Source organism: Lissotriton helveticus, chromosome 8 (genome assembly GCF_964261635.1).
Source record: "Lissotriton helveticus chromosome 8, aLisHel1.1, whole genome shotgun sequence".
NCBI lineage: Eukaryota > Metazoa > Chordata > Amphibia > Caudata > Salamandridae > Lissotriton > Lissotriton helveticus.
The window spans coordinates 165,895,297-167,048,729 of record NC_136069.1 but is presented as its reverse complement, the minus strand read 5'-3'; the positions used below and the strand labels follow the sequence as shown (position 1 = coordinate 167,048,729).

The 1,153,433-nt window shown below is 45.1% G+C and overlaps 2 protein-coding genes and 1 pseudogene across 3 annotated transcripts; 1 reads left to right on the top strand and 2 right to left on the bottom strand.

Annotated features, from left to right (window-relative positions):
- Positions 1-191,378: 191,378 nt before the first annotated feature.
- IGSF5 (immunoglobulin superfamily member 5) lies at positions 191,379-1,122,698 on the top strand. Of its 2 annotated transcripts, XM_078656819.1 has the most exons (9): positions 191,379-192,487; positions 734,172-734,260; positions 830,823-831,140; positions 849,189-849,500; positions 889,296-889,424; positions 906,864-906,888; positions 979,981-980,093; positions 1,010,643-1,010,716; positions 1,120,670-1,122,698. In XM_078656819.1, the coding sequence occupies exons 2-9, from the start codon at positions 734,203-734,205 to the stop codon at positions 1,120,751-1,120,753; spliced, it is 1,113 nt and encodes a 370-aa protein (XP_078512945.1). In that variant the 5' UTR covers positions 191,379-192,487; positions 734,172-734,202; the 3' UTR covers positions 1,120,754-1,122,698. The 2 variants fall into 2 exon arrangements, with proteins under 2 accessions (XP_078512945.1, XP_078512946.1); XM_078656820.1 differs by lacking the exon at positions 849,189-849,500 and having other exon boundaries at positions 192,262-192,487.
- LOC144771526 (small EDRK-rich factor 1 pseudogene) lies at positions 283,980-284,168 on the bottom strand (annotated as a pseudogene).
- Positions 292,119-296,480, bottom strand: LOC144773715 (beta-1,3-galactosyltransferase 5-like). Its single transcript, XM_078658859.1, has 2 exons — positions 296,187-296,480; positions 292,119-293,075 (listed from the first exon to the last, which is right to left on the bottom strand). The coding sequence occupies exons 1-2, from the start codon at positions 296,478-296,480 to the stop codon at positions 292,119-292,121; spliced, it is 1,251 nt and encodes a 416-aa protein (XP_078514985.1).
- Positions 1,122,699-1,153,433: the final 30,735 nt, after the last annotated feature.

The window sequence follows — 1,153,433 nt, the reverse complement described above, 5'->3', positions numbered from 1 at the left end:
CTGTATGCAAATTAGTCTGTCCCTGGCCCAGTGCATCATGGGAACAGGGCAGACCAGACTACAAAAGCCAATTCTTACACTGGGAAGGAAACAAGCTAACGGGGACCGGTTTCTGGCATTTCAGCCGTCTTCGGCCCGGCTTGCTTGAATCCTGATGGTGCAATGAGCAAGGGACTCACATCTGAGTATACTCAGACATGAGTCCCTTGCTCATTGCACCATCAGGATTCAAGCAAGCCGGGCCGAAGACGGCTGTAATGCCAGAAACCGGTCCCCGGAAGCTTGTTTCCTTCCCAGTGTAAGAATTGGCTTTTGTAGTTTGGTTTGCCCTGTTCCCATCATGCACTGGGACAGGAACAGACTTATTTGCATACAGCCAGGTTCTGAAACTGGGATGGTGCAATGAGCTAAAAAACGGTGTTGGATCTAGCCCTGATCTCTTGACTGGGTGAGAGTATTCTGCTTAATTCAGAGACTCTGTCCCTCACCACCCCTTGTTGTAAATAATTTTGTCCACCCTAAGCGTGGAAGGGTATACTCAGACATGAGTCCCTTGCTCATTGCACCATCAGGATTCAAGCAAGCCGGGCCGAAGACGGCTGTAATGCCAGAAACCGGTCCCCGGAAGCTTGTTTCCTTCCAAGTGTAAGAATTGGCTTTTGTAGTTTGGTTTGCCCTGTTCCCATCATGCACTGGGACAGGAACAGACTTATTTGCATACAGCAAGGTTCTGAAACTGGGATGGTGCAATGAGCTAAAAAACGGTGTTGGATCTAGCCCTGATCTCTTGACTGGGTGAGAGTATTCTGCTTAATTCAGAGACTCTGTCCCTCACCACCCCTTGTTGTAAATAATTTTGTCCACCCTAAGCGTGGAAGGGTATACTCAGACATGAGTCCCTTGCTCATTGCACCATCAGGATTCAAGCAAGCCGGGCCGAAGACGGCTGTAATGCCAGAAACCGGTCCCCGGAAGCTTGTTTCCTTCCCAGTGTAAGAATTGGCCTTTGTAGTTTGGTTTGCCCTGTTCCCATCATGCACTGGGACAGGAACAGACTTATTTGCATACAGCCAGGTTCTGAAACTGGGATGGTGCAATGAGCTAAAAAAAACGGTGTTGGATCTAGCCCTGATCTCTTGACTGGGTGAGAGTATTCTGCTTAATTCAGAGACTCTGTCCCTCACCACCCCTTGTTGTAAATAATTTTGTCCACCCTAAGCGTGGAAGGGTATCCTCAGACATGAGTCCCTTGCTCATTGCACCATCAGGATTTAAGCAAGCCGGGCCGAAGACGGCTGTAATGCCAGAAACCGGTCCCCGGAAGCTTGTTTCCTTCCCAGTGTAAGAATTGGCTTTTGTAGTTTGGTTTGCCCTGTTCCCATCATGCACTGGGACAGGAACAGACTTATTTGCATACAGCCAGGTTCTGAAACTGGGATGGTGCAATGAGCTAAAAAACGGTGTTGGATCTAGCCCTGATCTCTTGACTGGGTGAGAGTATTCTGCTTAATTCAGAGACTCTGTCCCTCACCACCCCTTGTTGTAAATAATTTTGTCCACCCTAAGCGTGGAAGGGTATACTCAGACATGAGTCCCTTGCTCATTGCACCATCAGGATTCAAGCAAGCCGGGCCGAAGACGGCTGTAATGCCAGAAACCGGTCCCCGGAAGCTTGTTTCCTTCCCAGTGTAAGAATTGGCTTTTGTAGTTTGGTTTGCCCTGTTCCCATCATGCACTGGGACAGGAACAGACTTATTTGCATACAGCCAGGTTCTGAAACTGGGATGGTGCAATGAGCTAAAAAACGGTGTTGGATCTAGCCCTGATCTCTTGACTGGGTGAGAGTATTCTGCTTAATTCAGAGACTCTGTCCCTCACCACCCCTTGTTGTAAATAATCCCCTTCTCTCAGCGCCCCAGCTCACTGTCTGCTTTCTCAGAAGGTGTTCACAGTGAGAGGTACCTTTTCCACCATATAAACCTGTTGGCTTGAAAACTTATCATTGGCCCATTCTATCGGTCCAGTTGCCTACATTTGGTACTCTGCGCTTTTAGGCATTATATTTTAACATTAAACATTATATCTCTGTTTTTCCTTATTGAATGTTTGTGGTTTTGATGTCACTTTGTTCATTAAATATTCTCTATTTTTATAAATTGTAGTGGGATTTTTTTTGTGTTGTGTTTTCTACCTGTTTTGGTACTTCTAAATGCTTTATCCATTTTCTGAAGTTAATCTTGCCTGTTCTGTGCCATAGATAGCAGGGGCTGAGCTCATGTTTAAATTACTGAACCTTTTACTGGATTTAACAAGAATAGTGACATTATTAATTGTAGTGGACTACTATCCACCCCAACTCATAATCCACTTTCTCACTACTATCATTTAAGCCTTTGTCACTTAATTTTTTTTACATCTTGGCCCTTCCATATTGCTTCAGCGAAGCTGCTTTCAAGTGGCAGGGTGGAAAATTCCTATCCCACAATCACATGCTACAGACATCAGTGTCAGACAAATCCTATAGGCTCATAGAGAAATGATACCGTTCAATTACATATAGCTCACTTGATCAGAGAGCAGCTAAATTAAGCGTATTTTACATGCACTGGCACCAGAAAGAAGTAGTGATATCAAGTCGTTCCAATGCTGATGATGGAAGACCAGTGCTTAATTTATTTTAAAAAATGAGCTCTAGTTCCCACAGCTCTGTTGACAAACCCGTATCTGGTGCTAATAAATGTCGGTGCACCAAATACCAAAGCGGCGTGGCCTTGAATCCACCTCCTTTTTCTTTAATCCACTACCAGATACTTAACACACCTTTATAGCCCTTTTGAGTTTTCCTGATTATTCACTTTGTGATCGTTTTTCCTTCTTTCCCTTCCTCTTTCCACAAATGTGTTTTTAACTCTTGGGAAATGTCTGATGCATTAAAAGTTAGAGCCGAATGCATCACGCATAGAAAGAAGAAAAAACAAGGAGAAATAAAAGTATTTTCCCTTGGTGTGCCATTCCTATGTCTCCTCTGGGGAGGAGTAGAATTTTGAGGCATTCCCAGTTTTACAAACTGTAGTAAATCTAGGAATGCGTCAAGTTCCATGGATGTTGCTTGGGAACACCCAAAGCAACACCTATGGAACGCTCTTTCATGCAGAGTAATGCGTGAAAGGGGCCCATATTTACAAGGCCATGAAATGTCAAGCAGGGTGACTTTACGTGGCCTTGTAAATATGAGCAAGCACATTGCGCCTCTGGGGCGTCAAAAACAAACAAATTGCGCCACGGTGTGACAATGGGTTTGTAAATAAGCCCCTAAGATCTTCCTTGCTGTGAATGTCATGTGATGTGTTTTCATTTCCCGTACATGCTGTATGATGAGCAATGTTTAAGTAAAAAGAGCTTAAAAAAACACACTGCCTCTCACAGGAGCAAATAAAAAGCCCTGAAAATGAAGTTTTGGTGGTGGTCATCGACAAACACTGGCACAATTTAAGTACTGACTACCTGCACCAATGTGTATGTCACTGTCTTCCAGACTTATTATTAGTAATTTCCTGTCAAATGGTTGTGTCACTGTATATGTGTCAAATACAACCTGTCCCCGTGTCTTTGATACTGGCTCCGTGGCCAAAGTCTGTGTTGCGGTCTTCATGTCCTCCTGCATCATGCTGCTCTCTACTCTAAGGCCTCTAATGTAACCTCCATTTTCCAGGACTGCCGTGGGAGTTATGTTGTCGCGAGAGCTCCTGCACACCGAGTAAGAGCATGTGTTCTGGATATGACTAACTCTGCCTCTTTGGGTCTGCTTTGAATTGCACAGAAGCAGACGATAACATTAATACAATGCCATAAACTACAATTAATAAACACTATTTCAGTTGCAACACATCGACCTGTATGTGAAAAGACAGCAGGCAGGATCAATAAGAATGGAAATCATTGAGCTCTTGGAATATAACTTCTGGGATAAAATCAGACGATACATCACTGTTGAATGGAAACAACTGCGGTTACATTTACATTTTAGCATCGGTGTGTTCAAACACAATGGGGCATATTATCAAGGCAGGCGAAATGAAATTATCGCCGCTTCTGCAAAGCGGCGATAATTTCATCGCCCTATTAGCAAGCTGTCGCTAACATCAGTTAGCGACAACTTTTAGGTGATAGCGAGTGGGTTGGGGCCCGCTTTGCATGTCACCGATATTTATCGCTAATGACATACAAAGTGGGCGTACCCAACCTGTTAGCAACTGAAAGCAGTCGCTAACGTTGCTATCGCCTATTAGCAAGACAGGCGTAGCGATAAAAAAAAGCGAATATTGCTAAAAACTAACGCCTGCTCAGACCAGTTCTTAGCCTGTATATCCAATGGGAGGTGGATATTCTGGCTAAGACCCTATTGGCGATAATGCGTGAATATCGCTGGTTTTCCTGCGATATTCACGCATTTTGCCGATATCACCGCTTATTTTATCGCATTGGAGATAAACGTTGCTAATAGCACGTTATCTTTGCGATCAAATCCGGCGATGCTTGGCGATATAAAAAATGTCGCTAAGCTTCTTTAGCGATAAATATAGCTAGTTGTTGATAATATGCCCCAATGTTCCTTTACGACATGAAGCTGGAGTGTTCAAGCTTCCGCTGACACTCATTTTGAACGACATATTTGGAAATGTTTTACAAAGAGACTTTTCAAGAACCATACAGATAAATAACACGAATTCCACCGAACATGACTACATTGAATCCTGCAATGCATTTTTGAAGACCGGTGGTTCATTTTCTTATTACAGTCTTGTTGTGACTTTGCTATCTACCTGTAATAAGAAAGGGACACATTTGCATATCAGTATGTTTATTTTACACTACGGATTTAACATTGATTTTATCTATCTGCAAAGAAACTAGGTGGCATATTATCAAGTAAGGGCGTTACATTATCGCCGCTTTTATCGGCAGGAAACTGCCGATAAAGCGGCGATAATGGGCTTGATAATATGCTCTATGAATTCCAATCGAAGCCCATGTTAGATGTAACATGGGCTTCGATTGGAATTCATAGAGCATATTATCAAGCCCATTATCGCCGCTTTATCGGCAGTTTCCTGCCGTTAAAAGCGGCGATAATGTAACGCCCTTACTTGATAATATGCCCCTATATCTTTTGTATGCAGGATCAAGAGACCTGCCAGGAATAAAATACAGTGAGTCATGAGTTAAATGGATATTGCAGGTCACTTTGGAGTTTTATCACCTTTAAAAAACTCAACCTTGGCCCTGGTATCTAGCATTAAGAGGAGTGAAGAAAGGATATGTAAAACCTTTGTGCAGAGGATCATAGTCAAACAAAGCGGTCCAAAACTATGGTAGACAAAATAATAGCATGATTTGTAATCGATTGCTCGAATTTATTGAGGTCCTATTGCGCAAGTAAACTGGTTTATTAAAACTGGATATTCCAGAAATAACTTACAGAAGTAAAGATTACGAGTAAAGCTTTTTTTTTAAAGACTTTATTAAAATTGTGTATCATACATAGCACAAAGTATACAATGTCCAATAGCAAGGAGGTATCAACGAAAAATACAAGAGGCGGTGAACAATAAACAAGCACAAAAACAGTGGCAGCTGTGTCAGTGAAGCTCAGAGTCCTATGGCGGGGAGGGGAGTTTAGGAGCAGTCTTATCCACTAGGATGGCCCGATCGCCCCCTTACATTTATCACATTCTGGGCGGGTCAAGGGACACCCTACGCAATACTAGGCCACCATGTGGTTTCTGCACATGCCTCCCTTGTCAATTCCCCTCCTGACCCACTCCTCTCTCTCTCTCTCGTGCATTCATTCCATCCACACTGCCCTGGCCGTTCAATCAGGCAATGTCAGGTATCTGCCCGAACCATCTTGGGTCTCCATTGGAGGCCCAGTCTTGGGCGCAGCTTCAGCCAATCGGGCAACCATCTCCACCCACCACTCTTATCAGTTTTGACCATCTGTAGTCTCTTCTTCTCATCCATGACCCACTCTTGTAGGTCTCCCCTCCATCTAGCAGGCGTAGGTGGCGTACAGTGTATTGCTATGCGCCGCCTCGCTAAGAGTAATCCCCGGGATGTGAAGTGGGTGCAGATCTTTGCATCAGTTCGAGGGGGCAGGAGTAGATTAAACAGGCAGTATCTGGGTGTGACCTCCAAGTGAGTGGCAGTGATCTCTCCAAGCTCTGCCAGACGTCCCTCCAGTGATCCCCCCCTAGGGGGCAAGTCCAGGTCATGTACAAGAATGTCGCCAGACTAGTGTTCTATCTTTGTCCTCCCCGTGTCATGGTGGGAAATTTCTATAAGTGAGGCAAGTGAGATACGTGCGGTGCAAATAATGAAATTGTGCTGATTTCACTCTTGCCTCACTTGCAACCTCCTTAACCTGTGTGCAAGCCCTATCCCATTGTGGTCTGTCAAGGGGTCACTGAGGTCAGCGTACCTCAGCTGGTTTGCGCATAGTCTGGGCCCGCTTTGGCGCTGGTTGCGCTTGGTGCGACAATGTTTGTCGGCGCCCCTAATGACTACCTCCACCACGGATTTCCTCACCACCACCCTTTAACGGTGGCCCTCAAGACTTCATAACCACACTCTCGCAGTTGCATTTAATTAGTTATATAGCGCCACTCATACCAGTGTAGAGTGTCAATGCACTTTGCATCACACACACATTACACAGACAATCAATCATACGTGTGTAAATCAGTGTATAGGAAATGTTACATAAGCCAGAAGACTACAAGGTGTAGAAATGACATGCCATCCATACTGGTAGGCAGTATTGTTTAAGAGTGCCTGGTCTGGAGAGGCACAGACTCAGAATTCAAGACCAGAACACCATAGTTGGGGGTTTTCTTTTATAATAAGAATCAATTTGACCCAAATGAACCGTTTTCTCAACATTCCTCTACGCTTTAATCTATACCTTCCAGTGTGCATACAGTTCTTTGCTGACAATTAATAACTCACTGTTCCATATTAGTAGTAGTGATCCACTGACCTGTTTACATTTTATGCAATTTAAACCTCAACTAGACAATACTCCGATCTCTTCCCAGGAAGAACATTAATCACCGGAGTTATCTTGAAACTTTTATTGTTGCCTGGAAATTGCTGGAGTCAAGGAACACGGCACCAGTCGCGCACCCTATAGCCAGCCCTGCGTAGAGTGTCAGTACGCAGGTCTAGCTTAAGCACTGTATAAAGATGCAAAATCATGCTCCTGCCGCATCCCATGTCTAGGACGAGCTGCAGCGTCTGAGACTCTTGCGGCTCTGCTGGGAAACCGGGCCACAGCGCTTTGCATACTGCAGAAACTGACCACGGAAAGATTGAAGTAGTCCTTGGCGAAGGAGACGAAGACACCAGTGTGTTTTAATGAAGTTATAGAAATCTTGAGTTGAATTAAGTAAATGTATTTGTAATGTTTAATCCAAGCAGAACTCATAAACAAAATAATTTATTGGAAGAAGCACAGGAGCAAGGTAGGACGCAGCCTACACAGGATTTCTTCCCCAGCAACTGTCTTAACAGAAGACAGGGAAAGAATCTTACAGCCATAAAGAACGTTACAGAAAAACAATTCTACAATACTATTTAAAGGTACAACATGACACATCTTCTTCCTTATAAAATTTGTTTTGAAAAACAAAAGAAATTAACAAACAAAATCCTTTAACCACTTAGGTTTAGAACAAATACGTTCCGAATGATTTAAATCTATACAATCTTGACTTTGTGAAACACTTTTGTCAAGGAGTGGTGGTAGATGAAACAACTACAACATCACTGGTGTTCTTAGAAGATTCATTACACTTGTCCGAATTGGGAATGACATTTTCTGGAATAGTAATACTTTCATTTTCTGGAATGGTAATACTTTCTGATACAACCAAACCACCATGATCCTCATTCTGAACAAAATGGGAATCAGAAGTGACATTAGAAGAATGAGAGGGGTAACTGGAATTAATCTTTAACTCATTTCTTCCTTTGTAAATAGCAATCCTTTTTAAATTCCACACCTTTCCATCACTCAAAAGAACGACATTCCTTAAAACTTTCTTGATCAATAAAGGTTCTGAAAATTGAGATTCACCTTTGCGAACCTTCCAGGGTTTATTAACCTTGACCCACATACCAGTTTCTACATCCACTGTACCTGCACCAAATTTATTGTCAAAACTCCTTTTATATTCCAGGTGTTTATCAAGAATATCATTTCTGACTTTATTCATACATATGTCTAAGTAAGAGTTTTTATGTAACCAATTAGGATTACATTTGGTTCTAGCAATACGACCTCTCATAATTTCAAAAGGTGACATTTTCAAAGCGTCATGAATATTGGTTCTATATGACCAAACAGCTTTGTAAATGTGAGTTTCCCAGTCTTCTTTTTTTAAATTAGCAATTTGAATAGCATTTTTAAAACTTTATTAAATCTCTCACATAATCCATTCCCACTGGGATTATATAAAGAAGTGGTCCTGTGGGTAATTCCAGTTCTCTCAAAATAAGCTTTAGCTAATTTTGACATGAACTGTACCCCATTATCACTAATGACTTGAGTAGGGAGACCTTCTTCAATAAACACTTTGTCAATGAAATCTAAAACTGTGGCTGAATCAACTTTATCTACAATGGTGATGCAAGGCCATCTAGAAAAATGGAATTTACAAATTTGTGATTATCACCTATGGGCCCCATAATGTCCATGGCAACAGTGTGCCAAGGACCTTCAGGAATAATAGGTTCACACATGTTAGGTTTTAGAGTATTAAGTACCTTATCCGAATTTGAGCAAATGACTCATTCACGGACAGTTCTTTCAGCATAAATATCAATTCCCGGCCACCAATACCATATTTTAACATTTTGTTTTGTTTTGACTATACCACAATGGTCTTTGTGACACAACTGTAGAATGGAATCCCTTAAAGATGAAGGAGGAACAGCCTTATTACCTCTAAAAATGGTATCATCTAAAATAGTAAGTTCATTTCTTACTTCCCAAAATGGTTTTAGATTAGATGATAATTTATTTTGTTCTATCCAACCTCTGCGAATGAATGAAATAGCAGACACTAAAGTACTGTCTTTTAAGTATTCTTCATTCCATACCTTCTTATCAACACAGAAAGGATTTTCATCATGAATGAGAGCAACCTGTAAAGAATCCCATTCATTCACTTCACACTCTTGTAAATCAGAAGGCATGCAGGAAAGGAAATCAGCAATTACATTGCTGTTACCTGGAAAATATTCAATTTTAATTATAAAATCCTGTAGACGCATAGACATTCTAGCTATCCTAGCTGTTGCATTGTAGAGACCCTCAGTTGAAAGTAGCTTATTAAGGGGTTTATGGTCGGATCTAACTACGCATTTCTTACCCCACACAAAACTACAGAAATGTTCTAAAGCCCAAACTACCGCTAGTGTTTCGATCACAGAGAATTTACTCTCTGGAATAGAAAGAGCCCTGGAAGCAAACGAAACAATGCGTTCCTTACCCAATCCATCAATTTGAGAAAGTGTAGCACCTAAACCTTTGTTGCTAGCATCTACAGTAATCACAGAATTAAGGTCCAAATCAAAAGGAGATATTACTGGAGCATTAATAATGTCCATTTTGATACCATTAAATTCATCCTCGCATAAGGCAGACCACTCATATTTGATTTTACTCTTCATAAGTTGTCTGATATTAAAAACTTTGCTAGAAAAGCCCTTAATGAATTTAGAATAAAACTCCACCTTACCTAGAAATGATCGAACATCATCCTTATTAGAAGGGGGGGGGGAGCTTCTTTTATGGCGTCAACTAATTTAGGCTTGGTAGATACCCCATCAGAACATAGCACATGTCCAAGATAAGTCACACAATTAACCCCAAAATGACACTTAGAAAATTCAATGGTTAACCCTTTTTCTTCAAGTGTGCCTAATACTTCTTCAAGAATAGAATTATGTTCCTTTTTGTCTTTCCCATATACCAGAATATCATCTTGAAAGAATTTAACTTTAGGGTGTTTACCAAAGAGCTGGTGCATAATGCGTTGGAAAATGGCAGCTGCGGAAGCTAATCCAAACGGCATCCTTTTAAACTGAAAACAACCCATAGGTGTAATGAATGCCATAAGATGCTTACTATCACTATCAAGTGAGATCTGATGGTACGCAGCAGAAAGATCCAGTGTAGAAAAAATAGAGGCACCATTAACTGAAGATAACATCTCAGAAATTTTTGGTAATGGAAACTTGTCTATTACTATATTGTCATTCAAATGGCAAAGATCTACACATAGACGAATCTTGCCATTGGAACGTCTAGCGATTACAACTGGTGAAATCCATTCTGAGGACTCTGGGTTCAATTATGTCCTCCTTAACTAATTTTCCCAACTCTTTTTCAACATCACCACGTATCAAAATAGGAATGTTTCTAGCTTTAAAAGTTTTTGGGTTGGCATTACTCTTCAAAACAATGTGATGAGAAAATCCTTGAAAACTACAGATTTTACCACTAAAAACTTTTTGGAAATTTTTTAAGCATGGAATCGCCAATTTCTATACCATCATTGATGACCAAAACAGGTTCAGGACTATTGGGATTCAATATAATATCCAAATCCCTTTGATCCCTCCATCCAAGAATGGAGGGTCCGTGTTTGGCAACATAAAGCTTTCCAAAAGATTCTCTTCCCTTGAATCTAAACTTCAAGGGTTTGAAACCTATCATATCAATCTTTCCCCCTGAATATCCTTCAGGAGAAATGTCTGATGCATAGAGATTGTTTCCAAAGTAACGTACAAAATCAGAATTCCAGACATTCTCAATAACTATGGTGTCTGGAGAACCAGAATCAGCGTAGATTAGCATGTTGCAGATAGGTTTTTTGAGAATGTCTTTCCGATAAGAATCATTAATATTAAATATGTAAACTTTCTCAAGAGGTTTTTGAACACATTCGTCTTCAACTGAACAATGCGTTACTTTTTTAACACAATCATCCTCAACAGAACAGTGCATGACTTTATTAACAATGCTCTCGTCATCACTGGAAGATGAATCACAAATAATTTTCACTTTTTTACATTTAACTCTGTTGCAAGCTCTGGAATAATGTCCAATTAACCCACAATTAGAACAGTTTTCCTTAATGGCTGGACACAATTTATAATTAGCTAAATGTGAATTACTTCCACACCGAAAACACTTAAGATTATCACTATTTCTAGTTTCACTAGGTTTAGACTTGAATTGATATTTTTGTGTATAATTAGAATTGTTTTGAACTTTGGAGATGGTTTGTTCTGAGACTGTTTTTTGCTCAGAAACAATTTTTTCTTCAATTTTAATAGCTTTGGCACTGCGACCTGAAAGTTCAGCCTTTCTGACAATGGCTAAAACCTCTTTAAGATCTGAATCACCATTGATCCAAAGTCTGTCTTGGATTGATGGATCAGAGGCATGCATAACCACTTGATCTCTTATAAACTCTTCTTGAAGATGGTCAAACTTACAGTCTTCTGCCATTTTTTTAAGTTCAGCAACATACACATCCGTGGTTTCGCAAGGCTGTTGTTTCCTGTGAAAAAACGTGTATCTGGTAATACCTATACACACTTTAGGAGAAAAGTGATTATCAAAATCTTTTAAAATATCTGTAAAAACATTTGAATCTCCACCTCCAACACTTTTTGTCATTTCTTCATAAACTTTTAAACCACCAGCACCTAGAGAATGCAAAAATAGTTTTTTCTTCCTCTCTGGTTTCATCTTTCCTTCTTCGTCAATTGTGTCAATAAAGTTTAAGAAATATGCTTTCCATTGAAGCCACTTCATGCATGGTTCAATTCCAGAAGGCCAGAAAGCTTGTGGTGATTGAATTGTAAAGTTTTGTGTAGCCATATTGAAGAATGAATTGCAAAGTTAAATCCAAACATTAAAGGAATTTAGACTTGAAGATGTAGATGTCTCAAGAAAAAATAAAAATTACAGATAAAATATTTTTTTTAAAAGTAAGCTTGCTTGTACAAAAAAAATACCTGAGATCATCAAATGAAGAGAATACCTCCAAACGCCGTGAAAAACACCCTTCTGTGTGAGTTACACGATGAAAATCGTGCAAATTACTTCAAAAACGTCGCTCGATATCTTCACTCGATATCGTTGCCATGGAGATCCCAAGATGACCGCCAGCGTCTTACATCATCCCGTTGCGCCGTGTGCAGCGTGCGTAATATGTCAGCATCATCCAACAAGCAGAATCAGTGCGTGCATAAAGAATGCAGACGTAAGATGCACTCACGCTTCAGGTAACTGCTTCAACCTTTTTCAAAAGATGCGTTGGCAATTCAATGCGCAGGGATGTGATCGCATTAATAAAATAGTATTATTGTAATCCTTAAATACACGGCAGAATACATGCGCAATGACTTCGGAAGTTAATGAAAATTAAATGCGCAAAATTTGAAACGAAGGTATTCCTGAGAAAGAAAAGAATACATCGCAAGCTTTACTCACAGAACTAGCTGGTCGGTTTCTCTTAAGGCTTGAAACGGAAAGTTATTTTTCTTGTGAGTCAATAAAGTAAAAAAGTTCAATTCTTCTCTTCTTCGAATAATTTTAAATCGCTGAAAATTAAAAATTAATAAATAAAGGTTTGAGGGTTTCCTGGTGCTTCTATAAGATCGTCGCCAAAATTATAATGTTTAATCCACGCAGAACTCATAAATAAAATAAGTTTATTGGAAGAAGCACAGGAGCAAGGTAGGACGCAGCCTACACAGGACTTCTTCCCCAGCAACTGTCTTAACAGAAGACAGGGAAAGAATCTTACAGCCATAAAGAACGTTACAGAAAAACAATTCTACAATACTATTTAAAGGTACAACATGACAGTATTCCAGTAAAGTAAAATACAACCCTCACGAGTGCAATCCAGCTTCAAACTGCCGGAGTGGTAATTCCATATAATGCCCAACCCAACAGAAGTAGAACACTAACCACATTATACATTACATGATGAATATTCCATGCAGCATCACCTATTACATAGAGAATGTTCTCAAGAAGTGTTCCAGGATAAGGAAAACACAACACAGTGGCATAAAAAACCTTGAGGGGGCTGCCCTGCAAAGTACTTGGAGCCCCTCCCCCACACTCTGGACCCAGTCAGGAGCTCTCAGGCCAGGGGCGCGATGCCTGTGCACAGTGCCGGAGGGGGCCCCCTGGATCTTGGGCTCCCGCACTGCAGTGGTGGCGGGGGCTAATGTTACGCCACTGGAAGAAGTCTCCCTGGTCTAGATCCCCCAGGGACCTACATCTCCCCTCCGTCCATTGGCCAATATCTATTACAGTGTTTAGGCTCTGAAGCGGGCCCAGCCACCAAGTTGGTAACTGGCTGGCATAAGGTTGTCGCCTTAAGACATGACATGTCGCCACTTCCCATGCCTCCACCACTTGTCATACTATGTGCGGGCAGGTGCCAAAGTTTCGCACCCCCCCACCAAAACGTTTTATGGGGGAGTAAAGCTTTAGTCTTAATTAGGTAACCTATTTTAATTGTAACTTGGCTTTATGATTCATGTAACCATGCAACACTTTTTAGAAAAGGTAACTTAGCAACTTATTGGAAGAAAGTAAAGCCACATATTTGTTAATTTATTATGGTGCACTTTTTACTTGAAAATACAGTATTTGATTAAAGTACAATGGGCCATAAGATGGTGCAGGCTCATCGGTTTACATCCACGGATTTGTCCACTTTATCAGTTGGTAGGCTACGGTCTGGGGCATTTTTCTGACTTTTTCTACACTGTATCGTTTTTGAACCGTCCAGAAGAAACAAATATTCCTCAGTAAATACGTTTATTACAAAAAATTATAATAACACAGAATCTAGACAAAGCACAGATTGTTAAAAGAAAATACATAGAATCTGTGAATTTTCTGAGGAAAATCTGCAAATGTTTTGCACAAATTGTAGATATTTAATCTTGTGCAGAAACGATCAACATTCTGTGCACAATGTTAGCTAAATAGGACGCTTAGCCATTTTTAAGAACTAGTTAAAAGGTGATTCTAAATACTTCTAAAACTTGTAGAGTTCACAATTTGGGAATTTTCCTGCACTGTTTCCTGTTAGTGCATCCCCCCTCACTGAGTCTGGGTTTGAGTTAATAATAATAATAATAATAATACTATTGTCACAAAGTGTCTTTCTGTGCATTGCATCTAAACAATCATGTTTTGCAATATTCCTCATCAGCCTACATTCTTAACAACAGATGGTTGTCCTTTTCTCCAGCTGCCAAAACGTTTGCACGCCTTTGTTTCAAGAAGTGCACAAAATGTGTCACCTGAGATCACTCATTTACATTCACAGATGCAACTTTTTTGGGGGAGTTTTATATAGTGCAAACTCGACCCAAAGGTATCAGAGCTCTTTACATGAGCACCAGTTGCGTTACAGATGGACACATTCATTTTATTAGGCACAAAAAAATTAAGGGGCTGGTTATGATGTCGGACGGACCACAACTGACCGGCGGTTGGTTGAGGCCCTTCTGATAAATGCTCCTGCAGTCTGTCTGCCGCATTACGATGTGTCGGGTGGAGGCATCGGGCAAAGGGACTGTCTGCTGATGTTCTGACGGGCTCCTGGAGCCGTCAGAGCATTGGAAAGACACCATAATCCCCCAATGATGACGGAACCAGCCTTGGTTCCGCCGTTGGGATTATGTTGTCATTTTCCGACAGACTTCTCATGTCTGCCTTTCTGACATGGCAAGGCTGTCAGAAAATGTCTTTGGGGGCCACTAGCAGGTCCTGCCCCCCCGGCCCACTGCTATGTGACCTGGGTGGCACCATGGTGCCCCAAAAATCCCTGCACTGTGTGGCGGGCACACGGTGCAGGGATGCTTCTAAACATCTATTTTACTATGGCTGTTTGTGCTGTAGGCCTATTTCGCTGCCATAGTGAAATAGATTTGTCCGACCGCCCTACGGGCGGTCACATCCTAATACTGAGGTCAGAACCGCTGACCTAAGGTCGGGCAGTTCCAGACCGATATGGTCTGCCAACATTGAAATGAGGCCCTAAGTGATTTGCCAAGAATTACAGGATGTTCAGTGTCCCTGCCGTGACTTGCAGCCAGTTCCCCAGCTTTGAGGTTTACCGCACTAGCCATTAGGCCACACCCTTAAGGCCTGGTGTAAGAAATTTCCATCTGCAAAAAGTGGTCGCAAAGTGTGCACTAAGTTTTGCAAATGGAAAGGAATTTTTCGAGCCTGACCTATGTACTAATAGTTCACAAAAATCCAAATCTTAGTGGAGTGCAATCCAACCTACCTACCATGAGGTAGGTCATAAATTACAACTCACTTTGATTTGCAAGGATGGTAGCTTGCTGTGGTCAGCCGAACGCCATGTCTGTGATTGAATTTTAAATAAAGCCAACTTTTTGTAAAAAAAAAATGCAGCACATTTTCTTTAAAGGAAACGGGCATCCATTTAAAAGAAATGGTTCTTTTTGCTAGTTTGGTTGAGAATTGATAGTGGTCAAATTGTTTTATAACATTAACAAACCTTCCCATTTACAAATGGGTAATCACCTCCTTTGAGATATTGATTACATTTCAATGTTTTGCAATTGATATTGGTCCTAAAATATTTATTTTATTTATTTATTGAAGTTTTGTATAGCGCTGGCTGGACCCGAGGGTATCAGAGCGCTTCACAGCAAATACAGACATGCAACAAAGGGGAATGTGGACAAAAAACAAGAACAAGGAACACAAGCGGGAAGTAATCTATAAATACCTTAATAAATCACTACGTGGAAGAGACACCCTAAACATGCCCGTCCAAATAATGATTTGTTATATGTTTGAAAAACAATAGTTTAATTGGAAAACATGTTACCAAATAGGAACATTTGGTTTATTACATAACAACAAGCCATTCTGCAGTCACAAACCCTGAGATTTTGTGAATCGCAGGCTTGGTGACCCCCAACATTGTAATGATGCAGAGCCTTAATATTGCTATTAGACATTTATTACATGGACACAGAGCAGTCCACTTGCTTCCAGCATCCCAGTCTCCAGCAACTGACTAAAATAATATCCCTGTAGTTTATACGTGGTAATGGCTACATGACCATAGTTCTTATCCATGACTTCACTACTTCTTCCCCCTACTGAATAACAAAAGAAATTACAGACAACAGATGACAAATAATAAAAATTGAAAAAGAGAAATAATTGTTAACATTGTTCAATTCGTCTTTGAGGTTTCTTTTGTATCCTTTCTGTTCTTCTAAGAGGAGCACAATCACTGATACCATCCCCTTCTCTATAGGTTTCCTTCAAGGGGCTTACAAACTTTTTAAAATGTGCCTTACTTTTTACTATCACTTTATTTTCATTCTGGGCAGCGACAGCTGAACCTTTTATCTTAGTCACCTCCAAAGGAGATGGATGAAATTTACTCATAGACTTTCTTGTTTGATTTTGCCTTACCAACACCAGATCCCCGATTTCATAATTTCCTCTGCGAACATACTTTCTTTGTTCTGCATTCTTCATTTTTTCTTTCATTTCCTCATCTCTCGTTGTAATTTGTGTATGTTCTTTAGGAGGTCTCAAAGGCATTAGTGGCAAGCGTGTTTGTCTAGACTGACCAAACATTAGCTCTGCAGGAGTCTTTTCAGTCGAACCATGAGGTGTATTCCTATAATCACGCAATACTTGACACACAGCTTGATTTATACTAATGTCTGTTAACTTTGCCCTCTGCACACATTTTTTTAATATGGCCATCAGTCTTTCTGCTATAGCATTTGCTTGTGGCCAGAGTGGGGTAATCATCCTATTTCTCACACCCATATATTCAATACATTTTGTAAATTCTTTCCCATTAAAAGGTGGACCATTATCTGTCTTCAAAACATTAGGTATACCCCAAGCTGAAAAAATGTCATCACGAATAGGTAAAATCACAGATGCAGAGGTAGACGTCACTGTTTTTACGATTGGGAATCTAGAATATTCATCAATCAGAGCAAAAAGATAACGTCCAGAATCTAGGGGTCCATACAAATCACATGCCAGATCAGACCAGACAGCATCTGGCAATTTAGACATTTGTAATTCTTCAACAGGTCTTTCTCTTCTCAAAAATGACAAGACTGCACAATCTCTTCTACTTGACTGTCAAGTCTCGGAAACCACACTTTTTCTCTTAAAAGGCTTTTTGCTGCTGATATTCCTCTATGACCTTCATGTGCAAGGTTAATGACACGTCACTGCAGACTGCTTGGAACAACTATCCTGTTTCCTCTTATAAGAATACCAGAAGTGGCTATTGTCAATTCTGCTTGGATATTTCTGAAGGCAAACATGTCTCTTCTACATACTCCTGGTTGAAACTTCGATGAAACATTGATATGCTTCCATCTATTTAGGTTTATAATTCTTTTCACTTCCACTAAAATATTGTCTTTGTTAGATACATGAATTAGTTCTTGTTCAGATATCACTTCAGGAACTGTTGATTTAATTATGAAATTTATGTGGTTTTCTGTATCATGCATTTCAATTTTACTCTCATCTGTTGGATGCCTAGACAAATAATCAGCAGGATTATACTCTTTACCTGGCTATGAATTATTTTAAAATCATAGTTCATTAACCTCAAGCCCCATCTTTCAATCCTGAGGGGTCTCTTCACTTTCGGGTATACAAAATAGTTGTGAGGGCTTGATGATCTGTTACTATCACAATTGTTTTTCCATACACAAAATCATGATAGTGCTCACAAGCCCACACTACCGCCAAACTTTCTTTCTCCGGTTGAGAGTATTTTTCTTCTATATCCGTGAGGCTTCTTCTAGCATGTGAGACCAAAAATCTTGGGGCATCTTTTCCTTGTTTATATTGAAACAAAATAGCACCAAGCCCCACTGGACTTGCATCTTCCACAATTTCTGTGCATAAGTTCGGATCAAAGTATTTCAAATTTACTGGTGCTGCTATGTCACTCTTTATTTTCTTAAAAGCATCGTTGCATTCCTTACTCCAAAGGAATGTTTTATTCTTTTTTGTTAATTTTCTGAGAGAAGAACTGGTAGTAGCATAATCTTTAATATAACGAGAACAGTAACTAGCCATTCCTAGAAAAGAACGTAATTCTGTAATGCCTTTTCGACAAGACATTGCCACTAGAGATGACACTTTCTTTGAGTCTGGTCTCATTCCTTTACTTGAGAATAAATGACCAAGGAACGTCAACTCTGATTTGCTAATTTCACACTTTTCAGAGTTCAGTTTTAACCCAGCTTTCATAAGCTCTTGACAAACTTCTCTTAGTGCTTGTTCATGTTCACTTTTTGTTTTTCAAACACAAGAATATCATCACTGTAGTTCATTGAATTTTTTACTGGTCTGATACATTTTTTTATAATTTCTTGAAAAATCTCTGCAGCTTAGCAAATTCCAAAATTGAGCCTTTTGTAACAGAATAAACCCACATGTGTTGAGAAAGTCGTAATATATCTTGATTTCTCATCAATTTCCAATTGATGATATCCCTTACAGAGAACCAATTTTGAGAACGTTGTTGCCCCATTCAGAATACTAATCATGTCATTCAAATGGGGCCCAGGATGTCTCTCTCTCTCTCTCTATTGCAGTATTGGGTACTCTCATATCAACACAAATCCTAATTTGGTCTGTATCTTTTTCTGGTACTACGACAATCGGAGACACCCAAGGTGTTGGACCTGTAGCAGGCTCAATTATGTCTTGTTTGAGTAGAGAATTGATTTCTTCTTCAACTTTACTCTGCATGTGAATTGGAACTCTCCTGTGCATTTGTGCTATTGGTTTCACTTTTTCATTTATGTGCAATGAAATAGTCTTCCCTTTCAACTTTCCAAGACCTTTAGTCAAAACAGGAAACTGTTTTAAAATATGGTGTTCCGTTGCCATACGATACGTCATAGCCAATAGTCCCATTAACTGAGCTGTGACATTGCTTAACAAACATGGCCTAGAAGTTTCTCCTTTCAATACATGTACTTCTTCTTCCAGAGATATCTTTCCATATGATAGATTTTCTTCAAATTTCCCTAAACATGTTACAGGTTCTTTTGCACCCCATTGGAAAACTTTTACATTTGATGAAACAAGAGGAGGTTTCTTTTTCATTCTGTCATACTCAGTCGTACACATGATATTACACATTGCTCCTCTGTCTAGCACAAAAGGAACCTTTTGGGATCCTACTAATATGTCAACAGAAGCTGTTTTTTCAATGTCTTCTTTTTTTAACAAATGGATTTTCTAACCTTCATTTCCTTCTGACATTACATATAAACTCTCTTGTTCAAATTAATCAGCGGAAGAATCTTCAACACTTTCCATTTGTCTGACATATCTTGTAGTTCCTTTACGTTCCCACATTTTTCCACCATCCTTTCTTTTGAATCTACATAGAGCAGCAAAGCGATTCATCCTTCCACAATCTTTGCACTGTTGACCAAAGGCTGGACATGTATTCATATTATGGAAATGGTTGTCCACATCTGTAACATATTCTTTTTTCCTTTCTAAAAATTGTTGGCTTTTCCATTTCTTTTTTTAAATTTGTTGACTTTTCCACTCTGTTACTAGTTTTTTCTTCTTTCTTTTTATCCTTTTCTTCATTTTTGTTCACTTTTTTGTCATTTGGTGAAGTTTTCTAATGTCTTAACTCGTTCTTGTTCCATGTTATCCGCATATTTTTTTGCTTGAGCATCAGTACGTGCCATATGTAAAATTGTTTTCAAATCATACGTTTTTTAAAGTTTATTTTGGAATTCTAGTGAATTACATCCTTGAATGACTCTTAAACTGACAGCTTCTTCGTTATTGAACTTATCAAATTCACAGAACATAACTAGTTTTTTTATTTGGTTACAAACTCATCAATTGTTTTGTTGTCTTGTTGACATGTCCTGTTAAAAGTGTACCTTACAAAATCTACATTTCTTTGTGGGTCAAACCATTCATTCAAACTTTTCATGATCCCTTTGTACGTGTTTTTTATGCATCTGACAATATCTTCCACTTCCTCACCCACTAAATTGAGTAGTAGATCTTTTGCTTGCTCATCGGTATACTTTTTACATGTTGCCTTAAGAAAATGTTCAAATCGTCGTGTCCACTTTTCCCATCTTTGAGCAATTGTTTGCTCATCTGTAACATCAAATGGTAGTGATCTTCTATAAATTGCATTAGACACACTTTCCTCTTCTTGATCATCTATGTGTCTGTGTGTTGACACACTGTTTGAATTTTCACCTTCTTCGACTAATATAGTATCCATATTATGTTATTTAGTTGTTTAATCTTGTGTTACAATTATTTTGCCTGACCTTAATAGGGAGTCATATGGTATTTCAGTGCAATGTCCCAAAACTTGCCTGACTCCAAGATGGCCACCGAGTTTTTGAACTTGCGTTATTTCCTTTTTGCCTAAACCTAAGATGGCCGCCAATTGTGACATATCAGGCGAAATGACGCGAGATTTGCTTCGCGCATGTTCACATTCATGGCAATCGACTCTGCTCCTCGCGCTGCACCAGTAAGCAGTTCTCCTTATTTAAACTTATTTTAAAAGGTGATAGCATGATTTCTACTCAGCGCGCGTTACACGGGCAGACTTATAGAGGCAATTTCTTTTGTATTTCCTATTTCCAATTATCACGCCGATTTTTTATTTAATAATGATAGTTTGTAGCAAGCGCTCTTACAGCAATTATAAGAGGCAGGCATGGGATCGCATTGTCGCCAATCTGTAATGATGCGGAGCCTTAATATTGCTTTTAGACATTTATTACATGGACACAGAGCAGTCCACTTGCTTCCAGCATCCCAGTCTCCAGCAACTGACTAAAATAGAATCCCTATAGATTCTACGTGGTCATGGCTACATGACCATAGTTCTTATCTATGACATCACTACATCCATGGTATTCTACATCACGCCCCTATTGCTGTGGGAAATGTGTCTATTTATCCTCACTGTGAACAATGCTCATTAGCAGTGGCGGGTGGCATTAACAAATGGTGGTAGGGGTTGCGGAGAGCAGGGGAGGGTGCGAGCGCGTGGGTGGGGGGTTAATAATAATAATTTTTCAAACTTACCTAACGCCACCGGCCACCTCCCGCATTGCTCCTGCTGGCCTCTTCCTTAGTCCCAGCAGCCCCTGGGACAGACTCTTATCCAATCCCCGTGCTGAAGATGCTCCTCTCAGGCCATTGAGTCAGTGGAGTTTCTCCAGCCCAGCTGTTGAATGCAGCCTGAGATGGCCGGCCAAACATCTACATGTGCTTAGGGAGTGCAGAAGCACTCCTCCTCCACCCTCCCATGCCCCGCCCCTCCATGCACAAGCTAGCTCAGAGCCGGCAAACAAACAATAAAATGATGCTAGAGCATCGTTTTATTTATCGGTAGCTGGCTCTGCGCCACGCAGTGGGTCGACGCTGCTCTGCAATTGCGGAGGAGCCACCACTGCTCATTAGTAAGTTTTGGGGCATTGGAGTACCCCTGTCAATCTAAATATTAGTGTATGTGCATCTGTGTTGTGTTGCTCTTTACCTTTAAGGCTCGTGGGTGATAGTAGTAGAATGTTATGATGCCATCTGGAATGTGTGTGTTGCATCTTATGACTGTGGGGGCAGTTGCAGGGCTATGGTGTAAGGCAGCGGCTGCTCCCTGGCGCTCACCTGTATTGATTACCCTGCTGCATTAAAGCTTGCTACTACAATGTATGGCCTAAGACCTTCATTACAATTGGCGACGATGGACTACTGAAGAACCTTGGAGAATTAAATATTCCGTTTCGTGCAAATCCGGAGAAGAATCACTGTGGACTTTTACCTAAACAGTGATTTAAGTGGACTCCGTGAAAAGGACAATTTGGATTATTTGCGGTAAGCGGACATTCTTAAAGCGGCATACCTCGTATTATGGAGAGTTTTGTGATATATACGTATTGCTGGCTGAGTCTTTAAAGCGCTGCATCATTCAAACAGCTGCAAGGTTCTATGCTGACGCGCGAGGAGGAAGCGTGCGAGACGGCAACCGGTTGGGAAGCGTGAGTGTTAAACGCGTGAGGCAGCAACCGGTGGAAGCTATTCTGTGTCGAGGAGGAAATGACACAATGGCGCAGGGTCACGCAACGTAACCTTGCGCGGCGGCCATATTGGTGAAACACAAATTGGTGTGAACACACGCAGCGAAGTACTTGTTGTGAAAACACCGGGTAATCGGAATTCTAAGTGGAAAGGAAAATACAGGTGAGGCGGTCGGGGAGTGGCTATTTTATACACAAAGGAGACGTTGTATTTTAATACAAGGAAGAGACTTTTATAGTAATTAAAAGTAGAGGTTTATGGAGAGAGGAGACTCTGTGGAAAACATTGTTAGTGATAGTAGTGAAAATACAGAGCACAGGATGGCACAGCAGAATTTTACCATAAGTGCTCCACAACCATTTTGGGCTACTGGTACTCAACCGGAAATCAAATGGATTGAGTGGAAGGAATATTTCATAAACTACATAGAGGCAATTGATGAGGAAAAGAAAATGAAACCGGAACAGAAAAAAAGGATCTTACTACATTCCTTAGGAGCAATTGGTTTAAAAACGTATTCCCGCATGAATAAGATTGAAGATGTGAATTTGAATGTTTTTGAAAACTGTATAAAAAACATGGATAAATATTTCGCACCAAAGGTGTGTATGGGAGTAACTAGGCACAAATTCTTTCAGAGGAAGCAAAGCAAAACAGAGGCGGTTGATGAGTGGGTGGATGAATTAAAGAAATTAGCGATTGATTGAAATTTGGAACTATAAATGATCAATTGATACAGGACCAACTAGTGATGCATAATAATAACACTACATTGCAAGATAGACTATGGGTAAATGGCGATGCGCCATTAGAAGATGTGTTAGCCATTATGAGGAAAGCGGAAATGTCGGGAAGGTGTTCTTCTGTGGTAAAAGAGACTGAACATGAAAAAACGTCAAGTGCAGTTTGCAAGATTCTACCACATAACAAGACCCCAACAAGATTTCAACAAGGTCCACAGGGAAGATGGAATGCTCAACCAATTAGATTTTAAAAAAAAGACACTAGAGGAGAAGAAAGAAGATATTATCGATGTGATAGCAAAGAACACTTAGCCTTTAGTAGGGCCTGCCCTGCTATAAATAAGAAGTGTGGTATTTGTGGAATGTTAGGACATTTTTCAAAAATGTGCCGCAAACGCAGCAATGTTAAGTATGTTTGGGATGAAGAAGAGGTAGTCGTTGAAGAAGAGGAAGGGAGTTTAGAATGGGTAAAGAATATGAGAAGTAATTATGTCATCAATATATCTGATTAGGCCTTAGAAGGAAAACCTTTATGTAACGTATCTTTGTGGGGTGTGGTAGTGGAAGTTTATGCAGATTCGGGATCCCCTTACACGATTGTAAATGAGGAAGTTTGGAAGAAATATTTTGTGGGAAAAATTGGTGATCAACTGAGGAATTCGGATATTTGTCCAGTAGGCTATACGGGGAAAAGAATTGAGATGCTGGGTTACAGATGGCTCACATTTTGGTTTAAAGGAAGGAGCACAAGGGGGAAATTGTACGTGTCTAAGGTGGGACCATCGGTATTGGGATGGTGGGATCAGAAAAGTTTAAGTATAATTTTGGATCCAAATAGTGAAGAAAAAGTGTTGGTGGTGGATGAGGAGAGCAAGTTGAGTGATATTTTGAGCAAGGAGTTTCCGGGAGTGTTTGGTGCAGTTTTGGGAAAATTAAGGGGGTTTGAACATAAAATACTACTTAAGGCGAATGCTGAACCAAAAGTGCACAAGGTTAGACCCATCCCAATGTTGATCAGATATTTTAAACAATGTCAGTGGTGAGGCAAATGTTATTGAGAAAGGGTTGGGTAAAAGAACTCGCACATTACCCTCCTGGCTCAAAGACTATGTTACAGAATATTAGTGCTATCATTTTGTTTCTTTTCCCATATTTGTTCTTTTAATTTCTTTTGTTTGTTACTTTGGTTTTGTTCTTCTATGCATGTCTTCTTTCTCTTCTCTTATTGAAGAGAGGGGGATGTGTTGCTCTTTACCTTTAAGGCTCGTGGGTGATAGTAGTAGAATGTTATGATACCATCTGGAATGTGTGTGTTGCATCTTATGACTGTGGGGGCAGTTGCAGGGCTATGGTGTAAGGCAGTGGCTGCTCCCTGGCGCTCACCTGTATTGATTACCTTGCTGCATTAAAGCTTGCTACTACAATGTGTGGCCTAAGACCTTCATTACAATCTGTATAGGTATTTATATAGAACGATCTACCTACATAGGAGAGGGGTGCATGGATGCCTACAGAGAAAAGGATGCAGACTTCACAGTGAGGATTTCTAGCTCGAGCTACAATCTGGAGGGAACTTGCTGATTGAGGTTGTGGATTAAATTCGAGATCCTAGGAGCATGTAAAAGAAGGATCAGTGTCTTGTCTTTTCCGACCTGGATTTTTTCTCTTGAACGTGATGTGGTCGCAGTTGTGAGTGTTTTGCAGCCCACCAATATTTTGCTCATGTTTGGCAGTTGTGGTGGAGTGCTTTGTAGGTGAAGCAGCAAACCTTTAAGGTGATGAAGGGTGCAGAGGGTAGCAGTGGAATTTTGTAAGAGAGGGTGAGATTCTTACAAAATTCTCAAGAGCATTGCTCAGTAGAACAGCATTGTGGTCATCACTCTTCATTGCATTGAAATGCAATCCTGTGGTGCCTCCGTGGACGTTAGAAAGGGTCAGTGCTTGTAAACTGCTTTAGGGATACCTGCTTTCACCTTGTGGAGAATGACGAGCTGGATCTAATGAGAAAGGGAGGGAGTGTTTAAATGGTATCACCAAGCTCAGTGTTAGTCACTAAACATCAAAGCGGGTTTCGGCCCCTTGGTTTACTACTGCACTGTGGGCTACGCGGCAGCAGTGCAAGGTAGCCGAAAGGGCCTGGCGGGCACACTATGACAGCATGGACCGGGCTGCCTATAAGGCTGTGGTTAAGGCTTACCACCGGGACATCCGCCTCGAAAAGAAAGCCTATCTTGCGGGGAGAATTGAAGCGGCCTCGAACTCCAGTAAGGAGATTTTTACCATTGTTCGAGAATTCATTTCCCCTCGGACTATCGCATCGGAAGAGGTACCCTCAGAATCCTGGGCGGCGGATCTTGCGTGCTTCTTTACAAGCAAGATTAAACTCATCCAGGACTCTTTTCCATCTGGAGTACCTGTCAGGCCGCCGATATCCGAGGTTGGTATGTCTCCTCCTGTCGCGCAGGGCGCTATATTGGCCGAGTTTCCATCTCTGCCAGCCTCCGCCTCTTTAGCGCTTATGGGCAATCTAAAATCTGGGTCTCCGCTTGACCCCTGCCCAGCTAAGCTCTTGGGTAAATTGGCGGAGGTGGTCAACCCACTGGCGCACCCTCTTCTCAACCTTTCGTTGAGTCAGGGAGTGGTTCCGCCAGTGTGGAAGCAGGCAATGGTCATCCCGCTGCTTAAAAAGCAGGGGCTGGACCCGAAGGTTCCAGCTAATTACAGGCCAATTTCGCTGCTGCCGGCTCTTGTAAAAATCTTGGAGAAGCACGTTCAGTCGGTGCTCTCCAATTTTCTGGAGTCCCATGAGATCTTACATGACTCCCAGTCGGGCTTCCGTTCAAATCGTAGCACCGAGACCGCACTCCTTGAGGTTTCTGAAACCATCAAAGGGGTGCTGGATACCGGGGGCAAAGTCATGCTGGTGTTGTTGGATTTGTCGGCGGCTTTTGACACCGTCCCCCATGATGGCCTGCTCGCAAGACTCTTTGAGATTGGTCTTCGGGGGACGGTGCTCAGATGGTTTTCGTCTTTTCTAGCCGGCCGCCGGGAAACGGTCTGGACATCACCTGACACCGCTGTGATGCCGCCTTTGGGAGTCGGGGTCCCTCAGGGCTCTATATTGAGCTCGACCCTTTTTAACATCTTTATGACCCCTTTGGCGGCGGTGGCGGAGTCATTTGGTGCCCGGATCGTGTCGTATGCCGACGACACCCAGCTCCTCTTCTCTTGTGAGAGAGGGGCTGACTTTGACGGGGAGAGTATCCGGAATTGCCTTGGGGCGGTGTTCACATGGTTCCAACTGAACAGCCTCAAGTGCAATTCCGACAAATCTGAGGTACTCTTCTTCGGGTGCGATACGGAGCCTAGCTGGCAGGCCTGGTGGCCCATCGACATGTTCCCTCCGTCCGGTTCTTCCCCCATGGCTAAAAACCTGGGGGTTAAGATGGACAAGGGGCTGACGATGAAAGCCCAGATCCTGGGGGTGACCGGCACCTGCTTCGGCCTTTTAAAAATGTTGCGGAGGTTTTTGCCTCTCTTGTCAGAGGAGCACAGGAGGCTGACTGTGCAGGCTCTGATAGGCTCCAGGTTGGATTATGCCAACATTCTTTACCTGGGCCTACCAGAGTACCTGTTGCAGCGGCTTCAAGTTGCGCAGAATGCGGCGGCCAGGGCCATCTTTGGTCTAAATAGACGCGCCAGCGTCACCGGGCTATTGGTGACGCTGCACTGGCTACCCATCCGCAAACGGATCGCCTTTAAGGCTATGACTTTGGCCTATAAGGCGCTCCATGCCGTGGGAGCAAAACATCTCCAAAAGAGGCTGGCCTTTTACCACCCGGCTCGCTCGCTGAGGTCTGAATCTCTACTTTTGGCGGCTGTCCCTCGTGTTAAGAGAGCTCGCCTGGGCGGCCGATCTTTCAGTCTGTTGGCTCCACAGATGTGGAATTCGCTTCCGCTCCCACTTCGGGGGGCCACTACTCTCCTTGATTTTAGAAGAGGTCTTAAAACTTGGCTGTTTACTCAGTAGGTTCTCTAGCAGTCCCTCTTTTTTTTGTCTGTTTGCTTTCTACTTTTTTAACTGTGTTATGTTACTCTGAATTAATTCTCCTTACCTAAAGCGCCGGGACACTCTTTTTGAGTAACCGTTGCGCTATACAAAAGAATAAATAACATAACATAACATAACAATTTTGTTCATGAAAAAACTAAAGACCACAAACTATATAACACACTAAGAGATACAAAGATGTGAAGGTTTGTTATTTTATTATTCTCTTTAACAGTTTTTTTGGTAAAAAAAGTTTTTTTTCTTCATAAATATTAGTAAAAAACTGACATCATATCACATATATTTACATGACCAATTTTCGCCTAATAATGTATACATTTGTACTTGATGTTGGACATGTATTTATTCAAAAACCACTACTCTATTATTTTCCAAGACTGTCCTGATTTTTTGCACAAATAGAAATGTTTCATGCACCTCCTCACACTTCCTCCATCACTTATATAAACTTAAGCATGAAGAGAAATGTGTAAAATGTTTTGCAGATACCCATGGATACTGGGAGAGTTACACCTTACTAACAACGACCATCTTAAGATTCCCCAAAGAGCATCCATTTGATGTAGCATATGCAAATTTGCATACATGGTCGACCTTCTGCACTCAGAAGTGCAGAATAATCTGATTTTGCATACATATTGTCTCTTCAATTCCTATTCACAAGTCTGTCTTGCACACAGAATCAGGTGCACAACATGTATTATGTGCTTCAATTCATCATCATGGGTAGTAAGCACTGTAGAAATACCCGTACCATACAATACTATATCAGAACTTCTTTTAAATCAGCATGCTCATATTCTGGGGTAGCTGGAATAATTTATATAGCTAATTGCTTAGTGCAAACACATTTACCATCCATATTGCTATTACGAGCTACAGTTATCTGTACTAACTAATTTAGAGGTATTTTGTAGATAATCAGCTCAATGTAAGTATGTTGCAAAGTCATCCTGTGCCCTGGGTGTGAGAAGTTGGCCTGGTATATGGTATATGATGTTCACTATTCTAGTGAACACCTTGCACCAGTCCAAACAACCCTTATGGTGATGGTTGTAAATCAACCTTATAGACCAGCTATCCTAGTGGTAGCGTGGACAGAACAGTCTTAAGCTAAAAGACTCTTGAGGGCATGTAAAGCCAGCTGTTTTACCATATGTAACCCCTTGAATCCCAAATGAAAGGACACCACACAGGATATATATAAAATATATACGTATTTATTTACTAATACACTCCTCTGAACTCTTTATGAGATCAGAGGCCAAAGCACATAACAAGTTACTCTTAGAAACACTTTAAATAGCACAATTTACAGTTAGGCCCTAGGGGCGCGTAAAACCATATACTAAGTAAGTGGTATAAGAACCACGACTCGGGAAAAGGAAAGGCCTAGGGCCTAGAGGATCGCTGGGGCTACACCATCTGACCCTTAGGTTAGGAGTAGGAGGCCCACAGGCGGCGCGTGCAGTGTCAGTACACTCACGCTAGAGTCAATAGAAAGTCAGTGGGAACTTAAAAGGTAAGTCATTGAAGATTTAGGACACTTCCGGTCTAACTAGGAATGTACACCTAACAAAACTGGACACTAGGATAGTACTCGCGTTACCTCACCCACGGGCTGCGGGTGCATAGGTGTCAAAGTGTGTCGGGTTTTCTCGTTGATTCCTATGGAGCCTCGGAAGAAGATGCTGCAGGCGACCAGGAGGAAGATGTCCGGGCGGATCCAAGGGTGGATCGAAGATGAAGGAGACCTGAAAGCAGAGGGGACACAGTCTGGGTCACTAGCCAGTTACCGGGTGGAACCAGGAAGGAACCAGACGTCGTCGAGGAGCAATCAGGTGCTGTCGTGAAGCTTGTCGTTGCAGCCATGCGGACCAGGAGGCATCGGGGACGACCAGATGCTGGAGAGGAGCTGTCCCACGAAGGTTCTCGTAGATGGAGGGGTCGACTTCAAGATCGGAGCCAACAAGCCTGAGCAAAGGCAACCCACGCAGGATACACAAAGAGCTTCTGGTGCAGACCAGGAGGGTCTGAGGTACTTCACCTTTTCAGGGAAGCAAGTGCCAGTCTGGAGCAACCAGACCAGCAATAGATTTTCAAAAGGATCGTCGTCACAGGGCTACTAGCAAACTGGCCAGCAACCGGGACAATGCGTCGAGCAGAACACAAGCAGAAGGGCCCCACGCAGATCTCATGGAGTGTGGAGGGCTGGTCTTCGGTGCAGGTGGAGCTCGGTGTCGCGGTGTCTCAGTCCCCAGTGCACAGCTTCGAGGATGCCTCAGGAGCTGCGCTGTTAGCAAGTTGAAGACTTTCCAAGTTGCCTGGTACAACGGGTTCCGACGCCTTCCACGGGGCTTTGCTGTGCTGGAGTCGTGCAGTGGGGTCAGAGAGGTCCAGGAGCCGAGGTCTTGTCAGGCTCTGTGTTCGGGTTCCGGCGGGAACGGGGACAAAGCAAGCCGTCGAGTTGCTGGATGGTGCCTGGTTGCCCAGGGTGGTCACTCCTTGGCCACAAGGGAGATTCTTCAGTCTTCAGCTCAGGTGAATGTCGAAGGGTCCAGAGTTTCTTTTCAAGTCGATTCCAGGATTAATCTAAAGTCTCCCGGGTCAGCTCCTACCTTTATACAACTAAAGGGGGCTGGTTTACTCACTAGGTCCCTCCTATGGGTTCGACCAGGAAGGGGGGTGGTTACACCACCTTTCCTTTGTCCAGTTTCGCGCCAAAGCTGGGGCTGGAGTGCCCCAGCACCGGTTTGAACTGGACTATGCATGGTGCACCTAGTGTGCCCCAGGCAGTGTCTCATTCTATTCAGCCCTCCCTGTCCCAATACACAAAGTCCTGTCTGGGGTGGTGCTCGCACCTCTCCAGGCAGGAAACCTATTGTCCAAACCTCCGTGACTGGAAGGACTCCCAGCAGTAGGAGGTCAGACTTGTGTCTGTGGCAGCAGCGTCCATTTTGTGACGCTGGGGCTCTGGTTAACTTTAACTGGGATAGTCAGCAACAACATGTCTTCTCCCTCTAGAAGGGTGGAATGCTACCCCCGTCGCCAGAATTGGCGAGGGGGTAGTATTCCAAAGTGTATGACACCTTACACGACATATTTAGATAAAGCCAAACCAAAGTTAGCATTCAACCGCGAGGATTATAATGCACTTAAGAGTATATGGTATGGCGATATCATAGAACAGCTATAAGGACATGGTTCCGAAAACTGCAGACAGGCTCAGCTCATGCTAGAGCACCATCTCACACATAACCAAGCACTCTGCCTCCAAGATTGTTAAGGCCTGCCATAGGAGTGACTTATAGGTTACTGTGTGTCTATATATAAGGGTAGATATAGGAATACTATACCTAAGCAAGGGGTGATTACACAACCTTGCCCCAGCTGAGTGATCAGCCAGTTGTGTCAGTTTGAGTGGCCAGCCAGGGGTGGCATAATACATGCTGCAGCCCCCGGTAGGCCTTGGTTACACCTATGCCCTGAGTACCTAGGGTACACTTCTACAGGGGCTGACAAGGTGAACCAATTCCCAATTGTGGATGTACCTAGAGTACATGGTGTGAATTTAGAGAGAGTGCATCTGGGCTGTGGCTCTGATTAGCAGGCCCACAGCCACATCTAAGTCGAAAACCAGTGAAGCAAAAGCAAAAAGTGGGGGTGACCATAGGAAGCAGACCCTACTCTCCTACACAGCCCACCCCCAAACTTAGGGACATTAAACTAACCTTGACCAGTTGAGTCTTCATGTTCTAAGTGGAAATATCGGGAGAGTCCATCTGCATTGGCATGGTCAGTCCCAGGTCTATGTTCCACTGTAAAGTCCATCCTCTGTAGGGAAATGGACCACCTTAGAAGTTTGTGATTTTCACCCTTCATCTGATTTAACCATAGGAGGGGCTTGTGGTCCGTTTGAATCTTGAAGTGAGTGCCAAACAAGTATGGCCTCAGCTTCTTCAGGGCCCAAACCACAGCAAAGGCCTCCCTCTTTATAGCTGACCAACGTTTCTCTCTAGGGGTCAGCCTTCTGCTTATGAAAGCAATGGGCTAGTCTTGACCATCTATATTCAGTTGTGAAAGTACAGCTCCCACACCCAACTCAGAAGCATCTGTTTGGACTATGAACTCTTTGGAGTAATCTGGACTTTTCAGAATAGGTGCAGTACACATGGCCTGCTTCAGGTCATCAAATGCCTTTTGACAGCTAACTGTCCACTGAACTTTCTTTGGCATCTTTTTGGAAATGAGGTCATTCAGTGGTGTCACAATGGACCCATAGTTGTTCACAAACTTCCTGTAGTACCCAGACAGGCCCAAGAAAGCTCCGACATGTGTCTGGGAAACAAACAATTAATTCAGCAGAGCGTCAGAATTATCTTCAGTGAATGTAGGACATAATCCTGCTTTCTTTTTGCATCGACGCGTTTCGGCGGACCTTCTAATGAAGCCACCTTCATCAGGAATACATATAATGTCTTCCCAGTTAATTCTGTAATTCAAGAAAAAACTATTTTAAACAAATGTACATACACAATGAAAGTCCTATAAAGCACATCTCATAATAGTTAAGCCTCATCGTTATTTACAGGTATCACAAGACATTGATAAACATAACAAATACAGATACAAGGATAGGAGCATTTTTTCATCACAGAAACTTTTGCCCTACATTTACTGAAGATAATTCTGACGCTCTGCTGAATTAATTGTTTGTTTCTGGCCTCCTTTTTACGAATAGGAACCTTATCTGTTTCCTTATTTTAACTGTCTGTCCCTGTTTTAAACCATTTTAGATTATTTTATGATGTATTGTAAGGATGAATAAACTGTTTAGTATTTTCTCATAATTTTGTTTGTGTGTACATCTCGCCTCGCTAGCTTAGTATCACATTGATGTTGTTGTCCTTATTCATGTGTGTGTGAGAACGTACGTTCTAATAGCAAGTTGTCCCAAAGGGAATTTTATGCTTGACGAGAATCATTCCACAAGCCCATTGCACTGGGGGTCATAGGGGGTGGTGAACTTATTGTTGACACCACACTCCTTCCACATTGCAGTCAAATATCCTGACATGAAGTTTGCACCTCTGTCAGAGACAACCTCCTTTGGAAACCCCACTCTGGAGAAAACTCCAAGTAGGGCCCTAGCCACAACAGGAGCTGTTGTGGTCCTCAGGGGAATAGCTTCTGGATACCTGGTGGCATGATCCATTACCACCAGTATAAATCTGTGCCCAGATGCTGTTTGGGGGTCCATTGGTCCTACAATGTCTATCCCCACTCTTTCAAAGGGTACCCCCACCACAGGTAGTGGTATGAGGGGGGCCTTTGTTGTGCCACCTGATTTGCCACTGGCTTGGCAGGTAACACAGGAGCGACAAAACTCCTTGGTATCTTCTGACATATGGGGCCAGTGAAAGTGAGGGACAAGCCTGTCCCAAGTCTTGTTCTGGCCCAGGTGTCCTGCTAAGGGAATATCATGGGCCAAGGTGAGAAGGAAGCCCCTAAATTCCAGAGGTATAACCAACCTCCTGGAAGCACCAGGCGTGGGGTCTCTAGCCTCTGAATAAAGGAGCCCATCATCCCAATACACTTTATGGGTACCTTGAGCATTCCCAGCAGCCTCAGCAGCAGCCTGCTGTCTGAGGGGTTCAAGAGAGGAACAATCTAATTGAGCCTCCCTCAGATCTGCCCTTGAGGGTCCTCCTGTCCCAAGAAACTCAACCTGATCAGGCTCAAGCTCTTCTAGGACAGTTCCCTCTTGGATCTCAGAATCATCCTCCTGGGAGGGCTGATCCTCAACCTGAGGCAGGGAGGAAGGCACTGCCTTAACCCTCTTTCTCTTTCTCTTGGTTGGTGTCTGGTCTATTGTTTCAAGATCCAGCACCTGTTCAGGTAAGCACTTTTTGGCCTGTGACCTGGTCACAGCAAGGACATGTGCTGAAATTCCCAGCATTTCTGCATGGGTCCTATACTCCACCTCAGACCAAACTGAGGTTTCAAGATCATTACCTAACAGACACTCTACTGGAAGGTCTGAACTCACAACAACTCTTTTGAGGCCAGTTACCCCTCCCCAGGAGAAGTTAACAACTGCCATACTATGGGAGGTAGTGGCATTGCTAGCGTTGGTCACTAGATAGGTTTCACCTAGTATGATCTGTTCAGGGTCCACAAAGTTAGGTGTCACCATGGTGACACTGGCACCAGTGTCCCTGTAGGCCTGAGCCATCTTATTATTAATAAAAGGTGTCTGTCTGTACTTGCTCAGATTACTGAGACTTACAGTAGAGGACATTGATATGTCCCCATCACAGACAAGAACAGCCTGAGTTGGTACTCTGACTAGGCCAGAGTCCACCTCAGTTCCCAGGGTTTACCCTACTACACCCTTTTGCTGGGAACCACCGCTAACAGCTGGACTAGGGGGAACAGTTGCCTTAGGGGCAATGGTGGTTGGTGCTGTGCCCTTCTTGGTGCACTCACTAAACCAGTGAGAGACTGATTTACAGTATCCACACCAGGGCTTCTTTTGACCTTCTTGTTTCTGTTTGTTCTTTTTGGAGCCATCCTCCCCCTGTGCCTTTTGGGGGCCTGGTGAAGACTTCTGGTCTTTTTGTTTCTGCTCATTACCCTTCTGGTCTGCCTTTTTCTGATCACCCCCTTAGTTCTGGTTTTTCTGCTGGATCCTGGTTCTGACCCATTTGTCTGCCTTCTTTCCCAATTCTTGGGGAGAGTTCAGATCAGAGTCAATCAGGTACCGATGCAATAGCTGGTTTTGACAGTTGCTAAGGATCTGCTCTCTCATGATCAAATGATACAATCCTGTATAGTCCCTAACTTGACTTCCCAATAACCAGCCTTCCAGAGCCTTAGTGGCACAATCAACAAAATCAGTCCAGTCCTGAGTCTGTGTCTTCTGGGTATCTCTGAACATCAACCTATACTGTTCAGTGGTTAGGCTAAACCCATCAATCAGAGCACTCTTCAGGACAGAGTAGTTGTTAGCATCCCCATCACTAACTGTGAGGAGCTTATCTCTACCTTTTTCAGAAAAGGAGAGCCATAAGATTGCTGCCCACTGACTTTGGGGTACCTGCTGCACTTTGCAGGCCCTCTCCAAAGCAGTAATCCATTTGTGGATGTCATCCCCTTCTATATAGGGGACACAATCTTGCTTAGGTGTCTATTTTCATAGGACCTATCTTTATCCTTCGGGATATTGCTGCCACCAGTGGGTTCTAACCCACTCTCTCTATGCTCTCTAGCACGAGCAAGCTTCTCTTTGGCCAGGGCAACCTCAAGTTCCTGTCTCTCAATCCTAAGAGCAGCTTCTCTCATCTTTGCCTCATGTTCCCTTCTCTGAGGGGAAGTCATCCCTCTCCGAGCAAGGCCATGAGAGCCATTTGAAGCCTGAGAGTGGAGAGAGTCCCTGGAGTGGGATCTCCCTCTTCTCTGCCTCAGGTTAAGCCCACTTGGAGGTCTGTATGAGGGCTGCCCATACTGACTCCCATGTATGCTTAAGTTAGCCTGGCTAAGTCTTCTGACTGAGACCTGGCTGTTTACCTCAAGATCAGAATCATCTTCTTCTACCCCCTCTTCTTCCTCATCTGGTACAATAGTATCAGTGGTATCTTCTGTGGAGGGAAGGACTTCTTCTGCACTACCTGAAGCACCTGAGTCAGGTGTCTTTTGAGCATCATACTCTTCTAAGAGCTCAACTAGGAATTTGAGGGTAGGGTTTGAACCCTGTTTTAGCCTTCTAGAAGTACACAATTGTCTCAATTCTTGGAAAGCTAAGGCTTCATATCTTGAAGCAGTCCCCAAGGGATCCACGTCTAAAGGCAGAGAACCACTGGGGTTCCCTGTCTGAGACATGGTTTCTAGTGAGGTGGGGTGTTGCACCTACCTACACTATGTGTTTTCCTACAGAACCTGTCTAGGAGTTGTAGTCAGGGTGTGCTAGGCCCAGGCTCTACAACAGCTAAGTTCAGTAGAACTTAAGTATACTAAGACTTGTTTTTATATGTACCTACAGGTACCTATGTGATCTTTCAAATGATATCTCAAGATTACAAGTGGTAAAACAACAGCAACCTCTAATCCCAACCGCTGCACACCAATGTGAGAAGTTGGCCTGGTATATGATGTTCACTATTCTAGTGAACACCTTGCACCAGTCCAAACAACCCTTATGGTGATGGTTGTAAGTCAACCTTATAGACCAGCTATCCTAGTGGTAGCGTGGACAGAACAGTTTTAGGCTAAAAGACTCTTGAGGGCGTGTAAAGCCAGCTGTTTTACCATATGTAACCCCTTGAATACCAAATGAAAGGACACCACACAGGATATATATAAAATATATTATTTACTAACACACTCCTCTGAACTCTTTATGAGATCAGAGACCAAAGCACATAGCAAGTTACTCTTAGAAACACTTTAAATAGCACAATTTACAGTTAGGCCCTAGGGGCGCGTAAAACCATATACTAAGTAAGTGGTATAAGAACCACGACTCGGGAAAAGGAAAGGCCTAGGGCCTAGAGGATCGCTGGGGCTACACTATCTGACCCTTAGGTTAGGAGTAGGAGGCCCACAGGCAGCGCGTGCAGTGTCAGTACACTCACGCGAGAGTCAATAGAAAGTCAATGGGAACTTAAAAGGTAAGTATTTGAAGATTTAGGACACTTCCGGTCTAACTAGGAATGTACAACTAATAAAACTGGACACTAGGATAGTCAATCCCTACAGGAGCACCGAAGTACTCACGTTACCTCACCCACGGGCTGCGGGTGCATAGGTGTCAAAGTGTGTCGGGTTTTCACGTTGATTCCTATAGAGCCTCGGAAGAAGATGCTGCAGGCGACCAGGAGGAAGATGTCAGGGAGGATCCAAGGGTGGATCGAAGCGGAAGGAGACCTGAAAGCAGAGGGGACAGAGTCTGGGTCACTAGCCAGTGACCGGGTGGAACCAGGAAGGGACCAGACGTCGTCGAGGAGCAATCAGATGCTGTCGTGAAGCTTGTCGTTGCAGCCACGCGGACCAGGAGGCGTCGAGGACGACCAGGTGCTGGAGAGGAGCAGTCCCACGAAGGTCTCGCAGATGGAGGGGTCGACTTCAAGATCGGAGCCAACAAGCCTAAGCAAAGGCAACCCACGCAGGATAAACAAAGAGCTTCTGGTGCAGACCAGGAGGGTCTGAGGTACTTCACCTTTTCAGGGAAGCAAGTGCCAGTCTAGAGCAACCAGACCAGCGTTGGATTTTCCAAAGGATTGTCGTCACAGGGCTACTAGCCAACTGGCCAGCAACCGGGACAACGTGTCGAGCAGAACACAAGCAGAAGGGCCCCACGCAGATCTCGTGGAGTGTGGAGGGCTAGTCTTCGGTGCAGGTGGAGCTCGGTGTCGGGGTGTCTCAGTCCCCAGTGCACAGCTTCGAGGATGCCTCAGGAGCTGCGCTGTTAGCAAGTTGAAGACTTTCCAAGTTGCCTGGTTCCACGGGTTCCGACGCCTTCCACGGGGCTCAGCTGTGCTGGAGTCGTGCAGTGGGGTCAGAGAGGTCCGGGAGTCGAGCTCTTATCAGGCTCTGTGCTCGGGTTCCGGCGGGAACGGGGACAAAGCAAGCCGTCGAGTTGCTGGATGGTGCCTGGTTGCCCAGGGTAGTCACTCCTTGGCCACAAGGGAGATTCTTCAGTCTTCAGCTCAGGTGAATGTGGAAGGGTACAGAGTTTCATTTCAAGTCGATTCCAGGATTAATCTAAAGTCTCCCGGGTCAGCTCCTACCTTTATACAACTAAAGGGGCTGGTTTACTCACTAGGTCCCTCCTATGGGTGGGACCAGGAAGGGGGGTGGTTACACCCCCTTTCCTTTGTCCAGTTTCACGCCAGAGCTGGGGCTGGAGTGCCCCAGCACCGGTTTGAACTGGACTATGCATGGAGCACCTAGTTTGCCCCAGGCAGTGTCTCATTCTATTCAGCCCTACCTGTCCCAATACACAAAGTCCTGTCTGGGGTGGTGCTCGCACCTCTCCAGGCAGGAAACCTATTGTCCAAACCTCCGTGACTTGAAGGACTCCCAGCAGCAGGAGGTCAGACTTGTGTCTGTGGCAGCAGCGTCCATTTTGTGACGCTGGGGCTCTAGTTAACTTTAACCAGGATAGTCAGCAACAACATGTCTTCTCCCTCTAGAAGGGTGGAATCCTACCCCCGTCGCCAGAATTGGCGAGGGCGTAGTATTCCAAAGCGTATGACACCTTACACGACATGTTTAGATAAAGCCAAACCAAAGTTAGCATTCAACCGCGAGGATTATAATGCACTTAAGAGTATATGGTATGGCGATATCATAGAACAGCTATAAGGACATGGTTCCGAAAAAGCTGCAGGCAGGCTCAGCTCATGCTAGAGCACCATCTCACACATAACCAAGCACTCTGCCTCCAGGATTGTTAAGGCCTGCCATAGGAGTGACTTATAGGTTACTATGTGTCTATATATAAGGGTAGATATAGGAATACTATACCTAAGCAAGGGGTGATTACACGACCTTGCCCCAGCTGAGTGATCAGCCAGTTGTGTCAGTTTGAGTTGCCATCCAGGGGTGGCATAATACATGCTGCAGCCCATGGTAGGCCTTGGTTACACCTATGCCCGGAGTACCTAGGGTACACTTCTACAGGGGCTGACAAGGTGAACTAATTCCCAATTGTGGATGTACCTAGAGTACATGGTGTGAATTTAGAGAGAGTGCATCTGGGCTGTGGGTCTGATTAGCAGGCCCACAGCCACATCTAAGTCGAAAACCAGTGAAGCAAAAGCAAAAAGTGGGGGTGACCATAGGAAGCAGACCCTACTCTCCTACACTGGGCACCCCCAACCTTTTGCTGACTGGAACTGGTGGTAACTGACTCTGACTGACCCTGGGCTCTGTTTAACCAGGCCGAGGGCAAGTGCCAAGCTAAAAGGAACACATTAGAAAACAGTTAAGACACCCAACATACACTAGGGTATACTATGGTATGGTGGGGTACTCCTGTAATTGGCATGACCTACCCCATAAGCCCCTAGTATGTAATAGGGCAGGGGATTGAAACTACCTAGAAGTCTCCAGTATCCTGGGGCATGGCAGTTTAGAGGTCAGCAGATTCTCTGCACCAGCATGTGTGCAGTGCTGAAGCCTGAGGTCAGTTTAAAAGCAGCACTGGTGGCCAGGACAGCTTTTAAACCTTAATTGTGCCCAAACTCGACTTTGAGGGTAGGGGCCCTTAAAAATGAAAAACCTACCATGTTGTTGCATATTAGGGACCCCCAGGGTCACCCCTAGGTATCCCAGGGGTGGGGGGTCAGTTATCCATAAGGTACGTCCTTATAAAATGAGTTTTTATATGCCTGTGTAAAGTGAAATTTTACATTTCACTCCCCACATTGTGTTGAAGAGCTGGTCCAATTCGACTTTGATGCTAGAAGAATTGGGTAAGGATAATCTGCATGATTCCTGTAGAGTCAGAACCCCTGAAGTCTCCCCTAGTTGCACAGGGGGTGGGGGTCCTGTAGAAATTAGGGAAATACTTATAAAATATGGTTTTATAAGCCCTGGTGCTAGAAAAGTGGCCCCAGTCATTTTCCCCAATGCAAACCCCATGACCCATAGGTTAAGATGGTAGGAAGTTATTGATTAATAAATATTGATAGGAGAGGACTAGCCGGACCATTCAAAGACTTCACAGAATGGTAGTAGTAAATCCAACAATATTATATTGTTGAATTTCTCCTACAGTGTACATACAAGAAATTATGAGACTTTCTTGTTTGTAAGTCCAAATTCAGCCTTTCAGTGGTCTGCCCTGATTGGTCAGAGTTAAGTGGATTTGCCAGGCTGCTGGGAGGGCAGTGTGCTGGTCTATAGGAATGCCAGGCCAGGAGGTGGCATCGTAAACTATGCTCTTCAAAGGCAGAGGGGAGGCCTGGGCTTCAGCTCCACTTTGACAATCTTGGCCCAGATTCAAGGCTAGGCTTAAGGAAGGTATGTGCAGACAGTAGGGGGAGAGTCAATGGAAAAAAGCCATCCCAGGGGGTGTGTTTAGCCAGCTCTTACCTCCTTTCTGGAAAATCAGCCATTATGGATTTGGAAGAATGATGCACTCTGGGACAAACTAATGCCACACTCTACAGGATGTGGTCATAACTATGAGGAGTTGCCCTGCTCTCATTGGTCAGCAGTGACCTGGTGCTTGACCCAGAGAATTTTTAATAAGTATCTGATAGGGGCAGAGCCCTCCAGACCTGCTGCTTGAAACTTACTGAAGCAAGAAGTGCCCTGCTGAAAAGATTTTGCTGTGCAAGGAACTCTAAGGCCTGACCTCTGAAGACTGCAACAAGTAAAACTGCAGCCCTGTTTCTAAAGGTGTGTCCCTGACAGAAAAAACGAAATGAATAAAAGGGGCACTGTTGGTTTCTAAGCCCTAGAAGGTGACTAATCTTTAAAAATTCATATCTCTGGTTCCCTACAGTGGATTATTTTCGTTTTCATGTCATTTAAAAGATAAAAACATTACCTATTTTTATAAATTGGTGTGGGATTTTTATGTTGTGTTGTGTCTTAATTATTTACTGAAATGGTGTTTTAAATGCTTTACATACCTGTCTTTGAAGTTAAGCCTGTCTGCTCGCAGCCACGTTACCAAGGGTTGAGCATGGGAATACTTTTCTAAGATCTATGCTGAGTGTTAGTGGCCTTATTGCCAGTGGCAGACCTACATTGATAAAGGCAATATGTGTGGCTTTTGCAAAGTGGTACACACAAAGGCATTCAACATACAGGTAAATGTGCATACTAAGACAATGCACACTAACCGGTAATATAGTGATCTATTTTCACAAAGTTTAACAAACAACAAGGCACCCATGCAGACAGACCAATAAACATGTAGGCATCAGTGCACACAGATGAGCAGACATACACAGCCCTGTAAAGAAGAAGGCATAGACTGCCACACAAACAAGCAGGGCGCAGGATGAGGTGAAGCAGGACCAGAAGGAGGTGTGTCTCGGTGACAGTGGCGATGCAATGAAAATTAAACACATGGTTGATCACTGTAGCACAGAGTAATGTGGCAGAAGGGGTAGGCGGTGCAGCAGGCGAGTACAGGATGCTGTGCATCAGAGAGCACAAGATGATTAGCACTAAGGAATCACTAGTGAACACGTTACTGCCCAGGGTGATGCTCTTCAGGGGAGCCCTTGGTGCTGTGCCTTACTGGAGCTCTATGTGATGTGCTGCACTTGGTCCTGTGCAGCAGAGGGGCACCTGATGATGTGCTGCCATGGAACACTGGGTGTTGTGAAGTCGGGGACATTTTGGTGCTGTGCATACGTCGATCACTGGTTGCTGAGCATTAGGGGAGCACTGGATGATGTGGGTGATGCATCAGCAGTACACAGGGAGAACAAGGTGGTGTGCAGTATGGGCACAAGATGAAGTGCAGCAGCAGGGTGTGCTCAATTTCAGTATAATGTGATCTGCACCAGTACAGCACTAGGGAGGCACCCCGGAGGGGGGGGCACTGGGTCGCATGCCTCATTGAATATATACATGCATATACAGGTGGAACACTGGGTGATGGGCAGATCAGAGCTACAGAGCTCGGCAGCAGCAGAAAGTGCATCAGAGAGCAGCTCCTGAGAGAGCACAGCGATACATGCTCATAAGAGGTGCTTGGTGAATCAGCGGAAATGAGGTTATAGAGGAAACGCTTTTCAGATGTATTTAAAGGTACCAGGACGGTGAGTAATGTGCTGGGGAAGCAGTGGTCGTGCTACTTTCAAGACCTTAGGTGGCTTTGCTGCATCTCTCTGACGTTTTCTGATTATGAGGTATATCTTTGGTTAGACCAGTTATCACTGGTCATCTGGAGTTATACAAGGGGGGGCCAATAGGCCCCCACGCAAGCATGGCGGGGCCCGGCCCCTCCCACACCCCGTCCCTTTCGGGGCCGCTTGCCCCGCGCCCTCCCCCCGGAAGTACTGGTGTGCTTCCGGGGCGAGGGGGCGGGGTCGCGGCGGCGAAAGGGTTAAAAGCCTGGGGAGCGCGGGAAGCGGCCTCTTTGTGCCCGCGCTCCCAGGCTCGCTCCTCGCCCCACCGTGGGGCCGTGTAATTTTCTTTCCCATTTTTCTTTCAGGTGGCGTGCTGATTGATCGGAGAGCGGTGGAACTCGGTGCGATGGTGAAAGGACTGAAGCCGTGGGCGAGTCTCGAACTGCAAGCCTCCGGTACAAGGGGAAGGAGCAGCGGAGTCGGTGGGCAGCCGTACGCAAAGATGAAGGAACATTATGGTAATCTTACAGTTAAGTTGCTTGCGTGATATGGGCTGTCGGCAAAATGTTATTCCGTGGCCCCGTTTGCTGTTCTTGGGCGTACGACGTGATTGTTAGAATGCCGGTGCCCGTGTCGTGCAGAGATGCTTGGGGCCAATAGCACTTTGCTGTTCGTGTGTTTAATTACAAGACCAAAGCTATCGCTTTGACGGAGTTTAAAGGGTATCGGCTCCTGGTAGAACCGAGACCTCCTCTTAGAGCAGCGTCATGATAAACGAACGTTACCACATGTAAGGCAGAGAATAGATCCCTTGAATCTAAGTAAGAGAAGACAAATTAAATGATGACGGATGTTTTGTTTAAATCTGCAAATGTTTTCTTCCATATATGATACGGAAAAGTGGCGGAAGATGAATTTTACAATAGTTTAATAATGCTGCAGGCGGAGTGTCTAGCTCTCTTCTCGTCAGTTGTTTGAGTAATTATGGCATACACGAGAAATATGATGTTAATATCTGTTCATACTGAGGGGAAAGGCAGCCCATGTGCTGCCGGATGCTGTTGCCGGCGCTCGCGGGGGGCTGTGTACCGAATTTATCCTACAGTATCGGGTTATGGTTACATGGGGGTCAATAAGTACTTGGAATCAAGGCAAACGCTCCGTGTGCAGTCAGCCGCCCGCCCCTCCAGGGGGTGGACCATTTGTGAAAGGCTCTTCGTCAAGACATTGAAGTGTTATACAACATTGCAGTACGTGTATTCAGGACAATACTTATGAAACTGTGACGAATACATATTTATAGATATTTGAAAACATGTCCCACCGGTCTTTTGTACATTAAAACATTGCCCCAGCACTAATTGGTTCTGGTCCCACCGGTCTTTTGTACATTAAAACATTGCCCCGGCACTAAATGGTTCTGGTCCCAGGATCTGTTTTGATGCTCCTTTGCAAAAGGTAAAGTCAAGGTCTTACGGGGTTGTTGTGCTGAGCAGTTTTGATTGCATCAGGAAGTTGCCAGAGTGTGCTGTTTGTCTGAAAACACTGACAGGGAAAGATATGTAAATTTCGTCGCTCTTCCGCAATAGAGAGCCAAGAAACCTTTATGACGTGGGCGCTGCTCTTTTTTCCCAAAGGCCTTAGCGTTACATTCTGCAGTTTAATTTTTCAGAAATACTATCCTAGAAAGTGATGTCATCACGGGTGTCGTTTGGGGCGGAGAACCTTTACTTCTAGGCCTCCGAGCCAGATCTTACATATGGGGTAATCGTATAATAAAATAGGAAGCCTTTTTGAGCACCATGTGTGAAAAGGGTTATGCCAAAGTCTGCATGAGGACACATGATGCCATAACAGAAAGCTTCCATAACTTGGGTGTTGTAGTTATGTAGGTTTTGTAGGTCTCTGTGGGCGAGGGCAGATACATGGTTATTTGCTTTGCTATTGGAGGAGGGCAGTTGCCGCACACACCCCAGGAATATGTGAAATACCGGACTGGTGAAAAGTATTTAACTTTTCTCTACGTGCCTGACGACTGTATATTTTAGCAAAAAAGTACTGCTCTACAAATTGTTTATATTGCGAAATGTTTATAAAACCACCAACAAATACCAATTTTTGTCAGGCGGCTCCACCACTGTATTCAATACATCGGTGCATTCTGGGAGTTGTAGTAATGTTCTCACACTGCAACCAGTCTGATTGTCGGTACTATGATTCAATAGCTCGCAAAAGTAAAGTACTGGTCTCGAAACATGGTTTTCCATTAGTACGAGTCATGTTGGTAACTGGCCACCCGAGGCCAGTAGAGGTTGTCCTTCCTCCTTGTGGCTCGTACATGGTTTCGGTTTCCAGAAAGATTTAGCTGCCCGCTAAAGAGAACTTTTCTCGTTATATTTAGGTTTGACTACTGGCTTTTTTCAGGACTTCGAGTTGGATGGAAAAACTGGGGGTGGGGTCTTGCAAGGGGGCGTGGCCGATGCAATTAAAGACTAACATCTGTGTTTAGCATTATGGATCATTCCTATGTTGGGTGCGTCACATTTCAGGGAACCTGTAGTGAGGATCTTTAAGCCCAACTAACAAACATTTGGTGTAACTAAGTCGTACTTTACTGCGCTACGCAAACAATTTGGGATTGAGCTAAAGTATTAATTTAATGGTGGAAAGCAGTGCCGGCTTTAGTGTTGGTGGCGCCCAGTGCGACAATCTTTGTTGGCGCCCCCCCCCCCCCCCCCCCATGACATTTACATCATAAACACCTGATACAGAGACAATAAATCATACAAGTGTGTAAATAAAGGTATAGGAAATGTTATTTAATACACTGAGGAATACAAGACATATGAGTCACATATAATCGCCGTGATTATAATAGATTGAGCCAAGGGCACCATTTAAATGTTAAGTTCCCCGCCTTTTCTCATGCGGGTGTAAGGAGGTTGGGCAGATATATGCTAGTAGGTGGACCTATGGTTTAGGGACTGGCATTTAGGCATCCCCCCCCCCTCCTTTCTCATCGGTATGGAATAGCATTCTGCCATGGAATGTTAGTTGGTTGAATTACGAGCTACAACAGCAGCAAGTCTAGGGCCTTGTTTTCTTGCCCCGTTTACACGAAGGGACTAGCCCGAAGCTCAGGATTCATAGTCATGTAGTTATCACATGAGCAGCAAACTCTTCTCTTCTGAACCTTATGCGTTACTGAATGCAACGAATCTCAGGTGATTATGACGTCCAGGGCTTGGCCACTGGGAAAAGGGAGTCCTCAAGTGGATTCTTTGGTGAATCTTGAGTGAGAATCAGGGGTGTTGCCACTCCGGTTGTCCGCATTGCTGACATTTTGTTTGTAGTGTTCCTCCTTTTCCTGAGAGGTTTTGTAGATGGTTCAGAAGGCCTTAAACATTGATCTGGCCAGATCAGGGAGCCAGATTATGTGAGCATAGTGCGAGAGAGTTGATTGACATTATAAGGGGCGCTCTGCACCAGTCTAGGCGACCCTTATTGACGGTAGATTAAGGACAACCTTATTAGAAAGCTACCCTAGGGGTAGCTGTGGTTAGCAGCCGTCAGGCTCAGGCGGCTAGGGAGGAAAAGCAGCTGGTTTTATCAGGCAAAAATTCTCACGAGTGAGGAAATTAAAGTACTACCACACCAGGGGGATATAGATATGGATATGGGTATTTATTCTGAACACTTCCCTCGGGTCCCTTTAGAAGCTACGAGGCAAAGAACCCGGTTTTGTCTACATCACTTACAGTTGATTTATAGTGGTACTCCTGTTCATTGAGAGGCGCTGTAGAGGGCGCTAAATGCGTTAAACATTGATCTAGCCAGATCTATCAAAGGTGTAGAACAGGTTAGCCGGCACAGTGCGATGTAAGCCTGGTTACAGTGGAAGAAAACCTTTGACGCCCCCGGACCGAGGTAAGGCTACTTACCAACGGTACCATGGTAAAGTGGCTACGTAAGGGATACATATATCAGGAATATTGACAATACTAGTTCTGGGTCACCTGGGTGCACTTGCGTGTTTACTTAACAGCATTTGGCACTTAATTCTTCCCCCCCTGTTTTATTTCCTAAATAAGTCAGCCGTACCAAATGTTAGCCAGGAAATTGCCATTCCATAGTAGGCCTGTTAGTTTCAAGAAATTTTCTCAGAGGCCTTAGGGCACGCAAAGGACTCACTATAGTAGAGTTGATCTAAAGTGGAAGGTAGGGACTATGCCTAAATCCCGTCTCTGATACTGCTGGAGCTCCTGTATGGGCAGGAGGGGCAGACAGATGTGCATATGAACAGGGCGGAACTGGGGGAAGCAGAATGGGTTGATGAACGGTAATACATTAAACCCTGATCGGTTGAAACTAATGTTGCATCATGATTTACAATAGGTGGCGGTATACTATGAATTGTGGAAAATAATGTGTGGCAGTTGGAGGGCCACCGGTTACTGCAACTTGTTAAGGGAATGACGCTCAGTCTGGTACCTTAAGAATAATATATATAGTTTATGGTTGCCCCTGTGTTATATTACGCGTTACGGTCCAAGCCAACAGTCAGGCACGAGGGGTTCGATACTTAGAAAACGTATATCTCATCAAGTTGTGATTGGGTGGGTGCTAATACAAACGGACTTTTCCTTTAAACTGAGATACGAATAATCCTTAAGGAGTCATGAGGGCGTTATGGTATGTACTGGGGACTCCATGCTTTGTGTCACTGCACTACACACTGGGTAGTATTCGTTAAGGAAGGCCATGTCACAGGGCACTCTTGGTGACACTAGTACAGTCACGCTACAGGGGACACAAACTGAGGCTATGCTCAACACTTAGTCGGAAGTGTTTAGGAGTATGCATCTGATGCTAATAGTATCTCAAACGTGGCAAGGGATGGCAATTTAAGATTATCACGTGTACAGCAGTTATCGCCAGAAACACTAATGGTTTGTGTTTATCTTTTTCATTTATGTCTGGCCGAGTCCATGGTGGATATCTGGAGGGCTACGCATCACAACAGCTGCTACAGGTGGACTGCCCAAGGGATGCTGACGTCAGGTAGAGGATGGCAAACAACAACGCAAGTGTGATGGGCGAGCGATCAAAAGACGCAGGAGGTGCCAACACGGAGTTGATTGTTTCGGTGTGTAAGCCCTTACATTGGGCTGGCGGCAGTAATGTAGCAGGATGTGGTTTCACAAAAATGGAAGTATTTACCGTAACAGGAAAAGGTATACCTACAGTAACGGCGCCTGTGCACGCAGGGCCACCAGTGTCAGCATGGTATATGAGCATGGTATATGCATAGTCAACAATTGGTAGTGACAACGGTAGAGATGGGACAGTACACAAGGGTGTGCATTCCCGGCCTCGGCAACCCCAGGAATGATAGGCCTATGCAACACCTCAATTCCCCTGTTCAGGAAGTAGGGATTTCCATCGTAAAAGTAGTACCATACACTTAACACTTTCCAGAGCGTAGTGGCTAGGTGTGGATGGTTAGCAGACTGCACAGTATGCCAGTGGGAAGGGTAGAATGGTAGTACCAGGATACCCCCGGTCATAGCATCTGCAGGGAGCCTCGAGAGGCGTGCCCCCCACACCCTCATTCATGTTAGGACATGGGGTAACGGTGATAGGACACAGACTGCACCATAGGGGGGGCTCAGTTTTCCCCAGGCTGCACGTAAAGGGGGGGGGGGGACTAGGCGAGTGCAAGGAGTCACTCGGTGAAAAATCACTCGATAAAGAGGATCAACACTTGGTTTGAGAAACTATTTCATACACATTAATCGCAGAATATCCCACAGGGGGTCATCTCAGGACCAAGTAGACTAACAGTCGGTTGATAATGAGGGGTTGACGTTTATTAGAGGCTCTACTCACAGGGTGGGGGGTCCAGTGGACAGAGTCGGGGATGCCCTAGGGATAGGGAACTAAATAGCAGGGGTAGAGGGTTTTTGGATTAGGAAGTTATGACCTTTCAGTGTAGGCGGTTTGGGGGGGGGGGCCAGATAGTCGGTAAACCACCTGGCCTGTGGCGGTAAGGTCATTAATCGGTGAGCAGCATTTTAAGGTCCTTACGGGGGGGCGGACCCATTCACGAAAGGGGCCGCCCGCGGGAGGGGCCATTGGTCTCTCTCAGAACTTCAGGGGCAGGATATGATATCCCGTTTTAAAGGGTGCGGGGGAGGGAGTCTACGCTTTCCTCAGGCTGGTAGCCACCCCTCACAACACTATGACGTCACTAAGGTGCGCGAGTGTCTGGGCCCTCCTGTTATGGTTAAATGGAGTTCAGGGAGCGCACGTGGGTGTAACGTGCCCTGGGTTGCGCATGCGCATCTTCAACGTGAGAGCGCAGCTGTAAAAGGATCTGACACCGGTTGGCGACCTTCTTAGGACTGTATTAAAAATATTAGAATGCAGTTTAATTTTCAGGATGATTAGATTACGTTAGGAAACACGCTGTACTAGCTATTTGTTAAGGTTAGCCCATCATACCATGTCGAAACGGATGTCAATCTAATCTTATGAAAAGTGTGCATTTTAATAATTGTCAGAAATGTTTATTTGATTAAAATTTTTGATTTGTTTTTATATTTTAATAAATACGGCCAGGGGGGGGCCCTGTACCCCCCCTTGACTTCCAAAGACCCCCATGTGTTGACTGGTTGAGTTGGGTAATTCAGTCAGTGTTTTAAGGGGGGAGGTGGCCGGCAGTCCAAGACCATGATACAAGGGGGGGCCAATAGGCCCCCACGCAAGCATGGCGGGGCCCGGCCCCTCCCACACCCCGTCCCTTTCGGGGCCGCTTGCCCCGCGCCCTCGCCCCGGAAGTACTGGTGTGCTTCCGGGGCGAGGGGGCGGCGTCGCGGCGGCGAAAGGGTTAAAAGCCTGGGGAGCGCGGGAAGCGGCCTCTTTGTGCCCGCGCTCCCAGGCTCGCTCCTCGCCCCACCGTGGGGCCGTGTAATTTTCCCCACCCTCCATCCCTTGTTGGCAGACCTTGGGGCCTGGCAAATGGTAAGAATCAGGTTTGTCAATGTGCCGGACTATAGGGTTAGGGGGTTTGATCCAGTAGGCCTTGAATTTCCCGTTTACTGGAAGGTAGAACTGATGTAAATATTTTGTGCAGTGCCGTGAGATTTAACTAATTCTCTCCTTAGGCCTTTTTCCCGCTTACAGGAGTATCGGTATATGTATATGTTTTGTGCTTTGCTGTGTATTAACAATTTTCTCCTTAGGCCTTTTTCCTTTTAGAATAGCAATGTCGTATTTATTATGTGTGTCTGGCGGTAAGGTCATTAATCGGTGAGCAGCATTTTAAGGTCCTTACGGGGGGGCGGACCCATTCACGAAAGGGGCCGCCCGCGGGAGGGGCCATTGGTCTCTCTCAGAACTTCAGGGGCAGGATATGATATCCCGTTTTAAAGGGTGCGGGGGAGGGAGTCTACGCTATCCTCAGGCTGGTAGCCACCCCTCACAACACTATGACGTCACTAAGGTGCGCGAGTGTCTGGGCCCTCCTGTTATGGTTAAATGGAGTTCAGGGAGCGCACGTGGGTGTAACGTGCCCTGGGTTGCGCATGCGCATCTTCAACGTGAGAGCGCAGCTGTAAAAGGATCTGACACCGGTTGGCGACCTTGCCGTAGGACTTTATTAAAAATATTAGAATGCAGTTTAATTTTCAGGATGATTAGATTACGTTAGGAAACACGCTGTACTAGCTATTTGTTAAGGTTAGCCCATCATACCATGTCGAAACGGATGTCAATCTAATCTTCTGAAAAGTGTGCATTTTAATAATTGTCAGAAATGTTTATTTGATTAAAATTTTTGATTTGTTTTTATATTTTAATAAATACGGCCAGGGGGGGGGGGCCTGTACACCCCCTTGACTTCCAAAGACCCCCATGTGTTGACTGGTTGAGTTGGGTAATTCAGTCAGTGTTTTAGTCTGGAGTTCTTTGTGGTACTATTTGGCGTTAAGTGTAGCAGCTTGTGCTTGCGACCAAACATTTTGTTTGTAAATCGTGTTGTGTGCATGCTTGGCAGCTGGGGGTTGAGACTCTTGTGTCCAGATTTAGCAGTTTTTCACGCAATGCAATGCAATGCAGCAACACAACTTAATGCGCTACGTGAAAGGAAGAGGGCAGGAGTTCACCATACCTATCAAGCTTTGGCGTATTCCTGTCCTCTGCGACTGCTGGTGCAGAATCTAAAACCTAGTGCCAGCAGAGCCACCATTGCACCACGGAGCAAGGGGGCCTGTGTTACAGGCAGGAATGTTTCTGTGCAGGAAAGGATACAGAAGCATTTTCCTCTTTCTAAGTGACCTGCAAAATGCAGTACCCTTAAAAATAGCAAACAACAAGGCGAAATAAAGATATTTCTCCTCATTGCGTCGCTGGTGGGAAGTCATACAATTCTGACACATTCCCATGTCTACCAATTTTGGCAAATCTGGGAATGCATCGGAATGCGTGGGTGAATGAGTAGGAGCACCCACGCTCCACCCATGTAAAGCCCCACCCTGCTCTTCCTTGCGTTACACCAGATTTACCAAGCCATGCAGGGTCACACACGGTGGCCTTGCGTGGCATGGTAAATTTGATTCTAGATTTTGGGTCAATCTATGTCGCCTTGTGTGGCGCATGGGCGATGCAAAAAAATGATAAATCTGCTCCTCTGTGAGGAAGTGAATTCATACTTGGAGGATAAGGTCTCCACCAATACAATTACTTTTGGAACATTTAGGAAAATTCAATGATTGGCATTTTGTATCAGCTCCCTTCAGCCATTGTTTTGAGACCAGTCACGCACATCTTGGATCAGCACAGACTAAACTTCTTAGAAAATGCTTCCATTTTAAGGCATGAGGTGCACTGTTTTTTAGCATGTAGCAGGGACTGTGTGGTGACACCGAAGCCATCTTAAAAGAAAGCTTTCTCCTCCACATGCAACACATTCTGCATTATAACTAAATGCTCACTTGAAGTATAATGTATATAAGTATTTAAATGATCTCAAGTATTTGTCACGTAAAAATTTTTAAATTGCTGGGAGTTGTGTGGAGCCATTATCCGCCATGGGGTGCACTTGCGGACGACGGCTCTAGGCCGTTCTAGCACCGACCCATGTTGGCAGCGCTGGCACTCACCTTATGACCCCCTTTGCAACATGCCTCCATTGGGGGTGGCAGCGGTAGCGCTTCCACTGCCACCCTGACCCCTCTTGGTGATCTGATGACATCAGCGCGCACTCCACGCACCGATGTTATTGAAAGACGCTGAGAAGTGCTGGAAGCCATTTGCTTCCATTACGTTTGGACGAGGAAGTTACGTTTTTCCTCCGGGGAAGGGGAGGGGGGGTCTGGGTCGGGAAGGGCAGAAAGGCACAGGGGAAAGAAAAAAATATTTCCTTTGGCCCGGTGTCTCTCTGCAGTGCATTTCTGGTGCGGGATCGCGGGTGGCGCCGCAAATGCATTGCAGGAATGCCCATACTAGCACCAGGGATGTTATTATCTTGCGGTGAATGGCCCCTTGGGCAAGGATCACTCCCCTTTATTGGGGGAAATTATTTTGGCCATATTTTTATGCCGATCTGGGGCAGAAAACCACTAGACACCAGGGATTATGTTATGTGGCTTTTTAGGGAGCAGACCCTTGGGCAAGGGTCACTCCCCATTATTGGGGCAATATTTTGGCTGTTTTCTGTTCCCCCTGGGGCAGATCGGCTATATTTTTAGGCCCTTCTGCCCCCAAAGGGTGTCAGATAATCACTAAACACCAGGGATTGAATGATTTAGGATGTCGTGAAGCGGTCCTTTGTGCAAGGGTCACTCCCCATTATTGGGGCATTATTTTGGACGTTTTCTGCCCCTCCCCGGGGGCAGATTGACCATATTTTTAGGCCTGTAGAAAACCACTAGACACCAGGTATTATACTATTTAGATGTCGGAGAGCTGTCCCTTGCTCAATGGCAGCTCCCCATTATTGGGTAAATTTTTGGCCATTCACTGCACTCCCTTATTTATTTATTTAATTTATTTATTTTTGAAGCTTATAAAGCGCACAGCTACCCCCAACAGGGTTGTCCCGGCGCTAGTGGCAGGCGGCAGATGAGGTACCAGACAGGGTCTAACGCCTGGACTGGGAGTGCTTGAGTCGAGCTCTAAGATAGACTGGGCCGTGACCCTGAAGTGATCTAAATGCCAGGACGAGAGACTTGAATTGGATGCGTTTGGTCACAGGAAGCCAATGGAGTTTCCTTACGTGGAGAGAAATTGAGTGGCGGTAGGGATTTTGCAAATCAGCCTGGCAGCTGCGTTTTGAACGATCTACAGACGTTTGATCAGATAAGGTGGAGTTCCCACATAGAGATTGTTTGCATAGTTGAGATGGGAAGTGATCAGGGCATGGATGATGGTGTGACCGGACTCCATGGAAAGAAAGTGAAGGAATTTGCAGAGCATGTGCAGCTTTCCAAAGCAGGCCGAGGAAACCTGACTGATTTGGGATTTACACGATAATTCATTATCAAACCGGAACCCAAGGTTCCTAGCCGAGTTTACCAACTTGGGAGGGGGATTCAGCTCAGATGGCCACCACAATGATGTGGGAGGGGGGCTTGTTTGATTGAAAAACAGAACCTCAGTTTTGTCCAAGTTAAGTTTAAGTGTGTTCTGAGACATCCAAGTGGAGATATTACATAAACAGTGCCTGAAATTGACAAACGCTGCCTCGGAGCAGTCATCGAACGAGAACACCAGTTGTGTGTCATCGGCATAGGAGATCACTCTTACCCCATAGGATTCAACCAGTGCCGCCAGGGGGGAGAGAAAGACATTGAAAATGAGGGGGCTCATGGCAGAGCCCTGGTGGACCCCGCAATGCAAGGGTTTCTCCTCGGAGACAAAATGTTGGAGAGAGACTTGTTGAGTGCGGCCACTCAGGAAGGATCGAATCCAAGACAGAGGGGTACCCCGGATCTTGATAACTGTCAAGTTTTCTCAAATGATCCCTATTCCTGAGGTTATACCTCCTTTCAGAGGGCTTCTTTTGAGGAGACCTTATTTTCCCACTTCTTTTTAGAAGAGGTAGGAGTGTTTTTAGTAAAGACCTTTTCCGGACTTTCAGACAGTTGTGGTTTTACTGTATAATTCTGTCAATTTGTGTATGTTATTAAGTAATTCATCGTCCAACATTGCTTCAATGTCAGGATCTGGTGTATAGCCGGCTAGAATGGGCCATGTTTCTCCTGGTCTACCTAGTGGACCGAGCCTGGTAATGTGATTTAAATGTTTTAGGGCGCCTTTAAACTAGAGCTCATGCTCCTGGTATATGAGTGGAATTTCAATATCCTTGACGGGAATATATTCCTCTGGTGGATCATCTTCTTTGTAGAAGTGAAACCACTGTGTTACTGGATTTGATTCTGGGAATACTATCCATGAATAGAATACCTCTGTCTGATGATATTCATGTGCCTCTATCACAAAAACTGCTCTACTACCTCTTGATGTTAGGCCATGTTTTATAAGTTTTAGAGTGATGGCTCTCAGTAAATTTGGAGGAATGATTATAGCATTTGCATCGGTTTCATTAAAACTTGTTAAATTAAAAGCTGGTATGGCGTCTTTGCCTGTAGCTTCACCGGTTTCGTTGTTGTTGCCATTGTCGGACATTGTTCAATGAAAGTTGCAGAGCAAGTTTCAAGGGAACAAAGATAAGGTGCACAATACACTGTATCCTTCAACGTTGAACAAACCAAAAAGCTAATACATAGGATTTTTCATCCTACTCAGCTATGACGGATATTATTCCTTACCCACTCCAGACTTCTTATAAAGTATTATTAAGTTAAGGGTCTCCGAGAAAAACACGACTGAGTTACTTCAGTAACTAGCGTTAAATTAGTGCCTTACCAAACCGTTGGGCGCCATGTAGTGTAGTTCCTATATCCCTGATAGGCTCTGTGCATTGGAATAATATACACTATAGTTTTGACAAAGGACTGAGGTCAGTATGTCTCTATCAAGTATATTAAACTTAATTGTGTGTGTGCCAGCTAACTCAGAGGTCACTAGAAACTTTCTCGAATGAACAAGAAGGGATTAGTTTCTGACAACCGCATAAACATGACAACTTTGTTTCCCTTAGAATCGGAATAATCTTAGAGTCATGGAAACAATAGACAACCGTTTCACTCAGTCAATCGTGCATGCTTCATTTCTACAGAGTGTTGCACAGAAATAGCGAGACTGGTGTTTCAATAAAAAGGGTTTATTGAACAGTCTTATTTCTCATGCAAGAGATATGAACTGCTACAGTCGTAAGAAAGATTTCAAAGTATAAAATGTACAGCGTTAGCAGTAAGATGAAATAAAACTGTAATAGCATGTCTTTTAGCTATGACATATATTCATTAAAATACATACATAAATAACATAGGCTAAAATACGCATCTGGTGCTTTTAAATAATCCTACCCCAGTGTAGGAAAGAAGAAGTAGGTGCTGTTTTAGTCTGGTTTAGCTATGCCAAGAGTTGCCAAAAGTTTCTCTAGGTTCTAATCAGCTCCATACCTCCGAATGAGAGAGGTTGGTATCTCTTTCCCGGGACTCGATCTCTAACAACCCGCAAGGGGAGTCAGAAACACTGGAGCTGGATTCTCGGTGAGGAGGATGACAGTGTCTGGTCTGTGCGTCAGTTGGGGACTTGACTTCCTTCGGGACTTGCTGTGGCGAGCCGCGTTGTGCAAGTAGGTAGCTGAACCGCACCGTACCTTGCCATAGCAAGGGAAGGTATATTTATACCTTGAAGGTGTTTGGGAATGCCAGTATTGACGTAAAAGTCGGGCATAAGAAATTCATGAATGAACCCCTAAGGAATAGATGTTCATGCATAATAAATGAGTTCTTGGAGAAATCAATATCCAAGCAAGGGGAAGTCTTAATGGCTTAAGAGTCTGGTTTTCCAAGAACTCGTTGTGACGTAGATGAACGGATTTAAGTAGCCATGCCTGTATTTGGTTAGCATGGACAATGCCTAAATAAGGGCTGGAGTTCTATGCCTAAATAAGGGTAATGTGAATTGTACCTATATAAGGGCATGATTCGGGAAATTCATACGGAATCTAAATCGATACACAATAGTGCGATGGGTTGTAAGCCTGGTAAAGGGTGATCCTGGTACATTAAGATTTTTAATTCAGAAAGCAATATTAGAAAGTTTAAAAGAACAGTCATTAATTCTTAAAAATGTAAGGACTGCGGTTGATTTGCTGCAAGTGAATGAGTCTCTGATCTTCACCCTATCGTCACGTCAATTAAGGGCCACTTTGGAAAAGGCCACTTTGGAATTAAGTTTCACAAGGGATAGGGAAGCTCGTATCTTAAAGAGGGGTATCCACCCAGGCACAGACTCCTGTGTGATAAATAAAGTACATCCCTATATTTCCTGGAATCTGCCCCATGAAGTGCGCCTTTTTTGGCTATTATTGAGGCAGGGTATGCTCCACTTAAATACCGTACTGTCTAAATGGTATGGTTCTTCCCCGATCTGTAATTTGTGTAATTATACCATTCAGGATGTTAATCATGTTCTGTTTATTTGCCTCGATTCATTATTGTGTCGGCGTAAATGGATGAGACCAATTTGTTTACAATTGTCTATTCTCTCGGACTCTGCACTAATTGATTCTATTTATGAGCCACCAAATTAAAAGTTTTGTCATAGGATTTTTAACTTTTTTAGGTCTTTTTTAAAATTTGTATTAACGCTCATTAGATGAAGGGAGCAATTATTAACTTTGGTTTTTAACCTGTCATTATACAGCACTAAGGGCATAAAGGATATTTTAATTATTTTTTAAAGTATAAAATATTATAATGTTTTGTATTAGGACATTTTTACTGTCGGCTTTCGCTTAGGATTGTAGAAACTATGTTGCATAAAAATTCTTATATGTTGTTGGTCTTTCATTTTATGTGGATCTCTTTGGAGTTCCAAGATCATAAGTAAACTTGAAAAAACGTGAAACACTCCCTTTAGTGGAGCAATTTCTTGCTTTTCTTTTTGTTCACTCAGGGGCAGATCGGACGTTTGTAATGCTGACCTGCCTCCAAGGCCGGACTTTATAGTGTTTTATAATATTAACTGTTTTATTTTTGTCATAATTTTCATTTGTGATCTTAATGTTTTATTCTGCTTTTTATTCTAGTGCAAACCTTTTGATTTCGTTGGTGGCAACTCCTGCTTGCAGTTTCAGCACTGGTAGATCTGCAGTTTGAGTTATTGTTTTACTGTATATCAAATTCTCTTTGGATTTGTGCAAGATGTGTATTGCGTTGTCTGTTCTTTTGTTTTTCCTTTCTAGTGGGATATCATTGGTTCTTGCTGTGTCTGTGCAGAGTAGGTGCAGCTGATCCTCAGTCTAGCTGGCTCTGGCAGGTGAGTGGGGTTGTTTTTGAGTATATAGGTCTTTGTGTGCTTTATATTGATTTACTTTTCCTTCCAGATTGCTATATACCAGTAGTTTTACTTTCTGTTTGATAAAGCCACAGTTTGTCTATAACTTATTTTACATAGTGTTGGTTATTGTTGACTTATTTGTTGTGTTACTTTTATTAGTAAGGATTATGACTAACTGCAGGATTACCGCTCAGCAGGTTGTTGGTTTGCTTTTCGAATCTGCTCTGACCATAGTTCTGAGACTGACTCTGCATCTGAGGCACAGGAGGAAGTCCAAAATTCTGGCAGTGAATTTTCTATCCCAGGATGTGCTGCTTTTGGAGGAGGACACTGATATGTCAATAGTGCAGCAAGAGGAATCTGGATTGCAGCCTGGGAATGAAAGGCTTCCCATTGGAAGTGCTGAACTGTGGGTTTCCCCAGACATGGTCCAGCCTGTGTTGCCTGACTTCAGTGGTGTTGCAGGGTGTAGACTCAATGCTGAAAACTTTTTGCATATACATTTCTTTCAGTTGTTTATGGATTATGTATTTTTGGCTGAGTTTTTTTAAGAGACTAATTTGTATGCTGAACAGTATTTAAGAGACAACAGTGCCAGACTTAAGCCTCACTCTAAAGCTAGTCGGTGGACTCCTACAAATCTAGTTGAGGTGAAAAAGTTCCAGGGTTTTGTTTTTTTGATGGGATTGATAAGGAAGCCATCGCTTTCTTCATATTGGTCTACTAGTCCATCGATGGCAACTGCTATATTTCCTGCAACCATGAGTCCTAATCAGTATTTACTACTGTTTCAGATGCTGCATTTTGTTGATAATGCTACAGCATTGCCACGGGCTCACCCTGATTGTGACCGTCTCTTCAAGTTTCGGCCGGTCCTTGATCATTTGTAGAACACTTTTCAGAAATCTATGTTCCTGGGAAAGAAATAGCTGTTGATGAGTCTTTGGTCCTCTTCATGAGCTGTTTGGGGTTTAGGCCGTACATTCCTAGCAAGAGGGCAAGTTATGGAATGAAGCTGTCTGAGAGTAGCACTGGATATGTTTCTAATTTTAGGGTGTACACTGGTAGGGATTCTTCTATTGACCCCCCTGATTGTCCGTCCACTTTTGTAGTGAGTGAGAAAATTGTGTGGGAACTTGGTAGAGGACTTTTTGACAAAGGTCACCATTTATACGTAGATAACTTCTACACTGGTGTAAAATTGTTCAAGGATTTGTTCTTAGTGGACACTGTTACTTGTGGCACAATCCACTCTAACCGTAACGATTGTTCTCCAGATTCAAAGATGATTTTTGTTCAGTTTCAGAAGTTTGTGATAGGCAGCCTTGTTGTATTGGAGCAAGCAAGTGTTCCTAGAGTTGGAATGGTGGTGGATTTGGCTATATTGAAAGATCGTCACTTTCCTGAATACATTCTTGCCACACCCCAAAAAACCTTTTCCTGTAGGAGACGTAGAGCATGTGTCCAAAGAGGCGTACAGGAGGAAAGTCTTATGTACAGCCCGAGTGTAAATCCTGGGCTATGTGTGCCTGCATGTTTTAAATCATACCACACGCAACTGAAGTATTGGGAGCAACAGGGAGCGTAAAAGTGAACTGACTGATCTGTATTGTTTTTTTAATTCAGTTTCACGGTTGGCAATATTTTGATGTATTTAGTTAGACCTGTTATGTTTGTAACCACAGTTGTTTTTTCTTCTTCTTTAAAATGGTTTGTGTTTTCTTTTCAATTAAAAAAAATATGATGGCCTGGAGCATGGTTGGCAGTGTTTGTGGACTGGTGTTTGGCTGGCGGTGTGTGTGGGATGGCACTTGGCTGGTGGTGTGTGTTGACTGGCACTTGGCTAGCAGTCTGCACAGACTAACACTTGGCTGGCGGTGTGCATGGGGTGGCGCTTCGCTGGCGGTGTACGTGGACTGTTGCTGGCAGAGTATTGCTGCTGGTTACTAGAGACACATTGCCAGCACTCCGTCAGCTGCCAGGCGGTGCATTGCTGTCAGTCCTGTGAGTGTATGAAAGTGATGGGCTCTTGAATTGCGCTGTTTGTTGATGTGAGTGTTGTAAATTGCTGGGCCTGCAGCTGGCAGTGTGAATGGTTTTGTGTGTGTCACGCACAAAATGTGTGTAACTGGCTGAAAAGAGGTTGGTACCTTGTTGTGGCTTTACAGCTCACGAACTGTGAGTCTCTGGTTCATTTCTTTAAACTTTCAATTATTAACAGTGTATTTCATTTTTGTAAAATCTCTTGTTAACAAAATGTACCCTTTGAACATTTCACTCACCCTCGTGCCAAATCCAACCACTAAGTGTGTGTACTTGAGGAGTAGATGGTTGAAAGTAATATTTGTCTTTTCTGTCTTTCTCTGCCAGGGGGTACATTGTCTCTAGGGAAAATCTACCAACTCTAGATATTTTTGTAAACTAGACCCAAGAGGGACTCCAGGGTGGGTTGTGTGGATCCCTCAAAGTACTGAAATCTGCTGGGAGCCTCAAACTTCCTGACAACCGGAGTTCCACATATCTCCTGGTAAAAATGGTACCTCACCGGTGTGAGTGGTCATAGTGCCCGCAAAAGTGCAAGGCCCAAGACTCAATGTGGCAACATCAACAAAAGGGGTAGCTGTACTTTTTGCAACTGGTTTTGGCGACAACCAAGGAAAACCTACCAAACCCAGGCATTTCTGAGAACTAGATACCCAGGGGAGTACAGACTGGTGTCCCTTTCCTACCCCCAATGCCCTGCAAACCTCAAACTTTGACTAAAATCTCACCTTTTCCTTGCATTTCTGTGCCGTTTTGTTCCAGAATCAGGAAGAATCTAAAAAATTCCTACCACCCAACATTTCTCCAATTTATGCCAATTAAAATGCTGCCTCACTTGTGTGGCGTGGCCTCGTGCCCAGTGGCGTCACTAGGGGTGTGCGGGGGTGCGGACCGCACCAGGTGACACCATTATATGGGGTGACACCATCGGGGGATTGGGGGCGTGCTTTCGAAATGGAGCCACTGACTTCCTTTAGGCCATCCACCTGATGCATGTACAAAACCACTTTAAGTGGGGATACCAAATGACTCCATGTGCCAGAACTCAACTTTCCCAAACGCAAGCTTTTCCTCTTGCAGACAACTATTCTCAGGAGTGCTGCTACTGTGCACTCAACATCACGGAACCAATACCACCGTCCACGTCCACTGCTCCTAAAGGCAAAGAGGCAAACTGGCAAAGAGTTGTATACTATGCATCACAGGAGTGTGGAGCTATCAGGTAGATCCACCCTTAAGGTGGGGCCTCCTTTGTGGCAGGGGGCCCCGCTGTACACACACTCGCCCCTTTCATGCCCGGCACGCATTTTAGAAAAGCGCAACTCCAGCCTGTCAAAGCCTAGGCACTTTGAGGTAGCGGGGGAGGGCTGGGAGGAGTGCTCAGTCAAGACAAGAGATATCGTAAAAAAACAAAAGCAGAACTAATTTGTGCCTGCCCTATATTACCATCCCAAGATTACCTACAACCAAGCACACGTTAAAAAACAGAATCCGTCTTGCCTCTGAAAGGGAACCACTAGGCCATGCCACGTGTAAACTCGAGACCAGAGGCCGGGCTGCACTAAACGGCAGAACAGGAGGGAGCATTAAAAGTACACATAATGCACCGTCACAACTCCTCAGCCAAGAGGAACTCCGAACACCAGCCGAGTTAATTAATCACAATGGAACAGAAAAGTACAAGTTTGTATCCTGCGAAGAAAACCCCCAAAGTGCCCCCTACGCAAAGCAGTCACAGGGAGAAAGAAGGCCTCAAAACAAGGGCGATGTCTCTGCAGTCACATCTCCGAGAGACCTATAATTTGGAGAACCTCCGCTTATTTTCTGGGGGAGGTGAAGGGGAGGGGCAGTGATTCACCAATCCAAACTCTAGCAGAGTGGTGGGGAGTTTCAAAGGATGAAGACATGCCCCACCCATGTGAGAAGAAGCCCCCGCAACAATCCCCTGCGCGGCTGCGCCGGCCTCGCCGTTCCTAGAGCACAACCATGCGCGCGCTTAGAACACCTTCCTGTAACCTGAAACCGCACACAGCGCCAGACTGCCTACTCAAGGTTAAAGGCCATAATTACTTACTCGCTCATGTCTCACTGGTAAGTCAAGATTACTGCCAGCGAGAGTCATCAGCTTCCCCACCCACAGCAAGTAAACACCGCAGCCAATGGTCGAACCATTCGAGATAGGCTTCCGCCTGTGCTCCTCCCTTCCCCGGACGGGACAGTGCCTGTAAGTCAAAGCTTCGCCCTACCTCGGAGAAGAGGCATAGGAATACCTCAAATATGCGAGGATAGGAGGATTTACTATTAGTGGGTAATTTGCACAAAAGAAAGTGCCGGGGCTCGCGTCAGGATGCAGCTTGCTCCGGTGCATTTCTCCTGGTAGCGCCGCCATTAAAGGGGGGGGGATGTGACGTAATGGTCAGAGCTGCCAACTTCGCAGCTGGAGAGCCGGGTTGATTCTCCGCATGCAGTGGCGTCACTAGAGGGGCCCGGGGGGTGCGGACCGCACGGGTGACACCATAAGTTACCACACTGGGTGACCCCAACCCTAGTGACACCGCTGCTCGTGCCCGCGACAGGAATGGATCAAACTAACATCATTGGGAGTCCTCACAAAGGAACAATCTTTGACATTGGTTTGATCTGTTCTATCATGGTCACTGGGCCCAGCCGCACAACTGGGGCAGCATTTTAATTGGCATACATGGGAGAATTCTGGCTGGAAGGAATTTAATATGTTCACGCTAATTCCAGAAGTTTATGTCACAGAAATGTAAGGAAAATGCTCATAATTAGTCAACATTTGAGGTTTGCAAGGGATTCTGGGTAATAGAGCCTGGAGAGAGCCATGCATGTCACCCCATCCTGGATTCCCCTGGGTGTCTAGTTTTAAAAAATGCACAGGTTTACTAGGTTTCCCTAGATGCCGGCTGAGCTAGGGCCCAAACTCCACAACTAGGCACATTACAAACAAGCATTTGCAATGCAATAGGTCTCGCATTAGTAAAGTTTGAGCTACTGGTCTTGTAAATGACACCTTTTTTATTTATGTGTTGGTTTTGAAAATAGCGAAATTAATAGCTTTGTCATGTACAATGCCAATACTTTTAACTTTTGCAAATGTGACACCTATAGCATTTGTATTGCAACATGTTTTGTATTTACGTGACTTAGATGTATCGATATTACAAACAACAATGGCTTTTAATTTTTTTAAATAATTAATACTTAAATAAAAGTTATTGTAATTTATAATGGCAATAGCTTAAACTTTTGTAAATAACTTTTGGGATGATTATGTTCAGTGTATTTTATTGTGACGAAAATCCAAGAATAGAAGTGAAATATTAACATCTTTTTGTGACATTTGTAATAAAGCTTGAAACATTGAGAGGACATATTTGAACCAGTTGTTGTTGAATGGTTGCACAGATAGATGCTGTAGTGGCGCTGAATGATGTTGTGGTGGCGACGAGTGATGCAGTGGCGACGAGTGATGCAGTGGCGTTCAGTGATGCTGTGGTAGCGCATATTGATGTTGTGGTGCCCCTGAGTGATGCTGTGGTGGTGCTGAGTGATGCTGTGGTGATGCGATAGATAGAGTGAGTGCGATAGATATATAGAGTTAGGGCGATAGATAGAGTGAGGCCGATAGATAGATAGAGTGAGGGCGATAAGTAGATAGAGTGAGGGCGATAGATAGATAGAGTGAGGGCAATAGATAGATAGAGTGAGGGCGATAGATAGATAGAGAGATAGATAGAGTGAGGTTGATAGATAGATAGAGTGAGGGCGATAGATAGAGTGAGGGCAATAGATAGATAGAGTGAGGGCGATAGATAGATAGAGAGATAGATAGAGTGAGGTTTGTTACATAGATAGAGTGAACGGAGATAGATAGATAGATAGATAGATAGATAGATAGATAGATAGATAGATAGATAGATAGATAGATAGATAGATAGATAGGTAGATAGATCCCTTTTCACCCCCAGTTGGGTCCCACCATGCGAGTCTCGCATGCGAGGGGCCCCGTCGTGGTCGCGTTTCGGGTCCGGCCGTCACAAGGCTGATTAGGCAGTTAGAGTGGACTTGTCCCTTAGAAGCATGAGGGGGTTACTGGGCATGAGGGGGGGTCTTTTAGGCCTGCCCGGTGCAGTGGAGGGTCCTTGTTTTATTAACAAATGGTATTCGGGGGAATGTGGGCCAGTTGGGCCCGACTTTTGCCTCGCCCCCGTCCCCATCCCTTGTGCAGGCTCGGTGCCCCACGACGCAAGGGGCAGGCTGCATAGACCCGCTGCTAGGGCCCGTATCCGCAGGTTTCTCCCTACTTGGGTGCACCGAGGGTGCTAGAACCGCTGTGGGGGGGTGCTGGTTGCCCCTGGTCACGGGGGCACTGCCGAGGTGGGGAAGGAGCCCAGGGCCGCGCTGCCAGTGACCAGCCCTGGCTGAGAGGAAGAGCGTTCGAGTCCGGGTTGGTGGCATGCGGGAATGTGGACTGGGGTCCCACGGGGGGGCAACATAGGGATGGCGGTCAGGCGTGACTGTCGGTGACCACTCGCAAAGGTTTGGAATCCCGCCACTGGAGCCCACACGACACGCCGTCAGTGGGGTAGGGAGGAAGCGCTCAGCTTCGCTGGCAGGAAATTCTCTCTGGGACCTAGCCTTTCGGGGTGCGCGAGGCATGGCAGGGGGGCACCCTCATCTGTATGGCGTTGTGCTCTACCGAAGCCTCCCACCCTCACAACTCCGCCCGTACTAACAAACCAAACACTGGTAAGTAGATCGCCCTGAGTCGGGTAGGGACGCACCCACAGTTCGACACCCCCGCTCCTAATTAAATTAAAGGGGTGTGCCTGCGGGCACAGGCAGCTTGCCATGCATCTGGACTCTGCCTTGATTGGCGTGAGGGTGAGGGGAAACATCCTTTACAATGCAACATTTACCACGCAGTGCCTTTACGACGCAACTATTACAACGCATGTCATTACAACGCATAGCGCTGGGGGGCGCTCTAGGATAGGAAATAGATTTAATTTACTATCCAACACCTTCCCTACTATCCACGGGGACTGGAGTTAGAATAGTAAATTAAACTATTCACTATCCAGCAACCCTAAGCGCTATGCGTTGTAACAGCATGCGTTGTAAAAACTGCGTTGTAAAGGCATGTGCGGTAAAAGCATGCGTTGTAATGTCATACATCCGAGGGTGAGAGGTTGTGGCTTAACAGCCAGTGCTGCCAACCGACTTTGGAGCTGGGGCTCCAGGGTCGAGCCCCGGCTCTCGGCTTCCTGTGATTTTGGCCAGAAATGCAGGGTTTTAGTCGTCCAATGTGCTGCTATAGGAGTTGGGGCCGTGGGGGACACGGGGTCCGACTGCCCAGATGTGCTTTGAAAGAATGCTCAGGCGGCTATACCCGGTCTCCATGGATGCGGCTAGGTGGGGAGGCTCCGTGGCTCGCCAGGGTGTGCTCGGCCTCTGCAAGGGCGGAAGGGTTTCCTGGCATCGCCGGGTTTGGGGACATAGGCTCAAAGAAAAAAGCAGCCTCCTCACGGTGCAAGCTTCCTCTGCAGGAACCGTTCCCCATTCCGATAAACACACACTCCCTGGGGGCAGGTAGCTGTGAGGTGGGTAGGCGCGAGAGAGCATGCCCTGCCAATAAAGATACCAGCATAAACAATGTTGGGAATATGACTGGTAATATATGTTCGACTGCCCATTTTAGGTTACTCGTAGGGGTTAAGGCTCGGGCTGCTGAGCCGGTCTCCATGGCAACGCTGCTCACAAATGCAAATAGAGCCAGACAAAACTGTTGTGTGATCCGGTTCTCCACCACCGGAACGCGAACGCCTGCCAGTGAGCGTGCACATCCCGAAACCGGAAGTTCGGTTGCGTCACGCCTGTTGTGGGGCGGGACTTCCGTCTTCTGCGGGAAGCCCGCGACCGCGGAGTGGCTGGCCCAGAGGAGCAGTGGTGACGCGGGGCTCCCATGCCTGAGGGAGAGCCCCGGGGAGGCTGCAGAAGTCCGGAGTGGCGCCGATGCGGTGAGTGGGGCTTAGTAGGGGGGGTATGCGCGCGCACGTGTAAGCCTGTGTGTGTGTGTGTGTGTGCGTGTGTGCACGTGCATGTGCGTGCGTGTGCGTGCGTGTGCGTGCGTGTATGTGTGTGTGTGTGCGCGTGTGTGTGTCTGTGTGTATGTGTTATCCACTTGCTGGGAAAGTTGGACAGGAGATGTGCACGGGGCGTGGGTGAAAGTGCGCGCACACACGCTAAAATCGCCGACGGCTCTGCGCGTGCCCATCCCCTGTCCAACTTTCCCAGCAAGTGGATAACAAAAGATCTTTCGCTGGATGCAGCGCTTCGCGCTGCTAACGCCAGCTCGACCTAAAAAGGGTCCGTTTTCAGTGGAAAAATGTGATGTGTCCATGTTACGTTTTGGGCTGTTTCCGGTCACGGGCACTAGGCCTACCCACACAAGTGAGGTACCACTTTTATTAGAATACTTAGGGGAATGCTGGATGGTAGGACGTTTGTGGCTCCCGACAGATTCTAGAACTTTCCATCACAGAATAGTAGAAATTGTTTTTTAGTCAAAGTTTGAGGTTTGCAACAACAACCTGATGAGAAAAATGCAAGTCACCCCACCCTGGATTTCCCTAGGTGTCTAGTTTTCAAAATTTACAGGTTAGCTAGGTTTCCCTAGATGCCGGCTGAGCTAGGGCCCAAAATCCACAGCTAGCACATTGCAAAAAAAGGGTCAGTTTTCAGTGGAAAACTGTGATGAGTCCATGTAGCATTTTGGGTCCTTTCTTATCACGGGCACTAAGCCTACCCACAGAAGTGTGGTACCATTTGTATTGGAAGACTTAGGGAAAAACAGAATAGGAGAACAAGTGTTATTACAAATTGTATTTCTCTGCATTTGTGCCTTCCAAATATAAGAAAATGTGTATGAAAGAAGAAACTTCTAGGAATGCTCTCTAATTCATATGCTAGTATGGGTACCCACAAAATCAGAAATGTGCAAATAACCACTGCTTATAAACTCTATATGTTGTGCCCATTCTGGAAATATATAGGTTTCCCTGATACCTATTTTTCACTCTTTATATTTTACCTCATGAATTGCTCTATACGCTGTACACAATGTAAAACAATTGCAGAGTGCATCTTAGTTATTGGCTGTGGGTATCTCGAGTTCTTGAAAAACCCACAAACCCTATATATTCTCACAACCAGAAGTTGGCAAATGTAATGGTGTATTGGCCATTGTGACGAGAAGTTACAAATGAAAATGTCACAACTGTATGTTTTTTCATACTAATTTTCAATGTATTTTATTTCAACACCTAGGACCCGATTATGATGGCGGTTTTCCCGCATCCTCCGGGCCGGCGGAAGCCACCGCCGGCCCGGAGGATGCGGTAAAACCGCAGCGGACTGAAAAATACCCCCCGCCAGATTAGGATGGCTGGGGGATCGTTTTTCAGTCCGCAGCTTTTCCGCCGCGGTCGCCTTCCGTCTGCGGCGGAAAAGCACTAACATGGCTGGCGGTGTCTATCAGACACCGCCAGCCATATTAGGATGTCTGGAGGAACATGCCTTTACACGGCGGCATTTCCGCCGTGCAAAGGCATACGGATTTTTGTTTGGGGGCCCGTTGCGGGCCCCCTGGGTGAAGGGGGGGTGGGGGGTGCACATGGGGGGTACCTATGGTACCCCCCTGCATTTGCCTGCACAAAGCGGCAGGCACCGCGCGGTGCCTGCCGCTTTGTGCATGCAAATGCACAACTTACATTTTTATCATTGCGGCGGATGCTGATTCAAGCAGCACCCGCCGCAATGATAAAAATACAGGATGTGACCGCCAGGGTGGCGGTTACATCCTAATTTGCACGGAGGGACCGCCGCTGCCCCTGCGGACGGTCCCTCCTACTCTATGGTGGCGGACGGACTCAGGTCCGTCCGCCATCATAATCGGCCCCTTAGTTTCTTTGAAAAAATCTTGAAGGATCGACACAAATGACCCCTTGCTAAATTCAGAATGTTATCGAATTTTCAGAAATGTACAGCTATCTGGGATCCACTATGATTTTCACACCAGTTTCCATCATAAACTGGAAAGGGTTGAAAGCACAAAAAATAGGAAAATTGATCTATCTCCCAGTAAAATGCCAAAACTGTGTTAAGAAATGTGTTTTTCTGAATCAAGTCTGCCTCTTCCTGAAAGCAGGGAAGATGGTGATTTTAGTTCCACAAACATTTCAATGATGCCATTGTCAGGAAAAGGAAACAAACACTTTCTTCTGCAGGACGTTTCCCCCATTTCTCCCCAAAATCGAAAATGTAGCTATATTTTGGCAAATTTCTCAGTCCCCTCCAGAGGAATCCACACACCCTGGGAACCTTTAGAATCCCAAGGATGTTAAAAAAAATGCGCATTTGGTGTGGATTGCTTATGTTAACAAAATGTTATGAAGGCCTAAGTGCGAACCAACCAAATAGCCAAAAAAAGCTTCGCACTGGGGAAATGGAGAGGAAAGGCCTAGCAGCAAAAAGGTTACAGAAAATCTTTTATTGGGAGCACAAACATTGCATAAAAAAAGTTACTTTGTTTTTAACTTAACACTTGATAATTATTATACAGCATGTTTATACTTTTACATACATGCAAACCTACATACTTAGCCAAGTTTCAAGTAAGACATATTTAATTTTTGGGAACACTTTATTTTAATTTTGCTCAGATTAATACTATACATGTTCAACAGACATATGTTGTTTTCATACTATGTTACACATCTTATTGTATATTTAGCGCTTCACAAATAGGTTCTGGGTGCAGGTCCGATGCTGTTTATGACTCGAGTAGGTTTGTGTGAAGCGGTTGCCATATGTTATGTGGCCTACTTGATCATAGTTCAAGTAAGACTGTTTTTTTTTAAAGTGGAGTTCCTGGATTGCCTACAAAATTTGTACAGACCTCAAAAAGGCAGCATTTATTGCCTGAGAACATAGATAAGGGCATTTCCAGGCTATCTTCTTTCAATAAATCCTGTGATGTTAGCATTTTCCTCCTGGGATAAGGGCTACACATAGGATGACCAGGTATCCCGGATTTGCCGGGGCAGTCCAAGTTTTCACCAGCTGTCCTGGCAGATTTTGGGAAATTTAGCTCAAGTACCGGTTTTTAGGTCGAACATTCGAGACCTCTTGTATATACTTAAGTATATACTTTAGTATATATACTTTAGTATATATTTATATATGTATGTACTTTGTAAGCTCTGAAGATCAGCCCTAGGACTTGTCTGCTTCTGCTTAGGGACTTTTTTTTCCTGTTCAACTGCCTCTATTTAACTTTAAAGAAAACGACCAGCAGAGGTCAGTAAAATACCAGAATTGCTTTCTGCTGAGGGAGTTTCTTTTTTTAATTTTTTGGCAACTGCCTCTATTTAACTTTTTTGATCAAAAATAACCAGCAGAGGTCTGTAAAATACCAGAATCACTTTAGCATTCTCTAGATTCCAGTCCATAGAAATGGTCTTCCACGAGCAACTGTAGATAATAATATATTTTTCAAATCTTGTATTTTCAGTGATATAACCACCGAAGGCCTTGCTTTTATATTAAAAACAAAGCGTTGGACTATACCATTTACCACTGAAAGGCAATATTTCTCTCCATGTGTTCCCATACCTGGCGTGTAACGCAGTTAGGTGCTTACCTCCATGTAAAGAACAATAGCTGTTTCAGCACCCAGGCTAATGTGCTGCAAAGCTAAATACATATAAGGTCCCAAATGCGAGACCGATTTCATTGCAATTGCTTTTTAGAGAGGGTCGACTGAAAATGGTGGGAGGTACCTTTTTATGTTTTCTAAAGCAATTCTGTAATTCTCTGCAGAGGAACGCTATCATTCTGTGCGCTGGGTTGAAGTAAAATTGTAGTCCTTTTTCTCTGTTTGTTAAATGTCCCGTTTTTTGGCTTTCAAATTCTGGTCACCCTAGCTACACAAGAATGTTTGCCTTTGGTACATACCACTTGCAGAGGCAGAAGCAAAGTTCTGAAGAAGAGACTACGGGGCATATTACCAAGCAATAGCGATAATTATCGCTATTGCTTGGTTAGAGACAAAATGTTACCGCTGAGCTGCGGCGATTTTTATCGCAGATAAACCTTGGTATTACCAAGGTTTATCGCAAATGCGATAAAAAACGGCCGCAATGCATGAATATCGCTGAAAAGTCAGCGATATTCATGCATTACCGAGCTAATGCTCTTAGCCATGTTATCCACCTCCCATTGGATAACATGGCTAAGAACTGCTCAGGGCAGGTGTTAGCTTTTGGAGATATTCGCGCTTAGCGCGAATATCTCCAAAAGTTGGTAATAGGAGATAGCGATGTTAGCAACTGTTTCCAGTCGCGAACATCTTGGCACGCCCACTTTGCATGTCATTAGTGATAAATATCACTGACATGCAAAGTGGGGCCCAAGATGGTCGCTATCTCCTACTAGCTGTCGCTAACTGGTGTTAGCGACAGCTAGGTAATAAGGAGATCATTTTATCTCCGCTTTCTTGGCTTTTAAAGCCAAAAAAGCGGAGATAAACCCCCTTGATAATATGCCCCTACATTTCTGAACACATCACCTATGGATAATACTTTAAACTTATTGTAAAAGAAAAATAATTACATTTAATCTTGATCCACAGTGTATCTCGGCACACGGCTGCAGAATAAATGTATTGAAGGGGAAATAAAAAAAAAGCACTGTAAAAAGCCCAACAATTTTCAGTCTCCGTTATATGGTATTTAGTGCATTTCGGCGAGCTTTCTGCTATTGTCGTTGCTAGACATATGCAGGCAAAGATACATGGGCAGGGAAAGACATAAATAGATGTCCTTTTGTGAATTTTTACATACATTTGTTCAAGAGAGTCTGAGCCACTGTCCTGTGCCTTGTTTTTCTTTTTCTTGTCATACTAATAATAATAATCTTAATAATAATAATAATTCCTAGTTTCATGTAACACTAGAGGGCGCAGTTCGGCCGTTTGTACCTGCTCTCAAGTACAATAGATGCAGACATTGTAGTTTGTACACATCAGAATAGTGAGTGTGCAGAAACATGCTTCTGGTTAAAGGTAAACATTCAAATTGCTTCTTTTGAACAATTACCATCTTAGAGTTGAAGCGCTGTTGCCTGGGCTGTTCTATTAATGTCCCGCCCTTTTCACTGTAGTAATAATAATAAACACTTGGAGCACGCCTTTGTTATGTAATGTTATGTTTCCATGTGTATGGTATGTGTATTTGCAAAGCTCACTATCGCATGCAAGGGTATCCGGGTGCTGTCCACACTTGTACCATTTGTAAGCACTGTAAATAATGATTGTTGGTAAGAAGATGGCACGCTTTATTAATACACATGAGTTCCCAATAATGCATTGTCTAGTAGTAGCGATGACCTCGCTGAGCTATCCTGATGGTGAAGGTCAATATGTTGCCGCACTGAAGATGCAGCATATATTACTGGAGGTGAACTTCGTGGCATATGCAGGCCTTTTTAGTGTAGATTTTGGCCGGTTACTGCTACAGTGTTGTAGGTTTGTGGTGGCTTAACATTTTCAAACAAATACAGATAAACTTTGGTAAAAGCAATAGGTCAGGTTTTAATGAGAGCCAACATATTGAAACAACTTGTGTGCATGTAGTATCACATTAAAGCCAAGCCTATTAACTTTACCAGTGCTTGTAATGTTTGGGTTGATGATGGGTTTAAATATTTTGGAAAGTGTGTGTTTGCAGTTAGGAGATTGTTTGTAATAAGGTTAGGCTGTTGCATGCTTAGGAGGGAAGCATATGGTTTATTCTCTGTGTATTAGTAGAGGGAAATTGGCGATTTAAGCTCCTTGCATATGAGGTGAGTGTTCCCTTTTTGGAAAAATCGAGTATATGCAGGGCTGGACTGGGAAACAAAACCGGCCCTGGCAAAGTGCTTGGCCGCCCCCCTCCCCCCGGGCAGGTTGTGGGTGCTGCCGAGCTCTTTGCCGGGGACGGTTTTTGGCCGATTTTGTTACAGGGCCGATTTTGCATCTATGCTGCAAAAACGGCCCTGTATCAAAAATGGCCCCCACGGGCCCCGAACCGGGCCCCCACCCGTGCGGCACACCGGGGGATTGCCCGGTGCCCGATACGGCCAGTCCGGCCCTGAGTATATGTTTGGTATAGACACTGTACTGCGCTTCATTTGACACACAGTGTGTTGACAGCTCCTTCCCTATGGCAGAGGAGCGTTGAACCCCCCCCCCCCCCATCCACCCCCCATAGCCAGCAGCCAAGCAAATGAAGAATAAAACAACGATCTGTGGGGGGATATGCAAAAGAAACAATTGATGGACAGAATGCTGGACAATGCAAACATTCACCCCCAGGCACGAGGATCTGGGTGAAATCCATAATTCTTTTGCTCACCACACCACCCCAGTTTGGACCCAGCCATATGCAAATCAGTCTTGACCTTGTTCCTTGTGGGAACAGTCCATCCTGAACTGTAAGCCAGGTCCCTGGACTGGAAACAAGCATCCTGGGGCAGGTTTCAGGGCATCACCCTTCATCAGCCAGGCTAGCTTGAATCCAGTGGTGTAGTGAGCACGGGACCCACATCTGGGCATACCCTTCCCACTTAGGGCGACATATGCTAAAGAAGCAATTGATGGACGGAATGCTGGACAATGCAAACATGCCTTCTCCCTCTGAACTCAAGCACTCAGGCAAGCTCTTTGCACTGCCTTCAGCCCAGATCTTGGTGTGAATGTTGTACAGCTGTATCCTTTGTACTAGCCTGGGGACTGATTCAATGGTTTGATATGACTAGCTGGATCTCAGTGTTACAGCTGGAGAGAATAGAAGTGCTAGTGTAGGAAACTGGGTTACTGGTTGAGGGGTGAAACCCTACTCAAGCAGCAACCACAATCTCTGTCAGGGTGAAACACAAGCAAATCCCAATTTGAGAATGTACTAACGCTTTGGTTGCTTGGCAGAAGAGCAGTCAGGCTTAACTTAGAGCAAATGTGTTATGTATTTATGCAGCCCTTCAAACAGTAATAAAGTGAAAATGCTACAGCGCGGCTCCAGAAATCATTTCTAATCATTACTCACCATTTCCCTGAAACCTTAAAACACACAAATCATGCATCAGTGGGGCCCATAACACTGCGCATTTACTCTGTTCACTTACACTTGGCTTCAAGGCTTTTGGTGAATCGCTATGGAGAAATGCTGTAACATTTGGCGGAGCGTCTAAACCTATTTAACTATTTATTATTTACACCTGCAATTTAAAACATTTTACCATGGTTTCATTAAAACACCATTTAATCAGACACACCACCATAGTGGCAATGGATCTGCTAGAAAGAAAATTAGGCGTAGGAAAATCACAAGACCAGCTTTTAAAATTCCATTATCCCAATTTTATTAACAGCAAAACTTTATTATGTCTGACATTTATGCATTAGTTAATTCTTTATTCAGAAAAATCTTAAACTTTATTTCAAAATGATCATTTTATTTAGAGCTCAGGATAGAATCGCTTATTTTAGAATTCAGTTAAAGTTTAGCAAAGAACCGATAGTTCCAAATTCATTCTCTCCTAACATCCCTAACTAACACCCTCATCTTATACTCAATCCTGCAAAACAAACAAGTAAAAATTCATTAGAGCCTTACATCCAGGAATCGGTCATCAGTCGGGCAGCACTTCCAGTAGAAATCGAAAATGCGACCCCTTCTTAACAAAACAAGGGGTTTTTATACCTTAATTCCCTAACTTAATCTATCTAAAAAGTAACTATCACTTCTTATTCAAACTCTCATTGGACAGTTTCGGGGTGGGTGAGCATCATCTCACCATTACAACATCATTTTCTCGTTGGTTCAGCAGACAAATAAAGGGTCTTTGTTTGAGGACATTCCATAGCTTAGTTATTTCCTCGAGTTGAAACATCGATAGCTTTTCCCATGATCACAACATTCAAGCGTCCATGTTTGGCACCCATCCTAGGTTCCGGGCTAAGGCAGCCTTGAACCTCCTCGAGCACAGGCAGTTCCCTCTGACTTGCAGGTTTTGGCGCGCCTGCGCTGTCCAGCTCTTGCTCACTGTTTACCCGAGCGTCCATTTTTATTTAGGCCTCAGAAGCCACTTTTGGAATTATCATAGAAACAAACACAAATTCATGTTAATTATTGAATTTAAACCCATTCTGTTTACCCCCCACCATACTATTGTTTCCCATTAGTTGTTACCTAGCAAATAAGCCACACAAATGCATTTTATACTTACATACTCGACCATTTCTTTGCACAAAACGTATACAATAAGCACATTTAGTCTGCGTTTGTTAATATTTAAGCTGCGCATTAATTCACAACACAATAACAACACATATTAAATAATTATATGGCAACATGCAAGCAAAATTTGTACTCCCGTGTATAATAAAAAATATATGTGTGCATCTTATTCTATGGTTGGTTAATTTCACAAAACATACTATTAATAAATGTTAACGTTATGGGACATTAATTTCGAGAGGGGTACACAAAAGTTTGCGTTTGCCACCTCGCTCCATCAATTCCCTCATCTGGTGATTTTATCACCAAATAACTCAAAATTTTGGAAAATTTGGCAGAACATGTTTCAATTTCTTTTTGTTAATGTCATCTATACTTTTGTCTCTTTCTCTTTTGAATCTTTGAAAAACTTTTCTTTGATTTCTTCAATTTCTATTTCGTTCTTTTCTCTCCTTCTTGCCTGTTGTTCTTCATTCCTTTTCCTTATTGACTTTCTAAAATCTCTTCTACCTTTGTATATACAGCATAACCTTATCATAAAAATTACTATCACTTTTGTTATCGGTATTAGTACTTTACCTATAATTGAACTACCTATTTCTTGAAACCAATGCTTAATTGCTGAGAAACTTTTACCCAGCCTTTCAAGGACACCTTCATCCTCCAGTGGTTCAATTTCTCTATGCAAATCTGTAATATTTATAATATACTTTTCAATATTCTGACTTTTATCTGGAATATAAGTACAACAATGTTGAACTTTCAAAATTCCACTGACTCCTCCCTCTTTTGCTAAAATTATATCAAGGGCAAGTCGATTTTGCATAACCATAGCTCTCATAGCAACCATTTCAGTATTTACCATTAGGAATCCTCCTGCTGTATCTGTTGATAATCGATGAACTATTGTAGACAATTTTCTGATTCTTTTTGCATTGAACGAAATTCCCACTGCTGGTATCAGTGCTCCAAATACATCACCTATTATTTCTAACACACTTTCTCTTCTTTTTTGACTTAGAACTTTACCTATCTCATGCTTTCCATTAGTACCTCTATCTACATGAAAATTTTTAGGAAAGACCAAACCCACATAACATGTCCCATACCAATGGTCTGGTAATCTATAATAGGCTCGATTCCCACAAATGAAATAAATTCCAGGAAAAACAGGATCATTTCCTCCTTTAAATCCCCAACCCCCTATAATTCTATAGGTATCTTCACATTGACTTGCACCCACAAAATAATTGTCATATATTGAGTTGTCTCTTCTAATACAAAATGTTCCCAACATTGGTGCATCTATATTGATTGCTACATTCACATTCTTGTCCTCAATATTCTCATCATCAAATGTGTAATATTTAGACTTTGCATGTTTCATTTTCTCATTTCGTTTGTAAGCAATTCTTCTTTCCTCAACCATGTTTAAGAATGCTTTCTCCTCAACTCTCATTTTACATGTCAAGTTATGATTAAAAGCGTACTTATGTGTTAACTCGTCTACTTCTAGAAAATATTCTCCCATTTCCTTAGCAGGTTTTCTTTTATTTAATGTACCATCAATTTTTAATTTTGCAAATATTTCATCTACATTGGAATAATGATATTCCAATTTCCCAGTCTTGTAAAACAAACTTGCAATTACACTACAAGTTACTCCATATGTAAGAGGAAGGTGGTGATATGTCACCCCTTCTGACACTGATGCTGGCAGTTTTACACAAACATAACAGTCATCAACATTCATAGTTTTAATGTACTCAAGCAATAACTTTGAAAAAGTATTTTTGGTGTAGTCACTTATGGACCTTTCTTGATGCAACTCTGGCTTGTACACATGAGTTTCATGTACCTTTTCTTTCTCAATTGGCTTACTTGAACACACATTCGCTTTTAATTTTGTCAAATTAGTTTGGAAAGGAATCACAATAGCTAATATTATCCATAATACAACCAACAACCCCATGCATATTGTAAAGTATCTACACCATTTTCTAAAAATAGAACATTTCGTTTTGTGATTATTCATTGCCATCTTCCCTAACACCGTTTCTTCGACCTTATGTCACTTACAAGTTACACACCACTCACCACACTAACAAGTTTTCTTCGACCTTGTGTCAATTACTATTCTAAATTATACTATAATTAGATTTTTCTAACAAGTTTTCTTTGACCTTTTGTCAACCCCGACCTCTCCTATATTTACAATATCCGTCTCACAGGGCTTTAGACTTTTTATTTTAATATCATCTAATTTGAGCACCTAACTTTCCATTTCTTAGTTGACTTCTTTACTCACTTTTCCCAATTGGTTTTGGGTTGTACAGGTTTTCTTGACTGCTATTAACTTCAACAATCGGTGGCAGGACAATATATGTCCATTCAGGTGATTTGTACCTCTGATTCGGAAGTCTTACTCTCTTTGGCCTTTGAATAGTCTCTATTTTCTTTCCCAGTGTTTCTTTTTGACTGGTAATCTCGTTCACTTGATCTTCTTGCTCTTTTGTTTTATTTACTGTTTTGAATCTCAATCCTCCAGCTCCATCAGGCCAATTGTCTCCTTTGCAGACTTTCTTAGTCTTCGGCTCTATTGTATTATGCTCCACTCTCCAAGCTCTTTTTCTTGTGCTTTTTCTTAATGAAGTTTTGTCTGCACTGTCATCAGTTTCACTTTCAGTGTCTTCTACTGTATCATTAATTATGATCTTCACAATGTCTTTGTCTTCATCAGATTTAGTTTTCTCTACTGTTACTCTGTTAGAAACACCTTCATAACTGGTACTTGGAATCTCATCCTTGTCATGAGTTACTTCCTCTTCCCCAGTTTCAGGATTTCCATTCCTGCTTTCAGAGTCTTCAGATTGCTTTTCAGTTTTCTCCCTTGCAACAACTTTTTCTTCACTTTCTTTAATGTCTTTACTGGTGCTTGTCTTTACCGATTCTCGATCTTCAGGTTGATCTTCTGAATCTGGTATTTCAACTATCTCCCTTTCACCTTCACCTTCAGACGCAGAACCGGGTTCTGATACTTCCAGATGTCGACGTTCCTGTCGATCTTCAATATCTGGATCCTTCTCTGGTTCACCTTCAGAATCAGAGTCAGTTGTACTTTCACTGTCGTATGGGTATTCAGGTTCAGCATGAACCCACCTTTTCAGTCCAGCACACTTAACTGCAGTAGTACTAACCAAGATAACTTGATGTGGTCTTTGCCACCTTGGTACAAGTGTCCACTAAGAAAGTTATTTCCACATCATTCACCTTTCCGCTCACAAATGGACCTGACTGATCTACCTCATGAGTGGCTCCAAGCATACACTCTTCTTCCTCCCTGAGGCACCGTCAGAAACTTTCATCCGGCTCACTGCCATTCTCTTCTTGCAACCAATATTGAGGACACGCATTTACTCTTTGCGGTCTTTTTACCTGCTAACCTCCGCTGAATCCTGTCTCTGCACTGTATCTCTGCTGATTACCACTGTATGGCAGTGGCGGTTGCGGCACCTGACTTTGCTGATTTGCTATTTGTTGTTGCTGTGGTTGCTGCTGATTTACCTCAAACTGCACCTGCGGATTCAATGATGTATGTTCCCCATTAACTTTAGGCGGACATTTACAGTCTCGTTTCCAATGCCCTAACTTGCCGCAATTAAAACATGGCATTTTCTTTTTCATTTCATCAATATTCCCTACCAGTTTAGATTTGCCTTTAAACCCACCTTGTTCCCCTGCATTCTTATTCTCCATCTGTGCTACTTGTTGTTCCGCTACTTTTACTTGTGCCCACATGGCTTTCTCTTTCAACTTCTTGTGTTTTGCATCAATCTCCTCACAACAATATTTTGCTTGTCTCAGTACCTTATCTACTGAGCTCGACTGCCAATCCATCATGCTATGTCTAATCATGTCTGAAATTTCTGGTCTTAATCCATATTCAAACCTATACACAAAATGGCTCATATCTTTTTCATTTAATTCCTCATAACCACTATATTGTTTGAAAACCAACAACAACCTTTCATAAAATGAATGCACAGTTTCTTTCGGCTCTTGAGTGGTCCTGTCTATCTTTACCCAATCAGTTTCTTTTGGAGGTATTTTGTTTTTCAACCACACTATCACTTGTTCGTATTTTCTCATCACATCTGGTGATGGAGCTCCTGTTTTCTCATCTCTGGGATACTCCTCCCTTGGCCAATCCACAGATATTTTACATTCTGTCCATAAATCTGTTGGCACTACTATGTCAAACAATCCATCCACATCAATCCACAATACCTTTGACACCTTTACATATCTGTCAACTTTCCGATACCACTCTACTGTTTTTTCTCTCAGTCTAGGGAAATCATTCGTAAATGACAATATATCTTGTCTGCTCCAGGGCACATGTACACATCCTCCTCCAGGAATTTCTCTCATAGGGAATTCAGTTGCCACTGTTCCCTTTTCTCTAATGGGGAAAGCTAATGTAGATTTATCACTATTCTCTTCTTTCTTCTTTGCCCATTTGACTCTCTATTTACCTACATTACCCCATTTACGCAATAACACAATTAAGGGCCATATGTAGGTGGCCAAATACCGGTCGGTAAAACCGGAAACGGGTTGATTTCGGCATTACCGACCGGTATTTAGCCATGTGACATGTACGTAATACCGAATTGAATCGATAATAACGAATCTGTAAATAATTACCGATTCCTTATTTACCGATCGGAGAATACCGAAACAATGAATACCGAATCGGAAATAACGAATCGGTAAAAACCCCAAAAATGCGATGTAGCAAACCTCGTTATTAACAACCTATCCGCTTTCCGTAAAGCAATAAAAACTCACCTCTTTCCACTTCTGTAAGCCTCTACTCTCCCTACCCTCCCCCCAGTAGGTTGTGCTATGGTTCTCAGCGCTGGGACGCCCCGTTGCTGGGGCAGCTGACGCGCTCAACAAACCTATAACATAACATAACATAACATTACCGAATATGACCAAATTCGGTAATAACGAATCGGTATTTACCACTTTTCCTGAGCAGGTGGTAATCAGGTGCAGTGCATAAAAACAGGCCCAAATGCATCTGTGTGAACACAATGGCGGGCCTCTACCTCATAGCAAGGCGGCTATGCTTGAGAGCAGTAGGAGTGAGGATCTGGAGACGGGAAGAGCGGGTGTACAGACTACGCATCACATTGTTCCAATTGACTGAACCTGAAATCCATGAAAGGTACAGACTGCACCCACACACCATCCTTGACCTAATACGGGACCTAAAACCCTATCTGGAGCATCAGACACCAAGGGCGCACGCTATCCCCACCCATGTCCAGGTACTCTGTTGCCTGCACCTCCTTGCTTCAGGAAGTTTCCAGGGTGTGATAGCCGCAGTGGGTGGTGTGTCACAGAGCTGTCTATCCCGTTTCTTCAACCCCTTCCTGGATGCCATGATGGACAGAATGGAACATTACATTTCCTTCCCCAGTACACAGGTGGAGCTGCAGAGGACCAAACTGGAGTACTACCAACTTGCGCAGTTCCCACACGTAATTGGCTGCGTCGATGGGACCCATATACCCATCTGGCCACCTGAAGCAAGTGAATACATCTACAGAATCTGCAAATCCACCCACTCCATCAATGTGCAGGTGATATGTAATGCCAAGTACATTATAACTGACATCGTGGCCAAATTCCCAGGGAGTAGCCACAACTCGTACATCTTCCGGAACAGTGGCATCCATACACGTCTGCTTGCTGGTGAATTTGGAGACGGATACCTACTAGGTAAGTCAATGTGACACACCCTGATGTACACCCTGGCTCAAGCTGTTGGTCACACAAATTAATGGCACTTTCTTCTGTACATAGGTGACAGCGCATATGCCCTCTGGCCTTATCTACTCACACCATATCTCAACCCAACCACCCCAAGGGAGAGGAGATACAATGTGGCACATAGGAGCACACGCAACATGGTGGAACGCACATTTGGATTGCTTAAAAGCAGATTCCGTTGCCTCCACAAAACTGGAGGTGCACGTCTGTACAGCCCCATCAAATGTTGCAAAATAATTGCTACATGTGCAATGCTACACAATCTGGCCACAAAAAAAGGAACAGCAGTGGAAATAACTGACTCAGAGGACGAGGACGAGGACAACCCTCAGCCAGAGCCCTGTGCAGCTGGTGTTGCAAATGAACATGATGGGAGACAGAGACGGGCAGAGATTACGTCAAACTATTTCTGAGTGAGTAACGAGACAGAGCCAGTAACAGTTACATGTTAAGGTGTTTATTAAGCACACCTCCAGTATTGTGATCAGTGTCCAATCGGACATGGGTTACATCACCCATCTTATGTATGGCAATAGGCATAGGTCTCTACTTCCTGCGTCCACGCGCTGCAAGTGCACGTTCCCTAGAAACACTGTCTGTTGTGTCGGACTGTTCCTGTGCAGCCCCGTGGCGTTCACTGCGCCTCCTGCACTCGGTGGGTGAGGGCGTAATGCTACCACGGCTGGTAGCCTCCTCACTGTCCCCCCCCTTCCATTGTGGCCGCCTTTGCATTCTGCAGGAGCTCTAAAGCTGAGGTCATAGACACCATCCCCCTGGCCACATCCCTGCTGCAATGCGCCATGACCTCCTGCATGGCGATGGACCTGCGACACATCAGTGATGTTGCAGTGGCCAGCCGGTTCATGGACTTTGTATAGGCCTGGAGCCTCTGCCTCTCCCTGCGCCTGCCAAGACGGTCCTGCTCCAGCCGGCTGCAGAGGTTGTCAACAGAGGTTGCTACTCTCTCCATTCCCGCGCACAAGTTGTCTCCCATTGCACTGATGCCCTTTTCCATCCTGTGCATGTGCTTGTTGATGTGTGCCACCTCCCTGTGCATTGATTTCATCTCCCTCCATTGCAGGCGCTGGACCTTCAGCATGTTGCCTTCAAGTCCAGCAAACACACTTTCACCCTGCTCGGATGCTTCAGGACTGTCCGGCCTTGCCCTGCGGCGTCAGGATGAACTGTGGGTGCCCTCGGATGGAGTACCAGCCCTCTCCCTGTTGGCTCCCTCATGGATTGGACTTTGTTCGCCCACTGTGCCCTCCTCTGACGACTCCTCCATCTGCTGGAGGGTGGTCACGGCATGCCTCCTGCCTGACTGTGGTGGTGGTGGGGTTGGTGATCGCCGCAGTGGGGACTGGGTGAGAGGGGATGGCGGCCTTCCCTGGCGCTGTGGTGATGGCTGTGGTGGAGGATTTGATGGCTGTGATGGCGCCGAGCTTGTGGTCCCTGCAGGCATGCTGTCATCCTCATGTTGCCTCCCCTCTGGCCTGGCTGACTTTGCTCTGCTGCCCTCTGCAGCACTGCGAGATGAATCACCTGTAATTACACAAATGTAGATATACTCACTGCTCTGTCTGCAATAGAATTATATTAAACATCATGCCTACAGAGCACAGTGATTGTCCTGACGTAGCCAATTACTTTACCATGCTATTGTGTTTGCTAGCCTGACTGTCCTATACATCAGTTCCCTCTGACTGCATCTCCCATAATGCATTGCAGGTAATCAGTAAGACATGAGTGGAGTGGGAGCCCCTATGCCACTATGGGGATTGGGGTTGGGGAGGGGGTAGCACAGCATGCTGGGCATGCTTCTTACCTTGTTTCTTTGCTGCTCTGGCGGAGCTGTCTGCGTCTCCCACGCCACTCACACTCTCCGGCTGGATGGTGGACTCCACCATCTGTTCCAGTGGTGTTGGTGCTGGGGCTCGGTTCTTTCCTCCACCTGTTTTGGCAGCCTGCCTCTGTCTCTCTGCTCATTACTTTTGCTGTCTTCCTGAGGTCGTACCACCTCTTCCTGATGTCCTCTATGGTGCGCTGGGTCACACCTATGGCATTGATTTTGTCCCGAATGCCACTCCAGATTTGCCTCTTCTGTGACTCGGGCACTTGGTGGGACTGCGCTCCAAAAAGCCTGTGATGGTCTTGGCTGACATCCTGGATCAGTACCTCTAGCTCCTTGTCAATGAACTTCAGTTTTCTTTTCCTATCACTTCCCTCCTTCTCCCTGTCCTGGCTTGCCATTTCAATGCTTGTTATCTTGTTTTTTTCTTGTTTGTAGCTGTGAGGCTCTGTTGCTGCTGGCTCTTCAGCTCACCTGCCTGCCTGCCTCACAGTGAGCTCCAGGTCCTGTGCAGCTGCCTGGGTGTGGCCACTTCCTGTTTGGGAGGTAATTGGGTGACACAGGATTGGCTGATTTAACGAATTACGAATTTTTGAATTACCGATTCGGTATTTACCGAATCGGTAATGTATTCTGTAACTCCGATACGGTATTTGTATTTCGGTATTTTAATTTTTTAACGATTCGTTCACATTCGGTATTTATTACCGAATTTTAACGAATCGGTAATGTTTACCGATTTTTTTATCTACATCGCGTTTACCGAATTCTTAATACCGATTCGGTAAAATTCGGTATTAAGGATTCGGTATTCTTGATTTACCTACATATGGCCCTAAATCTTTTATCTGAACTAGTCTTCCTGCAGTGTTCATGTTTTCCATTTCTCTTTCTGCAAAATCTACTCGATACGTTTTCTGTAATGATTTTATTTTAGAAAATTCTATTCCACATTCACTTGCCACCTCTTCCAATTGATCATACATTGTCTTAGCTCTCCATGTTATACTTTTACATAAAAACATGAGCTCATCATCCTGGTAAGTTTTTAATCTATCTGTCCCAATTGTTTCAATTATTAATTCTTCCATATCTACTTTTAATTTAGCCACATCCAACACTTTTGATTCCTGCTCTTTTAATTTTAACGTTTTAATCCATTCACTCAACTCTCTTTCTGATGGTCCCATAGGTGTTTGCGTTAAATCTATTTTATCTGCACTTCTCTCTGGAGTGGCTGAGTCGAATTCTGCGATACAAAAGGGGATGATGGACGGAGAGTTTGAACAAATCAAACACTAACCCCCAGTCAACTGATCTGGGTTTAATCCATCACCATTCTTTAGTTCACTCAGCCACCCCAGTTCAGACATGGCTATATGCAAATCAGTCTGACCCTGTGCCTTATGGGAACAGTCCAGCCCGAACTGCCAAGCCATGTCTTCCCTGGACCGGAAACAAGCATCCTGGGACCGGTTTCGGATTCATAATCCTCATCAGCCAGGCTATCTTGAATCCAGTGGCCAAGTGAACAAGGGACTCACGTCTGAGCATACCCTGCCACACTTAGGGCGAACAAAGCGATACAAAAGGGGATGATGGACGGAGAGTTGGAACAAATCAAACACTCACCCCCAGTCAACTGATCTGGGTTTAATCCATCACCATTCTTTAGTTCACTCAGCCACCCCAGTTCAGACATGGCTATATGCAAATCAGTCTGACCCTGTGCCTTATGGGAACAGTCCAGCCCGAACTGCCAAGCCATGTCTTCCCTGGACCGGAAACAAGCATCCTGGGACCAGTTTCGGATTCATAATCCTCATCAGCCAGGCTATCTTGAATCCAGTGGCCAAGTGAACAAGGGACTCACGTCTGAGCATACCCTGCCACACTTAGGGCGAACAAAGCGATACAAAAGGGGATGATGGACGGAGAGTTTGAACAAATCAAACACTCACCCCAGTCAACTGATCTGGGTTTAATCCATCACCATTCTTTAGTTCACTCAGCCACCCCAGTTCAGACATGGCTATATGCAAATCAGTCTGACCCTGTGCCTTATGGGAACAGTCCAGCCCGAACTGCCAAGCCATGTCTTCCCTGGACCGGAAACAAGCATCCTGGGATCGGTTTCGGATTCATAATGCTCATCAGCCAGGCTATCTTGAATCCAGTGGCCAAGTGAACAAGGGACTCACGTCTGAGCATACCCTGCCACACTTAGGGCGAACAAAGCGATACAAAAGGGGATGATGGACGGAGAGTTTGAACAAATCAAACACTCACCCCCAGTCAACTGATCTGGGTTTAATCCATCACCATTCTTTAGTTCACTCAGCCACCCCAGTTCAGACATGGCTATATGCAAATCAGTCTGACCCTGTGCCTTATGGGAACAGTCCAGCCGGAACTGCCAAGCCATGTCTTCCCTGGACCGGAAACAAGCATCCTGGGACCGGTTTCGGATTCATAATTCTCATCAGCCAGGCTATCTTGAATCCAGTGGCCAAGTGAACAAGGGACTCACGTCTGAGCATACCCTGCCACACTTAGGGCGAACAAAGCGATACAAAAGGGGATGATGGACGGAGAGTTTGAACAAATCAAACACTCACCCCCAGTCAACTGATCTGGGTTTAATCCATCACCATTCTTTAGTTCACTCAGCCACCCCAGTTCAGACATGGCTACATGCAAATCAGTCTGACCCTGTGCCTTATGGGAACAGTCCAGCCCGAACTGCCAAGCCATGTCTTCCCTGGACCGGAAGCAAGCATCCTGGGACCGGTTTCGGATTCATAATCCTCATCAGACAGGCTATCTTGAATCCAGTGGGCAAGTGAACAAGGGACTCACGTCTGAGCATACCCTGCCACACTTAGGGCGAACAAAGCGATACAAAAGGGGATGATGGACGGAGAGTTTGAACAAATCAAACACTCACCCCCAGTCAACTGATCTGGGTTTAATCCATCACCATTCTTTTTTTTTTTTTGTTTTTGAAAACCTTTATTATATCGTTCAACACAAAATACAGAAGTAGCCCTGCATCGACAGGGGCCAGTCACCACATGTATGCAGAACGTATCAGGAAATCCAATAACACAGCTCTTCAGCCGACAACCCATGGGTCCGGCAGCGGTAGAGGATAGACGATGTATTGAAAACATTTCGAGATCAAGGATATGCCTAAGGTTTCATTTTATAATTAACCCCCCCCCCAAGAACAAGATAAAGAAGAAGATACAGGATATCCGGAGCTACACACTGGAGGTATAAAAATGCGGGTAGGCGTTAAAAGGCAGTCATGGATCAAGATAGACCAACAGTAAAAATGCAAGCGCCAGTATGTTCACTAAGGGAGAAGAACAAAGCTACCAATCTATCATCATAACCACCCACCCCAAACCCCGCCCACTCATATGCTGCAGGATGAGATCAAAGTATCGCTACCGGACCCTGCGAGAAAAAAGAAAAGGGGCCATAGAACACAATAAAGGCAAAATAACAAACCCCCCCCGCACCCCCCACCCTGCACCCCTGCAATGGCTTCGGCCTACCCCACTAGCAGCGTGCCTGTCGCCCAGAGGAATACCCTAAAGAGAGAGAAAGAGAAGAAAGAAGGGGCCATAGAACAAAACAAAGGCAAAATAACAAACCCCCCCACCACCCTGCACCCCTGCAATGGCTACGGCCTAACCCACTAGCAGCGTGCCTGTCGCCCAGAAACGTCCCTAAAAGAGAGAAAGAAGCGGAGGAGAAACAAAAAAAAAACCACACTCCCGGACTCCCTTACCCTCCACCAGACGCGACCACCCGGAAACAAGTGCAAAATAAATGTAGCGAGATGCACAATCAATCCGGGTAAGTACAAAACATACCACCCGACTCCCGCATTTCACAGGTCACAATCCCAGCAGCAGATTAAATTATTTTCCCGTATCCTAAAAAGTCCCACAAGTTAACCCTGGCCAGTACGAATGTCCACTGGAGCACTTATAACCCAGGCCACTGCAACAATGAGAGAGGTAAAGGTTTCATGAAAGTTCAAGTCAGTATGAGCAAGCCAAATAAAGGATAAAAGTTCACGATCTCCACAGAACAAGCGAGGAAAAGCGTGAAAGGATGATAAAACTTTCCAATAGTCACAGGTTATCTTGTTACGGCAGTCAAGGTTGTCCATAGTGATATTCGTCGAGATAGGGTTCAAGCAAGGGACGCTGACAATGTCCACGGGCGCGCAATCTGTCTCATAGGAATCAGCAGCGTGAAAGGGATCCGGCGTCTGCACAGGGACCTCGAAGTTGGATACACGATGTTTCGTTGGTGGCACCGCTGGCTGCGATGATGGCAAAAAGCCGCTGTCCGGTCTCCGGCAAAGATCATCCATTGTTACCGACAGTGCCTGGTAGTTGACGATGATCTGTGAGTGGAGCGCTCTAATGGCCGCCATTACGGCGCGCAGCGGTGGTGTGTCTTTCGTCCCCTCCATCTCCTCTCGTAAGCAACAGATCAGGATGCAGACCCCGGAGGCCGGCTACTCCGGGGAAGCAGGCAAATCTGGAGCGGACACCAACCACGGGCGCTCTCACCTCACAATTTTGCACCTTCGCCGCTGGTCGGGGCTCCCGTCCGCACCCCCCCTGACAAGCTTACTATGTCCCCGGGCGTCGGATACAGGGCCGCAGCAAACGATGTGTCACGCCGTGGCGTGTGCGTTGCAGGCAGGATACGAAATCGCCGTTTAAAACAGGTAGAATATGTCCCCGTTTGGGAGACGGGACAAAGCCCAAGGTTCACAGCCGATGTTGTTCAATTCCAGCCCGGATGGGTTAGAAATCGAGGCCCCGGCTTCCACTCCCAGGTAGGCCGAAAATGAAACACGGCGTATCTCCGTCATCCGGTGTGATAAAAAGTTCGGGATTGCGCCTTCAGAGTCAGTCACTCCTCATATATACGGGAGTCCGGTTGGAAAACAGGATAACTTGCAGGATATACGAGCTGCTGGCGGAGGTCGGCGGAGCAGGGAGCTTATGCGGCCATCTTGCTTGCTAGCGTAGCTCCTCCTCCCCATCACCATTCTTTAGTTCACTCAGCCACCCCAGTTCAGACATGGCTATATGCAAATCAGTCTGACCCTGTGCCTTATGGGAACAGTCCAGCCCGAACTGCCAAGCCATGTCTTCCCTGGACCGGAAACAAGCATCCTGGGACCGGTTTCGGATTCATAATCCTCATCAGCCAGGCTATTTCGAATCCAGTGGCCAAGTGAACAAGGGACTCACGTCTGAGCAAACCCTGCCACACTTAGGGCGAACAAAGCGATACAAAAGGGGATGATGGATGGAGAGTTTGAACAAATCAAACACTCACCCCCAGTCAACTGATCTGGGTTTAATCCATCACCATTCTTTAGTTCACTCAGCCACCCCAGTTCAGACATGGCTATATGCAAATCAGTCTGACCCTGTGCCTTATGGGAACAGTCCAGCCCGAACTGCCAAGCCATGTCTTCCCTGGACCGGAAACAAGCATCCTGGGACCGGTTTCGGATTCATAATCCTCATCAGCCAGGCTATTTCGAATCCAGTGACCAAGTGAACAAGGGACTCACGTCTGAGCAAACCCTGCCACACTTAGGGCGAACAAAGCGATACAAAAGGGGATGATGGACGGAGAGTTTGAACAAATCAAACACTCACCCCCAGTCAACTGATCTGGGTTTAATCCATCACCATTCTTTAGTTCACTCAGCCACCCCAGTTCAGACATGGCTATATGCAAATCAGTCTGACCCTGTGCCTTATGGGAACAGTCCAGCCCGAACTGCCAAGCCATGTCTTCCCTGGACCGGAAACAAGCATCCTGGGACCGGTTTCGGATTCATAATCCTCATCAGCCAGGCTATCTTGAATCCAGTGGCCAAGTGAACAAGGGACTCACGTCTGAGCATACCCTGCCACACTTAGGGCGAACAAAGCGATACAAAAGGGGATGATGGACGGAGAGTTTGAACAAATCAAACACTCACCCCCCAGTTAACTGATCTGGGTTTAATCCATCACCATTCTTTAGTTCACTCAGCCACCCCAGTTCAGACATGGCTATATGCAAATCAGTCTGACCCTGTGCCTTATGAGAACAGTCCAGCCGGAACTGCCAAGCCATGTCTTCCCTGGACCGGAAACAAGCATCCTGGGACCGTTTTCGGATTCATAATCCTCATCAGCCAGGCTATCTTGAATCCAGTGGCCAAGTGAACAAGGGACTCACGTCTGAGCATACCCTGCCACACTTAGGGCGAACAAAGAGATACAAAAGGGGATGATGGACGGAGAGTTTGAACAAATCAAACACTCACCCCCAGTCAACTGATCTGGGTTTAATCCATCACCATTCTTTAGTTCACTCAGCCACCCCAGTTCAGACATGGCTATATGCAAATCAGTCTGACCCTGTGCCTTATGGGAACAGTCTACCCCGAACTGCCAAGCCATGTCTTCCCTGGACCGGAAACAAGCATCCTGGGACCGGTTTCGGATTCATAATCCTCATCAGCCAGGCTATCTTGAATCCAGTGGCCAAGTGAACAAGGGACTCACGTCTGAGCATACCCTGCCACACTTAGGGCGAACAAAGCGATACAAAAGGGGATGATGGACGGAGAGTTTGAACAAATCAAACACTCACCCCCAGTCAACTGATCTGGGTTTAATCCATCACCATTCTTTAGTTCACTCAGCCACCCCAGTTCAGACATGGCTATATGCAAATCAGTCTGACCCTGTGCCTTATGGGAACAGTCCAGCCCGAACTGCCAAGCCATGTCTTCCCTGGACCGGAAACAAGCATCCTGGGACCAGTTTCGGATTCATAATCCTCATCAGCCAGGCTATCTTGAATCCAGTGGCCAAGTGAACAAGGGACTCACGTCTGAGCATACCCTGCCACACTTAGGGCAAACAAAGCGATACAAAAGGGGATGATGGACGGAGAGTTTGAACAAATCAAACACTCACCCCCAGTCAACTGATCTGGGTTTAATCCATCCCAATTCTTTAGTTCACTCAGCCACCCCAGTTCAGACATGGCTATATGCAAATCAGTCTGACCCTGTGCCTCATGGGAACAGTCCAGCCCGAACTGCCAAGCCATGTCTTCCCTGGACCGGAAACAAGCATCCTGGGATCGGTTTCGGATTCATAATGCTCATCAGCCAGGCTATCTTGAATCCAGTGGCCAAGTGAACAAGGGACTCACGTCTGAGCATACCCTGCCACACTTAGGGCGAACAAAGCGATACAAAAGGGGATGATGGACGGAGAGTTTGAACAAATCAAACACTCACCCCCAGTCAACTGATCTGGGTTTAATCCATCACCATTCTTTAGTTCACTCAGCCACCCCAGTTCAGACATGGCTATATGCAAATCAGTCTGACCCTGTGCCTTATGGGAACAGTCCAGCCGGAACTGCCAAGCCATATCTTCCCTGGACCGGAAACAAGCATCCTGGGACCGGTTTCGGATTCATAATCCTCATCAGCCAGGCTATCTTGAATCCAGTGGCCAAGTGAACAAGGGACTCACGTCTGAGCATACCCTGCCACACTTAGGGCGAACAAAGCGATACAAAAGGGGATGATGGACGGAGAGTTTGAACAAATCAAACACTCACCCCCAGTCAACTGATCTGGGTTTAATCCATCACCATTCTTTAGTTCACTCAGCCACCCCAGTTCAGATATGGCTACATGCAAATCAGTCTGACCCTGTGCCTTATGGGAACAGTCCAGCCCGAACTGCCAAGCCATGTCTTCCCTGGACCGGAAGCAAGCATACTGGGACCGGTTTCGGATTCATAATCCTCATCAGCCAGGCTATCTTGAATCCAGTGGGCAAGTGAACAAGGGACTCACGTCTGAGCATACCCTGCCACACTTAGGGCGAACAAAGCGATACAAAAGGGGATGATGGACGGAGAGTTTGAACAAATCAAACACTCACCCCCAGTCAACTGATCTGGGTTTAATCCATCACCATTCTTTAGTTCACTCAGCCACCCCAGTTCAGACATGGCTATATGCAAATCAGTCTGACCCTGTGCCTTATGGGAACAGTCCAGCCGGAACTGCCAAGCCATGTCTTCCCTGGACCGGAAACAAGCATCCTGGGACCGGTTTCGGATTCATAATCCTCATCAGCCAGGCTATCTTGAATCCAGTGGCCAAGTGAACAAGGGACTCACGTCTGAGCATACCCTGCCACACTTAGGGCGAACAAAGCGATACAAAAGGGGATGATGGACGGAGAGTTTGAACAAATCAAACACTCACCCCCAGTCAACTGATCTGGGTTTAATCCATCACCATTCTTTAGTTCACTCAGCCACCCCAGTTCAGACATGGCTACATGCAAATCAGTCTGACCCTGTGCCTTATGGGAACAGTCCAGCCCGAACTGCCAAGCCATGTCTTCCCTGGACCGGAAGCAAGCATCCTGGGACCGGTTTCGGATTCATAATCCTCATCAGCCAGGCTATCTTGAATCCAGTGGCCAAGTGAACAAGGGACTCACGTCTGAGCATACCCTGCCACACTTAGGGCGAACAAAGCGATACAAAAGGGGATGATGGACGGAGAGTTTGAACAAATCAAACACTCACCCCCAGTCAACTGATCTGGGTTTAATCCATCACCATTCTTTAGTTCACTCAGCCACCCCAGTTCAGACATGGCTATATGCAAATCAGTCTGACCCTGTGCCTTATGGGAACAGTCCAGCCCGAACTGCCAAGCCATGTCTTCCCTGGACCGGAAACAAGCATCCTGGGACCAGTTTCGGATTCATAATCCTCATCAGCCAGGCTATCTTGAATCCAGTGGCCAAGTGAACAAGGGACTCACGTCTGAGCATACCCTGCCACACTTAGGGCAAACAAAGCGATACAAAAGGGGATGATGGACGGAGAGTTTGAACAAATCAAACACTCACCCCCAGTCAACTGATCTGGGTTTAATCCATCCCAATTCTTTAGTTCACTCAGCCACCCCAGTTCAGACATGGCTATATGCAAAGCAGTCTGACCCTGTGCCTCATGGGAACAGTCCAGCCCGAACTGCCAAGCCATGTCTTCCCTGGACCGGAAACAAGCATCCTGGGATCGGTTTCGGATTCATAATGCTCATGAGCCAGGCTATCTTGAATCCAGTGGCCAAGTGAACAAGGGACTCACGTCTGAGCATACCCTGCCACACTTAGGGCGAACAAAGCGATACAAAAGGGGATGATGGACGGAGAGTTTGAACAAATCAAACACTCACCCCCAGTCAACTGATCTGGGTTTAATCCATCACCATTCTTTAGTTCACTCAGCCACCCCAGTTCAGACATGGCTATATGCAAATCAGTCTGACCCTGTGCCTTATGGGAACAGTCCAGCCGGAACTGCCAAGCCATATCTTCCCTGGACCGGAAACAAGCATCCTGGGACCGGTTTCGGATTCATAATCCTCATCAGCCAGGCTATCTTGAATCCAGTGGCCAAGTGAACAAGGGACTCACGTCTGAGCATACCCTGCCACACTTAGGGCGAACAAAGCGATACAAAAGGGGATGATGGACGGAGAGTTTGAACAAATCAAACACTCACCCCCAGTCAACTGATCTGGGTTTAATCCATCACCATTCTTTAGTTCACTCAGCCACCCCAGTTCAGATATGGCTACATGCAAATCAGTCTGACCCTGTGCCTTATGGGAACAGTCCAGCCCGAACTGCCAAGCCATGTCTTCCCTGGACCGGAAGCAAGCATACTGGGACCGGTTTCGGATTCATAATCCTCATCAGCCAGGCTATCTTGAATCCAGTGGGCAAGTGAACAAGGGACTCACGTCTGAGCATACCCTGCCACACTTAGGGCGAACAAAGCGATACAAAAGGGGATGATGGATGGAGAGTTTGAACAAATCAAACACTCACCCCCAGTCAACTGATCTGGGTTTAATCCATCACCATTCTTTAGTTCACTCAGCCACCCCAGTTCAGACATGGCTATATGCAAATCAGTCTGACCCTGTGCCTTATGGGAACAGTCCAGCCGGAACTGCCAAGCCATGTCTTCCCTGGACCGGAAACAAGCATCCTGGGACCGGTTTCGGATTCATAATCCTCATCAGCCAGGCTATCTTGAATCCAGTGGCCAAGTGAACAAGGGACTCACGTCTGAGCATACCCTGTCACACTTAGGGCGAACAAAGCGATACAAAAGGGGATGATGGACGGAGAGTTTGAACAAATCAAACACTCACCCCCAGTCAACTGATCTGGGTTTAATCCATCACCATTCTTTAGTTCACTCAGCCACCCCAGTTCAGACATGGCTACATGCAAATCAGTCTGACCCTGTGCCTTATGGGAACAGTCCAGCCCGAACTGCCAAGCCATGTCTTCCCTGGACCGGAAGCAAGCATCCTGGGACCGGTTTCGGATTCATAATCCTCATCAGCCAGGCTATCTTGAATCCAGTGGCCAAGTGAACAAGGGACTCACGTCTGAGCATACCCTGCCACACTTAGGGCGAACAAAGCGATACAAAAGGGGATGATGGACGGAGAGTTTGAACAAATCAAACACTCACCCCCAGTCAACTGATCTGGGTTTAATCCATCACCATTCTTTAGTTCACTCAGCCACCCCAGTTCAGACATGGCTATATGCAAATCAGTCTGACCCTGTGCCTTATGGGAACAGTCCAGCCCGAACTGCCAAGCCATGTCTTCCCTGGACCGGAAACAAGCATCCTGGGACCAGTTTCGGATTCATAATCCTCATCAGCCAGGCTATCTTGAATCCAGTGGCCAAGTGAACAAGGGACTCACGTCTGAGCATACCCTGCCACACTTAGGGCAAACAAAGCGATACAAAAGGGGATGATGGACGGAGAGTTTGAACAAATCAAACACTCACCCCCAGTCAACTGATCTGGGTTTAATCCATCCCAATTCTTTAGTTCACTCAGCCACCCCAGTTCAGACATGGCTATATGCAAAGCAGTCTGACCCTGTGCCTCATGGGAACAGTCCAGCCCGAACTGCCAAGCCATGTCTTCCCTGGACCGGAAACAAGCATCCTGGGATCGGTTTCGGATTCATAATGCTCATCAGCCAGGCTATCTTGAATCCAGTGGCCAAGTGAACAAGGGACTCACGTTTGAGCATACCCTGCCACACTTAGGGCGAACAAAGCGATACAAAAGGAGATGATGGACGGAGAGTTTGAACAAATCAAACACTCACCCCCAGTCAACTGATCTGGGTTTAATCCATCACCATTCTTTAGTTCACTCAGCCACCCCAGTTCAGACATGGCTATATGCAAATCAGTCTGACCCTGTGCCTTATGGGAACAGTCCAGCCGGAACTGCCAAGCCATATCTTCCCTGGACCGGAAACAAGCATCCTGGGACCGGTTTCGGATTCATAATCCTCATCAGCCAGGCTATCTTGAATCCAGTGGCCAAGTGAACAAGGGACTCACGTCTGAGCATACCCTGCCACACTTAGGGCGAACAAAGCGATACAAAAGGGGATGATGGACGGAGAGTTTGAACAAATCAAACACTCACCCCCAGTCAACTGATCTGGGTTTAATCCATCACCATTCTTTAGTTCACTCAGCCACCCCAGTTCAGATATGGCTACATGCAAATCAGTCTGACCCTGTGCCTTATGGGAACAGTCCAGCCCGAACTGCCAAGCCATGTCTTCCCTGGACCGGAAGCAAGCATACTGGGACCGGTTTCGGATTCATAATCCTCATCAGCCAGGCTATCTTGAATCCAGTGGGCAAGTGAACAAGGGACTCACGTCTGAGCATACCCTGCCACACTTAGGGCGAACAAAGCGATACAAAAGGGGATGATGGACGGAGAGTTTGAACAAATCAAACACTCACCCCCAGTCAACTGATCTGGGTTTAATCCATCACCATTCTTTAGTTCACTCAGCCACCCCAGTTCAGACATGGCTATATGCAAATCAGTCTGACCCTGTGCCTTATGGGAACAGTCCAGCCGGAACTGCCAAGCCATGTCTTCCCTGGACCGGAAACAAGCATCCTGGGACCGGTTTCGGATTCATAATCCTCATCAGCCAGGCTATCTTGAATCCAGTGGCCAAGTGAACAAGGGACTCACGTCTGAGCATACCCTGCCACACTTAGGGCGAACAAAGCGATACAAAAGGGGATGATGGACGGAGAGTTTGAACAAATCAAACACTCACCCCCAGTCAACTGATCTGGGTTTAATCCATCACCATTCTTTAGTTCACTCAGCCACCCCAGTTCAGACATGGCTACATGCAAATCAGTCTGACCCTGTGCCTTATGGGAACAGTCCAGCCCGAACTGCCAAGCCATGTCTTCCCTGGACCGGAAGCAAGCATCCTGGGACCGGTTTCGGATTCATAATCCTCATCAGCCAGGCTATCTTGAATCCAGTGGCCAAGTGAACAAGGGACTCACGTCTGAGCATACCCTGCCACACTTAGGGCGAACAAAGCGATACAAAAGGGGATGATGGACGGAGAGTTTGAACAAATCAAACACTCACCCCCAGTCAACTGATCTGGGTTTAATCCATCACCATTCTTTAGTTCACTCAGCCACCCCAGTTCAGACATGGCTATATGCAAATCAGTCTGACCCTGTGCCTTATGGGTACAGTCCAGCCCGAACTGCCAAGCCATGTCTTCCCTGGACCGGAAACAAGCATCCTGGGACCGGTTTTGGATTCATAATCCTCATCAGCCAGGCTATCTTGAATCCAGTGGCCAAGTGAACAAGGGACTCACGTCTGAGCATACCCTGCCACACTTAGGGCGAACAAAGCAATACAAAAGGGGATGATGGACGGAGAGTTTGAACAAATCAAACACTCACCCCCAGTCAACTGATCTGGGTTTAATCCATCACCATTCTTTAGTTCACTCAGCCACCCCAGTTCAGACTTGGCTATATGCAAATGAGTCTGACCCTGTGCCTTATGGGAACAGTCCAGCCCGAACTGCCAAGCCATGTCTTCCCTGGACCGGAAACAAGCATCCTGGGACCGGTTTCGGATTCATAATCCTCATCAGCCAGGCTATCTTGAATCCAGTGCCCAAGTGAACAAGGGACTCACGTCTGAGCATACCCTGCCACACTTAGGGCGAACAAAGCGATACTAAAGGGGATGATGGACGGAGAGTTTGAACAAATAAAACACTCATCCCCAGTCAACTGATCTGGGTTTAATCCATCACCATTCTTTAGTTCACTCAGCCACCCCAGTTCAGACATGGCTATATGCAAATCAGTCTGACCCTGTGCCTTATGGGAACAGTCCAGCCCAAACTGCCAAGCCATGTCTTCCCTGGACCGGAAACAAGCATCCTGGGACCGGTTTCGGATTCATAATACTCATCAGCCAGGCTATCTTGAATCCAGTGGCCAAGTGAACAAGGGACTCACGTCTGAGCATACCCTGCCACACTTAGGGCGAACAAAGCGATACAAAAGGGGATGATGGACGGAGAGTTTGAACAAAGCAAACACTCACCCCCAGTCAACTGATCTGGGTTTAATCCATCACCATGCTTTAGTTCACTCAGCCACCCCAGTTCAGACATGGCTATATGCAAATCAGTCTGACCCTGTGCCTTATGGGAACAGTCCGGCCCGAACTGCCAATTCATGTCTTCCCTGGACCGGAAACAAGCATCCTGGGACCGGTTTCGGATTCATAATCCTCATCAGCCAGGCTATCTTGAATCCAGTGGCCAAGTGAACAAGGGACTCACGTCTGAGCATACCCTGCCACACTTAGGGCGAACAAAGCGATACAAAAGGGGATGATGGACGGAGAGTTTGAACAAATCAAACACTCACCCCCAGTCAACTGATCTGGGTTTAATCCATCACCATTCTTTAGTTCACTCAGCCACCCCAGTTCAGACATGGCTATATGCAAATCAGTCTGACCCTGTGCCTTATGGGAACAGTCCAGCCGGAACTGCCAGGCCATGTCTTCCCTGGACCGGAAACAAGCATCCTGGGACCGGTTTCGGATTCATAATCCTCATCAGCCTGGCTATCTTGAATCCAGTGGCCAAGTGAACAAGGGACTCACGTCTGAGCATACCCTGCCACACTTAGGGCGAACAAAGCGATACGAAAGGGGATGATGGAGGGAGAGTTTGAACAAATCAAACACTCACCCCCAGTCAACTGATCTGGGTTTAATCCATCACCATTCTTTAGTTCACTCAGCCACCCCAGTTCAGACATGGCTATATGCAAATCAGTATGACCCTGTGCCTTATGGGAACAGTCCAGCCCGAACTGCCAAGCCATGTCTTCCCTGGAACGGAAACAAGCATCCTGGGACCGGTTTCGGATTCATAATCCTCATCAGCCAGGCTATCTTGAATCCAGTGGCCAAGTGAACAAGGGACTCACGTCTGAGCATACCCTGCCACACTTAGGGCGAACAAAGCGATACAAAAGCGGATGATGGACGGAGAGTTTGAACAAATCAAACACTCACCCCCAGTCAACTGATCTGGGTTTAATCCATCACCATTCTTTAGTTCACTCAGCCACCCCAGTTCAGACATGGCTATATGCAAATCAGTCTGCCCCTGTGCCTTATGGGAACAGTCCAGCCGGAACTGCCAAGCCATGTCTTCCCTGGACCGGAAACAAGCATCCTGGGACCGGTTTCGGATTCATAATCCTCATCAGCCAGGCTATCTTGAATCCAGTGGCCAAGTGAACAAGGGACTCACGTCTGAGCATACCCTGCCACACTTAGGGCGAACAAAGCGATACAAAAGGGGATGATGGACGGAGAGTTTGAACAAATCAAACACTCACCCCCAGTAAACTGATCTGGGTTTAATCCATCACCATTCTTTAGTTCACTCAGCCACCCCAGTTCAGACATGGCTACATGCAAATCAGTCTGACCCTGTGCCTTATGGGAACAGTCCAGCCCGAACTGCCAAGCCATGTCTTCCCTGGACCGGAAGCAAGCATACTGGGACCGGTTTCGGATTCATAATCCTCATCAGCCAGGCTATCTTGAATCCAGTGGGCAAGTGAACAAGGGACTCACGTCTGAGCATACCCTGCCACACTTAGGGCGAACAAAGCGATACAAAAGGGGATGATGGACGGAGAGTTTGAACAAATCAAACACTCACCCCCAGTCAACTGATCTGGGTTTAATCCATCACCATTCTTTAGTTCACTCAGCCACCCCAGTTCAGACATGGCTATATGCAAATCAGTCTGACCCTGTGCCTTATGGGAACAGTCCAGCCGGAACTGCCAAGCCATGTCTTCCCTGGACCGGAAACAAGCATCCTGGGACCGGTTTCGGATTCATAATCCTCATCAGCCAGGCTATCTTGAATCCAGTGGCCAAGTGAACAAGGGACTCACGTCTGAGCATACCCTGCCACACTTAGGGTGAACAAAGCGATACAAAAGGGGATGATGGACGGAGAGTTTGAACAAATCAAACACTCACCCCCAGTCAACTGATCTGGGTTTAATCCATCACCATTCTTTAGTTCACTCAGCCACCCCAGTTCAGACATGGCTACATGCAAATCAGTCTGACCCTGTGCCTTATGGGAACAGTCCAGCCCGAACTGCCAAGCCATGTCTTCCCTGGACCGGAAGCAAGCATCCTGGGACCGGTTTCGGATTCATAATCCTCATCAGCCAGGCTATCTTGAATCCAGTGGCCAAGTGAACAAGGGACTCACGTCTGAGCATACCCTGCCACACTTAGGGCGAACAAAGCGATACAAAAGGGGATGATGGACGGAGAGTTTGAACAAATCAAACACTCACCCCCAGTCAACTGATCTGGGTTTAATCCATCACCATTCTTTAGTTCACTCAGCCACCCCAGTTCAGACATGGCTATATGCAAATCAGTCTGACCCTGTGCCTTATGGGAACAGTCCAGCCCGAACTGCCAAGCCATGTCTTCCCTGGACCGGAAACAAGCATCCTGGGACCAGTTTCGGATTCATAATCCTCATCAGCCAGGCTATCTTGAATCCAGTGGCCAAGTGAACAAGGGACTCACGTCTGAGCATACCCTGCCACACTTAGGGCAAACAAAGCGATACAAAAGGGGATGATGGACGGAGAGTTTGAACAAATCAAACACTCACCCCCAGTCAACTGATCTGGGTTTAATCCATCCCAATTCTTTAGTTCACTCAGCCACCCCAGTTCAGACATGGCTATATGCAAAGCAGTCTGACCCTGTGCCTCATGGGAACAGTCCAGCCCGAACTGCCAAGCCATGTCTTCCCTGGACCGGAAACAAGCATCCTGGGATCGGTTTCGGATTCATAATGCTCATCAGCCAGGCTATCTTGAATCCAGTGGCCAAGTGAACAAGGGACTCACGTTTGAGCATACCCTGCCACACTTAGGGCGAACAAAGCGATACAAAAGGGGATGATGGACGGAGAGTTTGAACAAATCAAACACTCACCCCCAGTCAACTGATCTGGGTTTAATCCATCACCATTCTTTAGTTCACTCAGCCACCCCAGTTCAGACATGGCTATATGCAAATCAGTCTGACCCTGTGCCTTATGGGAACAGTCCAGCCGGAACTGCCAAGCCATATCTTCCCTGGACCGGAAACAAGCATCCTGGGACCGGTTTCGGATTCATAATCCTCATCAGCCAGGCTATCTTGAATCCAGTGGCCAAGTGAACAAGGGACTCACGTCTGAGCATACCCTGCCACACTTAGGGCGAACAAAGCGATACAAAAGGGGATGATGGACGGAGAGTTTGAACAAATCAAACACTCACCCCCAGTCAACTGATCTGGGTTTAATCCATCACCATTCTTTAGTTCACTCAGCCACCCCAGTTCAGATATGGCTACATGCAAATCAGTCTGACCCTGTGCCTTATGGGAACAGTCCAGCCCGAACTGCCAAGCCATGTCTTCCCTGGACCGGAAGCAAGCATACTGGGACCGGTTTCGGATTCATAATCCTCATCAGCCAGGCTATCTTGAATCTAGTGGGCAATTGAACAAGGGACTCACGTCTGAGCATACCCTGCCACACTTAGGGCGAACAAAGCGATACAAAAGGGGATGATGGACGGAGAGTTTGAACAAATCAAACACTCACCCCCAGTCAACTGATCTGGGTTTAATCCATCACCATTCTTTAGTTCACTCAGCCACCCCAGTTCAGACATGGCTATATGCAAATCAGTCTGACCCTGTGCCTTATGGGAACAGTCCAGCCGGAACTGCCAAGCCATGTCTTCCCTGGACCGGAAACAAGCATCCTGGGACCGGTTTCGGATTCATAATCCTCATCAGCCAGGCTATCTTGAATCCAGTGGCCAAGTGAACAAGGGACTCACGTCTGAGCATACCCTGCCACACTTAGGGCGAACAAAGCGATACAAAAGGGGATGATGGACGGAGAGTTTGAACAAATCAAACACTCACCCCCAGTCAACTGATCTGGGTTTAATCCATCACCATTCTTTAGTTCACTCAGCCACCCCAGTTCAGACATGGCTACATGCAAATCAGTCTGACCCTGTGCCTTATGGGAACAGTCCAGCCCGAACTGCCAAGCCATGTCTTCCCTGGACCGGAAGCAAGCATCCTGGGACCCGTTTCGGATTCATAATCCTCATCAGCCAGGCTATCTTGAATCCAGTGGCCAAGTGAACAAGGGACTCACGTCTGAGCATACCCTGCCACACTTAGGGCGAACAAAGCGATACAAAAGGGGATGATGGACGGAGAGTTTGAACAAATCAAACACTCACCCCCAGTCAACTGATCTGGGTTTAATCCATCACCATTCTTTAGTTCACTCAGCCACCCCAGTTCAGACATGGCTATATGCAAATCAGTCTGACCCTGTGCCTTATGGGTACAGTCCAGCCCGAACTGCCAAGCCATGTCTTCCCTGGACCGGAAACAAGCATCCTGGGACCGGTTTCGGATTCATAATCCTCATCAGCCAGGCTATCTTGAATCCAGTGGCCAAGTGAACAAGGGACTCACGTCTGAGCATACCCTGCCACACTTAGGGCGAACAAAGCAATACAAAAGGGGATGATGGACGGAGAGTTTGAACAAATCAAACACTCACCCCCAGTCAACTGATCTGGGTTTAATCCATCACCATTCTTTAGTTCACTCAGCCACCCCAGTTCAGACTTGGCTATATGCAAATGAGTCTGACCCTGTGCCTTATGGGAACAGTCCAGCCCGAACTGCCAAGCCATGTCTTCCCTGGACCGGAAGCAAGCATCCTGGGACCGGTTTCGGATTCATAATCCTCATCAGCCAGGCTATCTTGAATCCAGTGGCCAAGTGAACAAGGGACTCACGTCTGAGCATACCCTGCCACACTTAGGGCGAACAAAGCGATACAAAAGGGGATGATGGACGGAGAGTTTGAACAAATCAAACACTCACCCCCAGTCAACTGATCTGGGTTTAATCCATCACCATTCTTTAGTTCACTCAGCCACCCCAGTTCAGACATGGCTATATGCAAATCAGTCTGACCCTGTGCCTTATGGGAACAGTCCAGCCCGAACTGCCAAGCCATGTCTTCCCTGGACCGGAAACAAGCATCCTGGGACCAGTTTCGGATTCATAATCCTCATCAGCCAGGCTATCTTGAATCCAGTGGCCAAGTGAACAAGGGACTCACGTCTGAGCATACCCTGCCACACTTAGGGCAAACAAAGCGATACAAAAGGGGATGATGGACGGAGAGTTTGAACAAATCAAACACTCACCCCCAGTCAACTGATCTGGGTTTAATCCATCCCAATTCTTTAGTTCACTCAGCCACCCCAGTTCAGACATGGCTATATGCAAAGCAGTCTGACCCTGTGCCTCATGGGAACAGTCCAGCCCGAACTGCCAAGCCATGTCTTCCCTGGACCGGAAAAAAGCATCCTGGGATCGGTTTCGGATTCATAATGCTCATCAGCCAGGCTATCTTGAATCCAGTGGCCAAGTGAACAAGGGACTCACGTTTGAGCATACCCTGCCACACTTAGGGCGAACAAAGCGATACAAAAGGGGATGATGGACGGAGAGTTTGAACAAATCAAACACTCACCCCCAGTCAACTGATCTGGGTTTAATCCATCACCATTCTTTAGTTCACTCAGCCACCCCAGTTCAGACATGGCTATATGCAAATCAGTCTGACCCTGTGCCTTATGGGAACAGTCCAGCCGGAACTGCCAAGCCATATCTTCCCTGGACCGGAAACAAGCATCCTGGGACCGGTTTCGGATTCATAATCCTCATCAGCCAGGCTATCTTGAATCCAGTGGCCAAGTGAACAAGGGACTCACGTCTGAGCATACCCTGCCACACTTAGGGCGAACAAAGCGATACAAAAGGGGATGATGGACGGAGAGTTTGAACAAATCAAACACTCACCCCCAGTCAACTGATCTGGGTTTAATCCATCACCATTCTTTAGTTCACTCAGCCACCCCAGTTCAGATATGGCTACATGCAAATCAGTCTGACCCTGTGCCTTATGGGAACAGTCCAGCCCGAACTGCCAAGCCATGTCTTCCCTGGACCGGAAGCAAGCATACTGGGACCGGTTTCGGATTCATAATCCTCATCAGCCAGGCTATCTTGAATCTAGTGGGCAATTGAACAAGGGACTCACGTCTGAGCATACCCTGCCACACTTAGGGCGAACAAAGCGATACAAAAGGGGATGATGGACGGAGAGTTTGAACAAATCAAACACTCACCCCCAGTCAACTGATCTGGGTTTAATCCATCACCATTCTTTAGTTCACTCAGCCACCCCAGTTCAGACATGGCTATATGCAAATCAGTCTGACCCTGTGCCTTATGGGAACAGTCCAGCCGGAACTGCCAAGCCATGTCTTCCCTGGACCGGAAACAAGCATCCTGGGACCGGTTTCGGATTCATAATCCTCATCAGCCAGGCTATCTTGAATCCAGTGGCCAAGTGAACAAGGGACTCACGTCTGAGCATACCCTGCCACACTTAGGGCGAACAAAGCGATACAAAAGGGGATGATGGACGGAGAGTTTGAACAAATCAAACACTCACCCCCAGTCAACTGATCTGGGTTTAATCCATCACCATTCTTTAGTTCACTCAGCCACCCCAGTTCAGACATGGCTACATGCAAATCAGTCTGACCCTGTGCCTTATGGGAACAGTCCAGCCCGAACTGCCAAGCCATGTCTTCCCTGGACCGGAAGCAAGCATCCTGGGACCCGTTTCGGATTCATAATCCTCATCAGCCAGGCTATCTTGAATCCAGTGGCCAAGTGAACAAGGGACTCACGTCTGAGCATACCCTGCCACACTTAGGGCGAACAAAGCGATACAAAAGGGGATGATGGACGGAGAGTTTGAACAAATCAAACACTCACCCCCAGTCAACTGATCTGGGTTTAATCCATCACCATTCTTTAGTTCACTCAGCCACCCCAGTTCAGACATGGCTATATGCAAATCAGTCTGACCCTGTGCCTTATGGGTACAGTCCAGCCCGAACTGCCAAGCCATGTCTTCCCTGGACCGGAAACAAGCATCCTGGGACCGGTTTCGGATTCATAATCCTCATCAGCCAGGCTATCTTGAATCCAGTGGCCAAGTGAACAAGGGACTCACGTCTGAGCATACCCTGCCACACTTAGGGCGAACAAAGCAATACAAAAGGGGATGATGGACGGAGAGTTTGAACAAATCAAACACTCACCCCCAGTCAACTGATCTGGGTTTAATCCATCACCATTCTTTAGTTCACTCAGCCACCCCAGTTCAGACTTGGCTATATGCAAATGAGTCTGACCCTGTGCCTTATGGGAACAGTCCAGCCCGAACTGCCAAGCCATGTCTTCCCTGGACCGGAAACAAGCATCCTGGGACCGGTTTCGGATTCATAATCCTCATCAACCAGGCTATCTTGAATCCAGTGCCCAAGTGAACAAGGGACTCACGTCTGAGCATACCCTGCCACACTTAGGGCGAACAAAGCGATACTAAAGGGGATGATGGACGGAGAGTTTGAACAAATCAAACACTCATCCCCAGTCAACTGATCTGGGTTTAATCCATCACCATTCTTTAGTTCACTCAGCCACCCCAGTTCAGACATGGCTATATGCAAATCAGTCTGACCCTGTGCCTTATGGGAACAGTCCAGCCCAAACTGCCAAGCCATGTCTTCCCTGGACCGGAAACAAGCATCCTGGGACCGGTTTCGGATTCATAATACTCATCAGCCAGGCTATCTTGAATCCAGTGGCCAAGTGAACAAGGGACTCACGTCTGAGCATACCCTGCCACACTTAGGGCGAACAAAGCGATACAAAAGGGGATGATGGACGGAGAGTTTGAACAAATCAAACACTCACCCCCAGTCAACTGATCTGGGTTTAATCCATCACCATGCTTTAGTTCACTCAGCCACCCCAGTTCAGACATGGCTATATGCAAATCAGTCTGACCCTGTGCCTTATGGGAACAGTCCGGCCCGAACTGCCAATTCATGTCTTCCCTGGACCGGAAACAAGCATCCTGGGACCGGTTTCGGATTCATAATCCTCATCAGCCAGGCTATCTTGAATCCAGTGGCCAAGTGAACAAGGGACTCACGTCTGAGCATACCCTGCCACACTTAGGGCGAACAAAGCGATACAAAAGGGGATGATGGACGGAGAGTTTGAACAAATCAAACACTCACCCCCAGTCAACTGATCTGGGTTTAATCCATCACCATTCTTTAGTTCACTCAGCCACCCCAGTTCAGACATGGCTATATGCAAATCAGTCTGACCCTGTGCCTTATGGGAACAGTCCAGCCGGAACTGCCAGGCCATGTCTTCCCTGGACCGGAAACAAGCATCCTGGGACCGGTTTCGGATTCATAATCCTCATCAGCCTGGCTATCTTGAATCCAGTGGCCAAGTGAACAAGGGACTCACGTCTGAGCATACCCTGCCACACTTAGGGCGAACAAAGCGATACGAAAGGGGATGATGGAGGGAGAGTTTGAACAAATCAAACACTCACCCCCAGTCAACTGATCTGGGTTTAATCCATCACCATTCTTTAGTTCACTCAGCCACCCCAGTTCAGACATGGCTATATGCAAATCAGTATGACCCTGTGCCTTATGGGAACAGTCCAGCCCGAACTGCCAAGCCATGTCTTCCCTGGAACGGAAACAAGCATCCTGGGACCGGTTTCGGATTCATAATCCTCATCAGCCAGGCTATCTTGAATCCAGTGGCCAAGTGAACAAGGGACTCACGTCTGAGCATACCCTGCCACACTTAGGGCGAACAAAGCGATACAAAAGGGGATGATGGACGGAGAGTTTGAACAAATCAAACACTCACCCCCAGTCAACTGATCTGGGTTTAATCCATCACCATTCTTTAGTTCACTCAGCCACCCCAGTTCAGACATGGCTATATGCAAATCAGTCTGCCCCTGTGCCTTATGGGAACAGTCCAGCCGGAACTGCCAAGCCATGTCTTCCCTGGACCGGAAACAAGCATCCTGGGACCGGTTTCGGATTCATAATCCTCATCAGCCAGGCTATCTTGAATCCAGTGGCCAAGTGAACAAGGGACTCACGTCTGAGCATACCCTGCCACACTTAGGGCGAACAAAGCGATACAAAAGGGGATGATGGACGGAGAGTTTGAACAAATCAAACACTCACCCCCAGTCAACTGATCTGGGTTTAATCCATCACCATTCTTTAGTTCACTCAGCCACCCCAGTTCAGACATGGCTACATGCAAATCAGTCTGACCCTGTGCCTTATGGGAACAGTCCAGCCCGAACTGCCAAGCCATGTCTTCCCTGGACCGGAAGCAAGCATACTGGGACCGGTTTCGGATTCATAATCCTCATCAGCCAGGCTATCTTGAATCCAGTGGGCAAGTGAACAAGGGACTCACGTCTGAGCATACCCTGCCACACTTAGGGCGAACAAAGCGATACAAAAGGGGATGATGGACGGAGAGTTTGAACAAATCAAACACTCACCCCCAGTCAACTGATCTGGGTTTAATCCATCACCATTCTTTAGTTCACTCAGCCACCCCAGTTCAGACATGGCTATATGCAAATCAGTCTGACCCTGTGCCTTATGGGAACAGTCCAGCCGGAACTGCCAAGCCATGTCTTCCCTGGACCGGAAACAAGCATCCTGGGACCGGTTTCGGATTCATAATCCTCATCAGCCAGGCTATCTTGAATCCAGTGGCCAAGTGAACAAGGGACTCACGTCTGAGCATACCCTGCCACACTTAGGGCGAACAAAGAGATACAAAAGGGGATGATGGACGGAGAGTTTGAACAAATCAAACACTCACCCCCAGTCAACTGATCTGGGTTTAATCCATCACCATTCTTTACTTCACTCAGCCACCCCAGTTCAGACATGGCTATATGCAAATCAGTCTGACCCTGTGCCTTATGGGAACAGTCCAGCCGGAACTGCCAAGCCATGTCTTTCCTGGACCGGAAACAAGCATCCTGGGACCGGTTTTGGATTCATAATCCTCATCAGCCAGGCTATCTTGAATCCAGTGGCCAAGTGAACAAGGGACTCACGTCTGAGCATACCCTGCCACACTTAGGGCGAACAAAGCGATACAAAAGGGGATGATGGACGGAGAGTTTGAACAAATCAAACACTCACCCCCAGTCAACTGATCTGGGTTTAATCCATCACCATTCTTTAGTTCACTCAGCCACCCCAGTTCAGACATGGCTACATGCAAATCAGTCTGACCCTGTGCCTTATGGGAACAGTCCAGCCCGAACTGCCAAGCCATGTCTTCCCTGGACCGGAAGCAAGCATCCTGGGACCGGTTTCGGATTCATAATCCTCATCAGCCAGGCTATCTTGAATCCAGTGGCCAAGTGAACAAGGGACTCACGTCTGAGCATACCCTGCCACACTTAGGGCGAACAAAGCGATACAAAAGGGGATGATGGACGGAGAGTTTGAACAAATCAAACACTCACCCCCAGTCAACTGATCTGGGTTTAATCCATCACCATTCTTTAGTTCACTCAGCCACCCCAGTTCAGACATGGCTATATGCAAATCAGTCTGACCCTGTGCCTTATGGGAACAGTCCAGCCCGAACTGCCAAGCCATGTCTTCCCTGGACCGGAAACAAGCATCCTGGGACCGGTTTCGGATTCATAATCCTCATCAGCCAGGCTATCTTGAATCCAGTGGCCAAGTGAACAAGGGACTCACGTCTGAGCAAACCCTGCCACACTTAGGGCGAACAAAGCGATACAAAAGGGGATGATGGACGGAGAGTTTGAACAAATCAAACACTCACCCCCAGTCAACTGATCTGGGTTTAATCCATCACCATTCTTTAGTTCACTCAGCCACCCCAGTTCAGACATGGCTATATGCAAATCAGTCTGACCCTGTGCCTTATGGGAACAGTCCAGCCCGAACTGCCAAGCCATGTCTTCCCTGGACCGGAAACAAGCATCCTGGGACCGGTTTTGGATTCATAATCCTCATCAGCCAGGCTATCTTGAATCCAGTGGCCAAGTGAACAAGGGACTCACGTCTGAGCATACCCTGCCACACTTAGGGCGAACAAAGCGATACAAAAGGGGATGATGGACGGAGAGTTTGAACAAATCAAACACTCACCCCCAGTCAACTGATCTGGGTTTAATCCATCACCATTCTTTAGTTCACTCAGCCACCCCAGTTCAGACTTAGCTATATGCAAATGAGTCTGACCCTTTGCCTTATGGGAACAGTCCAGTCCGAACATCCAAGCCATGTCTTCCCTGGACCGGAAACAAGCATCCTGGGACCGGTTTCGGATTCATAATCCTCATCAGCCAGGCTATCTTGAATCCAGTGCCCAAGTGAACAAGGGACTCACGTCTGAGCATACCCTGCCACACTTAGGGCGAACAAAGCGATACTAAAGGGGATGATGGACGGAGAGTTTGAACAAATCAAACACTCATCCCCAGTCAACTGATCTGGGTTTAATCCATCACCATTCTTTAGTTCACTCAGCCACCCCAGTTCAGATATGGCTATATGCAAATCAGTCTGACCCTGTGCCTTATGGGAACAGTCCAGCCCAAACTGCCAAGCCATGTCTTCCCTGGACCGGAAACAAGCATCCAGGGACCGGTTTCGGATTCATAATCCTCATCAGCCAGGCTATCTTGAATCCAGTGGCCAAGTGAACAAGGGACTCACGTCTGAGCATACCCTGCCACACTTAGGGCGAACAAAGCGATACAAAAGGGGATGATGGACGGAGAGTTTGAACAAATCAAACACTCACCCCCAGTCAACTGATCTGGGTTTAATCCATCACCATGCTTTAGTTCACTCAGCCACCCCAGTTCAGACATGGCTATATGCAAATCAGTCTGACCCTGTGCCTTATGGGAACAGTCCAGCCTGAACTGCCAAGCCATGTCTTCCCCGGACCGGAAACAAGCATCCTGGGACCGGTTTCGGATTCATAATCCTCATCAGCCAGGCTATCTTGAATCCAGTGGCCAAGTGAACAAGGGACTCACGTCTGAGCATACCCTGCCACACTTAGGGCGAACAAAGCGATACAAAAGGGGATGATGGACGGAGAGTTTGAACAAATCAAACACTCACCCCCAGTCAACTGATCTGGGTTTAATCCATCACCATTCTTTAGTTCACTCAGCCACCCCAGTTCAGACATGGCTATATGCAAATCAGTCTGACCCTGTGCCTTATGGGAACAGTCCAGCCGGAACTGCCAAGCCATGTCTTCCCTGGACCGGAAACAAGCATCCTGGGACCGGTTTCGGATTCATAATCCTCATCAGCCAGGCTATCTTGAATCCAGTGGCCAAGTGAACAAGGGACTCACGTCTGAGCATACCCTGCCACACTTAGGGCGAACAAAGCGATACGAAAGGGGACGATGGAGGGAGAGTTTGAACAAATCAAACACTCACCCCCAGTCAACTGATCTGGGTTTAATCCATCACCATTCTTTAGTTCACTCAGCCACCCCAGTTCAGACATGGCTATATGCAAATCAGTATGACCCTGTGCCTTATGGGAACAGTCCAGCCCGAACTGCCAAGCCATGTCTTCCCTGGAACGGAAACAAGCATCCTGGGACCGGTTTCGGATTCATAATCCTCATCAGCCAGGCTATCTTGAATCCAGTGGCCAAGTGAACAAGGGACTCACGTCTGAGCATACCCTGCCACACTTAGGGCGAACAAAGCGATACAAAAGGGGATGATGGACGGAGAGTTTGAACAAATCAAACACTCACCCCCAGTCAACTGATCTGGGTTTAATCCATCACCATTCTTTAGTTCACTCAGCCACCCCAGTTCAGACATGGCTATATGCAAATCAGTCTGACCCTGTGCCTTATGGGAACAGTCCAGCCCGAACTGCCAAGCCATGTCTTCCCTGGACCGGAAACAAGCATACTGGGACCGGTTTCGGATTCATAATCCTCATCAGCCAGGCTATCTTGAATCCAGTGGCCAAGTGAACAAGGGACTCACGTCTGAGCATACCCTGCCACACTTAGGGCGAACAAAGCGAATTCTGCTCCTGTCGGGTATCCGCATGACTAATTTTGATTAAAAGTTAACTCTGGTGGATTTACACTTATATTCTGCCTTATTTCTGTTAATCAGGATAAGTACTCTCTTTTGCTCTCTGTAGACTTTGTTTTAATGGAATGCTTAATCTCGGCTCTTTTATTTTCTGATCTTCAAATACTGGTATCACAGGTCCTATTGTTACTGGTACAGTTACAGCTTCCATATTTTTAGTAAGGTTTTGAATCAATTCATGGGCAGAACGCTCATAATCAGACATATTTGGCTGTTCATTACTTCGTCTTTCTGCACTTAGCACAATTCTGTGTGAATCATTACTTTGCACAGGGGTTCCTGTAATTCTAGCTTCTCCTATCGGTGTACTCGGGACATATCTTGTTTCTACTCTTTCAGGGAAATCTCTGAAATTTGATTGTTGTCTTAGCGTTTCATTAACTCTTTCTTCTGCCATCGGAGCATTTGGTGTAGTCCATAAGGAACTTGGTTGATATGGGGGTGGTCTCCTATTTAATATTTCTTCTAAAACAGCATCCTCTGATTTACTTTCACCATAGCTTTGGTTTCCTAATTCAGTATTCTTTTTCTTCTCTGTACTTTTTCGTCCCTCATATTCTTCTACCAATCTGACGGGATACATGCCATTGCACATACTTCCATTCCTCCATCTGCGCATTCTAGTCTCATGTGTTTCTCCCCACAAATCTCTACCTCTAACTCTTGGTCTAAGATGTCTACTTAACCTCTCACTTTCCATTTGATGCATCTCATCTTCCCACTCAACCAATGCTTCAAATTGAGTTGGTCTGGGTCTCGGTTCAAGTTTCATCATTTTGTCTCTCAATTCCTCAAAATAGCCAAGTAAAATGATCCTCCTTCCGGAAAAGCTAACACACCATCATCCTTAGTATAGTGTATCCAATTTTCCAACCAAACACACGTAGGTGTTTTCGGTGAAGGAAGTATTTTTCCTTCTCTCGTAACTACCTCTTTGTCTTTTACAAACATGTTTTTCAGCCTTTTAAACCATGAAGGTTTCTTCTTGTCATCATCATAATAGTAGTATGACATTTTCAGTAAACTTTCCCTGCTTTCAAAAGATTGCGTACTATTCTGTTGCTGATTCCGTAACACCCTCCTATCGCAGCGCGGTTCGCACTAATGCACCAGTTAGAACACGATACGTCACTATAGTGCTTAACCAATAGCCTTTGCTGCTTTCTGTGACGAACCAATCAACTCCTACTCTGTCTCGGTCACGTGGACCAATCCCAGCGCGAAACTTTTGACGTCCCCAGCGCTCCGGCTTCTGCAGCACAGACTGACCCCTCCTTTACAGGATTTCTCAAGAAGCCGTATTTACAAGATATTTTACAAAATCAGTTAGTAACTTACACAAAACAATTCCACTAATCTGTTTCGCTAATAAAGTGATAGAATTTTCAATCGCACAAGTATTCTGTAACCGGAGTAGACAACGCTTATCTCCTCAGAATTTTTAGACTTGCTGATAAAGCAACACTACTGGCCTTACCCTTCTATCAGGAAATAACAAACTTGTTTCTCCAGGAAAGCACATACAGAGATCTTTTTCACCTCCTTAGAGACAATCCCAGAGTTTCACTTGAACGCGTATTGCAATTTCATTTACACACGTTCATACGGAAAACCCTATTCATATATACATGAACTCTGTTTATCAGTAGGCAGTGCTTCCATCTAACCCACCACAGAATTCCTCTATCGTTAGTAAAGTAGACGCCGCTCCTTTACCCTTCTTTCAAGCTCGGGTTGAGTCCTACTACTCTCCCAGCAGTAAGTTTTAATCAGGATACGCAATGATCCCTGTGCTTGAAGGCTGAAATTTCATTGACTGTCCTCACTATACATTTATCCTTTCACACCTAATGTCCCTAAACAGTGATATACGACGATACCACTGCAGTATTCGGCGATACTCCTTTTTTGAAACAGACTAATTCACTGTGCGACTTTACCTTGCCACACTTCCTCCGTCTGCAGACAGAGGCACTGGTTTCACGCAACACTTGGAAGCCTTTTCTTGACTACATATAACGTAATACAAACTCAACAGATGTTAGTCATAATTCTGTACATCAAATTGTATATAGCACTTTATACATAACCCTAGCTAATTTCCTTAGCAACCACTACTCTGCCACCAAGATATAACTGCTACAGCGCGGCTCCAGAAATCCTTTCTAATCATTACTCACCATTTCCCTGAAACCTTAAAACACACAAATCATGCATCAGTGGGGCCCATAAAACTGCGCATTTACTGTGTTCACTTACACTTGGCTTCAAGGCTTTTGGTGAATCGCAATGGAGAAATGCTGTAACATTTGGTGGAGCGTCTAAACCTATTTAACTGTTTATTATTTACACCTGCAATTTAAAACATTTTACCATGGTTTCATTAAAACACCATTTAATCAGACACACCACCATAGTGGCAATGGATCTGCTAGAAAGAAAATTAGGCGTAGGAAAATCACAAGACCAGCTTTTAAAATTCCATTATCCCATATTTATTAACAGCAAAACTTTATTATGTCTGACATGTATGCATTAGTTAATTCTTTATTCAGAAAAATCTTGATCTTTATTTCAAAGTGATAATTTTATTTAGAGCTCAGGATAGAATCGCTTATTTTAGAATTCAGTTAAAGTTTAGCAAAGAACAGATAGTTCCAAATTCATTCTCTCCTAACATCCCTAACTAACACCCTCATCTTATACTCAATCCTGCAAAACAAACAAGTAAAAATTCATTAGAGCCTTACATCCAGGAATCGGTCATCAGTCGGGCACTTCCAGTAGAAATCGAAAAAGCGACCCCTTCTTAACAAAACCAGGGGTTTTTATACCTTAATTCCCTAACTTAATCTATCTAAAAAGTAACTATCACTTCTTATTTAAACTCTCATTGGACAGTTTCGGGGTGGGTGAGCATCATCTCACCATTACAACATAATTTTCTCGTTGGTTCAGTAGAAAAATAAAGGGTCTTTGTTTTAGGACAGTCCATAGCTTAGTTGAAACATCGATAGCTTTTCCCATGATCACAACATTCAAGCGTCCATGTTTGGCACCCATCCTAGGTTCCGGGCTAAGGCAGCCTTGAACCTCCTCGTGCACAGGCAGTTCACTCTGACTTGCAGGTTTTGGCGCGCCTGCGCTGTCCAGCTCTTGCTCACTGTTTACCCGAGCGTCCATTTTTATTTAGGCCTCAGAAGCCACTTTTGGAACTATCATAGAAACAAACACAAATTCATGTCACCTAGCAAATAAGCCACACAAATGTGTTTTATACTTACATAATATACCATTTCTTAGCGCAAAACGTATACAATAAGCACATTTAGTCTGCGTTTGTTTATATTTAAGCTGCGCATTAATTCACAACACAATAACAACACATATTAATTAATTATATGGCAACATGCAAGCAAAATTAGTACTCCCTTGTATAATAAAAAATATATGTGTGCATCTTATTCTATGGTTGGTTAATTTCACAAAACATACTATTAATAAATGTTAACGTTATGGGACATTAATTTCGAGAGGGGTACACAACATTTTGCGTTTGCCACCTCGCTCCATCAAAAACACAACAGAAAACCTTCTCTCTTTGCACAATCTACCTTTTGGATGGAAGACAATTCAAGGAGTTTGCTGGCACAAGGCATCATTACACGTGTAAAGGCAAGAAGGGAGTGGGTCGATAAAGCAATGTTGGCTCTGAGAGTATCTATTTTGTCATGGAAATAGGTCAATAGATCATTGCGTAATTGCTAGGATGGAATCACCGGGCAAGATGTTGGTGGAGAGGTTGCCATTTTTTAAACCATGGAATAATTTTATTAGGGTGAAAAATTAGTTTGCCTAACATGAGTTTGCATGTAAACCATGCTCATTTGCTCAAGGAAGTGTGCATTTGTAACTTCGCTGACCAATAACAAGAAGGGACCAGAGGATGAAGGTTGGCTACTTTTGCAGCCAAAGCCTCATGTAGCTTTACCGGCCAGAAGAACTAGTCGATAAAATTGAGTCTTGTGTTGCTACATCAGGGAAAACGGGATTCAGGAACACCAGCCAGTTGTGATGATGCACAGTGTTATTACACCCAAGGATACCCTGCTGCCTCACTCACAGCCTGGAGCTTAGTAGCATGGCTCAGATCAAGACTTGCAATCGATAATTTTAGGGTGACATCAGGATACTGTAAGAATTTGCGTTGTTGGTTGAGGAGGGCGTGATTCCTTTTCAACCAGCCGCCACAATCCTTGTCAGGGTGAACCATAAAAAGTCACTAAATTAACCTGTGCTTAACCATCTAGTAACTTGGCACAAAAGCAGTCACACTTAACTTAGAGGAAATGTATAATGTGTTTATGCAGCACTTAAACCGTAATAAAGTGAAAACACAATAAAAGAAAAAGCCCACACCAATTTTTGAAAAATCCAATCAGTAGAAACAGAGGGGCATATTTACAAGCCCCTTTCGGCACCAGAGCACCAGTTTTTTTTCTTCCGGCGGCGTAGTGCTATTTTACATATTCACATGGTGGCGCTAAGTCACTTATCGTGGCTTGACGCCACTTTGTAAATATGCCCCTTTCCACCGCAATCCTCTCCGCCAAAGGGGCATGCAATGGGTATTGCAATGGGTGTTCTACGGCAACACCCATTGCTTTTTGATGCTGCCTCAGATTCACAAGGCTCAGCAGCACCATAAACTAATGCCAGGTAATACTTGGTCTTAGTATGGCGATACGAAGAGAAATTATTAATTTCTCTTTGTATTTTGCTCTTTCCATGTGTGCTGCATTCTGTAACACACATGGAAAGAGCAAATCGCCATGAATGATTATGTGCAGGAACGTGTCTCTTCCTACACATAAACAATTAATCCTGCAGCGCAGGCAACCTTGCAATATGGTGGCAGGGTGCCTGTGCTGGCGCTAGGCAGCTTTTTAGCCCCAGTGCTAAGAAAACACAGGGGTGCGCCGTATCCTTGTGAACACGGCAATATGGCTCAATCCTGCATTTTAAAAATGTCAGAGTGTGGCGTTGTCAAATTTGGCGCAACATTGCACGCTGAATTTTTTTTGTATATATGCCCCAAAGTTATGAATTTTTAAAGATTAAAGTGAACATTTTTGCATAAAAGATCAACCAGCCGATCGCCTTACCCTCAGACTCAGAAGAAAATTCATGGAAAATGTCTCAGAAGGTAAAATTCAGCTGGGCAAGGCAGAGACAACGCATTTCATCCCTTTTAGGGTCTTCACGAGGCCCTAAAATAATTGCATATGTACTTAACAAAGATGAAAATCATCTTCCCATTTTTTTGTTATTCTTGTTTGTTAAAACATTTTCCATTTTCTATATTAGATATTGTTTGAATTTGTAATGTATTTTTTCACAAACATGTATGATTGGATGGGAAATAGTATAAGGATGGATATGTAACATGCAGTGTGTAGCTGTAATCACTTTATATGCAAAGGGCACCTTTGGGTGAGATTTGCATGAATAGGATTTATTCACATTTTAGTGTAAAGTCTTGACAAAAATTTGGGCAATTTCGAATCAAGTTTACAGTAGTGCGACTTAGACACATTCCCGAGGTAAAAATTGTTTTTTATTTAAAAATACAAAAAATATCTAATATAAAACATGGAAAAAGTTTTCACAAGCAAAAAAAAAAAACTGGAAATTCAGCTGGGCAAGCCAGCTGGTGGTGTCTGAGGAGGACGTGTCGTCAGAGAGCCGCTGGACGAAGTCACCGTGAAGATTTCTACGTTCTACGTTCAGACTTAGCCTCTTTTTTGGAAGTCGGAAATCTTCAGAAAGATGAACCTGCAGGCTGTAGCCGACAAGGGAACCACGAGGCCTGATACCTTTCTGGCACAGGAGCCAACAACATAGAGAGCTACGACAACATCAAGCCTGCCTGCAATGCACTTTGGGCAGATCGACATGCAGATAGGTCCCAGTCTCCTCTCGGTTCTCAGAGCAATCTTTGGTTGAATAGTCCCACATTTTGGATTTGGGCTATCTGGGCACCTTTAGCACCACTTTTTAGGGTCTAGGACTGGAGGGTGACCACTTGGAGGGTCAAGGTTCACTTAGGCTGATCCAGGTGCGGGTTCAAGATGGCTGAAGTCTGTTCTGCCCCATAGGCTCTGATCAGGAGACCAGCCAAATAGCCCTTTGAATCACTCTGGAAGTCCTGGGTTCAAGTAGAAAAGCAGATCTCAAGCAGGAGGGCAGACCTCTGAGGGCACAAGGCAGACTTGAGGCTACAGAACAGTCATCTGAAGTACATTGCAGGTCACAGGCATCAGGGCAGTTTTTTTGCTTGTAAGGTAGGCCACAAGCCAGTGCCTGAGCTTGTTACCTTATACAAGGCAAAATGCATATCGGTTGCATTGTATGGGGCTGGGTGTGGGGTTACCAATGAAGCCGCCCGTTGCAAGTGGTGGAGGACAAGTTTATAAAACGCCTATTGATGATTCCTAGCAGTGCTGCCACCTTTTTACCACTGGAGGTACCCGGCCCTAGCTGCCCTTTTACGCATAAACAGCAATATTACCTTTCCTTCACCACGAACAGTCAGATGCGTTTTCTTTTAACAAGATTCCGTCTTAGTACGTTGCACTTTTTGGTAGGGATTCCTAAACAATCCGGGTGGACAGACAATCTTATACCTTGCCCATGCGACAATTGTACTACCCAGAGCACTTTGCACTTTATTCTTTTTTGTACACTTTATAAAGATCTAAGGAGCAGATTTCTGGTGCCCTTGTTTAAGAACATTCGCCCATGTACATATTTAGAGGGCTTCAGATATTCGCAATCATTGACTAATCCTGCTATTTGCACTGCAGTATTACATTTTATCAAATCAGCAATGGGCATTCGGAAACGATATGAAGTACAGTAACTAAGGGGGAATGAGGAAATGAATTGGATTTCTTTTATGTTAAATAAACTTGATGGTTATTACTTCATCGATGTGCAATCATGTTGTTAGCTTGTATAGGAAATGTTATCTTTTTATAATATTTTTAAAGGACTCAGGGATGCACTTTAAGCTTGAATTGTGTATTTTAAATTTGAATTGTTTGTTTGTTGAAACTTTTATTGCTGTGTGCCGAATAAAGCTAATTTGATTGATGATGGAACTGAAGAGTGAATCTGAGGGTCCTAGTTGTATACCTTGTGTCAGCTTTGAAGTGGAAGAAACTTCTGGAGTTTTGCCCCCACAGAGCTCTCTGGAATTTTCTGCCTCCCTGCTCTGGTTCCAGGGTGCCTAGAGTCACAAATGACTAGTGTGACATTCTTTGTGTGTGAGCTGAGGCAGTGTCTTTAAAGTGCAAGTGGGGCTGTGAATAGCTCCCTTCCATCTTGCCAGGATGACCAATACTCGGTTCCCCTATTGTGTGGCCAATTGCCAACTACACTTAGGCATGTGATCCTGGAGCAGGCCAGTCGCTGCAGGTAAGAGCAGTGGGGCGGTGGGGCTGGCTGAGGGGGGATTTCGAGAGATGAAAATAAATAATTGTTGTCTTGTCGTCGTCCCCCCCCCCCACCCCACCCAGCTGGCTCCATCACTCTTACGGGCAGTGGCCGCGGCTGGAGCAGGCTGCATACACCAAATAGTTTTGTGACTGTTTTGTCAGAATTGTGACTAAAAGTCTGACTTTACCATTAAGGAGGATTTTAAATTACAATTCCTTAGACATCAACCATGATATTTCAATCTGCACCCAAACAACGGTCATCACTTATTAAATGTATTAAGGTAACCCAGTCTTATCCTATGGCAGTGGTAGGCCTCACAGTAGTGAAAATCAAATGTGTGAGTTTCTCAGTACCAGGACATGTAAAACTTGAAAGTACATGCCCAACGTTTTTATTACAATGGCCCCATGACAGTGGCTATGCTAATGAAGAACACAGTTATTGCTGCTAAGAAAATGCTAAAACCAACAGAGTTGCATGCTGTGGCATTATAACAACTCTTGACTAAGACTGTGCGACATTCCAAATCCACTCCCAACAGGCCGATAGAAATGCAATATTTTTTTATTTATTGACATTTATTTAAGGATGAATATGGAAATACTTTTATTCCACTGGTGCTTCGACGTGCACAACCCTATGGGCTGTGGGGGCCTCCACCAGGGGTGACATATCTCTTAAGAAGGGAGTTTTAGGCTTGTCAAATGGTTTTTGCCAAGTCAAATTGGCAGTGTAAAACTGCATACATGCTGCAATGGCAGGCCTGAGACATGTTTTAAGGATCTACTTAAGTGGGTGCCACAATAAGTGCTGAACCCCACTAGTAGCATTTTATTTACTGGCTCTTACTATATGGTGTACCACTTTACCCGGGGCCTATAAGTAAATTAAATATGGCAATCTGGTGTAAGCCAATTTACCATGTTTTAGGGATAGAGCACAAGCACTTTAGCACTGGTTAGCTGTGGTAAAGTGTACAGAGTCCTAAGGCCAACATAAACAAATTCCACAAAACTAGAGTGGAGAAAGCAAACAACAGGGGGTGGGGGATACCACTCTAAGATTGACAGGTCTGACAGATACTATACATTTAACAGAAAAATAGAGAATGAACCGGGTGATGCCCTAATAGAGATTAGAAATATAATTTAATATATTGGCTACGAACCATAAAAGATTTACAGAAAAACAGAGAGTGGAAAGAAATGGGATGAACTGTTAAAAATGAAGACAATTGGAGCAATTGTTAACATTGACTTATATGGAACTCTGTGTAACTCTATAGGAAAAAGTAAAAGATGTGTACACATCAGTTCACTTATTAATGTATTTTCATTAAGAGGTCTTATAAAACGGTGCTTGTTCCCTTTCAGTTACTGCAGAGCACTACCCGTGGGAATTTTCATCAAGACCTTGTCAAATGGGATTGTGATTTGCTAGCACACGTGGTCAAATGGAAATGTAGGGCTAGGTCCCAAGTATAAGTTAATTTGGGAGGAGCAAGGATTCTTCGGTTCGGGGCTCCATGAGGTTGGATACATTTTACAGGTTGTTTCAATTAATTAAAAATACAAAGTCAGAAAATCGCAAAGTGGCAAAAATGATGCCTTGACTGACAATGCTTTATCCAAGGTTGTCAGAATCACAAAGTGGCTTTCCTGTAAGTTCTCTCCTATAGATTTTACATAACTTCTCTCTTTCTATTGACTGTGGCCAGGAGGCTCAGGCCACAAAAAGTTCAATGGCCTGACACAGCTTGCAGAATTTATTGGGAAAGAGGTTTGTGAAAGCTACAAATCTCCATCCTCATAATGGTGTTACAGCAGGCTTAAGAGTTTACTTTGTTGGCATGCCCTGTAATAGGTTGGACACATTAAATATTTTCAGTTTAATCTAGAGAGATTAATCTTGGAGTAAAGAATATCAGGACCAATATTGTTATATTTTCTTAAACATCAGATTATTATTTTTTGTTTATTCAGATAGCAATTTAATTTTATATCTCCTATTGTTGTAATGTTATGTTATGTTACGTAGATTTATACAGCGCGGGCGGCATTTACCCGGGGCTATCTTAGCTCTTATAGAAGGCAAAGTAGCAGAAACATGCTGGGATATTACAGATTAAAAAGCCAGCCTTGAGGAGCTTGCTAAAAGCCAGCAAAGAGGGTGCAGATCTGATGTGGAGAGGAAGGGCGTTCCAGAGCTTAGACGCTCTTACTTGGAAGCTACTACCTCCCCATCTAGCTTTCTTAAACCTGGATGGGGTGACGGAGTATGAACCCAAAGATCTGAGGTTTCTTTTAGGAATACACCATGAGATTGAGTTTCTCAAACATTCTGGACCAATGCCTTGCAGGGCCTTATAAGTGAGACAGAGTGTTTTAAATTTAATGCGGTTTTTGACAGTCAACCAGTGTAATTCTTTTATGGCGGAAGTAGCGGACTGATATCTTGGCAATTTTAGCAGGACTGAATTCTGCAGCACCTGTAATTTGTTTTAAAGTTGTTTCTACAAGTTGGAATATGGGCCATTACAATAATCAATTCTAGATAAAATGAGTGATGAGATGACGGTTTTCCTTGCACTAACTGGAATATAGGGCAGAATCTTTCTGATAATTTTTAGCATATTATAGGAGGAGGATATGACAGTATTGACTTGTTTATTAAGATTAAGTTTAACGTCAAGAATCATACCTAAGCTTTTGAGCTTAGAGAAGGGAGTGAGAGTGGGCCCTTTTCTGATGGCCAGCAGTCAGAAGTCCAAAAACAGGGGTCATTTCCAAAGACCATCACTTCTGTCTTTCTTGAGTTCAACTTAAGGCAATGTCTGCCTCTCCAGAAGCAGATTTCTTTCATATAGCTATAAAGCTGGGTACTCGTGTTTCTGGTCTTATTTGCCGCTGAGACCACAATTTGTGTATCATCTTCATAAGAGGTGAGTAAAAGACCAAAAGATTGAATCAGTGGAGCAAGTTCTGCCACATAAAGATTGAATAATGAGGGGCTCAGAGGAGGAACCCTGTGGAACTCCACATGGAAGAGAGAAGGGTTTGGATTTAAACTTGTCTAGCCTCATGATATTGATGGAAGTGTTACGTCATTTGTCTCTCTTTTTATGAGGGGGTTCCCTTTTTAACATGACCCTTCCTTTTTTATTCTTCCCTCAATTGCACCCTAACCTCTATCCCTTTAAACTCCAGGCCAACAGCTTCTCACAGACTCTGAAGGTCTCTCTTGATCCAGATAGCTGACGATCAAGGCTGGTTCTATGAAGAAAGTAAATAATCCAAGGTTGTGCATAGATGGAGGTTGTTTGCCAGACAGTGTCACCACTAAGCTCTCATGCACTTATAGCTGTAGTTTTCTTGGACACTCTTCCTACAGTCTCTAACTGAAAGGTAAAATGTGATTCAAGGTGTAGTGTTCTCATCTCATACTCCCTGGCCTGTTTGCAAGCTTCCACAAAATCAAGGTACGCAGCAGAATCTGGACATATCAGCAGGACTTCAGACTTTAGCTTGCTCCGAGCAAGATTTAAAGAGGCAGCACTGAGATCCACATTCTGGAAGCATTATTATCAGGATGGTATACAAAAGTCCAAGTCCAAGAGAGGTGTACAATAAGCTGGAAGAAAATGCCATCTTATATGTCCAAGATCGCGTACTATTCTGTTGCTGATTCCGTAACACCCTCCTATCGCAGCGCGGTTCGCACTAATGCACCAGTTAGAACACGATACGTCACTATAGTGCTTAACCAATAGCCTTTGCTGCTTTCTGTGATGAACCAATCAACTCCTACTCTGTCTCGGTCACGTGGACCAATCCCAGCGCGACACTTTTGACGTCCCCAGCGCTCCGGCTTCTGCAGCACAGACTGACCCCTCCTTTACAGGATTTCTCAAGAAGCCGTATTTACAAGATATTTTACAAAATCAGTTAGTAACTTACACAAAACAATTCCACTAATCTGTTTCGCTAATAAAGTGATAGAATTTTCAATCGCACAAGTATTCTGTAACCGGAGTAGACAACGCTTATCTCCTCAGAATTTTTAGACTCGCTGATAAAGCAACACTACTGGCCTTACCCTTCTATCAGGAAATAACGAACTTGTTTCTCCAGGAAAGCACATACAGAGATATTTTTCACCTCCTTAGAGACAATCCCAGAGTTTCACTTGAACGCGTATTGCAATTTCATTTACACACGTTCATACGGAAAACCCTATTCATATATACATGAACTCTGTTTATCAGTAGGCAGCGCTTCCATCTAACCCACCACAGAATTCCTCTATCGTTAGTAAAGTAGACGCCGCTCCTTTACCCTTCTTTCAAGCTCGGGTTGAGTCCTACTACTCTCCCAGCAGTAAGTTTTAATCAGGATACGCAATGATCCCTGTGCTTGAAGGCTGAAATTTCATTGACTGTCCTCACTATACATTTATCCTTTCACACCTAATGTCCCTAAACAGTGATATACGACGATACCACTGCAGTATTCGGCGATACTCCTTTTTTGAAACAGACTAATTCACTGTGCGACTTTACCTTGCCACACTTCCTCCGTCTGCAGACAGAGGCACTGGTTTCACGCAACACTTGGAAGCCTTTTCTTGACTACATATAACGTAATACAAACTCAACAGATGTTAGTCATAATTCTGTACATCAAATTGTATATAGCACTTTATACATAACCCTAGCTAATTTCCTTAGCAACCACTACTCTGCCACCAAGATATAACTGCTACAGCGCGGCTCCAGAAATCCTTTCTAATCATTACTCACCATTTCCCTGAAACCTTAAAACACACAAATCATGCATCAGTGGGGCCCATAACACTGCGCATTTACTGTGTTCACTTACACTTGGCTTCAAGGCTTTTGGTGAATCGCAATGGAGAAATGCTGTAACATTTGGTGGAGCGTCTAAACCTATTTAACTGTTTATTATTTACACCTGCAATTTAAAACATTTTACCATGGTTTCATTAAAACACCATTTAATCAGACACACCACCATAGTGGCAATGGATCTGCTAGAAAGAAAATTAGGCGTAGGAAAATCACAAGACCAGCTTTTAAAATTCCATTATCCCATATTTATTAACAGCAAAACTTTATTATGTCTGACATGTATGCATTAGTTAATTCTTTATTCAGAAAAATCTTGATCTTTATTTCAAAGTGATCATTTTATTTAGAGCTCAGGATAGAATCGCTTATTTTAGAATTCAGTTAAAGTTTAGCAAAGAACAGATAGTTCCAAATTCATTCTCTCCTAACATCCCTAACTAACACCCTCATCTTATACTCAATCCTGCAAAACAAACAAGTAAAAATTAATTAGAGCCTTACATCCAGGAATCGGTCATCAGTCGGGCACTTCCAGTAGAAATCGAAAAAGCGACCCCTTCTTAACAAAACCAGGGGTTTTTATACCTTAATTCCCTAACTTAATCTATCTAAAAAGTAACTATCACTTCTTATTTAAACTCTCATTGGACAGTTTCGGGGTGGGTGAGCATCATCTCACCATTACAACATAATTTTCTCGTTGGTTCAGTAGAAAAATAAAGGGTCTTTGTTTTAGGACAGTCCATAGCTTAGTTGAAACATCGATAGCTTTTCCCATGATCACAACATTCAAGCGTCCATGTTTGGCACCCATCCTTGGTTCCGGGCTAAGGCAGCCTTGAACCTCCTCGTGCACAGGCAGTTCACTCTGACTTGCAGGTTTTGGCGCGCCTGCGCTGTCCAGCTCTTGCTCACTGTTTACCCGAGCGTCCATTTTTATTTAGGCCTCAGAAGCCACTTTTGGAACTATCATAGAAACAAACACAAATTCATGTCACCTAGCAAATAAGCCACACAAATGTGTTTTATACTTACATAATATACCATTTCTTAGCGCAAAACGTATACAATAAGCACATTTAGTCTGCGTTTGTTTATATTTAAGCTGCGCATTAATTCACAACACAATAACAACACATATTAATTAATTATATGGCAACATGCAAGCAAAATTAGTACTCCCTTGTATAATAAAAAATATATGTGTGCATCTTATTCTATGGTTGGTTAATTTCACAAAACATACTATTAATAAATGTTAACGTTATGGGACATTAATTTCGAGAGGGGTACACAACATTTTGCGTTTGCCACCTCGCTCCATCAAAAACACAACAGAAAACCTTCTCTCTTTGCACAATCTACCTTTTGGATGGAAGACAATTCAAGGAGTTTGCTGGCACAAGGCATCATTACACGTGTAAAGGCAAGAAGGGAGTGGGTCGATAAAGCAATGTTGGCTCTGAGAGTATCTATTTTGTCATGGAAATAGGTCAATAGATCATTGCGTAATTGCTAGGATGGAATCACCGGGCAAGATGTTGGTGGAGAGGTTGCCATTTTTTAAACCATGGAATAATTTTATTAGGGTGAAAAATTAGTTTGCCTAACATGAGTTTGCATGTAAACCATGCTCATTTGCTCAAGGAAGTGTGCATTTGTAACTTCGCTGACCAATAACAAGAAGGGACCAGAGGATGAAGGTTGGCTACTTTTGCAGCCAAAGCCTCATGTAGCTTTACCGGCCAGAAGAACTAGTCGATAAAATTGAGTCTTGTGTTGCTACATCAGGGAAAACGGGATTCAGGAACACCAGCCAGTTGTGATGATGCACAGTGTTATTACACCCAAGGATACCCTGCTGCCTCACTCACAGCCTGGAGCTTAGTAGCATGGCTCAGATCAAGACTTGCAATCGATAATTTTAGGGTGACATCAGGATACTGTAAGAATTTGCGTTGTTGGTTGAGGAGGGCGTGATTCCTTTTCAACCAGCCGCCACAATCCTTGTCAGGGTGAACCATAAAAAGTCACTAAATTAACCTGTGCTTAACCATCTAGTAACTTGGCACAAAAGCAGTCACACTTAACTTAGAGGAAATGTATAATGTGTTTATGCAGCACTTAAACCGTAATAAAGTGAAAACACAATAAAAGAAAAAGCCCACACCAATTTTTGAAAAATCCAATCAGTAGAAACAGAGGGGCATATTTACAAGCCCCTTTCGGCACCAGAGCACCAGTTTTTTTTCTTCCGGCGGCGTAGTGCCATTTTACATATTCACAAGGTGGCGCTAAGTCACTTATCGTGGCTTGACGCCACTTTGTAAATATGCCCCTTTCCACCGCAATCCTCTCCGCGAAAGGGGCATGCAATGGGTATTGCAATGGGTGTTCTACCGCAACACCCATTGCTTTTTGATGCTGCCTCAGATTCACAAGGCTCAGCAGCACCATAAACTAATGCCAGGTAATACTTGGTCTTAGTATGGCGATACGAAGAGAAATTATTAATTTCTCTTTGTATTTTGCTCTTTCCATGTGTGCTGCATTCTGTAACACACATGGAAAGAGCAAATCGCCATGAATGATTATGTGCAGGAACGTGTCTCTTCCTACACATAAACAATTAATCCTGCAGCGCAGGCAACCTTGCAATATGGTGGCAGGGTGCCTGTGCTGGCGCTAGGCAGCTTTTTAGCCCCAGTGCTAAGAAAACACAGGGGTGCGCCGTATCCTTGTGAACCCGGCAATATGGCTCAATCCTGCATTTTAAAAATGTCAGAGTGTGGCGTTGCCAAATTTGGCGCAACATTGCACGCTGAATTTTTTTTGTATATATGCCCCAAAGTTATAAATTTTTAAAGATTAAAGTGAACATTTTTGCATAAAAGATCAACCAGCCGATCGCCTTACCCTCAGACTCAGAAGAAAATTCATGGAAAATGTCTCAGAAGGTAAAATTCAGCTGGGCAAGGCAGAGACAACGCATTTCATCCCTTTTAGGGTCTTCACGAGGCCCTAAAATAATTGCATATGTACTTAACAAAGATGAAAATCATCTTCCCATTTTTTTGTTATTCTTGTTTGTTAAAACATTTTCCATTTTCTATATTAGATATTGTTTGTATTTGTAATGTATTTTTTCACAAACATGTATGATTGGATGGGAAATAGTATAAGGATGGATATGTAACATGCAGTGTGTAGCTGTAATCACTTTATATGCAAAGGACACCTTTGGGTGAGATTTGCATGAATAGGATTTATTCACATTTTAGTGTAAAGTCTTGACAAAAATTTGGGCAATTTCGAATCAAGTTTACAGTAGTGCGACTTAGACACATTCCCGAGGTAAAAATTGTTTTTTATTTAAAAATACAAAAAATATCTAATATAAAACATGGAAAAAGTTTTCACAAGCAAAAAAAAAAAAACTGGAAATTCAGCTGGGCAAGCCAGCTGGTGGTGTCTGAGGAGGACGTGTCGTCAGAGAGCCGCTGAACGAAGTCACCGTGAAGATTTCTATGTTCTACGTTCAGACTTAGCCTCTTTTTTGGAAGTCGGAAATCTTCAGAAAGACGAACCTGCAGGCTGTAGCCGACAAGGGAACCACGAGGCCTGATACCTTTCTGGCACAGGAGCCAACAACATAGAGAGCTACGACAACATCAAGCCTGCCTGCAATGCACTTTGGGCAGATCGACATGCAGATAGGTCCCAGTCTCCTCTCGGTTCTCAGAGCAATCTTTGGCTGAATAGTCCCACATTTTGGATTTGGGCTATCTGGGCACCTTTAGCACCACTTTTTAGGGTCTAGGACTGGAGGGTGACCACTTGGAGGGTCAAGGTTCACTTAGGCTGATCCAGGTGCGGGTTCAAGATGGCTGAAGTCTGTTCTGCCCCATAGGCTCTGATCAGGAGACCAGCCAAATAGCCCTTTGAATCACTCTGGAAGTCCTGGGTTCAAGTAGAAAAGCAGATCTCAAGCAGGAGGGCAGACCTCTGAGGGCACAAGGCAGACTTGAGGCTACAGAACAGTCATCTGAAGTACATTGCAGGTCACAGGCATCAGGGCAGTTTTTTTGCTTGTAAGGAAGGCCACAAGCCAGTGCCTGAGCTTGTTACCTTATACAAGGCAAAATGCATGTCGGTTGCATTGTATGGGGCTGGGTGTGGGGTTACCAAAGAAGCCGCCCGTTGCAAGTGGTGGAGGACAAGTTTATAAAACGCCTATTGATGATTCCTAGCAGTGCTGCCACCTTTTTACCACTGGAGGTACCCGGCCCTAGCTGCCCTTTTACGCATAAACAGCAATATTACCTTTCCTTCACCACGAACAGTCAGATGCGTTTTCTTTTAACAAGATTCCGTCTTAGTACGTTGCACTTTTTGGTAGGGATTCCTAAACAATCCGGGTGGACAGACAATCTTATACCTTGCCCATGCGACAATTGTACTACCCAGAGCACTTTGCACTTTATTCTTTTTTGCACACTTTATAAAGATCTAAGGAGCAGATTTCTGGTGCCCTTGTTTAAGAACATTCGCCCATGTACATATTTAGAGGGCTTCAGATATTTGCAATCATTGACTAATCCTGCTATTTGCACTGCAGTATTACATTTTATCAAATCAGCAATGGGCATTCAGAAACGATATGAAGTACAGTAACTAAGGGGGAATGAGGAAATGAATTGGATTTCTTTTATGTTAAATAAACTTGATGGTTATTACTTCATCTATGTGCAATCATGTCGTTAGCTTGTATAGGAAATGTTATCTTTTTATAATATTTTTAAAGGACTCAGGGATGCACTTTAAGCTTGAATTGTGTATTTTAAATTTGAATTGTTTGTTTGTTGAAACTTTTATTGCTGTGTGCCGAATAAAGCTAATTTGATTGATGATGGAACTGAAGAGTGAATCTGAGGGTCCTAGTTGTATACCTTGTGTCAGCTTTGAAGTGGAAGAAACTTCTGGAGTTTTGCCCCCACAGAGCTCTCTGGAATTTTCTGCCTCCCTGCTCTGGTTCCAGGGTGCCTAGAGTCACAAATGACTAGTGTGACATTCTTTGAGTGTGAGCTGAGGCAGTGTCTTTAAAGTGCAAGTGGGGCTGTGAATAGCTCCCTTCCATCTTGCCAGGATGACCAATACTCGGTTCCCCTATTGTGTGGCCAATTGCCAACTACACTTAGGCATGTGATCCTGGAGCAGGCCAGTCGCTGCAGGTAAGAGCAGTGGGGCGGTGGGGCTGGCTGAGGGGGGATTTCGAGAGATGAAAATAAATAATTGTTGTCTTGTCGTCGTCGTCCCCCCCCCCCCCCCCAGCTGGCTCCATCACTCTTACGGGCAGTGGCCGCGGCTGGAGCAGGCTGCATACACCAAATAGTTTTGTGACTGTTTTGTCAGAATTGTGACTAAAAGTCTGACTTTACCATTAAGGAGGATTTTAAATTACAATTCCTTAGACATCAACCATGATATTTCAATCTGCACCCAAACAACGGTCATCACTTATTAAATGTATTAAGGTAACCCAGTCTTATCCTATGGCAGTGGTAGGCCTCACAGTAGTGAAAATCAAATGTGTGAGTTTCTCAGTACCAGGACATGTAAAACTTGAAAGTACATGCCCAACGTTTTTATTACAATGGCCCCATGACAGTGGCTATGCTAATGAAGAACACAGTTATTGCTGCTAAGAAAATGTTAAAACCAACAGAGTTGCATGCTGTGGCATTATAACAACTCTTGACTAAGACTGTGCGACATTCCAAATCCACTCCCAACAGGCCGATAGAAATGCAATATTTTTTTATTTATTGACATTTATTTAAGGATGAATATGGAAATACTTTTATTCCACTGGTGCTTCGACGTGCACAACCCTATGGGCTGTGGGGGCCTCCACCAGGGGTGACATATCTCTTAAGAAGGGAGTTTTAGGCTTGTCAAAGGGTTTTTGCCAAGTCAAATTGGCAGTGTAAAACTGCATACATGCTGCAATGGCAGGCCTGAGACATGTTTTAAGGATCTACTTAAGTGGGTGCCACAATAAGTGCTGAACCCCACTAGTAGCGTTTTATTTACTGGCTCTTACTATATGGTGTACCACTTTACCCGGGTCCTATAAGTAAATTAAATATGGCAATCTGGTGTAAGCCAATTTACCATGTTTTAGGGATAGAGCACAAGCACTTTAGCACTGGTTAGCTGTGGTAAAGTGTACAGAGTCCTAAGGCCAACATAAACAAATTCCACAAAACTAGAGTGGAGAAAGCAAACAACAGGGGGTGGGGGATACCACTCTAAGATTGACAGGTCTGACAGATACTATACATTTAACAGAAAAATAGAGAATGAACCGGGTGATGCCCAAATAGAGATTAGAAATATAATTTAATATATTGGCTACGAACCATAAAAGATTTACAGAAAAACAGAGAGTGGAAAGAAATGGGATGAACTGTTAAAAATGAAGACAATTGGAGCAATTGTTAACATTGACTTATATGGAACTCTGTGTAACTCTATAGGAAAAAGTAAAAGATGTGTACACATCAGTTCACTTATTAATGTATTTTCATTAAGAGGTCTTATAAAACGGTGCTTGTTCCCTTTCAGTTACTGCAGAGCACTACCCGTGGGAATTTTCATTAAGACCTTGTCAAATGGGATTGTGATTTGCTAGCACACGTGGTCAAATGGAAATGTAGGGCTAGGTCCCAAGTATAAGTTAATTTGGGAGGAGCAAGGATTCTTCGGTTCGGGGCTCCATGAGGTTGGATACATTTTACAGGTTGTTTCAATTAATTAAAAATACAAAGTCAGAAAATCGCATAGTGGCAAAAATGATGCCTTGACTGACAATGCTTTATCCAAGGTTGTCAGAATCACAAAGTGGCTTTCCTGTAAGTTCTCTCCTATAGATTTTACATAACTTCTCTCTTTCTATTGACTGTGGCCAGGAGGCTCAGGCCACAAAAAGTTCAATGGCCTGACACAGCTTGCAGAATTTATTGGGAAAGAGGTTTGTGAAAGCTACAAATCTCCATCCTCATAATGGTGTTACAGCAGGCTTAAGAGTTTACTTTGTTGGCATGCCCTGTAATAGGTTGGACACATTAAATATTTTCAGTTTAATCTAGAGAGATTAATCTTGGAGTAAAGAATATCAGGACCAATATTGTTATATTTTCTTAAACATCAGATTATTATTTTTTGTTTATTCAGATAGCAATTTAATTTTATATCTCCTATTGTATTGTTATGTTATGTTACGTAGATTTATACAGCGCGGGCGGCATTTACCCGGGGCTATCTTAGCTCTTATAGAAGGCAAAGTAGCAGAAACATGCTGGGAAATTACAGATTAAAAAGCCAGGTCTTGAGGAGCTTGCTAAAAGCCAGCAAAGAGGGTGCAGATCTGATGTGGAGAGGAAGGGCGTTCCAGAGCTTAGACGCTCTTACTTGGAAGCTACTACCTCCCCATCTAGCTTTCTTAAACCTGGATGGGGTGACGGAGTATGAACCCAAAGATCTGAGGTTTCTCTTAGGAATACACCATGAGATTGAGTTTCTCAAACATTCTGGACCAATGCCTTGCAGGGCCTTATAAGTGAGACAGAGTGTTTTAAATTTAATGCGGTTTTTGACAGTCAACCAGTGTAATTCTTTTATGGCGGAAGTAGCGGACTGATATCTTGGCAATTTTAGCAGGACTGAATTCTGCAGCACCTGTAATTTGTTTTAAAGTTGTTTCTACAAGTTGGAATATGGGCCATTACAATAATCAATTCTAGATAAAATGAGTGATGAGATGACGGTTTTCCTTGCACTAACTGGAATATAGGGCAGAATCTTTCTGATAATTTTTAGCATATTATAGGAGGAGGATATGACAGTATTGACTTGTTTATTAAGATTAAGTTTAACGTCAAGAATCATACCTAAGCTTTTGAGCTTAGAGAAGGGAGTGAGAGTGGGCCCTTTTCTGATGGCCAGCAGTCAGAAGTCCAAAAACAGGGGTCATTTCCAAAGACCATCACTTCTGTCTTTCTTGAGTTCAACTTAAGGCAATGTCTGCCTCTCCAGAAGCAGATTTCTTTCATATAGCTATAAAGCTGGGTACTCGTGTTTCTGGTCTTATTTGCCGCTGAGACCACAATTTGTGTATCATCTGCATAAGAGGTGAGTAAAAGAGACCAAAAGATTGAATCAGTGGAGCAAGTTCTGCCACATAAAGATTGAATAATGAGGGGCTCAGAGAGGAACCCTGTGGAACTCCACATGGAAGAGAGAAGGGTTTGGATTTAAACTTGTCTAGCCTCATGATATTGATGGAAGTGTTACGTCATTTGTCTCTCTTTTTATGAGGGGGTTCCCTTTTTAACATGACCCTTCCTTTTTTATTCTTCCCTCAATTGCACCCTAACCTCTATCCCTTTAAACTCCAGGCCAACAGCTTCTCACAGACTCTGAAGGTCTCTCTTGATCCAGATAGCTGACGATCAAGGCTGGTTCAATGAAGAAAGTAAATAATCCAAGGTTGTGCATAGATGGAGGTTGTTTGCCAGACAGTGTCACCACTAAGCTCTCATGCACTTATAGCTGTAGTTTTCTTGGACACTCTTCCTACAGTCTCTAAATGAAAGGTAAAATGTGATTCAAGGTGTAGTGTTCTCATCTCATACTCCCTGGCCTGTTTGCAAGCTTCCACAAAATCAAGGTACGCAGCAGAATCTGGACATATCAGCAGGACTTCAGACTTTAGCTTGCTCCGAGCAAGATTTAAAGAGGCAGCACTGAGATCCACATTCTGGAAGCATTATTATCAGGATGGTATACAAAAGTCCAAGTCCAAGAGAGGTGTACAATAAGCTGGAAGAAAATGCCATCTTATATGTCCAAGATTTTTTTACAAATCCGGAAGCTCATAATATGTTGTCTTGACAGCAGCCAAGCAAAACAAAAAACTTCATTACGGAAAAAGAACCACAAACAGTGAAATCACAATAGAACCACCAATGGCACGCCGAATAACCCAATAATTATCTTGACTGAGAGCAACAATTCCTCTTTTCCTGCTGCTTGCAGTCTAGGTAAATTTTATATTCATATTTATCCTTTACTATTTACAGTTTGCACTATTGTATGTTATTTTTACCACATTTTTATTCTTGGTTGCATGATATCTATTGTCTTTGACTCACGCCCTCGTCGCCATAAGTTGGCAGGGTATGCTCAGACGTTGAGTACCTTGCTCACTTTCCCACTGGATTCAAGCAAGCCTGGCTGAAGACGGCTAAAATGCCAGAAACCGGTTCTAGGAAGCTTGATGCTAAAGAACGGTGATGGTTTAAACCCAGATCTTTTGACTGGGTGTGAGTGTTTGATTGGTTTGGATGCTCCGTCCAACACCACCCCCTTTTGTACCGCTTTGTTTGCCATAAGTTGGCAGGGTATGCTCAGACGTTGAGTCCCTTGCTCACTTTGCCACTGAATTCAAGCAAGCCTGGCGGAAGATGGCTGAAATGCCAGCAATCGGTCCTAGGAAGCTTGATTCCGGTCCAGGGAAGGCATGGCTTGGCAGTTTGGGCTGGACTGTTCCCATGAGGTACAGGGTCAGACTGATTTGCATATGGCCATGTCTGAACTGGGGTGGCAGAGTGGGCTAAAGAACAGTGATGGATTAAACCCAGATCTTTTGACTGGGTGTGAGTATTTGATTGGTTCGGATACTCCGTCCATCACCACCGCCTTTTGTACTGCTTTTCACGTCCTCGTTGCGGCATTCTGCTCTGCCTCAAGCGTTTCCTTCCGTTGGAGACATTCCTATGTTTGATCCCTCCCTTATTCATCACCCAAATTAAAATCAGAACGTCCCCATCCTTCCCTTCCGAGTCCCATCATTGACTCTAACATGCTGATGTTTTTTACCTAATTTGGAAAGGACCCGAAATAAGGAGTGGACCCCGCCTGGTCCAACTGTCAAGACAAGATTGTAGACTTGGCTGGTACCCTACCAGGATTTCGGATCTGACTGAGGAAGCTAGGATTGAGGTCACTCTAATTGATCTGGACACCCTCTCTAATGGGGCCCAACAGGCTATTTGCATTCTAGGCAATGCCAACACACACATCTCCCAAGAGAGACAGAAACGTGTGTTATTAAAAATTGCCCTCAAACTTAGTAGTCTCCCCACCAACGAAGAAAGTCCTTTGGCTAAAGGTCTTTTGTTTGGAGATTTCTTTTTTAAGGACCTAGGAAAATATCTCTCCACGTTTGCCATTATGGACAAAGCCCAGCTGTCTCTGAAGAAAACAACTTTCTTCTCCGGTTTTTACCAGGGCCGTCGAAGGCAGGAGTTGCTTTGCCGGCTGCCTCCCAACATGAGGGCAATACCTCAACAAAGGCTCCTTCGACCAAAGCTCCCAAGTTGACGTCTACACTGGCTACAATCCCCAGTTGTATCCCTGTCGTTCCAGAGGCTTCTGCTCCAAGGCATATAGAATGAAAGGAGAATAATATTCAAGTAAGAGTTTACAATTCTGGCCTTCCTCCTGTAGGAGGCAGATTAGCTCTTTGTCTGAATGCTTGGTTGTCTCTCACATAGCTGCCAAGGTTTCACATTGCCATGTGTGACGTTTTCATAATTTCAGTGTTATTATGAGTGACATTTCAATCAATATCAGTGACACTTTCTCACGAGCAAAATTAAGTAATGAAGACAAGGGAAACACATAAATATCACAAACTACATCCATTCACGAATGAGAAACCCTACTACAACTTAAGGCAGATACGGGGTAGAAAGGCACAGGGAACTGACAACAAAATGTAGGGACACATGAATGGGGCATAAAGGTATGGGTGAATTGGCACTGACCATTAATAACACGGGTAGAAAGACAGAAACTGAAAAAATGAGTGACCTTGTGTAATGTAACATGTGCTTAGTGACACTTACCCCAACAATGCATAGTCGATGTCACTGCCCCCCTCGTTCCACGTTACAGAGTTTCACTCATGACTGGTGACAGACAGCACATTGCCCGCTCAGTGGTCTACTTCTCGTGGGTGTGATGCCCCCCAGCTCTCCTCTGCAAACGCCAACGACGCTGGTACTTGCCAGGGCTGTGTTGTGTCACTGCTCGCTGATTGTTAGCGAACATCAATAGATGTTCAAGGAGCATGGAGGACGGGCACATCTGCCAATAGCAATGGGTAGCGCGGTTCAAGAGGAGAGGACTCGAGGAACTTTCACATTAGCATTCTCACTTAGCTGCTGCGCTGGACTGCAGTGGCAGGGCAGCCAGGCTGCTGGTACCTGGATCCAATCCGCAGCGGCCGCGGGCCCCATTGACTTCAAATAGTGCGCAGCAGCACAGTTTAATGACTTCGAATCACGACCTCAATGAAAGCTTCCTGCCGAGTGTCTGGAAATACATACAGGCTGTCAAAAGATTTCAGCTGACCCGACTGGGCCATGCTGCAATGCTCAGCTTCACAACAGCCCTCTGTGGCCGAAGAGTAAAGACCTGGGCAGATTTATGAAGGCCTTGCGCCGCCGGTGCGTCATTTTTAACATGGGAAAAAGTGACGCACCGGCGGCGCAAGGCCTTCATAAATCTGCCCCCCCCCCTGCGTGCAGAAGCCATGTTCTTCCGCCTCCCTCGGAATGGCAGGTAGGACGACCTTCCGACGGGTGGCAGCTGGTTGTGTCACAGAGAGAGGGTTATCTGTTCAGTGAAGTGACCCCACTTTGTAGCTATCAGTAGCAGGTGAACGACGGTCTGGAGCATCTCCAAATCCTTACACCACGGGGCCCATGCCTAGTCACCAGGCAGAACGCGGTGCAAACTGCAGCAGTGTGTTCCCTCCTGCGCTACCTCAAGGTCAGCTCATTCCACACTTAAATGTACTACACCCATTTGTGTCACTCTGTCGGCTGTTGTAATTGGTAGACCTGCCAAGTACCACGCATCGTCATTAACTCATCAGTTAATGACAATGCAGCCAGGTCAACAAGGTGCAGCCTACAGAGTTTAGTGGGGGGGGGTCGATCTTTTCATGACCCCAGCTCGCTCTTGCGGCCCCGCAGCGGTGGGCGGCCATGATGGCACGATAGAAACTCGAGTCTCGCCTGCACTCTCTGATTCCCCTGCCGCTTCTGCCTACTTCTAAATTCCTCCACACATCCGCCGGCACATCCGGATTATCCCGACCCCCTGGGGTGATTGACAGCTGCAGTATTGACTGCTGAGAGGGCAGCCTGCCCCCCCCCCCTGTGTGTGATGAGTGTCTCTGAAGCCGTGCGCCGCCTAGCTGGCGCCACACCATTTTCCGCATTCATTGTTTCCAGGGCAACAGCAGGCAGAGTGTAGAGATACATTGTAGTGCTCTCAGCCACTCACCAGAGCTGAGTGCGTTCTGGTTAAGTATTTGCGAACTCGGCTCAGCAACTAGCACATTTCTCGGAGCAGCAGAGAGGCTGGCACAGACCCCGCTGGTGGCGCGCCTGGCACTTGGCAAAAATGTGTGACAATGCATTTCAGTGCGGTGATGCGGATCACCGCACTGAAATGCGTGAGCGTCACACCTGTTGCATGACGCTTGGCAGGACTGCTCTCACCACAGATCCCTGGATAATTCAAACGGTTCAAAGGTATCTCATAGAACTTTAGGAGCCCTCAGTCCAATTACAACTTTCCTGTGCTCTTCATTTTTCTCAGGATCAGTTCCTTCTGGTTCAGAATGAAATTCAAGCTCTCCTTTCAAAGCCGCAAGCTATCTAACCAGTAGACTTCGAACCCACAGGCTTTCTCAGTACCATCTTCTTGGTACAGAAAAAGAACAAAAAATTTCACCTTGTAATAAACTTAAAAGTTTTCAACAACTTTGTAGTATATCTTCACTTTAAGATGGAGACTATCCTCCACCTCGAAGACATATTACTCCAGAACAATTGACTGGTCAGACTCACTCACTTTGCTTTGGCTGTTTCCTGTTGCCAGTCGCTGCTGGTGCTGCAGGAGGACGGATTAACTCACACTCCGTGTTCCCAGGTGCCGCCTCCCCGAGGACTCGCTGGTGCGAGCGAGAGCTGCAGTCGGCAGGCTCACTCCAGCGCTCCCAGCTGGAGTCCTCAGGGTTAGAGGCCAGGTGAATCCACACACACAACCCGGGGGACTGCGAGGACCAGCAACCCCAGCACCGACCTGCTGGTTCCTCTTCCCCCCAGGCGCCACGCCCACCGACACGCCCACCGGCGATTTGGAATAACTATTCGTGACACCCGCTTCGCGGGCGCCACTCACTTTGCTTTGGCTGTTTCCTGTTGCCAGTCGCTGCTGGTGCTGCAGGAGGACGGATTAACTCACACTCCGTGTTCCCAGGTGCCGCCTCCCCGAGGACTCGCTGGTGCGAGCGAGAGCTGCAGTCGGCAGGCTCACTCCAGCGCTCCCAGCTGGAGTCCTCAGGGTTAGAGGCCAGGTGAATCCACACGCACAACCCGGGGGACTGCGAGGACCAGCAACCCCAGCACCGACCTGCTGGTTCCTCTTCTACCAGGCGCCACGCCCACCGGCGATTTGGAATAACTATTCGTGACACCCGCTTCGCGGGCGCCACTCACTTTGCTTTGGCTGTTTCCTGTTGCCAGTCGCTGCTGGTGCTGCAGGAGGACGGATTAACTCACACTCCGTGTTCCCAGGTGCCGCCTCCCCGAGGACTCGCTGGTGCGAGCGAGAGCTGCAGTCGGCAGGCTCACTCCAGCGCTCCCAGCTGGAGTCCTCAGGGTTAGAGGCCAGGTGAATCCACACGCACAACCCGGGGGACTGCGAGGACCAGCAACCCCAGCACCGACCTGCTGGTTCCTCTTCCCCCAGGCGCCACGCCCACCGACACGCCCACCGGCGATACGTTTATAAACAACATCAACCCCTCCGCGGCGCGGGACGCGCGCGGGACGGAGCACGGGGCGAAGCCCGGGCCAAGGGCGGGCCCGTTGTTGCCCGTTAGTGACCGGTAGAGACCGGACCGGGCCACCCCCCTTATTCTCAGCAACCTCAGAAACCTTAGCCAGTAGTTCAAAACCATGCCGCCGAAAACCAGGAGCACTACAAAGACTAAATCTAAGAACGCCCAGGAGGTAGCACGAATAACCGGGCCCATTGATCTATTTATCTCACGAACTAACGAGGTAATCAACCAGAGTATCTCGCTTCTTGAAAAAAGAGTGTCACTGGACCTCATGAATGCAAAACGATCATCCCTAGGTTCCATAGCAACCGCTACTTCTCCCATTCACCTTAACTCCCATAATCGTTCCCTCCCTGTGTCTGTGTCTGTTCCCGACAGTAATACAGTCCCTTCCATAGTAGACCTCTCAGTAACTCAGTTTGAGTCCGGCCTATCATTAATATCAGACGACCTAGAGGCAACCCCTGATTTGGCGGCGTGCCAAATCCAGGAAGAATCCCAGACCAACTCAGATTTGTACCACCAAGGAGAAAGGGAAGGAGCCATTCCGAAACAAGGCAGCACAAAACCCATGGACGATACAGCAGCCACTGCTTCTCACTTAGGTCATGTCACAGACTATCTAAACCTCACAACACAATCCCTCCAACAAAACACACTACTCCCTCCCGCAGCCAATCCTCCTCATTTCACAAACCCAAACGAGGCTACCAACAACCTCTGCAGAACATGCAATGTCACCTCACAAGTTCTGACCACAGTAAAAGATCTCATGTTTCAGTATCTGAAACCTATCCAACTTAGCATCAGAAACCTGGAAGCTCAGCTGAACATACTTTCCGCAACAATTCTTGATACCAATACACGCATAGAAATAAAGGGCCAGCGAAATGTTCCGCAGTCCTCAAAAACCTATCCCCAACCACAACCACCTAAAGCATTAAAACGATCGAATCCGACTCCCTTACCCCCAAAAAATCAAAAACAGAATACTATGAACCAAAATCCACAAATCACAACGCCCCGATTCCAGCAGAGCAAAGCCAATGTGGTCGTGAATCAACAAACACCTAATATAGGCCCGACTACCCTAGACACTCCAGGTCTTGTGACAAATAATCCCAGTAATCTGCAGTCGACAAAAAAGCCAGCACCCCCTCCACCAAAACCAGCGGTCCCCCAGCCTTCTCCCAAAATTTTCCCCAAAAAAACACCAGCAATCAGACGCCCAGTTCACTTGCCTCCTGAAGCCACCCCGTATACAATAATACTTACCGGTGTACCAGAACTAACCCACGATACACCTGAAACTGCATGGTCACTTAAGAACAAGGTCATGCAATGGCTAAGCATTAACAGGCCCTTAGAACCCCATCACTCGGGAGGGATCTCCTCAACCCGCAGGGTAGTATGGGTAGGTAAAACAACAAAAACGACCCGCGGGGACTGCATTATAGTAACCTGCAGAGACCCCTCCGTAGTGGACCACATCTGCGCGTGGCCCTCGCTGGAAAAAAAGGGGGGAATTGATGCTCGGCATCTTTCTTTCTTTTATCCTCCAGCGAGACAACATCGCTACACTCCATCTTGGAACTGGCACCAGACTCTTAAAGAACCATGGAACCAGTCGGAGTATACCTACGAACACGGCACCAGAAACGCCCCGAGAGATTGGCCAAGGCAATATTGGCAAGATAGGCCCCTTCAATCCAACGAAGGCTGGCAGGGCTTTCCAACACAGAACTGCTTCGACTGCCTCGAGATGGTCGATTGACCACCCAGGGTTGAACCCAGGATCATAAATTCCATTATCACCCCACATCTAACTAACCCAATTCAGCTCCGAGTAGACTCGGACTCCGTTCCATGCAATTACAAAAACCTACTCCCGGTAACTGCAACTGTCCCCTTCAACATCTTTAACAACGCTACCTGCACAACCTCAATAGAACGAGACAGAACCACTACTGCCTCGTACCACCAGCAAATCATAACCCCTAAAACTGTTTCCAACCCCGCACAGGTCCAAATACCTCAACCGTCAGAAAATCAGACTGCGAATACCTTGTTAGTTACACCACACGTCTCTGTTGACTCCACAAACCTGAGTTTTTCCATCGCATACTGGAACATTGCAGGCTTATCCTCAAAAATAACACTGGGGCTATGGTTAGACACGGCCAGGGAACATCAGATACTGTGCCTACAAGAAACCTGGGGCACAACCCCATTACACCTTGCCGGATATAAAACCATGTTTACCTCAGCGGTCCAGGGAAATATGGGTAGACCGAAGGGGGGGCTAACGACCTATGTTGATAACACCCTCCCATTCAGAGTGAAACTACTAAAGGAGTCTCCAATATTTCAAATCATGCTAATTACGCAGATAACAGCACCCAAAGACAACATTAATTACATATTCATAAACTATTACAATAACTCTTGTACTGCGGATTGCTGGTCAAACCTAGAAGAGATCTCTACATCTCTATCTTCGTTCCAAAACGACAATAATACATCTATAACGCATATCATCTGGGGTGGCGATTTTAATTCCCCTTTGTGCCCAAACCACAAAAAGGGAATCTGTGGTCTCCAAAATGAACTTGGTAACCCCATACCCCACTTCGCCCACTCGACAAGTGGAAACAAACTTAACGATATCCTATTCTCCTTAGATATGGATCACGTGAATGAACTGGTCGACCCGCAGCAGGATTTCTTACCTACCTTTCATGGGCGAGGTCATTCCACTACCATAGACTACATAATAGCTTCCAATTCACTCAAAGGGCAATTAGCGAACTTTCAAATTGGGTCAAACCCAATAAGCGACCATTACCCGCTCAGCATAAAAATCACCATCTACCGGGCAAGAGCTCACCCTGTAAAGCTGAGCTCCCTTAACCAGCAAACACTTTCAATGAACAAATTGTATGGGTACACAGTGAAATGGGCCAAGATCGACCCGGAAGAGGTGACACAGAGGGTCCTTGGAAAAACTGATCAATGGCTATCCAAATGTATGTCTCTGGAGGCACCACCGCAAATAATCGTTAGTAGTTTCCAGAAAATTCAGGAAACAATAAGGGATGAGCTATTCGTCAATCTGAAAAATAAGATTAGGGGCCAGATGTAGGTAAATCTATTTTACCGACACTTAAATACCGAATTTTACCGATTCGGTATTTAAGAGTCGGTAAAATAGATGTACCGAGATGTAGGTAAATCCAGATGTGGATTTACCGATTCTTTAAAAGTCGGTATTTACCGATTCGGTAAATACCGACCTGTAATGCTCCATTCATTCCTATGGGCTTTGAAGCCCATAGGAATGAATGGGGCATTACAGGTCGGTATTTACCGATCGGTAAATACAGATTTTTGGCAAGGGTGCAGGGGGTGTCACTTTGACACCCTCTAGCACCCCCAAAAAAGGTTCGGGGGCCATATGGCAGGCAGACCTGCCCTAAGGGCAGGTCTGCCTGCCATATGGCACAGGTGTGCATGCACACATTTGCATGCTCACCTGAATCGGTATTTCACCATCAAATTGAATTTGATGGTAAAATACCGATTTCTTAGGCCTTGTGGGACTCATCAGAGTCCCACCTACATATCGATTTTACAGAATCTGTAAATTTACCGTTCTGTAAATTTACCGACCGGTATATTTACAGATTCTGTAAAATTACAGATCGGTAAATTTACAGAACGGTAAAATTACCGATTCTGCCCCCTACATCTCAAATTCCTTTTACCGGTCGGTAACGGCCGAATTCGGCCGTTACCGACCGGTAAAACCCTACCTACATCTGGCCCTAAGTTCCCTACCACGAGATGGTTCGACACTGCTTGTCGGAAGGCACTCTCATCTCTTAAGGAAGCTCTGCGTAAACCCAGGAGAGATCCCCACGAAATCTCCTGCTTGAGAAAAACATACAACTCTGCAAGGCAAGATCGCAAAAAACAAATCAAAAAGGACCTTTGGCTACGTTTACACGACAGTGCCCGAAGAAAAGACAGTACCGCATTTTGGCAAACCATAAGATCTCCTTTCCTGGCCAACAGCACAGATACCGAACATCTTGATGTGGCAATAACCGAGGAAGACTGGGTTTCTCACTTCGCAAAAATATTTGGACTATCCTCAGATTCGGCAGCAGATAATACAACATACGAGGGCCAGCAAACGAGAAATGCCGTCTATCCGATTAAAATATACTTTCATCTTAACGAAATCACAAAAGCAATCAGGGCTTCCAAAACAGGCAAGGCCCCCGGCCCTGACGGCGTTCCAATGGACTTGTTCCTTCACGATGTAGACTTTTGGTCCCAGATAATCACCCGGGTCATGTCAGCAGTAGCGTCGATTGGTCTTTTCCACTCATGGTCAACCTCAATTCTTCTACCTATTTTTAAAAAAGGCGACCACAACGATCCCGCTTGCTACAGACCAATCTCCCTTCTGGACTCCATGGGCAAGATTGCAGGCCGAGTACTCCTGGACCGACTACAATCTTGGGCCCGGGAGAATAACATCATAACCGACCTGCAATATGGTTTCCAGAGGGGGCTAGGGACCGTGGAGCAGGCCCTCAATCTTGTTCTTCTGGCTGGCAAATATGTTCACGCCAAAGGAGGAAACATCTTCCTCGTCTATGTCGACCTAAGTGCGGCATTTGACTGCGTCCAGCATGCGAAACTCTGGCAAATACTAAGCGACCTCGGCGTGGATCCCCCGATAATAACCTTTCTACGAGAACTTTACTCAAATGCTGAAGGCCGAGTAAGATTTGGTACCAGAGACGAACTGTCCCGTTCATTCCAAATACAGAAGGGAGTAAGACAGGGATGTGTACTGGCTCCCTTCCTGTTCAACCTTTACACAAATGGGCTTGAACAGGCTATGTTGGAAGGGAGCCAGGATCTACCCCAGATAAACCATCGCCCGATACCCACATTGCTGTACGCTGACGATTCAGTCATTTTATCACAGACTCTAAACCAACTCCAGATACAAACCAATAAATACGCAGCATTCATGGACTCACTTGGCCTCAGAATAAACATCAAGAAAACTTTCACAATGCATATCGGTCCCAGGATTAAAAACCCTAAACCAATAATGGTTGATAACAACAAACTGGAAAAAACCCCAGCTTATCCATACCTGGGAATCCTAGTGGACGACGCAATGAATTGGCGAAAGGCAATTGAAGCCAGGAATCTTCATTTCCGTCGTGCAACATCGGCACTAACCTCTTTCTCGAGGAAACTGGGGAAACCAGCTCCACCCGAACTCCTGACCATATACTATGCAAAATGCCATAGTGTGGCCACTTATGGAGCTGGTATTTGGGGCCATGGACGTATCGACCAGTTACAGGTCACTGAAAACGCTTTTATAAAATACATCTTAGCCCTCCCTCAAAGTTCCCCGATATTAGCTTCACATCGAGAGCTTGGCATGGAATACATCATCGACACCGTCCGATGCCAGCCTATCTTACTGTGGCATTGAATATGGAGCAACCCCGAATGCCACCTAACTCGCTCCCTCATCACTGACTGTTTAGCGCTTACAAACTGGCGGAAAATCCCGTGGCTAACTTATATAAGTAACTTTTTTAAAGACTTGGACCACGAGTCCTACTTCAAAGAACCTCCCTCAGTGGAAGACATCTCTAGGAAACAGTTAAAGACAATGTGTATGGCCCATCTGAGGGATCTACGTAACCAGGCAGAGATCACTAAACCACTAAACGAAAAAATCTGTGCCCAACAGTCTGAAAAATGCATACAGCCCTATCTGACATTTTTTTTATCTAATTACGAAAAGTTTTTATTAACAAGACTACGCTTTAACATTTTCTTTCGCTTAGTTTCATTTCCGGAAATGCACAACTGGTCGCGCAACTTGATGAAATGTCCCTGCGACGGAATCTCCCCACAATCTACAATCCACGTTGTCCTTTTTTGTAAGTATTATGAACTACCAAGGAAAACGTGGATTATCCCGATTCTCCGAACCAGTGGATATAGACAATCTTTTCCAGCATTTCTCCACTTGCAAAACCTAAAAACATCACATGAAGCTAAACTTATAGCGACTTTTCTTAAAGCAGTCTTAACAATACGTCGAAAGGTCTCTAGTCAAACCAGTATTATATAGATCTGTAAAACCTATTTTTCTACTTAAATGTCTCTCCTATCTTTACTGATTTTAATTCATTCATGTGTTCAAATTTTTAATATGTACTTTTCATGATTATTCAAACTGATAATCGAATAAAAGTTGATGAAACTGAAACTGACTGGTCAGACTGGATCTTCAAGATGCTTATCTTATGATTCTGATTGATTCTTCTCACAGGAAATATCTCCACTTTCAATGGGGTCCTTCCTTCTTCCAATTCAAATGTCATCCTTTTGGACTATCATCAGCTCCTTGGTGTCTCACCAAGATACTCAAACTGGTGGTAGCCTTCCTCAGGGAACAGTGAATCGATTAATTGTGTACCTTAATGATTTTCTGATTATGACCCAGAACAAACGTGTTCTTTTTTCGCACTTACATATTTGTCAAGACCTTCTTCCTTGTCTGTGTTTCCTTATCAATGTCCAGAAATCCGCTCTAATTCCTTCTCAACAATTGGAATTTCTTGGTTTTCTGATAGATACCTCTCGATCTATCCTCCAGCTTCCTCTACACAAGGTGACTCTCATAAAAAAGGAGATTTGACATTCCTTAACTCTTACTCATTTTTCTCTCAGATCTCTAGTGGGTCTTCTTGACTCATCAATTTTAGGCAATATTTCTTGGTCCGCTTCACTATTATGCTCTTCAAAGATAAAAAATCCGACATCTCCAAAGAGGCCTGGCCTTTTCAGGCCCTGTTTCACTAGATCCAGAGAGGCGCTCCTTTGTGGTTGACTCACTTAGACACCTGGAACGGGAGAACTATTTTCTATGCCACCATAAATCTTGTCTTAGTGTCTGATGCAAGTTGGACAGGTTAAGGTGCAAGATGTGGTCCGTTCTCGACTGGAAGTACATGGTCTCATCAGAAGTCATTCTTGCATATCAACAGTTTAAAGATGCTTGCAGGTTCCTCTGCCATCTAGACCTTTACAAAAGACAGGGCTAAATGCACCAGTGTTTTACGAATGGACAATCTGTCAGCGTCAGATACAATCATCTTGAGGGGTACAAGTTCCAAACCACTGGCGAGCCTCGCCAAACATCTTTAGGAGTACTGTCTTCAACTGAATCTATCGGTCAGAGCAATTTACCTCCCAGGAAATCAGAATGTCGTAGCGTATTGATAGTCCGGACATTTTCAAGATTCAAGCGATTGGCAGCTGCAACCTTCGGTGTTCAATGGTATTTCTTCCATCTTCAGCAACATTTCAATCAACGTTAGACCTGGCATCCTTGACATAGTTTTCCCCTGTCTTTTTGCCTCTGCCTCCTGTATGTTTTTTGTTGTGTGCTGGAGTTCGTTTTGCTGGTTTAGATGCTTTGGGCACTTTGCCACTGCTGATCAGTGCCAATGTGCAAGTGCTCCCTATGTGAATTGTGTTTATGGACTGGTGTTTCCATGATTGCCTTGTTTGGCTTACTACTAAGTCCCTAGTACAGTGCACTGTGTGTGCCCAGGGCCTGTAAGTCAAATGCTGCTAGTGGGCCTGCAGCACTGATTGTGCCACCCACACAAGCTGCCTTCCAAAGGGGTCTCAGACCTGCCATTGCAGTGTCTGCGCGCAGTCTCTACTGTCATGTCGACCTGGCAAATGCACACACTTGCCAGGCCCTAATCGTCCCTTTTCTTACATGTGAGCCACCCCTAAGGTAGGCCCAAGGTACCCTTGTGGGCAGGGTGCAGTTTATGTGAAAGGTAGGACATGTACTGGTGTGTGTGACATGTACTGATAGTGCAAAACAGTGTGTTTCATTTTTCACTATGGAAAGGCTATCTGTCCCATAGATAGCATGGGAGTTTATTTATAACATCTTATAGGTATAACTTCCGGTTGGGACAAGGTAGAAAGATAGAGTTTAGTATGCCTGAACTCAGAATATAAAAATTCATTGTTTAGTAAAGATGATTTTTATATTGTGTGTTTGAAAATACCACTTTTAGAAAGTGGGTATTTTCTTGCTTAGCCATCCTGTGTGCCTCTGCTGATTTGTGGATTAACTGTCTGGCTTTGGAGTGACAGGGGCTGGGGATGTGCATTCTCTTCAGACAGCCACTGGAGGGGGGGTTGAGGTGTGTCTTGCCTTTCCTGGATCAGTCAGGGCTGGGCTAAATAGACCTGGGCTACATTTAGAGTAGGGGAGGAGATTTCCTTGAACCTGAATAGGCTGGGTCTGCTTTGGATAATGCTGTCCCCACCCCTGCCAGGAATCTGGGCCAGAGAGGACATAACTGGTTTCAACTGAGCACAGACACGCTCTGCCACAAGAGAACAAAGGGAAATGTGGTATAAATATTGGGGCCAAGACCCCAGGACTTAGAACTCACTTGGATCAAGGAACCTGTCGAGAAGAAGAGCTGGGGAAGCTGTGAGGTGAGACTACCCCTTTGCTGTGTGCTTTGCTGTGTTGGTCTGCAGTAGCTGCTTCTGTCTTGTACAGGGAAAGGACTGGACTGAACTTCCTGTAACTTCTTTTACTGAGTATCTCCAAGGAAGTAGAGTTTGCCTCCTGTTCAAGAAGTCTCAGGAACTGCAAAGACTTCACCGTCCTTTGGGTACCACCTCTGGGACCGTGCGTTCCAGTCGCCACAGAGGGAATTCTGCAGCCAGACGCCATCACTGACACTGCTGCTGGCTCCACAATTGGAAGATACTTCAGAGGGCACTGCCACACTTCGCAACCCAGGTCTCACCGACGATGACCACTGTCGACACCGAACTGCTGCGTGCACTGCCTTGGTTCATTCCGTCACCCTGGTCTCACTGACAACGCTGAAAGCTGACATTGTCGCCACTGCCTGCACCATGGTTTGGGGGCATCTCTTGTAAGTCACATGATGCACCGCTCCATCCCACACCGCAATTGGGTCCCACCGATGCCAGCTCCCATCGACTGGCACCGCCACCTATAACGTGACCCATCAGACTACAACGAGCACCGTCCAACTTCACACCGCACACTTCGCACTGCCACCTCGGTCTCCCCGTCTCTACTGAATGACCGCCACCGAGCCTCTGCCTGCACCACGACCTGAGAGCAATGCACTCCGCACTGCTCCACTTCACACTGCAACCATTATGGTTGCCGTCACCGGCCTGCACCAACGGGGTCGGCTGGAACCAAAAATACTATTTACAAGGCTTCTGACACCAATGCTGATCCTTTTAGCTGTGGTTGACCAAAACTGTTTGATTTGGTTGTTTTCAGAACCACTGTAGCATTGGCCGGATCTACCGACTTTAACTAACTGCATTTTTAAGGTTATGTTGGCAAACTGCATATTTTGATGATTGTATGTTGGAATTTTGTCATTTTGGTCTTGTTTGGTTTAGATAAGGATTGCTTATTTTTCTAAACTGGCGTGGTGTCCATTTGTAGTGTTTTCACTGTATTACTGTATGTGTGCATAAATGCTTTACACACTGCCTCTGAGAGAAGCCTGCCTGCTTGTGCCAGGCTACCAAGGGGGTAAGCAGGTGTTGTCTGAGGGTGTAGCTCCCTTACCCTGACTAGAAGCAAGGGTCCCTACTTGGACAAAGGTACAAACCATTGCCAAATAGAGGACTCTATTTCTAACAATTGACCTCTTCGCCTCTCATCTGAATACCCAACTTCCTTCTTTTTTCAGTTGGAGACCAGATCCTCAGATCACCCCCTTTTAGCAAACTGAACCTTTGTATCCTACTCAGTTAGAACTGGCCTCAGACTTCCCAGTTTGGGTACCTCATGTTCCCAATCTGCTTCTCAACCCTCAGGGAGTTCAGCACAACATGATTCTAGAGGGCTCTCTTTTCCTCATCACTTGGAGGATTTCGGGTCTTTCTGGAGAACCTCAGGAATTTCAGAGGGGGAAAACTACCTCATTCAACAATTCTGGGCCCTTGGCACTGTAACATTCTACAAGTCAAGTTCAAGTTCAAGTAGTCTTTATTCGATTAGTGCATCATAAAAGACATAAAATACAATATATACATAATCAAACAGATAGGTCAGGAGAGCACAATCCTATAAAGTAATTGCGTACAGACTGATATGATATACAGTCAGAGTAACATGTAGCTGTAAACCAGGTCAAAATCTACTCAGGCGTAATAGGACGAAAGGAAGAAAAAAGTTCAAGTTTCAAGTCTTCTTTTTCTTTATTTATTGTCAACGTGATTCTTAAGTTCATAAAACAACAGCCGACACGTGTTTCGTCCGTACTTGAGATAGGTACAGGGACTTTTTCAAGGCAAAATAGAGTAGAATGATACGACGCAAATAATGTCAATCAATCTGAGGAGTACGAGGTGTAAGAGGTTCCAGCAAAAACCGAATAGCCCCAGTCCAAAAAGTTCATATAAATGGACCGTGTAATAGAACAGCAAGATGGATAACGGAATGGGGTAAATCTCCAAAGGTTACTAATGCATAGAAACGTGGATGTATCCATGAAATGCACCCATGAACAATATCACGATAAACGATAAGAGGAACCAATACAATAACCTCTGAAACAAGATGTAACAAATAACCTTGACCAATCAAAAGAAATCACAAGTTGGTCAAAAGAAAATGATTTAATGTTAGGAGCAGGAAAAGTGCTACCACACACGTCCTGATTGAGTCATTTCAACAGACCACATCTGGAAATAATGGCCCTGGACCGGGGTTATCGAATCCCACCAAATTTATGTAAGTGATACCTTACATAAGCGAATTGCCATTACTGTGTGGTGCCCGTTTCTTCAATAACTTTGATGCAGTTTACAAATTGACCGTATAGCAAGCCGGTATCACTTACATAAATTTGGTGGGATTCGATAACCCCGGTCCAGGGCCATTATTACCAGATGTGGTCTGTTGAAATGACTCAATCAGGACGTGTGTGGTAGCACTTTTCCTGCTCCTAACATTAAATAATTTTCTTTTGACCATCTTGTGATTTCTTTTGATTGGTCAAGGTTATTTGTTACATCTTGTTTCAGAGGTTATTGTATTGGTTCCTCTTATCGTTTATCGTGATATTGTTCATGGGTGCATTTCATGGATACATCCACGTTTCTATGCATTAGTAACCTTTGGAGATTTACCCCATTCCGTTATCCATCTTGCTGTTCTATTACACGGTCCATTTATATGAACTTTTTGGACTGGGGCTATTCGGTTTTTGCTGGAACCTCTTACACCTCGTACTCCTCAGATTGATTGACATTATTTGTGTCGTATCGTTCTACTCTATTTTGCCTTGAAAAAGTCCCTGTACCTATCTCAAGTACGGACGAAACACGTGTCGGCTGTTGTTTTATGAACTTAAGAATCACGTTGACAATAAATAAAGAAAAAGAAGACTTGAAACTTGAACTTTTTTCTTCCTTTCGTCCTATTACGCCTGAGTAGATTTTGACCTGGTTTACAGCTACATGTTACTCTGACTGTATATCATATCAGTCTGTACGCAATTACTTTATAGGATTGTGCTCTCCTGACCTATCTGTTTGTTTATGTACACGCTTGTAAATCCTATGGATTAAGAGTTTTTTATCCTTCCTGGTAGTGGGGGATATAGGTCCTTGCAGCACTCCGTCTCTAATATTTTGAGAGATTCTTTTACTGTTTAATCCAGTATTATTTCAATATACCTCTAACAGTGTATGTGCGGTTTATTCCAATCTCTTTGGAAACACCACTACCTAATCCTTTGTACATACAATATATACATATAAAATACTCTAAAACCATATTAAATCACATATATAGACTTCATGAGTATAAAACAAAGAGCATTGCACAGGGCCTAACTAACTAACAGGCACATATAATATGCTAATCGAAACACGGAAACAAGAACTTTATTAAAAAAATCCACTGGCTAGATATTTTTTATATACCTGCTTCTAACTAGCCAGGCCCAACCTAAATATTTTGCTAGCCCCACAACAATTAGAGGGGTTAGGTTGGTTTTTAAAATACGACTTGCTTCAAGAGCTGAGCGGGTACCTAAGCTTCTACAGACCGGTCTTAACCATTTGGCTCTAGGTGCAGAATACAAAGGACACACAAACAAAAAATGGTCTAGACTTGCACCCTGGCCTGAACATTTTGGACAGTGCCCAGACCCACCAAATCCCCATTTTTTTGTAAAACCCCTTAAAGGTAGAGAACCGCATCTAAACTGGTGGAATAGTTTGCGATCCAGGGGCTTGGTGAACATGTCCCAGTATTTTTCGAGCCTGGACGTGTCTTTATGGTCAATGAATAGACCTGTGAGGTTGCTCGACCCCAGACTCATGTGTCTCTTGTGGACCACCCAGTCCCAATATCGAATTTTAAGATTTTTTTTGTGGGGAAGATGGCAGAATCTGGGTTTGTCCACAGGTCACCATACCCTAAAGCCAAAAGGGAAGAGCTTAAATCCTTAAACCAGCCTATACTCGAGGAACCATACAAAATTTTAACCTCCAAGCAAGCCTTTGCATAAAGAAGGAGTTCCGGCGTTGTCCATAGACGTCGCCAGAATGCCAGGGGTCGGAACCTTGCTTGGTCCTCCACTGGTTGGCACCCAAGGTCGTACAGAAGCGGGATCCGGGGAGTTGACTGTGGGAGGCCCGTTACCACTCTAAGAAATTTATTTTGGGCTAATCTCAGAGGGTCCAAATTACTAAAACCCCATAGTTCCGCCCCGTATAGGACAGAGGGTAAAACCTTAGACCCGTAAATCTTAAGTAGCGGTGACATTGGCCTGGTGAAGGAACCTTTTTGCTCTTTTATCAAGGCAACACCTATCTGTAGATGCTTTAAGGCCATAAGCTCAACCTGATGGGACCAGCTTAGGGTCTCGCTAAATGTGACCCCCAGGTAGGTGAAGTACTTAGTTTGTTCCAGTAGAGACCCCCCCATTGTTACACTTGAGGTGATTTGAGTGTGTCCCCTTAAGACCATAAATTTGGTCTTTGACACATTCACCTCGAGCTCATGTTCGCTGCAGAAACTCTCAAACCTCGTCAGGGCTTGTTGAAGACCCTGTCTGGTTTTTTAAATCAAAAGAGTATCGTCAGCGAACATGAGCAACGGTATTTTCATTCCAGCTAAGGTTGGAGCATCCGTGGGATGGGTATCAAAGTACTTAGTGTAGTGACCCTATTAATATATAAGGAGAAAAGGGTGGGGGCCAACACACACCCTTGCCTGACACCCTTGGCCACAGAGAACCTGCCCGTCACCTCACATTCTACAAGTCAACTTGGGTGGCTTGGTATGGCTGGTGTATGGACAGGAATTTAGTTTCCATTTCAGCAGATATAACCTTGGTTGTTAATTTTTTTGACTTTCTGGCTTCTCAAGGGAAAGCCTATCGCAGAATTAATACTTACAGATCAGCCATTTCAGATGAACATCTCAGAGTGGATGGAAGACCAGTTGGTGAACACCCCTTGGTCTGCAGTCTTTTGAAGGGAGTAAGATTCGTTATTACCCCTGTTCCTGAATATAATACAATGTGGGATGTCAATGTGGTGTTGAAAATGTTACGTCATGGCAAGATAATGTGTATCTTTCTCTCAAACAGTTATCAGCAAAATTGCCAATGCTTTTGTGTGTAATTTCTTTAAAGTGTGTTTCAGATGTTCAAATTCTGAATGTGTCTTCTTTTCACTTTTCCCCTAGGTGTTTCACTTCAGGTTCATAGGTGTACCAAAACCAATGTAACAACAATTCATTATCCTTTTTCCCCTACTCAACCTAAGTTATGTGTGGGAAATTGTTAAAAAGCATTTGTTTCAAGAACTGCAGATCTCAGATCTTCCTCTTCTCAATTACTCATTTCTTTTCAGAAACCCTGTAAACCTATCTCTTCTCCCACTCTAGCCTGCTGGATACAATGGGTCATGTCGTTGGCTGGTATTAATACTGATTCCTTTGATGCAAATCAGCCAGAGGGGGTATGGCCTCTAGGGCTTTATGAGCAGTGCTAATTTGCACAATATTCTCAAATCTGCAGATTGGTCAAACGTTAATAATTTCAGAATTTTTTATCGTAAACCAATTGCCCATGTATCTGATTTGGTTATTGCAATACTTTGAACAAGCATAATATAAGCCTCCGGTCTTGTTTTAAAATTGAGATTTTCCTAGCCTTAGTGTCAGAAAGGCAAGATTTCTATTAAAGACACAGAGGCGATTATTATCCCCCCACTGTTTCATTAATCCTCCCTGGGCTGTTTTTTCTGCAGCTCCAGCAACATCCTCCATTGCTTCCACCATTATCTAATCCTGTTGGATTCTCTTCTGCAGTGGAAACCGCTGGACTACTTCATGGCTGTTCTCTTTCCCTCTGGATAATGATTCCGCATCTGCTGTTGGAATGCCTTTACTGATTTCATTTGGTTCAGTGTTGTTGTTTCTTCCCATGCCTCATATTGATTAACTCGCTACAAGAAAAGAGGAATTGTTGCTCTCAGTCAAGATTATTTTCCATCATTCATCTCCACAGGAAGTGACATCACTGGATTTCCCATCATCCTTCTTCACATGAAGTGGCATCCCTCTTCTCCTGTATCAGGACCTACTTAATGGCTGCCACAACGTGGAGGAACAGCAAAAGAACGCTAAGGGTGTGCCACTGGTGCACCAAAGGCAAGCCCCTCTCTGCCCGTCCATGCCTGGACACCGCTCAGATAAAGGAACCCTAGTCCTCCTGACGCTACCATGCTGAGATCCTTCGTGCCCTCAACCCTGGTAGCTGCCCCACACACTGTTGCCTCGGTGCACCACACAACACTGTAAGAGCATTCTCATGTGCTTCCTGTCGGTTCTCATGCACTTACCCACACCCAACACTCACTGCACTGACAGTACCCACAGTCCTGCAACCACCAACACAATGATCCATACTTGCATGCTTGTTCTCCAACACCTACTCACTCACCAAATACGCCACAGAGATCTGGAACCTGCTGCATGACAAGGCCCTAACCTACTCATTGAAACCTGGCTGAATCCTGCATCATCACCTGACTGACACAGCCATCCCCCTTGGCTACAAGATTGCCAGGCAAGACAGGCTTCATAAGCACCGAAGCGGAATCGCTATCATCTACAAGAACACCAGCAGTTGCACCACCTCCATGGGCATGTCATCCTCCAACATACAACACCTGTCATTCAAGGACTCCAAAAAATTAAAAGGAGCATAACATTGTGTGATCAATTTTGCTCAATTAGCTGCATTACAACAAATTCCATATGATGTTCTGTCCCCAAACATTAGTGATTAAATTTCCTCAGGAATCTGGTGCATCAGTTTCAATGCACTTTATTTAAGTTTTATTCATAATAACAATTGCACATCAGCCCAGCCAACGCGTTTCGCCCTTGAGGACTTCATCAGGGATGGGTTATTGCTCAAATCCTAATACTGCATGGAATGCAGAAATATAAAAAAAACAATGTCCAGCGCAAGTTCCAGGTAGTAGGTTGAGTGGTATAGTACCCCCTGTTCAATCTTAATTATTCCAGTCAAAGTTTCATGTCTGTTCCATGCCTGTGACAGGCCGTCTAGCTTCCGACATGGAACTTTGACTGGAATCATGAAGATTGAACAGGGGGCCCAAGCCGATTCACTTGGAATGTATGTTGGCGCTGCTTCTTTTTTTTGCATATATATAAATATACACAAACCTGCAATTCCTCAAGTTGTTACTAGCGTTCCCTCTTGAGCCAAATGCTATTTCTTCAAAATTCTTTCCCAAATCTGCGGTTCTTCAAAGTGTTACTAGAGCTCACTCTTGAGTAAGATGCAAAATATTTGAAACCATTTAATTAAGCTGCAGTTCACTAGTTCTTACTCTCAAGTCAAATGCAAAAAAAGTTGATATTCTTTCACAAAGGTGCAGTTCCACAAGTCGTTACTAGGTGTCCCTCAGAAGTCAATTGCAAAAACATTGAAATTCTTACTTGAAGTTGAAGTTCATTACTATTTGTCTCTCACAAGTCAAATGCACAAGCATTTATTTGTGAAGGTGCAGTTCCACTAGTCATTACTAGGTGTCCCTCTTGAGTCAAATGCAAAACTATTGAAATTATTACTTGAGCTGCACTTCTACAAGTTGTTACTAGGTGTCCCTTACAAGTCAATTACAAAAGCATTGACATTAATTAAGCTGTAGTTCAACTAGTTGTTTCTTGTTGGCCCTCACAAGTCAAATACAAAAGCATTGGAATTCTTACATCAAGCTGCAATTCCACAAGTTGTCTCTAGGTGTTGCTCAAAAATGTAATGCAAAAGCACTGACATTCATTCATGAAGCTGCAGTTTAACTAGTCATTACTAGGTGTCCCTTTCTACTCAAATGCAAAAGTCAAGAAATTCTTAAAGTAAGCTGCAGTTCCACTAGTACTTACTAGATGTCCCCATTTAGTTAGTTGCAAAAGCATTGAAATTCTTATATGAAGCTGCAGTTCCACTTGTTACTAGAGAGGCAACTTGAGTCGGAAGCAGTTGCTTTAAGTGACCTGCACCAAGCTGAGGGATGTGTCTTTAATATACTAATTTGCATACACTCTTTTGCTGTTTTAAACATGTGTGCTTGTTTTACACAGAATTCATTATTTGCCAAAGCTGGTTCATAATAATAATTACAGTTTTCAATACATTTTTTGATTTTAAAAACATTTTTTATATTCACTGGTAGGTACAAGGAGAAGTATTTATATGTTGGTATAAGCTTTGTCTTGTAGTTGGGAGTTTCTGCATACTGACAGTGCTCCTACAATAGTAAGATGCAGGTCTACAAGTAGTTACTAAAGGGTTCTCTCAACTCAGATACAAGAGGTTCTCATATCAATCACAAACCTGTGGAGTGTTGTAGTGATAGAGCCACATTTGTAGTCTGGCACCCAATGATGACCTCCAAATATCACCATTTTAATTGATTTTAGTGTGCTCCTTAATGTAGGATGGTCCTGCATTTGCCTGCTTATCTTCTCTTCTGTTCTGTAATCATGCTGTCTTTCAGTGGGAGCTGTCACTGAGTGGAACAGTCTTGCCAAGAGCAGACCGTGCAGGATGTGCATTTGAAGGTCTGCAGTTGTGTAGAAATGTGTCAGTGGTGAGAATTATGAGTTCTTACTATTGGCTTTGACCATTCTGTTTTCTCACTTTATCTTGCTTAATGGCATGGCTTGCCTATTGGCTTTGGCATAATCTTATGCCATCTTGCATTAGTGGCCTATGCTTAAGCGACTCCATCTTCTGAGCCTTTCTAGGTGAGAAGTGCTTTCATTTGTTTTCTGCACTTTGTGTGCTAGTAGAAACTGGTTCTTGTCAGAGGAATGTGCTCACTCTATGCCGGAGTCATAACAAAGGCCTGATCAACCGGAGGTGTGACCTTGGTACGAAGTGGTACAGGAATCTGATGGGAAAAGGAGGCGGGACTTGCTAGAAGCTTTGACCAACGTTTTCACTTGCATTAAAGGGGGGAGCCTCCACTGGTCTGGTGGAAGTTGGAAGTTGGAAGTGGAAGTTTTGGGAGTTTTGGATTCCGAGTGAGGTCAGACGTGTCTATCTCGGATTGAACCCTGATTGCTGAGCTCTGATCCCCGGCTGTGTGAAGGCCTCCCCCGGCCAGAAGTGGGCAGTGTATGCTTCAGGTGATGTATTGAGTTTTGTGATTATTGCCATTGTGATGTGAGCCAGTGGCTGTGTTCGTTTGAGGTGTTTCTTTGTGGTGTGGGAGGTGCACATCCAGAGTGATCCTCTACTCTGTATATATATATATCTTTCTGATCTCTTGCAGGACGTCCAGTGTATCTTACCTTATATCAGTTATTGCTTGTTTAATAATCAGTATAATTATTGATTCATGCCATTTAGATTATAAGTTTGCTCAGTTATTGATTCATGCCTGTAGATTAGAGGTTAGCTACATATATTTGTATCTAATGTATTTGGTATCTGAAACAGCCTTGTTTAGAGAGTATTATGTAATAAACCCCAAGCCTTATTCTAAAAGTGATAGTCTTTGCATTTTGTTAAATAAAACTCCTTTTCAAAAGGTGCTGTTTGTTTTGCGTTGCAGTCTTGCAGTGCCAGGGGTGGTAAGACATGCTTAAAAGTGCACATTATTCAAATGTGTAATTATATATTTGCCTCCCAGGTGGGAGTGCAGTGATTGGGTGTGGCTTATTGGTGAGAAGCCACATTCAAAACAAGTTTGGCTTCAACCTATAAATCAACATAGACATATACAGTATAGCTGATCTAATGACTTGTGGTCCTTTTTAGTAGGATAAATACATATTTCAAAGCTGGTTTATATTGAGGAGAAACGTTGTTATTCACAAGCCTCTTTAAGTGTATGTATTATTTTTATGATATTGTTTGAAAAACATGAGGCTAGCAAGAGTTCTAAAGCGGTCTATAGGCCAGACCTAAAAAGAAGGGGAATTTTCTGTTACAAAGGTTAACTTGTGGATATGGCACAGCAGCACAGGTTGCTGAGGTCTTTTATCTTTAAGCACGCCTATTAAGTCAGTCCTGTTACCAATGTGACATGCAAATGAGGGAAGATAGGCCATTTAAACAAAGTGCCTCATTTATGTGGCGCCTTGCTGCACTTTTGCGCTGTTGGAACTTCACATTTTTGACGTTCCACGTAAAGCCACTTTCTGTGGCTTTTTATGGCCTAGTAAATATGTGCCCCTTTCACGCAAAACACACTCCTGCAAGGGGCCTTCCATGGGTGCTGCGGAGGGTGTTCCTATGCAACACCCATGGAATCTGAAGCATTCCCAGATGTACGAGAAATCGTAAACCTGGGAATGTGTCAGAATCTACCACTACCCCAGGGGTGAAAATTGTTTTCATTTCTCCTTGTTTTTCCTTTTTCTATGTGTGCTGCAGTGTCAGGATTCTCCTTGCCCGCGCCTGCCTAAATGAAAGACTACAACTCCCATGACCCTTTGCATCAGGAAGTATATTGCTGGCAGGGGCCGGTGGGAAGGTGCGCGTAATTCTGGTTCCTGTTTCTTGTGTGGAAGGCGCTCCTCGTCGGATTGCTTCACTTGGGAGAGTGCTGTGTCTGTTGTGCGCAGCAAGTCCAGAGCTGTTCCCGTCGGAGTCAGGTACTTTTGCCACGACGCGCTGGGAGCTTTCCCTCGCGACTGTCCATCGTATTTGGATTTCGGATTGTGAACCAGTGGTATTGCATTTTCTCTTGCGTGCCGGTTCTGCCTTCTCCTTCTTAGAAGGTCCTGTATCTGAGCAACGGAACGTAGTAGTATTCCACTACACGTTGCCGGGTGCTATTCCGGAGTGTTTATTGAACCTGAAGTTTGGTTTTGGCAGCGGAGCGTTGTGGGGGTGTTCTACACGCTTCCGTGTGCAGCTAGCGCTATTTGTTAACCAGAGCGGCAGTGGTGGTCGAAACTACCCGCTTCCGGTATTTACTGTTTGTATTCTTCAGTTGGAGAAGCGGAGCATGGTGGTGGTCACAACCACATGCTACCATTTTGAAGTTGCTTAGATATTATGATTTACGGAGTCTAGTGGTGGTCACAACTACAGGCTACCGTTTATCATCGTTTCTTTTGGGTCGTTTGTTTTCCTTTTCAATAACACTTCCTTCGGATGGTGTACTTTCTTTAACGTTCGTGGCAGAGTGCTTTTAAGGCTTGTCCTCTTAACTTTGCCATTGATTATTCTTTCCTGGGACGGGATCGTGCAAGATCACAAAAAGTAGGGATTTACTGTGTCATCTCCAACTGTGAATGGTGTGTGTGTGCAAGGCCTTTCAGCGTTTAGGTTTTTACAAGGTGCCTTATTCATTGTTGTAATCGTTGTGTATGTTTACAGGAGAGCATGACTGAGGCATACCTAGGGGAACGCTGGAAGACTTATTACAGCTATTCTAAGGTATTTGAAGTTTAGTGAGAATTCATGAGAGTAGACTTTCTAGTTTCCAATTGTTGATGCATATTCTTTGTTCTGCCATTTCAGGTCCTTTGTCCCTGCTGACCCTTCACCTTTCCCGGTCCTTTTCTTTATATTCCCTCGCCTGATGGTTCGAACACCCTGTGTATTATAATCAGTGTGTTGGGAATGTCTGGAGGTGGACCCATATATTCATCATCCGGATCCTGCAAAGCGGGCCCTGACATGCAGGAAATCACCTGAATTGATTGATTTTGTGCAGGAAGTTGTCCCTTCCTGCACAAACTCAATAAGCCCCGCAACACAGGCACCCTTGCACCATGTTGCAAGGGTGCCTGCTTTGGCGCATGGCAGCCCATTGCACGCCAGTGCAGGGGAAAGGGCTGGAATGCACTGTATCTTATAGATACGGCCGGTGGCATAGCTAGACCTGCGGCGGCCATGGTGGCAACTGAGTTTGCCTCCCCGTGGCAATCATCGAAGAGTGGGGGGGGGGGGGTGCTGGCAATTTCTGCAGTTGCCGCCACTGCCCCCGCAACGGCCGCAGATAACAGCGAGGAGGCAGAGGCCGGCGCCCTCAAAACATGTGCCACCCCGGGCGGACCGCCCCCGCCCACCCCATGCTACGTCACTGGATACAGCACACTCCTGCCCTTTTCCTTTTGACGCAGGGCAGCACAGCAAGATTCCTTGCGGGGCTGCCCTGCGCCAACTGTCATAAATGAAGCCCAAAGTCTCATGAATAGTAAGGGAGGTAAATGGACATCAGAGGAGTCAAAGATGTGGGCAGAAAGGGGACATGATTGAGGCTTCCAACACATAAGATGGAATTCAAAAAGGGAAGTAGGAGAATTGGAAGTGATTCATATGTTGATTTGTGTCAGGGGTTGTCATTGTTTTTTTTAAGGTAGAATTCTGAAACCGTGGTCTAACCTGAGTCCACAGTGGTACTGACCAAGTCAATAGGTTGGTCATAAAGGTAAAGGCTTCATCAAAGTAGGAGGAGGTTTTTTCAATTTAGGATTATTCAGGACAAAAGCTCCTGCTTGGAATTGTCCTCTAAGTGTTGCCAGGAAGGGGCAGCAGAGGAAGCCAAAACAGGCAGCATAGAGTGTTGAGCAGTAAAGAAACACGATTTCAAAAAAATATGACTCACAAATAGCAGTAAGGGTAGATGACCAGCTAGGATAGAAGCAGCAACGCACTACAGCAGATAAAATAGGCAGATGTGCATGGTGTCATTTTCCAGCCCTTACCTTCTCTGTATTTTTGCATAAGTGCAGCTAATGTTCATATGCGTCATACGTCTTCATTAATATAGAACAAATGCAAACAAAAATAACATTTCTCTATTGGAAATGTTTTTTTCATTTTTAACAAAAGAAACTAAACGTGAACTCAAAGAAAGAACTATGAAATACAAAATACAGAAGTGCAGGACCAGAGACATCCAGGAGGCTGCAGGATGCAAGTTTATTGGAGCTAAGAAGAGTAAGGCCACATGTTCTTGTAAGCGAGCAGCAATCGCCCAACCAAAGAACCTTTCATGTGTCAAATTCCTACAGTATTCTTATTTCCACATAACAATGAACTCTCCCATTTTCCAAACATGAAGAAATATGTTCCTAAAAAAACCGAGCAAGGAAAAAGAAAAAAAATCAACAATGAATACAAAACAGCAGATGATGAAATACACAACAAAGAGAATGAAGTAAAAGGCTAGGTGATAAATTGTGTATTGTGGTGACAGTAGGCAAACATGCCACAGACAACCAAGATCTGTAAGTGAAACATTGACAGCACTGAGGTTTCAAGTTAGAAAAGGAAAGAAGGATAAAAGCCGAAAGGCACGACTGGCTCTGTTAAAATATAACTTGCTGTCGAGTACCTGTTGATGTTAAATAGTGGGGGCCATAAAGTGGTTCTCTCTCAGAACTGTATTACTCCACCCCCTTTCTGTTTGCTGAAAGCCCCTAAGCCACTAATGAAGAAGGCAGCTGAAGCTGTGAGACATTTTCCATGATGACAGTACTAGAACTTTTAGAACCGACAGCGATGAAATGGTTGTCCTTTGATTTCCAAATTCCTCAGCATTCGTGATGAAGGAATCTGAGACCCCAGTTCAAATCATTAAACCTACGGGGTCTCGGGGAGGGGATTTTCCACAGCTCACCTGTACCCTAAGAAAGTGTTTTTGTTCATTCTTATTCATCTGTGGTGGAACGAATCTCACTACAAATGGGCCCTCTTTTGACCGTGCTGAAAAGGCTCTGTTAAGATCTGTCCAAGGGCTATAATAGTGCAGTCACATCCTTCTGTGAAGAATAGCATTACCACTTCATCCCTCCTTGTCCCGCCAGGTCCTTACCAGTGAGGGAGACCGGCACTCCATATAATAACAAGCATTGAAAATGAAATATGTCTCGCATTTGATTGAGTTAGACTCTAACTCAATCAAATGCGAGACCTATTTCATTTTCAATGCACACTCCATAATGCATAGGTAAAACACATTGGGCCAGATGTAGGTAATTCATATTTGCCGACTCTTAAATACCGAATTTTACCGATTCGGTATTTAAGAGTCGGTAAATATGAAGGGGGGAGATGTAGGTATTACAGATTCTGTAAATACCGAATCGTTAAGATTCGGTATTTACCGATTCTGTAATTACAGAATCGGTATTGCCCATTGATTCCTATGGGCCTTGAAGCCCATAGGAATCAATGGGCAATACCGATTCTGTAATTACAGAATCGGTAAATACCGAATTTGGCAAGGGTGCAGGGGGTGTCACTTTGACACCCTCTGGCACCCCAAAAAAAGGCATATGCGCCATGTGGCACACAGACATGCCCTAAGGGCATGTCTGTCTGTCACATGGCTAGGTGTGCATGCACACATGTGCATGCACACCTGAATTCGGTATTTTACCACCCAATTGGATTGTGTGTTAAAATACCGAATTTGTAGGGCCTTTGGGACTCAGAAGAGTCCCACCTACATCTGGAAGGTACCGAATCGGTAAAAATACCGATTCGGTATTTTACAGATTCTGTAAATTTACCAAATCGGTAAATATACAGAATCTGTAAAATCTGGCCCCTACATACCAATTCTTACATACCGCTCGGTAACGGCCGAAAATACCGATTTTCGGCCGTTACCGACCGACCTAAATCTGGCCCATTGTCATTTACAACGCCAATAGCTCTAACTGTTAGAGCTATTGGCGTTGTAAATGACAATGTGTTTTACCTATGCATTATGGAGTGTATGTATGTGGTTTGTAGTGGAATTATGGGGGTGGGATGGAAATTGTTAGTTGTTGGTACGCAGTTGAAGTATGTGACTAGTAATTATGTGGTATTGATTGTATTGGAATTGCATGGAGTGGGATTGTGTGTTATGGAGTGTAATTATGTGGAATAGGATTGTTTGTTATGTAGTGGCATGCAGTGGAGTTTAATTATGTGGTGTGCTGTTGAATTTTGGGGCATGATGTGGAATTCACTGGTGTGTATTGGATGTATGTTTTAGGTGTGTTTTGCGGGGGAGGAGAGTTGCTGGGCGATTTTAGAGCACTGTTGCACTTCGTGGATCTATCGGCTGATAGTCCACACTTTGTAATTTGGTCTGCAGTAAAACGCGGAACCGCCGCCATCTTGGGGGAATTTCCAGTCAGCGGTCTAGCGTTTCGAGACCCTGCCGGTATTTAATCAGATGCAGTCGCGGACGCGCAGCAGACTCGCGCAGCGGGCGCGCCAAAGGCAAGCCCGTCTGTGCCTGTTTGCGCTACTTCCGCGCTCTGCGCCAGCCCCCCTGCCCAATTATCATCAGGCAGGACCCACACCCTGACTTACTCGAGCGCGGAGCTCATTGCCCTAAAGGGACCCAAGACGGCCCCAAACTGCCATCATTTTCTCCCTGATGGCAAACCCCATCAAACTTGCATGCTTTGCCCTGGTTGCAATGCTTCTCTGACTAATATATTTAATCAACCGGTGGCGGCATTTAGGGTAAAACGGAATAGGAGCGGCAAAAATTCCCCTAACTCTGCGTGGAACTGCAGCCTCATTAATGCAAGATCTCTGGTTAAGGACAGCATAGAATACGCCTCCTTTCTTGAAGACGAGGGGATTATGATAGCCTTAATTACAGAGACCTGGACTGATGATGCTTCAGGCCCAGACGTAGTGAAAGCGACACCTTCCGACTACCACTGCTTTTCGCTGAACAGACCTCTCAAATGAGGGGGAGGGCTTGCAGTGATATACCATAATTCTTTCACTGCATCTTTTCAGCCAATCACAAAGGAAGAATGCGAATCATTAGACCTTTGTTTTTACCTCTCTCACCACGATTCTTTTAGAGGTTTGCTGGTCTACAGACCACCTGGCCAGAGGACTCGCTTCGTTGAACAAGCCAGCACCTTACTAGAGATAGGACTTAACTCCTCAGCCTATACCATTCTAGGTGATTTCAATTTTCACTTAGAATCAACCTCAGACATAGATATGGCCAGTTTGCTAGACCTTATGTCCTCTGGGAATCTTAAACAGCTAGTCACTGGACCCACGCACCAAGCAGGGCCTACCCTGGATGGCATCTTCTCTAACCATCCCCATATAGCTTTTACTGGCCTTCACCCCCTCTCTTGGTCCGACCACTCAGCTGTTCTTTTCGAACTCACTTCCTCAAGCCCCTTAACCCACAAACCCCCCAAAAGATACCTCTAAACTAGGGCATGGAAAAACATTGAGGCCGAAGATCTAAACAGATTTCTTGCTGATAACGACTTCCCGCTTCCTTCAAACCTTGACCAGGCAACCAACTGCTATATTAATTGGCTAACTAGAGCATGAAACAAATTAGCCCCCGTGAAAAAGGTACGCATCCTCAGACAGCGCCCCTCAGCCCCCTGGTACTCCCGTGAACTTAAGGACCAAAAGTTGGCTTGCAAGCATCAGGAAAGGTCCTGGAGGAAGGACTATAGTGAAGAAAAGAAAAAAGTTTATAAACAGGGGCTTGCCCAGTACAAACAGCTACTTCACAGTACTTAGCAAAAATATTTCACTACTAAAATTCAGGAAGCGACAAATCAGCCTAAAACCCTGTTTAAAATTGTTAAATCTTTAGCTCATCCGGTCACGGCACCCCCCCCCCCCTAGTCAAGACCTGTGCAACAATATAGCTAAATTATTTTTTGATAAAGTCAATGCTATTTTCTCAGCCTTCTCCAATTTGTCAATCAGCAATTCCTCTTCCACAGCTTCTAATCATACAAAAGACCCTAATAATGACATTGTCTTTAATTCCTTTAACCCCCTTACAATTAAAGACACCTTCAAAATCCTCATCCAGTCTAAGTCAGGTTCTCCTTTTGATCACTGCCCTATTGAAACCATAAAACTCGCGGCTAGGTCAGTGGCGAGTAAACTTACCTTGATTTTTAATACCATGTACAAGGAGGGATACTTCCCAAAGGATTGGAAACTGGCGTCCATCCTCCCCCTTAGATGCCAAGGATCCAAACAATTTCAGACCCATATCTAGACTGCCCCTGCCAGCAAAGATTATTGAAAAAAACATGAACGCCCAGCTTAACCAATTCTTTAACCGTTCCAAGACACTAGACCCCACCCAATATGGGTTTAGAGGAGGACACAGTACGGAAACGGCACTTATCAAATCCACGGAAGAGATTAGGACCATTCTAGATCAGGGTGGAAGCACCGCCTTTATCATGTTGGACCTCTCGGCGGCATTTGGTGGACCGCTTGGAAGAAATAGGTGTCAAATATACGGCACAAGCACTCCTCAAATCCTTTCTGTCTAACAGAACTCAAAGGGTTAAACTAGATAAATTTGAGGCGGATGCTTTCACCCTACCCTGCGGAGTTCCCCAGGACTGCTCTCTAAGCCCCACACTTTTTAATATTTATGCTTCCTCACTTGCCCCGCTTATTGAGACTTTTGGGTTTAATCTGACATCATACGCTGATGATACCCAAATTGTGGTCAATATTCATCCCAATAATCAATGTGACACTGCTTCGAGGCGTCAGAACTGTATGCATACAGTAAGTGAGTGGATGACACAGAACTGCTTAAAGCTTAACTCCACCAAAACGGAGGTGGTTCTTTTTGGCAACAACCCCTCCTTTTGGTCCCCAAACTGCTGGCCATCGGCACTTGGCCCTCTACCACTCCCTACTAAAAAGGTGAAGAATTTTGGAATCTGGATTGATGACACCTTAAGCTTTAAAGACCAGATCCCCCTACTTCCAAAAGCTGCACAGCAAATAGTAGTTTCAGCCCTGGTCTTGTCCAGGCTGGTCTATTGTAACGGCCTATACCTTAAGTTGCAAGAAGACTCCATGCATAAACTACAAATGATACAGAATGCGGCGGCGAGACTCCTCACAGGTATCCCAAAGTATACATCTATTTCCCCATCTATAAAAAAACTCCATTGGCTTCCAGTTAAAAAGCGTACCCAATTTAAGGCACTCTGCCTGGTGTTCAAGGCATTGCAAGGATCGGGTTCTGATTTTTTAAAGCAACAATTCCGCTGGTATATACCAAAAAGAACACTCCGGTCATCCGTGGCCAAGCTGGTAACTACACCACGGATAAAAAAAGCAAAATGGGGGGTGGGGGGGGGTAGAAGTTACATCACCAATGCAGTAATGGCCTGGAACAAGCTTCCCCTACATCTTAGAAGTATGACCAATCTGTTGGCCTTCAGGAAGTCCTTAAGAACATGGCTCTTTAACAACTAACCTGCGACTCCCACTTCTGACTTTCCACAGGTAGGACCTCACCTTAGCGCCAGAACACCTTAGGGTAGAAGTTGCGCTTTACAAATCCAGTTAACATTAACATTAACATATGTGGTGTGTTGTATAATTATGTTGTTGAGTTGAATTATGTGGTTTGGTGTTGAATTATGTGGTGTGGATTGGAAATGTGTGGAGTTGAATAGTGTGGGGTGGAACTGTGTGAATAATGAACACCAACTTGTCAAAAGTAGCCATCACAGAAGCAACCACGTTCAACCATCACAAAATATGACCTACGCAAAAGAGCAAGTATTGAAGAACACACGCATAAAAGGCATATAACTGCACTACTATAACCTTGCACACTAATCCTCACTTAATTGGTGTATGTATAGCAGAAATAGGCAGAAACCCTCAGTACAGGGCGCACAGCAGAGTCGTGCTGCAAAACAAATTGCAGACAGCTCAGAGCCATGCAGCACAGAGTTAAAAAACAAAACACACAGAAAGCCCAGTAACATAACATAATAAAAGGCATTTCTTTCTGAAAACGAAATGTCTTGTTGTTCCCAGTACTTGAATTGGAAATATAGAAGTGCAGATACTCCATCCCCTTTTCCCTTCACACAGGCACCGACAGCTGTGGGGTTTGTATTTAATGGCAGAGCAAGAGGGAGGCAAAGTGGCGCAAGAGGGAGACATAGCAGCAGAAGAGGGAGGCACAGTGGCAGAAGAGGGTGCCACAGCGGTGCAAGAGGGAGGCACAGAGGTGCAAGAGGGAGTCATAGTGGCAGAAGATGGAGGCACATACCTAAGATATCTCTTGACTCACTCCTCTATTGTATTCTGTCCTAAAATCTTTATTGCAAAAACAACAGTTGATGGACAGAATGCAGAACAATGTCATACATTCACCCCAGTACAGAGATCTGGGCCTAAATCCATCATTTTTTTGCTCACCATGCCATTCCAGTTTGAACCCAGCCATATGCAAATCAGCCTTAACCCTCTGACTCATGGGAACAGTCCAGCCCGAACTGCCAAGCCAGGTCCTCCCTGGACTGGAAACAAGCGTCCTAGGACCGGTTTCGGGGTTTCACCCATCCCCATGGAGAGCATGGGACTCCCGTCTGAGCTAAAGAATGATGATGGATTAAACCCAGATCAGTTGACTGGGGGTGAGTGTTTGATATGTCAAGCGCTCCGTCCATCATCCCCTTTGGCATTGCTTTAAAACCTTTATTGTTATGCATATCTCCTTGTGTATCCTTATACCATGTTTTTCAACTCCATTCATGTTGTAAAGCTGATATCCCAATGTAAAATGTCCAGGATGCTAGAGCAGTAATACGATGTAGTCAAAGTTCAATGCCATTAAAAAAACGGCATTTAAAGCGCTACATTTTTCAATTTCTTAAAACAGTTTATATAGTTCTCCAAAAAATTCTTCTCCAACTAAATATACTCCAGCGAAGCTGAGTGGTCAAGGGGAGTAGTTTAAGGGGGAGGTAAAAAGGGAGAACAAAAGGGTATGATTTTTAAAGTCCACAGGGAATTTTGTAGGAAGCAAGAGAGCAAAAATTTTAGCCAGCACAACTCGTCATGAAATGAGAAGGTTGGTGCATGTCTTTTGTTTGGTTTGGTGTACATTTTCCCAGCAGTTTTGGAAGAATTTAAAATACAAGGAAAACATGATATAGAATCTGTTGTCCATTGACTAATTTTTCAGGTCTCGCCTCATGCGCTGCATGCGCTTCATGCGCTTCATGCGCTGCATGCGCTTCATGCGCTGTCTCAGCGAGACCTGAAGTAATCTCTATGAGTTGGCAAGCGGCCGGATGTTTCTCCTGCCGCTTGCCATTTGCTGAATGTTGCTATAGCTTTTGTTAGCTTAGTTTTGACTGGCTGTTAATGTCAAACTGACTTCCATGTAGTCTGGAAGCAGTGGCCACCAACTACAGTTTTAGTCCGCACAGTTCGCATTCCTTCTTTGTCTCACGCATATCAGCTTGACGTAAATATGGCACCGGCGCATGCACAAGGAGCTAGTGTGCCTGAGGGACGATTTCAAGAAACAGCCAGCTGCATTCCTTGTCTAATCCACATCACCGCCCGATCTTCACTACAGGCACCAGCTGCTTCAGTCGCGGGTCTTCCTCCTTCTCCCATTAGGCGGCTGCACCCTCCAGGCAGCAACAACAGCCTGCCTCCGGTGCTGATGTGTTCCCGGTTACTCCACATTGGGTGAGTGCATGTATTAATGCTCATGCTGCTTTCACCTTCCGCCCGTCACAGTTTGTCATTTGGCCAGGTGCAGTTTGTTTAAACTTGCCCGTCCCGCCTGCTGCTTTTCATTACCTTTTTTTTTAAAACGTGTTCTATTTCTGGCGCTCTGTTTCACGCTCAATTAGCCAACAGCATTCGTCCCTCCCACCTCCTCACATGTCGCTGGATGTCCCCCCATGTGTGGTGTTGGATGTCCTCTACCTCTAAGAAATAACAAACGGGCGCCTCCCGCCTCTACCTCAGCCAGGATGCCTCGAATTACTTTTAATGTGCCTTTGGTCGCCGTCCCGCCTCCCAGCCACGGGAGCTAGATGCACTGTGTGCTCTGCCTGCTGGGCCAAGGGCGGGGCTCACCCATGTCTCCCAGGCAGGAACTTCAGGTATCATGAGTGTAAACAAAGCGCCAAGTATCCTCAGTGCTTCACAATGGGGGTTCTGATTGTGTCATTTGTTTAAAATCAGAGCACTCCTTACTCAGCTGCTGTTGCGATTTTTTTCCCATGACCTCGGGAGAGAAGACCACAGTTACGGTAGATCTTGTGAAAAGTCACCTTTTGTGTCTACATTTCTGCATTCTGCGTTTGTCACTGACGGCTTTAGTGATTCTTTGTTCATCCATATAATATGCAGTACATTTAATTGCTAGTTCTTATTGCCATCTAGCGCATCTAGCCCCTGCTGAGATGCTTATCCAGAGCGCATGCATCTCTGCCCGTTGTTCTGGGTGTGTTAATCTAAAACATGCTCTAATTGTTATCTATGGGCTCCCAGCTAGTAGATCGTCAGAAGTGGGACTGGACTTGTCACTGTGTGAGAGTAAATGTGTAAACAATTATTTGTGGCGACATCAGGCAGATATGCTGTGCGGTGCACGGATGACACATATCTTTCTGGTTCTTGCAGTAATAGCTCTGGCGATCACTGCCATCCCCTCTGCCCCCTATATCCCATTCACAGTTTTTTTTATACAGTGCAAAAGCAGCTCCACGCCATTGGAGCAATTTGCCTAAGTACCGGATTTTACACTAGGTCACTTACATTTATCTATATATTTCATAGCACTACGATGGCCATTTTGGTAAAGAAAGTCCTTCTCTCTTATCTGTATATAAATTGGATTTGAGTGCCCTAAAAAAAAAAATACATTTAGGTTGCAGGACAAGGGAAGTAGGAAAACAAATGCAGTTTTGTTCTTAGCTGAAATGTGACAGACACAAATAATAATTAAACTGACCATTTCGTTTAATTTTTCCAATTTCATTTGCCAACCCATCCTTTTGTTAAAAGAAAGGGCAGCTATAACACATTTTTAGGAAACTTTGGGCAATTACATTACCAAATTAAACAAGCATTTGCAATGCAATAGGTCTCGCATTTGCAAGAGTTTGAGCTATTGGCATTATAAATGACAATGCCTTTTATTTATGTGTTTTGAAAACCTGCAAGTGGATCGTAAACACGCACTTTGTACTTTTAGTCCATTCTTACAAGAAGCAAGACTGGCAATAAAAAAGGCGCAGTTACTGCCAGCTTTGATTCTTGTAAGCAAGGACTATAAGTACAAAGTGCATGTTTATGCACCGCAAGCAGGTAAACACATAAATAAAAGGTATTGACATTAATTTATTTTATTTATTTATTTATTGCATTTGTACAGCGCAACAGCTACCCAAAGGTTTCCCGGCGCTAGGAGACGCAGAAGGATGAACAGGAAAGCTAGGCAGTAGAAAGAGAGGGAACTATTGATTAAAAAGCCACTTTTTTTACGTCTTTACGAAATTTGGCATAGTGTTGTTCAGTGCGTAAATGATAGAGAAGAGAGTTCCAGAGTGAGGGAGCCAGATAGGAAAAAGAATGTCCACCCATTCTGACTCGTCTGATCCTAGGGATTTGGAATTTGTGCAGGTTAGAGGATCAAAGCAGACGGGGGGGGGCAATATTGGTGTACCAAGGCCTTTAAGTACTGAGGTGCTTCACCAGAGTTAATCTTATGCATGTAACATAATGCTTTAAATTTGGCACGATTGTTAATCCGAAGCCAGTGGAGGTCACGTAATGAGGCTGAGATGGTAGTTCTATTGGGGAGTTTGCAGAGCAATCGAGCCGCGGAGTTTTGTACAACCTGTAGCCTGTGTAATACTTCCTTACTTGCACCCAGATATAACAAATTTCCATAATCCAGTCGTGATGTTATAAGGGTATGGATTACAGTTTTTTGGGTAGGCAGCGGAAGCATCCATAGGATTTTTCTCAGCCATTTTAAAATGATGAAGCAGGTGGAGGCTACTTTGACCGCTTGTTGCCTCATTGTCAGTTGGTCATCGACAATGATGCCAAGGTTACGGGCGGATTGAACAGGAAGCGGGCGAGATACCATCTGGGAAGGCCAATGTTGGGGGCCCCAGAGGGTTTTGTTGTTACCGAAGAGGAGGAGTTCGGTTTTCCCGCCGTTAAGTTTTAATTTGTTGGCGTGCATCCAGTCGTCAATGTTTGTTAACCCAGAACGGAGCGTAGAGGTGTTGTACTTAGTTTTGGCCGAAAGTGAGAAAATAATCTGGGTATCGTCGGCGTAAGAATATACCGTGAGCCCGGCTTGCTCAGCTGTTCTAGCCAGAGGGCTGACATATATATTAAAGAGCAATGGACTCAATATGGAGCCCTGGGGGACTCCATACTGAGAAACATGGACTTTGGAGCTGGAAGTAGGGGAAAAAACTTGGAAGGTCCTATTTAAAAGAAAGCTGGATAGCCACTTGAGTGCAAGGCCAGTGGTACCACAAGATTGGAGGGTGTTTAGGAGGATGGGATGGGAGACAGTATCGAACGGAGCACTTAAATCAAGAAGAATAAGTGCCACGGTTTCTCCTTTATCGACCTGTAGGCGGATATTTTCAGTGACACCCAGCAATGTTGATTCCGTGGAAAAGCCTGCCCTAAAACCGGACTGGGAGTTGTGAAGGATATTATGCATCTCCGCAAAGTTGGTAAGCTGGACGTTAATATGCTTCTCCAGGATTTTCAAAAAAGTAGCGAGAAGGGAGTTAGGGCGGAAGTTAGATGGTACCTCTGGGTCCGAGTTTGCTTTTTTCAACAGGGGCACAATCATGGCATGTTTCCAGGCTGCCGGGACTTTAGCTTCGGATAAAGAAGTATTCAATAACTCCATAATTAAACTAAGTGTGGAATGATTCAAAGTTTGAAAAACTGAAGGGGGGAAAGGATCATTAGGGGACCCTGATTTGATGCTACTCAGGATGTTGCGAAATGTAGTAGCATCAAGTAGAGTCCATTTATTTAAGCCAATGCTATTATCAGTTAATGTGGTTTCCTGAGGGGGATGTTTGTTTGGGAGACCATCGGCTGGAGGAGTTGTTAAGGTAGAAGCCTGTTTATCAAAATCAGCATAAATAGTAGCGAAGAAATCCGCAAGATCATCACATTGTTTAGAGTCGAGGCAAGGGAGTTTAGGCTGACAGGCGGCACCAGAGAGTTCTTTGACAACTTTTAAAAGTACTTTGGGGCAGTTTTGGGCTTCTAAGCTAGTTAGATTGGCATGCACGGCCCGAGCGTTGTTACAGAGCAGATGGTAATTGCTGAGGGCTGATTTGTACAAAGATTTAATTTTAGGGTCATAGTAATTGCGCCAATGTCTCTCTAGGTTTTTACATTTGTTTTTTTCTTGTTTGAGTGCTTCAAAGAACCACGGAGCAGGAGGGTAATGGTTGTTGTATTTCTTTTTAGACGGAGGTAGGCAGGAGTCAATAGATGAGCTAAGCCAGTGATGGATGACCGCTTCTTCATCCAAAGTAGTAATGGAGACTACTGGTCTGGTGTTCTCAAGGCAGAGGTTAAATTTGTCTACATCCAAGTTTTTCCAATTTCTGCCGTTTCTGGACCTGGGTGGGAATAAAGAATTTTTCAGTGGGGAGAGCACAGGAGCACAGGAGGCTACACCTACCTCTATTGACGCCGCCACCGGAGCCAAGAGTCACTCACCTTACAGCTCCCTTGCTGGGAGGACGCCGCCACCGGAGCCAAGAGTCACTCACCTTACAGCTCCCTTGCTGGGAGGACGCCGCCACCGGAGCTAAGAGTCACTCACCTTACAGCTCCCTTGCTGGGAGGACGCCGCCACCGGGGCCAAGAGTCACTTGCAGTCAGAATCGCGCCGCCGCTCCGGGACTACAGTTCCCGGCAGGCACCGCGCAACTGTGACGTCGCGCCAGGAGGCGCTTATCAACAGCGCTTGAGCCGGCGGAGAGGGGGAGAGCACAGGAGCACAGGAGGCTACACCTACCTCTATTGCCGCCGCCACCGGAGCCAAGAGTCACTCACCTTACAGCTCCCTTGCTGGGAGGACGCCGCCACCGGAGCCAAGAGTCACTCACCTTACAGCTCCCGTGCTGGGAGGACGCCGCCACCGGAGCCAAGAGTCACTCACCTTACAGCTCCCTTGCTGGGAGGACGCCGCCACCGGGGCCAAGAGTCACTTGCAGTCAGGATCGCGCCGCCGCCCCGGGACTACAGTTCCCGGCAGGCACCGCGGCGGCGCGCAACGGTGACGTCGCGCCAGGAGGCGCTTATCAACAGCGCTTGAGCCGGCGGAGAGGGGGATAGCACAGGAGCACAGGAGGCTACACCTACCTCTATTGACGCCGCCACCGGAGCCAAGAGTCACTCACCTTACAGCTCCCTTGCTGGGAGGACGCCGCCACCGGAGCCAAGAGTCACTCACCTTACAGCTCCCTTGCTGGGAGTACCCCGCCACCGGAGCCAAGAGTCACTCACCTTACAGCTCCCTTGCTGGGAGGACGCCGCCACCGGGGCCAAGAGTCCCTTGCAGTCAGAATCTCGCCGCCGCTCCGGGACTACAGTTCCCGGTAGGCACCGCGGCGGCGCGCAACTGTGACGTCGCGCCAGGAGGCGCTTATCAACAGCGCTTGAGCCAGCTACGCGGGACGCGTGCGGGACGCCCGGGGCTAAGCCCGGGCAAAGGGCGGGCCCTCTACGGCCCTCATCGGCACGAAGAGGCAGGGGCAGGGCCCAGAACTCTGTGCAAAAATACCCAAGTAAGTCACATTCTCCCATATCCTATTGTATGTGCCTGTGATACCACATGGCAGAAGTTATCAACCCCATTGTCAACCCTCTCCTGAACTGCTCCCTTAGTGAGGGTGTAGTCCCCCAGCTCTGGAAGCAGGCAATGATTTTACCTCTGCTTAAAAAGCCTGGTTTGGACACGGAGGTTCTGGCCAACTATAGGCCAATTTCGCTCTTGCCGGCCTTTACTAAGATCCTAGAAAAGCACGTGCATAGGGTGCTCTCTGAGTACCTGGAAGCGCATGACATACTCCACCCTACTCAGTCTGGCTTCCGTGCGAATCTAAGCACTGAGACAGCGCTCTTGGAGGTCTCGGAGGCTATTAAGGAGGTGCTGGACTCAGGCGGCAAGGCGATGCTAGTGATGCTCGACCTGTCGGCGGCCTTCGACACCGTCCCTCATGAGGGTCTTTTAGCCAGACTTTATAAGATCGGTCTGAGGGGGACGGTGCTCAGCTGGTTTCGATCTTTCCTGGCTGACCGCCGACAAACGGTCTGGGCCTCCTCCGGCTCCGCTGAGATGCCGCCATTGGGTGTCGGAGTTCCTCAGGGCTCAGTATTGAGCCCGATGCTCTTTAACATCTTCATGACTCCTCTGGCGGCAGTGGCGGAGTCTTTCGGGGCTCAGATCGTGTCCTACGCCGACGATACCCAGCTCCTCTTCACATGCCCTAGGGGTGTGGAGTTTGATGGAGAGAGTATCCAGGGTTGCCTTGAGGCCGTGTTCAACTGGTTCCATCTGAACGGCCTCAAGTGCAACTCGGATAAATCTGAGGTACTCTTTTTTGGATGTAGTGTGGATCCAGAGTGGCAGGAATGGTGGCCAAAGAATATGTTTCCACCTTCAGGTTCATCTCAGGTGGCCAAGAACCTGGGTATTAAGATCGACAAGGACTTGTCTTTGCGTTCTCAGGTAATTGGGCTCACTGGCACCTGCTTCGGTCTGCTTCGGATGCTCCGCAAGTTTCTGCCCATCCTTTCAGAAGATCATAGGAAGGTAACGGTACAGGCGATAATCGGTTCTAGACTAGATTACGCCAACATCTTGTACCTTGGCTTACCGGAGTATCTGCTACAACGATTACAGGTGGTCCAGAATTCGGCAGCCCGGGCCATTTTTTGTCTGTCAGGCCGGGCACGAACCTCTGGTCTCCTGCAGGCTCTGCACTGGCTCCCTATTCGGAAGCGAATAACTTTCAAGGCCCTGACCTTGGCTCATAAAGCTCTATATGGGTCAGGAGCCAAATACCTCCGGAAAAGGGTAGCTTTCTATCACCCTCCAAGATCTTTAAGGTCTGGATCTTTGTTTCTTGCGGCGGTCCCTCGGATTAAGAGGGCCCGCATAGGTGGCCGCTCTTTCAGACTGCTGGCACCCCAGCTCTGGAATTCTTTACCACTGGCGCTGCGCAGTACATCCAATTTGTTGATGTTCAGGAAGGCCCTCAAAACCTGGCTTTTTTCTATCTAGCGTCGGTTTCTTAGGCGAGTCTGTATCTTTCTGCTGTTCTCTTCTCTTTGCCCTGTTTTTTTTTAACTGTGTTATGTTTTCAGTATGTAGTGAAAAGCGCCGGGACACTCTTTGAGTAGCCGTGCGCTATATAAAACAATTATAACATAACATAACATAACATAACATAACATGGATGTAACACCCCACGGTCCTGCATAGTTGTATCTGGGTTAAGCTCTTTGGAAAATGTCTAAATCAAAATCTTCAACAGCTTCCATCAACACCATAGACAATTACATGGTCCAGAAAGTTGCCAAAATTAATCATGACAGGAGATCGTCCCTGGGATTGAGTGATTCGCCAGACTTGCTTATTGATAACACGCTGTTACCTACTTCTGCCCTTGATATCAGTAATGAGGTGTTCCAGTTCTCGGATAGTAATCCACTGACCCAGCTTCTAGTAGTTATTGCTGAACCAGCACCCGAGAGCGTGCAAGACATTGATATTATTACTCTAGAAGAGGAGCCCTCTATACCGGTCCCAGCCCCAAGAGTAACAAAAGGGGGGGAAAAGAATATACCCAAACGGGGTGGCCTTCGATCAAGTAAAAAGCGCCCCGATGCTTCCCCTCAGGGAAATAGTGGAGAAGATATAAGGGGCAATGCAGGAGGAAAGATCTACCTGGATGAAGACCAATACAAGAAGCTGTTGAATGCCGTGGATAATAAGATCAAATCTATAACCAAACCACTCCTAAGCAAAATAGACCAGCTCACAGAAGAGGTTAACAGACTGGGGGTACTTTTGCAAAAATCATTAGAGGAAACATCGAAAACCCCCCTGATACAACCACCAAGAGTTGATCCAAAAACCATCCAAATTGTTCCTGGGTCAGACCTACTTGTAAATATTCCCCGAGATATCACTAGGAGACCAGTGCAAGGAGAGGGGGATTTGAGAGATCCAGACTCAGATATTAATAATGGAGCCCTTGCAGGGCCGAGCTCTAGAGGTAATAAAGAATATGACAACCCAGAGAAGGGGCACGTTGAATTAATCGTGGAAGCCTCCCCACTAATATTGGTCCTAGCAAATGTCCCTCAACTGGAACCAGGGTAAGTAGAGAACACTCCTTCTTTGATAAACAAATCACTTCATTGGTTATCAAAGAATATGGCTTTTAAACCGGGGGGCAGGGACCAGTTGGCACAGGAAGTAGTTAAAGCTAGAAGAGTTGAATGGATTGGGGGTGGTAGCAAAAAATTCAAGGGGGATTGTGTGGTGCTACATTTCTCAGATCCAGAAGTTTTGCCAAATATTCTAGCTAATATATACCCCCCTCAGCGTAGATCCACTGATATAGTGCCACTAAAGCTGGATTTCTTTTATATAAAAAAGGTAACATCTTAAATCCAACAGTGCTGAAAACAAAGTGGAACCCTGTACTTAGAAAAGCCAAAATCCCAGACAATAGAAATAATTGGGGTATTTTGATCGATAATAGGTTCTCGGCCCTTTCGGGCCTAAGCCAATGTGATTGACTGGAAGAATCGAGGAGTATAGGAAAATTTAAGGTTGTAGAGGTCAACCACGGAATTAATAACACTTTAATGAAGCCAGAAAAAGATTGTTGTGAGGCTAAGATTCCCGACTTTAGAGATTATACTCCTAGTTTGGTAGTGTATAGTCCACCAGCTATTCACACTATTACCAATAAGGGGGAAACTAATTCTCTATCCCCCTTGCTCCCTTTTAATCAGAGCACATCTTTACAAGAGGGGAATATTGAATTGAAAGGTAGTATTAAGTTCATTTCATGGAACATAGCGGGTATCCACCACAAATTAGAGACTCCCGAATGGTGCGAGTTCATTGACCATCATGATGTTATCATGCTACAGGAAACCTGGTCAGTGGCACCAGTTTTTCGCCAGGGCTTCTTAAATTTTTATGTACCTGCGAAAAAGAATACTAAGGGGCGGCCTTCTGGGGGTCTCATTATATGGATACGCCAATCCCTACAATGCACCATCAAGCAGAGTCATATTATTAACAGTGACTTACTTTCTATAGTGCTCACCTGGGTTGATGGTTATAACCTGGCAATATATAACATCTATGCCAGGGGAACCCAAGGGGCACCGTTTCTGATGTAATAGGAGCATTAGATAATGACTTAGAGACTCTACCAACGCAGTATATTATCTTGGTGGGGGGAGACCTGAACACAACATTTGAACCTCTAGGATGCGAGGATAATGACCTGGCACTAGAGGAAGATACTAAATGGGGAATTCCTCAACTAGACCTTCCGCTGGTAAAAAAGTGGACAGAAGTGGCAATACAGGCCAAAAGTTTATGCCTATCCAGAGGATTGAGGGCAGTAAATGGCCGCACCTCCTCTGACTTACAGGGTAAGCACACCTTTGACAATTTAAGATCAAGTAGTAGGATAGATTATAACCTCCCGAAGACACTATGCGAGTGTCCCAAATGACAGGCTCTCCTCATGAGAAATAAAACTCTTTCCTTGTCTTCCTGCTTCCAGTGCCCGTCTCTTTATTTGGTAATCATTTACGATGGAAACTAAGAGGCGCCTTGCGCCAGCAGCCTGGGCATCCGGTTTGTTATGGGCTGACTTTTCCACAATTGGCGTCCCAACGCGGGGTCCATCAGCGACGTAAGGTCCGGTAAGAGAGGTCCAGACGATGGGATGAACATCTAAATGATTGGAGTATACCTGCCTTGAGAGGGCCCTCGTCCGGCTGCCGATTGAATGAACTTCACCGATTCCGAACGGACCTCTCTCAAGTGACCTATTGTCCTGACTGGAATCCCACAGGAATGCTGCGGTAAAAACATGGAGAAAGAGAACGATCGGGCGCTGGAAAAAGGAAGGCGAAAAACTGTCCACATGGTCCGGTCCGGGTAAGGTCATGACACACGACAAATTGCGAAATTGATTGATTGATTGTTTGAAAATACTAGTATTACTCACTTTATTGTCTCTGAGAGATTCTCTATTTGCAAACAAGTACAGAGTCGCCATACTCTGTTTAGTCTTTGCAGATAGTGAAGGATAGGTAATGCAGACTTTTGTCCCCATTGTAATCCGTCATACCTATTTTTCTCCCCATTGATTGATTGATTGAATCGAGCATTGAATTGTTCGAAGTCGGTTCTCTTAAGGATCTTCTCTGCCTACAAACGGGGAAGAATAGGAATATTCTCTCTCCCTTTGCAGATAGTGAAGGGTAGGTAACGCAGGCTTTTGCCCCCAATTGTAACCCGTCGTGCCTATTTCGTTCCTCATTGATTGATTGATTGTCCGAACATTGACTGTTTGGAATTTGTTCTTTTTGGAGGTATTCTCTATTTGCAAACAAGCACAGAGTCGCCATACTCTGTCTAGCCTTTGCAAGTAGTGAAGGGTAGGTGATGCGGACCTTTGTCCCCCGTTGTAATCTGTCATGCCTATCTACTCCCCACTGATTGATGCACCAGTCTCACCCGGACCATTTACTAGAGGAAGGTCATCTGGCCCGACCAGAGAGCACCCCTAGTGAAAAGGACATATACAATAATAACGAAGTGATCACTGTATCCTGTTAACAGAAACTTTAGCATGAAACAACCTAGAAAGAAAGGAATAGGAAAACGAAATCAGTAGGCCACTGATGAACTTTTTATTAAATAACGAACTAGGAAACGATAACAATACTTAATGATAAAATATATGATTGTCCTAGAAACAAGAAACGTTGGAAATAAGCCCGTAATAAGAAACCTGAAAACGATAAGAGAAGCCAAGCTTGACATTGCGACGGCCATGAGGCAACGAGGCTTCACCGCCCCTCACTGCTCCAAACATGTCTGTCCCACCGCCTGCCACGCCCAATAACGGCAACCTGAGAAAGATACAAAGCAACAGACATCCGCCCCCATTCTGGAAACTTCCGAAGTGCAACAGGTTTACGGCTACGCCCAGCAACACATGTAGGGCGGGTCCTGCTGCCAACCGTCGGCCGGAGATCATAAGAGGCCGAGACCGACGGGATTCGACCGCGGTGGCTGCTACAACACTGGAGAGTTGCAGGGGGGGGAATGTCCATGTCCTCGACCCCCCCTCTCTCTCCCAGTCTGGACCAGCATCCATGGAGGGCCTGGGAGTGGAGAAGCCACTACACGAAAGGCCCAGGAGAGGCGCCACGCGCCAAGGTCTGTCCCCAGGATGGACTAAGGGACCCGTTCCTGGGGCCGTGGCAAGGAGCGTCCGGCCACCATCAACCAGAGGCCCGCCCCAAAAGACGCACTGGACATTTCTTTTTTCTTCCATAATGGCAGCGACAACACTGAGGGGGGATGTCTTGCACATGCCTCCGACCCCCCCCCTCGTCCTCATCGCCTGGTCCGGCCATAACAAATGTCAAGCGAGACGCCATGGGGTGCACCGGGAGGGAGAGGCGGTGCGAACAAGCCTCTCCCACCTCCCCAGGTGGAGGCTTCCCAGCTGCACCCTAGGCGCTCCACGCACCCGGCAACAGGGTTCATCCACTGTGGCGATGCTGCAACACCTCGCCCGGCAGGTTGGAGCCCGTCCGCTCATTTGACCCCGCGATCGCCGGTAGCTGCCGAACTCTCAAAATGGCGGTCTACTTTACAAGAGCGGGCCCAGCATGAAGGAATGGCCCGGTCACTTGTTGACTCCACCATCATAGTCCTCCACGACCTTGAAGATTCTAGAGGAGCCGCGGGAGTCCCCGACCCCCGCAGATACCCCCGATGGGGAATGACTGCCATGATTGCCCACGGAACGATGGAAATGTAGCCGCGGGACGTTGGCGCTCCCATGCTGGCGCCAGCCTCAGTTTGAATGACTAGAATCCTGCAGACTACAGTTCGGATCAGTTCCGGTGAAAACCCAGTATGACCCGGTAGGAAAATTGTTGCCTCCCTCCCCTTTTTGACTGATGGTTCAGACCACCGATCCTTTCTTTTGCCCTTTAACGGAACTTTTGGACTGCCAAAGGAAGCTCTGGGCCAACCACGAGTTAGTAGAGATTTAGACTATGCCTGGTTCTGCCTGACTGCACCCAAAATGGCGCCGGTGCAAATGAGACTTTCAACTCCTTGTTGTACCCCGATTGCTCAGCCTTGATGTCATGGGATATGTATGCAGTTTTTTTAAACACGTGGATTGATATAGGATGTGTACTGATTATATGTTCGGACAATGAAGTGATATAGGATGTGTACTGTCAGTTCGGGAAATGAATTGATATGGGACGGGTACTGGTTATATGTTCGGACAATGAATTGATATTGGATGGGTACTGATTATGTGTTCAGACAGTAAATTGACATCAGATGGGTACTGAGTCAACATTCGAACAATGAGTTGTTGTTAAAGTTTTTGGCGCATCATGATTGTTGAAAGTCCGGATTTCGACATTTATGATACTCGCTCACACTGAAGTCTCAACATAATTTTACTGCACTAGTCGCACCTTTTATTATGTAATAGACGGCCCCCCGACTCCATTAGGTTTATCCCACTAATAAAGTATCCCCGCATCTACAGTTCCAGCCTGCTCCGTGGCCGGCCCACGGGGTTGTAGGCCCGTATTTATGCACCGACATTCTTATTAAAGATTTTTGAAAAAAAGCAAACATAGTTGTCACGCGTAAATTGATAAGTTTCGAATAAATGATCACTATTTCCGATATAACTTAAGTACAGGTGAAATGACTCAGCTCGATTAAAAAAGGGTTAAAAGGTATACTACGTAGAAATATTGCAAATATGAAGGGTCCAAGTTTTAGTCGTGTATTTTTCCTTTTGGTACAGCCAAAAGCAACCGCTAAAGATCCTGGTATTTAGCCTATACTTTATATGCTACCTGTATAAGAAAAGTCACACTAACGGTCCACCTGGGCTTGAACGCCCAGTTGGCAGTGATTGCATCCCGTGGAGATAGGCCGAGTACGCAGTAAGTAAAAGCCTTTCTGGGTTTATGCGCGCTAGTGTGTCCATCAATGTAGCCCCTGTCCCCTTCTTTTACCCTCTCTCTGCAGGTCACATCGGAATGTCGACTAATGTAAGAAAATGGTGATCCAGCGGACGAAGAGACGGGAAAGAGGGTCTGATTATGGTACCTAACCGCGACAAACCCCGAATAAAACAACCAAAAATAATGTGCACACATGATTAAGCATTCTTACGTTTAACTAAATAGGGAAAGTTTAAGGAATATTCCGAGGTAAGGTTTACACAAGTACCCTCCGCCGGAAGGACTAGGAATATTGCCAATATTTAAAAACCTACTACCTCCTTTTCGCATCCTCATAGACCTGTAACTAAAAGCTGCCCCATTGTTCTCCAATTGACACCAACTGTTGTCTCAGCCTGGAAACACATTTGCTAAAAAGACTCGAAAAATACCACCGTGAGCATTAGCCCGACCAGGTCAGTTCATGACCAATTGCCAACGGCGTAAGTGTGTACAATCAAAGCCACCAGTAAAAGGCAGCCAACGAATAAAAGAGAAGAAAAAGGTAAAAAGAGCTTAGGATGATAAGGATGCGCAGCATACAGAAAAGGATAATTTTGGCCAATAACTGTTTTATGTTTTGTCTTGGATCTTTGTATGTAATACATGTACTGTCTCCCCCGTCTGAGTTTGTGTGTACGTGATGTATGGATCTACGTCGTCCCTCCGCTTGTGTTTACGCATTACTTAACCCCTGCTGTTCTATGTTGTGTGCGCACTGAATGGACCATTATTGTACACGTTTCTCTCTCTCTCTCTCTCTCTCTCTCTCTCTCTCTCTACGACATACGTGTACCGAACGGTTCGTTTAGAGTGCGAGCGACTCTCTCTCTCTCTCTCTCTCTCTCTCTCTCTCTCTCTCTCTCGCTCTCTCTCTCTCTCTCTCTCTCTCTCTCTCTCTCTCTCTCTCTCTCTCTCTCTCTCTCACTCTCTCTCTCTCTCTCTCTCTCTCTGAGGGCCCCCCTGTTCCCTGTTCCCTCCTCCCTTGTGCAAGAACGTTGTGCCCCACCGACACGAACCTAATTGGGACTCTTCGAACACAAAGGTGTTCGGCAAAAATTGACAGAAACTAAAACGATAGTAACTTGCCATATTACTACCTCTCCTTTCTGCAAAACAATAGAACCCGAGTTGGTCATGAAAGAAAGGACAGGTCAGACGACTGACGTCCCCTAATCTGGCCTTTTTATAGGGGGACTATAACGTCAATGGTCTTCTGTTTGTCAGTTTGTTAGAAATGCGATCCCCAATGCCCAGATTGTCCCACCCCTCTGCACTTAAGTGCGGATGTCCAAAGTGTCCCCGCTTGTCCCGATTGACCCCAGCGCCCTGTCCAAAACGTCCCCGTTTCCCCCGCAGGTTTTACACCCCCCCCCTTCTTCATGACGATAACGCCCCTGCTTGCAAGAATTAGCTGACTCCGAAGGAAAATGTGAGATTGTCAGTACTTGGGTTAAAAGGGAAAAAGGGCGAGTCTCTACATAAGGACTCGATTTTGAGTTTGATATAATACACCATGTATAAAAGTCCAATTTCTCTCATCATATGTCGCGAATGAACGCCAAACAGGTTTATGAAGTCAATAAGCAATGCACTCCTACAGACTCCATAAGTGACGACTTCTGACTGTGACCGATGAACTTATCCCCCACCTACATAGGATTGGGGACAGAATTGAGATGTATAAATGTCTTCTCCTGCCAGTCTTTCTAAAACTTGTTTTCTACCCATTCAAAGATACAATCACCGGAGGAGAGGAGCTGGATGTGACGCACAGCCTGGCCACAGATCATGAAGCACATGTAACCGCAACCAAAGGTGGAGCCGCAGAGCAACGGGACGCGGGACGAGGCACAACTCTCAAAATCGGCAGATGAAGGAATGAAGGGCTGCCTTGAAGCCCTCGACTTGCTGACCCACTCGTGCCTGAAGTCCCCGCCCCTTTTGAGTTCGACTGATGGGCTTGCCTGCTCGTTGTCCTTTGCTCCCTTGGTCCCTTGGTGTGTTCGAAGATCTGGCCCCACTCCGCCCTCTCTTCCCTCGATTATTCAACAAACCCTTTCATATAAGCTTTGACTATAGAATTAGGTTTTGCCACGGAAGAAGAGAGACACGCAGGTGCCCAGCATAAGGCACCCCTAAGAAGATCAGTTAGGAAACAGGACTGTGATCTAACAGCAGAGGACTGATTGCACCATGCAACGCGTAAGGATGATTCCGAGCTGGACTTATAGCTCCACCGCCGGTGCTCAAAAGCGCCAACGAAAAGAAGACGGACTACCAGAGTCTACCAGTGGTGGCTCGTCGTTGAAAAGACATTTTCACTAAGACCCCCCTTCCTGAACTTTCTACCTACCCCTTGACTAGTTGTTTACATCAAACTGAATTCCTCCCTCAATTCTTATTGCTTTCAAAAAATGTTTTTCGGTCACTCAAGTCCAAAGGTCTCATACAGCACTTTTTTACTATATGTTGATGTCATATTCCTTGGTTGACCCCGACTAAGTGTTATGCCAATCTATGAATAACGCAACGAATGTAAATTCATATGTACCGCATTCCGCCAATTGTATCGACTACATATGGTTACACGCAATTTGCTAGCATTTGACGAACGTTATTTCATTGGCCACACATGACTATATGTACACTCCATCAGTTGGGGTAAACACAAATGTACTAGCTATGTTTAAAAGCGGCGACTGTTGAAATAGGCAATGTATATACACATAAGCGGCGTTCATTTGTGTTCACTGTACCTCTTGTTGTAAGCAGAACGGATATCGCTAAAACACTGACTGTGTTATCCCGCTAGCATAGACCCATGCACACACGTACACGACAGCCATTTTAGGTATCATGGTCTCCTTGTTCACGATCGATCGTCGTCACACTTCCCTGACCCTGCAAGCTTCCCCCATGCTCCCTGACCGCCCCCGCTCTCACATGCACAAGTCATGAGCCCTCCCCTCCCGCATGACTCTGTCTCTAGGAATCACACCCCGCGTCTGACCAACACCTCCTTTCCGTCCATTGAATACCCCTCTTCTGATAAACCCTTTTCTCTACGCTCGATTTTCCACACTGACCCTTTCTTTCATGAAAATCTCTCCTTTGATGACCTCTTCCTCTGAACCTAATTGTCCACATGGATCTCTGGTCATCCCTTAGCCTGAGGATACAGTTTATTGCCCACTACTGTATGCACTCGTCTCTCTTGAAAGAAGCCACTATTGATCATGACCGCCCCACCCCCTGAGATTCGATCAGGCACACACATTCCAATGGAATCAGCAGAACACTCAGCTGCGTGACAGCCCCCTCCTATTGCATGGAGGATAAGGGCCCCTACTGTAGCCACGTGTTGGAATATCTTCATACTTCACAATGTCTTGATTGTAATAAAGGATGCCTGTGTGCCACAAACCTGTGTATAAAAGGCGAAGCCTCAGAGAAACTTGTTAGAGCACCTCCCGAAGACACTATGCGAGTGTCCCAAATGACAGGCTCTCCTCATGAGAAATAAAACTCTTTCCTTGTCTTCCTGCTTCCAGTGCCCGTCTCTTTATTTGGTAATCATTTACGATGGAAACTAAGAGGCGCCTTGCGCCAGCAGCCTGGGCATCCGGTTCGTTATGGGCTGACTTTTCCACACGTCCCCTCCTTTATTGGAGGCGTATAAAAACTACTCCTGAACTGAGTCACTACGCAGCTGCCCTCATGGATGTTGTTAACTCTGACAGGTTTCATAAAGTACCGTGGCTTAAAGAAGTAAGGAAATTACTTCAAAATTGCACCTTGAGCATTTGTGGACTGCAGTAGACCCACATGTTTTTCCATCCAAGATTTTATTGAAAAAAATTTATTGGGACATGATAAATAACACTGTATTTATTTCCAATCAACCATCCGTGCTGACATCCCAGTTTCTGGAATTTAAAACTACTCCAAAATTTGAACAGTACTGGGACTTGATTGCTAAGCCACTAGACAGGAAATTGTATTTTCAGTTTAGAATTGGCTTCCTGCCCCTTATTGCTTTTACGGCCAAATGGTCTTCCGGTAATGTAAATACTTGCTTTCATTGTAAAGCACTTGTAGAGGACATCCCACATTTTCTGTTTGTTTGCCCATTATATGCTGCCCCAAGAAGTAGATGGTTAAAGCCGGTCTGCAGAAATTTGGGGACAAGGAAACATATAGAGGCGCTAAGGATTTTAAAATCAAACTGTGCCCCCAATCTTGCAATCGCTGTGGCCAAATATATGGGGTGGGTTTGGATAATACGTACACGCACTTTAAAGCTGTAATTAATTATCTGCAAGGACAAAATGTATTCCCCTAAGATCATGTGCTGTGACTTGATTTTACAAATGTATAATTTTATTGAGTTATTCGTCAACAAAGTATAAAATTTAATATGCATTTTAATTTGCTCCTAAAAATTTAGCGTAGTATTTATTATGTTTAGCTTAGGGATATATGCTTTTATGACAAAGTTTTCGAATAAAGTATTTAAACTTGAGAATTTTTCAGAGGTTCCTCATATTTAATTTGGAATTCGATCAAGAAATGATCGGAACAGAGAATAGGGATGGCATGTTTGCATAAAACGGTTGTGAGGTTAGAAAAGATTGGTTCAAGCAAATTGCCTGCTTTATGTGTGGGACCAGAGTTATGGAGGGTGATATTCAGAGCAGCTAAGTCCGCAATAAGATTGCCACTAGTAGATTGGGAGTTATCGTTAAGGTGTATGTTGAAATGCCAATAGTTCAAACTCTCTCAAATGCGAGACCAATTGTATTGTCAATGCTTGTTACTGTGGCCTTCAACACGGTGTAATCAATCCTTGTTTAGACATCTGTTCTAAAAATCTATTTCCTCAATACATTCCCCCAGATGCATCAAGCGAAAAACAAGGAATCGCTAATAAGGAATAGCAAAATGCTATGCAAGAAGAAATTGCTTAAAAAATAGCGATTTCTTAAAATTCCTTAATTGCGACTCGCAAATTGCGAGTTGCAATTAAGTAATACCACCCCATTCATTCCTATGGGCCAAGAGGCCCATAGGAATGAATGAGAAGACATTCTCAATTTGCGAATCGCAATAAGCGAATCGCAAATTGAGAATACGATTTCAAGGGTGCAGGGGTGTCCAAAGGACACCCTGTTGCACCCCTGAAATTGATCTGTGCACATATGTTGCACACACACATGCCCTTAGGGCATGTGTGTGCGCAACATGAAACTTTGAAAAAGGCACTTTAGTGCATTTTTCAAAGTTTTTGCAAATTACCATGAAGTTCAACTTCATGGTAATTTGCGAGCCCTATTAGCGAAATTGCTATTTTTTAAACTTTAATGCATTGCATTTAAGGAATCTCAATTTGAGATTCCTTAAATGCAAGTAATCGCAAGTTTGAGATTTCTTATTTTGCGATTTTTGCATTTGGGATGATGCATCTCAAATGCAAAAATACCGGTCGCAATGGGGCAGATTCTGAGAATCTGCCCCTTTGCGAGCGGATTTTACCTTCATGAATCTATGCCTATATCACAACCGCCACAAAAACTCAATCTCCATCTACCAAATCTGAGGCAATTCTATTGGTGAGAGGTCTGCCCTCATGAGGATTTATGGGCTGTAAAGTGATGGCATAAACCCAAGTCAGCCCTCCTGGACCAGGACTACCACAAATGGGTTGTTACAACAACCTGTATAGATGAAGCAAGTCGTAGCCACTTTCAGAGCATTAATGAACTAGAGAGCGCCACATTTTACCAACTCAAATACAGCTTTGTTTGTTGCATTACAAAGCAGAGATTCCCCAATCTCAGAACAGGTCCACAAAGATCTATTTGTTTGGAGTTTATAATCATTGAAAATGCTTAAGCCAGGGTCCCCAGCTTCCTGCAATGACTCGGCGTGTTCTCCTGGATTTCACTAATAAATAATCAGGGCTCCATGGAAGTCAGGTTACGAACCTCTGCTGTAATCTACTGCAGCGGACCAAATGCCAAGCCTTGTGTAAAATAATCATGTCTTGGCAAGTGTTTTCCTTGTAACTAAAAAGAATTATTTAAATCCTGCCAGTTTGCAGATTGAAACTATCTGGAAACTTAAGCCATCTAATTTATAAAGCTAGAAAATAAAGAATTTCATATACTATTTTGAAATACATTTAGATATACTCTTCCTCCAGTATCTTGAAAGGTTTGTACTTTTAAAAAAAACACACGGGCAAATGCAATAGCTTGGCACTTTTCATAAAGGCAAGGCCTATTGATTTTGGCTGTACTAGTTTTTTTTAAATCAAAGTCTGACCCAATTTGAATGCAAAAAAGGTATGCAGGAAAAGAGAGTTTGGCAAATGAAATCAGAGAAACATTACAATAGGGTGACTTCAATAATTAGGTGTGGCTGTCGCATTTCAGCTGAGTTAGATCGAAGCTGTTTTTTTAAAGTTAAAACTTATGGATGAACTGGGTTACCTTTCTCAGAGGAGCAGACAATATAACCGGGAAGTTCTCAAAGGAACACAACCCAAAGGAGGAGATGTGGGAACTACTCGACGCACACCTGACGCAACCCCCGGACACGCGGCAAAGGGGCGAGGCATTGACCCCCCTCTTTCTTCTTTCCTCTCTCCTTTTCTCTTCTCTGAAGACAAGGCGCCGCGGTTCATTATGTACTGTATATATAACGTTTGATTTGTACACTTTATATTTTAATAAAAACACTTGAACTAAAAAAAAACAACTTATAAATCAATGAAACTGATGTGGTGTATTGTAAGTTGGTACTAATGCCCTTGGAGCGATTTAACATCGCTATATTAAGAACATTTGCGAGCTAAGTAAGTTAGCGGACAGGATAAAAGGAAACAGTCTGCAAAACTATACATTCTTATGGAGTGCAACACTAGAAAATAAGGAACAAGTAATTGCAAATAGAAGCTGCGGCCCACGTTTTATTTTATTTTTTATTTTAAAAGTTTTATATAGCGCTAGCTTAACCCGTAGGTATCAGAGCGCTTTACATACACTCGGGCCATGCGAGATTGGGAGAAATGTACAACCAAGTTGAGCCACACATTCAAGGTAAGAATGGCGTAGTTGGGGTATTACTAGGTTGAATAATTCAACAGGGGTGACAGAGTGCACACCAGTTTCTTCCTGTAATCAAACTTTGGCCATTTTGAGTTTTGTTCGCGTGTAGAGCCCAAAAAACGTGGTCTGCCCTAAAGACGCCTACTTGTAAGAACAAATTCCAATGCAAGGGGCGATCGTTCACCCCAAAATCGGGCGCACAGCGATAGTATAAGCATAACAATGATGCAGAAAGTTAATCCAGATTTCACCAAAAGTTTATTCATATTCCAATCCAGGCATATTTCCGTAGCTCGGAGTGTGGAGGAGGATGTATGTACACCCCGAACTACGGAAATAGTCCTGGATTGGCATTTCTACAGCTTTTAAGGTTAAAGTGTTATATGCATGCCGCCTCTCGTGTGACACATGGATCAAACATGGGAATATGAATATACCTGGATGTAATATGAATAAACTTTTGGTGAAATCTGGATTAACTTTCTGCATCATTGTTATGCTTATACTATCGCTGTGCGCCCGATTTTGGGGTGAACGATCGCCCCTCGCATTGGAATTTGTATTACTAGGTTGGCCACAGTCCTGATGCTCTCCATGGATTGTGGGAGACATGATGCAGAGGATGTCTAGACAGACAACGAGGAATAACAGAGAAAAAGGCTGCCAATCCTCTGTTCCCACTGGAACGAAATCACGCCACAATACCAAGAGCCAAACCCTGCCTCTTGCGGAAGACTGAAAACCAAAATCAAAGTCAGCCGTACAATACACTCGCGTGAGTGCTTGGAAAGTGGCAACTGAAAGTAGACATAAACAAAGGACACCAGTTCCTATCACTTTATTCTAATTTGGAACAGGCTTTAGCAACAAAATGTCACATAACAAGTAGCGTGTGCAGAATCATTGTGTAATTTGCGCCATTTGTAAGTGGTATAATCCCAGAAACAGCACAAAATATTGGTTTTAAATATGTAAGAGCGTTTTTTCTTATTCGTTATATTATAAAGTTTTAAAGGAGTGAACTACTTACTTAATTAAGACTAGCTTTCGAGTATGCCAGCAAACATATCCCTGCATGGCTATTGACCGCAAGGGACCTCAGTAAGTAGCAGAGCACAAATGAAGGTTCATATACTCTATGGGTGAAAGTGCAGGAATTTAGTTAAGTATATTAATAAGATATACTGCTATTTAGTGCTTAGAGGGCAGTGGTCTGGCTCTGTATTATGCCTTGTAAGCCTCACAATGAAACTGAGTTTCAGAATCATAGGGTGAAAAGACCAAGGTGGCTTGGTGTTCTGCTGGAAAGCTGTATGTGTAGAAAGGGGATGGGTGTGTTTTGTTAACTCATACATGTATGGGTGTTGCTGCTGCTGAATGCAGATGCTGCACTGGGCACAGCATTCACATGCTGAGGGTGTGTCATCTTCAAATCTCATCAGTGGGGTGGTAACTGGTTGCAGCACTGAGCAGTGAGGGCAACTGTAATATGTGCTTATAAATCAAGCATCACCATTTTTCACTGTAAGTGTGATAGGACACAGTTTGCTGAGCTCGGTAATCTGGAATGCTGCCTCAACTTTACTGGGATGAAAGCTCAAGACCATTAAATGAAAATGGCGAGCCTTGAGTCACAGAATCACAGGGCCGGTTCTTTCACCAATAAGGTTAATGGTCAAATGGAACTCTCCTCTCTCTCTATGTGTACTGCACTGTCTCCATATTGGGTTACTCAAGACAATGAATGGCTCTTGTACTTGTCTGAAGGGGAGAGACAAAGCCGAGTTTTTACACTACTGGGTGGGGTGCTGTTGACTTCGCCCTCGGGGATCACCACAGGGAGATTAAGTACCCCTGCAGGCATTCAGGGGAGGAGGGCGCAGTAAACATGCCAGCACTTACTGAAGAATCATTCCAGATCACCCCAACCCTGATTTAAAGGCGCAGGCATAGACAAGTGCTAATTAAGAACATGGGAATAACAAGGTCGAGGAGAGGATGAGATCGACATTGAGGGAAGAAGGGGATATTAAGAAAGATGGTGCAGTTCTAAAAAATGTAGTGCGGTGCCCGTGCATAACCCGCAGCAGCATGTGTGCTGAGAACTCAAGGACTCCGGAGGGGGCAGCCAGGGAAAGGCTATGGACGCCATAAACTTAACAAGCATTTACAATGCAACGGTTTCGCCTTTGACAAAGTTAGAGCTATTGGCATTGCAAATGACAAATTGTTTATGTACGTGTTGGTTTTGAAAACAGATAAATAAATGGCATTGTCATTTACAATGTCAATAGCTTAATCTTTCGCAAATGCGAGACCTAACAAAAAAAAAAATTACATTTGGATTTGAGGTGTATGTGGGGGGGGCAAAAATAGAAACTTTAGCGTTTGATAGTGTGCGTATCACAAAGCACAGTTAAAATGTGGAAAATAGTTGAATTACTCTAATGTCAAGAGTTCTAAAACGCTCTTCGACCCGTAAAGAAAGGCAAAAACGCCAAGACATTGAAATAATAATGATAGAACAAAAGCAGTGATGTAATTCTTAAGCAGTCAGAAGGCAGGTGTGAGCAGTTAGCCAATTTGTTTTCTATGTTATAAATCTCGGTCTCGTCAGGATTTTCTCCGCTTTGTTACCGGTATTTTTTTTTTTTAACTACAGGTACCAGAATGCAAATGGCATCAACTCAGACTGGCGCGCGGGGTAGGCACTACATACTTACTCGAAAAAGCGAGGTACATAAACAGCCTCTGCGAATGTAAACACGGTGTATCACAAAGGGAGAGGGGATTAAACACCGCGGTTCTGACATACATTCAGCTATCCATAGGTTCATCATAATTCTCAGAGCACCCAAATGCAGAAGCACTCACTCAGAGCACATCACACAGACACTACATTCATCCCTGCTATAGATAAACCAAACATGCAGAGCCACCTCCTCTAGGTGCATTACTACACTCAGAGGCCCCTATGGTTGCACAACTACATTAGCATATCAGAATTAGCTGTTAACTATTAAATTACTTTCGCAGGAAGTTAAGGTAGGGCCATTCCAGTACACCATGAAATAGCCTCTTTGCACCAAGCATCAGGTAGCCTGCCCCTCCTAAAAGTACTATACATTTCTGTCACGGTATGCTAAGATTAAAACATAAATTCATGACCTTGATCAATAAAAATGTTGTCTGATCTGCTCCGTTGTGTCAGACTCCATGTTTATTGCTTGTTCTCCTTAACACTGCTCCTCTGTTAAATAACATAAGTTGGATCCGATGTTTTACTATTATCCCGGACTACGTGGATGTTTATTAAATATGTTCTTAGGGACGACTGGTTTCCCTCACAATTAAAGTAACATACAGTCAGTGCTTAATTTGAACTGGTGGTTGCAGGTGGGGCCCACCGGCAATCTTTTTTGCGGTATTGGACTAATTTTTCTTCATCAGACTCTGACCCAGAATTAGAGATAGAAGGGCAGAAAAGTAAGAAAGAAGCTGGAAGGGAGAAACAGTGCCAAAGGTAGAAAGGAGGGATGAAAAAGAACCTGAAAGAATGAGATCAAGGCTGGGAGAGTTTAGTGTTCGATGAAAGAGGCATTTGGTGGAATCACAACTACACAACATTGGTATTTGGCAATCCAAACATTTGGCAGCAGCGCAGACGCGCTTCTGAGAAAATCTTTAGGGCCGGCACGTATTCTTTTGCAAGTTAAGCAGTGCATAAATCGTATTTGTGGAACACAGTGCTCAGTAAGAAGTGTCTTGGTGCAGGGGGAGGGAGTTTCAGGTCTTAGCTGCCAGGTGGGAGAGGGAGCAATCGCCACTGTTTGCCCGGTGCATGCGTTGACCTCAGAAGGATGAAAGGCTGATGAACCCACAGAGATCTGAACCTGTGACGATAGGGTTAAGCCCATTACAGATCCTTTAAGTGGATGAATTAGTCCACTGACCAGATCGGTCTTCCCTACACTAATAGATCACCTGATAGGCCTAAAACTACACACCAACAGAGTTCAATGGGCCTATTGCTACACTCCGAACACTCTTTGGTGCACCAGTAGGCAGTAATGGCATATCCCAGATGCTTATGGATGCACCAGTAGACGACCAGATCACCTCAGTGGTCAACCAGTGGATATTGGCAGCATTCTATTGGTACATTAGTGCATTTGAAGCACACTCTATGGACACCTATCTGTCAGTGCCACAGGCAGGCAAGCATGTGCCTATAGACAGAGATAGGAAACGTGCTAAACAAATGCACATGCAATCAGAGGTCAAACACGTAACCTTCCTATAAAATCGTGATAAGGTCACCCTAAAAGGAGTAACTGAACAGTTATCGGCTGCCTCCTTTCACGGTACTCCTGAAGGTCGCACAAGGTGTGATGCAGAAGTTGCATTAACTCCTGCAATACTATAGCTATTGTTCATGTTTCCTAGGGAATGGTCCGACAATCATCACCTTGTCAGCAGAGCTGCAGCACACTGGCAGATATCCATGCCCACTCTGAGCTTTTTCATCAAGACAGACACAAAACTGAAACTGCTCTATTTCTTGAAAAACGGTCTGAGTAGCTGGATTACCTTGTATGCAACAAAGCATATCCCCAAGACTTAAGTCAAGTCATAGAATTTATATAGCGCACTACATACCCAGAGGGTTTCAAGGCGCTTAGGGAGGGGAGGAGGATTATTTGTCAAATATCCACGTTTTAAGTTGCTTTCTGAATGCCAGGTGGTTCTGGGTAAGGCGAAGGTAAGCGGGGAGTGAGTTCCATGTTTTAGCAGCCAGGTATGAAAAGGATCTGCCTCCCATGGTGGTCTTGTTGATGCGAGGTACAGTGGCGAGGGCTTGGCTGGAGGATCGTAGTTGGCGGGAGGGGGTGTAGAAGGACAGTCGTGAGTTGAGGCAATCTGGTCCGATGTCGTAGAGTGATTTGTGTGCGTGGGTAAGCAGTCGGAAAGTGATCCTCTTATTGACGGGTAGCCAGTGGAGGTCTTTAAGGTGACCAGAGATGTGTTCGTTGCGAGGGATGTCTAATATGAGCCTGGCTGAGGCGTTTTGGATTCGTTGGAGTTTCTTCTGGAGTTTTGCGGTAGTACCTGCGTAGAGGGTGTTTCCGTAGTCCAGTCGGCTCGTGACCAGAGCGTGGGTGACTGTTTTCCTTGTATCGGAGGGGATCCAGCGAAATGTCTTTTTGAGCATGCGAAGAATGTTGAAGCAGGAAGAGGATACGGCATTGACTTGTCTGTTCATTGAGAGTGAAGAATCCAGGATGACGCCTAGGTTCCGTGCGTGGTCTGTCGGGGTGGGTGCTTTTCCGAGGGCTTCCGGCCACCATGAGTCGTCCCATGCAGAGGGGGATGTACCTAAGATGAGGACTTCTGTTTTGTCTGAGTTCAGTTTCAAACGGCTTTGTTTCATCCATTCGGCAACTTCTTTCATTCCTTCGTGTAGGTTAGTTTTGGCGGTGCTGGGGTCATTGGTGAGAGAAAGGATCAGTTGAGTGTCATCAGCGTAGGAGATGATGTTGAGGTTGTGTTGGCGTGCGATGGCTGCGAGGGGGCTCATGTATACGTTGAAGAGGGTGGGACTGAGTGAGGATCCTTGTGGTACGCCGCAGATGACTCCAGAGGCCTCGGACTTGAATGGTGGAAGGCGGACTCTCTGGGTTCTTCCGGTGAGGAACGAGGTGATCCATTCAAGTGCTTTTCCTTGGATTCCGATGTTATTGAGGCGTTGTAAAAGGGTGCTGTGGCAGACTGTGTCGAAAGCTGCAGAGAGGTCAAGGAGGATGAGGGCGACTGTGTCTCCTTTGTCCAGTAGAGTTCGAATGTCGTCTGTTGCTGCGATGAGGGCGGTCTCAGTGCTGTGTTTTGCTCGGAAGCCAGATTGTGAGGGGTCGAGGGATTTGTTGGCTTCGAGGAAGGCGGCGAGCTGGTTGTTGACAGCTTTCTCGATGACTTTGGCCGGGAATGGAAGAAGTGAGATGGGGCGGTAATTTTTGAGTTCGGTTGGGTCCGCTGTTGGTTTTTTCAGAAGGGCGGTGAGTTCAGCGTGTTTCCAGTCTTCCGGGAAGGTGGCGGAGTTGAGGGAGCAATTGATGACGTCTCGGAGGTGCGGTGCTATGACGGAGTCTGCTTTGTTGAAGATGTGGTGAGGACATGGGTCTGTGGGGGATCCTGAGTGGATGGAATTCATCAGGCGGATGGTGTCCTCAGTGGAGATTGGGTTCCAGTCGTTAAGGGTGTTCACGGGAGGAAGATGCTCAGCAAATGGTAGGATGGGTTGGTTTCCGGGTTGGTTGTCGAAGCTGTTGTGGATGTCTGCAATTTTGTTGTGGAAAAATGAGGCTAGGGAGTCGCAGAGGGTTTGAGAGGGGGTGATGTCGTTGGAGTTGGCCGAGGGATTGGAAAATTCCTTGATGATGTTGAAAAGTTCCTTGCTATTGTGGGCGTTGTTGTCAAGTCGATCCTTGAATGCTGTTTTCTTGGCTTTTCGGATCAGTTGGTGGTGAGTGCGGGTGGCGCTTTTGAAGGCGTCCTTGGTGCTGGTGGTTGGGTCTTTTTTCCAGGCCTTTTCAAGGGACTTATACTTCAAAGCATACCACGTATATGGTCCCTCCAGGGATACATAAACACTGGGGTTGCCTCATCAAATATACCCCCCTACAGTCAATGAATAATCAGGTTCGCCTCAGTTAAACTAAAAATGTGCATATTACGGTACTCTGCGTCTTTAAGCGACACAGAGAGGAGCAACAGACCGAGCGATTCAGATTGTGCTGCACACAGAATGAGATGCAAGCTTACAAGAAACCCAGGAGTGGAGGTAGGCTGCAAGATTGCCTGGGACAGCCCAGGAAAGATAAAATGGTGGAATAGCCCCCAGCACCATGAAATGTAGAACTGCTGCTTCCTGGCGCACCCAAGTCACAGTTCCGTAAATAAGGCTATAGAAGAGATAGTGGCATGCCTGCCAAATGCTTAGTGTGTCAAGATGAAGTGCCCTCTTTCTCATGAGTTTGAAACAATACTCTTAACTAGTGCAGCACTCTTTCAGGTTAAGCCATCAGTACCCCAAGGTACACACTGACCTTTTGCACATCTTAAAAGCCTCGGGGTGTTTGGTCTCATACGCTACTTCAGCAATAGAACGGACCCCATTTCGCAGCGGCGGTCATAGCGCACACAGTCGCTCCACTCTTGCACAATCCAACCGCTGCTCATGGGGCTTGTAATGCTGGCACTCCCACACAATATGGTAAAATGTACCAACTTGCCCACACCCATGTCAACTCTCCGTTATCGCCCACCCATTCTGACCAGCGCCGTCTGAGCGTAATAGGATTGATGCAACAGTGTTACTTGAACTGAACAGAAACCCGCCCGAGTGGCCACTTCCCTTGGGGACAACGGAGCCCCCCCATTCATCATCCACGAGCTCTGCTAGGTCTCGAGCTCACTGCTCCGTCAGATGCTGCAGGGCATCGGTGTGCTACTGATCAACGTTTTATATGTCAGGGACTTGTCTTTCCACGGCATACATTCGTCCAACAGCCGATCTTCATTGGGCGAAGGCTCAGGGAACCACTCCTTCTGACAATCCCGCCCAAAGTGTGTGATGGAGGTGGAGAGAGCACGGGCACACGGACAGCGGGGAGGGGGCGGGGGGGGCCGGGAACGGACAGCGGGAGGGGGGCGGGAAGGCAAGGAAAAACAGCACGGGCACACGGACAGCGGGGAGGGGGGGGCCGGGAACGGACAGCGGGAGGGGGGGCGGGAAGGCAAGGAAGAACAGCACGGGCACACAGACAGCGGAGAGGCGGGGGCCAGGAACGGACAACGGGAGGGGGGCGGGAAGGCAAGGAAAAACAAGCACTCACCTGGACTTCCTCCGGCGGCGGTCGGCCACGGAATGACAAAACAAACCTCGACGAGCAAACAAAATAAACCCCGCCCACCGCCGCACTGACGTGACAAAAGGGGCCGGATGAGAAAAATTCTCAGAAACGCCCACGAGTCGCCTCGCAGGATGACGGACGCCTCTGTTTGCCAACGGCTAGTGTTCATTTATGGAGCTAGCCAATGGGAAACAGAGGCGGGACGAACATCCATACTGTAACTTAAAAGATTTCGCCCTGGGCGGAGCACTGCGTGCTCTCGCCAGGTTGAAACCTAAAAATGGGTGCCATGGTGAAAAAAAGCACGGTGCCCGTTTACATGAAATGAATGCATGTGGCAGCCTGTGAGGCGAGCTGCATGGTAATAAAAATAAAAACATAAAAGCGGGCGCTGTGCTAAATATAAAACGTGGCACACCAAATACATACAATGTTATGTGTGCGGTGGCTTGTAAAGCGGGCACCGTGTTGAAAAAATAAACAGGGAAATGTACTAGGAACTGGCACACAGTATTAATACCAGTAAATCAAGTAAACAAGTAGTCTCCAAAAGAACACCTAGAAGTGTAAGGAAACTGTAGTTAGCCGGTGCTACTCACCTAAAACCGGAAGTGATGTATCTGGAACACCAACCAATAAGGAGCCAGGAAATAAAATTGACTGAAGAGTGAACCAATTGCAAGCAGCAGGAGGGATTACACTGCATACACTCCATATTGCGATTACAGCAGGTCTTGCATACAGCGCATGCGTGCTGCCGCGCAACCTAAAAAGGATTCCCTGACAGATGTGATCATTGTTTCTGCTTAGCTAAATACAATGGGGCAGATTTACAATAACTGGCGCTTCCCTGCATATCAGCAGGGATGCGCCAGTTATTGTGCGTCACGGCTCCGCCACTATGGATGCGCCGCATTTATAATGCGGCGAACCAAGGGGCAAAAATGGACAGATGCGTGACGCATCTGCTGCCGTAAAGGCGGCGCATTGCTGTAGTTGCGTCGCAAGTGCGATGCAGCTCCAGCAAGGCTTGGGGGTACCCTATCCTGTAAATGCTGCGTCAATCCTTACGCCTGCTTCGAGCAGGCGCAGGGTTTTGACGCAGCATGGGCTTAAAAGTGACCGAGAGAAATCTTGTAGATTTCACTCAGCCACTTTTAGGAGGCGTTCCTGCGCCGGAATGCCCCCCCCCGCGCAGGAACACCTACATGTGGCGCAGGGTTTTACAACCTAACGCATCTCCCAGATGCGTCACGTTGTAAGTACCCCGCACCATGGTGCTGGATTTGCGCCGCCGCTGCGTCACAAAAGTGACGCAACAGCTGTGTAAAAGGGGCGCAAGGGGCTTGTAAATCTGCCCCAATGTACTTCAGGATAGGGGTGGGGGGATCTTGCACCTTTCCTCAAGTGGAGGTGCTGGAATATATATGTATTTAATCAGGGCGTGTATGTACCTATCTTTGGAGTGGGTCACCATTCTTCTTGAGTTTTGGGAAAAGCAACAGTAACACTCCGTATAATGAAGATTGCTGGTATTTAATCGTAGCAATATGTCACATTGTGTTCAGGATGGTTTTAGGCTATTGAAAATACTGAGTCAGTCTGCATTTACTTTAATGACAGGGCCCTGCTATCTTGCATCACAGACTACACCAATAGCACTTAAGGAGACCTTTGAGATTGGCTGACCCCAGCCTCTTGGTGATTTCAAAGTTGAAAAGTTATGTGTCTGTCTTTCCTTAAAATGCCAGCGGAAGCAAAAGAGACAGCGCTTGCTCTTTGACCAGATAGCTCAAACCACAGGATTGAACCCCTATCCCACACTTCACCGCTCAATAGCTCCCCTCATTGTTGTTGGGCCGGGCCACGACAAAGGCAAGGTGTGCAAACTATATAAGGTAAAATTGGCATCTTCAACATACTTATTTTCTGTAGCATGGTCAGTTTGTGGGGTTCCAAAGGGAAATCCTGGGGTACCAGTCACTAACCATAGACACGTCCATGATTCTTTTCCAGTTCCTAGCGCCAGTGGCGTAACGCAATATGATTCCCCCTCCGTAGAATAATGAGGGACCCCTGAGACTATATGGGGAGCTCCCTGAAGGGTTGGGGACCCCTGCGGCACTGCAGGGCCCTTGCTCTACACCCCAGTTCAACGCACAAGCACAGACCATTCTCATAATGGATTTACAGCAAACTTCAGACCACCTTGTCCTCAGAATACCTCGATAACCTGCTCCTTTTTGTTGTTTCTCTGTTGTGTGTCCTGGCTCTCTGCTGTTTTGCGCTGCTTGCCATAGCACCAACGCAGCACACACTTTTCGAAACTCAAATTTTATAATAACATGAATAAAATGATATCTATCGTAACATTAAGGAACCTCCATGTGTTTTGAACATGTGGGTTCGGGCTGCCCTTATGACGCAGGAACAAAAACATCACCTGGGTGATGGATTAGGCAGGCACCTATGCGCCCCGCCCCTCGCTGCTGCTGTACTTCCTGGTTTTGAATCACATCTTCAGTGATCTCACGCCGGGGTGGGGCCTGGAGTTCGTAACCACATCTGGTGAAAAGGGACAGTGGTGTCTGTTCATCACAGCGCTTTCTCCGTTATACGGAATAACGAGAAAAATGGCGCCTTCTGTACAAAGGAGGTTGAGGGGATTAGGAACAGGCGACTGAATAAAAACCCTTCAACCCTCGCCAGCTTCAGGTGGTGTTTGTTTTCATACCTGCGGCTTCAATAGTTTTGTTGGCAGTTTCTTTCTTACTCGGTAGTTAATGATTTGTGTGGTGCTGTAGCTGGTTACCCAGTGCAGTAGGCGTGCCCACCAGGCTAATCTTATCGAAAGCGCCAGAGTTGGCTGAGACTGGAGTTTCGATCGTTATTTCACTTCCTGTGGTTACGGAACTGAAGTACATTTAGGTTTTCCGAGGGATCGCGTCCTAATGGGTTTTGTGAAGTTTGACAGGTCACGCTACAGTTCTTTGGGAAACTGAGCCCCGTCTGTGTAAGGCAAAGCCCGGACCTAAACACCCCCTGTGCAGCCGCTCACGGCCCTCGACCCCCGGGATGGTGCTGAGGTAACAAGGTAAGCGGTGAGCAGGTCATGGAATGAGGGGATGCCGTCGGGGCATACAGACTAACTGACACTTGTTTAACATGTACGTAATTATAGAGGCAGGCCTTGGAGGTAAGTGACAGGCTGCTGCACACGACAGAAAGGGGAGAAACATTAAATTAGAGTGTGTGGAGAGAGGGATTCTATATATTGTGCATTATAAAAGGTAGAGGGGCTATGCCAGGTGACATCACATGCCCTTTGACCTCTGTGATATCACAGGATGTGACATTTTATGGCCTTTGATGTCTTCTTGGCATTGATGCCATGTGACCTTTGACTCTGGTGATCTCACAGGAAGTATATCACTAAAGGTATGCATTCTACAATTAGAACTACATTAATAAAATACATGTAACATTCATAACTTTATCAATTAGATCATCCCATGCCTCGTCCATTACCCATTTCTAACTCTCACAGAACTGCCTCAGGATCCTTCACCTCCATAGCTGCTATCTTAGTTGGGGCTAACGGGTCATAAGTAAGGCATTGAAATGTCACACATATACACAATCAAGCCAACAGATCACTTGGCATGCTGTAGGAGGAACATAATCACACATCGGTTTACAAATATTAAACGAATTAAACAGAAAGTAAAATTAAACTACTTACTCGGACTGCAATGCTGTGATTTCTGGAAGGTTGCAAAAATGCTTCGTTCTGCAAAAGTGCAGGCACATAAGCTGAGGTCCGGCAACACTGTGAAGCAGGACATGTCAGTCCAGAAGCACGTATTCCAAGGAATTGCCTGGGTGTTTAATAGACAAATTTATTTATAGACACCTGTAACACATTGTTATAAATTTGACATGGAGTAACGAACTTATGATGTTTTTATGATTACACAGTGTCTTTCGTGGTTCTCTCATTTTGAATGTTTTTTTAACTGATATTTAGATGTGTTTTTGTCCAATGAATATGTTATGAACTCACTCACATGAGCTTTTTAACTTTGTTTTATATCATATGCAACTTTATTAAAAATGTGTTTACTTTTGCACATTAGTTTCTCATCTGTGTTTCTTTATATAATTGACTGTGGGGAAGGATCCCTACGGACCGTGACTAGTGACATTATAACTGGCGTGGATGTTTTGGTTGGATTGAAAGGTGTATTAGATAGGGTTCAGACTAATAGATATCACTGATTTCAGTTTGGTGTAACTTTCTCCAGGAGAAATTTGTTTTCTTAAATACCTGTGGTACCCCTTCTCTTGGGTGTGGGGCCGCTCCCATTCTCTTTTTGAAGTCCAGAAGCACACCAAGTATAACTGCCTGCAGGCCAAGCAGACTCGTGCCTGGTGGCTGATGGAAGCCAGGACCATAGCCAGGAGTATTTGTTTTGCGGGGCATGGCCCCCGTGATGATAATATAAAGGAAAGATTCTACAGCAAGGGTTTCTCTGCCATATATATGTTAAACAGTGTGCAATATCAGTGGGATTTATCCATTTGATTATGACATTGTTATTTTAATTGTATTATTCTCTGAAGATTTTATGGAGATTGTGTGACAAACTTAGTATTATAAATATAAAGTATGGAGAGCCAAAACTGGATATAATTTAAAGACAAATTACAGGGGGGCAGACATAAAACAAGATTGCTGTAGACTCCAGTGATTACAAGGAAAATGCTTTCCACCACTGACTGATTGATCAGTAAAAGGCAGCAATAATTTGGCTGCAAGCAACTTCTTGACCCCTGTGCCAATGCATTTGTTACACCAATGGTAGTTCTGAGCTTGGCGGGGAGACAAAGGTCAATTCATGTGATCCTCTAGAAGTATTGCACAAAAGTGAAATGATGCACCCAAACAGCCAATAGCATGTCAGTGAGGCTAAAATACTTCTCTGGGATGATATAGATGTGATTGAACAATATGCCTAGCCAGTGGCTAAACACAGCTGACCCAAGCAACCTAGTAGTTGCCGGGGGTTGCCTAATGCCAACAGTCAATGTAATAAACACAACAGGTTGGTTTCACCATATTTAACTATGTTTTAAATAAGTTCACAATGTGGCCTACTAGCCTCGCTTGCACCTTCACCTACATTTTCAAATCCACTGATTAAAAAAATCCCTTTCTTTCATCCTGTTGATGTGAATAATCAGTTTGCATTATTATTGGGCTATGAAAATGCCAAACAGTATGGGTGTAACCACTACAGAAAATACACACTATTACCCAGTCGCTACTCACAATACTCGCAGATGGGGGAGCGGGGTTGGGTAGCGTGGGAGTTTGCGCAGGGTGGGGGGGGTTGTAAAAATAAAAAAAAGCTTACCTGACTGGGTCCTGCACGACTTCTGCTCCTGGGCAGGGTCCTGCATTTGGGGTTTTCCTGCTCCTGCACAGGAACAGGCATGCCCCCTCCCTTCCCCTCCCATAAGCCAATCACAAAGCTGCAATGGCAGCGTTGTGATTTGTGTGGGCAGCGCCCAGCCGGGCGCCTGCAGGGATGCCATTTTCTCCATGTTGGCTGCATGTAGCCTACATAGGCAAAATGTAAAGTGCGCATGACTGGTTTGGTTGGCCCCATTCCTCCCCGACCTGCTCGCCCCCAGCCAGGCATACCCTCCTGCCCGCCCCCAACCAGGCATACCTTGCCTTCTGCTTTCTTGCAAGGCGAGATGCAGAAACATAAAATGGTATTTAAAATACCATTTTATGTTTTTGCTTCTTGCACTGCGAGAAAGCAGTGGGGCCACGCTCCTCCGCCCGAGTGGAGGAGCTGCCCCTGCTATTACCTATTTAGTTACAGAAAATTATGAAGGTCCAAGTGAGGTTTATGGGCTTTATTAGGCCACATAGTGAAGCAACATAGCACAAAGCTATACGTAAACACAGGTGTGAAGTTATGTAATTTAAACATAACCTCATTCTTTAACCCTTTAACCGCGGCGGAAATTCCGCCGCGGTGCGGGTGATTTATAGCGTGGGCGTGGTTCGGACGGCCCCCGGCCGTCCTCTGCACACGCCCATCGTGACGTCGGACGGCCAGCGGCCGTCCGACGCGCACAAGGGGTTAATGATCACAGACATCTTCGTTCACAGACCAGGATCATGAACTCATTGTTCCTCCCTTATTCTAGCATGAATAATCTGGTAGGATTTACCTTATGGGTTGAGTTCTGTTGCCATGTACTAGTTAGGTTTGCTCATCAACCACAGCCAGTCCCTGTTTGCATAGCTAACTGGCTCTGGCATCCACTCTTTAACAAATTGTGTGATCCTTGATAAATGACTTGCTCTCCCTTTGTATTAGTTCCTTTGGCTACCAAAATTGTTGATATACAATTCTCATGCTCACTGATTTACCTCACTAGGATGTTAGTCTAGGTCATACATACAGAATACCCTCTATCACTTCTCAGAATAGCAGTGAGTACACTATTAATGTTACAGCCTCCTCCCACTTCCTCCTGTTATGATAGCAAACCTTAACGATGAGTGTCTGATAAGTTTCCTGAAAAATCTTGCAGAGATTTTAAGACCTACCCTGAACACAGCCTGGACAGCATGAAAGAGTGAGTAAATGCCCTGATCAACCCTGATGCCCTCATGGTACTGTGCCTGTGCACGTAAAGAGCAGTCATTCTACCGCCCTCCGTCCTCCCCTGGTGCTGTGGCTGCGTCCCCGCACCCTGACCCTACTTAATGGAACTCTGCTCTCCAGGTTTTTTGGGGCATGACTTGGTGCATCTTGCCTTTTTGTGAGGGTTTCCTTTGATGCCCACGACCCGGATCCGCCATTTTGTTGATTCTTTTCCTGTCCTTCAGTCCGTTGGACTCCATCCTGCAGAACTTCAGACATTTCTCTATAGCTGGACTGCATTATCTCTTTCTCCCCCTCAGGTCCCCCTCTCTCCTCTCACCAATCTCAGACTCCGACTCTTCCCCCCCACCTTTCTCTACCACTTTTGATGTTTTATTTCTCCATTCACTCTGTAAATATGTGATATTTAATTGTACAAGCCTAATCGCTGGTAAAACATAATCATGAGTAGATTTACTATTTGTATATATATTTATATATAACTCTAACCACTAGTATATGTAGTAGACCTTTGTACTTACTACCATTCCTATGAGTTTAGAGTTTATCCGTTTGTATCTCTTCCTTGAGTGACTTTACAACTTGTACATTCACAATTTATTTTCTGTGTGTATCTCTTCGTTGTGTGACTTTACAGCTTGTACATTTGCAATTTTTGCCTGTTTGTATCTCTTATGTAACTCATGTAATCCAAAGTCCTTATGTATCGCAACTGGTTCTTTTGTAAAGCGCTCTGACACCTTCGGGTAATGTTCACGCTATATATATACTGTCGAAGTAAGTGCATTGGCATTCTTCTCCCTACTCTTTAACGAAGATTAGAGTTTATCATCTTCAAGTTTCAAACAGATTTCTATGGAAGGGACATTGTCTCCAGCCCTAAAAGCCTTTTACAAGCACCTAGATGTCACAGTGAGGTCAGTTGTCTCCTTGAACAGGGATATCATTGCCGTCGCAGGACCCATGCAAAAACATTCAAATTTCAACAGTGGTGCTTTATCATTGGTAGGAGAAAATAAATAAAAATGTGTCTTTTAAGAAAAAGACTAGATCGAAGAAAGTAGCTGAGTTCATCACATATTCTTAAACTGCCAAGGGAGGGCATCTTTTGGAGATAAAGCAGCTGTTTCCACCGTTGTCTCCCTCGTTTTTGCAGCATACTCTCTGTAGTGCATTTGCAACAGTGGAGTGACATTCAATATTGGACTTTTCTTACTGATATGTTGAGGGATTCTGGTAAAAGCTCTCAAATAGCATGTATCGCCCACCTGTTAACATCAGAAACCCGCCTCAAAACCATCAGATATTATTCAGAGGAGATATTTTAGAAAGCAGTGTTAAGCATTTTAAGATACACTAGGTCACTGTACTATAATATTTTAAAACAACTTTCTAATGATGAGAAGTAGGTTACCACATTGCTTTGTAAATCTTTCCACTAACTGCATGCCATGTAAACAGCATTGCCAGTTCCCATATGATCTCTTACACTCTCACAAGCTGTACCGCCAGTGGTGGCTGGCAACTTTGCCGAGTGAAGGGGTGGGTAAATGGGTGGTGGGTGCTTTCACAAAATCAAAACAATTAAGTCAATGAAAGGAAAACGTACTAGGTACCATGGTTCCTGCTGCATCGTCCTCGCTCAAGTCATCTTCCCTCACAATTCCAGGGCCCCAACTAACTCTCTTAACTAATCCTGACGCTGCTCTCACAGCATCAGAGCAGCACCAGGATTGGTGGGAGCAGCCTCTATCAGTGCTCACAAGAGCACTGGAGGCTTTTGCTTTCTCTAACCCAGCTGTCTTAAGGAAGTAGATTGATTCGCTTCTTTCATGCTGTTGAAACTACTTTTTCCCTTGCTGCCTATTTTGGCAGACAAACAGTTGCCCTGATCCTGGAAATCTATAAAAGGAAATACCTTCCAACTGTGACATATGGTATGGTAATTTGGGGCTGCAGAGATGTTAGGGTGATTCAAGTGGAGAAGAATAGATTTTGTGGACGCCTGATGGGGGTTCTCGCCCCCTCGACCCCACATTTCTCTATTCACAAGGATTTCGTTTTGGAGTGTGTTCAAGATCATAATATTGCAGCTCCCCTGGCCCTTTGTTGCTCAAAATGGGCGAAGAAGGAAGCTGAGCTCAGTCATGCTGTTGTTAGAGACTGCCTCTCTTGCAACCATGGAATGAATATTCCATGGTTAAAGTATATTAGAGACACTACTTTGGTCTTCAATTGTATATCTCTGTTTGAGAATCCAGATACTATCACAAAAAAAGAAAAAATCTGGCTCCAGGACAGCTTCACTAAACACAGATAGGCCACTAGGGAGACTGTGGAAGTTGTGAAACTAGCCGTGAGAGATAATTGTGTAATCCAGATGGCAGCCGTGATTACACCCTATCTACTTTTTGTGCAGAATGTGTTTGAGTGAACAATATTGTCTTGATTTAGATCAGGTACGATCCGTTGTTTGTATGTTTCCCACAAGGGCAATACTCTTCCGCAGATATATGTATTTGCCCATGTGATGAGCAATCAACTCAGTGTTTATTGCACTTTGTGTTTCTTTCTGTAATTACTATCTACCCTATACTAGGAGCATTTTCTTGCCTTTGCTGTGTAGGTACAAGTTTACAGAATTAAAAGTTACTTTGCTCTATCTCCATTAACTCAATGACTGTTATACTTGCCACTCAGTTGGTTGTTTTCAAATGTATCTTAGCCAGGGGATGAGAATGTTATTTTAACTGATGGTATTCTGTTCACGACTGCACTTTATGTCTTGGTTTTTATTGTACCTCACATTAATTGATTTATATAATATTGCATTTTCTGTTGGTGCAGCAGTTTAGGAAAAACATCATATTGTGGTACGTTATTTTTTTATAAGCAATTTTATTGATTTTCAATGAACACATATGTGGCAATGAAAACGCAGACAGTTTATCGCACAGTGAGCAATACATAACAGTGACAGACAAAACGGGGGGAATGTGGTACGTTATTAACATGTTTTAATATGTTTTTAATTCATTTGTATATTGTTTTTTTCTTTTTAATACTGCATATTTTTAATGTGTTTATCTTTTATGATTTACTTGTAAGATCGAATAAAGATTATTGAATTGAGTCAACATGTGTGTGATGATATTTGTATGTTAGTATTGCTTTCATAAAGGCACACAATAAAGGTGGTGTCCCCCACGTGACACTCTTTATTCTTGTACACCAAACTTCCCACACAATTCCAAATAACGGAACCAATCTATATGCAATAATGTAACATTTTATTCCTATAGTAGTATTACATATATGAAAAACAAGTGTATTCTAAAATCTCAATCTGGCAAAATCACAAAGATTATTTCTTGATATATCCAGAAGCACAATTTCACATCAATGTACATACATTAAAACACATTATCTTGTCAATATCACAATTAAAATAATCACAGATTTCTCAAAACATATGAATGGCCATGTATACAAATAGAAATACTGTAACCAAAACCATAGGTTTGTCGATGAAGCATTTTGGGGGATGAAATTCGATAAGGCCACCTTCTTCAGGACTTCATTTATATGACAACAGTGATCTATTAATAGAGATATGAAAATATATAAAGAAAATTAGCACTATAAACTAGACACAGTGCCTAGAGCACGTAGAATCGCTAGGACCCCCAAGGAACTAACAAAGGTAGTGACACAGGGGATACAAGGGTAGTGGGGTCACTGGAGGACCGCTGATGTGTGAGGGAAGGAGGGGGAATACTCCTTATCGGAACTAGGGCTCTCACACACCCAGCAAGGTAGGTGTCATGCTTCATCATTTGAGCCTGCCCCTGGTCAGGTCGGCGTTGCAATACCTGACGGGCACCCGGAACCGGGTCTCTTTATCGGGGATCTTTTGTTGCTGCCGGTGGGTACAGTGGGGGTGAGGGGCCTAGTGTGTGCAGATGTAAGGAATCACTCCTTACATCTACTCACACTAGGCCCCTCACCCCCACCGCACCCACCGGCAGGAACAAAAGATCCCCGACAAAGAGCCCCAGTTCCGGGTGCCCATCAGGTATTGCAGCGCCGACCTGATGAGGGGCAGGCTCAAATGATGAAGCATGACACCTAGCTTGCTGGGTGTGTGAGAACCCTAGTTCCGATAAGGAGTATTCCCCCTCCTTCCCTCACACATCAGCGGTCCTCCAGTGACCCTACTACCCTTGTATGCTCTAACCTTTCTTTAGACTTTTAGGACTTCATTTATATGACAACAGTGATCTATTAATAAAGATATGAAAATATATAAAGAAAATTAGCACTATATACTAGACACAGTGCCTAGAGCACGTAGAATCGCTAGGACCCCAAGGAACCAACAAAGGTAGTGACACAGGGGATACAAGGGTAGTGGGGTCACTGGAGGACCGCTGATGTGTGAGGGAAGGAGGGGGAATACTCCTTATTGGAACTAGGGCTCTCACACACCCAGCAAGCTAGGTGTCATGCTTCATCATTTGAGCCTGCCCCTCGTCAGGTCGGCGCTGCAATACCTGACGGGCACCCGGAACCGGGTCTCTTTATCGGGGATCTTTTGTTGCTGCCGGTGGGTGCAGTGGGGGTGAGGGGCCTAGTTTGTGCAGATGTAAGGAATCACTCCTTGATGGGTGTGTGAGAGCCCTAGTTCCGATAAGGAGTATTCCCCCTCCTTCCCTCACACATCAGATAACAATCAATACCACAATAATGTGAAATTGTGGAAACGTTTCATCAATGATATTCTGATTTTCTGGCACGGTACAAGAACTGACTGTGAAGAATTTGTAAGGTGGATCAATGGACTTAGTGAATTCCTCAGGTTCACCCACACTATTTCAGAGGCATCCATCCCATTTCTAGATGTTAATATTACACTGACACCATCAGGTTTAAAAACCTCATTGTATAAAAAAAAAAACGACCGGAATAGTTTACTCCTTACACCAGTTACCACCCCAAAGCACTGAGGGACAACCTCCCTGTCGGTCAGTTCTTACGAATTAGACGCAATTGCACTTCAATTGCCGACTACAAGATTGAGGCCAACACCTTGGCATCTATTCTCAAGGATAGGGGTTACCCTAAGTGCCAAATCAGGAACTCATTGAAAAGGGCCAGGAATAATCCAAGGGAGGCCCTACTTGAACCTCATCCAAAACCACCAACTGATAACCTAACATGTGTCACGTCCTTTACCCCAGATTCTGCAAGTATCAAAAAGATAATTCTCAAACACTGGCAGATCTTAAACACAGGGGATTTACTTCTTCCCAAACCCAGATTTGCTACAAAAGAACACGCAACCTGAAAGACTCACTGGTACATACAAGACCTAGGAAACTGAACACTGACACCCAGAGGACCTTATGGAGGCTACCAGCAGTGACTGGTCATTACCCCTGTGGTTCATGCGTTGCTTTCCCTTTGACCACCGCAACTAAAGAGTTATCACTTCTACCTAACTTCAAATGGACGCAAAAGAGACACACTGATTGCAACACTGAATAATTCATTTACATGCTTAAGTGTCCTTGCGACATGAAGTACGTAGGCATGACAATGCGACCCATTAAGACTAGGATCGCTGAACACCGGGGCAACATCCGTTGCCAGAGGGTGACGACAAAACATAACACTCACTACAAAAAAACATCTCACACCCCTGATAACCTTTGTTGGACTATACTAGAAGCCTTCCCAAACATCAATAAAACAGCACTGTTTAGAGCTGAACAGAAATGGGTACAAAAACTGTCGGCACACATCACTGGCCTTAATGATGACATTCCTTGGGGTTCATTGAACTGAACCCATTACCTGCCCCGGCTTAGCCCATCTCTGACCATCAACTACCTGAATGAGAAATCTTTAGGAAAGATCTGAATTGCACCACGATGAACTACAAATCTGACACATGACATTTTATAACTTATATTTGAATTAACATCTTCACTACTGGCCCCTTGTCCAAAATAGGCACCACCGTTCAACTCAGTACCCTGAGTGAATTTGTATATTACATGCAGCAATTCAATGTTACCACCCATCTATGAAAATAAAGAATTTAATATGCTCGCTGGGTGGAGAATTTACCCGCTAATGAGTGGCACCGAGAATGGTCTTTGTCATTATGACCGACACTGTAACGCTGTTCCATGTTACATATTAAACACTCACTAGTCAATCCACTACATGGAAACCCTAGCTGTGGAACATCTTATAAGATGGCCGCCACCGCGTCACCTGTTTCCGAGTGATTTCGTACGTCCTCTGTTTCTGGGATTAGGCCACACACGTGACCAACCACATGACCTATTCTCACTAATAAATTTTGACCAGCCGCCGATGCGCCTTGACCATCCCGGTGTCAGTGGTAGGGTAGGTCTTACGGACGAGAGCGTTATGAACGCCGGTGAGTTCCTTTTAACCTTCTAACTATTGTCACTCCCACGAGAAGGTTGAGGCGATGGGCTTCATCTGGCAGCCTACAGAGAGTACCGTACTTGGTGTGCCGGACATGTTACTGCCCCAGCTCCAGGTTGCATACGGGACTTGCCCTTGCTCCGCTGGAGGCACTACCACTGCATATCCGGTCCGGGGGCGGCTCAGCGCTCCACGTGGCCTGTGACATTTCGGGTGGTTTTCCAGCGAGGCATGGCCACACCTTGGAAGACCCTCTCTTTGTACTTCCTCACTGCTATGACTGTACCATGGTCCTTGTGGACTAATCAGGAGCTCGTACGCGACTCCCTCTCCTTTCTTCTCTCCCCATTAGGACCCAAATGGTGTCCTATTACTGCCGACTACTGTAGCAAACAACATTTGCGGGCGGTACAGGTGAATCCTACTTTGTCCTGACTTCCATTTCCTTAGTTCCTATTGTTTTACTGTACATTGTGTACCATTTGAGGTAATACGATCAGTGGTTATATTCGACTATTGAGTTTACGCCACCCATACTTCTCACAACGATTTTGTGTGCACCAGAGCTCCTAAGTAGACATCTTTCAACAGCCTTTATCTATTGAATATAATGGCTCACCACTGCATGATATGACTACTGAGGATGCTCTACCTGCATGACACACCATGATTTTAGGTGTGATAGATCATTTGGGGTAGTAATTTTTGCATTGGTTAATATTGATCAACCTAGATACTTACCGATGTATGATTTTCATATGTTCCCCTACCTAATGTTTATGCCACTTCCAGGTCTACTATGAATGTACGGGGTATGTAGTTGTAGTGTAGATAGTTTGACTCTTGAGCCTGGAGAAGTGTTCGGATCAGTTCGACAAATGAGACAAGAAACATGTTGATCACCTGAGAGTAGGGCACACACCACTAGACACATAACAATTAGTTTTCTTCCCCTCTCCACCCTTTTAATTAGGCAGTTTACCTTTAGAATAAATAGTTTGAATAGGACTAACTGACCTATTTTAACTCACTTGATTCCTTACATCTACACCCCACCGCACCCACCGGCAGGAACAAAAGATCCCAGATAAAGAGCCCCGGTTCCGGGTGCCCGTCAGGTATTGCAGTGCCGACCTGACGAGGGGCAGGCACAAATGATGTTATGTTATGTTATGTTATATATTTATTTCTATAGCGCACGGCCACTCCGAGGAGTATCCCGGCGCTTTATCGAGGCAGCTCAGAGTAAAAAACATAACAACATTCAGCAAACAGCAGACAAGGGAAAGAAAAAGACAGGGATCCTAAAGGTTAAAAAGCCAAGTCTTCAGGCTCTTCCTAAACAGGAGCAGATTCGGGGAGGACCGTAACGCCAGAGGCAAGGTGTTCCACAGCTGAGGGGCCCTCAAACTGAAGGAGCGTCCCCCAGTACGTGCCTTCCTCACTCGAGGCACCACAGCCAGAAACAAAGACTCTGACCGCAGAGATCTAGTTGGACGGTAGAAGGCCAGCCTGCGTTGTAGGTACTTAGCCCCCGCGCCAAATAGCGCTTTATGCGCCAAGGTCAAAACCTTGAACATGACCCGCTTCCTAATGGGCAGCCAATGAAGCGACTGCACCAAACCAGAGGCTCTCACTCGCCTGTGAAGGCCGAAAATGGCGCGGGCCGCTGAATTCTGCACAACCTGCAGCCGCTGGACAAGATAATCCGGAAGACCTATATACAGGACGTTCGCATAGTCCAGTCTGGAGCCCACTAAGGCTTGCACAGTAATCTTTCTATGCTCTTCTGTGAGCAAAGGTAGGAACTTCCGGAGCATCTTGAGTATCCCAAAGCAGGTGCCCGTCAGGCCCTGAATATGTGAAATCAGCGACAGGCTATTGTCCATCTTTACTCCCAGGTTTTTGGCCACCACCGATGCCTGGGCAGGGGGACACATATCCATGGGCCACCACGCCCGCCAGTCGGGGTCGAGGGAGCAGCCGAAGAACAACACCTCCGATTTTTTGGAATTGGCCTTGAGGCTGTTCGATTGAAACCAGCTAAAGACCAGCTCCAAACACCCCCGGATATTCTCCCCATCGAAGGCCTGATCCTTCCCACACGCAAAAAGCAATTGCGTGTCATCCGCGTAGGACACGATCCGTGCCCCAAAAGACTCCACCAGTGCCGCCAAAGGTGTCATAAAGATGTTAAAGAGAGTCGGGCTCAACACAGAACCCTGCGGAACCCCGACTCCCAATGGCGGCATCTCGGCGGAGCTCGGAGAGGCCCAGACCGTTTGTCGGCGGCCCTCAAGGAAAGATGTAAACCAATTGAACACCGTCCCCCTCAGACCGATGTCATAAAGTCTGGCGAGGAGGACCTAATGGGGGACGGTGTCAAAGGCCGCCGACAGATCAAGCATGACCAGCATGGCCCTGCCTCCAGCATCCAGTGTCTCCCTAATGATCTCAGACACCTCCAACAGTGCCGTCTCCGTACTTAAATTAGGGCGGAAACCGGACTGCGAAGGGTGAAGCAGATCACTGGATTCTAAAAAGCTGGAGAGGACGCCATGCACATGCTTCTCCGTGATCTTAGCCAACGCCGGGAGAAGGGAGATCGGCCTATAATTGGCCAAAACCTCAGGGTCCGACCCGGGCTTCTTGAGGAGGGGGATCACCATAGCCCTTTTCCAGGACGACGGGACCTTCCCCTCACTGAGAGACAAATTCACAAGTGGGTTGACCAGTGGGTTAACCACGATAGCCATCTTAGCCAAAAATTTGGCCGGACAGGGGTCTAGGGGCGAACCCGATTTAAGAGTGGCCAAGAGTGCTAGGGAGGCATCGATAGAAATAGAAGGGAACTCTGCGAGAACCGCAGCCTGCGCGGGCAACCGCGCCGGTCCCGTCACCAAACTAGCACCCGCCCCAGCAGGCCCAACTGTGAAAGAGTCCTGGATAGACTTAATCTTATCCGTGAAGAATTTGGCCAAATCACAGACCCACAACTCAGATGGAACCCCTTGGGGCAAGTTTAATCTGGGGGCCATAAACTCCCTGACCACAGTGAAGATCTCTTTACACGAGTTGGAGGCAGCATCAATCCTCCTGGCCAGATAATCTCTTTTCTCCCGGAGAATATCCCGATGGTATGCTTTAACCATGGACTTATAGGCCAGTCTAGCCTCAAGTCAAGTCAAGTCAAGTCAGAATTTATATAGCGCACTACATACCCATAGGGTCTCAAGGCGCTTGAGGAAGGGGGGAGAGGTTTACTTATCGAATATCCATGTTTTAAGTTGTTTTCTGAAGGCTAGGTGGTTTTGAGTAAGGCGGAGGTGGATAGGAAGGGAATTCCAGGTCTTGGCCGCTAAGTAGGAGAAGGATCTTCCTCCCATGGTGGCTTTGTGGATGCGCGGAACAGCGGCGAGGGCTTGGTTGGACGAACGCAGCTGGCGGGTGGGGGTGTAAAAGGAAAGGCGCGTGTTGAGACAATCAGGTCCAAGTTCGTAAAGGGCTTTGTGTGCGTGGGTGAGGAGACGGAACGTTATTCTCTTGTTGACGGGGAGCCAGTGAAGGTCTTTCAGGTGAGCGGAAATGTGGTCTGTGCGGGGGATGTCTAGTATGAGTCTGGCTGAAGCATTTTGGATGCGTTGGAGTTTTTTCTGTAGTTTCGCGGTGGAACCGGCGTAAAGGGTGTTTCCGTAGTCCAGACGGCTTGTAACCAGTGCATGGGTGACCGTTTTTCTTGTTTCGGTGGGGATCCAGTGAAATGTTTTTTTGAGCATGCGTAGGATGTTGAAGCATGAAGATGAGACGGTGTTGACTTGTCTGGTCATCGAGAGTGAGGAGTCCAGGATGATGCCCAGGTTCCGTGCGTGGTCCGTCGGTATAGGGCTTTTCCTAGGGCCGTTGGCCACCAAGAGTCGTCCCAGGCGGAAGGGGATGAGCCTAAGATGAGGACTTCCGATCATGCCTCGAGATCATAGTGGAGGCGCCATGCCCTCTCCGCCACCTTACACTGGCGGCGAGTAGCCCGCAGTGCCTCAGTGAACCACGGGGCCGAAACCCTCTTAGCCGTGTCCCGCTGGGCCATTGGAGGGGCCAGATCATTCAGCCTCTCCGTCAACCATCCCTGCAGGGACTCAACGTCCTGCTCTAAATCGCCTATAAGAGGGCACGGATGGTCCACAGCGGCCTGGGCTAACAATTCAGGCGTGACTCTGTGCAAGGCCCTCCTAGCAGGGCCATGCTGTCTGGGCGCACTGCAGGGGAGATTCTCGCTGGCCAAGATAGAAAATCTGGCCAGCCTATGGTCAGTCCATAGGACCGGAAGGAGCTCAATGTCGACCAGAGGGATCGAGGAAAAAACCTGATCTAGAGTGTGTCCTTTATCATGTGTGGGGCCTGTGAGGAAAGGGACAAGACCCAAAGGAGCCGTATTGTCCAACAGTTTGTTGGCGTCCAAATCGTCGTCAACATCCATATGAAAATTGAAGTCTCCCGCCAACAGGCAGTGCTGCGCACTCAAGGCCAAACCAGCAATGGCAACCTGGAGGTCGTCAAAAAAAGAACCCACTGGACCAGGGGGTCTATACACCACCAGCCCTTTCACGGCTTGTTGCGGGGTCAGTCTAATAGTGAATGCCAAGGATTCAGAACCTGCAATGGTGTTAAGAGAAAGAATCGAGCAGGATGCTGACTTATTCACTACCACCGCCACCCCGCCTCCTCTGCCTTTGGCTCTATCTTGCCGGAAGATGTTATAATCCGGTGGGATTGCCACCGTAATGTCCGGATTGGACATCTCCCCCAGCCATGTTTCAGTCAGCAGAAGAAATAATGGTTTTTCTCTGACAAGGAGATCGAAGATCTCCAAGGCATGCTTACCTACCGATCTGGTATTGAGCAGTAGGCCGAGATGTCTCACACGATCATCGCCTCTCCCTCGTGAAATAACGGGGGCATAATTAGGCACCCAGCCGCATCCAGGGCACAACCGTTTACCCCTATAGCGGGCCGGGAACACTGAACGACAGGCACAGGAATGTTTTTGCAAAGCGCAGAGTTCCCTCGCAAAATAGCAAATCATCTTACCCGAGGATAGAATATACCGCCAAGGCCCTTCCTCCGCTCCGCCGCCTCCGGGACGCTGACGGGCGCAGACGGGCAGGACTATGGCAAGACTCAGGCAAACGCGAGGGCAACCCCGCTGAGCGATCCCGCTGCGCTAAGAGGACCGGTTTAAATAGGTCCTCCTGAATGGGTCTCACCTGCCCCACAAGGACGCTAAAGATGGCGCTACCCAGCGCCACTGACCATTCCAATATGGCGGCCAAAGTCAAGACGCTGCTGAGCCCAACCGCCCCAGAACCAGGACCCGCTAAAAGAGCGGTGATTTACAATTATATGGAGTCAGGGGGCAGTCCTAATTAAGAGCAAGGGAAAGGAAACAAAAAAATAAAGCAAATATAAAAACGGGAGGTTAAAATGAAGCGCGCTGCCAAGCAGCGCTATAATTAATACTGAGCCGCCCCTCCGGGCAAGTGTATCCAAAAGAGGGCGAACACACCCAAGGACCGCCTTAAATAGGTCCTCCTGAATGGGTCTCACCTGCCCCACAAGGACGCTAAAGATGGCGCTACCCGAGCGCCACTGACCATTCCAATATGGCGGCCAAAGTCAAGACGCTGCTGAGCCCAACCGCCCCAGAAACCGGACCCGCTAAAAGAGCGGTGATTTACAATTATATGGAGTCAGGGGGCAGTCCTAATTAGGAGCAAGGGAAAGGAAACAAAAAAATAAAGCAAATATAAAAACGGGAGGTTAAAATGAAGCACGCTGCCAAGCAGCGCTACAAGCAATACTGAGCCGCCCCTCCGGGCAAGTGTATCCAAAAGAGGGCGAACACACTCAAAGACCGCCTTAAATAGGTCCTCCTGAATGGGTCTCACCTGCCCCACAAGGACGCTAAAGGTGGCGCTACCCGAGCGCCACTGACCATTCCAATATGGCGGCCAAAGTCAAGACGCTGCTGAGCCCAACCGCCCCAGAACCCGGACCCGCTAAAAGAGCGGTGATTTACAATTATATGGAGTCAGGGGGCAGTCCTAATTAAGAGCAAGGGAAAGGAAACAAAAAAATAAAGCAAATATAAAAACGGGAGGTTAAAATGAAGCACGCTGCCAAGCAGCGCTACAAGCAATACTGAGCCGCCCCTCCGGTCAAGTGTATCCAAATGATGAAGCATGACACCTAGCTTGTTGGGTGTGTGAGAGCCCTAGTTCCGATAAGGAGTATTCCACCTCCTTTCCTCCCGGTAGGCAGACAAAATATCGAATTGTTAATATCGAAGTACAATAATATCGAAGTAGTAATATCGAAGGTGAGTAATATCGAATGTAAGTAATATCGAAGGTAATTAACATCGATGTTACTAATATTTATGTTAGTAATATCGATGTTACTAATATCTATGTTAGTAATATCGATGTTACTAATATCTGTTAGTAATATCGATGTTACTAATATCGATTTTTGTATGATTTTTATGTATATTATGTATATATTTTTTTTAATGTAATGTAAGTAAATTTTGTATTTTAGTACCGTAGCGGGTTGTGGGTTTATAGGGGAATAGGGTGGGAAGTAATTTAATTATACCAAATGAATTACTAATTTATTAGGAATTATAAATATTTTTTTAATTAATAGGTAATTAATTTTGATTAATTAGTAATTTATTTTAATTAATTGATTAATTGATAATTATGTTCTGTAGCCGGTTATGGGTTTACAGGGGAATAGGGTGGGAAGTAATTTAATTATAGTAAATTAATTATTATTTTTTAGGAATTATAAATTAATTATTAATTAATAGGTAATTAATTTTTATTAATTAGTAATTTATTTTAATTAATTGATTAATTGATAATTATGTTCTGTAGCGGGTTATGGGTTTATAGGGAAATAGGGTGGGAAGTAATTTAAATGTAATTAAGTAATAATGTTTTTATTAATTGTTTTTGGTAAATATATTATTGTTAATTAATAATTAATTGGTAATTAATATTCATTAATTGGTAATTAATTTTTATTAATTGATTAATTGATAAATATGTTAAGTGTATTATTTTATTATTGGTGTTTGTTGTGCCCTCATAGGGGAATAGTGTGTAAAGTAATTGATATGTAATTAAGTAGTTAGTACATTTATATTTGTGTATTGGTAATTAATTTATTGGATATTAATTATTAATTGGTAATTATTTTTTTATCGTTATTTATTGGTATTTGTAAATAGTTTAGATTTATTTAATAAATAATATTTAAAAAAATACATTTATTTATAAGTATGTTATTTTTAATGACTACGCTATCCAACACTTTCCCTACTGTTGCACTCTCTGGAGTTGGAATAGTAATTTTTACCCCTACGCTATCCAACACTTTCCCTACTGTTGCACTCTCTGGAGTTGGAATAGTAATGTTTACCCCTACGCTATCCAACGCTTTCTCTACTGTTGCACTCTTTGGAGTTGGAATATTAATTTTTACCCCTACGCTATCCAACGCATTCCCTACTGTTGCACTCTCTGGAGTTGGAATAGTAATTTTTACCCTCCCGCTATCCAACGCTTTCCCTACTGTTGCACTCTCTGGAGTGGGAATATTAATTGTTACCCCTACGCTATCCAACACTTTCCCTACTGTTGCACTCTCTGGAGTTGGAATAGTAATTTTTACTTCTACTCTATCCAATGTTTTCCCTACTGTTGCACTTTCTGCAGTTGGAATAGTAATTTGTACCCCTACGCTATCCAACACTTTCCCTACTGTTGCACTAACTGGAGTTGGAATAGTAATTTTTACCCCTACGCTATCCAACACTTTCCCTACTGTTGCACTAACTGGAGTAGGAAAAGTAATTTTTACTCCTGTGCTATCCAACAAATCTATGACAAAATATAGAATACTAAAATATCTACCCACCAAAATATTGCAACAAAAATATCGATGACAATAATATCGAGATCCTATCTCTAACAAGGTAAGTACAAAAATATCGAAAAAAATATATCGATGTCAAAAATATTGTTTTTTAATAAATATCGTTTTTTTAATAAAACACAATGTAATATTAACAAAGTAATACTTATAAATGTAATAAACATAATTAAAACGATATTATAATATTTAAAATTAATAAATAATGTATTAAAAACTAATATTAATAAAGATATAATACATAGTATAGACTTCATTAATAATAACTCTAAAATAATTATTTTAATAACTTATAAATACATGAAAATATAATAAATTACAAATAAATGTATATACATAAAATAATGTAAATAACAATTAATAACAATGTAAAAATAATAAAAAAATTAAATACATTTTGGATAGAGTACGGGTAACAATTACTATTCCCACTCCAGAGAGTGCAACAGTAGGGAAAGTTTTGGATAGCGTAGGGGTAAAAATTACTATTCCCACTCCAGAGAGTGCAACAGTAGGGAAAGTGTTGGATAGCGTAGGGGTAAAAATTACTATTCCCACTCCAGAGAGTGCAACAGTAGGGAAAGTGTTGGATAGCATAGGGGTAAAAATTACTATTCCCACTCCAGAAAGTGCAACAGTAGGGAAAGAGTTGGATAGCGTAAGGGTAACAATTACTATTCCAACTCCAGAGAGTGCAACAGTAGGGAAAGTGTTGGATAGCGTAGGGGTAAAAATTACTATTCCCACTCCAGAGAGTGCAACAGTAGGGAAAGTGTTGGATAGCGTAGGGGTAACAATTACTATTCCAACTCCAGAGAGTGCAACAATAGGGAAAGTGTTGGATAGCGTACGGGTAAAAATTACTATTCCCACTCCAGAGAGTGCAACAGTAGGGAAAGTGTTGGATAGCATAGAGGTAAAAATTACTATTCCCACTCTGGAGAGTGCAACAGTAGGGAAAGTGTTGGATAGCGTAGGGGTAACAATTACTATTCCAACTCCAGAGAGTGCAACAGTAGGGAAAGTGTTGGATAGCGTAGGGGTAACAATTACTATTCCAACTCCAGAGAGTGCAACAGTAGGGAAAGTGTTGGATAGCGTAGGGGTAACAATTACTATTCCAACTCCAGAGAGTGCAACAGTAGGGAAAGTGTTGGATAGCGTAGGGGTAAAAATAACTAAGTTATATATAAATGTATTTTCTTAAATAATAAAAATATTAACTATTAAATAAATATAAAGCATTTACAAATACCAATACATAATTATTAAAAACATGATTAGCAATATATTTTTAACCCAAAAAATTTATAAAAAATACCATATAATAATATTTAATTACCAATTATTAATTATTTAACAATTACATAATTAACAAAACAATTCATTAAAGAACATTATTACTTAATTACATTTAAATTACTTCCCACCCTATTTCCCTATAAACCCACAACCCGCTACAGAACATAATTATCAATTAATCAATTAATTAAAAGTAATTACCAATTAATTAAAAATAATTACCAATTAATTAAATTTAATTTCTAATTCTTACTAATTAATAATTAATTTAACATAAATAAATTACTTCCCACCCTATTCCCCTATAAACCCACAACCCGCTACAGAACATATTTATCAATTAATCAATTAATTAAAATTAATCCCCAATTATTTAAAATTAATATTTAATTAATTAAAATTAATGTACAATTTTTACTAATTAATAATTAATTTAACATAATTAAATTACTTCCCACCCTATTCCCCTATAAACCCACAACCCGCTACAGTACTAAAATACATTTAATTAAATTACCTAAAAATAAATTAAAAACATATTAAAAACATAATAATAGACACAAAAATAATTAAAAATCGATATTAGTAGCATCGAAATTATTAACATCGATATTACTGACATCGATATTTAAAACTTCGATATTACTAATATCGATATTAAATCTATCGATATTACTTACCTTCTATATTTTGTCCCTTCGATATTTAAACTTCGATATAATTGTATATCGATATTTAAATATCGATATTTTGTCTGCATACCCTATCCAACACTTTCCTTACTGTTGATTTTTTGGGAGTTGGAATAGTATTTTATTTCCTATGTTACTTAATATGTTTTGTATTGTTTTAGTTATTATTTCTTTTTTTTATTTGTTTTGCATAATTATGTAATTTTTATTTATGTTATTATTTTATGTGTATAGATGAATTTGTAATATATAATATATTTAATTATTTATAAGTTATTACAATAAATATTACAACTGATTATTAAGTATATATATTATATATTATATTTATATGTTTAATACTTTTATACTTTTTTTATTACATTATGTATATTACTTATTAATTTTAAATAATATCATATATTTTGTACTATGTTTATTATAGTTTTAAGTATTTTTTAATTAATTTAAATATTTTTTTAATTAAAAAAACGATATTTAAAAAACAAAAACGATATTTTTGACAACGATATTTTTATCCGAAATTTTTGTACTTACCTTTTTGTTGATAGGATGTCTATATTATTGACATCGATATTATTGCTCCGATATTTTTGTAGGTCGATATTTTGTCTTTCTATATTTTGTCATACATCCTTCCCTCACACATCAGCGGTCCTCCAGTGACCCCACTACCCTTGTATGCTCTAACCTTTCTTTAGACTTTCACAGAGGAACTCCGAACCCCTTTTGTAATAAAGCCTTCTGGGGCTTGAACGTTGGACCTCGGTAAACTAGCCCCAAGTCCCTCCCTTCGTCTAACACAGTGACACAGGGGACCCACGGGGGACATGTGTAGTGTGAGAAAACAGCCGCGAGCTCCGTTAGCTTCTACGGGGAAAGTCGCGGTTGGAAATTTAAAGTTAAAGGACACTTGGGAGAGGACTTTGAGCAAACCCCTTTAGACTTAGGGGGTTCTAGAGCCAACACCCACGGGAGCACCGGAGTACTCGAGTTACCTCACCCAGGGAAGCCGGGTGCATAGGTGTCAAATGGTGTAGGGAATCATCGTCGTTTTTAATGGCGACCTGCTGCATAGTGCTGCTGCCGTGAAGAAGAAAAGTGTCCGGTGTGACAATGACCAGGAGCTGGATTCGAGCTTTCCACAAAGGATGTTGAGTGCGGTGGCGTCGGTGCTCGGATTGAACACAACAAGCCTTGACAACAGCAACCCACACAGGAAGAGAAAAGATGCATTGGTGTGGACCAGCAAGGTTCGAGGGACTCCCCAAGTGAGGGAGAGTCAGGGCATGTCTGGAGCAAGCAGAGAAGCCCAAGGAAAGTTAAAGTTGCCTTCTCAGGGACCCACAGGTCGACAGACCAGGGATCGCGAAGGTACCTCGTGAGAAAACACAGAAAAAGCTCACGGAACACTCGTGGAGTGTAGGCCGGAAATCTTCAGTGGAATTGCTGCTCGGGGTCTGGGCTACAAGTAACCCAATGCACAGCCTCAAGGATTGTCAAGAAGCATATGCACTTGTAAATGTGCACGGTGTCCAGGGATTCCAGTTCCACGGTCCCCACGAGGGCTACGGGTCTCAGCTTTCCTGGGAGCTTGGGTCGACCTCTTGGAAGTCTGGGAACCCACCTCCTGTGTTGCAACTTCTTCGGAGTCTGGCGGGAGTATCGGAGATGCAAACCGGTCAGATGCCTCTTTGGTGCCTGCCACGCATGGGGTTAACTCCTTTACTCCAATGGAGATCCTTCAGTCGTCATCTAGCGCCTTGTAGATCATCGAAGTTCCAGGATTCAGTATCAGAGTTTCGTCCAGGTTAATCTAAAGTCCTTTAGTCAGGGGTTCCTACTTTATACCCAAGGAAGGGGTGGGACAAACTCTGGGGAACCACCTGGGGGAGGGTTTGGAAAGAGGGGTGGCTACGTCCATTTCCTTCGTCCAGTTTTGCGCCAGAGCAGGGGCTGGTAGCCCCTGCAACCGGTTTGAACTGGGCTTTGCACAGGGACACCAAATGTGCCCCCAGTCCAGACTTCAAAGCACTCTTAGAGTGCACCCATCCCGCCGCAATACACTAAAGCCTGTCTTGGAGGTGGTTACACCTCCCTGTGACAGGAAACCTATTGTCCAGGCCTCCCCTGCTGGAGTTTCATCCAACAGCAGGAGGCCAGACTCGTGTCTGTGGCTGGTAGCATCCATTTTGTGATGCCAGAGCTCTGTTATCTGGTACCGGGAATACCAGTGCAGTCATGTCTCTCCCTCTAGAAGGGTGGGATCATACTCCCACACCAGTTACTGGTGTGGGGATATAATTCCAAAGTGTTTGACACCAAACACGACATGTTTCCGCGCAGCCATCCCAAAGTTAGCATTTACCGCAAGGTTATAAAGCACTTAAGAGTATATAGTTTGGCTGCACCACAAACTACCACGGAATAAAGGTTCCGGAAGCTGCAGAGGGGCTCTGCTTATGCATGGGCACCCTCCCACATGAAACCCAGCACCCTGCCTTCAGGATTGTTAAGGCCTGCCATAGGGGTGACTGATGGGTTTACATGTGCAGTGATATATAGAGATATAGTGAACCTATACCCCAGTAAGGGGTGCATGCACCACCTTACCCAGGCTGCAGTAGCAGACCTGTGGTGTCTATTTAGAAGGCTTCCCAAGGGTGGCACAATACATGCTTCAGCCCCTGGTAGGCCTCTGGGGTACCTATGCCCTAGGTACATAGTATACCATATACTAGGGGCTTATAAGGGAACCCCAGAATCCAATCTGGAGTGTACCTAAAGTACTGGTAATCAATTTAGAGAGGAAGCAGCTAGGCTGGGGTCCTGGTTAGCAAGGCCCCAGCCAGACTAAAGTCGAAAAACAGTGAACATCAGTAAAAAGTGGGGATAACTATAAGAAGCAGATCCTACTCTCCTACAACCACCCTGAAGCTGACAAGTCTTAACGTGCCCACACCCCTCCCCAGCTGAAAATGGGGAGAACAACCCACCTTCTGGAAGTTCTCAACACCAAGGCAGAAGAGCCAGGACAGACCATCAGCATTAGAGTGGTCTGACCCAGGACGGTGTTCCACGGTACTGTCCATTCTCTGTAGGGTGATGGACAACCTCAGCAGTTTGGGATTCCCACTCCTCATTTGCATGAGCAGTATGAGGGACCTGTGGTTTGTCTGAACTCAGAAGTAAGTCAGTAAGAACTTGTAGAGTGCACAAATGCCAAAGCATCTTGGTGCTGAAAATAGCAATGAAACATGTAAAGAATCGGGTGAAAAAGCCTAATTCCTGTACTGGAAATAGCTAGGTTGTAAGCATTTTTCTAAACAGAGGTCTAGTAGGTTGTAACCTAAAGATGACTGGCAGTTCGTTCCAGAGCTTGGATGCTCGGTAGGAGAGGCTCCTGCCTCCCCATCTGGCCTTTTAGATTTTGGGGAGCTGGACTAGTCCTTTATTGGCAGATCTAAGATTCCACTGTGGCTAGTGCCATTGGAAAAGTTTCTGTAGGTCCGACGCCCCACCACCATACAATGCTTTATGCACCAGGCATAGCGCCTTGAATTTAATGCGCTACTTGACCGAAACCCAATCAAGCTCCCTGATGTTGCTAGAAATATGGTGGTATTTGGGAATATTGAGCAGCACTCGCATTGCAGCATTTTGAAGGGATTGAAATTTTTGCCGTTTGCGTTTGCCTATGACCAGGAAAAGTGCATTGCAGTAGTCAATTCGGGGGAGAATTAGTGTGGTCACAACAGATTTTCTGAGATCCAGGGGAATAAAAGGTAACATTTTGCACAAGGTCTTTAGTGGAAAAAAGCAAGATGTCAAAAGGTTGATCTGTCCTGCAAAGTTTAGTTGGTCATCAAACAGGACTCCTAAGGTCCTAGCTTTTACCAAGGGGTTTGGACAGTGACCTGCTTCTGCCGACCACTGAAATTGGTTCCAGAGTGGAGGCTCTTTCACAAACTCTCTGACCTCCGTTTTGTCTGTATTTAATTTGAGGTAGTTCTGATGCATTCACCCCATTATGTGCATCAGACAGTTGTGAAATGTTTATTTAGAATCCATCTAATGCAGGCTTTCTTCCAGGAATCGGGGAAGGTCCCTGACCTGGTGACATTATTCAGAAGTGGGGCTAGTTGAGTACTAATCTTATCCTAGGCTAGATGTATTATAACGGGGATAGAGGTCTGTCGGGGACCCTGATTTCGTGGATAATAGCAGATTGTTTACTTTGTCCACTGTTAAGAGTGAAAAACTGGTCTAGTGGCAGGAAATGAAAACCAGGATAGAGTCCTCTGTAGATGATATAAGGGCCGTGATAGGGGCAGGGACCCTCCCTGCAATTTCGTCATAGTCCGCTTGAACTTTGGTCTGAAAGAAGTTGACCACTCTATCAGAGAGAACTTAATTTAGTGCACATTGATTCTCCTGTTGCAATTTGGACAAAGAGGTGACTGCCTAAAAAGCTCTCTCGAAGAGTTTTTAGCTGCCTCGATTTTGCTTATAAAATAATTAATTTTAGAGCTTTTAATGGCTTCCTTGTATTCAGCTAGTGCTAGTTTGTAAGTGAGTTTACCCTTCTCACTATAGTTGGCCCTCCATGCATGCTCTAAGCACCTACACTTAGATTTTATATGTTTTAGATCTGAGTTATACCACGGAGCTGGAGCTTTATTTTTACGCTGTTTATTTATTTTTTCTTGGGCCAACTGATCCATAGCTATTCAAATGCAGCCATCAAAGTTGTTGGCCGCCTTGTTATTATCTGGAACTAGTGAGGGTGGACATTTATCAAATGTCTCTACTAAATCCTCTTTATTGATTTAATGCCATGGTCTAAATTTGGCAGGGGCAGCTTCTTTGACTGAGACATGTTACTCTCCAAGTAGCAAAGTTTGAAGAAAATGGCTTTGTGGTCCGTCCATGTTAGGGGTTGTACTTTGTCCACCGTAATGTTGGAATTGTTAGTGAAAATATAGTCAAGTGATAACAGGCCTTATGCGTGGGCTCTAAGATTATTTTGGTTAGTCCGAAACCCACCAAATTATCTAATAGAGTGGAGGTGTCTATATTATTATCACTTTCAAGGTGAAAATTGAAATCCCCCTGTATCGTAAAGGTAGGGAAGTCCAGATAGGATTCCATAAGTGTCTGCAGACTTTGTATGAATTGGGTCCCAATCACGCATATTCTCAACTTCTTCAATGCCCAGGCCACAGTAAAATCCTCTCTCTCAATAGAGAGCCCAGCCCAACCTGGGGAAGCAGTACCCTACTGATAAAGGCTGCAGTTTAGTCTAGGGCTTCCTCATTTAACTGTCACATTACAGCCCCAGTGCCATGCTCTGACGCATCGGTCTGTACTATGAATTCTTTGGAGAAGTCAGGTGCCATGAGTGCAGGTTATGTACACATGATCTCCTTGAGGGTGTCAAAGGCTTTATGGCAGTCCTCTATCCAAATCTTCTTCTTTGGCTGCTTCTTAGTAGTCAGCTCAGGTAAGGGAGCCACAAGGATGCCATTGCCTTAACAAACCTACTTGAGTATCCAGTGAGTCCCAGAAGGCGCTCACTTCAGTATGGGTTTTAGGTGGTTCCCATGCCAGGATAGTTTCTATTTTGGCATGGAGGGGCTGCACCATGCCTATGCCCACGAGGTGTCTCAGGTTGAAGAAATCAAACTTCATTCTCAGGGGTCCCACTAATAGAAAGAAGAAGTTGACACAGAAGCTGGAATATAAAATAACATCTTTATTAAACTCAAATGAGTGAGACTACGTCACACAGAGGATTTAGCAACTGAATGAGGCAGTCTACAGAGTACAGAACACTGGGGTCTTATATATGTGAGGGTTACAAACTCAGCATAAAAGTAAGGGGCAGTCCTAGCTCATGCAAGCATGCAAAATGCCTAATATGGACATGCAAGATCTGCCAAATATTAGCCAATAGGAAAACATTCAAAACAAGGCATCATGTAACCAGAACGTCCCCCTTGAGGCGTGTTTTTGCCCAATCCCATAAGTCAATCAATGACAGCACCTATAGGTCAATCAGTAATGGCAGAACATGTTTGTGTGCTTCAAAGGAAAGGTTGTGGAATAGGAAAACACAGGGAGAGAATAGCGAAGGCCAAAAGATAAGATACGGCACGAGAAGAATACTAAAGGCTAACAGATAGTTGATATAGAGATTAGGTAGTCCAGACAAGGATTAGTTTAGGCCGGTTGGAGTCTGAGATGGGTTTCAAAACAAGGACGGAGGGGGTTTTTGACACGTTGCAGTCCAAGGGGCACAGACACTTCGTGAATCAAGCAGCCTGTGTAAAGGCAAGACAAAATGGCGGTGAATGTAAAATGGAGTCGAAATTAAAGAACCTCAGACCCTCCTTTTGCCATTACGCAGGCAAATCCTAATTCATTGCCAGGTGAAATGGGAATATCCTTTATCATAGTACAGACAGAACATTACTTCAGGACCATTTTGGATGAACATATCCAACACCCACTTCATACAGTGGCACTGGAAACACTTGTACAACCACAACTATACCCAAAGTCCATTCTAAGCCTCTCTGGTAAGCTTCTATCGGCCATCAAATCTGCTTCTGTTGTTTTCTTCTGCATTGGGCCTCTTGATTCAGGCCTTCCATGAAAATAGTGCCTCTCAATATCAATTGGAGTGCCCTCCTAGCAAACACTCACAGCTCACTCGAAAGTCTCAATGTCTCAATGCAGTGCACCAGTGTCTCTCCTCTGCGGCAGACACTACAGATATTGTGCTCTTCATTGGTCATGTGCACAGATCATCTTTATGCAGACCCAAGTACTATTAATCGGGAAAGAGCAACAGACTTTCACACTCAGCAACACTTTCAGGCTCCAACACTCGCTATTCAGTGTCAGAGGATGCTCGGGCTGCTCTTTTATTTAATTTTTCTTTTAATCATGGGTACCACAATGTAGTGCCTTTTGCCAATCCTGGATCCTCCGGTGCACTGCCCTTCCGTTGGAGCAAAGAAAAGGGGGGGTGTGGCCAAAACTCAGGCCAAGGGGCTCAAGGGACTGCACACTGTCAGAGGTTACCAGCACATGACAGGTAGAAAACTGAAGCCTCACACCAGCCCTGCCATCAACAACAGAGATCCTTCTCTTTCACTCTTTTGCACTGAAATTCTGGTTCTGTGATGTCCAATGCCGTCTGATGGAGCAAGTACGATGCTTGGAGATACCATTGATGGCGCGCTGGCGATCGCTGTCCAGCCTTGCTACTTTCTGGGTGCTGGGACTGTAGGGCCAAGACGTCCGACCTTCATCTGTAGCTGTCACTGATGGAAATTAGGCTTAAATCAATGTTCTGCAGGTTATTGTGACTTGATACCGCAGAACCTAGTGACGTAGGAAATGTGACACAGTTGTTAGTTTCATTCAATTAAGCACAAAAACAGTTAATTGTATTTAACAATGGGACTGCAAGCAGGTGGCCTGCAATCTGCGATGGAGTGGCCATATGCCATGGGACAATTCTGGTCTAGAATACACTGTCATTCTCAAAGGCAATACTTCTAATCTCTTCAATTGGGTACCCTTCATTATCCTCTGCCATCTAAGGGTAGATCGTTACATGGGAATTCTATCTGAATGGATGTCCTCACATATGGTGGCATTGCCTAATGGGGTAAACATTTTTAATTCTTTTTCAATGATTACGTCTAGGTGTTCCTAAATTCCTTAACTAGAACACCTCAAAAGAGAAATCACATGATACAGATTATCAGGGACATGTGGATACCTCCCTTTAATAATTGTGCATCAGGTGCACTATGCAACACAAAGGCTAATGATCAAAATGTGGAAACAAAAGACAAAAACTAGAGAGTCCTGGTATTTCCATGATTTGGAACACATCTGACCCCACCGAAAAATTAAAGCAGCAGGAACAAAAGGGTAAAAAAAAACCAAATTAAAATAGTCATTGAACATGTGTCATGTTCAAAAAAATAAATGTAAGGTATCTCCTATTGAGGTGGAAAACTTGTCTTACTATAGTATTGAGTCAGTTAACCAGTTCATCACTACCCTGACAGTCAGACTGGAAAACATCGAAGTAGGCCTAAAGAAAATTCTTAAAAAACAGTCTGGTCATACAAAAGGGAATTATACATAATATGGGGGTCCCTGGTACATTACTGCAGTCTGGAAGTGTGAACCTGAACAATACACCAACAATAATAAAAGGGCTGACTGGTGAAAGGAATACGGAAAAGAGAAATGGGACTAGGATACAGCTAAAATCCCCAAGAGTATGGGTGATACACAAAAGTCAAAATAGTACACAAATTTTCACTCTACTGGTGGCCGCTACACCATATACGGTAATCTCAGCTAATGTTCCAGTTCCTCCTTCAAGGAAAAATGAAACCTGGTTTCCTTTAAGGAACAAAGCCATACACTACTTAGGAAGCAGAACAAAACTGACTAATGTAATATAGAAATTAGGTCACCATGTACAAGAGTCACAGATCTATAATTTATCCTTACGTCCAATCAGGATACATAAATCTAGGGCTGCCTGTTCCTTAAGGGAAGGGAGCAGTAACGTGACTAACTGCAGGTGACACACTTTGATCCTGTATATCTCTTTTATTTTTCTTCAATACTATTATAGCCAAATTGACATACACTGGTGAAGTGTTGTCTGTCTTGTTCACAGCATGAAAATATCATATCTGTGAAATTTAGTATCAGAGCAAATCCACCCAACTGTTGTGCAGCGATATGCATCGTCATGAAGATCCCTTCACAACACAGGGGAACTTGTAATAGTATCAAAAGCAACAACATAAAACAAAAACATGCATAAAATAAAATAAAACGCACATGTCAAGCCATCAGATATACTTGCTGTATATCAAGCACTAAAAGCATACACAAAACAATAGCATATGTAAATGAGCGGTGACGCACAACACCATGTCATGTACTTTATGCACTGTGAACCTGCAGCCCAAAACCCAATATTCGGGCCTGCTTAATTTGTCAGGCTTAAAATCAAAATTACTCTTTCTTTTACTTTCCTCCCCCTCCTTTTGACAGCTGGTCACCAGTTAGTGGTGATCGGCTGTCAAATACAACTTACTGTGTCGCTTCTGACACACAGGACCAGCAGGAACAATTCATAGAAGGACAAAATGCAAAAACATGAAAAACACACAAACATTTTTTTTTTCAGCAGAACTTTCTGGGCTGCTATCCAGCCTCTACCAGCATTCCTGATCCCCGCCACTTTTCAAGGTTCCTACAATGTGCAAGCATTAATGTCTCCTTGTCAGAGAAGCTGTTCCAAGCAGTGATTTCTCCATCTGTTTACACTCACTCCTAACTCCCACCTTACTGACCTCAAGGTCAAAATCTGCCTCGCGCATGCGCTCCTCAGCCCTCTCTCCTCACCCTGAAGCTGTCAAAGACAAAAAGCCTTCCTAACTCTTTCTAGCCTGCAATAATTAACCCTATTTAAAAACACGTTATATATATTACTTCTGTTAGGGGCTACAATTTATTTCTATACTTAGATTATTGAAACAGTTACTGTAAATAATTCGCGGAATCATAATAACATAACAGCTGTAGAACAAATGTTTGTTATTACCCTATGCAACGGTACTCAGTTCATCAACCTTAAATGAATGAACGTCTCAGTAGGTCCAGCTAGAGTTAGAACCTTCAACCCTGATATTAAACTCAGACCTCTGCACCGGGCACATTGGCTCACTGAGCCAATAAAAGCAACCCCAAATGGGAACAACCTGCAAATTTGTATTATACCTAAATGTATGCATTTACTGAAGCCTAATGCACTTTAAAGCTATTGTAAATGACAAGAATGCTGTTTGAATAGTCTATTTTACCCAAATTCGACTTTGATATTTGGGGAACTTCAAAATAAATATCCTATAATTGTGTTACATATTAATCATCCTCAGAATGTTCTTTACAGATTGCAGAGATTGGACATTAGACATATATCATGTAAATCCTTAGAAAAATGATTTTTTTACGCCTGCGCCAGGTGGAATTCCATAATCAAATGTCCTCATTTTGCGGTACAACACAACTTAAATTAAATTATAATGCTAGGAGGTCACAGTATGAGCATTAAGCTTTATAAATAGTAAAAAACGTATTTAGAAGCACTTATTTTCAATAATTATTTTTCATAATTAATAATTATTTTTAATAAGCCCAATCATGTTTGATAATACCACATATAAAAGCAAGCTGCATCCCTTGCCTATCATTTTTAGACGCATTCATTTATAAGCCTAAGCACAGAAGCCTAACTTGAAACATGACAAAATTTTGCGCCACATTTTTTTTTAAAAAGGACAACTATTATTTAGCAACAGAACCAAGAATATGCTTACAAAAATGCTTAAAGAGAGAAAACCCTTAATTTAAATGTCTTCCAGTAATACAAAATAATGAACCTTAGTTTTGGAACCTTTTTAAAACAACATTCTGAAATGCAAAGATTCACCCGTGTTTAACTGAGGGCGAAGTCCTGGCTGAGTAAATATTCCTGTTTATTTAGCTTGTCTCTCAGTGTTGTAACATGAGCACAGTAGCAGTCTTTTTCAAACTAAGACATATCAATGCGTGTTTTATAATATGCGTTTGAGTTCAGCAAAACTTTACTTCAGCTGAAGTGTTTGCCTGTTAATATCTAATACAATGTATGTAAGTAAAAAATGCTATAAGTTTGTTTTTCTACCAAACACACAATTCGTTTTTGAGGCCTTTTTATTCCTAGTGAATGTGAATTTTAATTTAATTTTTTAAGCATTTAGACATTTTGCTTAATAGACTGAAAACATCAAGAAAAACCACAAACACACATTTGAGCTCATTTCAGACATAAACAGAAAGGGGTCAAACACTCAGGACACACAATACGGCGCGCTTTAGCCACTTATTTCTTAAATAGCGCCATCGCTATCTACTTACAGAAGTTGCACTAATGGGAAAACCACATAGACATTTAAACACACATTTAACCCACAGATCAACACTTAGGACTGAAACAAAGGACAGCCCACAGTCTGTACTTAAATCAAACCATTTGCAAATACTAGTTGTAAGTCATATTTACAAGAACCACTTCTCAATAGTGTTCCAAAAGTCTACAAAAACAGACTGCTGTATATCCAAGAAACCAAAATACACTCAATTCACTAGCTTTGGCTGGCAGAACACCAAAAATTGCTCTGCATATCTTCATTCATAAAATTGCGTAGAACAAAGGATCCTTGTTTGTATTTTGTCCATATTTTAATTCCCTGGGGACACAAAATCACCAAGGAAGAAATATGTTTTTAAACCTAAATCTATTACGTATTCCCCCTAGGGGAGCCGGCTAATTTACTTCACATCACACTATGGTATCTCCCAAAAAAAAAAGCAACACATTCTTCGATGTGAGCTTGAAAAAAGTCATGCCAAAAATATTGCAGAATATGCAAATATTATGATCAAAGTAGTGCTTAAGGTACTCTTCGTACGTGCACCGTTCAACAAAATCAGATAGAGAAAAATCTCCTCATTACCTGCCTACACAAATTGCAATTTGCATATCAAATCCATACATATCCAAAGTTGGCCAACACAAATTCCAAAATTCCAAAGCTACAGTAAGCGTTACTAAACTACCTCACTCTTACCAATCAAAAGGTTGTCCAAATTCTAACTGTCAAGTTCTAAATGACCTAACGGTCTTTTTTAGAATACTCACGCCAAAAAGGTTCTCAGTCAGGAGTGACATCATGTGGAGGATCAAAATCAGGAAGATCAGAAATATACTGGGCTGCAGAGACAAAGAATCCCCAGAATCTCCGTGCACAGAGTACCTCCTTAGTAGAGTCCTGTCCTGTCCTCCTCAGTAGATTTCAGTCTCCTGACAAGATCACTCCCTCAGATAGCCACTTCTCTGATGAAGCCCTACGTTGGGCGCCAATTGAAGAAATCAAACTTCATTCTCAGGGGTCTCACTAATAGAAAGAAGAAGTTGACACAGAAGCTGGAATATAAAATAACATCTTTATTAAACTCAAATGAGTGAGACTACGTCACACAGAAGCTTTAGCAATTGAATGAGGCAGTCTACAGAGTACAGAACACTGGGGTCTTATATATATGAGGGTTACAAACTCAGCATAAAAGTAAGGGGCAGTCCTAGCTCATGCAAGCATGCAAAATGCCTAATATGGACATGCAAGATCTGCCAAATATTAGCCAATAGGAAAACATTCAAAACAAGGCATCATGTAACCAGAATGTCCCCCTTGAGTCGTGTTTTTGCCCAATTCCATAAGTCAATCAATGACAGCACCTATAGGTCAATCAGTAATGGCAGAACATGTTTGTGTGCTTCAAAGGAAAGGTTGTAAAATAGGAAAACACAGGGAGAGAATAGCGAAGGCCAAAAGATAAGATACGGCACGAGAAGAATACTAAAGGCTAACAGATAGTTGATATAGAGATTAGGTAGTCCAGACAAGGATTAGTTTAGGCCGGCTGGTGTTTGAGATGGGTTTCAAAACAAGGACGGAGGGGGTTTTTGACACGTTGTAGTCCAAGGGGCAGAGACACTTCGTGAATCAAGCAGCCTGTGTAAAGGCAACACAAAATGGCGGTGAATGTAAAATGGAGTCGAAATTAAAGAACCTCAAGTTACACCACAGAACCTTGGCCTATCTGGCATTTGCTGGCCTTCGTAGTTAGGTCTTCCTGTTGCAGAATCTGAAATACCTCCTTGAGGTGAAAAGTTAGTCCTCCCAGCTGCAACTGTAGACAGCTATGTCATCCAAGTAAGCACCACTGGAGGCCTCCAGCCCAGCCAGGACTTTGTTCACCATTCTCTGGAAAGTGGCAGGGACATTCTTTAAAGGACATCACCTGGAATTGGGAGTGGCCCTCTGGGGTCGAGAATGCGGACCTCTCTTTGGCCCCTTCAGTGAGGGCAATCTGCGAGTATTCTGAAGTAAGGTTAATAGTGCCAAGTAATGTGGTAACCCCTAGACCAGTGGTTCCCAAACTGTGCGCCGCGGCACCCTGGTGTGCTGCCAAAACCAGCCAAGGGCGCCGCAGTCACAGATGCTGATCATAATAATCTATTCTGAATTACACCAGCCTCTGAAATGCCGGCCGGGTGCGCAGTGCCTGTCGACCACTAGGTGGTGCACTTTCTGCAGCATAGTGTAATAATTTACAAGTGAAATAATTTATTAAGTGAAGAAACACAGGGTGGCAGACGTTGCCCTCATTGAAAGTATTTACACTTTGTTCAAACATCTGCTGAACAATCCCCATGCAAGGAAAGCAGGACAGCAAACAGTTCGGTTTTTGTGTATTTTTTATGTGCACAAGCCACTGGAATTGGCCTCTCGTCTCACAATTTATGTAAACTTTTATCTATGTGCAAATGAATAAGTATGAATTTGTCTGAGAGTATTGTGGAAAAGTAAATTTTGCCATGTTCTGTGTCCCTACGCCTCATCCATCATATGTTATGTGTGCATGACCAATATGCATATGTTATTCCCCATGTCCGATTAATGACGCAATTCCAGTTGTGTCCACCTTTAGTATGTTAGTTTCCAGTCCTCGTGAATACTACGAATATCAGGCCTATGTAAAGTTACGTTGCCACGTTTCTCAGTGTGCACGTTATTCCATTTTAAAGTCCCCGTTTCTAGGCCTCAAAAGGGCCCGGACATCAGATTCAGCTCCTGTCTCCTGAAAGCCTCGCTGAGGAGCGATACAGCCCCCACCTGTATCCTCGACCCTTCACTTACTTCCTGCCTCGCAGTGCCCGGTGCAGCTTGGCTCTGCCTCTGAGTCTGCCAAAAGTATGTTATGATTCCAGCTATCAGTTCAGTCCTCCTTCTCTGCATTCCTAAGCTACTGAACTGCATCAATAGTTTCCGTCATTGTCTAGCCTATTCGGCTCCACGTTAGAGAAATACTGCATTTACTGGTCATTTAATATTCTTCATCATGCACTACATGTAGAATAATGCATGGTCCAGTCTTAGAGTCAAGTTAGCTTTTCCCCTCATGACTTCTAGTTTATATCAACATGTTCCCTAAACATCAGATACTAGATAGGGTTTAGGTACAAGTCGCTCCGACCCTCCAGACTTTAGTCTCTGCTCCTAGCACAGAGTTCGTAGCCCCCAGCTTCTCCTAGTAATACGTCATTGCCAGTTTTCGCGCACCATTAGGTTAGAGGTCCCGGCTCCTTAGGTAGCCCCCTCCTATGTTTCCGCCCATTTCATGACATATTCTGTTACGTTTGCATCACATGTCTATGTATACTCCCAGTTACACCTCTTTTTACTGTTATCTTTCGCGACTGCTACGCGTCACGCCTTCTGCTCCACCCACTGCTACGCCTACTGCAATGTAATGCTATGTGTTTGCGCTATGTATAAATGCTCGTGTTTTGTTATGAAAAGTTAGCGCGCTCATCCCAGACCAAGCCCCCGCAGCTGCTGGGCCCCAGTTGTCCTGCTGGGCCCTGTTACCTCTGTTCCTATGCAGGTTGTCCTGATCCTGTCCTTATGCTGTAATAAACCTGCAGAAACTCCTACTACCTCGAATCTTGACTCTTATTTATTGAGCTATCTGTTATGCTATATGCCTAGTCAAAAATAGGGTATTATTTATTTATTTACCACATAATGGCGCCCGAACAGGGACTTGCCCTTTCCCCACGCGTCGGTGAAGCCACGCCGACCCCCTGACCCTCTGCAGTCGTGACGGAACCATACCGTGCACTGGCAGATATTTCTGCTCCAAATATCCCTCAGGCCCACGGAGGAGACGGAGGAGGCGGTCCAGCATCCAAACGAGACGGTGGAGGAACGCGGCGAGTCCCGACCAGAGCCCAAGCCGAGAGTCCAAGGTCCGAGGTATCCGGAGGCCCACCCGTAACTGAAGTCCGAAGTTCATAGTTCGTGGTCGTAGAAGTCCAGTCCAGTCCGAGGCCTTCCGTTCCGTGCTGCCCGGTGAGTACCATTGCTGGGGTAGTATCTAGACAGGACCAATCTAAATTGACTCCTGGTCCGTGGGTTGGTGGTGCCCAGACTCACAAACGAAGTGTTCACCTAGGTGGATACGGGTCTTGATACGTCCCTCTATGGGACCGGTATGTTCCGTACTGTTACAGCAGTGCATCCAGTAATTCTAGTCTGTTCCGTTCTCGAGAAATTCTGTTCTGTTTCCGTTCTCAGTATTTCAGGTAATATTCTGCTCGAACTGTTATTTATAATGTTCTTTATGTATTTTAATGTTGTGGTATGAGTGTGATGTGATTTCGTGTTTTTATTGTGTATTGTATTGTGTCCAGATTACAGTTCAGTCATGCCTATATTTTCCAAGTTACGTCAGTTAAAAACTAGAAAGGGTCTGCTGGAAGCAGCAGTTCCTGTCCCACCTAGGGACAGTCCAGGTCATTTTATGTATCAGAAACATGGCATAAGCGCCATATTATATCTAGATTTATGGGTAGAGTATACCAAACAGTTAGAAGAAAAGTATAGATGGCCCGTATCGGGTACATGGGATGCCGAATGTATCATGCGAGTAGAAGAAGCATTATGGAAAAAGAAAGCCAGACAGTCACAGAAAGATGCCATCGAGTTATGGCGTAAAGAAGCTCATAGAAGAACTGAAAAGGAAGTCAGAAAGTCAGAGTTAAGTAGAGAATCCCAAGAACGAGCCCAAGAAAGAGAATTAATCGAGATAGGTGAACAAGTCAAAGCCGAACAGTCAGACAGACAGAGGCATGCCCTTATTAAGGGTATGTATCCTCTCCTTGCCGAAGGCTTGCCAAAAGCGACCCCAGAGGCATCTAGTAATTTCCCGCCACCATTAGTTCCGACCAAGCTACGTCACAAACCGACCGCAGCTGATATTTTTATTTCGTCCTATCTGGACGACACAGTCCCAGAATATGCAAATCCTGTTCGCGCTCCGCCAGTCCCTGCAAATCAGGCACTTCCCGCTCCTCCAGACACCGGAGTACCTGTTACGGTACCCCCGGTCCAGCCTACAGTTCCATTTCCCACTCTGCCAGGACGTAGAGCCTCAGTAGACGACTCCAGTCTAGGGGCCGCAGGAGGAGCTACTCCTCAAACCCCACCGCCACACAAACGTTTATCAGCACTCGAATTACATGCTCAAGCATCACAGCGTACTCCTAAAAGTAATAAGTCCGTCACAGAAATCAGACAAGCCCTTGGCGAATGTGTTTATGACGCAGTCCCAGGCGAGTATAATATGGTTTTATATTCCGTACGTGTAAGGAGGGTGACCGAGTATCTAGTCACCTTGCCGAATATGAAAGAAGATCTAGACAGAATATATCGTTTCATCCGTACAGGGGATGATCCAGAAAGTATTGGCGAGATTATGTCTCAAAGGAAAGCCGAGATCCAGCTCATGATATTAAAGTTCCTGATCAATTGTCTAATAAGAGAACAAGATTACCCGTCTAAAGATTCCGCCGAAATGAGAATCCTGACAAGGTGGAGTGATAATATAGCCGAGGGTAAGCACAAGACCGTCGGTGCCATGGAGAGTATGTACAAGAAAATTCGTAAAGAAATAATAAGGTTACACGAACAGCGTAAAGCAGCACAAGTAAGCGAGAAAGAAAGTATCTCTGATCCTGAAGAGGAAGACGAGAATCCCGTCAGAATAGCGTATGTAGGAAAATCTAGATTCCCAGATCGCCATTTACGTCTAGAACCCAAGTCTATTTTTCATCATTCAGCACCAGAACAAGGTTCTCTAGAACAAGTATTTCAAGCTACTGATCACATTCTGAAATCACGAGTCGGTTACAGTGAGTTAAGTACCATGCATGAACAAGAACTAGCCCGATCAGCAGTCCGATGGATTACTGATTCTACCACTTTTCCAGACGAAATAGTGGCACAAATGTTTCTGAAACTGCCCCCAGCCGAGCAACGACTGGTGGGTATGTATATGATCCAGCACCTCATTACTTTGTATGAGGGTCAACATTCTGATCCAGGTCCGTTACACGATATCCTGAACGAGTTACTCCAGTATAGATGGAGAGGTCTAGGTACCGATTTAATTAGTGTCATTCTAGAACAGCGCCACAAATATAGAACGTTTTTGAACCCGCATTTTGTTCATGTCTCACCCCCAGAAAGTAAATCATTTTACATAGACAGACAGAATCCGTTACGAGAAGTCCACCCAGTCAGAGGGACGGGTGGCGAAATGCAACGAGTGTTTGTATACACTCCAATATCAAAGATGGAACTTCTTGAAATGAAGAAATTAATTCCCTGTCATGACAAAGATCCAGCAGGGTTCCATAGAGAATTAAAAGACATGCTCCGTATGGGAGAATACACTTACCCAGATATCATTAAAATGTTAAAGGTCCTGTTACCCGCAGGGGTGTATGAAAAGTTAAAGGAAAAAGAATGGGAGGTGGGAGAGAAAAAGATCGATTGGGCAGCTCTAGAAGCTGAAGACAAGGCACGAGTACCAGGTACCGGTCTTGGAGATAAATGTAAAGAATTACCAGAATTATTGATTCAAGTCTTACCCAGATTATTGACAACGAGAAAGGAAGACTGGGATGCAATCTCAGCCTGTAAACAGAAACAAGATGAAGATATTAGTGATTTTTATTCTAGATTTGAGAAATGTTTCAGTATTAATAGTGGTCTCAAGACAAGTAGTGAGTCATACCCTCACCTTTTCGTTACTAAATTAGTCGAGAATTCAAGTCCACAAATTAAAAACCGAGTTTTGAAAGTTGAAAGCACCTGGCAAGCAAATACTCCGTCCCAGATGCTCCAGATGCTCCAGTATCACCAGAATAGAATCAGAGAAGAGCAAGAACACGAAAGAAAACGTATGAAAGACACGAAAATGAAAGTGCTAGTTGCACAATCTGTTCCTCAAGACAGTCAGAAGAGGGGTCCGAATCAAGCCAGTCATCCTGCAGCTCCCGTTAAAGGGAACTGCAATTATTGTAAACAGCCAGGTCATTTTATAAATGAGTGTGCAGTTCTGAAACACAACATAGCTACTGGTAAGACTAAAGAAAGACCACGTCCGCCTAGACAAGAACAAGTTTCACAGATTCCTCAGTCACAGAATGCACAACAGACAGTTACCGCACCGCAGCCTATTGCTGCAACACAGCATGTCACATCACAGATGTACCAGTATGCACAGTCTGAGTATCCAGAGTACCAGCCATATTCATGAAACAGCCTAGAGAGGGAGGTAGGCTTGCCTCTCATCGAGATACCTGTAGATCAAGAAGGTCCCTATGTTCACAGTCAAGTATTAGGGAAAGACAGAAAGTTTTTGATTGATACAGGGGCAAGTAGGACCACAATTAGTCATGCCGAAGTTCCAGGGGCTCCGCTCTCAGGCTCAAGAAATGTTTCCCTTGGATTTTCAGGAAAGCCAATAGTTAACGAGATATCAAAGCCAGTTACTCTAGAAGTAGGTCCATTGTCCCGTACTACTGATCTGTTACTTACTAAGTCATGTCCAGAAAATCTATTAGGCATTAAGACACTGAAAGAATTAGGTGCAGTTATTTGCTGCTCCCCAGAAGGAATACGATTGTTCCTACGTGACTTTAAGGGTCACTATGTATTACGAGATTTTGATTCAAGATTGTCTAATGTTCCGCAGCATTTATGGGCGCAAGGTCCAACTGATGTAGGTTACATGCAAATCACACCCTATCGTGTGACTCTCAAGCCAGGTGTAGTGTTACCCCGAATCAGACAGTACAGATTGCCACCTGAGGCTGTAGCAGCCTTATCCACGATTATTGACGAGCTCATGGCTCAAGGAGTAGTTGTAGAAACTGACTCCAATGTATGCAATTCTCCGGTCATTCCAGTCATGAAACGTACTGATCCAAATGCACCCCCAGTATATCGATTAGTGATTGATTTACGAGAGCTTAACAAATGTATTATTCCTCAGTACCCAGTTGTTCCAGATATCTCTTCCCTGTTAACTGCTATTGATTCCGAAGCCATGTTCTTCACTGTCATAGACCTCAAGAATGCATTTTTCAGTGTTCCGATTCATCCAGACAGCCAGTTTCTTTTCGGATTTTGTTTAAATGGAAGGAGCTATATGTTTACACGCGCTCCTCAAGGTTTCACAGAAAGTCCTAGTATTTACAGTCAAGCACTCAAGAGACAACTAGACAACATTCATATGCCAACTGACACTGCCCTGCTCCAGTATGTCGATGATCTACTGATCACAGCCCGTTCTGAACGTGCTTGCGAGCGAGCGTCACTTACAGTACTGTATTTCCTAGCCGAGATGGGGCACAAGGTGTCACCTTCGAAGCTTCAATTCTGTGTCCAGCAAGTGGTATACTTAGGACACTTGCTGTCCAAGAGGGGTAGGCAGTTGACACCCGACCGTATCCAGTTAATAGCGAGTCTTCCCCAGCCCAGAACCCAGAAGGAGGTACGTGCCTTTATCGGCCTTACTTCTTATTGTAGGCAATGGATTCCCCAGTATGCATTTCTAGCCAAGCCACTGATACAGTTAACGACACAGGAGGCAGCCGTATCGACTGTCCTCCCTTGGACATCTGAACATACACTTAGTTTCAACGAGTTAAAGAAAGCCCTATGTCAAGCTCCAGTTCTAGCTACACCGAACTACAGTAAGCCTTTTACACTTTTCGTTACTGAACGCGAAGGTACAGCATTATCTGTTCTCACACAAGATCAAGCAGGACAATACAAGCCCTGTGCTTATTTTTCTAGCACATTAGATCCAGTCGCCCAGGCGTTGCCTGTGTGCCTCAAGTCAGTTGCAGCCACAGCACTAGCTATCAGACAAAGTGATTCCATAGTTTTAGGGCACTCCCTGACAGTACAAGTTCCACATTCCGTGGAAGTTCTTTTAAACCGAACACAAACTCAGCACTTGACAATTGCACGTTTAACAGGTTATGAATTGACTCTGTTCCAGCCACACATAGAAATTAGACGCTGCAACGTCCTGAATCCTGCTACCCTGTTACCATCAGTTAATTCAAACCCTGACCCACATGACTGTGTGGAAATAGTTAATATTACGACAAAGCCAAGACAAGACCTGACAGATATTCCGTTACCAGATCCTGACCTGACACTTTATGTGGATGGTTCATGTATGAGAACTAGTACAGGAGAACTAGTCGCCGCGTATGCAGTAACTACTGACACTGAAGTTATTGAAACACACCGTATCGACACTCTGTCCGCTCAAGCAGCAGAGCTAGTTGCTCTGACACAAGCCTGTATACACGCCAAGAACCTGAAAGTTAATGTTTACACAGATTCACGTTACGCATTCGGAGTTGTACACGACTTCGGAGTGCTCTGGCAGGAGAGAGGTTTCATGACTTCTCATGGAACCAAGATTCAGCATGGTCTCCTTATTCAAGCCCTGTTAGATGCCATACATTTACCGACATCTATTGCTATCATGAAGTGCAAAGCACATACGAAAGTTACTGACATTATTTCCCAAGGTAACGATCTAGCAGACCGCACAGCCAAGCTTACAGCACAGACTCCAGACATTCCAGTTAATCAGACACATACTCCAGATCCGACTACATGCATGACAGTTAAGGACCCTACTCAAGACGTCATAGATATCCAGTTACATGCTACTCCCGATGAAATCAAGAAATGGTCTGAACAAGGAGGGGTCCAGACAGATCAAGGATGGTTAACGAAGGGTAGAGCCACATGGTTTCTCCCCGATTCTATGGTTCAAGTCATTATTAATACCGCACATAGTCCAGCACATTTAGGAGAAAAAGCTATGTTAGACAGTATCCAGAACATTTGGTTCAACAAGCATTTACGAGCTGCAGCCAAGCAGAAAGTCCGTACCTGTATGATATGTTGTCAGTTCAATCCAGGTAAAAGTGTTCCGGTGGAACAAGGTGGTTTCCAGCCTCCTGACCACCCTTTTGAGGTCCTCCAGATGGATTATATTCAGATGGAGCGATGTCGAGGTTTCAAGTATGTCCTTGTAGTTGTATGCGCTTTGTCCAGGTGGACAGAAGCATATCCAGTCCCAGATTACACAGCCGCGACCACTGCCAAGCAGTTGGTTCGTGAATTTTTCCCTAGATACGGACTCCCTAGAGTCGTATATTCTGATAACGGTCAGCCATTCTCATCTGAACTCATGAAGCACGTTTCCCTGTTGTTAGGGTACCAGTGGAAGTTTCATTGTGTACGCCATCCTGAAGCAGCCGGTCTCGTTGAGAGACATAATCAGACTCTGAAAATCCGAATTGCTAAAATATGTAAAGACAAGGGTGTGGACTGGCTAGTAGCTCTGCCAGTCGCTTTATTTTATATGCGCATGGTCGCACATTCTAGATCAGGTCTGTCCCCGTATGAGGTCGTATTCGGCCGCCCCCCTAATATGTGGGGTACTCCTAGACCCCGAAGTATTACCGATGTTTCATGTAATATGCTGACAGATTACCTAGCTTCCTTGATGTCTGCCCTCAACTCATGTCGTTCACAGGTTGCCGCCGCATTTCCAGACAATACCGAGGTGGCACCGCACGAGATCGTTCCAGGCTCCTTGGTGATGATCAGAAATTTTGACAGATCAAGTCCGCTGGAACCACGTTGGAAGGAGCCACGTCAGGTCCTCTTGACCACCCGTACTGCCGTCAAGCTGGAAGGCAGGAAGGGGTGGGTCCATCTTTCTCATGTAAAGCTTTTCAATGGATTGAAACCCGTCTCCAAGAACATTTCCCAGGATTTCCAGGATTTTAAAAACTGTCAAGACATTGTTTTAAAGGACTGTCCCGCACAAGACATTATTACTACAACCCATCCCTTGTTAGAGAAAACTCCGCAGCAGGAGTATAAGTTAAAGCTCAGGTCTAGTAAAATAAGTCAGTCAGTTTGATTGTATAAGTCCTCCCCTAGGTGAAACGGTTAGACTGTTTCTGACATGTATAAAATAGACCCCCATAGTGAGAGAGTCAGTCAAAGTTCAATCAGATGTATCGTTTTTCTAAGTTTCATATTATTCATCAGCATTTTGATTTCCTGCACCAGCTATGCGTTCTATCTGTATTTTCCAGTTCCTCATGCTAATACGTCTGCTAATGCTACAGTAGAGCACACGTTTAGTGATCTGCCTCCTCACGAATATTCTTACCGCCTTGCTATGCGCAACAACTCATTTATCCGTATGCTACATTACTCACACCAGACCAGCAATGCCACTAGTTGTTGGGTGTGTGGTCGACTCCCCCCTTTCCAGACACCGAAGGGAGTTCTGCCACTCTTTCCTTATCCATTCTCACATAATGGTTCGTGTGGAGCATGGTCCACGTTAACGTCATCCTCAACAGATATGTCTTTTCTTAACAGTACATGTTTTCCAGACAAGCAAGGTTTCCCCCACAGAACAGGTTTAGATCTAGAAAATGAAGTATATAATTTAGGTAATTATTCGTCGAATTTTATGGTCCTGAATGTTCAGTCTGATACTACTCCAGACTTACCTGCTATTTCAGTACTACCAGTCAAAGGTGAATTATGTGTCCGTAATTATGGTTCCGTACACGTAGGACATAGTGATTGTACTACTATTGTCAAGTATAGTGACAGTGGGAAATCTATTTTCAAAGCTTCACGTCATTCTTATTTTGTTTGTGGTCAGACCGCATATGTCCGTCTGCCCCTCGATTGGGAGGGAACCTGTTACATTGCCTTCCTACTGCCACCTGTTTTCCTAGCCCCACCTGACTACCATAGGAATTCCTTCCTAGTACATACTAGACACAAGAGAAATCTCCCGATTGTCGATTATACTGAAACTGCCGCAGAGCAATTCATTGATATAGATAAAGGTGTCTTCCCTTATTTAGGTACAGTTGTAAATAGTAAGCTAATCCGTAGGTTAACAAGAACCCTTGAAGCAGTAGTAGATGAGACTGCCTCCGCTCTAGGTAACTTAACTGAAGAGCAATCCTTTATGAGAATTGTCGTTTTACAGAATCGTCTCGTCCTTGACGTCATACTGGCCGATAGGGGCGGGGCCTGTAGAGTCATCGGATCTAGTTGCTGCATTTTCATTCCAAATAACGCGCCGTCTGTTTATTCAGCTATAACCAGACTCCATAAAATTGCACATCTGTTACACCAAGACCCAGGCACCTGGACATGGTCCGGTTGGTTCTGGAATATAATTTCCGCATGGGGATGGAAAGTCCTGTCCTTTTTAGGCATTGCAGTAGCGATCATATTTAGCTGCTGCCTCGGTATACAATGTGGCCCTGCGATTTGCAGCATGTGTGCTACCTCTTGTATTCCTAGTCCCAAGCCCCGTTCTAAATCCCGTTCCAAGACAATTCGAGACGAGCAAATGGTACTGTATGAAATGATAGATGGTATCATGAAAATTGATGTTTCCTGATGGAAACGTAGTGACAAGGAGGGAATGTGGAAAAGTAAATTTTGCCATGTTCTGTGTCCCTACGCCTCATCCATCATATGTTATGTGTGCATGACCAATATGCATATGTTATTCCCCATGTCCGATTAATGACGCAATTCCAGTTGTGTCCACCTTTAGTATGTTAGTTTCCAGTCCTCGTGAATACTACGAATATCAGGCCTATGTAAAGTTACGTTGCCACGTTTCTCAGTGTGCACGTTATTCCATTTTAAAGTCCCCGTTTCTAGGCCTCAAAAGGGCCCGGACATCAGATTCAGCTCCTGTCTCCTGAAAGCCTCGCTGAGGAGCGATACAGCCCCCACCTGTATCCTCGACCCTTCACTTACTTCCTGCCTCGCAGTGCCCGGTGCAGCTTGGCTCTGCCTCTGAGTCTGCCAAAAGTATGTTATGATTCCAGCTATCAGTTCAGTCCTCCTTCTCTGCATTCCTAAGCTACTGAACTGCATCAATAGTTTCCGTCATTGTCTAGCCTATTCGGCTCCACGTTAGAGAAATACTGCATTTACTGGTCATTTAATATTCTTCATCATGCACTACATGTAGAATAATGCATGGTCCAGTCTTAGAGTCAAGTTAGCTTTTCCCCTCATGACTTCTAGTTTATATCAACATGTTCCCTAAACATCAGATACTAGATAGGGTTTAGGTACAAGTCGCTCCGACCCTCCAGACTTTAGTCTCTGCTCCTAGCACAGAGTTCGTAGCCCCCAGCTTCTCCTAGTAATACGTCATTGCCAGTTTTCGCGCACCATTAGGTTAGAGGTCCCGGCTCCTTAGGTAGCCCCCTCCTATGTTTCCGCCCATTTCATGACATATTCTGTTACGTTTGCATCACATGTCTATGTATACTCCCAGTTACACCTCTTTTTACTGTTATCTTTCGCGACTGCTACGCGTCACGCCTTCTGCTCCACCCACTGCTACGCCTACTGCAATGTAATGCTATGTGTTTGCGCTATGTATAAATGCTCGTGTTTTGTTATGAAAAGTTAGCGCGCTCATCCCAGACCAAGCCCCCGCAGCTGCTGGGCCCCAGTTGTCCTGCTGGGCCCTGTTACCTCTGTTCCTATGCAGGTTGTCCTGATCCTGTCCTTATGCTGTAATAAACCTGCAGAAACTCCTACTACCTCGAATCTTGACTCTTATTTATTGAGCTATCTGTTATGCTATATGCCTAGTCAAAAATAGGGTATTATTTATTTATTTACCACAGTATGAGTGGGTTTTAGCATGAGTGCTGCGCCTGGGATTTTCTTGATTGTATTGCATATTATTAAATATTTATCATATGTGTATGCATTATGTTTTTTGCTACCTTGAGAATTGCTACAATAAATTTGATATAATTGTTTAAAAAAATATGTCTTAAGTTTGTTAGTGTCCTGCAATAGGCCTGTCCCCCTAGGCCTTTAGCACACTGTATTGCCTATCCTGGGGGAATGTGACATTGCTGTTTTTGTATTGTACAGGCAGTGGGGTTTTTTCTTGTTGATTAAGTGTTTTTCTGATGCTGGAGCCACATTCAGGGCTTTGTCCACTCTATCCGTCCTGGCTTTTTGCTCTGCCTTTCCATTGAGGCATTTTGAGTACTTTAATGGGTATTCGAATACCTTCACTGCAGCCTACTTCCATTGCAAATGTGCTGGTTTTTAGTACATTACTTGATTTATGTGTCAGTACAGTGAAAGACTTGCAGAAGTGAAGCATACAAACCTGCAGCAACGAAATCCTGTGGTTCAGAAGCATTGTGAAAGGTTTTTTTTCCATCTCCATACTGTGCTATTGCTGTTGTTTTATTGCTAATTACGGTGGTTTGTATATAGACAGACAGTATTTAACAGCACTAACTTTCTTAATTGGAGGGATAGCACCAGCAGTACTCTGAATGCCTTGGTATTTTTTTATTGGTTTTATTACATGTATCCATGGCTACAAAAATAGGCATTGTCTTTCTTGACATAAATATCTTTACTGGAATTGAAGTGGACACATGGAAGCCGTCTGAGTGAAACTCAGTGGTCGGCTACTGACCTGTCATAATGTGAAAGGAAAATCACAAATTGAAAAAGCCATTGCAATTCCTCTTTGTATTCTATGTGGATCACTAAACAGATGTAAGTAACTACTAGCCCTGTGGTTCCCAAACTGTGTGCTGCAGCACCCCAGCACACCTGTATTTGGCTGGATGTCTCCAGCTTCAGTTTGAGCGCACATGAACAGCAAACAGATGGATTAATTGAACGGCCTGAGGGTGCACAAATATTGTCCAGAGAGAGAGAGCAGCCCTATCTTTGCACTATTCTCCCTACCTTCATCCCAATTATTTTGCAGGGATTAAGATGGATGCACTACCGAGGCCAGGATTACTTACATTTACACACCCACACAAAAAAAGTATTGTAATGGGAAGCCGCGGCCAATGGCCAATTGGTCAAGGGAGCCGTAGGTCAATAAAGTTTGGGAACCACTGCCCTAGACAATCAATGAGCTCATCAACTCGGAGATGGGATGTGCATCAGTCTTGGTGATTGAGTTGAACCCCCTGTATTCCACACAGGACTGTGTTCTGGGGCAGTTCTCGGTGGGGTGGCTTTGTGTACTAGCATCACTGCACTGGACCGGGGACTACTGGATTGAATGCATCAGTCACTCCCAACTCAAGCATTTTGGAGACTTCCTCCTTTATGCTAGCCCGCACCTCATCTGACAAACAGTTAAATGTATTCTTTACTGGCCTACTGGCTCCAATATCAATGTCATGGGTACACCAGTGTGTAAGCCCAAGGGTGAGGGAGAAAAGGGAGGCACACTGACCCAACAACTGGCAACAGTCCCTTCGATTCTCTGGGGTCAGGGTAGGGGAGAGGTTTACACCTGCCACTTGTTCTTTGGAAGATAGGATGTCAGGGAGAGGTTCACATTTCTCTTCCACACCATTATGTGTCACCAGAAACATGGCTCCTCTGACAACTCATAGTGTGGTTTGATGGGAATTACATGGATACCCTTAATAATAATAATAATAATAATAATAAAACACTTATAAAGCGCCTGGCTACACAAACTGTGTGTCCCCGCGCTAACTGCTTATAAATCAAACCAACAAGGTAGAGAACATGGAGGTCCTTAAGAGGTCCTTTGAGGTCTTGAGGTCTATCAAGTAGAGGACCTCCCCCTTTTTTCTCCTTCACCTCATAAGGTCTCTTGGAGGGCCCTTGGCTCCACTGGCTCCATCACCCTTACTTATGGTCCAGGCTTAAACTCTACCATGGTGGCCTTCTGGTCGTACCAGAGTTTCATTGCTACCTGGGACGTATCTAAGTTCTCGGAAGCCTTTTTCCAGAACTTTTGCATCTGGTTTCTAAAGGCCGGCATGTAACTAACTAGATCCTGGGGGGCCTTCTGGGAGCTTGCTCTAAACTCAGCTCTCTTCTGTGGTACCTTCCTGTAGGCAAAAAGCAGGCATGGTAAAGAGGAAGTCACACTTCTTCCTCATGGTCTCAGTTAGACCCATAATCATGCCTTTCGGGGTCTTGTTGAATCTTTGAACATGCCCATTTGTCTGCAGGGGATAGCATGTACAGAACTCATCCTACTTGTACTTCATATATGCCAACATGAAGTTGGTGCTTCTGTCAGACACTACTCCATTGGAAACCCCACTGAGGTAAAAATCCCCATTAGGGCCCTAGTCACTACAGCTGCAGTTCCAGATCCCAGAGGTCCACTAAAACCTAGGATACATCGGATGCCAAAGGCAGTTTTGGGGTCCAACAATGTCGATATCCACCATTTCAAACGGGGTGTCAATGCTGGCTAAGGGATCTAGGCGACTCTTGAGCTTTTTCCATGTTCCCCACTGGCCTGGCAGGTGGGACATGACCTGCAGATTGTATCAGAAGCTGTCTTCATCCGGGGCCAATAGAGGTGGGTCACAAGCCTAGAAAAGGTCTTGTCTTGCCCCAGATGTCCTGCCAGGGGTATGTAATGAGCAAGTCCCAGTAGGAAGTCCCCATGTTCGCGAACCTTATTCATTTTATTATATTTTACAGAGTTTTATCTAGTGCGAACTTGACCCGAATCGGGTATCAGAGCGCTTTACTTAGCAACAGTTGCGTTACATTAGGACACACATTCATTTTTGTTAGGAACAGGGATATTAAGTGATTTGCCCACAATCGCGGGATGTTCAGCGTTATGGCCGAGACTCAAACCCAGACCCACCAGTTTCGAGGTCGACCGCCCTAGCCGTTAGGAGGCCATTCTCCAAACAGATCAGGTGATCTCCAGAGGTGTCTTTAATACCCTACACAGGAAGGGAATGAATGTCACCTGCCTACGATGCACAAAGAGCGCGAAGCGTCTCTGAATGAAGGTAAAAATACATTTCCAAAGAGGTGAAAATGAGATTTGCCACAAAAACAAAAGTAATGCAAAATTAACAAAATATCAAGAGTAGTTTATAGATTATTATTTTATTATAGGTTAAAAAATATATATTTTCAATTGTTTTAAACATATCGCGGAACAAATCAATTTGAGATGACTTGCATAATATTTTTAGAATGAAAACTAATAGACATAAATATAACACAAAAAAAAACATCTATCACAAATACTCCCTATCACAAGAAAATCAGAACAAGGACATTAAAAAACATCAACAACATATCATAATCCACACAACAATTCCACATTAGATCAGTCATATTTCAGTCATACCCAAACATCTAACATACTGCCAGGAAAAACAATGAAAAATAGTGGTTCTAGAAAGGAACCACTGAACAAGCTGCTAGTGGTGTAAAGAAGCAGAAAAATATTATTTAGAGGTAAAGTATTGAACTGTTATACAGTGACTGCTTTTAACACTAAATTCTAAAAGTGGCCTTTTCAGAATTGTTACTAAAAGTCTGACTTTACCATTAAGGAGAATTTTTAATTACAATTCATTAGACACCAAACACGATATCTCGATCTGCTCCCAAACAAAAGACATTACTTATTAAATGTAATAAAGGTAACCCAGTGTTATCCTATGGAAGAGGTAGGCCCCACTGTAGCAAAAAAAGGAATTTGCGAGTGTCTCACTGTCAAAACATGTAGAACCTAAAAGTACATGCCCAACTTTTTAAATAAAATCCCCCCCCGGTCCCTATGAGCTGTTTGGGGCCTACACTAGGGGTGGCATGTATTAAAAGGGGAGTTTTAGACGTGACAAAATGTTTATTTTCCCAAGTCAAACTGGTAGTTTAAAAGTGGATACAGGCTACAATGGCAGGCCAGAGACATCATTTAAGGATCTACTTAAGTGAGTGCCACAATAAGTGCTGAAGCCCACTAGTAGCATTTAATTTACCAGCCCTGTGTATATGGTGTACCACTTTTCCATGGACTTATAAGTAAATTTAGGGAGTGAGCACAAGCACTTCAGCACTGGTTAGCAGTGGTAAAGTGCACGTAGTCCTAAGCCCAACCAAAACAAATGCAAAAAGCTGGAGTGGAGAAGGCAAAATGCTGGTGGAAGACCACCCTTAATCTAACAAGTCTAACAGCTACAATACATTTAACTGAAAAAATAGAGAATACATCAGTTAATTCCCAAAATTGAGCTTATAATGTAATATATTGGTTTTGAACCATAAAAGATTCATAGAAAAACAGTAAGTGGAGAGAAATTGCTTAACTGTTCACAAGAAAGTCAATTTGAGCAATTATTAACATTGTCGCATATGTAATTTTCTATAGGAAAAAGTAAGAAATGTGGAAACATCTGTTCCCTTTTTAATGCATTTTTCATTAAGAGGTCTTACAAAATGATGCTTGTTCCCTTTCAGTTACTGCAGAGCATTAACTGTGAGAATTTTCATCAGGACCTTTGAGAATGGGATTGTGATTTGCCACTGCACATGGTCAGATAGACATGGTGGCCTAGGTCCCAAGTATAACTTACTTTTGGAGGAGCAAGGATTCTGCTGTTGTGGGCTCAATGAGGTTGTATAAACTTGTCACAGTAAATTGAGAATACAAAGTCAGAAGATTGCAAGGTGGCAAAAGTTATGCCTTGACTGCCAAAGCTTTGACCAAGGTTGTCAGAATCACCATCCTTACTTAAACCAGGGAAACCCTCACATAGCTGCGATTCATATCGTCCGCTCTCCCTTTTAAATTGCGACACTAAGATACTAGCTAAGGTCCTAGCAACTCAGCTTAACTTATTGATGCAGCGCCTAGCGCTGCCCGACCAGGCTGTTTTTATTCCCAACAGAGCCACGTGCCATAATCTCCGGACTCTGGCCGCGGTCCTACAGGTCATTGATCCGAAATGCTCGGCGGTCGCTGTATTCCTAGATGCTACCAAAGCGTTTGATTCCCTGGAATGGGATTATCTGTTGGGCGTCCTGGGGCGCATGGGGATGCCTGCTACCTTCCTTCAGTGGATATACTTATTGTACACGAACCCAGTGGCAATAGTTCTCATGAACGGTACCAAATCCCCCTATTTCCCTGTATCCAGGGGCACGCGATAGGACTGCCCCCTGTCTCCTATCTTATTTCCCCTGGCCATTGAGCCCTTAGCCGCCAACCTACGGCAACACCATAACCATAGAGCGCTAATCTACCCATCTAGGCAACTTCTCATCTCCCTATACGCAGACGATATGACACTGTACATACACAAACCCCAAGAAATTCCTATTCTTCGGGAGATAACTAGACATGGAGCCCTTTCCGGGGTACAAATTAACTGGTCTAAGTCTGCAATTTTCCCTCTCACCGATAATACCCCCCAGCACCAGCTAGATTATCCTCTGGTTTGGGAAACAGACGAGGTAAAATACCTGGGAATACGGTTCTTTAGGGACCGGGATGCACTTATGCGATTAAATTATGGCACAGTCATTGACAATTTCACAGACACCATTACGAAATGGGTGCGCCTCCCTCTTTCTGTGGCAGGGAGGATCTCTTTAATTAAAATGGTCATCTTACCCAAACTATTGTATCTCTTCATAAATATACCTTATCACCCTGGCGCTTTTTTTTTAAAACCCTAAACTCACAACTCTCGAGACTCATATGGGGAGGAAGCAGGCGAGGTTAAACCTAGCCACCCTGACTTTGCCATACCATCAAGGGGGGTACGATGTCCTGAATTTTGAGCTATACTACTATTGTGCACAGGCACACTTTGCTACGTATTGGTTTCACCCGCCACCGTTTATGCCACACCTGGCGGTGGAGGATGGATATATGGCCCCTATGCCCACAGCGTGCTATCTGTTTACGGCAGTAAAAAAGCGTGAGAGAGACCCATCCACCTTTGATTGCACTATACTGGCATTGCAACGCATGGCCCGAAGGCTGGAGATGCCCATGCTATACTCCCCCAGGATGCCCTTACTTCGCAATCCGCTGCTGCACGTCACTTATGAGGGGATCTGCCGTAAATTGCTGGAAAAACTGAATTATGGCACTTGGGGGGATCTTTATGTGGGAGGGCATTTCTGCACTAGGGAACAATTCTTTGGAGCCAAGGACCCGACGACGATGGACGCATTCATGTACACTCGCCTTCTACAGAGCGTTAAGGCCGCTACTCCTGACTTCCCGAATGAGCCAGATACCCTAGCCCCACTGCATGCTTTACTACAGACAGATAGCCCTAAGCACGTTATATCTCTCCTTTATCAACACACAAGTGCTTCACCACTTTCTGGACAAGCGCGTGCAAGGCAGGAGTGGAACAGTGACTTGAGTATTACTATGACTGACGACCAGTGGGATCTCAGTTGTGCGCAGACGGAAGCGGTAACTGGTAATAACAGGCTACGCCTCATACATTTAAAATTTTTACACCGACTATACCATACCCCAGACTCTATAGATTCCGACTTCGTGATAGTGATGCATGTGCACGGTGTGGACGGGAGGGTGCGGTGTTCCTCCATCTAGCATGGGACTACCCAGGTGATGGCCTACTGGGTCCAAACGTTTCAGGGGGTATCGGCCATGTTAAACATTAAGATAGATCCTTGTCCTCTTGCGGCCCTCCTGGGACTGATCCAAGATATACAAACAGTGCACAAGAGGTTCCTAGCAATAGGGTTCTTGATAGCCAAACGCCAGGTGGCTTGTAGATGGGGGAGAGGCTGTGCTCCTAAATTTAAGGATTGGGTTCAAACTATGTCCACATGGCAAGGTAACTTGCTTTCATACGCAGACTTGCTGCCCATTACATCACACCCAAAGGATATATGGAGCCCATTAACCACCTATCTGCTTGCACAAGAGGCAACACGTGTGGGGGAAGATGAGGTACCTGAGGCAGGAATTTGCTTCCAGACCCAGCAAAAACCTTCCCAAGAGGCGTGTTCAAATACAGAAGGGACATTGAGGTCCGCTGACCGGTAACTAAGGAAAATATACTTCTAGTCCTCATGAGCTAGTGGGGAAAGAGGGGAGTGAAGTGATGTTTGAACTGGGTTTGCAATGGGTTTGCAATGGCACTGATGTAGTTTTGTATTTGACGTCCCATATTGTTATGCTACTGTCTGCATATTTCAACAATGTTGCCAAGGACTGGACAGCTATGTTTACACTGGTGTTGTTTTACAACTGACAAATTTTATGTAATTTTAGGTTTGAGAACGAATTTTGATCCTATGCGTAAACACATGTAACGCTGTATTGCATATATTCATGACAATGATGCTGAAAATATGATTTATCCTTCCATTACATTGTAATACTGTGCATAAAGATAATAAAGGTTTTGAAAAAAAAAAAAAAAAAAAAAAAAAAAAAAAAGGTTGTCAGAATCACTAAGTGGCTTTCCTTTCAGTTCTCTCCTATAGATTTTCCATAACTTCTCTCTTTCCATTGTCTATGGCCAGTAGGCTCAGACCACACACAGTTCCATGGCCTGACACAGCGTGCAGGATTTAACGAAAAATAAGTTTCTTAGAGCTACAAATATCCATCTTGGTAATGGTGCTGGAGCAGGCTTCAGAGTTTACTTTTTGGCATGCTCTGTAATATGTTGAATACATTAGATCTTTTCAGTTTAATCTAGAGAGATTTTGGAGTAATTAATACCAGGGCCATATTGTTATATTTTCATAAATATCAGATTATTATTTTTTGTTTAGTCAGATATCAATTTAATTTGTTATGTCCTAGTGTATAATTTGACTCCCTTTTTTATGAGTGTGTTCCCTTTGTGCACCCCTTTTTAACACGACTCTTCCTTTTTTATTCTTCCCTCCAATGCACCATAACCTCTATCCCTTTCGTGTTCAGGTCAGCAGTTACTCACAGACCATGACGGTCTCTCTTGATCTAGCTAGTTGGTGAACAATGCTGGGTCAATGAAGAAATAAAAGAATCCAAGGTCGTGGATAGATGGAGGTTGCCTGCCAGACAAAGTCACCACTAAGCTCACCTGCACTTCTAGCCGTAGTTTTCTTGGACATCCCTCCTATAGTCTCTGACAAAGGGTACAATGTGATTCAAGGTGCAGTGTTCTTATTATTCTCCTTGGTCTGGTTGCAAGCTTCCACAAAATTAAAGTACTCAGCAGCAGCTGGACATATCAACAAAACTTCAGTCTCCAGCTTGTTCCTCGCAAGAATTAAAGCAGAAACACTGATATCCCTATTCTGGAAGCATTTTTATCAGAAGGGTCCATTGAAGTCCAAGTCCAAGAGAGGTGTTCCATAAGCTGGAGGGAAAAGGCATCTTATATGTCCAAAATGTTTCACTGTTCAACTGCACAGGAAGTGAAATCACTGGATTACCCATCCTCCATCTGCACATAAAGTGGCATCACTCCTCTCTCCTTCCAGGTTCTACTTCATAGTTACCACAGCATGGAGCAACAGCAGACATGGTCAGCGGGTGCACAGCTGGCACGCCAAAGGCAAGCCTCTCTGACACCGTCCATGCCTGGACCCGCCCAGCGATAGGAACCCTGTTCCTTCCGCTGCTACCATGCTGACATCCCCCATGCCCTCAACCACGGCCGCTGCTCCACACACTGCTCCCTCAGTGCACCATACCACACTGAAGGAGCATTTTGGCAAGTTGGCATGCACTTACCCACACCCAACACTCATCACACTGACAGTGCCCAACACCCCACTCTCTAACCTAACACTCACACAGTCCTGCAACCACCAACACAACAATCCACACTTGCATGAATGCTTCTTAACACCCACCCACTCACCAAACACACCACAGAGATATGGGACCTGCTGCATGACAAGGCCCTGACCTACTTTTTCTCACGGAAACCTAGCTTAATCCTGCATTGTCTCATGACATCGCCGCAGTCATCCTCCCCGCTACAAAATTGCCAGGCAAGACAGACTTCATTAGCACAGAAACAGAATTGCTATCATCCACAAGAACACCATCAGTTGCACCACCTTCATGGACACAAAATTCTCCAACATGGAGCACACTGTCATTCGAGCTCCAAATCACATCCAACTTCACCCTAAGCAGCACTCTCATCTACACACCAGTGGGACCACACACCGACTTCACTGAAACCATCACCGTTTTTGGCACACCAGTCTCCCTCAATACTAGCATTACATTCTACTCTGAGACCTGAACTTCCACCTGGAAAACCACGCAAGCCCCAACTCAAGAGCACTCATTGAAGACCTTGAAAGCCCGGGCCTTACCCAACAATTAACAGCACCTACCTGGGTCACGGGACACCTGTTGGACCCTATTTTTGCAAACTTCTGTAACATCCGAGGTGACAAATCCACACTAGTTCCCCGGACAGACTACGCCCTGGTTAAGTTCAGCATACCTATCCCGGTCCAACCCACATGTACCATCGCGAGACCAGCCAGCTGAAAATAGAACAGCATCGCTGACAAGGGGGACCTCACTGTCAACACCCACCAACCCAAACACAGAAACCGCCTCCCCAAAGCAATCAAGAATTTCAACGATTGGATCACCTCCTACACCAACTCTCTGGCCCCCTCAAACTCAACAATCCAACAAGGCACAGCCCACAAGCCAATTGGTACACTGTGGAACTCAGACTGATGAAACTCCACTGCAAACAATTGGAGCACAAATGATGAGGCACAACACTATATACAGGAGCATGTTCAAATCTGCCCTAAGGCGCTACCACCAAATGATCCAGACAGCCAGAAGCGCAGCACTGGTATACCCCACTGATCCCAGTTATAATAGATGCAAAGATATTTTCGCCATTGTGAAAGATTTTACTGCACCACCGGCCGACTCCTACTCGATCATTCCCACTCAGGACCTCTGTAATAATCTCTCTAAATTCTTCAGCAATAAAATCATCACCCTGTACAGCAGCTTCAGCTCCCAAACAGACCCGCAATACCTCACCAAATGTCTCCCGATCTTATTCAAAGAACCAATGCTAACCACACGACTCACCATCACCACAGAAGAAACTGCTGCCACCATGAAGTCAAACCACTCAGGGCCACTCTCTGGTACCTGCCCCCCATGCCTACACTGAAGGCATGCAACCCATTAGCGCCATGCTCACACCCATTCTGAAAGCCTCAACTTCTTCCATGACTTTCCCAAGTGCTTTGAAAAACGCATCTGTACTCTCATTGCTGAAGAAACCTTGTGTGGAGTCTTCAGCGCTTGCCAACTACAGACCATCCTCCCTGCTACCAATCCCTGCAAACGTTTTGAAGAAAATCATCAACCAACACCTCACTGAATACATCAGCGACTACCATCTCCTTGACACCACTCAGTCTGGTTCAGACCCAACAATAGCATAGAAACTGCCCTCATCACTGCCACGTATGACATCTGTATAACTCCAGACAGAGGAGAAGACAGGCCCTCATCCTCCTGGACTTTTCTGCAACATTTGACACAGTCTCCCACCCCATCTTCAGCCAAAGCCTACACAACATCAGAATCCAATTACACGCACTCCAATGGATCTGCTCATTCCTCACTGCAAAGACCAGTCGCAGGGATTCTGCTCCTACATAGAACTGTGCACAGAGACCCAGGACCTCAGTGAATTGTGGTGTACCAAAAAACTCACCTCATTGACTAGAAACCCTAACCAGCTAGCATCAGTGTCACATTAGCTCTTCGTCCTATAGCGAAGGAACCAATGATTAGACAACCCAGAACATGCTACTTAAGTTATACTCAGGAATGGTGGGAAGCAAGAACACTCTTTCGTTATACTCTCATACCAGTCCACAACAGGAGTAAAAAGAGACACGGAAAAGTTAAAATATTTATTTTAACGACATGCTCTAAGATGCAGTATTTTTGCTAACATAAGCAGACATATGATTAGAAATAATGTGATCAGCATTGTTACAATTCCATAAAACACAAAAGCAGAAATCATATTACAATGATGGTGAAAATAGGCACTATGGCGCCTAGTAAATCACCCTCCCTAGCTAGGAACTATGTTTTATAAAATATAGAAGGTCTCTTAGGCTTGTTTGGGGGATACCATACCTCCAAGATCAGCAGGTGTGAATCACATCAGGATCTGCAAAAGCTCTGTGTCAATCTGGAAACACGGGCTTCTTCCAAGTGCGTGAAATCATGCTTACAGTGCATTATTAAAGGCGCCAGAATCATGTTGGCTTGCAGCTGCATATGTTATGGCTAAGACGTGAGCCGATCAGCCCGAACAACAGCTACCTTGTTATGATAACCTTGGAGGCTTTAGCACTCAGTGTGCAGACTAGAGTCACAATGTAAGTCTAGGGTAGCTGAAAACAAGCCATTCTAATGTGAAGCATTTCGCGCAGCCTAACTTACAACAGTTATATCCAGTGTCGTGTGCAAAAGCAGCAAAAAGGGAAAATGGCATTTAAACTTCTAATAAGCCCATGCTAACATAGCAGTGTGAATAACAAGACCCAGTCAGTCAGCTTGGCACCATACACCTCGGATGACCGTGATCTCATCTTCTGAGTTCTGCAAGGATCCTCCCTGAGCCTTATCCTCTTACTAGTATTCATAACACCTCTAGCCAGCATTATCCGCTCTCACAACACCCTCTCTTACTTCAACAACACAAAACTCATTCTCTCCCTCATAGACAAGAAGACCAGTACCCTATCAAGTTCAATGCCTGCATGACTGAAATCGCCTACTGGATGAAGACCAAGAGCCACTTGTACAAAGATTCCTGTTTGTGTTTTGACTAATAGGGAATTTTTGGGATTTGCTATTAGGAAATCATGAACACTTATGTACTAATGTGTACACATTTAGCGATTCCTAATGGGGTCTCAATTGACCTACCTCATTAATATTGATAAGGTACATCACAATTTGTGACCAATTGGGAATCTCTAAAAACACATGAATGGTGGCATGCTGGCAGCAGCAGACCTCCATGCCTGTGTTTGCTTTTAAATAAAGCAGCGTGCTTTTTTAAAAATGCAGCCCAATTTCCTTGAAGAAAAACCGGATGTGTTTCAAAAAGAAAAATGAAACGTTTCAGTTTCATTATTTACAAGTAGGCAGTGGTCTGTGGTATTACTGCCTGCCCTTAAAAAACGTTTTTGCATGCATTCACAAAGGGGATGGGAACTCCTAGGGACCCCTTTCTGTTTGCGAATGGGATCGGCAACTTGATGTTGCTGATCGCGAACGAGGAAAAAGTCTCGCCAGGATGTTATTTTGCTCGCTCGTGGTCGCCAACTTGACGTTGAGGATTGCGAGGAAGCAAAAAATGACGGCTTCGCTGCGCTACGCGTGTTTACACTGTGCTAAGTGCAATTGACGTAGTGCGAAGTAGCACAAACTTCGCAAACTACACAAGCGTAGTGTAGTACTTTGCCCAGGGTTAATTATAGGCCCCTAAGTGGGCCAGGGGCATTATGGAAAAAAGGAAGGGGCACACAGCCCCACCTCCCTAGGGCTTCTTGCAATATTAATGTGTGCCTTCTCTGCTGCCCCGGGTGACTGCCACCTCCCTGGGGCTTTATTATAAATTGATGCAGGGAAGCCGCATTGACCCCCTCCTGCAGCCCTTGTGGCCACCACCTCCCAGGGATTTTAATATTAAAAAATACAGGGGTCATCGCACCCCTTCCCGGGGATCGCCACCTCCCTGGGGCAAATTAGAAGGTTGGAGGAGGGCAGCGTGCCCCCCCTCTTGGAACCCTATATGGTCCTGGGCTGGCTCCTGCCATGTCCTTGGGTGCCCACCCCCGGGACATTGCTGTTTGCTATGGCTTGGTGGGAGCACCTATGGCAAACACTGCTCTGCACCCACCCTACAAGCTGGGCCCAGGGGATGGGGTAACTGGGGCCAAAATCAGCCTGGGGAGGTGAGCCATGCAGCCCCTCCCTTTAAAAAAGAAAAAAGCCTTAGGGAGCCACAGGAGACCAAGCTCCCTTCCTCGCCACTCTACATACATGCCTCTTGGCGCACTACTGGTTGGGAGATGATGCAGAAACCGCCTGTTGCAATCTGGAAAGACGCATAAGAGAAGCTCTTGATAGCACTGCCCCATTACGTCTGAACAATTCACGGAGCAGGTCCCAAAAGACGGCTCCATGGTATAATGACGACTTGCGCCTGGCAAAGACAGAGTGCAAAAGACTAGAGAGGCAGTGGAGGATAGCCTTTCTTAATCAGGCCAAGCTGGAATATAAGGATAAACGTAGGGCCTACCATGGGCTTATCAGACGGGCTAAGGCCACTCACTATGCAGAAAGAATTGGGGAAGCCGAAAATTCCACTAAGGAACTATTTAAGATCTGCAGGGAAATTTCCTCACTTAAATTGTCTGCTATGCCCACGGAAAGTTCAGAGGAATCTTGCAATCGTATCGCTGGCTTCTTCTCAGAGAAAGTGGCCACGATATATTCCTCCTTTTCAGGAGCAAAACAAATGGGGTCAGAGTTTGAGGAGTCCGAGTGGGATGATGTGGGACACCACAGGCTGGATAATTTTACCACCCCGTCCCCGGAGACGCTCCGAAAGATCTGTAGATCCATAAAGTCAGGGTCTCCTAGGGATCCCGCTTCGCCCAAATTGTTCTGGGAAAGCCTTGATATCCTTGAGCCTTATATCAGGCATCTTCTAGATGTGTCTTTTAGAACGCACACGGTGCCTGATGGCTGGAAGCAGGCGGTGGTACTCCCACTGCAGAAGAAGCCCAATGTTAGTTTGGAGAAATTGGACAATCTCCGTCCCATCTCGCTGTTGCCCTACTTGGCCAAAGTGGCGGAGAAGGCTGTTAATCTTCAACTCATGGCTTACGTGGAAGAAGCCAATCTGCTTCAACCTACGCAGTTTGGGTTTAGATCACTCCATTCAACTGAGTCAGCTCTGCTTGTGGCCATTGAGACCATTAGACAAGGAGTGGATGAGGGACAGACTATGGCTCTCATCCTCCTGGACCTGAGCGCAGCCTTTGACACTGTAGCACATTTCACCTTGCTGCAATGTCTGAATAAGGGCGGTGTCTCAGGTACGGCGTTAAAGTGGATTCAATCCTTCCTGACGAATCGTGGGTTTCAGGTCAGACAGGGCACTCATTATTCGAGAGCGATCAAACTGGATCAGGGTGTGCCCCAGGGCTCGGCCCTGAGTCCCACCTTGTTTAACCTGTATGTCTCCCCAGTAGCAAGTATAGTTGAGGGATATGGAATGCGAATTGTGTCATACGCCGATGACACACAGCTTGTCATCTCGCTGTCACGGACACCTCATCTTGCAGCATCCAGCTTCAGAGCTTGAATGCAGGAGCTTTCCTCCTGGATGGCTGACAACTGCCTGAAGCTGAATGGTAGCAAGACAGAGGTGCTCGTGGTGGGGGGGGGGGCCGTCAGTGTGGTCTTCGGCATGGTGGCCATCCTGCTTTGGACCGGTCCCCATGCCTTGTCAACAGGCTAAGAACTTGGGCGTATGGATAGATTCGGACCTCACATTTGCACCGCAGATCAGTCGTGTGGTTGGGGCGTGTTTTGGTGTCCTGAAAGGTCTACGTAAAATTATGGACCTTCTCCCTAATGCTAGACGGACGCTGGTGCATGCCCTTGTTACCTCGCGCTTAGACTATGGTAACCTGCTGTATTTAGGTGCCACGGTTGGGAGTTTAGACCGACTGCAGGTGCTGCAAAATGCAGCAGACCTGACTGGTCTTGAGGCTTCCTAGAAGAGCGGCCTCGAAGACTGCCTTGGAGGCTCTTCACTGGCTCCCTGTGAGGAGGAGAATCGTGTTTAAGGCCTTGCGTACATGCCATCGTATTATTAGGGCAATGGACCGGGGCCCTTGCAGATCTACGGGAACTGGCCTCTTGGTGATCCCTAAAACCAAAAAGGCCCGTATGGGGGGCAGTTCCTTCCGGCTTTTGGCAGCGAGGAGCTGGAACAAACTCCCGCCTGAGCTTCGTCTGGAACCGTCGGAGGTCAGGTTTAGAAGAAAGCTCAAAACACATCTGTTCTCTCAATAAAATGTGGGCGCTGGGAGTACAGCTGGGGGCGTGGAGCTTTTCACTCACTACAGTGCGGGGACATGCCGGTGTGCATAACCAGGCGCTTTATAAGCTTCCCTATTAATATTATTATTAAGTCCCCTTGCCTCCTGAGGGCCTCAGGACTAAACTGGATTTCTTCCCCCAACCAATATTTCACCAGGAGGTGGGTTTTCAGAGTGGTGGAGAAAGGAGGCGTGGCCTCCAACCACCTCCTAACCATCCAGCTGTGTGGGACTTACAGGTGGTACCAGGAGGGGTAGTTGCCCCTCAGGAGTAAAGTGGACTTCATCGCCCAACCAATATTGCGCCAGGAGGTGTGTTTGCAAAGTGGTGTAAAAAGGGTGTGTGGCCTCCGAAGGCCTCTAAGCAATCACGCTGTGTGGGACTCAGTGGAGGTAACAGGAGGGGTCATTAGCCCCCAAGGACCCTCTGGAGCCAAGGGGACTTCATCTCTCAGCCAGGAGGCGGGTTTTCAGAGTGGTGGAGAAAGGGAGTATGGCCTCCTAAGACCTCTCAGCAATCCCGCTGTGTGGGCCTTACTGGAGGTAACAGGAGGGGTTGTTAGCCCCCAAGAACCCAAAGGAGCCAAGGCGACTTCATCCCCCAGCCAGGAGGCGGGTTTGCAGAGTGGTGAAGAAAAGAAGTATGGCCTCGGAAGCCCTCTCAGCAATCCCGCTGTGTCGGCCTTATTGGCGGTAACAGGAGGGCTTGTTGGCCCACAAGGATACTCTGGAGCCAAGCCACCAACCATCAGTTCACAAGGAGGTGCAGTTGCAGAGAGGTGGAGAAAGGGGGTGTGGCATCCAAATACCTCTAAGCAATCATGCTGTGTGCAGTGAATCAACCACTCTCACAACAATGCACACAGTCACACACCCCCCACCCACCCACACACACACTCAATCAGCCATACAAATACTCAGGCAACCAAGCAATATCTCATATAGACACTGATGCAGCTACTCACTATGCAGCAGCTTATTCAACAAGAGTCAGAGTGATACACACTTTCACACACTTTAGTCACTAACCCATGCATTCAGTAAGACACACTTAATCACTCACTTATACAGTAAGTCACATACCTAATAAATCCTTCATCCAAACAATTATACACCCACTCATTCTTCAATACACCTTCACATATATATCAAATATATTTAAACTTTACAGTAACACAGTCACTGGATGATGTCATCAGTAATGTCATTTGAGATGTTGTTCTTCAGCGCCTTTACCAAAAAGTGCACAAAGTGTAAATTAACTTAAAATGAATCTACTCCTTATTCAACCCAAGGCATTCTACTTGTGGCTGTTTAGAGTAACAGGGTGGTCGCCTCTAATGATTTCACAGGTTTACATACATCTCTTCATCTGAATTTAAGCTATTCATCATCTTACTTTTCAACATAATTATATAGCGAGACTCCAGTCTTCTCAATCTTTGTTCCCTGTTTCTGCCTCTTATATTCTTAGGGACAGAGTCTCTCACATAATAGACTAGGCCTGCTTCCTTTCCCCACTGCTTCTCATAATTATGGAGGCAACAGGGTAGCTTTTATCTTCCTTAGCTCTAGACCTTAAGTGTTGAAAAATTCTGATATGTACCATATGAATAGTACTACCTACATACATCTTGGGCATGAGCATTGCAAGATATATACAACAAAACCACTTCTACAATTGTATGTATTACGTATTTGCAGTGGGGTATTGAATAAAGGTGATGTGAACTCCCTTATATTCAAACCAAATTTACAGGCCTTGCACCTATGACATTTTTGAAAGCCCAGGTTAGGTGTCAACCATATCTCTGATTTTGTCATCTCAGGGTGGCTGACAAATAGTTTACTCCTCATTGATTTAGCTCGTCTGAAAGTGAGAAGTGGGTTTTCTGTCGTTGTGGTCCCAATAATTGGGTAACTTTTATTGAGGTTCCAATTTGTGGTAAGGATTCTCCTCACTCTTTGATGGTATGCATTGTACCCTGTGATCATCCTTACCTGCCCCTGGCCCTTTGGCTTGCCCCTGTCTTTATTGAAAAGCAGTGTTTCTGTTGAGTTAGCTTTTGTTTTTTCTCTTGCTGTGTTAAGTATTTGTTGTTCATAGCCTCTGGTGAGGAATCATTCCTCTAAGTGTACCTGAACTTCTTTTAATTATATTTCTTCACTGCAATTTTGTTTCATGCGGAGATTGTCTGCATAAGTGATGCTGTTCTTAAGTTTTGGGGGATGAACGCTGCTAACATGGAGGATAGAATTCCCCGCTGTTTGTTTCCTAAATGTTTTTGTGTGCATTTTGTTGTCTTTCACAAAGACTTTCAGGTCAAGAAAGTAGACCTCAGCCTGACTGATATTGCTGGTTAAAAAGAGGTAAAAGTCATTATAGTTTAGTTTGGCAGCAAAATCCTTCGCAGAGTCTGGTCTACCCCTCCATATTATAAACAGGTCATCAATAAACGGGCACACAGGACCATGTTTTCTGACCATTGTGTGGCATGTTGTACCACAAGCACCTGCTCCTCCCACCAGCCCATATGCAGATTTGCATAACTGGGGCGAAGCAGGTGCCCATAGTAGTTCCTCTCACTTGTTTATATAATTGCCTCTCAAAAAAGAAGAAATTGTTCTCCAGACACCATCTCATCATTTTAAAAGTCATTTTGTATGTTGATAGAGAGGCATCGGATCTTGTCTAGAAAATGTTTGCCTGCCTTCAAGCCATACTGATGTCTGATAATCGTGTATAGTTAAGTGACATCCAAGGTCATAAATACATATGACTCGTCCTATGTTATATCATATATTCTTCGTAGGAACTCACGGGTATCGAGCAAGAATGAGGGTAGATTTCGAGCATGCTCTTGCAAAAAGTGGTCAATGTACTTTGATATAGGTTCAAATAATTCCCCTATTGGCTGATATTATTTTCCTACTCAGTGGAATTTGGGCATTTGTATGTATCTTGGGAATTAAATACACGATTGGAACAATGGGATGATCTATTTTTAAAAATGTATTTTCGTCTTCTGATAAACGTCCCAGTCCTCTCCATTTTGAATGGAATTCCTCCTTAATATCATTGATGTTACTCTGCACAATTTTATTATAGCATGCTTCCTCATTCAATTGCTTATAAGCCTCTTTCTTATACATTTCAAGGGGCCACAAAACAATGTCCCCCACCTATCAGACTGTCATATCACCACATCTTTTCTAGACTTGCTCTTATTCATTACATTTTGATAAACTTGTAAAGGACCAGTTTTGTCTGCTCAGTATCCTTTCCTTGATTCAACGGACAATCTCTTTAAATCCGTAATGACCAAATCAGAAAAAATATCCAATGCGTCCCTAGGCATTACTGGTAAAAATACAGATTTCAGCTTGTAAGATGTTGCTATGCTACCATAAATGTCCACCCCAAATGATCTACTATTTTGGTGGTGGAGTCAATGTTTGTTTAATCTTCTGTTTCCCTTTCTAGTTGATTTAACTGCTGCCACAACCAAATTGCCAGATGATACAGTTTTATGGTTGCTACTACTTGGTATCAGTGTATTGGAGGAGAAGTATTTTTGAAGTTTTAATCTTCTCACAAATTTGGAAGAAGTAAATTCTTGTTTGGGCATAATTGAAATTCATAGGTGTACAATAGGTTAGTCCCAATGAGAGTGTTGTTGTCTCTTCTTTTGTAAGTTCCATATCTGTAAGATTAATTACTGTTTTTGAATTGTCATCAGCTATTTTTTCTGGTGCACCTGTTTGTTTTTGTTTTCTGAGTTATTCCCCCTGTGTCTGTTTTTTCTTTTTTCTTCCATTTTTCTCTTTTCTTTGTGGGCGTGGTCTTGAGTTTAGAGTCCTCCTGTGGCACCTTCCTCTGGATCCGTTTCCACTTCCGAGCTAAATTCCGAGCTCGTTTCTACTACTCTATTTGGGATGTATTTTGCACTTTCTCAGAGAGCTGTTTCCTTCTTAGGTTGTCAAATCTGCGAGAGAACATATATATTTGGCCCATTGGTAGTCAATTTTATTTCTTATAAATGTTGTAGTTTCTTGTTCTTTTACAGCGTGCTCATTCTTCTTTAGCCTAGTTACAATCTATTTTTCATATTTGGATATTTCCTCTTTAACAGAATGCTGGCGCAGCTCTTGCTGTAATGCCTCAATTCTTGCCAGAATATTTTCACGTTCACTCTTTGCATATTGAATCAAAATTGCCAGCAATTATTTTTTATGATTCTGAGCTATTTTCTGCTCTTTCATTTAGCATATTCTGCTCTGGTTCCTCGTACATGTGAGCTATTAATATACGCAGTCTTCTTGGAATGCATCCAACTTCTATATATTTCTCCAGTGATTTATACTCCCACCCTTTTGAAATTTCTTGCGTCCTTACCTTCTCCAATTCTTGCGTTTTAGTATTAAAGTTAGCTTCCTGGCGATTGGATTCTTAGTTCTCTTTTTCATTGCATCTGTATTTACAATCATCATATCATGGAACGTTTTCTAAGCTGCTTCCTCCCACTCTTTCAGCCACTCATCGTCATTCTGCTCCACGATTGTCTCATACCGGCTTCTGCTTCTGCTGTGGTATGCACACTCAGCTACCTCTCCCAATGCCTGCCAATCACCATACTCAGACTCCAATGATCGCTTACCTGCACTCCTGGGTGCCCTCTGACTCTATGGCTGCCGGTTCTACCATTACCACCAAAGGTATGTTTACCATAGACTTAAAGGGGGGCTGCGAGCTTGTATTTTTCTTATACTCCACTGTGACTGCTGGTAGGCGTTGCGCAACTTAACAAGGGTGTGTCAGAGTTATGAGCTAGCATGCTTGTTTCTAAATCTGTTTCCACTCCTGCTTCTCTCCCCACACAGGACTCCGTAAACAGACACGGACACAGCTATTTATTGTTTAAGAACATGTTGTTGTACAGTATGTAACTATTGGAGCTATATTAATACGCTTGGAAGCCCATTTACTTGACCATGAACAAGGCGTAAAGCAGAAATGCATCGTAGGTGCCATTAAATCATATTTTGTGGCATACTTGGGTCATCCAAATGTCCTTCATTAAAAAAGTAAAAGATTGTTTTGTGACATTTAGGATACCCGGAACCTGTCTTGGACTGCCACATGTAAGCCTCACAGAAACTGGGACTTTAGGTTTTATATTGTGCATTCTACGAGGCTGACCCCAGTGTCCGTATACCTTGCTTGTAAATTGATGTGATGACTTGTTGCAGATTTTGTGGTGATTGATCCCTGCATATGTAACTAGCACATGATCCAGGAGCTGGTAATACGGTGAAAGCAGCAGGATGGGAAGCACGAGTTTCAGGAGTAGCCACTGCATGAGAGGGAAGGCGTCTTGCCGGTGTATAAGGTAACCGCATCAGAGGACTCGGTGGGGTTGTCTGGAGCACTTAGTGAGTGTTGCCTTTCCCATTACTGTTCTGTGCGTTCCTTTGTATCTTGTGTGGGATACTGGTGGAAGTGGAGCAGTCAGGGTTTGGGGCTGATTGATCCTGAGCTCTCAGCACTTGTATGGCCACTAATTGATTTACATTAATATTGTGTATCATCGAAATGGCTTCAGGTCTGGAAGCCAGAAAGAAAGAAACTCCAAATAAACTATTTTTCACCTAGGTTGCACCAGGCAGCAATATCTTTACTGCCACCAAGGACATTGGTGATGAGATTAAGATACAATAAATGTTTCAAAAGTTTTAAAAACTTGCATAAGAAGGAATTATCAAAATGGTGGGAAGCAGAATCCCTCCAGCATTAAATAGAGGTTGGACAAGTACCGCGGGAGTTGAGCATTTTTGCGATTCCCACAGACCCTGAACTGGATATGCTAGAAGAATGGGCCAATAACTCCAGAGATTGTTCCGTGACAATGATGAACATTTTGATTAAATATGATCTTAAGGATCAAATCAAGCTCCTGGGTTAGATTGATGAACTTATGTCCGAGCTGAGTAAGCTAGTATCTAAGGAAATCCTTGATGAGTTTGTCAAAAACTCGATGATACGTCAAGCCAAGATTGAGGATGAAATCACTGGAATAAAGCAAAAAAAGTTTATCTGGGACTTCAAAGACTATCAAGCTGTATGTACTCTGACTTTTCATAGGAAATATGATCATATGTTTAATGAAAATGAAGATAACGGGACATTTACTCCCAGGAATTTGGAGCCGCAAATTGTCTTGGAGCCGAAGGAAAGTGATGCTTCTGATGGCAACTTATCAGATGTTTCGGTGATGACATTCAAACAAGGACTCCAGGCGGAACAACATACAAATAATTTTTTCAAGCAATTCCAACTGCTAAATCAGGGCAGGACAGAGCAAGTTCAGGAGCGAAAAGCTCAAAGTGGCAGAGGGCAAGGAAACAGAGGAAGAATGCAAGGAACGAGCAAAAAAAGATGCAAGAAGAGAAGAGAAAGAGCTAGTGGAGATAACAACAAGGGGAAAACAAGCCAAATCATGAATGTGGTAAATTTGTCATCTTGCATATTAACGGAGAATGAGATTAAGATTGTCTTTAGGGCTCTCTTTTTATACATCTGCTAATTTGAATTTTACTCAATTTTGATTTTGAGTTTGGGCTAAATCAACTGAGTGCCTTTAAGCCTAAATCTGTTTGTGTACCTAATATCCAATGTGATGCTATTGAGATATTAGAAAGAGGTGTGGTTAAAAAGCTTACAAATTGAGGTATAAACCACTGTGCTTCAAGAGAAGGAATGTGACTCATGATCAAATTACAGCAATGGCTATTTTGAGGTTGAATGATTCTATTGTTATACGACAATCTGACAAAGGAGTTGTTGTGTTATCTAAGGTTCATTATTTGGCAAAAGGCATGAGGCCGTTGACTGATGCAACATGCTACTATGTTTCAAACTAAAATGAGGTCCTCAGGTCAAACACACTTTATTAGGGTTAAGTTGATTGATAGAAGGGGAAATGGATTATTGGAGTGGGAGGAGTACACCTTTTTGAAATGCCCCCATCCAAAACCCCGGTGCTTTATCTCCTACCTAAATTGCATAAGGATCCATGTAAATCACCTAGTCAACCAATTGTGTCTTCTATAAGATCACTATTAGAAAATACCGCTAGGTATATAGATCATAATTTGAGGACTTATGTGATCGCTTTACCAGCTTATATTAGAGACACAACTCACTTTCTCACCATGATTTATGGCATTCATTGGGAGGCTGAATATACACTTGTAACATTAGATGTAAGCAACCTATATACGTGTATAGTCCATGATCTGGGTTTGAATGCGGTCAGAAATTTTCTTAATGCCTGATCTATTTCTCTCATTTCATTCAGAGATGATTTTGGACATGATCTATATTTACTTGACAAACAACTTTTTCCTCTTTGACAACTGTATTTACAGGCAGAATCAGGGAACAGTGATGCTTCACCCCAAGTTACATGAACTTGTTCATGGGCCGGTGGGAGGAGAAGGTGTCCACTGATTTGGCGGAATTTGCGGATCATGTGATCCTGTGGTCTCGCTTCATAGATGACATTTTCTGTATTTGGAAGAGTGATGAGGAGTCAGTCGAGCAGTTTGTGGATAAATTCAACCGAAATTCGTGCAATTTTACATTCAAAGAACATATCAGTTACTCCTGGATGGAGTTCCTATTGTAGTGTGCGTCAAAGAAAATAAATTGGAAGTTGAATGGTTTTGCAAGGAAACTGTGGGGAACAGTCAACTTAGTGCCAGCAGTGTGCATCCCTTTAGTTTAATCTGTAGCATCCCTTATGGAGCGCAATTGCCTGCCATACGTATTTGTAGCACTGAAGAGGCATTTCTTAAAGAAAAAAACATCATGTGCATGATATTAAGTGAAAGAGGATATAGTAATGAATTCATTGCGCAAGCGAACACTAGAGTTGACACAGTTTCAAGAAATCAGTTATTACATCCGGTGGAGAAAATCTATATGGAGGATTCAGAGAATGTGAGGTTTATTAGTACATTCTCAAATCAAGCACACCATCTTCACTAAGCATGGGCGGATCTAGCGGATCTCGCGTACGCGAATTTGCGAATTTACGGATTCGCAATCCGCAAAAATAAGCGAACTCTCGCGGATTTGCGGATTTTTACGGTTTTTGTGTTGGCGAGCGTTCGCGAGGATTTGTGGACCATTTCGCAATTGCGAACTTACTTTTCGGCTCGCAACGGCCGCGACTATGTTGTTTCTACGTCTGGTTTATCATCACAGGTTCACAGCACCCTCTGTTTCACCACTGCCACCCTCTGGTACACCCATGCCACCCTCTGGTACATCCTCACTGCCACCCATTAGGTTTGTTTATCACTGTAGATTATGGGGGTGAAAAAAAGCAAGCACACCTGCCCTGCTTCAACTGCCATGAATTAATTTGGGGTTGATTAATGTGTCAGTGATTTTGAAACTTCCAGTCTGGCTGGCACCTGCTTCCTTCCTTATCTGTAATTTGCTTTCTGTTGCAGTGAAAGCAAGCACACCTGCCCTTCTTCAACTGCCATGAATTAATTTGGGTGTGATTAATGTGTCAGTAATTTTGAAACTTCCAGTCTGGCTGGCACCTGCTTCCTTCCTTATCTGTAATTTGCTTTCTGTTGCAGTGCAATTTTTTTTCACAGGACCTTTATGGTCTACTTGTAGCTATTCTATGAGCCTGCTGTTTGGGTCATAGCAGGGTCATAGAATAGTTGCAAATAGGCAACTGAACTCTGGAGGGGCCCCTCAGGAAGCACTAGAGTGAATGGTTACTAATGTTAGGTTTGAACTTTTGCATCTGGTGTTTGCTTTCAGTTTAGCAAAAATCGTTTTTCTGCAATTTCGCGCGATTTGCGGGGCGCGAATCCGTGCGAGATCGATTTCGGAAGCCGCGAATACACTATTTTTTTTTTGCGGCGTGTATGTTCGTGTGATTTTTTGCGTGTTCGCAAGGCGCTTGTAGTGATACGTTTGCGAACTTACCCACGCGGTCGTACACGGGCGCGGCCATCTTGTTTGCGTGACGTAATTCCGTTTCCGGCCGCTATGTGTAATCTCGCAAAGTGTGCTGCTCGCTAGTACAATTTAGCGCGTGATCGCGAGGAAAATCTCGCGCGAACTTACCCACGCGGTCGTGAATGGGCGCGGCTATCTTGTTTCTCATTCATTGCTATGGTTCTGGGCATGCTTTCTGTATCCTCTCTGAATCTCTGCCATCCTTTGCTTGTTTGAAGTTTATTTGATCTATTTTACTTATTATCTATCCCTCTATTTTTCTAGCTCTATATTTTTGTGTTTTCTGCTACTTTTTGTTAATTTTAAACTACTTTTGTAAACTCTTTTTTTTTTTCTTCCCTATTCTATTTCTTCTTTATTATTTAACTTCATTTCTGCCCAGACCATGGTAAAGGGAGCCAGGAAGCACCCTGAGAAGGGGGTAGGGTCCCGCACCCCGTGCCCGGCTCCCGTGCGGGCGTTTGAGGGTGGAGCTAGTGATGCCACGGGAGATCTTTAGCGCGGAGGAGGTGGCCGAACTAATCTTCCACGTCCAGCGCCGCCTCCCCAAGACCATCCTGGGAGGCGGCAAGATCGCAACCGGCTATGGCATCCGGGAGCGCCGGAAGCGGTGGGAGAAGGTGTGCCGGGCCATGTTTAAGCTCTCTGGGTTCCGGCGCACCTATAACCAGGCCACCCATCGCTGGACGGATGTCATGGACCGGGAACGGGACATGCTGGACGCGCTCGGCGTAGAGGTCCCCGGGCTTGGTGAGTAGTAGTAGCTATTTCTAGCTATTTCATCACTACTCTGTTTTATCCGGCTCTGTTATTTGCAAATCTTTGTTCTTTACCAAGAGCAATAATGCTGCCGATTACATTGTAGGTAAATTATATTTCAAAATCTTCTATGCATTTCAGGTGCACTGCTCTCCTTCTCAGTAGACTTGCTAGCTACTATGCTTATTTGTTTTGTATTTTGTGTTCATTTCATTGGCCTGAGAAATTATGTATGAGCGTAGTGTAAAGAGCTGCGTAATGCTAGACACTAAGGGTCATATTTTCAATTACCGGCGCATCCCTGCAAAGTAGCAGGGATGCGGCAGTAATTGTGCGCCATGCCACCAACACCACCCATGGGCCCAAAACGTCACAGAAGCCTTACGCATCTGTGCCGTAAAGGCGGCGCATTGCTGGAGTTGCGTGCCAACGATGGCGCAGCTCCAGCAATGCTCTGGGGTGCCCTATCTCCCCAATGCTGCATCAAGCCGTACGTCGGCTTCAAGCAGGCGCAGGGTTTCAATCACGCATCATTGTCCTAAAAGTGACTGATTGACATCTTGTAGATTTCCCTCAGCCACTTTTAAGATTCGTTCCTGCGCAGGAACGCCCTCCCTTGCGCCAGAACGCCCCCTGATGGCGCAGGGCTTTGGATGCATCTCCCATATGCGTCATTTTTTTTTTTATATACGCCGCACCATGGCGCCTCTTTTGTTCTGCCGCTGCGTCACAAAAGTCACGCAACAATGGAGGAAAATGAGCCGCAAGGGACTTCTAAATCAGCCCCAACAGACTGAAGTCCAGTACTTCCTTTAGACACATGGCTATAAGAAGAAATAGTGGTGGTGGTCGGTGGATTGATAGTTTGAGTATTCACTGATCTGCAGGCACGATGGACTTTGTCTGTCACTTCGCGTGCTGCGGACTGCTGCCTGCCAGGCCTAGGCAAACCTTTTTAGTAGTCTGTTTAGTGAGTTACATAGGAACTTTCAAAGTCAACGGTCCGCAAATCAGGCAATACGAATAACGTAGTATACCACATGAGATTGGTCAATATATCCCGTGGAATAGTTGTCTATCTATTTGCTATTTCTCCAAAATATTTTCTTATTGTTCTTTTGAAATGTTTGATTTGGTTGACAAATCTCATCCATGTTTTCTGGTCTTTCTTTCTTTCATGTTGTACATCAGCTCCCCCCCAAGGGCAAAAGGACACAGGAGGAGGAGGGTGCTGTTCAGGAGGATGCAGGCCAGGATCGGGCAGGCGAGGGCTCCTTTGCTGGCCCCAGTAAGTTTTAATTTTAATATAGAGTACCTATTTTTTCCTAGCGTTCCTCATTCGATTTTTTCTAAATCGTCTTTGATCTTCTTGTAGACTGGATCTAAATTCTTATCCTGCCTCGACTATGACTCCCTGTGGTATTACTAGATTATTCTTATTAGTCTGTCTGTGTAGCTAACTAAGATTGCACATTTGGCAATTCCATTGGACTCCCCTTCTAGTCAGCAATAGCTCTATGCACTGAGTGCAGTCCTCTGGGATTGTCCATAATGTCTTTTCAAGTCTTCTAAATGTTTATGCTTTGACAATTGCCAACAATAAAGAGGTGAATGACCACCAAGAAAGAATAAGATACTACTTTACTTTTGGTTTGGATAGTAGGACAATCCATTCTACTACTGTTGCAGGGACAAATCTGCACAAACAGAACAATGGACACTAAATAATGCATTGCTTAGCTTATCAATTATAATAGGTGCTGTTAGACTTTCCACACACCTCAGTGATAACAGACTTTGTAGTTGAACCCCCAATCTCCTTACTGACTAGATAGTGTGGCAGAGTCATTTAGCTCCCAAAGTCACCGATGATTGATCCCCAATGATGATTAGATTATCCAACGCAGGAAAGAGTACGGAGTCAGAGTCAAGAAGTGTCAGAGGCACGGACTCATGCTTGCAAAAATTCCAAAACCTTTAGCTCATCCTCTAGTCTGGAGGACCAAAAACCACAGAGTCTATTTAAGTTTAAAAGCTTTATTAAAAGTAAACACATTTATTAAAATCAACTTTGTCATAAAACTAAACGTTTAACTGAAAATGGAAAAGTGCTTAGTGCTGACGATTAATTGGACACATTTCTTGTGGTCGAGCCGAGCTCTCACCTGGTTTGAACTTGATCCTGCTTGTGTTCTTAGAAGTCAAGCTTCTGTCTGTTAGGAGAAAAAGTGGTGCGTGTTAAAAATAAAAAACAAGCATTCATCAGTTGTGCCAAAAAGTGCTGCAAGACAACAGCCTTCCCTGGAAAAAGGGACATTTTTACTTTAGAGTATACAGTTACAAATTATTACATTGTGTTTCGTTTTTTTAACATTTCTTTATTCCTCCTAGACCAAATATTATATAGCAGTGAGTGGTGTATTTCTAACATTCTTAAATGTACTTTGTAGGTGTAACATCTGGTGGCGGGGCCAGCGCGGAGGTGGTGGTGTTGGACGAGGACTCTGGGGAGGATGCGGTGCAAGTGCCGGACGTTCCTGTGAGGGTTCACACGGTGGTGGCGGGAAGAGGTAAGCTATATATTCCTTACTTATTGAGATTGAAGACTGCATAGTGTGCTTTCTGCACGGGTGTATTATAAATCAACCAGGTAGTATTCTCCTCTAAATGTACTTCGACTTAGCTGTGAAGTTTTTGGTGAGAAGAATCCCAATAAGATCTTAGATGAACTTGATGAATGGGATGATCAAAAAGCGAAAGAAGGGTGTAAGTAAGTGTGGAAGGACGAGAAATTTTATGATGGCTGGCAAAGAAGAAAGATATGTGTTTGCTTGGTCCCCGAGGTGGCTGGGAAGGAAAGAATATGGTATGGTGCATGGCTGGGTCAATGATGAAGCAAGGATGGGTGGAAGGAGAACAGCCTGGGTTGGTGAAACAGAAACTGTATGTGTGCATATACTTTGAATGGATGGATGCCTGGAGCATGGTATTATCTGACTCTTAGATAGCATATGTGTATCTAGAGAGAGTAGATGGTCACTGGATGAACTAAGTGTTACCTTGAAGAGCATGTAACACCACACCCGCACGTCCGTTCCAGTGTAGGGAAGGCAAGGAAAAGAAGTTGTAAATTTGTCCAATACTACAATGAATAGTAGCAGTAGTTTGTATTGCAACTGCAAGCACAGCATATATCCGGTTATTACGGTGGACACTCCGTACCTCTCTTAATAACTTTAGTAGTAGTACGTCATTCATGTGTGGGTGTATCACTGTTCACTCAATAATAAGCAAAGCACCTAAAGTCATCCCATATGTCATCAAATACATCCCATGTGAAGTGATAGATAATTAAATTATTTAGCTTCTTCATTTTCCTTTACTAGTACTTATTTGCACTGTAGGGTGAAAGGTAAATTAATTAAGCAGTAGCCCTTGTAACAGAGTATTCTCAGTGCCACCCGTAATAGAAAAGTAATAGCTTCACCACCTGCATGTACTGGACCGGTACAGTAACGCAAGTCTGTTTTTCTCGGGTGCAAGTTCACTGCGCTGGCATTCTGCCGGCTTGCATAAGATAACGTACCAATTTTCCTAAACAAGAGAGAAGAAGAAGAATAAGACTGGTGTACTGTCATAGTCGACTGTAATGGAAGTCCATAGTGGTCGTAGAATTTGTTCATTAAACTCCCACTAATGTTAGAGCAAGGATGCAGAAGTGGGAGGTTAGATAGATACTGTCCTCAAAGTTATGTACTGTGCTTTCAATTTGCTACTTGTACTGTGACAACTTCCGGCTCAATCACTTTGTGTTATTAATGTTAAGGAGCATTGGTTACAGACTATGTCTTTCTTTCTTCATATAGTTGCTCCTTCCAAATCGACATCACGGAGGGAGCAGGCTCGAATGGCCCGGCAACGGAGGCTGGATGCCACTGTCGCCGAATATCGGCGGCTGGTGGCCCTGGAGGAGGAGGACACGCAGTCAACCGGTGGAACCACAACATCCTCCACTGGGACAGCTGCATCCTCCTCCGTGCCCCCACGGGCTGCCAGACAACGCAGTGCTCCAGCGGTACGGAGCCGGGCTACCAAAGCCAACCGTCACCGCCAAGCAGCAAAGACATCAGCTGCCCCCCACAGGAGTTGCAAGGCACGCCAGCGACGCTTATCCCTAAGAATGTCCTACCTGGAGCAGGAGGTCCTTAGCTACAAGAACTTGGTGGAGGGCCTCCGCTTCGACCATGCCACCCTCCGCAAGGAGTATGATGCCCTGGCCGCTAAATTCAATTTTAATCTTCAAATCACTCTTGCAGTATTATTGTCTTACGAAACGGTATATGCTTACTGAAATGTAAAATTTAGAATTTTGTATGCTATATCTTTTTGACTTTTTACTTCTTCCACTCCTCTCTTCCACTGTCTTCTATCCTTCTAATCCCCTTCAATCCTACTCTCTGTCTTCCTCTTCCCTACACCCTTTTTCAATCTCTTTATCCCCAGCCTTTCACTCCGCCATCCCCCCAAACGTAATCCCTGTCTACTGCCCTCCCACCTCTCCCATCTTCCCTCCTCTCTTACAGCCTCTCAATCCTACCAAGATTTTTGCTTCACCCTCACCCTCACGTTTTCTAGTCCCTATCTGTTCTGTGATCTTTTAAAATTACGTTCTTTCACCTGCACTGTTTTAAAAATCGATCTTACCTGAACTCAGTAGCGCCTGCCTAACGCGCCGAGCAGCCCTCCTGACTTCCCCTGATACAGCGGAACCTAGCGCTGACACAGGGAAAACACCCAAACCGCCACCGCGGCTCGAAGGCGTAGCCACGCCCATTACGAGGCCACACCCACCCCCCACGCCACAAAATGTGTCGGCCATACCAGCGCAGCGGACGAGCGCAGCGGACGAGCGCAGCGGGAGCGCCGTTTGCGTGCCAAAGGAGCGCCTAAGGCAAGCCCGTCTGCGCCCGTCCGCGCACGGCCGGGCCCAGGGCCAGAACCCCTACCGGACCAAGCTTCCCCTAAGGTAAGCTATTCGCGCCGGGACCTCCTCAGTCTCAGACCCACTATTGACACCACATGCAACTATGTTCATGATCTTGAAGGACCATTTACCAGCTGCACACGCTGCCGCCCAGCTCAGCTCAAACTTCCCAGCCGACCCACCATGCCCTCAGCTCTTAAATTGGCCACCTTGAACTGTCGTTCACTCCCTAGGCATGCACTGCTAATTAATCATCTAATAGAAGACCACGAGCTCGACATTCTGTTCCTCTCGGAAACGTGGCTTACTGATCATTCGGATTCAGACGTTGTTCTAGCTATCCCCCCGGGCTTCCTTATTCAGTCCCAACCTCGTCCATCTGGTAGAGGAGGAGGCTTGGCCATCATCCACCGGGACTATCTCTCCTGTAGAACCAACGACGCGCATATCCTGGATTCCGAAAGCCTTCATTTCACCATCCAGTTAGCACCGACTAACTCACTGTCAGGCCTCCTAGTTTATCGCCCCCCTGGCCATTCGGGCCCTTTCTCCAGCGCTCTCCTGGACGTTATAGCTGCTCAGGCCCACTCCACTACCAACTTCTTGATACTAGGGGACCTTAACATTCATTTCGACGACCCCCTAGACACAGGGGCAGCCGACTTGATTGCTGAACTGGCGGCCTACGGTCTCCACCTCTCAAATTCCGGAGCCACACACACTAAAGGTCATTTGCTTGACCCGGTGTTCACCAACATCCCTACCCTTCAAGCCAAAGAGTCTCTCCCCCTCCCATGGACGGACCACTTCATGGTCCCTCTCCGCCTACCAGGAGCCTTCAAGAAACTCTACAAACCCACCACCTATACCAGGGACAGGGCATGGTCCAGACTCTCCACAGAGGATTGGACCAGAACCCTGAACTCTGCTACCCCTACCTCCTCGGAAGACCCGGTCACCGCAGACAGTAAATTCAGGGAGTGGATCGCCACGTCATTGGACTCCATCCTCCCAAAAAAAACCCGTGAGGATAAAAACGGGAAACTAGGATCTGCCCCATGGTACACCCCGGAACTCCGGACTCTCCGCAAAAACTGCAAAAAAGCAGAGCGGCTATGGAGGAAAGACTGGCAGCACACCAGCAAGGAAGCCTATCAGAGGTCGGTGAGAATCTATAAATCAACCCTGAAGCTCACTAAAGCCTCTCACTATGATACGAGAATAAAAAACTCCACCAACTCGGCAAGGGAATCCTTTCTCATTGCCAAAGAGCTTTTGAAAATACCAGCTCCACCCTCCTCCAACTCACCCCCGGCAGACAGAAGTAACGAACTGGCTACCTACTTTAATGCTAAAATCGCTCGCATTCTAGTTTCCCTTCCCCCTCCCTGTCTGCCGAACCACATGGACAATGAGGCATCCACCAACCGCACAGGAAGCAGCTTGCTTCCTCAGCTGACTGCTTTTAGGGCAGTAACACGGAACGAGGTTGACACAACCATGGCCAAAATGAAAAGCGGTTCCCCTTTGGATCCCGTCCCCATCAGATTCCTTAAAACAGTAGCCCCTGTCATCGTGCCTACGATTACGGAGCTTATAAACATCTCGCTCTCTCAAGGCTTGGTCCCCCCAGCTGGAAGAGTGCAGTAGTTAAGGCACTCCTAAAAAAACCCCAGCTGGACCCGGCCGACATGGCAAACTACCGGCCAATTTCACTCCTCCCTTGCATCAGCAAAATGGCCGAGAAACTGGTCAATGGGCAACTGTCACAGTTTCTAGAAGCAAATAACCTCTTACGGCAGTCCCAAACTGGGTTTTGCCCGGGCCATGGCACAGACACCGCCCTTCTCGCCGTCATCGAGGAGGCAAGGTGCATTCTGGATTCAGGAGGGTCAGTGGCAGTGATCCACCTGGATCTCAGCGCAGCCTTCGACACAGTTAACCATCGTGTCTTACTCCATCGGCTGGCTGTGGCAGGGATCGCAGGTTCGGCGCTCACGTGGATAGAATCCTTCCTCTCAGGGCGCTCGTTCCAGGTATGAGACGGCAACTTCCACTCTGCCACCCTCCCCGTCACAAGCGGGGTCCCCCAGGGGTCCTCACTAAGCCCCACTCTATTTAATGCTTACATGGCCCCTCTCGAAGACGTGGTCACCCCCTTCGGGATCAAAATAGTGAGCTACGCGGACGACACGCAACTGGTCGTCTCACTCTCCCAACTGGACAACTATCCAGACAATTTGCCGAACTGCCTCAAGGAAATTCACAACTGGATGTGCGAGTCATCGCTCAAACTAAACGGGTCAAAGACTGAAGTCATGCTTCTGGGCAAGCAATGGACCACCATCCCCCCATCGGTCTGGCCAGACGTTTTCGGGGAAATTCCCACCCCGAAACAAGAAATTAAGACCTTAGGAGTCTGGCTAGAACCCGAGCTGTCGATGAAAACCCAAGCATCCAAAACAGCAGGTACCTGCTTTGGTCTCATGCGCTCTATCCGCAGGATCCTCCCAATACTTCCGCCCCTATCCAGGAACCTCCTGGTCCAAGGTCTGATCCTTGCGCGGCTGGACTACAGCAACATGGTATATCTGGACGCAGCCGCCCGGTTACTTATGAACCTCCCTTCCAGAGTATCAGCCAAACCAGAAATTAAGGCCCTCCACTGGCTTCCAATACGTCAAAGGGTCGAATTCAAGGCCCTGTGCACTGTACACAAACTGTTTAATGGTCTTGGCCCTGCTATTCTGAGAGACCTGGTTACCCCTTACAAGGCCCCCAGGTCCCTTCGCTCGGATAATGAGCGTCTGGCCAACGTCCCCAGATACAGGAAGACACGTACCGGTGGCCGACGCTTTTCCGTTAAAGCATCTTCCGGGTGGAATTCACTTCCCCGCCCCCTGCGGCTGGAACCCAGTCATCTGATTTTCAGGAAAAAACTGAAAATGCGGCTATTCCCAAAATAAAGTCCCCTCTTTTTCTCCTCTGGTGTCCACAAATGTTATAGCGCGGGGATGCCTCCGGGTCACCAGGCGCTCTACAAATCGCTAAAATAAAATAAATAAAAAATAAATTCAACAGCACCCTCCAGTAGTGTAGTGTCCCTTGCCCTTTTTTTAGAGACTTTGGGGGGGGGGGGTGGGATTTGGGAGTTGGGTTCTTTTTGGGACTTTTGAAAGACAATCGTTGGGGTTAGGGAGGGTCTTGAGGGAGATTATTTTGTTAGGGCTACATAAATATAATTTTTTACACTTTATCTGACCATACCTGTTTTTTACTGCTTTTGAGTCTGGTGGGTGGGGGTTTAACAGTAAGTTTGTTTTCCTGAAGAGTCCTAGGACTTTAGTAGTACTACGTCAATCTCTCGTCTAGTCCTAATAGTCCATTATACTACCTCCCACCAAACGCTTATCTTACCTGTAATTTGTGTTTGAAAGTAGGGCTAGGCCCAGGGCTGGCTCCACGGGAAATGGGGATTAAGGTTGGCAATCCTGGGCGGATGAAATGTCCTCATTGCGGTGGTACTAGTGGTGTGACAGTGGCAGTTGCATGCCTATGGAAAAAAAGAAAACGAAACCTGGTTTGTCCTCACTGTAGCATTACAACGGTTACGGTACGATAGAGAATATAGCAGGTGACAGTACACTAGAACAGTGCCACAATGTAGCCTAACAAATGGTAAAGTATTGCAAGTATAACTAGTACTTGCGTTGAATTTATTTGACATTGGCTCCTACTACTACAAGAAATAGTACTGAAGCTGAGTAAGTCTAGAATATATCCTCGGATTCCTTCACCAGCCTGTTGCTATGACCTTATCCTCCCCAGCAAGTGTGTGGAATTATTGATGTCATTTAGTCACACATCAAGCAAAACCACACAGCCCGGGGGAAGAGGGTTAGGGTTTGGAAAATGGATGGGAATGGGGGTTTCTTTTTGGGTAGGTTTTGTTGAGAGAAGAAAAAAAAAACACAGCATGGTCAAACAATAATTGAAGATAAAGAAATCTGGGATCAATTTAGAAGCAGAGAGAGATCCAAGAAATGCAGTCACACTCATAGAAGAAAACAATGGATACTGTATCTGTATGTTGTTGGAGTTGTCCTGTTGAATTTGGTAAGTAAGTTGCATGCAGCAAACAATTCCTCTTATTAGCGGCACTCCTCCATTCCAGCTGACGCTTCGTCCATCAATGTTGGTGACCACTGACAGAAGACACCCTGTCCACTGCCTGCCTGGCGGATGTTGAATTGCGGCTCGTTAATGTGAAGCCTGACTCCATCTTTTTCCCCCATTGCACAGACTGAAACCCGGCCTGTAATTATTGAACGGAAAACAGGAAGTGCTATTACAATACCACTGATAAATAAATATAAGGTATGTACGCTGTGTGGTGCAAAAAGTCACACTTTGATTTTCCTAATAGACAGTACAATATTTTTGAAATTGCGTACTCTGTCTGAGTCACCTTTTGAAGGATAAATAAGTATGGCCAAATTAATTTAGCGGATCTTTCCCCTCAAGCTCGGTGTACTGTGAACTGTGTTTTAGAACAAAATTAGACCTTTCCAGCAGTGCTCCCACCCAGACCCTTACTAAAGCCAGTCGCAAAAATGTAGAAGACCCCCAATCAGATCTCAAAAAACGAGGCCTAGCAGAAAAATGGTGACAAAACGTACTTTGAAAGTAAAAGTAGGCCCATATACCCCCTTACCCACCGTGGATTGTATTCAAACCACTTGCAAGCAAGCAAAAGTATCCATAGCCAGCATCGCTCCAAGAGTGCTCTAAGACTCCAGAACTCAGTTGCAAAAATCTAGAACACCCCGAAACACATGCAATCCTGCTGCTAAGGCTAACCCTAACGAACCCTAAGTTACAAAAAGTGCCAAAAGGCTTTTCCTTATGGATTTTGTCCAAACCACTTCTATCCGGTATTAGACCTTCACAGGAATGCCCCAAGAGACCCGCCAACCCACCCGCAAAAAAGCACGCGACAACACCCCCAAACAGCCAAAAAACAAAATCTCATATTTACAATATCTCTTGGCCTTCGGTCCAAACGCGCTGTGCAGCTAGGTCATCATCATAACTCCTGTTTTCCACCACGGATTTCCTGAAAAGCAAATGCAATCAAGATTAGACTGTCGCAGCAGTGCTCCGACAGAGACACCAAAACCCACCCACAAACACCAGGAAGCCCCCCAAACAGGCCCCCGAAAACGCTACATTGAGCAAGATGTCAGAAGAAATAGCAAAAAAAAATTCTGCATGGATTTTGTCCAAACCACTTCTATCCGGTATTAGACCTTCACAGAAATGCCGCAAGAGACCCGCCAACCCACCCGCAAAAAAGCACGCGACAACACCCCCAAACAGCCAAAAAACAAAATCTCATACTTACAATATCTCTCGGCCTTCGGTCCAAACGCGCTGTGCAGCTAGGTCATCATCATAACTCCTGTTTTCCACCACGGATTTCCTGAAAAGCAAATGCAATCAAGATTAGACTGTCGCAGCAGTGCTCCCAGACCCCAAAACTCACCCACAAACACCCGGAACCCCGCCAAAGAGCACCTCAAAGGCAAGCAAGTCAGCAAAAACGGCAAGAAATTTCCGCCTCATATTTGGTCCAAAACACTTTTATCCGTTATTAGACCTTCACACCAATGGGCCCAGAGCCGTCAACTCACCCGCAAAGAAGTAGAACACCTCCACAAGTGCTGAGTCTTTCTTCATTGGGCGTAATCCAGCCCTCTGCTTTGAGGGAAATAGGAGTCTGGAGGAGGAGGATAGAGGAGCATGTTCTTCTGAACTTGTGAACCTGAGGAATGTAGACTGCGGCACCTTCAAATCAATAAGCAAACAAGTGAAGACAGTTCTGCTGATGGGCTTGTTTTTGTGATTAGGTGATTAAAGTTTGAATTAAATTAACTGTGCAAAACAAAGAAAGACAGACACACAGGAATAAAAGTGAATAAGGACGAAAAAGAAAGTTATTGATTCATTGTCTCATTTTCAGGGCTCGGTGTCAGGGAATAAGAATAAGAGTTCGTCATCATACTCTGCGAATTCAGGCAGGATGAGGTCAGCGTCACCGAACAGAGAACAAATTCCCTCATCTACGTTGCTGTCCTCCTCGTCTTCATGCTGCGTGCTTTCTCGTACTTTGTAATCTGGTGGTATGAGGTGCTGATTCATCTTGATCATTGTTAGCCTCTCCACATTTTTGGGCGAGAGGCGGCTCCGTTTGGGAGTTACAATGCCACCAGCAGCACTGAAAACACGTTCAGAAGACACACTTGCGAGTGGGCAAGACAAGTAGTTTATAGCCAGGTTGGAGAGCTGTGGCCACAATTGTTTTTTCCCCATGCCAATACTGCAATGGCTCATCATTAAGAAAGACCTCAGTTGAGTCATTCAGATAGTCCTGCACCATCGACTCAAGGTCCTCAACGGTTCCTCCACTTTGGTTACTTTTTGCTGTGCTTGTGACCTCTTTTCGAGAACCATACCCAAGCCAACTTAGCCAATCCTCTTCAGCAGCCAATGTTACTCTTGTGAGTGGTGCAGATGATCCGGTTGCCGGTGTCATTAACGGCTGAGAGGTCACTTGTGCCAGAGCCACAGGTGCAGAAGTGGATTCTTTTGACTGGGGATGGCCTGCTGATGCTGATGTACTGCCTTCTCCTTCAATATCCTGCCGTTCTTTTTCAAACCTCTTGGCTGACCAGGCTAGCCAACGTTTGTACTTTTTAACATCTTCATCAGCAAAAGGAAAGAATGCTTGACCTGCCAGCGCCTTTTTGTAGCGTGGATCCAGAATAGTAGCACAAATGTAATGCTGTTCTGAGTTGATCATTTTAAGACGTTCATCACCACGTAGGCGCTCTAATAATTTCTCCGACAAAACAAAAGGGTCTTTGTTTTTATCATCTTTTTCTAACTCAGAAGACACCGCCTTCAGTTGGTGCTCCAGCATGCACAACAATGGGATAGCTTTTCCCAAATTACAGTCCTCCTTGCTGACTGCACGCGTGAAGATCTCAAAAGGACGAAGCATGTCTGTCAGGCTTTTAACTATGTCCCATTGCGCCGCACCCATCCTCAGGTCCTTCTGAGCTGTACCCTGTTTTAAGAAATAGTGATCGAGTACCGTATACTGCTCATACAGACGCTCAAGCATGTAGAAGGTTGAGTTCCAACATGTTGCCACCTCCTGGATGAGTGCTTTCACTGGCATTCGACGTTCATGTAGCAGGCTCCTCAGATGCTTCCGGGCCTTAAAAGAATGGCTGAAATGGTTGCACATTTTTCGGCAGGTGGCCATTATCTCGCACGCTGGACTGTCTTTATCACTCAAGAATTTTTGAACTACCAGGTTGATACAGTGCGCCAAACACGGCACTCTGAAATAGTCACCCAGCGACATGGCCTTAACTACATTGGCGCCATTATCCGTGGAAACATAACCAATCTGGCGTTTTTTTGGGGACAGCCAGTGAACGACCTTTTTGTTAAACTCGTCCAAAATGTTTCGTGCTGTGTGACTTTTCTCCAAGCCAAACATGGCTAGTGTTGCATGTTTCCGAGCAGCTTTAAAAACTTGGTCCGGGTCAACACCTGCGTTTAGCTTTGCTTTAACCCCTGAAAAAGAGACCCAGTGTGCAGTGATGCACATGTAATCAGCGCCTGCGCCACTGGTCCACATGTCTGTTGTCAGATGTATAGTGTGAACAGCACTCTTCTGCAAAGCTGCCCCAATCACCTCCAGCACATCTTCATGTAGTGCTGGAACCGCAACTCTGGCAAAATAGAACCGGCTAGGAACCTTCCATTTAGGGCAGAGCGCTGCCACTAATTCTAGAAAACCTACCGCTTCTACAAAAGAAAAAGGGAGAAGGTCCACAGCTAGCATTTTAGCCAGCTTAGTGTTATACAGACGCGTCAGTGGGTGGTTGCGTTCATATGGCGCGTCTGAACAAAACATGGTTCTAATGTTGCCCTGGACCAAGCATTTACGGGATGATAATGACTTTGTTGACCCAATTATGCTCGCTGGTGAACTTTTTCGCGTTGGTGTCTCACTCGCTCCAACACTCTTAGTGTGCCTCACATGGGGTGTGCTGCTGACAGGGGTACTGGGTGTAAGTGAAGTGTTTGACACGTCTTCTTCCTCCTCGTCATCATCAGATGAAACATCAACGTTTTCTTGACTTCCAATTCGGGCTTCCTTGATCGCCTTTAGGTGTGCAAACCATTTGACAGTGTGCTGTCTCTCAAGGTGACCTCTCTGGCCTCCGGTACCATAGTTGCTACCTAACTTACCACAACTAACTGCAAGCTTACAAAGGGTACAAATGGCGAACTTTTCCCTTTTTGGGCAAACAGTAAAGAAGTCCCAAACTGGGGACTTGAAGTGTCTGTGGGGCCTGGAGGAGGCGGCGATACTGGTGGTGGTGGTCATGCTGCTAATGCCAGATGAAGTGGAGGATCTGGATTGCCCAACTTTTGTACGTTGTGCACTTTCACCGCCACTAATTAAGGTCGAGGTGGATGGAGGTCCCTTCTTGTGTGAAAGAAATATGGAAGCGGTACGAGTTGGTGTACTACTTAACTCCAATGATTGTGGTTTTTCCACTGCCTCCTCGTCGACAACATCATCATCATCACGCTCAGCAGCTTTTCGGGCTAGGGTCAAAATGTCTGTTTGCTGCATGCCCGCTGGGGCTGCAGTGACCTTTATGATGACTGGGTCGTCGTTGTCAGAGTCTTCATCAGCAGCAGTATCCGCCACTTCTTGTTGAGCCTCATCATCACACTCCATAACTCTGAGACTTTGGACGAGCATCCTTTTACGCTTAACTACCTTTGTCAGATCATGGTGTGCCTCACTCTCAGACGGCAGTGGTGCTGGTTCCCAATTTTGATCCGTATCATCAGAAGGAGGTGTGCTTGAAGAAGATGTAGACACCACCCTTGATCTCTTCCTTGCTAGGGGTGTGGAAGACAATGAATGATCATCAGGAGGAGTGTCTTCCTCAAATGATACCTCGCCTTGATTGTCGATTTCCTGATGTGCCCCTACTTCGGGAGGAACAACTATTGTGGGCACTTGTGACCCTCCATGCACCTCTGCTTACGCATCTCCTTGCGCTGCCTCTCCTTCCACATGTACTTGGGCTTGTACTTGCACATGTGGTTTTTGTTGCGGCTGTGGTTGTTCAACACTCTTCAGATGAGTTACAACAACCTGTGTTGATTGAGGGACATTGCTGCTACTTTCTTGCGATGAGCCAACATCACTGGTCGATGGTGATTGAACAACTAGACTAACTGCCTCTGCAGCAGTCAAGGGCTTGGACTTAAGTTGGCGTGGTGGTGGTGGTGGCACTGAGCCCAATGGAGCGGGGGTGCTGCTCCCAGCTTGGTCCTCAGCAGATTCCGCTGCTGCTGCAGGCGTACTTTTTTTTATCCTCCCAAAAAAAGAGGCGTCCGGCACACCAGTCTCCTTGGTAACTTGCTTCTTCTGCTCCTTACTGGCAACTTTCCTGCTAGAGGAGCTACGGGTAACTTTTTTTGGGGCCATCTTCTTCAGAGCAGGTCAGAACAGCAGGCAGCAGTTGCACGAGTTGCAGAGTTGTCTGTGTCCAGACGTGACGTCGCGTGACGTTATGCTGCACACACACACCGCTGCAGGACTTCTTCCTGGCACTGGTGGTTCTCTTGAGTCTTGTACACCTAAAAGCAATGGAAGACAGAGGAACATCAGTTCAGTTATACACCCCAAAAAAATCGAAAACACAGAAAAATCAGCACAATCCCATGCCATCCATGATGTTTACATTCAAGACACCACACAGAAAGACTAGGCCCATGCAACACTCAGTACCCCTGGGCATAATGGATGAAAAGTAGGCAAAATAAGTCCAGGCCTCAGACACTGCCTCTCTTCAAAATGGCCCCTTGCACCCCAAGCACATGTTGCCTGTACCAGCCAGCACTCAAGATGGCCACCACCACCACCCACATGGCCAGTTCACATCAACAGTACACCCAAAAAACCCAGAAAAACACCCAAAAAATCACCACAATCCAATGCCATCCAGGATGTTTACATTAAAGAGATTGAGACCCCACAGGCACACTCAGTCCATGCACCACTACCCCTGGGCAAAAGGCCACACCAACAGCCCCCAAAAACGACAAAAAACACAAAAAACAACACAATCCCAGCCCATCCATGGCCTCAATGGTGTTTAAATTTAAGAGGACACCCCACAGAAAGACTAGGCCCATGCAACATTCACCACCCCTGGGCAAAGGGCCCCACCAGCAGCCCCAAAAAACGACAAAAACCACAAAATTCAGCACAATCCCAGCCCATCCATGGCCTCAATGATGTTTAAATTCAAGAAGACACCCCACAGAAAGACTAGGCCCATGCAACACTCACTACCCCTGGGGATAATGGATGAAAAGTAGGCAAAATAAGTGCAGGCCTCAGACACTGCCTCTCTTCAAAATGGCCCCTTGCACCCCAAGCACATGTTGCCTGTACCAGCCAGCACTCAAGATGGCCACCACCACCACCCACATGGCCAGTCCACATCAACAGTACACCCCAAAAAAACAGAAAAACACCCAAAAATCACCACAATCCAATGCCATCCAGGATGTTTACATTAAAGAGAGTGAGACCCCACAGGCACACTCATGCACCACTACCCCTGGGCAAAAGGCCACACCAGCAGCCCCAAAAAACAACAAAAAACACAAAAATCAGCACAATCCCAGCCCATCCATGGCCTCAATGATGTTTAAATTCAAGAGGACACCCCACAGAAAGACTAGGCCCATGCAACACTCACCACCCCTGGGCCTCAATGGTGTTTAAATTCAACAAAACAGTTGTATCATGCACCCATAACCAACCCTAGTCCTACTGGATACTGTGGCTACCCACAATATATTTTATTTAATGTTCTGAAAAAGTTCCAAAATTGTAGTTGCAACAACTGTAATGCCCCAAACAAACTTACTTGTGAAAGTTGATTTCTAATCCAAAAGTGATCCAAAGAAAGTCAAAAAGGCCTCAAATCCAAATATCCAGCAGCACCCACTACCCCTGGGCAAAAGGCCACACCAACAGCCCCCAAAAACGACAAAAAACAACACAATCCCAGCCCATCCATGGCCTCAATGGTGTTTAAATTTAAGAGGACACCCCACAGAAAGACTAGGCCCATGCAACATTCACCACCCCTGGGCAAAGGGCCCCACCAGCAGCCCCAAAAAACGACAAAAACCACAAAATTCAGCACAATCCCAGCCCATCCATGGCCTCAATGATGTTTAAATTCAAGAAGACACCCCACAGAAAGACTAGGCCCATGCAACACTCACTACCCCTGGGGATAATGGATGAAAAGTAGGCAAAATAAGTGCAGGCCTCAGACACTGCCTCTCTTCAAAATGGCCCCTTGCACCCCATGCACATGTTGCCTGTACCAGCCAGCACTCAAGATGGCCACCACCACCACCCACATGGCCAGTCCACATCAACAGTACACCCCAAAAAAAAGAAAAACACCCAAAAACCACCACAATCCAATGCCATCCAGGGTGTTTACATTAAAGAGAGTGAGACCACACCACAGGCACACTCAGTCCATGCACCGCTACCCCTGGGCAAAAGGCCACACCAGCAGCCCCAAAAAACAACAAAAAACACAAAAATCAGCACAATCCCAGCCCATCCATGGCCTCAATGATGTTTAAATTCAAGAGGACACCCCACAGAAAGACTAGGCCCATGCAACACTCACCACCCCTGGGCCTCAATGGTGTTTAAATTCAACAAAACAGTTGTATCATGCACCCATAACCAACCCTAGTCCTACTGGATACTGTGGCTACCCACAATATATTTTATTTAATGTTCTGAAAAAGTTCCAAAATTGTAGTTGCAACAACTGTAATGCCCCAAACAAACTTACTTGTGAAAGTTGATTTCTAATCCAAAAGTGATCCAAAGAAAGTCAAAAAGGCCTCAAATCCAAATATCCAGCAGCACCCACAAAAAGTAATCCTTCCAGGTCAAGGTCCAAATGAAAGTGACCAGCACATGAAGAAAGCACTGGGAGGAGCCTGCTGGACAGGAACAGGAAGTTGGAGACTGTGGGGCACTTCCTTCCCCCCCCCCCCCCCCCAAAAAATGGACTCCTTGCAAAAAAAAAAAAAAGGCCATGCAAATGTCAACCTGAGGAGTGATTCTGATAAAAATCATCATTTTCTGAAGGTTTATCCTGTTTGCTGGTGAATTTCTTGTGCGGAATTGCAAAATTTCTATTTCGCGAGTGCGAGATTGTTCCTGTCCGCCGCAACTACGTGTTCGCAATTGCGAACTCTCACGAGGCGAGCAAGGTGGCAAGCCGCGATTACCTATTCGCGGGCGCCAAACTCCCGCGGGATCCCGCAGCAAGATCCAAAATGGCGCAGCACTCGCAAAATATGATCGAGAAAAACAACTCGGCAAACGCTAAATGACAGAAAGTGAACGCCGTGCACCACGCCGCGCGCCGCAATATTGTATCACCAAGCAAAAAATCCGCCGCAAGCGAATTCATGGATTTTCGACAAATTCGCGAGAATTCGCGGATTGCGAATTTGTCGAAAATCCGAAAAATCCGCGATCGGAGCGGATTTTACGCCCATGCTTAATCTTCACCCAGTCCTCAAATCACTTTCAGGACATGTTGCTCACTCAGGGACAATCTCAGTCAGAATATGATAACTACTCAGTATAGGAATTTGAGAAAGCAGGCCAGTAGCGGGTCCTGTTGTTGTAGAAATTGTAAATCATGTAATGGCAGCACTGATTGTTCAAAATTTCAAGTTCCAAATACCATCAGGGAATTTTTGATCAAGAAAAGATTAACATGCAGCACACCATATTTTGTGTATGGTCTGTTGTGTACTTGTGATATTATGTACATTGGCAGCGCCATTCACAGGGCAAAGAAATGGGTTTTAGACATTTGTAGGCGACAAGACACAATGATAAACATTATCCAGAGGCCTGTCATTTCTTTGAAACTCATTTTCAGAATGAGAAGTTGCTGAAATTCATTGTTATTGATTCTGTGGATACGTGAGGTGGCAACTTGGGCATTGATTTTTTTCTTTTGGACCGCTAAAACATAATGCATGTGTAGTTGCATGTTTACTAGATACATTTATCATTACAATTATATCTCTTGCTGTGCATGGCCCACTTGGGATTTGTGGTCAAAATATTTAAAAGATTTTATTTATTTAAAATATTTTTTTTTATGTTGATGCACAAGTTAAGATCTGAGGGCCCGATTCACAGAACTAACTTAAGACAAAATCCTAAACTTACTACCATTTGGTATTCACAGAAGGCACTTACTCCTTTTGGTATTCACAGAGGGCACTTACTCATTTCGGTAATCACAGAAGTTAGGAGTCCTAACTTTAGGACTCCTAAATGCCTTCTGTGAACACCGAACGTCTTAAAGTTATGATGTTTCTCAATTTGGTAGTAGTAAAGTTAGGACTCCTAATTTTAGGACTCCCAAATGCCTTCTGTGAATAACGAAAGTCTTAAAATTAGGATTTTTCTCAATTTAGTAGTAGTAAAGTTAGGACTCCTGACTTTCGGACTCCTAAATGCCTTCCGTGAATACCGAGAATCTTAAATTTAGGATTTTTCTCAGTTTAGTAGTAGTAAAGTTAAGACTCCTAACTTTAGGACTGCTAAATGCCTTCTGTGAATACCGAAAGTCTTAAAATTAGGATTTTTCTCAATTTAGTAGTAGTAAAGTTAGGACTCCTAACCCGCTTCATATACAATGTTCGACCATACCTTATATTTCCATGCTGATGGACACTCTCTTGTTAACTGTTATGTTTGGTTATGTTGTTTTTTTATTCCATTTAATCTGGGGGAACCTACAGATGAGGATTCCTAGCCACTATACTTTTGGGTACAAGTTTGGTATGTTGACCCTGGTATTACACTTTGTCACATTTCAGGGTTTTCATAATAAGGAGGCATCACTGATTCCATCTCCATATTAAGACATAACCCAGACCTTGCAAATTCTCACACTTAATATAAAGGGGATGAATAATCCAGTTAAACGTAGGGCTGTATTGTTTTACCAGGAAAATTAGGGTGCTCATTTAGGCTTGCTCCAGGAGACACATTTAGTGATGGGAGATTTCTCCCATTTACGATCTCGAGCCTTTCCACTTAAACTTTTCTCTGCTGGTCCTTCAAAAACAGAGGGGTTGCAACTTTGATTTTTTATTTTTTTCAAGGTGAAATAGGACCTAGGCCAGCAAAGATAAGGGGCAGATTACTTGGCCATTCCATCACTTTGGGATACTACACATTTACATGGGATCTATCTACGCCCCTAATGATGGTCAGGAACAGTTTATATGCCATACAATCGCAGAGGTTCTGGCTTCCCAAGATCATAGGATTCTTTTAGGGGGGACCTTAACTTGGTTTTTAATAACATAGACAGATCTGCTCATCGTTATGGCCAAACTGGGGCACTTTGAGAAGCTGGGGCTCTTTGGCTGCGAGAGATAGGATTGGCAGACATTTGGCATCATCAACATCCCAATACACGGTATTACACTTTTTATTCTCATACCCACAAAACCTATGCCCCCCCTATACTTTTTTTAGGGACCTCTGACATACAAACTAAAGTCCTCACTGCTGAGACAGAGCCTCGCTTGTGGTCTGATCATGTAGCGATCTCTCTCATGTTAGCTCTCCCTCAGACCCCTCCCCATCTTGACATTAGAGGCTCTGGGACACACTTTTACACAGCACTGAGATCATCAAATAGATTGAGTAGGCAATAACCAACTTTCTTGCTCTGAATGACACCCCTGCGTCTCTATTGTAATGTCATGGGAAACTCTGAAAGCCGTCATTAGAGGTGAATTCATTGCTATCTCTGCCGCTGATAATAAGATATGGTGAGAAAATGGGGGCTTCTGACATGCCAGGTCCAGGAACTTGAATGCATTTATAAACGTACCGGTGCCCCTAGAGTTTGGCATCAACTGGAAGCTACACTGACACAGTTGCCTGGCATTGGCCTAGATAGAGCAGAATATGCTGCTATTCTCCTCCGACATTCGTACTATGTGGGAGGAGATATATGTGGTTGCTTGCCAGCCAGTAGATTGCGGACACAAAGACAACCCACCGTGGTACAAGCTATCTTAAGCCCAGATGGCACTGAACATACCACCCATGCACAGATGGCATCCACATTCTGAGACTTCTACAGCGACCTCTATCACTCTCAAGAATTGCCTCCTGAAAACGCAGGTCTCTTCCTATATGAGCCTCAATCCTCAAAGATAACCTCAGCCCGGGTCGAGCTAAATAGCCCCATTCTTATTGAGGAGGTCCTATTGGTCATTGTTAGGCAGACATTACAAAAATCACCATGTCCAGGCGGCTTATCAAGGGCCTTTTACAAAGCTTTTTTCCCCTCTCTCTCCCCTATTAAACACTAGACTGTTTAACTCTATTCAAGATCCTGATTCAATCCCACCTTCTATGCTTCTAGCATCCATAGTGGTAATTTCTAAACCAAATACCTGGCTCTTGGGGCCACATTACAGAACATTTGAACACACTGGGGACCCAACCGGATTCTAGTTGCACTGCCTCTGGAATATATTAGGTATGGAAAGAATGACCTTTACACTCACTGCACAGAACACATCATATGCTGAGCTTTGGCACCCTTTATTGAATTTACTCTCCACCAAATATTTTGAAAACGTACTTGCCCCAAATATCTTCGTCTTCTTTATTTGACAGATACCCTGCCTACCTCATCCCACAAGCGTAAAAATATGAGATACAATGGACTTATTTGACGATTACACTGTCCACAACTTTAGACATCATCCCTCCGGTACAGGGGGGAGGGGGAGTTTGGGGATTTGTTCTTATTTTTCTTTTGCGTCATATAACAAAATGGAGTTGTTTGCTCATGATCAATATTGATTATAGAAAATAACTTCAGTAAAACATTTCAAACATATATATTATTTACATTTATTTACGTTACATTATAATATTATTATTATTATTTTATTTTATTTCCAGGTAAACTTTCATTTTAAAACAAATTCATGACATTTACAATGAACATTTGTTACAATGGAAGGAGTTTTAAAAACAAAGAAATACCTTGTTAAGATGTACAAATATTGAAAGATGCAAACATCAATTCACTACATTTCTCCAAGCAGTCATTAACAATCACTGTAAGGCTTTCTTAGAGCAATACTGCTTTCTAATTGTATGTTAGATGTGCATTCTTAAAAAAGATCTAGAAAAATGTACAACCAAAAAGGTTATACCAAGAATAATTAGCAGCAGGGAGATGAAAACCAATACAGATACTTACTAACTTGTGCCTTTATTTAAACTCCACCACATATAGCTTCTGGAGTCTTTTTAAACTGTCTTCACACAAATAGGCATTATTTTGCAGCGGCCTGCATCAATTTCTTTTCATTGGCAGCCTTCTGCTTTTGTTGCATTATTTCCGAATCCCTCTGCTTTCGTTGAACCGCAGACAAACAATCGTCTTTCCTTTTACCTTTGTTGGTCTCCTGGGTTTTCTTCAAGTTTCTTTGTCTGGCGGGTTCACGCTGGTTTCCACGGGCCATGGTTGTTCTCGGTCGGACGCCCTGTAGCAGAAGCACTCGCGCAATAACCACTCCACACTATAGCTTTAGCATAAAAGGCCATTTATTAGGACAGGGTATGACAACCAGATTCAACATAAACCCCCATAACAGTTACCAATCTCCCCAACATCATGACTTCCAACCATCAACCACTCACGTACTCCAATCACTCACTCCCTATTCACACCACGAGCTCTTCACGTATACCATTCACTTCCCCCTTCTCTTTCAAACTCCTCCAGCATCTCCAGCCATCGCACTCCAGTCTACCACACCCCCCATCCTGCACCTGTAACCCCCTCCCCGGAAGGGTGATTCTGCCCGTCATGGACTCCCCACCCCTCCCAAGTCCTGCCACCCAGGGAACCCCCGGAGGGCGGTTACCTGCCCCACCAACAGTGCACCTTTCGACCTCAGTCCCTGCGACACCATATAGACTCATGCCACAACAAACTGATAGTATCCTGCATTTCTATCAAATAGTAAGCATTCCCCATGTACGAAAGGTGCACTCTGTCATCACGAAAGAGAAGGGGCTCCTCAAGCCAGAGCCCAACATGAGCAATCACTTTGATCCCCCGATCAGCACAAAAAAGTCTCATAGCCCTGTTCAACTTTCGCCTCGCCCTTTCAATGGCTGCAGGCTTCATCGCTCCCCTCCAGATCCGACGTGGTACAAATTCAGTCCAAACAATGCAGGCGCCAGACAGATTGCTCCGTATTGCCTCCAAATCCCGCTGCATCAGATGCAATAGTGACACTCCCGACTGCTTGACCAAGTCATTTTCAGCCAGGTGGATAACAATCATGTCCGGGCAGCCCAGCTGGGACACCTTCTTCATCAGCCAAGGCAACAAAGCGCCCCAGCGCATCCCACTCTTACCCCACCAATAGACCTCATGATGACTGCTCCACAGGCCAAGGCTACGACCATACATCTGCCTGTCCGCATACTTTGAGGCCCAGTGTACAAAAGAGTATCCAACAATCCAGGTAACCGTCTTGGCTCCTGGCCCCCGAACGCAACCTACGAAGAGAAAGAGATTAACACCACAGCAGCAGCCAGCTATGTAAAAACAAATGCAGCAGCCCCCCCTACCCCACACTACCCCCACATCATTTGCGCACATAACGTTTGCAGCAGCGAGACCTCCAACGCCCAATCCTGCGAATCTCCTCCCATGACCATACTAAACCTGCCGCAGCCGTGGCCGCCCCTATGCGAAATGAGTGCGTCCCATAGCGCGCTGGATCCCTGCCGACCCGCCGCAGCGCCATTCTTAACACGGCCAACAACTGAAAGGTCGTCAGACGCTTCATAGAAGCATGCAAAAATATCTCCCCAACAGACCTCTGCACTCTGCCACAAAACCCCGTCCATTCCCGCACCGGGCACACGTCAACGCACCCACTCACACTCAGCCACACTCACTTGCCCCGGCCAACCTGATCCGTCTTTGAACGCCCCAACCAAATGCCAAGCCGGGACCCATCCACGCGCACATCCTCAAACATCTGACCCGGGGCCCCTCTCGACCCCACCAACTCTGACACCCTAAAAGCTCAGAAAAACATCCACACCATGCACAACCGGAACAAAGCCTCCTCACAAACATCATAACAACAATGTGGCAATTCCGCCAACAGACTCCTCAACAATTCGAACGTAATCGCCTCCAGAGGCAACTCACCGCCCCTCCGCCCTCACCCGTCCCTAACCTTTCAACATTCTGCTCAGCAGATCCGTCCTAGCCAGATCAAAACCCAAGTGCACCATGCTGTAAAAAGAAATGCCCACCAGTTTGCCAGCAATCGTAGTCTGCGACAAGCCCTTGTCCATGCAAGCCAACACAAAACGCACCACCCCTTGCTCGCAGGCACTCCTGGGCATCCGCCACACATCCCTGCTCCAACCCAAAAAGGCACCAAACTCACACCATGCCAACCTGTACGAGCGCCGCGTGGATTCAGCTATAGATTTCTCCACCAAACCCACTACTCTCGCTCCCCCCAGGCCCAGATACCCTTCGGCACCTTGGTCTTGCAAGCCTCCGCTCCCGGCGCCAGCCTCCTGAAACGCTGCCACTGCAAACGAGATAACGCATTCGCAATGTCATTACTCGCCCCAGGCGCATGTTGCGCGTGAAACAGTACATTAAAACGCAGGCAAAGCAGCATGAAACTTCACAGCAAGCGCAACACTCGCAAGTCCTTTGCCTTTTGGTTGTTCACCAGGTCCACCACCGTCATGTTATCAACGTGGAACAAAACTGACCGGTTCTGAAACTCAGGGCCCCACACCTGTAAGGCCACCAACAAGGGGAAGAACTCCAGGAAAGCAATGCTCCTGCCCTGACGCAACCAATGAGCCGGCCACTGTTCAGCACACCATCGCCCGTCCCGGAAGATCCCAAAGCCTGCTGCCCCCGCCGCATCTGAATAGAGCTGCACCTGCCAGACCATCTTATCATGTGCAAAATCAAGTGACACGCCATTGAAATTGTCCAAGAACACAAGCCACACACGCAAGTCCGACCGGACTCCCATCATGACTCTGACTCTGTGGTGAGGGAGTACCGTCCCCGACATGACCATGCCGAGGCACCTGCAAAACGTCCTCTCCGCCCGCACCACCTGGCAGGCAAAGTTCAGCAACCCCAAAAGACGCTGCACAGACCTCAAATCAATCTTGCGAACCCAGACGACCTCGGACAGAAAAGCCTGCATCTCCGCCACCTTTTGCGCCGGCAAACGTTCCAGCCATGCCACCGAATCAAGCTCAATGCCCAAGAATGTCAAACAGGTACTAGGTCCCACCATCTTCTCCGGCGCCAAAGGAACCCCAAAATCCTGCGCCAACAACTGAAACTGACCCAGAGCCACACCACACTCTCCCGTCTGAGCCTTCCCCACAAACAAAAAATCATCCAGATAGTGCGACAACAGCTGGTGCCCACTCCTGTCCACGAAGGCCCACTGCAAAAAGGAACTGAAGGTCTCAAAAAGCGCGCAGGAAATCGCACAGCCCATTGGCAGAACCCTGTCCACAAAAATGGCCCCCCAAACTGCATGCCCAACAAGGAGAAATCCGCCGGGTGAATGGGAAGCAAGCGAAAGGCGACTTGATGTCACATTTGGCCAACTCCGCCCCCTTACCACAAACTCTCACCAGCCCAATGGCATCGTCCATCCGACGCGTACAACACCCTGGAGTCCTCCTCCGCAATGAAATCATTCACCGAACTCCCCTCCGGCCACGACAGATGGTGGATCAACCTGAACTCCACTTGTTCCTTCTTCGGAACCACCCTCAATGGAGAAACAATGAGGTCCGATACCGGCCACGTGTCAAACGGGCCCACAATCCTGCCTTCCAACACCTCTTTCTGCAATTTCTACGACACAACTGTCGTGTACACACTGGTTACCATGCGATACACCAATCAGGAGACAGGTTAGGTTGCAATGCTTCCTTTATTATTCTGTCGTGCAGCTGGTCACAGACATGTCCGTCCTGCTCCCTGTCCTGGTCATCTGTCCTTCCTTCCTGTCCCTAACCGGATGTGGTGTTCAGTGACCTGGTCACTGCCCTCATGACCCACAGGGTCCTAGTGCCGTCCTGTCAGGTCGCCTTATCTGTCGAGTCACTACAACCACCTCCGGCAATTCCTTCGCAGAACGCAAGTTCTCAGCTCATCGCCTCTCCCAAGGACCCTGATAACCCACACGAAACCCCTCTATGAACCCCCAATGCAACTTCAGCGCTGCCTCTCTGTCAGGGTACAGAGAGAGCCATGGACCCATGGCCTCCACATTAACCAGAGTAGGGGCCCTTTGGCCCAGCTTGTCCCCGTCCTTTAGTAATCTTCCACTGCTCAGAGGGTATGGCCAGTGAAAGGCACTGTGTGACCAGGTGGCATCCCCCGCACTTGGAGCACTCGTGCTTGAACCTGCAGGGGTGCCGCGCGCATAAACCCTTATTAAAGTTCCAGCAAGCCCCAGTGGTTGCTCCCCCAGGCTTATATTGCTGACCAGATGTGCCTGTCCAGACCCCTTGACTTCCCGACCCCGCCGAAGATCCCTGGCCACCCGCCCCAGATGGGGCGGGACGCGCCTGAAACGGGCGATAGGCGACCGGGAGGCCACTGGCAGTATGCATAGATGGCGCTGCCTGCGTAGAGGACATCCACTGCACCCAAAGCTCCTGATCAATGTCCCCCCACGCTTTATCAGGGCTGACACTAATCCTGGCCCTAAACTCCTCATCATAACTCAGCCAGGCAAACCCCCCAAAGTGCATCTGCGCCTTCCTGATCACATCCATATCCTTAAACAAAGCAATCGCCCTGTCCACATGCTTCTCACAATAGATTCTGGAGTAGATCAAAAACGCCGATGTCAAATTCTCCATCGTGACAGGCACCCTCGGCCGCCTCGTCAACTCCCATTCCTCCTCCTTCGAACCCTCCTTTGCCTGGATCTCCCTATGCAACAATTTAAAAACATCTACGTACTCATGCTTCCAAATCCTGGCCTTCGTCTTCTCCGACAAGTGAGAACCGAGCGGCATCGCCAGACCCATATAAGGCAACTTCTTCCGAAGCTTGTTACTCCGTCCTCCTTACCACCCTGTTCGTCCGTCTTGTTAGTCTGCGAGCTGGCCGCCACAACCTGCGCCTTACCATCCTTCGCAAGGGCCCCAGCCTCACCGCAGGGACCCACATCCCTCACAGACCCATCCCCCACACCCACCGACCGGCAGGCCTTGTTGCGCCCCCCCTTGGGGCCCTCATCCCACCGGCGCCCTCACCTGAAAGAGTCGCAGGCACCTCCCGGTCCTTCCTCCTGGCGTCCGCCGACTTCTGGCCATCCTTGGCGACCCGCCCGGTGCTGTCTTGTGCCCCCTGAAAAACACCAAACTTGCCTGTTGTCGCTCCACACCGCTACCAACCTCCCTCATCACACACTTCACCCTCTTCCAACTCCTCCTCATCCTCCTCATAGTCCAGCCTCTCTTCATCCACCTCTTCCACCACAGCCTTCTGTACCTCGCTCACCACTCTCTTCGCACCTTTCCCTTTCACTCTCGGCACAAACTCGCACTCCAGAACAGCTGCTGCCCGCTCCCTCGATGGAGGGCAGGCCACCGCGGACCCCCCTACTGCTTCGCCCTGGCGTCTGGAGGACGTTTTGCGCCCCGCCGGCCCACCCATGCCTCTGCCAGCGACCACTGCTGGCCTACTCCCGCCCCCCCGGGCCGTCTGCGCCAGGGGAGGCCCCAGTGCCACCAGGTCTCTGCGCCGCCAAAGCAGTCCCTGCCCCCTCTACCCAGACCCACTCTCCACGGGACCCCGGGGTCCCTTTGGCACGTCCTTTACCTGGCCCACTCCCTCGCCCGGGTGCTGGACCCCCTTTGCCCCCAAGCACCCCACCTGCCCCTGCGTCCCTGGCAGTGCACAGCAGCTGCCACGCAAGATCTGTCTCCTCAATAATGCGATGCTGGTCGCGAGCCCTTTCCTCCAAGGTCATGCGCTCCCACCTGGCATACCAAGACCCTTGACTGTCTACGTCCGCAAACTGACCCTCCCCATGCCGAGGGGCCGGGGGCGCACATGCCCGCTGGTGCTGCCGAGCCTTCAGGGGGCCCTTCCCTTTGGAACCCTGCGCCTTGACAATGCCCTCCTGCCGCAAGACAAATCCACAGGCTGCTCCCCCAGGGCCCCCCCCTCCTCTTCCCCAGACTCCCACTCCTCTTCCCCAGACTCCCCATCAGAGAGGAGCAACGTGAAGTCCTCCCCAGCTGGCTCTTCAGTAGCGCTCTCACCCTCCCCCCACTGGCTTCACTGCCCTCCTCAAAAGCGTCCTCAAGGCCTTCCAAGCCCAGCTCACCGGCCAATGAGCCTGCGTGAGCCGAGCTGCTCGCCGAGTGCACCGGAGCTGTAGCTGCTGTTGGCACCGGCCCGCCCACTGCGCCCAGATCCACAGTCCCCCCCGCCCCTCCCGGAACACTCAGGGGGCGCGCGGGGAGACTCCGACGCCGTCCGCCGCGCTTGGGGACCTCAAGCCGCTTCTTCCCCCGCCCCCCCCTTGACATACCTGAACACGGTGGCGGTGGTTCCTCCAGGCACGCCGCCACCGCCGCGGCAAACGTGGACCTTGGCATGCAGGTCATGCCCACCCATGCCTGATCCAACACGCCGGGCTGCAGAAGGTCGTCCCTCCCGGCCCGGCCAAGCACCAACAGCGCGGCGCGGACTGCAGCCTCATCAGGCGTCTCCATGGCCCTGCCCTCACTGGAGAACACCGGGGAAAACGCTGCACTACGCACCGCCGCAAAAGGTAAACACACATCGGGGCACCAGTGGCGTCCTTTACACCCCCGGCCGACCGCCAGGTAAGCGCTGATCACTCAATAAAAACTACACCCTAGGCCTCAAATTCCTAACCTCCTCAAATTTCTAACCTAATCCCTGCGGCACTGAGGACAGGAAGAGGAAAAACTTCCTCTCCTGCCCCCTTTAGTAAACTTCCCTAAAACCCCACCCTCTAACCCACACCCTATCCTACCTCATAGCCTGTCCTTGGTCTCGCGCGAATACCCCAGGGGAAGACTGGTCTGTCGACCCTACTTCCCCTAGGGGCCTCACTCCGCACGACCGCTGCCGCCGCAATGAAAACATCTGAAGCAGGACGTGCCGAATAGAAAGTTCTAGAGCCTAATCTGCAAAGGCTCCACCCATGGTGCCCAGGCTCAGCGAGGTCACACTCACGAAACACCAGGAGAAGCTGAACCGGCCCCCAACAACAGCAGTTTCTTTGTAAAGATTGATCTGCATTTTAGACATGTTTAGTGTAGTGGCTGAGTTCGGATTCTTATATATTCAAATATTTAAGATTTGCTATTTTAAACTGTTCAACTCCCAGCACCATCAATTATTCAGAATTGCTAAAAGCTTGTGAATGACATGCAACATTCCTCAAGTTTATGTCTCCCTTGACATTTTTGTTTACACTTAAAATGCACATTTGCTATTTATTATCATAAGAATAATTCTAACCTGAATTAGAACATTGGAATGTTGAGCGCTCCATTGAAGACAATGGAGTGCTCCATGCTTCTAATGGCTGGTAGAAGCCCATAGCATTAGCATTCCAATGTAGGTTGCTGTTAACAAATGTCTTACGGTGCCTGAGGGGATTCAACCCGCTCGGGCTCCGTGCAGCCTTTGTTTTTACTAATTAAAACATTTTACCCTCTAGGGGGCAGAGTGTTCTAATATCCTTAGAGCCCTCAGTAGCGGGCTATGCTGGCCAATAAAGGGTCACTCCCTTATTAAAGGCCCTCACCTTTGGTTCAAGCCTTTAACGCTGGAGCTGGCCTTTAGTGCCTAGTATCGCCCCCTATGGCGGTCTATAAGGCGATATTAGAACATTATACTGTTAGAAGCTCCATTCAACACAATGAAGTAGATCTGGACTTGAATAATAGATTATATAAGCCTTCTGCTCCAACATTCCAACATCTCTCTATTTCTCCCTTTTTCATTTTGAACATTCCACCCTCTGTGAATGAAATCTTCTAATAGCCTATAGGCCTTTTGCCTCAAGCTATATTTATGGTTAAAGGCCCTCTCCCTTGTTATAGACCCTTGCCTGCTGCTTGGGGCTATAATTCGCGTTCCAGGCCTTTAACAAAAGTTATAGCCTTCAACATCAGGCACTAAGGCTAAAATAAGGTATGATAGCTTTACCAAAGACTCAACATTTGTCTTGAGCAAAAGAGTAACTTGATGGATTATTTAATGCGCTGTAACAGGATTTAAACATAAGGATTAGACATACAGCTCTGTAAAGAAACTTGATCGGCCACATGTCTGACATTAATAATATGATCTTGTTTTTTCGGTTAACGATGGTCGAACTTGAATTTCAGCACTTTTCATCCGCGGTCCTTTCCAAAGCGTTCCAGTATAACAGCAGCTCAATAGCTCGGACATAGTGGCAAGTTACAATTTTTCTAAATTTGCAAATCGAGAATTCAATCTTAAAAGGGAAAAATGTCTCTTCATTGTGAAGAGGCTCAGGCATTATGTTGAGCTTTTGAAGGCACATCCCTACAAAGACATCTTCCAGTTTTAAAAAAGGAACGCTTTCCGAAATAGTAAAAACATTGTGGGCAACATCAGAGGAAAGAATGTACCCTGAGCCAGAGCAAAATGGTGGATATAGTTTGTCTGGATATTCCTCCTCACTGATATACCACTTGCTTAAATTATTGCGTACTGGAGAATCATGAAGTCTCTGGTTACCAGTGAAAAATGTTGTAGTTCTGTTCTTTTTCACTAGCAATTCAGTTAGGTAAAAGACATTGACAAACATGTCTGTATCAGTCTTCATCACATACTTGGTTTGAGGGCAAAAGTGGTCGACCCACTCAAGGCCCATCAAAGTCTTAAGTGTAAGATTGAAGTAGGTGTCAGTAAAATTCTTCTGGATTATATCTCTGTAGACCAGGCTTTCAGCAGCAATATCTGCCTCTGCTTTTCTTTCCCCTTCCGCCATTGTTCCAACAAGGAAAAATACTGCAATCCTTTTGTTTCCAATAGTTTGGTCTTTTCCCCAAGTGCGACGGATTGCTGTTCGAGCTTTTACATCTTTGGGTCTTGCTGCCACAAGGATCACCAAGAATGGAGGCTTCTGTTGACACCTTGCATCTGGTAACAGCAAAAAGGTTCCATTATCAGCTTCAAAATCAGAATTGAGCATTGCTCTCCTACTGAAACAGGAGACGCAAACTTTTATGAAGTTCAATTGAAGTGCAAATATTAGGATACCCAAACACGAAAACAGCAATATCATGGTGAAGACCACCAGCCTTTTAGCCATCTGGAAAACAACAAAAGAATATAGATAATGGAGAACACATTGTTTGCAATAACATTTTAGTGTACATCTTTGAGCAAACAGTGATATCAACATTAGCGTACACTCAATGTATGCAATGTAGAAAAATAAGGCAAAAAGCACTGGCAATGCCAAATAGTCTGGTTTATTAATGTAGGTGCCCCTGTGTCATTGATGGATGTAGGCACTCAATAAATCATCTTGCATGCACTCCATCGCGCATCTTAGGACTCCTATATCCATTCGTTCATCCATCTGCTGACTCATTCTTGCATTCACCCTCTGACACAACTACAGTAAAACACATAAAAACCCAACAACATATGCAAGATTAGTAAAAGAATGCAAGTGAAAAAGGAAAATATGCTACCATCTAAACATCGCAGGCAATTGCATGTAATAATGAACCTAAAAATAACAGCAAGTGTCCATCTTGCATTGTCACTAGTCTATTGTTGTGTTCAAGATGCAGCTTGGCATCTTTGAATGTTAACCAATGATACACTATGGACAACAGCATTCCAATGCTTTTTAAAAAAAAAACCTTTATTTAAAGTTATACAGGCAAATGAATGACAAAAAAGTTGAAAATAGCGGAGAAACATAGGAAATAAAACATAATAAACCAATAAAATCATAATCAAATGATAGCAGTGCAAAGGTATATCGGGTATTGACAATAACAATAATGGAGCAATACATGGCCAGTAAATTTAAACAGAAGTGACATATATCAGAATAAATTCTGCAGAGGGAGTACCATGCTAACTCAGTATTGAAAAGACATCCAGGACAATACACTGATCGGAAATCTATCCAACGTTAAAATGACTTATAGTAATCTAGTATCGACAAAAATGTAATATCAGCTGGATATGGATGCAGATTTCAGCATCGCGCTGCCCCTACACAGAGACTGGGGAGGGTCAACCTACCCCAGTTGGGGTGATGCCGGATTGTGTCGGGGTCTCCTGGGCCGTTAGTTGCTGGGAAATGTAGGCACTATAGGGTTCCCATATATCAACTGGTCTGGAGGTGGGGGGGAGCAGGGTGCTGTGCTCTTCGCAGTTAATGTTACAGAATGCCAAACTATGTAACCACGCTCGGAGGGAGGGGACCTTCCCACTGCTCCAGTGCAGAGCTATCTCCCTCTTGGCCAACATGAAGCAAATTGCTGCCAACTTACGAATGCCCTTGGGAAACTTCAAAACATATCCCAGCAGAGCAATCTCAGGTGTGGGCAGAAGAGGTATAGAGAGTGTATCCCCTAATACCGAGTGCACGTCTAGCCAATATTGCTGTATCCTGGGGCAAGTCCATGATAAGTGTGCAAAGTCTGCGAAAGGGGAATGACACTTCTGGCAGTGGTGGGGCCGGGAGTTGTCTATCCTGTGGGCACGTGCTGGGGTAAAATACAGTCTCCGGAGAAACTTAAACTGTAGCAACTTGTGTCGACTATTCAAGGAGACCTCTGTTGTGGCTCTACAACAATATGTCCATTGCTCATCCGTTATAGGACCGCCCAGATCCGCTTCCCAGTCGGCTCTAAGTTTAGAATCATCGTTAGGTTTAAGTGCAGCGCATTGTTTGTATAACTTGGATATCAGGTGTGTGTTGGATGTTGTCTGTATCACTAGTGTAAGTGGGGGAACCTCTTCAGGGGCTAAAGGGAAGGAAGGGAAACATGCCCGCAATGCTGATCGAAGCCGTGTGAGAACAAATGTGCCCATGAAGGAGCGGTCAGAGAATCGGCTTCCTCCGTCACAGAGAAAACGTGACCATCGGGGAAAAGATCGCTGAGTGTGTCTATATCAAATTTCCGCAACTGCGTTTCACCAACTTCTCCTCTGTGATGGGGAGAAGGGAGGCATTGGGAAGGGGAAGCGCTGGCGAGTGGAGTACAGCCAGCCCCAGAAGTTTACGTAGTTTTACCCAGGCCCAGCTTGTGGTGGATACAGTTTGTATGTCGCGTAGATCACAGGGGAATCCCGTGGGGAGAAGTGTAAGAAGCTGTCTAGGGAGAACCAGATCTGCCTCCGGGCGCAGATATGGAATTCACGCGTCTGGGTGGAACCATGAATAGGTGTAGGAACATTGAGCAAGCAAATAATACAAATAGAAGTCTGGAACACCCAGCCCACCCCTGTCGGCGGCCATGGTCAAGACTCTCCAACCGACACGGGGAGCACGGTCACCCCACACCAAGCGAAGAAGAAGGGAGCAAAGTTGTTTGAAGAAGGTATTACTTAGGGGAACCGTTATGTTGTAGAAATAATATAGAAATTGTGGGAGTACCACCATCTTGATGATTGAGACCCTCCCTGCCACGGAGAGGGGTAAATTAATCCAGCGGTTGATCTGCGTCTCTAGCCTGGAAACTGCAGCACCATAGTTTAGCAATATCAGTAACGCAGTGTCTAGATGGACATGTATTCCCAAATATTTAACAGAATCTTGGCACCATTCCAGCGGAAACTCGAAAGGCCAGGGAGTAGTGCTGGTGGTAAGTGGAAAAATGACCGATTTGTGCCAGTTGATATTTAGTCCAGAGAATGCTCCGAATCTTATAATTTCCCGTATTAACGGGGATAAATTGCTGTGGGGGTGTCTGACGTATAGAATCATGTAGTCGGCATACATAGACATCAATAACGGGCCAGTTTGAAACTGTAACCCGCGCTGGAGGTGGTTTTCCTGGAACTGTCTGGCTAATGGATCGAGCGCTAAAATAAACAAAAGAGGGGAGAGGGGGCAACCTTGCCTTGTACCCCGCGACAGAAGAAAGGGATCTGATAATATGCCATTATGTCGCAGCCGAGCGGTGGGCCTTGTGTACAAAAGGGCTATGGTCGCGATGTAGCACTCCGGCATGCGCATACGGCGCATGACCGAGAGGAAGAAAGGCCATTCCAGCAAATTAAATGCTTTCTCCGCATCTAGTAAAATCGCAGCGGCTGGAGTGGCAGGGTCGATACGGTGTAAGGTCGTAAATAAGGTGCAGAGATCAAGAGAAGTGGATCTATGTGGAACAAACCCCGATTGTACGGGCGAGATGATGAATTCCATCAGAAGCGACAGTCTGATAGCCATCACCTTGGCTAGGATTTTGTAGTCTGTGTTCAATAGAGACAGCTGCCTATATGAACCACAAAGATGAGGGTCCTTCCCCGGTTTAGGCAATAAAATTATCACTGCTTCACGAAAGGTCGGAGGGAGGGTGCCAATATCCAGGGTCTCCGCGTAGACTTCAACCAGGCGAGGCACTAGGAGGTCCTTGTATGTTTTAGTAAAGTCGGCAGAGAAGCCGTCTAGTCCGGGGGCAGAAGAGCCGTCAATGGCCTCTATAATGCTGTCTGTGGTAATAGGGACCAAAAGGAACTCCTGCATGTAACGCTCCAGATACACAAGGGCCACCTCTGTAGATACTCTTCCTGATCGGCTGGATTCCCCGAGAGGCGTGAAGTGTAAAGGGTCTTATAGTACGTGAGGAAGAGCTCACAGACCGCCGGCGTGGATTGTACTGGGGAGCCATCCGGCCCAGAGATGGAAATGATACAGGTTGGGCCTCTAGGTGGCCGCAGAGTGTTGGCTAACAGGCGACCAGGGCGTTCGCCCTCTCCATAACGCCGTGCTACGCAGTGTTTGTTTAGAAAATAATGTTCCTATCCGCCGTGTCACGGAACTTAAGATAAAGTGCTAAACGAGTGTCTGACAATGTGTCTGAGGGGGCATTGAGGATTTCGCGGTCTACGGCGGCAATGTCTTCTTCGATCTTATCTAAGGTGGAACGCAGGTCCCGGAGGATCCCAGCATGCTTTGAGATGCACACCCCTCTGATATATGCCTTAAAGCCCTCCCAAAGAACCGCCCATGTGTCGACGGAGCCAGTGTTTAATTCAAAGTAGTCCTCAATAGCTTGACGCACCTCTTCTGTGAAAACGGGATCTAATAATGCCCGTCCGGGGAAGCCCCAACTTCTCTCGTAACCTCCCTCCCTTTGAATCAACAGTTGAAGAATAACCGGGTAGTGATCCGAGAGAGTGCGAGGGAGAGTGTGGATTGGACCCAACCAACTAGCAATCGTGGGAGATATTAGCCAGTAATCCAGTCTGGTCCATGTGTTATGGAACCTGGAGTAGTGGGTGAAGGCGGGCGAGATAGGGTGTGACTGTGCCTCAATGTCTACAAGGGAATAATGTGTGCAGATGTCTTGAAGGGCCTGGCGGGAATGGGGTTTGGAGTCAGGGGTGGAGGCGGTACTGTCCCTATCGTGATCCAGGAGCAGATTAAAATCCCCACCAACAATCAGGAGGCCAGTATCTGTCGCTAGGAGGTGGGAGGAAAGGGATTGAAAAAAAGAGGGAGTGTCAGTGTTCGGGCCGTAAACACAGACCAATGACATCCTATGACCTAGTAGTTGACCAGTGACGATCAAAAAACGACCTTCCGGGTCGCAGTGTGTGGCGAAGTGCGCAAATTGGATACGCTTATGTACTAGGATAGCTACTCCCCTTGAATACGAGCTATAACCGGTGAAATACCTATGTGGGCCCCATCCCGAAGCCAGGCCGCAGGCCGTGGCGGCTGTCAAATGAGTTTCCTGCAGAAAGAGGATGTCTATTTTATGACGTGCAACATAACTCAGGACTTGTCTCCGCTTCCGGTTATCGTTCAGGCCCCGTACATTCCAAGTTAACAAGATTAATCCGGAGGGACCGGGCACATTTCCAAGCACAACCATATCAACAATAATACACAATTGGAAGAAATGCATCGGTGACCCATAGTACTCAAAAACATCCTCATACTTTGCAAACTGCAATGGTTAACCAGAAAAAAAGAGAAAAATAATAACAACCTCGAAGAACCCCTCCAACCTGCCACCCACCTTCTCCCTAACTAGAAAGAAGAGTACCCAAGCATCGTTCCCACAAAAATAAACCATGGAGGTATTCACCATGGGGCATGGCAACGCCACGCCAGTCGGGCAACCAGTATTTAGAGAATTTAAACAGTAGAATGGTAACTATGCATTAGAACGGGCAACAACCATCATTCATTTGGTGAACCAGGGAATAATAGGAAGCAATTATTCAGCACTCCCGGATTGGGCAAAAAGGTCCACGCTGGATTGTGAAGATTGCTGTGGCGGGGAGTGTGGACGAGAATTACCCGGCTGGCCACTTTTTTTATGTTTGAAATTGTGGAAGAATTCCTGTGCAGCTTGCGGAGAGTCAAAAATTCTAGATCTGCCATCCAAGTCCACCCGGAGCCGGGCCGGATAGAGCCATAACGGAGCCCCAGATTTCTCAACATGGCCTTGACGCTCTGATATTTCCTTCTAGCTTCCTGTACCATGAGCGTAAAGTCTGGGAAGAAGGATAAACTGTTACCCTGCCATTGGATGTCTCCTTTCTCACGAGCCGCTCGGAGGGCAGCGTCCCGATCACGAAAGTTCATTAGACGTGCAATAATCGGTCTGGCCCGGACGGGGGCGAGGGCCCAGTGACCGATGCGCTCGCTCAACCACGAAGCCCTGGTAGAAGGTCTCCCTACCAAATAGTTCGGACAAGAGCTTCTCCACGAATATGTCCAGTCGACCAGTGGGCGTCGTCTCCGGTACGCCAAGAAGGCGGATGTTGTTGCGGCGACCCCTTGCCTCCAAATCTTTGTTCTTCACCGCTACGTCCTTGAGGATCTTCTCGACTCTCTCCAGTCGTTTCAGGGAAGAAGAGGCGCTATCTTCGAGGTCAGAGACCCTGGATTCCACTACATTGAGCCTGCGGTCGTGACCCTAGATTTTGGCGTTCATGTCTGCCAATTTTTTGTCGAGGTCATCGAAGCGGGCGTCCAGGGCCTTGAAGCCAGATCTCATTTCGGCTATCATGGCGGCGGGCAGAGAGTTCGAGCCAGACTCCTCCGTAGGAGGGGACGCCGCGGCGGAAGGGTCCGCCGCTGGGTCCGTAGATGCATCTGGGGGCGTATCAAATTGGAGTTTGGTCTGTCTCGGTCTTTTTTAACCATTGTGGAGAACGAGTTGGCGTCCAGGTAAGGGGGCGTTGTCTGCAGCGTGCAGGAGTATAGAGGAGCTGGGCAGCTGGGATGGCGTCGGACCCACGGGTCGCAGGAAGGGTGTAAGAGGGCAGACCCAGGGACGGAGGTGCAGGTCCGTAGCGGTCACAGGGTGCGCAGTGCTCTATGCCCCGCAGGGCGCCACCAGGATAATATGGTTGTTAAGGTCTGCAAGGCACCAATCGGGGTTACTGTGCCAGTGTGGAGTTCAAATGGCGATGGGGTTGCAGGTTGACTCCAGCCGGCAGCAGGCAGGTGGACGCCAGGAACAGCCGCGTCTTGACATAGAGGCCCACAGGACGGTCAGGCCGACGATCATCCAATACACTGCCAGGGGAGCCGAACGCCCAGACCCAACCAAGGGAGGGTCCGGGACCGGAGGAGGGGGGAGAGCGGAGCCAGTGCTCCTCCTCGGTCCACAAGCACCCCCCTGGTGTCAGATAGGGGGAAAGGCACAATCGCCAACACCCCGCCAGCCCACAGTCACCCCCCGGCCACCCGTCCCGCTAGGGCGCCAAACCGGTCCCGAGTACACCCCGGGCCGGCCCCCAGACCTACTGTGGGCCCCGGCGCCGAAGGAACGAAGTAGGCCCGAAAATCGGCCCCTACCCAACGGCCGCGTGTGCCCAGCAGGAGGGACCAGCCGGGAGACCGGGCGCAGGGACAGACCCCAGTGCAGCGGGGAGCAGCGTGAGGAGCGCAGGCGGGCAAAGCAAATGGCAAAGGCTTACCCCGACTCAGACGGCTCTGGCGCGGTGCCGGCGATGCCGCAGCGTAGGCCGGAATTCCTCAGGCGAAATCGCCGTCTCACGCAGAGTCGCCGTCACCCCGGATCGACATCCTCCGGTAGCCCAGCTCTGTGCGCGGTGGGGGGGAACAGATTCAGCTTGGTTCCGCTCGCTCAACGCCGTTAGGGGGCTGCTGGTAATGCCCGACCGGTGGTGATCTACGCGGATGCGGCCATCTTGACCGCTCCCGTAGCCACGCCCCCACAGCATTCCAATGCTTTCATGGAAGTATGCAGCGCACTGCGGATGAAATTAGAGTTTAGCAAATGACCCATTAGTATTGCCTGGAGAGCTGTAATATACTCTTAAAAAATATTAAAATAAAAAGTGGAGAGGAAAATAATTGAGGGGCAATTATAAAAGAAGAAAAGTGAAATTTAAAGGACTGGCTAACCGGCCCTGACAATGGGACACACTTATTTTCAGATGGAAGTACATGTGGTCAGAAAAGTCCCTTATTCACAGGGCATGGCAGGCAATAACTAATGTGTAAATGACACTCTGACAGACTAATGTTACAAAAGACATGACTCAAAGGCCCTACATGTATCCATGTGAATATATAGTTATATATGTGGGTGTTATTTGCTGATTTTGTAACAACAAGATCTTAGTAAACAGCTAAGAGATACAAACATACACCAAAATAATTTCCTATAAAGGTTATCTGTGACTTTTCATGCAACAAAATATCTATATGTAGAGTTTAAGTACAGTAAAGATACATACAGCAAAGGGTAGTATAGGTGGCCCCATATACAGAACTGGCACAGCATGGGCTACATCATGGAAAGCTAAACTCTATGTCAGAACCAGTGGATTATCTTTTGGTTGAGTCAGTATCATGGCAGCTGTTTGCTCCTTTCGTGCCCTTTCCCATTGAATGGAATTTTCAATTGCCATATATGTAACCATAGCTCATTGTGCTCTCCAGAGAGGCCAAGGATTGGCTGAGCATGTAATTGGAACAATTTGGTCACCGAGTAACAGGCACTGCGAGAATTAAGCACTTCCTTTGGTGTTTCCTTCACGGTAGGCAAGGGAAGAAGTCCAAACAGCAGTCTGTGACCTGGAAGCGACTGGAGAAAAGGCTGAAGGAGCAGAGCTGGAGGACGAAGATGTTGGGTCCTGTCACAATGCTGCAGTACTGGAGCATGTAGCACGCTTGAAGGAGGAGCCTCGCAGTCTAACTCTCTCCTGTCACCAATCAGGCCAGTCTATCACCGCTCTCAACCCTTACTTCCCTCTCTTGCTTGCCACTCCCCACTGACCAGTGGCAGAAAAAGGGAAAATGTGATTTTTGTGCATGCCTCGCCCTGCCCACGGAGTCCGCAGTTTGTACCCGGTGAACGCCGGCAACTTCGACATAGCCTGCACTGGCCTCGGTTGGAGGCGGCCAAGAGCCTAAGGGTAATGAGCGGCCCAAGAGGCAGGCCAGTTGCCAGAAGTATATTTTTAGGGGGCATGGCCCTCAGCTATGACCAAACATTAAAGGTGTGCTATATAGGTGCATTCTTTCCCAAATACTGGTTGCACCACTAAATATCCCCCCCGAATACTGTGCTATAAGAATATCAAGGACAGAATATTGAAAGATAAGTATATACAGGGAAGTATAGATTTACTATTCCTAACTCAACATTTACATACCCTGAAGGGATGTATGACATTACAGCGCATGCTTTTACCACGCATGCCTTTACATCGCAGTTTTTACAACGCATGCTGTTACAACGCATAGCGCTAAGGGTTGCTGGATAGTGAATAGTTTAATTTACTATTCCAACTTCAGTCCCCTTGGATAGTAGGAAAGGTGTTGGATAGTAAATTAAATCTATTCCCTATCCTAGCGCGCCCCCCAGCGCAATGCTTTGTAATGACATGCGTTGTAATAGTTGCGTCGTAAAGGCACTGCATGGTAAAAGTTGCGTTGTAAAGGCTGTTTCCTACCCTGAAGACATATGTATCAAGTAGATACATATGTGTGGAGTAATGGATAGAAAAATCCATTGTTACCTTTTTGTATTTTAGATGTGTTGGTCTGCCCTCGATATTCTGTGCCTTTGATATTCAGGTGCACCCCATGTGATTCTGTGTGAAGGAATGAGTGGCTCTTTGTAAGGTACACATTAAAGTGCACTCAATCAACTTTTCACAATCCAAATTAAAGTTTTATCAATTAGATGGGATTTAAAGTAGAAGGGTGTAAGTTGTAAAGTAGGCTGACTCACAACTCTGTGTCTTTTCTAAACTGTTCAAGGTTTTGCAATGCAAAACTTATAAAGTTCTTTTTTTAAGTAAGCTGGCCTCAGCTTAGAGTCCTGCTTCCTATACCTCTTGTGGTAGATGTCCAGCCTCCACACTCAAAATTGTTTTGCTGGAGGATGTCCTACCAGGGAAATTCGACATCAGGAAATCATCACACCTGGAAGGCCCAAAAGGATAAATTTACCTCACTTAAATCTAGGAAATTTAATCTGATTCAGAAAGTGTGGAATTTCTTAATTGCGACCAATTTCTGAGGTGACGTTATAATTTAACTTGCCACTAATTGAAACTAACTTTACAGATAGCATGGTGGATATCTATCAAGACATGTTGTGCGTTTTAAAATTTTTGGGATTACAATGGTGAAAACTAAATAAATGTAAATGTCATTTTACATGGGATGTTGAGAATGTCCGACAATGAATTTCACTATAAGGTTGTGACAAAAGATAGATAGTTCAATTATATTTGATCAAAAGCACGAGTCAAACTGCATGGACTTGAAGCAGTCTCTGACATTGGCATACACCCCTCATACTACATTAACAAAAAGGAAGGTCCAAGGGAATATTTACCGACCACACTTGTTATCATCCCTAACATAACAAAACCAACCAATGGATAACAATGGGTCTAAACAAATTGTAAACAGACTGTGTGTATAAAGGGAACAACCAACGAGTCCACCAAAAGTATGTCACCGTTGGATGAGTGTTCCCATCAGTTCACCGACCTGTACCGCCCTGCATCATTTGGGATCCTTCATCCGAAGGAAAGTGGTTTTACCCACTGTGGACTAGATTGGTACAGCCCACTTATGATGGAAATATGACAAAAGTGCATATAATGTGTTTATGGTATCAGGAGGTATGCTGAAAAGCAGTGCATGTGTAAATAATACGTGCTAAAGTGCAAAAATGTGCTTAAAATTGAGTAGTGGAAATGGAAGAACAATTTTAATATGATCCTATCCACTCTCAATGGTTAAAAATCAGAGCATAGTAGCGTCAACAAATAGCTACTAGTGTTGTAATATGGTCGACATGTTTCTGCAGTTCTTATGAAGCCTCGAGGTCTTCTACTGCTTCCTCAGGACCTTACTAAATGCTACTGCGTATCGTGAATAAACGTGTTAAAGAAAAATGCTTGAATATCACCTGGGATTCGCCTGATGAGGTAATCCATAGATCGCCCGGTATCAGCAGGTAGATATAAAGAAAAAGGAAAAAGTACACAAAATACACACAGTAAGTTACAACATCTAGCACTATCATGATAGTATCAATACATCGCCAATGCAATTTATCGGTTAAGGATTCTATTCTAGTAATCCAACAATTGCCATCATACTATTTAGGCGAAATCATTACATCACTCACCTATGTTATAGGGAATGCATTCTCCACCTCACCTGGCTACAGCTCAGGTAAAACGGAGCACCGCTCTATAAAAATATATAAGGGAGGTAAGTCAGGGAAGGATTTTACAAGCTGCATATATCATTAAAGGCAGACATTGTTTGTGTGGTGTCTGCTACTGTTAAACAACTCAATCATATGTAAATTACAATGGTTGGGTAAAGAAAAATAATGGTGCTGTCTCCTTCTTGCCCGCTCGTGATGCTCAAGATGACCATTACCCAAGCACCAACACGGCGTGTTGGTGCTTGGGTAATGGTCATCTTTGCCGTTTTACCTGAGCTGTAGCCAGGTGAGGTGGAGAATGCATTCCCTATAACATAGGTGAGTGATGTAATGATTTCGCCTAAATAATATGATGGCAATTGTTGGATTACTAGAATAGAATCCTCGACCGATAAATTGCATTGGCGATGTATTGATACTATCATGATAGTGCTAGATGTTGTAACTTACTGTGTGTATTTTGTGTACTTTTTCCTTTTTCTTTATATCTACCTGCTGATACCGGGCGATCTATGGATTACCTCATCAGGCGAATCCCAGGTGATATTCAAGCATTTTTCTTTAACACGTTTATTCACGATAGGCAGTAGCATTTAGTAAGGTCCTGAGGAAGCAGTAGAAGACCTCGAGGCTTCATAAGAACTGCAGAAACATGTCGACCATATTACAACACTAGTAGCTATTTGTTGACGCTACTATGCTCTGATTTTTAACCATTGAGAGTGGATAGGATCATATTAAAATTGTTCTTCCATTTCCACTACTCAATTTTAAGCACATTTTTGCACTTTAGCACGTATTATTTACACATGCACTGCTTTTCAGCATACCTCCTGATACCATAAACACATTATATGCACTTTTGTCATATTTCCATCATAAGTGGGCTGTACCAATCTAGTCCACAGTGGGTAAAACCACTTTCCTTCGGATGAAGGATCCCAAATGATGCAGGGCGGTACAGGTCGGTGAACTGATGGGAACACTCATCCAACGGTGACATACTTTTGGTGGACTCGTTGGTTGTTCCCTTTATACACACAGTCTGTTTACAATTTGTTTAGACCCATTGTTATCCATTGGTTGGTTTTTTTTATACACCCCTCATAGCCACAGGCAGGTTGTGCTAAAGGTGTTGTACAAAAGAAGACCATTGTTAGACGTCCACCAGCAAGACATGTAGGCGTGGTAAAGGATAGCTGATTGTATGGGTCCATTGAGGCCTGTGGCCTGGCTGAGTACACTAGTCCCATCTCCAGTGAGGGGAGCTATAGATTATCAGGCAGCAGCACTGCCCGTAAAGATCTGAGTGATGCTTTCATGGTTTGCATCGATGACCCCGTTCTGCAATAACATATATGTTTGATGCTCCTTGCGTGGTGACTCCCAACTGGATGCTACAGAGTTGTACACTTCCATAATTAGGGGCATTCTCTACTCTTTCACATGCAGTAGACATCTTGTGTAGAATCCTCAAGTATGTGGCTAACATTGCTTGGATGACCATGCACGTGTTTGAGTGATGAATGTGGAAAGCATGGAAGCCTACCATTTCTACTAGAAATGGAAAATAATTCCTTGCAAAAGTATTGTTCAGCATTACTACAGAGGCAGATATAAGCCAAGCTTAATGTTATGAACCAGTGAGACGGCTATATTAAAATGTACACTAGAAAGCCAAATCACCTCCTGAAGAGAACCTGGACTTCTCAGCAAGAAGGTTGTCCTTCCCAGCATCGATAGCAGCAAATTTAGACATGGCTGATATGCATTAAAATAGAAAGTGTCAGTACTTCTCATTAAGAGCATATAGTACTGCCGCATCTATCTCCCCATTCCAGAAACATTTTCTTTACTAAAATCAAAGTCGGCATGCGAGGGAAATGCTTCCCATAAGTCCCGAGTTTGACTTTTTGTTGTTATGTATTGCGCAGCATGCTGTGTGCACTGACATTACACAGCAAAACAAAAGTGAAAGCTGAACGCACTAATGGAGTCTGCGGGGAACGACAAATGTCCTACCACACAGCATTCATACACTTCTCCCAATAACAATAGTACCCCACCTTTTTGACTGAAGTTTCACCCATGAAAGTAGAGGCTTTGAAAGGCTTCTAAGACACAAAGAAACATGAAGATTTTGGCTTGCATATTTTGGTATTGTGGGCAGCTGTGGTATTTAGGCCAGGGCTCATTCGGCATCCAGAAAAACCTGCCAAGGCCACACATTTCTGAAAACAAGGTACCTAGGGTAGTCTGGGGAGGTTTAGCTTGCGTAGATCCCAATACATTTTCTTAGACCTAATGCCTTGCAAATACCAAACTTTGGCTAAATCATAGATTTTCCTTGTATGCTGTGCAGGAAAATCTGAACTCTGTCAGGATCCACAAAAGTCTTATCACCCAGCATTCCCACACTTCTCCCATTAAAAATGGTACCGCAAATGATCACCAAATATTGTGCATTTAGTACATTACTTTTATAGTACCTCATAACAGCAATAGGTTAGATAAGGTAAAGCAGAATTTCAAAGGAGTCAATACATTTAAAAAAGTAAAACTCACAAAATGTTAGTCGATGTTCTACAGAGATGTGTAGAGAGGTCAATGAATGCACTGATTATGGTTTCCACAATATTTGGTTCAAAGAGATTAATCCTTAGGGTGTTGAGCCTCGTAGAGTTATCTAGATATTAAACATTTTTTTAAGATAGTCTGTTACAGCAGCCCTTTGTGACATAGCAGGCTGTATTGGGTAATTTCAGATTCACACTACTGCTAGTTAGGGTATTTGCAGCCCTTTGCAACAGGTACATTAAGCTAAAAAACTAATTGGCTCCTGCAAACAAAAAAATGTTCTCTAGAGCAGATACGTTATCTTGCCAGGCTATATTTAACAACAGTCCAGTGTATGCTAAAGCAATGTCAGTCAAATGTAAGTTGTAACTCTGCCCCAGCATAATAGGTTAATGAAAGCACCATGCCATATCGGAATCTGGAGTTTCCTGATTGGACATTGCTTCTGAATGACTGTGAGGTTTAGGTAGTGAAACCACGTATGTATCAGGAATAGGACATTTTCTGAAAGTTATTGGCTTAAGAACATAATAGCTCAATGTCCTGTACAGCTGTGCAATCTCTTCATGCAGCAAATTCTTGTTTGACATACCATATACGAAAGGTGAGAAGGGAGTTCAGCTAATTCTCATTGAATTGTTGGGCTCTCAACTGTGACTATGAACTAGTGTTGGAACTACCTTTAATATCAGCTCCTCACACACATCACTGTGGCATCCCAAAGGGGTCCATCATAGCCCCTCTATTATTCAACATCTATCTGACCCATTACCAAACATGATTAAATCATGCTGACCTCTGCTGTTACAACCATGACTATGACACTCAAATAATTTTTAAAAATGGATGGTCTGGCAGATGTCTACAACTTAATGACTGCCATTGGGCCATAAACATGTTGATGATGAAGAACCATCTAAAGCATTATATCACATAGACAGAGCTTACGACCTGTGGACAAAAATACCACCCTACTGCTGTATGGCCTAAGGAACATGAGGCTCTCCAACAATATCAAGAGAAGTAAGAAACCTAGTGTTAACCATGGATTCAGTCTTATATTTGATACCACATGTTAAATCATAAAGCCGAGTGCCTTCTACACAAGGAAAACACTATGTCATATCCTTCCATACCTTGGATGCCAACAAAAAATGCAAACCATTCTCAAACTCATAGTCTCCAAGTTTGAACATTTCAACAGCCTTGGCACTCCTTCATTCATAATATGCAAAACACAACTCATCCAAAATGCTGCTGCAAGACTTCTTTTCTGCCTTCATCCAAGAGAACACATGACTTTAGTCTTGCAATCACTCCACTGGGTATCTATAGCAAGAAGAACGATGTTCAAGCCACTTAAGTTTGCCCACAGAGCTTACAACGAAAAGGACAGCTAAGCCTAGAAGCGAAATGAAAGCAACTAAAGCAAATCAGGACATTGCGCTTTAAGCTTGCACCACTTATCATCATATCACCTTACCATAAAAAATCTGTAGGAGCCACTGCTTTCTTAGTACAAGCTGCCAAGCTCTGGAGATCACCACCAGCCAGCATTCGAAGCAACCAGGTGCCTATACACTTCAGACAACAGGTGAAAACATGGATATTTCCAAGACAAGTACACCATCCACCTCTCAGCCATAGAATCTGACAAGACAGCTACACTCTCAAGCTCAGTCTTTAGCTTACAATACACAGGCTGGAAAACAGAAAACAACTTTCAATAAGCAGATAAGTTAAGAAGGACTGACCTATGCTTTGCTGGGGTTTTACGTAGATATGTAAGTTCATACATAACATTTCTGTCCCACACTAGTACTACTGCCCTAAGATCCAATGGTCAAGACAACTGTAACTTACACCTCTTACGTACAGTTAAGGTATGTGCTAGGAGGGTTGTCCATCACCAGTACTGTGCAGCCAACTACCCATCACTAAATGAATAGACATAGAAAAACTAAAGATATCTGGCACATACTGCGGGTCAATTAGAGGCATTTAATTAAGTCCATGACTGCAGGTTCTAAATATCTATATACTATGGCCCCTTCTTTCATCTCACAATGACTTTCAGATATGAGATGATAATAACAATGCACATCCCAGCAGATCTCTCCACTTCTCTCTCCCTCCAACAAAGCCAGTTCTTGCCCAGAAGAGATGGAGCAGATTTACTAAGATTTAGCATCTGGGTTGCATCAGGTTTTGTGGTGCAGCCCTGACACAACATAATTTTTGGTATTTATTACGCTATACAAAGCCGCTTTGCGGGGTTTGGTATATGCAAAGTAATGCGAGGCAGTATATAGTGCTGCCTTCAGTTACCTTGGGTGGCGCCTGGGCGTCCCCATGCATCTACTTAGAAATTTTGGTGCATTCCCAGATTTACTGAAGCTAATAAACCTGCGCATGCTTCAAAATGCTATGCCTTTGCCAGAGAGTTGTAAAGAGGAGAAATATTTTTAATTCTTGTAACTTCCCCTTTCTATGAGTGCTGCAGTCTGCAGTTTACATAGACAGTGGGATATGCCTCCAGGATTGTTTTTGTGCAGGAGGGTGTTCCTAGCTGCCAGTGTGCTGAAAATCCATACTCTGTGTCTCTGTGTCTCATCATCCACAGCATTGCTACAAGCTATGTCTCATATCATAACAAAACACACAAGATGATGGACGGAATGTTGCACAATGGCAAAACATTCACCCCCAGTCACAGTCTGGGTTTAATCCATCGTTATTTAGCTTACTTTTCCACCCCAGTTGAGACATGGCCATATGCAAATCAGTCTTGACCCTGTGCCTCATGGGAACAGTCCAGCCCGAACTGCCAACCCATGTCTTCCCTGGACCGAAATCAAGCATCCTAGGACCGGTTTCTGGCTATCAGCCTTCTTCAGCCAGGATAGCTTGACTCCAGTGGCATAGTGAGCACGGGACCCACGTCTGGGCATACTCTTCCCACATAGGGTGAACAGCAAAACACACAAGATGATGGACGGAATGTTACACAGTGGCAAAACATTCACCCCCAGTCACGGATCTGGGTTTAATCCATCGTTATTTTGCTCACCAAGCCACCCCAGTTCAGACATGGCCATATGCAAATCAGTCTTGACCCTGTGCCTCATGGGAACAGTCCAGCCCGAACATGATAACCTCACCTCAGAGGCCATCACTTGGGACATGGACACACTTCCCACATAGGGTCACAAAACAAAGACAACACCCTTCCAACTGCACACCACCCTATGGGATGTAGCTTGCTGCCCATGTAGAAAAGCAATTCAGCGCCACACGTAGGGGTAGTAAGCACTATACAAATGTAATGCAATATTTATCATTTGTGCATCACCAAGATTTATTTTGTGCATATTCAAATCTTTGTTTCTGTCACACTTCAGGATTATGAAAAGAAATGTGCTTCATTTGTGCTTTTATAACTACTGGTATATGCAGAAATATTTGTACAGTTCATTTACAGGTATTTACATTTTTTGTGACTTAGAAACAAACTGACATCCTACAGTTCTTTGTTTTCCAACTCTGTGTTCATAAACCCACTGGAATTATGTGATTCTGTGGTGTTTTCTGTATTATCATGAGTTTGCAGCGGGGGACATCCTTTGCAACGCAACTTTTACAATGCACTACCATTACGACGCAACTTTTACAGCGCAAGTTATTACAACGCATTGCGCTGGGGGGCGCGCTAGTATAGGGAATAGTTTTAAATTTACTATCCAACACCTTCCCTACTATCCAATTAATATTGTTTCTAGCTCAAACAGATCAAAAATGACAAAAAAGTCTGCAACACGTGCTGCTGCGCAATGGACAGTTCTTTGCAAAGGTTGACTGGTTACCTTTCAGTTACTGTGAAATATTTTTCCAGACAGTGCTTAGATGGGTAAAAAAAGACAAAATATTGAAGTGAAACTGTCACAAAATCTGCCACAATGAGCCGCTTAATTTGGGTTATTTTGCCACACAATTTAGCCAACATTGCCACAAAATGTAGTCACCCCCACTGTATAAATACATTAGTCCTGCCCGTACCCCAGCAAGATTGTTACATAGTTCACTTTCCAAAATCCTCTCACTTTGCAGTAAAAAAAAAAAATGTAAACAGCATCTCCACTTAAAAGAATACACAGTGATTTTTCCAGATGAAAAAGTCTGACATTTAACTGGCATTGGAACACACAGCAAATGCAGCAAGATAAAAACAAAATACCAAGGCATTATTATTGCTCAATTACCTTCTGAACACCCGCACCTCTATACTGTTTCAGCTGCCTTGGTCATTTGGGGGGCTAAAGGTTAATGTGGGCTGGTCCTGCCCTAAAATGACCCCCCCCCCCGTTCCTAAGGCCCTGCCAAGGATTGAGATTTGAGTTGCGGGGCCCGAAGAGTCCTAAGATCCCGGGATATTGAAGATGTAGAAGACACCACGATTGTGATTGTCTAACTGGAGAATTGTGGAGTTGTCGTGAGATGTCATCGGCAGTTCCACTTAAGACAGGGACCTTTGTGTGAATGGGACATATGTGAATCGTCTAGTGGACCGTGTGTACAAGGGTTAACTATACCGATTCGGAGGATCCACCGTGGTCGAGTGTTATTGTGTGTGAATGATGTTGAGTGGTGAATTCTATTGATTTTTTAGAATTGAAGACAATTACAGACTTAAAAGTGAATGCGTACAGAGAAATCGTGAAGGAGGGTGAGTTGCTGAGAGGAGCAAGAGTGACGTTGGGTTGTGTTGCGCTGTATTAGGTCGGTTGGTGTAATGCAGCGCTGGGATTTGTTGGTGGTCATCAGGAATACTCTGTGGCTGACAAGTATAATTTTGCTGTACTAATTGGACAACCATTGCATTTTTGTTGGAGAAAGTGTCAGAAATCATGCGATGCTTTAGGGTGTTACGGGATCTGTTCAGAGGATATGAAGGGGTTGTTACTCGATTGGGCAAAGAGGCTCCACCTGAATATAATCCAGCTCACTATATGGCAACAAAGGTTGACACAAAATTAATGAAAAGGAGGGTGAATTGTCTTTTCCACGCTTTGGCACGTTGAGGCTAGATGTATTGAATCAACTTTGGCAAGGCAACCTTTGCCCAGACCCACTCCGTGTGAAGCGCTTGATGTGTGGATGCATAAAGCTCATGCCCAACAGAGAGATAAATAGCAAGAGAGGATGAAAAAAACATGAAGGTGTATCAGGAGTCACAGTGGGATGCTAGGCTTAAGAGGTGGAGGGTGGAAATTGAGGAAGCGAGGTTATACCCAGTATTGGTTGGAGATGGAGAATCGAAGAACAAGGACATGGAGGAAGGACAAATGAGAGTGATAGCAGTGATAATGAAGGCACCTTGTTGGATTGGTTGTTAGCTGAGCATCCACCACCTTACAGTCTGCAAACCAGGTAAAGGGGGACGAACCCCTGAGAGCACCGATAATGTGGGAGGTGTATCAGCCCCAGTGGTTACTGATCCAGGTGTCATGGGAATGATATCAGCAGGAACAAAGGGGACAGGAGTGTCTACCTTGGGAGTAATGGAACAGGATGGTTACGTGAAAGTATCAAGGACCCCCTGAACAAATTGATACTGCAAGTCCTAGGTCAGGGATAAACAGAGCGAGAGGTAACAACCAAGGCACTTGAACAACAGATTGATTATATTACAAGGAATTGAACAAATAAAAAAAGGGAAGTAGGTAGGTCTAAATTCAAGTTTATTATTTGTTAAATTAAAAAGGATCACAACCATTTATATAATTCATATATTTTTAAAAACAATATAAAACGGAGGAAAACTAAGGATTCAACAAATTATCAACAAAAAACATTCAATACATCATTTTAAAACATTAAATGGAAAGACATATTACAAAAGGTGGCATCAACAAATTAATTCTCAATCATGAAGTAAATAGACAAATTAAAACTGTGGCATTAACAAATAAATTCTCTACGCGCGTTTCGGCGACCAGCGCCTTCTTCTGGAGTAGCCACGTGTATCCTGTACAATAAAGGAAGGAAAATAACCAGATTTGAAAATAATACTAACCTCCAGTATGTTTAAAAAGAAATATCATATCTAAGCAAGTTATAAAATCATTAACATCTTTTACCTACACTTTACATCACTTTCATTATATCAAACAAATATACATTTTTACTCTTGCCTCTCAATGAGGGCTTTCATTTCTCTGTGCATTTCAAGCCTAACACGACCAAGGGGCATATGAATGGATGGAATGACTCATGGGTTCGAATTCATGATAATTAACACTTAGTGTGTGGAGTATCTTTATGGGGGGAAAAAATCACCAATCTCCAGGATGTACTTACACAATTTTAGCAAAGGCATCACGAAATAAGAAAATCATCAAATGCAGTCTTGTCTTTTGTACAGTGATCTAAGTAAGAAACTGAAAAATAAAAAAATATATAAAAAGCCACATTTCTATTATTGTAAATCGAATATTAGATAACGTGATTTGAATGAATAATCAAACTAATAAATAATGTTCTTTACCTAATGATTGTTCAAAAAAGGATATGAAGCCGTGGGTCATTGCTTCAAATTTATGGCAAAGATGCTTGTGTTACTATATAAAACAAGAGAGGGATGTTATAGGCGTGATATTTATGCATTGCCCTATTTACATAACAGCCGAATGGGGTAATACTTCATAAAGAGCTGATTGCACAAGTCTATTTTAGCATAACGATCTTATCTGAAGGATCTGTTATTAATCTGAAGTCAGTCTGATAGCCAAGAGCGGTTATCATATTCCCAAACGATAAGATATTCCATAGATATTACTACAGTTAGCAAAAGAGTGTAGTTTATTTATTAAAGGACTGATAGTCACATTGATACCTGGATAAAAACAGAAAAGGCCGTCATATTTTGTGTTCTTTATTGATGGTTCATGTTTGTTTAAAAGACCAGTCAGGTTCCTAGGACAAGAAATAACATATGGCTAATTAAACTCAGGGTTCTGGAAATTAATAAATCACAGGGTGAGAATTCTTTTAAATAAATACCTGATCCGGTTTATTAATTAGCAACACTCGCTCTTCAAATCGTTTTACAAGAATCTATGAAAAATGAAGCGGAAGATTAATGAAACGTTTGCTTGGATATTACTGAGTAAGTCCTGATTATAGCGTGTTTAGAAAGGTATGGAACATACCTCATAGATTTAAAAGATGGTTCACGATACATAGTTAACTGGGAGCCTTCTTGATACGAAAATCTCCCTCTTGGCAGTGCAATGCTGCAACTAAAAGATAGAGAAAATATGGTATTAAGTCGGTATTTAGCATGAAGCTATTCTTTCGCTGCTTACGATGTAATGGGCAGGGAAGGAATGTGCTTACCGGATTATTCTGCTCGGAGACTCGAACGATCGAAGCGCGGGGTTCTATGTCTTCTCAGGAAAGTTGCAGCAAGTAAAGGTTTCGCGCGCTATTTATATACTGCGTGCAACTGAATAGGAGGTTCAATTAAGGTGTAATAGCGTGCACCTGGGATGGAAGCTGGCTTCAGGGGCAGGTTATGGACAGCGTGGAAAGACTGTCAATCCACATGGTAGGGATCAAAAACGGACTATCGTGTAAGTAAAAAATAAACAAGATAAGCAGGTTGTTGACAGCGTAAAAGAACTGTCATTCAAAAATACAAGAACATGATGAAGCGCTATTATTCAAATCACCGGCAAAAAGAGGGAAATGATTTCCTCATATATAAGCACAAGTGGGCTTGTATAGCCTGAATGGGGAATTTATAGGGACTGTAACTGTGCATTCGCACAAAAACAGGCACACAGTGCATATGTTACTGACCTTGTCAATGGGCTAAGTTTCCACAGATCCTTTTAGTTGAGATGTAAAGAGGGAGTTCTATATTGGATGTTTTGCTTCTGATCTACATTGACGTGTAGACAAGCAGATATTATTAACTGTACAGTATTTACGTTAGGATTAACTCTATCTAATGCATTTTAAAATAGTTAATGTTGATTAGCATCTTGCTACATTACAGATTGACTTTTATTTCTGGGAAAACTAAATTTCACTGCCATCGAACACCATGCTCTATTTTTAACTTTCTCATGAGAAGAAAGGTTTTCTTTTTGGTGTTCAAATTATGGGATGTTATAATTAGTACTGAATCCAAGATGATACCTAAGTTTTTATATTATAGACTTATTGCTAGTTTAGGTTTACTAACAAATCGCATTTTCCCAGGGGAGTTCGCTGTTAAGGCCTCGCCTGAAGGTATCAAAAATAAAAATCCAATACACTTCCCTTTTCTTTCTTATTGCAGATCCACCTTTGGAATCTGGGATTTGAATTTTTTCCAGTATACGCCATTTTATGTCTTCAGGGCTATGATTCAAATCGGAGAAATGCTTCACCATAGGTGCAGCCATTCTCTTCGTTCTGATAGCAGAACGGTGTTCTGTCAAGCGTGTTTGGATCATTCTGGAGGTTTCCCCTATGTAACCTAAATGGCAAGGGCATTGTATAAAGTAAATAACATTAGTCGATTTACAGTTCCACATTTCTTGTGCTCTGGTGGTGTGCCCGTTACAAATGAACTCTTCACCTGGAATGATACCTTTGCAGGATATACAAGTAGAGCAAGGAAATGTTCCTTTAATCGGGTTATTTGTTAAAATAGATTTTTGTACAGTTTTTAATTGGTCATGATAATTAGGAAACTGGGAGTGAACAATGAAATCTTTAATGTTTTTGTTTCGTCTATAGGCGAACAATGGCTTCTCTAATTTTGTCGCAAGAACTGCGAGAAAGGGATACTATCCTTTTGCGTTCTAGGATGAAAGCTCCTACTATGTCTAAAAATTCAACTTGATCTGAGCTCACATGCGTTGTGAAATGCAAATTAGAGTCTGCCTCATTAATCCAAGCTGTGAATTCCTTAGACATAGTGATAAGGACAGATCAAAACAAACTTAAAGTTGATCTACATATGAAACCTACGGCCAGAAACACACTCCTACATTATAGGAGCTTTCATCCTAGAACGCAAAAGGATAGTATCCCTTTCTCGCAGTTCTTGCGAGTAAGACGTAACTGCACTGACCTTGCTGACTTTGACAAACAGGCCATGATCATGAGATCTAAATTTCTTGAGAGAGGCTACCCTCACCGGCTGGTGAGAAACTCTTACAAGAGAGCTAGATACTATGATCGTGACTATCTTTTGAGAGAAAAATCCACTGATGACAACAAACAATTGGTCTGCATCACTAAGCACTCCACGATCAATGCCAAGGTGAAACAGATCATTAGCTCTAACTGGCATATACTTAATAGTAATTGCACAGCACAGACAAAATTAGAGAAGCCATTGTTCGCCTATAGACGAAACAAAAACATTAAAGATTTCATTGTTCACTCCCAGTTTCCTAATTATCATGACCAATTAAAAACTGTACAAAAATCTATTTTAACAAATAACCCGATTAAAGGAACTTTTCCTTGCTCTACTTGTATATCCTGCAAAGGTATCATTCCAGGTGAAGAGTTCATTTGTAACGGGCACACCACCAGAGCACAAGAAATGTGGAACTGTAAATCGACTAATGTTATTTACTTTATACAATGCCCTTGCCATTTAGGTTACATAGGGGAAACCTCCAGAATGATCCAAACACGCTTGACAGAACACCGTTCTGCTATCAGAACGAAGAGAATGGCTGCACCTATGGTGAAGCATTTCTCCGATTTGAATCATAGCCCTGAAGACATAAGATGGCGTATACTGGAAAAAATTCAAATCCCAGATTCCAAAGGTGGATCTGCAATAAGAAAGAAAAGGGAAGTGTATTGGATTTTTATTTTTGATACCTTCAGGCGAGGCCTTAACAGCGAACTCCCCTGGGAAAATGCGATTTGTTAGTAAACCTAAACTAGCAATAAGTCTATAATATAAAAACTTAGGTATCATCTTGGATTCAGTACTAATTATAACATCCCATAATTTGAACACCAAAAAGAAAACCTTTCTTCTCATGAGAAAGTTAAAAATAGAGCATGGTGTTCGATGGCAGTGAAATTTAGTTTTCCCAGAAATAAAAGTCAATCTGTAATGTAGCAAGATGCTAATCAACATTAACTATTTTAAAATGCATTAGATAGAGTTAATCCTAACGTAAAAACTGTACAGTTAATAATATCTGCTTGTCTACACGTCAATGTAGATCAGAAGCAAAACATCCAATATAGAACTCCCTCTTTACATCTCAACTAAAAGGATCTGTGGAAACTTAGCCCATTGACAAGGTCAGTAACATATGCACTGTGTTAATAAATACCAAAAGTACAACGACGGACCCTTCTTAATGTCAGCACCTGACTATTTTTCGGCCCAAATAATAATTAACCCCAAGATAACTAGAGGGAAGTGTGTGCACACTGACTAGCACTCATCGTTACTGTGCTGATTCCTAACGGAATTATATACAAGTTAAACAACTGCAAAGGTGCACCACAACAAAAATTGAGCAAATTACAATGCTATTAATAAGCTTGAAAAAGAACGTTTTGCATTGACAGGATGTTGTTAATCTTCAAATGATCTTTATTTTCAGTGTATTCAAAACAACAATGTACAGCCGACGCGTTTCGTCCCAAGCTGGGACTTCTTCAGGGCTTTTGTAAATGTGAGCTGTCCCATAAGGAGTGAGAATATGACGAGATTGAAGAGCCTTGGCCACGTATTCACAGATTCAATCTTCCAATGTGTATAAATTGATGTATGGAAAATCTGATGTTTCCTTTTCTCATTCGGTATGGAACAAACCAGGTTGTACTAAGTATCTATTTTTTGGGTCGGGACTAGGTCAGATTGGAATCCTGAATATAGGCAGTGAGAACTCCTCAAGAATTCATATGTTTGAACATCATATGCATGTTCTGTAATAATTAACAAGGTAACAGAGGACAAACAAATCCTATAAGTCCCCAGAAGAAGGAGGTGGGCACTGTATTCCAGTAGGCCGCTTATATTCAAAGCAGCCGGCGCCCATCCACCAGACCTCCGTCCCGCCGAAACACCCGCAAGATCGCTGTGTTAAATAATCCGGTAAGCACATTCCTTCCCTGCCCATTACATCGTAAGCAGCGAAAGAATAGCTTCATGCTAAATACCGACTTAATACCATATTTTCTCTATCTTTTAGTTGCAGCATTGCACTGCCAAGAGGGAGATTTTCGGATCAAGAAGGCTCCCTGTTAACTATGTATCGTGAACCATCTTTTAAATCTATGAGGTATGTTCCATACCTTTCTAAACACGCTATAATCAGGACTTACTCAGTAATATCTAAGCAAACGTTTCATTAATCTTCCGCTTCATTTTTCATAGATTCTTGTAAAACGATTTGAAGAGCGAGTGTTGCTAATTAATAAACCGGATCAGGTATTTATTTAAAAGAATTCTCACCCTGTGATTTATTAATTTCCAGAACCCTGAGTTTAATTAGCCATATGTTATTTCTTGTCCTAGGAACCTGACTGGTCTTTTAAACAAACATGAACCATCAATAAAGAACACAAAATATGACGGCCTTTTCTGTTTTTATCCAGGTATCAATGTGACTATCAGTCCTTTAAGAAATAAACTACACTCTTTTGCTAACTGTAGTAATATCTATGGAATATCTTATCGTTTGGGAATATGATAACCGCTCTTGTCTATCAGATTGACTTCAGATTAATAACAGATCCTTCAGATAAGATCGTTATGCTAAAATAGACTTGTGCAATCAGCTCTTTATGAAGTATTACCCCATTCGGCTGTTATGTAAATAGGGCAATGCATAAATATCACGCCTATAACATCCCTCTCTTGTTTTATATAGTAACACAAGCATCTTTGCCATAAATTTGAAGCAACGACCCACGGCTTCATATCCTTTTTTGAACAATCATTAGGTAAAGAACATTATTTATTAGTTTGATTATTCATTCAAATCACGTTATCTAATATTCGATTTACAATAATAGAAATGTGGCTTTTTATATATTTTTTTATTTTTCAGTTTCTTACTTAGATCACTGTACAAAAGACAAGACTGCATTTGATGATTTTCTTATTTCGTGATGCCTTTGCTAAAATTGTGTAAGTACATACTGGAGATTGGTGATTTTTTCCCCCCATAAAGATACTCCACACACTAAGTGTTAATTCTAGTTAATTATCATGAATTCGAACCCATGAGTCATTCTATCCATTCATATGCCCCTTGGTCGTGTTAGGCATGAAATGCACAGAGAAATGAAAGCCCTCATTGAGAGGCAAGAGTAAAAATGTATATTTGTTTGATATAATGAAAGTGATGTAAAGTGTAGGTCAAAGATGTTAATGATTTTATAACTTGCTTAGATATGATATTTCTTTTTAAACATACTGGAGGTTAGTATTATTTTCAAATCTGGTTATTTTCCTTCCTTTATTGTACAGGATACACGTGGCTACTCCAGAAGAAGGCGCTGGTCGCCGAAACGCGCGTAGAGAATTTATTTGTTAATGCCACCGTTTTAATTTGTCTATTTACTTCATGATTGAGAATTAATTTGTTGATGCCACCTTTTGTAATATGTCTTTCCATTTAATGTTTTAAAATGATGTATTGAATGTTTTTTGTTGATAATTTGTTGAATCCTTAGTTTTCCTCCGTTTTATATTGTTTTTAAAAATATATGAATTATATAAATGGTTGTGATCCTTTTTAATTTAACAAATAATAAAAACTTGAATTTAGACCTACCTACTTCCCTTTTTTATTTGTTCAATTCCTTGTAATATAATCAATCTGTTGTTCAAGTGCCTTGGTTGTTACCTCTCGCTCTATGGAACAGGATGGTGCCAATGCCACATTGCAGTTGCCGGAAGCTCTTACAGTACCGGTTACCATTGGTCCTGTCATTCCTGTTTATAACCCATGCTCAACAGGGAGACTCAGCCCGAGACAACCCGTGCATGCAGGGGTTACTCTTCTAGGGGGAGCAGGGAGTTTGAGTGGGGATTTCTGTCCTGTAGTGCCCATGGGATCCAGTACCCCTCTAGCTGCTACTGCCGACCCTACCAGAGTACATACGGATTGATTCCAACACCAGTTCGGATCTGAGAATATGGGAAACTCCTGTGAGAGGACCGAGTGGTACATCTCAAGAAGCAAGTACAAGTCAAAGATCTTCTGAGAACCAGAACGTCTTAGAAATTGTGGACTTGGAGTCCAGGATGAGGGATCCTTATAACAGCAGGGAGAGCCAGAATAGTAAGCTGAGTCAAGATACCATCAAAGCTGCAATGAAGGTGAAGTAGTGGATGTGGTAAGACTGAAAGCAGAACTAGATAAAGTCATCTGTGGGGGCATAGCTCTTGACAGAATAGAGGCCTATGAGCCAGACAAACTTTTGTGTATGGCTAAGGATATCCCCTGGAGGGAATGACAAGCACGTGCAAAGTTGCCAGATCTGGCTCAGAGGTATAAGGTAGATTTATCCCGAATGAAGACATTGAAGGGAAACCTCAGGCTTACTTACAGTGACCAAGAGAAAGAAGAAAAGAGAGTGCCTAGACTGAAGACACACATTCGGGAACTGGTGATAGGAATAAGGGCTTGGAGACTGCTGGATAAGTGGGAGGAGAGGTGGTCAAAGAAGAAAAGCGCAAGAAAGGTGACAGTAGAGTCGCCTCCTCGAGGAGGGGGAATGTAGGGGATACTGGCATACCCATTGCGGGAAGCGCCTTGTGGAGGGTATGTGCACATTCCCTGGAGTCGGGGTGATCATGCTGCATTCTCAAACGATTTCCTGCGATTAAGAAAGAAACCTGCTGAGTGGTATAAGCAGGTTGACCACTTTGTTAAGATCTCAAAAGTGTTGTGGAATGATTTAAACACCTTCTTCAAAATTGTGATCCCAAGTGACCTATGGTCTGCTTGTAAGATAGCTGTTGAGTGGCCTAGTGCTGAGCCAGAGAGGGATTCGGTAACTCATGGCCCTTCACCATTGGTCATGAAGAAGAACGATCAGGTAATCACATGGTTGAACTTCAAAATAGCCCCACAGGACATTGACTGGGTCAAGATAGGGACATTGACTGGGTCAAGATAGATCGAACGATGCAGGACCATAAAGAGTCTGTACATGCCTACTAAGAATGTCTGTTACAAGCGTTCGAACAGTGCAGCTGCTTGGATACCCTTGACCGCAAAGAGTTGGGACAATTTAAGTCCCAATTTGTGACTGGACTGAGGCCGGAATCAGCCTCATTATCCAACAGCATCTGATCTGCTGGCAAAATAAATCTGTGGACGAAATCCTATGGTATGCCAGCGACTGCAGTGATGAAGTGGGTTCCAAACATAGGAGGATAAAGGAGAAATCTACTGCACCCTAAAGGAATTGATTTGCAAAGCACTGATGTGGATATTGCTTTCAAGCTGGTGAACCAGAATTGTATACTGCCATGATTCCTTTACTGACAGTGGAAGACTTGCCACTAGATATCAGAGACACTGTCTTGACAGTGGTGTGGGGCTTTTCAGGAGAGACTGGACTGATGCGTGAAGTCGAGACAGTCTGCATACAGATTATGCCAAATGCAGAGTTTCCAAGAACACCCCAGTACAATCTGACCCCTGAAACTGTGGCAGGAATTACACCTGTAATTGAGTCCATGATTGCAGAAGGGCATCCTAAAAGAGATCATGAGAAGTTCGTGCAACTCTCTGATTATGGGTTTGCAGAAGTCTAACGAAAAGTATCACATTGTCCAAGATCTCAGGAAGGTTAACAGCATAGTGATTCCCTGTTGTACCGTGCTACGAAATCCATCAGTGTTCCTATTCCAGATTCCTCGTGAAGCTGCATGGTTTATGGTGATTGACCTCTGCCAAGCGCTTTTCTTTGCTCCATTGCACGAGTAAAGCCAATTTTTATTTGCTTTCCATCTGGAAAACTGTGTCTTAACATGGAGTCGTATCCCTCAAGGGTATACTGAAAGTCCATCCATCTTTTACCAGATCTTGATAAAGAATCTTGAGAGTCTGATTGTGCCCCGAAACTCAGTACTGGTCCAATACATCGATGACCTTCTAATTACGTCTGAGATGCATGATGCTTGCAGTGATTATACCATTGCCTTACTGAACCACCTGGCTGAGAATGAGCATAAGGTGTCTCAGAGTAAGCTTCAGTACTATCTAACCAAAGTGCAGTACTTGAACCATTGGATTGAACAGGGTAAGAGGAAGGTATCACTAGAAAGAGTGGAGGCGATCATGAAAATGAATCCGCTAGTACCCAAATAGAGGTCAGAATGTGCCTGGGAATGGTTGGCTATTGTTGACAGTGGATTCCCAACTTTTCCCTGATGGCAAATCCTTTGCAAATGTTGACTCACAAGAATGTGTGCCATCTACTGCCTTGGAATAACGATTGTTTACTTGCCTTCCTGGAGTTGAGGGAGTGCTTGTGTCGCGCTCCGGCTTTAGGAATACATGATTACAACAAAGCGTTTTCATTTTTCTGTCATGAAAGGGAAAGTTGTGCCCTATCTGTACTCACACTAACACACTGAGGTGCCCGTAGATCAGTGGCCTATTTCTTAGCTACCTTAGATCCTGTAGCTTTAGCGTGGCCCATATGTCTCAAATCCAACAGGTATTAGTATTGAACAATATGAGAGCACTGTGATGGGTCATCCTCTTACAGTGTATGTACCAAGACAAGCATGTAGCTCACTACATCCTGAGGAGTTTTCCTGGTAGCATGCTCTCATCTTTTTTTGACCAAACTCAGAGGTCCTCTGACAGGTGCCCAAACAGAAACTCCCTGCAGGCAAACAACAGGCATGGTAAAATGATTTGAAGCAAACACAAGGAGACGATGGACAGAGCACTGAAACTTTTCAGACGCTCCACCCCCAGTCACAGAACTGGGTTTAATCCATCATTGTTCTTTAGCTCACTTACACCCCAGTTCAGACCCGGCCATATGCAAATCTGTCTTGACCCTGTTCCTCATGGGAACAGTCCAGCCCGAACTTCCAAACCAGGTCCTCCCTGGACCAGGAACAAGCATCCTGTGACTGGTTTTGGGGTTTCACCCATCAGCCAGGCAAGCTTGAAACCAGTGGCACAGTGAGCAAGGGACCCGAATCTGGGCATAACCTGCCAACTTAGGGAGAACAAAGCAAACACAAGGAGGTGATTCACAGAGTGCTGACACTTTTCTGACACTCACCCCCAGTCAGAGATTTAGGTTTAATCCATCATCATTCTTCAGCTTATTTTGCCACCCCAATACAGACCCAACCATATGCAAATCAGTCTTGACCCTGTTCCTCAGGGGAACAGTCCAACTTGAACCGCCAAACCAGTTCCTCCCTGGACCGGAAAAAAGCATCCTGAGACAGGTTTCAGGGTTTCACTCATCAGCCAGGCTAGTTCGAATGTTATGTTATGTTATGTTATGTTAAATGGGTATTTATAAGCGCACAGCTACTCGACAGAGTGTCCGCTGCTGAGGTGTGAGAATAAACAGTTGCTGTGCAGTGTGACAGCCACAGTTAGGTATTACTGCTGGAATAGCAAGGTTTTCAATGATTTCCTAAACTCTAATTCCATCGGTAGGTTGTTCCACAGTTGAGCCGCCTGAACCACAAAAGAGTGCCCCGACATCCATGCGCGATGCTATTTAGGGCCCCGCGCCAGCTGTAGTGTTGAGGACCTTAATGTACGCGAGGGCAATTGAACTGGACTCTTCATGATGTACCCGGCACCTATGCCGTGAAGGGCCTTAAAAGCCAGAACCATGGCCTTAAAATGGATCCTCTTGCGGATTGGGAGCCAGTGCAGGGATTGCAGACATGTGGGCATCCGTGCTCTTGGGCCCAGCATGAGAATTGCTCTGGCTGCTGCATTCTGGACCACTTGCAGCATTGACAATAGATACTTTGGTAGCCCCAAATACAATATGTTCACGTAGTCCAGCCTGGAGACTATCATAGCTTGGACTACCGTTTTTCTGTGAGTGATGGGCAGAAGAGGCAGGAACTGCCTTAGCATCTTCAGCATGCCAAAGCAAGAGAAAACCACTGCCTGAATCTGGGCCTGCATAGAGAGGTTCTCATCAAACTTCACCCCTAGATTTTTCACTGTTCTGATGGAGGTGGAAGGAGGAGACATATCAGCTGGCCTCCAATTACACCATACACTGCTGGGCGGGGTGGCCGAAGAAATTGATCTCCATCTTTTCTGGATTACATTTAAGCTGATTAGCCGGTAGCCAGGAGAATACTTCGGTCAGGCAAGAATTAATCCTATCTCCTCTAAAATCTGAGTCTTTTTCGCAGGTGAAGAAAAGCTGAGTATCGTCAGCATACAATACAATTTTTGCTCCATGAGCCTCGGCCAAAGATGCTAGTGGAGCCATATATATATATATATTAAAAAGGGTGGGGCTCAAAATTGAATCTAGTGGCAAAGTGAGCAATGGAGCCATGTCTGGACATACCCTGCAAACTTTGGGTGAACAAAGCAAACACATGGAGGTGATGCACGGAACGCTGAAACTTTTCAGACACTCACCCTGTCACAGATCTAGGTTTAACCCCTTCAGTGCTAATGACAAGGGTAACTCGTCATGGAGTTTCCATTGATTTCAATGGAAAGTCAATGGAAGAGCATCATGTGCCTTAGCAGCCAAGTGGTTAAAGACTTCATCGTTCTTTAGCTCAGTTTGCCACCCCAATCCAGACCCAGTCATATGCAAATCAGTCTTGTCCCTGATCCTCATGGGAGCAGTCCAGCCGGAACTGCCAATCCAAGTCTTCCCTGGACCAGAACCAAGCAGCATAGGACCTTTTTGTGGGTGTCCCCCCTCATCAGCCAGGCTAGCTTGAATCCACTGGCAAAGTGAGCTCATGTATAGGCATACCCTGCCAACCTCAGGCGAACAAAGCAAACACAAGGAGATGATAGACGGAGCGCTGAAACTCTTCAGACACTCACCCCAGTCACAGATCTGGGTTTAATCATCATTGTTCTATAGCACACTTCCCCACCCCAGTTCAGACCCAGCCATATGCAAATCAGCCTTGACCCTGTACCTCATGGGAAGAGTCCGGCCCGAACTGCCAGGCCAGGTCTTCCCTGGACCGCAAAGAAGAATCCTGAGACCAGTTTCGGTGTTTCACCGCTCATCAACCAAGTCTAGGCATACTCATTCAACTCAGAACGAACAAAGCAAATACAAGGAGATAATGGACGGAGCACTGAAACTTTTCAGACACTCACCCCCAGACAGAGATCTGAATGTAATCCATAGTCATTCTTTAGCATCTTCGCCACCCCAGTTCAGACCCAGCCATACGCATATCAGTCTTGACCCTGTACCTCATGGTAACACTCCAGCCTGAAGTGCTTTGCCAGGTCTTCTCTGGACCAGAAGCAAGCATCCTGGGATCAGTTTCAGGGTTTCACCCATCAGCCAGGCTAGCTTGAAACCAGTGGGAAATCGAGCAAGGCACCCATGTCTGGGCATACCCTGGTAAGTTAGAGCGAACAAAGCAAACACAAGGAGATGATGGACAGAGCACTGAAAATTTTCAGACACTCACGTCCAGTCACAGATCTGGGTTTAATCCATCATCGTTCTTTAGCTCACTTCGCCACCCCTGTTCAGACCCAGCCATATGCAAATCAGTCTTGACCATGTTCCTCATGGTAACAGTCCTGCCTGAACTGCCAAACCAGGTCTTCCCTGGACCAGAAACAAGCAGCCTGGGACCGGTTTTGGGATTTTACCCCTCATCACCCAGGCAAGCTTGAATCCAGTGGCAAATTGAGCAAGGGACTCCCGTCTAGGCACACCCTGCCAACCTCAGTCGAAGAAAGCAAACACAAGGCGCTGAAACTCTTCAGACACTCACCCCCAGTCACTGATCTGGGTTTAATCCATCATTGTTCTTTATCTCACTTCCCCACCCCAGTTCAGACCCAGCCATATGCAAATATGTCTTGACCCTGTTCCTCATGCGAGCAGTCCGGACCGAAATGCCAAGCCAGGCCTTTTCTGGACCAGAAGCAAGCAGCCTTGGACCGGTTTTGGGGTTTCACCCCTCATCAGCCAGGCTAGCTTGAATCCAATGGCAAAGTGAGCAATGGACTCACGTCTAGGCATACCCTACCACCCTCGGATGAACAAAACAAATCTAATGAGATCATGGACGGAGAGCTGAAACTCTTCAGACACTCACCCTCAGACACAGATCTGGGTTTAATCCATCATCGTTTTTTAGCATACTTCGCCACCCCAGTTCAGACCCAGCCATATGCAAATCATTTGGTGACCCTGTTCCTCATGGGAACCTGAACTGCCAGGCCAGGAGGTTCCCTCAACCAGAAACAAGCATCTTGGGACAGTTTTCCGGGTTTTATTCCTCATCAGCCAGGCTAGCTTGAATCCAGTGGCAAAATGAGCAAGGTACCCACGTCTGCGCATACCATGCTAACTTATAGCGAACAGAGCAAACCCAAGGAAATTATGGATGGACTCCAAGTTACAGATCTGGGTTTAATCCATCATCGCTCTTTAGCTCACTTCGACACCCCATTTTGGACACGACCCAATGCAAATGAGTCTTTGACCCTGTTCCTCAGCTAAGAGTATGTCCCACTTATTCCTCAAGGCCTCAGGTCGGCCTTTAATCATGTCCTTTAGGGTCTTGTTGCACCTTTCAACACGCCCATTTTTTTGTGGATGGTAAGGAGTGGAGAACTTGTAGGTTACCCCACCGTCTTTTCACAGTGACTGCATGTATACAGACATTAAGTTTTTGTCCCGTCAGACACAGTTTCTTTGGGGAAATCTTCACGGGAAATAATACCCCATTAGGGCCTTTGCAAAAAATACCCCATTAAGGCCTTTGCTACTGTAGGTGCATTCAGGTTTTCAGAGTCATTACCTAGTGGCATGATCCACTAGAGCCAGGAAGAACCTCTTGCCTGAAGCACTCTGGGGATCCATAAGCCCTACAATGTCAATGCCCACCCTCTCAAAGGGTGTTTCATCGACAGGCAGTGGGTTAAGGGGGGCTTTAATCCTCTGCCCTGAACTTCCCACTAGCCTGGCACTCTGGCAGGTCACACAAGTCCTACAGTATATATCTGAGGAAGTCTTGATCCTGGGCCAATAAGTGTGGGACAAGCCTGGAAAGGTCTTGCTTTGGCCCAGGTGTCCTGCCGGGGGAATTATGTGAGTCAGCCCCAGTAGGAAGACCCTGTAGCATTGGGGAGCACCAGAGCCCTTGTTGTCCTATGCAGAGGAACCTTAGGCTCACTGTAAAGGAGGCTGCCCTCCAAATAAATGTGGTGATTACCAGAGGCATCACATGCTGCTTGGGCTTCAGCCTGTTGCCTCATGCCCTTAAGGGTTGGACACTATCTCTGTTTCCTACCGAACTCCTCCTTGGTAATTGTAATGCGGGGGGCGGACCACAGGAGAAGATTTCGGAGGGTCTGACACCGACGGGCCGTCGGTGTCAGACCCACCGACATCGTAATCAGCCCACAAGACTAGACCAATCTGTAACTAAAATAGGTCCTAAACTAAGTAAACAAACCAAAACAATGCACGAGCACCCAGAATACAAAACTAGATTACATCCAAACACCCAGGGACTAAAATACCTAGATACAATTGCAAAATCTATACTCTAAAAATAAAAACTATTCAAACACCACCTACTACAATAACCCAAAGACCCCAACCCAAAATGATAACTTTGTTTTAAAACTAATAAATATTTGATGTCATTGTTTTCAAATTTCAAACAATAACATATGACATAAAAAAGTTATTAAAATAAAAAAACAGCAAAAGAAATCACAAAATTAAACAATTCCTACCCATATTAAAATAATCAATGATTTACAAACAACCCCACATACATTTAATGTAACAGTCAGTAAAGCATAACTTATAACCAAAAACATCTAACTAACAATCTAATACACTATCCTACACTTCCAACGCACACCAAAAACACCGAACTCTAGACTACCAAAACTACAACATACTACAAAACAAAACTATATTTAACACGCTACATACTCTACCTACACATCTACTAACTCTCCCTACCCTAAAATTAACATAAAAATTATTTAAAACAAACTTACCTTAATTGCAGAAACGCAGCACGCATCCATGAGTATTCCTCTGCAAAATTATCCAAACAATGAAATAGAATGAATACAAAACAAAGAAATTAAAAAAAAATGGAAAAAATGGTTGCTTAATTCAAATTGGAAAAAAGACTATTTCCCTATAGAAAAAAATAGGGAGGAATAGAATATAGTCAAAAATATTTACAATTTGTTTTAGAAAAAATAGAAATTTGTTGTAAAAAACATAAAGGCCCTAATTCCGATGAGACTCGGAAAGTCTCCGACCACAGGTTGAAGGCATTCTGAATCTTATTGCGAATTTCACTTTCGACTCTCTCCGTATGATGCCCGTCGCTAGGCCTTCCTATAATCCCTATGGACGGCGTTTCTGCCGTAGGGATTACGAGGTCGGTTTCCGACAGGCTTTCCATGTCAGGCTTGCCTACATGGAATGCTTGTCAGAAAGCAAGAGTGATGCCCCTAGCAGGGCCCCCTTCACCCTGCGGACTCCGGGTTTGGGGCTGCACTGCCTGGCAGGCAACCTAAAGTGTCTTCCATGCTTTGCAGGGATGAACAGATTCTCCAATTCCTCTATGGGAGCTTGTTCTACGGCTACAGCTTCTACAGCACAAGCTCCCATAGAGAATTGGGAGTGTGCGACAGCACCATGTGCGGTCGCTTTGTAATGCTGCATTTGGGACCGCTGACCGGGGGTCTGTCGGTCCCGATTCCCCAACTGTGTCGAGCAGACGTGAGTTTGCCCGACATCTTCATTAGGCCCAAAATGTTTTATAATGCAAAAACAAATTTGTAATATACATAATAAATATTATAATACCATAAAAAGTATTATTTAATATATATTATATGTTCATTTGTAAAATACAATTAATACAATATTTAAAATATAAAAATGTTGTTATAAAAATGTACATCCCTCCTTCCCTGGGCCGCGAAGATCGCGGAGTCCCATGTTAATGTAATCCTTACCAACGTATTGAGCGCCAATAAGATTCTGGACGAAACTCAACACGGGTTCCGCGCAGGTCATAGTACGGAGACAGCTCTCTTGGCCATGATGGAACACCTTCGGTCTACTCTTGACAATGGTCAAACGGCGGCACTGATCCTATTGGATCTTAGTGCCGCCTTTGATACCGTCTCCCATCAGATTTTGCTTCAACGGCTTAAGGAGGCAGGGATTACAGATAAGGCTCTGGCTTGGTTCAGATCTTTTTTGACAGAGAGGTCATTCCGGGTCTCTACCCCCCCCCCCTTTCTGTCACGGGCGCACACTGTTGAACAAGGTGTTCCTCAGGGCTCGTCACTGAGCCCCACCTTGTTCAACCTTTATGTTCAGCCACTAGCTGCGGTCGCCAAAAAATGGGACCTTACCATTGTCTCATACGCGGACGATACGCAGCTGGTGGTGGCCCTTACGGAAGGTACTGACTCGGACTGTGCTAGATTCAAAGCCGGTTTGGCCGATGTGTCTGAATGGATGACTGCTAGCTGTCTACAATTGAATGCTTCTAAGACCGAGGTGCTACTGGTTGGTAAGAATACTCACCTTTGGGGTGATCATTGATGGCCAACTATATTGGGTAAAGCTCCTATGCCTAAAACAGAAGTTAAAAATCTGGGGGTCTGGCTAGACTCGTCCCTTAGCTTCTGTACTCACACCAAAAAGGTTGCCGCCACATGCTTTGGCATTTTGCGCAGCTTGAAACCTGTATTAAAATTCTTTGACCCGGTTACTAGGCAGCTAATTGTCCAGTCTATGGTTTTGTCTAGACTGGAATACGCCTGCTCTTTGCTATTAGGTGCTAATCAAGTGGAAATTGATCGATTGCAACGCATCCAAAATGCGGCGGCCAGAACCTTAGTTGGCCTTCCTCGGTTCAGCTCAGTTTCGGCCACCATCCGGAGGCTTCACTGGCTCCCGGTGGCCCAGCGTATACAATTTAAGACCCTATGTATTTCATTTAAAATTCTTAGACTTTCTACCCCCAAAATGCTTGGCTCTCTGATGAACATTTATGTGCCTACTCTGACTTTACGCTCGGCTGGCGAAAATTTAGTTAAAGTGCCCAGGATCAAACGCAGCCGTGCAGGCAGGCATTCCTTTCGCCTTTTAGCTGCTAAACTTTGGAACTCCCTTCCAGCCCGTATCTGTGAAGTGGAAGGGCTGCTAGAATTCAGGAAACTTAATAAGACCTACCTATTTCCGCTTAGGTAATCCTTTTTGTTCCTGCCTGGCTGTCTTCCATCTTCTTCTTCTTCTTATCTGGTTTCAGCGCCGGGAAGCCCCTTTACTGGGGCAGCTGAGCGCTCTGTAAATTTATGTAATAATAATAATAATAATAATAATAATAATAAATGTATACCAATGAAAAATTGTACCAAAATGTCGATTGTTTAAAAATGTAAAATTTTTCTTCATCTCAAAAAATGTTTAAATATGATTTAATAGACTGAAAAAATGAGAACTATGAGGGGGTGTGGCTTAGCAAACCACCATGGCGGACGTTTGCTAAGTGAGCTCCGTCCAGCCTTAATTAACATCCTGCACTATCCTGCTTCTCCGGTATATTTTTTATCTAGACTGTGCCCCGGGAGTGTGCGGGAGTGTTCCTGCAGAGTCCCGACTCGTGACGTGGACCTGAGCGGCAGAGCGGCGTCGGCGTGAGGCTGGGCCTGTGGTCGGTGGGGCCTCGCAGCCTGGTGCGAAGGAGGGGATGCTGATTTGGGTGGCACCTGGGGTCCCCAGCGGGAGGTGGCGCTGCAGCTACGGAGCCTACACGCTGCACTGATGGTGTGGAGATTTCGCACAAAGGGTGCTTCCGGAGATGATCCTCTGCTGCCGGGGGTCGACTGCCTCCCTAATTATCCTGTTTCCACGAGGTGAGCTCCATCAGTCGATGGCCATATCGTGCCACGGGGCGGGGGTGGGGGTAGCAGGTCCGGTAGTCATTACTTGGGTCTGGGCCGTGGCGGTGCGAGCGACCTCCCTGGGCTCCAGCATGTGTTCCCCCCCAGCTACAAAGAGCGCTCGCACCGGCGGCTTATTGAGCCGCTCGAGTGACTTAGTTGTTTCTTGGGGGCTGGGGCCTTCCAGTTGAAGATATCCCCTTGGTATCCGGACGCCCTCTCCTTCCCCCCTACACAAGGCATACACGGACGATCGACGGCTGTATAGGGCGGTGGGGGTGCCGCCTGAGAGTGCAGCCGGGCTGCAGGGCTGGCGAATGTGGTCCGGATTCCCGGCGGATTCCCGGCAGAGCAGTGAGGGTGGTCGCCTCAGAGTCCTGGCACCTGGTGAGAGGCCTGGTGAGAGGCCCTCCTTGCGCCCCTTCCCTCCCACTGCACGGGGCAAGCCGTGTGAGCATTTCCGGGGACTTTTGGTGGCGGACCTGTGCCAGGACACTATCTGTGGCACGTGTGGATCTTTGGCGTCCGACGGGGGGCCCTCTGCTCCCCCTCTCACTGGTGGAGCGGCCTCCTTGCATCGGCGGCCAGTCGGGCTGCGTGAGCTCGAGGCGGAGCTACTGGTTGCTCTTTTGGTCCGCTGCAGTAACATTGGTACGTTGTGTGAGGGCCCTTGAGGGGGTGGAGTAGGGCCAGTGGAGGCCCCCCTGGTTTCATGTTTGGAGGCGACGGCAAGAGGGGTGTCCTGGGCTGAACAGTGGTCCGGTAGTCTGGCATGGTCAGCGCTTGTGGCCCCAGCTGACCAGCTGACCCTCCTATCCTCCTTGCTGACAGCCTTGTGATCGGCGGCCGGGCCGGGCCGCTCGGGCCGCGCTCTTGCATTCTTGCTGCCTCTGACCGGATCTGACTGTCCTTTGACGCCAACGTTGGGGTGGGTTGCTGGCTCAGGGGAGTGCACATCTTCTTGCCCCCAGCCTGTGGACCGGGGTCCACTATATCCTGAGGCGCTGCACGGAACACAGGTGTTATGTTGTCCAAGAACCAGGGAGGCTCGCAGTCCACAATGACGAGAGACAAGCCAGGTGGTGGCTCGGCCAAGCAGAGTACGATTGATAAATTCACGGGCCCTGGGGCCTCTGCAGCGGCGTCGGGGAGGGGTACGCATGGAGATATGCCTGCAAATGCTGCCCTCATGACTGCTATCACCCAGTCAAGGGACGCCCTAGATGCTAAAAGTGGGGCAGATGTTTCCAACATTATGTTGTTGCGACAGGATCCACGCAATGTAGTTGCATGCATCACAGAGACTGAAACGAATCTCTGGGGTGGAGGACATGGTCGCCACCCTGCAGAAGCGGGTGACCTCTCTAGAGACCACCCAACGTGGACTGGCAACGCAAGTGGAGGACACCGAAGGGAGGGCTTTGCGCAACAATTTTCACTTTGTTGGATTCCCGGAGGGCTGCGAAGATAGGGACATGGAGCAGTTCCTTATTCAGTGGCTGGAGAGTTGCTGCCCCCGGAGTCATTGTCCAAATGTTTCATGGTGGAGCGCGCCACAGAGCCTTAATGCAGAAGCCCCCACCTGGAGCCCGTCCGAGGTCTATCATTGCAAAACTACTTAATTGTCATGACTGGGACGCTATCCTGAAACAGGCTAGGGCCAAAGAACCGCTGTTATTCGACAACACCCGCATCCTGATATTTCCCGACTATACGAAATTGGCCCAGCAACGGAGGGGTTCCTTCATGGAGGCTAAAGCCCGCCTCTGAGAGCTCAAGCTTCCCTATGCTTTGTTGTATCCGGCGAGGCTGGTGGTGGTGTATCGGTCCCGTACTCATTTCTTTGATTCTCCGTAGGAGGTCTTTCAGTGGACAGATGAGACGGTGCGGCTTTGTCCTCACACACCGCCCAGGAGGGAGTCGGACTCTTCCTTGAGCGAGGCGTCTCAGAAGCAGCACAATTTGAAGGTGAAGGGGAGCAGACGATCCAGGTCAAGACGGCGATCCCAGTCATGCGGTGCCTCCTCCCGGGCTGGGTCAGCCTCACGACGGTGATCGACTAGCTGATGGGTCGGACTATAGTTTCAGGGGCCTTTTATATGTTTGCCTCAACCGGAGAAGCACAGAAGAAATCTCTGTTGGACCTTAGCGGACAGAGAGAGTGCCAGCAGACAATGGGCAGTAAGTTGGGGATCCTTTGGCGAGTGAGGGGTGAGACCTCCTGTTGGGGCCAGCCAGCCACCACGCCCGCCGCAACAGGTACATCACTGTTATTGAGGTATAAGGTGGGGGGTGGAATTGTTGGGTTGTGTTCTTTGATCGTACTGTCCTACATTCAGAGTCATCTTGCGCTTATTGTATGATGTTATTTGTGTCACTGGCTTATATCGAGCCCTCAATGGTAGCTCTGCTATATACAAAAACAACAGTTTGAATGAGGGTCTAAGGGCATGTTTAATGACCATCAAATAGACAAAGGCCCCAAGGGATACACTATAATAACAGAGAGTGTCTAAGGGTCAAAAAGAACTCAGCTATGTAAACCGTCTGAGACACAACTAATAGAAAGACCAAGGAGTGATAGGGGAGAGTGGTGCACCAATATGTCCTAAAGGCGCAACATAGTAACTCTAGGGTGTAGAAAAGTACCCATCAGTTCCCGCTCGGTACCGCCCTTGTCATCATTGAACGTCAGGGGGGCGCTAGACAAGAATAAATGTGGGGCTATACTCAAGCAGGAAAAACAAGCCCACGCGGACATTCTTATGCTGCAAGAAACGCATCTCATGGGGACTAAGGCGTTTTGGCTACATCCATGTATTCCATTCAGGGTTTGTGAGGGGGTCTTGGGGGTCACGATATTGATCCATCACCCGGTTCCTTACACACATGTTAAGACATGGGGGGACGCTCACATCAGGTATCTGTTCTTACAGGGGAAAGTGGGTGAAGAAACTATGGTACTAGGGAGTGTATACTCCCCCGCCATACTCCTGGGGTTTGGTACAGAGACTTATGATCCTGTGGGCAGATATACCAGATGGCATGGCAGTTGTGGGAGGGGATTGGAATGATGTGATGGATGTGGCCAGGGACCGATGGAGGCCCAGGGTTTCAATAGATGTCCGGCAACCTACCAAACTTCACTCCCTGGTGATGGGCCTTGATTGGGTGGACTCTTGGCGCAGGCTGCACGGCACAGCACAGGGATACAGATACCTCTCTGCAGTACACGACTCATACTCCCGCCTCTACTATTAATTTGTCCCCCAGGTGGCGGAAGGCAGGGTGGTGGCAGCCGATATCCTTCCACGGGGGCTCTCGGACCACTCGCCGGTGGCCCTCACCTTGTGGGCGGGTTGGACGCCAGCCTTTTCGGTGGTGCCTCCCGGCCTGGAACCTCCAGAAGGATGGAAGGTGCTATTGACCAATACTTGACACTTAACATAAGCTCGATGGATGGGGCTGAATCTATATGGGAGGCAATGAAACCCACAATACGTGGTGTGGACATTTCCTTCTGTGCGGCGGCCCGCAGAACGCATAGGGTGTCCCTCATACAAGCAGAGGCTGAAATTCTTGGGATGGAGGTGCGCAGTAGGGATGGCAGGGGTAAGCAGGTCCGTCGCCAACTACTGCTGGCACAACAAGGTTATTCGCATCTCCTGTTAAATTAGGCCTGCGGGGCATGGTTGGCGACCCGCCGCAGGATTTACCAGTGGGGAGATACATCTAGCAAGCTGCTGCATAGACTGTGTCAGGGGACTCTATACCCCCAGGCCCTCCCCGGCCTTGTGGGCCCGGATGTGACACCCCTTCCGGACTACTCTGCTACCGCCGAAAGCTTTGCTATATAATATGCAGAACTCTGTGCCCCCAAAGAATGTATACCTGCGGATCTGATAGGCCACTTCTTAGATGACCTCCCACCTAAGGCCCTCTCAGACGACATGAGTGAGGAGCTGGATCTCCCACTCACAGAGGACGAATTGGGTGCAGCACTTAGGGACATGCACCCCGGAAAGGCCCCAGGACCAAATGGCTTTCAATGCGAATTCTTTAAATGATATTTCTTACAGCTAGGACCCCATTATCGTAGGGTGGTGGAGGAGGCCAGAGAGCGTGGTCGTCTGCCTAGAGATTGGAGACATGCGGAAGTGGTGGTGTTCCACAAGCCTGGTAAACCTCCCGATCAACACGCGTTGTACCGCCCTATCTCTCTCCTGAACTTACAGGCTAAGATTCTGGCTAAGGCGTTGGCCAACTGCCTTCGGCCACGTATTACTTCTTTAGTCCATCCCGATCATGCCGGGTTTATGCCCCAACGGGCGACCCGTCATAATATTCGTTGGGCACATGTTGCGACAGTCCAGGGGTTGGGGGGACGAGCAGCGCTTTTGCTGGCAGATATAGACAGAGCATTTGATTCTCTTAGCTGGGTGTATCTGGGGGGATGAAATATTTGGGAGTGTTCTTACCGGACTCACCTACCACAACATGGGATAGAAATTTGGCTCCTGTATGGGATCGCGTACTGGAGGATATTAAATCTTGGTCCCATTTGCCCCTGTCTATATATGGCTTGCTCCCGCGCTTGTTTTATCAATTGCAAAATCATCCATATCCGATCCCTCCCAGATGGTTCCGACAGGTTAATGCGGCCCTGGGACAGTTTCTATGGGATGGTGGGGTGGCGAGGGTGGCCCTACAGACCTGTTTTCAATCCACATATTGTGGGGGGCAAGCGACCTCTGATATTTGATCATACTACATGGCCTCACACCTGCTAGTCCTCAGCAAATGGTAGTATGGGGATAGGGCCGGCCCAGCGTACTCTGTTGATCGGAGGTGCATGGGGGATCTTACCTTACACACAATTCTCTATTCTGCACATTTGCGCAACTCCCCACCATCTGCCACGAGGATTATCTTTCAAATCTAGTGGCAGGCGCTACAGAGGATGGGTTGACCCGGGAGACCCCTCATTGGCGCAATGGGCGCCTGCCACAGCTGGCTGCTCTGCCTGGATTTCGTCATTGGGACAGTATCAGCATCTCTACCCTGGGTGATGTAATGCGGGGGCCTGTCCTGAAATCCTTTCAAGATCTACAAAAAGACTTCCATATGCCAAAACTCCAATTTTTCAAATACCTGCAGTTCAGACACGCCAGTTTCCCTAGCTTAGAGTGCTTAGAGACACTGACTGAGTTCAGCCCGGTAGAGGCGCAGGTGTTCATGGGAGATCTACATGACTACAAGATCTCCAAAATCTACCAGTTCCTATTTACCCATAGGTCCCCACGTCACAGCACCTTAGGGAGGCCTGGGAGGATGATGTGGGTCAGCTGGAGGAGGAGGACTGGACGGAGGCTCTGGCCTCCCCGCAGGCCGCGGCCATTGCCATAAGCCTACGCCTTATCCAGTTCAAATACTTTCATCGGGTATACTTCGCTAGGGTTAGGCTGTGGAGGGCAGGTCTGGTGGCTTCCCCTGTGTGTTTCAGATGTGAGCATGAGGAGGGTACTCTGCTACATAAAGTTTGGCACTGCTCTGCTTTAGCGTGATTCTGGAGGGGTGTTATGGCCTGCCTCCCCGAAGTGTTGGGTTGGGACCTTCCCTGCTCCCCGAAGCTGGTACTCCTGCATGTTATGGACGGAATTGGGGGCAATATATACAAACATAATCTTATGCTACTGGGATTTACCCTAGCTAAAAGAGATATTGCCAGGTCTTGGAAAGCATCGGTAGCACCCTCAGTGTCTGCATGGAAGAACAGCCAGGACTTCTGTATGGGCTTGGAGATTCCCATCTTTGTGGCCAGGGGTTGTAGACACAAACACTTTAAAATTTGGAAGCACTGGGCGGACTATAGTGGCTTGGAGGTAGAGCCCATTCCGATGGCTAGACACCATGACCCGGCTTAACTTTTTACTTGGTTGATGCAGAACGTTGCTTCTTGAGTGATGGCAGATCCTGTCTTTATGGACGATGCTTTTGCTTTTGCTATGTTGCTCTGGAGTGGACGTTAGTTCGATGGGGGGTGGGTTCGTGGGGTTATAGTTATTTTGTTTTTATAACATTTGCATTGCTCTTAATTTTTCCTGTTTTGCTCATGAAAACAGTCAAAGCATGTTTCTTCTGCAGAGGTTTCTGGGGCACAGAGCTCTGCTTTATATGTGTTATTTGAAAAATAAAATTTGTGTTAAAAAAAAGAAAACTACTTAGGGCCTAATGACGTCGGGCGGACTAATGTCTGTTCTACACCGGTGGGCAGTCCTGACCACAGCATTACAATGCAACCGCACTCCCATTTCTCTATGTACTTGTAAAAATTACAAAAGTAATATGATTGTGCATCTGTTGAAATATAAACAGTTTCTGGAAAATTAAAGCAAAAAATACATTTGAAAGATATCACTTATGCAAAAAATCTAAATAAACATTGAACGCTTTACATAAAAATAAATATATACAAATGCATATTATTTCTATTACTACTATTTTTTGTAATAAAAGTTGAAAATTGTTCTACGCAATAAAATGTCAATAACATTAATAATATAAAATGTACAAATTATGCTTAATTCTTCAAAAAAGTGTTTATTTAATAAAAAATATAAATAAATAATAAATGTATTTTGCTTTATTTTGTATGACAAAACAATTGTAATTACACCTTGAACCCTTTCCGCGCTGCACGAATATTCACGCTGTGCAGGTTTTTATTGAGTGGGCGGGATTCGGATTGCCCCGGACCATCGTCAGCACACGCCCACCGTGATGTCAAATGGCCTGAAACCGTCCATAGCACATAAGGGGTTAAAAATAACTACAATATAACTAAAAAAAATAAATGCACAAATAATTACACAATTAAAATTAACCATGCACTAACACATTTTGTTTAATAACTATTAAAACTTAAAAACAATACTATTCACTTAGACGTATTAAACTATTAACCTAAGCAGAATAGTAAACCCTAAAAATCTTACTATTCCTACTCCAAACTAACTCAATCCAGATAAAGTGGTGGACACTAAAATAAAAAGAAATACAATTTCAACTTTCTTCTAACTAAATTCAGGGAAAATTCTGAACACTAATACAAAAAAATACAATTCCAGCTCCAAACGAACTAAATTCGAGAAAGTGATGAACAATAAAACAAAAACAATTACTATTCCAACTACAAACTAACTAAATTCAGTGAAAGTGCTGGACACTAAAAAAAAACAATAAAATACTATTCCAACTCCAAACTAACTAAAGTCAGGGAAAAATGCTGGATACTAAAACAAAACAAATTACTATTCCAACTCCAAACTAACTAAATCCCTGGAAAATCCTGGACACTAAAACAAACAATTACTATTCCTACTCCAAACTAACTAAATTCATGGAAAGTGCTGGACAGTAAAACAAAAAGAAATACTATTCCAACTCCAAACTAACTAAATTCAGGAAAAATGTTGGACACTAAATCAAACAAAATTAGTATTCCAACTCCAAACTCTAACTAAATTCAGGAAACAAAACCAGAAAAAAATACTAAATATAAACAAAACAACTAATAATTAATTATCAAATATATAAACTATTTCATAATATATTCAAAATCAAATTTCCAAAATTCCTAAAAAATATCATAATTAAAAAATATTATGAAAACATTTGAAAACATTTTTAAACATTATTTACAAAATATAAATAAAATCACATTTTATAATAATGTACAATGTATTAAACAATTTATATTTCAACTGAAAATTTTAGTGCATCAAAATTAAATACCAAAATCAAAAATAAATTATAAAAACCCTGTCACAGGGATTCTGCTCCTACACAGAACTGTGCATAGAGACTTAGAACCTCAGTGAATTAGGGTGTACCAAAACTCACCTCAGTATCCAAAATCCCCTACCAGACTAGCAATCAGTGTCTCATTGGTTCTGCCATACCCCCAATGATTAGACAACCCAGAACATGGACTTAGAACACCTCAGATAACGTGGAACACATGAACACTCTTTCGTTATTCTAAAATACCAATCCAAAACGAGGAGTAAATGAAGACACGTGCAAGTTTGAAATGTTTATTTCTAATGCCGTGTTCTCAAGCGCAGTATCTTAGCTAATACAAGCAAACATATTATAAGCAACAAGGTTATCAGCATAGTTACTAGTCCATAAAGTACAAAGGGAGAAAGCATGTTAATATGCTAAAGGGAAGAAGGCTAAATGTATGTATATGTATGTATGTATGTATAAACCGTTTTATAACGCGCTCTGTTACTTGGGAGTATCCTGGCGCGAAGGGAATCAGCAGAGAGAGAGCGACAGATAACGTGGAACACAATGGCACCTAAGTCTTACCCTCCCTTGCTAGTATATTATATTATATCTAAAGAAGGTCTCTTTGGGTTTTAGAAGGGAGGCCCCATACCTTTGATCTTAGTGGAAAGGGATCACATCATCTCCACCAGCTCTCTGCATGCGCAAATTCATCAAGTGTGTGTGCATGCTTTGCGCAGTGCATTATTAAACGCGGCAAAAGCCAGAATTGGCCACTGCTGCATATGTGTTATGTCTAGGACGTGCGCTGATCAGACCTCACAACAACCACTGTGTTGAAATAACCTTGAAGGCCTCGGCAATCACTGTTCAGACATAGCTTACCAAGCAAAGTTGATACAATAGGAAACATATTATTCTCGTGTGAAGCAAAATATTCTACTAGGCTCAAAGCTTTAATAACAATATGTGCCGTGTGCAGAAGCAGTAGAAAGGAAAAATGGCATTTAAACTTCTAATAAGCTCACGCTAACTTAACACAGTGTGAAGGTAAAGCCTATCTATATGACACCCTCCCTTGATCCAAGCACGGATAAGATAAGATACGATAAGGGGCAAATTTTGGAATGCAGAGTTCAAGAATGACAGTCAGCTCACATTTGCACAAGGTAAAAACACAAAAAGAAAAAAATGTGTCTGAAAAATCCACATAGACAAAGGTGAATGCGAATCCAATAAATTGAGTCATTGGCCAGAGCAAAGTCAATAGGCCCGGGGTAGAGAATTTTTTTTATAGAGTTGTGAAAAAAATAAAAAAATTTCGATGTCCAATAAATGACCTCAGTTATGGGAGAGAGAAGTGATGACATATATCATCCTAACAATGAATATACAAAATAGGCAGAAACAGCCTCCAACAGGAAGTCACTTTTCTCATCCGAAAATAGGTTAGCCATCCAATTTAACAATGGAAAAGAACATACATGCTCTTCAATTACCGGAGCCTCCAGCACCATCAGAGGACAACTCGGTGGGTTCTCAATGAAGTTGTGTGCCAAGAAATCTTGAGCCGCTGCGAACACATTCCAACGACCCAGTATTCCATGCATCGCTGCAAAGGCCATAATCCCTCCGTCAGAACAAAGCAATTTATGAGCAACTAAGGGGCTCATAAACTGATTATAATCCACATCGGGAGACATCATATTGAAGAGACACAAATCCAGGGCCCAGTCGTAATCGCAACTCAGGCAATGAAAGACAGGCTGGACACATGTGAAGTAGGAAAATCGAAACGATAATCCATAAGCTGCACTCAATGTTGCAAGAGGCAGCACTCCATAGTACTCAAGCATTCGGTTGCGAAACAGCGCCAGACGTGACAGCCCGTCTCGAAACACAGGACGTGCATCCATTTTGAATTAAACAAAACAGCAAAAGAATGCCTGCAGCCAGAGCTAGTAGTAAGGGAAATCCACCAATCAGGCTGGAAAAGATCGAATGAAAGAAAGCAGGGAAGACACCGAATATAGTTTGAAAGGAAGTCACAAGGCCACTGCTTATAACTTTAAAAAAGTGGGCCAGCCCCGTTGTGGAGGATGCATTGAAGATTGTGTGAATAAATTCACCGAAATGCAAAGGCAAGTCAGTATTTAATAAAGCATGCACCTCTGTGCGGGTGTTAGCCATGTGAAGGACGAATGTCTCTCGAGCAGATGTGAGGGCAACTTCTTTCTGGGACAATTGAGCTCTTATGCGACTCATCTTGTTGAACTCTGCTTTCAAGGTCGGAATCGTGGGCCAGATGGAAACATCAAGCTTCCCATGCGGGTATGGATACATTACATTCTTACAGAAAACCACACGCTCACTGACGGTAACTACATAAGCAATTCCTTTTAATAGCCCACAGCAATCTTCATTGTTTAAAAGTATATAACTCCTGTTTGCCAGTAATATGAATGTGGGCACGATTGCAGGCACAAGTGTACCCTTCAGAATACAGGCCAAATTTGGCTCGTTCTGGTTACAAGAGCCATGCAATTTTATATGTCTGCACATCAATGAGTGATCTGGTGTTTCAGTGCAATCTTCACCATTCAAATAAACTTCCTTACCCTCCTTAAGGCATCTATAGGTAAATGGAAGTGCCCAAGCTTCATGGAGATAAGCACTCCCAAGAGGTTCATATCTATTCAATTGCAAAGTACTTCATACACCCTTCGAACTTGAACAGAGGGAACGGGAGAGTTATTAACCCGTGGATAAGCCACGTTGTTGAATTGGCCTCTGCCACGGAAAACGGTAATGGTTCTAACCTTTCAATGTGTAACATAGAAAAGGATGCATCTTTCGTTGACAGTAAACGCTGCTTGTCAGTCAAATTAAACGGGGCAAACAATGATGACGTGTTCATGCAATGCCATGGCACTTTGACAGCCTTTAAGGTTTGCAAAGTCCATGCAAATTGCAGAATGGAACGCAATTGATTTTGACCATGGTACAAAACAGACACTTCATCCTGCACAATATCAACAACAGATGATACAATATTGTCTAACGTGCAAATGCGAGAAGAAAGCGTATTAATGCTGTTATCTACAACTGCTAGCACTTTCTCTAAATTAGCCTGATCTATAGCTCTAATGCGGGTAGCCGCCTCAATCTGGGATGTTTTCCAGACTTCGTTGTAAATAGCATATATCCAACTTTTAGATCTGCCGTTAGCCGGGCCCTTTATAAAATCATTCAGATCAACATCGTCAGTCAGTTTAGACAAATGTAGTTTAACCGACGCCAAAGTGGAATATTTGAGCCAATTCTGACATAATTTGCCTACAGAATAGGTAGTAACAGAATGGCCACTTTCAAGACGGGGATCCACCCTGACCTGTGTAAAGCCTTCAGCCAAACCCCGAAAACGATGCTGGCAAGAATCAGCACTTCTGTGCCAGAGCAACCAACCCTTAGGATCCAAACTGGATATGTTAAAGGAAGAATTTTGCAACTGAGTTTGTAACTCTCTGATCGAAAATGTAGTGGCATTATTCCAACCGGAATACTCTTCTAATTCAGGAAAAGGAGGAGCATTTACTTTTTTAGTAGTAGCCAATCCAAAGCATGTTGTCTGTGAAATTGTAGAATTCAAGAACAACATATGGTTCGGGATGAAGCATGCACAATGCAAAGCCTCAGTGCCTTGCACTTGCCATCTTTTAGAACCACAAACTGATTTAAGGTCAGTAGTATCCTTTCACAACTCGTAGCCACCTACAGCTAACTGGTCTAGAAAGGACTTCGAATACAATAATTTAGTATCGGTAAGTCTAACTTTGGATGTGGACTTTTCTGTCATCCTAAAATAAAATGCATTGGGATTTGACTGATTAAAATCAGTAAAATAAGTGAACCTTTTCAAAAATGAAGCAGAACTGCCTTGTATAGGAGCTGGACAATGCTCCCATTGTGTATAATTTACAGGGTTCCTCCATGTATTAGTTTTATGCAGGTAGTGATTGTCAAAATGTTGGTAACAATATAAATCACCGTAATTAGCAGATTCTAAATAAAAATCTTCAGCATCAAAGGCAGCATAATATTTCAAATCAGAAAACAAAGCTTCTGCAGCCTGAACATCCCAATCATCAGAACGTATATTTTGTTTAATTACAACCCCCATTGAAACTCTAAGCACATTAGGGACATTTATAACCTCAATGGGCCCATGAATTTGAAAACGAACAGCATCCCATACAATCCCATCTAAAACAGGCCAAGCAGTGATGTTAACAGAAGCCAAGTCTCTCTTCAATCTGTGTGACCGTGCTGACTAGTTCAGAAGCGGTCGCTCCCTGTGCCCTGCTCCTGTGCGGTATCGTTACCAATATATTTCTTCATCTGCATTGTGTTTCTGATTTGCCTCACTACCGCCTAACTACTCTGCATAGCGCTGCAGCGCGAATGCCATTGCGACATAACTGGGACATTTAAAATAGCTTCTGGGGGACTGTTGACACGGCGCTCCAAGATCTGTGCATTGGAACGCTTTGGGGCATTGTGTTTACGGCGCTTTAACTTTTAACCCTGATTTCACTAGCGCGATTCTGCAGCAAGCGTAGTCATTTACCTGAGCCCCAGCCTCCCTCCAGTTTTGTTTTTCCCTACGCTGCCGCCATCTTAAGTTTGTTGTTGTTGTTGGTGCCTCAGAGCCCGGCCCCCACAGCCCGCCCCGCCTCCCTGCTGACCCTCCCTCCCACGAAGTACATTGCCTGCTCTGACCCTGTTTGCGCTGTGACCGTGCTGACTAGTTCAGAAGCGGTCGCTCCCTGTGCCCTGCTCCTGTGCGGTATCGTTACCAATATATTTCTTCATCTGCATTGTGTTTCTGATTTGCCTCACTACCGCCTAACTACTCTGCATAGCGCTGCAGCGCGAATGCCATTGCGACATAACTGGGACAGTTAAAATTGCTTCTGGGGGACTGTTGACACGGCGCTCCAAGATCTGTGCATTGGAACGCTTTGGGGGCATTGTGTTTAAGGCGCTTTAACTTTTAACCCTGATTTCACTAGCGCGATTCTGCAGCAAGCGTAGTCATTTACCTGAGCCCCAGCCTACCTCCAGTTTCGTTTTTCCCTACGCTGCCGCCATCTTAAGTTTGTTGTTGTTGGTGCCTCAGAGCCCGGCCCCCACAGCCCGCCCCGCCTCCCTGCTGACCCTCCCTCGCCCCTCCCCCCCACCATCCATATATGACAGATGCATCCTCGCGCAGCGTCCACGCTCAGCGTTCGCGCCCTATGCGCGCCAAAGGTGCGCCAAAGGTAAGCCCGTCTACGCCCGTCCGCGCCTGGACCGCGCCCAGCGCCAGACACCCTGGTCCCCGCCGCTCCCAACCCTCTAGAATCACTTATGATGCCACAACTCTCCTCGCCCTCAACCCCGGACGCAAACCAAAATGCTGCGAAGCCACCCCAGGACGCACCCACGGCCCATTCACCTGCCTCTCCTGCAAGTTCAACTGCTTCAGGACCCTCACCAAACCCACTTCCTCCACACACATCTCCGAACCCAACCGCCTGAAATGCATCCTACTGAACACCCGCTCGGTCCACAGACATGCTACAGAACTCTGGGACCTAATCGACACTGCGTCACCAGACATCGCCTTCCTTACCGAAACATGGATGAACGCATCCTCTGCTCCCGACATCGCCATAGCCATACCGGACACTTACAAGATTATTCGTCCACCGAAACACCATCAAAATCACAACCAGCTCCGACAACAATCTTGCAACCGCCGAACACCTCCACTTCCAGATCCACACCGACCCCAGAACCACCCTTAGAGGCACCCTCATCTACAGGCCTCCAGGCACCCGCACTCAATTTAGCGACGACATCACCGACTTCGTCAGCCTGCACGCCCTCGCCTCCGAAAACTACATTCTTCTAGGAGACCTCAACTACCACCTTGAAAACATACTAGACAGCAACACCACCACTCTTCTGGACAACATGGCCAATCTCGGTCTCAGATAACTTGTTGGCACCCCCACTCACACAGCCGGACACACGCTCGACTCTATCTTCACCTCCAGCAAGCACATCTCCTTCGATCGCACTACAGCTCTCCATTGGACGGATCACAGCTGTGTTCACTTCAGCTACATAACGACCCTGACCCACAACCGCCCACAACCCATTCCCCGGAGAAACTGGAACAAAATCACCACTGACCAACTCCTCACATCACTCAACCATAACCCTCCCACCCCCTCAATGGACCCAGACCAAGCAGCCACCAACCTCAGGCAATGGATTACCCACAGTGCGGACGAATTAGCACCCCTGAAAAAGCACCAGCTGAAATCAGCCAGCAAAAAGGCGCCCTGGTTCAATGATGAACTTAAAAAATCCAAGAAGCTATGCCGCACCATGGAGAAGAAAAAACCCAACCTCAGACAACATGGCCTCCCTCAAGACAGCCACCCGCAATCACCACCAACTGATACGATCCGCCAAGAAATCAGCATTCAAAGACCGTCTCGACAACAATTCTCATAACAGCAAAAAACTCTTCAATATAGTCAAAGAATTTACTAACCCCACCGCAGCATCCAACGACATCACTCCCTCCCAAGACCTCTGCGACGCACTATCCTCCTTCTTCTACAACAAAATTGCCGACATCCACAACAGCTTCAAGAATACTCCCAGTGATCAACCCGACCCACCCCCTTCAGATTCCACTCCTCCGACCAACAACCTCAGTGCATGGAACCCAATAACCACTGAAGACACCATTCGCCTCATGAACTCTATCCACTCTGGCTCGCCTTCTGACCCCTGCCCCCACCACATCTTCAACAAAGCTGACTCCATCATCGCTCCCCATCTCCACGATGTCATCAACTGCTCTTTCAACTCTGCCACCTTCCCAGAAATCTGGAAGCACGCCGAACTCAGCGCCCTTCTGAAAAAACCCACAGCAGACCCCTCAGAACTGAAAAACTACCGACCCATATCCCTCCTCCCTTTCAAGGCCAAAGTCATCGAGAAAGCCGTCAACAGCCAACTCGAGCCTTTCTTGAATCCAACAACTCCCTTGATCCGTCTCAACACGGATTTAGAGCCAAACACAGCATCGAAACCGCCCTCATTGCAGCGACCGACAACATCCGAGTACTCCTGGACAACGGAGAAACAGTGGCCCTCATCCTACTCGACCTTTCCGCCGCTTTCGACACAGTCTGCCACAGCACCCTTATACAACGCCTCAGCAACATCGGCATACAAGGAAAAGCCTTGAACTGGATCATCTCGTTCCTAGCTGGAAGAACTCAGAAAGTCCGACTTCCCCCATTCTACTCAAAGGCCACCGAAGTCATCTGCGGCGTACCTCAAGGATCCTCACTCAGTCCCACCCTCTTCAACGTCTACATGAGTCCTCTCGCCTCTATCGCGCGTCAACACAACCTCAACATCATCTCTTACGCCGACGACACCCAGCTAATCCTTTCCCTCACCAAAGACCCCAACACCGCCAAAACCAATCTTCACGAAGGCATGAAAGAAGTAGCCGAATGGATGAAACAGAGCCGCCTAAAACTCAACTCTGACAAAACGGAAGTGCTCATCCTAGGATCCTCCCCCTCAGCTTGGGACGACTCTTGGTGGCCTTCCGCTCTAGGCACAGCACCCACACCCACAGACCATGCACGTAACCTTGGCTTCATTCTAGACTCCTCTCTCTCAATGTGCAGACAAGTCAACGCCGTATCGTCCTCCTGCTTCAACGTCCTTCGCACTCTCAAAAAGATCTTCCGCTGGATCCCTCTCGAGACAAGAAAGACTGTCACCCATGCACTGATCACGAGTCGTCTGGATTATGGCAACACACTTTACGCCGGAATTACAACAAAATTACAGAAAAAACTCCAACGCATCCAAAACGCATCAGCGAGACTCATATTAGACATCCCGCGCCAAGATCACATCACCGGACACCTAAAAGACCTCCACTGGCTTCCCGTCAACAAAAGAATCACTTTCCGCCTTCTCACCCACGCACACAAGGCCCTTCATAATCTAGGACCCGAATGCCTCAACACTCGACTGTCCTTCTACAAACCCACCCGCCAACTAAGATCATCCAATCAAGCCCTCGCCGCAGTCCCGCGCATCCGAAAATCCACCATGGGTGGCACATCCTTCTCCTTCCTGGCTGCCAAGACCTGGAACTCACTCCCCACCCACCTCCGCCTTACTCAGAACCACATCTCCTTCAGAAAAGAACTGAAAACCTGGCTATTCGACAGATAATGAACCCCTCCCTCTAGCGCCTTGAGACCCTCTGGGTGAGCAGTGCGCTATATAAATGCTCGAACTTGAACTTGAACTTGTGATGAGGAATGGGGAGCCCATGTTCCATTGATATGTCGAATGCATGTTTTCTCCTCGACATAGTGTCCATTGACAAGTCGAAAAAAAATACACCACAAAGCCAATTGACATGAAAAGGTAAATTGAAAAAAGCACCAACCAAATGTAGGTCCGAGGGGAAATCAAACATTTTTTTTAAACAATTTCGCCAAAACAGAGACCTTCGAAGGTTTCTTTGATGCTTGTGAATCAGTGTCAAATGAAAATCTGGATTCTGTAGCCAAGCGAGTTTGCAAGTCAGACATCGATAAGTCAGTTGGGTAAGTGTAGTCAATTTCATCAAGTTGAGTACCAGGCAGTGTACTCAATAAAGGACTAGAAATTGCAGGCATCTCGAGGGCAACATCAGGCACTGGATCAGAAGCCGGGGACAAAACAGAATTTCTCAAAATCGAAGGACATGAGGCCGCCGGTGTCATACTAAGAAGAATCGGCCACTCTGTGTATCTTGACATTGTCAATGGAGATATACCAGTTTTCCTTACGACCTGGAAGTGGTGGTAAAATGACTGTTCTTGTGCCCTTCACACCAAGCACTGAAACTGGAGCTCGATAAGAGGGACCAAATTCTTTCTTGTTTTCGATCTTCTCTCGAACCAGTTCTTGCAACAGCCGCCTGGTCTAGACCGTCCAGGTCCGGTACAAACATCTTGATACTAAAGAGCATTTCGTATGGGGTCCGCCCACCCAGAGACCTTCTAGGGAAATTATTTAGAGCACGCTGCATGCTATTGAGGTGGGCCAGCCAGTTCCTGCCAGTGCCTCTAACTCTAGCTGTCAAAGACTGCTTTAAATCTCGGTTCATTCGTTCCACAACACTATTACCCTCAGGTCTGTATGGAGACGAAAACTTGACTTGGACCCCCAACGAAGTCATGGCATCCTTATACGCCTTAGAGGCGAAAGCCGGACCCTGATCCGAATGGAAGGTACCACAGGCAAAAATCCCTACAAAGACACGCAAGTCTCTTATGGCAGTTCGCGAATCAGCGCTGCGGTGTGGCCACACCCACACAAAGCGTGTGCATGAATCAACTGCTACTAAGAAGTACTTATACGCAGTATCAGAAGAAAAAGGACCGCAGTGATCTAAGTAAACACAACATAGTGGTTTATTAGAAATGTACAACTGTGTCTGGGGCGGAGTCGAAGGCTTAATCTGCTGGCAAATGTCACAGAGAAGGACATAATCACGCGTCTGTTTGTACAGTCCCCGCCACCAGAAACGTTGTTGTAACTGAGATACAGTAGCCAAAATGCCCACATGCGCAGACGCAACACCTTCATGGGCTGCAGCAATCAGCGCTGGCCTGGGTTCTGAGTTGGGAATCAACCTTTCACCAACGTCAGGTATTTTCACATAAGGAACTTTATCAGGACTTAAGTGGTATGAATACTTTGAAGGGAACCCCTTAGGATATTTACTTCCCTTCTCAGTCGCAGCAACAGCTGCCAAGATATCATCATCAATCTTACTTTTGGAACGTGTAACTGCTGCAACCAAATATGTCGATACTGCTGATTTTGCGGCCTCATCAGCCAATGAATTGCCAACAGCGTGGACTCCTACGCGCCGATGACCGAGAGTATGAATTACAAACACGAGTGGCAACTGCTCTTTAAGCTCAGCCACTCGGACCCAGATCATTTTATGTTTTATTGTGCCACCCTTGGAATCACGAAAATCATTCTGAATCCAAAAGAACAGGTTTTCATTGTAAGACTGGACACAGTAGTAAGAATCACTCACATTAAGAGTCGTCACACTAGGATCAGCGTACTCCAATGCAAGCATCAGAGCACGAAGCTCTGCCAATTGTACGGTGCAGTCCCCTTAAGTCTGCGTGTGCACGACCCGGGACTTGAACTCATCGTTCACCATGGCACCTACCACAATGGCGCTAGCTGAAACGTATGCGTGCTTAGACCCATGCGCAACTTGCGCTGAACCATCAGTGCATATGATGCAATGGAAATCCTCCAAAGGTCGCATAGTCAAAGGTGCAGGATGAACAAATTCATACTGCAAAAACTCTTGCGACTGTAGGGAGGCATCAAAAATAAATGTGACATCCGGAGACGTCAATGATGCTGCCCATTGTATCCACCGTGGATGCAAATTTTTAGAATTTGGTACACTGGTTTTCGTCACTGCCTCTAATGCAGGATACGGGGTTACAACCAACATGCGTTTTCCCTGCGACAGTGCACGTTCCTTAAGAATCGCCATCTGCACTGCTGTCAAAACTTTTTCCACGTTGGAAAACCGCATTTCTGCCGAAGTGTACAAGTGTGACTAGTAAGCAATAGGTACTGTGTCTCCTTCGTTAAAAGTAAGGTAAGTGAAACCCACCGCCCCAGGGATGATTCTTATCACCAGGTTGGTGTGGTTATCACGAGTCAGTAAGAATTTAGATTCTAGAAGATCAGCCTGCAAAGATTGCAAAATAGCTGAATGTTCCGGCAGCCAGCAATATTTGGTAAAAGTAGGTTGTATCAAAGCATACAAAGGCTTGATTCGCTGGGCATATTCAGGAATATATGTACGCCCGAAATGCAAAAAACCCAGGAAGGACTGTAATTTTTTCAGAGATGTAGGAGCGCGCAGTTGTGCGCATTTCTCCAAGAAGTAAGGAGCCAATCTGTGGTAAATAAATAAATAATACCTCTATTTTTGACTAGATATATAATAACAGATAGCTCAATAAATAAGAGTCAAGATTCGAGGTAGCTGGAGTTTGCAGGTTTAATACAGCATAAAGGACAGGAACAGGACAACCTGCACGGGAACAGGATGGCAGGGCCCGGCAGGGGGGGCCCGACAGCTGCCGGGGCAGGATCTGGGATGAGCGCGCTAACTTTTAATAACAGTACACAAGCATATATATACTAAAACAATTGCATTGCAGTAAGTACAGTAGGCGTAGCAGTGGGTGGGGTTCGTAGCAGTCGCGAAAGATAAGGCAGAAAGTAGGTGTAACAGGAGGCGTGAACATAGACATGTGATGTAAACGTAACAGAATATGTCATAAATGGGGCGGAAACATGGAGGGGGCTACCTAAGGAGCCGGGACCTCTGACCTAGTGGTGCGCGCAAACTGGCAGTGACGTGTTACTAGGAGAAGCTGGGGGCTATGACTTTCTGCGCTAGAAGAAGAGACGAAAGTCTGGAGAGTCAGGGCGACATGTACCTAAACACTATCTAGTATCTGATGTTTAGAGAACATGTTGATAGAATCCAAAAGTTATCAGGGCAAAGGCTAACAGACACTAAGACTGGTGCATGCATTATTCTACATGTAGTGCGTTGAGGAATATTAAATGACCATTAATACAGTATTTCTCTTACATGGAGACGTAAAGGCTAGACGATGACTGAAACTATTGATGCGATTCAGTAGCTTAGGAATGCAGAGAAGGAGGGCTGGACTGATAACTAGAATCATAACATACTCTTGGCAGACTGGCAGGCAGAGCCAGGCCGTGCCGGGTACTGTGAGGCAGGAAGTAAGTGAAGGGTCAGGGATACAGGTAGGGGCTGTATCGCTCCTCAGCGAGGGCTCAGGAGACAGGAGCTGAATCTGGGTCCGGGCCCTTTTGAGGCCTAGAAACGGGGACTTTTACTGAATTAACGTGCACACTGTGAAACGTGGCAACATAACTTTACATAGGCCTAATACTCGTAGCTTTCACGAGAACTGGAAACTGGCATATTAGAGATGGACACAACTGTAATTGCGTCTTCAATCGATCGTGGGAATACATATGCATATTAATCATGCACATATAACATAAGATGGGGAACACGTAGGGACACAGAACATGGCAAAATTTACTTTTCCACAAATCCTCAACCTTCATTGTTGAGCTCATAGCCCAGGAACAACACAGTGTACTCTGCAATGTGAGACTTTGCAAAGTTGAATTTGTAACCAATTTCCGCAAAGTTACAAATTATGCGGTCAACGCGACACAGATGCGCCCAAAGCTCGTCATCTGTGAGATATATGTCATCCACATACGAACACGCATCAGTGTCCACTCTCTCTAAGAGAGAGACTATGCGGACAGCAAACACGCCTGGACTATTCTTATAGCCCATTGGTAAACGTTTGTATTGGTGTTGTTTGCCACCACTTGTAAAACTGGTCCATTGGGAACTAAGACCATCTAAATTGTGGGCAAAAAAAACATTGGAAATGTCAAGTGTGGTTTTAAACCGTTTACGCACAAGACCACTAAAGCAGAGCCGTGGGTATTCTGTACTGCACAGGTACGACAATGCGAGTTCAAATGCCGGTAATCCAATACCAAACAGAACGAGCCGTCTGGCTTGGTCACAGTAAAAAGAGGGTTATTCATCGGTGACACACAAGTTTCAATTACACCTTGATATTCCAATTGTTCAAGGATTTTCGCAACGGAAGCCTTAGCTTCGCGTCGGATGCGATATTGAGGTTGTGACATAGACCGTAAGGGAATCTCGTGGTGTGGGGAAAATTTATCCCAACCACAGTGTGTACGGTACAGAGCTGGCGCAAGAGCTTTAGCCCATTCTTCTGCAAAATTCAGCGCATGCTCCTTCGAGACAGTGTGCGCGAAACTAGGGAGGATCACCTCCTCCCCTCTCGGAGCTGTGAGAAAAAAAGGTGGGGGCCAGTCAGCCTCCGCTAACAAAATATCATAGGTAGTCGTAAGATTTTCCCAAAATACCCCTTTTATGGTATGTTGTATGTCACCTTCAATTAAAAGGACAATGTTATAAAGTCTATCAGGGGGAGCTACTCTGGTATCAGCTGTCTCCACAACAACATACTGGTCAGTCGCTGTCACCTTCAGTAGTGGACGCAGGGCCTCTCGCACTATAGTAATCTCCGCCGCGCTGTCCAGCAAGGTCAGAGCCCATGTCAGATTCCGAAGCTGCGTTCTCACTATCTGTGGCATATCTCGCTGTTAAAGCGGCAACTTTCTTTTTCTGAAACTGGGGTCTTTTCAGTGTTGAATCGTCCTGCTTGCCTTTACTGTCTTTTGGGGGGTCTGGCCTCGTCCCTACTGGCCACCCCGACCTCTGCCGCCTCCTCCACCACCGGTCGATGAGGCCGATGAGTCCTGAAAAGAACAAGGAGAGCGTTGTTCAGAAACCTGAAAACCATCAAGAGTTTTTATCGTCGCGCGATCGTGCAAGTCATAAACTCGTTCTGTAGGTGCAGGCACTGGAGATGCAGGACGTGACCCCTGTTTCTGTTGCTGTTGTTTACCCTGTTTTTGTTTTTTCGGCCAATTCTGCTTCTTAGCCTTGGGCTGGTCGTCTGTTTCCGACTTCTGCCCTTGGGATTGCTTTTTCTCTTTCGTTGAGAAAGGCTTGACACCCAAACTGTTACGGCCCACGGTTTTATAAGCCGCCCTAATATTTCTTGGTAACTGGCGGGGTTTATCGGCATCGGGCACCGCTTGCAAAGCATTAGACACCTGAAAGCTCACCGCATCTCCCTTGACATTCGCAAGTACGAGATCGAAAACTACTTCAAAACTGCCGCAGAGCCGCATACCCAACTCAACCGCTGCCTCAGATCCGTGCTCATTTTGAACACGTTTAATGATCGAGGGAAGGACGGTCATCGACAGAGTGCCGAAGCACCTCGTGTACACCGCCGCAAAAATCTTACCCCAAGACCCACAGTCACCTGCCTCTGGTATCAAGTCTTTAGGTAAACTAATTGTCAGAATCCTGTGTTTTTCAACAGGAGTCGTGTTAGGAAATACTGCTTCCAGCTGGTCAAATTTCTCGGCAAGCCAGAAAGGCATATCATCCTTTTCCTGGGGGCGCTTGCCCATCACTGCATTAACCATAACAGGACTAAGTTTCATACCGCTCGGCCTGGCTGGAAGCGCCGCAGCACCTGGGGCCCCGCTCGGGAGATTGCGGGTAATGTATTGCACTAACGTCCGAATTACACTAATTGCGACTGTATGTAACAGCCGTAAATCTGCAACGGGAACCGCTCCATGTCTAGGATGCGGAGTAAATGCAGCCAAAACAGGCCAGGTAGCACCTGGAATGGACAAAGGACCTAACCTTGAGCCTAAGCGTGTGGGGTAGGGCGCCATTAAACCAAACTCGATGCTGCCAAGCATTAATCGGAACCTCCTGTGTCCTATATGGAACATATTCCTGAGGCACGGCTGTAGGAGTATAAGTGTCGAACATATTAGTATTTGCGTTCACAGCGGTAAGGTCACCCACGAATAAAAAAAATTCGTATGGGTAAGCCACTTCCGCACTCACAGCCATAATAACTGCCATGCCCTCCAACCCGACGTCATAAGCCTGCAAATGATTGCGTACCGCAATTTGACTATGCTGCGGTATGTCAACATCAGCGATAGTGACACAGGAAGAAAGAGATACAACAAAAACTACGTAGCACAACTGGGTAGTAATTCAAAAGGAAACCGTTTGAAAAGATTCAAGCTTGAAAAGACCTATGTAATTATAGGTAGGTTTGTCCGACACCACTGTCTTCCGGAAACAATAGTGAAGGGGGTTAAGGACTTGATATAAGCACTACTCAAGTGTCATGTAATAAGACCACCAACGATTGGGCGCCATGTCGCAGGGATTCTGCTCCTACACAGAACTATGCATAGAGACTTAGAACCTCAGTGAATTAAGGTGTACCAAAACTCATCTCAGTATCCAAAATCCCCTACCAGACTAGCAATCAGTGTCTCATTGGTTCTTCCATACCCCCAATGATTAGACAACCCAGAACATGGACTTAGAACACCTCAGGTAACGTGGAACACATGAACACTCTTTCGTTATACTAACATACCAATCCAAAACGAGGAGTAAATGAAGACATGTGCAAGTTTGAAATGTTTATTTCTAATGCCGTGTTCTCAAGCGCAGTATCTTAGCTAATACAAGCAAACATATTATAAGCAACAAGGTTATCAGCATAGTTACTAGTCCATAAAATACAAAGGGAGAAAGCATGTTAAAATACTAAAGGGAAGAAGGCTAAATGGCACCTAAGTCTTACCCTCCCTTGCTAGTATATTATATTATATCTAAAGACGGTCTCTTTGGGTTTTAGAAGGGCGGCCACATACCTTTGATCCTAGTGAAAAGGGATCACATCATCTTCCACCAGCTCTCTGCATGCGAAAATTCATCAAGTGTGTGTGCATGCTCTGCGCAGTGCATTATTAAACGCGGCAAAAGCCAGAATTGGCCACAGCTGCATATGTGTTATGTCTAGGACGTGCGCTGATCAGACCTCACAACAACCACTGTGTTGAAATAACCTTGAAGGCCCCGGCACTCACTGTTCAGACATAGCTTACCAAGCAAAGCTGATACAATAGGAAAACATATTATTCTCGTGTGAAGCAAAATATTCTACTAGGCTCAAAGCTTTAATAATAATATGTGCCATGTGCAGAAGCATCAGAAAGGAAAAATGGCGTTTAAACTTCTAATAGGCTCACGCTAACTTAACAAAGTGTGAAGGTAAAGCCTATCTATATGACAACCCCACATACAACTACTAAACATGTATACACTTTACAAATAATAATCAATTTATATTTAAATTACATTATTATTAGATAACATAATATATACATTACTACTCACCCTAATCCCCATAAACCCAATAACCCGCTACAAAAATAAACACATTTCTTGTGGTGATAAATAAAAAATGTACGTTATAAAATGAAAACATATATATTTTAAATCATTCCCCACCCTTTTCCTCTATAAACCCAACGCCCCACTCCTAAAAATATATTACAATAATAACAAAAGGTATAAAATATTTTAATAATATACAAAATTAAATAAGCAAAAACATTAAACAAAAAAATAATAAATAACACTTAAAAAAATAACCAAATAAATCGATATCATAAACAACTACATTTTAGACATCGATATTTGATACTACAGGAGTTTTCAATATTTTTGACATCGATATTACTTACCTTGATATAATGCTATCACAATATTAGTTACTCAAAATTCATGCCACTCGATATTTCCAACTCAATATTCTGTCTCTTCACCGGGTAGTGTTCCTCTCTGTTGTTAGTCTCCACAAGGTGGTGGAATGCATTGGGAATTACCTGCTCCGGGGAAACCAAGTGACTCCTTTCCATAGCCGTAGAGCCTCCACACCTTTCCCATTGATGGTGACCCACTGCCTATACTTTGTATTATTTGAGGGCACCTGGATCTTAGGAACCATTTCACTGTCAGCCAGGGACACTAGGGCGAACCCACTAAACTCCCCTCCATTAACTGGGACATACACCTCCCCAGCACCACACTAGCCACCCCTCGAATCTTTCCTCCATTGGGAGGTGGTGATATTTTTTTTGTATACTTGGAATCCCCCTTGTAGTGTCCATACTTGTTGCACTCATAACACTCGATGAGCTTATACTGCTGACCTTTGTCAGGGCCGTTTTTCTTGTGGTGGCTAGATTGGAAATGGGAACAAGACCCTTTCCCCTGTTAGTTGTTTTGGGGGCCTTTAGAGAACTCAGCCTTTTTCTCTCCCCCCTCCTTCTTTAGGTGGGAACCCTGACCACCTGTTTGGGAGTCCCCCAAGATGCTTTCTTGGACACTCTGGTGCTGACCCATATGTCAACCTCCTCACAACTTCCTGGGGTCAGAAAGCTGACTATCAACCAGGTGTTTGTACATCTTTGTAAAACAATGATCAAGCATGTGCTCCTTCAAAATCAAGTTGTACAGCCCTGAATGACCATCTCCTTTGCTGCCCCTCACCCAGCCCTTCAGTGCCTTGCTAGCATAATCTAAACCGTCCTCCCAGCTCTGTGATGAGATCTTGTGACTGGCCCTGAACCTTATTCGGTATTTCTCGGGTCTGAGCCCTAACTTGCAAATCAAGAATGCCTTCATTGCAGTGTAGCAAGTATGGTACTCTGCCTCTAGTGTGAGAAGTATAGCCCATCCCGCTGTGAGCACGTACCTCTAAAGACTACCACTCCAAGACTCCTCTGGGATATTGTGCACTCTTAATGCCACTTCATAGGCTGCAAACCACTTGTCTTTATTATCCACAAAACCTAGCTGGGCACCAGATCCTTTGGGATTCTGACTCTTGCTTCTATAGCAAACACTGCAGGTATGCTGCCACCATTCCTGTTGCTGGGCCAAACTTGCAGGGCTCTAATGTGTAGAGCTCTGAGAATGAGCTCATGGGACATCTTCCTCTCATTCATGGCTAGTCTCCTCTCCTCTAGAACCTGTTTGTTCTCAGCCAGAGCTGGTTTCTGCCCCTGCTCCAACTTGGCAAACTCTCAGTTTTCTCTCCTCCATCCTGTCCTCCAGCTCCTCTGGGGGCAGTTTCCTTGAAGATACTCTGCTGCCTGCTGTAGGGGGGAATTCCAGTCCTGGGAGGATATTGTCCCTTCCCACTCTAGGCTGCATGAAAAGACCTCCTGACAGGTCCTGCTCCAACTCCAACTCCTCCTCAGACTCATACCCCTTAAAGGGAAAGGGGATGCATTTAAAAAAGAAATATTTAGGGCCCCATTAGGATGTCGGGCGGATCTCCACCGCCCGCATGACTGTGGCGATCTGCCCGACATCTGCCCCCGCCCGCCACCCATTTTCACCCCACCATATTACTATGGTGGGGGGACCATGGCGGGAGGAAAAGAGTTTAATATGGTGGCGGTGTCTGTTAGACATCGCCAATCATATTATGATGGGGCGGTCACATGCCTTTCCATGGCAGCAACGCCACCATGGAAAGGCATGTGGGAATCACTTGCGGGGGCATATTGCGGGCCCCCAAGGATTCTGGGGAGTGGGGGGTGCATATGGGGGGGTGCCTGTCACATTGTACATTGAACTTCTTGGTGTGCATTTTTAGCAATGTTAAAAATACGGGATGCGCCCGCCACTGTGGTGGGCGCATCCTAATGGTCCAACCAGGACCCCCGCCCTTATGGCGGGTAGTCCCTTTCTGCGTCGGGATAGCGGGCGGACAAAGGCCGCCCGCCGTCCTAATGGACCCCTTAATGTTTCTGTTTCCATTTTTAAGAGTAGGCAGTGGTCCGTGGGACCACTGCCTTCTCTTAAAAATATTTTTGCTGCCAGTCACGAAGGGGAAGGGGTCCCCTGGGGCCCCCTTCCGGTTTGCCAGTGGCTTACTACTTATTTGAAATAGGTGGTAAACTGCAAGTGTTTTGTGACCGCATTTGAGGTTGCAAAACAATGGTACATACCATTGTGACGCGCTATTAGGAAGGGATGCCCTTGGCACGCCCCTTCCTAATAGCGAGTCGCAAGCCCCATTTTGCGAGTTGGTAATAGGTTACTGACTCACAAAATAGGGTTTGTACATTTGCTGAATGCCTTGATACATTCCACTCACTATAACTATATCAATTACAGGCGCTCCCGCACCGTTAATGTCCTGATGAAGACCCCAGCATGAGCCTTCAACCAACCCTTAATCCAGGGGTCGAAACGTAGACCTGAATGTACCTACCTTCTTAGCATAGGATGCCACTTATGGATTAATACGGACCCTATGTTAAAGAATCTATTGGAACTAATGAACTAAATTAGTCTGTAAAGGCTGTACTGAATATTACCTTGATTGTAGTTTGGTCACAACACCCTTTACCCAGTCCTCACCTTTTCCCAATCACACCCATCCCACTTAAACTGTCTCCTTTCTTTGTCACCTTGAGCGCGTTAAAATGTCATAATGTGAAAAAATGTTGGAGAAAGTTTATTATTGAAAAATTGAGACTCATGCTCTTCAGTATGTGTATGAACCAATGAAGCAATTGGCTCGCGTTAACTTTCTAATTTTAAACTTCCTATGATAATGAAATTGAACACTGAATATGTGTGAATAAATACATTTTTTGTACTGCACAGAAGAAGCTTCAAATAATTCATTAATGTGAAGATTTTTACGAGACAACCTATGTGATAATCATTAAACCCTGACCACTATTTTTGTACCTACATTGCTGACCCAGGTCAGAGAGTTTTTAGGGTTAACCCCGTCAATAACTCCCTACTCTATGTGCAAGAGCTGTCTTGCGAGGGTTCTTTAATTTTCTTAGAAATATTTGCATTAGCGCACAAAAGATTACATTGAGGGCACTATCATGTTTGAGTCAGAAACCCTCTCTTATAGTGAAGACCATATTAGAGATCTCATTGGGGGCGAAATTGGGTCTGCTTTCCTGTCAACAAACATAAGCTCAGTCGACTTCTCACTAAATGAGAAAATTAACAAACTAGAACGTTTAGAGAAAAAACTTGTACGCATTAAATTACATGGTCACCTTCTAACTGGATACTTGAGAGCAAATGTGATACCCACAGGTTTACAGGTCCGGAACGAACCAGCGATATTCGTGGATAACCCGAAATTCAAGGAGGGATTCAGTTTTGTGGCAAACAACTGTTCTCGCCACTGGATGGTCCTAGGGGTGGAGACCGCACGGGACCAGGTCGATCAACTAACGAAGGAGATAACTGACCTCAAAGCCGAAATCACTAGCCACTGAGCCTTTGCTGGTGCGAAGGAAACACTTGATCGGTTAAACAAAACTCTGAAAGACTTTGATGTCGAATCACAGAACAAAAAACTTGAAAAATTGGCCAAAGACATTCAGTATTATAACAAAAAGAAGACATATCCATATCTGGCGGAGGATTATTTTAAGCAAGATAACCAGGGCCGCTTCTTCTACAGAGGTAGAGGAGGCTACAGGGGTGGCCAACGAGGAAACAGAAGATACACGAATTTCTCAGACTCCTCATACAGTGGGAGTAGTGACAACGAAGGAGCGGGAACCAGCAGCCATTTCCAAGAGCAGGAACAATGGTATCAACCTCCACCGGATCCACAGAACAGGCAACAACAGCCTTTTTTAGAGGACAGCAATTGGAGACCCCCCCGCGGCAGAGGAGGTGGTTGGAACAAACGCCCTACCAGAGGTCACAACCCACAGAATTGGGACGATTCGCGACAACAAGGGTACAGCAACAAACAAGTACGCTTCCAACAGGACAACCACGGAGAGATCAATACCAGGAGAAAAACCTATCGTTGGTAAACAGAGAAAATCCAATTATGAATCTTTCCAAGCAAACGCTCACATGTGATGAGACCCGGGTCCTAAGTAAGGGCCTTTCGTTTGTACCCACCTCCCATGTGAATGCATTTAATGTCAAGACTGAGCTGATCAAATTCTTTCGCAAAATTCGCCTAAGGAGTTTTTTCCTCCATAAGACTCCGAGCATAAACAGAGCATTCACGAATCTACGACCGCCGTCAACTTTCACTCCCCAGACCGCTATGACTAACCATCGGATTTTAACTTATGAAAGTTTGGTCCTGAAAGATGTGCTTAAGACCTGCGGTACCAAACGGTACGTGAAACACAACATCACCAGAAATGAACGGATCGCCTTGGATGGCCTCAGGAAGCATAAGACGATGGTGATCAAACCAGCGGACAAGGGAGGGGCAATAGTTATTATGGATGTGGATGACTATAAACAAGAGATCTACTCCCAATTGAACGATGGAGCAAGCTATCGGTCGATAGCAACGAATCCTACATCGGAAATTAGAAAGCTAATAGTTTCCATAACAAAGAAAGGAAAACAAGAAGGCTTCCCTCGGATAAAGAATATGCATACCTCAATGTGGAGCAACCACGCATCCCCACGATTTATGTACTACCGAAGGTCCACAAGAACCCCACTAAACCACCGGGACGACCAATTATATCTGGTTGTGGCTCCCTCCTGGAGCCACTCTGCAAATATGTTGACATTTTCTTAAAACCTCTGGCAGAATCAACGCCCACTTACTTGAGGGATACCATGCAGGTCATCAATCTTGTAGATGGGGTACCCTTCAACAGAAACAACCAGCTGCTTGTAACTATGGACATCGTGTCACTGTACACCAGTATCCCGCAGGCACCAGTATTAACAACTATACAGAGAGCATTGGCAACAAGGCCCCAACCAGCGGCGGTACCTACCGAGTTCCTAATCGACTTACTGGATGTAGCGATGACAAAGAACTTCTTCATATTCCAGAATAAATTCTTTATGCAAAGCAAGGGGGTGGCGATGGGAGCAGCCTTTGCCCCGGACCTGGCGATCCTCTTCATGAGTGACTTTGAACAGAACATTATCCTCTCCCCACACAACCCATTTATCACTAGCATATCAGAATACCATAGATATATCGACGACATCTTCCTAATTTGGACTGGTAATAAACAGGATCTTGAAGCATTCAGTCAGTGGCTGAACACCCAATCAGAGGATATCAAATTCACAACCCATTGTAGCAATGAATCGATTGACTTCCTGGACATTAGCATCAAAGAACGAGAGGGAACACTTTACACTACCCTGTACAGAAAGCCAACCGAGAGGAACACCCTTCTGAGATATTCCAGCCACCACACACGAGCCCTACGGGACAATCTCCCCTTTGGACAGTTCCTCCGGATCCGGAGGAACTGTACCATGAAGGATGATTATTTTGCGGAATCGGATGAGCTCATTACCCGGCTGATAGAGAGAGGCTATCCTAAGAGACTTGTGAAAAGGGCACGCAAAAGGGCGTGGTTTAGTGACAGAGAAACCTTACTCGTACCAAAAGATCGAAAACTCCCAGAATATCGGATGATTTGTGGAACTACGTTCTGCACCAAGAGCAATCAGATACGCAAAATAGTAAACAAGTACTGGAACATTATATCAGAGGATATCGAAGTACCAGAACCCCCAATGCATGCATTTAAAAAATCCAAAAGCATCAGAGACCTGGTAGTACGTTCAACATTGGACACTCCTTCTGCTCCAACGATACAAACAATGTGGAATTTGCCAACCATTACTGGGAATTACAAATGCAGCAGTTGCAAGGCTTGTGCACTGTGTATAGAGACAAAGACGGTCACGCACAACAATGTGACTATTGACTTGAAAGCGTTTACCAATTGTAACAGTAATGGAGTGATTTACGCCATTTTCTGCCCGTGCGGCTTGATTTATATAGGCCAAACCAAGCAGAAAATTAAAAATAGAATTCTACAACATTGCAGCAGAATTAGATGTCAAACGCTGGGGGCGCCCCTAGTTGATCATTTCCAGACAATGACCCACGCACCAGAGTCCCTTAAATGGGTGGTCATTGAAAAAATTACACTGGGACCCAGGGGAGGTGACCTCAACTCAATCATGAACGTAAGAGAATGTAAATGGATGCAGGTTTTTGAGTCTGTACAAAAAGGTTTGAATGAGAATGATGCGACTTTTGCACAAATGGCTCTGATAAATTGTGAATGAACTTATAACCATGTTATTCATCTACACATGATGTGCAGATCATGTTAAACACGATGCCAACTCAGCATATGCATGCCATACATTGTAAATATGATCGCTGAGCAGAAGTTGGTTAGGGCCATGACATTACTCTTTACCCAGTTTGAACATTAGAGGGGGCCTTGGACCTATTTACTAATTAACAGATGGGTGTTAGTATATGTATAACATTTCGTCATGACAATCATGCTGCATAATTTAAGATCAATTCGGCGGATGCATGTCATAAATTGTAAATATGAAGTTCATGGCCTGGAGAGGTCTAGGTTCTTGGTATATTTCCTCGGGTTATAAATGTAAAATGTTTGGTGAACCAATTCGAACCGAGCAATGGATAATCATGTATTAGGATACAGGATGCATAATGTTAATGTGGACCGATAATCTCATTTACTCGAATTAAATGCAAAAATGAAAAATGTTTGCGCTCATTCACTCGAATTAAAGGCAAAGCAATGAAAAGAGAATTCCATTCTCGCCTTTCCCAAATGAGCAACTTTTAAATGTTTATCGATGTAACTCCACGATCGCTAGGATTTGTAAGTGAAGGAAAATGAAACTCAACTACGGGTGTCACTTTAAACACATTCCCCAGTCGTAATGCAGGTGCTCGCACCTGATTGGTCGCTGGGAGACGAGCCCCCGGGTAGCATCTAGCGGCTGCACCTCGCGGCTGACTCACTCGCGGCCCGGCAGCGCTGATGAATGCACGCGCCCCGGAGGGGCTATGACGGTAAGCCAAATAGAATGATTGTGAAGTGCCACAAAGCACCTCAATCGTGACATAGCCTGTTTCCCATCCCATAGATCAATGTATGTACAGTTAACCCGTGGATCTTTTATTTGGCCACACGTACAATATGATGGATGGTAGCAGTTGATCACAGATTAACCTTATGGCCACGAGGACTCGTATTTTTAAAACGGATCTCGTTTCTCCTTTTTCCATCTTTAGAATAACCCTGGGTTTAACAATATTTCCCATACCTGAAGTACAAGGAAAAGAAAAGATGGACAGATAATCATCCAAGCATTCCCAGTAAGTGCCCGTGTTACAATCCTCCCGACTATTTCACGGATAGGGTCAACACTCAACCCTGTACCATATATGTAATCTCCTAATTTTTAAAAATCTCCCAGGTCATTAACAGCCACCATGGAACCGATGAGGGTCCAACAGTAAAGGCCACTGGACGGCCATTTAATAAGTAAGAAGTCTGTTTTTAATTACTTAGCCACAGTACAACCACGCTGAATGCCTTGATACATTCCACTCACTATAACTATATCAATTACAGGCGCTCCCGCACCGTTAATGTCCTGATGAAGACCCCAGCATGAGGCTTCAACCAACCCTTAATCCAGGGGTCGAAACGTAGAACGGAATGTACCTACCTTCTTAGCATAGGATGCCACTTATGGATTAATACGGACCCTATGTTAAAGAATCTATTGGAACTAATGAACTAAATTAGTCTGTAAAGGCTGTACTTAATATTACCTTGATTGTAGTATGGTCACAACACCCTTTACCCAGTCCTCACCTTTTCCCAATCACACCCATCCCACTTAAACTGTCTCCTTTCTTTGTCACCTTGAGCGCGTTAAAATGTCATAATGCGAAAAAATGTTGGAGAAAGTTTATTATTGAAAAATTGAGACTCATGCTCTTCAGTATGTGTATGAACCAATGAAGCAATTGGCTCGCGTTAACTTTCTAATTTTAAACTTCCTATGATAATGAAATTGAACACTGAATATGTGTGAATAAATATATTTTTTGTACTGCACAGAAGAAGCTTCAAATAATTCATTAATGTGAAGATTTTTACGAGACAACCTATGTGATAATCATTAAACCCTGACCACTATTTTTGTACCTACATTGCTGACCCAGGTCAGAGAGTTCTTAGGGTTAACCCCGTCAATAACTCCCTACTCTATGTGCAAGAGCTGTCTTGCGAGGGTTCTTTAATTTTCTTAGAAATATTTGCATTAGCGCACAAAAGATTACATTGAGGGCACTATCATGTTTGAGTCAGAAACCCTCTCCTATAGTGAAGACCATATTAGAGATCTCATTGGGTGCGAAATTGGGTCTGCTTTCCTGTCAACAAACATAAGCTCAGTCGACTTCTCACTAAATGAGAAAATCAACAAACTAGAACGTTTAGAGAAAAAACTTGTACGCACTAAATTACATAGTCACCTTCTAACTGGATACTTGAGAGCAAATGTGATACCCACAGGTTTACAGGTCCGGAACGAACCAGCGGTATTCGTGGATAACCCGAAATTCAAGGAGGGATTCAGTTTTGTGGCAAACAACTGTTCTCGCCACTGGATGGTCCTAGGGGTGGAGACCGCACGGGACCAGGTCGAACAACTAACGAAGGAGATAACTGACCTCAAAGTCGAAATCACTAGCCACTGAGCCTTTGCTGGTGCGAAGGAAACACTTGATCGGTTAAACAAAACTCTGAAAGACTTTGATGTCGAATCACAGAACAAAAAACTTGAAAAATTGGCCAAAGACATTCAGTATTATAACAAAAAGAAGACATATCCATATCTGGCGGAGGATTATTTTAAGCAAGATAACCAGGGCCGCTTCTTCTACAGAGGTAGAGGAGGCTACAGGGGTGGCCAACGAGGAAACAGAAGATACACGAATTTCTCAGACTCCTCATACAGTGGGAGTAGTGACAACGAAGGAGCGGGAACCAGCAGCCATTTCCAAGAGCAGGAACAATGGTATCAACCTCCACAGGATCCACAGAACAGGCAACAGCAGCCTTTTTTAGAGGACAGCAATTGGAGACCCCCCCCGCGGCAGAGGAGGTGGTTGGAACAAACGCCCTACCAGAGGTCACAACCCACAGAATTGGGACGATTCGAGACAACAAGGGTACAGCAACAAACAAGTACGCTTCCAACAGGACAACCACGGAGAGATCAATACCAGGAGAAAAACCTATCGTTGGTAAACAGAGAAAATCCAATTATGAATCTTTCCAAGCAAACGCTCACATGTGATGAGACCCGGGTCCTAAGTAAGGGCCTTTCGTTTGTACCCACCTCCCATGTGAATGCATTTAATGTCAAGACTGAGCTGATCAAATTCTTTCACAAAATTCGCCTAAGGAGTTTTTTCCTCCATAAGACTCCGAGCATAAACAGAGCATTCACGAATCTACGACCGCCGTCAACTTTCACTCCCCAGACCGCTATGACTAACCATCGGATTTTAACTTATGAAAGTTTGGTCCTGAAAGATGTGCTTAAGACCTGCGGTACCAAACAGTACGTGAAACACAACATCACCAGAAATGAACGGATCGCCTTGGATGGCCTCAGGAAGAATAAGACGATGGTGATCAAACCAGCGGACAAGGGAGGGGCAATAGTTATTATGGATGTGGATGACTATAAACAAGAGATCTACTCCCAATTGAACGATGGAGCAAGCTTTCGGCCGATAGCAACGAATCCTACATCGGAAATTAGAAAGCTAATAGTTTCCATAACAAAGAAAGGAAAACAAGAAGGCTTCCTCTCGGATAAAGAATATGCATACCTCAATGTGGAGCAACCACGCATCCCCACGATTTATGTACTACCGAATGTCCACAAGAACCCCACTAAACCACCGGGACGACCAATTATATCTGGTTGTGGCTCCCTCCTGGAGCCACTCTGCAAATATGTTGACATTTTCTTAAAACCTCTGGCAGAATCAACGCCCACTTACTTGAGGGATACCATGCAGGTCATCAATCTTGTAGATAGGGTACCCTTCAACAGAAACAACCAGCTGCTTGTAACTATGGACATCGTGTCACTGTACACCAGTATCCCGCAGGCACCAGCATTAACAACTATACAGAGAGCATTGGCAACAAGGCCCCAACCAGCGGCGGTACCTACCGAGTTCCTAATCGACTTACTGGATGTAGCGATGACAAAGAACTTCTTCATATTCCAGAATAAATTCTTTATGCAAAGCAAGGGGGTGGCGATGGGAGCAGCCTTTGCCCCGGACCTGGCGATCCTCTTCATGAGTGACTTTGAACAGAACATTATCCTCTCCCCACACAACCCATTTATCACTAGCATATCAGAATACCATAGATATATCGACGACATCTTCCTAATTTGGACTGGTAATAAACAGGATCTTGAAGCATTCAGTCAGTGGCTGAACACCCAATCAGAGGATATCAAATTCACAACCCATTGTAGCAATGAATCGATTGACTTCCTGGACATTAGCATCAAAGAACGAGAGGGAACACTTTACACTACCCTGTACAGAAAGCCAACCGAGAGGAACACCCTTCTGAGATATTCCAGCCACCACACACGAGCCCTACGGGACAATCTCCCCTTTGGACAGTTCCTCCGGATCCGGAGGAACTGTACCATGAAGGATGATTATTTTGCGGAATCGGATGAGCTCATTACCCGGCTGATAGAGAGAGGCTATCCTAAGAGACTTGTGAAAAGGGCATGCAAAAGGGCGTGGTTTAGTGACAGAGAAACCTTACTCGTACCAAAAGATCGAAAACTCCCAGAAGATCGGATGATTTGTGGAACTACGTTCTGCACCAAGAGCAATGAGATACGCAAAATAGTAAACAAGTACTGGAACATTATATCAGAGGATATCGAAGTACCAGAACCCCCAATGCATGCATTTAAAAAATCCAAAAGCATCAGAGACCTGGTAGTACGTTCAACATTGGACACTCCTCCTGCTCCAACGATACAAACAATGTGGAATTTGCCAACCATTACTGGGAATTACAAATGCAGCAGTTGCAAGGCTTGTGCACTGTGTATAGAGACAAAGACGGTCACGCACAACAATGTGACTATTGACTTGAAAGCGTTTACCAATTGTAACAGTAATGGAGTGATTTACGCCATTTTCTGCCCGTGCGGCTTGATTTATATAGGCCAACGCAAGCAGAAAATTAAAAATAGAATTCTACAACATTGCAGCAGAATTAGATGTCAAACGCTGGGGGCGCCCCTAGTTGATCATTTCCAGACAATGACCCACGCACCAGAGTCCCTTAAATGGGTGGTCATTGAAAAAATTACACTGGGACCCAGGGGAGGTGACCTCAACTCAATCATGAACGTAAGAGAATGTAAATGGATGCAGGTTTTTGAGTCTGTACAAAAAGGTTTGAATGAGAATGATGCGACTTTTGCACAAATGGCTCTGATAAATTGTGAATGAACTTATAACCATGTTATTCATCTACACATGATGTGCAGATCATGTTAAACACGATGCCAACTCAGCATATGCATGCCATACATTGTAAATATGATCGCTGAGCAGAAGTTGGTTAGGGCCATGACATTACTCTTTACCCAGTTTGAACATTAGAGGGGGCCTTGGACCTATTTACTAATTAACAGATGGGTGTTAGTATATGTATAACATTTCGTCATGACAATCATGCTGCATAATTTAAGATCAATTCGGCGGATGCATGTCATAAATTGTAAATATGAAGTTCATGGCCTGGAGAGGTCTAGGTTCTTGGTATATTTCCTCGGGTTATAAATGTAAAATGTTTGTTAAACCAATTCGAACCGAGCAATGGATAATCATGTATTAGGATACAGGATGCATAATGTTAATGTGGACCGATAATCTCATTTACTCGAATTAAATGCAAAAATGAAAAATGTTTGCGCTCATTCACTCGAATTAAAGGCAAAGCAATGAAAAGAGAATTCCATTCTCGCCTTTCCCAAATGAGCAACTTTTAAATGTTTATCGATGTAACTCCACGATCGCTAGGATTTGTAAGTGAAGGAAAATGAAACTCAACTACGGGTGTCACTTTAAACACATTCCCCAGTCGTAATGCAGGTGCTCGCACCTGATTGGTCGCTGGGAGACGAGCCCCCGGGTAGCATCTAGCGGCTGCACCTCGCGGCTGACTCACTCGCGGCCCGGCAGCGCTGATGACTGCACGCGCCCCGGAGGGGCTATGACGGTAAGCCAAATAGAATGATTGTGAAGTGCCACAAAGCACATCAATCGTGACATAGCCTGTTTCCCATCCCATAGATCAATTTATGTACAGTTAACCCGTGGATCTTTTATTTGGCCACACGTACAATATGATGGATGGTAGCAGTTGATCACAGATTAACCTTATGGCCACGAGGACTCGTATTTTTAAAACGGATCTCGTTTCTCCTTTTTCCATCTTTAGAATAACCCTGGGTTTAACAATATTTCCCATACCTGAAGTACAAGGAAAAGAAAAGATGGACAGATAATCATCCAAGAATTCCCAGTAAGTGCCCGTGTTACAATCCTCCCGACTATTTCACGGATAGGGTCAACACTCAACCCTGTACCATATATGTAATCTCCTAATTTTTAAAAATCTCCCAGGTCATTAACAGCCACCATGGAACCGATGAGGGTCCAACAGTAAAGGCCACTGGACGGCCATTTAATAAGTAAGAAGTCTGTTTTTAATTACTTAGCCACAGTACAACCACGCTGAATGCCTTGATACATTCCACTCACTATAACTATATCAATTACAGGCGCTCCTGCACCGTTAATGTCCTGATGAAGACCCCAGCATGAGGCTTCAACCAACCCTTAATCCAGGGGTCGAAACGTAGAACGGAATGTACCTACCTTCTTAGCATAGGATGCCACTTATGGATTAATACGGACCCTATGTTAAAGAATCTATTGGAACTAATGAACTAAATTAATCTGTAAAGGCTGTACTGAATATTACCTTGATTGTAGTATGGTCACAACACCCTTTACCCAGTCCTCACCTTTTCCCAATCACACCCATCCCACTTAAACTGTCTCCTTTCTTTGTCACCTTGAGCGCGTTAAAATGTCATAATGTGAAAAAATGTTGGAGAAAGTTTATTATTGAAAAATTGAGACTCATGCTCTTCAGTATGTGTATGAACCAATGAAGCAATTGGCTCGCGTTAACTTTCTAATTTTAAACTTCCTATGATAATGAAATTGAACACTGAATATGTGTGAATAAATATATTTTTTGTACTGCACAGAAGAAGCTTCAAATAATTCATTAATGTGAAGATTTTTACGAGACAACCTATGTGATAATCATTAAACCCTGACCACTATTTTTGTACCTACATTGCTGACCCAGGTCAGAGAGTTCTTAGGGTTAACCCCGTCAATAACTCCATGCCCTCCAACCCGACGTCATAAGCCTGCAAATGATTGCGTACCGCAATTTGACTATGCTGCGGTATGTCAACATCAGCCATAGTGACACAGGAAGAAAGAGATACAACAAAAACTACGTAGCACAACTGGGTAGTAATTCAAAAGGAAACCGTTTGAAAAGATTCAAGCTTGAAAAGACCTATGTAATTATAGGTAGGTTTGTCCGACACCACTGTCTTCCGGAAACAATAGTGAAGGGGGTTAAGGACTTGATATAAGCTCTACTCAAGTGTCATGTAATAAGACCACCAACGATTGGGCGCCATGTCGCAGGGATTCTGCTCCTACACAGAACTCTGCATATAGACTTAGAACCTCAGTGAATTAAGGTGTACCAAAACTCATCTCAGTATCCAAAATCCCCTACCAGACTAGCAATCAGTGTCTCATTGGTTCTTCCATACCCCCAATGATTAGACAACCCAGAACATGGACTTAGAACACCTCAGGTAACGTGGAACACATGAACACTCTTTCGTTATACTAACATACCAATCCAAAACGAGGAGTAAATGAAGACATGTGCAAGTTTGAAATGTTTATTTCTAATGCCGTGTTCTCAAGCGCAGTATCTTAGCTAATACAAGCAAACATATTATAAGCAACAAGGTTATCAGCATAGTTACTAGTCCATAAAATACAAAGGGAGAAAGCATGTTAATATGCTAAAGGGAAGAAGGCTAAATGGCACCTAAGTCTTACCCTCCCTTGCTAGTATATTATATTATATCTAAAGACGGTCTCTTTGGGTTTTAGAAGGGCGGCCCCATACCTTTGATCCTAGTGGAAAGGGATCACATCATCTTCCACCAGCTCTCTGCATGCGAAAATTCATCAAGTGTGTGTGCATGCTCTGCGCAGTGCATTATTAAACGCGGCAAAAGCCAGAATTGGCCACAGCTGCATATGTGTTATGTCTAGGACGTGCGCTGATCAGACCTCACAACAACCACTGTGTTGAAATAACCTTGAAGGCCTCGGCACTCACTGTTCAGACATGGCTTACCAAGCAAAGCTGATACAATAGGAAAACATATTATTCTCGTGTGAAGCTAAATATTCTACTAGGCTCAAAGCTTTAATAACAATATGTGCCATGTGCAGAAGCATCAGAAAGGAAAAATGGTGTTTAAACTTCTAATAGGCTCACGCTAACTTAACAAAGTGTGAAGGTAAAGCCTATCTATATGACAACCCCACATACAACTACTAAACATGTATACACTTTACAAATAATAATCAATTTATATTTAAATTACATTATTATTAGATAACATAATATATACATTACTACTCACCCTAATCCCCATAAACCCAATAACCCGCTACAAAAATAAACACATTTCTTGTGGTGATAAATAAAAAATGTACGTTATAAAATGAAAACATATATATTTTAAATCATTCCCCACCCTTTTCCTCTATAAACCCAACACCCCACTCCTAAAAATATATTACAATAATAACAAAAGGTATAAAATATTTTAATAATATACAAAATTAAATAAGCAAAAACATTAAACAAAAAAATAATAAATAACACTTAAAAAAATAACCAAATAAATCGATTTCATAAACAACTACATTTTAGACATCGATATTTGATACTACAGGAATTTTCAATATTTTTGACATCGATATTACTTACCTTGATATAATGCTATCACAATATTAGTGACTCAAAATTCATGCCACTCGATATTTCCAACTCAATATTCTGTCTCTTCACCGGGTAGTGTTCCTCTCTGTTGTTAGTCTCCACAAGGTGGTGGAATGCATTGGGAATTACCTGCTCCGGGGAAACCAAGTGACTCCTTTCCATAGCCGTAGTGGCTCATGTATCTGTCAGAGCCTCCACACCTTTCCCATTGATGGTGACCCACTGCCTATACTTTGTATTATTTGAGGGCACCTGGATCTTAGGAACCATTTCACTGTCATCCAGGGACACTAGGGCGAACCCACTAAACTCCCCTCCATTAACTGGGACATACACCTCCCCAGCACCACACTAGCCACCCCTCGAATCTTTCCTCCATTGGGAGGTGGTGATATTTTTTTTTGTATACTTGGAATCCCCCTTGTAGTGTCCATACTTGTTGCACTCATAACACTCGATGAGCTTATACTGCTGACCTTTGTCAGGGCCGTTTTTCTTGTGGTGGCTAGATTGGAAATGGGAACAAGACCCTTTCCCCTGTTAGTTGTTTTGGGGGCCTTTAGAGAACTCAGCCTTTTTCTCTCCCCCCTCCTTCTTTAGGTGGGAACCCTGACCACCTGTTTGGGAGTCCCCCAAGATGCTTTCTTGGACACTCTGGTGCTGACCCATATGTCAACCTCCTCACAACTTCCTGGGGTCAGAAAGCTGACTATCAACCAGGTGTTTGTACATCTTTGTAAAACAATGATCAAGCATGTGCTCCTTCAAAATCAAGTTGTACAGCCCTGAATGACCATCTCCTTTGCTGCCCCTCACCCAGCCCTTCAGTGCCTTGCTAGCATAATCTAAACCGTCCTCCCAGCTCTGTGATGAGATCTTGTGACTGGCCCTGAACCTTATTCGGTATTTCTCAGGTTTGAGCCCGAACTTGCAAATCAAGAATGCCTTCATTGCAGTGTAGCATGTATGGTACTCTGCCTCTAGTGTGAGAACTATAGCCCATCCCGCTGTGAGCACGTACCTCTAAAGACTACCACTCCAAGACTCCTCTGGGATATTGTGCACTCTTAATGCCACTTCATAGGCTGCAAACCACTTGTCTTTATTATCCACCAAACCTAGCTGGGCACCAGATCCTTTGGGATTCTGACTCTTGCTTCTATAGCAAACACTGCAGGTATGCTGCCACCATTCCTGTTGCTGGGCCAAACTTGCAGGGCTCTAATGTGTAGAGCTCTGAGAATGAGCTCATGGGACATCTTCCTCTCATTCATGGCTAGTCTCCTCTCCTCTAGAACCTGTTTGTTCTCAGCCAGAGCTGGTTTCTGCCCCTGCTCCAACTTGGCAAACTCTCAGTTTTCTCTCCTCCATCCTGTCCTCCAGCTCCTCTGGGGGCAGTTTCCTTGAAGATACTCTGCTGCCTGCTGTAGGGGGGAATTCCAGTCCTGGGAGGATATTGTCCCTTCCCACTCTAGGCTGCATGAAAAAACCTCCTGACAGGTCCTGCTCCAACTCCAACTCCTCCTCAGACTCATACCCCTTAAAGGAAAAGTGGATGCATTTAAAAAAGAAATATTTAGGGCCCCATTAGGATGTCGGGCGGATCTCCACCGCCCGCATGGCTGTGGCGATCTGCCCGACATCTGCCCCCGCCCGCCACCCATTTTCACCCCGCCATATTACTATGGTGGGGGGACCACGGCGGGAGGAAAAGAGTTTAATATGGTGGCGGTGTCTGTTAGACATCGCCAATCATATTATGATGGGGCGGTCACATGCCTTTCCATGGCAGCAACGCCACCATGGAAAGGCATGTGGGAATCACTTGCGGGGGCATATTGCGGGCCCCCAAGGATTCTGGGGAGTGGGGGGTGCATATGGGGGGGTGCCTGTCACATTGTACATTGAACTTCTTGGTGTGCATTTTTAGCAATGTTAAAAATACGGGATGCGCCCGCCACTGTGGCGGGCGCATCCTAATGGTCCAACCAGGACCCCCGCCCTTATGGCGGGTGGTCCCTTTCTGCCTCGGGATAGCAGGCGGACAAAGGCCGCCCGCCGTCCTAATGGACCCCTTAATGTTTCTGTTTCCATTTTTAAGAGTAGGCAGTGGTCCGTGGGACCACTGCCTTCTCTTAAAAATATTTTTGCTGCCAGTCACAAAGGGGAAGGGGTCCCCTGGGGCCCCCTTCCGGTTTGCCAGTGGCTTACTACTTATTTGAAATAGGTGGTAAACTGCAAGTGTTTTGCGACCGCAATTGAGGTTGCAAAACAATGGTACATACCATTGTGACGCGCTATTAGGAAGGGATGCCCTTGGCACGCCCCTTCCTAATAACGAGTCGCAAGCCCCATTTTGCGAGTTGGTAATAGGTTACTGACTCACAAAATAGGGTTTGTACATTTGCGAAGTAAAAAAATGGTCGTACATCTGGCCCTAAATGACCAAAGGAAAAAAACGCCAACTTTCTAAAAGTTGCATTTTCAGAATTGAAATTTAAAATCCAACTTCACCATATCTTGTGATTTTAAATTGTGATTCCAGGGGGGCGTGTCCAAGATGGCGTTTGGGTGAGAGCATTTCTTCAGCAATCCGCTGCATGAGTGCTGTGTCGAGGCAGAGGTTGTGCTCTCCCAGGCCTCTCCTGGCCAGTTATCGAGCCCAGAGCAGAATCTAAGTGAAAGGGGCAAAGACTAATTCTGCCACATCTGGAGTGGCCCTTCTATAACCTGCAATACAGAAACAGGTTGGGCAGCCACGCGGCCAAGTGGGCGACTGCCGTGGAGCCCCAGGCCAGACTTCTCCGACTGGCTACAGTCGACCGCCCGTGGCCTTTCTTCACACCCGGCTCCTGTGGTGAGCGGCGCATCTTCCTGCCATGAGAGCAATATCCTTGGGAACTTGCCAGAGCATCTACAAACCTACACAGCTTGGCAGTCTGACACCGGTGCTGGCCAGGAGCAGTTTACCCTAGCCAAATGCTGCCCACTGATGAGGCAGCACTCTCTCCCTTTGCCTCGTGGGATCTGCCACCTTTGCGCACCCTGTTGCGGCTTGCTGGTATCTTTTTCCCGCTGTCTCCAGCTCCCTCATGCAGGGGGTTACCCGACGCCTAGACCTGGGGGTGACTGATAAGCCCTACTGATGGGGGGGATGTTGGCAGTGAGCCAGTGGGCCGAGAGGTACGTGGCGGGCCTGGTGGGGCCTAGTGAAATCTCTTAACAACTCGAGTCAGTTACAGCTTACTCTGATGGCCACAGTGACTGCTTTACTCTGATGCGTTTCCTGTAATGGCAAAGCACTTACACAGACTCAGGCCTCATGAATCCTAGGAGCCTCCCTTGGTGCTAACCACTTCATGGACACTTTAGAGGAGGCCCTGAGAGGAGTGGAGCTGTGATAGACGGCGCTGAGGCATCTGATTTTATGCCTCGGAGTATCATGCAGCTCTCATTCTGATTAAATGCTGAAGTTGTTGCATATGCTTAGCCACTTGGGATCCCTGCCTGCTTAGTCTCATAAATTGCGCTCTACCTTTTCCTCTACTGTGGACGTGTAGACACCTTCTGCACCCTCACCCACAACCATAGCTGGATCCCCAGCAACTCTGTGCTGATGGGCAGCTTCCTCAGCAGTGGCCTCCAATGCTCCTGCAACGCTGCTTCTGGACCTCCATTGACTGCACCGACCCTGTTCCCAAAGACCCAAGTGGGGGACATGGACCCCGGACTGATCTGATCACCTGGGAAGTATTTACAGGCACCATGCAGTCTTAGATGCACCTTCCCACTTCTGGAATTGGAACCTGGAATGGAATGGAATGGAATGGAATTAGATTTCTTAAGCGCATGGCTGCCCAAGAGCGTCCCAGCGCTGATACATACAGCTAGCTTCCAAGATCCTCGGAAACGGAACTCATATGTCTCTTGGGAAAAGGAAGGTCTTTAAAGATTTCCGAAACTTCTGGAGACAGGGTTCCAGACGTAGAGCAGCAGGAAGCTCATTCCAGATCTTGGCTACGTTCACAGAGAACCTCCTGCCTCCTGAGCGAGTTCTCTTTACTCTGGGGATGGTCAATAAATTGCTCCCATCAGAGCGGAGGGAACGCGAGGACTTGTAGGGGGATATCAGGTCCCTGAGGATAGGGGGGCCAATTCCCTGGAGAGATTTAAAGGCGATGGAAAGGGCTTTAAATTTAACTCTCTCCCGGATGGGGAGCCAATGGAGAGCTTAAAGAGCAGGCTTAGCCGAAGTTCTTTTTGCAGTGCCTGTCAAAACTCTGGCCGCCGCATTTTGTACTCGCTGAAGGGTGTTGAAGGCTGATTCAGGGGCACCAAGCAGCAAGGCATTGTTGTAATCCAGCCTTGACAGTATTAGCCCCTGAATCAGGAGTTTCCTTGAGCTGAAAGGGAGAAGAGGCAACACCTTTCGGACTGAGCGTAACAAACCGTAGCAGATCCCTGCCACTTTCTTCGTTTGTACTCTGAGCGTCAGGTCTGGCTCTAACCACACTCCCAAGCTCTTAATCTCATTCTTGGGTTGAGGCACTTCACCCAGACAAGGGGGCCACATGGTTTTGGGAAGGGAGGTGGAGAGGTTGCCCACCATCATAAGTTCCGTTTTGGAACCATTAAGTTTCAGCCGAGATTCTGTCATCCAGGCCATAATAGCTGTCATACAGCACCCAAATCTTTCTGCCGCATTTTCATGGTGAGATAGCGAGACGACAAGCTGGGTGTCATCCGCATAGGTCACTATTTTCACCCCGAAAGGTGAAACCACATCCTCCAGTGGGGCCATATAGATATTAAAAAGCGTTGGGCTCAACGAGGAGCCCTGCGGGACACCACACTGGAGGGGGATCGACTCAGACACGTTGTTGCCATCACAGACCTGATAGGACCGTCCAGTCAGAAAGGAAGTGATCCAGCTTAAAGCCTGGCCAGATATTCCCATCCTAGTAAGACGCTGAATAAGGATACCGTGATTGACGGTATCAAAAGCCGCGCTGAGGTCTAAAAGGACCACAGCTGCGGATCCTCCTGCATCAAGAATGCGTCGGGCTTCCTCCACTACTGCAATCAGGGCAGAGTCAGTCCCTTGGCCAGGGCGAAAGCCTGTTTGCGAGTGCTTGAGCAGGTTGTGGCCTTCTAGGAGTGTGGACAGCTGTCGGTTAACAACCTTTTCTGCAATTTTGCCCAGGCCAGGCAACAGAGAAATGGGGCGGAAGTTTGCCAGATCGTTAGGGTCCAGTCCTGGCTTTTTTGGGAGAGCCTTAACCATCGCCTTCTTCCAGCTAGGGGGAACTTCCCCCCATCCGAAGGAGGCGTTCAAAAGATCCGCGGCCCGTGAAGAGATGGTCTGTGCAATCCGCTTAAGAACATAGATGGGCATAGGGTCCGAGGGGGAACCACTTTTAAGATTGGATAATTCTTTGCGGAAGTCTTCCTCAGTTATGGGAGTGATAACTTCCCACACCTGCTTACGGCATTGCAATGGCTTTGCATTGAACTACTAAAAAGGATACCACTCTGAAATTTTTTTTTTCAAACAGCTAGGCAAGGAAATGAATCAGAACAGAAAGGCTCCATTGAGCGCGCCATCAAAAACAACAATCCAGAATATCCTTTTGTTGCTCATTACAATGGTGTGCATGGTCTAAATGAAAATATTTCAATTGCTTTCCATGACTTAGACATACTAGGTCCTATGTATAGTGGGGGCAATAAAACCATGTTTCCTAGGCAGCTGGAAAGTCATTGGATCATGCAATTTAAAGTGGTGGACATGGGCCTTAATATGGATAGACAACTCCACACCTTTCTAATATAACTGTAATGAACAACTGACACTTTCTTGATTGTTATGCAGTATTCTCTGGATAATGGCAAGGTGCGTCTTAATGAGCAATTATCAACATTTTCATCGATATGTAATATGTTTGTACAATCGACAAGGTTCAAACGCTGTTAACATATGTATATACTTAGGATTTACTAGGTTTTATAAGAGATGTCTTGAATTACGTGAGTCCACATTTTTCAAGAAGTTGTGTAAATGTCTTATTTTATTCTTTCTGAACTCTCCAAATTTGATACAGAATGCTAGTACTCCATCATGCTATATGGCTTCTCATTGACTTGGTACATTGTTCATTCCTTTTTTGTCATTAGCAAGGAGTTTTAATGTCCCTTTCAAGATGAATTTAATCCATAGACATGTATTTCCTCACTGGTTGGGGGCTATAAAACAACCCCCCTTTGTCACAGCACCAACATTACTAACATTATTTAGATAAATGTTGGAAATGGGGGTCTCTAGTTTGCAGAGGTAGGTACCTTTGTCCAAGTAGGGTAAGGGGAATACACTCCTAAAATAGCCCCTGCTCACCCCCTTGGTAGCTTGGCATGAGCAGACAGGCTTATATCAGAGGCAGTGTGTAAAGCATGTGTAAACACATACATAAGACAGTGAAAACACTACAAATGGACACCTCACCAGTTTAGAAAAATAAGTAATCTTTATCTAAACAAAACAAGATCAAACAACAAAAATCCACAATACAGAAATAAAAATAAGACTTTCAAATGGTAGAAATAGTTTAGTTCAGAGCAAATTGGAGATGAAACACTTTTCAGACAAAGTACCTTGGATGCGTTGCGCAAATAAACAAAAAGGGCTGCAGGGAAGGTGATGCGTTGGTTGCTTACACTCAGGTAAGGTGATGCGTTGGTTCCTTCCTCTGGGGAGGTGATGCATTGGTTCCTTACTGCTGTGCAGGGGAAATGATGTGTTGGTGCCTTACCGGAGAGGAGGTGATGCGTCGGTTTCTTATTGCGTGGGGAGGTGATGCATCGGTTTCTTACTGCATCCCCCAATGATGTGACAGAGCTGGCGCCTTGATGCGACAAATCGGGATGATGCGTGGATTCTTGCGGCCGCACAGCAGGGCTTGCGTCTGAATCGGTGCGGTGATCTTGGACTTCGGAGACCGGTACACTCGATGCGGCATGCAGAGATTTCACGAGCCTCTGGAGGCGCTGTGTCGGTTTCTTTGGCGATGCGTTGTAAACAGGCACGAATGCGTCACGCTTCTTGTTGTTGCATTACTTTTCTAGCTCCCAACGTCCAGAATAACCTCTAGGGGCCCAAAACAACTACAGGCACCTCTTGGCAGGTCAGAACTACCAGCAAGGAAGTTCAGGGGAGCTGGAGCGGAAGTGTTTGTGTCCCTGAGACTTCAGAACAGGAGGCAAGCTCTTCTTCAAGCCCTTGCAGATCTTCCTCAAGCAGGGGATAGAGCAAACAGAAAAGTTCTTTTTCCCTTTCCTTGGCAGAAAGTAGCCACTAGAGGCCAACCCCAGACAGCAAACAGCAGAGGGGCTGTATTCATCTTCAGTTTCTTCAGCTCTTCTCCTTGGCAAAGGTTCCTCTTGATTTGCTAGAAGTGATATTTTTAATTTTTTTATTTTTTTATTCCGGTTAGCAAAGAAAAAAGTCAAATGAAAGTTACACAGCTTAACCCCATGTGATTTATACACTGTCAAGATCCATCATCCCCACACATATTAACACGCACTGGGTATACAAAACAGTATCCATGAATGCATCTGCCCCTCAACAGGTTCTTGTGTAAGCTATATTTGCACATTTTTGCCATATACATCCTTTTCACAACACCCCATCTCTGTGTTTCTCGAGCGATCTCTGTGTCCAATTACAATGAGTTAGTCAGTACCTTATAGGGCTTGAAGATATTGTACAAAAGGCTCCCAGAAGTCTCTAGGTCTTGAGGCCTGAGGTATTTGTTTTGCATACGTGTCCAATGTCTCTTTACAAAAGGTCATATCTTTTAACCAGTCTTTGCAGCGCAGTGGGCGCTTGTTACCCCAGCACATCGCCACCCATGTGCTTAGCCAGTAGCAGTGCCACAGGTAGCAGTTTGCGTCATTTGGCTGCCCGAATCTTGTAGAGTCCCAGCAGACAGAGCATTTGGGATGTGTTCAGCGAGCATCACTGTAAGGGTACCTGTGACCTCCTGCCAGTATAATGTAAGTTGATGACATGCCCATGCCAAGTGAAGAAAGTCTGCGTTTGGCATCCTGCATCTGGGACATCTAGTGTCTGGTCTAAGTCCACATTTATGTAATTTTACTGGAGTGTGGTATATTTGATGGAGAAACTTAAAATGAATAATTTGCAAGTTGCAGGTTGATGTTAGCAGCTGCAGTTGTGTGCAACTAAAGTCCCAGTCCTTTCTATCTCTAGTAGTTCCTACCGTCTCCTCCCACCGCTGAATCGATTTATCTGGGCCCGAACTCAATTCTCCCTGTGAAGCGTTATATAATCGTGTCACTAAGCGTTGTCATGTAGGTGATGTAAGCAGTATTTGTAATGCATTTAGCTGGGGAGTTTCATCTGGGAATGATGTGTACAGTTCCCTCACAGCCACCCGCAGCCTAAGCTAATCAAATATCTGCGGTGGTGTACAATGTACACTGAGGGATGGGTCGTTCCGCAAAATGAAGCGATTGTGTGGAAAAATATTAATCATGGTGCGTAAACCCATAATTCCCAGTAAAGTGAGCATGTATTTCTCCTGCTCAACTGTTATTCGTGCATGGTGGGCTATTGGCAGCGCCGGAGCATAGATCGGGGGTTTCCGTGCGCGCTGCGCTAACGCACACCATGCCCTCGATGTGCAATTTACAGAGTTTATCACTTCCCTCGGGGTGTATCTTTTCGGGTCTGATAGGAATGTAAGCAGTGGTGTGGGCAGCGTGATTTTACATTCCACTGCTATGTGCGGTATATGGGCATGTGGTTGCGTCCAGTAGTGGGCGTGTTGGGCCTGAGCACAAAAAAAATATTGTTGGAGGTCCGGTGCACCGAAGCCCCCTTGATGATAAGGCTTGGTTAGAACTTTCCAGCCTACTCTTGCCTTTTTCCCGCCCAGGTTAGGCGCTGCATAGCCGTGCACAACTTAGAAAACATTGCTTGTGTGAGCCAGATCAGAATATTCATAAATAAGTATAGAAATCTTCGCCATATCACCATTTTATGTATAGCTATGCTGTCGGCTAGGGACAGTGGTAGTCTGATCCACCGATCTATCTTTTCATCAAGTTTAGTTAGTGCTCTGCCATAATTCTCCCGATTCACCGTTTCTGGATTTCTGTGTACCATACTCCAAGGTATTTGAACAGTTCAGTCTGCCATTATAATGGGAAATTCAGGTTGGGCTGTGTTGTGGCTAGCGTAAGTGGTATGATCATCGATTTGTCCCAGTTGATACTGTGTCCTGAATACCGATCAAACAGAATGTATTCTCTAAAGAGTGGGTTTAAGTCAGTATCCGAGTGCTGAACATAAATAACCATATCGTCCGCATATAATGATATGCCAACTGGACAAAGCTGGAATTGGAGAGCGGATTCTGGGTGTTTTTGATAAATCTTACACGCTAGCGGTTCAAGGGCTATTGTGAATAGGAGTGGTGAGAGCAGACAACCTTGTCTGGTTCCACGGCTTATTTTAATTGGGTCAGATGTGTTCCCATTTCTTCTAATGCGCACACCAGGGTCTGCATATAAAAACGCAATCCAACGCAGGAAAGGTTCCAGAAATTCCATCCTCCGCCGTACCGTAAACTTGAATACCCACTTGACTGAATCAAGTGGCTTCGCTGCGTCCAATAAGGCTGCAGCTGCTGGCAATTCTGGGTTCAGTTAGTGGAACATTGCAAAGATGGACCTAAGATTTTGTGTAGTGGATCTAGCTGATATGAAGCCGGCTGGATCTGGCAGTACGAGTTTCTGCATTAGAGGTTGTAACCTCATTGCAATCATTTTGGCTAAAATTTTGCGTCTATATTGATTAAAGACAAAGGTCGGTAGGACTCGCACTGGAGGGGATCCTTGCAGCGTATGGGGAGGGTGATTAGTAGCGCCTCCTTGAGCGTGGTCGGCAGCATTCCCTCTTCATATGCCTCTTCATACATCTCGGCTAAGTGTGGGGGTCCATAAATCCCTAAATGCTTTATAGAATTCCCCAGGGATACCGTCCACCCCTGGCGCCTTGTTATTTGGCAGAGCATTTATCGCCTCTTTCATCTCAGTTTCTGTAATATGGTGACACAGGTATTCACGGTGACTATCTGACAACCATGCCAGCGCAATGTCATCTAAGTATTGGCAGATATCTAGAGGGGTCACCGTCATTGTCGTTGAGTACAAGCGCGAATAGTATTTTTCAAAGCAGTCTAATATCGACGGTGTGTCAGAAGAGGGGTTCCCTTGCACATTAATTATTTGTGTTATATAGGTAGATGTATGTGGTGTGCATATTCCATATGAAAGCACACGTCCGGGCCTGCCACCTTCCCCATACATGCGTGCTGAGTGTCTGCGTGAGATATATTTGAGCTCATCATCTGCAAACCCATTATAGACATCCACACTCTGCCTAATGTCCCCTAGTGTGTTGGGATCCTGAGTAGCCGCAAAGTTCTCTTCTAACCTCCTAATATCCCTTTCCGCCATAGCTAATTGCTGCTGAATATCCTTCAGTATGCCCGCCTACTTGCCTATACAGTGTCCCCTTATGGTTACCTTAAACGCCTCCCATAATGTCCTCTCATTGCTTACGGATCCTGTGTTTAATTAGTAGTATTCCACTATAGCCTGTTGTCGCTCTGAATGAAAGACCTGATCAAGGAGTGCCTCCGGCTTTAACCGCCATGTAAACTGTCGCTGAGTATTGCAGGGAATGGCAAGTGCTAGTCTGACTGGTGCATGGGCTGAAAGTGCCTTAGGCATGTGATCTATCTGAGTTGTCCATGTACTAATGTCTTGTGTAGTTATCCAATAATCTATTCTCAACCATGTATTATGCACCGTGGACGTACAAGTGCCCTCCCTCCTCCCTGTCTTTCTTAGACGCCACAGGTCAAGCATCGTGTATTTCATGATCCTATCTCTGAGCACTTTTGCTGCTTGGCTCCCATAGTGTTCATTACGTGTAAACCTATCTATGGCAGGATCTAAACACGTATTAAAATCTGCCCCCCCATAAGATGGGTGTGGGTGGTAAGTCACGCAGTTAGGCCCATACTTGTGCAAAAAATAGTGGTTCGTCCGTGTTTGGTCCATACGCTGTGACTATTGTTAAAACAGTGCCTCCAAAGTTACCTGTACTATAGCGTGAGATCTGTAAGATGTGTCTCCCTCAAGCAGGCAATGTCTATCTTATGCCTATCAAGTATGCCTTAACATTTCGTACTTTCCGCGGGACATGGAGGCCCCTCACATTCTAGGTCAGTAATGTTAATGGTCTAGTGTAACCTGTCCTATTATCTATACTCATAATTACCTGCAATATGGACTAGCCTGTAACTTCTGTATTGGACGTTGCTGGGTTGTATGCCACCTGACACATACCTGCTGACCAGGGTTTTCAAATTTACTCCCACTTCGTCAGCCCCCAATCTGCTGCGAAGACATTGCCCAATTGACCAATTAAATCCCCCTCCCCCTTCCCAACCCCATTTTTGAAACTCAAACTTGTTGTGTTGCACACATTTTGGCAGGAGCTGCCAGACGCACATTCCGGTGATATGTATTCGCACAGATGGTCACTTAGAAAAGATGTTTCGATTCATGCACCCAGTGACCTGCAGTTAGTATATAGCGACCTGATCGTCACCCTATTCGAAGCCCTTCACAATTTTCAAACGTAATCTCCAACCATTTCTAACTAAAACACATAACGTACCTCAATGACCCTCAACTAACCGCAACTTTCCACTTAACTGTGCAGGCAGTTACCATGGCTTAGCCTAGTAGTGTGCAACCTGAGTCCCACTCACAGTTCAGTCCTTGCAAAGAAGAGATCCCTTCACTCAACATCTGAGGTGGTCTGTTGTTTGTCTGGGTCCTCTCTCAGCGATATGCTGCGAGGGGCCTGGGATTGTCTATGCTGGAAAAACTTGAGTGCATCCTTGGGCTTGTTAAACACTGTGGATTTGCCCCCATCCATTATCCGCAACCATGCCAGATAAATCAAGGCATATGGGATGGACAGCTCGCGTAGCTTCTTTTTTACAGGCAATAACTTTTTTCGAGCCTCTTGAACTTGTTGTGTAAAGTCAGAATATATTGAGATCGCCATGCGGTCATGTTTCAGACTGCCCATTTCTCTAGATTTGCGTTGTGCTGCATCACGATCCCAGTAATTCAAAAGTCTAGCTATGATCGGCCTTGGCCTGGCTCCTAGTGGCGCGGCGGGGCCAGTGACCTGTGAGCTCATTCAATACTGAAGACCTCAGAGAATGTGTCCCTTCCCATCAAAGTCGCTAGCAGCCCCGCAATGTACTTTTCCATCTGGCCTGTATTTGTTGACTCTGCAATGCCCATGAAACAAAGGTTGTTTCTGCTGGACCAAGATTCTGAGTCTTCAGCCCTCGCCATTAGGGCCATTAGCGTTTTGTCCATCTTGCCCTGTCGTTGATCCATTTGTTGCTGCATATCTTCAGTGTCTGAGATTCTTCTTTCCATGTCTGTGTGCTCCATGTGTCTGTCCTGGCCGCTCTCTGTTACCTTTTTAGGTTGTTCAAATTACAGCTTCAATTGTTTTTTGTCCGGTTTTCCCATATTTCTGCTACAGCAATACTCAGGGGGAAGGGGGTGCTGTCCCTGGGCCCTTCCGGAAATCTACTCCATAAAAAATGCAGATTGTTGTCTTTTCCCTCCCTGACTTCGTACCTGCCAGTGGAGTCCCTTTCAGGGTGGGGCACACTGCGCTCCGGTTCAGCCCTCAGGTCTGGGGTCGGGTCACGTCTGTTATGTGAAACTCCTACCTCTAGGCTTCGTGGTGAATAACTTCACTGCACGGACGTCCTGTGTATTATTACCCAGAGGTCAGCTGTTGTTCACTCTCTTCCAACACTTGAAAGGCCGCACCTCTCTCATCTGAGCTACTGTATGAATGCATCCAACCCTCTACGTAGTGGTCTATCCGGGGTTCCTCACCATTTGGCTCCTGATTGCACTCCCAGACCAATTTGCACGTTTGTATCTGAAAAGGGGGGGCCCTTGGCCCCCCCGCACGCATGGCGGCACGGCGACCGCCTCCCCCTTAGTGCTTCTCGATGGTGGGGCGGGCCCTCATGGGCGCGACCCGCCACCGATTGGCCGGCGACCTCCCTGACCCGGATACCATAGTAGGATGTCAGGGTCAGGGGGGGGCGTGCTGCTGGAGAGGCTGGGCGGGGGCGTTGCCATCCCCACCCGGCCCCTTGTGAATAAAGAGGCGGGGAGCGCCCGGGAGACCCTCTTGTTCCCTGGACGCTCCCCCACAGTGTGTTGTGCCCCGCGCTCGGGGCTTCTTTGTTAACCCACCCACCATCCCTGGAACCAAATGGTTGATGCTGTATTAGTCGTGTTAGGTGTAATTTGGAGGTGACTGTTGCCATCCTGGCTATGCACAGGGAATTGTCGAGTGATAGATTATGCTGATGATGCTTCCGTTAGGAATTTTTTCCCTTTTAGTGAACTGTAAAAATATGTTATAAATTGCGATTGTGTTTAGGAAGTTTTTCTCCTTTTTTAGTGTACTGTACTAAAATATTTTATAAATTTGCAATTGTGTTTAGGACCTTTTTCCCTTTGTAGCCTTACTGTGATGCTTTGATGTGTTAGTCAGAGTAGTTGTCCATTAGAATTTTTTCCCATAGGTCGTCGTATTTATTAGGTATGGGGCATGCGGTAAGGTCATGACCGGTGAGCACCTAATTTTAAGGTCTGAGGGGGCGGGCATCATCCTATGGAGGTTCCCGCCCAGGGGGAGGGGCCATTGGCCACTCCTAGAACTCCAGGGGCAAGGTAACTGATGCTTCAAAGGGGCGCGGGTTGGAGTAGTCACGCTTTCCTTAGGCTGGTAGCCACCCCGCGCGCGCATACTCATGACGTCACCGGATGGCGCAGAGTAAGGGCCCTCCTTTAGTGGGTAAATGGAGTTCACGGCGTAGACCGAGGTAATTACCGGGGCCCGGCTGCGCATGCGCACATCTCTAGGCGAGGCGCAGCTAGTAGGACCTGACACCGGTTAGCGACCTTGCCATATGGCCAGAAATGTAGGATACAAAAATCAAGATGAGGATGTTAGATTCGGTTAGGAAACAACCTGTATTAGAGTTTTGTTAAGGTTAGCCTCTCAAACTTGTTGACGATATTGTATCTAATGTCCTGCTGATTTTTGTATAAATTGTTGACCATGCAATTAAAACCTTTTTTAATTTCATATCTTAATAAATACGGCCGGGGGACTAGCCCCCGCCTTCCAAAGATAACCAGGCCTCATGTTCATGTTTCTGGGATTGGTGTGGTCGGATGGGGGGGGGCGGCAGCCAGTCGCTGACCATGCTAGCGTGAGCACTTCATGGCCCTGCATGTTAGTATCCGCAGTCCTCAGGCCACTCAGGAGTCCTATCACACTCCCTCTCATGTTCAGGGGTTCAGCATGCAGTTTCAGGCCCCATTCTGTATATTTGTGCGAACCCCAGCCATTAGCGTCCGCGGAGTCGCGGCAGTGCAGGAAGGCTGCAGACTATCTTACAGTGAAAGCAGTGGATCATCTGTGGCTTATGTTGTAGCGGGTGCGCCACTCCGCTGCTCTCCAGCTCCCTCTGCGTGTGTCTTTAAGTTTGAGCACTCACTCGCCTAATGATCTGTAGCTGTTGGATCGCAGGTCCCACTGCGTCAATGTCTGCCATCCACGGCCCTGCCCTCGATCATGTGCATCGGCCCGCAGTACCGCCCAATTGGAGATGTTCTATGGTTTAGTGTCGCCGCAGGAGGAGGACTGCCACTCGCATCTCAGTCCCGCTTATAACGGGTCGGCTTGCGCCGTCCGCCCTACAGTTCACGCAGTCCTCTCCGCGGCAGAGTGTATGTACCGGTCTCGGAGCTCCGATCCTTCTCCCGAGCCTAGTGATCGTCTTCCACAATCTACCGGGAGCAGCCACTCACCACTCCCGCACTTGTTTTTTTGTTTAAATATCTTTATTGGTATTTTACTTTTTTAAACATGGCTGACATCATGGGTCCATACCAAAAGTTTTAGATGTGAACATCAGAAATGCAAATCTCGTGTGCAGAATAGCGTTGACCATCACAGCAGTATAGAAACAACACAAATATTCTACTCCCTAGTACTGACATTAATATCATACTTGAACACATGCACGAATACCTCTGTATGCTATTGCCCACAGGTAAGCTACATCATAGATTACCAATTGATGACATTTCTATCTACTGCTTACTCATGACACATCTTATCGAAGCAGTCCTAACAGGAACTTGTGTGTGTGCACCAGGTACATCAAGTGCTTAGCCGGTCGGGTCTTATCTTCAAATCACTGTCTAACAGGAGAAAGGACTAAAATATTGATAGAATGCATATATAAATCGCTAGTGAGTACCAATAAAGCACATTTTCCAAAATATTCTAAACTTAACTGAAACTTAAAACATCAAAAGAACATCTGCCATCCACTAAACACAATCAGTATTAACCATGCATGATTGCATGCAATTATGTATTATCATAGCACTTCCACGTATCCTCACACCTAATGGATATTTGTCAGATTGCCCAACGAGGAGGACCCCTGCGTCCGAGGACAGAGGTGTTGCGAGGAGCCATCCATGACAGACTAGAGGGAGCTTCACTAATCTGCTCTGTAAACTCTGAGGCGTGTCAACTCCCCTTGGCGTAGTAGTTAGGGGGCTGGTGAGTTTATCACTGATTGGCTAACGGGGCGGCATCAGTTCCTGTCAGATTGCCAGTCTGTAAGGCAACTAGCAGTGTTTCACAGTCTTGTGCGATGGGGAACTTACGAAGCCCAGCTATCTCCTCTCTATGCAATGTTGTACTTTCCGCCTGAGCCCAGACCATGAATGAACGCCTCCAACTAAGGGGGTCATTAGGATGGCCATCCTCGTGCAAAACGGGACCGCCCGCCATAGGAGCGGCGCTCTCGCCTTGAGCATTAGGATGCGCCCGCCACACAGACGGGCGCATCCTGTATTTTTACCATTGAGGTGGGCGGAGCAGAAAGCGCCGCCCGCCGCAATGGTAAAAATGCACGTTGTGCATTTCAAAGCACAACATGACAGGCACCGCGCGGTGCCTGCCATGTTGCACTTTGAAATAGGTATCCCCCATGTGCACCCTCCACCCCCCGGACTCCCAGGGGGCCCGCAACGGGCCCCCGCAGGGAGTCTCTGCATGCCTTTTCGTGGCGGCATTGCCGCCACGGAAAAGCATGTCAGGAAGGGCATCCTAATATGGCTGGCGGTGTCTGATAGACACCGCCACCATATTATTACTTTTCGCCCCGGCCGCATATGGCGGGGGGTCATTTAGTGCAACGATGTTGGGCAGATTGCCCCCGCAACGCCGGCGGTGGCTACCGCCAGCCTGGCGGGGGCAATCCGCCCGACATCGTAATGGGCCCCTAAGTATCTCAGGGGGGACTGCATTCTTCCATTTATTAGTTATGAGATGTTTTTTGCTTTGATGAGACCCAGGACCCGAAACTTCGAGGTAACTTTATTCTTTTTTATCTGGCATACAGCCCAAGAAGGCACACCTCCTATGACAATGGCATTTCCGTGTTTGTGCATGAAGCTAGGGTTGTGACTACCGCTTGCCAGTAGTGCTGAAGGAAAGTACAAGTCCACAGTATGTGGAGCAGGTCTGCATCAACATGCTGACAATGCGGACATGTGGAAGTGGCAATGTGAAAGTATCTATTGATCATGTCAGGCAAGAGATATGCTCTTTGCGTAATGTATGTTTGAATTAGCTTGAACCTCGAGTTTCTGGGTATGTTCCTGGTGCTCCCTAATATAGCTCCCCATTCCTTGTCTGTCCAAGGCCGGCCTCTATCTACCTCCCATCTATCTTTAAGCCGTTTCATCGGCCTCAGCGTGCGCGTGAGAAGTGCCTCCACCAGCCAATGTACCACATGTGACCCTGTACCCATTATGTGTACGTATTGCACCAACAGATGTGTCGATGGCTCAATAGGCAGATCCCCCAAAGCAGTTGACAGAGCTTTCAGGAGGGAGGTGTGTAACAAGAATTGGCCCGCTGGCAGTTTATTGTCTTCAATTAGCATTTCAATTGTTAGTAATGCGCCATCCCTATATAGGTCACCCAGTGTCTCGAGCCACGCCGCGTGCCAGGCCGTGAAAGACATTCTTCTGGTTCTCAGCCTCCCCCGTGGTGTCCCCATCAATGGTAGGATTGGGGCATATGAAAGTGTTGTGCGGGTGAGATATAAGCTTCTTTCATAGCATTTAAGGGCTGATCCCAGATATATCTGCCGCGGCCATGGGAGTTTAGCGATGGGATGGAACAGATGACAAATATGGGAATAGGACCAGGGCTGGTGCATGGTCGCCGTGTCTTCCAGACACATGTCATTCAACCACTTTGTCGCCCATTGGAGCTGGGCAGCTAAATAATACAGTTCCATGTTGGGGACCGACAGCCCTCCCTGGCCAGTGGGAGCATACATTTTCCACAGCGCAATATATGGTCTTCCCTTATTCCATATTAAATCCCGTGACAGTCACTCTAAGTCTCAGAATGTCTTGGGAGGAACATATAGTGGGAGATTAGAAAAATAATAGAGCAGTTTGGGGAGTATGATCATTTTCAACAGGGTGATGCAGCTCATTACATTCAGCGAAAGCGTCTTCCAGAAGTGCGTTTGAGCACATACGCCTGAAATCGCTCTAGTTAAGTTACCTTCCATTAAATCTTCAGGTGAGCAATATATATAAGGACGCCGAGGTATTTGAACGTGGTAGGGAACCATGTGAGGGGTGTGCCATTTAGAGAGACGTCTACCTCTGTTGTGTGAGTGCTGAATGAGTAGACCCTTGATTTGGCCCAATTGACCCGGAGTCTTGACTTCTCCTCAAAGGATGTGAGTATATCAGCAATGGACAACAGGATTACAGTGATGTCCCGAAGATACAACAATAGATCATCCGCATATAGGGAAACGGCATGTAGCTCGTCTCCCAGCCGTATCCCCACTCTTCGCCGTCTCTCCGAAGTAACATTGCTAAGGTTCCATAGTTAGGGAAAACAGCAATGGAGATAGTGGGCATCCCTGACGTGTCCCCCGTTTCACTCTAATATTATCTGAGATTAACCTGCCTGTACGAACCCGGACAGTGGGTTTTTGATATAATAAGCTAACCATATTCAAGGAGTGTTCCCCTAGTTCATATTTACCAAGCACAGACGCCAGGTAGGGCCATTCCAATGAATCAAAGGCTTTCTCCAAATCAAGCACTAGGCAGCCCAAGTGAGGCCAAGCCTGCGTGGCATACTGCAGCACTCTGAAAAATCTGCATATATTTAGGGAAGTGTAGCGCGCCGGGACAAAACCATTTTGATAAGGGTACAACAGCGTTTTCAAAAGGGGTGAGAGACGCCTAGCTAATAGTGATGCAAAAATGTTATAGTCCGTGTTAAGGAGCGCTAGTGGACGATAGGAGTCCAAGAGGTCAGGGTTCTTATCTGGCTTAACCCCTTCCATGCTGATGACGAACCCCAGCCGTCACGCTCCACGGTGCTCGTGTGCCGATGACGGCTGGGGTTCGTCACGGCGCGCCCTGTTCATTTGTTTACCGCACAGCGGCGGAATCGGCCCAGCATGGAAGGGGTTAAGGAGCAAGACCAACAGAGCCTCGTTCTGCATAGCAGTAAGGGTGGAATCATTGAGCGATGTTTCGTACACTTTAAGCAGTTGTGGTGGTACTAAGATGTGTGTGTACGCTTTGAAGATTCAGTCGGCAGGCCATCCAGTCCCGGCGACTTCCCATTGGACAGGGAAAAGATGCTGTCGCAGAGCTCCTCTAATTGAAGAGGGGCGTTCAGATTATCGCTTTGTGTGCGCTTTGGCCGGGGCAAATCTAGACCGTCCAGGTATGTCTGTATCTCTAGAGATGTGGCTCGTGCACGTGATTTATATAAGTCACAATAGTGTGTCACAAACGCGGTGTGAATGTCGCGCTGCCTATATGCTATTGCCCCCATCGTTGTTTGTACGCTATGGGCGCTGACGACTCATTCTGACGGATGAGCCTGCCTTGTCGCCCATATGATGTGTTCTCGCCGAGTGAGCAGCATAGTTAAGGCATCACAGTCGTTCCAGCAACTGCGCATGTTCCTTTTTGAGAGAGCCTCGCCACCCATGAGTGTCATCTATGCTGCCAGTTCTACGGCGGCTAGTCTGCGCTCCAAAGTGGTGAGTTCCTTTTCCTGCTGTGTGTGCATACCTGCTTGCGTCCCAAGACAGTGTCCTCTAATAACCACCTTAAGGGCATCCCATTCCACCAATGGTGACGTGGCTGTACCTGCATTATCCTAAAAATATTGTGCCACATTAGTAGCAAGTAGATCCCGAAAGGGCGCATGCAGGAGGACATCTGGCTGACGGCGCCAAATCGGGATCGGTGGCAACCCATCCTCCCACTGTAACTCCATAATGTGTGGGTTATGGTCAGAGTGTGTATACCCCATGTAGGTAGAGTCTGTAATACATGGTAAGAGGTCGTTGGACACCATGAAGTAATCAAGCTCACGTGTAGCCTATGCGCCCCGAAATAATAGGAATATACCCTATCCAGTGGATGTCTGTGTTGCCATACATCAGAGAAGCGCCACTGTCACGCCCAGTGCCTCAATGCTTTGGCGGCTGTGCATGTGACGGTACCAGGTAAGGGAGGAAAGGACCGGTCCAGGGAGACGTCCAGTACACAATTATAGTCCCCACACAGAATCATAGGGAGATCAGGACCACTCCCGCACTTGTTGTGGTCCTCAGTCTACAGCGACCTCAGCGGTCAAGGACAAGGGGCCGGTCTTACCGCCTGCGTGCTCTGCATCACATCTTGCTTTCACTCTAGCTGGTGGCTCCACCTCTCGCCTGTGTGTCGCGGGCCTCTCCAACGATTCACAGATTGCAGTGCCGCTCTGGTCTTTCCAGGTCAGTGTTCTTCGCCAAACCGGGGTCTAGCGACAAGTATATTGTTCCGATAATGTTTTTCTGGGTTTCTGGCTTCTGGAGGCACACTGGAATGCAGGATTATTTAAGGATTAGTTCATGACCGAAGGAGCTCTTTCAGATGGCGCCCATCTTCGGGCTTGGCTAGCTCCGCCCTCCTCCCAGAAGTGATCAGTCATTAGTCTGGATAGGAGAAGCATGATAGGAGTCCAACATATTTGAAAAATTGGGTGCCAAAGCTGTAGCGGGGCAGCACCATCAGTAAATATGACCTATCAAGCAAATTAAATGCTTTTTCCAGATCGAGCACCCAGCAGCATGAACATGGCCATGTCGCTGGGGCATATTTCAATATTCTGAAAAACCTGTGCAGTTTGAGAGAGGTTGTTCGATTTGTAGCAAAGCCATTTTGGTCCTCATGTATTAATGAGGGTATCAGCAGCGACAACCTATCCGCAAGCGCCTTCGCCAGGATTAGGTAGACTGTGTTTAAAAGATTCAACAGTCTATAGGATCCCAGAGACTCTGGGTCTGTGTCAGACTTGGGTATTGAAACCAGGAGCTCTTCATGCAGGGTGGCCGGGAGGCAGGTTGCCTCCAGAACCTCAGCATACATAGCCTGCAAGCAAAGTGCCAGCAGAGGAGCATAAGTCTTATAAAATACCACTGGTAGATCATCTGGGCCTGAAGTTTTCCCCGTCACCAAGGCTCTTATTGCCCCCTGTATCACAAGGGATGTAATAGGCTCATCAAGTTCCTGTTTTTGCTCTAATGAGAATGTGGGTATTGTCACAGTTGACATGAAAGATTTAACATACTGTGAAGTCGTCTGTGCCCATGTGTGGTAGAGTGTTGTGTAATGGCATACCACGTCTGCATGTATGTCTCCCTGTGAATGCAAGAGAGTGCCGTTTGGTGATTGCAGTCCACTTATCGGGCGATCTTGCCTTATCAGCAAGACTTGGAGTGATTGCGCTTTGTTTGCTTCACCATAGATTTTGGCTGAGTGAGCTGCATAGTTATGGCAGCGTAGCCATTCCAATAGCACTGCTCGCTCACCATGTGCATCTGCCAAGCACTGTCGTTCAGCAGGATTATCTGCCGCCGCCACGTCCAATCGTAATAGCCGATGTTCCACTTTTGTCAGGTCTTTATCAGGCAGTTTACAAATGTTCCACGTTTAGCCCAGGCATGCGCCCCGAATTGTTACCTTGAATGCATCCCATTCTGTATGTTTGTACTCTGTGTGTTTGTTGCGCCATCATTGTTATCAAAATACTCTTTGATTGCTGTGAAGACTGCTGTGTTGAATGGAGGATCCTCCTTGGCAGAGTGTTGTAACCTCCAAGTGGTCATCTGGGGCGTGTCGTGTGCCATGCTAGCTGCACATACTGTGGGTTATGGTCTGAATGTGTGTGTTCCATGTAATCAATGTAGGTGACATGCTGTGCTACCTCCAGTGTGCTCATCAATCTGTCTAGTTGCACAGGTAGCAAGGAGTATAATTTAGTTGTAGCATTTTGCCTACGCCATATATTTAAAAGTCCCCAGTTATCTAACCAGTATGCTAGAGCTCTGGAATTTTATGAAGCTGCAATGTGTGGCAGGGGGTAACAATTGATCTAGGTGTACATCTAGTACACTATTAAAGTTGCTGCCTAATAGCCACGCTACCCTACTCCAATGTGAAAGGATCCCTGAGAGTGTCTTAAGATATGATTAGTATTCGCCTATCAACCAGTCTGCCCAGCACAAGAGCATATTTGCCTTTAGGACCCAGAATTGACTCTTCTGCAGCAAATGGGACTCACAGTCTGATCCACACAAGCGTCCCCCGCGCTTATGAAGAAAACCCAGTAGCATATAGCTGACCACGCCAGAACTGCTCTAGCTTGAGTGCTTCAGATTGTGTGTGGTGGGACTCCTGTATCAGCGCAATATATACCTGATGCTGCTTCAGATTGGATTATATAGCATAGCACTATGCGGGAGTATGTATACCTTTCATATTCCAGGTTAGTATTTTAAGTTTTGCCATTAAGTATGTTGAAAGACTGCAACATTTTAGAGGTTTCACTAGGGAGCTGTATGTATGCGCAATAGAGAAGGGTCTATAGAGACTAACTTGCTGTAGTGTTTTATAAGAGCCACGTTTCGTATAGAAATTTAAGGTAGAGAACAATTCCAGAAACCTCAACATCTAGTGTACCAGAGGAGCAGAACACACACCGCGCAAACACCCAAACCAGGGTCTAAGGACTAAATGTTAACCAACTAGTTTTTTAGTGTAGGGAGAGAGGAAGGACCAAACAAGGACAGTATGCCATGACCCCGTCAGTTACGGTTAAAACAGTACTAGTGCTAATATTTGTGATTGATTTAGGCTCCGTATACCATGGTGAATGGAGTCATATGTCAGAGCCATTTCTTTAGTGAGGTGAGGATCCACGCACTTCAGGCAACTCCTGTCTGCGCACGTCCATGTAGATCGACTGGGAGCTATGTAGAGGCCACAGAGGCAGTATTAAATGTGTTGTCAGGTGCTCTCATATGCCATCCTCTGACATCTGCGGGGTCACCTTCGGTAGGGGTATCAAATCTGCCTGGGAAGGCCTTAACGCCACTGAGCTGTCCCCACTGACCTCTGCATTGTGTCTTTTCGGCAATTGTGGCTACATGTTCCAACACCTGACAGCTTTGACTACCAAGGGCCTGGGATGAGAGCTGGGTGGTAGTCTCCTCATTGGGACCTGGTGTGCGTGCTCCATGGTGACATATGTAGAGTTCCTGTGGGGATAGTAGTTTTCACCACCAATTTTCATCATAGGTAACTACATCACAGCCCTCCATATCTTCTGGCAATCCTATTATCTGCATATTATTCCTTCTGGAGTGCCCTTCTACATCTTCAGCACTGTTCCAGAACACGCATACGGTCAGACAATGACTTGATGGTGGAGTTAGCAGCCTACGATGGGGGTTGGAGTCCTCCGACTGCCCATTCCGTAGACGCTACTTTATCTGCAAGGTTGCAGTGGTTTATTCTTTGCAATATCTGGTCGGTGACCACGCTGTCAATCCTGGATTTTATAGAATTGTTTTTGTTTTTCCAACCAGCAACCTCCCACCCCCTGCATCTCCCCCACCCCCTCCAAGCTGGTGACATATCAAAGATACAAGACACCATTCATTCAAAATGTCACAAAATAATTACAGTGTACATTATCACATAACAATTTGCATTCATGGAAACACGAAGAGCCAATCTACCCGCCTCCTAAAGTGCATAGTGCAGAGCAAATCATATATAAATGATCATATATAAATGAATAACTTTCTAAAATTGAAAAAAGTTGAGTGGCCCTCCCTCCTACCGAAATCTATCAATCCACTCAGATACTGGGGCCCAGATACTCAAACACTTTTGTCGTGTACGACTACCTTTCTGCATATATATAGCTTTTTCAAGGTTATAGACTGCTAAAAACCTAGCCAACTGTTGTTGGAACCCAGAAGGTTTAGGATCCACCCACGCCAAGACAATATGGAACTTTAAGATTGCCATAGCGATAAAAATCAAATCATGCCCACATTCCAACGATTCACCTCCGATACTATTAATAAAATTGCATCTGGTGTTAAGACTACATCTAGCTTCAGAACCTCCGACAGAAACCTGGATATTTCTGTTTTTAGGTTTTCTAGCTCATCACAAACTACAAAAATATGTACAATATCTGCTTTATGCAGTGCATGTCAAGGACAGCATACTCCTTTACCCTCTCCCCATTTGCAATCTTATCAGGTGTATAATGTAGGAAAAATCAGGTCTTATAAAACTATGCTTGTAATCGCGCTGACATAAGGATGGACTGTTCCAGATCAAGTGATTGAAAAAAAATTCTATTTGATATCCACACCTTTTCTTCCAATTTTGGTGAGTGTTTATCCATGTCATCAATCATGACAGAATTAAGACACCCATAAATGTTCACAATTTGGATTGCTCTTACTCTCAGTATTTTCTTTATAATCACTGATCTTAAAAATTCTACTGGCCCACCCCATTTTTGCAATAAAATATCTCTCACTTGCAGATATTTATAAAAAATTATTCCACCCAAAGTTAAATTCATTTTTCAACTCATCAAAAGAACTTAGCCCCTTAGAGGAGAAGAAACACATCAACCTATACACCCCTCCTAGCAGCCAATTATTCATAAACTGATCTCTAAAAATCTCTGGTAGATTTTGCTTATTAGCCAGGGTTGTATAAAAACTCAGTCTGCCAATCCCTAATGTTCTATGCACGGCACTCCAGACCTTAAAAACACTATGAAGGGTCTTAAAGCACACTTTTGTTTAGTAACTATCATTTAATTGCCGCCATAGACAGCCCCATGCCTCTTTTCTCATCATGAGTTCATATGGGCAGGGTCCTTGCTCTATTTCCGCATTATCAGGATCTTCTTGTAGCAGTACTTGACTGTGTATCAGTGTCGTAGCCCAATTTCATCCCAGTGGTTTAAGACAATGGAAAAACTATTCTCCCGGTTTATTTGGTCATAATTTAGACCCAAGTGGGCATTTACATTTCTTACATTACCCAGAGAGAGAGGAGGGTGGGCTCTCCCTAATTTGACATTTTACTATTAGGTCAATCCTCGATTCCAAGGAGGTTCTAGAATTTGGAATGGCCATCAGCAGGACATTGAATTTACTTTCCATAGCCACCCACAGGCCAGTGGTTCCAGAGCCCGTGACATTTCCGCCAGGTGCAGTGTGTGCACCCCCACTGCATCCAGTGGCAGTCGGGGTCACGGATCATAGCTTCCCAGTCTCCAAGTGTGTGAGCTCACAGTGCCTTCAATTGAAGTGAAACCATCCACTACGTTTGTGGCTAGTCAGAGCAGAGGGCATGGTGAACACCTCAGCTGCTGAGGTGTTCGCAGCTGGTGCTGCGAACACAGCAATGTGCTCCTCGCAGGCGATTGGGGCATTCTTGCTGTCCTATGCAGGATGCCGCAGGGACAAGCGTCAGTTCAAGTCGATCTGCCTCAACGCTCACCACGACAAGGGTGCGGGCCCCAGGCAACGGCCGGCGCCTCTGTGCCAGAGCCTCTCCTGAACTGCTCCAAATACCTTAAATCATATAGCCTGCAGTTAATGGAGGCTATGTAGAATAATAATATAATAATATCACATTTGTAAAGCGCACAATCACCCATTAGGGTCTCTAGGCGCTGGGGGCCGTCGGGAAGATTAAGCAAGCTATTACCCAGAGTCACATGGTGCTGGGCTAATCTGCCGCCGGTGCCGGGGATCGAACCGTGATCCCCATATTCCGGAGTCAGTCGCCCTGGCCGCGGCGGACAGATGGTTGCCAGTAACAAGGATTTAGGCCGAATAATAGGGTCCGAGTGAGCAGACTCAGTAGAGTGTGTCCCCCATCTTGGCACTGTTTGGCCCAGTAACACTTCCTTTCATATCATTTGGTTGGAATGCTTTTAAAGCCTCTGCTTGTGACTTTATCATTAATTTTGTTTCCAAGAAGAAAAAAAGATTTCAGGCTCAACCCACGAAATTATTTCAGGACATTAAACTCCTTGAGCATACTTATTTTTACCTCGCGTGCACAGCACTCATTGCAGGAACTCATTAAAGCTAAATTACATCTTAATGAAGTTTCTACTGATTCTTCTTCATCCTATCTCCTCCTTAAAGCAAGTGCTAAATATTATGGTAGCCAAAACAAATCTGGTAAATTATTAGCAAATTACCTTTAAAATTAAACAGAAATTACTTATAGATTCCATTTTAGATGATAAAGACCAGGCCCATTCTACAGATTCAGATAGTTTAGATCAATTTCACATTTTTTATACTAACTTACACCCCTGACCATGTTCCATCAGAATTTGATATCTTACATTATCTTTCATCTATCCAAGGACCAGATTACTCTCAAATAGAGAGAGAGATAATACTTTTATTTGATTTCTTTAAAATCATAAAAGGATGGAACGCACCACCTGGGTACATAAAGTATCAAACAATTATTCTGGTTTAAAATTACAATAAACTCATTTATATATGCTCGCAAATAGATTTTTCATCTTTAGAGAAAGATATTTCTTCTTTAGAATTACATCTAGCCATGTTCTCCCTTAAAAAAAAGATAAAGCGCCACTACCTGACCGTTTACAGCAGAATTCTATATTATTTTTCTAAACATCTTATGCCTAAATTACTTATACTAATTAACTCATTCTTGTATTCCTCCACTTCCTCTGGATCCTTTGTTGAAGCGCTTATTTGTCTTATCCCAAAAGAATGTAAGGACCCATGCTACTGTAAAAATTATAGACCAATCTCTTTGTTCAATTTGGATTACAAATCTTTTACTAAAGCATTGGCCTCCAGATTGGAATCATTTCTTCCAAGCCTTTTAGAGAAAGAACATCTGGTTTTGTCTCAGGAGGTATCTTTCAGGCAACACTTGGTTTTTCTACATCATTTCAAAATCTGCTGATCTGCCGGAATTCTTAGCAGTCATTGCTTTCGATGCTGTATTTCATACCCTTAAGCGGTTCGGCTTTGGCCCTAAAATTATTAATTTAACATCCCTCCTATATTCGTTTCCCCTAACTGCCATTTATGCTAATGAATTTACTTCTGCTTATTTTACCTTAGGTAGGGGTGTGCAACAGGGTCGTCCTCTTTCTCCAATTCTATTTAATCTTGCTTTAGAACTAATTGTATCTAGAATTAGGCAAAATGCACTCATCCATGGTTTCGCCTATAACACTCAACAAATAAAATTAGCTGTGTATGCAGAAGACATCTTGCTATTCATATCACATACATAATCTTCTCTTACAGCTTTCTCATCTGAGGTTACACCTTATGCTCTAGTCTCTGGATATAAATTAAAAAATGATAATTGCAACATCTTACCCTTAAACAAATTTAGCTTTAAACATGATTATTCTTCCTCTAATTTCCCATGGCAACTTAATCAATTAAAAAATCTAGGTCTTCAGTTTACTTAATGACTCAATTCTTCAATTTCTTTTAATTTAGATGCTTGCCTTCATAAAATTGTTTCATTACCAAATAGGTGCCTCCCCTTACATTAATCTTGGTAGGGAAGGTTGGATACCAATAAATTGATGTTAGTTCCCATTATTCTTTTCACTATTTCCAATGTCCCATTAAATATCCTGCTTAATCATATAAAAACATCCACTCAATTATGTTCTCTTTCTTTTAGAATAAGAAACAACCTTGTATGTCATTACTTATATTAAAGCGACTAAAGTGGAAGGAGGAGTGAATGTCCAGACTTTGCTAACTACCATAAAGCCTTCATACTAAATAAACAATGAGCACATTGGATATCACCTACATCCTCTTTTACTCCACTTCGGGTTGATTTGGAACATGACTTCTGATCTAAATTCCTATTTCACGATGTATGGGGGTGATTTACTAAGATTTTGCACTGTGCAAAATAATTTATTCATAATATACTGTCCAGCGCTAAACTTGTTTAGCTTTGGAAATAACGTAAAAGTAATACGAAGCAGTGCATAGCGCTGCTTCTCAATACTTTGTGCCATGGGGGCATACCAAGGGTGGTGCATGGGCGTTCCCATACAACCACCCAAGGTTTATGAAGCTAAACCCAATTGACTAAATACAGTAGATTGGGTTTAGTGTGAGAAAAGTGTGCCCTTTTAAACTTGGCTCAAGGAAGGAGAAATTCTGTCATTTCTCCTTTCTTTTCTGATTTTGCATGAGTGCTGCACTGTGCAGCACGCATACAAAGTGGGAAAAGCTTTGCCTCATGTCTAGGCAGTGTATTTGGTACATGAAGGCTATCCTTCCTGTAAATACCTATGCTAGACTCACACACACACTATTGTACTAAGGTGTGCCTGTGGCGCATGGCAGCTGTAATCAGCGCCTGTTCAAGGGAAAGGGGAGGGGAGAACCATTTCTTTGAAAATACGGCGCACTCCTGTTCCTTCCCTGTCGCGCAATGCAGCGCAGCCTCCCGGGGGGTTGCTCGGCGTTGGTGGAGATTTGGTAAATCTTCCCCCTTTATCTTTTATACAAAAACCTCAAAAACTGCTTACCCCATTCCTTAGACACACTCGCAAATTATTGACATCTGTTACTTTAAGCTTCTCTACTAACTTGAAGACCTTCACCATTTGACACAATCATTATATATAAATTAGGAATAGACCCATTTACTGGCCACTTTGGAGATCTAAGGGTCTAATCTATGTCAACCAACAGGTATATTAATGATACCTTTACTTCTCTGACACAAAATAAATCATTATTTGACTTACTGTTGAAGTCTAATAAAAAATTCATGACCTTCCGGAATATAATTTCTCAATCTTACACTCATTTTTAGTCCCTTCCTCCTACTAATGTAACATCACCTATTAATCTTACTAACCTCTTACACACAAAGCCAAAAGCTTCTTCTATTTATACAATGCTTCAATGCACTTCAACTGACCAACCTAACCAACTAAGGAATTGGCCTGGGAAAATGATTTGCATTACACTTTACCTATTTCAACTTGGAAGCAGATCTGGATCAAAATTAGGAAACCCTCCCAAGCAGCAAACACAGCACAAACATTTTTTTATATGTTATGTTAAAATTTCTTGTAAAGTGCACCTTCACCGATTGTTTTCTTGGCGCCGATTCTAGGATATACCGAGGCCCTGTTGGTTTATCCTATGCTTGAGTTTCAGTCATAAGCTTGAGTAAATAACCATGTTTTGAGGAGCCTTCTGAATCTCAAAAGGTCCATGCAGGCTCTGATGTCAGATGGCAGGGAGTTCCAGAATCTGGGTGCCAGCACTGCGAACCTGCATCTGTCTTGTCGCTTCAGTTTGTAAGAGGATGTAACCAAAAGATTCATGTGGGATGAGCGCAGGTTGCGAGTAGGTATATGCCTTTGAATAAGGCTAGAGATGATTTTGGGGCTTACGCATGCAAGGACTTAAGGATAAGGCAACCAACTTTGAATGCTGATCGTTGTGGGATTGGAAGCCAATGTAGCTTCCTCTTGAGAGGGGAGACATGTTGCCATCTGGACTGCTAGAAGATCAATCTAGCTTCCTGCTTCGGCACCAATTGCAGTCTTTTAGTAAGATATAATGGTATGCCAAAGTATAAAAAGTTGGCATAGTCAATATGTGATACAACCATGGCTAGGACAACCTGAATCAGTCCTTCCCTAGAGAGGAGTCTACTGATCTTCCTTATCTTTCTTAATTGAAGGATTATATAATAGATTATTTTCAACACCTGTTCGCCTACACAAGATTAGCTCGGACACTTCAGACAGTAGTTGGGCATGCTCTGCACCCCAGGCTGATTTAACACATTTGGTATTTACATGTCCTTATGTTTCCAATTTCTGGATACAGGTTTAGACTGAAATCAATTTTATATTCCGTTCAAACATCCCTTTTTCTAATGCTAATATTTTTTTAGTAAGCGTCTCTAAAGTGTGAGCTAATGTCTCATTTAATGTGCAAATAGTAGATCTTGTATTAGCAATTGCTTTTCAGCAAATTACTGAACATTGGGAAGATTCTAAGCAATTGTCCTCTAAGGCATGGTGGTATGCAGTCTGTTACACTCATAGTCTGTGTATATGCAACCTGTATCTCTTGTTTTAAAATGGCAAGAACCTTGGACACTGATTACACAGTTTTTTTAGATTACTTATTATTAGGTGATTATCTGCTTATCTGCACCTTATTCTATTGCTCAAGATGTATTTAAACCTCATTGACTTCTAGTTCTAAATGCATAAGACTTTTGTTTATTATCTGTTGTTCGTAATCATATATCATAATGGTTTCTTGTTATTTCTAAACTGTAATTTGTGCATAAATAAATCTCTTCTTAAAGGTAAAAAACATGGTTATTCCCCATTGTGGGGACTCGAACTCCTAATTGCATGGCGCAGGGGCACAGTGACTTGCCGGAATTGGTGATTTTGGTAATTTCGTCCCTTCTGCCCCATTCAACTCATAATCAGTCCATTGATGACAGAGTCAGATGCACAACTAAAAGCTCCAGAAAGCAAAGTGCTAATGGCCGTACAACCGTCACTAGCTCAAGTATCACATGTAACTGAGTCACTTGGCAGCAAAATACCATATAGTTCGTGATTTTTCAGCTGGGAGGTAATCAAAAGTTACAGTCTAACTGAGAGGGTTAGAGAGAGGAGATAACCTTGCAAGTGCAGAGGTGAGCACCCCACTAGTAAAGGCCAGACAGTAACACTCCCAAAAACAAGGGCTCGTACTAGAATGACACTAATGCCCAGAAGAATGAGAGCCTTCTTTCATCATGTGCGTGCCACTGAGCTTGTCTGAAGAGAAAAGGAAACCAAAGTGCTTCCTGGGTGCTGCTTGGAGGTGTCCATGCTCTGCGCGCCACTCTTGCAACACCTCTGTGACAGGCACCCTGCTTTGAGCAGCTGTAACACACGCTACTGGCAAGGCTATAGGAGGGCAGGGTCCTGTTGATGCTCAGCACTGGCAGTGATAAAAAAAACTGACATTGAAACAGGTCAACCTCATTGGCTCCTACGATAAAATGAAATAAAATTAAAGGAATTTGTAAAGTTCATTAAACTTCAAGCCTTACCTCGATCCTATATCCTATGGGGTCCTGCTGGCTAGCATTCCCACAATAAATAGATTGCGCATGGGGGTCTCAACAATTAGCTACTTATCGCCAAAACTGTGGAACTTCCGGCCCCACCAGATTCGACATGTCCTCTTGGAATCCCTCTTCCAAAGCAAATTAAAAATCAATCAATTTCTTTATTCGGCAATATGACATCAAAGTACAAACAATTAAAAGAACAATAAAATACATATATACAATTGGCATAAATACATACTTTGTAAAACATCCTTGAAAAAGTGATATAAAATAGTAGAGGTAGTCATGCAGCACTAACTTCCAAAGATCTAACTTTTTTACACCACGGATAGAACTAATCAATGTGATACATTTTTTTTATTTCACAAGCTTTTATTGGGAGTTTGCAGCAGAGATAACAAAGGCATAAACATAAATAATAAATGATAATGAAAAGGAACAAAGGGAAATACAATGATCATAAAAAAGGTACATAATAAAGAAAATTAAACTCAGACGCATCAGTTTCGGTGTCACATGGGACCATGACCAGACATTGGGTGTAAACCGAATTCACAACAGTGAATACATGTATTTATTTATGTGATACAATTTTTATGTTAGATTGCCTGATCCTCCACGTGTCCATCAAATACTGTGAGACTGTGAATACTACACAACGGCTAGTATGACATTTCAAAATTCTCAGCGCCACGCTGCACATCCTAAACCTTAGATTAGGACACAATGGTCCGACGTACAAATTCCTAGGGCCTCGATACGCCGGGCAAAAGAATAAGAAGTGTTTCACTCTCTAAAAGAAATGAAGCACATTCCTGGAGAGAGGGCCTAGGATCACCCCACCTAGCTATAAAGGAAAGTAGAGGAAGGGACCTATATCTGAACTCCATACAGAGTTTCCTTGCAGTTACCGGTTTAATGTCATCCAAAAAGTTCTCCAGATCATAATTGTCTTTACATTGAATAAAAACCCTTAGTTAAGGTTCCAACTGGGGTGGCGAAGTGAGTTTAAGATCAACCCAGATCTATGTTTGAAAGTTTCACCGCTCCGTCCATCATCTCTTTGTGTTTGCTTTGTTCACCCTAAGTTGGCAGGGTATGCCCAGACATAGGTCTCTTGCTCACTTTGCCACTGTTCTCCACCTAGCCTGGCTGATATGGGGTGTTACCACGAAACTGGTCCCAGGATGCTTGTTTCTGGTCCAGGGAAGACATGGCTTGGCAGTTTGGGCTGGACTGTAACCATAAGGGACAGAGGCAAGACTGATTTGCATATAGACGTGTCTGAACTGGGGTGGCGAAGTGAGCTAAAGAACGATGATGGATTCAATCCAGATCTGTGACTGGGGGTGAGTGTCTGAAAAGTTTCAGTGCTCCGTCCGTCATCTCCTTGAGAGGGTTCCAACGTGTGCCTGAGCAATCTTTATTTGGGCCTTAGATGTTTTGCTGCTCTAACAAGCGGCATAAAGAAAATTGATTGATTAAAAAAATTAAAACCTGGGTTGGTAGGACGAGCTGATTCTACAATACATTAGAAGTGCTCTGAACTTTCGAAAGTTAGACTTCAGCGCTGGGGACACTTTGTTCGAAGTAGCTATGCCCTTTATAAGTTGCAGAATTAATAAACCCAAAGGAGTCAAAGCGCTTGGCTAAGAAGAGCTCTATCCAACCAGAGGCAGAGCGGAAGACGATGTAAGAATCTATGAGTAGAAGAGCCAAGTTTTCAAATGTTTTTGGGATGCCCCGTAAAGGAATCTGCTTCAGAGATGTGAGTTGGCAATGTGTTCCAAAGTTTGGCAGCGGCGACCGAAATGGAATGTCATCCCCATCTAACTTTCCGATATCTAGGAATTATCACCTTCTTAAGAGAAAATCCAAGAGGCCTGCAAGGAGTATACCAGTGAAACAGTGAGTACCGTTGTCTAGGGCCTTTTTGATGCAGGGCTAAAAAGATCATGCAGAAATCCTTGAAAGTAATCCGCTTTCTAACTGTGAGCCAGTGAAGGGAACGAATGCTGTCTTTGAACAAAAGTCGTTTTGGGATGCTAAGAATAAGAACAACAAGCATTAGAAATGCAACAGGTCTCGGATTTATTTGAGTTAGAGCTAATGGCATTGTAAATGGCAATGTCTTTTAGCCATGTGTTATGGAGTGTATGCATGTGGTGTGTAGTAGAATTATGTGGGTTGGATTGGAATTGTAACAATGGTGGCATGCTGCGCTTTAGATGAATATGTTTAAAAGTAAAGTGCACCATACTGCGATTGCTACAATAGTTAATTGTGGATGCATTAACAATTGATGTGTGCACTGATGGCTGGTGGTGTGTGTGCCTGTGGAAATTGTGCACTGATGGCTGGTGGTGTGTGTGCTTGGTGGAAGCGTGCACTGCCGGCTGGTGGTGTGTGTGCCTGGTTAAAGCGTGCACAGGCGGCTGGAGGTGTGTGTGCCTGGTGAAAGCGTGAACTGATGTCTGGTGTTGTGTGCCTGGTGGAAGCCTGCACTGACAGCTGATGGTGTTTGTGCCCGGTGAAAGCGTGCACTGATGGCTGGTGGTGTTTGTGCCCGGTGAAAGTGTGCAGTGACGGCTGGTGGTGTGTGTGTGTGGTTGTGTGTGTGGTTGCGTGTGTGGTGGTGAGTGTGTGGTGGTGTGTGTGGTGGTGAGACTGGTGTGTGTGTGTGGTCTTATGTGTGTGGTCTTATGTGTGTGGTCTTATGTGTGTGGTTTTATGTGTGTGGTCTTATGTGTGTGGTCTTTTCCTGCGCACTCACTCTTACTCTGCAGTCATTCTGCACTCAGTCTGCACTTACTCTGCAGTTATTCTGCACCCACTCTCACTCTGCACTTAATCTGCACTCATTCTGCACGCACTCTCACTCTGCACTTATTCTGCACTCATTCTGCACTCATTCTGCACTCACTCACACTCTGCGCTCACTCTGCACTCACTCTCACTCTGCAGCACTCACTCTCACTCTGCACTCACTCACACTCTGCAGCACTCACTCTCACTCTGCACTCACTCTGCACTCACTCACACTCTGCAGCACTGACTCACACTCTGCAGCACTTACTCACACTCTGCAGCACTCACTCACACTCTGCACACACTCTGCACTCACTCACACTCTGCAACACTCACTCACACTCTGCAGCACTCACTCACACTCTGCACTCACTCAAACTCTGCGCTCACTCTGCACTCACTCTCACTCTACACTCACTCAAACTCTGCACTCACTCTGCACTCATTCTGAACTCATTCTGCTCTCACTCTGCACACTCTCTCACTCTGCACTCATTCTGCTCTCACTCTGCACACACTCTCACTCTGCACTCATTCTGCTCTCACTCTGCACACACTCTCACTCTGTACTCACTCTCACTCTGCACTCACTCTGCACTCACTCTGCACTCTGCACTCACTCTGCACTCTGCACTCACTCTCACTCTGCATTCACTCTCACTCTGTACTCACTCTCACTCTGCACTCACTCTCACTCTGCACTGTGCACTCACTCACACTCTGCAGCACTCACTCACACTCTGAAGCACTCACTCACACTCTGCAGCACTCACTCACACTCTGCAGCACTCTCTCACCCTCTGCACACACTCTAACTTTGCACACACTCTCACTCTGCACACACTCTCACTCTGCACACACTGCACACACTCTCACTCTGCACACACTCTCACTCTGCACACACTCTGCACACTCTCACTCTGCACACACTCTCACTCTGCGCACACTCTCACTCTGCACACTCTCACTCTGCACACACTCACTCTGCACACACTCACTCTGCACACACTCAATCTGCACACACTCACTCTGTACACACTCTGCACTCACTCTCACTCTGCACTCACTCTGCACTCACTCTGCACTCACTCTGCACTCACTCTCACTCTGCAGCACTTACTCTCACTCTGCAGCGCTCACTCTCACTCTGCAGCACTTACTCTCACTCTGCAGCCCTCACTCTCACTCTGCACAAACTCTGCACTCTTACTCTGCACTCACTCTCACTCTGCAGCACTCACTCTCACTCTGCACACACTCTGCACTCTCACTCTGCAGGTCTCAGAAAGCTGTCCACCCATCAGCGCGTCGTCATCGACTACAGATTCCACACTTACACTCCCCCACAATAAGTTTTAGTGAGGTACATAATTTGCGCCACAGTTCTTTTCCATGGTCAAGCCTCCTCTGCGGACATTCAATTCAAAGTCTATAGTCCCGATAATTTACATTAATTTGACTAGTAATTAAACTATTGCCTAACGTTTTCCAAATACAGTTTATATATGATTATCCAATGCGCAGAAAAAAAATCATTTCTGTTTACACTCCACAGAATTGAAAACAGCACTTTGTTTAAAACAATAATTAAAGGGTCGTGTCACAGCAATTTGATCCGGATTTAAGTAATTGTCACCCCCTATAAACATATTTACCATAGGGACATTTTGGAAAGTGCCACGAAGCCGCATGCCACCGGCAGCTCTGAACAGTAAACCGAGCTTAGCCACAAATGGACTATGTCTGTTCGGGAAAAAGTGATTTAAACAAACAACTATGTCTGGGATTGAAACATAGGAAGTGAGCTTCAAACTAAAATACTTGCTCACACAAGTCACACATTCCACATTGGCAGGCAGCGGGGGCCGCCGTGTACTCTCCCGCACGCTGCAGAGAGTTGGTAAATGTAGAGAGCCACCCGGCCTCTCACATACAATGTTACCACACACACACACGCACGCCTTCACCCTCGGGACGGGCACGCCCCGAGGTATATACAAAAAGCGCGGAAGACCGCTCGGGGTCTTTCCGGCATACCAGGCTATCACTGTGTGTGTGTCTCATTTGTGCAAGCAGCGCTGCGTGCGAGGCCCTGACCTCGCCCACCACACTGGCGACGAGGCCGGTTCATCTCCCACGTGTGCCTGGCCGCCCCGCCGGAGCTGCCCGCTCCTCACCTTTCTCAGCTGCCGGCCGCCCCTGCTTGGCTGTCGTCCCAGGCCGCGGAGCTCGTCCGCCGGCCTGCTGTGCCTGCTCGTTGTCGGCTCCCCGCCCACGCGCACTCCCTGGTGGGGTCGCGTTCAGCTGGCGGGAGCCGCGTGGTGAGTGCTTCCCCCGCGGCCTTTGCCCGGCCCCCGCGCTGCTCCTGCTGCCTTCTGCGGGCCTGCCCCGCTTTGCATACAGCGCGAGCGTGCTTCCAGTGCGTGCTGCCCCGGAGGGGGAGGGGTGAACAGGGGAGACGCTGCACGTCAGCCCCGAGGCAGGAACACGACGCGTGGTGCCTCCAACGCGTGCCTGTCCCTGCTGCATCCTGCCGTGTCCTGCGCGCCTGGGATCTCGCTGGGAGCAGGAGGGGGATGTGATCATCTGCTGCTGCGTGAGGCAAAGAAAAAGAAAAGATTGTGAAAACAAAAATAAAAAAGAAAAAAAACATAAAACATCATTGCACAGTGCAGGTCGCCTACAATAGCTTCACGGTGGGCCCTTATACTCTGTTCACTGGAGTCAACACTGCCATAAAGCATTGGCGAGTGCAACTGACAGGGATCTGCAGTGCCATCAAACATTGGCGAGTGCAACTGACAGGGGTCACAAGTGCCATCAAGCATTGGCGAGTGCAGCTGTTCGAACATTTGACCACCTTCCATCTCCAGTCCACGCCACGCGATCCGCGCAAGTGGGGTGTGATCCAAGGGAAGGGTCGACATCATGAATGACGCCGCCACAGGGGGTGCGCCCACGTGGACGGCCGCACATACCGCTACGCCACGCCCACCTCCACGGCGCGGAGCTACCACGCACACAGTCAGCCATGCCCACACTGGAGTGGCCCCGCTTCCGCCATTTAGCGAGACGGCGGACCCAGCAACTGCGGCGCCAAGATGGAAGGCGTGGCTGGGGCGCTTGAACCTTTACTTTCGAGGCACCCGAGAGACAGACAGCACGGTGAAAAGATCACTCCTGATCCTATATGGAGGCCCAGAAATCTATGACCTCTTCGAGTCTCTCCCGAACACCGGCGAAGACGACGACTATGACCCGGCGGTGGCCGCGCTTAATACCCACTTTGACTCTCAGGTCAACACGGACTACGAGAAGTTCAAGTTTAAGCGGGCATGGCAGACTGAGGCCGAATCTGTGGACATGTATTACGCGAGGCTGCGCCGGCTGGCCAGCAGCTGCCCGTTCACGGAACCACGTGAGGAAATCAGGGACCAGATCATCGTAGGGTGCAAATCAAAACTTCTACGGAAGCTCATCCTCAGACAACCGGGCATCACGTTGGATGCCATTCTCGTCCTCGCCCGCTCCCATGAACTGTCGGACTCCAGAGCGGACGAAATGGAGCTGGCACTTCGGTCCCCCATAGCCCCGCAAACCACGCCCAAAATGGCGCCCATCAAGGAGGAAACCGTCGACGCGATTCAGAGGAGACCAGCGGGCGGCAAAGCTCGACAGTGGCAGGCCCGGGACGCTCAGTGCGCCTACTGTGGGGGAGATCATGCGGCGACCGCCGTGTGCAACGCGAAAGGAAAGACGTGCTCGAAGTGCGGCAGACTCAACCATTTTGCTGCGGTATGCCAAGGAGGACGTTACAGGCCCAGCGCCCAAAGGGCGCGAGGCGGATATGGATCTCGGTCGATGACATCCAGGGTGAGACAGCTGTCGCTGGAACAAGAACACCCACCGCCCGACACAAAGGCCCAAGACCGGAAACCGTACTATGAGGACGAGGAAGACGATGAGGTTTATGTGGTATCCTACGTCAGCAGGATATCCACTCGGAAGAGGCCACCACCCATGTGCACGATCTCCGTGGAAGGCTCGGAGATCAGGGCGCTGATCGACACCGGAGCCTCCGTGAATGTCATGGACTCTGACCAATATGAACAAATGTCGCCAAAACCAACATTGGCCACGACGAACGCTCGGATCTACACATATGGAGGCACCGAACCCATGCCGCTACGCGGCGTCATCAGCACCACCATTCGTAATGGAGAGTACACAACCGAGGCCCGGTTCCATGTAACTGAAGAAAGGAAAGGGACCCTACTCAGCTGCAACACAGCGGAAGACCTTGGGCTGGTCTTCTTCGCCAACCAAGTACACCAATCACACGCTGACTCCATACTAGGGGACTTCCCTGCGCTATTCAGCGGCCTCGGAAAGCTCAAAGATAAGAAGATCAAACTACACATAGACACCACCATCCGTCCCGTCGCTTTGCGTCACCGAAGAGTGCCGTTCAACCTCCGCGCTCAGGTCGAAGAGGAGCTGAAGAAGCTCGAAGACCACCGATGTCGGCGCAGATGGTCCGGATGACGGAGGACCAGGGGCCCAAAACTCCGTGCCCCTCTCGAGCTGCGATCAGCCAGGAGAAGACCGCCGTCACCTTGGGGTACCCCGTAGTGAAACAACTGGGGACACTTCTTCTTCCCGAGACAAAACAACAGCCCCGGCCGGGGCTGCTGAGTCTCCCGCCCGGACCAACCACAGATATCATCTGCGGCCCAATCCTGGGCCAAGCCAAAGACTTCGAGACTTTCTGTGCACTTCCCCTTAGCCATCATGTGGGGATAGTTACATGTGAACTAAATTGAAGGAGGGATGTAGAGAGCCACCCGGCCTCTCACATACAATGTTACCACACACACACACGCACGCCTTCACCCTCGGGACGGGCACGCCCCGAGGTATATATAAAAAGCGCGGAAGACCGCTCGGGGTCTTTCCGGCATACCAGGCTATCACTGTGTGTGTGTCTCATTTGTGCAAGCAGCGCTGCGTGCGAGGCCCTGACCTCGCCCACCACAGTAAACATTCAGATTTAAGGGGTGGGGGGGGGGGACGTTCCAGAAAGTACTTTTCAGATAAATAAACAAATAACGTAACTGTTTAAAATGTAGAACACGGTGCAGTCGTCAGGAGCGTTAAATGCATCAAAGAGGCTGAGCTGTAAAATTACAGACCTTGAAAGTGTGTCCATATCTGTCCTAGAAACATAGTGTGGACACAGTAGACTCAAGTTCGAGAACGTGGTGCTGTGTCAAAGAAAGTACAGTCCAGGGGCCTTATTTATGAAGGCCTTGCGCCGCCGGTGCGTCACTTTTAAAATGGGAAAAAGTGACGTACCAGCGGCGCAAGGCCTTCATAAATAAGGCCCCAGGTATATTACAGAGCCTCTGGGCTGGTACTTTCCCAAATGGCAGGTTTGTGTTTTTTCCATTCATTTACTGCTGCCTTTCCCTCGCCTGCAGCCACATGTGAAGAAGAGAGAGGCAGCGCCAGTCTCATCACTTGCCAGGGTGCCTTACACCCGCCGGGCCCCAGGGACGCGGCACGCATTGAGAACTAACACAGACCCACCCGGCTGTGCCCCCTTATCGCACAGAGGAGGTGGTGATAACAATGCCGGGCCTGTTCCATGCCCAGGTACCCAGTGGAGCCAGGCGAACACAAACGTATCCTGGCCCTTTTCGCAGAGCTGGGCAACTGCTACACGCAAACAGGTTAATCGAAGTTTCCCTGGTTCTCCGAAGACGTGGTAGGTGCAATTTGAGAACAACAAAAACACAGCACTCACTGGCAGTACTGGGGCTTCACGGCGCAGTACCACCCTGAAGTATAACAAAGTGAATGGCACGAGTTTATTTTATTGATCAGGGGGAGGGGGGGGGGGGGGGGAGACTGAGTCAGGTTCTCATGGAAGAAAATTAGTGGCGTACAGGCAGCAGCCATCTGCAGCAAGCACACGAAGCAACTGAGCTATCTAACATAAGTGAAAGCTCCTTGTGTACACAGAGTTGACCTCGTGAAAAGTACTCTGTTCAAATGCACGAAATGCTGCTAAAAGTGCAGTGTACAGACAGGGTGACATGTGCTCATATGCTAACACTTAGGAAGGCTCACGTGAGGAATTATAAAAAGATGACGAATATCTGGATAGGCATTTTTCAGAAAAAGCAACATTTTAATTACTAAAAAAAAGGAAGGGTGTTTGGTCGCGATCTTCAGCTGGAATGCATGCATGGGGGCACGTATACAATGAGAAAACAAGCGGCACTTCAACGGATCGCGAAAGCGATCCAATTGTAAAACAAGAAACGACTTAGTTACGGAATAGACGGGGACAGGCTTAAATATTCGGGACTTGTAGGCAAGATGACTACTGTCTGCTATTTCGGAAAGGACGGAAAGATTGGGGAGGTTATGTGCAACAGTACGGCGTACAGTCTCAGGTTAATGCGAGTGATGGTTATCTGCACGTGTGTGACAGGCTGCCACTTCGGACGGGACTTTGGCGGTTTTGTTTCGTCACTCGGGAATGACAGTGCTCCGACTCGTATAAACAGCGTTAATCAGGGATAAAAATATTCTTGTCCAAAAGGCAATTTGTGTAGTGAAGAGAAAAAGCAACGCTTTTAAGCTTGAAGCATAAGCTTCTTCCACCGCATGGCTGGTGCATTTTACCAAGTCCAACTTGACTACATAAAGATAAAAAATAAACTGCTCGTTTCAAAACGTGCCAGGCGAGGTTACAAACAAGAAAGCTGTTAAGGTCTTTCTTGAAATACGCAATCATACAAGCCAACTTCCCTGTTCGGGGAGGGAGGGAGGTTCCCTTTTTAGAGCTGGGCGAGCCGCAGAAGGCTGCAGCCAGATAGCCCAGCATCTGTCTTCAGTTACCGTGGGCCTGACAGCCGCAATAATTGCAGGAATATGGCCTTCTAGTGCGCGTGACCGCACGCAATATGCCATAGGCGGAGCTACTCTACCGCCTATGGCCTATTGCGTGCTCTCTTCCAAAAACACACGCACGAGAAGGCCAATTGAAATGCAGCTGGCAAAAAAAAAGACGAAAAAGCACGAGCAGCCAGGAATTTGTTAGGTAGGTTTTCGGAGGCCCTAAGAGAAGGACTCTTGGGCCACGCCCACACTGCTACGCAGTGTGACGTAGGCCTGAGTCCTAAAAAAGCGTATGGCTCCCAGTAGCGGCTCCTACCGGGCTGGGGAGGTGAGGCACTAGAGGGGTGAATGAAAAGAAAAGAAAAACACTTACCAGGCTACAGACGGCCGTCACCTCTCCTCTGTCCTCTTCTTATCTTCTTCCTGTCTGGAATCCGGCAGCAGGAAGCACCTGGGCTCCCAGAACCCTCCTAAACCAATCACAACACTGCAATGCTTTTTAGAAGCTAGATGTCCTGGCATACTATGCAGAACTGGAAGCGCAAAGACACCCATGGGCACAAGTGAGCTATATAAGTTGCAATACCATAACATAACATAGCATAACATAACGGGACGCCTTGCTGAAAGCACTCTGTTGGAACCTACTTGCTTTGCCTGTCAGCTTGTGAGCGAGTGGGACGCCTTGCTGAAAGCACTCTGTTGGAACCTACTTGCTTTGCCTGTCAGCTTGTGAGCGAGTGGGACGCTTTGCTGAAAGCACTCTGTTGGAACCTACGTGCTTTGCCTGTCAGCTTGTGAGCGAGTGGGACGCCTTGCTGAAAGCACTCTGTTTGGAACCTACTTGCTTTGCCTGTCAGCTTACTGCTCGCGGAACCCGCTCCGCGGGTCCCGCATCGCGCTGGGTGATCTGCAGCAGCTTTGACTTTGGAGGGTCAGCTGAGGGAGATTATCGACGGGGCTGCGAGCGGCGTGCGCTCACGGAGGGACTTCAATTCCCAGGAGCGCCCGCCAGCCCGGAGGAGCAACACCTGGGCCGCTCTCCCCGACCCCTCCCACCCTTCCACCTTTGAAAGTCCTATATAAAGCCAACACCACTCCCGCAGCGCGGGAGAGCGCGCGGGAGAAGCCCGGGACAAGGGCGGGACCGTCTGTGGCCGTCCGGGGCCGCTGGAGGCCGGGCTGGGCTACCCCTCTTACATTTTATTGTTGAAGCAAAGGTACTGTGTTGATCAAGGTTAATCCTTGCCTATTTTGCTTACTGACACTGACTGTTCCGATTCCCCTGATTTAGGAAAAGGTCTAGAATGTGCTAACCTTAATTAATGTAGGCTTTTGTAGACTAACTGAAACTGTTTTATATTGTATAGCTTTGTAGCGCTTTCTTACATAATAGTTCTGTTATTTGTGTATCCTAGTTTGGCTAATATTTAGTAGACTGTTGAGTGCTATATCTGACCATTGTTAGCATTGTGAAGTTTACAGATATGCCTAGGAAATCGGCCGTTATGCCATTAGAACCACTCAATACCTTAGATTCCTTTTTAGTCCAATTGGTGAAGAAAAAAAATACGGAGAGAAGGGAATCTTTAGGCTTGAGTCAATCCCCAATTTTACGACCATTAAGCCCTCCCCTGGATGCACAATCGTCTGGGACTCGGTCCCCTGATCCTGTAATACTGATCCCTGACATGAATTCCCAAGCTAATAGCAATGCGATAGAACATTCCGACCTGCTAATCGATCTCTCACTGCATGAAGGGTCTGATGTCGAGCAGCAGCATAATATTATAGCGGAAGCCCTGCCATCACCGTCGCCTGTTGGCCGACCAGTAAGAAATTGTAGAAGGTCCCAAGCTAAACGTGGGGCTAAGCAGACAGGAAAGAAAAAGGGTTCCCCACCACCTAGACACAAAGACAACAATGTGGTGCAGCAGAACCCAGATGAGTTTAGGCAAATCATCGACGATGACCTATTTAATAGGATTTCGGAAATGATAGACATTAAAATTAGGACCATCATTAAGCCGCTCATTGGGAAGATAGATAAATTAACTGCAGAAGTTAAAAAGATGGGAGGGTCACAAAACAAGGTGGCAAATGATTTGGCGAACCTAGCCTCCCACGTTATTAAATCAGTGACCACAGTGGAGGTGGGTACGGGCCCTGATATTTCTCATAATAGTGGCACTCACGATATTGAGGGCCAAAGAACAGCCCACCTTGGTAGGGCAGTCACTCCCATTAACTGACTCAGGCCAGGATATTATAAGAGAGCCACTAACTTTAGCTCCTGCTGCTTTAGCACCATTGAACTTAGGGGAGGATTCAGCACACTTTATCATGGCAGCCTCACCTTTAGTCCTAGTATTAGCAAATGTCCCTGTACTACCTTCTGAGCAAAAGGAAACCGCCCAAGGACTAAAAGATAAAGCTCTACACTGGCTTTCTACCAACATGCATATGGCACCACAGGGTGTTGATCAGCTAGCAAGGGAAATTGTCATGACGAGGAGGGTACCCTGGGTTGGGAATAATCAAAAGAAATTCAAAGGGGATTGTGTAGTTCTAAATTTCGCTAGTGCAGAGACACTCCCTAACATCCTTATCAATATCTTCCCTCCTCAGCGTAGAAGCGGCTCTATAATTCCGCTTACCTTGAAATTTTTTTATCCTAAAAATCAGATTGGATCTTCCCCTAGCTTGCCAAGGATCAGAAGACAGACAAGAGTTACCCATTGGGGTGGGGAAAACAGATTTAGATTTAATAATGATCGCCCACATTTAATTACTAGCATGGGGACAGGGCAATATAATTTCCCGATTGGGCAAAGGGCTAGAACCCCGGGTCCAAATTGGTATAACATAAATAGGTGGGGAGTAAGTACCCCAGGATTTGATAATGGTGGATATGGTCATGGCCTTATGGCCAGGCCGGGTAATGAACAATTCTTGATGCGCCCCAATACCCCACAACCTGCGTGGAATACAGTAGCGAATGGTTGGGGCCAGACAGCCACCCCATTTGATTGGGGGTTTGGTACAGGGAACAGGTACGGTGTCCTGTCCAACTTAAATGATTGCGACTGACAGATAGAGGGCATGACCTCAGGGAAAAATGATTCTGACCAGCAACAAGAACGGAATAACTTACTTGTTAACAGTTTGGATCCTAACGAGTTCATCCCCCTGATAGGGCAGGGAGAACAAATTACATCTAGTTATATTCACCCTCCTATGTCATATCTGACTGAGCATTGTGTGATTCGGCACATTGTAGGAGTTGAGCCTCAGAGACCACCGGTAGGTGGCTTAGATGACTCAACTCATCCAATGTGCAATAATGCAGGGATTTTGGCAGGGTATTCGGAGCCTATGCCAGCTGGAGCCCCGTGCAAATTGATAAGTTGGAATATAGCAGGGTTAAATGGTAAGCGACAGGATAAGTTGTGGTCAAACTTTGTTTTAGGTCACCACATTATTGCGCTCCAGGAAACCTGGGACACCTCTGTAAACCTCTGGTGGGATGGGTTCTTAAGCTTTACCAAACCTGCTGTCTCCAGTCGCATGGGGAGGGCTAAGGGAGGCCTGTTAATCTTGTTCTCACTAGATTTAAAGGGTACTTTCAGGGAGATTAGTACTAATTCTCCAAATATTTTGATGGTTGAAAGAGTGACTACTAATAATATTAGCAGAACTATTTTTGTAAATTTTTTATAATTCAGCGAATTGCGACCATAGAGGTCAAAATATCACTGGATTAGATAATATTTTAAATTTAGCCAGTCAAAATACTAAGTTAGATACTGAATACATTGTATAAGGTGATTTTAATATACACCCATGTAACCTGTTTTGTATGAAAAACGGTATGGAAAGGGATGATGGAATAGAGGGACCCCATTTTGAACATACGATAGAGGGTGAGGAATTGGAAGATCTACTTGCTAATTTTGATCTTCACGAACCAGATGGGGGCACTAGATTGCCAACCTTTACTGGTATTGCCCAAGGCACAACTATAGATTATATATTTATATCTGTGGGAATTCTAAATCGGGTAATTTCTTATCGTACAGTTCAATCACACTTCAGTGACCATAACCCAGTTGAATTAGAAGTAGCGTGGGGAGGTCATATGGGTTCTTCACCGGTTCCACTTAGTTCTGGCCTCCACTTGAAGACTGCTGACCAAGGCAGACGCCTGAAATGGGCTAAGGTGGTACCGGATGAATTTTATGCTGATAACTATGCTAAAATTAGGGATAATGTGGAGATTTGTAAAAATCCACGTGCCCAGGGACAAGAAATCGTTGTCGCATTTGAAGGTATATGTGGGCAGGTCTCACAGGATCTCATAGCCAAGACAAAAAAAGGAACCCCAGGGGCTAAGCGCTGGTTTGACTTAGCCTGCTCTAAAGCGGATAGATCATTGCTGTTAGCCCTTAAAAATACTCCAAGGACTAAAAGCGAGATTAGCAGACTAAGGAAGATCTACAAGTTAGCTGTCAAAAACCGGAAAGACACTATTAAGCAAGAGGCCTGGGATAATCTCATTTCGGTAGCAGTTTTGAAAGATAGTAAAAAATTCTGGGAGATCATCAAGCAGCCCTTTTTTACGGATGACAGCAATGATCCCATGGATTGTGTTGTCTCCGAGGATAAATGGCTGTTACATTTTAAAAATGTTTATGGGGACACTGTTGATGCAATGTATGATGTCCCGCTGAAAACTTCAGCTAACCCCCCCATCCTTTTTGATCGAAATGAGGTGGAAAAAGCTATTTTGGCCACCAAAAAGCATAAAGCACCGGGCCCTGATGGCGTGCCCGCCGACTTCTTTCAGTATTCACCAAAACTCTGGGCGGAAGTATTGGCAAACGTGTTTAATGCCGTTAATGGTGGACTGGCACCTGCTTCCTGGGATAATTCTACTATTGTTCCAATTTTTAAAAAGGGCTCGCGGGACGACCCAGCCTGTTATAGACCTATATCCCTCCTTGACTCCTCAGTGAAAATCTTGGGTAGAGTTCTTTTAGCAAGGTTGAAGGAAAATGTAGAGCAGTGTGGCGGGTTGGCCGAAATCCAATATGGTTTTAGGGAAAGAAAGGGCACCATTGAACAGTGCGTCAACTTACATTTGCTCATTTCTAAATATACTGTAGCCAAGGAGGGGTCCGTATATCTTGCATTTATGGACCTCTCCTCGGCTTTTGATCTTGTCAATAGGTCGAAGTTGTGGGCTGTTTTGCTGGAGCTGGGTATTGATGAGGCCCTGGTCTCTTTTATAGCTGCCCTGCATCAAGAACTCTCCTCTAATGTACGCATGACAAATGAGGGAAGGTGTACCACTTCATTTAGGTCACTGAGGGGGGTGCGGCAGGGTTGCATCCTAGCCCCTCTGCTTTTCACCATCTATATTAATGGTCTGGGTGCACACCTGTGTGGGCTGGAAGCCGATGTCCCGCGTGTGGGGGCAATTAAGATCCCGGCGCTCCTATACGCGGATGACGCCGTGCTGATTGCCCGCACGGGTGTTGGCCTCCAGTGCCTTTTGAATGCATTTGGCTCGTTTATGGAGAAATTAGATCTTAAAATAAACGTGGCCAAGTCACATACAATGGTGGTGGGCCTAGAGTGTCGTAAGAAGAAAAGCAAAACATTTACATGCAGGGGGGACACTGTCTCGAGGGTATCTACATTTCCCTACTTAGGTGTTTTGTTTGACCAGAAAGGGTCCTGGGGGCCGCAGGTAAGAGCTAAGAGGTTGGCTGTTATCAGATCATCTTCTGCGCTCCTGGGATTTGCTGGTAGGCTGGGGGCTAGGCCTATGGAAGCTATATTACAAATTTATAATAGCAAATCCGTAGCCATCGCTTTATATGGTTCCGCATTGTGGGGCTATGTAAATCTGGAACCAATCCAAAAAGCGGAAAATAGATTTATTAGATCCCTACTTTCTGTCCCCCAGTCGACCCCGACGTATTCAATTCACAAAGAAGTGGGCCTACAATTTCTTTCCGACAAGTTGAGCATGGCCCCTTTGATTCTCTGGCTGAAAATGTGGATGAATGAAGATCTCCCACTGAATCATAAGATTATGTCAGACGTGCTGTCCTTGGATAGATCTAAGAAGATTCCTTGGGTCTTTTTTCCTTTCCCTAGAATATTAGGTTTCAAGATATTGATTTTGTTAAAAAGTCATTCCTCGAAAGGAAAGAAGCATGTCGCGAAGAATGTGAACTGATAAAACCGGCAGTAAGGGCCCACAGCTTATTGGTTAATTCACGATCACTTGCTCCATACCTTGGCTTTGTCACAATCCCCTTCCACAGGTTTCTTTTAATTAAATTTAGGCTTAATCTGTTACATTTTTATTTGGGTTCTTTTAAAAATTGGCAGAAACCAGAATTGGCTCCTCCCTGTAGTTGTGATCAGTTTTCAGTGCAGGACACGATGCATTTTATTATGTTTTGCGGGTTGTTTTCAGAACCACGAAAAAAATATTTGTTGCCCATACTTAAAAAGGCTGGCTTCACTCAAGTGAGACCAGCCATGCTCTATTTACAACTATTACCCAACCCGTATGTTACTTTTTGCATCGCCAGTTTTTTGGTAGCTGCTTCAAGGGCGAAAGTCGCCTGTCAGGATTAGTTTTATAGAAAAGTCTGTTTTATTTTTTATCTCTATGTATAAATGATATGTTTTTAGTGTAGATCAAACTGCTTTTTATGTAATGTTCGCTTTTTATTATTATGTAACTGGGACAGTCTTATACGAATTGTATTGTATCTTTCCTTTTTCCTCTTTTCACTTTGTATGGCTTTTGAGTAAGCCGAATAAAGTTATTTTGACTGACTGAACAATGCAATGTTGTGATTGGTTTGAGTGCCTTGGTTGGGTGCTCAAATGGGGAATGGGAGCCTAGGCATGTTCTCCACCCATGCTGTAAGGCAGCCTGGGTGGAAAGCATGCAAAGTGTGCTTGAAAATGTTTGGCCGGACTAGATGGGCAGCTGGCCAAACCACTCCTCCCTGTGGACCCTGCTCTGTCAGCAGGGCAGCTCCACAACAGGAAGCGGAAAACTAAAATAATAATAACGTTGCTTATTCTAATTTTAGTTTTCCTTAAACTATTGCTCACAGAGCAGTGGGGCGACACACCTCCGCCTTAGCAGAGGAGCCGTCTCTGATGGCTCCCTCGATGATGAGTGTAAGAACCCATAAAGTAACATAATACAGCAAAGCATTCGCTGTTACATTTCATATTATACTTCACGCTGCATAGTACATGCCCGTATTTCTTAGGGTATTTCCTTTGATCATGTGTTGCGTCTGTAGTTTTGTTTTCAATGCAACATATTTTGGTGCTGAAACAAGTTTTAGAGTGGGGTTGTTGTTCAGTAACGTCACCTCATTGATGTCACAGGACATATTTAACAGTGTATTTAAAGACAAAACTGCTCTTAGAAGAAAAAAACCTCAAAAAGCCCCTTTATTGCTCATGTTCTATCTAAAGTATTTCAAGTTTTATAGGGGTGCTGCAGCACCTCCCCCGCCCCCTAGCTGCCTCTCAGTCCCTATCTGATTTCGGGGTGCGGGCAGTGGTAGAAGTGGGCGGGAACGGAAGGGCACGGTGTGCCCCTACTTCTAAAAATTATTTCAGTCCGTTCCCCTAATTCTTACTTTCAAAAAAGCATCCCGGGACGGCAAGAATAGTCTGGCTTAAAAACAATAACTTCTTTTCATTAGATTCCAGGGGCTGCTCGCACTTCTCTGTGAACTCCAGAGGCTGCAGCAGCCCCTCCCTGAGCTCTCATAGACTGAGAGCAGGCCCATTGTCATTACAATTGAGGCTGATTACCCCCTTTCGAATGACAATCCACCCCCCTCTGCCTTTAGCATATCATGTGCTAGTGAGATTGGAGTTGGTGATTACAGAGGAGCTTTCCCCAGACAGAGTATGTGGGTAACTTGACACCTTGTGTAATTTGTTAATGTTGTACACAGAGTGAATTGGGCAGGAGCAGTGACGGGACAGAAGAGGCCACAGGAGCGACAGGAAAGGAGAGGTACTTGGGCAGGAGAAGTGACAGTGCAGGAGAGTTGACGTGTCAGGAGCAGTGACGGGACAGGAGAGGTGACAGGAAAGGAGAGGTGAGGGGGGCAGGAGAAGTGATAGGGCAGGAGAAGTGATGGGGCAGGAGAAGTGAATGGGCAGGAGCGGTGATTTGGCATAAGCAGGAACGGTAATCGGCACGAGCAGTGAACGGATAGGGGCAGTGAACAGATAAGAGCAGTGAACGGAGCAGGAGAAGTGATGGGACAGGAGCGGTGATCGGGCAGGAGTGCTGATCGGACAGGAGCAGTGAACGGGCAGGAGCAGTGAACGGGCAGGAGCAGTGAACGGGCAGGAGCAGTGAACGGGCAGGAGCGGTGATGGGGCAGGAAAAGTGACGGGGCAGGAAAAGTGATGCGACGGGGTAGGAAATGTGACGAGGCAGGAAAAGTGATGAGGCAGGAGCAGTGACGGGGCAGGAGAGGCTACAGGAAAGGAGAGGTGACTGGGCAGGAGAGGTAACTGGACAGGAGAGGTGACCGGGCAGGAGAAGTGACTGGCAGGAGAAGTGATGGGGCAGGAGAAGTGACGGGGCAGGAGAGATGACGGGGCAGGAGAGGTGACGGGGCAGGAGAGGTGACGGGGCAGGAAAGGTGACGGGGCAAGAGAGGTGATGGGGCAGGAGAGGTGACAGGGTAGGAGAGGTGACGGGGCAGGAGAGGTGACAGGGCAGGAGAGATGACGGGGCAGGAGAGGAGGTGACGGGCAGGAGAGGAGGTGACGGGGCAGGAGAGGAGGTGATGGGCATGAGAGGAGGTGATGGGGTAGGAGAAGTGATGGGGCAGGCGAAGTGACGGTGCAGGAGAAGTGACAGGGCAGGAGAAGTGACGAAGCAGTAGAAATAATGGGGCAGGAGCGGTGATTAGGCATGTGCAGGAGCAGTGAACGGGGCAGGAGCAGTGAACGGGGCAGGAGCAGTGAACGGAGCAGGATCAGTGAACAGGGCAGGAGCAGTGAACGGGGCTGGAGCAGTGAACGGGGCAGAAGTGACGGTGCCGGAAAAGTGACGGGACAGGAGAAGTGACGGGACAGAAGAAGTGACGGGACAGGAGAAGTGACGGGACAGGAGAAGTGATGGGACAGGAGAAGTGATGGGACAGGAGAAGGAGAAGTGATGGGGCACGAGAAATGAAGGGCCAGGAGCGGTGATTAGACATAGGCAGGAGCGGTAACCGGCAGGAGCAGAGAACGGATAGGAGGTGACGGGGCAGGAAAAGTGATGGGGCAGGAAAAGTGACGAGGCAGGAAAAGTGACGGGTCAGGAGCAGTGACGGGTCAGGAGAGGCAACAGGAAAGGAGAGGTGACGGGGAAGGAGAGATAACTGGACAGGAGAGGTGGGCAGGGCAGGAGAAGTGACGGGGCAGGAGAAGTGACAGGGCAGGAGAAGTGACGGGGCAGGAGTTGTGACGGGGCAGGAGAGGTGACGGGGCAGGAGAGGTGACGGGGCAGGAGAGGTAACGGGGCAGGAAAAGTGACGGGGCAGGAGAAGTGACAGGGCAGAAGAAGTGACGGGGCAGGAGAGGTGACGGGGCAGTAGAAGTAATGGGGCAGGAGCGGTGATTAGGCATGAGCAGGAGTGGAAACCGGGCAGGAGCAGTGAACGGAGGAGGAGCAGTGAATGGGGCAGGAGCAGTGAATGGGGCAAGAGCAGTGAACGGGGCAGAAGTGACGGTGCAGGAATAGTGACGGTGCAGGAATAGTGACGGTGCAGGAATAGTGACGTGCAGGAATAGTGATGGGACAGGAGAAGTGACGGGACAGGAGAAGTGACGGTGACAGGAGAAGTGACGGGGACAAGAGAAGTGACTGGGACAGGAGAAGTGACTGGGACAGGAGAAGTGACTGGGACAGGAGAAGCAACAGGGCAGGAGAGGCAACCGGGCAGGAGAAGCGACCAGGCAGGAGAAGCTACCGGGCAGGAGAAGGGACCGGGCAGGAGAAGTGACCGGGCTGGAGAAGTGACCAGGCAGGAGAAGTGACGGGCAGAAGAAGTGACGTGACGGGCAGAAGAAGTGACGGGCAGGTGACGTGACGGGCAGGTGACGTGACAGGGCAGGAGAGGAGAGGTGAATGGGCAGGAGAAGTGACGCACAGGTGACGTGATAGGGCAGGAGAGGTGACGGGGCAGGAGAGGTGATGGGGCAGGAGAGATGACGGGGCAGAAGCAGTGATTAGGCATGAGCAGGAGCGGTGAACGGGGCAGGATCGGTGAACGGGGCAGGAGCGGTGAACGGGGCAAGAGCGGTGAACGGGGCAGGAGCAGTGAACAGGGCAGGAGCAGTGAACAGGGCAGGAGCAGTGACGGGCCAGGAGAAGGGAGGGGGCAGGGGAATTGATGAAGCAGGAGTGTTGATCGAGCATGAGCAGGAGTACTGACTGGACAGGAGCAGTGAAAGGGCAGGAGCAGGCGTTTCCCAGGGCGACTTGAAGGGTAGGGAGCCAGTTTAGTTTGGGGGGACCGGTTTTGTACAAGTGCAGGAATTTTAAAAACACTGCAACGTTCTTTGTATATTCAGCAGGTTTCGGTCAACAATACAAGTGCCAAGATAACTTTGGTGATCAATATACCTGATGGAGAGAGATGGGAGCATGTTTTGTCTAATGGCTGTTTTACTCATCTAAGGTAGTGCAGAGGGGTAATATGCCTGCTGCAAAGAACATGTACCATGCATGTTAAAGAGCAATATGTTATGTGCATAGTTCAGTGGGTACTGCTTTGTGTTCACTTCCCGAATGAAAGGACACTTGAATACATATGGCCTGGCAGTTCGGGCTGGACTGTTCCCATTGGGCGCAGAATCTAGACTGATTTGCATATGGCTGGGTCCAAACTGGAATGGCATGGTGAGCAAAAAACGATGGATTTAAGCCCAGATCTCTAAACTGGGGTGAATGTATGACATCGTTCTGCATTCTGTCCATCAATTGTTCTTTTTGCATTTGTCACCCAAGTGGGACAGGTATGCTCGGACATGAGTTCCGTACTCTCCATGCCACTGGAATCTAGCTATCCTGGCTGATGAGGGCTGAAAGCCTGAAACCGGTCCTAGGATGCTTGTTTCCATTCCAGGGAGGACCTGGCTTGGCAGTTCGGGCTGTTCGGGCTGTTCCCATTAGGCGCAGGGTCAAGACTGATTTGCATATGGCTGGGTCCAAACTGGAATGGCATGGTGAGCAAAGAAACAATGGATTTAGGCCCAGATCTCTCTACTGGGGTGAATGTATGATATTGTTCTGCATTCTATCCACCAATTGTTCTTTTTGCTGTATTATGATTGAGCAGCTAGCTGGCTGACAGGAATATGAAGGTGCCTTTGTGGGTTTCCGTGAGTCTAGATTCTCCTGAAGAGTCCCTTTCTCTTCTGAGCCCTGCTTAACACATGTGTACAGGAGGAGCCCTGTATTCATGACCTCAATGTTTGAGACAAAAAATATTCATGGATTTCTGAACAATGAGAGTAAAAGCATTAAGGTAACATGTTGTTCCTGCTTATATTTCACACGCTTTACATAAACCTGTATTCCCTATGAGTGTTTGCTTTTTCCTGAATTAAACCTCAAATAAACATGTTTATCCATTGTTTTAATTAAATAACGTTATAAGCTGTAACTGCTCAGTGAAGTGCTAAACGTACTAAAAATTGGTATGTTTTGCTATTTCTAGCCACACCCCTGACTCCGCCCACTGATTCAATCTTCGGTTATTCCCGCCTCCTGTTTCTCCACCCACAGTTCCCCTACTTTTTCTTTCCCCACTTCGACCACTGGGTGTGGGTGGTGGGTCTTCAGCACGGGTACGGTTGAGATCGATCTCGGGTGTTGAGTCTAAAGGCAGTGCTTAATTATTGCAGTGCCTGTTACTTTGTCACCAAGTTGTTCAAATTACATGCTTAGCCAATCCTTGGGCTTTTCAGAACACGAAGGGCTATAAGCTCACATGTACTGTTCAATTGGAAAGTGCATGCATGGGGTAAACAGCTGCTGAAATGCAGACTGAACCCTGGTCGTCATTTAATGGTTGCTAGTGGTCGCAGCTGTGATCCCTGGCTTGCTCCCTTGTGACCCTTGGCACTGCCTTTGTGACCCCTAGCCTCAAGATGGCAAAATCTATTCCACAAACAGAGTTGCAGCCTGTCCTTATGGGCTTCCACTAGCTTTGCATTCTATCATTTTAGTATTGCACAAATGGTGAATCATTTTTCATTTACTAGTGTAATAAAACATGGAGTACAATTAGCTGGAATATGACCTTCCCTGGCAGCTGAGGTAAGTACAAATAAAGGCTTTGAAATGTATGTTGTGTGCATGCTTGCGGTGAGTGTGTGTTTATGTGAATGCAGTGCTTAATTTGTGCCGGTGGTTTCCGGTGCTCAGCAGCAGTACTCATTTCACAGGACCGGGGCTATAAAACATTTCTTTCAGCGGTGGCAGGCCTGATAATTAAAAAAAATAAACATACCAGGCTGTGGCTGCTTAGCATGTTTTCACAGGCTAACCGACCCTGCTCCAGGTATGATGGCACTGCATCACGTTAATGATGCCAGCACAGTTGCCTGCCTCGCACACCCTCGAGTTTAGACAATTTGCTGATGCCGATTAGTTAGTTTATTGTAATCCATAAAATAAACAATGTATAAACATACTCACCTGCTGAAACAGGAAGAAACAAGCGGCTGAATAAAACCCTTCAACCCTCGCCAGCTTCAGGTGGTGTTTGTTTTCAATAGTTTTGTTGGCAGTTTCTTTCTTACCCGGTTGTTAATGATGTGTGTGCTGCTGTAACTGTTAACAGGTTATATAACCTGTGCAGTAGGCGTGTGCACTAGGCTAATCTTATCGAGACTGGAGTTTTGATACTTGTAGTTTATTTCACGTAAACTTCGGACCTAAACAACCCCGGTGCAGCAACTCACGGCCCTCGACCACCAGGATGGTTCTGAGGTAACAAGGTAAGCGGTGAGCTGGTCACGAATTGAGGGGATGCCGTCGGGGCATACAGACTAACAGACACTTGTTTAACATGTACGTAGTTATAGAGCCAGGCCTTGGAGGGACGTTACCTGCTGCACGCGACTGAAAGGGAAGAAGCATTTAATCAGAGATATATTGTGCATTATAAAAGGGAGAAGGGGCGGTCCTTCTGTGAGTGAACAGAGAATGTGTTGCGGGGGGCGGGGGGGGGGGGATGGAGGGGGAGAAGTCTGGCTTTTAACTGCTCTATGGAGACTTGCATGTAAAGGCGTGAATAGACAGAGCCAACATCTACGAGATGTTGGGTGCGGGCACTGCTTTAATACAGCTACAGCACATCTTTTTTACATATGTTATTGTTATTTGTAGTTCAATATAGAGGGCAAGTAGCAGATGTATATATATAAATTGAGTATATGCAAATGTAGTTAAACTATGCAGACAAAGCTATTTGGATTTGCAGATGTCTACTTTAAAAATTTGCTGTGTACTATTTTTAGGAAGGCATGTACAAATGTATTATTTTACAGTGTGAGCAGAGATTTTGAGGTACCTAGTTTTAATGAATTAGTGATAAATGTTTATTGGCCTGATAAAAGTGTATCTGGTATTTTAAGAGACTTGGATTGCATTCCTGAAATCTATAAAACATAGGCACATTGTCCCAGGATCACACAATTAGGTGAAACGACAAGGCTAGTATTACAACACAAATTAAATCTGACCCCATCTGTGTACTATGTCTCTGTGTTTGGGTCCTTCACGTTACCCATCTTTCTCTGCAATCTATAGCTATCTTTCTGGTCAGTTTATCTGTGATGTTCTCTAATATTTATTTGTCCTCTTTACACTCTTCATAGAGTATCTCCTGTTTGTGACAGTAGATTTGACATAGTCTGTCTTTTCGTGCCCCATATCTCTGTTTTAATTTTTTTCTACTTAGTATTTAGACTCTTAGATTACTATTAAATTGCAATCAAGTGATGTCATTCCCCTCACACACCACCTTACACCGTACACATTGATTGCCATGCTTTTGGTTAATAAGAAGCGAAAGCTTTCATTAATGGAATCAGATGTCAGAACCCTACTGCCACACTGACATGTGCAGGGGTTTGCATTCAGCTCCCCTGGTACTGCCTTCCTGCAAACTGCATCAAATATAGCAGGTAATTAGCAACACCCACCCACTGCAGATATTTCAGATTTCGTGCAGATCCAAAGTGCCAATAAAAATGTAATTAACTAATATCTTTGGCGTTGTTTCATAACTCTGCATGAAATTAGGCTGACATAAAAATGAAGAAGAACAGATAATGGGCAGAATCCTGAACAATGTCAAACACTTAGCCCCAGTACAGAGATCTGGGCCTAAATCCACCCTTTTGTTGCTCAATAAGCCATTCCGGTTTGGACCCAGTCATATGAAAATCCGTTTTTACCCTGCTCCATATGGAACAGTCCAGCCTGAACTGCCAGGTCAGGTCAAAATAAGCCTAGTGCAAAGCCAGACTGTCCATGGGTCTAATGCACACAGTGCACAGCTGAATAAGGTTGGGTGCAGGGCCTGGCCGAAGGGTACATGGCAAGTGAATTTGGTATATCTTGGAAAATAATGAAATCAGCTGAAAATAAACAATTAAAAGATAGTCACGGTTCAGTGCACACAAACCAGAAGAAAAAGTTCTCAAATTCACAAGTTATGGTGTGCAACATACAATGCACTCCATAACTCACAGCCTAAGCATGCTGATTACAACACTTACCCATATGCATGTGGAAAGAAGCTGTCTATAAAGAGCAAAATATGGCGGGGCTCAAGAGTTATTGTGCCTCTATCCTCATATATATATATATATTTTTTTAACCACTAACATTCACCAAATGGTGGTCATAGTTAAGATCACGTTTATAGGAAATTCATATTTTGGTTTGCTAATAACCGTTTAAACATTTTTTACAAAACTTTCTCCCCAAAAATTCATTCACCTCAGCTCCTTCCTGTAAAGTTTCGGGGTGCCCCGTGATGCGGGGGCAGAGAAAAAAGGGGATCCTAAAACCAACTGTCCCCATGCAATTTCTATAGGGATTTTTGGAATGCCCTACATCCAAAACAGTGGAACGGAATTATACCAAATTTGGCAGTAAGCTAGATGTTGGTCCAGAAAGCATGCTTTCTGTGATTTGGTGTAAAAACATTCAGTAGTAGTTGAAAAATGTTGGAGACGGGGGTATCGCAAGTGGTTGGGTTCACAAGCTGCTTTTGAGAGTCCTGCAGTCGCGCAAAATAAAAAATAGAAAAATCTGCTTGGTTGAGAGGGCTTTTTCCCCATCGATTTCTCACGTCCATGAGAGTGAAAAGTGCTTACGAACTCCAGCGAGAGTTTGCACTGTGATTGCGTGCCAGTAACATGAAGAGACATGTTGCAGCCTCCATTTCAGGACATGGTGACTCAGTCCCTGTGTTCTGATAATTAAAAAAAAAAAGAATTATAAGGGAGCAGGGTAGGGGTACAGTGACCCCCTTGACGAAGTGTGGGGTCCAACATGTGTATGTGTATATATATATATATATATATATATATATATATATATATATATATATATATATATTACCTACTGGCGGTCGCCAGTAGGTAGTTATAGTTAGGATCGTTTTCCATAGGAAATCCGCAACATTCTACTGGGAATAACTTTGGCGCCGAATGAGGGATCTGCCTGTAATTTCCTTAACTTTGCCTCGCTGCGCTCCGCTCCTTCCCTGAAAGTTTCGGGGGGATCCGTCAAGCGGGGGCCGAGATAAAAGGGGGGTCCCAAAACGTGTTTTCCCCATGTTAATTTCCATAGGGCGGTTGGACTCACTTTTAGCCCGAACGGCTGAATAGATTTCCACCAAACTTGGCAAAATTGTAGGGACTGGTACCCCGATGTGCCTTTGCTATGTCTGAAGATATATGCTCCAGTGGTTTTTACGAAAATTAACTTTGAAAAAATATATATTGGGCTACATTGGGCTATATATATGTTTGAGCCCAAATGTCGCCCAATGTAGCCCAATGTAGCCCAATGTAGCCCAAAGATGGCCACCAGAGACAAAAAAAAACAAATGTAGCCCAAATATCAGCCAGATGTAGCCCAACTATAGCCCAATGACACAATGTCCCAGAGTGTTCTAAAGAACAACTAGAGCGCTAACAGTCTTACTTATGACAAAAGTATGGCACACCTGAAGTCATCTTGATTGAAATAAAGTGTTAACACTTAAAACATTTAATTTGCAAAGGAACACAATGAGGGGGTTCATTTTGCCAAAGAAATTATGATTAGTGCTGAAGAAAGAAAAATTAGGGCACATTTTGAGTGACTTCTCAAATCCTCTTATATTTCATTAAAAAAATTCTGATATGCAGTCTCCCAAGATGGCCACCAGAGACAAAAGAGCCCAAATGTAGCCCAAATATCAGCCAGATGTAGCCCAAATATAGCCCAATGACAGAATGTCCCAGAGTGTTCTAAAGAACAACGAGAACGCTAACAGTCTTACTTATGACAAAAGTATGGCACACCTGAAGTCATCTTGATTGGAATAAAGTGGTAACACTTAATACATTTAATTTGAAAAGGAACAAAATGAGGGGTTTCATTTTACCATAGAAATTTTATATATATATATATATTCACTGAAAAAACCATAGGTTACACACCAGTTATAGTTAGGAATTAGCATTTAAAAAACCTTTGGAATTCACTGAAAAAACCATAGGTTTCACACCAGTTATAGTTAGCTGGAAATTCTACTCGCATAAAACCATTGAAATTTCCACGTTATAGTTAGTTGGACTCACTATAACTTGCACGTCTGCAATGCACTGCTGATGACGTCACATATTACATCACTCATGCATATATTTAAATATTTAAACATTACTCGCTAATATATGTATACACTCAATAAGCCAGTTAACCAATCAATGTTTTTAAAAAAACCACTGTCATGAGTGATGTAATATGTGACGGCATCAGCAGTGCATTGCAGACGTGCAAGTTATAGTGAGTCCAACTAACTATAACGTGGGAATTTCAATGGTTTTATGCGAGTAAAATTTCAGCTAACTATAACTTGTGTGAAACTTATGGTTTTTTCAGTGAATATATATATAGATATATATATATAGATTACCAGTCCACACTTCTTCAAGTAAAGGCGCTGACATATATATATATCCAACGTAGAAGTTTTCGCAATTAAGGAAAGCCTCACAGAGGAAGGTAAGTATCTGCGTTTTAATGGTGACAGCTGAGGCTTACAATGGCAGAGTCACTGAACACCAATTTCAGTCGCCCAACGCGTTTCGTGCTTCCCTCGCACTTAATCATGGGCAGATAAGCACAGCAGACGTCAAGCAATCCCCGCACTTTTGATCTCTTATGGCCCCGCCTCCGTGGCCGTTGGCAGTACACTGCCTTCTGGACTTTGAAGTACAGGGTAATATTCCTCCAGTGAGTCGCTTGCACGCTGCAGGATAGATTGCCATAGGCTTTCCTTAATGGGGACAACTTCTTTGTTGGATATCTATCTATCTATCTATCTATCTATCTATCTATCTATCTATCTATCTATCTATCTATCTATCTATCTATCTATCTATCTATCTATATATATATATATATATATATTCACTGAAAAAAACGTAGGTTTCACGAACGTTATAGCTAGTTGGACATTTCACTCATACAATACCATAGGAATTCCACTGTTATAGTAAGTTCAGCTAACTATAACTCGCGCCCCCGCAATGCACTGCTAATGTCGTCACATATTACATCATTCATGACATGGTCAGTGACATCACTGAGTGCATCACTGACGACATCTCAAATGACATCACTGATGACATCATCGAGTGAATGTGGCTTTCTTTAAAATTTAAATATGTATTATATGTATACCAAGCTGTATTGAAGAATGAGTGGATGTATGAGTGTCTGGATGGAGGATTTAGTACGTGTGCGTCTGACTGTTTAAGTGAGTGATTAAATCTGTCTTACTGAATACATGGGTTAGTGACTAAACTGTTTCAATTTCTATATCAGTGTGTCTGTTGTTGTGTAACCTGCTGCATCAGTTGGTCAGTAGCTACATGGGTGTCTTTATGGGTTATTGATTAGTTGCCTGAGTATTTGTTTGGGGGACTAAGGGGGTCATTAGGATGACGGGCGTACTTAGTCCGCCCGCCATCCTATCGGAATTTGGGACCACCCGCCATAAGGACGGGGGTCCCATGGGGGGTATTAGGATGCGCCCGCCACAGTGGCGGGCGCATCCTGCATTTTTATTTGCTCTCAGCACCGCCCGCCACAGTGCTAAAAATGCATGTATGCATTTGCATACATAAAGCGGCAGGCACCGCGCGGTCTCTGCCGCATTGTGTTTGCAAATGCTAGGGGGTACCACAGGTACCCCCCATGTGCACCCCCCACCTCACCTTCACTTTGGGGGCCCGCAGGGGTCCCCCGAAGTGAAGCCTGCATGCCTTGCCAAATCTGTTTTTGCCCATTGTAATATGGCTGGCGGTGTCTGATAGACACCACCACCATATAAACCCTTTTCCGCCCCGGCCGCAAGGTGACCAGGGCAGAAAAGCGTCGGACGGTGTTTCCGTCCACCGCGGCCCCCCTAACCATAGTAATATGGCAGGGGGGAAATGGGTGGCGGGTGGGCGTGGATGTCAGGCGGATTGCCACCGCCCTCATGGCGGTGGCGACCTGCCCAACATCGTAATGGGCCCCTAAGTGTGTGTGTGGTTGGGTGGGGGGGATGTGACTCTGTGCATAGATCTGTGAGTTGTTAATTGACGAGGTGTATGAGTTTAAGAATGCATGTGGAAACAGTTGTATGGGTGTGTGAGTGTGTGTATGGGTGTGTTGGTGAGTGAATATATGTCTCAGTGGTACATGTCCAACGAAGTAGAAAAGTAAAAGGTAGTGTATGTGAGAGTTGGTGTATAAAAATAACTATACGTAAGAGTCAGTGATTGTGAAAGTGACTGTATGGATGAGTGTGTACTTGTATTAGTGATTATATAGGAGAGTAAGTATGTGTTAGAATCTGTATGAATGAATGAGGTGGTGTGTGTATAACTGTGTAGGTGAGTAAATGGAACTGTGATTGATTCTTTGCATGACTGACTAGGATGAGTGAATGACTGACTGTTATGTTATGTTATGTTGAAATTTTCTTCTATAGCGCAACGGCTACTCCAGAGGAGTGTCCCGGCGCTTTGGCGAAGAGGTCAGCAGAGGGCAGCAACATAACAGAAAATAAGGAAAAAACGAGGGGCCCTAGTTGGTGAATAGCCAGGTTTTTAAGGCCTTTCTGAAGGACATAAGGTTAGGGATCTGTCTCAGAGAGAGGGGAAGCTCATTCCAGGCGCGAGGAGCCAGGTGGCGAAAAGAACGGCCACCCAGTCTAGCGCGTTTGATGGTCGGGACTACCATTTTGGACAAGGAGGCAGACATTAGAGCTCTATTAGGTTTATAAAAAGCAAGGCGTTTTCTGATGTAACTGGGGCCAATGTCATGTAGAGCTTTAAAGGTCAGCGTCAGACTTTTGAAAAGGACTCTCTTAGCTATAGGAAGCCAGTGCAATTCTCTTAACAGATCAGAGGCACCAGTACGTCTAGGGAGCCCGTAAATGGCACGTGCAGCTGAGTTTTGAACTACTTGAAGACGCATCAAAAGGTATTTTGGGAGTCCCAAATAGAGAGCATTTGCATAGTCCAATCTGGACCCAATGAGTGATTGAACAATGACCCTTCTATGATGGAGTGATATCAAGGGGAGAAATTTCCTGAGCATCCGAAGGATGCCGAAGCATTTCCCAGAAAGGCAAGATATTTGGGGTCCAAAAGCCAGATCACTATCAACAATGAATCCCAAATTTTTAGCTTTGATGGACGCATTTACAGGCGGAAACAAGTCTTGCGGCCACCAGCATTTCCAATTTGGTTCAGTGGCACAACCAAAGAAAAGCAGCTCCGACTTATCGGAGTTGCACTTCAGTCCGTGCCTAAGATGAGTGGTGGTGTGTGAGTGTCTGTATTGCTGTATGAGGGGTATGAGTGCTTATGATAGTGTTGTATTGATCAGTGACTGCACGTTGAGTGATTGTATGGGTGAATGAGTGCATGTGTGTAGACCTAGACTGAGTGGGTATGTAGTAACTGGTATTGGTGTGTTAATGGTTTCGAAAATGTTTTTTTACAGTGAGTGTATCAAAGGTTATATTAGTGTAAGGAGGTGCATTGATTGTCACATGGATGATGTCATCAGTGATGTCATTTGAGTTGTCATCAGTGATGTCACTGACCATGTCTTGAATGATGTAATATGTTATGTCATCAGCAGTGCATTGCGGGGGCGAGAGTTATAGTTAGCTGAACTAACTATAACGGTGGAGTTTCTATGGTTTTGTATGTGTGAAATGTCCAACTAACTATAACGTCCCTAAAACCTATGTTTTTTCAGTGAATTTCTAAGGTTTTTTAAATGCTAATTTCGAACTATAACGTCCCTGTAACCTATGGTTTTTTCAGTGAATTTCCAGGGTTTTTTAAATGCCAACTTCTAACTATAACGTGCCTGAAAACGATGTATTTTTCAGTGAATTTGAATGTTTTTTTAAATGCGAATTTCTAACTATATCAAAATCAATCAAATCGAATCCAGATAATGTTCTTAATGTTCTTACTCAAGACAAAGCAGCATATGCCATACCCTCTTTAAACACAGAACTTCCAATATTTACCAAAGCATTGCCTACACTTAAACCTTGACATTTATGAATGTTTTTCATTATCGGTTCATTTTCCAGTTTCAACAGTTCTTCATTGAATGTAGAGCATTCTTTCAGTGTTGGGATAAGGCAATGTATAGATTCCTTTTGTGCAATTCTTCGGTAGATTGTTTTAGCTGCAATATTTTCTTTTGGAAACTAATTTTTGAGGAGCCAACTTTCTAAAGCATTTTTTCTATCCCTTGTTAGCACACCAATTCTAATATTTTGAAGAGTATTTCCATAATCTTCATCATTTGCTTGTCGCATGTTCTTGATAAGTTCCTTATATTCAAAATAACTCCAAATATTCACATTTCCAATACTTTGCAAAGATTGTTTAGTGTCTTCATGAAGAAGGGTTTTAAAAACCGGTTGACTTTTCACAGGTGTGAGTTGTAGTAGATCACCAAATACAATTACATGTTTTCCTCTAAATAAAACATCGTACTTTGTTTTTAAAATCTGCGGCATCCTCAAATGTACAAATGCCAGCATTAAGTTTGAGACCATGCTTACTTCATCAATTAGCAGAAGTTTCATTTTCTTTAGGACTCTTGAAACTTCGAAACAAGCTTCTCCAGATAGCTTGTGGAATTCCAACTTATTTTCATGTTCTACTGGTAACATAAGTAGACGATGTCATGTAATCCCTTTAATGGTGTGTGCTGCTAACCCAGTTGGAGCACTTGCAACACAAGACAAATGTGAATCCGTTGTTTTCTGTAGATAACTTGACAAACATTAAAACGGTTTCCCCATTCCAGCTTGTCCACTGATGTACATAAGAATATATCTAAATGATGTACATTGGCAAACATTCTTTTCATGCAGTAATCCATGTTGTATCTATTGTGTAACTTGGTGATATATTTATTTCTGTTCAGTATCCAGACGTTCCTCTAAATTTTCCAAATCAATTTTGGCCTGTTGTGCTTGCTGCATCACTGTTTCCGCTTCACTCGTTTCTATTGCCGCTTCATTTTGAAGTATGGCTTCTCCTAGTGGATCTTGACTTTGTGGAGCAGAACTCTGACTATCTTGAGAACTATCTCTAGCTATTTCAGCTGCAATAGTTCTTTTTTGATTAATCTCTTTGCTAACGCTTGGAGATAATTTGGAAAAGTTGTACATTCAATGCTATCTTTAAATGCATTGAAAGAATCTTCATAGCACTCACAACGTCCAAGTAATTCCATTTCAGTCTGCCAAGGTTTGAAGAGCTAAATAGAAAAACTCTCTTTTATCTAGAGTATCACAACCTAATTTCCTGTGATTAATCAAATGTCCTTTGTCATGCTTTACCAAACATGCTTCAGATCCAATTACAGCACATTTCCCTTCATTTATATTTTCCTTAACATTTTTTTGAAAACTATAATGTTGCAGTATTTCAGATAGAATTAGGGACACCTTTTACCTGCTTTGCGGTACAGCGTTGCAGAATCTTTTTACCGCCCTTTCCAGTTACTGCTTGCGGAACCCGCTCCGCGGGTCCCGCTTCGTGTGTGGGCTCATCCCATTTCGTCATTATTGGCGTAGACTGCATCTGAAGCACAGCGACCTCTCCCAGAGGCAGGGACTGTGGGTGCTCGTGCAGGGCTGCGAGCGAGTGCGGGCGCAGGACTCCAAGTCCCAGGAGCACCCGCCAGACCCAATTGGAAGCACCTGGGCCGCTCTCCCTGCATGCTCCGCCCCACCAACTGGCTTTAAGATCCCCTGCCCCTGCATACTTGTTGGGACACCTTTTACCTGCTTTGCGGTACAGCGTTGCAGAATCTTTTCACCGCCCTTTCCAGTTACTGCTTGCGGAACCCGCTCCGCGGGTCCCGCTTCGTGTGTGGGCTCATCCCATTTCGTCATTATTGGCGTAGACTGCATCTGAAGCACAGCGACCTCTCCCAGAGGCAGGGACTGTGGGTGCTCGTGCAGGGCTGCGAGCGAGTGCGGGCGCAGGACTCCAAGTCCCAGGAGCGCCCGCCAGACCCAATTGGAAGCACATGGGCCGCTCTCCCTGCATGCTCCGCCCCACCAACTGGCTTTAAGATCCCCTGCCCCTGCATACTTGTTGGGACACCTTTTACCTGCTTTGCGGTACAGCGTTGCAGAATCTTTGCACCGCCCTTTCCAGTTACTGCTTGCGGAACCCGCTCCGCGGGTCCCGCTTCGTGTGTGGGCTCATCCCATTTCGTCATTATTGGCGTAGACTGCATCTGAAGCACAGCAACCTCTCCCAGAGGCAGGGACTGTGGGTGCTCGTGCAGGGCTGCGAGCGAGTGCGGGCGCAGGACTCCAAGTCCCAGGAGCGCCCGCCAGACCCAATTGGAAGCACCTGGGCCGCTCTCTCTGCATGCTCCGCCCCTTTCACATCCTTCACTTAAATACAACCATCTAGCCCCGCTGCGCGGGAGCGACCGGGAGAAGCCCGGGACAAGGGCGGGCCCGTTCTAGCCCGTTACAGACCGAGCAAGACCGGACCGGGCCACCCCTCTTGGCTGTGTGGTTGAACTACATAGCTTCGGTAATAGCACTTATCGCATATTCCAGTACCGGGTCTTTGTTAAACGATGACTTCGCGTGAAACTCGAAACAGGGCTGCTAAAAATGCGAAAAGGGCTACAGGGACTCTGGACGACTTCATCACAAGGACTAATACAAACATTGACATTGAGATTAACAAACTTCAACATAGAGTGTCCTTGGAGCTGGAGGCAGCTAGAAGACTGTCCTCAGATCTTGCACTGGGTAAAAAATCTTCTTTAGGTAGTATTGCTTCAGCTAAAACTCTCGAGCGTCCTACTGGCCCTACACCCATTATTTTATTGGCAGAAGTGCATTCCGTTCCTGAGGAAATTGTTATTTCTGCTGATGCTATATCCGACCCAACCCAACAAACAGTCAACAGTAATCAATTTGAAAATTCTCTTAAGGTGGATATATTGTCGGAGGATATCAAAGGGAATGAAGAGACCAAGAGTATTCTGGGTGAAAACAAGGTAAAGCCAATACAAAAGAGAAAACGCCAAGTAATGTCAGTGTATGCTAGGAAAAAGGCTAAAGTGGCTAAAAGCCAGTGTTTTACAGGGGGGACTAAATCACAAAGGGGCTTAAGTAGCACACCTCATCAGACGCTCTCTACCATGCAATTGTTTAATAACGGTGATAAATTGGAGGCATCGAATGTAGATAAAATAGACGTGCACACTGTTATTGGGGATGAGAAGATCACCACACCTGTGGTAGATTTAGAGGGGGGCAAAGAAGAATTTCTGAAAACTGTGTGGGAGACACTAAAGAAACTTCTCAGGCCGCTGGAAGTTAGGTTAACTTGCATTGAAAACCAGCTACTCGAGGTGGAGAAAAGTATCATCACTCTGTCCAGTATAAGTTTAAATTCAAGTGGCAATGAGCTACAGAGCTCCGACGTAGTTGCTAGCAATACACTGGCCCCTACGCCCCTGGTACCACTGGAAATAAATCCCTCTAATAAACTACCTTCTAAGAAGGACGTGCTAAATGTAAATAACCAGATTGTGAGTGCTGTTCATACTTCTGTTGCAACCCCCTTGGTTCCATCCAAAGGAAAACCCGCTAATAAATCGATCTGGAAGGGTTCTGTATCAAACATGAATACTCAAATAGCGAGTGTTGCCAATACTCATCCTCCTGCACACACCGTACCTGCTTTAAATGTGTCCTCGGCCCAGAGAAGCTCGGCAAATAAAGCCTATAATTACAACCACCATACATCTTATGCTAGAAAGAACCTAAGGGGAGGATTTATAGATCTTCCGCCCGATGCAAGTCCTTTTGTAGTTGTACTTACTGGGGTACCTGAGCTAGACAATCAACACGAGGAAACATTTCTGTCCTTGAAAAACAAGGTGATCTATTGGTTAAATGAAAACAAGCCTGTTCCAAATCATATGAAAAGTAGAATTCTTATGGTAAGAAGGGTGCCTTGGATTGGTCCCACAAATAAATCAATTTTGGGCGACTGTATTGTTGTTTCATTCGAGGACCCCCACACTGCCCAACACATATGCACATGGAATACTTATGCAGGCACATCCACTATTGAAGCTAGACCCCTAACATTCTTCTATCCCCCACTGAGGCGTACCAACCATGGCGGGAACTGGACCACGATTATCAACATTCTAGGCGTGGTACTGAATTGGGTAGGCAGGGTTATCACAATGTGTGGAATGGAGTCCCTACCTATAATAGGTTCAGCTGCTTAGATGGAGTTGATTGACTCATAACCTCGTCAAACTGTACTACTAATTTTTATGGTACCCACCACTTACCTTGTGATGAGAATACTTCCATCAAACATGACAATAGTAAGGTAATACGGGCAAAGGGAGAGGGGGGTAACGACCACCAAAATAATGGGGATGCACTAGCTAAGAAGTATATTCTAGCAGCAAGCTCGATGAATCCTGGGAAGGTAGAGGGTTGCTTGGTTGATGGAGCCGTTAATGGTGCAGTGGGTCTGGCCCCCTGATTAGAACTGCACTCTGTAGATGCCACGTTGCAAGATAATGTGCCAGGACCAGTGGCTCTGATATTGGATACTGCAAAGCCAATCTGTCCTGGTAGCGGGGTAAAACCATCTTTGCTTTTAACCTCCTGGAACATTGCGGGGGTAAACAAAAACTTGAGGGACCCAGAGTGGGCCGAATATATTGATTTTAGTGACTTTTGTCTCTTGCAAGAAACATGGGCAATAGACATACCTCATAGGATAGGGTATAAAACATTTGGCATTGGGGCTGTTCAGTCATATAGGGGTAGACCTTCGGGGGGTCTCATTATATGGGTTAAAATTACATTAAAGATTAAGATCGAAGTAACAGAAGCAGGTTCATCTGACATCTTGGCCCTAAAACTAACAAATATGAATGGGACAGAATGTTACTTAATTAATGTTTATAACAGGCCCTTAGCACACTCCAAAGATTCTCCCACTCTTGAAATTCTGGATAGTTTTCTGAAAAGGGTGGTTGGTGATGTTGCAGTAATCTTGGGTGGTGACATAAACTGTAACTTTGAACCCGTCTTAGGGCTTGTAGACGTCTTTGAGGATGAAGACCAAGCGAATAGCATTCCTCAGCTTGAGACTACAAACTTCGTCAATTGTTCGGCTCTGGTCGTCCAATTGGTGAGGCTAACGGTTGATCATAGTCTCAGGGCATGCAACTGTCGCCTTCCCTCTGACCTTTCAAAACAACCCACTTTTGTAAGGTCCGATATCACAAGCAACTTGGATTTTATATTTGTCTCATTGAGCATTTGGCACCACATGGTCGATCTCGTGGTGGTAAATAGGGGTGAGAGTGACCATTATCCACTGGAATTGTCCATTGATGTAAACCTGTTTAGTGAACCCTCTTTATTATCTGCCACCGAGGTTCCTAACCCCATTCCGTGTGATGTGGTACATGTTAGTAATAATAGAGGTGCATTGAAATGGTCACATGTACTCGCACATGGAAATTCACTTGCAACTGTATATTCACTTTTCGATACCACCTTTGGGTCCATAGATGAATACTTTTTTTCACCCAATTATTATGATCAATTTATTGCAATACATAAGATATTTTTTCAAGAGTTAAAAATATGTCTGACAAAAATGCCAAAAAAAAGCAACAAAATGTAAGGATTGGGTGTCATGGTAAATTATGGTATGACCACTCATGTAGATCGGCCAAGAGGGAGGGAGCTACTGTTTACAATAAAAAACAAAACAAAGGATGATGTCAAAGTTGCCAGGGAGACATATAAGCACATCCAAAGGACCTCAAAAAAGACATGGGAAGAGTCAAACTGGGCGGATATGCTGGCTGCAGCCAAATCAAAGGACAATGTTGGGTTTTGGAGGCTGGTAGCCAATGGGTCCCATGCAGGTAGAGCTGTGAAGGACGTCTTTTTAGACGAATTGACTTGGGTGACGCACTTCACAACTCTTTATAAACAATACGATAGGGGTTCTGATGACACTCCATGGTCTCCACCCCGATCAAGTGTCTTGATTTTTCTATTGGCGAAACGAAAAGGGCAATCGCCGAATTGAAAAGTAGTAAAGCTCCTGGTCCCGATAAAATACCAGGTGACCTGTACAAACATGAGATTGAAGTCTGGGCCCCATATATAAATCACCTGTTTAATGCTTTATCTAGCAATTGTCAGTTTCCAGATAGTTGGCGTGCTGCAGAAGTTGTTTTAATATTTAAAAAGGGCAGCAGGTTTGTTCCATCAAACTATCGACCGATTAGTTTGATGGACATCTTGCAAAAACTCTATTCCAAGCATCTACTATATCGGATTAATGATTGGCTTGAGGAAAAAGCAATACTTACCAAACTTCAAGCCGGGTTTAGGGGCAAGGTCAGTACCATAGACCAGGTATTCAGATTCTGTTGTATATATTGGAAGTATGTACTCATTAGGAAGGGTCACTTGTATGTCGCCTTCGTAGATCTGAGAGCGGCATTGAATTGAATTGAATTGAAAATTCCATTTATATAGCGCATAACCACCCGAAGGCCTCGCAGCGCTTGAGACTGAATTCTGTGTGCGACTGCAGGGTAGGATTAATGCGCTTTTGAAAACAGATGGGTTTTCAATTCTCTCCTAAATGACATCAGGTTAATGTTTTTTCTGAGGGACAAAGGCAAGGAATTCCATGCCTTCGCCGCTGAGTAAGTGAAAGAGCGGCCACCCCATCGGGCTCTCTTGATTTTTACTTTAGTTGCCAGATGCAGTGAAGCTGAACGTAGGGTTCTGAGCGGCACATAAGGCGGTATTAAAGGGTACAGTACTGCCGGGCCAGTTTGATGAAGGGATTTGTGCAGAATGCACATGGCCTTGAATAATGTTCTTGAGGCCACTGGAAGCCAGTGAAGCTCCTTTAGGGCAGTTCTCGCCGACTGCCAACGAGGGATATTAAACAGTAGGCGTGGGGCACAGTTTTGAGTGACTTGAAGTTTTTTTGTCACTGTTGCCGGGGCCCCAAGATATAAAACATTTCCGTAGTCCAGGCGGGAGAGAATCAGGGCCTGGACCATGACCCTCCTCGCCTGGAATGGGAGCAGAGGGAGCACTTTCCGTAGCATTTTCATTAGCCCCACGCATACAGAGGCAGTGATAGTAGCTTGGGACAAGAAGTCTAACGCTCTGTCCAGCCAGACTCCCAGACTCTTTATCTGCTCTTTAGGAGGAGGGGGAGTACCGAGACACAGAGGCCAGTCATCCAGAAAGGAGGTTGGAGAAGAGTTACCAAGCACCATGATCTCGGTCTTCTCCCCATTGAGCTTGAGGTGGGAGAGTTGCATCCACCCAGCTACAGCCTCTAGACATGGACCCAAAGTGTTCGACGAACCCCCCTCGTGGTCCAAAGAGACCACGAGTTGAGTGTCGTCTGCGTAGGTGACAATCCGCACACCAAAGGGGAGAACGATCTTCTCCAGAGGCTGCATATAGACATTTAACAGCGTGGGGCTCAGGGAGGAGCCCTGAGGAACCCCACAGCTGAGTGGATGTTTTGATGATGCCACCTCGCCTTCAAATACCTGGAAAAAGCGTTCCTCTAAAAAGGAGGTCAGCCACAACAGGGCCGCGCCCGACACTCCCAAGCCACTCAAACGATGTAATAATGTGGCGTGGTTCACAGTGTCGAACGCGGCACTGAGGTCCAGGAGTATGATAGCTGTTTTACCACCTTGGTCCATTATGGCTCTGGCTGCCTCTGTGACCGCTAAAAGAGCGGTATCAGTGCCATGTTGTGGGCGAAACCCTGTTTGGGAGACCTGGAGCAATTTATTGGACTCCAAATATTCCCCTAATACTTTGTTGATATGTCTCTCCAACAACTTACTCATCCATGGAAGCAGCGAGATGGGGCGAAAATTGGATAGATTGTTAGAATCCAAATTCGTTTTTTTTAACAAGGCCCTTACCATTGCACACTTCCAGGTGGATGGTACAGAGTTGGAGGTAATGGAGGTGTTAAGAGCCTCCAGCAAACAGGGGCGGATGGTGTCCATTGCTTTTACTAAGGTCTGGGGTGGAGCAGGGTCATTTGGGGATCCTGAGGTAACCTTCTGGGCCAGGGAGTCTAAAGTATTAGGGTCCAGGAGTGGAAAGGTAACCAAGGAGCAGGACGGGTGCGGGTCTAGGTCTGAGGTGGGCAGTAGAGTGGTGCCCCCATCATTTGTTGCTAGTTGGGAGTAAATAGCCTGAATCTTCTGTGAGAAGAAAGTGGCAAGATCCTCACAGCGGGCCTGAGCACCCTCTGATATAGGTCTCTCAGAAGGAGGAGATATCAGAGATTTAGCGATCTTAAAAATTTCCCTAGGGGAGTTAGCTGCCATGTTAATTTTAGTTTCATAAAACTTGGCTTGAGCAAGTTTTATCTCCCTCTTATAATGCATTATAACTGCCCTGTACTCCAATTTTTTAGATTGAGAGCGGTCTTTCCTCCAGGCTCTCTCCGCTTTCCGGCACGTTTGTTTCAGGGACCTGAGAGCGAGAGAGTACCAGGGAGCAACTTTGGGCCTTCTGATAGTTTGCAGGGAGCATTTTGGGAGGACTAGATCTAGAGAGTTAGAGATCCAGTTATGAAAATTATGAACTGCTAGGTCAGGATTCTCCGTTTTTTGGGGCAGTTGTTCAGAGAGGGCCTGTTCCCAAGTATGAATTGGAAGCGCACTCCATTTCCTACCCCAATGCCTATTGTGGGGTACAGAGGTAGTAGGAATATTGATGGACCATGTAAGGGGAATTAGACAATGATCAGACCATGGCAATGGTACTGGTGTTTCCACCGAGAGCATGTCCAAATTACTGAAAACATGGTCCAGCAGATGACCCCTATTATGTGTCGCCTGAAACCCCTTTTGGGTCAGACCAATGGCTTGAAGACTAGAGCGAAGGTCATTAGCAGCAGCATTGAGGGGATCATCTAAATGCAGATTTAGATCACCCAGCAAAGTGAAATTGGCCGAAGTAAGTACAGAGTTGGCGGCTAGGTCTGTTATGTTGGCAATGAAATCACCAGAAGCGCCTGGTGGTCGATATGCCAAGATCCCAGAAAAGGTAATAGTCGGAGACAGATATATTGAGAAATATAGACTTTCACATGATGATGAGGTGGAGGGGGTGATGCGACAGCTATAAATATCCTTATAAATAATAGCTAGTCCTCCACCCCTGCCTGACTGACGATTATGATACTTGATGGTATAGCCTTGAGGAATGGCCCACACTACTGTGGGATTATTTTGGGACTGGAGCCATGTCTCTGTTAGAAAGAGGGCCTCTGGATTATACTCCTGAATCAAAAGCGCCAACTCATTATGATGCTTTGGGAGAGAGCGGCAGTTGAGGAGAAGCAGCTTCAAGGTGTGCGGGGGCTGTTGCTCAGCTATACTGGGCGGAGAAAGACCCCAATTACTGCCTTTGCAGCGTAAATTGGTGGGATAAGGAGGAGCAATAATAGAACAAGAATGAATACTAGTGGGTCGCAAGGCATGCAGCGTAGGAGCACTATATACAAAGCGCCGTCCTACCATAATTCCTGACCACGAAGCCCGAAGCGTCTGAACGCGGACTGGCGCAGACTGGCTTCTCTTTGGCGCCTCTTCGGCGCGTCAAAGGCGCTCCCGCTGCGCGTCACCGCTGCGCTGGGGGTAGCTGCCTATAAGGGTTAGGAGGTGTGGGGAGACTAGACCGGCGACCTATCAAAATGGCTGCCTCACAAGAAACGAACAGGCAACACGAGCGCTTTCCTCCCTCCACGCAAACAGCACAAGATCGCTGCGGTGGAACGGGGAGTGGCGCGACAGTCACAGTGATACAGTGGTAATGTCAGACAATTAAAATTTCCAAATAACAAGTTTTAAAAATGTTTGCATTTGACCTTGTTCCTCGCAAATTGCTCTGGAGGTCTCTAAGTGAAGTTGGATTGCCAGGGTGTCTCTTGGCTCAAATAGTCGAGTTGCATGCAAGGAACAACGCCAACATCAGGTGGGGTCCCATAGAGCGTGGTGTACGCCAAGGATGCGTTTTGGCCCCTACCTTATTTTCATTATTTGTTAACGATATCCCTGATCATTTGAACAGTTGTACAAGTGATTCACCAAAACTTAATGGGGAAAGGGTGCCTGCGTTACTTTTCGCGGATGATACCATCCTGATATCCCAAACTAAGAAAGGTCTCCAGGCGCTCTTGAACTCTTTTAGTGTGTACTGCGTGAAGAAAGGATTAGAGATAAACGTTAAGAAAACTAAGTGTATGGCATTAAATCCCTGCTGGCCGGATAGGGGGACCTTAAGTCTGGATGGCCAAGCACTAGAAATAGTTGATAACTTTTCTTATCTGGGGGTGGTGTTAGATTCAAACTTAACATGGAAGGCACAAATTGAGAAAAGTAAGGTGTCTTATGGCCATAATGCTAAGCCAATTATTAGCAAACTTAACACCAGTTCAAGCAAATGTGTGACTCCCGCGCTTGAGCTTTTTAAATATAAAATTCAGTCTGCTGCCCTTTATGGGGCTGAGATATGGGGTCCTTGGGCAAGGGATAGCTTCTATGGCCTGGATAATAAATTCATGAGATCAATTGTAAGGGTCCCTACCAGTACACCTCTGACTCCGCCTCAATTTGACTTGAACCTCAAAAGAACTGACAACTACACAATTATTAGACCACTAATGTTTTGGGTAAGAATATGGTCTATTCCTGAACTGATCGATTATAGGAAAGGCCTTCAGGAGATATTGGGTCTAGATTCTTTACATTCTGTTGTATGGCTCAAACACATTAAAAAATGGTTTTCAATCCTGGGCCTGCCTCAGTTTTGGGAGTGTCCGGAAAGGCAACCGTATTATGTAAAATCTATGGTGAAACGAGCCTTCTGGTCCTTCATAACTAATCAGTTAGTAAATGGCAATAGAATTGGCTCCCTAACCCAAAATTTTTTAGGCTTTAAAGACGAACCTTTTTTTGAGGTCTTTCTAGATGTGATAGAGCCTCCTCTTGCGAAGTCTTTATACTTGAAGTTCAGGTATGGGAATCTCATGATAAACTCTAATGTGGAACGTTGGTCTAAGAGAAAATCGGAAGGGGTCAACCCTACACAGGGAAAGTGTACAATGTGCGCAGGTTCTCACACGGAGGATGAGGTCCATATACTGTTTTTTTGCCAAGCATACATCAGAGCAAGAAAAAGGTGGATCAAACCCCTGTGTAACCTTTTAGGAATAAGATCTTGTACTATGGCATATAGAATTATTAAAACTAACACTTCCCAATTCATTGTATTTAGCATTAGTAGATTTCTTTATTCGGTTTACTTTGCTCGCAGAAAGACTGGTCAATTACTTTAAGCAGTCAAACTTTTGTTAAATTTTTTGGCTTTTGTATGTTATACTTGCTTATACGATGATGGTGTATGATCTCTCCTCTTATTACTAGATGTTAACTGTGATGAAGCCTTGGTGTTTTATGCATCTATGTACGTATTACCCTTGAGGATGTTCATAATGAATTCTGTAACCTATGGATAAGTTTTTAATTGTTTTTAGCGTCATATGTGTAAAATGATACGACTTGTGTTTTTATGTATGTATCTTTTATGGCTAAAGCAGTCGAAATAAAGATAATAAAAGTAAAAGAAAGAATTAGGTTTTCCAGGTATGGACTTCTATTTGGATAGTATGTATCCAACAAATTTGTTTTCGGAATATCTGTAGTTTACGGTTCATTCAGTGCCAAGTATTTAATGTCTTGTACAGATTTCAAAACTCGATTTAGTGCTGCAGCAAGACCTACACCTATCCAGAAGATTCCTCTTGACTTTGAATATAAACTTGCAGATGTCAATCGATCCAAACATTTGTAGGATCCAATTTTTTGATGTGAAAGCATCTACAAGCTGAAGCTGTACAATTTTTTGCTAAGTGTCTTCTCCTGTGGGGCGTGGCTTAGAGATGGCCGCGCTGAACTAATACTGTCCGGAGCTATGTAGCCCATCCGCTACTTACAGGACACACCGGCGGCCCAAAATCCTACATGGGGTGTCGGAACCCTACAGCACCCAATGTCGCCTGCCCGACTGGAGATTTGATCCAACTACGACCCGGAATCGAGTGCGGTGACCGGGGAGATGCGAGGATGAGGAAATCAAATTGGCGGCCATTCGACGATCCCGGTGTCTTCCCCGGCTACCGGCTCCGCGGCCTGCGATGTGGACATAGCGGCACAGCCCTGAAGTAACCAGAGACGTTCATCCTCCTAACGGTGAGGGGAGTGGGCAGCTAGGGCGGAAACCAGCACACCACAGGTCAGTTCGACCTCCGGCCCGAGTGCCACTGCGGCCGCGACTGAGGGGCAGGCCGATGCGCCGATGCCAACCCCACCTTCACTAGCACGGCCGGCAGTAGTGGGCAGCACTCGACTGTATTGGCCCCCCCCGAACACTCTGGCCATATTCACCGCCCGGGGACTGCTCCCTCCCCACCTCCAATCTGCTCCGGCCCTGCTGCCGCGTGGCCCTCCCGGCTTGGGTTCTTTTCCCCCTGCGCTGGGACCGCCATATACCACCAGAGCGCCACCGCGGATTCTTGGGTCGCGCGGCGCACTGGTGCAGTAGGAAGCGCACGACCCCTCTATAGCGCAGACTGCCGGGAGGCTGGGTCGCAGCTACCATGGACTCCCACTGATGCTCCCACTTGCGATACCCCCGTCTCCACATCAAGGTCACTCATCACTGACACGCGGACTCTACCCAAGGGATCTTTTGTCTGCCCCGGATATTCGGAACCACATATTGCTGGGGCTCATCAATCCACGTTCTCCGGCTCCCCGTCACCCCGGCAAACCACGCGGCCGGCTGACGCGGCATGGGCCGCAAAGACTTAGAACAAGTCCAGCTCTCCTTTGAGAAACCGGTGGACGTGAACAAGGGCCCACCATCCACCATGGCAACGGATGGCCAGGTCCCCTCCACAGCTGTGGGGAATACGGGACAGCTGGGCCCACTGTTATTGGAAATGCGTGCAGAGTTCAAGGCACCGGACGCCCGTTTTGACACCCTTGACAAACACATGGCTGATCTGGGGGCTAAACTCCAAGTGCACGACTGGCGCCTAGATGTGGTGGAATCTAGAACATCTGATCTGGAGGACGGCATGGCCCAATCCCTGAAAAGAGTCGACAGAATGGAGAGAATATTGAAAGAAGTGGCAATAAAGAACGAGGATTTGGAAGCCAGGAGCCGCCGCAAAAACATACGCCTTGTAGGGGTACCGGAATCCACAGCGTCGGTACGCATGAATAATCTGGGGGAAACTATCCTGCTAGACCTTTTTGGAAAAGAAGCATTCACCTCCAGCTTCGCCGTAGAACGCGCCCATAGATCACTCGGCCCAAGGCCCAATCCCGGACTCCCTCCAAAACCGATTATTGCCAGAATAATGAACTTCCGAGACAGGGACACTGCATTACGGATGGCCAGAGAGAAAGGGGAGCTTAACTGGCAGGGCTCCAAACTATCTTTGTACCCTGACTTTACCGCTATGGTACAAGACGCAAGGAGGAAATTTCAGGGAGTTAAGGCTACCCTTAGGAACTTGGGACTGAAATATGGAATGCTATATCCTGCCAGGCTACGTATGGAAATCAATGGCCGATCCCGCATATTTGAAAGCCTGACGGAAGCGCAGGAATTCTGCCATGCTGACAAACACTAAGACAATGGCTCGCTTGACCCAGTCACCTCCTCCCCTCCTCTGAGTGGATCGGCTGCCAGTGCGGATCTGTTTTCCATGTTCGACCCCAGTTGAACACATATCCTTTAAGACATTACCGCCGCAAGTGTTCCTTAATAGTATTTTATGATGACTTGTCATTATTTGTTCTTGGTTACTTAACTACTGGATAGCAAACGACCCTCTGTTTGGTGTACACCCTCTGATTTGTGCTTATTGTATTATCATGTACCACAATGGCTTAGTTATACACACATATCGTCTGTTCTTGGTACTGTGGGTTATTGTTGGCAAATGGTTATTGCCTTTCCGAATGGGCGGGAAGGTGGGTGGGTGGAGGTGGGATGGCAACTGTTCTTTCGGCATTGCACAGAGTTCAAATTTTGTACGACCATTGACACACTGGCAGAGTGCGGACGTAGGCTGTTCTTACTCATGGCAAGAATCACACAGTTATGGCACACATAGGACACACTGCTGGCCCTTCCACCATTACCCTGGCCACCTGGAACGTTAGAGGCCTGAATGACACCCGGAAACGGCGGTAAAGTCCTACATTATCTGAACCGACACAAGATAGACATTGCACTACTACAAGAGACTCACCTGCCTCCCGCGGACCGGTCTTGGTTTGCAGCCTCATGAGGCCCGCATTGCTTCTTCACTAATTACAGCAACTATGCCAGAGGTACTGCCATCCTGGTTCACAAGCGACTCCCCTTCAAATGCCATTCTGTTGTACATGACGACTTTGGTAGGTTTGTTCTTGTAGTGGGCACCCTTTATTATTACAAGATTGCGAAAGGATGTATATATGGCCCCAATACTGACTCCCTTGATTACTTCCATAACCTATATGCGAAGTTATTGCACCTGGATCCTGTATCCCTATTGCTGGGAGGGGACTTTAAGGTTACATATAACCCTCTCTTTGACAGTACATCAAAAGCCTCTGACCCGAAACCTAAAGCAAATAAGACCCTGCACTCCTTGTGTGACCGCCTCTCCCTAATGGATCTGGGATGGATACGTGACCCGAACCACACTACATATACGCACTATACGGGTGCGAGTGACACTTGGACACCACTTGATTATTGGTTAGCCTCCCCTGAGTTTTTCAGTTGGTTACACGACATACACACGTTACCCAGATTCTTATCCGACCATTCCCCAGTACTGTTGGGGCTGCATGTCCCCCGCTCGGAAGGGTATGAACGACAATGGAGGTTCCCGACACGTGCATTAGAAGACGAGCAATTCCGGGAGGAACTCTATGGGGCCATTGAAGAATACTTCGTTATAAATACAGGCTCGTGGACTCTGAGGCGGTATTGTGGGAGGGCTTTAAGGCCTACATGAGAGGCGTCTGTATTTCGAAGAGTGCTGGGACACTTAGAGATTTAAGACACACACTTTCCAGTTTAGAAACGGACCTGACTGGGCTAGACAATTCACAGAGAGTGACTGCAGATCCTAACTATGAAGTCAAAAGGGCGACTCTACTCCTGCGGTATGGGGAAACAGCGGACAAGGAAATTCTATACATGGGTAAATACCACAATGCCAAAGTCTATGGCGAAGGAGATCGTCCTGGCAGAATCTTAGCCCAAATGCTTTGACCTCCATATGCGAGCGCATTCGTCACGGAATTACAATAGGGTGAGGGTCACACACTAACGGACCCCCTGTGGATACAGGAGGAACTCCTAGCTTATTACAAAACCCTCTATGCTACCAGGCTGGGATCTGACCGCTCGGGGCAGGAAGAATACCTATCAGAAATTGCATTAGTTTACCTATAAAAATGTATACAAGACTTTTTAGCGGAACCTATAACTGCAGACAGCATAGGTGAGGCCATTGATGCATTGAACACTTCCACAGCCCCTGGGTTAGATGGCTTCACACGCAAATTTTATAAAGCGTACAAGGACTTATTGATCCCGCACTCATTGGATGTCTACGCAGAGGCCCTGTAGACCCAGCAGCTTCCCCCTACTCTGAGAGAGGCTGTAATAATATTGCTCCCCAAAGCTGGCAAAGATCCCCTCCAATGTGGCTCTTATAGACCACTGTCACTACTAAATTTGGATTATAAAATCCCTCCTCATGGAATTTATAATTTCCCCAGCCCAATCGGGATTCGTTCCACACCGCTCCACTGCTTTCAACCTTCGAACCTTATTTAACACCCTACACAGATTAAAACCGGAGGCGCCTGCAGCAGCAATTTGATTAGATTCCGAGAAAACTTTTGATTCCCTAGAATGGCCCTTTTTCCTCTCCGTGATGTAGCGCATGGGTATGCCCCATAGCTTTATAGCAACTACGGCCCTGCTATACACGCGTCCTACAGCCAGGCTCCGTCTAAACGGGACACTCTCTGCCCCTTTCGACATATCGCGTGGAACACGCCAGGGATGCCCCCTATCCCCTTTATTATTTATTTTAGCAATGGAACCACTAATACGACACTTTCAAGAAAAACATCTCCATAGAGGCTTAGTATTTAGGACAGGCCCCTTATTAGTTTCGTTATATGCAGATGACACAATTCTATATGTTTATGATCCCCAAATGAATCTTGACCCATTACTTAGAGTGATCCTCAGATTTGGCAGCTTTTCCGGCCTACAAATTAATTGGAGTAAGTCGATAGTCTTCCCGCTCACTGCAGGCATGTCCCGTTGGGCCTCGGAGTTCCCTTTAGATTGGTGCACTGACTCAGTAAAATAGACATACGCACGTATGCACATACATCGAGATACTGAGCAGGTAGTACGCCGCAACTACGGGGTGGCAATCTCCCAGCTAGAGACACAAATTGACTCCTGGCTTAAACTTCCACTATCCATGGCGGGACGCGTCGCTCTGATAAAAATGGCGGTTCTCCCCAAATTTCTGTATTTATTTCAGAACATCCCAATCCCCCTAACTAATAAATTTTTCGACGCTCTGCGGCCCTTACTGATCAAGCTAGTGTGGGGAGGCAGGACGACCAGGGTGCAATGGCGAGTGATGACGCTTCCTTATGAGCGGGGTGGGTATGGAGTACCTGATTTGCACTTATACTATCTTGCTGCACAGGCCAGCTTTGCACATGCCTGGTATCACCCAGATGCCAGAATTACCTATCTACGCCCTGAATCTGACTCTGTTCTCCCCGATGTGCTTGCCTCGGTTCTACCCTCGGGCATCCCCCGAGATCCCCAAATTATACAGCCGGTATACACCACCCGCTGGGCATGGCTAAAGCTCAGTAGACTCACCCTCATGAATACTTTATATTCTTCCTCCCTCCCCCTGCCGAACGCTCAATTAAAAAAAAAAGAAGAAAAAAAGTGTCTTCTCCTGTGAAATTTCCTCCCACATTTCTTTCAATTCTATCTTCTCAGACTTGGTATTATATGACGTGACATAGCGAGCAACAACAATTGAGTTATCTGCAACATATTGTATGTCCATATTTGCATTCCAAATCTTCAAAATCACTGGATTGTAATCATTAATTTACTTTGATTTGTCTGTTCTTTTTATGTTATAAGTATTTTTGGGTGATTTTCGAATGATAGTATGCCTTACTGCTGACATAAAACTGTTCACTCTTCCTTTGGAAATTACTGGATGTGGAAAGCCAAATCAACATTTTGTCTAAAATGTATCCTTTGACTTATTTTTCAGTTGGCAATATTTTCCACATCGATGACTCTGAAACCGTAAAACTTGCTGCCTTAAGATGTTTTCTCCTCCTGTTTTTGGAATTGCACAGGTAACATAGTCTTCAATAAAAGATAAAACAGTCTCATTCGAATCAGTTCCAAATTTGGGTGCATCCTTGATCCATAAAAGCATATGTATATGAGGAGCACCTCTAGCTTGGTATTCTTTTCTCCCCAAAAAATCAATAACTTCGCCAAAAGGTGGATTTTTTTAATTACAGATGAAAGACATCATAGCTTCAAACATATGATTAAAATATCTGCAAACATTTACAGGATCCAGGGAACACAGTTCTCCAGCTGGCTTCAATTCAATATTTTCTATATTTGAATTTGCTTCTCGTAGAAAATCCAGTAAATCATCCCATGTGTACTCAGCACAACTAAGTGTAACAAACCTTAGGGTTACGTGGGGCATTCACCAAGGATGTATGCTAGGGTCCCTCCTTTTTTCTTTATATATTAATATTGTGGATATTTTTTTACAAAAGCAATCGATTGATGTTCTTTTATCAAGGACAACGAATGGCCTTCAATGTCTAATAGAAAAATTTGCATTTTTTATGTCAGAAAAGGACTTCCAGCTTAACCTTAATAAGACATTCGTTATGACATTTGGAGGAAATAGGCAAAAAACTAGACAACATCATGTGGGAGGAGTAGTGATAAACAGAGTTCCATCTTTTTCGTACTTCTGACTACTTTTTAATAGAAGTGGCAGTTGGAACTCCCATATAGAACTATGTAATCTGAAATTTTTAAGAACAATGGAGGGCATTTTCAGATTTTCAGCTAAAATTAGAAATACACCGATTTGAGAGATCCTTGCTCTATATAGAAGTAAATGTATGGCAGGGGTATGCTATGGGGCAGCTATATATGGTGAAGAGCTAACATTGATTCGCTGCAAACACAAGAAAATTCATTTTTAAAAAGATTATTGGCAGTCCCAAGTTCTACAGCTAACTATATAATGCATAAAGAACTGTCCGCACCATATCTAAGTGATTCTATCCACTTAGAGGGACTTACCTTATGGACAGTGATTTGGGCAAAAAACGAAACTAAATTCACTAAAGATTCAATTTTGGATTGCCTGGCCCACGATCACAGCAAGATAATACCGTGGTTGGAACACATACACAAATTACTTATAGACTGCAAGATAGATTTTGACAGGAAGAACCCAGCACATATTCTGGAACATAGTAAAAGTGACCTGAAGCTTAAATACACTACTAATAAGGAACTAGTAAGAATGGAGGATGCTGGCAATAAGCAAAGTGTTGTTGCCTACTGTGAACGCCCTCTTGAAATGGGAATACCATTTTACTTAATTCCTGTAAGACATACACAAAACAGATTTTATCTGACCAGATTAAGGTTTGGTACTTTGCACAATTTAGGGGCATTTCCCAAAACGGAAAAGTGGTCTAATACTCTACCCGGTTGTGCATGTGATGGAATATCACTCCAGTTAAGGATGCACCTTATGCTCTTTTGTAGTTTATTTAAGGACATTAGAAAGTCAGTTTGAAAACCACCTTTTTTATCGAATATGCTCTTCCAATATAAACATGTTTTTAATTATATATGTGGTTTAGATAACATAAACATTATAAATTCAGTTATTGTATATATACAAATGGGAGAAGAAGAGACCTTTCACATCCGGATGCATTAACATTTGAAAATTTGGAGGAATGAATTTCTGAAATATCACTACACTTTTTTAGATATTAGCACACACTCCGAAATAGGCCGTTTTTTACAGTTTTATCTAGGCGAAGCGTTTTTTTTTAACCCAATCTTATTCCAACTACTCATCACTTATATTTACTTACAGAAATATTAACGTTAGTATGAAATGCGATTAATCCCTATTAAGTTGCTTGCCAATTTCGCACATTATGTATCACCATGTGTAGGAGAGTAGGGTCTGCTATCCTATGGTCACCCCAAATTTTTGCTTTTTGCTTCACTGGTTTGCGACTACTGAGGCTGTGGGCCTGCTGATCAGACCCCCAGCCTGCTGTTCTCTCACTAAATTAATGATACATGTGCTATAGGCACATACCACAATTGGAAATGGACTCCTTGTCAGCCCCTGTATAATGCACTACAGGTGCCCAGGGCATAGGGGCCACCAAGGCCTACCAGGGGCTGCAGCATATCTTTTGCCACCCCTGGCTGCTTCTTAAATTGACACAACTGGCTGATCACTCAGCTGGGGTAAGGTGGTGTAATCACCCTTACTTAGATATAGTATACCTATATCTAAACCTATATCTGGACACATATAAACCTGTGAGCCACTCCTATGGAAGGCCTCATCAATCCTGGAGGCAGAGTGCGTGGTTTAATGTGAGATGGAGCTCTAGCATGAGCTGAGCCTGTCTACAGCTGTCGGGAACAACTCCCTAAGCTGTTTCAGGATAATGCCATACCATATACTCTTAAGTGCATTATAATCCTCGCGGTTATATAGCAACTTTGGTTTGGCTTTATCAAAACATGTCGTGTAAGGTGTCATACGATTTGGAATACTATCCTCTCGCCAGTTCTGGCGACGGGGATAGCATTCCACCCCTCTAGAGGGGTAAGACATGTTACTTTACTTAAATGCGGTTAATTTCTAAAAGGACCTTGGATCCACAAAATGGATGCCTCTGCCACAGACACGAGTCTGACCCCCTGAAGCTGACCGAAACTCAGCCAAATGGGGCCTAGACAAAGGGTTTCCTGTCGCAGGCAGGTGTTACACCCCCCCAGACAGGAGATAGTGGATTGTAGCAGGGAGGTTTGAAAGAAACCAGACACTGCATGGGGAGCACAAGGCTGCCCCTTGCATAATCCGGCCAAACCGGTTCTGGGGCACTCCAGCCCTCGTGCCAGGGCGGCCTGGATCAAAGGAAGAGGTTGTATCCACCCACTTCCTGGGTCCCACCCATAGGAGGGGACCTAGCAGGTAATCCAGCCCCCAAAATTAGTATAAGACTGGGAGCAGTGCCAATGCACTTCAGATTATCCTGATGAAACATAAGAAACGAAACTCTGGACCCTTCGACATCCTACTCAACGTAGAAGACTGAAGAATCTCCCTTGTGGTCAAGGAGTGACCACCCTGTGCAAACAGGCACCATCCAGCCCTCGACGCCTGCTTTGTCGCAGTTCCCGCCGGAACTCGAGCTACAGAGATCGACGGGATCAAGCTTGCCTGCCTTCTAACAGCCCGATCCACAGTCCCCGCAGAGCTGAGACCCGTGGAGGCGACCGGAAGCGCGGGGTACGCCATCTTGGAAAGACCACGAGACGCTGACCGTGAAGCCCACGAGTGACCCTCGAAGCTGTACAACGGGGTTTGAGAATCCCCAACCCTGAGCCACTCTTGCACCGAAGTTCACCCCTCTACACTCGACGAGTGCTGCGTGGGGCCCTTCTGCTTCTTTTGGCTCAACGCGTTGGCCCGGTCACTTGCCAGCTGGCTTGTGGCCCCTGTGCCGACGGAACTTGAAATTCGACTTGCGATTCTGGTTGCCCCAGATTCGCACCAGCTCCCCTGAAAAGGAGCCCCCACTCTGACCCTCCTGGTTCGAGTGAGAAGCAATCTCCCGGTTCCGCATGGATTGCTTTTGCCAAGTGTTGTTTGCTCCAATCTTGAAGCCGACAGCGCCGACGGCGAGAGCCTGCGTGGGACAGATTGTGACCTGCTCCTGGGCTTCGTAGATGCCCCAGAGCCCACGTGACAGCAGAGAGAAGCTCCTCAACGACCACCTGATTACGCCCGACATTGCCTGGTTCCGTCCTGGTTCCACCCTGGTCACTGCTGAGTGACCCAGACTCTGTCCCCTCTGCTTTCAGGTACTTTTCGACTTGAGTCCACCCTTGGACTCCACCGGACACTTCTCTTTCACCCCGCCTGCAGCCCTTTCAGCTCCAAGCACCAAGAGCCTGCGTGACGAAACCCGACTCAACTTCGACCCTGTGCACCCGCTTCCTGTGGGTGAGGTAACATTGCAACGCCGGTGTTCCCACACTGGTACACACCTCTAGGGTCTGTGTCTTAAGTTTTGTTCCTCTAGGTTCAGCAGAAGTGTCCTTTAACTCTAACTTTGTAACTTTTACGCACCATTGGTTAACATTGGTGCATGCGTGCGCTTTCTGCACTGCACCCGAATCCCGCGGCCTTTTCCCGACTTCAGCAATGCTTGTCCCGACTGCTCCCAGCGATTCCCTAGGCCCTAGGCCTAACCACTGTTCGATTGGTATCTCTTATACCACTTGTTTAGTATATGGTCTGAGTGGCCCCTCGCCCTCATCCATATTTGTGCAACTTTGTATGTTATACTGTGCTTTTGATTTAACGCTTGTGCCCCTTTATTCATAAAGAATACTGGGGATTGTTGTTAGTAATAAATACATATATTTTTATAATATATACTTGTGTGGTGTCCTTTCATTTGATATTACAGGATTGTATGTGGTAAAACAGCTTGCTTAACACGACCTCTTAAGTTAAGCCTTTAGGCTGCTTAGTCCATGCTACCCCTAGGATAGCTTGTCTAATAAGGTTGACTTACAACCAGACACCATAAGGGATTGTTTGGTCTGATAACAGGTGGTTCCAGAATTGGAAACATCACCTATCAGGCCAACTTCTCACATTGGTGAGCAGCGGTGCGAATTTGAGCTTGCTGTTGTTTTACCATTGCAATCTTTTATCAAATTGAAAGATCACATCAAGTACCTCTAGGTACATATAAATCAAAAGCTTAGCATATTTAAGTTCTACTGAACTTAGTAGTTGTAGATTAAAGGGATTAGCACACCCTGACTACAACTCACTAGCAAGGTACAGTAGGGAAACACTTAGTGTAGGTAGGTGCATCACTTACACCACACTAGAGTCATGTCTGACACAGGAAAAGCCTCAGGGTCTGCTCCTGTGACAGTTGACCTTACCCAGGCAACTTCCAGCTATGACAAACTAACCCACAAAGACTTGGTTGCCTTGTGCATCTCAAGAGGGTTAAAAAGGGGCAGAAGTCCCACCAGTCCTTCCCTGATAGCCATTCTAGAACAGGATGACTTAGAAAATGCGAATGCAGTTCCCTTAGAGTCAGGAGATGGAGTGAACCCCCCTGTAACTGATACCCCTCCAGAGGAAGAAGAAGAGGAGGAAGAGGAGGAGGAGGAGGACTCAGATGTAGAGGACCCAGAAAAACAGGATCAGAGGGGTAGCCAGGTCCTAGTTGCCAGGCTTAACCAGGCCAACTTAGACATACTGGGAAATGGAGAGGGCCAGCACCTCCCCAGATCCCACCATGTCATTCTCCCAGGCAACAGAAGAGTGAGATCTCCCTCAGGGGACTCTCATATTTCTAGTGCCTCAAGAGAATCTCAGAGAGGTATGACTGCCTCTCAGAAGATAGAGCATAGGGCCAGAATGAGGTCTGTCAAACTCCAAATAGAGAGGGAGGAGGTAGCCTTGGCTCAAGCTAGACTTGCCTTGGCAAGAGAGCAGAAATTGTGTGGCTTAGATGCCACTGGTGGCAGCAATATTCCTAGAGAAAAAGACAGGAGCTATGATAATAGAAACCTGACAAAAATGGTGGCCCCCTACAAGGAAGGGGATGACATCCACAAATGGATGACTGCTCTTGAGAGAGCCTGCATGGTACAGCAGGTTCCTCAGGATCAGTGGGCTGCAATTTTATGGTACTCCTTTTCAGAGAAAGGGAGGGACAGGCTCCTCACAGTTAGACCTGAGGATGCCAAAAACTACTCTGTCTTGAAGAGTGCTCTTATTGAAGGGTTTGGTCTAAAAACTGAGCAATACATGTTGTTGTTCAGAGACACCCAAAAAGCACAGACTCAAGACTGGACTGATTTTGTAGATTGTGCCACTAAGGCTCTGGAGGGTTGGTTGCAGGGAAGTAAAGTTTCAGACTATACAGGATTGTACAATCTTATCATGAGAGAACAGATCCTTAATAACTGTACAAACCAGCTGTTGCATCAATACCTTATTGACTCTGATCTGACCTCTCCCCAAGAATTGGGAAAGAAGGCGGACAAATGGGTCAGAACAAGGATTAAGCAGAACCCCCAGAACCAAGGTGGTGACCAGAAGAAAACAGACCAGAAGGGTGGAAATCAGAAAGATAAAGAAAAGGACCAGAAGTCTTCAGGCCCCCAAACTAGTAATAAGGAGGGTGGTTCCCAAAATGGAAACAAGAAAAAGAAGAATAATGGCCCAAAGAAGCCTTGGTGTAATACCTGCAAATCAGTTTCACACTGGGGCAGTGAATGCACCAAGACAAATCCAGTCCCCACCACTGCAGCTCCTAAAGCACCTGCACCCCCTAGTTCAGTAAGCAGTGGTGGAACACAGCCAAAGGGTGTAGTAGGGTTAACCCTGGGTACTGAAGTAGGATCTGGCCTAGTCAGAATCCCTACTCAGGCAGTTCTCCTATATGATGTGGACCTAGCTTTGTCCACTACAGTGAGTCCCAGTAACCTGGGCATATATAGGCAGACGCCTTTAATCAATGAGAAACTGGCTCAGGCCTACATGGATACATGTGCCAGTGTCACAATGGTGACACCTGACTTTGTGGACCCTGGACAGATTGTACTAGGTGAAAGGTACCTAGTGACCAATGCAAGCAACTCCACTACTTCCCATAGTGTGGCAGTTGTGAACTTCTCCTGGGGAGGGGTAAATGGCCTAAAGAAAGTTGTTGTGAGTGCAGACCTCCCAGTAGACTGTCTGTTAGGCAATGATCTTGAAAGCTCAGTTTGGTCAGAAGTGGAGTACAGGACTCATGCAGAAATGCTAGGGATTTCAGCACATGTCCTTGCAGTGACAAGGACTCAGGCTAAGAAGTGCCTTCCTGAACCAGTGGTGGATCTTGGAACAATAGACCAACCACAACCCAAGAGAAGGAGCAAGAGAGGAAATGCTGAGCCTTCCACCTTGCCCCAGGTTGAGGATCAGGTTTCACAGGAAACTGATTCTGCAGTCCAAGAGGAGACTGTCTCTGAGGAGCTTGAACCTGACCAGGTTGAGTTTCTGGGGACAGGGGGACCCTCCAGGGCAGACCTGGGGCAGGCTCAATTAGATTGCCCTTCCCTTGAACCCCTCAGACAGCAGGCTGCTGCTGAGGCTGCTGGGGATGCCCAAGGTACCCATACTGTGTATTGGGATGATGGACTCCTTTATTCAGAGGCTGGAGACCCCAAGCCTGGTACAACCAGGAGGTTGGTCATACCTTTGAAGTTTAGGGGTTTCCTTCTTACCTTGGCCCATGATATTCCCCTTGCAGGACACTTAGGCCAGAACAAGACGTGGGACAGGCTTGTTTCACACTTTCACTGGCCTCATATGTCAGAAAATGTCAAGGAGTTTTGTCGCTCCTGTGTCACTTGCCAAGCCAGTGGTAAGTCAGGTGGCACAACAAAGGCCCCCCTCATACCACTACCTGTGGTGGGGGTACCCTTTGAAAGAGTTGGAATAGATATTGTGGGTCCCATGGATCCTCAAACAGCATCTGGGAACAGATTTATACTGGTGGTAGTGGATCATGCCACCAGGTATCCAGAAGCTATTCCCCTGAGGACCACCACAGCACCTGTGGTGGCAAAAGCCCTCATTGCAGTTTTCTCCAGAGTGGGCTTTCCAAAGGAGGTATTGTCAGACAGAGGTACTAACTTCATGTCTAGCTATTTGAAAGCAATGTGGAAGGAGTGTGGAGTAAACTACAAGTTTACCACACCCTATCACCCACAGTGCAATGGGCTTGTGGAGAGATTCAACAAGACCCTCTAGGGAATGATAAAAGGATTACCAGAGAAGCTTAGGCGGAAATGGGACATTCTTTTACCCTGCTTGCTCTTTGCTTACAGAGAGGTCCCACAGAAGGGGGTTGGCTACAGCCCTTTTGAACTTTTGTTTGGCCACCCTGTGAGGGGTCCATTGTGTTTGGTGAAGGAAGGATGGGAGTTACATCTCAAAAAGCCTAAACTAGACATAGTGGACTATGTACTTGGTCTCCGCTCCCGGATGGCTAAGTATATGGAAAGAGCATCCAAAAACCTGGAGGCCAGTCAAGAATTACAGAAAGCTTGGCATGTCCAAAAGGCTGTTCTGGTTGAGTTCCAGCCAGGACAGAAGGTGTGGGTACTGGAGCCAGTGGCCCCAGCAGCACTCCAGGACAAATGGAGTGGACCCTATCCTATCATTGAGAAAAAGGGAGAAGTCACCTACTTGGTGGACTTTGGAACCCCTAGGAGCCCCCACAGGGTGCTCCATGTGAATCGTTTGAAAGCATTTGTGGACAGGGAGGACATGAGCTTGCTCATGGCCACAGATGGGGAACAGGAGGAAGAGAGTTACCCTCTCCCAGACCTGCTTTCTCAGAACCCTGATGATGGTTCAGTTGATGGAGTAGCCTTGGCAGGCAGCCTCACTGACCAGCAACAGATGGACTGCAGACAAGTTTTGCAGGCCCACAGGCATTTTTTTTCACTCACACCCAGCCAGACTAACTGGTGCACCCATGAGGTGGACACTGGTGATAGTCTGCCTGTCAAGAATAAAATCTACAGGCAACCTGATCATGTCAGGGATTGCATCAAGGCTGAGGTGCAAAAGATGTTGGAGCTTGGAGTGATTGAGCCATCAGAGAGCCCATGGGCCAGCCCAGTAGTCCTTGTGCCAAAACCTCATACCCAAGATGGAAAGAGAGAAATTAGGTTTTGTGTGGACTACAGAGGTCTCAATGCTGTCACTAGGACAGATGCACACCCCATTCCAAGAGCAGATGAGCTCATTGACAGATTGGCTTCTGCCAAGTTTCTGAGCACATTTGATTTGACAGCTGGCTACTGGCAAATCAGACTAGCTGAGGAGTCAAAAGCCAAGACAGCATTCTCTACCCCCAGTGGACATTATCAGTTTGTGGTGATGCCCTTTGGTTTGAAGAATGCACCTGCCACCTTCCAAAGGTTGGTGAATCAAGTCCTTGCTGGGTTGGATGACTTTTGTGCAGCATATCTAGATGATATTGCGGTCTTTAGCTCCACCTGGGAGGATCACCTGATCCACCTGAAGAAGGTTTTGGAGGCCCTGCAAAAGGCAGGCCTGACTATCAAGGCTACTAAGTGCCAGATAGGGCAGAGTAAAGTTGTGTACCTGGACCACCTAGTAGGTGGGGGTCAGGTTCAACCACTGGAGAGCAAAATCCAGACCATACAGGACTGGGCTCCTCCAGTTACCCAGACACAAGTCAGAGCCTTCTTGGGCCTGACTGGGTATTACAGAAAGTTTATGAAAAACTATGGGTCCATTGTGACACCATTAAATGACTTGACATCCAAGAAGATGCCAAAAAAGGTTCAGTGGACAGTTAGCTGTCAAAAGGCATTTGATGACCTGAAGAAGGCCATGTGCTCTGCACCTATCCTGAAGAGTCCTGACTACTCCAAACAGTTCATTGTACAGACAGATGCCTCTGAGTTGGGGGTGGGAGCTGTGCTTTCACAACTTAATCAAGATGGTCAAGACCAGTCCATTGGTTTTATTACTAGAAGGCTGACCCCCAGGGAGAAACGTTGGTCAGCCATTGAGAGGGAGGCCTTTGCTGTGGTTTGGGCCCTGAAGAAGTTGAGGTCCTACTTGTTTGGAACTCACTTCCTAGTTCAGACAGACCATAAGCCCCTCTTGTGGCTTAATCAGATGAAGGGTGAAAATCCCAAACTGCTCAGGTGGTCCATTTCCCTACAGGGGATGGACTTTACAGTGGAGCACCGCCCAGGGACTGACCATGGTAATGCAGATGGTCTCTCCAGGTACTTCCACTTAGAACATGAAGACTTATCTGGTCAAGGTTAGTTTAATGTCCCTGCGTTTGGGGGGGGGGGGGGGTTGTGTAGGAGAGTAGGGTCTGCTATCCTATGGTCACCCCAAATTTTTGCTTTTTGCTTCACTGGTTTGCGACTACTGAGGCTGTGGGCCTGCTGATAAGACCCCCAGCCTGCTGTTCTCTCACTAAATTAATGATACATGTGCTATAGGCACATACCACAATTGGAAATGGACTCCTTGTCAGCCCCTGTATAATGCACTATAGGTGCCCAGGGCATAGGGGCCACCAAGGCCTACCAGGGGCTGCAGCATATCTTTTGCCACCCCTGGCTGGTTCTTAAATTGACACAACTGGCTGATCACTCAGCTGGGGTAAGGTGGTGTAATCACCCTTACTTAGATATAGAATACCTATATCTAAACCTATATCTGGACACATATAAACCTGTGAGCCACTCCTATGGAAGGCCTCATCAATCCTGGAGGCAGAGTGCGTGGTTTAATGTGAGATGGAGCTCTAGCATGAGCTGAGCCTGACTACAGCTGTCGGGAACAACTCCCTAAGCTGTTTCAGGATAATGCCATACCATATACTCTTAAGTGCATTATAATCCTCGCGGTTATATAGCAACTTTGGTTTGGCTTTATCAAAACATGTCGTGTAAGGTGTCATACGATTTGGAATACTATCCCCTCGCCAGTTCTGGCGACGGGGATAGCATTCCACCCCTCTAGAGGGGTAAGACATGTTACTTTACTTAAATGCGGTTAATTTCTAAAAGGACCTTGGATCCACAAAATGGATGCCTCTGCCACAGACACGAGTCTGACCCCCTGAAGCTGACCGAAACTCAGCCAAATGGGGCCTGGACAAAGGGTTTCCTGTCGCAGGGAGGTGTTACACTAGCCGAGCAGAGGCCGTTAGGAGTAGGTCAGACCCTGTCCTTCCCGCCAAGTAACTAATAGGTTGCTCTTACGGCACCTGCCCGTTGAAGCCTAACAGAGCTCACAACCGAGTCTCTTTTTCACTTTTTCACTTGCTCGTTTATTTTATTGAGCAGTATACACCACTGGCCATTTTGCCAGGAGGTACACAGGGGATCAGGGTAGGGTGTGCTTTTTAGGGAGCACACACCGCCTGTCCACCTGTTTTTGGTCCTGATGAATACCGGGCAAACTCCCTAATGGTAGAAACATGTTGACCACTCAACATAAACACATATAGAGATCCCTTGGTCGTAACTCCCCTACCAGGATCTCGCCCACTTTATTTTAACGTTGTTCAGTTGCTCTATAATAAAAAGTATATTTTTGAGTACAACCAGGACAATTTTTAACATTTAATTTTTTCACACCCACAGTCACAACCCGCTCCACTGTATTTCAGGTGTCGCAGCACACCCCGGTGGCGCTAGGTCGCCAGGGTGGACCCCGATGATGAAGCATGTCACCACTAGGTTGGTGAGTGAGGGGTTTTAAACAAAAGGATGAATATTCTCCTTCTTGCCAAAAAACCTGCCCTCCAGATACGTCTGTTCTTTATCTTCAAGGGGGATACTCCTCTCTTTGTTTTGATATAATTCCTCCCATGGGAATAGGAGTGATCTCAGGTTCACTTCTGAGTGAACAAACTCCCTTACTCTCTCTTTTGATTGTAGCAACGCAGGTGTTACACCCCCCCAGACAGGAGATAGTGGATTGTAGCAGGGAGGTTTGAAAGAAACCAGACACTGCATGGGGAGCACAAGGCTGCCCCTTGCATAATCCGGCCAAACCGGTTCTGGGGCCCTCCAGCCCTCGTGCCAGGGCGGCCTGGATCAAAGGAAGAGGGTGTATCCACCCACTTCCTGGGTCCCACCCATAGGAGGGGACCTAGCAGGTAATCCAGCCCCCAAAATTAGTATAAGACTGGGAGCAGTGCCAATGCACTTCAGATTATCCTGATGAAACATAAGAAACGAAACTCTGGACCCTTCGACATCCTACTCAACGTAGAAGACTGAAGAATCTCCCTTGTGGTCAAGGAGTGACCACCCTGTGCAGACACCATCCAGCCCTCGACGCCTGCTTTGTCGCAGTTCCCGCCGGAACTCGAGCGACAAAGATCAACGAGATCAAGCTTGTCTGCCTTCTAACAGCTCAATCCACAGTCCCTGCAGAGCTGAGACCCGTGGAGGCGACCGGAAGCGTGGGGCACGCCATCTTGGAAAGACCACGAGACGCTGACCGTGCAGCCCACGAGTGACCCTCGAAGCTGTACAACGGGGTTTGAGAAGCCCCAACCCTGAGCCACTCTTGCACCGAAGTTCACCCCTCTACACTCGACGAGTGCTGCGTGGGGCCCTTCTGCTTCTTTTGGCTCAATGCGTTGGCCCGGTCACTTGCCAGCTGGCTTGTGGCCCCTGTGCCGATGAAACTTGAAATTCGACTTGCGATTCTGGTTGCCCCAGATTTGCACCAGCTCCCCTGAAAAGGAGCCCCCACTCTGACCCTCCTGGTTCGAGTGAGAAGCAATCTTCCGGTTCCGCGTGGATTGCTTTTGCCAAGTGTTGTTTGCTCCAATCTTGAAGCCGACAGCGCCGACGGCGAGAGCCTGCGTGGGACAGATCGTGCCCTGCTCCTGGGTTTCGTAGATGCCCCAGAGCCCACATGACAGCGGAGAGAAGCTCCTCGACGACCGCCTGATTGCGCCCGACATTGCCTGGTTCCGTCCTGGTTCCACCCTGGTCACTGCTGAGTGACCCAAACTCTGTCCCCTCTGCTTTCAGGTACTTTTCAACTTGAGTCCACCCTTGGACTCCACCGGACACTTCTCTTTCACCCCGCCTGCAGCCCTTTCAGCTCCAAGCACCAAGAGCCTGCGTGACGAAACCCGACTCAACTTCGACCCTGTGCACCCGCTTCCTGTGGGCGAGGTAACATTGCAACGCCGGTGTTCCCACACTGGTACACACCTCTAGGGTCTGTGTCTTAAGTTTTGTTCCTCTAGGTTCAGCGGAAGTGTCCTTTAACTCTAACTTTGTAACTTTTACGCACCATTGGTTAACATTGGTGCATGCGTGCGCTTTCTGCACTGCACCCGAATCCCGCGGGCTTTTCCCGACTTCAGCATTGCTTGTCCCGACTGCTCCCAGCGATTCCCTAGGCCCTAGGCCTAACCACTGTTCGATTGGTATCTCTTATACCACTTGTTTAGTATATGGTCTGAGTGGCCCCTCGCCCTCATCCATATTTGTGCAACTTTGTATGTTATACTGTGCTTTTGATTTAACGCTTGTGACCCTTTATTCATAAAGAATACTGGGGATTGTTTTTAGTAATAAATACATATATTTTTATAATATATACTTGTGTGGTGTCCTTTCATTTGATATTACAGGATTGTATGTGGTAAAACAGCTCGCTTAACACGACCTCTTAAGTTAAGCCTTTAGGCTGCTTAGTCCATGCTACCCCTAGGATAGCTTGTCTAATAAGGTTGACTTACAACCAGACACCATAAGGGATTGTTTGGTCTGATAACAGGTGGTTCCAGAATTGGAAACATCACCTATCAGGCCAACTTCTCACACCATGATACAGGTTTTCCTTTTGCACCTTAAAATGTAGGCAGCTTTGCATATTGCACTTTATGCAGCTCCATTGGCTAATATAAACATGCCCATAGTTCGTGCCTTATCATAACGTGCCTTATCATAAAGCATTGACTGTTTATGAAATATCGCTGACTTTGTAGGCTGATTTACACATTGCACTTTACACGATGTTTATTACCTAATATAAATATGCCCTTAGTTTGTGCCTTATCATGATGCTTAGACTAATTACGAAATATTGTCGTTCTTGTTTTTATCTTTTTTATTGTTGTGTACGTGTCTTATAAATGCCCAATTGGATCAATGTAACAATGTAATATTTTGAGACAGAAAAGATTATTAGTATGCTTTTATGGTTGTTTACCTCATACCGAATAAAGCTGTTTTGATTTGATTTTGTGTAACACACCATGTAGGGATTCCTAAGTTTCTTAACATACATTTTAATTCCCCATGACGTTGATACCAATATTCATTAGTGCCACGTTGACATACCATCAGATCACTCTCAAATAAAAGATTAAATGAATATGGAATACACTGACGAAATCTTCTGAGTATAGTCGTAAAGTACAGTATTCTGCAGCTGGAATCTGAACTGGTCGTTCATCATATCGTCCACCTTTTCCGGTAGGGAACAGCTGTGGAAAACAACGAGCTTCCAAATTTTTTATCCACACACTCATGGGAGTTCCTTTTGCTTTTTTCATCTGGAACAATTCAATAGTATCTCCTATCAGTTCTTTTGAATGTAGAGGGTGTATAGTATAATGTTCATAAATTTCTTCTTTTCTTGAGTTCTCCATTTTTTCTATTTGCCCACTTGAAATGTGTGTTCATCTGCTAAAGTCATTTCTTTTTCTTCTACATTTACATTTTTTTTGTTCATTTACATGCCACCAGAAAATATCTGCTCTAGATGGGATCTCTCTAAGCCTTTCGCACAAAAAACTTCGATTCTGTCCCTGGAAAATGTGCGCGGCCTTCAGAATTCACCCAGAGGTAGGCTGTCTCCTCGTCCAACTCCCAATCTCCTCGTTAACCGGAAGGACAGGGCCGCAAACCTCTGGCATAATCATTGGACTTGAGTTATTTTTCTGACCAATCTTTTAGCGCAGACCAAACCTTAGTAGCATTCTCTCCAACACACATTCTGTCTGACTGACTAATCATCATGATGTTCTTTACACAGTCAGCAAACTTTGGGGGGGCCCTCGACTTCCACTCTCTACATATTTCTCTCCTAGCGATAACAATCACATAAAAGAAAAACTGTGTGGCGTAATTATTCAGCGAGTACTCCTGTAGTAGACCAAACAAAATCATTCTAGTGCTACAGGAAATTGATGTTAATAGTACCTCCTCCAAAAAACCGCACACCTGCCTCCAGTAGTTGGTAATTTCTGGGCACTCCATAAACATGTGTAAATCGTCATCTGCAAAAAAGTTACATCTCGTGCAGTTATAGCTTCCAGCAGATATCTTGGTTAATTTGGCAGGAGTCCAGTATACCCTGTACACTGTAAATAGATGATTCCTTCTGAGGTTGGCTGGTTTGATTATCTTTTGGGACATGGTGAATGCATCAGACCAGACTTTCTTTATCTCCTCCGGGCTCATATTTAAGGTATTCCCCCAGAGAGACATTATTTCCAGATCCATGATGTTGGAACCTAAATATGTCAGGTCACCTAGGGTAGCCTGGCCTAGGGTAAGACAAAATCACTAGAGGCACATGTGTAAAGGTTGCAGACCACCCAGCAGTAATTCAATGCAATAACACGCAACAATGACACTACACCAAAATTTGTGTAAAAATACGAGCTTGTTTATAAAAATATTCTCTGCTCTCTTGTCTTCAGATATCACAGTTCAGTACATTACATTTATCCATGAAATTATGAAGATTTTCAAAGTTGCCAAATTATGTCATTAATCAGCATTAACAGCACATTACATTAGTCTCCAAACTTTGCTAGACTTGACTCCTCTGAAGGGTTTTATACCTTTACCCCCTCTCCACCTTTGACTCCAGAAGAATGGGCTAGCCTCACTCACTTTAGTTTCTCTAAGCAAGGGGAGGTTGGAATATAGTTATTTAATCACAAAACGGGGAACATCCTACATTCAAAGTTAAGTTTCAGAAGATCCTTTCAAGAAACTAGATGGGCATTACCCAGTACTAGCCAAATCCTAATATAGCCAACCGGAAGTCTTTGCTCCTTTAAGAGAGACGCTAAAGCCTCCAAGTTCCCCCTCACGACCTCTCCTTACTTTGTTTTATGTTGGGCCCACCGGCCGGTGTCTCCGTTTGCTGGGGGGGAAAAAGACAAAAGGACCCAGACTCCTCCGGCCGAAGTTGCGGCCCCTCGTCCCTCCTCCTCGTTAGCGCGGAGTCAGGGAAAGAGGACACCCCAGTCGCACCTCTCCGCTTGAAGTGCGCTCTCCTTTGGAAACCGGGCCGCCCCGCTCCCTCTCTTCTCAGAGAAGCAGGGGCCCGCCTTGATGTAGCTCCCAGCGCTTGAGCGGGAAGCTCGGTGCTCGGCGGCTGCTCCCCGAAGATCTCCTCACCGGCTGCTGACAGGATTTCCCCCGCGAGGACGCAATCGCGCATGCGCGGGGAGTAAGCGGACCAGCCAACAGAGTCTGCTCCGCAGCGGCCTGCTCGGTCCTAGGCCCCTCCTGTGATGGATCACCAGTTCAACTTGGAATATGCACAGTGGCGCCGGGCACTATACAGCTAGCCCCCTTTTTCTCTTTCTTAAAGCAGCGCTGTCACGGAAGCGCGATCAGCGCCCCAGGGGTCCCGCTCACGGCGGAATCAAGGAAGACGGCTCAGCCCCAATAACCCTGTCACCCCACTCTTTCTCCTCACGAGTGGGGAGGTTTGCTCACACGCTGCAGGACCAAACACCGGTAAGGGGGTCTCGGCGTCACGCAGGGCAGGAACCTGCTTCACACCATGGAGAGAGGGGGTTAGAGGTGGAATCCCTCACATTTGGGCCCCCAGATCTCCAGTTACAGCAGTAATCCACTAACCCTCCATACTGGACAGGAACAGGTGCACAGGAGAACTCCTTGTTTGGTTCCCACAGCAGGGATCTCCGCAGCTCCACAGTCCACTGGGATTGACCCCTTCACCTAACTTGGGCACCTCCCTGACCAGGGTCAGCAGGACGAAACTAACTCGGCTAGGACAGCAGGAATGGGGGCGGGGAACCCAGACAGAGGGCAACCCTTGTAGAGCAGTCCACCCTTAAGGACCCTACCCCTTCCAGACCTCAGCCTTCACTCTAGCTGTTCCTCACTGGCAAGACAATATGGTTGCCCAGCATTCCGCCTTTTATAGGCTGACCCTCAGAGGTCCAGAAGGGACCAGAAGGTTCTGGAATGCCCTACTCTATCCTATGGGACAGGTTCTAGGTATGTCAGTTATGACAGTTGGTAGCCACCATTTTGTGACTCCAAAGAAATTCCTGTCAGGAGAGGCCTCTAGGCCTGAGGTGAAAAACTATAAGGGCGAAAAAGCACCTATCCCCTAGACCAACACCTTGAAAAATCTAGTGGACACAAAAATGAATAAGGTTATGAGGGGCAAAAAGGGAACAAAATAAATAATAAATTGGAGGGACTACGCAAAGGGTCAGACAGGTCTAACACAGACTATCTTTTGCAGCCACCAACGTATTATACCAAAAGGCGACCTCCCTCTTCCAGCCACTCCCTCTACTGATGAAATCTAGAATCGGGGTATCCTCCTCCTTCCCCCAACTCTGTCTTCCCCACCATGATGACAATTGGTAGTACTTGAATCTTGTGAGGGACCCCCCAGTTAGATCTACTAGAGATTCCCAATCTAAAAGCCGAGTGCTAACACAAAGATCCCCCCATTTTTCCAAGCCTGCTTCTTTCAGTGGCTGTGCCAGCCGATCTAACAGACAGGCCGGAGTACCTGGGGAATCCCATATTGGGGCCAGTAAATTGTAATAGGGGATCCCCAGCACCTTCCGGATGTGCTGCCAGATTTTGAGCGCAGCCTGTAAAATCTTCAAGCGGACCTTTTTGTAAAATTTTTGATCCCCAAATTTATAGAGAAAACATTCAAAACCTTGTGGCTGGTCCGCTAACATTGCCTGAAAAAGACGACCATGAGAGGTGGAGTCAAGCTTATTGGCCAGAATTCTAAAATTCTTAAACTGGAAGGCGTAACAATAAATAAGCAGGTCTGGTAATGCCAAGCCTCCCAGCTTCAACCCCCTTCTAAGTTTCCTCTAAGCTATCCTGGGAGATTTTGAGGCCCAAATAAATGATCCAATCTTCCCTTGGAGGCTAGCAATATCTTTGGGGTTAAACGATAGGGGTATGTTATTAAACAGGAAAGTTATTTTGGGTAGGATGGTCATTTTAACTAAATTTACACTTCCATAAATATTCAGAGCTAGACCCCCCCCATCTAGATAATAATTTACTAACCTTCTTAACAACTGTCAGCCAGCTGGTTTTTAGACGTATCTGCTAATTTCTGCGTTAGATGTATTCCCAGATATCTTATTTTTTGTTTAGCCTCCTGTACTGGGACTACGCTATTCCAACTCATTATATCTGTTTTTTCCATGTTGATTTTATATCCAGATACTCTACCAAAGTCTTCGGCTATTTTAAATAACCTGGGAATAGCCTCAGTAGGGTTGACAGTGTATAGGAGGAGATCATCTGCATATAATGCTGTTTTTAATTCTAACTCTCCCATTTTAAAAGGTAAAATAGCAGGGTCCGATCTCAAGGAGCATACGAAGGGCTCGATGTATATATCGAACAGAAGAGGGGACAGAGGACAGCCCTGCCTCGTGCCTCTGGAGATGTTGAACCAGTCTGTCAAAATATGTGGTAACCCAAACCTTTTCATAGTCTCCCAGAGGAAAACCCAATTAACCTGATCAAATGCTTTTGCAGCATCGATAGCTACTATGGTAAGTGGCAGCCCTCTCTCCTACGCTACATCGATTGCCCCTATCACTTGGAACGTAAGCTCAATGAGTTGTCTGCCAGGTATAAACCCCCTCTGATCTGGATGACTGATTGTCTTAACAACTTTTGATAGTCTGGTTGCTAGTATTCCAGAAAATATCTTCAGATCAGAGTTTAGGAGGGAGATCGGTCTATACGACTCAATCTTTTGGGGATCTTTATTTGGTTTTACTATTAGAACGATAGTAGCCTCCAGCCATGAAGGTGGAATGTCACCTCCCTGTAGGAGAATTCTATTAAAGAGTGACATAAGCACGGGTAGGGTTTCCTCCAAATTATCCGCATACACCTCTGTCGGCAGACCGTCAGGGCCAGCGGCTTTACTTCGGCTCATCTTCTTCACCTGCATCCTTATCTCCCCCTCTGTGATCTCACTGGCTAACAAGATCTTATCCGATTCACACAGATGTGGCAAATCCCTCAAGCCGAACCAAGCCTCAACATCTTCTACTCCAAGAGAGCTTTCTTCTTGATATAGCTCCCTCATAAACCCCCTTGCTTCTTCCCTGATCTCTTCTTCCTCTGTTATCAGTGCCGCTGAGTCTCGCTGGATTAGTGAATCGATATTATCCCTGCTTCTCTCAGTCCTCGACTTCGAGGCCAGAAGAGCACTGCACTTCTCCCCATACTCAAAATTCTTCAGTCTGCTAACCTCCCACCTATCTTTAATTACTTAATCTTTTCTCGCTTTGAATACTGATTGAAGTTCTACAAGTTCTTTTTCTAACCTCGGGATGTTATCCCTGTCTAAGTGGGCAGCTCGTTGTAGTTGTAATTCTTTTTTTTTTATAGCTTCGAGATCTACGATATCTCTTTTCTTAATAGATCTCCTCTTATAAATCATCTGCGAGGTCAATATGCCTCTAAGATAGGCCTTAAAAGATTCCCAGACCGATTGCTCAGTACTTGTACCTATGTTAAAGTGGAAAAACTCATTGATACTTTCTTTGATCTTAAACTTGATTTGATCATCTAATAGGAGTGTTCTATCCAACGTCCATCTTGCCTCTATGGGCCTGATCTTAAAGTTTATTACTAGTTCCACCACTGAGTGATCGGAGAGACCAGCTGGAATGTGGGACACGGACACTATGGGGTCGATTAGGATCGCGGACGGACTTGAGTCCGTCCGCGACCCCTGAGGAGGAGGGAACGTCCGCATGGGCTGCGGCGTTCCCTCCGATCAAATTAGGATGTGACCGCCAGTGTGGCGGTCACATCCTCCATCTCTAACATTGCGGCGGGTGCAGCTTCAAGCTGCATCCGCCGCAATGTAAAAAATCCATGCACAGCATTTGCGTGCACAAAGCGGCAGGCACCGCGCGGTGCCTGCTGCATTGTGCACGCAAATGCAGGGGGGTACCATAGGTACCCCCCATGTGCACCCCCCACCCCACCTTCACCCAGGGGGCCCGCAACGGGCCCCCGAAGTGAAGGTCCGTATGCTTTTCCACGGCGGTAAAGTCGCCGCGGAAAAGCATATATTTTCAGACATCCTAATATGCCTGGCGGTGTCTGATAGACACCGCCAGACATGTTAGTGCTTTTCCGCCGCGGTCGCCTTCCGACCGCGGCGGAAAAGCGGCGGACAGATTATCAGACCCACCAGCCATCCTAATTTGGCGGTGGGTCTTTGGAGTCTCCGCCGCGGTTTTTCCGCATCCTCCAGGCCGGCGGACACTTCCGCCGGCCCGGAGGATGCGGAAAAACCGCCATCCTAATCGACCCCTTAGTCTGGCATTAATAAACGATCTACTAGAAAGTAATCTATTCTTGTATATTGTTTATATTTTTTGTTGTAGAAGGAATATTCCCTTACTGCACCATATTTAACTCTCCAAACATCCTGCAAACTAAAATCTTTCATAATGTTCCTAAGAGCTAAGAGAGAGTTCTTTGTAGCACAGTATTTCACTCTAGAGGTGCGGTCTAATTGAATATCTAAGACCAGATTAAAATCTCCGCCTAATATTAGCGGCGCAGTGTGTTGTAATAGAATACCCCCTAGTTTCAGGAGAAAACTGGAGTTATCTTCATTAGGACCATAATAGACTGCGCACGTATATAGAGAACTGCCTATGGAGAGGACTGCCACAAGCCATCTACCAGATTGATCAGTGTCCCATTTATGAACCTTAATCCCCTTCTTTGATCTAATAATGATAGCCACCCCCCTAGAGATTCCCTTCTGCCTAGAACATAATACCTCCTGAACCCAACCTAGTTTACAAAAAACTTGTTCGCAAAGTTTAGCCTCTAAATGAGTTTCCTGTAATAGGTACACAAGAGCTTCTGAGTTCTTTAAATATTCACAGACCCTAGCTTGTTTTCTACTACCACGTATACCATTAAGGTTCCTGGAGAGAAATGTATTGCCAGTTACCCTGCTAACAGCCATAGCCATAATCATAACTAGACCTAAACCAACACGCACCCACCTTCCAGAGCTCTAACCAACGTAACAATTTTGCAGTGTATGAGGACATTTTTTCATTTTCACCCCCCCCCTTGTCCCCTCCCTAACCCTTCCCCAGGGAACCCTCCCATCTTACCAGGCGCTGGTTTCGCCTTTAGGGAACCCCGTACCAGCGACACTGCGGCTTCATTAAATCAAACCATAGTGGATTAATCTTTTTATACTCCCCCTTTTTTTTCAGTTTTTCTTTTTATATCCCTTTTATCATTTCCCCACCAAAACTTCAAGTGAAACACTTTTTTTTATTACGTGTTGAAATTTTTATACAGACTTACATATGCTATTCATATGCTATTAATTTTATTGACCCTTCGCCAATCACCAACCCTTCTTCACCTATCCACCTAAGTGATTCAGACACCACATAACTGCTTAATTACTTTCTCATCTGGATCAAGAGGTCATCAACTTCCTCTGGGTGGTTACAATTATACAGTTTATTGTTCCACATCACCTTCAGCAGGGCAGGAAACTTCATCTGTACCTGCGCACCCAGAGACCTAAGTTCTGGCATTCTGGAACCTGATTCCCACTGCTTCTGAGCTGTCCGACCACCTATGTCAGATCGAATTTGGTAAGGATTGGCCCGATAATGGAGAGTGGATCGTGAAAGGCACCTACTTAGAATCAATTCTTTAGTACTATAGGTTTGAAAGTTGACGAGAATTTTTCTAGGCGCCTTCCGATCAGGATGCAGCCTAAAAGGGTCTCTATGCACCCTCTTAACCTCTGCTTCAAGATCGATATCCAGTCGATCTTTCAGAACCCCTTCTCGTAGCAATTTACAAACAAACCCCTTGATGTCCTCTGCTTCTTCTCCCTCTGGAATTTTCAGGATTCTAAGGTTATTTCTGCGGGTTTGAATTTCCAACCTTTCCATGTCCATCATGAGTGACCGATTTTGTGCTTTTAAGGTTTCAATGTCCTTAGAATTATCCAGCATGGACTCTGATAGTGTAGAGACCTTACTCTCAAGAGAGCTAGTCCGGGTAGATATATCGTGTAATTTGGACTCGAAGAGATCAAATCTATCATGGAGACTTTTTTGATTAGACTCCGAAACCTCAAACTTACTCAAAAGATCTTCCCGTAGTGACTTAAATAGAGAGTCAATCCTGTCACCTTCAAACTGAAGACTGGCTGCACCAATTAACTGCTGAGGGACAGTATCAACTTGAGAAGTCGACTCGACCTGTGCCTGTATCTGAGCCTGAGTAAGAGCCTGAGCCTGAACCTGAACCACTTCCGGAGACTGCGTTAGAGTTTTTCTAGGGTCAGCCAGAGCCGGGGTTAAGATGGAATTTGGGGGCTGTACTACGCCTGGAGTCCCATGTACCTCGAATGGTGAGAGAACAACCTCACTGGGTGCAGCTGGTGCCGGTGCTGGTGCTGGTGCAATGCCAGCTGAAGCAACAGACAGCCCTGCTTCTAAATTCGGCAGACCCTCCGCCCCCTGAATTAATCCAAGGGGTGCATACCGGTTTCCTGTCATCTGAGTCAATGGGTCAGGATCTTGATTTAATAACTTAGCCTCCATGGCCGTTCCCCCCTTCGGGCACTTCTGCTGCTCCATAGGCTTGAAGTAGGTCTTAAGTGAGGGGGGTTTTCTTGTGACACTGCAACTGTTGCGTCTGCTTAGTGCCCCCCCCTTCTTGGCCCCCCACTTTTTCTTCTTTTTATAGGAAGTTAACGGGGTTGGCCCCCCCTTTTCCACTACAAAGTCCAGAACCCCCTTTAATTTAAGATCCTGTTTTGACCTCAATTGGTATCTGTTCCTGCTCCTCGACCCCTCCGCTTCAATCCCACTTGATATACTGCCAACCACCGGGAGGACTGTCACTGAACCTGACCCCACGGACTGCTCAATTTTATCTGTGGCACCCTCCCTCTCACTTAAGAAGATAATCTGCCAGTTTGGAAGGGCTGCTGCTGATGACTGCAACTCAAACTCCATGCAGCCTCCCCCTCTTGGAGCCTCCTTACCGGCGTTCGACGGGTAGTGGGGTGTAGCCACTGAAAACTGCCCCCAGCAGACAGGTCCCCTGAACTGTGTATGCAGAAGCGCAATCCGAGCACGTATCCACAAATTCCACTGCTGGACTCCGACAGGCCGAACCGCCTCCACCTCGTCCACTGTGGCCGTGATCAGCGTAGTGCCGTCCTGCCGGCAGATTGAACCAGCGTTCACTACGTTCGAAATCCCCATGCGGTTCAGGGTCCTAGCACCCCGGAGCGCTATGGCGTGGTACTGGGCTGCAAAAGAAAGAATGGGGACATCTGATGCTACGGCATCGTACACCCCCCGAAAATTAACCCATAGTCTCTCACCGCTTCTGTAAGGCGAGGACCGCCGTCAGAAAAAAACACTATTTTGCCGCTGATGCCGCCAGCAGTGCCGCCGTTCCCGGAGCTCCGCGACCTGCGTTAGCCTGCCGCCACCATGTTCCCCAGCCTCTACATTTACATTTTTAAAGTAAATATTGTTTTGCGCCAGATATAATATTGCCTTTTGGACTTTTGTGACACCTACTAACTCTTGCCATATTTTCCAACTCTTTGTGGGTACACCATTAACAAGAATGACTACAGGTTCAGTATCCTCTCTTTCTACACTAACAGTTTCAACATTTTTCTTAAAATCTAAAAGTAAATACACAACTCTTCCTTTTAAACCTCTTTGTAGATCTGTTAGAGGCAGCTTACCTGTTTTAGGCTCCATACGCACTATAGACTGAAAAGAGTGCACTGATTGTATAAGGATGGCCTCATATGTATTTAAATCTTCAAGTTCAGAAGGTGTAACTACTAATTCTGAGTCATTCTGAACAGCTTTAGCTGGCATTGTGTTTTCTTCTAAGTTATTGTAACAATATTTACAAATACATTGTACAGTACCTAACTCAATATGACCTTCCACAAACAGATAAGCAGCAAATTCTCTCCATTTATCATTGTTTTCCTTTTCACTTTTTAAAAACACATCTACATTCCTAGTATAAATTTTATAATGAGTACATCGGCAACAAATACAAACATAGGGGCCGATTCCGATCTGGGTCGGCAAGCACTCCAACCGAGCCGGATCCGGGGTGATTTCCGACCGATCCGGACTACTGAAGTCCGACCAAGCGAGTACGATGCAGCCGTATGCCGTCGGACTCGGTTCGGTCGGACTCCCATAGAAGTTAGTGGGAGCCGGTCGTACAACGCGTACATGGGCTCCCATTGACTGAATGGGTACGTCGTGGACAAGTGCGCCCCCTACAGTGGGTTCGCGTCGGTGCCATCCGTACCGTACTTTCCTGTGTTTGGTCTCCCCCTGTGTCCGAGTCGTAAGGCTGCGGGTTACAGGGGGTCCGACACGGACCCCCGAAGTCCGACTCCGGGACCTATTGCGAGCCGGACGCTCCGACTCGATCCGGCTGTCCGAATCGAGCATCGTACTAGCACGGTCCTGAAACGTCTGCATTGCGTGCCACGGTTTGCTTGTGACCGAGTCGTACGGAGCGGTTCGGACTCGGAAACGATTCGGATGGAGATTTCACACTTCTTCGCATTGTAATTTGGCGTCCGGACCCGTGTACGACTCGGACGGAAATCCAGCCTCCGAATCGGATCGGCTAATGCTGAACCAGATTCGGTGCCCTTCCGACTGAGATTGGAATCGCCCCATGGTTGGGATTTTCACCAGAAACTACTTTAAACTTTGTTATTTCTTTTTCAAACTTCACATCAGTAGTATCTTACATCTCCTCTTCAACACCTACACTTATCAAACTCTCACTTTCTCTACACTCCTCCTCACCAGCAAAGAAATGTAACTCTATATCATCACAATTGTTTTTTACATCCAACACTGAACCATGCAAAAAAGATGAAATAATTACATTTAGACATAAAGCAGGACTTTTCACGTAGTATAATCTTCTAACTAACTTTCGCATTTCAGAATGATGTACTGCGAACATTCTTAAATGATGAAAACGACTTTGACACACTTTCCTAGAAAGACAAGCCAGAGAATGATCTTGCAACCCTGTATTTTTTCTCACTTTGCAAGGATCCTGTCCTTGGAATATCTTAATCTTCTGTTTCTCAGTTTTTCTTCCATATTCTCTTAAGAAATTTCGTAAAATATCAATAGATTGTTGATGTATGACTACAAATACTAGTACAATCCCATGTAAACACTGGAGCCTAGGTACATCTCCCTTGAACTTTCTCAGCTATTACTTCTTCAACATTTTTAGGAACTATGGGGCATATGATCAAGGGGGTTTATCTCCGCTTTTTTGGCTTTAAAAGCCAAGAAAGCGGAGATAAAATTATCTTCCTATTACCTAGCTGTCGCTAAAACCAGTTAGTGACAGCTAGTAGGAGATAGCGACCATCTTGGGCCCCACTTTGCATGTCAGTGATATTTATCACTAATGACATGCAAAGTGGGCGTGCCAAGATGTTAGCGACTGGAAACAGTCGCTAACATCGCTATCTCCTATTACCAACTTTTGGAGATATTCGCGCTAAGCGCGAATATCTCCAAAAGCTAACACCTGACCTGAGCAGTTCTTAGCCATGTTATCCAATGGGAGGTGGATAACATGGCTAAGAGCATTAGCTCGGTAAAGCATGAATATCGCTGACTTTTCAGCGATATTCATGCATTGCGGCCGTTTTTAATCGCATTTGCGATAAACCTTGGTAATACCAAGGTTTATCTGCGATAAAAATCCCCGCTGCTTAGCGGTAACATTTTGTCTCTAACCAAGCAATAGCGATAATTATCGCTATTGCTTGGTAATATGCCCCTATCTTTTCTTTTTCAATTGGACAGCCATTTTGCAGTTCATAACAACGACCAAAGGTATCAACTACATGCAGTAAACTATTTTGTTGAAAATACCTTTCTTCATTAGAAAACAGGTTCTGTACTAGAAGTATGCTTCCATTCCCTGGAAAATATTTTACAAAAATGTGTTCTATTTACAATTCTTTTTCTTTTACATTTGCCCTTCATACGCTGCATTATTGTATTTAAAGTCTTCAATCTCTTTAAAATTAAAATAAATAATTTTCTTTTCAATTCAAAGGTTTAGAATCTCCTTTTTTATCTGTAAAACGCTGATCTCCTTTTATATATTTTACATTGTTTTAGTATATTTTGGAGAATGCTTTTTCCGATAATCCACTTTTCCACTTCTTTGTGCATTTTTCTTTTTCTTTTGTTTCACTATTCTTGTTCTATCTGTCTCTTCTTCATTTTTAAAATTGGAAACAGTGTTTGCAAGATTTAGAAAAAAATATTTATTTTTCTTACCAGAAGACTTTTTCTTTAAAGATCCATGTTGTACTTGATCTAATTGCTCTTTTCCTTTTTTAAATAAACCTCTTTTCTTTGTTCTCTTTTTCTTTGCTGTTTTCTCGTCATTGTAACTCTTTCTTAATAAGTATGCAAAATATCAGTAAAAAAATAAAAGTTTTGAAAACAATTTAATATAATGAAAATAATTATATATAAATATTCACATGTATAACTATAAAAATACATACAAAGAAACTACATCAATGATTTCAGCAATGGAACAGTGCTACCTGCATGATTGTAGTAGTGTATGAGTAGTGTGAAAGATAGTAGAGCACAACATTAGTAGTACACATTTCATTGTGGAACTGCATGGTTAGAACCTGTATCATTCCATGAATATATGGCTAGTGACTAAAAGATTACAATACTACAAGGAGAGTGCCTGAGTTCATTCATAAGTACTTAGGTTTTGGTGGTGTGATAGAATAAGCAGATACTACTGGATCGGTGATTAGAAAAGTGCATGGGACAGACAGGAGGATTCCTACACTGCATGGGTACTACCTGGGTATTTATAGCAGTGTACCAATACTATGTAGCTGGTTACAGGTGTGCATAGATAGTGAACAGAATATTGTAGCTGTATTTGTCTTAGTGGCTAGGCCATTCCATACGTACATAACTACTAACTAGAATGATTACAGTGCTACAAACAGATTGCAGGGTGAATGTATAAGTGCTTAGGTATTGGTGGAGTGATAGGATAAGTAGGTAGTGCTGGATGGGTAATTGGAGAAGTGCATGGGACTGACAGGAGGATTCCTACACTGCATAGGTACTAGATATTTACAAAACTGTACCAATAGTAAATAGCTGGTTAGAGGTCTGTGTGAATAGTGCACAGAATATTGTAGCTGTACTTCTGTTAGTGTGTAGATCATTCCATGTATTTATTATTTTTAATTTATGTTTATGGTTTTATAGAGCGCGAACCAGACCCAAGCTAGGGTATCAGAGCGCTTTACATAAGGCGTAAGGTGAACACATTCAAAGGGGAACATTGCATACAAAGAAACATAGTCTGCAAGTAACAATGAGTAGCAGTATTGAGAAGACTTGTTCTGAGGAATAAAACAACATTCAAGTTTGTGTGGGTCTTCATTTCTGGTGGCAGCATTGAGAAGAAATGTTCTGAGCAGTAAAATACAATTTAAGTTCATGTAAGTCTTAACTATGCGGAACCCGAGAGTAGAGGTAGTTTGGGGTTTGCCGATCTTGTGTCGTGGTTGTACTGATTTAAGGTAGGAATTTGATCATCAGGTATCATTTTGCTTCCTTTTCGAAGAAGAGGCAAACAGGAGATTTTTCTGATGTGTGGTGGAAAGGAGTTCCAAATTCTTAGTGCTGCCCCAGAGAATGCTCTGTTGGAAGTTTTAGACTTTTTGAAACATGAGGGTTTGAGAAGTAGATTGTTAGCGCTCCTTGAATGTCTGTTTCCTCCAGATTGGGTACGTTTTTGGGCTAGGTACTGGGGGGTGTTGTGGTGTACCGCCTTGTGTGTGATGCAGGCCATTTTTAGGTGGATTGGAACTTCGTAGGGTAGCCAGTTGAGTGCTTTCAGGTGAGGCGATATGTGGTCAAATTTCCTAAACCTGTTATGAGTCTTGCTGCAGCATTGAGACAGGCTTTTAGAGGGGCGGTTGAGATTTTGATAAACCCCGCAAGGGTGGTACATCCGTATTCAAGCCTAGAAATAACTAAGGACTGGACTGCAGATTTGAGGCCTGAATTCTCGAGAAATGGTTTCAATTTTCTGAGATAGCTGAGATGGCATTTTTAGCCAATAAGTTGACGTGGTTTTGCATGTTAAGGTTCCTATCCAGAGTGATTCCTAGTGATATGGAGGAGTTCCACTACAGTTGGCGTGCAATTGAACACAGTGATAATTTTGATCCATTCCCTTGTCTCAGTGGAGTTCTTAGCGGGGGAGATTAGGAGGAACTCTGTTTTTTGAGAGTTTAGCTTGAAGAAGTTGGTCGATAGCCATTGGACTGTCTTTTCGAGAGCTATATTCATTGACCTTATCTCTTCGATAGAGGAGATCTTAATGTACAGTTGGATGTCGTCCACGTACATTTTGAAGGATATATTCTCCTGCTGTAGTAGCTTGGTGAGTGGTTCAACGTATAGGTTGAATAGCATGGGAGATAGTGTGGAGCCTTGAGGTACTTCCAGTAGGTTAGGTGAGGAGACTGAAAGATTGCTGTTGATCAAGTATGATTGCGTTCTGTTTTCCAGGAAGGATTTGAGCCACTGAAGGACTTTACCAGATAAACCCATCATGTCTTCTAGTCTTCTTAGTAATTTGTTGTGGTTGACCGTATTGAAGGCTGAGGAGAGGTCAAGTAAAACTAGCAGGCAGGTTTTGTTGCGGTCAAGGGCTAGCAGGGCGTCATCTACTATGTACAGGATGGCTGTTTCTGTGCTATGCCCAGGTCTGAATCCCGATTGAATGTTCAGTAGATTGAAGTGCGAGATGTGTTAGTTCAGTTGTTGCTGAACACATTTTTCCAGGACCTTGGCTAGCATGGGAATGTTGGCTATTGGTCGGAAGTAGTTGGGGTCGGAGTTATCTGCTGTAAGTTTTTTAAGGATAGTTGTGACTTGGCCTATTTTTAAGCAATCTGGGATGTGACCTTGTGCTAGTGAGGCATTGATGATATTGGTCCAGAGAAGTGAGATGATATGGAAGAGGTGGGGTAAGCAATGTGAGGAGACAGGGTTGTTGAAGTGGTTGTTAAGTTTGGTTGTCGCAAGAATATTGGTGATTTCATTGAGATCGTAGAGTTTAAAAGTGGCCCAGTGAGAGTTATTTTTGGGCAGCGGTAGCTCAAGCAGTGCAGGAATTAAGGCTTGATTGCTCTTTGGGGTGGCTGAGTTGAATGCTGCTACACTAAGTTCGCGTTGAAGGGAGTTAGTTTTAGCTATGAAAAATGAGGAAAATTCTACACTACTCAACTGTGATTTCGATGTTAGGAGTGAAGATTTGGATAATTTGTTAGATTGTTGTTTCAGAATTTCAAAGAGTTTCTTTGGTCTATTTTTGGCCTTGTCTAGTTCTGATCTTTTTTTGATTGTAGGATACTTTTACTGTAGGAGTTTCTCGATTTCCGGAGAAGTTTAAGATGATTGGGGGAGAGATGTTGCCTCCATTTGCGTTCCGCTGATCTGAGTTTGCGCCTCTCTTCATTTACGGCTTTGCTGAACCATTGATTTTTGTCTTTATCCCGAATTCTTTTGAGTTTTGCTGGAGCAGCTTGCTCGAAGACTTTAGCCAATGAGGAGTTGTAGTGAGCTGTGAGGTCGTTGACGTCTGACATGTTATTGGGGGGAGTGAGAGCCTTCTCACATTGAGAGCCCAGGCTGTTCCAATCAATATTTTTTGTGTCTCTTATCCAATGATTTTGCTTGCTTTGTTGCTAGAAGGTTTTCTTGTAGGCGGATGGAATTTGGAAGGTGATAATGTGATGGTCTGACCAGTCACAAGGCATAACCGAGACTGAGTCAATAGTATTTTGTTTAGATATGATCCAATCAAGAGTGGCACCCTTTGAGTGAGTCAGCATTAAGATAACTTGGGTCAGGGAATGGTCTGCTAAGAAGGTTTTGAGGGCGTTAACCTGCTTGTCCAGTGGGTTATCCCAGTGGAGATTGAAATCACCCAGGTATATGTCTTTGGAGTGAGGGGAAAAGTTTGAGGTAATAATTTCCACAAGCTGTTCAGTGAATACAGCAATCGAACCTGGAGGATGGTAAATTATGTGTAGTTTGTGAGAGTGGGTACTTGAAGATTTAACAGAAATCCCCAAGTATTCACAAGAGACAAGGGGTTCCAAGTGAAATTTCGAGATGGTGATGTCGGACCAATGTATGCAGGCTAAGCCTCCGCCTGTCTTGTGCGTTCTGTCTAATCTAATGATGTTGTAGTCAGGGAGGACTAGAAGATCTAGGCAAGGGGAAGATGATGCATTGAGCCAAGTTTCTGTGAGGATGATTATATCAATTTTCCTGTTGAGGGCAAGGTTGTTTTGGAGCTGTCCGGCAGTTCAGTAGAAGGCACGAGAGCGCGTTTGAGGAACTCTTTACAGTTGGCTCAGGGTTCTCAATGTATGCGGTTAATGATTGAAGTTTATTTAGGGTTATTCCTCTAGGTCTTGGATGAGAAGTTCTGCTTGGGTCGCTAGGGACTGGGAGTATAGCATATTCATCTTTATTTGTGGTAGGGCCAGCCGTAGTTTCATTTTGCTGTAGTAGTGATTGGATTTCACTGTCCGTTATGTTGTTGGGGAGTCTGCATGTGCGCAAGACTCGACCCGATAGGGGTAGGGGGATAGTTTTTATCCCCTTCTCGCCTGTTGCTAGGGATTTTTCAAGATGTTTAAGTGTAGAGAGGGAGTTTTCAGCGAGATGAAGGATGATTCTGATTTCTAGGATAACGTTTTGTAAATTTTGGACGGTGACGAAAGGCTGTGTTTTGGGAGAATCTTGATAGGGCGGGGGTGCTGAAGTAGGGATGAGGGAGTTGCTACGGTGTGTGAGACGGGTGGGGAGTTGTTGACGCTTCTTTCAGCAGATGTAGGTAGAGGCAAGGGTCGTAGCTCTTCCGAAGGTGCTGATAGGGTAGAGGGGGAAGTTAGGTTCTGAGGTACCCTGGGTGGGTTGCCGGACTGGCTGTTTAAAGCACAGAGCTGATGGGAATTGTTAATGCTACTTCCAACAGTTCTAGGTGGGGTAGTCGATCGTTGATCCTCAGGATGAGCTGAAGAGGTGGAGAGAGAGGTTAGGCCCTGAGGAGCAAAGGGTGGGTTGATGGACTGGCTTTTTAAAACACAGAGCTGATGATGATTGATAATGCTACTTTCAGCAGTTGTGGGTGGGTAGGGGGTCGTTGATCACCAGGAGATGAAGGGGTGGTAAGAATGGCTAGGTCCTGAGAGACGCTGAATGTGGTGATGGTGTGTGTTTTAAGGGTGAGGAAGTATTTATCGAATAGTTCTAGGTCCTTGTTAGCTGCTTGAATGAGCACAGTGCCATTTTTGTAGGACGTTATGTTCAGTGTAGCTCTGAGGTTTTGCGAGGGAGTCGTAGTAATCCTAGTTCCGTAGGGGATATTTTTATGTTCCTGGATATTTAATAGCTTGGAAAAGGTCAATCGCCATTTTGCTATTTTTCTTGTGAAAAATATGAGGATATTGAGTATGGTGCCTTTTTTGACATCAAAGGAGGGATCTAGTAACAGGGTATCGGGGTTTTTTCTGAGCAAATTGTGCTTGAAGGTTTTAGAGGCATTTTTCGATAGCTTAGGGGGGTATTGAATAGAGTATGCGCTGTTGCCATCCTGTATCATGTTAGGCCCCGCCATGGTGTGAAATTTCCTTTGTATCGTGGGGGAGAGATCGTAAGACAAATAAAAACGCTTGAGCGCCAGTTTCCAGAAGGTTGTTAGTAGGTGTTAATTCTCTCTCTGTGGGTTACACGACAGCTGTAGTTTTGGTGATTGCTATGGTGAGTGGAGAGCTAACTTAGTGGCTGCCAAGCATCTGTCCTAAGGCTTGGGGTTATAATGCTGATAGAAGTAGAAGGAGTACAGAGATAGATTGCACAGAGAGGGCTGCCGTTTCGTTAGGGCCCATAAAAAGGATCGTAAATTATATTTGGTTTGGATGGTCTTAATGCTTAGAATGATAAACAAGGATATAGAAATAGTTGTGAGAATGGCTGCCATTTCATAGGGGTCTAAAGCCGGATGTCTGTTTATTTGGTGTTGATAGTATAGTCATTAGCCGTTGCAAGATGGCTTACGTTGAAGCTGTTGTGGTGTTGATGATTAAATGGGATTCCAACGTTACAGGATGGCTACCTCTTTTAGATGGGAACCCTTCCAAGATGGCTGTTGTTATGGTAGAAAATGTTGCAAGATGTCTGCCAAGTATAGGAATCTTCAGGAGGTAGACAGTAACTAGCAAGGTAGCTGTTCCGAGATGTCTGCTGATTAGGTGGGAGCCATTTTAAATGTTGGCTGGGAAAGTGGTACTTAGTGGGAAAAAGGCTTCACACTACTTGAAAGGCGTGTGAAAACAAGGTTTCTTTCCACCTATTAGGCTGAAATCAGAGCTTATTACGTATGTTTACTCACATAAAATCCCCGGTGGCGCTCCTCATTTCAGGGTCAGGCGTACGTCAGGAGGCAAAGGAGAATTAGGGAAGGTGGCCGGATATGAGCAGACCAGATTCGGTGAACAGCTGAGGAAACTCTGCTGGCGCTGGGGCACTTCTGTGCGAATCTGCCGCACTGGCTGTAACCTGTTGAAGAGTGCAGTCACCGGGAGCGGGACATCTGGTGCATTCGCCAAGCGACAACAACGACAGAGGAGATCCGAAAGTGGCCGCTAGACTCCCTGGTCCGGAAATCGCCTCCCTGACTGTACCGGAGTGCAACCTCATGCGGGTACAAAGTAGAGAAGAGGAGAGATCAAAGGATCCACCGTAGTCTTCAAGCCGGACTCCACCTCCGTAAACTGACCGCAAGGCACGGCACAATCTTTGCTTCCCGCAGCTCACAGATGCGGTTGACAGAATCTCTGCAGCTGCCGGCCCATGGGGCAAGCTAGTGTGGCTCGGAAGGCAATCCAGGTCAAAGGAGTCCATGCATAACTGCTGGCATGCTCGGCACAGCTTCCCCCTCCTCCCGCAATCGTCCCATGGGATCACTCAGGATCTCCAACTGCGGTCCTCTTGCACGGGGGTCACCTGGGATGGCTCCGGTGTCCCGAGGAGTGAGCTCAACACATCGGCTAGGACCCATCTCCCTGGGAGGCAGCAATTTGTTGAAGGACTCCGTGAAACTCCTAATGCAAGGGGGGTCCCCCGCGATGGCTCCGGTGTCCCTAGTGGGGATCGACTCTGCACCTAGTCCAAAAGAGGTACAAAGTTGTTAATAACTTTTCAAGAGGTCTCTTGTTACTCGTTACGTTGCTAAGTTTTGGTTGAGGGGCGCGATGGGCTGGGTTAACAGGGATATACAGCCATTAGCTATACCTTACCACCGGACCTCACAAAAGCACCTCTGCTCCGTCGGCCATCTTGTGATACAATTCCATAAGTACATAACTAGTAACTGGAATAAATACAGTGCTGCAAACAGAGTGCATAGTGAATTTATAAGTGCTTAGATATTGGCGGAGTGATAGGATAAGTAGATAGTGCTGGATGGGTGATTGCAGAAGTGCATGGGACTGACGGGAGGATTCCTACACTGTACAGATACTAACTGAGTTTTTAGAAGACTGTGTCAATAGTATGTTCCTGGTTACAGCTCTGCATGCATAGTGCACAGAATATTGTATATTGTATCTATACTAGTGTTAGTGGCTAGGCCATTTCATAAGTACATGACTACTAACTAGAATGATTACTGTGCTACAAACAGAGTGTGTGGTGAATTCATAAGTACTTAGGTTTTGGTGCAGTGATAGGATAAGCAGATAAGTAGATAATGCTGGAAGGGTGATTGGAGAAGTGCATGGGACAGACAGGAGGATTCCTAGACTGCTTGGTTACTAACTGGGTATTTACAAGAGTGTATCAATAGTATGTAGCATGTTAGAGGTCTGCATGCATAGTGCACAGAATATCGTAGCTGTACTACTGTTACTGTCTAGGCCATTCCATAAGTACATGACTAGAAACTGGATTGATTACACTGCTGCAAACAGAGTGCATGATGAATTTATAACTGCTTACATATTGGCAGAGTGATAGGATAAGTACATAGTGCTGGATGGGTGATTGGAGAAGTGGATGGAACTGACAAGAGAATTCCTACACTGCATAGGTACTAACTACGTATTTAGAAGAGTGTATCAATAGTCTGTAGCTGGTTAGAGGACTGCATACATACTGCACAGAATATTGTAGCTATACTAATGTTAGTGGCTACCCCATTCTATAAGTACATGACTAATAACTAAAATTATTACAGTGCTGCAAACAGAGCGCTTGCTGAATTTATAAGTGCTTAGATATTGGCGTAGAGATAGAATAAGTCGATACTGCTGGATGGATGATTGGAGAAGTGCATGGCACTGACAGCAGGAGTGCTAAACTGCATGGCGTGCAGAGAAAGAGCTGCGGGCCGGCTGGAACAGGAACAGCTGCGGGCCAAATACTATAGTGAAAAGTATGGGCCGTCGCCTTGCCAATGGATAGCTGCTACCGGTGATGTCGGAATCGAGAGCATGAACAGGATATCTCGCAAAAAGAACTACGGTATATTTCCAGTATTGGCTTGCAGAGGTACAGCTGTGGGCCTGACGGCTAGCAGACAAACAGCTGCGAGCCGAACGATGGTTTGCAGAGGGAGAACTGCGAGCTGGCGGGCTAGCTCATAGAGGAAGTCCTGCGAGCCGACTAACTGGCTCGTAGAGGGAGAGCTGTGGTCCGGCTCACAGAAGAACAGTAGCGGGCCGGCCGGCTGGCTCATAGAGGATCAGCTGCGACCCGTCGGCTCGCAGAAGGAGAGCTATAGGAAAGGTGCGGGCCGTCGGCTTGCAAAGGGATAGGTGCGAGACAGTGATGTGGGGAGAGGGAGCGTGAAGGGGGTATAGTGAGACAGCTGTGGTATATTTCCAGTGTTGGCTTGCAGAGGTGTAACTGCGGACTTGGCTTGCACAGAAAGTAGGTGGGCTGGCTTGTAGAGGAAGACCTGCGAGTCGACTGGCTGGCTCGTAGAGAGAGAGCTGCGGGCCGGCTCACAGTGGAACAGTTGTGGGCCAGCGGGCTGGCTCGTAGAGGAAGAGCTGCAAGCCGACTGGCTGGCTCGTAGAGGAACAGCTGTGGCCTATTGGCTCACAAAGGAAAAGCTGTGGGCTGGCTCGCACAGGAACAGTTGCGGGCCAACTACTATAGGGAAAGGTGCAGGCCGTCGGCTTGCAAAGGCATAGGTGCGAGACAGTGATGTGAAGAGAGGGAGCGTGAAGGGGTATCTCGTAGAGAGACAGCTTCAATATATTTCCAGTGCTGGCTTGCTTACAGCCACATGCATCAAGCTGTTTTGAATTCGCAAACGGTGCGAATTGCAAAATTCGGCCGTTTGCGAATGCAAAAAGCTTTTTTGGGATGCATAATTTATTTTTATTTTTTCGCAATTTAAGAAATCACAATTTTTTACGATTTCTCAAAATTGCGATTTTGCATTTATGAAATCGCAAATTTTGCGATTTCTTAAATGCTATGCATGATTTTTTTAAATTTGCGAATTCGCAATTTGTAAGGAAAAAATTACCATGAAGTAAACCTTCATGGTAATTTGCGAAAAGTTTCAAAAGGGCAAATAAATGCATTTTTGAAACTGATATTTTACACACACACCTGCCCTTGGGACATGTGTATGAGTAAAATGTACTTACATGACATTTCAGGGGTGCAGGGGGGACCCCCCCCTGCACCCTTGAAATTGCATTCTCATTTTGCGATTCCTTAATTGTGAATTCGCAAAATGAGAATGCCTTCCCATTGATTCCTATGGGAATCAATGTAATGCAATTCCTTAATTGCGATTTGCAATTAAGGAATTGCAAATAAAAGAACATTTCTTGATGCATAGGATTTTGCAATTCCTAAATTGCGATTCCTTAATTTTCGCAATTTAGGAATCTCAAATTCCTACAATGATGCATGTACCTGTTAGTTACAACTGTGGACTGGCACGCAGAGAAAGAGTTGCGAGCCCACCAGGGGTTCGCAGAGGGAGAGCTGCGAGCCAGTGATCTGGCTCGTAGAGGAAGAACTGCGAGCTGATTAGATGACTCGTAGAGAGAGAGAGCTGTGGGCCGGCTCACAAAGGAACAGTTGCGGGCCGGCTGGCTGGCTCATGGAGGAAGAACTGCGAGTCGACTGGCTCGCTCGTAGAGGGAGAGCTGCGGGCCGGCTCACAGAGGAACAGTTGCAGGCCGGCGGGCTGGCTTGTAGAGGAAGACCTGCGAGCTGACTAGCTGGCTCGTAGAGAGAGAGCTGCAGGCTGGCTCACAGAGGAACAGTTGCGGGCCGGGGGGCTGGCTCGTAGAGGTAGACCTACAAGCCAACTGGCGGGCTTGTAGTCAGAGAGCTGCAGGCCGGCTCACAGAGGAACAGTTGCGAGCCGGCGGGCTGACTCGTAGAGAAAGACCTGCGAGCCGACTGGCTGGCTCATATAGGAAAGGCTGCGGCCCATCGGCTCGCATAGAGAGAGCTGTGGGCCGGCTCACACAGGAACAGTTGCGGGCCGACTACTATAGGGAAAGGTGCGGGCCGTCAGCTTGCAAAGGCATTGGTGCGAGACAGCGATGTAGAGAGGGGGAGCGTGAAGGGGGTATCCCACAGAGAAACAGCTGCAGAATATTTCCAGTGTTGGCTGGCAGAGATACAACTACGAGCTGGCTCACACAGAAAGAGTTGGCAGAGAAAAAGCTGCGAGCCAGCGGGCTGGCTTGTACAGAAAGACCTGCGAGCCGACTGCCTGGCTTGAGGAGAGAGAGCGCTGCGGGCCGGCTCACAGAGGAACAGTTGCGGGTCGGCAGGCTGGCTCTTAGAGGAAGAACTGCGAGCCGACTGGCTGGCTCATAAAAGAGAGAGCCGCGGCCCGTCAGTTCGCAGAGGAACAGTTGCGGGCCGACTAGTATAGGGAGAGGTGTGGGCCATCCACTTGTAAAGGGATATTTGCACGATGGTGATGTGGGGAGAGGGAGCTTGGAGAGGGTATCTCTCAGAGAGAGCTGCAGTGTATTTCCAGTGTTGGCTTGTAGAGGTACAACTGCGTGCCCGATGGCTTGCAGAGGAAGAGCAGCGAGCCAACCGGTGATTCACACAGGGAGAGCTGCGGGCCGGCGGGCTGGCTCATAGAGGAAGAGCTGCGAACCGACTGGCTGGCTCATAGAGGGAGAGCTGGGAACCCTCTGGTCGAAGAGGGAGAGCTGCGGGCCGGCTCACAGAGGAACAGCCGTGGGCCCACTAGTAAAGGGAGAGGTGCGGGCCATCTACTTCTATAGGAATAGGTGCGGGACGGTGATGTGGGGAGAGGGAGCGTGAAGGGGGTATCTCGTAGAGAGAGAGCCGCGGTATATTTCCAGTGTTGGCTTGCAGAGGTAATAATAATACAGAGTTTTATAAAGCGCGAACAGCTACCTCACGAGGAGGTGTCCCGGCGCTATAGCAACAGTGTTGTGCCCGTTTAGGTAGAGAGCTGGAGTCTAACGTGGTGCCTAGCGTGGTTGGGCAAACAGCCAGGTTTTCAGTAATCGCTTGAAACATGCTTCGGATGGAGCCTGTTGGAGAGCAGGGGGTAGCGAGTTCCATAGTGCCGCCACATTGGCCGAGAAGGTGCGTCCACCTAACCTGGCTCTTTTTGCTCTAGGGGCTGTAATGCGTACACTGTTGTTGGATCTAAGGGACCGGGCTTGGGTGTATCTTGGTAGTCTAGCTTTCAGGTAATTTGGGCAGTTGCCGAACAGAGATCTAAAAGCCAGGGTGAGTTCTTTAAATTTTATTCTGCTTGCCACTGGTAACCAGTGAAGGGAAAGGAGATGCGGAGAGATAGAGTGTTTGTAAGGAATCCTCATTAAAAGTCTCGCAGCCGCATTTTGGACCATTTGGAGTTGTCGTATAAGATACTTTGGTAAGCCCAGATACAAGCCATTGGCGTAATCCAGCCTTGAAGTAACTGTGGCATGGATTACAGTTTTTCGGCAGCTAGTTGGTAAAAATCGGATAATCTTGCGGAGATTTCTCAATTTGCTCATGCAGCAACCTGCCACTTGCTGGATGTGTGAAGCAAATGACAGCTTGTCGTCCCACCGGACTCCAAGATTTCTTGCTGAGTGGCTGGGCGAGGGGGCGTGTCCCATCTCTGCCGGCCACCATAGTTCAGATGGTGGAGGGGGGCTTTTTCCGAAAAAGATCACCTCTGTCTTGCTGGCATTGAGTTTTAGTTTATTGGTGTTCATCCAGCAGGCCACGTCTTGTAGGCACCCCTTCAGACTCAGAAAGGATGTCTCTGACACCTCTGAATATGGGAACACCAGCTGGGTGTCATCGGCGTATGAAATTGCCTTGATCCCCCAGTTGGCAATTAGCGTGAAGAGTGGAGCAAGGTAAACATTAAGTAGGAGTGGGCTCAAGGCCGAACCCTGGGGGACACCACAGCTGAGGGTTTTTGGAGAAGAGGAGACATTCTTTAGAGCCACCTTCTGAGTCCTTTGAGTCAGGTATGATTGTATCCACTCCAAAGCCTGGCTCTGGATGCCTAGCTTCGCCAGTCGCAGCAGCAGAATATTGTGGTCGACCGTATCAAAGGCGGCCGACAGATCCAGGAGCACCAATATAGCTGAGTCTCCCGAATCCATCGACCACCTCACTGACTCGGCCACCTCAATTAGTGCTGTTTCAGTGCTAAAGCCGGGTCTAAAGCCTGATTGTGTCTCGTGTAATATTTTGTTTTGCTCAATAAATTGATTCAATTGGCGCTGGATAACTTTCTCAAGCATTTTGCCTGGTGCTGCCAGGAGGGAGATCGGGCGAAGATTGTTGAGGTCCTTGGGGTCCCCATTTGTTTTTTTCTTTAAGGGGAGTAGAGTAGCATGTTTCCAGATATTCGGGAATGTCCCCGAAGAGATGGATGAATTCCATATATGCTGAATAGTGGGGGCCACGAAGTCGGCTATGCGACTCCAAAGTTTGGGAGGGCATGGGTCGTCCGGCGAGCCCGATTTGCATCGGCTGAGTTCTAGCTTAACTGTACTCAGGTCTATCGGAGCAAATTGTGTCAAGATAGCGCGGTCCGATGTAGTGCCAGCTAGATCGTTTTTTTCCGTGATCTTCTCTGGGCCAAAGGACTCATAGACTTTCTTTATTTTAGAGTCAAAGAAGTCAGAGATGCTATTACAGAATGAGACCGATGGGAGGACATCCCTCTCAACACTCATAGGTTTAAAGAAAGACTGTACTATTTTGAAAGTTTCCCTACTTGGGTGTTCAGCTTGCTGAATAGAGTTCGCATAGAACTGTTTTTTTGCTTTTCTAATAGCTCTATGCAATTTTTTTGATGCTTCCTTATAGTAAGTCTTCTGTAGAGGTTCGTAGTTTTTCCTCCATAAGCGCTCCAGTTTTTTGCAATCTGATTTTTGTAGTCTAAGCTCCTGAGAGAACCAGGGAGCAGATGGAGAGTCTCGTTTAGATGTAGCGGCCGTCGCCGGGGCAATATATGTTACCATATTGCCAATCCAGTCATTGAGTAGTCGGGCATCCGTCTCCACATTGGAGGTGAGGGTCGGAGGGTTCTGGGCAAGAACTGGACCCATGATATCGGGGACTAGTTTGCTCCATTGTCTTTTCATAAAAGAGCACTTGCTTGGCGCCGGTTTATCAACTGTTATTTTGATTAGGAATGGTATCAGAAAATGATCTGACCAAATTAGAGGTAGCGGTATATTTGCCGACACGTTTGGAATGTTGGTTATTATTAGGTCAAGCGTGTGGCCCGCTCTGTGTGTGGGGGCCTTATTAACGAGTCCGAGGTTAGCTGAGATCAATGTAGATCTCAGTAAATCTGCTGAAGGACAATCTGCCCTGTCCATGTAAACGTTGAAGTCTCCGACAACAAGAAACTGAGGGTGAAGGAGGGAGCTTTGTATGATCATATCCATCAGAGTAGTGAGGTTGGATTCTTTCCCCCCCGGAGGCCTGTAGATAACTAGTCCTGCTAGGGATAGCTGAGATCCCACCTGCGGATAGCTGAGATCCCAACTGCGGGCCCGAGGACTCACAGAGGGAGAGCTTATTCCTAAAACCATGTAATCTTTCAAACATATGTCATGTCCCTTTTGTACCATTCAAACTGATTACGACCTTCTCTGTACACTAGAGATCCCACAAACATGCCAATAAAAGTATAAGTGCTGTTTTTATACTAGATAAAGCTCGATTACTTAATTTTTATAAACTCTGCTGTTGGGTGCACAAATTGGAGAATGTGAGATGAGGAGAGTACACAGAGGTGTAATTCCTAAACTTTTATTGTACGATACCTTTAATATATGTATATTCAGTGATTTGAGTGGGATGAAAAAATTGTGGTTGTCTGAAAGGGGTAGCAGTGTTCAGCACCGGTAAGACCCGGCCCACTTAAAGGCTTCCGTATATTCAGCAGAGACACAACCTAACAATTTTCATCACTTATGATCACAGTTACTTTACTAGTGTGAAAAAATCGTGCAGAAAATTTACTAAAGCATTATTTTTTTAACTCTCTCACATTTATGAAATAGCTCTTGAAAAGAAACGCCTCTCTCCACCTCTATTTCGTAAGAACGAGCAATAAATAATCCCTTTAGCAGCATCTAGTCACTAACTACTAACACGGTGCAGTATACCCAAGTGTAAAGCACACACACTATTTAGATTATATCTTAAAGCATCATCAAATGATTCTATCCATGCATACATACAGAAAGCAATATGTACGTTTACTTTGTCCATTTACTCGCCATGTAATCTGTGCACATTCTGAACGGATTTTCAGTATAACACCTGTCTTCACTTATATTCAAATGTACCTCACAATGTAAAATATAACATCACAACCTATGCCTATGTAATACTTCCAACACAATACAGTTCAGTTTTATACCATTGAAACTGATTGCAACATTCTCTACATAGTACAAACCCTACCAATATAACAACACTTAGAACTCCGATTTTTATAATACAAACAGCTATATTACATTATTTTTATTAACCCTGGGCATACCTCTATGCTACCCTAAAGGAGCATACGTAATTTGTACTAATTCGCACTCCGCACTCCGCAAATTGCACGTAGCACAGTACAAAAACTTTGCTCAATCACGTAGCGTAGCAGCTAATTCAACAACATCCTCAGATGCTTCGATAAAGCAATTTTACATGCTAACAAGCATATAACCAATTCACAAAAATTAACTTTATCAATGAAAATATTAGGCAATGAGAGAGGTGATGATTTTGGGGTCCCCCTTAACCTTGGAGGAGGACCAAGCAGATGCCTTGAACACCAAGAGCATAAACAAAAAGCACATTTTGTTGAACTTTGGTGGTGGTCCCATCCTCTTAGGACCACCCCAAGCACAGTTATTGGCAAAAAAACAATCAAAGCCCTGCAAAGCATTATGGGACGAGATTAGCAGTGGGCAGTGAATATTATAGTATCCAATATCAAAATAATTCTACAAATAGCTGCGGTTCAACTAGTCATTACTAGATGTCTCTCACGAGTCAAATGCAAAAGCATTGAAACCCTTTCATCAAGCATTTGCATTTGACTCATGAGGGGCATCTAGTAATGACTAGGCAGTTATATGTAGCTCCAACTAATAAACACAAGGGCTCTTTTTAGAGCCAGCTTATATTCCCAATATCTGTTCGCAGAGTGACAGCTGCGATCCGGCTAGTACAGGGAGACCTGCGGGCAGTTGGGCAGCCTCGCAGAGGGAGAGCTATGGACCGTCCGCTCGCAAATGCACAGCAGCGTGCTGGATCACAGAGGGAGAGCTCGGGCCTAACTTGCAAAGGGACAGCAATGGGCCAACGGCGCTGCTAGCAGAGACACACCTATGACCTAATGGGCTGGCTTGCCGATGTGCAGCTGCAGACCCGACGGCTTGCAGACGCACAGCTGCGAGCCGACGGACTGGTACTGTTTTATGGTTAGGGAAGTACAGTGGTGTTTGTGTCCTGTAGGGGGTTGTGCTGCAGGTAGTGTTTTAGGATTTAGAGTAGCGCAGTATGTTTGTGTAGTGTTTGGAGGTTCGTGCTAGGAATAGTGTTTTAGGGTTTAGGGCAGCGCACTATTTTTGTAGTGTAGGGGGTCCTGCTGGGGGTAGTTTATTTTTTTATTTTTTTTATTTTAAAGAGTTTTATATAGCGCTGGCTAGACCCAAAGGTATCAGAGTGCTTTACATGAGAATCAACAATGTATCAGACAAAGATCAACAATTACACAATACATAAAAAAATAGGAAATACATTAGGAGAGGAGGGAAAGGAGAGAGAAAAGTAGTGGAGGGGGCAGGGGAGGTGAGTAAGGGAGGGTAAGGGAAGAGACAACAATGTGAGATGAAAGGAAGTCTGTCTAAAGACCGACTGGGTAGGTAACGAATAAGGAGGGAGTCCACAGCCTATCTCCCCTATAGCTAAACCAGGTAGCTCCATCGGGCATCAGACAAAATAGATCAGTCTCAATACATTGAGAGAGGAGAGAAGGAGAGACATAAATAGAGGGAGGATGCGGGAAGAGACGGCAGGAGAGATGAAAGGAAGTCTGGCTAAGGACCGACTTGGTAGGTGACGTCCAAGGAGGGAATCCCCGACCTGTCTCCCCTAAAGCTAAACCAGGTAGCTCCATCAGGCAACAGACAAAATAGCTAGATCTCAATTGACGAGGGAAAATTCACAGATAAACATGGTGGGGACTAAGGGAAAGGACAGGTGGGGCAGAGGTCAGTGGAGAAGAGTAGAGCAGAGAGGGGTAGGGGGTAGGTAGTTCTGTAAAAGTTCCCATGGATCCGCTTGGAATCATTCTAAAAGCAGGTCCGTTCCTTCTCAGGCATCATCTGGAAGGTTAAAACGCCGGGTAAGATTTTCGCCAGTATCCTGGTGTTGTTGCGACTGGTTGGAACGGCGGCCACAGCTAGTCAGACGCTCCCAACCAACTGATGTCCTGAGATGGTTGAAACAGTTGTTTAGGTGGGGATTAAGCGCCTCACTTAGTTGATGAAGACGTGGCTACAGCGGAGCAGAGGCTCCGAGCAGTCATGTTGGATCCTGGCTCCTCCTCCTCTCCCCTGAGGTGACACCCCAGATTGCAGCACTGAAGCATGACCCTGATATTTATGGTAAGGCGTCCCTCAGTTAAATATACTGGCAGAGGAGGGAAACAAGCAAAACCTTAATGTGCCTTAGAAGTTCACTCTACCATTTATATGCGCCATAGATCACCTTTTTTGCGCCATTTCAGGAGCAAGTGTTCCTAATCTGAAAAAACATTCCTGCTGCGACACCCTTCACTTAAGGAGCACACGGAGTACCTCCAATAATGATCACGCAGCTAACAGGCAATGAACAGCACCCCCAGTAGAGTTACTCGATTTTCATAATCCTCGTGTGTCCGCCATTTTAAAGTCAGGCCCTGAGCTGCGATGATCAAGCAGATACTTTGAGCTGTCCCACTCTGAAAAGATCTGAACAGATTGCCCAAGCTGCAATATCCAAAATTGTACACAGTCTCCTCTCACCTCAAACAGCACGCTTAGAGTCGGGAGACGGTTTTCGTCATATAAACATCGCCACCATTTTGGGGTCAGGTTGAAGTATTAAAAAGCTTGCCACTCGATCATCCGATAATGATTATAAGTCAAATACCTCATCCGACATTATAGTTAGCCATAAACGCCTTGGCCTGATAACTGGCATGGCCAAACATGACTTTGCTGGGCGATACGAGTTTCAGAGTGGAGATCATCCTTCTCAGGTGCCATCTTGAGGTAAAAGCGCCGGGTAAGATTTTCACTGATAACCTGGCGTGACCGCGTCCCATTGGAACGGTGGCCACAGCATCAGACGCTCCCAACCATCCGATGTCCGGAGATGGTTAAAGCAGTTGTTTAGGTCGGGATTAAGCACCTCACTAAGTTGATGAAAGCAGGGCTTCAGCGGAGCAGAGGCTCCGAGCAGCCATATTGGACAATGTAGTGGTGTTTGGATAGTGTAGTGGGTCATGCTGGGAGTACTATTTTAGTGTTTATGGCAGTGCAGTGGTGTTTGTGTAGTGTAGGGGTTTGTGCTGGGGGTAGTGTTTTAGGGTTTAGAACTGTGCAGTGGTGTTTGGGTACTATGGGGTGTTATGCTGGGGGTAGTGTTTTAGGGTTTAGTGTAGTGCAGTGGTGTTTGGGTAGTGTAGGGGTCCTGCTGGGGGTAGTGTTTTAGGGTTTACTACAATGCAGTTGTGTTTAGGTAGTGTAAGGAGTCATGCTGCTAGTAGTGTTTTGGGGTTTAAGGTAGTGCAGTGGTGTTTGTGTAGTATAGGGAGTCGTGCTGGGGGTAGTGTTTTAGGGTTCAGGGCCATGAAGTGGTGTTTGGGTACTGTAGGGTGTCGTGCTGGGGGTAGTGTTTTAGGGTTTAGGGTAGTGCAGTGGTGTTTGGGTAGTATAGGGGGTCGTGCTGGGAGTAGTGTTTTAGGATTTTTGGGTAGTGCAGTGGTGTTTGGGTAGTGTAGGGGGTCATGCCGACAGACTGACTCACAGAGCTCCGAGCCGGCAAACTGGCTTCTAAAGGCATAGCCACGACCTGGTGATGTGGGGAGAGGCAGCGTGAAAGGGGTATCTCACACAGACACAGATGCCAGTGTTGCCTCACAGAGGTAAAACTACGGACCCGATGGCTTCTACATGGAGGGATGCGAGCTGACGGGCTAAGTCACAAAATGCCTGCCAACACTTCCTGGTTTCAACAGTTCACAGCCAATGAGCCGCAAGCTCGTGCTCGTAACCCCTCAGCCAATTAGATGTCAGAATTCTCAAATATCGATATCTGTAAAATTTGATATTTCTCAAAAACTACTGAACGGATTTACACCATTTAAACAAAAGAGTGCTTTTCTGTACCATCACCTTTCTCCCTGCCAAATTTGGCGTAATTCCATTCAGCAGTTTGACCTGTAGCCTTGTCTAAAGTTTCCTATGAAAAATGCATTGAGAACGCACGTTTTGTGACCCCTTTTTTATCAGCCCCTCCTTGACCAATCACCCTCAAACTCTCAAGATAGGAGTTGATCAAAAAAGAGAAACGTTTTGGAATATTTCGTAATGATACGTCAAACAACGCCAAAGTTATAAGCACATGGAGGGCTCCAGGAGGGGGCCACGCAACCCCCCTCCCACCATGAGTAAATGCCCGGGTCTGCGGGGATCCCAGCGGGCCACCGCAACCCCAGCGAGCCCCCGCTATTATTTTTTAAGAAATGCCCCCGGAACCTAGCACACCCAGGAGCCTCATTAAAATAAAATGCGGGAACCTGCGACTCCAGCGCGAATTGCGATTTTGATAAAATTTTGTAATGCTTTTTTTGGCCCTGGGGGTCCTTCTGGGACCCCTGAACAGGCCTAGGGGGTCAGTGTGTTTCTACTCTGCTCCCTTCTCTTATTGTATACCTTTGTTTCTCTCCTTTCTGGTGACTTGCTTCTACCGAGCCACAAGATGGCTGCCAACACTTCCTGGTTTGGAGTGTTGGCTGCCAATCACAATGAAGCTTGTGCTCGGTACTTAGGCTCCGCCCAGATATTGAAACTTTTATTTTTCTAATTTCTCAGCAACTACTATGGGAAATTGATTTTTGACTCTTATTTTTTTAATTTCTCAAAAACTACTCAACGGATTTACACCATTTAAAAAAAAGGTCGCTCTCTGAACCAATCTCTACCTTTTTGCCTGATTTGGGGCAATTCCGTTCAGCAGCTCGGGCTGAAGCTCGTCGCAACATACCCTATGGAAATTAACATGGAGGAAATATGTTTTGGGACCCCCCTTTTTCTCAGCCCCAGCTTGAGGAAGCACCCCCAAACTTTCAGGATAGGAGCTGACCTACTTAGATACATTGATGACCGGCTTATTTGTCCTGGTTTAGACTGTTGGCTGCCAATAACAGTGAAGCTTGTGCTCTGGACTTAGGCTCCGCCCAGATATTGAAACTTTTATTTTTCTAATTTCTCAGCAGCTACTATGGGAAATTGATTTTTGACTCTTATTTTTTCAATTTCTCAAAAACTACTGAACGGATTTACACCAATTAAAAAAAAAGTCGCTCTCTGAACCAAGCTCTACCTTTTTGCCTGATTTGGGGCAATTCCATTCAGCAGTTCGGGCCGTAGCTCATCGCAACATACCCTATGGAAATTAACATGGAGAAAACGTGTTTGGGGACCCCCCTTTTTCTCAGCCCCAGCTTGACGCAGCACCCCCCAAACTTTCAGGAAAGGAGCTGACCTAGATAGATACATTGGTGACCTGCTTATTTGTCCTGAGATCATACGTTATTGAAGTTTGTTTGGAATATCTATTATCTATTGGCGGTCGCCACTAGATAGTTATAGTTAGGACCTATTATTCATAGGAAAACTGCAACATTCTATTGCCAATAACTTTGGCACTGGATGACGAATTTTTGCGAAACTTTAAAAACTCGTGGAGCGCTCTGGTCCGCTCCTATCTTAAGTTTCGGGGTGATTCGTCAAGCGGAGGCTGAGAAAAAAGGGGGGTCCAAAAACATGTTTTCCCCATGCAATTTACCATAGGAAACTTTAGACACGGCTACAGCCCGAACTACTGAACGGAATTACACCAATTTTGGCAAAGAGGTAGCTCTTGGTTCAGAAAGAACCCTTTATGTTAAATGGTGTAAATCCATTCAGGAGTTGCCGAGAAAATCAAAAGTAAAAACATAGATATATCTAGGGCCCCGGATCCTCTCGAGCACGAGCTTTATGCTAACTGGCTGTCAACACTCCAAACCAGGAAGTGTTGGCAGCAAGAAATCAGTTATACAAGTGCGCAAAACGCAAAAAGAGGGCAGGGTAGAAACACCATGACCCCCTAGGCCTGCTTAGGGGGTCCCGCAAGGACCCCCAGGGCAAAAAAAATTAAATAATATTTTTTAAAATTGGCAAAATCCAGGTAGGGTGCGTGGATCCTGCTCAGAAAAAAAAACGAAGCGCGGCCTCCCGTGCTTCGTTGCTATTAAGCCCCCGGGTGGGCCAAGTCCAGGGGGCAATATTTTTTTTGTAATGGGTCCCACGAGCCTTCATTAATTCATGGTCATCAAAATACGAATGTACATCTTGTCGCTTTTGTTTCAATGTAAATGCATCTCTCTTGCACCTGTGTTTCAAGATCTGTGTACAACGCAGTAAAATGGACGGGGGAGGAACGATACAGATAAAACACAGATATAAATAAAAGCCTGCGGAACTGGGCATACATTAAAACGCCTAATGCATTCTGGGGTTGTAGTCGTCATTCACTTTGAAGCAGATGTTTGATGTGAACAGCCCATGTTTGCAATGAATCACCGACTTTTACCAACAGCAGCTGATTTAGCTGAGCTTTTAGTTTAGTAACAGAAAAACCCGAGTCCCCCACATGCTTAGTCCTGTTGCTGAAAACCCAGGCCCAGGGCCGGAAATCCTACTGGGCAGTTTGGAATGCTGCCGAGGTGGGGGCTGATTTCGTTGATGGAGACCTGCGTGTACTAAATGAAATTCGTTTTGCTTTCATTATTTTGAAGCTCACGCAGGTCTCCATGAACGAAATCAGCCCCCACTGCAGTGAAATCAGCCAGCAGCTCGGCAGCATTCCAAACTGCCCGGTAGTCAGTCCGGCCCTGCCCAGGGCCCCTCTTGACACGGGGCAGGGAACAGCTCAGCAGCTGTACTGAAGAGGTCGATCACAGGGACATGGGGCCCCTGTCACCCTCACCATCTGCCCCAGATAGACGTTGCTGGACCTGGCCCTTTTTGGCAGGTTCACCCCGAAACATTTTGCTTTTTCCTAGCCTATTTCTGTAACCTGATGTTGGTGATTTTAGGCCTCTGCGCACTTTTTCACTGTAGTACAGTGTAAAGTGCGTGAGCTCTCTGTGCATGTGTGGTGAGTGACCTGCCCTCCCATAGGAATGCATGGGGAATATGTGTGACCATGGTAGTTCCTGATGTGTGGGGAGTGCAGGGTCGAGTTTGGTATGTGCGAACTCATGAGATTGAATGCTGCGTAATGATGTATGCGGCATGATTGTGTCTAGTGTGGATGTGCCACTTCTAGAAGTTGGCATGTTTGAGTAATTTGTGTCTGGCGTGTGATTGGCTGGAGCTGGCTGGTGAACCTGGCTCCAGGAGTCAGGATGGGTCTGCCCAGTGGTGAGTGTTGAGATTAGGCATGCTGATGTGAGGGAGGGGCTGCACCTGGGACCTGAATAGGGCTGGGCTTTCCCCACACAATGCTGGATCCACCCCCTGTAGTGCGTCTGATGTCCCTAGCCTGGCCAGTGAAAGGAGTTCCCCATAACCTGTTGTAGCTGGTTCTCACAATGCCTACACCCTCCTAGACAAAGGGATTCACTGTATAAAAAGAGTCTGTGTCCCCTTACAAAATGTTCTTGTTTCTGACTGGAATCTGCCAGGGGCATGCTGCTGCTTGGGCCCAGGGGAAGGCTTGCCTCCCTGGGCCCTGCCCAGCCCGTGGACTGCTGGTGTCCTGGACTCCTGAAGGACCTGTTGCTGGACTTTTGTGCCCCTAGCGCTTGAGAAGCGTCTTATTGGGTCCCTAGCGCTTGAGGGCGCTTTATTTTCTTTCCCTAGCGCTGGGGAGCACTTTCGCTTCTATTTTTGTTTATGCGCTTTTTTTTGGGCCCTAGGGGAGCGCTGTGTTACGGGCCCCTTGGTCGTTGAAGGAGCAGGTGCCCACCCTGCATGTGACCCGCGATTTGGAAGTAGGTTTGAGCAGGTATCTAACGGGAGTCCACCCCGTGCTTTGGCGAAGAGATTGCCGCGTTGGTCTCCGCAGCACGACCGGAGCCAGGAGGCTCGTCAGTAGGGCCGCGCTACCATTGGCTGCCCAAAGAAGAATTGCCGCGGCCGCCATTGGCTCACCCGTGGGAGGCTCGACAGAAGGGCCGTGCTGGGATTGGCCCAAACGCCCCTGAGTCTCCCGAGGCCCGCGCCGCCATTGGCTGCCCACGGGAGGGAGCCCCGGAGTGAGAGTTGCTGGCAGGAAGCCAGGAAGAGGCCGGAGGTCCCGCCCCTGCAGCCGCGGGCGAGAAGAAGTCAGGACCTGGTGTTTGGTGTCTCCCACGGGGCTCCCGAGAGTGAGGGAGAGCCCCGTGGTGATCAGCGGAGGAGTGCCGGCAGCAGGGGGACGCCGCAGAGAGACAGCGCGACGATGGAGCCTCCCCGCAGCAGAGCCGATGAGTCGGGGGTGTTTCTGTGAGGAGAGGGGGGCGTCGGGACACATTGCCGGTGTCCGCCCCCCCCCCCCTCCAGTGGCGCGATCTTTGCTCCGAGGGCATTTGCCAATGTCGAGTCTCCCGCGAAGGACTCCAACGTTGGGGCACATTTTTGCTACAAAGGCCCCAGGGGGGGCGATCTGGTTAGTCAGAGCCTCTCGAGGCTCCAACGAGGGGGCATTTGGTGATTTCTAGTCCTCAGCGAAGGACTCCAACGAAGGGGGCATTCTTTCTTCTGAGTCCACGAGGCTCCAGGGGCGCAGTGTGATTTACAGGCCACGAGGCTCAGGGGGGCATTTGTCCATGTCGAGTCCCCCGAGAGGGACTCCCCTGAAGGCGCCATTTTGTTCCTGGAGCCCCAGCAGCCCCCAAGGCCCCAGTGTTTTTTCGAGCCCACGATGCTCCCACGTGTGTTTTGCCCATCAGTTCTTCAGCTGCCCAGAACTTAGTCGGCAGCTGCTCCGTTTAGGCCCCTGACATTGGGACATAGGGCGTCCTAGCCCCTGAGAGGTTAGTTGGCCTGGGGACTGCCACAGGTTGTGGCTTACGTAATGTCTGCGTATTAGTTTGTGCTGCACCTCTGAATGTGTTTTGATGCATCATGTGCCTTGTTCCTACACCGCTGAATGTATGTTTATGTATCATGTGTTTTCCTTCCCTACACCTCTGAATGTTGTGATGCATCATGTGTAATATGTCCTTGCTTATGCTCCTAAATGTGATTTATTCTTAGGAGGCAGAGTCTAATGTGTTTAGACTAATGAGAGGTTACCTACTGTATTTTTACCGTTTAGGCCCAAATGTGAGTTATGCGTAATGTGCTATGCCATTATGCCTGTGACACCTCTGAATGTGTTATATGCATTATGTGTCTTACCTACACCTCTGAATGTTATTATGCATCATGTGTAATGCTTCTGACCTATACCCCTAAATGTATTTTATTCTTAGGTGGTTGTGTTTTGCCTAGTATATACTAGAGAGGTTATGTGTCCATGCGTGATCTAGGCCTATGGTTATTAGTATTGCGTAGTGTGTACCTACCTGTTGCCAGTGGTTACTGGTTGTGGTCTATAATTGTTATTTGGTATTACAGTTATTCTAAGTGCTAGTTCTACTAAGTGCTGATTCTGACAGTGGCCCACGTGGCCCTGTCCTGATGTAAATAATCCCGTGTGAATATTGCCCGTGCCAGTTGGCACAATGTATATTGTGTGATTACTATCTGATGTGTTTTGACAATACAAAAGTTATTTTTATATAACCTTGTGTGGAGTTCCTTTTGTGGTGTGCCTAGGATGTTGTTGCTGTTGTGTGCGTGCGCAAATGCTTTACACATTGCCTCCGGGATAAGCATGTCTGCTCGTGCCAAGCTACCAAGGGGGTGAGCAGGGGTTATCTTGGCGTGTGACTCCCTTGCCCTGACTAGAATGGTGGTTTCTGCCTGGCTTTGGCGTAGGCCTTAGCCAACCAGAAATCCCATTTCTAACAGACGTGTTTTAGCTCAGACTGGGGTGCCATCCTGAAGAGGGGCACTTGGGCACTGTGCACTCACCTCTCCTCCAAGGCGTCCAGTCTGCGGTGTCCAGCAGTCAGTGGGACCCCTCCCACGCCAAGTTCCCTCTGCAGCTGCAGGGGCTCCAGGGTGTAGTGAGAGCTCCCAGTGAATACTTGTGGCGCAGAGGGACGGCTGCTGGGTTGTTTCCTCTTTATGGCACAGAGCACACAGCCCGGAGGGGATTAAACGCCACTCTTTGTCCCCTGCTGCTGAGTTTGTGCTGTTAATGGCCGAGGGTGAGGAGGGGGTCCTGGGTGGCACATTCACCTCTGGTTGGGGGTGGGGCTCCCTGTGTGCCCTGGTGAGCTACCCTGTCAGCACCGGCCACCTCCCCCACCGAGACCTTGAGCCTCTCTCCTGGCACAAAGCTTATAGGCCCTGTCTTTCCTGGTTTGTATGTGTCCTGCCCCCGATACTGGGATCCCTTTTAGTGTTTGGGCACAAACAGAGGAGACACATTCAGTGAGGGATGCCCTTTTAGCTTTAAGACTTCCAAGCAAAAGTTCAGAATAATATTCTAATGTAAAGGCAGTGTCACTTTAAACGGGACACCAGCTCTCAGAGATGGGTGACAATCACCGCGGTTTCACTCCTGTTGCATCCCCCACTGAAGTGGGGATGTCCGCCGGGCACAGGGTCAGTCCTTCAGCCTGTTTGTGGCTTGTTGGGAGACCAGAAGCTATGTGAGCAGTGGCGTGGGGCACGCGGCTGATGCTGAATACAGGACCTTGTACCACACAAGTCTACCTCACTGGAGCCTCATTTATCCAGCCCGAGCTGCCATTTACCCAATCATTGCATTCTGGGAGATGAAGTTTTGGTTCAGGTCACCTGATAACAAAGATTGATAAAAAAGAAAGTGTAGGACTGGAAACGTCATATCCTATTCTTAATCTTGAACAACAGAAACTGCAGTCCCACCCCCACCATTACCATCAACCAAATTTCTCAGGAAGAACTAATCGTCAGCCCACACCGACAAAGCCTTCATGGAATTTCTAACAGTAGACCTGTCTCCTTCCTGGTCACTTCAGTGCCTGAACCTCCAGCCACGGGAAAGCAGGAAGTGCACTTCCATTGCGTGTGAAAGTGTCCTCCTTCTCAAGGTACAAGGCTCTCTCACTCTTTCCTTCTCAATCTCTCTCTCTTCTGTCTCAGACCCTCCTTCTCTCTCTCTCCCTCTCTCTCTCCTGGTCTCTCTCTTTCTCTCTCTCTTTTCATCTCTCTCTCTCCACGTCTCTCTCTTTCTCTTTCCCTCTCCTTATCTCTCTCTGTCTCTCTCTTTCTCTCCCTCTCACCCCTGTCTCTCTCTTTCTTTCTTTCCCTCCCTCTCACCCTGTCTCTCTCACTCTCTTTCTCTTCCTCTGTCTCTCGCTCTCCTCTCTCTCTTCTGTCTCTGACCCTCCTACTCTCTCTCTCTCTCTCCTTCTCTCTCTCTCTCTCGTTCTATCTCTTTCTTTCTCCTTCTCTCTCTCTCCCCATCTCTCTCCCATCTCCCTTTCTCTCCCGTCTCTCTCTTTCTCTTTCGCTTCCTCTCTCTCTCTCCCTGTCTCTCTCTCTTTTTCTTCCTCTTTCTCTCACCCTGTCTCTCTCTTTTTCTTCCTCTCTCTGTCTCTCTCTCCCCCTCTCTCTTTCTCACGCTCTCTCTCCCCTGTCTCTTTCTCCATAACCTTCTCTCTCTCTATTTCTCTCTCTCTCTCTCGCTACCTCTCTCTCTCCCTCTGTCACTCCCAATGCATTCCTCCAGTCAGCCATCCAGCAGCATGTACTAATCCAAACACTGCACCAAAACCCAAACAATTATAAATTCACCCAGGCACTCTCCTTGCAGTACTCTAATCATTGAGTCAGTACCCAAGTACTCAGGCAATGACCCAGGTCTTAGCACATGCACTGCTGCAAACACCTATCTACTACATATGCAGTCCTCTAACCACCTACACAATTGTCTTTCACACCTTCAACCCAGGCAGGACCAATACACTCTAGCAATCACCCTGTCACTCCCCTTGCACTCCTCCAGTCAGCCATCCAGCACATATACTAATCCAAACACTACGCCAAAACCCCAAAACGTATAAATTCACCCAGGCACTCTCCTTGCAGTACTATAATCATTCAGTCAGTACTCAATTACTCATGCAGTGACCCAGGCCTTAACACATGCACTGCTACAAACCCCTGTCTACTACGCATGCAGTCCTCTAACCACCATCACAATGTTCTTTCACACCTTCAATTACCCAGGCAGTACCTACACACTCCAGTACTCACCCTGTCACTCCCCTTGCACTCCTCCAGTGACACATTTAGCACCATGTACTAATCCATTCACTGCACCAAAACCCAACCACTTATACATTTTCCCAGGCACTGTCCTTGCGGTACTCTACTCATCAGTCAGTACACAAGTACTCATGCAATGACCCAGTCCTTTACACATGCAGTGCTACAAACCCTTGTCCACTACGCATGCAGTCCTCTAACCACCTTCACAATTGTCTTTCACATCATCAATTACCCAGGCAGTACCTATACTCTCCAGCAATCACCCTGTCACTCCCCTTGCACTCCTCCAGTGACACATTCAGCACCATGCACTAATCCAGTCACCGCACCAAAACCCAACCACTTATAAATGTACCCAGGCACTCTCCATGCAGTAATCTAATCATTCAGTCAGTACCCAAGTACTCATGCAATGACCCAGTCCTTAACACATGCAGTGCTACAAATCCTTGTCCACTACGCATGCAGTCCTCTAACCACCTTCACAATTGTCTTTCACACCATCAATTACCCAGGCAGTACCTATACTCTCCAGCAATCACCCGGTCACTCCCCTTGCACTCCACCAGTGACACATTCAGCACCATGTACTAATCCAGTCACCGCTCCAAAACCCAACCACTTATAAATGTACCCAGGCACTCTCCATGCAGAACTCTAATCATTCAGTCAGTACCCAAGTACTCATGCAATGAACCAGTCCTTAACACATGCAGTGCTACAAATCCTTGTCCACTACGCATGCAGTCCTCTAACTACCTTCACAATTGTCTTTCACAACTTCAATTACCCAGGCAGTATCCATACACTTCCAGCAAACACCCTGTCACTCCCCTTGCACTCCTCCAGTGGCCCATCCAGCACTGTGTACTAATCTATTCACTGTGCCAAAACCCAACCACTTAAAAGTTCACACAGGCACTCTCCATGCAGTACTCTAAATATTCAGTCAGTACCCAAGTACTCATGCAATGACCTAGTCCTTAACACATGCGGTGCTACAAACCCTTGTCCACTAATGCATGCCGTCCTCTAACCACCTTCAAAATTGTCTTTCACACCTTCAATTACCCAGGCAGTACCTATATTCTCCAGCAAACACCCTGTCACTCTCCTTGCACTCCTACACTTACCCATTCAGCATCATATACTAATCCATTCACTGTGCCAAAACTCTACCACTTATAAGTTCACACAGGCACTCTCCTTGCAGTACTGTAATCATTCAGTCAGTAACCAAGTACTCATGCAGTGACCCAGGCCTTAACACATGCACTGCTATAAAACCCATGGCCACTATGCATTCAGTCCTCTAACCACCTACACACTTGTCTTTTACACCTTCAATTTTCCAGCCAGTATCCATAAACTCCAGCAATCACCCTGTAACTTCCCATGCATTCCTCCAGTCAGCCGTCCAGCACCATCTACTAATCCAAACACTGCGCCAAAACCCAAACACTTATAAATTCACCCAGGTACTCTCCTCGCAGTACTCTAATCTTTCAGTCAGTAGCCAAGTACTCATTCAATGACACAGGCCTTAGTACATAGACTGCTTCAAACCCCTATTCACTATGCATGCAGTCCTCTAACTACCTACACAGTTGTCTTTCACACCTTTAATTCCCCAGTCAGTATCCATACACTTCCAGTAAACACCCTGTCACTCCCCTTACACTCCTCCAGTGACACATTCAGCACCATGTACTAATCCATTCACTGCGCCAAAACCCAACCACTTATAAATTCACCCAGGTACTCTCCTTGCAGTAGTCTAATCATTCAGTCAGCACCCAAATACTCAAGCAGTGACCAAGGCCTTGACACTTGCACTACTGGAAACCCCTGTCCACTACGCATTCAGTCCTCTAACCACCTACACACTTGACTTTCACATATTGAATTACTCAGGCAGTATCTATACATTCCAGCAAATATCCTGTCACTCCCCTTGCACTCCTCCAGTGACTCATGCAGCACCATGTACTAATCTATTCACTGTTCCAAAACCCAGCCACTTATAAGTTCACCCAGGCACTCTCCATGCAGTACTTTAATCATTCAGTCAGTCAGTACCTAAGTACTCATTCAATGACCCAGGCCTAAGCACATAGACTGCTTCAAACCCCTATCCACTATGCATGCAGTCCTCTAACCACCTACACACTTGTCTTTCACACCTTCAATTCCCCAGTCAGTATCCATACACTTCCAGCAAACACCCTGTCACTCCCCTTGCACTCCTCCAGTGACTCATTCAGCACCATGTACTAATCTATTCACTGTGCCAAAACCCAACCACTTATAAGTTCACCCAGGCACTCTCCATGCAGTACTCTAATCATTCAGTCAGTACCCAAGTACTCATGCAATGACCCAGTCCTTAACAAATATAGTGCTGCAAAACCCTCGTCCACTACGCATGCAGTCCTCTAACCACCTTCACAATTGTCTTTCACACCTTCAAATACCCAGGCAGTACCTATACACTCCAGCAATCACCCTGTCACTCCCCTTGCACTACTGCAGTGACACATTCAGCACCATGTACTAATCCATTCACTGCACCAAACCTAACCACCAATAAATTTACCCAGGCACAGTCCTTGCAGTACTCTAATCATTCAGTCAGTACCCAAGTAGTCATGCAGTGACCCAGGTCTTAACACATGCACTGCTTCAAATCCCTGTCCATTACGCATGCCGTCCTATAACCACCTACACACTTGTCTTTCACACCTTCAATTTCCAGGCAGTATCCATACACTCCAGCAAACACCCTGATACTCTCCTTGCACTCCTACAGTGACCCATTCAGCACCATGTACTAATATAATCACTGTGCCAAAACCCAACCACTTATAAGTTCACACAGGCACTCTCCATGCAGTACTCTAATCATTCAGTCAGTACCCAAGTACTCATTCAATGACCCAGGCCTAAGCACATAGACTGCTTCAAACCCCTATCCCCTATGCATGCAGTCCTCTAACCATCTACACTCTTGTCTTTCACACCTTCAATTCCCCAGTCAGTATCCATACACTTCCAGCAAACACAGTCACTCCCCTTGCACTCGTCCAGTGACCCATTCAGCACCATGTACTAATCTATTCACTGTGCCAAAACTCAACAACTTATAAGTTCACCCAGGCACTCTCCATGCAGTACTCCAATCATTCAGTCAGTGCCCAAGTACTCATGCAGTGACCATGCCTTAACACATGCACTTCTACAAACCCCTGTCTACTACGCATGCAGTCCTCTAACCACCTTCACAATTGTCTTTCACACCTTCAATTACCCAGGCATTACTTATACACTACAGCAATCACCCTGTCACTCCCCTTGCACTTCTCAGTGACACATTCAGCACCATGTACTAATCCATTCAATGCACCAAAACTCAACCACTTATAAATGTATCCAGGCACTCACCTTGCAGTACTCTAATCATTCATTTAGTAGCCAAGTAGTCATGCAGTAACCCAGGCCTTAAAACATGCACTGCTACAAAACCCTGTCCACTACGCATGCAGTCCTTGTCTTTCACACCTTCAATTCCCCATGAAGTATCCATACACTTCAGCAAACACCCTGTCACTCCCCTTGCACTCCTCCAGTGACACATTCAGCACCATGTACTAATCTATTCACTGTGCCAAAACCCAACCACTTATAAGTTCACACAGGCACTCTCCATGCAGTACTCTAATCATTCAGTCAGTACCCAAGTACTCATTCAATGACCCAGGCCTAAGCACATAGACTGCTTCAAACCCCTGTCCATTATGCATGCAGTCCACTAACCACCTACACACTTGTGTTTCACACCTTCAATTCCCCAGTCAGTATCCAAACGCTTCCAGCAAACACCCTGTCACTCCCCTTGCACTCCTCCAGTGACCCATTCATCACCATGTACTAATGTATTCACTGTGCCACGACTCAACAACTTAGTTCACCCAGGCACTCTCCATGCAGTACTCTAATCATTCAGTCAGTACCCAAGTACTCATGCAATGACCCAGACCTTAACACATGCAGTGCTACAAACCCTTGTCCAACACGCATGCCGTCCTCTAACCACCTTCACAATTGTCTTTCCCACCTTCAATTACCCAGGCAGTACCTATACACTCCAGCAATCACCCTGTCACTCCCCTTGCACTACTTCAGTGACACATTCAGCACCATGTACTAATCCATTCACTGCACCAAAACCTAACCACTTATAAATTTACCCAGGCACTGTCCTTGCAGTACTCTAATCATTCAGTCGGTACCCAAGTAGTCATGCAGTGACCCAGGCCTTAACACATGCACTGCTAAAAATCCCTGCCCACTATGCATGCAGTCCTCTAACCACCTACACACTTGACTTTCACACCTTCAATTATCCAGTCAGTATCCATACGCTTCCAGCAAGCACCCTGTCACTCCCCTTGCACTCCTCCAGTGACCCATTCAGCACCATGTACTAATCTATTCACTGTGCCAAAACTCAACAACTTATAAGTTCACCCAGGCACTCTCCATGCAGTACTCTAATCATTCAGTCAGTACCCAAGTACTCATGCAATTACCCAGACCTTAACACATGCAATGCTACACACCCTTGTCCACTACGCATGCCGTCCTCTAACCACCTTCACAATTGTCTTTCACACCTTCAGTTACCCAGGCAGTACCTATACAATCCAGCATTCACCATGTCAAAATCCTTGCACTCCTCCAGTGACACATTCAGCACCATGTGCTAATCCATTCACTGCACCAAAACCCAACCACTTATAAATGTACCCAGTCACTCTCCTTGCAGTACTCTAATTATTCAGTCAGTACCCAAGTAGTCATGCAGTGACCCAGGCCTTAACACATGCACTGCTACAAACCCCTGTCCACTACGCATGCAGTCCTCTAACCACCTTCACAATTGTCTTTCACACCTTCAATTACCCAGGCAGTACCTATACACTCCATCAAGCACCCTGTCATTCTCCTTGCACTCCTACAGTGACCCATTCAGCACCATGTACTAATATATTCACTGTGCGAAAACCCAACCACTTCTAAATTTACCCAGGCACTCTCCTTGCAGTACTCTAATCATTCATTCAGTAGCCAAGTAGTGATGCAGTAACCCAGGCCTTAAAACATGCACTGCTACAAACCCCTATCCACTACGCATTAAGTCCTATAACCACCTACACACTTGTCTTTCAGGTATTGAATTACTCAGGCAGTATCTATACATTCCAGCAAATACCCTGTCACTCCACATTCAATCCTCCAGTCAGCCATCCAGCGCCATGTACTAATCCAAACACTGCGCCAAAACCCAAACACTTATAAATTCCCCCAGGCACTCTCCTTGCAGTACTCTAATCATTCAGTTAGTCAGTACCCAAGCACTCATTCAATGACCCAGGCGTAAGCACATAGACTGCTTCAAACCCCTATCAACTATGCATGCAGTCCTCTAACCACCTACACACTTGTCTTTCACACCTTCAATTCCCCATTCGGTATCCATAAACTTCCAGCAAACACCCTGTGACTCCCCTTGCACTTCTCCAGTGACCCATTCAGCACCATGTACTAATCTATTCACTGTGCCAAAACCCAACCACTTAGAAGTTCACACAGGCAGTCTCCTTGCAGTACTCCAATCATTCAGTCAGTACCCATGTACTCATTCAATGACCCAAGCCTAAGCACATAGACTGCTTCAAACCCCTGTCCACTATGCATGCAGTCCACTAACCACCTACACACTTGTGTTTCACACCTTCAATTCCCCAGTCAGTATCCAAACGCTTCCAGCAAACACCCTGTCACTCCCCTTGCACTCCTCCAGTGACCCATTCAGCACCATGTACTAATCTATTCACTGTGCCAAAACTCAACAACTTATAAGTTCACCCAGGCACTCTCCATGCAGTACTCTAATCATTCAGTCAGTACCCAAGTACTCATGCAATGACCCAGACCTTAACACATGCAGTGCTACAAACCCTTGTCCACTACGCATGCCGTCCTCTAACCGCCTTCACAATTGTCTTTCACACCTTCAATTACCCAGGCACTGCCTATACAATCCAGCAATCACCCTGTCAAAATCCTTGTACTCCTCCAGTGACACATTCAGCACCATGTGCTAATCCATTCACTGCACCAAAACCCAACCACTTAATTAACCCAGGCACCCTCCTTGCGGGAAACATCCTTAACAACGCGGGCATTACCCCGCGCTGCTATTACGACGCTGCCTTTACAATGCAAGTCGTTACGACGACTTGCGCTGGAGGGCGCTATTGGATAGGGAATAGTTAATTTTCTATTCCAACACCTTCCCTACTGTAACGTGGGCTGGAGTTGGAATAGAAAATTAAAATATTCCACTATCCATCCCTTACAGCGCAAGTCGATGTAACGACTTGCGTTGTAAAAACAGCGTTGTAACGGCACGCGGTGTAAATGCCTGCGTTGTAATGCCGTACATCCTCTCCTTGTAGTACTCTAATCATTCAGTCAGTACCCAAGTAGTCATGCAGTGACCCAGGCCTTAACACATGCACTGCTACAAACCCCTGTCCACTACGCATGCAGTCCTCTAACCACCTTCACAATTGTCTTTCACACCTTCAATTACCCAGGCAGTACCTATACACTCCAGCAAGCACCCTGTCATTCTCCTTGCACTCCTACAGTGACCCATTCAGCACCATGTACTAATCTATTCACTGTGCCAAAACCCAACCACTTCTACATTTACCCAGGCACTCTCCTTGCAGTACTCTAATCATTCATTCAGTAGCCAAGTAGTCATGCAGTAACCCAGGCCTTAAAACACAGCTTTCCAAACTTTTCATGTTGGTGACACACCTTTTTGCGGAAAAAAATTCAGGGACACGGTAACGCGAGCGAGCGAGCCCGAACCACCTAAGGGGGGTGGTTTGCATGGTTAAATTGATGCACCGGTGGCACAAGGGACATGTAAATAGGCCCCTAACTGTGGAACACCCCCCCACGTCCCCCCACACACACAATCCCCCACACACACAACCCCCCACACACACAACCCCACACACACACAAACCCAAACACACACACCCACACACCCCCACAAACCCCCACACACATAACCCCACATACATAACCCCCACACACACACCCCACACACACACACACAACCCCACACACACAACCCCACACACACACAAACTCAAACACACACACCCACACACACACAACCACACACGCACAACCCCACATACACACAACCCCACACACACGCACAACCCCACATACACACACAACCCCACACACACACACAACTCCACTCACACACAACCCCACCCACACACAACCCCACATTCGATTATTTTTTTTTATATAGTGCAAACTCGACTCGAAGGTGTCAGAGCGCTTTACACAAACACCAGTTGCGTTACATTAATTTTAGGCACCGGGAGATTAGGTGATTTTGCCCAAAATCACGGAAAGAAAAGTAAAAAAATAAAAATTTTAAAGACACTGATGACGGAATTAAACTTATGAATTATGTTTAGATCTCGCACATTTTACAAACACTGATTGATAAAGTGCTTAGCATACTCCGTCGCCCAGCTACAACAAGGCACTGGACAATGTGCACAGATCATGAATCTGATTTCTTTCCTGATGTTCTAACTGATTGCATACATCACTGAGTCTAAACTGGATCACTGCCAGTTGAACAATCAAAGTCAAACAGAACAGATGAGCAAGAGTAGTGAAGTTGTGTCAGACGAGATTCAACATTGTGATGAACAGGGCAGCAGTGAAATTGAGGACGAGGCAACGAATGAATAAAAAAAAGAACTGCAGAGTTTTTAAGATCTCTAAGTTAAGAAATAAGACGGTGAGGAAAAGGAGAGATAAGTGAGTTAAGTTATGGAGGAAAAAGCCATACTGTATTTCGGAAGTGGTGTTTGCTTAAATGGGCTGAACAATTACTTTAGCATAAAGAAAAAAAACAACATTCAGCATATTCAAGACGTTAGGTGGAAAATGAGAGGTCAGTGGAACCTCACAGGTGCAGTAAATTACTAGCTGTAATGTAAATATTCATCAAGTTTCAGCCACTTTTAAGAAAACAATCTCGGAAGTTTTTGCACGAGCATTTTTGCTGATTGAGGCCACATGCAAAACGCAGCATATAAGATCACAGTTCAATTTGAGGGTAAGTACAGGCGCGCAACACCCATTGGGCTCACCGGACTTCAGCCCCCCTCATCCCTCCCCCCATCCCCTACCCCCGGTCGTGTGTGTCAGCCCGGGGAGGAGACAGTTTTGCTGGCTGAGGACGTTTAATTGCAGCCGCACCCGAGTACTTCACACGTCTGTTAAAGGCCATTTACTTGTAAATGAGGCTTTTATTATGTTTTCACCCCTTTTACTAGAGTACTGCACTGTTGCCTGCTCCAAAGCGCCTGAACGCCTGCTTGAGCGAGAGAACTGCGCGCACGGTGAGCCTCTTCATGACGCGCGACACACCTACGTATGGGGCGCGACACAGGAACGTGTCCCGCCACACAGTTTGGAAAGCTGTGCCCTAAAACATGCACTGCTACGAACCCCTGTCCACTACGCATTCAGTCCTATAACCACCTACACACTTGTCTTTCACGTATTGAATCACTCAGGCAGTATCTATACATTCCAGCAAATACCCTGTCACTCCCCATTCAATCCTCCAGTCAGCCATCCAGCGCCATGTACTAATCCAAACACTGCGCCAAAACCCAAACACTTATAAATTCCCCCAGGCACTCTCCTTGCAGTACTCTAATCATTCAGTTAGTCAGTACCCAAGCACTCATTCAATGTCCCAGGCGTAAGCACATAGACTGCTTCAAACCCCTATCAACTATGCATGCAGTCCTTTAGCCATCTATACACTTGTCTTTCACACCTTCAATTCCCCAGTCAGTATCCATACACTTCCAAAAAAACACCCTGTGACTCCCCTTGCACTTCTCCATTGACCCATTCAGCACCATGTACTAATCTATTCACTGTGCCAAAACCCAACCACTTATAAGTTCAACCGGGCACTCTCCATGCAATACTCTAATCATTCTGTGTGTGTGCTTCTTCCCTCCTGAGGCGGAAAGCCGGGAGGTTGCTTGGTGACTGTATTGTGTGAGTTTCTGTACCCTTTCCCTGCTGTGCCACGATCTTTTAAAAATTTTAATAATCATTTTACCTAATTGCACTTTGCACCTTGCCTCGAATAAGGAGCGCATTGACATCGTTTCCCCGCCATTCCCGCATCTTGGGCCAGCTCTCAGCCGAGTTAGGTGCTGAGTCGGCCGGTCCCGGGAATCGTTTTAGGAGCGGCCATCTTGGATAGGGAGGAAGCGCTTTCAGCAGTCCAGCACTCAGTATAAAAGGGGACGCGCATGGCTCCGCGCAGCGGACGCGCCAGACCTGCGCTGGAGTCGCGCCAGAGTCCAGCCCGTCTGCACCCGTCAGCGCTGAGGAAGCGCCAGGGGCCAGGGAGACCGTCTCAAATACTACACTCCCACCCGATGGCGAGCTATACTCCCTCGCCACGCTACTCTCGTTCAGGCCACCACCGTTACCATGCCATCACAGTAGATCCCCTGATAATGTCACCTGTAGTTGTACTACCCTATCGTCCAGGGCAGGTCTGCGAGCGCCCAGAAAACATCGAACTAGGACTCTGGCAGCCAAGGGTCAAGACAGCTCTGTAATGAAGCCTGGCTTTCTTATTAATGCCAGGTCTCTGGTTAAAAATAACGTGGTTTTTAAGGAATTTGTATCCATAAGGGAACCCCCTTGGGTCTTTATAACTGAGACCTGGGGTTCAGAGACTGCCGGCCCAGATCTGGTCGATGCTATTCCAGAGGGCTATGGCCTGGTCCGAATGGACCGGGAAAAGCGCAGAGGTGGGGGGCTGGGAATTCTCTGCAGAGATGGTTTCACGTGTCGCATTGACCCCCTTTCCTCCCCCTCGGATAAATTTGAAGCTCTATACTTCTCCATACAGTTTGCCCCCACATCTTCTTTTTCTGGCATTCTTTGCTATAGGCCCCCGGGTCCCAGGGCCCAATTTGCTCATGACATACTTGAGATCTTAGAGCCATTTATCAACAGGCCTCAGCTAACCCTCCTGGGTGATTTTAATTTTCACCTGGAGAAGTCTGATGACCCTGACACGATGGCGCTGGTGGAGGGCCTGAATGCCTGTGGCCTTAGCCAACGGGTAGATGGTCCCACGCACCTTGCGGGGCACACGTTAGATGGTATCTTCTCCAATGACAATAGGGTGGGGACTGAACCGCAGATCCCGCTGTCCTGGTCAGACCACTGGGCAGTTCCCTTCCGTCTAATCACACCTTCCCCGATACCTAAAAATGCCAATACATGGGAAACCATAAGAAATTTTAGAGAGGTTAACAACACTTCCTTAGCTCCTTTCCTGACAGAGGTTATTTCCTCCCAAGCGCCAGATCCTAATGTCGCTGCTCGTAGTTTGTCCATGGCATTGAGCACGGCTATGGACACTCTAGCACCGCCTAAGAAACATTATTCTGCCAGGAAGAGTCCCTCTGCCCCTTGGTACTCTGAACGATTGAGACTGTTACGGCAGAAATGTAGACAAAAAGAAAGATCCTGGATTGCTCAACCCAATGCACCCGAGAGAAGCCAGCACAAACTGGCCTTTAAAGAAGACAAAAGGGCGATAACAGAGGAAAAAAGTAGCTATTTTATTAATACCTCTGCTGCGCTTAAATCTTCGAGAGAGCTTTTTAAAATCATCAACTCCCTATCCGCACCCAGGGCCGTTAATTCAGTGGTTGAGACACAGGCGCTACGTGATAACATTGCGATTTTCTTTCATACAAAAATAGCCGACATACACACTGCCCTAGAAAAGCTAAACTTGGAGCTGAACACCGGGCAACCATCCACTTCACTCTCGCTCCATTGCCCGGTTATGTCTGCGGTCTCGTAAGCAAGTTTTTGCTCCCGCTTGACTAACCTCCCTAAGATGTCACTGGAAGAACTTAACCGTCTCCTTGACGCTACCAAGTCCTGTTCCCCCCTAGACCCCTGCCCCTTAAAAACTCTGAAGGCATGCAGAGAGGTTATTCTTCCTCCTCTATTGGAGATTATGAATATTGCCATCACCAAAGGGATTTTTCCCGTAGCCTGGAAAACCGCAGTGGTTAAACCTCTGCTAAAAAAAGCCTCCTTGAATCCTGAAGTCTTGAAAAATGTTAGGCCCATTTCCTTACTCCCTGCTCCGGCCAAAATACTTGAAGCATACCTCAACGGTCACCTGACCTCATTCCTGGAGAATGAAAACCTTTTGGACGGCTCCCAACATGGGTTCCGTGCGGCCCATAGTACAGAGACGGCCCTTACTGTGGTTGTTAACAACATCAGGTCAGAGGTGGACAGAGGCCAAACCGCTCTGTTGGTTTTGTTGGATCTCACGGCGGCCTTCGACACCCTGTCCCCTTCAATCCTGGTTGACAGACTGAGGGAGATAGGGGTCGAGGGCAGTGCTCTGAATCTTCTCTCCTCTTTCCTGCATCAGAGACAACAAAGAGTAAAACTGGGCAAATTTTTGTCTTCCTCTCAGGCGGTGCAATGTGGGGTCCCACAGGGCTCAGCTCTGAGCCCTGTACTGTTCAACATATATGGGACCCCTCTTGCTAAAATTGTAAGATCTTTTGGGTATCAGGTACTTTCTTATGCCGACGATACCCAGATCATCGTTTCCACTTCCCAGCCAACACAAGACTCCGCCCCCGGATTTAGAGCATGTATGGAAGCAGTAGCATTATGGATGATACGTAACCATCTTAAACTTAACGGGGAGAAGACCGAAGTCCTGGTCTTTGGAGGGAGTCATGAGTTGTGGAACAAAGATTGGTGGCCTGTCTCCCTTGGGGATTGCCCCCAGCCGGCACAATCAGCCAGGAACATGGGCGTATTAATTGATCCGGCCCTCTCATTTGACCTACAGGTCAACAAAACAGTGGCCACGTGTTGCACTATCATTCGGACACTAAAAAAGATTGCCCCTTATTTGTCCTTGGAGGAACGTAAATAGTCAATGGTATTCCTGATAGCTTCCTGGCTTGACTATTGTATGCGCTCTATGGTGGCATTAATAAAAAATCGATCCAGCGTCTCCAGGTGGCCCAGAATGCCGCCGCCAGGCTGGTCCTCAACCTGCCTAGGCGTTCATCAGCCACTAGGGCCAGAAAGGATCTCCACTGGCTACCTATCCAAGCCAGGATTTCCTTTAAACTTCTATGTCTGGCCCACATGGCGGTATTTGGGTCAGGTTCTGAAGGGATTAAATCTTTAGTTAGCCCCTGTATCCCCAGCAGATCCCTCCGCTCCTCCTCCACAAACCTGCTCACCATCCCTAGATTTAACAAGGCAAGATGGGGAGGAAGAGCTTTCTCCCTCTCAGCCCCCAGATTATGGAACTCTCTCCCGCCTGAATTGTCAGGTCAACCCTCATTGCCGATCTTTCGTAAACTTTTAAAGAAAAGGCTCTTTTCCCAAGCCTACTAACCTTGACCATATACTCTTTAAGTTTTGTTCTGTCTATCTGTCTGTTATCTGCGCCTCTATGCCCCTCGGGGTTAAGTTTTGCGCATTATAAATCACCCATTCATTCATTCATTCATTCTGTCGGTACCCAAGTAATCATGCAATGACCCAGTCCTTAACACATGCAGTGCTGCAAACCCCTCTTCCACTACGCATGCAGTTCTCTAACCACCTTCACAATTGTCTTTCACACCTTCAAATACCCAGGCAGTACCTATACACTCCAGCAATCACCCTGTCACTCCCCTTGCACTACTCCAGTGATACATTCAGCACCATGTACTAATCCATTCACTGCACCAAAACTCAACCACTTATAAATTTACCCAGGCACTCTCCGTGCAGTACTCTAAATACTCATTCAGTAGGCAAGTAGTCATGCAGTAACCCAGGCCTTAAAACATGCACTGCTACAAAACCCTGTCCACTATGCATGCAGTCCTCTAACCACCTACACACTTGTCTTTCACACCTTCAATTCCCCAGGCAGTATCCATACACTCCAGCAAACACCCTGTCACTCTCCGTGCACTCCTATAGTGACCCATTCAGAAACCATGTACTAATCTATTCACTGTACCAAAACCCAACCACTTATAAGTTCACACAGGCACTCTCCTTGCAGTACTCCAATCATTCAGTCAGTACCCAAGTACTCATTCAATGACCCAGGCCTAAGCACATAGACTGCTTCAAACCCTTATCCACTATGCATGCAGTCCTCTAACCATCTACACTCTTGTCTTTCACACCTTCAATTCCCCAGGCAGTATCCATACACTCCAGCAAACACCCTGTCACTGCCCTTGCACTCCTCCAGTGACCCATTCAGCACCATGTACTAATCTATTCACTGTGCCAAAACTCAACAACTTATAAGTTCACCCAGGCACTCTCCATGCAGTACTCTAATCACTCAGTCAGTACCCAAGTACTCATGCAATTACCCAGACCTTGACACATGCAGTGCTACAAACCCTTGTCCACTACGCATGCCGTCCTCTAACCACCTTCACAATTGTGTTCACACCTTCAATTACCCAGGTAGTACCTATACAATCCAGCAATCACCCTGTCAAAATCCTTGCACTCCTCCAGTGACACATTCAGCACCATGTACTAATCCATTCACTGCACCAAAACCTAACCGCTTATACATTTACCCAGGCACTCTCCTTGCAGTACTCTAATCATTCAGTCAGTACCCAAGTAGTCATGCAGTGACCCAGGTCTTAACACATGCACTGCTTCAAATCCCTGTCCACTACACATGCAGTCCTCTAACCACTTTCACAATTGTCTTTCACACCTTCAGTTACCCAGGCAGTACCTATACACTCCAGCAAGCACCCTGTCATTCTCCTTGCACTCCTACAGTGGCCCATTCAGCACCATGTACTAATCTATTCACTGTGCCAAAACCCAACCACTTCTAAATTTACCCAGGCACTCTCCTTGCAGTACTCTAATAATTCAGTCAGTCAGTATCCTATGCATGCAGTCCTCTAACCACCTACTCACTTGTCTTTCACACCTTCAATTCCCCAGTCAGTATCCATACACTTCCAGCAAACACCCTGTCCTGTGAACATTTTGCACACCCTACACTGTACTGATGTACGCTGGCTCTGCCCACTCTGCTTACACTTACACGGCGGACGACAAAGCTACATAACAAAGGTCTTACCCACTGCCAGAGGTAACATGGTTGAGTCCGGTGTCCACAGCACAATGTAATGTGGTAGGGCCCGTGGCCATCATGCATACATAATGAACACACAGACACAGTTAGATAGATAATGGAACTGGCTATGGGCATATGGGCACATGCGCCTGGCCCCTTTTTATTACCAGGGTCACATGTCCAGTGACGCCTGTGCTGGATGCGTGTGGGGTGAGTATAAACCAGCTCTCAGGGAATGCTGGCAACAACTACAACAGTGATCGTCAGATCATACACAGAGATTCAATCATAAAGGCTCCATGACTTTTGGTGCACTAAGGTAGGGGCACCGAATCTGAAATCACACACAGGAGATTCTATTGCAAAGGGTCCATGACTTGTGGTGCACTGAGGTTGAGGGGCACCAGTTCTGAAATCACACACAAAAGATTCTATCATAAAGGGTCCATTACTTTTTGTGCACTGAGGTAGGGGCACCAGAGATGAGCGTGCTCATGTAAAGAAATTGTTAATGTCCCTTAGGGATATTCCTGCTGCCTGAGGTGACATTGTTGCATCCGCTGTCTACAGCACAAAAGTCAATCATAAAGGGTCCATGAGTTGTGATGCACAGAGTTAGTGTCACCTGAAGAGCTCAGTGTGTGTGCAGCCAGCAATGATGGTGTGGCCTTGCAGGTCAGGATTGGATTGAATATCTGTGAGACCTGCTGACCGCAGTGTAGGCCGGAGGCAGCGGTCACCAAGGGCACATAGCCACATGGCGTTGACTTGAGTTGCACAGAATTAGTGGCACCTGAAGCACTCAGCGTGTGCGCAGCCAGCGATGATGCGTCGTCCGGGAGGGCCGCACTGGATGCAATGTCTGTTGCCTAGTGGACTCTGCAGTTAATGAATCAAGACTGAATTTGAATTGTGAGCCCTGCTGACCGCAGTGTAGGCCGGAGGCAGCGGTCAGCAAGGGCCCACAGCCACGTGCCATTGACTTGAGCTGCACAGAGTTAGTGGCACCAGAAGCACTCAGCATGTGCGCAGCCAGCAACTTTGCAATTAATGAATCAAGACAGAATTTGAATTGTGAGCCCTGCTGACAGCAGTGTAGGTCTATGGAACAAAAGATGAATTATGTATGGAATACATTGTCGAAACATTGGATCTTCTGAGTACAATCTTGTCATTAGAAATTAGCATTTAAAAAACCTTAGAAATTGACAAAAGCACAGGTTTCAGGGATGTTATAGTTAGTTGCCAACTGGACTTTGCAATTAATGAATCAAAACTGAATTTGAATTGTGAGCCCTGATGACTGCAGTGTAGGCTGGAGGCTACAGTCAGCAAGGGCCCACAGCCACGTGGCATTGACTAGAGCTGTACAGAGTTAGTGGCACCTGAAGCACTCAGCGTGTGCGCCGCCAGCCATGACGCGTGGTCTGGGCGGGTTGCACTGGATGCGATGTCTGATGCCTACTGGACTGTCATCTGTAATCAAGACAAGATCTGAATTGTGAGCCCTGCTGTCCACAGTGTAGGCCTGGAGGCAGCAGTCAGCAAGAGCCCACAACCATGTGGTGTTGACTTGAGCTGAACAGAGTTAGTGGCACCCGAAGCACTCAGCGTGTGCGCAGACAGCGAATGTGCGTCCTCCGGGCAGGCCGCAGTGGATGCAATGTCTGTTGCCTACTGGACTCTGCAATGAATGACTCAAGACTCAATTTTAATTGTGAACCCTGATGACCGCAGTGTAGGCCGGAGGCAGCGGTCAGCAAAGGCCCAGAGCCACATGGTGTTGACTTGAGCTGCACAGAGTCAGTGGCACCTGAATCACTCAGCATGTGCGCAGCCAGCCATGATGCGTGGTCCGGCCGGGTTGCACTGGATGCAATGTCTGTTGTCTACTGGACTGCGTCATCTGCAATCACGACTCGATCTGAATTGCGAGCCCTACTGTCCACAGTGTAGGCTGGAGGCAGCGGTCAACAAGGACACACAGCCACGTGGCGTTGACTTGGGCTGCACAGAGTTAGTGGCACCTGAAGCACTCAGCGTGTGCGCAGCCAGTGATGAGGCGTCGTCTGGGCGGCCTGCTCTGGATGCAATGTCTGTTGCCTACTGGACTCTGCAATTAATGAATCAAGACAGAATTTGAATTGTGAGCCCTGCTGACCGCAGTGTAGGCCGGAGGCAGTGGTCAGCAAGGGCCCACAGCCCCGTGGCGTTGACTTGAGCTGCACAGAGGTAGTGGCACCTGAAGCACTCAGCGTGTGCGCAGACAGTGAATGTGCGTCCTCCGGGCGGGCCGCAGTGGATGCAATGTCTTTTGCCTACTGGACCCTGCAATGAATGACTCAAGACTCAATTTTAATTGTGAACCCTGATGACCGCAGTGTAGGCCGGAGGCAGCGGTCAGCAAAGGCCCAGAGCCACGTGGCGTTGACTTGAGCTGCACAGAGTCAGTGGCACCTGAATCACTCAGCGTGTGCGCAGCCAGCCATGATGCGTGGTCCGGCCGGGTTGCACTGGATGCAATGCCTGTTGTCTACTGGACTGCGTCATCTGCAATCACGACTAGATCTGAATTGTGAGCCCTACTGTCCACAGTGTAGGCTGGAGGCAGCGGTCAGCAAGGACACACAGCCACGTGGCGTTGACTTGGGCTGCACAGAGTTAGTGGCACCTGAAGCACTCAGCGTGTGCACAGCCAGTGATGAGGCGTCGTCCGGGCGGCCTGCTCTGGATGCAATGTCTGTTGCCTACTGGACTCTGCAATTAATGAATCAAGACAGAATTTGAATTGTGAGCCCTGCTGACCGCAGTGTAGGCTGGAGGCAGTGGTCAGCAAGGGCCCACAGCCCCGTGGCGTTGACTTGAGCTGCACAGAGGTAGTGGCACCTGAAGCACTCAGCGTGTGCGCAGACAGCGAATGTGCGTCCTCCGGGCGGGCCGCAGTGGATGCAATGTCTGTTGCCTACTGGACCCTGCAATGAATGACTCAAGACTCAATTTTAATTGTGAACCCTGATGACCGCAGTGTAGGCCGGAGGCAGCGGTCAGCAAAGGCCCAGAGCCACGTGGCGTTGACTTGAGCTGCACAGAGTCAGTGGCACCTGAATCACTCAGCGTGTGCGCAGCCAGCCATGATGCGTGGTCCGGCCGGGTTGCACTGGATGCAATGCCTGTTGTCTACTGGACTGCGTCATCTGCAATCACGACTCGAACTGAATTGTGAGCCCTACTGTACACAGTGTAGGCTGGAGGCAGCGGTCAGCAAGGACACACAGCCACGTGGCGTTGACTTGGGCTGCACAGAGTTAGTGGCACCTGAAGCACTCAGCGTGTGCGCAGCCAGTGATGAGGCGTCGTCCGGGCGGGCTGCTCTGGATGCAATGTCTGTTGCCTACTGAACTCTGCAATTAATGAATCAAGACTGAATTTGAATTGTGAGCCCTGCTGACCGCAGTGTAGGCCGGAGGCAGTGGTCAGCAAGGGCCCACAGCCCCGTGGCATTGACTTGAGCTGCACAGAGGTAGTGGCACCTGAAGCACTCAGCGTGTGCCAGCCAGCGATGATGCATGGTCCGGGCGGGCTGCACTGGAAGCAATGTCTTTTGCCTAATGAATTCTGCCTCAATAAGGCCATGTGGCGCTGACGCATGGTGCATTGAGTTAGTGGCACCTGTGTCGTTCAGTGGGTGCGCAGCCTGCGATGATGAGTGGTACGGGCAGGCTGCACTGGTAGCAATGTCTGTTGCTTACTGGACTGCGTCAGCTGCAATCACAACTCGATCTGAATTGTGAGCCCTGCTGTCCGCAGTGTATATCGGAGGTAAAAGTCAGTACAGACATAACCTCGCGGTGCTGTGCCACTGGGTTCGCAGGGGGCCTGTGTCAAGGAGGCCGGCAGTCACGGCGTAGGCCTCGTGGCTGGGTGAGGGCCGCAGCCCTGGCAGACGCGTTGGCCTTCCTGTAAATGAACCATGCCCAGAGCAGTGGCCTATTCCTACTGCTAATGCACCTTATCTCGTGTTTTTGGATCGCATTGCAGATTTGGCTGGACATTGAAAATATCTGGAAGTGGTGTTTTTGTGTTTTTTTGCACGGGAACGCCTACTCTGCATATCATTAGTGTTAGTTGTCGCTCTCATCCGTGGGGATGTTTTTTGCGGAAGCTATCGCTGGAAAACTGGCAATATCGGCACTTTGCACCAGGTTGAGAATGGGACAATAATTCTTTTGCCACTTTTGCTGTACTAAAGTGCAGATAACTCAGCGATAAGTCCTTGAGAATACGCCCCATGTTATAAAAAATTTTTTTCATCTGGATTCATGCACCCAGCCGCTTTAAAAAAATAAATGCATTTTTTGGCCCTGGGGGTCCTAGTGGGATCCCCTGAGCAGGCCTAAGGGGTCAGGGTGTTTTTACCCTGCCCACATTTCTTGATTTTTCACCTTTTTAAAAAACTCTTTTCTTGTGATTTGCATATAGCAACAACAAACTCCTAATAAACACAGTGGGGACTTATTGCTGAGTTATCAGCACTTTAGCGCAGCAAAAGTGGCAAAAGAATTATCATCCCATTCTCAAGTTGGTGCACACTGCCACATTGCCCACTGGCTGGTGGTACCAACACAGTGGACAACCAACATCCCTCCGCAGACAAAGCTGCTGGCTGTGCTGCACCTGTTGGCCTCTGGTACCTTCCAAACAACAACTGCCAGAGTCGGAGTGGTCTCACAGCCAGCCCTATTAAACTTCCTCACACATGTCTTGGATGCATGTCCACGAAAGGAACGGCGGGCCCCTGTATCTGCACCACACGCTCGTCCCAATTCGTAGTATTCCTGCTAACCAACCCCAACCCCAGCCGCTGCCTTGTGCCTCTGTTCTCCAGATCCAAGAATGTGGTTTCTAAATGGGTGTGCGCCAGCTCATGGAGTCCCGTAGTCAACAGTAGTGGAAAACAAGTACTTTAATACAGAAACATAAATTAACAACACGAAATTATCAAACAACGAGTGCCATTCCCAACGGGGAACATCATCAGGGCAACTTGTGGATCCAAAGTTTCAGTTTGGAAAGCTTTATTCGGTTTGCATGACACAACCATAAAAACAACATTAAAAATACATTCAATAGCATATAACGTGAAATCATCGTAATTTTAAAATTTTACAATTGTCCTGGTAAGGTAGAAAGGGTTGACTGCGCATTCCATATATTTACCCACAGTGTGGTGCACCAACGGGACAACATTATTTAATAAATACTAAAAAATAGTTCAAGCACTCACGTGCAACTAATAGCAGCAAATGGAAAAATATTACAATAAAGTGCATAATGCTGAGAGTACTTTAACTTAGGCTATAGCCATTATTCATTAAAGTGACATGTGCCTGGGTAAACACTTACGTACAAACTAGTAGCAGCAAATGGAAAAGTATTACAATAAAGTGCATAGTGCTAAAAAGTGTTTTACCTAAGGTTTTTATCCCTTATACATTTTCATTAAAGTGACATGTGCCTGAGTAAACATTCGTGATCTTATGGTACATTTTAGACATTTCCACTCCAAAAAGTGTCTTGTGCTTTGTAAAGGAGTCAACATAACTGCTAATTGTGGTAGTTATGGTATTATCGATTTCCTTATTGTCCTACATTTCAGTATATACAATGCAACCCGAAAACAAATATCTGTATTTTCAAGGACACATAATAAATTCATTGCATCCGCTGTTGTACGAACATTGTATTTTAAAAAGATAGGCTTCAGATCAAATTTCCTTACGAATATATACAATTTACAGAAAAGTAAAAAATGGCAGCAACTCTGGCTAGAGGTATTATCACATGGACATAACACAGTAGATCTCTCTTCTATTACAGGAAAGGATACCAAGTGATGTACAATCCCCAACCTCAGGCGTGTTAAAACAAAACGATGTGAAGGTCTAGATACATCGGACAAGTAAGCCTGGAACCCACTTTTGAGTTCGAGTTGCCTATAAAACACAACAGTTTTTTTAGTCCTAGTTAACTTCAGTCGCCCTTCCCTTTTGTATAACAAGAAGGAATCCTTGATTTCCTTCTTTGTGAAGGGGATTATGTATTCGGACATCTTTAAAATATTAAGATCAAACAATATATTATACCAATGTATGATATAGCTAAGCCATGGGATGCGGGAGGCATGCTCTAATTTGAGGCAGTCTTCAATTATTTTCTGAGTGAACTCTGTCTTGCTCTTATACCAGATCGAACGCCACAAAAGTAATGGGCGTAAGGCTGCTAGATCTGATATGTAGTTCAGGCCGGTTTCTTGATGGATTAAATCATTAGAAGCCGAAACCGGGACACACAGTAGTCGTTTTAAAAAGCAATTTTCGTTTTTTTGAAGTTGGGTTGTAGATGAATGGCCCCATATACCTGCTCCATATAGAGCTGAGGAGACACATCTGGCATTATATATGGTTACCATATCTTGCAATCTACGGTCCCCTAGTTTACTAGGAAAATGCAAAATACCATTGGTGTTCCTTATCATTTTGTGTCTAATATTTTCTTGTTCGCATACCCATTTACTATTGTATTCAAAAGTGACACCAAGGTAGCAAAAAGATGTAACGGCCTCTATTTTTGAACCCTCGAGAAAAAATGGCCTTAGTGTCTTCTTCTTCTTACCGCAGGCCATGGTGTAAGTCTTTGGTTTATTAATGAAAAATGTTCTATATTTCATAAAATTTGTAAATTCATGAATAAGTCGCTGAAGGCCTAGGGGGGTACGGGAGATTAAAACAGCATCATCAGCATATAATAGGACAGATACCACTGTGTCATCAATTTTTGGGGCATCTGCCGGGATATTATTTAAAATTGTGGCTATTTGATTGATAAAGAGGGAAAACAACAGGGGTGCCAATACGCAGCCCTGCCTTATACCTCTTTTTACTGGGAAAAAGGGGGTTCGCTCGCCTGTGGGTCCATAGCGCACACTGCACGTACGTCTCTCATATACTCGCGCCAGGAAAAATACTATTTCCTCAGGGGCTCCAGATTCAAGCAATACTTTCCATAGCAGGGAATGGTCCACCAGATCGAACGCACTACTCAAATCAGCAAAGCACAAAAACAAGTTGCCCTCCTTGGCGACTGTGTACTTGCTGATGAGTAGATCCAGATTTACGCATTGTTCGATTGTTCCCATGCCCTTCCGGAATCCAAATTGGGCTGGGGTCAATACATTGTGATCTGTGGCCCAAGTTTCCAGTCTTTTTAGGAGTACCCTGCTCATCACCTTTATGGAGGAGTCCAGTAATGAAATTGGCCGGTAATTACAGGCCTCAGAGCGTGATCCCTTTTTGTGTAATGGGACAATGATTGACTGTGCCCATGTTACGGGAAAATTCCCCAAAGACAATATATTAAAAATTATTGTAAGGAGCGGAGCCCACAAGTCGCTCAAATCCTTTTAAATGTTTATTGGGACGCCATCCGGTACTGGTGCTTTTCCCCCTTTGCTATTTATCAAACCCTCCCGTACCTCAGCCACATTAATTAACAACGGTAGTCTTGGCTACGTATAATCATTGTCTAAAAATAAATTTAAAACCAGCCTATCAGGGTTAAAAATATTAGAAAAATGTTGAATCCATTCGGTGCAATTTACGTGAGATGTTAATTCAGGTGTACAGTTCTCCTTTAAGAAGGGGCTGTTAACAGTTTCCCAGAAAAGTTTACTGTTTTTCGTGTCGGCAGCCATATTTAGTTTATCCCAGGCTTCAGTTCTCATTTCTTTCTTATGTGACAACAAAATAATTTTATAACTCTTTCTAAGTTCATGGATTAACAGTTGATTGCGGGGTTTAGACCCTAACGCCATTTTGAGTTTCTGTAAAGCCTGAGTACATTTTGAGTCGAACCACCTCGTGCCACCCGGCTTCTCCACTCTAGGAATTTTAGTCAGTACTTTCTTGATTACATTGTTTATTTCTGTAAACTTAGTCAGTAAAATTCCAGGTGTAACATCCTTATTTAAACAACAACCAATAGCATCTCTACATCTGGTAACCACCTCTGCTTGAATCTTTGGCGGGTCCACGCCAGCCCACTTTATTCTCATCCCGTTGGGCCGGACAGGGACAATATCTACAAGTCGGTCCTCAGTGTTGGGTATTTTCCTCCCCCAATCTAATAATACTATGGAGATGCTAAGATGGTCACTAACCACCTGCTCTGTTATCCATAAGTCAATAAAACAACTGTATTCAGATAATATGATGTGATCTATGTTACTATTCCCATTCCTCCCAGTAAATGTCGGGCATTTAATGTTATCTTTAGTCATAGTAAAATCTAAAAGCCCAAGATCAAATTTTGCCATGAGTGTATTTATAGCCATGCCATAATTACAATGTGGGAAATGTAGATTATTGTCATCATTTGTGGAGGGAATAGTATGGTGCTTCATAAATCCACAGGAATTAGTTAATGCCGTCGAGCAAACTCGAATATTAAAATCACCTGCCCACAGAATAACTACAAGTTTTCTTGAGAGATTTAGTACTCTATCTAATTCCTTTTCTAATAGGCCTAGAGGTGATTGTCTTTCCTTATTAAAAATATTATTATAAAATTTAATTGAGCCCAAGTCCTTACCCTTCGGAAACGTTAGTCTCAGGACTTGACTATAATTGCCAATTGAGGTGTAACTTATAATTTTGCACCCCACAAGTTTTGTTGATATAAGCAACAACAGACCGCCTTTAGCTCTTCCTGTTTGAGAGGGAACTGCATTTAAACAGAAAGAGGTATACCCTCCACTACAACCTCATCGGTACTCCATGTCTCCTGTAGGCAGATAAAATCACTACCATGTCTTATAAAAGCCTGCCAAAAAGGAGTATCCAACTTTCTCTTCAAGCCTGCACTGTTCCAAGTTGTTAGTGTGTACCCTTCGTGTCCTATGCGTCATCATCCATATCTAAGGTTGGACTTACAATTAACTGTTCTCCCCCGTTGGTTGAACACTCAGTCGGAGTTACTATACCATGTTCACATATCACATCATCCTTACTAATCTCATTATCCCTACTCCCCGAATTGTCATCTATGTTAATAGTTGGACTATTTCCCTCGGCACAACCTGTTTCATGAAAGCCAATTGTTAATGACTGGTCTATCTTGTGTCCCACGGGAACCCTTTCTGGTACTTTATGTCAGTCATTTTCCTCCATCGTTGTCAAACATTCAAATCTGTTAAACAACGGAAAGGGGGCTCGCATTGGATGTGCTACTCGTGGGAGGGGTAAGTAGTTAATGTTTGGGTTAGGGCCCAGCATTCTATGTGCGGGTACTGTAGGATTGGTCCATACATGTTTATAAAAGTACCCCAAAGGTAATAATGTCATGTTGAACTCTGTAGATGATGGTGGGGGGGCGTTAAGTAGAGTTGCATGCGCCCAGTTTGGTGATCTAAAGCTTATTATTACACGGTCCCCGTCGAAGGACTTAGGGGCTGGGGCTATCCAACCCACTCTTTGGGTGAGTAATATGTGTTCAGCACTTGATATGGGGTAGTTGCAGTTGTTAGTCATCCAATGGAGGGTTTTATTCCTAAGTGTTTCTTGCGATTCTGTTTGACCTACCCGCAATTTAGGTACATTACAAAGTATCGTGACATATGTGCTGCATTCTGGGGGTAGGTTCACTACCCGGGGGACATCACTGCACCTTGTGATTCCTGGGACATAAGAGCCCTTTCTCTCTGCTGTATTGTTTTTCCCTGTGGCCTTAACCCCACGTGGAGCAGTTGTCTTTGTCTCCTGGGTTAAGGAATGCTGTATCCCCTTTGGGATGCCCTTGCTATTACTCTGGGGTTTATCCTTATTGAGGTTATCACCAACAGATGATGGGCCCTTACTTATGTTTATGTCACTAACAATCCCCCTATATTTTGGATTTAGTCTTTCCTTTGCCTTCCCACCCTCTTTGTTGTTATTTAAAGTGGTCTTTGGCAATGCTCCATTTGAAGTGGATGCTTGTGGTGGCGGACAAGACTTGGTACCACATTTATCACTACACTCTACAGTCTTTGCTATTTGCTCTTCTATAGAACCTATCCTAATTTCAATATTCGTCATCTTTAGGCAGATAGGCCCTAATAGAGTGGAAAGCAGTGTCTCCATTCGAACCCAAAATCCGGCATTCCCCACCTCTGTATTATCCTCCGGAGGTTGGGCACCTGTCGTGTATTTCTATAGGTTCTGAATCGATCCCCCTATTCCTGACCCTATTCTGGTTAAACTAACTAGCTAGTTAACTAACAGTCAGCCCATGAGGCAAGAAAGCCCCCATGATGCAGATACCGTTATCTGACGCAGTCACACTACGGCACAGGAACGTGTTATCTGATTAGGTCATAACGCTTGAGATCTAATTAGACAAGCGACATTCCTCCAGCCCCTGATAAGGCATACGACGTTCTCATAACAAATCAAACCTATGACAACCTGGACAATCCGTGCGGCCATTGTTTTGATTTCACAGAGAACTTTTGCAAAAGAATGTGCTAACGAGCAAGTCGTATGACATCTTTATTGACGTACCTATGTCCATCCTTACGTCAATCCCGGCACCTTTAAGGTATAAATATTGCCGACCTTGCCCTATGCAAACACACGCGTGGTGACAAGACGGAGCAGCCATACTTGCCGAAGCCGAGAGCAGAAGCAGACCCCGCAGGCAGCAGCCCCGCCTTCCTGACGCGCTGAGAGACGCGCTGCTATCTCAAGCCGAGAGACCCAGCACCGGCGCTTCTGGGCAGCCCTCGCAGGCAGCCTGGAATATCGAGAGCAGAGAAAGAGATACCATTCCTCATTCATCCTAACTTCCAGGTACAGAACTGAATAACCCCTCACAGAGAATTCCTTTAGTTATTCACTTGGCAAAAACAAACTTAACTTAAACTGTAACTTTCTATTCCCGCCCCCGCATTAGACTTAGGTCAGGTACACGGGGTAGGCGTATTTAGAAACACCAGTTGAGTACGTTTAGTCAAATGTATATGTGTATGTAAATATATTTTAATCATTTTAAAACATCATATGGCTCAGAAACCATATCAATGTTTTTACAGTATTATTTTATACTATTGCTTTTAATGTATGCACTTTACTTAACTATAAGTATTGCAATAATATCGATCCATTTCTCTTGTATGAGAAAAGAGACTGATCAATAAATAACATCTTTTTATTGAACACGCCCGTCTCTTCCTTTTCTCTACATTCTGATGAGACTAAGAATGCACGTACTGACTGAGTAAAATAATTGCCTTGTGCTCACACGACTCTGGAGATTGACTCTTGATTAGGGGAGAGCAAAGTTGTCATGTTCTATGGTTGTCAGAAACTAAATCCCTTCTTGTCTAATCAGGGGAGGTAATTCCTTCCTTGAACATTCGAGAAAGTTTCTAGCGAACTCTGAGCTTAGCTGGCAAACCCAAAAATTAAGTCTAGTATCGACAGTAGTAGACCTAGTTAACGTCTGGTCTAGGCCTTTACTGCTGTAGGTACTATTCCAATGCGCAGAGCCTATTGGGAAAATAGGAGCTACACTACATGGCGCCCAACGCGTTTGGAAAGGGCGATAAAACTAACGTAAGACATTTAGAGTAACTCAGTCGTGCTTTCTCACTCAGACCCCTTTTCCCAAATACTCCAAAGACGTCTGGAGTGGGTGAAAGGTTATATCCTCCAAAACCTCGCAGGAGGGAACTCCTATGTATGGTTCTTGGTCTAGTCAACGTTGAAGGATAAACAGTGTTCCAAAATATTGTGCATCTAATCTTTGTTCCATAAAGAAACCTGATCTGCAAATTAACATAATACCATCCTGTCAATAAAATGGAAGACAGTGATGGAGAAAGAGAAGCAATTAGATTAGCTACTGAAATAGCAGCAGCTGATACTACAGCACTCGATGCAGACCCAGATATAATACTCATCCAGGTCGCCAAAAGGAGATCTATAACCTTAAAACTTATAGAAAATGGACTGACACCTAGAGGTGGCACAGTCATATTCGTAATTGAGGCACACGAATATCGGCAGACAGAGGTATACTATTCATGGATACATTTTCCAGCAGCAAATGCTGTAACAAAGTACTTCCACTATTACAAAGTAGAGGAACCTCCTGAAATGTACACTCCTTTCGAGGAGGTGGAAGTACCACTCAAATTCCAAGAGCATTTGCTCTTATTTGATGGCGCCCTAAAACATAATAATCACATTACAAGGCTCGGTCCTTTAGGAAGACCAGGAGCAACGTGGCCGGTCCTAGCCGGATACACACCACATCCAGACATCGATAGGATGCCTGCAGCAGAGCTGTTAATACAGCTAAAACAACTACTAAAAATTCATAGACAATTAGTTCAGTATGTAATGCGGACTTCAACAATTCAGCCAGCGATTAAACTACCACAGCTGACCCCTCACCAGGGGAACACAAATAAAATTTCACCACAGAACATCCAATCCTGCCTAGGTAAAGTTCCAGCTAAACGGGAACAAATACCATTCTGGTTGGCACAGAAAATCACCCAAATAGAGGCGGTGTTTCCTGACACCACCCCATTAGAAAAACACAGGATTCTGACTATATGTCTCCCAATGGGAATCGCACCACACATTGAGGACTGTGACACTTGGGGTACAGTCTTTGCTTCCATCTACACAAAAACGCACGGTGTTCCATCCATTTCGGTAATACCAGATGTGCTAAAACAAATTCAAGATGAATACGGTCCAGAACCTGCTTTAACTCTTGGTATGAAATTACTGAAAGACTTCAAGCAGGTCTCGGCTATATTACTAGCCAACATAAAAGGTGAAGCAGCAAACGTGGCGATCCGCCAGAGGTTAAAAGAGACAGATATAGCAGACCAACCAGCTGAAAAAGCCAGAATCATAGAAAAATCCTATGAAGAACTAGGCAGAGATAGTCTAGGTGGAATACCAGTAAAACCGCAACTGACTACTAGTCCAGAAAAAATATTTTTTAATAATAATAATTCACCAAAAAAGAACTGGGATGGAAACAAACAATCCAATCCTAAAGAAAAGAAATTCCAGTCCCGAGGAAGGTCTCCTAGGCGAAGAGAGAAATCTCCAAACCAAAGACAGAGGTCACCGCAGAGTGACCCCTCTGGGAATAGATATAACCTTAGAAATAGGGATAATATTAAAAAACCTGATAGATATCAAGACATTGATACACGTCCCTCTCAATCTTTTCAGACTTCCTCGCAGAAATCGGAAAGAAGAGGACGATCAGAAGAGCACGCCAAGTCCAAAGACAAGGAACCTGCTCAACTGAAAAAGAAATGACAATTTCCAAAAAAGAAGGTAGCCAGTATCAAGGTAGTTAACAATGCCGAGAATACTGAGGACACAACTGAAAAACGGAGAGTGGGCTCAGACAATGCTAGACAGCGCAGCAGAGGTGAGCATAGCTCGCAAAGTCCTTATGAATCATCTGGAGACAGTGGACACGAATGAATATCTTCAAGTGGAAACTGCAGATACCAGAGTTAGCAAGCCCCACAAGATATACGAGATAACATTACGTATAGAGGGAGATAAGACTAGGAAAATAAGGGGACTATTTTGGGATAACCTATCCAAAGGCTATGACATCCTTCTAGCTGAAAAAGACTGGCCACCAGAGTTTGTCAGGGAGTGCCCTCATGGCGAAGAAGTAATTATGCCTGCCTTCTCGAATCAAATCCCGATTCATAAAAAATATACACTTGCTAGAAAGTGGGCAGTGGCCTTAGCACCTGCTTTATATAAAAATCATGTAGGATGGGATGAGGATTCTCCTCCTCACAAAATCCAGTTAAAATCACAACCTACTGCACAAAGGCAGTACCCAATTAAGCAAGAAGCTAAAAAACAAGTAAATGAAATACTAGATCAGCTAGAATACCAGGGGTGATTGAAACTTGCACCTCACAAATGAACAATCCTTTGTTTCCGGTCTCCAAACCAGACAATTCATACCGTCTAGTTTTGGATTACCGACACCTTAACACATGTTGCAAAACTTTTGCAGTGCAAAACTCACACAGTGCTGCACTAATGAATAACACAGTGCGCAAAAAATACAAAACAACCTTGGACATCTCCAATGGATTCTTTTGTCAAAACATAGCACCAGAGAGCAGATATTTAACTGCATTCTCAGTAAATGGCACTCAAAAACAATTCTGTCGGTTAGCCCAGGGGTACAAGAACAGCCCGGGGGTATTCTCAGCGAGAGTAACAGAATTACTACAACTATATGATGATGAAGCATTATCTTATGTCGATGACATTTACTTAACAGATGATGACTTGGAGACTCACTTGAAAAGAGTGAACACCATAATACTTGGTTTCGCTGCAGAGGGTTACAAATTTAACTTAAAAAAATCCAGAATTGCCCATCTGAAAATCCAGTACGGAGGATATGAATTATCAAGTATAGCCTGGTTGACAGTCTTCTAAGAACTAGAAGAAATAAAAAATCTAAAATATGAAAAGACGTATCCTCTGCCAATCGACATTCTGCCTCTACGACATTACGCCTGTGTAATCTACACAGACGGACATGCTCAACCATCCGTTTGGGGAGAACATGCATACAACCCCACATGTGAGATTACAAAAGAAGTGTGGCGCGGAGGTATATTAAAACCTCTATTAACAAAATCACACTCAGTAGAAACTAATTCAGAACAACAAACTGAAATAATCGCATTGAAAATGGCGCTAGATAATGCGGATCGCGAATTCCCGACACTTATAGTGTCAGATTCATATTTCTGCGTCAAATCATATAACAGCGATTTGCAGACATGGATTCAGAACGGTTACAGAGATGACACAGATGCACCAATAAAACAGAGACTGCTCTGGGAACAAGTAGCTCTTTTGAAAAAAGAACTACCAAAGACTCACGTGACACACTCACTGAGTCATCAACGTGATGGCGTTCACGTTGTAGGGAATTCATTGGCTGAAACAGCCGCAGCGGCAGCCACTAAATCGGCTCCCGTAGATCGAAAAAAGCGTACATTAAAATACATTGACGGTGAAACAATGCTGGCGGTGAAAACGTCATCAAAAGGCGACTGCTCAGCGTTACCGATCAACTATCCACTCAATTACACATACATCATAGATGCAAACTCCGTTCCTTTTGCTCAAATCCCTGGAGTGGGGGATAGAGTGATTCCAAACATGGACAGGAGACACTTGTTAATCGCAGACGCACATATGGGCGAGGGTCTCAGACACCTTAAATTAAAAGATTCTCTGGAAGAATTACAATCACGGTACTGGTGGCCAGGCATGAGCCTGCACTACACCATGTTTGTAAAAAACTGCCCAAACTGCAACAGAGATCGCAGTGGGGAGAGAAAAAGTTTAATACCTCGTCGTATCAAGGCAGATAACATTACCACTAAAAAGAATGGCTTGCGATTAACATATACAGGCTAGTTCCACTTATAATGTAGATCCACAGCACTCGGCTGACGTCCGGACTGTTATACAAGATTTGCGAGTCTAAATGGCATATACGCTAAGAGCATGCTACGTTCGACCATTTCTTTCACTCAGGCAATCCAGCCTGGGGGGGAAACATGGCCAAATGAGCACAGCCCAGCGGGAATCTTCTCACTTCCTTCCTGAGGGTATGGGATGGTGTAAAGAAAAAACCAAGGCAGAAAGCAATCTATAATGGAAAGGATATTAGGTTCGGGAGCTGGGTGGGTCAAACATCTAATAAGTGTCCAACATAGTCTAAATAACTTGCCAAGAAATTCTCTGAAGGGATTCAGTCCGTACGAATTATTATTCGGAACTAGGATGTTGATCTCTGACCTTGATAGTCAGACTTCAGTGGTAATAGAAAAAAACCTTTGATGTCAAAGACCGTTTGGCTATTTTGCAGGACTTAAACAAAACAAGAAAAGACCTGAGCAACATACAATTGAAACAACAGCCAACAACCACTGAAGAATCACCACCTGTCCCAGCAAGACCTGTCTGGATTCCAAAAGTCGGGGATCTAGTCAGGGAGAAGATCGCGGTAAAGAAGGAATTTGGGCCTTCTTACAGAAAAGCAGTTCCTGTCTTGTCTGTCAACGGAACAAGATCAGTTGTACTACCGCCACTTGCTGGTAAAAAGGAGAACCGAGTTGTATCCATCGACCTGGTAAAACCACAACATGTGGCCGATAACAAACAGTAGGCCAAGTGGACTCCCAATAAGTAGCAGAACACCAAGGTTTGCTACCAGTACAGAGGTCCTATCAAAGAGGCTCATCACATTCGAAACGCCTACAGAAGAACAACAAGGACTATGCAACAATGCAATAGAACTAAGACCTCTGAAAACCCAAATAAAAACATTTAGCAGAGACACACCAATCTATACTGAAGTACCAAGTGAAAATGCAAAAAACAAAAATCCTGAACCAATTGGAACAATTGACAGAACTGCATCCGGTTACTTCATCAACTTCGATGATTCCTCTGACGGCTTCAGTGAATCAAAGACACAGCCATCATCAAAATCCTTTAAAGACAAAGCGAAGGAACTTTTGAAACAACTAAAAGAAACATATCTGGTTTCTCCATGGATTGAATTTTGGGTGGGTTTTGGTGCATTTATCCTCATACTTTGGCTCATCATGGTATTTACTTTGGGACGCTTCATTGAGGGAAAATATGCTAAAATGGACACAGCAAGTCAGAACATCAACTTGGTCCTCAAACCACAGACATCTTCACACATCGAGAAAAGAGAACTTTCTTCAGAACTTTCTTCAGCCAACTTCACAGCAATTCCGATACCTGGTGGGGTAGCCTGGGACAACACTGACTATGAAATTTATGGTCCTGTCGAGATCCTTAAGTACCCACACCAAATCAAGATCTCCTTGAGTGACTTTGTAAAACCAAACTCATTTGCTGATGATTGGGACTTTGAAAGTATCAACAATATGATGTCTGACTTAGTAATGTCTGCTAAATTTACAAAACATGATTATTTGCAAGGTTCTACAAATTATGATAGTATGTATTGCTATAACCATTATGGTAACCATTTCTTGCATAAATCTGCACAACTTAGAAATGTTTTAAATTATAATCAATGGGAACATTGTGCAACACCTCCAAAAGGGAGCTCTAGAACCGTGTATGGCAAATATTCATATTTTTCAGGTTTTAACACAAGTAATGCTGAAACATTTTATTATAAATTGTCAAACAAGACAGGGATGAAAACCATGATAACCAACACAAAATTGATATATTCAGATTCATTCTTTGAAAAGATGAATACTTTTGGATTTGATTATTGGGACAAAAATGTTGATTTGAAAAGTGTTTGGGGTACAAAAGAATGGCAAGTACAGGGTTTAGAAGCTTTGTTTAGAGCCTGCATGATCCCAGAACAAATGATATTTTTAAATGACACTGTTCAACAAACCACCTGTCTTGGCTTAGCCAAAATCAAAGATTTAAATAACCTGTCTATTCCAAAGCCAACAATGTTTAGCAATAACTCTGATACAGATGAAGAAATAGACATAAACCATATACTTAACCAAAACAGAACACATCCTGATTGGAAACAATGGTTAATCTGGCCCACAGATACAAATCACTGTCAAGATAGATTCCTGAATAAAACACAGGGTTTCAAAATGACCAGGCCAGACCCTAGATATCCTCAAAGACATCACCCAGGGATAATAACAACCTACAGTGTGGGCAAATTATGCCTTCAATGGCTACAGACTTCCACACTGCCTGAAATTAAGCAACACCTAACTTTACTTACTGATGGTGCTGACTTGCGTGATTTCATACTGGGACCACGCAAACAGCGTCAAAAGCGTTTCATAGCAGCCTCTGTATATGCAGCATACAATGAGGCCTGGAAGGTTACTCAAATTGAAACAGCAGAGAGAATACGTGAAATTGATCGTATTAATTTGGAAAAATCACTTTCTGTAGTGGACAATGGGTTAATGACTCTGTCCTCCAGAATTTTTTCATTGGACAGCATTGTGTCTTCAGCAATCGATATATTATCGCAAGACTTACTGTTATTACAACATGGTCAGTCACAATTGCGTTCTATTGTACAGCTTGGCTGGACGTTACAAAATCTGCGTTCAGGCTATGTGCCTTGGCGTTTAATCAACACAACGTCACTATTCCAAATCTTTAACCTTACTGATAGACAAATCGGTATGGCGCAAAAGGGTGCTGATTATACAATCTTGAGCATTGAAAAACTAGAAAGATTACCAATGACAATGTCAGAACGACCTGTCAGTGAATGGATAATCCACGGAATCATAAATATTCCAATCTCAACCTTCAGGTTTCAATACTGCCAAAAATATATACAGGCTGGCATGTACGAGAAATTGGGAAAGGGGTACCTTAAAACAACATGGAACCTGCCCTATTCACATGCATGTGTCAGTAAAAAAGGACAGAAAGTGTTTCTTAGTGGCAACAATTGTGCTATGTCACTAAGTGGCACGCTTCTGTGTAACGGAATTAGTTTGCATGGAGCCTGTGAAGGGAATTCATACAACCTTTCATGTCACCAGCAAGGCGCACCTGCAACTGATATAGAACCATTCTTTCAAAGACTCTATAATGGGAGTTACATTCTTATTGTAGACCGCAGATGTTGTAGTCTTATGCCCGGGACTCCTTATCTCGTCACTACGACGGCGAAGGTCAAGTGCTGTGGACGTTCTTTGTTCCCCAGCTCCTTTCCAGACAGGGAGGCGAGGGCATGGCCCAGTTTGAAAATTACTTCTATTCGAATAGACACTTTAAGCAGAATGAAAACAGTGCTTCTTCAGACGCCTACAAGGCTCACGTCATCAAAAGAAACGTATGATCTACAAGTCGCAAGGACGACTGCAGAGATACATACATTATTATCAACCAATTCCCCCGTACATTTCGCGGAAATCCTGAGCGAAATCTTAAATATTTCTGATACCACAGGGGTCTCAAGGGTATTTAAGACAGTATTTTCGATGGCATTAACACCATTCAAAGCCATACTGGGTATTTTTCCAGATTTCGTCCATTCGATTTTTGGCGGACTTCCCCTGATCCTGGGACTAATTGCAGGAATCCTATTCCTAGTCCTTATTTTTCGTTATGGCAACCCATGTCACAGATCAAACTCTCGCGACAATGGAAGATACGATCCTAGCCATTGGATACCGGGACCGGATATCAAAAATCCTGGGACTCTCCCGGCTTAGAGACCTAAACATGACTTGGTTTCTATCATTTCGACCAATGTGGCAAAGGTGTGTTTTACCTGTACTAAGGTGTCTGCTATGCGGAGAAGAATGCGTGTTAGACACCTGTCTGACGCTACAATCGGATGCGCCGGTGGATGCAGATACATTGCTGGTCCCTACCAAGGTTCACGCTCTGTGCTGCCCTCAAAGGCTGCCAATTCTGATGACGGCATTCCTGGAATCTTCACCACTGCGATTGAAGGGTAGTGAAGTTCAAGATGAAAGCAGCATCGAACAGGTACGACCTTCTGTCAGCAATACAAATCAGAATGTCAATGGAGACAATCATGCGCACGAATGCATGGTTACCCCTATTTCCGACTTAGAGGAACTTTCCCATGAAGCTGTTGACAGTTTTTTCGAAAGCCTGAATGATATGATGTTCTCTCCAGAACAGAAATAGAGACTTTTGAGTAAACTCGCACACGGCGTTCCCTGAATTCGGCCTTCAACTTTAAAAATAAAGTCACATGAACAATTACAATCCAGTTCACGGACAGCAATTTTTTCAGCAAGCCCCTAAAATATTTTTCTATATATTTTTTTTTTCCGGGACACTGATCTTCTGCTTAAAGTAAGAAACTATTCCTAGAGAACTAAGATTTCTATTTTTAGATACTTTATAGACTTTAGCTGCCCGCTGGTATGTTCACAAAATATATTATGTGATGAAATGGTTTCGACTTTTCTTTCTGTATAGCCATATTAAGAGCCATTTCATGTGTATTTCTCATATACCAACAAGCAATAATGCATAAAATGCGTGTTTACTTTTGCATTTAATTCATAGCTTAAGTGCATACAATATATATGACTGCAATTTTTCAGTATATTTGAAAATTTCAAAATGCATTTATGTATTTTGGGGTGGTAAGGTATACACTATACTCTATAGTATGTTGTACTATGTTATACTATGCATAGATTAGTAATTATGACCATAGTTAGCGTGGAGTGGGTGTCGTGTATTTCTATAGGTTCTGAATCGATCCCCCTATTCCTGACCCTATTCTGGTTAAACTAACTAGCTAGTTAACTAACAGTCAGCCCATGAGGCAAGAAAGCCCCCATGATGCAGATACCGTTATCTGACGCAGTCACACTACGGCACAGGAACGTGTTATCTGATTAGGTCATAACGCTTGAGATCTAATTAGACAAGCGACATTCCTCCAGCCCCTGATAAGGCATACGACGTTCTCATAACAAATCAAACCTATGACAACCTGGAAAATCCGTGCGGCCATTGTTTTGATTTCACAGAGAACTTTTGCAAAAGAATGTGCTAACGAGCAAGTCGTATGACATCTTTATTGACGTACCTATGTCCATCCTTACGTCAATCCCGGCACCTTTAAGGTATAAATATTGCCGACCTTGCCCTATGCAAACACACGCGTGGTGACAAGACGGAGCAGCCATACTTGCCGAAGCCGAGAGCAGAAGCAGACCCCGCAGGCAGCAGCCCCGCCTTCCTGACGCGCTGAGAGACGCGCTGCTATCTCAAGCCGAGAGACCCAGCACCGGCGCTTCTGGGCAGCCCTCGCAGGCAGCCTGGAATATCGAGAGCAGAGAAAGAGATACCATTCCTCATTCATCCTAACTTCCAGGTACAGAACTGAATAACCCCTCACAGAGAATTCCTTTAGTTATTCACTTGGCAAAAACAAACTTAACTTAAACTGTAACTTTCTATTCCCGCCCCCGTATTAGACTTAGGTCAGGTACACGGGGTAGGCGTATTTAGAAACACCAGTTGAGTACGTTTAGTCAAATGTATATGTGTATGTAAATATATTTTAATCATTTTAAAACATCATATGGCTCAGAAACCATATCAATGTTTTTACAGTATTATTTTATACTATTGCTTTTAATGTATGCACTTTACTTAACTATAAGTATTGCAATAATATCGATCCATTTCTCTTGTATGAGAAAAGAGACTGATCAATAAATAACATCTTTTTATTGAACACGCCCGTCTCTTCCTTTTCTCTACATTCTGATGAGACTAAGAATGCACGTACTGACTGAGTAAAATAATTGCCTTGTGCTCACACGACTCTGGAGATTGACTCTTGATTAGGGGAGAGCAAAGTTGTCATGTTCTATGGTTGTCAGAAACTAAATCCCTTCTTGTCTAATCAGGGGAGGTAATTCCTTCCTTGAACATTCGAGAAAGTTTCTAGCGAACTCTGAGCTAGCTGGCAAACCCAAAAATTAAGTCTAGTATCGACAGTAGTAGACCTAGTTAACGTCTGGTCTAGGCCTTTACTGCTGTAGGTACTATTCCAATGCGCAGAGCCTATTGGGAAAATAGGAGCTACACTACACACCTATATTACTTAAATGGCTTGTGACCTCACTTCTTTGACCAGCTAAGTTTTGTGTCGCCTTTCGGTATACGCGCCTAGCTTTACCCCTTTGTTTGTTTACTAGTTGCTCATTGATAACATGTTTTAGTTTACTCTTTGCTTTTTGCCCCCTGGTACGTACTGGTGAATTATCAGTGTTTACCCTATCCACAATCACTGATATGCTACTTTGTTGGGCATCTGAGCCTTCCAAAACTGCCTGATCGTCAGTCTCAAGTGGTAGAGAATCTTGATCCGACCGGTGCGACTGCATGGTCGGGGTAGATGAGAGCCTACTACCCATACAGGGATGTTCATTAATTGCCAGATCTTGTTTTGGGCTGGTCCCGTAGTTCGCTGCACCAGGTAGTCCTGCATATGAAACTGCAAGTAAGGATTCGGTGGAGTTGTCGAAGGTCATAGATGTATTTTCTACTTGGGGAAAAGGAAGAATACTTGGGGGGAGCGAAAATCGTCTCTCAGTGTTCTCTATGGCTGTGCCACAACCCCTATTGTTTTTTGTAACATTTTGTCTATCGCGGTCAAACTTGGAAGGGTGGTAGTCGTAGTTTTTTGCCTAGTTTGCGACCGTGATATAACTTGGTTTCTTTTACCCATTTTACGGTAAATAAGTTGTAACCTCAACAACTCTGGAACAACCAAAGCAAATGCAGGGATCAATACCAACGGAGATAGTAGTTAGATCAATACTTGGCACACTTTTTTAACATTACCACTCGATCCTGATATAGTCTTGGATGAACTGCCAAAGGACATGGCCCAGCCCAGCCTCCTCAGGCCTCTGACGGCCACAGATGGCCCGCCCTTTGCCCGGGCTTCGCCCGGCGCCGTCCGCACACGTCCGCGACGCGGAGGAAGCTGCCGAAGTATAAGCGCCTCTGGGCGCGCAAAACCAGGAAGTGGGCGGTGCTGGTCGGTGTCGCTGAGCTTGCTGGGAGCTGTAGTTCCCCCCCACAGCGGCCGTGCAGGATGACCAGCAACGGCGGCGGGAGGAACAAGCAGCGTCAGGGCCCCAGGAGCGAGTGAAGAGAGGTAGGTCTGCCTCGACCCTGCCTCGGCCCCAGTTGTGTCAGCGGAGGTCCCCCTTGTGGATCCAAATAACTGTAGATCGTCTTGGAAATCCCAATACAATGCAAAATTCCAAAAGTCCATATGAGGAAACCTGCTGGATAAATGGTGTCAATGGTTAAGAGTTCGTATGGTCACAAAGGTAATCTGGTACAATGTATTGCACTTGGACAAACCGGAATGCTTACAGGTATGATCAATCCTGAACACAAAGACCGTAACAGAAGTTCGTGTGGTTGTCACCTTTGTAGGAACGAAAAGGAAGGTTACGAACACAGAAACTTCTGTTACGGTCTCATTATGCAGGATTTATCATACCTTAAAGCATCATGGTTTGTATCAGCTTGATACCCCTGCAGCTTCACTTCACCCACACTGCGCAGAAACAGCTGGAGGCCAAGCAAGGTACCCATGCAATAGCAGGCCTCCCGCACGAGTTGGGGGCAATTGACTGCACACATGTACTACTTGTGCCCCTGCTGACACAGCACAAAATCACTGCAACAGAAACCACACACATTCCAACCATGTGCAGGCAAAACTGGAGATCGAGGGCCTGTACACTAATGTTGTTGCAAACTTCCCAGGCAGTGTGCATGATTCCTACATCTTCTGCAAGCACCCCATCCCTGGTCCCCAGACCAGTCCGCCACCCAGCAATGACTGCATAACCCTGCGCACCCAGACATCAATGCTCACCTGCCGCCATGGCGTGTCTCCACGGGGGCCCACCACGTGCCGGAGCAACCTCCTCAGCCGTTGCTGGGTTCCGCTGCACAGGCCCCCAGCGCATCCTGCTGCACCGCGCCGAGGAGTCATGTCTGTACAACCTGCTGCCTTTGGCGTACACGCGGTCCAGCTGAGCTCACAATTCAAACCGGGTTTTGATTGCCTGGATGGCATATCGAGGCCTATGCATCATCACAGGCTGCACATCCGCTCAGCTCTAGTGCCACTAACTCAGTGTAACTCAAGTCATCGCCACGTGGCGGGAGGCCCGTGCTGGCCAAAATGCCTCAGCTGCCACCAACTCTGTGCACCTCAAGTCATCGCCACTTGGCGGGAGGCCAGTGTCGGCAAAAGTGCCTCGGCTGCCACCAACTCTGTGCACCTCAAGTCATCGCCACATGGTGGGGTGCCCATGTTGGCCAAAGGGCCTCAGCTGCCAACAATTCTGTGTACCTCAAGCCATCGCCATGTAGCGGAAGGCCCGTGGCGGCCAAAGTGCCTCGGCTGCCACCACCTATGTGTACCTCAAATCATGGGCCCTTTATGATTAAATATCGTGGTGCGGATGCCATCATGCCACCTATGGCAGTGTGGAATGTGATGTGGTAGGTTCCTAGGCCCTCATGCATAAATATTAACCACACGGACACACCCAGATAGAGAGTGGAAATGGCCTTGAGCACGTACGCCCGGCCCTTTTTATTGGCACGGTCACATGTCCAGTGACGCCTGTGCTGGATGGGTGTGGTGTGGGTGTAAACCAGCCGTGAGGGAGTGGCTGTGGCATGCTGACAACTAGACCAGTGATCTGCAGATCACTACAGGAAAGACCTCGGACATGTAGCGTTGTCGTTCCACCCTGTAAGCATAAGCGGAGTAGGCTGGCCTGGCGTATGCCAGTCCAGCGTAGGGGTGTGAACATTGACCCCGGGGCTCTGGGCGTGGTTCCTTCGTGTGCTGGACAAGGAAGTAACTAATTGGTGTGTCTCTGTTGTAGGGTCGGTGCCACCCAGAGTGCAATCGGTAATGTTGCACCCTGTGACTCAAGCCCCACAACATGAGCAACATGGACGTAAGGGGGAATCACTGACCCTACATTCATCCATACTTCTATACTTGAATGATCACAGACATCTGTGTGAATGTGAATGTTTCATGCACATTCAGTGGAGTGTTGTTTTAAGGTATTTTCTTCTCTTATTTTTGGTATAGCCAGTACTATGTACTCATCCAATCACTCTGCCAATTCCCAAGCACTTATGAATTTGCCATGCACTTTCCTTGCAGTACTCTAATCATTCAGTCAGTACCCATGTACTCATGTAAAGGTGAAGATGTAGAATAGAAGTGTGGTTTTAAAAATACTTATTAAAGATGTTGTTAATTAGCCTTCTTTCTTAAGTCTGTTGAGATATATACTTTAATGATGTCACATATTTGTAGATAGAATGGTCAAGATGTAGCTCAAAGGTAAACAGCCACACATCAGCCTTGGAGGCATGTTGTACTTATCTATTTAACTAGATAATATGTAATGACTCATCTATGTGTTCTGATTTTATTTATACAGTTATATGTATGCTTAGTGATTATAAAATACATTTACATATCCATAGCTCCTCTATTTACATATTTACATTTATGTTCAAAGAGCAAAACAATAAGTTAACTGTGAGGCCATGATCTATCTGTAATACATTGTGCAACAATATTCAAACAATTAACTTTTATGTTGTAAGTCATCTCACACATGATTCACAACAAACAGACAGTGTGTAGTGTGCGGATCAAATCATTTTGTTGTAATCATATATTCCAAGGCCTGCTTTCTTCCAAATGTCTGGGAATGAGGCTTGCTCCAGAGATTGGTTGAGGATTTTGGTGAAGGGAGGACATACAAAAGTTCGTGAATAACTTTGTAAAGTTCCTTGGATGAACTACTGTTATCTTCGATCCTTCTTGTATAATAGTTTCTTTTGGCATTTTTTATGGCGTGGTGGTAATTTTTCAATTCGACTAAGTAGTTTTGTCTATCTATGCTGTCCTTTGACAGTCTCCATTTGTGCTCCAAAGTTCAACATTTTTGTTTGTTCAATTTATTTCAAGAGTGTACCATCTTGTTATTGTTATTGTTATTGTTAACTTGGTCTTTTATAGCGCCAACTCACCAACAGGTCTCTAGACGCTTAGAAACAAACCGTCAACAACGATTCATAAGGAATGGAATAGTCCGGGGCCAGTAATAGGATCTATTTAGCTGGGTCGAAAGCCTCCCTAAACAGAAAAGTTTTTAACAACTTCCTAAAACGCAGGAGATTCGCTTCTTTCCGAAGTGATTCTGGTAGATTGTTCCAGATCTGCGGAACCAGAACCGAGAAAGACCTGCCTCCTTTGGTTTTTAGCTTATAGCGAGGGCAGACCAGGAGCTGAGATTCAGCGGACCGCAAAACTCGCTTGGGGGTATATAACTCCAGGCGTTCTTTGATATACCATCTTTCGGTTCGGGAATGCTATTGAGTTTGGGGCACATTTTTTAAGCGACTTCTCGATCTCTTGTTGTAGGTGAGCAGCTGATGTGCCTGCAGAATTAGAGTGAAGTGTGTCTGAGTAGTGATGGGAGAAATGAGTAGTAAAAGCTTCCTGGGTGATTAGGTGCCAAGCTCTTTTCCCTGTCTGATATCTTGTTTCAGCCTTGGATGACTTGTTTGGTAAAGCTAGGGAAAAAGAGATTAAGGAATGATCTGTCTAAGGAAGTGGTTTAATCTCATGAATGTTAATGGTCATTATGTTAGAGAACACTTAGTCCAGGGTGTGTCCAGCCACATTGGTTGGTTCTGAGATTCTCTGAGTTAATTGCATTATAGCCATATCATTTTCCAGGTGTTTAACACCTTGATTTTGTGCATCATTTTCATAAAGGAGGTTGAAATTGATCCAGCGGCCTATAGGAAATATGCCATAAGCAACGCTACCCTACTCCACAATACTCACCATCTACCATAAATCATTCATATTTTGACCAACTGAATCATGTGACCTAATTAACCTATTCACAAATTATATACATCTATATACAACTGCAGTAAAACGAATTCATCAAACTTTATCAAACCCTTCGATTAAATAAGCCACTGTGGCGAAAAGATCTGCTAATGGTAACCTAAACTCATGAAATAACAAGGCCAGCTTGTTTTTCAAAGAATGTATTTATTAACTATTATTTTTAGAAAGTGCATTAGAATCTTTTATTGAAGCATTTTAATTAAAGTCTTTGCAAAAAGGTAATGACAGTTTCAAGTAAAATTCAAAAGCATAATTCGAATAAAAAAATAGCAGTTTGGCATCATCTAAATTCTAAGTCCCTAGCTACACTTGCTACTTTAAAGAATAAAGGGTAAAAAGTATTTTAGGCCCTAGAGGGTCTCTTACGTGTTCCAAGAGAAGTCCGTCAGTACGACACACCCATCTAAAGGTCAGCAAGAAGCAGCAGCTCTTCCCCGGAGGAAGAGTTTTTATACCTTTCTACGCTAAACTAATCTAAGAAAAATTATATTTTTCTGCTCGAGTCGGATTCTGATTGGCTGTCAAGTGACAGGCCATCATGTCATTGCATTCTTCAGAACATCAGTTCCGTCTCTTTCTTAGAGTCCATTGTCCTTTGCTTTTCGAATTGTGAGGCTTCCTCTAATTTGCAACATTATAATAACAGGGTTCATAACTTTCTCATCTTGTCATACTCCTCTGTCGGTTCCTGGCCTTGGCCTTGCTGACTAAAGAACAGTCAGCTCATCACGTTTATTTATTTCATTCCACATGGATAGTTTTTGGCAGAGAAATTTTCCTTACAGGACTCTTGCTTTCTCCGAGCAGAATTTTTTCCAGGCACGAATGCACTAGGCCCAAAACCACTTTTCACAATAACTAATATATAAACAAACACAAAAGAATAATTAATGCAAGAAGTGAAATTCGTTCTGTTACCCACCCACCATTGCTAATAATTAACCCATTAGTCTATATTACCTAGCAGGAGCAAACAAATAAAGCAGCATTTGTATCTACCATTCTTCATTTAGTCCAGCAGGATTCTCCACATACCTGTATAAAATAAAAAGACACCACATAGACAAAAGCATACATAGAATAGGCACATGCCATTAATTAAACAGCCGCAATTAATATTGATAAGACAATAGACAAACAAACAAAGTTAGTTAATTATTTTTAAAACGTACTTTCTGCAACATTAAGCACATAATGTTAAACCCACATGTTTGTGAATGCAATACTTAATCTAGGTTGAATTAGTATTCACACAACACACATCATCATTAATATTATTAATTAATTATGGAAGTGTAACTTCACGAGCTGAAATGAATGCATTTCTGAAACTGGCTCCATCAACTCCCTCATCTGGTGATTTCCAAATCACCACACCACACCCAAAATTTAGCAAATTTTATCTAGGATGAACATGGTTTGATTTCACTGTGTTAGTATTTCTAAAGACTTGTTTCAGCTGTTTCTTTGCAACTATCACATTGAGCTCTACGAAACTCCTCCAGCTCCACCTCCCTCTCCTGTTCCTTTCTGATTTTGTAAATTCTTCTCTTTTCCTTCATGTACTTTTTCCTCTTATGTAACATGCAACTGATCTTCAACAAGACTATCACAAAAATTATTACAAACGAAGGTGTTAGAATCTTTCCAAGAACTGAACCACCAACTTCTTGAAACCAGGTTTTGATAGCCTGAAATCTTTTAGAAAGACGTTCTGAAAAATCATCCTCTTCTAAGGGAACTATTTCCGAATGCATCTCTGTGATGTTTTTAATGTACATTTCAATGTTTCTACTTTCATCTGGGATATATGTACAGCAGTGCTGAACATGTAAAATGCCACAGACTCCTCCCTCTTTTGCTAGGAGTATGTCCAGGGCAAGACGGTTTTGCATTACCATCGACCTGATTGCAATGACCTCGGTATCCACTAATTGGAAACCACCAGCTGTGTCAGTTGACAATCTGTCAACTATTGTGGACAATTTTCTAATTCTACCTGCATTCAGGGTAATACCTACTAAGGGTATCACTGCCTCAAAAATGTCTCCCAAAATTTCTGAGAAACTTTCTCTTTTATACCTATTTACATGATTACTGATTTCAAATGAGCCCTCTGCATTTCTGTCAACATGAAATATTTTCAGAAAAACAAGACCAACAAAACATGTCCCATACCAATGGTCCGGGAGGTTATAATGAGCCTTATCTCCACAGATAAAATAAATACCAGGAAAAATTGGGTCATTACCACCTTTGAATCCCCAACCCCCCATGATTTGGTAAGTGTCCTCACAATTGCTAGCACCCACAAAATAATTGTCAAAAAGTGTATTATCTCTTCTAATGCAAAGCTTGCCACTAATTGGCTTGTCTATGTGAATTGCAACATTGTCAAAAGATGTGCCATTGAATTTTTCATCCTCCTTCTGCCAGAACTTGGATTTGGTCTGTTTGACCATCTCATTTCTTTTATAGATTGCCCTTCTCTCCTCAACTAGGTTCAGGAAAGTCTTTTCCTCAGCTCTCAATTTGCAGGTTAAATTATTTCTGTAAGCATACTCATAAGTGAGTTCATTAGTAACTAAAAAGAATTCCCTCATCTGTTTAGCTTGTTTGTGTTTATTTAAAGCCTTCTCAATTTTCAGATTAGCAAAAATCTCATCGTAATTAGAGTAATAATACTCTAAACGACCAGTCTGATAAAATAAGTTAGCTATTACACTGCAGGTCATGCCGTAAGTAAGAGGAAGCATATTGTATGTCACTCCCTCTGAAACAGAAGCAGGTAACTTTACACAAATGTAACAATCTTTGACACCCATAACCTTAACATACTCTCCCAATAGCCTTGAAAATGTATTGCTAGAAAAATCACCAACAGACCTATCTTGATGAGCCTCTGGTCTGTGATCGATAACTTTGTTAGCTTTGCCTGTTGCTCTATGTTTGTCTTGACTAACTGAAGCTTTGCTTGTCATATTGACTTTGTACATCTCCTTATCGATCCCGAAAGGAAAGATGACAGCTAAAACTAACCAGAGCAGAATTAATATGAGCATACATATCAGAGTCATCTTACAGCAATTTTTAAGAATGGAACATTTCGAGGTACCACGCTTCAAAACAAAAGGCATTTTCACTAGCCTTATCACAGAAAAAGAAAACAAAAAATTAAAAATATGTCTAAATGATGTCTAATGTAAAAGTATTTTAAACACCCCCCTTTTTAAAACATTTTTTTTTAACTCTCTAACAACTTTTCTTCGACCTTGCGTCACAAGTTATTTTTCTAACTAAACACAATTTCTTCGACCGTATGTCACCTAACACAATTTCTTCAGCCTTATGCCAAAAACAGAAACCTAAATTCTAACAGATTAGTACTTCAATCATTGTCACTATTGTCTTCAATTTCTTCCTGACTGCTACTATTTATCTCAACTACAGGCGGAATAATTATATAAGCCCACTCAGGAGACTTATACTTTTGGTTTGGCCTTAAAACTCTCTTTGTTTTTCTAGAGATAACTTCTATTTTCTTTCCTACCTCTGCTTTCTTTTCAGGGTCCTCCTGACTAGTTATCTCATTCACTTGTTCTTTTGATCTGTTTATCAGTGGAGAAGCGTGGCTCAGTGGTTAGAGGCGGCAGACCCGGAAGCTGAGATCGGCCGTGGACCAGGGTTCGATTCCCCGCCTCGGTGGGTCGCGGGCTCAAAAATTCCACTGACTCGATAATTCTCGTTCCGGTGCCTACTCGACTCATGGGGTCACACTCTGCGACTCTGGGCAATAGCTTGCTTAATCTCCACTACAGCCCCTTGCGGTGGGATGCCTGGCTTTCACCTTGTGGATACCCTGCCGGGGTATCTCACAGGGGAATACCAGGAAGGGTTCCCTAAGCAAGCGCTTAGATACCATGTCGGTGGTTTGCGCTATATAAATACATGTACATTTACAATCTGAAGCTCAGACCTCCGTTTTCACCTGACCTTTTCTTGGTAATTTCTTCTTTGGCTCAGTCACATTCGATTCCGTTCTCCAAGATCTCTTTCTCAATCTGTCTATTTGAGAATTTTGATCACTCTCTCCAGAATCACTGTCGGAAACTTCAATTCTTGACTCAGGTATTTCTCTACTCGGCAGCCTCACTCCGTTAGGAACATTACTTCTATAACTGGTACTCTGCAATTCGTCTTCCTCTTCTTCAATTACCTTCAACTTCCCAGCTTCGGATTTCTTGTTCCTGCATTCAGAGCTTCTTTTCTGCTTTTCAATACTCTCCTGGTCTTGTTTCTGAACTTGATCAGACTCTTCTGCCTCTTCCGCTTCTTTTTCAGATTCTTCTGCTATTTCTCTTTCTAGCAGATCTTCATCATCTTCAGAGTCTACAACAATGATTTTTAAATCTTTTTTAGTCAAATCTCCATTCACAGATGAACTTTCCAGATGTCGACCTTCCTGTTGATCTTCAGAATCTGGATTTTCTTCAGCTTCTTCTTCAGAATCTGAATCAGCTGTTGTATCACTTTCTTCATCAGAGTTTTCAGGTGTAGGTATAGGAATAGTATGACTGGGATGAATCCACCTTTTTATGCCTCTACACTTTACTGCATTTGTTGTCACAAGTATCACCTGTCTTGGTTTCTGCCACCTCGGCACCAGACAGTTTCTTCTTCAGTGAACTTTTGTTCTCACCCAATCTCCAGGTCTCAGATCATGCGTTTGCACTTTGTCTCTTGACTGTACTTCAGTTCCCACCTGATTAGACACAGAAGTCCCGACGTCAGACAGCTTCCTGCAATATTCCAAAATTTCACTGTCATTAATGCTCAACAGTTTTCCTACTGGTATAAATGCTTGTCCCATGACTCTGCCCATGAGGATATCATGTGGACTTAAACCTGTCTTCTTATCTGGTGTACTTCTTAGAGTCATCAAAACAAGTGGAAGAGCATCTGTCCACTTTATACCTGTAGCTAGACACATTTTCCCTATTCTGTTCTTGATTGTTCCATTTATTTGCTCTACAACTCCAGATGCCTCTGGTCTGTATGCACAGTGCAACTTCTGCTCAATGTGTAAGGCTTCACAAATTAATTTCAACAGTCTATTGTCAAAATGACCTCCTCTATCACTCTCCAGAGTCACAGGGAAGCCATATCTCGGTATGATCTCTCTTAAAAGCAACTTTGCTACAGTAATTGCATCACTGTGACGTGTGGGAAATGCTTCTACCCATCTTGAAAACAAACAGACAATTACCAAAACATATTGCAGCTTGTTGTGTTTGGGCATCTCAATGAAATCCATCTGTAATCTTGTGAAAGGACCACCCTCCCGTCCTATGGTTCCCGTTCCCACAACCGTCTTTCTGTTTGGGTTCATTTGTTGACAGATCAAACACCTTTGACAAAGGGATTCTGCAATTGTTCTAAATTTTGTATTAAACCAAGTTTCTTTGAAAAGCCTAATCATCGAATCTCTTCCAATATGACCTGGGCCATGGTACATTCTGGCCATGTCAGCAATCATGCAATTTGGTAAAACTACCCTGCCATCCTTGTAAGTCCAAACTCCGTCCTCATCTCGCTGCCTACATTCTGCTCTCAACCATGTGTTTTTCTCCTCATCATCAGCTTCATCTTGCAAATCTTTAACTTCCTGCCATGTCTCGACTATTGCTGTTAGCATTAGTGAATTTAAAGCATATTCATCATTTTTCTCCCGATTAAGTGCAAAATTGTTTCTTGCACAATATCTTGCAATTTCATCTGCGTAAGCATTCCCTTTGGTGATAAAATCTTCACCTTTATTATGTGCAGCACATTTTACTGCTGCAATTTCTTCTGGCAACTGTATGCCATCAATTAGTCTTTTGATAAACTTTGCGTTTCTGATTGGTGAACCTGCTGATGTCATGTAGCCTCTCTGAGACCAGAGCTGTCCATAATCATGCACAACTCCATACCCATACTGGCTATCAGTTATTATGGTAATCCTCATGTTTTTTGCTCTTTCACATGCACGAATTAAAGCAATCAATTCAGCCACTTGTGCTGAACGAATTCCTTCAAGACATGATGCTTCCACAACATCTGCAACTGTACAGACTGAGTAGGCTGCTCTGAAAAAGCCTCCCTCTGTTCTTAAACACGAACCATCAACAAAGTAAACATGATCTGAAACAGGCATTGGTACATCTTTAATGTCCTGCCTTGGCTTGGTACAGTATTCCAAAACATCCAAGCACTCATGATCCACATCATTTTCATCTCCAATTTCGGTTACAGTTCCATCAGGTAACAACGTGGAAGGATTTAGATTCACACATCTTGCTATTGAAACATTATCTGATCCCAGAATAATTTTTTCGTATTTTGTGAGTCTATTGCTTGTTAAGTGCTGTGTTTTGCTCCTTGTAAGGAGAATCTCAACTGAATGGGGAACATAGACTTTTAAAGGAAATCCCATTATGATTCCTTCACTTTGCTCAAGGCTCTCACTAGTTGCTGCAACTGCTTTCAAGCAACCTGGTAATGCTTTTGCAACTGGATCAAGTACTGCTGAGAAGTAGGCAATAGGTTTTCTCAAATTTCCATGTCTCTGTATTAACACAGACAATGCACATCCTTCCCTTTCACTGCAATACAACTCAAAATCCTTTTCATAGTCTGGCATGCCCAGAGCTGGAGCTTCACATAAGCTTCTTTTTAACTTTTCAAAAGCCTCCAACTCAGTTTCAGTAAGAACAATTGGATCTTTTATATCTGATTTTGTCAGTCTCTGCAGTGGTTTCGCAATTACTGAAAATCCACTAATCCATTGACGACCGTAACCAACCATTCCCAGAAACATTCTGACCTGTCTTTGTGTTTTTGGAGGCTGCATTCCCTGAATCATTTTGATTCTCTCAATTGTCACCTGTCTTATTCCTTTTGCGATTCTATGACCAAGATATTTTACTTCTTGTTTACAAAACTGCAATTTTGCAGGAGACACTTTATGTCCTTCATCTGCCAGGTGATTCAAAAGAGTAATCGTATCTGTAACACAATTGTCTCTTGTTTTTGCTGCCACCAATAGGTCGTCAATATATTGAACTAATGTTGATCTGCCAGGTAGATTTAGATCTTCCAAAGATTTCTTTAACAGCTCATTAAAGATAGAAGGACTCTCTGTATACCCCTGAGGAATTCTACACCATGCGAGGGTCCTACTTTGGAACCTGAACGCAAAGATTTCCTGACTCTCTGGATACAATGGAACAAAAAAAGAACGCATTGCAAAGGTCAATGACAGTATACCATTCTGCATCGTGTGGAATCTGGTAAAGAATGTCTGCTGGGTTTGGAACAACTGGACAACAAGGAACAACAATATGGTTAACCTTTCTCAAATCCTGAATAATTCTGTACTTTCCATTTGGCTTTTTGATCCCCATAATCGGTGAGTTAGTAGGACTGCTCTCAATTTCTTTCAAAACACCTTGCTTAATGAATTTCTCAATCACAGGAATAACACCCTCAATTGTTTCAGCTTTCATTTTGTACTGTGGAATGTTTGGAAATTCTATTCCCTGCTTCACTGTAATTTTGACTGGATCAACATGTTTCATCAGACCCATTTCATTTCCTGTCAAATCCCAAATTTCAGCTTTGACTGTCTTTTTTAATTCTTCTGGTAAATTTTCTTTATCAAACACAGGAAATAATTTTGTTTCTTCTGCTTCAACCATTAACATTGTTAATCTGTACAGCCCATCTTCCTCCATAGTTTGTAATTCAATTCCTTCTGGTGAGCAATATATTCTGCAATTCATTTTGCACAATATATCTCTCCCCAGCAAGTTTACAGGACTGCTGTTACAAACTACAAACCTGTGTTTATCTTTAAAATTGCCAATTTCCACTTTCACAGGTTCAGTCAAATCCGTTTTAATTTGCTGATTACTTACTCCGACTACTTGGATGGTATCCCCAGAGAGAGGCCTGTTTTCAATTTCCACTGATCTAACAGTAGAACGGGTAGCACCAGTGTCCACAAGAAAAGTGATTTCTACATCATTCACTTTGCCATTTACATATGGACCAGACTGGTGAACCTCAAGAGTGGCTCCAATTACACACTCTTCCCCCTCTCTCAGGCACCGTCAGAAGCAGTCGTCAGAATCACTTCCTTGGTTTCCTGTTAACAAAAATTGTCCTAATGCATTTTGCACGTTTGGTCTTTGAGCTCTTATTACCTGATCACCTCCGCTGAATCCAGTGTTTGAATTAAACCTTTGACCCCCCCCCCGCAGTTTGGAAAAGGAGGCTGTGGAATCTGACTCTGCTGTTGCACTAACTGTCGCTGTAGCTGTTGCTGAAGACTCAAGTCGTTTAACTGTCGCTGTAGCTGTTGCTGCAGATCTACATCATTCTGCATCTGTGGATTTAATGATGCATTTTTAAAATTTCTGGGCGGGTTTTTACACTCACGCTTCCAGTGTCCAATTTCGCCGCAATTGAAACAAGGTAATTTCTGTTTTAACTCTTCAATATTAACATTACATTTTGGCTTGTTGAAGTTATTTTTAAACTTTCCCTGACCCTGATTCTGATTCTGATTCTGAACAAAGTTTACATTTTTATTCTCAAGGCTTGCAATTTGATGTTCAGCCACCTTCACCTGTGCCCACATTGCCTTCTCCTTTAATTTCTTTTGCTTTGCTTCCAATTCATCACTGCAGTATTTTGCCTTTCTCAAAATATCATCAACTGAATTTGATTGCCATCCGACAATATTATTCCTGATCATTTCTCCAATTTCTGGTCTAAGACCATAAACAAATCTGTAAATAAAGTGGCTCATATCCTTTTCATCTAATTTGTCATAGCCACTGTACTGCTTAAAAACTAGTAATAACCTTTCATAAAATGAATGAACTGACTCTTTTGGTTCCTGATTCGTTCTGTCTATTTTTACCCAATCAACTTCCTTTGGGGCAATTTTCTTTTTTTTTTTCAACCAGTAAATCACTTTGTCATACAGATCCATGACTACTGATGCTGGAGCACCTGTCTCCTTATTTCGCTCCGGTTCCATTTTTGGCCAACTCATTAGCAATTTTACATTCTGTCCAAAGATCTGATGGGACAACAATGTCAAAGAATCCATCCAGATCAATCCACAGAACTTTCGAAACTTTGATGAATCTGTCTACCTGTCGATACCATTCCACAGGCTTCTCTCTCAGCCGAGGGAAATCATTTGTAAATAACAAAATATCCTGACCATGGAACATGAACATAACCACCACCTGCAATTTCTCTCATCGGAAACTGTTTAGACAGTTTATCTAACCTTTCTTCTTCCTTCTTTTTGGTCCACTTCACTCTCCACTTACTCAAGTCACCCAACTTTTTAATGTACACAATCAATTCCTTTATATGCATAATTCTTCCCATTGTGTTAAAGTTCCCAATGTCCTTCTCTGTAAAGTCTAATCTGTAATGCTTTCCCAAATTTTTCTGTCTGCTCAAATCGATTTCTAAGTCTGCAGCCAGTTCCTCCAATTGATCATATTTATTTTTTGTTTTCCATTGAATGCTCTTACTGATAAACAGAAGTTCATCATCTCGATAATACTTCAAACTGTCAGGACCAATTGTGCCAATGATTAATTCCTCTAAGTCTGCTTTTAATTTTGCCACATCAAGTTTTGAATTAAACTCTGCTTTTTCTGAAGTTTCAGCATCAGATTCTGCACCCATTGGTGTTCCGTTTAAAGAACCTTGATTAAAAGTCAAATCAGGCATTTTTGTTTTCTCACGATGTATTTCAGTTAAATCCGAATAAAATTTTTCAGCTACTTTCTGAATTTCTGCATTTAATCGGATTGTCAAACCTGTTTGTTTAATTTCTCTTTGATCAAAAACAGGCTGAACAGGACCAATCGTTACTGGAACTGTCACTTCTTCCATGCCCTTAGATAACTGCCAAATTAATTCCTCTTTTGATCGCAAATAATCTGAAGCATTTACACCTTCCTCATCTCTCTCAGTTCCCATTGAATTTCTAGGAACTTCCCTTCCCATTGGGGTTTCAGGAAAATTTCTACTTTCATTATAGGCACTAGAATTAGTTCTTGTTTCAAACCTTTCAGGGGTTCCAAAAGATTCAGAATTATTTGGATACAATCTGGGTGATTCTTCATTTATTGGAGGTGCACTTGGTGTGGTTCCTGGAGAAACCATCGGAGTTGACCATGAACAAGCTGGTTTTAGTGGGGCCTGCTTTTTATTTGTGGTATAAATTTCTTCTAAGACTGCATCTTCCGATTCACTCTCTACGACAGCATTATTTTTCTTTTCGGTACTTTTTTCACCTGGAATCCCTGGAGACCATTTCTCTTATTACATTAAGACCATCACACATGTCTGACTGTCTCCACACACGCATTCTATCCTCATGCGTTTCTCGTTTGTAAATCGATGTTTTAGGAGGTCTTTTTAGCCCATTTGCTTCCTTCTGAAGTTGAAACATCTCATCCGCCCATTCAACTAAAGCTTCAAATTGGGTCGGTCTGGGCTTTGGTACAAGAGCTGACATCTTTTCTCTCAAATTTCTCAAAATTCTCATGTTAAATGAACCATCATCTGGCCAGGCCAGAACACCATCGTCTTTAGTGTAATACTTCCAAATATCAAACCATAGGCAAGTATGATAACCATATTCACCTTCCATATACGCTGCAGGTGTTTTGTATTTATGAAGCAATTTACCACTTCGCGTTTCAATTTTCTTATCGGGTGAAATCAATTTTTTCAACTTTTGAAGCAGTGTAAGCCTTTTCTCAACTTTCTTGTAAAAATAACTCATTTTTTTAAAATCAAATCCGCTTAGTTGGAAATGATCGTAAAAATTTCCTGGTTGTTCCGCAACACCAGCCAATCCGTGCGCGAAACACACCAACAAGCCAATCAGGGCTGAGCTACGTCACCACCTTGCTCAACCTATAGAAATAGTGCTTTCCCAAAGAGCCAATCAGCAAGTTACAGCTCGTCTAAGTCACGAGAGCCAATCAGTGTAGAGCCTGTGACGTATGCTACCCAATCACTGCGCGGACTGTGTGACGTACACAGCCGCTGCGGCTTCTCACGTCTCACTCTCAGCACTCACCCCTCCTTCACAAAAACTTTTCACAGCGCCATTTTAAGAACGCTTTTTCAATGAAACTCGATTATTAACGACAAAAGAACAAACCATTTGTCTGTTTCACTAAAACTAAAGTGACAGGTTTTTACAGTCATGCAAGAATTCTTTTGCGTGGAATAGACAACGCTACTCTCACAGAATATACATTCGCCGATAAAGTAAACTTTTACTCTACCCTTCAAACAGGAAATAACGAACGCGTTTCCCTCTGAATGCACATAAAGTAGCAATTCAAAGTTTGACTCAAACGAAATTACAAAATCATTTACGCACTTTCAAATGGAAAGTATCCCTAACCATACATACACGAAATCCTGGCAGGACTCTAACCAGCCACAGATAACCTGAATCGCCAGTAAAATAAACGACGTTACCTTACCCTCCACTCAAGCTCGAATATATTCTATTACTCTCTTCACAGTGAATTTTAGAACGGGTTCCTTGTCCCTATACTCAAAGCTATGATTTCATAGACAATCCTCACTATACATACATTGTATCTAGCACACCTATACCCCTAACACGTGTTGCATGACCACAACACTTGTGATATAAAATAATACCACTATTCTGAAACAGATCAAATGCACTGTGTGACTTCACTCATATCACACCTCTCTGTACCGGTACAACTAGGATTTTTCACACTGCAGGAAAAAACCTTTCGACTACACGTAACACAAGTGAACGAACTCAACATATGTTAGACATCGATCCTATGTAACTACCATGTAGCATGTTGGTTACCATAGCAACCATATCTATGCTACCAGGAGATTGATCCAGCGGCCTATAGGAAATATGCCATAAGCAACGCTACCCTACTCCACAATACTCACCATCTACCATAAATCATTCATAAGGCCCATAAACCAACATGACATATTTTGACCAACTGAAACATGTGACCTAATTAACCTATTCACAAATTATATACATCTATATACAAATGCAGTAAAACGAATTCATCACACTTTATCAAACCCTTCGATTAATTAAGCCACTGTGGCGAAAAGATCTGCTAATGGTAACCTAAACTCATGAAATAACAAGGCCAGCTTGTTTTTCAAAGAATGTATTTATTAACTATTATTTTTAGAAAGTGCATTAGAATCTTTTATTGAAGCATTTTTATTAAAGTCTTTGCAAAAAGGTAATGACAGTTTCAAGTAAAATTCAAAAGCATAATTCAAATAAAAAAATAGCAGTTTGGCAACATCTAAATTCTAAGTCCCTAGCTACACTTGCTACATTAAAGAATAAAGGGTAAAAAGTCTTTTAGGCCCCAAAGGGTATGTTACGTGCTCCAAGAGAAGTCCGTCAGCACGACACACCCATCTAAAGGTCAGCAAGAAGCAGCAGCTCTTCCCCGGAGGAAGAGTTTTTATACCTTTCTACGCTAAACTAATCTAAGAAAAATTATATTTTTCTGCTCGAGTTGGATTCTGATTGGCTGTCAAGTGACAGGCCATCATGTCATTGCATTCTTCAGAACCTCAGTTCCGTCATTTTCTTAGAGTCCATTGTCCTTTGCTTTTCGAATTGTGAGGCTTCCTCCAGTTTGCAACATTATAATAACAGGGTTCATAACTTCCTCAGCTTGTCATACTCCTCTGCCGGTTCCTGGCCTTGGCCTTGCTGACTAAAGAACAGTCAGCTCATCACGTTTATTTATTTCATTCCACATGGATAGTTTTTGGCAGAGAAATTTTCCTCACAGGACTCTTGCTTTTTCCCAGCAGAATTATTTCCAGCCACGAATGCACTAGGCCCAAAACCACTTTTTACAATAACTAATATATAAACAAACACAAAAGAATAATTAATGCAAGAAGTGAAATTCGTTCTGTTACCCACCCACCATTGCTAATAATTAACCCATTAGTCTATATTACCTAGCAGGAGCAAACAAATAAAGCAGCATTTGTATCTACCATTCTTCATTTAGTCCAGCAGTATTCTCCACATACCTGTATAAAATAAAAAGACACCACATAGACAAAAGCATACATAGAATAGGCACATGCCATTAATTAAACAGCCGCAATTAATATTGATAAGACAATAGACAAACAAACAAGGTTAGTTAATTATTTTTAAAACGTACTTGCTGCAACATAGAGCACATCATGTTAAACCCACATGTTTGTGAATGCAATACTTAATCTAGGTTGAATTAGTATTCACACAACACACATCATCATTAATATTATTAATTAATTATGGAAGTGTAACTTCACGAGCTGAAATGAATGCATTTCTGAAACTCGCTCCATCAAAATCACCTATGACTAGACATTGGTTCTGTTTTAGGCAAAGGGGAAAAAGTTGAGCTAGTAGGTTAGTGCTTACTGCAGAATGATGACCAGTGGGGTTGTAAATGACTGCCCCTCCCAGTAGTATATAGTCTCCCTTTAAAACTGAGAAAGCTAGGATATCATGGGAGCCTGCTTGGGTAATTGTAGTGGGAATGCAGGAGAGATGTTCTTTAAAAAAAATGGCTATACCACCACCTCTTTTGCATTTTCTATCCTGTTGTAATATTTCATAGCTGGGTGGTAGGGCAGAGACAATGTCAGGGGTATTATTATCACCAAGCCAGGTTTCGGTGGCAAAAGCCAAATCTGGATATTTAAAGAACAATGGTTCAAGTGTGGCCTTAAAGGTCCAAAATCAAGAGAGGTGACCCAGAGAGGGACATTGTTTTTTTTACAAATGAAATTAATTAATTAGGGAGCAAGATACAGAGTCTGTAAAGGGTCATGTAGGTCAAAAGATGAAGGATATTTATTTCCAAAGATTTCAATTTTAGGGTGCTCACATAATAAGTAAAAGAAAGAGTGGTGTGAAACAGTGATAGTGATTTTTTTAAAAATACATCTCTTTGACAACAATAAAGTTGAACTCCATAAGAGTGAGCTAGTTGGATATCGTGGGCGCTGGCAATAAGTGAGAAGCAAGTAAAAGAAGGGCGAATCTTCTGAAGCAATTTGTGTTTGTGGAAAACAACCTGTGGTTAGCTAGGTAGTTCCAAGGGACAGTGCTCCGAAACGGGAGTAAGGGGCTCCACGCAGGTAGTATTAATTAGTTAACAGCCAGATAAATTGGTTAGAAAAAATCATTCAGTAATTGGCTGTGGAGCTGGGTAGTACTTAAATCCACCTGGGCTGAAGCAATTTCTTTAATGGGGCGACAGGGCATTGAATGGGTGCCTGAAGCCGAGCAGCCTGAGAAGTCCTGCTCCTACTGTTGCTGGCTTAAATCGGCTAGTGTATCCCAAATCTCAGTGCTATGTTTCGGGAGTGATCTAGAGTTGAAGTAGATACAGTTCAGGGTCAAGATATTGTGGTGATGGTTTATATCTACCTCTGTGGCAGGGTGTGAACACCTTGACTTCCCCATTCGCAGTCAAGGCAGGTAAAAGGGCCTTCAACCCCTGCCGGAGAAGCTTTTGTGCGGCAGAATAGTTCCTGGCAACCATCGAACATGACAACCCTGATCCCTCAGGACCGTGGAAACAATATATACTACCTTTCGCTCAGTCACTTGTGCTTACTTAGTCTGTCTCAGAGAGATACACCGAATAAACAGGCTGGATATTTTCAATAAGTATTTATTAAACAGTTGTTATTCTGGTGTTAGAATAGATGAGCTGCAACAACCATTAGACAGTTTAAGATATAAATTATTGGCAGTACTAAGAAAGTAAATGGATGGTATAGCTATGGCATCTTACAATAATCATGAATACATACGAGTATATAAAACACATGATAAAAAGATGCGTACTCCTATGATGTTTCCCTAACTAGATGTACCTAAGTGTACCTAGCATGTGTGTAGGTCTTAAGCCAAGAATCACGCTAGCATTTAGTCCACCCCATTACCTGAGGTAAGAGACTGTGGGATCCCATCCTGGTCTCGAGTTGGACACCCCGCAACAGATGTTTAGACCACTGCGAGCTGGAGTGTCTGGATGCAGGAACCTGCGTGTCTCTGGTCAGTGTGTTGGCCAGGAAGTTTTGGTTTCCTCTGTTCTAAGCAAGATGTGATGTATATATACCCATAGGTCTCCCCAGGGGGCTGTGTTACTGTGTCGGCCTAAGGATGACATGGGCATGAACTTTATACATAGATATTATACAGGAGATGATAGTCCTGCTGTGCTTCCAAGAATCCTCATGCATAATTTATGAGATTGCAAACTAGTGAAAACCTGCGTTCTGAATGCAGTGTCATACCAAGGTAAAAGGTCAGTCCCTGTAAAGCATGATAAGTGTAAGGTAGGAAACAATATGGTGAAGGGTAACGAAGTTACCGCAGTCTATATTATGGTACCTATATGGAATCCACTCCTCTTTCGCATGGACGAAATAGTTAAATTCTAAACGTACTACTCGGTGGACTAGATATTTGTACACAAATAGTTAAAACATTCGTTTCTCGTTGTGTTAAAAAACAATGTTTAAAAAGTAAAAAAAAAGTTCTAAAAATGTTTCTAAAAAGAGAAAAAATTGAACTTGACTCTTAAGCTATAGCTCTAATATGTCCGTAGGTATTGTCCGAATTACTACAGGCATTTGAAAGACATACATGTTTAAAAAGAATGTCAATTTTGATATGAAGTTCCAATATTCTGTTTGTTTTTCAAAAATCTAATTTTTTCCAAGCACACGACGGGCCAAGTGAGTGCAATGTTTATGTGTCCTGGCTGGTAGATGCAACATTTTCGTTGCTTGCCTCCGCAGTCGACAGTCCCTGTAACACCTCAAAGATTATGTCAATTGAGCACAGAGGAACTTTCGTACTGTCCACAACTGATGCTGGGGTAGCCTGTTCGCCATCCAAGGCCTGGGTGTCTGAGGAGGAGCCGATGTCCATATCAACAGGAGCTGTTACTACCTGTGGTGGCTCTAGGAATGCTGCCATCAACATAGGAATACACTGGGGACACTTCAGAACACGGGCAGTTATCGGGTCCAGTAAAGCATCAACATCCGGTTGCGGACATGAGGGGAGTGTCAGACAGAGATCCAACACGCACTCTTCTCCACAAAACAGGTTTCCGAGAACAGGTAAGATGCAGTCCATCCAGACTGGTCTAAATGACTAGAACCAAGATGAACTTAGTTCCCTTAGGCAAGGTATGCCTAGCTGTTGTACCATGCGATCACTGTATTTTCGCTCCAGGAGTACTGTTTCCATATCCTTGGTGACTGGGACATTTTTCCGTGCTGGTGTCGGTGCAACCATATAATAATATGTGCAACCATATAATAATATGTGTTAAACCCTGAAAAATACAGAAATTTCTGTGCAAATGTTTTTGAACTGCTTTTCGGCGGGGACGGGCAATGTTCCCAATGGTGGTATGTGAAAAAATTTCTGGGATTAGCAGATTTATGCAGAAAGTGATGACCATAATGTTCATAGCCACAAATTGTTTCGAAGTCTGATGTGTCTACTAGCATTTCATTATTAGAACAAGCATTTGCAATGCAATCGGTCTCGCATTACGAAGGTTTGAGCTATTGGTTTTGTAAATGACAATTTCTTTTATTTATGTGTTGGTTTTGAAAATAGTGAAATTAATAGCTTTGTCATTTACAATGCCAATAGTTTTAACTTTCGCAAATGTGAAACCTATAGCATTTGTAATGCAATATGTGTTGTATTTACGTGACTTAGATGTATTGATATTACAGATACCAATGGCAGAGCACATTTAACTAGATATTGACCTTTCATGCTCTATCCCCGCAGTCAACCACTAATTTTAAATAGAATACAAAACCTGCCCAGGCAAGTTTCCAGCGGTTATGTACAGTAGTCCGGCTCTACACCTTCACTATTAAGCAGAATGAACGTCTGCTATAAGTCTTAACATATAGATCACTTAAAGCAAACGTTAATGCAGCTCTGGTTGCAGCAGAGCAGCTAACAGCACGCAGAAATGGATTTAGTACGGTGAGTTTTGTTAATGCGAGATGCGTATCGTTGCTGATACTTAAATGTCTCTTACGGAGAAGTCGTAATTCTAGTGCACATTGAGGAGGCTATACTTACAGCTACTGCTCCCGGACTTGAGCAAAGACTTAATGCTCATCTAAAAAAACAGAGAATCCTGGAAGCTCAACATAATGCTTGCTTCTGGCAGCCAGAGCGGCGGTGGCAGGGGCCCCTGCTTGGTGTGGTGGGAATACCTTGTCACAGGCGGCAGAAGCAGAGCTTTAGCCTCCGGTGTCGCTGCTTCATTACCATGCAGTAGCAGAGTGACGCACAAGTAGAGTAACAAGCCAGTTATCATGAGGAACCCTCTGGATGGTCTGGGTTGTTAATAAAGATGGACAACATTTTAGTTTAATGAATGAATGAATGAATGAATGAATACAGTTTTATATCGCGCAACTTAACCCAAAGGGCATCAAGGCGCCTAAAGGATGGTACAGTATGTAATATGAGCCAATACCAGATTACAGATAAGCCTCTGCAAAGAGCCATGTTTTCAATGCTTTCCGGAAGAGCGGGCGGATGGTTGCCCTTTTAATTCTGGGGAGAGAGAGTTCCACAGCCTAGGGGTGAGAGAGGAAAAGGCCCTCCCTCCCCACCTGGCTCTAAGAACCAGGGGGACAGACAGAAGATTTTTGTTAGAGGAACGAAGTGTTCTACTAGGAGAATAGGAGAAAAGAAGGGATCTTATGCCTTCTGAGTTTATTCCTTACAAGGCCCCATAGACCAGGCAAAGGATCTTAAAAGAGATCCTAGCCTGGATCGTAAGCCAGTGCAAGTTCTTCCTGGCTAGCGTGGCAGAGGAGAAGCTAGGGGCATCAAGAACAAATCTGGCCGCCGCATTTTGTACAGTCTGCAAGCGCTGAATGAGCCTCTTGTTGATGCCTAAGTAGAGCTCGTTACAATAATCTAGTCTCGAAGAGACCAGGGCCACCACGATCTGTTTTCGAGCTTCTGGAGAAAGATAGTGTGCTATCTTATTCAAGATCCTAATGACACCGCAGCACGTAGCAACAGTCCTGTTGACCTGGCTGTCAAAAAAAAAGATTGGTGTCTATCAACACACCCAAATTCCGGGCGCATTGAGAGGGCAGGGGGCACACTCCGAGGGATGTATGACATTACAACGCATGCTTTTACCACGCATGCCTTTACAACGCTGTTTTTACAACGCATGCCTTTACAACGCATAGTGCTTTGGGGCGCTGGATAGTGAATAGTTTAATTTACTAATCCAACTCCAGTCCCCGTGGATAGTAGGGAAGGTGTTGGATAGTAAATTAAACCTATTCCCTATCCTAGAGCGCCCCCCAGTGCAATGCGTTATAATGGTTTGTGTTGTAAAAGTTGCGTAGTAAATGCACTGCGTGGTCAAAGTTGCGTTGTAAAGGATGTTTCCCCACTCCGAGTGATGGAGGCCACCAATCGCTTGACCAAATGTCCTGATCTCCACCGAAGATCAGAACCTCGGTTTTCTCACCATTTAACTTCAATGAATTAAGAATCATTCACTGTGAAACTGCCTCGATACAGTTCCTGAAGTTAAGAGCGGAGGTACTCACCGAGTGGGAAAGGGAAACCATGATTTGGGTGTCGTCAGCATATGACAACACCTCCAACCCGAAAGATCTTACTAACCTGGCAAGTGGGGCCACATAGATGTTAAAAAGAGTGGGGCTCAAGGGCGATCCCTGAGGGACCCCACACTGCACAGGTTTAGCGGGGGAGAGAAACTCTCCTAGCTTGACTTTCTGTTCTCTCTGATTAAGAAAGGAGGTCAGGAGACTCAGTGCTAGGCCCTCCACCCCCATCTACCTGAGCCGTGTCACCACGACTGAGGGGGACAGGGTATCGAAGGCAGCTGTCAGATCGAGCAGGACCAGGAGGGTGGTCTGGCCCCTGTCGACCTTCGAGCGGATGTTATTGGTGACCACCGTGAGGGCAGACTCAGTACTATGGGCCCTTCGGAAACCGTGTTGAGATGGATCCAACAGGCAGGAGGCATCTAGAAAGGCGGACAGATGTTGGTTAAGATGTACAGGGGATATCGGACGGAAGTTCTTTAATATCTCAAGGTCCAGTGTGAGCTTTTTCAAACACACGAGACAGTTTTATACAGCGTACATCTAGACTACATGTATTTCAAGATGCTCGTATATGACAAAATGAAGAAAAAGGAGGCAAAGTGAAATTAGACTATTGCTTGAGATCGCGCAATTTGGTCAAGTGGGGAAGCCATGATTAATCCCAGGTTTTATGGTTTCACATTGTACAATTCCAATTCATTCCAGTTCAATAATTAAGTTACTTCTGTTTTACGTTTGACTCTCCCAAGGTAGTGATATAAAGCAGAGAAGGCTTACCCCAAGGTTCAGAAAAGGGATTGTGTCTCAGATACAGCATAACAAAATGTTCCACTGCCACCGTGCTGGTATAAATGCGGCCCTTGGGCACACCACGGCCCATACTTTGTGGCCCCTGGGAAAAATGTTGCGAGTACCCTTGATGTAGTTCTTCCAAAACAGGGATTTTATTTGTATTCTGGGTCTTGGAGTTCTGGTTTTCTGGGCTTATTGGGACTACAATTCCTCTCAGCAGGCAACGAAAAGTACCTGGACTTGAGCCATTCATCCATGGAACTGGTTAACCTGAACGCTGGTCACTGGTACAATCCTAGACCCATTGGCACCTCGAGCACAACTCTGGTCTATATGAAAATCCCCCCTTTGTAGGATACATTTACACCACTACCTGGGAATAAATTAGCACAACACTAAAGTGTACACATAAGTGCCTAGGATTGTTACGTTTTTTATGACCTTCAGTCAACAGTTCGAATCCGGTCAATATCAGTTCGGCAGGTAAATGGAGTACATTAAATTGGGCAACAGGTACGACTGGTATTTACAGCGCCTAGAGCCAGTATTAACTTGTGTATGAAGCTCTAAATTAAAATAAGTTATAAATATGTTGGACAGGACTCATCTGAATCAACCAGTGACTTATGGGCTCTAATGCAATAAAGCCGCCCCCCCTCCCCCCCCTACAGCAATAATCAGGGATCAGTGGGACCCTTAAACCTCTGTGGCTCGGTACCAGGCGCTTTATAAATGTGATAAATAAATAAATAAGAAGCTTAAGACCCATCTCTTCTAAACTTCTCCTTCCCCTTCATGCTGTATCGTTTGTCCTCAGCGCGGAGATGCCTCATTTGGGGCGATTCACGCGCTTTATAAATGTGATAAATAAATACCACTGCCCCTGCTGCACGAATGGACGCACTACGCTGCTGCTTTCACCATGAGCTGAACTAAGTTTCCAATTTACTCTTTTATTTTCTGAAGCTTACATACACTGCTGCTCACCGTGAGGGTGAGACTAGCTCACACGAACCTGGGAAAAGCTTTTCTCGCTGTAAAATTTTAACTGATCGGCTTTGTCAATTCAGCAATGCAGAAACTGTGTCCTGGAAGCGAGTTTTCAGGGCAAATGAACCAGTGCATTCAATGGCGTTTTCCCTCTTGAAATGAGCACAGGAAGACATTATTTAAGGCGTTCTATGTGGTTTCATAATTACTGTTTAGAGTATTACGTATTCCCTTGAAAAGATGTGTGCGGTACTGTGGTTATGGCCTGGTACTCCCCCAGCCCCCTTTTTTACCTGTGGTACCTACGGCCAGCCCTTGCCCGGATGGGAAACAACCTTTACAACGCAACTTATACAACGCACTACCATTACATCGCATGCCATTACAACGCAACCATTACAACGCATGACACTACAACGCATACCACTACAACGCATGTCATTACAACTCATACCATTACAACGCATAACATTACAACGCATAGTACCCTTACACTATCCAATACTTACCCTACTGTTGCACCCCCTGGAGTTAGAATAGTAATGTTTACCCCTACACTATCCAACACTTACCCTACTGTTGCACCCCCCTAGAGTTAGAATAGTAATTTTTACCCCTACACTATCCAACACTTACCCTACTGTTGCACCCCCCTGGAGTTAGAATAGTAATGTTTACCCCTACACTATCCAATACTTACCATACATGCAATGTAATGTTATGCGTTGTAATGGTATGCGTTGTAAAGGTAGTATGCGTTGAAATGGAATGCGTTGTAAAGGTAGTTTTTCAAAAATTCGTTGTAATGACATGCGTTGTAATGGAATGTGTTGTAATGGATGTTGCGTTGTAAAAAATGCGTTGTAACGTCATACATCCGCCCGGATGGGGTCTCCCTCCCTCCTTCAAGGCAAGTATTGAGATCACACCAATTTTTGGATTAGGGGGGTGTAACCCCCCTGGCCGTATTTATTACAAAATTAAAAAACATTATTTATTAACATTATGTACAATTAAGCAGAAAGGCCAGATACATTGTTAGACCGATGATGTCACATGTTTAACCCTAACTCTAATACACATGACACTACTACTGTAAATCTAACAATGCATATATACACTTTCTGCATGTCCCCTCTAGAGCCTACGACAAGGTCAATGACTGGCAGCCTTCTGATCCCAGCAAACTATGAGAAATTACTCCGCCAGAGTCGGCTTGCGCAGGGGGTACAGCTTATCGGACGGATACTTTCCCCCGGGCCCCCTCTACGCCCTGTGCCTTAAACTCCATAACGGGGGCTGCAGAAATTCTGCATCCTTGCGCCCTGATGCAAGTACACAGGCCGACTGGGAAGAACGACTCCCCCGGCCCCCGCACCCTGACAGCCAACCTACCGGCTGTCACTGCCCCTGGAGTTATATGTTTGACTGCTAAGGACCGAAGACTGTGCTTACCAATCATGACTACATTATTACCTGAAATCAAATAACATGTACTGACATTTATTCAACATTACACACTTCAATTAGATAACTCTGTATTAACCAATCCTGTTCTTGACAAGCTTACAAAAATTGACACTTTTATTATAAATTCACCAAAACATCACATTTCCATTAACTATCTCCTGAGATACCTGCAATAAAATAAAAGAACAAAGCAAACATATCAAATTACATTACTTCTATCTCCTGAGATACCTGCAATAAAATGTAAACGAACATAGCAAATACATTACTTACAGACATCATTAACATGTACCTACTCATCAAGCTTACATTAATGCTATCTCCCGAGATACCTCTAATGAAAACCTTTAGAGAAACATCAAAATACATTTCTGACCAACACATTTAAATTACCTGCCTTAGGGGATGATGTGTGGGGAAAAGAAATTACGGGCCGCTGGTGGCCCGGGTGCTCGGCCCGTGGGGAGTGTGATGTCTGGGATTCAGGGCATGAATCGGCCACGGGTGTGGATGGCCTAGCGCGGGGGCTGGCGCAGCGAGCAGAGCAGCACACACAGAGCCCACGCCACGGGTCAGATCGGAAGTGACGTGCCCGAGCGGTTGCCTTCCTTTTATTAATTCCCCGCAGGCCACGCCTGGCCTGCGAATGTGGGGGTGCATGAGCGGTGACCACTAGACCGCTAATTATTACATCCCTATCCAACTCAGTTCTTTAGTAATAATTTGTCCTTAACATATTTACAACTATTCGCATACATCGTTCAGTCCAGTACATGACAGAGGTACTTGCGTGATTGGCAGCTGGCGAGCCCCAGGTGTTCAGCAAGCATAGTCTCTCAAATTCTGACTCGGATGGGGGTTTGGCCTCAGGCCGTATCTTGGGGTGCCTGTACGCTCTCCCAATCCGCTCCGGCCGGAGTTGTCAGGACAAACCTCGTGTTCTGCTTCAGGGGTTTCACTGCCGACTCATCAGCCTGACCTCCGGGAGCCTCAGTAGCCATGGGACTTGGGTGGTTGCTGGCAGTCTCTGGGCTTTGTTTTGGTGGGACTAACTTAAACCACAAGATGTTTCTGGACACTTCCTCCGCTCCTCTCCACGCCGTTATCATGGAGCCATAGTTGGCAGTGTGCAGGTGCCCGCCTCATAGTTTGTTTGGAATTTACCTCCCTGGTGTCGGCTCCGCAGGACGACTGTCGCTCCATGGTTAAGGCTCCTATGAGTGGCGCGGCGTCTGACACTTGCATCTTGGTTATGTTGTGCTCTCCGCTCTTGTACTTCCTCGAAGTTCAGTTGAGTAGGTCACGGCGGGCACCATGGAGCATGAGGGCCCACAGGCTCTGCTGAGTCGTACAGTGAGGGGTGCTCCGGCATTCTCTCAGAAATTCGTGGAGTCTTTGTTCCGGGTCTACTTGTTCCACGACTGCTATGGGGAACATCTTATTCAGGGTCCGCATGAAACGTTCAATGTCCCCGTTGGCTTGGGGCCACTGCAGGGTGATGCGCCGATGCGATATGCCTCATTGTTGGAGGAATGTAGCAAACTCGGCCCCTTGGAACGGGGGACTATTATCACTGCGGACTTCCTGAGGGAAAACAGACATGGCGAAGACCTTCTCTAGTACTGATCCGACATGGTTGAAGGCTTTCGATGTGACGAGTTCCACAATAGGATAATTTGAATACACATCTACGATGACGAGGGTGTGTTTTCCTCCGGGGAAGCTTCCAAAATCTACGCTTATCTTGGACCATGGAACAGGCTATGCTTCTTCAGTGATAATCGGGAGGGGCCTCTCCGGGCCACTTGTTAGTTTGCACAGTGAGCACCGTCAGACGTATTTCTCTACCATGTCCTCAAGTTCTGGGAACCAGACCTTTTCTCGCATCTGTGCCTTCATCTTGGTTATGCCCTGGTGTCCTCCGTGGGCTAGTTGGACAGCCCGGTTCTTGAGGCTCTGCAGGATGACTAGCCGGGGTCCTCTCAGTAGGATGCCATCGCTGGTGGCACTCAGTTCATGACGGACCCGCCACATTTTCGTTAGGACTTCTCGATCTTCCGGGGTCCACGAGTTGGACAGGCGGAGGTTGTCTGTCCACGAGCCTTCCTGCGCGGCGCTTAGTGTCTTGGTATAGACGGCATTGGTGGCAGCCGCTTCTCTTACTTCATCTAGGGACATGCTCTTGGGGCATGACGCTAGAGCTACCAGATGGGCATATTCTTCGACGTCCTCATCTTCCCCTTGTCTCCCGGACTGAACTGGGTGTCTGGAGAGAAAATCAGCCGGGTTTTTTTACCCTGGGCGGTACACCACCTCCATCTCGTACGGTTGCAGCTGGACGGCCCAGCGTTCGCTGCGTGGAGGCAGATGCGGTGCAGTCCCTTTGAAAAGGGGGAACAGAGGCTGATGGTCGGTGACCATGGTGAACGGTTGTCCGTGGAGGTACAGATGGAAATGATTACAGGCCCAATTGATGGCGAGCGCTTCGCGCTCGATCTGGGCATACCTTGTTTCCGTGGAGGTGAGGGAATTGCTGGCGAACGCTAGAGCAGCCCACTGGCCTGGCTCACGCTCCTGAGCCAGTACTGCACCGAGTCCTACTGGGCTTGCATCAACCAATACTTCCGTCCGTTTCACGGGATCAAAGTATGCTAATGTGGCTTCTCCTAAGAGGGCATCTTTTATCCCTTGGAAGGCTTGAGACGGTTTTCGTGAGCGCACGTGGCGGCTCGCCAGGCCAGGTATAAATCGCCCACAATATGTGGCCATTCCCAGGAAGCTCCGCACTTCCGTCGGTGTCGTGGGTGCTGGGGTGTCCTTGATGGCTTGCGATTTCCTCGGTCTACCTGTATGCCTTCCTGATTGAACACGTAGCCGAAAAACTCGAGTGAGGGCTGGAAGAACTGGCACTTGTCCTTATGTAAAGTGGCTCCTTATTCACTGAGGCGATTCAGCGTGGCGCGGAGATGTTTGTGGTGATCTGCGGCTGTCGCTGAGTGGATGAGGATATCATCGCTCACGTTTAGTACTCCCGGCAAACCTGATAACAGCTCTTGTATTGTGTTTTGGAACACCTCGGCTGCCGATGATATCCCAAAGTTCAACCGCTTGTACCTCCTGAGTCCTAGGTGGGTGCTGAACGTGGTGATGAATCTGCTTTCTTCCGACAGGGGTAATTGGTGATCCCGGCGTTCAGGTCAATTTTCAAGAACCATTTGGATCCGTTGACATCCGCAATGATGTCATCCATTGTTGGTGTCATGTGGCGTTCCCTCTTAATCGCTTTATTGGGCAACCGCATATCAATACACAGGCGTATGGCTGCTTGGGTTTTTCCGCGGTGACCATAGGGGATACCCATGGTGTCGGCCTTGATACTTTTTCAATGACTCCTTACTCCTCCAAGGTTTCTAGCTCCTTCTCAACGAGCAGTCGTAGGTGAAACGGAACTCTCCTGTGTCGCAGGGCAACTGGGGCGACCGACTTATCAATGTGTGGCCTGATCGGGTCAGACTTGTTGCACCCGAGGCCTTTGAACAACTCGGGGAACTGCCCAGGGAGTTCTTACACTTGGTACGTCCGGATTCGTTGAGCAAAAGCGATCAGCTTCAGATCTTCTTCAGTGTGGCTGCTCAGGAGGGTATCTGCTTCCCTGTCGATGACGTGGATTGTGGCCATCACCTCCAGATCGTCTGCCTTGATAGGTACAGAAATTTTTCCTTTCAGTGGCAAAGGCGTGTCTGCCCCATACGCGTGGATTCTGGTCTTGGATGGTACTACAGGAGGGTGAGGTCGTAGGCTTCAGTATTGTTGTAGGCCCATGACGTTTGCCGTCGCTCCTGTGTCGATGACCGCTTTCACCTCGGTTCCCGCGACTTGCACTATGCATGTGGGTTGTGGTCCGCGGCGCTGCTTGAGTTCCCTGGCGAAAGATACAATGTATACCTCTTTCTCGTCGTCCTCCGAGGAATCCTCTATGGTTGGCAGGTGTTTTGCAGGCAGTTTCTGTGCGTGGTTGGGAGGCGCAGTGCCTGCCACCGACAGCTGTCGAACAGCTCGCGTTGGCGGCTTCTTTCGTCGAAAGTCTTGGTTTCTGTTACGCCTTCTACAGACGGATGCAAAATGATTGGGTATTCCGCAATTGGTGCAGGTCTTCCCTTGGGCAGGACAGTCTTTAGCCTCATGTGGTTCATAACCACAAAATCCACACCTTGACCTGGAGGCGTCTTCTTTTGGGCCACTGAACGTGTCTCCTCTGGGCTTGGTCCTTACTGCATCGGCTCGCTCCGTCTTGATGTAGTCTGGTTTTGCATGAATTTTGGTTAGAGCTTGATCCATTTCATTTGCCCTAGCCGCGGATAGGTCGTGCGATCTGGCTAGTATCAGGATGTCCTCGAGTGTGATCCTTGGTTTGCGCAGTATGAGCCCGCGTAGGGTCTTATCGCAGCACCCCTGGATGAGTTGTCTCCTTATTTCTTTTGGCTGGTCTTCATCAGTGCACGTGCTGGTAAGCTCCCGAGGGGTGCATAGAACACGTCCATGGACTCTCCTTCCCTCTGGCGGGCTTGTCCGAGTTTGAAAACTTTGAAATCCGGGTTTAGTTGCGGGTCAAAATGGCCGTTTAACGCTGTCACTGCCGCATTGTAGTCATTTGCAGCTCCTGTGTTGGGCAGGTGCTTGAAAAGTTTGAAGATCTCGTCCCCAGCATAGTGTAGCAGCAGGGATCTCTTTACCTCCTCGTCTGTTTCTCTGGTCGCGACGAAGTAGTTATTTAGGCGTTCAATCCATATTCTCCACCGGGGGCGGCCGATGCGGGATCTTCCAGCTCACTGAAGGGAGGCAGGACCCCTGATGTGGCGTGCTGGAAAGGGATGCGGGCTGGTGCAGCGGCATTGTTGTTGTCCACCATACCGTCTGGCAGCGAGCCTCAGGGTATGTTTAGGCCAGTGGGGTGCCACGTGCTCTGGCAGGGCCTAGAGTAGCGTAGGATGTCCCACGTGCTACTTTGTATCGGGCTCAGCTTTGTTCTTTTGTCTTGAAATGTGTTGATTCCCCCTCTCACTCTCCTTACTTGAGTGCTGTTACATGCATTTACCTCTCCCCCTTTGTTTTTTTTCCCCCTTGAATTTGCCAATGCTTCTTGGGCCACAGGAGCGAGCAGCTGGGACGTGTCTGTGTATTAGCCCCACAATCGTCACTCACCAGGCGGTGTTGCAGGCAGTTTCGATCCTAACCAGGTGGGGGGTTGGCCAGCTTGGCTTGTCTTGGGGAGGCACAGCAAGGCAGCCGTTGAGGAGGCACAGCAGGGCAGCCGGTGAGGTTGCGCGTCTCTCTGATGCTGTCACCAAATCAGGTACGGCCGGTGCTGAGGCAGGGGTGGGCACGCACACACTGCCGACGTCGGGCAGCTTCACACTACACGCGTGCACAGCCGCGCTCAGGGCACATGGGAGGCGGCCGGTCCGGCCGAGCGTCACAAGGTGGGAGCGAGGGTTGGGCCCCCTCCGCTCGTCGCCAGTGTGATGTCTGGGATTCAGGGCATGAATCGGCCACGGGTGTGGATGGACTAGCGCGGTGGCTGGCGCAGCACGCGGAGCAGCACACACTGAGCCCACGCCACAGGTCAGATCGGAAGTGACGTGCCCCGAGCGGCCGCCTTCCTTTTATTAATTCCCCGCAGGCCACGCCTGGCCTGCGGATGTAGAGGTGCATGAGCGTTGACCACTAGACCGCTAATTATTACAGGGAGCGTAAGAACAAGAGACTGTTCTGCTCCCCACACCCCATTTTAAAAGGGGAGGGCACTGGCCAGTCTAAACTGGTCTGACCCTGCAGTTAGGTGTCCGTGTGAACACGCCCCGTAGTAACCTGCCTACTGGACGATAATGGGGGAGGTGGGAGTGCTCCCAATGCCTCCTTTCCCCCGGGGACAGGCTCGACTGCCATAAGGGCGGCCCACGCTATTTTAGCACTCGGCCTGGTCCATTTGCATGTGAATATGTGGTGCACAGACCTTTATATTTCAGGTTAGGTCCCGGGGCTCTCAGATTACATGGAGAAATAGCTCAAGTCTAGGTATTTTCCTGACAAACCCATACTACCAGAACTTCAGATCCCAGAATACGAATGAAATGTCTGCATTGGATGAACTACAGACTCATGGAAGTGAGAAAGGCAGAGCTCTGGTGTCGCTGTGCGCCCCAAACCCCTCCCAGCCGGGGATCTGGCCAGGCCGCTTCCCTGTCTGCTTTTCACCTATCGATCCTGTCTGTGTTTTCAGAATCCTTGTAATTAAATCGGCTTTCAAAATGAGGTTCATTACTTGGAGGAGGAAAGTGGGGGAGGGGGGCGGGACAGGACATAGCTTAATAAAATGACACACAATGTAAAATTAAATATGCCACAAACAGTAAAAAGGATAAAAAATAATAATTTTAAAAAACACAACTTGCAAGATGTTGCCGTTTAATAACGGTTTTCTTCTAGGCCCCCGAGACATCATAACAGGGCGAGAGGTGCAGCTCCTGCATAATGAGGTGGTGTCCGTGTGTGAATGGCAGTAGTGGTGTCCGTGTGTGCATGGTAGTGGTGGTGTCCGTGTGTGCATGGCAGTGGTGGTTTCTGTGTGTGCATGGCAGTGGTAGTGTCTGTGCGTGCATGGCAGTGACTGTATCTGTGTTTATATGGCAGTGATGGTATCCTTGTGTGTATGGCAGTGGTGGTGTCCGTGTATGCATGGCAGGGGTGGTTTCTGTGTGTGCATGGCAGTGGTAGTGTCTGTGCATGCATGGCAGTGACTGTGTCTATGTTTATATGGCAGTGATGGTGTCTGTGTGTGTATGAAAGTGGTGGTGTCAGTGTGTGTATGGCAGTGGTGGTGTCCGTGTGTGCATGGCAGTGGTGGTTTCAGTGTGTGCATGGCAGTGGTAGTGTCTGTGCGTGCAAGGCAGTGACTGTGTCTGTGTTTATATGGCAGTGATGGTGTCTGTGTGTGTATGGCACTGGTGGTGTCAGTGTGTGTGTGGCAGTGGTGGTATCCATGTGTGCATGGCAGTGGTGGTTTCTGTGTGTGCATGGCAGTGGTAGTGTCTGTGCGTGCATGGAAGTGACTGTGTCTGTGTTTATATGGCAGTGATGGTGTCCGTGTGTGTATGGCAGTGGTGGTGTCAGTGTGTGCATGGCAGTGAGGCTCTCCATGTGTGCATGGCAGGGGTGGTGTCTGTGTGTGTATTGCAGCAGTGGTGTACGTGTGTGCATGGTAGTGTCTGTGAGCACATGGCAGTGGTGCTGTCTGTGTGTGCATAAAGTAACAATTAACAGGAGTACAGCCTGTTAACCCAGGTGAGAGCGGGCGCAGTTTGCAACAGAAATAATGTCTCAACTGGAGATTATTAAGGAGGGACAATTTGAGGGTAGTGCTCTAGTAAATGGCAGGGTAAATTTGTGGTGCGTGAACGTCAAGGAATCGATTGAAAGTCCGGCGGGATGGTGAGGGAGTGAATCGTTATTAGCAGAGGAGTGAAACCTCTGTGCTGCGGGCAGACGAGTAAAGCGTCCGGAGCCCAACTTGTGTGCATGGTAGTGGCGGTGTCAGTGTGTGCATGGTGGTGTCATTGTGTTCATGGCAGTGGTGGTTTCCGTGTGAGCATGACAGTGATAGTGTTGGTATGCATAGGCCACAGATGGGGTCAGTGTGAACATCCAAGGTCTGTCCTAGTGTGCATATTTCTATGAAAGGATTCGTATATGCACTACTATCAGTACAAGCATGTCAATAACAGTGCCAGTGTGTGCAAGGCTGTAATGGTGTCAGCATGGACAAGAGAACAAATACCAATGTGTTCCTAAATGTGATGGGGTGTGTATGTGGATTTTTTAAAGCGTGAACCTATCTAACAACCAATGATTGGGGTAAGGAAGAGAGGAGACTGGGTGGACACAGGGGAAGGTATTAATAGGGACGGGGGTGTAATACCTCACAACGGTAGGGGAAATAGAGATGGGTTCAATGGAGCACACTCTTGTGATAAGCCCGGTATTCACACTTTCCACTACAATGAGATTCGGCTCACGGGCCAGGGTCTCCAGCTCTTGCTGCAGCGGTGAAGGGGTGGTGGGTGGCGGCTGGGACCGCGGGGCTCCTTTAAATTTTTGGGGTGTAAATGGAGTATGGCTGTAGTCTAATCTTCTGCTTACTGCACTCCCTGTTCTCTTGCCTGCCGATGCTGCTTCTGTGTGTCTAGCATGACAGCGTTGGTATTTTCACTGTAGTGATGGGATGGATGTGTTAATGAGTGTCAGTGCAGGTGCGCACTTCTGCGTGATGGTTTTAGTGGGTGCTTGTGAGTGTGCGCACAGAAGTGGTTGTGTGAGCCTGCAAACGTCTGATAGTGCCCATGTGTGAGCTGGCTTCCTGGTGCTTGCTGTGTGTGCACTTTAGTGCTAATGTGTGAGTACATAGGAGCGATGAGTGAACTAAATACACAATGGCGACGGTGTGAGCTCGTCCACTGGAGCGATGGGGGGAGTGAAGTACGGGTGCGCGTGTGATTAGGAGAGGTGTGAGTGTATGCTTGGTGCGTAGAGTGGTAGAGTGCGTAGCAGATCATTAAGATGATGGAAACGCTTACGGTGTGTTCACTGAACAGCTGTATGTCGTTAGCGTGTGCTTGTGTCTAGTGATGAGGTAAATGCCGGCTGTTCTAGCGCCAACTCTGAATAGTGGAAAGAGATAGACTGAGTGCTAGTGAGGTTAAGAGTGCAACCTGGTCATTACAGTAAGTAACCCATGTGCCCCAGGGGGTTGCGGTCTACTCAGCAGCTACGAGCGGGGGGAGGGGCTTGCACCCCCTGCACAGAGATAGGAAGGGGTTAAGGGAGAACCTGTCCGTGCACGATCACATCAATCTGGATGCCGTAAACCTTGATCAGCGTGCAAAGAACAAAAATAAAAAAATCGAGAAAAAAAAACGCGAGTGGTGACGCGAGTGGTGTGCACGTGCGTCACTGCAAATGCTACTTAGCCGGCGATCAGCTTGCTAAAATGCGCATGCGCACGCGCGCTCTTGTGCGCGTTCTAACAAGCTGATCGCTGGCAAAGTAGCATTTCTGAGAGCCCCAAAATGTCTCGGCCAAGACCAGCGCATGCACTGGATCAGGCCCTCTATCTGAGGGGCGATAACGACAACCTACGCCAGCGCGCAACATCCAGTTTGAGCCGCTGAAGGGGGGGTAGGAAATTACGCTTGTATCGCCTAGAAGGGTCCAGGGAAACGTAGATCCCCAGGTACTTGAATCGGAAATCTACGAGGCAGTGGAGGGAGATCTCCCGCCAAAACGTAGATGCAGGATTTAGCCCAATTAATAATGAGACCCGAGTTCTTTCCGAAGGAGGTCAGAACATCAAACAATACATTCAGGGACTTCCGGGGAGAGGTGAGATAGAGAAGGATGTCATCCGCATATAGCGAGACTCGATCCTCAAAGTCGTGAGTCCATCGGATACCCCGCATAGAAGGCTCCCAAAGGAGCCACTCCGCCAGAGGTTCCAGAGCGAGAGCGAAAAGCAATGGAGACAGCGGACAGCCCTGCCAGGTACCACGCCCAAGCATAAAAACGCAAGACACTTTCCCATTAACTACCACCTGAGCCAGGGGCATCTCGTAGAGAAGTTTCACCCAGGCAATGAATCCCGGCCCAAACCCGAACTTCGAGAGTGCCGCCCAAAGATAAGGCCACTCGATGGTGTCGAAGGCCATGGTAGCGTCAAGAGAAGCCAAAATGGCCGGTTCAGTGAGCGTCCCGGCTCTTGCGAGAACTCCATGGAGTCTGCGAAGATTCAGAGCAGTATTGCGGTGCGGGATAAAACTGGATTGATCTGGATGGATCAAGTCCCCGATCACAGTAATCAAGCGATTAGCCAATAATTTAGCCAAAATCTTAGGTTCGGCATTGAGCAAAGAAATGGGTCTGTACGAAGTACAACAATCCCGCAGCTTACCCTCCTTATGGATGACTACGATGGTAGTAAGCCGTTGGTCCGAGGGTAGGGAACCAGACTCCAAAGCCTCAAGGAACATGTCCCTTAAGTAGGGCGCCATTTTGTCGGGTCGCAGCTTGTACAATTCAATGGGCAGACCATTGGGGCCCATCGCCTTACCAGAACGGAGGGAACGAATAGCCACAGCGACTTCGTCCACTGTGAGCGGAGCATCCATGAGGTCCCTGTCAGCGTCAGAAAGGCAAGGCAAAGCGATATCCCGCAGCAGCAAACGAGAGTCCTCCTCATCCCTACCACAAACCGAGGTGTACACAGTCCTAAGGTGGTCCGGGAAACACTGAACGATCCCAACTGGGTCAGTAACACACTCTCCATCAGGCCGTTCAATCACGGGAACAACACGATTCACTCTCTCTTTCTTGTCCAACCACGCAAGCAATTTACCCGCCTTGTCTCCCACATCATACAGCCTGCCCTGCTGCTCCCTATACATCATTCTCGCCGCATCAGTCACAAGAGCCCTGTAATCAGCTTGTTTCAAGGCAAGGGAATGCAACTTTACACTGGAGACGCCTGTCTGAAGATCGTCCTCAAGTGCGGTTATCTCAGATTCCAATCGCACCACCTCCACATTTGCAGCCTTCTTAGCAGCGGCAATCAAGGACAGGGACTGCCCACGTACAACTGTCTTGAAAGCCCCCCACAATGAAACAGCAGAAGAAACAGACCCCACATTTTCATCAAAATAATGTTCAATAGCTTTCACAAGTTCAGAGCGGGTTTTAGGATTGCGGAAGTACCAGGGGTTGATAGGGGCGACCCTACCCTCACTGCCCGCCCCGACCTCATAACGAAGCCACAAGGGGGAGTGATCGGAAATACCCCTAGGGAGCTGACGAATCTCTCTAATGGAGGAGGATTGGACTGATGGCATTAAGAAGTAATCCAATCTTGAAAGACTACCATGTGCCCCAGAGTGGAAAGTGTACTGTAGATGTGTGGGGTGCAGCAATCTCCAGCCGTCTACCAGCCCGAAGGTTTCAAGCAAATCACATAGCCACATTTGAGCCCTGGGCAAATCCCTAGGAGGATGACGATCAGAGGTGCCGGAGACAACCGAATTAAAGTCCCCACCCATGATCAGAAGGCCCTCAGGAAGTTCCAAAAGGACCCTGCAGAGATCAGCGTAGGTCAAGGTCTGTAGGCCCGGGGGGACATACACTGAGAGTATGGACAATGTCTTCCCCTCCCATCTACCAGTGAGCGCCGCATAGCGCCCCCTGTCATCAAGCCTTACTTCATCAACTTCGAAAGGGAGAAAGGACCGGATAAGAATACCGGCCCCTCTGGAACCAGAAGTAAATCCAGCGTGGGCCACCAGACGATATCCGCGCCTGTTCATAGCCTGACACGCATTACCTATTAGATGCGTCTGCTGCAGGAGAACAATGTCTGGTGAATGCCGCCTAAGGAACCGCAACACAATCCCACGCTTAATTCTGTCACCCAATCCATTGACATTCCAAGATAGCAGTCTCAACTCGCCACCCCCCATCCCCGAGAAGTAGGCAGAGCAGCACCCACACAGGGCCCAATGATCAGAGCAAAGGAAGAAAACAATACGATGCCTCGTGAATAAAAGGAAACACTTACACCCCCAACTTGAAAATGTTACAACACCCCCCACCCTGCACCCCTGCGTACGACTAAGAACCCAGGAGGAGGAAGAGTCCCCATTTACCCCCCGCCACCCCCAGGCTAATATAGGCTTAAAAAGGAAGACCAAAGTCCAGACTCAGCTGAAAAAGTAGAAAAGTTCAGACGACAGGATCCACGGGGCAACCTTGACTCTGGCGCTCCCCCGTCGGCGCCTCCGGGGTGCCCAGTACGTTTGTCTCTTCTAGGCAGGGAGTCAAGCCAGTCACTAACATTTTCCGTGCGATCAAAGAAAAATGTACGTTCTCCATATTCAATCCGAAGCCTGGTCGGGAACAACATGGCGTACTTGAGGCCCAAGTCCCGCAATCGTCTCTTCACGCCCTGAAATCCAAGTCTTTGTCTCTGAACAAGCGGTGAAAAGTCAGGATAAAAAGAAACAGAGGCATTTTCGAATATCACTGGGCCCTTATCCCGAGAGGCCTGAAGAATAGCATCCCTATCCCGAAAGTTGAATAATCTGGCAATAATGGGCCTTGGGGGAGCATCCAACTTCGCCTTCCCGCCAGGGACTCGATGAGCGCATTCAACAGCAAAGAATTTGCTAAGTCCAGCGGGAGCAAGATAATTCGTAACCAGATCCTCCACCAAAAGGTCAACAGCCACCATCTCGGGATTCTCCGGGACACCAATAAGACGTACGTTATTGCGACGGGCTTTGTTTTCGTAATCCTCGAGACGACGAGCCATCAGGTCGTGTGAGGAACGCAGATTACCAATCTCAGTCTGGGCCTCCGTGACATCCGTAGTGAGACTAGAAGTCTTAAAATACAATGACTTGACCCTCTCGTTGGTCTTCGCCAGATCCGCTCTAATCAGCGTGATGTCGACGGCCACCATGTCGATCTTAGAGGCAAGGGCCTCGTACTGCTGTCCCATAGAGGCCTGCATGTTGGTAATGGCGCCCATGACGTCCTGCAAGGATATTTCCAAAGGCGCTGAAGAGACAGTCTTAGGATCGTCTGAAGTGCAACCAGAACCTCCAGGGGACCCCTTTAGCTGCGAATAGTGGTCCATAATGTTTGTCTGGGTTTGGCCCCCACAGAGAGGTGTTTTGATCTTGCGCCTCTCGGGAGCAGGTCCAGTGGCCATATTGGAGAAGGGACCCCGAAGGGGTCCTCGCGACCTGGTAAAAATGGCCGGTCGTGGAGTGGCCAGACAGACAGCAAGACCAGATCAGGTGTGCATAGGCACCAAGAAAGTCGGAGTTGGGGGCACTCAATAGGGCCAGTGCTAAACAGCAGAGAGACACCAGGCCAGCCGAAGGTGGAACAGGGCTGCGCTTCCGTCAACCCGAGCCGGGAGTAGAAAACGAAACCGAAAGTCAAGAGGGGGTCGACCAGAGGGAGACCCCCTCAGCCGTTGTTGTTCAACTACTCCCCGGCCTGCCTAGCAACTGAGCCCCCGGTCTGCTTCGGGGTGGGCCGCAAAAAGTAGCAGCGATGTAAAAGTGGACCCCAGCGTCCGAATTCGATTTTTCAAAGGATAGGAAGATCAGCGAGGCTGTGCGAACAAAAGCCCGTCCTTAAAATCAGAATGTAGTCAGGATATCTGTGAAGGGCGGCGCGGGTCCGGGGAGCACTGTGCTCACGCGACCATCTTGGATGCCCGCGAAGCTCCTCCTCGGTATAGAGTATTCTTGTTCGTATTGTAGAAAGGCGTGTGTTTGTAAATTTGGATCGTACCTGTAGTCTACATCTTGGGTGTAAGGCTTTAGCGTTGGGAACGCTTGCCTTTGTCGCAGCCTCCGGGGCTGGAACTGGGGTAACAATTATTATACGGTTCCCTTGAGCCAGTGCTCTTTCTCTAACTACAGGAGCCTGACCTGATGTTAGAATTTTTCAGTTGATGCAAAGCGCATCTCAGCATTTGTGTACCAATGTGATTTATATGCTAATGGTATTGTCTCACCTTCATTATATGTTAGATAGGTGTACCCTGATTGACCCGCAACTACACGTATCACCAAGGTGCGTACGTTTACGTGTGTCTGTAAGTGTTTTAAAGCTTTCATGTCAGCTTGTAAGGAACAAAGAGTATCTGTGTGTTCCTGTGTCCACTGTCTAACTGAAAAGTGAGGTTTTATTAAATCGTAGAAAGGTTTTACTCTTTCTGCATAATCCAAAATGTATGTTTTGCCAAAATTCAGGAATCCCAGGATAGTTCGTAACATTTTTTTTGATTTTGGAGGTTGGAGCAGCACACATTTTTCTAAAAAGTTATCTTCTAGGCTTTTTCCTTCACTTGAAAGCTCATATCCTAGAAAATGGTCATTGAGGTTGGCTATTTTCTATTTTTTAAAGTTGAATTTGTAATCCTTAGAGGCGAATCTCAAAATGATGTTGCTCACCCTGGTCAAGTGTTCCTCCAGGTCATCATCCATCAGATAAATATCATCTACAAAGGACATTGCCTCCTCATCTAGATTCTAAAGTAACTCAGTTACCCTAGCCGTAAAGAACCCCGGGATGTTCTTATATCCCTGGGGAGTCAACAAAATAATTCTTGGACCCTAGCCCTGAGAATGCTGTCAAATATCTGCTCTCAGGAGCTATATTTTAGCAGAAAAATCCATTTGAGATATCTATAGTTGTTTTTTATTTTTTCCAAACAATGTTATTTATTAATGCGGCACTGTGTACATTTTGAACTGCAAATGTCTTAGTGCAAGTGTTTAAATATCTGTAATCTAAAACCAAACAATATGAATTGTCTCGTTTTGATACAGGAAACAAAGGGTTATTTATTTGAGAGGTGCAAGTTTCAATGACCCCTTGGTATTCACGTTAATCTAAGATCTTCCTGACCAGTTTTTTAGCTTCTTGCTTTATTGGACACTGCCTCTGTGCAGTTGGAGTATTTTTTAATGGAATTATGAAGTGGGTTGAATCCTCATCCCATCCAACATGGTTTTTGTCTAATGTTGGGTTTGGGCTACCGCCCTCTCCCGCGCATATGTATATTTTAGATATTTGGGAACAAGGTCGAAAAATGCTGGTAAAATTAGCATTTCTCCCCTAGGGTAATCCATGACGAATGCTGGCAGCCAATCTTGTTCAGCTAACAAAATGTCTTATCCAAACATCAGGTTTTCCCAAAAGAGACCTCTAACGGTCCTGCATTTGTCCCCCTCCATTTGGAATGTTATTACATACAATTTATGTGGGACACTTACCCTATTATACGGTGTTTCCACTATGATTTAATCATTCAAGTCGGCTGTCACCAGAAACTCCATCAGTTTCTGGCGTGCTATTGTTACTTCTGCCGCACTGTCTAGCATCGTCAGAACCCATTCCCCCTTGAGTAGTTGGGTCCTCAGAATTCTGGGCATGTATGATCTTTAGACCTGCAACCTTCTTCTTTTTGAACTGTGGGTTTTGTTGTGGTTTATCTTCTTTTTTGGAAGTGTATTCTTGAGAGTGTTGCTTGTCTCTGGATTTTGTTCTCTCTTCTTGTCTCTCTGAGTTTTTCGTTGAACGCTGAACGAGAGGAACGTATATCAGTATCCTGATACCTGTCAGGTTTCCTAATATTGTCCCTATTCCTAAGGTTATATGTGGTACTCAATGAGAAGATGGATACTTCATGTAAGATAGATCAAGTTACTTTATTTAAGTTAGTTAGTTAAGATATAAAGGAAAACCCCATCAGGAGCAGCTGTCCTGCTGCTCAGCCCTCACTCAACTGACATTCACAGCACACCAACATTCCAATCATCTAACATTCCACACATCATACATACAAGCTGAGCAGCAGGGAAACACAAGTTACAACATATCTCCCTTCGTTATGGGTACAATTGCATAAAGCAATAAAATGGTTGTCAATAAGATGCACTCTAGTACACATAGTCAAAGATATTAAAACAATGTACCAAAGTACAAATGGACAACACAAACAAAATAATTTAAACACAATCCGCATTCCTTCCTGAAATGAACAACTATCTTCATCCTACATCCTTATGCCACTAAATATACAAGTTGGCCAGACCAGTATAACAAGCAAGACACAAAGGAACAAACTTAACGCAACAACTCATCCATACTACGGGAAACCACACACACACACCCAAGCATACCTCAGCATGCACACAACAAGTACAAGGTAGCCGGGAAACCACGTGCACACAACCAACCCAAACTGGACATATGCGGCAAACAACTTGTGCTAATGAGTGGCTCAACAACCTGACGCCAACTCACACGCAAGAACCATTGGGAACAAACACGACCAAAGGGTGACCATATACCACATAGCCCCCACAAACATGAGTAATGAGTCGCCTAACATCTAGAGACACTCACACACAACACCAGTTGTGTAACAACTCTTTGGTGAAACAATCACCAACACCAAAACCCAATAACCAATGAGTGACTATATACAGCATAGCCCCCAAATAACCAAGTGACCACATACCACATAGCCACACAACCAAGGGGTGGCCATATACCGCATAGCCCCCAGAAACATGAGCTAATGAGTAGCCTAACATCTAGACACACCCACACACAACACTAGTTGTGTAACCACTCTTGTTACATTAGTACCAACACCCAAACTACACAACCAAGGGGTGACCATATACTACATAGCCCCCACAAACATGAGCTAATAAGTCGCCTAACATCTAGAGACACTCACACACAACACCAGTTGTGGAACAACTCTTTGGTGAAACAATCACCAAAACCAAAACAAAATAACCAATGAGTGACTATATACAGCATAGCCCCCAAATAACCAAGTGACCACATACCACATAGCCACTACAAACATGAGTTAATGAGTCGAGACACACTCACACACAACATAAGCTGTGTAACAACTCTTGCTAAATAAACTTCAACACCGAAACAACACAACCAAGGGGTGACCATATACCACATAGCCCCCACAAACATGAGTAATGAGTTGCCTAACGTCTAGAGACACTCACACACAACCCCAGTTGTGTAACAACTCTTGGTGAAACAATCACCAACACCAAAATCAAATAACCAATGAGTGACTATATACCACATAGCCACAACCAACATGAGTTAATGAGTCGCCTGACATCTAAACATGACCCACACACAATACTAGTTGTGTAACAACTCCTAAAGAAACAATCACCAACACCAACATAGCCCTCGCACAGGCAGCAAAATATGAGACATTCCCTAGATCTCCACTCATACACAGTAGCAAGTTACACCCATCCTCAAGCATCCTTAGCATTGCACTGTTCGTCTAATTCAGTGAGAATTGTTCCATCAGAGTGTCCGCAGCGTAGATCGTCTTTCATCACTAGGGCATCCCCCAGTTCCAGCCACCGATTGCAGCAACACCATGTCAACGACACCAGGCAGTATGATGGCATAATTGTTTCCCTTTGCTGTTACTACTCTTATTGTCTCGTTTAGTTTAAGTCTACAGGTTGCAGTGCCTTTTGTAAACTGAAACATCGATGACCTTCGCCTTCCGCAGACACCCCTACTATTTTCCCTTGTCAGAATTACTTAAATGGCACTCACTACCTTCGGGAATGACGGATTTAAAGTGACACTAGGAATCACAAAGTTCACTGTCCCGCTCCATCTCCGTGACGTGTTATTTTCCCAGGCGCGTTGCCTTTCTCTCAGACGTGTTGCCTAGTAACACTATGTTACTCCAAGATGGCCGCTACGTGACGTGATTGCATCACTACTACTTGTGACGTTTGAGGTTTCTCCAGCTTCCTCAGCGCTACCGTCTCTTTAAGAAAGATGTCGCTGTGCAGAAAATCCGAACGGTGAGTGAGAAGTCAGCTCGTGCCTCTCCGCGCGAGTCACTGCTGTTTCAAATTTCGAAAGACGCCTCAGCTCTCTGAAACCCCACTCCATACGCTGCTGTTGAACGGTCACAAATCGCCTCAAACGCCGATCACATTTTGTTATTAAAGTCTGACAAAATCACTGTACCATGGGTCATTTTGCGCTACAGTTTCCAAACACAAAGCGGCAATAACCTCTGCTTTTCAACCGTTGCTCTCTTCACAGTCACTGCGCAAATTCTGCCTCCTTTTAACAGAAACAGAGCACTTCCTTTTTACAGTCACAGCGCTAGTTCTGCCTCTGTCTTATCAAAGTTGTTTTTTTCTGACTGTCCCAGCGCTAATCTCTTCTGCCTTGACAAAATTTCATTCTCTTTCAACATTGACAGTGTTAATCTCACAGCGCTGCTTATCTCTTGTGCCTTGTCAAAGTTTAATTTTCTTTTTGAACAGTCACAGAGGTAATGTCATTTGCCTTATCAAGATGACAAATACTGATCTTCAGGTCCAATCTGGCAAACCTTAGTTTCAGGGCGACCGATGTCAGGGTCACTGATGGGGTTTGTTTGCCAGTCACACACGCACTTTTCATCAAAACTTAAATTTTCTTTTTTTACCTTTAGTCTTCTTTCTCCCTCTTCACCGGTACCTTATCTCTTCTTTCCTTGGCAAGAATGAAGTTTTCATATAGTCTTTTTCCTTTGCACGCGTTGATTCTTTTCAGAAAAATCCCCAAATGTCGCCAAAATGTGGTACTCAATGAGAAGATGGATACTTCATGTAAGATAGATCAAGTTACTTTATTTAAGTTAGTTAGTTAAGATATAAAGGAAAACCCCATCAGGAGCAGCTGTCCTGCTGCTCAGCCCTCACTCAACTGACATTCACAGCACACCAACATTCCAATCATCTAACATTCCACACATCATACATACAAGCTGAGCAGCAGGGAAACACAAGTTACAACATTATACCTCCTTTTCGGAGGGCTCATGTGGAGCAGATCTACCTCTGGATTGAGATCTGTTTTCTTTAACTTTTTGGTTTTTGTTATTGTCCCACTTCTTTTTGGATGAAGCAGGTGTCTGCTTGAAGGTCTCCTTCTCAGGACTAACGATCAGTTTTTTGAATGCTTTTCCTCCCAAACTGTCCCTGTCTGTATATGCAGTTTCAATTATTTTAGGTAGTTCGTGCTCCTGTTGTAAAGGAATGAAATCCCGTAGGCAGTGGCGGATAGCCATTTATGCTGCCTCCCCTTTATTATTTGCTAATATTGTGACTGATACCTGAGCATAATTACCTAGTAATTTCATCCCTAAGTTCAGAGCAGGTTCTGCTCCATACTCATTTTGTATTTGTCTTAACCCCTTCGATGCTCATGACGGAACGGTTCCGTCATGAGCGTCGGTTGAGCTGTGCTCATGACGGAACTGTTCCGTCATGAGCCGGTAGGCTCATTAGAACCTTCAGCACAGCGCAGGAATCTGCGCCGCGCTGAAGGTGTTAATACATCTGGTATTACTGCTAATGACGATATGACATGAGTCTGGTATATATAGCAGCATAAACTGTACCCCACGTGGTACAATCCTCTATCTGTGGTGTTAGCCCCTGGGGCAAGCAGATTGTCAGCATTCTGTGTTTTTCATAAGCGCTAGTATTTGAGAATACTGCTTCTAGCTGTGTATTTTCTGAGCTTTCCAGAATGGCATTTGTTTTCGTTTTGTGGGCATTTTACCCATTACTGCGTGTAAAGTTTGTGGCGTAATTTTAGTTGCTGTATTTTGAACTGAAGTTGCATTTCTTGTTACCATTGCTGGCTGGACTGAAAGTGTCCTCTTGACGAATTGCGTCATGTTTCTGTAAAGTTTTATGAATTCTTTATAAAGTATGAGTAAGTCCCCTTTTGACATTGTTTCGATGTCAGGATGTGGTGTGTAGGCTGATAATATTAGCCATGTTGCGCCCTTTCTTCTGAGCGGACCGAGACTTACTCTACTTCTTGTATGGGGTAGGGTGCCTTTAAACCAGTATAAGTGTTCCTGGTACATGAGCGGAACCTCAATGTCCTCATACGGACAATATTCCACTGGTGGTTCATCTTCTGCGTAGAAATGAAATGTTTTTGTTCTTGCATTTGCTGCTAGGAATGTAACCCACAAATAAAATACCTCTGTTCTGTTTGATTGGTGTGCTTCAATCACAAAGGCTACTACGCCACCTATAGGTGTTAGACCCCTTGCAAGCAGTTTCAGGGTGACTGCATTTCTAATATTTCCCTCCTATGTGAATTGTATCTGCATGTTCTTCTTCATCTGAGGGGTGAAAGTTTTCCTCAGCTCCTCTTGCGTTTTCCGCATCCATGTACCCAAATATCTCAAATATACATATGCGCTGGAGTGAGCGGTAGCCCAAGCCCCGGCATTATACAAAAACCATGTTGGATGGGATGAAGATTCAACCCACCACATAATTCAATTAAAAAATACTCCAACTGCACAAAGACTGTATGCAATAAAGCAAGAAGCTAAAATAAGTCAGGGAGATCTTGAATATCAAGGGGTGATTGAAACTTGCACCTCTCAAATGAATAACTCTTTGTTTTCAATATCAAAACAAGACAATTCATATCTTTTAGTTTTAGATTACAGACATTTGAAGACTTGCACTAAGTCGTTTGCAGTTCAAAATGCACACAGTGCCGCATTAATGAATAACATTGTGCAGAAAAAATAGAAAAGAACAATAGATATCTCAAATGGATTATTTTGAAAAAATATAGAACCTGAGAGCGGATATTTGACAGCATTCTCAGCGCTATTGTCACACAGCAATTTTGTTGACTCCCCCAGGGTTATAGGAACAGCCCGGGGTTGTTTTCAGCCAGAGTAAGTGAATTACTTCAAAATTTGGATGAAGAGGCATTGTCATATGTGGATGATATTTATCTAATGGACGATGACCTGGAGGAACACTTGAACAGAGTGAATACCATCATTTTAGGATTTGCCTCTGAGGGTTACAAATTCAACTTTAAAAAATCGAAAAGAGCCCACTTTAATGTCCGTTTTCTAGGATATGAACTTTCAAGTGAAGGGAAAATCCTAGCGGCTAACGTTTTAGAAAGTGTGCACTGCTTCAACCTCCAAAATCATTAAAAAATTTACAATCAATCCTGGGATTCTAGAATTTTGGCAGAGCATATATTTTGGATTATGCAGAAAGAGTAAAACCTTACTCTACTGAGCTATGCGATCTTGTAGCCGATTTTTTTGTGGATAAGGTGGACAAAATTCATGACACTTTTACTGCTGGTAACAATCTGTTAACCAGCCCTGGGGTTACTGAAGCTGTCTCCACACAAAGATCTCGGCTTACATGCTTTATAACGCCTGAAAGAAATGAATTACTGGGAATCGTTAAGAGCATACAATCCGGATCTCCATCTGACGCATGCCCAGTGGCGCGGTGCAAAGGAGTTATGGAGAGCATGCTACTTGACCATATTAGCCACATGGTCACCTTATCTTTCCAGGAATGTCATGTACCTGAAGCGTGGAAAACTGCTCAGGTTATTCCCTTAAAGAAGAAACCCAACATCCCCATTTCACAACTTCAAAATCTCCGCCCCATCTCCCTTCTCCCCTTCTGTGCAAAGATTGTGGAAAAGATTGCCAATAGGCAGCTTATGAAACATCTAGAAGAAGAAGCCCTTCTCCACTCATCACAATCGGGATTCAGAGCTGGCTACTCGACGGAGTCGGCCGTTCTGTATTCCACCGAGCGCATTAGGCTGATAGTGGATGAAGGCGAGACAGCTGCATTAGTTTTATTAGATCTGAGTGCAGCGTTTGACACCGTGCTGCACTCAACGCTGCTGTCTCGCCTGATGGAGATGGGGGTGACAGGGTCAGCGCTGGCCTGGCTGCAATCCTTCCTAGCCGACAGAAGTTTTCAGCTGCACTGTCCACCCTTCAGATCTTCCCCACGTAAGGTAAGCCACGGGGTTCCCCAGGGCTCAAGTTTGAGCCCCACCTTGTTTAATATCTATATGGAACCCTTGGCTCGCGTGGTGGAGGTATTTGGGGTGGACATTGTTAGCTACGCTGACGACACACAGCTTGTGTTTAAGCTCACACCCGACCGCAGTGAAGACGCCACCAACTTCTCGAACTGTATGTCAGCTGTGGCAGTATGGATGAATGACAACTGCCTGCGCCTTAACGGCGAAAAAACTGAGTTACTGGTGGTCGGGAGAGCGACATCAACATGGTCGAGGCTATGGTGGCCTATTGAACCCGGGAACCCCCCATTCCGAGAGAGTCGGTAAGAAATCTCGGCGTTATGCTGGACACCGACCTCTCGTATAAGACCCATGTTAACAAAGTCACGGGGAGATGTTTTGGTTTACTTTGGGTCCTCCGTAAGGTCTTAGATCTTCTTCCTGCCGCAGCTAGAAAAACTATTGTCCACGCCCTAGTGACTCCGCACCTCGATTATGGAAACGCCATGCTGATAGGGCTAAGTCAAAAAGCACTTCACCAACTTCAGTGAGTGCAGAATGCTGCCGCACGTTTAGTACTTGGCCTTCCGCGCAGAGCTTCAGGGAAGTCCGCCCTGGCCAAGCTCCATTGGCTTCCTATTAAGGAGCGAATTAAATTTAAAGCCCTCTGCTACGCGCATCGCATTGCCCAGGACAAAGGTCCGGACTATCTAAAGAACCTCTTGACCATACATCGCCCTACTCGGAAATTAAGATCCTCTGGCGCGATGCTGTTTAAAACCCCCCGTATTCTCAGGGCCAGAATGGGCGGACGCTCATTTAGGTACTTAGCCTCCAAACACTGGAATGCTCTACCGCTGCACCTTAGGATGGAGCCATCTGAAATGGGATTCCGGAGGAAATTAAAAACATTCATTTTTTCCATTTTGTAAACCCCCTGCCTGATAACATCGGTCCTCTGAATAATTTATCAGTGGTTAGCGCGGGGACACACTGTTCTTTTGTGTAGCCAGGCGCTCTACAAATGATTTATTATTATTATTTTCTACGATTTAATAAAACCTGACTTTTCAGTTAGACAATGGACACAGAAACACACAGATACTCTTCGTTCCTTACAAGCTGACATGAAAGCTTCAAAACACTTACAGACACACGTGAACGTACACAACCTGGTGATCCGAATAATTGTGCGTCAATCAGGGTACACCTATCTAACATATAATGAAGGTGAAACAGTACCAATAGCATACAAATCACATTTGTACATAAATGCTGAGAGGCATTTTGCATCAACTGAAAAAATTCTAACAGCAGTACAGACTGCTGTAGTTACAGAAAGAGTCTGGCTCAAGGAAAATGTATAATAGTTGTGACCCTGGTTCCAGCCTTTAAGGCGTCGACAGAGGTAAGTGTTCCCAATGCTAAAACCTTACATCCAAGATGGATACTATGGGCTCATTCTCTCGCTGCAACATATGTTGAATACAGGTACGACCCAAATCTAAAAACACAAGCATTTTTGCATACGAACAAGAATATTCTCTACCAAATCAAATATTGCCTCTAGATCAGTATGAATACATTATTTACACTGCTGGTTCTGCTCAACCGGCCATAGGGAGTAAGCAGCAATAAAACGCCACATGTGCTATCATTAAAGGACGTATGCAGGATGAAAAGTTTCGTCCAAATTGCACAAAAGCACAGTCTCTAGAGGGTGCACTGAATTAAAAGCATTAATACTTGCACCGATAAATAAGGATCAAGAATTCCGCACACTAATCGTGTGTGATTCCTTTTACTATGTACAGTCGTGCAATGAATATCTACATCACTGGGGATAGAATGGGTTTAAAGATGCAAAAGGTGGCACAATTAAGAATAAAACGCAATGAGAACAGGTAGTGGAGTTGAAAAACTACTACCATTGACTCACGTGATACACACACTAAGTCATCAACGTGATGGCATTCACGTTCAAGGGAATTTATTGGCTGACGAAGCCACAAAGGGGGCTGTACGCACGCCTTCCGTAGCTGCGATCACTCATTCAAAAATTAGAATAGACGGTGAGATTATGGTTGCAATTATTACCATGCGCAATAACATAGCAGTACCAACAATATTTCCACTCAAGTACTCCTACAAGTTAGATGCAAATAATGTTCCATTTGCTCAAATTTCTGAAGTGGGGATAGAGTATTACCAAATATGGATCGTAGGTTAGGATTAATCCTAGCAGCACACAAGGGTATAGGTTCTGCACACGCAGGGGCTTCTCTAACTGTTTCTCTATTGAAACAACGCTACTGGTGGCCAGGACTAAGAAAGCAGACTAAGGACTACGTCTTGAAAAGCGACAACTGTCCGCAGATAAAAGGGTCCACAGTAACACGTCCGGTGCAGACACCATTACTAATATCATACAAACCACTCATGTGTGTTTATTTGGACCACTGCGGCCCCTTACAATCTGATTGGGTTTACAAGTATATCATAGTTGCAGTGGATTCCTGATCTAGGTTCATATGGGTGTGGCCCCAGAGCTCGGTTGATGCTCAAACTGTTACAAAGGATTTGCATGTCTGGACATATGCAATCAGCACACTACATTCTGACCGTGTCCCCGTGTTTAACTCTGTGGCTTACGAGGAAGCCATGGGAAGTCTAGGTGTAGCATTGCGATACTCCTCTCTGTACCATCCTGAGGGAAATGTGGTCATGGAGAGGAAAAACCGGGACTTAAACCAATCTTTAACAGCTTGAGTAGTAAGCTCGGGTGGAAATTAGGTAAAACATCTGTTTGGATTACAAAGGGTATTAAATAGTCAGCCAAGAAGCACTCCTTGTGGGTACCTGATCTTGATTGTGAAGGCACAGTGGCGGATGAAAAACCTATTGACATCCATAAACATTTGGCTGTTTTACAGGACCTGAATGAATCATGGGCACTAAAGAGTAATGTCCAAGTGAAAAGGACCAACACTGGGGAAGTAAAAAGTGTCACGGCAAGACCTGTCTGGATCCCTAAAGTCAGGGATCTGGTCAGGGAGAGATAAGAGTAAAAAATAATTTAGGCCATCATACAGAAAGCCTGTTCCTGTCCTGGCAGTTGAAGGAATAAGAAAAGTACTTCTGCCACCTCTTGCCGGTAAAAAGGAGAAAAGTTTCATCTCAATTGAGCAAATTAAACTACATTATTTGGCCGATACTGAGTAGTAGGCCGCTTAGTATCCGGAGTAACAGACACCCTCCTCTCACAACTATACAAGAAGTTCAAACAGAAAGACTCATCACGTTTGAAGGGTCACCTGCACGGAATGAAGGACTAAGCAACAATGCAATGGAACTCGCTCCTCTTGACACTCAATTTCAAAATGAGAACTCCACTGAAAGATAAATTTCAATTCGACCAAACTTGATATCTACGTCAACATGCTCCAACAAGAGGAAGCTACAGTTTCCACAAAACCTGCAAAACTACCGAAAATTGATCGAACTGCATCTGGGTATTTCATTGACTTTGACACTTTTTCATTAGATCCAAATGAACTTGAAACTATGCCAGCCCAAAAAACTTGTCTACAGCGATTTAAAGATTTTCTGAACTTTCTTAAAAAGACTTACCTGGTATCACCTCGGGGGGAACTCTGGGTATCTACCGGAATACTTTTCTTCTTTTTCTGGATAGGCCTAGTAACTGTTTTTAGTATGCTTATTAATTGAATTTATCTTCGAGAAAGCTCTGCAGCACAAAAATTGAATGTGATTCTGAAATCGCATCTGTCATCACATCGTGAAAGAAGAGACCTATCATCTGTGAACATTACAGCAGTTCCTATACCTGATGGTATAGTATGGGACAAGGTTGATTAAAATATACATTTGGCCCAACTGAACTTTTAAAAATACCACATTTATTTAAAATATATTTGAGTGATATCATTACCTCCAGTACATTTTGCAATGATTGGGATTATGAAACTGTAAATAATATGCTGTCGGATTTAGAAAAATCTGCTGCCTTTTCAAATAATGAAATGTTAGAAGACACATCAGACTTTGAAACAATGTTTTGCTATCAACATTATGGTCACCACTTTCTGCATAAATCGGCTAATCCTAGAAATGTTTCACATACCACCAATGGGAACATTGCCCAACACTACTGAAAAGCAGTTCAAAGTCATTTGCACAAAAATGTCAATATTTTTCAGGGTTTAACACGTCAGGCCCAGCCTCATATTATTATACGGTTGCACCAACACAAGCCCAGAAACATATGTTGACAAACACCAAACAGATTTTTTCGGCTGACTTTATAGCCCAGTTGTCTGAACAAGGTTTTGATTTAGGGAAAGACACAGTAGATCTAAACTCTCTGTCTGGGGTACTAGAGACTGCAGGTCCAGGGAACAGAGGCACTATTTAGAGCATGCCTTATTCCTCAAAAAATAATGTTTTTGAATGAAACAGTGGAACTAACGACCTGTCTTGGATTAGCCAGGAACAAAGATTTGAATACACTTCGGATGCCCACACCGTCAAACACTGAGGATAACATAACATCACACGAAGAGGTTACACTAGATGACATCATGCAATACAATAGATCAGACCCCTACTGGAAGGGATGGGTGATTTGGCCGGTAGACACCAATAACTGTCAAGAAAAATTCTTGGGTAAAATCAAAGGATTTAGTTTCAAAAGGCCAGATCTACGCTATGTACAGAGACAACACCCAGGGATAGTGACATCATATAGGGTTGGGAAGTTAAGCCTCGATTGGCTAAAGACCTCAACACTCACATAGGTGAAAGAACACTTATCCTTCCTTACAGAGGATGTGCACCTACAGGTTTTTTGTTAGGTCCTAGGAAACCACGTCACAAAAGTTTCTATTATGCTGTCTATTATGAGATTTGGAAAATATCACAACAGGAGGCAGCAGAAAGACAACGAGAAATAGGTCGTAGTAATCTAGAGAAATCTCTAGCAGTGGTTGATAATGGATTAACAACAGTAACTTCCAGGATATATTCGCTAGGCAACATTGTATGGCCTGCTATCGATGTACTAGAAAAAGATTTGTCCATATTACAAAACGGGCAATCGCAATTGCGTTCTATTATGTTATTAAGCTGGTCGTGCAATCTTTGCGCACAGGCTATGTGCTGCGGCGTGTGACATCTCTGTTTTCCTCGTACAATCTGACAGATAAACATGTAGAAATGGCACAGAGGGGAGCAAAGTATACAATGGTGCACACTGAAAAACTGGACAAATTAGCATTCACAGTGGCAGAATCACCGTCCACAGAATGATTAATCCATGGCCTCATAACTCTTCCGGTCACAACCTTTCAATTCCAATATTGCCTAGAACAAATGCAGGCAGGGAGATATGAAGAAATGGGTAGGGAATTCATCAAGGAATCTTGGGAATTACCTCACAGATTTCGATGAAGGAGTGGGGAAAAAGAAGTGTTTCTAAGCGGTACTAACTGCGAGAATACTTTAAGTGGATCACTTATATGCCATGATATAATGCTTCATGGGGTCTGTAACGGTTCAGTAGCAAACCTGTCCTGTCACTTAAAGGATGCCCTGGCTGCCGTGATCACTCCAGTATTCAGACTACTCTCAAATGGGATTTACTGGATGCTGAACTCTTAAGGTTGCTGTGGGATGCTTCCGGGCAACGCATATCTGGTAACCATGAGTTAAAGGGTTACTTGCTCTATGCAATTATTGTTTACCCCAACACATACAGTCAGTGAGGCACTGCTGTGGCCTTCGCTAAATATTTCATTAATATAGTTTGATGCATTGAGCAGAATGAAAGCCATGCTTATACAGAAAACCGTGCCCTTAACCTCTGCTCGAGAGACCTTCAAGTATCAAGGTCTTCGGCAGAGATACAGGCACTTATACGTACAAATTGCCCTTTCCATTTCGCAGAAATGGTAAATCGTATCTTTAACATGTCTGATACGACAGGCATTGTCTACCTATTTAAGACGATAGGTTCTGGACTGTTAAGCACCTTTCAGACGGTCCTGAGTAATACCAAACTTTATACAGTCCGTATTTGAGAGCATATTTGGAGGGCTGCTGTAATCCTGTTTCTAATAGCAGGTATCCTGATTGTCATTTTTCTGCTACCCAATGAACGTCCCAGTTACCAAGGAGATGGAAACAGTGACTCTTGAGCAAACAAAACGTGTTCGCATGGTACAACTTCTAGGCACACCTCCGCTAAGGGAACTAAGGGGCTTATTACGATGGCGTAACGATTGCCACCGCCGAGCCGGTGGTGGTGACTGTTCATCATTGTAACATGTAATACCCCTGCCATATTATGATGGCGGTGTCTATCGCGGCAGACGGAAAGTCCGTCTGCTGCTTTTCCGCCGGCAGGCAATTGTCACGATTGCCTGCCAGGCGGAGCAGGGGCTCCAATATGGTGGCGGCATTGGGGGCCCGTTGCGGGCCCCCATGGGGGCTAGGGAGGTGGTGGGGTGCACTTACATGTTGCTGCACCAAGTGGCAGGCACCGTGTAGTGCCTGCCATGTGGTGCAGTGACATGTCACTCATGCGATTTTAACATTGCGGTAAGCAGCACCCACTGCAATGTTCAAATGCGGGATGCAACCGCCAGGGTCGCGGTCACATCCTAATTCGCAGTTCGTGACCGCCGCATGTCTGGTGGCCAGTCCCAACACCGCTGGGATGATGGGCGGACTCAGTTCCTCCCGCCATCCTAATAAGCCCCCAAGTGCTTCTTGCGGTGCAGAGACTAAATATCGCTGTATAAATATCGAGTTGCACCAAAAATATCGTGGGTGAGAAATATCACCAGAAAAAATATCGTGGTTAAGAATATCGATTGTTAGGTAAGTAATATCGATGTTTAAGATATCGAAGTGTTTAGCTGGTTGATACTTTGAAATAAAAAAAAAGATATCGAAGTGTTTAATATCGTTTGCTAAAATATCATTGTTTAGAATATTGAAATGTTTATTATCGTTTGTAAAAATATAGTTGTCAAAATTATCGATTTTTATTCATGTTAGGTATTTTAGTATATATTTTATATGTATGTGATGAATTTTTTGTATTTTTATTATATGTATAACATTTTAGTAGTTCTGAATTTCTTTTTTATTTGAATTTTGCGTTTTTAGTCCCGTAGCGGGTTGTGGGTTTATAGTGGAATAGGGTGTAATTTAATTATAGTTAATGTATTGAATATTTTTTTATTTAATAATATTAGTTTAATTGAGATTTTATAGTATTAAATGTTGAAAGTAATTTTTTATGAATTCATTATTAATTTGTGGCCTATAGTTTTTAATTCATTAATTGGCAATTAATTATGGTAATTGTTTAATTAAGTTTAGGTGTGTGTTGTGGTATGTATATGTGTTTAAATCTTGGGAATTATTTTATTTTTAATTGATGATTTAATAATTAGTTGTTAATTAATTTAAAATAATTAATTAGCAATTAATTATGGTAATTGTGTAATTCGTTTTAGGTGTGTGTTGTGGTATGTATAGTTATAAATGGTGGGAAGGGTGGGAAGTAATGTATATGTAATTGATGATTTAATAATTAGTTGTTAATTAATTTAAAATAATTAATTATTCATTAAATATGTTCATTTTGAAAATAGGTTTAGGTGTGTGCTGTGGTGTTTATATGTGTAAATGGTGGAAAGAGAAGGAAGTAATTTATTTTTAATTGATAAATTAATTAGTTAAATAATTTAAATTAATTAATTAGAAATTAAATATAGTAATTGTGTAATTAGTTTTAGGTGTGTGTTGTGGATATTATAGTGTTAAAGCATGTGTATTCAATGAATGTTTATTATTTTTTTTAAGGATATGTTTTTATTAATTATTAATTATGTTAATTGTGGAAATACATTTATGGAAAAAGTTTGAAGTGTTTTTCTAATGGTGTGGTGATCTAGGGTAGGAAACAAAATAAATATATTTTTGTTTTACATAATTCTGTAAATGTTTGCAACTTTTAAATCATTATTGTTTTTAAATGTATTTATTATTATTTTTTTATATATTTTCAGATTTTTGTTATATGTAATTTATATCATAATGTGTTTATTTTATATGTTTAATATATTTAAATTGATATTTTTTAAATATTGTTTTTTGTTTTTATGATTGTAATTTTTTTCTATTGTTTAAATGTTATTAGTAATATTTGCTTCTCTGCAATTCAGCACTTTCCCTACTGTTGCACTCTTTGGAGTGGGAATAGTAATTTTTACCCCTCTTCTATCCAGCACTTTCCCTATGGTTGCACTCACTGAAGTGAGAATACTAATTTTTACCCCTCCACTATCCAGCACTTTCTCTACTGTTGCAGTCACTGGAGTGGGAATATTAATTTTTACCCCTCCGCTATCCCGCACTTTCCCTACTGTTGCACTCATTGGAGTGGGAACAGTAATTGTTTCCTCTCTGCTATCCAACATTTTCCCTACTGTTTCTCTTACTCGAGTGGGAATAGCAATGTCTCCCTCTCCGCTATCCAGCACTTTCCCTACTGTTGCACTCACTGGAGTGTAAATAGTAATTGTTAGCCCGCCGCTATCCAGCACTTTCCCTACTGTTGCACTCATTGGAGTGGGAATATTAATTTTTTCCTCTTCGCTATCCAACACTTTTCCCACTGTTAAACTGATTGGTGTGGGAATAGGTATTTTTACCCCTCCGCTATCCATCACTTACCCTACTGTTGTACTCACTGGAGTGGGAATAGTAATTTTTACCCCTTCGCAATCCAACATTTTCCCTACTGTTGCATTTATTCTATGTTTTAATTTTTTAAAAATAATTTAATGTTTTTAATTATTATAATTTCTATTTTTTCTTTTCAAATATTGATATATACATTTTTTATATAATTTGTAAGTTTTCAAATTAAATAATAATAATATTTAGATATATTTATTTGTATAAAATATTATGTCTGTAGTTATATTTTTAAAATGTATGTTTATTTGTAATATTTAGTTTAAATGTTTATTCATTTAAATTTAGTTTGTTAAAATATTTTATTTAATTTATATTTTAAATTCGATATTTTTACATCTATATTTTTTACTTCAATTATTTAATGTCTTTGTGTTTATTTATTTGAAAGTTTTATATAGCGCGAACAAGACTCTTACAGGTATCAGAGCGCTTTACAGAACAAGTGTATCGGTATAATAAATCAATAAAAATAAGCAGGACCATAAGAATATAATCAAAAAGCTAAATAAAAGAACAAGGCACAGGTCGAACATTATGAATATAACAGAGCGCATTACAAAAAATGTGTATAGGCATATCAAAACAATAAAAATAAGCAGGAACGTAAGAGTAAAGTCAAAATGCTTAATACATGAACACAGGGTAAATCAAACATAATGGATAAGCAGGACCATATAGATTGGCAGCAAGGACAAACATAGATAGAAGGGAAAGTCAGATAAGGTGCAAGACCGAACCGTTCGGTATTGAAGGATGATTGTAGACCATTGATGATGAAAAAGTCACAATGAGTGGAATAAAGCTGTACATATAAAAGATAAGCATTCGATTGGTAGGTAAGCTAAATGGAATAGGGGATCTTCACTGTCAAGTTAAGCAATGTTTATGTAAATTTTGCCATAGGATGCCTTTTACTTCCAGTTTGAAGGAAGGGGTGGAAGGGTTCCGTCTAATTTCTGGTGGCAGGGCATTCCATATCCTGGGTGCCATTCCTGAGAAGGAACGATTATACGTTTTTATCTTCTTGAATTTTTGTGGTTTCAAAAGGAAGTTTTCCGCACTTCTTGTTGATCTTGATCCTCCAGATATTGTGAGTGTTTATGTGAGGTAGCTGGGTGCACTATGATGTAGGGCCTTGTGCGTCATGCAAGCTATTTTCAGGTGGATTCTGGCTTCAAATGGCAGCCAGTTTAAAGATTTTAGATCCAGGGAGATGTGGTCCCTTTTTTTCGAGCCAGTGATGAGTATCGCTGCGGCGTTGGTGGAGGCTCTAAGAGGAGCTGTGGCGGTTTTGGGGAGACCGCATAACGAGACACTGCCATAGTCCAGCCGCGGTAGAACTAAGGCCTGCACCGCTAACTTGAAGTCATTTGGGGGTAGGAAGGGCTTAAGCTTCCTTAGTGTGTTGATCTGAAAGTTTGCTCCCTTCGTTGCATTACTAATATGCTTCTGCATATTGAGGTTACAGTCCAAGGTTATACCCAGTGATTTCGCCAAGTCCACAATGGTTGGTTGAACATCTAGTGCTGTAAGGTGTTTTATCAAATTGTGCATAGTGGGGACTTTTGCGGGAGGAGCAATGAGGAGGAATTCAGTTTTTGAGGCATTCAATTTGAGGTGATTCACTGCCAGCCAGGTTTGGGTGGTCTTAAGAGTATTGTTGAGCAAAGTAATGTCGTCCAAGGTACTGATCTTGAGGTAGAGTTATGTATCGTCTGCATACATGTGGAATTGTACGTTGGATGTTTGTAACAGATCAGTAAGTATTTCCATGAAGAGGTTGAAGAGTGTAGGGGATAGTGAGGAGCCTTGTGGGACACCTAGCATAACCGGAACTGGTTTGGACAGTGTGTTGTTGATCTTGAATTTTTGAGTCCAGATTTGCAAAAAGGAGGTGAATCAGTCGGGCACTGGACCTGAAAGACCCATTCTGTGTTTCAACAGATCTATCAAGTGTTCCTGTTTGATCCTGTCGAATGCTGAGGAGAAGTCTAATAGGATGAGGAGACATGCTTCGTTATGATCAAGGAGTTGAAGTGCATCATCAATGATGTATGTCATGGCTGATTCCGTGCTGTGATTTTCACGGAAGCCGGATTGGTATTTATTTAGGAGGTTGAAGTGGTCGATATGTTTTGTCAGTTGGTGATGAACACATTTTTCCAGCAGTTTGGCCAGGGTGGGAATATTGGAGATAGGGCGGTAGTTGTTGAGGTCCATGGGATCAGCTGTGGGTTTCATAAGGATGGGAGACACTTGCCCTATCTTTAGGGAATCAGGGATGCAGCCTTGTTGAAGAGAGCTGTTGATGATCTCGGTCCATAAAGGTAGTAGCACCATCTTTAACCGCATTTGCGGGGAGAGGGTCAGTAAGGTCATTTGAAGGTTTAAAGGCACTGAGAAATTTGCCTATAGCTTCTTCAGAATAGGAGTGAAAGTATGCCCATGTTGCATCATTTTTCACTGTAAGCTTGGATGGGATTTGTTGAGAGGCGTTTGGGGGTGGGGGGGTTTGGTGTGGAGGCAAGATTGAGAGATTAGGTCCTTGAGGAGATCTTTCTTGATGTTCTCCGTCTTTAGGTTAAAGTGGTTAGAGAAGTCATCACAAGATGGTTGTGGGTGAGTTAGGTCAAGAGGCCGTTGAGGTTGGACCTTAGATTGTGTTTTGATTAATTCAAAAAGTTTTTGGGGTCGATTTCTTGCCTGGTCAAGTTGCTGGCTAAAGAAGTCTGCTTTAGTGCGTTTGACCTTGCGAAAATAAGCATTTCTCTTTCTTTTAGAGTCAGGAGGTGCTTGGCGGATGGTACTGATCTCCAGTTGCGTTCTGCAGTTCTTAGAGAGCGCCTGTCCTCGTTAAGGAGACCGTTAAACCAAGGTTTAGAGTCTTTCGTGGAGACTCTCTTTAGTTGCAGGGGAGCAAATTCGTTAATTATCGTGGTCATGGAGTTTAGGTAGTGGTTGGTGAGGTCGGTTATGTTAGAAGTTCCAGCAGGGGGTAGAAGTAGGTTCTTGCTAGAGGCAGGTAAAGTGTTTGTGTTGAGCTTTTTCCAGTCCCTCTTCCACACCTTAGGTTTTGTAGCTTGGGCAGGGGTCAGCTTTATTGTTTCATTGATGAAGAAGGTGATGATGTGATGACCAGACCAGTCGCAAGGGAGGATCGATTCTAGATGGGTGGAATCAATCTTAGAGATTATTAAGTCCAAGATTGCGCCTTTGTTGTGTGTAGGACTATTGCATAATTGGATGAGGTCTGAGGCGTTGAGGACGTTTTTGAGGCTGTTGACTACTGTGTCACTAGGGTTGTTCCAGTGGAGGTTAAAGTCACCAAGGAAAATTTGTGTATTTTGTCGACCGGTGAGTGATGTGATCAGGTCCATGAGGTGTTCTGTGAATAATAGGTTATCGCCAGGTGGGTGATATATGGTGTGGAGCGAGCAGACAGGTTTACCATTACTATTGATGTCGAGGCTGATGTATTTGTATTTGTATTTGTATTTATATAGCGCAAATCACCAATAGGTCTCTAAGCGCTTTTGGAGGCGAGGCTTGAGGCAAAATGGACGGAACAGGAAATCCCACCCCTGATGGAAGATTTAGCTGGTGGTCAGTGCTTCCTTAAACAGTAATTTGTTTAGTTGTTTCCTGAAGGTGAGGAGCGTGGGTTCTTTGCGAAGGTGGTCTGGCAGCTGATTCCAGAGTTTAGGGAGTATGACAGAGAAGGACCGTCCCCCTTTTGAAGCAAGGGTGTATTGGCGGGTTACCAGGTTGCAGGCCTCTGTAGATCGAAGTGCGCGCCCTGGTACGTAGGTCTTGAGACGTTCTTTGAAATATGCAGGGGCTTTGCCATATATTGCTTTATGAGCAATGCAGAGGCCTTTGAACTTCGCTCTTTGCCTGATAGGGAGCCAATGAAGTTTGTGAAGCAAAGGGGAGGCATGGGTTCTTCTGGGTAGCCTAAAGATCAGCCTGGCTGCATCATTCTGAACCACCTGCAGTTTGTTAATAAGTTTTAGAGGGAGGCCAAGATATAGCGCATTCCCGTAGTCCAGTCTAGAAAGGATTGTGGCTTGGATGATCATTTGTAAGGACACTGGGGAGAGCAGGGAGGCTAGTTTGCGTAGTTGTCTCAGGAGTCCTGTACAGGTGCCTACCCCTGTGGTAATTTGGTTGGTCATGGAAAGCTCTTGGTCTAATTTAATGCCTAGGCTTTCTACGGTGGCCGCAGGGGAGGGAGTAGAGCCCAACTCCTGGGGCCAGAAACAGTCATTCCATGGATTGCTTTTAGTGGGAAGCACAAGGACTTCAGTTTTCTCCGGGTTGATTTTTAGGGAGTTTTTGGTCATCCAATTTATAGTGAATCTGAGGATTGTTCGCGCCGTTTCCTGGGCTTGGGCAGTGTTGTCGATCCGAAGAACGAGCTGGGTGTCATCAGCATAGTTGAAGACACGGCAGTCCATGTGGGCTAGGGATGTTACCAGGGGTTGTAGGTAAATGTTAAAAAGGAGTGGGGAGAGAGTGGATCCCTGAGGGACCCCGCAGGTGAGGGCGCCTCTGTTTGATTCACAGGAAGGAAGTAAATGGCTCTGTTTATGGTGATGTTGCTCCGGTGTATACATGCAATACCCCCTCCACTCTTACCCCTGCCCTGTCTAGTCTGATGATGTCATAGTTAGGGGGAACTAGGATGTCGATGAGGGGCGAAGAAGAATCTGAAAGCCGTGTTTCAGTGAGAATGATGAGGTTAAGCTATGTCAGTTGCGTGTTTCGATGCCGATCTACAATTCAGGACTGAGCATTTAAGACGGGGGGTGGCAGGGGATGAGGTGTGTTCCTGGGTGAGTGGGACTTTACAGAGATTATTGACAATGACTCCTCTGTTGTTGTGAGTTGAGGGCCTGTGTGGGTTTGCAAGTATAGAGGGGATGAGCTTATGTGTGCGAGGATCGGTGGTAGTAGAGGGCGGTTCGTAGGAGAGCAGGAGAGAGAGAAGATCGGTCTCGGAGAGATGATTGTTAGTACACGATGGGCGGGGGGGGTAGGTTGCGGGCGGGTACTGATAACCATCTAGGAGCCATGTGTTTGGTGCTGTGGGGGTGTGTGGGGGACTTGTTAGGAATGTTGGATCTTGGGTGACATGGATGATTCGATAGCATGATTTTAAAAGCGTGGAGGTCTTTTTTGATTAGTTCTTTGATTCTACGGCCCCTCGCGGCGGGATGCCTGGCTTTCACCTTGTGGATACCCTGCCGGGGTATCTCACAGGGGAATACCAGGACGGGTTCCCTAAGCAAGCGCTTAGATACCGTGTCGGTGATTTGCGCTATATAAATACATGTACATTTACATTTACATTTACATTAGTGTCTTTTGGGGATATGTTGGTGGGGATAAGCGCTGGGTGTGTGTGTCTGGGGTGTCATCTGGATGGGTGAAAGTGTTAGTGCCGGGGTGCGTGCGTTTAACTGTGGAGCTGTGTGTGTGTGTGGTAGGGATATTGATGTGGATGGTTGGGTAGAGGATTTGCCATGTCGGTGGGCAGAGGTAGGAGGTGTGGAGGGAGGCTTATGTTGTTCAGAGGGTGATCTGGTGTCTGAGAAGTCAGGGGATGGACCGTGGCGTGCATGGCACAGAGCTGTGGTGGCCTTGTTGGCTTGTGTCAAGTACATGAAAGGTGTGGTATTGCTAGTGGGGGAAGGAGGGAGAACTATGGTGGTTCCCGTAGTGGGTTCCGTTGCTAATGGGGGTAGGTGATTAGGATAGGTTGAGTTGGATTGGGATAGGTTGAGTTGTATGGAGTCGATGTTAGATGTGGTGTTGTGAGGTGTGACTGGGTTGTGGGGAGAGATGATGCGGGGGAAAGAAGGGGAGTAGGGGTGGGGAGCTATGGTCAGGCCTAGAGTGGAAACCGTAGAAGTGTGAGGTGCAAGGGTGGTCTCGGCCATGATGGGTGGAGGGAGCTTGAGCTGTTTCGGTGTGGTGATGTTAGTAGTGTAGGTGTTGGTCGGGGTGGACGTCTGGGTAACTGGGGTCACGGAAGCAGGCGAATGAGAGGAATCAGAAGGGGGGATAGATGGGGAGAAAGGGTGGGGAGCTATGGTCCGGCCTAGAGTGGTATCTGTAGAAGTGTGATGTGCAAGCGTGGTCTCGGCCTTGGTCATGATGGGTAGGGGGAGCGTGAGCTGAATCTGTGTGGTACTGCTAGTTGTATAATTGGGGGTGGACGTCCGGGTAACTGGGGGCGTGGAAGCGGATAGGTCATAAGAATCAGAAGCCTGCGGTGGACGGGAGGAGGGGGGAGGGGGAAGGGATATGGCTGTGTCATCCTTACTAGTGTTGGTGAGAGTGTAGGTGGGAAGTGGAGCAGTTTGCGGTTTATCCACTTGTTCTTTAATGATAGGAAAGAGGTTGTCCAGGAAGTTTAAACAACGGTCAGTGGCTTGTATGAGGATGGTACCAATATTATAGATAGTGATTGTTGCTGTAGCTTGAAAGAGTTGGGAAGGGGCAATATAAATAGCTAAACCGTGTGCCGATTATCTAGTGGAGGAAATAGGAAAAGTGGCTAGGAGTACTTTCCTCCATTGTGCTCTCCGTTTAGTTTGAAACATGATGTCTATGGTTGAGTGTCCGTTGTGTGGTGAGAAGTAGGGATCAGCGAAGAGAGTTTCAGGATGCGATTTGATGATGTTGTGTTTGAACCGTTTTGCCGATTTTTTTGAAAGGCCAGGGGGGTAGATGATGTTGTGTGTGTGAATGCCTGTGAGCTCCATGGAATGGGTGGGTGGGTAGGCGACGATGGAGAAACACCAAAGAGACGCAAGGACTCAGGGATGGTGGGGCCAGGCGGGGTCCTAAGAAAGAGAGAGGGGGAGGAGGGAAAGAGGGAAGCAGAAAGGCCAGAGGCTAATGAGAATGGGGCTCTCAAAAGTGACTGTACTGTGCGGTGTGATGTGTTAGGGTGGAGGAATTGGATATTGGAGGAAGTGGTAGCGGTTGGATATTGGTCTGGAGGTAGGAGACGGTTAGAACTGTAAACCTAGTGATTGAATCTGGGGGGGTCAGGTGCAGGGTAGGCTGAGGCGTAGGCTCGGTAAAGGGCCAGGACAAAGAGGCAAAGAGATCGAATACTTAGAGAAACTAACCTGAAAACAGGCGGTGGAGAGGTAGGTGGTCGAAATTTAAGTGATGTCCCCTTGTGTAGTGGCTATTCCAATATGGCCGCATCCTTTGTAAAGATCCTAGTAGGTAACTATGTAGTCCTTTGTCTATTTCTATGATGTCGTCCTGTTTTACTGTCCCTCTGTCTTGTGTTGTGAATAGTCCTTTTTCAGTGGTTAGTTTGATATTCCATGTAGTCCTGTGTCTGTTTCCATTGAGGTAGTCTTGTTTCCCTTTCCGTTCGGAATAGGATGTATTTAGCCCTTTTTTTTAATTGTTAGGTTGTGAATCAATGGGGGTTGGTGGTGGACACTGATAAGAGTGAGCCCAATCAGGGGTTGGACCCAACTCCAAAGATGTTTATATGGTCGGCCATTTTGTTAAAAATAAATTCAAAGAACCATCCAAGATAGCCCAGTAAAATTAATAAAAATAGGAGATAAAAATAAAGATAGGAAATAAAAATAATAAATAGTTTTCGCGAAGTCGCCGATATAGTCGTTGTTTAATGTCTTAGTTGAGATGCAGGGTACAACAGTGCCGCCCTGAAATGATCGGTAGCTCTATTGGAGTTGTGGAAGAAAGCTTAAACAATTATTTCCATAGAGTTCCTTAAAAGCGGTCAAATCGCCGTGCAATCGATGTTGTTATGCGTAATTAATGTCAGGGGGCGGGGCTAGGTAGCGTCTTGTTCCTCTGAGCCTTTGCGCACAGCCTGGCCCCCAATCCCTCGGTCCTCGCGGGGATCGTATCGCAACGTCCACGCTCCCTAGAACCGCCGACGGGCACCGCACACGGACTGGGCGCTAGTCAATTGCCCCCCCCCGCGGAGCTCGAGGCGCGATGTCAGCGCCTTCTCAGAGCAGCTGAGCGGTGCTGCGCCCAACCTAGCCCCGATCCCTCAACCTTTGCGGGGAAACGCAGGCGCGATGACCATTCTTCCCGAGGGGAGGACCCGATGCAGCCTGCACTCCGGTTCCGGGGCCTCTGTCCTCCTGCGCCACGATGAAAAGAAGGAGCGTGATGCAAAGAAGGGGCGCGATGCCCCGGAGTGACCCCGCTGCTCAGGGCAGCGCACAACCTCGTCCGGAGGTTCTTGGGGCTCGCCCCAAGGGACTCCGATATAACTGGCCCACTCCCCAATACAGCAGGGTCACTCCGTCTGGCAGGCTCACCCAGACTCCTCCGGTAGTCACCGGTTCCGTCTCTGTCCCCCGGGGTGGTGATCCTCGGCAGATGCTCCGACAACCTCGATGAAGGGTTTCCTCTGGCAGAAAATCCTCAACTCCGTGGGAAATCCCGGTGAGAGATGTGATGTGTGTTATAATCCTGTTACGCTGTTGATTTCTGATTTGCCGCTAACAGGGATATTCCGGGAAAGGAATCCCAAGCGCTTGGAGCTCCTTTGTGGCGCTCCTACCAGTCGGCCATCTTGGTCATGATGATGATACTTACCTGTTTAAGTATAGGGAGTCGATTTTTTTGCATTCTATATTTTTTCTTTGATATTTAGAACATCAATGTTTGTTACATCAATATTCTATCAGTGAACCACTTCTTGGTTCCTGTCATTTAGGCCAGTCTGCATGGACTGCATCTTACCTGTCCTCAGATGCCTGTTTTGCACAGAAGAATGCATGTTGGATTTCTGTCTGACACTCCCATCATGTGCGCAACCGGACGTTGATGTTTTACTGGACCCTATAACGGCCCATGTTCTGCAGTGTCCCCAGCGTATTTCCATGTTAATGGCTGCATTCCTAGAGCCACCACAGGTAGCTTCAGCTCCTGTTGGTATAGACACCGGCTCCTCCTCTTGCACTTGGAAGGTCTACAGGCTTCCCTGGCACCGGCTGTGGACAGTACAGAAGATCATCTGTGCTCAATTGACATAATCCGAAAGGTGTTACAGGGACTGTCGACTGCGGAGCCAAGCATCAAGAATGTTGCGTCTACCAGCTAGGACACATTAACATTTGACTATTTGGCCCGTCATGTGCTGGGAAAAAATTCGGCTTTTTGATAAAACAGACAGAAAAATTAGAACTCCATTTTCAAATTTGACATTTCTTTTGAGCATGTATGGCTTTCAAAATGCCTGTAGTAGCTCAGACTATACCTACGAACATGTTAGAGCTGTAGCTTATATGTCAATCCTTAATATTTTCTCTCCTTTTAATTATTTTTTATTTTAGACTTTTTTTAACATTTCAAAACAATGTTTTTAGCACAATAAGAATATATATTTGCGTACAAGTATCTAGTCCACCTAGTAGTACGTTTAGAATGTAACTATGTCGTCCATTCGGAAGAGGAGTGGGTGTCATATTCCATATAGGTACCATAATATAGGCCTCGATAAACTCGTTACCCTTTACCTATATTCTCTCACTACATTACACTTGTCATGGTTCACAGGGACTGAACTTTTACGTAGATATTAAACTGCATTCAGAACGCGGGTATTCCCTAGTTCGAAATCTCATACATTATGCATGAGAATTCTTGGAAGCACAGCAGGACGGCCATCTCCTGTATGAAATCTATGTATAAAGTTCATGCACAAAGTCATCCTTAGGCCGACACAGTAATACAGCATGGTAGGACCCCTGGGGAGACCTATGGGTACATATATATCACATTTTGCTAAGATAGACAGAGGAGACCAAGACTTTGCGGTCGACACACTGACCAAAGACGCCGAGGTTCCTGAATGCAAACACTCCAGCTCGCAGTGCTCTAACATGCCTCGCGGGGTTTTCAGCTCGAGAACAGGGCGGAGTCCCACAGTCTCTCACTTCAGGTAATGGGGTTGCCTAAATCCTAGAGGAATTCTTGGCTTAATACCTAATACCTACACCCATGCTAGGTACACTTAGGTACATCTAGTAAGGGAGCCATCGTAGAAGTACAGTTTGTCTGACACCAGTCGAACAGTGTATGTTGTCTAAACACGCAGATCCTGTATACTTTCTATAGGAACTACACAACAGAAGAGGGTGGTCAAAGGTCACACCCTGCCGTCCGCACCTACTGCGCATAGCTGAAAATCAAGGTGTTTCCAGTTTTTAATAAAATCGCAACCAAATCCTAAAAATACAGGAAATTCATCATTTATGGTGCTAACATAATCTTAACACCCATATCTCCATGCCCCTTTTATAATATCACACATTACTTTCACACACACAAAAATCACATTACTTAATTTATAAATGCACTGAGAATATGCTTATTCAAATGTAAAATAACTGAGGAAGTTCTGATTCTATTCAACACTCACACCATGAATTTATTCACTAAGGGCCATATGTATCAAGCTAATTAGCATTCGCAAAGGCGAATGCTAATTAGACAAATGGTATGTATCAAACATGTTTGATGCAAAATAAGGAATAGCAAAATTTGCTATTCCTTATTTTGCGATTGCACTTAAGGAATCGCAAATTTTGCGATTCCTTAAATGCAATGTATCAAACAAAAAATATGCAAAAAATGCCATTAAGGATTCGCAAATTACCACCAACTTCTAGTTGGTGGTAATTTGCGAATTCTTTTCAAAAAGCTTTTTTCCAAAAAACAAATGGTGCCATATGACGCCCATACATGCCCTTAGGGGATGTATGTGCGCCATATGCCCCCAAATGTCTTTTTCAGGGGTGCAGCAGGGTGTTCTTGAGACACCCCTGCACCCTTGGAAAAATTCCTAATTTGCGATTAGCAAATTGCTAATCGCAAATTGCATTTTCATTCCTATGGGACTCCTGGCCCATGGAAATGAATGGGTAATTTGCGATTAGCAATTTGCTAATTGCAAATTAGGAATGCTAAGGATTCGCTATTGAAAAGGGATTTTGTACATACATACCGTTTTGCATTTCCTAAATAGCGATTCCTTAAAATTCGCTATTTAGGAAATGCAAAATAGTTTGATGATACATATGGCCCTAAATCAATTAAATTGTTACACACTCTCCCACTCTCACCCACTCTATTGTCCACATATTCACTCCACATTTGTTCCCCCCTTTCCGTGCCTTGGTTATCAGTGTGGTCATGGCCTGGTGTGACCGGTCACTGCCTCCACTGTATTTAGGTTCCTCATTTGTCACACGTAGAAAAGGGATATACTTGCTCTTCATGACCACCTCTGAGTCAGGCAGGATTCTGAAGATACACAGTAGAACCAATTTTTGTTGTTTTAGATAGATTTTTAGTTCCCCCATCTCCTCCCTTATATTGGAGTACGTGGGTATCAAAAAGCCGTCAGAGGCAACCGGTTTGTTTGGCGGCATCAGATACCTGATTACTTCATTTACCAAGACATTCAACAAGTATTCTATTTTGAATATGCAAATAGCCTACGGGTAACTTCGCAGGATCCTCCGAGGAACCTCTCTGGTGCAGATTCCAGATTTAGGCAATGTTTTTACAAAGACATCTATCCCATCTGTTTGATCACGAGAGACCAACATGTTATGCTTGCTTGTACTTCTCCTGCTCATTACCTTTTTTTAGGTTGCACATTAGAGCCCAGTTCGGCATTTAGAAATGCATTTGAGTGGGCATATTCTTTAGGTGCCACTTTTGACTCCATTTCAATCACCCACAGAAAAATACTGCCCATTTGTGAAGTTATCCAGCCAATCAGGCCTCTTGACTCAAAATTGTGCTGAGCTGATTTTTGCCCAAGTTGTATTTGTTCCTGACATTCTGTGTCATCTCTCTGAGATCCTTGAACATCTATGCCATTTTGGGTTCTTGTGGCAGACTGTCATGAACAAACACTGGCGGTCCTGTGCTCTGGAACTGATTTCATGCCTTACATGCTGATTTATTTTCTTTTTTTTCTACCTTCGTCGTGCATCCCTCAGTTTAATTTGGTGTCGGCTATTGGCTCCTTCAACCCTTGGGAAGGGCATTTCATGCAAGAGACGAGAGTCAGTCTGTTGCTGAAATAAAGGGCTCTTAACCCAACTAGCCATGGAACTCGAAGTAGGCGACCACTGCAGATTTGTATTTTACTGAATGTTACATTTTAGTGAATGAAAGATGCACTTTTTGTTTTCCCTGGCTGAAAGGGTTGCTTTAATCATTTTTTTTTCTTGTTTGAAGCAGGCCTTTGTTGTTTTTTCCTATCTAATTAGAGCAATAATACATAATAAGGCTGTGCTCATTTTAACATTCCTGACAGCAACATTATTAACCCCTTATCCGAGGCAAGTTATCACGCTAAAATTGTGACAAGTTATTTTATGTGCGGTCTTTATTGATACTTATCTGGTGTTGCTGTTAGATTTCTAGCTAGTACTTTGAATGACCGACATCAACTGTGCGCCAGAAACAAAAAACAATTACACAGTTTGCAAATGGTTGTTCGCTTTTAAACAGCGGGGTCACCAGTGCTGTTAGTTGTTACCACCTCCTCCTTTTATTCTTTTTCTCTGCAGATACCTGATTTGGTACATGATGGCAGAGCCTCATGGGCTACCGTTGCTTACATTGCAGATAACTGAGTTTCTGTGGTGAGTGGAGCTTCACTCATGAAAGCTGATGCCAGGTTGCTATGAGTTCGTCAGCTGTGGTGCTGTCCACATCAGATCAGCCAGGATGATGTGATGGAGTATGGCGGTCCTTTGTGTAAGGGGTTGTGGCTGCACTTCCATGTTGGAATCCACGTGTTGCGCTGTGTGGAGCGTGCTGTGCGAAAAGCAGGGCTCTCATGTGGAAAGAAGCAAAAAGGGTGATTGGCCCACTTGGGCATACATTTATTGTTTTTGCTATTGTTTATTAGCCTGCTTTGTATCGGTAGACAAGTTATTTCTGCCTATTGGAGCTGTTACCCTGAGTCCTGTGTGGTTTGTGCATGAAATTAGCACCATTACATTGCTTGATTTTGGTCATGGGAAAGTGTCACTCATAGTTGTTGAAATGTCACTCATAATTACACTGAAATTAAGAAAATGTCACACATAGCAAACTGAAACCTTGGCAGCTATGGGCCACTGGTTTCAAGGTTGATGTTTCTTGAATCTTTCTTGTATTGATTGAGTCTGATTGGTTTGCTTACTTAGAACCTCATATTCTCCCTTGTTTGTTGTGGTTCCAGGAGGCAGATGCCGAAAGAAGTAGTGGGCAAAGTCCTATGGGGTTGTCTTGATAGAGCGCGCGAGGTCACCCAGCCAATAATTTCGCCGTTTCCGGCTTCGGGCCCATATACTTTCAATTCACAATATACATTGACCAGGCGACTTCACGGGCTGCTACCAATTTGTGTGAATTCCCTACTGTTATTACTCAGTGTACCCGACTTACCATCCACCGACACGGGTACCTATGACCACAACGGATCAGGGAGCTAGCTGTAAAGGAAAGGCAGCAAATATACAGTCTCAAATGACATTCAATACTGTTTGTAAATGACCACGGACAACTGGAAGTTTTAAAATCTTCATCTAAAGTTCGTTTTCTTCTAGCATGAGATTTACAAGAATGAGGCAATCAATAACCAAAATAATGAAAAGTACATAACTATAGAGAAATAAAATCAGGGTAATCATGGAAATGCTAATATGAGATGCAACAGGAAAACGCTATGTATTCAGGGCAAAAGTTCTTTAGACAGTTTAAGTAAGGCCGTTCTAGACCATATCAGAAAATGACAAACTGCAATGCAAAATATGATTTCTAACAGGTAGGGTAACATGGGAACATTTAAGAAAATATGCAATTGACTTTACGTTTCAATAGTTGCGGCAAAAGCATGGAAAAATCAACATGTGCAAAGGTGTCTCTTTATTAAAGCAAAGATAGAAAAATAGAAAGGTGCAAGTTTAAAGAATTTCAGAGCAATATTTACCTAGACTGGTGTGGAAACCAAACCCTGGCCAAGGGTCAGTTAAGGACAGGAAACCCTCAAGGAAGGATACCCCTCAAAGGACAGCAGGTGCAGAATGGACACCCAGGACAGGACAGGATACCCTCGGATTAGGAATCAGGATAGGACCCTCAGGACAGGACAGCAAACCCTCAGGACAGGACCGCTCAGGACAGGACCGCACACGCAGTTTGGAAGCAACGCCTGCGCTCCACCCTCTCTGCAGCTATCGATCAAGACCCCGATTGGGTCAGCGAACTCCCAGCAAAGTGCTTCGCCAGCACTTTAAGGTTCAGTAAAACCTTAGTCTATGGTCAATTTCGGACAGAGTGCTCCGCAGCTCTCTGTATCTTCAGTCACCTATTGAGTGCGTTGGGTCAGTGACAGGTCAGCTAAACCAGACAAGTCGGACGACTTCCCTAGGTGAACCCAGGGTAGTTATACTGTTTTGGGGCAGTGTACCACCCCCCAATGTTGCAAAGTGTCAGAATCCCTCAATTTGGATTGGTCCTAAGATAGGATTTGGGTAACACACCAATCAAAACACACTATTTGGATGCCTAATTTACATCTCTGGGTACCGCCTAGCAAGATTGGGGTTCCCATGAGAAACTGCAGGGAAATACAATGATAATTTTACATTGTTGCTGAATAGGGACACATGACTCCGTTCTGCTGGGTTTGCAGGTCAGTTCTCAGGAGCATCTTGCCCATCCCTGCCAGCTGGCCAAGTTCCACCAGCCAAGGTTGTCAGTTCCCCAGACGGAGGAGCATGCGCAGAAAGGCCCTCCAAGATGGCATTCGGCTCAGTCAGACCCCCATTCCCCGCGGTACATGAAAAGTAAGCGAGAACAAATTAATACATAGAAATAACATTATGAAAACACATCACAGGGTTTGTACTTTCAACTTATCACTATAAAATATACTTATGCAGTCTAAATGTTAGCTACATGTATACGTACACAAGAGCAGTGGCACGAGCAGTACCACGTTACTGGCAAAGCTATGCATTACGCATGCGCAACTATTTCCCTCCAAACCCGCGAACACATCAGGACACGTGAGTGTGACTGACGCATGCGCAGACACTCATTTCAAAGCAGCGGCCATATTAAAAGACTCGGATTATTCGTTTTAGAAAAACACATAGGCAAGCTTCTTGGGCCTCGTTTAAACATAAAATAAACGTTAGTAAGACGTACAAATTATTACCTTGTTACACATAAACGAGGTTCATGAATTCGGCAAGTCGCAAAATATGCGAAGCTTTGCTTCATCAATCCCCTCTTTGATGATATTTACTATCATCACAAATTAAATGGAACCAGATGCCAACTTTCTTACACTCTATACAACTCTATTTCTTCCAGCAAGCGATTCAATTTTTCTTTCTCATCTTTTGTAGGGTGAGAATTCTTCACCCTTTTATATATCTGATTATTTATTTCCTCTAATTCGAGCTCATCCACACTTCGTTTCACTCCTCTTGCATTCACTTGATGTTTTCTGGTGTGTTTACGGCATTTGCAACAGACAAATATGAAGAATAGGATAAGACCTATAATTCCAATTGGCATCAGTACCTTAAACAATAAGCTTTTACCTAAACTAGCAAGCCAATGACCTACATTTGAGAGACCATCTACCAGTCTCTTCCAGGCACTGTCAACCTCGAGTGGTTTGAGTTCCTTTTCCAAATTAGTAATGTTTTTCACATATCTTTTAAGCTGCACACTTTTGTCCGGAATATAAGTGCAACAATGTTGCGACTTCAACATCCGGCAGACTCCGCCCTCTTTTGCTAATAAGGTGTCAAGAGCAAGTCTGTTCTGCAAAACCATTGATCTGATCGCAACCATTTCGGTATTGACCAGCAGAAATCCATGAGCTGTGTCAGTAGACAACACATCCACTATAGTGGACAATTTGCAAATTCTGTGAGTGTTCAGAACCACTCCCACTCCAGGTATCAGTGCACTGAAAATACTACCCATAATTTCACCTACACTTTCTCTTTTACTACGCACTGCGGGCCGGATGTAGGTCGGTCGGTAACGGCCGAAAATCGGTATTTTCGGCCGTTACCGACCGAGATTCACAAAATGGTATGTAGGTCCACATATTTTACAGATTCGGAAAATTTACCGATCGGTAAATTTACCGAATCTGTAAAATACCGAATCGGTATTTTTACCGATTCGGTAACAATGAGATGTAGGTGGGACTCTTCTGAGTCCCACAAGCCTCACAGAATCGGTATTTTACCATGAAATCCAACTTCATGGTAAAAAACCGATTCCGGTGTGCATGCACATGTGTGCATGCACACCTGTGCCATATGACAGGCAGACCTGCCCTTAGGGCAGGTATGCCTGCCACATGGCCCCCGAATCTTTTTTGGGGGTGCTAGAGGGTGTCAAAGTGACACCCCCTGCACCCTTGTCAAAATCGGTATTTACCGATTCTGTAAATACCGACCGGTAATGCCCCATTCATTCCTATGGGCTTCAAAGCCCATAGGAATGAATGGGACATTACCGGTCGGTATTTACAGAATCGGTAAATACTGATTTCTACCGATTCGGTAGCAGGAACATCTGGATGTTCCTACATCTCAACCCCTTAGATTTACCGATTTTTAATTACCGAATAGGTATGATTCGGTAATTTAAAATCGGTAAATCTATTTTACCTACATCGGGGCCCGCGCCATTAGTATTTTCATTGCTTCCAGCAACTTCATTCACATGGTATATTTTCGGGAAGACAATGCCAAAATAGCAGCTTCCATACCAGTGATCCGGCAATTTGAAATAAGCCTTGTCCCCACAAATATAATAAATTCCAGGAAACACAGGCTCTGACCCATTTTTGAAACCCCATCCTCCAATTACCTTGTAATTATGTTCGCATTCACTGGAACCAATGAAAATGTTATTATAATAGCTAGTCTTCTCGCTGTGAAGTCATAGCTTGCCTTTCTTTTCAAAATCCAGCAACAGAGCAGGACCCGCCCCACCAGTTGAGGTGCCTTCCATGTTCTCTGCCCATCTTGGTCTTTTCTGTTTTTCGTCATCTGCCTTTCTTTGTATTTTAATTCCCCTTTTCTCTGCCATGTTCAGGAACATCTTTTCCTGCTCACGCAAAGAACAAGTCAAGTTATCTCTGTGTGCGTCACCTATGTCGATATTTCCTATAGTCAGAAAGTATTCACCCATATAGCGAGTAACGTCACTTTTGGTATGTACAGGATTCAAGTTCCCACGTATAGGAAGTTCAGAAAAGATCACGTCATTGTTAGAGTAATAGTACTGTAACGGTCCTCTTTTGTAAAACAAACTAGCTAAAATGCTACAGGAGATTCCATATGTCAATGGCAAATGATGGTATGTCACGCCTTCAGCTACAGAGGTAGGTAGCTTCATGCAGACATAGCAATCTTCAATTTCCATAGTCTCTATATAGTGTATTAACAAGTTTGCGAAAACATTTAAATGTGTCTTGTTCTTAACTCCGTGATAATGTAGTCCTCCCTCATCTGATGCTTCTAAGTCTTGTTTTGTTTGTCTAAGTGCTCTCTCATGTCTTGCTACACTCCGTGTTGTCAGCTCCTCACTGTCAGTATTTACAATTTCAGTAGGGACAATATTAGTGTTTTTGCTCACCGCAAAGGGAATGAAAACTGTTAGTCCTATCCAAACTAATATCAGTACAACTATACTACATACGCATACCTTGCAGCATGTTTTGCAACAGCTGCGACTAGGTCTACCATTCACGCTTGAATCAGACATTTCGGCTTCAGAAGAAGTTTCTCGACCCCTCTTTGTGACTTTACACGAGTAGCTTACTTTGTGCAAATTCACGGTGGCTCGTCTTCTTCTTCGTCAGAGTACTCAGGGACGGGCTCTCCGTCGCTTACGTCAGTTATATCAAGATCTTCGAGTTCTTCCAACACAAGTGTCCATTCAGGTGACTTGTACTTCTTGTTTTGTCTTTTTATTCGATCACTCCTTCTTTTGGAAGTACCTTCTTGTTGCTCAGCTATGCGAGCACTTCTCCTTTCTTCTGCACGTTTTTCTTCTACCGTTTTTATCCTTAGTCTCAATTTCTTTACGAAGCCAGGCTCTGTGTGCTTTCTTTTCTTAAGTCTTTTAGTTGGTACTTGGACTTCGTTTCCTTCTCTTGCCCTTTTGTTCTCATTAACTTGTGGCAATTCTGTTTCAGTTTCTTCCTCTTCTATCTGACTAATTCCAGGGCTCGCATTTATTTCTTCTGCCTGGTCACTAATCTGGCCTTGTTCAGGACAGTTTTGTGTTTGTCTTTCAAATGTCTCTGTTTCTGTTTCCTGAACACTTTCTTCTAATTCTATCTGATCCTGTTCAAGCACTTCGATCTCTTGATTTTCTTCTGCTCGAACTATTACACTATGTCTAGTCTGTCCCTTCTCGATATCAGGAGTCAGTGGAGGAGTATCAATCACTTGCTCTGTCCCTCTCTGACCTTCTCCTTCCTCAGTTTTGATGTGAATCTCAAGATCCTGAGGTTCTTCGCCTGTGCCTTTCTTTTCCTCTCTAGTCCACTCTCTACCTTCCCAAAGTCTCTCACTTGTTCGAATGGGGTCTTCAGTGAGATCAATCAATGGAATCCACTCCTCTGGCCATATGCTCGGCAGCTCGTCTTCAGCTACTTCTGGCTCAGCTTCTTGGACCCCTTCAGCAGGCTGGGCTCTTGGTAGTTCGTTATCAACTATTCTTGGGCCAACGTCTGCTGATTCTGCAGCTCGACTGGTACTGGGCTGTACGTCGTCAGCTACTTCCGGTCTGGCTCCTGCAGAGTCCTCTGCTGGACGCCCTTCTGCTTCAGGCTCCTCGTCTGGTAATACCTTCTGGGTGTGGCTGGCATGTATCCAACGTGGAACCCCCGCACACTTTACTGCCGTGGTAGTTACCAGGATCACCTGACGTTTTTCTCCCCACCTTGGCTCCAGGCAGCTCTTCCGAGTATGCTTCTTTATCTTGACCCAGTCCCCCGGGACCAGTTTGTGGAGAGGAGTCGTTGGATTGAGGATGGCGTCTTCTCCGATCTGGCGAGAGATAGAACGCACTTGGTCACCCAATCTCTTGCAGTATTCTAGCACCAAATCATCAGTAATACTCAACAGTTTGCTTCCTGGCACCCATGCTTGTCTCATCACTCTTCCCATAATGATTTCATGGGGACATAGGCCTGTCTTGCGGTCAGGAACACTTCTGAGTCCCATCAGGACCAGGGGCAGGGCCTTCACCCAGGTCATGCCAGATGCATCACACAGTTTTGCTAGTCTGTTTTTGATAGTCCCATTGATTTGTTCCACTATTCCAGAAGCCTCTGGACGGTAGGCACAGTGAAGCTTTTGTGATATTCCAAAGGCCTTACAGAGTTCGGCGATCACCTCATTCTGAAAATGCGAGCCTTGATCTGATTCAAGAGTGACTGGAACCCCGAACCTAGGTATCAGTTCTTTTAGTAAACACTTAGCTACTGTTTTTGCGTCATTTTGGGGAGCAGGGAAAGCTTCCACCCACTTTGAAAATAAACAGACCATGACAAGGACATATCGCTTCCCTTCACAACGGGGCATGGTGATGAAATCAACCTGTATTCTCACGAAGGGACCCCCTGATCTCCCAATTTTCCCCAGTTCCACCACAGTTTTCTTCCCTGGGTTCATCTTTTGACATGACAGGCACCTCTGGCAGAGGGACTCTGCTACTTTCCTGAACTTTTTACTGTACCAAGTCTGTTGGAACACTAGAATCATGGCGTCCCTACCAATGTGTGATCCTTCATGTATCAATCTCGCCATTGTGCTAAGTAAGTGTCTAGGTAACACAGGCATACCAGTTGGGCCCAAGATGACACCATCCACACGTCTTGGTCGACACCCATCTTCCTTCCACTTCTCTCTTTCTTGCCAAGGTGCCGCCTGCTGCCACTCTTTCACTTCATCCCATGTAGGCACTTCTTCAGACACCTGAAGTTGGCTGCTGGTTCCTGGCCCCCCTCGTTTTGGATTTATGATATACCGATCTCTGGCGCACCATTGGGCCACTCGATCAGCAAAATCATTTCCCAATGATACAGTGTCAATGCCCTTCTTATGAGCAATGCACTTTACCACTGCCAGTTCCTTTGGTAACTGGATTGCCTCTAAAAGGTCTTGAACAACTTTTCCATTTCGAATAGGGGTACCTGATGAAGTCAGGAACTCCCTCTGTAGCCATAATTGGCCAAAGTCATGCACAACCCCATAACAGTACTGACTGTCAGTATACACTGTTATGCGTAGGTTTTTCCCAATTTGGCAAGCTTTTATCATAGCGATCAATTCGGCTACTTGTGCAGACTTTATGTGATATAGATAACCTGCTTCTTCAATTTTGTCTAAGGAAACTACCGCATAGGCAGCACTCAGGCCTCCTTGTTCATGCCTTAGACATGAACCATCCACAAATAATTCCTTGTCATGCACAGGCAATGGTGTTTCTTTAATGTCCGGGCGTGGCTTGGTGTTGAATTCTGTTAAATCAATGCAATCATGCTCATCTTCTACCCCCCCTTCCATATTCATTGGGTCGGGGAGCAAAGTTGCTGGGTTCAGAATACTGCACCTAACAATGTTTACATTTGCAGCACCCACAAGAATCCTTTCGTATTTAGTCAGCCGACTAGGGGTGAGATACTGGGTCTTCGTCCTGGTCAGTAAAATTACCACTCCATGTGGAACATACACAGTTACAGGATGTCCCATGACAATGGACTCACTCTGCTCTAAACTGGCACAGGTAGCAGCTACTGCTTTCAGACAACCTGGTAATCCAGCAGCCACTGGATCCAGGGTGGCAGAGAAATATGCTACAGGCCTTCTCGTTGTGCCATGATTTTGTGTCAGGACTGACAATGCGCAATTATCGCGAGTGTCACAGAATAGGGCAAATTCCTTGGTATAGTCTGGCATTCCCAATGCAGGGGCTGTACACAGACAATCTCGCAGTTTGGTGAAGGCTGTTAAGCTTTCATCATCCCATTCTACAATATCTGGAGTTCCTCTCTTGGTCATTTTTATCAAGGGCCTAGCTAGGACTGCAAATCCCAGAATCCACTGCCTGCAGTATCCTATCACTCCCAGGAACATTCTGATCTCTTTCTGAGTACGAGGTAACTGCATTTTTTGAATTATTCTCACTCTTTCGGATGTCACTTTCCTGACACCTTTCTCTATCTGGTGCCCCAGATATTTCACCTATTTTGTACAGAACTGTAATTTTTCAGGGGCCACTTTATGTCCCTTATCACTCAGGTGATTCAGTAGGGCAATGGTGTCAATCACACAATCCCTATGACTTTTGGACGCCACTAAAAGGTCGTCGATGTATTGCACTAGGACAGAGTTTCCAGGTAAGACCAAAGTTTCCAAACATTTTTTCAAGATCTGATTAAAGATAGAGGGGCTCTCTGTGTACCCTTGAGGGACCCGATTCCAGACATACACGTGACCATTGAAGGCAAATGAGAAAAGAAATTTGCTATCTGGATGCAAGGGAATGGAAAAGAATGCATGACATAGGTCTATCACAGTGAACCACTCAGCATCCCAGGGAATCTGATACAGAATCACTGCTGGGTTCGGGACAATAGGGCAGCAGGGGACCACTATTTTGTTGACTTTTCGTAGGTCCTGCACTACTCTGTACTTGCCACTAGGCTTCTTGATGCCCATAATCGGTGAGTTACATGGGCTACTCATTACTTCCTGTATGATGTTTCCTTCTAGCAATTTCTGTATTTCCAGGGTAACACCAGCTCTCACTTCTGCATTCATTCTGTAGGGTTTAGTATTGGGGTATACCGCATTGTCCTTTATTGCTATCTGTATGGGGTCCACATTTTTCATTAACCCCACATCTTTCCCAGTAAAGTCCCATACCTCTGGCTTCACTGCTTCTTGAAGTTCTTGGGGCAAATCCTGCATAGTCATTCGTTTAGTTTCTGAGTCGGGTCTTATTAGCATTAATTTATAAATGCCATCTTCATCTGGGGTCTGAATTTCAACACCCTTTGGTGTGCAAAAGATGGTACAGTTCATTTTGCACAGCAAATCACGTCCCAGTAAGTTTACTGGACTGGTGTCACAAACGACAAATCTATGCATTTCCTTAAAGTTTCCAATTGAGATCTCCATGGGCTTGGTAACAGGAGTACTAATCAATTGATTAGATACACCCACTACTTGGATGGCTTCTCCCGAGAGGGGTAGGTTTGGAACGTCCACTGTCCTCACAGTAGAACGGGTAGCACCAGTGTCCAACAGAAAGGTGACATCATTTCCGTCAACCTTCCCTCCAATGTATGGTCCAGACTGGTCTACCGGCAAGGAGGCGCCAAGTACGCACTCCTTGTCCTCCCCTCTCAGGCCCCGTCAGTACTGGTCATCACAAAGGAAGGTATCTTTTAACAAATACTGCGAAGTTGCTGCATTTCTGTTCTCATTGCTTTCCCAGACTTCTATCTCATCACCCTCTGCGCCTTTTCCCTTATGTACTTGCTTAGGAGCTTGGGGCACCTGAACAGTTTTTACCTGTGGTTGAGTCTTTCTTGGTCTTTCTTTCTGCGTCTGTGGAGTTAAATCAGGTGTTTTGGGGTTATCGTCAGGCAAATAAGGACACTCGTTACGCCAGTGTCCAATTTCTCCGCACTGGTGACAGGGAAATTTCTTCATAGCTTCTTCCCTGCTCATTTTGGGCCGGGGCTTGCCTCCTCCCCCACCCCCAGGACCTTGGTTCTGAGTTGTTTTGACCATGTTACTCAACTGTTTTTCCTGCTGTTCTGCGAGCTTCACCTGAGCCCACATGACCTTTTCCTTGAGAGCCTTTTTCTTTTCTGCCATCTCGTCCTCGCAGTACTTTGCGTACCGCAGGACCTCGTCTATCTTTTTGGAGTGCCAACAGATTTTGTTATCTTTTATCCACTGACAAATTTCAGGCCTTAAACCGTTTACAAACCTGTAAATGAAATGCGTCATATCCTTCATCTCGATGTTATCTATACCACTGTATGTTTTAAACACCTGCAACAGCCTTTCATAATAGGAGTGCACTGTCTCGTCTCTTTCCTGCGTTGTTCTATCTATCCTGGTCCAATCTGTTTCCTTTGCTGGCACCTTATTTTTCAAATGCAGCATTACTTGTTCGTATTTTTTCATCACTTCAATCGACGGCTCCCCTGTGTTAGAGTCCCTCGGGTACTCCTCACTAGGCCAGCCTATGGCAATTTTACACTCGGTCCATAGATCTACCGGGACCACAATATCGAAAAATCCATCCAGGTCCTTCCACAGGCATTTTTGCACCTTTACGAATCTTTCCACCTGCCGGTACCAGTCAACTGGCTTCTCGCGCAGTTTCGGGAAATCGTTAGTAAAGGACACAATATCCTGTCTGGACCATGGAACGTGCACATACCTCCCACCTGGTACTTCACGCATGGGGCATAACGTTTCGGGCTTGTCTACTTCTCTCAAAGGGAACTCAGGGGTCGCTTGTCTGGATCGAGCCTCATCTTTCTTTCGTGCCCACCTTGTTTTCCACCTTTCCACGTCTCCCCATTTTCGCAAAATTGCTAACAACTCTTTAATCTGCAACTTTTTCCCTGACACATTCAAGTTCTCTATATCCTTCTCTGAGAATTCGGCTCGGTAGGGTTTCTGCAAGGGCTTCGATCTGGAAATATCTATCCCCATACTAGCTGCAGTGTCTGTCAGCTTTTCATGGAGCACTCTTGTACTTCTGGTAAGGCTTTTACACATAAACAGCAACTCTTCTTCCGAGTATGTATTTAGTCTGTCTAATCCCACATTTCCTGCCATTAATTCCTCTATTTCTACTCTCAGTTTGTAGAGGTCCAAAGGTTTCGTTTGCGGAGTCTGCTTTTCTAATTCACGACTCCAGTTTTCAATTTCTTCCGGAGTTACCAGAGAGACACTCCTAGTACCTGACGTCGATTCTAATTTAATTTCTTTCGTATTAAAAGGATTTTGCCTCTTCTGCACTCCCTTTCCGTTCTGTTTGTTTGGCAGGTCCAAGAACACAACTTCAGACTCGCACTCGCTGGACTGATCGTCTATCAGTAGGGGCTCTTGCCTCGGCGGGGCCATTATTGGGTTCATAACTGGAGGGTTCGGGCTTCCCTGATTATTCCCATACAACGGAACCACTGGTCCGATTGTTACCGGAATAGTCAAAGCTTCAGGACTGGCATTTAACTGGGAGATTTTCTGAATTATTTCTGTCCTCTGTCTAGCTATGGCCTCTTGCTCCCTTTCATCTAGTGCTCTTCCTAATGTTCGATCAGGTATTATCTGTGGGGTCAGGTGAGGGGTAAAACTCGGGGCAGTAGGATGCGTTTCACTCGGTCCTCCACCATAATTTGGTTTTGGGAACAAAGTTCCTGCACCAAATGACCTGCGCTCTTCCCCATATGGAGGCTGTAAAAAAGGCATTCCTGAACTTGATGGTTTCTCTTCGTTCTCATAAAGAGGTCTGGGGAAAAACGTTCTTTCACGGGAATATTTTTCCTCCGGGCTCACGGGCATTCTAGGATATATATCTCGTACCTCCGCGGGTCCGGGATTCTCAAAATAGGGCAGTACCTGCCCACCTCCCCCCCTACTTAGGGATCTGTCCTCCTCCTTAATAGATGGACGCTGGGGATTTTCTCCTGCACTGGAAGGTCGGGCTTCCTCATTATAAGGGGGCGGACTTCTCGTAAAGATGTCATCTAACAATTCATCGTCTGACTCCCCAAGGGCTCCCCAATGCTTACTCTTTTCTGTCTTTTTCTCTCCCGCAGAAGGGTTACCTGCTGGCATCATGGGAAACAGACCCTCAACAATCATGCTCTGCCTCCACTGTTTCATCTTTTTGTCCCTTGTCTCTTGTTTCAGCCTTGGGTACCACTTGGTCAGACCTTTGTCCATTCGGGGTTTCTCTCTTTCGAAAGCCTCAATCTCCCATTCCTCTAATGCCTCATACTGCGTTAGTCTTGGTCTGGGATGCAATTCATTCATTTGGGTCCTCAAATTAAATAAAATCCTACCATTGAAAGTACCGTCTAACGGAAAAGCCAATATTCCGTCATCTTTTGTGTACTTTACCCAATTCTCCAACCACACACAGGTATTATACCCTCGGTCAAACATCATGAACGAGGCGGGAGTATTCGGTGGTGGAACAATAACGCCCTCTCTGGACTTAATCGGTTTGTCTGTTTTAAAATAATTCTTTACCCTATTTACAAGGGACATCTTTCTCTTCGTTCCGTACATAATATCGTATCTATTAGCTTTCCACTGATCCCTTTCAAACCCCTGGTTTCTTGGATCGGGTCTAGTCTCTGGACAATACGAGTGCCACATACGATTTCTACGCTTAACTTTGTTTACAAAGCTACCTCCAATCAGAACGCGTCTTGTAATTCTGTGCGACCAATGGAGTGCACGCGTTCAAATAATTTCGGCCAATGGGTGCGCGGCCCCTTCGTGAGACTGTCCTCACGCTCCGGCGCTTCACCCCTCCTTTACAATTCCAGCCCCGCTACCTGCCCGCTGCTTCTATCAATCCCAGCGCGGCACGGAGTGACGTCAGAGACGCTTCGCGGCTGACTCCCTCCCTTCACAAGGTAACGAAAACTTTCTTTCTTTCTAAAGTGCTCAGTGCTTGGTTATTTAACAACAAATACACATTCGCCACAGTGCTCAAGTGTCTAGACAGGACAGATTTGTTTTACTGCAAGTAAACTACTTCCATTTACTTTTCACGCGCTGCGGGTAGATCTCTTCCGCCTACCCTTCACTCTAGCATCAGTGAACCTGTTATTCCCCTAAACTCATCCACTTCTCCGGGATATATCTGAGTCTAAGGTTTCTCAGCGGACCCCTTTGCTTTCACTCAAGCTCTGAGGAACCTGCTACTCTTCCGATGTGACCCTTACTAGGTTACGCCACTATGGGAATTTTGCCAATGAACCTCGTTACTAACATTTATTCACACATGTATTCAGAATAAAACCCTAGTTAGTGCTTCCCGGTTATCCTAACCTGCACCTAACTTTCCTCGAGCCTGCGACCTCAGGACAATGGATTCTATTCACCACTTGCCCTTTCAATTCCCCAGGGAGTTCGGACAACATAAAACGAGACGGTTTACAAATGCATGGATTAATACATATAACAATATAAGAACAAGAATAACGATGATAAAACAATTCATGAATTTCAAAGCCGCTTATTCACAAGGGAATGATCAGGTCCCTCGGAACAGCCGCTCTTCTAGCAGCATCAATATACTAGCAGCTACCGACTTAACTAGCCTAACTAGTCCTACCTAACCTTTAGCTAGTCCCTAACCATCCTCTGCTAGCCAGAAAAACTGATAGAGCGCGCGAGGTCACCCAGCCAATAATTTCGCCGTTTCCGGCTTCGGGCCCATATACTTTCAATTCACAATATACATTGACCAGGCGACTTCACGGGCTGCTACCAATTTGTGTGAATTCCCTACTGTTATTACTCAGTGTACCCGACTTACCATCCACCGACACGGGTACCTATGACCACAACGGATCAGGGAGCTAGCTGTAAAGGAAAGTTAGCAAATATACAGTCTCAAATGACATTCAATACTGTTTGTAAATGACCACGGACAACTGGAAGTTTTAAAATCTTTATCTAAAGTTCGTTTTCTTCTAGCATGAGATTTACAAGAATGAGGCAATCAATAACCAAAATAATGAAAAGTACATAACTATAGAGAAATAAAATCAGGGTAATCATCGAAATGCTAATATGAGATGCAACAGGAAAACGCTATGTATTCAGGGCAAAAGTTCTTTAGACAGTTTAAGTAAGGCCGTTCTAGACCATATCAGAAAATGACAAACTGCAATGCAAAATATGATTTCTAACAGGTAGGGTAACATGGGAACATTTAAGAAAATATGCAATTGACTTTACGTTTCAATAGTTGCGGCAAAAGCATGGAAAAATCAACATGTGCAAAGGTGTCTCTTTATTAAAGCAAAGATAGAAAAATAGAAAGGTGCAAGTTTAAAGAATTTCAGAGCAATATTTACCTAGACTGGTGTGGAAACCAAACCCTGGCCAAGGGTCAGTTAAGGACAGGAAACCCTCAAGGAAGGATACCCCTCAAAGGACAGCAGGTGCAGAATGGACACCCAGGACAGGACAGGATACCCTCGGATTAGGAATCAGGATAGGACCCTCAGGACAGGACAGCAAACCCTCAGGACAGGACCGCTCAGGACAGGACCGCACCCGCAGTTTGGAAGCAACGCCTGCGCTCCACCCTCTCTGCAGCTATCGATCAAGACCCCGATTGGGTCAGCGAACTCCCAGCAAAGTGCTTCGCCAGCACTTTAAGGTTCAGTAAAACCTTAGTCTATGGTCAATTTCGGACAGAGTGCTCCGCAGCTCTCTGTATCTTCAGTCACCTATTGAGTGCGTTGGGTCAGTGACAGGTCAGCTAAACCAGACAAGTCGGACGACTTCCCTAGGTGAACCCAGGGTAGTTATACTGTTTTGGGGCAGTGTACCACCCCCCAATGTTGCAAAGTGTCAGAATCCCTCAATTTGGATTGGTCCTAAGATAGGATTTGGGTAACACACCAATCAAAACACACTATTTGGATGCCTAATTTACATCTCTGGGTACCGCCTAGCAAGATTGGGGTTCCCATGAGAAACTGCAGGGAAATACAATGATAATTTTACATTGTTGCTGAATAGGGACACATGACTCCGTTCTGCTGGGTTTGCAGGTCAGTTCTCAGGAGCATCTTGCCCATCCCTGCCAGCTGGCCAAGTTCCACCAGCCAAGGTTGTCAGTTCCCCAGACGGAGGAGCATGCGCAGAAAGGCCCTCCAAGATGGCATTCGGCTCAGTCAGACCCCCATTCCCCGGGGTACATGAAAAGTAAGCGAGAACAAATTAATACATAGAAATAACATTATGAAAACACATCACAGGGTTTGTACTTTCAACTTATCACTATAAAATATACTTATGCAGTCTAAATGTTAGCTACATGTATACGTACACAAGAGCAGTGGCACGAGCAGTACCACGTTACTGGCAAAGCTATGCATTACGCATGCGCAACTATTTCCCTCCAAACCCGCGAACACATCAGGACACGTGAGTGTGACTGACGCATGCGCAGACACTCATTTCAAAGCAGCGGCCATATTAAAAGACTCGGATTATTCGTTTTAGAAAAACACATAGGCAAGCTTCTTGGGCCTCGTTCAAACATAAAATAAACGTTAGTAAGACGTACAAATTATTACCTTGTTACACATAAACGAGGTTCATGAATTCGGCAAGTCGCAAAATATGCGAAGCTTTGCTTCATCAATCCCCTCTTTGATGATATTTACTATCATCACAAATTAAATGGAACCAGATGCCAACTTTCTTACACTCTATACAACTCTATTTCTTCCAGCAAGCGATTCAATTTTTCTTTCTCATCTTTTGTAGGGTGAGAATTCTTCACCCTTTTATATATCTGATTATTTATTTCCTCTAATTCGAGCTCATCCACACTTCGTTTCACTCCTCTTGCATTCACTTGATGTTTTCTGGTGTGTTTACGGCATTTGCAACAGACAAATATGAAGAATAGGATAAGACCTATAATTCCAATTGGCATCAGTACCTTAAACAATAAGCTTTTACCTAAACTAGCAAGCCAATGACCTACATTTGAGAGACCATCTACCAGTCTCTTCCAGGCACTGTCAACCTCGAGTGGTTTGAGTTCCTTTTCCAAATTAGTAATGTTTTTCACATATCTTTTAAGCTGCACACTTTTGTCCGGAATATAAGTGCAACAATGTTGCGACTTCAACATCCGGCAGACTCCGCCCTCTTTTGCTAATAAGGTGTCAAGAGCAAGTCTGTTCTGCAAAACCATTGATCTGATCGCAACCATTTCGGTATTGACCAGCAGAAATCCATGAGCTGTGTCAGTAGACAACACATCCACTATAGTGGACAATTTGCAAATTCTTTGAGTGTTCAGAACCACTCCCACTCCAGGTATCAGTGCACTGAAAATACTACCCATAATTTCACCTACACTTTCTCTTTTACTACGCACTAAACCATTAGTATTTTCATTGCTTCCAGCAACTTCATTCACATGGTATATTTTCGGGAAGACAATGCCAAAATAGCAGCTTCCATACCAGTGATCCGGCAATTTGAAATAAGCCTTGTCCCCACAAATATAATAAATTCCAGGAAACACAGGCTCTGACCCATTTTTGAAACCCCATCCTCCAATTACCTTGTAATTATGTTCGCATTCACTGGAACCAATGAAAATGTTATTATAATAGCTAGTCTTCTCGCGGTGAAGTCATAGCTTGCCTTTCTTTTCAAAATCCAGCAACAGAGCAGGACCCGCCCCACCAGTTGAGGTGCCTTCCATGTTCTCTGCCCATCTTGGTCTTTTCTGTTTTTCGTCATCTGCCTTTCTTTGTATTTTAATTCCCCTTTTCTCTGCCATGTTCAGGAACATCTTTTCCTGCTCACGCAAAGAACAAGTCAAGTTATCTCTGTGTGCGTCACCTATGTCGATATTTCCTATAGTCAGAAAGTATTCACCCATATAGCGAGTAACGTCACTTTTGGTATGTACAGGATTCAAGTTCCCACGTATAGGAAGTTCAGAAAAGATCACGTCATTGTTAGAGTAATAGTACTGTAACGGTCCTCTTTTGTAAAACAAACTAGCTAAAATGCTACAGGAGATTCCATATGTCAATGGCAAATGATGGTATGTCACGCCTTCAGCTACAGAGGTAGGTAGCTTCATGCAGACATAGCAATCTTCAATTTCCATAGTCTCTACATAGTGTATTAACAAGTTTGCGAAAACATTTAAATGTGTCTTGTTCTTAACTCCGTGATAATGTAGTCCTCCCTCATCTGATGCTTCTAAGTCTTGTTTTGTTTGTCTAAGTGCTCTCTCATGTCTTGCTACACTCCGTGTTGTCAGCTCCTCACTGTCAGTATTTACAATTTCAGTAGGGACAATATTAGTGTTTTTGCTCACCGCAAAGGGAATGAAAACTGTTAGTCCTATCCAAACTAATATCAGTACAACTATACTACATACCCATACCTTGCAGCATGTTTTGCAACAGCTGCGACTAGGTCTACCATTCACGCTTGAATCAGACATTTCGGCTTCAGAAGAAGTTTCTCGACCCCTCTTTGTGACTTTACACGAGTAGCTTACTTTGTGCAAATTCACGGTGGCTCGTCTTCTTCTTCGTCAGAGTACTCAGGGACGGGCTCTCCGTCGCTTACGTCAGTTATATCAAGATCTTCGAGTTCTTCCAACACAAGTGTCCATTCAGGTGACTTGTACTTCTTGTTTTGTCTTTTTATTCGATCACTCCTTCTTTTGGAAGTACCTTCTTGTTGCTCAGCTATGCGAGCACTTCTCCTTTCTTCTGCACGTTTTTCTTCTACCGTTTTTATCCTTAGTCTCAATTTCTTTACGAAGCCAGGCTCTGTGTGCTTTCTTTTCTTAAGTCTTTTAGTTGGTACTTGGACTTCGTTTCCTTCTCTTGCCCTTTTGTTCTCATTAACTTGTGGCAATTCTGTTTCAGTTTCTTCCTCTTCTATCTGACTAATTCCAGGGCTCGCATTTATTCCTTCTGCCTGGTCACTAATCTGGCCTTGTTCAGGACAGTTTTGTGTTTGTCTTTCAAATGTCTCTGTTTCTGTTTCCTGAACACTTTCTTCTAATTCTATCTGATCCTGTTCAAGCACTTCGATCTCTTGATTTTCTTCTGCTCGAACTATTACACTATGTCTAGTCTGTCCCTTCTCGATATCAGGAGTCAGTGGAGGAGTATCAATCACTTGCTCTGTCCCTCTCTGACCTTCTCCTTCCTCAGTTTTGATGTGAATCTCAAGATCCTGAGGTTCTTCGCCTGTGCCTTTCTTTTCCTCTCTAGTCCACTCTCTACCTTCCCAAAGTCTCTCACTTGTTCGAATGGGGTCTTCAGTGAGATCAATCAATGGAATCCACTCCTCTGGCCATATGCTCGGCAGCTCGTCTTCAGCTACTTCTGGCTCAGCTTCTTGGACCCCTTCAGCAGGCTGGGCTCTTGGTAGTTCGTTATCAACTATTCTTGGGCCAACGTCTGCTGATTCTGCAGCTCGACTGGTACTGGGCTGTACGTCGTCAGCTACTTCCGGTCTGGCTCCTGCAGAGTCCTCTGCTGGACGCCCTTCTGCTTCAGGCTCCTCGTCTGGTAATACCTTCTGGGTGTGGCTGGCATGTATCCAACGTGGAACCCCCGCACACTTTACTGCCGTGGTAGTTACCAGGATCACCTGACGTTTTTCTCCCCACCTTGGCTCCAGGCAGCTCTTCCGAGTATGCTTCTTTATCTTGACCCAGTCCCCGGGGACCAGTTTGTGGAGAGGAGTCGTTGGATTGAGGATGGCGTCTTCTCCGATCTGGCGAGAGATAGAACGCACTTGGTCACCCAATCTCTTGCAGTATTCAAGCACCAAATCATCAGTAATACTCAACAGTTTGCTTCCTGGCACCCATGCTTGTCTCATCACTCTTCCCATAATGATTTCATGGGGACTTTGGCCTGTCTTGCGGTCAGGAACACTTCTGAGTCCCATCAGGACCAGGGGCAGGGCCTTCACCCAGGTCATGCCAGATGCATCACACAGTTTTGCTAGTCTGTTTTTGATAGTCCCATTGATTTGTTCCACTATTCCAGAAGCCTCTGGACGGTAGGCACAGTGAAGCTTTTGTGATATTCCAAAGGCCTTACAGAGTTCGGCGATCACCTCATTCTGAAAATGCGAGCCTTGATCTGATTCAAGAGTGACTGGAACCCCGAACCTAGGTATCAGTTCTTTTAGTAAACACTTAGCTACTGTTTTTGAGTCATTTTGGGGAGTAGGGAAAGCTTCCACCCACTTTGAAAATAAACAGACCATGACAAGGACATATCGCTTCCCTTCACAACGGGGCATGGTGATGAAATCAACCTGTATTCTCACGAAGGGACCCCCTGATCTCCCAATTTTCCCCAGTTCCACCACAGTTTTCTTCCCTGGGTTCATCTTTTGACATGACAGGCACCTCTGGCAGAGGGACTCTGCTACTTTCCTGAACTTTTTACTGTACCAAGTCTGTTGGAACACTAGAATCATGGCGTCCCTACCAATGTGTGATCCTTCATGTATCAATCTCGCCATTGTGCTAAGTAAGTGTCTAGGTAACACAGGCATACCAGTTGGGACCAAGATGACACCATCCACACGTCTTGGTCGACACCCATCTTCCTTCCACTTCTCTCTTTCTTGCCAAGGTGCCGCCTGCTGCCACTCTTTCACTTCATCCCATGTAGGCACTTCTTCAAACACCTGAAGTTGGCTGCTGGTTCCTGGCCCCCCTCGTTTTGGATTTATGATATACCGATCTCTGGCGCACCATTGGGCCACTCGATCAGCAAAATCATTTCCCAATGATACAGTGTCAATGCCCTTCTTATGAGCAACGCACTTTACCACTGCCAGTTCCTTTGGTAACTGGATTGCCTCTAAAAGGTCTTGAACAACTTTTCCATTTCGAATAGGGGTACCTGATGAAGTCAGGAACTCCCTCTGTAGCCATAATTGGCCAAAGTCATGCACAACCCCATAACAGTACTGACTGTCAGTATACACTGTTATGCGTAGGTTTTTCCCAATTTGGCAAGCTTTTATCATAGCGATCAATTCGGCTACTTGTGCAGACTTTATGTGATATAGATAACCTGCTTCTTCAATTTTGTCTAAGGAAACTACCGCATAGGCAGCACTCAGGCCTCCTTTTTCATGCCTTAGACATGAACCATCCACAAATAATTCCTTGTCATGCACAGGCAATGGTGTTTCTTTAATGTCCGGGCGTGGTTGGTGTTGAATTCTGTTAAATCAATGCAATCATGCTCATCTTCTACGCCCCCTCAAATATTCATTGGGTCGGGGAGCAAAGTTGCTGGGTTCAGAATACTGCACCTAACAATGTTTACATTTGCAGCACCCACAAGAATCCTTTCGTATTTAGTCAGCCGACTAGGGGTGAGATACTGGGTCTTCGTCCTGGTCAGTAAAATTACCACTCCATGTGGAACATACACAGTTACAGGATGTCCCATGACAATGGACTCACTCTGCTCTAAACTGGCACAGGTAGCAGCTACTGCTTTCAGACAACCTGGTAATCCAGCAGCCACTGGATCCAGGGTGGCAGAGAAATATGCTACAGGCCTTCTCGTTGTGCCATGATTTTGTGTCAGGACTGACAATGCGCAATTATCGCGAGTGTCACAGAATAGGGCAAATTCCTTGGTATAGTCTGGCATTCCCAATGCAGGGGCTGTACACAGACAATCTCGCAGTTTGGTGAAGGCTGTTAAGCTTTCATCATCCCATTCTACAATATCTGGAGTTCCTCTCTTGGTCATTTTTATCAAGGGCCTAGCTAGGACTGCAAATCCCAGAATCCACTGCCTGCAGTATCCTATCACTCCCAGGAACATTCTGATCTCTTTCTGAGTACGAGGTAACTGCATTTTTTGAATTATTCTCACTCTTTCGGATGTCACTTTCCTGACACCTTTCTCTATCTGGTGCCCCAGATATTTCACCTATTTTGTACAGAACTGTAATTTTTCAGGGGCCACTTTATGTCCCTTATCACTCAGGTGATTCAGTAGGGCAATGGTGTCAATCACACAATCCCTATGACTTTTGGACGCCACTAAAAGGTCGTCGATGTATTGCACTAGGACAGAGTTTCCAGGTAAGACCAAAGTTTCCAAACATTTTTTCAAGATCTGATTAAAGATAGAGGGGCTCTCTGTGTACTCTTGAGGGACCCGATTCCAGACATACACGTGACCATTGAAGGCAAATGAGAAAAGAAATTTGCTATCTGGATGCAAGGGAATGGAAAAGAATGCATGACATAGGTCTATCACAGTGAACCACTCAGCATCCCAGGGAATCTGATACAGAATCACTGCTGGGTTCGGGACAATAGGGCAGCAGGGGACCACTATTTTGTTGACTTTTCGTAGGTCCTGCACTACTCTGTACTTGCCACTAGGCTTCTTGATGCCCATAATCGGTGAGTTACATGGGCTACTCATTACTTCCTGTATGATGTTTCCTTCTAGCAATTTCTGTATTTCCAGGGTAACACCAACTCTCACTTCTGCATTCATTCTGTAGGGTTTAGTATTGGGGTATACCGCATTGTCCTTTATTGCTATCTGTATGGGGTCCACATTTTTCATTAACCCCACATCTTTCCCAGTAAAGTCCCATACCTCTGGCTTCACTGCTTCTTGAAGTTCTTGGGGCAAATCCTGCATAGTCATTCGTTTAGTTTCTGAGTCGGGTCTTATTAGCATTAATTTATAAATGCCATCTTCATCTGGGGTCTGAATTTCAACACCCTTTGGTGTGCAAAAGATGGTACAGTTCATTTTGCACAGCAAATCACGTCCCAGTAAGTTTACTGGACTGGTGTCACAAACGACAAATCTATGCATTTCCTTAAAGTTTCCAATTGAGATCTCCATGGGCTTGGTAACAGGAGTACTAATCAATTGATTAGATACACCCACTACTTGGATGGCTTCTCCCGAGAGGGGTAGGTTTGGAACGTCCACTGTCCTCACAGTAGAACGGGTAGCACCAGTGTCCAACAGAAAGGTGACATCATTTCCGTCAACCTTCCCTTCAATGTATGGTCCGGACTGGTCTACCGGCAAGGAGGCGCCAAGTACGCACTCCTCGTCCTCCCCTCTCAGGCCCCGTCAGTACTGGTCATCACAAAGGAAGGTATCGTTTAACAAATACTGCGAAGTTGCTGCATTTCTGTTCTCATTGCTTTCCCAGACTTCTATCTCATCACCCTCTGCGCCTTTTCCCTTATGTACTTGCTTAGGAGCTTGGGGCACCTGAACCGTTTTTACCTGTGGTTGAGTCTTTCTTGGTCTTTCTTTCTGCGTCTGTGGAGTTAAATCAGGTGTTTTGGGGTTATCGTCAGGCAAATAAGGACACTCGTTACGCCAGTGTCCAATTTCTCCGCACTGGTGACAGGGAAATTTCTTCATAGCTTCTTCCCTGCTCATTTTGGGCCGGGGCTTGCCTCCTCCCCCACCCCCAGGACCTTGGTTCTGAGTTGTTTTGACCATGTTACTCAACTGTTTTTCCTGCTGTTCTGCGAGCTTCACCTGAGCCCACATGACCTTTTCCTTGAGAGCCTTTTTCTTTTCTGCCATCTCGTCCTCGCAGTACTTTGCGTACCGCAGGACCTCGTCTATCTTTTTGGAGTGCCAACAGATTTTGTTATCTTTTATCCACTGACAAATTTCAGGCCTTAAACCGTTTACAAACCTGTAAATGAAATGCGTCATATCCTTCATCTCGATGTTATCTATACCACTGTATGTTTTAAACACCTGCAACAGCCTTTCATAATAGGAGTGCACTGTCTCGTCTCTTTCCTGCGTTGTTCTATCTATCCTGGTCCAATCTGTTTCCTTTGCTGGCACCTTATTTTTCAAATGCAGCATTACTTGTTCGTATTTTTTCATCACTTCAATCGACGGCTCCCCTGTGTTAGAGTCCCTCGGGTACTCCTCACTAGGCCAGCCTATGGCAATTTTACACTCGGTCCATAGATCTACCGGGACCACAATATCGAAAAATCCATCCAGGTCCTTCCACAGGCATTTTTGCACCTTTACGAATCTTTCCACCTGCCGGTACCAGTCAACTGGCTTCTCGCGCAGTTTCGGGAAATCGTTAGTAAAGGACACAATATCCTGTCTGGACCATGGAACGTGCACATACCTCCCACCTGGTACTTCACGCATGGGGCATAACGTTTCGGGCTTGTCTACTTCTCTCAAAGGGAACTCAGGGGTCGCTTGTCTGGATCGAGCCTCATCTTTCTTTCGTGCCCACCTTGTTTTCCACCTTTCCACGTCTCCCCATTTTCGCAAAATTGCTAACAACTCTTTAATCTGCAACTTTTTCCCTGACACATTCAAGTTCTCTATATCCTTGTCTGAGAATTCGGCTCGGTAGGGTTTCTGCAAGGGCTTCGATCTGGAAATATCTATCCCCATACTAGCTGCAGTGTCTGTCAGCTTTTCATGGAGCACTCTTGTACTTCTGGTAAGGCTTTTACACATAAACAGCAACTCTTCTTCCGAGTATGTATTTAGTCTGTCTAATCCCACATTTCCTGCCATTAATTCCTCTATTTCTACTCTCAGTTTGTAGAGGTCCAAAGGTTTCGTTTGCGGAGTCTGCTTTTCTAATTCACGACTCCAGTTTTCAATTTCTTCCGGAGTTACCAGAGAGACACTCCTAGTACCTGACGTCGATTCTAATTTAATTTCTTTCGTATTAAAAGGATTTTGCCTCTTCTGCACTCCCTTTCCGTTCTGTTTGTTTGGCAGGTCCAAGAACACAACTTCAGACTCGCACTCGCTGGACTGATCGTCTATCAGTAGGGGCTCTTGCCTCGGCGGGGCCATTATTGGGTTCATAACTGGAGGGTTCGGGCTTCCCTGATTATTCCCATACAACGGAACCACTGGTCCGATTGTTACCGGAATAGTCAAAGCTTCAGGACTGGCATTTAACTGGGAGATTTTCTGAATTATTTCTGTCCTCTGTCTAGCTATGGCCTCTTGCTCCCTTTCATCTAGTGCTCTTCCTAATGTTCGATCAGGTATTATCTGTGGGGTCAGGTGAGGGGTAAAACTCGGGGCAGTAGGATGCGTTTCACTCGGTCCTCCACCATAATTTGGTTTTGGGAACAAAGTTCCTGCACCAAATGACCTGCGCTCTTCCCCATATGGAGGCTGTAAAAAAGGCATTCCTGAACTTAATGGTTTCTCTTCGTTCTCATAAAGAGGTCTGGGGAAAAACGTTCTTTCACGGGAATATTTTTCCTCCGGGCTCACGGGCATTCTAGGATATATATCTCGTACCTCCGCGGGTCCGGGATTCTCAAAATAGGGCAGTACCTGCCCACCTCCCCCCCTACTTAGGGATCTGTCCTCCTCCTTAATAGATGGACGCTGGGGATTTTCTCCTGCACTGGAAGGTCGGGCTCCCTCATTATAAGGGGGCGGACTTCTCGTAAAGATGTCATCTAACAATTCATCGTCTGACTCCCCAAGGGCTCCCCAATGCTTACTCTTTTCTGTCTTTTTCTCTCCCGCAGAAGGGTTACCTGCTGGCATCATGGGAAACAGACCCTCAACAATCATGCTCTGCCTCCACTGTTTCATCTTTTTGTCCCTTGTCTCTTGTTTCAGCCTTGGGTACCACTTGGTCAGACCTTTGTCCATTCGGGGTTTCTCTCTTTCGAAAGCCTCAATCTCCCATTCCTCTAATGCCTCATACTGCGTTAGTCTTGGTCTGGGATGCAATTCATTCATTTGGGTCCTCAAATTAAATAAAATCCTACCATTGAAAGTACCGTCTAACGGAAAAGCCAATATTCCGTCATCTTTTGTGTACTTTACCCAATTCTCCAACCACACACAGGTATTATACCCTCGGTCAAACATCATGAATGAGGCGGGAGTATTCGGTGGTGGAACAATAACGCCCTCTCTGGACTTAATCGGTTTGTCTGTTTTAAAATAATTCTTTACCCTATTTACAAGGGGCATCTTTCTCTTCGTTCCGTACATAATATCGTATCTATTAGCTTTCCACTGATCCCTTTCAAACCCCTGGTTTCTTGGATCGGGTCTAGTCTCTGGACAATACGAGTGCCACATACGATTTCTACGCTTAACTTTGTTTACAAAGCTACCTCCAATCAGAACGCGTCTTGTAATTCTGTGCGACCAATGGAGTGCACGCGTTCAAATAATTTCGGCCAATGGGTGCGCGGCCCCTTCGTGAGACTGTCCTCACGCTCTGGCGCTTCACCCCTCCTTTACAATTCCAGCCCCGCTACCTGCCCGCTGCTTCTATCAATCCCAGCGCGGCACGGAGTGACGTCAGAGACGCTTCGCGGCTGACTCCCTCCCTTCACAAGGTAACGGAAACTTTCTTTCTTTCTAAAGTGCTCAGTGCTTGGTTATTTAACAACAAATACACATTCGCCACAGTGCTCAAGTGTCTAGACAGGACAGATTTGTTTTACTGCAAGTAAACTACTTCCATTTACTTTTCACGCGCTGCGGGTAGATCTCTTCCGCCTACCCTTCACTCTAGCATCAGTGAACCTGTTATTCCCCTAAACTCATCCACTTCTCCGGGATATATCTGAGTCTAAGGTTTCTCAGCGGACCCCTTTGCTTTCACTCAAGCTCCGAGGAACCTGCTAATCTTCCGATGTGACCCTTACTAGGTTACGCCACTATGGGAATTTTGCCAATGAACCTCGTTACTAACATTTATTCACACATGTATTCAGAAAAAAACCCTAGTTAGTGCTTCCCGGTTATCCTAACCTGCACCTAACTTTCCTCGAGCCTGCGACCTCAGGACAATGGATTCTATTCACCACTTGCCCTTTCAATTCCCCAGGGAGTTCGGACAACATAAAACGAGATGGTTTACAAATGCATGGATTAATACATATAACAATATAAGAACAAGAATAACGATGATAAAACAATTCATGAATTTCAAAGCCGCTTATTCACAAGGGAATGATCAGGTCCCTCGGAACAGCCGCTCTTCTAGCAGCATCAATATACTAGCAGCTACCGACTTAACTAGCCTAACTAGTCCTACCTAACCTTTAGCTAGTCCCTAACCATCCTCTGCTAGCCAGAAAAACTGATAGAGCGCGCGAGGTCACCCAGCCAATAATTTCGCCGTTTCTGGCTTCGGGCCCATATACTTTCAATTCACAATATACATTGACCATGCAACTTCACGGGCTGCTACTTATTTGTGTGAATTCCCTACTGTTATTACTCAGTGTACCCGACTTACCATCCACCGACACGGGTACCTATGACCACAACGGATCAGGGAGCTAGCTGTAAAGGAAAGTTAGCAAATATACAGTCTCAAATGACATTCAATACTGTTTGTAAATGACCACGAACAACTGGAAGTTTTAAAATCTTTATCTAAAGTTCGTTTTCTTCTAGCATGAGATTTACAAGAATGAGGCAATCAATAACCAAAATAATGAAAAGTACATAACTATAGAGAAATAAAATCAGGGTAATCATGGAAATGCTAATATGAGATGCAACAGGAAAACGCTATGTATTCAGGGCAAAAGTTCTTTAGACAGTTTAAGTAAGGCCGTTCTAGACCATATCAGAAAATGACAAACTGCAATGCAAAATATGATTTCTAACAGGTAGGGTAACATGGGAACATTTAAGAAAATATGCAATTGACTTTACGTTTCAATAGTTGCGGCAAAAGCATGGAAAAATCAACATGTGCAAAGGTGTCTCTTTATTAAAGCAAAGAAAGAAAAATAGAAAGGTGCAAGTTTAAAGAATTTCAGAGCAATATTTACCTAGACTGGTGTGGAAACCAAACCCTGGCCAAGGGTCAGTTAAGGACAGGAAACCCTCAAGGAAGGATACCCCTCAAAGGACAGCAGGTGCAGAATGGACACCTAGGACAGGACAGGATACCCTCGGATTAGGAATCAGGATAGGACCCTCAGGACAGGACAGCAAACCCTCAGGACAGGACCGCTCAGGACAGGACCGCACCCGCAGTTTGGAAGCAACGCCTGCGCTCCACCCTCTCTGCAGCTATCGATCAAGACCCCGATTGGGTCAGCGAACTCCCAGCAAAGTGCTTCACCAGCACTTTAAGGTTCAGTAAAACCTTAGTCTATGGTCAATTTCGGACAGAGTGCTCCGCAGCTCTCTGTATCTTCAGTCACCTATTGAGTGCGTTGGGTCAGTGACAGGTCAGCTAAACCAGACAAGTCGGACGACTTCCCTAGGTGAACCCAGGGTAGTTATACTGTTTTGGGGCAGTGTACCACCCCCCAATGTTGCAAAGTGTCAGAATCCCTCAATTTGGATTGGTCCTAAGATAGGATTTGGGTAACACACCAATCAAAACACACTATTTGGATGCCTAATTTACATCTCTGGGTACCGCCTAGCAAGATTGGGGTTCCCATGAGAAACTGCAGGGAAATACAATGATAATTTTACATTGTTGCTGAATAGGGACACATGACTCCGTTCTGCTGGGTTTGCAGGTCAGTTCTCAGGAGCATCTTGCCCATCCCTGCCAGCTGGCCAAGTTCCACCAGCCAAGGTTGTCAGTTCCCCAGACGGAGGAGCATGCGCAGAAAGGCCCTCCAAGATGGCATTCGGCTCAGTCAGACCCCCATTCCCCGCGGTACATGAAAAGTAAGCGAGAACAAATTAATACATAGAAATAACATTATGAAAACACATCACAGGGTTTGTACTTTCAACTTATCACTATAAAATATACTTATGCAGTCTAAATGTTAGCTACATGTATACGTACACAAGAGCAGTGGCACGAGCGGTACCACGTTACTGGCAAAGCTATGCATTACGCATGCGCAACTATTTCCCTCCAAACCCGCGAACACATCAGGACACGTGAGTGTGACTGACGCATGCGCAGACACTCATTTCAAAGCAGCGGCCATATTAAAAGACTCGGATTATTCGTTTTAGAAAAACACATAGGCAAGCTTCTTGGGCCTCGTTCAAACATAAAATAAAGGTTAGTAAGACGTACAAATTATTACCTTGTTACACATAAACGAGGTTCATGAATTCGGCAAGTCGCAAAATATGCGAAGCTTTGCTTCATCAGTCTGCAAGGTTTTGCTTGGGCGCAGATGTGGCTCAAAGTGACTTGAAGCATTGTATCGATCTACTTACCATTGTAAAACCATGTGGGCGGAGCACAAAAATCAGCAGTGGCACGCAAGCACCCTTTCAGCCCTTAGTAAATAACCCTTCCTGAGTTTTGCAGCATTCGATATTAGGTCTGTATCTTGAACTTTTGTTTCAAACCACTGTCTGGCTGGTTACAATCTTCTAGACTGTTTGACCCTGTTTACTGGTTGCTCCCGAGTCTGAGAAAAAGAGTAGATTGCTTTATATCTCTCTGGGGGGGGGGGGAGGGGGGGGTGGAGACTGAGGTGTGAACGTTTGTTTTAGATCAGCCACTTCCTGAAATATGATAACAGCCTCGTTCTCCAAATAGCTGTAGCTATTATAGCTCAACTTGCAGCTTAGCATAGGAGAAAGGACATGGTTTCAGAAGGCATGCGTGGGTCCGTTGTCCACTAACCTTTTTTTCAATAGGAATTTTATCGCTTTACAGTATACATTCTAGATAACTGGAAACAATAAGAATATAGGCAGTTGAAATGAGACCCACAACATTACTGTACTATTGCTATTGATACAGGCACCACCAGTCTGATTGACACAATAGCGGGTATAACAGTTAATAAAATAACAAACAAGAGTCAAACGCCTTGGTCTGCAGGCTGTCCTGTTGACAAAGGACGCTGGTGGGGCTGACCAGAGCGCATCTCTACTAATCCCTTTGTTGGGAATTCTTTTTCTTGAGGTTACAGTTTATTGGTTTAATTACTTTAGTTAGTCAAATCCTTAGTTCCAGTAGCAGGGTATTCCTTCAGCAACACGCAGGTTCTTTTTAAAATCGTCGCCAGTGTTGTAAATAAATGATCTTCTGTAGCCAGATGGTTTAAAAGTATTTTGCAGATTTATTGATAAGATAACAGATTCAGATAAATACTGGAATATGTAAAGTCCAGGTGATGCCCCACCAGGAGCAGCCTCCCTGCTGCTCAGCCTGCTCACTCCAACTGACACTCACCACCTCACCAGGCACCCATGCATTCCACGACATCATCATTCCAGACATCTACAAGCACTCCCAACACTCATTCTGGCTGAGCAGTAGGGAAGAGATACATAGGCAAAGGGGAAAGGCAACAGTAGATCATAACACAGTTCTGGTGTGGTCTTATGTAGTCCGTGATTCTGCTATGGGAAGTCTGAGATAGTTAACAACTAAACAGTAAGGGGGCCCCACAGTAGAAGACTACTATGGACTATGTGGGCTGAGATATTATCAACATGCGGCACTGTATGTAAGCATGGTACATATGTCCTGCGCTAATGATTTGATAACTCAGATGCTAATAAAGAAATTTAAAAAAAGGGGGTCCCACATGGCCGTGATGGTGTAGGATGAGGCCTAATGGCCAGAGCGGCCGACTTTGAAGCTGGGGAGCCAGGCTTTAGTCTGGTGGGAGGCTCAAACTTCCTCTGGTTCTAGGCAAATCACTTAATGTCCCCATGCCTGCAAAAACATGAATATGTCGGTCTGTAATGCAACTGGTGCTCATGTAAAGCGCTCCAATACCTTCGGGTCGAGTTCGCGCTGTCTAAAAAACTGCAAAAGAAAACCCATTCCTCAGTATATGCTTCCAATTGTTCTTTGCAGCAGACCCTGTCAGAGACTTATGGTTACTTCGTGGGTGCTTTCTGTTTACCTCAACAGTTCCCCACTTGTCTTTTAGTCACTAACGATGTCACTGTTGCCAGTTACATTGGGCGTAGTGCCTTTACAAAAAAAAGGGGGCATATTTACAATATGATGCAGCCCTGTGTTTCCCCTGCGCTGGCACCAAACAGCCTTGCGGGGTGTCTGCGTTCTGGGGAAGATTGATTATGTGCAGGAAGGTGAGGCTCCAGTAAACCCAGGGGTCTTTGCTAACTTGCTAATTGCCAATACTGACTGTGGGACCAGTTCTTGCTTTCCTACCTGCCCGCTGCACTGCTCGAGTCCTCCCGCTGCCGCTCCTACCATCCTCGCGGCTGCCGAGTGGAGGACTCGGCTTCCCATCACCCTTTGCGGCGGCGCAGCCCGGATTTGTCATCCCTGCGACTGGAGGCGCTACTAAAGCTGCGTGTCCCCGGTGGAGGGGGTGAGGCTCCAGTAAACCCAGGGGTCTTTGCTAACTTGCTAATTGCCAATACGGACTGTGGGACCAGTTCTTGCTTTCCTACCTGCCCGCTGCACTGCTCGAGTCCTCCCGCCGCCGCTCCTACCATCCTCGCGTCTGCCGAGTGGAGGACTCAGCTTCCCATCACCCCTTGCGGCGGCGCAGCCCGGATTTGTCATCCCTGCGTCTGGAGGCGCTACTAAAACTGCGTGTCCCCCGCGTTGCGGGACGCCGGGCGAAGCCCGTGCAAAGGGCGGGCCCTCTTGTGGCCCCCGGAGGCTGGGCTGGGCCTATACTCTGACACCCCGGCCAGGACAGCTTGTGCTATATTCTAGTAAGTTGACACACGTCACTGTCTGGTCATAAGCATTCTAGAAACACTGTCTGTCCTCCTTCTTGGTTGACATTACTCCTATGCTTATGCTTACCTGTGCTTCAATTGCCCCCTGGCACCATGGCCTCGAGTCTTATTAAAGGAACTTCTACATTGGCAGGAGGAGCAAATAGAGGATCACTAGACAATTATCTTATTAGGGCCTCTGTGGAGAACGAAAGGGAAAGCATACTTGCTGAGCGACGGGCTGAGCGACGTCGCTCAGTCGAGTTTATGAAAAATAATCGCTCTTCCCTGGGCCCGTTACAGCAAGTTACCTCTCCACACACGGGTCTTCACATTGAAAATGAGGACATTGACATATCTAGTAATGACAGCATCCCAATCCTCCTCCGAGACACAACTTCCTTATCCGATATGACCAATGAACTGCATATAAATGTTTCACCCTCCCTTAGTAACTCAATACCAGAGGTTGAAGTATTAGCTGAGTCACCCTCACAAGTTGTAGAGATAATCCAAAAAAAGGCTAAAAAATCAAAGCCACCTCAAGTACAAGGTCAACCACCAAGAAAAAGGAGAAAGAGGGGGAGTGAACTACAGAGAAGTAAGACTAGTCACATCGACTTTGTTAAATCCCCTAAAGCTCCCCCATCTAATGCAGCCACAACACTAGGCTTAGTTACCTTACCACATTGTCCGTTACAAGAAACATCGAGTACCGAATTAATAGGATGTATGGAACATCTAATTAGATCCCTTATATTGCCGTTAATAGAGAGATTAAAAAGGAATAGAGCATTGGCTGGGGACTCTAGAGCAGGCAATCGGTACAAACACAGGGCTAATCAAGGACCTGGCGAAGCCTGTACTGGCGCCCCCAGCCACTGTACCATCTGCAAATCTTATTGGCCAAAAGGAAGCAAAAACGAATAAGCTAACATACTCAGAATCCCTGAGGCCAACATCTCCCAAATTAACACAGCAATCGGTACAAAACATTGATAGAGAGGCATAGGTAGGAGAGAAATTACTTCACCTAGGAAATGCACGAAACAATAAGGGCAGTAAAAGTCCTGTTAGGGTAATGAAGCCGAAGGGGCATCAGGTCAGAGGGTCAACTGATAGTACCCACAAAACAAATCCACCCTCTAAATCAAAATCTAAAATTGTAAACTCGGATAGAGTCAGCCCTCTTGAGAAAAATAGCAACAAAGCCCACCACCACATAGATCTACCCCCCAGATTCAGCCCCTTTTGTAATCATCCTCACGGGGGTTCCTGAACTCACAGAAGGTAAGAGGGAAGGCAATCTAGATTTAAAGAATAAGGTAATCTATTGGCTCATAAACAACAGGCCATTGTCCCTTCACCTAGATGGAGAGATAGTGAACGTGAGAAGGTTGACTTGGGTGGGACAGAGGCCTAAAGATCTACCTGGGGATGTGGTCGTTATTAATTTCAGAGACCACAGTGTGGTTACCCATATCACTGATTGGTATGAGGCCCGGGGAACTAATGGCATCTCAACGAGAGATCTGAGTTATGTCTACCCTCAGCCACTGGTTTCTTCTTGGCGCGGTGGAGATACATTTAATAATTCCTTACACCGTGTCCGCGTTCCTTCTTTATTTAATATAAACCCAATTAAAAGGAGACCTACGTGGCACAATCCTAGTTCCGCTAATAGGCTAACCAGGTTTTGGGGGGGAAACGTAGACCCTGTTCCTCTCCCCTCATATGCACCATTCTGGCAAATTCCTTTAAATAACAGATATAACGTTTTGTCGGGCCTCGAAGATTTGGATTGACAGGCAAAACACTCTGTGAGCAAGGGTACATTTACTCCAATAAAGACGCTTGTGATGTATTCCTATAGGTCCTGCATCGATCCCCCTATTCCTGACCCTATTCTGGTTAACAAACTAACAAGTTAAACTAGCAGTCAGCCCATGAGGCAGAAAACCCCCATGATGCAGATACCGTTATCTGACGCAGCCACACTACGGCACAGGAACGTGTTATCTGATTAGGTCATAACGCTTGCGATCTAATTAGACAAGCGATATTCCTCCAGCCCCTGATAAGGCATACGGAGTTCTCTAAACAAATCAAACCTATGACAACCTGGAAAAAACCCTGCGGCCATTGTTTTGATTTCACCGAGAACTTCAGCAAAAGAATGTGCTAACGACCTGGTCGTATGACATCCTTATTGACGTATCTATGTCCATCCTTACGTCAATCTCGGCACCTTAAAGGTATAAATATTACCGATATTGCCCTATGCAAACACACGCGGTGGTGACGAGACGGAGCAGCCATACTTGCCGAAGCCCAGAGCAGAGCAGACCCCGCTGGCGCAGCCCCGCCTTCCTGACGCCCTGAGAACGAGAAGCTGCTTTCTCCTGCCGAGAAATCCAGCACCGGCGCTTCTGGGTAGCCCTCGCAGGCAGCCTGGAATATCGAGACCAGAGACAAGAGATACCATCCCTCATTCAACCTAGATTCCAGGTACAGAACTGAATAACCCCTCGCAGAGAATTCTTTAGTTAGTCACTTGGCAAAAACAAACTTAACTTAAACTGTAACTTTCTATTCTCGCCCACGTATTAGGCTTAGGTCAGGTACACGGGGTAGGCGTATTTAGAAACACCAGTTGAGTACGTTTAGTCAAGTGTATATGTGTATAAATATATTTTAATCATTTTAAACCTTCATATGGCTTAGAAACCATATCAATGTTTTACAGTATTATTTTATACTACTGCTTTTAATGTATGCACTTTACTTAACTATAAGTATTGCAATAATATCGATCCATTTCTCTTGTATGAGAAAAGAGACTGATCAATAAATAACATCTTTTATTGAACACGCCCGTCTCTTCCTTTTCTCTACAATCTGATGAGACTAAGAATGCACGTACTGACTGAGTAAAATAAATTGCCTTTTGTTCACACGACTCTCGAGATACACTCTTGATTAGGGGAGAGCAAAGGTGTCATGTTCTATGGTTGTCAGAAACTAAATCCCTTCTTGTCTAATCAGGGAAATTAATTCCTTCCTGAACATTCGAGAAAGTTTCTAGTGAACTCTGAGCTAGCTGGCAAACCCAAAACTTTAAGTCTAATATCGACAGTAGTAGACCTAGTTAACGTCTGGTCTAGGCCTATACTATTGAAGGTATTATTCCAATGCGCAGAGCCTATTGGGATGATAGGAACTACACTACATGGCGCCCAACGTGTTTGGAAAGGGCGATAAAACTAACGTAAGACATTTAGAGTAACTCAGTCGTGCTTTCTCACTCTTTGCTCCAGTCCCTGGTCTTCACTTTTTTGGCCCCCTTCCCTTGGTCCCTCTCCGGTCCCCTCTTCTTCGGTAAAAACCCTTGGTATTAAACTCAACTCTCACCTTACCCTTCACTCCCAGGTTAGTTCTGTGGTTTCTTCCTCTTTCCTGTCTCTTCGTACCATCCGCAAGGTCTCTCGATTTTTCACCTTTGAGGCCTTGAAGTTGATCATCCTTGCGATGGTCATCTCCCGCCTGGATTATGGCAACGCCCTATATGCGGGTATTCCTGCATATAGTCTCAGGCGGTTGCAGATGATCCAAAACCAGGCGGCGCGGCTGGTCTTTAACCTTCCTAAATCCTCACATGTCACCCCCCTTCTGAAACTTTTACATTGGCTTCCGGTTCGGGAACGTATCCAATTCAAGCTTGCATCTATTACTTACCAGGCTCGATTGGGTACGGCCCCTGCATTTATTTCTTCGGAGATTATCCCCTACTTGCCAGCTAGGGAGCTCCGATCTTCTTCTCAATCCCTCTTGATGGTTCCCCGGTTTCGCCGGAAAAAGTGGGGGGGCTCAAAATTTGCGACCCTTGCCCCAACCCTTTGGAACTCATTACCCCTTGATCTTAGATCTTTAACCCCATATTCCCAGTTTCGAAAGAAACTTAAAGCCTACTTCTTCAGTAAAATTTTCATTTAATTCCCTGTTACCCGACCTCCCTTCCCTGTCTTTCGTGGAGATCTGCCAGTTACAGCGCCATGAAACCGCTGGTGTAAGAGCGCTATATAAGAATTTTTAAACTCAAACTCAAACTCACTCAGACCCCTTTTTCCCCACAATACTCCAAAGACGTCTGGAGTGGGTGAAAGGTTATATCCGCCAGACCTCGCAGGAGGGAACTCCTAGGTATGGTTCTTGGTATAGTCAACGTTGAAGGATACACTGTTCCAAAATATTGTGCATCTAATCTTTGTTTCCATAAGAAACCTGATCTGCAAACAAACAGAATAACCTTCCTGTCGGTAAAATGGTAGACAGTGATGATGAAAGAGAGGCAGTTAGAATAGCAACTGAACTCGCAGCAGCTGATGCTGCTATGCAAGATGCAGACCAGGATATAATACTCATCCCGGTCATCAAAAGAAAATCTATAACCTTAAAACTTATAGAAAATGGACTGACACCTAGAGGTGGCACAGTCATATTCGTAATTGAGGCACACGAATATCGGCAGACAGAGGTATACTATTCATGGATAAACTTTCCAGCAGCAAATCCTGTAACAAAGTACTTCCACTATTACAAAATAGAGGAACCTCCTGAAACGTACGCTCCTTTCGAGGAGGTGGAAGGACCACTCAAATTTCAAGAGCACCTGCTCTTATTTGATGGCGCCCTAAAACATAACAATCACATCACCAGGCTCGGTCCTTTAGGTAGACCAGGAGCAACGTGCCCGGTCCTAGCCGGATACACACCACATCCAGACATCGACGGGATGTCTGCACCACAGCTTTTAACACAGCTAAAACAATTAATAAAAATACATAGACAATTAGTCCAGTATGTGATGCGGACTTCAACAATTCAACCAGCAATTAAAATTCCACAGCTGACCCCTCACCAGGGGAACACAAATAAAATTACACCACAGAACATACAGTCCTGCCTAGGTAAAGTACCGGCTAAACGGGAACAAATACCATTCTGGCTAGCGCAGAAAATCACCCAAATAGAGGCGGTGTTTCCAGACACCACCCCGCTAGAAAAGCACAGGATTCTGACTATCTATCTTCCAATGGGAATCGCACCACACATTGAGGACTGTGACACTTGGGGTACAGTCTTTGCTTCCATTTACACAAAAACGCACGGTGTTCCATCCATTTCGGTAATACCAGATGTGCTAAAACAAATTCAAGATGAATACGGTCCAGAACCCGCTTTAACTCTTGGTATGAAATTACTAAAAGACTTCAAGCAGGTCTCGGCTATATTATTAGCCAACATAAAGGGAGAAGCAGCAAATGTGGCAATCCGCCAGAGGTTAAAAGAGACAGATATAGCAGACCAACCAGCTGAAATTGCCAGAATCATAGAAAAATCCTATGAGGAACTAGGTAGAGATAGTTTAGGTGGAATACCAGTAAAACCACAACTGATTGAAAGTCCTGAAAAAATATTTTTTAATAATAATTCAACATCACAAAAAAAGAGCTGGGATGGAAACAAACAATCCAGTCCTAAAGAAAAGAAATTCCAGTCCCGAGGAAGGTCTCCGAGGCGAAGAGAAAAATCTCCGAACCAGAGACACAGGTCACCCCAAAGTGACCCCTCTGGGAAAAGATATAACCTTAGAAATAGGGATAATATAAAAAAGCCTGATAGATATCAAGACATTGATACACGTCCCTCTCAATCTTTTCAGACTTCCTCGCAGAAATCGGAAAGAAGAGGACGATCAGAACAAAGAGAAGAGCACGCCAAGTCCAAAGACAAGGAACCTGCTCAGCAAAAAAAGAAATTACAATTTCCAAAAAAGAAGGTAGCCAGCATTAAAATAGTTAACAATGCCGAGAATTCTGAGGACACAACTGAAAAACGGAGAATGGGCTCAGACAATGCTAGACAGCGCAGCAGAAGTGAGCATAGCTCGCAAAGTCCTTATGAATCATCTGGAGACAGTGGACATGAATGAATATCTTCAAGTGGAAACTGCAGACACCAGAGTTAGCAAACCTCACAAAATATACGAAATAACACTGCGTATAGAAGGGGATAAGACTAGAAAAATAAGGGGACTATTTTGGGATAATCTCTCCAAGGGCTATGACATCCTTCTAGCTGAAAAAAGACTAGCCACCAGAGTTTGTCAGGGATTGCCCTCATGGCGAAGAAATAATTATGCCTGCCTTCTCAAATCATATCCCAATTCATAAAAAATATACACTTGCTAGAAAAGGGGCAGTAGCTCTAGCTCCTGCTTTATATAAAAATCACGTAGGATGGGATGAGGACTCTCCTCCTCACAAAATCCAGTTAAAATCACAACCTACTGCACAAAGGCAGTACCCAATTAAGCAAGAAGCTAAAAAACAGGTAAAAGAAATCCTAGATCAGCTAGAATACCAGGGGGTGATTGAAACTTGCACCTCACAAATGAACAACCCTTTGTTTCCGGTCTCCAAACCAGACAATTCATATCGTCTAGTTTTGGATTACCGACACCTTAACACATGTTGCAAAACTTTTGCAGTGCAAAACTCGCATAGTGCTGCACTAATGAATAACATAGTGCGCAAAAAAAAAAACCAACATTAGACATCTCTAATGGATTCTTTTGTCAAAACATAGCACCAGAGAGCAGATATTTGTCTGCATTCTCAATAAATGGCACTCAAAAACAATTCTGTCGGTTAGCCCAGGGGTACAAGAACAGCCCGGGAGTATTCTCAGCGAGAGTAACAGAATTACTACAAATATATGATGATGAAGCATTATCTTATGTCGACGACATATACTTAACAGATGATGACTTGGATACTCACTTGAAGAGAGTGAACACCATAATACTTGGGTTCGCAGCAGAGGGTTACAAATTCAACTTTAAAAAATCTAGAATTGCCCATCTGACAGTCCTGTTCTTAGGATATGAATTATCAAGTGAAGGCAAAAGCCTGGCTGACAATTTTCTAGAGAAATGTGCCGTAATCCAAGCACCTAGAACACTAAAAAATCTTCAGTCAAATCTAGGCTTCCTAAATTTCGGAAGAACATACATTGCAAATTACGCAGAAAGGGTTAAACCCCTTTATGATCTAATAAAACCAGATTTTAAAAGATCCAATTGGACTCAAATACACACAGAAATTCTGAGATCCTTACAAACAGACATGTTAATTAAAACAAAATTAGAAACACGTGATAACACACGCAATCTTGTGATTCGAGTCATCCCAGGGAGATGCGGATTCACATACCTGACCTCTAATGAGGGAGAAAAGGTACCAATTGCATTCAAATCACACTTGTACACAGAAGCTGAAAATAAGTTCAGTATTAAAGAAAAAATTGTTCATGCAGTTCAAACCGCAATAGCTAGAGAAAAAGATCAAGCTGACGGTAGACATATCACAGTCAGAACAGCAGAACCAGCCTTTGAGGCATTAACAACACCATGTAATTTACCAACAACAACATTGAATCCGGAATGGATACAATGGGTGAATTCAATTACAACGGACAAAGTATACTACTACTTTGATCCAGAACTAAAAGAATTAAAAAATCTAGAATATGAAAGAACATTCCCTCTGCCAATCGACATTCTGCCCTTACGACAGTACGCCTGTGTAATCTATACAGACGGACATGCTCAACCCTCCGTTTGGGGAGAACAAGCATACAACCCCACATGTGGGATTACAAAAGAAGTGTGGCACGGAGGTAAACTAAGACCTCTATTAACAAAAACACACTCAGTTGAAACTAATTCAGAACAACAGACTGAAATATTAGCTTTGAAAATGGCGCTAGATAATGCGGATCGCGAATTCCCGACACTTATAGTGTCCGATTCATATTACTGCGTCAAATCATATAATAACGATTTGCAGACATGGATTCAAAACGGTTACAAAGATGACACAGATGCAACAATAGAGCAGAAACTGCTTTGGGAACAAATAGCTCTTTTACAAAAAGAGTTACCAAAGACTCACGTGACACACTCACTGAGTCACCAGCGTGATGGCGTTCACGTTGCAGGGAATTCATTGGCTGAGACAGCCACAGCGGCAGCCACTAAATCGGCTCCCGTAGTTCGAAAAAAGCGTACATTAAAATACATTGACGGTGAAACAGTGCTGGCGGTGAAAACGTCATCAAAAGGCGACTGCTCAGCGCTACCGATCAACTATCCACTCAATTACACATACATAATCGATGCAAACTCCGTCCCTTTTGCTCGAATCCCTGGAGTGGGGGATAGGGTGATTCCAAACATGGACAGGAGAAACTTGTTAATCGCAGACGCACATATGGGCGAGGGTCTCAGACACCTCAAACTAAAAGATTCTCTGGAAGAATTACAATCAAGGTATTGGTGGCCAGGCATGAGCCTGCATCACACCATGTTTGTAAAGAACTGCCCAAACTGCAACAGGAATCGCAGTGGTGAGAGAAACGGTGTAATACCGTGTCGTTTCACTCCAGAAAAAACCAACAGTAAAAAGCAAGGCTTGCGATTAACATATACAGGCTAGTTTCCACTTATAATGTAGATCACCAGCACTCGGCTGACGTCTGGACTGTTATACAAAGATTTGCGAGTCTAAATGGCATATACGCTAGGAACATGCTACGTTTGACCAATGTTTTCACATTAGCCTTCAAGCCTGTGGGGAAACATGGCCAAATGAGCATAGCACAGCGGGAATCTTCTCACTTCCTTCCTGAGGGATACGGGATGGTGTAAAGAAAAAACCAAGGCATAAAGCAATCTATAACGGAAAGGATATTAGGTTCGGGAGCTGGGTGGGTCAAACATCTAATAAGTGTCCAACGTAGTCTAAATAACTTGCCAAGAAATTCTCTGAAGGGATTCAGTCCGTACGAATTATTATTTGGAACTAGGATGTTGATCTCTGACCTTGATAGTCAGACTTCAGTGGTGAAAGAAAAAAGCTTTGATATCAAAGACCGTTTGGCTATTTTGCAGGACTTAAACAAAACAAGAAGAGACCTGAGCAACATAAAGTTGAAACAACAGCCAACAACCACTGAAGAACCACTACCTGTCCCAGCAAGACCTGTCTGGATTCCAAAAGTCGGGGATCTAGTCAGAGAGAAGATCGCGGTAAAGAAGGAATTTGGGCCTTCTTACAGAAAAGCAGTTCCTATCTTGTCTGTCAACGGGACAAGATCAGTTGTACTACCGCCGCTTTCTGGTAAAAAGGAGAACCGAGTTGTATCCATCGACCTGGTAAAACCACAATCATGTGGCCGATAACAAATAGTAGGCCAAGTGGACTCCCAATAAGTAGCAGAACACCAAGGTTTGCTACCAGTACAGAGGTCCTAACAAAGAGGCTCACCACATTCGAAACGCCTACAGAAGAACAACAAGGACTATGCAACAATGCAATAGAACTCAGACCTCTGAAAACCCAAATAAAAACATTTAGCAGAGACACACCAATCTATAATGAAGTACCAAGTGAAAATGCAAGAAACAGTAATCCTGAAGCAATTGGAACAATTGACAGAACTGCATCCGGCTACTTCATAAACTTCGATGATTCCTCTGAAGGCTTCAGTGAATCAAAGACACAGCCGTCATCAAAAACCTTTAAAGATAAAGCTAAAGAACTTTTGAAACAACTGAAAGAAACATATCTAATTTCTCCATGGATCGAATTTTGGGTGGGTTTTGGTGCATTTATCCTCATACTTTGGCTCATCATGGTACTAACTTTGGGACGCTTCATTGAGGGAAAATATGCTAAAATGGACACAGCAAGTCAGAAAATCAACTTGATCCTCAAACCACACACATCTTCACACGTCGAGAAAAGAGAACTTTCTTCAGTCAACTTCACAGCCAATCCTATACCGGGTGGGGTAGCATGGGACAACACTGACTACGAAATTTATGGTCCGGTTGAAATCCTGAAATATCCACACCAAATTAAGATCTCATTGAGTGACTTTGTAAAACCAAGCTCATTTGCTGATGATTGGGACTTCGAAAGCATTAATAATATGATGTCTGACTTAGTAATGTCTGCTAAATTTACCAAACATGATTATTTGCAGGGTTCTACAAATTATGATAGTATGTACTGTTATAACCACTATGGTAACCATTTTATACATAGATCTGCACAACCTAGAAATGTTTTAAATTATAATCAATGGGAACATTGTGCAACCCCTCCAAAAGGAAGCTCAAGAACCTTTTATGACAAATATTCATACTTTTCAGGTTTTAACACAAGTAATGCTGAAACATTTTATTTCAAATTGTCAAATAAGACAGGGACAAAGACCATGATAACAAACACGAAATTGATATATTCAGACTCGTTCTTTGAACAAATGAATACTTTTGGTTTTGATTATTGGGACAAAAATGTTGAATTGAAAAGTGTTTGGGGTACAAAAGAATGGCAAGTACAGGGTATAGAATCTTTGTTTAGAGCCTGCATGATCCCAGAACAAATTATATTTTTAAATGACACTGTTCAACAAACTACCTGTCTTGGCCTAGCCAAAATCAAAGACTTAAATAAACCGTCTATTCCAAAGCCAACAATGTACAGCAATAGCTCTACAGATGAAGAGATAGACGTAAATTATGTATTAAACCAAAACAGAACACATCCTGATTGGAAACAGTGGTTGATCTGGCCCACAGATACTAATAACTGTCAAAACAGATTCCTGAACAAAACACAGGGGTTCAAAATGACCAGGCCAGACCCTAGATATTCCCAAAGACATCACCCAGGAATAATAACCACCTACAGTGTGGGCAAATTATGCCTTCAATGGCTACAAACTTCCACACTGGCAGAAATTAAGCAACACCTAACTTTACTTACTGATGGCGCTGACTTGCGTGATTTCATTATGGGACCGCGCAAACAGCGTCAAAAACGTTTCATAGCAGCCTCTGTATATGCAGCATACAACGAGGCCTGGAAGGTTACTCAAATTGAGACAGCAGAGAGAATACGGGAAATTGACCGTATTAATTTGGAAAAATCACTTTCTGTTGTGGACAATGGGTTAATGACTCTGTCCTCCAGAATATTTTCTTTGGACAGCATTGTGTCTTCAGCAATCGACATATTATCGCAAGACTTACTGTTGCTACAACACGGTCAGTCCCAATTGCGTTCTATTGTACAGCTTGGCTGGTCGTTACAAAATCTGCGTTCAGGCTATGTGCCTTGGCGTTTAATCAACACAACGTCACTATTCCATATCTTTAACCTTACTGATAGACAAATCAGTATGGCCTAGAAGGGTGCTGATTATACAATCCTGAGCATTGAAAAACTCGAAAGATTACCAGTGACAATGTCAGAACGACCTGTCAGTGAATGGATAATACATGGAATAATTAATATTCCAATTTCAACCTTCAGGTTTCAATACTGCCAAAAATATATACAGGCTGGCATGTACGAAAAATTGGGAAAGGGGTACATTAAAACAACATGGAACCTGCCCTATTCACATGCATGTGTCAGTAATAAAGGACAGAAAGTGTTTCTTAGTGGCAATAATTGTGCGATGTCACTAAGCGGTACACTTCTGTGTAACGGAATTAGTTTGCATGGAGCCTGTGAAGGGAATTCATACAACCTTTCATGTCACCAGCAAGGCGCACCTGCAACAGAGATAGAACCATTCTTTCAAAGACTCTATAATGGGAGTTACATTCTAATTGTAGATCGCAGATGTTGTAGTCTTATGCCCGGGACTCCTTATCTCGTAACTACGACTGCGAAGGTCAAGTGCTGTGGACGCTCATTGTTCCCCAGCTCCTTTCCAGGCAGGGAGGCAAGGGCATGGCCCAACTTGAAAATTACTTCTATTCGAATAGATACTTTAAGCAGAATGAAAACAGTGCTTCTTCAGACGCCTACCAGGCTCACGTCATCAAAAGAAACATATGATCTCCAAGTCGCAAGGACGACTGCAGAGATACATTCATTGTTATCAACTAATTCCCCCATACATTTCGCAGAAATCCTGAATGAAATCTTAAATATTTCTGATACCAGTGGGGTCTCAAAGGTATTTAAGACAGTATTTTCGATGGCATTAACACCATTCAAAGCCATACTGGGTATTTTTCCAGATTTCGTCCATTCGATTTTTGGCGGACTTCCCCTCATTTTAGGACTGATTGCAGGAATCCTATTCCTAGTCCTTATTTTTCGTTATGGCACACCATGTCACAGACAGAACACCTGCGACAAGGGAAGAAACAATCCTAGCCATTGGATACCGGGACCGGATATCAAAAATCCTGGGACTATCCCGGCTTAGAGACCTGAACATGACTTGGTTTCTATCATTTCGACCAATGTGGCAACGATGTGTTTTACCTGTATTAAGGTGCCTGCTATGCGGAGAAGAATGCGTGTTAGACACCTGTCTGACGCTACAATCGGATGCGCCAATGAATGCAGAAACATTGTTGAGTCCAATCAAGGCTCACGCTTTGTGCTGCCCTCAAAGGCTACCAATCCTGATGACGGCATTCGTGGAAGCTTCACCACTACGATTAAGGGGTAGTGAAGTTCAAGATGAAAGCAGCATCGATCAGGTACGACCTTCTGTCAGCAATCCAAATCAGATTGTCAATGGAGACAATCATGCGCACGAATGCATGGTTACACCTTTTTCCGAGTTAGTTGACCTATCCCAGGAAGCTGTTGACAGCTTTTTCGAAAGCCTAAATGATATGATGTTCTCACCAGAGCAGAAATAGAGACTTTTGAGCAAGCTCGCACACGGCGTTCCCTGAATTCGGCCTTCAACTTTAATAATAAAGTCACATGAACAATTTTCCCTCCAGTTCACGGACAGCAATTTTTTCAACAGCCCAAAATTTTTTTGCATATTTTTCGGGACACTATCTTCTGCTTAAAGTAAGAACTATTCTTAGAGAACTAAAATTTCTAATTTTAGATAGCTTATAGACATTAGCTGCCCGCTGGTATGTTCATAAATATTTTATTCTGTGATGGAATGGTCTCGAACTTTTTTTCTGTATCTAGAGCCATTTCATGTGTAAATTCTCATATACCAAATAGCAATAATGTATACAAATGCGTGATTACTTTGGCATTATTCTACAGCTTGAGTGCATACAATACATATGACTGCAATTTTTCGTATATTTGAAAAATTTCAAAATGCATTTATGTATTTTGGGGTGGTAAGGTATACACTATACTCTATAGTATGTTTTACTATGCATAGATTAGTAAATATGTCCATAGTTAGCGTGGAGTGGGTGTGATGTATTCCTATAGGTCCTGAATCGATCCCCCTATTCCTGACCCTATTCTGGTTAACAAACTAACAAGTTAAACTAGCAGTCAGCCCATGAGGCAGAAAACCCCCATGATGCAGAGACCGTTATCTGACGCAGCCACACTACGGCACAGGAACGTGTTATCTGATTAGGTCATAACGCTTGCGGTCTAATTAGACAAGCGATATTCCTCCAGCCCCTGATAAGGCATACGGAGTTCTCTAAACAAATCAAACCTATGACAACCTGGAAAAAACCCTGCGGCCATTGTTTTGATTTCACCGAGAACTTCAGCAAAAGAATGTGCTAACGACCTGGTCATATGACATCCTTATTGACGTATCTATGTCCATCCTTACGTCAATCTCGGCACCTTAAAGGTATAAATATTACCGATATTGCCCTATGCAAAAACACGCGGTGGTGACGAGACGGAGCAGCCATACTTGCCGAAGCCCAGAGCAGAGCAGACCCCGCTGGCGCAGCCCCGCCTTCCTGACGCGCTGAGAACGAGAAGCTGCTTTCTCCTGCCGAGAAATCCAGCACCGGCGCTTCTGGGTAGCCCTCGCTGGCAGCCTGGAATATCGAGACCAGAGACAAGAGATACCATCCCTCATTCAACCTAGATTCCAGGTACAGAACTGAATAACCCCTCGCAGAGAATTCTTTAGTTAGTCACTTGGCAAAAACAAACTTAACTTAAACTGTAACTTTCTATTCCCGCCCACGTATTAGGCTTAGGTCAGGTACACGGGGTAGGCGTATTTAGAAACACCAGTTGAGTACGTTTAGTCAAGTGTATATATGTATAAATATATTTTAATCATTTTAAACCTTCATATGGCTTAGAAACCATATCAATGTTTTACAGTATTATTTTATACTACTGCTTTTAATGTATGCACTTTACTTAACTATAAGTATTGCAATAATATCGATCCATTTCTCTTGTATGAGAAAAGAGACTGATCAATAAATAACATCTTTTATTGAACACGCCCGTCTCTTCCTTTTCTCTACAATCTGATGAGACTAAGAATGCACGTACTGACTGAGTAAAATAAATTGCCTTTTGTTCACACGACTCTCGAGATACACTCTTGATTAGGGGAGAGCAAAGTTGTCATGTTCTATGGTTGTCAGAAACTAAATCCCTTCTTGTCTAATCAGGGAAGTTAATTCCTTCCTGAACATTCGAGAAAGTTTCTAGTGAACTCTGAGCTAGCTGGCAAACCCAAAACTTTAAGTCTAATATCGACAGTAGTAGACCTAGTTAACGTCTGGTCTAGGCCTATACTATTGAAGGTATTATTCCAATGCGCAGAGCCTATTGGGATGATAGGAACTACACTACACGCTAACTACAGAGCTACATGACACTCCACGGGTAGAGACGCTGGTTAACATTATTAACACTGCAGATCAATCTAACCTAAATCCATATGCATTAGTTACGCCTAATGATGGCCCGGTTGTGGAGCCCTCAGAAGAACTAGGCTCCTGTAACTGGAACACTCCCCCTAGTGAAATATCCCCAATGCTAACTGCTACGCAGGTTACACCTGATTGTACTCTCCCAATAAGTACAAATATAAACACCAGTGATGACCCCCTCCCAAAGAACACTAGTGAGATACTCCATACCCTGCTTTCTTGGAACGTAGCGGGGTTAGCCAATGAGGTTTCCCTGCAAACTTGGCTAGATGTTGTCAAGAAACATAGTATAATATGTTTACAAGAAACGTGGTTGATGGAGGAACAGCATATTAGTGGATACCAAACATTTCATTCACCTGCCCTTCCTAGCATCCAGGGTCGAAACAAAGGAGGCCTTTGCATATACGTAGCAACAACAGGGGATGTTAAAGTACGCAAGTTTCTTTCCACCTTGCACTATCAAATTTTGGTGTTTAGATGGGGCCTTACACACAATATTATCTTAGTTAACTTTTATAACAACGTGCCCAGTAACATGATAGAGCCCACTCTCTGTACCCTCATGACTAGCCTAATCTCGCTCGAAGAAGAAATACCAGGGGAAAAGGTGATAATCTGGGTTGGTGACTTCAATTGTACCATCTGTCCCCACCATGCAACAGGTTTGTGCGGCCTAGCAGAATATGGGGAAGATAGTCCCACACATTTTACCCACACAAAGATAGGTAATCTCTTTAATAATATCACCTTTCACTTTGATTTGTCCTTTGGAAACGAGTTATGCTCACCACCCGTCCCTTTTCAACCAACCTATAATGGTCGCGGCAGTAACTCTATTATAGATTTTATCCTAATGACCTCCACGCCCGCAAGGTTCGCAAACAACTGGGAAATAGGAAAAGTTTTACTTAGTGATCATTATCCTATAACACTTACTGTAAAACTCAGGGGGGCATCAAGTAGAGAATCGGGCACTTGTTCCTATAATCCAAAGATCAATTTGACGGCAAGAAATGGTTATGTCATCAAATGGGAAAGGGTTGAACCCGCCGGATTTCTGAAAAACTTAATATCATCTTCTTTTGGCGACATCTTGCGGTGCTTGGGAGATAATGAGGACCCTGATGATGTATTGACCGCATTCTCGAAAATCCAACTAGCGATAAAGAACCTTCTGTTTAGAGCACCTAGACGCGGTACTAACAAATCGCAAGGTTGGTTTGATAGTGACTGTACTAAAGCTTTAAAAAACCTTAAAAAGGCCCTGCAGGGTACACCTAAAAACCTAGATACAATCCGCCAAGCTAGAAGGTCATATAAACTGTCCATTAAGGCGAGAAAATCTGCTTTGAAAAAAGAGGCTTGGGCGTCCTTGATTGAGGCTTCACGCCTAAGAGACAATACCGCTTTCTGGAAAGTGGTCAAGTCCTCATTTCTGCAAAACACGGGCGAAAATACCATAGATGTTGCAATAACAGGTGATACAAGGGTCACTCACTTCAGACAACTGTACAATAAATCGATAGCTGGGGCGAACTTACCTACATCAAGCGTACCTACTGTCACCCCCAGTGATTCTATTTATGGCAATCCATTTCCCATGGACATAACGTTCAGCTGTCATGAGGTACTCGTGGCCATTAAAGAAAGTGCATCAGGCAAGGCAACAGGCCCTGATTGCATCCCGATCGATGTTTATAAGGCAGAGTTGGATCTGTGGGCCCCCTTGCTTATGAACTATTTAAATAAGGCCAACCAGTGTGGGTTCATTTCTACTTGGCCTGATGCTATCGTGGTCCCAGTTTTAAAGAAATGCAATAGAAATTACCCCACCTGTTACAGGCCAATTTCTCTTCTGGATGCCTTCATGAAAGTGGCCAGCAGAATAATTCTGAACAGAATTGAAACCTGGGAGGAGGATCACCATGTTATTTCTAAGCTGCATTATGGGTTCAGAACAGGGAAAGGGACGATTGAACAATGTCTAAACCTGTCTCTACTCCTCTCCAAATATACCCAGGCCAAATGCGGAAAACTTTACAGCACTTTTGTTGATTTAAGTTCCGCATTTGACTGCGTCGACCATGGGCTCCTCTGGATAACACTTCGTGACATTGGCATCGATGATCAAATGATCACCTTTATAAAAGAACTATATAAGGATGCAGGTGCTAGAGTGAGGTTTGGCCAACAAGGAGAATGCTCGGATACATTTTCCATACTGAGAGGGGTTAGACAAGGTTGTATATTAGCACCGCTGTTATTTACCCTATATATCAATTCTATTGGGCAATATTTAACAGACACACTATATGACTACCCCTCTGTAAACGAGTCCCCGGTGCCTATCCTACTATACGCCGACGATGCGGCATTAATGTCACGAACGAGGCTCGGATTACAGCGGGCAGTGAAAAAATTTACGAGGGACAGAGGCCTAAGGGTGAACATTTCTAAAACTTACACCATGCCCTGTGCATCAAAGTTAAGGAGGGTCCCCTGCCCCATATTCTTAGAAGACCAAAGAATTGAAACAGCCGACAGGTTTTGTTATCTGGGAGTAATGTTCGATAGGAGGGGTGGCTGGCAGGCCACAATAGCAGCTAGGAAATTGGCTTTTACCCGGACCATAGGTGCCCTAAGAAATTTCTCTGTAAAAATTGGCGGTAAACCCGTCAAAGAATTAATACACATATACAAAGCAAAGTGTGTATCTACGGCCACGTATGGTGCAGGGTTATGGGGAATCGAGAGTGCCCAGACTTTACAATGTTGTGAAAACCAGTTTATCCGTCACTTACTGGGTGTATCAAAAACTACATCAACTTACATGACACACATTGAAGTGGGAGTCACCTACATTAGTGATATTATCAGGATGTCCCCTATTCTGCTATTGTAACCAAGACTAGGTCTGGGCTCTAGTGCAATAAGGACAAGCCTCACTAAACAATAAACCAAAAACAAGCACCAGTATTGCCAACAACTTGGGGAAAATAGGTGGGCCTAAACGTGCCCACGTTACTTACTCTAATAATTAGTAAGTACTCGGACTACTTTTTTAATCCAGAATGAATCAATTATTTTAATTCTCAATTTATAGACAAAACATCATTATACGATATTCACATATTTATACGCAAAAATATTTATACTCCACATTAAATCAACACAACAATTCATACATTTGGTACCACTTTCAACCATGCATACATATCCTCACACACATGAAAAAACAATTACCATCAATTGACATATGACGTATTTACAAGAATCAATTCAAAACAGAAACAACACAGGAAATCAGATCAAATACTAAACAATTAATTGTATTTTCAAGAAAAGGTCCTAGTGTTGTGCAAAAAGGTCTACGCGTTTCGAAAACCCTTTGCTTCTAGGGAATTCTCGTCAGGACCACGTAGCTGTAAATTAAAAAACAAGATAGGGTCAGTCTCGAGAGACGACCACCCTTGTGCCACCACTCAAAATGATGAATAAAAGGAGATAAACTAATCCTACCTCAAGGTGCTTGTTTTTCTGTGCCCTCAAGGATTCTGAAAAAGATAGTAATACCAGGCAAGCTCAGAAACCAATCTAGGTACTCCACAGAGCCAATAGCAACGTCATAGACACCTAGAACATGCAAAACTGAATCAAGTACTCACATCAACCCCTTGTACCGCTTGTGTTGGTTGGAGTATGGAATCTGTATGATGGTAAAAACGTGCGTAAGAGGCTTGTTTATTTATGTGCAACTGGGTGGAAGGCAGCGCGTGGCGGCTAACTTACTTTTACTTCTTTTTAGTGGCGTGTATCTGAATTCCGCCGGGGACGCGTCACCGGATGTTTTAAATTCGGGTGTCAGGCGCCTCTCTAAATGTAAATAAATAAAGGGTTTATTAAGTGCGTGGAGTCTGGCGCCCTACGAGGGTTGAAAGGAATGCGAAAAGCCAAGTCACGGGCATTAGTGAGATCTTACCCGTTGTTTTTCTGTGTTTCGTCCTACACGGCAGTCTTCCAGTCCTGTCAGCGTGTAACCACAGCCTCCATTGTGTGGGAGTGGTCTGTGTAACAGCGATGATCGCGTGTGAGGTTAAAACGCGACCTTGCTCCCAAACGCTCGGAATTGTGGGATTTGGAGTTTGTTTGGAGTAGCCGCCTATTCATGAACCATGTTTCAGATGAAACTGCTGTTAGATTGAATGGTCAAAACAGAATTATTATCATATTACGCAGTACGGTTGATTATAAAGATACAAAGATACAAGGGTGTACCATATTTGTGCGGTGTAATTAAGGTTTTGAGAAAGTGCAACGAGGTATGTTGAGTTGGATGCACACCGGGTCCTCAGATTCAGTGTATTGATGTGCCAAAGTCAGACTCGCTTTATTTTCTTAAAGTCGATGAAGTTCTGAAAATTCATTGAGGCCTTCAACTGATGTATTAAATTTGATAATTAGCATTGCCTCACTGCGGGCTAATTTATTTTCGAGGTCCCCACCTCTTGGATCTTTTTCGATTTTAGCAATAACCGTCCACCTTAGGTCCTCCAGTGTATGTTTTTCTGTGTGCCAGTGGTCCACCAGTGGGGCAGTAGTTACCTTCTTTTTAATTCGCGATTTGTGTTGTGTGATGCGACATCTCACTTCTTGGCTTGTTTTGCCTATATACAGTTTGTTGCACGGGCATCTAATCCCATAGATGACGTATCGGGATTTGCAGTTGGAAAATTTTTCATGTTTCCAAAAGACCTCTCCATGTTGGAAGAGAAAGCCTTCTTCTGTGCTTTCGCAACAGAGACAAGATCCGCATTTGTGGTGACCTTTCAAAGGTGGTAGCCCGACATAAGTCCCCACTGTCAATTGTTCTTTCTTTTTTAATGCTGCTCTCACTAGATGGTTGCCCACACATTGATCTTTTTTGTAAGCAAACAACGGTTTTTGCTTCATGAAGTCATCGACCTTTTCGACAAGATGCCAATTTTGCAGTATAGTTTTTTTCACTTGATTGGAGTAGGGGCAATAGGTTGAGACACACACTATCCGATTAAGTGGAGGTTTCTCTCTTTTTTCTAGAAGAGTTTCTCTGGGAACCCACCAGGCTCTCTTCATTGACCTTTTGAGCAACTTCTTAGGATAACCTCTCGCTAACAAATTTTCAGTGAGGTTATTTGCATGTAAAAAATATTCATCCTCTGGTGACAATTTCTCTTTATTCGCAGATATTGACCGAAGGGAAGATTTTCTTTTAAATTGCTCGGGTGATTACTCTTGAAGTGCAGTGCTTTGTTCCAGTCTGTTTGTTTCTTAAAAAGAGTGGTAATTAGACCATCATCTGTTGGGTACACTTCAACGTCCAAAAAGGCCATTTTTATTTTGGAGTGGTTCATGCTGAATTTGATTTCTTGTGTTCTAGAATTTAGCCACTTGTGGAAACGTTCCAAGTCCTCCTCACTCCCTCTCCAGGTCATAAAAACATCGTCGATGTATCGACTCCAACTTGAGATTTTTTCAGCAAAAGGATTGTCGTGGTAAATAAATTTTTCTTCGTAGAGTGCCATAAAAAGCACAGCTAACTCTGGGGCAAAAGGGCAGCCCATTGCTACTCCACTGGTTTGGAAAAAGAATTGCCCATTGAAGTTCAAATAATTATTCTTCAGCGCGAATGTAGCTAATTCCATTATAAATTCAGTGGGAACTCGCATAGGTTTTTCTCTTTCTTCCAAAAACAATTGAATGGCATCTAATCCATCGTCCTGGGGGATTTGAGTGTAAAGTGCGGTTACATCTAAGGTAACTAATAAGTCCCGATTTTCTTCAAATGGAATGGTTGGTAATTTAGAAATAAAGTCTGTCGTGTCTCTCAGGTATGATTTAACTGTGGAAAGGAACGGTTTTAAAAAGAAATCTACGAACTTTGAAACCGGTTCCAATAGTGACTCACAGCCGGAAACAATTGGTCTCCCGGGAGGTGTGTTGGCATCCTTGTGAATCTTGGGGAGGACATAAAAGAGTGGTATTCTATAAAGCGAGTCTGACTTTGGCACATCAATACACTAAATCTGAGGACCCGGTGTGCATCCAACTCAACATACCTCGTTGCACTTTCTCAAAACCTTAATTACACCGCACAAATATGGTACACCCTTGTATCTTTGTATCTTTATAATCAACCGTACTGCGTAATATGATAATAATTCTGTTTTGTACATTCAATCTAACAGCAGTTTCATCTGAAACATGGTTCATGAATAGGCGGCTACTCCAAACAAACTCCAAATCCCACAATTCCGAGCGTTTGGGAGCAAGGTCGCGTTTTAACCTCACACGCGATCATCGCTGTTACACAGACCACTCCCACACAATGGAGGCTGTGGTTACACGCTGACAGGACTGGAAGACTGCCGTGTAGGACGAAACACAGAAAAACAACGGGTAAGATCTCACTAATGCCCGTGACTTGGCTTTTCGCATTCCTTTCACCCCTCGAAGGGCGCCAGACTCCACGCACTTAATAAACCCTTTATTTATTTACATTTAGAGAGGCGCCTGACACCCGAATTTAAAACATCCGGTGACGCGTCCCCGGCGGAATTCAGATACACGCCACTAAAAAGAAGTAAAAGTAAGTTAGCCGCCACGTGCTGCCTTCCACCCAGTTGCACATAAATAAACAAGCCTCTTACGCACGTTTTTACCATCATACAGATTCCATACTCCAACCAACACAAGCGGTACAAGGGGTTGATGTGAGTACTTGATTCAGTTTTGCATGTTCTAGGTGTCTATGACGTTGCTATTGGCTCTGTGGAGCACCTAGATTGGTTTCTGAGCTTGCCTGGTATTACTATCTTTTTCAGAATCCTTGAGGGCACAGAAAAACAAGCACCTTGAGGTAGGATTAGTTTATCTCCTTTTATTCATCATTTTGAGTGGTGGCACAAGGGTGGTCGTCTCTCGAGACTGACCCTATCTTGTTTTTTAATTTACAGCTACGTGGTCCTGACGAGAATTCCCTAGAAGCAAAGGGTTTTCGAAACGCGTAGACCTTTTTGCACAACACTAGGACCTTTTCTTGAAAATACAATTAATTGTTTAGTATTTGATCTGATTTCCTGTGTTGTTTCTGTTTTGAATTGATTCTTGTAAATACGTCATATGTCAATTGATGGTAATTGTTTTTTCATGTGTGTGTGGATATGTATGCATGGTTGAAAGTGGTACCAAATGTATGAATTGTTGTGTTGATTTAATGTGGAGTATAAATATTTTTGCGTATAAATATGTGAATATCGTATAATGATGTTTTGTCTATAAATTGAGAATTAAAATAATTGATTCATTCTGGATTAAAAAAGTAGTCCGAGTACTTACTAATTATTAGAGTAAGTAACGTGGGCACGTTTAGGCCCACCTATTTTCCCCAAGTTGTTGGCAATACTGGTGCTTGTTTTTGGTTTATTGTTCCCTATTCTGTTTTGGCATAAGGTGTGGGTTACGAAAGAAACCACACTGAATAGAGACCTAATCAGCGACTGTCTGGCATTGGACGGGGTAGCTAACATCAGATGGCTATCTTACGTGAGAAACTTGTTCATTGAATTAGGTCATCCAGAGTTCTTTGACAAGCCTACTACCTTAGAAGGGATTACTAGATCCTCACTGAAAAAGATGGTGGCCACTCACCTTGATACCATCAGATGGAATCATGAAAAATCTAAAAAAACTGGGGCAGATTTATGAAGGCCTTGCGCCGCTGGTGCGCCGCTTTTTCCCATGTTAAAAATGACGCACCGGCGGCGCAAGGCCTTCATAAATCTGCCCCACTGTGCTCAGATTTCAGGAAATTACACCTTGCGAGGGATTACAACTTTACCTTGTCCTGGCCCAGAGCCCTTACTCCTGCATGTTGTTGACACGCTTTAGATTGGGTACCTTTTTCCGTATGGTCACTCCACCAACTTGTAATGATTGGTCTGCTGCCAAACTAATTTGCCCTTGTGACAACAGTTAACCCCAATCGAACATCCACTTCGCGTTATTCTGTAAATTTGATATGAATCCCAGAAAGCTGTTTTTGTTACCAATCCTTAAATCTTGGGGGATTCGTACATGTAGATCAGCATTCGTGAAACTACTACAACTAGGAGATGAACATGTTATTTACGCTGTCTCATGTTTTTTAAAAGCTGTCATAAAAGTCAGAAGTTCCCTGTAATTAGATCCCATTCTGGCTCTGCCTGATAATGCATTATTAATGCAATTTCTTTGTTTTAATGATTTTTATTAGATGACTGAAGATGGTTTTTAGATTCAATCAAGCCTATTCTGTATAGTATGGATTGTATTTTGTCTATTTTTAAAACTTGTAAAAATGTGATTTTATGCTTTTATGATTTTGGTGCACAGACATAATATCGACTCCAAAATATCATTTGGACAGAATATCGAGTTTAAAATATCGTTTGGACAAAATATCGACAGGACAGAATATAGACAGCCAAAATATCGTTTTTAAGGTAAGTGAAGTAATATCGACTGTAAATAATATAGAAAGTGAAAATATGTAAGTATATAATATAGATAGTAAAAAAAATCGTTTTTATTTTTAGGGTTCAGGGTCAGTTTTGGGTTTTTGGGTAAAGGGGTATTTTTAGGGTTCAGGGTCAGTTTTCGGGTAAAGGGGTATTTTTAGGGTTCAGGGTCAGTTTTCAGTTTTTGGGTAAAGGGGTATTTTTAGGGTTCAGGGTCAGTTTTCAGTTTTTGGGTAAAGGGGTATTTTTAGGGTTCAGGGTCAGTTTTCAGTTTTTGGGTAAAGGGGTATTTTTAGGGTTCAGGGTCAGTTTTGGGTTTTTGGGTAAAGGGGTATTTTTAGGGTTCAGGGTCAGTTTTCAGTTTTTGGGTATTATTTTATTATATTGTGTTACTATATATATATGTTTTAATAAATATGAAATAAAAAAATATTTATTTAACTTTCATTAATTATTTAATTATTATAAGTTAATTTAAGTAATTTTAAGTATATTTTAGTAATTAATTATTAATATTAATTTAATTTAACACTGTTTTTACTAAATACGATATTTTTTACAACTATATTTTTGTAAACGATATTTTTAACTCGATATTTTTGTACTTACCTGTTTGTAGATAGAAACTCGATATTTTGTCTCTCGATATTTTGTCAACGATATTTTTGATGGTCGATATTCTGTCCCTCGATATTATTTCAGTGATCCTATGATTTTAAATCAAAAATCGAATAAAGCTTGTTTTGAATTTGAATTTGAATTCGAATCTCCCTTCCTGCACATAAACAATCTTTAAATGCCGTTTTGTAACTTTTATATGTGCTGCTTAATGCAGCGCACATAGAAGTAGCAAAACATATTTTTTTTGTTTATGTGCAGGAAGGTTCACCTTCCTGCATGTTAGAACTGAGGGTCTCTAGTTGGCAGGGGTAGGTACCTTTGACCAAATAAGAACCCTTGCTTCTAGTCAGGGTAAGGGGCTACAATAACCCCTGCTCACACCGTTGGTAGCTTGGCACGAGCAGACAGGCTTATCCCAGAGGCAGTGTGTAAAGCATTTATAACGCCATCTTAGGAGGTATGGCGGTCCCCTGCTCTTGGCTGGGGGCAGAGATTGTGCCAATACACAAGAAAGGGTCTCCTCTGCTCCCGGCCAATTACAGGCCGATCAGCCTTATAGATGTCCCCCAAAAGCTTTTTGCGCGCCTCATCCTGAACCATCTGTTATACTGGGTGGAGGACAACGACATCATGAGTCCCCTGCAGGCTGGCTTCGGAAAGAACACGTCGACCATGGACCAGATCTTCCGCCTCGTCCTCCTTTACTGGAAGACGGTGAGGTTAAAGGGGGGAAGGCTGTACATGGTCTTCGTGGATCTGAGGTCAGCCTTTGACCTAGTCCCGCGCAGGAATCTCTGGGAGGTTATGGAAAAGTTAGGAGTTCCCCCCCAGCTACTTAGTATCATAATTAGGCTGCATGAGAACAACTATGCGCAGGTCAGGTGCGGGAGGGATGGTAACCTCTCGTCCAGGTTTCCTGTCAGGCGAGGGGTGAGGCAGGGTTGTGTCCTGGCACCGACCCTGTTTTGTCTATTCATCAATAACGTCATATCACATCTAGAAAACGTTAAGGACAATGACGCCCCATATTTGGCAGGCAGGAGGGTTCCGGCAATAATGTTTGCCGATGATACCCTCCTGCTTTCCAAATCCCCCATGGGAATCCAGAGGATCTTGGATGGATTTGGTCTCTTCTGTCGACAGCACGGTCTGGAGCTGAACACAGAGAAGACCAAATTTATGATCTTTAATCCACCAAGTAAAACTAGGCCAAATCCCACGCTGGGTACTGTTAGCCTTGAGAGGGTTTCTACCTTCACTTATTTGGGGGGTAACATTACAGGAAAACCTGTCATGGGACCGACAGATAGCCAGGTCAAGGGTTAAATTGTCCCAGCTCTCGGGTGCAATTCTGAAGGTGGCTAACACTTCCACCTTCAAGCCCATAAGCCCGGCCCTTGAAACATATAGGACGCAAGCCAAGGCAGCGGCCATGTACGGCAGCGAGCTTTGGGGGCACAAAGCAGGTAACGACTTGGCAAGAGTGGAAAATAGTTTTCTAAGGCGTCTATTAGTCCTCCCACGAGGTACGCCACTCCTGCCGTTGAGACTAGACATGGGTCTTCCCCCCATTGCGGAGGAGCTCATGTCAAAGCCAGTGAAGTTTTGGCACAGGCTCTGGTCCACAAACGAATTACATCACTATAGGCAGGACCTTATTCATGTCATGTGCCTGAACTGCAATAGTAAACTCCCCTGGCTTGCCTTTTTAAAAAAATGAACTGTTTTCCATGTACTTATTGGAGCTTTGGGAGGATCCCGTGTGAGGCTGTCAGAGGATCTCACGGAAAGCCTTGATTAAAATCTACAAAGACAGGAGCCTCTCACTTTTGATGAATGCTCATAGCGGCACCCTTACAGCGCGATTCTTGGAAACCAAAAATTCTTATGTATTTGAACCTTTTATGGATTTTATTTTTCCTATCCTGGCGAGGAAATTGTTTGTACAATGGAGGCTAGGCTCACTCCCTACCAAAACATTCACCCACAAATGGACCATGGGGGGTGATAAAATGTGTCCATGTTGCAACATCTATGAGGAAGATGACCTCCACATTATGTTTGTATGCCCGGCCTACCAAAGACCCAGAAAATATTGGATAGCGCCGCTCTGTAGAAACCTGGGGTTTAGAAAGTACACTCAGGCTTCCAGAGTAATGAAAACTAGCACTTTGGGTCACATTGTGTTCGCAATATCCAAATTTTTAATGGCAGTATGGCTAATTAGAAAGAAAAAAGCCCCTTGAACCATTGTACTGTCATGATACTCCTTACTCCTCGCTGGATGGGATTGACAATTTTATGTAATGTATTTTTCTAATAATGTATTTTAAAGTATGTATTGTGTTTTAATGTATCTTTTATGGCCTATATGGTCGAAATAAAGAATTTTTGGATTGGATTGGTAAAGCATTTGTGAACACATACAGTAATACAGTGAAAACACTACAAATGGACACCACACCAGTTTAGAAAAATAAGTAATCTTTACTAGACTTAACACAAGACCGAACAACAAAAATCTACAATACTATAATCAAAAATAGACGTTAAAATGGTAGAAATAGCTTAGTTCAATTTAGATGGTAAGTGCAACACTTTACTCTCAAAGTACCTTGGATGCATCACGCAAAACAAACAAAAGGGTCGCAGGGAAGTTGAAGTGCCGTTCCGTACACTGAGGGGAGGGGATGTGTCGATGCCTTACTGCTGCGCAGGGGAGTTGATGCTCGCTTCCTTACTGTGTGGGGAGTTGATGCTCAGCTTCTTACTGCGTCCCAGTTACGATGCAACAAGATGGCGACAACGTGAATGCGATGTGTGCACGCCCAACAGCCGGGCGGCGAACTCGGTAACTTCTGAGCCACGACTGTCCCTGCGACACGCTTCTCCGGTGATGCGACGACAACCTCTGTGGCAGCAATACGCTTCTCCGGTGATGCGACACGCTCCTCTCGGCGATGTGACGACACCCAGCTGCAGCGGCCGTGGCACACTTCTTCGGCGATGTGACGGTGACTGCTGCGGCGGTGACACGCTTCTCCTCGTTGCGTCGGCTTCCACATCCCAGCGACAAGCAGTCTTCCCAGAGGGCCCAAACAACAGTAGGGACCTCTCTGCAAGTAGAATTCCCAACAAGGAAATTCAGGGGAAGCTGGTGGTGAAGTCTTTGTGTCCCTGAGACTTCAGAACAGGAGGCAAGCTCTGCTTCAAGCCCTTCTTCTTCTTCAAGATTGCAAAAGTACACACATAGTTCCTTTTCTCCTTTGCTTGGCAATAAAGTAACCACTGCAGGTCAACCCCAACAGCACAGCACAGGAGCAGGCTCCTCGTTCAGCTTCCTTGGTTCTTCTCCTTGGCAAAAGTTTGTCTTGATTCCCGGAAGTGGTCTAAAGTTCTGGGGTCTGGGCTCCAATATTTATACTGCAAAATCCTTTGTCCTCTGAAGGCAGAGGGTGCCTGTGTCCAGCCAAATCCAGTTCTCGGTGCACTTTGCACAACTTCTTCCTTTGTCAGTGTGGGCCATGATCATCAGACGCACCGTAGGAGGTGGAGCCAGCGTTGTGGAAGGCAGGCACAGCCCTATTCAGGCCCAGGTGATACTCATCCAACCACTCCCAATTATGATAGGTCTATTCAGCCTAGTGCTGACTCGTTCTGCCTCCTGGAGCCACCTCAGCCCGTCACACACAAACCAGACATGGAATACACAATCTAGCAGAGGCAGCTGGATAGTTAGCCAAGAAAATACCTACTTTCCCAAAGGGATATTTTCAAACAAAGAACTTCACTAAAATGTATTTTATCATTCTGAGTTCAGGCACACTAAACTCGAATTTCTACCTAGTTCCCTAGGTCAGTTAGGATTATAATATATTATAATCAAACTACCCATCCTGGTCTATGTGTACAGGTAGCCTTTCAATAATGAAAAACAAAATTGGCTGTAATTCACTAACAGGACATGCCACACACATCAGGGCATGTCCTACCTTTTACATAAAATGCACCCTGCCCATGGGGGTACCTTGGGCCTACCTTAGGGGTGACTAATATGTAGAAAAGGGAAGGTTTAGGGACTGGCAAGTGTGTGCACTTGCCAAGTCGACATGGCAAGGCTGCACACAGGCTCTGAAATGGCAGGCCTGAGTCACATTTTACAAGCTGCTTCTGTGGGTGGCACAACCAGTGCTGCAAGCCCACCAGCAGTGTTTGATTTACAGGCCCTGGGCACACATGGTGCACTATACAAGGGTCTGACAAGTAAATCAAATAAGCCAATTATGGAGTCACTAATCCATTACATCAATTTACAATAGAGAATATATGCACTTTAGCACTGATCAGCAGCAGTAAAGGGTCATAAAACCACCAACAGGTCAGAAAAAAATACAGGAGAATGCAAAAAGTTCAGGGATGACGCTGCAAAAAGGGCCAAGTCCAACACTGCACATAAACAATCTTCCCCTGAACGCAGACACCCTTGCACTATGGTGCAAGGGTGTCAGCGTTAACACTAGGCTGCTAAGTTTAGTGCCAGTGCAGGGGGAAACATAAGGCTGCATCATATTGTTGTAAATATGGTGCAGTCCTGCTTTTCTGAAGTGGCGAAGTGCAGCCTTAAGCCAGGAAGACCTCCTATTTATGCCACCCTTGTAAATAGGGAGCAGCGTCAAAATCAATGGGTGTTGCAGTGTAACGCCCGCTGCAACACCCATTGCCCTCCCCTTTCGTGCTAAGTACAGTGTGAAAGGGTGCCATGTTTACAAGGCAGTGTTAATCCACGATAAGTGGCTTAACTCTACCTTGTAAATCAGGCAAAGCCCCTACCGCCACCACAACATCACTAAAAGTGACGTTGTTGTGGTGATAGAGGTTTGTAAATATGCCCCAAAACAGACATATGTGTGGTCGCATTTCTATATGCTCCGGTATCATGTCGGAAAAGGCATCCGTTATCTGTGTTCAGTACTAATTGGAGGGCAGTCCTACTTTAATTGTTTGAAGTCTGCTTCTAGTGCCTACATCTCTCACATCATGCATCCTCCCTCAGCCCAAACCTGAGGGGGCAAGGTACCTTTGATGCAGGTGTTTAATATGTATTGAATTCAAGTTGCTGTTCGAGGTTAGCATACATGTTTGGGTGAAACAAAATGTCCAGTGAGCCTCTGGTCCAATATTATGTTCCATATGGTCTTGTCAACCTGCATTGAGATGTATAATTTGGTGATGAGACCTTTTCGTTTGGTAGTGGACAGCAGTGTATGTAGTGCCTTGACGTTTGGGGGTACATTCGGGAACTGGGGAAATATTGCCTTCACAGCAGCACAGAGGGGATACTATATGAAAGCTATCAGAGGGACCTGGCATTGAGTTCTGCATAAGGCGTCCCTCCCGGATCATGTCTTTCATACTCTAAAGATTTGACTTTCTGAGAATCTCAAGCGCCTTTGGTTCCTGTGTCAGCGATATCGCTGGATAGTGAGTTAATGGGAGTTGTCCAACAAACAGTATTTTCCGAGCACGTGTACACAGTCGGCACCAAGCTGCCATAGTGCAATGGACTGTGTTATAATCTGTCCTCTTATTGTTATCTGCTTTGTGTGTTAAGATAGCGTTTACTGGGGTCAGGCTGGTGATGCAAATTTCTACTGCTATATTTGGTACATAATCATGTGGGATATACCAATTGTGTACAAAGTGTGCCTGGGTTCACAGATAGTATAGTTCCAAGCCTGGAGCACCAAAACCGCACGGAAGGGTGAGCACCTCCCAATTTAGCCTGGTTGTTTCCCTGCCCATGCCAACTTTATTAGCTGTGTGGTGTGTGTTTTGAAAAAGTAGTGTGGCAAGACAATGGGGATACTGACAAAGAGGTAACGGAACTTAAGCAATATCACCATTTTCATTATAGCTATTCTATTGGCCATAGACAATGGCAGCCAGATCCATCGTAGTACCTTGTCTTTCGATATACGAGACAGCGTGCCATGGTTATTTTTAATCACCAGGTTAGGGTCCCTATGTATCCAGACACCCAGATATTTGACAGGTTCTTCGCTTCATTGTACTATGAACTCTACCTCACATGGCTTGGTGGCCGGGTATAGTGGGAAAATGATCGATTTTTCCCAGTTAATACTCAATCCAGAGTAGTGCCCATATTTTATGTACTCTCGTATTATCAGCGCCAAGTGGATAGGTGAGTCTTTCCCATAGAGGACTATGTCATTTGCAAACATTCAGATAGCCAACAGCTTCAATGTGACTTTCAGGGCAGAGGTGGATTGTTGGCGAATTACACATTTCAATGGCTCCAACGCAAGCGCAAAGAGCAATGCTGAGGGGTGCAGCCGGATGTATGACGTTAGAACGCATACATTGACAACGCGTACCTTTACAACGCGTTCGTAACAACGAAAGTTGTTACCACGCATTGCGCTGGGGGGCGCAAAATTGATTAATTTAATTTACTATTCCAACACCAGTCCCCGTGGATAGTAGGGAAGGTGTTGGGATAGTAAATTAAATCATTTACTATCCTTGAGCGCCCCCCAGCGCAATGCGTGGTAACAACTTTTGTTGTTACGCCCGCGTTGTAAAGGTATTCCGTGGTAATGCTTGCGTTCTAAATGCTGCATACCGGTGCAGCCCTATCGGGTTCCTCCAAGTATTTTTATTGGAGTGGAGATATGTCCATTAACCCATACTCAAGTGATGGGATTGGCGTAGAGCAGTTCAATCGAATTTGTAAAATTGGTAGACAATTCATTCTACGCAGGATTGTGAATATATATGTCCATTGTAGGGAGTCAAATGCTTTTGCAGCTTCGAGCAGTAGCCCTGTCACAGCTAAGATGAGGTTTAGCTGATGTAGTAGTGCAAAGACTGTGCCCACATTATGTGCCTTACTTCACGCTGGCAGAAATCCCAACTGATGTGGTAGTCCCAGGTGAGGGAATAGAGGTTGCAGCCTATTGGTGATTTTGTTTGCTAGGATCCATTCTACATCCGTATTTATGAGAGATAGTGGCCTTTATGACTCACAGCATTTTGAAACTTTGTTGGGCTTCAAGAGGGCAATAATGAGTGCTTCCCTGAGTGTTGTGGGTAATGTGTGTGTATTATATTCTTCTTTGTACACCGTGTGCAGATGTGGTGAAAGTATGGCATCGAATTCTTTGCAAAATTCACCAGTCTTTCTCTTCCCTAGCTAGACTGAGCACAGTATCTTGGTCTCTATAAATCAGGATCAACGCTAAAATGTGCAAGGAGGAGCCCCAGGTGGGGTGTGCGCTATCAGAGATCAATGAGCTTGCTCCACCACTAGCAGGTTAGAAAGGTTGTCAGCACCAAATAGGAATGTCAGCATTGTCTCTGCATACTACTCAATCATGCCAATGTTTGAGGATTCCCAAATCGCTGTGATGCGCAGCTTTTTGTGGTGCAAGCGAGCTTCCAGGTCTTCGTTTTTGGCTTGGATTACTACTAGACTAGCTTAAGGTCGTCTTCAGCTTAGGCGTTACGCTGTAGTAAAGAGAGCAGCTGGTTTATCAAGCTTTGCTGAGAACGTATTGCTACATAGGTTCAGCATGTCTATTTTACCATCTATTGAAGTCACGCTCAGGTGCATGGCTTGGAGCATTGTCACTAAGTCTATTTCAGTTGTACCCTGGGCTGCAAGCTGTGGGTTCACATTGTCCTCCATTATGCTATCTATCCTCTGGGGATCTGTTGGGGACCTGAGGCAGGACTGGTTGCTGTCAGCCTTCCCCATACATGGCAAGAAGTTGGCGATTGAGTCACTGTTCAGCAGGTGCAGTGTTCAGTGGCTTCCCTTCTTCGTCGATAGCTAGAATGGTGCTTTCCTGCCCATCAGTTCTTGTGAGCGTATGCTGTAAGTTTAATAGGATTGTTCCTCCTATTTTTTCTGATCTGTTTTTGTTGGTTTTAGGACTCTGAGCACTTTACCATGCTGTGTGAATTGTAATGGTGATTGGTTTATTCATGATTGGCATATTTGAGTTACTGGTAAGTCCCTAGTAAAGTGCACTGTGCGTGCCCAGGGCCTGTAAATCACATTCTACTAGTGGGCCTGCAGCACTGACCGTGCAACTCTCATGAGTAGCCCTGTAAACATGTCTCAGGGATGCCTCTGCAGTGTCTCTGTGGTAAGTTTTAAACTGCCCAACTTTCCATTTTACTATATGTTAGCCAGCCCTAATTTGGGCCAAATTTGCCCCATGGACATGGTGCAGTGTATTTAAAAGGTAGTAGAACATGTACTGGTGTGTTTTACATGTCCTGATAGTGAATGTTGGCATTGGCCCTTTTTGCAGAATCATCCCTGAACTTTTTGCCTCCCTCCTAGCCTTTTTTCTGACATGGTGTTGGCGGTTCTAGGACTCTGGGCACTTTAGCACTGCTGTCCAGTGTAAAGTGCTTGTGCTCTATGTGGTAAACATGGTAAGATTGGTTTACACCTGTTTGGCATATTTAATTTACCTGTCAGTCCCTCTTAAAGTGGTATCTCAGATTCCCAGAAGCCGGTATATTAAATGCTACTGGTGGGCTTGCAGTGCTGATTGCGCCACCCACCAAAGTAGACTTTCAAATCTGTCTCATGCCTCTGCCATTACAGGGGCCTGTGTGTGCAGTGTTACTGCCGCTATGACGTGGCACCTAAAGTGTCTGCCATATCTGTGACTCCCTTTTACTGTATGTCAGTCAACCCTAAGATAGGCCCTAGCTAGCCCTATGGGAAGGGTGCTTTGTAGGTAATAGGTAAGACATGTACCTTAAGTGTGTGACATGTCCTGGTAGTGACAAACAGCCATTTTGGTTTCTCACTACTGTGAGGCTGCTCTCCCATAGGAATGTTTCAGTGGTAATTCCTGACATGAGAGGAGCAGCGTGGTCAAAATTTGTATATTTGGAATAGTGATAATAAATGCTATGAAATGGTGTGTGCAGATTTATTATACCTATTTAAGAAGTGCCACTTCTAGAAGTTGACATTTCTGTGTACTATGTGTCTGCCTGCCTGATGTGTATTGCATGCCTGGCTTTGGAGTGACAGGGGCTGGTGAGGTGTGTGTGGCTCCAGGGAGGGCAGGGTGAGTCAGCTCTAGGCCGAATAGGTGATCTGCATTTGGAAGTTAGGCAGGGCTGCGCCTGACTATGGGCGGGGTTACCGGGAGGAAAAGAAAGCCCCGAGGTTGCCTGGAGACCGTCAGGAGGACGAGGGCTCCCAGCGGAAGTCCCGCGGTGTGCCCAGCTACCGGCAGAAATCCACTAGAGAACCCAGGTGAGAGGGGCTCCCCGAGGAACATGGTCGGTGACTGCCCTGCCGGAAAGAAGAGCGGAGGAGTCAGCACGAAGCCCCGGTGAGTGGGGGTGAATTCTTTTGAGCACTGTTGGTGCCGATCGAGGGCACCAGGAGGAGTCCCAGAGGGGAGCTCCCAAGCAACACGGTGGTGCCAGAGCCATTTTTCCTTTGGGGGCAAGTTGTATTTGAGTGCCGGAGTGGGGCTCAAAAAGCACCGTGGTGCCTGGGCTAATTTTGCAGCAGCTGCACCACGAGAGAGAGCGGGCAGCTGCAACACGGGCATTTTCTTTTTGTGATGAGAAGGGAGTGAGATACACTCCCCCGGGCCCAGCGCATTGAGCACCTTGGTTTTGCTGCTTTTGCAGCCCTAGGGCTAATTAAGAAGCCCTATCTTCTCGCCCTGACATTCTGGACAGAGGGCATTTTGAGCCCAGTGAAAGGCCAGTTGGCCTGGGGGTCATTTTGGATGGTGATACCTAATATGATTGTGGCATGCTGTGTTTTAGGCTAATGTTATGTATAATGTGTTTATGCCTACAGGGATTGCGTAATGTGACAATGCCTGATGTTTGGTGCCTAAGGTAATGCTAAGTACAGTATTTCGCCAGTAGTTACTAGTTGTGTTTCATATGTGTTACTAGTGCTTCCTAAAGGTTCTGACAGCAGCCCGATTGGCCCTGTCCTGTGTATATAGTCCCCTGTAAATATTGCCTAGTGACAGTTGTCACAGTGTATACGCATGATTATGATTCTAATGTGTTTTGGATAATACAAAGGCTATTTGTTATATAACCTTGTGTGGAGTCTCTTTTCGTAGTGTGCCTTGTGTGTTGCTGCTGTATGTGTGTGTTGTGCAAACGCTCCAAACATTGCCTCTGGGATGAGCCTGACTGCTCGTGCCAAGCTACCAAGGGGGTGGGCTGGGGTTTTCTTCAGTGTGTAACTCCCTTGCCCTGACTAGAGTAGTGGTTTCTGCCTGGCTTAGGCGCTTGCCCTAGCCAACCAGAAATCCCTTTTCTAACAGTGAAATACTGCTAATTTCTTTTTTCACGATTGCAAGGACTATCTCTTCCATAGGTTATCATTGGAGCTGCCTTATAACCTCTTAGAGGTATAGGGAAGAGATGGAGATTCGGAGTTCGTGAACTCACAATTTAAAAATACATCTTTTACTAAAGTTAGTTTTTAAATTGCATATTTGAAAATGCCACTTTTAGAATTCTTTTGCTGTTGATCCCATTTTCTTGCATTGCCATTCTGTGTCTCTGCCTGCCTTAGGAATCCACGTCTGAGGGAGGGTGACAGTTGGACTGTTTGTGCATTCACTCTAGACAGTTACACAAAGGGAGCTGAGATGTTCTTCTTCTTCTTTGTTCTCTTTATTTCGGCTAACTTAGCCATCATCATAAAAACAAGAATCTACGCAATAGCAAGATGGTAAGAATTCCCATTCAACAATAGCACATTCAAAATTAATTCATATTACAATTCATCATTAAAAACCTGATATAATGGTTTTAAAAATTTGATACAATAAAGCATGTACAAAGGCTTGAAAATTAGTAATTGGTTACAAAATTCCTACGCTTGATCCAAAATGCTGCCAAATATTTTGCTACAGCAAAAACTATAGTAGCGGATACATCCGTTTTTAGAATTCTATATGCCTGCATACATTGGTTAAAACCCAGATTTCTGCACAACGGCACAAGCCCACACCTTCTTGCTTTTTTATAGGTCGGACAGAAAAACATAATGTGCAGGTCATTTTCCAAGTCATAATTACAGCCCAGACAACATTTTGCAGTGGAGGTGGTCCATTTGCTAGTAAAAGCTCTAATTGGCAGAGTACCATACCTCCACTGTAAGTACAGGTTTCTAGTTAAAATAGGAAACATATCATCCAGCACAGACTCAAAAGCGTAAAAATCTTTTTCTTTTAAAAAGGAATCAATTAGGGTTCCACTTTGCACACTCTGTATAGAAGCCGTTAATTTGCTATCATAATAGAGTTTAACTAGGTGCTTTCGTGAGACCCTAGTACAGGCTGTCTCCGGGTCAGTCCACAGTTGCAAAATCCCCAACTTTCCCAGCTCATTTTTTATATAGTTGAGCCAAGGAATTTTGCCCGCTTTTGCTAGGCTTAACATTTCTAGTAATTCCTGCCTATATTTGAGGAGCTCAGGTGTACTCCAGAGCCTTCGCCAGAATGTTAGGGGTTTGAGTCCCAGGACTTCATCTATTGGTCTAAGGGCCATATCAAGCCTCAGTGGCAACAAAGACGTGCTAGAAGGCAGGGCTAAGAGTTGCCTCAGAAATGTATTTTCTGTGACAATAATCTCAGGTCTGCACTCATGTCCCCAAAGTTCACCGCCATATACAACTGCCCCCCTGGCCTATATTTTATAAATCTCAATGGGTGGGCGGACAGGTTTAATTGTTGAAGTATTGGGGAGCTTAAAAATGCCCTCTGATAATTGGGCCAGTTTGAGTCGGGATTTAATTTGATGGGGGGCCCAGGTCATATTTTCATTTAAGGTCACCCCCAAATATTCAAAAATATGAACCCTTTCTAACATGTTATCACCTATGCTCGGATTTGGACGAGAAGTTGCTGGGGCATTAAAAATCATAAATTTTGTTTTAAGAGCGTTAATTTCTAGCCCCCGGTCCTTGCAAAATGCCTCAAAGCCATCCAACACCCGTTGAATCCCCATTGTGGATTTCGACAGCAGCAGGGTGTCGTCTGTAAACATAATTGCAGACACCCTGCTGCCGGCAAGCTTAGGGGCATCGATGTTGGTTATCCCGTTTAAATGATCAATTACCCCGTTGACGTAGAGGCAAAACAGGGTAGGTGCTAAAATTAACCCCTGTCTTACCCCCCTGCCAACGGGGAACTTTGCAGACAAGATCCCATTCCTCCTACACCTTACTCGTGCGAAGTTCTCCTGGTGAAGCTGAATTAGAATGTTCAAGAGATGGGATGGAATCCCCATCTCCGCAAGCACGGACCATAGTTTGCTCCTTGGCACCAAGTTGAAGGCCGCACGTAGGTCCACAAAAACCGTATATAAACTCCCCCCTTCGATTCTAACCGTTTTCCAAAACATCAGGGACAGGCGAAAGATTTGATCAACTGTAGATATGTTCTTTCTGAACCCCGCCTGGTAAACACTCAATATGGAATTCTCCTCCATCCACTCTTGGAGGCGATCAAGGATCAGCCTCCCAAAGATCTTTTGGGGCACGTCGATCAGGCTAATAGGCCTGTAGTTGGCTGGGAGCAGAGGTGAACCCTTCTTAAAAATAGGGACAATCTCTGCGCCCAGCCAAGTACCTGGTACCGACATGCCCCTCTGGATCGCGTTGTAAATAACCAACAAATACGGAGCCCATATTGTGGGTTCATGCTTGAAGAGGTCGCCCGGGAGTTTGTCCAGCCCCGGTGCTTTCCCTGCTGCCAGTTTGCAAATTGCAGCAGAGACCTCCTTCGTGGTAAAATCGTCGCCATTAGTTTGCGGGATAGAATTCGACAACAGCCCCCCCCCCCGATTCCCCTTCCGAATCGGCATTATCACCAGCATACAAAGTCCGGAAGTGATCCTCCCAGACACTAGCTGATATGTTAGCCTCAACGGCCGTCAGCGGCTCATCAGACCCAGTTTTTACAATAGACCAAAATCTACGCGAGTCTCTTACTGCAAGAGCATCAGTTAAGTGTGTCCAATTATCGCAATCCCATTCCTCCTTCGTGAGTTGGACTTGGCTCTTGTAGTCAGTTCTCATGGCCTGTATCACCGCTCTACCTTTATTCTTTTTTAGGGCGGATACTAGATCGGCCTTCGCCTTTCTACAAGCGGCATTATACCATGAAGCTCTTTTTCCCTTGGACATTTTCTCCATGATCCTATGATTGAACAGATCTTCCAACTCATTAGTTACTTGACCATGTAAAATCCCAAGTCTATCATGCATGTCAGGAGAATGTGAATCAAATATTAATTCACTAACTTCTTCAAAAGTGGGGATAATCGGGCATAAAGCTCGGAAACCTTCTTCGGATGTGACAATAAGTAAGCCCACTTAACTCCACGTCTATCGTTGAATAAAATCAATCTCGGGTCTGGCAGGTCGTTACCACTAATCTTCTCTATAACAATACCAGGAGAAGATATTTCCAAGATTAATGCGTTGTGGTCACTGTTGCTTCTTTCTATGACCTTAAAATCAATCACCTTTGGCCAGGACCGACTTTCAACCAGTATATAGTCCAGGCGACTCCTGCCCTTTCTTATTAAATGTACATTTAGGGGTATATCTGATTGAACGCGTCCATTGCAGGCTCTAATTGAGTGTTTGAGAGTTAGAGCCGTGATTTGAATGGCCAGTGGCATCCATGCCCTGGGAGGTGGAGCCACCGTTGGTGGTATTGCCCATTGATCGTCTTCATCCGTGTCTACCCCCTGGGTCAAACCCGGTAAAGGCTCGTAGTGACAATTTAAATCACCTCCGACCACGAAAGGGGTACCACTAGGTAATGAACTCAAAAATAGAGACAGTTCCTCAATGGTTCTTGATTCACCGGAGATGTTCACTGGTCTAGAATACACATTAACCAGTGTAAGCCTGGATGCATTGGGCCACTCCAGAAGAACACACTGGACATCCTCTGTTAGTGTGTTCAGGTGTTTGGCCTTGCAACCCAGGTGTACACCCACCCAGAGACTACAAGGCCCCCTGACCGGCGTCCATTGCCCCCCCAACGTCCTGGAACAAAAAAAGAAGCATAACCGGTACGTGTTTTCTCCTCTCTAGCCCAGGTTTCCTGAAAAAAAAAAACCTCGTTTCTATTAATAAACGATTCCCACTCTGGACAATCCAACTTGTTAACTAACCCTGCCAAGTTCCAGGACAGTATAAGTAGGGAGCCTGAATTTATGTCATTATCGGCTCCCCCCCTAGAGACTGTGGGACCCGAAATGTTAGACTTCAGATCCTGCGTACCCTGCTTAAAGGATACACGGTTTGTGTCATCACCCATACTAAGCTGGACATTAGAAACAGGGGATGACCATGCCGGTTGCCCCAGATTATTGCTCACTGCCAGGCCGCTACCAAGTAATTTTTCCGCTTGAACGCGGACTAGCTCCCTGCTAGACTTTGGGAGCATGCCACTGCTACCCTCCATTTGCACACATTCACCAGCCCCCGCATGCTTAGAATGTAGTCAATCCACCCCGTCAAGGCAGCTATAGCGGTTGTAATTGCAGAAGGTGTCGGGCACATGCGTAGAGGCCGCCCCGGACAGGTTCCCCCTGTTCCCCCCTTTAGGTTCCACTCTTACCCATCCCTTGTCGATCCCCCAATTTTCACCCAATTGGGATGGTGGATAAAAAAAGGACAATGGGAGGGACTGGATGGTAGTCTCTGATTCACGGTTCCGCCATGCACAAATGTGCGAAACAGTTCTAGGATTCCTAAAATTCACTAGCACGCAATCGCCCTTCAGCGTTTTGGTAGTGTTGCCTACCCAAGGGAGCCTTCTTACCATCAAAATCTCACTCAAGATTTGGGGGGAGTCGCCTATTCTTATTCAACCAACTGACAACCTTATTTTTGAGTGATATAAAAGGTTCTCTAACCCCCGCCTCTAGTACAGGGACTCCCGCTAGAACAACTACAAGGGGGCTAGCTTCAGGGGGCAAGTCAGGTCTTAATTTGTTCCCATTGATGTTACCCTCTTGCTCTTTATGTTTTGCTAATAAAGCAGACTTCTTAGCTACCAATGGGGGATTAACTAGTGGCAGGGAACAGGGAGTCCCACCAGGAAGGCACGGTTGAACCTGCGGTGAACTAACTATGGGGTTGGTGCTGACTAACTGCACCCCCCCTGGCTTGTCTCCTTTTCTTCCCCTTCCAGACTCTTTTTAACCGTGGCCAGGCTATCAACAGCCCCGGCTGTAGCCTTCTCAATGCTAGATAATTTTTAATTTTACTTCAATCTTAAGGAGTCTAGATTCTAGGGGTTTGAGAAGGATCTTAAATAGAGCACTCAGGTTTTTAATTATCAGATCAGTGCTCGACGGTGCCAAGTTGTTATTGTTTCGGTCCCCTTGGATGGAAGAGGGCGACCCCTCCATTAAGGGGGCGATGTCCTCACCTTTGTCCACAGCGACCCTACCTTCGGTAATCAGGCAACTCGATTGCTTAACTAGTTTTGCCTTTCTCCCGTCAGGTTTTTGTGCCGCCTGTTTCCTTTTTGGTCCCGCCCCTTCCCGGTTCCCACGTGGTTGCATGTTATTTAAGCTTCCTTGAGTATCATTTCGTCGATTAACAGGAACATTAAGTAGCAAGTTACTCTCCGGCAAATCCTATGGAGTAATATCATTACACAGTACAACATTGTCCCCTGTAGGAGGCTCATTTACTATTAAGCTGTCACCAGGCCCCGGGAGTTCGTTTATGGTTGTGTCCAAGCGCCTCTCGGGTGTTTTAGCATTCGCTAAACCGCCCAGTGATGATCTCTTAACAGTTGTTAGTTTCTGAGATAGCCGCCGTTCCAATATGGTAATTTCATGGGGTAAAAGGGAATTGGCTCTAACAATAAATGTTTCCATTGTACCTACTGTAGAGCCAGCCGACAGAGTTGATTTGCACCTTGTTTCCCGACCCGCCATGCTTCTGAGAATAATCCCAGGTGAAACCTTAACGTTTAAGTACCTGTAACTGTCCGTGTATCAATGCAGCACATGAAAGAGGGGTGGCCCGGTCCGGTCTCTCCCGGTCTTGAACGGGCTAAAACAGGCCCGCCCTTTGCCCTGGGTTTCGCCCGGCGCTTGGCCGCGCGCGTCCCGCGACGCGGGTCAATGGAGTCAATGATAGCCATCCAGGCAGGGGGCGGGAATGTGAGGGAAGAGGCTGCAGCTGGGCTGGAAATGGGCTGCTGGTCCTCGCAGTCCTTCACCAAAGCACACCCACCAATGCAGCAACAGACTTCACCGAGCGGCGCCCGCGGAGCGGGGGCCGCGAGAAGTATTCAAGTGTCCAGGCAGGGGGCGGGAACATGAGGGAAGAGGCTGCAGCTGGGCTGGAATTGGGCTGCTGGTCCTCGCAGTCCTTCACCAAAGCACACCCACCAATGCGGCAACAGACTTCACCGAGCTGAGATGTGCCCTGCATATCCTGATGGCCAATCCCCCGGCTGATGCGTCTTCCTGAGCTAGTGTGGTGGGAGGAGTTACTGGATGTATATGTACAGATGCTTTACACATTGCCTCTGAGATAAGCCTGACTGTTCATGCCAAGCTACTAAGGGGTGAGCAGGGGTTATCTTAGCTGTGTGACTCCCCTACCCTGACTAGAAAAAGGGTCCCTATTTGTCCAGGGTTCCAACTAGAGACCTCCATTTCTAACAAGGATGTACACAGCTAATGTATTATTTGGTTGGCACCCCACAGTCCGACCCAGCCTGGATAGCAAGGCAGTGTACCTTGCAACGGATTAGCTGTCTATGCCTGGGGCGGTGGATAGCTCACGTTGCTCAGTTGACTTCGTGGGTGATGTTTTGTCCTGCAGTGCGGTTGCAGGGTCAGCCCCGCCGCCCGCTTGAGTGGACGGGCCGCAGCAGCACTCACCAGTGCCAGGGTCCGATCTTACGGACCACACAGGCGGTGCAACCACTAAGGCTTTTTCCCCCGGATCTGTGGCCTGCGATCCAGCCTGTCCAGGTTACCTCGTTAGTCTGTTCTTGCCACTGTTGGGGTCATGTGGTCCATCGGTCGCGAGTGCCTAGCTTTCGATCAGGCATGTCTATGCAGAGGCCCCAACACTCAGCAAGAGCGCTGCGCTCGCAGATCTCGATCAGCAGCCTCTACATCGGAACAACAGGAGCACTCCCTCCAAGTCTGCTTTCACTCCTTCAGCTCTCATTGATAGCACCATTTTTTGATTCCTGCTAGTGTCTGCACATTATATTCACCTTCTGTTTGGCAGTATGCAGCCATTTGGCCGGATATTTGTTGCATAGTTCCCCCAACAGGCATCGCAGCACTAAAGTCCTGTTATCTTGCCATGTGCTCTATATTCCCTTTCTTTTTGGCAGCATGCAGCCGGATGGCAGGATGTTCTTCGGATAGTTTTCCCCAACCAGAAGAGTAGTACTAAAATGCCACTATCCTGCCATGGGCTCTCTAGTGCTCCCAACCACCAAATATTTAACCATCCCAGGATCACATACTAATTTAAATTCTCATTTTGTTGAGCTTTTCACAGTTGGAGGAAAAATAGGAAGTTCAGCAGTACACTTAGCACCTTGTGCACATTGGCGCATTCATTCAGTCTGTCACATCTCTAGAGTCAAAGCAGCCTTGTAAAAAAGCTGTTTGGAAACCTCCAGTAGTACTAGTAGATGGGTCATCTGATTATGAAGTGGAAGAGATTATGGACTCACAAATCAAATAATTACAATATTATGTGACCTTAAAGGATGATGTGTCTTTAAGGTCTTAGGTCGAACAAACTTTGATCATGCCACTAGATTAGTCAGGAGGAGTTATCCTGGCAAACTTGGGCCCAGCCCTATTTGCCAGATGGGTTATTTTTCAGGTTAACTAACAGGCAGTTCGGGCTGGAAATGAAAGACAGGTCCGTGCTATGTTATGTTATGTTATGTTAATAACAACTTCTAAAGCGCACGGGCACCCAAGGGTTTCATGGCGCTGATAGTGAGGAAAATTGCCGGCGGATAACCTATGCAAGTGCTTGCTTGAACAGCCAGGACTTTAAGGCTCTCCTTAACACCATAAGATTATCACAGCTTCTGATCGTCAGTGGGAGGGCATTCCAGACTTTTGGGGCAAGGTGGGCGAAGCGACAGCCACCTTGTCGCTTCCGTTTAAAGGAGGGGATGGTGAGTAAGTAAAGATGAGCTGAACGGAGATTTCGCGTAGGCTCATACTTCACGATCATGCTGTTAATGAACCTGTTTTTTTTTCCATGAAGGGCTTTAAAGGCCAAATAGCCGGCCTTAAATGCAACCCGTTGAGCTATAGGTAGCCAGTGGAGATCAGCCAGCAGTGGTCTTGCCGATCGCCATTTGGGCTGTTTGTGAATAAGTCTGGCCGCTTGATTCTGAACAATTTGCAGGCGCCTTGTTAAGAATGCAGGTAAGCCCAGGTAGATGGAATTCGAAAAGTCCAGCCGAGAGAGGATCAATGCAATCACCACCTGTATGAGAGCCGAGTGGGTCAGCAGGTGGGCAATTTTTCTGATTTTACGCAGTTGATGGAAGCTAGAGGAGATCACAGCTCCCACCTGTCCTCTAAGTGAGAGATCTGCGTTAATAATAATCCCAAGACTTTTCACCGAGGAAGAGGGCGAGGGAGTTGGCCCTAGTTCTGTCAGTGTGGGCCCCAGCTGGCCTCGCTTTTCCCCGGAAGCACCAACTCCGTCTTACCTGGATTGAGTTTCAGTAGGTTCTGATCCATCCACCGCTGGATATGCAGCATGGTGGCCTGAAATTCAAAGACAGAGTCCGGGGAGTCCAGTGGGAATATTAATTGCAGATCATCGGCATAGTTAAGGATTGTGACCTTTCTGTTTTTTAGAGAGTTTAGTAGGGGCTTGAGATATAAGTTAAACAAGAGCGGGGACAGGGAAGAACCTTGTGGGACCCCGCAAGTAGGGACAAGCTTGGGCGCAGTGAAGTTCCCAAGCCTGAAAACCTGAGTACGGTCAGTCAGGAAGGATTTGACCCAACTGAGTGCAGAGCCACGCAGGTTTGACAAGGTGCAGTAAGATGGTGTGGTCGACCATGTCGAACGCAGCCGACAAGTCCAGGAGCACTAGGGCCTGATGGATAGCATTGGATCTAATAGTGTCGAGGACTGCTAGGATCACAGTCTCTGTTGAATGCGCCGGACGGAAGCCGGCTTGGTTGGGTTACAGGTAATCTGAAGATTCTGTGAAGTTGGAAAGACACCTAGCCACGTATGCTTCCAAAATTTTAGCTCCGAAAAGGAGGAGAGATATAGGCCGGTAGTTGGAGAGATTGGAGGGATCAGCCCCTGGTTTTTTGATAAGGGGGACCACCGTTGCATTTTTGAAGGTGTCAGGGACCTTGCCCTGCGCAAGTGACTTGTTGAGGAGGGGGAGTACACTATGAGGTAAAGCCGAGAAAATGTCTTTTAAGACGTGAGGGGAACAACAGTCGTTGGGTGAACCCGATTTGACCCGGGTTATAAGTTCGGCTAATATAGGGGGGTTGATGGGAGGAATAGAATCTAATGTGGAGAGATTGCTAGGCATGTCTTCCAGGGAGTCCAGGCTGGCACTTTTTGGTATGCTCTCTTTAATAGTGGCTATTTTATCCAAAAAGAAATCATTTAAGGAGTTACAGAGCTCTTGGGTGGGTACTTGAGCAGAAGCTGTTCTGTCATCATTACACAAGTCGTTCACAACCTTAAAAATGTCCTTAGATTTATTATGAGCATTTAAAAATATCTCAGAGAAATAAGCCCCTTTGGTACTCAATATGGCTTTTTTATATTCTCTGCGAGCAGTCGTATATAGCTCCCTGCCTTCAGCGGAGTAGCCATGTCTCCATTTCCTCTCGTATTGACGCAGTTCAAGATTTTGTTTTTTAAGATTGGAAGAGAACCATCTATGAGCAGCTGATCGGCGGGCGCGAGAGAATTTAATAAGTGGCACATGTTCATTACATGCTGCCAGAAGCCATTCCGAGAGCTTCTCTTCCATAGAGTTTACATTGTGGCTAGGGATGGGTACTGATTTGGCCAAGGTGCTAATAAAGTCCTGATTATTTAATGATCCCCACTTCCTGGTCAATCCTCCCACTGGGATGGAGGTCTTTAACTGGCCATGCATGGTGATCGAGAACTGTATTAGGTGATGGTCTGACCAAATACACGGAGTCGTCAATGGTGTAAGAGGGGAGACGTTATAGGACCATATTTGGTCCAAAATGTGTCCTTTTTCATGGGTGAGAGTCCGAACATGCTGAATAAGGTTCAGGTTAGAAAGAAGCTCAGAAAGTTCCATGGCCTGAGGCCCGCCTGCAGGATCATCAAACCAGTAATTCAGGTCTCCAACGAGTAAGACCTTGGCATAGTTGACGACTAGAGCGGCCAGTTGCTCACTAAGAGAAATCAGGAGGGTGGGCATTGCATGAGGGGGATGGTATATAAGTACCAACACTAGGGTCCCAACATCAGTATCAAGTTTTACAACTAAGTTCTCTTCCTCAGGCAGAACCAGGCAGGATTGAGTGTTAAATTTGTGGTCCTTATGAATGATGGCTGCGACACCACCCCCGGCTTCCCGGGAGGCCGGTTAACTGACAGTATATAGTAATCAGAAGGGAGGGCTGCAGGAATATCAGGCAGAGAGTCGTGAGTAAGCCACGTTTCAGTGATGAGGAGAACGTCAGGTTTTTCGGTGGTAAGAAGCAGGAAAATGTCCAGTTGATGTTTTACCAAGGAACGGGTGTTAAGGTAAAGACAACGGAGGGTGGAATCCTTAGTCACTGAGGTTTTTTCGCTAGAGGGATGAAAGGATTCAGGTATGGGAGAGGGAACAGAACACACCTGGGGATGGAGAATGCCGTTAGCCCCTAAACGGCTGAGTGTTACAGGGTCCAGGCAGGGGGGACAGGTATGTATTAAAGATCGAAGCTTCGCGGAAGAGTAGGTAGTAAATTGGCCATAATGCGTGGCCCCTGGGCCCGGGCGGGCGCAGACGGGCGCAGACGGGCTCCCACACCATTGCCCTCTTAGATACTCCTAGTACCGGTGTCCAAGCAGCTAGACCGCCGACCAAGATGGCGGCTAGCCGAAAAACCGGAAGTGAGGACTTCCCTTTAAGCGTTCGGGCGCCCTCCACAACAATCAGCCAGAATGGCTGCGGTGGACCGGGGCGTCTCGAGCGAGCACAGGAAATTGGCAATAATTTTTATCCCAAGGTAGGTGGCAAAATAGTAACAAATCAGTTAGCCCAAACAAAATAAAGTGGACACAGTAGCATCAAGTAATAGTTAAAAACGCGGATTAGCAATTTTAAAAGACGCCGATTGGCAGGCGCACCTCACAAGTATCAACCTGGACCCAGTCTCGAGCCCGAATAAATACTCGGTATGCTGGGAAGGTCCGAGCAGCTAGACCACCGACCAAGATGGCGGCTAGCCGAAAAACCGGAAGGGAGGACTTCCTTCTAAGCGTTCGGGGCGCCCTCCACAACAATCAGCCAGAATGGCTGCGGTGGACCGGGGCCTCTCGAGTGAGCACAGGAAATTGGCAAGAATTTTTATCCCAAGGTAGGTGGCAAAATAGTAACAAATCAGTTAGCCCAAACACAATAAAGTGCACACAGTAGCATCAAGTAATAGTTAAAAACGCTGATTAGCAATTTTAAAATACGCCGATTGGCAGGCGCACCTCACAAGTATGGAAATGAAAGACAGGTCAGTGGAAATTTATGAGAATGGGAACCCTATACCGCTGACTGTAGGAATTCACATGCTCACTTCCTGGTGTTTACCTACAAGTTTGAACTTCTATCCACTCCTCATGTTTGTGCCTTGCTAACTTTTGTTGGTGTGTTTGCCTCTTGTAGTGCTATACTCACTAGTGTGTTTATGGCAGTTTCCTATTTAAGATCATTCTGGGCTCAGAGTCTGTGTTTCTAATTGCACTGTCTGTCTCTGTCTATGCACCAGCTCCCATTCGTATCTGTCTCACTTTTTCTTGTGTTTGTTTTTCTTTTTCAATTACCTCTTTCCTTCCCCTTCTTGATTCCCTAGTTCTTTTTGCCTTGTTACGTTTAGTTGGTGTGTTAGGTTTACTTCCTTTTGTTTGTGTTTGTCTCTTGTAGTTCTATACTAACAGGCGTGTTAGCAGCTTCATCCTTGGGCATATGGCTTGGTTACTGGTCAGCCTGATGCTCAACCTAGCAACATCCGCTGCTGACAACATTAAGCTTGTACCTATAAGAATTTTCACATCTTCTCTCCAGCTGGTTCAATATATTCAACTGCCCTTCTTTCCTTACTAGCCAGTGCAGAGTAAACTATTGCTGTAACGTAGCGATTGCACAGTGCTGTCTCTTGATTGAGATATTTCCAACTGGGAGCAAGCTCCAGTCCATTGCTTTTTTCTCCCCTTTCCCCGACTTCCCCCAGATTCTAAATGATAGCAGTGCATACATCTCTGCTCACTGGTTTAGGCATTCAGGGAAGGCAGGGGTTTTCTGTGGGTCTACACTCTTAAAATCTGAGAAGCACTTTGTTTGAACTAATTGTATATAAATATTCACATAATTTTCCCGTTTTAGATGTTTTGGTCCACATACCCAATGATATTTGAGAGTACACGAAGGGTACTACTTTGCATACTCATACATGCCTTTGTGAATCAGACCCCTCTGTCTTGATTGCTAAATAATCCTAACTTAAACCTGCATAACTTGCTTGACCCGCAGAGAAATTAAAAATGTTCCTTTCCACATTTAGGGCCAATTCCGATCTTGGTAGGAAGTGCTCCGAATTGGATTTGGTTTTACCTACACCCATCTGGAGCCCTTGTTTCCGATCGACTTGTTCCCAATTCCGAACGACCAAGTACGATGCCTGGAAACCCTTAGCGCTGACCAAATCAGTTCCAGAAGGCATACGGAGAGATAGAGCCCTCCGGAGCCGAATCGTACAGCTCTATGGAGTAGGTTTTCCAAGCAAGCAAGAACGTTGAATGATTCGGATAGCCTTTACGATTTGTTTTGCCTGGATCGAAAAAGCGGCCGGAATCGGTCTTTGGGGGCTCGTAGCAGGTCCCCTTCACCCTGGCCCACCGAATCGTGCTTGTGGGGGTACCCATGGGTCCCCCCTTTCAGACCATTGTTGGTGTGGCAGGCACCAAGGGGTGCCCGCCACAGGGTGCACAATGATCCCCAACTACCCCTTTGTCAATGTGAGCCTGTGTACGCGTTCAATACACAGGCTCCCATTGAAATCAATGGGAGTCCGACCAAATCGTATCCGGAAGCATTCAAATGCATCGTACTTGTTCGGTCGGACTCCCATGACACGAGTCATACGGAAAGCATTCCGGACACGAGTCATTCCGTTTGCTTTCCGCACTAGATCGGAATCGGGCCCTTTGTGTTCACATGTAGTGTTGTTGATGCTTTGGAACTGGCTTTGAGCCAAGGTGAAATAAGACTGAGAAAAGGAGATAGGCATTAAGATCATAGCAATAGGGCATACAAATAAGGGGGGGCTCATTTTAGTCTCAGCAGAAGATTAAAATGAAAATGTATTGGCCTTTTAATTGACAATGCTGAATCCAAGACATAAAATATTTGCCAACGTTTCAAGGAAATGTCAAGTCTGGCAGTTTTTGGGAAGGTCGTTTATAAATTATTCAATAAGGGATCTGATTTTAAATCCATTTGGAGCAGGGTCTTGGAGATGCATGCACAGGGTTTCTTCACAATAGGGACATCTATCAGCTTTACCCATACTCCGCATAGCATGAATGTGTAGTAAAGTGATTGATAAGGAAGTTTAATTGAGACTCTTGAAAAGGCATATAATGTTCCCATTAGCGCCTTTGAATTATCCACCCGCAGGTTTTTGTACAGTAATATCAGGAGTACTAGAAATATGCATCAATCAAGGATCAAAACATGAGGCAAAGTTGACTGAAATATGCAACAAAGAAAAAACAAAGAATGCAGCTTTATGCATTACATTCTGTGACTTTATGTTGTTATTTTGATTCTATAAGTCAGACTGAATAACTTAGCAGTACAGGCACATAATTTTTTGATACATTACTTTCTAGCTCCCAGGGTGATATTGCTTGTGTAGAACATACAATTTTACAGCTTCCAAGTGCACAATTTTTGTTATAAAAAGGCTTGTCTCTTTTATTAAAAGCTGGCTCCCTGTGTCACAGAATGACAGGGTGAGTGGGAGCCCTAATGGCATTCTGAATGACTTCTCAAACTGTCTTTCTGCACAGAAACGGAGAAACCAGAAAATGTGTGATGATGAGTGTTGGACCTGCGATGGGCAAGCCCAGCACAAAGGGGGTAGCTTGGCTCAAGTGACAAGGCAAGTGAAGGCTGTAGTGTTAAGCCGGCTCTGACCCAATAATAACTCCTTGTACATCCACACCAAAAAGAAGGACACCACACCACTGCTGTAGAAAAATACGATTCCTTTATATAAAAGTTCTTTGTTGTAAATAGGGTTGACTGGGAAAGCACATATACATTTCTTTTGGTCATACAGTTCTGGTAATAAATAGTATTAATAAATAGAATAACTTCAGGAATGAGTATCACAATAAATATCACAAATAATATCAGAATAAATATCAGAATAAATATCAGAATAAATATTGGTTCATTTAAATAAACAACCACATGTTTCTTCTGGTATCGCTGCCACCAATTAAATACTTCAGAATCATTACATCTGCAATATGTTTCAAATGGGAAAGATATCTCTTACAGTTTATGCTGTTTTCAATGACCAGGTATACGGCTTCTCTGAGCACAAAATAAGGTTTGGGACTCTTTAATAATCACTCAAGGCGTATGCGCGTATATCTAGAAGGCAAGGAAACACAGTAAATACATCATTTGCACTCGGCGGTCACCGGGATAGGATCTCTGCTTTGCCGGTGAAGTCTATGCGCGCCTACGGGCTTTAGCACCACTTGAGCACAGGCGGCACCAGTTCGAAGTCATTAGACTGACGAACGGGCTGCCGGAGAGGTCACACAACCTTCGCACACAGTCAAGTAAATGCCGGTTCACAGTTCCTTCACAACGCTGCATTCACTATGAGGAAACGGGCCCACCTCACATCGGCTGCAATCAAGATACGATTCAGTCGGGCACAGCACTCCTCTCGTTAGCGACGGGGCTCTCAGGGGCTCCACGGACCTCCCTCCGACTTCCGCATTCAGGGTGGTTCCCGCCCACAGCTACAGATCCCGGGTCACTGGGGAGTGGCAGAGACGCTAGTCCCGCCCAACGAAGGCCGGCCTTTCCCCGCCCCGGCGCACCACCTCACCATCTATCTGCGCAGGAAGCGCTCTACGCTGGTGGGGCTCGGAGACGTCCGAGGTCCCCTCTAGAGGCACCTGACGCGAAGGGGGCACAGCTGACGATCGCGGTTGCGACGAACTTGCTCTCGCCTTGCGACTCGATAAGTCGATCACAGTTCACCACCGGGGGCGGAGAGGCACACGAAACGGGCCACAGTCTTTGGGGGCAATGAGGTACTCGCTGAGCAGGCGCTGTAGGCGCTAGGTCACTTCTCACGTAGCTGACTGGAACGCCAGTCAGACACAACGCCAGCAACCCTTTACTGCTCTACTGCCTGCGCTACCAGCCACCTCAGGGGGTCAACAGGGCAGGTGTCAATCTGGTGTCAAGTCTGGAATCTCTTCTCTAGTCTGAACTCTTCTAATCCTTCATTCAATCTAAAATGGCCACCAGGGACTGGGCCTTATATAGCCAGTGCCCTGGGGTACTGGCACGAGCCAGAAGGTTCTAGAACCTTCTCTGGCTGTGACAATGACATGGCACTCTTGAGGGGTATTTAGGACACTCACAGCCACCGTACTGGGGTTCTAGAGCAGCCATTTTGTGTACCTGAGGAAAATAAAGGAATTCCTGTCAGAAATGCGCGCCAAACAAAAGGGCGCCAAAACCTCAAGAGGCCAGGGTACATGAAGGCTCCAATGGGAGTCACTTCACATGAGGAAAAAGGGTGTCCACCATTTTAGGTCCATTTATACAGGTTGACAACCCCAGTTTGTAGTGCCACAGGTTTGGGCCAGGCGCCTTGTAAATAGGTGCCACAAACCTTGTGAGCAACTGGGCGTCAAGGAACATCTAACCCCATGAGACAACACATAAAAAGTCCTGGTAGACAAATAAAAAGCGACAAATTTTGGGAGGTACAGGGGAACAAAAGAAATCATAGTGGTGAGGGGACTCTCAGAAGCAGACGGGTCTAACAAAGAGGGATCCAAAACATGGTTTCCTGGGCAAGGACTGACAACCACAGGCATCTTTCAATAGTGTTAGTGACCTTAACAGTTGCCATTATTCTGTTTTAGGCTAGGAGTTGGGGATTATCCTGCTAACCTAGTCTATGTGGTGGGCAATTATCTCATTCCTTCGAGGCCTCTAAAGCTTTAATAGGAACATTTGGTGTGGATCCTGAATATTGAATAGGGAATATTGAAATTACTTACTATCATAGCCACAATATCGAAATCAAAGATATTGACAGGTAAGCATGTATAGAATTTCTATTCCTAACTCCACATATATCTACCTTGACGATATATGTATTTTTAAGGTACGTAGATGCAGATAGTAAATCTGCACTTCCCTGTCTGCACTTAACTTTCAGTATTTTGGCTACGATGTTAAGGTAACACAATATTCCCCAATCAATATTTCAGACTGAACCAGAGCATCAGAGTAATGCTATTTCTAGTGAAGACTTCACATGGTAGAGGGACTAACTGGTAAAAGGCCTCTACTCTAGCATTTATAAGTTTCATTTACTGCGTACCCTGTTTAATTTACATTATTCTGCGAATATTTATTTGATATTTTAAGAACTATATAGCTGCTCAGCTGAGTGGCATAATGATTCTGAAATCCACTTTCTCTTGGGGCCATAATTACAAGAGGAGAGGGCATTATACAACAGGCGTAGTAACCTGATTACCGATACAAGACCGGGCCTTAATGGGTCTATTATTGCATTAGCGATCATTTAACTGCTTTTTACACACTTTTCATAGGGCAATACTATTTAATTACAGGGCCGTTCTTGATAAATAATTCTTTTCATCATTGCAATAGATGTCAAATGGGCTTTATTACAAGAGATAAAGACATGTTTTATTCGTAATGCGAATGTTAAATAAATGTAGTGAAATGTTAGAAGTCCATTTATATTTAGGGATAGGCTTTATGGTAATACGTTTTTGGACAATTCTGTCTGCATTTTCCATATTTATATTTTACTAATTTTATCTGTATCCATATTTGGGGGAAGGGAGGTTATGAAAAAAATGAACATGAACATTTTAGAATCAAATATGTGCATATTTACGGCTGGTTAAGCCTCATTACTAAAAACAATTCTGTTTTTTAACACCCATTCCAGTCAATCCGCACAGGAATTGGTCGAGCAGTCATGACTGACAGCATTTAGATTCACTCAAAAAAACAACTTAATTTTCCCTTTTATTTAACATTTGAAAATAAATACAGGCAGGAAAATGAATAGTTTTCTGTTTGTATGTGTTTGTAAAAATCTGTAAAAACGCAGGGAGCCTTATTTACAATCCACCCACGTGTGACTGTGTGCGCCCTTTATTCTGAACCACATTGGATACCTCTGTGTGTATATTTAGTATGTAATCACTAAGGCAGCAGGATTACATGATAGAGGCCAATGAATGCACATTGCTATATTTGTTAGAGAAGGGGTGTGATCCTATTGGAATGCTCAAAACCTTTGATCAGCAATGTCAAGACACGCCCTCGGTGGCAAATGCAAACATTTCCTCATTGCCTTGATTACACTCCTCCCTGATATCACTCTTGGCCTAAACAATGGCTTCTCCTTCAAGAATTTATCGAAGAGAAGCAATAGCTGTGAACCTGGGGATACAGTCACCTTTTTCAGTAGGCACATTGTACCCCCAATTTTTTCCCATGAGCGTATTCAATTTCTGGCAGCTTTTCATTAGTCATGTTTGATTTTAGATCGTCTTCTTCTGTCCGTGCAAAAATAATGTCTACAAAATTGGGGAAAAAGGTGTGACCGGTCACTGCATCCACTGTATTTAAGTTCCTCATTTGTCGCGCGTAGAACAGAGATATACTTGCTCTTCATGACCACCTCTGAGTCAGGCAGGATTCTGAAGATACACAGTAGAACCAATTTTCGTTGTTTAGATAGATTGTTAGTCCTCCCCATCCCCTCAAACACTTATATCAGAGCATATGGGTATCATGACGCCGTCAGAGGCAACCGGTTTGTTTGGCAGCATCAGATACCAAATTTCTTGATTTGCCAGGAATTTCAACAAGTATTTAATTTTGAATATGTAATATAGCCGAAGGGCTCCTTCGCAGTGGTTCCCAGAGGACCTCTCAGTTGCATATTCAAGATTTAGGTACTGTTTTTACTAAGACAACTACCCCATCTGTGTGATCACGAGAGACCAACAAATGTTATGCTTACTTGTACTTATTCTCCTGCTCATAATATTAATTATGGTTGCCTTGAAACAACGCGAGAAAATGTATAATCACATAATTTATAGTAATGTCCATATTAGATTTAGGGAGGTTGTAGCCCACAAATGCCGTGTTGCGTAGTCACCAGAATTAACTAAAAAATCAGCGAGATTACGTGGAAAAAAGCAAAAAGAGTAATTATGCATTAGCGCTATTTTCTTAACACAAAAATTCCTTGTCACATCCAAAATTGATAAGAACATTGTACATTGGATTTATTTTGAGCTAAAAACTAGCGCTATATGCACATGAATATTGAACACGAGGGCTAAATGTGCACTGAGTAGGATCTTCCCTCAATTTACTGTCGACATTTATCACTAGTTCCTAACCGCAAAATGTACCAAAATGGTTCAAAATGGATGCAAGGATGCATTCTACGACAAGAAAACAGAGCTAAATGCGACAGAACATAAACAGCAGCATGATCAGCTGCGTGTGCTTGCTAAATGTACTCTTGTGGTTGGATTTTTTCCCAAAGTTACTCTTAATTCTGTGAACGGGCATGAGTCTGCTTTTATCTACGTCAAATAGTAACATGGAATTACTGAAATTACTCTGATTACTCTGGAAAAATTAAAATTACTCCCAGGCCTAATTAGATTAAGGTTTGAAAATGTAGATTTTAAAGCCATCGACTGGATATCATTTTAAAAACATATAACTGTAATGTCCATAATGCAGTAGGTGACTACAGAGAGGAAGTGTACTAAAGCCTAGAGACACATCTAAAAATGATAACTGTTGGTGTACATCAATAATGGATGTTTGTTCCTTTATATATAACACGGCTGAGCTTCGACAACCTTACCCCAGTACCTAAGTAGCTAAATCAAACAACTAGTTACAGTGTCTGTCTCTCATTTTTGGGTACATTGGGCTTAGCTCTGTGGTATAGCTACAGCTTTTGCTGCCCGAAGCGACCCCTAGTTTGCCGCCTAGTGGTGCCAGCTGGTGCATGTAAGAGTGGAGGGTGCGGGGGAGTTGCACTTGCCGCATTGCTGAGTCACCAATGTCGCAAGAAGTGCCGCCACCCCAAAAAAGCGCCGTCCGGGGCAGACCGCCTACCCTTCCCCCCCAGCTACGCCAATGGCTCAGCTTAAGCTTACTAGGAGAGAGATGCTGCGGAGTCCAAGAATCAATAATTCAAAAAGCGGTTATATTTAAAGAATATAGATCCATATGTATGAAAATCTTTGTGGACGTAAACCCTGCAGTTCACTAAATTTGGGTGTTGGCAACTGCTAAGATGTTTTGCACTATGTACTAAGCCTATTCAAGTTTTATAGACTCCTAAAAGGGTGGTTAAAAATGGATTGTAAATCGCAATTTGGAAAGGGCATGTGTGGACTTCCATTTCAAATTTTGATTCCTATCTCAATCAATAAATCAGGTTTGTATAGCACGGCTACTCACCCGGGAGGGTCTCAAGGTACTGAGGGGTGGGGCTGGGGAGGGGGGCTGCTGACTTGGCTGGGCGCTGCACTTCAGTCTAAGAGCCAGGTCTTGAGGTCCTTCCTGAATTGGGTCAGCAACGGGGATTGCCTGAGGTGGAGAGACAGGGTGTTCCAGGTCTTTGCAGCGAGGTAGGAGAAGGATCTTCCCACTGTCCTGCTGTTGCAGATCCGTGGAACTTTGGCCAGGGCCAGTTGGGTGGAGCGCAGTAGTCTGGTTGGTACGTGGAATGAGAGGCGGTGGTTCAGACATGCTGGTCCTGCATCATGGAGGGCTTTGTAGAAGTGTGTGAGGAGCTTGAAAGTGATTCTTCTGTTGACTGGGAACCAGTGGAGTAATCAAAGGTGTTCGGTGATATGGCTGCAGCGGGGGTTGTTGAAGACCAGTCTGGCTTTGGTATTTTGAGCGTTCTGTAGTTTCCTAAGGAGTTTCTGGGTGATGCTGGTGTAGAGTACTATCTATATGTATGAATGGTTTGTGACCTGCTGTTGCAAAGCATTGAAAAGTTACAGACCCCCAATTTGGAGTGGTAACTGAGTTGTAAAAGGGAATGAGTTTGTACCCCTCCTCTTTTGTTAATTGGGATAAAGGTTTTAGGGGGCAGTAGACAGTGGTCCAGTGGACCACTGGCAAATCTCATTGAAACTTTAAAAAAAAAAAACCTTTTTAAAAAAACAATAAAAAAGCCACATTTGATTCAGGGAAATTGAGCTGCTTTAGGAAAAAGTTTTCTTTTTTTTTTAAAAGCAATCATTGGCATTGTTGTGTGCTGACTTTTGCAGGCCACCATCTCTGTGAGTATGATCAATTGGAGTGAGTACCAATTTTTGACCTACATAAAGAATAATAATTAGGTAGATCGGATTGCAACCAACTGCGATTTCTCTTTTTGCGAACCAACCTATCAGTATAAAGTTTGGTTTGCAACATAAATGTTTGGACACAAAAAGTAGAGCTGTAAATTGTGACCACTTTTTGTGACCAAAAAGGCAGTAGATATGTTCTGTAATCCGTAATCCCCAAACCAAGTCTAAGAATGTATTAGTTAATTTGGATAGAATCTTAAAAAATCTACAAGAATAAAACTATAGGTAAATAGTTTTACCTGTTCGGATTTAAAGAAAGTGGGGGTCATATGTTAACACAGAAATCTATTGAAATGTATTTTATGCACTGACGAAAACATCAGACAAAGGCTCTGCATCAAGACAAAAGTTCAGCAGACTTTAGAGTGTCCATTATTGGACAGGTCTTATGGGTTGCCTGGTTACCTTTGAACTTAGTCAATTTATGGACATCAAATCTTTTTTTTACAATTCTTCAGCGAAATAAATAATTTATTGTATGGTAATTCAGTGTCATTTTGATACGTAGGGCCAGATTTACTCATATTTAGCCCAACTCAAAGAGCAAGACAACTTGCTGCACTGCATTAAATTGAGAGGGCCGGAATGCGAAATATTTACTTGCACATGGCTCATTCCTGCTCTCTCTCTTCGCTGGTGCACCTGTGGCTGCCAAGCACCAAGGCAGACACCTAGGTGCCTGCTTTGCAGCAGGATTGTGTTTATACATGAAGGGACACCTTCTAGCGCAAACATAATTTTTCTGAGGTTTTTATTCTGCAGCACACGTAGCAAGAGAAAAAAAAATTGTTACGCCCCACCTGGGAAGGCCGACCATTTGGACGCATTCCCAGGTTTACTAATGTTAGTAAATCTGGGAATATACTTAAAACCATGGGTGGATGCCTGCGAACAACCACACTTCACCCATGCTCCACCCATGGAACGCCTTCCCAGGCCAGAGTAATGCAAGGCAGCGACTTGCTCTGCCTTGCGTTACTCCAGGTTTACTATGCCACGGAGACCCACCAAGCTGATTCTGCGTGGCCTAGTAAAGCTCACTTTAGGCCTTGCTTTGTTCTTGCATGATGCAAGGGCAACATAAGCCCTTCAAAAATCAGGCCCATAAAGTGCTTTGCAATCATACCACAGTAGATACATAATATACTCCAAACAACCAATAGCCCAAGGTGAGAGACAAATTCTCCTTTAGTTGGATACAAATACCACTCTGTGTATACATTGAACATTTAGTAACAATAAGTCTTAAGTCAGCTGCACTATCAAGCCAGATATAAAAATTCCAGGGAGGGAAGTGTTCCTTGGCAGCCAAAGGTGAGCATGAGATCGTTGTTTTGGATATTGTTTTGTATTTTCGTGGGGAAATACTTCACTGAAAATGCACAGATTCGAACATTTTCCTCTGCCTCCTTTGATTGCCTTGTGCCAAGTTCTCACACTAGATTTGCCTTTCCTTCCAAGATGGCTTAGACCTCTATTTGCTTTGAAGAGCTCAGTTCTTCCCTCCTGCTTTATCAAAGGAAGGTTCATATATCAGTCAGAAGGAGGGGGTACCACTCACTGGGTTTGAACTAATAGCCTAGACCGATCCCTTTGAGAACCATACCCCTTGGTAATTAGCACATCAAAGGCCTTCCTTGTAACACGTCAGAATCACTGCAGGCAAGGTACTGAAATAAAATTACATTCAACCTTTGACGAAAATACGTTTTAGGGACACTAGCTCACAAAAAGATTTACGAGTTTTACATAAATATTAATATACCTTCCAAAATGGCTTATAAAGGCCCCCTTCAGAGGATCACCGTTTATTCCTTATTAATAAATACCAAACACACTGGTTTATAAGCAGCTACGTACACAATGTGCTAACAAACCCCGCATAATGGCAGATTGAATCCAATGGATGGATTTTTTAAACTATGGCGCTCATTTACAATGAGGCTGTGCTCCCGGAGCGTCATTTTTCGTGACACTCTGGTGGCCCAGGGGTCGGCTCCAAATTTACCAGGCAGCATTAAGTCAAGTTATCTGCATTAAAGGATCGTGCAATGGGTGTTGCTGTGGGCATTCCCAGCAACACCCATGGCTTTTTGACACTCCCCCAGTTTTACGAGGAATCGTATCTCTGACGCAGCACCAAAAACGCACTAAATTAGTCATAAGAAGATTCTTTCTATTAGCAAGGAGCTTTGCTAGAATTTTGATGTCACAATTAATTAAACATAGTAGCCTATAGGATTCACAATGCTCCGGCGCTTTACCAGACTCAAGCAAAATGAAAATAAGTGCCCCCCTCATCAACACTGGGAAACGTCCCACCTTTCTCGCTTCTCGGGAAACAGCAAGCAGTTGAGGAACTAGGAGATCAATGTAGGTTTTGTAAAACTCAGGTGGGAGCCCATTGGGTCCCGGTGCCTTACCCGACTGCAACTGCTGAATCACCTCGCGGATTTCCTCCAGCGTAAAATCTTGCTGTAGAAACATATAATGTGCATCACTTAGCCACCCTAGAGCTACATCATTCAAAAAGGACCCCACGTCTATAGGAGCGGTACATTGGGACATACGAAGGGAATAGTAGAAATCAGTGAATGTCTACAGAATATGTGCTTTAGCAGTATGCAGGTAATCATTCGCTTCTCAAATACCGATCACATCATTAGCTGCCCAAGAACGGTGGATCATGGTAGCCAGCGTCTTTCCCGGTTGATCAGCTTCACTGTAGGAATGTGGAGTATTATGTAGTTGTGCTGGTAAGGCTTCACTATGCAATACTGTCACAATACTCCAAAGATGGTCCTTGGATTCAAAATAATAAATCCTTAGCTCAGTCTTCGTAGAGTGACCAAGAGCAGTCAGGCTTTACTAGAGGAACGTGTTAGGCATTTTCAAAGTACTATCAATAAGTAATTGACTCAAGTCGAAAGAAATCTGACACCAATTTATAAAACTAAAGCAGATTTTTATATATATATTTCGACACCACAACGAAGTCAATCAGATAAGTATAACCAGAGTTACGGTTTTTAGAAGCAAAATTAAATCAGTGCCAATCAATACTCTAACACGTTAGCATTGCGGCCAATGGTGGCCAATGGTAAAAAGCAGTAGTGACAATCAGCCACTTGCGGGTTGAGTTACGTGGAACCCCAAAGGAGGGTTAAGGTGATGCGGGTTCCAGGACAAATCCACAGCAGTCAGTTCAATATATCAATATCAATATAGCTTTATTCGATTTTGATTAAAAATCATAAAAGCATACAGTTTAAAACAGTTGTAAATACAAACATACATACAATAATACATAATATCTACATGTTAAAAACTTTTGCCCAGCCCGTGGGAGTAAGTATCTTGGTTATAACAAACTATACACAGGTCAAAATTTGATCAACCAACAATTAATAGGGGTTCCAGTGCTTAAAACTATAGAGCAATGATTCTTGAAGGGTATGAGTAGGAAAACTTCTGCCCATTAACATGTTGCACCCTGCCTTTGGACTGGATGTGGGGGACCACGACATTCTGGGGTAGAAATCGTGCAAATCCCAGACGGAGATTGGGCTGTTTTCCACTTGGGGTGCGCAGGTACGCAGGTACGGGACAATGTGTCTCTGCCTAAATCTTACAAGCACTAAGTCACCAACGATATCTTTTTGGAGGGAACCCAGCCAACCCACCCTTCTAACACTCAGTATTGTACCCACAAGGTTGGGTGGCAAGGGTCTATTGTTGGTCAGCCAAAACTTGACCTTGTTCAGCAAGTCGTGTTGTCTCTCGGTTTTCCCTGGAGGAAGTACTGGTACTCCCGTGAGGACACACACAAAGGGAGCTGCCTCCGGGGGGAGTTGGATGGAAGTAACTTTAATATAGTGTGCTCTAGGAGCAGCAAGTTGCGAGAGAGTAGGTATAGGGGAGGTTCTGCGAAGTATTGGGACTAGTACATTGGAGACTATTGGTTGGGTTAAGACCCTTTTGCCTTGCGTGGTTGGCTTTGGGTCTTTCGGGGTAGAAGATGGGTCGGAACATTTGGGTGCTACAGTACTTTTGTTAGCTGGCAAGGTGGACTTGGTGGACTTGATGGTTTCTTCCAATCCCGTCAGCCTGTCCCCTAGTGTGTTTATTTTATCTAACAGTGGTGTTATGATAGAGCTGACCAGTTGTTCGATAAGGGATAATAGATCCACCTGTATAGGAGATGGTAGAACAACTAGTTTCTCAGCAGTCTCAGGGATCATGGAGGGGTTGCTGGCAGGAGGTGTAGGGCTTAAGCACAATTTTTGAGGTTTAGGTTGGTTCCCCATGTTATTAACCCCATTACATTTCCTTGTAACGGATGAGGAATCAGAAATAGCGAGCCTTTGGGTGTTTTGAATGTTATCTTGATTTGATGATGGGAGGGGTTGCAAAGAGTTGACAGTATCGGTGATGCACAGAAGCTTTCAACAGGGAGTGGTGAATCCACTAAAACGTGTGTGGTTTTGCATAGGAAGTTTAACTCATCTAACCACGAGGACGCTTGGTCTGCGTCTACTGTTTGTAAAGTCTCAGTGGGCATTGTTGTATTATCCCCCTTGTAAGTCATATTGTGGTTTAGGTCCTAGGACAGAGGCAAAGTCAGTGGATAATACGCCAAAGAGAAGTAAGTGTTCTTTACCTCATCTTAGCATGTAATCACGAAACCAGGGGGATGGCCCCGTCCCGTCCTCCTCGGGTCTCAGAGGGCCTAAGAGGGCCCGCCCTTTGCCCGGGCTTAGCCCCGCGCTTTGACCCGCGCGCGTCCCGCGGGACAGAAACAAGGCCTGTATAAATAGGTCAAAGAGGCGGGGCCGGCTAGGGAAGAGTACCAGCTGTTGGTAATGTCAGGGAATGCTGGTACTCGCAGTCCCTGGCCGCCGCACCCGCCGATTCCCCACAACAAACAAAAGGCAGCAAAGAGTCTCCAAGTGGGCAGTATAATCCTCCGGTCCACCCGCAGGACCCAGACACGGCAAACCTCAAGCCGCGAGTCGCTCCCGCGAAGCGGGGGCGGCGAGAGGTATTTACAAAGGACAGCAAGCAGGAGGCTGGGCCGGCTGGGGAAGAGTACCAGCTGTTGGTAATGTCAGGGAATGCTGGTACTCGCAGTCCATGGCCGCCGCACCCGCCGATTCCCCACAACAAACAAAAGGCAGCAAAGAGTCTCACAGTGGGCAGTATAATCCTCCGGTCCACCCGCAGGACCCAGACACGGCAAACCTCGAGCCGAGAGTCGCACCCGCGAAGCGGGGGCGGCGAGAGGTATTTGCAAAGGACAGCAAGCAGGAGGCGGGGCCGGCTGGGGAAGAGTACCAGCTGTTGGTAATGTCAGGGAATGCTGGTACTTGCAGTCCCTGGCCGCCGCACCCGCCGATTCCCCACAACAAACAAAAGGCAGCAAAGAGTCTCCAAGTGAACAGTATAATCCTCCGGTCCACCCGCAGGACCCAGACACGGCAAACCTCGAGCCGCGAGTCGCTCCCGCGAAGCGGGGGCAGCGAGAGGTATTTGCAAAGGACAGCAAGCGGGAGGCGGGGCCGGCTGGGGAAGAGTACCAGCTGTTGGTAATGTCAGGGAATACTGGTACTCGCAGTCCCTGGCCGCCGCACCCGCCAATTCCCCACAACAAACAAAAGGCAGCAAAGAGTCTCCAAGTGGGCAGTATAATCCTCCGGTCCACCCGCAGGACCCAGACACGGCAAACCTCGAGCCGCGAGTCGCTCCCGCGAAGCGGGGGCGGCGAGAGGTATTTGCAAAGGACAGAAAGCAGGAGGCGGGGCCGGCTGGGGAAGAGTACCAGCTGTTGGTAATGTCAGGGAATGCTGGTACATGCAGTCCCTGGCCGCCGCACCCGCCGATTCCCCACAACAAACAAAAGGCGGCAAAGAGTCTCCAAGTGGGCAGTATAATCCTCCGGTCCACCCGCAGGACCCAGACACGGCAAACCTCGAGCCGCGAGTCGCTCCCGCGAAGCGGGGGCGGCCAGAGGTATTTGCTAAGGACAGCAAGCAGGAGGCGGGCCGGCTGGGGAAGAGTACCAGCTGTTGGTAATGTCAGGGAATGCTGGTACTCGCAGTCCCTGGCCGCCGCACCCGCCGATTCCCCACAACAAACAAAAGGCAGCAAAGAGTCTCCAAGTGGGCAGTATAATCCTCCGGTCCACCCGCAGGACCCAGACACGGCAAACCTCGAGCCGCGAGTCGCTCCCACGAAGCGGGGGCGGCGAGAGGTATTTGCAAAGGACAGCAAGCAGGAGGCGGGGCCGGCTGGGGAAGAGTACCAGCTGTTGGTAATGTCAGGGAATAATGGTACTCGCAGTCCCTGGCCGCCACACCCGCCGATTCCCCACAACAAACAAAAGGCAGCAAAGAGTCTCCAAGTGGGCAGTATAATCCTCTGGTCCACCCGCAGGACCCAGACACGGCAAACCTCGAGCCGCGAGTCGCACCCGCAACAGTCAGTTAAGAACCTTACATGCTGCTGACATCGGATGAAGGTTTATGAGGAGTTCCCTTGAGGTACAGTGTCGAGTAAAGGTGGTGGTTGCCGGACTGGTGACCAGCAAACCTTGGCAGTTGAAGTTCAGCAGAAAGTTATTTCATCGTCCGGAGGTCCGGTGGAAAACGTTAGCCACCTGAAACTTGCTGGAGTTCAGGACTATGCTTCCCACAGTGCACTGGACCATCTGCTTCTGGGCGATCCCTCAGAGGGCCCAAAGGCCAGTGATACTTTGTTTCTGTTCTACTGTTTTTACTTGCAGTGTGCAGGGGCCTAGTGCCACTGGTCAAAGTGAGCCTGGATTTGTCTTTGGTTCCCAAAGAGGCCCCTCTGTCTGGGGGAACTGGTCTTTGGGCCATGGTCACATGACAGTCATGCAGTTCAAAGACGGTTGCCACAGGTGCAGAGTATCACACCTTTGCTTTGTGCAGCTACTATTGCAGCAGACACTGGTCTCTTCTTTGTCTTCTTGCAAGTCAGATCAGAACAGAGGTTCTGGTGTCACAGGTGTCCTAGTTTTAGGGATATTAGAGATGTGGGTGCAAGTGGTTAATGGGTTACTAGCCCCAGCGGCTAATCACAGCCTTGGGGTGTGTTTCTGCTTTTCTACCCAGAACCCTCTATACCGCCCCTTTTAAAAATGGCAGAATCCTTCCTTAGCTGTAAGACCAGGTATCCCTCCCTAGAGGTATGGCAAGCCTAATAATAATAATAATAATAATAATACTGCCATTTGTAGAGCGCAAACAGCTACCTCCAAAGAGGTGTCCCGGCGCTATAGCAACAGGTGGCGAACAGTAAAGCGTGCAGAGTTCAGAGTGCCCGGGAGATTAATCTTGATTAAAAAGCCAGGTTTTAGCTGCTTTCCTAAATTGTGATTCCGAGGTAATCTGGCGCAGGGTGTTAGGCAGGGCATTCCAAATCATGGAGGCCCTAATGGGGATGTACACCTCTTGACTTCATAATTTTTACACCTGCCTGGGTGCAAATGTGCCTCGGGGCAGCGGGACAGCTATTCCTTCCTTTGGGTGCAGCCAGGATGCATATCAGAGGTAGTGATGCTTTCAAGCTTACCGCCTTGATGTTCCACTCTCTAGCCATCTGATCAGGAAGGGAGCAGTCACCTCCTTCCCATTCAGGCCATTGTTTTTGACTTCTGGGACATGTCACACCTCCTGGCAGAGGGTAAGATTCCTGTCTTGGCTGCAGCAGCTGCGGGCTGCCAGCCAGAGCACAAGAAAGGCTGGGGTAACCAGGTGAGCAACCTCTAAGGTTGCATGCCACAGCGACCTCGATACAAGAATCATGTCAGGGGTGATGAGGCACATTTGTTTGATCCCAAACATGTCATATTTCGCTGGTACTATAATGAACTTGGCAAACTCGAGGTTTACTGGGTGCCAGCCCATGTCATCCTATTAACCGCTGATTAGCCCTTAATGGAAAAGGCTACTATAAGGACACAGATAAGCTTGCATTTAGATGTCCTCACCTTTAATATAATGTACCCTGCCTCCTGGGCTCAGGAGGCCTTCCTTAGGGGTGACAGACATATATTAAAAATAGTGCTGTGACCTTGCCACTCATGGTGAGGTCAAATCTCATTGAAGCAATTTGCACAGCCCCTTCAGTCTTCTATGGCAGGACTGTTGTCATAAGTTTACTTGGGTCACTTAGGGTGGTGCAAACAGTGCTTCAGTCCCTAGCGTTCCCTTTAACACCCAAGCCCTGGGCATCTATTGATACCATGTACTAGAGACTTATAAGGGGGCGCGGGGTGAAAGTCCTTGCCAATTGGGGTTGCCAAGTCACATGTATCAGTTTTAGGGAGAGAGCACTGGTGCTGGGCCTGGTTAGCAGGCTTTAGTGCACTCTGCACTATACACAGTCGAAAACCAGAGTCTATTAGTCCAAATGGGGGCCACAAATGTGTGGATGGAGGGGGTGATTTGCAAAAAGGCCTATTTCTGACACTCTCCCCATCACCTCCGGATGTCTCAAATCGGCCTTGAAATCGGTACTCCCCATCAACTAAGTCCTAATACTCTGTTACAGTAGTCCTAATCTGATGGGCTATCAGAGAATCCGTGGGACCAGACTGAAGCAACTCTAACCGCGAAAGATGGCCCGAAGAGAACAGATGACACCACCACTTTTAGCCAAACAGAGCCCTCTGAGTAACCTTAAAGGCATCCCAGACCATACCAATCTGCGGTACAGTGTTCACAGTGCGAGAAAAAAAGTCAGAAACTCCTGCCGCATTACCTCTGCAAATTGGTGATGAAGCAAAATAAGTGGGGAGAGGTGTCAGCTGGATCTAAGTGGTGTGTTTATGGGAATGAATAAGGTGAGCAGCACAAAGTGAGCAGAACAAGGAAGTGAGAGCTAGATGACCAAACTCCCATACCCAGGATGCCAGACAATTAGAGAAAAGCCAGTAGTACAGCCTGGATCAATTTCCATGAACTTCCAAATAGAAGTTGCTCTCACTAGCCAGTGGATGATGAACAATGCCATATATCTAGGAGATCATGGTCATGCAACATGTCCTGAAGGTGTTGAGATGCAACACTCCGGAAATGCACGGATGATCATCAACCTCACTAATCATGCAGTTGGTATTGCCACTCCATAGTAACAAAGAGGGTCCAGTTGGCACAATGCATAAGCAGTCAAAAAGCTTTGATAATCTGTATTAGGGCAATAGCAATTGACCATGGTGATAGTATGTGACATTAGCTTACCCTGCATAGATACCCTGATCGTCAGTCAAGGAACCATGCAATGTATATGGATTCCCAATCTCACCAGGAGTAACACAACTCTGGAATACGAGGAGTAAGAGGAGAAGCATCTGTAGGATGCCCATTTAGTCACAAAGGGATGGGAACCATGTGAGGTCAGGTGCGTCTCCTGTAGCAATGCAAGTTGAATCCCATGCTGGTCCAAGTATGACAAATTATGCCTACGTTTACATGGGTCACTAAGTCCATGCATATTCCAGGTGACACATTTGCACATTGTATGAAAGCCTACTGGAGGATTGGCCACCTCAGAAAACAGAAGTATTAAGAAAAATACTTGCAGAACATAACATTAAAAATGCGTACGTATAGCAACAATAACTACGGGTTGCGATAACACATAGGATCTAGAGCATGTGTCACATGAACAGAAAGCAAAATCCTGATTACTCGCCTCCCACCCACCCACACTGATATCTCATATTTGTCAGGTAACCAATCCCTCCCACCCAGCCAAAACATGCTCATCCCATCACAAAAACAAGATAAACACAATAAGCACAAAACAACTGTTCAAATTACTTGTAACAAAAACAAGCATTTACAATGCAATGGTCTCGGCATCATTAAAGGTAGAGCTATTGGCATTGCTCATGACATTTCTTTTTTTTTCTTTAAATCATAAATAAATGGCATTGTCATTTACATTGCCAATAAACAGCACTCAGCACACACCGCTCTGCACCTGCACTCACTGCTCTGCACCTGCACTCACTGCTCTGCACACTCACTCTGCACCTGCACTCACTGCTCTGCACCTGCACTCACTGCTCTGCACACTCACTCTGCACCTGCACTCACTACTCTGCACTCACTACTCTGCACTCACTACTCTGCACTCAATACTCTGCACTCTCTACTCTGCACTCACTACTCTGCACTCACTACTCTGCACTCACTACTCACTACTCTGCACTCACTACTCTGCACTCACTACTCTGCACTCACTACTCACTACTCTGCACTCACTACTCACTACTCTGCACTCACTACTCTGCACTCACTACTCACTACTCTGCACTCACTACTCACTACTCTGCACTCACTACTCTGCACTCACTACTCACTACTCTGCACTCACTACTCACTACTCACTACTCTGCACTCACTACTCTGCACTCACTACTCGGCACTCACTACTCGGCACTCACTACTCGGCACTCACTACTCGGCACTCACTACTCACTACTCTGCAATCACTACTCTGCACTCACTACTCTGCACTCACTACTCTGCACTCACTACTCTGCACTCACTACTCACTACTCTGCACTCACTACTCACTACTCTGCACTCACTACTCTGCACTCACTACTCACTACTCTGCACTCACTACTCACTACTCTGAACTCACTACTCACTACTCTGCACTCACTACTCTGCACTCACTACTCACTACTCTGCACTCACTACTCACTACTCTGCACTCACTACTCACTGCTCTGCACTCACTACTCTGCACTCACTACTCACTACTCTGCACTCACTACTCTGCACTCTCTACTCACTACTCTGCACTCACTACTCACTACTCTGCACTCACTACTCTGCACTCACTACTCTGCACTCACTACTCTGCACTCACTACTCACTACTCTGCACTCACTACTCACTACTCTGCACTCACTACTCACTACTCTGCACTCACTACTCTGCACTCACTACTCTGCACTCACTACTCACTACTCTGCACTCACTACTCTGCACTCACTACTCACTACTCTGCACTCACTACTCACTGCTCACTACTCTGCACTCACTACTCACTACTCTGCACTCACTACTCACTACTCTGCACTCACTACTCTGCACTCACTACTCACTACTCTGCACTCGCTACTCACTGCTCACTACTCTGCACTCACTACTCACTACTCTGCACTCACTACTCACTACTCTGCACTCACTACTCTGCACTCACTACTCACTACTCTGCACTCACTACTCACTACTCTGCACTCACTACTCACTACTCTGCACTCACTACTCACTGCTCACTACTCACTGCTCTGCACTCACTACTCACTGCTCTGCACTCACTACTCACTACTCTGCACTCACTACTCACTACTCTGCACTCACTACTCACTACTCTGCACTCACTACTCACTACTCTGCACTCATTACTCACTACTCTGCACTCACTACTCACCACTCACTACGCACTGCTCTGCACTCACTACTCACTACTCTGCACTCACTACTCTGCACTCACTACTCTGCACTCACTACTCACTACTCTGCACTCACTACTCTGCACTCACTACTCTGCACTCACTACTCTGCACTCACTACCACTACTCACTACTCTGCACTCTGCACTCACTACTCTGCACCCACTACCACTACTCACTACTCTGCACTCTGCACTCACTACTCTGCACTCTGCACTCACTACTCTGCACTCACTACTCACTACTCTGCACTCACTACTCTGCATTCACTACTCACTACTCACTACTCTGCACTCACTACTCTGCACTCACTACTCACTACTCTGCACTCACTACTCACTGCTCACTACTCTGCACTCACTACTCACTACTCACTACTCTGCACTCACTACTCACTACTCTGCACTCACTACTCTGCACTCACTACTCTGCACTCACTACTCACTACTCTGCACTCACTACTCTGCACTCACTACTCTGCACTCACTACTCTGCACTCACTACTCTGCACTCACTACTCTGCACTCACTACTCTGCACTCACTACTCTGCACTCACTACTCTGCACTCACTACTCACTACTGTGCACTCACTACTCACTACTCTGCACTCACTACTCTGCATTCACTACTCACTACTCACTACTCTGCACTCACTACTCACTACTCTGCACTCACTACTCACTACTCTGCACTCACTACTCTGCACTCACTACTCACTACTCTGCACTCACTACTCACTACTCTGCATTCACTACTCACTACTCTGCACTCACTACTCTGCACTCACTACTCACTACTCTGCACTCACTACTCACTACTCACTACTCTGCACTCACTACTCACTACTCTGCACTCACTACTCTGCACTCACTACTCTGCACTCACTACTCTGCACTCACTACTCTGCACTCACTACTCTGCACTCACTACTCACTACTCTGCACTCACTACTCTGCACTCACTACTCTGCACTCACTACTCTGCACTCACTACTCTGCACTCACTACTCACTACTCTGCACTCACTACTCTGCACTCACTACTCTGCATTCACTACTCACTACTCACTACTCTGCACTCACTACTCTGCACTCACTACTCACTACTCTGCACTCACTACTCTGCACTCACTACTCACTACTCTGCACTCACTACTCACTACTCTGCATTCACTACTCACTACTCTGCACTCACTACTCTGCACTCACTACTCACTACTCTGCACTCACTACTCACTACTCACTACTCTGCACTCACTACTCACTACTCTGCACTCACTACTCTGCACTCACTACTCTGCACTCACTACTCTGCACTCACTACTCACTACTCTGCACTCACTACTCACTACTCTGCACTCACTACTCACTACTCTGCACTCACTACTCTGCACTCACTACTCTGCACTCACTACTCTGCACTCACTACTCACTACTCTGCACTCACTACTCACTACTCTGCACTCACTACTCACTACTCTGCACTCACTACTCACTACTCACTACTCTGCACTCACTACTCACTACTCTGCACTCACTACTCTGCACTCACTACTCTGCACTCACTACTCACTACTCTGCACTCACTACTCACTACTCTGCACTCACTACTCACTACTCTGCACTCACTACTCACTACTCTGCACTCACTACTCTGCACTCACTACTCTGCACTCACTACTCACTACTCTGCACTCACTACTCTGCACTCACTACTCTGCACTCACTACTCTGCACTCACTACTCACTACTCTGCACTCACTACTCTGCACTCACTACTCTGCACTCACTACTCTGCACACACTACTCACTACTCTGCACTCACTACTCACTACTCTGCACTCACTACTCACTACTCACTACTCTGCACTCACTACTCTGCACTCACTACTCTGCACTCACTACTCACTACTCTGCACTCACTACTCACTACTCACTACTCTGCACTCACTACTCTGCACTCACTACTCACTACTCACTACTCTGCACTCACTACTCACTGCTCACTACTCTGCACTCACTACTCACTACTCTGCTCTCACTACTCACTACTCTGCACTCACTACTCACTGCTCACTACTCTGCACTCACTACTCACTGCTCTGCACTCACTACTCACTACTCTGCACTCACTACTCTGCACTCACTACTCTGCACTCACTACTCTGCACTCACTACCACTACTCACTACTGTACACTCACTACTCCCTACTCTGCACTCACTACTCTGCACTCACTACTCACTACTCTGCACTCACTACTCTGCACTCAATACTCTGCACTCACTACTCACTACTCTGCACTCACTACTCACTACTCTGCACTCACTACTCACTACTCTGCACTCACTACTCTGCACTCACTACTCACTACTCAGCACTCACTACTCACTGCTCACTACTCTGCACTCACTACTCACTACTCTGCACTCACTACTCACTACTCAGCACTCACTACTCACTACTCACTACTCTGCACTCACTACTCACTACTCTGCACTCACTACTCTGCACTCACTACTCACTGCTCACTACTCACTGCTCTGCACTCACTACTCACTGCTCTGCACTCACTACTCTGCACTCACTACTCTGCACTCACTACTCACTACTCTGCACTCACTACTCTGCACTCACTACTCTGCACTCACTACCACTACTCACTACTCTGCACTCTGCACTCACTACTCTGCACTCACTACCACTACTCACTACTCTGCACTCTGCACTCACTACTCTGCACTCTGCACTCACTACTCTGCACTCACTACTCTGCACTCACTACTCACTACTCTGCACTCACTACTCACTACTCTGCACTCACTACTCACTGCTCACTACTCTGCACTCACTACTCACTACTCACTACTCACTACTCACTACTGTGCACTCACTACTCACTACTCTGCACTCACTACTCTGCACTCACTACTCACTACTCTGCACTCACTACTCTGCACTCACTACTCTGCACTCACTACTATGCACTCACTACTCTGCACTCACTACTCACTACTCTGCACTCACTACTCTGCACTCACTACTCTGCACTCACTACTCTGCACTCACTACTCACTACTCTGCACTCACTACTCTGCACTCACTACTCTGCACTCACTACTCTGCACTCACTACTCACTACTCTGCACTCACTACTCTGCATTCACTACTCACTACTCACTACTCTGCACTCACTACTCACTACTCTGCACTCACTACTCACTACTCTGCACTCACTACTCTGCACTCACTACTCACTACTCTGCACTCACTACTCACTACTCTGCACTCACTACTCTGCACTCACTACTCACTACTCTGCACTCACTACTCACTACTCTGCACTCACTACTCACTACTCTGCACTCACTACTCTGCACTCACTACTCTGCACTCACTACTCTGCACTCACTACTCTGCACTCACTACTCACTACTCTGCACTCACTACTCACTACTCTGCACTCACTACTCACTACTCACTACTCTGCACTCACTACTCACTACTCTGCACTCACTACTCTGCACTCACTACTCACTACTCTGCACTCACTACTCTGCACTCACTACTCTGCACTCACTACTCACTACTCTGCACTCACTACTCACTACTCTGCACTCACTACTCTGCACTCACTACTCTGCACTCACTACTCTGCACTCACTACTCACCACTCTGCACTCACTACTCACTACTCTGCACTCACTACTCTGCACTCACTACTCTGCACTCACTACTCACTACTCTGCACTCACTACTCACTACTCACTACTCTACACTCACTACTCTGCACTCTCTACTCTGCACTCACTACTCACTACTCTGCACTCACTACTCACTACTCTGCACTCACTACTCACTACTCTGCACTCACTACTCACTACTCTGCACTCACTACTCACTACTCTGCACTCACTGCTCACTACTCTGCACTCACCACTCACTGCTCTGCACTCACTACTCACTAATCTGCACTCACTACTCTGCACTCACTACTCTGCACTCACTACCACTACTCACTACTGTGCACTCACTACTCCCTACTCTGCACTCACTACTCTGCACTCACTACTCACTACTCTGCACTCACTACTCCCTACTCTGCACTCACTACTCACTACTCTGCACTCACTACTCACTACTCTGCACTCACTACTCTGCACTCACTACTCTGCACTCACTACTCTGCACTCACTACTCTGCACTCACTGCTCACTACTCTGCACTCACTGCTCACTACTCACTACTCTGCACTCACCACTCACTACTCTGTACTCACTACTCACTACTCTGCACTCACTACTCACTACTCTGCACTCACTACTCACTGCTTACTACTCTGCACTCACTACTCTGCACTCACTACTCACTACTCTGCACTCACTACTCTGCACTCACTACTCACTACTCTGCACTCACTACTCTGCACTCACTACTCACTACTCTGCACTCACTACTCACGGCTCACTACTCTGCACTCACTACTCACTACTCTGCACTCACTACTCACTACTCACTACTCTGCACTCACTACTCTGCACTCACTACTCTGCACTCACTACTCTGCACTCACTACTCACTACTCACTACTCAGCATTCACTACTCTGCACTCACTACTCTGCACTCACTACTCACTACTCTGCACTCACTACTCACTACTCTGCACTCACTACTCACTACTCTGCACTCACTACTCACTACTCTGCACTCACTACTCACTACTCTGCACTCACTACTCACTACTCTGCACTCACTGCTCACTACTCTGCACTCACCACTCACTGCTCTGCACTCACTACTCACTAATCTGCACTCACTACTCTGCACTCACTACTCTGCACTCACTACCACTACTCACTACTGTGCACTCACTACTCCCTACTCTGCACTCACTACTCTGCACTCACTACTCACTACTCTGCACTCACTACTCCCTACTCTGCACTCACTACTCACTACTCTGCACTCACTACTCACTACTCTGCACTCACTACTCTGCACTCACTACTCTGCACTCACTACTCTGCACTCACTACTCTGCACTCACTGCTCACTACTCTGCACTCACTGCTCACTACTCACTACTCTGCACTCACCACTCACTACTCTGTACTCACTACTCACTACTCTGCGCTCACTACTCACTACTCTGCACTCACTACTCACTGCTTACTACTCTGCACTCACTACTCTGCACTCACTACTCACTACTCTGCACTCACTACTCTGCACTCACTACTCACTACTCTGCACTCACTACTCTGCACTCACTACTCACTACTCTGCACTCACTACTCACGGCTCACTACTCTGCACTCACTACTCACTACTCTGCACTCACTACTCACTACTCACTACTCTGCACTCACTACTCTGCACTCACTACTCTGCACTCACTACTCTGCACTCACTACTCACTACTCACTACTCTGCACTCACTACTCTGCACTCACTACTCTGCACTCTGCACTCACTACTCTGCACTCACTACTCTGCACTCACTGCGCACTACTCTGCACTCACTACTCTTCACTCACTACTCTGCACTCACTACTCTGCACTCACTACTCTGCACTCACTACTCACTACTCTGCACACTCACTCTGCACTCACACTCTGCACTCACACTCTGCTTTCACACTCTGCACTCACACTCTGCACTCAGCACACAGGTTGGCACATGGGCAGTCTTTTTCTATGTCTATGACACCCAGGTTCCGCACTGTTGGCGCCGCCGATATCATGGAATCTTCCACCACACTTTCTAAAACTCTATAGTCCGAAGCATAAAAGGGACAGGACCAAATGAAGGGTAGACATTTGCTTAAAATAATCTTATTGTATTTATGAGAAGCAAAAGCGAGACTGTGAAATGTGCTGAATATCAGTTTGTTACGAATCAACAGAGTGGAGTTAGAGAACCAAGAAATAGTAATTTAAAATCCGGGTTAGAAGGAGTAGTAATCACAAGCTGAGCATCAACGGGCGCGAAATAGCGTGGTGGGCGCGCACGAGACGCAGCGTGGGCGTGCACATCAGCTGAAGATCGCCGGAGAAGACACTGAGTCTGACTGCTGCCAGAGCCTGGTGAGTGGGGGTAAAGGGGGGGCGGCAGAGAGGGAGTGGGCAGAGAGGGAGTGTGTGTGTGCGTGTGTGCGTGTGTGTGCGTGCGTGCGTGCGTCTGTCTGTCTGTCTGTCTATGTGTGTCTGGCGCGTGCCTGCCTGCCTGCCTGTGTGTGTGCGCGTCCACCGACCCTGGTAGGCTCGTGCACCGCTCTGTCCTCCCTTGAGAGCGAACTTGACTGCAATAGGTCTCGGCTGAGACCTAAAAAGCACAAGGTGAAATCGGTGGGGCTCATTCAAATAGACATCGGAGACATCCTCAAGAAGAAGAGGGCATCGGGGGGAACAGAGCCAAGACCCCATCTAGTGTCTAAAATAACCAATAATATAACTTAAGAGCAACTTGTAAAAGTAAAACAAAGTCACATCCAGATCATTCCGGTACAGCACATGACGAGGCAGGAGAGCAAACCTCATTGGAAGGTAGGGCGGCAGATTTTGTAAGTATTCAAAGGTCTGTTGAGTGGTGAAGACATGCAGGCGCCTCTGGACGGTAATACACAGTCGAGCCAGGTACTGCATAGTGAAGGGTTTGGCACCCTGTTGAAGTTGTTGTTTAGTCAGGAGAAACTTCCTGCACACCTTCTGGGCCACAGCTGTGAAATCCAGAAATAGGGAAATGGTATTGCCATCAATAGTCATTGTGCGTTTCTCATGTGCTAAGGGTAGGGTGTTGTCCCGGTCCCTACAATTTAGAAGACGAGAAATGATGGAATGCGTTAGAGCCCCTGGAGGGGGTTTGGAAGCCAAAGTGTAATGCACACGTTCCACAATGAGAAGACAGGAGAAGGAGTCAGCACTGAAGAGGGAGTCTAAGGGGCATATTATCAAGAAACGGCGTTATAATTATCGCCGCTTTAGCAGCAGGAAACTGCTGCTAAAGCGGTGATAATGGGCTTGATAACATGCCCTTGTGAATTCCCATAGAAGCCCGTGTTCTGGTGTGAACATGGGATTCTATGGGAATTCTCAAGGGCATATTATCAAACTCATTATCGCCGCTTTAGCAGCAGTTTCCTGCCGCTAAAGCGGCGTTAATTTTAACACCCTTCTTGATAATATGGCCCTAAGAGTCTCTCCACAATGTCCTCCAGTTTGCCGGTGTTAGTGGACTCAGGCACACCTAAAATATGTAATTTATTGTTACACGCCTGGATCAATCTGCTATACACTGGCCTGTGGGCCACCGTTATGGTCAAGGGTGCCCGCTCCTCTCCCTTCACAATAGCCAGAGGCACTCGCCAGGCATGCCCTCTTTCGCCCCTTCTCTTCCCCGTGGCTATTGAACCTTTGGCTGCCAAAGTCCGACAGCACTTCCAGGACCATGCTCTCATCTATCCGGAGAGGCAAATATTAATCTCCTTATATGCAGATGACCTCACCCTTTACCTTCGTAACCCGGATGAAAGCCTTAACCCCATTCTCAGGTTGCTCATTTTCTTTGGTCACCTCTCCGATGTCAATATTAATTGGGGGAAGTCCCAGATTTACCCCCTCGCTGATGCCACTGCGCGATTCGAGCCTGACTATCCCCTTTCATGGTGCGACGATACCTTGGCATAGTCATCACTCGCAATAGGAGTGATTTGATGGCAGCCAATTATGGGCGGGCACTTGATCAGATAACTCCGTGGCTGGGCGAATCCCCCTTATAAAAATGGTGGTCCTACCCAAACTGCTCTACCTCTTCATTAATATCCCCTACGATCCCAGCCAATATTTCTTCAAAGTCATTAAATCTCAACTTATTCGCCTTACCTGGGGTGGGAAACAAGCCAGACTGCACTGGGACACCCTCACACGACCCTTTAGTGCCGGGGGATTTGAAGTACCAGACCTGGAGGTATACTTCAGTTGCGCTCAGGCTCACTCATATTGGATAAAGCCCCCCCTTTACATGCCACACCTGGCGATAGAGTACGGGTACATGGCCCCAACCCCATGCTCTGCCTACCTGAGTACTCCTGCCGTCCCGAGGCGCTTAGCCTACAACACTGTTCAATGCACCATCAGTGCCTGACACGACCTAGCTAGACTACTACACTGCACCCTACTATACTCCCCCCTACTGCCCCTCCACGGTAGGCATGACTTCCCGGTCACACAAGAAGGAGGCTGCCGTCGACTCCTTCGCAAACTGTCCCTCCAGACCTGGGGGACACTCTATCTCAGGAGCACATTTCGCACCAGTGAGGAATTCTTTGGCACCTCACCTCCTACCCCACTAGAAAGTTTTTTCTATGTCAGGCTACGACAGGATGTGAAAGCCATCACTCTGTCCTTTCCGCAGGAGCAACCCATTATGTCCCCTCTACACGCACTTCTGCAGCAAACTACCCCTACACACATTGTGTCCCTGCTATATCGCACTATCCAAAGTGACCAGGAATACAATCCCCCCTCAGCCAAAGGTCGGTGGGAGGAGGAACTGGGCTCCCCCCTTACCGAGGACCAATGGTCCTTCTGCTGTCGCCAAACTGGAAACATTTCCGCCAGCAGCAGATTGCGCATCACTCATTACAAGTACATTCACACCTGCATGCTTGCATCACCTTCACCTTCGAGACAATGACCGGTGCGACCGCTGTGGTAGCGCAGGAGCAGACTTTAGGCACTTGGCTTGGGACTGCCCACCCAATCGAAGCTACTGGATGGAGGTGTTAACAGCGCTTGACCAGATGACTAGGCTACATATTCCAGATGACTCCCTAACCGTGCTTCTGGGCAATACTGAGACGCTGGATGCCAAGGTGCGAAGGTATGTATCCCTAGCACTCCTTCTCGCAAAGAGGCGGATCGCCTGCAAGTGGGGAAGGGGAAGAGCCCACAAATGCAAAGACTTCCTACAAGATCTTATCTATTGTCAAGAGCAATTACACAATTATGCTGAACTCTTACTGCCTTCTTCTCAGTCACAAGACATATGGACCCCCCTCCAAATCTATCTTTTGGAACACACCACTGCTGCAAACACAGCTGCTGAACCTAGCATTAGCGATGATGGGGTACACAACAGGGATGTGAACTGATGCATGTGGGATCTCACCGAGGCCAGGGTATAATGCCCAAAGAGGCAACAAAACACAGGGTAAAATCATATCTTAGACCTACTGTTAGCATACGTCAGCATACATGGGCATCTTCTACTTATAACTGTGCTCAAGTGGTAATGATATTGTTCTCAATTGTTTTTCCTTTTTTTTTGGTTCAAACTGCTTATGACCATTTAATGCTACTAGCTAACCTTGTCCCACCTGACGCGGCAGGCCCGTTGTGGTTGTTGTAGGCGACTTGCTGTGTATCTTTCCCTCGCCTACATTACTTTGCAGAACATTACTTTGCATTGCCGGCCCGCCCTTGGATGTAGGCACCATGCTGTGGTCAACAACTCTTGCCTTCAATAAAGGTTTTTGAAAAACCCCAAATTATTATTGTGACACGGCCTAGCCTCTAAGTCCGCATTCTTGGCCGCAATCACTTTGAACACACATTCCATATTAAGCAGGTTTTCTTCTCAAGAGGTAACGGTGTCCTCCACCTGCAAAATGAGCTGCTCAACCTCTAGCAGCCTGCCTCCATGCTTACAAAATTGCAAGTAGTCAATTCAAGCCCTGAAAGAATCCATTTTAGACTCAATGAAAGTCAAGCAGGTCTGTATGGCAAGTAGTCCCTCATGTCATCAGTGCCAGCAGGCACCGGGCAAGCACACAGTCTCAGGACTAGGGCTGAGCTGCGGGGAGTACGGTGAGCATCAGAATGAGGTTTTGTCTGTCGACAATCCACTTTCCCTATATTGAGTCAGTGAAGATTTTTCTTTAAATATCTTTATTTTTATTTATTTATGCAAATAATTAAATTGTCATAGAACTATCAACCAAAAGGCGCCATCACTTAACCCACAACAGTCACAGACCGTCCTGCATACAGGGCTGGTACATGATCACATTAGTAGAATACAGTAGGATAGTAGACACTAACTCCCATGCCAAATGGTTTAGGTACAAACAGCTGCCATATTGGCAGGGTAATGTATATCATAATATTTCAACCAACTTCCCCAGACCTTGAAGAACTTGTTTAGGCAGCCTCTACCCGTTTACACTACCTTTTTCACCACAATGTAGAGGTCCATCCCTGACCTTCATTTTCCCACAGTTGGGACCTCAGGGGCTCATCACTGCCCTGCTTTATGCTGCTTGGCTACCACAAGCCCCAAATTTCAATAGAGTAGCTTCACCCTGGGACTGTCCACGTCTCCGGAAATCCCAACAGTAAATATTTGGGGTCAAGAGGTATGACTCTCCTAACACTCCACTGAGCTCCCCAACCACCGGTGACCAGTATATGTGGATGGCCAGGCAACTCCACAGTGTATAAACAAATTTGCTTTGGGACATCCCCCAATGCAGACAATCCAGGGAATCAGCCCTCTCCAGGCAGTGCAGACAGTTCCTGTTGTTAGATACCCAGTGGAGCTCTTTGAGTTGGATCAAGAACAGCCCGGATTTTATTGCTACCTCCCTTGGGCACATCAGGGCCGTCTCCCAAGCTCCATCTTTAAGCCCCCCCAGGTCTTCCTTCAATTGAGCCCTCAGCTTAACCAGCGTGTCCAGCATGTTGTTGAGCGTTCTTTATGTAAGGGAGATAGCCTTTGAAAGTATCTCCTCAAGGAGCAGTCGGCCTTCGAGAGGGGTGTACTTGGGCAGTTCCAAGTCTCCAACGCCACTCTCCCTGCCAAGCGTGGCGCAACAGGTTGAATTTTAAGTATTGGGTGGGACTCATACTATATTCTTTTTGAAGGTAGGGGAAGGGAATCATACCACCATCATCCAAGAGGTCCGCCACCCGGGAAGTTCCCAGCAAGTGCCATGAACATAACCCCCTCAGTTTTCCCAGTTCATGCAGCCAAATCCCCTCCCAGAGTGAGTCAACCGCATCAACTTCTTTTACCAATCCATACATCTAGTAGCCCTCCTCCAGCCTTCCATTGCAATCCGTGTTGTGGACGCCGTTTTTGGACACTCTTACCATCGTACAAGTAGTGGAGGAATGACCGACTGGTGAACTGTGTGCGCTCAAGTTGGTAGGTAGAGTTTTGTCATTGAAGATTAGAAACAGGACGAAGAGAGGACACCAGCGCTGGACAGCATTGCGCACCAGATTATAACAAGGAAATGGATGCCAAATCATCATCAATGAACATAGGTCCTGCCTCTCTCTGCCTGGACATTCCAGGACATGTGTGTGCCAGCCACACACCCAATGAAACCCAGGACATGGGGGCATGAGCAGACCCCATGCCAGGATGATTGGGGTGTACAATAACCCCTCCAGCAGGCAGGCCCAGTAATTCCAGGCAAAGTATAGTTAAGTATGACGATTCACGAATTTAGTTAAAGTATTTATTAATGCTGGAAACACCAAAGATAATAGGAGACAGTCTTGAACGCCCTTCCTGCTCCACCGGCTCCTCGGGCAAACTGACCTCACAATCTAGAATACCCAGTGTAGCTAGGGAACAGCACGAGAAGGAGCATTCAAGAATAAGCAGTACACAACACATCTTCCCCCGAACAAAAAATAGAAACAAAGTTATACATCATAAATAAATATTAATATGAATGCAAGGCTATACATCAACAAAGTTATACATTATAAATAAATGTGAAAATGAATGCAAAGCTATACAGTATCAAGATTATGTTCATAGTCAGATAACCATTTGGGTTTACTCCTTACACGTTTGCCAACATCAGAAGATTTATCATTGTTCACCTTAGGCAAAGTATTGCTGCAGCAGATTTCATCAGAAGACCTATTATTGCTCGCCTCGGGTAGTGTAATGCTGCAACCACTTTCATCAGAAGACGCCTTGAGCAATGTATTTCTGCAACAACTTTCAACATTTTCTTTCAATAAACCATCTTCATCATCTTGTCTCAACACACTTGAACCATTATCACCAACAGCATCGTCCATAGTATTATTAATTGCAATACTCTCACAAATGTCGTAATCATCAAACAAGTCCAACCTCTTAGTGAACTTATCGTCCCTTGCTAAGTCTTGATTTACTACAGCAATTCTTTTTAGATTCCAAACCTTGCCATCACTTAACAAAACAGCATTGCGTAACACCTCAACAATAGTTAACGGCTCAGAAAATTGACTCTCGCCCTTCTTGATTTGGCTTGGATTTCTCACTTTAACTAACATCCCTACCTCCATTTTTAATATCTTTGGAATTGGTTTTCAGATCATACTGTTCCTTATACTTCAAATGGGTGTCCACAATTATTTTGCTAATATCTTCCATGGAAATTTCATTTTTTAACAGGATGCAAAAGCCAATCAGCATTAAATTTCGTTCTCGCTTCCCTACCTCTCATAACAACAAAAGGGGAAACGCCTAAAGCACCATGCACAGAAATTCTGTAAGCCCATACTGCTGTAACAACTTGAATTTCCCAGTTCTCATTGTTTTTCAAGGCCAATTGAACAGCATTCTTAATCACTCTGTTGAAGCGTTCTACCATGCCATTGCCGCTGGGGACAGTAGACTCAATACTGAAGAGTTTGAAGATCCTGAGAGAGGAGTAGGCGTAAAATGTTCCTTTGTGGAAAAGTAGTGTTGTTTAATGAAGCCCGGGACGCATGAAAATGTTTCAAAAGGTCAGAATGTTGTCTGAATACGCGTCGAAATGTTCCTCGCAGAGACGTAGTGTTGCTAGGATACGCGCCGTACACAGTGTAAATCCTAAGTAATGTTGCCAGGAAACAAGACTCTCCAACGTAGAATGTAGTACGTAGAGCGTCATTGAAGAAAAAAGTCATTGATTAATAACACCCAAGGATTGCGGCAGGCAGCAAGATTCCGGACAACGGAAGCAGCAAATGGAGTGCGGTAGCAGCAGGATTTGAAGGCGGTTGATAGCGGAGTTGAAGGTAAACAAAATCCTTTGCCCAAACCAGCTTGAGTTTGAGTAGAAAATCCAAACAAAAGCGGAACCTAGTTTCCAAGCAGTAGAAGTAGTCCTCAGGAGAATTACGGTCATCAATCAGCTTCCTAATTGATGAAAACTATTAGAATCCTCCAAGGCATAAATGCTGTACTCCCACACACGTAGGTTCTTGGTGCTCCAGCATGGAAGTAATCATCGCCAAATTGTTAAGTATGACGATTCACAAATTTAGTTAAAGTATTTATTAATGCTGGAAACACCAAAGATAATAGGAGACAGGCTTGAACGCCCTTCCTGCTCCACTGGCTCCTTGGAAAAACTGTCCTCACAATCTAGAATTCCTAGGGTAGCTAGGGAACAGCACAGGAAGGAGCATTCAAGAATAAGCAGTACATAACAAGGATTAAGTGGAAACCCAAGAGGCTCTATAGCATCCCAGAGCAAGGATTGAAGGGTTCTCCTCTCTGATGGGGGAGGTGATTTCAGCCACCCCTCCTAATAACATCTGTCAGGGTGTCGGTCGTAGGTCCAGTAGGCTGCAAGGGGTCTCCACATGGATACAAAATGCAGGTTTCTAGGCCTACCTGACGGTGATGTGACCGCAAGTTGCACCATGGACAATGCGACTCCGCGGAAGGGAGCGGGGCTGCACCAGCCAAGGCGCCACTCCACTAAATATCTACAGCCCACGGGAATGGTGAGAGGGAGCCTGACCTCACCTGCAGGCATAGTCGACCACCCCCCTCTGGCTCACCTATGGCCACCGGGGCTGGAGCATCGCTGAAACTCCTCAGCCAGAGAATGATAGTAGAGAGACGCCCGGGAGGCAGCAGCACCGCACAGACCGCAGGAGTGGGCAGAGATGAGCAGCAAGGGTCCCGGTCCAAATCTGACACGATTTGCCACCTAAAATAATAACAGATTGTCGTCCCCCTACTGCAATAGCCTCACTATAGTGTGCCCTTCTTGCACGCCAGCACTCTGGCACCCATGCTGTACCTGGGATTCTGGTATCCTCGGATGAGGTACTTCTCTGCTGTAGAAATATAGTACAATTAGGAGTTGCACTTTTATGAATGGGGAATGCTTGGAAATCTGTGTGTTTCCATACCAAATTCTGGATGATTTTCCTCCATTCTGGACCATTTGCTCCACAAGATTTCATATTTTTTTCCAGGTGAAATGTGCATTGGGAATAAGTCTGGGATAGCTGTGTTCCCTGTACAATTTATAATCCTTATGTAGCTGGTAACTGCAATTACTTCCCTGATTCTTATAATGCGACTCAAGGTATCTCTTTCCCCAATCAGGCATACATAACAATCACCAACAACAGCATTCTAGAAAGTTGCTTTGTTTAATGACGTCTACTTGGCTTTTGAGTTGTATTGTGACAACATTCACTAGATGGGCTCTTATACGACAATTGTAACTAATGATATAATAGTTTGAGGGACATGACAACCTTTGACTTTATTTAAGGGATGTGTGGTGGTTCCATGTTGTCATGATAATTAATCATATCACTAAATCCTTTTGGGTGAATCATTTCTGGCCATTTTTTATCATCTTGGCTTGAGTGAGAAGAGGAGAAGAGGAATCTGATTTCTTCGTATTATTTTTTTTCTTCACATATACAAGTTCCTTGCATTTTTCCACTACCGCTGGTTCTTTGTCGTTTGCATTTCAGCACAAATATTCCACCTCTGTATCAGTTTTGTGGAGATTCTATTATTAAAATTGCAGAAAAATATGCTAGTATTTTTAAATATTTTTTGTGTTTGACGGAAATGTTTTCATTAATTTTAGCATGGAGCTGCTTATGATATCTTGGGATCAATGCTTCACCGTGTGGGCAAATAGCTAGGAAGGTTAGAGAAACAATATTGGGGCTAGAACTTGTTGAGAGAAAGGTGTAAGTCACCATGAAGGACTCTGCATTAACAATATTGTAACACTTCAACAGTAGTTTAGTTGTTAGCGACACTGCTACAAATCTAGATCAACGAAGACCTGAGGGAATGCTGATTTGAAGTAGACACATTTCCAGGGTTAATAACCCTATGGCTTTTGCTCGAGCTTCAATAGTAATCTCTGAACACTACCAGAACCCTGCTGGCACCCTGTGACACTAGAAAACTGTTAGTGTCAAATTATGGTTATTCGCGGACCAGGTGCTGGACAGAGGGCCTGACATACATTAGAAGGCTGAACATTGGTCCAGAGTATTCCACAATTGCATCACAATGCACTGGCAAGAGCAGCAAAGACTTCCAGTCACCCAATTAAACTGGTATTTCAAGAATCTAATAGTCTATTGGATGCAGAGTAAGTGAAGAGTGTAGTATATTGGTTCAAAAAATAAGTAATTCAATTGAATTAAGTTGTAGATTTATTCCGCATAAATGAGCACGTCCATATACATCAGCTGTCAGAAGGAAACTGACTAACAGTGAATACAGCGAGTACACAATGGAACATGGAACATAGCAATTCAAATGAGTACATCTTGCTTAAACGGAAATACACAATACATAGCAGCATATTACATTAACAAGGCAACATACTACATATCCTCCCCTTTTAAAAACAAAAACAACAAAAAAATATTACTTATAAACTATAAATTCCTTAAATTTCATTGGTTTCCTCACTGATCTTCCAAACGAGGATTTCTGATTAATAGCCACATTTTTGTCTTCATCACTGTTGATACAACCATCCTCTACAATTACATTATCTTCTAAAGAACCAGATGGTAAATCTTGAGTAAAGTGATTCTCTTTATCACTCTTACCTTTGTCAAAACACCAAACATGTCCCAGGGATTTGTCCATAGAAACTTGACCAGAATCACAAGGATTACTAACAACCAAAGGTTGTGTCAAGGCTAAGTGACTAAGATGCCATTTCTCACCATTATCCAAAGTAACTGAATTCTGATGAACCTTTGCAATTTTCCTTGGACAACCAAATTTACTCAGACCTTTAGAAACCTTCCTAGGATTTGTAATAGAAACCCATTGCCCAACATGCAATTTAACCGGTTTAGATCCATGCTTGGTATCATGGTAAATCTTGTTCTTAGTTTGTGACAAAACAAGATTAGATTTGACTTCGTTAATATCATAAAAACACATTTCATTCTTCTTCATCAAACTAGGATTAGTTTTAGATAACGGTTTCCTACATCTCATAAGAGAAAATTGACTCATACCCAAAGATGGATGGGGCGTCACACGATAAGCCCATAAAATTTTCAACAATTCACTATCCCACCCAAGTTTAGATTTAATGCACAACTGCAAAGTACTTTTAATAACTCTGTTAAGTCTCTCCACAACACCATTGCAGGAAGGATGATACAATGGAGACAGTTTATGCTTAATTCCATTAGAGACAAAGAAGAAATGCATTTCCTTAGATTTGAATTGTGCACCATTATCCGTAAGAATAGATGAAGGACAACCTTCTTGTACAAAAATTCTCTCTAAAAATTCAATTACACTAACAGAATTAACTTTGTCAACCACCTTCAATTCAAACCACCTCGAAAACAAATCCACCAAAACAATGATATATTTTACTGTTTGATCAAACCAGTTGATAGGACCCATAATGTCCATTGCCAAATCCTCCCAAGGAAGACTTGGAGAAGTAACTTCCCCCAATGGTGGATTAAAAGTCTTTTTAGATTTATCAGAGGTCTCACAACTGACACATGCCCTGACAAATTTCTCAATTTTACTATCCATTCCAGGCCACCAGTACTGATCCCTAACTCTAGACTTCGTACGAGAAACCCCTGGATGACCTTCATGAGATAATTGTATTATCCTATCCCTTAAAGACTCTGGAGGAATTATGTTATCTCCTCTAATAAGAAAATGGTTCGACACAGAAAGTTCGTCCCTGACCTCCCAAAAACCTCTCAAAATATCATCTAAGTTATTCTTAGAAAAATCATTCCATCCAGTTATAACTTTAGACTTGACATTACCTAAAGTATTGTCATCAGAATCAGCTTTGAGCCATTGCTCCAACGAAATAGAGTCAAAAACTTTGTCATTAGTAATTACATTTGCGACAGAAAAATCGTTGCAAGAGCTTCTATCAGCCTCAAAAATTGGCAAGGAAAATCTACTCAAAAAATCTGAAATAACATTTTTAGCCCCTGGAACATACTTAACTTCAAACAAGAAATCCTGTAAGCGCATAGATAACCTCGCTATCCTAGCTTTAGCTTTAAAAAGACCATCAGTAGTCAGTAACTTTGTAAGTGGTTTGTGATCAGTTCTCACATAAAAGAATTTTCCCCACACAAATTTCCTGAAATGCTCTAGTCCCCACACTACAGCCAATGTTTCCCTTCCAATTACGGAAGACTTTTCTTCCGTAGGTGTGAAGGACCTGGAAACAAATGCAATTACCACTTCTTGATTGCATTCAGAATTTTGGCTCAAAACCGCTCCTAACCCCTTGGAGCTAGCAATCGTGGTAACAAATGTGGTAGCAGCTGGATCAAATCCTTGAAGATTTGGAGCGCAACAAACAGCTTTTTTAATAAGGTCAAAAGCCTGTTGACATTCTTGTGACCATATAAAAGGAACCTTATTCTTCAGTAAACTCCTCATAGGGTATGTTTTTTCTGAAAAGTTAGAAACAAACTTGGAATAGAATTCAGCCAAACCCAAGAATGACCTTAAGTCATCCTTGGACCCAGGAGAAGGTGCATCCAAAATAGCTCTAAATAACTTAGTTTTCGGTCTAATGCCCTGCTCCCCAATTTCATGCCCTAAGTATACTACCTTGTTCTCTGAAAATGTGCATTTTGATACCTCAGCAGTAAGACACCTTTCATCAACAATACGCAGAACTTTCCTCAATCTAGAATCAAGTTGAGCAGCATTTTTCCCAATGATGAGTATATCATCTTGAAAAAAGATGACGCCATGCAAATCCCCAAAAAGCTGTGTCATAAGTCTTTGGAACACCGCAGCAGCGGAAGCCAACCCAAATGGCATGCGGCGAAAACGGAAACAACCAAAAGGGGTGCAAAAAGCTGTCAAGTCTCTGCAAGAATGGTGCAAAGAAATCTGGAGGTATGCTGAGGATAAATCAAGCGTGGGAAAATACTTTGCACCACGAGTTAACGACATTTCGTCGATCCTGGGCAAAGGATACTGATCAACGATTATATTGTTGTTCAAATTACGAAGATCGACACATAAGCAAATTTTCCCGTTGGCACGTCTTGCGACGACCAGTGGAGAAATCCACTCAGCTGCCTCGATGGGCTGAATAATACCATTCTCTTGCAATTTCAATAATTCACTTCTGACTTCATCTTTAACAATCATAGGAATATTGCGAACTTTATGAATTTTGGGAATTGCATCACTTTTTAACCTAATGAGATGTGAAAATCCTCTGAATTTACCGATCTTACCTGAAAACACGTTAGGAAACTCTTTTAGGACCCAATTTTTTGTGTCTTCACTCTCACCTGTAACCAGGACTTGTTCAGGGATGTTGGGATCAAGAATAATATGTAACGATCTCTGATCCCTTCAACCCAAAACGGAAGGGCCATCAATAGCAACATACAATTTACAAAAGGCAGTACGATTCTTAAATTCAAATATTAAAGAACGATATCCTAACATTTCAATTTTGTTACCGGTAAAACTTTCTGGTGAAACATCAGTAGGTTCAAGGTGGGGACCTAAATCATTAACTAATTCTTTCTCCCATACATCCTTGTTAATGATTGTAAACAGAGAACCTAAATCCGCCGTGACCTGCAAGGGAATTCCACCAAATTTAACAATGCATAAAGGTTTACTTTTAACACTCTCATCAACATTCAAAACAATATTGCACTGAAAGTTCCCTGCGATACTAGATGAAGAATTATTGAAGTCAGAATCATAGTCAGAAGAATCAGTGTCATTGACACAAGACACTTTAGGTCGTTGTGATGAACTTCTGTTGCATACTTTAGCATAATGTCCCAAAACTCCACAATTAGAACATTTCACATATCTAGCTGGACACTTATCAAACCCTGCGTTGTGATTCTTGTCTCCACAACGATAACAAGCAAAAGAGGAAGACTCACTCTTATTAAAAGTTTGCTTATAGAACGGTCCCTGATTGAAAGATCTCTTTTGGAAGTTCCTATTAGTTTTAAAATTCCTGTTGTTCTTTTTTTTGACACTTCTTTACTGCCTTTGTTGACAGAAACTTTGTTAACAGTGGGAGTAGTAGTGATAGAAGATTCCGACTGTTCTGACAAAGCCTTTGAACTTCTGTCTGAAAGTTCAGCTTTTTTTCAATAATGTAATTACATCCTTCAGACTAGATTCTCCTTCGATCCAAAGCCTATCCTGGATACTTTTATTTCTTGAACATACAACAACTTGATCTCGAATGAGTTCATCGTGCAAAACTCCAAATTTGCAATGCATAGCTAACAATTTTAATTGGGAAACATACTCCTCTACAGACTAATTCTCCAACTGTTTTCTTTTGAAGAACACCCGTCTGGTGACACCAATACACACATTAGGTGAATAATGCTCAGTCAAATCAGAAATAGCCGCTTTAAAAATGCCAATATCACCTGATCTTTCCGGTTTCTGCATCTGGTTATAAACTCCTAATCCTTCTGGTCCAAGACTGTGAGGCATCCTCATTTTACGTTCTGGTGTTAAAGTTCCAACATTATCCTCTAAAGTGGCTATATAATTAAGAAAATAATCCTTCCACTCAGACCACTTAATAATTGGTTCACCAGGAGAGGTCAAAAAATCTTTAGGAGTACTAATATTAAAATTAATGCAAGAAGAAGACATGGAACTGTTTGAAGAAGCACTAGTAGAAGCAGAATTGCCGCTAGAATTGTCATTACTCATGTTCTTCTAAGATATTTCAAATAAAACAAAATTTGTAAATATAAGAAACAAAACAGAATAAACTTACAATGCTGGCTGAAATTGTAGAAAACGCTGCATAAATTAGTAGAAGAATTGAAGAAAAACGAAGCATCGATGTGCCCAAATGCTTTAAAATGCTCATAAAACTCTTCGAGAGGATTCAAGATGGAGGCACGCAAATACGCGGGTTACGCGACGTGACCTCTGACGTGACTATCCTTGCGCTAGCTTCTTTTGCATCACAGGTTACCAAGCAACGTCAAACGTGGAAATGCGAGCGCTCGTTCGGGGCACAACACACGTTGCCAAGCGTTGCAAATATTCGAAGATGCGTGCAACAACGGAGAAGAAATTTCAAAGGTAAACACAACGATTGAGTTTACTTTGCAAAATGAAAAATAATGGAAAGTGAGTGAGAGGCAGGTTAAAAAGAAACCACTCGATCTACTCACGGTTTGTAGATAATTTTCAAAACTCACGGTTTGTAGATAATTTTCAACACAGAAGAAATGTAACCAGCAATTGTAGTTTATCTGCAGCCAGCAATTTTTGTTCATCTGCAGCAATATACTTTAAAAATAACAATTTCAGTAGAGTTCGTTGAAATCTCCTTAACAACCGTAGAAAATGTTGACTTGAAGTACTAATACACAATTCCAAAGTTAAAATTAGAATAAATTAACGAAGAAGAAAAAAAAAAAAAAAAAAAAAAAAGAAAGTTCTTGGTTCTTTAACAATCCCATCCTCGTCGCCAGTTTTTGTAGTATATTGGTTCAAAAAATAAGTAATTCAATTGAATTAAGTTGTAGATTTATTCCGCATAAATGAGCACGTCCATATACATCAGCTGTCAGAAGGAAACTCACTAACAGTGAATACAGCGAGTACACAATGGAACATGGAACATAGCAATTCAAATGAGTACATCTGGCTTAAAGGGAAATACACAATACATAGCAGCATAATACATTAACAAGGCAACATATTACAAAGAGGACCACAATCTCGCTTTTTTAACATTCACAGTTATATCAGAAGTGGCAGGATATTCTAGATCTTGATAATCCAATACTGATGCAAATCAAACCGAATAAATGTAGCAATCATTAAGCATTAAAAAGGCTAACACTGGGTAGAAAGGAAGGCACAATAATTCCTTCTGAACATCACGTAAATACACTAAATGCAGTAATGAGGCAAGGCAACCCGAGCTACTCAAAAACAAACAAACATATACAAACAAAGCAATAATTACATTGGTTAATAGTCATATAACTCCCAAAAATATTCCCATGTTATTTTGAACACTTACTGTGCACCTTTGAGATTGAATGAGACTTATTTCATTTGAGAAAGCTTTGCAATTTCGTTTTGCCAAAAATCAATTTGTGGGTATTTGGTAGATTTCCAGTTCTGAGAACTATTTTCTTCGCCAGTATAAGGCATTTCTGTGCCCAGAATTTTTTTTCATTTGCTTGTGGAGTTTGAGTTTGCATTGTCATTAAATAGTATTTCCTCGTCTGATAATGTGATTTCACTGTTTGGTTTCGTTTTCATTTTTGCACCAACCTCAGATCTTTAGACATTTGTATAATATGTAAAGATAATCTTATTTTGGTGTTAAACATCTCCATCGAATCCAAGAGTTCAAAACACCAGCCTTTTCCACTTTACTTGGAGATCAGTATATTAGTTGAACGCGTGGTTCCCCAAAATCTGGCTTTCATTTAAAAAGCTCCATTTAGAAGACTCTTGGGATACCCTTATGGAACACGACGCTTTCAAATAAACCACCAACAAACCAATCAAGCACTTAACCCACACCTCCGATAAGGCCACTTTTTTGAGCAAACGGCATGCATGGGCAGTCGTGCCATCATACGTGGCCTGGGGCCCTCAGTACCACTTGTCCGGTCACTTCTCTGCAGCCAGGAAACATGACCTGATTGTTGGTCGCCTTGGTGAATTTCCATTCAAGTACTTAATCCCTTCCTGGAAGCTGTCCTGGCCCAATATCTACTGCCGCCTCTGCGGGTATACCAATGAAACTCTGCTCCATCTACTATGTGTGTGTTTGGACGGTTGAAGATTGGTGAACTTTAGGAACGCATTGGATGACGGGGACCTCCTCCATCAGGAGGAAGGAGAGCTGCTTGTTGATATTTGAAGAGTCGTATGGGTGACATATATTGCACCGACCAACCAATAGAGATAATTTTTGTCTCTAACTTATTTAGAGACAAAAATTATCGCCGCACATCGATGATTTTTATCGCAGATAAACCTTGCTATTAGCAAGGTTTATCGCAAATGCGATAAAAAACGGCCGCAATGCATGAATATCGCTGAAAAGTCAGCGATATTCATGCATTTTCGAGCAAATGCTCTTAGCCATGCTATCCACCTCCCATTGGACAACATGGCTAAGAACTGCTCAGGGCAGGTGTTAGCTTTTGGAGATATTCGCGCTTAGCGCGAATATCTCCAAAAGTTGGTAATAGGAGATAGCGATGTTAGCGACTGTTTTCAGTCGCTAACATCTTGGCACGCCCACTTTGCATGTCATTAGTGATAAATATCACTGACATGCAAAGCGGGGCCCAAGATGGTCACTATCTCCTATTAGCTGTCACTAACTGGTGTTAGCGACAGCTTGGTAATAGGGAGATCATTTTATCTCCGCTTTCTTGGCTTTTAAAGCCAAAAAAGCGGAGATAAAGCCCCTTGATAATATGCCCCTGTATTTTTTCAGATGTACAGTAAACCTTAGGATTGAGTAGCTGTGGGAATCCTCGAACAAACATCCCCTCCCCCGGTTTCGATGGGAATATAAAGTGTCCACTTCGCTCCCTTTGAAGTGACATTATACCCTTGTCCTGATAAAAGCCTATAGAAATGACCGGCTGAAATGCGACTGCGTCAATAGTTGAATGAGGAATCTCCTAAGTGTTAAGTGGTTTAAAGAGTATAGCGCCTACAAAATAAGTAGTTAGGGGTGTTTCACCTCGGGCGCATTTTGGATTTCCTCCGAGTGTAACATTTCTAAATCAGGAGTGTGCACCGTGATAGTTTATTATCATTAAGGGTATATTCTTCTTGTATATATTTTTTGATTTTTGTATGTATTGTATATGTTGTACAGGTTGTGTATATAATGTATCATGTCATGTAATATAGATATGTTTGTGATTTAAGGCATTGAGAGTATTCTTTTTTTTTGTTTGAAATTTATGAAGTGTATATATACAATTGTGTTTATTTGTGACCCACCCACCCTGTCCTTTTTTCACGTATATAAGTTTGTTTGACGTATGAATATATAAGATTTATAAATAATTTTGAGTACATCAGGGTAATTACGTGTACCTTGTATGATAATAAATGTTGAATTGATCCCTCTTTACTCTTTGTTTTTTTTATATACATCTTTGATGTTTTTTGCTCATGTACAAGAGGGTGATTTGGGCATAACCCCTGTATGAGTTTTTCGGCCATGCTACAGCATTGAGGCAATATTCTACGTTACACCTTAAGAACACTACAAGTCAGATCTTGTTGGCCAGCAGTAGAGGGAATCCAATGCAATCATTAAGTAAGGCTGTGAGGTTCCTCACCCTCGCCTCCAGGATGCTGCAAGGGCACAAAAACTATTCCGCTGTGCCACACTTATTTTGAACTCTTCATTGCTACACCGAGGATCATTCACAGCCAATGGAAGTCCAGCTTTAGCCCTACACCTGGACGATGCTGCCATAATGACACACCAAGCTCCTTAGCTTGAGCCCGTTCCATCGTTGTTTCACCAATGCATAATGCACCAAGCACTTTTTGCCTGGATTATCAATTACATGCCCCAGTTCCTCTCATTCCTCTTCTTCCAATAAGGCTTTGTTATAACACTGACTATGTATTTAACGTGCGTCATTTTGAATGGACACCGCCGTCCTAGATTGATTCCGGCTTTTAACGTTTTAAACTCCCCTTTTCTTTTTAATCGCTTTTTAAGCATACCAATGCCTAGTATCATGCTTTTAATTAATCAATGAATAAATTCTTCTTCACTAGTTGAATTAGTTTTGCTTGAACTAAGAGAGCCAGCGTTAGCACTGACTTTCGATATCCATTTCAAATATTAATATCTCAGCCGCTGCATATCAGTTTCACAATCGTTTGGCGAATACATTTAGATTAAACAAGGTGATGGATGGAATGGAATCGCTGAAGGCCGCTTCCGAATCCATCATCCATGCCACCTCAGTTTGGACCCAGTCATATGCAAATTAGTTGCGACCCTCCTGATCGTGGGAACAGTCTAGCCCGAACTGCCAGGCGAGGTCCTCCCTGAACTGGAACACAAGCAACCCAGCACTGATTTCAGCATTACTAGGGCTCATCAGCCAGGCATAGCTTAGTTCCAGTGGCACAGTGAGCCCAGGACCCTTGGCATACCTGGCACACGATGGGTTGGATGGCTACCCTAAGTGATTACCTGTGACTAGATGTATCACAAGCATCTTCCCATCTCCTTTTGTGCTTTTGAAATACATTTAGATTACCTTTAATTAGAAGCAACTGGAACACAGTACCTGCTCTAAAAGGCACTGCTTGTAGACAATGCTTGGGGCAGATGTGTTATGCCAGATTAGTGCATGGAAGTAATTCTTTGAAGGGCCCCATGTAAATCAGTGATGGCCGATGGTTGGAGATATTCCCATTTCATAATGGGATGCATCCTGTGCAAAGACCTGGCTGCCCTTACAGTAGCGCTTATGTTTATGCTTATCTGGTCTTCTGAGGAGAGATAGGCGCTTTAGAAAAGCAGATAACACAAAAGACAGAAAAAGCCTTCTAATGAGGGGCCTAGTCAGTATCGAACGGAGTTTACTAGCCCTAGGTTTCAATTTCAGTACCAATTTTAACATCAGCAAGATAGCATTCTTAATATTCTATTGCATAAAAAGTTAAGTTCGACACCATCTCCCATGAAACGCTTATTAAAGAGCTACACACAAATGGTGTAAGAGGAAAGGCTCTAGATTGGATTAAATCTTTCCTGGCAAAAAGAACTTTCCAGATCACATCTGCACAAGCCGTGTCAGACACCCTACCCGCATCTCATGGAGTGCCTCAGGGGTCCATCCTGAGCCCTCTATTTTTCAATATCTATCTTAAACCTCTGGTCGATCTTGTTGAAAAGTTAGGTCTAACACTTATGAACTACGCAGATGACACCCAAATTATCTTTTCCCTATCTGAATCTTGTCCCCACTCCCCTTCGTTACTTAAAGAAGGACTATCAAAAATTTTGAACTGGATGACACTAAACCAGTTAAAACTAAACGGCGACAAGACGGAAATACTGATTTTTGGAAAAGATCAAGAACTCTGGAATCCCGTACATTGGCCGGATCAGATGGGCGTTTTTCCTACCCCGGTGTCCCACGCTCGTAATCTGGGCTTTATACTGGACAACGCCTTATCCATGAACAAACAGGCCAGTAAAGTAACCGGCCTTTGTCTCACCATAGCTAAATGGCTGAGGAAGATCCTGTGGATGTTGCCAGTGTCAACGCAAAAGACCGTAGTCAATGCCCTTATTACATCAAGGCTTGACTACGGCAACATTCTCTATTTGGGCGCAAACAAATCTGTGATCGGACGATTACAGGTAGCGCAAAACGCTGCGGTCAGACTCCTCTGTAATATCCCGAAGAACGCTGGAGTCTCGAACCATCGTCGGAATCTTCATTGGCTCAGGATCGAGAGCAGAATTCGTTTCAAGGCCCTGAACTACATGTTCCGAATAAAAGCAGGAACAGCACCAAACTACCTCCAATCTCTTGCCTGCCTCTATACGCCCAAGAGATACCTCCGGTCACAGACAGCAGCCTGTTTTTGCATACCAAGGTTTAAACGGGCAAGAATGGGAGGCAGATCTTTTACCTATCTGGGGCCCTCCCTTTGGAACACGCTCCCCCCCTGTATCCGGAAGGAAGAAAACTATTGTAGGTTCAGAAAGCTCGTAAAGACCTGGCTATATGAACAATAACCACTAAACAGTCACCTCCGCTTCTCTGCCCTCTTTCTAGCTGTGTCTAGGCGCCGGCAAACCCTTTTTGGGTAGCTGTTGCGCCCTATAAATTGATTAAATAAATAAATAAATAAAATAAACCTTTTCTGGTTTTCTGCAGGCAGCAGCGGATCCTCCGTTTGAGTGGAGAAGCGTTGCCCCACTTAAGCGCCACCGCCACCCCCCATAGCCATGAGATAAAAAATAAAATGGTATTCAACCGAGCGTCAGGACGGCGGCGGGGTACAACTGCTGAATGACAGCAGCAGGGAGGAGGGTGGGCTGGTTCTGCACTTTTCAACGTACGCACGTCTCTTTGGCAGGCCGTCTTGAGACAGCCATTCAGACATGTGCACTTTGAAACGTCAAACCCGGCTCCCAGCTGTCTTATGACAGCTGGGTTAGAGCAAGTGCAGGCACGTGCAGGCCTCCACAGCACTGTGGAGCGCCGAATGAGGCCACTCCCTCCAATCAGGGCCCTGTAAAATGCCTCTCGATATATGTAGCTTTTGGTGGGAGGAATACTAGACCAGACCCCAAGGCGTGTAGAATGAAGTCCGTAGCAGTGGCGGCCTGTAACTTTGACAGGGAGGGGGAGGGCTGGCCATAGATCTGGACTCACTTCCATGCATTCAAAAATGCTCACACACATACACACCTATTCACAACACTCACTCACAACAAATTCATACATATGCGCATGCACGCACCAAACATTCAAAAACAGAACCTGTCTTGCAGCTCTGTGAGAGGAAAGTCTCGGAGGTCCTAGGGGAGTTCCGACTGCTGCCTTCCCTCATTGGCTGACCCAAGGTCAGCCAATGAGGGAAGGCAGCAGTCCCAGCTTCGTCACAGAGTGGGATGGGTTCAGTGAGAGTTGCTGACCCCACCCAACTCTGTGACAAGGCTGAGTTCACACACACAGGATTGTGAAATCCTCAGCCTGGCAAAGTTCAGCTCAGGAAGCCAGGAGCCTGCGCATTTAGCGCATGCCTTGCTCCTTTGCTCAGCCTGATAGACACTTTTCCTCTCTAGTTAAAGGTGAGGGGGCGTGGCCCCTTTGCCCATATGGACATGCTGCGGCTGGTCTGTTGGACCTGGCTCATGGTTCCTCAGCACCCCGTTAGCCTAGTCCTGCACTCCGAAACCCCTGGTCGTCCCGTTCCCTGTCCGCCCCGCGCCCTACACGACCCTACCAACGGACGACCATCCCCGCATTCTCTTCCCGGTACCGGGCACCCAGAACCTGCCTCATCTGACAGGGCCACCAGCCGCCATTACCCTTCCCGAGGTCCCTGACTCCATAGCCCTTGCCTGACCCCGGTCCCAGCAAAACTTAGGCTGCAGACGTGCCATGCCTGGGGGGTAGAGGGCTTCCTGAGTGAGATAAGACCTAGGAGTTTCGGTTGCACCTTCCCTGGGAGACTGGTTTCTCTCACACCTCTGGCCTTCTCCTGTGGGCTGGTTTCGATCGCACCTCTGGCCTCCCCGAGAGCTGGCTCCAGACCCTGCTGGGCGTCTGGGAATCCCCGGACGCATCTTCACAAGGATCAAAGGGCCAGCCGACGGAACACTCCGACGACCAGCCCCGAGGCATGAGATCGCCGTCTGCGAGGGTCCGGACATCAAAGGGCCACTGCGCTATATCAAGGCCCGCCCAAGAACTAGCGGGCAGTTGTATCCTGGACAAGAGAGCCCTGCTGATCAGATCGCGGCTCAACCATTGTGGAGAAGACCGAACTTGGGAACTTATCGAGCCCTGCTGACGTTGTCGCTGCTCAGCCTCGTGAAAACCCTTGCAACTAGAAGGACATTCGTGGAAGACCCGGAGCCCTGCTGACGTGGTCGCGGCTCCTCAAGAACCAACAGACACTCTGTTCACTCCGGATCGAGCCCTGCTGTCCTCGTCGCGGCTTGAGGAGTACTCTGGTCTGGCTGGACCATCGACGTTACCAACCCGACCTGGTTTGAGAAGAAGTGAGTGGAGCAACCCGTACGACCTCCATCTTCCGTATCCCCCGGCTCGAGGATTGAGAGCTGTGGGCAGAGTATGCTTCATACTGGCCTAATACTGAGACTGTCCTGCTTCCCTACTCCTTACCACTGAGACTTTACGATCCCTCGATCGCTTGTAAATACGTGTTCATTTTGCCTAAAACCCTACTGTGTGATAAAGAACTTGCTTACTGAAATCCACGGTGTGGTGTCCGTTCATAAGTGTGGTGCGAGCTCAGTGTGTACGATCTTAGACACAATGTCCTCACCGGCGAGGACCTCACGTTAGGATGTATTCCTGGGAGAGGAGGGTCACGGAGTGGTCGGGAGAACATATCCTGCCCCTCTGGGATCGCCCCTTCCAACATGGTCCATAGGGCGAGAGGATGTGAAGCATGAAGTGCTAAATAAAAATCAAGTAATAAATATTAGAATGATCTAATTGCAGAAATATGGGCACTCTTAAATTAAGCATCTGAAACAGAAATGTGTCCATCTCATAACCGATAAATGTTTCACTCACATTTCCAGTGGTACTTACACACAACACTGTTATGTCTCATTGAAATATTTACCAATGTCACAGAAGGTCTCTTTCCTTTCTTTCTTCTAAGGCTTCAGAAAGACAGACTTGGATTGGATTTCATGGACAGCGTTAAAAGATTTGCTACATTCATTTATATCATCGTTTCGGTGCTCTCAGGTATAGTATGATATTTTTCTTATTGTGTACTCGTGTAAAAGATTTTCCTTTCGGTTTAGATAGTAGTGTACACGTACTTGAGGTTAGTTTGTAATTCACTTTTGTTAAGGCTTTGTATCTTCCACGGTCTCTTAGAAGGTTCCTTCACTGGTTATGAGACAACACTATTAAAACAAGCATTGGCATAGTCAATAGGTCTCGCCTTTGGGACCTTTTAAGTGTTTAGCCATGCAATAGTTAATGGTGTTGCAGTAAGGATATTGTGCTGCATAACTAAATACTCATAAGGTCCCAAAGGCGAGACCTATTGGCTATGCCAATGCTTTTTCAATATTACATGGTGCATATTTGATGCCACATAGACTCCATCGAATGTTTCCTTTTGCATCCTTAGAGCGTCCCCGTTGCCATGCCCAAGAGGCCGACTTGCTGCACATGTTGTGGGCTCACCCCAGAGTGTCCAGTCACTGGGAGGGAATCACAGCGACACTGGTGAAACTGACAGGACTGCACCAATGGGATAGCCCTACACAGTGTATGCTGGGATTGCCCTCTAGACAGACCCAGGAGCTCTAAGTTAGTGACTTGGTTCACAAACAAGGCACTGATATTAGCTAAAAGATTACTAACAAAACGTTGGAAATCCCCAATGACCACTAGGGTAGAAGAATGACGGGATGAGATGCAATGCTGGAGACTTGCTAAAAGTGAAGCCTTAAGACAAAAAAAATATAGAGGCCTGCGTATATCCCTGGTCCGCACAGCACAACTCATCTTCAGATTGAAGAGGCCTGCCACGGTGGGCACCATATACCGATAATTTCTCGCACACACTAACCACCCCTCCCCCAAACACATCTAGACAGCACAATAGAGGACTTCTCTTAGTTAACAAGGGATGCGGGTGGGAGAGGCTTTGGGACGTTCATTTCATCTGTATCCAGACTGAGTAATTTCTTATTGTCACAATTTTGATTCCTAATGTGTCTTTGAAACAAGTTGCCTTTATTGAGCACAGTGACAATGACTGATTGATGTACACTGTATGTTTTTGAAAATGCAATAAAATTTATGCTAAAAAACAAAAAAACTAAAATAGTCCACAAACCAGGTTCATCTTCTCTTACCGTTGACTTTATGCTTGCCTGTGAGCCTGTACAGCTCTCCACTGCCTCTCAGCTAGGTCCGCGCAACAGAAATACCACATGCATACACCTGTAGTACATATACACAGGAAATGCACTATCACGGCTGAGCCTCACCTGCTACCTCCCTCCCTCTCTAATGTACCCAGGGTGTTTGTGCTCGAAGCTGTGGAGTGGACAGACAGTGGCAGAGGCAAGGGGGGTGGCCCCAGGTGTGTTCCTTATCCTGCACCTTTGCTGAGACTTTCACCCCTCCCCTACAGGCTGCCTTAGCCTCCCCCTGCCTCTCTCATCCACAGGCTGGCAGCTGCAAAGCATGTGATTAGAGAGAGACGCTGGGATGGGAGTCAGCGACGAGCGCTCGCCGAGTGTGAGTGCTTTCATTTTACCCCTGCTCTTCCTAGAGAGCTGTGAGAAGGGCCGAGGTGGAGACATCTCACAGGAAAGAGAGGGGCCGAGGATGGATGGACCTATCTCAGCGGTGCAACGGGCAGAGAGGGTGAGACGGGGCCACCTCCGGGGGATAGGGGAGGAGAGCAGTGGAGTGAGGAACTCTCATGTGGGGGAGGGCGGTTACAGCAAGGGGCGACAGGTAAAGGTGAGCGAGGCTAGTGGAATATCTCAGGAGTCTGGTGACAGAGGACGCTGAGCGTTGACGTCACTGGGATAAGGACAGATGGGTAAGGCAAAGATAGTTGAGGAGAAGGGGCCAAGTCAGGATGTAATCACATGGAAGATAACTGAGGTGTTGAGAATAAGGCATTGCGCAACCTGTTAAACCGCTACTGCTATCTATGTATAACCAAACTCCACGAGGGCTGACCCAGTCTTTCATTTTTCTTGAGGTCGAAAAAAAAAAGTACAACTGAGTATATTAATATGATGTATGTTATGCACTCGCTATTGGAGGGTGGTAGCACGTGCTATAAAATAAGTATAATTAGTACTTAAATGTAAGAGGGGCTGATCAAACGGCACCAAAGGTTAGAGGTATTATTGAGTATCTGGGAACAGAGCGGAGCTGCAGCGAAACCTGAGCCCCTGCGAATTATGTAATGGGCCCACCTCAGTCACTCAAAGAGACTTTCAGGATGGAGATGACAACACAGTGGGACGGAAAGTCCGAGTGGAGGCGGGGGAGAGAGGCGGGGGTCTGAAGGCTGAGAGAGAGGGAAGTGGGGGCATCCTTGGAGTCTGAGGAGTAGAAAGAACAAGCGCGCGCCACGTGCGGCAGCAGGGGGATGAGGCCTGCGCGATTCCCTTGCGGGAGCGTGCGGCTAGGCACGATGACTGCGTCCATATGGTGCCACCATATGGCGCCACACACTCCTGCAAGGGAATCGCCAGACGTGCACGCGTTGCCATTGCAAGCAATGCAACACGTGCACACTTTTGCCCCCAAAGCTGTGCTGATGGCTAAAGGTCTCTCTCCTATGCAGCGCATGCACGCTGTGTAGGCAAGACCTAAAAAGGGCAAATGACCACACGGTTTATGAGTTTCAGACATGTGTTGACATGTAGATAGGTATACAGCATAATTTAAAAGACTTGCATGTTGTGGCAAAAGCAGAACCTTACGTATAAAAACTTTACATTTTGGAGTACTTGAGGCATAGCTTAGTCAGTAAGATTCTGGGTGTGTGAATCTCAAATTTCCCAACTAAAAGAGCCATGGACGGCACGGTGATTGGGTGAGATTGCCAATGTTCGGGATGAACTGTTCATATGAGGAGCAGGGCCAGCGCTGATTTGTAGTAGGTGGCCTCTGGGGCTGATTTAGAGTTTGGCAGACAGGGTACTCCATTGCAAAAGAGTACCCTGTGTGCTAAATTCAAGGTTTGCCTACCTGATTTTGAGTCGGGTAGACTACAAATTTAACGCTGATGTTTCAAACTTCCTCTGACTGCCTGACAGAGTAGGGGGCATTGGAGTTAAGCCATCTGACTGTCCGCCTTATGTGGCGTAGAAGGTCAGATGGGTTTTCACTGTCCCTCAACACCAGGTTTACACTTGGGGGAGGGGACGTAAAAAATTGAACAATTACCCCATACCAAGGAAGAAAGGTCCCACAGTGTGAGGGTCATTATTTTTTTTATTTTATCAAATGCAGTCTCCCATTTTGGAAGTTTGTTTCTGAAAGATAAAAAAGACTTTGGTACCTTTTGATGGACAGCCGTCAGGTTTGTTGGGCGGCCATCATGTTTGGTGCCAATGTTTAGAGATGTCCACAGGGCTGGTGAATATCTCTATATTTAGCAGGAGGAGTAACAGGATGGCAGACATAAAGTCCTTCATCACACTATCTGTCTTTGCTCCATCTGCCAAACCCTAAATAAGGTCCTTTGTCTAGTGTGGCACAGTGGGCAAAAATGATGGGTTTGAATGCTACCCCAAGCTATTGCTAGTAGTTAGATGATTTTTAAGCATTCGTCCCCATTCATTGCCAGTAGTATGCCTGAAAATCTGAGACTGGCACAGCTTTCCAAGCCTACTACTTTGAATTCCAAAAAGTAGTGATGCCTAGATTTACAAATGATTTGCATTAGGTGTGTGTTGCTTTTTTAACAGAGGCTCAACGCAAAATCCTTTTTTTGTATTTATAAAGCAGGGCAAATGGCTATTTGCTTTACTTTGAAAAAAACAAAATAATACAGGGCACTGGATTGCACTGCCTTGCATTCCTGTGCATCAGGGAGGCATTCCAAAGGTGGTCTATGGGTGTTCCCATTCATCCATCCATTGATTTTGATGCAAAACATATCTACAAAGAATTGTAGACATGGATTTGCACCTAAATGCTGCACCTGCCTATATTTGTTTTTTGCATTTGAACTGCACTTTGCAGCATGCATGCAAAGAGGAAATAGCGTCAAAGGATTGTTTCTGTGCAGGAAGGTAATCCTGACCGCAATGTAGACACGCTTGCACTATGGCGCAAGGCTCCCTGCATTGGCGCTAGGCAGCACAACGCGTTCCAGGTCATAGAGAGAGCAGAATTGTGCCATTTCTTTGAAGAAGTGATGTAATTTTGCTCTCTCCAGGTGATGCAACGCAGTGCAAGAACATTGCTTGCTGTGCTGCATTTCATCACAAATCAGTCCCTACATTTGCACCCATTCAAGAAGTACTTCTGTGGGTGCAGGTTTACTACTTGGTAACCCGGACACTATTTATATTTAAGTTACTGAGTAAGAAAATGACCAAGTTAAAAAACAGACATAGCAGACCAGACTCAGGGCTTCCAGTCCAATTCCCAAGCAAAGAATGCATTTATTTGTGGGTGCACTTGATGTCGTAAACATATGGTGTGCCAGTTATGGAATAGGGCGGATCAGGGACATGGGTCAGTTCACTTTCCAGCTTGCTCTGGGCACGTTGATTATGAACTGAAAGATAAGCCACACCCTAAAGAAATGTTTCATTATCTAGAAGTGACAAGGTTCACAGCAACCCTAATCACAGATTACACAGAATGACATCATATGGACTTGTCACGCTTTACACTACTTTCTTCACGGGAGCGCGCTGGTGAAGTGCTTAGCGTTTGCCTGCACAGTTTGACATCCTACTTTGTACACAAGACTCCTGTCTGATGCCATATGTGATCTTGACGCATATGTATAAATCTATGAATTTGTTGTGAGTGAGTGTCTTACTGTGTTTCAGTTACATCAACAACAATTTGTTAAAGCTCAGTAAAGTATTGTGCATGTGTCAATCATCACTTAAATCACCTTATGTCCGCCTCAAAATCATTGGCTGCATAGAACAAAGTGATGTATAGTGAAAGATTTTCACTGATAGCCCGTCCTCTAAGACCAGTTAAACAGATCATTAGTTCATCAACTTCTTTTTGGAAGAGACAATCTTATAACCAGGTGTTCCCTCTTTACTGTCAGAACATAACAACTCCTCTTCTCTTATTCTGACCAATAAGAATCCGACACCTGTGTTTGTACTGGAAAACGGTACTCGCTTTGCTGGCGGAGAAGGTGCTTTGGCAGGACTTCAAGACCTATGGACCTCTGTGAACATTATGACACTGAATGTAGGAGGATGGATATCGGACTATGGTTACCCCCAACTTTTTGCCTAGTGTTTAGCTGGTTTTCGACTTAGTTGGCCTGGGATCCTGCTAATCAGGGCCCCAGGCTATCTGCTCTCATTGTAAAATGGACTCCATGTACTTTAGGTACATGTCCAATTGGATATTGGGTCACCTTGTGAGCCCCTGTATAGTGTACCATAGGTACCCAGGGCATAGGTGCATCCAAGGCCTACCAGGGGCTGCAGCATGAATTATGCCACCCCTGGCTGGCCATACAAATTGACACAAATGGCTGATCACTCAGCTGGGGCAAAGTCGTGTAATCACCCCTTGCTTAGACATAGTATTCCTATATCTAACCTTATATATAGACACATATGCACCTATAACTCATTCCTATGGCAGGCCTTAACAATCCTGAAGGCAGAGTGCTTGGTTTTATGTGAGATGGTGCTCTAGCATGAGCTGAGCCTGTCTGCAGCTTTCGGAACCATGTCCTTATAGCTGTTCTATGATAAAGCCATACAATATACTCTTAAGTGCATTATAATCCTCGCGGTTAGTGCTAACTTTGGTTTGGCTTTATCAAAACATGTTGTGTAAGGTGTAATACGTTTTGGAATACTACCCCCTTGCCAGTTCTGGCGACGGGGGTAGCATTCCACCCTTCTAGAGGGAGAAGACATGTTGTTCCTGTTAATCCCGGTTAAAGTTAACCAGAGCCTCAGCATCACAAAATGGATGCTGCTGCCACAGAAACAAGTCTGACCTCCTGCTGCAGGGAGTCCTTCCAGCGAGGGAGGCTTGGACAATAGATTTCCTGCCTTGGGAGGTGCTAGTCCCACCCCAGACAGGCCTTAGTGTATTGGGGCAGGGAGGGCTGAATGAAATGAGACACTGCCTGGGGCACACAAGGTGCTCCATGCATAGTCCGGTTGAAACCAGTTGCTGGGGCACTCCAGCCCCAGCTCTGGCACGAAACTGGACAAAGGGAAATGGGTGTAACCACCCCCTTCCCTGTTCCCACCCATTGGAGGGGCCTAGCAGGAAATTCGACCCCTTTGATTAGTATAAAGGTAGGAGCTGAGTTAAGAGACTTTAGATTTATCCTGAACTGAAACTTGAAACGAAACTCTGGACCTTCGACATTCTACTGCAACTAGAAGACTGAAGACTCTCCCTTGTGATCAAGGAGTGACCACCCTGTGCAAACAGGCACCACCAAGCGATCTGCAGTTTGCTTTGTCGACGCTCCCGCCGGAGCCCAAGCACAGAGCCCGACAAGACCTAGACTTTTAGACTTCCTTGTGCCCGATCCACAGCCACAGCAAAGCTGAGACCCATGGAGGCGACGAGAGACGTGGGACCGGACATCTTGAAAAACCTGCTCATTGCTACTCATGCAGCTTCTGAGGCACCCTCGAAGTTGTGCATTGTGAAATTGAGAAGCCCTAGCCCATAGCACCTTTTGCACCGATGCACAGCCCTCCACACTCACCGAGTGCCGCGTGGGGCCTGCTGGTACTTTTGTGCTTGATGCGTCTGTCCGGTCACTTGCCCGTTGGCTAGTGGCCTCTGTGATGACGAACCTTTGAATTTGCACTGCTTGCCGGGTTGCTCCAGGCTTGCTCCTGCTTTCCTGAAAAGGAGAAGCTCCCCAGACCTTGCTGGTCTGCCTCGAAGCGAATATTCGATTCCTGAGTGGGTTGCATTTGCCAAGGCCTGTTGACTCCAATCCAGAAGCCGACACCGCCGACAGTGAGATCCTTCGTGAGACAGTCCGTTTCCAGCGCCTGGTTGTCATTGATGCCTCCTGGTCCACGTGGCTGCAGAGACAAGCTTCACGACATCACCTGATTGCTTCGCGACATCACCTGGTTCCTTCCTGTTCACTGGCTAGTGACCCAGACTCTGTCCCCTCTGCTTTCAGGTACTCTTCATCTTCGATACGCCCTTGGATCCAACCGGACACTTCTCTCCTGGTCGCCTGCAGCATCTTTTTACAGGTCTCCATAGGATTCAGCGACGAAACCCGACACAACTTGACACCTATGCACCCGGCTCCTGTGGGTGAGGTAACGCGAGTACTCCGGTGCTCCTGTGGGTATTGACTATCCAAGTGTCCTAGTTTTAAGTAGCTTTCTCCTAGTCCATCCGAAAGTGTCCTAAATCAACTAGTTTCTGACTCTTACGTTCCCATTGTATCCCTATGGTAACTCACGTGTGTGTTTAGACACTGCACACGCATCCCGTGGGCCTCCTGCTTCCTAACTCTCGTTAGCTCAGTGTAGCCCCAGCGATTCCCTAGGCCCTACGCCTATTCTCTGTTCGTGACGTGGTTCTTATACCACTATTTTAGTATATGTTTGCAACGCCCCTAGGGCTCGACTGTATTTTGTGCAACTTATTGTATGATAATTAAGTAACTTGTTATGTGCTTTGTCCTCTGAGAGTTCAGAGGGGTTGTGTTAGTAATAAATACATATATATTTTATATATAACCTGTGTGGTGTCCTTTCATTTGGTATTCAAGGGGTTACAGATGGTAAAACAGCTGGCTTCACATGCTCTCTGAAGTTTTAGCCTAAGACTGCTTTGTCCATGCTACCTCTAGGGTAGCTGGTCTATAAGGTTGACTTTACAATCATCACCATGAGGGTTGTTTGGACTGATACAGGGTGCCCACTAGAATAGTGGACATCACATATCAGGCCAACTTCTCACACTGACAACCAGGCTCCTTTGGCCTATCATGAGGCCAGAAAGACACAAGTCAATATATTGCTGTCAAGCACTGTGATACGTCATTGTTTCAGTTATTTAAGCGCTGGCTTGAACACACAGGGACTTCACTTCACAGAGCTAGCAAGCTGCCCATTGCTTAACAAGTCTTTTTCCAATGCGTTGGAAGATGTTGATCAAGAAAGGAAAAGGGCGCTCTGAAATATATATTTATGCTCCAAATAATTCAATATCCGCAGGCTATTAAGACATATTTGTCAGTGTCCTTGTTTCGAGCATCAATGAAAAGTTGATAATGCCACAGGTATATCAGTATGAGGATATCAAATGTAATCTGTGCCTCAGGAGTCACTGGTGCAGATCACAAACATTCGGAATGAGACGGTGAAGTCTGTAAAGACTCTTTCAACGTATCACGAATCATCATAAACTGTGATCCTTGTGTATGATAGGGATGTTGCCTGCTCAAACACGAATTGGTTGTAGATACATACATACATTACACTGGTACTGGAGCAATTTCGCATGAAAAGGTGTCGATCAGATAGATTTCACGGATGTATGACGTTACAACGCAGGCTATTACAACGCCTGCCTTTACAACTCGGTTTTTACATCGCATACCATTACAACGCATAGTGCTTTTAGGCGCTGGATAGTGATTTATTTAATTTACTATTCCAACTCCAGTCCCCGTGGATAGTAGGGAAGGTGTTGGATAGTAAATTAAATATATTCCCTATCCTAGAGTGCCCCCCAGCGCAATGCGTTGTAATGGTTTGCGTTGTAATGACCGCGTTGTAATGGTAGTGCGTTGTAAAAGTTTCGTTGTAAGTGATGTTTACCAGATTTCACTAGTGCCTTTGTAAAGATGCACTGCCATTTACAGATTACAGATTACATAGAGCACAGGGGTTTGCACCACTTTTGCAACAATAGTTACTGCTCTTAAATCCATAAATGAAATTTGCACCGACTGACCAGTGCAAAACATCACTCCACTGGTTGTTATCAGTACGACTGCATATGGGGTAAAGTCAAGGCAAATCATAGTTTGGAATAGGGGTGTACAACTTGACATTGACTTGTATAAGGGCATAATGCAGGCACATTATGACATTCACTAATATGTGGAAGATAAAAGGAAAATTTCAACAGAACAAAAAATGATGGATGGAATGCTTAAATTGTTCTCATTCATTGATTATGTCGACGAGAAGCTGTCCAGCCCATCAATTTGTAGTCTGTACTATTACAAAGAGGGACAAGCATATGCAATCAGTCTTGCTTCCCTCCAAAAACTGCATTCTGCTAAGCTTCACCCATCAGAATATGAATACAAGCAACACTGGGCCGTTTTCAACCTTCTTGGGCCTCATCAGTGAGGTGTAGATTGAATCCTTTGTCACTTCAATCTCGGTATCCACATCCTAGGCCCTTTCTGGCTATTGGGTCATTTTATGAGTTGTTACTTCATCACCACATCTGTATTTATAGCTTAGAAAGACGGTTTTATCATTAGCATAGGGAAGTTTCTGAAGCCTGAACCTAAGGGATCAGGGTGACCCAACCGCCCTGCCTAGCATGAGGGATATCTCTACAGTCTGAGGTCTGAGACTGAGATTGTTAGATTTGTATAACTTTTCATTTCCCCACCCTTTTAGTTCACATGTTTTTGGTCATATTCTGTGGCAGATAATTCACTTGGAAGTGGCATGATGGCAAAGACAAGAGACTGGGAGTCAAAGGAAAGGTGCTGTAGACATTTCGAAATACTATAGAAGGCAATGCCAAAGTTCATGCACAGGTTATTTGTACTTATAGCCATTTTTAGGTTGATCCTGGCAGCACGCATGTGCTGTCTGCAAGACATGCTGTATTCGATATAGAGCTTTAATCTCACCTGCTGCTTACCATAGGTTGACTCCAGCGTCGCTCCTCTTTGCTGCTTCCTAATTGGTTTGCTCTTATGCGAAGGTGTATACTCTATGTTCTGTCCCGCACCCCTTCCAGCCATGGCCTCACCCTCATACCTCTCTTATTGCCCAAATGTAACACACCATCTAACTTATGTTGTGTAGTGAGCTGGAATGAAATGTCCAGAAGGAATTGCTCCATCTTGTCACCTTAACTGTGACCCTGGGGTCTGAGGCATCTGTCAGGAAACATAGGAATCTAGTGTGCACTGAAAAGTATTCTTTTACCGAATGGTTTACTCAACTTTAAAGGACACCAAGGGGCAGATTTACAAGCCCCTTGCACCTCATTTATGCCACTGTTGCGTCACTTTTGTGACGCAGCGGCGGCACAAATCCTGCGCCATGGTGCGAGGTACTTACAACGTGACGCATCTGGGAGATACGTTACGTTGTAAAGCCCTATTCCACATGTAGGCGTTCCTGCGCAGGAACGCCTCCTAAAAGTGGTTGAGTGAAATCTACAAGATTTCACTCAGTCACTTTTAGGCCCATGCAGCATTAACTAGATAGGGCCCCCAGAGCACTGCTGGAGCTGTGTCGCGCTTGCGACGCAACTCCAGCAATGCGCCACGTTTACGGCACAGATGCGTCACGCATCTGTGCCGTTTTTGCCCCATGGTGCGCCGCATTGTAAATGCGGCGCATCCATGATGACGGAGCTGCGGCGCACAATAACTGGCGCATCCCTGCTGATTTGCAGGGATGCGCCAGTTATTGTAAATATGCCCCAATAACTTTAATTTAAGAAAGCGGCAGTGTTGTCGAATCGTGAATTGCCAATGCTTGTTAATGCCTCCTGGCATGGAGTGCGCAAAGCGGGGGAGAGGTGGTGTGTTGTTTATTTTGTATGAGCATTGTGCGGTTTCTCGTGCCTTGTCTTTCAGTGGCTCCGCTCTGAGCTCTGTTGCAGGATATTGTCACTGCCCCAGCACTGCACCATCTCTAAGCAGAGTTTAGAAAACACTCGGGAAGACATGCTCCACCCGCTCCTTCCATCCCCTATGTTCCTCCTGGGATGCTCACTCTTTGAAACTATACAAATATGATGTGCCGGCGGTGAGACCAGCCCTAAAAGGAGTATATGAATCTGTACCATTAGTGCATTTTTTACACAGCCTACTTCAGCCCACATTAGCTGCCACATGGGTGCTTAAAAACAAAATCACTCCAAGACAAACAAAAAAAACAAAAAGGAAAACGTCATTTACAATGCCAATAGCTCTATCTTTCATAAATGCGAAACTGATTGCAGTGCAAATGCTTGTTAATGGAGTAGTAAAATGTGTCTAATTTATTTTAAACATTTCTTTTACAAAGCTACCGGCGCTGGTCAGACCATGAACTGCTGAAATATTTAATTAGTGTCCATTCAGAACAGCTCGTAAAACCAAAATTTGTTTGTCCTGCAAACCTTTGGCCAATTATGTTGTCAAATAAAACAGCTGGCCCATACTTTCCAATGAATTCACTAGGAGAAGAACCACCCTGGAGTCTATTTGATGGAGTCAGGAATACTCGTTCACTTGATCTGTGCTGTATGTCTTGGCTGTTTATGTCTCACGTGTGTCAGAGTTTTAAAGAGAACTTTGTTGCTCGAACGTCGAGTTGACCGAAGTGTTGTTGATGGGTCCTTTAGTAAGACGATGTGTTAAATGCAACCAAAGCAGTAAAACCAAAGCTGAGCTGTATTATAGATGAAAAGGAGAAGTTGTTAATGAAATAACAATATTTTATCAGAGTGACGTAAAGTATAAATAAAATAAGGGGATATGGCAGCATGAAATCAAAATCCTTATCCAATGTAAGAAGCAGAAATACCTGGTAAATGTTGAGTCTGAGTTCCATCAACCTTGTCAAATCTTCTTTGCAATCATTGGTGCAAACTTAAATAAGTGTCCACTGTGAAAATGCTCACACACAATCATTTAGCAGCAGTGTTGGGGAGAATCTACCGATTCTGACTGTGTTGATCTGAGAACACATGGTTCAAACTAGTTATGAGTGAGAAGGCAATCCTATACTTAACATGGTTGAAAGGTTTAAGTAAGTTTGTGTGCTCTGTTGTACAAATGGTAGCTTTTGTAACACATAATGCATCTCAACTATGCAGTAACATCAATATAGATAGTGGACTGAGCAATTCATTATTTCTCACTAATTCAATTAAGTTGTCTCTTGAAATATGAATGAGCGCTATTTTAATTATCAGTCTTACTACTTGCTATTACACTTGGGGCACTAGTGCATACTGTTCCTAGGACTGATTTCGTTTTCATTATACATGTTTCTGTTTTAATGACCCCCTCCACATTTCAGACATACAAAATGGAGTCTGTTCTGATTACATGAGTTGAAACCTACTCTCCAGTCACATGAGATGGCATAGTGATGTAGATCACCTACAAGGTGGTCTTAAAAAGTTCGTTTGACAGGCGGCACATAGAGTTAGAGGTGTTAGGTGAATCCCTGGTGATATGCAACATTGTATAGGGTGTCTCTAGTCCAGCTGTCTCTTGTTTGAGAGTCAAATTGAGAGCCAAAAGAAGTTACCATAGTAAAATGGTATCGCATCAGCTGCAGATTCCGCCAAGAGAGCAGGCCCGACCATCTGAGGGGTGTTTTGGGAGTAGGGTTCCTCCAAACCACTTTTTGAAAGCAGCATTGGTAAAGTTAGTAGGTCATGGGAGTGTTGGTCAGTAGGTAGGTGATTATGCATGTGTTGCCAACCACTGGCCTAGAAAGACAATGTATGAATGAATCAATATATTGGGCTCCAACAGTATGGAAGTTGGAAGTATGGCCTCTTTGCTGAGCAGACTGTATTAGCAGAGCAAAACTCTACCCTCAAAGAAGTAGCAAGAACATTACATTTGTATTGTAAGTGGAAAACCTAAGAGGATAGATGCAGCAAATGTTTACCCAGAAAACACTTTTGATAAAGTGTTAGTATTTTCATTACATCTTTAAGATACCCTATATGCATACACATGTTTACTTTGTGAGCACAAAAGCCTTAATTCTAATTACCATGACAGCAAACTGAAGCAAATGAACGCTCTGGGGTGATTAGTGAATAGCACTGTAACTTAAGGGCAGGTTAAAGCATCAATACAGCAGCTAATCTCCTAAACAAAAAAACCTTAAACAACCAATTAAAATGTTGTGGTGTTAGCAAAATAAATACACCAAGAACAGACCAGGGCCTCAAGGTACATGTTGCTTCTGCAGTCTAACAAACAGACCACTTCTGAGTCCCATCACTAAAACTCTAGGAGGCAATGTAACCATCCTCAAAATGCCATGACCTTGTTGGACAGCCTGTGGAGGCAATGGCAAAACCATGGAAAACAGTTGAGAAGCAAAGACTGCAAGTGACGGACCCAAAGCCCACTCTGTACTTTTTTTTTTTTTTTAAATAATTGAAAACACAAGTTCTTCAGACAGCCTAAGCTGATGTTGCATTTGTACTTCAGGGTCTTACGGAGTACCACCCTATCTGGAAATCTCCCAACTTCCCAGTGGCTCACTCATGCCTTCCGCTACAGTATCCTGGGCCTGGTGATTCTCAGACTGGGAAGAGCAGATGGGTGGTGCACTATCTGTAGAGGATCAAAGGGTTTGATGGCTTTTTTAGCCAGTCAAAGTCCTAACCAGGCAAGGACAGCTGGAGTGTTTCTCTACATGTAGTGGGGTGGGGAAGAGTGTGTGGGGAGGGGTGCTAATAAAGTTATTGCTAATATTCAGTTTGATTCTCGCAGTTGTTAATTGCCTTACACTCACTATCCAGCTTCGCATTTAATTCATCTACACTGTATAAAGTGATTAAATGATAGTACCCTCTGCTTACTGTGTTAAACCCAGTTAATTGTTACTCACAAAAAGTATGTCCTCAAAAGAAAAATAACAGACAGAGTTTTATAACTAATGTAAAAAAAAGTGGGTTACGTGTATTCTTGGTAATTAGAAAGATCTTCTCTTTAACCCTTTAAATGCGGGTGAAATTTTCCTGCAGTGCGCGAAATTTTCACGCGGACGCAAATCAGACGACTCCCGGCCGTCCGACGCACATGTCAACCGTGACGTCGGTTAGCCAGGGGCCACCCGACACATCCAAAGGGTTAAGGTCGCAAACCCTCACTCGCCCGAAGGTGACATGCTTCATTATAGGGTTCCCTCCTCACACTTGGGCCGCAAGGTCCCAAGTGTGGGCTTCAACTCTCACCCCCAATTTTTTTTTGAAGAGGAGCTGAGGTGTTTTCACTAGAGGGGACCAGGAGTCTTGGTGAGTGAGGGGTAGAGTGTAAAATGAAAAAAGTTTTTAGTTTGTGAAGAAGTTAAAACTGTCTCCAGGAAACCAAATATTTTTATTGGATGCTATCCTGGGGCAGGATTAAAAACTCAGAGGACTAGGGGTTAGCATAGGTTGGTAGCCTGCATATATACAGTATAAAGTGCATCGTCTCATCTGGTCAAAAGCTTCTAATTACCTTTCTTCAAGCGAGGGACACCCACTTGATACTCGGCCGATGCACAGTATGAGTTCTCCTTTGGATTAATTGGAAGCTTTTGACCAGATGCGACAACATACTTTATACTGTATATATACAGGCTACCAATCTCTGACGGCCAGTATAAACGTTTTTCCTTGTCTACACACAATTATATGGTTATTAGGCAGAGTGACTATACTGATATCTGGTCCTGACGAATGCCCTTGAACCCCATTTGGGGTCTGTAGAGGGCAGACCCTTAAGAGGGGTATATTTGTTGTTAACCCCTAGTCCTCTCAGTTTTTAATCTTGCCCCAGGATACCATCCAATAACGTTTTGTGAGTAACAATTAACTGGGTTTAACACAGTAAGCAAAGGGTACTATAATTTATTACTGCTTAATAATTGTCCTTGTTTGTGTGTGTGTGTGTGTGTGTGTGTGTGTGTGTGTGTGCGTTCGTGAGCGTGTGTGTGAGCAGCATTGGGCATATATTGATGTCACCCTGCTGTCACTGCACATAAAGAGCAGGACATTATACCGTGCTTGGGCAGTAGTTTAGTTTCACAACACATTAGAAGTGACACTTGACATAGCCAGGGCCACTGGAAATATGTGGTTGCAGCATTTTTCACATAAATATCTATTTGCCTTACATTTGTGCTCAGGCACATTACGCTCATTATTGGTTTCATCCACCTCGCTACACTCCCCATGTCGCCACGGAGCATTGGCTTGCAGATCCTACCCCACCCGATGGTGTCATTCTTTCTAATGTTGTGCCCCGAGGGTGATGTCCATCTTCAGTGGACTGCACAATAAAAGCCTGGTCCCGCATCCTAGACCGCACACACACGCCCAGTTTATACTCCCCCCTCCTTCCGCTCACCTACCACCCGGAGATGACACGCTTACAAGACGGTCTTCTTAAAAAAAACTGTGCACACTCGAAACATCCACTGCTGCGGAAACCTGTACCTAAATGGCAAATTCTGCATTCTCCAACAGCTGTGCCCTGACCCCCCCCCCTCCAACACGGAATTCAAGCCTGCAACCCTACATACCTCTCCGAGCCTGCAATACTGGCGCCCTTGCATCACGTCCTCTTCGCACCCACTGCCTCGCACCTGGTGTCTACACTCTACCATACTTCATACTTTGATGTCGATTACTCTCCGTGTGCAGTAGGAGCTAAGTGGGCGGCGGAACTGGGACAAGACTTTACTGACGCACAGTGGCTATTCTGCTGTAGGCAGACTGAACAAGTCTCTTCCAATAGCAGACTCCTGATTATCCACTATAGATTCCTACACCGCTGCTACTACACTCCGGTGAAGCTCCACAAGTTTGGCTTACGCGACAGAAGCAGATGTGACAGATGTAACACAGAACACGCTGATTTCCTGCACCTTGCCTAGGAATGTCCAGAGGTACATACATATTGGAGTCAGGTCCTCACAGCTCTAGACTCTATGATTTCCATGCCTATTTCAAGATCCCCAATTGTAACCCTTCTAGGGTACACGGAGCAAATCCCGGCCAACCATCAACAATTTGTGTCATTCTGTCTTGTACTAGTCAAACGACGAGTTGCCTGCAGGTGGGGTCGAGGTCGAGCGCCCAAATTTAAAAATTGGCTGGGAGACATGATACTTTCGCAAGACCAACTCTGCACCTATGCTGAATTACTCCCCCGCTCCTCACGTCCTCGTGACATCTGGGGCCCTTTACAGACCTATTTGCTGGAACACCCTGTCCACAATACAAATGTGACCTGCAGCTGAGCTCGCCTCCTGATGACTGACCCAGCCGGCAGATGTTGCGATCCCCTCCCTCACGTTAGCCCTGTAGGGTCGCACTCTTTTTCCCTACCTACACTGTACCCCCTTGAAGTTCCCAATATGCTACAGTTTGTAAAGGCTATTAAGTGAACGTTTGTCAGTACACTATTCCTAGATAATGTATGACTGTCCTTATTGCTTGACTATATATATATATATATATATATATATATATATATATATATATATATATTTTTTTTTATTAGTTTCAAGTTACACGCAAAGGCAGGATCAACAGTTATACAGTGAAATATCTTGTTCGGGTTCTCAGGTCCAACATTTGTATACAACATATGCGTCCATTGGTGGCATTAGTATTACAGAATCAACGTATTAAACACATTGTTTTCAGGGTACCATTTCAGAATAACATTATATTCAATTATATAAATTCCGCCGCCCCCTTCCTGCTATTACTTTACTTTCCAATTCCGCTCAGGCATCATGCCCAATCCAGCCCGGTTTAACATTCAACAATCAGTGCTCCCTATACACATATTCATATATTAGTCCTCCTTCTTCAGCTCCCACACATGTCACATATCGTTGCAAATAACGTGTATGTCTCCCCTCTGGGGTTGATAATCAGGTAGCATGTCAGTGGGGCCCATATATCATTAGGACGAGATGCCAGGGGTAGCAATTCCGCATACGTAGACAGTTTCTCTTGGCACGTTATCAAGTCGTCCAACCATACCTTGAATTTAGGCGCACGCCCCCTGCCCCATCTACAGGTGACCCTCCGATTGGCTAGTAATAGCGCAATGGCTATGAATTTACGATGTTCGGCACGTAGGGGCTTCACATATCCCAGCAGGGCCATCAGCGGAGCCGGGGCCAGTGGGGTAGCGATCATGATTTGCAAAGCATTAAAAGCCTGTGTCCAGTAATCCCTAACACCTGGGCAGTCCCACTCCAGATGCAGAAATCCCGCCCCCCTCAGCATGGCATCTGTCACAGCTGTCATTATCTCTAAGTTCATATTTATACATCTTGGCCGGGGTGTAGTAAAGCCTATGTAAAAACTTGTAGTGTATAATCCGGAGTCTACTGATCGTGGATACTCGTTCCGTTTGTAGGCAACAGTCCTACCATTGTTTATCGTTCATGGCATTTCCCAATTCCTCCTCCCATTGCACACGCGACGGTGCATCCGGAAGCTCCCTCTGTGTATGTATCGCATTATATATCCGGGATACCAGTTTCCTGGCCGTAACTGTGCCTAGTATAAGCTGCATGGGGGCAAGCGCCTGGGGCTCCTCCGGGAATCCAGGAGTGATAAACCTTATGCCCTGCCTTAATCTGATGTACAAAAAAACGTCCAGTACTGTCCTCTGTGTAGCTGGCAACATCTGGTCAAGTGTACGAAAGCGGCCTTCTACATACAAGTCCCCCCAATGAACAATGTGGGCCCGTTTTTTAAACTTATTAAAAACCGCCTCCTGCAGCAGCGGCATGGCCGGATGATAGACTAGGGGCAGCAATGGCGAATATAGGAAAGGCACATCCAGCATGCGCCCAAACCGGTGCCAGGCTGTTATCGTGCACGCCAAGGCATCAGGCCGTTAATCTCTCTTACCTATCAGTAGGAAGCGTGCCCCCTCCAGAGGTACGGGGTGTTCCAACCAGTGTTCAGCTACTACTTGCGGCATATATTTTGGTTGCTTCACCCAAAACCAGGCATAGTGGGCTCGCGCCGCAGCAAAATATAGCTCAAAATCCGGTATTCCAAATCCACCTTTCGCATACGGACGCGTCATCACCTCCCACTGCAATCTAGCTTGTTTGCCCCCCCACACTAAGCGCATCATCTCTGTCTTAATCGTCTTAAAAAAATGCCCACCCGGATAATAGGGTATGTTTAAAAATAAATAAAGCAGTTGAGGGAGTATCACCATTTTTATCAATGATGCTCGCCCCGCCATGGACAGAGGCAACGCCACCCACTGTGTAACGTTTTCTGCAATACGAGTCACAGCCGTCCCATAGTTCAGCCTCAGAAGTACATCCCTATCCCTAGCACTGGGTTCAGGTTGTGCTGAGGATCACGTATATATAGGGTGATTTCATCTGCATAGAGAAATATTAGTATCTGATGCTGATAACACCTAAGGGCCTTATCATTGTGATGTTGGCGTAATTTCGCTGCAAGCGGTTCTACAGCGATGGCAAACAATAATGGTGAAAGTGGACACCCCTGCCGAGTCCCCCTCATTATATTGAAAGGTTGTGAAGTATGGCCATTAATAAGAACCTTCGCTACTGGCAAGGTGTACAGTAATTGAATCCATGACAGAAACAACGGTGGGAACCCCATTCTCAGCATCACCCCAAACATATAATCCCATTTTATAGAGTTGAATGCCTTAGTGGCGTCTAAAAAAAGCGCAGCTAGAGGGAGGTCCGGAGACACATTGTTCAATATAGCAAAGAGCGTCCTGAGATTGTGTGACGTAGCCCTTCCGGGGACGAATCCTGATTGATCGAGCAGTATCAAATTTTCCATTAACAGGCTTAGCCTCGTTGCGATAAGTTTGGCCAATATCTTGGCATCACAGTTAAGTAGCGAGAGAGGTCTATTCGAATCACAATATTCAGGCTCCTTCCCTGGCTTCAAAAGCGACAGTATGACAGCTTCCCTCATTGAGGGAGGTGAATGCCCCACCTCTAGCGCGTCTTCAAACACTTCCCTGAGAATAGGAGCCATCAAATCAATGTACGTTTTGTAAAACTCAGCAGGGATTCCGTCTGTGCCCGTTGCTTTGCCCGACAGCAAACTCATAATGGCCTTCCTCACCTCCTCCAACTCAAATGGCGCACACAGAAAGGCCCTCTGTCCATCGCTGAGCCAGCCCAATGCAACATCCCCAAGAAAATCGTCCAGCTCCAGGTCCCCCCGCCGTTTCGTAGTATAGAGCTTACTATTGTGGTCCACAAAAGTGTTGAGTATGCTACTCGTGTCTCGGCATACCATCCCCTCCAAATCCGTCACTCATGTTATGTTCCCAGAGCAGCGGGCCGCCTCACCTTTTGCGCCAATATTTTGCCAGGCCTATGAAATGAAACAGTCATTTGTAGAGCGAGCTGCATACCCGTGAGGGTCTCAAGGCGCTGGGGTGGGGGGGCTGCCGCTACTGGAAGAGCCTGGTCTTGAGAAGTCGTCTGAAGGCCAGCAGGTCCTGGGTCTGTCATAGGCCGGTAGGGAGGGTGTTCCAGGTCTTGGTGGCGAGGTAGGAGAAGGATCTGCCGCCGGTGGTGGCTTTCCGGATGCGTGGAACTGTGGCGAGGGCGAGGTTGGCTGAGCGGCGGCTGCGGGCGGGGATGTAGAAGCTGAGTCGACCGTTGAGGTATGCTGGTCCGGCGTTGTGTAGGGCTTTGTGTGCGTGGGTGATGAGTTTGAGGTGATACTCTTGTGGACGGGGAGCCAGTGCAGGTCTCTCAGGTGGGGTGTGATGTGGTTGCGTCGGAGGACGTCGAGGACCAGTCAGTCAGTCAAAAATTAACTTTATTTGGTTTGTCACAAACATAAAGTATACATATACAAATTTCAATTTAGTAGAAAAAAGATAAAATTCATTTTCTTAAAATATATTTCTATTTTTTCGGTTCTTAAAAAGTAAAACATTATTTTACAGTCCCCACTTTTAAGTTGATTCGGTCTTTGAAAGCAAAGTCTCTACTTTCTTCATAAATTTCACCCCGCGGCATATTAAAATGTTCGAACCCGCTCCCATCCAGCTAGTAACAGCCTGCCTGCAGGTGCGGATATGAAGGGCATTTAGAACTGATTTCAGCAAAGTTCTTCTCTCATCTTTTATTGACTCGCACGTACACAATAGATGGCATAACGTTTCCGTATGGTACCCGCATAGTCTACATCTTGACTTTTGTTGTGTGTTTTTCCAAGATAGAATCAAATCTTTAGAAGAATGGTCGCCCAGTCTAAAAGCCATAAATTTCAATTTTAAAGATAGCCGAAAGTGTGCCACGAGGTAAGGTTGCGTTTTTTCTTTCTTTTTTTTTTTTAATTTTTAATTTAAAAAAAAAAAACACAATCTCAACAGGGCCAGTTATTCTCGCTCCATTCGCACTCTCAAGCACCGGAACCACACGACTAGCACACTCCTTCTTATCCAACCACGCAAGCAATTTCCCGGCTTTGTCACCCACATCATACAGACGTCCCTGCTGCTCTCTACTCATTACTTTCGCAGCATCAGTAACCAGTGCTCTATAATCAAGTTGCTTAAGACTAAGGAGGTGCAGCTTATCTTGGGTAACACCCGAATCGAACTCTCCTTCCAAAGCAGTTATTTCATTTTCAATTCGAACAACCTCCTCCTGTTTACGTTTCTTAGCATTGCTAACTAAGGAAAGGGCCTGGCCGCGAATGACAGTCTTGTACGCTTGTGAGACCGAGGAGGACACCGAGTCCACATTCTCCGCAAAGTAATGATCTAGCGCTTTAATCAGTTCCGCCCGCACCCAAGGGGCCCGGAGGTACCAGGGGTTAATCGGAGCCACCCGACCCTCCGTTCCCAGCTTCGTGTCCATGACCAACCATAAGGGGGAGTGATCCGATATGCCCCTGGCCAGATGTTTAATCTCCCTAATAGAGGGACTTGCGAAGAGGGCACCAGTACATAGTCTAGTCTTGAGAGACTACCGTGGGCACCGGAATGGATCGTGTATTGCAACTGCCCCGGGTGGAGCAGTCTCCAACAATCGACCAGTCCCAGAGTGTCCAAGAAGCCACCCAACCAAGATTGAGACTTTGCAATTTCCCTGGGGGGGTAACGATCACACATCCCGGAAATCACTGAATTAAAATCTCCGCCCACCACCAACTGACCCTCTGGAACTCCCAGGATCACTTTCCCCAAATCAGCGAAGGTAGTAGTCTGCAACCCAGGTGGAACATAGACAGAGAGGAGGGTAATGACCCTCCCCTCCCAGCGCCCGACAATGGCGGCGTACCGCCCTCTATCGTCGAGGATAATATCATCAACCTGAAGAGGGAGGGAGTTCCTGACTAGACTACCAACCCCCCGGGAGCCAGAGGTGAATCCGGAGTGCGCTAAGAGACGATAACCACGCCTGTTCATAGCATGGCATGTGTTGCCTATTAGGTGTGTCTCCTGTAGCAACACCACATCAGGGGATAAACGACGTAACAGTTGTAATACCACCCCTCGTTTTATCCTATCTCCCAACCCATTGACGTTCCAACACAATAGCCTCAATCCCTTACCCCCATCCCAGAAACCAATCCCACCCCCATCCCACAACAGATGCGACACAGAGCTGCAGTAGATCATCAGTACATTACCTTGAGAGAAACAAAAGAACAGTAACTTCGCCCATCTACCCCCCAACAGATCCCAAACATCACACAAGGTTGCGGTTTTAATCGTTTATATGAATTTAATACTGTCCATGCGTGTCGACGTTTGGCCAAAGTCTTTTTGTCTTCTATCAGAGATAGAGCTTTTGCGTTTAATTTGCAAATCTTTTTAAAGGACGCTTCTTTCAGTTGGCTGTTCCAGAATTCCTCTATTTTAAGAGTTTCCAAGGTTGTGCGCAGATCATCACCCCAAGAGTTTGGTTCTTGTTGATCATATTGTTTCTTGATTTCTTGCCAACATAGGTTATTTAGTGATCCTGGCTCTGCAGATCTAAGCTTCCAGCACCATTTCGCTAAGACTGCTTTCCTTTGATATGTTTGATTTTGTAGGCCAAATTCCAATCTTATTTGTGCTGGAGCTGATCCTTTGTAAAGATTAAACACTGATTTATATATTTTTGTCTGGAGTGAGTTTAAAATATCAATTTCTTTCCCGTGCCATATTTCTAGCCCATAGGAGAGAGATGGTAATACTTGGGCTGCCATTACTTTTAGAAGATGGTCATATGACGGGCAAGTTTCTTTTGAAGTGTTCTGTAGGCGAAACTCAGTGACTGGGCTTTAGCAATGATGTTTCTTTTTTGATGTAATATGGACATGTTTTTACTTAGTGTGACCCCTAAGTATTTATATGATGTTGTTTCCTCAATATGTTTGTCCTTTGTATACCAATTAAATGACCGTCTACTAGAGCCCGCCAATCTCACCACTTTCGTTTTTTTGATGTTTAGTTCCAGACCTTCGCAGTCAAAGTACTCCGTTAATTTGGTTATTACTCTTTGGAGGCCTATCGGTGTTTGATTTAAAACCACAATGTCGTCTGCATATTGTAAGATCTGGATGCATTCATTAGCCAATTTTGGTGGGTGTCCGTTCACATTCTGCAGATGACTTTCTAAATCTGCCAAGTATATGTTAAAAAGGCTTGGAGAGAGCACACAGCCCTGTTTGAGGCCATTTCTTATTTTTAGTTCTGCAGATATTCGTCTCCCATCGCCAAGCTTTACTTTTGCCCACGTTCCGCTATATAAAGCTATTATAATGTCAATTAAAGTCAGCGGGAGACCTCATGTTTCGAGTTTTTTCCACAGGCGGTCTCTTGGAACTCGGTCGAAAGCGGATTTCAAATCTATATAGCAGGCTAGTAGTCCGGTCTTCCTTTTTCCTGCTCCTTCGATTAGCAGTGCCAGTGCTGAAAGATTAGTTGTACAACCCGTGCCTTCCATAAAACCCGTTTGGAATTTTGGTACTATTTTGTTTTTATTTATCCATTGTCGGAGGTGAATCAATATACAAGATACGAAGAGCTTTGCCTCTACGTCAATTAGGGCTATCAATCTGTAATTCCCGGGTTCCATTCTACCCCCGTTTTTGTATATTGGGTGGAAGATGTTACCCTGCCAGGACTGCGGTATCTTTTTTTCCATATATAGATGATTGAATAACGGTGTAAGGTAGTTTGCCCAAAAATCGGGATCGTATTTGAATAGTGCATTTGGAAGCCCATTGGGGCCTGCTGCTCCTTCCGCTTTCAGTTTTTTTATCAAGGCGGTTGTTTGTTTAGCTGTTTTCAGCAGAGTTAGATGTTCTAGATCTGTGCTTTCATGCTGATCATCTTTTCCGAGTCCGGTTGCTACTTCTCTCTGAACCATTCCTTTTTTAAAGTATTTATTTATTTCTTTGGGGGGTTGATTCCTGTGTGTGTTGTACAGCCTTTCAATATAATGAACCCATGTTGTTTCGCTAATTCCGATGTTGTGCTGTCCACCCGTTCCTTTTGATAGTTTATTAATTATATTCCAGAATTCACTACTATTTGGTAGTTTGCTCGTCCGTAGCAAATCTTCCCAAATTGTCTCCACGTGCGATCTTTTCGCTTTTCTACATTCCTCTTTATATTCTTTTCTCATTTTCAGTATTTCGTTATTGTCTGCTTCTTTTCCCAACCTCTTTTCTGCAGCCTTAATTCTTAGTTTTTTTGCAATTTCCCTTTTTTTATCTCTTAATTTGGTGGTATACCATGGATCTTTGTTTGCTTCTTGTCCATATTTTACTGAAGTTTTTACCGAAAATTTTCCTAGCACAAGTTTATGTAAGTTCTCCCATTTTCTTTCGAGCGATTGATTTCCAAGGGCCTCCATGGTTTTTACTTGTTCGAACACCATTTCCATTATCTCGTTTTTTATGGGACCCCTCCATTTGAGTTTCTTCAGGTTGTATATTTCCGGAATAAAGGCTAAAGATTCTATCTTCATTTTTTCCTCGATGTTTATGCTCAGGGTGGTCTCTTGTGGAAAGTGATCACTCTCCGGTCGAGTTATTATTTCAAAATGGTCGACCATCTTTATTAGCTCTTAATAGTGTGAAGTCTAGTATGGAATTTTTCTTTCCACTCGAGAAGGTGGTTCTTGCAGGTCGATCTCCCTTCATATTTCCATTTAAGATCATTAATCCTAGTGATTCCAGCTCGTTCCATATCCTGCATGGCTCTTATTAGATTACTATTAAAATCACCTGAGATAAACATCCCATGGAATTGGTAAGTTTTTTGTAAGGTTTTTATCAAATTTAATAGCGTTAGTAGTTTTTTCACTTTTGTAGCCTTGTCTGTGTGGATGTATATATTTATAATCAGTAACTTCCATCCTAAACTGTCTTTGCATGCTTTATTTTCTAATTTGATAACTTGTATCCAATTCACCCCTGGATCGAGCGATTCTGTTTTCCAGTTTAGGTAGTTTGTTATGAAAGTAGATAATCCTCCCCTTGGGTGTCCATACTTTGCAATTTTCTCCGCCATTACATGATGTTCATATCCCATGATTTGTCTCGGGATTTCATTCCATGTTTCCTGAAGAAGTATTATTTCGAAATTGCTCAGGAAGTCTATTGTCTCTTGATCTTGACTCATTTCTTTAAAACCATGAACATTCCACGAGCAAATTTTTATTGTCCTCTCTGGTTTCTGGTCTAACTTGATATTTTGCTTTCGATTGTTAGTGACGAAATTACTTCCATTAGGATCGATGCGAATTTAGGGCTAATGCTATCCAAGACCAGTTTTTATCTTCTTTCAACCCGTGGTTCGCTTGCTTTATTTTTGTGCAGTTCGGGTCTTGTTGCGTAATTGATTTATTTCTTGCTCCCATTCAGATTGAGTAAGTTTTTTCGTTTGTTTTCTTTGATTTGGAAGCCATGTTGTTTAATAAAGGAAATGGATACTTTATTGGCGTTGGGAGCTCTAGTGTTATTCCCCATTCTGCAAAGTATGTCCTTGTCGAAAAAATGAGCTCTACTATATCTTTTGATGCCCACGTAGTGCTACTTAGGGGCGTGGCTTGGCCGCTGCTAGGAATGGACGCTTGAGCTCCGCGCTCTACCACGGCCGTCCCCGATTATCCTGATTTGCTTTCCCCCCGCGGACCCCACTGGCAGGGGCTTGACCGCATCCCCACCCACGCACCATCTGGTCCACATTGGGGCGGAGGAGCGGTCCCAGAGGCAGCAAGGAGACGCGCTGGGCCTGAGGTCACCGGCGCGGCGCCGGCCATTTTGAGCGGCCTGGGCGTTCGGCAGGATCCCCGGCCTCGCGTAAGGGAGGGGCAGACCCGCGGTGCGAGCTGGCCGGCCGCCGGCCTTCAAGCAAGTCGGACCGACGATTTTGGAGCCGGAGCCTCGGCGAAGGAGGACGGGCTGCCCCGTGGAAGCGCTGGGGCAGGGACGACTGGCGGAGCCCGCCGGCGAGGGGACCAGGCCGGCACAGACACCGGCGGAGGCTGAGACACAGCGCGATTTGCGACGTCTGGCGGTAGGTGTCCCCCCCCCCTCCTCCTGACTGTCATACACAGCATCCTGGCAGAGGGAGCCTCGGGGAGGCGGCGCAGGGGGGACCCCCGAGGTGCTTCGGGCCTGGGACTCGTTGCTGAACACTGCAGGCCTGGGTGATGCAGCACTGAGAGGACCTCTGAGCGGTGGGATCCAACCCCCGCGACTGGTGCTGGACTGGAACACAGGGGCGCTGGCCCCCTTCGCCTGCGATAGGGCCCCGCCGCATCTGAGGGGTATACGCACTGCCGGCTACTGAACTCCCGGCTGTGGGGTGTTGGGCCTGGAGCCCCCAGCGCTGCAGTGAGAGACTCGTGGGAAGTGACCCTGGGACTGGGGACCCATTGACGCATCTTGCACTCTCCGGGACGCGGTACTTGAGGAGACGCCCTATGCCTGGGGCCGGCTACCACTATGGGGCGACGCCTAAAGCCCCCAACAGACGCTGAGGAGGGGGCGGCGTGCAGCCAGGGTTCCACAGTGGACAAGGGCTCGACACCGGGCCTCCCGCAAGGCCAACTGGAACAGATCTTGCAGGCCATCACCGACACCAGGGAGGCACTGCGACAGGACATCGGCCAGGTGTCCGCGGGCCTGGGACTCCTGCGGGCGGACCACGTCAAGCTGGCGGACCGGGTCAAGCAAGCGGAGATTCGAGTGGACGCACTGGAACCGACGACCAAAGCAAATGAGGCTGCGATGGGGGAGCTGCTGCACAGGGTGCACCTATTGGAGCAGAGAGCGGAAGATGCGGAAGGGCGCAACCGCCGCAACAACATCCGCGTGGTTGGCCTACCCGAGAAAATTGAGGGGGCGGACATGCTGGGCTATTTGGAGCCTTGGCTGCGTGATGTGGTGGCTCCGGAGGGCCTGACCCCGTTTTACACCTTGGAGCGCGCTCACCGGGTGCCGGCTCGGCCTCCGGCTGAAGGCCGGCCTCCACGACCAGTGGTGGCGCGCTTGCTGCACTACAAAGACAGTGACTTTATCCTACAGAAGGCGAGGGCACTGGGGCCCTACCGGGTGGACAATGCTCAGGTCTCCATATACCCGGATTACTCTTTTGAGGTGCAGAGGCAGCGTTCCACCTTTCTAGAAGTCAAGAGAGCACTACGAGAGGAGGGGATCCGCTACTCTCTTCTATTTCCTGCACGCCTGCGGATTATGCTGGATGGTAAATCCTCCTTCTACAACTCTCCGGACGAAGTTTGGGACTGGCTGGAGCTCTACAAGGCTGGAACGGATATTCGTCCTGCTACAGAGGAACAACAGAGGATGGGGCAGAGGCCCAGGCGGACCAGGAGACCCAAGAGGCGACCACCGAAGGCTGGGACACCCTCTCTCTCGCAGACCGAGCTGGAACGCAAGGAGGCCCTTCGGGCGGTCTCTACTATTTCCAAGGCGGTAACAGCGACATCCGCCGCGGAGACGGGCTCCCGGGAGGGCTCGGAGGAAGCGGTGTCGGAGGAATCAGGCGCTGGCGGTTCTGGGCCTCCTCATGTCACGCCTGGAACTGCTGATGGCTTATTGGACGAATGATCCTCAGGACCCGTTGTGCTGGTATTGTATTTGCAGCCGGACCCCTGTTTGGGCCTGGGGCGGGGGCATGGAACTGGGATGAGTGGAGTGAAGTGTGGTTGCGGAGGGGTTCCCTTCCGCTGCTGATGGTCTATGCCTTTATGGGGGTGGGGATGTGGGGCAACGGGAGCACACTGGGGAGGGCCGGCCTGGAGGCATGGTTGGCTCGCGACCTGCTGGGCGCGGCGACAGGCCGCTCCCCCTATCTCACACCTATTGTGGGACTCTGGTAGTTACCGGAGATTGTTGTACTAGGGTTCTTGACTTTTGGATGGGTCTCTGCTGTTTGGGGCCTATTCTGGGGATGGGTGGGACGTGGGGTTGTTGGGTGGTGTTCAAGAGCTGGTTCTGGGGTGTTGTCAGTGTGCCTAGACTTTTCTCTTCCGTAAGGACTGCAATTGTTAATGTGAATGGGGACCATACCTGACCTAAAATGTGTGACCTGGAATGTGCGGGGACTGAACTCTATGCTGAAACGCCACAAGGTGCATGCCTACCTTGTTCGTAGGGGGATACAAATAGCCTTTCTGCAGGAGACGCATGTTGATCAGACTGAGGGGCGGGCTTTACAGCGCAGATGGCGGGGTCAGCTATTCTACACGAGCTATTCGGCCTTTGCGAGGGGGGTTTTGATCTGGGTGCGGGCGGGGGTCCCCTTCCAGCCTTTGCAGACGATGCTCGACCCTGAGGGGAGGTTTGTAGCTGTACAGGGCCGCCTGGATGGGAGGGACGTGACACTTTGCAGCATCTATGCCCCCAATGTGGACCAACCTGCCTTTTTTGCACGGCTGTCGGGGAAACTGGCGTCAGTGTTAGCCAACACGGTCTTACTGGGGGGGGGACTTTAATTCTGTACTTGATGTGGGATTAGATAGGTCTCACCCTCCATTGGCGCAAGCGGCAGTGCACAGGCTAGCGAAGAGTAGGCGAGAGTGGCAGAGTAGCTGGGGCCTGGTTGATGCATGGCGAACCCAACACCCGACAGAGAAAGATTTCTCGTTCTATTCCCCCCCGCATGAGCTTCATGTTCGCCTTGACAGCATTCTGTGCTCGCCGGATGTTCAAAGCTTGGTCCGCCATAGTGAATACTTGGCTAAGACGATCTCTGACCATAACCCTTGTCTGGTGGTGGTCCAATGGATGCGGCAACGCCAAGCTATACCGACGTGGCGATTGAACCCGTTGGCACTGGAGGACGCGGCGTTTAAGGCCGAGGTAGGCAATGGGGTGGACGGCTACTTTGCTGATAATGTGGACACAGCTTCCAGTAGAGCATTGGAATGGGACGCCTTTAAGGCAGTGGTTCGGGGAGTTTGTATTTCGGCTACCGCGGGAGTCCGCAAGACTCTCCTGCAGGACCTTACGCGGAGCGAGGATCGCTTACGCGCGGAGGAGAGGCGGCACCATGCGACACCTGAAGCTCGCGAGGCGGTTTCGGCGGCGCGGGAGGAGGTAGCGGCGGCAACGGAGAAGCTGCGCTGCTTCGATTATAAGGAGTTCCTAGTTCGGGCTCACGCCGAACGCGACAAGGTGGGCTCACTCCTAGCCTGGCTGGCTGCACCGGGGGCCCGCGGCACCCCGATTGTGGCTCTGACCACTCCGGAAGGGAATGAGGTTTACACTCAGTCAGAGATCAATGGCCAATTTTTCACGTATTACGCGCACCTCTACAGGAGCGCGATGCCGTGTGTGCCAGAGGAACTGGATGAGTTTCTCCAGGCGGCACGGCTCCCCCGGCTTGACCCTGAACACGTGGATCGTTTGGGCGGGAACATCTCTGAGGGTGAGATTCGAGTGGCCATTAAACAAATGGCTCGCCGCAAGACTCCTGGCACAGATGGGCTGCCGATCGAATTTTACGCAGCCTATGCAGATATATTGGTGCCGCGTTTGCTTACGGTATACCGAGAGGCCTGGGAAACTGGGACCCTGCCTGCGACTACCCGAGTGGCCTTGGTAATCCCCTTACTGAAGCGGGGCGGCGACGCTACCTCACGCTCAGCCTACCGTCCACTGTCCATGCTTACGACGGACTACAAGATCTTGAGCAAGGTCCTTGCGACGCGACTACTGGCACACATGCGCGCCTTGGTGCATTCAGACCAGGCAGGGTTTATCCCCCAACGCACCACTGCCACCTGTGTGCGTAGGCTGCTTCGGGTTATGGGAGGCTACGTTGCTGGCCGACCAGGTGCCGCTGTCCTGTCAACCGGAAGCAAGATGGCCGCTACATAGGAGCTCCGGTGAGAGCTCCTGGGTCAAGGATAACTATTCCTAGTTTAAATCCTTTTAAACCCAACCAAAAAGTCATCCTTTCCCCCTCCCAACGCCCCCACAACACAAGGAATAAGTAAATAATCATCAACATACCTCGGGTTGACGGGTGGGGAGAGACGAGTGTCCACCACGATTGACCCCTGCTGGACCGGACCACCAGGGCTGCGACGCGACTGCCTGGACGACCGACCAGACTGCCTTGAAGGAGAACCGACGGCCTGGAGGACCGAATGCGGCGCTTCCATGCCCATTGACTCGTGAGGGGAAGTGGACAGGGGGGCACCGACCGACCCCCACACTGGAGCGGTGGTCACGAGGGAGGCAACGTTCAGGGCGCCCTAGCTGCTCGATGTCCCCGGAGGTGGTCGGGAGATGAGAGGCATTGGCGCCGACGACAGAGCGCCACTGATATCGGAGGTCCGGGACCGGGGGCTGGCTGAGGTGCGAGGCGGTGAGGGGCGGTGACAAGTGAGCACTGCCGGTGCGGCTTGAGACGCGGGAGAGGAGCGGGAGCCGGGAGCGGAGGAAGAACGAGCTGAGGAAGCGGAGAGAGCCAGCGGGTGAGCGGCACTACGGGAGGACAAAGGGAAAGAACTGTGCCTTAGAAAACCAACGCGGGAGCATTCAAAGTGGCGCGCCTGACCTTAAAATGGCGGCCGCTTGAGACTTCGAACCCTGCCCACACTGAAGGAAGTAAACAAACGGAGAACTAGAAACCGAAAAAGGACAAAAGTACAAAGAAACACTAAAGAACACTGAGACATCGAACCTTGCCCATTCAGAAGGAAGTAAACAACAAATAAAACTAGAAATTGAAAAAGGACTAAGAAACACCAAACAACACAGAGAAAGTAACCTGCAGTGTCACCAGAAATTACAACATACAAGGCTCAAGAAATGTATTGGAAGTGGAAGTATCAGCACTGACTCATTGAATAAACTAAAGTTAACTAAAGCCAATTATATTGTCATATTGAAATAACGAAATGGAAATGAAAGTATCACCATTGCCATATTGAAAACACTAAAGTTAATTATATTGACACAACGAAATAACCATAGTCAATATTCAGTCTGGAGGGAGTTACAACAGTGAACTACTCAACCCTAAATAGGCAAAGGGCTGCTGGAGACCCACAACGTGAAGGAGAAGCGGAAATGGAGGGCAGATACCACGGGTCGCCCGGATCGCATGCAAAACATATTGAATATCCTTCCACCCTATCAAAAAATGCAGCCAAAAAATTCAAACACGCAACTCTGAGAAAAAACCCGGACACGTTGTTCGTGGACCCATACTTTGATAGAGTTAAAGGTATCATGATGAGTGACCTAATATTCCACACAGACAAAACAGCTAAATGGCGTAATATCATTACAAAAAGACTGTTCATAAAAACGGTAAAAAATATACCACATGGCACGAAAATAACGACCTCAATAACTCAAAGAGGTAATACAGAAGTATGCGTTACTATATACAAAACGGGAATAGTGCTTATACAAGGAACTAACAAAGAACTTGAGAAATTTGAGATAACTTTCCAAGCCTTAAAGGAATCCATAGTAGGACCAAACCGCCTGCAAAATACAGTGAGACCAAGTCACCAACAAAACGTGACCCCTCCTGAGACCACATCTGACAACAACTACCCAGTCAGTAGAGATGTCAATTCAACTGACAATCAAACATCTAACGCCGGAGATCTACCTGGAATTGTGATGACAATACCGGAGAATGGTAATGAAAGGATAACGGCAGATAATATCATTGGAAACGAAGAGAAGAACTTGACAGTCCTAGAAGGACCGCTGATACCATCACGCGTGGCCACTCCAACGGCAGAGGACAACTCATATCAGAGCGAGCCCCCCTATGACGAGAACTACGAAAGGAACATAGTAGAGAATATATACCTCCCCCTACACCCTTCGAATACGAGACTAGAGGCCCACGGATCCTCACCCACAAAAACACCCCCCAAACTTAACAATTTAGAAAATAATGATGCCACCCTTAATAGAACCAGGAATCACAACCAAATTAAGGATACAACGATAAATTATGGGACACTGAGAACGGACCGATCACGGAGGAGATCCAAATACAGAACGCAAACTGCCAGATCTATCTCACTTAAGAAGCTACCCCGAACACAGAAAGAAATGAAAGAGCTTAGAAAACTAATAAGCAACATGGCACAAGACTCAATAAAAGTCTCACAGACAATTGAGAAAATCTGGGAGATGACGATAAACACGAACTCCAAGATCACACACATCCAGAATATAATACTACGACCCAACCGACCGAACAGGACCAACCCCATTCCAAACGAAGAAGCTCATGCCCTACTTCGATCTTACGAACAACAGGCCTCGAAAAAGGAAGAGATTATCGAAGTTGTACCTATTGACCCTGATAGAAAGGCCTCATCAAAGGATAGGAAAGCAATCCTCCACAACCTACAACCCATCCAGATAAATTCAACCGAAGCTGAAAACGGAAACAACTTCAACTCACTGAAAACACTGAAGTGCCTACTACTTAACTGTCGATCGGCTAATAAACATGCATCCGACATAGCCGCTCTAATAATCAACAAAGAAATCGACCTGGCCATCCTCACGGAAACATGGCTCAATGAATCATCTTCCCCAACCATGGATCTTCTAGTACCACCACATTATAACATTATCAGGTTAGACAGACCAAGGAAAGTGGGAGGAGGTATAGCGTGCATTCACCGCTCAGAGATAAAGGTTAACCAATTCCAATCAGACCCTATAGAATCATGTGAATACCTTGGCCTTAATATAAGATCACCAAATAATCAAAACTACAAACTACATGCGTTCTACCACCCACCTGGAGATAATGCAAAGTTCACAGAGCATCTCATGGAGATCATAACTGCTAATTCTAACCCAGACGTTAACAACATATTCCTAGGTGACTTTAACCTCCACTGGGACGATGGCAATGACAAAATGGTTAAATCGATCAAAGACTTCCTCAATGAGCTAAACCTCACTCAAATATGCACCCAGCCTACTCACTCACAAGGAGCGACTTTAGATTGGATAATTTCTAGAAACAAAGAAATTCTAATTACCGCTATAGACCCTTGTGACTGGTCCGATCATCACGCTATAACTTTCATGATACCTACAATGAAAAAGGGCAGGAACATGCAACCGCACAGGGTCAAAAAATTGATACGAGATACTAAAGAAGCTAATATTGAAATGTTGGTTGAAAGATGTGAGAAAGACCTCAAGCCTCCTAACAACTGGCAGAGTGTGAATGAGCTGACTGACCACTATGGGCCCGATGTAGGTCGGTCGGTAACGGCCGAAAATCGGTATTTTCGGCCGTTTCCGACCGGTATTCAGTAATCGGTATGTAGGGACACATTATTTTACAGATTCTGTAAATTTACCGATCGGTAAATTTACCGAATCTGTAAAATACCGATTCGGTATTTATACCTATTCGGTATTATTGTTATGTAGGTGGGACTCTTCTGAGTCCCACAAGCCTTACAGAATCGGTATTTTACCATGAAATCCAACTTCATGGTAAAAAACCGATTCCGGTGTGCATGCACATGTGTGCATGCACACCTGTGCCATATGACAGGCAGACCTGCCCTTAGGGCAGGTATGCCTGCCACATGGCCCCCGAATCTTTTTTGGGGGTGCTAGAGGGTGTCAAAGTGACACCCCCTGCACCCTTGTCAAAATCGGTATTTACCGATTCGGTAAATACCGACCGGTAATGCCCCATTCATTCCTATGGGCTTCAAAGCCCATAGGAATGAATGGGCCATTACCGATCGGTATTTACCGAATCGGTAAATACCGATTTTTACCGATTCGGTAGCAGGAACATCTGGATGTTCCTACATCTCAACCCCTTAGATTTACCGATTTTTAATTACCGAATCGGTATGATTCGGTAATTTAAAATCGGTAAATCTATTTTACCTACATCTGGGCCTATATAACCTCAATCGGTAATATTGTCAATGACACCTTGCCTCAAAAACTGAAAAGAGTCTCGGAAAAACCCAAAAATCCTTGGTTTAATGAGGCTCTGAACGAGGACAGGCGAATACTGAGAATGGCTGAAAGGAAATGGAGACAACATCCCGCCTCCCCTGAACTGAAGGACCTCAGAAAAACGAGGAAACAATATAACTTAAAGATAACCAACGCCAAAAAAGAATTTATAAGGGCTGAACTAGACAATGCCACAAACAGACCCCGAAAACTCTTCGAGATCCTAAAACAACAGTCAAACAAACTAACTAAAACCGCCCAAGAGAACCCAAAAAATCCTATAAGCTGTGAGAAATTCTCCTCATTTTTCACGGACAAATCTAAATTGCTAGAAGCTGAGCTCACAAAATCAGCGGCTAACATCACGACCCTTCCCCCTTCAAAAAAGGAGACGAATGCGCCAGCGATGGATTTTTTCACAAAAAACAAGGCAAGCTGGGACACATTTGAACTATACAACCAAGAAATGATCGCCAAAACGCTAGCGAAACTTAAACCCAACAACCACTACCAAGACCCGCTACCCGCAAAATGTGTAAGAGTAATCAGTCACACTCTAGTTCCAATCTGGACGGAGATAATAAATGCCTCACTAATACAAGGTACCCTTCCGGACTGCCTAAAAACGGGGCAGGTAGTTCCCATTATCAAAAAACCGACAGCTGATGCAACAGACCCGAACAATTATCGACCAGTGACCAACATCCCGTTACTGGCCAAACTTCTTGAGAAATGTGTACAAGGCCAACTGAGTCAACATATCGCTAAGTTCTCACTACTAGACGACTGCCAATCAGGTTTCAGAACAGGACACAGCACGGAAACTGCGATATTACATATTGTTGATGACGCTCTACAAGCCCTTGACCAAAATCATGCGTGCCTACTGATTCTACTGGACTTGTCATCGGCATTCGACACGGTAAATCATGCGATTCTGATGACCAGACTACAAGACAGGATGGGTTTATCTGGTAACGTACTGAAGTGGTTTAATTCATTCCTGCAGAACAGGACTCAGCTATTCATGGTCAACGAGGCAACCTCTTCTCCTCGCCCTAACACAATAGGGGTCCCTCAAGGCTCAACGCTATCCCCTGATCTATTCAACTTGTATGTAGAACCTCTCACAGAGATTCTTCGGATCTCACAGATATCTTACCACATGTACGCAGACGACACACAAATATACATGAAGATTGCCTGCAGTGAAGACATTGATCTTATGAATGAAACTCTAAAGAGAGCATTGCAGTGGCTTACAGCCAATCACCTGAAACTGAATGCCAATAAAACTGAATTCCTGTTAATCTCACCGACAAGGAGTTACACAGAGGCAAAGGAATGGGCGAAATTGGTGACAGCACTGAACTGCACCCCGACCCTAGTTAATTCAGCTAAATCATAAGGAATTACACTAGACAAGAACTTAGACATGAAAGAACATATCAACTTGATGGCCAAGGGCGCCCGCTTCCATTTAAACTATCTAAGGAAACTGAAGCCTTTTATCTCTGAAGCAGACCTAAAACTTGCCATCCAATCGTTAGTTATCTCGAGGATCGAATATGGCTGTACCACATTAGCAGGCCTACCGAAAACATCCACTGCACCACTAAAAGCCTGTCTCAACGCAGCGGCAAGACTCATCACAGGAACTAGGAAATTCGACCACATATCTCCTCACCTGAAGGCTCTAAACTGGTTACCTTATGATGCTAGAATTAAAATGAAGATGGCCTGCATCACACATAAAGCGGTCCAATACAACATGCCGAGGTACCTCGCCAAGAAAATTAAGATATCGGGAGGCAACAGAACAACAAGAAGCTCTAAAGAGCTGCTATTGCGGCCGGCATTCTTCCAGAAAAAAAAGACTTATGACCGAGCTTTTTCAGGAGCGGCCCCCAGAGTCTGGAATTCACTCCCTCCTTACATCAGGAGGATTCAAAATACCGCAGCTTTTAAAAGGGAACTGAAAAGCCACATGATGAGTAAATACCATATATAGAGTTGCCCACAGACTTGTGATACGAACATTTCTGCCAAAAAGGACTGGAGTCACCACGAACACTTGGAAAACCAATAAGACAAACGACTGATGCCACTCAAGCATCGGCTCTACAACCTATTGCTACCTCACTATTAGGTGATATCTATTCTATACCGTTCACCGGAAGATATCACCCATACCTTGAACGTGTTAATATTTATGTTCGATGCATCCAACTATTCCCTCACTACTCTTATGGCTTATTACGCCGATATTGACTTGTTAATAATATACAATACTACCTCATAGAACTTGACTGCATGACTATGACACTACCTAAACATAGGCACTCCCTAATACTAACTACTTAGGCGTTAGGAATATATCTTACCTTAATCACCGTAGACAGCACATTACCTCCCACACCTGATTTGTTTTGGCTGCTATAATTGCTATTATAATGTCAACTGTTTAATTCTTCTATGTCTTTAGGTAATCCCCTTTCTAACCTCCCTGATAGCTTTCTGCCCTACCTCTATATATGTTTTGTTGTTATAAATGTTACCACTATGTCAATCTGTTTTCCATATGTTAAGCGCTCTGATACCCACGGGTCATGTCCGCGCTATATAAAACACTATAAATAAATAAATAAATAAATAAATAAACCGATATTGAGAAAGCGTTTGACAGCGTTGAGTGGCCTTACCTGCTTCGCGTACTGGAGACCTTCGGCCTGGGCGAGCGGTTTGTGAAGTGGACCGCCCTGCTTTATGCTGCGGCCACAGCCCGAGTCAAGACTGGGGCTACTATCTCTGCCCCATACAGGGTAGGGCGAGGGACTCGGCAAGGATGTTCCTTGTCCCCTCTCCTATTCGCGCTAGCTATAGAGCCCCTGGCTGCTCACGCCCGCCTGGGCCAAGCATATGAGGGCCTTCAACTGAGAGGCGACGCCCACTACATATCCCTTTATGCCGCCGATTGCCTACTGTTCTTGGCTGACACGGATGTTGCCTTGCGCGGGGCTAGACGCCTGCTGTTAGATTTTGGCCGCTTATCGGGACTGAGGGTCAACTGGGGGAAATCCTGCCTCTTCCCGTTGGTGTCGGGCACGGACGACTCCCAGCCGGAGGATGAGCTGAGATGGGAATATCATTGTCTCCCTTATCTAGGCACGCACATATATAGGACACCGTTGGACCTCCTGGAGGGTAACATTGAGAGAGCGATCCGGAGCCTACGTGGCTGCATGGGGTTCTGGCAGACGCTCCCGCTGTCGGTTGCGGGGCGAGTGGCGTTACTAAAAATGGTGGCGTTGCCTCGTCTACTGTATTTGTTTCGCACGCTACCGATCTGGATCCCGACTTCGGTGTTCACCAAACTACGCTCCTTGCTCACCGAGTTTATATGGGGAACGGGCAGGAGGCGAGTGGCGCTGGCCACACTGATGCGCCCCAGATCGGACGGGGGACTCGCAGCCCCGGATTTCGAATGGTACTATCTGGCGGCCCCGCTGCAATGGCTTACCCAAGCAGTGGCTTTAGAATTCAGAGGCCCGGAGGGGACTGCTGGCGGAATCCTCCCGAGATACATCATATCCTTTATAATTTTGGCCCAGAAATTGGACCTTTCCCAACTCACGGGGGAGGAACGGACGATTCGAAACTGCTGGCTGCGGTGCCATAGGAGATCCGGCGTCACTCGCCCTTTTGCCCCCGAGATCCCACTAGGGATGTGCACCGCCTTTCCACATGGAGGGGATGGGTCTGCGCTGGCAACTTGGGAGGAACTTGGCCTGCAAATGGTCGGGGACTTGTACAAGGAGGGATCGCTGCTCTCGTTTCAGGAGCTGCGCGACGCTTACGGCCTCCCGAGGGGGGACTACCTGTTACACGCCTCGCTGGTGGCTAGTATCCGGAGCCATTGGAAGAGGGGCCTTTCTGAACCACCGACATCTGAGAGCTGTCAATATGTGGTCATGGCGGCTGGTACTCACAAGGCCGTCACCTGTCTCTATCGGAGGCTGTCGACGGGAACGCTGCAGCCCCTGGACGGGCTGAAAGCCAAGTGGGAGGGGGATATCGGGCGACCGATCCCTGAATCGACTTGGCCACAGCTTTTACGGCGCGCATGGAAAGGCACTAGGAATGCCAGGTTCCAGCTGGTCCAATTCTTCTCCCTCCACCGAGCTTACTTGACGCCGGTTAAGATCTCGCAGTATTTTGTGGGTGCATCTTCACTCTGCCCTAGATGTGGAGTGGAAGGCGCGGATTTTGCCCACATGTTGTGGTCTTGTGTGAAGCTGACTGATTATTGGGAGGCGGTGATGGCCTGCCTGAATGCTGTCACGGATCGACAACTTGAAGCGGATATGGGCGTTTGTTTATTATTGTGGTTCCCACACACCCCCCGCACTCGCATCACCAGCAAATTTTATGACTTGGGGCTGATACTGGCCAAACGGGAAATCACCATGCATTGGAAATCCAACCGGGGCCCCAGCTAGTCGCGTTGGAGGTCCACCCTGGAGCGATGGGCGAAGGCAGAGAGCGCGTTGCGGCTGCCACAGGCCAGGCGGCTAGATAATGACAGGGCGCTAGAGACGGCCAGGGCGTGGGAGGCCCTAGTGACCGCGCTGTAACTGCCTGAGAGTGACCAAAGCGAGGGTGGCGAATCAGCAACACCATAGGGTAGCTCAGCTGTGAGGTTCCCCATTCCCGGTGCGATACACAACTGTCACGAGTAACGACGGAGATCCCGAAAGTTCAGGGCCCCAATGGCCCGCATTACCTACCTCCTCCTTTCGACTGGATCGGGGAGATGAGGGATTGTTGATTGTAGGATGTTGGGAGAGGAGTCAGGGGCGCACTGACTAGGGGGGTGGGATGCAGGGTGGGATTGGTTGCGGGACTGTTCTCATAAAAGGCATATGATCGGAAAAGGACTGTCATCCTATGATAGCAGTTATTAATGCATTGAATATTCATTATACTGTATTGTTCCACTCTGAAATGCCAATAAAAACAGTTTTTACAAAAAAAAAAACGTAGTGCTACTTATTTCCTCATCTTTCTCTATATTTGTTTGAATAAATTCTACTGATTTGAGGTCACTTGTTGTTATTCCCCTTAATTTCGGTTTCTCTTCAAACAATCTCAGTATATTTCCCCGGTTCAGCATGTCCAGTTTTCCTCTTGTTTGGAATTCGGGCCTGAATAGTAATTTACAGTCTGTTTCTGTGCCTGTCGTTAGGGAATTCTGTTTTTGATAGACTTCTCTTTTTCCTTCTGTTTGATCAAGTCGGATATACGGTATTTGTCCGTATTATCGTTCCGTAGTTGTTGTATCTGGTCGACTCGACCCTAGTAATGTCACCAATTTTTGGAGATTCATTAATTCTCTATCTGCTGGCGCGTTACTTGTGTTTTGCCCCATCTTATCATTTGGTAAAATTCCATGTGAATCATTACATGTTCTTCCTTTTTTTCCTACCATTATGGTTAGGCATGAGTTTGTTTCCCTAACTTGATCTACTTGTGTTTTTTGGCTCTGTTCTTTTTCCATTATGTTCAGACTGTGTGATGTGTTTCCTCCTGTCTGCCATTTTGAACAATTTTGTGCCGATATTTCATGCTCAGGCTTTTGTGTTGATGCATTTACCTGTGCTTTTTGTTGTTTTATGGCCTGACCATGATCTATTTTTGTTATATCATCTACTTTTTTTATTTTTTATTCAGTATAATTATATCTGCTATTTCCTCGTTCTTTGGTTTTCCTTGTGAAATTGATATTATTTCATTCTGTCTTAGACATTTTGAATGCTCTTCAACTTCTTCTATGTTTATCTCTTGGTTACTAACTTCTTTAACAAACTTTTCTTTGAACACCTCATTTGTGGTCTCTTTCTTTTTTCGTTTGAAAATGGCAAAGATTTGTTTTCCTTGCTTGATTTTAATGGCATTTTTCCTTGCCTTCCTTGCCCGTTTACGCTGTCTTTTAGTTAGGGGTTCTATTGTGCCCGATGACCCCATTGTTTTATTTTCATCTTGTCCTCTCTTAGTTAGTTCATTTTCTTCTGACCCGTTTAGGGTTTTTTCCTTTTCGACGGGGGAAATTGTTCTATTTTGTTTTCCAGTTTTTGTAGCCTCGTCATTAGAATTTTCCCCTTTGTTATTTTTTGTTTGTTACAGCTAGTATTTCTTTCAGAATGTCAGGTAATGATGCCAATTTATCTATTATATCCCCACAGACACAATTTTGTTCCATTAATTTAGCTTTCCATTGCTTATCTTCCTCCTTTTCTTTTGTGAGATACACCGAGATTTTATCCAATTTAGAATTTATTCCCACTATATGTGTTGCAATTAAGTTCATCAGATCCACCTGAACATCGAGTTTGTTTGATTGAAAATTTAGAGCGTTGATCGCTTGTTGTAAGCTTCTTAAAAGAGCGTCCCCCCAGAGCGCGGACTGTGCTTCAGTTTGTTGTGTCCGTACCCCTGTGCTTGTATTAAAGCTGCCTGTGGAGGAAATGGTAATTGGGTAGTCTTCTTTTATCCCCTCTTTAGCTACGTCAGACTCCTGAATTTTACTGGTCAATTGTCTGATTGGGCTTGATGTAAGTATTTTTGGAGAAGATGTTGTTTCCTGTTTCTCTCCATTTTCATTTGTTTCCAGATTTTCTGATTCTTTCAGTTTTTCATTACTACATCGCTCTAGTTCAGCTTCCTTATGTGTGTTATCTTCGAGCATTTTCCGGAGTTCTTCTTCTTCAAAGATTGAGAAAGATTTTGACCAGTCAATTTTTTGTATACTTCTCTGCAATTTTCTTTGAGATCCTAATTTACTTTGGTCGATAAGTATTAAACTTTTTTCGTTGCCCTCGGTGGGTATTTTGTTTGGTGTAGACATCGTTTGGCAAACAGGGACATGAATTTGTGCCGTAGTTTTTACCAACCAATTTTTTATTGTTGATTTTTCTTTAGAATGGGTGTCCAAACTTGTTTCTAATTCATTTCTCTTTTTGCGTTTTTTGCTTGATGAGGTTAAATGTAGTGGTTTTATAGGGCTTTGTAGTGTTTTATCTTCTTCACTTATGGTGTGAATTGCTGCCATTTGATCTTTTAACCACTTGCATGCTAATGACAAGGTGAACTCGTCATGAGAGCATACTGGAGCTGTGCTCATGACAAGGTCAACTCGTCATGTATAATGGGATTCATAAATATGCAGCACAGGAGGGGAAAACCCCTTAGCAGCCAAGTGGTTAAAAACTGAAATTTGTGCTTAAGTTTTTCCTCCCCAAACTTAAAAGGCTCTGCCATGGGGACTGGTATCAGGTCTGTTTGTTCTTTACTGTGCAACTCGTCTGACTTGCTTTTGTTTCCTTGTTTGTTTCTTTCTTTTTCCGCCAACCTTCTTTTTATTTTCTGTATTGGAATTTGTCGGATTTTTCCCGACCGCATAATCTAATTTCTGCTATTCTGTCCGGTGGCCTGTTTGAAATAGTATTTGGGATCTTACTTTGTTTGTTTGCAAATATGGATGTGTCTGATTATTCCTTTGTTTTTAGACTGTTTCTGTTTTCTTCTGAGGGCTCACGTGGTTTTCCGCGCAGTATGTTTTTTCACTCTGACTCTCCAACGCTTGATTTTTTCTGGTCCGCTCTGGGTTACTAATTTACTGATTTGCATGCGGCGTTGTTATCTCAGCGCGGTTCACCGCGCTTAAACCTGCATGCACGTGGTACAATTTACCCTGCTGACTTTCCTGAGTTCCTTGGGTACAAATTCACTCGTTACGTGAGAATGATGTGATCTCCCTGGTCGTACCAGAAGGCTACTTGCCACTTTTAATCGCCCTCACTTCTACCTCACGCTTACACTGGTATTCCCAAACCTCCCAAGCCTGTCTGCCCCTTATGGAACAGCTGCCGTTGGGGAGAGAGCGGGGAAAGAACGCAAGATGTTAGGTAGTGTGACCGTTTATAGTGGCTCTTCTTAATAGAGATGAGTTAGAACTAGTAAGGCGATTTCGATTGAGTCTGGGGTTGCCTTTTCCAAGGTGCTGCAGCTCTAGTATTTCCTGATGCGATGGTTCTGTGTGCCTGCTGGATATTTCAGCAGGATATTTGGCGAGTGGGGGTCTTTTGTGGGGGTCTTTGGGAGACTTTGGGAGTCTTTGGGAGTTTATGCTCGTTTGAGTTTTTACCTGATGTGCAGGACTTCAGGCGGGGACTGGAATCCTGCCGTAGCACGGTTTCCACAGATTATCCCCCTCCTCTAGCTCAACTCCGTTTATCCGAGTTCCACTCCCCCTCGCTCCGCTCCGCCCCTTTCTCTTTTCTTTGATTTTCTTTGATTTTCTCTATTCCCAGGGGGAAGGGTGGCTTAGTACTCACAAGTCCTGGGTCAAGATTCGGCCTTGCTACTCAGCTCCGCTCTGCTCCTCGCTCACTCCTCGCTCCTCGCTCCTCGCTCCTCGCTCCTCACTGATTCCTGGGAGTTTTCTGGGAGCTGCCACGGTTCTGAATCCTGTAATAACTCCTCAACCGCCTGAAATACTTTATTCACATTCAGGCTCCGGCTCGGGCTTTCTCACGCCTCTCACGCTGAGCTTGGCCCCAGTAGTAGCTTAGGGTCGGGCTGCCGGCGTCTCCCACGCGGCTCCCGAGTTTTACTGCCTGAGCCCGGTTTCTCTCCTGCGCGGCTCCTGCGGCTCTGACTCCTTTTGCTTGGCTCGGTTCGGCTCGTCTCCTGGTCGCGGTTCCAGCAAATTCCCCTCTATATTCCTCTTGGTCTCTGAGGGCTCCTAACACCCGACACTTCCGCGATCTCAATAGTGCGCCTCCACCGCACTGCTGCCGCCCCTCGCAGCTCCTCGCAGCTCTAGCTCATGCTGCTCAGCTCGCTCTATTTCAAATGTGGCTTCGGCTTTCGGCTTTCAGTTTTCAGTTAGCGGCTTCCATGGGGCGCCGCCGCTACACCCGCCTCACTCTGCCTGCTTTGCCTGCTTGCCGGCTTTGAATACGGCTTTGGCTTACGGTTTGCGGCTTCAGTAGGACGCTGCCGCTACAGCTCTTCCTGCTCTTGCTCCTGCTCGGTCTGTGGTCTGCTCAATCCCAGTGAAGTGTATTGTTAATGTGTGTTTTCAGTTTTCATATGACCTTTTAGACAGCCTTTGGACCGCCCTTTGGGCTGCCAGTCACAATTTTCTATAGGCCCTGTGGGGTGTCACCTCCGTGTTTTTCCAGAGCCCAAAACCCAGAGCCCGGGCCCCAGCCCAAGGTTGCCCCTACCTCCCAGCTTCTTCAGGAATTCGGGGGTTGGCTTTGAAAGCAGCTAGACAAGATAAAAAACAGGCTGGGAGAGAGTGTTGAAAGGGCAGAGTTGTATCTTGCCCCCCGCGGTGGGGCTCGGCCGCGCTGACTCGCGCCTGGGTAGAGGCGCAGAGGGGAGAGGACCGAGTGGAGAACAGAAAGCTGGTGTGCTGGAGACCTACAGACCGACGTTGCTGCTGGCGGCCATGCTCCCGCTTACCCTCTGCCTCCAGCCACTGCGGATGCCGTAGTCCGTCGACCACAAGCTCCTGCACGCAAATCCTCTGTCCTCAATCCCAGGGTTCTCTGCGATGCAATGCGATGTCTCCGCTGTGGATCCCGGGGAGTCCCGTAGTATGTCTTGCGGTGAACTCCTTGCTCACGGCACGCCGGTGAACTCCTTGCTCACGGCACGCCGCTCGGAGCTCAGCTCAGCTCGGAGCTCAGCTGACTCTCAGCACTCGACTCGTCTCGTCTTGCCTCCGACTCTCAGCAGCAAAAGGTTTTCCAGTCGTGCCACGGCGTTCTGGATGCACTGGAGCCGTCTCAGGAGCTTGGTTGTTGTCCCTGCGTAGAGGGTGTTCCCGTAGTCCAGTCTGCTGGTGACGAGGGCCTGGGTGACGGTTTTTCTAGTGTCGGAGGGGATCCACTTGAAGATCCTGCGGAGTATTCGGAGGGTGTTGAAGCAGGAAGCGGAGACGGCGTTGACCTGCTTGGTCATGGTGAGGGCAGAGACGAGGATGATCCCCAGGTTACGTGTGTGGTCGGTGGGTTCTGGGGCTGTTCCTAGCGATGTTGGCCACCAGGAGTCGTCCCAGGCTGAGGGGGTGGAGCCAAGGATGAGGACCTCCGTCTTATCTGAGTTCAGCTTCAGTCTGCTGTCCTTCATCCATTCGGCGACGGCCTTCATTCCTCTGTGGAGGTTGGTTTTGGCGGTGCGTGGGTCTTCGGTGAGGGAGATGATCAGCTGGGTGCCGTCGGCGTAGGAGATGATGTTGAGGCTGTGCTGTCGGGCGACGTGGGCGAGTGGTGCCATGTAGATATTAAGTCAAAGTTCAGGGACCCCCTCTTAGGCAGTTATTTTGGGCCAGGGAGCAGAGGGGAATAACAATAAACAATCAAGAGCAAGCAGCTCCCCCACGGCCTCTTAATATTTTCACAACGTTAGCTTTCAATTATCTGGGCATGACCAATCAGTGAGCATACATCATTTCTATTTTTTCATTTCTTTTTTTATTGAAGTCATTCCTTTCTTTTTTTTATACAATTATAACATCATTATTTTCATACCATCTCTTTTTCTTTTTTTTAAAAAGCAACTCATTTTTATACAGAGTTCATTATAGTTAGAAAAACATCACAATTCTAAACAACCTTCTAAATTTTTTTATACACAAGAATTTTTTTTTTAACCAGTAGCCAGGTGGAGAACACAAACACATCTAGTACACATTTACTCACAATCATACACAATCATACCACTCATTTGTCTGGACATGTGAACATTCCTATTCGTTATTTTCTTTATTGTCCTATATTTAGCCACTCAAGTCAGTGGGATGTTATGAGGGCTTAGGTCAACGCGTTTCGGTGGAAAGACAGTGCGTCTCTGCGGGAGAGCTTGTAGCCTTCTGGGATTGCTATGGCGATGTCTGGTGCCGAGGTGGTGTTCAGCCAGGTCTCCGTCAGGAAGGTGACGTCGGGGCGGTTGAGTCGAGGAGGTCCCAGAGTTCGATGGCGTGCTTGCGAGCGGACCAGGTGTTGAGGAGGATGCATCGGAGGTGATTGGGTTCTCTGGATGATGGTTTGGCGGGCCGGATGCTGGTGAAGCTGCAATTCCGGCAGGTGAAGGGTCCTTGGGTGCGCTTCGGGGTGGCCCGGTAACAGGAATGATTTCGTCCTGGGTTGAATGCGTGGAGGGTGCTGGCGTCATAGTGCAGTCCGGTGTTGTGGAGGCTCCGGGGTCCAGGGGTTCTGGCGCTCGGCGCGGTCCCGGCGCAGAGAAGCGCAGACGGGCTTGCCTTTGGCGCGCCTTCAGCACGCAATCGGCGCGTCTGCTGCGCGCGTCCGCTGCACGTCCGGGCCTATCTCCTTCTCCAAATTTCCTGGCTACCCAGTATTTTCCCTTAAACCTCGTCTCCCTCTGCGCTTCTTCCATGTAAGCCGTAAGTTTCTCCCTAAAGATGGCTTGAGTGGTGCCTTCCGAGTCTCAGCAATCTCTGATTCTAGTGTTGGGAGCTCCGACTTCAGCTTCCTCAAAGTCGACTGTATGTCTCTAAGGACCCCAGCCCCTTTCGCTATACAGTATCCCTGTATCATTATTGAATGCCTCCCAAACAATCTCCACACTATTAACAGAATCCCTATTGTGTACAAAAAACTCAATAATCTCCTCACGCAGCTCCTCCTGAAACACTGCGTCATCTAGTATTGGTGCATAGAGCCGCCAGGGACTGCGCTGTGTATTAAAGTTGGCAGAGGAGAGTGCCATCAGTACTGGGGCATGATCTGAATAAGTTCTAGCAAGATGACTTGCGTCGGCCAATGCCGGTGCCAACCCTCTAGACACCTGAAAGTAGTCTAACCTAGCCCAGGATTGTGCCTGTGCTGTAAAGTGTGTTCCCTCCAGCATCTGCAGGAGCATGTGCCACCAGGCATCCGTCAGCTGATAGGCCTCTTTAATCTCTCGCATCACTGACTGCGCTTTTGTGTAATGGTGCGGCGCTGCTCGGGACCTATCCATATTAGGACTATATGTGACATTAAAATCCCCCCCCCAGACAATGGGGCCGATTAGGATGGCGGACGGACTTGCGTCCGTCCGCCATCCCAGAGGTGGAGGGACCGTCCGCATGGGCTGCGGCGGTCCCTCCGTGCAAATTAGGATGTGACCGCCACCCTGGCGGTCACATCCTGGATATTTAACATTGCGGCGGGTGCTGCTTCAAGCAGCACCCGCCGCAATGTTAAAAGTGCATGTTTAACATTTACATGCACAAAGCGGCAGGCACCGCGCGGTGCCTGCCGCTTTGTGCATGTAAATACTGGGGGGTACCATAGGTACCCCCAATGTGCACCCCCCACCCGCCTACACCCTGGGGGCCCGCAACGGGCCCCCAAAATCAAAAGTACACATGCTTTTCCACATCGGAAAAACCGCAGCGGAAAAGCATGTTTACAAATGCATCCTAATTTGGCTGGCGGTGTCTGATAGACACTGCCAGCCAAATGAGAGCTTTTCCGCCGCGGTTGTAATCCGACCGCGGCGGAAAAGCAGCGGACAGAAACCAAGACCCACCAGCCATCGTAATGCGGCGGTGGGTCTTTGGTGACTCCGCAGAGGATTTTCCGCCTCCTCCGGGCCGGAGGTGGCTTCCGCCGGCCCGGAGGAGGCGGAAAATCCTCCATCCTAATCGGCCCCAATATGTGTGGAATCTGTCTAAAATATTTTGGCCCACAGCGTATCAAAGAAACCTGGGTCATCTGTGTTAGGTCCGTAGCAGCAGGCCAGTGTCACGGATTGGGATCCAAGACGTCCCCACGCAAGACAATATCTGCCCTCCGCATCACAGGCTGCCCCCAGAAGTTGAAACGGCGCCTGTGCCTTAATCAGGATTGCAGTACCTCTTGCATATGTGGACTAAGAAGAGAAAACTCTATGGGCTGTGAGAGAGCGCAAATTGAGATAAAAATATAGAAGTGCACCATATTTACAAGCACGTTGTATCAGTTTAGTAAAGATTACATAAGAGTGTCAAATTTATAGAGTGAAAATACATAAGAGTGTTTAATCAAAATAGAATGCATATATCAGTGTGAAAAGCTAATGTAGAAGAGTGTAGAAATGTTAGAATGATGTTGAAATCCCATGTTATGTGGCTGTTGTAGAGGAGAATGTAATTCTGCTAAACGTAGAAATGTGTAGGCCACATGACAGTTCAAAGAGAAACGAAAGATGCTGTTATACTTTCACGATGTGGATTTTAATGTTGTTATAATTCAAAGTATTATTGAACATAGAACTGAAATATATGTTTTATAGAAGTGTTTCATATAACCATTGTGTGTAATAAGTTAAAATACTGTTTAGACAGAGTGCACAGGCCCGTTTCATGTAATTCTAATAGGCCTGAATGGAGAAAGTCATTTCTTTAGATCTGCATGTGCTAGTTAAAGGAAGGTCATGTTAAACATAAATTGCGGAGCCTGCTCGGTGGTTTACGACTTAGAAGATACGGTGGAGGCCGGAATTTGGGGCCCACAGTACAAGTGTCTGTTTGCAGGTGCGAGGAGGTTCCAATCAGGAGAGTGATGAATAGGGTTTTGTTCAGAGAGCCAGGCACAGGCCTGGAGGAGGCTTCAGGAATTTCCTGGGGGGTACCGTCCTGCCGGAGAAGCGCCTGAGAAGCAAGGTCACCACGCTAACGATGGACCCAGAGGAGTATCAGCATGGAAAATACCAGAAAAGACACCACGTGAGGGGCGTCTCTAAGGGGCGTTTCTATTGTAAATATGATTTTTGTATTAGGGACAGCACCCCTGGGTGGAGTTAGGGCAGATGATCTGAGGAACCTAAGAGAGCGGATGGGTAGCCAGATAGGTTAACTGCGAGAGATTGATTCACAACGAAGACTAAGGGAAGTGTGTGATCTTCTTTGGAAGTCACCACGGCTGACACCTTTTTAGGTTAAGATTCTGCTAAGTAGGGATGTCACTTAGTCTAGTGTAGGGATAGTCTAACCTGAATTTTTCCTTTCTGTAAATGACTCACAAGTTACGACTTGTGTCTATTCTTGCAACTCTGATGATTCTTGAATTGGTTTTGGTGATATTCTTCTGCTGACTAAGAGCATTTAGAAAATTCATGTTTGTTTTGATACCCGTATATCTTTTAAACCTTATTTTGAGATGTTTGTATCTCCAGTTAGCTTTGGCTTTATAATAAACTTTTTAACTTATTTGTGGTAGGTGGTTCTTTAGAGTGGTGTAAGTCCTTAACTGTTTGACCTAGTAGTGGATCGCCTTTTACTCCATGACAGGTACCAACGGTCTAGTCGACCTGAGTTGGGATCTAGATCTATAATAATAGACCAGAAATCCCGCGTTAACAGTTGGTAGCAGAGTGAGGATGGTTACCTTCTTGAGGAAGGTGATCTAGACTAGGTTAGATTACCCCAAGGTCCCTAGAGATCGAGGGATGAGCAGCGGAAGAATCGCCTGCCGAAGAAGGTGCTGACGGTGCGAGAAAAAAGCAGCAGGGTCGGACGAGAGTGAGTATAACAAGGGTCATGCGTTGACAGATTGCGGTGTTTTGTGTTGTATCTGTATTGTAATGTCATGCGGAGTTGAATGCCTGTAGAGTGATTGAGAGAGGGTTGTGAGCGCGCGCAACCTGGCAAACGGGGAAAATCTTAAGTTCGGGGAAGAGCTTAAGTGGTTCGGGTGTATCGAACATCCAGAGTAGTTGTCGACCAGAGTAAAGTGTGTCATGAGGTACCATTGATCGCCCGCAGGACCGAGATAGGGGGAATGCAAGAGTGAGTGTGTGGGTAACGGACGCAGGTCGAAAGTTACCGTGTGCAAGTAACCTATCAGTTAAGGCGATTGTCTGGACATACACGGAAAGACATTTCGTCAGTTAAGGTGACAATTACAGTTAGACTGTGGGCGTACAGTCAAGGAAAGTGATCGCTTGGTCGGAAGTAATCATTTTTCAGAGTATGAATGGGACGCATGCATGACCGGGAGACGAGCGGAGAAAGGAGGGGAACTGCTGCAAAGGGGACGAGTGACGTCAGCGAGAGCCGCGCTGTGATAGGCCGGTTGGTGTGAAGCTGCGCTGTGATAGGCCGGTTGGTGTGACGTCAGCGAGAGCCGCGCTGTGATAGGCCGGTTGGTGTGAAGCCGCGCTGTGATAGGCCGGTTAGCGAGAACTGCGCTGAGATTGGTGGATTGTCATCAGGAAGTAAACGAACGCAGAGAAAATAGAAACTTGTAGGTTTTGAACATGAAGTGTTTTAAATGTTTGAGAGCGATCTTTAAGAGGAAAAGGAGAGAATCTTATTACGGGGAAGAGGCACCGCCAGAGGGTACACCAGCTCACTATATGGCAACGAATGTTGGGGTGCATACTATACTATGGCTTGGTACTTGGAATAAGATTACCGAAGGGAATGAGGAACTGACTTTTCCGAAATACGGAACGTTTAGACTAGAAGTGTTGCATCAGCTGAAAGCAGTTATGTCCTCATTGAGACCTTTGCCTAGACCAACACAGTTTGAGGCCCATAATGCGTGGATTAGGGCGGCGCACGACAGGAGTCAGAACAGACGCCAGGAAAGGGTAAGGCGATCAGTAAGGGCAGTGCAAGATGCCAAATGGGATGAGGAAGCCAAGAAATGGAGGGTACAGACGATTGAAGTGGATAAGTTGTACCCAATGAGAGAGGTTACAGGAGAAAAGAGACACATCGAAGAGGATGACGAGAGCGAGTCGGAGGATGGCCTAATAAATAGATTGCTGATAGATAGACCGCCTCCGGACAATAGGGAGATAGAAAGTACGGAGCTCCCAAGGGAAGATAGGGTTGACATAGAAGGGTATAGGTCACTTCCTATAACGAATTGGGTACCTACCAAAGGTGAGGGGACACCTCAACATAGTCCAGTACAGAGTGTAGTCGGAAGGGTTGTGGTGCAGAAGATGCCAGCAACAGAGAGGGTTGAGCCTTATGGATTGCCAGATGCTCTTCAAGTACCCGTTACCATAGGTCCTATAGTGTCGGTTTATCATCCAGAGAAAGGGAGAGAGGAAGAACGGGTACAGCTAGAAAGAGAAAGAGTTGAGGTGGAAGGAAGGAATAACACGACAAATGCCTGGAGGCAATTGCCAGGACGGATAACGTGGAGCACCCCATTGGATTCAGCAGTGGATCCCGTAACAGAGCAGGGGGGTCAGAGAGGACCGATGGACCTGAGGGACCACGGCCGAAATCCTATAAAGAGCTGAGGGCTGACTTGAGAGAATGGGATAGGTCCACAGAAGCACCGAGCAACAGGTCAAGAGCAGAACCTGAATGGGGAAGTCGAGGCAACGGGACATTATCTCACTGCGGGGCTAGCGAAAGCGGTCAGGAGTGGGATGGTAAAAGTCAGGAGAGTAGAGGAGTTACACGTCATATTGACGGTGGAAATGGGCAAGAGCAAAAACGGAGAAGTACGGAGTGTGGAGGGATGTCTCGTCTCATTCAAAGTGAGGGAGAACAAAGGACACGAGAGTACAGGGACAGGTTTAAGTGCACTCTCCACGCACCTGATGATAACATACAGCAGTGGAATCGTGGGAACATGGGGAACCGAGAAGGATCTTGCCATGCGTCAAGTGATCAGAGGTCACAGGCGAATTGCGAAGGCACGGGGAATAATGGAATGTCTTACCATGCACCTAGAGAAACCAGGCAGAATGAGAAATGTGGGACTATGGGAAATAGAAAAGTGTTTCACTATACACCCAGAGAGGATGGAACTGCATGGGACCTGGAGAGATGGGAGCATGGGAGGACTCCCCATAACACGCCTGAGCCCAGACGTAGGACTCAGAGCTGTGATGGGAGAGATGTAAATGGACTCTCTAGAGATAGCATACTGAAAGCTGTGATAAAAGCCAAAAGACTCGATGTGACCAGCTTAAGATCTGACCTGGACGATATAATAGAGGGAGTGTTGCCTTTAGAAAGAATTGACAAGTACGAACAAGATGAGCTGCTGTTTATAGCAAAGGATATTACTCGGAAGGCGAGGGCAACTCATGAGAAACTGTCTGAACTGGCAGAAAAGTATATGGTAGATTTGTTCAGAACAAAGGCATTGCAGGGTAACCATAGGTTGCATTATTCAGATCAGGACCTAGATGAGAAGAGGACAACTGGATTAAAAACACACATAAGGGAACTGATCACAGGAATAAGGGCATAGAGGGATCTGGACAAATGGGAAGAGAGATGGTCCAAAAGGGGAGAACTGTTAGGCGGAGCGTGAATGCGATGTCTCCAGAGGGAAGGCTTATGCAGATGGAGGCATTCCCTTTGCGAGAAATAGCGAATGGGAGTTATGTACACGTGCCCTGGAGTAGAGGAGATTTAGCTGCATTTACCAACTCATTTCCGAAGTTAAGGGAGAATCCTGTAGAGTGGTACAAGCAGGTAGAGAGGTTTGTCAAGATTTCAAAGGTATTGTGGATAGATTTGAACACCTTATTCGACATTGTGGTCCCAGGAGACTTGTGGATAGCGTGCAAGGTTAGTGTCGAATGGCCAACTGCTGAACCAGAAAGGAATGCTCTTACTAATGGACCGTCAGAAAGCGTAATGTTAAAATATGAAAGGGTGATGACTTGGCTGAAAGAGAAGGTGCCACCACAAGATATAGATTGGGTAAAAATAGACCGAACAAGACAGGAACCCAAGGAGACAGTTCATGAGTATTATGAGCGATTGTTGAAAACGTTCAGACAATACAGTGGATTAGATGTAATGGATCCCAAAGAGATAGGACAGTTTGTATCGAAGTTCGTTTTGGGGTTGAGACCTGATATTTGTTTGATGATTCAGCAACATTTAATTTGTTGGCAAAACAAACCATTGGATGAAATTTTGAGATACGCAAGGTATTGCAGTGATGAAATAGATTCCAAAGCAAAGAAACTAAAAGAGAAACTGATGATGGTGCAGATGCAGTCAGCTGGAAGGGGTGGACAGCAGCAACAGGGAACAGGGACAATGGGACGGAAATCAAATAGTCAGAGTAAGAATAACGAGGAAAACCTGAGACCTAGAATAGACTTTGCTACATTGAAAAAAACGACAAAGTGTCACCAGTGTCACCAGGTGGGACATTGGAAACGCGAGTGTCCCTTTAACCCTGAAAACGGAGAACTAGAAGTAGAGGAGGAAGTTCAAGAAGTTCCAGTTCAAGGGGTGACAGTGTCAAGGAGTAAGGTGGCCAAAGGGGGGACTTCGGCTCCACGAGCTCAGTTCCTGCAGCCACCAAAGATTACGACAGGGGGAAAGATCCATAGACAAATGCCTCTTTTTGTAGACGAAGAAGAGTGTTACTACGTCGATCCATTGACGGGACGACGTGTAAGTAGTGAAGAGGACTGTACCCTCGGGGCAGTTCTAGAGTTGGATCAAAGAGGACCGTTTGTTGAGGCTGAAGTTGCAGGGTGTCCTACAACATTCTTAGTGGATACCGGAGCTACTCGGTCAACTTTGAGATCGGCACTGGTTCCAGACCTACCAATGTCGGGGGAAACTATTCAGGTGGTAGGAGTTGCAAATAGGAGAATCACTAGCCCTTTGACGGAACCAGTGTCAGTGAAAATAGGAAACTACACCAATGAACACCAGTTTGTAGTATGTGATTCTAGTCCTGTGTGTCTGTTAGGAAGAGACTTATTGTGCAAATTGAACTGCACAATATACTGCACACCTCAGGGAGTGGAGGTACAGACTACAGACGATGATGCTACCTTTAAAGTTGCGAACTCGAGAGTATGCGTAGAACTGTACCCTACCCTGACTGTGGAGGAGCTTCCTTGGGACTTACGAGATACAGTGGCATCAGAGGTATGGGATTTCACTGGAGAAGAGATAGGATTGATCAAAGGGGTAGAACCGGTGAAGATCATGGTAAAACCAAATGTTGAGTACCCAAGAACGCCCCAATACAAATTGACCCCGGAGACGATTGCAGGAATAAAACCCGTGATCGACTCTATGATTCAACAGGGAATACTGAAGGAAATCGTGGGTAGTCCATGCAACTCCCCGATTATGGGTTTGCAGAAACCTAGTGGGAAATTTAGAATAGTACAAGATCTTCGAAAGATTAATAGCATAGTTAAAGTAAAGTCCACATTTGTAAAGCGCACAATCACCCGTAAGGGTCTCTAGGCGCTGGGGGCCGGCGGGAAGATTAAGCGAGCTATTGCCCAGAGTCACATGGTGCTGGGCTAACCTGCAGCCGGAGCCGGGGATCGAACCGTGGTCCCCAGATTCCAGCGTCAGTCGCCCTGGCCGCGGCGCCACACCTCTTCAGTTGTTTCATGTTGTCCAGTGGTACCGAATCCATCAGTGATATTGTTTCAGATACCATTCCAAGCAGAGTGGTTCACAGTGATAGATCTTTGTCAGGCCTTCTTTTCAATTCCATTAGATGAGGAGAGCCAGTATCTTTTCGCTTTTAAGCTGGAAAATCGTGTTTTAACATGGTGTCGTATCCCACAAGGGTATACAGAAAGCCCATCAATTTTCAACCAGCTATTGAAGAAAAATCTTGAAAATCTAGTACTGCCACAGAACTCGGTTCTGGTCCAGTACATAGACGACCTACTTGTTGCGTCAGGAACAGAAGAAGCTTGTAAGATAGACACCATCGCTTTGCTGAACCATTTAGCTGAAAATGGACACAAGGTATCCCTGAGCAAATTGCAGTACTGTCTGACAGAAGTACAGTACTTGGGTCACCGGATAGAAAAAGGAAAGCGCAAGGTGTCACCAGATAGGATAGAGGCGATAATGAAGATGAACGCGCCTACGACACAGAGAGAAGTCAGGATGTTCCTAGGAATGGTTGGTTATTGCCGACAGTGGATAGCTAACTTTTCACTGAAAGCAAAACCTTTACAAAAACTGACGCATAAGGAGGTGAGTGATCCGGTACCATGGGACAAGGATTGTTTGATGTCGTTCCTACAGCTGAGAGAGGACTTGTGCAGTGCTCCAGCTTTGGGGATGCCTGATTACGAAAAACCATTTTCACTTTACTGCTGCGAAAGAGAGGGTTGTGCTTTGTCAGTCTTAGTACAAACTCATGGAAATGCCCGTAGACCAGTTGCATACTTTTCGGCTACTTTAGATCCGGTAGCCGCAGCGTTGCCCGGATGTCTCAAATCCGTTGCTGCAACAGGTGTCAGCATTGAAAAGTGTGAAAACATTGTCATGGGACACCAATTAGTGGTGTATGTACCGCATTCTGTAGAACTGTTAATGACCAGGACCAAGACACAGCACTTAACCAGTAATAGGCTCACGCGCTACGAGCAAGTTATTCTTGCTGCGGAGAACGTGACCCTCAAGAGGTGCTCTGTTTTGAATCCTGCTACATTGATGCCACTTCCTAATGATATAGAAGGCGAAGAATGTGAAGATCACGATTGCCTTGATGTGACTGAACTATGCACCAAGCCAAGACCAGATATTGTGGATGAGCCATTGACTGACCCTGATGAAATTTTCTTTGTTGATGGCTCATGTTTAAGAGACGATACTGGTCGGTTGAGAGCAGCTTATGCTGTTTGCACCATTACTGGAGTTGTGGAAGCCGCTTGCCTGGAAGGAGTACACTCCGCTCAGGTAGCCGAAATCATTGCATTGACACGTGCCTGTATAGCAGGTAGAAAAATTAGAGTCACCATTTATACCGATAGCCAATATGGTTTTGGTGTAGTTCATGATTTTGGGCAATTGTGGTCTCAGAGAGGTTACATGACCTCCTCTGGTTCGCCTATTCGGAATGGGGAATTTGTGCGACTGTTGTTAGAAGCATTACAAGGACCGGCAGCAATTGCGATTGTTAAATGTGTAGCCCACACCAAAAATACAGATTTTGTGTCACAAGGAAATCGATATGCAGACGAAGTCGTGCGATATTGCGCGGAGCAAGGATATTCTTTTACGGAGGTGGAAGTAGGTGGGACTCAGGAAAAGACAGAGTTAAACCTGGTGCTAGAAACAGTAGATACTTGGGAAGATTTAAAATACATGCAAACAAACGCACCTGATTCTGAGAAAAAGGCATGGGAAACAGCAGGCTGTGTGAAAGGTGAGATGGATTTGTGGGTCTCCGCAGATGGAAGGGCAGTATTACCTGAGGAATTAGTGAGTCCAATGGCACGACAAATACATGGTCCAGTTCACTTGGGAAGAGATGCCATGCTGAGGTTATTTAGGCAGACTTGGTATTGCCCCAAGTTTAGGATTGCAGCAGAAGCAGTGTGTAAACGATGTGTCACATGTCAGCAATTGAATGTAGGGAAAAGAACATCAGTTACAATGAGTCACATTGGGAGGTCTGGGGGGCCTTTCAACCGAATGCAATTAGATTTTATTGAGATGCCAAAAGTCAACCGCCTCAGGTATGTTCTGGTGGTTGTATGCATATTTTCCAGATGGGTCGAAGCATATCCTACACGCAGGTGCGATACACTCACAGTAGCAAAGTTGTTGCTTAGAGAGTTGATCCCGCGCTTCGGGGTGCCGACCTCCCTGGAATCAGATAGGGGAACTCATTTCAACAGTGAAGTTGTGAAGATGCTTTGTTCGGCATTGAACATTGATCAGAAATTGCACTGTAGCTATCGACCAGAAGCTTCAGGTATTGTGGAACAGATAAATGGGACTCTGAAGTCCAGAATAGCCAAAGTATGTTCATCGACGTCCTTAAGCTGGCCTGATGCTCTGCCCTTGGTACTCATGAGTATGCGTAGTACACCAGACAGGAGGACAGGTCTCTCTCCACATGAGGTGTTGATGGGGAGGGCAATGAGACTTCCGTCTGTTCCAACTACAGCCTTGTTGAATATTACAGATGACCTGATCCTGGATTACTGCAAGGGACTGTCTGACGCCATTCATTCTGTGTCTCTTCAGGTGCAGGCTGCTGAAGTTCCATCTTCCAGAGACCTATGTCACGATTTGTGCCCTGGTGATTGGATTTTGGTGAAGAAGCACGTCCGGAACAACTGCCTAGACGTGCGTTGGAAGGGGCCCTACCAAATAATCCTGACAACGAATACGGCTGTAAAGTGTGGAGGGCTGCCAAACTGGATACATGCTTCCCATACTCGAAGAGTTCCAGCACCCCTAGAAGAAACAGCTCCTCTCACAGATGAAAATCCAGCTGTGGACGACGAACCACTAGAGGGGACCGGTCAAGCTGTGGGGGTGTCGGAAGAAGTTGGGAGTGCTACAGATCCAGAAGAAGAAAGACAGGACGGCAGTGAAACTGAAGTTGCCACTGAAGGAGAAAGTTGCTGTGAATACGGCTCAGACACGGATCAGTACCAGAGTGATCAAGAACCGAGTGTGAGGACAAGAAATAGGAGAACAAGGCGTGGAGAAGCTAGTTGGCCTGAAAGAAAGCAAAGGCCGAGCTTAAAGTCAACTCCAGAGAGAACTCTTGCTCCTATATCTGAAGACTCGGATCTGGACGAAGGTGCACAAGGATTGGAACAGGAAGGTCCGAGAAGAACGAGGAGGGTGCGAGTGCCCTGCAGAAGATACGCTACTCCTGAGTGGACCTACCTAGCTGCAGATGTCCGGTGCATGGAGATCCGGGAGGGTGAGGGAAGTGCTACTGATCAGTACTGACCCAATCATAACATTGGAAATAGTGTTGTTGATACCAGGAGTGGAGGTCGAAGGGTTGCTGACATTCACTATTCCCAATCCTCCCCTACTGAGCAGGATAAGAGACATGGTTTTAAACAGACTAGAATTTCCGACTTCTTGTTCAATGAGCCCAACACATGATGAGATCATTCTTCGTTTTGAAATATTGGAATACGTGATCAGAGCTGCCGGAACACGTATAATTGCAGATTGCTAAAGACTTTGTAAATAAACAGATTGAGAGATAACCTAGCGCCAAGTGGAAGAAGAAGAAATTTAGGGACTTCCATTTAGTGGACGGAGAAGGGCTAGGGTTGTCCATTGCTATAGAACTCAAAGACTGATCTTGCAGAAGGGATTATCAGCTTCCAGGTGTGATTCGGAAAGGCTGAGTAAGCAAAGAAAAGAGACTTTGCGTTGTGAAAGAAAATCAGAACTACAATGTCTTGAGATCATGGAGGCTGGCAACCCGAACCGCAGGTCAAAATGCATAGTAGGCACACTTTTAGTGGGAGTAATTTTTCTCATAGTTTTAGTAGTTACCATATCATATGTAGTGGGACATAGAAATGAAGAGAAAGCAACAAAGGAAGCAAAAATCGTATCAACACAGAAACCTACTACTGCTGGTAAAAAGGGGGACAATACTGAGAAAGATAAAGCTTTACTAGCAGCAGAGACTCGTAGGTTGCATGTGGATGAATCACAGGGAAATTTTAAAACAAATGCATATGCTAAATTGCTTTATGAATATATTGATGTTATGGAGGCGAAAAATTGTTATGTTTGCATGCAATTGCCAGCCTCTGTAGACGAAGGTATTAGATATCATCATCTTCCATTGACTTATGGAATCACATGTAGTTTGTTGCTTAGTATATTTTATGAACGTGATGGGTTTGAGTTTTATTTTTCAAATTTTGATGCTGTTTTACCAGAAGTACCAAACTACAAGCATTTGAACAAGTGGGATTATTATAATAGTGAAGATAGATTAAAGACATTTTTAATTCCTTGGAAAACGTTGGATACTTCACATGCCCGAAGAAATAATTTGACTTGTAAAGTGTCAGAAATTGAGAAAAAGTTTATAGGGCAGGTGGATGATCGGTATAGGAGACAGAAGATCTTAAAAGCTTCAGGCCAATGGAAAACAGATTGGACCAAGGAAGAAAGGTCACACCAAAGAAAGGGTAGTAATGGTCCAATAGCATTAGATCGAGAGAAAAAGGGGAAACTGTGTATACATAGGGGTGAAACCTATTACGAGAATGTGTTTGTGGGAGAAGTAAGTTGTGAACATGCTTTTCAATTAGAATATTATAACAAGGACTTCTTGAAGGAAATGCAGGTGATCCCAAATGTATATTTTGTTTGTGGAAGAAATGCATATGTGAAACTACCGGATAATTGGTATGGATCATGTTATTTGGCAATTGTCTTCCCCAAAATATACCATGCTGAGGATTTGGAAATTATAGAGAGAGGAACTCAAGCTAGAGGAAGAAGGGATGTACACTATGAGGAGGTAGTAGGAGACGTATTTGGTGCTGCGTTTCCTCTTTTAGGGATAATACTGAATGGTCGTGTGTCAATACAATAATTAGGAACGAGGTAAAAGGGTGGATAATTACTGACAAGAAAATCCACAATCCACACCGGGACGCGATTCTGCTGGAAACCACGATTGGAAGGCACGCCTAACATCCTAACCAGCGGCCGGCTCGTAAACCAACAAACACCCACCAGTGGGAAGCACACCGGACCGCTTAAACAGATTAACAACACGAGAGTTTTGCTCCACCTGCTACTAGTCTACCTACTGCAAGCAGAGAGGATCCGCCATCGGGAATTATATCAGTTATCAGCAAAAGATATGATTTACTAGCTCCAGTATTGCCACTCCATCCTGCAGAACCTAACATCCAGTGATTTCTTCAAACGGAGGACTCACCATACCTACAGATAGGTTCATGTTTATTGCGAGGAAGGCCATCTACGTACAACCCCACCATTAAAGGTTGTCATCAATCCTGTTCGCATATAGAGCACTACCTTCCTCAACCGGCAACCAAAAAGTATCTATCCTATTCTCCCGTGCCAACATCGCAGGACGTTACATCAATAAGTTTCGGGTACTTCAGAACAACTCATCATGGCTTCCTGATGAAGGCTAAATAGCCGAAACGCGCTTTGTAATACTCAAATCTTTAGCCATGTTTTTTAATGTAATCATCTAGACAGTATCACAAATGTAAATCTCAAACAATCTGCATAGAGAAACAAATATGCATAACTTCATACTGTTGTAGAATATATAAATATAACGGAGACCAAAACACAATGAATGTATAAAAGATATTGGTTTTTCCCTCCCTCCTCCCCCCTTTTTTGATATATGATTGTTCAATAAAAATACACAAATCTTATCTGTACCGTGCACTCTTCTGATGATTTAGTGTTCCTTTTTTCTTGTCAGTAATTATCCACCCTTTTACCTCGTTCCTAATTATTGTATTGACACACGGCCACATATCCCGAAATTAGGAACTCTAGTCGGGGGTACCCCTTTCCTTTCTTGCATACATAATACTGAATGGTGTCAAGATTAGGAGATTGGCAACAGTTGTAGATAGGTTGTCCGCTAGTACTGCTAGATCATTAATGCTAGTGGAGGGAGAGATGCAATCGATAAGGGCAATGGTTCTTCAGAACCGACTTGCTCTAGGCGTTCTGTTAGCCAAAGAAGGAGGAGTCTGTAAGGCTTTGAAGGTTCAGGAATGTTGTACTTACATTCCAGACAATTCAAAACCTCTAGAAAAGTACATACGGAACATTACTGAAATTCATCATGAGATAGAGGATTTGACACAGATAAATGTGTGGGAAAAAGTAGGTCATGGAATGGGTAAAGTTGGAGGTTGGTTTGCCAACCTAGGAAAGAGTTTCATTTGGTGCATACTGAAACCTATTATCATAATAGTGATTTGTATAATCACCTTGTGGGGATTGGTGCGGCTGTACCAATGGTATAGATCAAATAGGTTGCAGAGATCTATGAGAGAGCAGGAAAGGAGATTAGCTGTGATGCAGGATAACCAGTACAGGAGTCTGAGGGCTCTAGAGATGATGAAGCGAGGGAGTACTGCAACTAGTTCAGTTTGACTCAGTTCATACTTTAGGGATGGTGTTGTAATGGTGATGACTACTAAAAGTCATCAAAGGGGGGACTGAGAGAGCGCAAATTGAGAAAAAAATATAGAAGTGCACCATATTTACAAGCACGTTGTATCAGTTTAGTAAAGATTACATAAGAGTGTCGAATTTATAGAGTGAAAATACATAAGAGTGTTTAATCAAAATAGAATGCATATATCAGTGTGAAAAGCTAATGTAGAAGAGTGTAGAAATGTTAGAATGATGTTGAAATCCCATGTTATGTGGCTGTTGTAGAGGAGAATGTAATTCTGCTAAACATAGAAATGTGTAGGCCACATGACAGTTCAAAGAGAAACGAAAGATGCTGTTATACTTTCACGATGTGGATTTTAATGTTGTTATAATTCAAAGTATTATTGAACATAGAACTGAAATATATGTTTTATAGAAGTGTTTCATATAACCATTGTGTGTAATACGTTAAAATACTGTTTAGACAGAGTGCACAGGCCCGTTTCATGTAATTCTAATAGGCCTGAATGGAGAAAGTCATTTCTTTAGATCTGCATGTGCTAGTTAAAGGAAGGTCATGTTAAACATAAATTGCGGAGCCTGCTCGATGGTTTACGACTTAGAAGATACGGTGGAGGCCGGAATTTGGGGCCCACAGTACAAGTGTCTGTTTGCAGGTGCGAGGAGGTTCCAATCAGGAGAGTGATGAATAGGGTTTTGTTCAGAGAGCCAGGCACAGGCCTGGAGGAGGCTTCAGGAATTTCCTGGGGGGTACCGTCCTGCCGGAGAAGCGCCTGAGAAGCAAGGTCACCACGCTAACGATGGACCCAGAGGAGTATCAGCATGGAAAATACCAGAAAAGACACCACGTGAGGGGCGTCTCTAAGGGGCGTTTCTATTGTAAATGTGATTTTTGTATTAGGGACAGCACCCCTGGGTGGAGTTAGGGCAGATGATCTGAGGAACCTAAGAGAGCGGATGGGTAGGCAGATAGGTTAACTGCGAGAGATCGATTCACAACGAAGACTAAGGGACGTGTGTGATCTTCTTGGGAAGTCACCACGGCTGACACCTTTTTAGGTTAAGATTCTGCTAAGTAGGGATGTCACTTAGTCTAGTGTAGGGACAGTCTAACCTGAATTTTTCCTTTCTGTAAATGACTCACAAGTTACGACTTGTGTCTATTCTTGCAACTCTGATGATTCTTGAATTGGTTTTGGTGATATTCTTCTGCTGACTAAGAGCATTTAGAAAATTCATGTTTGTTTTGATACCCGTATATCTTTTAAACCTTATTTTGAGATGTTTGTATCTCCAGTTAGCTTTGGCTTTATAATAAACTTTTAAACTTATCTGTGGTAGGTGGTTCTTTAGAGTGGTGTAAGTCCTTAACTGTTTGACCTAGTAGTGGATCGCCTTTTACTCCATGACAGGTACCAACGGTCTAGTCGACCTGAGTTGGGATCTAGATCTATAATAATAGACCAGAAATCCCGCGTTAACAGCTGCCCATTTACTAGCAAATGTGTTCGGTGAGTTACGCGGGAAGTGAGTCTCCTGCAACATCGCTATGTGTACATTATACCTATCTAGGTAGGAAAGGATTTGAGCTTCTTTCTACGATCCCCCAGTCCCCTTACGTTCCACGTGATGATATTCAATTTACCTAAAGTCACCTCAGCCATGTTCTCCTATTGTTGGCTGTGTCACAAACAGTAGTGGTGCGATATGTCTCCTTCCTGGTACCTCCCCTACAATCATAACTGCAACGTACTGCTGACACTGTATAAAATGCTGTGCAACAACCCTCTTATGCCCCAATGGGCACATCATGTCTACAAAGATACACAACCAACAAACTCCCCCCAACTCATCCCCCCCGCCCACCTCGCACTGAAGCAACCCAATCTTGCCAGTATCCATTACCCTCCCCCCCACCTTCGCTCCCAACAGAGTCAAAGTAATCTTTAAGTCCCCTGCACTATGCGTGCTAAATTCGAATAAGGGGGTATTCCCATAGGGGGCCATCTCCAGACGGCGACACAGTGACCCCTCCCCCCCGAGGCCATCCGGTGGTGGTGCGCCCAGGACCTCTCAAGGTGGGGAGAAGGGGACCGGATCACTGTGCTATCGAACAATTGGAACAACTGTGAAAGCCTCACCTAAGCATCTCCATAGCAATCCTATATACTCGCCATAACCAAGTCCAGCGCCTCTTGAGACCCGGCGATGCCTCCATGCAATGCCATTGTGGGTCATCCTCATCTCGTTGCAATTGGTTATCTCTGGGAGCCTCTTGGGCTGTCTCCGCTGCCACGCATAGGCTTCACTGTGCGGAGGAAGTCCTCCGCTTGCTGTGGGTTGGTAAAAAAACGCTGTTTTCCTTGATGCGTGACTTGCAATTTTGCAGGATAGAGTAGTGAATAGTCAATTTGTGCTGCTCGTAACTTTTTCTTCACTTTTATACATTTTGCTGCTCCTCCTGTACTATGGGGGTAAAGTCCGGGTACACCGAAAATGCATTTCCTTCATAAGTCAGGGTCTGCTTGTTTCTTGCTGTTCGAAGGGCCACATCGCGATCCCGGTAATTCAGCAGACGTGCAATGATGGGCCGCGGAGGTGTACCCGGCGCAGGTCTCGGTCCAAGGGACCTATGGGCATGCTCTACTATGAATTGTGTGGAGAACGCCTCTGCCCCAATGGTTGCCAATAGCAATTTCTCAATGTAGTCCTCCATCCTGCCGGTGTTGGCGGACTCCGGAATGCCCACCACTCGTATGTTGTTCCGTCTGCTGCGAGCTTCCAAATCCTCATTTTTGGCAGCTATAACTCTCAGGAGTTTATCCATGCGTGTGAGCTGTGCTGTATGGCCGGCGGTAGTGTCGTCATTGTCCGATATACGTCTTTCAGTTTCTTTGATCCGTTCCACATGGGCATCCAGTTTGTGTGCAATAGCATCCATTCTAGACGACATGCAAACCACTTTGTCAACAACTGTTGCAAATCCTTGTCGCATTTCTTGCAGGATATTATGCATGTCCGTCACATGTGACGTGGCACCCTCCTCAGTCCTCATCCCTGTCATCGGTCACGTGTTTGTTCCCTTTTTTGGGGCAGGTTCAAAGTTTATCTTAGGCTGCCTGGTGTCGGGTTTACCCATGTCGCTGCTAGCCCCCTTCCGCACCGGGGTAGAGCTGCGCCGCCGCTGTAGGTACTGTCCCCAGAAAGCCCCAGTTCCACCCAGGGATCAGTGGTGGCCCGGTCACTCCGCCTTGCTATCGCGTAGCTGCCCCCCCGCACAGGAATTCACGGGAGCAATCCCCTGCCTGCTAGGTATGCCAGGAGCACTGGCTAGCCTTCGTAGGTGCAGAGCGCCAAATAAAACTTTGTCACGCCGCTCCATGATGCAAATGTCATATCCCGCCAGTTATAGGTATTAGCTGCCACACGCAACATGCAGGTCCGTCGTCCCAAGGTCCATGAACCGCCTTCCACTCTCTTGCTCGATTGTCCGGTATCCCCCTCTCCTATGTCGATTCCTGCAACTTCGCGCCAATACCTGGGCAGGCGTTGGTGGGGGGGCCTCAAATGCAGCCTACTCTTCTGGTCACCAGTCTCTCAGGGCCGTGCCCACACCGCACTAAGCACACAGGTAGTTTGTTTATGCCTCCCGGCTCCGCAGCAATCACAATATAGTCTCGAGTGAGGAGGGGGGGTGGTGACAACTCGCCTCTGCACCCCGACCAGCAGCTGGTCTCCCCGTTTATGCAGTGTACCTCAAGCCGATGCTCCCAGCGCCGAGGTGCAGGCTCTCCTCACTTTCTGCAGCTCATCTCTGCCTCCGATGTCCCACACGGTGTTTTAATTACCGGAGGCCTCCTCCGAATGCCCAGTTCGCAGCCCCCCGACAGCCGGTCCGAGGCCCGCAGCCATCCACTACCGTGTCAGGCCTCCCCGTGCCCTGTTACACCGTATCTTGCTGCCCCCAGCTTCGGCTCACGCTCCTGCTTCTCCAAGCTGCACCGTCGCGGCCGCACGTTTCTTCCGGCCCCCTGTCTCACCAGCCGCTCCACGCCCTTCGTCGCACGGCTCAGTTGACGCCAACAGAGCCCCGGACTTGCCTGGCCAACGCTCTTGCACCACACTTCCTGCGGTCAGAATTCCAGTCGGCCAGCGTTTGGCATGCAACATCCGATCGGGCAAATTCTTTCAGCGAGGGTAGTTTCCCTCCTACCCTGTCCGTTGGCGAGGTTTCATCCAATTTTCTCTACAATTGAGCAGGATAACTTCAGGATTAAAGGTCCGGGCAGCAGGGGCCTCACGAGAGTGCGGCCATGCTGCGTGTGCGCCCTCTAGCACCCCCCCTTATTGCTTGACTATATTTGCTTCTATTCCTACATGTGTAATCTGAGTCATGATAATCCATTCTTGCTCATGTCCGTGCTGTATGTCCATAGCAAGTGAAAAAGCAATGATTGTATACTATTGATGAAAAGTTCAATAAATAAATAAATAAAAAAAATCTATTTGCCACATAATCCATCCTCTGCTGCATAATCTGCAGATTTTAACACAAATAATTGTTTCTAGGTCAGACGATTCAAAAGTTAATAAAAATGCAGCAACACGTTTCCGCGCAGTGGAATTCCCTTTGCAAAGGTTGACTGGTCAACTTTCAGTTGCTTATTGCTATATTTGGGTGTTAAATTGGCACTAGTGAGATGCAAGCAATGTCTAGACAGTGTTCACAGGGGTATCAAATGACAAAATCATGAAGTGATATTTTCACAAAATGTGGCACAGTACACCGCATAATTTGACTATTCTTGCTGCATAATTTACTCAACCCTGCCCCATATGTTGGCCCTCCCCAGCCGCATTATTCCAGGGGCCCTGGTCATGGCTGGATTTCATCTCCTCAATCCCCTCTGTGTTCTTTTCGCCCAGGTGCAGACCTGGCTCCTCTACTAATTCTAAATTTAGCCGAGTGTCACATCCAGGTGATTGCACAGCTCACATGAACAGCAATAAATATACCACACTTACCTGAATGCTCGAGTAAAGGAGAATTATGTTGGCAGTTCCCTGACATCATCTCCTTCGGCGGGTTGCTTTCTCTGCCATTTAATCATTCTAGTACATTAATGATCTGGGGATAATAAAGAGAGCCTTTTAGGCAGTAGTGACAGCAAAGCATTTCTCTTCTGCAGTTCCTGAAGAGGAAACAAGTGAGGTTTTTCCGGCCTCTATAATCATTGCATTCATGAGTCATTGAGGGAAGTGAGTCCTGGCTGAGTGGGCTGAATGTGTGCTGATCTTTGTAAGGCAGACTTTCTGTATCTAACCGAGCTAGTTTGGAATTTGTTGGAACGAGGTGAAATTTACATATAATGTATGGGGCATCTAATTTGCTCTGCTGCATGCCACCTTGAGGTCTGTATGCACAGCCTGAACATACGAGGCGGAGTGGTGAAGTCTATCCTCCTAGTGAGAAGTTCTACTGACCAACTTAGATCATATGTACTTCTTCCTCGTGGAGAGTACATGAAACTAATGCTATAAAGGAGTATCCTACATAAATTGGTGAATCCTATGCCGTGATCGTTCGGGATACAGCTTTGCAACACTAACGTTCTGCAAAGCATAGGTGCACACCATCCCATGACATCCTATACCATCCCATACCATACCGTACGTACCATGACATCCCATACCATCCCATACCATCCCCTGACATCCCATCCCATACCATACCGTACCATGACATCCCATACCATCCCATACCATCCCCTGACATCCCATCCCATACCATACCGTACCATGCCATGCCATACCATACCATACCATACCATACCACACCATACCATGACATCCCATGCTATTAGCATACCGTACCATACCATACCATACCGTACCATGACATCCCATACCATCCCATACCATCCCATCCCTTACCATCCCATACAACACCATACCATGACAACCCATGCTATTACCATACTGTACCATACCGTTATATACTATACTATCCCATCTCAATATATACCATACCACACCATACCATGACAGTCCATGCTATTACCACACCATACCATACCATGCAGCTTGTTACTGACGAAAGTTTAGATGCCCATTTCCTCATAACACATAGGTTATTTTCCAATAAAACAATGTGTTATTAAAGTGATAATATCTTCAACTAAAGGTTTCAACTGTTGGCAGTCAACCGTCCCACAATTATAGGCGTGAGACGTAGGCGAATGCATGATGATGAGGAGGATGGCAATTAACACCTGGTAATGCCTGGCGACATATGATCAATAAGATTATTGACAGATAACCCCTCAACCCTCAGCTAGGGATGTTACACAAGGATGCTACAATCAGCCTCCTAACCCCTCCAGTAAGTGGAGACAGGCACTGAGTGTCCTTTTCTGCTTCATGTCCTTTCTTCACAAATCCAGTGACCATAGAATGCAGTCAAACAATACTCGTATGTGTCTTCTGATTGGCCAGGGCAATCATGATAGTACACAAACAGATGATAATCCGTTTAGTGATGATAATTCTTTGACTATGTGTATTTCTATTTACTAGTTAGATATTTTATTATACAAGATATTCACAATATTTCCTCTCCTGCTTTCATCTTGACATCATGTAGGAATATAGCATTATATCATATATGTACGGATTTAACATACATTATTTAGGCACTGCACGACACGAGGGCATCTCTAAAATGCACCCAACTTCTGCTGGGTGGTGCATAATTTAAAGCACGGACGATACAATGGACGAATACCAGCCGATTCAAAGTCACGTGTGATAAAGTTTACTTTTGTAAAAAACGTATCTTCAGCCTGCTTAGGAAGAGTTTGCATGCACGTTATTGTGTTATCGCATGCTTTCAGGTGCTCGTTTCTAAAATAAAAGAGGTTTAGCAGCCAGATCTCGGTTTTTAGCTGAGAACAGTTAGCACTATGGGATATGTAGCTTCACGTTTCTGTCACAAGATGGACGCCCAAGTCCCAGTATACAAAGTACTGTGGGACTAAACGTAAACCCATCACTACAGCCACTCATTGTTTATGTCACTGCGGAGTGCAATTCCAGTGAGGAAGAACATTCATTATTTGGTGGGGAATCCTATTGACCCCGTCGATCTCTTTATGGGAACCAACTGGTTAGGGACCTCCCTGTTAGATTCCCTTTCTAGTGGGGCTTTAACTCCTCCACTCACCCTTAAGCACCACAACAACAGGCTAATGGCCCAAATAAAGTGCTATATGTACTAAGCACTGTCAAAGCCAATACGTCAAATGTAAATCCACATTTGTAAAGCGCAAACTACTCACCCTTACGGGTATGATGGCTCTGGGGGCCGTTGTGGAAATTAAGTGAGCTATTGCCCAAAGTCACATGGGGCTAAGTTGAGCTGCCGCCGTAGTCGGGGATCGAACCGTGAACCCTGTGCTCGGAAGTCAGCTGCCCTGGCCGCTGCACCACACCTCTCCACTGCGTCTATGTTCAATGTACTAAAGCATGCAGCGTTAGCACATTACAGCAAGGCACAAGAAAGGGACAGGCCAGGGATGGCCATGGTTGAAAAGTAGCTCCTCTGCTGCCTGTCACCTTGTGCATGCTAATGCACTACGTGCATTCCCAGCATTGTGGCAGGGGGTGCTGTGAGCACCGCCCGCCACAATGCTGGGAATAGAGGATACCACTGCCACGGTGGTGGTGGTATCCTAATTGCCAGTGCGGGACCGCCGCACCACTGGCGGCTGGTCCCAGCAGCGCTAGGGTGGCAGGCGGACGAAAGTCCTCCCGCCATCCTAATAGGCCCCTATGTATTTTAAGGTATCAGAACCTAGAGGCCGATTAAGATGGTGGAAGGCCCGCCACTGCCGGCCCAGCGGTGGCGGTCCTTTCGCTATCACACAGCGAATTACCCACCGCCCAATTAGGATGGCGTGGGTACCGTGGCAGACGCAAAGTCCGTCTGTCACTTCACCGCCAAAGGCAATTGTACCGATTGCTTGGTGGATGGTGCAGGGTGCCTAAAATGGTGGCGTTGCCTAGCAGGCACCGTCCACCAAATTAGGATGTTGTTAAGAACCGGCCTTTCCATGGCGGTGAAGCCGCCATGAAAAAGCTGGCGGGGATTGGGTTTGGGGGCCTGTTGCGGGCCCCCCTTGTTTTGGGGGAGGTGTTGCTGCACTGGGGGGATACCCATGGTAACCCCCTGCATTTCCCTGCACTGCATGGCAGGCACCACATGGTGCCTGCCACGTCGTGCAGGGAAATGCACAGCATCACATTTTAAAATTGAGTACGGTGCAGCAGCCAGCAGCTCCGTCCGAAATGTTAAATGCCCTGGATGCGCCCACCAGTATGGCGGGCACATCCTAATTGCAGTGGTGGGAGCCACATGTCTGGCAGGCGGGCCCAAATACCGCAATGATGGCGGGCGGACTCAGATCCGTCCACCATCGTAATGACCCCCTAAGTTATATCTGCAGAAATATAGAAATAGTTTTGTCAGAGATATTTGACAAAATGTATACATAAATAGACAATCATTAAGATATATATAAACAATCGTTGAGAATAAACGTGCTTTTTTTCTGTTCTGACTTAGCCAGGATTTTTTTTGCTAAACACCTGTATGGTTGTAGGTAGATGGATCTCCCTTAATGATACAAAAACGGTGCCATAGTTGCAATTGCACCATTGCTTAAATAGGAGAAACCGTTGCGGGTTGTATTAGACTGTGGGTTGGACATGCAAATCTGGGTGTTGTACGCTAAATATATTGACTTACAATTGCATAATAGCCCACCTCATTTGATGTGCATGGTTGGTAGTATGTGGGATTACAGAATGGCGCCTGTATGAAGTTTGGAATCTTGTGTGAAGTTTGGAGGAGTGATGCACACGTGTTCCAGGAAATGAATTGCTTTGAGAGAGAGAGAGTGAGAGTCAGGTATTCGAGTAAGACGCTACTTCTTTGTTGTGTGTGTAGTCAGTAGAATGTGTGTTTCTAAAGTGACCTCTGTAGGAAGCGGTTTGGTGTAGTGCTTCACATTCATAGGAGTGATCCAATTGTGTTGCAGCAAACATGTGGTTGTGCTTAAGCATGAAGTGGAGAATATAGTATGCTGTAGTTTGATCAGAATCTAATTGTTGACAAATGTGGACTAAATCCAAGTCTACACAGTATCATGGCCATTCATGTGTATATTAAAATCTCTGATGGCGACCAGTTGTTGACCAAAGTTTGTATCTTCTCTTAATATTGGCTACCACCATTTAAAAATTATTCAAACCCATGGCAGATGATTGAGATGTGCGATATATTAAATATGAGGGCATCAGTATATACATGTATATGTATACACATAAGCGTATATGTATATGTATATACATAAGCGTGTTTCTATCATGGAAACCTGGATAGAGAGCAACCGAGCGCTGACATTGGCTGCAAGATCTCGTTTCTCAAAGAGGATCAATGTTGAGGGGAGAATAGCTTGCGAGGAGACAAGATATTACTGAGGGAACCAAATTGCAGTAATTACAACTAAGTGCAATTACTATTCTTCGATCAGATCATCTAGTATATAGGCTTTTTGGAACCCTTAGCATCAATTCCCCTAATTAATGAAGTACATTGAGTTTAGTTCACAAAATATATGAATATATGAAAATACATATATTTCATTCACATTACAAATTTATTTTTAATGATTCTATTATTTTATATTCTAATCTTGTTAAATAACACAATGGTATCAATATGTTTTTTCACTATACTTCCCTTATTTTTTACGATATTGTGTTCAGCATAATTTTTTTGATTCAGTATTTTGGTAGTTTTCCTCTTTAGTATGGAGAACACCATATTTTTATAGATGCCAGTTTTGACACAATATTATGGTATCAAGGTATTGTATTTCTCGATGCCTCCCTAGGCTGGGGCGGTAAACTCTGCTCTGCCCGCTGAGTTTGCAGAGTTCTTCCAGCTCTGTGTGGAGTGTGGAGTTCCCAAAAAAGTCAGCGGAGTGGTGCCGAGTGGAGTTTATCCTCTCTCGCGGCTCACCAACGTTAAGTTGACAAGAGAGGAAAATCCAACACTGGACCATCTCCCAGCAAGATTTCTCAACACAGGCAGTCACGGCAGGTGGTTACCTCTTGGTGACATATGGCACATCACTCATGGCCTAAATAACAAAGATGAATACCACCTAATAAGACAGAAGATCAGATGTACATTGGCAAATAAAGGCAAATACATTATCATGGCTACTATGTAATACTTGTATTTGTGCCTTCATATATCATATAAACTCACAGGTATCTATACCGCCTGTAAAATACACAAATACATTAATATTGAAATCCTATTTTGGTATTTTTTTTATTCTACTATGTCAAGTACATTTTGTTGTCCCCTCTGACTACCTTGTCATCCCTTCAGAACCTTGGGGCCTGGCTCGAACAATTGTAAACATAATCTGTAAATATTGTATCTCGTCTTGGTTAACTGATTGTGTCAACTGTAAATATGTGCTCTTCTTTCCCGAGGTATGTTTAAAATCTTCTGTATATTGCTTTGCTTTCCTGTAAAGCGTTCTGATATCCTAACTGGTCAAGTATGCGCTGTATAAAACACATACATAAATAAAAATAGATTGTATTTAAAAAACAAAAATTATTCTTGCAACAATTTGTAGGCAAAGATAGCTTTGCTTAAACCCACCAGGTTGCCTGCAAATTGAATACATGAATGTAGTGAAACTATACCTGCTCCTGGCACTGGGCTGCTCCGAGAAGGCTGTTTGTGGGTCTAGGTGTTACCGTAAGAGGAATCAAAGACTGACAGACATGGTACATGGGGGCCGATTATGATGGCGGACGGACCTGAGTCCGTCCGCCACCATAGAGTAGGAATGACCGTCCGCAGGGGCAGCGGCGGTCCCTCTGTGCAGATTAGGATGTGACCACCAGGGTGGCGGTCACATCCTCTATCTTTAACATTGCGTCGGGTGCAGCTTCAAGCTGCACCCGCCGCAATGTTAAAAATGCATGCACGGCATTTGCGTGCACAAAGCAGCAGGCACCCCCCCTTCACCCAGGGGGCCCGCAACGGGCCCCCGAAGTGAAGGTCCGTATGCTTTTCCACGGCGGAAAAGCCGCCGTGGAAAAGCATACTTTCTACTCCATCCTAATATGGCTGGCGGTGTCTGATAGACACCGCTAGCCATGTTAATGCTTTTCCGCAGCGGTCGGAAGGCGACCGCGGCGCAAAAGCGGAGGACAGATTGCAAGACCCACCAGCCATCCTAATTTGGCGGTGGGTCTTTCAAGCCTCCACGGCGGTTATCACGCATTCTCCGGGCCGGCGGTGGCTTCCGCCGCCCGGTGGATGCGGGAGATCCGCAATCGTAATAGGCCCCATGGTTCGTGGTAAGCAAGTGCAGGCTAACACCTGACATGTTGGGCTCTTAAACAATTTGGGGTAAAGTGCTGCATAGACTGCTGTTTCTTGAAAAACACAAACCTTGATATATTTCAAGAAAAGGGCAAGACACATGTTTGGCTGCGCAGTAGTGCTTTGCAAGTCGAATGTGATAATTTGTCAATCTACATGTGGCGAATTTTAGTACCTAACATGTTCAAACTTTTTTGTTCAGATTTCATGGGGGGTGAAGGCTACGTGTTTTTAAACTGCAGTACACATTGGTATTTAAAGTAATCTAAGGCAGCATTCTTCAGAGGGGATAATGTGTTGAAAGGGCTGTTAACGGCCACTGGTGAGATGTGAAATGTCATGCCTTTCATTGCCACCTTTGCACCCCCAGGTGTGACCATTTGCTTATTTCGCATAATCTATAATGCTGATTACAAAAACGGCAACGAGGACACCCCGAACCCAAGTTATGGCAGTTGGGCTCAACACCCACCGGGCACTCACTCCAACCTTTTACGCCTACCACTTTCAAATGTCACCAGCCACCACTGCATGTCTTGTGCCACTATTCTCTTAGGATAACAATGTATGGTGCAAGGGGGAGGCTAACATCCAGTAAATCTGCAACCATTAAACCAATTAAGGATAACTGATGCAGAATCACCCACACGGTCTTCTGAGAACAAATAGTGAGGGAAAAATCGGTGACAATCGTATCCATCACTGGGAAGTGGCTTTTCCTCTAGAATTAAATTGTGTCCTTTGTACATTGTGAATGAGACTCCCTCAGCCTCTCGGAAGCTTCAGTACTGTTTTTGGTGTTAATGTCTCTCTTTTGAATAGGACTAATAGCCCCAGTCACAATGCCAAATTAGCCTTCAATCCCATCGCTAATCAATAGTCACACCTCCTAGAAGATGCTTTGGTTGCTCTAGCACGAATAATTCCTAAAATCACTGTCATTACACCTCATTCTTCCAATCCAGTATAGCTTGCTCTTAAAATCTTTGGGGCCGATTCACAGAACTAATCTGAGACATAATCCTAAACTTACTACTTTTCGTATTCACAGAAGGCATTTAGTAGTAGTGAAGTTAGGATTCCAAACTTTACTACTACTAAATCCCTTTTGTGAATATCGAAAGTCTTAAAGTTAGGATTTTGTCTCAGATTACTTTTGTGAATCGAGCCCTCATGAGGTCATATTGCCATCCTCCGGCGGCCCCTGCGGCGCAAGGGGGCCTCCAACCTTTCCGAGGCCTACTGCACTTTAGGGAGTCCCCAATCAGCCCCTGGCCTATGACTATATATTTGTGGCTCAGGGGCTCCTCACCTCATTCTGCAGGGGGGGCTCATCATTTTGCGTTACACCACTGATCATAATAATATTGCTTTGGACATGATGTAAATCTATTTCTGCTTGTGGAAAAGCTAAGGGCCCGATTCACAGAACTAACTTAAGACAAAATCCTAAACTTACTACCATTTTGGTATTCACAGAAGGCACTTACTCATTTTGGTATTCACAGAAGGCACTTACTCACTTCGGTATTCACAGAAGTTAGGAGTCCTAACTTTAGGACTCTTAAATGCCTTCTGTGAATACCGGAAGTCTTAAAGTTAGGATTTTTCTCAATTTAGTAGTAGTAAAGTTAGGACTCCTAACTTTTGGACTCCTAAATGCCTTCTGTGAATACCGAAAGTCTTAAAATTAGGGTTTTTCTCAGTTTAGTAGTAGTAAAGTTAGGACTCCTAACTTTAGGACTCCTAAATGCCTTCTGTGAATGCCGAAAGTCCTAAAATTAGGATTTTTCTCAATTTAGTAGTAGTAAAGTTAGGACTCCTAACTTTCGGACTTCTAAATGCCTTCAGTGAATACCGAAAGTCTTAAAATTAGGATTTTCTCAACTTTACTACTACTAAACTGAGAAAATTCCTAATTTTAAGACTTTCGGTATTTACAGAAGGCATTTAGGAGTCCTAAAGTTAGAAGTCCTAACTTTACTACTACTAAATTGAGAAAAATCCTAAATTTAAGACTATCGGTATTGACAGAAGGCATTTAGGAGTCCTAAAGTTAGCAGTCTTAACTTTAATACTCCTAAACTGAGAAAAATCCTAACTTTAGGACTTTCGTTATTCACAGATGGCATTTAGGAGTCCTAAAGTTAGGACTCCTAACTTCTGTGAATACCGAAATGAGTAAGTGTCTTCTGTGAATACCAAAATGAGTAAGTGCCTTCTGTGAATACGAAAATGGTAGTAAGTTTAGGATTTTGTCTTAAGTTAGTTCTGTGAATCGGGCCCTAAATTCCTTCATAAGTGTGATTTTCTAATAGCTTTATCTCATGAATAAATTAACCTTGCACAACAGTGCATTTTCAGGAGAACTAGCATTTAATGAGGCTCACTGAAATAAAATCTCTTGAAGTCGCAGCATCACATTTACTAGGTTTGGCGCTGCTATATTAGACCCTTATGTAATCAACCTAAAAAAGAGCTTTTAGGAGTACTACAGAGAGGGGCTTTGGCTCCACCCACACGGTGGTTGCCAGGAGAAAAGCATTTGATTGGACAATAGTTGTAGCAATCCACCTAGGAAATAGTTTTCATGAAATGCTTTGTCAGTGCATTGCCTGCACCTGAACCGTACCGCCCCCTGCTGTGTTAACGCAAGCTTCAACGACAATCGAGTACACAAAGAAAAAGAGAAAGAGCCTGTCATGGCGCGTGTGCCAGCAGTGTCAGGGCCAGTACAACACAGCTTGGCAGCGCAGTATATGTCCTGCTCTTAAGATTGATGCTGTGTTGAACATAATGATGCAAAACCTTTGGAGTGGACTGGTTTCCATCTGTTTGAGTGTGTTTATTTTTCAGTTTACATGTTGTCTGTCCACACTCCTCTGGTTCATCTGTCAAGAGAGCAGCAAATGTGTTGGCTGGCTCCAGGCACAGGTCTGCAGAGTGGCGTACTGGAACTGCCCTCCAGTCAGGCCTCCTGGTGCACAGAGCTGCCACCTGCAGCTTCCCAGGTACACAGAGGATGAGGCAGTCTCTACTATGCACATACAGGTCACAGCTCAGGAAGGACAAGTAGCTTCTTAAGGGGCTGTGGTAGGAACTGGTGTGATTCCTAACATGGCAAGGTGACGGTGGATACTAGAGTGGGATCAAGGTTATCTGAGATGAGCAGGTGAGTGGAAAATTGTCAGTCTATCCTAGCACCCCTATGCACTTGTGTATACAACACTTTGCTAAGCCTTTAAGGCCCCAGCAATGATACACTATGAGCCACATTCACCAAGTTTTCATGCAGCGCAGTGAAGCAGCCGCAAATTCTGCACTGTGTGAGAAGGAGAGAGCAGTACATCACCAAATATACTCAAATATGGCACTCTCCTCCCCTTTTCCTAGCACCAGCGTTGAAATCAGATGTCATGCGCCACGGAGACACCTTTGCGCCAAAGTGCAAGGTTGTCTCTGAGTCAAACATAGGTTTTGTACTGGAAGGTTATCCTTCCTGTACAAAATACTATGCTTAGACTAATTTTAAACATTTTCCCACTTTGTATGTGTGCTGTGCATTGCAGCACACATGCAATGTTAGAAAATAAAGGAGGAAAAAACCTTTCGGTGCGATTCTTTTCTGACGCTAAACCCTGTCTACTTATTTTAGTAAATTGGGTTTAGCGCCACAAACTTTGGGTGGTTTGCAATCGAATGCCTATGCACCACCCATGATACGCCCCCTTGGCGCTAAGTAATGCAAAGCAGTTGTATGCGCTGCTTTGCGTTACTTTCATGTTATTTCCAGCACTAAACAATTTAGCACTGGAAAGGAAATCAGACAAAAAGATTTTGTGCCGATTAACCCAGCGTAAAATCTTATTAAATCTTCCCCTAAGTCTGACATTTATCAATAACAGCTCCAGTCCTGCTACATCAGCACCAGAGCCCAAATCCTAGTGAGATAGCGTTGGATGCTTGATGCAGGCTCCAAACTTTAAAAATACTTTTTGAGGAAAACTGTTCCACTGTGGATGAGCTAACCACGTTTATACAAGAAATCACTGCTTTAAGGCACTGTACAGTGTAACGTCTTTAGAGTCTTGATGTTATGAGCATTGGGACCCTCGCAGTTCTGAGAGCACTTAAAACAGGAATTGCGTAAGCTGCTGAGAAGTGTTAAGGTGTGGATATTAAAATCATGATGGCCATATCTTTTTCTCCTGTTCACCATTTAGAGAAGAGGGAATGTTTTCCTTAACAGGAGGTATGTGTACCAGAGAAGACAGATTATATGCTACAGTGCTTTCATCTCACTAGTGATGTCGGTTGCATCACTGGAAAATGTTAGTACTGTATATAGTATTTCACCAATAAAATTTGGCTCTGCTGAAAGGTGTTGGAGAAGCTGGAAATTGAAATCACACCAGCAAGTGAACACTACTACTTTTATTCAGAAGGTGTTAGGGAAAATAAAGTGCGTATGTACTGGTCTGCAAAACAGCATTCATGGTGCTTGATTTTTCCATTAAGATTAAAACAAGTTCCCAACTGCAGTTTCATCACAACTGGTCCAAACATTCTCAACATACCCAGTTTTGCTAAGATGCAGGCAAGATAGAGCACTCAGATTTTTCTTATTAGTTGTCGCGTCACTGCTTCTTGTCACAAATGCCCCCTCTTTCGAACAGTGGACTGTGCAAGTTTTCTTGAATAGCCCACTGCTCATCGACACACAAGGGAGCAAGAATGGAAAAGATCATAAGTCTGTAGGGCAGCCATCTTGGAATGCTGATGATTTAATATTGGGTTCTAATGTTACATGTCAGATGTATGTTGTAATGTACATAGACACAGGACTTTCAGTTAGGGGAAAAATGTTTAGGAGTCTCTAAAATGACATGGCCTATTTAATTAAGGATGTGGATTAAACATGCCAACTACATTTCTGTGATTCCCCTAGTGTGCCACCCAGCTGTTTTTTTGGTGCCTCACTGAACTTTTTCTTATTGTATCTTGAAATATAACACAGCAACTGACATACACCTAAACACATCCAGTATCCATGACTTTGTCAATTGTTGTTAGCTGTTTAAGATAAATTAGGCAGGAAGGCGCATTAAAAAACTCACAGATAAAGTGATAGTGTGGGAAAGGCTGCTTTAATGAAACAGGTGCCACTTTTTAAACCATACCCTTGGAACTAAGCCTTACATACTAAACATAAAACCCGATATCACTAATATATATCAAAATGCTACCCATCCTCCTTCCCCTCCCCTCAGCAACCCTGAGCAACCAAAAGACCAATCACAAACCACCTCACTTACAAACCCCTCATCCAAACATTGTGCATGGCCCACTGATTGCATTCCTGTTGAATTCATAACATCCCCCTCCCGCATCCTATGCTGTGTGTCAACCAGACCAATGTTTGTATAGTAACTAAACTTGTTAAAACAATCGTCACCAGAAAAACCTTAAGAGTTTTTCTGCCTCTCTGAGAATAAGTTAATTTCATTCCAACTTTCTTGGCAAAATGGTCCATATTCACATCAAATAGAACTCAACCCCAAACACTGTCAACTCCAATCGCTGTCATGCCTGATAACCTCTACTTCCTTATAACCTTTCTCCATATGTTCCAAAGAAACAATGCCATCCACAAAGTAAATATTTTTAAGCTCCCTATTACCCTTCCACCTTGCCCAGTCAATTACACCTGGTATAAGTGCTTTCTTTGGAGCAAACCCATTCCATATTATGGTAGTACCAGACCAGGATTTCTTTAAGTCCAACAAATCCACTTTTATACTTTTTAAAAGTCCCTGTCCTTTCAGCTTCACGAGATAATTTTCTACCAAATGTAACAATAACTCATTAGAAAATTTAACGTAGGCAACAACTCAAACCATCGGATGCCCCCTTTTCCAAACCACTTCAGCTGCACTGCCATATCCTGGAAGTCAAGCTGCTTTCCTCCTCTCCTTGTCTCCCCATGCAGAGCCGCCCATTTTACAAAAGAGTGTCCACAAATCCAAACCTCAATATGCCCTCCACCAGGGCCTGTGATGCAACCCAGAAAAAAAAACACTAGCAAATGTAATGCATGTCCTGCAAAAGCCGGCCAAACCTCAAATATCGCTGATAGCATTCTGACCGCCACCATCCCGTCCTCAATCAATCAATCAATCAGGAGTTTGTTAAAGCGCGACTACTCACCCGTAAGGGTCTCAAGGCGCTAGGGGTGGGGGGGGGGGTTGGGGGGGGTGCAGGTTCCATTCCATCAAGGAGGGGGTCTGTCGAAGAGCCAGGTTTTGAGGTTTCTTGCGAAGATGGGGAGCGATGTTGTCTGTCTGAGGTGGAGCGGAAGGGCGTTCCATGCTTTGGCCGCGAGGAAGGAGAAGGAGCGGCCTCCCGATCTGGTCTTTCTGGTGCGGGGGACCACAGCGTAGGAAAGCTGGGCTGATCGTAGGGTCCTTTGGGGTGCGTGGAATTTGAGTTGACTGTTCAGGTATGCTGGTCCGGTGCCGTGGAGGGCCTTGTGTGCGTGGGTGAGCATCTTAAAGGTGATTCTCGCCTCGACGGGGAGCCAGTGGAGTGTGCGCAGGTGCTGGGAGATGTGGCAGTGTTTTGGCAGGTTGAGGACCAGTCTTGCGGCGGCGTTCTGGATGTTCTGTAGCTTGCGGATGAGGTTTTTGTTTATTCCGGCGTAGAGTGCGTTGCCGTAGTCGAGTCTGCTGGTGACCAGGGCGTGAGTGACTGTCTTTCGGTGTTCGAGGGGGATCCATTTGAAGGTCTTACGAAGGAGGCGGAGGGTGTGGAAGCAGGAAGATGAGACAGAGTTGATCTGGCGGTCCATTTTGAGCTCGGAGTCCAGGATGATTCCCAGGTTGCGTGCGTGGTCTGTGGGGGTTGGCGGGTTTCCGAGGGCGGTGGGCCACCAGGTGTCACTCCAGGCGTCGGGGTTTGGGCCCATGATGAGTACTTCTGTTTTGTTGGTGTTTAGTTGTAGGCAGCTGTTTTTCATCCATTTGGCGACGGCTTCCATGCCTTCTCGAAAGTTGCGTCTGGCGGTGTTGGGCTCGTTGGATAGGGAGAGGATGAGCTGATTTCTGTCACCGTCCAAACCCGACGCTCTGCCTCTATAGCCATGCCAGTCCTGAAAGAGTGCATCCTTAAATCCCATGCCTGATGTCCCAAAGTGTTCAAAGCCTTCCGCAAAAGCCTTAACACCTGCAAGGCAGATATCTTGGTCCCATCCATATGCCTAAAAACCTCGCCCTGTTCTCCACCTTGCTCCTGCATTCTCCCCGAAAAAGCCCTGGGGAAACCCTGACATGGTGTTGGATTATGCCAACAAAGAAATGCATGTCCCCCTGCTGGATTGATCTGTCTTAGACCAGGAAAGCCACACCTGCAAAATCCTGCCCCTGACTCTCACGTCCTCCCATCAAACAACCGCCCTAGTCATAGAACATACCACTCCTGTAACCCTAAAATCCCATGATCACAGAGAACCTAAATGTCTTGTGCATATCTCTGCAAATACCAGGTAGCACCAAAATCACTTCTTTTAGGATGTGAAGCATCACCAGCAGTCTTACTCGGTCACCTGCACCTTACTCCCTCACCCAGCCTTCCAAAATACGCCTGCCTAGTTCCCCCGCCACAGACTCATACCCCCATAGCAGCTTGCCATAAAAAGCCACCCCCCCAACTTACCCACAATGGTGACATATGACAAACCCTTTGCAATCAAAGACATAATAAAGGTTACCACATCTATCCTTTTGATCAACAGCCCTTAACGCCAGTCCGTATCACCACCCCAGATTCCACAAACGGAACCCATGCAAGCCTGTATGCCTTCCGAGTTGACTATGACAGAGACTGGAGGACCAACTCCATCACCTGAGCTTGTTCACTGACCTCAAATAAGCAGGTACTGCCGTCTTCCTCTCCGTTGCTCATGATGCAAGCCCATGGAACCTCCTCCATTGAAAACGAGAAAGCGCATCAGCAATATCATTGTCCACTCCAGCGATATGCTGGGCTATATAAGTTGCATTCACTCGCAAACACTCAAGCACAAAAACCCACAGCAGCTACCATACCATGTGATCCTGTGCAGATTGCCTATTGACAATGATGACCACAGACACATTATCCACATTGAAGAAAACTGATTTGTTTGCAAAATGCCATCCCTAGAGGAAAGCCACCACCACCTGCAAGAAGAACTCCAAAAAAGCGATGCTCCGTCCTCCATGCTTCCAAACCAATGGCCATTCCTCTGCACACCGCTTCCCCTTCCAAAAGATGCCAAAACCGTGCTTCCTTGCAGCGTCTGAAAAAATTTCCAACAACCACTCTTCCTGGTCCGCCAAACCCGCCATGGGAACCCCATTGCATTTGCTCAAGAACATCATCAAATCCTCTTTTACACCAGCCTTTAAACACATGCTGTGATGAGGAAGTGATGCCCCCGCCAGTGACATGCCCAAGAATCTGCAAAACGTTCAGCCAGCACTCACGGCACGGCAACTGAAATTAAGGTGACCTAAAAGCACTTGGATGTCCTTGACCTGGGCCTTACATCTCAACAACCACTTGCCTGTAAATCCAAACACTTCTGCTTCGTGTTGTCTGGGATTCTAACCTCCATGTGCATGTCCCGCTCCACAGAGTGGGTAATCAGGCCTCCTGATGAGCCCTCATCCTGGCGCCCCGGGGGTACTCCCCATTTGGTGAGGTGCTTCCTGCCCACAGACAGCGCACGATGGGGAACGGCAGCCTTAGAAGTCTCATCATTTCAGAACTGAAGCATTTTCAATATTCTGTACAACGAAGCCATAGCTATTGCTTATTCATCTTATGTAACTAGCAACCGCTGACAAAGCCAATAGCCCTGGCTTGTTGTAGGTGTAATGTTACTTGTTACATTATACATCTGGATGCGGTGACAGAAGCAACAAAATACCAGTCAGACGGCACACTATATTAAGGACAAATTTTCAGTTTACATGTTTTTAAGCCACGCCTTTTATTTATCAGCCACGTCCCTCTAAGAGACCCCCGCAGTTTTTTCATCCCACTTAAAGCCCTGGACAGAGGTTATGTCTTGATTTAGATTTTGCTTCACTAGCAGTCAAGGCATTTGGGGTATGAATAGGGGACTCATTTGGGCAACTTCAAGCTTTACAGTCTGCAGTCTCTCCATGAATTTGTGTAGAGAGAAATAAACACAGCTTGACCCTTGTCTTTATAGGCAGGCATGTCTGCCTAGTGTGTACAATGGTGGCATTTAGTATCTATTTGTACTCAGTATCCATTGCAGTCCTGCCAAGTACCATGCATCAGGCGTTAGACTAACGCATTTTAGTGTGGTGCTCCGCCTCACCGCACTGAAATGCATTGTCACGCATATTAATGAATGGTCTCAGCTGTCACATGCAAGAGCTGCCACTGAAACAAATTGTGTGTGGCGACGTCAGGCAGCCGGCAGAGCGTTTCGATGGCCTGCTCCGGCTGCTCTCGCAGGCTTGGGGCGCTCTTAGTCTGGGGAGCACCAGCTAACACTGTATTGTGCCCAAAAACATAAGATCCCCACCCCATTGCCCTATGCTATGCTACCAAGGATTATATAAACTATATATATAGAATAAATATATAATGCAGGGCGATGACTTTACATTGTGTTCAGTCAATTCATTAATAAATATTCAATAGGTCAATCCATAAATCACCTGTTATTTACACCAGTAAGTAGACATTCCTTAATATCACACAAAATTATATATTGTTTTTATTTTAGGAAGAGACGTTTCAAAATGACCACCACATTTGAAAGAATTTAGTTACAGTAAACGTTTAAATACATTTGCTTCAACCAATAGGGGCAAGATTAAATCACGTGGATTCCCATGTGGCGAGATTTTCAGTTTGTTCACATTATAACAAAGTTCTAAATTGTTACAGTTGTGTTAAACTAAACCCGGTGATTCTCATCAGATCATATGAATCTGCAATAGTACACTAAATTTCCAAATCCCTCAGTTTGTCACCAGTTTGCGTCCATTCACCAAAATGGAACCACAAATTATGACTGGAAACGTCTCAGGTACTCTCAGGTTTACTCATCGGATTTAATTCTGGTTCATGGTGGCTGTGATAAGTTATGGGAGAAAAAACCTCATTATAGTCAGCCATCTCTGTGTAATAAATTGAGATTTTTTCAGGTTATCATCTTTAGTCATTCCTCTTTCCTTGTGCTCCAGAGAAAAGATAAAGACAGTAATATTTAATCTCCGTTTTAGCCTTCATGCTAGTATTGCCCATTGAGTTGTTCAGTCCCTTAGGATGGGTGGTCTATATAAAGCATTTTTGCAGTTGCCATTTTTGACCATCATTAAAACACAGAGAATGGGAAATGTGTGGCACCCGAGCCTTTTAGATAATAAAAGAACCGCTGGTGTTGACAATTATGTGCCTGTGCCGAGCACCGGAAACCACCAGCTTAAATTAAGCACTGGTTTATGCATAGCTGCATTTTACTGTGCATCAAAGTGTTATATGTGAGCACAAATGCCAGATCCTAATTCATAGGATCTGGATCTGTGACCAGGTACACTTGCAAATGGAATTTACAGACCACTGTTATCTCAAGTCTTAAGTTGGAGTCCAGGACAGAAAATGGGGGGTTTTGCAGTGGAGTGGTGGTGTGTGATCCGTAGGACTGGCCATTTTATTACTTTTCACCTATGTTTCTCCTGCCATTACACTATATAATGGGTTTGGTACTGACCTTTTACCTAGTTAAGGTGCTTAATAAATGTTGTGTGTTTTTCCCAGAAAACTAGCCTCATTTATTATGCATGAGGATTCTCGGAATCACAGCAGGACTACCATCTTCTGCATAATAACTATGTATAGGGTCATCCCTTTCGTCATCCTCGATCGACATGACACTGCAAGGTAGAACCCCTGAGGGTACCTTTTGGGTATATAAACACCATTTCTTTGCTGGGGCAGGCAGAGGAGAAAGACTTCCATGCTGAAACACTGACACGAGTTACTGAGCTTCCTGTATGCAGACACTCCATTTCGCAGTGGTCTGACATTCCTTGCGGGGTGTCCATCTCGAGACCAAGACGGGGTCCCACTGTCACTCACTTCAGGTAATGTGGTTGGCTTCAGCGTAGGGGGATTCCTGGCTCCACACCTACATTCATGTTAGGTACACTTAGGTACATCTAATTAGGGTTGCATCATACAAATACATATTATTATTGTCATGTATTTATATGCTTGCATATATTCATTGTTTTAGAACTATGCTAGGAATCTACCATCATTTTACTCTATTGGTGCTTATAATCATTTATATCTGCTTCTGGCTTATGGTCGTTTCAGCACACCTATTTTACACTAGAATGAGGCTGGTTCAATAAATGCTTATTGAAAACGTCCCCATTGTTTATTCTGTGTAGCTCTCTGAGACAAAGTGAGCACGAGTGACTGAGCGAATAGTACTGAACTGTTTCCACGATCCCTAAGGGAACACAGTTATCTTATTCGATAGTTGCCAATAACTATTCTCTCCTTGGTAAGAGGAGTTTATAGTGGCACTGTGAGCTAGCTGGTACACAGGCAACCACACCCGGTGGGGGTGTCTGGAATCAGTCTGGACACCAATCGCCCTAGTCTATGTTGTCTAAAAGTGCAGATAGGTTTATAGGAACTACACAACAGCTTTACCTGAAACTTTACTAAATCTGGCCCCAAGTTCTTGTCAGAATGCAAAGAGGTCAACACAAGAGACATAGATTAATGGATTTATTATTGGTTGTAGATCACAAGAGCAAAGGCAATAAATATTATCATTACATTCGTGATTAGATCTTTAAGAGAGGTAATGTCTCTACGGGACTTCTCAACTTTTGCCAGATATGTTAACTTCAGACTCCAGTTAGATACATGTCCACTCTCTCATTGAAGGAGCTTTTGGCTTTGATGTCGAGCATTGGGTAAAGTTCCAGTCCTAAGTTGGAGGAACAGGCTTTACTTATTGTCAGTCAGACATTCAGGGGTAGTGTGAGCAGGGGCAGGGCCCTCAAAATGAGAAATGAGAACTGCTGCTAGGAAGCGGTTCATTGCTTTATTAGTAAAAAATATGTATTGGGGCCCTCGTCAGGAGGCCACTGCAGTTTGCACCAAACGTTGCTTCTGCACTTACGTAACTACTAACCATCACACTGCTACCAGTGTGAAAATGTAGACTATTCAAGGGCACCAAAGCTTTAAGAGTGGCTTGGGTGGCAGGTATTGTTTTGAATGTTTGAATGTATATTGAATTAACAAACAACAGTTGTTTGGCTCATCTTTAAATTACACAAACAGCGCCACCATGTGGCATTTTATATAAGTGCAGGTTCTGGCAATTAAGTGCTTGTGCCGAACACCGGAAACCATCTGCTTAAATGAAGCACTGGAGCTGTTTGAGTGTCCTTTCCCCCTGCACCTGCCTCCGAGAGTTATTATCTCTTCTCTTCTTGAAACATACATACAATATGCTTCAGAGGAGTATTTTCTCCTCATCACATGCTATTTGATGTGTGGCGTATTATTTTGTCTCCTAAGGGGTGCTTCCACTGCAAACTGCAGTTGTGTTGTTTTCAGCACGTGGCAGGAACTATTTGCTGGATGCATAAGCCATTTGGGAAAGAAGGCTTTTTTCTCTAAATGCAACACATTCTGCATTGTAGGCAAATGCTTGCATGAAGCATAATCTAAAAATAATAATGAACATTTACTTCATTACATGTCTTATTCTTTTAAAACAAAATAATGTATTGGCGTGGAAAAAATAAAAACAAATTGCTTTACAAATAATACCTGAGATGCAGGGCTTTAAGTGGGCCGGGTCTGTCCGTGTCTGAGCACCGGCAGTTAATTTCAGGGGGCTTCGAAACGGGTCTTTATCGGGCTCTATTTTCGGGCCTCGCAGAGGTAGTCCGTTTTCTTTTTTTTTTCTTGCACCAAATTTATTTTGCTCTAGCTGGAATTGCTAGGCTAGATCCTGAGGCAGCTGACCTTTGTGCACGCTGTAGATCCTTTCATGCAAATTGTTATCATATGATGCGGGACTGGGGGGAAGTATCACAGTTTAGGACAGAAACTCCTCTCTTTAATTAAGGACTTTTCAGGCATCTATCTCCGAGTCATTCTGAGTAAAGCTTTGTTTGTTGGGTAAGTTACGTAGAACTAAGGATAATAAAAAAACCTTGTAATTTCATAGATTTAGCTCCTTATTTTTGGTAAGCGTAAGATTGCGATCCTGCAACCAGCCTCCAAACACACACAGCCACACCTGAGTACTTCACATGTTTTTAAAATACTATTTGCTTGTTAATGAGGCTTTGTCGTTTTTCACCCCTTTTAGAGCCACAGCAGCTCCACTCTGCCTATTGTTTGAAGAATTAGCTCCCCAAAATGTTTTCTTAGCACCCCCTCTCGAAATTTGGCTCTACTTGGGCCTCTGGGGAGGGTGTATGGGGTTATCCATACATATCTTTATTTAGACCGTGCCGCTAGTTGGATAGGCCACACCCCTTTAAGAGGTTTTCCCTGCCCCTTTTAGAGCACCCCCAGGCTTTTTTTCCTACTTAAAACCCTGCTGAGATGTATTATCCAGTGTTTGCATGCTGCCCCTGCGGGAGCTGTTCTGTGTGGCATTAGAGAAGGACTAGAAATAGATATGTATGATGCGCTGGAATGTTCAATTGGACTAGGAGCAGGGCTGATCTCCTTATGATTGGTTTCTGTCTCTGGTGGCCTGGTCAGCCAAAAAGCTATTAAGTTGGATGTGGCGCTGAGTAATTACCAGTAGCCAAGATTAATTCATGCATTCCACTCACCCCTTCTTGTTTCCCTCAGTGATAAGTTGATAATGTTAAGGATTTTGTTACATTTTTGAGTGTAGGTCATTTATAGGTGCCTTGTTCTCTCAAAACGCATATGTGATGAGACACACTTTTTAATGTGAGAAATTATACATGTTTATATGGGGGTAATGTTTGATGCAGTGCAGCGCCACAAGTTCCTAATGGGCAGACATTTTGCCGTGCATAGCACACAGAGGGTTGTACAAAAACCTGCACCTTGTGGGTGGGGAATGGGTAACAGAAGACTCCAGAGGCGCAAAGCGTATGACAGGCGCTGTTGGCTTCTAAGAGCCCTGATAATTCAGGGTAAATGTTTTCTAACCCTTTGAGTTTTTACAGTATGTTTATTTGATTAAAGAACTGCACGTTTTCATCTGTAATTTGTTTCACTGGTTGTAGGTCCACATCTTTTATTAACATTAGTGTGAGCACATCAACAATAGGAAATCAGAGTGGGCGTGTAGACAAACTACATTGAAAATCGCCACCATATTTCTGGAGGAATTGTGGGATAGTAGTGTGTGACAGGCTCAGACACTTAGGGCCTCATTTACAACATTTTGGTTTGGGGCAGCGCCCTGCGTCACAAGTAAAGGGCAGGGATTTGCCTACCTATGAGATATGGTGCATTCCTGTCCTCTATCACAGTGCTGGTGCACAAATGGCTGCCATTCGCCAACTCAGGCACTCTTACACGATGGTGCAAGGATGCCTGCATTGAAATTGTTTGTGTTGTATAGGAAGGGACACCTTCCTCCACAAAAACAACTGATGGGCTTGCCCTTGGGAGGCACACAGTTTTGACGCATTAACAGATTTACGATATGTTGTAAAGCTGGGAATGTGTAAAAAATGACAGGCGTTGAGTGGGAGCACTAACCGCAATGCCCATGGCATACCTCCCCCATGCAGTGTCAGGCAACACAGCGACTTGTGCTGTGTTGCCTTACACCATATCTACGAGGCCATAAAAAGCTGCATAGGATGGCTTACCGTGGCCTCGAAGTTATCGGTAAGCGCAGTGTGCCTCTGGAACATCAAAAAAGTGACGGTCTGGCGGCGCACTGCGCTTGTAATTAAGCCCCTTAATGCATGGGACTGTTGCTACTTACTCTGCAGACCAGCTGCCTCACTTTTCCTGGGTTTTCCTTCCCTGACCTAGCATGTTGGCTCTTCATCTGCCCCTTATTGCAGTGCACTTATCGATGACGCTGAAGTAGTTTAATCTCCAGAGTTTGCCTGGCACAGTGTTTTCTTTTCTGTTCTGTGCAAATAATTGGTGTGTCTCACACTGCAGTCTATCTAACAAAGCCAGATATAAGACTAGTGGGGCAACAAATAACCAGGCAAGCAACGTCTGAACTAACAGGTCTTGCCTATAAAAGACTATGTTAATGGCTTTGCCAGTGCTTGCTTGCATTGGCATTGGCTAAAGCCTAAATGGCTGTCAGTGCATCACGACGCATGCTCATCCATCCGCCATGACACGTACATGTATGCAGATGCTTGGGTGGAGGTCTTGGAATGGACTTTCTTTAGCCGCTTCCATGTGTTGGACAGCCCCCGGCCCTCTGACGTCATGGTGGGCGCGTGCGGAGGACGGCCGGGGGCCGTCCGAACAGCGCACGTGTGGAATTCTCACGCACAGCGGGGGAATTCTGGCCGCAGCAAAGCAGTTAAAAGAAAGCCATTCCAAGATGGCTGCAGGTGTGTATGCATGCTTGTATGCAAATCCTTACAGTAACACCCCATTCTCACTTTTTAGATGACTCAAAATTAGACATTATTATGATGGTAGGGTGACTTTGCGTCTGTAGATTTCACAGACAGTCTGTGATGATTCCTTTGGCTGCCTTTTGCCCGTAATTCTGGGGATCACAGCGAGCTGTCCTATTCCCCGGGTCGGACTGGGAGAAAAACTACTCCTGGGCACCAAAATAAAAGTGGCCTCCATTAGCGAACCAGATAGCTAAAAAAGTGGCCCTTATTTGCAAATCAAGCCAGTTTTTTACTCGTAAAAGCACGCTGCATGAGTATTTTGCAGGGTATGGAAGAATACATGCATTTGTGTTTGCTGCAGGCAATTTTTACAGTATTATCAGGAAAACCAACATTAAAATCGCCCCCACCCTTGCCATAAAACAGACCCACAAACTGCTGCATTTTATGTGGATAGCTCAGGGGGTTACTGCTGTTATCACAACGTTTAATTTGTTACTTGCAGTTGTTGTATCCCCCAGCCTTTCATTATTTTAGGGTTGCTAAATAGTTTTTTTTGTATAATAATAAATACTTATACATAAAAGCAACTCCAACCACTATGTTATGTTTTAAATCCTCAGTTTGTATTTCTCCAGATCAGGCACTCCTAACATATAGGGGCACATTTACTAATCTTTCACGCAATGCAGGACAGGAAGCAAAGTTACTGAGCTGTGCTGAGTGAAAGGGAGAGAGCAGAAAGGCTGTATATTTATGAATATATGCAGCATTTCTTCCAGCTCCTTGAGCTTACATGCTGCGTTACAGGCAGGATTGTTTTGTGCAGGCACTTTCCTCTTCGTATGTGTGCTGCAGTATGCAGCAGACGTAGAAATAAGAAATAAAGAGGAGAAATAAATATGAAGATGCAAAATTTTGATACATTCCCAGGTTTAGTAGCCTTAGTCAATCTGGCATTGTGCCAAGATCAATGGGTGGATGGATGGGAATACCCTATGGAACGCTTCCTACCTTGAAATATAACATAACACAGCGCAAGCAGTTGCGTTGCGTTACATTTCTTTACAAAGCCACGCCAGGCCACTCAAATCAGGCTTTGTAAATATTGCTGAAGCCTTTGCCTTGTCCTTTTGTTGCCTTGAACAATGCAAAGACAACACAAAGGCTTCATAAATCTGGGCCATAATGCCTCCCAGTATGGATGATGTGACGTCTACACCTTTTAGCCCGCATTTGCATTTCCTATACATTGTCTTACACATTTGTAGGTCATTGTCTCTCTATAATATATGTGTGATTAGATGCACTTCAACAACTTGCCCACCATACTTGGAATGAGTAGCTCTATAAAAGAAATTAAATACACATGATAAATGGGTCTATTTAGAGATAAGGGACACAATTGAAGAGTGGTAGTAAAGGAATCCGTAGAGAAGTTGGTCTTTTAGGGGGTGCACCAACATGGCAGCTGCCACCAGCACTATATTGGGCCCTGCATGGGCCGTTGCTGGAGGTGGGCAAGCCGGTCAAAGCTCGGGCCAGCCGTGAGCCTAAATCCTGGCTCCGGTTCAGTTTGAAGTCCCATTGGAACCCCGGCCCATGACACACATAGCTTTCATATGACTTTTGCCTGTCACCCTCGTTCTACCTTCATGAACAAAGAGGTAAAAATAAAGCATTAACATCTGAGTTCAAAAAAAGAGACACATGGATACTGATTTAGTGGCTGATTTGTACAAAGTCAAACCTCAAAACCTGGATTACTTGCAGCTTCCCCATTAACCTAATTGCGTGATCTTAGGCAAATATTTTATTTTACCAGTACTTCTTTTTCTTCACTTGTTTCATATGAAGGCACCTTCAAATACATGAGATCAGAATACCAGCTGTACAAAAACCAATTGTAGTTGGTTTATTAGACTATAACGTTACTTGTTCTATAAAAATCTGGGCCACATACAGGGTTTACATGACATCACCTTGTATTGAAGTAATGGAACTGTCGCCAGGGTAAGGGTGGGGGGCAGGAATGATTCTAAGCTCATGTTTAAAAACTATCACTTTTAATAAGTACTTCTAATTGCAGTGCTATATTGTGATATATTCATGGGGAAGCTTTCACGTTAGAAAGTACAAGTTTTTCAATTATGAAGAGACTTTATCATATTTTACATGATATTTGTTGTATCCTTTACATGGTAACAATTTTCCTGGCTTGGTTTGTGTGTGGCCTCTGACAACCAGAATGTTGGCTTGGCTCACCCTGTTAATTTGTTGGCTTTCCCACCTCTAGACGTACCTTTCATTCCTGCAGCCCATGTAGTGCTTCAGGCCCTGAGGCAAAAGCTCTACAGGAGCTGATTATGGGACGGACTGGTAGGAAGGCATAGCCTGCGAATGGAGGGATTTCATTTTATTGTAATCCCTCTATCTTTAAGATGTTTATTTCAACATTCACAGTTAATGGAGAATGAAGAGCACAATGAGAGATAACTAAAATAACAGGCCAGTGGGCACTAATCCCAAAATCTTCTAGTGCCACACAGTGATACACGAATTGCATGTAGCAGTTAAAAACGCGTAGCGTAGCGGGCATTTTTTGCTTGCTCGCGGCCCTCAACGTCAAGTTGGCGACAGAGAGCGAGCAAAATAACATCCCGGCTAGACTTTTTCCTCGTTCGTGATCAGCAACATCAAGTTGCTGATCGCGAGCGTGGAAAATAAACCTCTTGGTGAGATTCTCAACGCAGGGAGGTCAAGTTTCTCATTGCGGGTGGTCGCATATGCTCGTGACCCCTCAAAATGAGAAACTACCAGTCCGCGTCGAGAAAGCTGCAGCTCGAGTAGAAATCTACTTGAACCGAGGAAAACGGCTGCTTGCACTGTGCAAGATGCGGTTTGTAATGATTGCACAGTGCGGACAAGCATCCGGCACTGTGCAATCAGTGCGAACAGCATTTTGCACAGTGCACTATGCAGTTCACGTAGCTACGCGTAGCTCGCGTAGTGCGAAGTGCTCGTGTAGCGCTACTACGCCTACTATGCCCAGGTTTAATATTTACTAACATGCCATGCAACACAGCACGGTAGGTGAAGTTGCTACGCTACTTTCGTGAAAGGGAAAGAGCAGAACAGCATCAGATTATCAAAGATATGGCACATTGGAATTGGGTCTGAAAACTCTGACATGCAGTTACACAGTAAACCCTCTCATAATCTCTATGTTCACTCCATATTTAACCTCTTTCCTCTTTCTCTCCCAGTGCCAATTTCTCAGTCTGTTTCCTCCTCTCTCCTCGTCTCTGCCTCGCTTCCTCACCCACATTCTTTCTCTTGATTCCCTCCCAGGGCCGGACTGGCCATAGCGGGCACCGGGCACTTACATCGGGGGGGGGGGGATGTGGAAACGACCAGTAACAATCTGACCAAACGTATTGTGGAGGCACTGGACTGCACCGCCCCTCTTTGCCGGAAGAAGGTGGGCTGCCGCACTCAGAGAACAGCTCCGTGGTACAATGATGAGTTGCGGGCAGCTAAGGCAGAGTGTAAGCACTTAGAGAGGCAGTGGCGAGTGGCCTTTAGTAGCCAGTTCAAGCAAGAATACTTAGTTAAAAGGCGCACTTACCATGGGAAGATTAGGAAGGTTAAAGCAGCCTACTATGCTGACAAAATCAGGGAGGCTGAAAATTCAGCAAAAGAGCTATTCCTGATTTATAAGACTCTTTCGGTAGGAAAACCCGCCGCTGCACCTAGGGACTGCTCGGTGGAGTCGTGCAATCGTATCGCGGATTTCTTCGCCGAAAAAGTCTCAAAAATATACTCTTCCTTCCCGGGCAAGATCATGCCAGGATCCGAGTTTGTTGAAGCTCCTAGGGAAACCGAGGGCCTTCACGAACTGGTAAATTTTATCACTCCTCCTCCAGATGTGCTGATACAGATCTGTAGGTCGGTAAAATCAGGCTCCCACAGGGACCTAACAACCCCTAAACTCTTGGCCGATAGCCTTACGCTTTTGGAGCCATATATTAGGCATCTGCTAGATGTCTCCTTTAGGACTCATACCGTACCAAGAGACTGGAATCAGGCGGTAGTGTTACCCCTGCAAAAGAAGCCTAACATTAGTTTCGAAAAATTGGAAAATCTTCGCCCAATCTCCCTTTTACCCTACATGGCCAATGTGGCGGAGAAGGCGGCGAATATGCAACTAATGGAGTTTGTGGAGAAGGCAAGCCTCCTTCACGACACTCAGTTCGGATTCCGCCCCCGGCACTCCATGGAGTCGGCCCTACTTAGGGCAGTTGAGACCATGAGGCAAGGGGTGGATGAGGGCCAAACTATGGCCTTGATCCTGTTGGATCTCAGCGCAGCATTCGACACTGTAGCTCGTGCCATCTTGCTACAGTGTCTGAATGAAGGTGGGATCTCTGGTGCTGCGTTGAAGTGGATCCAGTCCTTCCTGACAGATAGAGGCTTTCAGGTCAGGCAGGGAGTCTACTATTCGAGAGTGGTTGATTTGGGTCAGGGCGTGCCCCAAGGGTCATCCCTAAGTCCTACTCTTTTTAACCTGTATGTCTCCCCAGTGGGCACTATAGTGGAAAGCCATGAGCTTCGCATAGTGTCGTATGCCGACGACACGCAGCTGGCCATCTCCCTATCGCGTGCGCCCGGTCTTGCTGCAGAGAAATTTAGAGTTTGCATGCAGGAGTTGGCAACCTGGATGTCTTCCAACTGCCTAAAGTTAAACGGCAGCAAGTCGGAGGTGCTCGTGGTGGGGGGAGGCCCGTCAGTGTGGTCGTCGGCATGTTGGCCATCCTGTCTGGGGTTGACACCTACACCGTGTCAAGAAGCCAAAAATCTTGGGGTATGGCTGGATGCTGACCTCACTTTTGGACCCCAGATTAGCTGAGTGGTGGGGATATGCTTCAGTGTCCTAAAAAGACTACGGAAGATCCTTGATCTGCTTCCGATGGAGGCCCGTAGGACGCTGGTGCATGCCCTGGTAATGGCGCGACTGGGCTACGGCAATCTGCTGTATCTGGGGGCGACGGGAAAGAATATCAGTCGACTCCAGGTATTGCAGAATGCCGCGGCCCGTCTGGTCCTGAGACTACCCCGAAGGTCGGCCTCTGGGAAAATGCTTCAGGCACTTCACTGGCTTCCAGTGAGAAGCAGGGTTGAGTATAAGGCAATGTGTACATGCCACCGCATCTTGCACGGTAAAGCGCCGATACCGCTACGGGACCTGATTTCTCGCTATGAGCCATATCGTGCACTGCGTTCCACTGGTGCGGGGCTACTAAAAGTCCCCAAAGTAAGAAAGGCTCGGATGGGGGGCAGGTCCTTCCGGTATCTGGCAGCCAGAAGCTGGAATGGACTGCCATTAGAGCTGCGCCAAGAGCCATCCGAATCCAGATTCAGGGGGAAACTTAAAACCTACCTTTTTATCCGCTAGTCTGGCACTGCGACTAGCCGCCTGATTCTGTCACTTCCACTTGTCACAGCGCGGGGACACGCCGGTGTGCGTAACCAGGCGCTCTACAAATCTCCCTATTATTATTATTATTATTATTCCCCCGGTGGGTCGCAATGGTGGGGGCCGGTTTTGGGCCCCTGGGGACGTTTTTGTTACAGAACCGGTTTTGCAGCACAGCTGAAAAATCGGCCCCTGTAACAAAATCAGCCACAAACCGGCCCTGGCAAAGAGCTCAGCCGCACACCCAACCTCCCAGGGGGTGGCCGAGCATTTTGCCAGGACCGGTTTGGGTTCCCAGTCCAGGCCCTATTCCCTCTGCCTTGCCTTTGATATGCCACCCTCTACTTTTTTTTACACTTTTCAACCTTTTCTCTGTAGCACTCTGCACCTTTCTGTACCTGTTTTTCGCTCCTTTCTCTGCCCCACCTTATTCTGTGATCCTCTTTTCTCTTTTCATCATACATTCTTTTTCTCTCTCAGCTGGCAGATCCCCACTTGCTTTCCTTTTCTCTCACTGTTCACTATCATTCTTCCAACCTTCTGTATCTCCCTCTCTGTATATGTCTCTCTCTCCTCCTTTCTCACCACCAATGCTGTCTCTGTTTCATGCTCTCTAGTAGTGTACTGCCTGTGAATTCTAAGTTTACGTACACAGCAACACAGTGCTGCTTCTAGCACTATCATTCATGGTACTGGAGTAGACTTGTGAAAAGTGTCCCTTCTGTCGGTTGTCAAATTCTACTTGGAGTGTATATCATTGCTATTTTTTATCTTTAAATACATCCAGCTATGTATGAATGTTTGCTCAATACTCCAATGTGTAATGTGAGAAGTTGGCCTGGTATATGATGTTCACTATTCGAGTGAACACCTTGCACCAGTCCAAACAACCCTATGGTGATGGTTGTAAATCAACCTGTTAGACCAGCTATCCTAGTGGTAGCGTGGACAGAACAGTCTTAGGCTAAAAAGACTCTTGAGGGCGTGTAAAGCCAGCAATTTACCATATGTAACCCCTTGAATATCAAATGAAAGGACACCACACAGTATATATATTAAATATATCTGTATTAATTTACTAACACACTCCTCTGAACTCTTTATGAGGTAAGAGGCAAAAGCACATAACAAGTTACTCTTCGAAATACTTTAAATAGCACAATTTACAGTTAGGCCCTAGGGGTGCGTAAAACCATATACTAAGTAAGTGGTATAAGAACCACGACTGGAGAAAAGGAAAGGCCTAGGGCCTAGAGAATCGCTGGGGCTACACTATCTGACCCTTAGGTTAGGAGTAGGAGGCCCACAGGCGGCGCGTGCAGTGTCTTTACACACACGCGAAAGTCAAAGGGAACTTAGAGTTTAGAAAAAGAAGGATTTAGGACACTTCTGGTCTAGCTAGAAGGAAACAACTAAAAACCTAGACACTTGGATAGTCAATATCCTTGGGAGCACCAAAGTACTCGCGTAACCTCACCCACAGGAAGCGGGTGCATAGGTGTGAAGATGTGTCGGGTTTCGCCGTTGAAGTCTATGGAGCCTGTGAAGAAAGATGCTGCAGGCGACCAGGAGGAAGATGTCCTGGTAGATCCAAGGGTGGATCTAGGATGAAGAGGACCTGAAAGCAGAGGGGACAGAGTCTGGGTCACTAGCCAGTGACCGGGTGGAACCAGGAAGGAACCAGACGACGTCGAGGAGCAATCAGATGCTGTCGTGAAGCTTGTCTCTTCAGCCACGCGGACCAGGAGGCGTCGAGGATGACCAGATGCTGGAGAGGAGCTGTCCCACGAAGGTTCTTGCAGATGGAGGGGCCAACTGACGGATTGGAGTCAACAAGCCTTGGCAAAGGCAACCCATGCAGGATTCAAAGAAGGTTTCTGATGCAGACCAGCAAGGTCTGAGGTGCCTCACCTTTGCAGGGAGGCAAGGGCCAGTCTGGAGCAACCAGACCAGCGAGTTGGTTCAAAGGATTGTCGTCACAGAGGATACTAGCCAACGGGCCAGCAACAGGACAACGCGTCGAGCAGAACACAAGCAGAAGGGCCCCACGCAGAACTCGTGGGATTGCGGAGGGCTGATCTTCGGTGCAGGTGGAGCTCGGATTCGGGCTTCTCAATCCCCAGTGCACAGCTTCGAGAATTCCTCAGGAGCTGCACAGTTAGCAAGTTGCGGACTTTTCAAGATAGCCGGTCCCACGTGTCTCGTCGCCTCCACGGATCTCAGCTATGCTGCAGACGTGAAGAGAGGGTCAGAGAGGTCTGGAAGTCTGGGTCTTGTCAGGCTCTGTGCTCGGGTCCCGGTGGGAGCATCGACAAAGCAAGCCGTTGATTTGCTGGATGGTGCCTGGTTGCCCAGGGTGGTCACACCTTGGCCACAAGGGAGATTCTTCAGTCTTCAGCTTCAGCAGAATGTCGAAGGTCCAGAGTTTCGTTTCAAGTTTCAGTTCAGGATCAAATCTAAAGTCCTGGGGTTCAGCTTCTACCTTTAAACAACTAAAAGGGGCTGGATTACTTTCTAGGTCCCTCCTATGGGTGGGAACAGGAAGGGGGGTGGTTACACCCCCTCTCCTTTGTCCAGTTTCGCGCCAGAGCTGGGGCTGGAGTGCCCCAGCACCGGTTTGAACTGGACTATGCCTGAAGCACCTAGTGTGCCCCAGGCAGTGTCTCATTCTATTCAGCCCTCCCTGTCCCAATACATAAAATGTAAATGTCGGAATTTGTAAAGCGCACAGCTACCTCCACCGGAGGTGTCCCGGCGCTGTCCATATACCGCTTAGGAACCCTTCCCGGCTTTCCTGGGAAATGTCCACTCCTGGGCACCCCCCAGGTGCAGCCAGGCATCCCAGCGCTTTTGTGGCCGTTGTGGAGACTAAGCAAGCTATTGCCCAGAGTTGCAGCGTGGGACCCATGATCAGAACAGGCACTGAGGCGAGAATATCCAGTCAGGGGAATTAATGAGCCGGAGACCCGCCTAGGCGGGAATCGAACCCTGGTCCCTGGCCAGAGCTCTGCATCAAGGTCTGCCGGCTCTAACCATTGAGCCACATTTCTCCATACTTCTCTCATACATAAAGTCCTGTCTGGGGTGGTGCTCGCACCTCTCCAGGCAGGAAGCCTATTGTCCAAACCTCCGTGACTTGAAGGCCTCCCAGCAGCAGGAGGTCAGACTTGTGTCTGTGGCAGCAGCGTCCATTTTGTGACGCTGGGGCTCTGGTTAACTTTAACCGGGATAGTCAGCAACAACATGTCTTCTCCCTCTAGAAGGGTGGAATGCTACCCCCGGCGCCAGAATTGGCGAGATGGTAGTATTCCAAGGCGTATGACACCTTACACGACATGTTTAGATAAAGCCAAACCAAAGTTAGCATTCAACCGCGAGGATTATAATGCACTTAAGAGTATATGGTATGGCGATATCATAGAACAGTTATAAGGACATGGTTCCGAAAGCTGCAGACAGGCTCAGCTCATGCTAGAGCACCATCTCACACATAACCAAGTACTCTGCCTCCAGGATTGTTAAGGCCTGCCATAGGAGTGACTTATAGGTTACTGTGTGTCTATATATAAGCGCGATATAGGAATACTACACCTAAGCAAGGGGTGATTACACGACTTTGCCCCAGCTGAGTGATCAGCCAGTTGTGTTAGTTTGAGTGGACAGCCAGGGGTGGCATAATACAAGCTGCAGCCCCTGGTAGGCCTTGGGTGCAATTATGCCCTGGGTACCTATGGTACACTTCTACAGGGACTCACAAAGGTGACCCAATATCCAATTTGGTATGTACCTACAGTACATGGAGTCCATTTTATAGAAAGAGCAGATAGCCTGGGGTCCTGAATAGCAGGATCCCAGGCCAACTAAGTCGAAAACCAGCTAAACACTAGGCAAAAAGTTGGGGGTAACCATAGTCAGGTATCCACATTCCTACATGTAATATAACTTAAAGAACATTAACCTATTTTAGCTTGTACTTCTGCCAGCTGCCTATTTTACAACTGTGCGATGTCTTCAGATGTGTCTGTAAAAATGACCTTTTGTCCTGAATTTCTGTCCTGAATTGTGACCCTTTTCTTGAATTTTTACTGTCAAATGTCCAGAATTTGCCTTCTTGCCAGGTGGTCACCCTGTATGAAGGTTGGAGTAATCAGTTGGCTTCTAATTGAAGTGAAATTGAGACAATCATGGACTAAGTGTATATCTTAGCTATTTTTTCATCTTTAAATATGTCCAACTATATATGAATATTTGCTGAATACTGCAATGTGTAATATAACTTACAGAACATAAACCTATTTTATTTAGCTTGTACCTCAGCCAGCTGTCGATTTTATACCTGTGCAAGGTAAAAATTACCTATTGTCTTGGATTGGATTTTTGTCCTGAATTTTGACCCTTTTCCTGAACTTTAGCTGTCACTGTCCCGAAATTGCCTTCTTGCCAGGTAGTCGCTCTATATGAAGGTTGAGGTAATCAGGGATCTTGTAATTGAAATGAAGTTGAATTATTCATGGAAACAAGGAAATAAAAGGGCTATTGTACACATTTGAAGAAAAAATAGACAAAAAAGGAAATTGATATTTGCTTTTCTAATTGTTCTCTTGTTTTTTTAGGTTGCGGACATTGTCAGGTGGTAATACAAGGACCCAGCAACACAACAGTCCTAGTTGGGTCTCAGGCCCGGTTCAACTGCACCGTAGAAGGACCATGGATAACCATCTTCTGGTTTATGAAGCGTACCCCAATTTTGACTGTAAGCTCAGACCAAGGAGTAACTACTCCTCACAAACGCTTTTCTGCAGTCAACTACACGCGGGCTAGCTCCTTTACCTCAGAACTGATCATCTCGGACGTCAGAATCAGTGATACTGGGACCATTGAATGTAATATCTTTTCAAGCGAATTCTTTACAGCGTATCTTTCTGTTGAAGGTAGGTTCGCTCTTTCATACTTCAATAAAACCGTTGTTGATTGTATCTGAGGAACAGGGAGGGTTCTAAGGGTGTGCAGAATTTCAGGACTTCACATCCACAAAAGTTGATAAAAAAGTCCAAAAAAGTGTCATTTCATCGCACAAAACTTTGCAAAAACGTACAATTTAGGGTCACATTTTCTGGAAAAGAATTCTCACTTAGGGTCAGATTTCCAACAAAGTAACGCCACATGGTGCAGCAAGTAATTTTGCTGTGCCGTGCTGCGTTAGTTTGGAAAGCACAGAGATGCGACATATTTACAAGAATATGTCGCATCTCTGTGCATCCCCTGCACTGGCGCACAAACTGCAGCCATGTGCCGGCACCGGCACCCTTGCCCCATGGTGCAAGGATGCCTGCGTCGTGGGGAGATTGTTTTTGTGCAGGAAGGGTCCCGTTCCTGCACAAAATCAAGAGGCTTTTTCCTCTTTCAATGCGTGCTGTAGAATGCAGCACGCATTGAAAGAGGAAAAACGAGGAGAAATGAAAATATTTCTCCTTGTTGCGCCTCGCTACGCGACCTCTAGGGTGGTGTAGCATTCACACGCTTCTCCAGATTTACGATTTCTCGTAAATCTGGAGATGTGCTTGTTCCATGGGTGTTGCGTGGGAACATCCATGGAACACCCCTTCCACGCACAGTGCTGCGTGTGAAGGTGCCATATTTACAAGGAGAGGAAAAGTCACGCAGGGTGGCTTTTCCTCTCCTTGTAAATATGATGGAGCCCCTGCGCCACCAGTATGTCACAAAAAGTGACGTAGTGGTGCCGCAGGGGGCTCGTAAATCTGTCCCTTAGAGTGTAACGTTTTTACTATTGGAGCAAAGTTATAGTGTTATTCAATATGTGGAATGTGTGATGTTTAAGGCATTGCAATTGTCCCAATTTTCACAACCTTTGTGTATTTTCCGTAGGTTTTGTGCCTAAAGTTTGCGAAAGCCAATAAACAAAGTGGCATATTATCAAGAAAAGGCTATAAAATTATTGCCGCTTTATCGGCAGGAAACTGCCGCTAAAGCGGCGATAATGGGTTAACAACAGAACCTGGGCTGCTATGGAAATTCACAAGGACATATTATCAAGCCCATTATCGCTGCTTTAGCGGCTGTTTCCTGCCGATAATGCGGAGATAATTTTATCGCCTGTTCTTGATAATATGGCCCAACATCTTTGCAAAGCTCTTGTTTTCAATGGAAGCTTTTCTCTTTAACCCCTCCCATGCTCATGACGAGCTCAGCTCGTCATGAGCCACGGTGGCCGTGTGCTCATGACGAGCTGAGCTCGTCATAACGGCCGCAACGCTTGCACGCGGGGCTAATTACCCCGCTGTGCTGAGCGCTCCAAAGAAACGGGTATGGCCGTGACGAGCTCAGCTCGTCATGAGCACAGCCCCACCATGCTGCGTAACGAGCTGAGCTCGTCACGAGCACTGGGGTGCTGTGCACGCCCCCGCCCCCCAGCACAGCGGGGTAATTGGCTCCGCAGGGGAGGGGTTAAAACCTTTTTGTGTCAAGCTTTGCCCAAGGGCAACTTGTATGAAGGTCACTAACTGCAACCTAGCGAAGGTCAAATGTGGTCAACTGCACAGTTTCACTGGCAAAATTGTACATCTGCACGTCCTAGAAATGTTCTCCAGTTCTAATAAATACTGATGGTGAGTATCTGAGTGAAGGCCATTTCAGGGACCCGTGGATCACTGGTTAAGTACCACTGCTCTAGGTGATGCATTGCATGCGTCCCCCACGGCGAGTATGGATTGCGTGTGCATCTGATGTACATTCCTGCCCCAAGTTTTTCAAGTGTGGATCTGAATCCGGTAAAACGCCTCTAGACTCAGTGGACCACTTCATGGATGTCAATTTACCAAAAATGCCAGGGGTAGTGGAAGTGAGATCGCATGCCATTTGACCTTTTCTTTGACTTACACACTCATGCGCACATAAACACACTCTCAACGCAAGCATGCATACAACATACATACAACAGCATTTTCTACTTACCTAAGCTTCCAGATAGGGTCATATTCCAGATAATTTACTCAATGTATTATTACACTAATAGTGAATAATATTATTCACTAGTTGTATAATAGAAAAATTGACAGAAACCAGGCAAGTGGAGCTCCAACCAGTATCCATTACGAAGAGCTACCCCTGTGTTTCAGACACTGATTTTGCCTGCTCTGAGGCCAGGGGTCACAAAAGCAGTGCCAGGGGGAGGAAAGGGGCAAGCAAGGGATTGCAGCTGCAACCCCTAACAGACGCCTGGAGTTGTCGGGAGCAGTATCCCTGATGGGGATACCACTCCGGGCAACCTGTAATGTAGGCCTAAGTCAATTATTTGCCTTGGGGGTTACAGCTCAGAGCTGTCAGAGTTCAGGGATACGCTTTGACTAGGGCAATTGTAAGGCCAGCACTGAATGTATTTTCTCAGTGCTAGGATAAGGACTCCAGCACCATATTACAGACCTGCATTAGAGAGCCTTGAGACCCTCACGAGTGAGTAGTCACGCTTTATAAGAACACTGATTGATTAGGGTTTGCTTATGAATTGTAATGAGCTGCGTGGCAGTGCATCAGTTAGGTATCAGTGAAACACCCTGATGAAGGCCTGTAAGGATCTGCCGGTCTCCATTCATATGTTTGCCCTGCAAAGCTAAAGGCAGCATATCTGACTGCTTTGAGGGCTCGCTAGGGGAAGAGGTCCCCTGGAGGACAGTTTACCCTGTAGCATGTCATACTCACACTGCAGCAGCAGGGGCGGCCGGCACGGCTCGCGGGTGTGGTGGTGGGCACAGGCGGGGGGGATGCGGGATGCTTCAAACAAAACGTACATTGTCACCGTCGCCAGGTCATGCGTCTTCTCTCCTGCTTGCCTATGCCCACCTCCAGGTCGGAACAGGAAGCAGGCAGCCATGCTCCCACCCCTAAGCCAATCACAACGCTCCAAAGGAGCATTGTGATTGGTGTGAGCGTCTAGACATGGCGCACAGCCAGGGGCTGTAGGGGTGGGTATGTTCTCCATGCCGGCTGTAATGCAGCCTGCATTGTGAACAGGTGAGTGCGCATGACTGTTTTGGGTGGCTCGTTCGGGCCGACCAAACAGTCATTGCGCACAGGAGTCTTCTACCACTCCCCCCCCCCCCCGGCAGCTCCGCCCGCCCCCTCATGCACTGCCATAGCAGGAGGAAAAAATACAATAATAATACCATTTTGTTATTATCATTTTATTTTTCCCTTTCTTTGCTGCTCCTGGCAGTGGAGCATTGCTCCTCCACCTTAGCGGATGAGCCGCCACTGGACATGATCTCTATGGAGTCACACCAGCAGCTTGATCTCCTGGAACCACGTCAACGATGACGACACCATCAAGACCATGAACACCATCCACTATGGCTCACCATCAGACCCCTGCCCCATCACATCTTCAACAAAGCAAGCTCCAGCATTGCACCCCAACTCCGAAAGATCTTCAAAAGCTCATTTGAGACCGCCACCTTCCCGGAAAACTGGAAAAAAGCAGAGATCAACGCCCTACTCAAGAAAACTAAAGCAGACCCAGAGGACCTCAAGAACTTCCGGCCCATCTCCCTGCTCCTGTTCCTGGCGAAAGTCATCGAGAAGATCATCAACAGATAACGGACCCAGTTCTTCGAAAAGAACAACACCTTGGACTCGTCCCAATCCGGATTCCACAGCAACAACATCACCGAAACCGCCCCTCATCGCCGCCACCGACCTCATCAGGACCCTGCTGGACAATGGCGATACCGCGCCCCTCATCCTCCTGGACCTCTCGGCAGCCTTCGACACCGTCTGCCACCACACCCTACGCCCATGCCTCTACAACACAGGGATCCAGACAAAGCCCGGGACTGGATCATCTCCTTCCTCACCGCATCTCCTTCCTCACCGACAGAACCCAGAGAGTCCGCCTCCCTCTGTTCTGATCCGAAGCCACCAAGATCACCTGCGGCATACCCCAAGGATCATCCCTCAGCCCGACCCACTTCAACGTCTACATGTCACTGCTAGCCAACATCGTCCGATCGCACAACCTCAACATCATCTCATACGCCAACGACACCCAGCTGATCCTCTCCCTCACCAAAGACCCCGCCACCGCCAAAACTAACTTCCATGAAGGAATGAAGGCCATCGCCGAATGGATGAAGAGTAGTTGCCTAAAACTGAACTTGGACAAGATGGAGGTCCTCATCCTCGGCTCCACCCCCTCCACCTGGGATGACTCCTGTTGGCCGGCCTCGCTGGGAACTGCGCCGACACCCACCGACCTTGCACACAACCTGGGGTTCATCCTGGACTCATCTCTGACAATGACCCAGCAAGTCAACGTCTCCTCCTCCTGCTTCAACACCCTCTTTATGCTTCGCAAGATCTACAGATGGATCCCCGCCAGAACCAGAAGGACGGTCACCCAGGCCCTCGTCACCAGCAGGTTGGACTACGGCAAAGCCCTCTACGTGGGAACCACGGCCAAACTCCAGAAGAGACTCCAACGTATTCAGAACGCCTCTGCACGCCTCATCCTCGACATCCCCCGCCAGAGCCAGATCACTGCCCACCTGAGGGACCTGCAAAGGCTCCCTGTCAACAAGAGGATCACCTTCAAGCTCTTCACCCACGCTCATAAAGCAAGACGGGATCGACTGCTGAAAAGGCGCTCCAACTATCACAAGTAGGAAATTGAGCAGATAGCAAGACCTAAAATTGTCTAGAACAATCAATCACTCTTCAGTTTTATTCAGAGTTCCTCTGGCAAGATTAGAAAGCAAAGTGGATATTTTGAATACCTAATCATCCCTACAGCCTGTTCTCAGCAAAATTTTTCAGCCAATCAATAAAGTTAAATCTGGTCAGTGATTGGCATATATTCCCTATTAGTGTGAGATTTCTCCCTCCACTTCTCCCATAGGACAGCTAGCTTAACAGTGTAGGGTGTGCATTGATCATAGTGCTGAGATTTACTATAACAATTGGGAACTACATACACACGATTGAGACTCCTATCCGGTGAACGACCATGCGTTACATCTCATGCGTTTACGTTGCGTACCGTTACAACGCACGCGATGTTACGATGCCTGCTATTACATCGCAGGCGCCATTATATCGCGGGCGCATTTACAACGTGGGCGCCGGGACACGGACGGCAGGGAGACAACTCTGGAACCAAGGGGAGAGACAGATAAGGACGACACTGTACTCAAAGTGTTTTAGGGTTTAGGGTAGTTGATGGGGAGTGTAGTGGAGGGGACTATTTTAGGCTTTAGGGCTTAGGGTTAATAGTAGTATATCGTAGTGTTTTAGGGTTTAGAGCTTAGGGTTAAGGGTTGTATATGGTAGTGTTTTAGGCTTTAAGGTTAGGGCTTAGGGTTAAGAGTCGTATATGGTAGTGTTTTAGGCTTTAGGGTTAGGGCTTAGGTTTAAGAGTCGTATGTGGTAGTGTTTTAGGCTTTAGGGTTAGAGCTTAGGGGTAAGGGTCGTATATGGTAGTGTTTTAGGCCTAAGGTTAGGGCTTAGGGTTAAGGGGCGTATATGGTAGGGTTTTAAGCTTTAGGGTTAGGGCTTAGGGTTAAGAGTCGTATATGGTAGTGTTTTAGGCTTTAGGGTTGGGGCTTAAGGTTAATAGTAGAGTATGGTACATTTTTTGGCTCCACTGTTTACGCCTTAGGGTTAAGGGTAGTGTCAGGGGAGTCGTACTGTATTTGGTATGTTGCTATATTAGGTCGTTGTGTTGGAGCGTTTTATAGACTTTACTGTTTTGTGTCAGGGTGTCGTAGTGTGTTTTGGGGGGCCGTTAGGGAGAATTTTGTAGTGTAATCGAATGCGCGGTATTTGTGTGCGTTGTGAAGGTCTTTTGCATGTATGTGGAGGGTGAGTGCGATGTAATGGGTTGCGATGTAAAAAATGCAATGTTATGGTATGCGTTGTTTTCATTTCATCCTATCGGCGAACGACCATCTCATAGCATGCGTTACATCGCATGTGTTTACGTTGCATGCCGTCATAACGCATGCGTCGTTACGACACGTGCGTTCACTACGCACGCCATTACATCGAGGGCGCCATTATATCACTGGCGCATTTACAACGCGTGCGCCAGGACACAGATGGCGGGGAAACAGCGCTGGAATCACGAGGAGAGACAAGTAAGGACGACGCAATATTCGTAGTGTTTTATGGTTTAGGGTAGTTGATGGGGAGTGTAGTGGAGGGGACTGTTTTAGGCTTTAGGGCTTAGGGTTAATAGTAGTATATGGTAGTGTTTTAGGGTTTAGGGCTTAGGATTAAGTGCCTGGACATGCCTGAGCTCTGCTACTGGGCTCTACTGGAGTGAGTCCTCATCCCCAAGAGGTACGCTCTATGTCCTGGACCCCTGGCTGGCATCATTGAGAATTCCTCTACAAGAAAAAGGTGAAACTCCTGATGTTTGGGCTCTTTGTGATGGGGAACTGGGCAGTTCACACCAATACTCTGTTGCTCACGACAACTGCCAACACAAAGCTCTGGAGAGACCATCCTTTCATGCTGACAGCGACTGTCTGCAATGATTGGCAACATGAGACCTGCACTTCACGCCGAAAGAGACTTTCTATGACGAGCAACCAACGCGAAGCTTCAGCAATGACTCGCTCTTTGAGCTACAGCCATGACCAATTGCAGATGCTTGATCTGCACTTTGCGCCAAAAGCCGTCACCTCCAATAAGAAAGGATCTATTTACGCCAGGCTAACCTGGCCACTATTTCGGACCCACGCTCCATCGCTGTCTGCCTGAACTTCTGACGTTCCCCAGGTCTAGAGTGACCAGATGGCTGCGAGTGGTGCTTTCTGCTTCTTGGTGCTATTTTCACTAAAAACCTTATAATTCTGTCTGTACTGATTGGATTTTTGTGGTTCTTGTATCATTTTATTTATCTAAATGAACTCTATATTTCAACATTGGTTTGGTGATTTTCTTGTTGTGTTGTCACTTTATTACTACTGGTGTGCTGCATAAATACTTTACACATTGCCTCTAAGTTAAGCCTGACTTCTTTGTGCCAAGCTACTAGAGAGTTAGGCACAGGTAAATGTAATGACTTTTGTGGTTCACCCTGATAAGGATTGTGGTTGTTGCTTGAGTGAAGCTTCCACCCTCTCAATCATTACTAACCAAATGTCTTACAACTGCAAAGTGCACTTTGGCGCTACATACACATAAGTGTGACAAATGTACATAGTGTGCAGAGATGTTTTTTGCATGCTTCTGAAATCAACCACTATTATATCTATCTGTTTATGTCAATTAATATGTCCTTTTGGATCTCTTTTAACAGGATATTATTTTACCCAAGATTCTAGTTTTTACAAATAAACACCTGTAGTGTCTGTGTGGTTCTGATGTGTTTCCCTTACCAATGTAATGACAAACGTATGTTAGGGACTCGACAGCAGGCATATATCTATGTTTTCACAAAACCCACTGACCAGATTTGGCTTTATTGAGTGGCTGAACTATTTTGATGTATGAATGATTAGGGCCCCATAGCATCAACCTTGTCTTTTAATATTGCCAGAGGAACCCAGAAAAGTCAATCAGTAATAGCTCTATTCGGTTCTAAGACCATAAAAGAACTCAGCAATCATAAATAGAAAACATCATTCACATAACATCCTAACAGAGTTGCTAAAACATTGACATTAGATTAAAATTGTATCAAATGTAAAAAATACCCATCATGAAGTAGGTACATCAAGAAAGTGCAGTGTCTGGAGTGTTGGAGTTTTCTCTCTGTAGATTCATTATAAAGTGCTGGTAAAGCTCTAAGACATTGAAAGAGCAAAATCAGTAAGGCACACAGTTCATTAAAGATGAAAACAAAAAAATACGAAACAAACGCGATTACATCTGAGTTCCAAACAAGAATAACCTCTATCTGGGGTCCGCTATGTTCATTTGGAAAGGAGCGATAATGCTATGGTATGTTAGTGTGATATAGACAAAAATCATGACTCAAACGCAGGGACAAAGAACTCAAAAGCAAGTGCTGTTGCAGTTAAAAGAAATGTCCGGATTGCCTTGTGATTTGACACGAAGGCCATAAGCCGAATTAGGGCCAGGCCTCCCGAAGCTTGATAGTGGTACTCAGGAAGCACCAGCCATTCATACAAGTATAGACATCCTTAAGCATAATAAGGTAAAGCAATACAGGCTCCACCTGTTTAAAATGTAAAACCTTTAAACTCGGAAACGGAAATAAGAATCTTTTTATTCGGTAAAAAAAAAGACAAATTGGCTACCAGAATGTGTGGAGATGTTATCACACTCACAGGGTCTGAGGGAGCCAATGGTAGACCAACCATTGGGCTAAACTGAAAAGTAGCAGAAAGATGTTTAGTCTGAACCATATTAAAAGATGGCGATGGTATACAGTAGTCACCCAAGTCCGACAGGGCTCGATTAGAATTTCATTTTTTATCAATAGTGGGCAGAAACAACGGGTTTCTGCAGTTCATAACCCTCCCTTGCAGAAATGGAATACAATAAAAAGTTGTTTCTTCCACATATATTCAGCCATGATCATCTTGTCAGAGTGTAAAAAAAAGTAGGGCGACCCAGTAAGGCAAACTGAAGCTTAATATGATACAGCCAGGACGGCTCTGACATTGTCCAGGGAGAGGCAAGTTAGCTCAGTATTGGATTTGGACCATATTAGGATCTACTGCAACAAAGGACTTAATTTGATGGCATCTTGAATGTACTTCAAGTCCAACTCCTCGTGATTGGTGGAAGTTGTGGGGCTTTTTTGGACACCCAACAGGTGCCTCGTGAACCTATTTTACTCAAGCTGAAAGGCCATGCAGTTCCTGTACCTCCAATTATCTCTAGCATAATATGTGGCAGAGACACATTTAGCCTGATAAAGGTGAAGAAGGTCCTAGAATGGTTTCTTCTGCAGCCTGGCACTAAAATCCATAACTGACCCCCAAGAGCGTGCCAGCGACAGCCTTTTAGAGCAAAGTAGGGGAGCCCGTGTATTTTTGTTTTCTAACAGGAAACCGAAGTAATTGAAGGTATGAGTTTGGGTAATCCTTAAGTTATTACAGAATGGGACTTTATGCTTAGTCTGTTTGGCACCAATGTCCATAATTTAAGATTATGAGTTATTAATAGAGAGGGCAAGAATAGTCATAAATCTGAAAAGGAGTTGAGTAAGGACCGACACCTTAAAGCCATCCTTGGCAATATGATGCATTGTCTGAATACAGCAGAGCTGGTATTAGTCGGGTACCAACGTGTGGGGCATTACATTGTTTTCCCAACAGCTGGTCTTCTAGACGATTTATGTAGATGGTGAAAATAAAAGTGGCCGAAATACACCACTGCCTAACACCCCGGATGATAGAAAAAGGCTAGGTACAAAAGTGAAGGGCAATTCCTCTAGGCAATTTTAGATTTTACTATCTGCTCAATTCCCTACTTGTGATATCAAGACCTCCCTTTTAGAATGCTGAGCCCATCCTTCAGAGTTATATCCAAGATGAGATAAGACTGATGAGGCATTCGGCAAAATTGGTGAGGGTCATTTTATCTAAGAAAAGGGATTCCTTCTGTGTCTAAGATCATGAGATGGGGCTGTAGACGGTTCACTGTCCTGCTAGTTTTGTGAAACTTTAGGAGGTTGTTTTAATGGACTTTGTTTCCTTTCTTCACCTTTGATGTATAAAACATAAGTGCAATTCTTCCTTCTCATGATGTATTGCCCATTCATTAAATATGTGTATGCATCCCAATATTTCTGTTATTTTTCTGCAAAGGCAATTTAGTGGCTGAATGCAATAGAAATTTGTTTGATGGCACTTCAAAGTTGTATAGAATTTAAGTACCCTTTATTAGGAATAAAAAAGGGATTCAATTCATAGTTTTATTTAACATTCAAAGGCTTTTTTTTAAATACCTTTGGGATGAAGTTTCTATGGTATTAACATGATAATATGTTTCAATATTATACTTAATTACAGTTATTTGCCTTACTTTTAGGAAAAGGAATACTTGATTTCTCCATGAGTAATCCTGCATTAAAGAATAGCCTAGGACAGACATAACATACACAACATTTGAAACTGCAAGGTTTGCAGCAATCAGGATGCAGCAAGCATGATGCGTGACTTACCGGTCAGGGCTCAGCAGACGCATGTATGGTGAAAGGTTACATGCCTGTGGAGAATGCACCTCAAGATAGTGCCAGACAGGAAAACTACATTTCTCTCATGTTGTTTAGAGAAGGCCATGGGTATTTTGGATCATTTGGTGTAACTACCTTCCTGTTCCATTGTGTCTTTGCAGGACAATCACATTACAATGTTGCTGCAGTTAGAACCTTGACATTCGGTTTGTGTTTTCCATTTTGAGAACTGGAGGGTAGTTTTGTATTTCAGACGTGTTAAGAGTAAATTAACTCTGAATTCTGTTGACCATTTGACTATCAATTTAAACCTTTCTGAAAGATTTGCTTCTCAAGAACTATTGGATTCGCATCATGAAGGAATGGCAAGAATTATTACTTAAAGAAATTTGATTACTGATGAAATCCAATAGGAGATTTATGGAACAGTGTTCATTGTGCTAGAAACCACTGAATATTGTAGGCTGTTAATTACGTTATCAACAAAGAAGGAGAACAGTTTAATATCCAGGTTGTATTGAATCTTGTTATGCTCCAATTTCAAAAATCTATTAGAGTCATTAGCGTAACCTAGTGTGCGTCAGAACCTGGGTATTAACAAGAAACAACTACAAGTGGTTATGTCGGGGAGAGACCAATTGCTTAGTACATGTAAAGAATTAATTAGCAAAGCTAAAGTCTAATACATTCTTTTAAGACTATAAAATGGAACACACAAGAAAATATTTTTTCAATGCGTAGTAACTCTGCTGAATAATTCTTTACATGTGCTAAGCAATTGGTCTCTCCCTGAAAGACCCTCTTTGCACTAGTACTAATAGCGAGTAGAACGTTTCTAGGCTGATTCATGAAGACATGTAATAGCATATTAAAGAGTACTCCTACTACTACCTAGTAAAAACTCCCCTACTCATAAATGCTTTTGAAATCGATCGCATTGAAATGGGCTTTGGCCAAGTTTCCTTTATCTATTGGTTGTTTTGATCAGCCTGTTTCAGCCATTGTTTAATAGTTCATGAAAGCAGAGTCAGAATTGCACATTGTTTAGAGCCAGGATCAATACAGAGTAAACTTCTTTTGCAGAGTGTGCTAGAAGTTGATTTATTCATTGGAACCTATTTCATTTTAATGTGCATAACTATACCGGTCAACATAGAGCATGGGATATTATTTAGAGTTTGGAGAATGTGGTACATCCACCAAAAATTGGCGTATGTCCCATCCACTTATTTAGGGTGGACATTTTTGGCTGATGTCCTGCATCCGCTGGTCTCTAACTATCGTCCTAACTTTAATCTGAGTTTGTAATGGAAATAACTGTTTATTCGTAGAATGTGTTGGCTGCAGATACACATGCTATGCATACTTCTGCCGTCTATTGTTGGCCCGGACTTTGCAAGTTGTTTTTCTCGAAGGAGCTTTCCGATCAGCGCCGTGCGTCATTTCTCCTCCCCCTCGAAGTATTGCGCATGTCGAACACTTTGTTCCTCAAAATGTTTTTTCCACCATTGGGCTTGAACAGACTCTGTTTGACGCCACACAGCCTACGGGAAAAGATAGCAATTGAAATCAACTTCTACACCTGGAAAGGACATTGTTCAAAAATAAAAAGGCACTTTGGACACAATGAGTTCTGCCATGAGGTTGATGCGGAGATCGAGGCCAGTGCTTTAACAGGAGGAGGTATAGTCATAGCTAGGCCATATTACACCACGTCTGAGATATTTTCTGGGGAAGAACAATCTCTGGTGCAGTCCAACTCACTGGTGCCAATCACAGACTCAGGACCGGGGACCAAGATGACGCCATGTATCGTGAGTACTAATATCCCCCATACAAAGAAGATTATACACTCTCCACCACCAATACACCGCCATGGTGAGCCACAACCTTCGGGTTCAGGCCGACGCTGTGACCATGCCTCGAAGAAAGGACAAGAATATTCTCTATCCTGATTGGGTGGCCAGCTACCTACAATGGGACGGTTCTGAAACGCTAACGGCACCGAAGAGTGCATCAGCACCGACCAAGCCTTCAACACCAAGGCCTCATTTAAAACCAACAAAATAATCGGCACCAAGGAGTTTTAAGAAAATTCCATCTGAACCTAAAAAAAATTTCTGAAATAAGCAAAAGCAAGTCCAAAACTTTGGAACTGATTTCTCAGAAACACCACGGACACTCTTCTAAACAGAAGAAAATCCATGAATCTACCATTGCAAAGCCTCAAGCTGTTTCTAAAAGCACTTTATCAGCACAAAAGGTACAAAAAACACAAAGCCCTAAACCCACTCAAGATCAAGGGTTAGTATTTCATGGACAGCAACATTTTATGGAAGGAAAAAAAAAGAGACTTTATAAAAGAAAGGCAGAAGAAGGACAACTTCCTCATCCTTCAAAAAAGAATGTACCACAAGAAACTAGTGCCTCCTGCCTTATAACTTTTGGGAACACCAGCTTCACCTCAAACTCATTCCCCAAGGAGAAAAAGGGAAAAATCCAGGACACTGATTCCCATGGCACTCAACATATTGAAGACACACCTGACCCATGGGAAGATGATGATGTGGTTGTATCAGATTATGATATAGAACCACCATGACTACAAAGCATTCTCCCCCTAATGACACTTCCTCATATCGTCATACGAAGAGCTGTTGAATGTCATAAGCTCCCAATGCATTCAACAGAATAGGAAAGTGACTTTCTCATTTAAACACTTTTACACACAAAATGTACCGTTCAATATTTGCCTATGGTTGGATTCATTCTTAATGTTTCTGAAGAGGTATTTAAGGACCCAGTCAAATCAAGGGTCCTAATGCCACACATTGAGAAAAAATATAAATCCTCACCAAACGACACAATCTCCATTCGATCATATCCCCCAACATACTCTCTTGTAGTCACCACTGCCAGGAAGAGAGCAGCTGCACAAGGCACTCGAGAGGCACCTCTTCCAGATAAGGAAAGCAAAAGAATTGATGGAGCTGCAAAAAGAGTTTCCATGGGACATCATTGGAGGATTGTACATTCTGTGGGCCTGCTTTCACGTTACAGCAGAGCAACTTGGGATCAAATACAGGATATCATGCAGCATCTTTCAGAGGAATATAGAAAAAAGGAAGAAGATCTGGTAATGAGGGTAAAATAATTTTAAACGCTCCTATCAAATGTGCCTTAGATGGAGTAGACACTGCGGCTAGGGGCATCAACACATTTATTATGCTCAGACGACATGCGCTGCTACGCATTTCTGGGTTCAAACTCGAAGGACAACAACATATTTTAAATGTCCCTTTTGATGGGGAACATCTTTTTGGCCCAGCAGTAGACACTCAATTGGAAATCTTTTAAAAAAAACACTGACACCACCAAGTCAATGGTTGCTTTACAGGCCACACCACAAAAACAACAGCCCTTTCGGAGTTACCAAGGTAGAGGAGCTGCAAAAACCTCTAGAACAGAAAATACTTACCATCAGCATCAACATCAACAATACCACCAGCAGGGGCGGGGTTACTATTGTGGAGGCTACAAAAATAATAAAGGCACAGGAAGAGGACGACCCAACAGGGGCACCTCCACCCCCACAACAAAATGACTTGCTCACACTTCCTCCTGACCACAAACCACCTGTCGGAGGAAGGCTACAACACTTCCATCTGTTGTGGCAGAACATCACATAAGACCAATGGGTATTACAAATTGTTCAACAAGGACACTGCCTAGAACTACTTCAACAACCACCAAATATTTCACCAAAAAAGCAGGTATTAAATCCACAACATCTACAGCTGCTCAAAGAAGAAGTAAAGTCATACAAAAGGGGCCATCAAAATAGTCCCACACATGTACCAAAACAAAGGAGTTTACTCTGTTTACTTTCTAATACAAAGAAAGATGGAAACCTAAGGCCCATTCTGGATCTATGGCTACTAAATCGTTACATACTGTCAGAACGTTTTCACATGGTCACACTACAAGAAGTAATACTACTACTTCAAAAAGGTGACTTCATAACTGCATTAGACCTGTAGGACACTTACTTCCATATTCCAATTCATCCAGCACACAGACAATCCCTGAGATTTGTGGTAAGTGGACATCATTATCAATACAAAGTACTACCCTTTGGAGTAACAACAGCCCCAAGGGTATTCACAAAATGTCTAGCAGTAGTTGCAGCAAAACTAAGAAGAGAAAAATTCATGTGTTTCCCTATCTCAGTGATTGGCTGATCAAGAGTCTAGACCAATACAAATGACTTTCAGAAACCCAAAAGACATCTGCTGCATACATTGGGGTTCTCTATCAATGTGACAAAGTCAGTGGTCACAACTCCAACCATTCCAAATTCAATCGTATCTAGGGTCAATTCTCAATACCATCTCGGGACAGCTTACCCCTATCCCGAAAGGGTTCTCAAACTCCAGAACCATCTGGATCTTTTTCAGCCACATCATCACATACCAGTGAAAACAATCATGAAAGTATTAGGAATGATGGCAATAGTGCCTCATGCTCTCCTACACCTGAGACCTCTCCAGGACTGTTTAGCATTCAGTGGCCCCAAGCAGGAGGGAACATGGAAGCTCTAGTGTTGGATTCACCCAAGGTCCATCAGGCAAAATATGGTGGAACAATCAAAACATTTTAGCAGGAACAGCCTTCAAAGTTCCAATCCCAAGAATAACAATCATAACCGATGCCTCTCTTCTGGGATGGGGAGCTCATATGAAGGACATTGAGGTTCAGGGACACTGCACACCACAACAACAGTTGCTACACATCAACATGGTGGAACTACTAGCCATTTCAATGGCTCTTAAAACTATTCTTGCAAACATAGCAGGAAACACTGTTCTTGTACGCACAGACAATATGACTGCGATGTATTACATACAAAAATAGGGGAGAACCCATTCCATACAATTATCCAAAATGGCACAAAAGATATGGAAATGAGCCAACAATCACAACATTCACCTACTAGCACAATACATACCAGGAGAGGAAAACACAATGGCGGACCTCCTCAGCAGAACACACCAGCAGGTATACAGTATGTTACTCCAAACAAACCTCCAAAGGTGGGGAGCACCTACAGTAGATCTGTTCACAGCAAAGGAAATCGTTAAAAATGCCAAAGCTTCGCATCCAGACATCCACACCTATAATCCAGGGGCAATGCTCAATGGATGAACTGGCCAGGGATATTTGCATACGATTTTCCTCCACTTCCACTAATACCTTCTGTGGTCAGGAAACTCAGACATACTTCAATTACTCTAATTCTGGTTGCACCCACATGGGCTCGTCAACCATGGTACACACAACTATTGGAGCTCTCCCTACAACCTTACGAGAAGCTATCCAGTTATCCAAATCTTCTAACCCACAGCAATCGCAGAGTGAGACATCCCAACCCTCAACAGCTCAATCTTGCAATCTGGCTCCTGAGGTCATAGAATTTGGATACCTCAATCTACCAGAGGAATACATTACTATTGTAAAAAAAGCAAGAAGATCAACAACAAGGGCTTGCTATGAAGCAAAATGGATGTGTTTTGTTAATTATTGTGCACCACAACACATTAACCCTTCTTCCCCAACAGAACAACAATTAATTAGTTACCCGTTACATTTACAAAACAGGAAACACGAGTCACTTTTGCATATTCCTGTAATCAAAGCTTTCATGGAAGGATTAAAAAGAGTTGTACCACCATGTACACCTCCAATACCAGCTTGGAATCTAAATATTGTACTAACACAGCTTATGAGGCCACCATTTGAGCCACTACATAATTGTCAAATATAAATTTTGACATAGAAAGTGTCTTTCATTGCAGCAATAATAACATGCTTAAAAAGGGTCACTGAAATACATGCCCTCCAATTAAAGCAAAAAACACAGTTGATGGACAGAATGTAGAACAATGTCATACATTCACCCCAGTACAAGGATCTGGGCCTAAATCCATCGATTTTTTGCACTCCACACCACCCTGGGTTAGACACTGGCTTGATGCTTGATTCCGGTCTGGGAAAGACATGGCTTGGTAGTTCGGACTGGACTTTTCCCATGAGGCACAGGGTCAGAGCTGATTTGCATATAGCCAGTGTCTAACCCAGGGTGGTGTGGAGTGCAAAAAAACGATGGATTTAGGCGCAGATCCTTGTACTGGGGTGAATGTATGACATTGTTCTACATTCTGTCCATCAACTGTGTTTTCTCCAATTAAAGAACCTTATTTCTAAGTGTTCCCAGACAAAGTGCATTTAGGCACTAACTCAACATTTTCACCCACGTTTATCTTACCATTTCATTTGAAGCAAACCTTGGAATTGCCAGTTTTCTTTCCAAAACCACAAACTGTTGCTGAACATTCATTATATACATTAGATGTTAAAAGGGCACTTATGTACTATGTGGAACATACTAAACCCTTCAGAAAAACAAACCAGCTTTTGGTCTCTTTTTGAAATTCCGTAAATGGAAATTCTGTATCCAAAACAGGTATAGCAAAATGGATTGTCAAATGCATCAAAATATGTTATTCAAAAGCAAAAAGAACACTACCAAATGTACCACAGGCTCCTTCAACAAGAAAAAAAGGAGCAACCATGGCATTTTTAGGAAATATCCCCCTCAGTGATATTTGAAAAGCAGCAACATGAATAAACCCACACAGGTTTACAAAACATTATTGTGGGGATGTTCAGGCAAGGCAACACTCTCTAGTTTGGCAAGCAGTCTTTCAAAATGTATTTCAAACAACTGCACAGTCTCATGCCTAAAGCCACATCGTGGAGGGGTACTGCTTTACAGTCTGTCCATAGCATGTGTTTCAACAGCCAACACATGCTACGAATGGATTATGTTACTTACTCTGTAAGCATCATTATGCGTAACGTATAGTACAACAGATTCACATTAGGCGTCCTGCCTCCCCGGCAGGTATTAGATGGAGAAAAAATATTTACAAAGCAGCAGGTCTAACTGAAAACTCTTACTAAGCAGACTATATCATCACTCCTTTAATGGCAAAAAGAAAACTTTCTGAGGAACAAAGTGTTCGACATGCGCAATACCTTGAGGGGGAGGAGAACAAGTCTGATCGTAAAGCTTCCTCAAGAAAAACAACTTGCAAAGTCCGGACCCAATACTAGTTGCCAGAAGAATTATGTGAATCTGCAGCGTTTCACGCTATGAATAGATGCTTACAGGGTAAGTAACATAGGGGCATATTATCAAGGACCGGTGCTAAAATTATCGCCGTTTTATTGGCAGGAAACTGCCGATAAAACGGCGATAATGGGCTTGATAATACACCCCTGTTAATTCCCATAGAAGCCCATGTTAACATCAGAACATGGGCTTCTATTGGGAATTACCAAGGGCGTATTATCAAGCCATTATCGTCGTTTTATCAGCAGTTTCCTGCCAATAAAATGGCAATAATTTTAGCACCGGTCCTTGATAATATGCCCCATAATCCTTTAACTTTTAGCCTAATTAACGCAAATGCACTCAATGCTTCATAACTCAACTGATTTTATAGATCTTTGTGGCAAAAATATTTCATGTTACTCATGTTTACTCTATTACGTTAAACCACCACTGTGCTAAACTTGAAATAAAATGGGACCAATCAGAAATCTGGAAAAAACATTTAAGCGCCAGGTGGTTAGACTTCAGATAAAGTTTCTTGCACGTGGTTTTTAATGGTAACGTCAAAGAAAAAGCATCTTCATTCAGAGGGAACTATAACTGTGCACTAAGTGTGACCACATGTGCTTGCTTTTGCAGTAAATGGAACTTTACAAATTACAAATGGCAGCTTCACCACTGTCATCAATGAAATTACCTACGTTGTGTGCCAAGCCTCTGGGTGGCTCCCTGCTCCCCACATTACCTGGATGACAAATAACTCACCTGTGGATTCATTCAACTATGTGACTACACAGCACAGTGTAGGATCCGAAGGACTTCAAAATGCTGTCAGCACTTTAAATATGACATTTGGAGAAAATAGCACTGTGACTTGCCTTGCTTCCATAGAAGCACTTTCTACGCCCCAGTCTACAACAGTAACCGTGACAGTGAGCGAACATCCTGTGGGTAAGTAGGCAATGCTGATCTAAATAATTATAACTAACATGTTATTAACTATTAACCATGTGTAATACTTATTCTTATGTAAATTCTCATTTAAATTTCTATATCATTGTTATCACAATTCAATAAACTACTTCAACTTGACTTATATCTTTCTGGATGATTGAACTTGTAATTCAAAGCAGCTCTGACACATATGTTCAAAGCTGCTGTCCTTCCAAATATATCCATCTATCTATCTATCTATCTATCTATCTATCTATCTATCTATCTATCTATCTATCTATCTATCTATCTATCTATCTATCTATCTATCTATCTATCTATCTATCTATCTATCTATCTATCTATCTATCTATCTATCTATCTATCTATCTATCTATCTATCTATCTATCTATCTATCTATCTATCTATCTATCTATCTATCTATCTATCTATCTATCTATCTATCTATCTGTCTATCTGTCTGTCTGTCTGTCTGTCTGTCTGTCTGTCTGTCTGTCTGTCTGTCTGTCTGTCTGTCTGCCTGCCTGCCTGCCTGCCTGCCTGTCTGTCTGTCTGTCTGTCTGTCTACCTGCCGGTCTGTCTGTCTATCTGCCTGTCTGTCTGCCTGTCTGTCTGCATGTCTGCCTGCCTGCCTGTCTGCCTGCCTGTCTGTCTATCCATCCATCTATTCATCCACCCACCCACCTAAACCATACATCCAACCATCTGCTCAGACCTTTTGAACAAGATCTTGGAATTCTTCTGTAACAAAATCACCTCCATATACAGCAACCTTGACCCTCAGCTGGACCCCATCACCATCACAACTCAACTTCCCATTATGGCCGAAGAACAAAACCTCACCTCGTGGGTCACCATCAGCACTGTGGAAATCTCTGCTATCATAAAGGCCTTTCACTCAGGGGCCTATTCTTACCCTAGCCTCCACCACACCTTCACCAAAAGACTACCAATCAGCGAAGTACTAACACCTATCCTTAGTGCCTTAATGCACATTCCCGGACGCTTGGAAATATGCCACCATCATGAAGCTGGTCAACAAACCGTTAACTCTGCATTTCCAACTACAGACCCAACTTCCTCCACTCAGCTCTTCAATGCCACTCAGTCTGGATTCGGGCCCAACCAGAGTACAGAAACAGCACTCATCGCTGCCACAGACGATATCTGCATGATCCTTGACAGAGGAGGCACAGCAGCATTTATTCTCCTGGACATCTCTGCAACATATTACAATGCCTTACTCTCCATTCTCATCAAGTGCCTGCAAGAGATTGGCATCCAAGGAATTGGTCTCCACCGGACCTGCTCCTTAATGGATAGAACACAGGCTGCCTGTCTGACACTCTACTCCTGTGAAGCCTGCAAACTCATCTGCAGAGTGCCTCAAAGGTCATCGCTCAGCCTTACCCTCTGTAATGCATACATGATCCCTCCGACTACTGTTATCTGCACACAAGACATCAACATCCTCTCCTATGCTGACAACATGCAACTCAAACTCTACCTCTTGGTCAAGACATGCAACACAAGAAACAAGTTCACTACCTGCATGACTGAAGTTGCTAACTCAATGAAAGCCAACTGTCTCCAGCTCAACACAGATAAGACAGAAGTAGTACTCTTCGACAAGAACACCTCACCATGGGACACCAACTTTTGGCCGGCTGAACTAAGACCCAGACCCAGACTCACATCTAGCACCATGCCAGGAGCCTCGGAATAACCATCAACAGCAAATTGGATATGACCTCAAAAGTCAATAATAATACATTTTAAGTGCCTGTTTACTCCAACTGGAGCATCCCCACACTAGGATTGCCCTCCAAGAGCCTAATAGAGATTAGAAAATCACTATCTGAAAGGAAATAAAAAGACTATGGTAAAAACTAAAAACTTATCAGATGGGCCAGGAAAGTGTGGCATCCTTGAGCAATGAAGCTTTAAGCCAGTCTAAACAACCATGTTTTGAGATTCTTCCGGAAGGTTGTTTCTGAGAGTTCTTGTCTCAGATGAAGGAGCAGGGTGTCCCACATCTTAGAGGCTTGAAAACTAAAAGAACAGCAACCCATGTGTGTTTTTTTCATGATGGGGACCACAGCAAGTATGGTACTAGTTGACCTGACTCTTCAGCTGGGCTGATAAGTTGACCCCAGAGGGGAGAGATAACGGGGACCTTTGCCTTTTAAAATTTTATGGCATATGCACATGGCTTTAAAGGATATTCTTTTGCTCAGCAGCAACCTATGCAGGTTGGCAAGGGTGGGCCTTAGGGAACCAGTTTCTGGAGGTTCAACAATAAGTGTGCTGTCTCATTTTGTACTCTCTGAAACTTTTCTAATCTTCCCTGCATTGCGCCAATGTAGAGTACATTCCATTAGTCCTGTTTGGACAGGATAAGAGCCTGGTCTATTGTTTCCTGGCTGCTACAGGGAGAAAACTGATGGTCAGAGTCGGAGTTTTGAGAATGCTGAAGCATTTCTCAGCTATTAGACTCTCAAATGTTAAATGTGCGTCAAACCATATCCCTAGGTTCTTCACTTGTGGCTTGGGGGCTGGAGTAGGACCTAATGCTTCCGGGCACCAGGCGGAAGACCAAACAGAGGGCTGTTTGAGAAGAATAAGAAACTCTGTTTTACTGGCATTGAGCTTGTTCATCCATTCCATAAGTTCAACTAGGCAGGATCCATATTGGGTTGCTGCCTCTCCCTCATCCTGAAATAGAGTAACAATAAGCTGCGTGTCATCGGCATAAGACACAATGGTAAAACTGTGTCACTCGATGACATCTGCTAGGGGACGCATATACAGATTGAACAATGTAGGATTCAACGCAGAGCCACCTGAGGCAGAGACAGCACTTCAGAGGAGAAAGGCCTTTGAACTACCTGAAAGATGCGGTTTTGGAGGAAGGAAGAAAGCCACCTCAGAGCTGTACCCCCAACACGGTAATTCCATAGCTGTTCTAACAAAAGGCCATGGGATATGGTGTCAAACGCTGTGCTAAGTTCAAGCATTATTAATGCCACTGTTTTACCACCATCTGCACAGTCTAAGAGACTCAGAGGCCAGCAGTAAAGCTGACTGTAATATACTGACCCCGAAACCCAGATTGAGTCTCATGCCGCAGATTGTTGGTCCCCACGAATCTCATTAATTGAGCGTTGTCATGCTCTTTTGAAAATGAGGGAGCAGAGAAATTGGCCTAAAGTTTTCAGATAGAGCTGAGTCTAGTGTTGGTTTTTTTTTTAGGAGAGGCACGCCAGTGGCTGACTTCCATCTTGTGGGCAACTGATCCATTGTGAAAGCGGTATTGAGCAAGTCATACAAACCTGGTAAGATGATCTCCATCCCGTGAGCCAAAATTCTGGGTGGAGCTGGTTCATATGGGTAGCCAGATTTAACCTTAGTGAAGAGTATCAAAAGCTCATCTAAGGAGGGAGTGATGAAACTAGAGAGGGCATCCTTAGAATTTTGTGGATCAAACCAGGTCTCCAGGCACGGAGTGTCCCTAGCTGCCTCTGCATCCTGTTTCAACACCCAAAGATGCTGAGGAACTAGAAAAACTGTTATTCAAGCCCTAGTCACCAGCAATTTGGGCTAGCGGAACCACCTCTATGCCGGGATCACCAAGAAACTAACTAGAAGACTACTAACCATCCAAAACTCAACAGCCAGACTCATTCTTAACCTCCCACTCAAACCTTACATCATACCACACCTCAGGGAACTTAACTGGCTCCCAATACACAAATGTGCTAATGTCAAACTTCTCACACACACATTTAAGGCACTACACAACTTAGGATCCACCCACGAACAGTCACATCTCCTTCCACAAACCACCCAGACACCTCTGTTCCGCAGGACTCGTGCTTCCACACAACCAACGCATACATAGAACCAGATCAGGAGATGGGCGTTCTCTTACATTGTTTCTAAAGCATGGAAAAACCTATCTCTCTGCATCAGAGCCTCACCTCTCTTCTTAAATCCCCCAAGAAGATGAAGCCCTGGCTTTTCTATTCAACAACCTACCATAGAGAGGGCCAGGCATACACACCTGCTCCATGCTAGAATAAACTTGCGGGTACACATAATGTAACATTTTCTGTCTCTCTTTCCTTCTGCTCTTTTTCCCTATCCTACTCTACCCTACCTTTCCCTTCCCTTCCGTTCCGTTCGCTACCATTCCATTCCCTTCCCTCTACTCTTTCTTTCTCTTTAGTTACGACCATAGGAGCTATAAGCAAATTTGAGGGTCGGTGCTTCAGCTCCCCAAAAATAACAATGCTGGAGTTCAGAAGGTGAATGAACATTAAACAACTTTATATTTTGATTTTATCTTGTCTCATTTGCTGTGCATTCAAATACAGAGTTCAAATGTCAGTCTAGTCTTCTGATGAATTGCTGCTTCTTCTGTTAACATAGAAACAGGTGTTTACCTTTCTTTCTCTTACTTTAAAATGTGAGAATTTTGTAAAGTGAACTACGTGAGAGTCTTGCTAGTGTGAAAATAAAGGCTATTGGATGTTGTCTTCTTCTAACACACTACATTTAAATACCTATAAATAAACTGTACATATATTTCAAAATAAATAAACAAGGACACGTTCTGCCTCGACTGGGGCATTCAGGACCACAAGCCCTAGAGTGCTGTTTTATTTTGGAGGAGGCGGGGGAGGGTCATAGCGCCAGTCGGGTGCTACAAAAGACCAGCTACTACCCCCACAGCACGGGACGCATTCTATCTCGACTGGGCATTTAGGACCACAAGCCCTAGAGCGTTGTTGTGTTTTGGGGGAGGCAGGGAGCATCATAGCACCAGTTTGGTGCTACAAAAGACCCTCTACTACCCCGCAGCACAGGACGCATTCTGCCTTGACTGGGCATTCAGGACCACAAGCCCCAGAGTGCTGTTGTGTTTTGGGGGAGGCGGGGGAGCATCATAGTGCCAATTAGGCCAAGATCTTGAAGCTTACGTCCCCATGGCTCCTGGCTAATCTGCTGGTACCTTATGTTCCGAGTCGCTAGCTGCGGTCTATGGGACAACACTTGGTTATTGTCCCTCGAGTGAACCGTCTCTGGGCTGGGGGGTGGGAACGATCCTTCCACTGTGTAGCAGCCAAGCTATGGAATTCCCTGCCATTTTAGATCCGCAATCTGGATTGCCTATTGGATTTCAGAAAAGCTATTAAAACATTTCTTTACCCCTCCGTCTAGCCCTTTCCCTTTCCTCTTGATTATGTCCTTGCGCTAACCGTTTCAGTTTCTTAGTCCCCATGTTTATCTGCTGTCAGCGCCGGGATGCCTCTTTGCTGAGGCAATACCCCCCTGTGTTTGACGTGTCCGGGCGTGAGCCTGTGCGAAGACTGGTGCAAGAGCGGGCCCTGTAGTGTCGCCAATGTGACGGAACTGGGGTGACACAGATCAGCCCATTAGTGAGGCGGGTCAGAGGGGAGCTTAAGTTCAGCCCCCTTGACCTCAACAACAATGTAGCCATCTGACAGAAGCAATAAATGGGAGACTGGCCTGATGTGACATCAGGGACGCACATAGGCCGGGGCTCCACGTACACCACAATTTGGCTCTGTATAATTAGTGCATACACCACCAGATTCCGGCTACCGCGAGGAGCGGTAATGGTTAGTTAAGTGGCGGGCGGCGCATACACTACAGGCAGAAGAGACTCCACTGTGACACATTATCAGAAGCCACATCAGCCCAGGAGTGCTGGAGGATGGATAGTCCTCAGTGCGGCCCAACATCAAGACCCACAACAGGAACGCCACCAGGGAGGTGAGCCAGGGCACGTGTGGCGAGTCAGCAGTGTAACTCTATTAAAGCAAGACGGTGTGCCCACAGTCACAAACGCACGGCAGAGGCTGCCAGTGGTACACCAAGGGGAGTCCTGCATGGTGGTGGTGGTGTGAAACTCTGGTTGCGGGCTCACGAACATGCAGCAGAAAGCCAGGGGGGCACAACTGTCCCGGTTGCAGCACGTCCTGCTGATACAGTGTGGAGTGCTAGAAGAGTAACATGACCACGATACCGCCCATCGAGACATTCCTGGTAGAAGGACCGCCCTCGGCCTAAACACCCAGATGGAAGGAATGGGTGGAGTGTCTTCTGTTATTCTTCGAGGCCACCAAGGTGGGCAACGACGAAAGGAGGGCCATGCTCCGGCATCTGGGGGGAGAGACATCTTCAGGATTGCCAAGTCGATCAATGAAGCGGCCCCCAAGACACATGTCACATTAATTGCTGCCCTGTCAGCACACTTTGAGCCCATGGTGAACCAAGATCATGAGTGGTTCATCTTCCAGCAGGCGGACGAATCCATTGATACATTCCACGCTCGCTTAAAGGACCTAGCAAGCACGTGTGGATTTCATGATGTAGCGGAAGAGATAAGGGGCCAAATAATACAAGGATGCGCCTCTGCCAAATTCATGGAGAGAACACTCGAGGAGTCGGGGAAACCCCTGGCCGACATCCTAACTCTAGGGTGGACCAAAGAACTGTCACAGGCCAGGGCAGTACACATGGAAGCAGCTCTATAAATCTCAATAAAAGTGGAACCGGTCAATGCAGTTGTGACCCACCCAGCAACTAAACCAGGCAGGTAGGACTAAGTTAACACTCGGAGATGCGGGTACTGCAGAGGAACCCTCATGGGTCAACAGAATGTCCAGGGCACGGAAAGAGGTACACAGGATGTGGGAAGATGAACCACTTTGAGCAAGTGTGCCGATCATGGAAGAGCCGAGGAGCCAGGCCCACTGTTTACCTGATCCCTGAAGCAAGAAGCAGAAACAGTGATATGGACAATGATGAAGGTGATAAACACACTGTTCTAACATCATATTTGATAGGCGCCGCCACCCAGGCATCAGGCCGACTTCCACAATGTCAGATGCGACATCATGGCTGTCATAGACACTGGAGCACCCATTAATATCATGTCTGTGGAAGCATACGAGGCGCTAAAGCAAACCCCATCTCTGAGTTCCACAACCATTAACGTCTTTGTGTATGGACAAGACCAGCCACTGGCAATGAGGGGAAAGTTTAAGACGACCATTTCATACGGCTCCAACTTGATAAGATCACAAATATATGTTGAGGAGGAAGGGCATGGCATGCTGCTAGGATGCCGGACAGTGGAAGACCTGGGAGTTGTGACGTTTACCTTCGGATCCACCTGGAAACGGTTCTGCACATCCTAGCAGAGTTTCCGGAAGTATTTGAGAGGATCGGGCGACTGAAAGGGAAAGAAATACATCTGCACATAGACCCCACAGAACAGCCAGTGGCCTTATGCCACCAACGCATTGCTTTCCATCTGAGGCCACTGGTTGAGAACGAACTGGCAAAGCTGGAATCGGCTGGAATTATCGAGAAGGTAACGGGGCCCACACCGTGAGTGTCCCCTATCGTCGTCACACACAAGCAGAAACAGCCTGGAGAGGTGCAGATAAATCTGTTTCGATATGAGACTACCCAATGCCGCAATAGAAAGTGAAAGACACCTCACTCCCACAATTGACCATCTTATATGGGAACTGAGTGGACCGTGTTGGTTCTCAAAATTGGACCTCCGATCTGGAAACCATCAGTTAGTGCTGGATGAAGAGTTGAGATACATCACCACCTTTTCCACTCATGTGGGCCTGAGGAGATACACCTGCCTGAGCTTTGGGGTGTCAGTGTGGCCGAGGTGTTTCAGAACGTAATCCACAATCTGCTGATGGACTTTTTTGGAATGATGAACGTCAGCAATGATATTCTCATACACTAAAACCATTGCGGAGTACAACGCCAGGCTGACCCAAGTGCTACAGAGGATCCAAGAGTCCGGCCTTACACTTCACCGCAACAAGTGTGAGTTCCTCAAATGGCAACTACAATTCTTCGAATATGTTTTCTCGGCCTCGGATGTTACCCGGGATCTGGCCAAAGTACAAGATATAAAAATGGCACCTACTCCCACCAATGTCACCGAGGTAAGGAGCTTCCTCCGTATGGTCAATTATTGCGGCCAGTTTATCCGAGATCTCACTACCCTCACTCAGCCCCTCTGAGAGCTAACAAAGGGTTCTGTCCCCCGGACCTGGGGTTCTGAACATGAAGTAGCCTTCCAGGCCATCAAAGATGCCCTGTCCTCCAACACCACATTGGCCTTCTTTGACCCGCGCAAGTTGACAATGGATGCTGTTGATGCTGGTCCTCAAGGGCTCGGAGCTGTCCTATTGCAGCAAGGCCGGGCCGAGGAAGATTGGGCCCCTGTGGCATTTGCCAGTCGCTCCTTAACAGACACGGAGCAGAGGTATTCCCAAATTGAGAAAGAAGCAATAGCCATTCATTGGGGATGTCGCCACTTCCATTTATATGTATATGGACATCCGTTGTTGTGGCAACTGACCACAAGCCTCTTCTACCCCCGTTTGCTGGCACCGCCTCCAAACCACCTCCTCAAATTGAAAAAGGGATGCTTCAATTGCATGAGTTCAACTGCCGCGTGGAATACCATCCTGAAGCTCTGAATCCGGTGGATTATCTACTGTGTCACCCCCGGGCGGCCACCCCAGAAGGGAGGCTCACGCTGAGGACATGGAGGAATATGTTTGATGTGTAATGGCCGGTCCTGCCCAATTCCTTTGTCCATGGATGTGCTGGGTGAAGAAACCCGCTGGGATGAATGTATTCAACGAGCCATCCAAATCATGAAGCAAGGTCGGTGGTAGAACACCAAGAATGAATGGAAGGTGCTCACCACAGAGGCAAAACGGATTATGGAGAGCTTGTACCACGTCTGACATAGGCTGAATGAAGATTCCACGGGGTGCCTCCTCCGAGGCCATCGCCTAGTTATCCCTACAGCCCTAACAACTCGAGTCATCCAACCGGCACATGCAGGGCACCAGGTGGAAGACTAAGACCCGATTGCGAATCAAGGTATGGTTCCCTCTGATGGATTAGAAGGTAGAGGAGGCAGTGCAATCCTGTCAGTGGTGCCAGGCCACCAGCGAAGTCCGCCCGCTAGCTCTGGTAATCACGGAACCCCGACCAGGCAGCTTGTGGTCCTGTGTCAGCCTGGACATCGGAAGTCTCCCGTATAGGAGATAGACGTTCGTGCTGATTGATGATCATTCAAAATATCCAGAGGTAGAGGTAATCCCGTTGTTGAGTGCGAGCGAGGTCATTCCCGAGCTGGAAAAGGTGATGCCCACTCATGGACTCATTCACGAGCTCAGAACTGATAATGGTCCTCTTTTCAGGGACAAGAGAAAGCACACTATCTCTCCTCTTGCGGTATTGCCCATAAGAACATAACGCCAAGGTGACCTCAAGCCAATGGAGTGGCAGAGAGGTTCATGAGCACATTAAACAAAGTTATCCGCATTGCCCATGTCCGCCACCAGACTCTGGAGTTAGCGATTTATTCATTTCTTTGAGTCAACCGGCAAACGCCACATTCCACGACTGGGATAGCTCCAGGTTAACTGTCCATGGAGCGAGTCGTCGCGGATTCCATTTCGCATCACCCTCCTTCCGGAACCCATGAATGAGGACCAGGTTCACGCCCGCCGTCAACTTCGAAATGAGCAAGCCAGTCGACGACGGAGAGCCCAGCCGTCGGACCTCAGTGTGGGTGACTTTGTTCTCCTTCAGAATGATGCCATGGGTAACAAATTTGGACTGCCTTATGAGAAAGACCCCTGGGTTATCACCCACTGAAGATGCACAAGAATCAATGCGCAGCGATTCACTGAGACTGTCACCCGGACTGTATCGTTTTTCAGGAAGTTTCACCCCTCCAAGAACGTACCTCTGGACTCAATGGGGCAGGGGCGCGCTATGGCAGATATTCCTGACCAGGAAGAGTGGGGAGGTTCTGAGGCGGACTCACCTGTGACGTTTATGCCAGCTACGGAGGTGCCTATGAACAGTGCAGGTATCCCAGAAAGTCCCAGGGTGGTGCCTCCTAGTAACGTGTCCGGGTGCCATGGGTGCACCCGGTACAGCCTGAGAAGAAACTCTGAGCCATCCTATAGACTGAAGGACCACTTCATGTAAGGCTGTTCTTTTTCACATTCTGCATGTGTATGCCAACTGTGGGTCTTCAGGTTCATTTGTAGCTATACAATTCTTGCATACTCCCCCGGTGGGGAGGAATGTAGTGTCGCCACTCACTGCGACAGAACTGGGGTGACACAAATTGGCCCATTAGTGAGGGGGGTCAGAGGGGAGATTATGTTGAGCCCCCTCGACCTCATCCACAATGTAGCCGTCTTTGCCCCACGTGACAGAAGCAATAAATGGGGCCCCGGGCGGATTTGATGTCAGAGACGCACATAGGCCGGGACTCGGGGTACACCACACCACAATTTGGCTCCGTGTAATTAGCGCATACACCACCAGATTCTGGCCACCGCAATGGTTAGTTAAGTGTTGGGCAGCGCATACGTGCTCTGACACAACAGGCCCGTCTGCGCCCGTCCCCTAAGGCCGGGCTGTGCCCACTCTCTGATGAGGACCACTTGCCAGCTACAGCTCTCTGAGTGTTGCGGGAGAGTGTTGCCAATTTTATGTCCCCCATTGGCAAATGTAAAGCGATTGATTGCACTACTGTTCACCGCAGGATGACCAGCATAGATACTGTGCTTGAACGAGCCATGGGGTTTGTCACAAACTAAATGGCTCTAACAGAGTGGAGATGATCCATGGAATTAGGGAGTGGGCCAGTTGATGTGGCAAGCAGCACTAGGGTAATAATTGTGGTTTACCCTGGAGCTTCCAGGCAAGAAGAAATTACTGGGGTTGACATGTTATGTTATGTTATGTTACGTCTATTTATTGTGCGCGCAGCGACTCCAGCCAAGGAGCGTCCCGGCGCAAAGACAAGGTAGCTCGTAACACAACGGGATGTAAAAAGAGGCAAATAAACAGCTAAAACAGGAGCAGGGACAAAGACAACTAAAACAGGAAGGTTTTTATCGCCTTCCGAAAAGTCAGAAGGTCCTCAAGCAAGCGGATTTCAACAGGCAAGGAGTTCCATGCTGACGCAGCCAGTACCCAAAACGAGCGGCCTCCCATGCGGCTAAGCCTGAATCTGGGAACCACCGCAAGGGCCAGACCTTGGGAGCGGAGGCAACGGGCAGGAACATAGAAAGACAGACAATTCGACAGGATTTCCGGGCCTGTACCTCTCAAGATTTTAAAAGCGAGGCACAGGACTTTAAAGAGAATACGCTTCCTAACCGGAAGCCAGTGTAGGGAGCGAAGGACACCTGTCACTGAACAAAATCTTGGTAAGCCGACGATCGCCCTCGCCGCAGCATTCTGAACCCGTTGTAATCGGGTTAGTTCAGCCTGATTGGCCCCAGCCAGGAGAGAGCTGGCATAATCCAGGCGAGAGATGATAGTGGCCTGGATCACCAGCTGCCTGGTCGGGGCGTCAAAGAACTTGAGAACAGGTCTCAAGCCCCTCAGAAGACCGAAACAGCAGGCCGCAGTTCGTTTCGTATGGCCTATAAAAGAGAGGCCCGCATCCAGCCATATCCCCAGATTTTTCACTTCCGATACCGGGATCGGAGTGGGACCCAACTCTGGAGGCCACCAGTGGTCACCCCACAGCTCCACTCCCTTCCCGACGACCAACACCTCTGTTTTAGTGGCGTTTAGCTGAAGGCAGTTGCCTGTCAGCCAACTAGCCACCGCCTTCAGTCCAGACTGAAACCTGGGGGCCTCAATTTCCGCATCCCCGCTGAGCGTAACCGCCAGCTGAGTGTCGTCGGCATACGAGACCAGGGTAAGGCCCCACTGCCTGGCGACATCAGCCAGCGGCCTCACGTAAAGATTGAACAACGTGGGACTCAGCGAGGACCCTTGCGGAACCCCCATGGCCAGTGGATGGTAACTGGACTTGAAGGGAGGGATGGCAACACAGAAGGAGCGGTCGTCTAAGAAGGAGCGGAACCATTGCAATACCACACCGCCAATGCCGGTCTCCTCGAGCCGACGCAGGAGGATGCTGTGGTCTACCGTATCAAAGGCGGCGCTGAGATCTAACAGAATAAGCGCCGCCGTTTGACCAGCATCCAACCTTGCCCGGAGATGTTCCACCATCACAAGTAACGCAGTTTCCGTACTGTGCCCAGCACGGAATCCGTTTTGTGTGGGGTCGAGGGCATTGGTCCGAGTCAGGTGTTCAGACAGGGCCAAATTGACGTGGGCTTCAGTGATCTTGGCTGGCCAGGGTAGCAGCGAGATGGGGCGATAGCTTTCAGGCTTAGAGGGGTCCAGGGTAGGCTTTTTAATAATCGGGGATACCACGGCTTGTTTCCACTTAGATGGTACAATTCCCGATTCCAAGGAGAGATTGACAAGGGAGCATACAACTGTACGCCCCATAAAAGCCTGGTCTCGAAAGAGAGCAGGCCTTACTGGGTCAGATGGAGACCCAGATTTAACTTGCAACGCAAGTTTGTCAAAACCGTCCAAGGCAAGGGGGGGGAAAACAAGCAGTGTGGTCTGATGGTGAACCCGATTAATACTTTCCACAGTGGACCCTATGCTAGGGAATGTCCTGTAGATGGCTAGGACCTTCCCCAAAAAATAAGAGGCAAGGGATTCACATTGGGAAAGGGAGCTTACGGTTGTAGTGGTAGTCCGCTTCGCCATAAGTTGTTTTACGGCCTTAAAAATAGCCTTTGACGGATTTGGGCTGTTCCGGAATTCGGTAGCATAGAAGGCCGCCCGAGCCCTGCAGATAGCTCGATGGTAGAGCTTAACGGACCTGGTATATGCGGCTTTTAAATCAGCCGCATAGGTTTTCCTCCAGGCCCTCTCTGCTCGTCTACAGGCGCCCTTTAGGGCCCGAAGTGCGCCATCGTACCAGGGACTGGACTCTCTAGAGTTGATTTTAGTTGATACAATAGGTATCAGAGAGTCCAAGGCCCTGGTGATCCAAGAACAGAAGAGGTCATACCCCTTTTCCACATCCGTCAAAAGGTCCAGCGGCTCCTCTAATAGAAGACGATGGAAGTCTTCTAACCTAAGCTTTTTCCAAGCCCTCTTCTGAACCCATCTAGCCGACGAGATGGAAGGAGTGGCAGAGACAGGGCATAGAATGGACACCAAGAAGTGATCTGTCCACTCCACCGGAGAAACAGAAGTAATTTGAATCCCCGGCAGATTGGTGAACAAGGGATCCAAAATATGCCCCCCCGAGTGGGTAGGCTGGGACACCATCTGAGGGAGTTGAAAGGCCTCTAGGTCAGAGGAGATGGAACGCACTGTCAAGCCAGAGAGGGTGTCGAAATGCAGATTTAAATCACCCATGATAGAAAAGTTGGCACAATCTGCAACCAGAGGGCCAACAATATCGGGGAAGGCATTTCTGAACGCCACCTCACTGCCGGGTGGACGATAAACGACCATCCCGGACAGGGTAAACTCCGGGCTGACAGAGACCTTGAACATGGCGCTTTCGCACCCAGAGATGGTTAGGGCGCTCCAGACGCAAGGGTAGATAGTTTTTACCACTAACGCGATACCTCCGCCCCTAGACAGCCTATTCAAGGTGTATATTGAATAGCCGGGTGGGCAGGCTAGATTGGTAATAGCGGTATCAGCGTCCTGCAGCCATGTTTCCGTCATGGCGAGTACGTCGGGAGCTTCCTCCTCAATAAGGTCATAAATATGCTGATAATGCTTCAGCGCGGACCTGACATTTAGGTTCAGGATCCTCAAAGTAGTAGGAATGCCTATAATGCGGTGCGTCTCCGAGGAAACCGTCCTTGAGAGGGGGCGCGGGGAGTCTAGAGCCCACCCATTACAGAGGCAATGATAAGGGCCACGCAGTGGGTGTACCGGGGGCAGGGTGCAACAGCGGCTTACCTGACCGATGGAAAGCAGGCAGTCCCGCGAGTACGTCAGCATGGTAGAGCTGGGATAGAATGATGCTCCCTAGCCAGAGTACCGCGACGTCCAGCGCGTCCCTAGCGCGGACGGGCGCAGACGGGCAGGACTCTGGCACGACTCCGGCCACGCGAGGACGCGCCCGCTGCGCGATCCCGCTGCGCTAGGGGAGGAGCTTTAAATAGGTGTTCCAGGTCCGCACATGCGCAGTAAAGCAACTTTAGTAATGATAACGCGTGTATAATAGTTGATTTGGACAACATGAATACAAGCTTGGCGTCACCCAGATTAACAAGTGCAATTTCCCCCCTGAACCAGCTGTAAAGCCTAAAATAACCAGCAGCCATGCACATTGGCCTAAGTTGACCTTTGACACTGTATCCCACCCATTGATCCTACAGCGTCTTAGGGAAGGTGGGCTGGATAAGGTTCCCCTAGAATGGCTGGGGTCCTTCCTACGAGATCAGAGTTTTCAGGTGACCCAACAACCGCACTTTTTCAAAAGCAAAGCGCTGGCCCAAGGGTCCCCCCGGGACCTATATTGAGCCCCACTCTCTTTAATCTCTATATTGCCCGCTTGGCAGAGATTATCGAGAGCTATCGTATCAGTGTTGTGTCATATGCTGACGACACGCAATTGGTGGTATCTCTGTCACAATCTCCTGAAGTAACAGCCAAAAATGTCTCTACCTGCTTACAAGACCTATCATCCTGGATGACAAATAACTGTCTAAGACTTAACGGCAGTACAACTGAGCTTTTGGTGGCCGCAGTCACTGAGCCCCACTCCCTCGCCGAGTAATGAGGTTAAGAATTTGGGGATGTGGGTAGATGCCAAACTCTCCTTTGAGGGTCACACTAGAATGCTGGCAGGGAAGTGCTTTGGAATATTAAAAGGCCTATGGAAGATTCTAGATGTGCTGCCTATCGCAGCTAGGCAAACCCTAGTCCATGCGTTAGTAATTTCTCACCTGGACTACGGGAATGCTCTTTATCTAGGAACAAGCAACAAATACACAGACTTCAATGCATTCAGAATGTGGCTGCCCGCCTGATCCTGATGCTCCCCAGAATATCCTCCTCGAGGTATTCCCTCTCTGCTCTCCACTGGCTTCCAGTGTGGGAGAGAATACTCTTCAAAGCTTTATGTATCAGTCATTGTATCCTGTAGAGGAAGGGGCCGAGCTAGTTACACAAGCTACTAACTCCCTACATTCCCGACCCGACATTTAAGATCATCTGGGACCAGTCGGGTCATCATCCCCAGAGCATGGAAAGCGAGAATGCGAGCTCGCTCCTTCAGCTACCTGGCTCTAAGCATTGGAATGCACTTCATCGCTCTTTACGGATTGAACCATTGGAGTCAGTTTTCGGAAGCAGTTGAAAACCTGGCTCTTCCGGACTTAGGATTCTGTTTGGTGACGCTGTTTCCTACCCTTGCTCCGCCTGACAAAGCTATGCCGCAGCGCGGGGACACACTAGCTAGTGTAACCATGCGCTTTAGAAGCTTGCTTATTATTATTATTATTGCAACCGAGTCAGAAGAAACCTAGCAAGAGGTTAGATCAACCTAATGTTTATTTTATTTATTTATTTATTTATTATTTAAGCTTGTAGAGCGCAACATCTACCCGTAAGGGTCTCCCGGCGCTAAGATACTGCAGCTAACAAGAGATGGTTGACCAAGTAGTTATAGATCGAAAAGCCAGGTCCTAACGGCTTTACGAAAACATATGATGCTGTCCTCAGACCGGTTGGCCAGAGAGAGAGAGTTCCATAACTTGGGCCCTAAGTAAGAGAAGGAGCGACCTCCCATTCTGGAGAGCTTGATCCTGGGAACTGAGAAAAGGCATTGAGAAGAAGAACGTAGGGAGCGGGGTGAAAAATAAGGTTTTACTAAGGTCTGTAGATAACTCGGAGCCACCTTATGCCTGATCTTATGCATGTAGGTGAGAGCCTTAAACTTCACTCGGTTTTCAACCTTCAACCAGTGAAGATCACGGAGGCGGTTGGATATATGGTCGGTTATGCGGCAGCCGCTGAGAAGGCGCGATGCAGCGTTTTGGACTAGTTGCAGACGTCGAGTGACCGCTTTGGCCGCCCCCAGGTAGAGTATGTTGCCATAGTCCAACCTGGAGGTGACCAAGGCACTCACCACCGTCCTTCTTGTGTCATCAGGCAGCATCCACAGGATCTTGCGAAGCCAACGTATAATGGTGAAACACATGGCAGATACTTTGCTGACTTGACATTGCATTGTCAGGCCCTTGTCAATAACAATGCCTAAATCTCGTACTGGCTCCACTGGTACAGGGAGGGGACCTAAATTTACTGGCCAGTGTCTCGAGGTCCACAGGTTAGGCTTCTGTCCTAGGACAAGGACCTCCGTCTTCTCGCCATTCAGTTTGAGGAGGTTGTGACAAGATGGAAGTTCTCATCCTGGGCTCCTCTCCCTCCGCCTGGGACGATTCCTGGTGGCCCCCCGCCCTGGGCAGCGCACCCAAACCGACAGACCACGCATGCAACCTGGGCTTCATCTTGGACTCCTCCCTCTCCATGACCAGACAAGTCAACGCCGTCTCCTCGTCTTGCTTCAATATCCTGCGCATGCTACGCAAGATCTTCCGGTGGATCCCCACCGAGACCAGGAAGACGTCACCCAGGCCCTCGTCACCAGCCGTCTGGACTACGGCAACGCCCTCTACGCCGGAACCACCGCCAAGCTCCAGAGGAGACTCCAGCGGATCCAGAACGCCTCAGCAAGACTCATCCTCGACATCCCCCGGCACAGCCACATCTCCGGACACCTGAGAGACCTGCACTGGCTCCCGGTCAACAAGAGAATCACCTTCCGTCTCCTCACCCACGCTCACAAAGCCCTACACAACCAAGGAACAAGATACCTCAACAGCCGCCTCAACTTCTACACTCCCACCCGTCAGCTTCGATCGACCAGCCACGCCCTCGCCGGCGTCCCCCGCATCCGAAGAGCCACAACAGGAGGAAGGTCCTTCTCCTACCTGGCCGCCAAGACTTGGAACTCCCTCCCAACCCACCTGACCCAAGACCACCTCGCCTTCAGGAAGCAGCTCAAGACCTGGCTGTTCGAGCAGTAGCGGACTCCCCCTCCCCAGCGCCTTGAGACCCTCCGGGTGAGTAGTGCGCTATATAAATGCTTGATTGATTGATTGATTGATTGATTGATTCATCCATTTTGCTATTTCACCAAGACCAAACTGAAGGCGGGAGGAGGAGGCCTCGCCGCAGTTCGCAAGCGAAAAGATAACCTGGGAGTCGTCGGCATATGTGAATAACGTAAGACCGACATCATCAGCTATATAAGCTAGGGGGGGTAACATAAAGATTAAAGAGTAAGGGACTGAGGATAGAACCCTGAGGGACACCATGGTGCTGTGAATAGGTATTGGAAGTGGCAGACTGGGAGAAAATTTGAAAGGTGCGTTTGGAAAGAAAGGAGGCCAGCCAGTCCAGGGCTAGTCCTTCCACGCCCATGGTGGCTAAGGCGTCAAGAAGGATTTTGTGAGAGATGGTATCAAACGCCGCGCTGAGATCAAGTAGTATCAGCGCGGCCGTTTCACCTTTGTCGAGCAGTGACCGTAGGTTTTCAGTAACACCAAGAAGAGTGGTCTCCGTCGAAAAGCCCGGCCGGAAACCTGACTGTGAGGGATGAAGTAAGTTGTTGGAGCTCACATGCTGAGTAAGGTGATAATGGATGTGACGCTCCAGGACCTTGGAAAAAGCAGGTAACAATGAGATGGGGCGGTAGTTGACAAGAAGTTCGGGATCAGCGGTTGGCTTTTTAAAAGTGGCGTGACCATAGCATGTTTCCAGATGGCGGGGACCGTGGCAGTCTTTAATGATAAGTTCAGGATGGAACAGATTTTAAACAAGTTCAGGGGGTCAAACGCCCTAAGTACAGAAATAGGGAGGGGATCCAGAAGGGAGCCAGATTTTACATTACAAAGCAATTCCTAAAAACCCTCAGGCTGTAATTCAGGCCAAGCCAAAAGCGGGTGTGGAAAGGAAGTCTTGGGTCGGGGTACTTTTAATGCTAGAGTGGGTTGGACTATGGTCTTGTTATTAGAGTTGCAGGTGGAGATGTCCTGGTGGATCTTCTCCACCTTGCTTAGGAAAAACTGGGCGATTTCATCGCATTTCCTGTCTGTCAGAGGAGAAAATTTAGCTAATGTGGAGGAGCCTGCAAGATTTTTCACTAAGCTAAACAAGACTTTGGAATTATCAATGGCATCTGTTATGGATTTCGTCACAAAGTTGGCCCTAGTAGAGGCGCATGCTTTGTGATATGATTTTAAAGCGATTCTATAACTCTGAGCTGCATGCTGAGAATAGTCTTTGCGCCAAACGCGCTCAAGCTTCTTGCACCGAGACTTCTCAGCTTTTAGTGCCTCGGTGTACCATGGGGCGGGCATCTTATGAGATACATCCTGCTTTAGAGAAGTAGGAAGGACGGTATCAATAGCATTTTTTAGCCAAAAATCAATCAGCATAGCAGAAGTTTCCACATCATCTAGTGTGGACAGTTCCAAGGAGAGATGGGAAGCAAGAACCTTCAACAAGAGAATCACCTTCCGTCTCCTCACCCACGCACACAAAGCCCTACACGACCATGGCCCGAGCTACCTCAACAACCGCCTCAACTTCTACGCTCCCAAACGCCACCTCCGATCGACCAACCACGCCCTCGACCGCCGTCCCCCGCATCCGAAGAGCGACAACAGGAGGAAGGTCCTTCTCCTACCTGGCCGCCAAGACCTGGAACACCCTCCCGACCGACCTTCGCCTGACCCAAGACCACCTCTCCTTCAGGAAGAAGCTCAAGACCTGGCTGTTCGAGCAGTAGCGGCACCCCACCCCCCGCCCCCCAAGCACCTTGAGACCCTCCGGGTGAGTAGTGCGCTCTATAAATGCCTTGATTGATTGATTGATTGATTCAAAGAACCAATATCCAATTTCCTCCATGCCCTGCTCCTTTCCGCATAGTTGCCTCTATGTAGAGCTGCGGTGGTCAGAGCCGAAATTCTAAATTTAACAAGATAATGATCTGACCAAAGGACGGCAAGGCCGGAAGCCATTGTAGATCTGGCAGGTTGGAGAAAATGGGGTCTAGGAGATGTCCACCTTTGTGTGTGGGACCATGATTATGTAAAATTACGTTCATTGACTGAAGGTCGGCGATCAGGGTTCTAGCTACACTATTGCTAAGGTCATCCAAATGAATGTTAAGATCACCCACAACTAAAAGAGTACTGACGTTAGGCAGCAGGGAGGTGATAAGCTCAGACAGGTGAATAACCCAGTCAATGACTGGCCCTGGTGAGCGGTAGATAAGAATATTGATTTCACCATGAGCGACTCAGTCCTATCAAGGAGCGATTGACTCTGATGGAGGCCGAAATAGCCAGTTTAATCAAACTAATCCTGCTGACTATTAATCAAAACAACATCACAGCCCATGTCCGTTGCCATGAACATCAGAACAAGAAGGGGGCCAATCGTCTTGCGAGAAAAACTGTAACCCAGAGCAAACCCTCCCATGCCCGTTACGATTTCCAGCTCTAACTTTAACATTACGACCCACATTCCCTTAGAACAAGAGACAGGATTCATTCACAAAGGCACCCATATCGACCCTTTATTAAAGTCTAAGACCAAGCCAGGCTGTGTGGTTCCCATCAATAATGGTAACAATGACTTGGGGCCTGATTTAGATCTCGGCAGACGGGTTACTCTATCACAACGGTGATGGATATCCCATCCACCGATATAAATACATCCCAATATATCCTATGGCATTTATATTTCAGCGGACGGGTTAACCGGCATCAATATGACAGAGTAACCTATCTCCTGAAATCTGAATCAGGCTCATGGTTCTTAATCCCAGCACTTGGATTTTGAATGTAACCTCTAGCAGCATGTCCATACGTAATCGGATTGGCAGGAGTATCTCTGTTAAAGCATAATCAAATTGAGACTTTGAAGAAACTGTATAATAGGGTTATCCATTGGCTCAGCAGTCCTAAAGATTTTCATGAGACAGAGGGCAACAAGATCTTAATGCTGCACAAGGTTGGATGGGTGAGCCCCTCGCCAAGAAAATATAGCGGGAGACTGCATTGTTGTGGATTTCAGGCAATCGACCAGTATCAAGAAATTACTTGGGCCCTATGAGGTGGGTCTTCCCGCACTGACAAGCATTGTTTCCCTGCCCGGGGTATTTTTATAAACCTCCTAAACAGGTGCCATGCCAACATTTGCCTAGTTAAAAGCCACAGCCAGATATGGGCATGGCATTTAGTCAGAGGTATGCAGCCCTATCAGGACTCACAGAGATCGAGAGACCATCTTTTAGTGGTATTGTGCCAAAACAGCCCAAGTTTTTGTCAAGCCAACTACCTACAAGCCCAGACATCTCTACCCTGAAGTCAAATGGCCCAACAATGAAGCTGATCTTCAATATCGCAGGATTTCGTTTCAAAGTACATCTCCCTGAATGGCCATAATATATAAGAAATTATCATATTTTGCTGTTACAAGAAACTTGTGTTTGATTGGCATCTATGTTTTAGTGTACCGGCCACTCCATCTCGCTCCGGCCGTGCCTTGGGGGTTTGACCATTTGGGTAAATCTACCTCTCAGGGGTCATGCCGTGGTCTTAAACACCCCAGCTAGTGATTTCCAAGATGTGCTTTAACTGCTCGCCCGAAGAACTCCTCCATTGTGGCCATCATTCTGAAACTGTTTAAAAGGGCCACAACAAAGAGGGGCAATAAAGTTCTCACCCAGCAGTGGGATATTTTTCTGCATGCAGCATTCACCAAAAACAGTAAGTCCTTCTGAGATGCAGTCTCAGCCATGAGATCTGCTAACCAGAAGGTGACCTCAAATCGGTGCCATATAAGCAGTGAGGCATGGAAGGCACATTTCTCCAAAATCTAGTCAGCTGGGTAGTCTGTTCCCCAAGCTTTTGAGAGGGCGGACCCCTACTCTGACATACAGGTTACCCTGCATGAAGTCACAGTAGCTATACAGCAGAGCACACGGGGCAAAGCTCCGGTCACGGATGGCGTACTTATTGATTTCATTAAGTGCAATGTCAACCTCTGGGCCCCACTGTTGACTAATGTTTCTAATAATTTAAAATATGTATTTATACCTGGTTCCTGCTCTATTTCTACTATTGCACCAATTTTTAAGAAGGGGGAATGTTCTTTGCCAAACTGCTATCAGCCAATCTCATTGATAGATATACCGGCAAAGGTTTTTGGAAGGGGTTTATATAATAGGTTTATAGATTGGACGGTGGAAAACATTTTTATAAACCCTTGTCAATACGGTTTTCGCAGTTGAATAGGCACCGTAGAGCATTGCTTGAACTTACATCTGATACTAGGCAAATATAAAGTGGCTAAGCAAGCCCCACTTACCTTGCCTTTATGAACCCCTCACGAAACCTCGACATCTTGCAAGACTCCTTGCTCTCAATGAACCGCCTCGTCCTCCTGCTTCCACACGCTCTGCCACCTTTGTAAGATCTTCAAGTGGATCCCCACTGAGTCCAGGAAAAGGGTCACCCATGCTCTCATTAGCAGCAGACTGGACTGCGGCAACTCACTGTATGCCGGGACCACCCAGAAACTCCAAAATAAACTGCAGACCGTCCAGAATGCCTCTGCACCTCAGGCAATCACCATCACAATTCAGGAAGAACCTCAAGACCTTGCTCTTTGACTGAACCTTAGACCCAGCCCCTCCCCCTCTCCCAGATCCTTGAGACCCTCATGGTTGAGTAGTCACTCTCTACAAGACACTGATTGATTGATTGTAGAGGTAAGAATGCCTCTATCCCAACGTGGCCCTTTACACTGGCTCTGGGCCAAAGTTGTTTTAGATCCGCGATATGTGCCTACACTTGGAACCAAGGAGCTTAACTAAGCTCAATTAGACCCACAGCCCTCGGGCTGAACTGAAAGCAAAAACATGCACGGAAATGGATTTAATACTGGATAGCATATTTATCATCATATCTGCGCGATAGGGAAAGAGCAGTAATGTGCCGTGCTGAGCATTGCAGCATTTGTGTTTTTCATGGTAATGCTGGTGCATGACCAGAGATGACAGACTGAGTCTATGATTTAGAGTAAGGGATCCTTGAGCCCTGACGAATGGACCAGCCCAGATAGGCTAGCTAGCATGGGCAGAAACAAGTTGGCTGGTATGAACTGGGTTTGAGTCATTGTTCTCTGTTTACCCGCCAGTCATAGTTTTTTTAGATATACCTAGAGCCCTCACTAATTAAGGTGTTATCTGAGGAACTTTAAGGTATTTTTAGATTTTCTGGATCCCACTTTTGTCCAGTAGTTTTATTCAAGAATTCCATCCTACCGCCAAGTCTTAAAGGAGGTTGAGCCCACCCTGGTGGTACAAATTTACCAGGGTGGGAAGAGGATGCTAACGATGAAACATGACACTATTATGTGTGAGGCATCCTCTGCCATAAATGATGACTTTCCCACTCAGTTTAACAGAAATCCTGTGTAGACAACTCTTCTAAAATTTAGGAAACTGTTTTCCTTGTGACTCATTGTTTTCTATTATATAAGGTGAGTCCCCCTAGCTGTTGTGATGCACTAAATCTGGGAATGTGACATAATCCATGGTTGGATGCATTGGAACACTCACGCTCCACCCATCGAACACCTTTCCAGACCAGAGTACCGCAACGCAGATTTGCACTGCATTGCCTTACTCTAGATTTATCAAACCAGGCAAGGCCACGCAAGGTGGCCTTGCTTGGCTTGATAAAACTTCCTAAAGAGTTGCATCGCTCTTGCACCACAATGCGTGGTGCAAGAGCGATGCAAATCTTCGATAAATATGGCCCTAGCTCTATAATGGTCTCACCAAAGAAAACAAGTGAGCCCAGTCTCCACCCTGAAATATATTTTTTAATTGGACCAGGTGATTAATTTTACAGAACACTTTCTAATCATAGGGCCCGATTTACAGAACTAACTTAAGACAAAATCCTAAACTTACTACCATTTTGGTATTCACAGAAGGAACTTACTCATTTTGGTATTCACAGAAGACACTTACTCATTTTGGTATTCACAGAAGTTAGGAGTCCTAACTTTAGGACTCCTAAATACCTTCTGTGAATACGGAAAGTCTTAAAATTAGAATTTCTCTCAGTTTAGGAGTCCTAAAGTTAGGAGCCCTAACTTTACTACTACTAATCTGAGCAAAATCCTAATTTTAAGATTTTCGGTATTCACAGAAGGCATTTAGGAGTCCTAAAGTTAGGAGACCTAACTTTACTACTACTAAACTGAGAAAAATCCTACTTTTAAGACTTTTGGTATTCACAGAAGGCAGTGAGGAGTCCTAAAGGTAGGACTCCTAACTTTACTACTCCTAAACTGAGAAAATCCTAATTTTAAGACTTTTGGTATTCACAGAAGGCATTTAGGAGTCCTAAAGTTAGGAGTCCTAACTTTACTACTCCTAAAAAGAGAAAAATCCTAACTTTAAGACTTTCGGTATTCACAGAAGGCATTTAGGAGTCCTAAAGTTAATACTCCTAACTTCTGTGAATACCGAAATGAGTAAGGGCCTTCTGTGAATACCAAAATGAGTAAGTGCCTTCTGTGAATACCAAAATGGTAGTAAGTTTAGGATTTTGTCTTAAGTTAGTTCTGTGAATCGGGCCCATAGTTCTGGAGAAGTCATAAATGTTGTACGCAGATCTGAAGCGGCACTTGCTAAATAGTAGCTAGACGTAGCAGAATGTGCTTATGAGGAAATCATGTAGCACTCCTTCAGGGAACGGATGTACTGGAAGCAGCCCACAGTCCTCCAAACTACGCATATATCTTATACTTCTTCCTATAAGATATCAAGGAGAAACCAGATGTGCATTATAGGAAGCAAAAAGAAAGGCGTTACTGTACGATCCTCTGACTCCACAATGACAATTTAAACAATAGCATGTATCACCAGTGGCGTAGCAAGATCAGGTGGTACCCGGTGCAGAAATTCTTGTCGCCCCCTGCGTCGAGTTCAGCTGCGTTTTGTTGCGTTTGCTGACTGAACTAAAAAGTTTCAATACGTACAGATTTTTCCCATTTTGTCACGCCCCTCAGTGATGACACCCGGGGCACCCACCTTCCTCCGCCGTTGTTTTATCACTTCAGACGAGCTTTTCAATCACTTGTCCCCAGAGAGAAAACCTTCTCACCCTCAGGAACATCAACAAACATCAATGATCTTGGCTACTAACTGTCAATTGACTCCAGTATTATCTTTCTTGTTTTCTTATCCAGCTTTCAAGTCCCATCAAGGCTCTGGAGGCCATGACAAGTAGACACACAGTGATGGTATTGTCTTTCCTGCTGTAAAGTCAAAAGAGCAGCAGAAACAGGGAAATTATAAGGGATCGCAATGTAATTGACTCTGTGGCCAATGTGAGGGACATTTTGCAAATTCGTAATACTCTCATGCTCTTAACGTTACTGCACTCAAGAGTAGACAGCACAGTCTTGGTTTATGTGAAACAGCCACATACCGCAAAACCATATTTTAGTTGTACACTTGGGCCGGCATATACCATGATTTTCGACCTCACCTACGAGTACTTAAGGTGCATCATTCTCTTTTATACCTTTTGCGGAATTCTTTGTAAGGGAGTACAAGAATGTGCTTCTTTCCTCTTAGATAAAAGTGGCCATCGGTATGGTGGCCACATTTGACAGTAATTACATTTGGGAAGGTGGTGATACCATGTAAAGAAGGGCTTCTGGTTGTCTATATAGATTCTCCCCATATTTTAGGTCTCCGCTGTTATTAAGGAGGACTATCCGTGAAGATATTCGGACTGGATATAATATATATTGCTAAATGGTGCATAAGTTCCTTTTTTCCTTGTGCATGATAACGTCTTGATATTAACCTGCTGAATCTAGTTCAGGGGTGTGTGGAATTAAAAATTCTAGGGCAAAGATGTGTGAAGTTTTCGCGTTCAAATATTTTTTGTTGAGTTTTGCAGATAGAATAAAAAAATACAGATAGTGGCAGAAATAAGTTAATCAAAAGGGGTGCTCTTTTTGGCAGTGGATAATATTGTCCCACTGCAGTTTAGAACCGCCATTTAGCAGGTTTTCACCCACATTTTGAACATGCAAATTTTGTGAAATTCCTAAACTTTATGAGATTTAAAATATAAATGTCAGAGTCCAATGAGTCAAATTCCAGCAGTTTTGCACACTCGAGTTTAATCTATGAACACAAGTTGTCTTCTCCTCGGTGAGTGCTAACATTTCTGGATTAAACTTGAGCACCTATATTGTCACATTATTGCACCCTTTCCTACTGGTCTTCAAAGTGGACGTACTTATATTGTTTAATATGTATTTTATAATATTTTCATTTAAACATTTATTGCACTGTAACCCTATGCAACATCTCTTATCCTCCCTCTCCCAACCACATAAGTGCATTAATTCCTTCTTTCTACCTTCCTTGCTGCCCTGGTGACCAGTAGTTGGACTAGTGTTTTCCTCACTGAATGTGGCAGGAGATGAAAAACTCTCCGTAGCAGACGCATTATATGAAAGCAGGTACCAGTGGTGGTGGCAACCTGTTCTTTCATAGTGAGTGCTTGATCCAGGACAATGCCTACATTTTTACAACCAATTTAGGGGTCTGAGCTATGCCAAGTTGAGGGGACACCAGCCGGGGGACAAAAGTTATTGAGTCTTGCCAAACAACATAATTTCAATTTTATTGCCATTTAATCGGAGACATTTCTCTGTCATCCAGGTTGCAATAGTTGTCATCCCTGCTGACAAAAAAGCTTTAGCGTTGTTCAAATCTTGATTAAGGGTGATAATTAGCTGAGAATCATCAGCATATGACAGTAGTTGAAAGCCAACATTAAACAAGGTTAACAAGGGGACCACGTAGTTGTTAAAGGGTGTAGAGCTCAGGCAAGAGCCCGATGGCACCCCCTTGTCAAGTTCGAAGGTGTGAGATTTGTAGGAACCCAGACAAATAGTCTGGGTTCAGTTAGTTAGAAAGTCCTTGCACCATGATAGTGCCGTGCCCTGGATTCCTACCTCCTACAGCCTTTGTAGCAATCTAGAATGCAAAACAGTACCAGATGCTGCGGATAGATCCAACAGCACAAGCAGTGAAGGGATGTTTTGATCTAAGGGGCATCTGATTTGCTCAGTTAACGCCACAAGAGTGGTCCCAGTGCTGGGCATAGGTCTAAAGCCCGGCTGAGATGGGTCTAGCAGCTTATTAGTTTCCAGATGTTCCATGACTTGGATGTTGATTTGGCCTTCCAACAACCTACTGAATAAGAAAAAGAGAAATGGGTTGGTAGTTGGCAAGATCCGTGGTTGACAGATTGATATTTTTTTTAATGGGAGTGTCCAGTGCTGCTTTCCAGACATAGGGGAATTTCCCACTGGCAATGGATAGGTTAAATAGCGAGCAGATGGCCGTTGCTGGTGCAAGCTTGTGGGCAGATGTTCAAGGGAGACCCTGATTCAGCAGTTGCAATTACCTTCTGAATAGAGTCAGGCAGGAGTGGCTTACATTTACCTAAGGAAAGACCATTGGTTGAGAACGGTAATCAAGGATTACACTTCTCATTGCCTTACTGAGTTATTATTGGGAAATTCTGATACATTATATTGATGTGCCAGGAAATCACAAAAAGCTTGTGATGGTACAAACTCTTTAGGGCATGTTACAGGGTTAAGGAAAAAGTTAAGCTCTTGAAAGGGCTCCTTAGAGGAGTTCTCAGTCTGATTATTTTGAAGAGAAATGTGTGCTTTACAGGCTTTTTTATGTTTCTGTGATATTTCGTTTAGGGTAGTTTATATGCTTCTTTATCAACATGCAATTCCTGGTTGTACCATGGTGTGTGGGTTCAGTGGTAGGAATTAGAGCAACATTTTATAGGGGCTATCTTGTTGAAAGCTGCATTAGCAGCCGAGTGGTAATCTGTTAGAACTTTGTCAACATAAGAGTCAGCTGAAGTGGGTGTACATTTAAATTCATTCAAAAGGCTTCGGGGTGATTTTGCACCAGTGCCTTTCCCAAATCTTCAAGGCCTTCTGTGCATGCTGAGACTCCTTGGGTTTAGAAATCTGAAAACAAATTAGAGAGTGATCGGCCCAGAGAAGGGGTAGTGGGGTATCACTAGACAAAGTGGGAGAATTTGTGAAAATCAAATCTAGGGTATGGCCCACTCTATGGGTGGGATCTCTTCCTGTTGGAGGTCTAATGAAGTTAAATCAGAGGTGCATTGAACTACCTGAGGATCAGTGGAATTCTCTCCATGAAAATTAAAGAAATCCAATAAAACAAAATGTTGGGATGCAACAACATGGAGAGCAATTAATTCTATGAGAAGCTAAATAAAATCTTTTGACGGTCCTAAAGGGCAGTATATTAGGGCACCCCTCCAGCACTCCTTCAGAGAGATTTCAATTCTAAAAACGCAAATCTCTACCCAGTCTGCTTGTAAAGTGTCTATAATTGAGACTTTTTATTTTTTTTAAAAACTTTTTTTATTGATTTTTCTTTATAACATGAGCAGGGCACAATAATTACTATAATTACAATACAACAGAACACAGAATCATACATACATATTCAGAATATTCATCTAGAGAGGATCTTAGTCTTTTAGTGGTCAGTACCTAACTTCCATCGAGTAAAAGGATCCCAAATTTGCATGCCCAGTTTCTTACCCTTTTTTCCCTTCCTAGCATATATAGCTGTTTCCAGTTTTTGTATTGACAATACTTTGCCTAACCATTGATGGTATGATGGAGGGTTAGGATCAAGCCAAGCAGAAGCCACTAACAATCTCAGGATCGCCATTGCTACAAATATAAAATTTCTACAACTCGACTGCCCGTCAGCACTTATCCCCAATAACATAATAGCTGGTGTTAACTCTATTGTTGTTGACAGTGCATTCCGAAAAAAATTCACAATGTCCTGTTTCATCTTATCCAGATGGGGACAAACTGAAAAGATATGTATCAAATCAGCATCTGTACTGCCACATCTAAAACAAGTAATACCAGATGTACCACCCCACTGAGCGATCTTCGCGGGTGTAAAATATAGATGGTATAATATCTTATAATGTTGGGCCTGAAGGGACGATGAACACAGCGTTTTTCTCCCCATTTCCAATGACTCAGTAAAGATATCCCTGCCTATATCTAAATCAATAGACCACTTATCTATCCATTTCGCTAAATCATCTTTCTTTAATTTTGTCATTTCTAAATAAAACCTTAATAGTGCAATCACAACCACTTTCTATAAGGTCCATCACCATATTTCTTTCAAATCCCGATGTGCCCCCTTGTTTATTTAATATGCAGCTTCTTATTTGAAGGTATTTGAAAAAATGTTTTGTATCCAAAGCAAAACTATTTTGTAATTCCGTAAATTGTAATATACCATGAAGGCCCAACATATCTCCAAATTTTTTAATACCCCGCCTCTCCCATTCTTGAAAGACAGCTCCCGAAAAAACCTCACTAGGTAGGGAAGGGTTATCTTTTAGTCTAGTATATGCATTATACTTCCCAATTCCCACCTTTTTAGCAAACCCTTTCCATATATTATATGCAGCCATTACAGTCTTAAATCGTGGTCTTTGGAAGTAGCTTCCCTCCGTGAATCTCAAAAATAAATTTTCAGCATTCGTACCCAGAGCCAATCCATAAATAGCAAGCGAGCCAAACTTGTCCCAACCCTCCACTTCAGCACCTCCAATCAAGCCCACCATACATTGCAATGCTACTGCCCAATAATAAAGCTTTAGATCCGGTAGTGCCCAGCCTCCTCTTTCCCGCGGGAGCGACATGAATCTCAGTGCCCTCCGCGTCTTACCTTTTGCCCAAATAAAACGGTTTACCATTTGTTCACAAATTTTAAACCACTTATTGTCAACTGAGAGTGGAATTGCTCTAAAAACATACAAAAATTTCGGCAGCACCAGCATTTTGATAATGTTAACTCGTCCTACTAGTGACAAGTGAAGATTCTCGTATCGATCCAGATCTTTCTTTACTTTGTCTATTATTGGGACAATATTTTTTCCACCAAAGCGTCAAGATCAGCTGTAATATTAATACCTAAATACATCCCTGCCTGTACCACTCGGTTATCATCACAGAGAGTCATAGAGTTTTTAATGATCTGAGTCTTTGAAGTATTCAGGACATAACCCGAAACTTGCCCAAATCTGCGAGCCTCTGCCTCTAACAACTCAATCGCCTCCGTGGGGTTTGGTGTTATCATTGCCACATCGTCAGCGTAAGCAAGTATCTTACAGGGACCCAGTAATGTATTTAGTGGGGTAATTTCTGCACATGACTCTATCCTGCGGATTAGTGGATCCATGTACATGGCGAATAGCAACGGGGAGCAAGGGCACCCCTGCCGTGTGCCTCTCTTAATCTGGAATTGTCCCGTAGTGCCCCCGTTTACTCTTAAAGCCGCAACCGGTTCCCTGTACAGAGTCTGTAGAGCTTTCACGAATCCCCCCTTGATCCCAGCTCTTATTAGGGTGTGCCACAGATAGTCCCAGGAGACCCGATCAAACGCCTTCTCAGCATCTAACAACATTACGGCCATCGGATCTCCTGTGACCTCGGTGGCATCAAACATGGTTATAACTTTCCGGATGTGATGTGTCGTCCCTCTACCGGGAATGAAACCGTGCTGGTTGCTACTGACTAGGGCACCTATTATTCCTGCGAATCTCGTTGCGAGGGCTTTCGAGTATATTTTTGTGTCGTTATTCATCAAGGTGATTGGTCTGTAGGACCCTGGCTCAGTCGCCGGCTTCCCTTTTTTTAATATTAGGACAATATCTGTGCGTCCCCAAGATTTGGGGATAGACTCCCCCGTCTGAGCAGCTTGGATTGTTCTAATTAAATCCTGCCCTAGACCCCCCCAGAAAGTTTTGTAAAACTCTAAAGGCAGCTGATCTGGGCCAGCGGCCTTTCCTGAGGGGAGATTGCCCATAGCTTCTTTAATTTCAGTGTAATCCAACACCTTCTCTAGTCCTTCTGCGTCTTCAATAGAGACCCTCTCAGCCGGAATATTTCGAAGATATTCACTTATCCCTTCAACATTGCTGGGGTATTGGTCATCATATAGTGTCTGATAAAATTTCCTAAAGACTTCCCTAATTTCCTCAGAATCTGAGTGTAGCCTTCCATTTTCATCCCTGATCTCCCTAACAGTCCCGGATGCCGCTATCTGCCTAGTACGCATGGCAAGAACATGTCCAACTTTTTCGCTAAACTCGTAGCATCTCTCTCTTCTAATAGTGTAGTACTGAGCTGCCTTGTTTGCCAAGTCATCCTCAGCTTCACTTTTTGCTTTCATCAATTCTATAATTGATTGTTCTATCGATTCGTCCATTATTACACACTTATGGAGCTGCTCCTCCGCCTCTGAAACGGCCCTCTCTATGCCACTATCCCTATGTCGTGCTAATTTCCGTTTATACGCGCTAAAACTGCATGTCTCTCCACGAGCACCAGCCTTAAAGGTGTCCCATATAACTCCCACCGGAGCACTCCCTCTGTTATTCTCGAAAAACTCACTAATCCATGTGGACATATGTTGTATATAATTATTGTCCAAGAGGAGCCCTCTTTCAAAGGTCCAAACCCTACTTAGTCTAGTTCCCCCTTCTAGCTTCATTGTTAATACTAGGGGGTTGTGGTCACTGAAAATTCGTGGGAGCCAATCAATTTCTACTCTAGTCATTAGGTCGTTAGATATCAAGAAATAATCTAATCGGACACAAATGCGATGTGGTGCGGAGTAATATGTAAAGCCTATTTGATCCGATCTAATTCCACCCCAGACGTCTTGCAAAATATTATTCTCTAAAAGATCAACCAATGCCTTATGTACTTTTTTCTTCCTGCCTTTATAGCTTCCAGTCAATCCTACCCCCAACCCATCCGCCCCGTTAATATTTAAATCACTTCCGATAATAACCTGAGGCGGCCAACCCGCTAACTCTGCATCTAAAAACTGCTGAATTTCTGGATCATCCTGGGTTGAGCCATAAACTGCCACCAAAGTTGTCCATATACCCTCTATTAAAATCTCAACCGTAGCCCATCTACCCCATTGATCTTCTAGTTTTTTTCCGGTTACCACATTTTTACTTCTTGAAAGAATAGCTACCCCTCTATTTTTCATCCCTTGCTTGGACCTTGCTATTAAATGAAACCCCAACTGATTAAGACAAAACTCCTGGGTACTCATTATGTGTGTTTCTTGCAAGAATACGTAATCTACATTCATCTGCCGCAATCGAACTGCTATCTTTTGTCTTTTTTGAACATCGTTTAACCCACAAACGTTCCATGTTACAAATCTAAGGGACATATCTATTTTTTTAAGAGGCTACCGACTGACTGCTCACTACTAATTACCAAACTGCCAAGCTTGTTCTTCACTACTTCTATTTCATAAACTCCCAATTTTTCACAAAAAATACTCCCAGCCCATTCAATTCGATACCCATACTCGTATTTCCAGTCTAGACCAAGTTCTTCATAATCCTGACAAATTCCAATGCTCACCCCAGACAACCTTCCCACAGATACCCACCCCCCCTACAGGCAAATAGGTCTGAAGGACCTATGTCTGACCGACGATGCCTACAGGATGTCACGCCCTCCCTCCCCTGATTCTCATAAACCATAAAGTTCCACTCATGGTGCTCCCCCTGAAATAATATAATATATTGAACCCCATCTACCCCCAATATCACCCAGAACTATTGACACCCACCAATACACACCAATACACACCTACCCCTCTCCTCAACCCAGCAAAGAAGAAATATACAATCTTAACTCAAAAGTGAAATATTTAAGCAAGCAATAGGCTTCTCCTACTGGATAGTGTTATTATTGGTCTCTTCTTTTTGCTACTTCTTCCGAGGAATGTCTCTAGTAGCAACCACTTGGGCGTCATGCTCAAAAAGCTCCTTATGTTGTGCCTTATGTTGACCTCTGGTTTCACGAAGAAAACTAAGGTACTCTTGCGCCATAATTTTGGAATAGAAGATCCTAAAGTTTCCGTTTAATCCGACCTTCAATCGTGCTGGAAACATAAGGTAAGCCTCACAACCAATGTTCTGAAAGGGAGTGATCATCTGCCTCATCCGCCATCGCCTTTCCACGGTGGCGTGGCAGAAGTCAGGGCGGGCAAAGAAAACAACATCCTTATAAGTACGCTTAGCCTGCGGTTTTGCCTTGCTGATTATCTCTTCACATAGTAAAAAGTTCCCTACTTAAAACAATATTGCGCGGGGCTTACCCTGTGACTCCCTCCGCGTCATCGGGAACCGGTGTGCCCGTTGTACCTCGTGTTCCCAATCCCATGAAGCCATCTCCGGAAAAGCGCCCTTTAATAACTCAACAACAAATCCCCGTACATCCCCCCTCCTTTCCTTCCTCTACCCCAAGTAGTCTGACATTGTTGCGCCTCTGTCTGTTTTCGAATTCCTCCAATTTCCAGAGCATATCCGCTGTAGTCTTATCCTGATCTCTCTTAGTATCCTGCAGTTTCACAAAATCGTCCTCCAATTTTCCCGTTCTGTCCTCCACCTCAGATACTCTCCCGACCACTTCTTCGTACATTTTGTTGATTTTATGCAAAGAAGTTTGGATTTTTTTATTTGCATGCCTGGCTCTTCTGCTTGCCCTTTGACTCTCAGCTCGAGCCTCACCCTGTATTTGCTTTAGAGTAGAAAGCAGGACTTCAAAGTTAGAGGCACTCCCCTCAGGTCCCTGAGAGTTAACATCGTGGATACCCATATTCGTATTGTCGGGCCCCCCCGTAGACAATGCATGACTTTCCAGTGTATTGTCCCAATCAAGTTTCTTCGCAACTGATTTCGCCGGTACTCCGCGTAATGCTCTGGCCAAGTTCTTCCGTCTGGAGTTATTTTTAGCTTTACTCTTACACTTGGTTCTGCTTTTCAGTACTGGCTTATTCCTCTCTGCGGCAGCGATCTTTTGTCTCACCTTTGGAACTTTTTGGACTGTCTCTTGCTCCAGATCGATAGACTCCGTATCACTATCCAGAGAGACTGAAGCACTATCCGATTCTGTCTCATTATCAATGTCAATATCTGAATCAGTACCCACTTCCGAGCCTACTGATCTGAGTCTGGCTCCAAATCCGAACTACTGTTCTCGCTCTCATCCTCGTCGTCTGCCTCATCATTGCCAGTGAAGAAAACGTCCTCACTGGGGGAAGCCAAAACTGATCCTAAGGTAATTGGTATTTTTTTGCCAGCCTTGTGGGTTACATTTGCATTTGCGTTTGCGTTTGCAGATTTCTTAACCCCTGATTTCACTAGGTCGAGGGCTGCCTCGTTATCTACATTTTCTTGGGTCAGCCCTGATGTTGATGTTGATGTAGTAATAATATGCCCAATCTTATGTCCAATCTTATCAGCCGCGTCTGCATCGGCAAGAGCTTTAGATAATTCATGGACTGTCTCTGTCTCTGTCTCTTTAACTGTAGTCTCTTTTGCAGTTTCTTTCACTTTTGATTGCTCAGCCCCGCCCCCTACCACGTCAGTAGAAAGCCCTGGCGATCTCGAGGGCTCTGTAACTTCACTGCAGCTAACGGGCTCCACCAAGCAGGTCGCTCCCTCAGTTGCTCCCACGAGGCTGTTAAGCTGTTTCTCTCCAATTAAGCCGCACAAGAATGCCAACGAAGGAACCACGAACATCCGATGCAAAGCAGGTTGGGCACTCGGTAAGGGTGAGAATGTTTCCACAATCGTGGTTTGTCGGAGCGAAGTCTCTCTCCCTACCACCTCGCCAGCGGATGCCTGCTCCTCGTTTTTTTTTTTTTAGCGAAGCCGTCGTCTTTTTCTTCTCCATTTCTTTCTCTCGGATCTTCCGCATTTTGCTCTCCTTTGCAGCCTCTCGTCTCTGTTGCACCTTTGATCTCGCTTTACCTCTCAAGTTGGTAGCTGGGGCTCCGGAATCATCTGTGGGCACTTCCTCGTCATCATTGCCCCATCTATCTCGAAGATCACGAGTTTTCTTGGGCGACCGCAGGAGTTTAGGAGCCATTACTCTCACTAGCTTCTTCCAGTCGATCTGCCCAGACCACACAGCCCGCGCTGCGAAGAAGGAAATAACCTTGGATAGGGTCCTTTCCTTTAGCTGAGTTATGTATTCTGCTCGTACAGGCCAAAAAGTAGACACTCCGAGCATCGCATCCAGCAGCTGTCTGTTCTCTTGTCTATTTCTCTGGTTTTGCCTCAGTATCGCCTTAGTTTTTTATCCCCCATTATATCAGTTCAGTTCAGTTCAGTGAAGATCCAGTGATGATCAGGTATTCCATTAGAGCATCACACTGTGGATGTAGCCGATTAAAAAAAAAGCCAGGGGTTGAACACCAGTTGCACCATACACGCCACCATCAGGAGAAGAGTCAGGCGTGACTTTCCTCTACAGCGTCTCGGCGGCCATCTTGCCCCCCCATAAAATTGAGACTTTAATGGTATCTTTGAAGATGATGGCTATGCCACCACCACCTATCCTGCTTTCTCTGTCTAGTCTCAGCTTTTGATATTTGTCTGGGAGGGCTACCAGAATGGCTGGTTAGCAGAAGCATTCAGTCAGGTTTCGGTGAAAAAAACAATGTCAGGGGAAAGTGAAGATAGCTGGTCCCAAATTTTGACCGTGTTTTGTTTAGGAGAGACCTGGTGTTACAAAATAATTGCAGTAATGTGTGAAGAATTATAAGACGGCGTTGAAGATGACGTGAGCAGGAAAGGAGCAATGCCAAGAAGTTTTGCTGAGTTACTAGTGGCCATTGCAAAAGCTGCCAGATCAATTAACCTAATTAACCTAACAGAGTGTACAGATATGGCCTTGTCTCATCACACACCCTGTATAAACACTGCATAGTGATGCAATCCCCGTATAATCAGGGCCACTGGAATTCTGCAATTCTGTGGCCATGGCGTTTTTATACATTTGTCGCATTTGCCATATAATCCATCCTCTGCTGCATAATTTGCAGATTTTAAGAAAATAAAGTTTGTAGCTCAAACAGCTCAAAAGATATTTAAAAAGCAGCAGCACACAGTGAAAGAACGTTCACAAAGGTTGGTCATCTTTCAGTAGGTTATTGCTGGATTTTGGATGTTAAAATTATTTTTTTATTTATTTATTTTTTTGCATTTGTAATGCGCACAGATACCCACAAAGGGTTTCCCGGCGCCGTGGCTAAGAGAGCAAAAAACAGAAAGCAACTGCTGTCAACAGATCAACAACCATTTATTAAACAATTATTTATTAAACAGCCAGGTTTTAACTTGTTTCTTAAAACTGACGAAGTTCTCCTCTTTGCGCAAGGCTAAAGGGAGGGAGTTCCAAAGAACTGGTCCCAAGTGGGAAAAGGATTTACCTCCCATTCGGGCCAGTTTGAATCTGGGAACCATGAAAGTTGCTCCATTTGAAGAACGGAGATTCCGTACAGGAACATGGGGCCTAACCAATTTCTGCAGATACCGTGGTGCGGTTCCTGCTCTGATCTTGAACATGTAGGTCAAGGCCTTAAACCGGACCCGGTTCTCAACTTTCAACCAGTGTAGGTCTCTAAGGTGCTTCGAGATCCTTGCTGTCCTAGGAATCTTACACAACAGCCTGGCTGCGGAGTTCTGGACCAGTTGTAGCCGCCTGGTTACGGCTAAATTGGAGCCCAGATATAGAATGTTACCGTAGTCAAGCCTAGATGTTATTAGCGCATTGACTACGGTCTTCTGGGTATCCACAGGCAGCATCCAGATAATCTTCCGCAGCCATTTAATGATCGTGAAACAAGTACCAGCCACTTTATTAGCCTGCTGTTTCATCGATAAAGAATCATCGATACACACCCCTAAGTTTCTAACCTGGGTAGCCGGGCTAGGGAAAGCGCCCAAAGAAGGCGGCCAATGCCTATCCTGCCACAGATGACGATTTTTTCCCAGGAGAAATGGTACTAATGAGTTAAACACTTTTCTAATGCAGTTTTACCATGGGCAACAAGCATTGGCAAAGCAAATATATGTCGCCTAGGTGAGAGCTCTTTACTTTGCCAATGCCTTTGCCATGTTGCACAACCACGTGGGTGCTGCTCAGCATGTCTAAAAGAAAGTGTCGTAGAGTAGAGTGGTGTAGAGGAGAGTGGAGTAGAGAGGAGTAGAGTAGAGTGGCATAGAGTAGCATAGAGTGGAGAGGAGTGGTGTAGAGTAAAGTGGCGTAGTATACAGTGGGTAGAGTAGAGTACAGTTGTACAGAGTGGACTAGTGGCATGGAGTGAAGTGGTGTAGAGTGTTGTAAAATGGAGTGGAGTGCAGTAGAATGGAGAGGCATAGAGTGGAATAGCGCAGAGTGGAGGTGCATAGAGTAGAGTTGCGAAGAGTGGCGTAGCGTGGATCAGAGTTGTTTAGAGTGACATATAGTTGAGTGTCATAGAGTGGACTGGCCTAGGGTGGCTTGGCATAGAGTGGCTTGGAGTGGAGTAGAGCGGCGTAGAGTCGAATGGCATGGAGTGATGTAGAGTAGTGTGGAGTGGAAAGTAGTGGGATAGAGCAGAGCGGCAAAGAGCAGAGTGGTGTAGAGTATGGTGGAGTGAATATGTGTACAGGGGTGTGGCATGGAGTGGAGTGGCATTGAGTGGCTTGTAGTAGAGTGGAGTGGCATATAGTAGCTTAGAATGGTGTAGAGTGGATTTGCATAGAGTAGTGTGGTGTACAGTGGAGTGGAGTGGTGTAGATTGGGGTTGTGTAGAGTAGAGTGGCATGGAGGGGAGTGAAATGGCATAGAGTGGTGTAGAGTAGAGTAGCATAGAATAGAGTGTATAGAGAGGAGTGGGGTGGCATAGAGTAAAGTGGTTTAAAGTGGAGGGGTGTAGAGTATAGTAGCACAGATTGGAATGGTGTAAAGTAGAGTGGCATAGAGTGGAGTGGTAAAGAGTGGAGTGGCATAGAGTGGAGTGGAGTGATGTTTAGTGGCGAGGAGTGGTGAAGAGTAGAGTGGTATAGAGCACACTGGCATAGAGTAGAGTGGACTGGTGAGTAAATTGGCATAAAGTGGAATGGTGTAGAGTAAAGTGTTGTGGCGTGGAGTGGCATTGAATGTAGTCTGGTGGTGTAGAATGGCATAAATTGGAGTGGCGTAGAGTGGCATAGAGTGGAGTGGCATAGAGTGCATAGAGTGGAGTCGAGTGGCGTGGAGTCGAGTGATATAGGGTGTAGTGGTGTGGATTGGTGGGGTGTGTCTTAGAGTGGAGTGGCATAGTGAGAAGTGGGGCTGCATTGTGTGATATTGAGTTGAGTGCCCTTGTGTGGCGTGAAGTGGAGTGTCATTATGTGTCATGTCATAGCATGGAGTGGAGTGGCACAGTGTGGAGTGGTGTGGAGTGGCATTGTGTCACATGGAGTGGCGTTGTATGGCATGATGTGGAGTGACATGGTGTGGTGTGTAGTGGCATTGTGTGGTGTGGCATGGAGTGGAGTTGAGTGGCATTGCGCAGTGTGCCATTGCATGGTGTGGAGTGGAGTGGCATTTGATGTATGAAACCTTGCCTGAGTTGCCAGTGAATTGCCCATTAGTGCTTCAAAACCTTGTCAGGGCAAGTAAGTGCTATATAAATGCAATTATAATACAATACAATTAGCTCGCTTTACGATCTATGCAAACATCTGATGCAGGAGCTTGTTAGTATGTACATCGCTTCTGAAAGAATTGGTTGGGTATAAAGGAGATGGAGCCAGGTGGATGCAGTGAAAGTAATACTACCTGATTCACAGTGCAATCAGCGTACACACACTAATTAAGTTGAATCAATCTGTGCTTGGCCCATGTTCTACAGAAAAAAAGAAATGACATCCAGCATGAGCTGGCCAATTAGGAGGCAGCATAGAATAGTGACAATGAAGCCAACAAATGAGGAGCAACAGGCAGGCTCAAAGTCCTTTAATGTAAACAAGACCTGTCCCAGGCACAGCGCATGCGGTGTGCAGGCGAGACATACAAATGCTAAAATAATGAAATAAGACTATCACAAAATGTGCTACATTATGTCCAGGGGCGGCTCCTGTGCTATCGCGGAGGTGTGTCGCCCCACTGCTTTCTCGCAGTGTAAGAAGCCAAAACATAAAATGGTAATAACTTTTATTTATTATGATTTTATGATTGCTTTGCATGTGGGAGGGTGGTCGGGGCTGCTCTGCACTTTGAGCAGGGCAGAGAAGGAGTGGTTTGCCTACTCCTGAGTGTGCAAAGAGTGTTTGGTCGGCCCTCTCGGGCCACCCAAACCAGTCATGTGCACTTTGCCCTTCTCTATGCAGGCTGCATTGCAGCCTGAATGGAGAACATGCCCACCCCTCTAGCCCCTGGCTTGCACCGAGTCACGGCGCTCCAAATCAATCACAACGCTGCATGCAGCGTTGTGATCTTCTTAGGTAAGGGGGCCTGGCTGCCTGCTTCCTGTCCCTGTCAGAGTCAGGAGAGCAGAAGCAGAGAAGACGTGGGACCTGGCGAAAAGATAGTTTAAAAAATAAATTATGACCCCCCCCCACTCGCGAACCTCAACACCCCACCCACCCATGAGACATGCCGGCCGCTACTGATTATGCAGCATAATATTCCTGTCCTTTATGCATAATTTAGTCAACCCTGACACCTAATTTGATACTCTCCTGATGCATAATTCCTGTGGCCCTGAGAATAATACATCTGATTTGTGGTGTCTACTCCCTGAAGAGGTTTGTTTGATACATTCATGCTACATAGCTGCTATGTTTGTGATGTGTTCCTGTCGAATTCTTGTTGCATTTTTTATACATCCCTGCCTTGTTTGTGCTGTGTTCTTTCCAAATACCTACTGCCATGCTTTTATGACGTCTTCTTGCCTTATCCCCCGTCTGCCCACAACCTCAAACCCGCAATTTAGCAAAATTATATGCATTTATTATTATGTTTGGGCGTTAAGCTCCGCTCCTCCTGCGGATTACGCGGAGTTTCTCCAAAAACTCCACCAACCGCCGCATAAAGTATTTTTTTCTCATACGCAATTCATCAACGTAAAGTTGGCAAGTGTTTGCGAGAAAATTATACGCTAAACCACCCGCTTGATTTCTCAACACAGGCAGTCGCGGCAGGTTGCTACCGCTCATGTTGTGAAAACTGATGTGCATGTTAAGAAAGCTGGTGCTTGAGCTGAAAATCTACTTGAGCAGCCGAAAAAGTGGCACCCTCTGGTACGCCACATGATGTAGTTCACACTGAGTTTATAGCACGGGCCAACCTTCCATCACAAAAAAATCAGTGCGATGTACTAGGATTCCGTTGATGGCATAGCTCCGCGGAATCTCGCAGAGTTTTGAGGTAACTCAGCGGAATTCCACAGAGTAAAACTACTTGAGGTCCACCCAAGCCTATTTATTACTACACAGAACAGAGAGAAGCATAAATATACCTTTGAGAAATATGTAAAATATCAAAATGTTTGTCTGTGTAAAGTTTGCTCAGTTTTTTATTTTATTTATTAAAGCGTTCTGTTTTATATTAATCTTCTATATTATGAGAAACGACTGTGGTGTAAAGTAGGTAGAGTGCACCTGTTTCTCCTTGGCAAAGAAGGTTTACAGGCACTGCTTACAGATCAGATGTGCTACTTCCAGTGCACTCCTCACTTTCCCCTAATCCCACCTTCTTTTGTGTTACAGTGAACAGCAATTCATTGGATCAAAGGGATGTGATCATAATCGCTGTCACTGTATCCATTGGTGGACTTCTTCTTATCATTCTTATCATTCTCCTTATAATATTTTGCTGCCGGAGAAGAAAGAAAGAAGGTAAATCATTATTTTTTGTAAGTAAACAAAAAAGATGTTAGATGATTGAATAGAGACTTCTTGGTAATTTTATTTGTTCTATTTATTTTCAATTTTTGTAAAGTCCTCAAAGCAAAAATTCCAATTATTTTGGTAAGTGGGAAAGACATAAGAATAATACCCCAGAGGAGTAACGTATGTGAGTAAGAAGAAACAGAGAGAAACATTTAGTTCCTCTTTATAAAGGGCCAATGCCTCAGTAACAGAAGTTACTGGGCCCATTGGAATTATGATCTTTAGCGGAAACGCCACACAGGCGAAGTATCTGGGTGGAAAACCAGTAACAGACATGCAGAAAGGCAAGGTAAATTCGATTTCCAAATGTTATTCCCCAAAAAATCATAATATTTACCACTTTCTGAAATTACTGGGACCTCCGTTTATAATAAATCTGAATGAGAAAAACAATAAGTCTTTATACAAGCTACACACAATGGAAGAATAATAATGTCTCATTTAATTGAAAAGCTTTGAAGGTGGGAGCTGAGAATTCATGGGTCAGGCATAGATGGCTGACTGGAGGTAGCAGCAGTGGCGGCTCCTCCACTAAGGAGGAGCATCAACAGACTGCAAAAGGAAAAAAAAAATGATAACGCAACATTCATATCATATTATTTTTCCTATTGCAGTCATTGGCGGGCGGGCTGGCCAGAGCAGGGGGAGGAGTGATTTGCACTCCCTAAGTGCTCATGACTGTTTGGCCGGCACAGACAAAAGCTCAGCCACACGCTCTGCACAGCCCCCAGGAACACATGGCCTGATTAGGATGGTGGTCCGACCAACATCTAGCAGGGTGGTCCGACTGCAGCATTATAAAGCAGTCAGTCAGACCGCATCTGTCGGAGGGACCAATCAACACCGTCGGTCTGATTGTGTTTCTTACAATAGGAGTGGTGCCTGCTGAGGGACTGCCTTAGGGATTACGATGGCACATTCTGACTGCCTTTTCATGGCGGTCCAACAGCCATACAAAGGCAGCCGGAATGAGACTTTGGGGGCCCCTAGCACAAAATCCCACTTGCAGTGTCACATGTAGTGCCCCCCACAAATACATGCACCCTGTGCCAGGCACCACATTGAACACTAGAAAAATGCATTTTATGAACGCCTCCACACTAGTTGTATTGTAAAATGGAGCGCAGAACTGCCAACTCATTGTCTGACCTTTCCTGCTCTCAAACCATGGTGGTGAGACGCTCGTCCGACCGCCATCGTAATCAGGCCCACAGTCTTTAGTAAGTTCTTGACACTGCTCTTGGCACAGACTTGGCAACAAATGATCCTTTAGGCTTCTTGTTCACTTTATGAAGGCATTTTCCAAGCTGATTGGTTGAGGAATGGAGCTCTGGAGGGAGGTGCCTTGTGCAAGCAGGGATCTCCCCCCAAACACTTTTAGCTTAGGTGGTGTGATATTTCAATATATCCCTTTAATTGTTAGATCACAAGCACTGGGAATAGAATGTTTCTTTATGTATGCAGGATTTATTATTTTATTTATTTACTAGCTTACCGGTCGCGCGTTGCTGCGATCTCCAAAGAAAGGAAATTCAAGGAAACTCGTTATGATAACATTTAATTTACATTGTGTCATTTTTATTGAAACTTATTCATTTTAATATGGAAAACATTTGAAAGTGTTGTTTTAATTCTATTTATTTATTCGAGTGCTTGTTGATACACGTTTCTTTTGTTTTTCCGTTTGGTGTGTACATCAGTATTCGAAAGATTATGAGGGCCCTGGGGGCCGATATTTGAGGGCCCTGGGGGCCGATATTTAAAAATAAATTATGCCAGAAACTTTCGCGGGAGTGTACTCAACAACTTTCCAAAGTTTCCTGGCGATCGGATGAATGGTGTTTTAATTCTATTTATTTATTCGAGTGCTTGTGGATACACGATTTTTAGTTTTTCCGTCTTGTGCGTACATCAGTATTCAAAAGATTATGAGGGCCCTGGGGGGCAGATATTTAAAAAATGTTAATGCAGAAACCTTCGCAGGAGTGTACTCAACAACTTCCCAAAGTTTCATGGCGATTTTTTGTTTTTCCGTCTTGTGCGTACATCAGTATTTGAAAAATTATAAGAGCCCTGGGGGGCCGATATTTAAAAAAAAATGTATGCCAGAAACCTTCGCGGGAGTGTACTCAACAACTTCCCAAAGTTTCATGGCGATCGGATGAATGGTGTTTTAATTCTATTTATTTATTCGAGTGCTTGTGGATACACGAGTTGTTGTTTTTCCGTCTGGTGCATACGTCAGTATTCGAAAGATTATGAGAGCCCTGGGGGGCTGATATTTAAAAAAAATTATGCCAGAAACCTTGCAGGAGTGTACTCAACAACTTCCCTAAGTTTTATGGCGATCGGATGAATGGTGTAGTAATGCATAAAGGACAAACAGACAGACAGACAGACAGACAGACATTCATACTTTTGTTTTTATATATATATATATATATATATATATATATATATATATATATATATATATATATAAAGTGTATATCAAAATCCCCAATGGGACATCCTGACGCTAGAACCAAACAAGTAAACTCTGAAAAGATACCCCTAAAGAGGAAACAGCCAGGTTTTTAGGTGCTTACGGAACACAAAACGATCCTCCATAAGGTGCATTTCCAATGGAAGGATTCTGAAGTTAGTTTATTGTTTAGTTGAATGGCAGAGATATAGAGGAATAAAGAACATACCTGCACCATATCCGTTATTTGGTGTGGTACCTGGATTCTACAGTAGGGTGATCAATCAGGTATTTTTCAGTGGAGGATCACCAGTGCTTAGGGGGTAGGTACCGAGGTAACCAGGCACACAACCATCCTCAGATTTATGTACAATGTACAGCATTTTAGAAAAGGATCTTATTTTGATCTGAGGGCAGGAGTGATGTGATCTTTGCTCTCAAGGTCTCAGATGACCCTTGATGTTTGATTTTCAATTCTTTGCTGTTTGTCATTAAAAGTCTTATGGAGGCCAGCAAAGATGATGTTGCAGTAAACCAGAACGCAAGATACAAGCAACATACGGCCTCATTTACAAGCCCATTGCATCACAGGTGCCTCACTCAATTTTTAGACACACCAGCGACGCATGTGCCTGCCTATATTTACAAGGCCATGTTAAGTCACCCTGCATGACTTTTAATGGCCTTGTGAATATGTGCCCCTTTCATGCATTAATTTGCATGAAAGGGGCATCCCTTCGGTGTTGCTGTGGGTGCTCCCAGACAACATCCATGGAACCTGACACTCTCCCAGATTTACAAAGTGTCATAAACCTGGGAATGCATCAGAATGCTAAGCTTCCCCAGGGGAGGCATAGGAGTGGCGCAACGTAGAAAACAAGAAGAAATACCTTTATTTCTCCTCGTTTTTTGCTCTTTTTATTTGTGCTGCATCCTGCAGCACACATTGAAGGAGCAAATCACCTTTAATGCTTGCTTTTGTGCAGGATGATAATCCTTCCTGCACATAAACAATCATCCCTGCAATGCCCGCTGCTTTGCGCCATGGCCCAAGGGTGTCTTCGTTGGCGCACAGCTGCTGTTTGTGCACTGGTGCAGAGATGGACAGTAATGCACTAGCACATTCCTGCCCTTTTATTTTGACGCACGGCAGCACAGACGGAAGCCCTGCTGCGCTGCCGTGCATCAAAGTATAATAAAAGAGGCCCATAGTGCTGCTGTACAAGAGATCAATACTGTGAGGACTAAAACAGTTTATTGGGGGATTACAATAAAGAAGGATGCACTGAAGTCCACGTACACGATGAGATGCACTTTTTAGTGACTGAATTCACGTGAGGGGCTGAAGTTAAGGTTACAGGTGTAGGTGGCACCCAGGGTGCTGCCCTTCTAGGCTGGCCTTGGAGGAGAACTCATACCATCAGGGCAGGAGAAAGGTAACGGTCAAAGGTCAAATGAAACCCCAAGAAAAAAATTCTGTTTTCTGACTATTCTAGGAAAGGCAGATCTAGTTAATTTGAACTTTGGTAGTCCTTTAAGTAAATAGCGAGCTGATTATGAGCCCCCAGACCTTAGAATTTCAGAAGGATCCCTGAATCATCTGTTTACCTGTGTTACTAAGCACTATGGGCATCCAGACAGTGAGCTAAAGATGTGAAAGGGGCGGGGCGAAAGAGCAGGACCTTGGGGGTCGCACATGTGATGGGATGAAAATGAGGAAGAAAGGGACTGAGTTTTTCTTAGCGAGAATGTTTTGAGAGGAGCAACTAGACCCATGATAAGGCTGCGTTATCCTTGCCATTCCTCTAAAAAATGACACTTATATGGGTTCTTGTTCATTTTTTCGAAACCACGAGTTTTTAGGTTATGGTGTAGAGATTTTCATTCAAGAGGCCCAGCTCTAGGCACACTATAATTATCAAAATGTGAAGTCCCAAACTGAAGCTCCAAAAGCAATTACGTTTATTAACAGTGCTCAATATTTGGAAATTCATTTTGTACGAACATACAGCTAGATTCATCAACGTAAAATTGTCTCGCAAAGGGCCGGATTCTGAGAATCTGGACCTTTGCGAGCGCAATTTTTGCATTTGGGATTCATCATCCCAAATGCAAAAATCGCTATTATAGAATTCACATTTTTACGAGGAATTGCATTTAAGGAATCTCTATTTGAGATTCCTTAAATGCAATTCATTAACCATTTTTAATTTGCGAATTCGCAATTTTTGGCCGATATTTACCGCGAAGTGTAACTTCGTGGTAAATAGCGAAAACCTAGAAAAATGCACTTTAGTGCATTTTTCTAAGTTGCATGTTAAACACACACATGTCCTTTGGACATGTGTGTGCGTAACACATGTGTACATTTGCATTTCAGGGGTGCTACAGGGTGTCCTTTGGACACCCCTGCACCCTTGAAATCGCATCCTTATTTGCGATTAGCAAATTGCTAATCGCAAATAAGGAATAACTCCCCATTCATTCCTATGGGCCTTTAGTCCCGTAGGAATGAATGGGGAGTTATTCCTTATTTGCGATTAGCAATTTGCTAATCGCAAATAAGGAAGCTGTAGGAATAGCAATTTTATTTGCGATTTCTACATGAATCCCGTTTTGCAAGTCCTTATAGCGATTCCTTAATAATCGCTATTAAGGACTCGCAAAAAGGGACAATGATGAATCTAGGGGATAGTCATGTATGATTCATGTTTACCTTTTTCGTTTTGCACTGCATAAAACCACAATTCCATTCACAGATCTGGCAGGCTGCAGTGAAGAGTAATAGTTGGCTACTAGACCTGACGCTGAAATAATTCTTTTTGCAAGAAATGCTTACTGCTCTCCGGACAGCCATAATTAGAATATTGCAAATGTCACATACATTAGAGATTATTTGTGTAGAAAAGGTCAATGCGGCGTGGGAGTCCTATTCAAATAATAAACATAATCCTTGTCAGGGTGAACCACAAACGTCACTAAATAAAGCCGTGTTTACCCCTCTGGTAGCCCGGCACAAAGCAGTCAGGGTTGATTTAGAGGCAGCGTGTAAAGTATGTATTCAGCAATCAAACTGTAATTAAGTGAAAACACATGAACAATCCCAAACCAATTTAGAAACATGGAGTCAATACTTATCAATAAAATGACACCAATACAACAAAAGTCCAATAAATACAACCAGGTTTCTGAATTTTTAAATGCCCAGGTAAAAATAGCACCAAGAAGAACAGAGCTGCAATCAAGGTTATCTGCTCACACTGGATTAGGTCAAAGTCAAAAGTTCAGGCCAACCCTAATGGAGTGCAGGTCAGATACAGGGATGTAGCTCATTGACTCAGTGCAGTTCCACGTGAGGAGCCTCAGTTTGAGCTTGGCTTTGGCAGACACTGCAAAGAGCTGTATCAGCAAGAAGATCATGGTTGGTGCAAAGCACAGGTCACCGATCAGTGCTTCGTGTTGGCAGGAGATATGGATGGTCGTTGTTAATGTGAAGAGCAGGAGCTTTGTGTTGGTGGGAGACAGGGGCGGTCATTGCTGGCACGAAGAGCCCAGAACCACTGGATTGTCACTTGGAGACAGGTTCTTGCAGTTGTGAGGAGGTAGGAGTACACTCTAACAACAGCTAAGAGTCCATGACCTGGTTGGGCACCTCTTGAGGTTCAGGACTCACTCCAGCAGAGGCTACCAGCGGAGTCCAGGCAGGTCCAGTTGGTGCTGGTCAGCTGGGCAGTTGCAGGTATGGACTCTAGAAGCTTGTGTGCTTCCGTAGCTAAAACAGAAGTCAGCCAACTGACCCTTGCAGTCAATTTTTGGATTTTGGTTTCAGGGTAAGCACGTCCAGTCTTCCTTCTTCAGACAGCAGGCATGGCCGTTATTTTTTTTTAATCTTTTCTGGTCCAGTGAGAGGTCCTAAGGCTGCCACTTTTATACCCAGTGTCAGCCCGTGTTTGTGGAGGTCAATCTCTGGCCTGATCCAAAACATGTTCTAGGCCTTTTCTTCTTTTTTGGGTTTGGCCACAGCATGGGTAGAGGGACAGAGGCAAGGCCTTGTCTGATGTCAGAATCCTTTGTGTGTGCTGTAGACAGGTTCCCTCAAAGAGCAATCAGGGCATGGCACAACTCCTCCACAGCCATCCTACAGAAAGAACCACTTTATCTACAGCCAGCCACCTTTTGTCCCCTGTCTGGAAGAAATATACATTAAACTGCAGGAGCGTGATTAACAGGCATGTGACCCTGACACTGGCAGAGAAGCACATTTGGCTTAGGCCGAAAAGTTTCAACTTTCTTAAAGCATTGTCAGAATAGTGACTTGAAATCTGACTTTACGATTAAAGTGGATTTGAAAATACCATTCGAATGAGCGGAAGACCTATTTCTCTATAGGCTCTCTAACTGAATTTATCTCTTATTAAGTGTAGTAAAGTAACCCAATTTTAGTCTATGGTACGACTTTGGGAGTTTTTCCCTGTCGTGGCATGTTAAACTTAAGTGCATGCCCTAATTTTTAAGTACCAGGCCTCATGCTTTATGAGATTTTAGGCCCTAACTTAGGGGTATTAAAAAGGAAGGTTTACCCCTGGCAAAAGGTTTATGCTGCCCGGTCAAAATGGCAGTTTAACACTGTAATATAGGCTGCAGTGGCAGATCTGGGACCGGTTTTACAGTGCTACTTTAGAGGGTGGCACAATGAGTGCTGCAGCTGACTGATAGCATTACATTTACAATCTCTAGGCACCTGCAGTACCATATACTAGAGACTTATAAGTAAATTAACCGTCCCAATCAAGTTTATTCCTGTACAGATTTACCATGTTTAAAAAGGATAGCCTAAGCACTTTACCAGCGGTTAGGCGGGGTAAAGTGAACAGAGTCCTAAAAATCAATAAAAACCGGCTCAGCGAAGGAAGGCAAAAATATGGGGCGACTCTACGGAAAGGGCCAGGTCCAATTGCCAAGGATTATACAGCGGTCACAGGTGCTATCTGTGGAGAGTCATTCACAAATGATTCTCTCTTTTGCAATATTCAAAACTGCGGGCTCAGGGTTCATGCTAAATGAGAGTGAGAGAGGGGCGGGGACTTGGTAATAGATGCTAAATAGGCCACACGACAGATTTCACACCATATCCCTGTTTACTGGGACAAGTGAATTATTTCAAAGCATTAAGGGAAAGAGGAGACTGTAAATATGCACATTTTCTGAATTTGGAGTTTAGCCTCATAGATTTGCTGACATTACATTGGCTTTCAGAATCTCATTTTGAAGCTATTTAGCTCCAGCACGCTCAGCTACTCTGTTATTGATTTTCTAAATGCTAGAGTTATTCATGTCCTGACTTGAAACACTCAGCAGGAATGCTCAATGCAATTTTTGCTTAACTTTTCAGTACCTTCGTTTAAAGGGGACAGCTATTCTCTTTAACCAATCCTGCATCAACAACAAAAGGCATTCTAAAATCAGCGACGGCTACTCCTTAATGGCGGAGGAGTGTTGCCCCACTGCCTGGCTCAGAGTCAGTAAATGAAAAATAAAACGATGCTCTAGCATGGTTTTATTTTTCATTTGCCGGCTCTGAGCTAGCGCTATGGGGAGGTGCAGGGCACAGGCATGGGCGGGGGAGGAGGAATTCAATGCGCACTCCCTAAGTGTGAATATGTGTTTGGCAGGCCGTCTCAGGCCGGCCAAACACACATGCTCACTTAGGTTTCTCCAGGCCGACTGCATTGAACAGCCTGGGCTGGAGAAACCCCACAGTACCCTGGTCTGAGCAGAGCATCTCTCCTGCCTGCTCAGGCCAATCCCCATGCTGCTCTCAAAGCATAGCATGGGTATTGGATGGTAGTCTGTCCCAGTGGCTGCTGCGACCAGGAAGAGGACAGGATGCGCGACGCGGACGGCAGCTTGCAATTTCAGGTAAGTTCTAACCCTAGGTCTAAAAACAGACTCTAAAAATAGACCACAAAAATATCAACCTGCACCTTTTTCACTGTCAAGAACTTGCACATAATATTCTAAGACTGAGGCTAGAATATTAAATGAAGTCAATCCTAATATGAAGAGGAGTAGGTGAGTGGTTGCATTTAGCCAGTAACTACAAATCCTCAGTTTTTTGGTGGCCTTTATGAAAGGCGTATTTTGCGTTTAATATTTTTGCAAGCGATGTTGTTGGAGTCTGTGTTTCACTTATTAGCAGTTAAAGAACATTAGTGGGAGTGTAGGAGGCATATAACCAGTTGTATTACATTACATGTCTGCGACTGCAGCACTGTATTGTGTAGTATGGTGACCAGGCTGTTTGGTTTGTGTGCACGAAATGGACCAATCAAGAAAAGGGCAAAAGGGATCTGTGCAAAACAGCACAAATTTACTGAATCATGAGTATGAATGAAACAGTTTTATGTGCATCTCAGTGCAAACAGCAACGCAAACAAACACAGTGGATTGTATGAGTGAGTAGGTATCTGCTATTAACCCGTACTCGTGCATTCACACCTACATGTGAGACCTTTGCCCCTTGATTAGATGGGCTTACAATGGCAGAGAATAGCACACTTTGCACATCCAACACTGGTAGAGCAAGCCAGTGGTGTCTCTAGAAGTGAATTTTAGTGTGACCCACTATATATACATGTCTATCTATCTATCTATCTATCTATCTATCTATCTATCTATCTATCTATCTATCTATCTATCTATCTATCTATCTATCTATCTATCTATCTATCTATCTATCTATCTATCTATCTATCTATCTATCTATCTATCTATCTATCTATCTATCTATCCATCTATTAATCAGTCAATCAAGGGCTTGTAAAGCGCGGCTACTCACCCATGAGGGTCTCAAGGAGCTGGGGGAGAGGGGCTGCTGGTCGGACTGGGTGTAGGATCATTCGAAGAATCAGGCTTGAGGTCCTTCCTGAATTGTGTCAGCAACGCTGATTCCCTGAGGTGCAGGAGCTGAGTTTCTAGGTCTTAGCTGTGAGGTAGGAGAACGATCTTTATCCGGTTCTGGTCTTGTGGATCCTGGGGATGGAGGAAAGGGTGAGTTGGGTGGATTTTGGTTCTCTAGTGGATACGTGGAATGTGAGGTGGTAGTTCAGATACCCTGGTCCTTAGCCGTGTAGGGCTTTGTAGGATATTGAAAAAAACAAAGGTTAAAGTGATGTTAGAATTAATCTAGCAGTTAAAAAATTACATTTTATTGTTACAAAAAACACTGAAATTCACCAGTTATAGTTAACTGAAGTAACAGTAACTTAAACCCTTACCATGCAGTGCTGTCAACAGTTTCAGAAGTCTCATTGATATTATCAATGATGCCATATGTGAAGTAAGAACCCCCCCACTAGCTGCAAACACACCATCATACCTTCAGCCATGCACAGCATGGGGTTAGCACACGACCTGGCCTATAGCCAGACCCTGCGCACAAACTCCCTTAGGAAGCCAACCCCCGGTATCATGTACTTCCTTCTGCTGATTGGTGTAACCCTGTTTAGAGGTTTTTGTTGCAGTGCTGTTTATATTTCCTTTGTGAAACTGCCTGGAGAAAACATGCTTTGGGACCCTCCCTTTTTCTCTGCCTCTTCTTGACGAATCTCCCCAAAACATTTGGGGAAGGAGCTGAGGTGAAGGAATCGTTTTTGGGAAAATTTCGTGAAGGTACGTCAAATGGGGCCAACGTTATTAGCAAACCAAAAATCCATTTGCTATGGAGGCACGGTCTTAACTGCAACTACGTTGTGTAATGTAGATATATATTCACTGAAGAAAACAAAGGTTAAAGGGACGTCATAGTTAGGTAAAAATGTCAGTTAAGACATACTGTTTTAAACAAAACCACTGAAATTCACTAGTTATAGTTATCTCAAGTAACTATAACTCGTGCCCTAAAGTAACTTTAACTCTCGCCCCTGCCTAACACAGTGATGATATCATATTAGTTGTTGCAGTGATGTTATCAATGATGTAATAGAACATGTCACGAGTGATGTAATATGTAAGGTCTTGAGCAGGACATGGTTATAGCAAGAGTTATACATACTTTAGTGCACGAGTTCTGCTTCCCAGTCAGGTCAGTAATCTGTTTGGAAATTTCCACCAGAAGCCCTGGATCTTTGGGCATGTCTAGATCATATGGAAAAAGAAGGCCTTGCCAGCTCCTCTTTTGAGTCAGTGTTGTGGCACCCCAGGAAGCATGGCATGCAGGTGCCTTAAATTATATATGCGTAGTGCATGTAATTCAATTGGATACGCTTGATTCTTGCATTTGTGGAGACTTCAGTCACATGCTGGATGGCTTTGGAGGACTAGCAATTTGCGAATCCCTTACCTATGCCACCCTCCCATTAATACCTTTGATCTCCCAGAATAGGGTGGTGACTAGTCTACTTTTTTTCAATCTTGTCCATGCTATCTGCAGGACCCGGCCTTTTTCTGGTTCCATGACTGCATTGCCCCTTGTTACCCCTGGTTTGTTATAGATGAACAATAGATTTGATGCTTAGATTGCACTTCAGATATGATAATTTAAGGCTCAATGACCATGAATGCAACTTTCCATTGGCTTAGGGACAATTGCATTGAGTGATGTACAGCTGCCAGGTCACAGTGGGTGGTAGCTGCCTTTTTATTGCTGCTCCATTCAAGTTAAAGAATAGATAGAGAATGGTGCATAATGTAAATGGTGTAGAAGGTTATATTCTAGAATACAATAAAGATCTTTTAAATACATGTAAATGAAATGAGACTGAATAGACCCAACAGGTATTAAACTATGAATAGCCACCAACTAGAGTAATACAAAGTAATGTAAATGTAAAGCCTTCAGTAGTCATAGCAGAGAGGCGTGCAGCATTTGTACACACATAGGAGGTAGAGTGAATCTGCCCACTGGCTCTATGAAATGTGAAGGTCTGAGTAAGATGAGGTGACTGATACTAGAGAGGAGACACCGAGAGTATCAGAGAAGCACTAGGTAAGTCATATTTTGATGGGGTAGCATAAACCAGGCATTATATAGACCTTAAAAGACTGAAAAGCTGAAAGGCAGAGTGAATCGGATGGTATTCAAATCTTTAATTTACATGTTACCCATATGCTCCATTGCCCCTTTTCTTCTTATTAATTAATTCTAGATTTACTGTTCAAAATACTGTATTGAGATTTTGCAATAATCAGCAAGCAGATATACAAAAAATAGTACTGAAAAGAAGATAGGGATATCGATGAGAGAAAATACAATTGCTTTAATAGACATATTTTAAAAGTACTATACTGTAATAATATACATGAAATAAAACTAAATCTGAATACAATTGAGTTACTAATGTTAGAGCTATCACAAAGAAAGTCAATATTGATCATACAATCACATAAATGAAATAGAATTTAGGATTAATCAGGAGCATTTAGAAATCTAATTATCAATTGGATTCCAAATAAACTGCTGTTTCAGTAAAAGCTTGGGAAGCTTGCTATTGGAACATCTTATCACTTTGTCGTATAAAAGTGATGTATTTGTAGTCAACCAGAAACATAACAGACTAATATTTGTTGTCAGTCTTTTAGTGATAAAGAACATGAAAATTCAATAGTCATGAATTCTTTGCTAGCCTGTAAATTGGATACATTAGAATGTGATCCCTGCTTCTATTCTTTAGATGCATTGTGACAAATTCTATTCAATAAATGTAAACAAAGTTCTACTTTGGCAACCAGTATAGCATCATTAAAGGAATTAAGAATAACATTACAAAGAATTTCATATTTACACCACTCAGAGGGTAGCAAACCAAGCGTATTTTGTAAATCTAGAAGGCGTATAAACATATAACCTTGACAGATATTGTATTTATAATATATTCCAGCATAAACCCAGGATTTCCAATATTTAATATTATTGCTTAACTTGATAACAGGATTAAGCCATATTAAATCTCTTTTAGAACATATAATAAGTAAATGAAAAAGGGTATCAAAATCTAAAATAGCCTTTTTAGTAGCTTTAATAACTGGAGAACATCTAATCCTACTTTTGTTGCTAGAGATGGGAAAATCTGCCCAGAAATTCCTTACTTTTTTAATATTGATCCATGAAGGCGATATTGCTGTATGAGAAGTCTGGCAACCACAAATGACATTGGAATCAATGCAGGTTTATTAATACAAGATGTTTGATACCAAGGCTTCTCTGTTCACTTGCACTGGCAGTAATGGATTTGACCAGCACAGGACCCATATCTGCTCATGCGGAAATACCCTTACATACAGTATAAGGCTCCTTGCCTTAAGACTACAAGGCCTGCTGTAGGGTGACTTACAAATACTACATGCAGTGTTAGGGAACATGGCCCAAAGGGATGTGGGTCAAGTTGTGCCTTCGCTTTTGTCTGCACCAAACACGCAGTCTGCATTGGCAGTTTTGCAAGTGTTTGGCAAGGGGCCTCCTAGGGTGGCACAATTCATGCGGCAGCCCTTAGAGACCCGTCCTTAGTACTTCAGGCCTAGGTACCAGGGGTCCCATTTACTACGTGCTTACAGAGAGATTGCAAAATTGGGGAAAACAATTGTACAGTTTTGGGAAAGAGATCTGGCATTAGGTTAGCAGGAACCCAGTACACTTGTAGTCGAAATCACATTGAATTGGGTGCGACCATGTCAAAAAGGGGCAATAACCTACATAATAAACCACCGTATATTACATTTTGGCAAAAATAGATTGCAGCCAATACAGTATCAACTCTTAAAACTACACCCACCCCATCCAAATGATCCTTTTATCTCATACAGACATCATCCATACTATGCCTCCTCCAAATACTACATCTAGATGCGATTCACCCAATTTTTTTTTCAATTCATAATAACAGCGTGATGGTAAGGTGATCATTACAAGAAACATCAACCCAGTTATTCGGTGGAATCGTGTTTTATACATCCGCCTTCTTTAGGACATACACAATTCCCTTTTCTCTTATTATGCAACCAAAGTGTTTATACAAGGTGGATCTACAATGAGACAAATTTCCACTAGCCCATAATTAGTTCCTAAGACACAACTATTGTTCATACCCAGCAGCTGTAGTAAGCATTACTTCTCATTACAATTCTGTCTGTCTGAGGTAAGGGAGTGGAAGGCTCAACACTGACTGAAGCTAAACACCAATAAAGTAGACATTTTTGTCACAGAGACAAACCCTTGTAATGCTGTGTCTCTCTTTGATCCTCTGAATTCGACTCCTGCCTTGTATTATCTGATTCAGTAAAAAGCCTTAGAGTATACTTCGAAGCCACTTTACAAATGGATGTAGAACTATCCTTTTCATTTTCAAATGGGATTTTCTGATGAAGACAATTCACCCTATGCTTCATCAGCTCTATGAATACTGCAATTGTATCGCAATTATGTCTTTGATTGGTTCAAGGCTTGATTATTGTAATGGTGCATAACTGGGAATCAAATTGTCACTCTTGCCAAGACTTCAGTTAATCTAAAAGCAAGCAGTCCACATAGTTTCCTTGGCACCTTATTACTGTTACAATACTTCTCCCTTGAAAGCTATCCATTGGCTACCCGTCCACTTTGGTAAGTTCACCGTGGCCAGTATAGCACAGTACTAGAATTTATCCACAGTCTTTTTTGAAAATGTGTCTGCATGCCAGATCTCTTCGAAGGTGACATACCACAATGAAGGACTATAAATATATCTGTGTGGGCATTCCGATATTCAAAATACCATCTTGATCAGATCAATCTTCATTCCTTATAAATTAGACTCCAAAGCAGACCGGTTCTTAATTCTACTGTGGATTGTGTTCATTTAGTCTTTGTAAGAAATTCGGTTACTGTTTGAGGGGGGTGCAACCCTTCTCAAGCAGCAACCATAATTCCTATCAGAGAGCAATGAAAGCAAATTAATATGTGCTCAGCCCTCTGATAGCTTGGCACTAAGTAGTCAAGCTTAACTTAGATGCTCTGTGTAAAGTATTTATGTAGCACTTCAAACAGTTATAAAGTGAAAAAACAGCACAAGGAAAATCCCACATCATTTTATAAGAATGGAGTAAACTTTAATGAATTACTTGACACCAAAATGACAAACATCCAATCCGTAGAACTGGAGCTATGTAATTTTAAAGATTTAGGTAACAATGATGCCTAGAAACACAAAGCTCCAACTGTTGTTATCTGGTCACACTGGACCAGGACCCTTGTCACAAATTTAGGCTGACCTTGATGAAGCGTGGATAAGATTTAGGGATCAAGTTCGGCCCTCTGAAGAAAGTACCTTAAATCCTGGTTGTAGGTCATTGCAAGATACCATATTGAGGATGCGTCGCACAGTGGTGGTTCTGAAGAGGCTCCGACGCGAGGTCCTGCATTACCATCGAGGATGTGGTAAACGGAGGTTTGCGATGCAAAGTCCTGTGTCGGAGATGCATTGCGCAGCTCTGGTACCGATTACACTGTCAAAAGGGATGCCATCGACGGAGGCTGGCGAGGAGTAGTTCTGTGTTTTCAGATGCGTCATGCAGCACCTGTTCCGATGAGCTGCAGGGTGCAATGCGAGGTCCTGCATCAGCGATGCGCTGTGCAGCGGTGGTTCAGATGTGGGGCTGTGAGGAAATCTGTTGTGCTGCTTCACCTCTGCCCCAAAGACCACTGTTGGGCTGGCAGAGCACCTTCAGGCCCACTTCCAATGGTCCAGGACTGGGGTGGCACCATTTGGTGGGCAAGGCTCACAGCAGACAGAATCCCGGTGCTAGGGTCAAGGTTATTGGAGCCTTTTCTGTCCCTGAGGTTCTGGTCTGAAGACCAGCCAACTAGTTCTTGAAGTCACTTTGACTCTGGTGGTCCTGGGTTCAGGATACATTTCCAGTACTTCTCCCTCAGTCTGCAGGGCAGCAGAGTTGCAGCACATAAAGCAGGAGCTGAAAACGGAAAGTCAGACAGAGGGGCACCATCCACTCTCCATGCAGAATCAGCAACAACAAACCCCCAATATCACTCACACCAATAGTCTTTCTAGTGATCACTCTTAACAGAGGTGTACTGCAGAGCTGGATCTGAACGGTCAATCTTTTTATTTGGTGCCAGCTTTGAAGTAGGTGAAGGTTACTTACGGTTTCCACCCCAAGAGGTGTTTGGTATTTCCTGCCTACCCGCCTTGGCTCCATCTTGTCTGGGGCACAAAACACTAGTGTGAAATCCTTTGTGAGTTTGCTGAGGCTTAGCCTTTGTGATGTGTAAGTGTGGTAGGTGACAGTTCCTTCTCCCTATCAAGTTAGAGATGGTCCATCGTGCCAACAACTAATCCCCCTTTATTCCACTGTCTGGGAGAAATACACAAAGTCATGCGACCCAGGATGCAGGATGCAGGCATCGATTGGGTGGGAAAAGAAAATGCCATCCTTTTAAAAGTGGCATTTGAAGAACTGTGATTTAAAATCTGACATTAGCATTAACAAGAGTTTTAAGGTACAATTCTTCAGGCACCAAGCTCAACATTCCTACCTCCTCCTCATTAAAAGTTATCCCTTATTAAATGTAATAAGGTAACCAATGTTCTCAGATGAAGGAGTCAGACCTTGAAGGAGAGAAAAACGAAAAGAGTTGGTGTAAATGTTAAAAGTTTATGGCTAACTTTTTAAAATATACTATACACTGCCATATAAGTTGTGTACCTAAACTAGAGGTGACTTATATGCATTAAAAAGGAAGGTTTAGACCTGGCACAAGGTTTATTTGTCTAGGTTGGAATGGCAGTATAAAACCGCACACACAGGCTGCAATGACAAGCCTGAGACATGTTTAAAAAGTTACTTAGGTGGGTCACACATTAAGTACTGCAGGTCCGGGGTACTTGTAGTGCCACTGTACTGGGGATTTACAAGTAAATGTAATGTGCCAACTGGGTGTAACCCAATGTTAACTTGTTTTAGAGAGTGAGCACACACACTAGAGCACTGGTTAGCTGGGGTAAAGTGCACAGAGTCCTCAGGCCAACAAGATCAGCAACAATTTAGTGGAGAGGCAAAAAGTTTGGGGGAAGACCACCCTAAGTCTGACAGGTCTAACAGTCTTTCACTCATTTCTTCTGTTCATTAAAATGTATGTGTGCTAAGTTTCCTTTCTCTACCTACTAAGATTATTATTTGTATTTTTATTAAGTACCAACCAGGCTGCCATGGTATCAAATCAATTTACATCGACAATATGGCAAACAAAAATATATCTCATACGGAGATGCTAAAGAGCAAGTAACATAAATGCCAGAAAAGTAGCAGTAGACATTTAAAAGATATAGTGCAGCAAAATGCTAGTTTGGAAAGGGTTTAAGATATACAAGTGAATCTAATCGAAAAGTAACAATTGGGTATTATTAGGTAGTGGTTCAGTACTCAGTACCTAAATAAAATAGAGAAAATTCTTTTTGGTGAGGGGTATTATGATAGTGAGCCCTGGAGAGGTTATGAGAGTTAGTATATCCCACATTGCATCATGACACAATGTGCCTCTTCATCATTGTCATAGCATGAAAATAATCTCAGGGGCATGAGATTACAGAAGCATGGTGTTACCTTGTAAGAAGTGAGATTGCATAATATGAAAGAAAGACCCTTCAAGCCGAGATGAATACCAGTGACAGGCAATGATAGAGATTTGAGAGGTGTCCCTCTGACTTTCCGCGTATTACAAGTGAAATTTGCATATATAATTAAAGAAAAATGATATTCTTTTACAAGAAACAGTTCAAAGGACAAGATGAGATACCTCGTGCATTACAAACATTGATCTTGTCAAACCTTCACCTTCTGGGCATCTGTAGTAACCAATTAAATGTATTATGTAAAATAATGTACTTTATCTTTAACACTCAATCTCACCAACATGTTACTCTTTTTTCTAGAGTCAAGTTATCAAAGCCAGTTAAAGTGAGTACATTTATTGAAAATATATATGTTTGTATATTCAAAACATTGTGTATATAACCTTCAACTAATGCCTGTATGATACTATGTTACTTTTTTAGAAAATGGGTGTATTTTTCTATCATTCTTATAAAATATGCAGATAGATCCAGTACCTTTCTTGTATGATAGTCATTTACTTTGACTTTTATTCCATTTGGTGCCTGCTCTGATTTTGAGTTGTTCTTATTCTTGTTCTTATTCTCCTTCTTACTTTTATTCTCATACTTGTCATTGTCATAGTTGTTGTTACAGTGAATAGCCTCTAGGAATATACGTTCTCTGCACTGAGGTTCAATGAGTGTGGAAAACTCTTTTTAAATCATAATTTAGCATGATTTATATACATATAAATATACCAAATAAAAGTGTAAATAAAGAAGAAATAATCAATCGCAGGTAATAGATTTTCTAAGCAATGATTCCTATGACAAATCATAATCTTAGAGAACTATAATAGAAAATTAACTGAGCTTGCTACTTTTATACTTTCACAAAATTTTCAAAAACTCGTATGAAAATGGGATATCCAACCATTTACAAAGAAATATGGAAGATACAACTGGGAAGGTTCATTAATGAAGGAGAACGAAGGCAGGGAGGAAAAGTTACCTTTTGTTGCCAAAACAGCTTCTTGTCCGATAAGTGCTAAAAGACTCACTACAGCTCTTAGTAAAATAATAATAATCATAAAACTAACAAGATGAAGGAGAACATTCTTAACAATGCTTCATACCATACTTTTTGCCATTTTGAAGAATTGTAAATAACATTGTTTACTAATTGTAAAGTTCTGCTTTATCATTTTGACCGGTTTGTGTACATTTCTGACAATTCAGACTCGATACTTTTAAAAATGTGAATGGCCTGTTATTCAGCAATCAGGATAACTTGTCACTCAGGCTTCTTATCACACAAGGATGATGATTGTTGTCTAGAAAAGTATTTACTGTTGACATTTAAAACTTTCTTTCAAATTCAAACCATCATTTTTTTGTAAATTCTGAGCAAATGGTAATGTAGCTGTGATAACTCCCGACTAAGAGCAGAATCCACGGACCTCTTAAAAGCTCTATCTCTTTAGGATGTTTCCTACTGAATTATTGTCACAATAGGGGCACAACTGATGTATTTTATATAGGAGAACTGCGTGTGACTTTTAGTTGTACTTGACCTAGCCATTATTGAACCCCACAGCATGGCATTTCAACCACTTCTACATTGCTAAACTACAGGTAGAGTTTGCATCTTCTCAACTCAAGCAACATTCTTGAAAATGAAGTCACATATCATTTGCACTAATGTGTGGACCAACACAACCTGCTCCACAAGTGACTAACTGTATTTTGGCAGATAAGAGGAAATGAAAAGCAATTTAGTGATCAGAAAAAGCCTCCTAATTGCCTTAGGCTTGACCTATGAAGCAAACCTGTTCCCGCTCGACTTACCTGCAGGATTCAGTGTGGTAGATTACGATATGCTTCTGAAAAACAACTATGAAACATAGCAAGGAACATCAGACATGGCTTGATAGTTGATCCGAGTTGATCCTCCCTAACTGTAGACAGGTAATCAGAATTTGGTCATTAGAATATGCTAGATGGAGGAACTAAAGCAGATTTCCCCAAAATATAAATTCATTCATTATCCAAATGTCCAATGTTCATAGATACCACAAAAACTCATCTCCATTTGGAGACACAACAGAGAACCCAATTAATATGCAAAAACTGCCTGCACCACATGTATGTCTGGATGAGGAGGAGCTTCCTATGACACCCCTGAACTGAGTTCCTGATGCCGACTGGTACAAAGAAAAAGGTTTTTTCTCTCATCACTCCATCTCTGCCTGTATCCCAACAACCAATGACACCTGGGTGTAATTGTCAGTTTAAACACATCTTAAACCCTAAGATGCACTAAGTAATGAAAGGAACCAATTTCTAACCAGCCACTCCCTCTCCTCCATGCACATCATTAAATGGATCTAACATCTAATTAGATCCTGTCTGATCAAGCAGCAAGACCGAGCCTCTCGTGAAGAAACAAGACTACTTCTAACCTTTCTGTCCAATATTCTACTCACACCTAATGTGTACTAGGATTACCTTCAAAGGGTTGTGCCATGTGCAACACTTTTGGGACAAGAGCAAGGAGATGTGTACGCACACACACATGCGCACACAAACACATGCATACACACACACACACCCTCCACCTTGTGCTCATATATGAAGCATCTATTTATTCTTCAGGAAATTGAAAACTCAACTTTTCAAGTAGGCATAAGATTGAAAGGTGAGATCAAAAAAAGCAGTCACTAGGTAGTTTTGGTCAGTTTTAATCCACTCAAACTATACATATTGAAAAAAATACATCTAAAAATACACTTCATTAAACACACTAAAACACATCTTAAAACACATTCAATTATAAAAACCCTCCATTGCCCAAATTAGGATAAACTGTTTGCTAAAAACTCATTGAAAAAAAGGTTAAAAAAAGTGCCTTTACTCTTCGCATACATTTCCCAATAGCAATGGCAGTATCTAAATTGGTCATTTCAGTCACCAAAGTTACAGCCTGGTCCCTAGTTTTCATCCCATATTTCTTAAATATCGGTTTTAAAAACATAATTTGTATATTAAGAAACTTCTGGCAATCTATTAAAATATGTAGCAAGTCACATGAGGTGCCCAAAGTGCAAGTGCATCTTCCCGTCTTATCAATCATTAAGCATTTTACCACATTATTTATATAACATGGGTTCACCCCAATTCTTGCCCTAAAAACCTCTCTTCTTAATTGACAATCCGGTAGCCTATCAATGTAGGGAAAGCATTGTTCATTTTTCCATGCAGCAGTCATAAAATGCACCGAGCTTTTATTAAAAAGATAATTTTGGTCCTGTGCATGGGATATTTCCTTCCCCAACGACCTAAGTACCTTCTTATCAATACTAATCATATAGGTAATGGGGCACAAATAACCTTCATCATACAGCATAGCTTCATCATAATTGCCCTAGTCTCTTTTGCCCATTTTAATTCGCTATTCTGTATGTCGTTTTTACACCTTTGTAATATTTTGGTGTTCTCGCCTACTCCTAGGCGTTGCCAGAAGCGGAGTAGAGCCATACCGGCTAGAATGCCACATGAAGTCAGTCCTAATTCGAGCCTGGACCATTGCTGACAAGAGGAGTGTGAATAGATTTTTTAAGATTTTGCCTTCCTCGACATTCCAGCCCTCTTTGCCGCTCAAGTATAACAGTTCTGCGCCATACAGAAATTGCGGGGTAACGTAGCCGAATAAGCTTTTAGCACTGGTCTATCTGACATAGCGCCATAGACTTTATTAAACAATTTCAGGCCGCTAATCGATGCTGAGGTTTTTAATTTTGATGCCTCTAAGTGGGTATTCCAATTCATACTTTTTTCAAACCATAAACCCAAGTATCTATATTCAGTAACCGATTCCACTTTCTCTGTCCCCAACCACCATGTGAACCCAGCTTTCCTGCGGCCAAAGCTCAAGGTTTTAGTCTTGTCCATATAAATCACAAGTTTTTTCTTAGAGCAATAATCCTTAAATATATTCAGTTTCCTTTGCAGGCCAACTTCAGTCTGATTCATAATCACCAGATCGTTGGCATAGAGCAAACATGCAACATGCCTACCATCTTGTTTTGGGCTTGCCCCATTGATGTTCCCCAAGGTCAACGGCAAATCTGCTAAGAACAAGGAAAACAGCAGGGGGGCCAATACACATCCCTGCCGCAGCCCATTTCCAATCTCAATCCTCCCAGATAAACTTCCATCTATATCTAAAATTATCTGTGCCCAGTTCTTAGTATGGAGTATTTGAATCAGACGTAACAAATCTATTGGGATACCATAACTAGTTAGGGCCTCCCAAAACAGCTACCGGTCCACCAGATCGAAAGCTGCGCGGAATTCCACAAAACAACAGAATAAACGTCCCCGCATTTCCGTCGACTTCCGCGCTATGGCCCAGAGAGCAAAGCAATGGTCGATTGTGGAGTGGCCTGCTTTGTTTTCCTCCACCCAGTCTTTAAGTAAACCCAGTATGGCTTTTGCAAAGACCTTTTCCCCTATATCTAGGAGATTTATTAACCTAAAGTTCATCGGTAATTTTAGGTCATCCTTCTTATGTATTGGTCTTACTATTGCACCCCTCCAGCTTTCTGGTACAATTCCTGTTTCCAAGATCACTTGAAACATCTTTGCATTCTGGCCTAGTTTTCATTATCACTGCCGGAAGGTTATCTGGGCCTGCAGCACGGATAAGATTCAGACTTGCTATAATTTTCTTTATATAGCTTAAGGTAAAATATACTTTTATGTCATCCCTCACCCGTGGCCAAACTGGCATCCTTGACTCATCTTGTATTTGCCATTTCTCATAGATTTCTTCCAGGTAGCCCACCCAGTCAACTTCGGGGACCATACAATCTAGGGAACCTACTTTTCTACCTATACTTTCTTGGACTAATTTCCAAAATCCTTTGACATTTCTTGTTTCAATTACCTCCAACAAACTTGCCCAGCACTTATCTATATAAGTTATTTTTTTGTTCCGAATTAGTGTTATATATTTTAACCTTAGTGACTGGAGCAACTGAGATTATTCTACATTAAACCTAACCCTTAATCTTCGCTCCTTAAAATGTAAATGTAAATTGATACTTGTATAGCGCACTACTCACCCGCAAGGGTCTCAAGGCGCTTGTACGAATACCGCTGTGGAACCCATCCTGGCTTTCCCTGTGAGGTGTCCACTCCTGGGCACCCCCAAGGTGGAGGCCAGGCATCCTTAGCGTTGTGGGGGCCGTTGTGGAGATTAAGCAAGCTATTGCCCAGAGTTGCAGAGTGGGACTCCATGATTGGAATAGACACTGAGGCGAGAATTATCAGGTCCGTGGAATTTTGAGCCCAAGACCCGCCGAGGTGGGGAATTGAACCCTGGTCCCGGGCTAGACCTCTGCATCAGGGTCTGCCGCTCTAACCATTGAGCCACACTTCTCCTTCTGTCTGATCTGTACTTTAGCTGCCCGGCATTCATCGTCAAACCGGGTCTTCATATTTTTATTAGCCCTATGGCTCTCAAGACCTGTCTTTCTTGACTTAAATTTTTTCTTTAAGGTATCCACTAGTTTGCCTATGGTGGATTCAAACCAGGTAATTCCATCTCTAAGTTGAATTTCTTCTACAGAGACAGCCTGCTGGGTTTGCTTTAACTTCTCAATATATTCCTCCGTTAAACTAGTTGTCAACCGTTTTGGATAATCCACATGTACCTGCAGAACCCTTTCTCAATTTTTACTTCTTGATAGATGTAGTTCTGCCATCAATCGATAATAGTCACTACCTCTCATTTTTACCACCTCAAAATTTTTAATTAGCCCAAACCACCAGGCCTGGAAAAACACATAATCTATTGGGCAGAGTTGCTGGCCCCTCAAAAAAGTATGTCCCGCTGGCCGTTCTGGCTACATTCTTCCATTTGCGCATACCCTGCCCAGTGAACCCATCATCTGAGTAAAAGCCACATCCTGTGGCGAGATCTCTCCTCTTGGGAAGATGACCACTTCAATATTATAGGATTCTAATAATTCATTGTGCCAACTATCCTCCCTTCGGGGATCTAATCTATGGTTAAAATCACCTAACACCAATAATATATCCTTCTGATACTTTACACTAACAGACTCTATATCTTCTTTCAATTTTCCCAGGTTCACCTTATATTGATGGTCCTTTTCCTACTCTATATATACATTTATAATACATATGCCACCATAGCAGGGATCCGACTCCTGCAGTAGGACCCTACAGCCTAATGCCCAATCACAGAGTAGCTTCACCTTTTCAACCTAGCTATCTGTGTGGAGATCAGCATTAGTTGCCCTCCGATGGCCTCCCCAAACTATTTTTCTTTGCTGCTTTAGAGTGTTGGGCGAAGACCTTCTGTAACTAGGGTTTCTAGGGTATCGTCACACAGACAAGTCTCCTGCAGGCACACAATATTGTTACTCTTTTATATTCCATGATAGGACTGATAGGCTGTGTGACGATCCATGCTCCTAGTTGATTTCACTCAAAAACCCCTACTCTTCGTACTCCCTAAATTCTGGGGATGCTAGGACGTTAAACCTATTTCCACCAAATATATCTTTTTCGTATCTTGCAAATTCATTATCAGTAATAGCTATTGCAAGATCCTCCTTCTTATTCCAACTTGAATTGATTAACCTTATATGCCGTAAGCCTAGTCCCGCATGATTCATAAGGAAGTGCTGTCCCTGGATTTCCTCCCTTCTTACCATTCTAATCCCCTCCTTTTGCACCTAATTTTTGGCATTTTCTAACGCCGCTTTCACCAAGGCAGAATAAAAAAGAACCTTGGTCACTTCACCCCGTGAGCTACTTATAACGAACTCTACTTCTTTAAGGACCTCTGTGCCAATACTGCAGAGACTTACGCATTTTGACAGGGAGATAGGAAGATGTGATCGATTCAATGGGTTTCATTTCCTAACTTTTTTCCGCCTTTACCCTGACCTGAAGGTTCTAGAAAAACCCATAGATCGGGGGTATATTCTTGCCTTACACCGTGGGTGTCCCCCATTAATCTAGCTTCCCTTCTCCTTGTTAGAGTGTCTCTCTTATCTTTTTCTATAGGGGCCTTACTACATCTAGGATTTCCAGGTCTCAGTTGTGTCGTTTTCCTCATTTCTGTACCTTTCCCCTCTTTCCCCTCCTTCCCTCTCGTTGTAGGCACCCGACTACTTTTACTAATCTTTGAGCCTATTCCGGTGTTCTTCTAGTTCGACTAGGGGCTTTACCTTATTCTCATTTAGTCTTTGCACTCTTTCCCTCTCTTTACCTCCTTGTTCCATCCTTTCTCCTTTCCCTCTTCTCACCTTCCTTACATGTTGTCTTGTTAGTTGTCTTTTTCTAAGGGCAACCTCCTCCCCCCTTGACCTCGGGAGTCCACTCATATAATATCTCCTTTCACCCCATTTCCTCACAATCATTGGCTGTCGGGATATATATACAGTTGGTTCCTCTTTAAATTAGGAGCCCTTAACACAGCTTTCTCCGCCTCTTTCCTGCCTACCCCCTCCTGTTCTCTACCAATCAGTCTAACTAATGCCGGCATTAACCCTCTAATTTGTGTCAACTCACCCAACATTGCTTTAGACTGCACTCCTTGTGTTTTTAAGAGATCATTATTTAATACAGATACCTCTAGCAGGTCTTCGAGGGTTTTTTGGAGGATCTACATAACCTCAAGCATAAAAGTACTCGAAGCTCCAGTGACCTCCAGTCCAAACAATGGGGAGTGCAGTAATTCACTCCCTATACCAAAAGAGCCGTCTGCACCTACGTTCTCCTTAGGTTGGGTAATTGTTCCATTTATGTCTTTTATACTTAGTTCCTTGCTGCTTATCATTACATCTTCGTCTTCCCCCTCAATTTCACGTTCAAGTGACAGCTGGAACATTCTTGGCGAAGAAGACAGCTGTGGATTCAAAGAAACCCCAGAGATGATAAATATAGTCTGGATTGGAGAGGCTAGATCAGCCTCGCCCATAGAATCGGAGGTTGGGTATGCCATGGCACTTGACTCCTTGTTTGTCACATCCTTCCCCTTGAAATGTCTTCCCAAGAAGTCTTTAATCGAGTTAGATACTGATGAGCCACCCTTTGCTATCTTTGGTTTTGCTGATTGCGGTGTTAAGGTCAAGGATTGTACATTTCTTGTTGCTTGTTTTTTCCTTCCAGTTGGCTCACTCAGCTCCCCCTTTGATTTACCTACTCTACTCCCTTCACCTGCCACTGGGATGGTCAACTCATTTTTTTCCCCAGTTTTTATAGTCTTGCGGGTTCTTGCTTTGGCCGGCGCCATCTTTTTAATTTCCTTCTTCGTTTGTTCACCCTCTGGTCTCAGGTCACCAATACTATGGCCTGTTTTAAATACTACTTCCCTGTCCCAATCGTCCACTGGAGTTTCAACACCCCTTTTGCCAGTACAAATTCAGTAACTTGTACACTTGTAACTGCCGCCGTCGCTTTTGGGTTAGTTATAATGTCCTCGATTATTAAATGAAACAGTTAAAACCCTTCCACATTTTAGGTTCACTCAGCTATTCCAGCCCCTTGCTTCCGTCAGCTAATTGTCGACCCAGGTGCTGTCACCAGGTCTAACTCAGCTGGTGCCAAACAGCACTCCTACGGGCCCGCGTTTTATTTTAGGATTATTACCTACTGGTGCCGGGTACCAGAAGTCTCTGCCTCAGCTTCTCTGCTAATCACTGCTTCTCCCCCCGGGTAACGGCTGCACTTCTTGTCCTCCAGCAGGGCAGGAACCACGGGATTGACGGGTGCGTGCACGCACAAGCACACGCGCATGCACGCAAGACACAGCACGTCAGGCGTCCGATGCCTCCGATACAGCTTCCTGGGCGAGAGCAGGCACTAATGCTCAGTAACCGGGAACAGAGTTGTGCCAGAGCTTCCTAAAGTTACTAAAAATGCAGCAAAACGCGTTGCAGTTCAATGGAAGGTCACTAGGTAACATAAGCTGACAAGACTTCAATTGCTCAATAACATCAAAAGACTTCAAATAAATTCCACATGTAACAACTAAGACTTTTCCATCTATTCTAAATATCCCATTAAAGTCGGATCACTAACTATCATAATATAAGAACCAAAAAATATTGTATGGATAGAATATCGTTTAAAAAATATCGAGAACCAAAATATCGAGAAGGTAAGTGCAAATAGGTAAGTATAGATATACTATTCTTAACTTCACATATATGTACCTTGAAGATATCGTCAAGTTACATATATGTGTAAAAAGTTGCATACCTACAGAAACATACCTTCCTACTATTTTTGTCCTCCATATTCTTGACACAATATTTAGTCCCACATTATTTTGGGGTCAGATATCCTGTGTAAACACAATCGAAAACATCAACAGAGTTTTGTATGACCTAAAGTTTGAACTGGCACTATAAATTATATGTAGGGGGGCAGAACTCACTGAATCTCACTTGGTGGAATTCTGTTGAGTTACCTAAAAACTCAGCAAGATTCTGTGGTGTTTTGGTGACTGGCATACTTCTGTATGTTGCGCTGCTTCCACTCATTTTTATCACCGGGAGCTTGTTCCGCGCTGTAAATCAGCATGAACTGCACCACGGGGCATGCCAGAGAGAGCTGCTTCCTTCTGCGGCTTAAGCAGATTTTCTACGTGAGCGGCAGTTATCTCAACACAAACAGCAGCTTTCTCAATGTGAGCTGTAGAGTTCTGCCGCGACCATCCGCGTTAATAAATCTCGCAGAGGAGGCTGTATAGCGCTCCATTTTCTCGCTCTCGCTTAACAACTTAATGTTGCTGAGCCGCATGCGAGAAAGAACTCCGCCACATGGCAGACGGGTGAAGGTTTTCTGAAACTGCACCCTCCATGTGGAGTGGGCAAAACTCCATGAACTCTGCCAGAGGAGTGGGGTTTCCTGCCCACCCCTAATTATATGACCTAAGACTAGTAACAAATCATGCACTACTGTACAGTATTAGACTGGCATCACTCAGAGAATGTGCCTGTGTTCATCTAGGGGGGGTAGAGAACATCTTTCTTTTTATAGACTAATGTCCCTAGTAGATGCAGATGTTAAAATTCTAGGAAGAGGGATCCTTGGGAGACTCACTGATAGGACTAATGAGCGCAACATTTTATTGGCCATCCAATGTGGGTTAAGGCTGGGCAGATGCACGGTGGAGCAGAACCTGAATTTACATGTTAGTTAATAAATACACAAGGGCCAAGGGAGGTGTGAGGTATATGGCCTTCATGGATCTCAGCTCAGCATTTGACAGAGTGAATTGATCCACGCTTTGGGAAGAACAGGGCTCCATGGGCTTCTGCCCGGCTCTTCTTGTGCTTATGAGGGATCTCCATGTCCGCCTATCAGCATCTGTAATGTATGGCTCCTTTGGAGAATGCACACAGCACTTTAAGTAGAGGCCTGCACCAAGGCTTTATCCTGGCTCCTTTTCTTTTTATTCTGTATATTAATCGTTTGGAACAGGTTTTATGTGATCCAGGTTGAGATGTCCTGAAGGTGGTTGGCAGATTGCTTCCTGCTCTTTCATATGCAGATGATGCATGCACAGCAAAGAGTCCCAAGAAAGGCTGGACCTGCATTTTTATATTTGCAGCTTTTATCAATGAGAAATATGTGTTTCTATGTGACACGGTTTTTAGCGGGAGTCTGCATTCTCAACCTTTAAGATGCTGACAGCTTGAAGGAATGTCTCTTGTGACTGCACTGGTCGTAATTGGGAAAGTCATTAAAATTAATGTTATGTATCATTGTCACGTTTTTATCCTTTGACCTGATTACTTGTGTACACCTTAGTGATTGTATTTTTGTACCAGGTTTTATTATATTGTTTGTGACATCTTCTTTTTCATGTATGAACCTGGTTGGCTGCAATACTTTTATGATAGGTCACACCCCAAATAGCAAAGAAGGATATCAACACCAGAGCAGCCTTGCCTCTCCCAATGAGATACAAATAAGGCCAGATGAGAGTGTAAAACAATCAGCTTCACCAAACCCAAATGGAAGAGGGCGATATGTTTTTTAAAGTCAAATTGCCCATAAGGACCAGAAAGACTTTCACAGCCTCCTGGCAAGTAAAAGCAGGAACCAGCTTGTCAGCAAAAGCACTAAATTCAGCTGTGAGCCACGCTTCTCCGACAACTCACCTGGAAATAATGGCCCTCATGTATGGGAATTTAGCATAGGGTAGCACAGCAAGTCAGCTTGCTGCACGGCCCAGTGCAAAAGTGAAAGGGCAGGATCGCAGCCTTATTTGTGCAAGACAGTGCATTCTTACCCTTTCCTCTTGCGCTGGCACCATTTAGGCAGGCTAGTGCCAATGCAGGGGTGGTGTGTTGTCAGCAGGATTGTTTTTGTGCAGAAAGAGGCACCTTCCTGCACCAAAAAAATCCTAAGAGGTGTTTTCCTCTTTCTATATTTGTTGTGGTATGCATCACACATAGAAAGAAGAAGAACGAGAAGAAATAAAGATATTTCTCCTTGCTACGCCTCACCTTGGGAGACGTAAGGTTTTGGTGCCATCCCAGGTTTACATGCTCCTGTAAATCTAGGGAAGTGTTAACGCCCATGGAACGTCTCCTGAGCACAGAGTCAGGTAACACAGCAATTTGCACTGCAATGCCTTAATCCATATCTTTACGTCCATTTAAAGCCAAGCATGGTGGCTTTGCGTGGCCTCAAATATATGATTTTGTGATTTTCCCTGCCGGGGCATCACAAATGGTGATGCTCTGGCGGTGCAAAGGGCTCGTAAATATGCCCCAATGTGTATAGGGCAATGATCATTTGTGTCACAGAGCACAGGATTACGTTTATTAGCGAGTTCTGGAGCCCATTTCCCACAAGAAGTCCATGCTAAGAATTTTTAGAAGGCTTTAATATAGCCTTATAGCCCGCCGTAGAGGGCTATACCGGCTATTAAAGGCCCTCTCCAGCGTTAAAGGCCCCGAGCCGAAGGCGAGGGCCTTTAACAAGGGAGAGGGACTTTAATAGCGGTATAGCCCGACTACGAAGGGCTATAAGGCTATTAGAACATTCTGTCACTAGAGGACAGAATGTTCTAACAAAAAAAACAAAGCCTTTTGGAAGTGTGAGGGGATTGGAATCCCCTCAGGCTCCCTGAAGCCTTTGTTCACAGCCAGAGCTGTGAACAAAGAAACATTGGAATGTTGGAGCTCCAGGCTTATACCAGCCATTATAAGCCCAGAGCACCCCATTGTTTTCAATGGAGCTCCCAACATACCAATGTTCTAATAAATATTAAAGCACTTTTCTAGTGCAGATAATATGAATGAGCGTTATTGCAGCAATTAAAGTAATGGTGAGAAGAGACAATATGGCATGTCAATACAGGGAAAAAGGATAACATATTAAATGGTGACTATTAAGTGAAATAACAGATAGCCTTTAGCCTATAGCAGCAAAAACATCATACAAATGAGTTTCCTAGATGTGTGTCCTGCACATATCCCTTTCTGTGTAGTTTTACTAAAAAATTGGTAACTCCACACTCCGAAATTTTTTAAACGCAGTAATGCGCAGTGTTTACAAAAATAAGGCACACCACTGCATTTCCCTTAGCGCTGGTGCTAAAAAAACAATCTAGCGTCAGCGCCGGCACCCTGCCGCCATGTTGCATGGGTGCCTGCAATGTTGGTGCGATTGTTTATGTGCGGAAAGGGTCACCTTCCTGCACATTAACAATATTTAAAGGCGATTTGCTGTTTTTATGTGTTCTGCAGAATGCTGCGCACATAGAAAGTGCAAAATAGGAGGACAAATTAATAATTTCTCCTCGTATCACATCCTAAGACCAGCTTTTACTTGGCCTTAGTTTTTGGCGCTGCCCCATCCTTGTAAATATGGGGCAGCATCAAAAGGCAATGGGTGTTGCAATGTAATGTCCACTGCAACACCCATTGCCCGTTCTTTTGCCGTAGCGGACTGCTGTGGCAAAGAGACATATTTACAAAGTGGCGTTAAGCCACATGGGTTAGAGAGAAACGCCACAGGAGCGTCAGAAAAAGTGACGCTCCAGTTGCGTTGGAGGTTTGTAAATATGCAGTAGATAAACAAAAGGAGAGAGCAAGGGATTTTTTTACACAAATGTGGAAGGAAAAAATACTCCCAGTCCCCTGGACTGAATTATAGAAAAACAAAAGGAGGAGTATCACCACTGTTACCTCAAGGAGAGGTTCTGAATGGGATGTCAAATGAAAAAAGGAAAGTTTTCCTTTTATAAAAACCCCTCACTCACCAACCTGGTTGGTGACATGCTTCATCATCGGGGTCCACCCTGACGGCCGAGTGCCATCAGGGTGTGCTGCGACGCCTGAACTAAAGTGGAGCTGGTTTTTTGAGTGTAAAGTGTAAAAAGTGATGTTAAAAATTGTCCTGGTATGACCAACTGAAAACAACTTTATTCAAGGGCTACTGGACAATATTAAAAAAGGGTGAAAAGATACTAGTAGGTTTTATTTATTTATTATAAGTTTTGTATAGCGCTAGCTGGACCCGAGGGGTATCAGAGCGCTTCACATCAGGTACAACAATGTGACTTAACGGCGATGAAAGATTGATAACTGGACAGTTCAAGAGGATATAAAAAAAACAAGAACATACAGATCATAATGACTACAAGGGTTAGGGGAACTATGAGCATCCCCTTACAGTTCAGGTGGCCTCCAGGAAGAGGGCTTTGAGTAAAGTCTTGAATTTTGGGAAGTGGGAGGTCATTCTGATGTGGGGAGGGATGGCGTTCCATATCCTGGGAGCATTACCTGCAAAGCATTTGCTTAAAGTTTTGCGTTTCCGCGATTTCAACGGGATGAGAAGAAGCGTGTTGGAGCTTCTGAGGGTCCTTGACTGGCCAGCCCTTTTGAGTTTCGCAGCCAGGTATTCTGGTTTGCCTGTGTGGAGGGCTTTGTGTGTAAGGCATGCTGTTCGAAAGTTTGCTTGTTGTTCAATAAGGAGCCATTTCAGATCCTTGAGCGCGGGGGAAATGTGGTCGAATTTCTTGGTTCCTGTGACCATTCTAGCCGCGGCATTGAGGGTGATTTTCAAGGGGCCTAGGTGTGATTTGGCTGAGCCGGTCAAGGTTGCGATTCCATAGTCAATTCTGGAGAGCACCAGAGCTTGAGTGGCCTGTTGGAGGTCCCTGGGAAGCAGGAATGGTTTTATTTTGTAGAGAAGTTTCAGATTGAGGAAAGCGCTATTGGCGGAGTTAGCGATGTGTTTTTTCATGTTTAGTTTGGGGTCTAAGGTGATACCTAGGGATTTGACCTAGTCTTTTGGCTTGAGGGTGCCATTGATGGCGTTGATGGCTTTGAGCCATTCTTCAATTTGGGGGTTTTCGTCTCTGTTGGAGATCAGTAGAACTTCATTTTTTTCTTGATTGAGCTTTAAGTGATTTTGTGAGAGCCATTGTTGAACGTCTTTGAGCTTGTCGTTGAGTTTGAGAATGTCATCCATACAGGTGGTTTCCAGATAGAGTTGTGTGTCATCAGCGTAGAGGTGGAAGGGGATGTTGGAATTCCTCAGTATTGTGGTAAGCGGTTCCATGTAGATATTGAAGAGTTGGGGGAGAGTACTGACCCTTGAGGGACACCTCTGCTGACGGGTAGGGGGTCGGATTCAAAGTTTTAGATTTTTACTCTTTGGGAGCGATTGTGTAGAAAGGAGGAGAACCAATTCAGTACTGTCAATTCCAATCCTGCTCTATTTTGAAGGGCTTTTAGGAGCAGCGTGTGATCAACAGTATCAAAGGCGGCCGAAAGGTCAAGGAGAATGAGAAGGCAGTATTGGTCAGAGTCAAGTGATTTGTGCAGATTGTCTATGACGTTTAGGATGGCAGTTTCAGTACTGCATCCTTTCCTGAAATCCGATTGGTGGGGGTCAAGGAGCTTGATGTTCTCTAAGTGTTGGGTTAGCTGTGGGAGAACACATTTTTCTAGTGTTTTGGATAACAGAGGGAGATTTGACACGGGTCTAAAGTTGTTCATATCTTCTGTGTCTAACCCTGTTTTTTTTAGTAGAGGCGTGACTTGGCCGACCCTGAGGCAGTCTGGTATAGTTCCTGAGCTCAGCGAGCTGTTGATGATTTTGCACCAGATTGGAGCTAGGGTGTGTTTCAGGGCTTTGGTCATGTTTATAGGAAGCTGGTCCAGGGAGTGGGATGACGGTTTGGCGTTGGAGATCAGGTTGACGATCTCTGTTTCCTGAATCAGGGTGAAGACGGACCATTGAGTGGGTGGGATCACTAAGGTGCTGTCAGTCAGTACTGGGGTGATGGTCTCCTTGGGAAAAGAAGGGGCGGTGCTGAGAGAAAGGTCGATCTTGATGATTTTTTTGTTAAAAAAGTTGGCGAAGTTGGCGCATTGTTTTTTGGAGGACACTGAAACGGATTTGATAGGTTCGGATGTTTGACTTCTGATGATGTTGAAGAGCTCTTTGGGGCATTTCTTTGCGTTTTCTAGGGCGGAGCAGAAGAAGGAAGATTTTTTTTCCTTGATGAGCTTGTTGTAGTTTCTGCGTGCCGTCTTGAGTTGTTCACGGTGAAGGGAGGATGGATTGGACCTTCATATTCTTTCAAGGGATCTGAGAAGTCTTCTTTCATCATTGATGTCCGTGGTGAACCACGATCTCGATGGAATGTTTCTGTGTTTTTTTAATTTCAAGGGGGCCAGGCGGTCAAGGGTGGTCGTCATGTTGGAGTGGTAGAGAGAGGTGAGGTCAGTGGTTGAGAGGTGCTCCGTTGAGTTTGGGAGGAGAGTGTTTAGTTCGTCTTCTAGGATGGCCCGTGGGACTTGGGCAATATTCCATGTCCATTTGGGGGGAGCTTGTTTTATGAGTCGAGTTGGCGCTGGTTGGTTGATGCGGAAAATAATTAAGTGGTGGTCTGACCAGTCTACTGGAATGATGTAGTCGATGGTGATTGTGTGGTGTCCGCAATGATTGCGTCGAATGTCGCTCCTCTGTAGTGTGTTTCTTCAGAGCAATGTTGTGTCAGATCATTTTCTAGCAGAAGGTTGTTGAGGGATTGTATGAGCGGGTTATTTGTATCGTTCCATCTAATGTTGAGATCGCCCAGGATTATGTTATTGGCGTTGTTGAGCGCACATTGGGTGATTAGGTCGGATAGTTGCGTTTCGAATTCCTTTGAATTGCCTGGTGGGTGATAGAGGAGATGGCAAAGTGTAGAACTCTTTGCATTGGATTTGATGCTGATAGAGAGGCATTCGAAAGAGCTGTATAGGTAGGGTGCGCTTTCCGTGATGTTGAGGTTAGTCTTGTGAATGATGGCTACACCTCCACCTCTCTGCTTATGGCGGTCTTTGTGCGTGATTGAAAGTCCTGGTGGTACAAGCAAGTCCATGATGGGGGCTGACAGGGAGTTGAGCCAGGTTTCTGTGATGAAGGCAACATCAATATCATGTGAGAGGATAGCTTCTGCTAATTCTGTTGCGTGTTTTGAGGCGGATCTGCTGTTGATGAGCATGCATCTGATGCGAGGTTGTTCAACGGGCAGCGCCAAGTTGGATTGGGCTCTGGTCAGGGAGGTTAGGTGTGTCGGGGGTCTGGGGAGTCTCAAGGGAGGATGTTCCCTGCCTATTCCTGTGATAACTGGGATAGAGGATTTGGGTGATGCGAATAGCCTGGGGACCCGTGTGAGGGTGGGAGGGGTCCCTCTCTGTGGATGCTGAGAGGTGCTCAAGTTAGGGGTCGTGAGGTGGGCGTAAGAAGAGGCGAGAGTGGTCACTTCACGGGGGGAGATAGTGGGTTTCGCTCTGCTCGGTCTGTCTGTTTGCATTTCTGCCTCTGGTATAGTGACGTGTGGGAGCGATCTGGTGGAAGCGAGGGTCGGAATGGGAGGAGGAGATTTGGGCAGACTGGGAGAGGATGGGATGAGGGGGCGTGAGGGCTGTTGGGTGGGCACTTCGATATTGGTTAGGGAAGAGAGGGTATCATACATGCCTCGGATCAGCTTTTCGAGCTGAACTTCCAGCAGGGAAAGACGTTGCAATATATTGTTAGTGTGGGTAGAAGGGGGAGGGAGGGTGATGTTCTGTGTTGGGGGTGTGAGTGCGCATGGGGCGGTGTGGTTGTTAAAGAATGGAGGATGTGGGAGACTAGGTGTCGGCTCAACAAGAGGGATCTGTGCGGGTGAGTCCCGTGAGAAGATATCTTTAGGGGGGGGGAGAGGTGGGAGGAGGAGTTCTGTCTAGTTGGGAGGAAGTTTGCGATGTGGGGGGTTGGGTGTGTGGGCCAGGGAGCCATTGGGGATGGGAATGCGAGTGGGGTTCTTCTCTGGTGATCTGAATGTCATTGTTGGTGTGGTGAGGTGAAGCGGTAGTGGGAGGACTCTCTAGTTGTGAGTGGGGATTGAGCTCTATTTTAGAGTGAGGATTATGATTGGAGGGGGGAGGGAGTGGACGGTGGGAGGGGTTAACTCTGGTGGCGGGGTGACGGTGGGCGGGTTTTGGGGCTATTGTGGGAGGAGAGGGGGGTGGGGCTCTCTTGTAATGGGTTGAGTCTGAGTGGAGGGAGTGTAGAATAGGGCGGCGGTAGGAAATTTCAAGGTGGTGGACGGTTGGTGCAGGTTGGCATTCGTATGGGGGTGGGTGGCAAGAAGGGGGTGCTCGAGTTGGGTCCTGTGGCTTCTTGGGGGTTGGAGTTTAGTCAGATAAGCGTTCTGGGCTTGAGTCAGGGTAGGGGTGGAGGTCTTCTTTAACTTGGGGAAAAGGGAGTCAGAGAACTCGAGGTTCTCATTTTTAGCCTGGATTAGGATGGTGCCATTATCGAAAATGGTAGTGGAAATGGAGTCGGTCAGGGACTGGTGCTTTTGCAGGGAGATGGTAAGTTTGCGACTGAGTGCTGTGATGGTGGTTTTGGCGAATAGGAGGTGGGCATTAAGGCTGTTGATCCAGTGGTCCGGTCTGACCGTGTAAAAGATGAAAGTCTATGGGGGTAGGAATGGCGAAAGCGTTTTGCCATGTGGAGTTAGGTAATTTGTGGTTAGGCAGTGGTCATCGTTGGAGTGGATGGCTGGGGGCATCTTGGAACGGTATAGGAAAGAAGAGGGACTATTAAATGTACGGAGGGGTCGCAGTTTGCAAAACAGGGGGTAGAAGATCAAGGCAAGAGGGCCGGGGAGAGGTGCTGAGTTCTCTAGGTGGTGAAAGGGCTGTATCTTGTCTAGGAAACGGTAAGCCAGGGGCCAGCACGGTTGTGTGGCCTAAGATGTCAGCAGGAGGGTCAACCTGCCTTAGAGGAGTGAAGAGGGTAAGGGGCTTTGTAGCGGAGGTGGTCGAGTTACAGTTGGCTGATTTGCTAATGATCAGCGTGGTGATCCTGGGCACCTCACTTTTGCCAGGGTCTTTGTTAATAAAGGTGATGAATGCAGGGGGTGGAAGTCTGAACCTCTCCTGCAGCTATTTTTTTTTCTTGAAGGTAAGCATGGGGGTGAAGGACTTCTCCTCTCCTTCTGCTGAGGAGATCCAGAGAGAGGGCGTCCTTTGTTATTGCAGTCAGTCGAAGTTGGCGGCCATTTTGGGGTCAGGCGGCCCTAGATCGATAATGGAGAGGGGGGTTATACCTCCCCGGAGGCTTTCTTGTTCATGTCAACTATTTAAGAACCCTGGAGGGATCGTGTGCATGTCGGCGAGTTAATAGAGGAAATTAGTCGTTTATAGCCCTAAAGAGCGCCGAATTAGCCGGTACTGTTGATGGATGGCGGCCATCTTGAGGGCAGGCGTCCCGGGTTTGTTGAAGCGAGACGGAGGTCGGGAACAACTTTCGGCAGAAACACGATTTAGGTGGTTACGACCAAGGGTATCTATGTGAATAGTCTACATGTTTTCATACCGGCGTTATTATGGCGCGCTGGCTTCTGACTCTCGTAGCGGGGAGCACAGAGAGGAGCGTAGGTAGACTGTCCTTAATCCTCGGCTAAACCATTATGTTCTCCCACTGAGATAACCTTCCCTCTGCCCCCACGAAGCATCTCAGACCCGCAATAGGAGTCTTGCTTTTTCCTCGCCTATTCTAGGCTTGAGCTTACGCCTACTGCCAATTTTTGCAATTAGGCTAAAGGAATCTAGGAGCGGCTGCTCGTTAGTGTGTGCAGACCATCCATTTTCCTCACTTTTGGTCCTGACGAAAACCTGTGATTTACCTTCATGGTTGAAACATGTAGACCATTCACATAGATACTCTTGGTCATAACCACCTACTAGTATCTTTTCACCCTTTTTTAATATTGTCCAGTAGCCCTTGAATAAAGTTGTTTTCAGTTGGTCGTACCAGGACAATTTTTAACATCACTTGTTACACTCTACACTCAAAAACCAGCTCCACTGTAGTTCAGGTGTCGGCCGTCAGGGTGGACCCCGATGATGAAGCATGTCACCAACCAGGTTGGTGAGTGAGGGGTTTTTATAAAAGGAAGACCTTTTGGCTGCTAGTAAGGGAAAGGACGCAAGGGGCTTCTGGAGTTTGATTAGGAACAAGAACAGACCAGATGGGTCGCTTGTTACTTGTAACATCCCTGGTCAGCTCTGGTACACTCATTTTGAGGCCCTGTATTCTCACCCTGAAGGGACTCTTAGCGATTCCTTTGCCTTGGAGAACGACACAATGGCCAGTGACATGGATGACTTCACTGAGAGGGAGGTGGAGGCTGTAATTAAGTCCCTGGTCCCTCTAAAGGCTGCGGGGCCGGGCGCTATACCCGGTGATTTGCTTCGTGCCAATCCCAAGGCATGGGGTAAATTGGTCGCCACATTATTAAACGCAATTATGAAGGGCGCATTGGTACCTGATTCCTGGAAGGGGGCGGAGGTTGTCCCGATTTTTAAAAAGGGGAGTCCGGACAACCCCGCCAACTATAGGCCAATCAGTCTAATTGACTCTTCACAAAAGGTGGCAGTGAAGGTGATTTTGGGGAGGGTCCTCCAATGGGCTGAGGAGCACAAGATACTGTCAGATTTCCAGGCGGGTTTTCGCTCAGGCACGGGGACGATAGAACAAGCATTCAGGTTGACCCTCCTGTACTGGAAGGTGGTGGTGCTGGGCAAGGGCAGTCTTTATTTGGCCTTCATTGACCTGAAGACTGCCTTTGACCTAGTACCAAGGGAGGAACTATGGAGGGTTTTGCAGGAGCTGGGACTACCCGCCTACATCCTGTCGCTTCTTATTAAGCTCCACTCAGCTAATTATGCACAGGTGCGGTGGAGTAAGAATGGGGAGAAAACCAACAGAATCCCAGTGCAAAGGGGTGTCCGCCAGGGTTGTGTGCTGGCTCCCACACTATTTTCATTATATGTGAATGGTGTGGTTGAGCATCTGCTTAAGGAACCTGCAGATGCTCCGTCCCTGTCGGGCACCCGGATCCCCACCCTGCTCTTTGCCGACGACACCTTGCTCATCGCTAAAACACCGCAAGGTCTCCAAAAGCTCCTCACCCGCTTCCAGGAGTTCTGTTCCCTTAGGGGCCTCATAATTAACGTAGATAAGACCAAATTCCTGACTATGAACCCGCCCAAAAAGTTAGGGCCACCTCCAATTTTAAACACCGTCCCGCTGGAGAGGGTCCTTGAGTTTGACTACTTGGGGATTCGCCTCAGTAACTACATGAGTTGGACCCCACACATTCACAAGATGTTGCTTAACCATAAAAGGGTGACTGGTGCCATACTCAGGGAACATCGCTCTTCCCCTAAACATTGTATCTCCCCAGCTATAGATATTTACAAAGCCAGAGGGGTTGCAGCGCTTTGTATGGGGCGGAGTTGTGGGGTTCCACAAACCTGGAGGTATTGGGCAAGGCAGAAAACAAATTCTTGAAAGAACTCTTGCTACTTCCATCAAGTACACCCACAGTCCCAGTGCTTCTCGACATGGGTTGCAAATCGATCACGGACCAGGCGCGATTGCGGCCTCTGCTTTTGTGGGCCCGCTTATGGAGGGTCCCTGAGCTAGCCTCTTACGCAGCTGGCCTGTCTGAAGTGATTGCAATGGAAGGATGGCATCGAATCAAATGGCTAAGAGACATTAAGAGCCTTCTGGTGGAGCTGGGCTTGAAAGATTGCTGGGCTACTCGCTCTGCCCCCCGAAAGCCACCCTGAAGAAGATATATTGGGACTGGGTAGCCACTAAACTTATTCTCAATTCTCGTCACTGCAACTCGACCGCAGCATTCCTGAGAATTAAAGACGTAGTTGCCTACGAGCCCTATTTGGACTTAATCTCCATTCCCTCGGATAGGGCTCTTTATTTCAAACTTAGAGTGGGTACCTTACCTTTGGCCGACTTGGTGTCCAGGTGGAGATCTTCAACCTCCCAGCCCTCAGCTTTCTGTGCGGTGTGTTTGACACGGGTTGAGACGGTGGCACATTTCTTTTTTTAATGTCCTGACTACCGTGCCCCAAGGAAACGCTGGCTACTACCTCTATGCAGGCTCCTTGGCACAAGACAGCATCTGGTGTCCCTCCGCATTTTATTGACCGATACAACCCCTTTTATTGTCTGTGCTCTCTCCAAATTTTTAAAATGGGCTTGGATGATCCCAGCAAAAAGGCTTTCCATCTCGATTTAATCCTATTTTAACTATTTATTGCATTTTTTATCTGTCTGTTTTATGAATTATAACTGTATGATATTACATGCCTTGAAATTGTATTGTGTAATGTATCGCTTTTAAGATATTTAAGTATCGAAATAAAGATTTTTACAAACAAAATGGAAAACTTTCCTTTTTTCATTTGACATCCCATTCAGAACCTCTCCTTGAGGTAACGGTGGTCATACTCCTCCTTTTGTTTGTAAATATGCCCCTATGTTTCTGAGTATGCAGCAAGGGAAGCCAGTTTCTGTTCCTCTTAAGAAAGCAGCAGAGAGCACTAGCTCGCGCCAGCGCATGAACATCAAGCAGCTTTGATGCTTTCCCAGAAGATCCTCTCTTTCGATATGCATGTAGTTGCGACTTATGTACAATTTCACAGTTTTATTATGAGAGAAACAGTCTTGATGATTTGTGACATAAGGTGTGGAAAAGAAATGTGTGAATTTATTTGGAACATTTGCCTAAGTATGCTATACTTCATAAATAACTCTATTGAATGGAAAACATATGAGCGACTCATGCACTTTTAGCCTATATTTAAGGATCACACTTTATAATGAATATGAGCAATGAAATAATCGAAAAAGTGTGCATTTTTAATTAATAAAAATACAAAGTACATGAAAGAGGAAATTTACTATCCGAAAGAGTCCTTCCCCAGACGCAATAGTTATACCTTTCATTAAAAAACAATGGATACAATGAGGTTGCAGGTAAATCTTCTAGTTCCATTTTGAGCACCCATTTCTCTTATTTTCAATACATTGAACATAAAGAGTGCTTCATCTGAGCAGGTGTTTGCCAGGATTTTGCCTCCGAACCAACATTAAAGCACCCAGGTTAGTTTAAGGGCTTGCTTTCATGATGCCTCCGACTGTTTAGTGGCCAGACAGTTGTACACTTTACATGAAAGAAGGACTGCTGGTGGGCGTTATGTAGACTTTGGACTTTGCAGCGCCTTATTAGCGCTCCAGTTGTAGGGGGTGGGGAGGGGCATGACCGCAGGTTTGGAAGGGGGGCAGGGGTTATTGTTTGTCATGCTGTGAAATGTATGAACATCTTGTTGGGCAGCAGTACTATAGTGTTATAACCACCTGCAATGGGCCATTTCCATTGTTAAATGCCTTGAACATGAGATAAGGCTTGAGCCACAGGCAAAGAGCTATGATGAAGGAGAGAGAATTCAACAACCGGTAGAGCCCGAGGCTGAAGGGCTGTAAAGCTATGAGAACATTTCTCCTACTAAGGGCTGAATGTTAAAAAGGAAGAAACATAAAGACCAATATTAGAATGCTTCAGGGCTTAATTTGAGCCGGTGGTTTCCAGTGCTCAGCACAGATGCTTTTCATGGACACCAGTTAAGGGCACATTCAGTTATGGGTAGATTAAGTGATTTGCCCAGAATCACAGGATGCTGAGCCGACGCAGGAAACAATCCTGGTTACCCAGCTCAGAAGTTGGCAGTTCTGGCCATTACGCCACATCCTCTTACCACTTTCATGGTTAAGCGCCGATTCTGCTGTATGCGACACTAACAGGAAGAGTGAAAGCTGACTCCTGACAAGAGCCCCGGCACTCATTTTGTTTTTACAAAATGCCACTGGGAATGTTGGAGCAGAAAGCCTATACCAGCCTTTATCAGCCCACATTGTCTTTAGTGGAGCTTTTTTTTTTTTATTTCAAATCGTTTTTATTTGGAAAAGAAATAAAAGGGAAGACAAGACAATAAAATACAATAAAATACAATAAAACACAATAAAATGCAATAGATACAATAATAAATACAATAATAAGACAGAAAGAAAAATAAAGCATGTGATTACATTGAGTCATATAATAAGTTGCGATGAATTGTATACATATTCGAACAAAATTACAGCCATACTTAATTCTAAATTCCAGACATACTTAATTCTAAATTCTAACAAAATCATACGTAACACAAATCTACAAAATTACTTGAGATTGGAGTTTGTCTGTGGCAGTCTTGATGTGTGATCTGAATTCTGCACAGCCACACTTCGGCGGGAGGCATACAGATTTACCTCCAATACCCACGGCGTGTCAAATGAAAAGGAAGAAGCATCAAGCGATTTCCATAGTTTTGTATGAGATGCGCGCCCTGGGGTGGAGTGCAGGGTCGGGTTATCAGCCCCTCTTAAAAAGGACAACCATTCTTGCCACATTTTGAACGACACTTCAGAGGCTTTCTTCCACTTACATAATTCAACTTTGCATGCTAGGGTAAGAAATAAATCCAGGAGCTGGCGGTCAGTAGCATTTGTCAGTTTCGGATCTAGCACTCCTAGTAGGACATAAACAAATTCCCTCGCAGGCTTGATGCTGAAAACATGTTCTATGCATTCAAAGATTTTTTCCCAATATTTCCCCAGAGAGGGGCAATTAAATAGCATATGGGCCAGGTCTCCTATTCCTGAGTCGCAATTCCAGCTCTTAGGGCTATCACGTAGGTGAAGTCTAAAAAGCTTCTCTGGCCTCCAGTATGCTCTGTTAATCATCATGTATTTAGTTTGTGACAGTATAGGGGAGACCTTGTTCCTGAACGCAGTGGTGTGAATTATATCCCACTCAAAAGTCAGACCCGTTGCGTTGGGCTCTGTTTCCCATCTTATCTCATTCCGTCTGTGTGGTCTTTAGTGGAGCTTTTAACATATCGATGTTCTAATAATTGTAAGACACACTCAAGAATTGTTCTGCAACCATGGCAAAAGGGCAATTAGGCAGCAGCACATTAGTCTTCTCGGAAGTGCCATCAAACCTCCAAGCAGGGAGAGGCAACGATTTGCTCATGTTAGGATAATATGGGAGAAGTTTGGGTCAGGTGGCTGGTCTAGGTATGGCATGGCGAGATTTAGAGTCACATTTCTATTTTAAATACTGGACAATAAAAAACAGGAGGCAAATGGAAAACACCACTGCGCTAGCGACTCATAGTAGACATGGGCGTGAGGAGGTTAAACCCCTCCTCAAGAAACCAACGGCCTACCCAACAGACCTGAAAAACTACTGGCCCATCTCTCTCCTCCCCTTTGCGACAAAAGTCACAGAGAGACTCGTGAACGCCCAACTGACAGCCTTCATCGAAGAGAACTCCATCCTACATGCCTACCAGTCTGGATTCTGCAGCAACCACAGCACAGAGACCGCCCTCCTCGCGGCCACTGATGACATCCTCATGCTACTTGACCAGGGAAACACTGCAGCCCTCATCCTTCTAGACCTCTCCGCAGCCTTCAATACCGTTTCACATCGCATGCTCGCAGCCTGACTTCACGACGCAGGAATACAAGGGCCCTCCCTCGATTGGATCCAATCCTTTCTCTCCGGCAGAACCCAGAGGATCAGACTCCCCTCCCCCCTTACTCTCCAAACCCACCGATATCACCTCCGGAGTCCCCCAAGGATCATCGCTCAGCCCCATGCTCTTCAACATCTACATGGCTCCCCTCGCCGCCAACGTCAGACAGCAAGGGCTCAGTATAGTATCCTACCCCAACGACACTCAGCTCATCCTATCACGCACAAAGAATCCCAGACTCTGCTTCCATGAGGGAATGAAGAACGTTGCAGCCTGGATGAAAGGCAGCTGCTTGACACTCAACTCAGACAAAACCGAGGTCCTCATCCTTGGACCCTGCACCTCCGCTTGGGACTACACCTGGTGGCCCTCTGCCCTCGGAAATCCACCCACCCCTGCAGACCATGCACGAAACCTCAGCGTTATCCTCAAATCCTCCCTCTCCATGAACCGCCAGATCAAGGCCGTTGCCTCCACCAGTTTAAACTGCCTGTGCACCCTCAGCAAGACCTTCATATGGATACCCCCGACTGCAGAAGGACCGTCACCCACGCGCTCATAACCTGCAGACTAGACTACGGCAACGCCCTTTACGCCGGAATCAACAGAACTCTGCTACACAAACTCAAACTATCTAGAACGCCGCAGCCACACTTGTACTCGGGACACCGCGTCATATGACCCAACAGCTACGAGACCTCCACTGGCTCCCCATCGAGTTGAGGGTCACCTTCAAACTCCTCACTCATACCTGCAAATCCCTCAACTTCGGGTCCAAATACCTCAACGAGAGAGTCTCTTTCCATGTACCCAAGAGGAACCTTCACTCTGCCGACCTCACCCTGGCAGAGGTCCCCCACATCCGTAGAGCCAGGGCAGGCAGGAGAGCCTTCTCCTACATCACGGCCAAAACATGGAACAAGCTCCCGGTGAACATCAGATGCTCCCCGACCCTGCACACGTTCAGGAAGGCCCTCAAGACCTGGCTTTTCGACTGATCCGGAGGTGCCCCCCCAGCGCATTGAGACCCTTGAGGGTGAGTAGCGCGCTTTATAAACCACTGATTGATTGATTGACATGGATTGAGGTATCTGTGGAAATGTGGAACGCGCTTATTAAAACCATCATAAATTGCTGTTTCTAAAGTGTTGCACAAATCTAAGTGGAAAGCCGGGGAATGTTCTATAGGGCAGCAAAAGGGAAAGCAACAGTACTATAGAGCAGGGCAATAAAGACTGGGGAGGCATATTATCTAGGAAGTGGCGGTGAGAGGTGTTAGCCTCCTTGGCTTAACGCCTCTCATCGCCACTTCGGAAGCTCCAGGCTGCACCATATTACCAAGGATATGATGCAGCCTGGCGTTTCCCCCTGCGATGGCGCTAAGTCGCACGACTCAACGCCAAGGCAGGCACCCTTGCACCAGAGTGCAAGGGTGTCTGCGAGCAGGGAGGTTTGTTTATGTACAGGAAGGTGTCCCTTCCTGTACATAAACAAACCTGAAATGCCATTTTGTAACTTACATGTGTGCTCCTTCATGCAGCACACATGTAAGTTACAAAATTGCATTAAAAAAAAGTTTTTTTATGTACAGGAAGGGACACCTTCCTGTACATAAACAAACCTTGGCATTTTGCTTTTTCCACGTGTGCTGCACAAGGCAGCACACATGGAAAAAGCAAAAACGAGGAGAAATGAAGCATTTCTCCTCATTTCGCCACCTTAAGACCAGGATTTTCCTGGTCTTAAGTTCGGCGCTGCCACCTCGTGATAATAGGTGGCAGCGTCAAAGTGAATAAGTGTTGCAGTGGAACACCCACCGCAACACCCACTGCACGCTCCTTTCACGCTAATTTAGCATGAAAGGGGCCCTTTTACCAAGACAGCGTTAAGCCACTTAACTTTTAGCCACATTCAGCTAGATTCATGAACGAAAAATCGGCTCGCAAAGGGCCAGATTCTCAGAATCTGGCCCTTTGCGAGCGCAATTTTTGCATTTGGGATTCATCATCCCAAATGAAAAATCGCTATTTACGAAATCGCATATTTGCGAGGAATTGCATTTAAGGAATCTCTATTTGAGATTCCTTAAATGCAATTCATGAAACTTTTAAAATATGCGAATTCGCAATTTCCTGCCGCTTTTTACCATGAAGTCTGACTTCGTGGTAAATAGCGAAAACTTCGAAAAATGCACTTTAGTGCATTTTTCTAAGTGGTATGTTACACACACACATGTCCTTTGGACATGTGTGTGCGCAACATCAGGCTACATTTCCATTTCAGGGGTGCTACAGGGTGTCCTTTGGACACCCCTGGCACCCTTGAAATCGCATCCTTATTTGCGATTAGCAAATTGCTAATCGCAAATAAGGAATAACTCCCTACAGGCCCATAGGAATGAATGGGAAGTTATTCCTTATTTGCGATTAGCAATTTGCTAATCGCAAATAAGGATGATGTAGGAATCGCAATATTTTTTGCTATTTCTAAATGAATCCCGTTTTGCAAGTCCTTAATAGCGATTCCTTAATAATCGCTATTAAGGACTCGCAAAACGGGACTATGATGTATCTAGCTGATTATGTGATTTAATGCTGCCTTGGTAATAGGGCGCTGACCCTATCGCCACCACAACATCGCAAAAAGTGACGTTGTTGTGGCAATAGGGGCTTGGTAATATGCCCCTGGGTTGGGCTGCACCAGAAGAAGCGCTTAAAAATCCCTGGCATTCTTTTAAACAAATTAAACACTTAAAATAAACTATGTTGTTCTCTACATCTAATTAAACCTAAATGTACATTTGACATTTAGGTTTAATTAGCATATTATTTCCATGGATTGATAAATAAAAAGGGCTAGAAAAATATTCACTGTCATAGATAATAGACATGATACATTGTCAGTGAGTATTAGTGGTCGCAGAGACACGTCTCCTAGGTTGGGTGTTTGCCAGTCAAGTATGATTAATAGTTTTTGAAATTACTGTTTGATTGGTGCATATTTATCAACAGTATCAGTGTAGTGGCAGATACAAAATTGGCAAGACTGCTAATGCCCAGTAAAACACACAAACAAGCTGGATGACTATGGAGAAATGTCTATGCTGCATGTGCAACAGACTCCACTAGAGGTCGCTAGTACACAAAAAGTGTAGCGTGGTTAAACCATAAAACAGATAAACAGAAAATCCTTCTGCAATATAAGATTGAAGTTTACTAATACTAAAGAACTGCTGGTAGAAGTAACTTGTTGCAAAGTGAGAAATAAAAAAACACTGCATATGCCTACCACGGTATGATCTGTATTTTTTTTCAAAACTTTGAATAAACATAAAAAAGAGGGGTTTAAAAAATCACAAGGAATGCAAGCAAACCACTTTTGAACCTGAACTTCAGGGGAAAAAAAGACTTTTGTTGCAAACATCTATATTGTTCACTTAAATTACTTGGATTCAGTTATAATATACGTAAGTAAATTTGGATTTGCATCTTACAATCACCAATGTGCCTAGGAAATGCCACCTCATAAAATCCTACTTGACTCATTGCAGAAGAAATACCAACGCCAGTAAACACAAACACATTTTCACAGAAAACGCCACTCTGCTAGGTGGTACTCATAGAGGTATTGCAATTATGTACTGACTACCCATGGGCAGAGTTCGGGGAGTTGCGCTACGTGAAATTCTGTGAAGTTGTTAAAAAACTCCGCCGCACTACGCGGATCACCGCGAGCGGCGGAGTTCAATAGAAAAATGCTGTTCGCAGTTATTTCACAGTGCTGGATGCTTGTCCACACTGTGCGATGATCGTGAACGGCACCATGCACAGCGCAGGCTTTCCTTTTCTGAGGCTCGAGTAGATTTTTACTCCAGCAGCAGCTCTCTCAAAGCGAACGGGCAGTTTCTCAACAGGAGCGGTCTCGAGCATATGCGACCACTCGCAATGAGAAACCTGACCCCCGCGTTGAGAAATCTCGCCGGTAGGTTTATTTTCCACGCTTGCGCTCGCCAACTTGATGTTGATGATCACGAACGAAAAAAAATCTCGCCGGGAAGTTGATTTTCCTCGCTCGTGCTCGCCAACTTGGCTTTGGTGAACGCGAGCGAGGAAAAAAACACTCCACAAACTCCGCGAGTGGAGCAGAATTCACCGCCCAGGCCTAGTACTGACATCAGTGTTACGGAGTTCCGGCTTTAAGAGTACAGAGGCTAATGCCATCATTTTTAGAAGCCCAGGTATAGATGGCGTCGTGTTTGCAAGTATATTATGGTTTTAAAAGCACCTGTTGCCACATTTCTTGCCTCCAACAATTTCCAGGTAACAATAAATATTTCAAGATAACTCCAGTGATTAATGTTCTTCCTCTATAGAGATGGAGGGTTTGTCTAGTTGAGGTTTTGACTAATCATAAAGTAGCACAGAGGGTTAATATGCCTGCTGCAAAGAAAGTGTACCATGCTGATCACAAAGGGCATATAATGTGAATAGGTCGGTGGGTTACTGCTTTTGTTAGAGACATCCTGTTGGTACTTGCAGTTTATAAGTTAAAATCCTAATATGGAACAGTGAGCTATAAACTGTCATCAAAGAACTGGATGCACACTGCAAAGTATATATTAGAGCATAGATTAATGTTGCAAGAAGGGTTCATTTGGGTAGAAATCAATTCTTATTTTTAAAGAGAACTCCCAACTGTGGTGTTCTGTTTTCAATTCTGAGTTTGTGCTTCTCCGGACCAAGCAGTCTTAACCTATACTGCCTACCAGTATGGATGACAAGTCACTCCTACACCTTATAGTCCCCTGGCTTTTGTAACATTTCCTGTACACTGATTTACACACGTATGATTGATTGTCTCTGTGTAATATGTGTGGCATGCAAAGTGCTCTGCCACCCTACGCTGGAATGAGTGGCTTTGGTGGTTTGCCGGGTCCCCCATTTTTGACTGGTTACTGACTCTGCTTGTGCCCTGGGCCCTGCTAACCAGGCCCAGGACCAGCGCTCTGTTAAACGATATATGGTAATTAGGTATAATTATCATTGGTTCTGACTATCCCTAGAATATAGTAGGGCATGTAGGTTTAGAAGCCCAGTAGATTTAATGCACATGCATGTGCACTGATGTGGTGTCTGCTGTCATTGTAAAAGCCAGCTCTGACTTGCAGCTTTTATAATAAAGATAAGTCCAAATTTGACTTTGGAATTAAAGGTACTCCTAAATTCATAAACGACCTTATGTTTACATATAAATCACCCCCAAATCTGCCCCTATATGCCCTCAAGGTAGGGTGCAATGTTAAAAACAGCAGGGACATTATAAAATATGTTTTATATGTCCTGGTGAGGGAAAGAAAATGACTTTTGTTTTTACCTCATTGTCATACATTAGCTCCATAGGCTGCCATGGGAAGGCTTTATTTAACAATAATGAAGTCTATCTTTTGACAGGAGTGAGCTAAAATAGTAATTCAAAGTATCAAATTTATAGTTGCAATGAATCCAACAACTTGCCATGGTTAGATTGATTGTAACTATTGTAGGAAAGAAGTTATAGAACTGCTTTCTTAAAGTTACCCAATTCAGCCCTGTAGCAGCCTCTTATGATTGGCAAGCCTTTGACAAGCTACCGTAATGAGGTGTGAAGTGACCTGTGCTGATACGAAGGAGACATCTGGTGGGAGGAGACCTGCAATAGCAGATGCCAGGACATGAATGGGGCTGGGTAGCCAGACTAGTCTTCAGTGGGAGAAAGATAGTAAAGACATGAACTAGGCCCACCCCCACTTCCTGCAACCCCAGTCAGGTGGGAGCCCCTGTAATTGAATTAGGAGAGGGGTTCGAAGGGAAGTGTAGGGACACTATAGCCACACCTGTGGGATGGGTTAACCAGACCTGAACCTCCAGGAGAGATTTTCTCCATTTTGATATTTGTGGAACAGTGCTTTCTAGGAAAAGAAATGCCACACTTCTAAGGAAGTGGTCATTACAGAGGGTGACACCCTGCATCCCATTGGTCAGGGGTACCCCCTTCTTGCCAGCCCAGAAACCTGTATAAATATGGTAGAGCTTCCCAGCAACTCAGATCCCTGCCTGGAAATATAAAGAGAAGAAGGACTGCCCTGCTAAACGCCTGGTCTGCACTACAAGAGGACTGCACTCATAAGGACTGCACCTGCTACACCCCTTGGGCTTCACAGAAGAAGACTTTACCTGGCTTCAAAATGATTATGGAGTGGACCTGAAACTAAGAGATACAAAAGAGCTTTCAGATGTCCCCAGCATCAACCTCATCAAGACAAGCCCAGCTGACCTGCTTCACCTGGACTTTAAAGGATTTTGAGCAGGTGCATCGTGGGAATTGTAGTCCCAAACCTCCAAGAGGCAAATCAGAGCTTCTGGACCCTTGGCTTGTGTTATGGACCCCCAACGACCCAAAATAAGCATTTGGAGAAGAAGGACTGCCCTGCTGGGCCCTTGGACTCTACGAGAGAAGACAGCACTCATACGGATTGTACCTGCTGCACTTACAAGGCTTCACAACAAAAGGACTGTGATTGTCTTAAAGTACAAGAAGTGGACTCACTGATCAGCAACAGGTAGAAAAATGCTGGAAGGGCTACCTGCAACATCAACAACAAGGACAACTTCAGCTGACAATCTTCACATGGATTTTACTTGGATTAACCAGGTGCACCATGGGAGTTGTACACCCAGACCCCAAGAGGCAAACCAGAGCTTCTGAACACTTGGCTGGTGCTGTGGACCACTTTCCTACATCATGAAAAAATTCTGGAAGTATGTGTAAGAGTGTTACATCGCAAGCGGCCTGAACTCTTGACTTTGTCCTAGTCCAGCTTAGCCCTTTGAGCGCATTTTGCTTTTAAGTGCTAGTTTTACTTTAAGTCTTTAAAAATTCATAGCTTCGGTTCCCTACGTTGGATCTTTGTTATTTTTGTGTCATTTTAATCCTAGAAATATTTTCTATTGTTGTTGTGCCTTACTTATTTACTGTATTCGTGTTTTTAAATGCTTTACACAGCTGTCTCCTAAGTTAAGCCTGTCTTCTGACTGCCAAGCTATCAAGGGTTGAGCAAGGAATATTTTATTGAGAACTTGACTGGACCTTATTGGTGATTGTGGTGTTATTACTAAGTATTACTAAGTGTAGTCACCTACCTGCCCTTTCAAATAAACCACCTTCTAACAGTGGCACTATAGGACTAATTAAATGAATCTGAGAGAGAGTGGTTATTGAGACTCGTGCGGCACAGTTAAAAGGTGATGATGAGGGAATCCATTTCATTTCATAGAGCTTTATTCGGAACATAAAAACATGTCCATAAAAGCACAACAGTTACATGGCAAACATTTCATTATTAAAAAATACAAAACATGGAAAAAATATACAAGTTACAGTAATTATCCAGTGTGAGATGGAATAAATATTTTAAAACCAAACTTAAAAACACATACTTTTCCTAGCACCAATAGCCTTGAGTAGGAAAGTAGCTGTAAAAAAGCAAATGTCCGGATGATGCATATTAAAAAGCAATTTCATTGATTCAGTAATTGATCTTGTTCCAAATCTTTTCAAAATAGGTTTTAAATAAATTTTCCGTAATTCACTGTACAAGGGACAAGAAAAAAGAAAGTGCATAGTACTCTGTTCGATCTTACAGTCACATGGACATGGTCCCACCGGGCGTGATTTTACATCGGGGCACGCAACCAGATGATGAACCGTTCCCATCCTTAGTCTAGTGAGAACAAACTGGTGTGAGACTCTAGACACCTGAGTCAAATAAGGGTGAAGTCCACTATACTCATTCAGGCCATTGTACAATTTGCAGGTAGAGAGTTTTACATCTTCTAGGGCACGCCTCTCTTTACAGTAATTCAAAAACATGATTTTCATATTTGATTTGGAGTTATCAGATGCACAACACCGATCATTGATCACATTATATCCGAAAACATTTTGAAAATTTTCGATATTATATTTAAGCCAGGGGATCTTTAGGTGCTGGTCCAAGGTGAGGCAATCCTCAATAATAGCTCTGTTTAGTGAGGTGCCTTCGTTCAGCCAAACAGATCGCCACAGCAATAAGGGTCTTAACATGATTAAATCGTTCAAGAAGTGTGTCCCCGTTTCCTTGTGGACCAGGGTATTAGATGTAGATTTGGGTAGGCAAAGGAGCCTTTTCAAGAAGTTATTCTCCTCTATCTGAAGGCCCCCAGCAGATGTCACACCCCAGACTCCTGCCCCGTAAAGGGCCGCAGATAGGCATTTCGATTGGTATATTTTTAGCATATCTGCTATACGTCTGTTACCCAATTTCTTTGCGAAAACAAAAACCCCATTGGCACTTCTGATCATCTTAGTTTTAACCACTCTGTGTTCAATGTCCCAGCTACCATTTTTTGAGAAATTGATCCCCAGATAGCAAAAATTGTCTACTTTTAAAACCTGTTCTCCTTCAATAAAATAATGGGAGTTAACTTTCGTTTTAGTCGTGGCTCGTCCTGAGCATTCCATCACATAGGTCTTGGACCTATTGATCACCAATTTCCTGTCTTTGATGAACAGGACAAACCTGTCCATCAACCATTGAAGGCCCAGGGGGGTCCTGGACAGCAACACTGCGTCATCCGCATAGAGCAACACAGGGATGTCAAGGCCATTTACTCTTGGGACATCCGCCGATACTGTTTGTAAAACAGCATCCACCTCATTAATGAAGAGGGTGAACAGTAGGGGTGCTAAAACACACCCCTGCCTGATTCCCCTCCCTATCCTAAACTTATTTGTGCATTCCCCATTTGGCCCATATCGGACACTGGAGCTAAGTTTTTCATACAGGCGAGCTAGAAAATATACTATACTATCTGGAGCTCCCATATCAATCAGTTTGGCCCAGAGTAGGGCGTGGTCAACCATATCAAAGGCACTGCTTAAGTCGGCGAAGCATAAATACAGGGACCCTTTTTTAGCCTGGGTATACTTCCCGACCAGGAGTTGTAGATTTAAGCACTGCTCTATAGTTCCACGCCCCTTTCTGAAGCCAAACTGACTATTAGTTAAAATCTCGTTCGACTCTGCCCATTCCTCTAATCTGGCTAAAAGAACACGGCTCATAATTTTTACTGATGAGTCCAGTAGGGATATTGGTCGGTAATTTTTTGCTTCCCCCCGATCTCCTTTCTTGTATATAGGGATTATAAGAGATTCTGCCCAAGTAGATGGTATTTTGGAGCAGACCGCTGCATTAGGGAATCCATGGTGGAGGGGGTCATTGAGGGACGTCATCAAATATTGTTGCTCCAGGCGCCACCAGCGCTAAGGCCAGCCCTGGCTGCACTGCTTGCAACAAAAAGCCATGCACCGCAAAACAGATGTGCATTGCAGGGCCATGGCAAGGGGGGCAGTGGCATTAAGCTCTATACACCTAGCCAATCCATTATGGCCAGACACGATACAATGTAGTATTTCTAATGCTATTTTCCACCTACAGTTCAGGAATATTAGTGCAATTTTGCACCAACATTTGCACAAACGTTTGGAATTATCGATGAGTGCAAATGCCAATGAAGAATTCCATTAGTGCAATCTATGTAATATGGAAATGTAGGTCTAAAATTTCAGAAGAATTTTTGCAACTTTTATCGTTTTATACCAGGTACCAACAGCTACTCCTTATTGCTAATCTTAGCTCTTTGTTAGACCACTGCAAAGTGGTTCATATTTTTGGTTGTAAATACCATTAATTCTCCATGGTGTAGATGGTATGGCTTTTTGTAATTGGGATTTGCAGTTGGAAAAAATGATTGTCTTTGGTTCATAAAAGTTCCCACTATCAGTAATTTCTAAATGACTTTGGCGATGTTCATACTGCCTTTTCCATAAGAGGCCTGCAGTTTGTTGACTGATGTTTTGTTAATGAATGAACAGTGGTCAATTTGAACAAGCTGGCAGGGCTTTGAGCATCACGCTGAATCATGGGTACCAATGAAATACTTCTCTATGATACCGAAATGAAGATGGTAGGCAGGAGGGCTACTGAGTCAAATACTGTCCACTGGCCTTTGCTGTAAAATTCAGGTCACAAACCTTAATCCTGTCAAGACCAACTAAAAACTGTCCTTTTGAAATCAGTAGAATTAAAACCACCTGATAATTATAGTGCTTAGAAGTGGCAAAACTGTCTGGTTTAGGAACATGACTGCCATAGCCATGAATGAATACATACTTTATTTGGTGAAAGAAGTTTTATTTTAATACCCCATGATCATCAATGAGTTGGTTAAAATTATTTTTAAAAGAAAATTGTAAATAGTGTTTAAAATATATTTGGAAAGCAGGACACAACATAGGAATATTGCAGTTAAGAAGATAATGAGTCCATAAATGACACAGATCCCATAAAATCTTCAGTGTAACATTTTTGAAAATATTTTTAGATCCAAAGGTAAAATAAAGTATTCTCTCCTACAGCTCTGCTAAGTGAGTCAAGTACATCTTTCTGCACTTGACTGTCAAGATAGTGAGCCAAACAAGCAAAGACTTCTCAAGAAGGTGGAGTGTGAGGGGCAAGAACTCAAACTCTACAATCCACCAACAGACACAATACGATAATGCCCAGTGCCTTTGTTGTAAAAAGAGAAGTACTTTAAAACATGACAAAGTGTAATACTGCACAAAAGAATTAGGCTCATGTCCAGAGTTCTTCTAATCGATATCGACTGGAACCAAGGCACATGGCTCGCATACTCACTGTAGGTCCTGGAAAGGGTTTGTGATCACTGCCTTAATACAGCAAGCCATCTAAGTAGGATATTTACTTAAGGGGACTCAGAAAAGAATTGGCTCAGGTGGGTGCACTCTATTATAGATGCTCAATCAATGGCCCAGTGCAGGGGCCCATAGATCTGCATGGTCTTGTATCTGGCTAGAGGTTCAGGCAGCACGGTAGCCGGGTTTAACTACACAGTTCTAGAGCAAGATGCTTTCAGATACAGCCTAAAATGAACACTGCTCAGTTTTGTGATGGCCATCTTGCTCTGTTTGCTGTCACATGGCAGAGTCCTCTGGCAGTGGGAGGAGGTTCTTGGAGGTGGCTCCACCTGTCGAGTCACATCGAAGTTCCAGCACAGCAGACAGGATCATTGGTCGTCCCTCCATGGTAGTTCCGATCTCCGAGACATCGTGGATGTCCTCAGCTGCAAAGGTGATGAGTTGTGCATAACACAACTCATCAGTGACATCAGCCAGACTCCTCAGTTTATATTGAGGATGCTAATTGGCTGGCTAGGATCAGTGGTCAACTCTCTTGGCGATTGTGGCCTCTAAGTTATTAGGGATGTCTTCAACTGCATCAGCGACAAGATGAAGACACACAGGCTGCTAGCAGCAGAAGAAAGGTCCCTCAGGTCACAGAGAAGATGCCAAATGGCACACTGATGATTGGAGATAGTGTTTGTTCTCATTGTTTGCCAAATGATCCATGCAGGAAGGCCGAGGGGTCGATATTTTTGTGTCACGATATTTACAAATCAATATATGTGCCATTCGATATAACTGACTCAATATTTTGTCTGAGTTCCTAGCATTATAAGTAAGGAAACAGCAGAGAGCAAGAAAGAACCCCTCACCAACCTCTTGCACTTTTTGCAATGGTGTATTGTACACTTTACAATGAGTAAGGTCATTTTATTGTTTTATTTCTTAGGACCCATCTATCCTGACAAGGCGTTTTTGCTAATTAATGAAGTGCACAGACCTCACACCAGGGCTGATGGTACAGTCAAACAATTAACCAAGAACAGTGGCTTCCATCTGTAAACTGTCTAAAATATGCATTGTTTCCTGGAGGAGAAATAGAGCTACCACTGTGAAAACCAGTCAGTGTTCCAATAAAGAGTATTATCAGATTCCCATAAAACAAAATCAAAATTGAGGGGCTAGAGTGGACGTAGTAAATCCAGCCTATTCAAATGTTCTACCATACTTTAAAAGCGTCATTGGTTACCCATACCTTGTGAATTGAATTTAGCACTCTTGCAGTGGACTACAGAGAGATTCATCAAGACAGTTCCCATGACTGGTGGTCACAATTCTACTGGCACTACCCAAGGCCATAACCCATATGTACTAGTTTAAAACTCTTGATTGTTCTACAGTTTCAGACAAGCAACCCAGGGGTAGACTCTTGAGCTGGAAGGCGCTTGCCTTTAGAACAAACTACTTTTAGACATCAAAGAAGCACAAAACTAGCCATGTTTTGAAGAACAAGGTGAAAACTTTATTGTTCAGCTGAAGTCGAAGTATTTTATGGTTTTCATCGCCGAGTACATGGATACATCGTAAATTATGGCACTTTTTAAATGCAACCAAAGCAAAGAACTCTTCATCATCACATTTGCCAATCCCTCAGCCACCGAAAACATCATCACACCTTCTCAGGAAAGCTGCAACTCCCTGGCAGACTTCTTCCATGACGATCTCCACATCTACAAAAACTTCGAATCTCAACCCACTTCAGCCGACACCCTCAGTCTCCTTCCTCCCATGGATGCTGACCCCGAAGCAACATTCGACCACCTGCTGACAGCCTGGGACCACCTCACCAGACAAAGCACTACAGCCATCATGAACTCCACCCACTCAGGAGCTCTCATGGACTCCTGATCCCACCACGTTCTCAATTTCAGGAGCAAGATGATCAGCAGAGAGCTTCCTGCCATTTCCAACTCATCCATAACCACGGCCTCCTTCCCTGAAGCATTAAAACATGTAGCAGTCAGACCTCTTCTTAAGAAACCCTACACCTGTCCTTGAAAAATCAACTCAATGAACACCTGGAAGTCAACAGTCTTCTGGGTCACACCAACCACAGCACCAAAACCACCCCGATCGTTGCAGCAGATGACATCAGAACACCCCTTGACCAGGGAGAAACAGCCCTGATTCTCCTCAATCTCTCAGCAGCATTCAACACCGTATCCCACTATACCCTTAACAAGAGGTTTCATCACATCAGAATCCAAGGAGGCACCCTCAAATGGATGACTTCTTTCCTCACCGGAAGAACCCAGAGAAACTGCCTTCCACCTTTCACCTTGGAAGCCAAGAACATCATCTGCGGCATCCATCAAGGCTCGTTCCACAGCCTCTACATGACACCCTTAGCTGACATCATCAGACCCACAAAATGAACATTATATCCTACGCAGATGACACCTGGCTCATCTTCTCACTATCAGAAAACCCCTAAACTACGAAAGCCAACTTTTGCAGGTGCATGACAAGCATCGTTGACTGGATGAGGAAAAACTGCGTAAAACTCAACCCACACAAAATGAAGGTGCTGATCTTCAGGAACAACACCTTCCCTTGGAATGACTCTGGGTGGTCCTCTGAACTAGGACCAGCGCCCAGTTCAGCCTTGGCATCACCCACGACAGCAAGCTCACCATGAAAAAACCAGATCAACGCCGTCTCCTCCACCTGCTTCCTCACTCTTTGAATGCTCCGTAAGATCTTCAACCAGCTGCCAGTCAACACCAGGTAAACTGCCACTCAGGCCCTAGTCACCAGTCAGCTGGACTACGGCAGCAAACTCTATGTAAGGATCAGCTCGCAATATCTGAAGAGACTGCAGATCATATAGAACTCAGTGGCCAGACTCATCCTTGACCTCCTCAAACAGACACACACCACCGCCCCCCTGAAGAAGCTCCACTTGCTCCCAATTGAGAAGAGGTGTCAATTTAAGATGCTGATCCACACCTACAAGGTCCTTCACAACCAAAGACCAGCATACATCAACCACTGCCTGAACTTCAACCAACCCTCCAGTCACCTATGTTCCGCCTCCCTCTCCATTGTGCACACACCCCACATCCACCGAAGCTACAGCAGAGGATGCCCTTTTCCTTTCTTATGGCAAAATCCTGGAACGAACTCTCCTTTGACCTAAGGACCTCATTCTCTCTTCTGTAATTTCTACTGAGCCCCTTAGCAGCATGTTCTCCGCACATGGATATCCTCGCTGGTGATTAGCTGTGGTCTATAAATCCAATTTGATTTGATTGATTGTTTGGGTGCAATGGACTGGGCAGGTATTGAATGCCAGTTTGGCACAGGGTCAAGACTGATTTGCATATGGCAATGTCTGAACTGGGATGGCGTGGTGAGCAAAATAACGCTGGATTAAACTCAGATCTGTGACTGGGGGTGAATGTTTTGCCAATGTGCAACATTCCATCCATCATCTTGTGTGTTTTATTGGATGCCAGTTTACCTCTTTGGTGAAAAAGCAGGGATTAACTTGCACTAACTGAATTTGTCCCTGCTTTATGTATGTTGATAGCCCTTGCACACTTTTTTTCTTGGTAAGTACCAGAGCAGTGCATGAGTCTACTTTTTTACATTTATTTGCATCCCTTAACTAGGAACAAACGCTCAACCGAGCTGTAACATTTTATCCTATGTATAAATGATCCTAGAGCAACATCAATTTGGTGTTACACACATTACAACACACATATTTACACTTTCAAGCTCAGATTGACAAAATGTTTAGTTCAGATCCACATAATTATTTGGTCAATATTGAAAGGGTTGCCAGATCTCTTGATGTATGCAGAACCTGTACATGCAGAACTGGGCTTTCTTTTAACAATCTGTTGCATTCTAGGAGTTGTAACCTTTTTTTCTACTACAACTGCAGCTGTTGGAAACGCACACAGCTGCGTAACGCAGGCCCCTGTAGCCACTGTCGCGCATCGTGTCCCCCACCCTCTAGGGTGTCCTCAAACCCTCATCAGGGGCCCACTCATTCCAAGCCCAATGAACATTTGTGAGATATGAGGGACTCTGGCCACTCATCACATTCCGCGGGTGATGGGGGGGGCATCATTTCACATGACGCCACTATTTCTAATATTTCATAAAGGCAGAGGCTTATTTACAAGCCCCTTGCGCCGCCGGTATGTCGCTTTTTCCCATGTTAAAAGTGACACATCAGCAGTGCAAGGGGCTTGTAAATATGCCCTGAAATGCCTAAGTCTGAATTGTTGATCAGATAAACTTAGGTGTTAGAATTCTAATTAGAGAACAGGTCTCCATGTTCCTAGCTCAGCAACAGGCCTAGAGCCCAAATTTAGTGCTCTTGTTTGTGGCATCAGGAATTAACCTATACATTCTTCATGTATCCAGTGACAACAAATAGCAAATGGTGTATATTCTGTTTAAATGTACCTTGCTAAGACAAGACGCCATGTATATGGAATAGCTCGACTCTATAAAAACATTGTAGCGCAATTTAGAAGTCTTTGAATGTTGCAATCTGCCAATATTAATGCAACTCCTAATGAATGCATTGTGAGCCCTTTCAAGGCAAATGGGCAGAAGACGTGAAAGTGGCGCCCTCCATTGGAACTACCAAAGAAAGTTACAAACCTATGTGACTACTCCAGTGGCTTCAAAGTTGGTATGGCTATCTTTTTATGTGCGGAGACTCCGCAGTCATAAAGATACTAATATAGTAAAATACCTCTGTGAATACCAAACAGTTGTACATTTGCACAGAAGTATAAATGTACCTTTGCAAATCAGACCCTATATGCTTAAGACTAACGAGGGTAGGTGATAAACAGTAGCTAAATGCAGCGGCTCCATCGTTATCACGGAGGCGTGTTGCCCTGCCTGCTGAGGGCAACAGGCATAGATATTAATAAAATGGTAATAAATGCCATTTTAATAATGTGTCAAAGGACAGGGGGCGGGCTGATTAGTGCAATTGCACTATTAATGCAGACCCCTACCAGTGAGTATGTCAGATTGGCTGGCAGCCTCCAGCCACCAATCTGACATGCGCACTTCAGAGCCGAGCCTGCAATCCCAAGGCTGAGAAACAGGTGAGAGATTGCAGTGGCAAGCCCCCAGCCTCAAAATGAGCAGTCGGTGAGCCTGCTCCAACCAATCCTGGAGCTGTGGTGCAGCTCCAGGATTGGTTGACTTTGGGTTGTACAAGGAAGTCCCTTCCTTACCGCCGGAGAGCGTCGGGACGCCAGGACGGAGACCGCATTCAGACTCTGTGGCCGGCATATATGGTGAGTGTTTTGAGCATCGCACCCCACCATATTTTAATGTTGGCAGCCGCCGCAAGCTACATGTAAACTGTGCATACCTGTTATCATCTGCTCTGAATGTGTAGACTGCTGGCATCACAGCATTGTTGACATACTAGGGAACTGGTACAAAGACGGAGGTTTGCTGCCCCTTGCATGCCACTGTTCTTTGTGCAAAGAGGTGCATTGAAACTGAAGTGGCAGACCATGTGCCCAGACCTGCCACACGTGAGCAGTACATCAGAAACAGAGCAAAGAGCTGTGCCATGAAAAGAAGGCACAGCATTTGATACATCAATGGCAGTTCATGTATCTGGGACAATATGCTTTCATATTGATTTTTAAATGAGCTCATTTTAATTGAAACTGAGGAAAAACCTTTAAAACTGGTGCTTCCATCTGTTTTCGGTCCGAGATGTGCTGTAACAGACAGAAACATAGTAATAGCCCAATTACATTGGCAGTGAGATGCAGTTGATGGATTTACAGGGGTTTCTAATTAACAGAGAAAGTAATTTTTTAGTATGGAAATAGATTGTATTGAGAACTTTGTTGATTGATTTTAGCAGTAGTTTGTAAGAGCTGCCAGATGCCGAACGTAGGAGCAATTGATAGCTGCAATCTACGGATATCTTAATTTTGAAATACCCACCAGCAATTGTCTGAGGCAGCACGAACGTTAGCAGTGTTTTTTTCTACTAGTGTTTTTAAATCTGATCTGCTCTTAAAAGAGAAATTTCAGCACTCCCCGCCCAGCTCCCCTCTTACCCATCCGAGGTCCCCAGAGAATATGGGGCCATATTATCAAGCATGGGCGATACATTATCGCCGCTTTTATCGGCAGGAAACTGCCGCTAAAGCGGCGATAATGGGCTTGATAATATGCCCTTGTGAATTCCCATTGAAGCCCAGGTTAACACCAGAACCTGGGCTTCTATGGGAATTCACAAGTGCATATTATCAAGCCCATTATCGCCGCTTTAGTGGCAGTTTCCTGTCGATAAAAGCAGCGATAATGTATCACCCATGCTTGATAATATGGCCCATGGCCCCTAGCAACGAATTGCCGCACAGCACCTGTGGCAAAAAACCTAGCAGAGTTCTTTGTAATATCTGTTGGTTGGTTCTCTGAGGAAAATTGGGTTTGACTGCCCAAACATGTGGGCACCTAAGTTATAATAATGTTTAAAAAGTGTTGGTGGTGAAAGGTGTGGCCTGCCAGCTATTTGAGAATCATAAACAACCCAGGTCTCCTTATTAGGATTTTTAGAAATATTGTTAAAAATCCTTTGGTGGACTCTCCAAGAAAGGCTTTTTCTTCACTAACCCATCTATCTTATCCTCTGTCCACCACTGGATGTGTTTGTAGTGCAGAGGGGAAGAGTAGTACAGCTAAAACTTCAATAATGTGAGCGGAACAGCACGTGTTGTAGTCAGTTTACCATGCAAAGGACAGTGATGGGGCATTGGTGGTAACTGTGTTGAATACAAACCCTCAAAGTGAGAAGCCAGCTCAGTGGGAGACAAGCTTGATTATCTAGTTGTGCGTTACAGAATCCATTCCAACTGTTCTGATGTCAATCAATCAATCAATCAATCAGGATTTAGAAAGCGTGGCTGATCACCCGATAGGGTTTCCAGGTGCTTACAGCCCCTGGAGGCTTATTCAAACAGCCAGGTCTTGAGGGCAATTCTGAATTATGGAATTGAGGTAAAGGTACAGAGTTGCGTGGGGGAGACTGCTCCAGGCCTTTTCTGAGATGTGGGGGAAGGAGCATCCTCCGTTTCTGCTTCCGTAGATGCAGGGAGTATGGGCAAATGAAAGGGAGGCGCAGTGTAGTCGTCTTGACGGTTGGTTGAAGTTCAGGTGGTGGTTAATTTAAGCAGGTCTTTGGTTGTGTAGATCCTTGTGTACATGGGTCAGCAGCTTGAATTGGCATCATTTCTATATGGGGAGCCAATGGAGTTACTTGAGGTAGGGTGTGATGTGGGTTTGTCCTGCAAGGCCGAGGATGAGTCTAGCTGCGGTGTTCTGTATGGTCTGAAGTTTCTGTAGGAGGTGTGTGGCAATTCCTACGTAGAGGGCATTGCCATAGTCCAGTCAGGCTGGTGATGAGGGTCTGTGTCACGGTGCGTCTTGTATGTAGGGTTAGCCACTTGGACATCTTACATAGCATGCCCAGAGTGAGGAAGCAGGCAGAGGAGATAGCGCTGATCTGTGATGTCATGGTGAGCTTTTTGCCAGTGATGATTCTGAGGTTTCTAGTGTGGTCGGAGAGAGTGGGTGGGGGTCCTAAGTCTGATAGCCAGCAGGAGCTGTTCCATGTTTTGCTGCTTTTGCTGAAGATCAGTCCCTTTGTCTTGTCTGTGTTCAACTGCAGTCAGTTGTTCTTCATCCAGTGCTTGTCATGCCTCTGCGGAAGTTGGTTCAGGTGGTGGTGGGGTTGTCAGTGAGTGAGAGGATGAGTTGCGTGTCGAATGCATAGGAATTTAGAGACCATGGGAACTGACGATGTTGGCCAGCAGGTGATCTCCTTGGGTTCGGAGGTGAAAGAGGGGAGGTGGATGCGCTGGGTTTTCCTGTGAGGAAGAAGGTGATCCATCTGAGCGTGTCCCTTTGGATGCTGATGTTGTGGAGTCTTTCGTTTAGCGCGTGGTGGGATACCGTGTTGAAGGCTGCGAAGAGGTTGAGAAGAGTCCACATATCATCGGTGGTTGTGATTAAGGTGGTTTTGGTGCTGTGATTGGGAGGGCAGATTGGGAGGCATTGAGCAGGCACCTGGACACCTAGCTTGCCACTTGCCTGTGGGCCTCCAGTTCCTGCTTGTTCTAAGACTATGATGTCAAAGTCTGAAAGCAGGCAGCTCTGTGGAGGAATCAAGCTGTTTCCCACCTCTGTGGGAGAAGACCTGTTGCAAGCAACAGGGTCTGTCTTGGTACATCCCAGTCCCATGACATGATGCCTAGCACGCTCTGCTGAATAGAGTGAATGTACGTCGGGAGAGGTGTGGCGCCGCGGCTAGGGTGACTGATTTAGGAATCTGGGGATCCCGGTTCGATCCCAGGCACCGGCGGCAGATTAGCCCAGCACCATGTGACTCTGGGCAATAGCTTGCTTAATCTTCCAGGCGGCCCCCAGCGCCTAGAGACCCTTACGGGTGATTGTGTGCTTTACAAATATGGATGTCTCCAGTGCAGCGGACCGGGCCGTGACACAATATCCTACTAAATATTCTAGAGAGGGTCAGTCTTTTTGAGTGGATGTATTACTTGTGACCTTAAAGGTAAACCAATATCTCTCATTCCCTGGAACTTGACAGTGCTGTGTCAACCTCCTCATCATCATCAGATGAATGGCATCTCAGCTACATTGTGACACTTTCATTCCATCTCATTCTCTCCACACACCAGCATGATGGATTCACATGTCACAGGTTTGTGTTCCCATGTACAAGATATCTTATGAAACGTGCCTGAAATTTAAGATGTTCTGTGATCGATTCTTGATGAACCTTTATTGTTCCAATATTCAATGTCCAGTTCTTTATGCAGCTCTACTCTACTTAGTGAAATGGTCAGTGGGCCCAAGACAGATGTCCAGACCCTATTGCATTCACTGGTGTCCCTACCCACATGGAGAGCTGCAAAGAAGTGGCCACATCCACTGGTTATGCGTGTCACTGTACCTGCACTGTCATCATAGGCACCACAATAGCACATTCACACCTTGAGTCCCAACACTCCACACCACTGCCCAAGAGGCAGGAATCCCTGACGAGGGATTATGAGTGGAAAGGGAATGGTTAAGAGAAACTGTGCAATCTGCAATCTGCTTAGAAGGGAGGTGCTAGACATCCACTGTCTCCGCTTGCCTGCATAGGGATACTGCTGGTATAAAATAACACATTGCTACCATTACCTTCCCTTTGTGTATGCCCTAGTGCATTTCTTGCTCCTGTGAATTTTCTCTTCACACCCTCCTCTAACCTTTTGCTACTTGTCTGTTACAAAGTCTGCTGAACCTAAAACCCATGGAAACAACAGTGGTTTGCTTGTTGTCTTCTCAGTCCAAACAACCATCAAACACCCTTCCAAAACTGCTTCCTCCCATTCCCAACATGTGTACATGTAGCCTTTCTTTGAGATTTAAATGAGTGTTACCTCATGCTTCACAAGACAGATGCGAAAGTGATCCTACATGCAGCTTTCCTATTCCCCCCAGTGTTTGCAGAGTGTTGTTTCACACTTACCACTAATGCTGTTGATCGGGGGAGAGTTTTACCAGTGCTTGATTCTTAAAAAAATAAGTGCTAGGGCCCTCGTCAGGACGCCATGGAAGATTGCACCACCCAATGCCCCTGCCAGAGCTACCAATGACAGTACCAACACAACTACTAACCATCACACTTCTGCAAATGTGAAAGTTCAGACTATACCAGGCCCTGAAAGATTGAAGAATGGCTTGGGCGCAAGGTATTAGTAATTTTTAATGTATATTGAATTAATAAACAACTGTTGTTGTGCTCATTGCTAAAGTAAACAAACATTGCCACCATAAGGAAGGGTGTCAATAGTGCAGTTGACAATTTATTGCCGGTGTCAAGCACCGGAGACCACCGGCTTAAAAGAAGCTCTGGGTTCAACATGCACAATTGTAGGATGTAAAGAATATGTACTTAAAAGATATTTGTTGCTGTGAGGTTCCTCAAGGATGCACTGTGACCTGATGGTGCTAGATGACATGGTCTTCATTCACTATAGCTAAAAGGGTTATTCAGTGAAAATACACTTTCTCTTAATGGCGCTGAATAGTCAAGTTCTAATGTAGTTCAAATGAGAAATACAAAGAAGCGTTGCTATGTTTCCTTCCCTTCCACACTCTTACTGGAAAGCAAAGATCCTGCAGCATAGATAGAGTTTTTATAGCATGGCTCTGCCCTGGATGGCCGCCCCCATTCTGCAAGATCTTTCAGTCGTGCAAGACATTGTAATCCAACAAGATTTCATGGACCTACAAGAAGAGAACTGGGTGGTCCAGTATAATGATGGGCAACAGGACTTCCAAGACTCCCTTGTTCTCCAGCATTTTGTTTGTGGGAACAGTCACCTCCAATCTTGTTTTGCTTCTTGATGCCACAGGGTACATGGTGAATGGGGATCCTGGAGTGGTACCATTGCGCTCTGAATGTCCTCCGGCACCATTGTCACCAGCCTGTGTTGCATGTACTCTTGCTGCGGCACTGGTTAAGAGAAACAACAATAGCGTCAAAGGGCCCATGTCTGAGTCCACTGAATCCACTGCTATTATCATCATACCCCTGGCCCTCTATCTTCCTTCACAATGCACAGACACCAACAGCTGTGTCACTGGAAGCCACACCTGATGGCCTCAATTAATCTTGTGAATATCAATCAATCAAACATTTGTAGAGCGCCCTACTCACCCATGAGGGTCTCAAGGCGCTTTGTGGGGGAGGAACGAGGAGGCAGCTACTGGTCGAACAGCCTGCCAATATGAAGACCACATGAGCTCTGGATTGCATGCTCTCCCTGTTACAGAGGTTGGGCTATCGTGGGCTGTCTTGATTATTAGAGGGAAAGAAACTACTGAGTTAATTGTAACAACAGTTACTTTTCTACCTTCATATGCCTTGCATTATTTCACCACATTGCCACTGGGTGGGTAAATACTCTTAACTTTAAAAATCAGGGGCCAGATGTACTAATGTACTAAGAAAAAGCTGACCTGTCTACTAAGAGGTCGGTTTTCAAAATACTGAACTGCAGGGGTTTGCAGAACGACCTACCTAATTAATATTATTCAGGCATGCTGCATTTGCGACTCGCTACCATTGGCTACAATCACAGGGATGGTGACCTGGAAAGGTGCTGCAGACCACCACTACTGGTATCGTTTTCTAAAAACTGAAAACTCTTTTTTAAAAGCAGCACCAGTTTCTGCTTAAAAAAATGTTTTCCATTCTGGGAAATATCAGTGAGAGTAGGCAGTCATCCCCTTTACCACAACCTACTCCTCCTGAAGTTGCCACCTTGAGACCCAGGGGAAACAGGCTACTTCCCCTTAGCAAATAACTTACCTTCCCAACTTGGGAGTCAGTAACTAGTCAATAGTTCACCAGAATATTGATGCAGACCATTAACTTGCGCTTTCGAGACCTCTTATATATACTTTAGTATATTCTTCTTTGTGGACTTAACTTCTTTTCATTTGTTTGTTTCAGTGTCCTTTAAAAATCCTTGCTTGCTAGTGGCCAATCCTTCTCTTTGTCCCTCCACTTTGTCTTTCTGTTTTCTCCCATGGAGCAAGGACCAAGTACTGTATCATTACGCTTTGGTTGTTTATCTGTTTTTGGGGGACTATTTTTTTATTTGTTCCCTGCTTGTGTTACACTGTGGTTGTGTGTTCATCTTTGGCACCCCTATTGTATTGCATGTTCCCTCCCATCCCCTTCTGCTCCTCCTCACGACCCCTTGCAGAGGAAGAAGCACCCAACAGCTGCTTTTCTTGTGGATGGTCCCGCAGTCTTGAACGGTTGGGGTGTGAGTGAGAGACCAGGGCGGCACCACTCTCGATCTGTAACACACGGCTATGCAGCATAGCCCTGCCCCCCAGGCATCAATGTGATGGTAACCTGTTCCTTCATCAAATCGGTGAATCAGACAGACTCCATTCAAGTATTGCCACACGTCCGCTGCTCTCTCATGCTCCACGTTAAGCTTCATCTAGGACACCCAGAGTACTTCACAGACACCACGATTCTTGTTCCACAAAGTGCAGCGGCAGTGAAGCGGGCGACGTGTGGATGGAAGGAAGGCACGCTGCACTTCATCTTTCAGCATGGCGGCGCACCTTTCTTTTATTAGCACAACTCCCACTTGTTGTCCTTGTCGTGCTATTCTTTGTCTATTCCTACTAGAACAATGATGGTTTGTGCTCAACGAAAAGTGCTTTATTTGCACTCGACATAAGTGGCTGCATCCAAATATGACTGAAACCATACTGGTTTGGTTCCATTTCTCGTTACCTCGGAGCTCCCACTAAAGATGACTTAGTCAATAGGAGGTCTTGTCTCAGAAGGCTTTGCAACCTGTAGCATCTGGGAAGCTCCCCCTCCTTCACAGCCCGCTGTTTTCCCTTCCAGTGACATCCAGAGTGTGAATTTCTCACTGGTAAACCCTTGTGTCCTGCCTGTACAACTAGTCCGGGAGGTCAGCAAAGACTGAAGACACAGAAGTGGTGGCAACAAAGGCAGTGAGTAGTTGAAGAACACCCAGCTCAAATAGGGTGGGATGATAGTAGTCAAAACACAAAGTAAAATTGGAGCTTCTGTAGGGGCTGCATGTAAAACCCTGGGACATCTGTTCGCAGATGGGGCCAAACATCACCGTCTCCTGAACATTCCCTTCCATTTTAGAGTGCTCAAGAAGACGTTCCATGCATATAACTTTTTAATGACTCCAGACACTACCTTCACTATTTCCTGACGTAGTGTACCACCTGATCTCACTGTGGTTGGAAGCTCTGCCACAGCTGTGAACACCGCACCCACCCCCTTCTTCACCCTGCCCCCTCTGGAGTCTCCCTCACTCTCTTTCTCACCTTTATTCTCTTGGACGTGTTTTCATCCTCTCACGTGTGCTGCTCAACTGTCTCTCCCACCTCTGACATCACACGTTTTACCATTGCCACTCTTGGGGCTTTAAAACCACGATCTGGGACTTTTCTTGTGTTTTTCTCTTTCTGGTTTCAGTTCTGCCAGAATAGGATTCTTACACATGTGTTTGCGATCTAAATTTTCTCACTCTGGGAACTCGCTTAGTTTTATTTGTTGTAACTATTCCTTAAGGTGGAGTTTCCCTCAGGCTATTTCTTTGAAGCAGAATGTTTGGATCCTGTTGGTTATGGGTATTGGACTTTGAAAGTAAAAATTGTTGTTGTTTTTTTCATGAGGTAGTGATCTACACCATGACGTTGTTGTTGTTGTAGTTTGGTATCTGGGCATAAATTCATAAATAAACAGGCATTGGCAGGTAGTGCCTGGTGTTGGCTGTCAGCTTTATTGCCTTGTCAAAGCTTGTTTTGTCATGGGTTCAGCAAAACGTAATTGTTGAGGAAGCTGCATGGCCTCGTCAAGCTAAAAAAGACAATGGCTAAAGCATATATATTTTTTGGTCTCTAAAAGCACCCATTGCCACTGAAGGGAATTACTTTGTGTGTGGATGTGCCTCTTGCAAGAGGACAGAATGTGGTCACTCACGATGCAGTTAACCAATGGCGAATGAAATCACCAAATACTTTCAGACCTCTGCTCTAGATTGACACCTTGCCTCAAAATCTCACCATCCAAGAAAAATACCATAAGTGGCACATCCTTCTCTGTTCAAGCAGCCAAACTCTTTACCCCCAAACATAAGTTCCATGGATAACTATCTTATCTTCAGATGTTTAGGAGCCATTGATTCCACTTGAGGTGTCCAGGACATGTTCGAGGCCAGTGTGGTGCTCAGATAGCTAAAAACCTTGGTTCTTTCTAGAAGCTTGTCCCCCAGCATGACGCCACCCTTCAACGATTTGTGCTGTTTGAATGTCATGAATTTCATCTTTGTGGTGTTTATCACAAGACCCTGTATCCTACAGAATGCCTCGAGGTGGAGTACCACTCGCTGCAACCCACTAGGGATTTATTAGTAGGGTGTTGTCCACAAACATTAAAATAGGGTTTTCCAAGCCAGCCAAGTATGAGGCATCGATGGGGAGGCAAGAGAGAACTAGTCGATACTATAGAGAAACAATGAAAACAGTATGGGAGCCAAAACACACCCTTGGCGCACCCCTTTACTGATAGGGAAATGATCAGTGACATTGCCCTGGGCACCCCATTGCACCTGGGTGACGTTGTCTTCATGTAACAGAACCTGGGGCATGACCAGTTCCCTCACAACCATCCAAAGCTTTTTGCGAGAAGCCAAGTTGAAAGCTTACTTGAGGTCGACAAAGGCAGCAAACATGCTGCCCACACCGACGAATACCGTCCACCAATAGAGGAGCAAAAAACAAAAGGCATGATCAATGGTACTGACTCACTCACGGAAACCTGCCTGGAGGGGTGAAAGGATATCCTTATCTGTAATTCATTCCTGAATTTTGGCCAATACAAGGTGAGCAAACATCTTTTGCACTGAGTCAATTAGGGTGATTAGCCTGTAGTTTCCTGGTGAAGATTTTCCGCCTTTTTTAAATATTTGGATTACCTCGGCACCCCTCCAGGAATCCGGTATCGCTGCGCCTCGAACTATGGTGTTTGCCAATACCTATATCTATCTAGACCAGTTGTCTCTATCTTGCAAAAGTAAATCAGCAGGCATGCCATCCTCTGCCACCTGTCACTGCATCTAATGCATCTAGAACATCGGCTACCTCAAACAGCAGTTTAGTCGGTGAGGGGGCAGATGTCAGTCAGATCATAAAAGACTAATCCGTCCCTGAATATGAAAGCGAGTAGTGGTCAACCCTTGTTTCAGGGCAATAAAAGTTTGAGGGGGGAGCATGCCCACCACTGCCCCACTTTACTAAGGATCAAAAGGTCACAGAGTCTTTGGCGGAACAGGCCATTTTAAGCTCTTGCCATCTCCCACGATCTTTCCGTCTGGACCTGAATAGATTTGTAAAATTTCCTAGCTAAATGAAATCGTGGCTTGTCTTGTCTTTTATTGCCCTGATCAATGAATTTTGATGCATTCTTTATTAAACCACATTTTTTAAACAGGCGGGTGCTTGTGGTTGCTGTTACAGGGATAAGAAAGTACGATTTAATTTTCTTGAACAGAATGTCATGTGAATCAATGACTGCCCCTAGGTCCCCTACGCCTGATGGCCACATGCCCATCCCTGCTAAGCAGGATAATACATCCTCTTTCATGGCAGATAATGTTTCTGATCTATCAACAACATGGGGCCACTTAACGCACTGTGTGCTATTTGACAAAAGTAAGTCCCTAGTTGAAGTTAAAGTCCAAAGTAAGGCACAATGGATTGTGGTCACTCTCCAATCTTCCTGGATTATCATATAGTCGATGGGTTGCAGATTTTGATCTTCCATTGACTGCCCTAAGGTGCTACTCATGGGACTGTGCCTTAAGAGTAGCACTGCTTCTGTCCATTTCTTTATGACTGGCACTTTTAAGCGTCGGATACCCCACTACTCGTCCTCCTCCTTAGCTAGAGTAGATTGATGTCCTTTATGCCTACAGGCTCAAAAGTAGACTTAAAGTCCCCTACAAGTATTAGATGGGAGTTGCCGTTATGGTTCCCTAAGATTTCTTCCAAGAGCATAACAGTTTTGGACTTCAGTCCCCCACTTGTCCCTCTAGCATAGATATTGTAAATGTCAATGTTGATGGAATGGGTAACCACCAGGCGAATAGTCATTATGTGAGGACCATAGGTATAAAGCTCCTGAATTTTAAAACCAATGCCTTGTCTAATCCACAATGCCAGCCCTCCTACCTGATGGCTCACAGGACCACGTGTTACGGGCTCAAAGAAGTTTAAATAGCCAAGTTTAAATGAAGGATCTAAATACCATGTTTCCTGGAACAACTACATGATGGCATTTTTCCTATTCATATGAGCACATTCGTCTGAAAGGAAGTGAGTACACTTAAGTGACATTGTCAGGAGGACAATACTTTGCTAATGCTTTTTTCTTTTAGTCTTTATATTTATTAATATGTCTTGCCGTTAGCTGTCTTGACAGACTATTGTATTTCCATAAAAATCATACATAACAAATATAGAGTAGCTTTTGGTCAGTGGAATTCATAAATTTTAACTGTTTAATTGCCATTCACATTTCCTTCCACCTGCCACAGCTAAAATATGGGTCATTGGGTCAGCCTACTTTACTCAATGGCTCTCTTCTCTTTAAGTGATGACACAGGGACATCTTAAGGAATTTGGGGGCCCAGGGCTAAATGGATTTTGGGGACCCCTATTAAGAACAGTTTGTAATTTATGATCCGGTTTCAGCCGCTATAATGCCATCTTTGGCCAGGTCACTGAAAATGCACAGACTCACTCATCCAAATTCTAAATGTGTTTATTTCTAAACTTCAGGGACTGTGATGTGTGTTTTCAATATTGTAACACAGCAGCAGCTCACTAATATTACTGCAAATAATCTCTGAGACCCCCCTCCCATTTCTCATAAGTGGAGTCTTGTTTTGATCTAAAAGAAACCTTTTTATGGGTGTTTGATTAAACCTAAACACGACATTTGTCTGCAAAATACCGATAATAGACTCTCATACATCACCCACATTAAAAATAAATTAAAGGAAAACTGAATTTAAAACACTTTGTTTAAAAATTAGTCAAAGTCATCAGGGCAAGACTCTGCAGACCAGAACTGGTTCTGTCAGGGGGCTACTTAAAAGGCTGGGGCCCTGGGCCAGAGCCCACTTTGCCCATGCCTTAAAACATCCCTGTGATGACACAAAATATGTACATATTGTTTACACCCACCTGGGAGTAAGTGTTTTGCACTTTATTTATTTTTATGTAAACTTAAAATACAGGCTATTTTTTTGCTTTCAATTCAACTGTTGCGTTAGGTGGTGATTTCTTTCCTTTCTCCTTTTAACGTCTTGTTTACTAGATAGCACATGCATTGCCTATTTAGAGACGTATTGTCAGCTTACAGTGGGCTTAGAGCTCGTGCATTGCTTACCATTGGCTGGCTTTTATGTCACTCCCATTTGCTTGCTTCCTGTTCTTTTGCCTTGTGTGGGCTTTACTTCCTTGTGTTTGTCCCTCCCCTAGAGCATTGATGCATTAGTTGTGTCATTCCACCTTTTGCCTTTCAAGCACAATTTTTTTGAAATGTTGTTTAAGCACTCCACATCATACGTATAATTATCTTCCCATAGCACTCTGTACCAATACCAGAAAAGCTTTTAGAATAAGTGAATGGGCTTCGTACATTAGAAAACCCTTTTTATCCGTTGCAAACCCTCTGATTTAGTGATTGAGAGGGGTTGCAACCAGTAAAATGTTTTTACATCAAGACCAATGTTCTCTTTTGAGTGTCCACCTTTGAAGCAACCAGTATGCCTCCTATGATGTTTTTTGTCCTCATTCACCTCAGGTTCCAATGTCTAACAACTTAGCCCAGTAATACGAAAAGAGAAACTGACCTCAGCTGGGCATCAGAAATAGACATTTCCTCCCTGCAGGTACACCTCTCTCAGATTGTCCAATTAACGGCAGCTGTGTCAAGTGAGGATGGGGTATGGGGAGGAGACATTGCAGCGAAAAAGAGAGCTATACAGGTGTAATGATTGGGTAAGGTATGTAATCCATTGCATCTTCAATAACCATTGCTACCCCCATACCATAGCCCAATTCAGTAGCAGAGACCAGAATCTTTTCTTTTTAGAGTCTTTCCCTAATACGTTTATTCTAGATATATAAAAAAGGGAATGTAACCACTCCAAGTGTTGAGGGGGGTACCTCCCCACCCACTTCCGACAGATTTCTCTTCTGGATAGTAGAATAGAGTAAAACAGTAAGGGCCACATGTAGGTAAATACCATTTACCGATTCTAAAATACTGAATTTTACCGATTCAGTATTTTAGAATGGGTAAATGGTATGTAGGTATTCATTTGGTAATTTTTATCGAATCGGTAAAATTCGGTAAATACCGATTCGGTATTTACCGAATCGGTATTCCCCATTCTTTCCTATGGGCCTTCAGGCCCATAGGAATGAATGGGGAATACCGAATTGGTAAATACCGAATCAGTAAGAGGGGGAAGACCTACAAGGATGGCAGGGTGTCACATTGACACCCTGTTGCAACCCTGAATAGTGCATGGGTGCACATGTGGCACACATACATGCCCTAAGGGCATGTATGTCTGCCACATGGCACTGTTAAAAAAAGCACAAAATTGCTTTTTTCACGGTTTTCGTTATTTACCACCAACTTGTAGGGGAAAATAACGAATCCTTACAAGTGAAAAGCACTCACTTGAGTGCTTCCTACATTTCAGATTGGGTAATTTACAGAATCGGTATTTAAGAATTCGGTAATTTACCGATTCCTTATATTACCGATTCAGTAAATTACCGAATCTGAAATGTAGCCACCTACATCTCAAATGCCCAATACCGGTCGGTAACAGCCGAAATTCGTTAATTTTGGCTGTTACCAACCGGTATTAGGCTTCCTACTTCTGGCCCTAAATCTCTAAAGGTTCCTGAAACACCTTCCATCACTCCGAAAATGATCAATGGATCAATGAAAGGTTTGCCTTAATTTGTAGACCCAAAATACCTGAAATGGTCTTTCCCTTTTCATCACAAAACCTCATGATTCCAGGTCATGGCTGAAACATGTGGACATCCGTTGCCTTTTCTAGACCACACTTTGAACATTTAGTTGGTCTTCCTTTCCCCATCTTCGACAGCTTCTCTGGTGTTATTTATGCCCTGTGGTGTGAAAAGAGGTGGTTTCTCCTTAAAGAAGCCGACTTGACAATGGAATATAATGTACGCATCGATACTTGCCACGTATTTTGTAACTGCTCCCTCGGCAAGCATCTTCCCCACAATTCTTCTGACAGGCTGAATTCTCCATCCATAGTGTCTTATAATTCCCAATACCAGAATGAGACTTCTTTGTTTCTTGGGGGTTTCCCCACAAGCTGTTCTACCAAATAATTTCCAGCTTCTGGCTTTGTTCCCAACTTTTCAATCTTATATATTTCAATTTCGAGAGTTTGCCCCACAACAGCTCATTTAACGTATTCCATGGTATAAAGTTACCGTCTTTAGTAAGGTCTCCCCAGTGATGTACAGCTGCATTCCGAATCGGTAGCGCTAGCTTGTCTTTAAGACACTCCGGGGTCCTTGGCGATTCCTTAATAGGGGCTGAATGGGAATAGTAGTATAATTTTGACCCTCGTCTAATAGTATACCGCATTCTAGCCAATGCTTGAAGTACTTTTAATTAGATTTTTTTAAGTATTTTGGATCTCCAAATTTAAAAAGGAACCTGTCCACACCAATATTACTTTCTTTTATCATTGCCATAAACTTGGTTCCTAATTCTGATCCTTCCGGTGTATTAAAAAGCATTCTGGAGTTAGTCAGTTGGAAGGCCCCAGCATAATATTGGATGTCCATTAGGGATAGTCTCTCTCTCTTTCTTCTTTTCCACAATTTTTTCCATGAGATCCTGATCCTCTTTTATGCCCAAATAAAGCATTTATCTCCTGCTGAACTTTATCAATCAAAGATGATTTCTCAAAATGCAAGAGAATTGTATTGAAAATCAAAGTAATTTTTGGCAATATCACCATCTTGACCAAATTTACCTGCCCAAGAATTGTTAGAGGTAGGTGTGCCCATCCCTTCATTAACTGCACAATTTCACTTAATATTTGCCCAGGGTTGTTTCTGGAATTTAATTTATATCTTTCACGATTTTTAAACCAAGTATTTCATTTCTTTCTTTACCAGAGGGTTATCCATTCTCTGATTCCATACCATAAACTCTGTTTTGCCTTCATTTACTAGTTAGACGGACACTTTGCCGACCTCTGAAGCTATCTGTAAGATGGCTGGCAAGGCCACGACGAGATCTGAGGAGAAGACTGTAAGATCATTGTTAGAAGTGGGGGTCTCTAGTTAGCAATGGTTTGCCAAACGGGGACCCTTGCTTCTAGTCAGGATAAGGGGGCTACACTCCTAAAATAACCCCTGCCCAACCCTGTGGTAGCTTGGCACAAGCAGGACGGCATATCTCAGAGGCAATGTGTAGAGCATTTGTGAACACATACAGTAATAAAGTGATAACACTACAGATGGACACCACATAGGTTTTATAAAAATAAGTATTCTTTATATAGACTTAACACAAGACCCAAACGACAAAAATCCACAATACAGTTTTAGGAAAATGACTTTTAACTGGTGGAAATAGCTTAGTTCAAAGTTGATGGTAAATGCAACACATTTCTCACAAAGTACCTTTGGATGCGTAACGCAAGATAAACAAAAGGTTCGCAGGGAGAGCGATGTGTCGCTTCCTTGCCATGGGGGAGCTGATGTGTCTGTTCCTCAGTGCTTGCGCATAGTAGGCAACGTGTTTGTTCCTTACCGGAGAGGAGGTGATGCGTCGATCTCGTATTGTGTTCCGGTTACGATGCGACAACATGACGCCTCGAAGCTATGCGACAATCCGGTGCGATGCGACAAGATGGAGCCTTTGATGCGGTGCGACGATGTGAAGATGATGCGTGCACGCCCGACGGCCGGGCGGAGAACTCGGGAACTTCTGAGCCGTGACAGGCCCTGCGACATGCTTCTCCGGTGATGCGACGGCGACCCTTGCGATGGCGACATGCTTCTCCGGTGATGCGACGGCGACCTCTGTGGCAGCGACATGCTTCTCCGGTGATGCGTCGGTAACAGCTGCGGCTGCGACACGATTCTTCTCGTTGAGTCGCACTTCCAGCTCCCAACAATACGTAGGTTTCTGCAGACAATTCCAGCAAGGAAATTCAGGGGGGAGCTGGAGGTGAAGTCTTGTATCCCTGAGACTTCAGCAGGAGGCAAGCCCAATTCAATCCCTTGGAGATTCTTCTTCAAGATGATGAAAGTTCATTAAAAGTTCCTTCTCCTTTCCTTGGCAAATAAGTAACCACTGCAGGCCAACCCCAGAAAATAGCACAAAGGCACAGGGGCAGTCAAATCCTTCAGGTTCTTTGGTTCTTCACCTTGGCAAAGGTTCGTCTTGAATCCCAGAAGTGATCTAAAGTCTTGGGGCCCGATTCACAGAATTAACTGAAGACAAAATCCTAAACAGTCATGTCATGCTGTGTCATCTGTGCAGCCACTGAACAAACCATCTTGCTCTACCTGAGGAAGACGGAAGCTGAAACGTTGTAGTGGAAATATATTTTTGTTCTTTGGTGAATCTATCTGTTTGAGTCACTTCTTTCTTGGGGAGATATATATATATATATATATATATATATATATATATATATATATATATATATATATATATATATATATCATATGAGGAAAAGTCCAGCTTTCCTTACGATCACATCCACCATCCGGGGTTGGTGGAGACAGGAGGGCGCTGCATCCGCTATAATTTTCAAAAGTCTTTACGTCACATGATCGCAAAAAGAAGTCGCACTCAGGATTTTAAAGACAGGGTTTTAAGTATTTATTGACTGACGCCTTTTGACAGCATGGTCTTTGTCAAAAGTAATACAATGACCAGGAAGAGGCAGTGACCTCTTAAAGCATTTCTTGTGTGGTGATAAACATAAAAGAAATCTGCACAAGTTTAGACAGAAAAAAGACTCACAGCATGCCATGTGATTATATACATGATTGTCACATGCTACAAATGATCAACATTCAAAATTAGAGTTAATTCATTCGAGTGCAAAATATTTTTTTTTTTTATAAAAATAGCTAATTTTTGTTAAAGACCAGGTCAAGGTGTAAGCGATTGGCAGCCAAAGCTAGTGCTGTAAAAAAGGGGCATATCGCTTGTGATCAGCGCTCTGCACCTGTCGCCTTTGAAACAGGGGAGGGGAGGCAAGTGCCTAACTCTGCGACCTCGACTAGCCACTACTTGGCATGCTTTTGTGGTAGCTTGTAGCACATTGGTCCAGTGACCTTGTATTAGTGTCAAATAGTCACTCTTGGATCCCCTGGTCGGTGGAGGATCGCATCAGCCTAAATAATAAACCACGGAAATGCCCATTCAAGAGACAATGGTTTCCACCCACACTGGGTCTATTCAAAGAGAAATGCAGGGTATCGGAAAAACAAGCTAGCGGGCATTTAGTCGTCAGAGCAGCCGCTCTGAGAACGTGGGTATGGTGTGTTCACGGAGGTCGATACTCTAAGGTTGCTGGATGGGGTTGCAGGAAAGAGGGGGTGTGGGAGAAGGGGAGAAGGTGGTGGGTGTATGAGGAAAGTGGAGGATTTCTAGGAGGGATTTTGGAATAAGGCTCCCCAAGCCCAGATGATATTATACATGCGATGTAAAGGGAATTTGATGGTGCACCAGGTGTATACAATTATCATCTTTACCCTAGCCTAGATGCACATGGAGGTCCTCCTCATGGTTGAGGCCTCCAGGGATCTTGCTCTGAAGCTGTATAATATATTCAGATTTCCAGAGTCCCCATCCTTGGAATGTGATCTTGAATTGTTCCCTACTTTCAGATTTAATTTCTCTTCTCTATTGATTTCCAGAAATCTCTGTGTAGCACATACATATGTGAATACATCTATTTGCTTTTATTGCTCAGCTTCCATATAGGAAGAAAGGACATGCCAAGGGTTTCTTTGAAGTTATTATGGTAATGAGATTCAGAAGGATCCCCCCATGAGGTGCAGCATCTCATTTTCATGACGGTCCCAGGTTTTTCCTCTGCTCGATAGCACAGCTGGAGTACAGCACAGTGTTCTCTAAAATATTTTATAGGCTTTGAAATGGAACAAAACGCAGCATACTGCTCACAGTATGCCTCCTCTTTCAGTGCCAGTTTCTTTTTATAGCTCCCACTAAACTGCGATATGCACCGGTTGACAGCAAAATGCTGCTCTCCCGGAAAGTTTGTTGGCAGAAAGTAATGAATGCAGTAAGGATAGACGTGTGTAGAGGTCTGGGTTTTGACAGCGCAGCTGTCGAACAGAGCTCTTGCAAGCAATATTCAACAAGCATTTACAATGCAATGGTCTCGGCATTATTACAGGTGGAGCTATTGGCATTGCTCATGACATTTTTTTTTTTAAATCATAAATAAGTGGCATTGTCATTTACATTGCCAATAGCTTAATCGTTAAATAAATGGCATTGTCATTTACAATGCCAATAGCTTAATCGCTCGCAAATGCATGACCTATTTCATTTACACCCACACAGTCACACACACTCACACACACAGAGCCACACACACACAGAGCGCCACACACACACACACAGAGCGCCACACACACACACAGAGTGCCAAGCACACACACACAGAGCGTCCCACACACACACACATAGCGCCACACACACACACGCACAGCGCCACACACACACAGAGTGCCACACACACACAGACAGAGCCACACACACACAGACAGAGCCACACACACAGACAGAGCCACATACACAGACAGAGCTACACACACACACAGAGCTACACACACACAGACAGAGCCAAACACACACAGAGCCACACACACACAGACAGAGCCACACACACACAGACAGAGCCAAACACACACAGACAGAGCCACACACACTCAGACAGAGCCACACACACAGACAGAGCCACACACACTGACAGAGCCACACACACAGACAGAGCCACACACACACAGACAGAGCCACACACACACACACAGAGCCACACACACACAGACAGAGCCACACACAATGCAGGTGCCCCTGACTTGCACTATGACGTCACACAGTCCATTATTTTACCTGTAGTAAAGGGGCACATGTGATTTAATTCAGTCTGTAGACAGGTGCTTTACGCACGCTATGATGACAAAAAATCTAGCACAAGGGGACCCTGAGAAATTGCAGGTGTCCCTCAATTATACTATGATGTCAAATAAACCATCATTCTACCCGTATGTAGAGGAGCACAGGTGATTTACAGGCACTATGACGTTAAACAATCGCGCACTCTGAAGGGGACCTTGAAACAATGCAGGTGCCCCTGACTTGCACTATGACGTCACACACTCCATCATTTTACCTGTAGTAAAGGGGCACAGGTGATTAAATTAAGTCTGTAGAGAGGTGCTTTACGCACGCTATGACGTCAAAAAATCTAGCACAAGGGGACCCTGAGACATTGCAGGTGTCCCTCAATTATACTATGACGTCACACAATCCATCATTCTACCTGTATGTAGAGGAGCACAGGTGATTTACAGGCACTATGACGTTAAACAATTGCGCACTCTGGAGGGGACCTTGAAACAATGCAGGTGCCCCTGACTTGCACTATGACGTCACACAGTCCATCATTTTAAACAATCGCGCACTCTGGAGGGGACCTTGAAACAATGCAGGTGCCCCTGACTTGCACTATGACGTCACACAGTCCATCATTTTACCTGTAGTAAAGGCGCACAGTTGATTTACGTGCGCTGTGACCTCAAACAATCGCACACACACAAGGCGACATTGAGGCATTACAGAGCGCCTCCTGGTGGCGCAGAGCTGGTCCTGCAGCGCGGCTCCAACCGACTCCTCCTCCTCGCTCGTGGCATTCTCGCGCCAGATGTGCGGCTCTCGCCTTCCTTCGAGCCTCTACCCCATCTCCTGCCGCACATTTCTTCCATTTGAAACGTTTAGTGCTAGAAATAAACACGAGTTCTGCTTTTTCCTAAAGCGGCGCCTTTTTTGCTTCTCTAATCTGCCTTCTTGAAGGTATTCGACGGTGGGGTTATTCCCGTGGGTTTCCAATAAACGATTCCTTTAATTTGTCTCCCTCGCTCGCGCCGCAGTAGCTCCACTTCAGAGCGTGTGTGTAGTCAGGAATGAAACACAATCATTTTCTGCTTTGGTTGGTGCCGAGTAAACAGACCGGCTGCACCCCCGCCTCCCTTGCCGCTGACTACGGGCCTGCTCCGGGTGCAGGAAAGTACAAGGGGGGGTCGGATAAGAAGGGTGACAGAGGGGAGGTCGAGGCTCAAGGGGGCGGGAGGAGAAGAAAGAAAGCAGGCCTCAAGAGCAGGGGTGCAAGAAAGTACAAAGGAGACGAGGCGCAGCAACGTTAGGAGAGGGGAGGCGGACATGTGTGTGGTGGGGGCAGGAGAGGAAGAAAGTAATCAGGGGTAGACGCGAGGAGGAGGGTGCACTTCATATAGCATGGGTACAAGAGAAGTAGAGCAAACACAGGGATACAAGCAGGGCTTAATTTGAAGACAAGAGAGGAGCGCTCCATACGACCACGTTTCTCCAGGGCGAGGCAGAAATGCCTCGGAGAAACGCAGCCTCATTTTCGCATTCAGGGGCGTGTTTTCTTTCTCTCCTCTTTCCATTGGCTGGAAGGTAAAATTCCAGCCAATGGGAATAGGAGAGAAAGTAAATAGAAAGAAGCTTAAAAAAACGCCCCCGAATCCGAAAAAGACGGGGCTTGAACCGAGTGACGCCCCTCTCCTCCAATGGCTAGCCTCCATTTAGGAAGCCAGCCAATAGAGAAGAGGGGCGTGTTCCAAGCCCCCTCTAAGAAACATTAACTCTTCGGAGCTTCGCCCACTGCTTACGCAGTGCGACGGAGTCCTCGACCTAAAAAGTGGGCTTTGGATCTTCCCCTTCGAACATTGGCTTTCATTGGCCATCTACTTTCAGCCATTTGTTTGAGACATTGTCAAACATGTGTCCTCAGGCCACCCAGGCATTGCTCTCTCACCTGATGATATTAGCTGTTTAGATGTATCCTTCGGCTTCTGCTTGTGTTTACATGACAGAACTATTTTACAGCTATGACCCTCTGAGTCTGTTCCTGCTAGTGTTTACTCGATTGTCTCTCTTTAATGTGTTATGGCCACATGTGTTAGCACAATAAGCTCCGACCTATTGGCTTTGCCAGTGCTTGTTTTACAATATGGATTGTTTGTGGCGATCCCCAGATCCTTACGAATCTTACTTGTAATCCATTTGCACAGCATGATTCAATCAAAACTTTAATAATGTATCGATGATAGAGGAAACAGACACTTTTACATGCTTTGGAGCATATTTATAAGCCCATTGATCCTTGGGTGCTTCACTTTTATTGACGCACCGGCAGGGCAATGGGCTTCCCCATATTTACACACCATTTTCAAGGCATGCAACAAACACATGTAACAGGACAGGTAGTGCAACACAATCAGCCACAATTCCAAGGCCATAAGATCATATTAGGATAAACATTGCAGTTCCTAGAGCCCAAAGTAATCTCACCAAGGACCCCATATCTTACGGTGCTTATGTGGGCAGCCCTGTGCTGTGTATATGGCTCCTCCACTCATGAACACCACCAGTCTGTAGCCCGCTGCCAGACCAGCAAGTCCGGGGCGACAGCTGAAGTCCAGTTCTGGGCTATATCCCTTTTACCAAGAAATATCTCTCAGAGCTCTTCCCACCCAGGTCCTTCAATAGCCCCTGCAGGCCTATCCATGCTGAACAATAATGGGGCCTTCCTAACACCCTTGACAAGACCTTCAGTAGTTGGGACCAGTATCTGTGTATGAGGGGGACAACCTGACAAGGTGATAAAAATCTGCCTTGTTAACTCCACATCTATGACTCAAGGCTGATGGGAGCTCGTCTGCCCTCCACAAACTCACCGGTGTCAGATATGTAGTGTGCCAGTCATTTCCCTTAATCATCCAGAGCCGAGAGGAAATGGCCAAATTTCTTGGAGCCATGAGCGCTTCCCTCCATTCCCCGTCTTGTAGAGTTCCAACTCAGGATTTCCATGGGGTTAGCAACTAAATCCGGAGAGTTACTCCTAAAGTTGTAGATTTAGGAGACCCCTCCCTACCCCAAAGGAGTCATGACAACTTTACCCTCCACTGGACTAAATTCAATTTAGGCTCACAAAGCATGGTGGAGCTAAAAAAATCTGAAAAACTGGGAGTGGTATTATTGGAAGTCAGCCTGCAAAGCTGAGAAGGACTGCATGTGCGAACCATGCCACACATCACCCAAACAAGAAATCCTGATCAGGTCCCACTTCCCAAACACCTTCAAGTCAGCCCCTTGATGGAGCAAAGTACCCCTCCACAGGGGGTTCTGAAGTGTAACCCTATCTTTCCAGTTGCTCCACTTAGTAGCTACACACCACACTGTGAAAAATCACCTTGGTCAAGTCCTGGAGAAAGTGGGGGATCATTGACCCATACAGATGATTTATGATAGCATCCCATGACATAAGTAACATTTCCACCTGGTATGCTGGGTCTTCTCGACCGGTGTAAAACCAGTTAATCAGGTCCACAAGCTGCGAGGTCCAGTAGTAGAGGTGAAGGTCAGCTGCTGCCAGGCTGCCATAGAAGGTGGACTGCACGCATTTTCCAAACGTGATACGTGGAACCCGATGAGCCCACAGGAAGGGCCCCCCCATGGTCTCTATGGAGCAAAAGCAGGAACTGGGGACGTATGGGGAAGTTCTGCAAAACATATAGGAAGCATGACAACATCATCATTTTAAACACGGCAATCTTCCCTAAGATATCTAGAGGGAGAGAGGACCACCGCTCAAGATCTTTACACATGCGTGCCACCCGGGACATCCAGGCCAAACTGGGAAAAAAGAAAATGTATACGCCATGGTAGAGTAAGCTTGACCACTGGAGAGATATAGAAGTCTGCCGGTCATGAAGCTTGGCCATACAGGTCAAGCATATGTATTATTCTAGGAGCTGTTGCCCCTGAATCATTCAAGAAGATCAACTTTCTTGTTGTTGACAAAAAAGCACAATACGATCTTCTTCGACCCCCAGCCCCATCGGAACTGATGAAGCTGTGCATCACAGCAGACCCATGTTGACAGAGGCTCATTCGTGAGGGAAAATAGGAGGACGGACAACCGTGTCTGGTCCCCCTCTGAATCGGTAATCCCCACGTGAGGGAACCGTTCAAATGAATTCTAGCCATGGGACCAGCATATAAAGTCTGAACATAGGATATAAAGCGGGTCCCAATGACCAGTCGGGACAGGACATCCTAAAGAAAATCCGATTCAAGGGAATTGAAAGCTTTCCCGAAGTCTATAAGGAGAAGGGCATTGGAACCGGGCAGCAGATAATGGTAGGCCACCACCACTTGCCCTCTACGAATACAATGGCGTGTACCATGACAAGGCATAAACCCACATTGATAGGAGTGGATCAATGCTGGAAGAACCTGAAGTAGATGGTGGGCCTGCACTTTGGTGCAGATTTTAAGCTCAGAGTTGATGACAGAGATTGGGCTGTAGGACACACAGTTTACTGGGGATTTTCTCGCATTGTGCAGGACCACAATGGTCGCCTTGTTGATCTCTGCTGAGAAATGACGTTTGTTTATTGCCTCATTGTAGAGTGCCAACAGGTGGGGTGATAGTGCTGTCTGAAAATTCTTGTAATACTCTACGGGTAAGCTGTCGGGTCCTTGTGTCTTGCCTGAATTCATGGCAGAGAGGGCCGTAGCAACGTCCTGGAGGGTCAATTGTTCATCCAGCTCCGTGGCGGCTACCGCCACGAGACAGCACAACTGCAAATCTGCAATCAAAGGTGAGGAATACTCACACAGTGGCTGTTGGTGGTGCACAGTTAAAAATCTCCGCTCAGGGCCTGAATGTTAGGCACCACCCTATTCGCCAGATCCTGAGAGAAGAGACAATATAGGAGCTTGCCTGACTTGCCTCACCAATCATAAACCCTGCTTCTGGGTGGTCACCCAATTCTTTCATCAAGCCCACGTGTCACTCCAAACAAGAGTCTAGTTCTTGTGAAAGTTATTCTGCTGTGGCATTGTCAAAGAGGTGCCACAAGTTGAGGCACCAGATCAGCGCTCCGCGTGGGCCTCACGGCCCAAGTAGACTGTGACTGGGGCATGATCTGAAACACCCGGGAAAGGAACTTAATGCCCTCAGTGAGAAGCAAATCAATCACAGGAATGAATACCTAGTCAATACAGGAGCTGCTCTTATGTGCTGCAGAGGTATGAGTGAAAGCATGTGTACATGGGTGCCAGACATTGCTAAGACCAAGGCTGGCTGTCCAGTGCTCAAGGCCAAGGGCAGAGACCTAATCTGGGTCTTCAAACTATCAGCAATGGATGACATTGACATGTTAAAGTCCCCGCCCATGATGGTAACCTCTTTGGGGAAGGCCCGCCAAAACTTGCTTTACCGCTTCCAATGTAGGGCCCAACAACTGTGGAAGGAATGTAAACACTCAGCAAATTATGGAGCTGCCCATTAATTACCCCTTCAATGGCGACATGCCTGCCCTGTGGGTCTGATAAGCTACGGGTAACAAACCATGGGCAGACGTTTATCAGGATAGCTATGCTTTGAAAGCCCCTGGTGTGGCTCCCATGGTATACCTTTTAATATCCATAGCGGGCCAGGAATGGTACTTTACAGGTACCCTAGATGGTGCGTTTCTTGAAAATGGACTTTTTTACAGATATGCTAAATATTTTTCTTTCTGCTTTTTTCTGGAAAAAGCGGCAAATCAACTTTGTGTACAATAGTTTTTTGCGGAAGCATATCAACAAAGTTTTATTGAATAAAAATATAAATAACTTCACAATGGCATAAATTGCAAAAAGATACGCCTCCAGGTGGTGCAAAACTCAGCGGCAAGGGCGGTTCTCACACTGAAACCCAGATCACATATGACCCCCCATCTGAAGTCCCTACACTGGCTTGCCTGTGAGGGAAAGGATATTTAAGGCACTGGTTATTTTTTTCAAAGCCTTCCATGGCACTGGCTCCGCTTACCTTAGAAAACGAGTGAGCCGTTATGTTCCTACCAGGACACTCAGATCGTCCTCTGCCGACCTGGCCTGCATCCCCAAAGCTTGTCTGGCATGCAGAGGCGGCAGATCTTTCGGCTTCCTGGGAGCTCACACCTGGAATAAACTGCGGGCAGCTCAGAGAGCATTAACAGTTCTCTCCCACTTCAAAAAACAGCTGAAAACATGTCTATTTAAAAACGAAACCCTGGTGGGGCATGCACATGTGAACTGTTAGGGCTGGGACACTCTGGCGGAGTAGCTGTGCGCTATACAAATATTGGTCATTTATTCATTCAAAATTGTCAGTTGTAAGAAGTTCATCCTGCGTGGTACAATAAGGGGATCAAGGCAGCCTCCCCTCAAATAAGCCATGATACCAGGGCCACCAGCGTGGTACAATAAGGGGATAAAAGGCAGCCTCCCCTCAAATGGGCCATGATTCTATCCACCCGCCCTGCAGAAATCACATCACACCAATGGCTTGAAACGGAAGGGACAAGGAGAACTATCCACAGACTACTGAATGAGAAAACCACCAAGGCCTATGAAGATGTCTAAGAAACTTGTTGCAAAGTCTTATGACAATGACCCGGGGCTGACAGTCCAAGTGGGTGCAGCGGAGAGGGGATATATTACCTGAACAAAAAACCTTTTAACCAGCAGTCTTTATAGTTTTAATGTGATCATTGTTTTACTCACCAGTTTTATTCTTTCTTACTGTAATGATTTTAATTAATTGAACAGTTAATAAATTAATTCATTCAAGTTCATCCTGCAGCACTAAAGGTTGGCAAAATCCCTATTTTTTGTATGAGATATGCAGTGCTTGTGTCTAAATTGAAATATGCGTGCACCTCAAAAACAGTTTGAGTAAATGAAGCAAAAACAGATGAAAGTGAAAATTGGCTTGAACATGCCAGTAGCTTTGTTATGTGCTCTGACTAGTGCTGGAGTTATAAGCAGTGTGTAAATATCACAGGAGATAACTTTTATGCCACCATTTCGTATCTCGCTGAAAACATGACTAATCAAGTAAAAACATGTCTGTCAGACTGAAATTGAGCTACAATTTTGTAGCTGGCCTCCTGTGTCACTTCACTTGGTTGAGCTATGTCTGTGTCCCCACTTGATTCTTGTTCTGTGAGCGTGCCCCAGTCTTGAGGGCTTTTTGGAAAGGAATTTGAAAATGCACAAGATACCAGATTAGTGTATTTAATCACGTTTGGAGATCTTTCCTCGACACCAAGGCCCTTTTTACAAGTGGGTCTATAATTTCTGAGATGTGCAGTAACTTCTTTTACCGAACATATCCAAATAATACGATTTGTGTGTTTTTTGCACCAGGGAACACTAGGGAGCACATTCACAAGACAATGTCAGAGAGCGGTGCTGCGCAAAATTTGGCTGGGACATGCTACGGCAGTTTCAGAATGCAGGAGTGCGCCGTATTAACAACAAGATGGTGCACCCTTGTGTTTTCCCTAGCACTGGCGCAAAAAAAGCTGCCTAGCGCCAGCGCAGGCACGTGCTGCCATATTGCTAGGGTGCCTGAGCTGCAGGGACGATTGTGTTTATGCAGGAAGGCACACCAAACCAATCAATAATGGTGATTTGCATCTTCTATGTGTGCTGCAGCACACATGGAAAGAGCAAAAAAGGAGGCGAAATGAGTAATTTCTCCTTGTATCGCCATTCTAACTCCTGGTATTCCATGGCATTTGTTTTTGGCGCTGCCTCGGCCTTGTAAATCTGGGGTAGCATAAAAAAGCAGTGGGTGTTGCAGTGGAACAGCAACACCCATTGCACGTCCCTTTGCCACAGTGCACTGCAGAGGAAAGGGGCATATTTACAAGGTTATGCCCCCTTGTAAAAATGGAAAATGGCGCTGCGCCACCGGAACGTCAAATAAAGTGACTTCTGATGGAAAGTGATAGAAAATGTATCTCTTGTTAAATGTACATATTTCTATGGAGAAAAATGGCCTTTATTTACCAAGATGCAGATTTTGGAGCGCTAAGCACCAAAATCTGCATCCGATGTCCCATTTCATGGGGAAAACTCATAATAGTTGATGATTATCATATCCAGCGTTTAATCTCTTTCATCCTCGCTCCACAAGGAGCTAGAGCTCTCTGCCCCGTGCTCAGGGATTACATCTGCTAACGCTTTGCTGATTTCCAATTTCAGTCATTACTGTAGTCATTTGGTTACTGTCACAATTTTGCTCTTTAGCTTGTCATTATAGATCTTGGGTGCTATTCGTTCTTTCTTGTCTCCAACCTTCTTATTGACCAACCTGTGCATTGCTAGAGAGGGTTTACTTTGTGTAATCTTTCTCAGCCTGCATTGACATCTAGTGGAAATAAATACGTTTGTAATGAAGGCCCAAATATTTAGACGCACTCTTAATTCGATCATCTGGTTCAACATTAAGGAAACAAATAAAAAAAAATTCCTGTTCTTACTAAGGTTTGAGCACACTATCAGGGATTCCATCATTTACATGATTAGAAGATTCAGCCTAATGCAGTGGGGGTTCACAGCTGGAGAGTTTTACATAAAGGAACCACTCCCTATCAAACGATTATATATTCAAATTGTAGAAAATTAGCTAAGAGGTGACTACCTGTCAGTGAGAATTCTGTGCCTGCTTCAATGGAAAATGCGTTGTCTATAAATGACAGTGAACTTCCACATCATGCTTAAGAATTATATCTAGTACAGCTTGCTCCAAAAATCACCACCACCTACACACCAAGCACTTACCACTGCTGCTGAATGGATGTGGCTCATTTGCTACACTAGTTCTTTGTGCGAATTTTGGATTTTACTCAATACCTATGACTTAAATGTTGGGACACTGATGGCAGCACCCCCACACCAAAAACTGATCCAGCACTACTGCTATATAAAACCACATTTTTAAGGGAAGCATACTTTACCCCGCAGTCACAACACCGACTAGCCTTTTGCAACGCAGTCACTACCCCGACTGAGAAATTACCATGTGATACTTTACCATGCAAGTCCTTACAACAACTTGCTGTAGGGGGCGCATTGGACTGGTGTTGTATTTATAATATGTATAATAATACCCAGTTTACTGTCCTTTGAAGAGCGGAAGTTTAAGTCAGCATTGCCTGGATTAAAATTTGTGAATTGGATTCTAATTTGTAATCCACAAAACACTGCATATTTAAAAAGAGTGTTCAAGTCAATCAGTCAGCATGCTGACTACGATCACGTTCATTTAGGTTTTAGGAATTAAAATTTAGGAATACGTTGAGTAGTATACAACGTGGGGCGGGAACTTCAAGCCAATTCATTTATGCTACAACATTTAGGCCCTCATTACAAGTGGCACCAAATGTGTTTATTATCACATCTTTTATATTCAGATGTCCTGGGGATTGGGATTCAACAAGTGTACCCATATTATGCAATTTTCACTGTAAAATGTGGCGAACATGCTGATTTTGTGTTTACTGCACCAAATTGCACATGTTCTTCCATGGTCGCCCTGCATTTTTCCCCTCAGTAATTTCCAGCAGGCTTGACCTGCAGAATCTACCTGAGGAAAATTTAGGGGTGCTGAGTGTGCCACAAAACTTAACATTCCAGTCATACCGGAATTTAACGGACCCTCATCATGGGAGCAATTGGTGACACACATATTCACTGCCCCCTTCACACACACACACACACACACTCACAAACTCGCTCTCTTCCTCTTGATTTTTGTTTTGATAAGATTGCATTTGATGTGCAAATATTGGCCTCTTGGCTATACACTTGATAACCAGGTTTTGGACTCTCAGTGCCTGATGTATTTACATCAGGGATGTATGCAGTTTTACTGCAAGCTTTTACTAATCTGGTTTTGGTATCCCTTGTGGAAAATATTTTACTGCCCCACTGGGTGCCACACACCAGCCGAGCAGAGCACTTGATGATGACCAGACCTTACACGTGCTTAATGTGAATCATTTTGCAATGTTTCAGAAACCGTTAGTAAGCAGGAAGTGTGGAGTTGACATGTTTTACTCTGTGGCTGAGAGAAGCTTTAAGTTGCTTGTTCCAAGGGTGTAACTATCAATAGTGCAGCAGGTTCAATTGCATCAGACACTAGGGGCCTCATTTATGAAAAGTGACCCATCGCTGCGTGAAAACAGCGATGCGTCACTTTTCACTGCGCCCTCCTTGCGACACCAATGATGCGTCATATTTACAGTATGACGCATCATGGCGCAAGGAGTTACAGATACGTCAGTATTTCTGACGTATCTGTATGGCGCAAAAGTGACGCATTGCTGGAGTGTGTCACAAAAGTGACGCAATTCCAGCAATGTGTCCTTTCACATGGGGCAAGCCCCATGTGAAAGGGTATGCGTCAGTCTTACGCCTGCTTTGAGGCAGGCGTAAGAAATTGACGCATTTGTGTCCTAGAAGTGGCGCAGTGAAATCTTATAGATTTCACTGCGTCACTTCTATGACCCTTTCTTGCTTCAGAACGCCCCCCCCTGCATACATTATACCTGGCGTAGGTATAATGTAGCGTAGGGGTTTACAAAGTGACGCATCTACCTAGATGCGTCACTTTGTAAATATGGTGCAACAAGGCACATTTTTTACGCTGCTGGTGCATCACAAAAAGTGGCGCACCGGCGGCGTAAAAGTGACGCACGGCCTCATAAATGAGGTCCCAGGAGTATGAGGGATCCGGGCAGTGCAACTCCACTTTGTCTCACTTTCACTATTTAACTAGGATCAGACGAGCCCTTTTTTCCTTTCTTGCATTACATCCTTCCTTGTTCCTGGCCAGAGGGGTAATATGCCAATTACTTCTAATAATCTCATCATTCAGAGTACCCTTCCTGCTCCAGTCCTTACTAAATGAGGCTCATGGGCTCCCCTTCTAGTGGGTGTGCCCCCTAAATATCGAATCAACAATATTGATGAGACAGCATATCGAGGACAGAATATCGAAAATAAAATAGTGATAGGTAAAGTGTCTTGTGAGTTAGCAATGACGGAATCCTTTTGGCTCCTGAAGGACTCCGTAGAGCTATGACATAGGTGTTAGAGAGGAGTACAATGAAGGCTGATTTAGATTGTTGAGTTTGCAGTTACACGCAGAAGAATAAAGACTTGTAATACTAACCTCCTAAAGTGGCGTAGTCATTTGCGGTCCTCCAGGCTGGTGAAGACGCTGCAAATGGCGATGAGAAAGGGTATAAGTAACTCGAAGGTTGACAGTGCTCGCCCAGGGAATTCGCCGTGGTCCAAGCAAACTGCTTGTGCATGCCATGTGTGCCGTGGTTGAAGTACAGAATCAACACTTTGTGCCTGTGCAGTGAAAGCAAAGCTCCAGCCACTGTGAAGCAGCTGAAGATAACGAAAGCAATGCAGAGAATCTACACGTGGTTGCCTGAGAACCTGATGGTCAGGCAATACATAAAAGAATTGCACTACCACTTGATATAAAGCCATACATTATACGGAGTGTCTATGCTGAAGGCGGATACAACTAGGTTTTCAAAGAGCAGTCATTGATAACTGGAAATTGCAAAATATCACTGCAAACAGAAGAGTTGCAAGGTGGAGAGCAGCTAGGTGTCGTAAAGTGCAAATTAACATTAAGAAAATAAGAGATAATTAACTTGCCAAACCCATTACAGAGAGTCATCATACTACTGCAAGCAGTGAAATGGCACAAGGAGACGTGCCAACATTTGTGCTTACCGATCCATCTACATCTGTAGTGGTCAGTCACCTAAACTACTGAGTGGGTCTCAGAAAATCTTCACAAGTCTTCGAAGAATAAAGAGCCTAGAACGACTCTCAGAAAAGTGACATTGTTCAGCTGGCAGCAAAAAAAAGTCACATTTACCGTTAGTAATAAAGATGATCCTGAGATCAGCACGTCGCAGGGCCTCACAGATGAGTTACCTACGCCAAGTCACCGTGATCCACCAGCGGTGTTATTAAGTTTCACGCTGGTCTACAAAACTGCTGCGTTCCTGAAACCACTGCCGCCTTTTGATACCACCAAAAAGCAAAATATTGGCAATAGATAGATTGTATAGCTAGAGACATTTGAAGTTTTCATTGATTCACCTGATGAGACCGATAACAAAAAGAGTATCAAATTCCTCAAAAACCTTGCTGATGATGATGTAAAAGAAGTCATAAGGTAAATACCAGACACTGACGAAGAGATCACATACCGTCAGAAAAAAACTTTGAATCATAAATTCAATCCAATGCCCAAATGTAAACATTTTCAGTCAAAAACAACAGAAAGTTGGTGAAACCATCAATGAATGTGCGGAAAGACTCAACACACTCATCAAACACTGTAGGTTCAATTAAGTTAATGATGAAGAAGCTAAATGCCTAAGAGTTATTGATGGATGCTTGTTAGATTCATTCAGACAATGAATGCTGAGAGAAACTATTGGTCTGGAGCAAGTGTTAATAGCTGCCAGCGCTGAAGAGTGTGCCGAGAAACAAGCTGCTGACATGGAGGCCGGAGGTGACTAGAAAGAATCAGTCATGAGTGTGAAAAGTAAGCAAAAGCCAAAGACTATAGGACACAAGATTGATGGACTCCTTAGAGCTATGACATAGGTGTTAGAGCAGAATACAATGAAGGCTAATTTAGAATGTTGAGTTCACAGTTACACGCAGAAGAATAAAGACGTGTAATACTAAGCTCCATGTGTGGCATAGTCATTTGCGGGTACCCAGGCTGGGGAAGACGAAAAAAATAGGTAACATACAAGCCAACAGACCCGATTCAGAAGAGAGACTACCAATATTGTAAGCCTAAAGGGGCTTTATTTTAGATGTCTCCCACCTACAATTGCCTCAGTTTTAATAGACGTCAATGGGGAAAATGCATTCCATCGATATTCTTTCAAGAATCTCTCACATTCCTGTTCTAAAATGTTGGCATGCATGAGGTAGGTAAGTCTAGATTTTCTGTACCTACTCCACATATGCAGTACATATATCATCAGGTTACGTAGATGTGAAGTTAGAAATAGTAAATCTATACTTTCACATATTCACCTACCTTTTAATATTTATGTCCCTCAATATTAATTTGCCACAATATTGTTGGTGTTGATATTCAGTAGTCCCATCCTCACAGTTGCATTTGGTTGGGTGCGAGATTGGTTTGCTCACGTTCATACTGTTGGTCCGGAGAACAGAAAGGGAAGTCAGAGAAATGAAGATTACCAGTGAGGCCCTCATAATGAGCTGCCCAGTTTACTGCAATATGTCCAGTAAATAGTGTTACTGCACATATCCCAATTATGAGTTTTTTGATAAGTAATGGCATGCCAAACTGCTATTTACTGGGGAAACATTCCCAGTATTTACTAGATCATTCGGAAATCAGCAAGTTGTTCCACCAAAACTCGTAATTTGGTGGGGTTTATTGCACACAATACACTGTCTCAGTGGAGTCAGATTTCATCAGGTGCGATAAATATCACACCAAGTACAGGGCCTGAGTAGTAGGCCCCTTAGAGTTTATGGCACCCTTGCTACTCAACAGGCTTGCTCGGTGGTTCAGTTGCCTAGCAAGAAGTGTCTGCGCATAGGAGCTTGAGTGGTAGTTCTGGACCATGAATTTGTGCAGACCATGTTCTTAAGTGCTGGATCTTTGTGCAGTGATGCCTTGTTTCATGTCTGCTTGGCTCTCTTTCCTGATGTAGTTTCTGTGAATGTTACCATGTAGGAAGGTGTCAGCTCAGAGAGCGAACAATGTCAGCACCATCTCGAAGAGCAGCGCCATGAAAGCTGACCTTGGAGATCACGAAGAGGAGCCAGCCACTAGAAGACCTTTACCAAGTAAGGATCAGCTGACATTTTCATTGTGTCAAAGAACTTTCTATGATTGCTAATAATTTCTCTTTCCATGGAGTAGTCTGTATGTGGGACCACCAGTTCATTTTTAAAGCAACCTCCATTCACCTTTCGCCAGTTTATACTGTAGGTGCTAAACCACGGATTCAGGTCCTCCTCATGTAAATTGATCTCACAGTTAAGGGACACAGGGGGAACCCCTGGTACTCTGAGCAGTTGGTAGCTGCTTTTAGGGATGGATGGGTGGAGGGGTCATCAGTTATCCAGCCTAGCAATCGACCATGAAGGAACACATACAATTTTCACATAGACATGTATGTCATTTTCTGCCCCAATTGCAAGTGGAAACAATGGGGCTCAATATACAAATTCTGTGCACTACTGGGCTGATTTTAGATCCTAGTGCACCACAGCAGATATCAATTGTTCAAATTATGATGAATGCCCGACTAAATGTCCAAGGATAGTCAGGCAAGATTGCCATCATTTAAAACAGTAAAACTTTTCCACGGGTCTATGGTGTTCCTTGCCGTTTTATATACCGTTTTGTTTCGCGCAAGGCGAAATCTTTTGTTTAGAGTATGTGGCTTGGGAATCCGCCCTCTGTTCCATTGGCTAGCTCCATAAATGGAGGCTAGCCATTGGAACAGAGATCTGTCCGTCAATTGCGGAGCAGATTCGGGTGCGTTCCGGCCATTTTTACTCATCCTGCCCCTTCTGACAACGTCATGCGGCGGTGGGCGGGGTTTATTTTTTTTTGTCCTCCATGTTTGTTTTGGCCATTCCGCGGTCGACCGCCGCCAGAGGAAGTCCAGGTCCAGGTGAGTGCTGGCCGTTCCCGCCGCCCCCCCTCCCGCTGTCCGTGCTCCGCCCCCCCTCCCGCTGTCCATTCCCATCCCCCTCCCGCTGTCCGTTCCCACCCCCCCTCCCGCTGTCTATTCCTTCCTCGATCACATCTCCGTTTCGCCGTCTGTCTCCTTCTTTCCTTGGGGTTGCCTCTTTTGCAAAAAGCTCTACTGAGCGACTCTGTGGGGAATAATACATTTTTCAGGGACTTGCAGAAAACGTCACTGGGACATGCTTACCGAGATGATTAAAATGTAACAGGGTCGCGGCAGGCGAAACGCCGAAATGTTCTCAAAACGTAGGGATTATATTTTGACAATCAGGACAGGTGGCGCCGGCTGGCCCAGCCCTCCACCCCATCGGCGCCCTCTCCCCTCCATCTTTCTTCTATCTTCACATATTTCATTTCAGTCCCTCGCTTTCCCACCCCTTGCGCTCTCGTCCTCAGCATCCCCGCTTCTATTTTCTTCTCTCTCGTCCCCACTCTTCCACCTCCCCTACCAGTCCACCCCTCACTCCCACTCTCCCTCCCTTGACCTCTTTCCTTCTAGCCGCCCTCTCTTTATCTCTACCCCAGTCCGCTCTCTGTCTAGCCCTCTTTTCTCCATTCCTGCCTCTCCTCTGTTGCACCCATCGCTCTCTCTCCACCTCGCCACCTCCCGCCCCACGCCCCCGCCTCTTCGCCTTGCCTGACTCCCACATGCCAATGCTGAGTGACAGACAAAGCCGGATCGGGTGAAGTTGTGCGACTCCCCCGGGCGCGGCGCTCCCTCCCCGGGTGCCGGAGGAGACCCCCCAGGCTCCCATGGGACCCTCCCGCAGGACTGGGACTCCCCGTTATTGGTGCTGATGGGCTGCGGTGTGCGCAGCTGGATGAATTCTAAAATACATGTGGGAGTCAGGCAAGGCGAAGAGGCGCGAAAATGCTTTTTAGGAGTATGTGAGGGATTTGGAATACAGCCCCAAAGAGTATGGGGGTGTTAATAATGGAAGAGGATTGTGGGGCTTATTTGCATATGCCTAGGATGTGGCTGTGTTGTTTTGTTGGGGTCACTGGGCTTTGATGTCTGGACTGGACGTGGGATGGGGCTTTGTAAGATCTGATTAGGTTTTCACTCGGCGGGAAGGGGGGGCGTGGGGTCTATCAAGGGTCTCATAACGGAGGGCATGAGGGGGGGTGCCCATACTGGACTTTCCAGGGTCTCACAAAATAAATTAAAATAAAATAAAAAAATCTGTTCAGGGTCTCAGATGGAGGGGTAGGAAGGGGGGGGTTCTTACATGGTTCAGTCCAGGATCAAAGAAGGTGGGGTCGTAGCTGGGAGTCTCAGAGGGACCTGTTCATGGTTTCCCCTTAAAAGCAGATAAAGGCGATCTCCCACGGAGCTGTCCAATGTTTCACTCCCAGGAGGGGAGAGGGCGCGGATCTGCCGGAAGTGATGTTCTCCATAACTTACTTCTTTATCTGCGTCCTCGGCAAACATCAACCGTGGTCGGGATACCATCATCCCGAGATAGGGGCGGGGCCTCCAATGATCAGATGGGTCACATCGAGTTTACTAGGCTGAGTTGGACAGGGTGAGGGAGGTATTGATTTACTTTTAACACAGTGGCACATATGTTTGATCTGATTATTGAACGTCCCTGAAAATGTATAGTTTACTTTGAATTACTTAAGGTTATGTATCTCGCTAGACTGTCGACAGCTTAAGATAACAGAATAAAATTATTGTTCACTGTCCCCATGCTAGTATCTGTCCAAGGACTCACCGAAGGCGAGGGAGGGGATGTCATTCCAGGTAAAAGAGCTGGGATCAGGTGGGCAGAAATTACTGACGGTTTAAGCAGCATCTGTGGGATAAAAATATCAAGGAGCTCGTGCGTGTGTGCCCCAACACTGCTGATGCATTGTAAACTGTAAACAATAGATTTGGGGATCCAGAAGACTTCGGTTATGTGATTTGTAAAGGCTGCCCACCGCGCCACCAGCACATTCGAAAGTGTTAACAGCCCAGCGTGTGAGCTGGAGGGTTTAAGTATATGCTGTTAGTATAGTGTATATCGTAGTGACGTTATCAGCACACCTTTTGTTAACAATCCACCAGATGCACACAAGGACAGGGGTGTATGGAGCTGTAACCAGTCCAGTGGCTGACTGAGCTGTAGGAGTGAAAGCATAGGGTCTCCTTACGCCTAAGAAGGAGGAACAAGCTATCATTGTACATGAGCTCTCGGAGGCAATCCTATGGCGTCTGTCCATGTTACTGGGTGGAGTGAGATGGGCCAAAGGCTGCTGTCGGTCGGATACCTACCAGCCGCCGTGTAGCCCTTGCCCTAGGAGCATTACTTGAGGCTGAGACGGCAAACACTAACAAGTTTGATGGAAAACCGCAAACCCTGTTGAGTTTCCAACGTCCACCACATACGCGGTCCAATGCACATATTTACGTTGGGCTGGAATTACATTGCTTTGTTTCTTTCCTACACAACATCCATCATTCCCACAAGAACCACAGGTTTTACACAACGACTTAAGTCCTTGTGTAAATTTGAACTTTCAAGAGATTCCATTTTCACCATCCGTTTGCGAGCGTAAATGAACTCGCGCACCTTTACCTTGGGACCGTCCAGTTCCTGTGAATGTTGTGGGGAGCGTTGCTGAGGCAGCAAACATCTGGTTTCACAGCCCCCACAGGGTATTTCTGCTCAAACCTCCATGACGTTGAGAGAAAGCGACGAAAGGGCGTAAGGAAGACAGCAAATCAGGCATGCTGCCAAGAGCCCAATAAGAGGCATATATAAGAGATTATCCGTCAGTAATAAACATGACACCGAAGCCTATTTTACATACAATAAGGCCCTGCTGCAAGTTTGTGCTCGCCATTAGGAAGTGGTAGTCTCACCCCCAGAGTCTACAAACATTTAGAATGGATATTTTGATGGAAGCAAGGGCTGCTCCATTTCTGTTCGATGACACCGGGTTTTACACTTGCTGCGGCTACAACCCTGGGGCGCCAGTGGTATTACCGTAGAAAGTCACGCAAAACAGGTCAGGCTTTGAAAACCGTCACTGTGACAGCCTCAAATGTAAAACCCCAGGCGGGACAAGGTGTGGAACCACACCCCCACAGAGAGGCTGGTGCCACACCTCTATAGCAGGACTGCCTTCTTTCGTCATTAGGGGCATCGTATCCAGTCCTCATCCTTTATGTCATCACCTAATGCATTATGGGTATTGTAGTCTTGCTTCCATTGAACTAATTAGACTAAAACACCTGAAAACCATGACTGCTCCAGTGTGTGTGTGTGTGTATGTGACTGCTCCAGTGTGTGTGTGTATGACTGCTCCAGTGTGTGTGTGTGTGTGTGTGTGTGACTGCTCCAGTGTGTGTATGTGTGTGTGTATGTGACTGCTCCAGAATGTGTGCGTGTGTGACTGCTCCAGTGTGTGTGTGTGTGACTGATCCCGAGTGTGTGTGTGTGTGACTGCTCCAGTGTGTGTATGTGACTGCTCCAGAGTGTGTGCGTGTGTGACTGCTCCAGTGTGTGTGCGTGTGTGTGTGTGCATGTGACTGCTCCAGAGTGTGTGTGTGTGTGTGTGACTGCTCCAGGGTGTGTGTGTATGTGACTGCTCCAGGGTGTGTGTGTATGTGACTGCTCCAGAGTGTGTGTATGTGACTGCTCCAGAGTGTGTGTGTGTGTGTGTGTGTGTGTATGTGACTGCTCCAGTGTGTGTGTGTGTATGTGACTGCTCCAGAGTGTGTGTGTGTGACTGCTCCAGTGTGCGTGTGTGTGTGACTGCTCCAGTGGGTGTGTGTATGTGACTGCTCTGGGTGTGTGTGTGTGGGGCTCTGGGTGTGTGTGTGTCGCTCTGGGTGTGTGTGGCTGGCTCTGGGTGTGTGTGTGTGTGTGGCTCTGGGTGTGTGTGTGTGTGGTAGTAATTGCTGTCTGCTGAGCTCGTCCGTAGGGTACAATAGGTCTCACATTTGAGAGAGATTAAGCTATTGGCAATGTAAATGACAATGCCATTTATTTATCGGTTTTCAAAACCAACACATAAATACAAATTTTGTCATTTACAATGCCAATAGCTCTAACTTTTCCAAAGGCGAAACCGTTGCATTGTAAATGCTTGTTTACATTTTGTTGACCAAGTGTATATTTCAGAGCTTTAGAAATTAAAACACGAAAGCAAACAGAGAAGGCATTACCTTTAAAATATCGTTATATTTGAAAAACTGAATAAAGATGTGGGGGCATATTATCAAGGGGGTTTATCTCTGCTTTTTTGGCTTTAAAAGCCAAGGAAGCGGAGATAAAATTATCTCCCTATTACCTAGCTGTCGCTAACACCAGTTAGCGACAGCTAGTAGGAGATAGCGACCATCTTGGGCCCCACTTTGCATGTCAGTGATATTTATCACTAATGACATGCAAAGTGGGCGTGCCAAGATGTTAGCGACTGGAAACAGTCGCTAACATCGCTATCTCCTATTACCAACTTATGGAGATATTCGCGCTAAGCGCGAATATCTCCAAAAGCTAACACCTGCCCTGAGCAGTTCTTAGCCATGTTATCCAATGGGAGGTGGATAACATGGCTAAGAGCATTAGCTCGATAATGCATGAATATCGCGGACTTTTCAGCGATATTCATGCATTGCGGCCGATTTTTATCGCATTTGCGATAAACCTTGGTAATACCAAGGTTTATTTGCGATAAAAATCGCCGCAGCTCAGCGGTAAATTTTTGTCTCTAACCAAGCAATAGCGATAATTATCGCTATTGCTTGGTAATATGCCCTGTGGAGTTTTCATTAGTAGGAAATAAACCTTTTAAACTCACCCGGTAGAAACATAACTTTATGAAGAATGTTTGACTTCAGTTGTGTGGGCAAACATCGAGGCATTTAAAATATTATACACAAATAGTTAACAGTTTTTTTCATGAGTTAGTGTGTCTTACTTTTGGAAATTCAGAAGAAGGTCACTCTAAGTTGTGAGTAAGGCACACCTACTGTCAGAACCAAATTGTGATTAGATCCCTGCCTGCTTTAGTCAAACAAAATGCATATTTACTTAAATGGAACTAGGTAAAGTATAATCTAGAGTTTGCTTAGGAAATAGCCAGAGTATTCGTGAAGTCACCAGTAGACGTTATTGAAAAGTCCACCAGTGACATGATGAAATATTGACCACAAAAAAATAAAATTACAAAACTATTCAACTAGATTTCAATAAATACATAATGATATATTTGGTAGGAAACTAGATCTTGGTCTGTAGAGTGTTCTTTTTGCGATTTGCTGTAAATCCGTTCAGGAGTTTTTGAGACATTTAGGTTTTAAAATATTTGTCTATCTGGACGGTTCGGTCCAAGGGACTACCTCATGAGTCTCACAGGTTCGCTACAATAGATTTGGATTGGTCCATAGAGCTTTTTTTCCTTGGCCCAAATCACTCCTGTGAGAGTCAGAGACCCAGAGGAGTGAGCGCTCTGAATGCCAGCCAGCATCATGAGAAAAATGTTGCTGGCAGCTATTAAAGGACTTCTGGACTTAGTTTCCCTGAAGCATCTAAAAGCTAGGCAAAGTGGAACCACGCTTCCCCCTCACCTAATAATACAGGGCGTGCCATCTTTTAAGTCATTTGAGATGTCATGAGTGATGTCATAAATGCTGTCATAGAACATGTCATGAGTGATGTAATATGTGAGGTCATAAGCAGTGCACGGCAGGGGTGCAAGTTATAGTTAGCTCTTCTAACTTAAACTGGTAAATGTAAGTTTTTCTTTTCAGTGCAAAATGTTTTGTTGGTACTGACATATTCACCTAACTATAACATCACGTTAACCTTTGTTTCTTTCTGAAAAAACAAAGGCTAAAGTGACATTATAGTTAGGAATTATAAATATATTTTACTTTATATTAATAAAGCATTAGAAATTTACTGAAAAAAAGGTTAAAGGGACGCTATAGTTAGTTGAAAAATATCGGTTAAAACCTACCATTTTAAACTAACAAACCACTGAAATTCACCAGTTATACTTATCACAGGTAACTATAACTCACGCCCTTGCCATGCACATTGTTTTCTTCAATTATGTCACGTCAGATTTTGCAGAGATGTTGTACCCCTTTCATTTATAAAGAAAAGTGCCCTGTGGGGTGGGGTCCGAAGGCCTAGAAAAGGCTAGGGAAGCAGGAACTATTCACCTCCTTCTATTTTAAAATATTATATGCCGCTTAACCCGGGCCCTGATCCACCCCACCCCTCACCAAGCAAGCAAGGCACTGAGCATGGGTAGGGAAATAGCGAATAAAAATGCCCCCCAACACACATTGTAGAAACTCCCAGTGCAATAGAACCATGGCTTTTTTGACCTCTGAAAACAAACTACCACTATATGAGTTTTAAGAAGACAATCAGTTTTTGTTGTGCGGGTGCAATAAACATGGCACTCAGTGGTCACAGTTCAGTTCTTTCAGAGGAGCATCTTTATCAGGGGCTGCACTGAAAGCACAGAGATCCCTGCCTCTCTAGAACAGATTGGCAAGCATTCTTTTGCCAGAAGGGCAGAGGCTATGACTGCACCTGACTCAGTGAGTTAGTGGGTCACCTGCCAAGTTCTAATGACCAGGTCAGTCTTTACAGAGGTAAGGTATACCAATTATCAAAGAAACTCAGCTCCCTTTTTCTGCCTCTCTCCATGAGTAGTGCAGGGACACTGAAAACTAAGTCTACAAACACACATAATCCCATGTATTGATTTGTCTCTGACATTTAAGGCTAGCAGCGAAATACCAAAATTGCATTTGAATCACAAAAGATGGATGATCTTCTATCAGACCTAAGTATTCTTTCTATTTTCAGCATACTTAAATATTCTTTCCACATTGTCCGTAAGGACTGTGGAGCAAACAGTTCGAGAGGCTCAGAGATGTTTTAAGGCATGGGCAAAGTGGCCAATTGCCCAGGGCCCCAACTTCCAAGGTACCCCATGATAAAGTAGATTTTATCTCTATTTGTGAATCTCAACCTCTCTACCGCTTCTCTTCAACTGACTCTGTCTCTCTCTATTCAATATCATCTGCATTTTTTTTGATAACCCCACACAACATATTTCACCTTTTTTGTGTGATGCTGATCTGGACGTTTAACCTCTTGTGTGCTAGTGACGAGCTCAGCTCGTCATGAGGGACGGTTGAGCTGCCCTCATGACGACCTGAGCTCGTCACAGCCGTTGGAACGTTCGCACGCGGGGATAATTTCCTCGCTGTGCTGAACGTTCCAAAACGGGTGTGGTCGTGACGAGCTCAGCTCGTCATGAGGGCAGCTCCTCTGTGCCTCATGACGAGCCGAGCTCGTCACCAGCACAGCGGTGCCACGCGCGGCCCTCTTCCCCCCCGCACAGCGGGGGAAAAGCACCCCGCAGCTAATGGGTTAACGGATGCAGTATTGTTAGGCACCATTCTGACTTGAATTAGCAGAAAATAAATTATAAAATTTAAGGTTGTTCCAGGACTTACACCACTCTAAAGAACCACTTACTACAAATAAGTTTTAAAAGTTTATTATAAAGCCAAAGTTAACTGGAGATACAAACATCTCAAAATAACATTCAAAAGATATACTGGTATCAATACAAACATGAATTTTCTAAAAGCTCTTAGTCGGCAGAAGAATATCACCAAAACCAGTTCAAAAATCATCAGAGTTGCAAGAATAGACACAAGCTGTAGCTTATGAGTCATTTACAGAAAGGAAGAAAATTCAGATTAGACTGTCCCTACACTAGACTAAGTGACATCCCTACTTAGTAGAATCTTAACCTAAAAAGGTGTCAGCCGTGGTGACTGCCAAAGAAGATCACTCACTTCCCTTAGTCTTCGTTGTAAATCGGTGTCTCGCAGTTATCCTATCTGCCTACCCATCCGCTCTCTTAGGTTCCTCGGACCATCTGCCCTAACTCCACCCAGGGGTGCTGTCCCTAATACAAAAATCACATTTACAATAGAAACGCCCTTTAGAGACGCCCCTCACGTGGTGTTGGTTCTGGCATTTTCCATGCTGATACTCCTCTGGGCCCATCGTTAGCGTTGACCTTGCTTCTCAGACTCTTCTCCGGCAGGACGGTACCCCCCAGGAAATTCCTGAAGCCTCCTCCAGGCCTGTGCCTGGCGCCCTGAACAAAACTCTATTCATCACTCTCTTGATTGGAACCTCCTCGCACCTGCAAACAGACACTTGTACAGTGGGCCCCAAATTCCGGCCTCCACCATATCTTCTAAGTCGTAAACCATCGAGCAGGCTCCGCAATTTATGCTTAACATGACATTCTTCTAACTAGCACATGCAGATCAAAAGAAATGAACTTATCTATTCAGGCCTATTAGAATTACATGAAACGGGCATGTGCACTCTATAAACCTTTAATTTCTTAGTCTAAACCGTATTCCAACTCATTACACACAATGGTTATATGAAACACTTCTATAAAACATATATTTTAGTTCTATGATCAATAATACTTTAAATTACAACAACATTAAAATCCATCTCACGTGTGTGTGTAACAACCCCTTTCATTCTCTGTGAACTGCCATGTGGCCTACACATTTCTTCGTTTAGCAGTATTACATTCTCCTCTACATCAGCCACATAACATGGGATTTCAACATTATTCCAACATCTCTACACACTTCTATATTAGCTTTTCACACTGATATATGCAGTCTAGTCTAGTTAAACACTCTTATGTATTTTCACTCTATAAATTCGACACTCTTATGTAATCTTTACTAAACTAATACAACATGCTTGTAAATATGGTGCACTTCAAATTTTTTTTTCGATTTGCACTCTCTCAGTTCCCCCCTTTGATGACTTTCAGTAGTCATCACCATCACAACACCATCCCTGAGGTATGCATGGAATCAAACTGAACTCGTTGCAGTACTTTCCCGTTTCATCATCTCTAGAGCCCTCAGACTCCTGTACTGATTATCCTGCATCGCAGCTAATCTCCTCTCCTGCTCTCTCATGGATCTCTGCAACCTATTTGATCTATACCATTGGTACAGCCGCACCAATCCCCACAAAGTGATTATACAAACCACTATTATGATGATAAGTTACAGTATGTACCAAATAAAACCCTTTCCTAGGTTGGCAAACCAACCTCCAACTTTACCCATTCCATGACCTACTTTTTCCCACACATTTACCTGTGTCAAATCCTCAATCTCATGATGAATTTCAGTGATGTTCCGTATATACTTTTCTAGAGGTTTTGAATTGTCTGGAATGTAAGTACAACATTCCTGAACCTTCAAAGCCTTACAGACTCCTCCCTCTTTGGCTAACAGAACGTCTAGAGCAAGTCGGTTCTGAAGAACCATTGCCCTTATCGATTGCATCTCTCCCTCCACCAGCATTAATGATCTAGCAGTACTGGCGGACAACCTATCTACAACTGTTGCCAATCTTCTGATCTTGACATCATTCAGTGCTATCCCTAAAAGAGGAAACATAGCACCAAATACGTCTCCAACTACCTCCTCATCGCTTACATCCCTTCTTCCTCTAGCTTGAGTTCTTCCCTCTATAATTTCCAAATCCTTAGCATGGTATATTTTGGGGAAGACAATTGCTAAGTAACATGATCCATACCAATTATCCGGTAGTTTCACGTATGCATTTCTTCCACAAACAAAATATACATTCGGGATCACCTGCATTCCCTTCAAGAAATCTTTTGTATAATACTCTAGTTGGAAAGCATGTTCACAATTTACTTCTCCCACAAACACATTTTCATCATAGGTTTTACCCCTATATATACACAGTTTCCCTTTCTTCTCTCGATCTAAAGCTATTGGACCATTACTACCCTTTCTTTGGTGTGATCTTTCTTCCTCTGTCCAATCTGTTTTCCATTGGCCTGAAGCTTTTAAGATCTTCTGTCTCCTATACCGATCGTCCACTTGCCCTATAAACCTTTTCTCAATTTCTGACACCTTACAAGTCAAATTATTTCTTCGGGCATGTGAAGTATCTAACGTTTTCCAAGGAATTAAAAATTTCTTTAGTCTATCTTCACTCTTATAATAATCCCACTTGTTCATGTGCTTGTAGTTTGGAACTTCTGGTAAAACAGCATCAAAGTTTGAAAAATAATATTCAAAACCATCACGTTCATAAAATATACTAAGCAACAAACTACATGTGATTCCATAGGTAAATGGAAGATGATGATATCTAATACCTTCGTCTACAGAGGCTGGCAATTGCATGCAGACTTAGCAATCTTTAGCCTCCATAGCATCAATATATTCATAAAGCAACTTAGCATATGCATTTGATTTGAAATTTCCCTGTGATTCATCCACATGCAACCTACGAGTCTCTGCTGCTAGTAAAGCTATATCTTTCTCTGTATTGTCCCCCTTTTGACCAGCAGTAGTAGGTTTCTGTATCGATACAATTTTTGCTTCCTTTGTAGCCTTTTCTTCATTTTCATGTCCCACTACATATGATATAGTAACTACTAAAACTATAAGAAAAATTACTCCCACTAAAAGTGTGCCTACTATGCATTTTGTCCTGCGGTTTGGGTTGCCAGCCTCCATGATCTCAAGACAGTGTAGTTCTGGTTTTCTTTCACAGCACAAAGTCTCTTTTCTTTGCTTATTCAGTCTCTCCGAACCACATCTGGAAGCTGATAATCCCTTCAGCAAGATCAGTCTTTGAGTTCTAAAGCAAAAGACAACCCTAGCCCTTCTCCGTCCACTAAATGGGAAGCCCCTAAATTTCTGTTTCTTCCACTTGGCGCTAGGTCATCTTTCAATCTGTTTATTTACAAAGTCCTTAACAATCTGGAATCAGACGTGTTCCAGCGGCTCTAATCACGTATTCTAATATTTCCAAACGAAGAGTGATCTCCTCATGCGTTGGCCTCGTTGAACAAAAAGTCGGAAATTCTATTCTGTTTAAAACCATGTCTTTTATCCCGCTCAAATAAGGAGGATTGGGGATAGTGAGTGTCAGCAACCCTTCGACCTCCCCTCCGGGTATCACCAACACTATTTCCACTGTTATGATTGGGTCAGTACTGATCAATGTCACTTCCCTCACCCTCCCAGATCTCCGTGCACTGGACATCTGCAGCTAGGTAGGTCCACTCAGGAACAGCGTATCTTCTGCAGGGCACTCGCACCCTCCTCGATCTTCTCGGACCTTCCTGTTCCTGTCTTTGTGCACCTTCGTCCGGATCCGAGTCTTCAGATATAGGAGCAAGAGTTCTCTCTGGAGTTGGCTTCAAGCTCGGCCTCTTCTTTCTTTCAGGCCAAGTAGCTTCTCCACGCCTTGTTCTCCTATTTCTTGTCCTCACACTCGGTTCTTGATCACTCTTGTCTGGATCTGTCTCTGAGCCGTATTCACAACAACTTTCTCCTTCGGTGGCAACTTCAGTTTCACTGTCGTCCTGTCTTTCTTCTTCTGGATCTGTAGCACTCCCAACTTCTTCCGATACCCCCACAGCTTGACTGATCCCCTCTAGTGGTTCGCCGTCCACAGTTGGATTTTCATCTGTGAGAGGAGCTGTTTCTTCTAAGGGTGCTGGAACTCTTCGAGTATGGGAAGCGTGGATCCAGTTTGGCAGCCCTCCACACTTTACAGCAGTATTCGTTGTCAAGATTATTTGATAGGGCCCCTTCCAACGCACATCTAGGCAGTTCTTCCGGACGTGCTTTTTAATAAGCACCCAGTCTACAGGGCACAAGTCGTGACACAGGTCTCTTGAAGATGGAACTTCAGCAGCCTGCACCTGAAGAGACACAGAATGAATGACATCAGAAAGTCCCTTGCAATAATCCAAGATCAGGTCATCTGTAATATTCAACAAAGCTGTAGTTGGAACAGACGGAAGTCTCATTGCCCTCCCCATTAAAACCTCATGTGGAGAGAGACCTGTCCTGTCTGGTGTGCTACGCATACTCATGAGTACCAAGGGCAGAGCATCAGGCCAGCTTAAGGACGTCGATGAACATACTTTGGCTATTCGGGATTTAAGAGTTCCGTTTATCTGCTCCACGATACCTGAAGCCTCTGGTCGATAGCTACAGTGCAACTTCTGATCAATGTTCAATGCAGAGCAAAGCATCTTCACAACTTCGCTGTTGAAATGAGTTCCTCTGTCTGATTCCAAAGAGGTCGGCACCCCAAAGCGCGGGATCAACTCTCTAAGCAACAACTTTGCTACTGTGAGTGTATCGCACCTGCGTGTAGGGTATGCTTTGACCCATCTGGAAAATATGCATACAACCACCAGAACATACCTGAGGCGGTTGCTTTTTGGCATCTCAATAAAGTCTAATTGCATTCTGTTGAAAGGCCCCCCAGACCTCCCAATGTGACTCATTGTAACTGGTGTTCTTTTCCCTACGTTCAATTGCTGGCAGGTGACACATCTCCGACACACTGCTTCTGCTGCAATCCTAAACCTAGGATTATACCAAGTCTGCCTAAATAACCTCAGCATGGCATCCCTTCCTAAGTGTACTGGACCATGTATCTGTCGTGCCATTGGACTCACTAGTTCATCAGGTAATACTGCCCTTCCATCTGCTGAAACCCACAAATCCATTTCACTTTTCACACAACCTGCTGTTTCCCATACCTTTTTCTCAGAATCAGGTGCTTTCTCTTGCAGATCTTTTAAATCATCCCCAGTATCAACTGTTTCTAGCATCATGTTTAACTCTGTCTTTTCCTGAGTCCCACCTACTTCCACTTCCGTGAAAGAATATCCTTGCTCCGCACAGTAGCGGGCAACTTCATCTGCATATCGATTACCTTGCGACACAAAATCTGTATTTTTGGTGTGGGCTACACATTTAACAACCGCAATTGCTGCTGGACCTTGTAATGCTTCTAACAACAGTCGCACAAATTCCCCATTTCGAATAGGCGAACCAGAGGAGGTCATGTAACCTCTCTGAGACCACAATTGCCCATAATCATGAACCACACCGAAACCATATTGGCTATCGGTATAAATGGTGACTCTAATTTTGCTACCTGCTAAACAGGCACGTGTCAATGCAATGATTTCGGCTACCTGAGCGGAGTTTACTCCTTCCAGGCAAGCAGCTTCCACAACTCCAGTAATGGTGCAAACAGCATAAGCTGCTCTCAACCGACCAGTATCGTCTCTTACACATGAGCCATCAACAAAGAAAATTTCGTCAGGGTCAGTCAACGGCTCATCCACAATATCTGGTCTTGGCTTGGTGCATAGTTCAGTCACATCAAGGCAATCGTGATCTTCACATTCTTCGCCTTCTATATCATTAGGAAGTGGCATCAATGTAGCAGGATTCAAAATAGAGCACCTCTTAATGGTCACGTTCTCCGCAGCAAGAATAACTTGCTCGTAGCGCGTGAGCCTATTATTGGTTAAGTGCTGTGTCTTTGTCCTGGTCATTAACAGTTCTACAGAATGAGGTACATACACCACTAATTGGTGTCCCATAACGATATTTTCACACCGTTCAATGCTGACACCTGTTGCAGCAACGGATTTGAGACATCCGGGCAACGCTGCGGCTACCGGATCTAAAGTAGCCGAAAAGTATGCAACTGGTCTACGGGCATTTCCATGAGTTTGTACTAAAACTGACTAAGCACAACCCTCTCTTTCGCAGCAGTAAAGTGAAAATGGTTTCTCGTAATCAGGCATCCCCAAAGCTGGAGCACGGCACAAGTCCTCTCTCAGCTGTAGGAATGACATCAAACAATCCTTGTCCCATGGTACCGGATCACTCACCTCCTTGTGCGTCAGTTTTTGTAAGGGTTTTGCTTTCAGGGAAAAGTTAGCTATCCACTGTCGGCAATAACCCACCATTCCTAGGAACATCCTGACTTCTCTCTGTGTCGTAGGCGCGTTCATCTTCATTATCGCCTCTATCCTATCTGGTGACACATCGCGCTTTCCCTTCTCTATCCGGTGACCCAAGTACTGTACTTCTGTCAGACAGTACTGCAATTTGCTCGGAGATACTTTATGCCCATTTTCAGCTAAATGGTTCAGCAAGGCGATGGTATCTATCTTACAAGCTTCTTCCGTTCCTGACGCAACAATTAGGTCATCTATGTACTGGACCAGAACCGAGTTCTGTGGCAGTACTAGACTTTCAAGGTTTTTCTTCAATAGCTGGTTGAAAATTGATGGGCTTTCTGTATACCCTTGTGGGATACGACACCATGTTAGGACACGATTTTCCAGCTTAAAAGCGAAAAGATACTGGCTCTCTTCATCCAATGGAATTGAAAAGAAAGCCTGACAAAGATCTATCACTGTGAACCACTCAGCTTGGAATGGTATCTGAAACAATATCACTGATGGATTCGGTACCACTGGACAACATGAAACAACTATGTTATTAATCTTTCGAAGATCTTGCACTATTCTAAATTTCCCACTAGGTTTCTGCAAACCCATAATCGGGGAGTTGCATGGACTACCCACGATTTCCTTCAGTATTCCCTGTTGAATCATAGAGTCGATTACGGGTTTTATTCCTGCAATCGTCTCTGGGGTCAATTTGTATTGAGGCGTTCTTGGATATTCAACATTTGGTTTTACCATGATCTTCACTGGTTCTACTCCTTTGATCAGTCCTATCTCTTCTCCAGTAAAATTCCATACCTCTGATGACACTGTATCTCGCAAATCCCGAGGAAGGTCCCCCACAGTCAGGGTAGGATACAGTTCTACGCACACTCTCGAATTTGCAACTTTAAAGGTAGCATCCTCGTCTGTAGTCTGTACCTCTACTCCCTGAGGTGTGCAGTATATTGTGCAGTTCAGTTTGCACAATAAGTCCCTTCCTAACAGACACACAGGACTAGAATCACATACTACAAACTGATGTTCATAGTTGTGGTTTCCTATTCTCACTAGCACTGGTTCCGTCAAAGGGTTAGTCATTCTCCTATTTGCAACTCCTACCACTTGAATTGTTTCCCCCGACATTGGTAGATCTGGAACCACTGCCGATCTCAAAGTTGATCGAGTAGCTCCGGTATCTACTAAGAATGTTGTAGGACACCCTGCCACTTCAGCCTCAACAAACGGTCCTCTTTGATCCACTTCTAGAACTGCCCCGAGGGTACAGTCCTCCTCTCTACTTACACGTCGTCCCGTCAATGGATCAACGTAGTAGCACTCTTCTTCGTCTATAAAAAGAGGCATTTGTCTATAGATCTTTCCCCCTGTCGCAATCTTTGGTGGCTGCGGGAACTGGGCTCGTGGAGCCGAAGTCCCCCCTTTGACCATCCTACTCTTTGGCACTGTCACCCCTTGAACTGGAACTTCTCAAACTTCCTCCTCCTCTACTTCTAGCTCTCCGTTTTCAGTGTTATAGGGACACTCGCGTTTCCAATGTCCCACCTGGTGACACTGGTGACACTTTGTCGTTTTTTTCAATGTAGCAATGTCTATTCTAGGTCTCGAGTTTTCCTCGCTGTCCTTATTCTGACTATTTGGCTTCCGTCTCATCGTTCCTGTCCCCTGTTGCTGCTGTCCACCCTTTCCAGCCGACCGCATCTGCACCATCATCAGTTTCTCCTTTAATTTCTTTGCTTTGGAATCTATTTCATCACTGCAATACCTTGCGTATCTCAAGATTTCATCCAATGGTTTGTTTTGCCAACAAATTAAATGCTGCTGAATCATCAAACAAATATCAGGTCTCAACCCCAAAACGAACTTCGATACAAACTGTCCTATATCTTTGGGATCCATTACATCTAAACCACTGTATTGTTTGAACGTTTTCAGCAATCGCTCATAAAACTCATGAACTGTCTCCTTGGGTTCCTGTCTTGTTCGGTCAATTTTTACCCAATCTGTATCTTGTGGTGGCAGCTTCTCCTTCAGCCTTGTCATCACCCTTTCATATTTTACCATTACTGTTTCTGATGGTCCATTAGTACGTCCATCCCTTTCTGGTTCTGCAGTTGGCCATTCGACACTAACCTTGCATGCTATCCACAAGTCTCCTGGGACCACAATGTCGAATAGGGTGTTCAAATCAATCCACAATACCTTTGAAATCTTGACAAACCTCTCTACCTGCTTGTACCACTCTACGGGATTTTCCCTTAACTTCGGAAATGAGTTGGTGAATGCAGCCAAATCTCCCCTACTCCAGGGCACGTGTACATAACTCCCATTCGCTATTTCTCGCAAAGGGAATGCCTCCATCTGCAGTAGCCTTCCCTCCGGAGACATCACGTTTGCGCTCCGCCTAACAGTTCCCTTTTTGGACCACCTCTCTTCCCATTTGTCCAGATCTCTCCATGCTCTTATTCCCATGATCAGTTCCCTTATGTGTGTTTTTAATCCAGTTGTCCTCCTCTCATCTAAGTCCTGATCTGAATAATGCAACCTATGATTACCCTGCAATGCCTTTGTTCTGGACAAATCTACCATATACTTGTCTGCCAATTCAGACAGTTTCTCATGAGTTGCTCTTGCCTTTCTAGTAACATCCTTTGCTATAAACAGCAGCTCATCTTGTTCGTACATGTCAATCCTTTCTAAAGGCAACACACCATCAATTATCTCGTCCAGGTCAGATTTTAAGCTGGTCACATCGAGTCTTTTGGCTTTTATCACAGCTTTCAGTATGCTATCTCTAGAGAGTCCATTTACATCTCTCCCATCACAGCTCCGAGTCCTACGTCTGGGCTCAGGTGTGTTATGGGGAGTCCTCCCATGCTCCCACCTCTCCAGGTCCCATGCAGTTCCATCCTCTCTGGGTGTATAGTGAAACACTTCTCTATTTCCCATAGTCCCACATTTCCCATTCTGCCTGGTTTCTCTAGGTGCATGGTAAGACATTCCATTATTCCCCATGCTTTCGCAATTTGTCTGTGACGCATGGCAAGATCCTTCGCGGTTCCCCTTGTTCCCACAGTTCCAGTACTGTACGTTATCATCAGGTGCGTGGGGAGTGCACTTAAACCTATCCCTGTACTCTTGTGTCCTTTGGTCTCCCTCACTTTGAATGAGACAAGACGTCTCTCCACACTCCGCACTTCTACCTTTTTGCTCCTGCACATTTCCACCGTCAATATGACGTGTAGCTCCTCTACTCTCCTGACTTTTACCGTCCCACTCCTGACTGCTTTCGCTAGCCCCGCAGTGAGATAATGTCCCGTTGCCTCGACTTCCCCATCCAGCTTCTGCTCTTGACCTGTTGCTCGGTGCTTCTGTGGACCTATCCCATTCCTTCAAGTCAGCCCTCAACTCTTTATAGGATTTCGGCCGTGGTCCCCTCAGGTCCATCGGTCCTCTCTGACCCCCCTGATCTGCTACGGGATCCACTGCTGAATCCAATGGTGTGCTCCCCGTTATCGGTCCTGGCAATTTCCTCCAGGCATTTGTCGTGTTATTCCTTCTTTCCATCTCAACTCTTTCTCTGTCTAGCCGTACCTGTTCTTCCTCTCTCCCTTTCTCTGGGTGATAAACCGACACTATAGGACCTATGGTAACGGGTACTTGAAGAGCATCTGGCAATCCATAAGACTCAACCCTCTCTGTTGCTGGCATCTTCTGCACCACAACCCTTCCGACTACTCTCTGTACAGGACTATATTGAGGTGTCTCCTCACCTTTGGTAGGTACCCAATTCGTTATAGGGAGTGGCCTGTTCTCTTCTATGTCAACCCTATCTTCCCTTGGGAGCTCAGTACCTTCTATCTCCCTATTGTCCGGAGGCGGTCTATCTATCAACAACCTATTTATTAGGCCATCCTCCGACTCGCTCTCGTCATCCTCTTCTTTGGGTCTCTTTTCTCCTGTAACCTCCCTCACTGGGTATAACTTATCCACCTCAATCGTCTGTACCCTCCATTTCTTAGCTTCCGCATCCCACTTGGCATCTTGCACTGCCCTTACTGATCGCCTTACCCTTTCCTGGCGTCTGTTCTGACTCCTGTCGTGCGCCGCCCTAATCCACGCATTAAGCGCCTCAAACTGTGTTGGTCTAGGCAAAGGTCTCAATGAGGACATAACTGCTTTCAGCTGATGCAACACTTCTAGTCTAAACGTTCTGTATTTCGGAAAAGTCAGTTCCTCATTCCCTTCTGTAATCTTACTCCAAGTACCAAGCCACAGTATAGTATGCAACCCAACATTCGTTGCCATATAGTGAGCTGGTGTACCCTCAGGCGGTGCCTCTTCCCCGTAATAAGATTCTCTTCTTTTTCTCTTAAAGATCGCTCTCAAACATTTAAAACACTTCATGTTCAAAATCTACAAAATTTCTATTTTCTCCGCGTTCGTTTACTTCCTGATGACAATCCACCAATCCCAGCGCGGTTCTCGCTAACTGGCCTATCACAGCGCTGCTTTTCGCTGACGTCACACCAACCGGCCTATCTCAGCGCGGCTTCACACCAACCGGCCTATCACAGCGCGGCTCTCGCTGACGTCACTCCTACCGGCCTATCACAGCGCGGCTTCACACCAACCGGCCTATCACAGCGCGGCTCTCGCTGACGTCACTCGTCCCCTTTCGCAGCAGTTCCCCTCCTTTCTCCGCTCGTCTCCCGGTCATGCATGCGTCCCATTCATACTCAGAAAAATGACTACTTCCGACCAAGCGATCACTTTCCTTGACTGTACGCCCACAGTCTAACTGTAATTGTCACCTTAACTGACGAAATGTCTTTCCGTGTACGTCCAGACAATCGCCTTAACTGATAGGTTACTTACACACGGTAACTTTCGACCTGCGTCCGTTACCCACACACTCACTCTTGCGTTCCCCCTATCTCGGTCCTGCGGGCGATTAATGGTACCTCATGACCCCCTTTACTCTGGTCGACAACTACTCTGGATGTTCGATACACCCGAACCACTTAAGCTCTTCCCCGAACTTAAGATTTTCCCCCAACCAGGTTGCGCGTGCTCACAACCCTCTCACTCACACTACAGGCATTCAACTCCGCATGACATTACAATACAGATACAACACAAAACACAGCAATCTGTCAACGCATGACCCTTGTTATACTCACTCTCGTCCGACCCTGCTGCTCTTCTCTCGCACGTCAGCACCTTCTTCGGCAGGCGATTCTTCCGCTGCTCATCTCTCGATCTCTAGGGACCTTGGGGTAATCTTAACCTAGTCTAGATCACCTTCCTCTAGAAGGTAACCATCCTTGTCTGCTACCAACTGTTACGGCGGGATTTCTGATCTATTGTTATAGGTCTAGATCCCAACTCAGGTCGACTGAACCGTTGATACCTGTCATAGAGTAAAAGGCAATCCACTACTAGGTCAATCAATTAAGGACTTACACCACTCTAAAGAACCACTTACTACAAATAAGTTTTAAAAGTTTATTATAAAGCCAAAGTTAACTGGAGATACAAACATCTCAAAATAAGATTCAAAAGATATACTGGTATCAATACAAACATTAATTTTCTAAAAGCTTTTAGTCGGCAGAGGAATATCACCAAAACCAGTTCAAAAATCATCAGAGTTGCAAGAATAGACACAAGCTGTAGCTTATGAGTCATTTACAGAAAGGAAGAAAATTCAGATTAGACTGTCCCTACACTAGACTAAGTAACATCCCTACTTAGTAGAATCAGAACCTAAAAAGGTGTCAGCCGTGGTGACTTCCAAAGAAGATCACTCACTTCCCTTAGTCTTTGTTGTAAATCGGTGTCTCGCAGTTATCCTATCTGCCTACCCATCCGCTCTCTTAGGTTCCTCAGACCATCTGCCCTAACTCCACCCAGGGGTGCTGTCCCTAATACAAAAATCACATTTACAATAGAAACGCCCTTTAGAGACGCCCCTCACGTGGTGTTGGTTCTGGCATTTTCCATGCTGATACTCCTCTGGGCCCATCGTTAGCGTTGACCTTGCTTCTCAGACTCTTCTCCGGCAGGACGGTACCCCCCAGGAAATTCCTGAAGCCTCCTCCAGGCCTGTGCCTGGCGCCCTGAACAAAACTCTATTCATCACTCTCTTGATTGGAACCTCCTCGCACCTGCAAACAGACACTTGTACAGTGGGCCCCAAATTCCGGCCTCCACCATATCTTCTAAGTCGTAAACCATCGAGCAGGCTCCGCAATTTATGCTTAACATGACATTCTTCTAACTAGCACATGCAGATCAAAAGAAATGAACTTATCTATTCAGGCCTATTAGAATTACATGAAACGGGCCTGTGCACTCTATAAACCTTTAATTTCTTAGTCTAAACCGTATTCCAAATCATTACACACAATGGTTATATGAAACACTTCTATAAAACATATATTTTAGTTCTATGATCAATAATACTTTAAATTACAACAACATTAAAATCCATCTCACGTGTGTGTGTAACAACCCCTTTCATTCTCTGTGAACTGCCATGTGGCCTACACATTTCTTCGTTTAGCAGTATTACATTCTCCTCTACATCAGCCACATAACATGGGATTTCAACATTATTCCAACATCTCTACACACTTCTATATTAGGTTTTCACACTGATATATGCAGTCTATTCTAGTTAAACACTCTTATGTATTTTCACTCTATAAATTCGACACTCTTATGTAATCTTTACTAAACTAATACAACGTGCTTGTAAATATGGTGCACTTCTAATTTTTTTTTCAATTTGCGCTCTCTCACAGAAATAGTCTCTGTTTCTTGCTTCGAGGGTGGGGGTTAGGGAGAGCAAATACACCCCTCTACATATATTAATGAAGTAGGATTAAGAGCAGCAGATTGTAGCAATTCGTCTACAAATGGTAATGTAGTTTGATTGAGAGGCTAATCCGGTGGTGGCTGGCATCTTTGGGGGAGGGTGATGCACACAATTTCATAAAAAATGCAAAGACTTACCAAACACGAAGTGCTCCGCTCCGGAGTTCTTCTGTCGCTGACGCCCACAGGAACTGGGGGCAGGAACTCCCTTCACCAATCCTAGCACTGCTCTCACTCGCATGAGAGCAGTGCTAGGATTGGTGAGAGCGGCCTCACTCGGCTCTCCACAGCGCTCTGGAGGATTTGGCTTTTTCTTACCCAGCTGGCTTAGAGTTGTTTCAAGTGCTCATGTGTAACTGGCCATCTCAAGACGGGCGGCCAAAAAGACGTGCACAGTTTAAACAGTGCACTACCAGCCGACCCTCCTCCCTGCTGTTGTCACTTAACAGCAGCCTCACCCCCGTCTTGGCGCTAAGCTCAGGACGGGGGTGAAAATTAAATGGCAAAATAAAATTTCATGTTATTTTTTATTTCTGGAGCTTTGGGGGAATTTAAGTAGGGTGATGCTCAAGCGGAGGAACTGGAGCAAGACTTCAACAAAAGTAAAGAAATGTGGTTAAGAGTGACAGAAAATAGCAAGGCCTCCAAAACCTGAAGTAGGGATAAGATTGGTGATCGTAGCAATACCCCTGCATATGATAATGAAGTCAAGTTAAGGGTTGTGGATCATAGCAATGCCTCTACAAATATTAATGAAATAGGGGTAAAAGCGACAATCATAGCAATACCACTAAAAAGAGTAATGAAGTACGGTAAAGTGGCGGATCATAGCAATGCTTCAACAAATGGTAATGAAGATCGGTTAAAAGGCTAATTTTAGCAATGCATCTACACATAGTAATCAAACATGGTTAAGAATGGCGGATAATAGCAATCCCTTCATAAATAATAATAACTATGAGTGGGTAATCCTAGCAGTGCCTCTACAAATAGTAATGAAGTAAGGATAAGAGCGATGCTCATAGCAATACCTCTACAACCGGTAATGGAGCATAAGGCGTATACCACCCTTGCATACTCCTGTAAAGATCAAACCTACAGCTGGAAATTCCATATATTTACGTGTGCAATGCTAGTTGCAGTGTGAAAGTCCCATAAACAAGCGGTAAAACAGCACATTGAAAGTCCACATCTGTAGCACTGAACTTCATCACGAAGGAGATGCAAGCTGGGCTTCTTAGTGAACTAACAGTGCCACAGTTCCCCAGCTGGTGCTCCTATTTGATTGACATAGATGCATTTTATGTCATTACGTGTGAATTTAGCCTGCCAGGTAGAGGTATCAAAGGAGGAGTAGTGAAGACAACCAGTTGATCTACTTTGGAGCCATTCGTTTTAGGAAGCATGTTGGCATCGAAAGGTTCAGCATTTGATCTGAGTTGGTGAATAGTTAGTGTGTGTTTGAACAGTAGTGCTGGGTGAGCCTACATGTAGAAGTGTTAAATAATAACAAAGACAGAATGACATTGGACCAGACTCTAAAGCAAGCATAGGAAGGATTACTGTCCTTTGGCAGGTGGATACCTTGAGGTTTGTGCTGGTAAAGTATTGGATCAATTTCAGAATCAGACCACTCACCCATAAGCAGGCATCCAGTGTGTGAATAGTGTCACCTGTCTATGGTATCACATACCACCATGACGTCAAAGAATAGCAGCACAGTTGTATCGCATTTGACCAGCAAGAAGATACTATTCTAGAATTCTGACTTTCATTACCTGGAGTCGTATCAATATGAACATAGGAGGTTGCATGCACCTACATATTTGCAGATGGAAGTATCACTATGCTTCTAACTAACCTTGCATATGAAGGGTAGTTTGGATTTGAGGCACTGGTTTGGGATGGGTTGCATGGTTATGAGAGGGTATTTGACAAGATTTAACACTTTACCTGTTTAATTGAGACAGTACCCCAGTATAAGGAGAATGTTAAGATAGGTTGCTAGATAATGTTTAGATAGGAGCAATTCTTATTGGCTTTGACTTTCGGACACATGTCTAGTTGGTAACAAGTGGTTTGGTTAGTTAAAGGATGTGAGTCTTGTGTGGCTATTCATGCATGGAAAGTGGAGCATTTTGCAAACTGTACAATAGTGCAGTCGGCCAGTTTTATGATGGAGACATTTTATTCATTGAAGAGCTAGAGTTATTTTCCTGGGATAATCTGGGAAATAAATGTGCTTGAAGAGTGATGACGTTTCGTTACATGTTTCATTAGGAACACTGATGCTTGGGACAGTTAGTGTTGTCATGGAGCATGGTTTAGAAATGTCTGTAGAGTTTTTGTTGGTGATGATGAGAACCTTTGTCTTGACCTTCGCAAGTCACAGTTGTGTAGTTCGGGTCAACACTTTTTTGTTGAATGGTGAAGAGTACTTTATATCCAGAACTTTTAAACAGTTGGCCAGAAGAGTTCGCTGCCTGCCTCCACCAAATCTCCTATGTATTATGGAAGATGCAGTCCTCAATAGGGTTCATACTCATAATCGAGTGCTTGCTACACAGTCTTAGCAAAGCAAATCCTGGATATCATTGAACACATTTCATACTAATTGACACTCAGTGGCAAGTTACAATCTATAGGTCTGTAGGTTTGCAGGTGCTTATCAAGCTGCTTTCTGTATATCAGGTTTTGTACTATTCCAAGCAGACAGATGCAGCCACAGGGTTCATCAACCCAACACATTTGAGGAACTTTAAACAGTGGGTGTGGTCAGAACACTGCCAACTTTTTTTAACCAGTTTTCACAATGAATTCTGGTAGATGCAGTCCTCAATAGTGCACAGATCTCCAGTTAATCATTTGCCACTGACCTGGTCAGTGTGACTGCTCTCCCCCCACGCAGCTCCACCACTAAGTATTGCCCCCTGAGCCCCGAGGTCTGTTGCAGGGTGTTCGAGGCCTTCCTCCACCTGCCTGCACCTCATCCCTAGTGGTCCTGTGGGAAGGCACTCTGCTCTTCTGCTGCTCTGCCTCGCTTGCCTCTTCTTTGTGCCCTTTTTACATAACATAATATGTGTATTTGTAAAGGGCATGTTCACCACAAATGGGGTATCTTGACGCTGAATAACAGATGTTTATTGTTACTAGGCCTGGGCGGTGAACTTCGCTCCGTTTGTGGAGTTTGCGGAGTTTTCTGCACTTTGCACTCCCGGGAGTTCGTGGAGTGCAGAAAACTCCGCTTCGCGATGTGTAGTGGAAGTTCTTCCTCGCTCGCGATCGCGAACGGTAAGTTCGCGAGCGCGAGTTGCCGCACGTGTAGAATTTCTACCCGAGTGACAGGAATACCAGCACAGCAAAACTCCGCGAACTACACCAACTCAATTGTACACATTTTATCAACCTCAGATGGATGAAAGGCTGAATGGACCAGCCAGGATTTGAACCTGTGACCATGAAGTCGAACACAGACCCCTGCAGTGGATGCATTAGTCCACTGATCCACCGGACACTGTCTCCTTGACTTTTCACTCTTTCCCTCTGCTCTCTCCTTGATTTTTCCCCCTTTCCCTCTGCTCTCTCCCTTGTTTTTCACTCTTTCAGTCTGCTCTCTCCTTTGTTTTTTACTCTTTCCCTCTTCCTGCTCTTTCCTTCATTTTCCCCTGCTGCTGCCCCCGTGGTGCCTCCCCCTCCAGTGTGTAACCCTGATTCCTACTTAATGGCAGCCGCTGGCACACCAAAGGCACGTCAAAGGCAAGCCTGTCTTCACCTGTCTGGGACTCGACCGTGACCAGCACCAAGGGATCTTGGTCCCCTGACCCGCCTCTGCTACAACTCCAGCACCCTCCACGATCTCAACCCCGGACGCAACAACGGCCAGCTCTCGACCCCGACTAACACCCACGGCTCTTTCTTCTGTCTACACTGCTGCCGCACCTTCACTTACCTCCGCAACTCAGCAACATCTCCCAGACTATCGGACATCACCGATAACAAACCACTCAACTGCATCCTCCTTAATGTACGCTCCCTATTCAAGCACGCAATAGAAATCTGGGACCTCCTCAACATCTACTCACCCAATGTTGCCTTCCTCCTAGAAACCTGGACCAATGGCAACTCAGCACCAGACATCACTATCCCCATTCCAGATGGAAACAAGATCCTGCATAAGGACCACCCCATCCGCTGAGGAGGAGGCATCGCCAAAGTTCACAACAGCACCCTCCGCATGACCACCCTCCCAGACGACACAACAAACCTCATGGAGCACCTTCACTTCCAGATCCAGACCAATCCCAAAACGGCTCTGTCTCGGACCCTTAACTACAGGCTGCCTGTCCTTTACCAATGCCATCACTGACTTCATCGCACCCCACGCCCTCGCATCCACAGACTACATCCTACTCGGGGACCTAAACTTCCACCTGGATAATCACGATGACTCAAACACCGCTTCCCTCTTAGAGAACCTCTGCAACTTATGACTGAATCAACTAGTCACCAACCCCACACACACAGCGGGACACACCCTCAACCTCGTCTTCACCACTGCATCCACTACTCCTTAAAAAAAAAACACAATACACAGGCACTCTCACCCCCACCTCTGCAGAAACTAGAACAACATTACCAAGACCAGCTCACCTCCACCCTCAGCAGCACTCTACCACCGACCACATCAGACACAAACACTGGAGCACAGAACCTCAACCGCTGGATCACAAACTGCGCCGACACACTCGCCCCCCTCAAGAAAGCCACCGGAAGATACATCAAGAAAGCAAGCTGGTTCACCCCAGCACTCTAAGAATCCAGACACTCCTGCAGACAACTCAAAAAGACATGGAGGAACAACAAGACCCAGGAAACACTTGCTGCCCACAAAGCAGCTACCACCACACACCACCAGCTCATCAAATCCAGAATGAATAAATCCCTCCAAGACAGAATCCTCACCAATGCACACAACACCAAAAAGCTCATCTCCATCATCAAGGAATTTGCCAAACCTTGCAGTGAAGCAACAGTCGTCCCACCTTCCACGACCTCAGCAACAAACTCCGCACCTTCTTCCACCACAAGATTAAGATGATCTACGGCAACTTCGACAACGAAGACCACAACACCGCTCCAGGTCTCACCTCATGCGACGTCACCCAACAGACCCTGCTCACATGGATCCCGCTCATGACAGAAGACACCCTGAAGACCATGAAAAGCGTCCACTCTGGAGCACCATCAGACCCCTGCCCACACCACATCTTCCACAGACCTGCCTCTTCCATCACACCCAAACTACGTCGGACGATCAACTGCTCCTTTGAGACCGCCACTTTTTCCGATGACTGCAAACATGCTGAAGTCATCCTTCTCCTGAAGAAACCCTCAGCTGACCTATCGGTCCTCAAGAACTTTAGGCTCATCTCCCTCTGCAGCCAAGGTCATTGAAAAGACCCAGCTAGCAAACTTCATCGAAGCTAACAACATCTTCCAATCCAGATTCCGAAACAACCACAGCACCCAGACTGCCCTACTCGCTGACACTGACGACATCCGCTCCCTCATCGACCAAGGTGAAATGGCAACCCTCATTCTCCTGGGCCTCCCAGCAGCATTCAACATCGTCTCCCACAGCACCCTAGCCACCAGACTCCACAACGCTGGTATCCACGGCAAGGCCCTCAACTGGATAGGTCCCTTCCTTACCGGCAAAACTCAGCAGGTTAGACTCCCTCTCTACCTCTCAGACCAACTGCAGAGTGCTCCAGGGCTCTTCCCTCAGTCCCACCCTCTTCAACGTCTACATGGCCCCCTCTAAACCATCATCAGGAACCACAGGCTCCACATTGTCTATTACGCCGAGGACCTCCCGCTGGTCCTCTCCGTCACCAATGAACCCAACATCACCAAACACATCTTCCAAGAAGGGATGAAAGCCGTCACCACCTGGGTGAAGAACAGTTACCTGAAAATCTCAACTCAGAAAAACCAGAAGTCCTCATCCTTGGCTCCACCCCCTCCTCAATGAATGACTCCTTGCGGCCCTCCGCCATCAGAAATCCCCCACCCTGATGGACCACACTCGAAACCTCGGCATCATACAAGACTCACCACTCACAATGAACCGCCATATCAATGCCGTTTCCTCGACCTGCTTCACCACCCTCCTTATGCTCTGAAAGACTTTCAGATGGATCCCAACTGAATATCGAAAAACCGTCACGCATGCACGCACTCATCGGCAACATCCTGGACTACGGCAATGCTCTCTACACCAGATTCAGTAAGAAACTCCTTCGCAAACTCCAGACTGTCCAGAACGCCGCAAGAAGAATAAACTTCAAACTCCTCACCCACACATACAAGGCCCATCACAACACCCACCGGACCTGCATACCTGAATAATCTCCTCTCCTTCCACGCACCCAAAAGACACCTGTGATAAGCCCAGCTCTATCCGGCCACCGTCCCTCCTATCAACAAGACTAGAATGGGTGGAAAGTCCTTCGCCTACCTCGCAGCCAAAGCCTGGAACACCCTACCAATCCTCCTCCAGCAATCTCCCACATTGCCCCAGTTCAGAAACAACCTCAATATCTAGCTCTTTGGATGACCCCAGCACACTACAGAGCCACCCCCTGCCCCCTGCCCCCAGCGCCTTGAGACCCTCACGGGTGAGTAGTTGCACTTTGCAACCCTGATTAATTCATTGCAACTGAGTGTTGGTACAGCACACGCGGGATATCCTTGGACACATGCTGCTTATTTCCAGTACTGTTTTTCTCATATCCAGTCCCACAAATAAGTCCAAGGAGGCCAAAAGACCATTCCTCCAAATTGCAAACCTTGGAATAGCTTGCCTTGCATTCCTAAAGTCTTCCAGTTCCACAAGCACTCTTGATCCTCAATCAGTTCAGGGACACTGGAGCTCATCAAAACTCTGCTTTCAAGGGTGTGTTCCCTTTTATACCTACCTGTAACAAAAGGGCTACCAAGACTTGAAATGGCTGAAATCTCACAAGACTTTGCAGGAGCAAATTAAATCTTATGAAACTCATGTCACTCATCAGTGATACTAATAAAAACACTTATTTGAAAATGTGTTTGAAGATAATGCTCTACCTAGTTGTAAATAAAGATTATTTCAGATCTATTTCTTTGGAGTTGATGTGTTTCTGCAAATTTGTGAGTAAACAATTTCCTGTTTAGAATACAAACCCATGTATATACACTTTAGATAGGGTGTATGAGACAGATGTACATGTATACCCCTTAAATAAGTTGGGCGATATGGTGCAAACCCATGTATGTACTTTAGATACAGAGGATGGGACATACAAATATGTTTACGCTCTAAACAGGGTCGACGGAACATCTACCAAAATCCTGACCATGATGTCCTTTGATTACTTTTAGCAAATAACCTGTTTACTCCACCTCTAAAAATTATCTTATGCAGATAATGATAATATTAGACTACTTGAAATACTGAAATATCTAGCTGTGAGGTGTTATGGATTTGCTTTTTGATACACTAGAGGAGCTTAGACATTTGAAAGAGTTGATCATCTGTAGATAATACGCTAAAAGTAGCTACAATTCCGTCTTGTAAGAGCAATTTTTATATTTGCAAATTAGCCTGCAGATATCTGTTTTGTGGAATATACAGCGAAACAATCTGTGGTAGGCATCTAGATGTGTAAAGTGCTGACATTGTTTGGCTCACTATCTGCTAAATCTGTCAAACAGTGAGATTTGAAAATGTGTGTACAGATCTAAATAAGAACTACTTTCTTGCTTTAGTTCCATTGCATAACTGTTGAGCTTATCTAAACCATATTTGCTAAGAGGGGGTTTGAGTTACTTTTGTATCACCAACTAAATGCAAAACTTTATGCTGGGATTTACTATCCATAGCAAATCAGGGTTTTGCGTTAGGTAGTTTCAAAAGTAACTCAACGTTGTCCTGTGTTCTGCTTTGTGTTGCTTTATATCATTCATTTTTTCCATGGATGCTACATGTGTGTGCCCATGAAATCACGCATGAGTTTTGACACAAATCTCCATCTGCAAACATTTGTAGACAAGGATTTGCGCCAAAATCATACACCTTCCAAAGGCAGGCATAACAGGGAGAAATGTTTTCATTTTTCCTCGCTTTTCCTACTTTGCAAGTGTGCTGCATTGTACAGCATACATATACAGCAGGAAAAGAATTAAAGACAGTTTTTGTGCTAGAAGGGTCCCCTTCCTGTATAAGAACTATTTCTTACAGAATGCACACACTCTTGCACTATGATGCAAGGTGTCTGCCCTGTTTCATCGCATCCTAAAATACACAAGCACAGGGAAAATGGAAAACTGTGCTATATCTTAGTAGATATGATGCTTTTCTGCTCTTCCCCTTTCATGAATTTCTCAACTTTATCATAAATTTGGACCTGTGTGTCACTGCAGAGAAGACACACCACACTCACATCAACTTGAACTGATAGTTGATGCCCCTCATAACAGGAACACTAACAATCTCTGATTTGTTTGGTCTTGCTGGGTCCCATCGATGAGCTTGAGTTCCATTGGAACAGTGAGCTTGGATCATGTGTGGAGATACCTACACCACATAGAGTGACTCACTTAGCTCAGACTTTATGGATGGAAATGCTTCATTCAGTCTGAACCAGTGGTGATTGCTCTGGGTGCATTCCTTTCTATAGCTCTTTGCCATTACAGAGAAGAGCCAACCAAACACAAGTCAGTATTGGCCCCACCCCCAAAATGAGCGAGACACTCCAAAATACTGCTGGATATGTTTAGAGGGGAGTGTTCTATTGACCTGGATTGTTTCTTCGCTATGCTTTTGATTGACATTAATTTGCCTTCTTTTATTTTAGAAACTCCATCGGAAGCATCAAGTATCTCAAACTCTTTTGGCGCAGAACAAAATTTGGGCAGATACACCACTCATGTAAGTGTAAAAACAAGTCATTCATTGAGATGGCTACTGTAATTTTTGGTGTTTTATGTAGTGAGACCACATTCGAGAATGGGGTTTCAGAACACAGTCTTATCTTACTGTAAAGGCAGTGAATGCAAAGGACCTGTGTTGGACCTGCCCCTTTTTGTAGGGTTATCCCCAAATGTTTTGCCTTCCTCCGCCTATTTTCCTGACATTCTTTTTGTTGGCTTTAGGACTCTGGGCACTTTACTACTGCTAATCAGTGCTAAAATGCATGTGCTCTCCCTTCTCTAAAACATGATATGATTGGTTTTATCCTGTTTTTCATATTTAATTTACTTGTAAGGACATTGTAAAGTTTTATACCATATACCCAGGGCCTGTAAATTAAATGGTACTAGTCGGGCCTGCAGCACTGCTTGTGCCACCCACAGAGGTAGCTGTGCAAACCCGTCTCAGGCCTGCCACTGCAGGGCCTGTTTGCACAGTTTACTGCTACCTTGACCTGACATTTAAAACTACTTGCCAAGCCTTAATTTTCCCTTTTACTACATATAGGTCACCCCTAAGGTAGGCCCTAGGTAACCCTATGGGCAGGGTGCTGTCTAAGTAAAAAGTAGGTTATGTGCCTTAATTGTGTGGCATGTCCTGGTAGTGACAAACAGCCTATTTTGTTTTTCACTACTTTAGGCGTACTCCTCTCATTGGCTAGCCTTGGGAATTCCCTTATATGTGTTTCAGTAGTAATTCCTGATCTGCAAGGAGTGGTGTTGCCATGTTTGGTATGTTTGGTATGTTTAGAATGGTAGTGATAAATCTTGCTTACTGGTGTAGTTGGATTTTACATTACTAGTTTAGAAATGCCTCTTTTAGAAAGTGGACATTTCTCTGTGCTTATGACTATTTGTGCTATGCAACCTGACTCCAGTCCATTTTTAGGGCTGGCAGCTACACTTGTTCATACTTTCCAGACAGCCACAACACAGGAAGGGCTGTCTGTGACAGGGTTATATCTGCAGTCATCTGCATACTGATGGTGTTCCTAGGCTGGGAGAGAGAGGGGCGTTCATACTTTACATTTGTATAGGTTTTTTCCTGCCCTCACACAAAGGGCTGATTTACCACCTACTGATGTCTGGAGCCAAGGCTGGGTTGAAAGAGATTGTTGCACACTTCTAAAGGTTCTTGTGAAGTCACTCCTTTGATGTACTTATCAGTGTAAGTACAAGGGCTCTGACCCCAGGTTGGGGAATCATTTTTGGATCTGGAACTAAACCTCTGTCAGAGGACTGCTGCGCTGCTAAAATGACTCATCTGGACTGCTTTTCCATTTGTTGCCCTACTAACTGCTGTGCTGCTTAAAGGACTCAACTACTCTGCTTTTCTTCTTGTTGCCCTGCTGCCCCCTGACTCTGCTCTCACATAACACTGCGTGGGACTTGTAAACAGATGTTGCTGGTTCTCCAATCTCCACATTGCCAGAGGACAGCTGTGTTGCCAGGAGAAACCGCCAATGTTGGTAAACTGCCTCGTGCAAGTGTTTTCCCATGGCTTGTAGACTTGCCCCCTGTCCTCCTACAAACTCAGGGCCACAAAAGATTGCCCTGGGCACTTCTGCTGTAGGACTCTATTCACTAGGAGTCATGCACCAGCGTGCTCTGCAGAGGAGCTGTGATTGATTGTTCTTGGATCCATGTTCCCTTATTGCTACTGACGTGCTTGTGGGGAACGTTGGTGATTTATGTGTCTCCTAACCTACTGCTGCATGTCATGGCCTGATATTATAATTCATGTTGTTTTGATTCTTGCAGGATAACGAGTACTATCTCATGATTTGCATAATATGCACAGTACTTATGGTTCATATCATTGTGGTGCTGTTTTATGTATAACATACTATGTATATTTTTATATAATAATGTGTGGAGTCTATTTTTGGTGTATTTTTGGTGTTTCTGTGGGAGTGTGTCGTGCAAAAGCTTTACACATTGCCTCTGATGATAAACCTGACTGCTACACGCCAAGCTACCAGAGAGTGAGCACAGGTTATCTTGGTGTGCAACTTACTTGCCCTGACTATAGTGGTGGGTTCTGACTGGCTTAAGTGCATACCCTAGCCAACCCAAAGCCCCATTTCTAACAACTTGTAACTTGCAATTGCATTCCAAATGTCTTAATGTGTCAATAAATGGCCAAGAGAGGGGCACTCAAATGGATGCCTCTTTCACATCTATGAAACAGAAAAGACCCAAATCTTAATTTTATTTGTTATTTCTATGGCCTGAACATTGTATTAGAACACAGTGGGATGCATCAGACTTCTATCGACAGACATCAGTAATTGATGAGGGGTCAGATGCAAGTCGACAGATACCTATGGTGCAGTCAAATGCTTTGTAGACCATGTTACCTTTCAGATATTTCAGAACATTTCAGAACTTTTCAGGTTTGGAAGTAGGGAGTCCCACTGTCAGGTAGATTTCTCAGGGGCAGTACTCTCTCGGAATCCCACCTTCAGCAGCTCCTACTCTACAGTTTACCACACTAAAGTACTGTTGTGGCCAGTCGACGGGAAAGGTTTGGGGAGGGTACTGTGGGAATGGTGGTCGCATATCTAGTCCCAAGAAGGAGTCCAATGGAGCCCAGAAGACCATGGCTCCCAAATATGAACCTTGGAGTGACTTCCCGTGCAACCCTGGGTAGTCAATCAATGTGTTTGGCGACAGAAGCTCATTAACTGAATAAGGACTGTGAGCGGGAGACGGACGAGGAAGTAATCACAGGTTTTGTCGATGTAATGAGTGCTGCCTCTTAAGGATGTGGCTCAGGAATCAGGTTTGAGACTTGGAGGCTCAATTATCCTGTGATTCTGAGCAAATTACTTCATCTCCCCGTGCCTACAAAAATGAATGTGTGTGTCTGTAATGCAACTGGTGCTCATGTAAAGCGCTCTGATTCCTTCGGGTCTAGTTCACGCTATAGATGACTGCAACAAAAAAACACATTTGCGAAAATGAAAACATAAGGACACCTACATGCATGCATCATTCTCTAGAATAGAGGGGCTGGGGACGTTTTCAGCCTTAGTCGCTTGCTTTCCAAACGCTCGAGCTGTTTCAGAAGCATCTTGGCTCTGCAGAGCATCTCTGCGGTACTGTGGTCCGGGAAAGCCCTCTCCAGGGACTCATTGTTAATATCACTGTCTGCTTCCGCCCCTCCTCGAGTCGGAGGAAGCCATTACTGCGGCTGCTGGAACAAAATTGCGCACATTCGTTATCCGACAGTCCTCCCCTGCAACGCTTTCAATAATGCACGAGGAGTTAGAGTAGGATGCGAGACATGATTGCTGAACTGAGCAACGCATCAAATATTCTTAAATGCGTTCTTCCGGTGACGGATGTTCCTTTACAGAGAGGATTTCGTAAATGAATGCACCGAGGGACCAAGTAAACAGCGCTCACATCCATGTTTATGCCCAAAGTGTAAAAATGATTTCACGAGCTACCGCTATATGTATCAAGCTATTTAGCATTCGCAAAGGCCGAAATTCTGCGAATTTCGGCCTTTGCGAATGCTAATTAGACAAATGGAATGTATCAAACTAGTTTGATGCAAAATAAGGAATAGCAAAATTTGCTAATCCTTATTTTGCGATTGCACTTAAGGAATTGCAAATTTTGCGATTCCTTAAATGCAATGTATCAAACAAATAAAATGCAAAAAATGCCATTAAGGATTAGCAAATTACCACCAACTTCTAGTTGGTGGTAATTTGCGAATTCTTATCAAAAATCTTTTTTGATAAAAACCAAAGGTGCCATATGACGCCCATACATGCCCTTAGGGCATGTATGTGCGCCATATGCCCCCAAATGTCTTTTTCAGGGGTGCAGCAGGGTGTTCTTGAGACACCCCTGCACCCTTGGAAACATCCCTAATTTGCGATCAGCAAATTGCTAATTGCAAATTGCACTTTCATTCCTATGGGCCTCCTGGCCCATGGAAATGAAGGGGTAATTTGCGATTGATAATTTGCTAATCTCAAATTAAGGAATGCTAAGGAATCGCTATTGGAAAGCGATTTTGTACATACATACCGTTTTGCATTTCCTAAATAGCGATTCCTTAAAATTCGCTATTTAGGAAATGCAAAATGGTTTGTTGATACATATAGCGGTTAATCTTTTCCCGTCGAAGCGGTGCTTCTGACTTCACTCTGCACTGTTGCAAAAGTGGAGCAGATGGTGTTTTGCACTGACTGTGGAACAGCAAATCAGACAAGGTTTGCTCCAGTACACGTTGCACGAAGATTGTTCCACCAGTGCCAAAAATAGATCAACACATGTTGCTATATTTTTGCGAAGTTTACATAATGAGGACTGGAAGTTGTAAACTTGCTTCTGTTTTTTAAATTCGAGTTTGAGTCGATTTCAGTTATTTTCGTGGTGTATTGCGGAAATATATCTATAAATCCATACAATTATTAAATTCATAAAACATTCATAATATCTCGGGCCAGTTACTTCCTCGATTTATGAATGAGGCATAAATAGTACAAAAGAAGTTTATTTATTTGAAAAGGTATTCATGGATCAAAAATGTTTTTTGCTATCGCATTTTATTACGCATGGAATTACAGGGTAAAGATGGGAAGTGTATTTTTCTACAATTGATTTACAATCTCTTTTCCCTATTTTTGCCCTAAGGGCCAGATTTGTAATGGGCTTGTGTTGCCCTCGCGTGACGCAAATCGTCATCAAAACACAGAAGATGATGGACGGAATGTTGTGCAATGGCAAAACATTCACCCCCAGTCACAGATCTGGGTTTAATTCATCGTTATTTTGCTCACCAAGCCACCCCAGTTCAGACATGGCCATATGCAAATCAGTCTTGACCCAGTGCCTCATGGGAACAGTCCAGACCGAACTTCCAAGCTATGTCTTCGCTGGACCGAATCAAGCATCCTAGGACCAGTTTCTGGCTATCAGCCGTCTTCTATTGTGCAACATTCCGTCCATCAATTGTTGTTTTTGCATTTGTCACCCCGAGTGGCTCGGGTATGGTCAGACCTGGGTCCCGTGCTCACTACGCCACTGGAATTAAGCTAACCTGGCTGATGATGGTTGATAGCCAGAAACCGGTACTAGGATGCTTGATTCCGGTCCAGGGAAGACATGGCTTGGCAGTTCGGGCTGGACTGTTCCCATGAGGCACAGGGTCAAGACTGATTTGCATATGGCGATGTCTGAACTGGGGTGGTGTGGTGAACAAAATAACAATGGATTAAACCCAGATCTGTGACTGGCGGTGAATGTTTTGCCATTGTGCAACATTCCGTCAATCAATTGTTGTTTTTGCATTTGTCAACCCGAGTGGAACGGGTATGCTCAGACGAGTCCTATCCTGGCTGATGATGGCTGATAGCCAGAAACCAGTCCTAGGATGCTTGATTCCAGTCCAGGGAAGACATGGCTTGGCAGTTCGGGCTGGACTGTTCCCACGAGGCAATGGGTAAAGACTAATTTGCATATGGCCATGTCTGAACTGGGGTGGTGTGGTGAGCAAAATAACAATGGATGAAACCCAGATCTGTGACTGGGGGTGAATGCTTTGCCATTGTGCAACATTCCGTCCATCAATTGTTGTTTTTGCATTTGTCACCCCGAGTGGGACGGGTATGCTCAGACGTGAGTCCCGTGCTCTCCATGCCACTGGAATCAAGCTATCCTGGCTGATGACGGCTGATAGCCAGAAACTGGTCCTAGGATACTTGATTCCGGTCCAGGGAAGTCATGGCTTGGTCGTTCGGGCTGTACTGTTCCCATGAGGCACAGGGTAAAGACTGATTTGCATATGGCCATGTCTGAACTGGGCTGGTGTGGTGAGCAAAATAACGATGGATTAAACCCAGATCAGTGACTGGGGGTGAATGTTTTGCCATTGTGCAACATTCCGTCCATCAATTGTTGTTTTTGCAAATCGGTTTCTATTACTATGTCCCATGAAGAGACATTCCACAGGTGGGAGAAGGGGTCTCGTCTATGCGCAGGTTACCAAATTTACAAGCTTTTTAAGTGTCAGACCAGGTTCAACATGAATGTATTTCCAAACACAAATTATTTTATAAAAATATTTTCTTTCATTTATTAAAAATATATAAAAAACAAACCAATACATTGTCTCATGTACATTATACATCTTATTCTACACAAATCAATTTCAAATATTATTTGACTTAGTTTAAAAACTTGAATTTCTACACTTTGCTTATCAGCATAGTTCAAAAAATCTCACTGCAACATATTGTATAAAAACAGAGAAAAAAACAAACTGTCGACGCGGCGTTTCGGTGCCAAAGACAATCTTGCACCTTCTTCAGGATTTGTTCATTACAATGATATCCAGGTTTCTATTTTCTTCCTGGCACACCCCTTTCAGTCTTAGGAGCAAGTAGTCTCCAGTTGTATAGGCAGAAGATTTTCGTTGTTTTCTCTTCTGTATACTTTGACGTTTAATTCACTAGGTTTCATTTAAAGTTGATTAATAGGGACCATTTTCAATCCGATCCTTCTTTTTGATGTCATGGAAGTTTGGGGGACGCCTCTGGGAGCTACCACTTGCTGCTCTTTTATCGTTCTTCTCTTTACTTAATAAGTAGTGGTCTGCTCATGTGTTGATTTCCTCCTTTTCTTTTGTTAAATATGAAATCAGGGACCACTGTTTTGGAGTATTATCAATCTACTGCCAATTGTTTGTGGTAGCTGATATGCATGGCGTCCTCCCTCTTCATGCGTCGTCACTGGGTAGTTATAGTTAAGTCACCATTTCTATAGGAAATGCCATTTTTGATTTGCTAATAACTTTGAGCATATTTGGCAAATCTTCAAGAAACTTCAAGAAAAAGCGTTCCTTTCAGCCTAATTTGTGCATGGAAAGTTTCCGGGTGAGCCGCCAGTGGGAGTGGAGAAAAAAGGAGGGTTCCAAAACGCAAAATCCCAATGCATTTTCCAGAGACTGTTTTAGACAGCGCTACCGTAAAAACTGTTGAACGGCATTACACCAAATTTAGCAGGAAGATAGATCTTGGTCCAGAACGAATGCTTTTTGTGATTTGGTGTTAATTCGTTCAGTAGTTTCTGAGAAATAAAGGTACAAAAATATTTGTATATCTGCACATTTGGCTCCAAGGGACTCCTGCGAGAGTCTTGTGGGAGTGTCAATTTAAAAATAGAGGATTCTGATTGACCCAGGGAGCTTGGTTCCCCTTGGGGCACCTTGCTCCTGCGGGAGTCAGTGGTCTGATTAGCTGCCAGCAACATGAGAAAAGTGTTGCTGGTAGCCATTACAGGACTCCGGGACTTAGTTCCCTGTCCTGAATTACAAAAAAAATGATATAAAGGAGCAGGGTAGGGATATCCTGACACTTTAGGCCTCGTGGGGAGTCCCCAAAGGGCAACCCCTGGGGCCAATTTTTTTTTAAAAATCAACACATTTTGTAGTGATCCCACACAACTCCTGACTCGCCTGGTCTGCATTCTTTAATTAAGGCACATAAGGTGGTGGTGGCAAGCGAGCATTCATCAAATCTTCAATTAGACAATCCTCATCTTTCTCTGGTCTCTGGGGAGGGATATAACCCAGTCTCTCCCACCACACGCTCACAAAAAACCCTTCCTGATTCTGCAAAGCTTCTTTATTCATACCTTGCTCTCATTAGCTTTATCAGTTGTTTGTTGTTCCTATTCATTCAGTGCCTTAATCTCAACTGGTCGAGGTGGCTTCTTTCATTCATTTCTGCATCTTTGCAAATACTGCAATTGTTTCATTTCAAAGGAACACTCTCAGCCTTTATCAACATTTCATGCCCTGGCATTCCTCGGGGAGGGACTGCTGTACCTAACCTGCCTTTAATGGTAGATTTACCCATGACTTCAGGAGGGGAACCTACATCACATACACTTTGATGGAACCCCCTCTCCTGAAGCATTTTCATACTTGCAACTCTACAGGAGAAACCTGGCACAGTTTATCTACCATCCTTACCGGTGAGAATACCTGGGTAGGGTAAGGTTTTCAGTCACACTTGCCTGTAATCTCTAATAAACTTTCACATTCGGAAGGGCCTACCTCTTCAGCAGAATCACCCATACACCTGAGGGTAAACCGACACCCCCCTGAAGGAAGAAACACACTTTGTTTCTCCAGTCTTCCCCTTATGCATTCGCCCCATGCAGATGGATAAGGAAAGAAACCTGACATACCTTTCACCCCTCACAGGTGACCTGACTGCAGTCTATCTTTTTTACTTCAGTTACATTTTTACTCCTCATGCCCTACCCTATGCCTATAGGTGCTCTTAAAGAACTACTAGGGTTACACATGAGCCACTTACCAGTACAGCCAAGTTGAGCCCATGCACAGAGGTCAGAATAATAGGGGTCAATCCAGCTATTTAACATGCATTACACATCTGCCACCCTCACCACGACTTTGCTGCTGTGAATCCTCCGATCCACGATAAGTGTTTTTCCACCACTTTTGTCAACTTCCGGTCCCTAAATAAAAATGTTAAGGAAATTTCTTCTTTGAAAGTGAAGTTCATTAAGATGAATGACATAGTAGCTCCAGGAGCACCAACATGGTGTTTAACCAAATAATTCTAAGCACAGGTACTTATACCTTCTTCCAGGAAAAAAAAATCTACTCAACAGTACAGTTCTCACGCATAGCAAACTAATGAGCATTCATTATTCGTGAAACATCATCTTCCTGATACATTGATGACATTTTGCGTGCTTCCCACTTCAGCTGCAACCTTGGAGTTACTTTAAATGCCAGAATGAGAACATCAAACCTTACTGCTTTGTCTTCCCAAGCAGTCCAGAGCTGAGCTTAATTGGTAGTCACTGAAGCTTTTGAATGTATTAGTGCAATATCAATGTGTTCATGTGATTGAGATGGAGTTGGTTTCTTTTTTTGCATTTGCGGTTCAGGAGCTCACACATATGCAAACCTGTCTCAAACCTGCTCCAGTAGGAACAGTCAGCGAAAACTGCCATGCCAAGTCTTCCCTGAACTGCAACATAAGCAACAACAGATAAATATAGCACCACTGATGTATTGGGAGTACCCACAAGAGAATGCATCTGGTCATTTAAAGAACACTAAGGATTCCATACATTAAAATATATTTATTGAAATCGTTAATCTATCCCCACCTTTGTTAGAACCAAGAACTGTGTACCACAGTACTAGTATTTCGCATATTTGGCTGTAGATGCCATGGGCTCCATTGCGGGCTTCTGCTGCTGAACTATTTCTTCGTGGCCTCGGTCTAGCTTTGTTGATAGGTCCGCTCATGCCCCCCACCCTTTATTTATTGCTGCATGCCTGGGGTGTGGTAGGATCGGATAGGACACCTTACCCTGCACACTTTTACTCCGTGTGCCATTATCCCGCAGTTTTTACACCGCAAAATCTTTTACAACTCTGGGTTTTACACCGCAAACTATTACAATGCATTCCACATTACAACACAATTTACTATTCTAACTCCACCATTGCGTTACTTTGGGGAATAGGTTGTAATAGTTTGCAATGTAAAGCCCTGCGTTGTAAAAGATTTTGCGGTGTAAAAACTGCTGGCAAATTGGCACTGCGGAGTAACTCATGCGGGGTAAAGGATGTTTTCCTGTAGTATCCATTCTTGTCTGCTTAGGGGCCTCTGAGTGACTGTTGGTGGCCTGGATGGAGCTAATGCCAGAACCTATGCCCTTTCGGACACCAACATTTATCTGTAGACTCTACATTAGGATGCAGTGATGGTCCTGACTCAAGTATTTAAAGTTATTCTTCTGAAGGAAGATAATCCATCTGAGTGATGCAAGTCCCACAGCCCATTATTGCTGATCAACATTGATAATCAAATACTAGCCAACATTCTGGACAATAGAACCCTTCCATTACTTTCCAATCTAATTAGACTGGGTCAACCTGGCTTCATCCCTGGTCATTCTACCTCTCATAATCTTTGCACTGCTTTAGGCCTTCTCCATCAGCTCTACGCACAGATCAATGAAGCAGCAGTATTTTTGACTTCCTGGAGTGGAGGCACTTATTCATGACATTAGAATGTATAGGTTTCAGCAAGGACTTTAAGAACTGGGTCAAACTACAATAATCCAACTATCCATGCACATTTGGCAAAATGGGATGTTTTGAGCCTCCTAATGAATTCCAAAGGGAGTAGACAAGGCTGTTCCATATCCCCCAGTCTTTTTGTGATTGCTATGGAGCCCCTTGCCGCTAGACTCCAACAATATCACTTGGAGAGGGCCCTCACCTTTTCAAAAGCATCACAGAGTTTTGCTCTTTGGATGATGTTTTCTTGTATGCTCAGGACTCATTTTCAGATTGAGCATTCACGACTTGTAACTTCTCTTGTGTGTCTTAAAACCACCCCCCTGCTTTTGATTTGTTTGTTTCACTGTCGGTTAAAAATCCTTGTTTGCTAGTGGTCAGTCTTGCTTCTTTGGCCCTCCTTTTTCTTTTCAGTTCCTGCCATGCCGCATGGACTAAGTACTGTCTCATTACACTATGGTTCTTTATCTGTTCTTTTGAGGACTATTTTATTCTTGGTTTCCTGCTTTGTTACTGTCTGCCTTTCTTCTGCCTTGGTGCCATAGCTGCTTAAGATTTTACTACAGCATTCCTCCCTCCTACCTTCTCCTAATGCCACAGTTGTGTTAGTGCTGTCCCCGGGCCATGCTTCCCAATCCTTTGTGTGTGTGTTTTTAGCACTTTTCGATGATTAACTGCAGTTGGGCATTTTTAGTAGGATATTGGGTTGATTTGGCCTTCGTTTTAAGAGAGATTGGGCTTGTTGAAGCTCGCTCCCTTTCCTGGGTTGTATTTTGTTTCCCTGGCATTCCTGGGGCTGATGAGAGACGTGCCAAGACCGGAAGTGAACGACTTCCCTTCTGTTTATAATAGCACTGCAGACCTGCCGGGCGCTGGGTCTGAAGCTGTTGTCTCAGTGGACAGACTCCCCATCCATCCACTGTATCTGTCCAAGTACTGATGTATTAAAAAAGCAGCCCTTTATATTTTAGCAATGCACCCTTTTTGGGAAGTGCTTTTACTCTTGTTTGTGCATGGCACTAGAAGGATTTACATATTTTTATACAAAGTTGAGCTTTGTGTTTGTTTCGCCATTTGATTCTGTGGTAGGGCCACTATTTGTGTCTTTCTTTTGTTTTCATGCTCCAAAGGTTGCTTAATCCATGTCCTTTTTTTGTTGCCGTGCTCCAGGGGTCTTTGAGCAATGAGTACATGCGAGGTGTGCCGAGAACAGATAGTGAAAGTGAGGAAACCAGGGCAGTGGCCTGGCCAAGTATCTCTAATGGCATTACTGATTCTAAATGATAATCAGAGCCTTGCCTGATCTCCGATAAGGGAGTGAGCCGCGTAATTGGCCAGACTCTTCTCAATAAAATTATATTGGTGAGCAATACAAATATAATAATAAATTGTATTGTCAAGCAGTGGTGGCTTACGTGTAAATGTAAAAAACTTGAAACAGGCCACCCGGGGCTCAAACAAGCTGAGAACTCCCACCCCCGCCCAGCCTCTGTGTGGATCACGTGGTCTTGTGCAGCGCAGCCACCTTAAACTTAAACACTACATAAATTAATCTGGCAGTTTTGACTGCTCTCACATGGGTCAGAGCGGTGCCTGGCCTGTTGTTTCCCCGGCAAAGAACCACCCATTCCCTGCAACCTCGCAGCAGTGAGCAGCATTCTCCGATTGACCCAAGTGTGGGGGCTGCTAACTGGGTACAGGCCTACCAGATTACACAGGCATATCTTTGGTAAGAAAGGAGGTCCACTCAGCAGTACAGTGGTCTGGACCGGAAGTCTCGAGCGACTCCGGCCCATTTATTTAAGCTCTCTGACCATGCCTGGCCAGAGAGTGATACAATGTTTGGGGGTGCTTCCTGCTAGCTGCCCGAGGGCAGAAACACTAGAGCGCTACATCCCATCCCAAAACAGTCTTTTATTAACATTTCAAACTTTAGATGATTAGCACATGAAGTCTGCAAGTCTCTGGCTGGGTCGAGGGTTCGGCCTGAGATGATATGGTCGTTGACGGACTTCACAACGCGGCCCGAGGTGCTCTCCCTGTTTGAGGGTGCTGGCTGCACAGGACTGCCCATCGGAGGTTCGTGGACACTAGTCTCCGAGACGGTCAAGTCAAGGTCGGTGTTTGTCGGCATATCTCCTGGCGGAGATACTCCAGCTGCTGGTGGTACTTGCTTGAACCAAGACACATTATGTGTGCCCTTCGTTGACTTCACAGACCATGGTCCTGGCTCATAGGGGGTGCGGAACTTTCCACCAGGTCGCCTGGCGTGTATTAGTACAGAGTCCCCTGGGATCAGCATCCGGGGGCGAGCCCTCCGTCGCTGACTAGCTTTGTCATTGTTGTTGCATCTTCTCTCTTGGGTGGCCTGTGGGTCATACGGTTCAGTGGTCCAGGTGTCCGCCATGGGTAGCATATCCCGCCGCGGACTGGCCATCATGAGTGACCAAGGAGATTGTGTGGTGCAGTGCGGGGTGCTCCTGTATTCACGTAGGAAGCTTTGGAGAGCGGTCTCCGGGTCTTTCTCCTCCGCCGTTGCGATACGTAGAACCTTGTTAATGGTCCTCATAAACCGTTCGACCTCCCCGTTTGCTTTGGGCCAATGTGGTGTAATCCGGTGGTGCTTGATCCCGAGGTTTCCCACAAAGTCTCTACATTCGCTGCCCTGGAATGGGGGCCCATTGTCTGTCTTGATCACCTGTGGTATGCCAAATAGTGCAAACGACTTGTCCAGAATGGGTTGCACATTGGTGAAACTTGTTGATGGGGCAATCTCTACTATTGGATACTTGGTGTCGCTGTCGATCAAGACAACGGTGATCCTCCCATCCGGGAAGCTTCCAAAGTCGAGGCTCACCCACGACCATGGTGACGGCGCTGGATCCTCCGTGATGACGGGCGCTGGGTTCTCTGAGTTACTGGTGAGTTGGCAGGATCTGCAGTTGCGAACCACGGTGTTGACGCTCTCTTCAAGACTAGGGAACCACACCTTCTCCTTCATTCTTGACTTCATCCGTTTTGTGCCTTGGTGGCCTTCATGCGCAAGTATTGTGGCTTGTTCTTGCAGCTCCATGGGGATGACGATTCGCAACCCTCTCAGAATGGTACCATTTTCAGCGATACTGAATTTGTCATGAACCCTCCAGAACTGTGCCAACCGGTTCCTTTCTGCCTCGCTCCAGCCTTGGACGTTCTTGAGGAAGCCTTCCCACGAACCGCTGGCTAATGCTTGAGCAACTCTCGTGAGGATGGGGTTGGCGTCAAGGTGTGCTTTGATCATGTCAACTGACATCGCCCGGGGACATGCCCATTGGGACACCATGTTGACAAACTCCTCCGTCTTTGATTCTTGATCGGCGTCTGATTCACTTGTTTGGGCAGGGTGACGGGATAAGAAATCAGCGGGGTTCTTAGCTTCCGGGCGGTATACTAAGTCCATCTAGTATTGTTGTACGTGTATCGCCCATTGTTCTATTCTGGGAGGTGGATGTGGCGCTGTCCCTTTGAATAATGGAAGGAGCGGTTGATGGTCGGTCACCACCCGGAACGGGTGTCCGCTTACGTAGAGGTGAAAGTGGTTGCATGCCCACTTTACGGCGAGTGCCTCTCTCTCAATCTGCGAGTATCGTGATTCCGTTGCGATGAGGGCCTTACTCGCGAATGCTAATGGGGCCCAAGTGCCTGGCTCCGTCTCCTGGGTAAGTAGCGCTCCAAGACCAACGGGGATGGCGTCTACGAGTATTTCGGTGGGTCTGGAGGTGTCAAAGTAGGCCATCGTGGTGCTGTCCAGCAGCGCTGATTTGACGTGTTCGAATGCCTTGCTTTCAGCCGCGGTCCATCTCCACTGAGTTTCCTTCTTGGTGAGGTTGCGCAGTGGTTCGGCGACGGTTGCTAGATTCGGGATGAAACTTGCGCAATAAGTCACCATCCCCAGGAAACTTCTGACTTCAGATGCGGTTGTCGGGGCAGGGGCACCTCGGATTGCTTGTGATGTTCTGGGGTCAGAGCTGAACACGTATCCAAAGAAATCGATGGTTCTCTGGAAGAATTGACACTTCTACTTGTGGAGAGTCACGCCATGCTCCGCTAGCCGCTGCAAAGTGGCCCTGAGTCGCCGATGGTGTTCTTCGACTGTCTTTCAATGGATCAAAATATCATTGCTCACATTGAGTACGCCTTGAAGGCCTGACAGTATCTCTTTCACGGTGTTCTGGAATATTTCGGCGGCCGATGAGATACCAAAATTGAGCCTCTTGTACCTGCGGAGTCTGAGATGGGTAGAGAATGTCGTAATGTATCTACTCTCTTCCGCTAGTCTCAGCTGATGATAGCCGGCATTGAAATCTAGTTTGGAGAACCATTGCGAACCATTCAGATCAGCAAGGATGTCGTCTACTGTCGGTGTGAGGTGCCTCTCTCGTTTGATGGCCCTGTTCGGCATCCGCATGTCTATACAGATCTTAATCTTGCCTGGCTGTTTCGGTTTCTCGGCGATGACCATGGGCGATACCCATGGGGTGGGGCCCGACACCTTTTCAATCACGCCTTGCTGCTCTAGTTTCAGTAGTTCCTGCTCGACTAGTGGCCTCAGGTGAAATGGGATCCGCCGGTGTCGTAGTGCCACTGGCTGCACTGCTTTATCGATGTGGAGCTTCACCGGTTATTTCTTGATGGTCCCCAGCCCTTCGAACAGTTGTGGGAATAGCTCTAATATGTCTTCCCTCTGGAGCATCTTCACCGCATTAGCGAATGCTATTAGTTGGAGGTCTTCCGCCGTATGGCTTCCTACCAGTAGGTCTGCTTCCCGGTCTACAACATGGAGAGTTGTCGTGACTTCCTTGTCTTCTGCTTTCACCTGGACTACCATCTTTCCTCGGAGGGGTAGTGGCTTCTGGCTGCCATATGTCAGAATCCGGATTTTGGACGGTGTGAGCTGTGGGCGGGGTTTCAGGCTTTTATAGTGTTGCAGGCCCATAACATTGACCGTTGCTCCTGTGTCAGTTAGGCCTGTCCCGGATGACCCATCTATTTCAATGCTACATTTTGGCTGCGGTCGTCTCCGTTGCTTGAGGTCACTCGCGAATGACACGAAGTAACATTCTCCCTCCTCATCAGTCGTGGAATCATCTAGGCGTTGATAGCTGCGAGATGGTGCCTTCGTTGATCGTGATGTCGTCGGTTCCTCCCTCGATAGGTGCCTCACCGCACCTGTTACTGACTTTTTCCCGGCAGTACTCCTGCCTCGGAATCCTCCTCGGCATACACTTGCGAAGTGGTTAGGGATTCCGCACTTGGAACATGTCTTGCCTCGCGCTGGGCATCCGTCTGGGTTGTGTTCCTCTTTGCCACAGTACCCACACGGAGTACGTTGCGTCGCTCTGCTGGGCCATCGTCCTCGTCCACTCCGAGTTGGTGTGCGGATGGCGTCCACTCGCTCTGTCTTCACGTGGGTGCTCGTCTCTGTCTGTTGATTAAGTGCGGCTTCCATTGCTGTTGAGCGAACATCAGACAGTTCGTGTGACCATGCGAGGAGCAAGATCTCATCTAGGGTGATGTGCGGCTGTCTGAGTATGAGGGTCCTCAAGGTCTTGCTGCGGCAACCTTGGATTAGCTGTGCTGTGACTTCCTTAGCTTGGTCATCTTCTGGGCACGTGCTCGCTAGTTCCCTGAGCCGGGCGTGAAAAGCGTTCATTGTCTCCCCCTCTCTTTGCCTGGATTGCCTGAACTTGAACCGTTCGTAGTGAGGGTTGAGCTGTGGGTCAAAGTGGGCATTTAGGGCTCTGACTGCCGCGTCGTAGTCGTTTGTTGCGCCAGTATTTGGGAGGTGTGCAAATAATTTGTAGATTTCATCTCCCCAAAATGCAGGAGTAGCGACCTCTTCACTGCTCCGTCCGTTTCTTTGGTCGCGATGAAGTAATTATTTAGGCGCCCAACCCAATGCGCCCACCGCGAGGCGGCATTCGACGGTTCGATGAGTTCGCTGAAGGGAGGTAGCGTTTGAATCTGCGAGTGCGCTGGTGGAGGTGGTGGTTGGGCAGGGGCAGCTGCTTGCTCCTGCCCTGCATTTGGGGCTGGCTGGTTAGACATGGTGTGACTTGGTGTAGGGGGCACTCTCTTGGGTGTTCTGCTGTCTCGCCCTCTTCAAATGTCTGTTGCTGGCGCCCCTTATGTTAATACTGTCCAATTCGCCTTTGCCACTGCTTGTTGTGTCAAGTTGCTGGTTGCCTCGCTCTTCACTATGCCTTGGCGCAGGCTCTCTGTGCTTGATTCTTGCATGTGCCACTGCTTGTTGCACAAATCGGCTCCCTTCTTGCATTTGCCACTGCTTGTTGTATTAATCGGCTATCCCCTCAGGCAGGTAATGGTTCCGCTTGGTCAGCGTCTGGGTAAAGCTCTCTCTCGCGCTACTCCTGCGCTTCTCTCAAGCGGCGGTGGGCGGCTTGAGCACTCGGTTCCCCTCACGCTTGCCGAGGGCCGCTGGTGATGCACTATCTCCTCAATGCGCATGCGCGCATTCCTCGGCGGGCCGCTGAGTGTTTCAGCGTGAGGACGGGCCTTCCTGCACGATGCACGTGTGCTTTACTCGCTGCTTCAAATCCGCTCCTGCCGCCGTCCAACATTTGTGCCCGGCTTACCGGCCTCGCTGTTGCTGACGCGAGCCGTCAGGTCTCCTTCCTGCGGCCGCCGACCAAGTAAGGCGCGTCCACCTTTTCTGCGGCATTTTCGCTTGGCACTTCCTAGCGCGGCAGCTGTGAGTGGCGTGGGTTGTTGGATCCCATCCTCGTCGCCAGTGTGGGGGCTGCTAACTGGGTACAGGCCTACCAGATTACACAGGCATATCTTTGGTAAGAACGGAGGTCAACTCATCAGTACAGTGGTCTGGACCGGAAGTCTCGAGCGACTCCTGCCCGTTTATTTAAGCTCTATGGCCACGCCTGGCCAGAGAGTAATACAATGTTTGGGGGTGCTTCCTGCTAGCTGCCCGAGGGCAGAAACACTAGAGCGCTACACCAAGGTGGCATCTTTGATTTTTTGCCTTTGCTGCATAGCACCTGCTCTCACACATGCTCACCTCTCACAGTGCTGCTCTATGGAGAGTTTGTGCTGGCAGGATGTTTTTCCCTGCTCCTGTCCTCTGGCCCCCTGGCCTCAGCAGCACCTGCACAAACGTGGGGGCACACATCCTAAGCAACGCCTTTTTTTCATTTGATTGAGCTACAGGCTTGAGTCAGTCAGGTCTTGACAAAGGTTTTTTGTGAAAAGTTTGTTTGTGTCAGCGTAATCTTGAGCAACTATGTATTACATGAAATGTGCACATTTTGGCATTTTGCATAAAGCAGAACTTTGCATCATTCTTGCCTAATGTAAACTGGTTTGAGTAGAAAATGTCTATTCCAGAGATATTGTCTCATTATGCGAGTAACCCACCAGTATCTTGTGTGACTTTATGATAAAAGGTACGGTGCCTGTGAAGCTTGAGCCCAAGGCACCCGGATGGGGCCCGTCAATAATCACAGGTGAAAAACATAGATAAAATACATTATCGCTTCAATACCAATAGCTCTAACTCTCCCAAATGCGAGACCTATTGCATTGCAAATGCTTGTTAAATATGTTGCCAATAATTACAGCATTTCTCTGGCTCAGTCACCTCTCAGTCAAATAATTTCACCTCACCCCGTCTTTGTCCGAATGTACCCTCAAGTATCATCTCAAGAGGGATACATCTCAGTTTAGTAGCTTGGATCTGGGTGAGTAGAGGTATAGAGACAATCCTGTGCAAACTTTATGACATAGCAATATCCCGCTTAGTAGACCAGGGACCATATTATGCATTAAGTGTACTTTCCTTGTTTGCGACCTGGCGCACCTTTGGAAGGTGCGCTGGGTGCAAACAGGACAGTGCAGCGTATTAGAATGTGCTGCCCTCAGGGTGTCCTTGTTCCTTATTGTGATTTTGAGAGGCAACCGTTATACGTGAGAGAGGTTCCAGCGCATACCCCCTCACTCCTTGTTGGGACACATGTCGAGACATACTAAACGAAGCTACTTATGCTAATAAGAAACAGAAGAAACTCTACACCAAGTCTCTTAGTGTAATGTTCTCTCTACAAAGATAGACAGGTGAAGTGTAGGACACTCGCATCAGAGAAACTACATTTATTACTACATCCTCAGTTCAGAGGAGCAGAGCCCACGAGCTGGGAAAGAACAGGTGTGCGCTCACATCAGTTTAGGTAGAGAAATACAAGCCCACATCTTCTGTTTTTCGGTACTGGCCTCGATTGTGAATGCATTTTAAATTTCTATTTTAAGATTTTTTTGACCCATGAATGTGTTTTGTTGGTGTTTACTAAAATGAAATGTGGCACCAACTGTGCCATCTCTACACATGGCTTCATTCTCACTGCAAGGGTACTTCTGGCAATGTAAATGGCAGCAGCAAAGAGAGCATCTCTTCAGCCACATAATATACTTTAATGCCACAGAAAATTACAGCAATTTAAGGCAAATGGAGCAGAATGACATGTACAGTTTAGAAGGCTTTTCTCTAAAAAGCAATGAGGTAGGAATGTGGCACCTGTGAAAGACACTCCTGCCGCAAGACGTTTTACACTGCTTTAAAATCGAAATTGAAAATCACCCTACGGTTCAAGACTTTGATAGTGCTGCTATATATTGCTAAAGGCAAAAACATTTGTGTCAACTTCCTAACAGCTAACCTACTATGGGCCACATGAATTAAGTTTTTTTCCAGTCACAAACGGGCCTTTTCTGATGCATGAACCCATTTTCTTTCGCAAATTAGGTTATCGAAAATTATTGCAATTACCTAAATTACAAATGCATTTAGGGAATCGCAATTTGTGATTCCCTGAAGGCGATGCATCAAACCTTTCCTAAATGCAAACTGTGCATTTAGGAAACACAAATTACCATCAACTTCAAGTTGATGGTAATCTGTGCATTCTTTGAAAAATGCACAAAAGTGCATTTTGCAAATTGACATGTGGCGCAAACATAGGGCATGTGTGTGCGCCACATGTGCACACGTACCTTTTTGGGGGGGTGCCTCTGGGGGGGCCTTAGGCCCCCTAACACACACTTGGAATTGCATTCACAATTTGCGATTACCAATTTGGTAATCACAATTTGTGAATGCATTGCCATTCATTCCTACGGGCCTGTAGGCCCATAGGAATGAATGTAGTATCATTACCTAATAGTGATTCGCAATGTGCGAATCGCTAATAGATAATGTTAAGGAATCACAATTTAATTTGCAATTCCTACATGCATGAGAATTTGCGATTCCCAAATAGCTATTCCTTAAAAATCGTCATTAAGGAATCGCAAATCCAAATGTTGATGCATATGGCCCAATGTCCTTAAGGTTTGGGCCTAAACTACACTTGGATTGTTAAAAGCTTTATATTGATGATTTACTTGCAAACTTTCAAAACTCATGATAAAATCTGAATAAAAATAAATAAAATTCTCCAAAACAAACATTTATTTTAAGAAATATGTTGTAAAGTGTATTTAACTATCTACCCAGCGTGCGTCTTTCCACTCCTTGTTAAGTAAATGTCTTTCGTAAAAATTTCAATTTATTTTATTAATCAACTTTTTGCTATCCCAGCTAAGGTATTTCCGTCACATGAGGCCACCATGACACAATATCTAATTGCATACAGTAGTCTAGCAAGGATGTCACCGCCCTGGTGCAAGGAAGGAATATGTCTCCTTTAACTACTGTTGGGTCATAAATACAACAATTATCAGGGTTAAATGGGCCTCTCAGGTCATGGGGTCCTGGTGCCAGAGCTGTAGTTGAGTAGCACTGATATAATTTGCCTAATAATCATATTTGATGCTTCACTTTGAATGGAGTGTTTAATGTACTTTTAATTTTATTATGTTTGGTTTTGCTTAGAGATCGGAGTATTGATAAAACAATGTATGATTTAGGATGAGGAGTGGCACTCCACAATGCTGAGTAAGTGTATCATTTAGCCCCTAATATTAAACCAGATTGATCCCTTCTTTTTAAAGTATAGTCGGTGAGTCAGGCTGTTAGAAATGGGGTCTCTAGTTGGCAGTGATTTGCATCCAAGTAGAGACCCTCACTCAAGTCAGGGTAAGGAGTTCACACAGCTAAGATAGCCCCTCCTCACCCCCTTGGTAGATTGGCAGGAGCAGTCAGGCTTACCTCAGAGGCATTGTGTAAAGCACTTGTACATACACACTTTAACTCAGTGAAAACACTACATATGGAGTCCACACCAGTTTAGAAAAATAGCCAATATTTATCGGAATAAACCAAGACCAAAACAACAAAAATCCAACATACACAAGTCAAAATATCACTTTTAAATGACTAAGCAAGTTTAGTCCATAGAAATCAATGGATGCATTCTTTTAGCACAAAGTACCTTAGATGCGTGAAAAATCAAAGATAGGGCAAGGCACAGGGGAGGTGAGGTGCCGGAAAAGCAAAGTGGTGCGTTGGTTCTTTACTACACAGGGGTGGTGAGGGATCGGTTCTCTACTGGCAGGGAGGGATTGGTTCTCTACTGGCATGGGAGGTGATGCGTCGGTTTCTTACTGCTAGGCATGAGAGGTGATGCGTCAGTTGCTTACTGACATGGGAGATAATGCGTCAGTTCCTTACTGGCAAAGGAATTGATGCGTTGGTTGGCGGACATGCAGCCTCGGTTCTTTATTACAGCACAGTGATGATGAAAACTCGGCGTTGAGGGACAATGCTTCAAAAATTCAAACGCGCTGCTTTGATGCCATAGCGGTGAAGCAGGTACTGCATCAATTTCACAGCTGCGATGCATATACTGCATTGATTCCTTTGCTGCAAAGTAGGTACTGCATCAGAGTCGGACCGGATGTCACGGACATTGGTGACACAGTGCTCTGGACTCATGCTAATGCGATTCTTCTAACACGCTGCGCCAGTTAGGTGTGGCCTGCGGTGAAAGCTGTTGTCGACGTTTTGGTGTAGGCAGTGGCAATGCATCATTCTTTTGCAGCGGTATGTCGAGAAAACAGGCCCTGGGAGTCGATGTGTGGAATTTCTCCTTAAGACCACCAGCTTACACTCCCAAGGGCCGAAGAACTGGAATTGGCACCACTCTGCAAGTTAGAGCTCTCAGCTGAAGAGCCCAGGCACTGGCAGGTGAAGTCTTTCATTACCCTGATACTTAACAGGAGGCAAGCACGCACAAGCCCTTGGAGAATTTTGGAAGTGGGATGTAGAAAGTGAAGTCTTTCCTTTCACTTCCAGGACAGAAGCAACAAGCAGCAGACCAGCACAACAAAGCAACAAGCATAGTGGCAGTCCCTCCTACAGCACCCAGCTCTTCCTTCTGGCAAAATGTCCTCAGTCCAGAAGTATTCTGATTTTGGGTTGTCAGAGATCCAATGCTCATACCCCTTTCTGCCTTTGAAGCAGACAAACTTCAAAGGAAAGTCTTTGTAGTGAGCAAGACCCTACCTCTCTCTGACCTTGCTCCAGACACACTACAAGGGGGTGGAGACAGCTTTGTGCGAGGACAGGCATAGCCCTATTCAGTTGTCAGTCACAACTCCTCCTACCACTCTAGCTCAGGAAGGCACTACAGCCTGGTGATGACCCATCAGGATATGCAAGGCACACCTCAACTCCTTTTGTAAGACTGTCTAGAGTGAATGCACAAGAGCCCAACTGTCAGCCAACCCAGACGTGTATTCTACAGACATGCAGAGGCACAGATTGGTTAAGCAAGAAATGCCCACTTTCTATGACACCGGTTTCAAACTAGCCTGGCTGATGAAGGGTGATGCACTGAAACCGGTGCCAGGATGCTTGTTTTCCAGCCCAGGTAGGACCAGGTCTGGCAGTTTGGGCTGGACTGTTCCTATGGGGAACAGGGTCAAGGCTGATTTGCATAAGGATGGGTCCAAACTGAAATGGCGTGGCAGGCAAAATAATAATGGTCTGTGACCGGGGGTGAATGTTTGACAATGGTTAACATTCTGTCCATCATCTTTTTTTAATCTGTTCATCTTTATGTGTCGCATCTTTTTCATCTTTTATTTAATCTTTTTGTGTTGCATCTTTTTGTGTTGCACTTTCTAAAAGTTTCAAACACACAATCTAAAAATCAACTTCACCAACAGATGTATTTTTCAATTCTGAGTTCAGAGATCCCCAACTCCAAAGCTCTATCTACTTCCATTGGGAAATTACACTTAAAAGATATTTCAAGGCAATCTCCCTGTTACCCTATGGGAAAGATAGTTTGGGGTCCATTACGATGTAGTTCAGAAAGCATTCAGATCGAATCGGTCTCCGAATGGTTTCCGACCGAATCGAATTCAAGGAGTCCGACCAACTGATTATGATGTTTCCGGATACCATTCGGTCGGACTCCCATTGACTTCAATGGGAGCCTGTGTTCCGACCGCATACACAGGCAGCCTTTGAAGAAAGGGGTGGGTGGGGAAAATCGTGCACCCTGTGGCAGGCACACCTTGGTGCCTGCACTTTGTGCATGGCCCCACTGACCTCATTCTGAAGCATCCAGGTGAAGGGGGCCCTGTCATGGGCCCCTAAAGTCTGATTCCCACAGCCGATCTGTGTCGGAACAACCGGTGTGGAAAGGCTGTCCGAATCTGTCATCGTAATCGCTCGGTCGGAAATGCGGTCTGTAGACCTGTACAAGTCGGCTCCGGAAAACTCGGTTCCTCCGAATGCCATCCAGAACCGAGTCGGAACCGACTTGGAGAGTCCAAACACTTTCGGAACATAGTAATTGGTCGTTCGGAAAGCTTTCCAAATTGGTCAAAAAGACTGGTTCCTAGTCGGATTTGGCAGATCCGAATCCAATTCGGAGTCTTTCCGAACAACATCATAATAGACCCCTTTGTCGTGAGAAAAAGCAAGCAATCAAGTGCATTGAAAGAGCTAAAATATGAAAAACTTTATACTTCTGAGCAGAGAGAAGTTCTAAAAATAATTTGAAACTAATGCAAAACTCCTGAAGTCACTAACCTAAAATCTCTTTCTTAGATGACCATTCTATAAAACAATTGCAGCAATTAAGACACAGCTTGACAAAGTTCACAGGGGGCCAGTCACCAGCAGGTGTTCAGTAACCCTGCTGCTTTATCCGGTACAGCTTAGCTGTGAGGCCCCTACCACGGGCATCACCTGGGCAGAGCTGAAGGAGGTTTGAGGGAAGACAGCCAACAGGTTCCAAATTGAGGTGTTAAAATGCCTGTATTATGCCTAAAATGCCTTCCGGGTGAAGAGGGCCCAATGACTGCCAAAAAAAAGATCACCCCACACAATGACCTGTCATACGTATCTATAAGGGTCCTGACTTGATGCCAAATGTACCCGGGTTGGCATGGGGGTGGGTACTGTCCTAGCAGGAGGCCGGGCAAGGAAAAAGAAAGCTGCCACCCATGTCCTCATATGCTGTATACAGTGTTTTACGCAATATGTGAGACTCCATCCATTCAAGCTTGATGTAGTAAAGTTTTTTTTATCAGGAAATCAGCAGCTGAACCCAGCCCACTCATTTAGCCCAACAGGGCACAATCAGAAAAAAGATTGGTCTCACACACACACATACACACACACACTGACCTGTCACATTTATGTGCCGCCTTGAGACTGGACTGCATGATGGCACAACAGCAACGAAAGAGAAAGCTGCAGTCTGTAGTCTCAGTGTCACAAAGGGAAAATCACCATGGTCTCAACTGTACCCAGCGTGCACTGCCAAAACCCTGTAATACAGCCGGAGCACAAGTCCAGGTTCAGCTTCATTGAACCTGGTAACCTTAAGTAATAGTCAAGAACGGTAAAGTCTTGCACAGGACGGGGAGAATTGCGCAACCATTGGGGCCTCATGTTGCAGGCATGAGGGGAAGCTACCTGGTCCCACAGCAACACCTGTGGCCAATGCAGTCTTAGGCAGACACCCCCTTTACCACCCTTAGGCTACAACCTACATCCCATCCTTACGGTCTCACCGGTTCGCTGCTACAGTAGGTGGTCTCAGTGATGGTGCTGGAGGCTGCAATACTGCTAGCACTCTCGGCCATGGCGTGGAGTCACATGCGTCGCACAGCAGCTCTTGGTGATGCCTTCAACAGCAAGTAACAAGTCGTGCATGCATAATCTTTCACTTCTTACAGGCAGACATGCACAGTACGGTGCTTCTCACGCAAGAACATTCTTGACATCGGAGCGGCATAAACGGAACACATGTAATGCTTACTTTGAAGTCATAACACAAGGGGAAATCCTCCTCCTTGGAACCCCTAGTGACCCCGCCTACAGCCCTGTCTATACAGCACTGCCACGCTGCTGTAAATTCAGGTCCTATAGGCGTGGTAACTCCCTGGTCCAAGCTTCTCCCTCACAGCCTGTAGGTTTTATTAAGGAGCCAAAGATGCGTGGTTAATGCATTTTAGTGCAGTGATGCGGACCACCACTCTAATATGTGTTAGTGTAACGCCTGATGGGTGGTACTTGTCAGGGCTGCAGGCCCACAAGTAGCATTTGATTTACAGGACCAGGGCACACCTTGTGCACTTTACAATGGACTTATCAGTAAATAAAATATGCCAATCATGGATACACCCATCACCAGTACAATTTGGACAGAGAGCATGTTCACTTTAGCACTGGTTAGCAGTAGCAAAGTGCCCAGAGTCTTAAAACCAACAAAACAGGTCCGAAAAAATAGGAGGAAGAAGTCAAAACATTTGGGGCCTCATTTATGAGGCCATGTGTCACTTTTACGCCGCCGGTGCGTCACTTTTTGTGACGCACCAGCAGCGTAAAAAATGTGCCTTGTTGCACTACATTTACAAAGTGACGCATCTAGGTAGATGCGTCACTTTTTGTAAACCCCTGCGCTACATTATACCTACTCCAGGAATAATGTATGCAGGGGGGCGTTCTGACACAAGAAAGGGTCATAGAAGTGACGCAGTGAAATCTATAAGATTTCACTGTACCACTTCTAGGACACAAATGCGTCAATTTCTTACGCCTGCCTCACAACAGGCGTAAGACTGACGCAGGCCCTTTCACATGGGGCCTGCCCCATGTGAAAGGACACATTGCTGGAGTTGCGTCACTTTTGTGACACAGTCTAGCAATGCGCCACTTTTGCGCCATATAGATACGTCAGAAATACTGACGTATCTGTATCTCCTTGCGCCATGATGCGTCATACTATAAATATGAAGCATCATTGGTGTCGCAAGGAGGGCGCAGTGAAAAGTGACGCATCGCTGTTTTCACGCAGCGATGCGTAACTTTTCATAAATGAAGCCCCTGGGGATAACCCTGCAAAAATGGACATCTCCAACACAAGCCCATACAAAAAACATTAAAATCAACTTGTAGGCTTGAATCAACGATCAGAAATATTTAAAGCTGGTGCTGAACATTTCGGTGTTGCTCACACTCTCCCAATGACAGGTAGTCTGTAGGTCAGACAGGTCAGACAGGTAGTCTGTAGGTCAGACCTACAGACTACCTGTCATTGGGAGAGTGTGAGCAACACCGATCTTTGTGAGGCTGGATTAATTCCTCCACAGACCGGGCCAACCTTGCCTGCCGGCCTGAATTGGGGTCAGTGACCGGCCGCTTTCTTCTCTGTGGTCCCCAGACTCAGACCAATGCGCACAAAAATGTGAGCCGCTCTGATCCCTGAATGCTCCTGAAGCCTGACACCACGCCCAAAGTCCTGTTCTACGTTAACTGCAGGTGTGACTGTGAATTACGATATACCTACACTACGGCAATCTTTGTGCCACCGTGCAGAATCTTTCCCCCAGTCCCCGTCCTGAAGAGAACCTTGAACATTGAGGTTCGAAACGCGTCGACAATACCACCCTGTGGCTACAACAAAGGGTGCCGCTAGGATGTAAATTATATTACCATTCTGTACCCTAGCCTCGCAACCCTAAAAAACATTATACCACAGGCTCTTGTAGACAGGCAGGCTTGTTTTCGACCTCAATCCCGCCTGTCGTTTGGTTTTTTAGCTCCTAGGACTGGTGCTCGTTTTTTGTTTATGGACTAATTTTTGCACTGTATATAATTGCAATTCATTTGGATTACTATGTATGTTATTGGTTTTTTTGGTGTGTTAAACCACTTTTGTTTGATTCATTGTTGCAAATTTGTAAATGTGTACGTTTGTAGATACTGTATATATGAACCTTTTTGATCTGACAGTGGTTCTGTTTGTGCCTGTTTTTCAAAAAATTTGTTGGCAAAATGTATAAAAAAGAAAAATAAATTCGTTTGGAATATTAATCCAGTGGTCACATGGTACAGATTGACTGTGTGTCTGGGGAATTGTTTTGCGAATAATCCTGTCCAGCCACTTTGTTCTGTTTTTCCTATTGTTGAGATCCGGGTTGGTCAGATGTAGGATCCGATACCTTCACTGTTTCACAGTAAATAGTGATTAAGCATGCCTTTCTTTGCTTTTGTAGAGCAACCAATGTCAGGGCTGCACTTTTTTGCGTTATGGCTAGCAGTCCCTGTTTTTGTGTGTACTGAAGAACTGAAATCTTCATCTCAGGGAATACTTACTAATAAAAAAGAACTTGGCACAGAAGCTGAAAATATGAAAAGATATCTTTATTCAATTTAATAAGTGAGGCCACGTCACACAGAAGCCGTAGCAACTGAATGAGGTAGTCTGAGGAATACAGAAAACAGAGGCCTTTTATATGCTTAGGGTTACAAACCTCAGCACACAAGTAAGGGGCAGTCCTAGCTTTTGCAATCATGCAAAAAATGCCTAACATGGACATGCAAGGTCTGCCAAACGACAAACCCATTTTACAGTTGTCCGGCCCATAATCAAACATTGAACAAACCCAACATTCTTCTTTAGACAAGCCGGACAAACCCATACTAAAAGGATCACAACCCAGATCACCATAAAAGAAGGAACAGAAAGCAGGATAAGGGGTGTGTGTGTGCATACCAAACTCTACAATGTCCTGTGCTTTGATCCTCAATCTTGATCAGCTAAAGGGCAGGAACTGGTTTAACAAGGTCAGCTTCAGGCAACAGGGTCAGTTCACTCAGGTCAAACATGAGTCAGCATGAACTCAAGCTAAGGTCTACATGTCCTTAAAAGACTAGTTTCAGCCACAATCATGGCCTATGTGAGGGCAACCACAAAATGGCTGCCATACACAAAATGGAACCCATGGGTTCAGAATTCACAGAACCTCAGACCCTCCTTTTGCCCTTACATAGGCAATCATTCAGTCTGTATCTGAATCGATGTCAATATTATCCGTTATTCCCTTCACTAAGGCATTATTACTCGAGTTATCTTTCATGGAACGCAAGGGATAGACTTCGTTGGCATAAAACATCATCTGATATGCCCATACAGACCCATTGTAACTAAATGACAGAACCAAATAGGGAATACCTCTATCTGTCGTATGTGGCATAAGACCACACACCCAACAATTAGTGGTGTTCATTACTAACTGGTATTGATGCTGAAACTGTACAAAGGAATTATTCACAAATTCCGACCTTCTGATCTGCTCGTGTTCAGGTAAGATATGAAAAGAATGCAAAGAAGTAGTAATAGGAAAAGACATAGGTTGGGAGGTGGGTGCAGAAGTCAATTGGGTAGTGAAAACGATCCAACCCACAAAAGACAACGTCATGCTTAAAAATACTAGAAAACATGTTATTAAGAACATATGGACAACAGGAGAAAGTAATGACCACTATTACAAACAAAATTATAATTTTTCACAACTCTAAGCAGAAAGCAAATCCTAAAATTATCTAGTAACATTTTTTTATGGCTCCTATGCATTTCAGTAACTTATTATATGTTCAGGTGAAACAGTGGTGATCCTCATCAATGCTCTGAGATAAAAAGGGATACTCTTCCACAGGAAATGGACTTTATTCTGCTTTTACTAAACAGAATACTACTTTAAAAAAAATGCCAGCAAAACAGCAAAAATCTGTCTCTTAACACCCATTTTATGCAATCGCACGGGAAATACCCAGAGTCCGTCCAAGCCTCTCCGGCAGGCTTCTATTGTTCATCAAGTCCTCTTGTGTTGTTTTCTTCCGCATGGGCCTCTTCATTCAGGTCTTTCATGAAAATGGTCCTTCTCAGTATCCGTTGGAGTGCCCTCCTGGCAAACACTCGCAGCTTATTTGAAAGTCTCAATGTCTCAAGGCAGTGCACCAATATCTCTCCTCTGCGGCAGGCACTACAGATAGTGTGCTCTTCATTGATCAAGGGCACAGATCATCTCATGCAGACCCAAGTACTATTAATCAGGAAAGAGCAACAGGCTTTCATACTCAGCAACACTTTCAGACTCCAACACTCGCTTTTCAGTGTTAAGTAAAGTAAAGTAAAGTCCACATTTGTAAAGCGCACAATCACCCGTAAGGGTCTCTAGGCGCTGGGGGCCGTCGGGAAGATTAAGCGAGCTATTGCCCAGAGTCACATGGTGCTGGGCTAACCTGCCGCCGGAGCCGGGGATCGAACCGTGGTCCCCAGATTCCAGCGTCAGTCGCCCTGGCCGCGGCGCCACACCTCTTCCACGTGTCAGAGGATGCTCGGGCTGCTCTTTCATTTAATCATAGGTACCACAATGTAGTGCCTTTTTCCAATCCTGGATCCTCTGGTGCACTGCCTTTCCGTTGGAGCAAAGAAAAGGGGGGGGGGTGTGACCAAAACTCAGGACAAGGGGCTCAATGGACTGCCTACTGTCAGAGGTTACCAGCACATGACAGGTGAGAAACTAAAAACTTAAAATAACTGGAATCCTTCTCTTTCGCTCTTTTGCACTGAAACTCTGGTTTTGTGGCAAAACCAGCTCCTCCTTCTTTTCTGATGTTCAACGCCTTCTGATGAAGCAAGTACAAAACGTTGGAGATACCACTGATGACACGTTGGCGATCGCTGTCTGGGTGCTGGGACTGTCACTGATGGGAATTAGCTTTTCATCAAAGGTCCGCAGGTTATTATGACTTCATCCCGCAGAACCTAGTGACGTAGGAAATGGGACACATTTGTTATTTTCCTTCAATTTAGTACAAAAACAGTTTGTTTTTAACAAGAGGTTTGCAAGCAGGTGGCCTGCAATCTGCGAGGGAGTGGCCATACGCCATGAGACAATTCTAGTCTAGAACACACTGTCATTCTCATAGAATACAAAGACAAAGGCAATAAGCAAAACAGTGCCTCTAATTTCTTCAATTGGGTTTCCATGTGAAATCATATCCTCTACCATCTAAGGGTAGATAACTATATGAGAATTTTATCTAAATGGATGTCCTCACACATAGTGACATCGTCTAATGGGGTAAACACATTTTTTCTCTCAATAATTACATATAGGTGTTCCTAAATTCCTTATCTAAAACATTTCAAAAGAGAAATCGCATAATACAGATTATCAGGCACATGTAGATCCAGCGCATCCTGGATGTCCCCCGACGCAGCCACATCTCCAGCCACCTGAGGAACCTGCACTGGCTCCCCGTCGACAAGAGGATCACATTCCGGCTCCTCACCCACGCACACAAGTCTCTCCACGACCTGGGCCCCAAGTCCTCAACGACCGCCTGACCTTCTACACGCCCACCCGCCAGCTACGGTCCACCAGCCTCGCCCTCGCAGCCGTACCACGCATCCGAAGAGCCACCGCTGGAGGAAGATCCTTCTCTTACCTGGCTGCCAAGACTTGGAACTCCCTCCCCATCCACCTTCGGCTGACCCAGGACCATCTCGCCTTCAGGAAACAACTCAAGACCTGGCTGTTCGAGCAGTAGCATACCCCTCCCCCCAAGCGCCTTGAGACCCTCCCGGGTGAGTAGTGCGCTATACAAATGGCATGATTGATTGATTGATTGATAGATACCTCCCTTTTAATAACTGTGCATCAAGTGCACTACGCAATACACAGGCTAATATTCAAAATGTGGAAACTTGTCTTATAATGGCATTGAGTCAGTTAACCAGTCCATCACTACCATGACAGTTAGACTGAAAAAGATCGAGTTAGGCCTAAAGAAAATTCTTAAAAAATAGTCTAGTCATACAAAAGGGAATTATACATAATATAGGGGGTCTCTGGTACATTACTGCAATCTGGAAGTGTGAACCTAATAAAATAATAATAATAAAAGAAGGCTAACTGGTGAAAGGAATATGGAAAAGGGAAAATGAGAGTAGGACACAGCTAACATCCCCAATTACTAGGGACGATGCAACATCAATCAGGGGAGAAGTGACGAAAGAAAAATCTATAGGAAGAACAAGAAATTACTTGGGTGATAGTCAGGCATGTGACACAACACCAAGAGTGGGGGTGATACATAAAAATCAAAATAGTTCATGATAGTCAGCTCTACCGCTGGCCTCTACACCATATACGGTAATCTCAGCTAATGTTCCAGTTCCTTTTTCAGGGAAAAATTTTTTTAAACCTTGTTTCCTTCATGGTACAAGGCCATACACTATTTAGGAAGCAGAACAAAACTGACTAATGTAATATAAAAATTAGGTCACCATGCACAAAAGTCACAGATCTATAATGTATCCTTACGTCCAATTCAGGATACATAATTTTAGGGCTGCCTGTTCCTTAAGGGGAGGGGCAGTACGTGACTAACAGCATGTGACACACTTTGATTCTGTATATCTCTTTTTTATTTTCCTTCAAATACCATGAAAACCAAATTTGACATACACTGATGAAGTGTTGTCTGTTTTTCTGTGAAATTTAGTGTCAAAGCAAATCTACCCAACTGTTTGCAGGATACACATCGTCATGTATATCCCTTCACAACACAGGTAAACTTGTAATAGTATTAAAAGCAGCAACAGAAAACAAAAAACATGCAAAAAAAAACGCACAGAACGCACATGTCAAGCCAACAGATATACTTGCTGTATATCAAGCACAAAAAACATAGACAAGACAATAACATATGTAAATGAGCGGTGACGAACCCACTTCAAGTCCTGTACTTTATGCACTGTGAACCTGCAGCCCAAAACCCACTATTGAGGCCTTCTTAATTTGTCAGGTTTAAAATCAAAATTACACTTTCATAAAAATTACACTTTCTTTTACACACTTTCTCTTACTTTCCTCACACTTACTTTCCTCACACTTACTTTTACTTTCCTTACCCTCCTTTTTGACAGCAGATCACCAAGTAGTGGAGATTTAGCTGTCAAATGCAACTTACTGTGTGTTGTAGTGTAGTTCCTATTATCCCAATAGGCTCTGCGCATTGGAATAATATCTTCAATAGTATAGACGTAGGACAGAGGTTAACTAGGTCTTCTACTGACGATATTAGACTTAAAGTTTAGTGTTTGCCAGCTAGCTCAGAGTTCACTAGAAACTTTCTCGAATAGACAAGGAGGAGTTTAACCTCCCTGGATAGACAAGAAGGGATTTAGTTTCTGACAACCATAGAACATGACAACTTTGCTCTCCCCTAATCAAGAGTGTATCTCTAGAGTCGTGTGAAAACAAAAGACAACTTATTTTACTCAGTCAGTTCAGTGCATTCTTAGTTTCACCAGATTGTAGAGAAAAGGAAGAGACGGGCGTGTTCAATAAAAAGATGTTATTTATTGATCAGTCTCTTTTCTCATACAAGAGAAATGAATTGCTATTATTGCAATACTTATCGTTAAGTAAAGTGCATACAGTAATAACAGAATTATAAAATAATACTGTAAAAGCATTGATATGGTTTCTTAGCCATATGATACTTAAAATGGATAAAATAGATACATACATATATACATTGACTAATCGTACTCAACTGGTGCTTCTAACTACGCCTACCCCAATGTACCTGACCTAAGCCTAATACGTGGGCGGGAGTAGATAAGTAGCAGTTTAAGTTAAGTTTGTTTTGCCAAGGGTCTGCTTCAAGAATTCTCTGCAAAGGGTTATTCAGTTCAGTACCTGGGATTTAGAAGGCTGGAGGGCTGGTATCTCTATCTCAGGGCTTGATATCCCAGCTGCCTGCAAGGGCGGCTGGAAGCGCCGGAGCTGGATTTCTCGGCAGGAGAAAAGGCAGCGTCTCTCTCTCAGCGCGTCAGAAAGGAGGGGCAGCGTCTGTGGGCTTCGCTGTCAGCTGGGCTCCTCGGCAAGTCTCGCTGCTCCAATCTTGTCACCACCTCGTGTGTTTGCTTAAGGCAATGTCGGTATTATTTATACCTGAAAGGTGCCGAGATTGACGTAAGGATGGACATAAATACGTCAATAAGGATGTCATACGAACTGGTCGTTCGCACATTATTTACTGAAGTTCTCGGCTAAATCAAAACAATGGCTGCGGGAATTACCCAGGTCGCTGTAGGTTTGATTTGTTTTGAGAACACCGTATGCCTATTAGGGGGCTGGAGAAATAGTGCTTGCCTAATGAGATGGCATGCGCTATGACCTAATCAGATAACGGGCTTCTGTGCCGTTGTATGGCTAATCAGATAACGGGTTTCTGTGCAGTTGAATGGCTGCTAGTTAATTATTAACCAGACAAGGGTCAGAAATAGGGGGATCGATACAGTACCCATAGTAAATACATCACAGTGTCACTTCTGACACATAGGACCAGCAGGAACAATTCATAAAAGGATAAAATGCAAGAATATGTAAAATGCACAAACATTTCTTTTCAAAGAAATTACGCAAAAACACATCTCTTTTCAACCAACCAAACTCACGTGTCTTGTCAGCCTTAAAATCACCCAGAACAATCCATGAATGATCTGTTGGCAGAAGCAAAAAAAAAATACACCACACACAAAAAAGAGACATTTCTCATAACAAACATACATCAATTATAACTTTTAATTAGAAGACAAAACATAATACACATTAACAGACACAAAAATAAATTTCCATTACTTAACTGTTACCATCTTGTCAGTCACCTTGCAACATGAAGCCCTTTTATCTTTCCAAAAGTAAAATTCTTTCACTGACACTCCATGTTAGCCTTGCGCCACAATTCGTTCTCACTTAGGCATGTAGCCTTCAAAATTTCAATAAAAAGCTTCGTCTTATTTTCTGTCTAAAACTTAATGCAATGCTCCATTTTCGGTCAAATAAAAGCAACTAGCAGACATTATATTTTAGAGGCAGAGATACAAATATATCATTTCTGCAGAGCATTTAGCATGTGTTGGGACTTTTAAAGAAACCTTTTTCATATTTTCCCTTTGGAATTAAGTTCTTTAATTTTGTGGAGAAACCAGAAACCCTTCCTTTTAGAGGCCTGTTTAGCAAGGTCATTCTGCATTTCACAGAGACAAGTCCCTAATTTAAAAGGTTACAAATGTCAACATGACAGCCTCCTTCCATTGTTTACAGGGAAACCAAAGATAGCATCTCAGCGCGACTTGAGCCAGCTGCAGCTTCTTCCAGCCCCCACCCTCTGCTCATTCTGAGGCTGACAAAGGCAAAAAGCCTTCCTAATTCCTCCTAACCTGCAATAATTCACTCTATTTTGAAAAATAATGTCTCCTTTTTATGCACTAAAAAAATTATCTCTGTTTCCAGATTATTAAACAACATTTACTGTGAATAATTCACAGAACCTAATAACACACATACCCGTTTTAGAACAAGTGCTTGTTGCAATGGTACTTATTTCATAAACTTTAAATGAATCTCACTGGGCCATTTAAAAGCAAACCCCAAATGAGGACAGCCTGCAAATTTGTATTATACCTAAATGTATGCATTCACTGAAGCCTAAAAGCACTTTAAAGCTATTATAAATGGCAAAAATACCCAAAATCGACTTTGATATTTGGGGCACTTAAAAATAAATATCCTATAAGTATGTTACATATTAATCATCCTCAGAATGTTCTTTACATATTACAGATATTAGACATTAGACATATCTCATGTAAATCCTTAGAAAAATGAGTTTTTTTATGCCTGCACTAAGTGAGATGTCATATGCTAATGTCCTCATTATGCAGTGCAACACAACTCAAATTAAATTATAATGCTAGGAGGTCACAGTATGAGCATTAAGCTTCATGAATAGTAAAAAACGAATTTTGTAGCACTTATTTTTAACAATTATTTTTCATAATTTAATAATTATTTTTAATAAACCCAATCATTTTGGCTAATTTCACATATAAAAGCAAGCTGCATCCCTTATTTCAGAATTAAACAGAAAGGGGTGAAACACTCAGGACACACAATACGGCGCGCTTTAGCCATGCATTTCATAAATAGCGCCAACGCTGTTCACTTACAGAAATTGCACTAATGGGAAAACCACATAGACATTTAAACACAAATTTAACCCACAAATCAATACTCAGGACAGAAACCAAGGACAGCCCACAGACTGTACTTAAACCTAACCATTTGTAAATACTAGTTGTAAGTCATATTTACAAGAAACGCTTCTCAATAGTGTTTCAAAAGACTGCAAAAACAGCCCAACAGACTGATGTATGTCCAAGAAGCGAAAATACACTCAATTCACTAGCTTTGGCTAGCAGAACACCCAAAAATCGATCAGCATATCTTCCTTCATAACATTGCGCAGAACAAAGGATCCTTATATGTATTATGTCATATTTTAATTCCCTGGGGATTACAGAATCACCAAGGAAGAAATATGTTTGTATACTTAAACCTATTTAAGTATTCCTTCTAGGAGAGCCGGCTAATTAATTTCACATCACACTATGGTACCTTCCAAATAAAGCCACACATTCTTATGTGAGCTTTTAAACAGGCATGCCAAAAATATTGCAAAATATACAATATTATAATCAATGTAGTGCCTAATGTACTTTTCGTACGTGCACCGTTCAACTAAACCAAATAGTGAAAATTCTCCATATTACCTGTTCTACACAAATTGCAATTCGCATATACAAACCTATACAAATCCAAAGTTGGCCAACACAAATTCCAAAGTTCCAAAGTTACAGTCCTAAATTTGCTAAGACCAGGCATCTTATACCTCACTAATCTAGCTTCAAACTTCAAGGGGTTATCAAAAAACGATATACTCGCAAATATACGAGACCCTCGGCTTTGGTAATTGGAATAACCAAATCAAAACCAAGAAACCAAACAAAGTCGTGGGAGCGACCCACTTGTACTTCTTATTTTTACTAATCAAAAGGTTATCCAAATTCTAACTGTCAAGTTCTACATGACCTAACGGTCTTTTTTAGAATACTCACGCCAAAAAGGTTCTCAGTCAGGAGTGACATCATGTGGAGGATCAAAATCAGGAAGATCAGAAATATACCGGGCTGCCAAGACAGAGAATCTCCAGAATCCTTGTGCACAAAGTAGCAGAGTCCCATCCTCTCCTCCTCAGTAGATTTCAGTCTCCTGACAAGATCACTCCTTCAGAAAGTCACTTCTCTGATGAAGCCCACGTTGGCCGCGCCATTTGAAGAACTGAAATCTTCATTCTCAGGGAATACTTACTAATAAAAAAGAACTTGGCACAGAAGCTGAAAATATGAAAAGACATCTTTATTAAATTTAATAAGTGAGGCCACGTCACACAGAAGCCGTAGCAACTGAATGAGGTAGTCTGAGGAATACAGAAAACAGAGGCCTTTTATATGCTTAGGGTTACAAACCTCAGCATACAAGTAAGGGGCAGTCCTAGCTTTTGCAATCATGCAAAAAATGCCTAACATGGACATGCAAGGTCTGCCAAACGACAAACCCATTTTACAGTTGTCCAGCCCATAATCAATCATTGAACAAACCCAACATTCTTCTTTAGACAAGCCGGACAAACCCATAATAAAAGGATCACAACCCATATCATAAACAGACCATAAAAGAAGGAACAGAAAGCAGGATAAGGGGTGTGTGTGTGTGCATACCAAACTCTACAATGTCCTGTGCTTTGATCCTCAATCTTGATCAGCTAAAGGGCAGGAACTGGTTTAACAAGGTCAGCTTCAGGCAACAGGGTCAGTTCACTCAGGTCAAACAGGAGTCAGCATGAACTCAAGCTAAGGACTACATGTCCTTAAAAGACTAGTTTCAGCCACAATCATGGCCTATGTGAGGGCAACCACAAAATGGCTGCCATACACAAAATGGAACCCATGGGTTCAGAATTCACAGAACCTCAGTACTAAAAGTAAAGATTGGCATCCTCTTCCAACAGAAAATTAATGTGTGATTAATTGAATTTGCATTATTTTACCTTCAATAGCTGACAAGTTTATTACATTCATGTTAAATGCAGCAGAATCACTAAACATAGCAACTATTTTCTGTCTGTCTTTCACAATATACTGCTCCATCTGGTTTTTGGTCTACCTTACACACTGGTATCAAAACGCTGGTATGTGACCATTTGCTTGGCATTCAAAGCTATGCACGCAAAACGAACACACTGTTTCTTGTGCGGACCTAGCAACCGCACCCTGCTGATGGGCAACCTGCATATGCACATTTGCCTGCTATCCCACCCAGAGTTCATTTTTATTTAGGGTCTGAAAATGGTTATAAGTCATCTTGTCATGCAATATAACAAAACATACTTCCAAGATGTCTGCCCTTGCGTGCAGATTCTTGGACAGGCGTCTTCAAATAGTTTATGTGAAACTATAATATAAATCATCAGAAGATATGCGCTCTTGCTTGCTTCTAGCCCTACAATATGGTGGCTTCTTGGAAGAATTGTTTGCTAGACTTAAGCTAAAAACCTTCCAGTATGGCTGTGATCTCATGCAGTGCCTTCCATCTTGGAATGCTACAGCCCACACTGCATGCTAAAGCAACTAAGCCCTCGCTAAGACAACAGGTTTATGCAGGACTTTAAGTGATATGAAAAAAGTGGAAGTTCTCTTAAAGGAGTGTGGCCTAAGATGTGTAAATATGAATCCTTTTGAAGCTGCTTGCCCTATATAATTATGGGCATGACTTAGAAAAAGGCATAAGAACCTATGTTCCCCATAGTACCACCTCACCACAAAATGGCTGCCATACACAAAATGGAACCCATGGGTTCAGAATTCACAGAACCTCAGACCCTCCTTTTGCCCTTACATAGGCAATCATTCAGTCTGTATCTGAATCGATGTCAATATTATCCGTTATTCCCTTCACTAAGGCATTATTACTCGAGTTATCTTTCATGGAACGCAAGGGATAGACTTCGTTGGCATAAAACATCGTCTGATATGCCCATACAGACCCATTGTAACTAAATGACAGAACCAAATAGGGAATACCTCTATCTGTAGTATGTGGCATAAGACCACACACCCAACAATTAGTGGTGTTCATTACTAACTGGTATTGATGCTGAAACTGTACAAAGGAATTATTCACAAATTCCGACCTTCTAATCTGCTCGTGTTCAGGTAAGATATGAAAAGAATGCAAAGAAGTAGTAATAGGAAAAGACATAGGTTGGGAGGTGGGTGCAGAAGTCAATTGGGTAGTGAAAACAATCCAACCCACAAAAGACAACGTCATGCTTAAAAATACTAGAAAACATGTTATTAAGAACATATGGACAACAGGAGAAAGTAATGACCACTATTACAAACAAAATTATAATTTTTCACAACTCTAAGCAGAAAGCAAATCCTAAAATTATCTAGTAACATTTTTTTATGGCTCCTATGCATTTCAGTAACTTATTATATGTTCAGGTGAAACAGTGGTGATCCTCATCAATGCTCTGAGGTGAAAAGGGATACTCTTCCACAGGGAATGGACTTTATTCTGCTTTTACTAAACAGAATACTACTTTAAAAAAAATGCCAGCAAAACAGCAAAAATCAGTCTCTTAACACCCATTTTATGCAATCGCACGGGAAATACCCAGAGTCCGTCCAAGCCTCTCCGGCAGGCTTCTATTGTTCATCAAGTCCTCTTGTGTTGTTTTCTTCCGCATGGGCCTCTTCATTCAGGTCTTTCATGAAAATGGTCCTTCTCAGTATCCGTTGGAGTGCCCTCCTGGCAAACCCTCGCAGCTTATTTGAAAGTCTCAATGTCTCAAGGCAGTGCACCAATATCTCTCCTCTGCGGCAGGCACTACAGATAGTGTGCTCTTCATTGATCAAGGGCACAGATCATCTCATGCAGACCCAAGTACTATTAATCAGGAAAGAGCAACAGGCTTTCATACTCAGCAACACTTTCAGACTCCAACACTCGCTTTTCAGTGTCAGAGGATGCTCGGGCTGCTCTTTCATTTAATCATAGGTACCACAATGTAGTGCCTTTTTCCAATCCTGGATCCTCTGGTGCACTGCCTTTCCGTTGGAGCAAAGAAAAGGGGGGGTGTGACCAAAACTCAGGACAAGGGGCTCAATGGACTGCCTACTGTCAGAGGTTACCAGCACATGACAGGTGAGAAACTAAAAACTTAAAATAACTGGAATCCTTCTCTTTTGCTCTTTTGCACTGAAACTCTGGTTCTGTGGCAAAACCAGCTCCTCCTTCTTTTCTGATGTTCAACGCCTTCTGATGAAGCAAGTACAAAACGTTGGAGATACCACTGATGACACGTTGGTGATCGCTGTCTGGGTGCTGGGACTGTCACTGATGGGAATTAGCTTTTCATCAAAGGTCCGCAGGTTATTATGACTTCATCCCGCAGAACCTAGTGACGTAGGAAATGGGACACATTTGTTATTTTCCTTCAATTTAGTACAAAAACAGTTTGTTTTTAACAAGAGGTTTGCAAGCAGGTGGCCTGCAATTTGCGAGGGAGTGGCCATACGCCATGAGACAATTCTAGTCTAGAACACACTGTCATTCTCATAGAATACAAAGACAAAGGCAATAAGGAAAACAGTGCCTCTAATTTCTTCAATTGGGTTTCCATGTGAAATCATATCCTCTACCATCTAAGGGTAGATAACTATATGAGAATTTTATCTAAATGGATGTCCTCACACATAGTGACATCGTCTAATGGGGTAAACACATTTTTTCTCTCAATAATTACATATAGGTGTTCCTAAATCCTTATCTAAAACATTTCAAAAGAGAAATCGCATAATACAGATTATCAGGGACATGTAGATCCAGCGCATCCAGAACGCCTCTGCCCGACTCATCCTGGATGTCCCCCGACGCAGCCACATCTCCAGCCACCTGAGGAACCTGCACTGGCTCCCCGTCGACAAGAGGATCACGTTCCGGCTCCTCACCCACGCACACAAGTTTCTCCACGACCTGGGCCCCAAGTACCTCAACGACCGCCTGACCTTCTACACGCCCACCCGCCAGCTACGGTCCACCAGCCTCGCCCTCGCAGACGTACCACGCATCCGAAGAGCCACCGCTGGAGGAAAATCCTTCTCTTACCTGGCTGCCAAGACTTGGAACTCCCTCTCCATCCACCTTCGGCTGACCCAGGACCATCTAGCCTTCAGGAAACAACTCAAGACCTGGCTGTTCGAGCAGTAGCATACCCCTCCCCCCAAGCGCCTTGAGACCCTCCCGGGTGAGTAGTGCGCTATACAAATGGCATGATTGATTGATTGATTGATAGATACCTCCCTTTTAATAACTGTGCATCAAGTGCACTACGCAATACAATAGCTAATAATCAAAATGTGGAAACTTGTCTTACAATAGCATTGAGTCAGTTAACCAGTCCATCACTACCATGACAGTTAGACTGAAAAACATCGAGTTAGGCCTAAAGAAAATTCTTAAAAAACAGTCTAGTCATACAAAAGGGAATTATACATAATATAGGGGTCTCTGGTACATTACTGCAATCTGGAAGTGTGAACCTAATACAATAATAATAATAAAAGAAGGCTAACTGGTGAAAGGAATATGGAAAAAGGAAAATGAGAGTAGGACACAGCTAACATCCCCAATTACTAGGGACGATGCAACATCAATCAGGGGAGAAGTGACGAAAGAAAAATCTACAGGAAGAACAAGAAATTACTTGGGTGATAGTCAGGCATGTGACACAACACCAAGAGTGGGGGTGATACATAAAAATCTAAATAGTTCATGATAGTCAGCTCTACCGCTGGCCTCTACACCATATACGGTAATCTCAGCTAATGTTCCAGTTCCTTTTTCAGGGAAAAAAAAATTAAACCTTGTTTCCTTCATGGTACAAGGCCAAACACTATTTAGGAAGCAGAACAAAACTGACTAATGTAATATAAAAATTAGGTCACCATGCACAAAAGTCACAGATCTATAATTTATCCTTACGTCCAATTCAGGATACATAATTTTAGGGCTGCCTGTTCCTTAAGGGGAGGGGCAGTACGTGACTAACAGCATGTGACACACTTTGATTCTGTATATCTCTTTTTTATTTTCCTTCAAATACCATTAAAGCCAAATTTGACATTCACTGATGAAGTGTTGTCTGTTTTTCTGTGAAATTTAGTGTCAAAGCAAATCTACCCAACTGTTTGCAGGATACACATCGTCATGTATATCCCTTCACAACACAGGTAAACTTGTAATAGTTTAAAAAGCAGCAACATAAAAGAAAAAACATGCACACAAAAAAAACGCACAGAACGCACATGTCAAGCCATCAGATATACTTGCTGTATGTCAAGCACAAAAAACATAGACAAGACAATAACATATGTAAATGAGCGGTGACGCACCCACTTCAAGTCCTGTACTTTATGCACTGTGAACCTGCAGCCCAAAACCCACTATTGAGGCCTTCTTAATTTGTCAGGTTTAAAATCAAAATTACACTTTCATAAAAATTACACTTTCTTTTACACACTGTCTCTTACTTTCCTCACACTTACTTTCCTCACACTTACTTTTACTTTCCTTACCCTCCTTTTTGACAGCAGATCACCAGGTAGTGGAGATTTATCTGTCAAATGCAACTTACTGTGTGTCACTTCTGACACACAGGACCAGCAGGAACAATTCATAAAAGGATAAAATGCAAGAATATGTAAAATGCACAAACATTTCTTTTCAAAGAAATTACGCAAAAACACATCTCTTTTCATCCAACCAAACTCACGTGTCTTGTCAGCCTTAAAATCACCCAGAACAATCCATGAATGATCTGTTGGCAGAAGCAAAAACAAAATACACCACACACAAAAAAGAGGCATTTCTCATAACAAACATACATCAATTATAACTTTTAAATAGAAGACAAAACATAATACACATTAACAGACACAAAAATAAATTTCCATTACTTAACTGTTACCATCTTGTCAGTCACCTTGCAACATGAAGCCCTTTTATCTTTCCAAAAGTAAAATTCTTTCACTGACACTCCATGTTAGCCTTGCGCCACAATTCGTTCTCACTTAGGCATGTAGCCTTCAAAATTTCAATAAAAAGCTTTGTCTTATTTTCTGTCTAAAACTTAATGCAATGCTCCATTTTCGGTCAAATAAAAGCAACTAGCAGACATTATATTTTAGAGGCAGAGATACAAATATATCATTTCTGCAGAGCATTTAGCATGTGTTGGGTCTTTCAAAGAAACCTTTTTCATATTTTCCCTTTGGAATTAAGTTCTTTAATTTTGTGGAGAAACCAGAAACCCTTCCTTTTAGAGGCCTGTTAAGCAAGGTCATTCTGCATTTCACAGAGACAAGTCCCTAATTTAAAAGGTTACAAATGTCAACATGACAGCCTCCTTCCATTGTTTACAGGGAAACCAAAGATAGCATCTCAGCGCGACTTGAGCAAGCTGCCGCTTCTTCCAGCCCCCACCCTCTGCTCATTCTGAGGCTGACAAAGGCAAAAAGCCTTCCTAATTCCTCCTAACTTGCAATAATTCACTCTATTTTGAAAAATAATGTCTCCTTTTTATGCACTAAAAAAATTATCTCTGTTTCCAGAATATTAAACAACATTTACTGTGAATAATTCACAGAACCTAATAACACACATACCCGTTTTAGAACAAGTGCTTGTTGCAATGGTACTTATTTCATAAACTTTAAATGAATCTCACTGGGCCATTTAAAAGCAAACCCCAAATGAGGACAGCCTGCAAATTTGTATTATACCTAAATGTATGCATTCACTGAAGCCTAAAAGCACTTTAAAGCTATTATAAATGGCAAAAATACCCAAAATCGACTTTGATATTTGGGGCACTTAAAAATAAATATCCTATAAGTATGTTACATATTAATCATCCTCAGAATGTTCTTTACATATTACAGATATTAGACATTAGACATATCTCATGTAAATCCTTAGAAAAATGAGTTTTTGTACGCCTGCACTAAGTGAGATGTGGAGAAGTGTGGCTCACTGGTTAGAGGAGGCAGACCTGGAAGCAGAGGTCAGCCCGGGACCAGGGTTCAATTCCCGGCTCGGCGGGGTCTTGAGTCCTAAAATGTCCATGGACTCGACAATTCTCGCTCCGGTGCCTACTCGATTCACGGGTTGCTTAATCTCCACAACGGCCCCTCGTGGCGGGATGCCTGGCTTTCACCTTGCGGATACCCTGCCGGGGTTATCTCACAGGGGAATACCAGGACGGGTTCCCTAAGCAAGCGCTTAGAAACCGCTTGGTGATTTGCGCTATATAAATTCCTGTACATTTACATTTACATTTAGATGTCATATGCTAATGTCCTCATTATGCAGTGCAACACAACTCAAATTAAATTATAATGCTAGGAGGTCACAGTATGAGCATTAAGCTTCATGAATAGTAAAAAACGAATTTTGTAGCACTTATTTTTAACAATTATTTTTCATAATTTAATAATTATTTTTAATAAACCCAATCATTTTGGCTAATTTCACATATAAAAGCAAGCTGCATCCCTTATTTCAGAATTAAACAGAAAGGGGTGAAACACTCAGGACACACAATACGGCGCGCTTTAGCCATGCATTTCATAAATAGCGGCAACGCTATTCACTTACAGAAATTGCACTAATGGGAAAACCACATAGACATTTAAACACAAATTTAACCCACAAATCAATACTCAGGACAGAAACCAAGGACAGCCCACAGACTGTACTTAAACCAAACCATTTGTAAATACTAGTTGTAAGTCATATTTACAAGAAACGCTTCTCAATAGTGTGTCAAAAGACTGCAAAAACAGCCCAACAGACTGATGTATGTCCAAGAAGCGAAAATACACTCAATTCACTAGCTTTGGCTAGCAGAACACCCAAAAATCGCTCGGCATATCTTCCTTCATAACATTGCGCAGAACAAAGGATCCTTATATGTATTATGCCATATTTTAATTCCCTGGGGATTACAGAATCACCAAGGAAGAAATATGTTTGTATACTTAAACCTATTTAAGTATTCCTTCTAGGAGAGCCGGCTAATTAATTTCACATCACACTATGGTACCTTCTAAATAAAGCCACACATTCTTATGTTAGCTTTTAAACAGGCATGCCAAAAATATACAATATTATAATCAATGTAGTGCTTAATGTACTTTTCGTACGTGCACCGTTCAACTAAACCAAATAGTGAGAATTCTCCATATTACCTGTTCTACACAAATTGCAATTCGCATATACAAACCTATACAAATCCAAAGTTGGCCAACACAAATTCCAAAGTTCCAAAGTTACAGTCCTAAATTTGCTAAGACCAGGCATCTTATACCTCACTAATCTAGCTTCAAACTTCAAGGGGTTATCAAAAAACGATATACTCCCAAATATACGAGACCCTCGGCTTTGGTAATTGGAATAACCAAATCAAAACCAAGAAACTAAACAAAGTTGTGGGAGCGACCCACTTGTACTTCTTATTTTTACTAATCAAAAGGTTATCCAAATTCTAACTGTCAAGTTCTACATGACCTAACGGTCTTTTTTAGAATACTCACGCCAAAAAGGTTCTCAGTCAGGAGTGACATCATGTGGAGGATCAAAATCAGGAAGATCAGAAATATACCGGGCTGCCAAGACAGAGAATCTCCAGAATCCTTGTGCACAAAGTAGCAGAGTCCCATCCTCTCCTCCTCGGTAGATTTCAGTCTCCTGACAAGATCACTCCTTCAGAAAGTCACTTCTCTGATGAAGCCCACGTTGGCCGCGCCATTTGAAGAACTGAAATCTTCATTCTCAGGGAATACTTACTAATAAAAAAGAACTTGGCACAGAAGCTAAAAATATGATAAAGACATCTTTATTAAATTTAATAAGTGAGGCCACTTCACACAGAAGCCGTAGCAACTGAATGAGGTAGTCTGAGGAATACAGAAAACAGAGGCCTTTTATATGCTTAGGGTTACAAACCTCAGCATACAAGTAAGGGGCAGTCCTAGCTTTTGCAATCATGCAAAAAATGCCTAACATGGACATGCAAGGTCTGCCAAATGACAAACCCATTTTACAGTTGTCCAGCCCATAATCAATCATTGAACAAACCCAACATTCTTCTTTAGACAAGCCGGACAAACCCATAATAAAAGGATCACAACCCATATCATAAACAGACCATAAAAGAAGGAACAGAAAGCAGGATAAGGGGTGTGTGTGTGTGTGTGCATACCAAATTCTACAATGTCCTGTGCTTTGATCCTCAATCTTGATCAGCTAAAGGGCAGGAACTGGTTTAACAAGGTCAGCTTCAGGCAACAAGGTCAGTTCACTCAGGTCAAACAGGAGTCAGTATGAACTCAAGCTAAGGTCTACATGTCCTTAAAAGACTAGTTTCAGCCACAATCATGGCCTATGTGAGGGCAACCACAAAATGGCTGCCATACACAAAATGGAACCCATGGGTTCAGAATTCACAGAACCTCAGTACTAAAAATAAAGAGCGGCATCCTCTTCCAACAGAATATTAATGTGTGATTAATTGAATTTGCTTTATTTTGCCTTCAATAGCAGACAAGTTTATTACATTCAAGTTAAATGCAGCAGAATCACTAAACATAGCAACTATTTTCTGTCTGTCTTTCACAATATACTGCTCCATCTGGTTTTTGGTCTACCTTACACACTGGTATCAAAACGCTGGCATGTGAACATTTGCTTGGCATTCAAAGCTATGCACGCAAAATGAACACACTGTTTCTTGTGCGGACCTAGCAACCGCACCCTGCTGATGGCCAACCTGCATATGCACATTTGCCTGCTATCCCACCCAGAGTTCATTTTTATTTAGGGTCTGAAAATGGTTATAAGTCATCTTGTCATGCAATATAACAAAACATACTTCCAAGATGTCTGCCCTTGCGTGCAGATTCTTGGACAGGCGTCTTCAAATAGTTTATGTGAAACTATAATATAAATCATCGGAAGATATGCGCTCTTGCTTACTTCTAGCCCTACAAAATGGTGGCTTCTTGGAAGAATTGTTTGCTAGACTTAAGCTAAAAAACCTTCCAGTATGGCTGTGATCTCATGCAGTGCCTTCCATCTTGGAATGCTACAGCCCACACTGCACGCTAAAGCAACTAAGCCCTCGCTAAGCCAACAGGTTTATGCAGGACTTTAAGTGATAGGAAAAAAGTGGAAGTTCTCTTAAAGGAGTGTGGCCTAAGATGTGTAAATATGAATCCTTTTGAAGCTGCTTGCCCTATATAATTATGGGCATGGCTTAGAAAAAGGCATAGGAACCTATGTTCCCCATAGTACCACCTCACCAGTATGTTGTTGCCTTTGTGTTAACTTTTATTAAAGATATATCACATAGTAAATGGACATTCACCAAACATAAGCTAGACCAAACGATTGGTTTGCCAATGCTTGTTACCAGTTTGAGATAAATTAGTAACAACAATTATTTTTGGGGAATAATAAGAATTGAAAAAAATGTCAGTTTTGAAAAATATGAGTGCATTAAACATTAGAAGTTCTGTGGACTTGGTGGAAGCCTTCGGAGTGTCTAAAGCACTTCCTTCTTCCAATCACACCACTTTAGTCTGTAATCGTTCTGTTACACACGTGTGTCCATTTTTCCCCACATCTTTCTAAAATCCTCCATTTGCAAATCTCGCACCTTAGCTCATTCCTCCTTAGCTCCCTAGTTGATCCTTGCATCTCCTTCGCTTCACTGTCCCCAGACACACAATGCACCTACTCACCTGTCAACATCTTTCTAAAATCCTCCATTTGCAAATCTCGCACCTTAGCTCATTCCTCTTTAGCTCCCTAGTTGATCCTTGCATCTCCTTCGCTTCACTGTCCCCAGACACATAATGCACCCACTCACCTGTCACCACTGCATTTTACTTTTACTTTCTCTCACTCTGTCAATATTTCGACAGGTGTGTACTTCCTTCAAATGCTTTCACATGGAATCATAAATTTAGTGAGCACACTTGACCTTTTCCGTGTGTGAACTGAGGAGAGGCCTAGGACTGTATGGACATGTATTCTGAACTTCTGAACCCATGTACGACCCACTGATAGGCACTGAAAGAAACTCACACTGTCTTCAACCTCAGCATCAGAGCTCTCAATTGCAGAAGCTGCTGCCATGGGCAGCAGGTGAAAAAAAAGGGGAGGGGAGAAAAATAAACTTACCTTACCGGCGGCCACCTCTCCTCCATTCTTCTTGCCACGACGTAGGAAACAAGAAGCACTGAGGCTCCCAGACTCCCCTAGCCAATCGCGACACCACTGACAGTAGCGTCGTGATTGGTCTGAGTGCTGTGGTTCTGGGAGCCTGGGCATGTTCTCCACCCAGACTGTGCATTACATCCCGGTGGAGAACATGCAAAGCGGGCATGACTGTTTGGCTGGCCCAAGATGGCCGGCCAAACCATCATGCGCACGTTGAGAGTGCCTACCACTCCTCCCCCTGCTGTTTGGGCTGGCCCGCCCCTTTAGTGCCGCTGCTGCTCGATTGTGGCACTTTATAAACGCTCAACCACAACCTGTATACGAGACTAATATGCTGCATGGAAAAAAACTTCAAAAGCACAACACTGTTGAAACAGAAAACACTCTCAGTAAATGCAGGAGTAAATAAAACATGTCAAATGTAAACAAGAACTACAATGCTGACACTGATTACTTTTTTTGCTTTCAATGTTTAGCTGATGAGTGTGTTTTTGCCTGTAAATTGAATAACATCATTATATTGCCCAATAGGGACCCGTTTCAATGCCTATTATTAATTATTGCCAGGTCTGAGACCCAGATTGACCTTGCCCACTTAACCTGTTCACCGCGGGGCTAATTCCCCAGAGGCACGGGGGCCACGTGCGGCGCCGCTGTGCTTGTGATGAGCTCGGCTCGTCATGCTGAACGGTGGCGCTGTGCTCATGACGAGCTGAGCTCGTCATGAGCACTGAAAGAGTTAAAGCAAGTGGTTTATGCCATATTAAAGGCGAGACCTATTGGCTTTGCCAATGCTTGTTGTTTTTCCACTCAAGAAAATACTTGACGTGTTGAGAAAACCCTTTACAAATTTCTCCAGCTACCATAGGTTGCTCCATGGCCCATTCCTAACCTGGGAACACACTTACTACTTCCCTTAGCAGGAGTATGTTTTCTGGGTGAGAAGCTACCTATACTCCTGCAGCTGGTTTCTCAGGTCGAAAATATGGAATATGTGGATAGCTGGAGAAGGGGGGATCGTTACTGTTCCATATGTTTAAGTCCAGCCCTAGACCATAGCAAGCGCTATATAAATGCAAACCTTTTTCCCTCTTCTATCCCTCCACTATCCATCTCAATCCAAATAATTGACTTAAATATCCACCACTCAAATTACTTTCATATTTTCACTATACTTATTCACCACTAATCCTTTATGGGTTCCGGAGTAGCGTGCTACTTGCCGAAAAAGCACTTCGACGCCTCGTCAGGGGTAGTAAGCGCTATATAAATGCAATTGCAATTCAATACAATACATTTGTTTTGTGGCAACACACAAAGCTTAGGTAAATACAGAATTTTTGCAGCAGCAAGTAAGCAATACGGATGAGATAGGGTTAAAAGTGTAGAGAACTACTGTCGCAGCCTTGAGCGAATAAAAGAGAAGCCCGTGAAAGAAAAATGCAATTATACTGTTGACTTGAGTGAAGTCCTCTGATGGGCGCAGCATCTTGGGTATCTATCCTCCCGCCTGAGGCGTCACAGCCTTTGTGTGCAGACGGAGCGCAGTTCAGTAACACAATGAAAGGCCTTGTGGTCTCCCCGCCTGCGGCGCGCGGCTGTACTTGGCGCCATGCCCATCCGTCAATATCACAGCTACAGTAGGAGAAATGTCAATTCCAACAATTGCCATTCGGGATGGAAGACGCCTGCACTTAACTGTGGGATTGAATTCGGTGGTGGCTTTGTTGGTGTTAATGTGTTCATCAATTTCTCCCGGTTTGTTCAGAGGTGGGCAGGTCACAGAGTTTCTGCACGCAAATGGCCTGCATTTGTGTGCTAATGTATTACAGCAGAATTTACTTTTTCAATATAAAGTAACCGAGAATGCCACAAAGCCAGGTGGGGTTGTTGTCTGCAGTTTCATTTCAATGCTTTCCCTGCGAGCTCAGTTTTTTCTCTCACTCGAATGAATCAAATTTATGTTTGCCATAAATGGATTTCTACAGCCCCCGTAGGATCCACCAGGTGTGAACTTTGCTGCCGGCAGAAGTAGCTGAAATATTTATATGGTATGTTCCTATTTTTGCAGCTTCTGGTGTCTCCATCCATACCGCTAAACATTAATTTAAGGGCATGTAATGATGTCCTGCTGGACGCACAGTGCATAGAGGTGTGTGTATGTGGGGGGGCAGGTTGAGTCATAATATTACCTTACCCACAGGGCCACCAATGTAGCCCAAAGCCACTGAATGCAATCACACAAAATTTACAGAGTTGGTTATTTTGCAAAGAAATGGTACAGATAGAGAAGGAAAGCTGGTAAAAATGCAAAGTATAAGAATGCATAGATAAGTTGGCAGGGTATGCCCAGACGTGGGTCCCTTGCACACTCTACCACTGGATTCAAGATAGCCTGGCTAATGAGGATTATGAATCTGAAACCGGTCCCAGGATGCTTGTTTCCGGTCCAGGGAAGACATGGCTTGGCAGTTCAGGCTGGACTGTTCCCATGAGGCACAGGGTCAGACTGATTTGCATATGGCCATGTCTGAACTGGGGTGGTGGAGTGATCTGAAGAATGGTGATGGTTTAAACCCAGATCAGTTGACTGGGGGTGAGTGTTTGATTTGCTCAAACGCTCCGTCCATCATCCCCTTTGGTATCGCTTTGTTCGCCCTAAGTTGGCAGGGTATGCCCAGACGGGGGTCCCTTGCTCACTCTACCACTGGATTCAAGATAGCCTGGCTAATGAGGATTATGAATCCGAAACCGGTCCCAGGATCCTTGTTTCCAGTCCAGGGAAGATGTGGCTTGGTAGTTTGGGCTGGACTATTCCCACGAGGCACAGGGTCAGACTGATTTGCATATGGCCATGTCTGAACTGGGGTGGTGGAGTGATCTGAAGAATGGTGATGGATTAAACCCAGATCAGTTGACTGGGGGTGAGTGTTTGATTTGCTCAAACGCTCCGTCCATCTTCTCCTTTTGTAACCCTTTGTTCGCCCTAAGTTGGCAGGGTATGCCCAGACGTGGGTCCCTTGCTCACTCCACCACTGTATTCAAGATAGCCTGGCTGATGAGGATTATGAATCCGAAACCGGTCCCAGGATGCTTGTTTCCGGTCCAGGGAAGACATGGATTGGCAGTTCGGGCTGTACTGTTCCCATGAGGCACAGTGTCAGACTGATTTGCATATGGCCATGTCTGAACTGGGGTGGTGGAGTGATTTAAAGAATGGTGATGGATTAAACCCAGATCAGTTGACTGGGGGTGAGTGTTTGATTTGCTCAAACGCTCCGTCCATCATCCCCTTTGGTATCGCTTTGTTCGCCCTAAGTTGGCAGGGTATGCCCAGACGTGGGTCCCTTGCTCACTCTACCACTGGATTCAAGATAGCCTGGCGGATGAGGATTATGAATCCGAAACCGGTCCCAAGATCGTTGTATCTGGTCCAGTGAAGACATGGCTTGGCAGTTTCGGCTAGACTATTCCCATGAGGCACATGATTGCATATGGCATGTCTGAACTGGGGTGGTGGAGTGATCTAAAGAATGGTGATGGATTAAACCCAGATCAGTTGACAGGGGGTGAGTCAGGCCTGGACTGGCCATAGCGGGCACACGGCAATCTCCCGGTGCGACGCAGGGGTGGGGGCCGGTTTTGGGCCCCTGGGGGCCGTTTTTATTACAGGGATGTTTTTGCAGCATAGCTGCAAAATCGGCCCTGTACCAAAATCGGCCGAAAACCGGCCCTGTCAAAGCGCTCGGCGGCACCCACAACCCCCACCCCTCCCTAGTGGGGAGGGGGGCCTGCCGAGCACTTTGCCGGGGCCGGTTTTGTTTCCCAGTCCGGCCCTGGGGTGAGTGTTTGATTTGCTCAAACGGTCCGTCCATCATCCCCTTTGGTATCGCTTTGTTCGCCCTAAGTTGGCATGGTATGCCCAGACGTGGGTCCCTTACTCACTCTACCACTGGATTCAAGATAGCCTGGCTGATGAGGATTATGAATCCGAAACCGGTCCCAGGATGCTTGTTTCCGGTCCAGGGAAGACATGGCTTGGCAGTTCGTGCTGGATTGTTCCCATGAGGCACGGGGTCAGATTGATTGCATATGGCCATGTCTGAACTGGTGTGGTGGAGTGAGCTAAAGAATGGTGATAGATTAAACACAGATCAGTTGACTGGGGGTAAGTGTTTGATTTGCTCAAACTCTCCATCCATCATCCCCTTTGGTATCACTAGCCGCAGCAGCTGAAGAGAAGGCCCGACAGGCAGCAAGAGCAGTGTAAAGGTACAGAGCGAAGTAAGGGAAAAGAGAGAAGCGTGGAAGGTAGGAGACAAGATAAACGTGGAGAGGGAGGGAGGGAGAGAGAGAGAGAGAGAGAATATGAACTGAAAACAAGCGGGAGTAAGATGTAACAAAAACAGAAGGAAGGAAGAGAGCAGGGACGTAACACAGGCCATTGAGGTGCCGGGGGGGTTACTCCTTCAGGTGCTCCCAAACCCATCAGTGGGGCCACATCCTGCCCAAGCCGAATGAATGATTTCAGAGCTGCGAGCCTCATATACCCTCTTTATATTCTGCATTGGTTGGGGGCATCATTTTGCCTTATGACACTAGAGAGAGGAGAGTGCTGAAAGGAACATGGTAAGAGGTTGAAAACAGAAGGGAGGGGAGCAATGGGGAGCATTTCCGTGGGAATGTCCTAGCGAGCTGCAGGGGGTGCATTTAAGATCGGAGCTGGACTGAAAGGAGAACCAGCAAAAAATCCAACTCATCAGATGAAACCCACCAGCAGGCCGCTGCCAATAATGCGGAATCTGAGAAGCCTTGGCAATATTGCCAAACCCCTCCGAGGACAATAATGCTTGTAAATAAACAATGGCATAAACAATAAAAGTGAAATAATTCTCAATGGAAAACAGGGAGGTTTTGGGGGAAGCGCGTGGGCTCATAGGAAGGTTGGGAGAGTACGCGAGAACGTATAAAAAGCCCACAAAAACACAGGGCACCGAACGAAGGGGGGTTGTGGCGCAGTATAAGAGAGCGGGTCAGTGAGAGAAATGGAGTCCTGAGGGGAGGGCTGAGAGTAGACAGCATGAAACACGAATAAGGAGGATATGGGGGGGGGTTGGAAAGTTACAGCAACAAGAGGCGGAGAAAGGGGGAAGCGGCCATGGACCTCTGCCATGGAGGACTGGCGCCTGCCGGGACGTTGTGATCAACCCCAAATTAAAACTCCAATGTTAAACTACTACATACACGGGTGATTGGCTTTGTCACCAATTACCACGTTTAAAACAAATATATCAACCCCCCGCCCCCTAAATGAACTATGTGCCCGTTTCATAGAGTCAGAAAAAAACGACACTAGAAAAGGGGGAGAAGATGCATTTTGAACCTGCCCATTGGGTAAACATAGACATTTTAAAATCAACCAATTCAAAACCGAAATAAAGACTCTACATACTTACAGGTTTGTTGTTTCTGCTGCGTTTGTGCTTGTCAATAAGATGATCCGTGCCAACTCGGTTGTTGTCCGTGGATTGACTGCGTGTCAGCAGATTGTCTGTAATGGGCGTAGCTCTGCTGGCCATCCTGTGGTTGGCTTGTTGCGAATACCCGACCTGGCTGGGAAGGATAAGCCCCGTAACTAAGTGGAAGATATGCACATTAGATTTTGAATTGCCAACATAGTAGCTTTAAAAGTAAAAACAGTGAATGAAACTCAACTCTGAGCAGCTTACTGCCAATAATGTAAAATCATAACAAGCGTGCAACTCCATGGCCGCCACAAACTGCAACAGAACGGCAGCAGGAGGGGGGCGGGGACAAAGGGAACTCGTCAGTAGCACGAGTGCACATACTTTCATTTCAGCTTGCCCCCTGGTAATAAACTAACAGGAAATAATTATTCACAGTTAAAAACATGGCTGCAGGTTATTAAACTTATTTGTCAAAAACAGTGAATGAAGCCCAGTGTTCAGCAGCCACGCCTCCATGGCCGCCACAAGCTGCAACACAATGGACAGCGGGAGGGGGGCGGGACCAAAGGGAACGGTAAAAACAGTGAATGAAGCCCACCTCTGAGCAGCTCCGCCGCAACAAGCTGCAACACAACGGACAGCGGGAGGGGGGCGTGACCAAAGGGAACGGTAAAAACAGTGAATGAAGCCCACCGCTGAGCAGCCGCGCCTCCATGGCCGCCACAAGCTTCAACACAACGGACAGCGGGAGGGGGGCGGGAACAAAGAACGGTAAAAACAATGAATGAAACTCTACCCAGAGCATCCCCGCCGCCACAAGCTGCAACACAACGGACAGCGGGAGGGGGGTGGGAACAAAGGGAATGGGGACACGAACAACAGGAAAGGTGGCAGGAAGATGTACAACACGGCCAACGGGAGGGGGCACACGAACAAAAAGAAAGGGGGCGGGAAGATGGACAACACGGCCAACGGGAGGGGGCGGGAACAGGAAACTAAAAAGCCAACACTTCCAAACTCGGCAGCTAGTGGTGAACGGCGGTGGAAAATAAACAAGAAAGTAGCCCCTAAATGAGTAGATAATGCTTAGCAGTGGAAGGAAACTGTAGTTGGGTGGTGCTGCTTCCTGCAAAATGGAAGCAAAACGGAAGTGACGTTTTGGACCACCAGCCAATGAATGAGCTCCATAAAAAGAGCAATGTAAGATTTAACCAATGGCAAGCTAAAAAACAACCATACACGCAATGGGTGGAGTTTCACCACTAATACTAACTACTTGATGCCTCGTATTTAACGTGGGAGAGAGAAGTTGTGTCACAGCCGTTAGTGAGGTGGGAAATATACCAAACATCTTAAGAGTGCATGAACAGGAAAAAGAAGTCAGGTCAAATTTTTGAGATAAAGAGCCTGCTTATCTATCTATCTATCTATCTATCTATCTATCTATCTATCTATCTATCTATCTATCTATCTATCTATCTATCTATCTATCTATCTATCTATCTATCTATCTATCTATCTATCTATCTATCTATCTATCTATCTATCTATCTATCTATCTATCTATCTATCTATCTATCTATCTATCTATCTATCTATCTATCTATATGCATATATATGTATATATGCATTTATTCCAGAAACCCCCATGAAGAAGGAGAAGGGAACACCGCAACGCGTCAGGGAAGAGCGATTAAGCAGCAATAATGCTGGTTTCCTTAATTAAAGTTTTGCAAACTAACAGCCGTGGAGTGCGTCCTTACAGCTGGGGCATCATGGTGGAAATATTTGTTGCGCCCTGTCCTGCCGCGCAGGATCGCACCGCCAGAGGAACTGATATGGTCCACACGGGAGTGAAAATTGCTGTCCTGTGAATGGCCCAGCTGTTTTTAAATCATGCTGAACTTTAGTGCTGCCTGTAGCCCACTGGAGGGCCGTGAAATGTATTGAATTAATCTGGCATGAAGCGGGACTTACTGGAAGGCAAAAATCAATTACCAAGCACTACAATGACCAGCATGCTATTGTATAGTAATTGCATTTATATAGCGCTTACTACCCCTGACGAGGCGTCGAAGTGCTTTTTCGGCGGGTAGCACACTACTCCGGGACCCGTAGAGGACTAGTGTTGAATTAGTATAGTGAAACATGCAAGTACATTTTAAGTGGTGGATAGGTTAGTCAGTTATTTGGATTTGGAATGATAGCAGAAGGATACAGGAGGACAAAGGTTTTCTATTCAGGAAGCCTATAAAGGATTAGTGGTGAATTAATATGGTGAAATATGAGGTAATTTCACTGGTGGATATTAGTCTGTTACTTGGAGTGAGAAGGATAGCGGAGGGATAAAAAGGGAAGAAAGATTTGCATTCATTTAGCACTTGTTACCCCTGATGGGTGTTGAAGAGCTTTTCTGGCGAGTAGCGCGCCACTCCGAAACCCATAAAGGATTAGGGTTGAAAATTAGTATAGTATAAATATGAAGTAATTTGAGTAGTAGATATGTTATTCAGTTATTTGGGCAGTATATTAGTATAGTAGAGTATGGAATATAGAATTTGAGAAGTGAACATGTTAGTCTGTTAATTTTGATTGAAAAGGGTAGTGGAGGGATAAAAGAGTGGAGGATTGTTTTTTTTTTAGGTCTTAGCAGTAGGAAGAGGCTTTTGGATGAGTTAAAAGGAGTTTTGGAGGGAAAGAGTCAGAGGGGAGAGTTTAGAAAGGTTTGTTTTAGGGGATCGGTGTAGTAAAAAGAGGTGTCAGATGATGCAAGGAGGGGTAGAGCAGGAGAGAGTCTAGAAAGGGTTATTTTTGCGATCATAGTAGTGGTATGGGGTTTGGGATAAATGAGAGACTGGATGTAGAGGATATATTGATAGATGTATAGGATGAGAGATAGGGTAGTGCACTAGAAGGAATAGTAGAAAGAAGTTTGGGATGAGTCAGAAGGTTGGGCTAGAAGATATATTCAGCAAAGTATAGGCTGAGAAAAAGGCTAGTGCATTGGAAATGCTAAATTAGAAGAAAGTGATAAATATATAGATCCATAAGTACATTGAAAGTATATAGATACATAAAGGAAGGAAGTATATTTAGATTAAATATATTGATAGAGGCACAGGATGAGAAATAGGGTAGTGCATTGGATATGCTTTTTCAGGAGAAAAGTAACAGACACACAGATCCAAGTACATGGAAGGTACATAGATGCACAATGGAAGTATGTACATGTAGACCAAAGATGATTTTTATTTATTGATGAATATTATTATTATTTTTTATTTTCTCTTAAAAACATAATTATTTTACATGTTTAATAAAGTAATACACAAAGATAGGTACATATCTATAGTGAAAACGAATGCTTATATACAGAGGGATATGCTGTAAATTTCTGTTTCCGTATGGTGCTTATGTGGTGAAGAGCCAGATCTTGAGTAGTTTTCTGAAGATAAGGTGGTTGTCGGTGGATCTTATGTTGGGGGGTAAAGAGTTACATAGTTTGGCTGCTTGAACAGAGAAGGATGTGCCACCCATGGTTTTTTTCTTGTATGGTGGGATTTTGAGGCGAGATGCTCCTTTAGAGCTGAGGTTCCTTTATTGAATGTGTTTGGAGATTTTATTCCTGATGAAGAGTGGTCCTATTCCATGTATTGCTTTGTGGGTGATACAAAGCAGCTTGAACGTGGATCTTCTGGCAACCGGTAACCAATGCAGGGCTTTCAAGGCAGGGGAGATGTGGCCTCGTGGTTTGATATGCAAGAGTAGTCTGGCAGCCGAGTTCTGAATCCGTTGTAGTCTTTTCATGGTCGTTAAAGGTGATCCGTGGTAGAGGCAATTGGCGTAATCGAGTTTGGATAGAACAAGGGAGATGGTAGCTTGGACCTTGTGTGAAAATCCCAAATGAGGGAAAATTTGTCGCAGCGTTTTTAAAGTAGCAATGCTTTATCTTGCTAGTTTATCCACTTGGACATTCATCGACAGCTTGGAGTCCATGGTCATTACGAGGTTTCTTACTTCCTGCAATATTTTAGGCAGTGATCCCAGTTCATCAGGCCATGCGGCAAGCGGGTTGTAATTTTTTCAATCGCCACACGTGAGTATTTCAGTTTTTGAAGCATTCAATTTGAGATGGCACCAAGTCATCCACTGATCCACGGCTCTGAGACAGCTGAAAATTGGTGATTTTCCAATGTCTTTGGGGCATTCCAATTGAAGAAGTATTTGCGTGTCATCTGTATAGTTGTAGCACGTGAGGTGAAATTTATTGATCAGTACTGGTAAAGACTTCATGTAGATGTTGAAAAGCATGGGCGAGATGATAGAACCTTGAGGGACCCCTGCTTTTGTGGAGTACCGTTTGGACGAGAAAGGTGGGGTGTGGATGACATTAGTTATGTTTCAAAGGTAGGATGCGATCCAGTCTAGAGCAGTTCCCTCTATGCCGGCTTCATAAAGTCTTTGTTTCAGAGTGTCATGGTCAACCGTGTCAAAGGCAGATGAGAGGTCCAAGAGGAGTAGCGCAGCAACCCCGTTGCGGTCAACTGTATTCTTTAGGTCATCCCAGATGGCAAGGAGGGCAGATTCAGTGCCTCTTCCCGGACGGAATCCTGTTTGGAAATCTGAAAGTATGTCATTCTCTTCAATGAATCGTGACATCTGGGCGAACGCTGCTCTTTCTATCAGTTTGCCCAGGAAAGGTCCATTTGTAATGGGTCTGTAGTTGTCAGGGTTCAGCGGGTCCAAGTTTGTTTTGTTCAGTCAAGGGGGTATGTATGACTTTTTGAGTTCTTCTGGAAATATTCCAGTAGTTAAGGAATCGTTGAAGATTCTTCTTACTGGAATGGCAGCAGAGGTTGTTAAAAGAATTGTCTTGAAAGTTTGTGGCGGACAGGGGTCAGAAGGGCTGCCGGCAGGCCTGCTTGCTTTGACCAGGTCCATAAATTCACCGTGTGAGCATTCTTGGATAGTTGTTTTGTACAAGGGTTAGTGCTGGTGCTTTGTTTCTGTTCTAAGTACGATTCCAACTTGTCTGCTTTGTCCGTGTAATGATTTGCCAGTTTGTCTGTGAAATCTTGAGTAACAGGATGAGTTCCTTCTAGGCAATTTGGTTTTAGAAATTCATTGAGTATTTTATAGAATTCTTTATTTGCACCTTTAGCGTTTTAAATTCTGTCTGAATAGTACCTTCACTTAGCTTTTTTGATAGCCGACTTAGATAATCTGTTAATTTTTTGTAGGTGAAGTTTGTCTTGTTTGGCGTTTGTTTTGAGCCAGGTACGTTGCAGCTTTCTAATTTGTTGTTTTATGTCTTTTATTTCTATGTTTCTCCAAGGCGCTTTTTTTCTTTTGTTCTGTTGTGTGGTTTTGAGTGGTATCAGGATGTCAAAAGCTTCCTGTAGCCACTCATATAGATTCTGAACAGAATTTATGGTTTCCAGATTCATACTGGATGTTAGTTGTGTTTCCAAGTGTTCCAAATTGAGTTTGTTCCATGGCCGATAGGTGGATGGATGTAAGGTAGTTTTAGGTGAGTCGCTTAGTGTTGTTTTATGTTGGAAAGCAAGCAAGTGGTGGTCTGACCATGTGACTGGAGTTATAGTTTGAAAGGTAACTAGTTCAGTATTAGCAAAAATGACATCTAGGATATGTCCAGCGGTGTGTGTCGGATTGGGGACAATCTGATGGAGGTTCAATGCGTCTAGGCCGGTGATTATTGTTTTTGGATGGGCCATATTGGTTTTATCAAACCAAATGTTAAGGTCACCCAGAACGCATAGGTTAGAGTGTATTGTTATCAGGTTTGAAACTGTGTCTAGAAGTGCGTCTGGGAATGTTGCCTTGCTAGGTGGAGGTCTGTAAAGGAGCAGGAAGTTACAGGTGGAAGGCGGTGTAGGATTGCATCTTGTTAGAAGAGCCTCACAATTCTTTATGGAGATGTTGTCAACTTTAGTGATATGTATTGTTTGCCTGAATACAACAGCTAGACCACCTCCTTATTTGGCTATACGATTTTGGGTGATTATTTGATAGCCTAGAGGAATGGCTTCATGCAGGACTGGAGCCATATCCTCTCCCAACCATGATTCGGTTATGAATAGACAATGTAGAGAGTGGCCTTTGGTGATAGTGAGACTTTGTTTTGTAGAAGAGTGATCAGTATTGTGTGGGTGTGTAGCAGGTGTGTTTTTAGTGCTGTTATTAGCTGTATTAGGATAGCAATCGTGTAGCTGTTCTTTATCGTGTTCCTCATCCAGCATGCTAAGAAGACATTTTGATGGGTCTGCATGTGTATGTGTTGGAGATGGTGTTTGAGAATGAGTTGGAGTGCTGTGTTGTTTTTGTGGTGTAACATTGTTGTGAGGTAGACTTGGGGAAGCAAAGTTGTGAGGTGTGGCATGTTGCTTATATTTTTTGCGTGTGTTTAAGGCGGAAGGTGTATGAGTCAGGGGAGGTGGTGCAGCCTGTGGGTCATGTCGTAATGTTCTAAATTGTCCAATGGATGAAAGCCGGTTAGAAGAGAGGTGCTGTATTGCTGTATCTGTGTTAGGTGTGGTGGAAGAGTGAAAGCTTGGCATTGGAGTTTGTTCCTTTGTGTGCTTTGAAAGGTGGGTATATGTATGTATTTTGTGATGGTAAGTATTATGAGGTTTTGCGCTCTGAAGATCTTGTTGTGCTGGTGTGTGTGATATGTTTTGCTTTTGAGGTGTAGTGAAAAGGGGTGCTGATGTATATGTTTCATGCACTGGATTTGCTTGTGTAGTATTGTTTGTGAGAGGAGGTTGTGACGTGGAGGGGGTGGTGATGTATTTATGAGTAGAGTGTATGTTGTGTGTAGGAGGGAATGAAGTAGAGGTGAGAGTGTTTATCTTACACAGGTTTGTTTCAAGAGTTACAAAGTGTTGTGGTGTGCAGTGTGTGTGTTGTGTGTTAGTGTTATTATGGTAGAAGGGAGAGGAGGGTGTTTGTTGGACAACTGATGGAAGGATCATTATATGTTTGTTAGTGATAAAAGGTGGACTGTTAGGTGTAATTACAGCAGGGAGAGTGTGTCTGAGTGGGATGTAGTTATGTATGGTGTTGATTGGCGTTGTGTTAGTGATGAGTGTATTGGTTAGTGGTATAGTATAGAGTTGTGTACTGTTTGTGGGTGATGGTGGATATGTGTCGTAGTTGGGATAGTAGGGTGTGTAGATGTGGTTTGGTTGGGTTGGTGGTGCATGCTGGTACATTAATCTGTGCATAGTGTTGTGCGTGGTGTATATTTGGTGTGAGTGTGTTGCTCTGTTTGTGGTTGTGGATGGTGTGGGCTGGGTAGAGAAAAAGGGCAGCATTTCTGGCCCTAGTCCCGACCAGTCTCGAACAGGCTCAAACAGGCAACTACCCTAGTTCTCTCCGCCCTTAGCCTCGACACCCGGGCTGAGACGCCCTAAGCCTGGCCTTTTTTGTAGCCCTAGTAATCAGGTGACCCCTTCAGCCGATGGGAACCCTATCCCTAACACTATCCAATCACAACACTAGCCCTAACATCTAGAACCAATAGGAGACCAGGACCTTGCAGCCAATCTTAGCCCTAGTCCAAGCCCTAGTCCAAGCACCCAATCAGTTCAAAAACCCCGATCTCTACATCCAAAAAGGCCTTAGCCCTACCATGCCAGAGACCCCCATGAAGAAGGAGAAGGGAACTCCGAAACAAGTTGGCGGAGAGCGGTCCAGCAGCAATAATGCCGGTTTCCTTAATTAAAGTTTTGCAAACTAACAGCCGTGGAGTGCGTCCTTACAGCTGGGGCAACATGGTGGATATATATATATCAGGCTCCAATTTTCCCTTAGTTTTAGTAAGGAAAGAAATAGCACTCGCGAGGGTTCCTCGGCTCAGCAGTAGTTTATTTATCGACAAACGCGTTTCGGATTTACATCCTTCGTCAGTGTCGCAGTTTCTAAACTTTTTACTGGCGGCCATTTTTTATAAAAACAAACAATGTCACGTGTTGTGTATGGTAAACAACGGACTAAGCAAGCCCTCAGCATAAACGGGCGCCATCTTAGAACAGTAAATACTGCTAGAATGTCATATCTTTTGTCAAAACACTGGTTATATATACCAATACATTGATTAATTCATGAGCATAATTAATAATAACATATATTTCATGTTTATCAAAATATCGCCGTGGATCGGCAATGCAGCCTCAAATGTCTCGAGGCTGTGCCCTGGATTACCAATCATTATTCTGCCGTGGATCGGCCTAACAGAACACATAGTGACATATACTTAAATATTCATTAAAAGGATCACATTTCATCATTTACGGTCACTGTTTGTACTTATTTGTTCAAATGAACAGCCAGCTCCTCCCCACCGTTTAACCCATTGGGTATCTTTGTCCCCAGATCAATAATATAACGAGATTCAAGTCTTCTTAACCTTAATACTCGATCTCCACCCCTAATGTCATTAGGTAAGTAATCCAAACAATAATATTGCAGCAGGTCCCTGTTGCTATTGTGTTTTACTGCAAAATGACGTGCTACAGGATAACTAAAATCCTTGTTTTTAATAGCCCGCATATGCTCCAGTACCCTAAGTTTCGCCATGTTGATGGTGCTCCCCACGTATTTTAGTCCGCAGGGGCACACAAGGCAATAGATGGCAAAGGTCGTCTGACAAGTCATAAACTTATTTATTTGTTTCCGTTTTTTCAAGCCATCTATCTGATATGAAAGGACTCTTTTGCTTGCTATGCAAGCTTTACATTTTCCACAAGGGAAAAATCCTTTCATATCTTTAAGGGTACCTTGGGTGAGGGGGGTGATTTTTTCAAGGTGACTAGACACCAAACTGTCTCTTAAGGAATGGGCTTTCCTGAAGGTTATAAGAGGATTGGCAGGGATATCCATGGCTATAATGGCATCAGTTTTTAAAATATGCCAATTTTTTCTTAGAATATTTCTTATTTTACTTGACTCTTTAGAATAAGTAGTTATCATTCTGAATTTCCCTGCATCTTTTTTGGATTTGCCCTTTTTGTTCAGTAGATCTTTCCGACTTAGCTTCTTGACTTTAGCTATAGTATTTTCTAGGAGGGTAATATTGTAGCCCCTGGCTTGAAAACGTTCTACACTTCCTTTGATTGCATCCTCAAAATCCTTATCATCTGTACAATTCCTTTTAATCCTCAGAAATTCCCCATAAGGGATGCTGTCTTTAAGTTTCTGAGGATGTCCACTGCCAGCATGTAAGATGCTGTTTCCAGCAGTAGGCTTCCTATATAGGGAAGTGACAATTTTCTCATCCTTAACTGTCAATTTTAGATCCAGGTAGTTTACTGTATTACTATTTATCTCTCCTGAGAAATGTAAGTTGATTTCATTAGTATTTAAGGTTTGTATGTATTCCTCAGCTTCTTTTTTAGAACCATCCCAAATTAAAAACAGATCATCAATATATCTGTACCATGTTATAATTTTTCTAGTCCATTCTTCATTTGCCGTGGACCAGGCCACCTGCTCCTCCCACCAGCCCACGAATAAATTCGCGTAGCTGGGGGCGAAGCAGGTGCCCATCGCGGTCCCCGATGTCTGACTAAACAGCTCCCCATTAAAGGTAAAAATGTTGTTATGCAAACAAAAATCAATGAGTTCTAATAACATGGAATTATGGGTGGCAAATCTCATAGATCTTTTGTCCAAGAAATACTTTACAGCTGACAACCCTAATACATGATTGATGCACGTGTACAGACTCGTGATATCAAGTACCACCATACAGTAAGTCGATCGCCATTCGATTTTTTCAATATGACATATGAAGTCTGTTGTATCTCGTATATATGATTTTAAGTTCACAACGGCATCAAACAAAAAAAGGTCAAGAAATTTTGAAAGGTTCTCAGTTAAACTACCTAGTGAAGGCACAATAGGTCTGCCGGGGGGTGCCCTCTCATCCTTATGAATCTTGGGTAAATGGTAAAAGGTGGGCAAAGTTGGATCTGGAGTGCTTAAAAACAAATATTCATCACTGTCTAACATTTGTTTATCATGCCATTTTTTAATAAGAGAGTGGTAATTTCGGACACTATCTTGATAAATTGTCTGTGTACAGAGTTCATAACAATCCGTGTCCTTTAATTGTCTATAAGCCTCATCCTCATAGTATTTTTGTGTCATGAGGACTATATTTCCTCCTTTGTCCGATGGTTTGTAAATTATATTATTTTCTTTTTGTAGATTTTTTAGAGCTGTTTTTTGATCTTTGTTTAAATTTTCTGTGTTTTCATTATGTTTAGTCATTTTAGATGTCATCCTAAGTTTTTGAAGATCTTTTGTGACCGTTTCATTAAACGTGTCAATGGCATCATGTGGCATGATCGGAAAAAATTGGGAAGGCGATTTTAGACCACTGGTGGGTGCATCCTGCCCTATTCCCACCGTCCTGATCCTTTGGCTTAGAGTGTCTTCGGTTTCTGTGATCTCAGATTCCTCACCTTTTCGTAAATTTTCCAGGATTTCTAAAGTCATAAGATCATTTATTGACAACAGATCCATGTCTTGTTTTTGGGGTTTTAGGAGCTTTACCTCTTTTGCCGTTGGTCTTAGTTTGAAAAATGTATGGAGTTTTAATCCACGAGTGAATTTGAAAAGGTCTATTTTCGTTTGAGTAAATTCAAAACTTGTTTGTGGGCAGAAGGTCATTCCTAACATCAGTACTGATTCCTCAGTTTTCGTCAGCACTTTATCTGTTAGATTAACGATGGTGAGATTATCCCTCATTCCTACCACCTTTTGCCTCTCTTGCTCCTTGTCACTCGAGATGTCGGTGTTGCCTTTCCTCGACCTCTTCCTGCCCCCGTCTTGTTCTTCTGGTTTTTCTGGGGGCCTCGTTTTTCCCCCTCGAAGCCATGTCTGTCGCATTAGGAGAAACTCCTGTTGAAAAGGTTTTTTTTGGATGTCCTTTGATGGTCCTGGCGCTTCATCGCCGGATTGATCCACATCCGTCACCTCGGATTCCGAAGTTTCCACTCTTGTTTTTTCTTTGGTGGCATTCTTATTTTTCATTAGATCTTTTCGGGGTTGATCGTATTTTTTGGAGAATGTGAGAATACGTCCTAGGGCGTAGTCTTTTTCGTCTCGGTCGAATTTTCCTTCCTTACGTTGACGAATCTTTGTTTCATATTTTGCAATTCTGTTTCTCATTGCTTCTCTTAATTGCTCCACAGCTTCTTTGTCAGTATTTTTCTTTATTTCTTCTTCCAGGAGTTTGATCTCTCTTATAGCTGTATCTCGGTCACTCCAGGCAAACTGGACCAAGATCTCCAGCATCCCCTTACATGACATCGCTGTGTGTGCTGCCCAGGCTTCTAGAAGTTTATATATAAATTAATGGTGTTGCCTGGACAATCCCCGTTGTGGCTTCTGCTCTTTTTTATGGGAAGAGGTTCTTTGTATTTCTACACGCGTTTTCCAGAGGCGCGCTACAGAAGCTCCGGCAAAACTTCCCTTTTTTCAAGCTATTGAAAAACTCCAGGCCCACCTGCAGCACGAGTGAATGACAGCGGTCCAGCGTGGTTATTAACCTCTGCCTGGGCGGAAAGCACTGTTCTTCCTGCCCCCGTCAAATTGAAACCCGTGTCTATGGCTGAAGGGGTAAAGGGGACCGGAGGGAGCAGCGCTATTTCTCTTCACCATGGTTCCAGAGCGCTGTGCGAAGTACCCGGCCTTCCGCTGTCAACTTGGACTATTACAAGTACGACCCTGGGCAGCACTTACCTGGGGGCCAATGATGCATCCTGGGAGAACGAGTCCTAATCCATCGAGGACCGAGTCCTAAACAAACGATTTCAGCTGCTGAGGAGCGGAGCGGACAATTCACCTATCAGAGTGTGGCACGGGACATTATATTGTGCAGCACTATTGGTTCCCCCATTTTCACCATGGCGCTGATGAAGGCCACAACCGGCCGAAATGCATTCGCCACTTGAAGAAAATAAATGGTGTTGCCTCGACAATCCCTGTTGTGGCTTCTGCTCTTTTTTATGGGAGGAGGTTCTTTGTATTTCTACACGCGTTTTCCAGAAGCGCGCTACAGAAGCCCCCCCTTCACAAGTTGGCTTGAGTCTCTGGCCCTTGCTCCGGCAAAACTTCCCTTTTTTCAAGCTATTGAAAAACTCCAGGCCCACCTGCAGCACGAGTGAATGACAGCGGTCCAGCGTGGTCATTAACCTCTGCCTGGGCGGAAAGCACTGTTCTTCCTGCCCCCGTCGAATTGAAACCCGTGTCTATGGCTGAAGGGGTAAAGGGGACCCGAGGGAGCAGCGCTATTTCTCTTCACCATGGTTCCAGAGCGCTGTGCGAAGTACCCGGCCTTCAGCTGTCAACTTGGACTATTACAAGTACGACCCTGAGCATCACTTACCTGGGGGCCAATGATGCATCCTGGGAGAACGAGTCCTAATCCATCGAGGACCGAGTCCAAAACAAACGATTTCAGCTGCTGAGGGGCGGAGCGGACAATTCACCTATCAGAGTGTGGCACGGGACATTATATTGTGCAGCACTATTGGTTCCCCCATTTTCACCATGGCGCTGATGAAGGCCACAACCGGCCGAAATGCATTCGCCACTTGAAGAAAATAAATGGTGTTGCCTCGACAATCCCCGTTGTGGCTTCTGCTCTTTTTTATGGGAGGAGGTTCTTTGTATATATATATATATATTTATATATATATATATATATATATATGACGCTCAAACTCTCCCCAGTTCAGTAGGAAGAAGTAACAGCACTCGAGAAGCTTGTTGATTCACGGTGATTTTATTTTAGGGAAAAGAGGCACAGACGCGTTTCGGCGTGAGCCTTCGTCGGTGTGTCACTCGTGACCTGTAAGCAGCACATTAATAAAGTTTTAATTTCATTCACTAACAGTGACATAGGACCAAGCCCTCACAAGTCTCTGTAGGCGCCATCTTTAAGTGGTAGTATATACCTGAGAGGGTATTACATTTATAAAGTGTCATAAGTTTTGACATTATGATAAAGCCGTGGATCGGCTATAGTCCTATGTACACAGTGTTTAATCAAGATTGTTCTTCTGAGGAAAAAATAATGATAGTAATAATAATAACAACAATGCAGCTAATCAGATGGCTATGTCAAATGATATATGGTTACAGAAAGCTATGCGATAAGAATACAGAAATAAAGTGCTGTACATAATGCTTGTCAAAGTGATAACAGCATATTATACGATCTATTTACACTTTATCTTTCAATCCGTTCTAGCCTCTTCTAGTAGACGTAGTCGAAAAAATTCATCATATTCATACTTTCCTATCTACATAGAAACATCATATAGACCATAAGCATAGTCATTTCCACTCTCTCCCCAATAGTCTAATATATACATATGTACATATCGGTAGCCCTGGAGTGACTGTATTTTTTGTAAATCAAAACAGGGCGATAAAAAGAAACAGGGGAAAGAGAGAAGAGAAAAAAATAGTGATGGAAACCGACATCTTTTAGCAAAGGGAAATACTGGTTTCAAAATTCAATATACATATCTGGCGGCAATGTTTCTAATGATCTGAGGGTCATAACGGACAGCACAATTTATATCACTGAAGTATAATGTCAGTATCATTTCCCTAGATGGAATGACAATTCCTCTCCACTATTAAGTCCTCTCGGATGTTTTGTAGAGAGGTCCACAATGTATCTGGATTCTAGCCTGCGTAACCTCCTCAGCCGATCGCCTCCTCTAACTTTGGGTGGGACAAGGTCCAACCCAAAGAATTGGAGTTTGTTGCGATCTTTATTATGAGCTTCGGCAAAATGTCGGGCAACCGGATAGGCGGTATCCACCTTCTCGATTGCCCGAAGATGCTCTAGGATCCTCAGTTTGAGTTCCTTGATGGTGCTGCCGATGTATCGGAGGCCACACAGGCATAACAGACAGTACACTACAAACTGGGAACTGCAGGTTATGAAATTCCTAATGGGCACCTTATTACCTGTGTCGGGTATAGTGTACGATAGCACCCTTTTACTCCCGGCACAGGCCTTACAGTGCCCACAAGGAAAGAATCCAGACATTTGTTTCAAGGTGTTTGTTTTCGGTGTTGGTTTTTCCAGATGGCTCGAAACCAACATGTCACCCAGTGATCTTGCTCTGCTGAAAGTTATCAGAGGGTGAGCGGGTAAGTCTTCCTTTAATATGCTGTCTGTCTTCAATATGTGCCAGTTCTTTTTAAGCATGGCTCTTAGATCATTGGCACCTGAAGAATAAGGGGTAATCAGCCTGAATTTTCCTTCTTTAGTGTCGACTTTCTTATCTCGACCTGTTGTTTGATTCTCAGAGGTTAAGAGTACTGCCCTTTGTAGCTTTCTAACCTTTTTGAGAGTACTATTAAGCAGTTCCGTGCTATACCCCTTAACAGAGAAACGTGCCAGGCATTCTGAGGCAGCCGCCTCGAAGTCTGAATCCCTAGTACAGTTCCTACGGAGCCTTAATAGTTCTCCATATGGGATACTGTTCTTTAGCTGAGGGGGGTGGCTACTGCTGGCAAAGAGTGTCGAATTGCCAGCAGTCTCTTTTCTATAGAGGGTAGTACACAGAAGGTCCCCCTCAGCGAACACTCTCAGGTCCAGATAGTCCGCTGCCACCGGACTAACCGAGCCCGAGAAGTGCAAGTTGAGGTCATTGATGTTTAGTACCTTAATGAATTCCTCTGCTGTATTAATGTCACCGCTCCAGACAATAAACAAATCGTCAATGTAACGGTGCCAGCAAACAACCTCCCCTGTGTCCTGTCCCACTGTGCAGCTCCTGGGAACCCGCTCCTCCCACCAGCCAACGAATAAATTCGCGTAGCTGGGGGCGAAGCAGGTTCCCATCGCCGTCCCAGATCTTTGAATATACAGCTGGTCTTCAAACAGGAAGATATTATGAGTAAGACAGAACTCTGTGAATTCAATGATCATTTCGTTATGTCTAGCAAATCTCAGCTGACGTTTCTCCAGAAAATACTTTACGGCCTCTAGTCCTCGCCCATGTTCTATACAAGTGTATAGGCTGGTGATGTCCAATACCATTAACAGATATCCAGGGCTCCATGTTAACTCCTGGATCTTGGTTAAGAAGTCTTTGGTATCCCTTATGTAGGATTTTAATTTCACTACCAAAGGAAACAAGATATTATCTACAAAGCGTGACATGTTCTCTGTTAGACTTCCGATGGATGAGATAATTGGACGGCCTGGGGGACGATTCATGTCCTTATGTAACTTAGGGAGGTGGTAAAAGGTAGGTATCATTAGGGTGTTATTTCTTAAAAAAAGGTGTTCATCTTTCCCCAGCATCTTGAGGCTGTACCATTTCTGTATCAGTGTCTCATATTTGGTGATACTCTGTTGATATATTGCGCTAGTACATTCCATATAGAAGTTTTTATCTGCTAGTTGCCTCAGTGCTTCTTCTTTATATTGATCCCTACTCATTAGTACCACATTCCCCCCTTTGTCGGAAGGCTTGATTACCAGAGTCTCATCTTTAGTCAGGTCCATTAACGCCGACCGCTGGCGTTCAGTAATGTTAGGTGCTGAAGTATGATGTTCCGCTCGTCTGTATTGCAAGAGGTCGTTCTTCATTGCCTCTGTGAAAATGTCCACGGCATCCCAAGGTGATTGTGGCACAAACGTTGAGACAGGTTTGAAATTACTTTCGTCCCTTTCTTGCTCAATTCCTTGCAGGATAGCTCGTTGTGCGATGTTCAGATCTCCAACATCTAGTTCTTGTTCCAGCCGCAGATCTTCTAGGGTCTCAATTGCCGGTAAATCTCTACTATTGAGAGAATCCGTTGCCGTTATTCTTGTACCCCTTATGGCGTGATCTTTCAAGTGGGGACGTATCTTGAAATATTTATGGAGTTTGAGCTTCCTGGTGAAACGGAACAGGTCTATTCTCGTTTGCGTATACTCCAATCCTTTGGTGGGGCAGAAAGTGAGTCCCAGACTTAGTACTTCCGTTTCTGCATCAGTCAATATTTTGTTCGTTAAGTTAACTACTGTCAGATTGGTTTCGTTGGGTTGTTGGTTATGAGCCAGGTTATCAATGTTATCAATGTTTATTCTTGCTGAGTCTTCTTCGCATTGCGATTGGACCAGCGTGGGGTTCTTGCATTGTTTCTGCCTCTTCTTCCCGCCACCTGCCCTCCTCGTCCTCCTTGTCCTGTTACCGATGCTGTTGCATCTACATCTGGCGGTTCGTTTTTGCCATCCCGTAGCCAGGACTTTCTGATGACTTCGAACTCCTCCTGAAAAGGAGTCCTCTTCGGTCGGGCACCTTGTGTGGCATACACTTCATTCTGTTGGCTCCGGTCCCCCAACCTCTGCTGTTCATCTCCGGATTCGTTCTCCGTAAGATCAGACTCTGAAGTAGCAGGTTCAGTTTCAATTGCGCTGCTGGTGCTGGCGTTAGGGCTGGTTCCGGTTCCGGTTCTTTTTTGTAGAGCCTTTCGTGGAGCGTCATATTTTTTGGCGTAGGTCAATACACGCCCTGTTTGGTAGTCATTGGCGTCACGCTCATATTTCTCTTGTTTCCGCATTCTTATTTTCTGCTCATATTTCACGAGCCTTGCCTTCATTTGGTCTCTCATTGCGGTTATTGATGCTATCTGTCCAGGATCTACTTCCTTTTCCAGTTCTTCGTCGATTAATGCGATCTCAGCCAACGCCTTTTCCCTGTCACTCCAGGCGTATTTTACTAGAATTTTGAGAGTACCTTCGCAGTATGACGCAGTGTGCTTGAACCAGTCTGTTAGGAGCTGTGGATCCGGGTGTTCATAAGAAGGTACTGTATGGACTCTTAAACCTCTCGGGACCCTCTGCTCCTCCACGTAGTTAGTTAGACTTGTGGCTTCCCACCACTTGCGCACTTCGCGCTCATGGAGTCTTTCCAGTTTTGTGAATGTCTCCTTCATTTTACAGTTCTGAGGCACAGTTTTCGGTGTAACTATTGCCGCCTGTAGGGATGGTTCCCTTCGCTTAAACATGTCTTTAGCTGCATTGGTTCTCTCAGTGTCAGAGAACATGCTGTTCACTGCAAAGGTCGCCGTGGTATTGTCCTGGCAACTTCGAGTGCGTCTCACCCAGCCCCGTGAACCTTCGCTGCTTCTCTGTTGTTCTGCCCCAATTTACCGCTTATGCCTCACACACACATGTGTTAGAGAACAAGAGAAGGGCTCACCGGTAAAGTCGTCTTCCGGATAGGGAGTCTTCCGTCAGGGGCCCCGGAGGTGCAATACAGCGCTCCAGCGCTCTCCTCACGGCGTCGTCCTTTCACGGGTACGGTTAGGATAATCCCAGCCCAGCGGTCGCGGCGGTGCACAGAGTGATTCCTCTTCGGAAAAACGCTCGTCTCCCACGTTATTCTGTGCACTCACGAACGGGTGCTGCTAGCGGCTCGCAGGACGCCGCATAACATGACGCTCAAACTCTCCCCAGTTCAGTAGGAAGAAGTAACAGCACTCGAGAAGCTTGTTGATTCACGGTGATTTTATTTTAGGGAAAAGAGGCACAGACGCGTTTCGGCGTGAGCCTTCGTCGGTGTGTCACTCGTGACCTGTAAGCAGCACATTAATAAAGTTTTAATTTCATTCACTAACAGTGACATAGGACCAAGCCCTCACAAGTCTCTGTAGGCGCCATCTTTAAGTGGTAGTATATACCTGAGAGGGTATTACATTTATAAAGTGTCATAAGTTTTGACATTATGATAAAGCCGTATATAGATAATCCAACATGCGCCTCACGCTGACAGGATACTCAGCGCCACTCGCCGCAAGCTGGACACAGACCCAAAAGTTAGTGCTTCAGGATGATTTTATTTCCCGTATGTATATATATATATTCTGCGGCTGTGGTAAGGGCGCTATATGCGTACATGTGTGGCTGATTGGAGAGGGGAGGTGTGCGCACGAAGCTGAAGGAGGAACATTAAGTCAGTCTTCGTGTGTCAAGCGAGCACAGAATAGTATAGCCCAATAAGCAGTGATGTCAGGCGCTGCACGAAGAGCCCGGGAGCTCGCCGCACCAGAGATGTTCTCTGATGAAATAGAGAATGAAACCAATGTCAATAAAGGAGTTGGAGGGGAGCCCAGCGTGGTGGAGCCTAGCAGCATCAGAACTGCCTTCAAAGAGAAAAATGCAACCGTAATGAACAATCAAAATGGTGGGAGGCACGTTCATTAAAAAGATACCTTGATGTTGGGAGAGTTCCTAGAGGGCTACACATAATGCTGGCCCCCAACTACGAGTCGCCAAATCCCCTTATGATGGTGGCATGGAGTGAGTGTAACTTAGACTCGTCACGCCGATTAATGCAGATTTTGGTTCAGTTTGCCGAGATCGACGGGGATGAGCTACAGAAGAAAATAGATGCCCTTGAGGAGACAATTAAAACACAAATAGGTGGAAAAGAAACCCCAGAGATCACCAAACTAAGGGATGATATGGTAACAAGATTGGCAAAGGAGGAGGAAAAAATTAAGACCAGAAAAATTCATAAATTTAAGAGGGATAGAGATGATTATGCCAACGGGCAGATATTCACATTTGCGCGCCGCTATGACAATTTAAGAGCGGTCACAGCAAGTAAACGTGGCACAAAAAATACAATTGTAGCCCAACCAACAGATGATGATTCAGTGGTATACAGCTCCGCTGTAGAAAGTGGTTCAGACAATGAAGGACCAAGAACAAGAAGCAGCGTTGCATTGACTTTGGGGCAAGAATTGGAAATTTTGAAAGACAGCAGAAAAGATACCCTGAGGTCACGGTTCAAGGGTAAAACCGTGCAACAAAGTCCCAACGTAGGAGGGGCAGGCGCATTGCCGCAAAACAAAGGAGATCAAAGCAAACCTGGTCGGGGAGCCACCCGCAAACCACGGCAGTAAGCCCTGCTGATGAGCCACAAACAGAGACTGGACATAATACTCAGGTACTGCATGTAACAGAACCAATTAAATCTAAATCTATAATTAACCTGAGTTCCATAGAATTAACCACAGCAGAGGAACAACTCCTTAGCCTAGGCTTAAGTTTCTGCCCAGAATCAAACTTCTGCTATACAAGAACAAGGGCAGATGTCTATCAATATATACGGAAATTGAAATGACAAAAAACAGTTTTTGCATAAACCATCAAACACAGCTATAGAGCCACCAAAGTCTGGATTGGGCAATGCAGGCCTGACAGTGAATGACATGGGCCTCTTTCATGATATGTGCCAGCTGGAAAGTGAGGACAGTATGGGGACACAAAAAAGAGTGGCATTGAGTGGTCAAAGGACACCCAATACTCCATTCAAGCCAAAATCGAAGTACATCCCCCTGGCAGCTCGTGATGGGCTTGACGCTTCCAGTGAGGCAGTGGTGATGAAAATAAAAAGGTTGGCCCGTGTAAACAATGAAAAGGTGAAAAAATACACAAGCCAGGAGAGGAAATTGAATCAATTGGTGAAGAAGTTACAGGAGGCAGAATTGGTAATCCGCAATTCAGATAAAGGCGGGAACATTGTTTTATGGCCAATTAAAAATTATCTTCATGTCCACGTGGGGATGTGGCGGACCGGAATGTCAAGCGCGGAGGCCGTATATAGTGGGCAATGGTATTTTATTGGATACACAGCCGGGCACAAATAGGGTTCTGATTTGTTATAAATGTTCCACAAAAACAAAGTCCAGCTCCTCGGGTGGACGAAGGGTCGGGGTTCGGTATCCAGCGGCTCTCCTGGGTTCCGGTCTCGGGGATGTCCTCGGAGGTACCGGGAGGGAAAAGAAACAAAGAAAGGAGCCGTTAGTCCTGCCGGACTTTCTCGATTTAACCCTGTTACCAACACCAGGGATTGTGAGGGGTATGAAGGCGAAAGTGAGGAGGGGACGGTAGGGTCGGGGTTGGAAGCAAAGGCAAGCAGGGTAACGAGAAACGGTAAAGGAGTAGTGCGGTAGGGCGTGCAGGGTCGGGGTATAATTACAGAGTGGATGAGTGCCTCACAATATATACACAGTGCTACGGGTGGCGTAGTGGGCCTAAAAGGAGGGAAGAATAACTATACAAGGGCGATATGTACACTGCACCTAACGTGCCACAAGGGGTTTCCGAGTCACTCACCCGGCCCGCCGCAACTCTCCGTGTTGAGTTGCGGCCGCTCCCCAGCAACCTCCGTTGGACTCCACCAATCCTCGGACCAGTCTTCTTCGTCTTCGGTCGCCGTCTCCTTCGCCTCTCCGGTCGGGGTCTCCTGCCACAAGCTTGTTCCGACCACGGACTGCTTCCTGGTTCCGGCTTTTCCAGTGTCCGGATGTCGTGAGGGGGAGGTCCTTCCGGGGTCGGGAGGTAGTGCTTCCGGGTGTCCGTCGTTCCGGATTGGGTCCTGGAACAGAGGACAGAGGGTTGGACGTTTGGTGGGGCGTGTCGTTACTATGGACGCTCGGGTCGGGACCTCTGTTGTACGCGATGGACCGTGGAGTAGCGTGGCTCAGTGGTTAGAGGCGGCAAACCCGGAAGCTGAGATCGACCGTGGACCAGGGTTCGATTCCCCGCCTCGGCGGGTCTCGGGCTCAAAATTCAACGGACTCGACAATTCTCGCTCTGGTGCCTACTCAACTCACGGGGTCACACTCTGCGACTCTGGGCAATAGCTTGCTTAATCTCCACTACGGCCCCTCGCGGCGGGATGCCTGGCTTTCACCTTGTGGATACCCTGCCAGGGTTTCTCACAGGGGAATACCAGGACGGGTTCCCTAAGCAAGCGCCGGGACGCTTACGGGCAGCTGTGCGCTTTACAAGTCCAGCACATTTACATTTTATTTACATTTACCGTACTGACGTGGACCATGGCGGGTGGGAGCGGGTGCCGCATCACATCCCCTTCCCCTAGCTGTCCTACTAGTACGGGTTTGAGTCATGGGGTATCGGGAGAGGAAATCGGCGTTGCCCTGTTCGGTCCCTTTACGGTGCACTGTCCGGAATCTGTATGGTTGTAGGGCCAAGAACCAGCGGAGGACCCGGTCGTTATGTCCTTTATTCCGGGCCATCCATTCCAGAGGGGCATGATCAGTGTAGATGATGAACTCCCTCCCCTCCAGGTAATACCGCAGGCTTTCAACCGCCCATTTAATGGCCAATGCTTCCTTTTCTACGACAGCATAGCTGGTTTCGCGGGGATACAGTTTGCGGCTCAGGAACAGTATAGGGTTCTCAATTCTCATTTCCCTTGTCGTCTTTTTGGGACAGAACCGCCCCTAGGCCCTGTTCGGAGGCGTCTGTCTGCAAGAGGAAGGTCCGTGTATAATCCGGACTGACCAACACAGGTTTGGAGGTTAGGGCTGTCTTGAGCCGAGAAAAGGCCAGGAGCAAAACGGGAGAAGGGTTCTTTAGGATGGAGTCTGTTTTGGCCGACTTCTTTAGGAGATCAGTGAGGGGAGCGGCTGTCTGGGAAAAGCTGGGTATAAACCTGCGGTAATAACCAAGTAGACCCAAAAATGCCCGGAGGTCCTTTCGTGACTGGGGAAATGGAACGGACTGAATGGCCTCAACTTTCTTAGCCTGGGGACGTATCATACCCTCGCCTAGGAGATAACCCAGATACTTCACCGATTGTGCTCCTAGAGTGGTCTTTGCGGGATTAACGGTGAACCCAAATCCACCCAATGACGTCACGACTTTGCTCAGGTGCTCGAGGTGTTCCTCCCAGCTGTTGCTATAAATAACAATGTCGTCGAGGTAGGCCCCGGCATACCCAGTGTGTGGTCTTAATACATGGTTCATCGCCCTTTGGAAGGTGGCCGGTGCACCGTGTAACCCGAAGGGTAGCACTGTAAACTGGAATAAGCCGTCCGGGGTGGAAAAGGCAGTTTTCTTTCGGTCCTGGGCTCTCAGTGGAATCTGCCAATACCCTTTGCAGAGGTCTAAAGTGGAAATGTACCGAGCTTTCCCTATACTTTCGACCATTTCATCGACACGCGGAAGTGGGTAGGTGTCGAAGGTGGATATTTTGTTTACCTCTCGGAAATCTATGCAGAACCTGACGGACCCGTCCGGTTTCGGCACTAAAACAATGGGGGAATTCCATTCACTGATGGATGGTTCAATGATCCCCATATCCAGCATGTGTTCTGTCTCTTGCCTGATCACGTTTCTACGGGCTTCAGGGACCCTGTAGGGTCGTAGCCGCACAATCTTTCCGGGTTCTGTTTGTATGCTGTGTTCGGTGATGGTCGTATGACCCGGTGAAGAAGAAAACACTCTCTGTATGGGTTGTAACGCCTCTCGTAGGCTCTGTCTCTGCCCTTTTGTCATTTCGGAGTCAAAACAGGGTTCAAAAGAGAGAGAGAGAGAGAGATCAGTGGCGGATAGCACGGGCCGGGGTCCCTCCCATTTCTTAAGAAGGTTGACGTGATAAATCTGTGTGGTTCCCCGAGCGGGGTCGAGTTCCAACTCATAGGTGACAGGTGTTACCCGGCGAAGGATCACATAGGGCCCTTGCCACTGTCCCAATAATTTATGGTCAGATGATGGTCTCATCAGTAGCACAAGATCCCCATCACTAAAAGAACGGGGTTTGGTGCCCTTATCATATTGCCGTTTCTGGCTGGCTTGGGCGTTCTCCATGTTCTGGCGGACTATGTCACGCAGTTGGGAGAGATGGGTCTTTAAGTTCTCGACATATTCCGGCAGGGGTCGAGTTCTGTCAGGTTCTGCCTCCCACGCTTCTTGTGCCATGTCTAGGAGGGTGCGGGGTGGCCGTCCATACAGCAATTCGTATGGAGAATATCCTGTGCTGCTCTGGGTCTTGCAGCGTATGGCAAACAAGGCCAACGGCAACATCTCCTCCCACCTCTTTGCCTCCAAGGCCAACATCTTTTTCAGAGTCACTTTAAGGGTAGCGTTGTAGCGCTCTACCAGCCCATCCGTCTGGGGGTGGTAGGCGGAGGTACGAATCTGTTTTATCCCTAGGTTCGAGCATACTTGTTTCATCAGGGCCGACACGAATGGGGTGCCTTGATCTGTAAGGATCTCCCTGGGAAACCCTACTCTCGAGAATATGGAAATGAGTGCTTTAGCTATGGTTTGTGTCGTGGGTTGACGTAAGGGCACGGCCTCGGGGAAGCGAGTGGCGTAGTCCACCAGAACCAGGGCGTATCGGCAGCCACTGCGAGATGGAAGTAAGGGGCCTATAATGTCCATTCCCACCCGGGTGAAGGGGACGTCAATGAGGGGCAAGGGAAGTAAAGGGGCCCTGGGAGGTCGGTATCTGCTGTTCCTCTGACACACCGGACATTCCCTACAGTATTGTTTGACCTGCTGATGTACCCCTGGCCAGTAAAACTTCTCTAGGATGGATAGACTCGTTTTTTCATCACTGAAGTGGCCCCCTAGGAGATGGCTGTGGGCAAGGAAGAGTACTTTCTCTCTAAAGGGTTCGGGGATTAATAGTTGGGGTGGTTGGTTAGGATTCCCTTTTCTATACATGAGTCCATTCTTTTTAAAAAAATAGGGACATACGTGAAGGGGGTCTTCCTGGTCTAAGGCCTTTCCCCAGGCCTCCTGCAAGACCGGGTCTTCCTGCTGTGCCGCCCGGAATTCCCTGTCCGTTTGCCAGGGATGTACGTCAGGAACAATAGGATAGGCGGTGGTGTAGTCACGCTTCTCTTTTCTTTTCTGGTTTCGGGTTTTCCGGGTTCTGACCCGCTCTTCAGCGACCGGTTGTTCCCTAGAAAAGGGTGCCTCTTCCCACCATCGGTGCAGGGAGTCTGTAGTGTCTTGCACTAGTCTCGGCAGTCCAGCATAGTCACTCCCTAGGATCACCTGTTCTGGAAGATTCGGTATCAGGCCCACAGTGAGATCAGACCCGGGGTCAGCTGGGTGTCGTACACGTATCTGGGTGGTGGGGTACTTTTTGGTGTCCCCGTGTACGCACTGTATTGCTACCATGCCTGTGGGTGGTCTCGGTGGAGTCGGTAAATCCTGAGGACGTAGAACGCTCTGGCGACAGCCCGTGTCAGCCAAAGCCAGGAGGGGATGTCCGTCCACGTATACGGGGCAATGGAACTGGGGGGGTGTCTTTCCAGGTGTTGCGCATACATAGTTCTGTACCAGGCCCACCTCCATAGGCTCGTCTTTCTGTGGACATACACGTGCTATATGTCCATAGCCGCCGCAATTGTAACACTGTGGACCCGGATTGGGTGGTCTGTATATTAGCGGTGCTGGCAACAGGGGAGGTGGTTCCGCCTTACGTGGAGGGGGGGGTCTGTGGGGTCGGACTGTGCTTATGGGTGTTCGGTGGGATGGGTCTTCTCTGCCCCGGTTCGTTTCTTGGGCTCGACTGTAGGCACTTGCGATCTCCACCGCGCTGTCCAGGGTGAGACGGGCATGTTGCCGAACCCATCTTTGTGTGGCCGGATGTAGGGAGGCCAGGAATTGCTCCAAATACACTTTGGCAAGGATGTCTTCTTTGGTGGAGGTATCCGGGCGTAACCAACGGTTGGTGAGGTCCTTGATGCGGAAGGACAGGGCCCGAGGGGTTTCCTGTGGCCCTTCCTTGGCTTGGCGCAATTTCACCCTATAGGTCTCATCGTCGATACCCAGTCTCTCTAATATACACTTCTTGATATCAACGTAGGGCGTGTTGCCCTGTATATTGGCCTGCTGATACGCGGCTTGGAGGTCTCCGGTCAGTAGGGGTCCCAAATACTGCCCCCATCGGTCTACTGGCCATGAGGCGGCCTGGGCTAGCCTTTCAAAGTTAGTAAAGAAGTAGTCCGGGTCTTCCCCCGGGACGTACTTCTGTAACACCACCGACGGTAGTGAGGTAATGGGTCGTTGTTGTTGTTGACCGATGGCGTCCGTCAGTTTACCCATGGCCTGGTCGTGGGCATCCCCCTGACCCTTGAGGACGTCGTGCAGTTGTCCCCTGTCCTCCTCGGCCGTTTTTAGGAAACGTTCCATCAGCTTTCCCAACATCTCTTGGGACTCGGCCATCTTCTGGACGACGGCCTCCATGCTTCCGGGTCCCACTTCTGACACCAACTGTCCACGTGGGGATGTGGCGGACCGGAATGTCAAGCGCGGAGGCCGTATATAGTGGGCAATGGTATTTTATTGGATACACAGCCGGGCACAAATAGGGTTCTGATTTGTTATAAATGTTCCACAAAAACAAAGTCCAGCTCCTCGGGTGGACGAAGGGTCGGGGTTCGGTATCCAGCGGCTCTCCTGGGTTCCGGTCTCGGGGATGTCCTCGGAGGTACCGGGAGGGAAAAGAAACAAAGAAAGGAGCCGTTAGTCCTGCCGGACTTTCTCGATTTAACCCTGTTACCAACACCAGGGATTGTGAGGGGTATGAAGGCGAAAGTGAGGAGGGGACGGTAGGGTCGGGGTTGGAAGCAAAGGCAAGCAGGGTAACGAGAAACGGTAAAGGAGTAGTGCGGTAGGGCGTGCAGGGTCGGGGTATAATTACAGAGTGGATGAGTGCCTCACAATATATACACAGTGCTACGGGTGGCGTAGTGGGCCTAAAAGGAGGGAAGAATAACTATACAAGGGCGATATGTACACTGCACCTAACGTGCCACAAGGGGTTTCCGAGTCACTCACCCGGCCCGCCGCAACTCTCCGTGTTGAGTTGCGGCCGCTCCCCAGCAACCTCCGTTGGACTCCACCAATCCTCGGACCAGTCTTCTTCGTCTTCGGTCGCCGTCTCCTTCGCCTCTCCGGTCGGGGTCTCCTGCCACAAGCTTGTTCCGACCACGGACTGCTTCCTGGTTCCGGCTTTTCCAGTGTCCGGATGTCGTGAGGGGGAGGTCCTTCCGGGGTCGGGAGGTAGCGCTTCCGGGTGTCCGTCGTTCCGGATTGGGTCCTGGAACAGAGGACAGAGGGTTGGACGTTTGGTGGGGCGTGTCGTTACTATGGACGCTCGGGTCGGGACCTCTGTTGTACGCGATGGACCGTACTGACGTGGACCATGGCGGGTGGGAGCGGGTGCCGCATCACACTTCATTAAGCATATAGTCAGTTGGATGATATCCATTGTTACAGAAGAAGCAATCCGCAAAAATACAGGATGATGCAGGAAAATCTGTATAAAAACTTGGTAGCCTTGAAGGGATTAGGTATGCTCAGTGGGGATGAGTTTAAGTACATCAAAAAGGATTACCCACTAACCCCCAATATATACTTTATACCAAAGATCCATAAAAATCTCACCGAACCGCCAGGAAGACCAATAATTGCGGCATGCGGTGGGCCTTTGGAAAATCTATCAAAATACATTGATTACTTTTTACAGGCACACATGACATCTTTGAACTCATATGTCCAGGATACAAGTGATTTCCTGCGGAAAATAGAAGAGATTGAATGGAAATCAGACTTTCTCTTAGTGACATTGGATGTGAGTTTCTTGTATACCTGCATCAAACATAGGGATGGTCTGCAAGCATGCGAATATTATCTAAGCAGAAGGCCAATGGAATTGACTCACCACACGAAAATGCTTCTGGAAATGCTATCATTCTGTCTAGAGAACAATTATTTTATGTTCAATGGCCAATTTTTTCAACAGGTACAGGGTGTAGCAATGGGGGCCAGTTTCTCCCCAAGTTATGCTTGCCTCTTTATGGGGTGGTGGGAGGAACTGGTCCTCAGGCGCAAATATATGCACTACTGTACATCCAACATAGTCTCTTGTCTTCGTTTTATTGATGACCTTTTTTTAGTGTGGCATGGATCTGAAGACAGTGTTGAATTTTACTTCTAGTATCAGCAAGGAATCGGTGACTTTCTTAGATGTGCAGGTTTTTTTATCTAACAATGTTCTTAGTACTACCCTTTTTAGAAAACCGACGGCGGGAAACACTCTATTACATGCAACGAGTGCCCATCCACAACACTTGATCAAATCAATACCATACGGTGAGATGCTCCGCATCCGCCGTGTTTGTAGTAATGATGATGATATGATCATGAAGCAACAAGAAAGTTTATCTAGATTTGTGGATAGAGGATATAGCAATAGAACAGTAGAAACCGCCATCAGAAAATCATGACAAAAAGCCAGAAGTGATCTCCTAAAATACAACCCGAAAAAGAGTCCAATTCAGAGTGTAGATACTAATCCAGTCCGGTTAGTACTGACATACTCCAAACAAGAAAAGGAGTTAAGGAGTATAGTCAGACGAAACTGGCATTTTATACAAGATGACCCCATTATTGGAGATTTGATGCCCGCCAATCCATCGATAACCTATCGTAAAGGTATGAGTCTGGGCACAATTCTAACTAAGAAAAGCCAGGAATGCATTGGAAAAGAACCCTGGCGGCCTACCAGTAGGGGGTTCTATAAATGTTTTACATGTAAAGCATGTCAACATGGTGTGAACACTAAAAAATACACCACAGTCATCCCAAAGGCGACCAGGGAGATTGAGCAACATCTTACATGTAAAACGGAATATTGTGTATACATCCTGGAATGTGATTGTCATCTGAAATATGTAGGCAGCACGAAGCTGCAGGTTCATAAAAGAATCCTGCAGCATTTGTGTGCTATAACTAATAAAGACCAGAGCTATCCGGTTGCGAGGCATTTTGAGGCATTTCACAACAGCAAACCTCAAGGCCTAAAATACTACGAAATTTAGTCCCTCCCAGTAACAAAAAGAGGAGGTGATAGGGAGGCCTGCATGCGAAGAACTGAAACAAACTACATTCTGGAATTCGATTCCAAATGGCCTGGAGGTCTGAACACTACAGAAGACCTTCACACATATTTATAATTGAAAGAGTAAATAATCTTCCACATGTGAGGTCTCTAAAGGGAATGTAGGATAAGAAGAGAAGGCATATATCATCTGACATTGTGGTTAAGACAAACAGGAAAATTGGGATATTAAATTGCTAGATTTGCACAATTTTGTATTGAAACATATTTATTTCCTTTAAACTATTAGAGTTTTTAGATATATTACAGGTGCAACAATATTTATATTTAATGACCCATGATTGATTTTAGCCGTCTTCTAAATATAAGGGTAGATTTTATCCATGTGTGTTTTAGATAGCTGGTTTTAATCATGTCACCGATATCCTTTTTATAAACAGGTTTGTTCTTACAATGTGGTTTTAATTCATATATCTTTTACCCCACCATTAATTATGGTTTTGTGTAAATGAATTGAATTTGATATATGGTCAATCACATTAAGTACTGTATGAATTTATTTGAAACTACCCCCCTAAGATTATCACCATATGTATGAATTTCCCCCTCAATATATCCATTATAACATTGGACAATGAATTGAACCAGTATAATTATGATTTGACAATTGATATTTATCTGTGGTTTTATTATCTTTTATAAGCATGAGTCACTTTAATTACATTGCACTATTGCACTAGGCCACTTTAGTACTATCATTGAAGGGGATCCTTCCTTGAACGTCAAATAACATACAATTATTTGTTAGACATAGTATGTATTTAGGTGTCTATTTAGAAATATCAATACTATTGGGTAAGATTTGTCTATAGTATTAAGTGACTTAAACTATGCTTATATATGCATTTCGTGTGCAGTTTCATTATAACATATAGGAATTATTTGTAGAAACAACAGAAAGAATATTTTTATGTTCTTTTAAAAAGATTTATAGTTTATGCACGTTATGGTGAGCACGTGTTCATTTTTCTAATTTAATACACATGTCAGAATAGATATAGTTCATAGGGATTATGTTTTGGAATATGGAACAAGCATTTGAGCTGGTAGCAGAAGTGTCCAAAACATAACAATTCACAATGGAAGTGACTTATTAACTGTCTTTTGTGCAATTAAGTTTTGTATTCATACGGATAGAATTGAGACAGTGAACTTGATTTCTGTAACGGTATTTAAACAGAAAGTATTTTTTCTATGTCCATTTAGACATGTGATGCACTTGCACTTTAAAATGGGCTGAGCATATTGCATTGTCATGTGACCAAGGCCGCAGGAACGGTCGAAACGCGTCATGACTAACTGTTTATTGGGTGAATAAACTGTATGCTGCAACAAGTTGGTCCATGCCTTGTATTTTCACCTGAGTGGTGGAGCGCTGCGAGGTATTGCAGATCTGATCGTCACGAAGGCATGTGTGACGAAGAAGAACGACGCCAAGCAGCTTTGGACGTATTTAAAAAGCGGGCACCAGGTGCGACGGCTGCAGCGAGCTACAGAGACAAGAGGGATGCACCACAGAGCACCCTGAAAAGTATTTTTTTGAAATTGGAACGATTGAGTGAGAGGGAGATTCGAAAATGGTGGGAGGCCACCTCCCTGCAAAACTATATGGATGTTAATCGCGTGCCCAGAGGTCTCCGCATATATACTGTGCCTGCCTATGAAAGCCTTGATCCTATGTTGCTGGAACAGTGGGCGGAGCTAACAGCGGCATTCTGTGAAGCCATGCTAGAGCTATTAGTGAAGTTCGCATGGAGTGACAGAACAAAAGCGATGGAAGAGATAGCATCCCTTGAATTGGAAATTACGAAAGAGACAGATATAGTTACAGTGACACAGCTACGAGATGAGATGAAGAAACGCCTGGTCAGATATGAACAAAAGATACGTCAATGAAAACAAGAGAAATTCGAGAGGGACGAGCGCGACTATGCGCAGGGAAGAATTTTAACATTCTCTAAAAAATTCGATGGTCCGAGAAAAGCTCTGAACAAAACCAAAAACACTGGACCAGTCGAAGAGCCACCCACTTCCGAATCCTCCGCCACAGAAGAAGATCCCTCCGAGGACGAAAGACCAACAACCAGTATTGAAGGCAAGAAAACTCCTTTTCACCGGGAATTCGATCTCATCCGGAGTACGTGGCTACGAGGTGGGAAACTGAAACCACCCGAAAAAGACGGAGAACCAGACGAGGTGGCTGGCAGAGGAAGAGGAAGGGGCAGAGGTATAGGACAAACGACCCACAAGAAAAGAGGCAAGAAATGGTAGATACGGGCCTCACTGTGGTCAACCTCACGAATAATCCCTTAACTCCAGCAGAAGAGGATACCCTAAAGTTAGGACTGAGCTTTTGCCCTAACAAAAGACTCGAGTATACCCAAACTCGCATTGACCTATTCAATCTGACCCGTAAAATCAAGTTACATAAGTTTCACAAACTGAAGCCACAGACTGAGACTTCCAAAAAAAACCAGAAAGAAGACTACAATCTATCCCACTGATGCATTATCGATTAAAGATCTTAATACAGCGCAGGTGTTAGAAGAACTCCGAGCAGAACAATCACAAGAAGTTGGAGATATGAGCGTTAGTAGGACAGAAATGGGAAACATCGAACAACAATCCCCTATTACCAACTTCAAAGCGCCATCGCAATTCAATCCGCAAATGCCATATGATGCAATTGATACCTATGCGGACTCTGTAATACAAGATCTAATGCATCACAGACAGTGCAGCAAGAATAGAACTTGCAAAATAAACAATTTAACTTTGGAACAATCTAACATCCTGTCTAATCTTCAAAACAACAAAGAAATAGTGGTCAAACCCTCAGACAAGGGTGGCAATGTTGTTTTATTAACTCGCAACCAGTATTGTCATGAATCCCTGAAACAACTAGAGGATCCCGGATACTATCAAAAAATAACTATCGAGCAATACAAAGCAAGTATCCAATCTTATCATACTTTACTCACGAAATGGCGTAATAAATCCATGTTAGATACAGATGAGTTCCTGTTTTTGCGCAATCCAGAGCCAATACTGCCGACCTTCTACCAACTTCCGAAGGTACACAAAGACTCCAAGAATCCACCAGGACGACCGATTGTCTCCTCAAAGGGGAGTCTGACAGAGAACTTATCCATCTACATCGATTCCTTTCTCTCTACTTTTGTCACTAATTTACCATCCTTTGTGAAAGACACTAAAGATTTTATTGAGCAAATTGACCAGATCGCATGGGATTCATCCTATTTGCTTATCACCTTAGACATAGCCAGCCTCTATACATGTATCCAACATGACCAAGGTATAGAGGCTGCAAAATACTTTTTGGATAAAAGACCAGCCAAATTTGCCTTACATGGACAATTTCTGATTGAATGTTTGGAATTTTGCTTAACTAACAACATCTTCTTATTTCAGAATGATCTATTTAGGCAACTAAGTGGGACAGCAATGGGAACCTGCTTCGCCCCCAGCTACGCGAATCTTTTCGTGGGCTGGTGGGAGGAGCAGGTTGCCCTTACGGGTGAAAATCACAAATGGGCTGATCATATTGTCGTTTGGCGTCGATATATCGACGACCTCTTCCTAGTGTGGAGGGGCTCCACCACACAGGCTGAGGAATTTGTCAAAGGATTAAATATCAATAATCTGAATCTTAGATTTACCTCTGATATCAGTAAGAGGGAAGTGCATTATCTTGATCTGAGAGTCTATGTACACGAGTATAGATTAGCGACCAGTCTGTATCGAAAACCGACAGCTGGCAATAGCATTTCGCATTTCACCAGTAGTCATCCTCCGAGTCTGATTCGTAGCATCCCGTACGGGGAGCTACTCAGACTACGACAAAATTGCTCTTTGGACTCTGATTTTGTCATAACAGCACAGGATTGCATTGCCAGATTTCTGGCTAGAGGCTATGAACAATCGCTCCTTGACGACACCTATAGGAGAGTCCTGAGAATCCCTAGAAAACAGTTATTTGCTCAGAGGCCTCTTACAATTGACAATCAAGATGTCAAAACGAAATTTCGGATGATAACTACCTACTCTGATGAGGTTTCTCAATTAAGACATATCCTTTCAAGAAACTGGCACATCTTAAGAACAGATCCCATTATAGGAGGGGATGTACCAGATAAACCTCTCATAACCTTCAGGAAGTCCCAGTCATTCAAAGACATCCTGGTACAAAGCCATCTTATGCCATTGCCTTTGAAATTCACAGGCAAATTAAAAGAAATGAAAGGTTTCTTTCCCTGTGGGAAATGCCGTGCCTGCACAAATAGCAGAAGGACACTATCCTATAAGGTACCTGGACTAAGCAAACCAAGATTGATAAATAAATTTATCACTTGCACAACACCCTTTGTGGTGTACTGTTTGGTGTGTCCCTGCGGTCTCCAGTATATCGGAAGTACAATTAATAACGTGAAACTCCGGATACTGGAACACCAAAGGGCAATCATGAACAAAGATGCAACTTATCCCGTTGCTCGCCACTTTGCCGAAAAACATGGAAGTAATAGGGATCTATTACATTATTTCGGCATTGATCACGTGCCCCTACATCCCAGAGGAGGAGATAGACTATTGAGTCTACGTAGACTTGAATCTAGGTTTATAATAGATCTACAAACCAAGCAGCCCATGGGATTAAACATAGGGGAGGAATTAACAGTGCATCTTGGTAGATAATCCATCTTTCACCATTCATGATATAACAATCAGAGTAGTTTCCAACACTCCATGCCACTGTCTTACTGAATTCAATATGAATGTATATACATGGTTCCCCTTTTCCCTCTTATTCTCATATACTTCCTTTTTTCTGCAAGTAATGCTAATTTAATTTATTCTTATCCTTGGATAATTGCGCATCAGAAGACTCTAAATGTAATCTATATATTGGTTGAATGGTATAAATGTAAATAGAATTTGTCTCTTATTTTTAGGATAATATTCGTGTAAATATGACATGAGTTGAATATTGTAATTGTTTAATGATCCTAGGATGAATTTACCGTTTTTTGTGACTATTCTATCTATATATCATTTGATTCACTATTTTGAAAGGTTACTCTCCGGGACATAATTAATTTTATGTTACCGGAGCAATGCCGATATACGGCTAGATCTTAATTCTGTCTCTGAAGCATAATTCGCAGCTCTCTGCACCCTGGTAACAGAGTAAACACTCGTGGGTTATATATGCCAGCACAATGCCGATACACGGCTTAATAGTTTTGTTTGCTGGTAGTGGCAATCTGTTAACATGAGATACATAACGTATCAGTTTATTTACGCATTGGTGTAATTTTCGGATGTTACATTCATGAGAATAAGCATATATTTATTTTGCTCCTATATCGATTTACCATGGATGGTTCATGTAACATGGCCGCCACATCTAACCCCTTCCTGTGATTCAACGTCCATATGTGCATTTAATGTTTACACATTACAAAGTCCGTCTTGTGTTTCTATGTATGACGTTATAAAACAGCGCCAAAGATTGAATGCCGGCGACACTGAGGAAGTACTTCTGTCCGAAACGCGTCTGTCATCACTGTTGCCGTGTGTTGAATAAAATTCTGCCGAAACCCGGAGTGCTTATATTCTCCTTTCGTCACGGGAGGGAGATCTAGGAGCTTTCATATATATATATATATATATATATATATATATATATATATATATATCAGTTCCAACAAAGAGTTTGGCATTAAGCTGCAGTGGCCTCTATCAGCGGCGGGCCGTGGACGGGATTGCCACTCCCTACATACCAGACACACACGTTCACGGTTCCCAAGAACGGAGTCCAGGCCAGCATTAGTTTTCAAAACCGGATTTATTCCAAAGCTTTCACTCGACGCGTTTCGGGAATAGCCTTCCCTTTCTCACGAGTACAACCGTGAACGTGTGTGTCTGATATATATATATATATATATATATATATATAATACTTAAATAGTATTTACTTTTGTAAGGTCCACTGTGCCATACCCGTTTTAAGTTTAGACATAGATTGGGTTTCCATTATGATTGTTTATATTTCTTGGGTAGGTAGTCCGGGGAAGATATCTAGACAGGGAAGCATGAAGCATCCATTTGTTTCCAACCTGGGCTACTCCGAGGTGCAAAATGTTTACCCCTCTGCAAAACATTGCTGGACTAAGCGTTACTTTAGTGGCGAGTTGGACAGCTATCAATCTGGCATTGATCAGTCTAAGGAGACAAAGCCAAGGAATTTTAACATGTGAAGGTTTTGCCAGGTGTGTTCTGTATTTTCGATGTATTTTCATAGGGGAGAGAGGATGTGGCGTTATGGCCAGAACTGCCAACTGTGGAACTAGGGAACCTGTTTCGAGTCTCAGCGTTGGCTCAACATTCTGTGATGCTGGACAAACCACTTCATCTCCCCGTGTCTCAAAGAAAAAAATCATGTGGTCATGTAAGACACTCCAAATCCTTTGGGTCGAGTTTGCACTTTCTTCCTGCTCTCAAGGAAACTTGAAAGCAGTGAAGGCGCATAAAGCAACTTCACTGACGTATGTGGGGCATTTGTGAAGACATATATCCTTTGCTTTAGCTGTTTCTAGATTTGTCATGCACAGTTCATGTTTTATTGCTTTTTTGGTACTCCCGGTGTTATAGAGGGCATATAGATGCCAATGCAAGGAGACAGCATCTTGCCAACACACAAACATGTTGATATGCGCAGTGCTCAGTTACTTTCCATACCGAACACAACAGTTGAGAATGGTCAAGCCCTTTACATGTGCAGTGCATGTTCCCTCTGGGAAACAACATCTTGCAGGTGGCCCTGCATCCTACCACAAGGAATATGGCATGTTAAGAATGGATAAACATGCTGGGCCTCATTTATGAAAAGTGACGCATCGCTGCGTGAAAACTGCGATGCGTCACTTTTCACTGCGCCCTCCTTGCGACACCAATGATGCATCATATTTACAGTATGACGCATCATGGTGCAAGGAGTTACAGATACGTCAGTATTTCTGATGTATCTGTATGGCGCAAAAGTGACGCATTGCTGGAGTGTGTCACAAAAGATACGCAACTCCAGCAATGTGTCCTTTCACATGGGGCAAGCCCCATGTGAAAGGGCCTGCGTCAGTCTTACGCCTGCTGTGAGGCAGGCATAAGAAATTGACGCATTTGTATCCTAGATGTGGCGCAGTGAAATCTTATAGATTTCACTGTGTCACTTCCATGACCCTTTCTTGCGTCAAAACGCCCCCCTTGCATACATTATACCTGGCGCAGGTATAATGTGGCGCAGGAGTTTACAAAGTGACGCATCTACCTAGATTATTTACAACAAGGGGTGGTGATGGACAGAGTCTCTGAATTAAGCAGAGTACTCTCACCCAGTCAAGAGATCAGGGCTAGATCCAACACCGTTTTTTAGCTCATTGCACCATCCCAGTTTCAGAACCTGGCTGTATGCAAATTAGTCTGTCCCTGGCCCAGTGCATCATGGGAACAGGGCAGACCAGACTACAAAAGCCAATTCTTACACTGGGAAGGAAACAAGCTTCCGGGGACCGGTTTCTGCCATTTCAGGCGTCTTCGGCCCGGCTTGCTTGAATCCTAATGGTGCAATGAGCAAGGGACTCACATCTGAGTATACCCTTCCACGCTTAGGGTGGACAAAATTATTTACAACAAGGGGTGGTGATGGACAGAGTCTCTGAATTAAGCAGAGTACTCTCACCCAGTCAAGAGATCAGGGCTAGATCCAACACCGTTTTTTAGCTCATTGCACCATCCCAGTTTCAGAACCTGGCTGTATGCAAATTAGTCTGTCCCTGGCCCAGTGCATCATGGGAACAGGGCAGACCAGACTACAAAAGCCAATTCTTACACTGGGAAGGAAACAAGCTTCCGGGGACCGGTTTCTGCCATTTCAGGCGTCTTCGGCCCGGCTTGCTTGAATCCTGATGGTGCAATGAGCAAGGGACTCACATCTGAGTATACCCTTCCACGCTTAGGGTGGACAAAATTATTTACAACAAGGGGTGGTGATGGACAGAGTCTCTGAATTAAGCAGAGTACTCTCACCCAGTCAAGAGATCAGGGCTAGATCCAACACCGTTTTTTAGCTCATTGCACCATCCCAGTTTCAGAACCTGGCTGTATGCAAATTAGTCTGTCCCTGGCCCAGTGCATCATGGGAACAGGGCAGACCAGACTACAAAAGCCAATTCTTACACTGGGAAGGAAACAAGCTTCCGGGGACCGGTTTCTGCCATTTCAGGCGTCTTCGGCCCGGCTTGCTTGAATCCTGATGGTGCAATGAGCAAGGGACTCACATCTGAGTATACCCTTCCACGCTTAGGGTGGACAAAATTATTTACAACAAGGGGTGGTGATGGACAGAGTCTCTGAATTAAGCAGAGTACTCTCACCCAGTCAAGAGATCAGGGCTAGATCCAACACCGTTTTTTAGCTCATTGCACCATCCCAGTTTCAGAACCTGGCTGTATGCAAATTAGTCTGTCCCTGGCCCAGTGCATCATGGGAACAGGGCAGACCAGACTACAAAAGCCAATTCTTACACTGGGAAGGAAACAAGCTTCCGGGGACCGGTTTCTGCCATTTCAGGCGTCTTCGGCCCGGCTTGCTTGAATCCTGATGGTGCAATGAGCAAGGGACTCACATCTGAGTATACCCTTCCACGCTTAGGGTGGACAAAATTATTTACAACAAGGGGTGGTGATGGACAGAGTCTCTGAATTAAGCAGAGTACTCTCACCCAGTCAAGAGATCAGGGCTAGATCCAACACCGTTTTTTAGCTCATTGCACCATCCCAGTTTCAGAACCTGGCTGTATGCAAATTAGTCTGTCCCTGGCCCAGTGCATCATGGGAACAGGGCAGACCAGACTACAAAAGCCAATTCTTACACTGGGAAGGAAAAAAGCTTCCGGGGACCGGTTTCTGCCATTTCAGGCGTCTTCGGCCCGGCTTGCTTGAATCCTGATGGTGCAATGAGCAAGGGACTCACATCTGAGTATACCCTTCCACGCTTAGGGTGGACAAAATTATTTACAACAAGGGGTGGTGATGGACAGAGTCTCTGAATTAAGCAGAGTACTCTCACCCAGTCAAGAGATCAGGGCTAGATCCAACACCGTTTTTTAGCTCATTGCACCATCCCAGTTTCAGAACCTGGCTGTATGCAAATTAGTCTGTCCCTGGCCCAGTGCATCATGGGAACAGGGCAGACCAGACTACAAAAGCCAATTCTTACACTGGGAAGGAAACAAGCTTCCGGGGACCGGTTTCTGCCATTTCAGGCGTCTTCGGCCCGGCTTGCTTGAATCCTGATGGTGCAATGAGCAAGGGACTCACATCTGAGTATACCCTTCCACGCTTAGGGTGGACAAAATTATTTACAACAAGGGGTGGTGATGGACAGAGTCTCTGAATTAAGCAGAGTACTCTCACCCAGTCAAGAGATCAGGGCTAGATCCAACACCGTTTTTTAGCTCATTGCACCATCCCAGTTTCAGAACCTGGCTGTATGCAAATTAGTCTGTCCCTGGCCCAGTGCATCATGGGAACAGGGCAGACCAGACTACAAAAGCCAATTCTTACACTGGGAAGGAAACAAGCTTCCGGGGACCGGTTTCTGCCATTTCAGGCGTCTTCGGCCCGGCTTGCTTGAATCCTGATGGTGCAATGAGCAAGGGACTCACATCTGAGTATACCCTTCCACGCTTAGGGTGGACAAAATTATTTACAACAAGGGGTGGTGATGGACAGAGTCTCTGAATTAAGCAGAGTACTCTCACCCAGTCAAGAGATCAGGGCTAGATCCAACACCGTTTTTTAGCTCATTGCACCATCCCAGTTTCAGAACCTGGCTGTATGCAAATTAGTCTGTCCCTGGCCCAGTGCATCATGGGAACAGGGCAGACCAGACTACAAAAGCCAATTCTTACACTGGGAAGGAAACAAGCTTCCGGGGACCTGTTTCTGCCATTTCAGGCGTCTTCGGCCCGGCTTGCTTGAAACCTGATGGTGCAATGAGCAAGGGACTCACATCTGAGTATACCCTTCCACGCTTAGGGTGGACAAAATTATTTACAACAAGGGGTGGTGATGGACAGAGTCTCTGAATTAAGCAGAGTACTCTCACCCAGTCAAGAGATCAGGGCTAGATCCAACACCGTTTTTTAGCTCATTGCACCAACCCAGTTTCAGAACCTGGCTGTATGCAAATTAGTCTGTCCCTGGCCCAGTGCATCATGGGAACAGGGCAGACCAGACTACAAAAGCCAATTCTTACACTGGGAAGGAAACAAGCTTCCGGGGACCGGTTTCTGCCATTTCAGGCGTCTTCGGCCCGGCTTGCTTGAATCCTGATGGTGCAATGAGCAAGGGACTCACATCTGAGTATACCCTTCCACGCTTAGGGTGGACAAAATTATTTACAACAAGGGGTGGTGATGGACAGAGTCTCTGAATTAAGCAGAGTACTCTCACCCAGTCAAGAGATCAGGGCTAGATCCAACACTGTTTTTTAGCTCATTGCACCATCCCAGTTTCAGAACCTGGCTGTATGCAAATTAGTCTGTCCCTGGCCCAGTGCATCATGGGAACAGGGCAGACCAGACTACAAAAGCCAATTCTTACACTGGGAAGGAAACAAGCTTCCGGGGACCGGTTTCTGCCATTTCAGGCGTCTTCGGCCCGGCTTGCTTGAATCCTGATGGTGCAATGAGCAAGGGACTCACATCTGAGTATACCCTTCCACGCTTAGGGTGGACAAAATTATTTACAACAAGGGGTGGTGATGGACAGAGTCTCTGAATTAAGCAGAGTACTCTCACCCAGTCAAGAGATCAGGGCTAGATCCAACACCGTTTTTTAGCTCATTGCACCATCCCAGTTTCAGAACCTGGCTGTATGCAAATTAGTCTGTCCCTGGCCCAGTGCATCATGGGAACAGGGCAGACCAGACTACAAAAGCCAATTCTTACACTGGGAAGGAAACAAGCTTCCGGGGACCGGTTTCTGCCATTTCAGGCGTCTTCGGCCCGGCTTACTTGAATCCTGATGGTGCAATGAGCAGGGACTCACATCTGAGTATACCCTTCCACGCTTAGGGTGGACAAAATTATTTACAACAAGGGGTGGTGATGGACAGAGTCTCTGAATTAAGCAGAGTACTCTCACCCAGTCAAGAGATCAGGGCTAGATCCAACACCGTTTTTTAGCTCATTGCACCATCCCAGTTTCAGAACCTGGCTGTATGCAAATTAGTCTGTCCCTGGCCCAGTGCATCATGGGAACAGGGCAGACCAGACTACAAAAGCCAATTCTTACACTGGGAAGGAAACAAGCTTCCGGGGACCGGTTTCTGCCATTTCAGGCGTCTTCGGCCCGGCTTGCTAGAATCCTGATGGTGCAATGAGCAAGGGACTCACATCTGAGTATACCCTTCCACGCTTAGGGTGGACAAAATTATTTACAACAAGGGGTGGTGATGGACAGAGTCTCTGAATTAAGCAGAGTACTCTCACCCAGTCAAGAGATCAGGGCTAGATCCAACACCGTTTTTTAGCTCATTGCACCATCCCAGTTTCAGAACCTGGCTGTATGCAAATTAGTCTGTCCCTGGCCCAGTGCATCATGGGAACAGGGCAGACCAGACTACAAAAGCCAATTCTTACACTGGGAAGGAAACAAGCTTCCGGGGACCGGTTTCTGCCATTTCAGGCGTCTTCGGCCCGGCTTGCTTGAATCCTGATGGTGCAATGAGCAAGGGACTCACATCTGAGTATACCCTTCCACGCTTAGGGTGGACAAAATTATTTACAACAAGGGGTGGTGATGGACAGAGTCTCTGAATTAAGCAGAGTACTCTCACCCAGTCAAGAGATCAGGGCTAGATCCAACACCGTTTTTTAGCTCATTGCACCATCCCAGTTTCAGAACCTGGCTGTATGCAAATTAGTCTGTCCCTGGCCCAGTGCATCATGGGAACAGGGCAGACCAGACTACAAAAGCCAATTCTTACACTGGGAAGGAAACAAGCTTCCGGGGACCGGTTTCTGCCATTTCAGGCGTCTTCGGCCCGGCTTGCTTGAATCCTGATGGTGCAATGAGCAAGGGACTCACATCTGAGTATACCCTTCCACGCTTAGGGTGGACAAAATTATTTACAACAAGGGGTGGTGATGGACAGAGTCTCTGAATTAAGCAGAGTACTCTCACCCAGTCAAGAGATCAGGGCTAGATCCAACACCGTTTTTTAGCTCATTGCACCATCCCAGTTTCAGAACCTGGCTGTATGCAAATTAGTCTGTCCCTGGCCCAGTGCATCATGGGAACAGGGCAGACCAGACTACAAAAGCCAATTCTTACACTGGGAAGGAAACAAGCTTCCGGGGACCGGTTTCTGCCATTTCAGGCGTCTTCGGCCCGGCTTGCTTGAATCCTGATGGTGCAATGAGCAAGGGACTCACATCTGAGTATACCCTTCCACGCTTAGGGTGGACAAAATTATTTACAACAAGGGGTGGTGATGGACAGAGTCTCTGAATTAAGCAGAGTACTCTCACCCAGTCAAGAGATCAGGGCTAGATCCAACACCGTTTTTTAGCTCATTGCACCATCCCAGTTTCAGAACCTGGCTGTATGCAAATTAGTCTGTCCCTGGCCCAGTGCATCATGGGAACAGGGCAGACCAGACTACAAAAGCCAATTCTTACACTGGGAAAGAAACAAGCTTCCGGGGACCTGTTTCTGCCATTTCAGGCGTCTTCGGCCCGGCTTGCTTGAAACCTGATGGTGCAATGAGCAAGGGACTCACATCTGAGTATACCCTTCCACGCTTAGGGTGGACAAAATTATTTACAACAAGGGGTGGTGATGGACAGAGTCTCTGAATTAAGCAGAGTACTCTCACCCAGTCAAGAGATCAGGGCTAGATCCAACACCGTTTTTTAGCTCATTGCACCAACCCAGTTTCAGAACCTGGCTGTATGCAAATTAGTCTGTCCCTGGCCCAGTGCATCATGGGAACAGGGCAGACCAGACTACAAAAGCCAATTCTTACACTGGGAAGGAAACAAGCTTCCGGGGACCGGTTTCTGCCATTTCAGGCGTCTTCGGCCCGGCTTGCTTGAATCCTGATGGTGCAATGAGCAAGGGACTCACATCTGAGTATACCCTTCCACGCTTAGGGTGGACAAAATTATTTACAACAAGGGGTGGTGATGGACAGAGTCTCTGAATTAAGCAGAGTACTCTCACCCAGTCAAGAGATCAGGGCTAGATCCAACACCGTTTTTTAGCTCATTGCACCATCCCAGTTTCAGAACCTGGCTGTATGCAAATTAGTCTGTCCCTGGCCCAGTGCATCATGGGAACAGGGCAGACCAGACTACAAAAGCCAATTCTTACACTGGGAAGGAAACAAGCTTCCGGGGACCGGTTTCTGCCATTTCAGGCGTCTTCGGCCCGGCTTACTTGAATCCTGATGGTGCAATGAGCAGGGACTCACATCTGAGTATACCCTTCCACGCTTAGGGTGGACAAAATTATTTACAACAAGGGGTGGTGATGGACAGAGTCTCTGAATTAAGCAGAGTACTCTCACCCAGTCAAGAGATCAGGGCTAGATCCAACACCGTTTTTTAGCTCATTGCACCATCCCAGTTTCAGAACCTGGCTGTATGCAAATTAGTCTGTCCCTGGCCCAGTGCATCATGGGAACAGGGCAGACCAGACTACAAAAGCCAATTCTTACACTGGGAAGGAAACAAGCTTCCGGGGACCGGTTTCTGCCATTTCAGGCGTCTTCGGCCCGGCTTGCTAGAATCCTGATGGTGCAATGAGCAAGGGACTCACATCTGAGTATACCCTTCCACGCTTAGGGTGGACAAAATTATTTACAACAAGGGGTGGTGATGGACAGAGTCTCTGAATTAAGCAGAGTACTCTCACCCAGTCAAGAGATCAGGGCTAGATCCAACACCGTTTTTTAGCTCATTGCACCATCCCAGTTTCAGAACCTGGCTGTATGCAAATTAGTCTGTCCCTGGCCCAGTGCATCATGGGAACAGGGCAGACCAGACTACAAAAGCCAATTCTTACACTGGGAAGGAAACAAGCTTCCGGGGACCGGTTTCTGCCATTTCAGGCGTCTTCGGCCCGGCTTGCTTGAATCCTGATGGTGCAATGAGCAAGGGACTCACATCTGAGTATACCCTTCCACGCTTAGGGTGGACAAAATTATTTACAACAAGGGGTGGTGATGGACAGAGTCTCTGAATTAAGCAGAGTACTCTCACCCAGTCAAGAGATCAGGGCTAGATCCAACACCGTTTTTTAGCTCATTGCACCATCCCAGTTTCAGAACCTGGCTGTATGCAAATTAGTCTGTCCCTGGCCCAGTGCATCATGGGAACAGGGCAGATCAGACTACTAAAGCCAATTCTCACACTGGGAAGGAAACAAGCTTCCGGGGACCGGTTTCTGCCATTTCAGGCGTCTTCGGCCCGGCTTGCTTGAATCCTGATGGTGCAATGAGCAAGGGACTCACATCTGAGTATACCCTTCCACGCTTAGGGTGGACAAAATTATTTACAACAAGGGGTGGTGATGGACAGAGTCTCTGAATTAAGCAGAGTACTCTCACCCAGTCAAGAGATCAGGGCTAGATCCAACACCGTTTTTTAGCTCATTGCACCATCCCAGTTTCAGAACCTGGCTGTATGCAAATTAGTCTGTCCCTGGCCCAGTGCATCATGGGAACAGGGCAGACCAGACTACAAAAGCCAATTCTTACACTGGGAAGGAAACAAGCTTCCGGGGACCGGTTTCTGCCATTTCAGGCGTCTTCGGCCCGGCTTGCTTGAATCCTGATGGTGCAATGAGCAAGGGACTCACATCTGAGTATACCCTTCCACGCTTAGGGTGGATAAAATTATTTACAACAAGGGGTGGTGATGGACAGAGTCTCTGAATTAAGCAGAGTACTCTCACCCAGTCAAGAGATCAGGGCTAGATCCAACACCGTTTTTTAGCTCATTGCACCATCCCAGTTTCAGAACCTGGCTGTATGCAAATTAGTCTGTCCCTGGCCCAGTGCATCATGGGAACAGGGCAGACCAGACTACAAAAGCCAATTCTTACACTGGGAAGGAAACAAGCTTCCGGGGACAGGTTTCTGCCATTTCAGGCGTCTTCGGCCCGGCTTGCTTGAATCCTGATGGTGCAATGAGCAAGGGACTCACATCTGAGTATACCCTTCCACGCTTAGGGTGGACAAAATTATTTACAACAAGGGGTGGTGATGGACAGAGTCTCTGAATTAAGCAGAGTACTCTCACCCAGTCAAGAGATCAGGGCTAGATCCAACACCGTTTTTTAGCTCATTGCACCATCCCAGTTTCAGAACCTGGCTGTATGCAAATTAGTCTGTCCCTGGCCCAGTGCATCATGGGAACAGGGCAGACCAGACTACAAAAGCCAATTCTTACACTGGGAAGGAAACAAGCTTCCGGGGACCGGTTTCTGCCATTTCAGGCGTCTTCGGCCCGGCTTGCTTGAATCCTGATGGTGCAATGAGCAAGGGACTCACATCTGAGTATACCCTTCCACGCTTAGGGTGGACAAAATTATTTACAACAAGGGGTGGTGATGGACAGAGTCTCTGAATTAAGCAGAGTACTCTCACCCAGTCAAGAGATCAGGGCTAGATCCAACACCGTTTTTTAGCTCATTGCACCATCCCAGTTTCAGAACCTGGCTGTATGCAAATTAGTCTGTCCCTGGCCCAGTGCATCATGGGAACAGGGCAGACCAGACTACAAAAGCCAATTCTTACACTGGGAAGGAAACAAGCTTCCGGGGACCGGTTTCTGCCATTTCAGGCGTCTTCGGCCCGGCTTGCTTGAATCCTGATGGTGCAATGAGCAAGGGACTCACATCTGAGTATACCCTTCCACGCTTAGGGTGGACAAAATTATTTACAACAAGGGGTGGTGATGGACAGAGTCTCTGAATTAAGCAGAGTACTCTCACCCAGTCAAGAGATCAGGGCTAGATCCAACACCGTTTTTTAGCTCATTGCACCATCCCAGTTTCAGAACCTGGCTGTATGCAAATTAGTCTGTCCCTGGCCCAGTGCATCATGGGAACAGGGCAGACCAGACTACAAAAGCCAATTCTTACACTGGGAAGGAAACAAGCTTCCGGGGACCGGTTTCTGCCATTTCAGGCGTCTTCGGCCCGGCTTGCTTGAATCCTGATGGTGCAATGAGCAAGGGACTCACATCTGAGTATACCCTTCCACGCTTAGGGTGGACAAAATTATTTACAACAAGGGGTGGTGATGGACAGAGTCTCTGAATTAAGCAGAGTACTCTCACCCAGTCAAGAGATCAGGGCTAGATCCAACACCGTTTTTTAGCTCATTGCACCATCCCAGTTTCAGAACCTGGCTGTATGCAAATTAGTCTGTCCCTGGCCCAGTGCATCATGGGAACAGGGCAGACCAGACTACAAAAGCCAATTCTTACACTGGGAAGGAAACAAGCTTCCGGGGACCGGTTTCTGCCATTTCAGGCGTCTTCGGCCCGGCTTGCTTGAATCCTGATGGTGCAATGAGCAAGGGACTCACATCTGAGTATACCCTTCCACGCTTAGGGTGGACAAAATTATTTACAACAAGGGGTGGTGATGGACAGAGTCTCTGAATTAAGCAGAGTACTCTCACCCAGTCAAGAGATCAGGGCTAGATCCAACACCGTTTTTTAGCTCATTGCACCATCCCAGTTTCAGAACCTGGCTGTATGCAAATTAGTCTGTCCCTGGCCCAGTGCATCATGGGAACAGGGCAGACCAGACTACAAAAGCCAATTCTTACACTGGGAAGGAAACAAGCTTCCGGGGACCGGTTTCTGCCATTTCAGGCGTCTTCGGCCCGGCTTGCTTGAATCCTGATGGTGCAATGAGCAAGGGACTCACATCTGAGTATACCCTTCCACGCTTAGGGTGGACAAAATTATTTACAACAAGGGGTGGTGATGGACAGAGTCTCTGAATTAAGCAGAGTACTCTCACCCAGTCAAGAGATCAGGGCTAGATCCAACACCGTTTTTTAGCTCATTGCACCATCCCAGTTTCAGAACCTGGCTGTATGCAAATTAGTCTGTCCCTGGCCCAGTGCATCATGGGAACAGGGCAGACCAGACTACAAAAGCCAATCCTTACACTGGGAAGGAAACAAGCTTCCGGGGACCGGTTTCTGCCATTTCAGGCGTCTTCGGCCCGGCTTGCTTGAATCCTGATGGTGCAATGAGCAAGGGACTCACATCTGAGTATACCCTTCCACGCTTAGGGTGGACAAAATTATTTACAACAAGGGGTGGTGATGGACAGAGTCTCTGAATTAAGCAGAGTACTCTCACCCAGTCAAGAGATCAGGGCTAGATCCAACACCGTTTTTTAGCTCATTGCACCATCCCAGTTTCAGAACCTGTCTGTATGCAAATTAGTCTGTCCCTGGCCCAGTGCATCATGGGAACAGGGCAGACCAGACTACAAAAGCCAATTCTTACACTGGGAAGGAAACAAGCTTCCGGGGACCGGTTTCTGCCATTTCAGGCGTCTTCGGCCCGGCTTGCTTGAATCCTGATGGTGCAATGAGCAAGGGACTCACATCTGAGTATACCCTTCCACGCTTAGGGTGGACAAAATTATTTACAACAAGGGGTGGTGATGGACAGAGTCTCTGAATTAAGCAGAGTACTCTCACCCAGTCAAGAGATCAGGGCTAGATCCAACACCGTTTTTTAGCTCATTGCACCATCCCAGTTTCAGAACCTGGCTGTATGCAAATTAGTCTGTCCCTGGCCCAGTGCATCATGGGAACAGGGCAGACCAGACTACAAAAGCCAATTCTTACACTGGGAAGGAAACAAGCTTCCGGGGACCGGTTTCTGCCATTTCAGGCGTCTTCGGCCCGGCTTGCTTGAATCCTGATGGTGCAATGAGCAAGGGACTCACATCTGAGTATACCCTTCCACGCTTAGGGTGGACAAAATTATTTACAACAAGGGGTGGTGATGGACAGAGTCTCTGAATTAAGCAGAGTACTCTCACCCAGTCAAGAGATCAGGGCTAGATCCAACACCGTTTTTTAGCTCATTGCACCCTCCCAGTTTCAGAACCTGGCTGTATGCAAATTAGTCTGTCCCTGGCCCAGTGCATCATGGGAACAGGGCAGACCAGACTACAAAAGCCAATTCTTACACTGGGAAGGAAACAAGCTTCCGGGGACCGGTTTCTGCCATTTCAGGCGTCTTCGGCCCGGCTTGCTTGAATCCTGATGGTGCAATGAGCAAGGGACTCACATCTGAGTATACCCTTCCACGCTTAGGGTGGACAAAATTATTTACAACAAGGGGTGGTGATGGACAGAGTCTCTGAATTAAGCAGAGTACTCTCACCCAGTCAAGAGATCAGGGCTAGATCCAACACCGTTTTTTAGCTCATTGCACCATCCCAGTTTCAGAACCTGGCTGTATGCAAATTAGTCTGTCCCTGGCCCAGTGCATCATGGGAACAGGGCAGACCAGACTACAAAAGCCAATTCTTACACTGGGAAGGAAACAAGCTTCCGGGGACCGGTTTCTGCCATTTCAGGCGTCTTCGGCCCGGCTTGCTTGAATCCTGATGGTGCAATGAGCAAGGGACTCACATCTGAGTATACCCTTCCACGCTTAGGGTGGACAAAATTATTTACAACAAGGGGTGGTGATGGACAGAGTCTCTGAATTAAGCAGAGTACTCTCACCCAGTCAAGAGATCAGGGCTAGATCCAACACCGTTTTTTAGCTCATTGCACCATCCCAGTTTCAGAACCTGGCTGTATGCAAATTAGTCTGTCCCTGGCCCAGTGCATCATGGGAACAGGGCAGACCAGACTACAAAAACCAATTCTTACACTGGGAAGGAAACAAGCTTCCGGGGACCGGTTTCTGCCATTTCAGGCGTCTTCGGCCCGGCTTGCTTGAATCCTGATGGTGCAATGAGCAAGGGACTCACATCTGAGTATACCCTTCCACGCTTAGGGTGGACAAAATTATTTACAACAAGGGGTGGTGATGGACAGAGTCTCTGAATTAAGCAGAGTACTCTCACCCAGTCAAGAGATCAGGGCTAGATCCAACACCGTTTTTTAGCTCATTGCACCATCCCAGTTTCAGAACCTGGCTGTATGCAAATTAGTCTGTCCCTGGCCCAGTGCATCATGGGAACAGGGCAGACCAGACTACAAAAGCCAATTCTTACACTGGGAAGGAAACAAGCTTCCGGGGACCGGTTTCTGCCATTTCAGGCGTCTTCGGCCCGGCTTGCTTGAATCCTGATGGTGCAATGAGCAAGGGACTCACATCTGAGTATACCCTTCCACGCTTAGGGTGGACAAAATTATTTACAACAAGGGGTGGTGATGGACAGAGTCTCTGAATTAAGCAGAGTACTCTCACCCAGTCAAGAGATCAGGGCTAGATCCAACACCGTTTTTTAGCTCATTGCACCATCCCAGTTTCAGAACCTGGCTGTATGCAAATTAGTCTGTCCCTGGCCCAGTGCATCATGGGAACAGGGCAGACCAGACTACAAAAGCCAATTCTTACACTGGGAAGGAAACAAGCTTCCGGGGACCGGTTTCTGCCATTTCAGGCGTCTTCGGTCCGGCTTGCTTGAATCCTGATGGTGCAATGAGCAAGGGACTCACATCTGAGTATACCCTTCCACGCTTAGGGTGGACAAAATTATTTACAACAAGGGGTGGTGATGGACCCCTTTTCTGAATCGTTTTTGGCCACTATAGGTGTGGCAGGGTATACTCAGACATGAGTCCCTCTCTCACTGCTCCATCAGGATTCAAGCAAGCCGGGCCGAAGAGGCTGAAATGCCAGAAACCGGTCCCCGGTAGCTTGTCTCCTTTCTGGTGAAGAATTGGCTTGGTAGTTTGGTCTGCCCTGTTCCCATGATGCACTGGGCCAGGAACAGACTAATTTGCATATAGCCAGGTTCTGAGCTGGGATGGGGCAGTGAGATAAATAACGGTGATGGATCAAGCCCTGATCTTTGGACTGGGTAAGAGTGGTCTGCTTAATTCAGACACTCTGTTCATCACCACCCCCTTTTCTGAATCGTTTTTGGCCACTATAGGTGTGGCAGGGTATACTCAGACATGAGTCCCTCTCTCACTGCTCCATCAGGATTCAAGCAAGCCGGGCCGAAGAGGCTGAAATGCCAGAAACCGGTCCCCGGTAGCTTGTCTCCTTTCTGGTGAAGAATTGGCTTGGTAGTTTGGTCTGCCCTGTTCCCATGATGCACTGGGCCAGGAACAGACTAATTTGCATATAGCCAGGTTCTGAGCTGGGATGGGGCAGTGAGATAAATAACGGTGATGGATCAAGCCCTGATCTTTGGACTGGGTAAGAGTGGTCTGCTTAATTCAGACACTCTGTTCATCACCACCCCCTTTTCTGAATCGTTTTTGGCCACTATAGGTGTGGCAGGGTATACTCAGACATGAGTCCCTCTCTCACTGCTCCATCAGGATTCAAGCAAGCCGGGCCGAAGAGGCTGAAATGCCAGAAACCGGTCCCCGGTAGCTTGTCTCCTTTCTGGTGAAGAATTGGCTTGGTAGTTTGGTCTGCCCTGTTCCCATGATGCACTGGGCCAGGAACAGACTAATTTGCATATAGCCAGGTTCTGAGCTGGGATGGGGCAGTGAGATAAATAACGGTGATGGATCAAGCCCTGATCTTTGGACTGGGTAAGAGTGGTCTGCTTAATTCAGACACTCTGTTCATCACGACCCCCTTTTCTGAACCACCCCCTTTTCTGAATCGCATCTACCTAGATGCGTCACTTTGTAAATATGGTGCAACAAGGCTCATTTTTTACGCCACTGGTGCGTCATGAAAAGTGACACACGGCAGCGAAAAAGTGACGCACAGCCTCATAAATGAGGCCCGTTAACTTGTGCATGAGACATGAGTGTCTTCCTCAGGGAACCGCCATCTCGCAGATGGCATTAAGAGAGGTGACATGCTGAGAATGACCTGGGATGTTTGTTGTCTTTTGCATGTGCAGTGTGTTTGTTTCCTCTGGGAAATGCCATGATGCAGACGGCATTAAATGCTACCATAGGAAAGGTGGCATGTTGGGAATGGCCAAATGTGTTGACTTGTGCATTTGCTGTGCATGCTTCTTGGAAACGCCATGATTCAGAAGGTATTAACTGCTGCCATAAGAATGAAGTAATTATCAAACATGGCCAAATGTGTTGACTTGTGCATGGGTAGCGCGTGTTTCCTCTGGGGAAGGTTATGTTGCAGATGGCATTGAATGCTACCGTAAGGATAGTGCCTTTTTGAAAATGGCTAAACGTGTTGAGTTTTGCATGTGTACTGTGCGCTACTTCTGAGAAGCTCCATATTGCATATGGCATTGGCTAACATGTGGATGGTGGCGTGTTGGGAATGGCCGTACTCACTTGTGTGTGTGCATTGTATATTACCACTGGATAACACCATTTTGCAGAGGACATTGAATTGTACCATAAGGAAGATGGGATGTTGAGAACAGCCAAACAGGCTCACATGTGCTGTGCAGTGCATGTTTCATCTGGGGAAACTTAATCTTGCAGGTAGCATTAAAAACTATCCAAAGGCAGGTGGCATGTTGAGAATGACTTAACATGTTGACTAGTACATGTGCAGTGCGTGTTTCCTCTGGCAAACAGTGTCTTCCAAAAGGCACTCAATGTGCAAAAAGAAAGGGGCGTGTAGACAATGGCCACATGTGTTGGCATGTGGAGTGCATATTTCGACTGGGAACGTCATCTTGCAGATGACCTAGAACACTACTACAAGGAAGATGGCATGTTGGGAATAGCCAAACATGTAGTTTTGCGTAGTATGGGGTGAGTATGATGCCACCATAGGGGTGAGCACAATCATGCTGTGCATTTATTGTTTTAGTGGATCCAGAATGGGGAAAGAAGTAAATATCAGATAGGTACATCACCAATATATGCCTTATGGTCTTTGCTAAAAACATAGCAGAAATAATACATAGCCTTTTACAGATGAATTCTAATGACAGGTTCTGTATCTTAAAACAAATGTCAACTTCATCCGAAATTTTGTAATGCATACTTGAACATGTTCACAAGACACATTTTAATGCTAGAAAAACTGTTTTTGTACAGCAGTTAGTACTAACGTATGAAGGGCCAGATGTACGACCATTCCAAATTGCGACTTGCAATCTGCGCTCACATGCGACTCGCAATTTGGAATGTACAACAGTGTCAAATACACTGATTGTGATTCCCAATGGGGTCAATCAATCAATCATGAGTATTTGTAAAGCGCACAACTCACCCGCTAGGGTCTCAAGGCGCTGGGGGGGGCTGTTACTGCTCGAAAAGCCAGGTCTTGAGTTGCTTCCTGAAGGAGAGATGGTCCTGGGTGAGTCGTAGGTGGGTGGGGAGGGTGTTCCAGGTCTTGGCCGCCAGGTATGTGAAGGATCTTCCTCCGGTGGTGGTTCTGCGGATCCATGGGACGGTGGCGAGGGCGAGGCTGGCGGAGCGGAGCTGGCGGGTTGGCGTGTAGAACCTGAGGTGGTTGTTGAGGTATTCGGGGCCCAAGTCGTGGAGAGCCTTGTGTGCGTGGGTGAGGAGTCTGAACGTGATCCTCTTGCTGACAGGGAGCCAGTGCAGGTCCCTCAGGTGGGCGGAGATGTGGCTGTGTCGGGGGATGTCCAAGATGAGTCGTGCTGAGGCGTTCTGGATGCGCTGGAGTATTTTCTGTAGTTTGGCGGTGGTCCCAGCATAGAGGGCGTTCCAGTAGTCCAGACGGCTGGTGACGAGGGCCTGGGTGACCGTTTTCCTGTTTCCAGTGGGGATCCAGCGGAAGATCTTACGGAGCATGTGGAGTGTGTTGAAGCAGGAGGAGGTAACGGCGTTAACTTGCCTGGCCATCGTGAGGGAGGAGTCAAGGATGAAGCCTAGGTTGCGTGCGTGGTCCGTGGGCTTGGGTGGGGGGCCCAGAGCAGGAGGCCACCAGGAGTCGTCCCAGGCGGAGATGGATGGGCCGAGGATGAGGACTTCCGTCTTGTCTGAGTTCAGTTTCAGGCGGCTGAGCTTCATCCAGTCTGCGATGTCTTTCATTCCGTCCTGAAAGCTGGCTGTGGCGGAGGTGGGGTCGTTGGTGAGGGAGAGGATCAGTTGGGTATCGTCGGCGTAGGAGATGATGTTGAGGTTGTGCTTGCGTGCGATGGCTGCGAGGGGGCTCATGTAGACGTTGAAGAGGGTGGGGCTGAGCGAGGAGCCTTGAGGTACGCCACAGATGATCTTGGTGGCTTCTGCGAGGAAGGGCGGGAGACGGACTCTTTGGGTTCTGTCGGAGAGGAAGGAGGTGATCCATTCCAGGGCCTTTCCTTGGATCCCGGCGTGGCGCAGGCGAGTTGTCAGGGTGCGGTGGCAGACCGTGTCGAACGCAGCCGAAAGGTCGAGCAGGATGAGGGCGGCGGTTTCTCCGTTGTCCAGCAGGGTCCGGATGTCGTCGGTGGCCACGATGAGGGCGCTCGGAATCCGGAGTGCGATGGGTCGAGGGAGCCGTTCGTCTCCAGGAAGGCTGTCAGCTGTTTGTTGACGGTTTTCTCGATGACTTTAGCAGGGAAGGGGAGGAGCGAGATGGGGCGGAAGTTCTTGAGGTCTGAGGGGTCTGCGGTGGGTTTCTTCAGGAGGGCGCTGATCTCTGCGTGCTTCCAGCTCTCCAGGAAGGTGGCGGATATGAAGGAGTTGTTGATGATGTCCCGAAGTTTGGGTGCGATGATGGAGTCGGCTTTGTTGAAGATGTGGTGTGGGCAGGGATCGGCTGGGGAGCCCGAGTGGATGGTGTTTATCGTGTGGGTGGTATCTTCCATGCTGGCCTGAGTCCAGGCGCACAGGGTGGTGGTGGGGGTGTAGGTTCGGTGGTGGGGTACGAGTTCTGAGCGCCGAAGCTGTCGTGTATGTCGACGATCTTACGGTGAAAAAAGGTGGCCAGAGAGTTGCAGAGGTCTTGAGAAGGCGTGATGTCGTTGTTGCTGGAGTTGGGGTTGGAGAGCTCTTTTACGACGTTGAAGAGTTCCTTGCTGTTGTGGGTGTTGTTGTCCAGTCGTTCTCTGAAGGATGACCTTTTGGTGGTGCGGATCAGCTGGTGGTGTTTGCGGGTGGAGTTCTTGAGGGCTGTCATGTTATCCGTTAACTGGTTGTGGCGCCAGGCTTTCTCGAGGTCACGGCAGGATTTCTTGGAGTCTTTGAGATCGTTGGTGAACCACGCGGCTTTCTTGATGTTGAGGTTGCTGGGAGGGTTTTTCAGTGGAGCAAGGGTGTCGGCGCAGTCGGTGATCCACTGTGTGAGGTTGCGGGCTCCTTTGTTGGGGTCCGTGGTGTTGGTGGGAGGGTTTAGGCTCAAGGAGGTGGTGAGTCTGTCGGTGGTGATCTTGCTCCAGCATCTTTGGGGGGTTTATTGAGGGTGGTGGTGGGTCGTTGTTTTCCTGAAGTTGAAGTGTACGCAGCTGTGGTCGGTCCAGTGGAGCTTGGTGGTGTGGCTGAAGGAGATGTGGTTGCTGGAGGAGAAGACGGGGTCGAGCGTGTGGCTGGCGTAATGGGTGGGGGTGTTGACCAGTTGCTTGAATCCGAGGTTGGCGAGGTTGTCTAGTAGGGTTGTTGTCCTGGTCGTTCTCCAGGTGGAAGTTGAGGTCTCCTAGGAGGATGTAGTCGGGGGAGGCGAGGGTGAGCGGGCTGATGAAGTCTGCGATGGCCTCGCTGAAGTGTGAGCGTTGTCCCGGGGGTCTGTAGATGAGGGTTCCTCTGAGGGTGGTCTTGGGGTCGGTGTGAATCTGGAAGTGCAGGTGTTCTGCGGTGGCGAGGGTGTCGTCGGTGTTGGTCGTGATGCGGATAGTGTTTCTGTGGGCGATGGCGATGCCTCCACCGGTCTGGTTGACGCGGTCCCTCCGGATGATCTTGTAGCCATCCGGGATGGCAATGGCGATGTCGGTGGCTGAGGAGGCGTTCATCCAGGTTTCCGTGAAGAAGGTGACGTCTGGTGCCGTTTTGTCCAGGATGTCCCATAGTTACGACGGCGTGCCTGTGGATGGAGCGGGTGTTGAGCAGGATGCACTTGAGGTGGTTGTTGTTGGCGGCTGTTTCGGCTGGCGTGGTGCAGGACTGAGTGCAGGTGAAGTAGCAGGCATGGCAGGTGAAGGCTCCGTGGGTGCGTTTCGGAGTTGGCTTGGTAGCAGGCTGGATGTCGGCCGGCGTTGAGTGCGTGGAGGGTGGCGTCGTCGTAGCTCAGTTGGGTTGGCTGGCTCTAGCGGGGTCCAGGGGTTCTGGCACGCCCGCTGCGCGTACGCGCGGTCCCCGCCATATATGGCGAAGTGGGAGGGAGGAGCAGCTGGGAGACGGGAGCGGGGCGGCGAATGGGGAGCGGGGAGACAGGAGAAGGGGGCGGGCCGCAGGAGAGCAGCGGCGGGGAGCAGAGGGGGGGTTAGAAAGAGCGGGAAAGCAGAGCGGGGGAGAGCGAGGGCAAGCCTGGAGAGCGAGGGCAAGCCTGGGCAAGCCTGGAGAGCGAGGGCAAGCCTGGAGAGCAGGGGCCCTAAAGAGAGGTGTCAGCAAGAGGGCCAAGCAGGCAGCGGCAGCAGAATCCGGGCACACGGGGGCCGTGCGGTAGTGGAGTGACCGGGTCAAGGGTCGCACAATGTGAGGCTCATGAATATTAATGAGCCACTCGCAATTGGCGACCCCTTTGGGAATGTCTGGCCCTCCCAGGGATGGTGGCCTGCTGGGCTCAGCAGACCTCCATGTCTGGGACTGCTTGTCAATAAAGCAGTTTTTTAGATCTTGCTACCGAAGCAGCGCTACGCGCTGCTCGCGTAAGCGAGACATATTGTCAGCGGGTAGCTTAGCTAAGTGGGACAGGAAATGTGCATGAGCGTGGAAATGCAAAACAACTGTTGATGGACAGAATGCAGAACAATGTCATACATTCACCCCAGTACAGAGATCTGGGCCTAAATCCATCGTTTATTTGCACTCCACACCACCCCAGTTCAGATATAGCCATATGCAAATCAGCCTTGACCCTGTGCCTCATGGGAACAGTCCAGCCCGAACAGGGTGAGACTGATTTGCATATGGCCATGTCTGAACTGGGGTGGCAGAGTGGGCTAAAGAATGGTGATGGATTAAACCCAGATCAGTTGACTGGGGGTGAGTGCTTGTATTGTCAACGCTCCGTCCATCATTTCCTTTGGTTTTGCCATATATGTGGGGACGGCCTTAGCTGACAACAAGAACCACATTACTCAGGTACGGTGCGCTTATTTTAGCGTTGAACGGCACAATAGTGAATAGCCCTGCAGAAAGGTGGCCTCCTCCTCTTTCCCCCCGTCGGCTCCGCGGAGCCAGCTTGTTATCTACAGGGATCACCGGGCAGACGCAATAGCATTTTCGCTGCAGAGCTGAAAATCCCCACGCTCTTTCTAGCAATTGCTCCTAAGCGATACCTGCGCACACCAAGAGCACTGAAGTCTCCTGTCAGGGCGCCTTCAAAAAAAGTTGTTAATTGAGTCTAAGTGCATGCTGTGGTGGTTAATGAGTGTTTTTTTAATACTGTGTGAGTGGATTGCGCATGAAGCGGTGGGGTGTAATGTTTTTGTGAGCGTACCTATTGGATGCAAAAGTGTTTTTGGAGTAGTCAGGAGCAGGTTGGGGCGTGCGTGTGTTTGTGGATAGGTGTATGCGTGCATCGGGAGTTTGAGGCGGGTGTAAGTTTGCCCTTGTGTGCACTTTTGCTTGTGTGTGTTTTTGCAATGTGCCCAGACCTGGACCTGGACTCAAGTGGGTGTTTTGACAGTGAGATGATTGGTTAGCATGTGTGCTTTTGTGTGTGTGTATGTTTGGGAGTGCGTTGTATTCCTTGCACTGGGAGGGCAGATGACGTCGCTATGTGTGCGTGGGACTGTTTTCCCTGGCCGCGTTGTTCAGGCAGGGGCAGCGGCTCGATTTCTTTCATTCACGGGAGGCCGACGCTGGAATAACATAGATAATGGGTTTAGCTCTTTCAACTCACAAAGCAGATGTGCGGGTCCCTGCGCCTGCTGCGGGGGTGAAGTCTCTGCTTTGTCCTGTTGCTCACACACATTCTTGTCCCCGGCCTCGGGAGACAGGCCCTCGGGCAGGGACTGCCGGCTCTCTTTCGGGGTGTGCAGCCGGAGAGTGCCACCCCGACCAGCATTATCGGCTCCACTCCTCGCGCTCCACGTGGGACCCACGTCCTCGAGCATGGATTAAAGGGACGGCGTCGCATTTAACTTGCTGCTCTTAAGGTAAGAAGATATTGGAGAGGAACAGCAGGAAACACTGGTTTTCAGGCTCAATGCACTGCTGTTCTGGCAGATAAGTGAAGCATTGCGCAGGTAGGGGATGTGCTGCCCAGGACCCCACAAGTTTCAGTCGAGGCTGCCGGGATTAGAAGACAGGTCTGCTTGTTCCTAGGTCCGCAACGAAGTTTCTCAAGAGAGGGACGAAGTGCGTGTCTAGGTGAATACGCGCTCTTGTGCCTACGAGCCGGATGTACTTTTTTTTTTACAGTTTTATATAGCGCGAACCGAAGGTTTCAGAGCGCTTTACATGAGCACCAGTTGCGTTACAGTCGGACACATTAACTTCTAGGCCGGGGACGGGGAGATTAAGTGATTTGCCCAGAATCACAGGATGCTTGAGTCTCCCACCAGCCTTGAGCCTGGTCCCCAGCTTCAAAGTCGGCCGTTCTAGCTGTTAAGCCACATCTTTGCCCCTCCGAATATCCTGTCACAAAATACTGGGTGCAAATTGTGACCAGTATTTTAGCGACCAGTAAAGATTTTTACAACTTCACCAGTTTACTAATAGATCAGTTCTTAGAAATCTAAATTTCAATTTAATTTTCAACCTAAACTACCTCATGAATATTAATATGGTAGGCTGCAAATTGCAGAGCTCTATAGTTAGAGGCTATCACAGGGATGGTGGCCTGGTCGGAAAAGCAGAACACCATGTCTGTTATTGACTTGCAGTAGAGTAGACTTGTTTTACTGCAGTCTGATTTACTTAAAAGAAACAGGACTGCGTTTAAAATTAAAAGTTTACTTTTTGTTTGTTTCTTTAGTGGTTTTGTGGACCACTGCCTACCCTTCAAGAGTTTTTTTTATAGCCCCCCCCCCTTGCTGCCTCCCTCACCTATTCTTAAACAAGCTTTTGCACGTTATTTTTTTTTTAATATTTACCTATCCAATTTGGAGCGCTAAATAAGACAAAAGGTGCCGGCATAATCTATAGGAGCATGCGTTTGTGGTGCACATGCCTACAAAACAACGTTGCAGTTGCATCATAGGCTATTTTGTATTCCTTTTTTTTGCCATGCTGCACAGCATGGCCAAAACCATTCACAATCCAAGAAGTCCCAGAGTCAAGATCTAGTTGCTTGGCCGCCAATGCTTCTTTCATCTCGTTATAAGACATAGCCATTTCACTAGCGCGGTACATTTTATCTTCAGAAACCTGCTTTTGAAGGTCAATTGCCATATTCTTTGTACTCTAAATTATATACTGTGTATTTTGGAAGGAATGAAAACTGAAAAGCACTGTCCGATGCAGATATTTTACTTATACAGCCACAAAACAATTTAAGAAGACGAAGAAAACAGCTAGCAAATTTAAAATATTAAATTATACATGCTGTCATTTTTTCCACCTTAGGAGATCAGGCAGTTGATTCTGTTAGCGCTTGATATCTTCATGTTATGTATTATGTTTCCATTATTTAGTTAAATATTCTTTTCTCTTTTTTGCATTTCAAACAATGTTCTTAAAATTCAAGGTGATTTAAAGACCAATTACATTTTAAATCAAGCATTGACAACGCCAATCTGTCTGGCCCTGGAAACTGGTGTGATTTTTTAAAATCTTTTATTTTTATTGCAAGCATACATTACATTAAAAAGATCAACAAACAAGCATTTGCAATGCAATAGGTCTCGCATTTACGCGAGTTTAAGCTATTGGCATTGTAAATGACAATGCCTTTTATTCATGTTTTAAAAACGAAAACATAAATAAAAAGCATTGTTATTTGCAATGTCTCGCATTTGCGAGAGTTTAACCTATTGGCATTGTAATTGACAATGCCTTTTATTTACGTTTTAAAAACCAAAACATACATAAAAGGCAGTGCCATTTACAATGCCAATGGCTCAAACTTTAACAACTGCGCGACCTATGGCATTGCAAATGCTTGTTTTAAAATTCAGCCCGTTTTCCTTAAAGGAAAACGGGATGCATTTAAAAAAAAGAAAAATTAAATGTTTTCGTTTAATTTTTTAAGGGCAGGTAGTGGTCCTTGGGACCACTGCGTGCCCTTAAAAAATATTTTTAGAGCCAGTCACAAAGGGGAAGGAATCCCCCGGGGGCCCCTTCCCATTTGCGACTCCATTACCACCCTCTAGAAGGGGGCGGTAAATTGCGAGTGTTTTGATACCGCAATTGTGCTTGAAAAACATTGATACAATGCTAGAGAGTCGCTATTAGGAAGGGTATGCCCCTTCCTAATAGCGAGTCACAAAACAGTATTTTGCGACTTGCAATTTTTTGCGAATCTCAAATAGTGTTTTTACATGGCCATGTAGGTTTTTGCGTGCGCAAACAAGTCGCAAACCCGTTTGCGCATGCAAAAACTGGTCATACATCTGGCCCTAAATATTCTCTGGCGTTCCCCCATGTGCAGTATTTTGTGAATGTCTATGCAATGGTAAATATGGTGGCTTGCATTTGCTTTGATTGACAAGAGTTTTATTCATATTTTTACTTAGGTCCGCGGCCTTAACAATGGAGCATTCTATCCTGGATATGATTCCACCAATCCCCAGAAGGTGAGACATCTGACACATGTTTAAACATGGCCGCTCTTCACACTCCGAGAGACGTTGTTTGCTACACAGCCAACAAGGATCCATCACAGAAGAGAAGGTGGATCTGGGAACTTCCACTTCCCTTCCAAGATGGCGAGTGACATGCACTGTACCAGAATAGGATTATGAGAAGGATTGGCCAATGCATTGTCCAGTTGGTTTTGAGTAGTGCACAGTGGCGTCGGATATCAGAAAAGTTGTGTCAAATGGCGGACATGGAGAAGATACTTCGGAAGTTCACAATATAAAGTCAGGCATTGCTCAGACTCTTTAATGTCATGCAACACACTGCCAATGTCCAAAGTGCATATTACAACTTCCAAGTCTCATAAAATATCCAATCTACCTAAATAAGACTGGGGTAAAACATGATTTATGAATCTACGATAGATTCTCAAACTGATTTTTGAAACATGCAGTGTCCTATGCAATATTTAATTGCTTCTGTTATTTATTGCTCAAGGGAAGAACCTGATCTTCATATTAACAATGTACATTGTGAGCTTTAATCCAACATATGAAGGGCAGTGGAGGAAATGTGGCTTCTTCATTCTTCTTCTCTCTGTGCACTTTTCATAAGCGATTACAATTGGTGTGGGGATTGGCACATGAAGGTATATACACAGAGTAATACCATTAATATTTATAAATATATTTGATTAAAAAGATTCATCATAGTACTGCACGTATGACTATCTAATGGGAGCCTTCAAATGAAGAAGTGCATTTTCACTTAAAATAATAACTTCCATTCATTATAAGTGTGTATGATATGCTACATTTTAAAGCAGTTGATTACCCAATCCGGCTTGAATCTTCACATGTCTTGAGTAGGTTGTAAATGTCTGAAAGAGCTCATGTTTGAGGTCAGGGTAGGGTTGTGGGGGTGGGAAGAGAGAAGGAGGGAAAGGTAATATGTTGCTTTTTAGGGGGAGCATTACGAGCTCTCGTGTGCTTTGGCCAAGGATTCGGCTGGGGCTGGGATCTGGGTCTTGGACTACATTGTAGCCCTTTCTCTAAGGGATTTTACTGGGTGGAATTTCCAGTTGGTAATATCAGATCTGGTGTTCTCACATCCAGGAAATCTGGGTGGGGGAACATTGTCCACAATATGTATGTACGAAATGGAATTCCACACAGGAATTCTGCGCTCCCTACTCATAATATGCACCTAACAGTGGCAATACAGCATGGACGTCAAACCACCAAAATGGCAGGGGTAGCAGAAGTGACATTACTCGGCCTTTGACCTTCACTTTCACTCACTTGCACATGCTTACACATAAACACACAATCACACACTCTCTCACATAAACACACTCTCACCCGCAAGCAAACACACAACATATATTTAAAAGTATCTTTTTACTTACCTCAGCTGTCAGGAATGACAGATTCCAGCTAACTGTACTCCATTTGTTAATACACTATTAGTAGATAATGTAATACTGTTCACTATTAGTGTAATAAAAAATTTGACAGAAAACAAGTAGAGTCCAGCCGATGTCCATGAGGACGAGCCAGCTGCCACTGCGTTCCTGACATTGCTTTTTCCACCTCTGAGATCAGGGGTCGCAAAGGCCGTGCCAGTGGTCACAACAGTCAAGCAGAGGTTTCAGCTGCGATCCCTGGTAACCCCTGAATGACGTTCATGCAGTGGAGTACATGCATAAGATGGTTCTGAGCACATTTAAACTGTCAGGCTGATTTCCGTACACCACCTACAGCAGAGAGATAGTAAAGTAGAACAAATGGCTAGGTCTGTTAGTCTTCCTGCGTTCAGTGTTCTGCAAAACAATTGAATACTTGTGCTCCCCTAACACACAAAGCCATGTTCGCTTGTGAAGCAAGAGTTGTGTATCATTACCCATACCTAAAATGTGATGTTGGCTGCGATTGAAACTAATATAAAACTGATGTGAAAGAGAAATCAAAGAGTTAATAATTTTTTCATCATTATGACGTTGGGATCTCGAACACAACATGGTTGCAGAGTACCCTCAGGTTGCACACAGTTCTCATGTTTTCAATGATAGCACATTTCACTCACTACTCTCACATGGCTCTCAAAGACTGATTTTAATTAAATGTCAAATCATGCATATGATGTGCATTTAAAATTGATTGATAATAGGCGTGGGAGGAGAGGAGCATCACTTTTGAGGCCAGCTGTGGCACAGCTCCCATCAAGTAAAAAACTCGAGGGCCTAAATAGTGAAAACAAGTTTTTATGAAGAATCCAAGGCTTACCCTTCGTAGCTGTCGCCTGAGTGTTCTGCATCTCCTAAAGAAAATTCAAGAAATGCATCTTAGCAGCACATCGCGGTTCGAGCAGGGTTAAGACCAGTGCTTAATTTGAGACGGTGCGTTCCGGTGCTCAGCACCAGCACTTAATTGGCTTCCGGTGCTCGGCACCGGCATCTAATTGTCAACACCATATTTAGAACAGTATACCACATGGTTGCGCCGCTCATATAATTTAGAGATGAGCAGAACAATGGTAGTTTAGGCATACAATATACATTTAAATTGCTAATACCTGCCTCCCCAGCCATTACTTTAGCATTGGGGACCTGAAATAATCTGAACTGTCGCAAGATAAATGGGTAGTAGTTGTTTTGGCAGCAATGATAAGGGCAATGGGTGGTGCAAGCTGCAGTGGGCTCCTGGTCAGAGCCCTGGCACTTAATATTTTACAAATTAAGCACTGGTTAAGACTGATTTACATATGGCTGGATCTAATCTAAGGTGGCATGTGGACAAAGGAAGGATGGGTTGGAATGCTACCCCAAGCGATTGCCAGTGGTTAGACGCATTGCAAGCATCCTCCCATGACCTTTTGTGTGTTTGATACAATGAATGATGATGCAATTCATTTCAATACTGCACCAACTGACATCATCAAACAAAGTAACATTCTAGAACATTCCAGAATGTTCTAGAATGTTCATTATTAGAGAATCGGAACTGGGTAAAGATCTTTTTTTTAATCTCAGCCCTGCATGGCCCATTTAAAAACACTGTTAGCTTTTTTAATCTAAAGCTGCACTGTGGGTGGTGTTACGTCTGAAACATGTAGGATTATCACAACTTTCACATTTCATTTCTGAACATTATGCACCAGCATATGGTGACATACATCGGTATGCGGACTTTGGGCTGTGTTGTTCCTGCTGACACACATTTCACTGCCTGTACTACAATGCCCAGTTAAACTGTGCTGCTGTTGCATGTGGGGAAATGCTGGTCTGCAGGTTGGGAAGGGCAGGAGGAGTATGGGGCACCCCCGTTCAAAAGAACTGGCAATCACCCTGGAAATTGTAAATCAGTATGGTGTGGTAGACCTATAGAAATGCAATTGTCTGTTACATCTGTGCTAAGGGCTTACCTGAACTTGCTAGTATCAAGAGGAAGACAGTCACCTAGTTAGGCAACATGTTGTAGGGACACGCACTCAGCACATGGAAGAGCAACATTGCAGTCTGGGCAGCATTAGTGTTTCTGCTGTCAACCGGATAACTGTTCTGCGAACAGTGTGGGGCTTCAAATGGGAAGAAAAAAGGATGTCAAACATGGGGCTGAGTCACATAGGTAAACGTACACTTTCTTGTAAGTTTAGTCTTTTTTGGGTATTCACAAACGATTTAATAGTACATTTACAACTGAATAGACTCTGCAGTTGGGGCAGAGAACTCCACAAATAAAAAGATAGATCTGTCCTATCTTTATTTGTGCAGAGTTAAACATACATTTTAGTGTAAGTTTACATTTTTTGATATTCACAAATAAATTAGTAACTTTAGCCCTTGTGAGACTCTATAGTTGAGCGGAAAACCCTGCACATAAAAAGAAAGGATGTATGACATTACAACGCATTCATTTACATCGCATGCCTTTACAACGTAAGTATTACAACGCAGTCCATTACAACGCATAATGCTTTGGGGTGCTGGATAGTGAATAGTTTAATTTACTATTCCAACTCCAGTCCCCGTGGACACTAGGGAAGGTTATTGGATAGTAAATTAACCTATTCCCTATCCTAGAGCGCCCCCCAGAGCAATGCGTTGTAATAGTTTGCATTGTAATGGTTGCGTTGTAAAGGCTCTGCGATGTAAAAGTTGCGTTGTAAGTGTTGTTCACCAAAAAGAAAGGTCTGTCCTATCTTTATATGTGCAGAGTTCTCCACCTGACTGCAGAGTCTTCGCAGTGATAAAGTTACCAATAAATAGTTGTTTAGGAATAACGAAAAAGAGTATACTTTGACAAAAGTGAAAGTTTAACTTTGTGAATCAGGCCCTTGGACAACTTCATCTGTTGGACTAATTTATAGAAAAGGGGTGTGACAAGCTTAATGATTTTCCCTCTCCAAGGTGGTGATCTGTTCTGGGAATACTGCCTGATATTCCCAATCTGAGATGAAGTTGAGTTTTTTCCTGTGATGTACATTTTTGTTTGAATAATATATAAAGAGGTATTTACAAGTGATAGATACAGTGGAATGTATTAGGTTCTCTTTTTTAAGTAGTGTTCTTTGCTCTCTTGCTTCTATTTTTGTCCCTGATATTTGTTCATCTGGATTTTCTGCTAGATGTTTTTGCTTGTTTTTTTCAAGACGAGCCTCAGAGACCTGTTGTATACATTTTGTGGGCTTACATCTCACCCATTGCTTTTTATTTGATATTCAGATTTTCCTTCCAAAATGCTTGTTTGCTGGGGGTGAATACTTCTTCTTTGTCCCTCCTTTTTGTCTTTTGTTTCCTCCCATGGAGCAGGGACCAAGACTGTATCTTTAATATTTGGTTGTTTATCTGTTCTTTTGGGGAACTTTTTTTTATTGGTTTCCTGCTCATGTGACACTGTGGCTGCGTGTTCAGCTTTGGTGCCTGTATTTTATTGCATCTTTGCTCCTGCCCCATCCTTACCCTGTTATTGCTGCCATCCTTTCCACACCTCCCATTCTGTTGCTTGTGCCCCGACGCTTGTGTTCTGTTCCTAGTACCGTACGCCTTTTATTTTATCAGTACAGCACCCGCTTCCGCTGTGCTACAGGTTTCACCATGGCATGCGCACGCCAAACTTTTATATACACAAGTTCTGCTTTTCATGTTTCAGCGCGGTACTCGCTTTCATGTTTCATTTTAGATGGCCCTCCAGTTAGATTTGCCGCTCCTTTGTTACAAGGACTTTCTGGAGTGCTTTTGCCCGTACTGCACTTGCGCTATTCCTTAGAACTAATTCAGCTGACACTAGACTGTTGGTGACTGATTCTGCTTTAGGAGCTCTAGCCATCTCGAAGTCCTGCAAGACTTTGTGAGCAAGATAATCCTACTAGTTTTAGATGGCTGTCCAGTTAGATTTGCCGGTCCTTTGTTACAGGCACTTCCCTGAGTGCTCAGCCTGTATTTTTTAGCCCGTACTGCGCTTGCGCTATTACTTAGAATAACTTCAGAGCCGACACTAGACTGCTGTTGATCGATTCTGCTTCACGAGCTGCAGCCATCTCAAAGTCAGGCAACACTTTGTTAGTGACCGAGCCCTACTAGAATACTGTACTCAAATTCAACAGTTGCTTCTTCTATAGTAAAACCATACCACAGAAAAACACTTACAAGCATACATACACGCGGAATATCCTATAGGGCTCCAAAAATAATGGAGGTCTTTCTCATTTCCATAGAGCAGCACACTTCTGCCATTCTTGTTCCAGTCAGTTCGGACTGGGAGCTGTCTTTAAAATGTGTCTGGTCCCTATCTGTCTCAGTCACAGTTTTTCACTTTAGTTTGCTCAATTTCTCTTCCACACACGTCGGTTTGTAGTCCGTTTTTTATTTCCAGTGAACGTGTCCCCCACAGTGTGTCATGTTACCTAGCAGCTTATCAGACTGGTTATTTGTAAGGATTTGCTGCTGGCTGTCAGAGCGACATTTGATACACATATTTCTTGGGTGACCTTAGCAGCAGTCATGGTGATACTGATGCGTAAGGGAGCTGCGGTGAGGCACTGTGGTTTAAGGAGTGTGTATTAATCAGCCCAGCTGCTGGACACTGTCTGACGAGAGCATTTATGCATCTCTCCTCACGACCATTAACAGGAACAGTTTTAGGGTTTAACCTTATGGATATAACTCAGAAAATTATTTTTGTACTAATATACCACACTGAATTACTCTTAAGCTCTTGGTGTTTATTAATTATGGATGACTAGCAACATCTGCTTGTGGCTATCATGCCCCTAAGGGAAGTCAAATTAGGTGATTTTTGTTGTTGTTTTTTTTTTTTAAACAAGCCATAGATATTAATGGGGACTTTTTCTTTCAGGGTCCTTCTCCTGCCGAGCACAATTCCTTTTGCATCATCATCATCTTGCAGCAAACGCTTTCATAATACACGTACCAGTCACTGTTGGCGCCTTTCTCCCCAATTTCAAATTTCTCAGTGTTGGCCTGTAGAAGTGTATGTCACTCTGCCATTGGCCACGCCATGTATGTAACTGCTGCTTGACTAAACACTTATAAGGTCCTAAAGGTGTGGCCTATTGGCTATGCCAATGCTTATTCCTTTTTTCCTGATGTCAGGGAGAGATTGGTGCCTTAATATTTGCCCCTTTGCTTCAATCAAGAACTAAATAGTAAAAGAGGTTGAATGTTCTGTGGTAGTATCTGGCTTTTTCCTCTTAACTGGACCCCTTTAAAGGAGACATTTGACATCATTCATGTGTACTGTTCTGTGAAGGGTGACACCACGGCTACTGGGTGGAGTCACCCTTTACTTGGGCAATCAAGAACACATCTTCACAGAATTTCTCAGCAGCCAGTCTTTGACGTTGTTGAGATATATTTTATGAATAACAGACAGTGTCCATTTAAATGTATACTGCCTTTAGACCGGTTGCAATATAAATCAACATGTATTTGTTAAACACTTTCAATGGGACAGTTACATTTCAATTCCTTTGAAAAAAGCATGGGGTCTAATTAAACCTGGACAAAGATAATTTCTTCCATGCCAAGCAGGATTACCTAAGTGAACTGGGGAGTGATCAGCAGTCACAGAAGGGCTGAATATGGCCAGCTGGCCCAAAGAAATTCATGGGATTTCCTCCTGTGCTGCCAATCATGTGTTATAGTGTAAGTGTAGGGGATGTGCCAGCTGTTGAGAAGGGTTATGCTAAAGATTCATCTAACCAGGATGTGCTTTCAGGGCATGGGCAGATCTCAGGGATACCCTTATTTATATAGGGTAAGCACACACCTACAGGGCTAGTAAGCCCTGAGATTACTGATGTCACCAGGGGTGATCAACACCATGTCACCCCACACCTCTCAAATACAGAAAACATATCCGCAGGTTCCTCCATGGTCTGTTGTGAATGTGCTCCATACCCTGAGGCCATGTATTCCAGAAGTTCTGAGGAAGGAGGAGAAAGATGGATTTCAACTGTTCCAAACTGATGGGTCCTACCACACCCTGTTCACCGACCACCTCCATATTCTAAATAAGAAGTTATTACACCCAAACGTGGTTCACATGGGGCCACACAGAAGCCACTCCCTTTGGCGAGGCAAGGCAACATTTCTATGACAACTGAAACACTACTGGGGCTGTATAGAAAATGAAGAAGTGTCATACCCTGAGAAACAACAGAGCTAGAACATAGTGGAAGGCAATGTAGGAATTAAAGGTATTAGGTTATCCCTTTCTCCAATAAATTTGAAATCATTTGAAAACTATATTTTAGAAGTTAGCAGGACTTCCTTTTACCAATGCTTATCTCAACCATACAGGAAAAAGATTTACGTACAACCATCAGATTTAAATGCCAAAATCAGTCAGATAAGTCAGAAGGTGAAAGGTGTGCACCTTTTTTTGAGATTCACAATATGGGGCACATTTCTGAAACACAAAGTGCAGCAAGTTACCTCTGATAGGGAAAGGAGAGGAATGTGCCATACTTAACAATACACAGTACATTCCTGTTATTCCTGTCATTTCTGTAGTGTGGCCTGCATCCACATGGAAACATGCATTGGCTGAAGTCCCGAATCAGCACTAACTCCCAAATAACATAATGGGGCAGATTAACTTGTTTTTCACGTAGCACACTGCAGCAGCCGCAAATGCTGCACTGTGCTACCTGAAAGGTAGAGAGCTCCCTATTTAATAAATAAGGCACTCTAACTAGCGCCAGCACTGAAATCAGCTTTTGTGCGCCACGTAGACACCTTGGGGCCATGGTGCAAGAGTGTCTCAGTCTCCGTAAGTCTAGCATAGGTTTTGTACTTGAAGAAACCCTTCTAGTAGAAAATACTATGCACAGACTCACTTTAACCATTTCCCCACATTATATGTGTCCTGTAAAGTGCAACACACATGCAAAGACAGAAAAGGAAGGAGAAATGGAGGCATTTTCCTTCCTTGCGTCTACTTAAAAAGGGCGTGGTTTTCTTACGCTAAACTCAATTTACTTTATCTAGTAAATTGGATTTTGCTTGAGAAACCTTGGGTGGTTACATAAGAATGCCCATGCACCCCCCTTGGTACGCCCCCATTGCAATAAGTATTGTAAAGCAGCGCTATATATATCCACACAGCTGAATTGCTGAGAGGTCATCAGAAGACATGCCCCCTTTCTCCACCACTGTGCAAACATACCTACTGGCGCACTGCTGCTTGGGGGGTGAATCCCACTGTAGTCCTGAGGCCCTCAGGAGGCAAGGAGGAATCCCCCACCAGCATCACGCTAAGAGGTATGTTTGCAGAGTGGTGGAGAAAGAGGGTGTGGCTTCTGACCACCTTTCAGCAATCCCACTGCCTGGGGCTTACTGGAGATAACAGGAGGCCTTGTTGGCCCCTAAAGAAACTCAGCAGCCAAGGGGACTTCATCTCCCCAACTAGGAAAGGGCCAGGAGGAACGTTTAGAGAGTAGTGGAGAAAGGGTGCGGGCCTTGTCGATTCAGGACTCGAAGGTTCAACCGAGTGTAACGGCGTAGCCCCATCACAAGTTCAGGGGTATGTACAGGGGTCACTTCCTCAGATGTCCACTATCTCCTCTCCTTCTTTACACTTCCCACAGAACATCGATATTGACTTGGAAGACCAGGAGAAGGATACAATACAGTGGCCCTTTAATTCAGACTGGAACTACGAGTGGGAGGAGTCACGGCCCGACGTGGAGACGTCATATACGGAGAACGAGAAAGCAACAGTGTGTTTGTTCACCCGGAGGGAGAGAGGTGTCGATCAGAGCGAGGATAGCGGGAGAAGCAGAGCGGAGGAGAGAGCGGGAGTATTCGAAGAAGAGGAAGCGAGAGGCAACGAAAGGAAAACGGAGAAGGATAAGCCAGGAGGCCACCGACACCACGAGCCGCCAAGCCATACACCCGGGGGAGGTGTATGGCTCACACAGGTACGAAACAAAATCAAGGGCTGGGTCAGTAGTAGGAGTGTCTCTACCGCATAGCCTGGGCGTCCACAAGTCCCCGGTTTTATGTCCCCGACCCTGAGCACACATCCCTCACTGCGACGTTGTATATAGTTGTGTGGCACAGTTTGAGACTCCTTCACTCCTTTTCCCCTGAGAGTGGTAAAATAAGAGAACAGTTGACTTACCCCATCTTGTCTCACTCTGTTTGTACCGAGCGGCACGACGGAATCAGACGAGGCTGCAACACGACGGAATCCGGAGAGAAACCGTCGACAGGAAACTACAGAGCGCGGAAACAGAAGAGCCAAACGAAGCCATTCACTGCGTCGGACTACGCATTCTAAGAAGAAGAGTTCTGACTTGTTGTATCATAAAATAAAGCCCATAAAGACTAAAACCCATGTGTTACCCTTTCATCCTGCGCCCGTCACAGTGGTGGAGAATGCGGGCATAACAACCATCTCTGGAGAAAAGATGGAAATAGTCGTGGATCAACTCGTGAAAGGCCAGGAAAGACTTGAATGGGTAATAGAACAACATCTAGTATCTGCACAAGCCGACAGAGAAATAATAAAAAAAGCAATAGAAGAAAAACCGGCGCAGTCCTGGGCTGATCCCTCATCAAGGGGAGGAAATACCGAAAGACCTCTGTCTCATGGAGCACCAGCCGTGTCTCTCCAAAAATATAGAATGGGGAAAGACCCCGACGCCTTTTCACTAAATTTTGAAAGGGCGGCTAGAGCTTGTGGCTGGCCCGTAACAAAGTGGCCTTTCTTCTTAGCACCCTTACTGGGAGGGGAGGCTCAGGCCGCCTACCAAGTGGCAAATCCAAATGGGGATACCACTTATGCAGAAATAAAAAGAATAATACTGGACCATTTGGGATTAGATCCGGAAGCTTATAGACTACGATTTAGGAAGGAGAGAGGCACCATCGGAGAGAACCCTAAAACCTTATTCGTAAGATTAAAAATGGCCGCCGACAAATGGCTTTCCCCTTCCACTAGTAGCAAAGAAGAAATACTCGATCGCATATATTTAGAGCAATTTCTCGAGGCTCTCCCTTATGCCACACAAAAGTGGCTTAGACAACATCACAATTTGACCACTACTCAAGCCGTAGAAATGGCATCCTCGTTTTCACGAGCACAACCGAAAAATCCCAATTATGACTTTGAAAGGGAGAAGAAAATGGTGGTACGTCCGGAAAGAAATTTTTCTACAATCAAGGAAGCACCAAGACCACGTACATGGAGAACGGAAAACAGTGGACTGTCAGGGCCGCAGTGTTTTGATTGCGGACACTGAGGCCATATAGCACGCTCATGTCCTAAAAAGAGAGGTGAGGAGGAGCCTATGGAGGTCGGATACCTTCCCAAAACAGTCCTCTACTCGGCCGAAATGAGTGGCGCTTTCCGAGTAAGTGTAAAAGTTAATGGGTATGATCTGCAAGCCTTGTTAGACTCCGGCTGTCGCCAGTCGGTCATTCAATCACAATATGTAACCTCGTCCCAATACGTTCCCAGGGGGTCCGTTAACGGGGATATCAAACCATACCCAATAGCCAACATTTCCATTGACCCAACAGCAGGTACTCCACATGTGGTAAAAGTAGGCGTGATGTCCTCGTTGCCCGAAGATTTAATCATCGGAACCGATAACCCCGGCTTCCTGCAAATATTTAAAAAAACATTAGATCCTATTGATAGCATAAAAATTGCCAGCTACGGTAGGTCGGAACCTGATGTCAACAAGGGGTCTGTCCGCCCTGAGGTGATTACATTAAACTTTGCAAAATTATCGAAGCATGCAACGTCACCCACCCGCGGTTCCGCAAAGGCAGCGGGATATGACTTATATAGCGCCTATGACTATGAAATACCCGCCAGGGAAAAGGCTTTGATAAAAACTGACATTCAAATCGCAATTCCCCCCGGCTGTTATGGCAGGATTGCTCCCCGCTCCGGTCTTGCTGCAAAGCACTTTATAGACGTCGGAGCCGGCGTGATTGATGAGGACTATAGAGGAAATGTGATGATTCTCCTCTTTAATTTGGGAACAGAGAAATTTGTGGTCCAGAAAGGGGACCGAGTGGCACAGTTGCTCTGTGAACAAATAGCCACACCCACGTTACGGGAACTAGATGAGTTAGATCACACTGACCGTGGGGTTGGGGGTTTTGGGTCTACTGACCGACATGAAAAGCCGATACCGGCTCTCCTCTCGCCTGATCCGTGGGTTCTGGATAGGAGTTTTAGATTTGCTCAAACTAGTGACCCCACTCTTTTTAATGCATGGGAACAAGCCAACCAGAGGCCCGAGAGATCCGATGGTTATCCAAAATTCTTGATTCAGGATGAGTTGCTTTACAGAATTGGAAAAGTGGGAGATTCACCCCAACTAATAGTGCCCACCTCTTTCCGAGATCAGGTACTTTTTTTTGGTCATAGCCACCTGGTTGCTGGTCATGCAGGGGCCGGAAAAAACGACTCAAAATATCATCAAACACTTTTTCTGGCCAGGAATATATAAGGACACGGAGACTTACTGTAGTAGGTGCGATATATGCCAGAGGTTGAACATGGTTCGACCGCCGGCTGTTCCGCTTCAACCTTTGCCCATTATTGGGAAACCCTTCGAAAGAGTAGGCATGGACCTTATTGGCCCCTTGACAAAACTCGTAAAGGGTTTCAACATATATTGGGCGTGGTCGACTATGCCACGAGATTCCCTGAGGCATTTCCGTTATCTGCGGCAAATTCGAAACAGGTTGGGGATAAAATGGTGGAACTCTTTAGTAGGGTCGGATTTCCAAAAGAAATTTTGACCGACCAAGGTACACCATTCATTTCAAAATTGAAGAAAGACATATGCCGGACATTGGACATTCACCAGATCCGTACCTCTGTCTACCATCCGCAGACGGACGGTCTGGTGGAGAGATATAACCGCACTCTCAAATCTACCCTTCGCAAAATGATGGAAGTTAGTGGGGCCGATTGGAATAGGATGTTGCCACTTGCTTTATACGCCATTAGAGCTCAAAAACAGAGCAGCACGGGAGTATCAGCCTTCGAATTGCTCTACGGGCGTCAACCCCGATCCCTTTTAGAAATGACTAGGGACGCATGGGTAAATGAAAAACCGGAGGAAACTGCGGCGACTCTGGACTATGCTAACAACCTCAACTCGAAAATTGGAAAGCTGAGAGATTTGGCCTTAACTCACCTTACAGCTAGCCAACACAGACAAAAACTTGCTTATGATCGAGGAAAGAAATGGAGGCAGCTAAAAATAAATGACTGGGCTTTGGTTCTCCTGCCCTCCTCCACGCACAAATTCAAAGCGGAATGGATGGGTCCCTATAGAGTGGTCGGGACGATAGGTCGAACCAGTTACAAATTACAAGTTTCTCCCCTCAAACAGCAATCTTACCATATCAATCTTTTAAAAAAATGGTTGGGTCCTCCTCCATCCGAGATTCATTTGACTGATGCGACACGATCGACACTGTCTACATGGGACCAGCTTGTCCATAATGATGAACTAACTGCGCTACAACAAAGTGAACTTATGAAAATGCTAGAAAAGCATGGAGATGTCTTTTCTAACCTGCCAGGGAGAACCTCGATGGCCGAGCATTGTATTGTGACTCCACCGGGAAAGAAGGTTAGGATTAGACCATATAGAGTTCCGGAAGCTCGAAGATCAGCCATTAACTGTGAAATTCACGAGATGCTCCGCCTTGGTGTTATACAACCTTCCAAAAGCGATTGGTCTAGCCCCATAGTCATGGTTCCTAAACCTGATGGCAGCAGACGTTTCTGCATGGACTTTCGAGCACTAAATGACATCTCGCTTTTTGATGCGTACCCTATACCCAGAGTGAACGAGCTCATTGAAAGACTGGGAAACTCAAAATATATCACTACCCTTGACTTGACCAAAGGGTATTGGCAGGTTCCTCTTCGGCCTGAAGATATGAAAAAGACTGCTTTTTCTACAGATGAGGGACATTTTGAATTTACCGTACTTCCTTTTGGGCTGCATGGAGCACCTGCAACGTTCCAGCGCCTAATGAACACTGTACTAGCCAGTTTGTCTGATTTCACGTCGGCTTATCTAGACGACATCGTAATATACAGTCCGGATTGGCAGACTCATCTCTGTCATCTACGAAAAGTGCTGGAGACTCTCCGACATGCTGGACTTACGGTTAACGCAAAAAAATGTAAGGTTGCCTTCCAGAAGGTCAAATACTTGGGGTACATATTGGGTCATGGATTAATTGAACCTCAGATTGAGAAAGTACGTGCTATCGCTGACACTCGATTCCCATCTACTAGAAAGGAAATGAGATCCTTCTTAGGACTTGTTGGTTATTACCGACGTTTTATTCCACAATTTGCTGATTTGGCTGCCCCTCTGAAGGATGCCTTGAGAAACGTAGGAAAATCCTCCACGCCTGTGTTTCCTACTGAACAAATGCTCGAGGCCTTTCGAATATTGAAGTCTGTTATTACTTCTACGCCAGTACTCTCATCCCCAGACTTCTCTCGCCCATTTTCGTTACATACTGATGCATCGGATTATGGCATTGGGGCTGTGCTGTCTCAAGTGGACATTGATGGACATGACCATCCCATACTATATGTTAGCAGGAAGTTGTTCCCACGAGAGCTAAAATATGCTACGATTGAGAAAGAATGCCTCGCCATCAAATGGGCTGTTGAAAAGTTGGCATACTATCTTGAGGGCCGTCGGTTTGACCTGTTCACTGATCATGCTCCACTACTGTGGATGGCTCGCAACAAGGCAAATAACGCTAGAGTCCTACGATGGTTCCTATCTCTACAGCCCTACTCCTTCTCTATTAATCACCGAAAGGGCGTTGAGAATATCGGGGCTGACTTTCTGTCACGTCACCCACTCCCCGATCGTGAGTGTCCTGAGGGGGAGGTGTGTAACGGCGTAGCCCCATCACAAGTTCAGGGGTATGTACAGGGGTCACTTCCTCAGATGTCCACTATCTCCTCTCCTTCTTTACACTTCCCACAGAACGTCGATATTGACTTGGAAGACCAGGAGAAGGATACAATACAGTGGCCCTTTAATTCAGACTGGAACTACGAGTGGGAGGAGTCACGGCCCGACGTGGAGACGTCATATACGGAGAACGAGAAAGCAACAGTGTGTTTGTTCACCCGGAGGGAGAGAGGTGTCGATCAGAGCGAGGATAGCGGGAGAAGCAGAGCGGAGGAGAGAGCGGGAGTATTCGAAGAAGAGGAAGCGAGAGGCGACAAAAGGAAAACGGAGAAGGATAAGCCAGGAGGCCACCGACACCACGAGCCGCCCAGCCATACACCCGGGGGAGGTGTATGGCTCACACAGGTACGAAACAAAATCAAGGGCTGGGTCAGTAGTAGGAGTGTCTCTACCGCATAGCCTGGGCGTCCACAAGTCCCCGGTTCTATGTCCCCGACCCTGAGCACACATCCCTCACTGCGACGTTGTATATAGTTGTGTGGCACGGTTTGAGACTCCCTCACTCCTTTTCCCCTGAGAGTGGTAAAATAAGAGAACAGTTGACTTACCCCATCTTGTCTCACTCTGTTTGTACCGAGCGGCACGACGGAATCAGACGAGGCTGCAACACGACGGAATCCGGAGAGAAACCGTCCACAGGAAACTACAGAGCGCGGAAACAGAAGAGCCGAACGAAGCCGTTCACCGCGTCGGACTACGCATTCTAAGAAGAAGAGTTCTGACTTGTTGTATCATAAAATAAAGCCCATAAAGACTAAAACCCATGTGTTACCCTTTCATCCTGCGCCCGTCACACCGAGTGACAAGATGGCTGCCAATACTTCCTAGTTTGAAGTGTTGGCAGCCAATCAGATCACAGGCACGAGATCTGGAGGGTTCGCGGATCCACTGTGGCTACAGTTGTATATCTGAAGAAATCTTTACATTTCTCAGGAACTACTGAGCGAATTTACACCATTTAACAAAAAGAGTGCTTCCTGGACCAAGAGCTAACTTTTGTCAACTTTCGTGTAATTCCGCTTAGCAGTTTGGGCTGTAGCCATGTCTAAATTTTCATACGGAATTTAACATGGAGAAAAAGCGTTTTGGTACTCCCCTCCTTTTTCTCAGCTCTTGCTTGACGAATCACCCAGAAAATTGCCAGGACAGAAGCTGAAGTGAGCATCAAATTTGTTTTGAAAATTTCGTGAAGATTCGTCAAATGACTCTATAGTAATTGGCCAAAAAAACAGCATTTTAATAGAAATCCGGTCCTAACTATAACTACCTACCAGCAACCGCCAGTAGGGAAAATATAAACACATATATATGTGTATATATATATATATATATATATATATGTGTGTATATATATATATATATATATATATATATATAAGCTCCATCACCCTCAGCAGCCGCCGAAAACGTGAAGAGGCCAACCCAGGAGAACAGGCAGAAACAGCTTTATTCATCCACAGCAGGTAAGGAAACATTGGACACCTGCTACCATAGCGAATGCATTTCGGCTTCTACTTTAGCCTTCATCAGCGCCGCAGGTGCTTTGGGTCAAACAGGGAGCGGCAAATGTATCTGACCCAATGTCACGCCCCTCCTGTTTCGACCTGCTTTGCTCCACCCCTTCAGCCCACTGGTCCACGCAAATGTCAGTTGACGAGTCTAGTGTAATGACTCGCTTTCCCAGAGTGCTTTTCATCAAGCTTGATCACTGGAGAAACGTTGCGTGGGGATGGCAAAGCAATTTTAAAAGCAATTATTTCTCACTCCGTTGCAGAAGAACGCGCTGTCATCTTCCGTCTCCTACCGTCCCAACCTGCCTGCTCCTGAAGACACTAAGCGGGAACCAGGTGGACATGCACGCCCAGTCCAAAGCAGGGTCGAATGACCCCTACACCGCCGTATTAGTCCCAGACAGGAAGGTGGGCCCCGGCAAATCCCGGTACCCCGGGCAACTCCAAAAACGCCACCGAAGCAGCAACCAGCAAAGCCAGGGCCAACTTGACGAGACGGGGGCCCCTTAGCGCGGTACTGGACTCCGCGCTGAAACATAAGCTCCATCACCCTCAGCAGCCGCCGAAAACGTGAAGAGGCCAACCCAGGAGAACAGGCAGAAACAGCTTTATTCATCCACAGCAGGTAAGGAAACATTGGACACCTGCTACCATAGCGAATGCATTTCGGCTTCTACTATATATATATATATATATATATATATATATATATATATATATATAAGCACCACCCAAAGCCATAGCAGTGGGTTGAACAGCACGTTTTAGTTATTATTATTATTATATATTGAATTATAAAACAACTGATGTTGCTCTCATTTTAAAACTAAGCAGACAACTCCACCATGTGGCGGACTGTCACAAGTTCTTGTGTTGATAATTAAGTGCCGGGCCAAGCGTCGGAAACTACCACCTCAAATTTAGCACCCTGCAACTCTTGTGTCAACATTAAGTGCAAAATAACTTTTGCGTTAGAAAGTTGATCAGAGCAGCCCTGTACTCTCCGATATGCTATGAAGCACTGCTAAGAATTATGCAAGTCCTAGAACAAAATATTAGTACACCTGGACCATGGTGTTTGTTCGATATCCTTTGTCAACTCTACTGTGAGGTGAAGCTGTGTGTTAACAGGATGTTAGAGAATAGATCTTTGACAGGGAGAGCAAATCTTAAATAAGAGACTGATATGGAATTAACACAGAAAACGTGGTTGCTTATTGAAATTTGGGAATATGATATTTCACTCTGCTGTGTTTGAAGGATTGACTGCATTTTTATATTTACTGCAAATATGTGAGAAAATAAAATCATAAGTGAAACAGCAGCCAGAACACTACCTTGGTGCAAACTTTACTGGAAATAAAGCATACTGTGCTAAAATTCTGTCCTTCCTTTTCCATCCTACAAAGAAGTTTGTGCTATTGGAATTGTGTTAATTAAGGTATTGACCGAAAACTCAATTGTCGAATGTTTCTTTAAATGAGGAGTCAAAAGGTTACTTGTGCGTTTCTGCTGAGGTGGAATTTCATGTACTACATGTCTCAGTTTCAATGGAGGCCCCGCTGGTTCCATGAGCAATAACCCATTGATCTTCCTTACCTAGTATGTTCTCAAAAACAAGGATCTTGGGCATTCAACCAAATGTAATAATTAAAGCACAGTCTTGCATAAATGCCTTATTTTTATTTGTGGTCAGAAATCAATAGGAAAGGAGACTGCAGAGCTAGAGCACAGGTAGTGGCAACCGCAGCAAACATTTTCTTAGCTGAGCTTGCAGCAGCTAATGCATGAACTCAACGAATTAATAAATAAAGACATAAGAAAACAAGAATGAATATGTCTAGAGGTTTTAATAATATCAGGAGCAAAGAACTATTAAAGTTGGAGTCAAAATACGTCAAAGCCCATCCAGCCATCTCACAAGCCTTCTCAGGAGCAGCATCCTCATTGTGAAACTGCTTTTCTGAAAAGATGAAAGCATAACTTGGACTAAATCTCTTCCTTGCTCCCAAATGCAGGACTATGTGTGCTCACTGCTTCACCTTTTATTATATCACATATAGTCCATCAAATAATTATACGGCCATGTATTCCCTCTTAGGCTAGGTATGAGATTTAAGGACTCATGAATATCCTATTTTACAATTGTTGTCTTTTATGCAATCTGTTTCTTACACCTTAGAATCACAGATGGACAACGTGTTTCGCGACCAGCACGAGGCTTCATCAGGGCCAATCACATAATATACATATGTCTTATTTCCTAAAAAAAAGCTTCAGTCATAAACTGATTCTTTATTAGTTTATTCAAGGTTAGACATAATCTCTCTTCCGTGTGATTGAATTACACTGACACTGTTTTTACCTATTTGCATCTTTGTTTATACAGTTTCTCTCTCTCTCTCTCTCTCTCTCTTTCCCTATGATGCCCCTTAAGTTCTCCCTCTCTACCTATCTTCACCCTCCCTTTTCTCTCTATCTTAGCGCACAGACTCTATCACGTAGAGTGAGCACTGGAGGTGCTAATTTAGGCTAAGGTCCCCTTGGATCATATGGTCTCTGCTATAGTTAGAGATGAGTGTTGTCCTAAATAGTTGAAGAGCCTGATCAGTTATATTGTACCACCTCAGACAGTGGTATATGGTTGTTTGTCACGGGTACTTTAAGGGGAAAGGCTGCTTTTGAGAGGAAAAGTAGAAGCATGTAATTAAAGAGGACAACAGAACAAAACACAGTGACAAAAAACAAAGCAAAATCATGACAGCATAACCTCAACAAAATAGTAAAATGACATAGACAATACAAGAACCACAGTATAATGCAACAACACAATGCAAAAATGTAGCACAAACGCAACAAAAAATCATACCACAAAAATGCAATGTAACAAGTATGTACAAATATTTTTTCCCCTATTAACAGCTCCACAAATCTGCTTACATAATGCGTTGGTAAAACATTTTTGCACACACCACTGCCTTATTTCAAACCAAGGACATGTAACAGTGCAAGTCAGAAACATTTTATGATCCGCCCCCAAATCTTGTCTTTCCGTTAACAATGAAGAAGCTCGTCCTTTTCCAGTTGCCCCGTGTTTGTATAATACTATAATATGAGCAATGCCTCTGTGTAGACAAGACCCAGGGCTGTCTCCCATAAAGTGAGTATGGGAACCACTAGCTTAAGACTTGGTCTGTGACCTGGGTGGAGACTGATTGTTGTCATATTTGATGGCAAAGCTGTAGAGGTGGTGGGTTACCACCATTGTCAGTGGTAAAATATTTGCTTTTCACTGGCACTGTAATATAATGTGCATCTTTGGTCTGAAAGCATAAAAGCATTTGTTAATGTTTTCAAATGGACTACATAAAACAGGAGTATGAATAAAATAAAAGGGCATATTTACAAGGGCATTGTGCCACAGGAATGTCACTTTTAATGACGTTCCTGTGGCGTAATGCCCTGCTCCATATTTACACGGTAGCGTTAAGCCACTACCTTGTAATTATGCCCCTTAACGCAGCAGTCTGCTGCTGCAAAGGGGCGGGCAATAGGTGTTGCTGTGGGCATTTCATCCCAACCCTTATTGCTTTTTCACGCTGCCTCTTATTTACAAGGGGGGCATAAACGTGGGGCAGCGCCAAAAATAAGAACAGGGAAAACATGGTCTTAAACAGGTGCAAAGAGGAGAGATTTAATTTCTCCTCGTTTTTGCTGTTTCTATATGTGCTGCATTTTGCAGCACACATATAAAGAGCAAATCGTCATTATTGATTGTTCATGTGCAGGAAGGTGTCCCTTCCTGCACAAAAAGAATCTTGAAAAATTAAGTTTTGCAACTTCTATTATGCTGCATTCTGTAGGACACATATAAGTTACAAATCACCATTAGTGATTGTTTATGTGCAGGAAGGGACACTTTCCTGCACAGGAACAATCATTCTCTGCAACGAAAGCACCCTTGCACTATGGTGCAAGGGTGCCTGCATTGGCGCTAGGCAGCTACATTTTCCCAGCCAGCGCTAGGGGAAATGCACTGGTGCGCCGCATTCTTGAACATAGGGTGCATCCCTCCATTTTGAAACTGTCGGAGCGTGGCATTAGCAATTTTGGCTTAACACTGCGCTCCGACAGTTTCTTGTGAATATCCCCCAAACTTAGATAATGCAACAAAAGCAGGAGATGTCACAACACACCAAAGCAAGCACATCGGCAACGCTGCACAGCATAAACATCTGCATAATGTAGGGTTGTATCATTGTACCACAGCTGCAATCTGTTTGCTTAAATATACATAGCCATTCTTACCACTTATTACCACCGGCACACATCTGTTTTTATTAAACAGTCGTAAAACATGCTACCAAGGACGCCAACCCATAACCCCAACAAAAAATTATTTGTGATTATCAGCCTTATTCATCAACGGGCCGTTTTGCGAGCCCCTAATAGCGATTCATAGCGAATCGCTATTAAGGACTCGCAAAACGGTATTCATGTAGGAATTGCTAAATAAATAGCGATTCCTACACATTCCTTATTTGCGAGTAGCAAATTGCTAATCGCAAATAAGGAATAACTCCCCATTCATTCCTATGGGCCAAAAGGCCCATAGGAATGAATGGGGAGTATTCCTTATTTGCGATTAGCAATTTGCTACTCGCAAATAAGATAGCGATTTAAAGGGTTCCAGGGGTGTCCAAAGGACACCCTGTAGCACCCCTTAAATGTAAATTGAAACTGGTGTTGCGCACACACATGTCCAAAGGACATGTGTGTGTGCAACATGCAACTTAGAAAAATGCTTTTAAAAGCATTTTTCTAAGTTTTTGCTATTTACCGAGAGGTCTGACCTCTCGGTAAATAGCGGCCCGAAATTGCGTATTAGCAATTTAAAAATGGTTGATGAATTGCATTTAAGGAATCTCAAATAGAGATTCCTTAAATGTAATTCCTCGCAATTTAGCGAATTAGCAATTACCGAATTTTGCATTTGGGATGATGAATTCCAAATGCAATAATTGCGCTCGCAATGGGCCAGATTCTCAGAATCTGGCCCTTTGCGAGCGCAATTCGGCTTGATGAATCAGGCTGTTAGTCCCGAGTTTTTTTGTTGGTATCGATGCTCTATTTAAGAAGGCAATTAATTAAAGCACAAATAAATAAAAATAGAAATAAACAACAGCCTAAATTAAAATAAATCCAATCAAAGCAAAACATTCTACCTAGTCTTTTGAAGAAAAGGTACATTCTCTATGACCAATTCCAAGAAATGCACAGCCTGGCAGCCGTTTGTGAAGATATTACACTCAAAAATAGATCTGCACAAGCAGTGAGTATGCCAACTTACCACAGCGGGACTTCACCTGTTACGCTTGAATGAATGTACCTGAGGACTGTAGCTGAAGTCTAATATTAGACACACTCAGGTTGTTTATTGCACTATAAGTGATGTTTTAAAAGCAAGGCCGCTCAAAACTAAAGACTAGAACAACGGAAATAAATGAGTATAAATTCTACGTACCACAAGACACAGTTGAATTCTGAGAACTAAACAAGCTAGGCCTGAACAAGGGATTTATTGCCAAAGTGTTTGGAGAAAGCAATGGAATCTGATGGAATCGAAAGAAACCCACATTAAAAAAAAACCATTAGGGGCTAAATGTAGGTAAATTGGATTTACAGATTCATAAATACCGAATTTTACCGATTCGGTATTTATGATTCGGTAAATCCAATGTAGGTAAAAAATCGGTAAAAAATACCGAATAGGTAGGATTCGGTAACATTGATTCCTATGGGCCTTGAGGCCCATAGGAATCAATGTCAATTACCGATTGGTAAATACCGATTCGGTAAAATTACCGAATTGTCAAGGGGGACAGGGTGTCACTTTGACACCCTGTTGCACCCCTGATTCTGGCTTGTGTGCCATGTGGCACACATACATGCCCTAGGGGCCACATGGCACAGGTGTACATGCACAGATGTGCATGTACACAGGAATTCGTTATTTATCATGAAATAGTATTTCATGGTAAATAACGAATTCATAAGGCCCTGTGGCACTATTTCAAGTGCCACCTACATCTAGATTTACCAATTCGGTAAATTTACCGATTCGGTATTTTACCGAATCGGTACATTTACAGAATCGGTAAATTTACAGATTCGTTAAAATTTGGGCCCCCTACATCTCAAAAACCAATTACCGGTCGGTAACGGCAGAAATCGGCCGTTACCGACCGGTATTTGGTGTCCAACATTGGGCCCTAGGTTTGGCTTTTGCACAGCTTATTCAGACAAGAAAACTGTCAACATGTTTTAACAAGTGGCTCCATTAGATAAGTGACATCAGTTGTTGCACACATTGCATTATGATAGAAACTGTCTTTTGTGGCAATTCAATTTCATGTGCTTTGCTGCTCCGGTACTAGTTTGAATTTCAACCAGCGCTCGCATAGTTTAGAAATCTTCTCCTACTGTGTCTTTACCAGTCGTCAGAGTAGACTAGTCTTTCAAAGCAGTGGTGTCTAATATGTTTACCCAGAGGTAGATGCGAACAATACTTTCCAGAGAGTGATGCATTGCATAACTCAGACACCATCAAGACACCTATTAACACACATGGCTGCACTGTATGTTGTCTCAGTCTCACATACCCTGTATCTCCAGTAGTGTTTATAGTTTTACAAACGCATGTAGAGTTCACTAATGTCCTTACATTGGTTCAAGTGCATTTTCATATTGTAAGTTCAACAAAGACAGAGGTGCCAATGCACACAAGCCAACAATCATACATAGTCCTTCTCAGTAGGGGCACCAAAGGGTGATGTGCATCAATAGGGACGCATGGGAGCATATTTACAAAGAAACGGTGCAGCGTGTTGCTGCACTCTGCTGCACCATCTAAAAAATACAGGGATGCACAATATTTACAGGAATGCGGCGCACCCTGTGTTTTCCCTTGTGCTGTCGTTATAAAAAGTTGCCTAGGGCCAAAACAGACACCCTTGCGCCATGGTGCAGGGGTGTCTGTACGCAGGACCTATTGCACCATGGCGTAAGGGCAGCGTCAAAAAGCAATGGATGTTGCGGTGGAGTGCCCACTGCAACACCCATTACACACCCCTCTCATGCAGATACCTGAGTGAAAGTGTACAAAATTTAAAAGCAAGCAAAGTGCTTTAACGCTGCTTTGTAAATATGGAGCAGGGCATTGTGCAACCGGAGCGTCCTAAAAAGTGATGCTCCGATGGCACAATGCCCTTGTAAATATGCCCCATGGTGTATCAACAGAGTATAGGGCTCTTTGCAGCAGAGGAACAAGGTGTTATGCATCATGATGACGCAGGGTGATATAGGGGATACAAGTGGCAAGGGAGAGTGGGGGCTTCCCACCCTGAATCCTGTGGTGCTCCAAATGAGGTGACGACCTCAATGTTCTTCAATAATAATAAAGTTCAGTAGATTCAACTGATTATTCAAAGTTGTGTTTTAATCCATTGAAGTCATATATTCATCATCATATAGACTGTGGTACCATTTTTTCAAAAGTTCAGTTATTTTTGCAAATATATTTCAAGGAAACCAATATCCCAATGCATTTCGGGATTAACATCCCTTCATCAGGGGAATAAGGATCTGCAGAGGAAATAAACATTTGTTTTAGGAAGGGGACTTCACCTTGACCATCGTAAACAGATAGAGGAAAAAAATGAGTAAATAAATGGAAAGTGGTGTTTAAAGTAACTAGGGGAGGGAAACCGGAGAGACATTACTGTGCATAAATGAGCGCGAAAATATCCCAAACTCTGTGTGTTAATGCCTGGTGGATTAAACCGTGGTTGAAAAAACGTGCTGTATGTGCTATGAATCACTTAGATGGCATGCCGTAGAGAATATAGTGCGTCGGTGCCTTCATCACAAGAAACACCCCTTCCGAGTGCATTTAAGCCGCCAAATTAGTCTGAAAATAGTGAAACATTCAATTGTACTCTTACCCCAAACGCTCGTCGGCAGCGTTACAGTGGGCTGTAACTCTCAGGTTTGAAAACGCCAGTGTTCGCGCTGGACGCTATCGAGACACTAAAAGCGGACCAAGACTGGAGACGTAAACATAGGAGACGGACATCCGTTTACGGGGTGTGGGGGTATGGTAGCCATGTTACCGCATGAAAAAAAGTGATAATAAAAATAATAATAAAAACCCGAGGGTTCTAAGGGTGTAGAGGAGTATAGTGACGACGAAAAAGAAAAGGTGATAATGGTGAACGCCAAAGTGTATTAGTAAACAGGCATATCGACGTGAATGGTATCGGCCATCTTGGAAAAGGTACATCGGTTAACACGAGCAGATGGTAGCTCTGGACAGTAGGTCCACATATGAACTCATGAGAAACATAAAAGCAAACCAAATAATATGATACCAATGATATGGGGTGATACTGATCACCTGATCATTACAAACCACCAGAAACTCGACATTTGCTCGAAATCACAACCCAAATTATGTCCAGAGCAATAAAATTTAGGCGGAATGTATACAGAATAGTATAAGGATGAAAAAAAGTAAATCGAAAAAAGAAGGAGAAAGACAGTAGGAAAACTGGAAAGCAATGGAGTTCAAACACAATGAATGAGCTAAAAAAATGGGTTAAAGTGAGATTATACTAAAAGTCAAACTGAGTATTAAAGATAACAACTGTATTCGATCCGTTCATTCAATCCTTTCGGTTGGCTCGATTCCAACCGTTTGATCCAGAAAAGTTCACGTTGCAGGAGTTTCTTGCGGTTGTCAACGCCCTGTCTCAGTGGGACAACCTCTAGTACAAGGAACCTCAGTTGACTGATGTTATGTTGGGCTGAAATATAGTGGGCTGCTAGAGGAGACTTCAGGTTCTTGTTCCTTATAGTGCTTTTATGTTCGGTAAGACGAGTTTTTAGCTTCCTTTCTGTTTTACCCACATAGGGTAGGTCGCAAGGGCACTTCAGTAAGTACACCAAATTCATGGAATCACAAGTTGCATTCGTTTTCAGACTAATTGGTATGCCAGATCGAGGATGGTTCATGAAATTCCCTTTTATAACATTATTACAGTGGCTGCAGTTGTGGCAAGGTTTGGTTCCAGAGAATGTGATGGTTGAACATTTTGGTTTGGATTCCAACATGTTTTTCAAGTTATTCGCTCGCTGGTAAGCAAATATTGGAATGCAATCAAACAGGCCTTGGAAATCAGGTTCGTGTTGTATCATTTCCCAATTTCGCAAGATAACTCTCTTTATCAAGGGACTTCTTGAGGAATATTTTGACAAAAAATGTCATCTATATATCTCCAATAGGTAACGATCTTGTTTCGCCATTGGTCATTATTCAAGATGTTGTCGATTTCCAAACGATGCATGAACAAATTTGCGTAGCTGGGAGCTGCGCAATTGCCCATGGAGGTACCAACTAGTTGCAGGTAGAACTCGTTCTCCCAACAGAAATAACTGTGATATAGCATGTGATATAGCATGAATTGCATCAGTTCTAGTAATAGTACTTTCAAATCGTCATCCATCGGGCTGGTCAGTAGAAACGATTCCATAGCTTCAATACCCCGATTGTGTGGGATGGATGTGTATAAGGCTCACCAATGGCGAAACAAGATCGTTACCTATTGGAGATATATAGATGAAATTTTTTTAATATGGTCAGGTTCTGCTACAGAAATTAATGAATTCATCTTCCACATCAATCAGGTAGACGATCATATTCGATTCACCCACAACACAGATAACACCAGCTTACCTTTCTTGGACATTCAAGTAACCTTGGAAAACTCCTGCTTGAAGACCTCGTTATACACCAAAAAAACAGATCGGAATAACGCCTTGTTGTACACCAGCTGTCACCCAACTCCTTTTAAAAAAACATTTACCTTTTTCGCAGTTACTCAGAGCCAAAAGGATTTGTTCGGAACCTGATGACTACATACAAACTGAGGAAATCATTCTACAAAAATATTGGGAAAGGAAATATCCTGAGACAACACTACAGGCAGCACGTGAACGTGTCAGGCTCAACAACAGACAAGATCTGTTAACACCCAAAGCAGGACAGGGGAGAACTGAAAGACCTGTATTTGTGTCAAAATATTCCTCAAGAAGTCCCTTGATAAAGAGAGTTATCTTGCGAAATTGGGAAATGATACAACACGAACCTGATTTCCAAGGCCTGTTTGATTGCATTCCACTATTTGCTTACCAGCGAGCGAATAACTTGAAAAACATGTTGGAATCCAAACCAAAATGTTCAACCATCACATTCTCTGGAACCAAACCTTGCCACAACTGCAGCCACTGTAATAATGTTATAAAAGGGAATTTCATGAACCATCCTCGATCTGGCATACCAATTAGTCTGAAAACGAATGCAACTTGTGATTCCATGAATTTGGTGTACTTACTGAAGTGCCCTTGCGACCTACCCTATGTGGGTAAAACAGAAAGGAAGCTAAAAACTCGTCTTACCGAACATAAAAGCACTATAAGGAACAAGAACCTGAAGTCTCCTGTAGCAACCCACTATATTTCAGCCCAACATAACATCAGTCAACTGAGGTTCCTTGTACTAGAGGTTGTCCCACTGAGACAGGGCGTTGACAACCGCAAGAAACTCCTGCAACGTGAACTTTTCTGGATCAAACGGTTGGAATCGAGCCAACCGAAAGGATTGAATGAACGGATCGAATACAGTTGTTATCTTTAATACTCAGTTTGACTTTTAGTATAATCTCACTTTAACCCATTTTTTTAGCTCATTCATTGTGTTTGAACTCCATTGCTTTCCAGTTTTCCTACTGTCTTTCTCCTTCTTTTTTCGATTTACTTTTTTTCATCCTTATACTATTCTGTATACATTCCGCCTAAATTTTATTGCTCTGGACATAATTTGGGTTGTGATTTCGAGCAAATGTCGAGTTTCTGGTGGTTTGTAATGATCAGGTGATCAGTATCACCCCATATCATTGGTATCATATTATTTGGTTTGCTTTTATGTTTCTCATGAGTTCATATGTGGACCTACTGTCCAGAGCTACCATCTGCTCGTGTTAACCGATGTACCTTTTCCAAGATGGCCGATACCATTCACGTCGATATGCCTGTTTACTAATACACTTTGGCGTTCACCATTATCACCTTTTCTTTTTCATCGTCACTATACTCCTCTACACCCTTAGAACCCTCGGGTTTTTATTATTATTTTTATTATCACTTTTTTTCATGCAGTAACATGGCTACCATACCCCCACACCCCGTAAACGGATGTCCGTCTCCTATGTTTACGTCTCCAATCTTGGTCCGCTTTTAGTGTCTCGATAGCATCCAGCGCGAACACTGGCGTTTTCAAACCTGAGAGTTACAGCCCACTGTAACGCTGCCGACGAGCGTTTGGGGTAAGAGTACAATTGAATGTTTCACTATTTTCAGACTAATTTGGCGGCTTAAATGCACTCGGAAGGGGTGTTTCTTGTGATGAAGGCACCGACGCACTATATTCTCTACGGCATGCCATCTAAGTGATTCATAGCACATACAGCACGTTTTTTCAACCACGGTTTAATCCACCAGGCATTAACACACAGAGTTTGGGATATTTTCGCGCTCATTTATGCACAGTAATGTCTCTCCGGTTTCCCTCCCCTAATTACTTTAAACACCACTTTCCATTTATTTACTCATTTTTTCCTCTATCTGTTTACGATGGTCAAGGTGAAGTCCCCTTCCTAAAACAAATGTTTATTTCCTCTGCAGATCCTTATTCCCCTGATGAAGGGATGTTAATCCCGAAATGCATTGGGATATTGGTTTCCTTGAAATATATTTGCAAAAATAACTGAACTTTTGAAAAAATGGTACCACAGTCTATATGATGATGAATATATGACTTCAATGGATTAAAACACAACTTTGAATAATCAGTTGAATCTACTGAACTTTATTATTATTGAAGAACATTGAGGTCGTCACCTCATTTGGAGCACCACAGGATTCAGGGTGGGAAGCCCCCACTCTCCCTTGCCACTTGTATACAGTCTTTAGCGTCTCCCCTCAGCCAGAGAGACGTCCCCTGTGGCGCCCAGAAATAACTTACCGTGCTTCTAAGGAATACCTTGTTTTGAACTGCCTCTAAAATAGGGTGTGCCACACCACCTTTCATTTTTTGATATAGGGGATATACATCAGGATAGCAAAGGATGAGGTTCACAAGTAAAGTACAAAACGAAAACGAAGCAGGAGAGCAAAGTGCATTGTGCACCAGGGTGAATTAACTGAGGATAAGCACCTCATGGGGCACAGAATGCTCTGCCTTATTGGGGCCCTGAGTGATGTCCCTAGGATAACACTGCACTATTATTGCAGTGGACTTGAAATCCAGCAACTTTGTGAGGTGTCCTCCAAACTCCTAATAATGCCCTAGGTGTCACTATGTATCGTATTAGGAGGTCACGGGAAACGTTATCGCTACTCACAAATGAACACAGGGGGAAAAGGGTTGTTTATCTAAATGAACAAAGTTAACTTTGTTCTTAGAAGTTTTTACGTCCTGCCTACAATGGGCAGGGCCAGACTGGCCGTTGCGGGCACCGGGCAATCCCCCGCTGGGCGGCAAGGGTGGGGGCCGGTTTTTGGCCCCTGGGGGTCGTTTTTGTTACAGATCCGTTTTTGCAGCATAGCTGCAAAATCGGCCCTGTAACAAAATCTGCCGAAAACCGGACCCGGCAAAGTGCTCGGTTGCACCCCCAGGGGGCGGCCGAGCACTTTGCCAGGGCCGGTTTTCGTTCCCAGTCCCGCCCTGACAATGGGCTTCAGGTCCACCCCTTGCTCATGATTTGATGGCTTTCTTGTTTATTCCAGTTCCCTGCTCCTCATGCCATGGACTTCTTCCCAGTTATTGTGTTTGTCTCACCAAGGAGCATTTTGGTCTCAATGTGTTTTGATTAGTCATGTTGTATCCTTACACTGCCGCCGTTGTGCATTTTAGTGCGTGGAGGAAGGATTTTCCTCCTTCATCTTTGTCTCTGTGCTTCCTTTTCTATCTCCCTTCTCTATGTTAACAGGCAGCCCCTCTTTTTACCCCCAGGGCCTGTTTGCTCCTCCTAACATCAGTCTCTCACTTCTACTGATGGTGTTGGTGGGATGCCATCTTTGAACTGTTTTGCAAGATGGCGGCGTCTGTGTCATGCATGCACAGTAACATACACCTGCAAGCAGATGGTTTGTTTCTTGGCACTACAGTGGGACCCCAATTTGCATGCAATGAGGCAACCATCTTCCGACAGTGACTAGCTGAGTGGAAACTTGTGGAACGCCAGTTTTAGTTCTGAATGGCAATTTTATTTAAATCAACTTTTTTTACTAATTTAACTAAATATTCTTATGAAATACTGGCATTGTAAATCATACTTTTGAGTGGTTTGATTTCAGCAGTGGAGAAGGGATATGGCAAATTAACCATTAAGAGAGTCCCTTTCCAAGATGGCGACAATGTGTATATTTACCTATAGTTGCGACTGACTAGTAGTCTATTTCTGTCCTGACTAAAAACCCATGCAATGTAATGGAGAAAATCTTCAGGCTGTGTGTTCTGACGTGGCCAATGACAGATGACTAATTATAAATTAGATAAGGCAGGCAGGAACTTTGTGGTGCATCTGGCCCACTTTGTCCTCATTATGAGCTATTAACATTCCAGGGCTCTAGGCTACAGTGGCTTCAACGGCTGACAGATAAGACACCATAGCAGGCAGTGCCTTGCAGCCATTCAGGAACATAATCTCCCCATCTCTAGTAGGCCTAGTTTGGGATCCAGGATCCAGAATTGACTATGCATGGTTAACAATAGAGGTGGATGGTTGACTTTGACTGAAAGATATGGGAAGAGGAGCAGGAAAGTACACACCTGATGGCTGAGCTGCCCAAAGCCTTGCCCTTGATAGACAAACAAGCAAGACTTGTCAATGACATCACATGAGTGGTGAATGAACTGATCCTTACTGAGTCCTTCTATTTAAATGGATGATGAGAATGTGCAACAAAAATCGCTCAGGCACATTTTGTGTTCCCAGAATGCTCACCGCAGCAAGGCTAGATATAAAGACAAAGCGAGGGCTAGGAACCACCCCTTGCGGAAATGATGTGCCTAACTAATCTGTGGAATATGCTACCCCTACATCTAATGACCAACTGTTTATAAGGTTCAACATATTTTACACTGCATTTGAGGGTGGAGGGTCACTCCTTGAATATTGGTATTTGAGAAGGTTTTCCTTGCTGTCTACAAAAAACCACATCTGCTATCCAATCTAACATAGGAGCATTCAGAAGCATGCTGGTCAGCTCCAGAAAAGCACTCTAAAACAGAGAAACTCACAGAAACCCTCCATCCAGAAACACTCCATCAACATGCATTTCCCATTTAAAAGGATATTTTGATAATACTACAATTACAAGATATGGTAACGTGATAACCGATTTGTAGTATTATATCACATTATGTGTCGGGACACCTTTCAGAGGGCCATGGGCACGCAGGAGTTACTGGGCCCAACTGTGGTGGTTGAGGCATTTTTCACCTGATGTTCCAGGGCCCGACCTACTATGGATCCTGAGCAACACTTCTACACGTGACTCTCAATGAAAGCTGTTAACGCTCATTTTATGCATTGAATTTTATCTGGTGCTTAATTTGATTATTTTAAAAAGAAACTTTACTTACCTATCACCTGTCTTGTGGGGGGACCGCCTTGACGGCTAGTGGGGCGCAGTGAGAGCTGCTCTGACTGCCCGTGCGGGTTACATCTTACATAAACCGGGCCTCTGCACGGACCCGGCGGTTAAAAGGCTAGTGGTGGGTGATTATCTTATGAGGGGCCTTCTCCGGGCTATTGCGGACCTGCTTTTAGTATTGATTCTCGCTCCCTGCCCCGCCGCTTTTTACCTATTTTAAGCTTGTATGTATTTGTATGAATTTGAATTGCTCTGTCTTTAGCGTTTACGCTTATTTTATGCATTTAATTTCATCTGGTGCTTATTTGATTATTTTGAACAGACAGTTTACTTACCTATTACCTGACTTGTGGGGGGACCCCCTTGATGGCTAGTGGGGCGCAGTGAGAGCTGCTCTGACGGCCCGTCTCATGTTACGTAGAGACAATGGCCATTATTCTTCCTGGGTACTGCAAGAGTGGCCTTCCTGGGTCAGTGTGTGCTCTAGCTCTTCAAAAAGAACTCATGTACATAAATCGGGCCGCTGCATGGACGCATGCAGGGGGCGCGCCACCGGGCCGCTGAAGGCGTGCCAAAGACAAGCCAGTCTGCACCTGTCAGCCTCCCGGAAGTGTCCAGTGCCAGCCACTATGCCCAAGTGAGCACAGCTGGTAAGTCTTGCTATATTTACAGCACGGCGAAAATCCTAGCTTTCAACGCCCACTCTAGGTGTACTCCATTGAACCATCACACTTATGGTCCATCGGGAGACTCATGTCATCTCAGAATTTTTCTTTTAAAACTAATACACTTGGGGCCAGATGTAAGAGCCTAAATACCGGTCGGTAGCAGCCGATTTCGGACGTTACCGACCGGTATTTAAGATTTGGCATGTAGGGGCATTTTTTTGACAGAATCGGTAAATTTACCGAATCGGTAAATTTACCGATTCTGTAAAATACCGAATCGGTAATTTTACCGATTCGGTAAATCCAAATGTAGGTGGGACTCTTCTGAGTCACAAAGGCAATATAGATTCGGTATTTTACCACCCAATTCAATTGGGTGGTAAAATACCAAATCCAGGTGTGCATGCACAAAAAATACCGAATCCAGGTGTGCATGCACATGTGTGCATGCACACCTATGCCATGTGACAGACAGACATGCCACATGGCACACATGCCTGTATTTGGGGTGCAAGAGGGTGTCAAAGTGACACCCCCTGCACCCTTGCAGAATTCGGTATTTACCGATTCGGTAATTACCGAATCGGTATTTCCCATTGATTCCTATGGGCTTCACAGCCCATAGGAATCAATGGGAAATACCGATTCGGTATTTACCGAATTGGTAAATACCGAATATTAACGAATTGGTATTTCAACATCTGGAAATAACTACATCTCCCCCCTTCATATTTACCCATTCATAAATACCGAATCGGTAAATTTCGGTATTTATGAATCGGTAAATACCATTTACCTACATCTAGCCCCAACTCTCCAAGGAGACTGTGAACTGCTCCCCCCATTTAAAGCGGCATTGATTAATGCACACTCCCTCCCTACGCCTGCGATGGACATCTACGACCTGCTAGGGGAGGATGACCTCAATGTCCTTTTCTTAACTGAGACCTGGCTCACTGATGTCTCGGGTCTGGACATTTGGTCAGCTATCCCCAACGGCTATAAAAGATAAGATTGGCGTGAGAGGCGGCGGGATAGCTATCATTTTCAAAGATAGCCTCATCTTGACCCAATTGCCCCTGGTGAATATGGAGGTGGCAGAGATTCTGGGGTTTACCCTCTCCCTATCTCCCAAACAATCTCTTTCCAGGGGCCTTATTTACAGACCCCCGGGCATGTCTGCAGGATTTGTATCAGCACTCTGTGAAACAATATCCCCTCTGACACTTAGGTACAAA

What these genes read in the sequence shown, in the direction of transcription:
- IGSF5 (XM_078656819.1), top strand. Translation starts at nt 734,203, where the DNA reads ATGGACAGCGTTAAAAGATTTGCTACATTCATTTATATCATCGTTTCG. An exon ending in AGTTATCAAAGCCAGTTAAA is followed by an intron (nt 906,889 to 979,980) that starts GTGAGTACATTT and finishes GTTACCATGTAG; the next exon opens with GAAGGTGTCAGCTCAGAGAG. An exon ending in CACTAGAAGACCTTTACCAA is followed by an intron (nt 980,094 to 1,010,642) that starts GTAAGGATCAGC and finishes CTTTTATTTTAG; the next exon opens with AAACTCCATCGGAAGCATCA.
- LOC144773715 (XM_078658859.1), bottom strand. Translation starts at nt 296,480, where the DNA reads ATGCAGGAGTTCCTTTTGGTCCCTATTACCACAGACAGCATTATAGAG. An exon ending in ACTACAAAATCCTAGCCAAG is followed by an intron (nt 293,076 to 296,186) that starts GTGATGGCTATC and finishes GTTGTTTTCCAG; the next exon opens with ATGGCTAAAAGGCTGGTGGT.